Source organism: Melopsittacus undulatus, chromosome 8 (assembly GCF_012275295.1).
Source record: "Melopsittacus undulatus isolate bMelUnd1 chromosome 8, bMelUnd1.mat.Z, whole genome shotgun sequence".
NCBI classification, from domain to species: Eukaryota; Metazoa; Chordata; class Aves; order Psittaciformes; family Psittaculidae; genus Melopsittacus; species Melopsittacus undulatus.
Window position 1 is genome coordinate 48,506,971 of NC_047534.1, and position 1,153,433 is coordinate 49,660,403.

At 36.6% G+C, this 1,153,433-nt stretch overlaps 5 protein-coding genes across 33 annotated transcripts in view; 2 read left to right on the plus strand and 3 right to left on the minus strand.

Annotated features, from left to right (window-relative positions):
• The window catches only part of LRMDA (leucine rich melanocyte differentiation associated), a 663,971-nt gene extending 383,722 nt beyond the window's left edge, over positions 1-280,249 (plus strand). The window contains exons 5-7 of the mRNA XM_013129955.3: positions 309-435; positions 170,723-170,807; positions 278,025-280,249. Coding sequence (XP_012985409.1) covers positions 309-435; positions 170,723-170,807; positions 278,025-278,104 — 292 coding nt within the window. The 3' untranslated portion in view covers positions 278,105-280,249. The remainder of the gene's footprint in view (positions 1-308; positions 436-170,722; positions 170,808-278,024) is intronic.
• Positions 280,250-403,626: 123,377 nt separating this feature from the next.
• On the minus strand, positions 403,627-891,744 carry KCNMA1 (potassium calcium-activated channel subfamily M alpha 1). Of its 26 annotated transcripts, XM_005152679.4 has the most exons (32): positions 891,320-891,663; positions 763,748-763,912; positions 664,189-664,250; positions 602,709-602,802; positions 599,018-599,129; positions 573,622-573,697; positions 569,144-569,219; positions 566,943-567,113; positions 565,212-565,303; positions 551,097-551,207; positions 549,082-549,187; positions 547,534-547,616; positions 544,670-544,739; positions 542,759-542,914; positions 529,065-529,174; positions 523,571-523,639; positions 519,387-519,398; positions 510,741-510,827; positions 505,894-505,970; positions 502,415-502,423; positions 496,255-496,428; positions 469,033-469,126; positions 457,687-457,810; positions 454,392-454,616; positions 451,053-451,245; positions 427,121-427,234; positions 423,766-423,896; positions 416,045-416,239; positions 414,422-414,540; positions 412,380-412,604; positions 410,299-410,327; positions 403,627-404,498 (listed from the first exon to the last, which is right to left on the minus strand). In XM_005152679.4, exons 1-32 carry the CDS (start codon positions 891,626-891,628, stop codon positions 404,347-404,349), a joined length of 3,822 nt encoding a protein of 1,273 aa, XP_005152736.2. In that variant the 5' UTR covers positions 891,629-891,663; the 3' UTR covers positions 403,627-404,346. The 26 variants fall into 26 exon arrangements, with proteins under 26 accessions (XP_005152736.2, XP_005152737.1, XP_005152738.1 ...); XM_005152680.3 differs by lacking the exon at positions 519,387-519,398 and having other exon boundaries at positions 403,627-404,501; positions 412,380-412,466; positions 891,320-891,744; XM_005152681.3 differs by lacking the exon at positions 496,255-496,428 and having other exon boundaries at positions 403,627-404,501; positions 891,320-891,744.
• A 70,138-nt stretch (positions 891,745-961,882) lies between these two features.
• Positions 961,883-1,072,591, minus strand: DLG5 (discs large MAGUK scaffold protein 5). Of its 4 annotated transcripts, none has more exons than XM_031052105.2 (33): positions 1,072,269-1,072,591; positions 1,031,261-1,031,329; positions 1,019,275-1,019,440; positions 1,014,227-1,014,370; positions 1,011,472-1,011,655; positions 1,007,801-1,008,060; positions 1,003,793-1,004,105; positions 999,758-999,988; positions 997,041-997,225; positions 996,275-996,400; positions 995,407-995,539; positions 992,445-992,572; positions 991,588-991,763; positions 991,028-991,131; positions 990,219-990,311; positions 987,971-988,990; positions 985,157-985,295; positions 983,209-983,353; positions 982,614-982,735; positions 982,320-982,409; positions 980,884-981,052; positions 977,015-977,177; positions 975,968-976,101; positions 975,166-975,330; positions 974,293-974,476; positions 973,219-973,367; positions 972,743-972,913; positions 971,459-971,655; positions 970,609-970,752; positions 970,286-970,413; positions 969,354-969,463; positions 967,454-967,563; positions 961,883-963,741 (listed from the first exon to the last, which is right to left on the minus strand). In XM_031052105.2, the coding sequence occupies exons 1-33, from the start codon at positions 1,072,567-1,072,569 to the stop codon at positions 963,638-963,640; spliced, it is 6,057 nt and encodes a 2,018-aa protein (XP_030907965.2). In that variant the 5' UTR covers positions 1,072,570-1,072,591; the 3' UTR covers positions 961,883-963,637. The 4 variants fall into 4 exon arrangements, with proteins under 4 accessions (XP_030907965.2, XP_030907964.2, XP_030907967.2 ...); XM_031052104.2 differs by having other exon boundaries at positions 983,209-983,356; XM_031052107.2 differs by lacking the exon at positions 1,072,269-1,072,591 and adding an exon at positions 1,051,528-1,051,592 and having other exon boundaries at positions 983,209-983,356.
• A 16,251-nt stretch (positions 1,072,592-1,088,842) lies between these two features.
• On the minus strand, positions 1,088,843-1,126,087 carry POLR3A (RNA polymerase III subunit A). Its single transcript, XM_034065475.1, has 31 exons — positions 1,126,005-1,126,087; positions 1,125,365-1,125,500; positions 1,124,445-1,124,582; positions 1,123,741-1,123,912; positions 1,122,251-1,122,405; positions 1,121,083-1,121,322; positions 1,119,915-1,120,077; positions 1,119,604-1,119,740; positions 1,118,960-1,119,063; positions 1,118,172-1,118,313; positions 1,117,540-1,117,680; positions 1,116,242-1,116,311; positions 1,115,550-1,115,677; positions 1,113,828-1,113,966; positions 1,111,655-1,111,819; positions 1,111,154-1,111,326; positions 1,109,994-1,110,105; positions 1,109,335-1,109,453; positions 1,106,999-1,107,136; positions 1,105,199-1,105,369; positions 1,104,505-1,104,618; positions 1,099,557-1,099,643; positions 1,099,395-1,099,477; positions 1,097,074-1,097,244; positions 1,096,341-1,096,434; positions 1,096,138-1,096,230; positions 1,095,537-1,095,701; positions 1,094,691-1,094,855; positions 1,094,238-1,094,369; positions 1,092,655-1,092,787; positions 1,088,843-1,090,704 (listed from the first exon to the last, which is right to left on the minus strand). The coding sequence occupies exons 1-31, from the start codon at positions 1,126,046-1,126,048 to the stop codon at positions 1,090,556-1,090,558; spliced, it is 4,173 nt and encodes a 1,390-aa protein (XP_033921366.1). The 5' UTR covers positions 1,126,049-1,126,087; the 3' UTR covers positions 1,088,843-1,090,555.
• A 505-nt stretch (positions 1,126,088-1,126,592) lies between these two features.
• On the plus strand, positions 1,126,593-1,133,514 carry RPS24 (ribosomal protein S24). Its single transcript, XM_031052258.2, has 6 exons — positions 1,126,593-1,126,725; positions 1,127,504-1,127,569; positions 1,128,561-1,128,770; positions 1,129,242-1,129,352; positions 1,132,413-1,132,448; positions 1,133,329-1,133,514. The coding sequence occupies exons 1-5, from the start codon at positions 1,126,723-1,126,725 to the stop codon at positions 1,132,413-1,132,415; spliced, it is 393 nt and encodes a 130-aa protein (XP_030908118.1). The 5' UTR covers positions 1,126,593-1,126,722; the 3' UTR covers positions 1,132,416-1,132,448; positions 1,133,329-1,133,514.
• The last annotated feature ends 19,919 nt before the right edge of the window (positions 1,133,515-1,153,433 follow it).

The window sequence follows — 1,153,433 nt, forward strand, 5'->3', positions numbered from 1 at the left end:
CCAATTTACACTATTTCTGATAATACTTTGTACCCCACTAATACCTACAGGCAACATATATGCCAGCAGTGATATTTTTTTAAATCTGTTTGATCCACCCATTATTAAATAGTTGGCCATCTTACAAGTTTTGTTTGAGAGAGTAAAGTAAGCATTACAACTTTTTACATAAACTATGTTGCATGAAAAAGGTGAACAGAGAGAGGAAACAGACTTGCTGCTTATTGCGGTTATGTTTTAGTAACTTAATTTGTGATTATGTCTGTGTATCAGTGGATTTTAACTGTGTGCATTTTACTATCTGTTAGGTATTTTGTCCTGCACAAATTGACAAACCTGAAATTTCTTGATGCTCGGAAAGTAACCAGGAGGGAGAGAGAGGAAGCCTTAATAAGAGGTGCCTTCATGAAAGTGGTTAAGCCCAAGGATGCTAAGGTAGGAGAGTTAATAGAAGTAACAACAATGTGATTCATTAACACTGTTTTAAAATAACTCCAAAAACTTGGCTGTGTCTTTGACTAAAGTAACAGGCAAAATCTTTCAAATGAAATGACTGGTAAATGTGGTCAGGTGACAGACCTTAGTAATTTTTCTGTGTTTTAGTATCAAACTTTATTGTTGCATTTGGTTAATGGACTGTGGTTATGTTATCAAATTTCTGTTTTCTGGCCTCTGTTTCATATAACAAAGTAACTAATATGTGTCACTGAGCTTAAAAGGATATTCTTACCCTGTCTAAAAATATATAACAGTGTGATATGTTTTTGGGAAAGAATGCAATTTTTCTGACAAGTTATCTCCTGCCTTGTATGTTAAACACAAATGTGTATCTCAGAGCTCACACCTATAGTGTTTATTGGCTTTTAGTGGACCAGCTGATTCTAATTTTCACTGATGTTTCTTAATGTGGTCTCTTGCTAATAGGCATTGACAAAATCAGAGAGATATTTTCAGTAATCTGAGCTTTTGATACTACTTGCATCAACTCTGGGCATACTGCATACTGCTGATGCAAACAGAATGCAATGTGAATTCCCCACTTTGCCTTCTTTTTCCATTGCTGATCAATACACGATAAGAGCAATATGAGCTGCAGAGTCTTTTAGTGCTGCAGATCTTTCTTAAAACTTCACTCAAGTTTTCAGCCTACTTGCTTTTTCTTTGCTGTTTTGTTCTCTAAACTACAACATCAATAATTTATTGCAGATTTCCAATAATGCTGAATGACATTGTAGCAGTTATGGAAATGAACTCTTTGGGAGCATAACAGTGTTGCTAGATAAGTGCATTATCATGAATACAGTTGTAGTGCATAACAAATTAATTCAGGCTGGTTCAGTTATAACTACTAAAATGTTAACAGTTCTGGCACTTGCATAGCTTTGATAGATCTTTTACCACTGCCTTTAGTTATTTCAGCTTCATATATGTAATAAATGAAATAATTTATTTCTAATCTGTTATGGATATCTTATTCCCGGCAAGCCATCTTTGCTGAATTTGGCCAAATGCAACAGCAGAAATGTGTTAGATGTAACATATATACATTGTCTTCTTTTAGAATACTTACCTAATCAGATTTTGGATATGGTGAAGTTTTTTCTTTTAAATTTAATTAGCAGTTAGATTTCTTTGAATTTTGACCAACTTAATAGTGTTAGAGAAAACAGAATTTGTCTGTTTCTTAAATTTGAAGTTTCTTTTCTAGGTGAAACCAGTCAATAGCTAAGGGTAATTTACTTCACAAATATGAGGGTAATGTCTTTATATTTTATATCTGTAATTGAACCTTTTGTATAGTTTTGAATTATTTACCCACTAAGTCCTATGTTAAAACATACTTTTATTTCAGCAAATTTGCAGAAGGCTCAAATTTACTGTTGTTATTGCCACACTAAAGGTTTTTTTTTTCTTCTTTGCAAATGGTTTGGTGCAAATTGCTGATGGTAAAATCATTGTAAATGCTTTCCATGGAATGAATTAATGCTTTTTAAGGTGCTGCAAAATTACCCTTATCATACAATATTACATACATATTACAGAAGTGGCTAATTTAAAATAAATATTAAATTAGATGCAGAGCTGATATTATAAACCTCTTAAAATTGTTTTGAATTTGTGCTTGTTTCCTAGGATATTCATGCTTTTAGTACACATACATGCAAACTCTTTTTATGCCTGAGGAACACTTATAGAGTCCTCTCTGCATGTATGGTTTTAGATGAAGATATGTATACATACAGCTATTTATAGCTATACTCAAAGACCAAGCAGCATTCCCCTATATATCACAAAGATGGTGTACGCAATAACAGTACTTTCAAATTCTATCATATGTTTCATTTTGGATACATAATATTTTTTATTCTTCAGCCGTCATGTTTTCTGAATCTTGTGTGCTCTGTTTGTCAGCTACTCTCCCATATGTTTGTTGATATTTTTGACCAGCTTCAGCAAAATTTAACATATAGCTAGTGGTAATATATTCCAAGCTTTCTTAAATAAGTTAGAGGAGAATGCACCTTGATCCAAACTAAGAGAAAGGCTGCAGCATATCCTGTTTTGTTTATCAGGAAAACTCCTTAAGAAGTTGACCTAGTGATACTAGACCCTTCTGAGAGTGAACTTCCTAAGAAGGTTTTTTCTTTCTTTCACCCAATGTAGTGTCATTGTATCAGCCTCTGCTTGCCAGGAATAGAGTTGGAGTGGTTAGTATTTATGCTGGTGGATGCCACATGGAAATGTTGTTCTGCCAGATATAGTAATAACAGTAAGCCTATCAGAGTTGCTTTTTCAGAAAAAAAACAAAACAAACACACAAACAGCTCTCTCCCTTCCCCCCCAAAACCCAGAAAATCTTAAGTTAGGTTGTTGTTGTTTTTTTCCCATTATGGTAAGTAGGAGATGGTATGGCTTATTCAGCATAAAAAGCACTGATGATCTAAAGAGGCTGTGATGTGGTGAGTTGTTTTCATTTTAGTCTTGACATGAAATACTTGGGAGAGCAAAATACCCCACCAGGAAAAAATACACAAAATGAGAATAAAAGCAAGAAATTTCCATCTGACTAGCTCGTGTTTGCTCAAATGCAAAAGTATCTAGCAATCAGCAGTCACCACTGAGTCATAAATATTTTATTTTGTATAAATTTTTCTACTTTCATTTTTCCCTATTTGTTCAGGGGTTTTTTTTGTTTGTTTGTTTGATTTGCTTGGGTTTTTTTTATCAGAACAGAGTATTTTCCTGTGCTTTGCTTCATTTCATCCTTTGTTTAAAATGCATCTGTTTGTGATATGACTGTCTTATGGAAAGATGCAGTCATTTATTAGAAAACAGTTTAATGTTACAATGCAGTGTTCCGTCTCACTATGTAAGTGAGCTAAACTTCATTATTCTGTGATGTTTATGTTTTATTTTGTCAAAATATTGAAAATTGTATCATGCCTGATTTTAATAAAGATTGGGTAAGCCTGGCTGGATAAGAGGCACTAAGCCAGATGAGGCAGCCTTGTTTAATGACCAGACCATGACCTCATTTCTCTGGCATAGTGTAGATCAAAGTGGAAGATGCCTGTCCAGTGTGAAGTGTGTTTCTGGGCATGACAGCACTTCACATCAGAAAGACAGCTCAAGAATACGACAGTCAAAATTGCTTAATTATGTCCCAGCTTTGTAATTATTCATCCCTGCTTCTACAAAGAGTACAGTTGTCATTTCTTGACATAATTATTTAAAACTGTACCCTTTTTTGCTTTACAGGTATATAAATTGTGCTTCCAACTACTTAATCTTTAAAACTTAGAGATGCAAACCAGAATGTGATTTGAGAATACATTTAAAGACTCCATATTTTTACATTTCATATGATATAAATAACCAAAATGAAATTCTGATATATCAAAGCACATAATATTTTCGTATTTTATAGGTCTGTTTTCATGATCATTTAATCTAGATGATAAAATGTGGATATTTCCATTGTATCTAAAGTGTGTTGCTGTGAATACACACTGCAGTGTCTAAATATTGCTTTACATGGGTCAGTGCACTTCCTTTTATAAGATACATATATTTCCCAGTATTTTGCAACCCCTCTACCCAGGAACTATTTCTTAGCATGCTGCACTTTTTAAGGTTAGCATTCTTACCAGTTTGATTTATAGTGGCGGAAGCAAGCAGTGTGCATTTGGTCACATGTAATACTCTTGCATCTTATAGAACCTAGACATCAGCAGGTATACTTGTGAGTATCTGACTTAATATTATATGGAGTCATTCTGCTTTCATGCAAATTTACCAAGAGCATCTTGTCCACTGGGTATAAGGGAAACTCTGTACAACAAAAGATGGCAGTATAGGTATTTTGAATTTTTTTTATGCTTAGATGCATTGTAATTATGAAACCTGACATAGCATTTGTTCTCTAAGGAACTAAGATGGAGATGCTTAACCAGAAAGCTAAGTCTAGTATCTGTGTTTGATGTAATAAGTGTATGTGATTCTTGCTCACACTGTTACATGAAGTGATTTTAGTACTTTTTGTCCTTAAATATTTTTAACAAGAATCATATTTTCCTTCAGTTGAATATCCTATTTGCTTCCGAGAATTTAGACAAGGCATTAGCATCTCATGGACCCTTTTTTCCCCCTCCCTAGATTAGGAAAATGGCTCTAGTTTTAAAAAGTAAATACGATGACCAAAGATAAACCTTTGGAGAATGTCTGCATTGCTTAGTTGTTTGGTTTTTTTTTTTTTTTCCTTTTCCCAGTGCTGTTTTGTAGAGGTCTTTACTTATGAACATACATCATTTGGAGTAGATAAAGAGCAAAAGGCTTTTAAAGTATAAAGAATCTTTATGTCAATGAGCTGCTAGCTAGTAAGATATAAGAGATCTTCTATGTAATAGGGTTTCTTATTGACCAGATATCAAGGTTTCACATACTAAAACAGAACAACATCATGAATTTAAAACTCCAACTTAGACTGTGATGCAGTAAATAATATTGACTTCAAAGACATTGTAGCTGTCATGCTACTCTTTGGCAAACTGAAGTTTCCTTTTTGCTCTTTGGAAAGTTTAATATTTTAAGCAGAAGTCCATAACATGATTGGCTTATAATGCCTTAATGACCCATCAAAAAGAGGAATAAAAATAATAAAAAACCCCCAGAATTTATACTTTTATGTATGAGCAAATTGATGGTTTAAAAGAAAACATTGCTGAGTAGGATCAGTCAGATACGAGTGGTGCTTGCTAGACCTAAGCTGGCAAAGCTAAATTCAGACGTTTAAAAATTGTTGTTTTTAGAATCCCATCATCTAAAGCATCCCTTGATCCAAAACAAATGTAAGTAAACATATTTAAATTTATTTTTTATTTTAAAAATTTATTAAATAACTGCGTGTGAATAAAATTTGCATTTTTTTCCTAAAAAGGTGGATTTTACTTGTCTAAAGCTGGAGTGTGACATCTTGAAGTAATCCTTTTTCTGGCCTGCAGGGGATGGGAGAAATGATTAATGTGATAGAATAATAAGAAAAGCATTGGGAAATTCCAATGTTAAGAAGTGATCAAGGTGTTGTAGAATTGAGATATTATCTTATTTCTTTTGTTCTGTTTTCTGATTCCTTATGGTATACTGATCCACATTTAAATTTTTTAAATTTAATTTGAAAGCTTAGATTTTTATATGTTTCTATTATCCAGTTGCTTGTAAAGAAGACCTGAAGAAACTTTTGGATGTGATCTAATTCTTGAAATACCAAATAGTACTTTTTACCTTTCTGAGAATATCTCTATGTTCCCTGGATAGTAACATTGCAGTAAGAGCAACAGTATTCATTTGTGTGCATGAACTCACCACAAAGCATGGTGAATCCAGAAATGGAATTTGAGCTGTTACCTTAATAAATACCTTGTTCAGAAAACGTTACAAAGCTGTCCTCAGTTTTTGTAGCAACAAAAAAATCAGTTGCCAAAATATGGATATGTCTTGATTTAGTGTTGAGAGGTCAAATCTACTATCACAACTCATGGTGCTTGTAGGGTAAATTAGTAATGTGAAATTTTAAGAAATTTGAAATCTAATTATTGTACCTGTGCAAGTGATAAGGGGCTTAAGATTGTGACTGAAATGGTATATACTAGACTAAGAAGGAGGAAGCTGCTAGTTTATCAAGCAGCTAATGGAGTTTTATAGAACTCTACAGAAGAACCTGTGAGACACTGTGACAAAAGATATGTAGACCTGTGAACATACAGTTACAGTATATAATGATACAGGTGAGCAAGCACTCACCTGTAGTTTGGATTTTGCCCAACATGATCTTTGGATGAAATAATTCAGTAATTAGCAATATTTTGATGCCTTCTTTTACATTTCTTTTGGTTATATATCAAATTAAATGTGCATATGAAGAAGAGCCATAGATTCCTTTCTTTGATTCAAGTTACTGTGTGATAGATCCCACTGTCTTTGCCTATGTTTAGTAGCAGACCAGTGTAGCATGTCATCCTAGTGAAGAAACCTAACAATATATTTGATCTGTCTGTGAATTTGTGTATCATGTGGGGAACCTCTTGCTCCTGAAAAATATGGAAATAATAATGGGATCTAGCGCAATCTACTAAGGCCAGTTGGTAAAGAGTCGCCCTTCTGCCTGCAATGGCAACTGTGTTGAAGCAAACTGAAAGGCAGGCTTGGGAAGAAGCAGCCAACAGTAGGAAGAAAAGGGTCAGTATCCATAGAAGTGAAGACAGTTATGATAGTAAAGTTGAAGATGGGAATCCAAGCTACAAAGAGCTTGGAAAGTAAGATGCTTTTGAATCTGCAATTGAAGAAAGTAAGACGCAATTGAATCTGCAACCAAAGGTATTTAAAGGGAGTTGAGAAATGCAGTGGGGACTAAGCTGCAAATATGCAGCTGCTGGAATAGCAAGGGAATGTATCCTCTTTGGCTGGAATAGCAAGGCAATGTATCCTCTTTGCTTAGCCTGCTGTAATTCCAGCTGTCAAAATGGAAGAATAGACAAGTGTGTTTAATGTGTGTTAGGATAGGTGGAAAGAGTTGTCTTCATTGTTTGTTCTTGTGGTGATAATTCCTGAAAAACTGATATATATTTAGTTCTTCAGACAGGTATTATGTGGACTACATTTCAGTATCTAACTGCTATTGAAAGTACAGAATGCAAAAGGTGATGTCTCTTTCTTAATATTATCCCTTTAAAAAGAGAGTATGACTGCCATGAAGCCAGTGTCCTTGTAGCTATTAATGATCCCAGTGCACTTTTCAGATAGGAAGGGGTGTTACTTCTGGAGCCCTGGCCTGGTTCCAATTCAGGTAATTGCATTCTGCATCCATGGATTTCTCTGCAGTCTCAATTTACTAAGGCATTCTTCTCCACCTTATGCCCTAAACTGTTATGTAGTGTTGCAGTGTGCTAGTTAGCCAGCTGCTACTTTGCACCTGAAAGGTGTCTGTCTTTCAGTAGTAGTGAGGAAATTAATCCCTTTGTAAGACTTATTTAATATTTGTAAAACACTTAGAGGTTCTCTGATGAATGGCAATAGGTACTGCATCTCATTAACACATCCTTTTAATTGAAGAAAATAGCATGACTTATTGCTGCCGTTATTTCATATACTTTCTTTTGTTGTTATTGTTCTCTTCATGGGTTCAGAAGTATGGAAACTTCAGTTTGTAGATGCTGCAAGCATATGGTCTGGCTTTTTTTTGTGATCAGTCTATTCAGTGTACTTAACAAAATGCTATTCAGCAGAATGTAATACCATGATATCAGACAGTATGGTAAGAATTGTGATTGGTTTAAATTCCCAATGGATCAATAAGGCTAGAATTTTATCCTGAACGTTTTGTTCGGTTTTCTTTTGGAAATGAAGACTGCTGCTGTACAAGCAGACCTCAATGAACTCTTCTGTGGTTCTTTCCAGAAAAACTAATGCAGTGGATATCATTATCAGATGACACCACTATTGGGCATAAGAGTTCATATGTTGTGTTTTGTCAAAATACCTTCCCCACCCAAAAAAAACCCGACAAACCCAAACGTGCTTGATATGGAATTGGCAAAACTCTGGGGCTCTTCTTTGGAAGTTATCAGAGGTGATTTTTTTTTTGATTCACAGCAAGTTTTGTGGTGTGTATGTGTGCTGTGTTAAGACCTGGCTTCACTGTTTCAATGACCCATCAAAAGCTCACCAGCTGTTAAAGATAAATAATTTGTGGTTATGATCTTTCCAGAATTGTGTCTTGCAGTAAGGGACAACATGCTGTCAGGGAGATTATGATGTAAACAGAGTTGTATTTTACATTAACTTAACCAAGTTCATTGGCATTCTCACTAGCAGAGGTTATAATGTATGTTTTTGGAAAGGTAAGTCTCACATATATAGGAACATTGTGTGAACCTTTAAATATTTTTTTTGTATATCACGCTTTCACAATTATGACTTGTTCTTTCACACCAACTTGTGTTGCCACACAGTTTTAGGTTTCTGGTATTTTGAAGACGGTAAAAAAAGCTAAAAGTTTATAGAGTTTTATATAATATGCAATTTAACATCCATGAAATGAATAATCACAAGACATCTTAGATTATTATAGTTGTCAGTACACCTCTGTGTACTCTTCTGTTTTTCAGTAGTCTCTTCTATTGTTGGCAAATCCTAGGATCTAAATTACCGAAGGCTTCCCCCAGTCTTTACTTTTTTTCTGGATTTCATGATACTTTTCTATTTCTTTGGAAACAGTATAAGCACCTAAAATAGTAGTCTAATACCCTAAAGTATCTAAACCGCAAACTATCTAAACCCTAAAGTTTAAAGCAGGTACCTGTAGGGATGGCAGTTAAGTATCTACGGAAGATGTAAACTTTTCTGGAGCCACTGTGGGCAAAAGCAGCTTGTGTTTAAGTAGCTGAATCCTGCCTTTCCTGTTGTGCTGAAAGAGCAACCGTGTGCTGCAAAAGAGCACCAAAGCATTATAATAATAATCCTCCCCTGCACTAACATCAGCCAGAATGTGATCCAAGAGGCAGAGAGGGCTGATAGTGATGAGGTCATCTTCTGAAAGCTCAAGGATGCCAGTCACTCTATCATCATTTGCAGCTAAAATCATTACTATTTTGTAGCTGGTTTATGAGTTACTTCACGAAAAAGAATGAATAATTTGTTTTCAGAGAAGGACTAATATTTCTCCTCTTGTCTCCACCCTTACCAGTAATGTTTAGGCCAAAGGGCTATTTTGTAAGAAATCCTGAGTTTCTAAAACTGCTCCCTTCATCAAAGGTTGCAGCACAGTTTCATCTGCTTCCTTAAAATCATATTGAAGTTACAGATTCTAGTTCCAGTTCATGAATGTTAGTTGAAGCTGATGCTAACCTTATCGTGTTAAAATATGGTGAGAATAATTTATTGAATTCTGTGCCTGGTTAAAAAATACAGAGCTAATTATAGCTTGTCGTAATCAGGCTTGCCATTGAAAATATTACCCAGTTTGAATGAAGCAACAGATTTTGAATAGACTTTAGGGCAGTGTAATAATAGTCTTTATACAGTCAGTTTCCACACACTTGGAATCTCTATTGATTTAGTTGAAAGGCATACACAAACTTATCCTGATCCAAATACCATTTAAAGCTCTTAACATGTCTTCCACCTAAATCATACTGTGATTTCTCTGAACTTTGAATTTCCTTATTTACTTTTTTTACTTCTTTTATAAAATCTTTCATATCTATTTTACAGACCCACCTTTTAAATTTTATTTTTCTTTTAACCTTAATTGAAGAGCATTTTGCTCATTTTTCAGACAATGGAGCTGGCATAAAACATTAAAGATTTGGTGACTTCGGTTATGCACAGAAAGTTAAAAAAATATTTGTGACTGAAGATTTGTGTTCTGTTTGAAGAAATAAATTGTCCTAAATTATCTTTGTGATTCACAGCATCTGAGGACAAAATATACATTTCAAAGCATACAAATTGTAAGTAACTCTGCCATTAAGAGCAATGATTTCTCAAAAATAGCATTGCTTTCAATCCTGTTCAGTGAATGACCTGTTTTGGAGCTAAGGTTTTTTGTGACTTTAGCTGGCAGGGAATCTGTCCTTAAGTGCATATAATTTTTAAGTGTATTTAAAGTATGCTTCAATTATAATGTATTAAATGCCATTTTATTATTATGCATACCTAGTAAATGCATGTGCATTGTCCCAACAATGATTCATTGCTCTTTTCAGTCTTGGTGGGACTTGAAAACCTTAAGCATTCTTTCTTGTAAAAGAACCTGTGGGATATTTTCTTAATGATAAAATTACAATTGCCTTTGTGTTTCTAATTTATGGGTTTGAAGCAGAAGGAGATTTCTTTTAACATCAGTAAAGCAAACTATCCTATATATCTTACTCTGGCAAGTTTCATTAAGAAATGTATCATTTGAGTTAAAATAAGGAGTAAATTCAGGATTGAGAAATTAAGACTTTTTTTTTTTTCTTCCCACATTGTAAGACTAAATATACAACTTTGTTCACGTAACGGTTACAAACAGTTCACTGTGTAGGCCAAATGCTCTCTAATGCAGTAAAATTAAGAAATAATATGCTTTGAAAGTGATTTATGAGTGTGGTTAAACTGCCAGATTTACAAAGAAATAGTTCAGATCTTGGGAAGCCTCAGGAGTCACGTCAAAAATGAATTTGACCATGATTTAAACTGCTACTTTTCTTACATGACATTTAATATGTGTACTTTGGAGGCCCATATGTCTTTAATAAAATGGCATTAAGTTTTAAATATGATATAAATGCAGTCAGTTTCTAAATTCATAACCTTTTCCACAACTCCAAAATGCTAACCAATAAGGGAGTCATACATGCAATAAAACATAAACCTTAGAAAATAGGTTTTTATTAGAACGGTTAGACAGTTGGCAGCTGTGTTGTAATGTAATAAATACATGCAGCCAGTGTGGGTTTATCAGTCTTTGTTTACACTGTAAACAACTGGGACCAGACAACTAATTATAACTCAGGACCAAAGGTCATGAAAAATATATTTTGTCCCTTGAATATGTACTTGCTAGATGAACCTTTAATGCTAAGAAAATTCATTTATTAAATAAGAAACACTGTAGTATGCTTCCCAGTTGAATTTGAGTGAGAATATACTTTTAGACTGTTCTGAAGTAGTATTTCAAAAACTATGAAAAGACATACGCAGCTTACAAAGCATTTCAATGTTTAGTAAATGGTGAGCAAAAGAGTTCAGTGTTTTGTGAAAACAGAAATGCTGGACTAGTGTATGCTGAAGTTTATACTCAATAAGAAAAGAATGCTAGCATGTTTTGAGAGGTATTTCTCTGCAATGTGTGGGATTTTATTAATTTTATAAAATACTGGATTTTAAAATTACTTTCTGAAAGAGAAGCTAGCCCACAGCAAAACCAGCTTTCTAGATAGCTTGAGCTTTTATTCAGAACAACAGATTCTGGTTTGCTTGCTGAGTTATCCATTTATTCAGCATGCATAGAACAGTACTGCAAGCCTGATCATATATTCTGGGTAGTCTGACATTCTAATGAAAGCTATTGAAATTATGTGGGAGTTGGGAAAAGACAGGTTTTCTGTGTACTCTTAAGAGTGTTATGGGGGTGGGGGATAAAAACTTGATCGTGGTATACTTTTTCCTCCAAAATGCTTCCAGTGATTTCATTTCTGGTTAGTGTGGTTCTAGAAAAATGGCAAAAAGTAAATTAAAAAAGTCTGCTTAGAGATGTATTACAAGGCATATATTCAAATGCTAATCTGTAGTCCTCCAGAATTATGGGTCCCCTAGAGCATCCAGAAAATTATTAACAGCATGTAATCCAACTCAGTGTGAATGCATCTTTACTCTTTTAGCCAAATCTTTACATAATACAAATCATTCTACTTATAAAAGCACAAATATGTTATTGTTCTCAACAGGCAATTTAATGCAGCTATAGGGAGGAGAATAAGAGAAAAGAAGATTACAAGCTACCTGATCATGCCTTTATTTCTCTTAAATCTCTCAGCATTTCTCTGTGGTTTTACTTGTTTAAAGATTGTACACAACTGTGCTGTCTATATGAACTGAAAAGCAAATCAGCCTAAATATGAAGTTTCAATGGGTGTAGTTTTTAGGGGATTTGGTACATTTATCACAAATAAACATTACACCCCAGAAGCAGTGCTGAAACTGTAATCTTTTTCTTATAATTCTCTTGAAGACTTAAGTTTTGCTGTAGGAAGCTCATTCATATTTGCCACCTTGTTGTACAGCTTTAGCTGCAGAAGAACTATTAAAGTTAATTGTTTTCTGGAGGGTTTTATCAAAAGGACTGTTAATGTGAATACATGCAGAAAGTATGTCAATGAGGAAGAAAACATTGTATTGAAATAATACACAACTATCTGCAGTCATGTTGTGGAGTCAGGATCCTGCTTTGGTAGTATGATATGAATTTGACTGAATTTAACTGGTAATTCTTGTAAGCAAGGAGGTGGATCCACTATAGCATAAGTGTATAAATTATTGTCATTTCTTATTATTGCATTCTCCTATTTTTACCCCTGCTATTATATTGATACCAGACAGTGCTTGTGAGTCTCACTGTTGCGTTTCGCATCTATATGAAAATAATAGTTTTGCTCTTTGCATTGCTTTTGTAATTTTCTACTAAGCATGTGTCATTATGGTGTATGGGTGTTACCTAATCACCAAGGGTTGGAAATTTATGTAAAACATTTAAATAGGAGTAAGCAGTCAGGCTACTATCATTATTAGTTGCAAGGGAAAATGGGAACTAAATGTTTGTTTCAAAATGAAAGGTGGATGTACTAATACCAGAGAAGTAGACTCTCTAGGAAAGAGAGTGGAGTGGTAGAGGCAATGAGTGTTCCTGTTCTACATATTCTTGTCATGTCCATTGAGCATGAACTGGAAGAAACTGTACATAGTTCTATTGAAATATAGCATTCCTGAGTTTGAAACAGGATGTCACTTTCATGTTTTGCAGTTAGGTACAGGTCAAGTCCATTGGATTTTCGAACATAAAGCATAAAATACTGGTGCTGCTGGGTCTTAGAGCTATTCTTGGAGAACTTGCTCACTTTGAATGCATTTTGGATGGAGTTTTGTGCTTTGTTTCATATTGCATACTGTTCCAGAGATGTCTAACAGACCACAGTATTAATCCATTGCCTCAGGTCTGCTTAAATTTACAACTGTTGGTTTTGCATAATGTCCCCCAGCTTTTTCTCTTTCTCTTATGTGATGATGTTTCATATCTTTATGGTCTGAATGAGACTCTACAGTACTATTTACTTCTAAATAACAAGGCAAAAGAAGTGTGCAATTTTGAAGGATGGAATATTATAACAGGACTAGGCGAAAGCGCTGTGTGTGTGGCACCAAATTCTTCTTTCATATGAAGAAAACCTTTGAATCCGCTTTTACTCTTGTAGGATAGACTCTGAAGGAGTGGTCAGCTAACAAACATAGATCTGTGCCATGTCAAATGGTCTTTCCAAAGCAGAACTCATTCAAATGTCTGCACACATGATGTTTTGAAACAACCAAACAATCATTCTCTAAATATAAAGAAATATTGCATTGGCAAGATTTTCAGCAGCAGCTATACAGGTAATTCACTGATAAGAGTAGTACTCTAGATTTTATTGTTTATATCTGATAGCAGAGAAATCTTACAAGGTGAGAAAATAATTCAGATTGTGAATAGAAAAATATCTTTAAATTGAGTTCATGTACCAGGCCAGAATGGTGCATGTCTTCTCAGTAGAGGACATACCTGACTTTCTGGGAAGCTTTGCTTCAAAGCTATTGACAGTTGCTAAGTAAAAAATAAAAATAATAGAATGGATTTTATTTTCGTGATGTATTTTTGGACATGCAGCTAGAGAGATCTGATTTTTCATAACAGCTTCTTGATTTCAAAGCAACAGCAACATAGCTTTGGGGTCTTTTTCTCACCCATATGTTTACTGGTTTCTCTGGCAAGAACCTCTGAAGAATTGTTTATGTGAAGTGCTCTTTTTCTCCACCCTCTCCTTCACCTCCCCCCAAGTAGAAATGAATAGATATGTTGTTGGTAGAGAACTTGCTTGGTTTGTCCTCTTGAGGTCATATTTTGGCAAGTGGGAAATCTATTTTTTGATTTGAATAAACCCCTAGTGAAATATGGTTTGGCTCGTAAAAACTGCTGTTAACAGTCAGTGGTTGTCTTGTCCTTTACAGTCTGGCCTTCTACCTTCTGCCCAGAAACCAACAATTGCTGGCTGAAGCAGGACTACTGAAAATTTATGGAGCTCTAATTAAACCTAAAATGCATTAATTCAACCTCTATAAATCTTTTCTAATATTGATACAGTGAAGTTAGCATGAGGGCTCGTGTGGTCTGGGAGAGCAAGGCACACACCTAATATTCTTTGCAGTTTTACAGCTGCAAAGCAGCTATGTTGGAACGTAGACTGTTCAGTGATCATGGAATTTAATTTCAAGTTTATTTTCAGTCAGGGGATGTCAAAATGTTGTATGTGGATAAACAAATTTGATACTGCAAACTTGAAAAATTAGACATCTTTTGGCTTCTATGTGGATAAAAGGTTCAACTGAAGATTTTGCCTATACTATAGTTACTTGAAGATGAGAGTAGTCCCTTCTAATCCCTCTACTGATAATAATGATGAAAACACTGAATTATCTGGGCTAGTGTTTAGCTGGGTACACAATATATTGGTTCTGTGTGGCAGAAAATATTATTCTTTCATACGGTCTCTTAAAGAAATAGTCAAATCAAATACTAATATGCCATGTAAATTATAAATGATAGGTACTTGATGTCAAGGTGGAGAAGAGCTTAAACTGCTGGTCTGTCATTTTCTGATCTATAATATCAGTGTGATGGAATAGTTTGAGTTGGTAGAAACTTGCTGTAGTGGGAATAAAATATTTACTTTTCCTGTGGTTGAACTTCCAGGCCTAGACTTTGTATCTGTAGGAAAATCCTGCCTGCAGTGCAATGGCTAGAAATAAACTGTTTTATCAGTGGAGACAGGCTTTTATGCTTTCTTTTCTGCACTATTCAAAGAAATACTTACTTTTCTGATGCAATTTGTATTGGTGAAGACCTATTTATTTAAAGGGAGAATGGACTGTGTGTTTGGCTTTCATGTAGGTTTTCAGTGCTTTTTCTTCCCCCCTCAAAACCAAATCAGAAAAAAACAGCATAATGACTTTTTCCTTTGTTAGGGTCATGGAAAAAGCTGTCTATCAAGAAAAGATGATGGGCCAGGTAAGAAGACAATCTTGTAAGGCAGCCTGCGGAGCATGAGGTGCCATTATCGGAAGGCTGGTATCACGGCCTTGATGCAAATCTTGTGTAGATTCAGGCGCAGTTTGTATGCTATTACCAGCCTTCTGGGATTTAAAAGAGGGTGTTTTGAGGGCTAAGAGCTTCATTGTCTTCAGAAAATCTCATCTTTCTCCAAGTTCTCTACATGATGAGAAGTCTTTTAGAACCCTGTGTCAGATCTGCTCTTCATGTGACATCTTTATAAATATTTATATAACCTACTGAGGAAGACTCAATCCATTAGAATGCTTTAGGCTATGATTAGCACTCCTGAAGCCTATTTAGCCAGATATGAGTTTACTTTATTTAATAACATTAAATTTACTTTAAGTAAAAAAAGCTTTTTTATCAGAGAGTGGTAAGATCCCTGAAACAGGTTTATTAATGTCTAACTATCAAATTATACTTGCCCCAGAATTCATGGAAGTAGCAAGGTAATTGCCTATTTGATTTGAGACATATTAGCATGTTTGATAATGTTGAAGCTGTTTCCCATGTGTGCAGGCCTTCGATGAGGTTATCAACAGCCAGCCGTGTTATGACTCTTATACCTAATGGAGCAATGCTCGTCTGAGGTTGTATAGCAGCTAATGCTGATTTTTTTTTCTTTTCTTTTTCCTTAATACATACAAGTCATGATTTTGTGGCATTCATGCAGCAGTATCTTATGATTCATAGTTGATTCATGCAGATATCTGTAAAACTATAAATATTTGCCACAGACAAATTGCACACAGTAGAAATGGAGTTAACCAGTATCAAAGTAGTGTTATTGGCAACTGTTCTGCTACTGGTCCAACAATGTTAGCAGGCTCAAGATTCCCTGTGTTGCTGATAGCTTTTAGAATAAAAAAAGCATCCAGGGTGTGTTTATGCATAGCACAGACCTCTGGCAACACTGGAGACAAATCTCCCAGGTAGAAGCATAACTTTCCGGTTATTCTTGTAGACTTATATAAGGGACTGCATATGTGACATATATGCCACACATATATGACATAAGCATACCAGAATTTGCATGTGTGGATGTCTGTTTATAGAAACCATCCAACCACAGCCCTCCAAAACAACCATTTGCTTTAATATTATATACTTATCCCTGAATCTTTGGTGTGTCTTCAGAATCCAACAGTAATAGAAATGAGACAGTTGCAAGTCCTGAAACTACCATATTGTCACATTTTAAGTGTACCCTTGACGATTAGCCCATCCAGAAAATAGTTCTTGCTATTACTTTGTTCTCTTTCCCACCTTGCATCTAGAACATGTTGATCCCAAATTCCTTCTATGCCACTCAGACAAAGAGGGGTTGAGAGACAAATACTGAAAGGTGGATCTTCCTTCTAGTTACTGCCTCTGAAATAAGAATTGATGAATGCAGTTCATCAGATCAGAACCACTCCCACCACACGCCTTGCTTATTTCTTTTCCTTGGATCTCCTTTTCTATCTTTCTCTACCTGTCCTTGCTTCCCAAAGTTGGACAGATTGACTCTGATGTAAGTGGTAGATTTAAATAATCTTAAAGATAATGTCAGAAGGGTGTGATCAAATTACAAGGAAATGCAATAATCCTGAAACCCTTACTTTGCAGTCACTACAGTTTAGGTTAGTTTGCCTTTTGCTGTGCCTTTCCTTTGCTACCCCTTCAAGAAGAAATGCGGGCTGTATTGGAAAGGCTTATATTTTCAAGAATAACTTTTCCCCTGATTAATGTACTTTAAATATAGATGCCTTAGACTGCTTCAATTTCATATATATGAATTTTTTATTTTTTTTTAATGAATGTCCTACATGAACCCTAATGAACTCTAACCCTACAGACAATTCTGGAACCACAAACTACAAGTTTTGTAACTAACTCCTCTCTTAGTTCCTTTTGAGTTTTCTTCTCTAACTGGGCTTTTTTTTTTTCTATTTTTCATTTGTATTTGATTCTCTAACTAAGATCATTATGGGAACTAAGTCTTAAAGTAGCAAATGTAGAATTTTAACTTTTTTTTTATTTAGCTTAATTTAATTTTCTGGACACTTCTAAAGTTAGTTCAGTACAATAATACCTCCAGGTTCTTCTACAGGAATAAAGTTATTTTTATTTCTCTAATTCTCTCTTTTTTAACTGGCTCTAAAATATAGTAATTTAGTTTGTAAAGAGTATATCTGCTTAGTTTTATCAACTTAGAGCTGCACTTTGGTAGGTAACGAATAGACTAGACTAGAACTGCAGCAGCTGCTCTTGAGAAGTGAAAACAGGCTGTAGCTGTGGAGAGGACGTGATGGAAAAATCTGAACGTTAAGTCCACTTTTCCTTTTTGTTTAAAACAGCAAGTCTATACGTTGGTTTGAGAAGCATTGATAGAAAAAAAGCTGTAAAAAGGAAAAACATAGAAAAGACACAACTCAGCTGGATGGAAGAAAGCTAGAAGTGTAAAGTAGTTTATCCTGTGGGATCAGAAATGTACATCATCTTGAATGAAGCTAAAAAAATTTAGATAATGCAAATGTTTCCATTACAGAGAAGTTAAACAGAAGGAATGCCCTCTGAAACCTTCCTAGCAGAATTCAGTTAAAGAAATGTTGTTTCTTTACCACTTCAACAGTTAAAATACACCAAGTTAACGCTAATTTGACAAAGTCATAGACTTCTGTTAAATGTGATTTAATGGATACCAGTTTAGTTAACAAATTCTGTATTTTGAAGAACTATGTCCCCAGATACACATAACTGGTGATTATAACTGCTTATGTCTGTTTTGAAATACTTCCTGGTGAATTTAATCCTATCAAGTATTGAAACCTGTTTAGGTTCCATTTAAAAGAGCATTTCTGTTCAAGACTTATTCATCAAAATTAAGCACATTTTTAATAGAAACTCTTCTGAGTGTTGTGTTTTATCACTGCATTTTTCTGACTAATATTAAGATTTAAGTTTTACGTATAATCCCAAAGATAACAAAAGTCACACAGCAAGCCCCACATCCAAAGATACTTGCATTTGAAGACCTTAGTTATGTTTTTCATGTAAATCATATGGAATGGCCTATTATGAACACCTTGTAAAACTCAAAAGGCTTTATGATAGTTAATAGCTTTTGCAGTAGTGATTTACTGTCTAATTTGAGACAAAATATGTTGCAGTGTGGGCTAAGAGAACGTGTTTACCCTGTCTGCATAAATAATAGTATGTTATTGGTTGTGCACTTCAGAAGCAAGTGGAACATCTATTGCCTTATATCTTACAAGTAGATTTGACATTTCAACTTTTACTTATGGCTTAAATCAACCTGGTTAGTGACAAATTATAAAGTTGAATCATGCATTAATTTTTTTCTCTGCATGTTATCCATCACTGTACTAACCTGTGAACTAAATGTAGGTTGTAACAGTGATAATCACTCTGTAACTGCAATTTATTCAATTGAAGACCATCTTATTAGTGTAAAAATAGTTTGAAGAGACATTTTTGTAATGACTGTGATAAAACTTTGATGTATCCTAAATGTGTGCAATGTAAGACATTTATAGTGGCCCCAAGTGTAATATTAACACAGCCTTTTAATGCACGTAGAAAGAGATCAGTTAGTTTGATGACATTATCCAATATAGGTTAGATTCTCTTTTGGAGTTAAAGCATTGCTTGCTGCTTCTAAATGTCAAAAGTAGTGGAATTTCAAGACTAATGAATTCACATCTTTTGAGATGTACTGGACAGGTAGCATTGCAAAGAGGAGTTAGATATTCAGTCCATACATGTGATGGTTAATGTCATCTGATCCCTGATCTGTATACATGGCGTCTGCTGGGGTACCGTGTCCTTTATTGGTAAAACCATCAAGAATTGTAACTGCCGTGTCAGCTCAGTTCTTAGCTTCTCTGTTGGAAAAGTTAAAAACGTAATGGTCAAGCAATGAACAGTTAGAAATACTCTCAGTAACGTGTAGAGATGGTGAAGATCCATGAAGAGTTATGTACTAGGATCTTGCCCACTTAGAGATCTGGTGATGGATCCAAGTGGTAGATCAAAAGCTAAAAGGATCCATGTGTCATCATCCTCTGTGGATTCTTAAATATAATGGGATTTTCAGCTTTTTTTTTCTTTATTTGTTATTTATAAATACTTACATTATGTGCTTTTCAATACAAACAGGAATTGAAATTCTCAGAACAGCTAAAGTAAGCAATAATGGTTGCCTTTTATAGAAGACTTCACTAAAAGATATGAAAAGATGGGAAAGAATATTATCAAACACTTCCAGTTCAAAGATTGTCTTACAATTGCATGCCTCCAAAACTGCTGAAGATTTTGCAAAACTCTGCAGAATCTCCTCTTAAGATTCAATGTTTCTTTATAATCTTCACATTTTAAGAATAAAAAGAACTCCTGCCCCTTATTAAGAGAAAAGAGATGCCTTAATCTACGCTTGTATTACTAACACATAACTTTTCACCAATGATTTTATTACATTCATGTTTCTTTTCAATCCTTCAAGTGTGTCACTTTTCCTAAACATTTCTTCAGGGACCTTCATATCTCCCACAAATTCACCTTCTGTCAAAGATTGTCCCTCATTTTTCTTTTTTTTCTACCTTTGATGAAGTTTTGATAAAGTAACCAAGCACAAAATTCCTTGTAGTTCCAGGAAATCCATCGGTATTTAACAAGCTAGTAATTGCAGGTTATTTGTACTTCAGTGTAAGGTGATGAATTAATTAATCTTATTAACTGCTTAATGTACTGTTGTTAGATTTTGGATTATGTATCCTTTATGAAAATGAACTTGACTTTAGAGTAGTTGCATGACAATTTTGCTGTATAGAAGTAATTTTGTGGTGGTCTGTAAGATAGTTTTGTTGGGGGTGAGGGGAAAGGACAGAAAAATTATGCAGAAAATAATGTTTTTTTTAAAGGTATAGTGTGTCAAAATACCCTTGAAAGTCCATTTGCTGTTAATGCTAAAGATTTCAAGAAATCACCTAATTATCAGTTGGCTTATTTGCAAGAGTGTATTTCTCAGTGATTTATTTCTCACAGTGAAATTCATAATAGAATAGCCTCACCAGTTTTTCAAACATATGTATGACTGAGTCCTTTCAGAATTGATAGTGGTCATGGATGAGGTTTGCTAAATCATAGAATCATTTGGGTTGGAAGGGACCTTGGAGATCATCCAGTTCCAACCCCCCTTCGTAGACATGGACACCTTCCACTAGACCAGGTTGCTCAAAGCCCTATCCAACCTGACCTTGAACACATCCAGGGATGGGGATAAATGTCAATAGAAAATAGTATTTGACATTATACAAGACACATTTTTATTAATGTTTTATGCATAAAATTCTTCAATTTATTTACATTTCATGAGAAATATTTGAAAAATTGATTTCATTTAACAATATTAAAAATATTAAAACTGTGTCACAAACTGTTGAATAATAGTTTAAATACTTCTTTGATCTGTTTGCTGTGCAACCTTCATACTTATGAAGGTTGTGATGTAGGTAACATTTTTGGAGATAATACTTCTGAGTTGAAGAACTATTCGTCATCAAAAGGTTCATTGTAGTAGAAAATAATTTCCCATAAACCTTGCTGTAAATAACTTGAGTAAAACCCACTATTCTTATTATAGGCAATCTGTCTTGTCTGGTGATAGTCTTAGTAAACTGTGATGGGTCACTGTGATGTGTCACTGGCAGCATGTTGAGGTTTGATGGGAGGCAACTTCCAGAGTTAATATTCTGCTTTCATATTTGGTAGTCTGAATTCCATCTCAGGAGGGAAATAATTAAATTTACTTTCCCAATTAAGATCAAACTGCAGAGTAGCAATTGGCTTTGGAAAATGCCTACTATTATTCAAGCTAGAAATTGCTCTCAGTGGTCACGTCTTGGCAGATAGTTGGACATCACTATTTCTGTAGGAGCATGCTGCCCCACCTAGTGCAGAATGGAAAGCTTTGTACCTAATTTAATTGCAGTTAAGCTTGTCAGGATTTCAGTTATGTCAAGTTCAAAAGCTTTATATGTACCAATAAGAAATAATTTTGAGATGAAATGTCATCTTATCCCTCCCCACCATGAGTCACTGCCCAAGACATTACTGAATAATAAATTCAAACCCCAAACTTTTTATTTGTACAGAGAAAACTGTAGAGAAAACTCCTGTTATTCTAGGATTTCTGGAAGAATAAACCAGCAGTAAGACTGCTGGAAGAATAAACCATGTTTTCATGCTTATGAGCCATGAAAACATGTACATATAGTGAAGAAAGTAGCTCAAAAAATAATGTAAAATCTGATATAAATAAAACGTGCATTTACAGATACATATTACTTAAAAACGTAAACTTGGGAGTATAGCAAAAAAGATGCTATTTTTGAGACAGAAAACTATTAACGTCGTAATGTTTATCAAAGTTCACAGGAAAATACAAAGTAAAAAGTAATTTTTACCAAGAAAGAGACAGAAGTTCCATTATTTTTCTTTTCATTAGAAGACCTGAACCCATGAACTTCCCATCTTATCACATTAAAAACAAATAATTATTCCATAGATAAGAAATAATCACTACATGTCTCCTCAGATTTTTAACAACTAAATAATGTATCTACCTTATAGTTAAGGACAGTGAAAAAACAAGTATGAAACATAGAATCATTGAATCATAGACTAGTTAGGGTTGGAAAGGACCTTAAGATCATCAAGTTCCAACCCCCCTGTCATGGGCAGGGACACCTCACACTAAACCATATCACCCAAGGCTTCATCCAGCCTGGCCTTGAACACTGCCAGGAATGGAGCATTCACACACAACCTCCTTGGGCAACCCATTCCAGTGCCTCACCACCCTAACAGTAAAGAATTTCTTCCTTATATCCAATCTAAAGCTCCCCTGTTTAAGTTTCAACCCATTACCCCTTGTCCTGTCACTACAGTCCCTAATGAATAGACCCTCACCAGCATCCCCGTAGATCCCCTTCAGATATTATAAGTCTTTGAATATGAAAAGTCAGATTGTTAAGTGCCTCTTTTTAGCCACAAATAGAATGCTAATGTATGTTTTATATCAACTTTATGCTACCTTAGAGAGATAACATCTATTATTGTCCTTAGGCAAAGAGGAGACATGTCCATCTTTTAAATGCAGGAAACAAAACCAAAACTTTGTAATTTCAGCAGTGAAGCACAGTTTGATATATGCTACAGAAAAAAAACAATATTTTCAGAATAATTCAATGTTGTGGTTTAACCCCAGCTGGCAACAAAGCACCACACAGCCTTTCTCACTCTCCATTGCTGGTAAAGTCAGGGGATTATGTCTTGCTATACAGTAGCATCTACATCTGGTCTACATCTAATGCATCATTAAATGATCTTGTTCCAATGAGTTTAACAAATCTGAATGCTATCAATGCTACTGAATCATATAGTTTTCCAAGTAGCAGTAGTTCTGACTTCTAAATGCAAGTCTGTTTCTTTGTGTTTGTACTTCACAAAGTGCAAATACCTTTGAGTGTTGATGCCTTTACAAGTTGAAATGTGGACTACAAACAGTAATGAACATTTCTGTCTTGAAACAGCAGCCACATTCCTGTGACAAAACACTTTATTCTTTGAAGCTTCTTCCTTCGGTTTCAGTGAGTCAGAGTGTTGTGTTGTTGTTGAAATGCCTACAGTCGTCTTTAGAGATTCCCAAGTCAAAGCAGCCTAAAACTTTCCCTGGACATGGCTGACAAGTCCTATGATTTATCAAGTTACCAGCATGGGAAGGAAAGAAGTTCTTAACAGCAAATTCTCCCTTTGACTGTTTACCTTTACAGATACAATTTTTATGTTAGTTACTCTATTTCTTAAAGCTGGTTAGAGATTTAAAACTTCAAGGGGAAAAAATACTACGCACACACACAAATATATATATGTATATTTCCAGTTAAAAAAATAACATCTGCTGGCTAAAAAGACAAAGGACTAGCACTGAGTAACTCGTTTTCAAGTGGAAGCCTCCATTTCTGTGGGAAATCTGCTCAATTTTTCTGTGTGTTTGGGGATATGTTATTGCTTCTCAAAAGCTTAATAATATTTATGTTATGCACAGATGCAGGAACTGGTAAGAGCTCATGTTGCTACTGTTCAATTTATGCATCAGTATTGCTGGTAGATGTGGAATGATTACTGAGAATTTCTGTATTTGCGAATACATGACAGGACACCTGGAATCTACTTAGTTGTTCAGATCTATTATTTGTGTTCTGAAGATGTATACCACCTTTATGGTGCTCAGATATTAATCTCAAGAGTCAACTTTCACTTTGTAAGGAAAAATCATTATAACTCTAGTTGCTATATCTGTAACAGAGACAATATTGGCTGTGCCTACATTGTAGTTTTGATTTGGACTTAATTTTGGCTTTGGTTTTTAAGCTATGACCATGTGAGTTTCTTCTCTAAGCTGCTGCTGAGAGGCAAGTCCTGCTGACTGAGATTCTGCCAAAAACACCGCCTTGTCAGCAGTGCCTTGTTTACATGCCCCTGTTATTCCCTACTCTTCCGGCTCAGCTTATCTGATTGCAAGTATGACTTTTCATAGGATGGCAGGAGATTCATCTGGGACTAATTCTAGTGTTTGAGCATCTTGTATTTAAATAACATTGGAGCAGAGGGTGAAGATGTGTATGCTAGTCATAGCTGAGAAGCAGTCAGTTTCACTACCCAGCAGAAAATGGTTCGTGTCTGCACCCATGCCTCCTCTGCTATGCTTTGTTCTAAACTAAACTGGCTTAAAGACACTGGTAAAGCAGAATGATTTTTATTTGGGAAGCAGAACTAGCAACTATTTCCTACCTGAGTTCATTTACATAAGCACAGTGAACTTCTTGTAAAGAGATGCATGGTGGTCTTAATTCCAAGTTGGTTCTTTTTGTTCCAGCTTCCCCCAGACAGAGCAAGTAATGAGTATGTATGCAGTTAAGCTCTGATTTTTACCTGAGAAGGAGTACCTAGAGCTTTCTATACCTTCATAGTTATGACTTGCCATTTTATGTATCAAACCCAAGTAAAGCACTGTACTCCTTAGATTTGCATAGCTTAAAGGGGAATATGTCCTTAAGTGAGGGATTATGTCGTGGAGCTTAACAAAACAGAAGCACCAAACTGTATCAGTGTGTGTGCTCAGAGTGGAGGTAAATATACAAAGCAAAAACATAACTTGCACGTTCCCCAAGGAAATAACAAAGGAATTATTTCTTCTGTTTCTTTAACCTAAACCAGCTCACTGAGACTGAAAGAATATGGTCACTTTTTAGGTAAAAAAAGCTAATATAAGACAATTCCTTGAAATGCATAGCATTGTAAATGAACTGTCTGTAGAATGAAGGCCTCAAAGAGATGTAATCAAAATGAACACAGATTAAAGATAGGTAAACAACTGTATCTGACTTGGCCATATCTTTATAGAAAAATATTTAGTACCTGTGAAGTGCATCTGCTAAAGAGACCAAAATTATAAAATCAAAGCAGTACAAATGGTTCCTCATGCCTTTTTTTTCTCTTTCTCATTCCAGACTCTTGGCAGAGATTTAACATTACCTAAAAAGCAATTAGATTACTTGTATTAATGAGTTCATCTTTGGTATTTTTTATGTGAGCTTTATGCCACATTTCTAATGCGTTCCATTCATTTTTGGGGAAGGTGTGTTTAGTATAATCTGTATTTATTTTGCATGTTTCTTCTGTTGGGCTTGAGCCATATAAAATAAATGCTATATTTATTATCCCCTTTGCAGTATTTCAAGGACTTTCCATCTTAGCCCTTCTTTTGGAGGCTCCTTTCCAGCCTGCTAGACTTTACAAACTGAAATGAAAGGATGTGTGTTTGCCTTGCCTCCCTTGTATGCCTGTTCACTTGTTTCTGAGCTAAGAATGTGGAATTTGGAACTGTTTTGTTGAAAAGTTTAAAATTCTTAGAAGGTTTGGAGCAAAATGGACAGTGGAGTAAAGTAAATTTGCTACAGAAATATTCACATACATAAAAAATATTTCTGTATTATTGAAATCATTATGTATTATCAGATACTTTAATGACTGACAAGTTTTGAAATGAAACTGTTTTTAATGTACACTTTTAAAAAAGTTAAAAACATATAATTTTCAAGAAATTGTATTTTTTTGTTGTATGTTCATATGCATTATAAACCTGGTGGAATTTTTAATTGACACTTCATCCAAAGGTCCTCAAGACTTCCTTTATGCTGGAGCAGCAACTTAAATGGTACTAAGAATCAAAGAAGTTATAGCCGCACAAAAATTTTTAAAAGTGCAGTCTTCATTACAGAGCTGCTTATATTGGTGTAACCTAAGGATAATATGCTGATACAGTGTTTGCTTAGCATCATTTTGGGATTCATGTTTTAGGATTCTTAGGTTGTTTTTATTATTTCAGCTATTTGTAAACTGGACTTAAGCATCCTCAGACAGCATTCATAGTTTCAGAAGAGAGGGATGTGATTGTTTCTGGGAATAAGATTACTTTTCTACACACTGTTTTAAGGGGCTAATATAAAGTATTCACTGCTGTTTCTTATCCTAGGGCTTTGTGGTTTTACTATAATTTTTGCTAAAGTAAAAAATAATAATAGCTACTTTTCTGCACTTTGATGTTCTGTCTGTAAAAGTGAATGAGCTACATCTGATTTTACTTTTCATTTTTACTGGAGGACAGTGGTGTGGAATGCAACTGCAAAATCAGGTATAAATAAGAGGAAGGTTCATTTTTATTAAATAGAAACATTAAAGTGTTTTCTCACTACCCATTTCAAGTCAGTGGAAGTTGTTTTCATCTGCCCAAGGAGTTACTAGAAGTCTTGTCTGGCATGCGTCTCAATATCTGTAAAGCTGTGAGACTTAGTAAATAATTCTCCCAGTGGAGAGGTAATTACAGTTATTGTTATTCCCTATGTACTTGTAGGTAGGGCAAGTGGTTTGAGAAAAGCTGTGTGAAGGCAGAAAAGGACTAATTTTATTAGAGGTGCCTTCATGGCAGTAGTTAAAAAAATGATGGTAAGTTCTTAAAGAAAAAATTGTTCTTCCATCTTACATTGTTATTCCAGATGCTCCAAACTTTCATTTCTTTCCACATATATCTGCTAAACTGTGCAGTCCTTTGAGAACCAAGTGTTTTAGGAACTTGGTATCTTGCACATAAAGTCATCCAAGCACTGGGCATTGTTTGTTCTCAGCAAAATGCTTTGCAGGTAATCTGTTGAAACCCATAAACATATGGTATAGATTGGTTTCATATTTACTACACATGTGGTCTTTTAGAATGAAAAAACCCCAGCAACCTAGTGTATTTGACAATACAGATACAATTGCAGTATACCATAATAAGTATATCAACTTGTAGGAGACAGTATGGATTCAGTAAGGGTTATTATGCAGTCAGTATCTATGCCTTAGGATGATGAAATCCTGATTTAAATTCCACTTATCAAACCATCTAAAATGAACTTAACAGGGAAATGGCAACATTAAGGAATTGCTTTCGATAATCTTAATTTGGAGATTGCTATTTTCTTGACAAAGTGCTGCACCTGACAAGAAAGTCAAATTGGTATTTGATAGATATAGCCTTTTAATAGTTTGAAGGTATTAACAAACAATTTAAAATTACAGTCATTATTTACTTTATTGGAAATCTCTTAGAGAATATGATTTACACCAGTGACAAGCTTTTTGGTGCAGTACAAGAATCTAGAACTGCAGGCTAGAAAATAGAGAGCTAGACTACAGAAAGTTCATTTAAAAGTCATGTTTCCAAAATAAATTATATCCAGTTGTGCAAACATGTCAAAGTTTAGTAAATTGGATTTGTTTAATGTAAACAATCTTTGACCAAAATAATAACATAGCTTCAGAAAAAGACATTATGCTCCCACTTTCAAAAAGTTTCTATAACTCAATGTAAGAAAGTGCTCAACCATAATTCTGTGGAAAATTATGATTTATTAGATCCAAACTCCGTAAAGCAAGCTCATAAACACGTTTTAATTTTCTTTATTGGTCTGTGCTCTAGAGACAGTGTTAAGACACAGGAATAGTCTTTTTCATTGATTGAAATGGCTTGGACGTCAGGTTTATAATAGGTGCTATTAGAACTAACTGCTTAAAAGAATTAATTTGTGCAGGTGTTGGCTAAAAGAGTGGAAAGAAATCTAGTAACAGTCACATCTTCAGGTGCATCAAAAAGAGGCACCCATGTTTGTAACATCAATAAATACTATTTTTGGAGGAATCAATATGGATTTCTGCATGTGATAGGTGCTGTATAAACATGGAGCAGAAGTGGCAATAGCTTTTCCAAAGAATATAAAATTTAATATGTTGACCATAGGATATTCTGAAATTTGCATGTAGACCTAGAACCAATCCAATTTGTTTGTTTGTTGTTTTTTTTTTTAATGTGTATAAATTTTGTGAACAAAACTATGGACAATTACAGGCTTCGGGCCAAATCCCATGAAGGATTGAGTGTCATGGCCATAATCGAGGACATTACCACAGCATATTGTAAATAGTTCTTTTGATGTCTTCAAAAGTTAACCTTATTCTAAATTCCTAGTTGTTTGAATTAAGACTTTTTAAGATAGAAGCTGAAGTGAAATAGTGAAATTTTATGACTGTTGTGAAATTGAGGAAGACTTCGTATCAACCTAGTTCAAAAGAGTCCAAAAACATGGGGCAATGAACAGTTGGTTCTTTCCAGAGAAGTCTCTACAGTGTCACAGCTTGCCAAGAGGTGTCCAAGAGGTTTAAAGGTCAGTACATACCACAGTAATGAGTCTAATCTAATCCCTGGAAGAAATAGGCTTTCCAGCTACAACTGGAACATTTAATTACATTTTGAATTATGCAGATTCAAAGATATATTTTCCCATTAACTAGGGAGGTTGGGAAGAGGCTGCACATGAGAAAAGCAGATGAGGTTTGTTGTTACTGGTTTGAGGAGGGAACAAGAGCTCCCACAGTCAGGAGATGTCTGACACATCTGTACCGTCTTTACCGATACAGTTGGAAATGTCTGCACTGAATCTATCAGAATATTTCAAAGCAGAAAATGGAACATGAATTCACATTGACCTTACCCTCCTGCAAAAGCAAAGTTAAAGCTCACCATCACAGTCCCATTATTAGTTAATGAGTCATTCATCTGCAAACCTGTGCTTAAGTGTGACATGGGGCTTACTTTTTACTTTCCCTTTAAAAGAGGAGAAAACCTATATGGCTGTTCCAGTTTATCAACAGTTGAAATGGCTAACTAGTATGTATTGAAGCATGCAGAACTGCATGTGCTCAAAGTCAGTTTTTGTGTCCTCATTTATAGGTCAAATCACATACAACTTTATTTGTTTTGCAGCTACCACTTGTTTTTAGATTCTCTGGAGAGAGCTTTGGTTTGAAAGGAAGAGAAAATGCTGCTCTGTTGCTGGCACTGGTGTAGCTGTCAGGGACGTTTTGCTTTCCACGGAGGTCATAAGTTGTCACTGGATCCCATTATTGGCAAGGAAGGGTCTGGTTTTCATGGCATTGCTATTTGTTTTGATTTGGTCTCCTCCTGGGTGCACAGATTATAGGCCAGTAAACCTCTCTTTCACTGACTAGTGTGGGAAGTTCCAGCCTCTCATAAACCTTAAATAAGTCTTAACTCCAGAATGCTGCCTTTTGGAGATTAAATTTCTCAATGTTTTGCTGTGTTTTTAGCCCAAGGGTACTGTTGACGGAAAGCAGTGTTTTTATTCCCCAATTGCTCTCTCTCTCCCTTTCTTAATGTTGCATTTTTCTGCATTACTGGAGGTATCTGTGTTTGAAAAAGGATTACTTTAATCAAAACTTAAGACAGATGATTTGCCCATTTCCTTACTGACTGACAGGAGCCTAAGCTGCACATAATCTTTTGCGAAATATAGCCCTTTTGCAGCATATCAGAAATTTCAGAACCAGAAGATTTAACCTCTTAATACACCTAATTGAAAAGCTGTTGATTCTGACAGTGCCAGCCAATAGTGGTGTAAGCTGCCTGAAATTTGCAGACTGATTTTTTTCTTTCCTTTTTTTTTTTTCCTGAACTAAACACATAATTTTCCTCTATATTTCCGTCATTTAAGGTAATTTATAATCTTCATTGCAGTGAAGGCAAAAACGAGCCTCCCTTAAAGAGTTGCCTTAAAGGCAAAAGAGAAATCATTGCTTTAAACCTGAATTTTGAACACTGTAATTTTGGAGAAGCAAACTTAAGCAGCTCACCAGTGTTCCATTGAGATTTTGCTGTAACTTAGATGTATCAAAGACGTAGAATGTCTGTGTGGCTTTCAGGCACTCAAAAGAGAATCTTTCAAATATTTTTCAAATACTCTGAAAGAAGAGTTATCAAATCTGAGCATATTTCAGTCAGATGTAAAACTGTTTTGAGTATAAAGTAGTAGAGCTGCCTCTCACTGCAGATGCTTGTGTCACATTTTATTTTTCTTCAGAAATAGCTTCCAGAATATTCACAATCCTCTATCCTGTGTTTCTCCATCCTGACATGACTCTGTAATACAAAACTGGTACGGACTTTCTGGAGAGCTATTTTTTAAGACCTTCATAGTTAAAGGATTGGAGTGGGCTGTATTCTGCACTCCAGTCAGAAGTGTTTTTGACCTGCTGTAGTTCAGAAGTTCACAGGTAAAGTTAAAAGTTACTTGCTGCTGCTTTCACAAAGCAATCTGTCTGTTTGCCTGCCATGGAAACCTTTCCTGAGATTTCCTAGTTGTCAAGGATAGGTTCAGAGTTCATATAGCTTTTTATTGTGCCCTCTTTGAGGGATAGAGGCTGATTTGCAGCACTATTTAAAGCAAAGATGCCAAATGAAAGTTCCTCGTTTTAAGTTTGTGCTTACACAAAGCTTCTTTGTGGTTTTTTAGGCCTGTCAGACTTGTCAGGCGTGGTAAGAAAAAGTATATTGTTTCCAGCACTTGGATTCCTTTCCTTCTGACATCTGCCACTCTGTAAAGATGATAAATTCCTGCCTCATTAGCCAGGGGTGTGGGATTACAGGCTGACAACACATTAATCACCAGCTTCTGTGGCAGGCTGACTAGCAATAGGCATTGTTAACAAAACTTTTCTAATATGTCACTCTTCTCTATGACAGCCTGTAATCAATCATCTTGATTGACAGTGCTGATAGATTACACTATTTATACTTTGTGTAATGAAAGATAGCGTTTCCACCTACTGTCATTTCTAGGCTAGCTATGGAGCATCACTGAATAGAAACAAACACAACAAAAAAACCCAGGCCTCAGCTCAGCATTGTGAAGTTAAGTCAGACTGCCTTGTAGGTCTTTTGTGGTAGCTTTCAGAAGAGGTGTATTGTTAGGGAACCTGGTAAGCACAGACGTTTAAGTAACTCTTGAACTGAGTGTTTCTTTGCTGACTTTGTTGCAATGAACTGTCAGGTCAAGTTCAGGCAGGTAGGAGATTGTGTTAATCATATGGTGGCTACAGCTTCCTTTTTCTACCCTGTCTGTCTTCTCCTGGTGACACCCCTACCACCCCAACCCTGGCCAAGATGAGAGCTGATTTAGATGTTGATGAAGTATGTGTGTTTCATGATTTAGAATGCAAAATTATACGTGTTTCCTGTAATTGTATGGTGAAGGGAAAGTAAACACAAGGAGGAAGTGCAAAGCCAGCTTGCCAAGACAAAGCAGAATTTGTGCTGGAATTTGTTGCCTTTTGAAACTTGGAAAATTAGAAACAAGATCAGGATTGAGGTGCACAATGGAATTAAGTTGATGCTTTGGGGTTTTTATAGCTGTTTCTTGTTTTAAAATCACTCGATTATTACCTTTATTCTTTATCTCCGAAGTTATTTCATTATGCTGTAGTGGAAGATTTAACATTGACTATAATGGGAGGACTAAAGTTTCTTGTAGCAAATGTCTGTTAGAATGGCTATTTTGTTATTCTTTTAAAGTTGGCTCCTTTAATTTCATGTTGATTTAGTACAAATAAATGAGGCCTTAATGTTTTTGTAGTGGCTCATTTATCTTTATAGTCATTTATATATGCATCCTGAGAAATTTCATATTAATACATAATTATTTTATCAGTAAATTTATTTCTTCGTCTATCTGTCCCTGTGCGTGGTGGTTTTTTTTATCTCATTGGAAAGATTCATGTTCTCAGTCACCTTAAGAAACTTAAAAATCAGCCTTTGGATTCCAGGAAATAGGAGTTGGAGCTTAAATTATAGTACTTCGGAGTTGAGCTAAATTTAGGCAGTTGGGCAAGAACGGGGTGGAAGAGATCATCTAAACTTTAATCTCCCTAAGAAGAGTTTTATTGTGAGGCCACAATGATTAATGAGAAACCTGACCATCTGATTAAGCCCCTCTGTGTCACAGGATATGATTAGTAGGTGACAGAGACTGTAACAGTATCCAGCCAAGCCTTGTTTCTTTCACAGCTCAGACTGTTATATGATTAATGTCCCCAAGGGCTATCTCCAGGTCAGGCAGGGAGAACCTGTCAGAACAGGTGGAAGTGACAAATTCTGCAGAAACTCTTTTTACAAGAGAGGCAGCATGCAAGAATGGATGAATGGGGACGGTTCCAGATGGGCTGGTTGACCTTTCTGTACTCTGAACAGACACCGAGAGCATCATGGGAATGAAACATAGTAAGTATCAAAAAACTGCAGATGTTCCGTAGTTATTGCAGAATTATAGCATTGCCAAGTTGGGTGGGTAAAATGTGCAACACATAATATTATCACCACTGGTTTATGCTTTCTGATATGCTACTGGAGACTGTAGACGTAGTGTGTGTGTGTATAGACTAGATAAAATACCACACACTGTGTTTTATGGCAAGAGGGGACGATTCTTTGCTTCAGTACAGATAAGGCTTGATAGACTTGATGGCTTAGTATAACATTTTCCTGTACTAGTATATATAATCTATCTCGTTCTCATCAATACTGCTCCATTTAGGGAAAGACAGTCTTGGAAGTTAAAATAGTTTATAAAAATCCTCATTCCATTTTATTAGGCTGTGGTGATCTAGTAAGATATTTTATATCTTTCAGAGTATTTTCACCTCTTAGGTCATAGGTTCAAATCTGCGGTTTAAGTATTCTGACATACTCTAGCTTGCAATATCACACAACACAGAATTAGCAAGGGGATTGCTAAAGTATCATCTGTCAGCTAAACAGACCATTTTATCACAGAAATGGTATAAAATATTTTTCTTGTACTATAGAGGCAGAGAAGGGAATGTTAGCACTGGCATCCTTATGGAATTCCCTGTGCACATGCTTAATATTCGAAACAAAACCAAAAGTGAAACTGGAGACTAAGATTCACTCTATCTCCAAGTGAAGAAGATTCTTCTGTGCAAACTTTATTGCTGTTATGCCATTGTTATTAGTGTTTGGTACTATATTTGGCTATTTATAATCTTGCTTTCTTCAGCTTGTGTTTTAGCATATGCAGAATATCTTTTTCAGTTTAACTGTAATAGGTACATTTTCTTTTATGTAATTAATCTTTTTTTGCTCAGCTTTACATACCTTTGAGAAGAATGGTTTCTTTCCATTTTACAGATGAAAATGTGGAATACAGAAATCCTTTATAGTATGGTCAAACCAGCACAAGTTATTGTGCTCCAGCATTAGGCTTTTGCATTTAATTGAACTTCTTTATTCTGTATTTTCACCACTTTAAGGGGAGCCATTCTGAATAAAGGCTCTCATTTCTGTGATTCTAAGACTTTTTGTTCTTTGCCACTGTTTAAGCTGTCAGAGAAAGCTTTGGATAGGGTAAATGCCATGCTCCCTTGAGCAAATCAGCTGCCATATGCTATAATTTACACTTTCTGAATCTTTATTGGCTAGCCAAAAGGTCATTTTTCAGAGTGGTTTTCCCAATATAGAATTAATAGAGGAAACAGACACACTTCAGTGGACCAGTGACTGTAGATGGCAAAGCTTCTCTTGTGCATACTCACAGAGTGGCAAACAGGGAGAATGTAGGTAAGAATGTACTCTCAAAACTATAGAGGAAGACAACTAAAATCTCCAACTTGAACACTTCAAACGTTGACATCTGTTAGATTTTTATTTTCTAATTTGTTAAAAAATACACAAACACACAAATCTCTCGTAGCATAAAGATTTTATTGGCATTTTCAAATTCTCTCTCTTACTGTGTTCCCACAAAAATGATAGACTTTGATAAATTGTGACAACTTATCTTGTAAAGAGTTTGCCTTGTCATCGTTTGTTTCAAACTTAGCTATCAGTTTTTTAAACTCTTGTCACTGTATATCCTTTCCCATAGGTTGATCAGTAAATCAGAAAGTAAGCCTGGATATGAATTGCATGTCAGCTACAAGAGGAGACAAGACTGACTTTTAAACCTCTGTGCAAACCTGGGAGGAAATGAATGCTGTATCAGCAATCAAAATGCATACAATTTTACTATCCAAAAGAGGTTAAAGAAGGACATGTTCATTTTAGGGGTAATTTGCTAATCCAGATGCAGAAAATAAGTATCATAGTGGAATATTCCAAAGTGACTCAAGTCCTTCAATAAATTTTGCGTTTTTGAATGTGATTGCATTAGCAATGTATGTAATCTGCCTTATACAGTTCAGTGCCTGAAACACTCTGTCTGAATTTAGAATTACCCTAATGATTCTTAGGAATAGGGAGGTGCAGGTGTGCATCTGGTATATTTCATAATGCACTCAGGTGTGTTTCTGTTATCAGTAACACTAATGAAAGCTTAATGTTGATTTCCATAGAGAGTTACAGAGACGTCTCTGTTTCCCTAAGTCATAGGATGTGTATTTATAGTGTAAAAGGGTTTTGTGAAATAGTTGTAATTATGACATATGATTTCAAGATTATTAAACATTTATGTGAAAGAGCACCTGCAGTAGAAGGGACATCATCATCCCGAGAAAATGCAAGATGCAGCTGTAATAGAGTTAAAACACAAACCTATTTTTCTACAAAAAGGTACATTTAAATCTAGTGAATATAGTATAAGGCATAAAAGGTTGTCCATGTTTTGCATACAATTTGTAGTGATATCTGTCTCCAGACCTGTATTGAACCTTGTGGAGAATTGCTGCTGTGTTGCCTAATGAAATCTTTGTGGGGAGGTCTTTCTGGTTTTCATTCAAGATATTTATTGACAATACCATGAGGAGAGGAGATAGAAGAATCATAGAATCATAGAATAGTTAGGGTTGGAAAGGACCTTAAGATCATCTAGTTCCAACCCCCCTGCCATGGGCAGGGACACCTCACACTAAACCATATCACCCAAGGCTTCATCCAACCTGGTCTTGAACACTGCCAGGGATGGAGCATTCACACACAACCTCCTTGGGCAACCCATTCCAGTGCCTCACCACTTCTTCCTTATATCCAGTCTAAACCTCTGCTGTTTAAGTTTCAATCCATTACCCCTTGTCCTGTCACTACAATCCCTAATGAATAGACCCTCACCAGCATCCCTGTAGGCCCCCTTCAGATACTGGAAGGCTGCTATGAGGTCTCCACGCAGCCTTCTCTTCTCCAGGCTGAACAGCCCCAACTTTCTCAGCCTGTCTTCATATGGGAGGTGCTCCAGTCCCCTGATCATCCTCGTGGCCCTCCTCTGGACTTGTTCCAACAGTTCCATGTCCTTTTTATGTTGAGGACACCAGAACTGCACACAATACTCCAAGTGAGGTCTCACGAGAGCAGAGTAGAGGGGCAGGATCTCCTCCTTTGACCTGCTGGTCATGCTTCTTTTGATGCAGCCCAGAATACGTTTGGCTTTCTGGGCAGTAAGCGCACACTGCTGGCTCATGTTCTTTTTCTCACTGACTAACACCCCCAAGTCCTTCTCTGCAGGGCTGCACTGAATTTCCCTTTTGCCCAACCTGTAGCTGTGCCTGGGATTGCTCCGACCCAGGTGTAGGACCTTGCCGTTGTCATGGTTAAACTTCATGAGGTTGGCATCAGCCCACCTCACAAGCGTGTCAAGGTCCCTCTGGATGGCATTCCTTCCCTCCAGCGTATCAACAGAACCACACAGCTTGGTGTCATTGGCAAACTTGCTGAGGGCACACTCAATCCCACTGTCCACGTCACCCTCACTAGTATAGCGAAGACCACAGCGAACTTAATGTGCATCTCTGCTTAAAAAAATCCTATTTCATTGAGGACTAGCTGAAACTGTGCAAACAGGGTAATTCTTTGAGCTGAAATAGCTGCACAGAGAGGACTTGGGTGTAGAATATAGTTGTTCTGGTATAGCTGTATTTGCAAATTCTTTCTAGTACAGAGCCACAGGTTTTGACAAAGTCTGTGTGCATGTTCAAGCAGCCTCAAATACAGTTAGGTCTGTCTTGCCAGTGCTGCATTGGCACAGATCTCAGCTATTCTTCACAACCATATCCTTCTATTTCAGGAGAGCATATGAAGCGAAAATGAGTTGGCATTTTCATCATGTTGGATCCTGTATGTGCCTGTATGTGCGGATGGAGCATAATACTCCATCAGCAGGGATGAAATTCTTGGGTTCCCTGTAACCACAGATCTGAGTTCTAGCTGAGCTGCTGCTGTGGAAAATAACTTAAAGTTTCTGGTGTTTAATCCCAAGTAGATACTTTTAATGCATCTCCTCTTACCTGTCATCTTTACAATGTGCAATAACAATGAGAAGAGTTTCTTTTGTAATGAAGATGAGTTTGTCCCTGTGGACTTGGCCAGATTAGGACCAATGCCAATTGTTAGCTTCTGAATAGGGACATAAAAATGGCCATTTTAAAGTTTGTATTCTAATGATTGGTCTTTGTAGTGAGTAGAGAAGACCTTGATCATCAGCTTCTTTTTGTTACATGGAAATACGCAGTGTGGCTTTGGCATTCGTGAATGCCCAAGTACTGTAACATGTCTAGATTTTCTTGATATCAGCAGTTCTTTCTAATATACACATTTCTAGACTGAATGCTGCTTATTTCTTTTCTACCTGAAACAGTACTGTGGTAATAACAATGTATAATTTTTCTTGCCAAATACGTTGTGAAATTTAGGTCAGGGCTGTGCAAAATAGAATTTTCTCTTTTATTTCTTATGGTAACTGTGCCTGTTATCGTACCATTTTTTAGCAGTTATTCAAAGAACAGAGGGCAGTATGCCAATAACGAGCTTAGAAAATATGTATGGAGTTCCTGATAATGGCATGGTTTTTTTTCTTATTTTTGCTCTTCATTTCATCTTAATTAGTCCCAGTAGGAAAGATTGATTTTTATTTTTTTTTTTTCTTCTAAAGCCTTGTAGCTAACATCTGTTGGTGTTCCTGGGGTCATCCTTGTACTGTCCTGTGTTTGACATTTCTTGTAAAAGAAGAGGAATTTGTTCATATTGACATTAGCTGCCTCAGTATCTCTCAGTGGTGCAGATGGCCTGTGAATAAAGACATCAAGCTAATAGGCAAGATGACAAGCCTTGATAGCACTGGTGCTCCTCATGCTTAAGTGGCAGGGCAACATAGATTGCTTCTGCTGGGGAGGTGCTAGGTCTGGTGGCACTAGAGCGTATGGAATTAGTTAAAAATGCAGTGGATCCTGGGTGCCATCAATAGTACCATGAAAATCCCTGGCTGGCTATAACAGTTTTGGTTTTTTTCAGTGTGGTATTTTACATTTCCTTGAGTGGCAACACTTAAAGAAAAGTGTATGCATATGGAAAAGAGATTCTTAATTTACTCCAGATATTTAGTGATTGCAACTGTTTAATGTATCAGATTAAGACATTGCTGAAAGATTTCTTCATTACCTCTTTTGCTTGTGTGGTGTTATTAGAAGAAAACAATGAGCATCTTATGTGACAAGAAAGGTAAAACAAAAAATGTGAATCTAAACGAAGATGTGCAAGATACATCCTGAGTGCATATTAAAATATTACTGTGGGAATGTTTTGGAAAACATCATAGAGACCCAAATTTGGAAAATCTGGTTCTTCCACAGTGGACATTTATATTATCCTCTGGAGAAGGCACACTGGAAAACTTGGCATTTCAAAGTCAGCTGATTATTTCTTGGGTAAAATAGAAAGAAAAGTTGGAATTCAAAGTCTAACAAACAAAGCATGAAAGGGAAAGATAATTAAGCTCTCAAAAAGCAGAAAATTAATAAGTTGCTATAATAACAAGGCAGTTACTTGGCAGAGCCAGTGGCTTGGGGGTCTTTGTGTCTATGTAGTGTGTAGGTCCTTTTCCTAGGGCTCATTTGAGATAAAATATAACTGAGGAAAGTTTAAAGAAATAAAATGGATTTTGCCTAATCAGTGTAGGCTCCAAGTGCAAGCTTTTTAAAAGAAGCATTTACAAAGACTGACTTTAAATATTATTATAATGGTGTTAAAACTGGAAAAAAAAAGCAGAGCATTTCCCTCCTACTGCATCTAATGGGAATAACTTTGTTTTAAATAGAAAGACAACATTCTGTTTTCCAACAGATTGACAAACAAATGCTGAGAAGTTAGTAAGCTCCTTTATAATAAAGTAAAAGCATTCTTAGTTGAAATATTTCACTTCATGAAAAGCAGAAAGTGAACAGGTATATAAATAAAAGCCAGATTTTTTTAAATTATTATTCATTTTAAACTGGTGAAACAGCTGTTAAAAGAGCAAAGCAAAAAAGGACAGTCACTTGAAAATATTTGGGATACACTTCATCTATATAAACAAAGCCAATATTTTCTTCAAATCTTACCTCTTGAAAAGTCACATTTGAATTTACCAAAAACTCAGTGAGCGATGCAATCAAGAATGATCATGTATATTGCTGTATTGTATATAAGTCTACCATAGCTAGAAACTGCAGATTGTATTCCTGTTTTTCAGGAATTCGTCAGTTCTCACTTGCTTTAGTCAATATTTTTGAAAGTCTCAAGATGAAGTGATTTCAGTTACTTAATAAGGGATTTTAGCAGTTTTACTTGCTTGTTAATAGGGCTCTGGAGGCAAACACCTGCACCAAGGAATGTTTACACCAGTGAGGACTGAGGAGTGTTAGTATGTGCAATGCTGAATGATATAAATGTTGCTGACATTAAACAATATTGTATTTCTCTCCTGCCTTCTCCCCTTGTCTCAACTTTAAGAATTCATTATCTTGTAGACAACTTTTGTAAGAGGATCCTAGAGCTTTTGAAATGTGAATTATTGAAGCTGCTTTCTGTACTTTGTAGGAGAGGAGAAATTTTTAAATTAGACTTGCACAGTTTGTTGAGATTACATGGCATAGATTAGATATGTGAAGTGACATGGGAGCAGAAGATTCAGTCTTGGCAACCTTTAAAAAGATTCATGTTTGAAGGCACAGAACTACTTATTCCAAAAGATGGACATTCACGGAGCTACCTGGTAATCAAAATAGACTTGTAAAGTCATACAGGTGACAACTATGGCAGCTGGCATAGCTTCAGGGAGAGGCGTGTAAAGCTTTACATGTAAATATTTCCATGCACACAATTGCATCACAATGGTACAAGTCCAGCAATGTTGACATAAATGGTGTCTTGTTCTCAATCTGTCAGATGTCACTTGAAAGACAGCTGTGACTAAGGCTTGCTGGTATTCTGCTTCCTTCATTCAAGGACCATTTTTGGATAAATGGTCTTGTGTATCCAGTCCTCCCAGCAGCTCCAGCTTATCTACAGCTCAATTACTCCAGTTTATCTACAGATAGCGAGTTGTTCTTTAGTTGCTTCTTTGCCAGATCTGTTACCCTTTGCACACCTGCTAAGATAATTTTTTCTTCTTTTCATCTTCTCCTGGTGTTTCTTCTAAGCACTTCCTATGGTGCAACAGCATGGTCCAATTAAAGACTTTTTCCAGATTTCACTCTTTTCATCTCTTCCTCTATTTAACATTAGCAGTGAAGGTAGATCTAACACACCTATTAGAATAATAGAATCATAGAACAGTTTGGGTTGGAAGGGACCTTAAAGATCATCTAGTTCCAATAGCCCTGTCACAGGCAGGGACACCTTCCACTAACTAGGACAACATCTGCTGTTCTTTAGCTGGTGGCTTTGTTTGTGGATGGATGATTTAGCTATTGGCAATTAATTAGTATATATTTTATTGTGACATACTGTGAAGCCACATGATTTTAATAGGGGAATTGTGTTCATGCCTCTCTCCTGAAAGGGGTGATAATTGCACAGTCATAAAAAAATTGACAGCTGCAATGATGATGCTTGAAGACCATGTGGTAAATTAATCCTGAAACTGAGTGAAGTCTTCAGTTTAATAGTCACAGAGTAGTCTGTCTTTCACTATAAATATGATCTGTTTTACACTGAGGAATCTTTAAATCCCTTTGTTACAGATGATTCCATAGCTCTTAAATGGCCCTGAAGGAATCTGCTTTTCAAAGCCTGTCTAGTGCTCAAAATACATTTTTAGTGTGTCAAAAGAAATCCTGAAAAGAGACTGATTATTGTACAAATAAGATGTAAAATTTATATCTTCAAGTTTCATTATATGCAGGCTCAACATTTCTGGAAAATAGAGAGCTAATTTCAGTTATGGTGAAGAACCTGGAAAGCTGAAAGTGTAGGGAAAAAAACACATTGCTAGTTCTTGCTTACAGTCAGTAGAACTTAGATGCTTATGGATGTACTTGAGGAATGTGTGTCCATATAGATTTTATAATCAGTGTATATTCATACTATATGTGAAAGCATGCAATAATTCATTTTAAGAAAGCTGGCTGGGAAATAACTGATTAATAATGATTGCAGAGCATTATTTTGCTTGTAAGTCTGAGCTTCACTTAGAACAGAACTACGGTTAGGGAGGCTGGATAAATCTCTTAGAGCAGGGTTTTACAATCCAAGTGTAGAGCTCTCCTCTATTTTTGTTGAGCTATGCCTTCATCTCAACACAGGAAAAAAAACAGATATTGTCAATAAGGTACAGATTTCATTTGTGAGTTTATATACTGCTACTGCTTCCTCTATTTTCTAATTTTTTTCTTAATTTTTTTTTTTAGGGTCTCATAGCCATGTTTTACTAGGATTTCTAAGCAAAAGTTTGCCATGTAGGCAGGGTTAGGCCCCTTCTCTTTCAGTCACGTGTTCTCTTATAACTTGATGCTTCCCTTTGTCTCTCAGGGGTCAGCATTGAAACCAGTACTGTTTAATATCCTCATCAGTAACATAGACAGTGGGATTGAGTGCACCCTCAGCAAGTTTACAGGTGAGAACAAGCTAAGTGGTGCAGTTGAGGGACATGCCCGAGGGATAGGTTGCTATCCAGAGGCACCTGGGCAAGCTGAAGTGGGCCCGTGTGAATCTCCTGAGGTTCAACAAGGCCAAGTGCAAGGTCTTACACTTGGGTTGGGGCAACCCCAGTATCAATGCAGTCTAGAGATGAGGGAATTGAGATCAATCCTGCAGAGAAGGACTTGGGAATACTAGTGGTGGAAAGGCTGGACATAAGCCAGTAATGTGGGCTTGCAGCCAAGAAAGCCGACTGTATCCAGGATGCATCAAAAGAAAAGTGACTGGCACATCAAGGGAGGCAATTCTGCTCTGGTGCGAAGCTACCTGGAGTACTGCATGCAGGTCTCATTTTGCTCAGCACAGGAAAAGCTCGGACCTGTTGGAGTGAGTCCAGGTGAGGTTCACAAAAATGATCAGAGGAATGGAACAGCTCTCCCGTGAAGAGGGGCTGAGAGTTGGGTTGTTCAGCCTGCAGAAGAGAAGGCTCTGGGGAGACCTTAGAGCAACCTTTTAGTACCTAAAGGTAGGCTTTAAGAAAGATGGGGACAAACTTTTTAGCAGGGCCTTTTGCAATAGGACAAGGGGTAATGATTTTAAATTGAAAGAGGATATATTTAGACTACATATTAGGAAGAAATTTTTTACAATGACAGCAGTGAAACAATGGAACAGGTTTCCCAGAAAAATGGTAGATACCTCATCCCTGGAAACATTCAAGGTGAGGTTAGATGCGGCTCTGAGCAACCCGATCTGGTTGGATGTCCCTGCTCATTGCAGTAGGGGTGGACTACATGATCTTTAAAGGTCCCTCCCAACCCAAACTCTTCTATGATTTTTTACCCATGGGTCTTCTTTTAGAGACATCTGTTCTGGTTTAAAGTGACTTTGAGATGGCAATGGCTTTTGCTTGAAAACATCTTGATATGTGTTGTTTTGAAACAAACGGTTTAATCTGCACACAGACATGCTCTGGGTGAGATGCTACTTGCTGTGGTGACTGGTAAGGTGCTGCTATCTTAAAGTTTCATGAGGCACTGGAAACCTTTTACTAATCAAATTATAAGTTTTCATACTGTGAGTCCTGTCTCAGTGTGACCCTGTCATTGTACAATACAAGGTGTAGCATGGTGGGAAAGCTCATTAACTTCAGTGTATTCCTAAAACCTCCGTTAAAGTATTCTGATGTAAAACAAAAGAAAATCTGGCTTATACATTTGTTTCTTATGTGTATGAAATATGATTTGTTACATGCCACTTTCTTTTCCTTAATTTTGTATTCTAAGTAGGTTTTTTGATTATGAGATTCTCAAAGTTTATTTTTTGTACTTATTCAGTTTTTGTCTCCAAAATGTCCCAGATAATTTTATAGTTCATTGAGTTCAGAATTTTTGGGCTATATGTTTGCACAATGATGTGTTTGCTGCTGCTTCTTGCGATATTCCAAAGGGACTGTACAACACCCTAGTAACAGTCAGCTTGACATGATCTCATAAGTGGAGTCCTAGTTCTGGTTTGCTGAACTGAAGTCCTCAGAGGCAAATCTAAGGACTTGCATGTATCTTGAGTGACAGGTGCAAAATGAACGCCAGGAGATAGTTTTCAGGTATGCTTTCTGGTTTTAATTGTGGATCTCATTGCCACATGATGTGATGGATGCTGCAAGATTTAGAGGGTTCTAAAACATGACTGGTGATAGTCCTGGACACCTTATCCCTTCTCCCCTCCCCCCACCCCCCTCAGATGCACATAAAGAAACACACAAAAAAAGAGCTTAATAATTAAGGACATCCTTGAGCCACAGACTCATGAAGCCTTTGAGATTATAATGGGAAAGCTATCGCAGTATACTTATGATGTTCTACCTTTTCAAGGCATTCATTTCATAGGTCAGAGTGTGGCTGTATAGACCTCTTTTCTTCTGATCAGTACAGCTGCTTTTATGCTTAATTTACCATTTAGTAATTTAGGAAACAAGTGAGGTTTAGCATTGAGTTTGCACCACTGCATGTCAAGGTTGACTTAGTGTATTATAGTACAAGCTGGTAGTAGGTACTGTTGTTTTCTTGTTGTCCATGGCTGGTACGTTCAGTGAACATATGAGACAGTCCAGCGCTGGAGCTGGCATTACTTGGAACATATGCTGTGAATCATGGACAAAGACAAATACTCTTTCTCAATAAGGATAAATGGAGAAACAAATTGGAGATCTAAATAGCGTTCTGTGAAAAAATGATGTTTCGAATTATGTAGAGGCTTGTGTAACCTTATTCTGGGATATGCAATTTTCAGAGTTTTCCATCACCTCAAATTTTCATTTCGTTTTGGGCTTGGACAAAAGTTTGGCCAAACCTCAGAATTCAAGCTGGGCTGAAGTTGCCAAAAGCTCAGGTCAAACCACATACAGAAACAATCTGATGTTGCAATATTTGCTACACAGGACACTGGCTGGGATTGGAAACTACTAGACTGGATTAAGTGTAAATAAACCTGAACAGCTGTCATCCTCTCTAGACAAAGCAAAAGGAATCAATCAAGATTCATTACCTTTGTGATGAATATATTTGATATCAAAAGTCTGTGTATGAGTTTGTGTAGTGCCTCCTTGTGAGCTGTCAAGCCCATTGTTGGTAATGTTATATAACAGTATATTTTTGTTCTTAATTCCATTCTTTTGCTTCCTCCTATCCCCTTGTCATGCTTTAAGCCCAGCCAGTAACTCAGAACCACCCTTTGTTAAAAATAAACAAATAAATAAGCAATCACTTGTTGTTTAAATATCCTCTGTCATATAGAGAACAGCATAGGAACGTGGAGAAGACACAGGAGGAAAGAACTTGTGTTTCTTGCTTAGCATCTTATCCATGATATCTCCAGAGGCAGTGTGAAGAGGAAACATGATGTGCCATCACTCATTTTAACATCTTCAGGAGTGTTTTTTCAGTGGTTTATAGTGCAGTGTGCAAGTCCTTCATGACTGCAGCTAAAACGTTCTTCTCAAATCGAATCTCTACAGACTGCAGACTGCCCTTAAGTGTCATAGCTATTGTACAAAATATGAAGTCATGTTCAGAAGGCAGTTAGTGTTACATCTGTTGCAATTTTTTATGATGTATATATTTAGGAGACTATTTATGTTTGATAGAGTTACAGTTTTATTACTTGTAATTTTTGTTGCAGTTTGTCTCCAGCGCTCATTGTACCTGTTATTATTTTTGCCATATATTTTCTTTTAAATTGCTTAACTTTTGTGCTAGTGTGAAACTTCTTTTCCATACACTAAAATATGTCACTGTGTATGTATACAAAACTAACAATCATAATTCCTTAAAACAAGGAATAATTTTCATTTCTTTGAGTTTCAGTTTGTGAAATGCAGATTTTTAGGAAGCTTTATTATTCCTAAAAGTAGCTATGTAACTTTTCACAGCTTGTCTTTATTTGAAAAAAAGAGAAAACAAACACCAAAGCAGAGAGCAGTTTGAGTTTATAGGAGGTTTATCTGGCACAAATCTTTGCATATTTGTTTATTGATTATGGTCTACTTGCAAGTAATCCAAGTGTCACGTCCTCTCAGCTGAAGCTGCTTGAACTACATATTGGGTGTTTGTAGGGCTTCCAGTTGAAAGAACGGAGACAGTGTGAAAGGCCTCAAGCAATAACAGCAATAACTGCTTCAAGTAACCAATCTGCTTGTATTTCTGAATGAATTTCTGATATGGATACAGCCTGTGTGTCACATTCTGGATGGTTTCGGTCTATTACATTACCAGCTTTTTCTAGTTACTGAGAATTGTCTCATTTGGTTCAGACAGTTGTGTCAAAACTGCGCTATTCTTTTCAATTATAGATTAGCTTTCGTGTTAGCAGAGTCCTTTGAAAGAATTAAAACTAAGACTTTGACCTGTGTTGGATCTGTTGAAACTCTATATGTAAACCAGTCTGTAGAGTCTTCAGAGAAATTTTGGTAAGTTGGCAAAGTGGATTTAGAACTTTTAAAAGCCTATTTGCAATACAGATAAATTCTAACATATTCTTAACACTTAGAATTGAACCTGCAAGTGTTTGTCAAGGCTTAGTCCCCCTACTTAACCTGTAAAAGATTTAATTCTCACATTGAAAATGTTACAGGTTTTACCTTGAGGTGTACAATATGTTTTCATTTTGTTTTATGGAAGCAGCGGAAGTACGCTGCAGCAAAGCTGCTGCAGTAGCTTGTTGCTCAGATGTTTATTGAGGGATTCATACTACTTGTTTTGGTCCCAAGCTGCATTTCAAAACTGTAGAAATTTTTCACTCTTTTTAAAGAGGACAATGTTTTAAAACTAAATATGGCACAAATCTGAAATTTGCACATCAGGTAAAGATCAGAAACAACCTTCTTTGTTCCTCTCCCATTAATTAACAGAACAGAAAGATATCCACTTTTATTAATTTTACTTTCAAGCTAAGAGTTTTGAAATCAGTGTGAATATAATTCTGAAAGTCTGTGTCCATATTATGTATTTTGTCATCAAAGCACATTTGGTAAGAGTTACCAGTTTTGAGTCTGGCTTTTTTTGGGTTTTGTCTGTTTGTTTGTTTTGCTTTGTTTTATTTTCTGTCTGTCTAATGATCTTCAAATATATATCTACTGTACACTGAATGTTTTTATTTCAACTTTGGTTAGTTAACTTCTGCTGCTTCTGCTGTTGTGGCACTATTGGAGTAATGAGGGAAGATGGGCACATCAGTTATTTTTCTGAAGCTGTTTTCAAGAGTTAGTTATCTCAAATGGTAAATATTGATAAGAGGTGCAGTGTTTTATCATAACTTTTTAAAGTGCCTAATGCACTGTGATACTCTGCCAAGTGATGTGAAATAAAGTTTTCCTTTAAGAGTGCTTATTTAAATGAAAAAGTGTCTTCAAGTCTTGGATTACATCCTGACTTACTCTGTGATTGTTATACTCCATATCTGTATTTTTTTTAGCAATAATTAGTGGCAACACAACACAGAAAGTAGAACTGCATTGTGAACATGGAAACTGCTGTATCTGTATAGTCAGTAAGGGAAGAAACATTTAATTCAGATCTCAGGTTGGTTTTCTGGTTTACATGGCTACTACAATATTAAATAGATCAAAACTGTAAGAGAGTAAATGATCTAACATACTAAGATGGAGATGCTTTTTCAGGAGACCAAAGGTGAAATTTCATGAATCCTTGTAAAATCCATTAAAATGCTCCTTAAATGTCCTATTCATTAAGCATAACTGTGGCTCAGGAGAATGCTCAGAACTAATGGCTGAAGAACTAAAGCTGTGTTTGTTACATGTGATGCATATATAAGCAAATGTTAATTTTGCTTAGAGTTTTTAAACACATATTGCTGGTAGCAGTCACAATAAAACCATCAATTTAATCCAGAGGAAAGAAACTGGGTATTCCTGAAAATGAAGGACAAGCTACCAAAGTGGTACCAAATAGTTAGGTTTTATGCTTCTCTACCTTCTCAACAGCTGTTCTAGTGAACTGCCCACCCTTAACCTGTGTTTCTGTAGTCACCATTTTTTTCCTAACCATCAGAGGCTTTACATCTGTTGCTATTATTATTTTTTTTAAACTAACATATTAATGAAAGCAATGTGTTATCCCCAGCCTCCGTTTTTGGGCTCACTGGCCCACAGGGCTAAACATGGTTGAATGAGACTATTGTCTAAGTGACAGTTTCATAGTGAGATAAATCTCATAAACTCAGATGAATCTTCTTCATTACAGGAACTGTAAAAACATGACTTGGTTATGTACACATTTTAAGTTTCTGTCTAAACATTTTTGATACTAGAGTGGTGCCATTTGTTCTTGCTGTTTCTAAGGTATCAGACAGCTTTTCTAGGGCTTCAGAAGTAGTCCATAAAGAATATGTCAGGCGTTGGCCTTCCTATGGAAGGGCTTAAGCAACGAGGGAGCAATTACAGTATCTGTTCTTGTGTCTGACTAATTGTTATGCATCAGAATATCAGTTTAATTAAATATTAAAAAAGAGAAGACCTAGGATTTTACAGGTTATATGAGGATATGGGATATGTTTCATATTTATGAATGCATGAAGGGTAGTATTATTTAGCTGTGAATGAGCAAACATTCTTTAAAGCTTATTGAATTCACACTAACAGGTTAGCTGTCTGGTTCCTTAGTTCCAGTTACTTGCCTCTATCACTGTCCAGTGTTCACAGTATGACCTCAAAATGCAACAGGGAATTAATGTAACCTTATGCACGAGAAGACCTGTTCCTTGATGTCTCCATCATGACATTTTAATATCCTTGTCATTATACGAGTATAACTGCAGAATGGTGATATTGGTCAGAAAATCATCCAGTCTTGAATACCTGACTGTGTTTGCTCTGATCTTCTCTAACAATGAAAATAAATGCAGGAAAAGTGTGCAACTTGGACATATTTTGGCTTCAGCAATAAACATCTGCTTACAGATGTGATTTGCAAGCTGAAGTATGCTTTCACCCATACAGCAGCTCAAAGAACTTGTTAGAATTTTTTCCATGCAAATAGAATTGTTATGTACTCTTAACAACAACCACAAAAGAATGCAAAGAACTTGTGCAGAAAGTACAGATTCTAAACCAGAGTAGAAAGCACCTCCATTAGCTGCTGCCTTATGAATCATTACGTGTACATTATATTTATTCTTATTATAGTATATTAGTACAGGGGCTAGTAACGGCAGCATCCAACATCCATCACTATAGTAAAACATCATTTTGAATCTCACTTAGATAATTGCAGCTACCTTAGAGATGTCCCAGGATGTAGGGTTATTGTTCCTAAGTACTTTTTTCCTTTCCTTTGCTCTTGCTTCTTGGTTGAATTTCTGCACAAGACAATGAGGCAACAAGGACATTGTCTTCATCTCTTGACACTCTCTCAACTCTACAAGAAGACCTAAAGGCAGGCAGTTGTGGTTTGGCCCCATGCAGTGCCCAGTCCTGTCCTGTACATTCTCTGTTATGGAGTAGCATAGTGGAATTTGATGTGATGAAGTGTAGGGAAGGTTGTGGTCAATTCTGAGCATTAGGCAAAAGTGAGCATTTCTTGAGGCAGGTATACTTTACCCTTGTTTGGACAGTTGTTGAGTTGTCTTCTAGGGTTTTTTGAGTATTTTTAATTTCTGTCTTTCATAATAGTTGTTGATAACTGTTACTTTAAAATTCCATATCTGCATTCTTCTTTGTCCTGTTAATCACATGGCTCACAGTGTAGAAGATGACTTTCAAACAGTAGTGGCATTGTAGCACTGATGATGTAAGGATACAAGCAGGTCAAATTTATAAGGAAATGTATCTTCTGCTAGCTCTGCTGACATAGAAAAGAAAGGAGACCTTTTAGATGCACTAATCCTTCTTCAGGCTTCAGAAATATGCATTTATACAAGTAAGCACTGTAAATCTGAGAGATTGTCTCTTGGTTAAGTAATGCAAGTTCAATAGTGTATTATGTTTTGAGAGGGTGGGATTGGTTTTATTTTCTCCTTTGAAGATTAGTTTTTTTAAATTTAACTCTTTCCATAGAAATGCCCCTAATCCTGTGCAACAACAGCCTGTGTGTGGCAGAGAGGAAAAATTGCTTTAGTCAGCTTTGGTGTTGAATTTCTTGAGTATTTTGTTGGATTGTTATAACCATATTCTTATATAAATATATGCTAGGCTTTCATTGCCTTTTCATTGGGAATGGAAGCAAATAAGAGAGAAAATGAGTTGTCAGGTGGAAACCATCTTTCATGAAAAGTATATGAATAGCATTGACTTTCTTAGTTTGTACTTCTGGACATAAAATAATAGATTTAAATGAATCATTCAAGCTACTATGCTATTTCTCTTTACTCTCTCCTCTCACATGCACACTTTCGTTTTTCAAAACTGGTTTACAATTGACCTTAACTTTAATGTCTTTTTTCTCTTAATTTTGGAAGAAGACACTTGAAAAATGCTAAGCAAAATTTTCCAAACTTTTTGACTTTGAGGGCAGTTTGCAACTTTTATTGTCAATAGTTCAAGTGAGTATATATGTGTCCACACCTAATTAATGTGATTTTCACTTATATTCATTAAACTCAAATAGCTTTTGAGCTTTGATTGAAGGTGATACTACTATAGTAGCTTCCTTAGAAAAAGTCACATTGTAGATAATGTATTACATATTTTTAAAAATATACTACTATCATTGAGCAAGGACATTTTTAAAAGCAGATAGAGGTTTTCTTGTGATCTGTTCCTTTTTTTTTTTTCCTCATGGGCAAATAATCACTTAGAAGATGGATATATTCTCCAGTCATTGTCTATCTGCAGAATAATTTCAGGCAGTACTTTTCATTATATTTGTGAAATGTTTTCCTGTAAACTTGAACCCTGAGTCAGCCCAAGAGCAGCACAAAAGCAATAGAGACAATTACTCCTAAAATATTTTGTTCATACTATAAAGTAACTTAGGAGTTATGTTGGCTTTCTCTTTGGGATGACTACATAAATGCTCATGTCATGAATGTCCTTTAAGGATTGTTGAGGCAGTGGAAATCTATGTCTTCTGAACAAAACATCTGTAGAGAAATCCAGAATTCTATACATAGGATAGCTGTTTAGTGCTCTAGGATGTTACACAATGTGTTAACTTTTCTGGTTCTCATTCAGACAGAAATATTTTGTGAACCGGTTCTGAAGTTCAGGATATGTGGTGAAGAGTGTTGGCATGGAGAATGCATTTTCTCCATTAAGTTGTCTTGCTCTCTTACTCTGTAGACTTGAGGCAAGTTTACAGGAAAAGTGGTAATCTTCATGGAAATTCATGCTGAATTTTTCATTAGAATATTTTTATTGTTTTAATAAATCAAACGAGAAACTGATTTAAATAAGAGGTTACAAACTACATCTCTGTATGTACATATTTCTTTTTTAAAAGTTTTTCCTGTACTTCTTGTGTCTCTTTACATAAAGTTATGGTGGTTTTCCCTTCCTCATGCCAAAAGGAAAACATTTGCAGCTGTGTTTATCTTCTCGCCATCTCCCATTGCTTTTATCTTAAATATTCCTGTATGAATGCTAATAACTCTAATATAGTTTCTAATAAGCATCTATACCAATAGAGTGTTACATTTCAGCATAAAAATGTAAGCTTTAATACTAATAGAACCTGAGTTCTTTCTCTTTCTTTCCTGAATGTCCCTTTTATCTCCTCTTCCCCCCCACCCCAGTCTGGAAATCAGATTTGGAGCACATTGTTAAAGTAACAACAAAAGTTGTAAAGGTCAGCTTAAGTCTTGTTCCCCATAAGCTGTACCTGTTCATAAAAGTACAAGGAAGCAAAATTGCTGCTGATACCAACCTGCATATTTTCACCAGCATGATATTATTTTTAAGTTATTTGCATGACTATATCTGTGATAATCATTAGATGATAATTTTTGATTTGTGGTAGTTGCATGATAATGAAGAGAGTGCTTCTCTTAGATACCGCACTTGAGATATTTCATGATCTGGATTTAGGAGGTTTTATATGATTAGATCAATTACATTATATGGTGATACATTTATTCTGTGTAGTGTGCACATGTTTGGAGCACAGAGTGTAAGTCAAAAGCAATACATTTTAATCAGTTGTGAGCAAGTGACTACCTTGTTTCACCAATATAAAATCAGAGTAACACACTCCCTTACTTCTTTACACACAGCAATGCTTAATTTATTAGTAAACTTATGCAGTTTGAGAATTGCCAACAAAGGTGATGATGCCCAAGACAGCTGTCTAGAAAGCATGCTAAGTAGTCAAATGCTCAATAAAGTTGGAAATTAATTAATGGCGTGGAATCATAGTTTATGAACTATAGTGATTAATATCAGAGGAAAGACTGATTCTCTACTTCAGTAAATACAGTGCTGCCTTGTAATAAGATAGAGGATCTGACTAGCTCAGGAACCAAACTCAAGGTGGAACGGCCTCTAAGTGAGATACTCTACCCTTTATCTACTTTAAGTGCCAGCAAAAGCTGGTTCACACCAGTAGGGAAAAATAACTGTCTTCACAAACTTGAGTACAGCAGTTGATGAGAAGGACCTTGTGCTGCTTAGAACTATTGAGTAATTTACATCACTATGAACAAAGAATAATTTCCCTGGAGTAATCAGATTTACTGAGTTGAACCTCAAGGCACAGGTCAGTCACATGGAGTTTGGAGTATCAGCATATGAAGGACAGTCTCTCATAAATATAAAATTATGTACAATGAAATTAAAATACTTAAGTAGAACATGCAAGCATGTTCTATTCATTTTGGCCAGCCTATTGCAGAAGTGTTTTGTTGAGTGTTTGGAAGAACAAGAATCTTGATGAAAGGGTAGAAATACATGAGAGTGGTTTTATTTGATTCAGTAAATGGATCCTGAGAGTGCTCTATAGCAGAGTGCTATGTGTATATCTTCTATTTACACAGTGTTTGTATTCTGTGTCAAATGCTTATATCACTCATTACCTGTGTATTCGAGATGAACATAATTTTAAAAGTTATTCATCATGATCATATTTGTCAATATATGTGTGTATATACATTCTTGAGGCTATGCATATTTATGATGGTTTAACTAGAGATCAAGGGTACCTTGAATTGTGAGGAAGAGTTGATTTGGTAATCAACAGACTGGAGAAAACAGTCAGATTGCCAGTAAAAACTTGTCTGTGATACGGGCTTGACTTAACAGTCTCATACCAGTCAAGTTAGAAGTGAAGAAAAGTAGAGTTGTATATAGAACCTTTGACATTTGCCAACTTGAAGTCTCATTGTCAGAAAAAGCGTTGCCAGTTAGAATAAACAAAAAGCCTTTTTCAGGACTGATAAAATGTGTTGGAAATGGCAGCTACATTAAAGCTTCCACATCACAATGAATGCAGAAAAAGCTCTTTTCAGGACTAAGGAGGAGATTCAAGTTGTCAGCAGCCAGTGTGAGTCTGGCAAGCAACGTAAAGCACTTAGGGCTAGGGAACTTTAATTAGAACTCTCTTCAGGCTAAACAAAAGTTCTTAGTCTTCATCCTTGATAACTGGCTGATTGGCTTCTGTTGTACTGACAAATATTGATATTGACTTTGACAAGGGTTCGTGTATATGTGACGTGCAATCAAGCCCTATATTGTTATCTGAGTAAAAAGTTCAGTCTTGTTGGGTGCAATGGATAATGGGGGTGATATATTGCAGCAGTGGCTCAAAACCAAGATTACTGAACTTCTGTTTTTTTTGTATTGTGTGGGTGCTGTCTTTTATATAAAAGAGCCTTCAAGTAATAACTTCCTTTATATTTTATCTTTCCCTTACATCAAATTCATTGTGTATAATTTTGCACTAAATTTTATTGCCCTAGTGACATGAACTGATCTTGGCAAGTTTTGCAGATAGATCAGGAGTGTTATTATAATATATTAGTTTCAGTGTCAAAATAGTTTTTAAAAAGATAATTTGGTTCAAAAGCATGCTCTTGTGGCTTGAAAAATTAATTAGAAATATATACTAACCACTGGTATACTATAAAATGGGGTGTATTATTTATGAAATGCATCAGAATTTGATCAGGAATATTTTAGAAACAGTGTTTTTGTACTTTGATCAAAGTCTGATTATTTTGACCTTGAGTGAAATTATTCTTTTTTTTTTTTTTTGTTAGATTGCAAGGGAATATCTCTGTTTTCCTAGAAATTACTCTGTTTGTTTTTTATATTTTTTCTCAATTTTTTTCACAGTGTATGTCATGTATACATGGTGGTGGGGCTAAAATTACATATTTAGTCCTTTCTCCTTACATACAGGAAGCAGACCTTTTTTTTTTTTGGAGAATAAAGGCAAATCCTGCTACTGAGTTGTTATCATATCTGTTAAATAGAAGTATGTAATTACCACTAGTAGTAGAAGCAAGATATACTGCAATTGACTAATCGGTGAAAACAGATGTTTGACTATACCAAATCTATACTATGCCATTAGCTACACAGATGAAACACTATTTAAAATTACACAAATAACTCTCTGGATACATTCAGAACCTCCCTGGGTGAGTTCCTGTGTAACCTGTTCTAGGTGGCCTGGCTTTGGCAGGGGGTTTGGGCTAGGTGATCTCCAGAGGTTACTTCCAACCCTAACAACTGTGTTTCTGTGAAATGTTATATTGAATCCCAAACTTTAAATACCTACATTATTTGAAATAGCTTTTTGGTTCAGAGATACAGTTTAATGAATTTGTCATATTTGTCAAAAATTAACTCGTCATAAACATGAAGCAATGTGCTTCCTCTTTTGGAGGTCTGTTTGCCAATGATTTTTGTGATCTTGGTCCTCTTATGGAAAATGTGTAAGTTCCTCAAGTACAGAGAAAGCTCTTACCATTTAAAAATGTAAATAATGGTCTTATAAGAATGTTTTGGCTTTAAAATCCGTATGCGTTTTATCTGCAAATTTTAATTCCTTTGCCAGGAAAAGCAGCATAAAATTAAGAATAACAAGAGAACTTCAAGACATACGTTTCTTTGATCTATTTAAAGCCTTTTAGATCAGCAACTAACAAAAGTAGCTTCAATTATATTTCTCTTGTTCTGTGAGTATTTACTTCTGGTACTTCTTTAGACCAAGGCACTAGAAAAATTCCAGTTCTTACTAGAATTATTTTAGATATTTCCAATTTCTTTAAAGTGTTCTTTGTCCTCAGTACACTTCCACCCCCTCCATGTTTTCTTTTTTTCTTATTGTTCTGCTTAAGGTAATGCAATGCCTTTAGAAATCTGTAGCTGCAGTCTCTTTTTTTAATGAATTGATTTTCCTGTTTTATTCAGCTGGTCCTTTTAGGATCTATGCTTTTCTAGTGTAGGATTTCTTGACTTTGATCTGGGTTTTTTGTTTTGTTTTGGGTTTTTTTATGCTTGGCATCATACTTTCATGGTTTGATTTTTCATGTTTTTTACTTCTTTCTTCTCTGTAAAGAAAGCTAATAGTATGTAATCAATCATCTTTGGGCCTCACTAACATTGGTTTTGAAACTAATGGGAACCATTGGACTTTGGACTAGTCTTTTTGTATTTCTGTTTCCAGTGACAAATGAAGTGAAAGCTTTTTTTCTCCTGCAGTCCATCTGTGTTGTGTTTGGGAGCATTGTGCTAGTAAATCAAGGATTTAGAGGGCCTTTGAGTTGGCAATATTGAGTAATTCATGGAGGAAGTTCTTCTGTGTTGAAGCTGATGAACATGTCAAGCACTATTTGCTTGGATTTGCACTGACTATTTCCAGTCCCAGCTGAGAAGATACAGAAGATCAAGAAGATGTAGAACATTACTAACACAAAACTTCTTTTAACACTTAGCTTTCATCTCCACCCACAATAGAACCAGTGCTATGCCATCTTTCAATTCTGGTGTTAAGCAGAGAAATGCTGTCTCAGTTGTGGTAGAAGAGCTCAGCTGCAGTCTATGTAGAATGCTTAATTACATTACAGACACTAATGCTGTGAGATTCCATATCATCCAGGATATAACATGTTTATGTTTCCCAACTGATTTCCAAAATAAATAGTAACTAAGATTTACAAAGAACTGCTGTAGTGTGTTTAACTGCAACAGGGAAAAAAACAAAAGAAGTTATGCAGTCACTTACCACCTCACATTGGTAGGCTCATGTTCAGGTAGTTCCTGAGCAAAAAATGACCAACATGCCTAAACCTACCTTCTTGCTGCCTAATTGGGCTAGACATACTGTTATATAGCACAGCATATCTTCTTAGTTAGTTAGGATCATCTGTGTGGTTGTGCCTTCTCCCCAACCCTTCGTGCACACCCGATCTTCATTGTGGAGGCAGAATGAGAAACAGGGAATGACTTGATGCTGAACAAACACTGTTCAGCAATAGCTAAAAGATTTGTGTGTTGTCAGTACTGCTTTGGTCACAAATCAAAACCACAGCACTATGTAAGCTACTATGGAGAATTAACTCCATCCCAGCCAGACTTAGTACAATTTCCTACTTCCCCATTCTTTACCCCTGCCCTAAGTTTTTAATTTTAAAATGTTCCTTCCAGAGCCAAAAGAGATAATCAGGTTGAGAAAGGAATAAGGATAATGACCAAAGGAAAAAGTGTATATTTAGTGTCCTAGATTGGTCAAAACCTAACTCACTTGACAGATAATTGTCTGACAAGCAGTGTCTTTGATGTTAAGCTTCAGTGAAGTAGAAAGTAAGTTCCTTAGCTTCTCCCTAACAGTCTTTGGGTGGTCTCTTGCTTGAGCACCCTCTCACCCTGCTGAAGGGTTTTTTCCCATGTGACACACAGAGTATAACCAGTTATATGTCACTTTCTCTCTGAGGTCCTGGGGAGAGAAAGGAAGACGGAAAGAGAATAAGAGGGAGCCAGAGCAGTCAAATACAGTTTAAAATAAACAACTTCTAAATTAAAAAGAATGTTAAATACAGATCATCTGCTCAAACCATGACAGCAGATTTAATTCCTTCCTCCCTTTACCTGATGGAGATGCGCCTGCAGGGCTTGCATCAATTACCTGTCGACATGGAAAATGATTGATGAGCTGCCTCAGGCACTGGAGTATACTTTGTCAACCACTCATAATTTATACATCTTATCTCTGCCAGAACAAAAGACAGGACAGCATGCATGCTGAAAGAAGGGGAGGGGGGAAAGGGGGAAAAAAGAAAGAAAAAAAGGCTGTTTGGGTTCCAGTATGTAGCATGAGTTGATAACATTGATGGCTATCTATTTGCTCCCACATCAGACATCTCCTGCCATTTTCTACTGTGGCCGCTTCGGTTTGCCATTCCCTGCTGGAAAGATGCTGACATAGAAAGCATGGAGTAGTTTAGAGTTACATTTTAATTACAGTACTATCTACAAGAGTGTCTGGAGCACTGATGTTTGCTCTGACCTTTTGTTTTAATCAGCACTCTCAAAGCATGCTGTTAACCACAGTGACAGAGATTGATAATTTATACAGTGGGGTCTTCTTATAAAGCTTTCATTTAGGACCGATACAGAAATCAGATACTTGGACATTCAGGCGTCAGTTTAGAATGTACTTTATAGGTGAGTCTTAGAGTAACATAGAAAAAAAATTTGAACTTTAACCTCAAATTGTAATCAAACTCCAAATAATATTTTTTTAATTATTTTGGTGGGGATAAAATATTTCTTTGAGGTTCTTGAAGCACTTTCAATCACAGTCTTTATTCAGTACTTGCTAAGAACTACCAGATAATCCTCATATTCTAGTCTGACTTTTTAGGAATAGCTGTTTTATTTTAGGGGGGAAAAGGCTTGTTTGACAGCCAACCTGAGACAGTGTGAACAAGGCTTAGTTCCAAAACACATGGTATTTATTGTTATTCAAGTGTCTCAAATTGAACAGCAAAAATCTCTATGCGTTTTGAAATTTTCATTTCCTAGTTTAATATCTTAATGAAATTTAATGTGATCATTTGTCTCCCTGGACAAGATATACTATTCTACCTCTTCAGAGCCCGCTACGCTGGGAACAAAATAAGTCTTTTAGGTGTATTACTGTGTTTGCTTGGAAAGTTGTACTGAATTTGGCTACAAGTCATATTCATCCTCCTGCGTGATTATAAGTATCCATGCTGTTCTGAACCTACATACATGGTACTAGTGGAGGATTAAAAAAGCAGGTTAATACAAAAGAAATCTGAGTAGAAAATTTCGTGATACAATGTTGTGGAATATTGGAAGGTTTAGTAAATGCTGTGCACTATAGAGTTCTGTCATATATCAAGTCCAGTGCTAGTATACTGGTAAGATTAGTTTGTATAGTCATATTTTCAGGTGCTTCTCTTGTCCTCTGTTGTCATCTTACTGTTTTTAGAGGCAATTGCCCAGACCTGTCAGGATGTTTTCCAGATTTTTAAGAAATATTCAGCTTATGTGTACTTTTTTTCCTGACACTGTGTTTCAGCATGTCTGAATTGAATAGGAGTTATGAGGCATCTTGAGACCAGTTTAGTATAGAAGCTGTTGGTCTGTACCTCAGCATTTGAAGAATTATAGGGTGCAACAAAGAAAGCTTCTGGATAGAGACATCATTTTCTCAGAAATAGTTTTACTTTACACAGTGAAATTGTGAGCAAAGCTTTCAACCAAATCTGTTTTGTCTGTGTTTTTTAAGTTAAACTGCTCCAGTACAGTTTTCTTCCTTCTATCATGTTACAAATCCAACAATGTGTCAGGTTACCAAGTCACAAAGAATTAAATTAATTACCACAAGACCAAACCTGCAGTCATGCATGGGCTTCAGAAACAATTAAGTATGCACAATAGCCACTGGTTGTTTAATTCAAAGTTGTTCAAAATGCTATTTAGTTGTATCAATAGAGTTGCTAGAAAAATGTGACTGTATGTACCCTAACTAAATAGAAGACTTTTCCTGAAAACAGTACGTATGTGTTTTTGCTTCCATGTTACCAAAATACACCTAAAATTCAGTATTGGTGAATGCAGTTGCAAACAAGAAAGAGGCTGTATTCTGAGATTAGCACTGTGACCTTGCATAGTGACATGCCAAGCAGGTTTAGCTACAGAATACGAGAAACTGGGATGAAAGGAAGCAAATTAAGAGTTTTGATCAGCCAGGTCATTTTGATTATTACAAGTAGCATTGTAATATTGCTGCAGCCCTTTTAGTAAAAATAAGATAGGAATGGCTTGCTCAACTTATTAAACCCATGAGACTATGAAGTGGTGAGACTAAAACTTACTTTTGCCCAAGTCCTGAGCAGTTGTAGTCTTGCTCTGCTTATGCTTCAAGCTGAGAAAAAGCTATTAAATGTAGTCAGTGTGAGCCTCAGCCTGTGAATCCAGCTTATTAGCAGGATTTATTAGGTTCAGTATAGCACAAGAGTAATATAGATATGACATTTTTTGATTCTGTGTGGACAGGGCAAATTCTGTCTTTAATGCAGTGTGTGCGCACATTAAAGTCTTGTTTAGAGAGGGAAACTCCTGAAAATCATAGAACTAACATGCATTGATCAGTAGGAGACAGAATTTTATACAAGATTACTTTGAGAGACAAGCGTATATATTGCAGAGGCAGTTTAAAGAGACAGCTATTTGCAACCAGTGGGGGCAAGAGATTCAATGTGTGACAAACACTTGTTTCTTTGTGTGCTCATCAACCTATTATATGACTTTGCACAGATATTTATATCTGTGCTTTATACCATTTTCTGTCTTGTCATATTAGACTGTATTCTGTTCAAAGCAAGGCCTGCATGTTATTCTGTGATTGTGAAGAGCCCAGCACTGGTGGTATCTGACCTTGGATAAAGCATGCAGGTGTTGCTTTAATATGAATGGATAACAATAATGGTGTCTTTGGGTAATAGGAACTGCACTGCTGCTGTTAATATATGACAGATCAGTAGCTATCATTTAAAAAAATGAAAAAGGTCAAACAGCTTTATGAAAATCTTGTCTAATTGCTAGTGTTATTGCTACTAAGCTGTGAAAATAGCACCTTTGTTTCATCTTTGTGCTCTTTCATCCTTCTTCAGCAGTCCTTCATTTTAGGCATAGACTAACTTATAAGGAAGGCAATATTCTTTGCCAGGTAATACCATGCTTATGACTTATTATAAGAGCCTATGTTCTTATCCAGCTTCTGTGAGTGGTGTTTTAGAGCTCTGTGGTGCACCTTCCCATAGTTACCTCTCTGTTTTCCTGTACCCCTGCCCCTCCTCCCTTCTCCCCGTTTCTCCTCAACCCCACATCGACATCCCATTCTCTGTGGTAAACCAGTTCTCATAGATGTCTGAAACAGATTTTTTTTTAAAGTGTCCTCACTTTTTTTTAAGTATTTTATTTCTTCCTAGTACTGAGCTGCTTTTTTTCTGTTGTTGTTTTGTTTGACAGGCTGCTTGTAGATAGAACAGTTTTCCATAAGGGATTGAAATCATACATCAAATGTATTGTTTTTTATGTAAGCCACTTGAGAACAATGAAAGCAGTTGCTGGAACCCAAATACCATTACAAATAGATTTATTGTAGTATGTTTTCTCCCACCTTTTTCTAGAAGTTATTACTTTAATCTTAAGAATTTATGTAAGTAGGCTTGTAGCCTTTATATGCTTTATGCATTCACTTTTGAGACCTTTTAGCTATTTAGTGGTTTGGTGTTTAAAACAAGTGTTATCAAGGAAATAATTTCAGCTTTACATCATTTTTTTTTATATTTCCCTCTGAATGCTACATATAAAATAGCCAGATGGTAATATAAAAGAGTTATAGTAAATGTCATGGAAACTTATCTTCACTTTGCCCTTTAGCTTGGTATGTTCATCTCAACCTACAAACACCAAGAAGAGATAAAGTTGTAATATCCCTTTGTCAGAAAATTATATAGAATTTCAATGTCTTCAAACTTTAAATGTATCTAAGAAAAAAATTACTAGGAATATGTGCAATTAAAGTCTTTCCAGCATTTGTAAAGAAGAGGAGAAATGCTTTTAAACTGCTCTCCTCTCCTCAGCAAGAACAAAGCTATTTTGAAGTGAAAATAATTCCCAAACTATAATTATGACAAACTAGATCAGACATTCCTAAGAGAATAAATCTCTATTTTTCTGTCATTTTAATATTGCACCTAAATCAAATCTCAAAAGGGGGGAAAGTTATTTACATATTATTGTCCCAGAATTTAATACATTCAATAAACATCAAAATGGAACAACACATTTAAGTTAAAGCAATATTTGAAATGCTTTAGTCATCATATTAGATGAACTAGAGTCTTGATAATTTTTATTTGTCTCCTGGTTCCAGATGATACAAGATTGCTAATTATTCATGAGATGCATTTGAAGTTCACTGTGTTGATAGGTGAAAAACCTACTGATTAGATAGTTGTTATAAAAGGTGGTATGTTTCCCCAGCATTCTTACACTTGTCCAGTCCCAATGGCCATATGTGTTAAAATGGTGTCAGATGGAGTTGTTACTGATCTTCATTTATTTTAGGTGAGCTATTGCAAGAAATGTAGTATTGATGAAGCTGACAATACAATAGAAATGTCGCATTCTTGTTGGGCATTCAACTGATGTCCAAAAGTACTGGAGGTAATGTAAATGGCAGGCTGCAAAGCCATACTCATTGGTGTTAACAGACACAAGATTATTAAGACACTCTAAATTGCCATCTAGAGGAGGTAGTTACATTCTTTCACATGTTATAGCTTTATACAGATTGACATGAAGAAATTGGAGAAGTAAATATCTCAGTGAAAAAATAACAGAAATGATCAAATGAAGAAAAAAAAACACAAGCCATGAAAACAAATTAAGGAGCCTGAAAAAGCCAAAATTGTAGCTGTGTTGAACTAGACTGGTAATCAAAATGCTGTGATTGAACAGTGAGCAATTTCCTGCTGTCTAGGCCTGTCCTTACCTTCTCTGTGAGAGTGGCACAGAATTAATTGCTGTATTTCAGAAATGTGTTTCTTGGGAAGAAGAAAAAGGCTATTTTACTTTATGGATGTAGTTGTCATATAGCACCATTAAAGTTTGCTGAAGTGATCTCAGCATCTCAGTTTTTCTGTTAAGTAACCCTATGCCTTGAAGTCTATGGTATATATTTTAGTTAAAATTTGGAAGGAAGTGAGGTACAGGTTTAATACTAGTCTCACTGCTGCCTTAGCAGCCACTGAAATATATTTAAAGAAAAAAAAAGAGACACTTACTCTTGCTGAATTTCTTAAATTAAGGTTGAAAACAAATCACATTGGATTGCAAAACGCAAGAGTGTAGTTTCTGCTTGTTTGTTGACAGCTCCTTTGAACTTGGTTCATAAGGAAATCGAAATGATACCTAACTTTACCTAAGTGATTCTACTACCTTGTACTGTAGGGCTGATAGATATATATAGAACTATGTTTTGATAATTTTTCTTTTTTTGCTTTGTGAAGATGGCCAAGAGAGGCATTTTTCTTTGTTCACTCAAGAAAATTTGGATTGAACATACGTGCCTGTAGTTAGCATGATCGCTTTCATGGAAGTAACTATTTCTGTTCGTATAATGGCTTTTTCATTTGATTCTCATTTTTGGTGTCTCTAGTTTCTGCTTTAGAGAGTTGCAGAACCCAGCATCCATTGTCTCTTTATTGTGATGCATGCAAGGAGAGCAGTTTTAACCTTCCAATCTAACATATAAAAAAATTGGATTGCACATTTGAAGTAGAATGAAAATGATGCATAGGGAAGTAGATAATTTTATAGGCTACTGTTCTGTTTTATAGAATGATAAATAATGATGTAAAATATGTTTTCCTTTGCATGTTTAAATTGCTCAGTGTACATAACCGAATTTAAAATAAATTCAAAAATGAGTGCTCAGCCTTGCTGAAGGACTTGGAGAACTGCTTTATTCTTACTGTCTTCTAATAAATAAGCTGCTATGAATACAGTGTCTTGTTTAGATCTTAAATTTTAATTGGAATTTGGCAGATTTAAATTTAATCTGGGCACCATAAGAAGAGTCTATGCTGCCACTATTTGTCTGCTAGGTTTCAAGTGACTGATTTCTTCTTACCATTCCCCAGCAGTTTTCTATACCTTACCAAGAGCCAGCTATACTATATAAACTGACTAATTTCTTTAAGTATATAAACTTGTACTTGAGTCTAGCTGGGATGGAGTTAGGGGTTTTTTTGGATTTGTGACAGAGGCAGTGTTGATAGTACACCACTGTTTTGACTGTTGCACCAAGGCTTTTTCTCTTCACCAGACAAATAGGCTGGGGGTGTGCAAGGTGTTAGAGAGAACATAGATGGAAGTAAACTTTATAATGAAATCAGTAGCATCAATTCATCTAATTGATTTGATTTAAAAATTGTGAAGAGATATTATGACTCCATCAGAAAACAGTGTTAATTCTTCCTTGCACATGCATTTTGCCAAAGCATGTGCTGTTAGTTTGAATTACAGTTTTTCTAAAGAAATGTTCACTTTGCAGGTGGTGCATTTTTATTTTATTTTGTCTTTGGAGTGACTCCAGTTAACACAGGTTGCTTATTCTAAGATTAGCAAACTGACAGTGGAGGTTATAGAACAATAGAGAGTGTTATGGGATTACTAAATAAGTAGTAATAAGTTTCTATTCAGTTTTCCTGATGTTTTAAAATACATTCTCATAATGTATAACTATTGTAAGTACTGAGGATTGATGCTTGTATGCATTCTTTGATACTAATATCGCCTAGCTGTTTTAAGGGCATTATTTGGTTTACAATGTGTGTGTACACACACATATATGACAGTGTTGTGACACAGTAAATTAGCAACAACAACCTTTGGGCACTTTTCTTAAATACAAGTCAACACCCTTCACTATACACAATGACTCTTCTCATAAGTTCTTTTACTCATAAAAAGTTGCATGGCTGAGTTAACAAGAATACATATATGTGGCAAAAAGAAGGTTTTGTTTGTTCCAGAGATTTGAGTGCTTGACAGTGTAGATATGGCATAAATGTAATGGTTTTCACTTTATTTGCTTTTAACAGTGTGTGTCATACTTGGTTGTCATTTTTAAAGCTTCATCTGTGAGAGGATGATAGTAGCGTTAGGGTGATGTCACAGCCTGAAAAATGCAGGAAGGCCTTTCCATTCTATTCATTAAAGTACACCCCACCCACTGGCAGAGGTATGGACTGGATCATAGAATCATAGAATAGTTAGGGTTGGAAAACAGCTTAAAATCATGAAATTCCAACCCCCCTGCCACAGACAGGGATACCTCCCACTAAACCATGTCACCCAAGGCTCCGTCCAGCTTGACTTTGAACACCACAAGGGACAGAGCATTCACAACTTCACATTCCAGTGCCTCACCACCCTTACAGTAAAGAACTTCACCTGACTGCCATGTTTTTTCATATATGATGGTCAGTGGCATAGCAACTTCGTTCGTCAGCTCCCTCAGGACCCACAGATGGATTTTATCAGGTCCATGGACTTGTGTACGTTCAGGTTCTTAACATGATCTTGAATGAAATCCTCTTGTACAGTGGGCCCAAGTCTTAATTTTTGCAATCCCTGTGTCTGCCTTCCAAGACTTGGGTGGTGTGGTCAGAGAATTTGCCAGTGAAGACTGAGGCAAAAAAGTCATTCAGAACCTCAGCTTTCTCCGAATCCAGGGTAGCCAGTTCTCCTGACAGCTTCCGGAGGGGGCCTACATTGTTCCTAGTCTGTCTTTTATTCACTATGTACCTATAGCATCCCTTCCTGTTATCTTTCACATCCTTAGCCAAGTTTAATTCCAGCTGGGCTTTAGCTTTCCTAACCTGGTCCCTGGCTTCCCAGACAACATCCCAGGCCACCTGTCCTTGCTTTCACCTTTTATAAGCCTCTTTTTTCCTTCAAATTTTCCTCAGCAGCTCCTTATCCATCCAAGGAGGTCTCCTGGTCCTCCTGCTGAATTTCCTTCTACTTAGGAAGCAACTCTCCTGAGCTTGTAGCAAGTGATCCTTGAATATCAACCAACAGTCTTGGGCCCCCCTGCCCTCTAGGGCTATATCACATGGAACCTTACTAAGCAGGTTCCTGAAGAGACCAAAGTCTGCTCTCTTGAAGTCCAGGGTTGTGAGCTTACTGCATGCTCTTCTGACTGTCCTCAGGATCTCGAATTTGACCATCTGATGATCACTGCATCCAGGGCTGCCCTGGAGCATCACATTTCCAGCTAGCCCTTCCCTGTTGGTGAGCACGAGGTCAAGCGCGGCACCTCTCCCTTGCTGGCTCCTCTATTACTTGCAGAAGGAAGTTGTCTTCCACACAGTCAAGGAACCTCCTGGATTGCTTCTGCCAGGCTACTGTAGCTCCAACAGATATTGGGGTTTTTGAAGTCCCCCATGAGGACAAGGGCCTGCAAGCATGAAGCTATTTCTTTCTGTCTATAGATGACCTAATGTGTCTCCAGTGCCTCTGCCTTCTGTGATTCTGTGAGTGATAGTGCAGTACAGGAGATCAACAGTGAGTTTATTGTCAGCTGCGGAAAGACAGGCACTAAAAATGCCTGCACATCCTAGATGTGGATATATGATTGCATATGGCAGTTACCTGTAGAGATCACACTTGAACACTGGGAAATTACTTATTTCCCTCCTTCTGATGGTCCCCCAGGAAAATACAGCTTTCACTATTGAAATTGATACCTCTTAGTTACTCAGATGATTAGTTTTCATTGCATTTCTAAAGTAAAACAGTATGTTGGCATGTGTAAGAACTGATACGGAACACTTCCTTAAGTTATCTTTCACCTCTTAGGACATCTGGAGAACGCTTACCTCTTCCTCCCCCTCTCAGTTAAAATTTTGTATCAAATCTTTTTAAAGAAAACGCAACAGGCAAGAGAGGAAACTATTTCTGAAAGGTATTATACATTAAAATAAAATTTTTGATATTCAATCAGACCTGGGCTAAGAAATCGAAACTTGGAAGGCTCAGGCAAACTCTACAGTTTCTTTTATATATAGCACATTCCGTATTTTGAGATATAGACCAAGAAAGATTTTAGCTCAGAGTACATATAATCCATCTGGAGCTTTCAGAGGAATCTAGAGCAGTTAGCTACTCAAGTTTAATTGGAGCTTTGACTTGGAATTGATTTATTTCTAGAAAAATACACTAAAGAAAATAATTATTCTGACTGTCCAAAGTGTGATTTTTTTTTTCACCCAGGAAATAACATAAAAAAACAGAGATAAAACTTGGGAGAATTTGGGCACAGTAAGGGAGAGTTCTCTTTAGTATCCTTTGAATGCCCTCAGTAAATTCATAAAGTTCTCACAGTGTATAAGCTGGTCCGGATATTATCAGCATATGCCATGGACTCACCAATGCATATTCAGTTGCCAGCTGAAGTTTTTTGCAATAAACAATTGCCTGAGGAGTTCTTACAAAGAAAGAGCAGCTTTGGTATAAGGAGTTTTGCCATGCCTTAGAAATGGGAGGGAAGAGAACAGTTTCATATACTTCTCTGCTTATTTCCCATACTAAATATATTTCTGTAGGGCTCATTATGAGTATTAAAAAGCACTATCCTGAATACACAGTGAAAAAGTGCAAGTTGTATTATAGTAGCTCTAGTATTACTTGATCTAACCTTACATTTGAGGATAAAACATGAATCCTTCAAAATGGAAAATTTACATCGTTTTCTCTACAAGTTGCTGTCATAACTGTGCGTTGCCTTACTTGTTGAAAACACATCTGATATTGATACCCCTCAGAAATGGAGTTACAGTTCTTTGTAAATGGAGTTTGAAGCAAAATTTTGCGTTGTGTCTTAGGAGATAATATGCAGTTGATGGAGAAAATTTAGATATTGTAAAGGTTGCATATATTTGATGGAAGTGAAAGCAGAAGTCTGAACAAATTTGTTCTCGCAGAGCAACATGAGGGTCTTTAGCAGAAAATGTGACTGCTTTTTTGTGCGTGATCTCGCATTAAGTTTTGAGTGTGTTCAATTTTCAAATCATTAAGCTGTTTATTAGAAGGGTCTGCCTTTGCCACTCATAAAGGTATCAGGTCTGGACATGTTGCATTATGGTAGAGAGAAGTATTTAAGTAATACAGAATGGCTTTCTGCTCCAGCTTATTTTCACAGACCTTACAGTGAGAAAATCAAGCAGTGAAGCATACAAAAGTAAGCTTTACAGTAGGAGAATGGATGAGAGGGTGGTATCGTACAGTGAGAAAAGCATGAGCACGAAGCTTAAAGGAATATTAGTGATGATTTGAGAAGATAATATCTCTACTAAAAATGTAAAGTTCAATAAAAATAGTTCTGTAGGTCAGTTATTTTTATCTAGTAAAAAGTTGTACAGCACTATGGAGAGAGTAATTTTTTTTTTGACATTGCATAGATACACAATATTTAATTCATAGCAACAAGAAGTTTCTATTCTCATTTTTTGGTATCAACAAAATGTTTACTTACTGTGGTGTTGTCATGTTAGAAGATGTAGCTACTCCTGACATTACATAGGCAGTTTTGAACTTATGACATTACAAGCTGGACAAGAAATTATCTAATTATTCCACTTGTTCATGTGTTGTGAGGTTTTCACTGCGGTTTTCTTTTTAACATTTTCTGTACTTTACTTATCTCTTATTAGAAGTCCATTAGACTTGTCTAGTGCATTGTGTTTGTCTAGTGCAGCTGATGAAGAGAAAGAGTACTTGTGAAAATTACTATCTTTATTTAAAAGAACGCAACCAAACAACAAATCTAGCTAACAAAAGAAAAGGCAAGATAACTCAAAGTATATATTTAATTTGACTGTGTTAAAGTCAAAGTTTGAAAATGGCCCAAGCAACCAAGATGCTGGACTATATTGTGTTAATCAACTTTATTGCATGATTTGTTATTAAAAAAAACATAGATTTCTGGTATCTGTAGTAATGTTTGCAGGATAACTGGGAATGTTCACTAGCTCTAATAAAGGGAAAAAGCGATTATAACTTGCTTTAAATTTAAAAGCCATCACAATTTTCTTTTTCTTTTAAATCTGAAAGGCGTCTGTCTAAAATGTAGCCATTTGAAGAGAAGGATAAGGCCTGTCAAGCTACCTCTTCTGAGCCGCTTGTGTTAGTGCTTCGTCTGCTTTGTTTGACATCTCTAAACAACTCTTTAAAAATGTCGATTTTGGCATGCTCCACAAAGGAGAGCTGAAGGGTGTTGTTTAAGTTATTTGGGCCTTCTCTGTTTTTCTTTCTGTGGCATGAAAATGTGCATTTTTTTCCTCTGCCTTTCCCCCCAACAAATGTGTGTTTTAGCCTCAAATGACCCTGGCATCTTAACATGTCAGAGTGTTAATAAAGCGCTGAGGCTGTCATAATGTGGGGTTAAATAAAGTCTTCATGAGCTGTCTATTAAGCTGATTTTTTGTTTGTCACTTTCTGTAGTTTCTTTATCGATGCAGCTTGTCTTGGTTTGTGGGCAGCCAAGCAAACGGGCTTTGTCTTTGTTCACTGCTCTGTTTAATTCTCCCCCTCATTCATTAATCATCCCTTTGACTATTTATACCAGTGGCAAGTATAGCTAACACACTTAACGTTTTCCTTTGTCTCAGTGGCACTCTTTGTGCAGGCCAGAGGCAGGCCAGAGGAGGGCTAATTATTAACTGTAAAGTGACATTAAAAACCTGTAGATAAGCATACAAATGCTGCATCCAGTGAAATGCAGCTTTTTTTTTTCTTGGTAGGGTTTTTTTGTTGTGTGGGTTTTTTTTAACCTTCAAGTACTTGTGGCCAGATGAATTTTTCTTGCTCTGTGTAGTCAGAAGTTCATAGTAGCAGTGCCAATGTCTAGGTAATTAATGAAGAAGCTCTGTTAAACCCAGAGTCTGCTAGTGTCAGGTTTTTTAGTTAAATTTCTCAGCTTAGCTGGATAGTTTGTACCTTATCAGGCAGACACAGGGATTTAAATTACTGCTACTTAGTTGGAGGCAGTTCCTTTTCTCTTTAAAAGTCCCATTCCTGTGTTTATTAGTATTCTGTGTACATGAATCTTGGAATATGGGTTTTCTTTTGATTTCTTATTACGTGAGAGTTTTTAGCATTTTCTTTCCAGCTCCCTTCTATTTTTGAGGTTGCTCTGCAAATAGAAGTTTGATCTTTGGGTTTGCTTTCGAAACACTGGTACTGGTCACATTTCTCTTGCTTATTCAAAGTCTTTCTGACCCTCTTCTTTCTCACTCAAGATTTCATGATATCAGTACAACTTTCAAAAAGTTATACTTGGAAAAGGCGTATGTTGTAGCTGTTTGAGGGAACTTGTGATGTCACCAGATCTTTTGTGCAGTAACTGTTTTTGTTTATGATATAATGTCTGCCTCATTCCATCACTTGCTACAGGTTTGAAACAAGATTCTTTTTTTCTGTGCCTTGAAAGTGAAGTGCTGCTCTGTAAAGTGAGTTCCAACAGATTACTACAGGATTTAGGTAGTGTCACAATCAGCACTGTTAACTTGGAAGTATAAGTGACTTTTCTGTTGGCTGATGTTGCAACTGGAGCTCTGTGTTCATAATTCATAATCATGAATATAACACATAGATGAGGCCATACACATTGAGTTGATGGAGCAAGATGTGATACTGAGTTTTTACGCATTGTTCTGGTCAACTGACACCTCTGCTGGCTTTGCTGTTGAGTCAAGGTGGATGAAACCTGTTTTCACAGATTTATTATGTTTATTTGTTTGAATATGCTGTGCCGTTATGGATCCCTTCATTTCTTATAGACTGCATTTTCTTAGTAGTGTTTATTGCATCAACACCACTACACAATATTGGCATTTCCGTACATTGAGAAATTTGTATTAAAAGAGAGATGAATCCATAACTCAAGTTACATCACACTGAATACTCGGTGCTGTGGTGAATAATTTATTTTTTTTTTTAAATGCCATCATTCTCCTTTTTCCTGGAATGTTTCTCTCATAGAGAACATTTTTCATGTTAAAATTATTTATGAAATATCTTTAAAAAATAAATAACAATGACTTACATGATGTCAGCAGACATGTCCTGAGCATCCTCTGGCATAATCAAGAGTGTTGACTCCTGTGACCCAGGGGTGATAGTTTTGATCAGCTTTGCTTTACAGTTCTCTCATCCTGTGGAAGTGTGAGGCAACACTCATGATTAGCCAAGAGCCACCAGATTTCAGCTGCATGCACAACATGTGCATACACAGTATTTAAAATAATTGCAAAACTCCTAATTAATGGATTAAGCATTCCATTGATTTTTTTGTTAATGGGGTTAATACAGATTTTTCACTGGAGAGCTTTTTTACCTCAGACTTAAAAACTCAGGATATTCTGGTGTTAAGAAACTGTGTTGGAAAGCTAGGGGAATTGTTTCCAGTTCACATTTTTGCCTTTGACCTGTTATGTAGCCTTGGGCAAACAATTTAATCACTGTCTGCCTCTGTTTTCTTTCTAATTTTTTGTCTTGTCTGCTCAGCTGCTAACTTTTAAAAGTCTAGGACTGTTTTCTATTACACTTCTGTATTCTAAAGGGTGTAATCAATCATTAATATGACTAAAAATAATTTTTTGTAAAATATTAAATCTTAATAATTGCCATTATAGATATTGCTTACAGTTGCTTTGATACTAATTGCTTAGAGTTGCTTTTTTGATATTAAAATAGAGAATTAGAAACTGATAAATCTTCTGTGGTGCTTAATGTTACTAAAAGGTATAGACAGAAGTTTTTGTGCTTTGAATACACTATATGGGACTAGATAATCAAGAAAATGGAGGCTCATCTTCCACTTTTGAGAAACTGCTGAGATAGAGACACACGTGGGGGGGAAGGGGGCAGAGAAGGGGGGTGTGCTGGGGACAAAAATTGAGACACTTCTCAAATGTTTGGCTCTGAAAAGATAGTTTGTATTAGAAGATTATTGGAGAAGTATAGAAGGGAGGATGATTCAGTCCTAAACTCATGTATTTAATGATTAAACAATGACAGAGAAATTAAAAGCTTTTTTTTTAAAAGTTTCTTAGGTTTCTTCCTCTTCTGGTTCTTCCTGAGTCTAATTCTATTTTATGAGGTAGGAAGCAAAGCCCTAAGCATTGACTTACTTGAGGGTTTCATTTCTTTCCCTATGTATTTTTTTTTTTAAGTAAGTTAGATACTTCTAAAAATTGCAGAACTGCACACAGTGAATTGACTCTATGTACAAAGGTTGTCAGCTGGGATTTAACATCTCTTCCATACATCTAAATCTTCGCTTCTTTGTATTCCTTTGCAGTTCAGGCAGCCACACAGCTGTGGTATGGATATTTTTATTTGTCTGGCTTTTAGCTCACTTATCTTTAACAACATTAAGACTGATTATAAAACAAATTAACATGTCACCATTTATGTCCACATTGAGGTGGGGAAGAAGAAGCAAAGAATCTAACTACAAAGTAATTTTAGCTTTAAAATTTCTTATTTGTTGAGCTGAGGCCACAAACCATGCCTTTTTAAAAATTAAAAAATGGGAAGAGAGGACTAGATTTACTTCACTCTTTCACTTGTCATACCAATTATAATTATTCATTTCTGCTTGTTGTATATGAATGCTCTTGAGCTTAATTTAATATCTTGAATCTCAAAAAGATTAAATCCAGGCAGTAGCTACATGACTGTCCTTGGGTTTCATTTTCTATATTCAGTCTTGCAAATATTCCTTGTAGTTGAATAATAATCTTGCTTTGCAATGTCTTAAAGATCGTCATCTAGAAGGAGTTTGAGCAGGAAACTCATCTGAGTTCAAGGAGGGATAACTTAGGCATCAATGTTCTCTACTTTAGAGTAATTATTCTTTCAGTTTCTTCATGTTTAGGAAAAGTACATAGATGAGATTTTTTGATGGAGTAGAACTGAACATGTGCTAAGTGCTGCTCTTAAGTGTCAAGGACTGTTATTTATACATAAATGGCAGGTAGATCTATGTCTCCTTGTAATACTGTAAAAAAAAGATAACTATAGCTTTATTTTCAACGTGTGTTACTTGTGTTGGGCTGCTTGGTGATGGAAATTAAAATTTTCAATTCCAGTATGTGATGTCACAGAAATTAGCTGTTCAGTTTAAATGCTGTACATTACATTTATCACTTGTGACTGCTGGGAAATGGACAAATCTGAACAAAAATGTACCCATCTGTGCAAAAATAAAAATATTGCATTAATACTATTTTTATTATTAATACAGTTACTTTAATTTTATTGTAAAGTTCCAATATGTGGATCTGAAAGTCCTATTGAATGAAAGTGTGTTTCTAGAACTGAAGACAATTCTCAGTTCAAGGGAAGTTTATGGTCAGTATGGAAGGACAAAAGTGATATTGCTCAAGAGGAGTAACTGGTAGGTCCAAAACCTTTTTAATTATAGACAGAAAGAAGGAATGTGGAAGAAGTGTGTTGAGCTGCACAACAGGATACCTTTTAAAAGGTTTTATGTGAACTAAGATTATGTCTGTAAAATTTTCAGAACAAATTATTGACTAACATTGCCTGATCTTCTGCCAGTTACCAGAGAAAAAGGCAAATGTCTACATCTTAAGCTGGGAGAGGGTGAGGGCTTCATACAGGATTCCTATTTTTATATATGCCCTCAATAAAGTATAAAGAAGTGTATGTTAGTTGCTTCAGTCACTGAAGTAGGTGCCTGTTACTCCAAATGGAAAGTTCTAAATGATAATTGATAACTTGAGCAAAGCTGACAACTTATTTATTAGGTTTTACAGCCTAATATTATAATCTCAATATGCAGTTGGCTATCCAGAGGGACCTTGACAGGCTTGAGAGGTGAGCCTGTGCAAACCACATGAAGTTCAACAAGGCCAAGTAGAAGGTCCTGCATCTGGGTCAGGGCAGTCCCAAGCACAAATACAGGCTGGGCAGAGACTGGATTGAGAGCAGCCCTGAGGATAAGGACTTGGGGGTGTTGGTTGACAAGAAGCTCAACATGTGTTGTTGCGAATGTGCGCTCACTGTCCAGATATCCAACCATATCCTGGGTTGCATTAAAAGAACAGTGGCTAGCAGTTTAAGGGAGGTGATCCTCCCCTTCTACTCTGATTTCATGAGACCCCACCTGCAGTACTGCGTTTGGCTCTGGGGCCCCCAACACAAGAGGGAGCGAGTCCAGAGGACTCCACAAACATGGTCAGAGGGCTAGAGCACTTCTCTTATGAAGACAGGCTGAGAGATTTGGGGTTGTTCAGCCTGGAGAAAACTCCAGGGATACCTTATAGCAGCCTTCCAGTACCTAAAGGTACTGGAAATCTGGAGAGGTACTTTTTACAAGGGTATGTAGGGATAGGACAAGAGGGAATGGCTTAAAACTGAAAGAGGGGAGTTATAGATTAGATACTAGGAAGAAGTTCTTTGCTGTGAGGGTGCTGAGGCACTGGCACAGGTTGCCCAGAGAGGTTGCAGATGTTCCATTCCTGGCAGTGGTCAAGGTCAGGTGTGATGTGGCTTTGAGCAACCTGGTCTAGTGGAAAGTGTCCCTGCCCACGGCAGGGTGGTTGGAACTATATGATCTTTAAGGTCCTTTCCAAACCAAACCACTTTATTATTCTATGGTAACTATTAATATTATTTTTTTTAATTCCATTTGTTAACTTCAAGAGATCTAGGTTTACCTTTCCTAACAATAGAAATTGCTGCTTGTGAATTCCTTTCTTTCCATAGTGTGCTCTTCTCATTCCAGGTTGGTTTTTTTTTTTTAGCCAGGACTGCATGCAAATAATTTCTCCTTACATGCTACAGTATTTCATAGATGCATGAAAGATCACACATAATAACCTACCTTGTATGAGAATGAAACCTCACATTTTATCCTGAGCACATATAAACTGCATAACATCTTATTACTACTACTATTAGCAATGATAAGTGTAATAACATTGTTATACTGTTCTGCTAAAACTTGGCCCCGCAGAGTGTAGTTGTATATATATTTTTTCTCATATTCTGCATAATCCTAGTGCAGAGATCACTTCTATATATAAATCCTTGTAACATGATGCTTCCTGAAGCACACACAGGTATTAAAACTTGAATCCCTGAGGAATCTAAAACACCAAAAGGAAATTCTGGTATATCAACAATAATAGTTCATGTATCATTGCTGGTCAAACAACACTGACTGTTATCCTCTCTGGTTATATGGCTTATATATATAACAATAATATATCTAACGTTATTGACTTCCAGCAATTTTCCCTCCTTGTACCTGTTTGGTTGGGGTTTTTTCCACCAATAAGCTGAATATACATTGACAGTGTTGAAAATTTCCTTGGTTATAAAAATTATTGGAGTTTGTAATATGAAAGAGGAATAAATTACTCAGACCTTGTATCATATCAGGCTTTCCAGTTTTGCTGTTTAATCACTTGTTCTCACACTGAAGTAGAGAGGGGAGAAAAAAAAAATCTTTACATCCCTTCTGTCTTTTACCCCAGTAGGGGATGGCAGAGGCTAGAATTGTGGAGAAAAGGACTGGCCACTGATAATTTGTTACCAAAACTATGGTGAGAAATATTACTCTGTAGCAGTCAACAGACTTCACCTGGTGTCTGTTTCTACAAGCTCCAAAAGACACATCTTTATGGACGAATACTATTAGCCAGTACAGACTGAACATCTTCATCAGCAGTGTGAATGGAGGCCTCTTCTGTAATTGAGACGCATGTGGCTCTGTCAGCAGGTGATGGCAGACAGACACACCTGAATGACAGTGTGACAGGGAGCAGAGACAGGGGGCCCCATCTAGCCACTCTTACTGCTGGAGTGATGAGCGCAGGGGAACAGTCTGTGAATTATCAGCAGGCCAGAAGGAGATGAGGCTTAGGGAGGGCTGCCAGACAGTTTGCAATGTGCTACACATTTCTTTCAGCAGTTACTATTTTGCTATGCATAGCCTCTTGCTATTAAGCAGACAGAACAGCTCATATCCTGTGGACGGATGATAGATATGTCATATCACTGAAAAATTGTTTGTCTTCCACAGGTGTATGGGATGCCTTCTAAGGCAGACAGAGCACATGACACTTTTCAACACTCTTTTCAATGCTGATTTGGCATTCAGGGTCTATCAAAGGAGAAATCTTTCACATGCAATTATGACAGAAAATAAAGGTGATGAAGTGTTGTATACAAAGAATGGAGAGAGATCAAAGGACTGTAATGAAAACTGATTACAATAAAAGAGCTGCTTCAACCCTGAGAACTACACAGAACTGCTTGGGGCATGACAACATACACACTTGCATGCACACAGGAGAAGCTGGAGATAAAATCACAGACACTAATTCATAGGAATAAATGAGGAAAACTCTACATAGCTGCTTGCTTGGATATCATAGGACATGTTAAGACAGTAAAGTGTCCTAAAGTTAGAAGCCACCAATCTAACTTGGAAGAGTGTGATCAGATCTTTGTAAAGCGTTCTTTACTGTAGTATGGGCATAATGTGAAAGTCTTGTAAATTTATAGCTTCTGATAAGATTGTAGGATAGAAGACTGTTTTCAATTCTTCTATTGTTTTCTTGATTAATCTCCCAGGGATCACACACAGAATAAGTCACTCATTTAAGTTTAAATATTAGCAAGGAGACTGTTTAGTACTGTTAGTTGCATACAACTGAAGAAATAATCAAGTTTAGTCATCTATCCTCTTGACTCCTGCTCTGATTTAAAGCCTATTGAAATGAATTTTCTTTGACTTTACTGTATCTTTCCCAAATTCCTGACTTGATTATTGAAACCATTCATTAGCCAGTTTCAGTTAGGTGCCAAGCAGTTTTGTTTTCTATCAAATGTAGGGAACTTTATGCTAAGCACCTTTCACATGGCTAAAGAAATCTTGTGTAATTGAGTTCTAAACAGTATTCTTTATTTTTTTCTTTTAATACATGTATGCATTAATAACTTGCCAATGTCATTGTGATGAAGGACCTATCATTTTACACAAGGTAAGGAATTGACACTGTGCAGCTGTGCTGTTTCAGTTTTTTATGTTCTGTCAAGATTTCATGTAAATAGTGAGCTTAACTTCAAATCCAGAAGGAAGAAGCATTTTTAAAAACTCTGCAGAGCTTGCTTTTTCCCCCTCACTTATATTCTGAATGAGTGATTTTATTTTTAGTCCCAAAGCAGAGTGTGTTACCTGGAGCAACATTCACTCAAAATGCTTATATTTGCTAAGAGTTTTATAAGTGATTTAGCTCCTTGAGTCATGAGAAACAGAACATTTCATTGTTTGAAAACTCAGCTACAAAACTAGAAATGTTACCCACAGTGGCGATGAATTTTTGACTAATCCAGAAAAGCACCTTAGCAGTCATATTTCCAAGTTCTGGCTTCTCTTCTCAAAATTCTCTTCTGTCTCCATGAACATAAGGCCTACTACTACTTACAGCAAAATATTTTGCCCACCAGTTAGTATTTTAAAAATACTATCTTGTATCATGAGCAAAACTACTGCTTTTTCTCAGCTTTTATGTAATTCAAAAATAAGTGAGGCCTTTGTAAGGGCTATAGTGCATCCCAGAATGAGCATCCAAAGCATGTTTATAAATGTGCTTGTATAAAGTGCTAAAATGCTTTGCCTTATACTAGTCGCCTACTAGTGTGTTCTACTGAATGCTGGCCATATCAAAGCATTTCATTTTTTTTTTCTTTTTTCGACCCAGTTTATTTCTTACTGTTAAATACAACTGTTAGAGTACCAGACTTAAACTCCATTTGTGGTGGTTTCTCTCTCCTCTCAAGCAGCATTCCTTTCTTTGTAACACTGTCAAAGTCAAGAAAACTTCTCTTTAGAGAGGTCAATTTTCAGAGAGGTGATCCTTGATAGTAAGAGTGTCTTTAAAAGTGATGGCAAAAAACAAGCCCAGCTCCAAACAAGCTAGAAGACTTTGACATAGTCTCCTTTTTGCTCTTAAGTTATTCCAAACAAAATGATTGTAAGGTGACTCCCTCTTTCTATGTTGGTTGGTTAAATAACTTTCCCTGGCTAATGATGGGTACAGCCATCTTCTATCACAAGCCCAGGTACTAGTGGCTATGGAGAATGTCTGTGTCTGTTGTATCAGGCATTTTGATTTTTGTTATTGTATGTTTTTGGCAGAGCTTTCAATACCATTTAGACTTATGTTCTTATTTTCAAGTAAGGAAAATACAAATAATTAGCAAATGAAATGGGCTGGTTGGGAAGAGTTTTAAGGCATTTCATTTGATACAGTGGACACTCTTTTAAGGAGAGTTTTTTAAAATCACCAAAACCATAGCAACAGCTTATGCTCCAGAGAAAAGGACACAGCAGGCTAGCATTATCTTAATTTCTCTTGCCCCTTTTGTGACCATGATATTAATATTTCAAACTCAGTATCATTTGGCTAATGAGAGATTTACACTACAGATTGTCAGAAACTGGAGCTAGTACAGATTTAAACAAATAGATCTCTGCAAGATCAGCTAGTTGAGCTTTGACTTAGTTTTTTGAGAGAAGGCAGCTTTAAATTTCTATAGGCAGAAATCAACTTATTTTGCACCTGAATAGCACTTTTAAAAAATTATTTGTATAACCTAAATCTGTAAGTGTAGGTGTTACCAAGTTTTCGGTGTGAAATGAGTTGGAACAGATTTCTATGTGTTCTATGCAGTAAGCAAACAGTGTAAGGCATGTCTACAAAAGAACAGATGAATATTCTCAGGAGTATGTGTATTCTTTTCCATTTAAACTGCATTAAAAGTTCCTGACATTGTCAAATGTTGTTGATCAGGAAAAATTCTTTTGTCACCTGTGTGTGCAACAAAATTTTTGGAAGCTGAACGATCAGTGCTCTTCACCAGAAAAGCTAATCTGCATTTTTTGAATTTAAGGTACTGCTTCTACTGCTTAGCACAGTAGAAGTTGCAAAGTTAGCAAAATTTGGCACTCAAAGTGTTCAGTCTTCCCTGTATCTTTGAAAGATATAGTTTTTAAGGTATGAAAAAATAATGTTGACTGTTTAATATACTTCCTGAGAGGGAAATCTGTTGATTTTTTTAATGTATTTTTTATAAGGAAACAGTGCAATAAATAGAGGAAGAATTCTGTAAATTAATTATGCTATTAGTCACTCTTGTACATTCCTAGCAAGTTATAGTACCTGCACTAAAATGAGACTTCTGTAATAAATAAAAAAAAAGAGCACTAATTCATTGTTAGATTTCTCTCTACTGGGAAAAGATCTTCTTGTATTGTCCATATCATGTAGTAATGGTTTGAGAATCAGTGGGTCGTTCATTGAAATCTCTAAATAGCCTGCACAGATCCATTCCAAACTGAATGTCTTGCAACTTAATGTGCATTGTTCAATCTTTGTATACATTATTCAGTAGCCTCAAAAATAACTTTGTCTTTGTAAAAAGCTACATGTCTTCAGAAATTAGTTTAATTGGATTATGATTATGTACTGAGGTTCACTTACATGAGTAGACTGAGAATAGTGGTCAGGATTTTTTAAAAAAGATGACTTTCAAAAATACAAAAATAGCCATCATCATTTCTGACAGTGGTGGAGAGACACAGTGAATAATTCTGGGCCTACTGGAGCACAATGAGATATTCCTGTGCAGTTTAGAGCTGCTAAATTTGATTTTAAGTTACTTCTTCTTTCAGGTATGGGGAGAGGTAAGGCACCAGAAAGCCTTCTCTTCACTCCTCTTTTACAGTTGCACTTTGTTTGGAAGAGAGTTCTGCACCCCATCTGCAGATCTGGGGATGGCTGCACAAATTCTGTGCCGCCGTAGCACCCTCATGTAGCCTTATCTGCTCTGTGAAGCTCTATTTTCAATTTCTTATAGTGGAGGTGGCACAAAATGTACCACCCACTGGATTGGGGCCTTTATAGTAAGTGTAAACTTTCTGGTAAATTTTATATGTATTACAATGTTATATTTCCCCTATGACCTGTTTATATTTCTCTGACAAATCCGTTTTAGTTAAAATTCTCTATTTTTGCATGTTTATTTTTTTGGCATATGAAGACAAAAAAGTGAACCCTGTTTGCTGTGAGATAATTAAAGTCAACTTTTACACTTGTCCCTTCAAAATTATCAAAATGCATGTCCAAAGTTTACATTCCTCATGCTATTTCTCAGGAGCCTAATGTCTGTACTAATTTTGGAAAAAGGGCTTTGTGGCAGAAGGAGAAATAGTTATTTATAAAGTCAGAGTATGAAATGCCCTCTGAGTATATTTATATAGGGTGTTAGCTTGGTAGTAACTGTATATTGTCAGCCTTTTAAGGTTTTGTTTGTTGTGTTATGTAATGCCATATTGTATATATTTCAGAGGTGCCATTGTGTAATTGTAAACAATTTAAAGTATGCTTGACTTGTATAAAATACTCAGAAAAACATGGACTGTGAGGGTCCAGTGGACCAAAGCTTTAGGAGGACTTGTGACTTCGGAAATATCAGTCTTCATCTGTTGAAGATAATGCCAGTTGTGGATGTTTGTAGAGATGCCAAAAATTCCTTCCCAGCCACATGCCTGTAGCTGATTTGGCTCTTCTGCTAAAGCAGCAGCATAAGAGTTGCTGAAGTGAAGGGAAAGTGCGGTAGAGCAAAAAAGCAGCCTGGTCTGAGAAACTGAGATCAAAGGATCCCCCTGTGGCTTCTAATCCTGGCTCTGACTTCAACTTCCATTTAATTAGAGTCAAATCACTGAGGCCTATGTTTTAAAGTGTCTGCTAATTTTGGTGAGTTATTTTTTGGCTATGAGATGTGTAGTGTTATTTTTCTCTCTTTATGCATCTGCATCTTTCATGAACTACATGGAATTATGAATACTTTCATGAACTACATGGAATTATGAGTACCTTCAAAAATCCAGTAATAACTTATTTTGCCTTAGGCTAAAGATTGAAGTGCTCTAAACCTGTAGACTTGTTAATGTCAGCCCTCTCTCTTTTCTGGGTCAATTCTTAAAAATCTGGGAAATATCTTTCATATATCACAAGACAGTGTTAATATCTATACAGGAGAAGACAAAATGATAAATTCTAGGGAATCCGTAAGTAAGATACTGAGCCATTATTCAAATATACAAAGATTTCCTGTTGTTTTGGGGGTTTTTGTTTGTTTGGTTGGTTTGTTTTGTTTTGCTTTTTTGTTGTTTTTTTTTTTTAATGAACAGAGGATAAAGGTCCAGTACAGTTTCTAGGGCCAACATATGTTTTCATAGAAATACCATGTTTTTATAGTTGCAGCCTACAAGACTATTTATTTAACTTTGGAGGTTACCTCTTGCCTTTGCAGTGTAATCACAATTAGATGTGCAGAGGGAGGTTTTTTCCTTTTTTTGTTTTTTTTTTTCTTTTCAGGAATAATTAATCATGATAAGGCCAGACTTGTCTGGTTGTTTATTATTGTACAATTGAACCACAGTATATAGAGTGTATTGACGTATGTTTGTATACTACATGGCCTATGCCTAACAACTTTTGTGGAGTAAAGTATAAAAAGAAAATTTTCTGCTCAGGAGTAAGTCTAACTTGAGGGCAAGATAGATCCTAAATATGCACTGTAGACAAGGTATAATATCCTTAATTTTCATGTAATCTGAATTTTGCATTTAGAATAATAAATTTATATTCACATGAGTGAATGTTCAAGCACAGTGAAAAGGGAATAGAGATCTATAAACACACCAAGTTACTTCTGCTCTTTTTCTTGTTTCTGCATTTTTAAGTGTTATTCCTGTACAGACCTTATGCATACCTACTCCTGTGAACAATATCTGCATTCTCAAGTCTTACAAAAGTCAATTTGGTTTCTATAATTGATATTCTAAACATTTAACATGCTTAATCTCTTCCGTCATCCTTAAGGTGGGGCAGATAGAGGGGAGTGTATTGCTTCCTCACTGCCAGGAACACTAAAATATGTACAATCCAATAATACCAATGGTGCCTCTGTAGTATGAGTTATTGAAATGGAATTTTTTGTCATCTTAACAAAATACATTGTTGAATCTTATGCTCTGTATAGCTTTTACAAAAACAATATGCATCTTGTTAACAATACTTGTAGATAATGTGATTTTTATTAAGCAGATCTCCTTTATATTACTATAAAGTACTCATATTGTTTCATTTGCCATATCAAGGAGAAATTTTGTAAACAAAAATAATCTGTAGCCTGAGGTGTAGACTACTGTCTATTACATTGAGGCTGTTTTTATTGTGAGTCAGATGGGCCAGACAGGCTTCTGGCAGCAGTCATCTTTAGCCACTGGAAAGGTGTTAGTGGATCTTCAGTCCCACGTAACTCAGTTCAGATATGGGGAAGAATGATTCTTTAATTGCCAGGCAGCTCAGTCCTCAGATTTCTTTGTTTTTTTGCACTTGGTGTTGAGAACATATTATCCCTTATGCTGCTGTTAGCAGGGCCTTCAGTGTATATGTTTTTCATTCTTTTTGTTTGAAATACCACTCCAAAGGAGTGAAGGTTAATCACTTCCTGGAATAATTCAAAACAAGTTTGTTTTTATTTTCTTTAAAAAGATACAGCTATTTTGGAAAACACCACTAACAAATACTAGAACTGTGGAAACCCATAAGTCTTTTGTAACATGGAAAGGGAATTGTGACAGTGTAGCTAAAATCCAGGTTGCAGGAATTTTCAGTCATCTCAGATGTACTTAATTTTCAGCAGTGCAGCCCAGCAGTAGTGCTTAGTTTATTTCTGCCTTGGGTATTGCAATCTACATTTATAGGGAAACAAAGTGGTAGTTTTCACTTTTTGTCGCAGCATGGCTGATTCATTGAGGCATTAGAAGTGGTTAATGACTATCAAGGTACCAACATTTTGTGGTTGGAATGTAGAAGTAAGCAGTCAGCAATTGGTAGCTCAAATGTTTTATTGCAACCTGTCTAGTTTAAATAGAATCACCTGTTTCTGTCAAGTAAATAGCAGGCATTTTATTTTACTCAAACATGGGACTGTTGGTCTGTATGAAAGTTATTTTTATGCACCAACAGGGTATGAAAGATTTCTCAACTTTTACATGCAGTTGTCTACTGCATCCTTTCTAGGTTGAGTTGCTGTGGGGAAAATGTAAAACACATATGAAGAGCATCCTTGAAAAGGGCTGTAATGATCTGTTTCAGATCAAAAAGAAAAAGCAAAAACAGAACTAGGAAACTCAATAAAAATCTTAAAGGTCTATGTAGAAGATTTGGACTGCATCTTTTCACAGCTTCTCAGTGACTGGACTGAATAAAGGATATCTTGTGGTGGTAGGAGCTCTGGCTATGGTGTATAGGACTCAAAATTGTAAGCAATTTAGTTCTGTAGCAGATCTGCATGGGACAGGTGTTTGTGTGTGATGTAGATCAATGTTAGCATATGTACTTTATATTTTTTTACTTTAATTTTTTAATTTGTGTTCTGAAGAAATGACAATTGCCTAACATTCAAGGCTGTCTTGTGTTCAGACTGGTCAATCTATCTGCCTGTGTGTTTTGTCTTTTCCTTCTCCAACAGAGGAGAAGGTGAAAATCACTGAACTTTTCCTTCACGTACTTGATGGGTGGTTTCTTCATTGTCCACAAGAGAACAGAGACTTGATGCTTCAAAAGTAACTTTCTGGGTACCCTCCACATGTGATTTCTGAAATATGCTTATACAGCCTATGAAATGGGGAGAATGCTTAGTAATTTGTGTTTGTGTGTGTCTGTGTGCTGATGATAAAGTTTACTGAATATATGGCTTTGGCTTAATTTTACATTGGTGGTTGAAAACTGTGATGGTGATAATGGAGCTCCACGTCATGCTCCAAGACAGAACTTCATGGAGGCTTCTTCAGGAAAAGAATAACCTTCCACCCAGACATGCCTCTGCTGGGACAAAGAGGTTCTAGGATGCTTTTGAAAAAACCCTTGCTTTGCAGCTAGCATATGGATATGCTGCTGGTGTATACCCCATATATACTCACAGACCTTCAGCAGCTGCTGTAATCAACCTTTTTGTTTCAGAAGAAATGGCTTCAAGCCATTAAGCTTTTTTTTGTGGTACTTTGTGTTTGTATGAAAACAGTGATAGGTAGAACCCAGTTTAAAGTCATGAAGTTGCACAGTCATAGTACTTATTTGTCATTGGAGACTCTCTCTGGCTCACAGAACTGAATCCTGAAATACTTCCTGACAATTCAGAACATGTGCTCATTCTGCTGATGTTTATAATGAAGGTATAAAGAATCTTTTCTCAGTTTTTCGTTCAGCTGTCTCACCAGGCTTGCATGAGCTTTAGGCAAAGTAGTTACATGCCTAGAGGAGCAAATAGGAAGGGTAAAATCATGGCTTAAGTCACTGTTGCTGATTCTGCTTCAGATGTGAAGAATGATATGCATGTCAAAAGGCTTGTCCAGTTTTTGTAACTATATCCCTTGGTCTAGTAAATTATTACCTCTACCATTCTTTTCTTAACGTGTATTCTTGCCTGTTGTGTATCCTTGAGTTTGCAACAACTCAGGTGCCTCTTTTATAATAGCAGCCTTGAAGAGGTGGGGTTCATCTTTTTTGTCGGATTGATTTCCTCTGCTGCTGTCTATTTGAGAGCAATTTCCCTGTTTTTCTTATTTTTGCTGTGAAAGCTTGGCTAACATGTAGTTTTTGACTGCTAAGATTATGTGGACAGGAATTTAGTGTTCCTAAATCAAAGTGTGGTGCCTCTGGGCACAAGGTTTTTCGTGTAATTAAAAACAAAAGTAAATTTTACTAAGGGTTTTTGTCTAGCTAACAGCTGCATAGCTTGGTTGAATTACAAGCTATAGTCAGTTTATCTTCCTGGATTTACACTGCTGAGCCTTTTGTATTTCAGGAGCTTCACATTTTCTGGACTGTTATGACTTTATATATATCTTGTTGCAACCCTGAGTGGCTATCTTCACCAAGGTTTTCATAAAATTTCTCCTTGGTGAAACACTGCTATGGGTAGCAATGATGAGACTTGAAGTATAGAAAAGGCATCAACATTTTTACCACTGTGCCATCTCTTATTTCTCAGACTGACCTCCTAGTGGTAATATTCTGGCAGCTGATGGTATCTTCTCTTTTTTTAGTATCCACACTATTGTTCCTATTAGGATGGGTGTGCTGGTGGGAGATTTCAAAGGAAAGGCACTTGTAAGAGAGGTAGAAAAAGCATATTGTCAGTCTTAGGAACAGCAAAGGCTACCACTGAAGAGAATGACTCCTAGTTTTAAGGACAGTACAAGTTTGTATCCTTAAAAAAAGGTAACAGTAACTTAAATATCTAGATTTTCTCAGTGGTTTCCAGAGCAAACTGAAACCCTCATCCACTGTTCCTTCCTGTTCACACTAAAGTGGTAACCTACTCAAGTGTATGAAGTCTGCTCCACCTTTTTTAAGGTATGTAGTAGAGGGAGAAGGTGTGTATTTTTTTTAGTCAAGCAAGTGACCTCTGTTTAGATTTGTTGACAAATATAAGCAGGCCTTTTAGTATCCATTAACCTAAATGTAAGAGTGGCTGCTCAAAGTGAATGTTCATAGGCATTGGTGGAACTATTACAGGGTGGCAAAAGATGCAGTTAATTGGTAATGATTAAAGCTGTCTGAAACCCAATTCCCTGAGTTTTTAGAAAACATAATTGTTCTATGTAATCCAGAGCGGCACTACTCTTTCATCTATATGAAGAGATCAGAAAAGAGAGATTTACAGCTTAGGTTGCCCCAAGCCACACATAGCTAACTTAATTTTCCTTTCCAAGGGAATTTAAAGATTGTTGTTGTGACTGGTTCTTGGTGGATTATGTGTTATTTTGAGGTCACCTGTGAGTTTGTGTTAAACGATTGATTGACTGAAATTAATTATTCTGTCAGGACTGTAATGGAAGTAAGATTGAGGACACTGATAAATACAAAAGCTAAAGCAACTCTTATAAATGCACTTATGTCTCTTTCAATTTAAATAAATCAGGTAGAATACATATAGCTTTATAGTGTTTTGTGTCCTTATATTTTTCCCTACATAGCCAGAATATTTTTTTCTTTGAGGATCCCTAGCTTTGAACTGAAAATTCAGCCTGCTTACAATGAAAGAGTATATAGCAGTTAAATGTGTTCCCTGACATATCCTAAACATCCAAACCCAAATTCTTTTTCCCTAGGTTCTTGGGGTTTGGGGTTGGTTTTCTGGTGTGTTTGGTTGGTTTTGTTTTTTTTCTTTTCAGATAAGACCTTTTTATTCTCAATCACAGACTAATTTCAATTAAAGTTATGGATTAAGTGAACAAAGTGCAGACAAAACACACAAGATTAACAATTGATTAAACACTGGAAGTGATACTGGGAAAGTAGAAACCTTTCATGAGTTATATTTGCTAGAATGACCTTCATTTAAAAAGGTGAGAGGGGAGAAAGACAAGGAGGGACCTTTTCAGCCCCTTATCCTTCTCTAAAATATGCTATTTACCTGTTTTAAATGTGTGGCAAAGTGAATGTATTTTTGCTGGTTGTTAAAGGAAATACATGGCAAAAAGGAATGTTCAGTGTTTTGCAGGTGTACGGTTCTGAGGTTGTGTGACAAGTGTGGAGGAGCTACCTGATATTAATTTTTACTCTTGAATTGTGCTGGAGAGATCAAGGCTTTTGGATGATAATCAGCTTTAATTTCATTGTGGAATGCAAGGCAGTGATTTAAAGGCAGGATGAAATTATTCACCTAATAAGGCCTTTAGGCCTTTTAGAACATTCTAGTCAATGTAAATGTGTTCTCTTCTAAATTATTATCTTTTTAAAGTAATTTGAAGGACATATTTAAAGAGTGCTGCTGTGTTTCTTACTTTATGTGAGGGTCCTTATTAAACACGTGATCCAGTTCTCTTCAGGAAGAATGATATTAAGAGCCATATGCCTTCTTGAGTTTTTGGTTCTGTGACTGGTTTATAGATAACTTTATTAAATCTTCCCATTTTGTCCTTTTTTTTTATAGCTTGCAGTGACAACCAAACCTAACAAATCTAATAGGCTGTTTATACACCTCTGAAAGCATTCAACTGCTAGAGAATCAGTATATTTCTTCAGATATACCTCTTTTACTGATTATGACTGTCCTCTTTAGACTAATAGTGTGAGATAGGAGGTCCCTAGAAGTGTATATCCATTTTAGTAACATCATTGAAAAGAAACTGTGTCAACAGTGTAATACTGCACAGGCACTACCACAATGTCAGATGATCACACATGTGTTATCTCTCTTAATAAAGCTGTTTTGCAGCTGCAAAAACAAAAGTTTAAAGGGTAATAAAATGTTTTCTTGTCCAAGTCAGTGTGGTTTTTATGATTAGAGTGTGACCCACTTTTCCCTTGAGAGTCTCTATATATGTGTGGGCAAGGGTTCACTGAACACAGTAGTAATCTTTCTCATACTTGTGCATAGAAGGTGCCAGACTTTTCTTCTGTTCACAATCCAGCAATAGGTGAAAAGACTTGATTCATATCTTGGTTCCTAAAGACAGGGAGGCCTTTGTATAATCTAATTTATTTTTTTTTCCCATTTTTGTCTGTTCAATTAATCCTTATTCCATCTTTTCAATGTTCATGAAGTAATAATTTAAATGGCATTTAGGAGGACAAGATTTAATGCATTGAACAGATCCATTCCATGAGATCTTGAATGAAGACTGCCCAGAATACTGCACTGTAAAATGTAGTAAATGCTTCTCATGTGGTATTAGTAATTTATTGTATACTTCTTTCCTTGAATTATTACATAAATTATGATCATATTACTATAATCCTTTCTTTTTTGTACAATATTTGAATTTATGTTTTGTTTAAAAACTAGGGGAAAAAAAGCTGATCAAGTTTGGCACTATTAAAAATATCATTATTGTATAAATCTACTGTAGTATTATATGTTTTAACAGTATTAAAGAGTAGTATGGTAGTTAACAATAGTCAGGAAGCCTTCAGAATTTGTTTCTGCAAGTTACATTAATTGACAGAATCATAAATGGAACAATAATTTGGTCCAGTGTATGTTTGACTTAAGGTGAAATTGATATATAATTTATACATAACTTTTGAGTGTGTGTACTCATGAAAAAGTGCTGTGTATTTTGAAAATAAGTATGAAAACTGAGTGTAAGTTCCCTATTATTTGTGATGCTCAATATTGGAACATGTATTTAAAAGCAAATCAAATGCTAGAAAAAATATTTAAAACTGAGGTTTACTCTTTAACATTTATTGCTGCTCAGCATGTCTTATAAAAAGCCTTGTAGGCTGCTCATTGTCAGTCTTGGATACACTGCATAAATATTTAGCTGTAGATAAGACCGTGTTTCTTGAAATCCAACATGTGTCTGGGTTACATTAGTATTTTAAGTTTGCTTTATTTTTAAATATAAACTGAAAACAGTGAGAGACACTTGAAAATTTAAACACAGAAAGGACATTTTAATTTTTAAATATGTTGATTGTGTTTTTGAAGAGAGATTTCAGTCCTAGACTTGTTTGCTGTTCCAGCAGCTATTTCATATATGTTATTTTATTTACACTGCATTATTTGCATGAGGGTTTTTTAATTCTTATACATTCTGTTATAACTAGTATCTTGTCTAAACTGGTCTGATTTGAATATGTCTTCAGAAAATTGGTGTTCAAGAATTCACGGATATGTCAGTCAGTGATGATAGATATGTGGTTAGTGCAGCCTTAACCAAGAAGTGGTTAAGATGTTTGCCTTCCACAGTCCTTTCATGTTATCAGATCCCAGCCAGTTCCAGATCAGAGACTCAAAGAAACTCCACAAGGCACAGTTATTGAAATCACCTGCCCCTGGGTGAAGTTTCTACTTAACCTCATCAGTTAGTTGTTGACTGATGCACAAAAGCTTATGTTCTTTTGGAGTCTGATCTAACTGTGCATGTATTCAAGTCTATTGGGATAGCTGAAAATGAATGATGTACTCAGCATTTAAATGTGTAAGAGAGACCATAGTTTAACAGTAACTTAATAGAAAAGAATTAAATTCCCCTGTAAAATTATAGGTTTTCAGAATTTTCTGTCATTTTCGGACATCTGTCTGTTGTTTAGTGGTACTTAGCAAGCTTCACAAACCAGCTGTATGTGTCTCACCTTCTGAGGAATTATATAGATTTTCTTGCAGTATTTTTTCCTTCATGTAGACATGTATGAACTGTCTGGGACAAGTCACTGCAGATGTGACTCAAATCCATTTCCTGATCTTAAAATTTACTCTGTTGAAGCTCTAGGATTTGTCATAATTCAGTGATTAGCTCACCTCACAAGCACTCTTCCTCAAGAGACATCTTCTGCCTTTTAAACAAATTCCAGGGATATTACTTTTTTGAACTGTCATGTTCAGTATCTGAAATTAGAATTTGAGCCTTTATGTATCTACGTTATAAGACCCTTCCAGTTCTTACTCTTGCCTGTTCATTTTCATCTGTTTTTTTTTCAGTTCTGGTATCTGCAATTTTTGTTACGTGTTTTGTCATAAATTCTCAATCTGGAGATGTAAATCTGACATTCTTCTCTAAAATAAGATCAAGATAATCTTATAAAAGAGAAAAGAAACTTTAATGCAAGAGAAACCAGTTTAATGTTCAGTTATTCAGTTAAGAAACTGAGTTATTCAAAATGCAGAACCAAAATGGTGCAGAATCTGAAGAACAAGCATTCAAGTTAGAGGACTGTTTTGTGACTCTAACCCCTCTTCTTAAGGCCTTCTTGGTAGATATGTATGACCTGTTTCCTGTGGAATTTAACACAACTTTTCAAAGATGTCACTAAATAAACTGGGGAAGGAAATTTGTTTTAATATTACTGTCAGTGTTACAGTACAGAAAATTCTATTCAGCATGTCAATGAGAGGATAGTAAACATATTCATGTGATGTTAGTTAGTGTTTTGCTGAGGAAATCTTGTGATCTGTGCCCTGAGGTGTAAATTACAAGAGCTACTCAAGTGGTAGATGTGGTTAAGAGTGTTAACAAAGTGGGCCTTCAGGGTGAGTACAGCTGATGTAGCAAACTATAATTACCAGTTGCAAAGATCTGTGCTGTGTGGGTGATTTGGCCTTCCTACCCTCCTGCCCCCTCAAAATGCGTAATAGGACCACAGTATCTTTTCACAATGCTACAAGATTTTTTCCTACTATTCACCTTTAGCTTGAATTGAAAATTATAGCAAAATGTTAGACACTCACTTAAAAAGGTTACTCACATCAGGTCAATCCAGTGGATAATAAAGTACATAAAGGTACTGCTGATGACCTCCATGTATCTGGATTTGGACCTGTGTCTATTTCCTTCTGAAAACCTTTTTCTTGGATTTTCTGTCATCACATAATTTGTCTGCATGGATTGATTGGTTTTATTGATACACTCACATTCACTCCAAATGTTTTTCCTTTTTTCTTCTTCTTTTTCTTTTTTCATAAGTTTCAGACCATAAAGTTAACCACCACATTTTTGCCTGTGCTATTTGGCCATTTTGTATTTAAGCATTTCATACCAGGATCTTGATATTCTGGGGGCATTAGCAGTAAAGACAAAATAAAACGCTTCACATGAGTGTTATCCAAGAGACGAGAAAATATTTATGTTGCCATGTGACTTATGACTTTAAAAAAGTGGGGATTGTGATGTTTTAAAAGGTTTATGAGAGAGACTTGTGGGAGAATGATAGTTGCATCTTCTGAGGACAAGAGGCATTTAATATAAGAAGCAGTTAATGAAGTAAAGTATGTATTCTTTTTCGAAAATGTGACCCATCCCATTCATGGTTCAATTAATTGGTTTGTTTTGAATTTGATTTATGTGGACTATATATTCTATTAAACAAAATGAAATAAAACCCACAGAAACCCCCCAAAACAACAATGAGACAGTGTGGCTGATCAGAAAGAGGAAAGCTCTTTATTTACACTCCTTAGTGCTGCACTCACTGTTGGTTAGGTGGGACCTTCTGGAGGTAGCAAGAGATTGAGCATGGTCATCAGAAAATCCACCTACGGATAAGCTGAAACAGGTGAGGAGCAAAAGAACCAGCAGACAGGGAGTTTGCAGGAGGAATAAAGACATGGAAGGCTATTGGAAGGAACAAGGAACAGACAAAAAGCCAGCCTTCATAAATGATGGACAGAAGGAGGCTTCTTCAGAGAGAGGAACTTGTTCGGCCTAGGGAACCACTGATGTTGTTGGTCTTGAGAATAGGAAAGGAGAGAGAACTCACTCCATAGTGACAATGTAGATCCAGGATAAAAGAACCAAGATCCATTGGGCTAGAGATGCAGGATGGTTTAATATTGAATTAAGATGATAATTTTGAATGCCATGTATTGCCTTTTAAAGATAGTTATAGTATAAGGACTCACTGCAGGCTTATGGTATTTATATGCTGAATTATGCAAGGCTGTTGACCAACCAGTAAGAAAAACATGCTGATGGGCTTAGACAGTTAAGCCTGTAAAAGCAGTGGTTATCCCATTCACAAATAGTTGTAGACAGTTAAAAAGAAGTTGTGTTGGATGAAATTGACTGTTATTGAACCGTTTTCTCCAAACAGGTGGTCATCTTCTGCCTTTTAAGTCCTTCTGGCAAAGTGATAATCTGTGAATTTTGCAACATGTACAGAATATTTCTTCTCGCCCCTCTAGGGAGGCTATTCTCTGCATGAGAGAAGTATTTTCTTTCTCTGTTCTGCTGCATTCTTATTTTAGGCAGTTGCTGTGAGTACCACAATTTTAGAGGCACATGGAAACTGAGAAACTGTTGTAATGTTTAAAAACCTACAACCCTCAGTGCTTCTGTAATGTAACTGTAACAACTGAGTGAACTGTGGTCACCAGCCTAAGCCATTGGTCTCAAGTATTTTGATGGAAAGCCTAAGTGACTAAACTCCCTGAGCCTGTAGGATATTCATCACTGGCATATGAAGTTGCAGGCTTGATGTTCTGCCCAAGTATTCAACTCAGCAGCTGTACACCCATACTGGGAATGACAAGACAGGTGTATTTAAGAAATTAACAGAAAAGGTAAGTGCTTCAATGAGCTGTTGCTTCGACAACTGTTACACATATCTTTTAACATGAAGACAAAGGTGGCTATGCAGCCCACTGCTTTACATTAAGAATTACTACACAAAGGTGGTATGGACTCCACCAGTGTTTTCTGTTACTGCCATATGAAGCTACTGTGATGTCTGTTGTAATTGTCTGTAAAAGTGAAGTTGTTACAAGTGTCCACCATCTGGATGTATGGTAGAGATTATGGAGTGTGATGTGTGCATATATTGTAATATTGGCTTACAGATGGTTATTCAAGAACATGTTTCTTAATAAAGAAAATACGTCGAGACTTAAGAAATTACTTTTATTTATTTGTTTTGTATTCTAGACTTTTATTTTGGGCATCTCTAGTTTTTGCATGTTTCCCTCCATTCTGTAAGTTAGTAGTAGGTGTGTTTTGACAGCTGTGTCTGTGTTTAGCTTCCTAGTTCTGAGCTGGTTCTGAGTAGAAAGTTTTCCTTCTGAGATGATACCAAGACCAGTGCTGACTGTTTGGAATCTCAATCTTTTGCTAATGTCACCTAGAATTACTAATTGATGGTCATCTTTCTGCAGAAAATTATTCATATCTGTTTCCCTTTGGGCATTCTACCCTTATTCTATACCAGGTACTAAATAAGTTTTTCCTCTATTCCAGTCTGAATATTTTTTGATATTGCCATTTTCCTTTCAGTAGCTGGTAACTTTTAACTCTGCTTACCTTGAAACAAAGTGAGTAGATTACTTTCGTGCCTTGGTGAAGGCTGTACCTTTACTGGGAAAATGAGAACACTCAATTAAATGTACTCAACATCTGTTTCTCAAGAGACACATGGGCATACATGGCCATTCTGGAAGTAGTACTTTTCCTCTGTGGTACTAGGAGGGTCTAATCTCATGACTGTGTCTATGTCAGTAGCAATTATCCAGCAATTATGGTTTACCCATCCCAGGGACTTAAAGGAATGGGAGAATGGGTCTTTGAACTGACAGGCTAACTAGCTCTACAACATTGAAAAGCAGAATTAACAATTTTGAAATCTCTTCCTCTATTCTGTTCTGTCTTCTGTTCAAGAGACATTGTCTTCTCTCTCCACCCCTCCCATTCTCTCTGCATTCCCCTTCTCCCTCCCCCTCTGCACTACCATCTAATTTTAGGTTAATTGCTTGCATGAAAAAAATCATTGGAAGCACACTTTGAACTGGATATTTTTTTCCAGTTACTGAAATAACCATGACCTTATTCCTCAGATTAAAGAGGTTTGCAAATAGAACACTTTTTTTCTTTTTTATTCAGACATAACTGAAAGGGTTAACATGCACTGATGACAATACCTTTATCAAGTTACCAAAAAAAACCCTAAACCCCAACCTACATAGCTTCTTTTCTTGTAGAAATTATTTAATTTCTACAAAAGAAGTTATTTCCACATGGTTTGCAACTCTTTCCTCTAATTTTTAGTATCTTGCTTTTGTCACTTGTCACATTTCAAACGGCATTTCCTTACATTGAGAAGAGCCTGAGAAGTAGAAATTCAAAAACAATCTTCACAATAGTGGTAAAAAATATTTAGCAGTCTAATTTTTGTCATCAGATTAAAGAACAAACAAAACAAAAACAGGAAAAAAATACAACCCACAAAAAAACTACTCCAAACCAAAATCCCTCAAAGCCAAAAGACAAGCAACTTGAAAAACTTCTTAAAATAAGGTTTTGAGTATTCAGTGGCTTATTCTCTAAAGACATCAGTTGAATATGGAGATAAAACACATGTGAGGTCTCAGTTTAGGACTGCAATACTTATGAGTGATACCATCGTTAACAAAGAAACACAGATTTCCTTTTGTCAGCTTTCTGTGGTGAAGGCAATGATATTTTCCTGCAAAGCGGAATGTTCTGAAATAAGATAGAAGAAGTAAAAAATCATCTGACCAAAAGAAGTATTATAATGGCCTCATTTGTATGTGTACAATAAACAGAATCTCAGAAAAGGAGTGCAAATATTGAAAAGTGGTTGAATTGGTGAGGAGACTTTGTGAAGATCTCGGACAGGTGAGGCTTATAAAGTCCTGAATTCACTGCAGTGAGTTAACAATTAGATAGATGTGATTAAGTATGAAAGAATGTAACCTGTGCTTGGTTAGGCTCTTGGGAGCTGTGATCACTAGGGTGATGGTTAGTTTCATGAAGTTACTCTCTTAGCCATGTTCCTGTGAAGACTACTGAATATTTCTGTTTGAAAGATTGACTTGGTTGTTGGAATTTAGCTTTTGATCCCTGTCATAGTGGTCTAATGGAAACAGCTGTTGTGAAAAGTGAAAGGTTAAGTTGTTCTTATCTTGATTGTCGTATGGCTTTTATATCTCCTGCAAATAACTTGTCTTCCAGGAGCAGTTTGCTGTGCTGAATCATTTATTCATTGCTATCACAGAAAACTGAGTTTTACATTCTGATTTTCCATCCCTGTAGCAGCTTAATACTGACTGGGTCTGCACCTCTGTAGGTTTGTTATGCATAACAAAAATAACCTAAAGAAACTATTCTTACACTATTGTCTTGTTCTTACACTAAAGAAAACAAAGACTTCTAAAGCCACCTGCCCCTTTCCTGTGGTGGAGGCATACTGGTAACGCAAACTTGTAGATACAGCTCTGCTGTGAATTTCAGTATGAAAGATGTTTTAGATCACTTGAAGATGGATACTGGCTTGGAAATCCGGAGAGGAATTGATACTCCTGCTTCTGATCATGCTTGAAGGTCAGGATATTCACCAATGATTTCTTTTTTTTAATAATTAGTTTAAATGTTTTTAATCACACATTTGGTACTGCCATTCAGTTCAGCTTCAGGCTGTTACTGTCTTACCCTTCACTCTTCAAAATCTTTTCAATAAAGCAACTTTCCTTATTGCAGTAACAATAGAAGCTGGTATTTTATTTTTTAATACATGCTCTGCACCTTTGGATTGGATTACTGTCACAATAATCTCTAAGTCATGGTGTATTAACATGGATAGTCATTTACGCATTAGTGCAGCCAAAGAAACACAGCCCCTAATGGACTGGTGTAATGATGCTCAGCCCACAGTGGTACACAGGTAACAGGCAATTTTATTTAATTATAACATTGCACTTGCAAGTAAAAATGAAAAAAACCCCAAAGCGACAACAACAACAAGAAACAAAGCACAAAACAATACAAAAAAACCCCACCAAAACCCAAGCAAAAACCCAAACAAGAAACTATGTTTTTTGTGTGGGAACCGTAAGTGGAAAGCATTTCTGTAATGAAAACTAAAGGAAAACACTGTAATCACAAGTAACAGAGTGTTTGTTTTTCAGTGTGACACATCTTTTGCAATTATTTATAAATTATTCTAGGTGTTGATTTTATCATCAATTCAAAATCAGATTTTTCGGTATAAATTCTGTAGGCTATACATTACAAGTACCAAGCCCTTTGTAAATCTGGACCTTATGGAAAGGGGAAGTGCACAGCAAAGGTTTGTGAAGGCTATTGCCTTTGTTAATATTTTGTAATGACGAGTTGAAGTTCTTTGCTAAGGTGTGTGATTTTTATGTTAAGCTTTTTTTCTTATTCTCTTTGGTGCTTTTTTGTTTACCTTGTTAAAATAAAGCTGCCTTTCCCTAGCAGTTGGAGGGAACTTTCCTGTAAAACTATTGGCAGCTGAGTGTGGGTATTTTTAAACTAAGACAAAAGCTTGAAAATAAAATATATGTTTGGGGATTTTTAAGAAAAAAAAAACCCAATACAATTCCAAACACTTGTCTTGATATTATGCTGTATATTTAATGAAATATTAGCCTCTGAGCCTAAAGCGCCTGCTTCAGTGCTGTGAGATTTTATCATGTTAATCTTTTTCTGTGAATGTGAATATGATAAATTCCATATAAAATTTCAGAGACGGGAAAGAACTTACAAAACAGAAGCAAGTATATTTTATGAAAATTGTATTTTTGCAGCATATAATTCAATCTCTTTTTTATTGGTTTGGTTTTCATACCTCCCACGGGCACTGGTCTATAGTGTAAACATCCACTGTGTAAATATGTAGGCTATTTTTAGCTGGCTTTGTATTTGTAGGAAATGAAGAACTGAATCTGAGAAATAGCTCCTTATTTTCTCTAATCACTTACACTTGTTTCCTCTTCTAAGTACTTTTCTCCTTTTCTATCCTTTAAATATTCTTTGAAGTCAGCTTGATTAAAATGATTAAAAATGAGGATTCATGCAGGGGTGCTCTGTAATTTTGAAACTAAAGTTGAAGCCTTGACAAGTGATATATTAGTCATCCTGGAACATCCTAGCCTGTCATCTACTATGTAGTGCTGAAAAATATCAAGGATAGGGTCCAGAAGCAGGATGGTATCAGGAGCTGTGAGGCCATGGCTGGTGGTGCATTCTGTGAGAACATGTGCTAAGAGCAGAGAAGCCCTCAGTGTGCATGTTCCAGGAGCATGGCAGTCTCAAAGCAAGTAGCTGATGTAAGTTCTTGTGTTACATTCCAGGGTAGACAGGATTCAAATAATAAATTAAAAACTTACTTCCAAGCCTAAGTATCATTGAAAGTTAGAAGTAGTTTTGCAAATATGTAAATATGTCTGTTAGAAGTGGGAGTACATCCACCTTATTTATATGAAACGTTTGAAAATGTTTCATTGAATTTGCTGATTACAGTAGTAAACATCTACATTTCCTGTAACTCCATCATCATAGTCCTTAACTTCGGTGTTTATTAGTGTTGTTGTTATGAACTTGTTTTACTGTTAATGTATATTCTTACCTGAAACATATAATGAGGATTTAGGCTTGTATGAGACAACTGTTACTGATGTTGAAATCTGGAAAATGAGCAGTTTATCAATTGACCATTTATTAACAGATGAAAATGAGTACTTTAAGTTCTTCAGGTGCATGGGATGGCTTTGGATAGAACTCATAGATGGGAACTATAACCTTTAATACTAAGGGAAAATAATTCACTTTGTCAGATAATTATGCCAAGAATATCTTGTAGTTTTTTTCCCCTAAATTAACTGCAAACCTTGCTATAATTTTTTGATGACTGAAGATGAAATCTTTCGTTCTAAGTCATCATCATTTAGAAGTGTAATTATTATCAGCTGAAGAGATTTATGTGTAGTATTGTTAGGGCACAGGTGACTGGTTTTCAGTTTTGGAGTAAAGGATCCTCATTATACATAGTGTTGGATTTACATGGTGAAGCACATTGAGAGTTCTGCATTGTGAATATTGAAGAAAGGCTTTTAAATGTGATTTGTCAGCCTAGCCTATGTTTTATATGTATTGCAACATACCTGTCTCACCTTCCTGCTAGCTTTTGCAGACAGCACTTTCTCTTCTGTACTCTTGATTTTTGCACAATGGAAAATTAACATTAACAGATGAAATAAATTGACCAGTCTTGAGATGCATAATGAGACTACCAAGAGACAAGTTGTTTCAGAAAAAATAGTAAGCCATCTTTACAGTTCTGATTTTTCAGGTTTCATGTAGTGTGGTGCATCGGGCATCCTGTACTCTTACTGGTCACATTGACATAGGTGCTGTGCATTGGGAGGGATTTGGGTTTGTATATACCCTGAATTATATAATTTTTTGTTCTTTTGGGGGTAAATATGATTCAGAATTCTCAGACTGAAGTACACTTTTACATCTGGACAAGATTTAGCTTGCTGCATTTAACTCAGAAGAAATATTCCTGGGGTTGTAGCCTAGAGAAATCTGCTGAATAATAATGAATAATGACTGTTTGCCCCTGTGCTGCTTAGACATGGGGATCATAGGAAAAAATATAAAGTAAATCTGTATAATTGTATTTTTTGTTGGATAGCTTTATATGTGTTTTAATTGCATTTGTTGGACATATCACCTGGAACTGGCAAAACGTGTGGTTTCAGTTATAGCATATTAGTGTCTTAAGTTCCCTGTTGGATTTGTGTGATGAGTAGTTTATTCTTCAGTTTATTCTTAGATAGACACTTTGTGGTTTTATCAGCTAATACTTTTTATTTCAGGATATCAGAGCAGTTCTGGTATGTTTTCTTACAAATTCTTAATGTAACTGGATGCAATTGAGATACTATACCAGTGAGAGACATCATGTTGCAATGTCAAGCATTATACAAAATAGCAAGGTAATAATTAGCAAATAATAACACATATGTCTTTGTGCAGACAAAATGGAGTGTGAAGTCAACAACAAATTGCACTTCCTTCTTTTTGTTAAAAGCCTGTTTTCAGTGCAAATGGCTTGACCAAGCATTTACCATGCCGATTGGAAAACATAGATGCAACTTAATTGCCTCTAGGAATGTGCTTTTGTGTAGGTGTTTGCTAAAAATTCCCCTTCAAAGTTGCTAATAGACCCCATCTTTTTTGGGTCTTGGACATTTCCTGATGTCCTACAGCAGCACGTGCAAACTACTCTGTCTGTTGTCTGGTTCAAAAAAGTGAACGGACTGCAGTTTTGCCTTCATGATATACCTCTTAGCTGTGCATATCAGGGTACTAATTATCAGGATTACTTTTGACCTTTTCAAGATATCAGACTTCTGCTAAGTCTCAGCATGATGTATAGGAAGTAAACAGAATAGATTAGTACAAAACAGGGGAAACTGTCTTCTTGTATTTCAGGTATTAACCTGACAGAAAAGGTTTAAACCTTGTCTACCACTGTGATCTGCTATTAGATTTGCTAATATTGTTGTGATGTGAAGAGTAGTTGTACAAAGGAGGTTTCAATTACACTTGCACAAGCAGCTTTAATCCTGGCATTTCTAATTCCTGAGGGATATGTATATATATATATGTATATAAACTATATATATTATTTTACAGCCTCTTACAGAATGTCTCTTCATGTGCATTCTGTTTTTATATGAATTATCTAGATGGATGCATACAGGTAAAATTAATGAACACAGCTGTAAATAGTAATAATTCACTTTGATGACAGTTTTAGCAGGCTATAATTCAAATTCTTTTTCCACCTCAAGCAATTCTTCAAAACTGAGGGCTAATGTTTTCTCTGAAAACAAAGTCTTCAATAACCATCACAAGATCTTAGAGAAAATCACATGGGATATTGCTGTAGGGCAGGAATGAAATTCAAACATGACACCAATGTATGACATGTAACAGAACTGTAGAGTAAATAAAGGAATCGCAACAAGCTCTCTGTCTTAGGAATAATTAAATAATTTGTGATAGTGTGAGCAAGGTGTGTGATTGTTTGTTAATGTTGTGCTGAATAAATATGAAGCAACGTGCCTACAAGAGCTTGTGAGCTAAACAGACATAATGATAAAATAAGAACTCAATCCGAGCTTCTGGCTGAGAAGTTCTTTCGGCTTAAATATATATTTCCCAGGGTCTTAGAGAGTCAGTATCACAGTGCATAAGAAATGTTCTCAGATTTATTAGTGAAAAGATTTATATGTGTGCAAAAAATTTATTCTTTGTTTTATTTAGATAATGGTGACTTCCTAACACTATCCTTGCCTTTGTCCTGTACACAGTATTTTATTTCTATTAGCACATAAGGTAATCCAACTAACTGTCTTATCATGATATTGATTCTACTGTGATATCAGCAGTGTTTTTGTCTTGAGTGTAAGGGAAGACTGAACCAAACTAACTCAAAATGTATGCTACTGGCTTGGTAGGCATATTGGACAAAGTATGGCTAAGTGGAACAAAATAATATTGGACTTTCTTTTTTTTCTCCCTTTCAAATCCATTGCTCTGACCTATTTAAATGTACTCTTTCAGCCCATTATTATTTTTCTCTGAGCTTACTTTGAGAGCCTGCAGTACATGTATAACATTCTAGCAGAAAAAAAATAGTAGTTTGACTCTTAGTAACTCTTTATCATGCAGTTTAATTTTGCTAATTCTGAACTCTTCCTTTTATTCTTCATGTCACTAAATTATGAGATGTTCCAGAGCCAAGCCATCTGGCTTCTATAAAAGCCACAGAAAGATCAAGGACATCTCCAACTGCTTTTATTGACCAGAGCACCTCATGAGCCTTTAATGGGAATAGTGGGGGTTACAGTGGGGGTGGACAGAAAGCTTGGTTTTCTTAGCTTAAAGTGCTCTTATAGATGAGCCTCAGAAGTGAAGTTAGCTTTCTAGACTGTGTTTCATAAACCTTTTATCACTACAAGGGTATAAACAAGGTAAAGATCTGCTATGTTTCTCACTGAATAAAAGGATATTCTGAAAATTTGACACACATTTATTTAAAATGTTCTTCACGAGTGCCATATGATATTTGTACTACAGTCACTTTGAATTGAAATGTCCCAGCCTTGACTTTTTTTCATGCGTTTATACTGTGTGTCTGTCACAATAAATTTAGGTAGAAAATGTTCCTCATGCTTGTAAAAGACAAAGTATGTGAAGAAGTTTTAGCAGTCTGGGGAACTGTGTAGTCACTGACAGTATTGCTGCATTTAAAATCATTGGCTTATTACAAGCGCATTACAAGTGACTAAGTTAGGTTACTCTCTAGTCTCAGTTTTACTTTCAATATCATTTAACAGAGAAGAGTTGGGATATCAATAGCTGCTCTTCGACAGCCTTTTGCAACTGTGTATAAAGTTTTTATTTGTGAATTTGAAAATGGCTTTTAATGTTATAGCAGTAAATAGAATGCTATAAGTGGAAGAATAGGAATAGTAAGGCTATTTGTCTTTGTTAGTTTTTGCAAGGTGTCCAAGACAGTGCTCTCATATTTAGGATCATCTTTGTCTTTTTACCTTGTGTAAATGGCCGATACGAATATAGTTATAAATCGGGACTCAATAGAAAGATCAGAAATATAAGCTTTCATACATCTGTGACTTGTCTGTCTGCTGATAAATATAAGGGCTTTATGACCCTGACTGTCTAGAAGGCAGGACATGGTCTAATGTCAGGTACCTTCAAGGTTTGATTGTAGAAGATATACTTAAAATGATTTCAAGACCTATTAACTATTATTGACTTGATCCATATATTTTATTTGTTTTCATTCAGGTGTTTTTGGATGCTGACATTAAAAAAACAGACAAACAAACAAACAGCAACAACAACAAAACAAAACAAAAAAAAAACCAACCCAAAACAAGCAATCTGTAAAAAGTATCATTAAAGTCCATGAGATACAAGAAGACACAGCCAAATATCTTAGTCCCCTAGAAAACTGGTATTGCAGCATTTTAAAGTGAGTGTAGTAACAACTTCAGGCCTCCAGGAATCATTTACAACTGTTCATTTAACAAAATACAACACATCTTCCAGATGAGATACTGATGTGGGCCAGTGCTGCTGACAGTGTGAGTTGTATGCACGTTTCAGTACTAGCCTCCAAATATTAACATAATGGCAAGCTGTCACACAGCTGGGGAGTTCAAGAAATGTCTTCATTACATCAACAGATTACCTTAGCTGTTGTGCCCTGGCCAAAACTTGATCCAGAATTTTCAGATAGATTTGGCATCAGTTTCCAATTCCAGGACTGCATGTAGAACAAATAATGCCAATCTCTTCAAAGTCCTCTATGCTTCAGTGCTGTACCTGTCCTCAATGGGAGTAAGACACAAGTAATCTGGTTTGGGGTTTTTTTCTAGAAGTAGTATTGTACAGATGTTGTGTGAGAAAGCAGAACAATGAGGTAGCAAGCAGTTTCACACTGATGCTCTGATTACCACAGTAACAGAATAAATTGCAGAAGGACAAGAGTTCATCCATTTTGTTGTTAGATAAATTCAGAGAATTTTATTTCTGCGGCATAACCATCTATTCTGCATTACAGACAAATAGAGAAGTTCAAAGTGTGAATACACTAATACATGCAGTACATGAATAAAGCATAATAGGAAAGTGCAACAGATAGAAAAGAGTGAGATACTTGCCACCCAGAACTATGAATCTCTCTGACATCACCACTGGTTAAAAGAGAGACAGATCTCTGCTTTGTCTTAATTACACATAATTTGGCTGACAGTTGAAATACAAACCTAAACAGTCAATCAGTTAAAGATACACAAAATTAAGTATTTCATACAGTGTCCAACCCCTTCAATCTTTATTAATAACTTAATTACATTAATTATACCAAGGTTTAAAATATTGCTAGTACAAGAGGGGGAAAAATTATAGACTCCCCTAAGTAATGAGCTGCATAGCAATTCTGTTGGAATTAAGACTATTAGCAAAATGCAAAGTAGCAGTAATTTGTAAATATATTCTCCACAGTATATAATTCTTGTTGTTCCACCCCATGATTGTTTTCTTTAGCAAACTCCAGTAGACATCGTTATGGAGATCAAACTGAGCATGTCAGAAACATTATAAATAGAAGACTATTCTCAGACTGAGTGGATATATGAATAACTTGGTATTTCCACTATGTTTTCACACCTTTGGGTTTGTTGCTGTTGTTATGTAGAGGGGATTTTTTGGCCCTATCTTCAGCAACCATCTGTAGCACTAAAATAACCTGAATTTTCTGGGGTTCTGCACCTGAACCTTTTTCTGTTCCATTCTGTAATGCAACACAACTATCTTACATTAAGGTATTGAAGCTTTATATATGAACTCATGTCTAAAGATAGCATGGTAGATCCATGTATTAGATCAGGTTTGCTAGCCTTTAGCCTCCTGTCTAGGTAATGTTCCCCTTGAACAGTATAAATACATGGTCAGTTTCAGAGAAGTTATGTCTCTTCTAACTTGTTAGACCAAGCAAGACTATATAAACTAGCAATTTGCCAGTAAACATGATGAAAGTTAGGAATTATAAGCACTCTTTTACCATAGTTACGTACATCTACATTGTACCTTCTTACAGAAGCAGGCTCAGTGTAGCCATATAGCCTATAATAATCATGATTAACAGATATTTGTAAATTTAACTTCTTCACCTATATTACTGTACAGATCTGATAGTACTGAGCTGTAAGAATGTTTGCTTTCTTTGTCATTCAAGTAAAGAACATATTTGAATATTTTAAATAAAATCAGGTATATGTTTAGTTTAAGTAGAAGTATTTCTGAGTTGTAAACTGCTTAAAACCAAAGGAATGGCGCCTTGTTAATGGCTAAGTTATAGTTGAGATATATGTTAAGCATCTTCTCTAACCAAATTAGAATTTGCTTCTTAAGTCATGTTAAAAGACTTTAAAATGTCTTTGAAAGATTCTTTCTTTCAATAGCTTTGGAAAGAAAGTTGATACCCCTTTCAAGTGATTCTTTTAAAGTGAATCATTCTTATGACTGTAAGTACACATTCATATAAGAATATACCTTTTATATAAATATAAACTTTAAAAAAAATATTTCCAAATGTGAAATTATTGAAATTATTTCTATTGTCTCCAGAATAAGGTTAGCCCTTATTAAAATTTAGAACCAAGTGTTATTCACAGAAGAAATTTTACCTCTTGGCTAGAACTGACAGGGACAATTTGAGAGATCCTGCTAACTGTAACATTTTAAAATGTAGAGATGCAACAAAATGGAAAGGTATTTAAAGTGTTCATATTTAGGCTTGCTTGAGTAGTCATTCAAAGTTAAGGAGTCGCATTTGCAGTTTGTCAAGGACTTGGTGCTTTATCGTTCCATGCTACTTCACTTAGTGTGTCAGTGAGTCTGCCTGGGAGACACTGGTAACTAATCACTGAACTGCCTGCCTGAAGTGTTTGACTATTGTTCTACTTACCATCTAAGGAATCTGAATAGCTCTATGGCATAAGCTGCACAAGCTACAGAAAGGTGCTTTTCTTATCCTTGCCATGATAAATTATGGAAGTATCCATTGTAGTCCCTTGATTATTATTCTTTCTTTTACTATAGTCACCTGTCATCTGCCTTTATCATTCAGATCAGTGGTTTGATGCTTACTCTTTGAAGATTCCCCAGATGTGATATTTTTATATTCTTTAATACTTCTGAACTTTTGAATACCTAGTTAAAAAGCCGTCAACAGTGATAGATATCTACATAGATGTCACCATGCTGTCACAATGGTGATTCTGCATACCTTCAAAATTACAATGAAAATATTTTCCATGGTAAAACTATTAGACTAAAACATGCTATCCACTATATAATAGACTGCTTATTTGTCTAGAACTAATTCAATGGTGAGGGCTAGAAATAAAGAAATGTTCTTTGCTTATTTGTACCTGGAGACTGTAGATCTTATTTTCCTAGATTTTAATTCAAGTACTCTTTATAAAAATTTACTTTGAAACTGAAAAGCATAAAGATTATCACATGAAAAGAGGAAAGAAAAAAAAGAAAGCCTGTTACTTTCAAAATTAACTTTCCTGGAAAAGAAAACTGTTTAACTTTGTCTTGTTTGTCTTCAGGAAATACTGATGCATCTCTGAGAATATTGCTATGTGTTCCTATTGGAAATCTTGGTCAAGCACAATCATATGAACTAGAAAGTGTGAATGAAGTCCTGAACACTACAGCATTACCTTTATACTTCTTTTATTGAACCTGATTAATACAAACACAATTTTTAATCTTTGCTTTATATTAGAATGTATTTTCTTAGCCTTCTGTACACTCAGTCCTGGAAGTGTGTCTGGGTGAATACAAGTGAGTGATTTGTTAATTGTTCTGCCTACCAAATAGTGCTACAATACACACTATAGACTCTATAGGAGGTATCTTTTCCTTTCATGATAGATTCCTAAAATTTATTTAAGTTACTTAAAAACTGCTGTGGTAGAAAGAGGGAAACTCAGAAACTTGCCTTGTGAGGCTGTCAGTTTTAATTTTTTTTGCTATCTTTTTTGTAAACTTAATGCCCAGTTTAGAACTCTAGGCATAGAATTACCAAAGACAGTGCTTTTTACAGAGTCCTATTTCTTTTTATTAGTGGGTACAGGGTTACTGTTTCCTGAAGGGTACTGCATGAGAACACTTTCTATTGAATTATGAGACACAGCATGTTCTTCTGTGATAATTTTTATTCCTTTTTGTAAGATTGTCTTGGTGATGTTATGATACAGATAAATATAGGACAGTAAATGCAAACTATAGCTGGACATCACTATTTGGTATCAAAAAATGTTGATTTTCTTTCACCTGAGTTTGATTTTGCTGCAAAGGCATCTAATTTTGAACTTTGTAAGACATTCAAAATGTAGTTAGGCCACTGTTTGGTGTTTTAATAGATTTTCGAGTCTAGATGAATTACACCAGACGGTAACAGTCACTATATAAATCTGCATTATGTCTGGCTTTAAAGGAAAGCAGTAGGAAAAATAGTATATTGAGAAAGTATCATGACAGTATTTGCTTTCTCAGTTTCTTCTTAACTTGCTCCTTCACTGGAACTGCTGAGTATTTTTCTCTAACTTCAATAAATATTAGAGCAGTGAATGTTCAGGTATGCCTATGGTTAGATCAGAGCTGTTTGTCCAGCCTTGAAAAAACACCTGTATTTGAAGTGGATTCTGCTATTGTAATATTTGGTGAATAGGATTTCACTGGGAGCTGGTCTGTGCGCAGTGAGAAATAGGTCCTTTTGCACACTATTTGTAATGGAGTGGAAAATTACATTTGCCATTGCAAGAACAGCCCCATTAGTGGGAAAGCAGATTCTCTTGCACAGAGCTGGAATGCACCTCGGGCAGTGTCAGGGTGACAGTCCAAATAATGGGAGTTTGGAATGAACCAGGAAATACTAAAATGAAAAAATGCTTCTCTTCATACATTGTGGTTCCTTCATAAACTTATTGCTACATAAAGAACAGTTTGATTTAAAACAGCATGAAACTAAAAAAACCACACATTTGAACTCCGGTTTATAACTTGTTTTGAGGATGAAGCCTATTGTTGTGAAACGGAAATACAGTGGTTTTATTCCTAGACCGTTATCTAAAGCAGTATGAAGTCACTATTGTAAACAGGAATGCTAAAGTGTTTTGCTAGTTTTGTTTTGGTTTTCTGTTTAGATAACACTGCAAGTGTTGTCAATCCTATCTCAACCATATGGATATTATAGGAATTAAGTAAAGGTTCTTCTGTACAATTGCAAACATCTAAGCAAGTGTAAGCATAAGACTGTGCAAACATCCCTAAGCTACCCTTTCTAACACCTTTTCTCATCAGTGAAACTGTTTTAATCTTACTCCACCAATGACTTCTTAACTCCTGAGTAGGGATATAGATGGAAAGGTGTCAGTTGTGTTTTACAGTATTTACAAGTCTGACAAAGAAGATAAACTGCAGATGATGACAGTTCACAGAGCAAAAGGAATTTATATTCCCTTAATGCATAAAAATAATAAAAAATTAGAACTCTTAATGACTCTGAAATATTTAATACCAAGAACACTGAAGACTGCAATTCACTTTGCCTCTTTAAATGTATTAGACAGCTAGAAGACGTTCTGGTAGAGATAAACCGTGCTCTAGAATGACAATCAAACTTGAGTTTATTTAAAATCTTCCATTCCCCTATTGAAGCTGTACCCTTGGGGACTGAGATAAATAAAAAATAAAAAAAAAGGAAAAAGTATACACCATAATTTTATTTTTTTTAATTGAACTATGGTAACTGACAGCTTCTGCAGAGTCCACTACAAAGGGTAGAGGTAGCAATGTAGCTCTTTTGTATAGACCAGGAGCTTAGAGAGAATTAAAAGGTCTTACATTTCCTTGGCAATCTTCTGTCAGAATCATCCACTGAGTTTATAGTCATTAACTTCTCTAGGAACTGATCTAAATGGTAAAATTCAGATTGACATTTGAATGAAATACTTGCTATCAGAGTGCTGAAAATAATTAAGCATATGAGCCTCGATGATTCACAGATCCCAGGTCATTTAGACTCAATATCTGTTAGGGTTTGCTTATCCATCCATTGTTTTGCAATAGGATTTCAATGTGTAGACCATCTTACTCCTGTAGTGATTTCTCTTGGTATTTTTCTTATTAGATGTTATGTGATGATTCTGACTTTAAGCAAAAGCTCATCTGTATCTTTCAGATAAGAAACTTCAATCATTAGCACATTTAGGGCCAGTATTTTTACCTGCATTAAGAGAAGTATCCATAATGCAATTAAGCTGCAGCTTTTTAATTCAGCTGAAAATGTAGGCATTAGACATTAGGTACAATAAATTTGTAGAGAATGGATTTTGAACAGGGTCGCCAAAAGTAAGAGAGATCCTTGATCTTTATGCCTTTTACAGGAATGACCTGATTTTTGTTTCACTCCTCTTCTGCAGCATGCCTCTGACCTATCTTTGTTTTAGGAATGGCACCTTCCAATTTCCAGCTTAAATTTTTAACAGGTTCCTCATTCTAACACAGGAGTGAGAGAATTTCAAGTCAGGGTAGTTAGTATTTGTAGTTATTGTGGGGTCCATCCACCTTTTTTGTCCTTCTCAGGAGTGAGATTTGTATGTGTTGGCTACTATCCTCAAAGATACAAGAAAATACTTAGTGTCAGGGCTATTTGTATGTTTCTGATAAAAGTATTTTTCATCATCAAAAGTAAATTACCTGTTTATTCCAGCAGTGCTTCTGAGATGTGGTTTATGTAGAAGGATCTGTAGTTTGCATCATTGAGTGAGGACTGAAGCTTTCCTTATCCAGATCAGATTCTTCCTTTGATATGTTAGGATAATTGGGATAAAAATACAATAAGTGAACAGGGTCTGACACCCATGCTGTATGAAAGGCTATGTGTAGCATCTGAGTGAATGAATGCCAGTTAGCCTGTGGGCCCACTAAGGCAACTCTTACAGTTCATGGTGGACAAATGAGCAGCTTACATAATTTTTAGTCTTTGTTGAATTGTCTTCAGATTTTGAACTGCAGTGTTTTTCAAAAGGAAATATCCACAGCTGCAGAATGCAAGTCCCCGTACTGTGCGAATTTAGTCTAAAACTGTAACCAAAATACTTAATCTTGTTAGTGATAAACATTCTTTTTTTTTTCTCTTAATATTTCTTCAAAAACTTCAAGACTTGAGAACTTTTAATTGAAATGATATATCCTGGTTTTATTTTCTCTGATAATAAGGTGCAAACTGTGTGGAATGAAATAAATATATGTTTCTGGATGACACCATCTTGGTGTTTCTACACACTCTTTTCTAAATATATTCTTTATCTTAGCTGTCTTTAAATACTTTTAATATAATTAAAAGCACAGAATGAGTGCCAGACTTGTCAATTCCAACAACAAAGTGCTGAAATTTTCAGTAAAACTGAGAGATCCATCTCCCACACATTGTAATGAATAGGTTCATAAAAGGAAAATAGTTTAATTACATTTTAGTTCATGGATTGTTAATAGGCTGGGGTATCTAAATTGAATAATGTGATTCTGGTAATAATTATGTGTAAATGAACTTGTTTAAATGATATTTTACAGCTTCTTTATAAAATTACAGCTAGAGGCAATCCAGTGATAGACAGACAAAGGCCATGCAAAAATTATCATAAACTATTAGCTTGTTTGCAAAGGGTTTTATGTTAATCTTTTAGTACTTAAAGCACTCTGCAATTAACATATCACGGGGAGCTGCCTCGAAGCAAAGGCATGCAAATTAAAGTGCTCAGATAAAAAGCCATTCACATTAAAAAAATCAAAGAAAGGGTGGCATAGCACTCAAAGGGTACTGGTTTTATATTTGAGATTAAGGAGGTGTAATGATTGTGTTATCTAACTAGGGTCGTAATTAAAGCTTTTCTCCTGCAGACATGACAATAGATACAGCATTGATTTCGGTGTTTTAATTGTGAAAGTCATTTTATTTCAGGGCAGAAGATATGAATAGCCTAAATCAAAGGGCTTGAAGATTGCTTTGTTGATAGAACTTGTTCAACAGCTGCCTTGTTGCTTAATACACAAATGGGGAGAATGGTGAAAGAGATCCTGGGAGGTGCTCTGTATTGTAATTCTCCTGCTGGTTTCCTTTCCTTTCATGAAAAAGGCAAGGATCTGTGTACTGATTGTAAACAAGCAATCTTTTCATACATCACCAATGTTTTTCCTCCCCTAGTTTCCTCTGAACAAAAGAAGTCATAAAAGCCTTGAACTAACTTTTACTATTGCTCTTTCCAAACTATAAAAGTTTGTGTAATAAAGCCATCATCTGCTGTCAGAGATATCACACTTTTAGTGGAGAACAAAAAGTCTCCATGTGGCTGTAATTCCTGTTATCAGAAATGCCAGTGTAACAAAAGGGATGTGCTGCAGAGAACTGGATGTGAGATTTTATGTACATTGTATCTGTGGCTCTGCAGTCTCCTCAGATTGGGAAGGGGTAAGGGTTTGTGGGTTTTTTTTTAAGGGGGGAATTCAGTCACTGTCATAACAGGGTAGAAAATAACTGATCACAATAAGTACATCTAGCTAGGTTCTTAACTGGCACACATAGCTATCCTGTCTACTCTTTCTAGTGGGGAGTTACATGCTTGGAACGGACAAGGCCCAGGGGCTGATGTAGGAATAAACTGGACTGAAACAAGAGTGGATACAGTTGACCAGTTTGAAAAAGAATTGTATTAGTATAGCTTATTTCCTTCTTGGTATGGAAGGAGTTAACTCAATATGACTTGTCAGTGTTTCTTATTTCATCTCTAATGTGTAAGAATCTAACTCAGTATGCAACTACATGCATGGAACAGGAATTGTATCATTTTTTTATTGTACCAGTATACTTGAAGTTTATACAGATTTTCTGTTATAGACAATACGTGAAATGTGTGTTTCCTCTTTCCTTAACCAAATTAGGGGTTAATATGGTATAGGATCTCACATAATAAGAACTATCCCAAATTCCCTTGGAGCCTTTCTGAGAGTCAAATATACAGAAATAAGTCTGACTTTCTGCCAGTAGACCTGCACATTTCCTAATTTGGGTTTAAAGTAGGAGCTAATATGTCACAAGAGAAACACTCCTCTTGTGATTATAAGCAATAAGCACTGGTGACAGTTTTTGTCTGGGACTCCACTGCTTGTCCCCACCCTTATTGCTGCTGGAATATTGGGTTAAATTCACATTTCTTCCTCATAATTTTTCAAAGCTCTCCATGGAACTGTCTCAAACTGTCTAATAGCCTTTCCCCAACTGTAGTGACAGATTTCTAGACAGCTACATTTCACAGAAGCTATGAAACTGTCAACTTTGAGGATGATGCTTGTGAGAGCAACAGACAGAGCTTTCTCAGCAGCTGGCTTAAGGCTGTGGAACCTGGTTCTGGAGGAGGATAGAATGACCACAAATCTTGCTCATTGCAAAGCTGTCTTCAGGTAGAAAAGTTCCCAGGGAAAGGGAAGAGACAAGACTACCTGACAACTCATGTAGCAAGGCGGTTATAACCTTTGTTCAAATAACACATACTGAGGAGCATGGCTTGCTTCTTTTGAAGCACTGGAAACAAAAATTTGTTGGTCTATAAGATGGTCTGAGATTTCTAGCCTTATTTCTAAGCCAAGAGCTTCAATTGATTCCATCTCTATGTGGCGCCATAGCTTGATGTTCCATTGAAATTCCATGTATGCTATTATCAATGTAAAAAAAATTTTAGGTTTTGGGGTTGTTATATCATTACTTTAAATCCAGATCTGAATGGAAGAATCATTCAGTTATATTTGGGTAAGATTCATTACTCTGCCATTCCACCTCCAAATGTTTAATGGAGTAGCTGTTTATTGCCTTAAATATTTAGAAGAAGCAGAGGAGAAATAAAAAACAAGATCTTGTGTGTGTTTTGCAGTAGATTGTGTTAAAGTTTCCAGTGTGTTTTTACTTTGTTTTGAAAGGTAGAGATTTTTGTTATATAGTCTTCACTGAATCCTACTGAGGTTTAATCTTTACTCTTACAAGCTCCCATCTTTGCAGACTTCTACCCATCTGATTACAGAGGACTTTAAGGTAGGGTATCCTATCACTGGATCTGGAACTCAATTCAGTATGAAAGGTCAGACTGAAAAAGATATGTCTAGATAGGTTGTAGTAGATTTATCTGTAGCCCTGTGTGGTTGTTTTCAATATCTACTTTTTAAGCTGAGAAGATTATAGGATAATACTGTCTAAGAAGGAAAACAGGATAGCATAAAGGCATTTTAGGAAATGTATTCTGCTTAAGGAATTGGTGGAACCTCTTTGCATAGAATGAGATTATTTCTAAAAATTATTCTGTGATCCTGAAAAGAAATTAAGGAAAGCATTTTAAAAACTGTTAACTGCATTACAAGTATTTAGCATATTGGTGAAACCTGTATCAGAAAGACCTTTCAAGCATCTTAAAAGGCCTTGTAGATTTTTGTTTGTTTGTTTTCAAGAGACTGTTTCCAGCATAACTCTAAGTGGAAATGTACACGATCTGCATATTACTCTATAGGAAAAGGAGTCCTTGGAATCCAGGCTTGCTGTTTTTTTCAAACACAGCATGAATTTGCTCTCAGAATTTTATGAGGAATTCTGCTGCTGAAGACACTGTTGCTCCACTGGGTCTGAAGTTGTTTTGATGAAGTTTCTTTCTTCCTAGTAACTGATGGGAAGAGCATGTATTGTCATGTCACTGCTCTGAATTCTGTAACACTCTTATTAATATATAGATTTTATAACTTAGTAATAACTGTCTTCCAAGTTATTGTAGGGAAAAAAGCTAATGGATGAACAAAATGGCCATTGCTATCTTTAGCAGTTGATTAAGATGTAGGATAAGATGGCGGAAGATTAGTATAATTCCACTTCATTCAGTGTTGCAGAAAGAATATGAATTCTTTAGAGGTTATGAAATTCCTGCATCATTGAACATCTCAGTTTATGTGGATCAAGTTATATGCCTTATATCTCCCCTATCAGGGACAATGGGAGGTCATCATTCATAATGACTCCTATTTCACTGAGTAACTTACTGAAATCAGTACAGCTAAACCCTCACATTAGAACACCTTTATCTTCTGAAAGCTGCAGCGGAAGAAATAAAAAAGGGACACACACATGACTTATTTTAAGCGTGGTATTGATTTGCTGCATTCAGGAAAACTACTTTATTAATTTTAGGCATGTGCTTAAGTTTATAGTTACCTCACAAGTCTGGATCTGACTTGCTCATAGAACTGGCTTCAGGTTGACCCGGAATACATCAGATAAGCTACATTAGAAAGATCTGGCCCTGTGAGTTATCCTTGCTGATAATTCCCATTTCAGGGCTGAGCACTTTTAGCTCCCCATGTATTAGAGCATCCTACAGGAGGAATTCTTCAGTGAGACTGAACTCTTATTCACTGGGAATTGTGAGATTGGGTGACTTACAGCACTAGATCCTGAATCAACAGGCCTTTGTTTCTCTGTCCAAGTTTTTCTTTACTTTTCTGAGATTTGTGGAGTGTCAATTTAGAAGTGTTTTAAAAAATATTTTATCTGAATGGCTTACTAACTATCATGTATTACAATGGGCTATCAATTTATTTTACTAGAAGTTAGAATGTCAGAAATATAAGAACATTCAGGGTTACTAATGGGCATTTTATATAGTACTGACACAGGGATTTGTTATCTAGCAACAGAAGTCAGTGCTGACTTCATTAAGGTGAAAAAACACCCCAGCCCACTGTAAGAAACAACAAAAAGTGTTATACGTTATTTATCACTTCTACTCTTACTTTTTAATTCTGGTGAGTTTCTTATTAATTTCACCATTTTTATTTTGCAATGTCTGTGTTCATGCAGCAGTGCCATTTTAACAGAATAGTTAATAGATATTATGACCCCTTTTATTTTTCTTTGATTAAAAAGACATTCTTCCTCCTGGAGATTGTGAGTTACAAAATAGTCACAACCACAGAAAAACTGCAATCAAGGCTTGTCATGGATTACATGATTTTTACAGTATCTGCAATTGTCAGGCCTAGTTTCCTTCATTAAAAACTTTATGAGCAGTCATAATTTTAGCCTTTTCTTGTGTGAATCTCCCTAGGTTTCTGCCTGGTACTTTGAAAAATGACGGTCTTTTCGATACAGCAGATGGAAAGGTTTGCAAAACAGCAGCTTTAAAATTGCTCCAACAAAGTCTGAAATTGAAAGCAAGAGCTAGGACAAATATTGAGAGTGACTAAAGTGATGCTGGTTGGGGAAAGAATTGTTGGGGGACTGACCAAGCATAGCCTTACAGTGTTCCACAGTTTATGAGAATATGCAGTCATCATGTTGAAAGTATTCCAGACACGACTCATCACTCATTGTGTGATGCATTATTTCTTTCCCTCAAAGCAACTTTAAGAATTCTTTATGTATTATTTTCAAAGCATGTGTTTCTTCAAGACAAGTCTCTTTGGTAACTCAATTACCATTAGTCAAACTAGAGAGTTCCCAAAAAAACTAGTCTTTCATTCAAGAGACAGTTTTCAGAGTAAGGCAAATACGAAGTATGTTCAGGCACTGGCTCTACATAGATGGTCACCAACACTGAAATATTTTATATATTAGGAAAGGGTAATAATCTGAAAAAAAATACTGATTTCTAAAAATTTAGATAATTCTTTATGATATACATATATATATATGATGTATCACATATCCCGGCCATGAGCAGACAGGTTTTCTTGTTCTTTCTTTTTTCCGGGAAAATGCTGGCCCAGGCTGTAGCAGACAGGTGTCTGAGAGGCATCTTTGTGCCAGATCAGCGCTTGGCTGTGTTTCATTTTCCAGACAGAGATGTTTTTCCTTTACTTTGTCATTTCTGAGCAGGAAACTCAGAATCTTCTGCAGGGTTGCAGTTTATTTCTACTTCCAGAAACCTAAGTCAAGCTGTGGTGCTGAGACAGAAATACACAGTAGACCTGCAAAAATGAGGGTAATCCCAGTCGTTGTTGAGGGATAGTGTGTTTTATAGCAGGTGAGTGGAAGTTATGTTTTAGGTAAGCCAGTCTGCCTGTAGTTCCTATGCCTTGGCCAGCAGAGATAGAACCAAGAATTTGTGTCATCTTCTGGAGAGCTGTCAGTATTTCAAGTTTATATATGACACACAGAAGAAATGAGAAAATTTGATGTAGAAATTTAGCAGGAATATTATGGGAGAAATGGAAATACAGAACAGTGGATAGACAGGAAGCAGTGGGGTGGAAGTCCTCTAGTTCCAGCCCAAACCAGCATCTTTAGTCATTAAAATAGTTTGATATCCTTGAGATTGTGGGTAGATTTGGTTGCACTCTGAACGACAGAATATGAAACCTGAAACAAAGAGGCATGGTGATTGAGCTTCTGCTTTCATTTCAATGTTGCAGGTCAGCAGTGGAAATGTTTTACCCACTTTTCACAGTCACTTTAATAATGTCTGTTCACCTGCACCAAGGGGGAATAAAAGCCAAACTAAACCAAAACAACTGAAATGACGAAAAAATAATTAAAGTGTAAAAATTATGGTGTAGCACTGGGCTCAAAAATGAGCTGAATACTTAGAAAGGAAAAAGCTCAGAACAAACATTTCTATACGTTAGCTTCACCTTCTGTTTAGCCTGAGAGGAACAAAGCAATTCCTGGAAAAGACAGACAGTATCCTCCCCCACACTTAGAAGCACAAAAGATGGGTGGCACCACTATGGTGAGAAGTCTGCACAGCTCATGTAACACGTTTCATTTAAGCTGTGTGGAACAGAAATCTGAATACACAGAAATGCTATTTTGAGTTAAATAGCAAAGCTGCGCTGAATCCTTCATTACTTGTATTTATAACAGAAATAGCCTCCAGAGTCGACTGTTTATTTATCAATTGTTAATTGAGTTGATGTTTACTCATGATTGCAAACAGATGATTAATTTATAGCTGAGTGTTATTACTATGATAGCGAAGAGATCATTAGAAAGAAGGATTATAATAGGGTTCTCTGCACTTGTGAGGATAGTAATAAAGATTGACTAATATAATTAGGTAAAGCTTTGTAACAAATACTATTAAATTGAATCTGGACTTTATTTAAATGCACTGGCCTGTTATCTAAAATGTATTAGCAGAGTGTGTGGGTTAAGTAGAACCCCTGCCTACACTGTTTACTGTCTCCTTCAGAGATAAAATGGCTCTATACTCATTGGTTAAATTGCAATATTATGCTCTATGCATGAATATTATTTGTATTGAAAACTTGAAAAAAATATTGCAACAAAATAACCCCCTGATATTTGCTTTCAGATTTAACATGAGATGATTTCCAACTTTAATTTTGATGATAGGTTAACCAAACTTAATTCAAGAAGATGGTATTAGGCTTCTTCATTTGCTGAGCCTGGTAACTCTTTTGCATAATTCTATTTAATGGAAGTCAGTTTAAGACTTTTGTGGGAATGCAATGACAATCTTATGGAGCATTTGAGTTTTTAATTTTCATGGAAGTGTGGAAGGCAAAAACTGAAGCTGAAGAAGGGTGAAATTAAGTGTTTAAAAATTATGATCTACCTCGTTCACCCTCTTCCCTTTCTTTTTTGCTTCTTCCCCCTTCACACCCTCATTTTTGGAAAAGTGTATGCTATTTCATGAACATAGTCCAAATTGTCTAGAGCTCTATAAGGACTGATGTTTTATGTTCCAGCATAAGTTTAGCATGGAGAAGCTCTTCTTTGGCCTGTTTATACTTGTGGGTACAAATGTAATGTGAATCTAGTTTGAACAAGAATAAATAAGTATTTTAAGATAGGATGATATATAGACAGAACTTGCAATTGTAATGTAAACATCATTCTAGCAGCAGGCATTTTAAACTGTTTGAAAATGCTATGGCATCATAACAAAAATAGTGAAATAATACTACTGGGACTATAAACCCAGTTGTTTTTTTTTTTTAGAACCTAAATATGTTACACCCTAACTAGTCTATGGTTTCATTAAATCTGAATGCAAAATTCTCACTCTTTATTGTCAGCTTCTTTTTGGATAGAGAAATAGTTATCTTCTATGGCCTGAGTGCTTGAAGCCTAAACCTGTTCTGGACTTGCTTCACCTACAGACTAAGACATTATGGACCCTCAAGGCAGTGCAAAAATGCTCTCATCCTGATAGGTGCTGAGTCTCAAATGAAGTATCTTGAGATCAGTGTTTTCTGCACACCTATCAGTATCTATTTCCAAATGACCACAAAGCATTTCGGTGCTCAGCTGTGACTCGAAACCCTTATAATATTTATAATGTGAAATGGAAAGTTCTTGCCATGTGGTTAAAAAAAACTCCCACAGGGCTGTGCAATTACTGTTGCACTGTTCTGTTAGCTGTGTGCTCTGTGCTCAGATACATGATATTCTTCACACTTAGCAAAGCTGATAGGTCTACAGTCATGTTGCTATCTGTGTCCAGAAGTTACTAAAATATTTCAGTACTGAAAAAAAATAATAATTGTGGGTTATTTTCATTCTATTTGGTGGAATTTCTTTGTTGGAAGAAGAGATTTGGAATAGATGAATTCATATAAGTTATTTGACTACTAAAAAGATATTTAGAAGAAATGTTGCAGTCCTGAGGTTCAGAAATAACAAACTGGACAAATGCTTGAAGTACAGTTCCCTTAGACAAAATTCTGTCACTGTCAGATGAACAGATACGAAAGTGATAAGTTTAAATATTGTTCATAGAAATTATTTGGGAAGGATTAATAATGGCTCAAAATAGTCTCAGAGACTCTGGGCATGTTCATGGAATGTTTTCACAGAACGGGTCTGCTAGTTTGAGGCTTGCACAGCAAATGAAGAGAGCCTTTTTATCTTGACTGACTTGATAGGACAAGGGATGAAACAGACTTTAATAAAAAATTATTAATAAATCACTCCCAAAATACGATTTTTTTCTTTTCTAGATAATGTAATTAAAAAAAAACAAAACCAAAACCAAGAAAATCTCTGTTGGGATAATAAGTATTTTTAATATTTTTAATGCTTTGAATTAATCTGTTGCCAAATTTTAGCATTATCGGTTTTTATCAGCACTCTGTCCCAGGGCTGTCAATTTGACTACACTGAAATGTTGTCATTTCCAAACAAGTTTTGTCACCTACTTGTCTTGTAAATGGTGCAAAAGGAGGTATTAAAAAATAGATGGAACAAGGAAAGAAGAAGCACCCAAGAATGGAGTTCAAGAATCTCTGTCAATGTTCAAGGCCAAGTTGGACAGAGTCTTGAGCAACATGGTCCAGTGTGATGCGTCCCTGCCCATGGCAGGTGGGTTGGAACTAGATGATTTTGAGGTGCTTTCCAACCCTAACCATGCTATGATTCTATGATTCTATGAAGGCAAAAGAGAGAAATGTACAAAAATACCATTTAAAGCTGAGTTTGATAAGCCTACTTGTTAGAAATACATTTGAACAAACAAATGCAGTTTGGTAGAGACTGTGTCATCCTATTTAGATATTTTTTCCTTTATGTGAGTAAAATGTGCTTTGTTTTCTCTGCAAAAAATGTGCAGTTTGAAGCCCACGATATGTTTTGAATGGTTCTCAAGGAAGTAAAATAGCTACTTGTAGGCAGTTCAGAGAAACCCAGCACTGATGGAGTTCAAATTTCAGATTAAATTTGTATGGAAGCAGCTCAAGATTGTTACTAAGAAGCATTGCAATTGGCTAAACCCAGAGGTGGTTGTATTAAATACTGTTCCTTATGAACTGATGAAGGTTTTGGTGGAGCATCTTCCATTGACATTTTAATTTCCATCCTGCTATTTGTGTCTTCCTTCAACTACCCATCAGTAGTGTGTTTGTAATCAGGATCCCAGTTGCAAAGGACCAGTAATTTGTGTATTGTTATTTTTACTCTTAGGAATCCTGTGGAAGATATAAATGAAGACTCATGTTTTTTTCTGCTGTTATTAATATAGAATTTAATCTGTAAAAAATAAGTAATTGCTTCTTTATTCAACTTTCTGTTCTTCTTTTGGATTCAGATCCTTTCTTGTTAGGTTATATACTCTGGAGACCTTAAACAAGACAGGGGAGAAAGTAAGAATTCTTTATAAAAGATTATGAAAACTGGCATATAGCTGGCATGTGAAAAGCTGTCATGATAATAAAATCTTTGATAGGATTGACAATGGTTTACTTGCATAGATAAATCCACACAATCCCAAAAGACACCAAGTGGGTACTTAAATCCTCTCAAATACAGACCATTTTACTCAGTTGCTGAACATTAAGTATAAAAGAATTAGATAATTTTGGCTAGTGTATATAAAGCAACAAGTTGTCTTGTTTTGTTTTCTTCTAATCTTCTTCAAAGTTTCCAGGTCAGCCTTTCACTGAAGAATATACAAAATTTTAGTTGTTTGATAAGTCTTGCAGTAAGAAAAGAAGAAAAGGCGGCATAGTACAGCTGGACTTTTTAAAGTAAGTAGTTGTTTGACAACCATAGAGATATTATAATTGTAATTCATTGAGCAGGGCTCTATGAGGAAGCAGAAGTCCCTGTTGGAACTACTCCATAGTTTCCCAGCTGTTATCTGTTTTCTTCACACAAGGAGGGTTTGAATCGCATCTTAAGCCTTTAAGAATGTATGGTGTGCTGGATACACTGTGTATTTAATTCTGGACTGGAAAATGAAGCTAATGTAAACTCCAGTTATTGCTGGGCCTTTTCATTTCCCTGACATCAGACACAAAAGGTCATGACTGCTTATGTCCAATTGAAAACAGCAGTAAAGAGTCAGAAAACTAAAAAATGGCAGTGTCTTAATTAAACACTTCCAGAGAAGCAGTCTGTTTACAAGTGCAACCTGTAGCTCTGTTTATATTCATATGCCATTTCTTAAAGTGATGATGTTTGGAGATATGTGGAAGAAAATGGCCCTCGTCTCCCAAATCAAAAGGTATTTGAACAGTCTTCATTCCACACTTACTAGGGAGTGCTTTTTCAAACAAACCATCTTGTGAGCCTGTTGTCTGTCTGATGGGATTGTGGTTTGCTTTCTAGGACTAAAATTTGAACAAGGTGTGGAGCAAAAGTGATCAAAACCCAAAACTCAATATGGAATTGTGATCCAGTATGCACTGTTAGCCCTGCTGAGCCTTCTATGCTTTTTCTACAAATAGGAAAAGTTAGTTGAGGATCACTCAGTCTACAAGATAACCGTGGAACAGAGGATTAGGTCAGCTGATGTTTGTTCTTTCTGTTTATATTAAAGAAAGGAGGTTGTCATTTGTATTATAGTCTCAAGGAGTGCCTAAGATTGAAACAAGATGGGTTTAAATGAGAAAAAGACAATAATTTACAACAGAGAAATAACTTCAGATTTTTTTTTTTCTGACTTTAAATAGAGAGCAGCAGAAACTGGATCCAGTAGAGCCTCTAATTCATTTAGAAAAGAAAATCACTAAATGCCTGTGCATATAGTTAGAGAGAGAGAGAGAGAGAGAGAGAGAGAGAGAGAGCAATCTTAACCAACATAGAACAAGTAAAATATTTATTCACCCTGGTAAATGGTAGGAAAAATAACCACTTAGATTTAGAAAATTAAAGTGAAATGTGTTCTGAAAATTATTCACTTGTGGTACAGAACATTGTAATCTCTTATTGTGAATTTGTAGTATAAATCTTCTTATCTAATTCAAACATTAGAAATTAGAATTGCTGAAGAACTTTTCATTGAAAACTTTATTATAATTGTCAAAAAGCTGTTAAAGAAGGCCATGAAATGAAAACATATTTGTGTGATATTTGAGCAACAATCAAGAAAGAGCAATGAGCACTAAGTTAGAACAGTCAAGTGCCTTACAAGTAAAGGAAATTGTTTCCTAGGATAAAGTTTAGCATGTTGTCAGTTTAGACTGCAGAATTTTAAAAGTTGTTTAATACAGAAAGCTGGACAAATCCTTTCAAGTATAGCCTGTGTGACCTATTCTTCATGGTCAAAGAGTTAGTTCAAGGAATACGACTTTGGAGTCTGCATCAGCTGGAACCATATTAATGTTTTATTTCTAAAATGCTGGATCAGATTTATGTGTATTGGTGTCAGACATAGTCTTGCACTAATTTGATATAATTAATTTGAAAATGTTTTTTTGTTTGGCATTCATTTCTGAATGTCCAAAATGCTAAACAGAAGCAAAAACAGGAATTACAAATGAGGCTGAGTGTATAAGCTGTCCACTTTGTGCCCATTTTCAGTGAAATTTGACTGTTCAGCTCCCCTATACTCTATAAAAGTTCTAGTCCAATTGTGTGTGTAGATGAAGAAATAAGCCAACAACTTTCTGATGAATACACTGACATTTGTTTTTAGGAGGTCGTGTAGTGAGGAAGTCACAGAACTCTGCCCTGTCTATATAAAGTGTTCTTTACTTGGTTTCTGAGTGCTTAGCTAGTGATGGATGATTCAGTCCAAATGTTAGCTTTGTGTACTGACAGTCTGTCTCTCCAATATACTTTGAACTCTGGATGAATTTTTATACAGCTTTAGATGAGTACTCATGAAAACAGGACTAAGCTATTTCATTACCAAATCTCAGGTATGCAGCTTGGTGCAACTGCTACCATATTTTTAGGTGACTTGTGAAATACAGTTATTATCCAGCAGTGGGGAGCAATGAATTTGTTAATGGCTAGACTGGATGCACTTGAGGTATTTAGAACAAACACCTTAGTCAGCAGTCACAGGTGGGAAAAAATACCTTTGACTTTGAAAAATATTACAGATGCTTGATTCATTTTTTACAGTACTTCGTCAAATAACTTTACCTGAGCCTTAGTCCTCAGCAGCTGCAAGAAGGTTTGTTCAGAGAAGGCTGAACTGGTAAGGAGGAGAAAACAGAAGAGTCTATTGAATCTTTGAGCATGGTTTCCAAACTCTAACCGTTAGCTTTCTCTTTGGGACTTGTTCTTGAGCACTCAGAAGATCAGAGATATATTCCCTTCATACCTAATGCCTGGTGTTTTCAGATCCTGGCTTTCATAGTCTGTCTTAAGTACAGGTATTTGTAGAATGTCTTTGTGAGAGATTTATTCCTGGGAGATGGGCTAAAACCACTGAATTTTAGCTGCGTCTGAAGAAAAGCCATGAAGTACAAGACCTTGTTTCTTTAGGCTCTGTTGAATCACTGGATACTTTACTGAGGAAATGGCTAGTTATGGCCAGTGTATTGCAGCCATGAGTCCATTTTCCAAATGAAAACAGCCATGTTATGGTGAATATTCGAGCATGGAACAAGACCTATTAAATGGTATCTTAATGCTGGTATGCACCTTTGTTGTTGAATGGATTGTATAAAGGAGAGACGTGGTGGAAGGCATCATGGATGCATACTTTCTAGTGCAGAAAACCTCTAAATAAGGTTGAATTACAAATCGGGATGGGGCAGGCACTCTGAGGTGTGAAGCTGTGCAATGAGACAGGAACTTTTACCTTAATAAAAATATGTGAATTGTAGCTGGCAAGAGTACAAGACAGGGGCCAAGTGAGTAAATTTCACATGAAATGCATGGCATTGTAATCCCTTCCTGTTTTGCCATCAGATACATGGATGTATGGTCAGATGGTTGGTGCAAATACGTAAATTACAGTTTCTTGCATCTCATTTGTTAATGGATCTTTTTTATTTTAAATTCCATCAACTGTGGCTTTAATTAGACTTTTAAAAATGAGACAGCTTTTTTCAGGTTATGTTGGTTACAAACAGAAGGAAATTTTTAAATATATTTTTTAAATGTTTTGAAAGAGGAAATACCCCAAATCAGTGTTGCTTTTATTATCTGGGATGAACAGATGAAAGAACAGTGATTTATAACTAGATAATTTTAAAAATAAAAGGTTTCATTTTATTAATGTCTAGCCAATTATGATACATAAATTATAAAATTTTTAAGGCATGTGAACAAGACCTGATGCTATTAAACACAAAGTTTCTTAAGGTTTTAGGCAATGTGGCATGCCATGTGATCCTGTAAAATATCACTTGAGATTTTCAAGTTGACATTGAAGTGCAAGTTAAAACAGCATTTGTATATTGCACAGATTAATGGAATTAGAAATATCTCTGACTTTCCTGAACATGTTTTAAAATCTACTGTAAACTGCATTCATCAATAGAAAGCTGGATTAATATTTGATGAGATTATGATAGTACTTCTTGTGTTAAGACTGAGTGAAGTCAGATTTTCCCAAGAAGAGTTTTCTGTATTATAATAACCTCTGGAATTAGATTTAACTATGAAACGAGTACTGTAGAAAACAGTACTAGAAAAGTGCCCCTTTTTTTTTTACATTTAATATTGATTACAAAGATTATCAAAGCAACTTCTAGGGGGTTTAATGCTAAATCATTAAAAGTTTGGTAAAGAGTGTTTTTAGCGTACATCTTTGATTTCAGCATGTTACGGTTGTGGGACATGCTTCTCTGGTTTAGACTCTTTGAAGGTGCCTCATAGGTTTCTTTTAGATCAAATCACACCTCGCAAAAAACACTTAATTGAGTCCAAGTTCCTCTTTTGTTGCTCTTCAAAAGCATTAAAAATAGTCACTGAAAATAACCCATCCTTTTAGGGGAGATACAGTGTGAACTGAATCTCTGTGAAGCTATTTAGAAAACACGCTTCCTATTTAAGGTTATCTTCACTCATTTATTTCAGTATCATGTGAACATTTAACAAAAAAGCTGACATTCCTGTCATAGTGCTGTGTGTATTCTTCTCCTGTCCTATGTGGCTATTTCCCACATTTGTCAAGGCAAAGGTTGAAGGGGGTATGGACAAGGGAAATAGGTCTCCCATTCATTCCTATGTGTCAGGAGTTCACTTTGTCATGATAACATTCAAGGAGTATATTTATCTATCCTGCTACTGGAGGTTAAAGCAAGGGTAAAAAAAGGAGAAGGGAAGAAATCATGTTTTAAAAGTTTACAAATTCTGCTGCAAAGACTGTAAACAGAGAGAGGCTTGCAGTGGAATGTGTAAAATACTGCTGCATTGATAGCGATGGGGAGGCTAGCTGCTACAAATCTGCTCGTATAAACAGAGGAACTCTTGCCGCAGATTGGGTCTGTTTTGGCTTAAAGTCTGAGGAACACATTGCTTTCAAAGTGAATTCTTAGGTGTCACTTCCCATAACTTATAGCAGAAGATTACAAAGCTACTGATATAACATATTAGTTTGATGGACAGAATTATACCCCCAACGCTTCCTGCTCTCCCCAATGACGCACACTAACTTAGTGTGCTGTGACAGCTGCCTTGATTTACCACCGGGCTGGGAGGCCAAGTGGGAGAGGGAACATTCACATGAACGCAGGGGCTGATACTGGCCCACAGCCTAGTTTATAAAGCTGCCCTGTAATTCACCACAAATGTGTCACCATTAAAAGGGAAAAAAGGATTGCAGATAATAAATACTCTTTAATTTATTAGCTAACAACAAAGAGATCAGAGCCAGTTGTGATGTGATTGTTTGACATTATATTGTCAAGGAAAAAAGCTAAGTTGACCAAAGATGTATATTACACATTCAAGCAGATGCATCAACTCTTGGCTTGTCACAAGCGGAGCTAAACAAAACGCCAAACAGAGGAGAGAACTGGCAAACAGCACAGTCATTTATCTCTGAAAGAGACATATTCAAGAGCAAGTGAAATAAGACATAGTTCTTTGGGCTTGGTCAAGGGCCAAGTTCTAACTTTTATAAATTAAATGTTTTGTGTATCGTATTTGGCAACTGCAGCAGCTCTTACCATCTTGGTCATGGTAGGAGAGTGTTAGATTTTCCTGTCTCCTTTTGCCAGAATGATGGCTTTTGTTGTGGGGGACAATATTAGAATGTGTCTGTGCATACCAATAGCCAAAATGTGTGCTAAAAAAAAGGCATATAGGTTTTGTAAATACAAATAAGACCTGTTAGGGTAGACCCTCTACAGAACCTAAATTTTTCAAGTAAAACCTTAAAAAGTCATGACTCTCAAAATCTCACTCCAGATTGCTTGAGTTCAAAAATACAGTCATCAATAAAATGATTTCAGGTTCATATGATTTTTTATCTGAGTTTGAAGTTCATGTATTTTATTTTGAGAAACCTTTGCTTTTTCGTTGTATGAGCAGTGTTATGGCACCAAAGTTAGTTTGGTGTCAGCATTTCAATTATAAATTGTGCTTGAATGGTTTGGATATCAACTTTAAAAATTTTTGCCTTGGCCTCAAAACTGATTCACAGAATTAGAGCATGCAGATTATATATTTTTTTAACGAATATTTAAAATTAGATACATTAGTGTTATTCCAGAACATGGGTATCATGTTATTCAGTCAAATATGTCTCAACAGAGTACATTGTATTCTAATATTGGAGACAAGTAAATAACATGCACAGCCCCATGTCCTGGTTGGTTGTTAATCAGTCCAAAACTGGAGTAAATTCAGTGGAATATCTCCATATGTGTTGCAGTCTCTCTGAAAGCCAAAACTTCCAGTGTAATGTAATCTACATTCTGTACACACTTAAGAAATGTTAAATGCATAAATCTGTAGCTGAAAAAATATGTTGATTGAGTCAAAACAATTTTTTTTCATATTATTAGAAGAAAGAGTTGAGGGAATCAGATATTATTTGGGGTCCTTTTATATTTTTTTAAAAGGATGTAGTTCTGTTCCCTCACTGCTCTACCTTTCAGAGGTATGAAAACTTTGTGTTATATTATTTATGATAAATAGAAAATGTTAATTGATGTGAAGATCATGCCAGCATAAAACCAGAGCATTATTTAAACTCAAGCAAAAGCCCAAACCAGTTTTTGTAGTACATGGTCCTCATGCTGATCCTTTGTACAGGTAGAAAAATTCTCCCATGGTTAAAGACCTATGAAATTATTTGCTTCAAGTACAGGCTAGTCAGTCTGACCTTGGTGCCCAGCAAGATCAAGGAGCAGGTCCTCCTGGAAACTATACTAAGGCACATGGACAATAAGGACAATAAGAGGGTGATTGGTGACAGCCACCATGGCTTCACTGAGGGAAAATCATGCCTGACAAATCTGTGGCCTTCTACAGTAGGACCATAGCTTTGGTGGATAAGGGAAGAGCAACTGATGTCATCTACCTGGACTTGTGCAAAGTCTTTGAGACTGTCCCATATGAGATCCTCGTCTTTAAATTGGAGGGGAAAGGATTTGATGGATGGACCACTCAGGGATTTAGCTGGATGACTGCACTCAGAAAGTTTTGTTCAACATCTTGATATCCAAGCAGAGACCAGTGATGAGTGGTACTGTTTATCATTTTTGTCGGTGACATGGGCAGTGCACCCTCAGAAAGTCTGCCACCGACACCAAGCTGTGTGGTGCAGTTGACATGCTGGAGCAAAGTGATGCCATCCAGAGAGACCCTGATGTGCTTGAGAGGTGGGCTAATGCAAACTTCACAAAGTTCATCAAGGCCAAGTGCAAGATCCTGTACCTAGATTGGGGCAATCTGGTGCACAATACAGGCTGGCTGGAGAACGGCTTGAGAACAGCCCTGAGGAGAAGGATTTGGGGCTGTTGGTTGGTGAGAAGCTCAGCATGACCCAGCAGCGTGCTCTCACAGCCCAGAGGCCAACCGTTTGCTGGGCTGCATCAAAAGGAGAGAGGCCAGCAGGTCAAGGGAGGTGACTCTCCCCCTCTACTCTGCTCTTGTGAGCCCCCACCTGCAATGCTGCATTCAGCTCTAGGGCCCCAACATGAGAGGGGTGTGAGCCTGCTCAAGTGAATGCAGAGGAGGCCACAAAGATGCTTAGAGGGCTGGAGCAACCCTCGTATGAAGACAGGATGAGAGAGCTGAGGCTGCTCAGACTGGAGAAAAGGTTGCGTGGGGACCTTATAGTAGCCTTCCAGTACCTAAAGGGGGCCTACAAGAAACCTGGAGAGGGAATTTTTATAAGGGTATGCAGGAATAGGTCAAGGAGGAATAGCTTTAAACTGAAAGAGGGTAGGTTTAGTTTAGACATGAGCAAGAAATTCTTTACTGTTGAGGTGGTGAGACACTGGCACAGGTTGTCCAGAGAAACTGTGGCTGCCGCATCCCCAGAACTGTTCAAGACCAGGCTGGATGGGGTTTTGAGCAACCTCATCTAGTAGAAAATGTCCCTTCTTGTGGCAGGTGGGCTGGAACTAGATGATTTTTAAGGTCCTTTCCAAATCAAACCACTCCATGATTCTGTGACATCAGAAACATTGTCCTACAAATCTGAAAAAGACTGAAATGTTGGAATTTTGTCTGCTGTTAGTACACTGACATTATCTTACAATTTTTGTACAGATTGAATTTAGAAAGGAAATTGAAACTCCATAAACATTCTTTAAGGACTTGCCTTTTCCCCATTTCTCTTAACAGCTAGATGATACAGCAGTTTTCTGAAATAGGAGAGGAAGGGAATAAGCATGGTGAGGGAAGGAGAGGCTCAAGTCTGCTCTCCTGTTGAGAGGTTGAAAATTCTCTGGATGATCCAGGTGAACATCTCTGAAGGTCAGCATGCTTGTTGACACAGTGATACACTGATGTGTGTGGGGCTTTGCAGTGATGTAGGTTTTTGTATGTTGAGCAGCCAGGGAATAGGAGCCTCTGTGGAGGTATGGATGGCTCAGGGGGCCTTCCTACAGCAGTTTCTAGCATATTTAATGATTTCTGTCCTCAGGGCAACATATATCACTTTTCAACAACCTGTCTATGATGAGTAATTAAAGGAACTTTTCAGATTATATTCTAAATTAAAACGAGGGAAGAGAACATGCTGTGTCAAAATTGATAACTTATATTGCTCCATTTTGGTGAGCAGGGTAGTCAATTTCAGGAAGAGGAAATCAACAGGAAAAAACATGATTTGGGATAGAGAAAAAGCAGTGTGGAGTCCACTTTGTGACATTGCCCAGGACAATGGCAAGCTGGATGGATATATAGAGGGAAGTACTTTACCATTTGTTAGAGGTAGTACATGCATATTATGTACACTGGAAAAATCAACTTCTGATTTACAGTCTGATGGTCTTGCAGTCCATCTCTTCATTCATTCTGTAGAGACTTATCTTTAGATAAGGCCAAAGTTCATCTTCTACAGGTATGACAGATTAATTTGTATTTTTGTACTGTTTTTCATTAATAACAACATAGCTTTAAATAATTATGTTGATACTTAATAATTTCTTATGCATCAGTTATTAGAATCCAAAATGCTTTTTAATTAAAAGAGGTAGACATTTAAAATTTCTACTTCTGATGTGTGCAAAAATTCCTCATATGTGGCCTAATGTCCCCCAAAAAACTAAACAAATATATAAAAAAGAGCCAGAATCTCAATGTCACTAGTATTTCAAATATAAAGGCTAAAAAACACAGAACTGTTTCAAATCATACATCCTGATTTGCAGGGATTATGTTCTTTAAATGAAGATTTATGTTCTTTAAATGCTTGGAGTTTGCTGGTTTGTTTCCTTATGAAATGGAATTCTACTTCTTATTCCTTAAATTCCTGAAAGAGAAGAGCAGAGAATATATGAAGGTGAAATATAATATATAGGGGACTATTCTAGCCTTCTATTGTTTTCAAAAGAAACATTATAGTCTTAACTCCCTCAGAATATGACATTTAGAAATTCAGACACATTCAAATGAATTCAACAGCACACTATGGTGTCTTCTAGGAATCATTCTTTAGAAAGTTAAAGACTAAATTGTATGTGTTCATGCTTATTAACAGTAATCACATTATATTTTACCTCACTGATCTTTAAATATGAGGTAGCTTACAGAAAATTAATGCAGGAGCAGATGAAAAACAAGTCACATTATATCAGACAAATGCTCTAAAAAAATTAGAAACAGGATGTAAAACCGTATCAAAGAAGGTAAAATGTGTGCTAGAACACATGACAAAATGGGTATAACAGATGAAGAAATGGATACAGCATGCTGAGGGCTTAATGTAACATACAGCAGAATTGATAGTTCTTATACTGAAATAAATAAAACATAGCATAATATATACATTGTAATGAATTGAGTAAAGCAAATAAGAGAATTGATTAGAAAGTGTACTGAACTGAATAAAACATAACAATATTATGGATTGAATCAAATAAAAATATAACAGATTGAGCTATATTGAAATTACTAACACAAAGACTGTATCTAAACCATGTTGAGTTGAAATAAAATATGGAGTGTATAAAGCTCAGTAAAACTCTGGGTACTAGTCCATCAGGGTCACATGACTCATTTCATTTTGGCTGCATGCCACAAGCGGAGAAGGTCATTATGGTACTGGGTTTTAGATAAAGACGATGTGTGATTTATATCTGTCTCTACCAGACAAGCTTTTAATTTGATGTTATCAAAATAACTTATTCTCTCTCTCTTGTTTTTTTTTTATCCCTCATTCTCTTACCCTTCACCTCTCTCTCTCTTTCCTCTTATATTTTCTCCTTTGCCCCCTTTCCTCCTCTCTTCCCTCCTTTCACCCTTTTTCACATGGTCTTTCTTATTCTCCCATGCTCTTTCACTTGCCTGCACGCTTTCTTGCTCTCACATTTACTTGTCTTCTCTCTTCCTCTCACCTCACCTCTCATGTCCTCTTGCTCTTTTCACATGCCCTTCTTTTCTTGCATTTGCTTGTGCCTCTTGTTCATATATTATCTCTTTCTCTCTTCTAGATGTTGTCTGGATAACAATGATTCCTGTGTCCTGGTTTTCTGGATATTTTGAATATATAAACAATTGTGATGACAGAAATTATTACCAGATTAGATATAAACTTGATTTGAAGTCAGCTGTGAAAATACCAATATTTTGTGTGGTGATGATGTGCACTGGAAACTTCACAAAACCCATCTCTCTCTAAGGCTATCTTGTTTGCATCTGACCAGCCACCCCCCCGCTAAACTCTTCTCACATATGTTAGAACTTGAGTTTAAATTCAGATTTGGAGCCTGAGTCTGATTGGAGCATTTTTCTTTTAGTTGAAGCAAGAAAAATCAGACCTGAGGTTTAAATTTTACTTGTTCCATATTGTGATTGTATGATCCATGTTTTGGCTGGACTGAGTACAGAGATTCATTGGTCTCATTGTTTTTCTTTGGTTTGATTATATCACAAGCTTTATAGAAAAATGGCCCTGTACTTCAAGCTTTGCCAAGACAGATTTTAACTTTTAGGTTTTCTTTTCTGTTCTTTATTCTCTTCATTCTTTTTAAAATTTATCCATTAAGTCTTAAAAGTTGGAAGGCCAGCAAGCTCCTATCTTTCTAGTTTTATTTCTTAGCCATTAATCTCAGACTGTAAATGAAAACTGTATTCCTGCCAAGGCTGGCTTCAAAAGTTTGCCCCTGTTAAGTTGATTTTATTGTAATCTTTATTCTAAATGGAGTGTTCATTCTGGTTTAACCACAGCTGATGATGACTTGATAGTTTTCTAGTGAAGTAATACTTGACATAGGAATTCCTTAGTTTAAGAAAAGAGGGACAAGAGCAGCTTGGGTTTGTTTGTTTCATATTGTTGTCTTTGTGGAAGGAATTTTACTTTTGTAGCTATTTGGTCGTGAAGTTTTAAAAGGAAAGTTATGTTTCTGGAATTTTATCTTCAAAACACATCAAAATGTATATCATAGTATAATACCTGAGCTTCAGTGTTGAAGTTGGCATGCTATTTCCATATTGGTAAATACTCCACTGTAAAAGGATGTGTAGAGCAAAATAATTGGTGCTGAAGACTCGGTATCGCCACTGCAGGTATTGGACTAAGTGAAAGTTGCAGAGCTTTGTTTTATATTCTGTATCTCTAATACACACACAGATTAATGTCTGGATAGAGAGTGCACCATATTGAATGGCTGTTTCTTAGAAATTGCAGAACATTTATTTTCTCTGCATACGGTTTTAAATACAACTTTCTCATAGAACGCAAGTAGTTCCATCAATTCAGCCAGAATTCTTGAGTATGTTTTCCCATAAATAAACTTACATAATTAAGTACTACTTTAAACATAAGCATGATGTCATTAGATTCTGCCTTGTCTTTCCAGGTTATGCTGTGTTTGAAAGCTGTAGTGGGTAAATAAATTAGAAGTGTAAGTGTTGAAAATAGAGTCTAGGGAAAAAAATTAACAAAACAAGACATGGGGGTGAAAAAGCCACCTGTGTGCTTATATAGTAAATACCGTACTCCCAATTTAACCTTTTGTGCTTGTATCTCTGACACTTGTTGACCATTTCAATCCATTAAACAGGCATTAGTCAATTGTATGCTGAAACAGCCACAACTCTCCATCAGATGGAAGGACATTAAGCTGTCACAGCAGGAATCAGACAGCCTTCAAAATGTAAAGGAGTCTCTTTTAATTTTTAAACATTCAAACTGTATTAATTCCAGTGACAGTTATCCCTTAAGTCATTTCAGGCAGTCGCACACTTCTCAACTTTCACAGCTTTCATGCGGAGTTCGTGATTTTATTTTTTTTGATGGAAGTGTTTCCCCTATCTCTCCTACTTGTATTTTTACTGGGAATGTTTTTAATCTGAAAAAAATAGTTAATAAGTTCACAGGTAATGGATTAAATAACTAATAGCTCCTTTTAATGGCACTTTAACTGTGACTCTTATGATATGCTAATCTCCTTGGTTTAAACGAATACACTGTCTGATTCTGAGTAACTTTTAAAGACAGACCCAGCATCTCTTAGTTCCGGTATAAGTTTATTGGATATTTTTAGTAAGTTCTTGATGAAAAACAAGAAACGAAACAAAACATTTTTTTTCCTCTGGCTTGTTTGATCTCTTTCATGTCCCTTTCACAAACTCTTATTTGAAAGATGCTAAGAAATTGATTGCTCTAAGGCTAATCTGAGGAGTGCACCGCATGTGTCCTGTGCTAACTGATCTTTTCTGGAGCAGTTGAGGGAGTAAACGTAAATTTTGTGTGATTGAAGAAAACAAAGAAAAATAAGGCATATGTATAACTTTAGTGTAATGCATCTGTTGTAATATTTTTTGTGAGCCAGTCTTATAGTGGCTTTGACTGCTGACCTCTGAAAATTTAGCCATTATGTATTACCAGTCTTGAATTTACTTCTTCAAGGAGTGTAATCTTTGCATTACAAGTCGTCTTTTCCCTTTGCCCTTTTTCCCACTAGGCTAAATTATCAAGGTGTATTTAATCATTTTCTTTTTTTCATAGTTTTCATTTTTGACACTGAGTCTGCATCAAGGACATCACTTAACTTCATTTTAAACTATGACCACAATGCCTATGTCCATTTCCAACTACCGTAAACCATCCATAAATCAGGAAAAAGTGCCATGCTGCTTAAAACTGCTGAAATGAGCTTTTGAGCATTATGCTTACAAGAATGTCAGCATGTCACAGAGTAAATCAGCAAAGTGTCCTTAAACCTTTGTTGCATCAGGGAAATCTTTGACTTCATGGCTTGAAGCCTGGGTATTCATTTTACTGCCCTATTTCCTCCCATCACAATGGACGCATGTGATTATTATTTTGTTTGGACACTGCATCATGGTTATTTCTACTTTATTTATGACTGGTAATTATAGGTTTTATTGCTTAGTCCTATTTAGATTTTGTCTGAAAATATTAAATGAAACTTCTGGTGACTTCTAGGCTCTGAAAGGTCTCAGATTTACATTAATGATCTAGGAACTGTGAGTTCATTTTACAGTATTACTAGATGCTAATTTTACAGATTCTTACAATTCCCATTCCTGCCTTTGTTGTAATGTTTTATTTCTGCTCTTTGAGGTCAAAGTTCATGTTTTGAAAGCAATCATCCCAGGAGACAACCACTTAATGCTGATGTTGAATAGTAGTGCAACATACACATCAGATCTCCTGGTTATATGTGCACTGTTTGAATCTGACCTGCTGTTATTTTGCTTGTTATTAATTTCTAAATTATTTTGTGTCCTATGAAAATTTGCATGAGCCCAGTACATTTCTTATTGTTTGCTATTCACTGTCATTGAAAATCACTGTTTTAATATCCAGCTACTATTAATTGATCTATAAGATGATATCACATTTAAATTTATTCCCTGACAGCCTTCTAGGAGATGAGTTCTTCTCTATTATAAGAACTTTTAAAATCAGGTAACATTAAAAATAAAGTATAATAAATAATAAAATTAACAAAATATTGATAGTAAAATCTAAAATGGTCAACAGGATGTATCTTAAACAATAGGCAAATGCTATACAGCCTTTTATGACTTTGCATGGGTTACTCTTTTACCTCTGTCTCTACTAGAATGTTCCTCATGGCTCAAGTCACTGAAATTAAACAAAAACATGAACTGCAACATTGCTTAAGTTATTTGGAAGGATGTTTTTATTCCATCTCCTCCTCCCTAAACTGATGTCTTCCCTCACCTCTTTTTTTTTCTTTTGTACAAGTATCTTTTTCCTTGGAAGAAACGTAATTGGAACTTTTTCCTAAAACAGTTATTGAAATAATTTGTTAGGCATTGCTTCCTGAACATGTGTAATGATGATAAAAAAACAAAAGTGCAGTACTTAAAAAAATGGCAGTCTGTGAACATGTCTAAGCTTGATTAAGCTACAAGCTTGAAAATAGATAGAACCTGAAAAAAAACCCTCTGATTTTCCTAGTTGCTTGCCTGTGTTCTAATAGTTGTAAGAACTTTGTCAGTCTCAGCTATAAATTTTACACACAGGTAAATAGATGTTTAGAATTGCATTTTAACTGTCAGGTCAAAAATGTATCATTTAGGCAATATTTTTTTAGTGTTAATCAGCAAATAGTTTTTGCTTTTATTCATATGTATCAGCAGTGGGATGATTATTTATGTTAGATAAGGCTATATTTAGTGGTTATGTATCTGCACCAGTCTCATACTCCTCTAATTCTTCCTCCACAGTTTGCCTCTTATTTTCTGAGAAGTTTCTTCACTTCAGTGAGGAATATATCAAAAAGATGTATCTTTGCACAGTCTAATCCACCCTGGGCATCTGTTTCTCAGCTGTCTTTTTTTAAATACCACTGCCATGATGGCACAGTCCTATTGTACTACCTCTAAGGATGCCATCATATTGTAGTCCTCAATGACCTAGTTGCCTGATCTTCTCTCAGTGATTCAGAAAAAAAGAGAAGGGATCTGCAACACACTGCTAGAAGAATATAAAATGCAAAAAAAAAAAAACCATGAACACTGTCGAAAGCAAAGGAATACTGATGATTAATAATACAGCACAAATTACACAAACTGTCTAAAATATTACTTGTCTATCAGTTCGTGTGGTGAGAAAGAATTTGTGTGGTATATCCCCCTGCACCCTTCATTTTGTTTTGGCTTGCACAGAGTGTGTCAGGGCTTGGGACTATCATGCCAGTTTTTGATTTGTGTAATTTGTTTAGTGGGCTTAAATTTATCCACTTAAATGGAGAGAGATGGGCTACTGCTTGATAATTAAGTAAATTTACACCTGGAATGAATTATTCTTCTGGATAAAGAAGCAAGTGAAGCATTCTGAAATATTGCTTATGCTCCTTTAAACAAGCTGTAATTTTACCAAACTGAAAATTAATCAAACCAAGACTATTCTGCTCACAACAATATCTCCAGAAATGAAGTTTTGTATTATGTTACCTTACCTCAGAAAGTGTTCTTCAGTGAAGTGCATTTGCAGTCTGGAAAAAAAAAATATGTGACCATTTCTATCAACTGATGGTTTTAATTCTCCATAAAGATGGGCATTACTTGTGTTACTTCCAGTTAATCTCTGGCATATTTAACTTGAGACATTAGGACACTAATGAATCTTAAGAGAACTTCAATAATGGATCCAGTATTAAGTGGATCCAGTAACAGATCATATCAGTAGTTTATCATTCCATGTTTTTCTTGTTTTCTGCCAGGACATACTCTTTATTTTCAATATCATCCCTAAATGGCCATTATGTAGTGTATTCTTGTGCATGGAGCTGCTGTGCCAGGGGAGGTTTGGACTGGACATTAGGAAAAGTTTCTTCACTGACAGGGTTGTCAGGCACTGGAACAGGCTTCCCAGAGAAGTGGTGAAATCATTGTCCCTGGAAGTGTTAAAAAAATGTGTAGATGTGGCCTTTAGTGATATGGTTTAGTGGTGGTCTTGGCAGTTCTGGGTAAAGTCTGGAATTGGTGATCTTAAATGTCTTTTCTGTGTTGATTCTATGGAGGGTCTTCTGTAACATAAAAGGAAATTTAGCTTCTAGGCCTCTGGAGCAGCTGTCTTCCCTTCGGTCCATGTATAATGTTTATCTAGTGAAGGTATGGAAATTTTGCTGGTACTTGTAGGTGATCTTACAATTTATGTAGAGAGAGATGATAATTATGTAATCTCATCATATAAATGTCTTGTTAAATATATTTTATTTATATTCATTTCTTCCAGAAACCTTGAATATGCAAAACATTCAGTGAGTGTTCAGTGTCTCATGGGATATCCAAAGCCTACTGAGTAGCATTGTAGTGAATTGTAGATGATATGTGGAATAATAATAATTAAAAATGTATCCATTGCATGGAAAATGGAGAAGTCCTTTAATGTTTACCATTATAATGTAGTTTCGATGGAGATTACCAACCCCTCACTCCACCCAGATTATAAGATTCAGCCTGAAAAGTTTTGTTTTAGTTTTGTTGGGATTTTTTCCTATAGCACTGGAGTATAGTAGTTGTTCATTTCATGATTGTTCTGATAAAAGATTTGTTAGTTATGCATATTAATTTTTTTCTCAGTTTTTGGGAGAGTTTTCTGTGGGTACTGTCTTCCCAAAATTCTGTTTGGTTGTATAGTTTACATCTAGGCGTTTTGCCACTCCATCCCACCCCCTTTTTTTTGGCTATTTTCCATTTTTTACTGAATAGTTCAGTTTTCCTCAGGTAGGAGAGAAGGTACTCGGAAGTCCCTGAGTATTCGATAGTAACTCAAGCAAAATTTACCTTGTATTCTTTTGCAACCATTTATAGAAAATTGAGGATATTCACGTAATATTCTTGAACATCTTTCATAAATAATTCAGAAATGCAAGTTCAAAAAGATATTAAAGAGACTGCTTATTTTGAAACATGTTCCAAAGTCTTTCTTTCTTCAGACAAACATCTATCTAGTTTAGAAACAGGGATAGACAGTGAGGGGTATTTAAGTGTTTTATTATTCCTACATTATTCTTCACTAAATGGAAAATATTTTGAATTGTTTTTCTAGTATATTATTTGAAGATAGTTCCAAACACCATGAGCCATCTATCTCCTAGACTTTGTGTTTGTTTTTTGTTTTCTTTTTTTTTCCTTCTCCAGAAAAAAAAAGTCTTGAATCAGTCATTAGAAGAGTTCACAATTCATGTCAGCCTTGTATAACTATCAAGAGGTCTAAAATAAACCAAGCTGACTCTTCTTCAAAAGTAAATGAAAACAAAGGCCCTTAAAATGAAAACAACTGTTCTTCAGCATTCCCACCCTCTACACATTGTCTTTGGTCAGAACCCTTAGACCTCTGGTTATGGTTCAGAGTGTAGCTTTGTAACATTAAAAAAAAATGAAAAACCATAAAGCCTCAAAAAAAAGGCTCAACTATATGGAGAAAGTCATAGTTTTATTTTAGCTTTTAGTTCAAACTACAAAAAAAAACTGTACAGTATGGCTTTTTGTTGCGAACTTGTGTAGGAACATACAAATGCCCCTGTTCCCTTGTGATTGTGTTCTCTGATTTAGAAATTAATTAAATTAATTTTGATCAATTCTACTATAAAAGGCTTCTCATCTTTGCAACATTTTGCACCTTGCAAAACATTCTTGCATCAACATTTTGCACCTTGACATCTTGTTCCTTGCTGTGATGGGGCCTTAATCCATCACAAATCTGAGGGAAATTTTCTTTCCTTTCTTTCACAGAGTTTCCCTCCAAAAACATCAGTTTGTGAATCACATGGTTTTGTTAGCTCACAAGTTATAACAATGAACACAGAATAAAGACACTCCAGAAGCAAAGCAAATAAAATTAGATTGTGAAAGCAGGTCCTCTCCTTCAGGCTTGTTCCATGCCACAACTTACTGGCTTTTTAGGTTCTAGCAAATCCATACAGTCCCCCATGGACACCTTGAGGGCTGATTGCAAAACTTCCTTTCTGTCATCTTTACAGTCTGGCTTAGTCATCTCAGTGATCTGCCAGTCTTCTTCTGTGGCAGATTCCGTGATGGTTGAATTTCCCCCTCCCTCATCTCTAATCTGCATTACAGAAACTTACTCCAGCTGCAGCTTCCTGAATGAGCTCAGTTGCCCATAGCAGCAGCGGTCACCTCCTGTCCAAATCCAGAGGGCTACAATGACTACAAAAAGGCCTTCTTCACTTTTTCCTCTAATACCTCTGTAATTTCTGAATACAATAAAAACATTTTTGGAACTTTGAAGTTCCTCAAATAGTTTTGATGTCACCCTTGAGTGATCAAACTTTTCCAGATGTTTTTAACTATGATTTCGCATTCTGCTGAAGGTACAATTAGTGTAGGTTTTAACGTTGGCGTTCCCTTGCCATAATTAAGAGTACTTTGTTTTTCCATTTCTGACCAGTGGTGCTTGAACTGCTCTGCCATAATTGTACTTTAAGTTATGCCATAAGGCCCACCTATTTACTGAAATTCTTTGCAATCAGGAAAATAACGGGGAGGTGGTATTCACATATTTGCTTATTAGACTACTCTTTCTTAGGTGTTTTTACCCACATGGAATGGTATGTTGAGGAATTTCAGGTTTTTTGAGTTCATTACACCATTAATTATTAACCTTTTAAAGTTTTCTACAGCTGATTCATTATATATTAATGAAAGATATAATATTTATATCTTAGACCAATAGAATTGCATACAAATTGAAAAAAAAAAACCAACCCAAAACATAAAAAACCCCACACACATAGCCGCCACTTACAAACCATTTTGTCCATGTTTTTACTTAGGGTCATTGCCTACCTCTAATTAAAGTGAGCCATCTACACAGAGGCAAAAGCCACACCAAATTTTAATTAATACTCTGATTTTTATCTGTTGGAAAAGGCTATTTCATCTCATAGTTAGCTGTGACTGGGACATATTTGCTTTCACTTCAGGAAGAATGTGTGTATGAGGGAAGAGGGTGAAAGAAGGTTAAAATAAAAATTATGAAGTACTTACAAATGTGCATGTTCTCATGTAGACCAGTTTTATGTCTGTAATAACCCAGAGTAAGTAGCTGTATTCATGTCTCTGTCAATCTGCCCACTTTGATTTGTACTGGGGACATAGTTCTGAATTTTCTCTTGCACTGCACTTCTGACAATGTTTTATCTGATGTGAAGACATCTTGGAAAGAATAAACTTTATTCATTGTTTGGGTGAGAAAACATACAATTATCTCCTCCCACTAATTATGTCTACCTTATATATTTTTGTGTGTATGTGTTAGATATGCATACAAAATGCACTTTTAGAAGCTTGAAAACAAAGAAATTTTACAAGCAAGCCTAACTGACAGTGTTTTACTTACTATAGTTCTCAGCTTTGATAATGAGCCCTTTTTTCCCTCAGCAACAATTCTGTATCCTTTTAAGCACTGTTCACCTTTAAATACAGTGTTTTAGAGGAAAAGTTGTGTATTTTTGAGGAGGAAATTTCATATTCCTGTGAAGCTTCTGTAATTGTATGAAGTTTATTTCTGTCCCCAGATGTCAGCAATCAAAATCTGCATAAATATAGTTTGTGTAAATCTGTTGGCAGCTGCTCTCCAGTCAGGTTCCTCAAGATATTAGCCTGTCTTTGAGTTTATGACAAAGTTAAAAATTATTCATTAAACTGACCTGCAGTATATTCAGTAACTGTAAAATTGCCTTGCAGTTCTATTTGGTTTGTAGATGTGATCACAAGTAAATTTTTAACTTAATTAATTGGCCGTTTCTGTTGACAAGAAATTTATGTGGTAATAATTTGCTCGAAATAGATGCCGACTGTAGGAAATGAGATATCCATCATAGGCTTGTGTTCCACCAGCTGCACAGTGGCTATTATGAAAGTATTTCAGGCTGCGACGACCCCAGTGTTTGTGCAGTCAGGATTATATATACCCACGATCCATTGCCTGCCTGAGAGGCGCTCATGGAGGTCTATGATAACAAAGACTTTGTGATTTATGGCTTGCTGTGAAAGCAGAGCTTGATGAGATTAAACAATTTCATAGCACAAGTGTTTCTTAAGACCTGATTTGTAGTTGCAAGCTGATGGTAAATCACATTTATATATCTGAAAGCATGCTCAGCAGAGGAGTGCAATTACAGTTTAAGACAGCTACTTTTTATTTAATTTTTATCCTGGTTTTGTCTCTTTTATATCCCCTTCGTCTGCAAACCATTCACCTTCACAAGTCCTTTCTTGGTTAGAAGGCCAGAGACTGAAGTCACTGATGCTCTTCCTGTCTTGTGAGCTCTCTGATTAGAAAAAGAAAAAGGAAAAAAAATATCTTTGAGTCGTTTTAGAGTAGCTTTTACTGGTTCATCTTGGCTGAACTGAGTTACTGGGTTCAGCTACAGTTCTTGATTTGCTATCCTTTTCAAAATCTGTCATGCTTTTAGGCAACTTCTAATCAAATAAATGCATATAAAATTTAAATACAGTAGAAATAAAATATAGAAAAGTAGAAGAAACCAGGTTCAGTATCTTGCAGTTTGTATTTTATACCTGAGAGTTTTTAGATTCTTTTGCTTTTATACATAATAGAAAACAAGACTATTTCTAGCAATGTTCACCTGTTTTGCACTGGAATAGATATTGGCTTTATCAGTGACACCTTTGCTATGCTCCATAAGCATCTCCTGCTAAATATTGTAGCAAAGCTATTTGCATCAATATTAAACCGTGATTTATAGGTCTGAGTGCTTCAAAACCAAAATCAAATACTTATGATACACTTGGCTTAGATGGATACATTTATTACTTTTTTGACTCAAGAGCAGGTTGGAGTCCAGCATGAAATCCCCAATCAAGCTGAATGGTTTCAGCTGTTGCTACAAAAAGACTTTCATGTTGGTGAACACATTAAAATCAGGAAAGTAGAATAAGCCATGGGATGAGTTATCATTCAAATTCTTTCTCCATTTGCTGTTATAATAGGTGTAGTTTCTCAATATGCCAAACATCTCCTGTGGGGCTGTGAACAGCTTCTTTGCTCCCATCTGTTTTCCCCAAAGGCTTTTATCATCTCTAGTCAGCAGGCCAAGGTTAGTTTTGTAGTGGAAGAAGTAGTGTAGAGAAGTTTTTCATAATGCATTTTCTGCATTCTGAAATCTTTTGTTTATGTATCACATTTCTTGGAATAAATTTTTGTGCCACAAATAGAACCAATAATGCTACAATGGGATCAAATAGAGGGAGAACTGAATTTCAGAAAGGTATTATTCTTTAAATTGCTTTATAATAAGTCATCAGTAAAAGGTCATAAGGCACTTGAGAGGTAAATGCATGCTTTTAGAGATGTTTAGATGCTAGAAATCCTAATGATAAGAAGTATAACTCAAATAGGTGTATTGTTTTATGGTCAGTTTTTCACACCCATTCTATATCACAGGCAGTCCAGTTAGCTTGGAGTTAGCTGTTGGAATGATAGAAATCGACATGTCTTTGCCATAGCATCTAGGAAGTGTTCGTAAGGGACTAAGCTTAAAAAAGCAGGTGACTTACAAGGAATTTTTCTTTATTTTGCATATTTTTTACACAAATTTCTGACCAAATTTCCAAGTTCAAAATTTTAATCAGTCGATAAATTGTTTGCTGGAAAATGCACAAAATTGAGTGTATTTCAAACATAAATCCTCTACTTCATAACACATTTGAAAGTATGTGGGGCTTTAGCCAAAATTATTTGAAATGAAAATATCATGCTGCCTTTTGTGGGTTTTGGATAAGCACCAAGATGATTCTTATTCAAAGTTTTAAACCACACTGTAAAAATTTGAGAAAAATAAAACCCATGGCATCGCTGGTAGGCTGATGCCTGTTTTGCAAACACAGTCACTGAGATTACTAACCCGTTTTGCCCCAGATGATGATAAATTTATTCTAAATAAGACAGGATAGTCAGGAAAATAGGATTTATAATAACCTGTGCGTTTGAGTTTCATAGAGAAAAAGACAGGCAACTCATCACCACTGCCATTTTTTTATGGGGTACTAAGAACTGGGCACTATCTTGTCACATTAAAAATGGGGAAAGATATTTCCCTTGCTTTTAATAGGTGCAGCTATGTAATGAAATACCTGGTAGGATGTTTGGTATTTCCCCATGTGATGGACAATCCCTAGAGAATAATCAAGGTTAGCTCCTGAGCCAAAATGCCTCTTTGCAACCAAAAGGAATTATCAGCCAGTTTGCTAGTCATCCCTGCCAAGTTATCCCCAGGGTTCTTTTCCTAGAGGAAGCCAGTGTACCAGAATGTGCCATAGGAGTTTCAAGAGCTGATGTAAATTATACTATGCAAAGTGGAGTTAAAGAAAGAAAAAGGAATGCTTGGCTTCTGCTGATTTTAGACATGCTTTGGGTTCATTCAGGCTGTTTGAAACATCTGCATTTGAGAAGATCTTTTTATTACCAGATCTGACTGTCCTATTTCTTTTTATGCTTGCATAAACACACTGTGAAAAGGCTGCTCAGTGCTGCACATATTTGATGCCTACTGGAAAAATTACATTTAATTTTTTTTGTCTTCTTAAACTTAGGCTAATCCATTTCCAGTTAGCCTTTTCAAAGGACCTGACATACTCAAAACTACACTCAACATGCATTCAGTCCTGTAGAAGTTGAATTTTGGCAAGACTTTGGTGGTTTAGGACAGCAGAATTTAATTTTTTTGGATCTAGACATTAGTGTTTCCTTGATTAGGGTTCTGACAAATTATGGTATTAAACAGCTATGCTTTTTTACAGGAAAATTGTTGGGGGAGTTGTTTGTGGGCTTCTGCTTTTGTAACTGTTTTTATTATTAATATATGTGGCAAGAAGTGTGGCCAAGAGTACATGATTGTTTGCATCTTTTTCTGGTGATTGGTGATTGCACTAATTTGAATCTCAGAATTATGTACTTGTATGCTTTTTAAAGTCACACCTACACTGTTAGTCATAGGAGTTAAGACAAAATGTAGCTGGTGAAATGCTACAGGCATTTGTAGTGTTACAACTGATGAAAGAATTTTTTCCAGAATTTTATTGGTAAACATTAGTGTAAGCGTAAGTGTAAGCACAGTTTGCAGAATGGGCTGTAATGGTATGGTTCAAATATCATCTTGAGTTTCAAAATCTACTCCATTTGACAAATCTCATAAATTTCTTGTCCCTCAGTTTATTTGTCTGTAAGAATGACTTCAGAAATTTTTGTTTGTGGAAAATTCTTTCTGGATTTTTAAGCCTCTGCACATATTGAAAATTCTTTCTTTTATATTCTTTTTTTTTGTCCTTCCTCTTATTCTTTGTTCCTTTTTTCCTATGTTTTTCCTTTCTTCATTTTTTTATTTCCTTTTTTCTTTTAATGTCTTTGGGGTTTTTTTCTTTTTCCTTTCTTATACTTGCTCTTCTCTCTAATTATGAATTAATTATGAGATTTGATTCACATTAATTTTCTTTGAATGGGTTTTAGGCAAAACAATGCTCAGGTGGGCTTTAGCCTGCAAACAAAGTCAAAGTTTTCTTCTCTGAAGTGAGTAGCAGCCTCAGCCTAGTGTCTCAGAGCAAAGATAACATTAGGAAAAACATGACAGAGCCTTGTAAGAAAGGGAATCCCAGAAACACCTGAAGTCCAGATGGCAGAAGTGGGTGTTTGGCAAAAGCCATGTAGACTTCCAGTCTTTTGAAGTCAGTCTCATTCTAACATTCCTTGAGAGCAAGCTAATGCATTTGATCAAACATGCTAGAATGGGTCAGTTCTCATCCTCAAGCACAAGAGAAAGTAGTTCTATTCTCTTGGGTGCTTGCCTTTCTCTGATTTAAATGAAAATAATCTTGTAACTAGAAAACTGTAATATATTTATGTTAAAAAGAGTGTGGTCTGGCTAGATTTCATTATTTTTAACTCATTGCTTGCTAGTATATTTTTGAAACATCAACCAGTGAAGTTTGCAGCATGCTGATACTTTGGTCATGACTGATGTATTGCTGTAGCTTTCGTGAGTTATGAAACTTGGTGACAACATTTGCCATTGTTCATGTTTAGCTAAACTTGAACATTAAAAATAGTGTAGAATGGAATCTGTTTCTCTTGGAGTCAGTGGCAAAAATTGCAGCAAATTCTATCCTGAAATTAAACAAAAAGAAGAGGAAGCAAAAAATTGGCAAAAAGCTGTGCCTGGAAATAGGGTGAATCAGAGATGTAAGTTGTTTGCTTTTTGTACACCTGGAGATTGTGGCACTATTAGAAATTCTGTTTGCATTCTGTGCATGTAGATAGTATACATACGTACAGTGACAAGCTGTCCTGTATAGAATAACTGAGAATTCAAAAGGCAAGACTGCCAAATGCTGAAACGGAAAACAGACATGCAGAGAGCTGAAACAGTGAGTGCAAGGTTAGTGGGAAAGTCAGGAGTGGAGTGTAAGATTAACGTTTCTACATCCAGTCACCAGTGGGTCTACTGCTAGACAACCCACTTCCTTTTCATGCCTTTCCTGTTTCTGCAAATACCATTTTATCTTGTTGGGTGCTCTGAGACTATGCTTCAGCTCAAAGGAATGGTCCTCTACCTGTGTTTTTGGCTGATGATAGCTTGTGAACCTGATGGAAAATTAATCTTATTTTTGGATCAGAGAGGTCATCTAGCATGCCATGTGCAAGTGCCAGCTCATATGAGAGAATGGAACTGCACTTCAGGCATGATTGGGAGGACAGGAAAGCCTTTTCTTTTGGTAGCAATACATCTTAACTGTCTTAACCCAGTTATAAAATCGCTTTTTTTGTTTGGGGATTTTTTAGTTTTGTTGTTTGTTTGTTTGTTTAGTGTTTTTTTTTTAGCACAGAGCATTATTGTGCATCTCTAGCATGTGCCTGTCCAGCACAAAATTTTAGCTCATAGTAAATGTAACATAATTTGACTCAGATGTCTTCTAATCTAGATTAAGTTGACTCAAATTTATTCACCCTGACTGTGGGTTAAGAGCTTGCCCACTGGCAGTTGTGAGAATACTGGTGAGGCTTCCTAATTTATTAACTGAGAAATTTGATCATATGCCAAAGCCAAATGGGAGAAATGAATTGAAATATGTTTTAATGATGAAATTCAAATCTTGTTTTAAAGTGTAGATAAAGAAAAAATAAACACAGAAATTATCTTCATGTACATAAGCAACTAAATTTGTGTCAATAGCCAGCATACCATTAGAAAGAGACTAATTTAATTTGAAAATCCCATCTGTGTCTTTTGTAATTGAAGCTAGTATCAAAATGTGCAGGGTAGGATGTTCATTAAATATTTTCCTTATTTGGAAAGCAGAATTTTAGGAAATACAAGGTTTAGAAATCTGATTTTGTTAACTAGTTCACATTCATTATATGAAATGGTAAGGCTGACTTAAAGCTTACAATAAAAAGAAACAAGACATCATTGCAGTGATATAATAGTAAGTGAATGAGCATCATTACAAATAAATCTGAAGTTCTCTTCTGTCTCAGGATTAATATTACATTTGCTACATCTGGCTTTGCCTTTTTTTCCTTAAGTTCTCAGAACAAATAATACACGCACTTCATCTTTAACTCCAGATAATCAGAGTTACCGACACCTGGGATAATGTGATGAGCAATGTAAATTTTATACACATATAGTCATAATAATTTAGAATGTCATTTTAATCTATTTATGATCAGCTAATGACTGAAGTGTTTTACCACTGTGTGGGATATTTTATAACTGAAGCTTTAATGGGTGAATCAGTAACACCTGGCTGTCTGGAATGCTTTTCTTTTCCCTCTGTTAGACATTTAAATACATCTCTGGAAGGCCCACGGGGTGTGATGTGACATATAAGTTCTTAAAAGGAGGAAAATAAGTTCTTGATGCCATAATGATCAGTGGGATGAACGTTTGCATACTTAGCATTAATGCTGTTAAACGTAAGAGCTTGATTAAGACTGTTAAGAAGGTATGTTCTTTTTTTTATTATTATTATTATTTCCACACTTTTAACGCCCTTTCTAATTTCACTTTGAGAGATTACAAAACGAGACGATGTTTTTGCTTCTGTCTGTGGAGGAATCTTGGATCTATCCATAGTCTTTTGTGGTTTAGTGCCATTGTCTGTATTTTCTTCTCAAATCATCTGTAACACCAGCCAAGCTTTTTAGCTGGTAAGTATATTAGATGCATAGATGCCAACAATGCAAGATGCAAATTTCACGAGACACTGCTCCTAACAGAATATCTAATATTGTGTTATTAAATAAAAAAATATCACTGTAGTGGCAGTCGCCTATTATTGCGTGAAATGTATTTGTAATTTTTTATTTCTTGCTCTTTTTCCTCATAAATGTTATGCATTTTACATTTATCCATTTTAAGACTTTTGTAGCCATTCCCTGTTTCAAGTTTGAAGTGTAAGAATGATCAAATCACAGTAATTGCAACTTCTTGTCTTAGGTTAATAAATCTATTACTTTTGTCTTGATAAGTGTACATACGTACTCGTACTAACTTTATTTTCTTGCTTTAGTGTGCCTTCTTTGTGCGTTTATCTGTTGTTTTTATGAGGTAATACTGATGGTCTCAGCAGTCTTTCTACTTAGTGATATCTATAATCTAATGAATTTTTGCTAAGAACTTTTTAGAAAGTGTCTCATATATAATTTTCCAGTTAAGTAGTTAGCCTTCTCAGGCATTTTGATATTTCAGACTTAGACCTATAAACTGTTGAATGATTAGTGGCATTCTTCTGAGAAGACCATAGACACTGTGATAAATAGGAAGGTGGTGGCTGAGGGGAGAACTGTGGTGTAAATAACAGAAGAGTTATTAAATATTGGGAATAAATGTATGCTTTGAGAAATAAGAAAAAGAAACATTTTTATTGTATTCTATACTGTTCTTTTTCCAGATGATATTCTAAAACACAATCACTTTGTGTGCCACATACCTCAAGGAAGAAAACAGCTTTAAAATGTGATTGAATTCTCTTGCACATATATATATTTTGGGAAGAGATTTGTTATTCTTTGGATCTTCTGTTTAGGCAAATGACTGGATGAGAGGGAATAGCTAGTTTCTAGAACGGTTGGCACCTTCCTTGTCTCATTTTGTTCTTCAGGTGAAATACTTTAGAAGTAGGCATCCAGCTTTGTCTCAAGCTGTCTGGTCTGTGATAGACTTGGGCTCTATAAATTTAAGTACCATATATGTTTAGAAATTTGTTTTTAATGTTCACAGTCAGGTGATTTCTACTGCATTTTCCTTCATATTCTATGGAGAAGTTTTATGGTAAGCTTTTGATCCTCTCTATTGAAATGCTTCTTCCACAGAATGCCCCTCCACATTTACTTATAAAGCATCTAAACAGAGTGATTTGCTATGCAATACTGAAGACATTTTATCTGCTCTTACGAGTGTAATATATAAACTTTATTTCTGTTTGAATTCCACATGCCTCAGCCCTGATGATACTTACTGTTGTGGCATTATTTCCCTGTTGCTTTTTTTCCTTGCTGTTGAAGAGATGGTCTCCAGTTTGGAATACAAATTAGGTGGACGTTTGTTTTGTAGAAATTGAGGTGCATTTTTTGTCAGATAGAGATGAGAGATTACTGATGTATGTTTGAAAAGTAATTTTGACAATAGTCTTTTTTAGGTATCAGATATCTAAGACTACATGAGTACCTGATAAGTGAAATTGTCCAGCATCAATGGTTACCTTCCATGTAAGACTGGGATGCTGGATTTTGGCTCATGCATTGCTAAGTATTAGATTGCTCAGTGCAATGGAAGGAATAGTATGTCCACATGATTACTTTCCTTTGCTCTTGCTGAATGGGATAGATTTTCTAGGAATGTATTAATTTGTGACTACTTTCTGACAGTTACAAGTCATGGGATTTTAAGAAGGCTGCCAATTTTAATTGCTATTGTGATGTCTCCTGTTGCTGTCTGTCATCTTAAGTGTTTTTATATGTACACCTCTTAATTATTAAGGTTCAACATGTTATAAATGAAATATATGTGTTTCCAGTGTATTGATTTATAAAGACCAGCAAAGAAAGTTAGGCTTTCAATTGCTTTTGTAAATTAATGAAAATAATATTTCTTCTTCTTTTATTTCTTTGGAACCACTAATTTGGATAACTGCTATTAAGTAGTGTATTTTCATCTTTAGCCTAATTACTAGAGAAATAGCTCACTTCACATGGGTCTGGAAGGCCATTGGATTATCTATCTGTGATAAATGGAACTTATATGGCCCTTTTCTTTAAGAATATCAAAGCACTTTCGAAGGCTGATTAGGAATCCAGAAATGCTACAACCTGGTCAGACTTAGATTCCTCAATATGCAGAAAGAGAAGAAGTTGAGCCAATGATTTAGTAGCAAGCTAGAGACAGAAACCAGACATTGCCTTATATTAAAGCTCCTGCTAATCAACAGGCATTTTCTTTCTAGAGAGGTGCTAAAAGAGTTGTATTCTGTTTTACACAGAAAATTTACTTCCCCAAATGCTGCGTATACACCCTCAGGCTCTCACAATTGCAAGCTTATTTTCAGAATCAGCTCCTAATAAATCTGATGCAAAACATCAGTTAGGCATATAATCTTAATCAGGTTCTTGATGTCGGGACAGACAGTTCTAATGCACATGGATAATAGGTGTGATAGCAAGTTGCTTTGCCTGGGCCTGCTTCTGCAAGACAGTTCCTTCTTTCCTCTGTGTCTGTGAAACAGAAAGCTCAGCAATGATCATAAAGCACACGTAAATGCTAGCAAGAAGTAGTGTCCAAACAGACATTATTTACTGTAGTATTCTAGAGGGATATTTCTTTACAGGGGGATAAACAAAGCATTACAGGTTCTATATTTTCAAACAGCTTTGCAGCTAAAACCCATCTAACTTATGTGAGTTACCTAACATGAAAGTATTCAAACTGAATACTGGTGTTCTCTTCAAGCTGAAAAGCAGTTAAGGATTCATCACTTTAACCTGCTGAAAATCTACGATGTGGTAGTCTTAGATGTTTGAAGGCATACTTTAAAAAACAGCAGTTATATTTTACTAAAACGTAAAATTCTCTAAGGAAAGTATATTCCATTTTGATTTTAAATGAATTGACACAACAGTCTCTTGACTTGTCTGTTATTCATATAGTATCAGAAATATTATTTGTATTACTGGTTTTAGATGCCTGATTGTGTTAGGTGCATATAACAGATATTCCAAGAATAGGTTATTCCCTTTGTAGGTTGCATTCCAAACAGACATAAAGATTGAGGAAAGAAAGGGACTGTTCTATTCTGATACATCATCAAAACTTAAACACATGAATTGCTTCCATTTAAATGGAGGGTGGTTGTCTACTAGATTTTAAAAATAATGAATGGAAGTTGAATGCTCTTTTTGGGTTAAGAAGTAAGCACAAGTTACTGACTGGTGTATGATGGGAGATGGAGTTGCATTGTTACTGCTGGGTTGAATTCATGGACTGAGGAATAAATAGACAAGAACTTAAAATTCTAGGGTTTAATGCCTTTACTTAGAGTGAAGAGAAGGTTTGCCTTTGCAACATAAGGGTATTAGCAAGCCACAGATGTCAGATTCTGGACTGTCAGCTAGAAATGCATTGATATCTGTGAAGTTAACTGTGGTTTTGCTACCAGTTGAGATTACACATGTTGTATAGTTGCTGAGGGCTACACCCCCCTTGGCCTGCCTTCCTTCTCCTCCAACATCTGTTTATCATGTATTTATCTGTGCATGTAGAAGTATACAGGGCAGCTATGGAAGCTATGAAAGTGTTGGCATTGTTCTTCTGTTGACTACAAAGCAGATGAAATGCATGTTTCGGGGAAAATTAACAAAATAACCTAGGGGTCCTAAAAAAAACCCCTTTACCAAGGATAGCATGCTGAAATTCATGCAGAGTGATCTATGCAATGAGTAAGAAGTCTTTAGTTCAGCAGTTGATTTTGACCTTAAAACCTTCTGACCTTCCTCACAGAACCAGTGCCAGTTCTTTACATGATGAAATAGCCACACTTGACAGAGGAATCCATTAATTCTTCATTATTTTCAACAGCAGTACTGAGAAAAATACTAAACACTGAGTGAATGCATAGGGGTAAGGATCACTGCCTTACATCTCTTATATTTGGACATCACTTGTGTTTTCTGCGATTTGAAAGATGAACATTTTTATTAGGTTCAAGCTATGTAACTAGCAGTTCACTGATCAACTATTCTTTTATTTTTATCTACATGAGATGAGCAGTTTTGGTTTATGTTGTATTTTTTGATGTGACTGCAATGTTTCCATCATTTTTAGAAGAATTCAGTGATTTCTAGTGGCTGAAGTGCTCTCTAGAAATGGAGAGTAAGGCAATGTGAAGTTTAAAATTAATGGAACTGTTTATTGCAGTTTTACCTTTGTGTTACCTGAAGCAGAGAGGGTTTTTGGTTTTTGTTTGGTGGTTTGGGTTTTGGTTTTTTTTTGAGTCCTTTCATCCACAGAGAATGGGGACTAGCCTTTGGCTACAACAGTGCTTTCAGGTCTTTCAGCATTCAGTAACTGTTTACTTATCCAGGTATAAATGGGTAAAAACAGACTTAAAGCTCCCAGCTGCAAGGTCAGCTACCTTTTTAAAATTCAACCTCATGAGCTCCATTCAGTTGAGGGCTTGCTGGTATGAGCCATTAACTGCCTGTTGCATGTAACCTTCCCTTGTCTTACACAGAGCTGCACGAGAACCTCTGGTACTGTACAACACATCCTTGGTTCATGCCATGCAAGAAACAAAAGCAGTTTAACTTGTGATCAGTGATCACATGATCCATTTACAGGGTGCAAGCTCAGTCAAGTAAAGCTAGTAAATGATTAAAAGTTCACTCATTACCATTCTTGCTGAGTAGAAAATCACAATCATATTTTGTCGATGTTGCCAGTCCAACACTTAGCAGCCTTGCTTGGAATAAGAACAAGATTTTCAAATCCTAAATTAATTTAAAATGTATAAAATCCATTGCAAAGCACAGGATATTAATTAAAAGCTATAATGCATGACAAAAAATAATCTCTTGGGCTAAAAATGTGTCTGCAGAAGCTGAAACGTTGGGACATGCACACTATAAAATGACAGTAACTCCTGTGACAGTTTTATCGGGCCTACTTCAGAAAAAGGCTTAACCTCACCTTACTTCAGAATATCATGTGGGAATATGGTTAAATGCTGCCCTGAAAACAAAAGCTCTGTACAGGTCTCCGTCCGTGACCAAGTGGTTTCTGTATGTTTTACTTTTACTAATGACTATGTAAAGTTTACTGCTTTTTTAAAAAATTATATTTTTTTTGCAATGCATTTAATCCAGCATCTGGAATAATAATTTTTCCTTGTTTTCATTGGCTTGGTTAATTTTTCTTTCAGTGTTATTATTTCAGAAAGTGGCTGCTGTGCATGGAAAAGTAGCTCTTTTTCATCAGTCTTCTGATATTATTAGTTATTCCAGGAAATGCATTTTGGAGCCTTATTAGCTAGAGACAGATGGACCTTGCTGGTTTAATTCCTCTTATATGACTGTCCAATATGCAGAAATATACTCAGTGCCTCTTGTTCTGTGAAGCTGGAGAAGTCTTTAAGATTCATTCACTAAAAAACTGTAAGAGTTTTTAAAACAGAGAACCTCTTTCCCCTGTAGATAGAAATTGAAAGAAAGTTGATAAGATAATGCTATAACATTAAAAGTAGAAACAAAAAATCAAGTATATTTTGCAAGTTGAGAAACCAAGTAGATGAGTATTTGTTTCATTGAAAAATCTTCTGCTTATTTTAGCTTCACACTTCTTTTTCTCAATGAATCTGAACCTAATGAAAGAGGTTCTATGCAAGTTGTAATGGTGGTATATGATGTTTGCCTTTTTATTTTAAATGCTGAGCTGGGAAAGATTATTTTCTGTGTGCAGGTGGATTTCTGATATTCCTGGACTTGTGGCTGTTAACTTCAGAGAGGGCAAGTGTGGTTCCAATAAAATACAACTTTGGAAATATGTTCAAATGTGTAACAGTCAGATGAAAATTAACATTAAAGTGTTCATATATGAAGTACTATATTTACAGAAACAGTAACTTACCTGGTTGTTTCTCTTCTTTCAAGTTTATATCTATAAACTAACAGATTGAGAAAGCCTCTAATTTTTGGTAGTACTGAAGAACATTTAGCAGTTCAGTTTCAGAGACGTGCATTATAGAGAAAAAGAAAATAATTTTAATACAAACAGAGCAGTTTGAAAACTAGGAGCTTGAATAAAATAAACAGAAGAATTTTACATATATAATATAATTTTAGATAGAAGATGCAAGAGTCTCAATCAAGCTAACATCTTAACCAACCTAGGACATGCCATTTTTGTCTTATACTGATATACTTGCAACTCTGCTAAGTACAAATGCTTAAATCTCTGTGTGTTAACATGGGAATAATTTGCTAAATGGTGCAACAGTTTAAGGATCATGCTAGTGGGAATAAACTTAATTCATGTAGTGTTGCTAGCCTAAAGGTGTCTCCCTGCAACTGAAAGGCATGTCTCTTTCAATCTTTTCTACCCAAAATGCATAGAGGTGAGACTGCTAAAAAGGGACCATCTGTTGAGTGCTCGTCTTAGAGCGTAATTTGAAATAACAAAAGTTGAGCATTTTATTTCCTACATAACTGGACATTTCTTGGGTACTCTTTATGATGATGGCATTGCAAGAAACAAAATAACATTAAAACCAGAAAGATAAAAAGTGTCCTTAGCACAAAAGCGCTTCAATGAGAGAAAAAAGTGAACTCCAGATGTAATAGTTGCAACTTGAGAAACTGAGCAGTTTCAGTTCTTAAATAACGTTGTTGGAACAATTGTTTTGCGAAGTGTAAAACATTTAGCGCATCAGTCTGTTTCTAACAATTCAAAGTTAAGAGTAACAGAAAATGAGTTCTGACATGAATAGTCAAAATATGTCATCATCTTTTTAACTTTGATACTTTATGCAGCCTATAGATATAATATTAACAAAAAGTAATGGTAGAAGGTGGGTTCTGAGACCAAAGTCCAATGCTGAAATGACAGGATATCATGAGCATTTTTTTTTAGCATTTCTTCCAAAAGTTTCAGAATAAGTGTAACTGGAAATAAATCTTTCATTTAAACCTGAGTGTCTGAAGATATTTACCATGATACTTATTTCTGTTATTCCACTCATAAAGCTAGATAACTGGAGTAGAGAAGTCAGACATATGAAAGCTGGCTCTGTTAATTTTGTTTCATTGCATTGTCTGAGGATTTGTGGTTATTGAACAATTAAGTCAGTGTTCTAGAAAGTAGACCTAAACATTAGGTTTTATATGTATGTAAACATTAGGATTTCTACCTCCGCCCCCATCTTCCACTGATGTATGAACAGATTTTATTAGTTTTTTTTAAAGAACAAATAAAAACTGTTCAGATAAGTATTTTTGAGTATAATTTATGTAAATTCATAGAGATACAACTTGAAGAATTTATTTCCACATCTTCCCCCAAGTTATTATTACCAACAGATACCATAGCAGTGATACATTTTCTGTTGCTATGCCAGAGACTTATATTTGGGCTATGATATTGAAGTGCTTGTCAGAATAGAAAAAAGGTGATCTGAATATGATATGCTGGTCTTGTGGCAGTACAGAGCTTAAAAACTTTTTGCATCAGAATTGTGTTAAAGTCTGCTGTGATAAGTTCACAGATACACTGAGCAATATGAAACGGAGAAAGTATCTAGAATATCACTTCTTCCTCTGTGAAGCTACCAGTCCTAGTTCAGATGGGTATGCAAATTCCTGTTAAATTTTGACTCTATGCAAACAGGGAAAAAAATGTAAATATTAATGCAAAAGGAATTACCATTTGTAAAGCTAATGAAATGTAGGTAATGTGACTTCTGAAGAACACATAGGTCATGTGTTCTGGTATCCTCAACATAAAAAGGACATGGAACTGTTAGAACAAGTCCAGAGGAGGCCACAAGGATGATCAGGGGACTGGAGCACCTCCCATATGAAGACAGGCTGAGAAAGTTGGGGCTGTTCAGCCTGGAGAAGAGAAGGCTGAGTGGAGACCTCATAGCAGCCTTCCAGTATCTGAAGGGGGCCTACAGGGATGCTGGGGAGGGACTATTCATTAGGGACTGTAGTGATAGGACAAGGGGTAACGGGTTGAAACTTAAACAGAGGAAGTTTAGATTTGAAGTAAAGAAGAAGTTTTTTAAGGTAAGGGTAGTGAGGTGCTGGAATGGGTTGCCCAAGAAGGTTGCGAATGCTCCATCCCTGGCAGTGCTGAAGGCCAGGTTGGATGAAGCCTTGTGTGATATGGTTTAGTGTGAGGTGTCCCTGCCCATGGCAGGGGGGTTGGAACTAGATGATATTAAGGTCCTTTCCAACCCTAACTATTCTATAATTCTATGTTCAAACAATGGGAAGGACTATCAGAGTTGCTGCTGTGCCTTAAGAATCCAATGTCAGTGCAGAATTGCAGACAGTGACGAATCTTTGTATTTGGTTGGTTAGCTGAATTTTAAATCCACAGTATCTCTATTGATCAAATGGAAACAGTAGTTTAAGAAAATGTTAACTCCATTTATTTAACTACAGTGGAATAATTGTGGATCATTTTAATTTTATGCTGTTGTTTTGTGCACTTAGTTGTACTCCAAACATGAATGCAAGCAGCTCTTGAAATTACCTGGTGTATAACCCAGGTCATTTTGTTTTCCTGTTTAATTTCAGTTCTGTAGTAGTTCTACATTGTCTGAAGTAATTCTGAGTTGTCTGCTTGTCTGCTTGTGGTGTCAGTATGGTTTCCACCAAATTTTGTATATTCGCAGTGAGGAAAAAAGAAATATTCTTTCAACTTTTTCTACCCACTCAGTTTAATGATTCATGCTTATATTTATAATTTTCAGGATTCCTTTGATGTTTCTAATATTATAAAATGAGAATACCTCCAAATTCTGTGAACAATATAACGATTCACAATGCACTTTTTACATTCTGTCAATGTGTATGCTTTTTCTGAAAGTCTTTTACTTAGAAGTAGGAGATTCAACTGTTGGTAAAAAGACAAATGAGAATAGGAGTGGAAGAAGGATGGTTTTGTTCCTTTAGTCCATCTCATTTTTGGTCAGTGCAAGTTGCGAGCTTCAGTAGTGATAACAACGACTTTCATTTGGTTCTGTATTATAATTAATCAAATATGGCATACATTATTTTGATTAAGAGACTAGAATAGTACATGACATGTTCGGTGGATATAGTACAAGTGTACAGGTTTTATGTTGATAGAGTAGACATGTTTTCATCTTTAAGTTACTATGTATAAGGGGAAATTTTAATACTACTGTGTTTGTTAGTGCTACAACTGCTGCTAGAACACTATGTTTAGGTTTGGAGAAGCCTGTGTTTCTAGAAAGTTGCTATGAGATTGAAGAGAGAATTCTGTGGGACAAGGCAAGTGGTTTCTTAGAAGACTGGATAACATAAGTTATGATGAGAAATTCCAAGAGATTCTGTCCATCTTGGGTAGCCAAGAAGGCATGAAAAAGAGGATTGATCACAGCATGTCAATAGCATCACCTCAAGTGAACAGTAAGATGAGGAATAGGATTCAGAGCTTCCATCCAATGGGCAGTGGATATGAAAAGAACCAGCTGTTGTAGCTGAAGCTTACATACCCAGGGTAGAAAAAAGAAGAATTTTAATGTCAATGTTAGTTTGTTGGATCATATTTCTTAGAACTGCGACAGACTGTACATAGATGGCAGGTTTTTAGTCAATACTGGAAGTGCTGAGTATGTCAGCTGTTTAAGTAACCATAGTAACAGCTGAAACCAAGAAAAGTTCAATGGTTCTATGCATGAACAGTTTCTCTGTCTTACAAAAAACCCTCCCCTCATCCCTGAATTGTAGTATATCCTGAAGTTATACAGATTTGGGGGATTAGCTTCTAGAGCTGAGGGATAGACTTAGATGATTTCTGTATTATTATGGATAGGGACCACTAGTTAAAGCTTTTCTTCAGTAGGATAGAAAGTTTCTCGAAGGGGCAGAAACCAAAGCATTTCAGGACAGTATTCATTAAATGCGTCACCTCAAGAAACAAAACTTTCTCACTAGTATTTCATAGCCAGTCTGAACTCCAAAAATCCACACAAAGAGTTTGGAAAAGGACTTTTGAGATAAAAAACCCCACTTTTGCTGTTTTTTCTCTCCTCTCATGCAGGTTGAAGGTATTTTGCAGGTAAAATTAAACAGCGGACATCACTTATTAAAAAGTTTAACAAAAGTAATTATATAAATGCTAATTATGGCTAATTAGCATATATAAGGCTAATTATGTTGCAGAATTCATCTCCCTCTTGTTACGTGTTTCTGATATATAAATACAGACAAGAATTCTCAGGCAGCTTTGGACTACTTTACATAGGACATTATTTTAGAAAGAGTTAAGAAATCTTAAACCATTAACACTGCAACAGGACAGGGGGGTTTGTATACTCCAGTTTTGCCTTTGTCTTTTTTGCTTTTAACAAATCTGTATAATTATATCTTCTATGGCTATTTTTAATTCCCTCCCTCTTTTATGGTGTCTAATATCTCCCATTGTTTTTAGGTTTCTGTTATTCACCAAAACCTGTGGAAATATTACTGTAATACTACTCATTGAGCACTGTGGTTCAGTCCTTTTGTATATGATTTCTTATTTCTCATGGCTTCCTTTGTGAAGATCCTAAAATTAATTCCTGTTCCCTTTGGTTAATAATTACCGTCCGCGTTTGTTTTCTATTTTCTGAGCATGTGCTTTACAAATTAATAATATAGTAGTTAATCACATGATTTATATCCCTGAAATTCCTATATTTGTATTGTGTTATGTTGTGTAAATCCTAAGGACTAAATGCTCTTTCCATTAGAGCCCAGCTCTAAAACTTTCTGTGGTGTTGCCTTCTTTTGGCTATCCACTGTAAAAACGCATCTGAACATAGACACAGTTTTAAAATCAGCAGCTTTCAAGACATTTTTCTGTATTGATGGGTGGTAGCTGAAAAGCCCAAAGGAAGAGGCAGAGTGTTTCTTTCATACATTCTGGGTCTTCTGTCTGGGAAAGAAGTCATGGAAGCGAGAAATCTCACTTTATAAGTGCATAAATGGTTCACCCTGCCAACTGTCAGGACATGATAAGGACTCCAGCTCTTCGAATTGAGACACAGATGTGAGACACTTCAAAAGATCTTTCTTCTGCCTCATGCTCACTCTCTATCTCCACACCCTCACACCTTGCAAAGTTTAACTTCAATCAGGTCATCAACTCTGTAAGGGAAGACAGAAGTAGAATCATAGAATAGTTAGGGTTGGAAGGGACCTTAAGATCATCTAGTTCCAACATCCCTGCCATGGGCAGTGGCACCTCTCACTAAGCCATGTCACCCGAGATTCCATCCAGCCTGGCCTTGAACACTGCCAAGGGTGGAGTATTCACAGCTTCCTTGGGCAACCCATTCCAGTGCCTCACCATCCTCACAGTAAAGGACTTCTTCCTTATATCTGTCCTACAGTTCCCCTTTTTAAGTTTGAAACCATTACTGCTTGTCCTGTCACTACAGTCCCTGATGAAGAGTCACTCTCCAGCATCCTTGTAGGCCCCTTCAGATCCCGTTTGTCTCCCCTTTGTTTCCCAGGAGCATAATCAATTAAATATTATGTATCTGGGAAAAGTCCCTTTAAAGGCTGCCATTGTAGACCAGAGCTCCTAATCCTATGTAACTGAATGATGGCTTGGGTGCACTGGACTCACTCTTGTATTGTCATGACACAGCACAGAACTATGATGCAGTAGGTCTTTTTTTAGAGATTTGCTAGTGGTTTCTTTTTCAGTTTGCTCATTACTGAAAGTACTTTAGAAACCCATTGGACATTTGATAAATACAGCAAATTACACATACAAACCAATTCATCAAAATTAGAAAAAGTAGAATGGATCTCACATTCAGTCACAGGCTTACCAAGCTGGTGAAGGCTTTAAACTAAAGTTGTTGTGGGAGGGAAATCCCAATCCACCCTGTTCCTACCAGTCTGATGCTGGTCCCAGTAGGAGATGCCTAGAGCATGGAGAGGCATCACAGGTCAACAATGGAGCATCTGATGAGCAGCCCAAAGGATTTCCAGCCACTCCAGCCAATAACAGAGCATCATCGGGGGCTCAACTGAAATTCCTCTATGCCAGTGTATGCAGCATGGCGGACAAGCAAGAGGAGTTAGAAGTGCGTGTGTGCTTGATGACCTCATTTGCATCATGAAGACATGGTGGGATGCCTCCTATTACTGGAGTGTTGAAATGGAAGGATTCAGGCTCTTCGAGAAAGACAGGCTGGGAAGATGAGGAGGAGGTGTTGCCCTCTACATCAGTGGCCAGCCGGAGTGCACAGAATTCTGCCTGCGGATGGATTAGGAACTGACTGAGATCTTATTAATCAGGGTTAAACGGAGGGCAGAGACCATGGACATTACAGTTGGGGTCTGCTACAGACCACCTGACCAGGAAGTCTGAGTGGATGAGGCCCTCTATAGACAGGGGCAGCTTCATGTTTACAAGTTCTGGTCCTCATCAGGGACTTCAGCCAGCCTGCTGGAGGCATAACACAGCAGGACACAGGTAATCCAGGAGGTTCTTGGAATATGCTGATGTTAACTTCCTTCTCCAACTGATAGAGGAGCCAACAAGGAGGGGGAAGAGGGTTATGGTGGACCTTGTCCTACCAACAGGGAGGGGCTGGTGGGGAATGTGAAGCTGGAGGACAGCTTTGGCTGTAGTGACTATGAAATGATGGAGTTCAAGATCCTTAGGGCAGCAAGGAGGGTGTGCAGGAAGCTTACTACCTAGATTCAGGAGACTTTCTCAGACTTTCATCTCTTGAGGGATCTGCTTGGTGGAGTACCATGGGATAAAGCCCTGGAGGGAATGTGAGACCAAGAAAAATGGTTAATATCCAAGGATCACGTCCTTCAAGCTCAGGAACGATGCATCCTGACAAAGGAAGTCAGGCAAAAAATGCCAGAAGGCCTGTGTGGATGAACAAGAAACTTCTGGAGAAACTGCAGTATAAAAAGAAGGCCTACAGAGGGTGGAAGCAAGGACAAGTAGCCTGGGAAGAGCAGAGAGAAATAGTCAGAACAGCCAGGGATCAAGTTAGGAAAGCTAAAGCCCTGCCAGAACTCGATCTGGCCAAGGACAATAAGAACAACAAGAAAAACTTCCATAGGTAAACTGGGGGAAAAAGGAAGAAATTGGGCCCCTCCAGAAGGAAATGGGAGACCTGATCACCTGGGACATGGAGGAGGCACAGGTACTCAGTTACTTTTTTGCCTCAGTCTTTCCCACCACGAGCTCCAGCCACACTGCCCAAGTCACAGAAGGCAAGGGCAGGGACTGGGGGACATTAGATCAGATATTAGGAAAATCTTCTGTGATGGCAGTGAGGCGCTGGCACAGGGTGCACAGAGAAGCTGTGGCTGCTCCATCGCTGGCAGTGCTCAAGGCCAGGTTGGACAGGGCTCTGAGCAGCCTGGTCTAGTGGGAGATGTCCCTGCCCATGGCAGGGGGATTGGACCTAGATGATGTTTAAGGTCCCTTCCAACCTAGGCCATTCTTTGATTCTATGTTTGAGTTATTTGTATGATGTTTTCTAACTGTAGTTGTGGGGGTTTTGGGCTTGCTTGGTTTTGTTTGTGTGTGTGTGGTCATGGTTTAACATCATTTTGTACCCTCTAGTATGTTCTGAAGGAAATGATGCTTTCAGAGATTAGGCCCCACAGTAAACAGTGGTCACACTAGCTTTAAAATTCAAACCTTTCATGAGACTACCTTTTCCACTGTCAGCTTTCCTTACATTCTGAAATCCTTCAAAAGACACTGAGGAACGTGAAGTTATCATATAAAGTATTTTATGTTTTCCCAGTTTCAAGCTACTTAGTGCAAATAAAATTTTATGCCACTCAGCCCAAGATGTGTTACAGGACTGTTAAAGCCCAGCCTGTTAATTACAAATGTTTTTCACTATTTGTGTGATGCACAGATTTCTTGGAAATAGGTTTCCTTCTGCAGTGTGTAGTTTTACAGTACAGCCAACAGAGTGTTAAAGAATAGCAATTATGGGAATAAGGAGAATGCACAAGCTATTGGACTGAACACTTTAATGCTGATATATTTTTTCTGATAAAAGCAACTCAGATAAGAGGATATCCAAGTCATTGTAGCAATTAGTTTTTCTAAGATGTCTAAATATATGAAATGTTTCATGGTAGGGAAAAAATGCAACTCTGTAGTAGAATACAAAGTTTATTACATTTCTAGACTACATTATCCTTGTCAGCTAGATTAAAGCATTCTCCTAGTTTCTGTCCTATATTACCATAACAAGTGAGGAAATAATGTAGTGTTGTTACACAGAGCAGCTTATAAATTTTGACATAAGTGTGAGAGAAATCACTTGAAATGTGAAGCAACCAAGAGGAATAATTAGGAACAGCAGAATGATCTCAGTAATATGACAACAGTTTCTAAAGCACCCCACAGGATTGAAATCATCAGGTTTGCTTGACCTATATCTTTAATAATACAGCTCATTGCCCTTGTATTGAAGCTAGAGGGTAGGACAAAGTATAAGCTTTATCATGTTTTAGGAGAAATTGCAAAAAGTTTATTTATTAACACAGCACAAAATGGCCCATTTCTATGATTACCAAACAGGAAAGCAAGTTGGGCCACAGTTCACCACACAGAACACTTTATAGTCAGGCTTGGCTGGCAAAAAATATTATGTAACGCTCAAATAAGATAAATGGCTGCATTGGCAGTGGAAATAACCTTCTGTTTAATTAGAAAATAAGAGCTATATGGGACAATAAAAATAGTTACTGCTGCCCTCAGTCACTGTTTAATAAATATGATAGTGCTGAAGATAATGCTAAGTGTTATTTATTTGTGCAATATCACGGGCTCAGTAATTGTTCATGTTCTTGATAGTTACCCTGCATGTAGAATGAGCCCATTTCACATTTTCTTTGTTTAATTCTTAAAAAGGAAAGAGGGTTTTTTTTTGTTTGTTTTTTAATTTTAAACATTTAAATTGTTTTCTAAAGGCCAAAGATGTTGGATCAAAGTTCATTCACCTCTCAGTGGTCCTGTAAACAAACTGCTGGTTTTCTTAGTTCGCATTCAGGATAATTAACCTTTGAAACTTTGTTTCATACCTTTTAGACTGAATTGTCTGTCTGGCCTGGATATATTTCTATGTCTGTGAGAGGAGAGCATAATTTGAATTTTTAGCTGTCCATTTCATCGCAGCTCTGTTTATAATTAGTATAGTTCTAAGGTCATCATGTTTTTACCTTCCTTTGGCTTCATTTGAACTTTTAATCACTACACGTGAACAAATCAAGTCTTGCAGGGCACTGTGAGGAAGACTGATGATTTCAGTGAGAGCTTGTCTATAAAGGGAATAGGTTTTACTGGTAAATTGAGTATCAAATTGTGTTATGTGCGTATGTGGCACAAGTTTCCTTTCTCTGTAGGACATGTTTATTAGATATGGACAAAGTTCTTGGTTTCCTGTATTTAGGAACATGCACATATTTAGGAACACATACACTACTTATCAAATGCTTGACAGAAAAACACAGTGTGGGATATATTTCACAATATAGTTTTAACAGGTTTGGCATCCCAGCCCTATTACTTTTGGTCACAATCTTTCCATTTTGAATCTACAGTAAGTACAGGGATTTGAAAAGGATATCAAACACTTTTCTTGGTTTTATCCAAGGGGAAAATTCAGAAGATGTTTCATCAAGTTTAATCTCTTCTTCCTCCCCTACTTCCCTCCCGCCCAATTTAGACTATATGTCAAGAGGCAAAACAAACCAAACCAAACCCCCTTTTCTTCACACAATTCACTTTAAGCTTCAAAATCCTCAAAAATCCCCAATCTCCCTTTGCAGTCTGGTTCCCACTCTCCAGCTTTCCTCATCTCCCTCTGAAAGAAGAAAGCTCTTCTTTAAGGGACTGATAGGTTGTAGAGCGATGCTTAGCAACAACATTCCTGTGCCTTAAGTAGCTGCAAGCCCCTAGCTGAACCCTTTGATGTGACTGTCAGGGCAGATTTATTTTGTTTTAGCACATTGTCTACTTGTCCAGATGTATCAGGAGATAAAAAGGAGTCATGTTTACACTCTTGGGGGGTGGGGAGGAGATGTAATTAAATCGCATTTTTGATGAATCTCTGAGAGATCGAGATGGGGAACAGAGGAATTGGCTTGAATATTGAGGGGAAACCCACTTGCTTGCCCTAACACCTGACACCATAAGAAAATTAAGTGTAAAGCCATAGCAGAATGTGTTGATTTGGTTCTGCTGACGCCTTTGACTCTGTATTTGCACATGTGCTGGTAGCTCATGAGAGTCCAGAAAGGCCTGTTAGAAAGTAGTGATTGTGCACCATAGACTCTTCCCTGTGTGTCTTATTTAATAAATTTGTCTAGGTTCAAAGTAACTGCTTCTGTCTAAAATGTTGTTACAGATCACATACCCCAGAACTTCTGGTGATGGTAAGTGACTGGCAATCAAATAATTAAATAAATAAAAACTGAGCCTCAGCTATCTTGGATAAACAAATGTTCAGTGTAAAGCAGGCCTTGCTGAATTCTCTCAGAGAACAAATACCACAGATAAATCCATTTCTGTTTACTTGCTTTTAACTTGCATATTTAGCAACACCATTCTGAGCTCTATTAATAACCTGTGGTGTGCCGTGACAAGTCTGATTCCAGCATTCAGTATGCTGTGGGTATGCCAAGCGAATAAAAAGCTAGTTTTAATCTGCTGTTTCAAAAGTTACTCTATTTGCATTTTAAATAGGTTACACTACAGCACCCCCTTCTGCTGACTAAGTAGTGTGACAAGAGGTTTTAGCTCCGATTCAGTTTCATTCCCATATGACAGAATTAAGATAACTTATGAAAAGCATTTTTAACCTTCCTATTTCTTAATTCCTGTGCCTATTAAGCAAGGAGATCCGCGCAACTCAACAATAGCCCTAAAATACTGTTACCTTATAATTTTTGCGGTCTAGCGTTCATTTTTGCAGCATTGTACATACTTTGATAAGATGAAGCAGGCAGGGGACAGCAAAATGAATAGCAAAGTGAACCCTCTAATGCTGCAAACAATGATGCTTATGTAACATGCACAGTTCTGTATTAATCTGATTGTCACTGTATGTGTTTGTAGGTGATGATATTATGTTACTGATTTAATTTATGGAACAGTTTCAGAGGTTCCTATCTAGAAAAAAGGAAAGCAGTTTACCTTGCTGATTCTTGAGAATCTTTGGACATCAACTGGCAAAAACAAGTGTAGAAGTTCTGAATAGTCTGAATGCCAAAATACATGTCAGAAAAGTAAGATATTACTGTATTGCACGTAACATGTATTTGAGGTCTGCATCTGCCTTTATAGTAGCTTATATACTGTTGCTATGCTATAGCATAGCATAAATCTCAGCAATTACTACAATAATGCTGTGTTCTATAGTTGTGATATAATGTTTGAAATATATTGCAGGGAATGACTGAAAGAAACCTGCAATCTAATACATTATCAGCATACTTCATGTGAGTGACTTGCCTATGCTTTTGCACCTTCTGTTGAAGCTATAATATCTAAAAACTCAGTATTGTTTTTTGACTTTTTCAGAACCATTGAGTGAAGAATGAAATGCGATAAATGGCATTTTGGGGCACTGGTGAGGTGGGAACTTATAAAGAGGTTAACATCTGCTAGCAGCTAAAAGTTCATTTGTGATTCACTTTTACCAGACGCTTCAAAGAACAGTTGTCTATAGCAACTCAAAATTCTCTAGGAACAGTTTCAGAGTTTTCTGTTTTGGGTTATGTTATTTATGTGTTGGGTTTTGTTTTGTATTGTTTTGTTTTTCTTGCACTGTATTTTACCAGCTTTTAAGTCCTTTGAATACTTCATAATTTAAATTAAAAGAAGGTAGCACAAGTATTCCCAGAAGGTGAAGATGGTAAAGATACTGGTAAAGAAATGCAACATAAAAAGTATACGTCCTGCTTGGACTTACTTTCCCAAGCTCAGGCTTGTAGTCAAAGCCAGCAGATATTCCTTTATCATTTTATACTTTTGGGGGTCTTTTGTCAACTTTCTGATTTCATGAATACCAAGCAAAGCATTCAGAAATATGTCTAAGGGATTAATATGATTTAACAACTTTGAATTTATTTTGTACTGTGATTTTAAATGGATTTATTAATATTTTGAAACCTAGCATTAAGTTTTACAATGAGTAGATTGCCTGTTGGATTCTATTAGTAGGTTTTCCTTACATTCACTGTTGTGTTGCTAGAATGTTTAAGTGTGGCTTTAAGGATAGATTCTGTTATCTATGATAATGAAAGATATTGAGCCACTTGAGCACTAGGGTTAAACTCATCACAAATTAAAATATTAGCACCTGGTATGTGAGTAGGGACAGGTGATAACAATGGTTGATATCCTTCAACCCATTAAGCTTAACTGAGAGCAGAAGAATGTCTTGTATCCTTCTGCTTTTAAATGTAGATAGCTAAGATACTATTTTTAAAAAGATACCAGGCAAATAGCATAAATTAAGAAGTCATTTATTCCCTTACTGAGCTTGAAAAGAATAGTGTTTAGATGCAAAAAATATTGACTTTTGGATTATATAACTTGAAAAAGAATGGTCTTGGAAGTCAGAAAACCTAATGGGTTGTTTTTTATGCTATATGTTACAGTAGAACAAATCAATTCAGGCTCCTTAGATACAGTCGTTGCCTTGTGATTATAATTGTGTTAAGTCTTGGAGCCTTTGATCAAAGAAAGGCATTTGTGACTAGGTCTAATCCAAGCTCTTTAAGGTGTTTAACTTTCATGGGGGGGAAGGGGTTGATAACAGCTGGGATTTAAATTTAGTTTTGCTGAACTTTTGTTTTGAAAGGATTTCTATTATACACTGCTTCCTTTTCCATACAGAAGATGAATCATTGAGTAAACCTAAAAGGGAAAGAGGATATGGGAGGAAATGGGCGGAGACACAGAATTAATCTTCTGAAGAAAAATGTTTGATCAGCGGGTAGGAGAGGATGAAAACCTCTGATGTTGACAGCAGGCAACTTTCTGACTAGTGTGTGATTGACAACTTTGATGCTCCAGTGGGGAGCGAGTGTCCAGCCGTGCTCAGGCATCCTCTGTCTGTGGGTGGTAGTGTTAATAATGTGGCAACTGGAAAGATTAATTGTGGACAAGCAGCAGGATTACGAGGAGGGCTTCGCAGGTCTAAAAGGAACAGTGGTAGGAAGGCCTCTGATCTGTCAGCCCAAAAGGAAATTAGTTAGGGCATGCTGGAGCAGGCTTAAAAAAAAGATGGGGGGGGGGGGGGGGGGGGGGGAAGATGGAGTAATGGGAGAAGGGAAGCATTTAGGATATTAAAGCAAAATGAAGAGGATATTGAAAAAGGTCATAAGGGGCTGGGGGTGATGTTCTTGAAAGACCTTAATACACTACATCCCCTTACAGTACATGCAGAGTTCAGCTTGTTTTACAGGGAACTACGAAGTGACTTTGTAGTGTGCTAGAGCAACTTTAGAGCTGCCACATTAGGTAATACCTGTTACTTGTTTTTAAAATCAACCTTAGAATAAACTCTTAAGAATTTTCAAAGCTGTCTAAATGTAAAATACATAGGAGAGAGTTTCTTAAGCTGTTTCTGCAAGTTACTAGCTGCTGTGGGTTTTACTTCCCACCCTTTTTGGTAGAAGTAGGGATTCTGCCAATAAATTCTGTGTTACCATTAAAGAGGCCATTCATCATGCTTACTAATGTTATTAATCAAGATACACCACAGTACTCTTAAAATGAGATCATTTTGATAAATCATGTATGACATGAAAAGACTTTATTCCTTTTAAGTGCAATTTAGACTGCATTTTTTTCCTCATTTATGATTCATGGGAGAAACATGGATAAAATTCCCTTGCACATTTACACCTTATCTTAAGTAATAATTCAAAACTTCTCTTAGATGAAAATTCAAGGTCTGATTCACCAGTGCTGAATGCCAGCTCATTATTTTCTGGCATTCAGTAGTCCAAAAATAATGTCCATACATTAACTGATTTTCACAATAGCTGAATTTGGCTGCACACCAGACATATCGATTACACTCAATTAAGCCTAAATGCATAAGAATTATCTGATGTTCATTTACATTTTTGATCCAGTTGTGCCCTGCTTTCAACCTTGCAATTTAACATTAAGTGAAAACCAAAAGGTAAATTCAAGTGAAAAGTGATACTCTCTCTCATATGAGAATAATGAAATATACTTTGAACTGCTTTGAATCTTCTTAAGATCCACCACTTCTGTTAAATAAGCAAACTCCTCTTGCCTTTTCTTGTTAAACGTTATTGGATCTGGAAGGCCAACCAAAATAGAAGATTACTGTTCTTCTTTTTATCTTAGTACTATAATAATTTGGCCTACTCTATTAATATGGCTGCTAAAACGTCCAGAATTAATATTTGCTAAGTTCAAAGTCACACTCTTGGTTGTAGCTGAAACACTTGTGTTATTTATTAAATTAAAAAATGTCAGAAATGGATTGCAGCATTTTTTTCTAACATAGGTATAAATAGTAGATAATTTTCATTTATTCTTGTGTTTAGAAACATAAAAAGGAAATATCCAGTACAGAGATTTAATTTGGAAAGGAGAGTTTAAATTTTACTGTCTCTCAAGCCATGATTCAAAGAGGATTGGCTTATCTGAATTACAGTCCCTCATTTACTTCCTTTAGCAACTGAAAATATTTGAAAGAATGCATGCGATTGCCAAAAATAGCAGATCATTTGTATTTTCAAACCACTGGTCTCTGCAAATTTGTTTTAATGCAGCAGATGTACAGTATATCCTGATACTACACAGGATGTTCCCTTACTTGTACCATCCAAATATTGGGGGTTTTATTCCCTGAATAGTGGAATTTGGGGATTAAACAAATGAAGCTTTTATTTAGTATAATTGCATTCCCAGACATTTGAGAGTAAGTTGCCAGATTGTGGCTGACTCCATTTTCTTCTTAATGTTACAAAGTATTTGGTTTTGTTTTTAGTGTTTCATGCTTTTCTTTGTGTTTGCATACTAGAAAAACATTTTTTCACGTCCACAGCATACTAAACACTGTGCATCACAGACCTAGAAGGTCAGACTCATGATGATTTTTTGAGAAATTCTTATTATGAGTGTTAGATTAGTAGGCAAAAGAAACATAAAGCCAAAACATTCCTTTATCTTGCCAGTACCTGCCCTCAAGTTCCTTTCTTGTCTCTTGAATTCTCTTTATTATTAATAAGAAAAATAAACTTGGGAAAAAGACCCTATATTTCCCTAGGAATTTATTTCTAATGAGATACGTTTATAAAAATAAATAAAAATGACATATTAGTTCAGAATAATCAGATTTGTCTTCTTTATTAGGACTGGTTAAATTACTATTTCTATTTTTTTTACAAATGGCTGTTGCTGAAAGATAATCATTCAGATCTTTGTGGCATTCATCAAAATATGAGAAACACAGTTTGAGACATGAGACAGAAATTAGCGATACCCTTTTTCTTCCTTCCCCCCCTTCATTCAATATTCATCTGCTTTGTTCTTATATTTTTCAGTGCCATGGTCAAACATCTAAAATCAGATTTAAAAATAAAGCACTGTTTCTATGCCAGGTTAGAAGGTCATCTCAATAAGCCTATAAAGATCAGACAAGTTGTGATAACACCACATATTTGTTTTTGCCTCTTCCCATTAATTAATGTGACTCAGTTTATGCTGGAGGTTTAGTAAAAGGAACTGCTGACTTGTAGTTAATGATGCTTGGATGTGGAGCAGGGGAATTGGGAAATCCCATTTCATCAAAGAAAGCCATCTTTCCATGTAAGCATGCCATGCCACCTGTTGGTTTTCCAGAACATAACAGTGTATTGAAATCAGTTGCAAACTCAGGCAGGCTTATTTGACTGCTCTAGCTTAGTACACACCTAGGGAGAAGAGATCAAGACCTTTCGTAGCCTGCCATATATAGTGGTCTGTCAGGTCCTGCTTTTGCATATTTTCTAATCTGTATGTTATCCTTTCTCTCACACTTTATCCCTTTCATTCACTGGGTTTATGGGTCCTGAGTTTGTAGAAAAGTAAATACATTGTAAATAAAGTTGTTCTTCCCTAACCATTCCCCAGGATGGAATGGTTAAATTCTTGGTGTATTGTAGCTTCCTGTAATGTTTTCTGCTATCACAAAGCTCTCAAAGATCTCACAGTGAAATCAAAGCCCCATTGTGGTTGATGCTCTGAAAACTTTTGGGAAGAGGCAGTGCCTCTAAAGTAGTATTTTGATATTCTCTGCAAGTATGTCATAAATTCAACCCCAAATTAATACATTTAAATCTTTCATTTTCTTTGTTATTAGGCAGATTATGTTCCTCATCAAACATTTAAACACAACTTTTGTTAATTAATCAGTAAACAATTTCTTGTTAGTTATGTCTGAATTTTTTGGTAAAAAAATCTTGAGGAGGAGTTCCATGGCAAGTTTCTGTACAGTTTATAGTAAATGTGAACAAAGCATGATGGTCTGATATACTCATGGGTTAATACATCTGAGTTGTTGCTGTCTGTGTTTCAAGGGGTTGAATTAACTCATTGCTGATGTATTGGTGCACAAATAGAATCATGGAATCATAGTATCATAGAATGGTTAGGATTGGAATGGACCTTAAGATCATCTAGTTCCAGCACCCCTACCAATGGGTAGGGACACCTCACACTAGACCATATTGACCAAGGCTCTGTCTAACCTGGCCTTGAGCACTGCCAGGGATGGAACATTTACCACTTCTTTGGGTCAGCCTGTTCCAGTGCCTCACCATCCTCACAGTAAAGAACTCCTTCCTTATATCTTAACTAAAGTTCCCCTGTTTAATTTTAAACCCATTTTCCCTTGTCCTATTGCTACAGGTTCTGATGAAGAATCTCTCTCCAACATTCCTGTAGGTCCACTTTAGGTACTGGAAGGCTATTATGAGGTCATAATATGCATGCCCAAGAGATCCAGAATAACTCCTTAGCTTAAGCAGATGTTTGTGCAGACTTTTATTAAAATTGTAATAAACTATGTATCTGTTAAAGTATGATTAATTTTAGAATACTGAGTACATTCGAGACAGAACAAGCTTATTGGAAAAATATTACTGTTTCTCTACATAAAAGGAAAAGATTTTGAAAAGCAAATCCTTTAAGTTGGAACTATACCACAGATTGTCCCATTAATCATGTACTTTTCTGGAGAAATGCTTTTGTCATTTTAAAAAATGAATAATGCAATCATTTCCTTCATTCTTAGTTGTAGTTTGCCTGTGGATACATAAAAAATCTTTTAAAATAAATCATACCTTCTTAATAAATTCAAGTTTTGCATCTGATGATGTGATATATACCGCTGGGGTGATCACTGCAATGTCACAGTATTGTTTTTCGGTTTTGTTTGAATATAAATCACTAAATGAGAAGCAACAAGCTCTTGAAGTACTAAGGTTATTTCCCTGTGACCTTACTAGATGACTTTGACAAGTGTTAGAACTGTGATGAATGAAAACAAACAACAGTATAACAGAATACAAGCATTCTTGATAATTGTGGGTCAGACTTAGAGAATGGGTATCGTGCTCTCCCCAAGAAATTTGCCTCTTCATCAGTTCCTTGGAAAAGAAAAAAAAAGAATGAGTCAAACTCTGAGATGCTGGAGTTCTGAAATATTCCCAGATTAGACTATAAACATGCTGCGAAGGAAAAATCCCAAACACTTAAACTTTTTCTGATGTAACAGATGTAAGAGAATCCTTAGTCTATGTCTTGAGCTCTGTAATAAATAATTTCTTAGTTATTTTTGGTTTGGCTACCACATCTCATTTGGTACTCTGCCATCTCTCTTTTGGGTGATGTTTTGTTCAAACTTAAATTTCCCTCTGTGATATCCTCTGAAAATATTTTGGAATTAAATGTATTTAGCTAAGGAAATCTTCCTTTGTAATGTATGTGTCTGTTTAAGCAATTTTACTTAACCCCATCTTTCCATAAGTACATTGCATATCTATTGAACCTTTGTCAGAACATGCCAATATGATGCTGTTCTTCCTGTATCATAAAATTTTCCAGGTATAATGCATTAGTGGCTACTACAGTTACTAATGTGTATAGGTTTGTAAACAATTTGTGTTATGCCTTAGAGATAAGGGGTTTATTTGTTTGGGTTTTTTTTTGTTTTCTTTTTCTTGGTTGTTTGTTGTTTTAGTGCAGCTTCTAAAGTATCTGTAACTTTGATGGTAGTTTGAAACTCTGGTACTCTTTTACCATCTATTTAGTATTAAGTACTACAATTCTTAGCTCAGATAAAACTTACAGGTTAATATGAAGACAGAGATGCTTCAATTCAGCAAATGTTTGGTTATGTGCATAACTTACATTGTGGGTAGCCTAACCTTATTACTTTACTGGCCTTGTAAATTTTATACCCAGTACTATGATATATACTTGCATGACTATAATGCTCGCAAGAATACAAGCTTATCTTGTAATAATGCTGGTAGAATTTCTTTATTGAGTTATTTGGTGTTCCTATAAAATGAAAGCTACCACCCATTTAACCAGATTTCCTCGAAGATACTTGTATTTGTAATTACTTTCCAGTACAACAAGAACTTCTGATGCATATGTCACCAGTACTTGAAGACATAACTGTCACATGTCAATGCCATCACTGTCAAAATATTCCTGTGAATATTAAATGTAATACAGTCGATATCAATCCTTCAGGAAAATAGCTTAGGGCCAAGTATCAGTATGTGGTAGGGAAAACAAATAGTCATTCTGCTGCACAGGCTTATTCAGAAATGTGATTCAGAACTTTAGCCAGTGCAAAAAACTCCTAACCATGGGTGATATTCCATAGAATTAAAGTTCCTCTAACTGAATGCTTAGCTCAAAGGTAATGAAAGCTGTTCTGTATTTGACAGGGAATTATATACTGTACATAAAATAACAGCAAAACACCAATAAACAAACCCTCCTGTTCTTGCTTTTCCTAAAATTGGAAATAAAGCTAAATTGCCCCTTCACTCCAATATCCTTTTTAGAAGCTCTTGAATTTTTGCTCACTCAGTGGTATATTGCTGAAAAGGCAAAGTCTCTTCCAGTAATTTTAGGAAAAGCTATCATCAAGCTGTCAACAGTATAAATGGAGATTAAAAGTACCAAAGAGAAACCTTCACTATTATCAGAGTCCCAAATAAGCACACTTGAATAGACAGATAACATCTAGAGTGTATAGTATGAGACCACTTATTCCTCCAGCTTTTGGAGTGATTTACAGGGGTGAAGTCTTATGTTAAATAGTTAGTGACATTTTTCTTCTTGTCTTGCCCGAACAACTTGTCCCAAAGAAAAAAGATAGTGTGAACAGATTCCTGTTCTTGGAATTCATTTCAGATGTCACATTGCTGGGTGTTAGGAGCATCTATCTCATCCTCTGAGATGTTATGTTCTATCAGCTCATATTGGTCATCAGACAGAAGATTTCTAGTACTTCATAACAGATTGAGCCACATGTTACAGTTCACTAAAATCAAACTACTATTCGCTGCATATGAAGGTGAGAGTTATGTCTATAGCATAATCTCTCTGGAAAGAAGGTACCCTGAAAAGTCATGTTATCACTGATGAGTCAAGGGAGGTAGGATTTTCTAGATTTTTACTCATATCTAATAAGTAGCATCCTTGCTAGTTGGGCAGACTTATCTCTATTAAGGTGTTTGTTTTGATACATGATGCTTCTTCATGTTATGATCTGACTTTTGCGTGGGACAAAAATGGGACTATAACTATGGTCTGACATACAAGCAAAAACTTAGTAAACTTTACAGTCACCTCTTAAAATTTTAATATATACTGGAACAGGTTTCCGAGAGAAGCTGTGGATGCCTCATCCCTGAAAGTGTTCAATGCCAGGTACGATGGGGCTTTGAGCAACTTGGTCTCGTGGAAGGTGTCTCTGCCCATGGCAGGGAGATTGGAACTGTATGATCTTTAAGATCTCTTCCAAGTCAAACCATTCTATGATTCTGTGATCTGGAGTCCTATAGTTATGACAAAGAAGATTTTTAAATTACAGCCTTTATCAAACTGTTACAGCAGTTGATGTCATCTGTCTGGACTTGTGCAGTGTTTGACACTGTTCCACATGACATCCTTGTCTCTAAATTGGGGAGACATCAATTTGATAGATGAACCACTTGGTGGATAAAGAACTGCCTGGATAGCCATATGTAGAGAGTCGTGGTCAATGGATCAGTATCCAGCTGGAGACCAGTAATGAGTGGTGTCCCTCAGGGATCAGTGTTGGGACCAGTCTTGTTCAACATCTTTGTTGGTGACATGGACAGTGGAATTGAGTGTGCCCTCAACAGTTTTGCAAATGACACCAAGCTGTGTAGTTTGGTTGATATGCTGGAGGGAAGGAATGCCATCCACAGGGACCTTGACACACTTGTGAGGTGGGCTGATGCCAACCTTGGGAAGTTTAACCATGACAAGTGCAAGGTCCTACATCTAGATCAGGGGAATCTCAGGCACAGCTACAGGTTGGGCAGAGAAGAGATTCAGAGCAGTGCTGAGAAGAAAGACTTGGGGGTTTTGGTCAATGAGCAAATGAACATGAGCCAGCTTCAGTGTGTGCTTGCAGCCCAGAAAGCCAACCATATTCTGGGCTGCATCAAAAGGAGTGTGACCAGCAGGTCAAAGGAGGTGATTCTGCCCCTCTATTCTGCTTTCGTGAGACCTCACTTGAAGTATTGTGTGCAGTTCTGGTGTCCTCAACATAAAAAGGACATGGAACTGTTGGAACAAGTCCAGAGGAGGGCCACGAGGATGATCAGGGGACTGGAGCACCTCCCATATGAAGACAAGCTGAGAAAGTCAGGGCTGTTCAGCCTGGAGAAGAGAAGGCTGCATGGAGACCTCATAGCAGCCTTCCAGTATCTGAAGGGGGCCTACAGGGATGCTGGGGAGGGACTATTCATTAGGGACTGTAGTGATAGGACAAGGGGTAACAGGTTGAAACTTGAACAGCAGAGGTTTAGACTGGGTGTAAGGAAGAAGTTCTTTACTGTTAGGGTGGTGAGGCACTGGAATGGGTTGCCCAGGGAAGTTGTGAATGCTCCATCCCTGGTGGTGTTCAAGGCCAGGTTGGACAGAGCCTTGGGTGACATGGTTTAGTGTGAGGTATTCCATGGCAGGGGGCTTGAAAGTAGATGATCTCAAGGTTCTTTTCATCCCTATTCCATTCTATTCTATTCATTCTACTCTAGTATAGTTTAGTCTAGCCTGGCCTAGCCTAGTCTACCCTGTTCTGTTCTATTACCATTATTTATTTTCATTATTATGGATTTCTGATTGTTGGTCTTAGGTTTAATTTGGCAACCAAGATTTGAACTGGTATTTAGGCTTTTTCTTCTCCAAAACATTACAGCTATATTTTACACTTTTATCTTGACTGGGTGTTGTAAACCTGGTTTTAACATAATTTTAATTAAAAAAATACATACATTTTGAGGATATTAATAATTCCAAAATAAGAAGTAAGTTTGAGGTGGGTTCCTTTGATTGACTTTTGCAGTTTATAAGCCAATGTATGAGTAGGGAGTAACCTGCATAGTAGATAATAATTATTTTCTGAAGACTCCTTTTAGAAAATTAACATGAAATTCAAGACATAGTTTAGCTTTTGTAGATCTTCTCTTTATTTGCTTTATCTTTTTTATTAGAATTATCATGTAAATTTTAGGGAACAGTGTCCTTTGTGTCTTTTATTAAAACCCATAATCTTTTATGCATGTTGCAGTGGGTAGATTGTAAACACTTAAGCAAACTCTGTGCCTGAAATGGAATATATCACTATCATGGTATCAATCCACCTAACTTAAACTGATTTTTAAAAACTGTTATGATGATTCATTTTCACCTACATGATCCCTTTTTTCATATCTCCTTCTAAGAATGCAAGGCTGCTGCTCTATAACTAAAAAGGAAGATGGTAAATGTGGCTTATCTTGACTTTATATTCCTCTTCCCTTCAGACAAAACATCCATCTGGATGATTAGTTTCTTGCAAACTATAGCTCCAGAGTCTAATCTTTAAATCAGGATCATAGGATCTTGAAACTTTTATTATAGGGAAAGCTCGTGATTTCCTCTCTATTCCCCTAATATTTTGCTTTCAAGGATTCTGAGCAAGTCTTTTTGGTACTCACCTCTTTAAATGTGTTAGACTTCTGGTGTGCGTTTTAAGTGTTTATTATTAAAATTCTGTATACTTGTCTGCTTTTTTGCATTATAGGCATTTTAATTTGTTAAAACATCCATTCATTTAGCACACAGATCAGTTGAATGGCAGAATCTGGTTTTGTTTTGCTTTGTTTTTCTTAAAAAGCATGGTATCTTATCCCAGCATTCTAATTTCTGTCTCCTTATATGTGGACTCACTCATAACTTCCTTCAGCAAAATATTAAACTGTTTCACCAAGAAGAACATTTTTAACATTGCCCAAACATTTTCTGATAAAGATGGTAATTTTCTGAAGCTGTAAGTTGTATGTACTCATTTAGTAATGATACCTAATATCATTGTGTAAACTCTCCTGAGTACAGCTAGCTTGAAGGACTGGGCAGCCTTAACAAAACCAAATTAATCTTCAGTGGCTGGTAACTCTGTGCACCTGTAACCACATAACAGCGCAGGTGCATCCTCTTTGCGTAATCACCGACTTTCTCTCAGAGACTGATAATGTTTGTTTTTTCACACAGGCTTCCAGTGATGCTGTTTCTACCTCTCCAGAGATGCACTATACACCGCTGCCTTCAGGATCTAGAGACCTCACCAATCACAGAGGTATGAGCTAAACTTTATATTGGAGAGAACTGCTGCAAGGTGGTAAGCTTTGCTGTAAGGTGTTTTCTATATTAGTGAGTGCTGCATTGACACCATGCAGAAAACACTGTGCCTTTCAAGTGCTAGATGAGAAAACTGTACCTGTCAAGGCTACAGATTTAACTCATATTAAATAGGATTTAAAGGTAGTCTACTGGGAAAGCAAATAAATCTATGGATAATAACACTCAATGATATTTTTGTGTGTGTGAGAAGAAAAATGTAAAAAACTTAGAGTACTTAAATATTGCTAAGTAGATGATTACATGTAGCAATAGTAATTGTGAGAGAATTTGTAAACTTTCTAATATTTGTAAAGAGAGAGGTCTTTGGTAGTTTAGCAATGTAGGTCTCTAATTTTGAAATGTTAACACATTTTTGTTACAGTAAAAAAGGATTCTTATTTGGTTGTCAACATTAAAGGCAGATCAGTATTTAATTTCCTTTTTAATCAATCCTTAGAACTTAAAAAGCCCCTTGGGCAAATTCTCAAATTCTTTCTGCATACCTGTGGGGCAGAAGGTTCAGGGAACAGGTGAAAAACTGAATCAGCCAGGAAGGGAGCATTCCAAGCTCTTTCATCTGTATTCTAAAAAGGAGAAATTCATAAAGCTGGCAGGATTTTTCAGCTTACAACGAGGGCAACAATGCTGATATTTATTTCTCACATTACACATTGATCCCATGATTCCATCATGGAAACCATTTGTGTAGAGGCACATTTTGTATAGGATACTGTAATCAAAGTCAGCCTTACATTTAGGAATTGATGGGAGCTTAGTTTTAGTGTGTGCTAAAATTCTACAGCACTGAAGAAGATTGAGGCAGTATTAGAATGTCTTATTACTTGAAACCTTCTGGCAGGCAATGCAGCTAAGCAAAGACCTGTGATTCAAGTGGGAAGGATGAGGAAAGCAACTGATTAGACTTCAATTTGTTGTAGCCTATATCAGTCATTGTGCTAGGGCTAAAGATGGGTGTGAAGCTATATCCTGGTTTTGATGTAAATTGATATGGTGTACTGGAAATAGGATATCCCGAAAGTGCTGTAGTGTGTTGTGTTCTGACACTGAGCTCATGTAGTAACTGGAACTTTCTGAAGAGAAAGAACTAATCCAAAATCCTGGATTTTAAAATAACTGCACCCTGTTGCCTCCTAATTTCTGAGATGTGTGTTGCGCCTTTGATTTTCAGGTAAGCTTATAAACAATAAGTAGAATGACAGAACGTTGTCAATGCCTATGTTCAAAAAAAATACATTAAAAGACAGGTATCCCCCGATTTGTTTATTTAGACGATGGTGAATTAAAGGTGGGGCTGATTTGGGGATCTAACTTTGTGAAAGAAATGTCAGTAACGTTAGACATCAAAAGGTGGGTGTCTGCATTGTCAATTGACTTCTCTTGGAATAAAGCAATTATGTGGCTTTAGTGAGTATTGCAGACATGTCTGTATGGGTGTCCATTTAGAGTGGGAGCTTACCAGTTTCTAAGTATCATGGTTTTCACTAGGGTTTGGGAATACCTGCTTGCTTATTGTGAAAGGGGAAAATTATACTTCCCAGATTATCAGTTTTCTACATTGAGCTGTTCACATAATTGAGGAATAGAATAAATGAGGAAGTTTCATCCAAAAAAGGGTAAAATTGGCCATAAAAGGTACATTGTTATCATGATCCACTAAGTTTTTATCTATATTTGTAAAATATATTCACAAAATAATTAAGAAAGCTTTCCAAAATTCCAGGTCTTGTAAGAAAAGTTTGGACTGACCTGCTGGCAGGGCCCATTACCTCGATCAACTTCTTTTGCACAAAGCAAAATCTCTGTGTTCACAAGCCCATATAAAAGATTAATTGGAGTCAATAGGCAAATCTTCAAGAAAAGAATGAAATACTTAAACATGCAATTTTATTGAAGTTCTGAATATTTTCTATTTTTTTTCTTCAGTGAATGCTTTCAGTGTTGTAAAATATGATTGAATCAGCTGTTGCATATGTAAATATTGGCAGTTTTCAATGCAAACTGGAAAGAATGCTGTAAGTTTATGAGTGCTCTTATTTATCCCTGGGGAAGCTTACTTACCAGAATCTGAAAGTCTGGCAAGTGGTTTGGTACAACTCTACATTGATTTGGGAGAGATTATGTGGGAGAGGTTGAGCAAGCTATATGTGTTTGAATGGTAGTTTTACTTGGAAAATTTCTCACACTATTTAGCTATGAATTTTGCAGGAAAACAAAACCATGTGATTCCGTATGCATTGCGCCATGCATCTTGTAGATTTCATGTTCAGGAATACAGTGTAGTGTTTCCAGACAGGATTTAGTCTTTTGGGGTTGACTCTGTATTTTGTGCACAGACAATATTCAGGAATTGCAAAAATACCTCTCTCACAGAACCAACAGAAACAGCATATGACAGTGTGGCATCAGTGTAGAATGTATGGAATAATCAGTGTAAATATTATATCAAGTGTTATAATGCTTGAGACGTGAAGAAAAGCAATAAATACATGAAGAAAGCAATAAATAGTGGATGAATATTTTTAAACTTTACGAAATTTCTAGCAATTTGGGGAAACTGGTTTTAGGTTGGGGTTTTTTTGGTTTGGTTTTTTTTGGTGTTTGTTTGTTGTGTTGTTGTGGGATTTTTTGCCAGTTAAATTACTTTGCTTAGACCCACTTTTCTAAGCTGAACCTTTACGCAGTTCCGCTGTTCATGTTTTTTAGCAGAAAACGTATTGGCTTTCTTTGCAGATTTGAGGAACCTGACAGTAATATGATGTGATTCTTTGAGATCTAATTGCTGTCCCATTAGGCAAGGCTTCCAAAGTGGTAATTTTGTAGCTAGCTTTACTTCTGTTTTGATTCTAAAACAATGATCCAAAATTCCTAAGGGTCTTTCCTTGGTCTTTGTTAAACTAGCATTTGGTATTTAATTTCATATGGTTTTAGACACCAGTGATTTACTTGTGTGAAAGCTCTACGATTCTCTTACCCAGATAAAGCAATTCTGTTAAAAGACAAATCTTCTTGTCACACAAGGTGCTACATTTATTTTTGAATTCAGTTGCTTGTATTGTTCTAGTTTTCAAATTTTCTGCAGAAAAAATGGCCCCACCATTTTTTCTGCTTCTCTGGATGTACCTTTAAGACATAAAATATCTGTTACTTATTGTTGATTTAAAATGGAAATGGCCATGCTCCCAACACACAAAAGTGACGAAATATAGTGCATTTTTAAGTGTTTTTTTTTTGTGTATGGCACAGGTACTCTTCTGTTCTTATTGTCAATTTATTAACTGGGTGCATATAAGATCTTTAAATAGATCTTTCAATTCTTAACATAATCAAAATTGATGGGAAAAGAAGTTTTAAAATAGTAATAATGTAATTATAAGGAAAATTTGGTTCTGTGTGGAAAAAGGCTTCCCACCCTCCACCCCCCTCAGGGTGTATGTTCCTTTTTTTATAATGGAATCTTTGGTAAGGAAGTTTCTTTGTTATGTCTAAGCATTCAAACTCAAATTGTTTTCTGAAAAGAACAATGCTTTCCATTTGGTGTGGAAAATAGTAATTTATCACTCTATCTCTTGATTTAGTAATATTACTTTTCATGACTATCATGAAAATCTGTTTTTGCCATTTAAAAAACAAAAGTTCTGGATGCCCTTTCTATAAACAGATATTTTGTAACATTGCCTATTACCTGATTTGCTTGAAAATCTATTCATTTGCCAAAGTCATTTGGTTTCCAGTAACATTTTACAAATGAGGTTCCTTTTCTTGCACTCTTGTTTCTGGGAACAACCAGTGGCAAATCTATGCCATAGCTTACTGGTAAAAGGAAGAAGAAGCAGTTTCCATTAAAAACAAAGCCTGTATTTATATAAGTAGTTTTTAGAGCCTTAGCTTGGATTTATGCCAAGGTTTAATAGTTCCAATCTATTCTGGCTTGTAAGAACTTAATGAACAAATACACTGTCCAGTTTTGGTGTCTATTCAGTTAATTATCCAAGTGTTCTGGTATGTATAGAGGTTACATTTTCTCATTTTATGTTTGAATGATGAGTGCCTAAATGAAAAGTTATTTATTCTAGTATCATGTTTCAGTCAACTGACAAGACACTTTTTCTTATTCTCTATAACAGTCTAATTTGAGTTTGAAAGTCATAAACTGCATTCAGAAGTAATGCTTAGAAATCCAAGAGCAGAATATATTTAAGCGTCCTGTTAACCCTCTGAAGGTAATTCTATAAAGCATTTTTGATCAAAGGAAATGAGATGTTCCTTCTGCTCTCAGTTACTGTTTAACAGGGCTGTGTTAAAGATAGGATTTGGAATTAAGATCTTTCCAAATTTTTGTCTTGCTAAGCCAGCAAAAGCATGCAGGCATATAATCTGTTAGAGAGACACCTAAACTTTATCTCTTTAATTTTTTCCCTGTAATCGTTGTACTGTGCTGTTGTGCTCCAAGTGTTTGGCATATTAAATTTTCAGTAATGGCTGGTATGGCTATAAAGCATGCATTCCAATTGATTTTTAGGATGTACCATACATAGCTAACCACTAGCTTTATAGGAGTTGAGATATACACTAGGGCAAGACGGAAGTGTAATTTAGGCTGCATGACAGGCATTTAGCCATCTAGTTGTGCTGGAATTGACAATCCAATAGATGTCGAAGAAGACCTGCTATTTTCAAGATTTGGTGTTGTAGGAAAAAGGTAGAAGTTTGGAGAGCCAGAGGGAGTAATATGATTGATATGGTGTGTGAAAGTGCCAAACTATTCTCTGGGGATTTACCTGTTCTGTGCCAGTTTGCTCAGTCTGCTCATACTTTAGAAATAAATATTCTCAGGTTCATCTGGAACTATTAATGTCTATTGTTTTTTTCAAGAATTTGGTCTAGATTTTTTACTTCCTGAAGTAAAATTATAAAGTTGACATACACTTATTAATAAGAAATGTTAATACACAAAGTTATTCTTTTTGAAGGCTTTCAATTTATTACATATACATTCTGAAAAGTCATATTTTCTTTAAATCAAAGACATAAAAAGAAAAGCAAAGAGGCTTGCATAACAACTTACTTCCAGAATGGTAATGATCCTGTTTATGTTATCATTGCAGTCTTCTCTGGTTTTATTTATTTATTTTAATATTTTATTTTATTGTTTTATTTTAACAGTTGTTAGGTACTCATTGTGTTTCTGAGCCAGAGGCTTCTTTAGAGTTTGCAATTAGTCGCTGGGAAAGCTGGAAAACAGTTTATGTAGCGACTTATCATAATTAGTTTTCTTAATGTGAACTGCACTTTATCAATTATTTTTCTGTACATATGCATAAAGCAGCTCATTGTATGCTGTCCAGAAAGGGAATAATAGTAAAAAACCTGTGGGTAGTACTTTATCATTCATTTAATCTTAGGAATCTTAAAATAATTTTTAATAAAGGTATCTATGTGTGTATATTAGAAGTATTTGCTTTAACTTGTCTAATAACTAAGAATAGAATGAATAAGAGAAGTTCCGGCAGTATATGGAAGTTTTGTGTCAGGCAGAGATGTTGTGAATAGTGAGAAATTTTCTTTGTTGGTTTACATGAGGTGGCCTTTGAAGATAGATTTTAAGCTGCATAATGTTGTGGTGAGTAATGGATTGCGTACCTCTTAGGCTAGGATCTTCTGACCATGAGATGAATAACCTGAAAAAAATGAACAAATAAAGTTCTCAGTAGCATGGAACAGACAAGATCATATTTTCCAGGGGCAGGAACGCTCAAAAATAAGCTGTGACATTTTCTATTAATGCCAGAAAATATGTCCCAACATTGAGTTGTGCTATGCTCATCACTTAGCCTTGAGGGGAGGGGGTGGAAATCCTCTTCTTTTGGTACTTTGGGAGGAGACTAAAATAAGTAGTCTGTTGTGAAGGAAAAAAATAAAACAAAAAAAGAAAAAAAAGATCTCATTTGGCTTGCCTGTATGAAAAATTGAGATCTAGTGCCTTGCTGAGTTTTTCACTTTGGGAAATTAATGAAAGCACAAGAGCCATGGGAGAAGCATAGAAACGGAAGTGTTGGTAAAGATGAGTGCCAGCATGAGAGAAAACTTGGTTAAGAAAAGATTTTGTCAAAGTTTCCCTTAGTTAAAGGGATTGCAAAGAGAAACTGTCAGTGTGGATTAGAGTCCTTGCAGACTGGAAGTGTGAGAACATAATGTTGGATGTTTAAAGAAGTCTGTTATGACCTGTTTCTGGTGCATCTAAGAGAAGAGCGAACTTTTCTTATAGCCCCTGGTTGTGCCTGCCAAACTTACACTTGGAGATGAGATGAACAGTACTGACCCATATCTCTTCAGTGGTGTAGCTGATTTCATACCTTTAACTGTGAGTTTTCCCTTCAAGCAGCACTCTAGTTTATGGCCTCCTCAGTTTTGCTGATATCGTTCCTTTTTGGGGAGAATAGTTAGAGAGGTGAGTGAACAACATACATGGGGAGAAATGCTTGAAAGTATGTTTTCTGAGAGGTTTACTTTCATGAAATGCTTCCATATGATAACAGAAGCCCACCCATACTGTTATTTGCCTTGAATCTGAAAATGTGTTAGACATTTATCCTGCTTTTGTTAATTGAAGCATGGTCAGAAATTTTGCATTTTGAAGGAATCAAGATGTCTAGTACACATTTGCATGATTCAGTCAGCTCTCAGACATGGAATGGTTTCATTACTGAGCAGTAATAAAAGATTAAGGAGGTTATTGTGTAGCACCTCTCCCCTAAGCCCTAATCTGGTTGTTTACTGGAATAGAACCATTACCAATAGCTGTGGTCTTCTCTGGACAAGTTTACCTCAATTGCTCAGTAGTCATAGCTGCTGTCAGCTCTTGTATATTTCTCTGTAAAGCACAAAGACTTTCCCAAATGTGAAATAAATTGTGGCTGGATTTGAGTGTGACCTTGACTAATGTGGTTGAAGAGATACATTTTCTGGGTCATTGGATTCATGTTCTTGTCAGTTACAGGGTCAAGAATTTCTTGTCTGTGTATACAAGGAATGTTGGATTTGTATTGGGATACTGTAGATTATTAAAACATCAGCATAAAAATGTACTGCTATCTAGTGTATTGCAGTGATGAGAGCAAATCATCATGTGAAACTGGGGTGGGGTGAATGAGCTGGGGGTGATATAGACAATGGCTTGCAGTTTTGTGCAAAGTCTTTCTCTATGGTTAGAAAAGGTAAGATTTGGTTTTAAATGGCAGCATATTTTAATTTATGAGCCTTTGCTGCATTCTGTGGTTTGAAAGTGAGCCCAAGGGGTATGACCAAGCTGACTAGAAGTAAGCTATAGAGGAATCACTTCCTGGAGTGCTAAGTCCCTGTGGGAATAAAGTATGTTTCTCTGCAGCAAGACCTTAAAAGACAAAATGAGAGTGATTAAGTGGTTAATCTAATTTAGATTATTTTGTTATTAAACACCTTAGGATCTGGGCAAACAATTCCCATTTCTGCATCTAATGGGAATTAGGAATCGAAGGCATAGGCAGCCTTTCAAAATTGTCAACATTTTTTTTCCAAATATTATCAAGACTTTAATTTTTCCGCAGTGCACATCCCCCAGTCTGACTGATGAAGACCTGACTGTTTTCCATATTTTGTCACCATTCCCATAATTCCTGAGGTTTTCATTGCAACTTTCCCCATATTTGCCAAAACTAACTTAGCAGCTCGGACCCCAGTCACCCATACAAGTGTCACATCAGCAAGAACATGATTAATGAGGAAAAAAACTGTAACTTCATATTTTTGGGTAGACTAGAAAGTGTCTGATGTTTCACAATGTAGCTCATTTTGTCATGCTGGCAATAAGAAACTATGAGAACGCTCAAGCTCCAAGCAGCATAACTATAAAGTGGCAGAAAAACATAGAAAACATTGGCTTCTATAAGTAGAAACTTGGGATCCAAAACCATAAACTCATCTAAAGTCTTCTTTAGATATGTAGGAGAACTAATGGTGCAATGGGTCTGCAATTGGCAATAAAAAAAAGTCTAGTAAATTTGCCACTTGGCCTTATAATCTTTAACAAGAAAGAAGCCCAGTCATGAGCCACAGTATTATAGCCCTTCCAGAGAAACTGTGTTCAAGGCATACACAGTGCTGTGCAAATGCAGTCTCCTGAGAGAGCCTCATGTTTAGTTAGCACTCCAGCCTAGCCTGTTTTTGCAGGAGTCCTCCAATTTTATCATTCAGGCATTTTTACAGCCTCATTGGAACAAATAAACAAACATCTGGAATCATGTGGTATATTTAATTAAAAACTTTTTGTTTGGCCAGAAATAGTAAAATCATGAAAAATTGCCTGTCTCCAAGCTCAGAAAGGCCAAGTGATGAAGCTGTTGGCTACAGACAGTTTTACAATGTATTGAAATTCATAGATATGCACACCTGCTACAAGGCCTCCCCCTTTATTCTGATTCATAACCATTAATGAATGTTTAGCGCACAGATTGTAACCCTTGTTTAAATAGGAATTTGCTGGTTTTAATAACATATAGATGTGTGTTGCTATATTCCATGCTGCCTGTACTGTTCTATAGTACACAGACTGGATAAAGCTTTATACTGTTGGTTAAAAAAAATAAATCCTTATGGTACCTGTTCTAAAATGTTTTCATTCCAGAGGGAGTAAATATCTGCCCCATGCTGAGTCTATTTCAGATGTTGGAAATGTGAAAGATGGTGTTTTGTCATTAAAATTAAAATATATAATGAAAAACTAATTTTTCATTGTTTCATTTAATGCATTTTTTTTTAGGAAAAATTCAGGGGATTCTTGATGCTTTTGCAGGTGAAACTGCTTGCCATCACCTGAAATACTAGTGTATCAATACATTGTACAGGCCAGGTTTATTATTTATGAAACTGATTGGCCTAATGAACTGCTGCCATTTTGGGTGAACAAATATATGCCTTTGAATATATGGGACCTGGAATCTTATTTTTAGTTTGTACATCTCGATGTCTAAATAGCTGAGCTGTCTTTTGAGAAAAAGAAAATCATATACATGCAGAAAGTATTACTGAATCTAAATGCTGCTCACAGTTCTTCCTATTGCTTATGGTTAAAATAATTTGGACATCCCATTTTGAGTGCATTTCTCTGAGGATTTAGACTACTTAGCAGGATAGCATACTTATATGACCTTGGCTGCTGTCCTGTGGTTATTGTTACTGAGCTAAGAGAAGAGGACATGTGTCATCAGAAAGGAAAGCACCAGTTCCCACATAGTAAATACATGTAAAAGCCTACTTTAAAGCTGGGGAGGGAGAGATATTTCCTGCAGTCAAAAGGGAAGCCATTCGTGTAACAGTGATTAAGCTATTTTATATCCTTATGTGTTGTTTTTTTTTATAGTGTGCACATTTTGCTGTAACATGTACATTTCTTGAAACTTGTGAATGGCCAAAAAGATGAGATGTATTTTGTATTGCTTTGTTCAGTGTGCGTGCTGTGATAGGAGTGGGTGAAGGTTCCTCTCTTTACTTTTGCCTTTGGGAAAAAAGGGGTATCTTCATATGATTTTATTCCGTTTTCTTATGCATGAAGAGAAAGCTGTCAACATTTTATAGGATATGAATGTCTGTATTCATGATCTAATGATGTTTGCTGATCAAAGTTCCTTTCAGAGGCCTGAAAGCAAATATTAAATAGGTTGACAACTTCCCCTTTTTTCCTGTTTTAAGATATTTTTGTGGTCTGTCAGTAGCCTCAGTGCTAGAAAAGGAAATGATGGGAAGTACCATGACATCCTCCATTAGCTTTGTATGCCTTTAAGCAGAGAGATCACACCTGGGGAGAAGGGGAGGAGACAAGTAAACAATAAGTATAAACAAGTGAAATTGTTTTGCGTCCCTTACCAAACAGAGGATGGCTGATCCCTTTTCTGTTGATAGTCATTGTGATGCCTTTTACTGTTTGGGAGATTTTGAAAGTCATTTCTATTTGCACAGGATGAAATTCTTTTACTGCATGATTGACAACATTGGTATGTTTTGCAAGACCCTTTTAAGAAAGCTTGTCTGTGACTCTAAAGTGCCTAGTAAACCTAGGCAACCACCTGAAAGACCCCCCACCTGTGGCTGCATAAAGAACGGAAAATAACCCATTGAGTATGCACTTTCCCCCCTACTGAGAGCAAAATGCAATGCAGTGCAATTTTAGTACTTGTGTGCCACTGGGGAAAATAGACTCCTAAAATCACATAGTGAAGCACTGGAAAAATTCAGTGAATTTGTACTAAGCACTGTGTTATAAAACCTAAAGAACCTTAGGCTTTGCTTCTCAAGTGAAACAGATTTGTATTGCTGTTCTGTTAGAATGCCTACCAAATGTAATGATGATATTTAACATAGTAGGCTGAAAAAATGTAAGGCTAGTGAATAAGAGTCCTTTCACAGGAAAGCTATACAGAGGGGGATGTAAGCAACACTTGTGATGTCTACTTAAAGATTAAGACAGACTTCAATCCCTGAATTTGTTTTGTTATACTTCTGCTCAGTGTCGGGTCACATACAGAGAGGTGGGAAGAGCACATGGCCTGAGTTGGCTCTTTCAGAACCATTTGTAGTAGTAGACACAGCTTCTCACAATTAATAGAGATCTAAATTAAGGTTCATGTCTTGTCTGAGTGAAGTTAGGGTATGTGTGTATCAAAATTGCAACCAAACCAAAATGCCAAGGTGCTTAATTTCCCCACAATAGCTTAGCATCCTCACCACCAGCTTCTACGTTAGTGGCACCTCTAGTAGCTTTATCACTGTATTTAGTCAGAAGTATGCTTAGAAAAACTGCATCTATCCTATCTCTACCTCTTCCTCAAAGGAGGGAGGCAACTCCCAGATGGTATTTTTGCTGAACTGTGAGTGGGGGCATCCTGTCTTGACAGTAATTTTGTTCCATTAGTAAAAGGAATAGGCTCAATGGGAATAATCCCTTGGGCCGTGATGGAAAAGCCAGAATCTATCTTAAAGCATAATGCTTGGCAATCCCTGCCCCCCAAATCAACCAGAAGCACCCCACAAAACCTCCCAAACCCACCCAGTTAATTAAGTTGGCAGATGGTCTCCTTCTTCTTAAAGGCAGTGAATGATAAATTTCACAAGGGGAAAAAAGAGAGCAACTTTATAATAAATAGATTAAATATAAGCTATTAGATCATTCAGAAGCAATTTGGTGCTGTCTAATGCCAACCATTACTAATGTAAAGTACATGATGTGTCAAGAAAAAGAAATACCAGGTGAAATTACAGTAAGGTAAAAGGAAGATATGTAGACATCCACTCAACTACTAATTATGGATGTAAAGTTTGCATCTGCTCTGTAATCTGATGCTAGATAACAATGACAGTAGAAATGTGGAACATATCTGAAGGAGTCCCTGTCCTAAGTGTTAATCATCACTGTTTTCACTTTTGTTCCAGTCTGTCATTATAAAAAGTAATCTCTTTTCCAAGTTGAGCTTAATAAAAAGTGAAACAGAAGCTGTGAGCTAAATTATTTTTTTGTGTTGAAAAATCTGTTTGCAATAAAGTATAATGGTTTGATTCAGTGGTCCCACAAATGAGTGGATTGGATCATCAAGCGATGGTACAAAGGAGAAAGGGATTGGAATACTGTTAATGTCTGTAAATGCTCTTATTCTGCCAACCGCTATGTCCTTTTTTTTCTGCTGTCTGCATGTTTAGGGAAGCTAGCTGTTCAGATATGGGTGAACTAATTAAAATAGATTTCAGGACTTTTAAATACCGTTTATTTGGGAGATACAGGAAACAACATTCAGGCAGAAAAACTTTCCAGGAGAAGCTAAAATATGAAATGCAGTTGGTAAAGAAAAAATGCAAAGTGCAGGTATGTTCTCCAGAGTACAAGGAAAACTTGAAAGAGTTCTAGTGGTCACTTGTTCACTTTCTGTGGCTGATACAGTAGCTAGAAATGATATGGCTAGATATGGCTGGACATATGATGAGGCTTTTCAGATTTTCAGCTAAGTCTTCACTTGTTCAGCAATTAAATGTTGAGGGAGCTGCGAAATACTATACATGTACATGTAGAGGTTCTGGTGTTATATGGAGTGAGTTACTGTTGCATTGATATGTCCCCTAAATTTGTTCCAAATCAATTACTGATTATACTAGTAATTTAAAATCTTTGAAGATGAGAGGTGCTACGTATGCATGCATGTAATATGCTCTCTGTATTCACAGAATCATAGAATGGTTAGGGTTGGAAAGGACCTTAAGATTATCTGGTTCCAACCTGTCTGCCATGGGCAGGGACTCCTCACCGTACACTATGTCACCCAAGGCTCTGTCCTACCTGGCCTAGAACAGCGCCAGGGATATAGCATTTACCACTTCTTTGGGCAACCTTCTCACAGTAAAGAACTTCTTTTATCTGACCTGAACTTCCCCTGTTTAAACCCATTTCACCTTTCCCTATTGCTACAGTTCCTGATGAAGAGTCACTCCCTGGCATCCTTGTAGGACCACTTCAGATACTGGAAGGCTGCTATGAGGCCTCCAGCAGCCTCCTCTTCTCCATGCTGAACAGCCCTGACTTTCCCAGCCTGTCTTCATACAGGAGATGCTCCAGTCCCCTGATCATCCTCATGGCCATCTTCTGGACTTGTTCCAACAGTTCCATGTCCTTTTTATGTTGAGGACACCAGAACTGCACACAATACTCCAAGTGAAGTGTCACGAGAGCAGAGTAGAGGGGCAGGATCACCTCCTTTGACCTGCTGGTCACGCTCCTCTTGATGCAGCCCAGAATATGGTTGGCTTTCTGGGCTGCGAGCACACACTGAAGCTGTCTCCTGTTCAGTTTCTCATCAACCAACACCCCCAAGTCCTTCTCCTCAGCGCTGCTCTGAATCTCTTCTCTGCCCAACCTGTAGCTGTGCCTGAGATTCCCTTGATCCAGATGTAGGGCCTTGCACTTGGCTTTGTTGAACTTCATGGGGTTGCCATTGGCCAGCCTCTCAAATGTGTCCAGGTCCCTCTGGGTTCCATCACTTTCCTCCAGTGTATCAACTGCTCCACACAGCTTGGTGTCATCAGCAAACTTGCTGAGGGTGCACTCAATCCCACTGTGCATGTTGCCGACAAAGATATTGAACAGGATTGGTCCCAGCACCTACCTGAGGGACACCACTCGTTGCAGTCTCATTCTTAGTCTCATTGACTCTGCATGTGGCCATCCAGCCAATTCTTTATCCACTTGGTGGTCCATCCATCAAATTGATGTCTCCAGTTTAGATACAAGGATGTTGCACAGGACAGTGTTGAACACTTTATATAAGTCTGGGTAAATGACATTGACTGCTTTGTCCCTGTTGATTAGTTCTGTAGCTCCATCACAGAAGGCCACCAAATTGGTTGGTCATGATTTGCTCTTAGTGAAGCCATGCTGACTGTCACCAACCACCTCGTTGTTTTTCTTGTGCCTTAACGTGTTTTCCAGGACAATCTGCTCCATGATGCTGCCAGCCACAGAGGTGAGACTGACTGGTCTATAGCTCCCCAGGTCTTCCATTTTCTCCTCCTTGAAAACTGGGATTATATTTCCGTTTTTCCAGTCGTTGAGAACTTCACCTGACTGCCATGACTTTTCAGATATGATGCACAGTGTCCTAGGAATTTCATTCATCAGCTCCCTCAGGACCTGCAGATGGATTTCATCAGGTCCCATGGATTTGTGCACATGCAGTTTCCTAAGATTATATCGATCCTGATCCTCTCACACAGTGGGCCTAAGGTCTTCATTCAGCCGCTGTCTGCTGAACTTCTGAGAAGAGCACCTCATCTCTACAGACCTTCCCCTCTTGCTAAGCAGTAGCTATATCCTTACTGCTAAGGAAAGGCATCTTTGGCAGAAATTTTGGTCAGTGTGGAAGTATCTAAATATTCCTTTCTCTGCAAGTAAAGCATAGTCAGATGGCTACAGATTTTTGAGCATCACAGCTAGACAATATGTCAGTTTTCTCTTGCATCCTAAAGTGTAACCCCAAGTAGACTGAAGTTTTGTTGACAGTGTATTATGAGAGTAACTCGGAAGGAGAGTTACTCATAAGCATGAGCATTTCCTGTAATGCCTAGGTGCATTCTAGGAAGTCTTCATCCAAATGTTGATCTTGGGTGTTTTGATCTTGTTTGCCAAACTCTACATGGCAACAAAATAAGTGGAAGCTTGTGGGTGAATTCTGTCCAAAGTATATGCAAATTTTGCTCTCTTTTTAAGTAGCTTAATTTTTTCAGTTGATCATCATCACTACTAATATTTTGCAATTCTTGATTTGGAAAGAAACTTGGAGATGCCTAAGGAACAGCTTCATAATATTTAACCTCTCTAATGAGAGCATGATAGATAACATGTATAAATTAGAAGGGGAAGGGGGGCAGTATGAAAAAGATAATTTTGTCATTTCAGTAATCAAATGTCATTGAAAAGATATTTCTGAATCTTAAATCTTAGGATGTCTGTCAGATTTCTTTTAGTCTAGAAACAATGACAGTCATATTTGAAGATAAAATGTGGTCAGAGCTTCTGTCTCCTTGACAATCACTCCAGTATTTAGACAAAAAAGTGTTCTCTTGCAGATTTCATTAGTCAGCTCATGCTTTTTACCTTTTCTCTCATGTAACTTCAGTGCCCTGTGAGAATCCTAGACAAGCAGAATTGAGTGTTATCTCAAATATGAAAGAATTTCCGTGTGAGTACATAAATCCAGAGGAACTTTAAGGACAACCCCACAGAAGCCTGTATGACCCAGGAAATAATAGGGTTACGTTTAATGAGTTTGGGTATGCTTCTGAGCAATTACAATAACTTCTCTAACCAGTTTAGTGCCTCCTTTTACATTTTCTTATGCTCATTGCCTAACTGAATTTTTTTAGGTTATTTCCTTCCCCCCACTCCCCATATGCTGCTGCCTTGCTGTTTAATCAAGAGGAGAGAGGAGGGAAGGGGTGCAGTGAGGAGAAAAGCTAGCAGCACTGGGAAAGTCTTGAAGATCTGCTTTGGCTAACAAGCCAGAGAGTGAAGAGATTCTGATTAACAAAGTAATCTGCATTCATGAAGTATCTTTTATATAGTGTCTCTGGGCACTTACAATGCAATAATCTGTGGAGGCTGGCTAAGTAAGAGGAAAAGCGTGAAAGAATGGGAATTTTGAAAGCAGAGAAAGAAGGGAGCTTGATCTAATGTCGTAAGGCAGGGAGCTTTGGAGCCTTAGGGCACAATTAACAAATGGTCTGGCACCTGCTGTCTCCAGCCTTTGTATCTGTTTAGAGAAAAGCTTAGTAAATTCACTCATGGGGTATGATTCCCTTTCTTGATTTCAGTCCACCATGGCTCAGAATCTCCCTGAATATTTGTGTGGTGGTATCATATCATATGCATCCTTGACTTAGGTAAGAGCAATAGGAGATGGTTTCTTACTTAAGTAGTTAAGTAAGTAAAGGCTCATGAGAGAATTGCCTTCTTTTTTCTTGCTGTCCCCCCACCTTTTTGTTCCCTGTTTTTAGCATCAGCAAGGTGGTTATAAGAGAAAACGGATGAAGGAATTTATGTTGCTTTTTGCAGCAGGATTATTGTGCAACTACCAAGTTTCACTTTATTTATTTTTATCTGCTACTGATATAAATGGCAGGCCTACTAAAAAGTCAATGCTGGCCACTACTATTGCTTTCCGAAACACAGGGAGAATTCTAATGACTTATATGCTTATTTGGAGAAAAATTGAGGGGTTTGAATACTACTATGTTTCCTTTACTTTTCTTGAGGATGTTATGCTTTCTCATTTTGAATGTGTAAACAAGAGCAGTTTTCTTACAGCTATATTGTCACCTTATTTGAGTATCATGAAATCTTGCATGCGGCCATTGTCAGGTGTGTGTGTAGCAAGAAATAATCCATGGTCCAGTGCATTTACTTAGTTAAATGGACAAGATAGGCCATAAATAAATGGCCTCTTTTCATTAATAAAAGAAACAAAATACTGTTTTCCTTACTTTTGTATTTGAGAATGTGATGCAAAAGCACCATGTAGAGTGGTTAAGCCAAAATGTCTGGGACATTGTATGGACTTAAGTATTCTAATTCTTGGTCAATGGACTTAGTAACTAGAATACCCCAATACAAATGTTTTCATCAAAGGCATGCACATTTCTTAAATAATTTTAATAATATGATCTTTATCACACTTGTTTTCATGGTGTCAAGAGTTAGTTCTCCTGCCTGGATCATTATGACTATCCCTTAGATTCTGGTTTTGCAATCTGGTGGGATATTTGTATGTCTTTTAAAACTTCCCACATGTTAAAATGAGCATATTAAGCATAATCAGAGCACTGCGTAGCTATTGCCACCTGTGATGTTACAAAACATAGTTGTTAATCATGATGAATATATCTTAGGAAGTATAAAATAATTAAAAGAAACAGGTGAGAGGGGATGTAGACAGGCAACTGGAAATAAACTATGTTGGGCATCTGACATCATTATCCTCGTGAAGACATCAAGGAGCTTTCAATGCAGATAGGCTACAATTTTTAAATTTGCCTGTAGAGGTTAGTTTCTTCTAAATCATATAGATCTTTGTAGAAGAACCTAATCTGAAGTGGGTTGGAATATTTTGGTGATGTAAAATTATTGTTTGCATATGTGATATAGTGCCATTAAAATGACTTTTTATTTTACTAAAATATGTGTCAGTGAAAGATATGGTTTATTGATGGACTTGGCAGTGCTAGGCAAGTAGTTAGGCTTGATGATACTAATGGTCTTTTCCAACCTAAACCACTCTATGATTCTTCTTTTTGCAACAGCCTTTTTTTTTTCAGTAATTACAAAACACAGTTTCAGGAAAGTAGCAATACTATATCATTTAGTCTGTTAAAACCCACTCTTCTCTAAATGTATTGTGAAGAGAGTGACAGCAGCCCAGCTCAGCTTTAAGGGGTGGATGATGAGCAAGCCAAGGGCTTTTTCATCAAAGCACAAGTTTTTTCCTGTCCAGTAAACCCAAAAATTGAAATGATCCACGCTATACTTTTCTGAGTTGTTCACAAAAAAATAATTAAGTGTTATGTTATCACTTCTGATGCTGTCATTTCTTTGCTGAAGCTGAGGCTATTATGACTATAAACTGCTATAGTATAACAGCTGTTTATCAAAATATTCATGAAAATTTTCTGTGACAGAAGAAATGGGCATACTTGTAATACTGTTTCCATGGAAAAAGATGCATGCACTTAGATTTACTCAAAGTTATGGCATACTGTTCTAAACTTGACAGAACTAGTTCAGCACATAATCCATAATAAAATAGGAACTGTGGTATTTAAACACTAATTCAGTACATATTGCTTTGTATGCAAAGACTCTGTTTAAGATATTGAAAACCAGGTTTTCTTAGTAAATGCTACCCAGGCTATGGCATATATCCCAGTCCTGGGATATGAGTAAGGTCTTTATCTGGTGTCCAAGCTATGGTTCCATGGTTTACTGTCTCTTCCCAGTATAACAACTAGTGGATGTTACACACATTTTTGATTGATGAGGTACTGAGGAGGTTTTGGGAATATGAAAAACCATATTATTAAAGATTACAGAGCAGTGGGAAATGGAGCCAGGAATGTACCTATAATTTAGGGTAAGGAGTAGTAATGAGTGCCCATAAAAATAAATAACCATGATGTTAAATAGACTGCAGATCATTTGCACCTTGAGGCTTTTCTCAGATTCTGTGCCAGTAAAGAAATATGGTAATAAGCCCTCATTTTTTTTTTTATTTTTTTTTAGCCAAAATTGTTTCTGTAGCACAAATTTTATTTGTTTTAAGTCATTTAAATAGTCCAAGAAATATTTAGGACTATGAAGGGGAAAAGATGAAGATGAAGGCATAAGTCATAAAAAGTCTGCACTATTTTGAAGAAGTACTTTAAGTTCAGGTTGTCCTTGATCATATTTTTTTTTATATTGCTTCTGACTCTTTCATAGCCGCTAATGCCATTCTGAAATCTGTTCTGAGCAGTTGTAATTATTTCACTTCTGTTCAATAAGAAATCATCTTTGATTACTGTAGACATGCAAAATGAATCTGTGTGATTGCTCGCCAATTCTTATTACAATCTTGAAAGTTCTCTCTTAGTTTGTTCTCACCAGTCAAAAAGAAAAGGACTTCGTGTCTGTCTTCTTTTAGAGGCACTTTACTGCGTGTAAGTACTTTGGGCTACAGAGTGAAGTTTAACTTTTCCTGTACTCACAGGTATAGGAGAAATTTTAAGATGAGATTTCATAATTAAGCAATTAAAAGCTTCTGTCCAAAGAGTTGCCCTACTCTTTCCTTCTGTTTTATCATAGAAGAATTTGCCTGATAAAAATTGCAACACTGCTGATTTTTAAATAACATTTATCCGTTTCAATGTTTGTTCACAGGCTATGTTGTAATCAGATTTGCTTATAAGGTAGTACAGTCTGTGTGTGCTGGAACCACAAGACTTTACTCATATTTTGCAGCTTCCTTTCATTTTCAAAGTTTTTTTTTCTTAATTTTGAAGTTTCATAGAATTCATAAGTTAGTTGTGTATGTAAAATTGCAGATCTCTACAGATTCAGGTAGTTTACAAATCACTTGGGTGTCATACTTTTGTGTAAGAATTTTTGTGGACATCGTCTTTCCCTCTGACAAAATTTATTGAGCCACAATGAAAGGAAATTTGGAAAGCCGCTCATTTTTAGCAAAATGTTGTTAGTTCAGTGAGAGGTGGAATGGTCAGCAGCTTTCTCCATACTTCAAGTTCCCAAAGCAAAAGGAAATTTATTCTCTCAATTGAGGTATAAACTAGTTTATTTTCAGTCATTTATCTGAAAAATTGATGCTCACCATAGTAATTCATCAGACATTTTTTTTGTGAAGTGTATCTGGCAGGGCTTCTTGGCATCAGCCTTTGAAATTCTAAGAGTTCTTGCATCCTCTGGGAGCAGAGTGACTCTCTCATCTTATTGCACATCTGGAAGGAATGTTGCTGCTTTTTTATTTCAGTAGGGAGAGATTGTTAGGATAGTGATTTAACCTCTCTAAACTGTGTGCTAGTATCTTCAAATTTTTTTGAAAATGACAGATGAAAAATGCGATCATTTATAAAACACATTCATATTGCATTTTCTAATGGAAAATATAACAGTAATTATTGTATAAGAATAACAATGGGAGCATAAAAATAATTGGGAAAGACTTCTTACTGTTAACATTAAAGACTTCAGTAACTATATTAGGATTCTGCTGAGCCTTTCATGAGGAAATAGAGGTTAAGTTCTGTCTGTATATCTGTTTAATGTGTTAACTCTGTTATTTAACCTCATCAGGCACTCTGGTTAAACAAAACATAGATGCTTACTTCTGTTGAATATAATTGTCCTTTTTAATGATCTAGAAGCCTTGGTAATACTTCAGACAAAAATAGAATTTTCACTGTAAATTAAAGATTTTTTTAACAGTGAATTTAATTAGGAAAAGTTCCCACCTAGTATTCAATTATACAGCGTTGTCTGAATTACAAGACAAGCCTTAATTTCTTGTTGCAAAAATACTCCAGTTAGAAATGTTTACGCTTAATTATTCGAAGTATTTATTCCAATAAAAATCTGTATTAATTTTACTTATGTAAACACAATTATCTAAAAGCTGATCCTCCATATTGTTAAGATTTTAATGTATTTAATAGAAATTTATTTAATAGAAAGTTACATTATTTATCTTAATCCAGAAAAACATATGAACTGTCACTTAAATTCCATTATGTGCTTTTGTCTTTTGCTGAATATGGATGGTTTTAAACGTATATATAAAAGACTTATTGAGTGAGAGACTTTTTATTGGAACAGGGGTTAATGCTGTTTGCAAGCTTTATGTTACTAAAACTCTAGAAAAGATTGAATTTTCTTCAGTATTTCAATGAAAAATAGTATAAGGCTGAATGCCAAGAGGAGATGCATTAATAATCCATAAACCTGTGGTAGCCAACTAATTTGGGACATTATAGGGATTCTTGGCTTTATGCTGGCCAATATTTCTAAAATGAGTTTCCATCAATAAGTGCAGGATATACTAAACTGAGTTATTAATCTGCAAGGAAGAAACTAAAATTCAGAGATGTGATTTCTCTGCAGGAAGAACTTTTCTTTTAGGCATTAAATTTTAATCCAGAGTATTTAAAAGTCATTGAAAAAAAAAAAGAGGATTTCTGTATTGTTATTGTGGACTCCAGCAGAATTTTTTCACATTACTAATTAGTGACAAAATGTCAGTAAGCTTTGATAAGTCTTTTTCCTAACTTCTCTGCATTCTTGCCTGGTAGCCTATGAATAATGATCTAATGCTTTTAATAATGATGTAATAATTTTAGATTGGATGTAAGGAAGAAATTCTTTACTGTTAGGGTGGTGGGGCACTGGAATTGGTTGCCCAGGGAAGCTGTGAATGCTCCATCCCTGGTGGTGTTCAAGGCCAGGTTGGACAGAGCCTTGGGTGACATGGTTTAGTGGGAGGTGTCCCTGCCCATGGCAGGGGAGTTGGAACTAAATGATTTTAAGGTACTTCCTCACCTGAACTATTCTATGATTCTATGATAATATGGATTTACTACTGCAACTAGTAATAAGTATCATGACATATGTGCGTACTGTATTAGTCTTCCTTCTTACCTCTGTGCTACCATAATAGTCTGAGGCAATTGTGCAATCAAAGGATCAACATTTTCAACCGTACACTGAGAAGCAGGAACATAAATCAGTTAGAAAAATTAGTGGACATAATCTCATGATGCAAACTGACATTGGCAGACATGTTTGTTTCCTTGTGCCTTGCCAATAGGGTTTCCTATATTGGCTGCTAAGACTTGGATATGATGAGCTATCTTGTGTGGCTTGTATTTGGTTTTAAGTGAACACAATGAGGCTTTAGGCTGAATAACAGTTTAGATATGATTTAAAAATTCCATGAATTATTATTTTGAAATTTACTCAAAAAAAAAAAAAGAATTCATTTCACCTTGTTATTTCATGGGAATTTCATATGTTCTCCTTTCTCATACAGTTTCCACAATATTGTTCTGAAGAGTCATATGAACAGCTGTTCACATGTTCTATGTCCATTCTGAAATACTCGAACAACACATTATCCCATCTGTAGTCTTGTATGCTGTTATTGTTTCCATAGCATGGAATTGGTTAAGATATCTAGATGCATGAAGATGCTGCTGCCTTACTAATATGGACATTAAAAATATAGCCCTTAGATTATAAGAGATGAATATATTCACCTTCAATAAATATGTTTGAGAGGATTAATTTTATCTATGGTTTCACATTTCTTCTTGAAATCTATGAAACAGATTGAAAGTCTCCTCACATTACTCCACTTAGTCAAGTGTATTAGTGTATTCCACCAGATCTGTTTTGTTGAATTTTTTCCTTCTGTCTTTGTTAGACCAAAACTTAAAGCTTGTGTCTCATCCCTTTGGGTTCTGACACTGTATCCTAGCTTCTCCCAGTCTGTTTCAAATGACGTTTTTTTTTAACCTAGGAGGATTTGGAAATTGCAGAACTGTGATATGCAATGTGATCTGACAGTGGTCAGAAGCCATCCCTGTGGAATTGCATCCATTAGGCCATACCTCTGAGACTTAGGTTTCCAGGCTCTTAGTCTCTGAACATTTTGCCTGAGTTAACTCATCTGAACTAACTTCTGAAGAACTTAATTTTGTCCTCAACATTAGTTTGCTACCAATGCATCAGTATGAAGAATATAGCTAGTATATTGACTGCTTTGAGAAGGACATGAAATCAATGGTTTTATTATAGTTCTCTTAGACTGCAAATTCTTATACAGAGATAATATTTTTTCTTTCTTCTGTATTACTGCAAATAGCAGATTTTCAGAAAACGCTGCATTATTTGGTGTCCTGGGTTCAGCAGTAGCAGTCATTTTTTCTCCTTAGTAGCTGGTGCAGTTCTGTGGTTTTGACTTTTGGCCTGGGAATAATGCTGATAACACCAATGTTTTTTGTTACTGCTCAAATGTTTAGTCTGACCAAGGACTTTGTGAGTCTCATGCTCTGCCAGGGAGGAGGATAAGCCAGGAGGAAGGAGAGACCTGGACACCCAACCCAAACTAACCAAAGAGGTATTCCATACCACAGCATGTCATGCCCGGGATGCAACTGAGAGTTATCTGGAAGGGCTGGGTCAGGCTAGGTATTGGTATCAGTCGGTGGGTGGTATTGTATTCTCTTTCCTTGTTATTTCCTTTATTATTATTACTCTTATCATTGGTGGTAGCAGTAGTGATTTGTGTTATACCTTAGTTACTGGACTGTTCTTATCTCAACCCATGGGAGCTGCATTCTTTTGCTTCTCCTTCCCACCCCCCAGGAGCGAGCGGAAGAAAGGGGGGGGAGTAGACCGTGTAGTTCTGATTTGCGTCCTGGGCTTAAACCACAATGTTTGGTATAAATTTCCTTTTCACCTGTGTGAAAGCTAATTAGAAGCTTGCTGATAGGAAACATGCATTGGAAAATTTAATCATAATTTTACAAAATATTCCTACAGAGTTGTATTAGTTTTATACTTGGGTTTCCCTCTATGGCAGTGGGAAACCATAGTGAAGTTTTCTTTTAGTGGATTCTACAGTGCTAATCTCCTTGGAATTTATTATTATCACACCCAAAGTAGATATTCAGTATGGCATTTACGAGATTATTACCTTCTACCATCTAACCTAGCAGGAGCTATCATTAGCACTTTTTTAAGAGAGAATAGACAAACAAGGCACTTCTAGTTTCAAATCCTACTGCAGCTATCACCATGAGACAGTGAGGAGGAACTTCCTGTGAACTGCAGGCAGCAGAACATAGATACCTCCAGGGGTGGGTTGTGGTCTTTCCAGCATTCATACTTTAAAAAACAAATTGAAAAGCAGTGTAATTAAGGATTATGTTTATTTATCAGTTGTTTATGTTCTTGATCTGCGTCTAACCCATCAAAGAAATTATATAACTTTCTATGCTTCATCTCAAATTGATAGCAACATCTAGGGTAAAGATAGTGTGATACGTTACTGTGTGAATGTAATGGCGCTTATTCCATGAAGCTTACAGAGCTTTATGATTTCCAGAAGTGATATCCAAATGATGCCTCCAGCCATATGTGGACTGCTAGACCAGTTTTTCCATCCTGTTTGTGTCTGGCTCCTCCCTTTTGTAGCAACTCCTCCAATGCTGTCATGGTCTATGCTGTAGCTCTCATGAATTGTTCTGGCAGTGACAGCCCATTCCTGGCTAGGCTTTTTCCCATGAGTGCTTTAAGAACGGGCCAAGATTTCACCTGTAAGTGTGTCATAAAGTTAACACTGAAAGTCTGGACCTGCTGCTAGTGTACAGATAAACTTAGCATACTATGTATGTGCTGTTGGTCTGGTCACTCTGCAGAGAACTTGATCAATCTAGGGCTAACTGCTGCCATAGAAAAGCATGATGAGTATTCCTGGTTTAGGGAATGATTTCTAGGAATGTATTTATATATTGTCCTCATTTTCCATATTAAAAAGGAAAATTCTAATGAAGGCTTTGAAATTTGAAAAAATATTTAAGATTTAATTATATTAAGTTCTTAAAACACTAAATACAATAAAATCAAGTTCAGTAGCATTAAAAATATAAGTAACGAAGATTTCACATTGTGAAATTAATAATTGATAAAAATGAAATTTGAAATAAAGCATTTAAAAATTGATAGGGAACTTCATGAGCTGTTAGCTCGCTGATGTTTTCTTGCGAAAATTACAAGCTTATTATCCGAATTTTGAAGGCAGTTTTTACAGTCTTAAAAATACCCTAGGTATGTAATAACTTTATTGTACCCAGGCTTCATATCAAGAGAAATGTTCTTTGCTTTTTTCATGTACTTTTACATTATCTGAGTGAAAAAAACAACAAATAAAACAACAATAACCCCCCCCCCCCCCCAAATTAACAAACAATCAAAAACTCCAACAACTTTTTAACCAGCATTTGGGGATTCACTTTGCTTTGGTTTTGGTGTAAGGGCAATCTTACAGTTATTCCTGAGTTATAGTACCAAAGTTTATTTGCCTTTTACCTCCTTAAGGGCAAGGGTATTAAGCTAAGGACAATTTCAGGTATTTTCTTCCAGTAGTATTTGGCTGTCTTCTACAACATTGGGTATACTATGAAAGGAAATTATATTCATACTGGACTTTATAATAGATAATAAACATCAATAAGTTTAGGTTTAGAACACTCAACAAATTAGTACTACTGATGAACTGTTTTGTGCTCAAATAGAGAAGTAATGAAGATTCACTTTGCATAGCTGCTCCAGCCACTGTGATCCTTTCTAGTCCAGCAAAGACTTTGGTAAAGAACTTTTAGGTCTTGGTGAAATGAAAAGTAAAAAATAACCTTCAGCTCTAAATTTGAACTGTTTGAGTTTTGGGGGTTATTTGGTTTTTGTTGTTTCATTTTTCCTCTTTTCCCTCCTTCCCCACCCCCAGGGATTTATTTAGTGTAATTTTTTGGTGATCTAAACTTTTATCGTAGTTCTGTGGTGTAGTTCATTCTGTCATTCATTCCTCTGTATTTTTGAGAAGTATGAGAGGGATTGATTGTACATCAAGTGATCAAATATTAGTGGAAGTCTTACAGTCTTACATTTCAGTAAATGGAACTTATTAACTGGAAGCAGGGGAAAGAGTTCTATGTTTCACTAATAATTTTCCCTACTTTCAAATAATAATGACTATAAAAGATGCAATGTATTGAGCATTTCGTAAGATATTCCACGGTCTGTCTATAAAGTATAACATAGTTTGGATACTAGAAGTTTGATTGTCTTCTGAAGCGAATGAAAAAGCATAGGTCTTTACAATAAGATAAAAATGTAAATTTTATATAAGAGCATCAATGCAAACATTGATTTCCTGTCTCTTTATATTCTAGTAATTGCTGAGGAAAAAGTGTCTTCCCATTTGGACTATAGCTTACACAGGCATGCTGTAATCAGTGGAGCAGTTTAATGACTTAATCTCCCTAAGGAGTTATCCCATTGTAGTTTTCTGAGAGATCTTAGGTATTTACCCACATGGCATACACCTTGAAATTCAAATTGAGCAGTGAAAGAGATGTGTTACTATTCTTTACTACCTTCTGCTGGACGTAATTCCCAGAACAACAGTACATATAAAGAGGTAAGATAATATCACAGTTTGACTTGAGGTTATGTGCTTCCTGCTGGAATGCTTGGATATCATTCTGATGAGCATGAATTGAGTGTGAATTGCATGTTGACTTCTTCACTTGTATCCAATGGAAAAGTAGAAATGAATAATGGAAATATGAATGAATCATCTTGTGAAATCCCAGATGCTGATATCTGCAGTTGTCCTTTCCTAAATGTCCATTTCAGTACTGCTGTATGCCAGAGTAGTGCAGACTGCCCTTTTTTAGTTATGGGCCCTATTGCTTTGCCTCACAACCTCTTATCTTGATAGTGTTTGCTTAGTTCCTTCCTGTAGTTCTGCTTCTCTGCCAGATCCCTTAGTAATTCCATTTCTTTTATCCTTTAGCATCCTAATCCTTTGCACAATATTTGAATGACACTAGGAGCCTCTTAGGATTTTCTTTGTTGCTGATGGGGAAAATTATCTGAGAGGACACAGGGGAACTAAACAGGCTAAAAATAGAATTACTCTTGAAAGTAGTGCAAACTAACATTTTAGGAGAAAGTGAATGATTCAAAGAGATTCACAGAGACAAATGTAGAAAGTATGTGTCTGTTTCATGGCACCCACTGATATATATAAGTGAAAAGAGTAGCTGACCAGAAAGAGTCTTTCTTCTAGGAGGCTTTAAAGAACCTTCATGTTGAAATGGACATTAGGCATCAAAAGTCAATGTGTAATGGAAAAGGAATTCATTTAAGACCACTTAAATGGCTGAGACATTAGAGAGGTTTTGAAAGCTTATTTACGGTTCCTATCTTTTTGGCTGAACAATGAAAAGGAACAGGAATACCCTTTGCAGTCCACAGGAGTGCAATAGATTCATAAAATTACAGCTGATTTTAAAATTGTATTTGCCATAACCCCTCAGATTTTCCAGTCTGAGTCTGTCTTTAATAATCATGACAAACCAACAAAATATGAATTATCAAAGGATGTCTGGTGAAGAAGAATTGTAGATATAAATACAAACCAACAGTAAAAAAAAACAAACCCTAAACTCAAATGAAGATAAAAATGCTGTGAAGATTCATTGGAAAACTCAGGACCTCAAGTTGCACATCAGCAAACTGATCTGAAGCTGTACATCTGGTAAATTGCAGTAAAAAAAATTATTTATTTTTAAGTTTCCCTCTAGAGAGAAATTCTGATAAGTCCAAACATCTCTGCCTCTCTGTTCTGCTCTTTGTATTTTTTTGTGTGTGGTGGGGTTTATTTTTGTGGGGTTTTTTTTGTTTGTTTTTTCTGGTAGGTTGGTTGGTTTGAGTGTGTTTTTTGTTGTTGTTGCTGTTGTTGCAATCAGGTTTTCTCTAAATATACTGAGCCCTCTAGGTCAAAATTATTTACTTCTATATTTTGGACATCTGAGTTCTATACTACTGTTGCCAGTGTGTTTTCAGCTGTGCCAAAACTGAGCAGGTCTGTGGTTCCTTTGTAACATCAAAACGGAGACATTTATCATTAAGATTTATCATGGGAGAGACAGCCAGATGGTTTTTTAAAAGTTTGAGTCTTGGTTAGCCCATGTGATATTTTAGTTTAAAAAAACTACATCAGCTGCTCACTGGAAAGGCTTTTCTTTCTCCTTCTTCGTAATGCGGAAAACATTAATATAATAGCAGATGTGGCAGAGATTGTCATTTTAGAAAGGAGACCAAGTTATAAGCAATTCTACTGATTGCATTGCAATTATAATGTGACCTCCTGTTGCCTTACATTGAAGCAGCATTCATTTCAGACACATGCTGATAAACAACATGCACAATAAATGACCCTTCAGAAGGGGCAATTGCAAGACTGAAGTTTGGAATTTTTGCTCATACCAAAGGCATTTCTTTTGCCAAGTCTGTAGCATTAGGCCAGAAGGAATGCATTTCATTGCATAAAGACAAGACTTATTGGGAACAGAGCCCTGTGAGCTTTTAAATGCTTTAATTCAAACTATATTCAGATTTTAAGTCATTATTGATTATGATATAGGCAAGCCATTGTAAGACACTGAGGAGACAAATGAAAAAAATAGACTCGTGTCTATTTTCCTGCTGAAGTTAGAAGGATCTTCCATTGTTTGTGTGTTTTGGTACTTATTGCTAACAAAGATGAGAATGCTTATTTGACTCAGAGATGTAGATCAGTTTAGAAATCTCAAGAGAAGACTATTTCCCATGAGATTTCTAGTACTTCTTGGTACTTGACAAAGTGGAAGTATTATGATAGTGTCCTTTCCTACAGCATTTTGGTACTTTGGATTCTGGTCTTTGCATGAGATCTAAGCAATGCAGAGGTCAGAGGGGAAGCAAGTATTTCTTCCCTTGTGTCTGGATTACTTGAGGGAATTTTCTGTGTTTGTACAGGGTGCAAAAAGGAGCTGAGGTAAGGTTTACAATGACAGGTGATACCTTTCATTAGAGCAACTGATGTAGAATTAAAAAATCATTTGAACTTTTTGGATACACATGCCCTTCTTCAGGTCTGTTGTCAGGCCACGAAATTTATCTGTTTGATCAACTGACAAAAATTAATAAAATAGACAAGGTCTGTGAGGAAGAGCAACTCAGAAAGCCTGAAGAATGGCGTATGTCCCCAAAAGCCTGTCTGTCTCTCTTTTTCTACATTAGTTGTTCTAATAAAAATTGTTACCTACTGCTGCAAATGATATCTTGCCTAGATCCTTGCAGTCACATCTGCAACCACGCTACTGTTACAACAGGCAATGGTGACATTTCAATGAAAGATCAAATCTGATTGTTTCTCCCTGCTCCTTCTTCTGCCCCTTCATTTTACCTGGTTCATTGTTCCCTAATTTTCTATTCTAATCCTAGTATTCTCCATACTATGATGTATATTACAACTTTGCAGACTTGCATCTTTAAGACACACCTCACAGTGGAAATAGGTCTGTTGCCTAGAAAGACTCTTCATATAGCATGATCACAGACCAGAAATAAAGGAAAGAACATATGAAGTCCCAGCTGATGTCTAAGATGAAGCCTTAAGGGTATTGTTCTTTCTTTTTTTATATCCTGCAGTTTACAGAATCTTGACAAATGGCATCAGACAGGTAGTGAAAGTAATCTTCTGATTTCACAAGAAATTTGTCATATGAACTGAGTCTCTCTGGTCTATGAGATTCCAAATTTCACAAAGTAGTCTGTAGTGAAATAGTCTGTATGGTACACAGTTGACTGAAATGAAATCTGTTCTTAATCAAAATTACTCCATAGCTCTCCAAACTTCTTAGGCCTTCTTATAAATTCTGTGGTCTTGGGGAGCAAAGCTAGACTGTACATGAAATCTGTTGTTGGATCAGAACCGGCATGAGATTGACTATCAGAAAAAATGCATATTTCTTATTTTAGAACATACATGGAAGATATGATAACACATCCCTATAGGTTGATCGTCTATCTTTAAGTCAAAGCTTCCTTCCAATAGTAGTATACAAGGACCAATACCTTTTATTTTTTATTTACTTATTTTTTTTACTCAGAAGAGGTAGCAGGATTTGATTTCTTTTGTATTTTTTTTCCTAAAAGGCAGGTATTTTTCTTCTGTATATACCAGTGATATATAGTTAAATGTGTTTTAGGAACTGAATGGATGATCAAGTTATGTGCTGTTTAATAGCAAAAGTTTCTTCTTCAAAGAAAATAAGAAATGTGTTGATAAATTTGTGGTGTAGTTTAATATTTTTTCTTGAAGTTGTAAATTTTTGTTTCCTTTCTCACAGAACTTGTTTAACAGGAGGAGTTGTTTTTTCTGGAAAAGTCTTTTATTTAGAAAAGAATTAAAATCTTAATCCTAATTTTAGTAATTTAAAGCCCTGTTCTGTACAGTGTCACAAAGCTGTCTATGCAGTTTTTAAAATTGGTGATGATTGCTGATTTCCGTAAGTGATATAGGTATAGTCTTGTTAGAGTATTTAGAAGCTGGATAGGAATGTATTATGCACAACTTAGTCTTGTGACAGTAGTGTAGCAGAGCATAGATGTAGCAATGCTTCCTTCAATAAGTTTGAGATTAATTTGGCATGCAAATTGTAATCAGGAATAGCACATTAGATAATCATGTCAGGTGTGTATATATACTTAATATATTTTAAGAAAGTATCACATAATGTTTTATTTCCAGGGGTCTCTTCATTACTCCTCTGTGGCAGCCTGTATCTGTATGTGTGTATATAAATAAAAGAAAGATGGAAAATAAGTTAGAAGAGATGGAAAACTAATGATTCAAGAAATCACATAGCATCAGATAATTCTATTTTGAAATCACAGCAGTAGCACCCAGAGGCATAAACTCCCCAAATTGTTAGTAAAACCCCTCTTTGATATATCCAGTGCTACAGATGCCTGAAGGCACTCTTTTTTATTAGTGCCTAATGTTTCCTGAAAGAAACATTTAGAAGACATTAATATATATATACTTGTTTAATTTTATAATCCAGTCTCATTGACACTTATTTACTGATGATTCATCTTGGTACTTGGCTTTAATGTTTAGTGTTATCTTTGCAGCTTTAAGTATTTCAGGAATCTCTAACAGATCTGTATGTGTAATTTAGATAAGGAAGTTTTATCCTGTATTCAAGACACTCTTTTATCTTCACCTTTCCATGCACCTTTTTAAGCACACCTTTCCTACCTACTGGGCTATATGGCTCTCGGTAGAGCAAAGTGAAAGCCTGGGAAGCCCATATCCACATTTCTCAGCCAGGTCTCTAATACTTCTAATGGGATTTCTCTTCAGCTGTAGATGGTTATGCTAAACTCCCTTTTCCTCCAGTCCTATGGCACAAAAATGGACTAGATTCTGTTCTGACAAAACATTCCTTGTATGCCTTTTCAGCCTTTTGTCTGCCATTGCAATTATGCAGAAATATGTAGTCTAGGATTGTTGTTTAGGAATGCAATCAGTCTTAATAGTCTTAGACTTATAACATTCTGGTCACCACCAAGTGAAGAGGTGGAGAGACAAACTAAAAGACAGATATTACTAAACTCCTTCCTTTGAAAAATCAGCTATTACTCCTAGTGAATTGGGCCCTCCTCTACCTTTGCTCAAAATAAGATTCATAAGTGTTTTCTGGCAGACTGGATAGAGGGTTGGGATCTCACTTTTCAGAAAAGTTTTCTTTGGGCTGGGTTAACTGTATGGAAGAAATGTTGCTGGAATGGGACCAGCGTGCAGGTCTATCATTCTGCTTACAGTAAAATCTCTATCAAAGAGAGAGTTTTGCAGCACTTTTCCTTCAAAAGGACAGAATTTATTGCCCTGAAGTTGAATATGTGGCCACAACTGGGAGTAAGGGAAGAAAGGGGGAGCTGAAGAGAGACTCCCGAGGCCTTAGAAACTGGCATGCGTTTCTGTTTCCCATCTGGCTTAAAATTAAGACATCTTAGATCACAATAGAAATATTATTATTCTGATGCTTTGTTATTCACTCAAATTGTGTCAATTCATCAAAGGGAATTTTGATTACATGCCCCCTTCTCCTTGCCCTTTGGAAGATTAAGGGATAAATACTTGGATTGTGATAAAGTTCCTGAAAATGAAGTTGGTCCTGACAGAAAAGCACAATGCAACTTTTGTATGGAAAATTGGGATAAAGTATCCTTTTAATTTGAGAGGACAACTCGCTTCAGTTTAAGATTTTGATTGGCTGATGAGTTTTGACAAGCAATGTCACTTCAAGAAGATTCAGATGGATGAATTCCAGAGGTCAGACCTAACAGCTGACTCCAAAATACTGTAACTTTGCCTAGTAATGGATTTATTTGAAACAGGGGGAAAAAAAAAGAGAAATGGTATGTGATTATGTGGTTAACCTTAACACTTAGTAATTTTTGCTGTCTTTGCAAGCCACTAATTTAGGAAGGTGATCAGAACAGACAAGAACCTCAGATTTTCATTTTTTCATCCTTATAAAACTCCCATTTGATTAATGCTGAACTTGATACATTGCAAAACAAACAAAAAAATCGAGCTGGTAGATGTGGTTTGGAGTCTTGTGTTATTTATGTAAGAATTAGATTGCAGTGGAAAACTCCTGCAGTCAAAGCATATACTGGTGGATGATTCCTAAAAGGGGGAGATGCATAACAGTATCTATTAATCTAACATACTCAAAAGGAGAAACCATGATTATGTTTTTTGTAACTGGAGTCTGGATAGGTAGGGGAAGAAGCAGCTTGATTCATAGCACACTTCCTTTAAACTGCTGTGGTAATTCTGTGTGTCAGTCTTTGGGCTTGCATGTGTAACATAAATTTTGTGTGGTACTTGTTCATTCAAGCTTTAAATTTCTATAGTCATTACCCGGATGTGGAACAGTATGATAAATGCTTCTGTTGGTCTCTACTGCTGTTTAGATTTGACTTTGGATCTGTTGTGGTCAGCTACAGGGTAAGTGGGAGTATTTTACAGCAATCTGAGGAATAATACGGAAACAATCTACATATCCAGGGACTGGCAACTGGGGATGTTATCACTTTTACTCCTGATATTTTATTTTATACTGTTCAGTTACTTATTCTTAAGATAACTTTCTACCATATCTTTATTTTCATGTTATTACAGTTCGTACTGGTTCGTGTAAGGCAAACTCATGAAATAGGCACATGGGCCCCTGAAGCCATGACAAAAGGGATCACAGAGTGCAAATCCTAAAAGATTGACAATATATGCTGGATAAACTCTTAATAGACCATAGGTCACTAAAACAATGTTTTTATTTGTTATTTATTCTTATGGCTTTTGGTTAACCTACCCCTTTCCCAAAACATTATATCCTCATTTAACATTCTGTCTAACAAGCTGTGACTTGGGAAATGGTTTAAAGGGAGGATTTATTGCTAGAAGGGCTCCAAAAATACAAATTGGTGAAACTATTTGAAGTAATCATCATAGCTCAAATCTTAGACTTTCACTACAAAGTGCTTCTGAGTTGGAATTGGCTGTCTGAAGTCAATGAGGAGTTTTGCTATTGACCTTATTGATTAATCAATTGGTCAGTGTACCCACAGAGTGGGGAAAGCAAAAATGCATTTGTTACTATTTTTAGTATTACCAAAATTAATAAAATTTTTCAGTTTGATTTATTTGCAACACTTTCTGGATAAGCTACAGTTGACATTCCTGATTAACATCCCAATTTTTCTAGTAATAGAATTTAGATTCAAGGTGTAATTCAGACAGCTTTGTGCCATTGTCAGGCCTTCAATAGTAATATGCCAGATACCCTTGGCTCCACCTCCCTCCCATGCCATGTTATTAATTTTTCTTTTTGGAAGTATGCATTTCCAGAGATATGTCCAGCTGGCAGGCAAATTTTAGGTAACGTCTGGCAGAAAACTATTTTTAACAAATAATAACTCTTTTTTGGAAACTGTGTGTTTCCCACAATGGTGGTTTTAATATCTCTGTGTGTGAGATGGGGTGGATAAGGAAAGTGGGGTAGACCAAGATATACATTAAGGTATGTTGGAATAGTGCCCCATGGAAATTATAATTTGGATCCATCATGTCCTCCTTCTCTTTGATGGTCTATGAGTCCCAGCTGGACTAGAAATCTATTTTATAGACATATTTCTCTCCTTTGCAAGTCACTAATGTGTCAGGAAAGTAAAATAGTACCTTTTCAATGCATTGGCAATTAAAATTAATTGGACTACCTCAGAAATTTGAAAACTGCTTTAAACCAGTATTGAAAAATAGTTAAAAGATACTGAAAACCACCCCAATGTTTTGTATCACTATTTATTTCAGTGTGTCTCCCTCTTTGTACCAAATTTAAATCAAAATCGTGCATTCACAAAACATGTTAGTGTCACTTAGTCTCTATTTTGTTGCCAGATGAGTTTTGTCAAAAGTTTTGCTCAGCCTTGAGCACTGGTGACACGATAATTAAATTTATAGAAAAATAACGTTAGGAAATGTAGTGGAAAAATAAGCTGTGTCTTACTTATCTCTGAGCTTGCTTTTATGTTGAAAAGGAGAGCAAAAGGACAATTTTTTTTTGTGGACTTTGTAGTTCTTTTTGTTGTTGTTTGTTCACTACTTATGGTGTGTTGGCCATCACTTGGTAGCCAGTGTTACAGAAAAGTCTCAAGTGCTGCATTTGCTGTCACCAAATTTTACATCCTACATAGGAGTTAGCTGATAATTTCTTTAGAGTTAAAAGCTGAAATACTTTTCTTCCCCCACTCTTCTACTTAAGGATAAGATTAGAGAGTATGCAATATTCTCCAGCTATAGTTTGAAAACACTTTTGTATTTTATACAGTATCTCTGCATGTTCAGCTAAACAAGGAATTATTTATTTACTTTTCTTCCAATCTAAGCTAAACTCACGTTTTTTTTTATAAGTGAGATAGATTAATCAATTCTGTACCTAAACAATATACTTTGTTTGTTTCTCATTGACGTGTTCTTGCTGACTTCAGAACTTCCTTCTAAAGTTTTTGTTACCAGTACACGATGAAGAACCTCTGTCGTGTGTTTCACTCAGTATTCAATGTTGAAAATTTCATTCATTAATAGTATTTTTAATAGTATCTAATAGAAGTGCTAAACATCCATGGAAAGCTATTATAATTGATTGTAATTATTCCTTGTCTTTAAGGTCATCCCCTTATTAGTGGTTCTTTGCCATACACAGTATGGGGATCCCATTTCCCCTTTTGGCTACTACTCTTAATTGTCATTATTATTATTATTATTATTATTTTTGTTGTGTTTTCTGGACAGTGTCCCAGTTCCATCTCTTCTATGGTTCATATTATCAATGTCATGTTGTCCACATTAATTACTGCTAGGTGGAAAACACCTAGCCATGTGTACCTCACATTTTGTTACTTGAATTGGGTGCCTTGCAAACCATAGGTCTGAAATATATTGAGCTGATATCGTGTGCCTAGCCCTGTTAGTTTCAAAGCAATTTTGGCAATAAAAATGTTTTGTGGTTTTGGGCAAGACATTCACATTTGTTTTCCCTTAGTTCTTGTTCCATTTCCTTGATAAAAAAGTCTTTGATGCCCAACAGGGTAACCTTTTCCGTCATATTTCCATAAATTGAGTATTCACATAGTTGCTTAAGAAATTACACATGTAGCTCGCCTGTTCACAATCTCCATTTTACTCTCAGTGCTTTGGCTGACTTTTGGTGGCCCTATTTTCCCTGAATACATCTTAGGGTCTCTCCGTGTCAATCACATCTCAGTTACCAGAAGCTTGCAGGACAGTGGGAAGTTTTAAATTAACAACTCACTTTCAGAGGCAGAATTTTATAGCTGTCACACAAGATATTTTTGTTACCATTTCTAGTGTAATGGCTCACTACCTGACTGGTTTCTCACCAGCTGAATAACTGCTGGTCTGCCAGTTATTGTTATACTATTATAGGATGGGGTGTTTTGATTTGGGTTTTTCCACCATCACGCCCACATTCCTCTTGGTCATGATTATTTCACTGTCTCCTTTGTGCTGCTGGATTCTAACCTAGCAAAAGATGCTTTTAACCATGAATCTTACTCCTGGAGAGAGGTAGGGCCTAACATATTTCTATTTGCATATGCAGTCATTCTCCAAAAACTTTTTTATATCCTTTTGCTGGTCTGAAGATGAACATTTGGATCAAATCCTTTGAAATACTGCACTGTGGGAGGTCTTAAATACAAAATTGTTTAAAGTTTTGACATGCTACCAAACTTCAGATGGGATTCTTTCTGAAGCAAAACAGAGTAGACAAAGTTACCAGGATGTAAACTTATGAAAAAGATAGCATACTAAGCTGTTGTTAAAAGGGTGAAAGGGTGTCATAATATCTGTTTGTATAATAGTTTGTAAAATTTAGAACATTTGGAAAAAATAAAATACATTTTTAGGAGTGCACTTAGCCCTGCATTGCACATTATTATTTTTTTTTTCTTTCTTCCTCCTCCCCCTTTCACATTGAAACCACCTAGATGTGAGGTCTCAGTCTGGCAATATCACTGAAGTTAATGTCTATGCCCATGTTGAATCTCACTGTGATCAGACAATGGTGCAAAGACTTGCTGAGAGTAAAAATGTTACTTGGAGTTGGGATCCATTATCTGGGGTGGCTTCTGTACCCTGCTTTCAAACAAGAAAAACGTACAGCATGATTTAACATAGAATCACTATGTCATACTGACTAGTGCTTTTATAAAATAAGAGATGCCCCCAACGGAAGTATACAATATAATTTACTCTGTGGCACTAGCATTATATATTACAGTTCTGTAACTATTGTAAGAGAGAAGTTTGCCTTTCTCACTTGAAAAGTAGATGTGCATAAAACTTAAGAAAATGTTAAGAAGAATTGAAAATATCCATTTATAACTTAAAAGAAAGGGGGGGGGGGCAGGGATTAAAACAACACAAAACCCCCCCAAGAACAACAAAAACTCCGAGGAGCCTGTTACTAGTTCATTGTAGAAATTTAGTAATTTATGCTGCTTATCTAAAAACACAATAGATGCATTATTTTTGGCTGTTCTCTTTTTATATAAGGGAATGACCAGGAATGGATTAGGAGTTGCATTTGTGCCAGTCACCCTGAGGCAGAAATGGACTGTGTCTTAAGTGCCAGGTGACAGAGGATTGTTACATTGGGGGAAATAAGTTGACACAGAGAAAGGCAAGATGAAAATTAAGTTCTTTTGCAAAATGAGTCTTGGGACATCTTTCTAATATACTTAGCTCAGCATTTCACCGGAGGCTTGCATGGTGTTGGATAGGTAGAAAATACTATGGCAGTATGTATTAGCTGTGTTAAAATTTTGGACTTTCAATTTGCTCCGTGTGCTTAATGATGTAAGGAGTGATGGAAGGACAGGAAAGATGTGACTGAAGTCTTGCAATAAAAGAACTGCATTATTATGGATTATTCTTCGGTTTCTTCAAGAGTTAAATCCTTCTGAATAGAAGCAGACTTGCATTCAAAAATTCTCACTGCTTGCTTGCTTAAGAGTGTATGAACATAACATGTATAAAACACTAAGCAATAAAAGTAATAGCCTCTAAGGGAAAGGGAATTATTTTCTTTTGAAACCATGATGTCATGGTCTTACCTCACCTTTAGTTTCAGCCAAGCAAATAATGTGTACTGAGCTCTCTATCATGTACCATTATAATTAGCTCTGTCAGGTCTTAGCCCTGCAACCCTCATGCAGATAATATGATAATATGTCTTCATAACCAAGTGACCTTACATGCACAATATTTCTCCCCTTATGAAGATTGCATGTCAATAAAGTAATTGAGTCTCAGAGGCTGCAGTGAGTGAAGATTTAGATGATTGGACTTTCAGGGCAGTGATGTATGACCGTTATTATTCTACTTGTCAGAGAGCTGCGTACAAGCGAGGATGGTCAGAAGATGACAGGGATGAAAGGTTGTGTTTCATTAAAAAAAATATTGCTGTTAATCACCACTCTATTCTTTTCAAAGTCATGGAGGAAAGAAACTCCTTTTTCATTTTAGCTCTGGTTGGGAATTTAAACAGGAGCGCGTAGCAGGCTTTCAGAGCCCAGTTATTCAGCTTCATTATTGCTTGATTAGGGAAATAAATTATTATTTTAGTTAATAAAATACAACAAAATGCTAGACACTGAGACTACCTGCATACTTCTATCACATTGTTTTAAATTAACATTAAATGTATTATGCTAAGCTTTAAATCACATTTTGTGTACAGCTTTAAGTAATTATAACAAGTGCAACCATACTGAACTCAACTATTTTTGCTTGAACTAATTTGTTTGGACAGTTGCAGTGCTTGAAACATTTATATCTCCATCCTTTATAAAAGCAATATTTTTTTTTGTTTTTTTCATCAAGCTGTTTTGTAGCTGTAAATTTATCTTATGACATCATAACAGCTGGAAACTTGTAGCTTGACAAGGTTTTGTTTGATATTTAAATAGCTCAGAAATTATGATTGAAACATGGTATATTTCTCTCTGAGATTTTTCTCGTTTTGTTGCACGTTATCTTGGAAGTATGTGAAATATATTTTAAAACAGATTATTTATGGAATAACTTAGTTATAATTCCTAACGATTTATATATGTAGCAGACCTTTCTTGTATGCATAAAAAACCCCCAGAACTACCCTAGAATGCTATTTACTGGCAAATGCTATATAATGAAATGTGGATGTAGGTTCTGGAAGGCTGATGAGCAAAAATAACTTGACAGTGCTTTTAGTGAGTGGAAAATTCTAACAGAAGCACATCTCTTCTGAAGAACTAGTTTAAGAAGTCTTTAAATCTTCAGAGTTAGGAAATTGACTGAGTTATAGAAGCTCTGACAGAGAAAGAGGTTATCAGGTGATTTTTGGATATACATAGTAAAGCAATAATTTATTAACTAAAATTAGCCACTGCATCTTTTCAGGATTGACTCCCATATAGACAATTTTATAAGCACAAAAATCAGAAAACGAGAATGAAATCTTTGTATGAAAAGTGGAAAAAATCAAGTTCTTCTGTGGTTCATTCTGGACACATTTTTAACCTAGCACATGATTGTAAAGATGCAAAATCAAGTTTGTTTGCAAATTCATCTTCACTGTTAGTGATTTTTTGAACAGTAATGTTTGATGTGATGTAAGCCCTGTTGTTCTGTGCACTGTATTAAAAGTGATACTCTCTGTTCCAAGGTAAAATGGATATTTGAGTAAGAAAATTAAAATCCCAGAAAATTACAAATATTTAATATGTCTTACAATGTTATTGGTAAGTGGCAGTCAAGAGCACAAGTCTGTCCTTTGAGTTCTCTGTTAGATAAACTGACCACTGCTTCTCCTCTTCTTTCTGCATATATATGTAGCATTAAGAATACTACTGTTAGTAAACCAAACAAAATTAATGTTTCATACTTAAAGTTGTTGTCTCTTGACATAGGTTTTCTCTAGTCAAATCAATATACTGTTAAGTCAGCCACAGCATTAACAAGAATGTTAGTTGCTTTCACTGATGTGGCTGCATAGCAAAGTCTTTAAAGCACTGGAAGTCTTGAAGTGATCAAAATGCACAGGAATCACTATGAAACTGGAGGAGAATGAAGAACTTACCAAAACTAACTTATACAGCAATGCAAAAAGAGTTATCAGCCAATTATCTTTGTATATGTCCTTGTAGATAAGAGAACTGATACCTTCCAGTCAAATGGAAGACTGATGTGAGTGATCTGACTCCTCTATCAATGTGACATCTGACTCACTGTTAAGTTATTGGTGTTGATAGGCACACACCACACAGAGAGCCAAATGCAGTTGTTTTGATCCCTTGTTCTTTTATTTCTATCCTTTCTCCCTGTTTTCTGTCACAATGTCATGTTGAATCATTGTTCAGTGGCACATGCAGGACTTCTCAAGTACTGAGGTATCAGACTTCAGGAACCACATTGAAATGAATATAATAACGAGAACCAGAAGGCAGCATAAATAGGAAAGAAGACAGTTAATAAGTGTTGTTAGTGGATTCTGGGGCAAACCACCAGAGGTGCATCCTGTGGACAAGCTGGTGTAGACTGGCTTGTCTCAGGGTCCTGTTACAGTCACTTTGAGAAGATCAGTGCTGATGTCTGTCACTTTGTACACATCAATATGCTTATTTGAGAAAACAGAATAGTCAATGATAATTTTGTAATCAAACCTCGTATTAAGAACAGCATTATATATATATATATATATAGAGAGAGAGAGAGAGAGAGAGAGAGGGAGAAAGTACTGCTTTTTAGATTTCTATGTATGTCTTCCTAGCTCAGCTTTCTTATTCTCTTTAAAGTGAATAGATCTATATTTTCCTCCCGTTACTTTTACTAGGTTTATTACATTATGATCCCTGTCTAGATCTGTGCATATGAAATCTACATGCATGCATAATATGTGCTCTTTTTTCTGACTGTTTAGGCATTTAAATGGGACTCAGCTTTCAGATCAGTTACTGGTGCTTTCTGTGTGTCCCTGTTTGGAGGGTAGATTACAAGTTTGCTTTCTGATTTTTGTAAGCTTTTAGATGGAACTTTAGTTACTTGTTCCATTTTGTCTAACTCTTGTTTGACAAGGATGAAGAGTTTGAATAATACTTCAGCTATAGCCTAATTTTATATGTGTTGATGTGTATATATACTTGCTTGCATGACAATAATTCTATTTACAACAACAGCAATGATTGATGTGGCATAAGTGTTTCCATTTGCTTATACTTATGACATTTTTAGCTGTAAGAGATAATTTAGTGCCTTATTTCTGTCCAGAGGAGAAGGTTCTTTCAGTATTTTTTCTAGTGTTTAATCAGACAATCCCATTATATTTCACATGCTTATAGATTCATGCAGTCTAAAGCTACTCACACTGGCTTGATGTTCTGTACCTCACAAGCCTTGTGTTTCACATAATTTTTCCTTAACTGCACTCAGTAAGTTGTACTTGCTAATGCCTATCTTCCATAAGAGCACTAGCTTGATTAAAAAATGTAGATTGCACAGACTTACCTGATGGTCTCTTCAAATTGTTAATCATGGTATGGTAAAAAATGTGTCTAATTTGGTCTGGCTTCCTCTGTCAGTCTTTAGAGCTACATCTGTAATATTAATACTGAATATTAGTCCTTTAATATTTAGTATTTTGTCTTTGTGAAGAAATTAAGCGGTGCAATGAAATAGCCTTCCAGTAATTTTTTTTTTTTATAAACTAAAAGCACCGTATGATTGAAAAACTTCACTCTTAGGGTTTTTTTTTTCCAATTCTTAAGTACAGATTGTGGCTTTTTAATCACCTTTTCTAATTTTTCAACATGCCTTAAAAAATGCAGCCATCAGAGCCATTTGCACTAATCCAGCCTCATGAATGAACCGAAGTAAAATAATTTTCTGTGCTTACTCTGTTCCTTCATTAATTTCCTCTCCCTGTTTCTTAAATCCATCTTGCATTAACATCATGTTTGGACTGTATTGAATTGCTTGCCCACAATGTTCTCTAAATTATTTTCAGAGGCACTTATTTGTGTTATTCAGTCTCACGTTTTATGGATATGGCCAGTCCCTCCTCACTCTCTGATAAATACCCGTAGATGATGATGACACATTGATGACTGGCATTTCAGCCAATTTCTAATGTATTTCACTTTTATTGCTAATGCATGATACTGATTTACTATTGGTTATTATAGTTATACAAAGTGAATTCGTATTTCCCTTTTGCTTTTCATCAAAACTGAAACCGTCCATTGCTAGTGATTTGGACAAGGATATCTTTTGTTTGTAAATTGGTCTCTAACAGGTGCTTCCAGCACCACTGAAACCTGGGAGTTATTCTATGCCCAGGTGAAGTAGGAAAATGTGAAATGTGGGCATAATGCAACCATAATGCTCATTCACTCACCTTTCAGAAGTGCCCAAAGTTTGTGCCAGGAGGCTAGATAGGTTGTACTGGGGGTGAGATCACCCTTGAAGCTATTTTTAATTCCCGACTCCTCTTCATTTTGAGGAAGTGTATAATGAGAATCTGTTTCGCTTTGTCTCTTGCAGCATGTATCTTTCCATGTAAGTATATACTGTAACGTGTTTTCTTAAATTATGAATATATTTATGTGTTTTTCCTTAATGAAACAGCTCTTTCTTCCAATCCTTTATGCTTCTTTTACCTTGAACTTGCAGCCTGCCTTGGGTTTAGTCTTTAATGTAATTAGTTTGTAACAGAAATAAAAGTGATTGGTGGCTTACCAATGTTTTCTTCACACCCATCTGTTTTCTTTTCTGCCTTTTTAGTGCTAGGGAAAGAATGTACTCTTTCATTAAATCTAGCACAACTCAAAGGTCACTTTTAATTTGCATTTTGAAAAAGAAAATGTATAAAAATTAATCAAATACTCTTGGCCTATTCACAGACAAGTCTAGGGATAAAATGTCTCCACTTGTTAGATTTTTTTTTTCTTTTTTGAGATAAATCAGTTTACTTATAAATTACTTTGCTTTGTAATCTTGATCTTCATCACAGCTGCCTTTCACGTGTCAGGAGTTGTAATTACATGAAGAGATACCCAAGATGGTGACAGGAAGTCTGCTTTACAGTTATTTGATATTAAAGAGATTATATCTGTGTGGTCCAAAAGTGTTCCACCTAGAGATATCTTTTAAGTGTTCCTGCTAGAAGACAGTGGGTACCTTGTAAAACTGAATGACTGCTACATGATGATGATCTTGAACGCAAAAAAGACTAGCTGGGAAGTTATTTACATTTCCATATTTATTTCTTTCTCTAAAATGTGCTAATTATCATTTGTCCTTTAAAATCTTTTTATAAGTCTCTTTGGGTTTTTGTTGATTTTTTTTTTCATGGATGTTACCAAAAGGATTTCCAGAAAACATTGAAAGTAATGGCATTTTCCTAAACATCTTGTAGTTAAGCTATCTGAGCTGCAGAATGACATCCAAAGGATGTTTCTTCAGCAAGAATATGTTGGATGCCAAGTGTATATCTGGGTCTTCAAGTATGTCTTTCATTTAAATATCCTCTACTGGCCAATGCTTAATATTTGCAAAAAACAGCTGCTGGAAGGGTGATGTTGGACTGACCACCTAAAAGTATCTGCAGGAAAGTTGTAGATGTTCTCAAAGAAAACTTGCAATTTTTTTCAGCTGAATCAGCTTCGCATAGGGCCAGGCACAATCTTTTTGTGTGACTTAGCATTAGAATACAGCTATTAACAAGAGCAATTTTAGGAGGCTCTGACATATTTTGTCAATAAAAGTATCTCTCTATAACAGTTAACAGTTGTTGACTGGAATTCAGTAAAATTTTCTTTATTAGCCAAAGTAATGTTTTTGAAGCATTTGACTGTTAAAACATAGATAACATTTTTATAAAAAATTAACAGTGGAGATACAATTCGGTTTCTTTAAGAAGTTATTTTTATTGGTGTTTTGTATTCCTCCATGTGTTCTTGGCTCCTTACTTCCCAAGTACTTCTGTGGTTTAGAAAGAAATAAACCACAAATGTTCCTACTCTATTGTTTCCGTTTAAAATCTTAGGTTTTAACCAGTTTTTCACAGATAGTCTTTGATACCTGCTGGAGTAGTTACTCATCAAAAGCGCATTGTGTGAATATCTGATTTAATGAAAACACATGTTACAACTATAAGATCCCATGGTCTGCCAACCATAACATCATCCAGATCTTGTTCATGTGTTTGCATTATTTATCAGTTCTTTGATAAGGGGGTTCCTTCACTCTAAGATATGAAGAGGCACCAAAACTGCTTGAAGTGGTAGCTAGCTAAAGCCAGACCTTAGACTAATGATTATTTTAAAATGTGAAATGTACCAGGCCTGTGACTGACCCCAAAATATATGCTTCAATTTTCTTCTCTTTGCATGCTGTCTTGGGAAGAGATGCTAGGGAGGATGTCCTCTGAAGACTTATGTAAGACGTTCTGTCTATCTGTAGCACAGTGAGAAAAAGATACCTGTTCATAGCAACTCCAACCTTTAAGAGCTTCTGCTCTTCAAGGTGGGCTGGAGAAGCTCATAAATATTACAGTGGAAATATATGTTGTTCAGTGTGGGTTTGTCCTGATCAGTGAGGTGAATCAGTTCTGCTGAATTTTACAAATAATTAATCAGCAAATATTTATATGTAACATGGGAATCTTTTAATGCAGCATTTTTCTTAGGTACACATCTGACAAATCCCATTATTACACAGTTTTAACATGTAGAACAGAATAGTCACAACTTTGTTCAGTGTTTTCAAGGGCCTGTGTTAGGGCCCCTACATGGGCAAATAATACTTTTCCTTTATAAAGCTATTTTTATTTAGGGTTCTCAAAATACTTTACAGTCTAGAAATAATACTTCTAGATTTGATGTTGACTTGTGTTGCTTTTGGTAATTTTGTTTTAAAGTGTATAGCATGTCAGCTCTGTGTCATGCAAACTACGAATTGTAGCATGAGTCCTGGACCATGAACCTTTTGCAGCAAGTTAGTTAGGTTGTGGAAATAATGCATCCTTTTTTATTTTTATTTTTCCAATGGATTGGAATAGAACCAGCTGGTATATTATCATAGTACTGTAATATGTATGCACAGAAGTAGAATATCTTCACACTTTATGTCATATTGCTATTAATTCCTTTTTGGTGGAGTTCTGTTGTAACTGTGACTACCAGGAAGAATGTTTGTAGAAGTGACTTGTGAAAACACAATTCCTAACCTTCAGAACTTGAGCTGAAACTTCCAATTGTTTTTTCATCAGTCTGGGTCCCATTATGCTCACTGTGGACCTTCTAATCCACTCCATCTGAATTATTTTCTGTCTAGTAACAGCTGCCCCAAAGACAAGAGTGATTCTGTACTCCAGCACACGAAGATTAAAAAGCTTGCTCCAGCTAGAAGTCTTAGGCATTTTTACCCAACCTCCAGCACAGCAGAAAAAAAGCACAAGTACAGAGATGTTTTGACATCTGAGTGCGCGTAGCTTCTCTATTCAATCAAAGGAGCGTTTTATTCTGGTAGCCAGAGCAGAAGTAGCAGAATTGAGAGAGTGGGGGGAGAGTGTTTCTTCATAAAGCTGACATAGCTTGCAAAAATAGGAGCTTAGATCAAGTTTGTTTCCTCCTTGGATAGAGAGATTTGAACAAAATTGCTGCTAATCAAATATAGTAGAACTACTAACAGGTTATCTTAGTTTATGGGTTTGTTTCATTTATCAATACCAGTGGCTAGTGCAAATAAGCATAACAAGAGGATGAATATGACATTAAGTTGCATGTTTTAGGTGGATTAATTGCAAGTGGGAATCAGAAGAAAGAAATCTTTATGGGTAATATCTTGCAATACAGGACTGTTTCCTACAAGAACATTAAAGTGTAAGGATAGAAGTATGTATCAGAATCACTGTTTTCTCATTGGATTTAAGATACTTCTTGTTCCTTACACCAATTAAACTCCCAAGTTAGTCAATAAGACACTAGTACATGTACACTTATTTGTATGTGTAAAGAAAAACAAACAAGACCAAAAAAACAAGCCCTGAAATAAAATTTGGTGTTTTTACAGTAGAGTAAAAGCTATATAACGTTGCCAGGTGTAGTGCTACCTGGAGGTAGCTGAATTTCCCATTATGACTGAAAACTTAAAAAGAATATGTTTAAAATGTATAATATTTAATTAATTGTTGAAAAGTTTATGAGAAACAGGTTTCAAAGAAGGTATTAATAAACTCTGAGGAAATCTAAAGGTATTAATTTGTAAGTGGAAATGGAGAGGAAACATCCTTCCATAAATTTGCTTTTTCTAACTAGCTGGGCTCCTTTAACCTTATTTAAAGAGTGTGAATGTTTTGGTTTTTTGATGAGTATTTTGGATGTCAAAAATTGTAATATTTTGTGGTCTTTCGTTTTACCTCCTTGCCCATTTTCTCCTGTCAGTTGTATTTCATTTGAAGTCATTACTGGGAATGATTCCCATCCATGAGAGGTGTGGCAAACAGTTTTCTCAGAGATTGTTCAGTCCTCCAATATTGATTAGATATACTGCAGTTGATCCTCCTTATTGTAGAATAAGCACATTAAGCTTTCTGGTAAATATGTGGGCTCAGTCTGTATCTGATGTTGTATAAAGAGATGGAGAACATAAATGCAACTCATATATCGGGTCTTGTTGTAATTCACCTCAGGGATAATTTAGTGGGTTTTGATGCTGTTTCTTGCTATTGGAAATCTGTAGAAAATTGTAATTCTGAAACCATACTTGGAGATTTAAATTTTGAAATAAAATGTCACAGTGAATTTCATGTATTTACTTAGAATACAAATATAATATCAAAATATATTAAGATATAAGCAGAAGACATAAAAAAGGTCCAACATTCTGTCTTAAAACAATCCACTGCTAAGGTGACTTCTTCCTTAGTTGTTTTCACTTCTTCGTAAAATATCTTTCCTGGCCAAGATGACCCTTTCTAGCTGTCATAAATTGAAAATAGTGTTGCATTATTATTATTAATCTCTTATGCAAAGAAATAATAAAACCTAAGAAGCAAAGGATTTTCCATAAGATAGATAGAAATCTTTTTGCTTAATGTTCTCTAGCTACTGGACAGGTTACTACCTTGACAAAGAATTGTATTAATAAATGTCTTGAACTAGGAAACAATCTGAGACAGCACACTGAAAGGACCTGTAGCAAAGGGGGTATTAGAAGCCACAACTGTCATCCAGAATTCGGAAAAGAAAAGAGAGGCCTAAAATGACCTGACGCACCTCTCAAAGGGAAGCGGCGTCAAGAAATGCAGCCTCAGTTTAACACAGTCTTCTGTACTCCACCTGCCCAGGATACAGACAATGCTTATCACAGAACCAGTCAGAGCATGAAAAACTCATTAGATTAGGTAGCTAATGGGTCTGATGCCTCATGGACTGTTTCTATTCTTGTGTTTCAACTAAGTCGTTCTGCATTCAGATGAAAATTTAGGTAGACTGCTGTCATTCAGGATTTTAAATGATACTACCTTTTTTTTGACAGTTTGTTTCAGTAATGATGGAGCACAGGTTTTTTGGGGACCTATTTTCAGCAGCCTAGGGCTAGGAAGCTCAATTTTTCAACAAGATTGTTTACTGGAAAGAAAAGGCTACATGATCTTGGTGACAACTTGAAGACCGTTGTCGCAATAACTAGTGATAGGGCTCTGTTTCAGACAGAGCAATGCTAGCAAGCAGTAGCTCTGTTTTTCTTTAACAATGATGCTATGATACCAAACTTATAAAACCAGGATGGCACTAGAGAAAAATAAAATGTATTAAAAGAAATAAAAAGTCCAATCTTGTATGCTACAGTTTCTCATGTTAGAAACTGTTTTGGGACTGCAAGAAGCATCATCTGTGCTTTACACTAAATTCAATGAGTTCTAGTCTTTTATAATGACTTTGCTATTTAGACATATGACAATCTCTCTCAAGCAAAGTTAAAAGCTTAATATAGGAGACCTAAAATCGACATTTGTTTAGTAAACATGTATGAAATACCTGAGAGGTGGTTCTGGAAAATGAGAGGTTATTTTATTGCTGTTGCTGGAGCTGTAAAGCAAACCGTAGTTTCAGGTGTCGTGAAAAGTTAAAAGGTATTTAGAGATCTCTATTATTTAGTTCAGGTTTATTAAAAAAAGGACTAAAAATGCATGTTAAGGTCAACATTTATTATTTTTTCTTACCTCAATAAGGTCCTACTATCAAATAAAAATTTGGACATTTGGGTGTCTATTTTATTGCTCAGTATTTATTCCTAATCGACCTTGGCTGATTAGAAACATATATTTAGCCAAAGAAGACAGTCCTCAACAAAATACTTTTTATAATAATGGAGTCATGAGTTAATGCTATCATTTTACCTATTTCAGAGCATTGATTAGTTTGGCAACCTGGGGAGAGATTTGTCTGACCCAGAATATCCCTAGCTTTCAATGTTCCTTTGCTTAAGAAAAATATTGATTCAGTGATTGTAGTCTTGTATGCATTTTCTGGGGAATTGCAGCCAAGAAGTTTGGTAGTACTGGCCTTCATATTGGAAGAATAAGATGGTCATCATAAATTAGTGATATTTCTCCTTGGTTACGTAAATCTTTCCAGTTATTGTGCTATTGTTGCCTTTTTCAACTCCTTTTTTTGCATTCTGTCTTGAAGTTACTTTAGTCTGATGATCATACCGCCTTTTAAAATTTATTTCTCTCTTCTGAAACATTGTTCATGGTGATACTCAAGACTGTCTTTAATCTTTTGTGACTGGTGGACATCTGGCCTTAAAGATGAGCAAAACAGTGATGTCAAAGCAGTATCAGCACTGTAAGCCAGTTATTTCTTTAAAAAAAAATCCAAGCCAAAACAAAAAAACAATACCTGAATTCTTTATCAAAGAGACAAATGTGTGTAAATGGCAGATAACATCCATGTATAGAAATTAAAAGAGTTTTCTAAAATTCTGATGGAATTGCTAGATTGCCAACTGCATTACATTGAGTAAAAGTGGTTTTAAAAAATGTCACTGTACAACCCATGGTAAACCTGATCTCCTTTCACCATGGTACTGCTATCACTTTAGGCTGGTTTATTTTATTTTGTTGTTTACATTTAGCAGTAGGTTACTTCGGCTTGTATTGTAATACTGCTGGTTGTGCATACTACTGTAGCATTACAAAGACTCATGAATTAATTTGTTCACCACATCAGTCTCATCATATCTACTAAGAACATGCAAGTTCTATAACAGCATTAACAAAACTACAGGAAATGAAAGGTCATGTAAAAATTAACATAGATGGCAGCATAATAGGGGTTGGCAAAATAGAATAATTAACTGAAATCTGATTTTGATACTATTTTAAAATCAATGGAGAAATCTTTAAACCTGAGATCCTGAAATAAACCTTGATTTTAAGAACAAAATTACACTCTTTCTCACAAGCCACAAAAACCTTTTATGTAGGATTCTTCCCTTTAGATTTGTTTCTGAAATTGTAATATAATTCAGGTAAATTTTTAAAGGCTAGCAGCTCACACAGATATGTCATAAAAATGATGTCTTAATTCCAGTAGCTGGAGGTTGAAGACGAACACAAACTTGGAAAAAAAGTAGGATTTACAGTGCTAGTGTTACAGATACACATCTATATTACTGACTTAGAAACATTAACGTATGGGTTCATTGACACATTTGTATAGAACTTTCTCATTCAAATATTAGGTTAAAAAAATAAACCCTGAATGTCTAATTTGTGTAAATAAAGAAGTGATGGTGGTTTTTGTTTTGTTTTGTTTTTTCAAGAACGTGAGCTTAAATTACTGCATATAAATAAGATGAAGCTTTTGGAAATCATAGCTATACAGCTAGAATTCTGAAATTCAGAGTTAAAAATAGTGGTAGCACAGTAATTAGTTTTGTATTTAACATAGCTTGAAATGATCATCTTTGCCTTCTGTCCTTAACTGAAATTTCTTAAGCACCTTATTTTCACAGGAAACCAAAATCTCCTTAACTTCCAGTAAGACTAAAGTTATACAGCATATTGGAAAACGGGACCAATCAAAAAATAGCTTGATACATTTAAACATTTCTTTCCCTATGCCTTGCTGGTGATTGGATGAGATTTGATTTGATTCCTAAATATAATTGATTATATATGCAGAATACGTAAATAGAAGAGTAGAGCAAGCTTACTGGAAGTGGGAGGTGATTATTGGTGTCATCACTGACCTTCACTATGACATTGGAGCTGCTTGCCGACATCAGGAGTTCTACTTTGCAGCTTCTTTTTTTCCATTTTTTTTTCCTTCTAGGTAAGCAAACAGCTGCAGAATTGAAATATTGCAAAGAAATTTACTTGTGCAGGTATTTTAGGAGATACTGATGTTCTTACAAGCCACTGAGGCTCAGATAGAAAAGCTTTTCTTATGCTGTCGAATACCAGAAGATTACCTGGCTGCTGACGATCATTTTAGGTTATGGCAGGAGGAGATTAGCTCAAATTTATAACAGCTCACATTTTCCATTTTTTCTCGGTTTTCAGAGTGGCATGGAAATTATATTTGTGAATCCCTGGGGACTCTCACATTGGTGTCAGTTTTCAGATTTTGCCAGATACATCTAAATGTGGACATAAAATGTAATGGAAAGAAATAGAAAAAAATATCTGTTTCTTGATTCGTTATTACTGAAGAGTTAAGAAAGCAATTCCTCAGGCTATTACACAAATCTTAAACTAGGAATAAATGTTAAGATGAAATCAGATTGCTTAAGATTCTTTTGCCTGTTCTGATCTTTAAAACATATATATATAAGGAATCTAGCGGGCAGTGGTTTATCCATCTCAGTGTTAGCAGCTCATGAGTAAAACACATTGAAAAATAGAAAAATGAGAAAATAGTAATTTAAATTGGCAGTATATAGGAACACACTGAATTAAATAAGTTAAAGTTATTTCTGTGCTTCATTATATATGAAAACTGTGCATTAAAATGGAGCTGGTTACCCTCCTTGCAAAGTACTGTGTAAGTAGTATATAATATCAATACATAGTACCTAATGTGTTTTGTATTTTCTTTAGCATTCCCATGGTATATCTCCATGGATCTTAATATTTAAAGAATCTAGATAGATAATGCTGCTGCCTATAAATTGAAGTGACAAAAAAGCATTTCCAAAGTTCAAAGTTAAGATTGACTCAAACTTCATTTTTCCAACAGTTGGAATAATTCAAAATGGAGAGCTGTTTGATTTTTCTGTTGTTGTATTTATTTATTTATTTATTTATTTACAATTTTCCTGGTGTTTATATTGAACTGTAGATATATTATGCCCACTTCTGAAGTTTAGAAAGCTTATTTTTCAGTTACTAATGTTATGGTTTCAATTCTTCCTTTGAAATGTTAGCGTAAATCTCATCCTATAAAAGGAGAGTGCTTCTACCATTCTTAAAATTAACTATGGAATTTACATTGAATGCAATTTAAGATATGTTGGAGAAGCCAAAGGGAATGAAAAGGCTCATTATGATTTCAATGGTATTTCATCAGATTTCAGCTGGCAAAAATGTTGGAGAAGTGTTGGGACTTCTCCAGTATGTATGGAAATTCAGAATGGATAAAAGACATCCTTTACTATACAACAATCTTAAAAAACACCAGAAAGTTGCTGAAATAGAGACAAAAAGTAGTTACAGTATTATTTACATATATATAAATATGTATTCCATTTAAATAATTCCCAAGAAAAATGTTATGAGGAGTGGCCACTTTATAATTTCAGAAAGATAAGTCTTCTGGTGTGTAGTTGAAGTGAAGTGGGGGGAGGATCCTGGGTGACCAATCAGTAGCAGGTTAGAATCTGTCTCTTTTCCTTGCTCTGCCTTTCAGTCAAAGCTTCTCTTTATCACACTGGAGAGAAAGATCTTATAATTAACTTTCTTCCCTCAACCTCCCCAATATAGTTCTGCAGTAATGTTCATAATTTGGTCCATGTAAATGTCTGTATCTTTTTATTTTTTTTTAATCTTTTATTTTGCACTATCTCTTGTAGTCTGTTAAGTTACGTAGGAAGTGACTGTGTCCTGGAAAACCTTTACTGGGAAGACTGGACTAATTTTTGAGAGCTGTAGCTTTGCAATATTTCTAAACTTATTGATTTGTGCTATAGCTTAAATATGATTTATTATGTTTGATTTTTTCAAATGTGCTACAAGAAATGGTTTGATAAATAATTGCTCATAACAAGGTAATTAGCAGAAGAAACTTTTAAGTTCTATTAAATAGTGCTTCAGTTTAAAGATGCTGACTATTCCTAAACTATGCATATGCCATTCAGTACCTGTTTTAGTAAGAGAATATGTAAAAAATTAAATACCAGTAGGCAGGTGTATATTATTTACAAGTGTCATGGTTTAAATCCAACCACACAGTCTCTCTCTCACCCCCCACTCTTTCTTTCCTTCCCCCCCCACCCCTCCCCAGGGGATGGGGAGGAGAATCAAAAGAATGTAACTTCCATGGGTTGAGATAAGAACAGTCCAGTAACTAAGGTATAACACAAATCACTACTGCTACCACCAATAATAATAATGATAAGAGAAATAACAAGGGAAGAGAATGTGATACCACCCGCCGAAACAAGCCTGACCTAGAAGAGAGCAAATCCTTCCGGGTAACCCCAGTTACCTCCCCCGGGCATGACATGCTGTGGTATGGAATACCAATTTGGCTAGTTTGGGTCAGGTGTCCTGTCTCTGCTTCCTCCCAATCTCACCTCCTCCCTGGCAGAACATGAGACTCACAAAGTCCTTGGTCAGACTAAACATTACTTAGCAACAAGTAAAAACATTGGTGTTATCACCTCTGTTTGCAGGCTGAAAGTCAAAACACAGTGCTTCACCAGCTACTAAGGAGAAAATTGACTGCTACTGCTAAACCCGGGACAAGTTTCTAGCTGTAAGAAACATACCAGACCAGTTCAGTCCTTCAATATTTTGAAATGTGAAAAATGCCTGTTCTTATAAAATTTAGTCTTATTTTAGATATTAAATACAGAAAATACCTATACAATTGTTGTTGTTATTAAAATACCATGATTTACAGTTATGTCTCCATGCTTAGACTGTTGTGGCAGTATGTAGCTGAATCTGTAAAAACTTATTTTCATATTTGCATAGCACAAAGTGGTGACAGTAACTTCAAATTCCATTATGTGTGTTTTTTCAGTTAATCAGAACTAAAATATCTACAAGCCTGGCTGATTGTTTTTAAGTAAGTTTTTCTCCAAATACAAGCATTTTGTTAGGTAAATGTTTTTTAAAAGTTTAGTGACATGGAGGTCTAAAGAATTTGAGATATAAAAAGAGAAGGAATGCAGGGTACAGAATGAAAATCCTTTTTCTTAAGGGGAAAACCTCTGAAAGTTCTGAAGTTGGTTTGGATGTGATTTACTACAGGCTGAAAATTATCGTTCAGTTCTCAGATCCTTGTGTTGGGCTTCATAAAGCACGTGTGTGAAATCTTGTGTCACAGAAGACTTAACCTGAGTTTACAAACCTATCATGAGGTTGCTAGAAATTTGTTTTCAGTCATCTAGTGTGTATCCGTCTTTACCCCTCTCTAGGTATTGGGTAAGCCAGCTGGCTCTCCAAGAAGAGGAATTCTGGTGAGAGAAATTAGCTTAAATTTGAACTTTATCTTGTTGGGGGTCAGGGTGCCTTAAATCATATTGAACCACCTGCTCTTGGATTCAGTAAAATGACTGGATACAGGTTAATCTTTAGGGCTATGCAAATTTCTAAAAATTAACTTGCATTTAAAACTATATTTGGGAGAAGATCAGAATTATTGTTTTTATATTAAAATTGCCTTTGTGTGAAAACTTCCTTTTCGATTCCCAAACTCAATAGTCATATGTTCAAACAGGAAGCAACAATTCAATTCTCATGACTTTCAAAAAGTATAGGTTTTGTAGCAGATAGTTATGGACAGTTCAGTTGCATTTTTCAGAAACCCTTTAGTATTGTAACCCTTAGAATAAGGATGTTAGCTGCATGTGCATACTTAACTACCTTGTTAAAATTATCCAAGAGATACTATAGGTGGAGGTAAGAGGCTTTCTTCGGTGATCCCTACTCTTTGCCACACAGTAAATATCTGTATTCTATCTAATCCGATATGTTGGGCCAGGCATTCCTTTGACTATTAGCCAAATACTTCAAAAGTGAGGTGTTGTAGTGAGCTTTTCTTGTGAACCAGAAGAGCTTCAAAGTCTTGAAGAGTGCACATTATGTTTTGTTTTAACAAAATAAATGGAATAATGATTTCCCTTTCAAAACTATTTTATAAAGGAGATGCTAATGTTTTGGGTTTTTTATCTAAAAAAGATTCTGTCAATTGTGCAGGTCAGAAGAACTATGTTAAAAATAATATTTATTCTTCATTTTCTGCTTTTGCACATGCTCACTTACAGTTTTTTCAGATGAGACTTTTTCACTGTAGCTCTTCATTTAAGCATGAAAGATCTTAGACTGTTCTACAATAGTTAGATTTAAGGTAGTTTACTAAATAACTTTGAAAACATTTTAAAAAGTATGCTGAAGTCCTTTCACTTAAAATTATACCCATGTCCAAGTTCTCTCAACTTGAAGGGCAGATTTATGTGATCTCATGTGCAAAGATTCTTTTCTGACACGTTCTAATAATGTTTATGAATTTTTCAGAAATTCTAAACAAACCAGGGTTTTTATAGACTAAGTAGTAATGCGATTTTGTCAAATGATATTTGCTACTTAAAATGAATGAATTTGTGGTTTGTTCTGAAGATCATGATCTACATGGGCACTGGTAAAAAATCATAGTAGTTTCTTACTTCTGTGCATAATGTGCAAAGAGATTACTGTTACCCGTGAGTGAGGGGAAAAGTAAATAAATAATAGCAAATACAAGTTTATTCTTTTCCACTTTTACTATGTCTTCAGTCCTTATGTGAACTACCCATACATCGAGTGAAGTGTTGAACTCTGGAAGTCCTCATCTGGAACTGAGTTAAATATTCTTTGCATTCCAGCAGCTTTGTGCTTTTTACCAAGAAATAGAGAAAATGACAATATCTGCAAGTAATTCTCGATTCTATAGAGTGTCCTGATATTTTTTTAAGGCTTTAAGTTATGCAATTGCTAGCTACAAATCTGCAACTTGGATTAAGTTACTATTAAGATAAGGGACACAGGCCTTGATGGGCTAAGCTAATTTAAGCATCTTAAAGTTTTTATATCTGAAAGTAATTTTAGTTGTCTAAAAGTTCTAACTGTGGTCAGGTTTCTGGTCTATACTGCATAATTTACTAGTGTTTATATGAAATCTGTGTACCACTCTCTCAAGCTTTGTGCTTGTTTTCCCGTATCAATAATAGGTGGGGCATAAAAGAACTTGGACCAAATTAGCTTTTTCGGCTGTTTACACAAGTTTTTCTTACAGCTTCACAATCAGGATTCTGCTTGTTTAATTTCCATAGTAAACTTTCTTTCTTATCACAGCTAGTTTTGTTTAGCCTCTTTCAATCAATCTGCCTCCTTATTTTATAAATGCATCTTGTTTTGTTCTAAATGATGAGATTTCTCCTCATTACTTATAAAGTTTCCACAATTTGTGCATAGGACTCAATATACGTGGTTTAAAATGCTTGCTTTGATTACTTTCAAGCCTGGTGATTTTAATGCTCTGTTTTCTAGTATCCACTGGAGATGCTTTCAGCTAGGGCTGTTGCCTTCAGGATCTTGCTGTCTCAGCTATTCAGAAAAGCTGAGCATGATACATCATCCTTAATACCAGTTCTCTGCTCATCAGTTCACTGTAGAACTGAATCAAAAGTGGTATAATTTCTACTTATTCCAGTGAGCTCTTTGCATCTTCTTATTTAACCGAGTTGGTGGCTTCACCTTCCCCCCCACCTCTACAGTTTTTGTTCCTTGTTCTCTTCTGGTTATCTGAAACTAGTCAAATTTTCACAGCACCAAGAAAGTAATTTTTAAAATCTTGAATGAACTTTACTGTTTTGATATTTTCTATATATTTTATCTGTCTCTTTTATACAATGTTGATTTGGTGTTTATAGGGTATATGCAGGCTTGGATCTTAAAAACTAACAATAACTTATAAAGTTAGGGGCTTTATAAAGTTATAAAGTTAATTATAACTGTATGAATAATACTGCAAAATTCATATACTTCTAGTGAAGCATAGAGGCAAGGACTGATAAGATTCATATTAATGTGCTCCCTAATAACTAAAAGCTGTATTCCTGCAGCTGATGGCTGATAGGGACCCCTGATAATTAATCTGTCACATAGACTTACTGCAGGGTCCATATCTTATTGTTAATACTACCTCTTATGCTGCTGTATTTTTTTTATTCTTTCAGTTAGCTAGCACATTTCTGGCTGACAGAGGTGGTTTTAGTACTGTAGGAATAAGATCCAGCCCATGCATTGTCACCTCAGCATCAGTTACACTATAATAGTTACTATCCTGAGCAACTACCACGATTGGACCGGGGGGCATGGGAGGGCAGAGGCAGTTTTGGGTGGGGAGGTGTTTTAATATAAAGGTCTCATAGGCAAATTTATGTGACTGTGTTCTCTTTGTACCCATCTGCATTTCAGCTTGAGACTCCTTTCCTGTGAGAAATCAAAACAAACCTGGCACTTCAGTAATTACCATTTCTGTCAGTATTGGTAAATGCATACACCTCCCTGATTTGAAAAGTGCAATATCCTGTCTGCTTTAGGGGTGTGTTAGAAACAACAGAAAAATATCTGTATAATTTGCTTTTTCTATAATGTACATGAGGAAAAAAGAACAGCTGCCCTAGTTAGATACTTCTAGTCTTTAATATCTGGTCCTTAACGATTATCCAGGTTGTTACTGATACAATAGCACTTGCTTTGTTTTTTTTTCCCCCTCTCTTGTCGTTAGAGTTATGGGATGCTGTAACAAGGAAGTGCTTTTTCCCCTTTCTCTGCCAGGTCATCTTCATCTAGTGTGGTCATGTTAGAAAGCCTTTGCTGTCTCAAAGGACAATTACTTCTTTTCTCTTTATTTCAAGGCCTTTATCTAGCTCAGACTGGTAAATTAGTACAAAGTGCTTGCTCAGAACAAAACTAGAATGATGTGATTTTATTAAATGGGGTTTGCAAAGACTACCGTAAAAGTGAGGAATGATTTTCAGTCACTTCTTCTGGACCGTGTTCAAGTTCATGTCCCTGAGAGAGTGTAAAAGATCTGCAAGCACTAATTGTTTGTTTAATGATTTGGCCACCTTTATAAAAACTGCAAAACTAAGTTTTTCATTACTGCTTTGGATTGTTACTCTAAAACGTCCATGGTAAACAGTTGCTCATAAATCTCAAGTCTATTTTTGATATTTTCTAGTATTTTCACAGCACTTCAAAGCTGTTACTAAAATAATTATGCTGATGAAGATGTAAGCAAAGAGTAAAATGTTACTGATGCGTGATCACAGTGATTAATTTTATAGTTTTATTTTTTATAAAAATGTGTTTCAAATAATGCTATTAAATACTCAAATTATTACTTACTGTAAAAGGCTTTTTTTTTTTTCTTTTTTAACCCAAATCCCCACAATTTCAGCAGTGGAACATCTGTTTTATTTTGAGAAAAATATGATAAGCATCTGTTTGCATGGAAGATGTGAATGAAACCAGACCACATTTGTTTGCAGTGTTATGGATTATCTGGTCTTACACTGTTTATGAATAAATCATGCAGGGTGGATAGTGCTGGTAACCACCACAGTATGTTTTATACTTGGTTTAAAACATAAATTTATGCATTTGTGATTTTTCCTGTAGACAGTCAAAAATTTATGTTTTAAATAAAGAAGCAGCCTGTTGCATTTCTAAGCCAGTATTTAAGCTCATGGACACCAGAAATTCTTTTAACCTAAGTATGTCCAGTATTGTTAGTAAGTATTAGAATATAGCTTGAGACTTAAAAACAAAGGAAAAAAATTACCATGATTCAGAAAATGATACTGTATTTTATGATTTGAGAAATAGTGTGCTCTCATGTTACTGGATTGGGGCCTAATGTACATGTGGATAGAGTTAAGTTTTGATGTGTAGCCTGGAAGACACATGTTGCAAACCCACGTGCCTAGTTGCGGTACTTACTGTCATGAATCCTTTGTATAGATTCAAAAATATTTCATATATCCACAGAGCAGTGGATGTACAAACATTTTTTGTGTTCAAAGCAATGGGGAGATGCTTAAGCTTGAACAGGCTGTAGTAGTTTGTGTGTTTGTGAGTTTTTTCCACTTTTCCCACAGTATCTGCACTAACATGTTTAAAGAGTGGAGGCTGCATTTGGTCACATCTGTCAAACTAACAGGGTCTGCTGGTTCAGCAACATGAGAAGATGCATTCTACAAGACAGTTTATGTGCTGATTTTATGCTCAGTAGACTGACGATGTCATATGGGGGCTCTGGTATTGTGGTTACCCTATCACTTCTGATACTTTTTGGAGCCAGCACTGCTATCTTGACAAAGGCAGCCCAGTGAAGCCTTAAAATATCTTGTAAGAATATGTAAACTTTTTGGTGCATATGTAGGCGGAAGTCCACCATGCATGAAGGATTTCAGGGGAGAAAGTAAATCTGGACTTTACACCTAATACTAACCACTGGCTTTGTGAAATGTGGATATCAAGTTCAATGCTTAACTGTTAGTTTCCCCAGCTGCAAGGTGATGTAAGGCAACTGCTGCTGCTTCTCAGCCATTATTTACTGTCTCTCCTTTGATATGTTGCATGTGACTTTGTGTGGATGACATGGTGCATATTAAGATGTCAAATATTAGCACAAATCTGGTGTGTTAGTGTCAATGCTGGAATGAGTTTGGGATTGAGTGAAACCTCCTAACCAAGCATTCACACCCTTAATCTTAGCTACTGATTTATCTCTTTAGCTACTTGGCTAAAATTGGAGATGGAACACATATTTCAATTAGGCAAGTGTGGCTATATTATGTATTAGTTGATTGAGTTTCTCTAACCAGCAGGAGTAATTTTCTCAGGCAGGCTGAATCATTTTTGCTTGGTTTGGAGCACTTTGGTTATCTTTCTTATTATGGTTCTGACTTTGGGTCTTCCCCCCCCCCCCCCCCCCCCCCCCTTTCTTACAGTTTTTCTCCTCAGTCATTTCTCCTTCAAAACAGACTGGGCAAAACCTAATGCAATATTTCTCTAACACACAAAACTGGATGCAGTTTTCTTCATTCTGTCTGCCAGTGATGTAAAAGTACACTGCTCTCTTGTAGTCTGCTCCAGGTAGGCTAAAGTTAAAAAGCAAAATGAATGTGCACATACAGGAGATGGGAAAAGAAGGTTTGAATGGAAAATTGGTAGGTGGAGACACTGGATAACTTAGTATCATGTTCACTGTTAGCTTTTTAATCAGCTAAAACAAAGAGGGCCTTCCCCAGTGAGTCCAGCTGTTAAAAGAAGCTGGGTCCTTGCTGTAAAGGGCCAGTAGAGAATTCCTTTTATGGGAACACTTGTTGATGTAAAGTGGCTGAGGTCAATGTTCAGGGCAGCAAGATCATTCCCTCTTCTGCCATGGCTTTCTAATAGCAGGAGGAAGGGGGGGTATGGTAGAATTTTACTGTGCTCCGTTAGTTCACAATTGATTTAAGGTTCCTAGAGGAACATGTGCAAGCTAAACAACATAGAAGATACATATGTTTTCTGACAGCTTCTGCAGGAACAGAATAAAAGCTTTCTGTGCTGTGTCTTTCCTGTGCAAGCAGCCCAGCTCAGTTGTTCAGAGGATTGAGCCAGCTATTTTGAGATTCTTTCTTAAAAGCTGCTGTTTAGGTTATCAAGTCATCAAAATCTGTGATTTTTTGAAACGTGAAACATTCCTATGTATTTGTTTTTTGGGAATACGGATAGATGCAGATAAAATGATCTAAGAAAACATACCAGACTTTTTTGCTTCCTTGTGTGTACCACTTAGTTTAGCTGGATATTTAAAAATTTTATTACTGCCCTGTACTTACCATTTTGACAAAACAGTTGATTTTTAGCTAACTACAGACTATGGGGGGGGGGGGGGGGGTAGGTTATATTGGACTTGACAAAGGAGTTCGCGAGCAGTGATCGTGAAAACGCTTTAGCCAGACTCTTGAAAAATCTGGCTTTACATTCCTGAGTGTTAAAACAAGCGCACTTGGAGTTTCTTTTATTTGGTTACTGGGTCTTGAACTTCTGGGTTCACAGTCCTAAAAAGTTCAGTCCTAAATCCTTTCTAGTGAAAGCAAATAATTCCTTGTTACCACATGACTCAAGAAGTTGAAGTTTAATGAGGAGCCATAAAATGAGCAGGAATTGACAATATCAAAACTGCTTCCTTCGCAAAGGAACTTTGATAGGATGAAGTGCAGAGACTTTTTTACAGCAGAGAGGAAAGATTATTGGCGGTGGTTGAATACTGAATGAGATGGACTAATCATCAGCAAATCCCACTTTGCTAGAAAGGTCACATGTCTTTTCTCTGCCATGTTTTTTCAGTGGTATTCCAATTACTTCTTCCACCCCCAACTCCCAATGCCTAGGAAAAAAAGTAGATGTATGGGGTAATTACATTTCCAGTACTTTAATTTAGGCCAAAAATCAAGTCCTGAGACAGAAAACTTCCCAATGTATAAATCTGCTCTTGGAAAAGTTATGTCATGAAAATCAAAGCTTTTAGTCAGCAGACCAAGTTTTTGACCTATGATTCTGTGAAGTAGCAGAGGTGACACGTTAACCTTTTGAAGTGTAACTGCTAAAGCAATTAAAAAGCAGTATTAACATGATGAGAAAAAAAAAAATCTCCTTTCACCCAGGTCAATTAGGATTAATTTATAAGAATAAGGAAAATACTAATAGCAGTTTAATAAAAAAAAAATGTTGTTGAAAGAGTAGTCATGTGTTTGTGGTTTAGTCATCTATACTTTTAATGTTATAAATACAAAATATAATATATAGCAATATATATTAATGTTTTGATACATATTTATAATAGATAAAGTTAAAATAACCCTAATTAAGAAAGGCATTTTTTTAATTGACTTACCTTTCAATGAGGTTTATGTTACAGATGCAGATTCATGGTGAGATACGATTTGAAATTGAGTAAAAGAAATGTACACACAGATGAGCTACTCTTTCCTGTTCCTGTAGTAGTTCTTGTCAGTAATGATGGTATGTATTTTCAAGAGCTTCTTTTGTTGTTTTGATCAGTGAAATTTTTCTCAGCTCATGGAATCTGTTGCTGTATTTGACACATTCAGCTGAAGATGTTTGCTTAGTGCCATGTGGGATGGTGGAATTTTTATACTTTAGGAGGTGTATTTTTTTTTTTTTTCTCTTTTCAGAGTCTGTCTATCTTAATTTTTGCCATTTCTATAATAGTTTAGTTTTGTGATGGGACCAGTTCACTTATCCCTCTTGTGCAGGGATAACTCTCCTACGTGGTATGCACACAGAGAGGGAATGGAGTGATGACAAAGAGCTGTGTGTTATTACAGTGCTGCTTGGCCTAATTTCTTATTCTAATTCTTCCTTCCAGGAGTCTCTGGCAAATGTGCTGGAGCAGTATAGTCCAGGCAGAAAGTCTCCAAACTATGGTTGTGAATGCTTAAAAGTGTTTATTCCCATGTTGGGCAGAGAGTCCAATGGCTCACAATTATGTCTGTGATGACTTAATTGAAGGTGTAGAAGCCCTTATCCATAAAGTCAGTCAGCACCATATTAGAATCATAGAATAGTTAGGGTTGGAAAGGACCTTAAGATCACCCAGTTCCAACCCCCCTGTTATGGCCAGGAATACCTCACAGTAAACCATGCTACCCAAGGCTCTGTCCAACCTGGCCTTGAACACCGCCAGGGATGGAGCATTCACAACCTCCCAGGGTAGACCATTCCAGTGCCTCACAACCCTCACAATAAAGAATTTCTTCCTTATATCCAATCTGAACTTCCTCTGTTTAAGTTTTAACCCATTACCCCTTGTTCTATCACTACAGTCCCTAATGAAGAGTCCCTCTCCAGCATCCTTGTAGGGCCAATTCAGATACCAGAAGGCTGCTATGAGGTCTCCACGCAGCCTTCTCTTCTCCAGGCTGAACAGCCCCAACTTTCTCAGCCTGTTTTCATATGGGAGGTGCTCCTGTCCCCTGATCATCCTCGTGGCCCTCCTCTGTACTTGCTCCAAAAGCTCTGTGTCCTTTTTATGTTGAGGACACCAGAACTGCACACAATACACCAAGTGAGGTCTCCCAAGAGCAGAGTAGAGGGGCAGGATCACCTCCTTTGACCTGTTGGTCATGCTCCTTTTGATGCAGCCCAGAATACGGTTGGCTTTCTGGGCTGCGAGCACACACTGAAGCTGGCTCATGTTCGTTTTCTCACTGACCAACACCCCCAAAGCCCTCCTCTGCAGGGCTACTCTGAATCTGCCTCTGCCCAGCCTGTGGCTGTGCCTGGGATTGCTCCAACCCAGTTGTAGGACCTTGCACTTGTCATGGTTAAACTTCATAAGGTTGGCATCAGCCCACCTCACAAGTGTTTCAAGGTCCCTCTGGATGGCATTCTTTTCCTCCAGTGTTATCAACAGAACCACACAGCTTGGTGTCATCAGCAAACTTGCTGAGGGCTCACTCAATCCCACTGCCCATGTCACAAGGAAATAAAAACAAAACAGAAGCTTGTGTCGAGGGCTGATTCTCAGTAGATCTCAGTGAGGGAGCTTCTCTGCTACGTACAAAACCCTGACCCAGAATCTGGTCGTCTACACATGATTTAGCGCTGGGTGCCCCATGATCATGCAGTACATGACGGGGGAGAGGTGGCACTGTATCTGTCTGCCCTTACGGTCCCGACCTTGAGCGGTGCCCCAGGGAGGTGGGCAGCTGGCTATTTCAAGCCCACCACTGGTGATGCTGCGTTATTGCTATGTCTAGGCGAGATTCTGTCTTAGAGGTGTTCAGTCATAAGCCCACAGATGGTAGCCTCATGCCAGTGGCTCCTCAGCCAAGCACACGCACCAGGGGTCTGAACCTGTGATTCCTCTTGTACTGAACAGGATTACTATTGCAGCAACACATCATTAGTAGGGTAAAACTAACCAGTCTCATGACAGTCTAAACCCAGCTCACATTCCTTATTAGGGAGTGAACAATCCAACACTTGGTGAATTCTGCTTCACAATGATAGGAAGAGCCAACATTGAAGGATCAAAAAGTGACATCGCTATGAACGCTTAGCCTCCACAAGTAACTCTTCTGACACCTCCTGCTGAAAACCCAAAAAGCCAGAAAAATCGCAAGGCCCTGCTTTCCCGGTCTGTACTGAAAATCAAGATCAAGCGAGCTTTTGCCCTTCTGCTGTGTGGGACATTTCCATCCTCCCTGAGCTCGCCTTAGGACACCTGTGTTACGCTTTGACAGGTGGTACTGCCCCAGTCAAACTCTCCACTTGCTGCTGTCTGTGGAGCAGGTTGTGCCTGGCGCATGTCAGGTGCTTGGCGGCAGGAGTGAGAGCCTCCCCTCGGGGCTCCCCCCCTACATCACTGAGTAAGTGAAGAAATGATCAGAGTAGTGGTATTTCATTGACGGTATTTCATCATTCCCACTTTACACCTATCATATCTCTTCACAGCACCATACTAGAGTCAAGCTCAACAGGGTCTTCTTTCCCTGCTGATTCCGCAAAGCCTGTTCCCTTGGCTGTGGTTTCATAGAATCATAGGATCATAGAATAGTTAGGGTTGGAAAGGACCTTAAGATCATCTAGTTCCAACCCCCTGCCATGGGCAGGGACACCTCACACTAAACCATACCACCTAAGGCTTCATCCAACCTGGCCTTGAACATTGCCAGGGATGGAGCATTCACAACCTCCCTGGGTTTCATTGGGTAGTAGGTAGGGACAGTGGGAATATTGTTCATCCATTCGTGCACATCACTAATTAGATGACGAGGCATTTGGCTACCTTAAGAGAGTCATAGTTACTCCCGCCACTTACCCGCGCTTCATTGAATTTCTTCACTTTGGCATTCAGAGCACTGGGCAGAAATCATATCTATTAGTCATAGACTTGCAAGTGTGGAGGTGCTTAAGTTCAGACAGAGATTGTTATGGTTTGATTGGTAGTATCACCTGTGGTACTACTCATCTGCGCAATGAAAGGCACGGATGAGGGCTTTTATCTCGGAGAGGGTACAGAGATGAGTCATTGCTTCCATCTCTCCAGTCTGTGGTGCTGTTCCCCAGACCACCTGAAGAGGAGCTCTAGAGAGTGCCAGGATCCCTGCTTTCAGCTCATGGAATTGCACAGGAGGCCAAGGAGGTGCTGGGAGCTGCATGCTGTAGCAGGGAGATCAGTGTCCTAGTTTGGGGATTTATTACAGGAAAGTCATGGGGGCAAGCTGGATGGAGTTACATGATGAAGTTTTCATAGTGAGGATGTACCTGGATAGTGAGAAATGCGGGACTCGAACCAGAAGCAGTGATTGTTCCAGCTTTTTACCTGGACTGCCAGTGATGCTGGGGTGAGTCTTGTGTGCTATCTTCACCACAATTTCATTCGCTTTCTAAGCCAGACTTAAATGTCTTATTCTTAACCCAATGTTCTTGTCTCATTATGGACACTTACATGTATGTTAGCCAGGCTTTGGCTGATTTTAGGAAGTAAAGTGTGAGTTCAGCCTTTTCTCCCTTTTCTGCAGGCAAGTTAGTGCAATACAGTTAAAATCATGAAGGCCTTGGCGGTCCCGTGCAAAACGGGAAAAATGGGCCTGTCCAATAAAAAAAATATCAGAATGGGAGATTCAGGGTCAACTCTTCTACCCCCCTTTTTACCTTATTTTGTTACTTCTAGAAAGGGTTATCATTTGTGACTAACATGCAGGCCATGTTCAGTGCACATTTGAAACCTGAATGCCAGGAAAGGGTTATAAGAAAATAATAATAATGTATTTTATTGAGGTCTACGTTAAGGTTTGGAGTGCTAAAGTAAATCTTAAGTCAAAACCACATTATGTAATATTTAGTACTGGTTGTATTTCCAATACTATCAATCTTGAGACTCCATTGTGTTTTTTACTTACACATAAACATTTAGATGAACATTAAGGAGCTTATTGATTTTCTATACACAGAATGATTTATTGATACCTTTCTCAAATTTCATAATATTTATTTGCTAATAGCTGCATTGATTTATTGTGGTTTGTTTGGTTTTGTTTGGGGGTTTTTGGTTTTTGTTTTGTTGTTGCTGTTTTTTGTTTTTTGTTTGGTTTTTCATTTGTGTTTTTGGGGTTTTTTTTTGCAGAAAAACCCCAAGCAACAAAAAAAAAAAACAACAAACCATCCAAAACTTGAGGAAACCTAAGGTGTTCTTTTTCCATGCGGTAAAGCTGTGTGCAGAAACATGTACTTAGAGATAATAGAAACATCGATAGTCATAAACAAATGTGCTCCAATTTGAATATGGAGCCACAGCCTCTGGTAGGTGCATTCCTGCAAAGAGATGCCAGGAATGTGTGTCATTGTAAGATTACCATAGGCTGGACAGGTAGCTTTGAAATTTAGTTTTGCATATTTGAAGGAACATCTAATCTCCTTTGGGACTGAATGGTTAAAGGAGACTGATCTGAGTTTGAATTGTTTTATTTGTGTGCAGGCAAGCTCACCTGTCTGTGCAAAACTCTCTTAATGTCTGTGGGATTTTGGGCAAGTTCTGCCACCCCCTTTCTGTAACAGCTTGCACCACCTTGTATTATATGTTCCCCCACTTCAAGGCAGCTGCCTCAATGTCATGGAGTATATGAAAGTTGCAGCCTCCTGACTTGAACTGAAAATTTTCTTTGAAAACTTTTCCCTTCTGAATTTAATCTTTAGCATATTGAATAAACAACACGATGGGCTTATTACCTAAATCACTACCTCAATGACCCGTTGCTTGTTAGTGTCTTTGGATGATTTATTTATTTAAATAACAGAAATATTTATTTAAATATTTACTTGTATTTATATAAATATTTATTTAAATAACATAAATAACATTTCTGAACTTACCTTTTGCATTTACTTGGAGACAAAATAATAAATAATAAAAAATTAATAAAATAATAAATAATAAAATAATAAGAATAAAAATAATAAAACCCTAAATATAACCTGAATTTCTTTTTGTTGCTATCTCAGAACTTCATGGAGGAGACAGTGAAGCTGCAAGTGTCAAGTTTTGAAAGTTTAACCTCAGGTGCATGAGTTAAATCATCTGCTCTCAGGGAATGCAGTGAGTTCAAGGAGACGTAAAATTAAGCATGTACTTTTGCAGTTTTCAGAACTAAGGCTAATTTGTGTGCTAAAAGCACACACTTGAGGGGATATGTTCCACTGACTGTTAAGTTCCTGCAAGTCAATATTTTGTTCCTAATATTAAAAAGAGTATGTGCGTTTTAATATTAGATGAAAATAGTAGTGAAAAGCTCATTACTGTCTCTCAGAATGTACTGACTTCTCTTATATTGTGTTGTGTGAGCAGGAATAGCACTGAACTTAAACTAAGTGAAGTGTTTTGCCCGTAGTACTGTATCACTCTGTCCCACAATACAAATCCTAATTAGTGCGTCCAAAGAAGCGTTAAATAGATTTCATGCTGTTTAATAAAGGCATTATGTGTTTTTGTCTATTGCAAAACATTAGAGGGAACATTCATAGTGAATGTTTTTGCTGCCTCTTTCACAATTAAGGTGCAGTTTCATGTTGTATCTGCCTCAGGAAGACTCAGTAACTTTTCTTTGTCAAATCTTTCTACTCATTGTTATGCTCTATTTGTTTTGGTGTTATTGCATAATTGAAATAGACTCTTAATGAACATCTTTGCTAGTGATTTTAAATTGGGGGGGAACCTCTTAGCACTAGAGAATATATCAGGTTGTCATGACATGAGGTTTGGTAATTCTTATTTGGTACTGATCTTTAACTAGTAACTGAGAAGGAAGAGTTTACTTTGTGACATCTGTAGCCTGAACCTTTTCATTCTTGTGAGTTCTCGTTAAAATGTGAGATTTTGTCCCAAGGGCCACCATTACTGTCAGGTTTACACAGCCCTAATGGTGACGTTTTGTTTCTGATTTCATCCCTTAGCTGGCCTTGTCTGGCCTAAAGTGTCTGAAGTGCAGACCTTCTAGACTATATATACTGAAGTTCAAAAGGAGAAAAATACTACCTTAGGGAAGGGTGGAAGGGCTTCTTGAATTCTGCTAAATCTTGCCTTGTTGTACATAAGCCTTTAAAATTAAGCAACACATTGAGGAATATCTCATTGTGTTTAGCTAAACTGTTGCCTGCCTGTTAGCGTGGTCTCAGTTTAATTTTTTTTGTTTTGTGGGTTTGTCGTTGGCTTTAGCTCAGTTTCTTCAGATGTGTTTAAGCTATCTGGTTGATGTTAATATTAGGAGGCTTATACAGAATGCTATACATTACTCACCTAACATGTTTTGTAAAACATTTCTAATAATTTTCAAATTGTGCTAAATTTAATCTTCATAACCTGTATTTTATATAGCTTCATGCTGGTGTGAATTGATGTAAAGATCACTAGTGATAGAACAGTTAACTAATTTTAATTTTTTGGGTTTTCCCTAGTCCACTGTAGACATTTTATCAGGATTTAGTGATACACAACCCTAACTATTATAGCAGAACTATAGAAGAATGGGTGCTTGCCAGCTCAATAGTTGTCTGGAAGCAGCTAAAGCTGTACCATAGAACTTTAAGATCAAAATGCTGTAGGAACTGTTCCATCATTATGGTCTCAGCTGTTGATGTAATATATATATATATTTGTTCAGCTAGGATTTTTTCTGCATGTTGTTCAACTCATCAGCAGAGAATAGGACTCAATTTTGTAAGTCTTTGTTCATAGTTTGCACAATTTCCTGCCTAGGAGTCACCAGCTCTTTAAATGCATGGTGTTTCAGGAATACTGAAACAGCTAGTGGCTCCCAGAAACACTGAAAGCATAATAAAGAGAAACATAAGAAAGCACTTAATCAAGTCCAGAAACAACCTGTGTCCTTATGTTGTTACTTTGTGTGAGCCTACAAAACCACACAAGTAGGAGTGTGATGTGAAGGTCACAGAGTGCAGTGACTTTTCCAAATGTTATATAATTAAAGAAACACCTGTACCCCAGTCAAATAACTTCATACTGATCTGTTGTGAAAATGCTATGCTTAATAACCCTAAAAATGTCTAATTTCTTGTTTCTGGTGGAGGTTGCAAACAGAGAAGCAGTATCTAAAATATGAGATGTTAGTTCAAGGTGTCTTAAAAGGTCTCTTAAGATTGATTTGTGTCCCAATGCTTTTCTTAGTTTCTGCAGTTATGTGTAGCATGATGGGACAAAATGGGAGTTAAGTCTGACAATGATTTAAGATTTAAATGTAACTCCTGATATTCTTAAGCCAAGAGAGGTTTTAAAGGAGATCACAGGTCACATATCCTTTCTTAAGGACAAGCAAAAAGTCCATATTGCTTGATGTTGGTCATGATAGCAGTCTTCATACTGTACTAAAGAGAGTGTTGTTAAGACATTTAAATGTTATAAGCTCATATCAAGAAGGAAGACAAATATTGAAACTGGTGCCAAATATCAATGTTTCTTGGGCTCATGTGAACTTTTCTATACAGAAGGAAGGAAGGAAGAGGGAAAAGAGATGACACCATTAACATTTTAGGACTATGAAAAAACTGTAGAAAATTCAAAAGAAATCCTGCATAAGTGGAATAAGATACCGATGGGAGTGGAATACATTGAAAAAGCAGGAAAACCAAGATAAATGAAAAGGCAGGACACATAAGCTGCATGTATAGTTCTTCTGACTAAATTTTACATGCACATTTCTTTGAAATCTCCACTGAGTGCCAACCTACTGACTCTTCGGATGTGACAGCAAGCACATGGGGGCATAGCAGTAAAAGGTGTGGTGACAGTCTTAAATTCATAGTCATCTAATCTCAAGATGCAGATATATGTGCATGTTATAGGTATAGAGACTTCAAATTCAAAATTTTAAAGCAGATTCTAAAGATAAGTTGGCAAAGGATACTTCTGATTTCACAATTGAGTTTTGCCCATGACTGATAACAGCACTAGTTGGAAGAGAAATACAGATCTACCTGACTCCTTTTCCCAGTCTGGAGCAAGTCTTTTCTCTTACTGAATTCAGAAAACACTGCTAATTATCTGCATAATTGTAAATAGCTAAATTATATATACTAGGTACTTTGTGGGAGGTCACTGAAAGACTGATCTGGGTTAATTGAATGTTTTCATTTAGTCTCTCTTTCCTTCTGACAGTAACTGAAACCCAGAGTAATTTAATGCTTGCCAACTGGAATTTATTAAATGAGTCAAGGCCATAATAAAGTGAGTAGTAGTGATGTCCAGGTATTCTTACCTCTGCTTAAGAAAAATAATCATGAATCATTTGATGTCTGATGAGTCAGAGGTTCAAATAGCTACACAGACAGTTTCAAAGTCATTACTAGTTCTTGAGATATGTGGTATGGAATAAAGGCCTATTGGAAGCTAATTTTTGTTGTTGGTATTGAATTGGGCAAGCAGAAACAGACCACATGCACATGCATGTACACACTGGACTCTGCTAAGTGCAAATGATTAGTTTGTGAAATTATTCACAGAATCTGTAGTTACACAGGCAGCCTATTTCCATACAGTCTGTAGTTTCTGCTGGGATCTACTTGAGTAGTTTCTGAGGGGAGCATGGTGAGATATACACCCCTGAAGTTACAAAGGTTGGAATAACAGTGGTAAGGTCTGAGGACATTGTCTTTTTGCCAAACAAAGATAAAGGCAGAAAAAGCTCCTGGGTATCTAAAAGCAAAAGATACTGTAAGAATCCAATGCTGCATACACTTATTCGCCATCTCATAATAGACAGCCCTTTAAGCTAGGAATATTCAGTATGTCCCCTACCCTTTTCAGACCATTTGCCAAATCCTCCAGTGCGTCCCTTTTCCAATGATCTGCTTTTCTGTAAATAAAGAGGGTGGAGCACTGGGACCTGAACAACTGGCTCCTTTTACCAGTTCTACATCTTTCCTCAAAATCTGCATCTTTACTGACCATCACTCTCTGAATACTCACTTGTCCATGTTTTTAAGTTACCAAAACTTTAGATATTCTCACCAAAGTTATTTTTTTTGCTCTCAGTGTAATTTTGGCTGTAGGCATTATAGGAATTTTATATTAGTGTGAATATTCCTGCTTTAAGCTCAAAATGGTGCAGATTGTATGTACAATTTGTCTGTTGATTTACAATTCTTGCTTTTAATGTTGAAACTCTTTGCCTTGCTTGTTTGATTGTTTGAATGTCTTTGCGATTTTAGTATGGAAATGCATGACTCTCCAGCCCTTTCCTTTTTTTTTTTTCCCCCTGCCAACCTTGTTCAATATACATATTACATATTATACATATTACAAGTGTGAGGTCATCAGGGATATCCATAACATAGCTGCATATATCAGTTTAGTATACACCTCATATGGCTTCCTTCTCCAGAAATAAGGCCTCTTCTGCTCCTCCTAAGCATTATTTTTTTGTCCAAACCAAAGGATAGTTTAAATCAATTGGGTATTTTCTTCGTAGGTAGCATGTGTTGCCCTATATCTGTGTGATCTGCTTCCTTCAGTTCCCTGAAAAAGCCAAATGGAGTTTGGATGCTTAGTCAGTATTGTACCTATCCTTAGTCTGTCTGAAAACTCTTCTACTAGTGGCTTCTTAGGTGATAGGGAAAAAAACATACTGGTATTCTGCTCTCAATTTTGGCTACAGTTTAGTTCTTTTTTTCCTCTCCAGGAAGGGTTTTCACTACCTTATTCTTATCCTTTATGCTTATCAGTCTATGTACAGATCAGTCAGGTGTAAATGTCTTCCTTCCACACTTCTTACTGTGAGTAACACACAACAGTGATCTGAGCGCTTTTCAATGCTGCATAATGAAATCTGATAAATTAATTAAATTTGATCATACATATACAGACACAATTGTCTTCAAGCTATATAACCAGTATATGTCTTTGCCTTATTAAAGACAAGTCCATACTTTGCCTTAGATCTTCACTGAATCAGGCTGTAAAAGGTGAAGTATATACTCATAAATAAAGTAGGTGATTACTGTTTATGTTTATTTTAAAGGAGTATTGCATATTAGTTAAAGAAATCATAAGTGATTTTATATGGGAGAATTAAATTCTTCCGAAGTTATAGTGTTTTGGTAATTGTGCCTATTTTATCTAGATTTATTCACACAGCAAGTTGTTGAAATCTCCTATTTTGGCATACTTTGGAAGCTAATTTTACTTTTTTTTTTAATGCAAAAGGATTAATTTTGGACTATTCTTTTTTTTCTCATGGAAGATATCAGTATTATAGATTATGTTTTCAGGTGTAATGAACACAGATCTTAGGATATTTAAATCTTTTCTGAATCAAAGGGTTTTTTGTCTCATACATCCATAGTAATTTGTTAATAGAGAAAGTGCCAATAACTAGTGTTTAGAAACAGGGAATATATTTCTAGGTTTTGTAGAGTGAATAAAATGGTTTCTGTACTCCAAATGCCTTCTCCAGCAACAGTTTACGTCAGTTGTTAACAGCTCCTAAATTCTGCTTCCCTCACACACACACTTTTTTTTCTCATCTAGACACCTAAACAAGCAGGTTGGTTTTTCAAACATGAGATACTCAGCAGTGCCTAGTCAGTTTGGCTAAGTTATTGAAAGTTGCTGGTCACCAAACCAAGGATTTAAAAGCTTAGTTTTAAGCACTCAGCTTTGCAGTGTTTCATGAAAAAGAATAAATAAAATATTTGTAAATGAATAGTTGTTCAAAAAACAAACCAGCTGTGACTATATCAGGAACAAAAGAATAAAAGAAAGCTGAACTCTTCAGGAAAATGGATATGGTGACTGGTTTCAGTGTTTAAGAGCACTTTGGTCTAAGCAGTATCTGCCAAAGCTTCATTTTTTTGCAGCAGTTGGGGTAGGAAGTGATTTAGTGTGTTACACACCTTTATGTGATACCTCTTTGTGTATGTTGGTATTTTAATGGAGATCACTGTAATCTATTCCATCAGCACTATTTTGAAAAAAAAAAAGAAAATCAACAGTATAACCCACATACTGACTCTTTTATATCTGTTAAAGGAGTAGCTCTGAGTTTTGCACAGTGAATTCGTGTATTTGACTTGTGGATGGTGTTCTAAAACAGACCTTGGATCCTGAGGTCTTGAACATTTTATTCAGAGAGTGTTTCTTGAATGGTGTACTTGCTGTTTGGAGAACAGATATGGTTTATGGCACCCAGAAATTCTGGTATATTCTAACATTCATGTAGGAAACAATAGTAGTAGGAGGGAAAAGAGTACTGGGGAATGAAATATCAGTAAAAAAAAATCAAGTTCTGAGGCTTGGGTTTATTATTTCGGTGTCCGATATTAACAAATACATTTTCAAAATGATGCTAAAGGGTTTTTTAAAGAAAATGGTTGTTAAAGAATGATGGATAATCATGCTTTTGGGTGAGACTGTGTACTGATGCATGAAAGAAAATCTTAGATGGTACCATGTTTATGAAACAAGCACAGAAATTGTAGTTTGCCCTGAAAAATAGCTTGATTTTTCCAGCATGCAGACTTAGAGGCAGGAATGGTACATGCACATATATGTTGCTGTTATAGAAACTAGAATGTTAAAGCTATAAGGAAATCCATTTTTAATGACTTAAAAATTGTAAAGATTGCCATTTTTTCAATTCTTTTATTAGTTTCTAGAACTTAGGATATATACTTAAAAATCCATACAATTTAATAATACAACATACTTTCTTTTGACACACAGTTGTTAATTTCTCTCTTAAGAATAGCATGTTTATGAAAATTTGCTTTTCACCTACTGTGATTGAGGTTAGTGGTTAGAAATTTTCATAGATGCTAATGTGGTCTATGTTTAACAGAGAGTTTCTTACTGTTTGGGTTTTTTGCTTTCATTTATTAATTTGGAAAAGAATATTGCAGTAATTTTGCACATTTTGCATTTGTTTTCAGACAATAGTGTAAGCTAGGGTTTTTTTTTTTCCTGACCAAATAAATTGATAAATACAGCTGATTCAGAGCATTTACATAATCTTTCCAATGTCAACAGTCATTTAAATTATCCTAACTTTATACTGAATCTCCAAAATCCAATTACCAGCTAATAATAATTGTCAGTTTTACTCTAAACCTTTAATGATGGGTCACAAGGGATGTTGTACCAGAAGGATTAAATCGTTGTAGACTGTAGCTATGCCCAGCCTTAAATTACTAACCTCTTATCTCATGGTAACAGAGCTACTATATGTTTTGTCGCCATTTTGGCTAAATAGAATAAATGTCACCAAAATTAATTTCATCTTTCTTAAATTAGCTTCTTAGTGTGATTTCTCACTTCAGTCAAAATTTATTTCTTGAAGAATTTCATTTCCTTCTTAATCTATTTTATTTGAGAAAGAGGAGGAAGAACATTCAGGAGCAAATGCCTTTTAAATCATTCTGTGGCTAATTTTGAAATTTACCCTTCATTAATAATTGCTGACCCCTGCAGGACTGAAGGGTTTTTTAAGTCATTGTATACTTAAAATTAAACTGGCTCTGTTCAGTTCATTCTGACTATATTCAAGGCACTAAAAGATAAAAGGGGGTAAATCCTCCTTGTAAGGAAAGGTGGTGCTTAATCATGTGAATACAAGATTTTCCATTTGATGGATGATCCAAGGGAATGTTGTAATTAGATTTTTTAGTTTAGTTGCATTTCTTAGTTTTTAATCATATTAAGAACGCATAAAAGTGGAGGAAAATATACTTAATGTAACAAATGTATACATGGAGGAAATACTGCCGTGAAAAGTAGGGATTGAGAGTTGGCATTGTCAGTGCAGTGACAACAATTTCTGTCGGAGTTGCTGGCATTCTTCAATATTTTCAGTGAAATGTGAATTTTAAAAATAATTAAAATTGCAGCTATTTGCTTTCTAGTATATTTATCATTCTATTGGTTCAGATGAGCTCAGTCAAAAACTTCCTATAAAGTTACAGTGTAATAGTTCTGTTAAAGAAAAGGAATTGAAATGATGAGACAATTGAAAAGGGGAGGATTCAGAAGATAAAGCTGAAGTGACAGGCTGTGTCTGAAGTTATCACAACTAGTGATATATAAAGCAAATGAGGGTGCAGGGGGGTGGAAGGGATTTTTAATGCTCATAAAATCAATTTGAAAATATTGAAATCTAGAGGGAGTATATTGGGTCAAATATTAAAAATTATGAAAAGGATATGAGTTCCATTTGGAAACATGTTCCTGTCTAAGAATCTCTGGAGTAAAGAACAAGGATGACTAGAGGAAAGGATTAAAAAAAAGAAAGAAAGTAATAATTTCTTCTGTCAGATGCACATGATTATCAACATTTTGTAAACTTAATTAGTAGAGAAGAATATATCCAAAATCTGATTAAATATTAGCGCCAGCAGGGCAGAAAATTAAACAGAGCATACACATTAATAATCTATTAAATGCTCTATCAACTTTGAACAGCTGTAGCAGTTGTAATCAGGCATTTCTTTGTGGCATCCTGCAGAATTGTGTAGGACTAAAAAGTCACAACTGGGTTATTGCAGTGGGTGGAAAGTTAGAAGTATCTATCACTCTTCTGAGCATAGAGCGGATCTCTGTATAGGACAGTATTGCTTTTTGCGTATAACAGAGCTGTCATCTCCACTTTTATTCGAAGTATTGATATTCATCTGTATCGCAGCACTGTATTTGTATCATATTTGTCTGCAAGATGGCTGAAGAGAAGAAGCAATGCAGAAATATGGCCACTGTTTACTACCTTGCCATTTCTAAAAAAGAAGGCATACCAGTCAGGTTGGTAAAATGGTAGGTTGCATTGCAAACAGAAAGATATTCTGAGGAACTGAGCTTTTAATTCTTTCATTGAAGATGTATGTTACCCAGTAGCCAAAATAAGTGAAAACAGAAATAGAATTAACTATATCTTCTTGAGTCAGAGTAGGAAACCAAATGTTAAACAATTTCAGTGCTTTTGAGAAAGCATTATAGGGACTCTAAATGGTGTGTTCATATTGGTAACTAATCACATATGTGATGGGGAACTGCACAAATTAAAAAGAAATAAGCTGATAAAGAGTAGAGGACCTTGTTGAAACACATTCTTCCCAAAGCAGAACATAAGAACAAGTAGGATGCTGTCCCTGGTTCAGATCAGCTACCCAGCTGGCCCAATTCTTTCTTTATGTGGGGCCAGAAGCACATGCCTGGAGAGGAACTGAGCAAGTATATGGTACTTCTCCTTAGTACTCTTCCAGCATTTGACACTTTTCAGCTGTTTATCAACCTGTAAATCTCCTGTCTCAATCGGACCCATATCTTTCCTTTTGTTTTGAATCTGTTTCCAGCTGCTTTCTTATGAGCTTCAGCTCTTGAACTGAAAAAGGCAGTTAAAACTTAATCTCTCTTAACCCTTTTTTTTTTTTAAATCGTCTGCAGTTCTGTAGACCTTCAGTAATTTTAAGACTAAACCTAACACGGAAAGTTTTCCACATATTGATACTGAACATGTGTATATCCAGGTTTCTGACAAACTTAGTATATGTGGTCCTTGAATAATTTTTATATGACATAACCTTACATGTATGATTTGGGAAAAAAAAAATCTTTCATCTTTTGTTTGGCTTTTGTTTGTTTAATTCCAAGCTTTATTTACATTAAGAGGTCTGTGGTTCTAGAGTACCACCTCCAGAATAAATAATTGAACTGAATCAGCCTCTATGGCTGCTGATACTGCATGGGGTAGAAAGGAGGGCTCTTCATTAGTCAGTTGCTACTTATTCTCAAATCCTGCTTTCCTTGCTTTTATATAAAAACGGAAAAGCAACTAACACCAAGAGACACAGATTCTGAAAATGGAAAGAGGTTTCTCCCATAGAAACCAAACATTTCTTTGTGTTTGTTTGGTTTTTTTTGGGGGGAGGAGGTTGGGTTGTGGGGTTTTTTTCTTTCTTTTTTGTTGTGTTAGTTTTGGTTTTGCCTTTTTTTTTCTTGGGAATGTTGCTTTAGTGTTCCCATGAAGTTTCCTTGTGGTGTGTTGTTTTTTGGGTTTTTTTTGTTGTTGCTTTGGTTTTGTGGGGTTTTGTTTGTTTTGTTGTTTTTCTGGTTTTCTGTGTGTTTGGGGTTTTGTCTATTTTGTTTGGTTTTTTGAGATTAAGCTATGTTGCTTTGTTTCTGATCAATAGAAACAGAAGGAGGCAATATAAATTTGGAAGAACTGAAGTCTTTACCATTAATGGTAAAGAAGGTACACAGAAGGCTGTGTTGGAGTGAGAATCTAAAAAGGCTACAAAAGCAAAGGTTGGGAATGAAACAGCAGGTTGAAGTTATGACTTTAATTTACACCTGAGAGCCAAGGTATAGCGAAGTTTTGCAAACAGCTTGTGATAACTAATAATGTTTCTTATATGTTCTAAAACATACTCAAAAGAGCAATTTTCCAAAATATATTTCTAGCTTAATAGCTTAATAAAGCATTCTTATTTATTAGAAAGCATTTACTGTGCTCTCATGGTTGTAAATAATCATACTAATTTGGGAAATGCTAAATGTTTTCCTCCAAATTCTAATTGCAACTGGGTTTAGTTATAGTCGTGTTCAGTTTAAAATAATTTTTATAACATTTAGGTGCATATTTTTAACCTAGGAAATGTTCAGGATTGAGTTATGTGTCATCGTTTCTAAGAATAGCTTTTACAGTGACCATAAGTAATCCTTACTACATTAGTCATCTATCCTTTGCTCCTTTTTACCCTTTCCTTTGAGTTGTTTTTCTGTTCATCCTTATACATGCTAGATTGTAAAGTAAACATAATGTTCAGTTTTGGCCTTAAAATCCAAAAGTAAGTATTTCTTTCTCTCATCTTTTCACATACCTAGAGTACAATTTACTGCACAATGGCACAATCCTAAGTGTCTGTGCTGGGCAATGGCCTTAAATTAGGATTAAAGATTGTCAATTTTATTCTCAAAAGCAATGCTAGGATAATACTGGCCATCTACCAAAGCTGTACAGGCTTGAAAAGTTTTGCTGAATGTGCACAGAACTCCATTCAAGCATGGGCAGTTCACACTGGCAAAGGTCAGCTCTCTTTCTCATTCTGTAAGGCCTCTAATTTTTCATCATTAGCATCTTTAAAGATTGCTGTGATGGTTTGCAGGAGATAAGGGGTGAGAACTGATTTGTAGTATGATGGCACAAGGACTATTAAATATTTAGAGCTAAGAATATCTGAAGATTGAGGAGGTTGTTATGAATGCTGAAAAACTGGAGCATTGCCTTCTTGCCTATGGAAATCTGGGCTTTTCACAGAATAACATAAAGTTCATGCAAGTATGATCATATAAGTACGTTTCTGTTTGGTTTGCTATATGAATATATGCAACAAACATAGGAGTTATTCAGTTTGGGGGTGTGAAAGACGGGAAATTAACTGTGTAGTAATAAGGAAATAAAGCATGTGGTGAAGCTAAGAAAACAAGGCCAAACCCAAGTGCTCAAGAGTGAATGTTAGTTTGCATATTGTTATGTAATACAGGTGTTGTAGCAAATAGCAATAACTACTTACTGCAACTTTTCTATTTTTTTACTCCTACCCCTTCCAGCTAAAGCAGCATTATCCTGTGTTGAGATGCCTTCTTACTTTCAGCTGGGAGTTACTTTATATCACATTGAGAGTTATGTTCTGTTTGAGTTCTTGACCTTTTCATGACAAGGCTGTAATGGAAGCCTTTCCTGCATTAACTAGTATAGTGATATGGCTATGCAAATATGGATGTATCTCGCTCGGTAAGTGACAGCCTATGACAACAGATGGGATTTTTCTAAATCTAGGCACGCATCTCCTTGAACAGTATAAGCTAAATCTGTTGTGTGATGGTCACCACAGAAACGCCTGCACTGGTTTGCAATGTTACAAATTATGGGCAAAGTCAGAAGGTTAAACTGGGTCACAGCTAAGCTGGAAGGGGTTAGCTTAGCTCACTGTTGAAGATTTTGCAAATTCAGTCAGCTGACTTTGTAGTGCTGCAGTTGATAGGTCTTGCACAGGCTGTTCTACTAGCTCAGATGTAATGGTAGTGACCCTCAGAAAAGGATGTCAAAAGTAGTTAGAAACTGAAATGGGGATTAGCATCCTAAACAGGCACAAGCTTTTCTCTAGTGGCCATTTGACATGCCTTGCAGGATTGATAGATTCAGCAACAACACTACATTATAAAATTCAATATTGTCCTGAATGTGAAACATCATCAAATGGTCTGCTTCTGTCTGTTGACTTTTCTGTGCCATGTGTGCAGGGATAGCTGTGAGAATTTGTTTTTAGCAATAGGCATATGTCAGAGGATAAGGGCTTTTAGGGGGTTTCTCTGTTAAGCCACTTTCCAAAATGACTAACAGCTAGCTCATATCTTGATATGCCAAGTCGTTACACATGGTGCTGTTCCAAGTATGTCAGAATCCACCCAGCTTCTGAAAGCATTTTAGCTACATTCAAATGGAACATCACCAAAGGTAAAAGCTTTTTTTCACTGACAGACTGGCTAGTGTAGATGCGTGTCAAAACTGGTGCTGTTTCTGTAATAGCATAATAACCTGGATCTCCTGTATAGTCTGTTGCAAGGTGTAGCTATGCTTTTCCTTCACTTATTCTGTTGGGAATTATGTCTACTGTTGTTTCCTTTTATATGGTGCTTATGGCTTCTCCATAAAAAAGTAAATATGAAAAGAGTCACATTTTTTGAGTCTGCCTTTATGCCATTAATCAGAATACATTTCCTTCTGCCCTTGACAACATTCAGGGTTATCTTGGAGCCTGGTGATTGCAGGTGGTTCCTCAATCTCTATAACTGTCTCCACATACCTCATTTCCAGACATAATGAAGGAAACATTAAATTCCTAGTACATTCCTTTTCTTCCTTTAAATGTAGGTGAGTAGGCTATGGACAAATCTTTGCTTCCTTATCTGCTTGCTATTTCCAGCAGCAAAGTTATCTGTTAACCTGAAAGGCAGAAGGACATTGTCCTCACTCTAGCATGCAATAAAGTGAAATCACTGTGCACCAGCCATTTGTTGCATGTGCTAATAGAATAGTTTCTACTGCTGTTAGATCATCCCAAGAGAAATCAGAGGAGTAGAATTATGCACTTTTTGTAAGGCCCCTTACCTCATTTTAATGGTTCCCCAGTCCTTAGGCATTTCCAGTGTGTTTTCAGTACACCTGTAATTCTGTCCAGAGCCAGATCACTTATGCTTTGTGAAGGTGTGGATATTTACTACATGAAAAATGAGAAGTGCTATGACAAAAGGCATCACTTTCTTGCAGTGATGAAAATTTTCATTTGGCTTACAGAATTTTGTATAGGAGTTTAACAGGCTTTGTGGTATATAGCTTCACTGGGTACAGCAATTAAACACAATACTGGCTGGCTGCTGAATTTGAAGAGGTTTACATAATATGATAATGACTTTTCAGTTCTTACACAGAAGAGATTTACTATGCATGTATTATAAACCTGTGATTTATAAACCTCATTTGACTTCATTAGTCTCCAAGGACTTCATTCTTGTTAGCCTGGAAATGCCTCTTAATTTTTTTTTATTATTATTATTATTTTATTTTTTATATTATGACCTCGGAGTGAAAAGATGGTTCAGATCTTTGCCTTGTGTAAATAAGCCAGATCTTGTGTCTAACCCCAGCTGAAGATCCAGGCTGTAAATTTAAAGCCTATCCTTCCCAGTTGTCTCTTCCCATCCCAAAAGCTGGCCCTAGTATTAGGAACATCCTCATATTAAGATAAAAGTGCATTTTAGTAACTTGTTTTCTGTTACATCTCCCTGTTAAATCAGTAGTCTCTCAATATGTCTAAGACTTTGGCAGACGCATACAAGATGTAATGCAATAAATTTCTTCAAAGGAGGAATTAGAAGTAGGATGTTTAAAAATAACATGCAAAAGTGTTGAAGACTGCAATTGCAAAAATTGTAAATGTTAAGTGAGATTGGGTTTCAGTCTGTCCTGTTATTGAGTTGCATGAGTAGCTTCATTTTCATAGTTTTCTAAAGTACTGCTGTTAATCTGAAGAGTATCTCATAAATTTGTTCAAGCTAAACCAGAAAAATGGCTTTGCTAACATTGTCAAATATCACTTAAGTGTCTTGTGGGCTTGTTTTTTGGTTTTTTTTTTGTTTGTTGTTTTTTTTTAATGCTCTGTTATGCAAATTCAAAATAATCTTGTAATTAATGTTGGCTTGTGGAAGTTGTACAAGTTGTTGGGGGTTTTCTCTTCATAACAGGTTTCTTTTTCTTTACTTTAAGATACTGAAGAACACTTCTACCTTATCTATTACATTAAATCCCAATCAGTTTCATTTATAGTTACCAGAAGTAAGTTCTAATGTCATCTTAATTAGAAACATGTGGTGAAAAAAGAGGCAACTTTTAAGTTGACACTATTTTTGAGTTAAAATCTGGCATCCCCTTTCTACTGACAGGCCTGACAACTGCAGCAGCAATCACCTCATCAAATCTCTGTTGTGTCTCTCCTGGTTTTTGGCATCCTTCCTGTCTAAATTTTTATCAGATGAGTGCTTTTTTTCTTGGCAAGTATTTTAAATACCTTCTTGTTGCTTTATCTCTGCACCATCACCCTTTGCCCTTAATGTCATTTCTCACATGTAAGACTGTGGCAGAATTCAAAACAAATTAGTTAGGAACGTGGATTCAAAGACCAGTCTTGGCTCACTAGCATTTTCTCTCCCCACTTTTTAAGCACCAGCATATCACAGATACCACAGGAATACTCAGCTTTTAAGTGCATTTTTGATGCTTTAAATCCTCAGTGCTGCATCTACCATCTTTCTACTATGACATGTCCTGTGAGGCTTTTCTTTACCTTGCTGCTTTGCATCATTGAAAGGTTATCAGCTGGTGATATTTACCTGTTTAATCCTGAGTTTTGGAAATACTCACTAGGCTCTGCCAGAATCTTTAGGTATAGATGCTTGAGACCACAGCCAAACTACATATCCTTTCTGCAGTTTTTCTTAAATCTGGACTGGAATACACTGTCTTGCAAAAATTCTGGTATTTCCTCTTCCATTTGCTGTTTTATTGCAAAGTTGATTCTGAACCTTGAAATTCAGATGAAACTAAGAAAAATGTTTTGTGAAAAAGTTATCCAAATAATTTGTTTCTTTGAGGAAATACATAAATATTGGATGATATTTGCAAGCTGAATTCATATTAATAAGGATGATTTTAGCATGTGTCCAAAGAAAATTTTTGTTTATCCTATGAGACTTCAGTTGTATGTCTTTGTTAAAGATTAGAAAACTGCTAAATCTTAGCTGACATTTGCGAGTTAATATAGTAAAGTAGAATTCTGTCTTCCCCTATGTATATTGTTTAAAAATTAAAAACAAGTTTAATAGAAGCAGAATTCTATTTTTTTGATTTCTCAGTTGAGGTTTGTCAGACTCTTAGAATTTATGGTTCAGCACTCAGGTTAAGGTGAGACTGCTTTCTGTAGCTTAAATTAAAAAAAAAAAGGAAAAAATTAAAAAGGCAAGAAAAAAATTAAGTTTCTGAGCCTTAAAAAAACCCATGATTCCCAAAGTAATGTTATGGTGGCCACCTTATTTCGTGATAACCTGATTTAAGAATTTTTACCATGTTGACCTATTAGCAAAATGGACTTGGACTAAAAATCCCTATGGGCTTTTGTGTTCTGAGCCTTAGATTCAAATATGTAGTCTGCAATGTAGATAAAATGTTCTGTGTGAAAGATGTAATGCATGGACACAACTAGCAATCATTGCCCACAGTGTACAATGTGCAGGACTCCTTAGAAGAAAAAGCATTGTTCCTAGAACTTTATTCTATATAGTACTAGAGAGGTGTTCTGATACCTTTTCATCATTTAAATTTTGTGGCCAAATGACTATTAACTGCTTGTTACACAGTCTGGCTGTGCAAGTCTTCGTTAAGTGCCGGCTACTGCCCCATCAGGTTGTTTTGTGACACTGCCATATTAATATGAAAAGTGAGATACAATTGCATTGAAATGAGTTTTAAACCTGAACAGGTATAACAAAATTAGTAACAGTACAGACAGCTCTAATTGCTGATGTCAAGAACAGCCTCTGTAGGCAAGGGTCCATGTCCAGTAATTTCCGCCCAGTAATGAGAGTTGCTATTAGTGGTCATTGATGAGTCTGCAAAACTGGCTCAATTTCTCCTAGAAACCATATCAACGTTGCAAAATCATATTTAAAAGCTGCTGGATTGCCATTAAGTTTCAATGTAGTTATTTTTACTTTACTAAACACGCTGTATTTAAGCAATTGAATTCAGTGATGAAAGGTGCTGGCTCCAATTCCCAACTATTTCTGTGTTGTTGGTTTTTTCCTTCTTATGCACAGTTGTTTAGGAAAAAATATTTCTCCTGTTTCAAAAGCTGCATTGAAGTTAACATTTTGATTTAAAAGAGGAGTTTTTTTACCAACCTCCATTTTGTTTGATATTGACATCTTCATTCTTTAGGAATACAGGAAATAAATATTTGTTTGCTTTCTGGGATGGGGTTTGTTTTCAGTTGTGATCTTGTTTGAAATTAAATATTTAAAGGTGCTGTGCTACAATAGAGATTAGGCTTCTTTTCTTGCAAAATGTAAAATAAGGTGTTTAAGTTGGAAAACCAAGATTCAAATTATCCAGACACTTATCAAAAGGACTTTTAAAGCAAAACTCTGTACAATGTAAGTTTTGCAGTTGTAAATCTACTTTTAGGGACACAATATGTCATAAAATGTCTTTGTAATTTTTGAATCTGTACCGCAGTGCTGTCATTTTAAGGATGTTCTTGAAGTGTGCAAAATACTGTCTAAGAATGTGTCTTTTGTGAACCCCAGGCTGTCAGTTTGTCCCATCCGTTGCATGTGGAAGTGGTGCAGGAGAGGCTAACTGTGCTTTAAGATGTAATCCATTCTATTAAAGTAAAGTATTCCCTCAGTCTTTTATGTTTCTGAAGGTTAAGTCCTTCAAAATGTGAGCCTAAATCTAATTTTGTCCGATTGTATTTTCAAATTAAATTATTATAGAAGCTCTCACTGAGAACACTGTATGCTGCTGAATGCTCAGCAAATGAAACTCCTCTTCAGGGTGCCATGATCAGGCAATAAACTTCAAATGATTTTGAATTTGAGTAACGGAGCATTAAGGAAACATACCAATTGAGGTAAATTTGGCAATTTTATTGGAGCCAGTTTTCTGATTTCTTTAGTCAATGAAGAGAAGTGTAAGCTGCTGGACAGAGAGTATTTTGAGATGCTGGCTGTTTCTTTTCATTGCCTAATGGAAGTTAAGCTCTCCTGAATATCCAGCCACAGTTGTGCTAAATTGTTTTGAAAACTCCAGCTGTAAATCCCAGCTCTAGTCAACTAATGAAGTGAGTTTATTTTCCAGTGGTAGCACCTACCCTCTATGAAGGCAGCAGAAGCAGCTAAGTATGCATGGTTCATTTCTGGAGATATACGTCTAAACTCTTGGGACAGGTGTTTTTAAAGTGGCTAAGTGCGAGGCTCTAAGGGCAAGAGCAATGTGGTTAAAGCTCTTAAGAGCAAGAGAACAACACATAATATGCTGATCAGGTGCATAACTGACTGAAAATCTCTAGCTGTCTGTGTTTTCATTAGTGAAGTTGCCTAAGTATTTCATGCTCTGCTGCTGCACATGTCAGCAGAGGCTGCCATTTTGACTGTGCAAAGGCTTTGATGGCTGAGTCCTTCCTTGGCCTCTTGAGGTCTGCAAGTTCCAAATCTCTTGAGAGTAATAGTGCATGTCTGAGTGGGCAGCATACAATGCAGTGCAGGTCTTGGCAGTCAGACGTATTCATTCCAAAACACCAGGCAGAAGGGTAATGGCACATGAGTCACAGGGTTAGAGTGCATTATGAATGTCCAGGAGAGACAGAGGATTTTGATCTACCTCTGCAGGGCATTCTGGCCATTTATTTTCATCTTCATCTCTCACATTCTGTTGAGAATCCTCTGTTAGCTCTTCCTTATGCTGCAGATCACAGTGCTTGTTGATGCACCCAGTTGTCCTGACTTCAACAAGCGTATCTGGATCACACCCCAGCTGGGAGAATGTGTTTCCCCTGGAGAACCATGAGACTTGAGCTTGTTACTCCAGAGGCTGGAGGCTGTACTGCAGCTTCTTGCCCAGATGGTCAGAGAAGTGGAGCAGAGACTTGTTTCTTCCCAATAGAGATGTGTATGGGGGATCAGGGTTGCAGTATATTGCAAAACTTGGGTTTAGCCTCTGGATATTTACTTTTCTTTACAGTCGTGTTATAGGGATCTTAAGCACTAGCTGTTAACTTAAAAAGGTGTAATGTTTCTTTTGTTGCCAGTTTACTACATTTGTGGCGTTAGGCCTAGATATGCTTGTGGGGTTTTCTTAACCCTCAAGTACCTCAATTTGTTAAAAATGGGATTTAGGGATTTTTGTAAATTTAATCACAAAATACTTTAAATTAATTAAAAAATATCACCATATGAACATTAATAAGTTTTTCTTTGACACTCGCGGTATATAATATGCAGTTGCTTTAGTAAGTCATGTCACACGAGAGTAACCATTAAAATGTATGCAATCCTGCTTGATAGCATAAAGCCTTCCTAGGACTGCACCCCCAAAGGGTGGTTCAGTCATCGCTTTGCATCACAGTGACATGTTGTTACTTAACAAGCATCAACAAGCATTTTTGGATGTTTTGTATATGACAGCCAAAGCTTTAACTGACCTGTCCCATGGAAATGAAGATGAATTGTAACTCTCCAGTCTGCTACCAAATGTTATTCATAGTTATTTTCCAGTCTGACATAGAACATGTGCTTCAAGGCAAAGGCCATGGCACAAATGGACAGTCAACCTTCTTTTGAATTTTTAACTGTAATTTTGAGGCTCAGTTTTTATATCACTTAAAATAGCATGCAACTGTGTGGAGAAGAGAAAGTTACAATCTCATGTATTAATAGAATAAAGTACTAGGAATTGAGATACTGATTTATTAAAAGATTTTGTGGAATAGCAAGCCAAAGCTCTTAAATCCTTTGTTCAAACAGAATGTTTAATACAAGGGTTTAGGACTATATGCAGTTTTTCAGTATAATGTGATGCTGATTCGTAGAATCAGTGCACAGAAAAAATATTATAACAATAATGTTGTTGGAAGAAGGTTAAGCACATCTTTATGAAAAACCAACATCGCATGAGCGGGCTTATTGCCGGTATTGTTCTCTTATTGCATTGTAGCATGTGCAACATCCAGGTCACTGGCAGTGCAAACCAGACAAGCTTAAGCTGTGATGAGTGATACTGAAGGGGGGCCTGTGTGTTTGGATCTGGATTGTCTCAAACTCAGACCCCAAGCAGAGATCCAGTGCTGGCAAGTACAGCAAGAGTCTGTGGGGAAACTCTGCAACTGAAGTCTGCAGGGAATGCGAAAGAGTAGTTCCAGATAGGCCACCTTGACAAAGGTATTAGGTGTAGCAGGACATGCTGGTGTTCTGAACACACTGACAGTTATGAGCTTTTTAAGCAAATGTTTCTAATTTCTTTTTTCTCTTTGTTAGTTAAGTTGGATTGGGTGGCTGGTGCTGAAACAATTTAATCCTTGTCTACAAAGCAATTTATTGCAAGTTATTGCATCCTATTGCAATTGATTGTTTTATTGTTGTTGGCGTGTTCTGTGCTTTTTCTCTTAGAAATTTCATTTTGCAAATGTAGTAATAATATTTTACATGTGTAGAGTGCCTTTCATCACAAAATACTTCACAAACTAGGTAGAGTTTTTGCAGTCAGTTGTTTGAAAGGGACTTATGCCTGTATCAGGACACACAGCCATCTTCGCCTACATATCCTGGCCAGGCTAATGCTTTATCATGCTATCTACTTTCTTGTAACCTATATTGTCAAGTAAGTAATAAATAGCCAGCTTTCCTTCCTGGCTCAGATACATTTACTGCTGTGGTTCAAAACCTGAAGTACTTGCTGGGTAGGAAAATAGCTTCAGTTATACTAGCTGCCACCTTGTTTGGCTGAGTGGCCACAAAACTAAGGAAAAAAAAGTGTAATAAAGGAACTTGAGACTTAAACAAATGTATTTCCAATTCTTATTTTTTTCTTTATATGCATTGTTTTAAGTGGGTATGATTGATTTTAAAAAGTGTTACTGATCAAGATCCTGAGTTTATTTGACCAACTTCTGTTGGTTTTTTTCACATTTGTCTCATATTTATTTTATTGTGTGCTATGGCCTAAAGCTAAGACACTCTATTAATAATGTTGACCAGCTAGAGGTAAAGGCACAAAATTCGATGCCTTGTGGTAAATTGGCCTTAAGTTCAAGAAAATCCTTGGAAATTCTGTGGCATTCATTGTGAAGGAACTGAATTAATTTAAACTGAGCTGCACACAACCTTTAAAAAATGAAATCTGCTACATATATGGATAATGCTTCTTAAATATTCAGCCTATGTTGCTTACTTTTATTCAGTAGATTTTTGCTGTCTGCACAAAACTTCCATGTAAAAGGAAAGGCTAACCTACTGGTTCAGACAAAAGGCTTAAGCTCAGCTGATCTGTGTTCTGTTTCCTTTTTTTGTGTTCTTGCTTTTTTTTCTCCATCTGTAAGGAGATGACAGCACTTCACTGCCTCATGATTGTGTAAGAATGAATACATTGATTATGAGACGTTCAGAATGATTGAGCCAAGTATGCAACTAGGCCAATTTATACATAAAGATGCTTTCAAATGAGAAGTTGGGATATTTTTGTCTTAGAGAAGTGTGGAGGAACAGATAAACTAGCTTGCTTAAGTGTTTAGAAGTGAAATGGTTAACAAAATATATATACAGGCAATGTTTAGGTTTCAGAGTTAACACCCTATTGAGATGATTGAAAATAGTTCACATCTTGCTGAACTGTCATTTTGAGCTGTCTGCCAATTTAAGAACATATTGCTGCCTCAGTTAACATATGGTTCGAGTTGATACAGTTTTCTGTGCAACCATGAGAGCTAGACACATCATTATATGAAAATGAAAACAAATGGCTGAGTCCTGAGCTTGCTGCTTTAGGCCCCCCTGTTGTAAGCATGAGTTCAAAGCCACCTAGACTTCCCATTTGGAGATTCCTGCAGTGTGAGAGTCAGGGTGTGATGGTGAGCCACAATAACCTGCCTCTGTAGCACACAGCCTGTAAGGGACATTCCCAGTAAAGAAGTTTTACAGTGTGGGTACAATGGCAAATGATCCCCTTGATTGTTGTACCAAAATTGTCAAGATTTAATTAAACCCTGGGATCAGTGAATCCTGTTGGGATTTCTACTCCTTTACTGTGTCACTGGTGTTGCAGATACGTTATAGTGGGCACATTCAAAAGCTGATCCCCAAGCCTTGCATGTTAACTGAGTTCTACTGTATGTTAACACTGGCAATATAAAAATAAAGGTGAAAGTTTCTAAGGAATCACACTGTCTTCAGTGAGCACCATGAGGTAGCTTTTGATATCCAAATAAAGTTGGAAAACTTTCCATTGAATTTATAATGGCTCCACTCTATGACACCTGCAATTGTTTTGTATACTAAGATTATTATTTTTTTCCATTTGTGATAGAAACCATCATTATGATTTGCTTTTCTTAATTGAAGTTACAGTTTTAGCACTGTATCTTTTTCCTGCTTAGGCTAGGTAAATTTTGCAGCTCCCTTGTTACCTGGGTATTTTCATTGCTGTTCCTCATATGTCTCCTGTCAGTAGAAAATTAATTCACTAAAGCCAAATTATCCTTAACTTTTATTGAGGGTCTAGCAAAAGCCGACACTAAAACAAAATAAAAAAAGATTGAAGCTGAGTTTTCATCTTTTCCTTGTGCAGTGGGGCAAAATACACACCAGAGAGACTCAGGTTATGTGTACAGCATAAAACTATCCAGATTTGGATAAATGGGTTTTTTTTTCTTTGTACATATGGCTTTGTAACTGGCTTGTTTCCCAACATTCCTTTTGACTCAACTTCCAGATTCAAAGAAATCCAAATATCTGACCAAAACTCATTTCATTTTCTCCTGCTTATTAGAAGTAAGTATTTGTGCAAAATGAAACCACAAATCAGCTTGGGTTTGCTTGTGACATTGATGAACCATAATGAATCTTTAAATGAACTCAGTCTAAATTTCAAGTATATAATAAAACACAAAAGCATATCCAAAAGTCACTTTGAGTGTATCCCTCTGTATCTGGTAATTTATTTTTAGGTGACTTATTTTGGGGCATTTACAAGCCAGTTCAACTGGTGGAGAAATGCCATTTAGAAGTCCCACCTGTAGATTGCCTATATACATACTGGTATACAAATCGCAGAGGCATGCACCAAATGGCAGGTTTTTGGCTGATAGGGTAATAGCAGGGCAGTATTTATTTCTTTGGAGTTACAGTGCTGGAAGATATAAGCCAAAATCTCTTTCTGCTCTACAGATCAAGTTGTTCAGACATGTCATCACCTCCTCTGTGTTCCTTGGACCTGATTAGAGCCTGCTACTCCCCTCTGTGCCTTAGCACAGAACATCCTGCAGTGGGATCACAAGTCACTATAGATGTAAAGAGGCCAGGCTGAACTGTGTAGGCAGGTTGAGCATGGCATCAGCTTTGCACTGTGAGGATTACAATAAACAGAACATCACATTCACAACATATGTTTTGTAATTCACACATATATTGTTTGCCTTTTCTAAATCTTTGTAGAAATATTTATTTGGCAAAGTTGGCAAATCATTTCCTAGCCTTCCATGGCCATGTTTTTTATTATCTTCTTCAGTCTCTTTCTGAAGTGATATCCTTGTGTAGCTTACTACATTGGTTCTTTTGCACCCGTGCTGTGGCTGGGTTTATGATGGGTTCGGGTGCTCTCTCCAGAGTTCTCTTCACCTAGGTTGATATTTAACAGTAAGGTGACCACTGATATTAGAAGCAAATTGTTTCATTCTTCCTTGTTTTCAAATGTATGCATAAATCCACATTTTAAAATGTCAGCACAGTAACTGTTGCTGTTGGGTAAAGATCGTTACATCCTAAATGATATATTAGGCCTGTGTGGAGATTTCTCTGTTACAGGGTGCTTTTATGCTTATGTTCCTGCCTGCAACAGGGAACCTGTCAGATCTGTCTGATTAGAGATCTTCATTTTTGGAATCTAGATTACTGCCATTAGGCTCAATGAGTCTAACGCCCTAGCACTGTGTTTTTACCTAGTACAGTGACACTACTTTGTTTATAAGTAGTGAAAAGGAAAGAAACCAGGATGCATTTCATTGATCTTTCCATGTTGTAAATGTAAAATTCATGTGCATTTTTGTTTGCTTTATGGCTGTTCTCTTTCCTTTTCCTTATTTAATATGCACATCATACTGTGCCAAGGGGTCAACAGGGCAAATGAAGGAGCCAGATGGCTTACCTCTGCCCTAAGGAAACATACCAATATTTAGCTGGGCATTTTACCAAATAAAGGCAGGACTGGAATCCACAATAAATGTGAGAGTTGGTTAAAACTGCATCCTTTTCTTAGATTCACAGCTACAACCTCCTTGAGGCATGAGCTTTTTACACTTCACTGGTGCTTTCTAGCTTTCTCCAAGTAACGGCATCTTAGAAGATATTAGAGGGGGATGCAACTCATTTTATTTATGGCCTTTGCACAGAAACAAGTTTCAGTTATTTTAATCTGACTGAAATAAGAAACCATAATCCATGGATGAAAAGACAGTGGACAAACTCAGTTAAATCCCTAGTACCCTGAGGATGTATATTTTGTCCATTTCTGGTTTTTTATGTTCCTTTTTTTCTGCTGTTATTCCCAACTTTAACTTTTGAAAAGCCAAGCAGTTTAAGTGGCCAGGCCTGGGGAGCTTATTTGTATGCAGCACAAATTTCAGGATCTGTTCCCAAGCCTGTGCAGAGTGAAAAATGGCCTGCATTTTCTTGATAGCCCATGTGGTTGTAAAGAATAAATGGCTAATGAATTACAGATGAACATTGACGCAAATTAATCTTCCTGATGTCCCTGGGTTATATGGCAGCCATTTAAAAGTTTAATCAATACACTAAAGTTGAAAACATGCAGGCACTGCAGTTGTTTGGATGTAATAAACATCAGAGGGAAACGGGAGGCTTGTACCCAGTCCATGTATCATAATGACAGGTATTTATGTTTAATGGACTAAATATTTTTTATTGGAAGAGAGCAAATGTCAGCTTAACTTTGTAAGCCCCGCATTCAACTTTCCTTTGAGGTTGGTGAGAGACGGCTGACATGTCACTGAAAATGAAATGTAAAAAAACCAATTGAGACAAAGCGAGGATAAGGAGCTGTTTTGCCGACAAGATGTTGCTTTAATGCTCTGCAACTATTCATTAAATAAAATGTAAACTCTACCATTTCAAACGTTGCAGTAAAATGGTTTACTAGGGCAGACTTTTAATGGTTATTAGAGAAAACAAGAGCCAACCGCTGCCAAATATGCTTTTCTGGGAAACATTTTATTTGAAAAGTCTTTTCCTGAGTTACAATTTCAGAAGATTTATAATCATGGAGCAGTCATTCCTCCTCTCCTCCCTTCCCCCTTTCCTCCTTTTGACAAAGAAAACCAGAAAAAATAACTTTAAGAATAACCATTTGATGGTCCTTTTCCCCAACTTTGAACAGAGTAATAGCTTTATATAAGCTTCCCAGAGGCTTGGATATTAATTGCACTTGAAGTCAATAAATTTTAGAGCCATGTGTGTCCAGAACTTACCCATCATTGCTATAAATGGGGAAAGAGGCTGTACAAGACTGCCAGATTCACCAGGCCTGCAGAGTTTCTCAGCTGTGTGACAGACTACATGAATTTATTTTCTTTACCTAAAGAAAAATGTTGTTGACATATCACTGGGTCTTATAAAAAGACAAGCTTCTTCCATGTTAAAAAAAGAACTCTAATAAATGGGAAAAGATCATGTTTTGCCATCTTTCTGTCATAAGTTTTAATACTTGTATGTTGGCTGATCTTACATGAATATACCCTCGATGGTCTAATGTGGTCTCATGAACCTTTTGGTAAGTTATACTGTGGAACTACTTCAGAAAGGGAAGATGGTCTCAGGCCTATGAGTCCCTGTTTGCTTGTTTGGTGATTGGTTGAACTGATTTTCTCTTGACTTCATCATCTCTCTCATGTTTCATTTAGTTAAATAATTGCTCTTAATAACAGTGCAGTGAGCCATGTGGCAGAGTTTTGATGACCGACCTCGTGTTTCATGATCTCCAAGCATATCTTTTTTTGGCTTTACCAAAGACTTTAAGGCAGAGAGTGCATTGCAGGAGTGGCAAAAATTTCTCACTAGAGAGGCATCTGAAATACCTACCTTCTGTTTCACAGGCAGGCAATGTTATTTTCAATCATTTATCAATTTTATTTTCTCTCAAAATCTCCTTGTTATGTGGCATCAAGTTCTACTTCAGATAAGGCAGCTTCTAATATTGTGAATAAAGCCAGATTTGGCTAAATAATGTAGATTGATAGTGTCATGTTTATAAGAGATTATACACTGCTTCTTGATAACAAAATAATTGTTGACGAAGCATTTGAAAATGTTACTCTTGTGTACTCCTTGGATGAAGAGCTATTTTAATTTTTGAGCAAGCCCACAAATAAATACGTGTTTACACCATGAAATGTTAAAATAATAAAATGGGTACATTGGCCAGACAGTCTGTGAAGGCTCAAGAACCCATAGTGCAACACAACATTGAAATAATGCAAAAATGGCATGTTCTCTACCTCTTCTGCTGTTCCAGCACTGGTCCCAGAAAAAAGTAGCTTCCTAGCCTCAAAGAGCTGATATGGCCTAATCTGATGATGTTTCCAGAGATGCTGCTTTCTTCTGATCTTACATCCTGCAGTAGAGAGTTGGTTGCTCCTTCCATTATATGGCCATACTGCATATTGTCTAGGCAACTGAGCAATGTCATACTGTTTTATGGGCATTAGAAATGGTTTGTGGAGTAGCTTCTGAGCTGACTTCAATGTGACTGGTGAAGGGGAGGGTTGGTGCCTTGTTATTGTCATAATTAAGCATCAAAGACTTTGAAGCAGGGTTGCAGTGTCCTGCTGAATTAAGTTACAGTTTGATTCAGTTTCAAAAATTGTCTTCCATTTCATAAAGCTCAAAAGCAGTTTTCCAAAACTGCTCAAAAGCAGTAAGCTTTAGTGGCATGTGAAGTAAAACAGCAGCTATCTACAGCAAAACATTAACAAGATTGCACCAGACAGAGGTGGTTCTAGTAGAAAATTGGAGGTAAAGAGTGTGTGACATTAGATTGATTCTCTCTGTCAGATGGAAAACTCTCTTTTCAGTAACTATTCACAACCGAATATGAAGTCCTTTGTAAAATGGTACATTGGGGAGTGCAGGCTGCCACTATCTAGCACACTACTCCCACAGCAGAAAACATAATAAAGTTATTTTCTTGGTCAACCCATTATACCATTTGACTAAATTATGCCAAGTTAGATTTTTACAAGAAGCTTAAATTTCAGTCATACATGTCCTTTTTAGTATGGTTTCTCAATACTTAAACTTTGTAGAGAGGCTGCTGCTATGTATTATAGACTTCATAGATAAAATATAGGCGGAAAGAAAATATTTGAGGTTCAACTTTAAATGAGAGAAAGTATCTAAATATTGGCAAATGACAAAATTATAAGTGATTAAACATGGCCTTTTGAGAGTACTTTTGTTTCAGTTCAAATTTACATGGGTATATATATGTACCTAAATACAGCAGCCTCTCTGTCTTGAAGGTTTACCAGCCCAGACACACATATCTACCTGCTCACCCTTTGACTTAATACACGATGATTAAAATATTTTGTGGTGTTTTATTTGTCCATCAAAAATCTTGCTTCTGACTAGTGGTTGGGTACTGTTTTGCAAGGCTGACACATACCATACATTTAAGTACATATTTGTGTTGCATTTTTTCCTATATTGAACCAGTGCAACAAAGATTCATCATATATCTATCAAAAAGTCAAAATCTTTAAATACTGATACAAAGCTATTAATCTAAATAATTTTAACCTAAAAAAAAGAAAATAGGGAAACATGATTTAGAAAAGTACCTCTGCCATGTTCAGTTTGAATTCCTCAGGGATGTTAAAGGGTGAAAGCAGTTTGAGAATTTTGCCAGTTGCAGCCTTCTTGAACTGGGACCCACAGCTATGACAGCTATTAAAAAATGAAGTAACTTTTTGGTCTGATTTTGTATAATGAATGTATGATAAAAAGGGGTTTATTTCTATGTTATCCTGCAGGTGTAACTCTGCTGTCTCTCAGTTTATCCTGTATTTTATTTTGATGAAGAGAGAACATTAGGGAGAAAAAAAAAATAAACCGCTTAATCAAAAACCTTAACAGGAAGGAAAAAAAGTCTCAAGACAATGTCATGTATTGCTGGTTATTTGTGATGGTTAAAAGAATTATCTGAAAACAAAGAAGTCTTTCACAATGAATCTAAAACACAAAAGCTTTAATAACATTTACATCTGTGTATCCATGTCTCCAAATGCAAGTCATGAATAACACATAAACTAGCGTATATAGGGAACAGAAGTGCTAGCACATCATTTAAAATCCAACACACCCCATCGTCAGTGGAATCAAATACACAGCAGGAATGGTTCCAGTTGATAGACACACAATGAAGTCATTGAAAATGAAAACATATTAATTACGTTCCTAAAGGTTAAGATAGAAATGGCTGAGTTCTCTAATCCTGGAATATTAATGCCTCAAATCTGAGCAGGAAAAGTGTGTAACATTTCAGAAATTGTGGAAAATTTTAATCACACTTATTTGTATCATACCCATGACTGACTCCACAGCATGGGGAGTGGCAGGGGGAAGAGCATGAAGTGCAAGACAAAGATAAAACCTGGGAGAATTATCAACAAAAAAAAGGATGTTCTTGATCCAAACAAGCTACTTGCACTACATGAGCTAAGTATAAGAATAGACATTTCTGAACTGCAGCTGTTATGTGCTTAAGCAAACCCTGCTGGGAGAACTGCTTTGTAGAACACCTCTGCTAACACAGGCACACAGAGTGCCCTTTAATAGAGGAATTCAAAGTACAGTGTTTAAGGAAACCTTTTCCGCTTCCAAATATTCCTGTGCTTATTACAGGATGTGATCCTAGCTTGTCACTTTGACATAGGTTTCCCTTAAATATTTTGTATTTTCATCATCTTTTTGTCTATGTTAAATGCAAACAACAGAGGCTGAAGGCTGTGTGTGTGTGTGTTGGGAAATGAATCAGTGGGGGCTGAGGGAGAATGCTCAAGTTGTGTGATAGAAAATGATAGGTGTCAAAAAAAACCCCAGCAAAACAGCAAAGACCTAGCTTGGTCATGGTCATTTTCTTTGTATAACAACACTTTTTTTTTCATTTGTCCCTGAGGACTAGTAAGATCACTCATATGACAGTTAATTTTAGATGTGTTCTTTCCTAGTCTTCTCTTTTCTTCTGCCTCCCCCAAATCTTCATCTACACATCTCTGACACAAAACTGTAGCACCTGGGTGTCTAACTAACTGTAAGGACTCCATTGTAGTGGTGTGCTGGGTGCCCCATATCTTTTAGGTCTTTATGCTAAAACCCAAATCTTCCCAACAGCAAGGGGTTAATTGTCTGCTTTCAATGTGGTTTAAAACTCTAAGCTCTCGGGAATGATGCTTCCATGAGGGTTGAATGTAATTACAAAATAATATGGGTACTTTGTCTTATTTTCAGTGAGTAATACTTGCTGGTTTTGCTGCATGTGTTCATATTGGGGCTCTTCCTTCAGTGTACACAATGCAAGGTATTTGCAAATTTCAGCCTTTGGGCTTTACATGTTGTGCTGTTTCTTCTGTTTTTTATTCACTACAGATTATGTATAATTGATGACCTGCATTTACAGACATGGGTGGTATACAGATGTAAATGTTATTATAGCTTTTATATTTTATGTTCTTTCTGAAAGATCATTTTGTCTTTGAATAATACTCCTGTTCAGATTTTGGGGTGTTTATCTCTAAAAGAGAATATGAAATGGATATTGCACATCGTATATTTCTTAAAAGTAATTTGGAATTTTAGGGTATGGGATTGGTGGTGACTGATACACTGCCTGGATGAGATATATCCCTTTGAAAATAACAGCGCGAGTACATGCCTGCATCTGTCTAACCTCATAACTCACTTTCACATTGGGTTATGGATGTCTGCATTCAGTGAGTCTATCTTCCCTTTAGGTATTATTTCAGCCCTTTGAGATAATAAGGAAAGTTTAATTGCGTTGTTAATTGATTTTTTGCACAACATTATTACCTTGATTGATTGCAGAGTTGATGAAAATGTTAGACACAGGCAGCGTAAAGTATCAGCCCAGTAAGGAGTGGGAGCCTTGTGGAGAATAGATAACCTTGATGTTAAGAGCTATATCCTTCAGATATGTCTTCCCTTGACATATTGATGGCCCTTGAAAAGGGAAAAGCTGATTGTATGCAGAATGCAATCATTAAACCCACTTCAGCTGGCTGTTGATTAATTTGTTTTTTCCTGAAGGATCTAGTTAAAGAGAAGGCCTCACTAATATCAACAGCAGCCATTTTCCAAGCTTCAGATTATTCTTAACCCTCTCCTAGAAGAGAGAAAAATGATACTGTCTTGGTTTAGACAGGCAAATTGTCTGAAAACATTCAGTCCAGCTGCTATTTAGGGATTGTAACACTCACTTTAGCCCGTTAACTACCACTTCCTTCATGACCTCTCTTCCTCCTGCCTTCAGTATTTTGCTTTGCCACAGCCACAGATAGCAGAAAGTTACATTTGATGTTTTTTGAATAAGGCCAGTGTCTGTTCTCAGCAGAGATGCCAACAGGGATGTCAAGCTTGTTTTGGCCAAAGACTGAAATACTTAAGTAGCATGTAGCTGCTTCCCAGGAGCCTCTGAAAGGACCAGACAGTTCACTGCACACACGTAAGTGGTTAAGCTTTCCTTATCCCTGAAAAGATCTTTCTTGTGTATTTTTTAGTTATTCCTTTTGAGATCTTTGAGGTCTTCAGTAGGGCAGTTGTGCTGTGCATTGCTTCTGTTGGAGAGCACAAAGGATGCTGTAGAAGTCAGAGTGCCCAGTACTTTCTCATTCAGGACAGAGACTGTTCAGTGCTGCCCCAGGTTTAACAGCAGCAATCGTGTCCTGCTGTTGACTATGTTTAACCAAACAGTGACTGTATGTAACTAGCTTTTCCACTGTGAATTCATGCAATGGTCTAATCCTGAACTACCTGCTACCTTCAGTGCACTTTCTATTTTAATACCACCCACTCTGAGAGTGCAAGTGAAGAGTAGTACCTGTAAGAGTCATTGCCTAAATGACATTCTGGTGGCAGAGGGAGCTTCCTTGACAGAAAAACATTCTCGGGATTGAGGGGCAGCTTCTGTCTTAAGCATTTCTTGTATTTGTATCTGCAAATGGCCCAAGACATCCAAAATATTTATTCAGCCTTAACCAAGCTGCATTGAATATCTTGGAAACAGAATGTGGTGAAGGTTTTATCCTTCAGTTAACCATTTAAAGGATATTTGGCAAAGTAGTAGATAGCAGGTTATTGCTTCCTGCATAGCTTGATAGTCTCAAAGACAGTCACTGTTAATTTGTGCTTGTGAGTGATACAGTGATCAGTGTTGCTTGATTGTTTGGCCAGATGTGGTTTATTAGGTCCAATGTGCACGTTTGCCAGTTGGCTTCTTTTTAATATGAGGACATGTTAACTTACAACATAGTCAAGTCTGACAAATTTGAACCAGACAAATAAGTGAGTAATATTTCAGGCTGTCAAAGCGGGTGAATACTGATTAACTGACACACTCCAAAAGCTCTCACCAATATCCATGCTCCAGTGGAAAATGTTTACTAAGCATAATACTTGTTAGAAAGTCTTTGGTGCTTTGACTAAGCTTTAATGACTCTGACTCTAATGGAGGGGTTTTAATGTGCCGCACTCTCGCTGTTTCTTAGCCTCCTATCTTTTATCTTTAGCAAAAGCTTCCATAGAGGCTAAAAGTGCACTTGTAAACTATGTTCTGCTGTCCACTGTGATTTAACCTTCAGCCTCCCTCTCATTAGCATGTTTTTAAAAGGAGGCTGAGGAAGGGGGGAAAGATTTGAGGACAGGAAACGACGATGATGTTTTGGCATTCAGCACTGGAGGCAGTCAGTGTTTGGGAGCTAGACTATGGCCAGTAAGTGTTTAGCAATAGCAGCTGGTGTTATATGTTATACGATAGAACAAAATTCTGCCAGGAGGCAAGCCGCAGACTTAGTCCACATAACTAGATATTTGCTGAACACTTTGGGTGTTTGGATCCAGATGCATTTCTGATTTCATTTAGTGCTATATAGCAATAGCTATAGAAGAGAGAAAGGAGTTCATGAGCTGTGTGGGGTCTGGATGTCTCTTGCAAAGTGCCAAATGCCTTCAGCTTCCACTGGAAATCAGGGGAATCCAAGGCCTTATAGTATCACCTTCTTAAAAATGTTTGGTTTTATATTAGGAAGAATCTTAGCAATCCTGTCATTAGCGCTTAGTTAAATGTTATCTTTGTTTCTGAGGAAAAGCTTGTGGAAAGGAGCAAGTAATGGAATGCAAAGAAGGTTCCCTTAACTGTATTCTAATGTGACAGCAACACTATTTCATTATGCTCTTTAATTTTATTTGAGAGACTTTCTTTCCCAGCTTTAAAAATAAAAAGCAACTTGTCTTTATTTCAGATGACTCTCTTGAGAAATTTCAAACCAGTTGAGCCAGACTGAATTTTGCATGGCTTTTTTTTTTTTTCCTAATGTGAACTCCTCCAGCAGGAACACATTTGAGATCCAAAAGCAAGTTTTACTCATGAGATGAGCCAAATTTATGTCTAAACTCTCCAGAAGGGCCCTGCTGCTTAGATTTTTTTCACATAAGAATTTGTAATTTTATTGGAATGCTTGCAGACTTTCCGAACAATTATTCCAAAAGTTTGCTTTCTGCCCCATAAATCATGGTACATTTGTTTAATTTTATCACAGTTACTAAAAGACCAAACTTCCTTCTCTCTCCCCCCTTCCCTTACATTTTACTGCTAATGCAATCTGTGTATGGTTAAAGTTTGTGAAGTGCAATATAATTATACTCACTTTCTGTTTTCTTAATGACCCTGTCATTTTTTATGATTTAACTCCGCTGCTGATTAACGTAAGTATTATTAGTAGAATGTAGCCCAAAGTATAGAGCAGCCTAAAGAAATGTCATTTTTGCATATGCTAGCCAAATTAACTGAAAATGTTGTAAGTTACTATGGGAAGTGTACACTGAAGAGCTGAACTTTAATATATGGTGGGAATGGGATTTTACAACCTCCTTTTCCTCCACCATTCTAAATATATTAAAAGTGTCTCTTACCACTGCAATACTGTTACATTATCAAATGTAATAGAAAGATGGTTCAAAACAGTATTAGAATTTATGTTGTCAATGTGAGAGAATAGAAAGTACCACCCCAGCTGCAGTGGAAGCCAGTGGTGTAGACGGATGGTCACCTCCCCCCGCACAACATTTTGAGCCTTTTGTTCAGACCACTACCCAGTGACATCCTTTTGTAGCCATCTGTATACACAAACTGATGCTCACTGAGATTAGTCCACCAGAAGTCAGGCTCCTGGGCAAAGGCTGAAAGAAGGGGTTGTATAAATATAGGCTTTGATCATGACAGAACAAGAAATTGGCTGCAAAACTAACAAACAGTGTTGCTTTTAATTGTCATTTTGGAATATTTAGTTTGCTGGTGTGGTCCGATTTTTAGACAAATGCATGCTGCCCTCTAGTGCTGATGCTCTCTGCTTGAAGCTGACTGGCGAGAGGGAAGCCAGGGAGAGGGTCTGCTTTGGTGGGGAGTGGCCTTTTGCATGGGTACAAAATTACTAGACCAGTTTGGGGTATTTGGCCATAAATAGAAAGTAATTAAGCCCTGGTGACACTGATTTAGAGATGAAGGGTATTTAACAGATATAACCTGACTTGCACTGGTATTTATAGACATTTGTTCTGCCTTTACTACATATATTTAGACTATATATGAGAGAATGAGATATATGAAGTATTTTAATAGATTAAAAGAACCCATACTTCCTTCCCTCCATCTCTTTCAAGGGTATTGTATGCATTCAAATGTAAGCATCAGTTCACCCATAATAATTGGCATGCTGATGCTTTCTGTGCAGTTGGATTTCTTTGACTGCATTATCTGGCTAACTATCCAATGTATGTGCCTGAGTAATTAAAAAAAAAATACTCGAATTTTTTACCTTATTCAACAAGAAATATTTTGTTTTAAAGTCAGCATTAATTCCATCCGTAATGTTATTTGAGAGTGCAAAAATGATAAAGAAGCAGTGAAGAAACAAAAGCATTTGGGTTTTTTGTTTGGTGCTTTTTGCTTCATTTTCACAAGAGAGAGACATCCTCCCTCTCCCCCCCACAGCATATTTCTCTGATGATGGTTACAATAAGCATGGAAAGATTCCAAAGCAATCCCAAGTGTAGGACCTTAAATTGTAACAATGATACCAGGAGGAGTACGGAACTAGTTAATGATTTAAAGTATTATGCCCTAAATGCTCCTATTTTAGCCAACGGTAGAGAATCTGTAGACAGCACATGCCCAGATCAAAGCTGATCATGTCAATGTCATTCAAGGAGGGAAAGATACCCTCATTTCCCCCTTCTCTCCCCCCTCCCCATTTTTTTAAACAAAGTATGACATCTGAGGAACAGTGTGTTGATTGTTCCACTGCCAGGATACGCATAATGGAAACATTAGCTCCAAGATAACTTTTAATCTGTCAGCCTAATGGCTCCTTAATGTGTAGAGGCCTTTAAATGTATGTCAGCCAGGGCTGTATAAAGTAATATAGTTTGTGGCCTGAATGGATCTAGATGACTCCGCACCATGACACAATATGGTTTATTATTAAGTATCAGCTCATCAGCTTATTCCCACGGACTTGGACAAGCTTCTCAATTTTCCAGTAACAGATTATGTGAGAAAAAGCTTGCAGTGCATTTTTTTCTCTCCCCTCACCCCCACTTTTCTTTTTCTTGTACCTTTTTTTTCCCTCCCCTCTTCCAAATTACAAGTTTCATCCCCAGCTGCACTGGGAGCCCTGAAGTGTATTTACAGCAGGCTGCACTTTATCACACATCAGCTTGACTGCTAGTTTACACTGGACATTTATGCAGCTCCCTTGGCCCGGGATACAAACTTCACATCTTTGTATTCCTATCACCTTCACTGCAAATTTTTCCAACATCCTCTCCCTGTTGACTGCTTTCCTTCCCCTCCCCTACTCTCACTTCCCCACATACTCCCTCTTTCCCACCTCCCCTCCCCTTCCCCCCCAATTCCTACAGACATGCCGGTGAGACTTGACATGTCACAGTACTTGTCTGTGCAGGATACTTGCAATAATTCAGTATCTTAGTTTGCTTGCTCTGATTCCACTCGGCTCTAGCTTAGTTATGTAATTCCAACAGCATTGCTGTAGACAGATACTGAAAAGCACAAAATCAAATCTGTATTTCCTTTCAGTGTGAAAGACCACTTTGTACCCCATGCTGTAGGGTGTCCAGAGGAAAGTGTTATCACTTTTTGGCATCCCTGTGCAGGGAACAGAGCAAAGAGGTAATTCATCTCCTGTGGATGTGAAGGTTACCTTCTTTTATCACTGTTACCCACAGAGGGAGGGGAGAATCAGGATCAGCAGTGTGCTACTTAAGGAATGTCCTCTTCCTCTAGGAAATCTACAACAGAGCACAGTCCCTAATACATGGAGATCCCTTTGGGAGTATATGGGGGCCATTCTGTGAGTATTGTGGTCATGGTGTAGGAATTCTGCTTTGCTACAGTGAGCTCCGTCCTCAGCCATCTCAAGCACAACCTGATCCCTTTATGCACAGATAGCTCCATAAGAATTATGCATTTTTTTTGCTTATGTTTAATGTTTCCATCCTCTTAAAAATAATTAATTAATTTATTGCATAAAGGAAGTTAATACTTGCACATTTTGTTATTTAGCTTTTGTGAGCATTTTATGGTATTATTTTAGGGAGGTTTTGTTTGGTTTTGGTTTATTGTTGTGTTATTTCAGGCCTTTATAAGATAGCCTTTCTACAACATTCAGCTATGTCCTGGCCAAAGGCATTCACTCCCTTAACTGTTTTATGCTTCTCTTTCTGTTGGTCCCTCTGTTCTGATTTGAGGAATCTAGATCCTGTGTCTTGACTCCAACCTGGAGCATTCTGGAAAATATGGTTGCAACAAGTGGATTCTGTTCTTTTCCTTCATCGCATTGCAGTTTTTGAGCTCAACTGACAATAGTCTGTTTGCTGCGGCAGAGGAGTGGACCCCTCTAAGTTACATACCTGGCTACATTTGGGAGGACTTAATGACCCAAGTAATCTTTTACACCTTTTATTATCTTCCAGGTGATCTCAGATTCCTGTGTCAGAGAGTTCACAAACTGGATCATATTCAATAGAAACAATAGTACAAAAAGTCTGTCTCTAATTCCCTCCCTTATTGTCTCATAAATATATAGTTTTAAATTTTTTATTAAATTTTATCTTATTTACAGAACATGGACCAACAACATAACAAGCATTCTCATCCATTTTTTGGCCTTAACAGATCTCCAACACTAAAGGATTTCTTGATTCTAATTGCTCAAAATATCGCTCTTGTTTATAAAATTTATTTCTACATAAAGGCCCACTTATAAATAAATAAATGTCTGCAACTCAAAGGAGATGAATGAACTTTAGAAAACTGGCTTGGACAACACTCAGTATTTGTGGGGGGTGGGGAGTAGGAGAGAAGGAAAGAAATCCTTTTTTCTTCTGCATTTGTGAAGTACTTACCTGATATTGGAGACACAAGACTCAGTAAAACTTAAAGTGCACTACTTGGGTCCAAGTAAACTTCCTGCTTTTTCTTTTTTTCTTATCAGTGTTCAATATTTAGGCTCTCTCGTTTCCTCCCACCCTGTTCCAGGTTCCCACCCTTGGCCACTTCGAAGCTTTGCATGGGTCTGAATTTCAAGATGATTTGGCTGAATGTCAGGCTAATGTTTTCATGGGTTTGGTTTTGGGGGGGCTTTTTGTTGTTGTTTGTTTTGCTTGGTTCCTCCCCTTATTTTTTTTTGGGGGGGAAGGAGAGGCGGGGGTGGGGTTTGCTTTGGTGGGGTTTTTTAGTTGTGGGTTTTTTTGTTTGGTTTTGGTTTGGTTGTAAGTTTGGTGTTGTGGTTTTTTTTCCTTGTTTTTTGTTTTTAATGATTAATTGGGGATTGCAAAGCAAATATTTAGAAGGAGCATGCTTGGAAATGTTTTGTATTTTTTACAGCATTCAGTTGATTCAGTATTCAGGTTGGGCAAAAAGGAAATTCAGTGCAGCCCTGTGGAGAAGGACTTGGGGGTGTTGGTCAATGAGAAAATGAACAGGAGCCAGCTTCAGTGTGCACTCACAGCCCAGAAAGCCAACCGTATCCTGGGCTGCATCAAAAGGAGCGTGACCAGCAGTTCGAAGGAGGTGATCCTGGCCCTCTACTCTGTTCTTGTGAGACCTCCCTTGGAGTATTGTGTGCAGTTCTGGTGTCCTCAACATAAAAAGGACATGGAACTGTTGGAACAAGTCCAGAGGAGGGACACGAGGATGATCAGGGGACTGGAGCACCATGAAGATAGGCTGAGGAAGTTGGGGCTGTTTAGCCTGGAGAAGAGAAGGCTGCGTGGAGACCTCATAGCAGCCTTCCAGTATCTGAAGGGGGCCTACAGGGATGCTGGGGAGGGACTATTCATTAGGGACTGTAGTGATAGGACAAGGGGTAACGGGTTGAAACTTAAACAGCAGAGGTTTAGACTGGATATAAGGAAGAAATTCTTTACTGTTAGGATGGTGAGGTACTGGAATTGGTTGCCCAGGGAAGTTGAGAATGCTCCATCCCTGGCAGTGTTCAAGACCAGGTTGGATGAAGCCTTGGGTGGTATGATTTACTGTGAGGTATTCCTACCCATGGCAGGGGGGTTATAACTAGATGATCTTAAGGTCCTTTCCAGTCCTAACTATTCTATGATTCTATGATTCTATTCTTAATGCTGAATATTAACATAGATAGCTCAGGTACAAGTAAATGGAGTGATTTTTTTTTTTAATTAAAATGACTGTGATAGTATATATGTTTTAGTTCTGATTCAGTAGAAAAGAATAACCTATGTGCTATTGAAGGTGAGAGGATTAGGCTCCTAATTTCTTGCAAATCTCTAGTACTTCAGTTCTCATAGAAAATCAAGGTCGAATTGACAATAAGTTGTCACCTAGACAACTAGATAAAATTGTTAGAATTTCCATGAAGATAAATATAAAATGTAAAATTAGTAAGCTCCTATACAAAAGGAATTTTTGCTTCCAACCAGCTTTAATATTCCCTTAGATGAAAAAGTTAAGAGTTCTAAATTAATTTGACTGAAGGAGGTCTTTTGCCTAAACCAGTAGCATTGCAGACTTGAAATTGTTTGTTGATAGGTATTTATTCTCCTCTAAATGTTGTAGGTAGGGAATTATTTTCCTTTAAAGGAATATTATATTAATATTTAAGGGAATCTTTGAACTTCTGTTCTTTAATTGTAGAATATACCCAAGTGCCTATGAAAAAAATGATAATGATATTGATATTTCATTCTGAAGGGTCTCAAAACAATTTCCAGATTGGTAGTATAACCACACTGAAATGCACCCAGCTTCTTGGTGGAACATGGCAGCTGTTTAATAGCCCATAGCAAAACTATACAACAGCAGGTTGTGGAAAAAGAGATGAATATGGATCAACTACAAATTGGCAGTGGAGGATTTAGGTACTGTACTCAAATTAAAGTTAGGTGAAGTGGAATTCTGCTAGAATATTGAGTCTGTTTATGAAGTGCTACACTTTGTCAGACCACAGCTCCCCATGTGAAAGACAGGCAAAAAACTGTGAGCTGAAATGTAATCCTTGATGTATACTGTAGACCAGTGTGTTTGACAAACAAATTTAATTGTGAATACTTTGCTGTTTGCACTTGTAGAGGGGTTTATTAAAAACATTTGATGTTAAAATGGGTGCCTGAGGGGAATCTTGGGCAGATGTGGCGATAGGTTTTCATGGGGGTGGCAAAAGTGTTGGCTCAATTACATAGATTTAGTAATTACTTTTTCAAAAAACTACGTGCTACTGGAGAAGGCTGTGCTGCTAAGAGCTGCCCCAGGTATGAGGGCTGAGAAATGGCTGGTTTGGGTTTTTTTCTTATAGATAGAGAGCATTTATTGCTAGGGAAAAGGAAGGCCATAAGATGCTTCCAGACAGCATTCCCTTATGTCCCTGCTGGCCTGAGCTAAATTTTGACTTGTGACTGAAGCTGTATGATCTGCAGGTCTAGCACATCTAGACCAACTTCTTTGTACCATTTTCTATATAATAAATAAAGATCTGTAAACTTTTCTTGCTCTAGGATAGCATATGGAGGTCCAACTACACCATAGCTCTCTGCAACACACGCCAGATTTAAAAGGAGCAAACATGACTTGAATAATTTTTCATGAGCTTTAGTATGCATGTATGTATTTATTTATTTATTTTGATAATTGGGTTTTCCCTCAGCTAAGGAAAAGCTGGTGTTGCTGACATTACAATGTGTTTGTGAAGAAAGACTGATACCACAACACATGCAAGCAATGGCAAGGTCATTACTTACCCAGCATAATTAGAACATCCATTACAAAGGGGGAAAACATTTAAAAGATAAAGAGTGAGTTTAAAAATTATTCTTCCCAATGTATTTTTTTTCCCCATAATTATAGTTTTAACAGCTTGTGGTGATGGTAAAAGCAGCTACTAAAGAAAAATTAGAAGCCTCATTCGGGAAAGATGATCCCTCAAGAGACCTTGTGTTGTTATTTCTAAAGAACCACTAGCAGAAACCTCATTCAGGATGCTGTGTGTTGTTTTGATGTATAGGGGGTATAGTTAGCTAATTATGGCAAATGCTGGATATTTTAATTAAAAAACACCACAACAGCCACAGATGTATTGTTTCCCCCTTATTCCTCCCCTTGTCTGTGTGCAATAACACAAGTATACTCCTGCCCCTCCACTGCAAGGAATTAATGACATAGCAGATAGGCAGGAGAGAAGCAGTAGGTTTCCTAAATTCATATGTGACATATCTTAGCATAAAAAAGTTCTCATTACAGCACACAAGCCTGTTGTAGTTTTCTGTGGTTGCCAAAGAGAGGTGGGAAATGGTGAGGAAAAACAAAACAAAAAAACCAACCAGTCACCACATGTAATTTATGAGCAAGATTATTGTTTTACAAATAACCTTCATGATAAGTGATATCTCATGGCAACATTTTCAACCGTGCTTTTATCAAGACTCTCTGAGCGGTTGTATAATATGCTGGGCAATTGAATCACAGCTGTGTGCCTGGGTAGGGAATCTCTGTGGAGACAACACTTCCTTAATTTAAACAATTGTAGGCTGCAGGAGTTCAAAAATTTCAGCTGACTTTAACTGTCACTAGCCCAAGCACCTTTATCCCCAGGCGAGCAGCAGCAGCTGGATTTCATTTCCTGCTGCCAGACTGTCCGACATCTTTGCTGAACATCCCGGGAACTGAGCGTCTTTACTTTAAGGGTTTTATTCAAGGTGACAGCTCCTCACACTTTAGCGTTCAGATCACCTCAAGTAGCTGAGATATCAGTGAAAATGAGAGCACTTCTCCAGCAAACTCCAAATTTAGATTGACTGAGGTTATCCTTAGGCCTCAAGACCCAGCCTCCACGACAGCACAGGCCTGCCAGTAACTTTAAAACTACAGTGGAGTTTGTAATGATGTCTGGGGAGAAATATTCTGCCGGAGCAGTGGAGGATACTATAAGCGATAGGAAATGATGTCAGATTTAGTTAGGGCTGGAGACAGTGTTAGAATATACTTGGCATAATATGGCACCGGTATCTCTGTCAGCATCTCTGTTTTCTGTCACTGCACACAATCCCTGGCCTGTCTGTATCCCTGACAGTGTCTTTTCAGATCAGGTTATTGCCAACTCAGAGACTGGCTCAGTGCAGCACCATACAGCCCCCTTTGTTTGAAGTCTGCCCTTTTGTCATTAATGCACTTGATGTCTATTTAAATCTGACGGTGAATGCAGTATCTGTTTTCCTGTCAAGAGATCATTGACAATATTAATACCTCATGTCCTTTCCTCATTTTCTAAGCACTGACACCTAGCCACAGTCTCCAGCATTCATCAAACAGCACTCTCTCACCAGCATCTCTATAAACAGTCTTGCTTCCAGTCCTTAAGAACTGTGGCAGACCTCAAACAAGACTTTTATCAATGCCAGTGAAAAAGGAGTCTGAAGAATGCCATTAATAAACTGTTCATATCCTGTACATTTAGAGCTCTAAATGGTCTTGTTACCAATCTAATGCCTGCTGCAGTTAGACTTGGAATATCATCTGTTTGGGGGGCAGAGGGGAGGAAAAACCTTGCTTTTCATTATATGCTTGGTTAGGAATGATAATACCATCCCTTGAATGTGGAAACTGCTCCACTAGTGAAATTATTGGAGAAAGTTCTGTGGAAGAGGGAAAAGGGATTGGGCACTGCACCATAGAGTCCCCATTTGTGTAATACTTAAGAGGGATGTGTTATTCACAACAAATGACAGGCCTATCAATTCCTCTGCTTCCAGCCCCCTCCCCAAATGTGTTTCTATCCTGATGTCTTGGAAGGAAAGAAGAGCATGGGTTAACATTAATCTTGCACAGCCCATTCCTTCCAAGGCTGTAGTTGCTTATCTGATGCATGTTATACTGGAAAAATAGACACAGAAAATAAAAGCTTTTATACTGAATTCATAGTGCAAGATGGCACAGTATTTGCTATGTGAGTCCTGGAAAGCTAAAACAGCAATGAATTGAGGATCTGCTCCTCTCCCATCTTTATCCTTTATGTAAGACAGTGTTTGTCTCCTTTGGGCTAGATTATGTTTGCCCTTATGGGGATGAGCTAGGTACTTCTGTGTCTGCTGTGTTAAGAAACTCCCAAGTAGAGGAGACACTTTCACGTCCCTTCCATGCATGGGAGATGACTTTAATTTGACTATACATGCACAAGGGCACAAAGAACAGCTCAGCTAGTAAGATTTAGCATCTTTGAGGATGTTCACAGGTGGGATGCAACTGAATTGACACTTTTATATACCACTTAGTACCACCAGAGGGGATGCTTTTGAATAAGGAAGTGAGATCTGCAGGTATGTGTCTCACAGCAGTTAAGCCTTCCTCAGGCATCTTGCCACCTGCACACACTAAGAATAATGTGCCTAGTCTCTCAAAAGCAGCATTTTGATTAATTTTGGAAGCATCGTCTATGTACTAATATTTAGCATAATTTATAATTTCAATTTGTACATGGCATGTGAGGCTTTGAGCAACCTGGCATAGTGGAAAGTGTCCCTGCCTGTGACTGGGGGGGTTGGAACTAGATGACCTTTAAGGTTCATTTCAAACCCAAATCATTTTATACTGTTTAAAAAGCTATTTTGGAAATGTCTTTTATGAAATTTTTACTTGTATTTCTGGGAAAAACACTGGAGTCTGGAGGGCTAACTGTTAGGAATTCTCAAGTTCTAAGAATTCCATATTCTAAGAAGCCAATGACTTCCCACAAGAATTTCAGCTGGTCACTTAATTTCTCTAAAGCAGGGATGGCTTTAGGTGCTTGCAGGATGACTTTGTGAAAGTTTGAAAGGTTTTTCCTGGATCCACATGAAACTGTAACTATTTGTTACTTTTTTTGTTTTGTTTTAATGATCAGGAAAACCATCTAAACATGTAGCAGGGAGATTGCAGAGAGTACAAAATGCAACTTCTACCCAGACTTTCTGGTTTTCAAAAGCAAGAGAGAGGTGTTTTGATTTAAAATACAGTGTATGATGTTTCAATGTTATGTCATTCCATTTTTGAAGGCCCTTGTGGATGTATGTTTAACAGGATGGGTCATGCATGTATTTAAACACGTGTTTTCCCAGTGGATTCAAAACCACCGACTGAAATAGTAATACTGAATACAAATACACAAACTTTCTTTTGCAGGACAAGAGAAAATTGTTTCTTTCCCTCCTTCAAATTTCCCTAGTTGTGTTTTATTTCAGTGTTATGCCATTGCCATCCTAATTGTAATTTATTTCTTTTTATTGCAGGTATTTTGGGAAAATGCCGCTACATTTACTATGGAAAACATTCCGAGGGCAACAGATTCATCCGAGATGACCAGCTATAAAACACAGCATTGTTTTGTGCCTCTCTAGTAGAGAAAGAGAAGAAGAAAGATTAGAGAAAGAGAAGAAGATAAAAGAAAGAGAAGAAAGAGAAAACACAAATTGCATCTCAATTTCAAGCATGTAACTAAAGTCCTCTAGTGCCTTCTGCTGACTTTGCCAAGCCTGTCAAGATCATCCTTCTATCTTAGTCTGAGTAGTCACATAGAGATTGACATGATTGCCTTTAAGCAGGTCCCATCCACCAGTGTGACAGACAGCTGCAGTGGAGCACCCAGCCTGACAGGAGGAGTACCGTGATGGATTGCCTGGTCCAATTGCTGCTTGCAGAAGAGCAGGGGTCACACCTGGTGCTTCAGTGAGCATGCTCCATTGGTTGGTGCCTTAGCAAAAGCAGTACATTTTATCTCCAGCTTGCCTGTTGAGTGAAAGTGGCTGGTGATATCAAAGTGTTTATAAAAGAGAGGCTATAATTTCAGATGAAAAAGCCCTTATCAGTTCTTTCATTTTTTTTTTCCTGTGAATTAAGTGCTTGTGTTTCTATCATCTCATACACGCTTAGACAAATCCTCTCACTGTGTTTTTTTGGTTTGGTGTTCCTCTACCCTTCCACCCCTAGGTGAGCCTAGATAGATTATTTTTATTTCCAACATGAAAAAAAAATCTTGAAAATATTTTGTCCATGCAAAGTACTATCAATTTGTATAATTGTTTTTATGCAAAGGAAACTGATTTAAGCCATTTCACAAACAAAATTTGCTAATTCTTTAATTGCATCTCAACATTTACCAAGTCTGACCTTCAGAAAAGCAATCATTTTTTCAATGCTGCAGATTAGTGACACAGCTTAACTGTACATACTTGAAAGAAGCCCTCAGTTGTGATACCGACAGTGTGTATTATTCCTGGTTTATTGCATAAGATAACTTTAATTTGTACAGCAACAGCATTTAGAATTCAATGCTTAAATTTGGAAACAAAAAAGTGCTTAAAAGGAATGATATAAAATAAAATTGTCACCAAATAGATATGATTATTCAGAGGAGAAAAAGTCAGTAAAAATAACTGGTTGAATTAACATGATTAACAGCTTTATTAATATGTTACAGAGACAAGTTATTAACCCATTTTGATATCTATGTAAGGCTATTGTCAATGTTTTGGTGGAAAAAAAAAAAGGCATATTTCCTGCTTTTCTGATGAACATGTTGGACATATTTAGAATCATGAACTTGTTAATGTATAAAAAAAAATCCCAGTACTTCTTGTATATCTTGTGTTAAGTGCCACAATGTGATTAGCCAACGAATATGCAAAAATTCTGACCTTTGAACTGTTCCAAACCTGTGCATATTGGCTCTCAACTGAGAGACATCAATGTCTGCTGTTCTTGTCTTCTTTGAAGTTATTTGGTGGTCTTTATTCACTTACCTCATTGAAAAAAATGTCAGGGTTTAGAAGCTGCCTACTTTGGGGGCTATTGAGCTAGTGTTGCAGGTGGAAGAGAATTAGATATTGAAGCCAATCATTACATCAGGTTTGATTGTTGAAAAAGAATGAAACACTGGCGGAGTGACAAAGGAAAGCTTGCTGCTGCTGAACATTCCAGGCCTTACTCAGTAAATGTAAGCCTTCACTCACACTGAAAGTCTATAATAAATCTTTAACAGATACTTAAAATCAGCAATGAGTGTAGAAGGATCTAGTTCACACCACGTATTGTTCAAATTGAGCTCTGAGCTGTTTGCCATACAAATTGGTGTCTGGGAAGCACATTTTGTCCACTTTTAATGCCTCTGCTATTGTTATAACTGGCTAGAAATGAAATGCCAATTCACATTAGAAGTCCTAGGAGATATTAGATAAAGGGAAGCTACATGCATCTCTTTAATCAAAAATATTATTAGAAATATTTGGGGCACTTGTCACTTGGTCACCAAAATAACAGCAATCCTAGTTTGTTCCTATCATACTGTGTATTTTGAAGCCCCCACACACGTTGGCCGTGGCATATTACAGGCAGCAGGGTTCTGAATAGGGGTGTTCAAAATAATCTGATGTCACTTTCAGTCTGGTTGCATATGTGTTCTTGTCTTTACAGAAGGCTTTAACCCTGCCTCAAACAATAAACAGCACTTGCAAACTGACCGCGTGATTTTTCCATCTTTATTTTGCTTGTTTACTTTTCCTAATGTCAAAACCATTTGTCTCATTTTTTGGAGTGTTTTCTTCCCAGCAAAGCTTTGGAGGCAAAAATATTTTTGGAATGAGATGTGATTAAAGTCAGTTCAATTTTGATTTTTGTTTTCATTTTGGGGATTATATACCTATAGTTAAATATGGTAAAAGCATAATTAAAATTTGCTCAAAGAGAATTCACATTAAATGTCTCTGATTCTGGAAGATCAAAAGAGTAATCTATGAATAATTATTTTATATTGCTAACATATTAAGGTATTATTTAGAAACAAGCATGGATGTTTATATTGTTTATGTTAACATCATTATTTCTCAATAAGCAGATAACTTAATTTTCAGGTGTCTTCTGCTGAAGTTCAATTTTAAGAGATGGAAACTCTTCAAACTGGGGGCTGCTATCTATACTTGGCTCTTTCCTCGCTGGAAACTGCAGCTGAATTTCTTAAGTGAACTGAGCATTGTTTAGGATGAAAGTTGCGGTGAAATTACCTGAGATTCTATTCTCTCTCCTTTACTTCCCCTTCTCCACACATGGGTTCATCTTTTCCTCTCAAGATTAACTATGCTGTTAAAAGATTTGATGCAAAGCTATGAGGATTTATTCTATGATTTTAAATTTTTTAAAATTTTATGATTTTCAAAAGTGTATCATTCCAAGGAGCTACTGCATTCTTGTTTTGTTGTGTTGTCACAAGAAAAATTTTGGCCAGCCACGTTTTGTGGCTGCGAACAAGCTTTGAGACTGAAGATGTGCTTGAATAGGTAATCTTCAAATACTGAAACCTTTTTAGATAAACACCCAGACTTCAGTCTTATGTTCATTTTAGTCATGACCAGTACTTTAGCTTTTGGTAGATATCATGTCTTCTCAAGTGAAGATTAGGAGGCAAATGGTTTTATTTGGAGCTGCTGGTTGGAGCTGTGCTTCATGCATTCCTAACTTTATGCATTGAAAATGTTAATTCCTAACCTTTTAATTAAAAACAAGGAAAAAATCCCAATTACAATATTGAAGTGAAATTCTAAGATTAATGACCTTCAGTGGAAATCCTACTGTTATGGATACACAGACCCAACTTTATAGCAAACTGGCTCTAATTGAACGTGTTGCATGTATAAATGATTTATGGGATTGCTGTAAGTATGTTACCACTGAAACCACTTTTTTCTCCTTTGTTACAGCTGAGTCTCCAATACTTTTTCTAGTATTTGCTTTACTCAAACTACGAGTCCCTTTGAAATCAATGTTTTTATCCATTAGAGGTAGGGGTAATGGTATTGGAAAGCCGGTATGCAGGTCCCTTTTTAATATATTTGGTTCTCTGAGCAGGACATTGCATGACTGCTGAATGTTCAATTCTCACATCTTTACAGGTGAAAAATCACTGTATGCTGGTCTAATGTTGCTCCCATTTAAGTCAGAAGAAAGAAACAAACCTGTCTGTGCTTTTGAAGATTCTTTTTCATTACAGGTTCACTTGCTGCCAGTGGATGTATTAATATTTTTTTCATTCCTGCCAACAATATAAGCATGTTGGGAAATGTTTACCCCCAGTAGAACTTTGCTAGATCAGCCGTTGTGCTGAGGTTCTGAATCAGCCCATTTTATACTGACTCACACTGCGTCTTGCCACATAATTCTTCTTTATGTGGTGTGATAGTTGGCACATGAGTCTCTGCTTGCCCATTTTGGGAAAGTTTATTCTTTTTACTCTCTGTACAACTGTCTTTCTGCTTTTTTAAATGGTTGGCATATGTGGAAGAAAGAGGTGAAATTCAGCTTTCCAGAGGTGTAACCATATAGCCAAGATTGAGGCTGTATGTTTGACACTTAGATTTCTAAGTATCCATTTGCAGGATAGGTTTTGCATGGCTTGCTAGCTGTTGTCCTCTGTTCCTAAAGAACAGACCTTTCCTTTCTTGCTGTGTCCTTGTCTGCTTCAATTGCTATGTCATTGCTCTGCAAGCAAGTGATGGCATGAAATAGGTAAGTGCTCCCATTTTGTTTTTAAAGTGAAATTTCTGCTTCACTGCTTGTAGTATAACAATTGAAATGCATAGTTTGCTTTTTCAGAGTTTTTATATTTACACCTAATAACTATTACCTCTTACTAGTCTTTTTCTGCTGTTCACTTAAAATCTGTTTTCTGCATTCCTTTCTACTCCTAGTAATGGGAATAAACTAAAACAAACAAGATATCATTGTGAGAAAATTACCATCTAAATATGTTACTGTGGGACCATGCCTATGCAAACAACTCTGTGTGACAGGTGACCATTTTTATACACAAACACTGCTAAATGGCTCGAAGGACTGAAATGGCTTCTGCTTTGGAGCTTTCTTGGAGTTAGCCTGTGGTTGTGATCAACCAATATAGCCTTTGATTTCCTTTTGTCACTCTTGCAGTATTAGATCATTGGAGAATATCTTACCTAAATGAATTAATGTTCATTTTACTTTTAATATTAACCAAATAACCTATCAAGATCTTGGATTATATGAGAGTTAGGCCCAAGAAAAATGGCTTCTTCCAGTCATTTGTAGCTCGTTCTTAAGTCTTTAGAGTATTTTCTTTGGCGATTGTTATGGGAGAATGTTCAAGATATATTCAGCACTAGTACTTCGTCAAAACTAGTTGAATTAATATATTTTCTGTATGCAGTACTAAAGCAGCTAAATCTTTCTAAAAGTTACCTTTTAGGTTAGGTGACTCTGAGGGACTTGCCTCTGGTGGGGTTGTCAACCTAAAGCTGACCCTTTCTTAGAGTTGCTGACAGTTAGATTAAGGTTTCAGACCAGGATTTTCACAAGCCTTCAAGGAGCAGATATTTTTAAGGACAAGCTAAGTCGTGGTTATAGTACATTCACAAAATATCATCATCATCTCAGCATTTTAAGAAGACAGCATCTTGCAAAATATATTTACTTCTAGGTTAGTCATGTTTATAGGTTTTAATGTAACATATATTCTATAGTATCACATTACATGCAATATTTGTGCAAGGACTGCAAGTTCCTTCATGTGTTCAAAACATTCTCCCAGCATGAGTTTAAAATTTCTTGCAAATATTTTGCATTCTGATTGAAAGTTCTGCCAATTCACAAACAAAACTGTAAAGTCTAGTTTTATCACAATCCTGAAGTTTAACAGATTATCTCACCTCTCATCTGTAGATCCTCATAGATCAGAACTACAGCCTTATAATATTAAAGTTGTATAGTAAAATATATAGAAATGAATCTGTAAAATATATAGAAATGAATCTGTTTGGAAATGTGGGTATTAAATGTAAGTTTTAATTCAGTATTATATTTGGATATGTATATGTGAAGAGGATATATATGATAATATATATGATATATATGTGTGAAGAGGAGCTTCACATGATCTCTTCAGATCATACTCCAAAGAAAATCAGTGGCAGAAGAGTGTAGCTTAACAAATTCTACATTACTTTTACATTTGAATGGGGAAAATCAAATAAAGACTACAAAGATAACTGAAATTGATATTTTTGCCATAATTTTTATCTGTGATTGGCCTCCTATTATTAGATTAACACTATTTTTGCAATTGAGTATGTAAGATTCAGTATAGGGAAAACAATGAAAGATTTCTGAAGAAAATCTGCTCATTCATTTTATAGGCTTCTCTGATTTTATAAGACCTTTGTGCACTCAATTATCTAGCATTCAGTGTATCTATCAAGTAAGCAGACAGTTGCGGACTTCAGGGAATTTTCAAACACACGTGCTGTTCAACCTTTGCAATTTTCTTTTACCTAGGAATTGTTTTCAGAAATTCCCATATAATGAAATTTCTGTTTAAGTTGATAGCTGTAAATGAGGGCATAGTTGCTTCATTTCCTTTTGACAATAAGCCAAATTCATCCCTGGTGGAACTCCATTGATTTAACTCTACTTGAGCTAAGCTACACTGGGGATGAATTTGGCCCAGCTTGAGATTTTTTTTTATTCATCTTTTCTTTAATTTCCTTTAGCTTAGTAGTCAATTTAGGGCTGGTCAGAGGATTACAATGCAAGAGAGGGGAAAAGCAAAATTTCTCTGCTCAAGAGTCATTTCCTTTTTAATACCCTACTGATTTAACCATGACTTGTAATGTGTTTCAGGTAGCCAAATTTCAACATCAATTTTGGAAGAAAGTTCACTATACTTTGAGTCTCCTTCCTTGGCTACTTCCCAAACCACCAAATCACCACTTACTATACAAAGCACATATTGTAAAAACCAGTGAAAATGTCAGTGCACTGGGAATTATTTGGATAAACTGCAGTTATCAGCTGATGCCTGATATGGTTAGCTTGAGCTCCAGTGATTGCACACCTCTTTGACCATTACTTCAGGTGCTGGTGAAGCTGCAATATCTCAACATTTGTAACGCCCAACATATCTTACCCCCTAGCTACTGCTTGTTGCACTTCGGTTTCTCAGTCTTGGGTGACTTCTGTCCACGTGTTTCTCATGCAAGATCTTTTCTTTTTCTTCATTTCTTTTGTTTTCCATAAGTTTTGATTGTTTGATTATTTAAAAAAACTATTTGGTTATTTTTGTTATTAAGCAGTAAGTTTCAAGTTTGAGCAAAAGCTGAAAGTGTCATTCAGCAAAAACCACTGCAGAGCTGCATGTGCTTTTTGTATGAAATCTGTAAATCCATTACTTTCACTGAGGTGTTAGCAAACCCAGTCTGAATGTCAAACCTCTAGCAACTCTCCCAAATCAGACCAGGTCTGGGTTTCATTATGAAAGGATTGCACAGGTCTAGCTAATCCCTCATTTTCCACTTTTAGCTGTATTTCTGAGGCTTAAGAGTTAAAAAAATAAACAAACAAAACCAACCAACCAAAAAAACCCAAAAAATCCCAAACAAAAGTCTCCCACCAGCTGTTAATCACAAGTTGATATCATGAGCACATTCTGAGTCTTGCAGTCTTTCCATTGGTGCCAGTGGCAAAGCTTTCAACATCAATGGCAGGAGGAAATATCACAAAACATAGGAATGCACACCCAGTTTAAAAGTTAAAAATGTTTGCCTTAAACTGACAAAGTCAGGAATAGGATGATGTACCTTTGAATGTTTTTCTCTATTTCCACGTTCACTTTTGTACCAAGAAATACCTAGTGGCACTATAAAAGCAGACACAAGCTTCAACTTGCTTCACAAGTTTCAGGCTTGCTTTTTCTTATGGGGCATCCAAAAACATATAAAAGTAGAACCTTTGACATAAGGAATCAAAATACATGGTATAAAGAATGAGTGCTTATCACCCATGCTAAAGAAGCAACCCAGATTCATTAATTTTGAATCAACTGCTGCCTAGTAAATTTCTGGAGCTTTATGCAACGGAAAAATTCTGTTGCCTATAAAAATGGAAATTTATATTATTGTACAAAATTTTAATCTATTCCAAAATTAATTATATTATTAATATATTATAATATTATTAATATATTATAATATTATCTATTAGTGAGGTCTGATTTTTTCCCAGATCCGAACATGAAGCATTTAGTCTATAAGGCATTCTGCTACATTTGCCAATTTGTTTTAAGGCTTACTAGGTTCAGGTTTTACCTAGCTGTAAGTCTTGGCTTCACTGAAATATTTGAAATCAGATCAAACACTCTAGACCTGCAGATTGTGCTAATGGATGTTTTACAGAAGGTAGAGAAATAGACATCAGGAGCATGAGACAGGATAGGCAGTTTCGGTTTGTGCCTATTTCAGTATTTTACTTTTTAAAGTTACTAAAATAAAAATATATGTCCTCGTTTTCCTATTGGAATAAAATAGCTAATATAAATTTACCTGAGAGGATGTTGAGCCTTAGTTAACTAAAATATTCCCAGCTCTATTGCTACAACATAGCAAAATGAATTGTGTTCTCACTCTGGTTTTATTTTTTACATTTGAAACCACCTTCTTTCTGTTTTTAGTAAAACTAAATCCTAAATGAATGTCACCGTTAATACCATTGTTAAAATTCATTCTTAAGGGCATTTTAACATAAACAACAATGTTTACAGTTGTATCTTTTTAGAGCAGTTTGAATTTGAGGCCATAGTGTGCCATATTTTCTGAAAGCTATTTTCATGTAACTGTCCTGCTTGTGTGTTTGAAAGCATATCTGTAAGTGCAACAGAAAGCTGTGGCTATGGTTTCTTGTTTAATTGTAGCTGTGTCATGCTTGCATGAATTGTAGTAGTTCTTGGCTAGAGTACAGAATGCTACCTTTTATGAGAAGTCTCATCTGCTGGTAGGCTACCTCTACTCATCCCTACAGAAAAGAAAGGTAGCATCATAAAAGGCTTGGGAAACTTGCTTGTCCTCAACTAACCATTGCTGCGTAATTGAGGATAATAAATATACCCTTCAATTTCTGCCTTTCTCTCTGCTACTGAGTCACTGATTTCCTAATTTTATGGAATGCTAAGTAAATTCTTGACACTGTGCAGTAATAGTTCTGGTTATATGATTCTATGATTTGTTTTGTATTCACTTTTCCACTTAGCCTTCAGTGGAGCAAAGAAAAAGGTGACTGCAGAAGCATTAATTTTCAAAGTAACTTACCTGGAGTTTAATAGTCCTGAAGTTAGAAAAAAAGTTAGTGAATTTTTATGTTTGGAATTATGGCCTTTCATCTAGCAATGAAATAAATGGTGAAACATGCTTCAAAGGAAAAGCAAACAAAAAAAATACTGGTGCCCCGAGTGTCACAATTAAATGTATAGTGTGTTGGGTACCTAGCAAAGGCTGAGCACTCACTGAGGATTCTAATGTTCATCCATCTAAAGGGAGAATAAGTGCATTTTACTTGAAGTTTTGGCAGTGTCCTCTGCAATATCTCAGGTTACCCTCTGCTAACTGAGCATCTTCCATCTAAGCCCAGCTTTCTCCACAGTCAGATGCAGATAGGCAGAATCCTTCCCCTAAAAAGCAATCAACCCCTCTAGAATTCCTCTGGGGCTAGTAAGGAAATAGGTATATATAACATATTTTGGAAAAAAATGAAATTAAACTGCATGTTTGCACATATGTGCAAGCTCATGTGCCATCATTGCATTTCTCTGTGGTCTTAAAAATAAGTTTAACAAGGAGCCTAGATAATTATTTTCTTTTCTTCTTGACTGCTAGTCAAATCCAGCTGAAACATGTCCAGTTGAAATGGGCAAAGAGAGCCCTAGAGTAAAATTACACAGTGTGTAACTGTGTGAAACATGTCTGGCTGTCCATACACAGTCACAGATAACTCTCAGAGAATGTGAAAAACTCACACTGCCCAGGGAAAAGGAAGAAAAATGACTATTTATTATATCAATTAAACCCAAAGGAAAAATGTCATCATCAAGAAGTCCAGAGTTTTAGGCTTTTGGTTTTTTTCTTTTTAATTTTGAAAGACAAAGGAATCCTAATCTGATCTTAAAAATGACATGTATTTATTTTAAGTGAATGATAATGATACAAGACTGCTCTCTTCTTCTGAACTGTGTTTTCAGCTCCTGGAGTCCTGCCCTGATACCCCTTAGTGTCCACTAGCAGATCCATTTTCTACCCTTAAACTACATATTGTTATCAAAATGTTAATTCTTCCAAGCCTTGAAAATAGCATACTGATACACTGTATATTTTATATGCCAAATTATTCCACTTTAATGGAAAAAGAACAGAAATGTTAAGGAATTCATGTGTATCTGAGTTGTGCACATCAGTCTTCTAAGGCGGCACATAACAAAGGTCAGAAATAGCCTAGCGCTGTGTTTTGTGTAGCTCATCATTCTATGAGAAAATGTGCCCAAGTTCCTCCTAAAACATTGTTTTCAAGCATGGTTACTACTGAATATATTTCTAAATGACAAGGTTTGTTTGTCTGTATTTTGATATGTTTAGGGGGAACTCAGGCTGACAGTTAGAGGAGGTAGGAAGAGGGAGCCACAACAAGTTCCACCCAAATACAAAATGTCATTTCTTCCCTAGCTAGGATACAGAAGCATCCTGATGAAAAAAGAGCAGACATTTAAAAGTTTCTGACATGTGTCACAGATGCAGCCATTGAGCCACTGTTCCTGATGTAGCTCGAAATGACAGCATCCAAGCCATTGGAACTGGCTGCGGGACATTCAAAGTTTGGTGTGTGTCGCATTTAATCCTTGTCATGGCACATCTAGAGGATAAAATAGACAAATGGACACAGGCAGTAGTGATAGTTCAAAAAACTTAAAATAAAGCTTCCCAGTCTAATTGATATTATCAGGCTGTGCTAACATTTACCAGCCACCAAGTAGACAGACAGGAGGTCAGCACCCTTTTTTTCTGCAATTTTCCCCTAGTCAGAAGGATAAGTCTTTCAAGCTTTCTTTAAGGGTGACCCAAATGCATGCACTGTTTACTCAGAAAAAGCACTGACTTGCTAAAGATACTCCTTAATAATCAAAACATATAAAGCAAAAAAGCTTCAACCTCTGATGAAACAACTTGTCATGCATATGGGCCATGTTATTTATTTACACTAGCTTAGGATCCAGCAATAATGATGATTATTGTACCAAAGAGTTGATAATTTATTGCCTGTACTACCTCTGGATATTTTATAACCTTCACTTCTGATTATATCCTTGTGAAGCTGAGGTGCAGGCACCATAAAATAACATTCTTTTTGAGTTATCATGTTGTCATCTTCTTTCAAGTAGGGTGTCTTTTAATGCTGGCCCAAAATGTTTGTGTACATAAAACTGATTGTCTACAGTGGCTCCAGGACTGCAGCACAGCACTGGAATCAAGAGCTTCACATCTAGTTTCTAGAGAATTTATAGTCAGCAGCCCATTAGCTTGTCATTGATTGCAGGGGATGTTTGCTTGTTCCTCATCTAACTTGAGTTTAACATAGGGAATATACTTTTCCATTTAGCAGCCTGAGAGGTGAATACAGAAGATTCAATTTTAGCATTTTCAAAATACAATCAGGCTCTGATAATGTGACTCCCCTGGCAAGTTAAAAATAAATAAATAAAATAATTTGAATTAAAAAGGCAGTGGTACCTACAGGCTATTGGACTGGTTTCTACTTAAAACTTTTGGCTACCTAGGCATAGTGATAAATCAAGTTTGGGTTTAACAGTACTTCCTTCTGTATGTTAAAACAGGCTTGTAAGTCTTCCACAACATTATGGATGTTATGGTGGTGGAAGGGAAGGTTCAATGAAGGAATGTTTAATATACACACTTTTTTGTACAGTTTTATTAGGGGTTTGATTTGTTACCACCTACCTATCCATCACAGATTTAGGAAGGAATGTTGTATTATTTTGTTTTCTGAAGTTCAAAAATACTTTTTAACGTATCTTTTTTTCTCTTTATCTTGGCATGCAAAAGCAGAGCCAAAAGCTTGAAAGTGTTGTGAAAAACATTTATTGCTATATTTCTACCCTAGGTCAGAAATACGAAAAAGAATATATCGCAAAAGTCCCCCTTTTTTTTCTCTCTTGTAAAATACAGCTTCTGGAGAAGTCAAGTTAGAGTACTAACTTAGATATGAACTCTGAATGTTTTGAGGTTCTCTCTTTGGCAACCTAAACACTAACTACACTGACATTCAAACTTGGTTGACTTGGTTGCCCTCTGAAAGAAAAGGGTGCTCAGAATTGGATGTCTCCATTTCATGTGGTTTCTTATACCTTGGAGGGTATTCATGAGGTATTCGCCTGGTGAACCTCTTCCTGTGTCTAAATTAGAGAATGGTGAGGCTGAGAGTTCAGTACGGAGGCTGCAGTAGACACCAGTACTGCCAAGGCACAGAGCAGAAAGCTGCTTTCATGCAGAGGGTTTTTGTCGAGCAGGTAGTCCCCCCACAGTACCAATGAAGGGAAAATGAGTTTAAGGTCTGTCCTTTCTGCATGCGTCAGGTAAATTCGAACTTCCATGAAACACTGGGCTCACCTCCAAAATTCTTATCCTGGAAGATCTGTAGCCAAGGCCTGCAGGGATAGCAGAGTAAAACCCAGGCAGTGTATCTAACTTAATGGCACCTCACAGAGGAAATAAGCCTTGTTGATGTTTCTGACTAACAGCAAAAATGTGAATTTGTACTGTACTGTGACAAGTCAAATTGCATCATGAGAGGCAAACAACATTCCCTTGTCCTCATTTACAGTGGCACAAGGTTGTTCAATTGCTGAGAGATAATGGCATTAGAAATTGGTTTGCAGAAGCTGTGGACCATTTCTGGGTTGTGACAATTGATGCACAAAAGACTTAGTGTGGAAGAGTTGTGTAAGGTGAGATGGTCCATTCTTTGCTCTTTTCAGTGACTCCATAAAATCCTACTTTTGAGCTGCTCAGATTATGGAAATGTGGCTGTGCAACTACCTCCTCCTCCAACAAAAGGTTCTTGCATTTTCCTTTTTCCAGTCATCAGGAACTTCAAATGACTGCCATGATTTTCCAAATAAGGTGGACACTGGCTTAGCAACTTCATTCACCACTCAATGTTGTTCATTCAACTTATCATGTTGAATTCCATCCACTCATTTTTGTGTCATTACAGAACACATTTTCATACTCAACGGCAATATAATTTCATTATTCCTCTTTGACAGAAGCTCAGTTTTGTTTTCTGCCAGGTAGACCCAGAGGATTTATGTAAGCTAGGGATTTCCCGTTTGCCTTAATGGGAGTTACCGTGCACTGTACAATAGATCAGTGGAAGAGCAAAGGAAGATAAGTCAAAAACCCATAGAGAGCAATGTTGATTTAAAATATTTCTTTTCTGCTATAATAACTTTCATAGCATCTTATACATTATGAAATGCCTGATTGAGGTAATTTCCTGCATTGTAAAATAAAGCCATAATTATCATTACTAAGTGTAATTAACTGTACATTTGATCACTGTGAAGAATAGAAGACTAATACAGCACGAAAACACTTTAATATCATAATTACTTGTCCATTTGTGTTGATCTTGATAAATATATATGCTAAATAATTTGATTTAATTTGTTGAGCTATCTTGCACTTTGCCTATCATATGCTGATTGCCAAGACTTTTCTAGGAACATTTTTTGGCTCAAGACCTTTTTTAATGGCAACCTGTGGCAAGGAATGAAAACAAGCAATCATGTGAAGTTATTTGGGACCACTTAATAATGTCCACCATTTCCTAGACTTCTAATTTCTAGTATTTTTTTAATCAATTTATGTTTTAATCTTTAGATTTGGGAATTCCAGTGGTAAATCTGTTTCAACAGAAGTTGAGTTGGAAGACAGTCTTTGCTGGAGAGCAGGAAGGAAAATAATGCTGTGCTATGCAGCAATAAGTCACAACATCGTCATACAGATTCTATGGGTTAATGGGGCAGCATTAACTGCAGCCCAGAGTGGAGTTCCTAGTTTTACTGATCTGTTGAGGACCCTTGATACCAGCACTGGTTGTCTGGCTAGTGAAAAGAAATTGAGTTCCAAAGTTTTTGTGGCCTTCAAAATGTCAGTCTTAGAAAAAGCTTACCCCATTAAGCTTCATAACTTTAAGATGGGCTAAAGCTTGAAAGACTTCTTTATACTAGCTAAAATAGATTGGATCTTTTCTTCTTTGGGGAATTAAGCATTTTTGTCTGCATTGATTAAAGAGTCTAAATTCAATGAGATTGTTTGGGAAATGAGCTAATTAATGAGAAAAGATTTCAGGATTTGGCACTTTTGTAGGAATGTCATGGACTTAATGGGATTATTGACCAGGGGAGAGGTTGAGGGACCTCACCATAGGCATTTTATGTAAAAGAATCCATTTAACTTGTCTCTAGAATGAAACTCCTGTGGTGATTTCTGAAATCTGCCTCTTGTTCTGGTCAGGTGCCATTTCTTTTTTCTGCAGCACTGTTATAACAGCATTATGTGTATTATTTTCTGCTTAGATCAGAATATCACTGATACTCTGAAGCATTAAATGTTCACTTTCCCTTGAGATCTGGTAGTGATACAGCTGACATTTGGGGTTCTTTGTTTTGGTTTATTTCTATAACAGTCACTGAAGTAAGTAGAAGTAGACATTACAAAAAGATTTCAATGAGAAGCATCTGGATGGCCACTAGTGGGAAATCTGCCAACAAATGGGTAAGCAGCTTACTATGATGCTGGACTTTTTCCTGTGCTCCCTCAAAGAGGTTGGTTACCTTTTTTAATATAATAAAGGATGAAATGGTTAAATACATCACAGTTTTGCCAATAATAGGTGTTGGTGTATAAGTCTAACTGGCAGTCAGACTGCCCAGGTTATTGATTTTACTGTCTAATGGCTGAAAGAGATGTTATCTTGATTAATTAGAAGTCAAAAACAAATGCATCTTGCTGCTGTTAGATCTCCTGGCATTTGCTTTCTTTTTTCCTCCCTCACCAGTGTTGTTGTACATGTACCTTTAAAATGTTTTAAACTAAAAAGCTAGCAAGGTCAGCAGTATACAAGCCCTAGTGACTTTATTTTAGCTGTCAATGAGTCCTTAAAGCATACGCTGATTTTGGTGGTGGACAGTAGTCTTTTAAAGCATAAGGTTATTAATTTAATGTCAACAAATGAAAATCTGGTAGGCTATTATACTTAGTGTTCTTGAAGTAACTTATCACCTCGTTATGCTAGTGTGCAGAAATGCTGACATGCTATCTGAGTATTAATATATTTACTGATGGTTTTAGAGGAAAACATAATTTTCTGTTTTGGAATACTGTTCTGCAAAGGTGTTTAGTGCTTTATGTGAACAAGCTTTATAAAGACCACTGCAATAGGGAAACAAATAAGGTAGACATTTTTCTGTAAGCTATGCTCAATTATGATCAGTAAGATAAAAGAAAAAAATTATTTCATAAGGGTAAAAAAATTCTAGGGTTAGTCAGCAATAACAAAACCTGTAGAGTTATAATATATCATATTAATAATTACCTTCTGGTGGTTTACATGCTCTCAGAATGCCAAGAACTAAGTTAAAAAAAAGAGGAATCTTGCTGCATCTTTAAACAATTTACATCTCTCAGAGTATGCTTCAAGCACATGAGTAGTCATTTGGTTTTACTGTAGTTTTATTTGTGTTTAATATGAGCATGATCTAGAACTAAAATTACTTTACAAAGGATACAGAAATAGAATGTATTGCAGATGCTTTATGAATCAAAATGAAAATGCCTTGTTTGCATTTCATAACTTTATAAGAGATACTTTTTGTCTGATTCCAAATATTATATACAAGTCATGAAATGATAGAATGGTTTGGGTTGGAAGGACCCTGAAAGATCAACTAGTTTCAACCCCCTTCCACAGGCAGGGACACCTTCCCCTGCACCAGGTTACTCAAACCCCATCCAGCCTGGCCTTAAACACTTCCAGAGACAGGGCATCCACAACTTTTCTAGGCAACCTTTTCCATTGCCTCATCACCCTAACAGTGAAAAATTTCTTCCTTATGTCCAACGGAAATCTGCCCTCCATCAGTTTAATGCCATTCCCCCTTGTCCTGTCACTACCTGCCCTTGTATAAAGTCCCTTTCCAGATTTCTTGTAATACCTCCTTTATGTACAGCCTGGCTTTGTTGAACTTCATGAGGTTTGCACAGGCCCACCTCACAAGCCTGTCCAGGTCATTCCGAATGGCATCCCTTCTCTCCAGCATGTCAGCATGCTTGATGTTGTCAGCAAACTTGCTGAGAGTGCATTAAAACCATTGTCCATATCACTGAAAAAGATGTTAAACAGACCAGTCCCAGTACCAACCCCTGAGACACACCACATTGAGCCCTTGACAACAGCTCTTTGAGTGTGACTGTCCATCAAATCCATACCTCTCAAATTTAGGGATACAGATATTGTGTTAGACAGTGTCAAAAGCTTTGCACAAATCCATGTAGATGATGTTGGTTGCTCTTCTGCTGTCCACCAATGCTGTAACCCCACTGTAGGGGGGTCACCAAATTTGTCAGGCGTGATTTTCCCTCAGTGAAGCCATGTTGTCCTTATTCTTCATATTCCCTAGCAGAATTTCCAGGAGGATCTGCTCCATGATCTTGCTGGGCATTGAGGTGAGACTCACTGGTCTGTAGTTCCCTAGGTCTTATTTTTTTCTTTTCTTCAAAATACTAGGAACGATTTCATATCTGTTCAAAACCTTGAGAATCCCATAAATGCAGTAGCTTTCTGCTTACAGTAGTGTGTAACATGTTATAGAAAAACAAAGAGCATTGACAAACTTTGCTGCATCATCTACTGCGCAGATGGTTTACATGACTATGTTTCTTCTTACTTTCTCCATACTATTTCAGCAAACAATCTGTTTATTGGGTTCTTAATTCTCTCCTCTAGGACTTGTTGTCATGAAAGATAGTGTCTAAAGAATGATGGCCTACAGCACTGCAGAATTTATAGATGTGGAGTGGTTTAAGTAGCCCATTTGTAAAGCTTCAGCTTCAATTTATGTGCTATTGTTTCTTGTGGCCTTTACCTAGAAAAAGTATAAAGTGCACAAGACTTCAACTCAGCTACATCCTCCACTTTGCTTGGTAACTTGGTGTTCACAGGAAAAAACCCAGGATCCTGTTCACTCCAAGCAAGGAACTGCAGTTGTTTCCTGAAATAAGGACATAAGTGGACAGGATGTAAATCAAGGCAGTCCTGTGGTCATTTTAATTGGCATTCTTACCATTTATGCAAGTCCATGAAGCTTCTTACCGTACTATTGAATGAGAAGTTACGACAGGAATTATAACATCCATGGCCAGTTTTGGTTATAGACCTGTTGGAATATTGACCTCAATTTAATTTACAGTACAATTTCAGTGAATTTAGTGGTGAGAGGCCAGCTCTGATCTCTATGTGAATGGGACCCAGATCTGTTAAGAATTGTCAGATACTGTTGCAGTATAGATGTTCCAGAAAAAGCTGTTTAAAAACACATACACACACAAAAAGAGGTAAATAAACCCCTTACAGTTACCATAAAATATTTTATATATATACTTTGTATATATATAAAATATTGGAAAATGGAAAATAGCAACTGTGTTTGGGTTAGGTGGTGCAGAAAGGCTTACACCAGCTCACATTATGGCAAGAGGACTCGGGTCCTGAACAGGTGAGCATCCAGGACACCATCCTGCTTTAACATGATCCTGAGCTCCGGTGGAGGTGAGAGTGTTTTATTGACTAGTATTTCCTTTCCTATGGCGTTTCCTTTCATTTCCACAATGTCTCCCCCTCACAGCAGTGCTCCTGATTTCCTTGTTCCAAAGTTAAAAATTTTCCTGGGCAATGTCACCTTCCATTTGTGGAATTAAGGGAAAGAAAATTTGTAAAATACTGATTTTTGGAAGTTTACATGAGGGAAAATACAAAGCCTTTCTTATGAGTCTTGGAATGGCTGTCAGAGGCTTGCCTCAGCTGTTAAGAAGGGCCCAGCTAGTGCAATCGAGTTTGCTCCATCTGCCACAGCTATGAGTGACAGCTATGGCCCAGTGCACATCCACTGAAAACTAGCATCAGGGGCTGACATACAGTTTGATAACATAAGATGCTTAGGTTTTTTGGCTCAAGTGAGATGTTCAGAGCTAATAGCCCTGTGAGCAGAGTTTCAGCTGTGATCTGTACCTTGAGATATCGGTTGTGTCTGGCTCAGGAAAAAGGGGAAAGAATGAAAGCTTATTTCTAGAAAGGTTTCCGATGAGCAGCATTTGTCATTGAAGGGGAAGATGGGTATAATTAGCTTGTCAGTCTACTTTGGGCTGAGCTGGCTTTCTGTGGTAAGAAAGATGGACTAACTGCCAGAAGAGCTGACAGGCAGTCGATAATGCAGCAATTAATGTCATAAATAATTCTGGAACCAATTATATCAAAATGGACTCCAAGCTTTAAAAAGGAACAGAATTCCCTTATTCTTCCTGCTAACAGCAAGAAGCAGCTTTCATTTTTCTCTGTAATTACTTTTCATTGTATATAGCAATAAAGTAGGGCTTTTCTGTCCATATTTAAAACTTGTCTTTCTTGACTTCCCCCCCGCCTCCTAAACACTCTTTACCCCATAGGACAACGTTATTACAGCAGATCTTCACTGAGGTGAATGTATAATCTTTTCACATGGTTGTTACGTGATAATTTCTGCTGTAGCTTAAATGATTAAGAGCTAAGTTTTCTCAAATGTCATGGACAATGACAGCAGAAAACACCAAACAATGGCATTTGGAAATAAAGACATTTGTAAAATAAATTGATTTGTCTTATTATTTTAAAGGTTGCTCTGACTTGCTCTACACTGAACTTATTGATTTTTCTTTTTTTCCTTCCCTTTCCTTGTACAGTTACAGCTACAGAATTTGAGCCAAGCTATTCCCTTTATACTGCAAACACAATTCAGAACAGCCCTGTGAGTTAATGGGCATTCTCTTACAAAAGACACCAAGTTACAAACACTCTCCAGAGTAATGTTCTCCTTAGCTGTTTCTCCATGTGCTGTAATACAGATGTAGATAACACAAAGCCTGTACTGGCAAAATCCCCACAGTACTGCTTTTGCTAATGCTCTTTTCTGTAGTCTCATCCACTGTTTAAGGAAAAAAAAAAGACTGTAGAAGTAGTAAATTACTGTAGCATTCATTCACAGCTTTGTTCGTTCAGAGCCTGACAAATGTTTCCAACTTTTCAACTATGGTGGCATTTACTCCTGGGAGGTTGGAGAAAACAGTTCATGAAGTTCCCACTGTTTTAAAACTAGAAACATCTGTTGGTGTCACATGCAGTTCATTGGCTGGGTCCAGGAGTAAAGAAATCCTGCAGCTGATCAGGTCTCTCTCTAGCAGTAGGTGTCAGTATGGTGAGTGGTAATTACAACAGAGGGTTTTAGAGGACACACAATAATTAGGCCAGCTAAGAAAAACAGAAATGCTGACATTTACCATACTTAAAACCAGAAACATGTCTGCTGTGTCTGTACATTGTTTCAGACCATGACAATAGAGCTATAACTAGTTAAATCAAGATTTTAAAGAGCAAAGGCTTTTAGATTTTGGATATACAGCTCACTGTTTAGCAGAAAGAATGGGAGAAAGAGTGAGAGCGATCTGTGGTGTGCAAAGCCCAGGCATGCAGCAGTGTAAAGCTGGGAGAGCTGGGTTCCTTTCCAAATCCTGCTGCAGGGATGCTGCTGAGTGACTGCTGGGAAATCAGCGTGTCTGTCATCACAGTTTGCCCATGCCAGAGGGACAGAGAAGGCTCACCTCACAAGGGTGGTGTGCATATTAACACCTTCAAGGTCTTTCTAAGCACTCAGAGATTGTCTGTAGGAAAGGGTGATGGAAATTCAGTATTACTGAGGGAAAAGACCGTCTGTTTCACATCTCATTAAGAACTCTATCCTCTTTCCACTGTGCAGCCCAGCAAAGCCTGAAAACAAGAAGCTGTGTTTAAACAATACTACCTTAGTTAAACTACAGTATATAAAAACTAAACATAGTTTTGGCCCAAATGACGTATCTTTCAGAGATTACAGGGGTTGTTACAAAAAGGTAGTGGTAAGATTTTGGTAGAATCTTTGCAGGTTAGCTCTGTAGCCCTTCAGTGGTCTTACTGTCATAATTTTCTTTATCATGCTTCTGCATTTCTAGGGAAAGTACTTGACTATCCTCATCTTCACATCATTCAGTGCATTCTTTCTCTTCAATATAAAGCTTTCTATACTTTCCTTGTGTTCATAAGAACGATTAGAAGCATAAAAGGTAAAATCAGTTTGATCTAGTCCGGAAAGAGTGGTCTAGCAGATAATCTCACTATTTTCTCTGCAGAACTCCTCTTGACCTCCATACAGGGGAAATTCAGTTCTATGGTGAAGTGAACTTTATAAATAAGCCAAGTGACTTAGCATGAAATGGCAAATTCAATGAGTTCAATTTACCCACCATCATCTGCAATGCTACTCCAATAATTCTGCTGTTCTATTCTAACTTACATCATTGATGCTGTTGTAAGAAAGTTTTGGCTGAGTGAGCAACTACTATGTTTGAAACAAGTAATAAATATCCAGTTCAGAAGTCTTCAAGAGCAATTAATATTACCTAAGATTTGTAGTATCATCACTTCTAATAAAAATACAGGAGTTTTTATTCTGTTCTTAAATAGTTTTAAATAATATTTTTTAGTAAGTATATTTTAATGATTCTTAAAGAAAGAAGTTAAAATCCTGAGATATTTCATAGTCCTGAAAGCAAATACAGGGTAACCTAATGGTACTACATACTTATGTTTCACTGCTTCTTTATCCTCTAAATGCCTGAAAACAGCACATTATAGAGGTGAAATGCAAAATCCAATGACCCTAGAACCCCGGTTTAGCTCAAGATGGGAGATATTATCTAGTTTTATTCTGTGTGTGTCAGGGTGTTATATGTTTTTATCTGTTGCTTGAAGTTACACATTAAAATTGCAAGCTGTTATGGCTATTTACTACTGCCACCATTGAAATCACAGTACTCATTATGACTTACTGAATTCACACTGATAATACAATAATGACCAGGTTTTCATTGTGAACTAGCACAGACATGTGTTCGGATTAATCTTGGGGTATTTAAAAGAAAAAATAGTTCCCTGTGTCTTAAACACTAATGCAGTGGCAGTGGTCTTAGTGGAATAACACAACACAGAAACAGGAAAGTGGGGAAGGGCCAAGAAGTCAGCTTCAGTAGGTAGATGAAAGAGGCTCACAGACATCAATATAATTGATGTGATTTTCAGTTACTTTTTTTTTTTTAGTGGCTGGTTGATTTACATAATCATGTAAATTTTTAAACATACTCCTCCTCTTTCCTTTAGGTCTAATGAGCTGCCATTCACATCAGAGTTGGGTTCCCTCTGCCTTTTACCTCAGACCCTCTTTTGCTGCAGCACTGTTTGCATTTCTTAGATCTCTCTTGTCAGAAGGGCCCAGCATGTCCAAACAATGACAGATTTTTCTGAAGCTCAGTTCTCTATCATGCAGCTAATTAAGAAGCCAGGCTGATGGTGGGCAGAGGATGGAAGGGAAGGGGGATGGGGGATGATAGATGAGAAAAAGTCTTACTTTTCAGCGTATCTGGATCTTTGAAATCTGGTTGTACATATCACAGATGTTAATTCTGGGGGTTTGAAAACTTTGCCTTTGCTAGAGACTTAAGCTGGAAGTGAGGAAGTAATCCTGTTGGAGCATGAGCTCAAGGGGCAGTGCCTTCGTGTGAGCTTGTACAGCACTCTTTCTGAAGGGGTATTTCTGAATTACTTTAATAAAAACAGTAAATAATACATCACGAGTACACAGGATATGAGCTTCTCCCTAGCACTTTTGTTATTGAGAGGAGTGTTTTATCTTCTGTGTTGTCTCCAGAAGCCAGGCTAACATACATTTAGTTTTAAAGCATCTGTCATACTTCATGGCTTTGGTAGATAGGCCTGCTTAAAAATGTTTTGGTTCTTGGTATATATTTTCTTTACTTTTCTGAAACTTTCTAGATCAGTTACTGAAAATGCAGGAAACAGATCAAAGAAAAAGAGGAACACAGAACAGGTTAATTTAGAGTGTGCTGGTTACTCACAATAGCAAAGCCTAGCATGTACCATAATGTCAGCAGGTTGATGAACCTATCTGTGGCTAAAACAAATGGGAAAATAAGTCTTGCTGAAGAAAAAGAAAAGTGAAATTGAGGCATGTGTGTGTAGTGCTGTCTACTGCAACATACACTGTTGTCTGCCAAACACCAGACTTTGTTTCAGCTAACTTATGGGGCATGATGTTAGTATTTATGTTTATGCTGATGGTGTAGGATATTCAGAGAGCTGAGGGCATAATATTATTAAATACTGCAATTTGTTTTCTTTTACACAATTCTTGAGTAAAGATGATGGACATTTAATTTACTCTTGCTATGAGATTACACATCCTCACCAAAACTCTGTTCTCAATTTTAGGTTTGTAATTGCCTTGAATTTCTTGGTTGTTGAAGGAAAACTTAAAAATTAACCAATCCCATGCCTGTCCACAAGATCCCATCTAATGCTGCCAGACAACTTTTAAAGTTTTATTGTTTGTTTTTTGAAGAGGAGTAACTCACCACAACTTGAATTCTTGGAATCAGCAGTCCTGCATTTATCTGGATGAGAAGCGATGTCAGCTTGGATGAAAGATGAAAAGGGATGGGATCTTGAGAAAATCTTAAGTCTGCTTATGGCAGAGGAATCCGTTGCTCTGAGGGTAAGACCCAAGTGTGAAGCCACACTGGGACCTGGAGAGCTCACACCTTCCAGAACTGGAAAAAAAACAAGGACAGCACAGTCAAAAGGTATACAAAGTGCAAGAGAGTGATGCTGAGACCGTGTTTTTCTCATTAAAAGTAGAATCTGTTGATAATATAGTGCTAGCTACCTTTCTCTCAAGAGATGCAGTGCTGTTCTAAATGGAGGAGTAGTAAAGACACTACAAGAATTAGGGCACCCTGAAAACATACTGATGTTATCTTACGCAGTTCTTTTTCAGAGTGGAAGGTAGAAGGGTGCTAGATTACTACACAGAGTATTTAAACATTTTCCTTTCAGGGACTTTTGCAGCATTAGTGCAGATATACAGTAATAGATTTGAATTTCACACGTGTTTTCTCCTGAGTTGCCTTTTTTTTCTTGGCAGACTCCAGGTGAGGTTAATTGCTCCTGATTCAACATTAGCAGAATTAAGATTTCTCACCTCCTGCTGATGGGGTTCAGTTTCTTTCCTTCAGTTAATGTGTCAAACACCAATTCACCTCCCTCTCTCCTTACCCTCCCCAGTAACTAACTGTGTTGAAATACATAAGACAATAAGAGAATACATTGTATAATCAAAAATGAAAAATAATATTATCTAACACATTAAATCATAGCCAAACAACACAGTTATAATAGAAATACCTTTTCTATGTCTGATCCACTAACACATACTTAGTCAGATAACAAATATCTTATTCTTGGAGAGAGTGCCCTGGATTTGATTTATCTGTGAGTGTAAGTAAATATGAAAAGGCTGCCAAATCTGCCTGTATAAATCTCAGCTATCTCAAAATGTCATGTCTGGGAGAAGTGAAAAATTAAGAAGGTGTTTCTGTCCTAATAGGGTATGGAGACAAAAGGTTCTGCTTTTAATTCTTGGGGATACTATTTCTCTGGTTGATACCTGGGAAGAATTAAAGTAGAGCTGGAAAAAACACATATATATGTTGTGCCAAATTCTGGTCTTATTTTTGCTGATGTAAATCTGGAGTAGATCCACTAAAGACTCTGGAATTAGTCTGGCTTTGTCCCAGTGTAGCTGACAGCAAACTGAGAACCATTCAAATTAATAATGGTTAAATCTCAGCATTGTTAGGAATTTTCATTTTGGTTATAGTGGCTATTGTTTGTTTGAACAAATGGAACAAAAAGAAATCATCTGAAGATACTTATATACTGCTGCACAAATGAGAATAGAAAGACCGGGCCATTGTGAAAACGAAGAGTACGAAAATAGTTTCTGTAACCATTGTTTGCATATGTGTATTCTTGTCTGGCAACACCACATCACACTTAAGGGTCCATTTAAACAGGAAAGAAAGAGGAAGCATGCAGGGCTGGATTATGCCACTTTAACTCGAGTATTAAGTATTATCACAATTTAGGCATAAACCCTGCCAGTTTCTGAATTACCACCTTTGCTATTTCAAAGGCTTTGTATTTCTCTCATTTAATTCACTAGACATCACTGGAGTTACTCCTGACTTTTAGCAGGGTGGTGAATGTCAGAATTAGGCCCTGCTTGGGTTGGTGAACCGGATATTCTGTGTGACAAAGTGAGTCAATTAGCCTGAAGTACTTGCCAAGCCTCAGTCCATCTGGGATTCAAAGACAGTTTGTTACCTCTGAGGTGGGTGTTTTAGTTGAAAGTGTCATCCTACTCAAATTCATTAGATGAAAAGTGAGTATCATCTTACATTACATAAGTTCAGCTGGAATGTATACAGTGTCAGCAGTATGGGAGAGGAAAACGTGTTGAATACATCTAGTGTGTCTTGGGTCTCTGAAGGTCACTCCACTAAAGTAATATATAGTGCTAGTGCTAGTGGCTCAAGGTCAAGTCAGCTTGCTTTTCATAATGCATAAACCCGAAGCTCTCTCAGACACCAATCATCTGACCTAAACCTTGGAACAAATATTTTACTAAGTAAATCAGTGAGTATGCTGGCATTTCTATTAACCTTCAATGCACTGGTGACAGAAAATGAATAATGATGAATAATAACTCAAGCCTGTAAATCAAGCTTAGCATCAAAGGGGAAAAAAATAAAAAGAAAAAAAGAAAGAAAAAAAGGAAAAAGGAAAATATCTGGTATACTACCATCTGCTAAGCTGGACGAGCCTGAAGGGAGAAACCCACAACAAAGGGAAATGTGCTCTCTCCCTCTCACAGCAGTTCCCTGGGCTTGAAAGTTGGGGTGAGATGGAGGGGGCTATGCAGAGACTGGTGAAAGAAACACTTGAAAGTGAAAAGCTGAATGTACACAAACTGCAGGGAGTCAGTGTAAGAAGTGCACAGTTACACAAGGTGGTCGGATTGTTTGGTAAGCCTTGAAATGGATGAACTCTTTTCCTCCTCTCCTGCTATCTGACTGTCAGAGTCTGTCTGGTGGAAAATAACAGACCTACAGTAATTTAGCAAGGCTGAGGAGCTGCTTGTTTTTTTAGCCCAGTTCTCCTTTATCTCCTTTTCTTCTGTTTTTCCTTTCAGTTATTTTGCTGCTGGTTAGGGTCACCATAGCCACACAGTGGCCTTTAAGACCATAAGGTAGAAAAAAAATGAAACTCTTCTACCCCATGATATTTTGAAATGGTTCAGCTTCGTTCAGAAGTGCTCTGTTTCTCATATCGTTTGGCTTTTTAGTCAGTCTAGCTTTAGACAATACAAATCTGATCATTAATTTATTATAGTTTTTTACAAGGAGGGGTTTTCCTATCCGTGTTGTTTAAATCACGAATTTGCTCAGAATATATATATATATATATACATGTATTTAAATCCTTTCCAGCTGGGAATGCATTTGTAATGGATTGTCAGGTTGGAGACCCTGAACACACTTTGTGCCTCTGCTACAAGAGGTGATGGGAATAAATATAGGGAGCAGAAGCATAGACTGATGTTTACTTTCTGCAACATCACAGCAGAATGTAAACTTAGTACTTATTATGGGTTGGTAGGAAGACTGTAACAAACAGTTGTAGCTAAGCACACTTTGTGACTATGCTTTAGTCTGTTGTGGAATCACAAAAAACCCAAATCAACCAAATCTAGCCCAGATAAGTGAGGAAGAGTCTAACTCCTGAGAGGATAAATAGAATTAGGGGCTTGAGTTCATATCTCTACTTCCATTTTTGTCAGAAATGAATGTAGAGTTTGAACTTTTCAAAGAGTAAAGGCATTCTTTGCCTTCAGGACTTCAGTCTGAAATGCAGGCAAGAGCCATCCATGACATTCAGATTCATAACTGATTTCAGACTTGTGAGCAGTCTTTGTCAGAAAAATCCCAGGTGCTTGAATCTAGTGTTCTTTTGGACCATTTCTCTCTTGATCAAAAATAAATAAATGTATTGTTCACCAGCTGGACTTGTGTTATTTCCAACAATTGTTTTTAAATTATATTCCCAACTGGATTACAGTAACATAATACCGCTTACAATGCTGTCACCATTGCATTATAAACAAAAATTGAGCAGATCTATACTCTTCTATAAGTATTTTGTACATATATGTAAAATTCTATCTTGGCAGCAGCTTCTACTAATTTGGGTTCTTTTTCTTTTACAGAATTGTAATTGTATGAATCTTGTTGCTGTGTCTGACCTCCAGAAGGCTCCCTACTCAAAAAATTAATAATTGATTAATAATGCTTGTTGTAATCCTGAAACAGTAAGTCCAAATTACCTTCTGTAATACGTTTTGCATTCTTAAACTTCTTGATTCAGTGTTCTCTGAGTAAACTGAAAATACATACAAATACAAATCTTTTGTGTGACTCTTGACAAGCAGAGAGAATTAGGTTGAATTCTTTGCACTTTGAAGTCTCTTCTCTCTTTAGTTTCTAGCCAATTCTCATTTGAGGTCTGATGCTTAGTGGAATGTGTGAACTATTGACTTTCTGTATGGAAATTTTTAACAAATGAACAAAAGAAGGAAGAGTGAACTGCTCTACCAATATCAAGGACTAAGTTTAATCAAAGTCAAAATCTATAGAAGTTGCAAGATACTTAACTGGTGTAATTAGAAAGACTAAATGATAGTCTTGGTATAGTAGACTTCCAGGGGGAATCCAACATTTTTACATGTCAGATGATCACAAATAGAAGCCTAAAAGCTGAGTCAGTAGAACTTTTCATCTGTGTTTCCTGTTCTGGTTTAGGTATGTTGCAATTCTGTATTTGCCCTTTTGCCACTAATGTAGTAAGATCTTAATTTTGAGTGGTGAACGGCAACATCAGGCCCCTAAAATGCATACATGATTTGCTAAACATTACATCTGTATCAAAGGACATGCAAAACTATGTAAACTGAATCTGGATAATTAGTGAACCATTTTATTGTCCTGTTCAAGGATAACACGGACTGTCTACCTTGCTTCTGCACACCAGCTTTTATTTCAGATTGGCTGCCCCTTGATTTCCATTGGCAGTAGATATCTATTTCCATCACCGTCTTTCCCAACCTCCAAACATTTTTTCCTTATAACTTTGCCTGTACTTTCTTTTTCATGCCTCCTATGATACTAACCTTCATAACAGCATATTAATTTTCACACTAAAGACTAAAACGATATATGCATCATGATATGAGTAAATCTGCTTTAGTGAAAATGTACTAAGTAGCTCTATTTACTGTCTCTTTCTGGAAACTTCCTTTCCTGTCAAGTATTGCTAATCAGTTGCCAGAGACAACTCTTGCTATCAACATTTAAAAAGTTTTATCTCTACTGCTTCTGTTTTGTAACTCAGTCATTGCCGAGTGAATAGCAAAAGTTGCTATTTACAGTATTTTTTACATCATCTGTCTGTTCCTGAAACTCTATTAACCTACACAGATAAGATAATAATATAACCTAATCTCACATATGAATGAAAAAATCATTCAGTCACAGACAAATTTGTTTGCTGGATGTATTTTTAGATATCTCATTTTAATTTTCTTTCACCTGCAGGGGTGGTAATGCATGGAAAAAACAATGAATGTGGTTATGTCAGTTTCCTTTGTTTCCTTTTGCTTTTATTTTGCTATCACAATCTATTATAGGCCACCTATTTTTTGTAGATCAGTTCCGCATGTCTGTAAATTTTGCATTGTAGCATTGAGATACAGTAAAAGGCACCACTACCACACCAGGTTATGGTTGGAAGCCCTTTGTCCTGGGTTCAACAATAGCAGTCATTTTTCTTCTTCTTAGTAGCTGGTGCAGTGCTGTGTTTTTGACTTTCAGCCTGGGAATAGTGCTGATAACACTGATGTTTTTAGTTGCTGCTCAGTAATGTTTACCCTGACCAAGCACTTTATGAGTCTCATACTCTGCCAGGGATGAGAGGAAGCTGGGAGGAAGCAGAGACAGGACACCTGACCCAAACTAGCCAAAGAGGTATTCCATACCACAGCACATCATGCCCAGTATAGAAACTGTGGGCAGTTACCCAGAAGGGTGAGATCACTGCTCGGGTCAGGCAGGATATTGATCAGTGGGTGGTGAGCAGTTGTATTCGCTTCCCTTGTTATTTCCCTTATCATTATTATGATTGGTGGTAGCAGCAGTGGTTTGTGTTATACCTTAGTTACTGGACTGTTCTTAACCCATGGGAGTTACATTCTTCCAATTCTCCTCCCCATCCCTCCAGGTGGGGGGAAGGGGGGGTATGGGGACGAAAGGAGAGAATGAGCGAGCTGCTGCATGGTTCTGAGTTACGGCTGGGCTTAAACCATGACACTCTTTGGGAAGGCAAATATAAGCTTGTATATGTCAGGTATCTGATATTGGCCATTCCCAATAAAAGATTGACAAATTAGTTTTCAAGTCCTAACTTGATTAGTAATGTAAACCTTACCATCACTATTCTTATACTTTTCTGAACAGAATAGAAGTCATTTAACAAAGACTAAATAAGCTCAGGAAAATGTTAATAAAACAGGTTGTAAATAAGAGTTTATATTATTTTCTCTGTACTTAATTTAGCTGTCTCATGTTTCTTTCCTGGGCTTGTTCACTACTTTGGGGATTTTTAAATTTAATTTTGTGCCTGATATGAATTATGGCTGAAAATAATATTTCAATTAATATTCCATCAACAGTAAATAGTTTTATATTTGTCTTAATAGTAAAGAATTTAAAGTGGTTTACTCAAAGTTTCACAGTAAATCCATATCAGAACCATAAATTATTAGCTGCAAACTATAATGAAGAAATTAAAATGCTATAAAAGGGGAACCCCAGTTTGCTTAGGTGGGAAGTACTTGGCCTGACATCTATGGTACTTTTTTTCTTTCTGACCCAGTTATTGCAGTTCTACTCATATACACACGCACCCCCAAATGAAACAAAAAACAAAAACCAACAAACCAACAAACTCACATGAATTCAAGATGAAGTTATCATGCACAAATACGCACTCTGACATGTTTTTTAGACTTTAAGGAAATTGTCCACTAACCAGCTGGAGTCAGAGAAGGATAAACCAATCCAAAATAATTAATATTTACTTACTAATTTATAATGGGACTCTATCAATTTAAAAATGACAGTCTGGTGTTTGAGGGGTGATCGAGGAGTGGACTTGACCATGGACATTCTCATGCAGGTTATTCATGAATGTAAAACGTGCTGCAATTAAGCAAACCAGGCAATTAAAGCCTCTTTGGTATGGAGAACAATGGCTAAAACATAAGTAGGGGAGGCCTGGCAGACTGACTATATCGCACTCCCACAAATCTGCTAAGGCAAGGACCATGCACTTACAGTGCTGTGTAAGTGAAAGCAACCACCTGATGGTTAGAAACATATGCTGTGTCCAATGCCACTGCCCAGAACACTATCCTGGCCCTTGAAAAGCAAATCTTATGGTGACAGAAAGAAGTAAGACAACAGGACTAATTTCTGAAACAACCTCATAGATACCTGGACAGCTATGGTTTTTTGATTTAGTGTGAGAATAATGTTGATAACACACTGACGTTTTAGTTGTTGATAAGTAGTGCTTGCTCTAAGTCAAGGACTTTTCTGTTTCCCCTGCTCTGCCAGTGACAAACGTGCATAAGAAGCTGCAAGGGAGCAGAGCCAGGACAGTTGACCGGAAATAGCCAAAGGGGTATTCCATACCATAGAACATCATGCCCAGTATATAAACAGGGTGGAGCTGGCTGGGAGCTGCCAGTCACTGCTGAGTGAGCAATTGTGCTCTGCATCACCTGTCTTTCTTGGGTTTTATTCATCTCTCTCTCTTTTTGTTTTCTCTCTTTTCATCATTGTTGTTATTATTATTCTATTTTATTTTGTTTCAATTATTAAACTGTTCTTATCTCAACCCATAGATTTTACCTTTTGTGACTCATCCCCATCCCCACTGAGGCAGGATGGGGGAGTCAGCAAGTGGCTGCGTGGTACTTCATTGCCAGCTGGGGTTAAACCACGACAAGTTTCTATTGGTTTTTTTAATGTGGATTTTCAAGCCCCCACTGTGAGATTCTTTGTACATTGAAATATTCAAAATATAACACACTTACAAAGAAGACAAATATTTGCTTCATAACTGAGACATTGCAGGTGGTTGGGAGCACATCTACCTCATGACTTAGATGTTGACAAAAAACATTATTTTGTACATGTTACCTGGCATAACTCTCTTTAAAGAATCCATTAGTGTTGATGTTTGGATAATAATTGTTGTACATAGTACCTGAAGACCACAAAATTGATTTTTCCAAATATGAGAATCATGGACTGGGTTTAATACTAGGACAGAAAAGTGTCCTGTGATGTTGTGTCTACCTAATTTGCATGTTTGAAAATTCTCAGATATACTTTTTATCTTCTAGAACATCTACATACTCTCTTAACTCTTAAAATAAAATGCAAGTACCCAGACTTCAATAAGCCCTGATCCACATGAATGCTAGCTGGAATTTTCTAAAAGTACTTTCATTAGTAAACAGTGCCTTCTTCTTTAGCACTGATGGGTCTCTGATAGATAGCCCTGAAGTTCGTGTCACAAATAAATGATTGGTTCTTCAGCTATTTCACATGTCCTTACAGACAGGCAAATGTGATATATGGCTTCCACAGACATCTCAATGAACATAATCATGATATCACAATCTATCATGTTACACTAGTATATGTTCAGGTCACATAATTTACTGTCAGCAGTGTGAGGATTAACAGGACTAAATTATATGGATGCTGCACAGAGCAGTTTGAGTGCATTATGCTGATGCTTTGGACTTTAAAATGTTAATACTGCAAATGAAAGGTACACTTTGTGTACCATAAATCTAAGTGTCTATTCTTCCTGTGTGCTCAATAAATACACTTCTCATCAACTTTTAATTATGCTGTTTGCATTATTCTGTCCTGAAGAGGATAACACTGTGTAAATCATCCACTTCTATGGTACAGTACAGCATAAGTTTAGTTAATTAAACCATACATTTTATTAGTACTTGCACTTCCATCTTGTAGAACTGCTGGGGAAAAATAATATAGAGAGGTTTTATTTATTGCAGCTGAGTTTAAGATGGCATTAGAAAAATTTAACAGGGTTAGATGTGCATATTGCTGTTGCCTGATAGCTTACTTACAAATATACAGTCTCGAAAACTTACAGTCTAACTTGCTACATAAGTGGGAAAATCCTTGAAAAGGTTGACTTTCCCACAAAACCACTTCAGTGTATTTTATGGTTGGTATTACCGTAACTGAATCAAGCATATGCTTATCAATTCACACAATTTCTTATATTAACTCACTCAAGAGAGATTTCTCTCATAGTGGCATTCACAGTTAGTGGAATTAAGAGATCCTTTCTGCTCTTTTTACCTTTGAGTTTCTACATTATCATTGGACCCATTGCCGCCTCCTGTTTTTAAAAGTACAGTTTCCAGATAAAAAACATTTTACAGTCCAATGTAGGTGTCAGTGCAGTGGGGAGTCATTTCTGTTTGAGGATCACAGAAGAGGTCATGATAAACATGAAAAAAAGTAGTAAAATATTGTGTAACCTAGTATAATTTCATAACAAGGATAAATACCATAGCAGCTATAACTCTCTGGGAGTTAAAGTCAATTTTGGGTAGAGTCCCTAGTATTTTCTGTTTAGATTTAAAAAAAAAAATAATAAAATTCTTTTGAGCTTCTAAGTACAGGTGCCCAGAGAGGAGATCTGACATCATGAGACTGTTTCTTGTTGACACAAAGACACCATCATACTGCCAATAATTGTTCTGAACTAAACGCTTTGAATGACTTAGAACTTACTGCACCATATTGAAAGTCTAAATAAAAATTTTTCAGAGAGATTTTACCTGCAGAATTACTTGAAATTTAATATATATTCAGGAGTCCCTTCCTTGAAGCCACTTTGCTTCACCTACAGTGTATACAATTATATAGTGTGCTTAGTTGGGAGTACAATAACGCTGAATAGGATGGAGAGTTACATTTTGTGCTCTATATGTTCCTTTCCTTATCTCAGAGGAGATATTAAAAAGGTCTCAATAAAATAGCAACTTTCTAACATCAAATTACAATAGTTTTAATTGCAAGAAAAAACATAAATTAAGAAAAGATGAGTTGAGGAGGCTTATTCCTTGATATTACTTCAGAGTTGATACTGTCTTTTTAGGTCAGACTTTACTTTTTTCTGTATTTTTGACTTCCATACATAGAAAAGGGGCTAGATATTAGTGTAAAGTGTACTAGGACAGGGAGCTATTTCTATGCATTTTTTTTTCTCATTTGATAGAGGTGCCTCAGCATGCTTTGCTACATGGTAAGTTACAGCCTGGCGCTATTAAAAAATCATAGAATCACAGAATAGTTAGGGTTGGAAAGGACCTTAAGATCATCTAGTTCCAACCCCCCTGCCAAATGGGCAGGGGCACCTCACACTAAACTATATCACCCAAGGCTTCATCCAACCTGGCCTTGAGCACTGCCAGGGATGGAGCATTCACTACCTCCCTGGGCAACCCATTCCAGTGCCTCACCACCCTAACAGTAAAGAATTTCTTCCTTATATCCAGTCTAAACCTCTGCTGTTTAAGTTTCAACCCATTACCCCTTGTTCTGTCACTACAGTCCCTAATGAATAGTCCATCCCCAGCATCCCTGTAGGCCCCCTTCAGTGACATTAGCTGGTTTCTTCCATGTTTGTTTGATTTTTGCACAAAAAATATATGTTTTTAGTTCGTGTGGTGGCATGAAAGTAAGAGGACATGAAACGAAAGGGAAAATTAAACAGCAAAAGCACTTAGAAAACTGATGAGTTTTAGGAAAGTTTTTAGATGCTTATAAGGAACTGAAAGTCCCTAAGAATACTGGCAGGATACACGTTTGATTCAGTCTAAAACAGCATAGGAAGGTTCTTTAGTTAAGAACAATAAAAGCTGGTTTTTTTCTTAACTACTGCTGAGGCAGTTAAGAACCCTGTATATTTTTTATATCCCTCAGGGTAACTCTGTTTTATTGATGGAGTGGACTCCTCTCTAACCCCAGCGTACACTGTGCTGTGGCTAACGTCAGTCTGGCCTGGAGCTCTGAATCAGCATGCCTGACTTTAAACACAAACAGCAGTGCTGCAGCCTATGACATTTACTCACATTATCATCACTAGCCAGAAAGGGTCATAGGAGGGAGAAACTGCTCTTTCTTTTGATGGTGGGGAGAGGGGCACTGTGCCCCCTGAGGCAGACGTTTCCTCTGTAATGGATGCCGGCTGACCAGGGCTGCTTGGCGATATTCTCCAGTCACAGAGCACCTACAGCTTTGATTTTGTGCACGTAGGGTTGGTGCGTTGGGGTCTATGATCCTGAAGCAGTGGTTGTAGGCTGAAGTAAGCTGATGTAAACAAACCTCTGCAAAGCAGCTTTACTTTCTCTCTCATCAGTACTTACAAGCCTCCATTCCATCTTCAGGGGTGTTTAAAATATACAGTAAATGTATTTTCCTTTGACAGACTGCACTTAACGGAAATGATTCAAGACAACTGATTTCTTTTGTAAAGTGACTGGGATATCTTGAAATATCAGAAGTTCTCTCTGAGCAAGGACAGTCAGCGACATCCGCAGGGGCCAGGCTTGTGCCATGTTGAGGACTTGATCACCATGTACAGGGAGTGTCAGACTTCACTCTGAAAGCAAGTGCTCAGGGTTACAACTTAAGCAGTGAGATTTTCTCTCTCTGTGGCCTACACACATACATGAGCACATTCATTATTTGTATCAGCAGAGCTGGGATTTGGGGATCTGGAGAAAGTGAGACTGAGGAGTTAAATCCTAGCGGGGATTGCAGGGCCTCAGCTGGAGAATCTCCACAAGCTTGGAGCAATCAAATGCAGCTGAGGCCAATTTAAAACAAAGCAACAACAGAAAAAATAAAACCTCTCTGTTCTCATTGCAGGGGGAAATGGGGATTTGCAGGGCTCTTCTCTGAACAATAGGTCTAATGGTATAAAAGACATGCTTGGAGGTTACCCTTTTATAAGCACATGAAGGTATGTGGTGAGTAGGATGTCTGTGTGTGCAAGCATGTGAAACTAAGGGTATTTGTTTGTATAAGAAACCCAGAAATAAACATGTAACATCGTAAGAGTTTTTCATTGCTTATTCAGAGTGCCATCTGATACTTCTTAGGGTGGCTATTTTCTGTCCCTGCCATAAAACCTGAGGGACGTGTGAAAAAGAACATCAGTCCTTTTTCTTCTTTTTCTCTTCTCCTTTTCTTTAAATATCTAATTTCTTTGACAGTGAAAGCCCTTTTGTTTTATATTAGGTTTGTTCAGGATGTTAAAATTTAGATTTTTTTTTTTAATTTTGCTATTTGAATTTCCTGTAAGATTTTATGAGTAACTCATAATTGCATTTAGTAGCTTTCCTATGCAGTTACTGTATTTAGGATTTGAGCTTTGGTAGGTTAAAATCAGTCATGTAAATCAATAGATATGCACTTCTTTCTTTTTTTTTTCCTCTATGAAGTGTCTCTACCAGAGGTAGTGTATTTATATCAATATTTATGGCTAAGTGCCTTTTAATCCTCAGTGCTTTACTTATTTAAAGTTTGCCATTTCTGCTTGCACTAATGTCAATATACTGATTTGTTAATGTAAAGTGCATACTAAATCTTAACACTAAATTTCAATTGGTCATTTCAGCAGTTTGAGAAAAAGTCTCAACCTTGTTTTTGTGGGGAAGGGACTTGGGGTTTTGTTCATTTGTTTTGCTTTTTCTCTGCTTCCAGATAGGATAAGATAAGCATCAACCAGTTATATTACCAACTGTATCATACCATCTTACACTATCTAAAAATGCCATGCATATATGTGGTGTCATTGTAGAAGAGAATTCTAGTATCATGTTAATTGCACTCAATAGAAATCTACATTCCTGATAAAATTACAATTTGCATTCTAACTTTTTATTCTTTTTTATTATTATTTTTAAGGAAAACCTCATGCTATACTCATTCAAAGCTTTCTGAAGCTTTGTTTTTCCTTAGAAGATGTCCTAGATTTTATTCTTTAATGTTGTTCCTGATTTATTGAATGTCCATGTTTCCCTGGATAGTACCATATTTTGAGTTATACATCATCGAAGTGACTCATTCCAATGATGTATTGCATTAATACATCATCAAAGCGCCTTGCTCTGCTGTTGCACTAATGATATGTTAGTATAATACATCATCAGAGTGAACTGCACTGATGATGTATTACTTAGACGGTGATGGCATTCTGTGAAGAAAAGGTTGAGGAGTAGGTTCAATACAGTCACAGGAGAAAAATTAGTCAATACAGAGTATAACTGTTTCCCTGGTAGTGATGCTGATGCTAAATTAGCACCATAGCCCCTGATCTGTACCCTTGCAGAAACACTGAGACATGCATTATCCCCGAAAGAGGAATGAATTCTGAACACTCAGCTAAAGGATTTTACAGAAGAGAGGAGAGGTGTAACTACACATATCACTGGAAAGCTAAAGGTTATACATACAGCTATAATTACTGGCTACTGAGAGATAGAATGAATCAAACAGGGCCAAAACAGGACCAAAGTCTACACATGTTCAGAAGCTACCTCTCATGGAGAATGTGATACACAGGAAAATGCAGATATAAAAGCTACAAATATGCTGTCTGAATTAAAATAGCTGCCATTTAGAAACCTCTAACAGAGATACTAAAACATTCTGAGATACCTAGGAAGTCTATGCCATAGTATTTAAAAAAACAGAAAAAGCCAAACAAATGTTTAATTGCATACTTATTTTAGCCATGCCATGTTGGAATAACAGGCAGAACTTGCCTCAGTGCTGTTTACCCTCATGAGCTCCACGTGCACTCAGAAGTGGTGTGGTTTAACCTCAGCCAAAACCAGGACACCAAGTTAGGTGTGCAAAGCTGTTATACACCGAAATCAAAATGTGTTAAAAATTCTGGTCTTTAAGTTGCTTAAACTTTTCTTTGTCAGTGGCTAGGAGGAGAAAATTCTGTGTGTGTGTCTACGGCTGGAAAGCTTTCTGTGAAGTCAGACAGTGTTATGATGGCTTCTTTCTGAAAGTGATGTTTTATATAAATTACACTTCATGTTTTTTTACGTGTATGTATCTATTCAGATTTGTTTTTGTTTGTTATATTATACAAAATTGCTTGCTGTCCTTGTTCTTTTTGTTTAATTAGGACTAATGAGATATTTGCTTTGTTACTACTGGGGTTGTCTGACTTCAGAGAGGGCAGTTCCTTTTTTCTAATCCTGATAGTGTTAGAAGATTCCCAAAATGATCTCTGGAAGAAGATGCCAGAGCACCTACTTTCTGAGTTCACTTTCCAGACAGAGGTGAAAATAGTGTTGAAATGAAGCTATCAGGGTTGTAGAGAGTAAAGTTATTATACCTGGATTTATTTAATACAAGGGACAGACTGTGACACACTTTTCTAAATGAGAGCAAAATATAACACAGGTACAAAAAGGGTTGTGGCGTGGTGTTTACATCCCCACAGACCTAACTTTCCCATCTTCTCCCTCATTCTCTAGCTCCCTTCTTAATTTTGGGGGTTTTTTTTTGCTTCCTCCATTTTATTTTTTCATTTGCTTTGTAGCCAGTGCCACCTGGGCTTTGTGCCCAATAATTCCTTGTGTCCCATTTCCCAACCTGAGCAGAGCCTGGGTAGGCCTGTCTCTGTGATGCAAGGGAGCATGCAAGGCAAGTAAATACCCATGGCAAGGTCTGTGCATGGTGTGGTGCTGCCCCCCTTGCTCCTAAACCTTGCTTTGGCTGGGCTACCAACATGTTCACCTCCTGGGCTGGGTAACTTTCAGCTCTGAAACTGTGGGAGAAATTTCCTTTGTACTCATGGATTCCCCTCTATCATCGTAGAGGTGATTCCCATACTCACCATTGCCCTCAATCTCCTTAATAGCAGACCAAAAAAAAACATTAAGGGGCTAGCACTGCTTTTGTCTATGCAAGCAGCTTCAAAGAGTGGTAATGCAGAGAGGGGGGAAAAAGCATGCCATTGAGGTGCGCAGCACTGTGTGTCCATGCCTCCTGACAGTGTGAAGGGGAACACTTCTGCTGGTCTCAGCAGTCTCCTAACAGAACTCTTTGAGGACTCCTATTCTTGGCTGTTTCACATTGTGTAATATAAGCTCCCAAACCAGTCCTTTCTTCCATTTCTCTCCTGATCATCTAAGACTTGAAGGAAGACAGGGCAAGAGTGGTTTAGATACCCTTTTGTTCCCTCTCTCTGTCATTTTCCCTTTTATTTTTCCCTTTCCTTCTCTCATTTGTTTCCCACTTCTGCTCCAGCTCTTTCTTTGTATAGGTGATTGCTTTAAACTTGAATTATGTGGCCAAGTACACTTTAGATATGAGTCAGCTTTAAAAAAAAACCCATATTGTACCACTTCTTAAAAAGCCACAATACCTTGTGGCAGCATTCCCAAGATATTTATCAATGCAGCAAGTCATTGTTTCTCTTTACTTTCAAATATTACTAGTCTCTGCTCTCAGGGACCGAAATCACTGTTTCAAGCTTTTATTTGGAAATGAACACTTCAGAGCTACTCAATATTTCTATCAGTACTGCAGCTATTTTCAGAACAGATCTCTGTTCTGATCCTTTACAATCTCTTCATAAGAAACAGAACAATTGAAAAGATTTTTTTTTAAATATCAGGAAATTAATGAACTTATTTTGTGTCCACAGATTTCTCATGTTACTCTTAGACAAAATAAATGTGATGGTGTTCCATGAAATGCAGCAGAAAACTGAAATTTAAAAACTATGTTTTCAGTAACATTTTCACCATTCAGATTTAGTATCGGATTTGTCATGTTCCATTTGTGGAGTTGCACTAAAATCAGGTGATACTGCAAACATCAAGGAATATTTAGGAAAGCTACAGATGCCATGAAAAGTAACAAGGTTCATACTAGATATTTAGAAAATATTATGAAGCTTTTTCCTGAACCTGTTTGCTTGAGTTCTGTATCCTAATTAGTGATAATGACTTTTAATTCTATAAGAACTAGAGCATACCCACTGGGTCTGAACAAACTAAGCCTCAGTTTTAATGTGCTCATACATAATGTGTTTTTTATCATCTAAGACAATCTGCCATAACACAGAACAAAACAAGATGTTCTAATTTTTTTATAAATAAAGCCTGCTTTCTTTAAGATAGAAACTGCCAATTGCAGAAATACTCACGTTGTTCATAATTCATAAACAATAAACACTCCTTTTGGCAGGCTGCCATGCAGTTCCTTTTCTGTTCAAGGTCTAAACTGTGAATGAGAAATGATGTGAAAGTTACAAATGGTATGGCTAAGGGACCTGGCAGGGTTTGAAGTGATATTGGTACCAATCCAAATCCATGTTAGACTAGGATAGTTCAAAGATGTAATACAACTTACTGGAAGTGACTATATCAATGAAACGTAAAGTGAAATATATAGTACTCTTATTGCCATGTGGTAATGACAGAAAATCATCTGAGGCTTTTCTCATTTCTGCCTTTAATATGGCTGTGGAAATGCAGACAAGCACTTGTGTATCTTGATTTTAAATGGTTCAGTCTTCAGTCAGCTTTATTTTTATAAGGGTGATGTTGCATAAAATGAAACTTTTTGAGGAAAAGTGGGGAGGGGAGGAGGAGGGAAGGGGTTAGGCACCCGACACAACAGATCTGGCAAACTGTTGGATGCTCATTGCTTTGAACCTGCAACTGATCATTCAAAAGGAATTTGCTTTCATTCTCCAGCCTCCTCTGGCCTAGCTTACTCACAGCTGTGACTTAGGATCACCTATGGTGTTTACTTCTTCTTCTGCTTGCTCTGCCAGCACAAAGGGGATATCCTATTTGAAATGGGTACCCCAGTCTGCCTTATGTCATGTGAACATCATCCTCAGGCTTCTTATGTGGCTACTAGGTGGGTTTTCCTGTGCCAGGAATCCCCACTTATTTCTTTCCACTCTTTCATGGGTGGGAAGGTGCTAACCATTCAGGATTTTCTCTTTGGAACCATCCATGTAGAAAGTACTCAGATTTTGGGGGAAGGACCTTCTTTTAAAAATGTTTATACATCTGACAAGGGGTCAGCATGTCACAGTGCTCTCATAGCCTTCCTGTACCTGAGTGCTTGCAATGGTGCAGTTAGAGGTCTGCTATAAGAAGAACCAGTGCTCTCATTTTTTTCTGAGATGGTTTGGTTTAAGGAGGCTCTAGCATTTTCTTTCTCATGCTGAGAGTTTTCCTTGCTATATTTTCTACAGCCTGTTGCTACACTGTAGTGGCATATTTGCTGGATCTGTTTTTCTGACACTGCACAAAATATGTCTTCTCAGAGAGAGTACATACAGTTTACTGAAGTTCATAGACTTAGTGAATTCTTTTAAAATGAATTAAGAATCTAGATGCTATTTTTGATCAATTTACCATCTTTATGCAGAATTAGTACACCTCTCAGATGCAATGTCTGCTAACTCTCCCACTCCTGTAACCTAATCACCTCTTCCTGTATAATATATATACTGAAACTGTAATTCTCCTTTGATTCAAAATACAAAAGGCCATTGACTTTTGTCATCCTGCTGTTTCAGAAGTGGTTGCTTACATAGACTAAAGGCCTGAGCTGAAGCTCACTGAAGTCAGTCTTTCAGTTGACTCTTAACAAGCACTGGACCAAGTTCTAAAGTGCAACTCTTTCTATGAAATAAAACAACAGCAAAAAACTTTTTCAGATCATCAGTAGAGTGCTGTAGGGAGAACACTGTATTTGTGTCTACACTTGCATCCTCCCCCAGGAATGTTCCTCTTGAACTGCAGACTGCAGTATAATGAATCAATTATCTGATTAAAACAAAAATCATTAATATGCAATTATGACAGATGTCAGGCCCATTAATATGTAAATATTAATAAAGTCCCTGAAAAAATGCACATATGCAAGAAGGAATCTTTAAAGATGAACATCCCACAGTGTTTGCTGAACATAAGGGCAGGATGTTTCTAATTTGGTTGAGGAAAATAGCAACGTATTTCAAAATAATTTTTTTCATTTATCAAATACACATTCCCAGGAGTGAACAGTGAGCTGTGATGTGTATAAATAAATAAAGTCTTTATGTATCTCAGCACTCCAAAACTTAAAATGTTTACTTAAAATTGGCAGAACTAATATGTATCTGAGTGTCCTTCAAGCTATGATAACATAACCCCCCCCCAAACTTGTTCAGTTAAGAACCTGCAGTTCTTCACCAAGCTAACTAATTTCACTAGTTGATGACTCATTAATTAGCAACCTGGATTACCTGGTGTTCTCCCATCAATCATTATTTTTTTCATCCATTGATCACTTTGTTAGTTCATTGCATATTAGCCACCCATAACTAGACTCACACTTTAACTACTTTTAAGATGACCTATGCAAATTAATCATTTTCTGAGTTAATTACTAGTTAATTTGCTTGATAATTATTCACTAGGTTATTTTCTACCTTAAAATCATTGTCTATTCTTCAGCTCATAATTGTATAACCTATTTTCTCTGTTAATTTTTAACTAGACATCCCTCATTAACCATTAAATAACTCCATCATTGGCATATCTGTTCCAAATCTCAGTTTAGCTATGTCTGGACTAATAAATTTCATAATTCTACTGCTGGGGCCACAATCCGGCTTTGAGGCACACTGTGGTGATTTCTTCAGTTGGATTGATTCAATATCAAAGAGTCATAGAATGGTTTGGTTTGGAAGGGACCTTAAAGATCATCTAGCTCCAACCCCCTGTCATAGGCTAGGACACCCTCCACTAGACCAGGTTGCTCAAACCCCATCCAACCTGGCTTTAAACCCTTCCAGTGATGTGGCATCCACAACTTCTCCAAGTGACCTATTCCAGTGTCTCATCACCTTCACAGTAAAGAATTTCTTCCTAAAGTCTAGTCTAATTCTATTCCCTATCAGTTTTAAGCTATTCCCCCTTGTCTTATTCCTACATACCCTTGTAAAAAAAATCCCACTTCAAGTTTTTTGTGGGGCCCCTTTAGGTACTGGAAGGCTGCTATAAGGTCTCCACAGAGCTTTCCCTTCTCCAGGCTGAACAATTCCAACTCTCTCAGCCTGTCTTCATAGGAGGGTTATTGCAGTTGTCTGACCATCTCTGTGGCCCTTTGTGGACTCACTTGAATAAGTCCATATCCCTCTTGTGCTGGGGACCCCAGAGCTGAACATAGTAGTACAGGTAGGAACTCATGAGGGCAGAGTAGAGAGAGAGAGAATCACCTTGCTCAACATGCTGCAGTACCTCACCAAAAGAAGTTGACTTCTTAATACTAACATTGAAGAGTCATTGTGGTTATGAAACATTAGAGTTTATATTAAAGGGTTTTCTTTGGGTTTTGGGGGCTTTTTTTGGGGGGGGGGGGTGTGTTTGGTTTTTTTTTACCAAAAGAATATGCTTTAAATGGTCTAAACATGATTTCCTAATCTCCGAAGACAATGACTAACTTACTTGCTTTCAGAGCTGGTGGCTGGTATGAGAAGACAGAATGCAGCAGGGAATAAACTCAAACATGTTGTATGTTAAACACAATTGCTTGAAAAATTATTATTTTATTTTTTCTGAATATTTTCATATTCCCACTACCAAGTTTTTGTAGGAAAAAAATATTAGTTTAGTTGATATCAATTTAATCTATTTATACACATATTTGTGTATATATTAAAAATATAAAAAATAGAAGCAAATGTATATACATTAGAGAGAGACTAAGATGCTTTTTCTTTTCCTCCACAAAACTGAAAACAGAAATGTATCCATAATGTTTATAGCCATTTTGATATCAAATGCAACTATTGTAAAATTTAAAACTCAAATTATGATTACAACATTCTTGTTTCTTTCAGAAAGCAGAGTAGGAGCATGATACGTATGTCATAATGGATGTTCAGAGCATAGTATTTTCTTCAGGCTTCACCACTTGAATAAATTCAAGTATAATAAGCTTACAGATTGCCTTATGACAGCAATTGGCTTTGCAAAGCACCAATTTCATTCTTTGATTCGGGTTTACATCAGTATCTAAATCATGACGTGGACCTGATATCATCTTCTTTCATAGTATCATAGTACTTGGTGTAATAAAGAATATCTTATTTCAGTCACTAATATTACAGCAGGAAAAATAAACTAAAAGATAATTCTCAGACATATCTTTGTTAGCAAAGAAAAAAACAAAAGGAAAAGGAAACACCAGGTAAATAAAATAGTATTGTAGAAAAGCAAACTAATTTCTTAAAAAAGAAAACAAACAATGCACACTGCAAGTTAGAGGTGTTGTTTTATTAGGATCAATTTGCTGAGATTCTACACATAGAGACCAAAACCTTTTCTAAGTATCCAAGGCTGACTCTGGACTTTGAGAATGAGTGTGTGGCAGTGATTTGTTTAGCAAGGGGGTGACAGTGGATATCAATTTCTTTGCCCTTAATATTTTCTGTATGAGAGTTCAGAGTGCTTGTCTGGGTAAATGAGAAAGGGAATCGTTAGCAGCTGCCAACCCAGAAATGAATTAAAAGTGTTTGTATAAAGAATTGGGACGATATTTTCTGCTTGCTTCAGTTTAGTTAAGCAAACAAAACTGTTATATTGTGCTTTATTAACTTGTGATTATTAAAGCCTTTTCAGAAATTATCCAGGGGAAGTTTTTCAAAAGGGCATAAGTGATTGAGCATAAAGTACTCCTGGACAACCTAAATACTCCCAAAAAGTATTATTTATTACTTTTAAGTATTTTTTATACTTATGAAGCACTACTTGGCAGTAATAAGTTTCTAATTGTTGTTATAAATGGCAAATAGTTCTCCCTGGTGCTGGCCTTTCATCCCTCTACAACTGGCTGATCTAAATATGAAGCATGGTATACACCTTCAACATCCATCAGCACTGGCATCACCTGTGTGTTTTTTATGTAGATCTTTTAAATGTTCAGAAAAGGAATCCTTGTATGTCTACATGTTAACTAGGGCTTCTGTGTCAGAGATCTCTTTTGGCAGTGAAGAAAAACTGTTAGAGAAGTATTAAAATCATGCATATCATTAACTGCAGATCTAATGCAAGACTATGCAAGAAATTACCTTCCTGGTCTTAAAGATGCTCCTTTTTGAAGGTAAAACAAACCATGAAATTAGATGATAATGAGGTTTAGATTTATACATTTAATCCTTTACAGGAAAAGCTCTGGATGTATTACAGTCAGAGAAATACAGTCTTAAGTTAGCTGATATAACTAGCAGAATATTAAAAAAAAAAGGGGGGGGCAGAGATATTAAGGAGGTGGCATAAAAGGTAAAATTCCAAAACCTAAACAAGTCAGAAATTAATGAAATTACTTTAGAAATACAGTCTTAAGTCATGAAAAAAAATCCATAAACAACCTATTGGCAAAAAGGAACTAATTAAAGATTTTTGTAACAGGAAATAAAACTAGGGAAAGTGAATGAAAAGATGAAAATGCAAAGAAGAAAGTGAATTCCATCTGTGGACAAAGGCATCAAAAGGCGAATTAATTGTGAAAATTAAAACTAATTTGGTAGGTACAAGGCCAATAATTTTTTTTTTTGCATTCATGTTGTCTTCAGTCTTCTAACATGCTATTGTTTTTAAGCAGAGTTTTGATCTTCTAGTGAACCCTGTTTTACTTAAGCTCTTGTGTCAAATTTTTGTGACACATTTTTGGTATTGTCAAGTTATCTGACTCCATGGAAAGAGCTTAGCACCTGGACAGGAAGAGTGTGCTGGATCACACATGTCATAAACAAAATCATGTGAAAGTTCTGGTAATGAATCTCCACACAGTGTCATGAAATGTCATGCTTTGTACTAAGATAGAGTACTTCTAAGCAAACAAATCTCATCACAGCTTTGACATTACAGGCTGGGTGCCCATAGCATGTTACTCTTTCTTTAAAGACTTTTCCCTTACGTGATTTATGGCATAAAATAGTTTCCCCAATACGTATTGGAAAATGTAGTCTTAATATATTGGTCTTGCTCTCCAGGTTCAAGTAGATGGACAAAGTGGCATTTCAATATCATCACAGTCAAGGATTACAGCTAAAATTAAGAATTAGGTCTATCTAAGTTTGTATTCATACTTTTTTAAATGATGTTTCTTTCTGTTAACAGGTTTCTCTCATATGCTCTTGCACTAGATTTTTGGATGTATATAATCATCTGCAGTTAAAATATCTAGTAATATTTTCAGGTTTTCATGTTATTGTTATCTGCTAGGATTTATGCGTAACTTAGGAAGAAATTATTTATCTTGCTATTTATTGCTTCATTTAATAGTTGACAAAAGAAATAGTCTATCAGACAATCCAAGCCAAATAATTTCTGAGGCCAAAATATCATGAGTCAGTACTGAATGTTCTTACTGGTAATACAGAACTACCATTATTGATACCATTACTGACTGCAGAATGCTCTTCATGAAAACTAAGATATTCACATTTTGACTTTTGAGTGCTTGATTTCACATCTGATACAGCTGAAAAAAGTAACATACCTGATATATGCCTATAAAGATACCAAAAATGATAAAAATAATTCTGGACTATAAAGTTTCTCATATTCCTTTCATTTCAAGAATCAACAAGAGAAGCATTATTTACTTTGTTACAGAGGAGTTTATAGGAATAATAACATGATGAGAATTTATTGTTTTATATTATTTATGTGTATTCCACAGATTTCTTTTAGCTGTACATTGAAGCAGGTTCAGAATTATACTTCTTCATATTTGTTTTGTCTAAGCTGTTACAGCTACAATGGAATAAAGAGTAATAAACTTTGTGTGGTGTAACTGATTGCATATTTCCTTGTTAATTACCTACATCTGTAGTAGAGGGCTTTTAGGAAACTGAATGCACACAGCTGTTGTTAACAAGTCTGAAAGTATTCAGCTTCTAGAATGTATCACTTCAGTAAGAGTAAGAAAGGTAGTGGTCAATTAAGCTAGAAAGCTTTTGTATATCAAGTCATGGTCAGACAGGTAAAACAAAATGCCTGGCATCATCAGCTAGACATGAAAGTCTGACAGAAAAGACATTGTATATAACTATTCTGATTGAAGTTTGTTGCAAACCAAAATATAGAAAAATATATTTTTTGTATTAAGTGGAATTGTTTGAATAATAAGATTATTGTTTACTTTTGGGGCATGTCTGAGAAAACTGATTGGACAAATATTGTTGATGATTGTTTAAAGATTTAAAAAAGGTTCAGGTCATAACTAAATATAGACATTAGTCTATAATATATGCCTGTAAGCTGCATTTATTAAAGACTGGTAACACTACACTTTGTTATTATGAGATACGGAAGTAGAAGAGATGGATAGTATGTTCCACTTTGGATTGCAAGTCTGAGAGCCAGACTTGAGCTAAAAGATGCTGTTAGTTTTAAATGGGTATCAGATCTTTTGGGTTTAGGAGATATTATGCAGTCTTGCTATACCATTCCTTCATGTACCTTTATGTTCAGTAACCAATATTTTTTAAAAATAATATCAAATACTGAAATGGCTGGGTAGCACAAAATTATATAAATTTCACAAATATTTCCCCAAAATATTTTCTGGGGGTGGAAGGCAAAAAGTCATGTTAATTGAAATTAAAATATGTTTCTGCCATATTATGTGTAAGGTAAAATTCTGATTTACTACTTTGAAGAAATAGCAGCTTTCTTGATCTAAATTAAAAATAATCAAACTAAAATTGTCCTTGATTTTTATTTTTCATTTCCTTATATTATAGAAAGCTATAGATAATTTTATTAAAATTAAAGAATTTTAAAATATAAACCAGACACCTACTTCTCAATATTCTCACATGCTTTACTCCAAATTTTTTCTTTTTTTTTTTTACTTTTTTTTTCTTTTTTAGAGGGGAAAAATATCTGTCTAACCTGAAACAGATAATTTTGTCTGTATGGCGTCTTCTGTAGATTTGATTAACACTACACTGTCAAGTCTTTAGGGTCAGGGTAGATTGTACTAGAAACATGACAAGTAGTTAATGAATTTGCATTGACTAATCCATACAAAGCTAAAGATTTTTCTGCCAGGATTAAAGTCTAAAAAGAGTAGGATACACTGATACATTATCTTACATTGAATCATACTATTATTGGATTTAAGAGTAAGGAACTATCATATTTTGTCTCCTTACATAGATATACAAGTGTTTTTTACTATGACACTGATGTATAGTCATCGCACTAAGAATTCATTTAATCATCAGTAATGTTCTGTTGTAATCCCTCTCTGTATGGTATATGTACTTACAGTAACTGGGTAAGTCCTGAGTTTTGCAAACATTCGCTTTATAATAGTTCCTGCTATGTAGCCATTGAGAACGCAGCGTGGAGTCAGAGATGAATGTTCCAAATTTTGATCTCTGCCTTCAGTTTGTACCAAACCTTCAGTAGACTGGTGATGAAACATATCTTAAACTTTCAGATGCTGTCTAGATATATTGTGATCAAAAGAGTTGTTGCTTCTTTAAACTCCAGCAGCCTAAGTGAAATGAATACTCAGTGATTATGTGATATTTCAGAAGGTAGAATTTGGTGAAAAGAATTGTTGGAATGCTTTTTTAGGGAAATTAGGCATGCTAGTCATGTCAAAATGGTAAGAAGAGGTAGGGTAAGGCCTTGGTTCTGAAGAACATAAAGGGATTAAGAACGATTTCAAATTTTGAATTAAATTCCAGAGATTATGCAAAATAAGCAAGTGAGGAAGAGTAACATTCTTATTGTAAGGGGTATTCATTTAAATGCCAATAAAGAAACTACAGTTCACAACAACAGCAATAAATACATGAAGGGTGCACAAGAGTGAAAGATAGGTCAAGATATTATCCTTGAACAGCTTTTTGGTTATTTTTAAAAGGTGATTGATTTGCAACATAAATAGTTGACAAACTGAGGTACTCATCAGATCTAGCCTTGCACCTTTAAATAGTGACATATCCGCTAGTTATGTTTCTGAGAGTGAAAAAAAAAAAAACAAAACAACATAATGAATTTGCATTGAATGTTATTTAAAAAAAAGTCATGGAAATTCTTAGTTGACATCTTCAGTAGATCCAGTTGTCTGTGTTATACATATGAATTTCTATGTAAATAAAGCAAAATTCCCAAGCAATGAAACAAAGTTATTGAAAAAAAAAGTTATATTTAAAGTCAAGCTGAAATACAATTCTTATAAAGGAAACAAGTGATTTGGTTGGGAATTTTGGTTAAATTTAGAAGCTAATAGCTTGTTCATTCTTTAAGAATATTTCTTAAGAACATTAATTAGATAGATTACAAGATATTGTAATATTCAGGATCAAGTCTTTGGGTTTATGATAGTTAAATAAAAAAGTAGTGCTCAAAAAGAAAGCAGACCACAGTCACAATGGATGATGTAAGGGATGGAAAAATTTTCATGTGAGATAAAACTAAACTGAGTGGGGATTTTCAACCTGGAATGAGAAAAATTAAAAGTTGTGCAGAGAGAAGAATATGGAAAAATCTTGTCAAGTTGTTTCTGACTTAGAAAGATTAGTAATTATTCACTCTTCTTTCCAATATGAGACTGAAGTTCCATCAAGTGAAAGTAATGGGTATAAATAAAAACTATTTCTATTTGCAAAGGAAACTTAACCAGTGGAACTTCTTTGCCACAGGCCATTGTAACTGCTTGAACTACATGTGGCTTTTAAAAGTTACCTGAGAACAAGAAAAGAAAGTTCTTCAAATTCTGTGAAGTCCAACAATGACAATTCTGGCTCAGGGACTTCTTGGAGGTTGGAAGAATATGATGGAAAGGTATTTATGTGCTGTGCATTATTTTGAGAGAATGGTAGTAAATGTGAGTTACTTGATTATGAGTCCAGGTCTTTTTTCCTCTGACACATAAAAGAATAGGTTCAGATTCTGTGAAAGATTATCTGTAACTTAGTCCTTTTATTTTGCCTTGTCTCCCTTTTAGAAGATAGCTACATCTTTTAGTTCAACTAGCTAAGTTTAGGAATTATTTTGTTGTCAGGCCTGAATCTAATTTACTGAATATCCTGAAGTCATTGCACAGGTAATGCCTGGTAACATCTAAAAAGCTTCATCTGGCTCAGTGTTGTTAAAATATCCAGAAAAATAATATGATAATATAAAGGCCAAACCTTAGTTCATGAATAATACTGGCCTATAAGATAAGAGAAATGGAAGGTTGTAAATTAATATTTAGGGCACATACTTCAACCATGGAGAATGCTAAATGTGATTTACCTTACTAGTAAAGCTGTTGGCTGTATAGATTATATTCATTATTAGCACTTATTATAGCCATCTCAAGATGAATCTCACAGGCTGACACCAACCATTTGGTTCCTGAGGTGAATATGATCATACAATTCTTGTAAATAATATTCATGTCTTCAGGCTTCATAATTTTTATCAACTCTCTGCTGTAAACATCAGCCACCTACTTCCATACCACATGGTAGATCACAGTACATTTAAATACTTTCACATCTGCTGCAGCTTTTTTATCTGTGTACAGATATCTGTGACTTACATAGATAAATCAAATCAAAGAGAGAACTTTACCATTCCCATCACTCAAAATCCTTCTTAGCCTCTATTATATATGTGTGCTCTTCAGTTTCCCATTAAGATTGTGTAAGTCATCCATGCCGAATGTTTTCTTTCTTTATACTTCCTAAATGTTACAGTTGGTTTTGGATTTTTTCTTTTATTAATTCCTAATTGTGTATATACTTTGTGAAATCATTGTTTACACATTGATTTTTCCCTCTGTTTTGTCTTTTTTTCTTTGACTTTTTGAGCTTGGTAGGTTTGATATTCAATTGAAATAATTTGCAAATCTGAAATGTCAGCTAGTACAGTGTACTGGTTTAAAACTTTAATTTTCCAGGTTAATGTTTGGGGGATTGCAAGGAGAATGAACTTTACCTATGGAATTTAGAAGAGTTATCTTTTAGTTTCAGGGGATATTCAAAATTCTTGGGTATTCTTCCTTTGCCAGGATGTTCTTCCTAAGATTCTGTAGCTGTTTCTTTGATAAGAATAGAAAAATTTGTGTAGAAAGTGGTGTGCTGCTTCAGAGCACTACGGATAACATTGTTATTTGCACTCTTAAAATATATATAAAGTTGAGGTAAATGAGGTAATGATAATGATGCTCCATTAATCTTCTGGAAGCTCTAAAGGGAAAGAACACTCAGAAGTGTGGTGGTGGAAACAAGGGAAGTGGTGCACTACTTAGCTTTACCATCAGATTCAGAAAAATTTCTGTGTTAAACCCATGAAATGCTGCATTTTTTTACATAAATATCTACAGTAGCTAAATAATTTTGAACATATTTGATTTCCAGCTATAGAAGATCTTTGATTGGTGAATAATGACTTAAGTGGGAGATCATATCCTTGCCTTATTTTAGTGTGGTATGGCATCCTGCACACTGGGACATAGGAAGAATAACTTCAAGAGCATTATATGCCATGTCGTGCTCCACATGGTGGTACTAGTGATGAAGGCTGTAGTTCCCATGGCCTTGCCTGTCCCCCTTTGTGCATCCTGTCTTAAATGCTCTCTCAGTCAATGTCTGTTATGTGGTGCAGATTTTATGATTTTGTATTAATAAACATGCAAAAAGACTCCTACTGCTTTCCTGTATGGAAAGCTATTATCACATACCTTAGAGACAAACATGCATTCAAACTGCTTATAATATTATTGGTTTGGGGTTTTTTCCTCTTGTTAATCAGGGAGCAAGAAAACAGGGAATTCTGCATTAGATAATATGAAACTGTAAAAATACAACCAAAATCTTCCTTTGGCATGTTACTTTTCACTACCTCATATACCACTTCTACCAGTGAAGGGTAGAATCCATCTTGCTTCACAGCTCTTGTCTGTAGCTCCCTTACTTCTTAAGGTAATCAATAGCTGTTTAGCCCCACAGATCAATGGTTATAACACAGTCATAAACATAGGCAGAGGTAAATGTGGACATCTTAAGTTCTTGTTAAATCTAATCTAAATGGGGCAACACAATACGATTATATTCAAAACTGCATTTGTTCTTTAGTTTCAGTCATTACAATCACTTGTTAGCTGACCCATCACTACAGGCCATAGTAAAACTGTAGCTATGCAGAATGGAATCAGCTGGGATTCATTAAGTAAAAAGCTTCACATTATCATGTCAGATAGCTTTTCAGGTTGCTTTGTCATTAGGGAAAACATCCTTACAAGGCAGGCAGCCCAGCACTGGAACAGATGACTGGCAGAGCTTGGAGAACCTGCTTGAAGGCTTGTCAAAATTACCTAGAGCTGGTCAGCTACAGCTGACCTAACCTACTTATTTGCACCAGTCTGCTTTGCAAAGAAGCATGGGGAGCTCTTATCATGGAAGCTATAGTGTTCATCAACACAAAAATATTAGAAACCTCCCTAAAATCTTTTGCTGCTGTTCTGCCTTAGTCATTACTGCAGTTAACTCTGAGTTACAGAGTTCACTTGTGAAGTTGTGTGCCTGCATTGTAACCTTCTGTTTTTGGTTTTTTTTTTTGCAGAAGTATGCATTTGTCAACAAGGACAACATGTAAGGAGGCATGCAGGAGAAAGTTTAAAAGGTAATGGAGTTTTTTTTGGGGGGTCTTCCCCCCATTTTTAAGCATATACCAAATGTATCTCGTTAAAGAATAACTGATACTGTCTTAGTGGGTACAGTAGTGAGCTCTTAAAACTTTTGCATGATAAGCATCTGTGCACTTGTGGAAGAGCACACATGTTAAAAGTATTAGAATTTTTTAGGTTGAGATTCCCACCAGAAAAAAAGCATTAGAGCTACCATTGAATGCAAGGCTGCTCTGGATACCCTCCAGAGATCTGAAATCAGTCCCTGGGTCACTCTGTGGGAAGAGATGAATACTGTCAGAGTAGAATTGATTTAAGACTGTTTTATTGTCAGAGACAGACAATCCTATGGGGTTTTGAACCATTGAAGTCAGAGGCAGACAATCCTGTAGGGTTTTGAACCATTCAAACACATTAACAACCAATGGTTTACTCACTAAGCATTCTTGTCTTTACTAGGGTTTTATTTAGGTAATGGGTGTCCACACTTGTAGCCACGTGGCACTAATGAAGTAAGTGACTATCTACCTGTTTGAGCTTGCTTTACAGTCATGCAGTTAGAGCAGGCACTCCTGTTTATGCTTGTGTGGTCCATGATTAGTGTCTCCTAGCACTGTTATTTTGCAAATGAAACAGTCCTGCATTTGCACCTATACAGAATCCTTGCAAAGCAATCTCCGTAATGGTGTGACTTTCAGGGTTCAGTGAGGATCTTGCTATGGACCGAAATAGCATCATTGTCAGTACTAGTTCATTAATATTATCAGGGTGGGGTAATTTCTGTTGGCTCAAAATTCTCATAGTCAGGAGGATTAAAAAGAAATTTTTTTTTTATTTCACCTTGCTATTAGGCAGTTTTATTTCTAGTATTTATATCATGACTTACTGAGGCATGAATATACCTTTGAATATACCATGAACTCACAAGCTGTGGTGTATAGCATAGCATGGCAGAGTAAACGCACACAGATATTGGTAGAAAATAATTATGTGGATTTCAGCACTTAACATCAAACTGTAATGAATCTAGCAAAAACTCCATTGTAGATCTTATTAGTTTTTAGATACATCATGGCATCTGTTCAAGAGAATAGAAAAGGATTTAATAACAATTCTATAAGAGGAAGCTGTGTTATTAGAAGAATGAGAAATTTTAAAACAAATGTTTATTTGTGTGGGCTTGCAGCATTATTTTACTTTTAAAACTAAGGTTTTTGTTTTTCAGATCTGATTGTGTTTGCTTGCACTGTTTTAATTGTGTGCCCATTCCTTTCTTCGTGCATTATGAAACTATGGTATTGCTAACCTAGGTTGAAATTTTTCTGCTGTATAACTTGCCATACTTAATGTGAATGAACCAATGCAAAAGAAGCTGTTTTAATTGTGTGCTCCTTTCCTGAGAGATTTCAGTTCCAGAAGTGTATCAAAGTCAGAATCCCAAATGCTTAAGTTTACTGCCTCTCACTTTGTGTACTGTTTCAGCATATAGCTATAGAAAGAAAATTCAGTTTTCTTTTGATTAGACTAGGGTTTTTAAATTCTAAACGACTTTGGGGAAGTTTGCAGGCATATGTACAGAATTAATGCAAACCAGGAAAACAGTGGAAATATTTATTTTCTAGTGGAATTCTACATTGCCAGTGTATATGTGAATTTATAGTTTTACATACAAACATGGTGAATTTGTAACTCAGATTAGTTAGTCTGGTACTTTCTGAATAGTGATTCAAAAGGGGAATACATTTCTCTTGGTCCATCAACAAGTTTGCTGCTGCTATTCATCAGTTCACACAAACTGCCAAAATCGATGTCTGCTTTCCTGTCCTTACGTCTAATGTACTTTCTCTATAAACTCTGGGGATTACACCAAGCTTTTATAACTGGCAGCATGGCATAGCAAGTGAAGAAAGCAAGGGGAGAAAAAAGATATTAAAGCTTCTTACTAGGACACCAGGACCATTGCTCATCATCAGAGCTGTCCTTGTGATACAGTGATCCTTCTAGCAGCCCTTGGAAAGTCATACTTTGCCACTAAATGGAAAACAACAATTATGCTCTGATGGATGTTCAAGATTATGATATTTTTTATTCTCCATTTTTACAGTTTCAAATAAATGTCTCCCTTGCTTCCTGCTGCCTTACTTCTCCCAAAGAGAACATTCCCATGAGTGAAAGAATCCCTTATGAATGCTCACAGATTTGCTAGACTACATATGTTATATATTTTTCTGATATCATGAGAAGTCAATATTTCATTTACATCTCTTTCCTCTGAAAACCACATCTACTTCATGTTCTCATTTTCTGAATTTTAGAATCAGGGTGGGTTTTCCCAGCTTGCTTACTTACCTTTGAATAAACTCCTTTGTCTTATCTTGCTGGTTTTTCCTTTTAAAGTTTCACTCCTTGTTTGCAGTTGATGCTTCTGTTCTTGTTTCATGACTAACATTCTTGGAAAAAGTAGCATACCTCTATGATACATACCTCATAGAGACCAATTGCTACAGCTCCACTGCTATGTATCCACAGTTTTCGGTTCTTCAGCCCATGCTATTCCTTTGAAATTTCTCTATCTAGAATTTACTGACTGCTCAATGAAAAATATTGTCAAGTGTCATGGTTTGAGCATGTTTTGAGGGTGTTTTTTGTTCAAGGTTTTTTTTTCCAGCCAGGTGGGAGGGGAGTCCGGGAGGAAGGAGAGACAGGACACCTGACTCAGGCTAGTCAATGAGGTATTCCATACCATAGCACGTGATGCCCAGGATGCATACTGGGAAAGAGAAGGCTGGAGGGGGGAGCTCTGGAGGAAAATGGAGGAGGGAGCACATGGTGCTCGGCCAGGCAGGGTGGAGTGAGTTATGGGTCGGTGGCTGGTGGGGTGTTGTATTCTTTTCACTTGCTGTTTGCTGTATCATTATTATTTGTAGTAGTAAATGGCAGTAGGGGTTTTGTGTTATGCCTTAGCAATTAAACTGTTCTTATCTCAATCCGTGGGGGCTACATTCTTTGGATTCTCCTTCCTAACTCTCAGGGAGTTGGGGGACTTGGTTTAAACCACGACATCAAGATGTAGACATCTGAATAACTTAGGTTAATTTTCAGGTCCTGCATATGTTTTTGATGGACTAGACCAAAATCATAGATGAGAATATGCTGTATGCTATAGTTATTAATTAATCTTTAGGTATTTCCTGCCTACACTGGTACTGAGAGCCTTAAGTAAGATCTCTAAATTCTGTATTGAATGCATGGGAAATATCCGGTGTCTCATTGTGGCACCTATAGCACACACCCCACTGAATGAGAACGCAAAAATATAGGAAGTTCAGAAGATAAGAGTGCCTGACTTACATGAAGATATGCATCTCCAGAAGGAATGAATATGGAGATGTCATAAATCCTTTGGGTTATAGAGGAAGAACATACCTTTAAAATTATATGCATACCAAATGTTGGTGACAATAGTTTCAAACTCCCTTTTCTCACCTCCACAGAGTTTACTGGAATCTCCCAGTCCTTAGTCCTGCGTAAGATTTCCTAGGTTTCAGTTCCAGCCTCTCTACAGACACTACCCTTTGTAGTGGGTAGGTGAAGATTTTCTTTGTTTATTGTTACAAAAAGTATTCAGCAGTGAAAAACTAAAACAAAACCATGGATGGAAGCCTTGGTGGTTCTCTTCTAATATTTTGAACTATTTAATTAAACAAAACAAAGAAATTGTGATGGAACCTATGATTTACATTTGTTTCCCACAAGGAAATCCCCTTTGTAGGTGTGGTCTACAGAGGAATACAGCTAACTGATTTTGCGTCTTAAATATTTCATGGATTCAGATGAATTGGCTGCAGCTGCAATGGTGGTAGTTTGCAATTACTCTGTATGCATTTATAAAATCATAGTATATTGAAAACAATGTAGCTGCATATTAGAAACTTTGTCCTATTTTGTTTTGGTTTTGGGGATTTTTCCAATTATTTTTTAATGGTCTTTGTTAGCATCTCATGATAGATGTTTAAACAAGGATCAAAAAATATGACATAGAATTAGGATCACTATGAGAGCAGGGCATGGCTTTAAAATGTCAATGCTAATTCAGAATGAGTTTTGAGTACCATGAATTACTGATCTCAGGACAGGAAAGACTGGTGCGATCTTCAGGTCTGATGTGTTGCAGTATAGTGATAGGAAATAAGTACAAGTTAATATGAACTCTACCAATTTCCATCAAGTAGGTAGTAATTTTTCTCTTTTGGTAGTGTAACAACCTTTTACAAGTCTGGATTTGATGTTATCCTTTTCTTCACTGGTTTTACATCAGAACAACAAGGTTGGTTTCAATGGAGTATCTCCTGATTTATATTACTGAAAGACAGAAAACTTGTTTCTTACGCAAAATAAAATTCATGCGTTATTTTTCACTTTCCTGATATTGCTGTTTATTCCATGTAGTATAATTATTTCAGTAATTTAAAAATTTCTCCTTCTTTTATCCTTATGTTTTTATTGCTAGATTTTTTTTTCATTTCTTCAGAAATTGTAAAATATCTAGAAGTCTTCCATTCCTAATAAGCCTTCAGTTTCCTTTTCCTGAAACAGTTAAAACCACAAGCAAAAAATGAGTAAGAAAAAAATACTGAAAAATGCATACAGAAAATACTGAAAAAAGCATACAGACAGATTTCTATAATGGTGTCTCAATATTTCCAAGATAATAGAGTTGTTAGTTCCACATTAGATCATGCTTCCTTATGAGAAGTCAGTACAGTCTGTCTATTGCCATGAGAACATGTATTGAGAGTTCTTTCAATATAGATATTTTAAAGTCTGTGTTGCTACCCAGATTTCTTTCTGTTGTTGCCTAGTAAGCAGCATCCATTTTCTCCTTGTTTTGCAGATCCCTTTTGCTTACTTTATTGCCTTCGTGCCTTTATAAGAATCGGCACAGCTTTAATGTAACTAGTAAGTCTGTCATTAGGGACTTGATGGAAGCCCTTCTCAAATTGTAAATAAATTATACTTTATGTACAGCCATTATCATCTTTCTCTAGAGGTTTCAATGGCTCCAAGCTTTTGTGGTATAGACCATATCCCTTTAGGCAAGATACCCCTTCAGGATATTTTCCTTCAGGCACGATATGCTGGTTGTAGTCATTACAATATTACTTTGATTATTCTCTAAATTACCCCTCATTACTGTACATTTTATTTGCTTTTCTCATTAGAGATGTAAACACTGCATGTCTGTGGTGTTTTCAGTCTCCCTTCCATTCAACTCTTTAATATATAGCTTCTCTCAGTGATTTTTGATGGAAATGAAAAAATAGAAACAACCACATTTCTAGCTATGCACATTAAGGGAAATTAGAATATGGTTTGTTATTTAATTTAGCATGCTTAAGTAACTAGTTAAGCACAATAGTATATTAAAAGGCGTCTTTATGTCTTTGTTGGGAAATATGAAAGAGTCTTTGCTGTACATCTTGACTGTCAACTGACCTGGTCTCTGTCAAAACGATAATAAGAGAAGTAAATTCCAGAGGTGAAGGGCTTTTGCTGAGAATTTCCCGTCAACATCCCCTGACATTTATGTTTAGAGACTCAAGTGTTGCAGCTGACCTCAGCTGTCATGGTGGAACACAAGGGGAGAAGTAGGTTACTTAATTACAGTCATTCAAAATGTTGCCAATACTAAACAAGTTCTCTGTCATGATTCCCATTGGGTTACACTATTTCATGGACATGAACACTATTGTCTGTTACATCACATCCTATGGGACCATATGAAGATTTATTATGGAGAGTAAAATTTGTATGACTGCATCTTAGGCTGACATGTTCAGAAAGTTCTTATGACTTCATTTTTACTTCTTTTTAATATACGAGTTACACTCCTCAGACATTCACATACCAGATACATTTCTGTCAGGACCAGTCTGTAATTTCTCCACTTTTTTAACAGAACTCTTGATGATTCACAGAAATTTGACTCTCCATTTTAAAAGCTCTTCTTTCTTCAATGGTCTGAAGACCGTGTATGAGTGTCAAGGGTTCCTCATCATTAGTTTTTCATCATCAGTTTTTGTAAGCTCATAGGTTAATCTTCATTTCCAGCAATCTTTTTGCTGAGTGTCCATATATAATGTAGCTTATATTCTGTTTCCACAGAAGACATTATTCCCTTGAATATGATTTAGTGCTCCAAAGAAGTAATGAAAACAGATTTTTGGGAAAGTTTCCTCTTGTTTTGGAGTACTTTGGGATTTATAAAATTCACAGGAACTATCATTTTTCTGTGAAGTAAAATTAATTAAATTGTTGCTCCTATACACTTTTTTTCTCTATTTTTTTTCCTTCAATGCTTGATTGTGATGAAATTTCTCAGGAGCATTAGCCATATGTTTAGGAAAAAAGAAGAAAGTACTAGAAAACACCATGTGGAATTTCAGCATAATTGTTCTAATGCTGAGTGAGCCCCACTTTGGATCTCAGACCACACAGCTCGTAACACTTTAAAAATAACAGCTAATTATTGAGAGATACCATGGACAGTCAATAAGCACTAGTCATGGTCATGAAAATACAGTCCAAACTAATTTGTGAGATAGTACCATAGTTCTCTCTCTCACAGTTGAAGCACTTTGGTAGTTGATGGGGTTTCTCCTCTAAGCAAAGCTGGGAGCTGTGAAAGATGAAGATATACCTTCATCATCATCAAAAATTTCTGTGTGTTATCCCTTTAGTTTTTGTTTATTAATTTATATTAACTTTATGTGGATATATCAGGATGCTGACAAGCTAAATTATGTCGTACTATGAATGTCAGATTAGATCAGCTATGATTTTTCCATTGTCTTTCTGTGACGCAACAAACCCTTTCTTTTGAACCTTAAGGTATACTCTCCCATGACAAAGGAAATGCCTGATTTAGCCCTTATGATTCTGAAAGACCAATTTTTGAAGTGTTTGAAGGGGCTGCATGTAGCATCTTACTATCTTTTATTAGGCACTGTGTTGTTAGTATGTCACTTAGGTTGAACATCAAGATGAAGAGAACATTCAGTCTCTGTTTGCCTGATATTATCACTACCACCTTGAGGAAATTTTGTTTGCCACATGGGCACATACTTGATAAAAATACAAGGTAATTTACCATAAACTGGTTCTTCAAGATGTTACAGTATTTATAGTTCTTCTGCCCACATTGTGAGGCTTTGAAGGCTTCAGTAGCAAAGAGCTCTGAATTGAGTTATAACTATAAAAAAGTAAAGAATAGTAAAGACTTTGATACCTTTCTGTGGAAACTAAAAGGCTTACACAAATGTATAGTTCTAAAGAGTGCTATTGGTTTTAAAAATGTCCTTTTTCCCAGTCAGAACATTTATTCTTTTTGAGTCACAATTTTCATAGGACTTTCAAGAGCATTTGTGAGGCATGTAAAACTTCAGTTTATGGGATAAAAATATTCCAATGTTTCTCCTGCAGGCCGAGATCTTCCTCACTGGAGAAACTTGTTATATGGGATGTGCTTAATGATTATATCATCTCAAAGAGTCTGAAATGGCTATATAAGAGAAGCAGAGGTATTTTCTTTACTCCACAGAAACCCCAATAAGCTACAGCCTTTCCTCCTAGTTTTTCTGACTTGCCATCTCTCTATCTCCTGGTAGACCTGAACGTAATTTAATTTCCATACCTGAAGCCTTTTCAGTCTATGACAGTGCTTCAGGACCAATGTGACTTTGCTACAGGTAGATGACGTTCGGTTTTAGCTTTTGCTGGATGTACATAGATTATTGTGCTAATAATTTTAGTCTACTTCTTTGTCTTTTTAGTTTGTTCTTTTTTTGCAAGCCTCCTAAATGTTCTACAATTATATATATAAAAAAAAAGTTACTTAAAAAAATATGGTTCTTGTTGCTAAAATCTATTTGCTTTCATTATAGAGGGATCTTGCTAAAGGGATCATCAAATGTTTACACACACATACTACATTTATACATGTGTGTATAGAGAAAATTATTGTTTAGAGAACTTGTTCAGTGACTTCAAAGTAAAAAACTGACATGCTTTTGAAATAGAACTCTAGATTTGGGGTTCCTGAAGAAAAAATATACTCAAAATTTTTTTTTTAAGAATATTTAAACTTCTAAAGTCAGTTCAAGCTTTTAAGGAAGACAGGATGATCACCCTTAAAGGGTGTCACTTTGGAGGAATTATGTACTACTGATTTTTTTACTATTATTTTCTGAATAGCAACACTGCTTGAATAAGAACTTTAGATAAGCATATATAAAGTATCATGCCAAGAGACACATTGTTTGCAATATTTTTGTCCAACAGGCATTCTTTACAGCTTCCTTTGCTTTTTTAGTTTTTGCTTGATCTGTGAGGGGATGGTTTAGTAATAATTGCAACCTTTATTTATACACAAATATCAGGAAAGGTATATTTCATTTTCTCAATAACGCTTCTAGTTGGTGAGGGCACTATTTGAATTAAAATTAAAATATTGTCTCCTGTTAGAGACAGTAATTGTCATCACTAATTATGAACTACCCAGAAGAGTTCCTGCCTAACAGTCAGGAAATGACTCAATTTTGATGTTATCTACACTTGTTAGAAACCTGAAAGAAATGCCTCTTCACTATTGTCTTCCAAGATTCATGTGGTATCACAAATTCAAGTTTCTGTCTCGTAGGAACTAATGCTTACTGTGTTTAGTGGGAAAACACAACTTAATTTTAAGAATATCAGTTTTGTTTTTTCAGTTATTAGAATTTTAGTTTGTTTGCCTTCCACCCCTCACTTTTTAGAATGCTCTGCCATCATATCAGCTTTAATTTGCATGTAGAAATAGATTATTTTACCTCATTATTTTTTGGCTAACTTGAAGTAGAGTTTCAATCATCATATGAAATGAGAAAGCTCTTAGTCACATTTCAGAATTAATCTATAAAATCCTGTCTTTCCCCGACGTTTTTTCTCATGAATGCATGTACTGTCAGATTAGAAAGTAACTTCAAGATTAGTGAAACATGGTCAGATTGATTAACAACCAACAATTAAATCATTCCCCAGTGAAAGACCTTAATACTTTTCAATTCTTGCTATTCAGGTTGTATAGATCTAGTACCTGTTACACAGGTTGCCATCAGGGACACAGTGAATAGAATTAGCTGTACTTTGTCAAACTCCAGCAAAGCATGCTGGAACACCATGGACAGTATATCTGTAAAATCTCTCCAAAGAATCTTTAGTGCAAAATATTACTGTAAATATATATAAATTACAATGGTATATTATTTTATATTTAAATAGAAATTTTATGCTGCTATGATAAATTTTTACTCAAATAACAAAGTTTTACTTTGCATGAAATCAGTCTGCACAGGGTTACTGATGTGTATGTGCTTTACCCAATTACGTAAAATAATGAGTGCTTATGTGCACCTTTGTGCAACATAGTCATCGTAAGAGCACAACTGTCAGCCACTGTTGGGAAACACAAAACCAAAAAACCCACAAAAATCATAAAACATAATGTTGGAAGAATTAGAGTAAGCACTGCACATATGACTACATATGATACAACACTAATAAATTGTTTAGAGCACAGATTGAGAACTTCAGGAGGAATTCTAACATTCTGTATATTTCTGTTTTAAGATTTGCTTTCATTGCAAATACTACTGGGAATTCACTTTTCAAATGTTGGTATCTCCTATTCTGAGGTTGTGTGTGTGTGTAACTGTTTAAAATTTTCACTGCCTGTTGAATAAAACTAGAATCAAGCACTGAAATACTTAAATGTAGTTCTATATTTTCAAACTTGTGCAGTTACAGTTCAAAGCCATGCTAGATTTGAGATATAGCAATAGAAGTCCTTTGCATATGCAGCACGGCTGGCATTGTGGCAGCAGCTGCAAACTTTGTCTGACCTGTCAACCTCTGGAGGGCATGATGCTCAGCAGCTGATAAAGCACTCTATGCTGAAACCAAAATTATGGGTTCTAATGAACCTCAGAAATGTTGCTGTCTTTGAAATGTAACTCCCTGTCCAGTGAGAATTGGGCTGTTTTCGCAATATCGAACAGCCACTGGATGATAATGACCTTCAATCACTACAGCTTGGGGCTAGATTTGAGTTTGATACTAAGAGGTGAAAAGCTTTCAAACTCAGTACCAGTCCCTTGAGCTATTTAGTCCTTCCAATGACTTATGTCTTGGTAAATATAAATCCCCTTTGTCCTCATCATGCTCGTTACTCTGCAGCAGGTTTTGTAGTGGCTTTGTATCATAACTTTATGGTAGATTTTCTGTAGATTTGAACCCTATTCCATTCTCATTCATATAATTTCTAAAAAACAAACAAACAAAACTCACAACCAACCAACCAACCAAAGCCAGTGCTCTTGGAATGAGGATTTCTTTCAAAGTCCACCAATATCATTTAACTGTGGTTTTGCTGGGTTTTGAGCCTTCGGTGAAAAGAATTTGGGCAGCTGCATTTTTCTTCATGTGCAACCCACACCTCAAGCTCAGTGTTGCAGTTCATAGTTTCTCAGAAATCTAACTGGTTTAAGTCAAATCAGCTCTCTTGCTGGTATTGCGTATATCTTTAAAGCAATATGGGCCTGAGTGGAATAAAGAAAGATAATCTCTCCATTTTACTAGCATCTCAGATTATCTCTGTAACATAGATAAAATATTCTGCCCAGGATTATTGTTTCCTCATAACTTCTGTCTTGATTGAGTAGGTCAGTAATGTAAACTGATAAACTGCTGAGAAAACATGGTGTGGACATGAAAACTTTCATCAAGCTCATCAGTTTAGAATGACCTCAGGTGAAAAGCATGTATATGTACATGTTTATATATTTTTGCTTTTTATTGACTATTTGTTAAACATTTTCATAATAAGCTACATACCCTGGTATTTTGAGGGACATAATGTGGCACTAAAAGCTACAGCTTATCTTTAAAGTAATGTCATACTGAATATATCTTTTCCTTACCTGGAGTAGAACCCACGTGTGTACTGGCACGTATCAAATAGTTTTTTCCTTTGAACATTTCCTTCACTTCATATATATATATATTATTTATTTTAAAAAAAAGCACTGACTGATTATTACAGTATTTAGACCATACTTTGTCTCTGCACATTCACTCTCTTAAAATAGTGTCCTCTTACAAATAGATTAATTCAGATCCCTTCAAACATAGCATGGTTGGCTTAGAATACGTATTTACATTGTAGTTGATCGTAAAGAACCTAGTAAATTGCAAGCATTCTTAAACTAAGAATATAAACCATGAAACCTTGTGTGCCTTTGTTGTTGTGCTTTAATTCTGTTAATCGCCCTAGGTAAAGATTAGCTGCTGTTGTCAATTTAATTCAGCTTCAAACAAAGCAACAAGGTCACTTTTTTTTTTTTTAAGCAAACAGGATTGAGTTGTCATGTAGTTCTAATAGGCAGCACAGGGAATCATTAGTGCACCTCAGCTCCCTGACTGATGGGCATTTCACTTCAGTCATCTGACTGAGCACTAGTGGCCCAGTACTATTGACACTGTGTCAGAGCTGAGAGAAGATGCCTTAATCGGCTCAGACACTCTCTGCATTGATTTGACAAGTTGCTGTAATGACCTTCTTGTTTTTCTGAAGGATTACTGTTTACCCAGGGAGGTGGTGCTGAGCGCATGTGCTGGATTGTCATGGAAACTATTATTGTTGCATCTTGATCCCATTAATGCTGTGGTGTGTGACACGGATATGAGACACTGAAAATTTCAATGAAGTACATTCCACCTCAATAATACTAATCACTGAACATTCATTACAAAATTTGCAACTAGTGCTGGATAGCTTGGCCAACAGGAATTAAAGGACTATGGCTGCTTAAGGCCTCTTCCTGCCTTATCTGGGTATTGTATGAGGCCTAGGTAGATTCTTTACTTTCAAAGCAGAATGTAACACTGATTTTTTTTGTTTGTTTGTTTTTTCTTCTCTAATTTTTGCTCTCTGTAATTGCTTCTCAGTAATTTAGTGTACTTCTGATTGTAGAAAGCAATAAGAAAATCAAGATGGGAAGAAAACAAACTTTATACTTGAGACATATATAACCATCAAGGAAAAACAGCATTTTGAGGAGGAGGGGGTTAGGTGATGTATTGAGCATTTTTCTGGATCATACTGAGAGTGTAGCAGTCTATAGCTAATATTTTTTTCCTGTTTCCATGTAGCTTTAAGATAATGACAAGTGGAAGCCATATATCACACCTTAAAACTAAATTCTGCCTTGTTCAGTGCAAGCAATTTTTTCTTAGCCACTTCCTTCTTGTATTTGCTATATGAATGTGTAATCTTTACTATCTCTAAAAATTAGTTTCTTAGAACACCACATTTGGAAACAGGCTGAAACAAGCATGGCTCCACCCATGATTTAGGTAAAAAAGAGTGAATAAAATCCACTGATATGAAGCAAATAGTTCTAACAGGTTGGTCTGTAAGACATGATATCTGATTTCTTTGAAAAGGTGGTATAGCAGCTTCTCTTGCAGGCTGGGTCTAATGATTAAGCTGCAACAGAAGTGGTTGTTCTGACAAATTTGAACAATTTCCTGTACATTGATTTTTTTTGATGAGAAGAAAATAAAATCCCCAAAGTTTTTATGTGAAGAATCATCTTTCATACATGGCTTAGTAATTGGGAAATATTGTTTGAAAACATGTCGATAGAAGATGAGCTCTTAGCTAGTGGCTGTGAGCTGCGAATGAACAAACGATGCTATAGAAGTAGCACTTTAGGAAAAGAGGTTTTATTTGAAAATTAAGAATTATTTCAGTTTTAGTCTTCACTCTTCATCTTACATGTTGCAAGGCTATCCAGGCTAAGGACCTGTTACATCTTGAGATATCTGTCTGAATGAGAGGTTGAAATCAGTACCTAACTGCAGTAATACCTACCATTTCTCTCCAGTTCAATACACAATCATCCAGCCATCAGCTAATAGTTTGGCTTATTGACAGATGTGTCTTATTGACTTCCTTGTTTAACCTAATGAATAATGAAATGCCTTACACAATATTTGAGAAAGTACTGAATAATATTTCCTGCACCATGCAATCAGTTTTCATCTGATCACACGGTCATTAATATTTCTGCCTTGATTCTACATTTTCTTGGCAAGGTATTGTCTCACTTTCTTGGCACTTCATTGCATGGTACAGTGCACTGAATGCTCTTTGTGGCTTTCTTTAAGGAAGATGTGCAAAAATCACAGTTTTTGAAAGATTTATTTCTCAGAACACAAACTAGGAAGGCTTCCCAGTAAGATCATCTGGAATCAAAAATACAAACAAGCCTATTCTGTCAAAATGTTTTTTCCCATTGATTAACTATTTGAAATGCTGTTATAAAGTCGAAAGCAGTTATGATTATATTTCCTTCTCTATGGAGAGGAATAAATCATTCACAAGTATAGGATTCCCCAAAGTCTTTTTAGAAGAGCTATTCTTGAGAGGAAGAATATGTGTACCTGTATTCATATTTATAGTTACTTCTTGGTGGTCTCTGGTGTCATTCTTAATGTGGCAAATGGGTTTTTTCATGTCAAGATAATTCTTTGGTTTACTTGAGCTGAGTTAAGTTTATAAAGTGAGTTCTGCCTTAGAAAATATTTGTCAGATTCGGATTCTGAGCTTTTGTTTGCGTGGAACGTCCCAATCCTCCTTTGAAATAATGAAAAATCTTGATAACAGTAGTTTAAACATTACTTAGCAAAGTCAGTGAGTGAGCTCTGGTACTAGTCAGGGTCTGAGACCGTAAGGAAGCACTGTCCTTATTGCTTGATGTTCAAAGGTGCAGAAGAGTGCTTGGTTCCATTACATAGAAGAAATTATCTGACTGGGACAAGAAAAGGTTCCTTTATCTTCTGCATTCAGACCAATGTACGGGCAGTTGCTTGTTACACAAAACTGAAAACTGAATCCAAGATTTCTACCTTCCCTGATAAAAACAAAACTGCAATTTTCTTATGCCACACACACTTAGTTGCTTAGTAAAATACAGCCTTATGTTGTCAACATTGAATAACCAGGCACTAAATAAATGCAATTGGTAGCATCCCATATTTTAAATTCTTTATGGGTTAATCTCATGCATTTAGAAATGTATTTATGTGTAAGACATATATGTATTTAATGTACTAATTAAAATGTGTTTCTGTATAGTGAAGTCAGGAAAAGATGATAATACGTACTATATTGAAGCAAATGATGTGGACTTCAGTTACATATTAAGATTACAGACTCCAGAAAAGATTCAGTGTCCTGTCTCTCCTTCCTCCCGGACTCCCCTCCTCCACCTGGCTGGAAAAAAAACCTTGAACAAAAACACCCTCAAAACATGCTCAAACCATGACAAACTGCTAGTAGACAGTATGGTGTCTGCTGTATCCATACCTGTAATTCAAATTGAAGACTGAGTGGATGCTGAATTGTTGTATCACTTTGAATTGAAACATATTTCAAAGTGATAACTCAGCATAATTGAAGAATACCTATATGGTATCAGAATGTTGATTTAGCAAATAGGGATACTGCATGCAGCCAAAATAGCAGTTAATGACATTAAAATTAACAGTGTTATCAGCTTTTTTGTTTGTTTACCAAGATATACTCTTGAATGAGATGCTTTAGGCTAAAATAAAATATTTAGACTTAATATTTTTTTTGCTTGCTTATCTACTAAAACTCACCTTGGTCTTGCTCAGGAAATGGATGTTTTTACATTTGGAAGCAGCTTTTCCTGCGTGCTAATTTTGTGAGACTTCAAAAGTAAAGGCTTTTTTGAGGCCTATTCAGTTAAGATAAATCAGTGTGCCTCTAACATTAAGTTGCTGTTTAACGACTCAGTGTTTTTTTCACTTTAATAAAAATGCAAGATCTAACAGACATTATCAGTCTTTTCTGGTGCAGTCTTTTCAGAATTGCTATTAAAGTGCTAAGCATCCAATACGATAAGACTACTTCCTAGTCAAATCAAATTCTTAGGTTTTAGATGCCAAAAGGGAAAATCTTTGTGTGACAATGTTTTCCCTAGAATGTTGGTCTTCTGTCCTTTTTAGAAAAAAACTTGATCCTTTTCAAGGGTGCCTCTTTATTCTCTATGTTTGTTTTGGGATTTGTTTCCTATGAGCAGTATGCACAGCTGAGTTATGTAAAATAGTTTCATTTAGAGATTAATTTTAAAATCCAGATCTGAAGATCAATAAGTTTGTATGCTATGTCTCTAAAGTCTGCCTCAACCTTTTCCTTGTAGGCTCACATGGTGATGCTTGGTATTGAGAGGAGAAAGAAAAAAACAGCCAGTAGCATTGTGTAACAGTCCGGCCTGGGACTACATTGGGGCACCATGGCTCTAGTATATTAGAAGGCTTTTTCATAATTTAAGCACAGTTTAATAAACTAATGCATAATTAATTTCTTTACACATCAAGTCCCTTCTCGGGGAGTTGGTGCCTATGCTTGACTAGAATACATGGATTTGGAACCATCAGATTTCTGCTGCCATATTAAAGCCGGTACTTCTATGACCAGTGCTGTGTGGAAAGACTAGTCTGTGATCGCTAAGCACTAATCTTTTAGAACCCCATACTTCATAAACTATCTCTAAAGGTTAACAACTGAAACTTCAGGATGGATCTGTTAAGGAGAGGCAAGGTCTAGGAAAACAGCAAGACAAAGCTGTTCAATAAGCTTTCTTATTCATCACGGTATTTCTGCCCTTCATACACTTTTGCTGTTACCACAGTTTAAAATTATATGAAAAAAAAAAAGCACTGGTGAAGAGCTGGTATTCTTAGGTACAAAGTGTGAACTTTAAGGCTAGGCTTACAAAGAGATAGCTTGACACTACATGCAAAGTAAGAGAAACTGCAAGCAGACCAACTGCTGCTTTGAATGTGAATGAGTGTGGAAGATGAGAAGATGATTATTCCTACAATAAAGATGTGAACTTGTCTCAACTGAATGTGAATTGCAAATCTTTTTCCCCCAAATGTACAAATAGAGTTTGTGTGCTTAAAAAAAAAAAAAAGCCAAATTTTTTTGAGCCACGAGCCAGGTCTTGTATTGGTTGTGTTTCATTTGCCATGTCTCAGCTTTTGTAAAGGTGTGCTCTAGCTTAGAATAATCTTAAAAGACTGTTATTATGCCTGTCTTCATGGGGCTATTCCATTTCCTCTAATGTTCTTTTTAAGGTATGATCAGCCATAACATGTGCCAGGTTTTGTGCCACTGTAAAGACGGTAAGAATATAAAATTGGCCACTAAATACTATGGCATTTCTGTTTTTGATGAGATATATTAGACCATATCTGCAGTCAGATTGTTTATGCAATCAGAATCAGATTGGACAAAGAACTTAGAAATGTAGAATGATTAATCAGTTTGTACTGGCATGGGGAGTGGGCTATTTATTGTAATTTCACTATCTGTTTGATATCATTATTTTTGTCTGTTACATAATTACTGTAACATTTTTTTTCAGGTGAGATTTCAATTGGTATTTTTTTCTAGTTTCTTGCTGAAACTTTTACCTCCACCTTTTCAGCTGGAAGTTCCAGCTGCTGGTCTGGTAGCATTAAAAAATTCCTTATACAAGGATTAACATTTTTAGCAGTATTTCACAATACATGAGATATAATGAAAATTCAAGCAGAGCTGCACGCAAAATATCTAATTTAATTGGTTCTGAATTTTCTTTTATGATGTTTCCTCTTGTTTCTCATAGCAGGGTACCAAATAGATTAAAATCTTATCAATTTTCACTTCACTATTTGCTATCTAGTATCCTGTAACTATCCACCTTTTTCAAGCTGAATAACTATGAATTTTACCAGTTTTCAATGAATGTATGTTCTATCATGCTGATTAAAAGCTCTGTTTCTGGTTTGTGAATCTTTCCAATTCCATTCTGTTGTATTTCTGATGTGGCAAAACCAAACAATACTTCATATGAGGGCATCCTATTGTGAAGTACAAACAAGCCTCAGCTCTTCTAAATAATTTTTTTACATTTTACTGTTATTTTATATTAATTGCACTTAATTTAGTAGTCATAGAAAAAAAGAATTTCCCAAAGACATTTCTGTTGAAGGCAATTGGGAAAGTACAAATCTGTTTGCAGTCAGGTGGAGTCTTGGAGAGTAAAAATACAAGCAATTACTCCTCTGAATAGTTCATTGAAAATGTAACTTCATTGTCACACTTGAAGCATTTGTTTAGATAAGGAGAGCTGGACAGTGAGTTGGGGTTTTTGTTTGTTTGGGTTTTTTTTAAGGAGATAATATAAATAAATTATTGTTTGTGGTTCTACCAGACCTGCTATAACTAACATTGCAGTGAGGAATCACTTTAGACAGCCACAGGGAACAGACCTAGGTCTCCCTGTGTCTTTTGCCAGCATACAGTACAATTACACAGCAATGCATAGCACTAAAATAATGATATTTTACAGAGCTTTATTTTTGTCTGTTTTTTCCAAATGATGGTCTTTTTGATCAAGTGTTTTGATTCCTTCAATACACTTGGCATTTTTTATTAGTTGCATTTTTCTCTTATGTTAAGGGGCAGCACAAGCAATTTAACTGCAAAAACTTATGTACAACTGTGCATCCAGAATCTGTAGTTCAGCTTGTATGTTTATGACACAGCTTCTCAGGTTAATTTTCATGTCATTAGGGTGAATACAGTGCTGATTTTCTTTCAGCAGGACACAACATACCATCTTAAATCTTCTTGCATTTGGTTATTTAAACCTAAGCTTTGACCATACCAACAGATGTCCAGAAAGTAAACAGGAGTGCACTCCTGAAGCAGCAGTTGCGCTGTGCTAGTTGACAACACACATGGTAAGTGGGACATAGCTTAGGTTCCTGGGTGATAGAGGAAAGTGAGAATGTATCTGATCTTTAGCAGAATGTCCACAGCTGTGGCTGTAGCTACAGAGACGGGAAGCACATGTGCTACCTCACGTTAACGTAACTCTTTTATATATGCTACCTTTGCTTCTTCAAGCAGGAGACGCAAAGTATTCTTGGTAGAATAATCTGTCAGGTTGCCAAGGTTCTGCTGTAACTCTTTTTTAAACCAAGAATTAGTATCATTCTTGTGGCAGCACTCCTGGCATGACTTTCACTTCTCATGTCAGTGTGAACAACTAATACGTTAATCAAATTCAAGACGAAGTTTGGATTGTTTCAACCCATATTTGTGTTACTGCCTTTGCTTGCATGCTTCTGAGAAATTGCAAAATTTTTGTTGTTTTCTTATTCCATCCTTTTGCAAGATTCCTTCTAAGGTCATTCAGTCATATTTTACATATGGTAAGGATTGTGTTAGTTTTTTTTTTTCCTTTAGCTATATGTATAAATAATACTATTTGATTTATTAATTTAAACATCTTGTTACTACATTGATCTGTTTCCTTTGCTATTTTTCCATTTTGTTCATTGCTGTTTTTCCTATTGAATTGCCTGGTGTTCATAAGTTAGTAACTCTCTCTTTCAAAGTCTCCTTTGAGAATATTTTCAACACTTTCTAATATTCTAAATTTCTGAAGAGCAAATTGGATTAGATTAATGTGGTATACAAACACATTTTGGCAGCACTTTGACTTTTTTTGTGGTGCGAGAATAATTTTGGTGACTTTTCTTTAGATATGTCTATATACTGCACAATCTAGAGAACAGACATTGTCTTATTTTGTGATAGGCCTTTCACATTTTCTGTTGGGATGTAGCAGCCTTTAGAATTTTTGAGTGTATTCTACTACAGAGCAAAGAGTGGTATACCTGTCAGCAAGGAAAAGAAAAGAGCCTTTGCTGATACTGCTGCTTGTAGTTCATCACATTGTGTCACAGAAAATGTTATTCATTGATTGTGCTGACAGTGGCAGTAAATAGAGCTAAGTCTGTTTTACATTGCTGTTGAGAATGCATATCTCGTAACTCTTGATGCACATTCTTGACTCCAAATCACTTCTCCTTATCCCCTTCCCCCATTTAAACTAAACACATGTTTTTCTATTTCATTATATGAACATGAATTAATATAGAGAGGCAACGAGAAGTCATTTTTATTGCATATTTTTTTCAACATGCAAGTCTTCTTTGACTTCTTAGTAAAAATTAACAACTACAGATTCTATTTCATCTGTGAAACCTGTTATAGATTGCATTATTCACTCAATTGATTGTAACAGTTGAAACGATTACCATCTGTGATCTAAATATATGCTTATATTGGAATGCCTTCTTATAAATCCAACTCTCATTTAGATGACAATCAGTTCACTTCATGACAACCAGAGTGTGTTCCAGTTCTTGGTTGTGTTTGATCATAGAGTGCAAGTTGCAGACTCATTTAAAATGTCTTTCATTAAGGCATACAGGTGTGCATTAATCTTGCATTTTTCTAGGTAGATCACGTGTCCATGATAGATATAAAATTGTACACTAAAATAATCATGGGAAGTTTTGTAAGAGGCCATGAAACACTGTATTTTAATCAAGAGGGGAAGAAGCTTTCACTTTGTAGTAGTTGGAGTAACAGCTCATGAATGTGATTTCTCCAAGCTCTGGAGACCCACTGTTATTTATTCAAACAAGTATTCTGTCAAACAGAATTCTTGGAGGTTTTTTTGATATGTAAGGACCAACAAGTGGTCTATCTACTAAATGGATTTTATAGCCCAATAATTTCTATTGATGGGTGTCTGCCATGCTAGTATGTTTATTCATTTTTAAAAAGTCAGGCAGAGTTAGTAAAATGTACAGGATATTTCCTCACCCTTTTTCTGATTTTTTGCAACATTGTAGAAAACTAAAGAGATTGGGAAACTGCATATATCTTATAGTGGTTGGAAGTGTTTCCAATTGCCAATAGGTGTTATGATGCCCTACCAACATCTTTGAAGCTGTCTGTAGCCAAAAGCGATACAGGAAGAAAGAGGGTGCACTGATGGAATCATCATGCTCATGCTTAACTGAGTATTCCTTTTGGAGCACAAACATCTAATAAATGTGAGTCTTTGAGGAACCTAGGCTGTACTAAAGCTTGATACTGCACTTTCATGACTTTTAGCAATTTGTTTCTGCTGTAAGTAATGAATCCATTCTTTACCATTCTTCCCTAAAAGATTTGCCAGTTCTTTCTTTATTACAACTGCTGTAATTGCTCGCATTTAGGAAGACATTGTAACTTAGGTTCAATATTGTATGTTTTATAGTAAGAAAACCCGCTGCCCCTCCTCATCTAATGAATGCCAGAATTACCACAAAGCTATGCCCCATGAATAATGTATACAGACCAATTAAATGAAACTACTGCATTAGTTCTCCAGGGATATATCTGGTGGAAATGGCAATCTTGTAGGCAATGGCACTATGTTTTGACACCTGAAGCTAACCACATGTAGCTACTTGTAATGTTTTGAATCCTATGAATTTATACCTTTTGTCTTCAAGCAAAAGTGATTATTATAATTCTAAATGATGAGTGCTTGAATTTATTTCTTTGCATTCTCTGAGGCTGTAAAATAACTTAAACTTTCAAATTTCAATGCAAAATAGTGGGTCTGACTCATTTTGGATTCACTTAGGAATAGAAGTAAAAGTCCAACCCGGTTTCTGACTGTGGAAAGACATGTTGATATCCCCATTTGAATAAAAAGAATATTTTGAAAACAATAGGCTCTTAAAAGTTTTACTGAAGATTGTGAAATCATGGTGAAATCTATTCCTCTGTGATCGTGAATCCCTCACTGGCTGTAAAATGGTACAGATGTGTAAAGCTATAGCAGCCATATAACTGTAACAGTAAAACAAGCACAAGTGCTGAGACATCCTATTCACTGCAGCCTTGTCTGCTCTGCTCCAAAAAGGGTGCAGAAAGGAATCATTGCTACAATGGGACTTCCAGTCCTGAGCAGGTAAGTCTGTTCAGCATAGTCTTACTTAACTGTTCATATCCCCAAGCTTCTAAGAACCTATAAGTATGTGTTCATAAGCTTAAAATCAATTTGTTCTCTCAAGAAGACATCTTGAGATAAAGAGCTGAAATTCAGCTTGCTCATAGTTATTAAACCGCATATGGTGCTTTTTAGAACAGCCAATAGACAGAATAGTCCAAGGTGTAATGTTCAGAAAGTGATTAAGGCATTTAGGAACATAACTGACACTAAAAGTCTGTGGGATTTACGCTCTTATACACCTCTGGCACTTGATTAAAAAAATCCAATTTCACCAGATAGTACTCTGAACTGTTACTGGGACTTAAGTTCTGCTGAGTCAGTTATGATGTGCTGCTGTGGACCTGCTGTTTCAGCTCTCTCTGCAGCTCTCATCCTATATTGGCCTATATAGGTAGGAATTTTCAATGACCTCTGGAGTTACACTATGCAATGGAATGCCCATATATCCCTGGGTCTTTCTTTTGAGGAGACCAGCTTTGGTTTGCACAGTTTCATAGAGTGAAGTTTATGTCATAGAATAGGTTTTTGATTGCAGCATCTGAATAAAGCTGCAATTCAAACAACAATATTGGCTTTCTTCATGAGATTAAGATGCTTTGATTGCTCTGTGAACATGAAGACATCGATTTTATTTGATGGAATCATTTTAATTGCAGCTAACAATTTTTTTTTACCCTTAAACTTTTTATGCTTTGTGTCCCATTACTATGTTAGTGGTGTATGGATTCATAGTCATACAGAGGAATATATGTTACTTGAGCATTAATTCAATAATGTACACATAATGGCATATAAAGTATTTAACCTCAAGGCCACTATCTTGAATTTGGCTCTGAGATTACTGACAGAACCTAATAATCGTCTGATAGTTCTGTGCTGGCCTACATGAAAACTGGTGATTCGAACCTAAGTGGTCACATCGCAAAAACCACCCACAAAACCAAAGCCACCAGCTTCTTGTGCTGCTCTGAGAATACACTTAACCTTGAACTACAGATACATTAATAGACTTGTTTGCATTTTTCCTTCATCCACACTCCCTGGTCTTTGCATGAGCATTTTAAACCCCAAAGCCTTCAGTAGAAAAGTTTTTTCCCTCTGCCATGTTTTCACAGCTTCTAGTGCTGTAGCCACTATTCCTACCTAGTATCTGCAACAATTTGAGTAGCTGAACATGGGTATTAGCTTTCCAGCAGTGTTGTTCAAACTAACAGGTGAATACTTTGGGGCATTGTTTCTGTCACTGCATAGCAGTTTCAGCAGTCAGCAGATGATCAACACATATGTGACATAAAATGTCAATTTGAGAAGAATTAACCAGGGACTAGAGCTTGTCACCTCTTTTAGAACATTAATTGAGAACCTTGCAGAATAATTAACTGCACATAACTCAAATATTGGCTAAAAAACTCAAAAATGGAGAAGGGGGAGTAAACAAACAAACAAAAGAAGAAAACAAACAAGCAATCACCCCAAAACAAGCAAAACCCAAACTCAAACCAGAACCCACAACAAAAGCCAAAATCAAACTGTCAAACTGTATACTTTCCTAATAGAAGATTGTCATAGGCAACTGCTCAATTTAGCTATGACCCACATATGTTACATGCTCAGTTTCCTTTGCAAAGGTCTTTCATGAAACAGGGAAAATATTTGCATGTAGTTTCAGCATATTAAGATAACCAGTAATTCTAATTTTTTTCTCAGAATAACAAAATATGACATTACTTCACACAAATCCTAACCATCTAGAAATCATTTGAAGCCCTGATACACCTAATGTTGGGAGCATAGCTATGTCTTGTACTTAAAAACAGGAGAGTTGCATATGCAAGGTTTTTACAAGTGACTCAGAACTCTAGCTGATTTTTCCTCTTTACAAACACTGAGCCTTAAAAGCAGTTGTGTAAATACTAGCATTACAAGAAGAATATTTGAGCCTCATTAATTGCAACTTTTGATTAAGTTTTTCATTGGCATTGGCACCTACAAGATCAAATTTGTTTGCATCCTGAAAAATTTAAAAGGTGTATATGTATACACACACATATATATGTACATAAAAAGATCCAGTAACATCAATGCCTTTACTAGGAGAAGCCTGATGGAATGAGCATCAGGAAAAGGGAATTCTGGAATCTCTCTTTTTGTAGATACTTTCTTAAATGAAGGAGACAAAGCAAACTAATCTCTCAACATTTAGATTAGCTGCTGTGTCACTGTCATCCTTTTAAGAAAAGGGAAGTTGAGAGACCTTAGATGAAGAACTATATCCATTGATTCTTTCTTCATAAAGCCCAAAGACTACTATTTCAAGGAATAAGAAGTTAACTTTATTTTCCAGTCAATGAGTTGCTATCAAATAATCAAGCTACTCTGTTGTATATTATCTTCTGTCTATGACTTTTGTGTGGTTGACCATAAACCCGTTTTTCCCCCAGTTTTCTTTACTGGAAAGGATAACAAAAGGCTGTTTATGTTTACTTATTTACATTGAAATTATACATCATATAATGAAGGATATACAACCAAGCAGAAAGCCCATGTTTTAGTGTATAAGCTGTACCATTGTACCATATACACCTTGAAAATCACATGCTGACATTACTGTCAATTTTTTACATAAAGATGTACTTTTATGTTGACGGTTACTTTCACAGTCTATTTTGTCAGAGTTCAGGTCTGCCTATAGATTATTGTTACTGATGTTACAACTGTGCTGATCAGAAACAGTTAATTATTTTTTCAGCCAATCAACTTTTTTCAAAACTCAGAAAAGATAAATACAGTAATTAAATGTAATAATTAGAAAGCCTTGCATAACAAGCAAGACTTTTAAGATTATTAAATAGCTGAATGTGAGCCTGATAGCCTGCTTAACTAATCGCTAAACTGTGGAACAATTGCAATTCCTATGTCAATCTAGTCTCTTTTATGGAAGTGATTTGAGTCAATTGCTAATGAAATTGAAAAATTTAGAAGCAGCTTTCTGACTTTCAAGTGACAGGGCTCATATTTAACTCAAGAAATGTGACAGTTAATGACAACATGAAAGTACTGTGAATTATTTGCCAGATCATGTGAGAATTACAGCGTCAAGCTATTGAAATAGCTCATAGCTGATCAGTGTGAAAATAAACAGTCATAATGACATATTCAGAAATCTATAATGCTGCTTAAAATATGAAAGAGTCTGAAATAAAACAGGGATATAATCTAACAAGTATAACAATAATATACTTCGCCACATAGAGAAATTTACTTTTACTACTGTTCATATGGTTTTATTAAATCAATTACTCTAAACTGCCAAAGCAGGTTCATGGCTAATTCTTCTTTTTTAATGTAATTAACATGCTGACTCTTATCAGTTACTTGCATTTAAATGATTCTGCTGTGGAATTTGTTTCCTTAACTTTGCACTTCAAGCCACACTTTCATTAATTAAAACTTTATCCAGATATAAAGAGACAGTTATCGTGTGTTAATGAAATATCAGTTGAAAGTAAAGTAATCAATAATTAATATAATTAAGGTGTGCATGAGACAATACTGCTGTCTAATTAACTGAAAACCACGTAACACATGCATATTTAAATTTTCATTAATAAGTTTGTTAGGAATTTTAGATCATGTTGTTTTATAGACTTACATGAGATGTTTAAAATTAGTGTTTGTCAGAGGGATTCTGAAATACACATTAAATGCAGTCCTGAATCATTTTGACAATCATGTAGCAAATTTAGGCAACTGGAGCTACAGTAAGAATGAGTTTACCTTCTTGGAAATGAGATATAAATCTGCAGATTTCTTTTAACCTCTGAGAGTCAGATATGTAAAAAACCCTGTGAGACAAGGTTACATGTGAGAAAACATATTCTACACTTGAAAAATGTGCCTTAGAAAAGGTTATGAATAATGGAAGTATTTTTGCAATTCCACAGCTAAAGCTAGATCATCCCACTAACATGCTGTTCAGGAACCCTACTTATTAAGGACTATGTTCTATTAATATTGATGAAGTTATCTCATTTGCTCATTTTGAATGATTTTTAATGAAAATTTACCAGTGAATCTACTATTTAAAGGTGCTGTTAATTTGATACCTTTTCTAAACTTTCAGATTCCAAATGAATAATTTTCTTCCTGTTTCCTGTATGTTCAAAATTCATTACGCTTTGTGTTATTAATGATTATTTGACCTAATAGAGACTATTATTAGCAAGGTATTTCAAATCCATAAAGTTTTATAATTAAAAAGAAAATCTCTTCCTCAGAAATTCTAATCATATTCTATCTACTAAATATTCAGCACAAAATCTTGACTTTCTGAAGGACTTCTTAAATTGGGGTATAATCTCACTCTCAGACTGAGAGTCTCTAAGTTAAAACTTCATTATTGTATATTAACAATTGCTAATCAAGAGTTTTACAAGTTCATGAAGAATAGTGGTGTTTTTCATAACAGCGCCCAACCGTAGTTAACAGAAGATTGAGTCATTCATGATGGTGAATGTCTTTTAGAAAGTGCAGTCCCTGTTTCAGATCCATGTCAGATTTTTTAGTTAATGTGCATTTTTTTCCTTGCTTTAGGTGAAGCACATTGATAGCTATTCTGCTGATTTTGGGATGGTTTTGGGGTTTTTTTGGGGGGTGTGGTATTTTTTTTTAATCAGGAAATCTTAAAAAATCTTGGGAGCATGTAGTCTTCCTAAAGCATAAACACAAAAAAAGCATAGTAGGAAAGAATCTAGTCAGTTCAAGCTGGTAGTGATTGGTTCAGCCTATATATCCTTTAAAGAAATGTGGATGTGGAAGTCCAGTGTTTCCTACTGGAACAGATTACAAATATCAGCACATTCTATCTGTTATTTCAAGGAGAGGGAGTATTTCTGAGTGAGAGTAGGCAGTATGTACTATAAGATGTCCCACATTTTTATTTCATTGATTTTACAGTTTGAGCAAAGTGTGTCAGCTGGCAAGGCTACTGCAGAAGCAAAAGTCTTGACAGTTGCTGAATTTTTTAGTAGACTTTTTTGTCAACTGTACTCAAGCATCTCCAAATTTATTTCTTTTTGTTTGTTTTGTTTTTCTTTTTTGTTTATTTGTTTTAGAAGTTGAAAATTGTAACCCAGTAAATACCATGTTGGTCTTGCTTGTTATAATCAGCTTGTAACTGATAGACAGAAATAGCAAGTAATTAATCTACACAGAATGAACCATATATGACTCTAGACCAAAATGGAGCATGGAAGAGTCCTCACTTAGAAGGTGCATCTTCACCAGGAGAAGGAGCATAGCAGCAGAACAAAGATACTGTCCTGGAATGGTGTTAGGGCTGCAAGTAACTTACCTGCTAATTGTTAACCGAATGAACCTTTGGGAGAATGCAACCAATTTTAGGGCTAATAAAGGGAACAAAGAGCTAAATTACTGAGGCTTTTTCTGTATGTAGTAAATTCAAATGTAACATGAAATTTCTAGTGAAGAAAGAGAAAGGTGTGAAAATATTTTAGGGAAAAAACCCACCTCCAAGTCAGTCATCGAATGAAGAAGACAAAAAGGTCAATATCAGTATTGTGCCCCTCACAGTAAAGGGAAAAGAACACCATCAACATCTTACTTCTCTTGAAGAAGCTGGTAACATCAAAATCTTGCCATAATACACCTTGCTGACATAAATCCTCAGATTCAGCACATGGAAGAGTAAGTATGATAGCAGAGAAAGGGGTAGATATAGGAGTGTCTGTAATTTCAATTGTATTATTATTCTTACTATTATTAAGATTTATTCTGTAATACTATTATTTTTCTTCCCTTTTTCCTAACTTTTTCTGTAATAGATAGACAATTATTTAATTAAACTGTTATTATTTTAGTTACACCATTAATTCCTGACTTTATTTGCAAAACAAATTGCTTCTTTGCCCATAACAAGCTTTTTGAGTGTAACAACTGAAAAAAAAATGGCAAAAAAAGGCTAGTCAAACACTAATAAAACAACAAATTCTCCTGAATGTTGGTGATGTCTCTTACGAGATAGAATCTGCATGTCTTGTGCCTTACCCAGACTTTCCAAACTTCCATGAGGTTTCGTGGGAACAGAAGTGGAAAAAGATTTACATTTGCACTGACCCAAGACTAAGTATTTTGGCTCACTTCCATGAGCTGCAATGCTTCAGTTTAGATCCATTTGAACCAAATCTAATGCTTCTATTGTACATTTCAAGAGATTGGTTTGTTAGTTTTTTGTTTGGTTTGGGTTATTTTGCTTGGTTGTTTGATTGGGGCTTTTTTGATGTTTTTTTTTGTTTTGGTTTGTTTTGGCTTGGTTTGGTTTTAATTTGGATCATAAACACCTGCAGGGCTTTTGGCTAAAAAGGTCATGTTTCAATGGAAAATTACATTTCAGGGGAATCATTCCAGTAAAATCTTTTTTGTTGTTTATTAAAAATAAATCTGGCAGAAAATACCTCAGTCAGTTCTACTAACAGCATAACATTCTTATATAAAATTAAACCATAGTGCAACATACAAAACTAATATATGCAAGTCCATATCAGTAACGCAAATGAGCTAAAATAGGTTTTAAAGTGGTATTTGAAGGTAACTTGAGTAGTTCTGTAAGAATTAGCTCAATCCTGTTTCATAAGGAAAGCATGCCACAGAATGTTAAAGTACCAAATTAGAGTAAAACAATTTTAAAAATAATTCATATCAATGCAGAATAAATGTGATGTTTATTTTCATGTCTTATGAATCCTATCTTTTATTTTAGGAAGAGCTGCAAGTATATGGTAAGACATAAAAAAAATTTGACATCATGAGAATTTAAAATGAAATCTTGATACATTTTTGGTGTTATGAAATAAATACATGCCACTCTTGTGCCATTTATTGTATAGGTGGGGTACTTTTTTTAGTTGAGTTCAGGTTTCACCTATAAGAAGAGAGAGTTTTCAGAAATCAATTCACTTCCTTCTGAAAGAGGTTTTTAAGTTGTACGGAGAATTAATTGCCCTTGGTAGCTCTCTTTATGTCTGAGTTTCAGAGGGAGACTTCACAACTAGCTTAAGTTGATGGCTAATTTTAAATTGCTTGTATTAGGTAAGCTGAATTTTCACCTATATTGCTTGCATGTTCAGTATATTGTTTAAAGCAATTTAAGTTAACAGCTTGGATTTTTATTTTTTTATTTTTTAAAGTCAATTCATGTTGATACAATAGCTCAAACAATAGCTTGAAAAACTACTGCCCTTGCTTCTCTGACCAACTGTTGTGAATCAGTACACCCATTAATTATATTATTAATTTTTTTCACATGTTTAGCAAGGTAGTTTTTTTGGATCAGGCCCATAAGGCAATATTCTCTATAAGCATTGATTAGTAAGTGTTACAATATTTCAAAGGGATGCTTTTCACATACAGATGTCATATCACCACATGCTTATACTGTGAAAAAGATACAAGCCTTCTTTTTTACACCTAGTAAGAGGAAAAATTGCAAGCTTTTCATTTAAAAACTGTAATTATACATTATTTGTACCATATAGCTTATTTTTAAAAAATAGTGGAGCAATTTCTCCTGCAACTCCTTACACTTTGTTAAATTACAAGTTTCAAATACTGGTGGGTACTTTTCCAGGGAGCTGTTAATCACAGTACTAGATAAGACTGATTTCTAAATACATTTTCAGAATCTCAGATTCCTATGCAGCTTTTAAGTTAGAATACACTAGTCCTCCCTCAGCATCTGAACCGGTTATTTAAAGTTGGTCTGCTGGGATACTGAGCCCTGAGCCATCTCCTGGCCAACACAAAGCCAGGTAAATTCTCACTTGGGCTGGGAAATCTTGCCAGGGGATTTTATTCCCAACCTGAAAAGTCCCAATAGCCTAGCGCCAGGGTTGTCCTTGATAGCAAACAATTGCCGAGGTAAGCAGCTCGAGTGAGGATGCCTTCAACACCTGTGTGGCTGAAGCTCAGGGTCCAGGAGCCACAACTCAGAGCAGCAACAGCCACCGAGGGAGCCTCAAGTCCTCGACGGAACTTGCCCGAGGGCCGGCAGCTCCGCTGGCGGGAGCAGGGACTCACAGGGGGCGGAGCCAGGAGGGGCGGCACCAGCCCTGACGGGTTAAAATCGTGCGGGAGGGAGCGCCAGGACCAGATCGGATCAAGGCAGTTTGCGTGGGTAAGTGGGTACTTGCTGTTAAGACCAGGGCACAGCTCTAGCACATTAGAGCATGATGGGGTTAGCTCTGTCCAGAGTCCCTGTTTAAAGTCCCAGTTCATATTACATCCTGGGCAGCTCTGAGAGGCGTATTTCCCTTCCTGGTACCAAAGCAATATATCTTAACATCTTTGTTATGATTCTGTTTGTTGTAAAGGTAGTATTATAAATTATTGCCCAGAAACAATTTAATTATAAGAGCTATGGGCGAAAAGAAAAAAAAAACATTCTTCAGTTTTCTTTTTTAAGCTTAAGGACAGAGACATGACTTTAGTCCAATTTACTGGGTATAAAACTAAATTAAATCAATGTTTGAAGCTTTACTTGAATATGCCTCAAATTCAGTTCATCTACCATTATTGAAAAGTATCACATTTATGTCTTAATAACTCTTTACACTAAAGTGCTATTAATGCCACCATTATTATTATACTTCCCTATCTTCAATATATTATAGCTGTAAGAATTCAAGTACAAAAAATCAACGGGAAATTTGCTTTGGATGTAAAATATTCTAATCTATCACAATTAATTTCCTTCCCTGAATTATGTTAATTATCCTCTTCCCCACCTGGGAAGAAACCTCTATTGAATTCTTGCCTAGATTTAGATCTGAAGCTGGTTCCCTGGGGTGCAAATCTGTGATAGAAATTCCATACTTACTCTCTTTCTTCTGTCTTTTGCACACAGAGCACAGTGAGAAATATGATATGAAAGGTGTGATTTGACCAACAGTTTTTGAATACAGAAGATATCTGGTCATCTGTTAAATATAAAGGCCCACAGCTCCCTCACTTCTTGCCCATGGGCAATTAAGCTGTACATACGCAATGTCAAGATTAAAAGCAGCACTGAAAACCCACTCATGATTGACTGCTCAACAATTTATACACATCTAAAGTAATACCTGACATGAAGTTTTGTTTCCTTTATTTAAAAAATTAACTAATGTCTTTCTCTTCCTAGCTTAAGGAAAACTCATCCCTCAAAGTCCTAGAAACTCTTATTTATTGAGAAATTATTTTAGATAAATTATCAGTTATTGCTTGAGGATCAACACTCCTGTCAGTGAAAACTTGAATTTATCATAAGAACATTTCCTTTAATGTGTTGAGAACCAACATCAAGCATCATTGCTGACTTTCCCAGAACTTTCCCCAAATGTTAGAGTAACAGAGTTCACTCCAGTTACACCATTTGCCCTGTTACTTATCTCTATTTTTTACTCTCCCTTGTGAATTTTGCTTAAGGAGTTCCTCTTTCTGCCCTGTTCCTCACACCTGACTGATGTCATGGTCTTTTCAGTTTAAAGCACACTTCCAAATTCACTGAAATCTTTATGGCTAACACTTTTTCTCTCCTTCAATTTTGCTCACACAGATGAATCTCATAGTGCATGGTCATGAACCTTGGACAGTCTGGGACCTTGGAAGAGGTATATGCAGCAAAGCAAAGAGATCTATTGAAAATAACAGTTCAATGCCAGGACAGTAAAAACAGGATTTTAGTCTAAAGGTTGAGGTTGGTTATATATCTGCCTCTTTGCCATCCTTAACAGTTTATTTTCTTGATTATAATGTTAACACCACCAGCAGACAAGAATTATTAATGCTGACATCTTCTCAAATCCAGAAGTTTCTTCTAAATTGACAGTCAGGAAATGCAAAGTATTTAATATTCTTTCTCACTGGCTTGTAGTCAGTATGAAAGCTTTCTAGTGTAATTTGTTATTTCCCCTTTGTACACAGGATCTGGAGAAATTTTATAAAGACTGATGAAATGTCATCACATCTCTCACGAATTTGATGAATTTATGAAAGAAAAATGCAGGACAAAGTGACTCTTTTGATTTCAGCAAAAAGATAAGAGGAAAAAATCTTTTTTTTAAAATATAGTTTTACTGGAATGTGTTTTCTTGACATTTTTGCTTTTCTAAAGCTATCATTTACAGAGAGTCACAGGTTCAGAGGCTAGTTAACACAACTGTTTTGCCAAGTGTTGTGGTTTAAACCAGCCACACAGCTCGCTCACTCACACACACACCCACCCACACACACACCCCTTGCTCCCCCAACTCCTGGAGAGTTGGGGAGGAGAATCAAAAGGATGTAGCTCCCACGGGTTGAGATAAGAACAGTTTAATAACTAAGGTATAACACAAATCACTACTGCTACCACCAATAATAATAATAATAATAATGATAAAGGAAATAACAAGTGAAGAGAATACAACATCTCACCGCCCGCTGACCAGTAACTCACCCCACCCTGCCCAACCAAGCACCAGCCAATACCTCCTCCAACCCCCCAGAGCACTAGCCCTTCTGGGTAACCCTCCGTTACATCCTGTGCATGACATGCTATGGTATGGAATACCTCTTTGGCTAGTTTGGGTCAGGTGTCCTGTCTCTGCTTCCTCCCACCTTCCCCTCCTCCCTGGCTTAGCATGAGGCTCAGAAAGTCCTTGGCCAGAGTAAACATTTGAGCAGTAACTAAAAACATAGGTGCTATCAGCACTATTCCCAGGCCGAAAGTCAAAACACAGCACTGCACCAGCTACCAAGAAGGAGAAAAAATGACTGCTACTACTGAACCCAGGACACCAAGTAAGATTCTGCTAGGTTTAAAGTGGGCAAGTGTTATAGTACATAACTAGTTAGGTCATTCATTATAGTGATTATGTAGTTTTGTACGCTCTCCTGATGTTATTTAGTTAGTTTGTCTGGGTTTTTTTAATTTAGCAAATAGCAGATAACTACAGAATAATTAATCTTCTTCTGGGATTCATGGCAGTTGCATTTTTAAAAAAGGGAAATGATTGCTAGTAACCTACAGCAAACAGATTCTTGTGTACTTTATCTGTATACACTTAATAGACAAAATATTAGACAAATAACAAAAGACATAGCTTTCGCTTAAGTGGTTTTCCATGGCTGTCCTTTCATGTATCTGAAGTTCATTGAAATAAAAGATTCTTCTGATGGCAGCTTGATATAGCTCAAACACTACTGGGGTGGGTAAATTATATAAGGACTAGACATTTCATCCTTGTTTAAATATATTTCCATTGAATTAAAAGAGTCTGGGGGACTCTGCTCTCTCTCGACCAGAGGAGCCTCAGCCTCACTTACACACAGAGCAAAGCACAGGGCTCCACATGCTTGCATTTGCAGCATTCCTCACATGCTCAGGACTATCCTTTGAATGTTCGAATCACAAAAGACTGTATTCAAACAGTATGCAGTAACGAGTATAAGAAATTTTAAGGTAAGCTGTGCAATATGAAAGTGATGGTGTGTGTCCAACTGTTTTGATGATGATTCAATTTCAAAATACATTAAACAGCTGTGATCAAAAGAAAAGGAACTCCAAGCCACAGCACACTAGCAACACTAGCAATGCTTTGTTCTTGTACTATGCTGAACCATTTAAAAGAATATTTTACCAGCTTAAACAAGCTTTTCGTAGTCATAATACTGGTTTGACAGTGAGGTTTAGTAGCCAGATCAGAACTGGCTTCATAATCATGCCCCCAGTAACAGATCTGGTAAGGAAGATATTAACTGGTGATTTTAGTTGACTCTTTTTCACTTTGAAAGATATTCACTAGATGCATGAAGGGAAAATTGCAGCACTTGAAGCTTTTGCATTAAAGACTTTGAAACACCAACTATATTTGCAATTCATGTTTCAAAGCATACAACTGTTGCTAACAAATAAATGTGGCTTATTTTTACATATTCATGCCTTCAATCATCTCTTTACTTTTGGGTGGAAATGAAAGATATCTGTAATTATTCCTGGAGCATCAAGAGTTGTGAGAGAATGTGATAACCGTGGGGGAGGTGACCAAAGATGTATTTTAATCTAGAAATAGGATCATGTTCTGAGGAGGGTAATGAAATACATTTTAATTTGTGATGGAAACGTACTTGTGGAGATACTGTACTCTGTCCCCATTTCTTCTGTTGATACAGAAGAATACCCTTTACACATGGTAAAGGGCAATGCAGTTGCATTGGTGCTGGTATATCACAGCATAGTAGTAATTTCTTAAGCAGGTGCAATCCAAATATTAATCAGCAAGATGATCGGGAAGACACATTATTGTGGCATAAAATCATTGTTAACTGTTCCTTGTTTATGGCAGTAAGTTTATTTACAATAAATTTCTATATATGTAAGATGTATAGATCATAAGATGTGGAAAATGTCTGTCTGTGCCAAATTGTTTAAAATGAGCTAGCTAAGACTAATGAGGTTGCTTCTGGAATATGTGTTTGAACTTGATGTCAATTAAGAAGAAAACAGAAAAACTGGAAAAAGTAAAAGTTAATGCTAGACAAATGACTAAAAGATTAGAAAATATGCTTTATGACAATAGAGTGTTTTTAGCTTACAGGACTATGGCTAAAAGACAGTCTGATATCATTTGCAAATATATCAATGGGAAATAAGTTTGGCAGGAGCTGCAATGTTCCTGACTTTGTTAGAATTTCAGCTCTGATCAGAACAAATTTTCCTATGCAGACTAACTTCACAAGTATAATGAGAATCACTGAACATGAATTCTGATTGTTTATTTATTTAATAGTAGTCACTCAGACTGCAATACATTTTTCATACTGAAAAATTAAAATACTTTCCCAAATGTCTGAGTTCAGTCAAAAATTAGTTTAGGGAAGTCTCAGGGAAGGGTCTGCAGTCAGTGTGGGAATACATGACATCACCAATGTCCAGAAGGTATAAAGGTGTAAGAAAACTGGAATTTGTAATATGCACTGTGTTTCAGAATTGCTCAGTTCGGAATTAGCACTCCTCTCATCTAAAGCCAGAAGGAAACTAGTTGTGCTCTGGGATTCTTCTTCACTTCTCATGACCTTATCATCCCACATTACTTGGGTGGCTGGTAAATTGTTTCTTGAGTTTTCCACTACATTTTGTTGTGTACAATTCATCCATATATCGTCTCAGTTACTCAGGCAGCAAAAGTGTGCCTCTGTTTCTGTACTACATACATGTGAACCAAACTCTGTGTGATAGATCATGCTCAGTGCTTGTGCTTGGTTGTCCAAACAGCAGCTGTTTTTGAATTGCCAAGCTTATCTTGAAGAAACATGTCTTGTTCAGTTCAGAACCAGGTAGCTTATCTATCTCAGCTCTGAGACTGCACATCAACCTCAGGTCTGAAGTGAAATGACTTCGGTGCTATCAGATCAATTTGCTGTGGGCAGCCCACATCACAATACCAGCACACATAATTCAGCTAGCGTTGGCAGTTTGCTCAGGAGAGAGCTAGGCCTACATTTGCAGGAGCACTGAATTATTTCTTCTCTCTGGAGACAGAGAGTCAGAAAACATCCCTTCAGGTCAGGGTTGAGGACTCAAAAGGAAGCCAGCAATGAGGCAGCTAAATTCTACTTCAGTGTGCTGGGCATTCAAGGCTAAAACAGTGAAGGTCAGGAGGCTAATCTCCTCAAAAAACGATGATCATTGAAACTATTGTGACACATCCAGAGGTTGCATGTGGCTTCCTGATTATCCTATGCAATAATTACTTTCTCTTCAACTAGAGTCCTCTCCTTTTGTGGTAAATAGTAACTTTTATTCTGTGAGAATCCAGAGATGTGGTTGATCAGCTCAAGAGTTTTAATTTTCCATTTAAAATACAAATATATTGCTCTTCACAAATTTATTTCATGTTAAAGACATGCATTTAATTTTTTTTTACATTTATCATGCATGTAGCAAAATAGGTAATATATCATTTTCTTTCATTAACTGACAAGCTTTACTTTTCCTTCTGTAGCAATAAAAAGTAGCTTTAGCAGTACATCTGTCAAAATATTTACCTCCTAGGCCACCAAAATGTAATGTCAGTATCTGCTTAGTATTTTAATTTCTATGTTATCAATACCAGAGGAAACCAGATGACAGTATGACAGTACATTATGCATCTCAAAAGTTACAATAAAATAAGTCTCTATTTGGGACACATTTTGGGGTCTCTCCTTAAATGTTTGCAACTAGTAAGTCAAATTGACAATTATGCTATGTTTCTTTAAGGTAAACACTGGTATTAGTGCAGCAATTTTCAATAACCACTTTTAATCTGAATCAGTGTTGTGGTTTATTCCCAGCCAGTAACTCGGAACCATGCAGCTGCTCACTCACATCTCCCATGTTTTTCCCCCCAGTCTGGACAGGATGGGAAGGAGAATAGAAAGCATATAAACCCCATGCGTTGAAATAAGAACAGTCCAGTAGCTAAAGTATAATACAAACTGACTACTAATAATAATTATAATGGTAAGGGAAATAAGAAGGGGAGAGAATATAAAACTAAAAAGGGAAGATAAAAAAAAAAAAGCAAGAAACACAAGTGCTACACAATGCCATTGCTCACCACCCACAATACTCAGCCTGACCCAAGCAGCAATCTGGGCCTTCTGAGTGACTTGCCCCAGTTTATATACTGGGCATGACATGCTGTGGTATGGAATACCCCTTTGGCTAGTTTGGTTCAAGTGCCCTGTCTCTGCTTCCTCCCAGCTTCTTGTGCCCCTCTTCATTGACAGAGCATGAGAGACTGAGAAGTCCTTGATGAGAGTAAGCATTATTTAGCAAGAACCAAAACATTGGTGTTCCCAGCATTGTTTGCAGACTAAGTCTAAACACAACACTGTACCAGCTACTAGGAAGGAGAAAAATAACTGTTACAGCTGAATCCAAGATAATCAGGTAGGTAGGTATGTATTGACAGTTGTCAGGTGAATTGGTTTTGTTTTTTAAACCCAGGTGCCATGAGTTACTCTCAAACCATAAACAGGCACATAAAAAGGTTCTCAAAAATTCTAACAATTATTCTCTTACTCAAGTTCTGCAGAGAGATTAAGGGCTGAATAACTACCAACAGGCTAAACTTTTTTCTGTCTCTCTTTTTTTTCTAGGTAAGCCTGACACGGCTGGTGAAGTTTGGTAGGTTAGCTGAAACTCATCTGCTAGCACCACCTCTGCCTCCTGCTGTGAACAAGAGAACTGCCCTTTTGCAGGTGGATATACTTGGTGTTTTTCTGCAGCTTTAAATGTAATTCACATGTGGGGTATGTCTATATGGGGTGGGGGAGGAAGGATAAAGAAAAAATCAGATTTTTCAAGTGCCAGAGATGTTTTATGAAGGAAGCATTATGGATGAGAGAGGGTTAGAATTATTTTGTTAAACCCCCACGTGTCCATCTACCCCCCCGCCCCCCATGCCCCTTTCTTATTATCAGCTCTGAGGTAGGGAATATCTATTCTTCTTCCGCTTTCCCACATTCTCTCTGACACCTTTCACTTATCCACATACATTGTTGTCCCCATGGAGTTTCTCATCTTGTAAAAATGACACTTTCAGGGATATGACTGTAGAGGCTGAAATGTTGATTACCTAGCATTAATCATTTCTGGAAATACCAGTCGCTAAAGATGCTAGTCCTCTGGTGTTTGTGTAATACACATTGAGAGGGTCAGACTGATAGGGTGTGTGAGAGGACGTGGGACAGGGGAGGAAGAAAAAATACATATTTACTCTTGGCCATTTTGACATTGATTTATCCTTTTGTGGTCACACTTTAAAAATATTGTTGACTTCCCACTACAGTTAATTAATTAAAGGAGTCCTCTTCATTTGGTGGTGCTCTCCACTGGTGTCATTAATATGTAATGAAATTTCCCCTTGTGCCTTTACTGTCAATGTTTGAAAGCACATCTGCAGGGAAGGCTTTATAACATCAGTCTGGAATTCCACTTCCCTCTGAGCTGCTTCTCTCCATATTGATGGCATACAGGATAAACAGAACAAGTTAATTTGTAATCTTAGATAGAAAATGATAGCTGCACTGTTTCTGTCATTGAGCATTCTGCCAGTTTAAACAGCTGATTAGTCAGCTTCTGTGGAATCGATCTGAATCAGTTCCACCTGCATGCACCCACCAGGAGCCACTTTATTGTAAATCAATCATTCTGAAAACATCTCACAAAGGGGCCAGTTCTCACTAACAAGCCATCAATTTAAGCTGTCTGTCTGGAGCACTCTAGAAATTAGAAGTGCAACAAACATTTATTCTAAAATTATGGAGAAGTTGTAATTTTTTTTTAAACCACAACCCATAATTATTTGGTGCTAGTGGTGATTTTTTTACCTTTTTTTTTTTATTGACATGTGTCAGGTCACTTTTCAGACATTCCAAAAGTGTGGGTGCTTTCTTGCAGGAAAAAACAATAGGTTGGGAATTTTAACAACAATGGATGGAATGGATGGCCTTTATTACTAGAAGGCAACATTAACAGTAACTCAGAGACTTTATATCCTGCCCTTGTGCCCCTCGGGTGTTAAGATTGATCCCCAGAGTCAGAGAAGTTCTCTTTATTCTTTGACATGATGAATTGCTAAATTTTGCCTGTGCAGAGAGTGGGTCTTTCTGCTGGCAATGGTTGGAGAAGCTGCCCCAGGGGGGAGATACAGATATATGGCTTGGTCTCCAAACTCTTTCTTTAAGACACTTCATACTATCCTAAATAAAAGAGAGTGGATAAGGTATATTCTACCTTTTTTTATTTATTTATTTTTTTATTGGCCTGTCTGGGCATTTCACTTATGTCAACAAAAATGCTGTGAGGACCATGTTTTCAGGTTGAGTGTATTGTTTAGAATTTCTGGAGCCTTATTCAGCTTGAGAAATAATACGGCAGCACTTAGTTTGCAAGGTATAATGTAAAATACTGTGTACAACATTATTCTGCGTAATTACATGTTGCCACATGATTGCATTGTCAACACTGTCTCTGATTACAAGGTAAATTGCTTAGTTACTAGTTTTGATTCAAAGCCTCTCAGAGACTTGCACATTAAACAAGTGTCCTGATTTTGGAAATACAGTCAAAATAAAAGTTCAGGGAGACCTCATGTGACTGTATGGAAACTACTTTTGTACTGAGATTACGCCAGGCCTGATCTATCTTTGACTAACTTCAGCTGAGCTCCTCTTAATTATTCTTTCATTTATGGTATGAAAGACATTGGTGAGATATCAAATAGTGGAGGGTATTTACAGCAAGTTGGGGCTTCAGCTTCTTTCTCTTGCAGGGTTTGAATATGAGGGCGTTTCATACATGTAATATGTGTGTCTGTTTCCTCATCTTTCAGTCCACGTGTGTGACTTCTGCGGTTAGTTTCTCTAACCAGATTTACACATTTTAAAAAGTGATAAATATGAACAAGGCAATATCAGCTGGTAATCCATATTATATTTTGACTCATTGACTATATGGATGTCACCCAAAATGAAACATGTTACTAATGAGAAGTGAAGCACCAAAAATGTATGTAACATGTCTCCTACATGTACTTTAACACTCATTTGTGTGTCAATTGGATGTTATTGAAGGGACAGGTTGTGCCTCTAGATTAAAGCTGCCAAAAATGGCAATGATCCCTTTCCTTGCCCACTGGTCTTACGGGCTTCTCTTGGGAAGTGTCTTACCTTCCCTGTTGCAGGAATTCCCTTCAGCAATGTGTTAGAAGAGAGACAAGTGAAAAGCTGTGCATCTGCCTTTCCCGAGTCTCATCTCCCTCTGGCTTTTAGGCCACAGTAGTCATGTCCTTAGGTAATTCACTTGAGATGCTCTGAAACTGTGTCATGATTGATATTACTTAAATTTGGAAGCTTGTTGATTTCTAATCCAAGTCATCAAACAAGAGAAACTGCTTTGGTAGATAAGTGAGCTGCTTCCGGGCTGATGGAGGACAAGGTACAGGAGGATTCTCTTTCCTGTGTAGTAAGTTCCCATGCAACTTTTTTGTTGTTAGGGCTTTCTCACCTTTCTTTAAAGGAATTTAATCTATCTTTCTGGCCTAGCTTCTTTTAAATGAGACTCCTGCTCCTCAGTAGACTTAAGCTATTTTCAAGTAGAGCAGGTCCAGCTGTTGGCTGAATCTGAAAGCAGAAAGTAGTCTGTATTATCTGGTGAAACAAATATACTTACAGAAAATGTAAGTTAACTCCTACATGTGCCATAATAACTTCAAATACCTAAAAATTATACTTACAAATAATAGAAACTTCTAATTAACAAATACTTCTAATTAATAAATACCTGACTATACTACCCTGATTCTTTGTGAAAATGTCTTCAGAAGAGCTTGAGAATTATAATGAATATTTCATTATATACTAAATAACGCAACTTTACAGAGGCACTGACATTCTGGCTCCTGAGATAATATCATGTTATAAACACATGGTCTGTGTCTAGGGCTCCCAGGATTTACAATAGAAATATTAACACATTATTACTTATGACTAAGTTTAGCTTTTCAGCTCACAAAAAAAAGTGCTACAAATAATCTTGTAGTAATCCCAGGGTAAAAGAAGTAGTTAAAATGGAAGTCTGGGACAGTTATGCAATCCAAACAGTACAGCAGAAACATATGCAAAGCAATTTTAAGCAGTGCAATTCTGATTCTGAAAGTACAGGACAGGTTAAAGAAAGCTAAGCGATGTACATAAGCACAGGCTTAATAAAGCAAATTAGTGGGAATGCTGATGTATTGGTGAAACCCTGACACAGACTGGTTTGTCCAGCTCTGGTATCCTACTGGTCTCCTTACAAAACAAGAATGTATTAATGGGCTGTTATTGGTCGTTCTGCAAATTATCTTTGGCATGGTGTGGGAGTTATGTAGTGACTTTTCGGTGCTTATAATGATCTTGTTTCTCTTTGTGCTCTTTACAATAAGGCAAATGCTTAAATGAGTAATGCATTTGAGCATCTCTTTCTTTAGTTATCTTTGGCTAATTAGGACTTCTTTACTCTGTGTCCTTTGTTGGTGCTGAGTGCTTTGCACTACTTTGTTAGTGTACATTTACTACTGTCTTGCTGCTAGTTAACAAGAATGTTATGCTCAGGGGTACAAGAAAAAGGTACAAATTATTTTTTTTTGTAAATGAAGCTTTCTAGAATGTTTAAACTGGAAGATAAAGTGTAAGCATAGTTATTTTCAGATAATTTCGTTATCATAGGAATTTGAGTTATCATAAACTACGGTTGTAATGTCTGCATTAGACTGGTACTCAACTGTAAATGCAACAGTCAAAAATATAATTAAAATTACAACTTCTATGTAGCATCTAGTTCATAGTGGCTACTTCTGAAATCTGTTTTGTAAGGTCTGGAGCCTGTAGTCTGACCCTAGTGGTTGTCCTACTGGCTGTGTTTCACTGCATTTCAGGATTAATTGGGACAACTGAACACAGTGTAATATGCAGAGCCATCTATCTTCCTTTCCCCATCAAATAGTTGATGCATTATGGATATTTTTTCATGCTTTTGATAGGAAACAAGTAAGGAGGTGACTAGCAAAGACAGAATAATGTGTGTGATGAGGCAGTGTGGTTTTATAGAGCAGAACAAGTTGTATTTTCTTTGGGACCCTGTATGCAAGATCCCACTGTAGGATATGTATGCTGGCAGTCTGCAAGACTGTGCAGATCTCTTGAGACATCAGAGTCCTCTAGCGTGAGATGTTGACTTATCTAACATAAAGTGAAGCTCTGGGTACATCTGCCATTCCAGCAGCTGCCAAACCCTGGAAAAGCTGCATTAACCAAAATAAAAAAGCTCAGAAGTGCAAGGAATTGCATTGCAAGCGCAGTGAAAAGTTATTAGCATGATGCTAGCTTGTGCACAAGGGATCAAAGGACTGAAAAGCAAAATCAGGTTCATCTGTTCATGCCAAAAGGAACCAAAGTAGAAAAATCATGAACTGTAGTGATAGGACAAAGGGTAACAGGTTGAAACGTAAACAGCGGTGGTTTAGACTTGATATAAGGAAGAAATTCTTTCCTGTTAGGGTGGTGAGGTACTGGAATGGGTTGCCCAGGGAGGCAGTGAATGCTCCATCCCTGGCAGTGTCCAAGACCAGGTTGGATGAAGCCTTGGGTGACATAGTTTAGTGTGAGGTGTCCCTGCCCATGGCAGGGGGGTTGGAACTAGATGATCTTGAGGTCCTTTCCAATCCTAACTATTCTATGATTCTATGATTCTAACTTCTTACTGTGTTTAGTATGCAAGGTGCATGTTCCTTTGGTTGGCTTGCTCAGATTTCCAATCTCTGGACTGAAATAATTCCCCTGAATGTCCCCAAACACTTTAGTGAAACAGTGCAAAACTGCCATAATTTTAATCCATATTTATCCATATTTTTGCTTAGTCCATCAATGATCCATCACTTTCTGGTTTAACTCATCCACACTCCAACTGCATATGTAGTATACCATTGAAAGTGTCTCCATTATGTACCATTTGGGGCTTTATATTTATTATGTTGCAGAATCAGTTGTGCTCAGTTTGCAAGCAAAATAAACTATATTTACTTTAAACGCCAATTCTGCAAATTCAACTTGAGAACTGGGAATAAGAGTTTCTTTTTGGAGCTGTATTTTGACCCAGGTAATAAATGTTGAGAATTGGCAGAAATTTCCATAGCTCAGTGCAAGCAATTCTCTGGTCCAAAGTCTAAATAGAGAAGGTATTTCAAAGTAGTGTGGATTATGCGTGCAATAAGAACGATTGTGCACTAGTCACTATAGTGTTTCAGAGCCACTTGAGCTACAACAATAAAAAGTGCTAAAATACACGTGTATCAGTCAAGTGAACAGATATAATTCAGGATATATGTGCAAGAAGAGCTAACCAAACCCAGTTCTGTTACTTTGATTGAAGTCCTCTACTAACATATTCATGCAAGCAGCTGACTTATAAGGGGTGGTGCCAGGACGGATCGCGGCAGATTTAAACCGATCATCGCGCCCACTAACGGTCATTTGCAGAGGTGAGAGGCTCCAGACAGGAGCCTTCAACCCCGGAGCGAGGAGCACCAGGAATGCGCAGGAGCCTCAATTCTGAACTGCGAGAGACACCGAGAGAGTTCCCAAACGCCGCCAAGGAACAGCAGCTCGGGACTCACAGGGAAAACCCGCCCCGTCGAGCGTGGAGAATAAGGAGTGGAGCGAGGGAGGTGGGGAGCGCCAGCCTCGGGGCTGAGGCGTGTTCCGGGAGCTCTGCTCTGTCCCCCTCGGCGGTGACAGCATCGGCACCACACAGAGCCGGTGGGAGGGGAAGCTGCAGCGCAGAGCTCGGGGTGTAGAGAGAGCCTGCACTGGTCTGGTGAGGGGAGGGGGTGCGATGGGCAGGGCTGCGCTCGGCGGGCGCTGGTGGAGGTCCTCCTGCAGCAGGGGCTGAGCCGTGGGATGCTGTCAATAGGCTGCAAGATGTCGGGGAAGCTGAGAGGGTGCAGGAGTGCTTGCTCCAGGCTCAAACTGTGCAAGTGTCTACCATAGCACATACAGAAGAGGAGGAGGAAGCTCCAGGAAGCTTGGAGTTACTAACAAACAACAAAAAAGACAACAGAGGAAGAGGACAGTTAAAAGCAAGGGGCTTCTTCCAAAATCCAGCATCGCCACCCAGAACTTCTTTGGAGTTCTGCAGGGGGTTACTGAGGAAGCACCCATTGCACCAAATAAACAACCAGCTGAGGCCCAAGTAAAGAGGATCACTACTGGTGCCTCCAGGAAAAAGCAGCAAGTTATTGTAGGTGACTACTTTGAAAGGCACAGAGGCACCCGTCTGTTGGCCTGACCCAGTCTCAGGGGAGGTGTGTTGCCTACCAGGGGTTTGGATCAGGGATGTAGCTGAGAGGCTGTCTGGCCTAGTAAGTCCTGCTGATGATTACACACTTTTGGTGGGCCATGTGTGTGTCACTTCTAGTGACATAGCAGTATATTGGGAATCATTAAGAAGGACTACAGAGCCCTGGGAGAGGTGACTGGGGACTCTGGGGCTCAGTTTTTTCATCAATGCTCCAGGTCAAAAGGGAGTACCTTAAAAAGGCTGTGTGGATTTGTCAGGTTAATAAATGGTTAGAACAGTAGTGCCATAGTCAGGAGTTCAGTTATTTAGAGTATGGGACTCAGTTTGGGAGGCCAGGTCTACTGGAGGTTGATGAAGCTGGTCTGACAGAAATGGGGGAGAGGTTTGGATAGGAGACTTGCTAGGCTGGTATAGAAAATTTTAAACTATATGTACTGGGGAGGGGGGCATCAATCTATTCCAACACTCCCAATCAGTGGCCAGCACCTGTAATAAACGTTTGGAGTGTGGCAGAGCTATTTCAGCTGCTCTAGCTAATGAGTCAGCTTTGTTTGGAGCTTGGCTCAGATGCCTGTATACACAGGACTGTGGATGAAGCGCTCTACAGACAGGTAGGAACAGCCTCACTTTTGCAGGCCCTTGTTCTCATGGGGGACTTCAACCACTCTGAAATCTGTTGGAGGGATGGTACGGCCTCGCGCAAGCAATCCAAGAGGCTCCTCGGTTGTGTGGAAGACAACTGCCTTCTGCAAGTAATAGAGGAGCTGACAAGGAGAGGTGCCATGCTTGACCTTGTGCTCACCAACAGGGAAGGGCTTGTTGGAAATGTGATGCCCCAGGGCAGCCTTGGTTGTACTGATCATGAGATGGTCGAATTTGAGATCCTCAGGGCAGTGAGAAGAGCGTGCAGCAAGCTCACTGCTGTGGACTTCAAGAGAGCAGCTGACTTTGGCCTCTTTAGGAACCTGCTTAGTAAGGTTCCATGCGATAAAGCCCTGGAGGACAGGGGGGCTCAAGACTACTGGTTGATATTCAAGGATCACCTGGTCCAAGCTCAGGAATGTTTCATCCTGACTGAAACGAAATGTGGCAGGAGGGCCAGGAGGCCTCCATGGATGGATAAGGAGCTGCTGAGAAAATGTATGGGGGGGGGGGGGGAAGAAAAGCTTATGAAAGGTGGAAGCACAGACAAGCGGCCTGGGAAGAACAGAGGAACATTGTCTAGCAAGCTAGGGACCAGTTAGATTTAAATCTGGCAAGGGATGTGAAAAACAATGGTAAGATCTTCTGTAAGGATTTAGCAAGCAAAAGACAGACTAGGGATAATGTGTGCCCTCCCCGGAAACTAAGAGAAGAACTGGCTACCCTGTATTTGGAGAAAGCTGAGGTTCTGAATGACTTCTTTGTCTCAGTCTTCACTGGCAAATGCTCTGACGACACCACCCAAGTCTTGGAAGGCAGATGCAAGGACTATGAGAATGAAGACCCTAGGCCCAGTTTAGGAGAAGATCAGGTTCAAGATCATCTTAAGAACTTGAAAGTGCACAAGTCCATTTAACCTGATGAAATCCATCCACGGGTCCTGAAGGAGCTGGTGAATGAAGTTGCTAAGCCATTGCCCATCATATTTGAAAAAAACATGGCAGGCAGGTCAAGTTCCCTGGGAAAAAAGGGAAATATAACCCCCATTGTGAAAAAGGGGAAAATGGAAGACTCAGGAACTACAGGCCAGCCAGCCTCACCTGTGTGCCTGGCAAAATCTTGGAGCAGATTCTCCTGGAAGGCATGCTAGGGCACAACAAGGTGCTTGGTGACAGCCAGCATGGCTTCACTAAGGGAAAATCCTGTCTGACCCATTTGGTCCTTTCCAACCTGTCGTGGTTTAGACCCAGCTGGTAACTCAGAACCATCAGCCACTTGCTCACTTGTTCCTTTTCTCCACTCCAGGCAAGATGGGGAAGAGAATTGAAAGAATATAAACTCTACAGGTTGAGATAAGAACAATTTAATGACTAAACTAAAAAAATATAGTGATAATAGAAAGAATACCAATAATAACAGGAAACAACAAGAGAAATTAAAGCTTAGAAAACACAAGTGATGCACAATGCAGTTGCTCACTACCCGCTGACTGATACCCAGCCTGACCTGAACAGTAATCTGCTTTTGTGGGTAACCCCCCCACTTTATATACTGGGCATGACATGCTGGGGTACAGAATACCTCTGGCAGATTTGGGTTAGGTTTCCTGTCTCTGCTTCCTCCCAGCTTCTTGTCCCCCTCTTCATTGGCAGAGTATAAGAGACTGAGAAGGCCTTCATCAGGTAAGTGCTGCTTAACAACACTAAAACATTGGTATGTTATCAGCATTGTTCTCAGACTAAAGTCTAAACACAGCAATGCACCAGCTACTAGGAAGGAGAAAGATAACTTACAGCTGAAAGCAGGGCACGACCCTAACCATTCGATGATTCTATAGTGTCTTTTTTGATCAACACTTGATAAACTTTTCAGTGCTATTCACATCCTGACACATTTTGTCCCAGCATATGTAACCATTTATTACAGGCTGTATCTTAACAAATTTGACTTCACATGGACCACTTCAACATCCCTTTTGCACTGTACTCTTAACAGTATTGTGTGGTTTAACAGAACTTGGACTTAAGACTGAAGAATTCAAGAAGATATGATAAAGATGATAGAACAGGGAATAAGACAGTCTGTGAAATCTGTTTCATTTTAGAAGGGCGCCAAAAGCTGTCTTTAGAAACTCTTCTAACGTATCCTTTGCTTATATTAGAAATCTGAATGTAATAAACATCTATGATAGAGACCTTCACTGAGGAACTTCCATTTGCTTATTTGATAAAAGTTGTTTTTTTTTCTCAGGTCTCAGCCAGTAGGGATTTTTTAAGAGATGGACTGCTCACTGCATTAAAAAGAAATAGAACTGATCTTGCAAAGCTGTTTATTTCTGTTATTTACTGATATAATGTTATTATTGGCCCAAATGCAGAGCTGTGTGTGAAAAAGAATAACTCTGTTTAGACATCCAGCCCAACATAGCAGTCTACAAAAGACTACTCTATTAATTACAAAATATATTGGTCTCACTAGCAAGAGTAGCAAGACTGATCAATCCTCCTCAGCAATGAAAAAATCAGACAGTCTAAACACTAGTATGACAACAATGTATAGTTTGGGACCTAGGAAGGGCAATGACAATAACAATAAAAATCCTCATTTATGGGGCACTTTATCAAACAAACATCTCAAGGCACCACACAATAAAAATACAATAAGATGAAATAAAACAGAGCTGTGGACTTGATTGAAGGGAAATCATTGATCCTTATTCCTAAAAGCATAATGAAAAAAAATAAAGCCCCTTCATCTCTTGAGGTCTAGCATAAAAGCTAGGAATCTGCTTGAGATGTCTAGTACTAATATCCTGAAGACAATTTCTTTTCTTGCTGATTCTACATTTGTTCTGGCACGGCACAGAATGGGATGCCTGAAACAGTATATTGAAATTGATTTGGAGAGTATAGTTATTCATTATTATAGAAATAAAGCCTTAAATTTGATAATAGTGCAAGAATTTAGCTCAGATTATTTCTGAGTCTGTAGCTATTTTCTCTCCTTGTTTGATGTGCGGCCTTGTTGTTGCTTCAGATGCATGTAGGTGGCTCTACTATTGTGATGTACCAATCACAAAACTGTCCTTTTTCTTGCTTTCCCAAAGCAAGTCCAAAGTTCCTCTCTGTTGATACTGGAATTCCTGTCCTGCCCCCAGCTGCATGATGCAGTTATGTCTCTGAACCCTAGTACAAACCTTTTTTTGTCCATTCTTTGTATGTAGAAGTAGCCTGTGTTAGTTTTACTCTTGGCAGATATACTAGGTAAAGATAGGTAAATACAGAACATGTGATCAGTAATGACTGATTCCACTGCCCACCAATATATGAGTTGAGAGGAAAAAAGTTCTATTAGTATTTCTTGTAAATTTCTTCCAATTTTGAGTGAAGCCTACATTACTCATTTGGGCTTTCAAAGGTAAGAAAAGATTAATATATGGAAACTAGGGGTTTGATGCTGCTTTTTGTTTTGATATCACAAGTAAATTTCATTATCTAAAAAATGTACAGCTTTTAAGGATTTTTTTTTAAATCAAAGTTGTTTGTTTTTGGGTTTTTTTTTCTCCCCTGGGAAAATCTTGAATTTTGAAGACACAGCTGTTGACATATGCTAGCTGTTTGCATTTATGGATACTTCTCAGAAATCCAATGGGATAATAATAATGATAATTTTGTGACATAAAGATAACAACTGATTTTTTTTTTAAATTTTCAATTAGTTGTGATTTTAAGCTTTAAAGCTCATGCAAATAAGCTAACAGATAGTAATCTACCACCAGTAGTACTACAAGATATTATTGCTATTGGAGGAATCCTATGGGTTCCCTGCTGTAAGTGCTAGAAAGTGTGCACCAACATCTGTTGTGAGAACCCTGAATGGAGTTAATTGTAATTATTTTATTATTTGGACTTTGAAGTAATGAATAATGAGCTTTCCCTCAATAGAGAATATAACTGTTGTTTGCTTTATTTCCATCCACCCCCGTATTTCTAAATGTGTAATTCTTTGCACTGGTTTTACTGGTTCCATTGATAAGGAAATACTTGATCTGTGTAAGGTCCTGAAAATTGTGTCAGAACCAATAATTGATACTTCTTCTGAGTGTTAATATTTGTTTTACTGCCACTGATGTCCAGGAAGAGCAATTCTGTATTCAGACAGAAAGCAAATACTGTTCCTGGATATCTAAGTCTGTCCCATTCATGCTTTTAGACAGCATGGACACTGTCTCACCAGGAGCTGATGCAATGGGGGCTCCAACCATATCCTCAGTCCACGGCTCAGAACTCTGAAATAGATAAGCTGTAAGGAAAAGAGCTAGAATGAAACTCTGATGAGTAGTATCTCCAGAATGGCAATAGAACAGCTATAGAGCTTCCTGCAGTAGCAAATTGAGACCAGTGAGAAAGTAGACACTGACAGCTGACTTCAAGTTTCTAAATTTTACGCGAAAAGTATATGGAGTCCCTTGGCAATGACTCCAAAGAACTTTCATCTTCCCTTCAGACAGCCAAGAGCAGATAGGACTATCAGAAAAAAGACCATTTTTGCCCTGTTGGGTTTGATGGAGTTGTGTAAACATGTGGTGTTGCTTTTTACAGTCATTCACAACCTGCCATGGTAGTCAAACTAATCTGCGTGGCTGGAGAAAACATCACAATTTTTCCTTCCCTTGAGAAACAAAACAAAAATTAGTCAATTTAATATTGTTCATATTTAGTGATGACATTGTCAAAGACCTTTTTGGTTTGGGCTTGAAACAGAGCATGTGTGCATGCAACAGCTTAATCACAAGTCCTTTCCATTAATGATAGCTTAAATATGAAAGATTCCAAGGACTTTCTGGCCCAAAAGAGGGAGCTGTCTTATATATGTTCTGAGAAATCTACATTTTAATAATCCTCTGCTTTGAAAAGTAGAGATCCTTTAATAACTGACTTTAATTAAAGAAAGACTTCTACTTAAAACTTTATTAATGTCTTCTTTTAACGCACCTCCTTTTGCAGCATAAGATATTTTAATGACAGTGAAACATATATGCAATGTTTATGATCTGATTTAATGCCATTTTTATATGAGAGAGTTATTAAAACATTAATCATGTTGCCTGTAATAAAAAAAAATCCTAAGAAGAATCACAGGAGCAAAGATCCAGTCAGAAAGCTACGGGTCTTTAATGTAGGAATATTTATTGTATGATGCTATTAGGCTATTAAATTAATCACAGGGACTAATCTTTTAATTCTTTACAAAGGCCTTTACGGGAGGAATGAGATTCTGACTAGGTGCATACAATACATGAGATTCTGCATTTGCATTTGAGTCTTACATAGAAACTGTATCTCAAAATGTTTCAAGGAGCTGAATACAGTTCAGCAAACTAACTACAATGCAATGAATGTGTTTCAAATTAATAGATTGCCATTTGCATGTACAGTTGATAAAATGGTTAAAGAAAGGATATCTAAGCAGTAGGTGCTGTGATACATGGCACACCTGTGAGAGCAGCCACTCGTAGTTTGGGTTTTAAAAGCCATGAGCAGAGACTCGGGGGCATGTGGGTGTAGCAAGGACGAGAGGAATGGAAAGCCAAAGTATCTAAGAGTCCTTTGATCTTTTCCCAGGGAAGTGATGTATCCTCCAACACCGCACACACTTAAGGTGTTGGGACGTGTAGTCTAGGTCATGCTTTGCCTAGAAAACATTTGAACCAGGTGATCCTTGATGTCCCTTCTAACCTGGTATTTTATGACTCTATGAACAAACTCATAATTTTTGTAGCTTTAGTTAATACCAGGAAGTGTCATCACTGGCACCACTATAGAAGAACCAATAAGGGGAAAGAAGGATGGGTGTACACCAAGAAGGAAATTTATTTATTTCTTATTTTTTTAATGCATCGATCCAACAGAACCTGTCAGCCTGCAGTGATGGCAAAGATACAGAATATGATAAAGCTTGGTAACCAGCATGTGTGATTGAACAAACCAATGAAGAGATAACATTTGAAAGCTTTACAGCTTGGAAAGCTGTTAGCAAGCTGGTGTCCCCTTCATCATTTTTAATTTTACTTTTACTGCCCTTCATTTGCTTTGACGGGTTGATGTTGCCATGGTGCAGTTGAAATTCTCATAAAAGTGCTGTTACCCTTTCAAGATGGCTATTTTTTCCTAGGGTTTATACCACATTTTATAGTTGTGTCAGAAGGTTTACTTGGTTTATGAATTCTCCAGGCTCTGAGACTGCTCTAAAAACTCTGGGTTGCAGTTCAGCTTTTGCTTTTTAAATTGTGAGATTTAACAACCACTACATCTATGTGTTATATCCCTACATAATTAGAAAACTCATTTGAAATGTACTTTTTGGTTAATAAGGGTAAATAGAATTTTGGCTTGTCCCTTACTGCTTTGATCTGTAGTTTCTTTAACAAAAAATAAGGCATCTTTTCTGACTAAAGCTATGAGGTTCCTTTTTTATACTAATCCCCCAACTTTTAAATTATTTATCTCATGTGGGAAAATAATTTTAAAAGGTCTTTCTACTCCCTATGAAATAACATACCCAGTGTTCACGGAGATACTCTTGTGCTTGCAGTGGAAGTTGATTCATGTCAGATGTGAATTGGTCCCGTGGTGCTTTTTGCAATCACGATTAATTTCCCCTTTGCTTGCTCTGTAGCAATTCAGGTTAAGAATCTAATGGTGTTGTGAGTTAAACTGTTTGCAAGATGTTTTTTAAAAAGACCGTACACATTTTGATAAACTTGAAAGCCTGTTAATCATTCAGAACTGCGCTAAATTACCCCTACTCAGTGTGAACAGCAGACCAGTTTCACATACTGAGTGAAATTTTAGGGTGGGCAAAGATGGAAAGGGCAAGAAGAAACTTTTCTAGACTTTATATTAAAGCCTCGATAAATTGTTTAGGAAAGATGGAAGGGCAATTGGTGAGATTCGTTCATGAGTTACCATTTCTTTGATTGTTTTGGAAGAAAAAGTTAAGTGCACTGTAGTTGGCTTTCATAGAAATACTAGTGCTAAAGGAAGGAAGGAAAGTTTCAGATACAACTCTATTGAATTGATATTTATTGCCTTCAGCACAATTAGAAGCAAAAATCAGAAGCTCTGATTTTGCTGTCTCTTCTGAAAAACCCTCCTAAACAGTGTCATTAAAGGCAACACAATCTAATCTAGAGATGAATGCAAGTTGCACCTGGACATAATTTTTAGATAAAGTTTTTGACCTGATGAGACCTGATTTGGTCTAATTCCAGGCACTAACATCAAATTAAATGAGCAAGCACTATTTATATGTCAAATAATAGTTAACAACCAGACTGACCAAAAATTGGCATCTCACTCCTACAGGTAATATCAAGTTCACCAGTTCTTGTAAGTACCTTGCTGGAACGCTGTGTTGAAGAGCAAAAATTAGATATAATTTAATGACATTTGGTGGAAAACTAAAAAAATCAGATAACTACACCTCAGGAGACCTACACTATACAATGTGTAGTTCAGCTCTAACAGAAAAAACAGCTATTATTAGTGCCTTTCAGCGCTTTGCTTTAATTTCTTCCACTTACCTATTTTACACTATAGCATACATACCAGTACTGGCATATACATATTATATTTGTATGTAGTACAAGGAGTGTTTCCTCACATACAACCATGTTACAACCTCTAAACAATAGGAGAACTCAGCTCTTTTTTTTTCTGTATTTATTGCACACTGAAGTAGTTTCCCCAAAATTTGAATGATACATTTAAAACTTCGGAACTTAAAAGAAAGCTTGTATTTGGAAGAAAACCCCAAAATCTTAGAAAATTACATCTAGGTATATGAGTCATCCAGCTATAGATTTGATAAGGTCATCTGATTAAGGAACTTCTATTTGCTCCCATTTGCACTTGCAATTTAGGAAGGAGTGAAAGGGAATTGGAAAACAAATGTACTTGATTCAAAGGTATTATTACAGCACTAAGTATTTTTTTTCCTCACAACTTAATAGGTTTATTCCCATAACCCTTGTTAGCATCCCCTGCAACTCTATATTGTTATTTTATTTTAGCTGAATGACAGTTTAAATGTAGTTGAAATAATGATCTGTCTTTAAAACTGGTATCATTTTGGTTTGGTCTCTTGTTAAATACTTTCCTCCTTAATTGCCTTTTCATTCAATCAGGAGACTTACAATGGCAACCACAGCACAGCTGAAAAACAACTCATTGTATCAGTCAGAGACTCTCATAATGGAGCACCTTAATAAGAGCAACTTCTGTACTTCTTGAAGGCACAAGATAAATTAGGTTCAAAGTCCATTATTTGAACAAGAGTATCTGACTTATGGCAAATCTATCTGAAAGTGTACTGTAGAATTGTATTTTATCTTTAAGAAATGTGTTTTCTAAAAGTAAGATATTTACTTCTGTTGAAGTAAAGGATTTAAACAGAAGAATTTCTCTCTAATGTTTGTTGACTCATACTAGAATGATGAGATAGAATAGAGCCATACATCAAACAGCCAATGTAAAAAACTTAGTGTTGCATTTTATTTCAAGAGGGAAGGCTAAGCTCAAAATGCCCAATGGTTTTGCCAGAAGCATACTCTCTCTTCCTTATTTACCAAGCTATACAGACACTGAAGAAGGTGACAGCACTCTTAAGCTTTTACTATAGCTGGAATTTATGGATGTGCACATTTACTTTTTCTTTCACAAAGAGCACACAATGGCAGTGCTGGAGACTGCATTTCTCTAGTTCTGTAGAAGAGCTATAATGTAAAGGGAGGCAAGGCAGGTGTTTGGTGGTTTGTTTTGGGTTTTTTTTTCTGTAGATGCCCTAGAAGGTTGTCCTCTTTGTCAAGTGAAGAACTGAGAATGGGTGAAAAGAGAACTCTGCCTTTCTTTCCAGGCCTGTTTTTTGGGAGATTTCCTTCCTGTGTAGTACCAACCAAAAAGTACCACACAGAGTATTCACTCTGGTGGCCATTTTCTGAGGAGTTTTTTGGATGCCTGTCAGGCATCAGCAGACAACCTCTGGGTTTTAGTATGACCTGGAAGGGATTCAGACTTATAGTTAAACAGCTGAGAAATGCTATAATACACTGAAATTTCCTGTACAAGTTCCTTTGGTTTTGGCTCAAATAACACAGGTTCAATCTTCTCGTGTAAACACTTGCATCTCATCTTTACCAGAACTGCCAATACCCTTTCTTGATATTTCTTGATTCACAAATAGGACACAGATAAGATTTAAGTCAGTCAATTACTCTTTATACAAAGTTCCTTAAGGTATAAATGGAAAGAAAACCTACTGTGATTTTTGATCCCATCTTACCAACCCCTTCATTCAATTGCCTCAGCGTTCATGGTTGGCATTTTGAACTTCTACTCCTGGGACTAGGGCTATTTTGCTTAGAATAAATAGATGATTTATGATTATGATTTAGACTGGGTATAAGGAAGAAATTCCTTACTGTTAGGGTGGTGAGGTACTGGAATGGGTTGCCCAGGGAGGTAGTGAATGCTCCATCCCTGGCAGTGTTCAAGACCAGGTTGGATGAAGCCTTGGGTGATATGGTTTAGTGTGAGGTGTCCCTGCCCATGGCAGGGGGTTGGAACTAGATGATCTTGAGGTCCTTTCCAATCCTAACTATTCTATGATTCTATGATTTGAGACAAAAGAAGGCATTCTGTAGACTGAATGCCATGCCAGTGGGATAAAGTGGAGACTTAAGAACAAAAGCAAGGTGAGTCAGTAAACCTTGTCTGCAAATGGGTCAACTAGAAGTAGGATTTCACAACCATCATACTGTTAACAGGAGTTCAAGTGGTGCATTTTCTACTTGTCATGAATACAGAGGGTCTGTCTAAATAGATGGAGACAATAGACCACTTAAATCCTTCTGGTAAAGCAGCTTCGATTCAGAGTAGTAGATACGTAATGTTATAGGCACTTACAGTGATTACTGGAAAATTTGCAATAGAAATTATGTATGTGGAAGCAGAGGGTGGGAAAACTGAGGAAACCCTTACAGCTGCTTCTCCAAGCCCATAAATGTCCATAGCTATTAGATGCATGCTTTTTATCTTTTTCTCTCTTGAATAAGGAAACAAAGTCCAGCTTGTTCCTAAATACTGGGCCAGATGCTGTACTGCTGTCACACCTGCAACACTGCTCTATTTCCTTTGAGTTGCAGACACAAACTCTTGACATCAGGATCTGTAAGTGAAATTAGTAGGGCTGTGCATCCATGTATAAGTCTTGCTGTTGTTGCAAGACATCTGACATTTAAAACTTAAACATATGAAGCCACTTTGGGAACAGACTTCCTAAGTTGTGACTTTTGATTTGCGTTACTACTCCCTTTAGTATTTCTCTATGCTTTGAGTGCCCTCCCTGGTCAATCTGTCTGGGTTCTGTGTGCTTTCCATTGATTCAGTATGGTAATGCCCAGCTATCACATCTCCTCTTGACTGTTGGTGCTTCAAGTATTATATTTGCCATATTTATGATACAGACCTCATCTTATGCTTTAACAGCATTCTGTCAACCTCATCCATATTAACTAAATGTCTCAGTATTGTAAATGGCAAGATTAAGATCACAGTAACAGCCAAACATAGCATCAGCTCTGCTAGGTCTAGCCTTGTTTTATGTGCACATGGATGCTAATGTAGTAGGCCTCTGATCTGAAGGTTTATATGCTGCAAATAATAATGCTAAATTTGCTTGTTTGCCCAGAATATATGCTTCTCTGGGCTGGGACAGTGTTAGAGATTTTTGAATTGATGAGAAGTACAAGTGTTTATTTTGCATGTTTTTGGTAGGCTGCTATAAACGAAGAGTAGGTTAGTCCAAACAGCAAATACAAAGAAATTGTCCTATTCTATTTTTGAATCCACTTTTGTTACATTTCTGAATCATGGGATAGTAATTTTGTTCTCAGATTTTCCTCTCCAGCTTCTATTGTATTTTGAAGTGTCTGGTTTTATATCCAAGGTTTCTCAGGGTTGGAGTTTGGGGATCCTGGGAGTGTGTTTCAGGTGAAGATCTTTTTCTTGGAGGAAATTTATCATTAATAGCTGGGTGGATTCCGGTGCAGCTGAAGTGTCTGATACCAAGGTAAATGACATTGCTTAAAAATGATGGCCATGAAATGCAAGTACATTGCAAATCACTCAGCTGCAGAGTCTTGGAATAAGAGCACTGCAGAGCTGATGTATGGACTGATGTTGCCATTTAATGTGGTTTCCCAGCAAAACTTTCATAAAATTCATGACTGTAGCTGACCTCTGTTACTGTGTTCCTCTTAGGGAAAAAAAAAAAGGCTATAACCCAGCTCTCTACAGCAGTGCACTGAATAGTGATGTGTGATGTGAAGCAAGGTGAGGGGAATCATGTTCACTTCACCACAGACACTAGAGGTAAGCCTGTAGTCAAACAGTTGATTAAATGTCACAGCATATTCGACAGTCTTCTGGGCTGACAAGGCTCTATTCTGACCAGCTTCAAACTAGGAGGCTGATTCAAATAACATTTTCTACCGGCTTAAACCGCATTTTCTACCAGTTTTACTCCATTGCCAGTGTTTCTTTACACCTATAAAGGTAAAAGCAGAACCAGCCATCAGCAGTGGGAAACATACAACTTCTTTAAGCTATTATTTCTACAAAATACAAGACAAGACACTGCTTATAGTATGTCACTTTTGCGTTAGATATAGTTATTCAGCTTCTGGTTTATGTGTGGCTATGAGTGCTGATGTTTCCTGAAATCAGCAGTTCTGGCCTGTCCTATAAAATCTTAGCTTCTTGTGTAAAAACTGGTGTACTATTTTTTTTACTTCCACTATATCTCACAGTCAAGGGACAGTTTGCTGATGTGTGTTAATAAATGCAACAGCAAGCTGAATCTGAGGCAAAAGGACTGGCTAACATGGTGATGCCTGAGCCACCTCCAGAGAGGGCAAAACACAGTGCAGATGGTGAAAAATGTAATAGTAGAGGTGCTTAGGTACCATGAAAATGCAAAAGGAGGCAAATAGTATCTAGTCAGACAGATGACATATTTAAAAGTGAGGGGAGACAGATGCTGAAGAAGCACTTGTTTTCTTCTTTCCTTTGTGTAAAATGGTTTATCAAAATCTACCTCTCATTTCTACTTCCCTGTTTTTCAACTTCTCACCATCCTCAGAATACTTTAAATTATGAGAGCTGAGAAGGTATAGTCTTTCATATATGATTCCCATGTTCTGGGAAGTAGAAAATTGACAGTTACCAGTGCACGCTTTTGTCACTATCACCAACTAGGAATAATTTAGCCCTTCTGTTCCCTCAGATCAATTAATAAACAGATGTGTACATAATACTTTCATCCACATGTGAATCTCTACCTTCCTGGTGAAAACTATTTGTGAATATGAGTCAGTTGTGTGATACTGATACTCACACTATCACTAGGGCATGCCACATAGAATTCGTTTCTCCAGGACTGTGATGTATTAGTCCCTAAAGGTCTGCAGCACAGTTGAGAGCAATTGCTTTTTTCTCCCTAACTCCACCTTGTCTCTTCCAGTGCATGTGCATATAATGAGGAGGGTAAGACAGGAAGAAGATGTAGAAAAGATTATGTTCCCTTTGAGCATGTTCCCTTAGAGGAAAGGAATATCTCTTGTTCTAGTTCAGGGATGATGAGTTAATGACATAGGATTTGCCTACTGGACAATGGGCCTGAAGTTTTTTGTCAGATTAGCTCCCAAAGTTCTTCTCCCCAGTAGTGATTTGGCAATATGGCATGATAACTGCAAGTAAGAGCTTCCACAGTTCTATCCCATTTCTAGTCCAAACAAGCTGTATGTATAGTAATATGGTGCAATAGTGTAAAAAAAATTTACAATATATATATATTTTTTTTATTCTGGCCCTGTCTGGGCTATATAGTCCCTGCCTGTTTTATTTACTCCATAGCTATTCTTGTTTTGTAGCTATTTCCTTTTGCTTGTAGTTCTAAGGTCAGTCAAAGGACAAGATGTTCCTTCCAGAGATGAGTTGTGAACATGAACAAGCAGACTGTGTAAATGCTTCTTTTCTTCTGTGTCATTCTGAAAACCTAGCATGGAGGAAAATAAAACCAAAAAAGTCTCCTTCAGCTCAAAATTTAGGTCCTCAGATTTTGAGGCTGACATTGTTCATTTGATGTCTCTCAGTAAATGACAATAAAATAGTTGCAAGGTGCTCCAATTCTATGCTCATATAAATTGTAATTCTGCAGGTTGAAACTGGGATTTTTTTGTAGCCATTAGAATGTATGGGACAGAATAATTTTTTTTTCTATTTTGCTAGAATTTTTTCAATAATTTAATTTCATTGTTCATATTTTTAAAATAGTGTATTGATTCATAAACAATGTTGCAGACCTTGCATCATGCTAGAATCATCTATACTTTGCTAGGACATTAATACAAGTGTTACTTGCTACTATTCTAAATATTTGCTCTGTAAGATCAGAAGATTTAATATCCAGCCAGAAAAATTGATTAATAGAAACAGAAAGAGAGTTGTACTACAGTCAGGTTCTCTTTCTTTCTTCTTCTGGACAATGTAAAAGTGCTGGTGGTGCTTAATGCCTTCATTCATAAGCAGTTACAATAAGTCTTTAATTATTTCTGGCATATGTCCTTTACATTCAAAGCCTGTAAATCTCAATGGACAAAGGGTAATATGTCTTAACAGGTTACACCTCCCAAAGGATTTGTTGATTGACATCAAAATTGTTTTCCCTCCCTCTCTTCTGAATGACAGAATGGCAGGTGTGAAGTGATGGCAGTGTGCTGTAATAATGTGTCAAAAGACCTTAAATCAAGACTAATGTGGCTTCAATGATAAGCTCCCAAACGTTTGTATGGCAGAAAATGGAACTGTAGGGCAGATTCATCTTGGGACTATTATATCTTTGCACTTCCTAAAAGCGCTTTTTAGTTAGGGTCCTTGGATGATTACAGGGCAGAGGTTTTAGAAGTATTTTTTCTTACAAAGTCATCAGGAGGAGAAAAACATTTCTATGCTCAGCACTGCAAGATGAAGAACTTACATCTAGTGGGTTGTTCACACAATGATCTTTTGTTATAAATGTAATCCAGAACCAGAAATAGATAAAAATATACTTGTTTCAGCAGCTACTGATGATCACTCCTTTGAACAAAACTTAACATTTAATGTTTGAAGAAACAGTAAAAAAGCAATTAGCATAAATAAGGGTGAATACACAGATTCATGCAAGCCACCTCTGATGTGCAGTTTGTAGAGAATTTCCTGACTATAGGAAAACTGAACTCACAGTCAGAAACATGATGTGTCATTAAATCTCCATTTTATTCTACAAGAGTGGGTCTTTGCATGTATAGACATAAAAAAATAATAACAAAATAGCACAGAAGCTGCTGAAGTCCATTCAAATTGTGGTAAAAAAGGATGCTCAAATTCTGCATAAGAAGTACAGCAGTGGTCTGAATTCTGCCCTAAGGGGCAAACAGATGTTCACTGACTTTCCTAAGGTTTCAGATCAGGGCCTTCCTCTTCAGTTTCTGTATTTGAGGGTAATTGAGCAGAGTACCTGAGAGTACGGACTGCAGATTTTTGTGTACAAAACTCAAAATGCTTTTGCATGTTGTTACATCTCTCAAGACAAGAAATTTTGCATTTATTATATAGGTTTAGCCAGAATGCTATGAATTTTAATGAGGAAAAATGGCAGTCCTGTTGATTATTTCTCTTCTTTGGAAAGCAATTTTTGTGCATTAAAACTGTAGGGCATTTTAAGCTAATCATTATCGAGAGAACTTCATGCTGAAAATTTACAAAAACCCAGCAATTGGATTTTTTTACATTGTGTATATTAGTAAAAGCTTTCCTGTACTTAAAAAAAAAAGTATATATATTATTTATATATATATAAACAAGCAGGAAAATTGTTTTATGATAGGTAAAAAATATAAAACCAGAAAACCAGAGATTTTTTTCCTAGGTTTACTACTCAGCATTTACACAGGATGCTAACAATGGATGGAACACCATCACTGTTTTACAAAAGATGTGAGAACCAATATTGAAATGTACTGGCCAGCCCAATCTAGTTGGAACTGAATGAATGTTATAGTAACACTGTGTCAGTGTGGGGAGCGTATGAAGATTAAATGAGAAATTCTGAGTACAGACACCAAACAAAGGGAAATTATTGCTTTGGCCTTGGACAACGTTCACTATGGGTAAGACATTAACTATATTGGTAGGGCAGGTGGGAGAAACTTACGATAATTCCTTATGTGCCATTCCTGAGCTGTGAGAAAACAGAGGTTTTAGGTTATCAGGCTTCTCTAAATAAGTTAAACCAAGATGAAACAATTTAAGATCTGTGCTTAAAGCTTAATGCCACATTAATATGTGGCCTCTTGTTTCAGTCTCAATCTGCTCAGTGATAATTAGCTAAGACAAGAGGCACAGAAGGGCTGGTCTTTATGGAGCACTGCAAAGAATTTTGTGCTTCCCTGGAAAAAGCATTGTTCAGCTGTCTTGTTTCCTTGCAGGTTTGTATGTGTATCTTGTAATTAGTTTTCAGCAATATGATGACAGATACTGGAAAGAAAGAAGGACTTACATGATAGTACTACATTCTGGCTCAGAAGAAAAAACACTTATTGCCCTGTGGTTTCTGGGAGTGCCCAGAAAAGAGCTCTGTTGCAACTCCTGTTGCAACTGCCTTCTTTGGTAGCTATTCCAAATGAAACACATATGAAAAAAATAGGATAGAAGGCAAGCCAACTCAGGCAACAAATGAAGAAAATAAAATAAAATAAAGTAACCAACCAAAAGGGAAGCCAATACAGTCTCTTTGAATTATAATTGTAGGTCAGTTTAAGAAAAAATATTACCCTCCTAAAATTACTGCTGACTGATCTCAAAGTAATGGTCATGGCATCTCTGGAGGAACTTGCCTTACCTACCTTTCAGTGCACAACTAGGAGCTATTTCTGACAGAGGGGAGTCTAGGCATAGAAAGAGAAAAGAGCTGGTTCCAAATTTTATTTCACGAGTGAAATTGGATTTCTGGGAAGGGAGGAAAGGGTCGGTGGTCATGGACATAACACTAAAAGTGAGATTAAGCACAAGCTGTATGAAAAATTAAGACTTCCTAAATTATTGCATAAATCTGTTGGCTTGAAAGTATGAGTATGTGGAAGAACATTTCCTTTTCACCATGCAAACACTTAAACTGAAAAAAGGAGTTTAAAAACTTCAATTTTTTTTCCTTTCTTTTTTTTTTACCTTTAAAACTAAGTCCTCCTTATCAGGTTTGTGAATAGCAATAATAATTGAAAAAAACCCAAACCTGTTAAATATCGTTTGCCTTTCTTTTTCTTTAAGAAGCTTGTGTGTGTGTGTGTTTTGAGGGTGTGAGAGCTGGTTATTTTGTTTGATTGTCTATTTTTTCATATAAAATACTGCAAAAATATCCACTATGGTGAAATCTCAACCCTCCACCCAAGCAGTCTTTGCAGGAAATATTTTCATTGGAAAAAATTGGTAAAATACGACAATATTCTTAAGCCTCATTTTTCCTCTGAAGCTTTTCTTAACTCTCATGCAATAATCACTGAAGTGAGAAATGGACCCTTTTAATAAGGCTTTTAACTACACATCTTAATGAAACCTAAACAAATGGTGTTCCTGCCACTGTGTTGGTTGCATGTGTGTTTATGTATACAATGAAAGCAAAAGAAATACTTTTCATACTTACAGATTTATTGTTCTATGGTAATTTCCAACATCACTACAATGTAAACAGACAGTTCTCTTTTTAAGAACTGCGGTTTACTGGCTTTCTTCTTTACATGACTAATGACCACCAGGAGGGGCTTCACAGTGGCTTGACTTGTTACTAGATCAGAAAATATGTGGATTTGCCTATGAGGATAATGTTTGCATTTTAAGCTATGTTTAACTTTATTTTACTTTTTGTTTGTTTTTGTTTGGTTTTTGTGGTTGTTGTTTGTTTCTGTAAAGAAAACTTGCATCTCTGACCTCTGACACTGGCTAACACGTGCTGTAGGGATGTGCAAATGGAAACTTCCTACATCCAGGTGTTAATTTAACAATAGTTAAATCCCTGCATGCTACTCTTGTCCCTCCTCTTTTCTAATTCTAGTGAATTTTGTGCTTTATAACATCAAGCTATTTCAAATATGAATAAATCTGTATGCAAACCCACCCTCTTTCCCACAAATACAAAACTGAATATGAATGTCAGAACCCGAGCACATGCCTACTTTCTGTATGAGAGCATTCTGCCTATCTGGAGAAGTGATTTGACTTCTCTGTATTGCATTAGACCACTGTCATTAACGACAGGGGTGTCATTTTGAAGTGATCTGTGAGGCAGTAGAAGCTTTGAAGTTGAAAGATAGAATAGACATGGATAAATTGTGCTCTGAGTATGCTGCTATTGCACCATTATTGCTGGCAATTATTTCACCAAGTGACACATCTGATAAAAAGTCATCCGCCTTGCTATGGAAAGAAACCACAGTTCACTGAAGCACATGGTAGATCTGTTGATTTTAAAGACTGACAAAAAGCTCATTAGTTTTGACCTGATCATTCTGCACTAATCTTGAACTCTTCTGCATTGTTTCCCTAGCTCCTTGCGTTTTCAGTTGGTTTCCTTTTCCAAGATAGCACTTTTGGTTTCCTGTTTCAATGTTCATCCATTTGCTCTCTCTTCTCCATACCACTTTCCCCAACACATCCCTTCCAAATGATGTTTTTCATATGCTTCCACTTTCTCTCACCCTTTTCTTAATGGTCTTGAGCAATATTTATTTCTTTGTTGTTCTCATAAAGTGGGGCTTTTACAACTTTTTTTTTTAATCTGCAGAGCATATGTAATTAACTTCTTCAAGTAAGTAACAGCAGATTCTAGGTAATTAAATTTCAACTTTAGTTTTAAGTAAAATGTGGAATACAGACTTGTTCCTTCAGTTATGTCCCAGGGGCTGCATTCATAAGTGGATTCGTATTGTGGGGCTCCACCTTAAGTAAAGACTTTTAAATAAGGGGAAGCATATACAGCTACTGCCAAAATTCCCACAGGAGTTTATTTATACTGATTCCTCAGATGATTATATGTCTGTGATGGAGAAAAGGGAACAGGAGTATGCAAGCAGGGATTATTTAGATAAACTATGTGATCAAGAAAAAGGTAAATGAAACTACATTTTTAAGTGTGCAGGGTAAAAGGGTGAGAGAGAGGGCCATAATTTATCATCAGATGTTTTTATATGACTAGCAAAAAAAAAAATCCAGTGGATGTATAGCAAGAGAACAATTACACTGCTAGAAGATGAACCATAAGTACACTAGAAAGAACTTCCTTGTCTGAGAAAATGGCTCCAAAGCACAAGTTTAGAGGGACAGAGGCATGGAAAGTATAGAGGTCTTACAGGGTTTAGAGTTTTTTGGGGTTTTTTTTTCTAAACTGAAGAACATTTTTTAGGACAGAAGCTGATGTTCTGTGCTTCAGTTATTGTATTTTCCTGAATAGGTGAGCTGCAAAAGAATGTGGCCTCAAGCCATCCACTTTACGAAAAGGTATTGCATCATGATACATTGGAACTGGTCTTCCATGAAGGGGTCACGGAGTATGTGGCATAGATTCATGCCACCTAAACTCAAGTGTCTCAGATAGCCAGTTACATTAGACTCCCTTCACAGACAATCAGGATTGATAATCATCCTCAAAAGGCAGTTTATGTTAAATAACAGCTCTTTGCTGGAATGAGAACAGTCCACATACTTCTTAAACATTCTGAAGGTACTATGAAATGAAACAATGGTAGAGTTAATGAAGAGCAACCACAGCTTTTGGACAGTGCAGTAGGCCTCTCTCCAGCAACATAAGCTTTACTAGGATTGTGTTACTTAGTCCGGAGGATTTGAATCTTTGAAGTTTTACAGACAGTATTATTTTTGATCTAAATTAATGCCCTCAATCTAATCCTTATAATTATGTTTTCCCAGCACTTATAACCACAGGTTATAAGTTATACAGGTTATAAAGGACAGGTGATTTAATTGGCTGGAGAATCTCAGTCCCACTAGGAATATGCCTCTAGGTCAGAGGTGTATTTAATGAGCGGACTGCTGGAGGATGATGAGCTGAGCCTGCAGCCTCCAGCAACACTGACTTGATGGCATGAGGCTCTCTGGAAAAGAAAATAAAATCCAGCTAGTAACTATGTAAATCATACTGTAGATACAGCTATTATCATAACTGAAAACACTTCTGCTGTTTGTTTTGGAGGGGGCCAGGCAGTTATATCAAAGTGCAGGCCATGTATAAACTCTCTGGTGGTTACTGTGTAGCACACCACAATGTTTGAAAGGGGAAATAGGCATAAAGCTTACATTCATTTATTCTAGGACTCATAACCTGTGCCAGCTATGGTAGAAAAGATCCTGTTTTGCAGACAGCTTGTCTGTATTCTTCAGGGGTATCCTAGTGGTAGGAAATAGTAATACAAGTATTAAAACTAGCACATGCAACTAAGTTATCTGTCCCTTGAGAAAAATGCATTTCAAAATATGTATGTTGTGTTGTATCTGATGTCTAAGTAGAAGAATTTGCTGGGTAGCACTTGAATGAGTGAACTGTTTATAGTTTCTCAAGACTCAGAAGTTTCATATACAAAATATTATTTTTCAAGTCTTTATTGTGGCTTGATTTGTAAACCTCTGTGGAGAGTCTAAGAAGACAGAGATGTTGGGAATAAGAGTTTCTTCTTCCAAGCAGGAAAAGAAAGTGGAAATTTCAGAAAATAATAATAAAAAGTGCTCTAGAGTGTTCATCTCTCTCCAGAACTTCCACTGGGACACTTTGAACTCACTCTCACTGTGACTGTAAGATCTTTTTGACAGAGACTGAAAGTGTCTGGTTACTGGACACTAGTGTCTAGTTGCTGGAAATAAATGGGAAAGTGAAACCAGGCAAAGTACACCCAGAGGCAGATGAAAAAATTTTGCATAATGGATGTTCTGAAAATATGTTATAGTAATATATGTGTGTTTTCAGGCCTGGGGCCCAGGAGAAGGTGAATGTCAAGTACATATAGCCAGAAATCATGCTTAGGACTTAACTTAGCTTCAGAAACAGTATATACTTCAAGTCCCCATGGATACCTAATTGAAGTTTTCTCTTAACCAAGACTGCACAAAATCTTTGCTGATGAAATCTGCCTGTTATTTCCCATTTTATTATGTTTGGATATTGTTTAGCTATTTGCCCCTTCTTTCCCCATTTTCTCTCACAGCTAAAGTTTAATGTCTATTTTGAAGGTCTTTGTACCAGCTTATGAAATAGCCAGGCACAGTGAACTCACTGTATAAAATACTAAAGATCACATTGAACCATTACAGAAAACAAAGAAAGTCTGAATATTAATTCAGAACAATTGAGTTCATAAAGGCCAGCATATAGCAGCACAGTTGCTTTTTAAGAATAAGCTCTGGCTTCACAAATGGGGTTTCTCCTTAGAAAGCTATGAGACAGATGTGTGACAGAGGATAGACATGAAGCTATCACTTTCTATATTTTCTTCTTTTGGTCCCTTGATGGGGATAGCAACAGGTTTCAGCTGCATGTCAGTCACAATGCTTGAAGAGGATGGGGAGGGAGGGAAAAGCCAGGATCAAAACCTGTATAGTTTTATCAACTACTCACCATGAACACACAACTCCCTTTCTTCCTATACACTGTCAGATTTTCTCACTTGATTTCACTTATATTTGTAATTTATCTCTCTCCTTGGGATACAATTATATGATACATTCTTTCTGTTAGCAAATCCAAGCTAAGAAGATGCAGGACCCAGCCATGCAGCCTTTCCCCAGACTCTGCAGATATAGTTTATACACAGGAGAGCCAGCTAACAGCAAGCCAGGTAACAAACAGACCTCGCAAAGGGCTGTGGATGAGAAATCATGATGTCGAGTTGGGCCCAAAGCCTCTTTCCTTCTACCCACCCTATGCCCTGAGCAAGATGCACAGGTAAGTCTCAGCTTGCTTAGGACAATTCTAGGACAGACTCCTGTCTAGGAGTAACTTCTCTCTTGCACTGAAGGACAAGAGAGGTCCCATTGAATATGAGTAGCAGGATTTACTCATGTTCTTTGTCTGCCTGCCACATAGCTTTTGAGGCAGCAACCTCTCAAGCTTTCTGAGGCTATTCAGCTACTTCCCTGCAAGTTATATTACAGCTGTTATATATATATATACTCAAAAGAATAATGTGGCAGGACCTGATGAAAAGTCCTTTATTTCAGTAGCAAGTTTATTTTATCTTTCTCCTCATCCCTTTTTTTAAAACCTGTTCAGGTCATAAAGTGTCTCCGTAGTCCTTGAAGACAAATACTGTGGCAGTCACAAAATATTTGAGTCCTTCACACTCCTCAGTTACCCTGCTAGCCTGGCTCTGCTTTACAGGGTAGCTGCATGTCATAGTGCATGTCATCACTAAAGTCCTCCCACTTACCCAGCCAAGAAAGCTATGCTGTTTAAGTGAGGCTCTCTTACTGAGTCCTTCTCCTGTGCCAGCTACCTTTCCAAAGGGGAAAAAATCGTTTAGTCAAGTTACAGGTGTGGTAAACAGACATTTAGCTGAAAGATATATGTAGTTCTTTTTTTTTTTTTTTTGTATATACAGATAGGTATATATGTGTCTGTAAAAAAAAACCAACAAAACAAAACAGAATGACTAAATGACAAAATGTCTTTTAGATGTGTTTACAAAGAAGCAGAGTAGAGGTTCCAATGCCCTCTACCAAAACCTTTTGCTACAAAAAAAATCAGTGCCGTGAGCCCCATAATGTGTTACAGAGGAAGAGTAGTCAAAAGCATCTTCATGACAAGACTTAACTACATGACTAAGAAGAACCATGTTAGCTCTAGGTAACTCTAGGGCTTATAGTGCAGGTGGTGGGTTATCTATCTGTCACCTGCTATAATGCCCACTAATATCTTTTATATTGTTATTTTTATATTCTTTGTATTTAAAGACTTTTTCAATTATGTTCTTTATACTTAAGAGCTCAAGGCTGCAGGATTAAATTGATTTATGAATTTTTCAAAGAAGTTATGAAGTACATAGCTGTAGGTAGGCTATGCAAGTCAATATTGATTAAAAGCAGAGGGTTTATAGCTGCACTGCCAACCCATCTGACACATACCTATTCCTCTATCAGAGCTGCACATATCAATGCTACAGCCCACTATCAGCTTTTGTTCAACAAACATCCCACCACTAAACAAAACAAAATAAATCTACAACCCTACAAAACACTCAGCTCAATTTTAGCTACTGGAGTCTATTTTTCACCTCATATTTTTTTTGTTCTGTCTTTTTTTTTTTATTCATTTATTGAAAATACTGTCTCTCAGTCCATTCTGCTTGTATTCAGGGTATTGGGAAAGTGAACTGGTTCTACATAAATCTTAGCTTTCCAAGTTATGTTGTTCCCTTAATGTGTAATATATAGGCCACCTGTGATGATCTCTGGTTTAGTGCCATCAACTAATTTCAACACATACACTGGTCACACCTGTTTAATTGCCATGTTTTGCCTTTAAACTGTAAGATCTAGGAAGGAAGCAGAGTTCTTCCATGGTCTAGGAAAAAAAAAATACTGGTAACTTTTTGAAAGCAGTTCATTATGTCACAGTTTTCATCCCTACTTGTGTCATTAACTGAGTAGTATTCAATGCTGCTGGTGAAACTTGTGAGCTTGGCAAAGATGAAAGCTGGGATGGCCATAATGCATAATAACAGTTAATTGTTTAAGGACACATGTAATAAGATCTTTGATTGCCTTTCCCTTACTACTTAGAAATGGGCCTGAACATTCTCTACCTTTGAAGTGAGAGAACATTTACAGTCTTTCTTAAAGTAGCATTTTTTTCCCCAGGTGGGGAAACCAGGTGGGTTTGTGGTACGTGAGGGACAACCAGAAAGAGGCTCATTTTGTGGAGTGTTGTATTGCTGTAGAAATGTGGCAGATGTTTGACCTTGCCTTTGGGCTGTGAGGCAAAGGTTTGTTTCACAGTTCCCCTGCCCCTCAACGGCACTCCTTCAATGCACAAAGCTATGCTTATAAAATCACTTTCATATATTTTGCAATTAAAATAAGCAACAAAATTTATGTTTATCATCATATACAGCAAAAGGCAATTGCATCTTTATTAAAGTATTGTTTAAGAATAGCAGGACTGCCTTATAGTCTAGAAAATATATGACAAGCCTGTTCATTCGCTGCAACTGCTTGCTGACTACAGTATCATTTTGGTGGAACTGCATAGGGTGCTGCTCAATCTAGTCTTTGTACTATGAGTAACAGGGCTGTAGATACAGAATAAAATAGCTTCACTTCTTAGCTGTTCTATAGCCAGGTTTGATCTAAGTGTTTTTGACAGCAAGCTGTGCCATCTAGGAGTCAAGACCCTAAAAAAAGTGTGTAGTGACATAAATGCGTAGATAAAAATATACATGTCCAAATGCACACACATATATTAATGGAAGATTGTTACCTCTTTCATGATATAGATCTTTGTTCAGGGAGCAGGCACCTGATTAAACCTGTGATGAAGAATAATCTTCTCATCTTAAAATGGGTAACTGGTTGTGGTGACTTGCATGGCTGTAATTTGCTTGTTAACATTCTCCTTCAGTAATTAGAAGTCAAGCCTACTAGTTAGTGCTTGATATTACAAAGGGATGAGGTCAAGTAGTAACATCTAAAATAGACCTAGTTTCCATCGTCATGCAGATTCACTAGCATAGAGTAGTGCTTGCATTGAATTATTCTAGACAGACGTCATGGTTCTTATGGCACATAAATTCCCTTCTCCAGTGAAAGTATCTAAGGATAGCTTTGACAGGTTTACTCCATGAGGGCTGGACTAGTTTTCTTCACTGGCATTGGTGCTAAGCCAGTTTATTACACATTTCTCCATAGTCTTGCACAAATACTGTTGTACATTGACTTGTGTTTGTGTCCCCCTGACACCCAACACCCACCCTCCCCTGCTCTGAAACACTCTTATTTGCTTAGAAAACACCAGTGTTGTCATTTTATACCAGGTTGTTTGCATCTGTTACCTCTTTAGTTAGAACCAATTAACTATATGTACTTTTTTGGGTTTTTTTTGGTGCTTAACTGAGTCTCTTGCAGTGCTCTGCTGTTCTGTACACTCCATGAATCAGAATCAAATGAAGTTTATCATACTGTGGTTATTTACAAGTCACTGTGATGTTGTTGCTGCGCAGAAGATTAATGATGTCAACTTTAATGACAAGGTTATTTCAAATAGCAGAATGCCAGCCACATGCATGCAATCTTACAGACTCCAAAAGGAGACTAAGTGTGGGAATTCTTAAAGAGCCAAGGCCATGCAGTGAGTGATTCCGATACCCTGAGCCTTGTTACTGTAAAGTAAGAAGATTTTTGGCAGGCATAAGCAAGGTCAATTGTCTTGTTAGGCCTCTGTAATTTTCCACTGAAAACGTGCAGAGAATGATCTCTGCCAAGGTTGTAGTTTCCTACTGTATTTTTAGAGTAAGGTATTTAATCACAATTATAACAAGTTATAAACATTAGCTTTGTAAATGGTAGTAACCTCTAGACTAACCAATTAGAGCTCAGTATCCAAGGCTGTTACATAAGAAACCTAAGGGTGTAAGGGTATAAAAGGAGCACTGTATCTGAATAAACTTTGGCAATCGCTTGATCACATTAATCGTCTCTGCATTGTCCGTGACTCCTGCTTCGACAACTAAGTTTTATTTAAACTGAAAAATATACCTTTACATGTAGGATTATACCTGGTTCATGCATTGCAACAGAAGCATCGTAGTCCGAATCTTGCAAATAACATTAAAATGTACTCATCATGAGAGATTAGAAAAACTTTGGACTGCTTAGCAAAATTATCAGTCCATTATAACATGACTTATCACAGCTAAAAGTGCCATGAGATGCTCTGTTCAGCTGTGTGAAACATCTAAATTATACCAGAATGTAATTGTATTTGACTATATAACTGGTGTTTAGGTGACGTCTGTTGTTACTGCAGAATTGTTCACTTACAGCTCTCACAGCATCCTCCAGAGCAGCTGATATTATTATTCGGAAGGAATTGATTCTGGAGAGTGATCAAGAGAAAAAGGCAGCTGGATTAGTCTTAATTCAAAGTATTATTCATGACTTGGTGATACCTGTTGCATAACTTTAAGGGACCCAGTCTGTCACAAAGAGAAAAAAAGAAAACACGGCAATCTCTCCTTCTTTTAGAACACAAATACATAAATTTTAATCTGAGAAAAATACAAAATGAAACCATGTACAAGTTATGTACAAACCCTTTTTACAGGACAATATATTTATCACTGGATATTACATATGACAAAGTCAGGTAGATCATTTCTGAGCACCAGCAGTTGTTCTCTCTTACCAACCCATAATAGTAAAAGTAAAATGATGAAGTCATACTCCTTTTTCTTGATGAACTCATAAGTTAAGATGGATAGCTGGTTCTCAGTGTACCCACCCTATTGTCACTCCAAAATTATAATTAAATAGACATGTGTAGGCATCAAAATATATTGTATGTATGTGTTTGTGTGTGTGTGTAGTTTTTTTCCCTGAAGGCAGGAAAAAACCTCCAGCCTGTCAGGCTTGAACTCTACAGAAACGCAAAAGTTAAAGTTATATCAACTTTCTTTTTTTTGGACAGAGGTTAGATTATTTACATTGGCTAAGCGTGTGTGTCCCAAGCTACACCATGGCAAAAGCAGCATTTTTTAACTGCTACTTAAGGAAAATTTAAGATAACTCCTGCTGACATTTTCATGTGGTTTTTGTTAGTTATTGTCCAGTCAACAAAGTGCTCATATGCCAGAAATATCTGTTTTTTATTACATGTATTAAAATGCCTATATGTTGTGTTTAATATTTTTTCTTAAGTTACAAAGATTGCCTCTAAAGTGCATTGTCTGAAGCAGTAAAAAGCTTTCTCTCAACCTCACTAAGGTTCTAATTAGATGCAGCATTACCATGTTTAGTGTCTTAAGTTAGATATCATTCTGAATTAGACCCAAAGTGATAAAAATGTATTTTATATCTTCTTCTTTCCCCCTACCCCTTCTCATTTGACAGTTAACAGTTGTACACCATTATATAAAACAGATACATTAGACCAGCAGTCCTATCTATTAACCAGTAGAATTTACTTGGTTATAGAGACTACTGCACATTATAGACTATACAGTTTCAAAGTGGCTGCATGTTCTATCTCAGTGAATATCTGTGCAGAATAGATATATTACTTATATAAATATAGCTTTGATAAATGCTGGGGCAGAATTGTCAGTACTATAAGCCTACATACCATCCTTGGTAGTGGCCACAGCTGAACAGCTGCTCCATTCGATTATTTCAGAAGAGGCTGTACCCACACCTACTAGTATTGCTTAATACAAAAGTACTATGAATATTATGTTTGCTAACTGAATATTAGGAAAACTGCTGTGTATATATAACAAATTAAAACAAACAAAAATACCCAAACCAAAAACCTCAAACCAAAATAAACCACAAAAACTATATCCCCTAAAACTAGGAGTTTTCAAACACCTTTAGAATTAAAAACAAAAAAGAAAAAATATTAGAATTCAAAAGGTGCTTATTCATATTTTGGGGATATTGGTGGTTCAAGTGGCAGGGAGAGGAAAACAAAAGAAGGAATTCAAAGAACTTTCTCCTGAATTTTTCTATGCATCTGCCATTGACTTTTTGACAGATATTCCCAGGCCAATCCACTGTAACACAGAGAAAGGATTTCTGTTTTTACTTTGCTTTGTTCATCACCTTTCACACACTGGATATTTTGTTTAAGCTCATTTAAAACTAGAAATAAAAGGTAAGACACACACTTATTTTGGTGTCAAAGAAATTCACAAACAAAATACAAAACACTCACAAACACCCTGACCTCAATACGTGTTCATTTCAAATGCATTGTGATCTAGGTCTTTACAAATCTGCTTCTTGATAAAACCATTTAAGCTCCTACTCTGTGTTTAACTTTGAGCCCATGTGAATCAGCTAGAACAGGGCAGTTGCTAACATGTTTTTAAATTCACCAGTGAGTGACAAAGCAGTGGAAAGATGCATAATTGCCCATTTGTAAATTATTGCTTTTATTGTCATGCATTAGTTTATGCATCCAGTTATTGCAGTAGGTGTTAGATGTACTTTATGCTCACAGAAATCACAACAAATCCAATCCTCTGTGAATGAGAACACACTAGTACACATTCTCCTTCTACTCTAAGAGGTCAAGAAATGTTTATCTTCCTTATACTGGTCAAAACTTCCAACAAAATCAACAACTTTGCCCACCATCACCAAATAATCCATAATAAAAGGCTATAGACAAAATTTTTGTAGTGTCTCTTGGAAATTGTATGCAAACTATTTTCCCCCCTTTCCACATTTGGCTGAATGCAGTTAAGTCTTTTCAAAGCCATGCTGCCTGAGTCAGTGAGTGGTCTTTTTCTATAGATTTCAGAAGTAGGAGAACAAAATATCTTTAGTATGGCTAAACCTGACTTCTTGTACAGCCTGTCAGCTAATGAAGACTTATCAGCTCTTCCAAGACATCTGTGGGGCTTAATAAGGCTACCTGGGATCCTAATTATCCTGAACCTCATGGCCTTCACCCTCGTGAAGCAGCAGTGGCTTTCCCACCAAAGATGAACTGGAAACAACTATGTGCTTACATTTGTTTGAGGACCCGGTTGTGTCCTGTCGCTCTCACCCCCTTTGCTTTCTCTATCCCTACGTATGTTCCTGGCTTTTGAGCAAGTAGAGCTTACAAGGTTCCTTTGAGTTACAGGTAGAACAGCAATGTTGTCCATGAACCTATAACACTGTATAATTGATTGTGTACTAGATGAAGGGATTCGTACTTCCCACCCCATGTGCTTCCTGCTGATTTAAAAGAAGAGGAGCTTTTAAAATGGAGGTGATAGTTTTAGAAAGTATTTGCAAAGCACAAGGAAATGTTTGCATCTCTCTTTTTTCCCCTATTAATTAAATGCATTAGATATGTAACATCTTAGAAGCTATAGTAAGACAGTCACATTGAGGCCTCAAAAATTGCATTTAGACTCTTAATTCCTTATTTTCTTTACACCTTAACTTTTGCTCTATTGGGCACTTGCTAAGCAAACAACATCCCACTGGAGAACAGTTTTGTCCTTTCATCTTAGTGCTGATGGGCTTCAGGAAACAAAATAATATCCATGAGACAGAGAGTCAGTGGGCTTTCTGGCAATGTGGGAGCAGATTCATGGGAGTGAGGAAGGGCCCAGGAGCACACACCTGCTTCAGTGGTAAGAAAGGGCTCTGTAGAGTATTCTCAGTGCAACACTAATGTAGCTAACAGGAATGGCTGCTTTCTGGTCAAGCCAGGAGGAAACAGTAAGTGCACTTTCTCCCTGTGCTCTCCTGCAAGTCATACATTTTCTTTGTGTCTTTCTTCACCCACCCCTCACCCCAATAAAAATAATGACCACCTTCTTGTGATGACTCTGTATCAAATACATACACTCCCCACACACACTTACATAAGCATGTTTGTATCCAAATACAGACACACATTTTATCCAATGCATGAGTTGCTAACAAAAATAACTGCTTAGCCTGTAATAATTGTGTATACAATTAACGAAAAGCTGAAATTCCATCCCCACCCCCACCCCTGTTGTTTTTTGAGAAAGGAATAAGAATTATCAATAAATATCAAAAACGTATTCTACATCAGTTGTCACATGGTCTGCCAGCTGTTGCTTAGGCCACTTTCCCAGCTACTTGTCCTGATGTAAGTTCATATATCCAAAACCCAGATACTGGTGCTGGCCCTATTTTAGTCTTTAATGGCTAAATATCAAAGATCTCCTACAGGTTTTCTCCATGATCCTCCACCTAATTGCCAGGAGTCAGTCCTCTGTCTTTGATCATCAGAGGAGTAAGAAAAGATTATTGATTGCTCTTAGCTTTTCTAGAAATGGGAAATGCAAACTGTACCAGTTTCTCTCTGCCTTGCATGCTCTCTACAGGTGTTGTTCTTTCTATCATTACATACAGAACCACCTGTGCTGGGAGAAAGCATGAGTGTATTCAGATCTTGTCCTATATTTAAGTACAGTTGGTAGTGTGATATTTTTGAGTATGACAGTTAAACTGGACAGAGACACACACAAACCTTAGCTAAGTAGGGGTGTTGTATTTGCTTCATTAGTATGTTTTATCCAGTGAATGCTCCCTTCTGAAAGAAGGACACTCAGAAATGGCACTGTATGTGATAAAGTATAAGATATAATGTTTCATGTATATCCCTACAACAAAAGACTAGTCTTCTAAGAACAAAGTATTAAAACAAATTCACATGTGCTTGGTGAAGTTGAACAAAAAGAATTTCAAACATCCTCCTGTATTCAGGACCAGCTTTTTCCACTCTGGTTATAAGATGAATGCAGTTCATAAATGAAAAAGGAGCACTGACTTCAAAATAAAGGCTTAACATGACCCAACACAGAATCTGGATGTAGATTATAATGCGTCAGTAGCTGAAGCAGCATAGATCGGAAGAACTGACCAGAATAATCTTCTGTTTTGAGGACTGTGAAATGGGTTAAACATGGTCTAAATAATAATTGAAACCTGCTTAAATTATTTTGTTACTTTGTAGGAGAGTGAAGTAATTTAAACAATCCAATTTTACAGCTAGTGTATTAACAATTCTTGTATTGTCTTTAAATAGCTATTCTACAAAATATAACAACAAAGCAGTCACAGTCCAAGAAGTCACTCCAGAATAAAAATCCATTAGGTGTTTGTTAGTATGGTTATATTTGTACTGCAGCCAGTGGACAGACATTAAAGCTGAGATAGTTTAGCCTAAATGTTGGATTATATAGTGGACATCATTGTTTTCACAATAAATTGATCTGCTCTGTATTTGTTTGATTCACTGATATTTCTCTAATAATAAGAAGTTTTAGTGTGGTGTTTAACAATTCTGCAAAATTACAAAGCCTAAAGTTAACTTGCACAATGAAAATCTGTCTTTCCTGATGACTGTGATTTTGGTTTAATCTTTATTAGCACAGCCTCTTTTTTTTGTGTTGGTTTTGGATTTTTTTTCTGGTCACACAACTGTGTTAGATGTTGCTAATTTGAGACAGAGAGAGTTACTAAATCATTTAAAACAGCAAATGCTTGGATAGATAGATACTGCAGCACAGATATGGAACATCATATTTTTGTCTGATGGCTATAAAGCTTGTTGACAACTTTGTGAAACTGCTGACACAAAAGGCACCCATCAAAGGCCTTTTGTAGGTTATCATAATAAATACATTCATTAACTTTGATTTGGTTATTACTGTACTTTATGTGTGGTGTCCCAGCAAAGGAAAAAAACAAAACAAAACAAAAAAAACAGCTTCTAAAATAAGAAGTTACTGGTTCAGGCATTAACTGAGAACAGCATGTTGTGAGATTAGAGAGCTGAGGCTAAACCAATTTTTAATCTTCAGCTGAACTCACCAAAAGGAGATTCAGTGTGCCTTTTACCAAGGTATGAGCTATCACAAAAGCGCATAGATCTGGAGCTAAACGTTTATACTTATCATGAAGAATCTGAACCAATTAAATAAACATAATTGATGTGAAGCCAGCTGCACTTCTGAAGTAAGGAAGCAGCAAAAGATAGTAGATGTGAAGGCTTGTAACTTATGATTTCATGCGCTATTTATGCACTCTGGTTTAAAGCGCTGTAATACATGGCAAAAGAAGAGGAATTGCCGAGCCCGACTTCTGGAAATTAGCAGCTGCTGATGGCTAATGGGAAGTGGAGTGGAATTGCCAGATTTGCCATTTATAGAAAGTGCTGCCTATGAACACATGATTTATATGATACTCAGTTTAGAGTAGTGATGTTCACTAAGCTAGTATCGCAGGAAGTTACTGAGGATGCTGGGCTTCTGTCTGTCTATGTGGGCATGTAGTGTGGGAGCGGGGCACAGTGTGTCTGTGTGGGGTTATTGAACCTTAACATAACTGGCAATTAAGATGAGCTGTACATGGTAATAAAACAAAGAATATTTCAGAATGTTACATGTACAAAAATATGACTTTCAACTTTGAAAATAAATAAGTTCAGTTTATTAAGAGCTGGTGTCAATGCTGAACAAAATACACATCCTCCAGTAAAGAAACATTTTGGTGAACTGTTTTTTTTTCTTTTTTTTTTTTTTGATTTACTAAAATACAAGTTGGACCTTTTTTTTTTTTCTCTTCTTGTAAATATATCATTTGTCTCCCTTAATTACATGTCCTTATAACTGTGACCATCATTCTCCTTTAAGCCAAAGACCGAGGTTTGTTTTTTTAAATTCTCAGGAGTCTGGCCACATATGCAGGTTTTTATAAGGGAATATACTTGACGATGAAAAAAAAAGAAAAATATATTTTTTCTAATAAATAAAAATAATTTAAAATGCTAGAGGCTATACATGACTAGTTTTGATTATGTTCATTTATAAATGAAATCGTTTCCAAAATACGTGGAAGCAATATTAAAGGCAGACAAACAATCATCTGTCTACTTTTTATTTTCCCATTAAGCTTGCCCTTCTTAACTTTTCCATCAGTTGTTCAGCATGTAAGAGGAATAAATGTCACATCACCATTCATGAAGTTTGTCAGGCTTTAAAAAAATAGTTCTGTCCTCGAAGGAGTCAACATTCATCTTCAACTTCTCTGATTGGTGGTATCAAGCTGCTTGTCGATTTATATTGATTGATCTGATTGGCCATGTGAGTGCTCATGGGCTTGATTTGAATGTTTCTGGGATAGGCATTATCCGGCTCATCTGTAAACCATTTCTTTTCTGCTAAGGAGCAAAATGGGTAGAGACAGAATAAGGAGGGAAAATGAGAGTTTTAGTTAGTGACACACATAAACACATAAACATTAGAAAAAAAAAAGGAGGGGGAGCAGTCAGTAAAGTTTACAGAGAAAAGGCGATCAATAGAAGGTGACTGTGACTAATTACTAGCAGTACAGTGCATTAGATTAATACCTCTAAAAATGCTTTTTATGAAATGATGACTTTGCAAGAGAGCTTTTGGTTTTTTATGCTCAGTTGAACATCCTCTGATTCATTTATTGAAAAAATGATACAAATAAAGGGCTAAACTAAGAAGCCAGGGAGAGCAGATGGGATAAGGGAATGCAGAAAAAAGCATGTGGGTCCATATACAGAGGAACACCTGAAGAATCAGAAGCTACTCTGAACCATTTCAGCCTTGGTGTGGTCACTACGCTGTCTCAGAAATCATTCAGAAGAATGTAAAGAATCTACTGTGAAAGTTGGTCCTAGAATAAATAGTGCTTGCATTCATTCTGCCCAGTGGAAGCCTTCCATGGGATGGTCAATATATTGCAACTTAGCAACCTGGCTGCTTGGGCACTGCTAAAATCTTCTGTTTGGGAAGTGGTACGGAACACACCTGATGCTATAGATGAGGGGCTCAAGAGTAATTCTGAATGGGTTGGTTGCAATACACGATAGCAAGGCAGATAAAGTAAGGTCTTAAAGGAAGATTGGAGTGGAAGCTGTTCCTTTTATAACTTTGGGCAGTGTCTTTTTCCATGAACATAGGAAGAATTTTATGGGACTGATTGAAGATGGGCTGGGAACAAAGTGGGAATGAGTGAGGATGCTGAGAGGCTGTGGCACAGCAGCCATTTCATAGACGCTTATCTTTGTGACCGCTATATTGTGTTCATATGCAGATGTCAACAAAAACTTCCTAAAATTCACAAAAGAAAAAAAGAATTAAAATAATTTTCTTAAACCCTTTAAAGAGCAATTACTGCTGTCATTTCTTAATTACAGTTGGGAAACTTTACAAGATAGCACTATTCAGAGTTAGAAGTCCAGGTCTCAGGGTGGCTTATGGCCATTAGGTGCTTGTGCTTTGACAAGCATTTGTGAACAGGGGTCTCCATTCTCACTCTCCTTCCCCATATTCCAGAGGCAAGTGGGCAGAAATGGTTCTGCAGGTGGGATTATACAGATGATGCATTTTCATTATCACATGCAAGGCTTATAACGTCAGAGCTGCTGCTCTTACATGTGTGCACTGCTACTCATGTATGCACCACTTACATGTATGCACTACTACTAATGCACTACCCAATGGCGGATCTGAAATGCTTCATAAGCTTCAGTGTCTCATGTACATATAAAACCTGCTGCTTTTGCTGACCCCTGAAATGCTGCTGTATCTGGGCTAGAATCTGGGCAGGAGCAGAAGCAGGGCTCTTTTAAAATAAATAAATAAATAAGTAAAACTAAGCAGAGCAAAAAACTACCTTGGAAACCCAAGGATCAAGCACAAAAGCTCAGGAGGTGAAGCCAAGAATAGAAACTGGAAGACTAGGAAGAATAAAGGACAAATATCCTGGCATAAATGCACAAAAAGAAGCAACTAGCTTCAAATTAGGGCTTCTAAACAAGTGTATTGGTTTCCAGAATTCCTTAACTTCTCGGTAATTTTTGTTGTGTATGAAATTCAACCACTTACTTATACCTGATATGGATTTTAAGCATCTACATATAACACCCTCACTTCCCAACAACAAATCCCAAACTTGTGGGTATTTAATACATCTTTTATATTTTTTCAATATGTATTTGTTACCTATGCTTATAAAATTAAAAAAAACTTTTTTAAAAAATTGAATTGAAAAAATAAATTGTATTAATTTTTAGTGGCTTATCACCGAAATACAACAAAAGTACTGTATTATTTTTCTTGCGATTTTCTAAAATGTATTTTACATCCCACTTGTTTATGATTAGGGTAAGTATTTCCCTGCTTCCTTAAAGTTGTCGAAGTCTGAACAATATTCAGCCTCCTATCTCCCTCTCTCTCTCTCAGCCTCCTTTACCTATTATAATTAAGTTCCCTTTGATTTGAACAGATTGGACGATAGGAATTCATAATGTTACATCCTGCACACTGAAGCTAACTGATTAAGTGCTTTAAATTATTCTCCCTGACAGAATGATAAAGTTACAATCTGTTCAGAGATGATCTACAGCTTGCCAGACTCCTACTGCTTCTTTCTACATTCATTTATCTTTTTGTCAAGCAGTTAGAAAAAAAAAAGGCAAAAAAAAAAGCAGGGCCTCAATTCCATAGATCTTTTAAAGTAATCAGAACATCTGAATTATTAATGAGACTTTAAGGGAATGGTTCCTGATGGGGGCTGGTTTAAAAAAGGTTGTAGGGAAAAAAAATAATCTGGGAATGTGTACACATCAAAATAATTTCAGCTCCATTTAAAAAACCATTTAGTTCGAGTGTGACACATGAACCATTATGCATTTGAGGAAACCAATTTTATGTGATCTACGATTAAACTAACATTTCAGAGAGGTGTAAAGTGTGATGGTTATCATGTTTTAAAAGCCTTGCAAGATCATATAAACAATTTCAAACTAACAGTTTTCTAATGGTTTGTGTTTAAAATGATTTTGAGGCAAGTTAAGCACTGTGAACTTTTATCTCTACCTTTTTTCTTTTAACATATGGTACACAAACTTTCCTCACAAACAGAACTTGGTGCAAGTTAATTCAATCTCATAACAAGAAAGGGAGAACTGTGTGAGTGTTAAGGATCAGCACTGCCCCGTTTATCAGTAGCCACTTCCATCTTCCCTGTTTTCCCTGCAATTTCCAAAGCAAGGCAATTATGCATATGTTAATCTTTACAATGAAACTCATATCCAGTGAGTTGATCTTTAAAAAGACACCATTTGGTCTCTTTATGCCTTTACCTGGCAAGTAATATAGACAAGTAATAAATGCAGAAACTGGTAAATTCAAATTTATTTTTCTGGTTGAGTTTTGGGGTTTTTTTTGTTGTTTTGGTTTGGGTTTTTTTTTCTTGGTTTTTTTTTTTTTTTTTAACAGTGCTGAAACCTTGATCCAGGCATTAGCATCTCCAGCATCAAATGCTTGGACCCAGCTTTATACCTTTCCTGTTCCTTTTCTGCTGTTAAAACTGTCTTTGACCACATTGTGATGAATCTCCTGTGAAAGATCATTGACCTCTACACTTACCTTTGAAATGTGAGTTCAACACTCCTCATCATTACTCTTGGTCCCTAAGATATTCTCCTGCCATTTACTAAATGTCCTTACAGACTTCTCAATCTTTTTTCTTATGCTCACAGTCTGACTTTGACATGTCTTCCAAAGTCTTTGCATGGACTTCTATATATCTTAAACAAATTATCTACTCTTTCCTTTAAATCAGTTCAGAAAATCCTTTTTCAAGTCTTTAAATATTGTTATATTCACCAACTTTTTTTTTCTTCTGTAACATTCAGTCTATTTCTCTCCCTTTTGGCATACATGCATATGGATCCTTACCAGATAAGTTTCTACATTATAGTGAGAATAGGCATAGTATCTGGTGGGTGTGGTTTCCACAGCATTGTGGGAAGGATAGTTGGAACAGCTAAGTAACTTAACGTATCAGAAAGCAGAAACATTTACTTTGCTCTCAAACACCTGTGTTTGCAATAAGCTATCAGCATCCCAGTATGGCCATGAAGGTGCTAAAGGCTTCAAGCTCTTATTACACTTACACAATTAGCATCTTGTGTAAGACTGTTCCCTGCAGCATAAAAAGATATAAATAAATTAAAATGATAAAAAGACAGACTTCTTCAAGTTGCATAAGACTCTAACAATTCTTTCCAACAGATCTATTGGTTTGGTGCTTTAAAAGTTCTATCACAATTCTGGACCAAGTAATCCCATTTTAATACATCTCACTGTGAAACACCCTCTCTTCTGAGCAGAGGTGAAGAAAGTACTAGCTAAACATGCCACAGGGATTTTACTAAATCTGTATTCTCACCATAATCCCCGTTTACAACTGTTTTAAGCATGTATTTTTTTCTTTTGTGACACTTGCTCTTTCAAATGAGTCTATGCGTTTGTGTGCCTCCCCCTCTCCACACAGGTAACTTGTTTATAGCTAAGCTGAAAATTCTCCTATGCAATTTCTTCCTGTATGACAAAAAAGTAACGAAAGTTTCTCCACCACCTGCTCAGCAATTCTTTGTTGCTAGATGTGTATTTTACATGTAGCAGGCAGTAAGTAATTCCCAGAGAAGGAGAGAAGAAACTAACCTAACTTTCTGTGAAGGTCTTTGTTTTGCTCCAAGGCAACTAAATTTTGTGGACAAACATGCTATTTTTGACTTGCTTTTGGTTGATTCTTTTTTTATCATTTTTTTTTAGACTAACAAAACTCTTATTTTTAATACTGGAAATTTCACTGGAAAATGCCTGATTCTGTCAGTTTAGGCCAGTGGCAACCCATGCCAAGAACCTTAAGTCTTTCTAGACAGAGTTTTGTGTGAACACTCAGATCAAAAAGTTACTAAGAACCTAGTTTCCATTGTCAAAACCATGCTGGGACTACTGTAAGTAGCAGCACCTCCTTTCAAAGCTCTAAGATATTACCTCTTGATGCTGCTTTTACACTTTCAAAGACTAATGAGGGTAGTTACTAGGAATGTTTGACTTGGGATAGGTTTCTGAACAAATTGGAGATTACCTCTGACTTTTCAATATTAAAAAAAAAATACAAAATAGCTGATTTAGTTGATTCCTCATAACATATTTGATTCTTCAACTTGTAATGTCCAACCTCCCAATTTCATTAGTATATCCATATCAAGAAATCTTCATCACAGTAATTAACTATTTGATCAATTTGATGTAGTTAGCAGTGAAATTGCACATTGTATAACTAAAAGTGAGACTGCACATTATATAACTAAATAGTTATACAATTGCATATTGTATAACTAAGAATTCTGACTTTAGGGCAGAAGACAGGAGAATCAGAATTTAACATGATTTTAAGAATTAAGATTTGCATCCATATTAGATAGTCCCCTTCTATTTCTTTCAAAGTATACAAGTTGCTTCTCTAATGTACACAGTTTAATTTTTTTTCTGTTTGAGCTGAACGGTTATAGAAATACTATTTATTTGGATATAATCATTACATAGTGTGTGACAAGTGGCTTCATATTAACATCCTTTCTCCTTCTGCTAAATGGAAAACAGATAAAACATTAATGGAAAAGCATTTTGGTGTCAAAGCCATTAACATTCTTCCAAAATGCATAACTGCTCTTGACTATCTTCAGTCAGTATTGCCAACATAAAAAGATGCTCGTGAACATACACAGGGGACAGGGGAGTAAAGAGGGAAGGGAGGAAAGGAATTGAAATGAGGAATGGGAAATAAAAGTAATGTCTGTATGAGGGTAGGCATCTTCATTGAGCAGGAACCTGGGTGTTCACAAAAGGACACGTGCAATTAGAAAGGCAAGCAGATGAGAGGATAAAAAAATAAAACAGGGTTGAGCAACAGCAGCAGCAGCAGCAGCAGCCAGTTTTACTTCTGGTTTGGAGGGAAAAAAAGAGCAAAAGAAAACCAACAAAACAAACAAACAAACAAACCAACCAATAACTGAATAAAGTTTGTAACTATTTGTTTTTTTAATTTCACAAGTTTTCACAAGGACAAAGTTATAGAAGGAAACCCACAGCAGTTGCTAGGTCATGCAGAACCATTAATTGTCATACCTTGGCCCATTCTATTCATCCTTGTTGCACTTTAGAAAAAGAAGTAAGCTATGTAAGTTTTACAATGCTTTTAAACTGTCATATTTCCTGTTGAGCACTTTAACTGGCACATCCTTGTAATTATAAATATTCTCAGGGCAAAACATGGTAACTTTCTTTGAGAAAAGAAATACATGAATTTGTCTTTAGGGTGAAGAGCAACTGTAATAGACTCATTTGTGGGGGGAGCATCCATAATTTGCAATGTAGTTCATTGATAGGATATACAGCTGCATTTGAATGCACATACACATACATACTGTACTCCAATCATTATGCTTAACACTGCACAGTGGTGCTCTCTGCAGCCCACTTAATATGGTTCCAGGTTTTGTCAGTAAAAGTGCTTGGCTTCATTGTCAATTCACACAGCAAGCAAATCTTCAGAATTATCATGCTTGGGAAGGGAAGGGTAGAAAACAACACTAACCATAAAAGCACCTTGTCTGGGTTGGCAGTTAAAATGCTAATCATGCCCACATCCAAGTATTTATTCCCTGTCTGCATGCTTTCTTGCTGGGTGGCCGGGGAATGTGGCACATGTTTCTGGCCTCCCTACCCTGGGAAACTCTTCATACCAGCTAGACATAGCTCTGTATTTCAGAAGGTTGGAATTTGAAATTCTAAAAACAAGCTTGAAGTATCATTTCTATGCTTATCTAGAATAGGTTCCTGTTCACTACTGAATTTAATTCCCTGCCACAGTTTTTGTTTGTCTAGGTGTGTCATTGCTGAGAATCTGCAAGAACCAAATTCTAGCAAGTGTCTAGAACATGATGCCTCAGCACAGCAAATATTTCCACCCCAGCCTGCTTGCTTTGCTCATTAGCTCTCTAGGACACAGTGATTTTTCTTCCCAAATGGGAAAGACCTTAAAGGCACTCAGTTGTCTTCCCCTGTCTTCCTCCGTACTGGCATGCACCTGTTGAAACTGAACCAGCTAGAACATGGAGCAGGATTTCTAGAGGTTCTTCACATATTAGGACTCTTGTTGGAAGATTTATATCACCACTCTATCTTGGAAAAGTTAAACTACCATCTGGGGAAGGGAACAAAGTCACTTGAGATCTGATACTTAAGCATAGAAAAATGCTTGCTCTTTTCTGAACATTATTTATTCTGTACATAAGGTGACTAATTCACCTTTTAAAGACGTAAAAGTCCCAGGAAGGCAGTTTTTAATGACTTACATCCAATATTTATGATACATATGGCTTTTTATCCTAAATGTCAAAAGTGAAAGAAAATATAGCTATTCATGTGGCAGTATAAATAGACAGAATAATAATTTAATATGCAATTAGATTCTTTCTAAACTTAAATTAAACCATTGGAGTTTTACAACTCCATGACCAGACAATTTCAGTGTTAAATGGAAAAGACGCTATCTCCAAAAGGCTACTATTTTAGAGAAAGTCCTTAAATAAGCAGGAAAGTCCCTGATGTTGCTTCTGTATAAAGCAGGTGCGTAGCAATTATCTATATGAGTGTAAGCCCTATACAATATAAGCTTTAAGAGTGAAAAGTCAGTAGGGATTTTTCTTTTCCCAATGGGTTAGTTTTATAAGCTTTAAATAAATTTAGCAACTCCTGTAAATATGAATATAAAAAAACCTACTGAAACATACATCAACACTTCTGCACTAAATTACTTTCTTTGTGTGACTCTGACACCAAGAGCAAGTGTTCATGTTAAATACACTCTATTTTCTCATATGTAGAGTAACTGCAGTGAGTTATTTATGTTTTCAGTGTGCCTATGGGTTTAGAAATTTTTTTCTCCCCTAGCATCATAAATAACTTTTGGTCCGTCTGCTTTGTTGCTGTTGTGCTTAAGGGTTTTATGGTGGTGAAATAAAAATGACAATCACATGCACACTGTCATACATATGCAAAATATGTGTACAAAAAGGGGAGAACTCCATGGGAAAATGGGGAACATTACTGCTGGAAACATTAACTGGGGAGAATGGGTGGTGAATGCAAGTTTCACACACAGTGGGAGCAGGTACACGTATCAAAGTCTATCTTCCTGCACATACTTCTGTTTTTCCCGTGAATCCCTGGTCTTGGTGCGATTCGGTCGGTTTGCTGTTGATGGGATGGAGTGAACTGATGAGCTCTTCTTGCTGGAAGAATAGGAGGAATGGGAGGAATGAGAAAGACTGGCCCGAGACTGGCCAGCATTGTGGTCAAATTGCATCAAACAGAAGATCAAGTCTGTCGGCACAAGCTCAAATTCATATGGCGGGTTTGTGATAACATAACTGTAAAGAAAGGAAGAAAGAGAAAAAGAAAGAAAAAAGAAAGAAAGAAAGAAAGGAAAAAAAGAGAGAGAAAACATATTTATATTTGTACTAAAAAAAAAAAAACAATTCTTCTGAAGTTATCTCATGAACATTTACCCAGTTTTGTGCATTTCTGTTTCCTTCGGAAATTAGTGTGTACCTAATTTCAGTTCACACAATACTAATTATTATTTAAGACCTTCTTATGTCAAATATCTCTTTTTGTATGTTTTCTGTTGCACAGACATAATGTCTGAGTATGATGTTCTTTCTTCAAGTGAATCATGTCATGATTTTTCAGAGAAGACACCATACAAATCACCTTTCTTTCAGTAGTTGCACCATAATGCAATGTCTGTAGCAAACAGATTTACGTATTGACAAAAACCAGTAACATATCCACCAGCAATGGTATTTAAAAGAATGGTATTTAAAATAAGAAAAGGGACGCAGTTATACTGAAATACGTATTTACTAGATATTTAATAAATAAATACTGACAGTAGAGCAAAGGATATAATTATTTGTTTGGACTGTGACTGTATATAAAACAAATTCAGTAAAATATATCAGAAAATTTGTGGTAAGTTTAATTTTGTTCATTCATTCAATGTGTACATTCATGACCTCAAAAAGCACCTATAAAGAGAAATCTACACATCCAAGAATCCAGCATTGTTAAGTATTGCCAAGCCTGAAATAAAAACCACCTATTTCAAGAATGCCCACCTCCAACTAACTCCCTTTGAGGATAAGAAAGGGTTTATGGAGGCTGCTGCTAAATTTTTTCATGCATGTGAAAAACATATCTGAAGAAGCCAATGGGCATTTTCTGTCCCAGCAAGAAATGACTCAAAATTGTTCACAAACCTCACAACTTCTCTTCAAATTAATTCAGTGCTGGTGAGAAATCTGCTTAGCTGCCTCACAGACAGAAGTCACTTATTAATCCAGCAAATAATCCCAAATATAGAAAGTAGAGTGTAAATCTAACCTGAAAATAATTTTTTCTACCCAATTTGTCCAAATCCTCACGGAAGAAACTGATCTGGTAGGCTGCAGTGTTGTTTATTGCCATGTTCACCCAATAATTATGCTTTTTGTAGAGAATGAAACAGCAACAGATGGTAGATTTGTGATAGTCCTGGTATGGGTCTGCGTGTGTATTTCTAGGGGGCACTTAATTAAGACACATTTCAAGTAAGCTGCTAAATAGCCTCCAGTCTGAAAAATGCAAATGTGTCTGCTCTATTAAAAGCACTGAGGTCAGCCTTGGTGCTACCAAAGTGAAAATACAGCCTAGCAAGAGAAAGGTTTCCATTTACTGGAAGAAATGATCAGATACAGACAGTACCAAGGGGAAACCCACTAGAGTATTTTTTGAGCATTAAAAAAAGAAAGTCTAGCTACTAGAATCTAAACTCTCATCAAGTAACTTACAGCTGATTAGATAAGCAAACTGAAGTTCTTCCCTTCTATGCAAGCAGTGCATAGCATCATAAATCAAACAAGACAGAGCAATAGATGTTCTGAAAATTTGCTTTAAAATTTTTTTGTTAAAATTAGCTGAAAACATATGCTATGATAGCCAGCCTAAAGCTGGTTTAAGCTTAAACTGAGCTCTTAAGCTCAGCTGAGGAGTCACCACTAAATCATCGAAGAAGTTAGCTTTTGTGGCAAAGTTATGTAAAAAATAGAGAAAGCTCTTTTTTAGATTTATTACAGGCACTGGGATCTTCCTCACGTCGAAGACTGAAGAACAGTGAAGCAGAGATGTTCTGAAAGACTAGACTTACCGTTTAGTGCATTGGCTGGGAGTACTTAGATGTGCATCCCTTAATCGATAAATTCCAAAGCAAAGCATATTGTATGTTTTCAATGCTTTACAAAATAGATCTCCATAACAACCTCCATCCTAGGAGAAAACAAAGGAGAGGAAAAAAAAGAAAACAACATTGTTTTTTTTTTTTCATTTTTCTTTGTTAACACAATGCCAGGGAACAAGATTTTCAGTATAAGTCTGTACTATATATATATATATATATATATATATAGGACAATGTATAGAGAGTCCACTGTTTGTCACGAATGAGAACCTTTTACTCAGGAAAATGAGTAATCTAAAATGTTTTATTTCAAATAAGTAGTGATGTAAAGTGATCATTATTTTGGAGATCCTTGGTCCATGAAATGATCATAAATTGGGAAGAGTGAGTGGTTTGCTTTAGGCTGGAAATACAAATTTTGGTACCAAACAAAGCATATTCTACAAATTAAATATGGTATTAGAATTTTTTAGTATTTTTCTACCCTTTTTTGGTAGTAGCCATACTGTCATCTAGACAAATACATTTGTTGGGGAGCACAACAGAAATTAGAGTTCTGAGGAGGTTAAAAGGGAAATAATACATCTCCCACTGTGAAATAATGATGAAATTTATGTCATATTTCACAAACTAGCCTAAAATGTTTTAATTAGGAAAAAAAATCAGGTTTCAGCAGTTTATATATTTAAAATACTGAATTCTTAAGTAGTAAGTAAGTGTTACTGCATTCTGCCTTCACCAATGTAGTGCAGTTGAGGCCCTGGCAAAACAGTATTTGAAAGACTGGTATTGCTGCTTTATTTGTGAAAACATAACACTGCTGCCCAAGTGTTCTGATGAGCTGTTAGTCTCAGCTATGAATGGACTTCTACATGAACTGAAAGGTTTTTTACTTCTGTGTATCCTTATCACCCCTAATCCTTAAACTGAATTTGCTGTCATTTCTATGAAGAAGGTCACTCCATTAATTTTGAACAGAAATGGTGAATACAAGGTTAATTTAAGAAATATCAAATCCTGCATCACCATCAAAGTGAAGTGAGTGCTTTGGGATTTGACTCAAGATTACAAGATTTGGTCCAAAAAACATTTCTACACACCTCTTTATGCCAATACACTGTTTTTAAAGATGGTTTATTTATTGGTTTGGGGTTTTTTTTTTGTTTATTTCAGTCTCAGGATAATGGAGTCAAAATGCAAAAAAAAAAAAAATAGCATTTTGCAAGAATGCTACTTCATCCAGAAACTCAACAAAACTCAACAATAGGTATTGATATTATTCATGTTTACAACAGATTACTGTTAGAATGGTTACATCATCTAAATCATAAGATTCTATATGATTCTGTTCGAAGTCAGCTCATCTAGTTTCTAGTCTGACAACTAAGAGCCACAGGATTTTCTGCAGGAAAAATCCAGGCAGGGAGTCTGGGAAGTCATATAGCTTCTCAAAAAGCATAAGAGCAAAGCTGGGCTCTATTAAATTAAATAATAGAAATTATACACTAATTAAGATAGATTCTTAATTCACTCTGAGAGAATACAAATAGATTGTAGACCAGCCTTGGTCCTACATTTCCCTTGTGATCTTACCCCTAGGTCTGCAAATGGCCCATCATACAAAGCCAACTGAGCAACTCGACACCTGTCCCTGTTTGCAAGTGTCTGGGGCGTGCTGTAACCTCCTCTCAATGCATTTTCCTCAGCAATCAGTGCTTCCAGCTCTGGTGTGGCTCCTCCTGTTACCAATGTCCGTATCAGTGTGAGGATATTGTCATTGAAGTATGTCTGCAGAGATAAAAGAAAGCTCTTTAAGCAAACACCATTAAAGTCACAACTGAAGACATCCAAATTACAACTTTTCTGTGTTTCTGCTGTTTAAAGTTCTTGGCTGTCTCTTCAAATAATTTTATACAGAAAGTGAAAAGACAGCAGACTCCAATTACTCTATTTTCTTCTATCCCATTAGGCTCCTATACTAGGTCCTTTCTTTTAAACACCAATTCAGGCTGATTTTTATTAAAGTACAAAAATTTGAATGATTTATGTTTCCTATAATTGGTGTTAGTAGTGATGCAATGACTGCTTTCCTTCTCATTGCCTTCGTGTCTAATAATGGGCTTTAGGACATGTAATTGTAAAATTCAGACCACATTTAAAGCTTACACAGACTAGATTGCCTTTTTACTCTTGTCACCAATTCGTTGGGGAGCTGCCTTTGTGCTGCAAATGTCATTACTTATTACTGTGGCTGGACTCTAGCAGTCTAACAATGTATTGTACTAAACATCTTATTACAAGACTTGACAGTGTTCAGACATAAGCATGTATCAATTAAACATCTTGAGTTCATCCCAGATACATGTACGATGAGTCTGGGATCCTGGTGGTCCTTTTAAAAAACTCTAGGGTATAGGGTAAGTGTGGTTTATTAGGGAAGATTTACTCCACACTGACATTTTGCCAGCATCCGTAGCATTGCTGGTCTGTCATGCAAACAATGGGTATTTTAAATATTAATTTAATGCCAGATGAATGACTTTCAAGTTCACTTAAAAGTATACTGGTATAGTCAGAAATACTCAGTTAAATATCTGCAATGTAATGTACTGGGCAAAAAATACCCTTTTTTGTAGTTGTTCATTCAAAAATGAACAAAAAAAGGAGACACCATCACTTACAATGTTATTAATGTCTGTTTTCAGAAGCTTTGCAAGCATGAGGGACACGTGAGAAGAAAATGAACTCACTGTAAAGTACACAGGGTTGGCGTTACTGGAGTTGTGGATTCCATTACTAGATTTATGACTTTTGTTGAATTTAGGAATTGGAACAAATGTCTGTATATCCAATCAAGTAAAAATGAATAAGGAATTTTCAAACAGCACTTGTTTTCCAAAGATAATACTTTTTAAATAACACTTTTCATTAAATTAATTCTTCTGTCCATGTAAAGTAATTGTATTCAATACATGGGTAAACTAAGGTACAGGTTGAAATATTTTATTCTGAGATCAAAAAGCAGAACTGGCTTCCCATCCATGTTACTTTGATATTCTTCCTTTGTATAATGAAACTAGTTCTATTGTTTACTTGAGATGACAGATAAGAAGGTTAGCAATGTTTTTCACTGTTAAATTTAAGTTTCATAACTTCAAGCTTTTCTCCTTATTTACATATATGCCATTCACTTGTTGACTAAATTCAAATTAGAGGAACCTACTGGTATTTTTATACATGCCCTAAAGCAAATATTTGCATCTCATCAATTCCATTTATTTTAGATTACCTTCGGTAAGGCACTATATATTTTAAATACAAAGCGTAGCGTAAAGAGTTGTCTGACATCAGCAGGTGTTCAGGAAGATTCAGTTAGTCTAAAACACCAGCTAATCTCAAATCAGCTCTTCCATTTCTGAATGCACTGTGTAACAATTCAAGTGCAATACTCAAACCTTTCTTAACATATAGAAAAATCAATGTGACCCCTTGCAGGAATGTAAGTCTGGAGTGATTACATGACGTTTAACAGGAATGGCCACAGTGAGAGAGAGAAGACATTCAGTCATGATTGTTTATTCCTTCAATTACTTGACGTCCCTCAGGTGAGAATCAGTTGCCCTCTTTGACAACACTTCTCACTGCGCTATACTTTTCCAACATGGAAGTACTCAGAATAAAAAACAATATTGGCATTAGTTAGTTTGTTTTCTTAGTCTTTGTCAGTGTATGCTATATACCACTCAGAACTAAAATGAATTAGCACAATTCCTTTGCTCCTGCACTTAGGACAATAATGTTGCTTCACATCAGTTTCATGGATATAAAGCCAAATTCTGCCAGATCTAGATCTTGGAGGCACTGCAACTCTAAAAGCTGGAGGAGCCCTTTTAGTCAAAATATGCTTCAACATATTGTATATGGCACTTACTTAAAGCACACACCTTCACAAAAGCATACCATTTTATGCAATAGTCTCTTTTATCATGACTTCCCCACTGTTTTATTCAGTACTTTTGTTTCTTTTTCTTCTCTGAGTAGTGATATTATTCAAATAATAATTATTCAAAAAAGCTCTTTTCAGTTTTACATCTTTAAGATAGAAGAACATGAATAAAAAAGGTAAGAGCGTATCTTTACTGGTAGATTTTTCAAGACTGGTTTGCAATGACTATGGAAGAAATATTCACCTGCTCTAAGACTGATGGATGCTGGTTCATACAAAATAGCCTGTTTTTATAAACTGCTGACTTGCACTGTTTGGTAAAACAGGCAAAAGACTAAAATAGTACTAAGAATTTTATTACTCGTTAGGAGGTATCATTAGGCCAGCATTCAGTTTTCCAACTCTTTATTCTGTAATTCAAATTATAGCAACTATAGCCAGAGTCCAAGATATAAACACATATACTCATAGTTCATCTGAATTTTGTGCTATGCAAGTTCACAATCACCCCTTATAAATTCAGTTGTAGCTCCATAGAGCATGATCTACTAAAAATTATACTGTGGCCATATTGCTCATTTTACTACAGATCTCATATTAAACCAAGAAATGAAATCAGCAGTAAAATAATGTATCAAGTCAGGCACCTGTCACAAATTCATTAATACAAATATAATAAAAATACCCCCTTCCTCAAATCCCAGTGTAATTAAGACATAATGGGTCCAATTCTGACTTATGTGCCAAACAGGAATAACTCTGGGAGCCATACAGTACTATAAAACTCATGGAAATGAGAAAAGAATCAGGTCTATTGTTGATGGAGCTGAATGCTGTCACTGAAGAAAGGCTTCCAACTGCTAGACAAATGTTAAGGCAAAGCTGAGACAATTATTAGCAAAGGATGCAACATTTATCTTGGAACAATGGTTTCATTTGAGTTTCACACCATGACTGATGTGGATGTCACCACTGATGACTGAGCACAGCCAAATTATGTTTTTTTGGGTTTTGCCATCTATGAGTGAAAAGACTCCAACTTTCAGGACAGACTGCTCTGGCATTGCAACAGATCAGAAAACATCCAACCATAAGCAAGAAAGGATGGGTGAATTAGAAAGCTGTGACTTGACACCTTCTGCTGAATAGGATTGCTTCCTCCTGTACTAATACACTTCCCAGGAAAAATTCAGCTATCCATAATTTCGACTGTCACAAAAATCAGACTCCTCTCATTACCTCTTGCCAGTTTGGAACTGGAGAACACTGAAAAGCAGAATTAGTTGATATCCATTTCCTTTAGAATAATAATACACTGAAATTAATTTGAGAGTGATCTTCTACTTGCTCTCTGGGATGGTACATGGCCTGGATATGCCAGTACTTGTAAGAAGCTGATCTACAGAATGTCTTTGGAAAGGTGCTGCTGTACTTAAAGTAACAAGACACTTTCCAGTGATGGTAGTAAATCCCTTTTGTTGACTGTAAAATCATAACTGAAGAAATACTTGTTTGATGCTGCCATTAACTGAGTCCAACACTGGACATCTGTATGACATCACTATGATCAGCATCCTGTATAAGAATGTGAAATAATCATTGTCTAAACACAGAAAAAAGAAATGCATCATAGACACTGAAAGTGGGCAAATAGAAAGGAAATTCTGATATAGATATTTGAGCTAGCACTGCCACCTAGCCCATGCTCCAGAATTGTAGCACAGCTCTTTCAAATGTTTCCGGCATGCTTTCCCATTTGTTCAATCATTTTTTAAAGTATAATTATCAGAGTGCTTATGTTTTGCAGTTAACGCTGTCAAGTCTTTTAAACTAACTGGTCTTTTGCAGAAAATTTAACTGAAAATTAGCACATCTTTTAATAACATTGCTTTAATAGCACTTTGCCTTTCATTTAGAATTACTTTAAAATTATCATTTTCCAAGTCATATTTGCCATTTTTTCTTGTGTTTCTACTGAGGTTTTTTATGGTTTTCTTTTAAGAAGACACCTCCTCCAGTACAGTTTGGTTTTTACATTACTTTCAAACAAATAATGTAACTTGATTTTCTTTTACAGTTGGAGGAATTCTGCTGAATGAATGATTTATATCCAAACCTGATGGACAACTGAACTAACATTGCTAGCTTATACCAATAACAAAACAGCATTTGAGACAGAATCAACAGCAGAAAATAAATAACAGCATTTCACAGTTTGAAAATCCATTGATTCTCAAGATACTGTTCAAGCGTTAAAGAAATTTGGGACACTTTAGGTTACAAAGATGCTTCTTGTTATGCCCCTTTAACCAGCTTGCATAAAAAATAGTCTTGTTTCAAAATGTCTATATCAGTGATTAGAACAGTTTCTTTTATGTACAAATAAGACTGTAAGGATCCCTGAGGGAGAACTCTTGAGTAATGTGTATACTGAAAAGTTATTTTGAACTAACTGTTTTAACTTTGTCTTCTATTCTGTGCTATGAAGAAAAAATAGCATTTAGTATTATAGAACAAAAATTAAGTCCTAAAGTTCTAGCACAAGAAAATAAATTCTAGGATATGGGATGCTAAATGGTATAATCCATTTCTGGAGATCTTTGCCTCTAACAGCACCACTCCAACAGTATATCAAGTTTATTATCAGCAGTATGCATGGGAGGGATGCCAACCTGCCAGAACTTCTATGGTTCTCATAGCCTCAGTGCCAAAAGGAATAACAGAAAATCTTTGGCTCTCCGGCCAACTGTTCAAACCTTTGAAGGTACTGTGTTGATAAAACTGGTTTCCTTGCACTGCACAGGATTTTCTCGAATAACTATCCTTAACAAGACCCAGAAAAGGAAAAAGTACTTCTCAAAAATTTACTTCTCTTAAGCTATCCTACTGTAATGTAGCTTTCTTACAGCTGAAGATAAACCTTTTATAAACACCCATATTATCTAAAAAAAAGCTTCCAAAGCCATACTTTTTAGTCCCATTTCAATTTGGTAATGAGAATGTGCTTTGCTTTTAAGGAGTAGAAAGGTTTGAGTACGCTATGAGAAAACAAATATTAATATATCATTCATGTCCCTGATGCTAGTAGACATCTCTTCAAAAATATAATGATTAGCTGGTGCTATTTAACAGTAGCCACTGCCATGCCTAAAACATGGACCATGCCTACAGTCTTCACGTCTGCACAATTAATAGAATGAAAGCATGACTGCAAATCTCACAATTTAGTTAGGATTTGGGCTCAGTTTGCCAGTACTGGCTCTAAATCAGGAAGGATAAATAGAAGCTGGTCCCTAAAAACAAGAGTAGGCTAGGAAATTTAAAAAAAAAAAGAATAAAAAGAAAAGAATAATTAAAAAAAGAGGTAAAATAGTGCAAGTAGATTAGTTTGTGTGAAAAACACTTTTCTTTGGAGAAGAAGTGAAAGGAGAATACACCATTCCTATGAGAGTAGGGATAGTAAAGGGAAAACATTTCACACATCTTACACTTTCTGAAGGGTCAGGAAGAATTGTACTTTTCCAACTCTACTAGGCCTTTGAGGAATGAAAGAGAAAATAACACTGCCACCGATCAGCGAAGCGGTGAAAGACAAACTGGTGAACAATACTAACTGACTGCATCCTTGGCTTGTCTTCTTGATTAGTACTTTCTTCTAAGTTAGAATTTTCTACTCTTGTTACTACATTTAGTTCTCTGGCTTCAGGCTGTACTGCCCCTGACACATAATATGACCACTTAGATGTGAAAATGTTTGAAAAAAAGACTGTTGAAGAAAGGAATTGCAGATGTAGGAGGGGCAGGGTGTCAAAAACTAAAAGTTAACAAAAGCAAGCAAAACCTAAAAATATTGTGACGATCTGTGGGATGAGCTCCAAGTAAAAAAATTTTTGAAAGACATTTTGCTACATATTTCTTATTGCCTCACTACTATTTACATAATACCCTTGCACAACAAAGCAATGGTGTCCACAACATTTTGCTCTTTTTGTGGTGATGCCAGTGGCAATCAGAAGAATTAGCCTTACTTTTTCCAAGATTCTGGGAATGCCCTACTGAACTATTCATTCAGGGACATTAATTTAGTTAGTAGTGTGAGTAGATAAACAACTTTCATTTTAACAATTTGGAACATGTTAAAATATTCCCATTTATAATGTAAAAATGCTAAATATTTTATATAGAGAGATTCTAATTAGAGAAGGTAAGGGAAGTGTTCTTGCTTAGGCTTCCTGAATTTGCCATGGATGCAAAATGTGGCAAGATCTTAAGGTCCTTTCCAACCCTAACTATTCTATGATTCTATGATTAAATAACATTATAATAAAAAGTATTTCTGGAGTTCATTGCAAATTCTAGACTGCATTGGAATAAACATTCATCAGTGTAGACAGATACTATTCATCTGTAGATAGAACATGTGAGTAAAAAGCAGGGAATAGATGTATAAAATACAGATACATAAATATGAAATATTAATATTAAATAATAAAGATCACTATATTTTTTTCTTAAAAGCAAAAAGCTTCATTATGAATTTAGGTGAAGGCCAGACTTTGCTCCTTCAAGGAAATCTGTTTGCTCACTTCTAATACTGTACGGGGTTTACAGCAGATGATTCCCAACACCATAGAATATTATTCCTTGGGGAGCCTATGCTCAGATTTTTAGAAGACTATGTTCTTGCTGCATCTAGCACTGCACAAGACTGGTTTGAAAACTTAACCAGTATGAAGCAAGGGAAGATGAAAAGGAGTACGACTGAGGCATTTGCTTTGAAACTGTACTATGGCTGCAAACCAAAAAAGCCTAATGTAAATGTAATCAAAGGCCACCATCTGCAGTTTCTGTCATGCAGTTACATTTTGATTCACAAGACAACTCATGTCAAAAAGATAGATAACCTCTCTTCACACAAGTAGAGTTCATGTGATGTGTACAATGGCTTTCATAAAGTTCTATCACTGTCTCCCAGTGCCCATACTCACAACATTGCTCATGGCTACAGGAAATTAAAAGCTTAAAACATGGTTGATGCTGTCTGACATAAATGGTAAGAATAGAGACTGAAACACTGAAATTGGGTCTGGTTCTCAGAAGGAAGAGACAACATTTTTTGGAAAATATTATACTCTATAGCCTGATAATGAGACTTTCTGATTTTAAAATTGTGGACTCATGTTCTTCTTATATACCTCAGTTGTTCTAAGGTCTCTGTGTCCAACCAAAAAATAGCCAAGTTTAGGCTCTGAAATCCTCTTGACATCTAAGTGTCTTTTCCTGATAACCAGTGGAATAGGGACTACACTTTCATATTCTTTCACAGTAAGTCTGATATAAGGGAATGAAAAAGGTTTTGTTTGCTTACTGCGCTCATGAGAGAGTCCAATACACTGACAGCAAATGCGGTTCCACATGCAAATGGCTGCGTGAGATACAGTTCTGTGTCTGGATCATCATCATCATCTTGGTCCAAGAACTGAACATTTGAATCATTTACTGAAAATAATAATAGAAATCAAATCAAAAGGTGCTTCTGGGTCACCAGCATGTGAGCTTACACATTACACAGTCAGAAAGAAAAAGAAACAGCATATGTCTGGAAACACAGACTTGTGTCTTTGACGTCACTGAAAATGAAATCAAGATGGATGTGAAAATGTGCATTTAAAAATCTGTTATTATCTTCCTTGTAAGAAGTGACTCTCTTGTTCTTAGGAAGTGACTACCTCTGCCGTAAAAGTAGCTTCGTGGCACCAACTGCCTGCGCTCAAGATGAGATACATGATATTTTATATATTGAGACAATCTTCGTGTTGGTTGAATACAGTGGCTAAGGCTGTATACATGTACAATGAAATGTTATCACAAGATACCAAGTAAGAACCCCATTGTAAAATAAAGGCTGTCTGTAAAACTCTGATATAGCCCACAGGCACCTGCTAAATATGCTGCTGTGATTCTTACTGGGGTGGTGTTAATGCACTTACAGCTCAAAAGAGGATAAACTGTCCTGTTAACATGCATCTATCTGAATGAATGAGCAATACTTCAGCTATTTTCTTGCAGCACTGCCTTTTGTTCAAATATTTGTCTCCATAACTTCAGCTCCCAAGCCACAAATTCTGCATTAACCCGTGTGAATCTACATCAGGCTGTTTTAAAGAAAAAGCCCAAATAAAGTAATATTTGTCATTTAGACTTGCTCTGGCATTTCACTATCACAGTTAAGCTCTGTCTCCGTCTCATTCCACTGCAAACAGTTGTTTCCTTGATACCATTGTATCAAGTGTATTATATTTCATTTAATACTTAATTTCCATATTAGTCCTCCTCAGACATGAAAGCACAGACTGCTTAGTTATGCCATTAAAATATCCTTTAACTTATTAAATGACAAATTAATTTCAGTTCCATGCAAAGAAAGCAAATTAAAAACTTTTTCAGCATTTGAAACTGCACATGTTGACTGTGTTCTGATTCCCATGTGAACACATCTCCTGAACCAGACAGTGAACTTTGAAAACAGCATGAGAGCTGCCTTTAATTTGATCTGGTTTCAGCTCTGGACTTCTTAGGGTAGAAATCCTTTTGCCTTCTATTCAGATCTTCCTTCCTATATAGTTTAATTTTCTATCCACTCCTTTTCCAACCTGTATATATTACTGTGCTTAGCTTACAAAACATGAGTAACTATAGATAAAGTCTCAGAAATGGCTGCCTAATGGAGATGAGAATTGTTAGTTTCCATTTAGAGCACTACTGAGACAGTACTTGGCCATGATCATTTAGTCAGCACCTGAGCTGAAGTAGGATTTAAAATTCCTGCCTTCCCACTCCCTGATGTAACCATAAAATCATAACACTTCAGCATTGTAAATGGAGAATTGTTCTGCCCCAGAAGTCGGGGGAATTTCATCGTAGCAAACACTGATATCCATGATATTCCTTTCTTTGTACAATGGCTATCAATTTATTCTCCAAATTCTTGAGCAAAATAGTATTTGAGAGCCTGATGTATCATTTCAAAACATACTTTTTGAAGAGGCTGTGCCTTAGTTTAATGTGTTAGTTGACAGTAGGCACTATTGTAGCATTTGTTTTCCACTTATATCTGGCATACCAATACCTGACTTTGACACTAGCTTGCTACCCATAAGTGGTATCAGTTTCCAAGCTGCTACAAATCTAATGGGAATTCTGCATGTGAGATCGTATCCTCAATATCTTTATCTTTCTGATGGAAGTTAGCACTCTAGGATTTCTACTTAAAATCTCTGGGCTAGGTGAGGTAGGCTCAAACGTATGGTGCTGCGTCACAGGAAATGCTCATCAAACACTGCTCACAAAAGCTGGTGAGAGCTCTCTCTATTGAGAGGAAGCAACACAGAAGCTTGTCTGCTTTTTTACAGCTTCAAAACTTGAGCTTCTGAGAAAAGGCCACTTCCCACAATAAAAGAACAAATAGCTTAAGGGAAAATATGATGCTGCGGGTGTGTGTTCTGATATCTTTTACTTCTTCTTGGACTTCCTGTGGAATTGCTAAGGTATGTCCACCAAACTGACAACAGGCTGAGGTCACAAAAAGAGAAAAAGAAAGAGAGAGAGAAAAGGAGAGAAAAATTGGTGGAGGGGGAGGGAAGGCCCAGGAGGTGGGGACCCAGGCCAAAGAAAATGAATTGGTGAGAAAGTGCTATGGAAACAGCCGGCAGGTCAGACGAGTGTGATCAAAGGTTTACTGATGCTGCGTGAAAAAAAAAATCATTAAGAAAGGCCAGAACAAGACAGTCAATTTCAACCAGAACCACAAATAAAACACATTCAAAGCAGTGCCATGAGGGTAGCCCCTCTGATACAGCCAGATAAATAAAGGAAAAGCTGATGACAGTAAGAACAACAACAGAAAATAAGACAGTGATGTGAAGGAAAAAGGCACTCTTACCCAGTTCAGTTATCATTAGAATGTGGGTTCCACTGTTTTTTTCCTGACTGATTGAAACCAAAGGCAGAAGTTTGCCAGGCTTAGCTAATAAGTAAAGTATTTAGGGGGAAAAGAAAGTACAGAAAGAGAATAAAGTAAGGGAAAAAGACAGGTAAGGCTCTAAAAAATAAAACTGAAAAAGAAAATAAAAGGACAAAGGACCACAAATCAAGTTTGTATTTGCCATGAAAAAAACAGAACAGCTTCTGCACTTCACATCACACCACTTGACAACATAAATACCCACAGCTAGAGTGGAAATCAGAGCCTGGTTACCTACCATCATCGTATTCTCAGGAGTAAAATGTCTCATGCTATTATACAGAGTTTGGTTACACATGATTAAACAGTTCTGGACCATGAAGAAATAAACAAATGGCCTCTTACTATTGATTAAATGCACAGGAAATGTCTGCTCATACTTATTGTGTTTTTTTTCTTTTCTAACCTTAGCCCAAATACCCCTGCTTATTTGTTGCACTATGTAAAAAGCATCTCTGATAGAGTGTTTATTTAGGAAAATGGAGAAAACCCAAAGGAATGAGAGAACTATATTTCATTAATTCAAACAAAAAGTGAAACAACTGTTACTAATCTTTTGTTAGAGAGAGTAATTCAGTTATCAGAAGAGAAAACAGCAACATAAGATACAGCATAGGTAACCTTCCTGAGACTGCATAACAAGAAAAGTGGGAATAGGTATCAGAATACACATGAAAGGGTAAACACTAGCTTTCCTTACCTAACTCTGTTATAATAGGGATGTTGGCTCCTGTTGTAATGGAGGGTTGACGTAAAAGGCCATGGACTGGACTGTTGTCTGGAGATGACCTATCCATCCCAGGGGGTGTAAAGCCTAAATGAAAAAAAAAAAAAGAAAAGGAAAATATTTACATAGGACAAATTATATTAAAAATATCTCCACCAACAGAGAATTCTCTATCTCTGTATTTTTTTTCCCCCAGAAAAGTATAGCAAAAAAATTTTCATTTTAAACCAAACTTTACTTAATTTTCAACAATTATTTCTTCAAAGCATAATACTTCACAAATACGCAGGTCATTTCTACTGTAAGATATTTGGTAGCTAATGGAAAAACTGAAATTTATTTTATTATCCTAGGTAGCCTTTGTATCAAAACATGCAAAATGGATGATTACTTAAATATAAGCAAAAAAATAAAGAATTCACTATTAGAGTGGTTTAATTTTGTCCTATTAGTATTTTAAATAATCCTGAAACAAGCACCTTTCCTTAAACCTCAATTAACATTTTAAAGAAAGAGTATTGTTTATAAACAGTAATATGACCACAAGGAACAGCTTGCTTTTATTGGCAGGTTGTAGGTTTAATCAACATGCAGGATTTAAAATTTTCTAACTGTTTTCCAGGAGCAATAGAACGCATACATAGTTGGCTTTTTTTTCTTTTCAGGTGTACCATAATACACATTTTTATAAGGATTACAATTATAGGAACACTGGGATGGAAGGGCCCATTTTAACAGGAAAAAAAAGAAAGGATAGGATGGAAAGAAAAAGGTTTTCAAAATGTATGTAAGAGGAATACTTGCAAAGAAACTAGGAAGAGTTTTATACCTTTGGGGATGTAAAGAAAACAGAGGAGGTAGAGGAAATATATTGGCAGGCACTCAAAGGAAAAAAAAGATCTGGAGAGCAGCAAGGTTCATCTCTAAAAAAGACTGTGTTTTCATCCTGATTCTCTACGCAGTTTGAAATGGTGTTCTTGACACTATATATATATATATATTTTTAAGTAAAAATATGTAGGCAAAGCCCTTTGGAGTTTGATTGCAAGTACTGAAAAATAGACAGTTATACAAAAGCCCATGCAACAGTTGGACTGGAAATTCACAATTGAGACTAATGCATTCCATCTCCCTTGTCCATTAAAGCAGCAGAAAGCATGTTTATTTAATGTCATTATAGCAGAAGTGATGGTAAAGATAGAGTTTGACTTTAGAATTTCACACAGATCAATGTAAGGCAGCATTTTTAAGCAAATATTTGTCTGCTTGGAACAGGATTGAGCCAAGCTCACTGTAAAACACACATTTTTTGAGAAAGTATTCTTTTTTTTTGCCATATTATTACTGAGTTCTTTGATTTCACACTCGACGTTATCCAGGGACAGACTTTTGATCCTCTGTCATTACTGTCCTGAAACAGTTTTGAATCCTCCATATACCAATTCTAAATTAATCACAGCCAAATTAACTTCTGATGTAACTTCATTATCTTCTTGCAGTATGGAAACTGTTTCATTGTGTTAAGTTAATTGACACATTCATTTGCTACTGAATTCAGAAGAAGATGATATGGTATTATCTATCTATTTTACCTTTCTTCAGTTTAAGGACTGACAAACCAGGATATCTCTAAACTAAACTGTAGTTGTTGACATGTGGTACCGGTTTCATAATGTCTGAGAGATTTATGGCTCTTCCCCAGTTGAATTACCATCACTTTTAAACTGCCCCTCATCAAGGCAAACTATAATGACCACTGGATCTTAACTTCTTGGTTTAATAAATAAGTAATAAAACTAGAAAGAACCACTGAGAAGAGAGACCCTCCAGAAGGCAGCATTATGAATTTCCTTCTGACTGTCACATGAAAGGTAGATACAACATGAGGACTGTAAGAACAGGATAAGTAAAAAGGGAGTGAAAAATCTGTGAAGAAATTTCTTAAGAGAAAAGAAGTGGATGCGGTATCTTCAACAGCTTGCAAGACAAAGACACTGCCATAAGTAAACCTAAGATAGCAAAGCAATTCTATTTAATATTACCAGTGCATATAAAATCATTAGAAAGCAGATTTTTTAGAGACAATTGGAAATGTTGGCAATTTGATGTCCATCATTTAATACTACCCCTTGGGCTGAAAATAATTGAATTAGACTGGCATGGTGATAGTGAGCTGCATTCCCAAATGGTCTAGGTTTGCAGATGTTTCCTTGCGCCTGGCACTGTGACTGGTAGCTGTATTGGCACTTTGAATGCTTACTTCTGCATGGCAGAGCCTAGGACTTCTCAGACACACAGAGTCTAATGGAGTTCCTTCAGGCACCACATGTCATGTATTGAGCAGTTAAAGTGGCAGGCCCAGTTGGGTCCTCTGCAGAATTACAAGTCAACACAGCAACACTAAGACTTTTTATGTTCACTTATCTGAAAGCAAACTAATCTTTTTCCTATGTGCCCTAGGGGTTGTACTGCTGGGAGCACCCTTAGAGGCCCTGTTTCTCTCTTTTTCCTGAAGGCTTTTCTCTCCCCATCGCAGGATGCATTCCCTAAAATATCTTTTAGTGAATCAGGTTCTTCAGATGTTAAGAACACATCAGTATTTTCCTACTAGGTAAAAGGAAATTGAAGAAAGTTGACATAACTGCACCTAAATGCGTCTTTCTTGCCTTCCTGCTACTGAAATGTGCACACACAGAGACGCACACACATGCATACTCTCCATCGAAGGCTATTTGTAGCCACCTCTCTCTAACCCTTCAAATATTTGTCTTTCTAGGATGGTGTTAGAAGATGGAAGTAAATGTGGCATTTCTGTTAGACACAGACTGTCAGGAGCTCTGTAATTGCACACTGCACACATAGTGCATTCAGTCTGAAATGCAAGAAGCATGTTAAAAGGATTTTGTTTTCTCCTTGAATGAAAAATAGACTCATGCCTTGATATTTTTCATCCTATGGTCTTGGAAGATGTGAGAAATATTTGCTATTTTAATTTTTATTTCCTTGCCTGAACTTAATTCTGACACCCCTACAAATCCTCTTTTAAACATATAAAAAACTTGGAATATTTTCAGATAAAGGAAAATAGGAGTACTTGGGGATTAATGTGCCCACATTTGGAGTCACAAAGCATCATACACCTTCAGGCCACATTCCTGCTCCCAAGTCACAACATAAATTCTATGCATAGGGACCCTTTTTCCTCCAGGAGAGAGGAGAAGAAAAAAAAAAGTGCAGGAAAACTAACCTGCTTTATCAGAACTTTGGTTTAAAGGCATGAAAAACTACAAGTGACAGCTGTGCAGATTCAGTGAATGTGACATTTCTGAATTTCTTCAACTTGACAAGTAAACACCTTAAATCGGTAATGCTATATGCATAATACATGACCTGTATTTTGACATCCATCATCAAATGCTGACTTGAGAAAATATGGGTTTGTACGTCAAGGAATAGCACCCATAAAGCAGGGAGAAATTCAGGTCACAGGGTATTAGGAAAACTCTATTTCATTACAGAAGCTGAAACAAGCTAAGGCATCAGATTTAAGATCCATTTTCAGCTGTGAAAAGATTCAATTCCTCCGCACAGAGCATTCATTTAGAAATGACATGCTTTCCTCACAGCCTCTTTTCATTTTCCTTTTCATATTCCATTTTCTCCTTCAGTCCCCAAACCTTGTTCCATTAGCACTCATAAAAATCAGAAAACAGGGCTGATAGCTGTGATCTTATAACCACAACGTCTCCTTGTTCAACAAACAACTGAGGGAGCTGTGGGTTCAATTGCTTAACAGGATCAACCTCAACAGTAAAATTCAAATGGCCTCTGCAAGCTTAACCACAGTTCTTGCATATGGAAATACAGTCACAGTTAGGGCCTTCTGATGAAGGGAATTCTCTTTGCCAACAAGTAGGAGGTAAGGTGCAGCAAAATCCTATCAGTTCCTGCAGCCACTACATCCAATACTAAATTGCTGTAGTGGGTGAGTGATTGCCTTTGCATCACTTGGGGGTTTTTGTGGCTTGTTGGGTTTTTTTGCCTCATCACTTATTAAACTGTCTTAAGAAAACCCTTAGCCCATGAGTTTTTTCTCACTTTTGCCATCTGCTTCTCTACCCCATCCCACTGTGGGGAAGTTAGCAAGTGACAGGGTAGGAGCATAGTTGCCAGGCAGGATCAACCCACAATCATTGGCTATAGTGATAACAACCACAACACAGAATCAAAGAATTGTTTAGGTTGGAAAATACCTTTAAGATCATCAAACCCACCTGTTAATGTAGCACTACCAAGTCCACCACTAAACCATGTCCCTAAATGCCACATCTACGCATCTTTTAAACACCTCCAGGGATGGTGATTCAACCACTACCCTGGGCAGCCTGTTCCAACACTTGACAACCCCTTCAGTGAAGAGATTATCGTTAATATCTAATCTAGACCTGGTGCTACTTGAAGTTATTTTCTCTTGTTTCTACCATTTGTTACTTGGGAGAAGAGAGGGATACCTCACTATAACCACCTTTCAGGTAGCTGTAGAGTGGTAAGGCCTCCCTTCTCAAATGACAAAATGGCTCAGACTTAACAGAGGTAACAAGTACCTGTCCCTCTCTGAAACAAGATACTGCCTAACAGTGGATTAAATATATCATACCTTTGAGAGGAACACAGGCTTTAGGCTTCTGATATGTTCAAAATCAGTGAGGATTGGCAACTGGGAGTTACTGCTTCCCTCCCAGCAGCAGCCTCCCTCTTTGAGAAGCAGGGACTTCAGTGCCCTAACTCAGCTACCTGCTCTGAAGGAATTTGAGCCTTCTGCAGTTCTCTGCAGAAAGCAGCAGGTTCAATGTCTTGATTCTGTGCAAGGAAGTATTTCCTGGCTCCTCTGGGATACTACTGCCCACACAAGTAGGTGAAACAACCAAACAACTGCATTAGCGGAAAGATTCTACCTCTTTAAGATGTCTCATCTTTGTGGAAGGAGAAAATTGTGGAAAATTCCTCCCCACAAGGAGGCAAGCTCTTTTGGAAGAGTTACTGGAGATCCAGATGCTGTCCATCTCAGAGCTCAGCAGGCCCAGCTGGCTATGAGCCCTCCTTGTCTCTTACAAAACACCACCTACAAAGCAATGAGCAGTACTAGGCTTTTATGAGAGATGTGTCTCCTGTGCCAGGTTGATCTGTGTTCTATTCAGGAACTCAGGAGGACACTAACTGTGGCTCAGCAGTAACATGCATGTATTCTGCGAGACCCATTGGCCCTGTGATGAAGCTCAAAATCAAGGTTTAATATGCCTTCTGTCCACTGAAAGCACTGCAATAGCTACAGTTTGCTCACCTGTTGGCTGGAGGGACTGGCCTGATAGCCAAGTGATTTGGTGGTTGTGGTCATTCATGTGACTGAGTGACATCTCATGAGACACAGGAAGGTTTGCTCTACATAGCAATAAATACATTCTTTTATTTTGTTGAGGGGCCAATAAAGGTTTCCTGGGGTTTTAACATAGAAACAAATTTGGCTCTTTAATATGTACTGTTTCTGTTCCACTGACTTCACTAAGACAAAGGGCATATTCTCAAACCAGATTTTTATGTGACATTTACAAAGTGTCTTCTGATCTAAAAGATCATAATGGATCCTTTTGATCCCCTTCACCTTCCCCGCTGCCCCTTTCCTTTTTGTCTCCCTTCCTTTTCAAAGATGCATGTTTTACTAAGCCGAAACTATGCAGGCAGAATGTACTTTCCCAAACTGAAATCCACTTGGCGGACCTAAAGGTTGTGGCCTTGTCATTAAAGTGCCATGTAAATTGATAGTGCCCTTTAAATAGTACTGTTCTACAGAAAGGTGCCATGGGATTCTCAGGGTAATGTACGCACTGAAGTCTTCAAAAATATAACTTTAAAAGCATCCATACTACTACCTAGCTCTGGCTCATCTAAGAAGCATGAAACAACAATCATATTTTCAGCATATATGAACAATACACAGGTGGTAAACTGCTGAACACTCCCTCAAGTTATCATACAGGAATATGGAACAAGGATTTTCATTAAGCAAAGCCAACGAAAATGAAATAATTCTCTTCCTTACAAAAGGACCTCACAGCTATATCCCTTTGCTACTGTTTGCTGACAATGTCCATTAATATTCCAGTGAATTCAATTGAATGATAGACTATACTGTTATCCTCCAAAGTACAGCCACTTGGGTATACCTGGAAAGTTCAGCAGCAGTCATGCAGCTAAAGAGCTGCTGACATTCATGGGAATCTGTTACAACCATTCAATTTAGAAACAATTCTAGCTTCAACGTCTCATGTGGTCTGAAACAGAGAGCTGTATCTTGGCCTCAGGACCTGGAAAACCTAAATTCTGGTTTCAGTTCTGACTTTTGCTGTAATCTGTGACTGAAGATCTAATAATCTCTTAGAGATTATCTCTAAATCTCTGGAAAAGGAGAGGAATGTGGACAGCAGATGGGACTGGGTAAGCACCTACCTCTCTCAAGAGACCACAGCATCTTCGAAGATGCTTGGCCCTCAAACACAGGCCCAGATAAACCTACAGAGAGTGGAGGATGAAGAAGGATAGCTTTCTCAATCGTTAAAAACCCTTCAGTGCTTTGGGACTGGAACAAACCTTTGAGCAACCCCTAGACCACTGATTGTTGATAGACACTGTTACAGAGAACAAGCTGCCATCTTCCTCCCAAGAAAGCTGCCTGATTCTGGGGGATTTGGTGTTTCGATTTTTGTTTTGGTTTTGGAGTTAGGGGGCTTTTTTTGTTTGTTTTTTGGTTTGGTTTGGGTTTATTTTTTGTGTTGTGCTTTGTTTTTTTTTGTTCCTACCAAATCTCATGGGGTAATTACCCAAATGATAGCTCTGCCAAAGTTCACCACAAGATTACACAATCCAAAGCTACCAAAACAAATGGGTTTTCTTTACTAAGGCTTCACAGAGCATAACTTTGATGTTCTCTTCTTACTGTTTTACTCACCTAAGTGAGACAATACGCAGTTACTAGCCACAGCATTTCTCTCATGTCTGCTGGAATAGACTATTTCTCTATACAGTAAATATTCCTTGGCCAGTATTAGTCTGACAAGAACTTCCCACTCTCAGTGGAATCAAGCACAGTTATGCTGCATTTATTTTTATGTTTCAGGAAGTGAAAACAACATTAAATTTTCTTTTATTGAGTCTTCATCCTGATTTTTTTCAGTGCTATGGCAATTTTGTAAAACTCTAAGCAACTTTTTGCCTAGGTTGTTGATTTCTTTAGCCTCATATATATCCTATTTGCTTGTTTGCTTTCAGCCAATAAAGCCAAGGTTGAGCTAGAACTCTTGTTATGCAATGCAGCCATCTTGTTCTATACACATCTGCCTTGGGAATGTAAAATGTACTCTAGGAGTACACCAGTGACTTCTAATTCAGTCTCTAGTACATAAGCAAACAATTCTGAAAGTGTAAAACTACTTTGGAAAATAATTTCTTATTTTTTAACGCACCATATGGTACAGAGAAAAGTAAATCATAGAAACCTATGCAGACAGGCATAATGGTTACAGCCAAGTAAACCAGGATAATTGGCTGAAGCTTTTAGGCTATCAAGAAGGGAAATTAAATATTAAACTGAGACACTCTGCAGGTTCTCCATTGTGCAACAAGGACAGGCCATCAGGACTTTATTGCCTGGCAGTTAGCACCACCTTGTAGCTCTCTTTAAGCATCTATTTTCTGAGCCATCTCCAAAACCAGAGGAATTATTGGGTAATTCTCTAATTGAAAAAACCTAGGACAGCACACAGTAAAATACAAAGGACTTCTAGAATGCAGAGTACATTGGTTTCCAAACTACTTCACACTTACCTTATTGCCTGGGACATGTTCACAATTTTATGCTAAGTTTTACAAACTGGTAAGAAGATATTTTAACTCTTTCCAATATACCACTTGCTTTGGATTTGTTAGATTTGTCTTGTTTTGTAACTGTAATGTTATCTTTGGCTTTTCCAAAGCTCTACTTCCCCCTCTTTCTCTACCCCTTCCCCCTCCACTTTTTCTGATGTCATGAACCTCCTTTTCTGCTCCTGTTGGGAAAGAATTTAGTTTTTGTTGTAGTGGAAATTCATCTCTTGGTGACTATTCATTTTTGCCGGTGGATTGCACCTCTGGGTATAGCACCTACTCCTAATACTACTGTCCAAGTGCTATAGGGTAGTTTGGCTACTTCTCACATTTAACTTTTTTTCTCTTTCTTATTTTGTTCAGAAAGAACCACTAGAACTATAAAAATATTTGGAAAAAGAGAGACGAAATAGTAAGATTATTCAGCAATTATTACAGAACACTCTTAAATTCGTAACAACATCAGAAATCATAATCCTTGTATATTTGAGTCACTTTCATTACAAACTTCATTTTTTAGCTGTCCCTACTCTTAATTTACCATTTAATAGCTTTCTACACTAGGTACTTCCAGGGCACAAAGTTGATAGCACCTAAGTGTAGCACAGGTTTGCAGCTAAGAGAATTTAGTATAAAATGATAAGAAATTCTTTTCAGTTTAATCATTAGTCAACCTTGCATATTTAGACCTCAAGCAAAAAAAAATGTGCTGGATGAAACTTATCAATAAATTAAGCTATATTACCTAGTTCAGAGAGACAGATATTCAATAACAACAAATAAAATGGAAAGCTCACCGTTAAAAATGATATATTGGCATGTTAGGCAAAACTCCACATTATGTCATTATATCCCACATTACAGTAAATAAAGTAAATTTTTCCTTAGTGAAAAAGGAAAAGGAAATCCAGATGCCACAGTAAGCAATCAATAAAAATATTTTGATAAATAAAAGTAACAATGCTGTCCAACACATGATTGGCAACTACTGGAACATAAATTAAACAAATTTCCCATTGCTGCTTATGGAAAAATTATGCAGATTAGAATTTGATTAGGTTTATATCATGAGACTCAATTTGGACTTTTAATCTATTAAGCTCAAATAAATGAGGCATCTGAATAGCTCCCCTGAGCCGCAACAGTAATAACCACAGCAGTCATTATTTGCAACGTGTATTCCAACAATTTCTTTAGCAGACGATTCCACGTCTTTAAGTACAATTACTTTATAACTTCTACAAAAATTTCAGGTGTGTGCAGTGAGGAAATGGATACATTCAAAGTGCTTAAACAGACATTTTGTGATAATCAGCATCTGTCACTCTGTTCTAGCAATATTGTTTTTCCATCAACTTGGACTTACTTACGGTCGACTTCATGGTCTGTGTGGGCTAAACAATGCCATCAGACTTGTAAATTACCCAAGCTGGAACTGAGCTGGAAATCTATGGTAAAATGTCATTAAGTTCTCTATAGGCTGGGTCAGAACTAAAATCCCACATTCAAGTCTGTCTTGGGGATCAAAGATTTAACTGTGAAGGTAAAGGCCTCATTTTATCAAAGAAATATGAACTGGATTCCCAGAGCTGAGCTGTGAGACAGGTTGGATTCAGATCAAGACCACCTCTAATTTATCTGGCAGGTATGCTCCATAGGCCTCCTGCACGTTTCCTGCTATCTAATCTATTTGCAAGTATCAAAAAGCTCCTCTTCAATCTTACTCCATATTGTAGAATAGCAACTCTTGGCAAAGCCTGCCGACTAGAGGGCACATTCTGTTCATGTCCAATCCTGCCAGATTTTACCAAATCCTGCCACAACTTCTTAATGGACAAGTTGTCATAAAAGTACAAGTGACAGAATGTAGGTTATTCCCAAAGATTAAATTTGTCATTTAAAAACTTCAGGTTTGATTAAATTCTCAGAGTAAAGGAATGTGGATTTTGTGTTCATATGTGAATATATATTTTTAAAGAGAGGTTTAATAAAGAATTCCCTTCTGGGATTAATGATTTCAACACCTCAAAGCTTCTCTGAAAGCCAACATTTTTTACCAGAACTCCAAACTGAAAACCATAAATAGGGGTGGAAAAATCAGTCATGCTCTGTCACTCAAATACTGCCTTCTGTAACATACACAACTTCAGAGTAGCATGTTTGTCAAAAACATCTTAGTAGATATCATGTGTGAAAATGAGTATCAAGTTGTTTTGAGCTATGCCAGTCTGCATAGCACTATCCCAATCAACTTTTCCACAGAAAGTACAATAAATCACTTGCACACAGGTGCAGTTACCACTGTGAGGAATGATAATTGCCTAAGGAGCATCTGTATACTTCTTCAAACAAAACCCTCCTGATACAGAAAGACAGCTTACTACATCCCTGCTGCAGTTTAATCTGAACCTTGCATATGGTGCCCAATTTGAAACAGGAATAAGGAAATGCCATTCTAGGGTTTGCAGTATATTTTCAAAACATATACATCATCCCATCAACACAATTATTTGCATTTCAGAGTTACTGTTATTGCTGGCCAGTATGAAACCATCCCTGTTATGCACAATGAAGTAGTAGGAAGGCAAGTACCTTCAGAAAGTACTTCCATTAAAAGAGATGTCAACCCTCTGAATAAGCTTGTGTAGACACAATTGTATGAAGAACAGTAGTGACACTTCTGGGAGCACCCAATTTGTAAATTTTGGAAACCTCTTTTGCAATCAGTACAAAATCCAGAATCAAGAAGACAGAAAGCAATGTGATAGCTGTTCCAGGGGAAAGCATATGCAAAGCACAGTCAGAAGTGTAAATACATAGTTTGTTCAAAAGTATCAAGAAAAAAAGTATGCACAAAACCAGTGAGATACTGCCTGCTCTTAAAAAAAGATGAACTTTCCATTGATCAGTTTGCACTATTTTTGTTCAGTGTTTTCCCTTCTTAGTGAATATCAATCTTAGAAAGAGAAAAGTAACTCACTATCATGATAGAATGACTCATTATTTTATTGGACTTTTGGCTGGAAAAGGATTTGTCTGCCTGTCATAGTTCAAATGTCTTTTTATATCTAAAAGAAGCACCAGCAGAAATGTCTCTACACCAGCTCCTTATTTATTTTACTTATATGGGATCCAAAACTCATTACACTAGCAACCAAGCTGGTAAAGACAATGACAACAGTAAAATGTAACGTGGTGTTCCTTAAGTAGTGAAAATTAAGTGGCAACATAAAATAAATGCTATGGTATCCAGTGCATAACAAAGTCATACTGAAAACCTCCAGCAAGCAGGGTTGGGTTTTTTTCAGTTTTTCAGTATTATATTGACTACTTACTGTCATTCATGCATCTAAATATTTTTAAATGGCATAATCTCTATATACTAACACATTAACTTTTCTACCCATTATTACTTATTGGAGATTTAAATTGGTTGATAAAAAATAAAATGTTAACCTCCTTGTTTGAATTGCATTAATACCAATATCAGTGGAAATAGCTGTCCTTTCAACTAGGGTTTCTGAATACTTCTGAGTGTCTTTAGTTCAATTCTTGTTATTTGATAGGAAGCTAAGAATGAATATTCCAGATGTGGTTTGGGCAAGGCCAATTTGAAATATAAATCTGCAGATAAATTTTAAGGCTTATTTATATTTGACATGGGAAAGTATATTGCCATAAAATAAATTAAAAAATAAGAAAAGTCAAGATATATTCAAAATTTTAAGAAAGACCCACTTTGCCTAATCCAGCCTACAGATGTCCCACTCCAAATGGAAGATACAGCCAGACAGAACAAGAGCCTACATTGCCACTCAAATAATGAACTGAAGATTTAATTGCTGAGTTAATAGTAATGAGATTCTTAGATGCTGAGAAACCTGGGAGACAAAAGGTAATGTTGCACTTCTCAAGCAAACAAGTGGAGTCACTTCCCTTTCTTCCAGGGAGAGTATTTTGAAATGTGCACTACAATCTATGTTGCATAAACACTTCCCAGCCTTTTTCTCCTGACAGGCTTCCCACTGCTTATCAAAGAGTAGCTCCTGGTTTCACACACTTGAGGATAGTTCTATGGAGAAACAAGTCAAGAGCATTACCTATGAGGAAAAGCTCAAGAAGGCACTGCTGTCCCCTGTCTCCATTCACTGATCAGCAAGAGAGAGCAGAAAGATTGTCAATACCCAGCCCATTCTCTCATGAAGGCCTGAAGGAAACACTAGGTCCTTTCCACATTGCTAGCTATCAACTTGGTCTCTATGGGTTGACAAGAAAAAAGATGAAAACGTTTCTTTCCTTTCATGAATTTTAGATATCATGCTAGGCTCATCAACACCTAATAATGAAATTTATAACCAAAAAGCCTACAATTTTCTTTAGTTTTTAGTAAAATTACTGTAGGAGCTAGACACTGAAAATAAACAAGAGGAGTTGAGAATGGAAACATTACATGCCACATATCTAAGAAAATGTTGTAAATAAGACTTAAAATCTGTGTTTAAAATCTCTATGAAAAACTCCTACTTCAAGGAACCTTTTCCAAGATTTTATGGTAAAATTTGTTTTTTATGAACCCTAAAGAAGATTTGGTAGCAAGGGGCAGACAAATCAACTAGAATATAACTGAAAAAGGGTAACTATAAGCCTAATTTTTAAAAGAGGAAAACCCAGGGAACTACAGACCAGTCAGTATCACCTCAATGCCCAATAGGATCATGGAGCAGATCCTCCTGGAAATTATGCTAGGACACATGGAAAATAACGAGGTGATTGGTGGTAGCCAACATGGCCTCTCTAAGGGAAAATCGTGCTTGTCAAATTTTGTGGCCTTCTACAATGGGGTTACAGCATTTGTGGGTAACAGAAGAGCAACTCATATCATCGACCTAGACTTCTGCAAAGCTGTTGACACTGTCCTACACAACATACTTGTCACTAAATTGCAGAGGCATGGATTTGAAGGATGGACCACTCAGTGGACAAGGAATTGCCTGGATGATCACACTTAAACAGTTGTGGTCCACAGCTTGATATCCAAACTGTGTCCAGTGATGAGTGGTGTTCCTCAGGGATCAGTACTGAAACTGGCACTTTTTGTCATCTTTGTTGGTGACATGGACAGTGGATTGAGTGCACCCTCAGCAAGTTTGCCAACAACACTAAGCTGTGTGGTGTAGTCAACATGATGGAGGGTAGGGATGCCATCCAGTGGGACTTTGACAGACTTGAGAGGTGTGCCTGTGCAAACCTCATGAAGTTCAACAAGGCCAAGTGCAAGGTCCTGCAACTGGATCAGGACAATCCCAAGCACAAATACAGGCTGGGAGGAGAACGGATTGAGAGCAGCCTTGAGGACAAGGACTTGGGGCTTTTGGTTGATGAGAATCTCAACACGAGCTGGCAGTGTCCACTTGCAGGCCATAAAGCCAACTGAATCCTTGGCTGCATCAAAAAAAGTGTGACCAGCAGGTCAGGAGAGGTGATCCTCTGCAAAAACACATTATAAGGAGCACAGCAGTACTGACTCTCAGTTTGCATGTACAGCTCAGTAGATACTGAAAACTTTAGAAGGTTCTTGGTAACCAGAAGTTTTTACAGACTGGCTAGTATGGAAAGCCTAGGCTGCCTCAAATTTAACCATGTCAGACTTCAAAATCAACAGGTCTGTCTTGACAAAAGAGTGCCAAGTATTTTGCTAGTTTTTACCTAAACCTTTTGAAGTTCTGCAACTCACTAGGTAGATATTAGATTCTACTCTTCTACAATGGGTATCACAGACTAGGATTTAGCTGGAAAGAATAAAGAACTAAAGTCTAGTTTTCTCCTGTAATTTTATTAGACAAGTGGAATCTGCTGGATATTGATGTTTTGTATCTCTTCTACACTAATACATAAACAGTGACATTGAGCTCTGAATTCGTGTATGTCTTTTAAAAAACCCAACCACCTTTATGTGTATAAATAACCATTTATTAAACAAACAATACGTACTGAAGCAAAGAAAGATACCAGAATTATGCTCATGAGGCTGCCTGCTATGGTATTTAACTTTCAAACTATCTTGTAATCCTCTAATATATTATCTATATGTTCCATTTTCTTGAAGGTATCTTCATAATCAAGATGCTATCACAAGTATCTTGGGCATTGGAACTATTTTTAATTTTCATTTAAAGAGCAATTATAGAAAGACAATGGATACACAAGATAATAAAGGAAGTGATTAGCAGCATGCAAATGACATAGGCTTAATGATAATACCCTATTCTATTCTCCAAAGGGCCTGTTGAGAGAAACCCTTCCTACATGTGGTTGTGCAGCTAATGTGCCTCAGCCTACAATTACAACATTGCTGACACCATTAACCACTGAAACAACATCACTTCATGAAATCCTTGTTGTCTCATTAAAATGCAAAGGGTCAGGTAATTTACCAGCATTATGTGTCTACTTTTGTTGTGGATAATTAGCAAGCATTACCCAGCATGGTCTCCTACTGGGAAACAGTGAAAGTGTGAAATATTAAAAAGATTTTTTTTGATTTGATAAGAATTTGAGAGATTCACAACAATAACCTCAATATACCTTTGTATTCAAGGGACCATGAAATACAGACCTTTTATACATTTAATGTCACAAGATTTTATGATTGGTTATTTTAGAAACTACAAAGTTTAAAAAATTTACTTGTATCATTAGATCTGCATATGTATCTCCTTCTGCAATGAAAAACTTAAAAAATACAGAGGCAGAAAACTAAAATACCTTACAGTTTCTTAAAGACTTAAAAACCAAATGGTTTCTTCAAAAATACTTTTCTAAAGTTAAACCACAGAGATTGGTGTAGTACATTCCAACACCCATGTTCCCTTCCTTCGTGCTAACTGAAGTTCCATATCATCATTTAAAGCAACCTTGAAAATATTCACTGTTGGCTCACATCTTGTCAGGGAGCAGAATGGTCTTTTATTCTTTAAATGGAAGTTTTGGAACATAAAACACATTCCAATAAAAGTGAACAGAAAATTATGAATTCATTAAACTACTTTGGTATCTTGTGCTATATATAATATTTATATTCCAACTACTGTAAAATATGCTTTAATATCTTTAGGCAACTATAAGGACTTAAATATTTATAAAATGGCTGAAGATAAAGTATAGCTCTCTTGTTCCTACATACAGATGATGTAAGGCATGCAATCAAAGACAATAACACTTTCAACCCATTTGTCATCTTAAAGGAGCCTTTCAACTTCAGATCCCTTGTGTGCAATCTACATAAGAGTTGTTGCCTACACAGGCAACTCCAGAGGAGTTTGCTCCTTAAAAACTACCAAGAGTGCTATACTTCACATAAAACAGGGTTTTCTGAAAATGGAGACAAAACTATAAATTTGCAGGCAAAACAGCTCCAAGTGGGGCTTCAAAATACTGCTGTATTTATCTCTGGGACATCTGGGAACAGGAAGCATTTTGATTTAATATTTCATAACATAGAGGCAATTGCTTCCTTGCCTGGTGTATAATTAATGCTCATAAAAAGAGTGGGGTTTTTTTATTCCTCAGCATCAGAAATACACAAAATAGTACACCATCATAATAGGGGGTTTGCTTTCAAGATGTCACACAGCAAATAATAATAAAATAGAGCCACCATGAAATTATGTCAGTCTTGGGATGGTTAAATATATTTATAGTTTAAGTGTGAAATCACGTGCTTGATGTACTGTACTATCTACCTCTTTTGCCTGGTTTTATCTTTCTCTGGCTGTAGCAGAAGGTATTATGAAAGAAGAGGAGAAAGAGACAATTGTGAAAGCTTGAAGATATTTGGGCTAGGACCTTACAGCATTTCTCAAATACACGGAAATTCTGTTAAAGAAATGCATCTCTCTAGCCATGCCCCAACACACTTTTAGTTTATAAGGCACAGAATTGAAAACCTCTTTAACAGTTTCTCTCTCCTCCTAGGGAAGCTTTAAGAGAGACAGGCAACTATTCCGTGTGTGTGTAAACTATGGCAGCTAATGCTAATGTCCAGCTGTAAGAAAAATACAAGAAATGCAAATGGTGCTGAGTGGGAACTTTTCTGTCAAGGGTTTCATGTGAAGACTGGAAGAATAGTAAGGTCCTAATGTAGATGGCTTCTATGGCACAGGAAGCAAAGTTAAGTGAACAGCCACTCTCCCATCCAGTCTCTTTAATTTAAGCCCAAATCTTACAAAGAAATACTTGCACATAATCTAACTTTACACAGGTGGATGGTTTTAGTGAAGTCAGAGAGATTTATTAACCTGTGTAACACTGAGCACGTAAGTTTTGAAACAAACAAGGCATCAGATTGGAAATTTGCCAGGGCAAAGGCCATATTTTATTCTTGTATATATCAAGACTATGACAAAAAGCTCTTAATCCCATCTAGAGCTACAGTGTGCTACCATAAAATAAATAACAGCTATCAGCTGATCCATCTAGTTCAGCAGAACAAGAAATTATGTGCAAGGTGCAAAAAGATAATACTGAGTCATTTATCACAATGACCTAATCTTCAAAAATTAGATTTTTTTTGTGAGCAAATGGTGATGTGGGACATGTGCTGGGAATGTAGGGTACACTTATCCTATTTTCCAGTTATTAACTTCATTAATCAGGATGGTCAGCCTTTGCTTTTAAAAAATAAGAATGAAACAACTACAACAAACATTTCAGAATTCATTTAGTTATCAATCAACAAAATAATTTTTAATCGGATTATTATTTTTGGTCACTTAAAATGGCTGATGCTATCCAAAATACAAGGAGCATTCAAAACCACACAAAATAAAACTATCCTTAATCATATGTAACTCCTACACTAAACTATCAATAACGAAAAAACAATGTCAATGCAAAATAGTTGCCATTTTTGCAAATGTGACTGGTAGGATTCATATTGTCTAGGAGAAAAAAAATCTAAATATCTATATGATTTAAGAATTTCTGAGTTATCTTTAAGTATAACAAGCATCCTACAGCCTAAATTACACTGTTTCGCAAAGGCACACAGGAATCCCAGTGTTGAAAAATTAGTGTCATAACTTACTTTAGCACTTAAAAAAATATCCCAAGTATTTGACTTTTGCCAACACCATTCATTTATTTATTTTTAGTATTACATCTACATTTAATATACTAGATTTACTTACACGCTTTCCCTACAGAGGTTAAGTAATTCCTTAAACTCTAAAATTATTTATGTGGCTTAAATAGAGTTTGATTTTCTGTATTTGAAAGTGAGGCTCTTTATTTCTATATTTTCAGGTAATATAATAAATTAAACGTAGGAAACAGTGCTAGAAGCACCACAGAATACTGAATTCCATAACAGTCTAAAAAGTAACTGCATTTATGATTATCAAACCTCTTCACTTTAAAACTTCACCATATGACCATAAAATAACAGCAGTAAGATTCAAAATTCACCAACAAACCCTTCTTTGTGAATAAAACTATTGTTTTGAACTTATAACAAACATCTCCGACAACACACAGATCTCTGAAACTAACATAAAACCTTTGCTAACTAGGTATTTTAGACAGTATCCTTTCCCTTTGTTTAAGAATTTTCTCTCATTTCCAATCCTGATACTACTATTACTTTTACTTCTCTTTTGCTAACATTTCAGAAACAAAATGAACAAGAATTATTGATTGGTAGAGGTGAAAAAGAATATGTTACCTGCAAAAAAAAAAAAAGGAATGTAGATCACAAGTTCATTTTAATGAGAAATATCTTGCAGCAGATTGTGAGACTAAGTCCATCAAAAATTGTAATAAACTAAGAATTAATTAACAGATTGTGAAATAAAGCTGGTAAAACTGAGTGGCTAACTGTTCCTGTCCTTTCAATTGAAGTTTAAGCCCACTCAAACAAAAAATAATGGTGAAGTCACAAGTGATTTTTAAAGGAACTGGATCAAATGAAACTAAACTTGTACAAGGTTATTTTAGCTTCTGTAATTTGTTACACTATAAAGTCAGTGTGTAAAATTCTGAGTATGTTTAACTGATTTTAAGGGATATTCCCCAGAAGAATCCTGCCACTGTGTAGATGTATCACCAAGGAGTTCATCCCCTCTTTATTTTTTCTCTTTATTCTTTCTTGTTCAAGGATGTATTAAAAGTACTCTAAATGAAGGCCCTAAACACATCTCTTGTGTTGAAGTGGAGTTCCAAGGGAAAATTCTCGTAAGTTGAAGTCATTCAGAAAACAGCTGCAATTGTTACTATGCTGAAATACATCTACCCTGTTCTACTGTGATCTGTCTTGTAATGTCCATGGAAAAAATGCTACTATAAAGCCTCCCGTTTCCATACTTTAGACCTGCTTGGAGCCATAAGACTGCTTTTCTTTATTGTTTAGTAAGTGTTTTTTAATGAAATGTACTGCTTTTATTATATAGGACTCAAAGTAAGACCTAAATCACTATCCAATAAAAGAAAAGTATTCAGTTAGATATCTGAAGTTACTACCCAGAGGCTACTCTGGTACAGTATGTATATATCTCCAAACAGTTAAGTATAATAACTTTTCTGCTTTTGGGGAAGAAAGCAAAATACGATTTTTAGTTAGAACTGAAAAAATTTTTTGTGTTGGGCCTTGTTCATCTGGTGGCTTAAACAACAAGCAAAATTCCCACAGTGTAAGACTGAAAGAAAATACAAGATTAATGAAAAATGAAATAAGAACAGTCACTAGATGCTACTTGAAGAAGAAAGGATGGAAACATCAACAGAATAAAGGAAAGGAGAATTATTGGATCTCTTTCAACATAACTGCCGTAACTGGTCTTTTCTCTGAAATAATTCATGAGAAAATAATCTCACCTTATATTTGAGAGGACAGAATGAGAATCAGGAATGATCAAGGGATAATAAAACAAATTTCCATTACCTAAGAGTGACCTTTTTTCTCCACCACAAACGTACCTCTTTACAAACTTTTATATGAAGACAATCATTCAACAGCTAAGTAGAACTCCCAGATAAAAACAGGAATTCCCTTGTACAAATAGGACCTCTGACTGAGTTGATGAGTCATTTTTTGAAGAGGTAGGCCAAGCCCCAACTTTAAAGTATTTTGTATCTCAGAAGCTGAGATGTCTTAATGCAAGTAATAGCTTACTGCAGCTTCAGTGGGATGCACTTTGGCCTTTCTGTCCTTGGAATCTAGGTCTCCAAAAGGCAACAAAATGCCCCGATGGCTTCCAAAAGCTCATTTTCAGGACATCAGAGTCTGCACACCAACCTCTAGCAAGTCTAAGGAGTTGCCCAGTCAGCTTTGAAATAATTCAATGCAGACAGCCATGAGAATGCTTTCAACATGAAAGCTTTCAAGAACACAGATCCATTTTGAAAGTTTCTTGTTCTTTTTGAGTACAATTACACATTTTATGGAAAGGAGACTAGAAAATGCTTCCAAGATAGTTAGTAAGCTTTTTCTTCTAAGGAAGGCACCTTGTTTTCATTCACAGATTTGTATAATCATGCTGTTGTCATGTGTTGCTAGACATAGATTTGACAACATAGTTTACTAGCATCTGCCCTGTATGCTCCAGGTTCATTTATGGCTCTGGTCCAGAATTTATTTTTCTGTTTTGTGCCCTGGAACTCTGAGGTTGCTTTTTTTATTTCTTCAGGGGATCAGGATGCAATTCCGGCAGCATCAGTTAGGATTCAAGGAGAGCAGACCACAGTACAAACGTGCTGTCGTACTTCTTACAGAAGATCCAGATAATTAATGCTACCGGTCCAAAAGCCTGGGGATATTTTAACACTGTGAGACACTAGAAAGATTTTGCTCCTGCATGAGAACAGCTGTGTGTGTATTAAGTTCATCTTGAACTAGTAATGAGAAAATCCTTTGTTGATATTAATTCAGTAGGCTTTCAGCAGTTAACAATCCATTGGGCACTCGTGTCCATATTGTTTTTCATCAGGGAGCCTTGCTGTCATATGTCTACCCTCTCGTTCCTTTTACAAGGCCTTTCTTCTCAATTCTGGGTTCAGTTGCTAGTGCAATGCTATATCCTTGATTGGAAAAGGCATGTTTGGATGGTTACAGAAGGTTCAGTGAAAGAAGACTTCAGTGTTAAAGTAGGTGACAAGGGTGAGGCTCTAGGGAAAAGTGAATGAAATCCCCAAATCTGTGGGTTCTTTTTCTGCTACCAACTTAGAACAAAGGTATCATAGATACGGCTCTGTACTTCAGCACTGGCCAATTGCAACTTATTTGGTGGTTAATAAATTTGCCCAAGCCCACTGAGGCGCCGGCAGCACTGCAGTATCACTACGTCTAAGCAGGATCCTGACTTAGAGGCGTTCAGTCATAGCCCGCAGATGATCTGGAAATTACAGTCTTGCTCAGAAATTAGGAGAAGGAAAACTCCTATCTTCAAACCCCGGCTGATGGAGCTCATCCAGCCTTGTACGGTCTTCCATCTAAGACAAGGACCCTCTTACAAAATCTAAGACCTGTGGACTTTGCTGTCACCATCCTAGCTCGCTATGCCTGGCAGTTAAACCTCACGTGTAAAGGGTAGGGCCAGTTCTGCACACACTGTGCCTCACCTAAAACATCCACTGCTCAGGCTGGAAGGGCTTGGCTCTCCCCTGTCGGTATGGACAGATGAGGGTTGAATCGGTAGGTGACAAGGTGCATGGGAAGCTGCAGATCCAACCTTGCATGCGGGCAGACCAGTGCGTGGGTAGCTCGAGATTACTCAGGAGATGACAGTCCTGGTTGGACACTCGCGGATTGCCTAAAGCACCCTTTTCAAATCAGATTTGCTTACCCCACTCACCCTTGGTCATTGTGCTTGAAGTAAGTGTGGTTAAAGCCCTTCCCAAAATCTTCGCTCATGAAGCCAAGCCATCAATCAATCAATAAATTTGCATCCTGCTTTCTATGGTGCACCTCATGTACTAATGTCATATTTTGTCTGATGCTGGACCGAAATAATAATACGTAAAATCTGGAAATATACTTGTTCACTCAATAACTTATGAATTAAATAACTATTTTTTCCTTTTTTCCAGAGGCATAAACCTAAATGATATATCACATTTTCATATGAGATTCCACTGCTTAATGACAGTAGAATTATGCTAGCTATTTACTTAGAATAGCAAGGGTAAGATTACACTGTTAATTCACCTCACCAAAAACCTCACAGCTTAGTCCATATGTTTCTCAGGCCGTTTACGTATTTTGTTTAGTTTCTTCTCATTTCAACACCCTGTCAAAGGTCAGCTGACATTCTTACACACACCCAGATTTTCTAATGTCAGTGTTTCCTGTGATCAGTAATAGATGTCACATAAAAGAACAGCACAGAACACTCTTTCAAAGGATGGGGTTAGTGAGGAATGTCTTAATTCAAAATCATACATTCAGATCTAGAAAAATTCAGACTGGCAATACTTAACGTTTGTACCAGCTGATGTGTTAAGAATACTGTTATGTCAAATAAGGCAGAAATGTTTAAGCAAAAGTAAAATGACAGCTTGCTCTGTAAATAAAGGTACTTAACTGCCAGTAAAGAGCTGTGAGGTGATTCTAGTATGCTGCTTCTTGACCAGCAAAAGTAGAATCACCTGATTTATATAACAGTCATGATAGCTGTGTCCACCATATGTTAAAGCTGCATTTCATAGACAAAAATGTCACACTGGATATAATTTCCAGTGAAGTTTGTGCTATCTACTGATCTAATTGCTTCTGACAGCCTAACTATTGTATTCAAGGTCTTTCAAGAAAATTTACTGTACTGAAAGCAATGCAACTAATACAGGAGTTGTGGATACTGTAAGCAGAGAATTTATTAGGAAGCTAATTATTTTCTGAAGCAACTGGTTTTAGAAGAAAAAGCAGTCTTTATTCAGTGCTCACAACTAACATTGGTGGCTGGTTTCCTTCCTTATGTTACACCCTTTTCCCCCAGAAAAGCTAAAGGAAGAGTCACCTTTTTTTTACATGCACACTGATATTTAACTGAAGAAATTTCCAAACTTTTTAAGTATGTGCTAACCTATTGTGCCTCTGGTTCTCTGCATCAGCTACATGGAATATCGCTGAAGGGATTTAGACCACGGCCACAGTCTACACTTGATGACCTACAGGAGCTATGCTGCAGCAGCAACCTGGATATTACAGAATCACAGAATAATTCAGGCTGGAAGGGACATCAGAGGGTCTCTAGTTTGACTTCCTGCTCAAAGCAGGGTCAGCTATGAGGTCAGAGCAGGTTCTTCAGTGCTTTATGCAGTCAGGTCTTGAATACCTCCAAGGATCAAGAATAAAAAAATGACAAGTGTTCATGTGGTGCACAAGATTCTGATGTTGCTCCCAGAAATAAAATACAACAGTTAAGTGTTGGAAATATCACTAACCTCTGAGCAAAGGGAGAAGAAGGAAATTCTTTCAGACTGTTCCTCAAGAACAGGAAGGAAGGGAAGAAGGGGTGAGACAAACAGATTCTATGTCTTGGTTTTAATTACATACGTGATAGGAGACTGAGAGTAACCTGCCAATAGCCTGGTAATGAAAGTACGCATTTGGTTTTGAGATACAAAATTTCAGATCCAGCTCTAAATTAACAAAACAAGAACCTCCATGCTTGTCTTCCGCTTGTGCAATGAATTTCCTAATCATGACTATGCTATTATAGGGTGAGCAAATCAGTCTCACACATTTTTAAGGGAAGAACTCTAAAATTTGTATTACTTCCAGGCCACAGATTTGAAACTTCGAACACTCATGAGACTGAAAAAAACAGTTCCTTCTTCTTCTTCTCTAAATCTACTTGTTATCCAAGGAACTATCCAACCTGATTTTGAAAATGTGAAACTTTTAGTTTCCTGGTACAATTTAATTCCAGTATTAATTCCACAACTTTATTGCTAATTCTAAGAAAAAAACCCCATCTTCAAGAAGTTTCCATACTCAAGAATTTAACATTGCTGCCTCTGATTTTTGGCTCATAATTCCTATTTCCTGGTTAGAGTGTAAAGAGGAAAAACTGAATTTAATTTTACTTCTTACAGTCCTTGCGGGGAAACTATCTCTAGATCAGGCTCACAGGGAAACTGCAGACCAAAGCACTATCCTTTCTACACCTACATTTATAGCAGGGCTTGATCCAGGGGGAATATTTACTGCAGCACCTAATAGGTTTATCAAAGGTAGGACTTCAGCTGCATAAGCTGAAAGACCCTTCAGGGATGAGAAGAAGATTGTTTTTACACTGATGGTCTTTGCCAGGGTGCTTATGACTGCTTTGCAGCTGTTTTGCAGAGGCACAGTTGGTGTAAAATGGCCTTTGGCTACCTATGAATCAGTCCCCTATTCTCAGCAAAGACTGAAGGATTTTGTTTAATGTCCTCACATGGGATGAGTACATGTCAAACCATGGGAAGAAATCAGTTTTGAGTTAATTTTAATTGGCTTTTTGAGCAAGAAGACACAGGAACTGTAAACAAAACTTTAAATTCTTATTCTTTTTATTTGACTTTTTGGCTTGTACCACTGAGCTTTTTTTCCTCTGTGGTTGCAACGTACATAAAGACAGAAGCTTCAGGTATTCTAAAGTGAGCTTTGGCTATATGATAGTAACTGCCCTGATAAGAAAGCCACAGAACAGGGCAGGGTGAGAAAGCAATGACCTTTTACATATATATATATATATATATATATACCTTAGGAAAATTTTTAAATGATGAAAAATTACAGTTTCACATTCATTCATTTTTCCTCTACAAGATGTGCTTTGTGATGTAGCAGAGAAACTACGTGACTGTCCCTTTAAAAGCCATCATACCAATCAGCAGGTTTAACTGTCAAGCAAGCTGATGTAGGGCTCTTTGAATTACTGAGTGAGGGATATTCTTCCTGCCAGGTCCTGTCCCCTGTAGGCACTGCAGAGAAGTATTATAGGGCAGTCCTTACCTTGGGAATTAGCCTGCAAGACCCCAATGCTGTCATCAAACTGCATAGATTTGATGTTGAGTGACGCCAAGATGCATTCCTTGTCCTGCAGCGAAGCATCATCAATATTATTCTGATTGGCTGACAGGATAACGCACATGTCGCAGAGGTTGATGTTGACAGCCCTTAAATCAGCCCGACTTAATGGTGTACCCTTCGGCACAGAGAAAAAAAGGGGGGGGGGGCAGGAAAGGAAAAAAAGAAAAACAAATTAAAGATTGAGAAGGAGCTTTGGGAAATTATTTAACAAGTATCTTTTTTATGCTCTGACATTAAGCTGGTCTAACTATGTGCCAGGGAATAGGAGATGTGTGCTAATCTAAAGGGTAGTTGGTGCTGATGGCAGCATTTTAGGTTCAGTCTCAATACTCAGTCAAGCTATTACTAACAAACAAGAAATAGGAATAATGCCAGCATTCTCCATCTCATCGGTGACTTGAAATTGTCTTGATTTAAGTTGCAACCTCTGGCTCTCTGAATATAACAAGGGGGGTGTTTTAAATGTCTATTTATCTACTACAAAGCCACAATGGTCTTGGGCAGAATAGCAATTTAAACAGGAAAGCATTATGTGTCCTACACTTTTGAAATGCAATCAGGATAAAGCTATTTTTTTTCAACCTGAAGCAATACAGAGAAAAGGTTAATCCTTTTTACTGCATGTTTTTGATTCTTCTAGAAGGAAAACACACTGATCTTTGAAGTTGTGTGTCTAAACCTTTTGAAACAAAACCAAGACTTTATTTTAATGGGCACAACTCATGCAACAGTCCCTGTTTCCACAGTTCTCAATCAGAGACTGCAATAATTAAAATGTTGCAGTAGTTTGTTTTATAGTTCGTTGTTAATACAACCGAAACATGACACTTAACCCATTATGGTTTGTTTAAAGATAACCCTTGCCTTTCACATCCAACATTCCACATCTCTATTTAGGGAATATTACGTTTATGCCAGACGGGCTGCAAGGTCAAGGAAAAAAAGAATACTCTTTTTTTACAGAAGCTAGATTCTGCTTTGCTGCCCTACATGGTTTGGTATCCAAAGATCCTAATGATGAGGAAGAAACTAAGCTATCCCCTTGTCACACAGCAACTTTCATAAACCCAAGTCAGACCCTACTCTTCCATCTCCTGATCACTCATGGTGAACATCTCCTAACTCCACTGAGAGTGGTCAATACAAAAATTAATTTAAAATGCACAAAGTGAAGGCAGAGCTCAGTTCTTATTCAGTGATTGCCACCTCGTTCCAAATACCAGCCTGACTATTCCATGTTACTTTCAATAATTTGAGGAATGAAACATTGTGGAAAACAGTATATATCAAACAGATATGACTGAGTTATAAAGCACTCAAAACTTCGGATATGATTATTCCTGCCACCTTAATTCTGCCCTTTGTGTATGTATTGTGCAGCATGTGAAGGAAGATTCCTGTGGGGAAAAATAATATGCAACCATGTAATTAATTAAAGACTTACTCCTAATGATTTTATGCAAAAGGACACAATTAAGGCTGCCTGAGGATACTTAAAACTGGCATTTGCCTACTTTTTAAGAGTTTAGTCAGCAGCTTAAATGCCATTTTTAATAGACTTTAAATAAAATTTCCACCTTTCTTCAGAACAAATGTTTTTATATTCAGCTGTAACCACATCCCCATCAGACAGCAGCAGCAAGTTTTACCTTATGAACCAACGAACAGAGAATTAGGAAATCAGTGTGTGGCCTCCCTTTAACACATGATTACTACCAGTATAAAACTTTAGTAGACTTTTAAATTAGCATAATTAGATCGGAATAATGCTGATATTTTTAACCCCATAGCACCATTTTGAACCAGATAAGCTGGGGGGGAAAAAAAAAAGAAAGAAAAAACAAGTCTGTGGTCTTCAGCCCTTGGTTACTGTGTTAGATACAATTCCTTTAATTATTCTGTATGTTTAAAGATGCATCAACTATTTAAGCTGTTTAAGTTGAAATTAGTTCAAAACTATTCTGAATTTGCATGCAAACTCATTGGGAAATGTAAAGGTGGTGTACATTTCCTTAATGCATCTTTGGAATTCAGAATCAAAACTAAACAAATACACGTTACGTACTTGGCAGCTTGGATTCTACTCTGCTCCACATTTCAACAGCATTATTAATTTAATTCTGATTTCTTAGTCTTTATCCTTCAAATTGACTAGAATTAAAAGGGATTGGCAGGAAGAGGAGGATATTAACTGACCAAATCTGATACTGACACCATTTTTGTGACAGCAGAGAATCTTGTGACACCATCTGTTGGATCAGTTTACAGAAAAAAGCCAAGGGCTAACAGTAAAACTGCATTTACAGTAACAAAGACCTACAGCATGAATTAATCAAAAAGTGAAGGCCGTCTTTCCATTCTACAGCTATTTTTCCACTTACTCAATTTAGGTTACATCCATCATTGATTTATTTATTTCTAACTGCTGAAATGTAATTATGAAGAACTGGTATATTCGTATTTTTTCTTTCTGATAAAAATAATCTAACTTCACTATGTAATGTACAGAGCATCCTCTTTTGTACTTATACTGTGTGCTCATTTCCCTCTTGCCTACAACTCTGTAGATCATTTACAGCTGTGACCACCTAAGATCACTGGCTTGGAGGGCTTCATTTATTTTCCTGAAGCACAACTACAGTTTGGGCACATGACTGAATGATAATTATATACAGAAGAAAAAGGTCCTCTGAATTGTGGTTTTAGTGGCTGTCCCTACTAAAATCAATAGGATCTTTTCACTGATTTCAAAAGGCTCAGTGTTTTGTCATACTTCCATACTTGAGTATGGCAGTACTCTCAACTGGAATGCTATGACAATATCCCCTATAAAACAGGCCGGCCTAAAGAAAGTTTTTACGAACATAGATAAATATTATTTAGATAGAGTAGCAATATCTTTTTTTTCCAAAGGTTTTGTGGGTATAAGTACATAAATAATGTCATAAACAACTACTGTCACAACATCAGAACTGGCTACATGCAGTGAACTATAGTGAATTTTCAATATATAACACAGCTAATACATTTGATAGCAGCTGAAATTCATCCGATGAGGATGACAACGAACCAAACACTGTGGCAAATATCTTCTAATAAGGTCTCACAGGGCTCTGTTTTCACAGACACAGTAAAGGAAAAAACTAAGTCCTCAGGCCTATAAGTAGACAAAAGTAAAAAAGCCTAAGATCAAAGTCAACATGAATCTGTCCAGTTGGTGTCCTAAATAAGAAAATATCAATAGTATGGTTTTGGACTTACAGGCAAGATTGAAACCTTGGGGAAGTTATGCAGTGTTTCCCATTCCCTTCTCAGGTATTCAAGTGAACCCACAAATACAATATGCTTGAGTTCATGGTAGTGAAAGTTGCTGGCTCGTAATGGCATCACTAAATTTCTTAATCCAATCAAAGCAGACTTAACATCCCCAAATATACAAACGACAACATGCCCACTTAAAACTGTCATCGCTGCTTCACTTCGAGTCTAAAAAAACAGAAACAAAAACAAAAAGACAAGGGAAAAAATGAAACAAAGGGAAGCTTAAATCATATATTGAGTTTTAAACCAGAAACAAACACAACTGTCAATATCATTCATGCACAAAGAAGTGGTTTAATAAAAGATGTTCATTTTACCCTTATTTATCCTTTATTAAATGTGCTCAGCAGAAGAAAATTTTGTTCTTGTTTGCAAATCCTTCCGTGTTTAAGAAGATGTTGTACAAATTCTGATCCTATATATATTTCTACATATGTGGATTGAGACTCTTATTGAAATTGAAGTACTCTGGATTTAGCCAGGAACAGAATTTGACCTACTATGCATTTAGCCACTAGAAGGATTACAGAAAAGAGATGCAAAACCATGCCTTAGCTGATGAATACCTGGCTTTTTTTTTTTCCAGGACCAAGTTGAAAAGAAAATGTGAGTGCCCAAAGATCTTTGTAGGGATTAGTGGTATTCACATATCTTGTGAATGGAGGACCATATTCTCCTAGTCAAAGTTCTTATTTTAAAACAAGCTGTGACTACCCTGAGAAACAAAGAATGCTCAACAGTGTTCTGCTTTACAATGGATGTCCTCCATACAGAGCTTCTCTCAGTAAGAAAATGCTGTTGTGAAAGACTGTGATTAATACTAACTTTTCAGGTCTACTGGACTTCCTGAGTTACTGAATAGATAGAAGGAAAAAAAAAATCTCATGGAGAACATTTGAATGGTGTTCAGAATTACCTTCTTGTCTCAGTGACAAGAATAAATTTTTGCACTAATGTTATCAGTGGTAATGTCAGTTGAGCAGGCAAACTCAAACACCAGATGATGAAATAAAGTTATTCAGAAAAAATTACCTTCATTTCTGGAGCCAGTCTTAGCATTTTTGCACTCCACCAAGTAGTTGCAGATCCACTGACAGTAAATTGCCAAGAATTTGTACACTCAGTACCATTACACAGAAGCCTTGCCAGGGAAAAAAACTAAACCAATAGTGAACTGCAAATTTTTTCCCTCACTTGTCCTTTTTCTAAATTATAGAAGCATGACAACATGCAATAAGGATTGGAATATTCAGCAGAGGTGTTCATTATGTAAGAAGAATAGGAACGGATTAGAAGTTTTCTCATCAGTTAAAAAATACATCAGCTTTCAATTTCCCTGGGGCAATTACACTGATTTAATCCAAGTCTATCAAGAAAATGGTCTTGGACCTTTAAAAAGCATAAGATGTGGGTGAATACTCAAGTGAAGCATGTACTTGGGACTTAAGTTGTCCCATAGCTCTGCCTACTGGTCTGGAATACTCATACTTTACAAGACAGAAACCAAGTCTTGAAAGAAATCATGTAAAAAGATGTCACTCTACAGTCATTGGTCTTTACGTAGCCACATACAGTTGACTCTATGTCAAAACAACTCTTACTACCTGATACTGTTGGAATCACACAGAGCCAAAATAGACCTTCAGCAGAAAAAGGAATTATTTTCAGATTGAAGCATTATCAATTATCAATTAGAAGACAACCTGGGAAATACCATAGTCTTCAAATTATGTAATAAACAGTGCCTGTGTGATCTGTAAGGACAGCATTAAATTTGCATGGATATGAATGTAGACATAAATTGTGGACTGTGAATTTGAAAAGGTGTATAGGAGCATTTTGCTTGCCAGTGTCTTTATTGGTAATGATGCATGAAGCAGAAAGAACTTGGCCAGACATAGATTCATGGGCTAGGGAAAAAAAACTGACACGGCATCACCAAGAGATGATACACGAGGCACTCCACAACACCATTTTCTGAGAAACACTTTTCAAAGTGGGACAACACATAAAGGTTGTTGACTAAAATGTGTTTAGAGCATGAAGGCAGATATCGATCTCTGTCTATTGCAAAGTACTGTGTAGCAGGGCTGCCTCTCCTTGCCTATTGATTACACAGAATCATAGAATGGTTTGGGTTGGAAATTACCTTAAGATCATCTAGTTCCAACTCCCCTGCCATGGGCAGGGGCACCTCCCACTAGACCAGGTTGCTCAAGGCCCTGCGCAACCTGGCCTTGAAACACTGCCAGGGATGAAGCATTCACAAATACATATTTAAAGCTGTTCAGTCAAACTATGTGTCACAGCTCAGTCTCTAGAATTTCGAATTTACTTGCTTGACTGTTTAAACAACAATACTGCAATTGCAGGCAATGTCATAGTTATTACAGAAACTCCTGAGAAGTGGAGACAAGCTTTTAACCCCTGATTGCTAGAATAAACTGGGGCTGTCACCATCAGCGGCTACACCATGCCACAGTGCATGAAAATCTAAGAGAGCAGGCTCAGGAAAAGCTTTATGAGCTGTGACAAAGTGAAGATTCACCAGGGAGTTCATTTCAAATATCATCAGTTTTCCGTATGAGATCTGGAGTTAGTTGCTACTCTTAGGTATGAGTACATGAACACAAGTGGCACAAACTTTAAGCGAGTAAAATAGGCTGTGATAGGCCATCTAATTATTTGTAATGACTTGAGTCAGTTTGATGGTTTCCCTAGTTAAACAAATGAAACAAACATAGACGAGGCTTGCCGTGCCATGCTAGAATGGCAGAGCAGTAGTACTACTTACTTTAGCCTATTTGGGCACCTTGAAGTGTTGGAAATTGATAAAGTTCTAAGAGAGTGAAATTCATATCAACACATAAGAGATGATGCAAAGCAACACTTGCCTATATTAGAGTCATTATTGCTTTGTGTAAGGAGATAAATGGGGTATGCAAACATTTCAATATTTCCAATCTTAATCTTCTAAAGATTTAAATAAAATATATTTCAGTTTATGAAAAAGAAATTCTCGATTTTGGACCAATTTTTATTGTTGCTTTTGTAATACAGATTTATATAATCATAATTCTTTAACCAAAATGCTAGCTTTGGTTTCATCACACTTTGTTTCAGATTTCAATATGCTGGATTAACTGATAGTAGAAATTAATTTATTAATCCATTAGACATCAGTTCTATGGTTCAAATAACCTCTTTTCAAACACAGCTTATCATCAGTACCTACCAAAATGACCTTTTCAATGTCTTTGGCTGGACACCAATGAAACATCCCTGTAGAGTCATATTTTTTCACATTGGCATCCATGTTGTCAATCTGCTCGTTGCCAGGAATTAACAAGGGGTCATGCCTGGGGAAAAACAAGTTGAGGACAACATAAGTGGAAAATATTATGAATTATGGATGGAAAGATATCCCAAGAGTTATGTACAAAAAGGGATAAAAGTGAAAAAAAAATGAAATGTATTTACACTTGAATATGCTTTCAAAGAGGGTACTTTGAAACAACAAGAAAAGAAAATAAAAGTTAATTTTTACATTTTTGGTGCAGTTTTGAGGATTTTCTATACTCTTCCTACAGCAAAAAAACCATTTAATTTTAAGTAGGGCTTTCTGACACCATCACAGCCATGAAAGACTTTTTTTCTTACCAGTCCCACCCCTCCAAAATATGTATCAGAGTTGCTATAGGCATCTGCAATGAAGTAGAAGGGATAGGAACAGAGCCCCATGCTGACTGACTGGCATAAGTATGGAAAGCCAATTACTTGCTTTTACCACATACAACTTCTGACATGATGCTCTTCGCAGTAAAAGCTTTAACAGGCTGCACTTTAAATATTTTAGCAATTTGCCCAATCATATTTTGCTTTCCCAAACTGAAGCCCTTTAAAGATTCAACAGTATGTCATTTTAGAGCAGACTGACTAACAAATGCCCACATCTGGAATACATGATTTTAATACTAAACAACAATGTCCATTTTCTCTGACAACTCTACCTGTGATAACCTTCGAGTGTTTTTTGCAGCAAGATTTTACAGGACAAAGCTTCTCAATGGAGAAGCAAATAAAAGACTTTTTTATAAACTTGTTCTCCAGCTATATAGTTACATCTAAGCACAGACACATACATACAATTCTTTAATTTATATGCTAAAATGTAGCATTAAGCTAAGTACTAAGTGATGCCAACACTCTCAGGTGTTACTGAGGACCCCTCAGTGACTGCATTATACAACAGCACTAGAAGAAGGGCAGTATTTACAAAGCACAGGATAAACTGACACTAAAATCTTAAAATTCAAGATGGGAAAAGAGCTTTCATTTCAAAGATGAAAATATTTGCAGTGAGGGAATACACTAAGTACTCTGATAAAGGTATCCAAATTTTAAAGCAGTTTGCCTTTTAAAGCCAAAGAAAGGCATAATTTCTAATTCCATCAAGGTGATTAATTTGTATAATTTTATAGCCACTGACTGTATATCCATTGAAATAAGTTGAGAATTCTCACTCATTTCAGTCAGTGTCAACTTCACAGAAAGTGGCTTAAAAGCAGTTGAGAAACTACTAATACAATGTTCCATTTAAACCAGAATTTTTTAATGCTTTAGGAAAGATCACTACACTACATGGCAAAAGCATGTCATCTGGAAGAAGAAACTATGTTTTCAAAGTTTTTTACAGGCACCCAACATATGGTGAGTTCACTGAGATACAGTTCAGTGCCTTTCACTATCAACCCACTGGCCACAGAAAAGCCTCAAGGGGACTATCCCAGGTTTAATAATGAAAGTCCACGTGTTTTTACTTTCCAGAAAAATATCTAGATTTTGCATTCTCTTATTCTATTCATCAGTAAGCTGCAGCCATGGTACTTTTGGCTGAGAGATAACTGTGATGTTCATAGGGCATTTCTTGATGCTTATAGTTGCATGCGATACAGTAAGACCTGCAACCATGGATACAATTCCATTTGAAGGTTGCACTAATAACATTCAGACAACATTTAGTGGTGCTCTGTCCTAGCTATTTTGTCTGATGGAATGTGTTGGCTATGTGTTTCAAAATAAGAAAGTTTGCCAAAAGGTCAGGAAACTTCAGGAGCTTCCACTGAAAAATGTTTTTCTTTCTGGTGTTTTTGTAGTTTTGAGGGTTTTTTCCTAAAGCTTTCACAAGACATTTCTCCACAAGTGTTGTTAGCAGAGCACTGAAAAAAAAAGGCAAAGTTCAGGGATCAAATCACCTCCTTTTCCTTTCAGAAATCAGATGCATCTAGGAAGCAAATTTCTTTCTCTCTTTCCCTTCATCTATAACATAGACTACATAAAAATCTATAATAAATCAATTTGTAAAAATGCCACATTCCAATTTCTAATCAGTGTTTCTTTTCTGCTGTAAGATTTAAAACTACATAGATCATCTGAAGCTTTCACACAAATGAGTATTTAGTAATACACTAATCCCAGTCACAGAATTTATACAATTTGGAGTCTTATAACAAAGGTGATAACAGATATCTGATATCAAATTATGGTCAAGTGCCTTGAGGTCTCAGGCAACTTTTAGTGTGTGAGTGCTTAAAGTCTAGTGTAGATCTCTTTTGGTTAAGGGCCTTGCATGCTAAAAGGGATTATTCAAAGCAGCTTGTGCCACAGATTTATTAAAAATTTACCTCAATATTATATTTTCCAGTTATCTTAGGTTTAAATGGAAGTGTGCTATGGAAGGAATGAAGAATGTGAATCATCAGATAGAACTCCCTATTGAAATTTTACATAACAAATAAATACTGCTTCAGTCTTGGAATACAGCAAGTGGCACCCTTAAAAGAAGCAAACAGGATGGGTCACATAGCAAGAAAGCAAGCTAATAGATAATACTGTAACACTTTTACTCTAGGAGAATCAATTATTGCCAGAGAAGGAAACCGTGATATGATTAGCCATGCTTTCTGTTTTTTTTCTGGGTTTTTTTTTACATATTTTACATATGTTTTTGTTTACATATATGTTTACATAGCATCTGGGTTTTAGCATCTGGTTTTGTTTACACAGGAGTTTTTAAGTTTAAATCTTATGGGATAAGCTATTATTTTAGCCTCTTTTTAATCCGTGATTTTTCATTCTCAGCAAAGCAATCCCTGAAGATATGGAGATTGAAAACTCTTTTCTACTAAGGTCCAGCTTTGCCCTCAAACATTAGAAGAAATACTGGCTTATGTACTTAACTGGATTAATCTTTGGAGTTTTTAGGGTTTTTTTAAACATGGTTATTTTATGAAGTAATACAGTAATAAAACAACATTACCAGTTTGGATGCATTAACTCTCATTAATCTGATGATCTAAACCTGTTTTCCAAATACTAACAATTAATTAAGACAGACACACAGAGGCCAAGGCTGTCAAATCTGCCTAAGGGGTTTGGACACCCTCTTCCCATTAAAATTTATATTGCACAAAGCATTACAGTCGTTGCCCTTAGAGCCAAATCACTGACTGAATCTTTCTAGAGCCTCTCTGGCCCCCTCCCCCTTGAAGATGGCCCTGTCAAGCCATGCTTGAGTCACACTGGCAGTTTACTGTGGAAATGCTTGTATTAGAGCTGCAGCTATTATATTCTCCAGGGCTGTAAAGTCATACATATGAAAAAATCAAATTATAGGAAAAAATCACCTGCTATCAATTAAAATGCATAGTGGGTGGTTAGTTTTTTGCTTGTTTGTTTTTTAACTGAGATACTGGCTTTTATGGCTTGCAATCGCCAAAGCATTTGGTTATTCCAGTTAGGGAAAGACATGCATGTATAACCTGCACAGGAAAAAAGGAGTAAAAGTTAAATTTCCCTCATCCATAATCCCAGTTTAAAAATAGCTTCTCTAGTTCCTATGGCAGTTATTACATACACATGACTTGAAATGAAGAGCAAAATACAATCTTTTCTAGGTTTTGAAGAGCATATAATGTCACTTATGAGCAATTAAACTTGAAAATGATGCTAAATGCCAAGCTACAGCTACAACCCCAAAAAGCCTGCCTGGAAGACAACAGCCTAAAGCAAAACCAGAAATCTCACTTCCAGCAAATCTACTGCAAGTAAGTCAACATTACATTTTAAAGAGCACTGCTTTCCTAGCACACATTTATAACTACTGCAAACTTACTTGGACTTTCTGAGTCTGCCACTTCTGAGTAGTGACTGGGGATAGACAGAACTGAAAAGACTATTTGGGCCAAATGCCTGCCTCATAAATGACTATTGTTTAGCATACCCTTGTATTCTGTCACCTTTTCTTCATCTTCTTTTTCATTCATATGCAATTGAGCATGTCTTCATCCATACCCTCACTGATGTGCAGTGGAACTGTTCCATAGGGTGAGCACCGGGAATAAAAATACTATATGACCAGTAGGGACCCTGGTGTTCTTTGAAAATAAACTGTAATCTCTTAGTCTTTGCACATCAGTAAAACAATGTCTTGGCTACATTTTAGTCTGCCCTCCAATAAAATTCTCCTTATATAAAATCAATGGCAAAACACCCCTGGGAACAACACAACTCTTCTTTAAGCTGTGTTCATTAAAGTCTGCCCTTATGCCTTTCTCAAGTAAGTATAATATATCTGGATTTGGCCCCAGAAAAAAACATGTTTAGGAATCTCCTGCTCAAGATTCAATGTCTTTAAACTCATGTTGCGTACAGTACAGGAATTTTGAGTTTTCCTACCTTTGTGTGTGGATGTGTGTTTGCAAGTGTATGCACACAATTTTAGGAGTAAGGTGTGGGCTTGCTGAAGGTAAGTTAGGAATTGAAGACACACTAGAGAATGTCTTGTGCCTTTGAAGTTTCTCCTACAACTACCCTAACAAATTGTGGCAATTAACATGCTGTTAGTGTTAGATGTATGCAGCCAGTGCAGGTGCTAATAATTGAAAAAGCATTTAGAGCTTTTACACCCTGGCTGAATATTTCATGATGTGCTGCATGTTTCACTATTTACTCAGTGGGCCTCTGTCACTTCAATCTTCTCTGACTGCTTTGACTGGTGCTATAAAGCTCAACCAAGATAGAGTGACGGCTTGTCACAGGCAAACTCCACTGACTCCAGCAGGGGACTAGCTGTGAAGGTTGTCACGACATTCTGATGGAATTCAGCAAATGTTTTGTGACTAATACACCCAACATTTGTCGGCTACCATTAGCCATTCCCTGTGACCCTCTGCAGTCTGTCTGGATGGCATTAAGTTGTAATGAGAATTTGTTGCCTATGTGTGTTACACTAATGACACTCTTACTGATCTTTCCTTTCACAGGTTAATCAGCAGTGAAATGTATAAGGATTCAGTGCCCAGATGCACCGGGCTTTAGAGAAGAAAATGCAGTATGACAAGAGAAAGAAAACCTGCAGTTTTCTGTTACATGCTTTCATGTCATATTCAGAGGCTATCCTAATATTATCTATAATCTCACACTGTCTGACTTTTTCACTAAATCTACAAAGAATACATCTAATGCAGTGCTTGGTACCTAGTGCCCTGTGCTAGCTTATGGGCTGAATTACACTGCTAAGAATACTAACAGCTCTCCTTCCTTCCCTCTTTGTCTGCCCAGATGTCACTGGTGTTTTTTTCTATCCTCAGAAGCCTTAGTGAAGGGTTCACATTAATTTATCCAGACTACTAAGGACATTGATCTAGAGCTGTTTACTATAAGAATCTTGGTTGTGCAAGTATCTTGATACCTCAGGACATGCGCAGAATATGGTTCTGAAGTAAGACTACTCTCACATAGAAAACCAACAAAATAATTAACTTTGAGACTTTTATATGAGCAATTTAATGAGAGGGAGACAAGGCACACAGCCAGAGTGTCTTCTGGTTTTAATATGTCCCATTGATATCTACTCAAGCTGCAGAACTATCAGTCTTTGAGGGGCAAGGGAATGTACCTGAAAACATTTTTTTTTTCATTTGTAAAAATAAAACCATGGTTAAGTGGCATCATAAAATGTAAGTTTCTTTTGCCTCTTGATGAAGTGCCTCTAGATGAAGTGTGTAGCTTTTATACCTTAAGATAAAAGCTACCACTTCTGCAAGTCAAGTTTAAACGTGGTTTAAAGCTAAAGCATCCTTTCTTTCTATTCTAAGTGGATCTTCTGTTGCCCTGAACTTTATAAAAATGCTTGTTGATTTCTACTGCTGGAAAATTCTCCTTTTCTTTTCTGACACTGCTCTCTCATCTCACAAACACTTCTGCAACATTTCACAGTACTCTAAGAAAAACTAATACTGTTCTTATTCCTATGGTTTAAAGCACAACCTCCAATGGTAGCAACAGTCAGAGGACTATACTACCCCCTATCATTCAAACCATTTCATTCTATAACCTTGTTAAAAATGGGTCTAAGATAACATAGCAACTACTGAGCTACTCTTGTTGCTCATGTTGGCTGCAATGAACTTGTAAAACAGAATCAGGAAATGAAAAGTGCTACTGAATACCTGCTGTGTTGCAGTTTAGTTATCATTGCATATTAGCACTGCATAAAGCTAGCCTTGTAAATCCTCAACAAAGGATGCAAATTGTAGAGTACATCATAGAAATCTCCAAGGGCAAGGGACATAATTATAAACCATTATTACGGTCAGTCAGTTAGCTTTCACCTCTTCAAATCTTACTTCCATGCCTGGTTTGGAGAGTCATAGAAAATCATCAGATTGAACTTATTTTACCAGATTTTGCTTGAGAAATGTTCCCCTCTAGATCTTCCATTATGTCATTTGGTTTCTATGAGAAAGCTCAGTTTCAGCTCAGGGCAGGGCAACACTACAATGGCAGGAGCAATACAATTCACCCTGAGTGGCAGTAGCAGAAATGCCTGTATACATTTAAATGCAAGTAGCTGGGTGGGCAGAGGAGATAATGTGCACAGCCACTGTTCATATACTTAAAATATTATATCAAACTTGAAGAAAAAGGGGACAGGAGGTTTCCCCTCAACTTCAGATAAATCTCACTAGGTTTCTGGAATCATATGCCAAAAAGGTCACCTTTTTCATGTCACTTAGCTGGGTCTTGACAGTCTCTGAGCAAGTTTTATAGTTTGGTTGGGAATAATTTTAGATCCTGGATCAAGAAAAATCCTCAGGCTTATGAAATTCTCCTTGGCAACACACTGAAAACCCAGCGTCCTCTGATGCCTCTGATTCTTATGTGATCAGGGACACTAATGATAATGACCCTTTGCTGAGTATGCTGTGTCAACTACACCACTACATTCAGAGTGGACAGGGACAAACTATGTTTGCTCTGCAGGCCCCTTGGGCCCTGTCATATGCTATTTGTTCTTGCATTAAGAGGTAGTTTGACTCAGCTGGGCTGACGTTTCCTTCAAGTCAGTGTATTCCACTCATGCAGTAGCAGCTACCAAAGCATTAAGTGCAGACTTGAGCCCCAGCAACAGTCCTTTTAAGTGGCTTATTTGATTCATATCCAGGGCTTTTCACATGTCTACTGGTCATTCTGGAATCCAAAATGACACATTAAAAAAATCTAAACCAAAACAAAAGCTAGCTTTGCTATTTGATATTCAGGCAACATGGCCTTCTCATAATTAACATGGCTGTTCATCAATAACATGCACCAAACCCTGTGACTGTGAGATGATGAACAGGTGACTTGATATCACTGCACAACACCAGAGGCATCAAATGGTTCTAACCTTCTTCTCTGTCTCAGGAAGGAGACCTGATTTGTGATTACTCTGCTACTCACAGCTTTCCTTCATTTTCCTTCTACTTCCTATTTAAATTTTACTTTTAATTGTAATAGGATGTCCTTGTGTTCACATCACCACAGATGTACCAGGTTTTTCCTACTGGAGTTTATTTTTAAATAATACCCATGTTCTTGTGGGTTTAATGGGACAGATTTCTGTTGATGTAAACCAGATAGAAATAATAATGACAATGCACAGCATTTTTGTCTAGCTAATTTGCATTTCCAGCTATAGTTGGAATTTGAAGGATTTATTTCTGATTGCTTAGATACTTCCACTATTGCATCAGTGTGATTCTGCTCATGTTATTTGATGCGATGCAGGATTCAGTTAGAACAGTGACTTTCTAAATGTGAATAGAGACCATCTATGATGTATACAATGAACATTTGCGTGCCTACCATCTATTTATTTCAGTTAATAATATACTGGCATATAGAGACAATAACATCAAAAAGATTATACCGAAAAGATGTCTATCATCTATCTGGATCTTATGTGGCAGTACAGCTTTCTACTTACATGTGAGGAAAACCCAAAAATTCCCTCTTTTTGATCAAGTCTAAACAAGCACCTGTCAGACCTCCCGTCGTGATGTCCCAGGGAATGATATAGCTTCTGTCCTCTGTTCTACTCTGGTGATGGCAGAAGTCATAAAGTTTTATCCTATGCCATAATACCCTCTTTCCTGATTTGCACCCCCACTGTGGAAATACGAGCATTTTCAACATTATCTTAACTTTAGGGCTACTTAGAAAGTGATTCTAAAGTCACAACTCACATTATCATTTATAAATGAGCTTTTCACATATTATTATAAATGAACTATTTCACATATTTCACTCTTTTATATGCTCCAGACTCCTTGTCCTCCAGGCCGCCTCTAGGTCCAGGCCCATAACTGAGGAAAATCTGCAAAGTAGCCAGCTGTTTCTGTGGGAGGAACAGGGGTGAAGCTGGCTTTGAAAAGGGGTTTTAAAAGTAAATTTAGGAAAAAATATTGTAAAGACAAATATCATCTACAGACATGACAGTGCTTTAGCTGATTTACCTCTTGTGTACCTCTTTAGCTGACATACACTAAAGATTTTTGGGCAGGAAAGCAAGTACCTGTCACTTTAGGTAATTCACGAGGATACAAAATAGCACATAATACAGCCCACCTTTGTTTATCAGAAAGGAGAAAATAACACACAAAGCTTAACAGAGTTCTCTTCTGATTCAATCCACTTTGTCTTATTTAGCACCTTAACCAAAGTTAAGTCAGTGTAGATAAATGGTAAGACGAAGAGACAAGAGGTAGGGTCTGGGGAGAGGCTGAGGGTGCCAGCACGGGGCTGGTGAATAAATTTAGCAGCAAGGGAGAAGAAGAAGAAAACAATGTCTGGATTTGGAAGCCTGGCAAGTTCTCCACTTGCTGTTCGGCCTGTGTTTAGCAATTCTGATGTGCTACTGAGCAGACAGCTCAGGCTCAGGACGACTACTCTCCCTCAGTCCCTCTTCAGCAGGCAATGAAAGCAGGCTCTACTTTGAAAATCTTCCCCCATCATGCAAACTGACACAGGCATGCTTTTCAAAAACCCACAGCCAATCTGTTGATCATTACTTATTTACAAAGGCCTTCGGGCAGAAAGTCCTGTAAAAACCATACTTGATACGGTATACACTAGCTTTTTCTGCTTGTGGAAAAAAGTACCCCTAAGGCTACCTCAAACCATCACTTTCTATTGCACATAAAATGTACCGTGTAACACTAAAGTATTTAATATATATGGTATTATATATCTACAGGAAAGGCATTTGTGTAGAAGTATGTTACCCTGTATTTCGTAATTTGATGTTTTGCTGAAGGCTATGACTTGAAAAAGCCTGCACCTAGTACAGAGGACCTGTCATCTCAGTACCCAAGAGCCAATAGAATAAAGAAGTACCCTTAAGCAGCAAAACTTTGACACAGCTTTGAAGCATATGAAAACAGTATAACTCCCCAGAATTATTATTACTCAAGATCAAAGAAATGAGGCATACTTTACATAGCAAACAGGGACAGTGTGTTCAGCTCTCTCTCTCTTTCCCTCTCTTTCTTTTTATTTCTTCTTCCCCAAAATTTGGATTTGGTGGGGGTGTGTGTGTGTATGAGTCTCCCACATGTTTAAAACTTTAAGTGGTTAAAACTATTAGCACCAGATAAGAAGACTGTCCAAAGGTAAGTAAATTGAAAATGAGGATAGCATGACAACTGGCACCGTAAAAATTAGAAGCTTGCCAGTATGTTCATTTTATTCTTCCTCATAAACTGTAAACAAGAACGTAAATCAGTGTCATATGGGCAAGCCTGAGCTAACAGGAAGGCAGAAAACTTTTAATGATACATTTAACAGAATTAGATGGTCAATAGGAAAAAGAAACCAAAGCAGGGTGCATTTTCCTCTGTGAATCAATCTCACTTTTGGTTCTGAATTCTAAACAGAGATGAAGATGACTTCTAGAAGTCATGTCCTTGAATATACCTTATACTGCAGTAACAATAAACTGTAAAATGGATGCCTCTGTAAATGGCCAAAGAAAATTCTAGTCCACTGACTGAAATACAAATAAGGGTATTACTTGGCTGCAGCCAGAATTGTTAACAGGACAAAATAAATTTCATCAGTGATTTTATATATGGAAAGAACTATATGTTCACATTATGTTTATTTTCACTTAACCTCTGTGACCACAGAGCAGTTACAGGTGTACATACACCCAAAACCCAAACTGCATGAATGTGTCTGTTTATGTATATAAATAAGTTTACATTTTTGTGTGTATATATATATATATATGTATCTGTGCAGTCAGAAATATCTGCTATGGTATTTAGTTCTGGATACAACTAATAATAGATATGCAAAACCAGAGTGGGAACACTTTCCTTGTAGAAACTCCATGTCTAATCTCTGATCCTGCTCTGATGGACTTGAGCAGGCAAAAGGTGAAGCACCTTTTGCAAATGATATATTATTTTAATAGATTTCAATTCCTTGCTGCTTTTCTAGTTTTAACAAATCTCTTAGAGGTAGTTTGTCCTATGGAAGAAAACTAAATAATCATAGAAAGGCCTACTGGTATAAAATTATATATACATAGCAACAGGGGGAAAATATCACTAACAAGATGATGTTTTCATCACTCACTTTCAGGGTATGTACTACCCTCTTAAAAATGCCTGTATTTCATAATTAATGTGCTTTTAGCCTGACTAAAATTGCATTAGTTTTGAACTTTGCTTTGGCAAGTACATAGATTATTAGACTTTTTTATCAGTCTAAATCAATTAACAGAAATTTGATTTCAATCGACAGGATAAAAGGAAGGTAATATTCAGGTTCATTTTTGATTGTGATGATACATCTCACATATGGCCTTAAGTACAGAAAACAGTACTCAGAGGGAATCCAACAAAAAGAGAATTGCCTGAGGCAAACTAACCACATGAGTTCCCCTGATTGGTTAGTGCTATCATTAGTGCCACTGCTGTTTAAGAACTACACACGGACAGGACAGGGTGACAGCTAAGACTTTAAAGCCTATGTATTTTTCAAACAGCTTTTCAAACTGTTTTTTATGACAGAATTTTTTTCAGCTCTATCATTAACTGCTGACAAGCTGACAGAATAAATACTTCAGCCTTTCAGACACGATCTAACAATCTTTTTTTTCCATCCCCCTCCCCTTATTTTTGATGTGGGGGGAGGAGAAGAGCAAGGAAAGAAGAAAGGAGATGAAGATACAAGTTTCTTACAGTCTTACCTCATCAGTTTGGGTGAGGAGTTGGGTGAATTTCGCATGCCTCCATTTCGCTGCTTTTTTTTGGGTGATAGTGTTGACGGCTGCTCATCTTCAACTGGAAATATAAGGAACTCATGAGATTAAGTACTGCTCTAAGTGCAATGTGAAATACAAGTGAAGTAGCAAAGAACACACACTCTATCTCCATTCACGCACTGATACTTCATTGCTAACATAGGCCCAACAGTAATAAAAATCAAATACATGTTAGTGAAAGAGATCGGTTTGAAGGAGAAGCAGGGAAGAATATCACAGTTTTGAACACAGGCTTTCAAATTGGCTTCATACTTCAAAAACAAAGGAGGGGGGACAACATTCAAGTTATTCTTAAGAGTTATTTTCAGTTAATCTGCACTACAGAAAAGTAGAATTAGTGCTCTGCTATAGTCCCAGAAAGACAAAGTACTAAAAGAGAAAGACAAAGCTGCCAGCCTGCTTTTGCTAATGAACTAGACACCAGTTGGTTCTTGCTGCTCACATGCCAAACAATAGAGTCTTCACAAAGAGATGTAAAATATTCAATGCCTTGATGTTCAATGATTCAGTTAGTTGAGAATGTGAATGCAGCCTGCCATTGTGCAGAAATCTCCAGCACAAGTCAGACCTCATCATTCTACCCTTCTCACAAAAGGGAGTTTTAACAAGAGTGAACAGAATGAGGTTGAATGGAAGTGAGGACACAATACCTATATAACAGAGGATGTATGTGTTATGCAATCTTTTAATGAAGATGAGGTGCATTTTCAATGACAGATCCAGATGTAAAATCACATACAGTTTTGCCAATCATAAACTACTCTTGGATAACCTATGTCACAATACACACTGCTTAAAGAAGTGCAGTCTTGAATAACTCATCTGTAACAATTAACCATAATTTTTCCTGCTTCAAGATTTTTACTGCACTTGATAATCTGCACATGAGGTTTGCATGTGCTATCAAAGAGAATTATCTTATGCCTGCTTTCTCAAATTCATACTAACACTAAATTATTCAAATAAAAAGAAAGAAAAATACCTTTTTTCATTCTATTGTTAACTGAAAAAAATGCACTAGAATATAACTGATGCCTAAGAAGCTGTTACTTTAAAGCTAAAAGGAAAGAGATTAGTAGTAGTAGTAGTAGTAGCAGCAGCTATATTACAAGAGTTTAAGACACATTAGCAGTGCACAAGCAGAGGCTGAAAAAAACCCCCAAAATTCTACCTGCACCAAGCTAGGCAGGAAGAACAACAAAACCTGGATATATGTCATCTACCCTGGACCTATATGGGAAGAAATTAGCACTATCCTTCTGCTATAACCCTCTTCTGACACTATTTTATTACAGGCTGCATTCTAGCCGTCATGTCTGTTTGCTCAAGTTGGCCATGGCACTTCATTTTACCTTGTCAAGACCAAAGGACTGGGCTCTGAAAAAGCAGATGTGCTGACTTTTTAACCGATCTGACATCATCTAACACGTCTAGGGAATCAACAGAAAATATCACAGAAGAAAAACTACACAAAATAAAAAAAAAATGCCACTGACCTCCCCAAAATACCCCAAAGAATGGTGCAATGACTCTCTAATAATAATTTTTTTTCACTAACTTTCTTTTCTTCTCAGGCACCATCCCCAAACACAAAGCCATTTTCTTCACAACTGACTTCTTTTTTTCCAAAGTCAGGGTGCTAGAGTGGAAATGCTTACTGCTGATTAGTTAAGTACCATTTTTTATTTGTCAGAGAGATAAATAAGCCCATAGAAAATTCTCAAAAATGTACAAATTGAAATTTTCTTTCTGTGACTGTTTCGATTAAGCTAAATCACTTCAGCAGTTAGCTATTTGTAATATGAAGTGAATATGCACAGAATTATTTTCTTAGTGCTATTTTTCCATTTCTATTCCTACTATATTTATATTTCTATTATGATTATAACAGAATAGCAGTACCAGAATACCCTCTGCAAATCACTCATTTGAAAATGGCCTAGTCTGGCTTTAAACTTGTCTATCAAAAAGTTATTTGTGTGCTATTCCACACAGACAATATGTTACTTTCAAGATATACACTGTTCTCTCTTGTTCTTTATAGGATATAAATATTCAGTTCCAATCTGATGAATTCACCACTTAAAAGACCAAAGAAACAAGAAACATGCAAAATGTTCCTTCCAGAAACCAACTACAACTGATACGTTTTGCTCTCTCTGTAGTAAAAGTTCTAAATTTCACTTAATTTAATCTACTTCCATGGGATTACACAATGTTTGTTGACAGATTTAGTACTGCACCATAAGCAAAGTCTATTGTTACACCATTTTTTAACAGTTTAAGGAAAATATATAGTCATCAGGATTGTGTGCAAAATCTTAACACAAGTCAACTGTAGATGGTATTACAGACAGAAATATTTCCATGAACAATAGAAAACACTGTTAAAAAAGAATAATTTTCCAAGTTTTCCGCTAGCTAATAAGACTCCTGCCTTATTCTTACAGATACTGCAAGTTAGCACAATAAGGATCTTTTGTACTGCATGGTCCAACATTCGTGTTCTCCAGTGTGGCCAATTGCTACCCTTCTGTCCAATTAAATACCAGTCTTACTAGTATCAAACAATCAGAACAACCATTTCTACAATTAGATTTCTAGTGGCCTGCATTATTTTTGTTACTGCATCTACAACAAATAAGCTCCCTCTTTTGATACATGCTTGTCATAGCCAAACTATGCTATTGTCGCCAACTGCCTGGAAAGTCCAAGGTTAATGTGTCTCGTTAGTTAAGTATCTGTTAGCAAAGCCTTCTGAGAGGTCTCAATTTGTTGCTAAAGCAATGCCTTGATTAAGCAAGGAAGCCATTTATTCTCATTGCAGTAATGAAAGGTGATCTATCTTAATCATATCACATCCAAACAATATTTTGTTTGGATGGGAAATCTGTGCATAGACTTTACAGGGCAGCTGCATATTAGAAACGCAGCTCCATAATAATGGGGGAAGGGAATCCATGCAGCTGAAATATGTGAATGGTATATAATGGACACCATTACTTATGGCTTGGTTCCCAAAAGTATTGCAATGATAACTCACAAGTGGCTTCTTAGTACTAAGTAGGATATAAAACATATTTAGTTATTATCCTTCAGATACTCTTCACAATTTCCTGCATATTTAAGGAAATAGATCTAACAAAATTTTTAGTAAAGCCATAAAAGGTCATTTTACTTTCAGGTTTCCTGTGTCTGCATTCATTTAAAATGGAGTCCTAAATTTGCTTTTTCATATGAAAGACAAGCATATTTCAAAAATTATATATGACAACTCAACTCTGATGTTGTATGCTTGACCTAGTGTTTTTGTTAATAAGTCCTTGTTATTAGTATTCTGACGTCTTTATGCATGATTTCCATTAAAATACCGTTATATCATGCACACTTTTTTCTTTCACCAGCTTTCATCAAAGTTTCAAATAAGTTCAAGAACTGGACACAGAATTTTATAGAATCAGAACTCCAGCTTCTGAGTTCTAATAAAATTCAAGAGCTTGTTTGTGCATCCCTAAGTATAATAACACATTATGCACTGTTGTAATAATCCAGTGCTCACTTCTCTAATAGGCAAAGAATCTAATAGGTTTACAGTTTAGGAAGACTCACTGCTACAAAAATGTCAGGTGGGCCTTATGAGTTTTCAGATGCTTCAGTTTATACTGGAGTTTAATTTAAAAGTTACACTGATGTTTTAACATGTTTACCTATTCTTGTGTAAAGAGGATTCATAATTTCAATGACATAACATCCAGACAATGTTCTACGAATTGATTTAAGATGGCCTGGTAATTTTTACAGCCTTAATGTGGAACTGAACATCTGTAACAACATATTACTTGACTTTTATCCTCATTTCATTGTTAAAGCAAAATAAAGGGAATGTCTTTCAGAAACAGTCGACAAGTTCACAGCTTTTTTCTTTGTCATTTTGTTACTATTTTCTAAATAAATCTGTCTCCTTCACCGCCTCTCCCGGGTCACTAGCAGAACAGCTTACAGACACTGTTTTTACATACCCAAAAGAGATAGGATTTGAAACAATATCTATGTTACTGAACATCTCATGGACTGGAATACCTGGTAAACTCATTCTGCCTAGCATGTAAATGCTTCAGAGCAAATAAACCTTATGAAAAGTAAAGCACAAATCACCCAGAAACATTAGTTGACTAGCTAAATCGATTAACTTATTAATCACCACACCTGGAGAAATCCACATCTGGAAGCACTTAACAGAGCATTAGTAATGTCATAGTCACATTGAAAACAGACTGCAAGACCATGCACAAACCAGTATGTATTGCTTTATACATCCAGCTACAGGGCTACCTACGGAGATCTTGGTTCAACCCAGGCTTTTGGGAGTGGTAGCGGTATTTTACAGGCAAGCTGAGTGCCCTTTGCAATCTACAGTATGTAGATTTTCCTTGTTCAACAGAACTCAATAAGTTGTTGGGTAGAATGAGGCTCCCTTTACGGTTATTAACAAGTGGAACAGGTTCCGTGACTCCTTCAGTGGACTTGGCACCAACCAATGCATTAGCTGTTTCATTCTTGAATTGATATGAACATTTTGGGTAACTTGATCTAGCTGCATTCTTTACTTCTAAACAATAAGAAAAAGTTTAAATTAATGTCTTTGTATTAAAAATTATTTCAAACTACAAACATGAATCAGTTTTGATATTATGTGGAAATACAAACTTTAAAGCTTAAAGTATTGGTTTCTGCGTCTGAAATAAAGGCTACCTCAAGTTTTTTTTCTAAAAATGCCTTTTTATAAAAGAATACTTATAAAATGATTATTCCACTATATTATTATCTTTGAGCAATAATCCCATCCTAGGGTGTGTCTGAGGAAACACTTATTTCCCACATGTTGATAAAGGCTTTGAGATTTACTAGCTGTGGAAGATGTTTATTCCTTTGAATCCACTGAAAATGACAGGGGAGGTAGAGCACTCTATTGCTACTAAAATAAATAAAGAATCATGGAAAAAAGTAAGGCCAAGACTTCAAAATTGTGCAAGCATACTTATGGAATTAAAATGACGCTTAGAAGCCTACATAAAAGTTGTCAGGTATTCAGAAGTGCTGAATACTGTAAATTTCAGGAGTCATACATAGCACCTCTGAAAAGAAAGCTAATAAATTTAATTTCTAAATATGGATTTATCTTAAAACTGTGATTCTTAGTCTTCCATTACTAATATATCAAAGCTAATTAAACAAAGAAAGCCCACATTTTTATACCTCTAACAAACTACAAACTCCATAAAAGAGAATTACAAAATGCTTTTCTGGTAAAAATATGCAGTAATGATCTTCTAATGCTTGTTCATTTGGAATAAGTATATTATGGAGAAGAAAGTATATTGCTGATTCACTAAGACTTTATATTCTGTTATATATAATGAGGTGAGGAGGTTAGGTAGGGAGCAGTTCGTGGACTGATAATCTTGCAGTATTACTTCCATGTGTTTCAATTGCCTTCAAGTTTTCATGGAGAACTTCTAGTAGACAACAGCTCTAAAATATCTGAGCAGGTTGCCATGGCTTTGGGCATCTTTATCTAATTTACCATCAGCTAGAAATACTGTCTGGTAATGGGAAAGACACATACACAGCATCCACGTGCTTTCCATTTGTGTTCAGGCTCAAAATCTCTCTCACTCAAAAAAAGAGTAATTTGGATGTACTTTTCGACAAGGTCCAATTATTTGGTGACAAAGTATCCATTCCCATTCAACGATCTCTGAATTGATGGCTTGCTACTGCTCTGAGTGGATACAAAAATCAGTGAGAACAGAACTAGTGTCTAACTCAGAATGTTTTTCTGTTCTTTGCTAACAGTAGTAATGTTTAAAGTAGAATGATAATACCTACTCATGAGAGTTCACATCAATTTTAAATCACTGGAGGACAGCATATATCTGATTACCAAAATTTCCACAAAAATGCTGTGTATCATATTGGATACAATACTTAAAAATTATCAATCTTACCTCGGAGTTACTGGGGTTTTGTCAAATCTTGAACTTCTATCTTTGATATTCCTCTAGCGAAACAATTTTCAGATGATAAAATGTCACTGCAGAAACTTACCTCCCTACATAAGTCACTGGTCAAGCATGTATTTGAACAGTTTGAAATACATCAATTCAGTTCTATTTTTAAACTACAGACAGTAATATTTGAAATAATCTTTATAAATCTACATGCCTACATCAAAGTACCTTCACATACAATGGAAGAAGACCAAAACCTTATCCGCCCTCCAATTAAGTTGTTTAAGAAACATCATAATCTTTTTACAGTCTTTTCTGGAGTACAGTAAGTGATGGTTTCAGATACCAGACCTGACTATTAAGCACTAAACTTTCATAATAATGTAAGTCTTATGGCATATTTCGTGCAGATATAAGCAAGTTTTCCCAAGAATTTGTGCTTGCAGTGTCACAGCATGAGCCAGAACTAAAATACCTTGTCTTATAGCTTGAGCTTGGCATCATATTTAATAGCATCACATGATCTTGTTCAGCATGAAGGCAGGCAGAGCTGCTTAAAATACATCTTACTTGTCTTTATTTCCAACAGTGTACTTAGGTACTACCACTGAAAAGCAATACATTAAACACTGGGGATAACAGAATTGCCATTTTTGTCAAATTATTCCAGATTTAAAAGTTCTAACGACCAGTTTCACCCCATAGAGGTTGAAATAACCTCCTGCCTCAGACAAGAGCTAAACTGCTTCAGAAGAAAATGGAAGAATCCCCTTAGTACAGGAGTATGGAGTACCCTGTTCATAGGACTAGTTTCTTTCTGACTCAAGCAGTTTATGGTTTATGTCTTTTCACTCAATCTCGAAGAGCAAAGAATACAGTATAATATCTGAATAACTGATCTTTGATAGGCATAATTATCTCTTTCTCCATTCCCTTCATACAACTACATATTTTTTATCCTAGAAGAGTAAAACTGGTTGTTCTAAATAGCCTGTCAATTTGTACATGCACACTGTGCCACAAACACGAGCATGTCATGATACACATGGAACTACACATACCAGCACAGACGTGTCATTTTGAACACAAGAGATTACTATGCTTTCAGATTAAGCAGTATTATGCAACTCAGTGAGTAATACACCATCACTTCTGCAGATACATATTATAATATGCAGAACCTAAAACATTTTTTATAGCACCCTGTTGTTCAGCAAAAGCAGTTTCTTTTTATTAATTAAAAAAACTGATAGGGTGCTTGCACCACTATGTGGGTTGATTTGCACAGAAAACGTATCTGGGAAACAAAGACTGCTGTTAATTATATGGAACTAAATACATCCTTACATGCTGTCACTGCCTCACTTGGTTTGGCAACCAAACTGTCTGGACTGGGCTAATTTCTTGTACCACAAGAAAACCACAACCTCCAAATCCACATGGGTTCTCTTCCAAGTATGTGATGAGTGTAGCATCAGCAAATCTACTAAAAGAGAACTATTTTCTAGTCACAGATCAGTTTCTTTTTATCTAATATGACATATATCTTTATTTTTAATGCAAATGGTCACCAGGACAAGCGTGCTGCCTGCATTCCGTATTCTGCCAAAGTTCATTAGAACTATTTGGGATACTTGTCATGTATCCATAAGGCATTATCATTGTTAACTGAGAATAGAAACAGTTACTGGTCATTTGGAGGGCAAATTTTGAATATCTCTTTGAGTATGGCACATAATGAGGAAGTGGATAAGAGTAGAATAAGAAAATCTATGTTTTCTCTAGTATTTCCTAATTGCACCGTGGGTGGACACTACCTACTTTTGGTGAATGCTGTACAGAACTTGCTCAAGAAATCTGTCAACATTAGACAGATAAAAAATCATATCTATAAAATGTGAGATATTAATGCAATTTATGTAAATATATCTTGAAGCTGCATGCATTCTTATTCCTTTCCCCCACCCTCAAAAACTCCCTTTCAAGCTCAATGAATATACACTTGCCTACAGTCTGTATTATGGAATCGTGCCTGTTTCTATTTCGCTACATTTTATTTATTATAATGAAGATAATTTTAAATACAATCTGCAAGTCCCTGAACATTTTTAAAACAACCAGTGTAGTTAATCTAATGCCTATGGCAATCTCTATTTATTCTTTGTGAGCATACACTTGCCATAACTTAAAACTGGGCTGAGCTTTAATTTAAATGTAACAAGGCAGAATACCAGTACAGTGCTTTCAACAAAATGGCTGAAACTGGCTTCAGCATGATTTGCCTCGAAGGGAAGATGAAAATGTGTTTTAAAGGAGAAAAAAATATCCTGACCAAAACCAGACATTCTAAACAACTACCACCGATACCCACTGCTCCCTTCCTCCCCCATCTCTATCAGCTGCTAGGCTTTCAGCACCGTTTTTCGCCAGACACTAGCACAGTGTTTTCCTTCATAGTCAGCCATCAGCCAGAGCTGTCACTTGCAGATACTTCATTTTTGTTTCAGTCTAATTCATACTGCACTCCCTTAATCTCTGCAGTGAGTAATGCCATGTTCAGATATGGCAGATCCAGCACTAGGAGTATAGAGAGTGATTTAACAGTTAAGCTATCCTGGTTTGTAAAAATATTTTATTTCTTCCCCAGCTTAACTGTTCTCTTTCTCCTCAGCATCTTCCCAGCTGACCTCCAAAGGAGCAATCACTGTTCTGCAGTCTGGCATGTCTTCAATGAAGCTCAGCTTTCACATGGTCAGTGAAGACAAGTTGAAGCTTTGTATTACTAAATGCAAATAATCAATATGTTGATTGAGCTTTTGGCTAGCAGAGTCCTTCTGATTGGAGTGACAGTGAGCATGACTTCCCCCTTTCAATGACAAGCCTGTTTAGGCTTTGCTACCTACCTACCACTTTGTGAATCAGGCAACTGAAAATACCCACAGCAATTCCTCCAAACTGTCAGCTATTGCTGTGATTCCACCCAGCACTCCCTGTACAAGACAACAGATTAACCATTAGGCTAGATATGTTGAAAATATACAGCTTCAACCTTTCCCCAGCTAGCTCAGAGCAATATATAGATGATTATTTCAACCGTCAGCTGCCGCATAGACTTAAACCCCTGCACAATAACTCCTGGATTCATCTGCCCCTTGTCAAACTTGCACAGCTTTACTTTGAGCATACATAGTGTGGCAGTTTCACTGCGGATCTAGAATAATCCAGACGGCTGCTGTCTCTTTGTTAACAGGAAGCTAAACTGATGAGTTTGTAATGCATTTCTTATCAAAGGTAGTTTCAGGAAAAAAATGTGGCCAATCAGTTTGGGTTGAAAATTAGCATAATCTTGAAACATAGTTTAATTGGAACATTTGTTATTTGTCAGGAAAATATTATTCCTCCCCTTTAAAAATCACTTTATGCTAATGACCTATTTATTTTACAAATTTACTTGATTTTTTGGTGGTATCAGATGTAATGAAATTGTTGACTAGAAACTAGAATACAATCGTGCTTGATGAGACACAAGAATGTTAATTTTAGAAACTGCAGAGCAGTGTTGGCTTGGTGTCTGGCAATTCAAATGAAACAAGATTGCTGGTTTTGTTTCTCTGTGCATTACAAACTCATGGAAATGCATTTCATTGTTTTTTCTTTATACAAAAAGAAACATACCTGTTTCTCTATCAGAGATGATGCGCATCTCTACATACTAGCACCATTAGAAAAGCAGGTGAGGCTCACTGGCTTTTAGTTGCAGTGTGTGTGCCATCCAAAGCAGATAAGAAAATGGCAAAATCCAAGAATGTCAAGAAAACATCATCTCAGAATATTTTACAAACACTGAATGGTGCTTACATGAGACATGGTCTTTGAAACAGTGCTCCCCAAGAAACATCTTTTCTTCTTTTTTTTCTCTTTTTGTCTCAGGCTTGCACATTTTGGCTAAAGATACGTGAAACTTAATGACAAATGCATTGCTCTATATTTTTTTCTTTCTATTGGCATTCTATGCTACACTTAATTTTTCATTGATAATACATAGTCTTTCAGTCTGAATTGTCTTCATGCATAAGGCATTGAAACTCAGCTACAGATATAGTCCTCACCCTTGCTTTTCCCTGAATGCTGTAAAAGGACAGTTAATAGAACCGCTTTGATATTCTGTGAAACCATGATAAACTTTAGTTCCTGAGCTTCGAGGGTAACATGTATATAGAATGAAAAACACACTAGAAAGGTGTTTGGAAACCCAGTAAATTGTTAACTTCACTCTCTGGTGAAAAAAAGTCCATTTATTTTCTGGGGTAGAGAAACCCCCTAAAATTACAGTAGAACTTAGATTATTTTTTTCCCCCCATTGCTCCTTCAGTTTAATTCAAGAGCATAATTATTACAAATTCTTTACAGAGATAGTAGTTGGTATAACTTTTCTATCATACTGACTTTAGCAAGATGTAGTTGATTCAAATTCCACTGAAGTCAGAGAAAACACATTGAATTCAGTGGACTTTAGATGAGGAACTGTTCATATCTCATGCTTCAGTGTGCAGAGCTGATAAAATGGAACAGGAAGAAAGTCTTTCCCACGTATACAGCACTTTACATTCACTTGGGCAATTTAGAGAAGAAAGGCTTCAGATTTTATGGGCCTAGTTTCTTGTTCTTATATAGAAGTATATATACAATGTGACACGATTGGTATGTAACAACCGCCTTCCCTTTCCTCTGACAAGTGTGCACAGTAGATAAAAGGTTACTTTATTTAATTTCAAATCAAATTCTAATTTATAGACTAAGTCATAGGTCCAGTGAAACTTGAACCTATTTTCTGATTCAGATTTTAGTATTCCCTCATACATTTTTCTTGATTCTTAGTCTCCATTCTCCATTGCCTTTTCAAGTTTACGATTCAGTCTGTAATTGTTTATTCAAGTCATTATATTGTTATCGGAAAACTGTCAAATGAAAAGTTAAGAAAAACCGTCAGTGGACTTTTTTCCCCTCTGTCCATTTAACTGTCCAATTGACTTCTCCACATGTTTAACCCATACAAAATACTATTTGGGTATAGCAAAGTTTATTTTGGGAAAGGGAGATGTGTCTAAATTGTAGAATTTAAAACAGAACACAGTTTGTGTTCATGGGGGTCTGTTCTCCAGGCAAACATCAAAGTGAATGGAATTGACTGTCTTTTGAGAGTGCACATTAGAGAATAAGGAAAGTCAAAGTCTCTCATTGGGTATGGTGAATGTAAATATTCTGAGTTACATTTTAAATTCTGTTACTTTATTATGACAAGCTGTTCTGCTATCTGAACACTGAGGAGGAGGAACACCAAAACACTACCCCTGCATGTCAGAAAATAGTTGTTCAGGTCCTGTGTATCCTACTGTGTCACATGCAACTATGAACTCACTTTAGAGCTCCAGCTGCTGCATCTAGCAGAAGCAAACTACAAAAGCATTGCTTAAAGCCACATGTTAACTTTTTAATAGAATACCTGATGATCCCATGGCTGCAGAGGACCGGGAATCTCTTGACTAGGATTTAGATTTACCACTGATCTGTTATACAGCCTTCGGTTGCTCATGTGCAGTCTAACAGAGTTCCTCACTTACAGATCTTGCTAAGACTCAAGCAACCAAATTAGCTGAAAATGTGGATGTTAATCACTAATTTTCTCAGATCTACCAGGTATAAGATGATGTGGTTGCTATTACTGTTTGTAAAGTAAGTACATTTGGAACACATTCCATTAGAACATACTACATGCAGATATGATAAGAGTAAATTGTTATTATAGTGATTTTCGGTTTTGTTTGGTTCAATGGTTTTTAATTAGACATAAAAATGTATCTCTTTAACTGAAACATCTTTTTTTATTTCTATGCTTCTTTTTTCTTTCCTTAAAAAAAATAGGTGTCAATTTAAGAACATCAATTTCCTTATGAGTTGTCCTTTGACAGTTCCCCAAGGCATGACATGTAAAGCCAAAAGGCACACCTTTGGGGGATTCTTTAAGAGCAAGAGCAACACACAGTAAATTGTAGTATTTCCATACCCATTATTCTAAATTCAGCAAATTGTCATAGACCATCCTTGTCTCAATACACAGCAATCCAAAGTGTATTGTCCTTTGTCCTATTGACTCAGAGAGGATTTTGACACCAACTGAAAAGCACACAAATGAAGAAGTTGCAGTGCTAGTGAGGGTAGACTAGTTATGTCGTTCTATCAAACTGTAGGGGAAATCCATCCTGTTCTTACAAAATAAAGGAAGCTCCCTTGACTGAATACACTTACAATCTGGTCAGTCACACGAGAACTGGTGAAGTTCTCTATGTGGATTAAAAATAAATTACTATGAAAAACATAAATTACAATAATTTGAAAGGCAACTCACCATGAACACTTTGCTGTTAACACTCACTTAGCTCCATTAAATTCAGTGGGGAAAATATATAATGCCTAGAAGTTACTAAGGGAAAAAGTAAGCAGAGGAGTCCTTGGTGATTGCCCTACTCCTTGGGATTAGAAGTCTTGCATTTACTGCACAGACTGTGTTCCTCAGATAAAGAGTATTTCAGTGCATAGGAAAAGGCATAGATATATGCCAATTTCTTTGGAACAGGACTCCACAAGTTTCAGCTAGGTCTTGTTGCAGCTGTTTCCTTGCTGTGAACATTGGGAAGTGTAGTTTTCATCCTGCAGAAATCTAATTACAATTATTACTTTGTTTTCTGGTTCAAAGTGCCAATTTATCTCAACATCTTAAAAGTACACATTTCCAGTGTAATTCCAACCTGCATATCCTGAAACTTACACTGAAATAACCTTTACTCTACCTTGCTTATGACAAGTTTGAAAATGAATTTGTGATAAAAGTGTTTTGCTTTCCCCAAAGACATACTAGGTCCCTGGGCCCATTTCCCTATCAGTAGAGCATTGTTGAGTAAAGACATGTTTTTTGTAAACTTCTTATAAATCTAGGGGACTCTATTCTTAACTTCTAAGATCCTATTTTTTTAATTGTTCCTCTGCTTCACACTGAGTTGTCATATTTCTGAAACACATAATTTAGAGGACATTGCTCAGTGTGGGGTTTTTTACTAGGTGGTTAATATGCCACCAATAAACTGGAACTGGAGGGGGGGAGCTTTTGTTTGTTTGTTTGGTTGTTTTTTTTACTTTAAAACTTCACTACCATTGAATTTCTTTTCCCTTTTGGCTCCTGTTTACCCTTATAAAAAAGGGTGTAGAAGTGTCTGTGTTTCTGAACAAGAACTGAAATCCTGACATTTAACTCTGGCTTTCTTATTGTCAGTCTTATCCAGCCTTCATCCACATCAGTGGAAAAGCTTCCATTTATTAAATGTGGATAGGATCAGGCTCAGTGATCCCCAATATTCTTTCAGGTTCAGCTGCAATATTCCTCTGGGATGGAGATATTCACGACTGTTACCTGTGAGGTCATAATCCCATTTTCATATGTAAAATGAAATGCTGTGCATGTTTGCATACACACTGGTTTATATACAAGTGTTTACACTGTATACACCTATTTGGAAACAATTTTATGCAATTAAAATGAATCATCTGAAATATTATAAATATTTTTTAAATAAAATTGTTTCCTTGCAGTATCCATACATAAAGTTCTAAGACGCTTTTCAGCCACTTCTTATTTCCAAGCCAGTACCACCACCTGCTGGTTACACGGAGTTTCAAGCCCCAATGCTGTGTTTCTGTCTTCAAGTCTATACAGAAGTATATATAGAACACTATTTCTCTGCTGCTCTTAAACGTAAATATGTTCTTGCTAGAAGACAGATTTTTAGTACATTGGTTGCAGTTTAACAATATTCTATTACCTAAAATATGGCTTTCATAAAAGTGGTGAATGTTAATTGCTGACAAACTAATTCTCTTATGCAAAGTACAGTAAGTTAGAGGCTAGACATCCAAATTAATCAAATAGATCGCACCTGTTGTATTAAAAACCTTATTGTTAAATATACTGGTTTTATCACTTAAAGTTAAATATACTGCACAACACTACAAAATCAGTATTTTTACTTTTCTAAGTGCTCCTTACTTTAGTGAGTTCTACAATGTACTTCATTCTTGTAAAGCCTTGTTCTTCTCTGAACAAATGTATCAAAAAGAAATATCACCTGGTATGTATGTTAATATAAAAACAACTGAGACATAAATAACTAAGATTAAATCTATAAAACAATAGCAAAGATAGCAATAGCAACAAATGGAGATAGAATCTAATTCATTGTTAGGGAATTAATTCATTTAGGGAATTATAGCATATAACTTCTAAGCAAACAATGGCAAAACAGGAAGTAAACCAACACAATAATAATAATAATAAAAAAGAAATAGAAATATGATGTCTACCTCTATCTGAAAAAGAACCTGCAAAAGTATTAATACTCATATTGCTGCCAAAGTATACAGCTCTTCGGCTGAAATTGATTTCTATGGGGAAGCAAGGGATGGCAATATAATAACGGTGGAAAATAAAGTGGTGATAACTAATAACAATTTTACTTACAACAGTGTTTTGATCTTTACCAGAAGGAACACTTAAAAGGATGGATGTCTTTAGTAAAGATCATATTTTTCAAATAAAACCCAAAGAGGATCAAAACCTCAATATAAAATTAAAAAATGACTGTTTTAAAATTCCCTCTGTTTATTTCTCCAGTACTCAAAAATACTGCACTAATAACACTGCAATGCATGCAAAAATTAGGCTGAACTATTCATAATTATTTTAAGATGCAAACACATGCCATCTCACATTTATTTTATGTAAGAATACAACAGTATAAAAGTATGCAAACTAACAACTGAAAAGGAAAGCAAATACTACTTGATCTAACAAATTAAACTAATAGACAACTTTAAAAAAATAAATAATTAAGTATATTTTGTCCTTCTATTTCTCACTTTGTCACTAAAGCTACACAGAGATGTCAAGCTTGCTTAATTCGTGACAATGACCAGGCAGATCTCATAATGAGATCACAACTCATGACGAGGTACAGCTTTTGAAAGAAAACTTCATCAAAGTTAAATGTATTGTGCTTCTGGTTTCATTAACCAAGCCCTGACGAGAATATGGACGTTACCAGAGGAAGCAAAAGTAGCCTGACAACAGCAACCTCACTCTTAGTACACAGTGCACTGAAACAAGAGGAGAGGAAACAAGGTAATGGAGCATGTTTGAGAGAGGATCTTCAAAGTGCTGAATTAGCCTCTCAAGTTGCTTAGCAGTGTCCTGCAGAATGCCTGGTGTGCTCAGTGTTATACCAAGGAAATTATACTTTGTGAGTATAAAATTAAATATAGATGATGCACATTTTCAAAGCAGGTAGCATGATAAGGAGGACTAAGACTGATTAAAAAAAATAATTCTGAAAAAAGAACACTGAACTATCAGCATTTCTGTTATAATGATTACACCAACTTCACAATTAAGTCCACAATCACCTGGAAGAGAAGGAACTCTCTCCAACAAAGAGAAAATTGATATATAAGATTTCGTAACGTCTACAGATCAGTTACTATTCTTTAAGTAACTATATCAAGCACAAATGCCATAGGATGTCAATATATTTAGAAACAGTGTTGCTGCCAGATGTTTTGAGAGTCAGATACTGAAAGCATCCAGAAATCTAGTGCTCAGGGGACACTGACAGCTGTCAAGAAAGTCATCTTCCAAAAGTGAACTGCTTGGAGCTTTACCTCTGAGGATTTTATTTTGTCCTGCTTGAGGAGAAAGAAGAGGGCAGACAAAAGACTCATATGCTAAAGGCAGATTAAAAACAAATGCATATTTTGATGTATTTTATATCCCTCATGGCCAGAACTCAAGGATACTGCTGAGGAAATCTGTAGGACCCAAGGGACAACTTCAGAATATTTCCTGAGGAGTATCTGGGGCTTGAGTATTGAGGCTGAATATATGAGCCTAGAGATACAATTGTTACATTTCCTCAAGCTACAATTTTAGATGTAAAATGAGCTTAGCTATCCATTTAGCATGAGAAATATCAGTAAAACTGTGTATGAATGAGCTACAGCCTTGAAAGATTCAATCAGCCAATCAAAAAGACCATTAAAAAAGCTTGGTCAGACAGTAGACATGATAACCCTAGAAGTCCTGATTCCAAAAACACTATGCATTTTCATTCATGTAGGAGATAGTCTTTTCAGGAATTACTAGCAAATAAAGGAAGGGGGGAAAAAAAGTTCTATAGGCCATGCTATAATAAAAAAAACCATGGTGGTAATCAGAAGGGAGATCTGAAACAAAAATTAAAATACTCCCATATTTGAAAAGAGACAAATTTAGGTGTAGGGAGTTCTAAGAACAGCAGAATTATACAATAATGGCATATTGAAGTGCACAGATATGGTGCAAAATTCATAGTACATAAATCAAAGCCTCTGGCAACAACGGGTTAAAGGAAGGCCAGTTCTGCTCTTCCAGAATTTCAGACTGATGTAATATCAGAGAAATCTAAATTACACCATCACAGATCTTGGCTTGGGTCTTCTCTGTCACTGCAATTGTGTGTTCATTTACTTCTCTTTCTTCCAAACATAACAAAAGGCTTTTGCTGAGTCATATAACTCTCAAAAGCGTACGATGCCCTGTAAGTTGGACTCCTTATATAGAAGGATCTTGTCAAACAGCTAGGATTACTGATTCCAGCCTCTGAAGATTCTTGCATTACAATTATCTGTGCTGAGACAGACATCTGTCCCAAATCTACTGATCTCTTGTCTTTTCTACCATGTCTGAATGAAGAAATCAATAAATGCATCTTGTTACCCAGGGCAGTGAGACTCTTGACTAAGAAACAATCAAAATATACACGGTGAAATGCTTTTTATATATCTATATTCATTTTTCCTTAGACAATTCTTCTAAGCTGTGTGAGGTTCAAAAAGTTCAGCTTTTAAGAACTATGGAAATACTTTGTATTTTACCAAATGAAAATGGATTTAATTTTCAGCAGATTGTTTGTACATAAGATGAATCAAAAAATACATTTGCATGTCTCAATTTACACATAACGTCATTCAAAATTTACTTTGAATGGCACTCCGAAAATCTGCAAACTCACACAATAAGATAAATATTTTTCTGTGGAATACCAAAAGCAGATCTTAGCTTCCAAGAGTTACTAAAATGTATTTTGCTATTTTGTTGCTTTCCCTGACATTGGAAAGCTTATTGGCTTTGTTCAGAACCAAGTGAAAAAAACAGTACTTCATGCCAAAACCAAGACACGATGCAAGATGGCTAGGAGTCCAATTCCAGTATTAGTGAGAAATATTAGCATGTCATCTGAAAATTTGGGAAATGTTTCCCATATGTTGCAAAAGACACTATGTAGCGGAGGCCAGAAAAGTACATCCTGTTCTGTTCAGCAGTGCATCTCACTTCTTTTCACCCTTCTGCTGCCTCATCATGTGAATTATAATCATTTTCACACCCTGCAATTCTAAATAAATACTGTATCACATCACTGCCACCCATCTTGTGATTTGACTGATCACAGAGAACCTGACAGTTCTTGCATGTTTTGGTAGATCAGGAATAATTCTAATAGAGAGAAAGCACAAATAAAAAATCACTGGACAAATGCCTGTTAATGAAACATGATACCAGATTGCAGGTGTGGATTTTACCTCATGTTACTCATGGAACAGAAATAAGCATTATCACTACATTAGGCTCAAAACTTGTAATTGTTTTTATTCGTTGCTTGAAAAATCTTAGATCCATTAGCTGATGAAACGTTTCAGCTAGGCAAACATTTTGACTTCTAAACTACTGTCCATATGTCACAACTTCTGTTTTTACTGAAAGTCCAATCAGTATGTGCCATATAGGATCACGTAAGTACTATCAAACAGGGGCTAGTTGTAGAATAAACCATCTACATTGCTTGGTGGCACACATGGTAGTCCATTCTGGCAGGAGTTTGCTCAAGAACAGAACCTCTACTTCTTGTTGCCATTCTTCCTCCATAGCACAGCTATGGTAATGTAAAATCTCTCTCCATATTGTCAGACATGCCGTGTCAGACAACACATAACACCACTGAGTTAAGAGAGTGAAGATAATGGCAGAAACATGGGAATGGAGAAAACAACATTCTTAGTGCAAGCAAAATCTTTTATGCAATAACAAACAAAGGAAATTTCATGACAAAGATCAAAGATGCTATAATGATTTTTTGGATTTCCTTCAGCAGTTCCTCACAGTAAACAAGGTCGACATCCCAATTAAAGTTCAGAAGCAGCTAAAAACTGGAGATGATTATTTTTTTTCCCATAAATCTAAAAAGGGAATCTTCTTTACTGGTGCAGATGAACAGAAGCTATTCATACCCTCTTAGATGGAATCCTCTTTCAAAACTTCCCTAAATTAGACAGCGGCAAAGCAGTTTTGGTAATTTCTCCATTCCTTCTTTCGGTCATATACCTCATTTCACTTTCCTCCTTGCCAAGTATCTATGACCTCACTCAGCAAAGATCAAAAAACATGAAAACTTGCCTCTGCAGGGAATAAATATGTCAAAAGGACACCCAGGATTATATTCGGTACTTCAAAATATAAGGAACTCAAAGCATTTCTTAGCACAAAATGTAGTATAATTGAGTATATAATTGAGTCTCTGGGTGGAAAAAGAACTATAGTCATGTAGTAAGTCAGTGGCACAGCCAAGATTGGGATCTTTGCCTTGTGTCATTGTTGTTTCACGTTTGCCTACATAGAATTTCTAATCAAAATGAAAGATCCAGATGAATTTTTAACCAGATGATGCTGGCCAAATCTTAGACAGCAATAACACTTTTCCTACCCTTCCTTTTCAGAATTATTGTACTATGCTAACAAGATCTGATCAGTAATGAAGAACGGGTGTGTAGAAAATATGATGACCCAGAAATATGCCTTGCAGGTTGCTTCTGGCTACCAAGCTGAGGGCTGGACCACTCTGCTGGACCTACACTGAACTTTATGAAAGCTGAAGACATCTGGTTCTAATACAGTGGACTTTCCTAGGTTAGGTCAGCTAAGCTGGTTGCTTCTGGCTCCAGTTCCAGAAGTACATGAATTGTGTAATATATACGTTACTGGAGACACTAGCTAAGGTGACTATTTGCCTGATTAAAGGTATGAATATATTAAATATGCTAGGGGTCTCAATGGGATAATCAGATGGTGGAAACAATGTGATTAATTTTTTTCCTTCTTTCTCCTGTTTTAACATCGAAAGACACCAAAACTCTCCCATACACAGAATCATAGAATCAACTGGGTTGGAAAAGACCTTTAAGATCATCAAGTCCAACCATTCCCCCAAAACTGCCAAGTCTACCACTAAACCATGTCACTAAAAGCCAAGCACATTTTAACTTGGTTTGAAGGGCTTTTATTGTATTTTTTTATAATATACTGTATTCCACTTTATATATTCATACTATATAGTGGTCTGTTGATATTTCACTAAGCACCTCCTTCTATACATTACAATCACTTCCGTTCACATAAAATGTAGAGGATCTAGGCCAGAGGACTTATTTTTCCATGAATTTGGAACACAACGTTCCAAGTCAGTGAACACATTTTCCCCTGAATTATGAAAAGATCCAAACAACAAGTATACCAACCGAAAAAAAACCCCCAAAATTATAGTATGAGTATGAGAAGTACAGGCTTTATGAATCAACTGTTCTTTTCAGTTTGGAATAAATTTGAAAGAAACATGAATTACACATCAAAGCGTATCTGTGATTAGCATGAGGTGATAGCTTTCTGCTGCTATTGGTTCAATATTAAATTGAGACATTGCCCAATAACATCATCGCAAATTAGCTAAGACTCAAAATGGCAATCAAATTGCGGGACCTATCCTGGAAAGTGGTACTAACAACTTCCCAGCATCAATATGCTTCTCAATCCTGCAGCTGTTTTTAAAAGCTTCCTCCCAAAGGCACATTTAGAACTGAATTAAATGCAACTTTGACTTAATTAACGTTTTAAATGATAATGAATACAATGTAGATTCATAGAAGGCATTTACATTGTGTTATAAAAATGATAAAAATTTAATAACTCTTTGTTAATAAGTTATGTCTCTCCAGACCCATAAAGCCTAAGGCAGTCAGCACTGTAGTCTAGGATCTAATCCAGGTTCCCAATGCAGGTGGTATAAGGAGGCAGGAGACTGACTTGACATTTGACATTTGCTCTAAGCCTGCTCTGGATCAAGCCACTGCTTGTTCATAAATACTTTATTTCATACAGTAAAGGTCAGAATTTGGGCTCAAGGCAGGGCTATGACAGAAATGCTCAACCTGAAACTGAGCTAGCTCTGGCATCTGTCGCTTGAAATAGCTCAAAAACAGTAGAGAAGGAGACCTAACCGGCTAGCATCTATCCCACACCAAGGAGGTAACAGGAAGAATCTGCTGCCTGGTGGTAAGAAACTGTCATGGCGAGTTTCATGACAACCAGCCACACTCAGGAGCTAAAAATGCAAACATAATTTCCATGTCACCTTGCATAAGACCCTCTGCTAAATTCACTCCACAGGATGCAGACAGCATCTTTTCTTGCTTGTCCCCATCAAAGCAAGCCACTCACCAGTCTCTTCCCTGTGACCCTGGTAAGAATCTCTACTCAACATAAAAGCCTAAAGGAATTAAATGCAGACTTCTTGATCTTTCCCTCCTCCACCTTTCCAATTCTTGAAAAGATTTGCTGCTAGACTTAGCAGTGCCTCCATCCCATGGTGATGTGAGCATTCATCTTGTTACAGACATCACAAATTGGGCAGAGCTCCCTCTCAAGCAGTCTAGTGGAATATTCTACATCACAAAACTCACCTTAAAAGGTGTGTGCTTCCTTATTTGTATTTTCTGGTCATGAGTAATGAGTCAGATTATCTCACTTTTACCTTTCTACCATCTGAAAAGGAGCAGCTTGGTCTGGGGGGGCCGTTTTGTTTTTTTTCTATTTTTCCATTTCTATACCTATATACATCTACATGTTCATATTATACCCAAACGAAAGTTAAATTGAGCAGCACTCAGGTTTTATTAAAATATAGAACAATAAAAGGTATTAATCTTTTGAGTGTTAAGAGTCAAACTGCATACTAGAAGTCACCTATTGTAAAATACCTATTGTAAAATACCTATTGTTTCATGTTACATTCCCAGTGCCCCTCTAATTAATATTTATTCAGTGTCTGAAAAGAAAATAAAAATGTCCCAGTGCACTTATACACACGAAAAAATGATGGAATAAATACTTGGACTCTTAGGAGGGAATATACCAACACAGTTTGATCCCTGCTTCTATCTCTGTACTAGCAAGTGTGGAAAAAACATACAGCTGTACCAATGAGAGGATCACCTGAAGGTCTGCACATCAAGAGAGCAAGAAAGGCATACAAATCAAAGGGTTGGTTCAGTGAAACCACTGTTCCACCAAGCAGTTCTTGACTGCTAGTTAAGAGTGTGTTCACATATATAGAATCAATTCATCCTATTGTCTTTAGCGGAAACACCTGCATACATCTTTGCACAATTGCCACAAGGAGAAAACGAGGTGAAGAAAGTAGGTTAGGCAGAATTGCAAATAGAAACTAAGCTTGAAAGTGGAAGAGTTAATTATGAGATTTTCATTTTCAGAAAAGCAGATCTCATGGTACCTGGCTTCTGATTTGCCACAGGCTATGAAACCTCTATAGAACAGCACAAGCACCTCTCACATTGGGATTTTACTTTACAATTGTTCCATTGCCTGATTTTATATGCTTCAAAACCCCACTGGTCAGGTTTGGTAGCAGCAGCTTTCTTAACAGTAGTGTAGTCTGAGAAGATGGCTAAGGAAGGCAAGTTGATTTTCTTCATTACCCACAACACCACAAACTACATTAAGATGTATTTCCAGCTGTACTTGTATCTTAACTGAGTTATCTTAAATAGTATTTTCCCTGCAAAACTGAACGTTAAAATATACACAGGTGTCCATTTTTACACTATTTTCAGTAGTTTGAAAAGGGATACATGCAGTCTTGTAGAGTTATTTAGAATAAACATCACAGCCACATCAATTCTCAGGAACACAACCCTGAATAAATGGGATCTGATGTAAATTAATTAAAAACCTGTCACCTGAAAAGAATAAACAATATCTGGGACTAGCTTTACATAAATCATCACCCACAGAGTGTTTCATAGGCTTTTATATTTTCTGTGGCTTTCAATTAAAAGGAACTTGTTTGGTGTTACATCTCATTCTAATGTCCCGTTTTCAGTAATCTCATTTAATAAACCCGACAAAAACAAAATCAAAACAAAAAAAACCCCCCCCCCCCCCAAAAAAAAACAAACAAATAAAAAAACACCAACCAACAAACAAACAATCCAGCCTACACAGCATAATACTGTATCATTTTCCAGTATACAGAGGTATACTTCTATAGTCATTCCATATATGTAAACTGCAAAACCGATAACAATCTGATTATAATCACTTGTTCATGATGCCATCTGTAAGAGGTAACATCTGTCTTTCCTTTCCAAGCAGACCTGATCACTTAGTTTACTCCTTCAACTTCTTCTTCCTCAAAACATTAAAGGTGTTTTCCCGGCTTTTTGCGCAGGACAAAGACAAGACAGTATGACCACAGAGGGATCAGTGAGTTATATTAAAGAGAAAGGTGTTTATGCAGCATATGTAAAATGAAGAATTTCAGAGCAAATGAGCCTTTATCCCACTTGTGGCCACAACAGAATTCTCACAGCTCATAAAAACTGTGTAGTGGAAGAGTTAGTACCCCACCTTTCCCTATTCAGAGTACTATAAATATAATGTAAATGGGATCATATTTATAGCTGGTTTGGTAATCTCAAAGCCTCTAGCCACCACAAAATCTTGTAAAAGGAGAACCTCTGTTGCTAACGAGTAAAAATAAAATTCTAGCACTGAAAGTTGTACCTCGACAGGGCACATATAGGTCCTTCCTGTACCTTAGCTTATCCATAAGAGCTAGCATTTCTTGTTGTCTTGGTTACTTCAGCAGAACTAGAGAACTAGTAGGTTAGTTTTGTCCTGTAGGAAACTGAGGATATGGATCTTGCATTCTAGAAGAAATAGAATGTAGGCTGTCTTTTCAGTCAACGAGGACTTAGAAGTCAACTTATCTAGAAAAGCCCAAGCAAAATTACACAACTGATGAGCTTTAGATACACTGACCAATGCGTCTGTGTGTTGTTATGCATTCTTCTTTCTGGCTATATCAGTAAGATGTCATTTCAAATCTCATTATAGAATTTGTGGTTTTAAGTTCGAAACACAGGCAGAATCTACATTGCCTTAACTTATTAAACCACATTGCCAGATACAACTTCAGCACAGTGAACTAAAATTTAGTTCAACAGCCATCGTTATTCAAGCTACCCAAAATGTTCATCTAATCCTGCAGAAAAGAATTTAGTTCCTTTGAGAAAGACTTAGCAGCTAATTTGCTTGCTCAGCATAAACCATGTGATGGCACTAGAACAGATGGAATATATGGTTCTAAACTGGGCCTGGCACACAGGTAGGTGCGTGCTTTGATTACATCACCAACATCAAGATCTCCATGTAAAGCTTCTTGGAACTATCAAGGCATGCCAAGGCATGCTTTTTCACAACCTGAATTAGATATCCCTGGACGTAGTATCAAGTATATCCTTGGAAGTTTAGATTCCCATGGCAGTGGGCACAGCAACAAGTTTAGAAAAGGTTTCCTTTCAAAATGTGAACTTCTGATGTTCGTGAGAAGCACGGCCATATGGTGATACAGAAACACAGAAATTAAATGGTTCAGGTTAAGATTCTGTCTGTATCAATTAATCATTTGAATGGCACTCCCCAAGACTTGGCACAGACCTAAGCAGAAACATCACACTTATTAGTAACATAATTTCGTTGTATAAACCACCCCAGGATTTTCAGTGGCTAAGTGCCTTTCATCACTGTAATTCACTCAAGACTCTGGTGCAAAAAAATGCTTGGATCATTTGCTGTTCATGTAGCTATCTACCAAAAGCACCTAAATACTAAAAATTCTAGATACACAAAAAGATTTCTATTTCCTTACATTTATAATAACCTTTTTTTTTTTTTAATCCAGACAACTGCCTATAAAGCTATTTAATGTAATTATATTTATTCAAAATACAATTTTCATTTCCTGGAAGTGCAGACAACAATACAGAGAAACTTACCCATGGTGAAAAACACACATGCAACAACATGTGTTCTCTACATATTATACAATTGGTACGCTCAATCCTGTGTACAACATTGAATATATACATTGATATTTTCTACTTGACATCAGATTCTTATAAGCAGCATTAATTCTTACAAAAGGTACTCATTGTTTCAAAAAGTCTCCTACAATGGTCTGTGGTTTAATTTACCTTGAAAAAAAAAAAAGCCTGCTTTTATAACCAATAGTAAAACAAGAAAAAATAGGAAAAAAAAGGGAGAAAAGAAAGAAATGCATTAAGCAATTGTAGAAGCAAGCCAGCCCAACTGGGGCACCACGACCAAAGCAAGCCCTGTAATAGTATAATGACCTTTAATGAGTGTCTGGGGAAACAATACAGTCCTAGAATAAAAGACAAAGGGCAAAACCCATCATGGCTCCACTGACACTAATTCAAAATGATTTTCAGAACAACTAAAGAATGTAAGAAAGGTAATCTGATCCACCAATCTGACCTCACTTTGATTCTGGGGCCCTGCTGCTGCCATTTCTAATTGTCAAACACTCTACATTTCACATCTGCTCATATTTAATGAAAAGCTGACTCTCACCACCATTCTTTTGAGTTAACTAGCTCTGTCAAGATGGGCATCATAAGACCCCTGTACAACGTAAAGAAAACACACTGATTTCTATTGAAGCCGTGCCAGTGAAACGTTGCATGTGTGTATATATTTTTTTTTTAATTGGAAAAGAAAGGCTTATGCTGCTTTGCAAAGAGTGTGAATTGGTATTGATTTTTGGGCTTATTATTAACTGTCAAAGGTGACTAGTCTCAAAAGGGGAAGACTGAGATCTATTTTGATTTGATGAAGTGATGAAGGGGGGAAAAGGCCCTTGAAAGATAGCATGCTAAAAATCCTCAAGGCTGTCAATATCAGTTATCCTCCAAAATATAACACAGATCTAACATGTTTCCCCAAAGCATTGTTCTTTGGTGGAAATTAATACATTATTGTGGAGGTTTCTGGCTCAGCAGGCAACACGATCAAAAATGTTTACTTTATCTGCCTCTGAAGAGTCTTAAGTGAACTTGAAAGCTATGGTAAACCTACAAATTACGGTTTTCTTTCCTTGCCAAACAGTGCTAATGGCAGAAATTTTACCCATTTGTAGGGGACATATTCATTTAGCCTGGTCTGGTTGCTGTTAACACCAGTGCTGGGATCCAAGAACATACTCTATACTAGTCTGTATTAATGCAAACTATACCAGGCACTGTGTTACTGAGGCTGTTAGGCTGTGTAACAATGCCTGCAGTAATTCTTAATCCAGGAAGGTATCTTACCCACTTTTCTTAACAAAATGTGTTTTGCTATATTTTACTCTGATAAAGGTGCTTCTAAAGGATAAAAACTCCTTTAACTCAAAACAGGACTTATACTGGAACAATCTCCCCTGAGGTGATACATGAGTTGCAACCAAGTGACTAGAAAGGACATTTAGAATGCTTATACACTTAGAAGATTTCTGGTAAAATTTCTAAGAAATCCTATTACAAGCAGCTTAACAGACACAGTCTTCAGATAAAAAATGATAACAAGAATCATAGTATTGTTACATACTCCAAATTCGTGTCTGGAAAAATAGTTCAAACTTCAAAAGAGTTAAAGCAAAGTCCTTCATCACTTGAACTATACGGTGCAGTACACACATGGTATCAAAAGGCATCCAGATGCATAATCTACTAACATTATACTCTTAGTTGTGGAAGGCATTTTTATGTGCAATGACTTGTAATCTAAAGTGGACATGCTTCCTGATAAAAGCGCCTAATACTCTTTATAGATGTATCTGAATAATGTTACAGGGGTTTTTTGTCATGTGGGTAAGGAAAGGAAAACAGCTCCTGTTCCAAGACATAGTTTTGCCTATTCTGAATATCTAAAGATGACAATAAAATAAAATAATAATTAAAAATAACCATTTTAATTAACAATGTTCCTCAGTTGTTGACATCACACCGATAAATTAAACTTTGGAATCCCTACCATTTGCCCAAAGAACTAATGGTTACACAGAGTTTTTCCGTTTTCTTCTTCCTCTCAACTCTGATCTTTCAGAATAGCTTTTAGGGTATATTCCAGAATGGTACTGTCCTATGGGACAGATTCTACAGTTAATTTCAAAAAGTTTGCATCGGGAAGTTTGCATCAGGCTAACCCTTCTAAAAAGATACTATAAAAAAGTACAACCATTTATGCAATGATTTCTGTGTTTTCAGTGACAGATGGAAGGTCTTGCCTTACTGAGAATGGTGGGTTACAAACAAAACTGAAGATAATGGTAGCAGTCTAGAATAGAACTCCAGATACTACAGTTCAGCTAAGTTGTATCCTGTATATTTATTCACTGCCTATTGTATGCAATTCTAGTGCCAGCACTATTATAGCTGTTCACTTAGCACTCATCACAGATTTAGATACAGGCCTGTTCCACCACAGCAGAACTTATTATATAATTAATGACAATTTATATTGTATGAGTTAAATAAGAAAGATGTCACCAGATTGCACTACTACGGTCCTGCATGTTATTGCAACAGCATGCTTCATAAAGAGCACACAAAGCAAAATAACGAATTACAGTTTTGTATTAAAAATAAAACAGAAATATGAATACAGAGTTATATTAAAATTTGGGTTTGACTCTTTTAACAAGCATCAGCCCAGTAAAACTCACAGAACTATGATGCACGACACAAGACGGGGATGATTTCACAGACACCACAGACATGGAACAGCATGTGTTGGTGTTGAACTTACAGGCACGTAAACTGGTGGAGCAATCATTAACAGAGACAGAAGAAAGTGGGAAGGCTCTCTCAAGGGTGTCCATGTTACTATGTACACTGCCTGACATGCAAGAGCAGTCACTCTCAGAGCGTCCGCAATCAAAACAACATGCCAGTTTCATTCTCTTGTAGATGGACATCTTGGCTATAACCATGTGTTGGATGGGAGGAGAGGAAGAGCAGCAGGTTAATGGCAAGGTTATATATATAACAAGGCAGCTGGAAGGTAATTTAAGGGATTTAATACAGGCCTTAGTTTTTGTTAACAGTCTTGACCCAGGAAAAAAAAATGCAATGAGATTATTGATAACACTTTGGCTGTACATTAAAAGTAGGGCAAAAGATAAATTGCTCTTTATTTCTGTTCAGTCTTATAAGGTGACCGCAGACATGGGGAAGAATAACTGTTTACAGTCAAGTGTTTGGATCAAAAAAGAACATAGTAAGAGCAGAGAATCCTAAGGATGTATTTTTCCCTTGGCACAATTAATACTACTGGGCTAAAAATGAAAGCAAAATTCTTAAGTTGCTTATCCATTAGATATTTTTTACCTATCCTGCTTCCTGTAAAAATTAAACTGTATATATATATATATATGTATGTACACACATACAAAAGCACACATACACATATATTCTTACATACACACACTCACACACACATATGCATTACACACATAGATACATACATATAAATATATCTATTCTTAAACATATGCTAATCATTTTTCTGTATTAAACTGTGCCAGGGAACTCCTTTATTGCAACAAATTACACATTACTAAAGAGTTACAAAATGTTCATAAATTTTTCTGAAAAATACATTGTATCTTCAGGAATTCAAATTAACTGATGACAGAATACTAAAATTTGCCCATATAAGAGACACAACTAATAATGATAAATATGCTTGACATTAAAATCAGTTCACAAATAAGGCATCACCAAAAGTACACAGAGCATTGGTCCACTGAAACATGCTGAACCAATCGTTGGCATGTTTTCTGCTCTGGATGCAAAGGTAGATTAAGAACCAAATATCTGAATACAGAATTAGGGGCTAATTCCAAAAGGATTGCCAGTTTAGAATAGAAGAAAATATTTTTATCCTTTAGTCACATGAATGTCCTTGTTACATATTTTTAGAAATGTATAGAATCCTAGTTTATAAACGCATGTATAACTACCATTGTGCAATTTTGTGTGTTACCTGAATCACAGGTATGTTTAGTCTGAAGAAGTGCAAAGGCCACTTAGATTGTTTCACATGTTGCACTGAACCAGCACTTTTGGTAATGGTTTAGATTGAACTGACTCAGTTGTACTAAAAACGAAACAGAACACTGACAGGCAAAAACAAAACCTTAAAAGCAAATGTAGAACAAAGGTAATGTTTCTCTAGCCTGTACCTTCAGTTTAGGTTGTCTTTTTGCATTATGGTAATGACATAAAATTTAAAGGAATTTTTGTTTGTTTTTTCCAGTTTCTTAATGCCACAGTCACCAGGGAAGAAGGATTGAAATCTCTCAAATGGGTCAAGTCCTGTTGTTCTAAGGCCTTGATGACTTGCCATACAGTATATTTGTCAAGCAAGGGTAACATTATGATTGTGAAAAACAGGCATTGAGGGAGATGAATGAGTGATCTCTTCAGCAGCGACTCCATTCCTCTAAAACTTTGCTCACATGACTAATGCCATGTTCTTTTAGCATCCTAGTAGAGTTATCTGACAGCTGTTCAGAAAGTCATCATGCAGCATCAGGCTTGTTCATTGCATGGTACATCATTCCTCAGAGCTTGGCTTTTAGAAAGAAGGTTTCCACTGCAGCTTTTGATGCATACACATTCAAACTACACAGAAAATTCAAAACAGCGTTTGTTTTCCCATGTTTTCCCTCTGTCTAACTCTTCCCAACACATTCTTTAAAATTGAAAAGTTGGGTAGAAAAAGAAAAGTGAAATATGTTACCAAAAAGTGGAAGACTTTCCATTATGACTATTTCATTAGTTTCACTTTAAGGAAATGAAAGAAAAATAACAGGCATTTGTGAGACACGGTAACAGTAGGTGAGGTAAAAGGCAGGCCCATTTTGTTTTAATTATAGCTGTTTTGAAGGACTTTTTCCAATCAAATGCTGTAGCAAAACACACTGCTCAGAAATTCTCAACTATATCACTGGTTAGTAACAGTCCCTGTTTTTCATTACTTGCAACCATATCTTGTCAACAGTCAATAATAGGATAGGACACATTTACAAAAATTGGAAGAAATTATCCTTAAAGGAAAAGAGGGTTGGGAAGAAAACTTTTAGCACCATTTTCATCAGACTGAAACCAATGAAGTGGGAAATTTAAGCCCTTCTGTTCAACAGGGGAAGGACTCCACAGCACTTCTTAAAAGCAATGCCCTTTCAGGGACTGTTTATAACTATTATTATCTGTTGTTCTGGAAATCATGCATCATTTGAATATTTCACATCATTAACATGCACGAAACAGGCTTGGACCTGGAAATATAATTAGCAGAAAAGACTTGCTATAAGGGTTTCAACCAGTATATAAGCAACTGCATATCAGAGCAATACATTTTTAAAAAAATATAAAAAAAATCCAAAAACAAAAACAAAAACATGCTGTTCATTCCTTTTATACAGTCATTTTAACATTCATACCAAATACAATACTTATTTACTTTTAAATAAAACAAAACATGGATTAGTAGTAGGGATGGCTAGTGACAAGATCAAAGACAAGACAGAAATGATTTTAAATGGTTCAGCCACACATATACCATTTCCTACAAATATTCCATAAACACTAACAAAAAAATGGGAATCATTAGACAGACAGGGGGACCTTAAGAACAGCCTCAGGATGGGTGTTAAACTCATTTGACACCTGCAGCACCTGCATAAGAATGAACTAATTTCTATTCCTAGACATGTTGTGGACGTTAAATAGAATTGTTACTTGCAACTACTGAAAATGTAAGTTGGGACATAAAGAAAATTACTTCCTTATTTTTTAAGGAATGATAAATGGAAAAAAAAAAAAGGAAGATTAGATCCTCCTACTTAGTATGGTGACAATCTGACAACATTTGTAAAATGAATTAGTAAAAATATCAGGGCAACTTATCAGTGATACAGAAATCAGACTACTTAGATAATTTGCTGACAAAACAAGGCTTATATGAACTAGTCTGATTTGCTAAGAGCAAAAGGAAAGCAACATTTCTGTTAATTTTAAATAAATACTTTTAAAAACTTTTTTTCTTAGAAGGCAATAGCCTTCTATTCTAATATGGAAGGAACTGGCAGTACCTTGCTTTCTGAACTCAAAAATGTCAAAAAGTCCAGTCAAAATTTCTAATTGTCTGGATCAGAGGTGTTACTTAGAGCTCACAAACAGAAACGGGAAATATTTCTAGCTGCAAAAATAAGCAAAGGAAACTGCAGATTATTCTCTACCGAAGATGTCAAGGAACAGCTCCTTTTGTTTTTACAACAAGCAGAACAAAGTGTCCCTTAATCTTTGCTGTTTGGTTGGGGTTGGTGGTTTTTCTTGTTTTTATTGTTTTGGTTGTTGTTGTTTGGGTTTTTGTGTGTGTGTGAGTTTTTTTGTTGTTGTTGGTTTTGTTTGTTTCTTTGTTTTTTCTTGTTTTTTCCTAACTATAGTCTACCCAATTCTCGTATTCCACCCATCACGATAGCAGTTTTCCTTGTGACCTCGACGGGAACAAAAAGTAGATCTCCGAGGACATCTAGTGGATCTCTATGAGATAACAGCTGGTTAACAAGATGAACTGGAAGTTTCTTGACCAGCAGATGGTAAAAAAGGCCCCACTACACTAAAGAATTGAAATGCATACAGTGTCATTTCAATGCATTGAGTTCTCATGATACACACTATGAGTAAAATATCAGCAGCATTAAAGGACGACCAGACAATTTTGATCATCTCTTAGCAATGCTGATTAGCATCATGAGACTGAAATACCAAAATACTGAAAGGCCTTTCCCCAACACAGTTTCAGTTTCCTGAAAAACACAGCAGCATACTTTACCCTGTTTGTAAGAAGTTACTTTCTGTTAGTACAACAGGCAAAGGTATTTCTCCATAATTTAATTTTTATGGACAACTTCAAGACCTTGTTCAATATCTTGCAATTTTTGCAATCAAAGGCAATTCATTACTTGCTTGCTATAATTAATATAAGTGCTGTTCTTTGTCAGAACTGTAGAAACAGCAGGTGACTTGAGTGGACATTTTGCCCTATTTTAGTAACTATAAGAATTACTCACACATTTTGAAGTAATGGCACATTTATAGACCAGTTCATTTTAATTTTAAAATCTGATAATGACATTTCCTTCATTATCTTACAGAAGACTCTCAGTCAGTGTACTCTCAAAGCTAACTGCATTGCTGAACAAACTGAAGCTATTGGGGAAATGCAAAAAAAAAAAGTCAAAGCTACATAACCTTTTCTTTTTTAATGCTCACTTAGCATTAAGTGCTCTTCTATTTCTTTATTTAATACTATTTTAACTAATGTCTCTGGTCCAGAAAGGCTTCAACACAGAAACATATTTTATATAAATATATTGTTCCAAATAAATCCAAATTACTTTTAGTATTTCACCTCAAAGTCAATAGGAGTCATCATTTTATACATACAAATTAGTTTCTTTCTGGTTTATTATTGATTCTTATCACGCTAACCTGTTTCACAATCTGCTTTTCTGTGCTGCCCCATACTTCTGCTTTGTCATTCTGTCAGCTGAAAATAGATCTTTGGAGAAATTTCTGAATGCTTTCTACAACAAGAGGGTCTCAACCCTGTAGTGCAGTTTATAGGCACCACAATAAGATAAATAGTAAATAATCATAATGAAGGCCATTTCAATTCCAAGATGGCTAGCACTTTATCATGCAGTTCCAGGAATGTCAAGTTTTGCTTGATTATTTGCAAGATCCTATGGTGTGTACAGCTGAGAGAGAAAAATATCTCAACCCTGATTAAGACCTGAAGGGTTATCATACAGTAAGTTTAGAATACCTGCTGAAAAGTTCAACAAACTTCTTAACCTCACTTACTTAGAACAGCTGCAGTTATACAGTATGGTTAGCAGCCTCAATGTGGTACAGTAATGCCTCACTGCAGGTATGAAATATTTGATCCCTCTTGCTGTTTCAAACAACAAGCTCATGAAATCCCAACGTTACCCTATAACCAGTGCATCTTTGCAGTTCTTACATTTCTAATTAACAAATTCTTTCCATGTCCCAAATGTTGTGTTTACTTAAATTATGGTGACTGTATGCACTAGAAGTGGCTGATGAGAGCCTTCACAGATTCCATACACACTTTAAAGTGGTATCATTTAGATTGACATGAAGTGGTCTATAAAGTTTATATTCTATATATAATAATGTAAAACTTTACATCTTAAGTTCTGAAAAGTCAGTGTGGCTCTACTCATGGAATTAATTTCAAAACAAGCATGCTGGGGAAAACAATCCTCATAATCCTCATAGCTTGTTTTCTTGTTGAAGATAGCTATAAGGTTTCTATATTAAAAGCTGGCCACATATTTAAATCATTGCCTGGCTTTCCCCACATCTCTTTTTTTTTGCCAGTGGGGAGGAAGAGGTTTGATAAGGAAAGTAAAAGGCTGCTGTGTTGCTTTTTGTGTCACCTAATGCAGTGGAAAAGACAAAGTACAAAAAGAATTGAACACAGGTCTGAAAATGAATTGCACTTAACCCGGCAAACAGTGCTGTAGTGTTAATTACTCCAGCCTAGCAGATATCTCTAGAAATTCAGGAGATACTGCAGGAATAATCTCAAGGAAATACTATTGCCAAGATCTCATTTTCAAATAGTCCTAAAAAAATAAGGTTGTGGAAAAAAGGGGCAAAAAGGTGGAAGAGGGGAAAACTGCTGTATTTTCTTCAACGTCACCCTAATCTCCATTGGTGTAAACGATGAGAAAATTGTGGGTATGACGTCACTGCTACATGCAACATAAATAAAGAAAAGAACCGAAATACTGAACAAAAATACTCTCTGCTAGAAAGACAGGTTGGACCGCACTCTGGGCTACAGGGAACCCATTTTTACTCACAATAGATCACTATCAGTGTGAAGTTAAAATATAGTAGGGGCCGTGTTCCAAGGCAGCAAGAGGAAAAATAAATCAAAAGTTTGTCAATGATCATAGATTACAAGAAATTCCTTCAAACACATCAACGTACACTTGATATATGTTCCCTGCGGGGTTCAACACCCACCGATCACAGCAAGCACTGTCACTGGAAAAAATATATAGAGAATTAGACCATAACTGTTGCACAAAATGAAAGAAACAGGAAGAGTAGGTCATCCAGTTTAGAGGTTTCATCCCAAAGTGGCTGCATTTTATATAAATATATACATGTATTTGGCCCCTTGCTGCAAAAACTACAGTTAAATGGAATAGAAAAGAGATTGAAAACATTACAAAAAATATTAACAATCTGTGAATAAAATTTCCTCACAAGCACTTCTCTGGACAATGTGACATCAGCATTCATATGTTATTCAGGGAGTGGTATGGGTAAGGAGAAATGGATGGCAGAGAAACTGCAAAATGAAACAAGGTTACTTTAATTTTCCCTGGCCTTGTAAAAACGTACTGATCTACCCTACATTATTAATATTAGGCCTAACAGGTTTGGACAAATGGCTATGTAGGTCAGACTCAGACTTAGACCCCAACAATACCACAAGCTAATGTTCAAACAGTATCTAAATTGAGGTGCAAGCTCAGATGCATTATTAAAGAATATGTTTTTTAAGTGTCACAGGAAGCTGCATTAATTCCACCATAATTAAGTTTTCTTTCACATTTACTTCACCTGAGTATGTCAATATTTTTACATACAAACTTTCATTTCATCTCACACATTTTCCACATTCAGCTGCCTCTAATTGCTATGTTACTCACTAATGAAAATATGTATTTATCATATAGGACTACATATACACACATATGACTATTTGCAGTGTCTTTGAAAATCACTCACATATTCACTGTTGACAGATCAGTTGACAGTTTCCTAATTCAATAGCAAAAGAGTTTCTCAATTTATGCTTTATTTTGGTTAGACTGCCTTTTTAAGACCAATGATTTGTGTAGCTTTCAGAAGGATAACATAGTTTTTTCAAAAGTGATTAGTGATTTGAAAGCTAAAGCTAAGACATTTTATGTGAATAATAGACTGTACAAAGACTTACCTTAAACATAAAACAAAACAAAACAAAAAATCAGTCCAATGAAAGGGATTTCAAGACTGTCATCAAAATTTGAGAGACAAAAATCACTAATTACTGTTGAAATTTTTCTTTTTTTGACAGAACTTTAAAAGCAAAGCTATTGTATTATTGATAATACAATTATTCCTATTAGTTGTGAGCATGCTTCTAAGTTTAAGCCTTTCTCAGCCGCACTGATGGCTGCCACCTATCATGGTATCTGTGACCATGTGTGTATGTAGGAAAGAAGAAGGGAGAATGCAGATGGGGGAGAGGGACAGGGGAGACAATGAAATGGAAATTTAAGATGTTACTCTCTCTTTTACTTCTGGTTTTCACCTGGCTCAGAGGATTCCCTTCTTAGTGCTCAGTGCTCACTGCAGCAGCTTTGAGAGAAGCCTCCTTCTTCTGCCTCACTAATTCCATCATCTTGCTCCTTATCTTTCAAACATCCTTTCATTTTTTGGACTGACACATGTGACCATGCTGTTTGGAACATTTCCAAACCCAAAAGTTGTCACTCTCACCTCTCCATGGCTGGTAATATATCCATTGTGTTCATGGAGTCACAGGATACTATTTTCTCCCTGGTTTCCTAATACTGAGGAGGTTTCATTGATTCTCATTAATGTACAATAAAGGGCTCTTTCCGTTTATACTGTGAATTTCTGAATCTTATCTTATAACAGATTTCAATTACAAGTGTAGCTCTTGCATTAAAAAGACAGATCTTTGGGATTTTTTTTTATTTTCTTTTTTTTTAAGCAGCACATGTGAAAAGCATATTCTATGTGAAGGAGGAGAAAATACAAGTAAAATGTTTGGTTTTTTTTTCGAGAATCAGATATGTTACCTGTGTAAATTTATTGCTTTTTAATTGTTGGGTAATTTGGAAAAACAATTGGGTTTGAGAGTTTCAGGCACCCTGAGGCATCTGTAACTGGCTTTACCAGAACTTACTCAGCAGCCTTAGTTGCAGCAGTTCAAAGGTCACATTCTGACATTGATAGACTGCTCTTCAACAATTTTTTTCCAATATATTAGGCAATGCATACACTCCTTCCACATCAGGCATGCTTTCCATGTGCTTTGCTCTCATTGTGGATACTGGGAGAATAAATACCATTTTCTGTCACTGGTTTAGCTACTTTCTCTCTAACTGTACTACTTTGATTCCAACTCCTGTTTTTCTGGGTGAGAGGAATTTGTTTAAAACCTCCAGTGACATATTTTTTTCTTTTTACAATAATCTTCAAGAATTCATCAATTTTAGGGACCCCTTAAAGGCAGAGAATGTCTGGTTTAGGCTTGCTTTCATTCTCTAAGGCAGTACAGTCATAACACTATGACTGGATCCATAAATAAGAGAGTTCTCTTTTAAAAGTAATGGTAAAATACACATGATCAAACTCTTCTGAGATCTTTCAATTTACCTGATCAGCACTTTTGAACTGAATGAGCTTTTTCATGGTAGAATACTATGGAATGCACATAAATATTCATAAGTATTGAGAAATGGATCCCTACATCCTTTTGATATCAGTATTACAAATACTCATAAGTCAAACACATCTTTGGCCAAAACATGGTTGTGATAGTTCCTGCAAAAAGCCCTTTCAAGTATAGACAGATAAAATGCTAATTTCTATACATTTATACAGATGGGATGTCTGATCTCAAGTCCAAAATTCAATGATTTCTTCATGTAAAACTTTCCAAACAATTAAAAAAGCTGCCCTAAGAACTTAAACAAAATATTAGCATTACAACTATGGAATCTTCTAAAAGGATATATGTAATAGGTTCATACTTAGTTTTTTCCAGACAATCCCTTCTTCCAGTAAAATTGATCATTTATGTCAATAATAATTATTTCAATAGTTAGATGATTGAATATTATTCTACAGCTTCTTCTACAGAATCATATTCAGCAAGACAAAAGTTTTGCACTAAATAGAAAACTACAGAAATTAATTGATCTCTGCCACTGGCGAGCACTGGCATTAATGAGAACAGAACTTCACTGTTAACGTCATTCTTAACTCAGAAACCTCCACAATCTAGCTTGATTTATTTCTTCAGGTTTTGTTAGCTTTGGACCCTAATGGACTTTTAAATGAAGAAACAGGTGAGGGTTGCAAAATATAATAAAAGTTTACGGACTTCAGAAATGCAAATGGAATTTACAGTGTTGCTGTGTATTTACTTCTTAGCTTTTTTGTATCATGGTTTAAACATGTAAAGATAGATTCTTCAAAGCTGACCAGTTCATAAAAAGGAGAGGAAGGGAGTGATAGAAATATTACTTACGCCGTTTGCAGCCACATTTTTTTATCCTTTTGGGATCCGTGATGTCATCATGACAGGCCTTGCAATAAAAAAATGCCCTAGAGAGACAGAATAGAAATACTGACACATTTCTTAATCCATATAAATGAAATTAGTCGCACGTTTCCTCTTGCTGCAGTGCCAAATTAATGAAACATGCCAGCACTAATTTCCTTAATCTTTGAAAAGGTTTAGACGTGTAAAGTAGGAAGTATTTGCTACAAGACCATTAATTTCAAGCATAAGACTCCAAATTAGTGTTTCTTTTAATATACTTCTATTTGAAAAGTAACTGGAAGAGATGATAATTATGACACAGTGTATCAGTTCATTTGTCTTTCATCTTAGAAAAAAGAGCAACCAATGAATACTGTCACTAATATATAAATATATATAGATATTGAATGAATATGCCAAAATAGGTATACCAGATTTTTGTTTTTTCTTTTTCTAAAGACTGTTTAGCACCCTAGGCCAATTGTTCAGCCTAGCGACAAGTAGAACTTCATTTCAGATACAAGAAGAGGTTGCAACAATATCAATGTGACAGATACGCTATTTCCAAAAAAAAATAAATAAATATAAAAGGCCAAACAAAACCATAAAGCAACAATCTACTCAAAACAAGTTCATAAAGCAACATCTAAATGAAACTGGAATAATCTTGATTCAAGCTATTTTTTCATCCTTCAAATCTGAATACAGCAGAGCTATTTAAATTCTGAACAGACAAAAGCAAAATTTCAGACAAAAATATACAACTAGCAAGGTGAACCCCTAGGTTTCCATTTATTATTTTTGGTTATGAACTTCTAATCTTGTATCAAATGCCTCACCACTAGATGAAGCATAAGGAGAAACAAGGAAGTGAGAAAAGGTAAACATTTGACTGTATATAAGATTAAAACAAAATTCCAAAATAATAAATATGCATCAGACTGCCCACAGGAGAGTTTAATCATGCCTGTAAAGTCAACATGTCATGTAAGGCTGCTATGACACACTTCATGAGGATCACACAGCTGGCCTCCAGCTGGACAGTTACAGTTTACCAGGATTACTGGCATAACAAATTAAACATACTTTTTAACCTGCTAAAAATTTTCCTCTACTTATTCATATTCAGGTTATGTCAGCTCCATGACTATCTTCCCAACCCCTTCTTACTGGCAGGAACTGCTTCTCAATAAAAATTGTCAGTAAGAATCAAGCACTGCAACCACCCATGAATTTTGCCGATAGTACTGGATGATTAGATTGCTACAGCAGTAGGGAGGTCACTGGGACAGAACAATCTACAGTCCAAAATATAAAAAGAAAAATAAACAATATTAATACACATCCTCTGAATAAACACAGCATTTGGCAGTTCGGTTAGGACAACCACCACTAATTCTTCTTAGATTAATAAGACAGTGTTCGCCACACATGTAACTTTGTTAAAGGAAATCTTCAGGTGTGTGAACCTAACTCAAATAGAGCAAATTTATTCAAGTTATTTGACACTTCTGAATAATGGCCCTGGTAGTTAAGTGGCCCATCAGGAGAAAGGTAGCAGGTCTAGCATACAAGATATGGACCAGAATATACAAAGTTAAATTTGCAGTAAGACCTGATGGAATGCCATTAATGTTTCTAAAACCAAGACAGAATGCAAGCTACTGATGGAAGACTTAAGTCCGAAATGTAGCAGACATAATTTTGTAAGAAATTTCCCAAAACATTACTCTTTCAGATTGTAAAATTGTCTTAGGATTTCCAAGAAACAAAATGTAAAATGAAAAAGCCTTCTCTGAGCATTTAGATACTTTGCTGCAGAAAGTTTCTGGTCTTTGTCTTGGGTTCAGTTGTAATTACTTTTCTCCTTCCTAGTAGCTGATGTAGTGCTTTGTTTTGATTTTAGTCTGGGAACAATGCTAATAACACCAATGTTTTGGTTGTTGCTAAGTAGTGTTTACTCTCATCAAGGACTTTCCAGTCTCATGCTCTGCCAGTGAGGAGGGGCAGAAGAAGTTGGGAGGAAGCAGAGACAGGACACCTGACCTAAACTAGCCAATGGGGTATTCCATAGCACAGCACATCATGCCCAGTATATAAACTGAGGTGAGTTACCCAGAGGGTCCAGATCACTGCTCAGGTTGGGCTGATTATCAGTTGGAGGGTGGTGATCAATTGTATTGTGCATCAACTTACATTTATTGTGTTTTTTTTCCTCTCCCCTTTTTAGTTTCATATTCTCTCTCCTTGTTATTTCCCTTATCGTTATTACTATTAGTAGTAGCGGTAGTTTTGTATTATGCTTTAGTTATTGGACTGCTTTTATCTCAACCCATGGGAGTGAGCAAGAGGCTGTGTGGTTCTGAGTTACTGGCTGGGCTTAAACCACAACAGCCTTCTAAAAATTCACCTTCCACCAAAAAGGAAACAAACCATCTCCAAGGAAATGAGGACAAAGTATTTTTCAAACCATGAGTTGATGTCACAACATAAACAAGGAGGAGAAAACTGCCTCCAAGTTTTACAATTTCTCCCCAGTCCAACTGTGAACAATAATCCATTATCACAAATATTCCTTCAGAACACTTCGTGACACAAATTAGACATAGGTTGTCTCTACAGATCACATTTCTGAAATCCGTTGCAGAACAAATGGCTTAAGCAGTACCTTCCATGTCTTATGCAAAGTCAAGAGCAAATGCCTGCAAGTGACTGCTGTAATAAAATGATGCTTCAGTATAATAGTGTTTAATATGTGGATTTGGAGCATATGAATTTCCGATGTTAGTACTACCATGTAAATTAATAAAGATAACATTCATAACTTTGCATTATATTTTAACATTACATTTTACATGCAGCTACATGGCTAGACATAATTGTTTCTAGGTAAAATTGTTTCTAATGTGAAATTACTGTTCTAAAAATGCAAAAGTAATTCTAGCAGGAAAAGTACTTGAACATTGCATGTTATATTTCATTGCAGAATATGTATTTGATAAAGAGTTTAAGCTGAAATTTCTCCATTAGTATGTAACAAAAAAACCAGAAAAAAATAATTTAAATTTCTGGTATATGTTTGTCTTTATTTCCACACACACCCCTCCCCATCCAAAAGACCTCAACTTCAGAACATTTTTTTGACTCTGATTCATAGCTCAAGAGGATGAAATCAACATTTTCATACTGGTTTTGTTAGCTGAAACACATCTGATAATAATTTGTTTTGCACAGAACAGCTAAGAAATGTGTTAAGGGAGACAGCAAGTTTCTAAATGAAGCCTTCTGCAAAAAGCAGAGAACTGGGAATTTTGTTTCAGCTTGATATCAGATAAAACATGCCAGACCAGTGATGTACAAAATTTCTCCAAACATATTAACTGGCTTTGAGCAAACTGGTCTTAGAGGAAGGTGTCCCTGCCTACAAAAGGGGGGTTGGAACTGAATGATCTTTACATTCCCTTCCAACACAAACCGTTCTATTGAATGAATTCTTGATTCTATGAAGTTCTCCCTGTTAAAAATGCTATGCTGGGTAATTTTTACTTACAGTCTGAAACAATTTCATAGAAAGTGTAAAATGTCTTAGAAATGGAACAAAAAAAAAAAAAAAAAAAAAAAATAAAAAAAAAAAGCATCTCAGTAAAGGATTTTGAAGACAGCTCTCTATATTCAACTGGAGAAAAGCACCGGAGAGGAAAATAGCTATGTGCTGAAAGGCAGCATACGTGAGGCCATGCTAGTTGCAAATACTCCAAAGATGATGCTAGAAATATGAGAGCTCAGGAGCACTTCTGTGCTTTCCTGTATGTTTCACCTACCCCAAAACTATCTTAGCTCTTACAATAAAAATAGTTCTCAGCAATTTTACTGTTTTGACATTTTTAATATCTTCAAATATTCATGGAAAACATGCATTGCTTAAATATTATTTCCACTTCAATTTAATTATCAAAACCTTAGGATATTGTAGAAGTTATCATCTGAATATTTTATCATGCTAAGTAAAGGATTTAGTTAAAATATCAAGCTCAAAGAGAACATGTAAAAATCAGATTCTTGATATCATAATGTACAACAAAATTACAAATTATAAGGAAGCACTCAGCTGCAAGTATTCCCTTAATCTTACAGACATTGAATAATTATTTATTTTAAAAATTATTTTCTCACACTGTTCTTTCAGTCCTTTCTATCATACTATAATTCTAATAAAAAAGAGTAAACACATTTGGTCCTAAATAGAATAGCACAAACCCCCCTTTCATTAAACACAAATCTAACACAGCCAAGCACAATGAACCTCTGAAGTTGTCTACAGTGGTTGAGATCATGGTTGTAGTTTGATTTATTGTTACAGAATACGTAGTTCCAGTAAAGAAAAATGACAGAAGTATAAATATTATTCTACTAATGAAGTTAGAGAATGAATAGTTTGCTCACATCAAGTATTTGCTTAAGTCTATGTATATAAAAAGTACTCTAAACCTGAAACTTGGACAAAACTGTAATCCCTGTCCTCTCTCAAAGTAATTCAACTGAGAAAAATTATAGAGAAGGCAGATCAATATATTCTCTAGAAAGACCCAGAGAAAAAAAGCTTCTTCATTTCTTTTCATATCCACTGCAAAATTGTTTAATTTCCTTGATATTTAGAGCTGTAATTAAGAAAATGGATAGCACGCATGGTTGCTTCACTAGAGTAGCAACTCAATTCCCCCTGAGAATCTTTAAACAGATAGTAATGAAAATTAGGTGTTTACATGCAAATAAACAAAACCAGAAATTAAATACTATATGTTTCAATTTAAAAATTAAAATACATTAATTACCTTTTTACTTCTTTGGCATCACTTGCAATGAAGAATCCTAAAGTACCTTCTTGAATCTTGACATGGTTTCCAGGATTGATTAATATACTGCTCAATGAAACAAGAAGAAAAACAACAAAACCATAAATTTAAATTACTTTTAACTGAATGTTCCAAAACAGCTTTATTTATAGGGGACCCACTAGATAGGAAAGGCTGCAAGGAAATTTTAAGCCATTCTTCCTTGAAATTTCCAATCAAATAACAGATTTACATGCTTTATGCAAAAACTTAAGCTTGAGATAGTCGCATGTCTTCACCTATTATCACATCATTTAACTGTGTACATATGTTTTCTTATGGTTTTGCTTTAGATATAGACTATACAAAATAACTAAGCCTCTCAGAAACATGATGTATGAAGCTGAGCATTTCAGCTTTCTTGCTCTGTCATGCAAAGTGGTGAAAAATTCACATTATGGTGAAAAGAGAAGAACCAGCAACCACCACTCAATAACAATACAAGATATCATTTATGAAGGTAAACCCTTTGATGTAAACTTTTGCCAATTTCTAGTGAAGAAGAATGTTAATGGGACCCCTATATGGACATAAAATGTTATTGTTTAAAATAATAAATACACACATACACGCAAGGGGAATGGTACAAGACAACCAGTCACGACAGCTGAAAAAACATAAAATGAATAGAGAATTTTTACATCAGCCATGGAAGAACAAAAATAACCCAACCACTCTGACATAACAGCCTCAGCTATATTCAATGATTGAAATTATAAACTGCTTCCAAGAAGTGAGGTACTGCATGGTTCTCTACGAATATCTTATTTTCATAATAGTTTAACAGATTTTAGGTAAGGTACTTTGCAAAGTACCGAGCTAAAATGAATATACAGGTACAAATATAAATATATTCTCTGATAATTCTCATTAATGTGTAAGACAACTAAGTTTTTGACTTGCTAAAACTTAAAGCTTGCCAAAATTTCTCTCTTGTTTGCCTTTTATTAAGGCTTAGCCTTAGTAAGTCAAAATGACAAATATACAATTTAAAGTAAATAAAGCCTAACAGCAATTTAAACACTTGCGGATTTAGGAAAAATTGATTCTGGGGAAGTACATATATATAAAAATGAATAAAAATAAAGCACATTTCTGAAGAGATGCACATTATTAAAATGTGAAGGCAAAAAAAACCTATAATGTTATTGTTAAGAGAGAAAATGGGTCTCAGCAGATCTTATATTCAAGATGTTATGTATTATCTATACATAATAAATTAGTGTGACAAAAATATATACCTGACACATTTATAATAAGCAAATTGTTTTGTGTGATTATATATGCTCACAGGCCCTATGAGTGGAATATGAGGGCTGCAAAATAAAGTGCTCTTGAGTTAAGAATTTAAAGGCTGGTCATTGCAGACATAATTCATTATATAGACTTTATAATATGATTCTTAATCTAATAGCCACAAACTATTTTTTCTCACAGTCTGGAAATTAATTCACTGGTGTTTTAATGCCATTACTCCAGGCATGGCTTCATGTAGCTTCTCTTTCTTTAAAATCAGTATCATATTTTTCTTATGTGTTTTTCTGCAGTGTTCACCACTACAGCATACGAAAGATTCACAAATACATTATTTTTAAGAATGAAGATACAGTATTAGCCCATTTTACAGATGAGAGAGTTAAGTCACTACGAGATATAGTAGCTATTACTTTGGGATGCCTACAGGTGACTTTTTGCAGGTATTTAGCATTGCACTTCTCCATACGTATCTTCTAGGTACTTTTGTATTAAGAATGCTCAGCCCTTCCAAAAGCCCAGCCTCTGGTTCCCAAAATAATAAACAATCAGAGGTCATCTGTAAAAGGTTTGGATTAAATTATTAGCTCATTTTCACAGAGGTATTCTGTGGCAGAGGCTGGAACAAAAAGAAAGCATTTACCCAGACATCCTTCCTTTTTCCTTCATTCAGTCTCAAGCTTTGCAACAAAAAGGAGTGGAGAACTACAGATAATGGAAGTCATCACCACAGAAAGCAGGTTCATCTAAACAGCTCACTTAAGTAGTATTGCAAAAATGAAACGTGATGGTGTAAATAACACCCATATTATGCACGCAGATAAATGTGATGAATGAAAGTTGCACAACTAAACTTCACATCTGGCATTTATTTTCTTAGTCTATTGGGCTTAATAGTTGCACTTTCAACAAAAACATTTACCTATTGCACTTTAAAAATACATTTTCACAGGTTTTAAAATGGAACAAAACAGACAGGAAAAAAAACCAACCAACCGAAAGAAAAAAAAACCCACAAGAATTTCTTCATATGAAACCAATCATTCAAGTCACAAGCAGGTTGGAAAATTCAGGTTCCCTACACAAACTGTTGTCACTTGAGCCAACACAGAACTTACTAGCTGTTGCAGAGATACCTTAACATCACTAAGGGAGATGAGACATCCACTCTACCAGTATACTCAGAGAAAAAGTTGAGAATGGCCCATCTTATGCCTGCCAGCCTATGTAAGCCTAGATGAGTCACTTCACAAGAACCAGGAGAGAATCCTTCTGCCATTAACTCTCCAAAGTCTTTCTGCCAAAACTTCCTATCATGTCTGTAACTTCATCCATGTTTCAGTCTCCACTTTTCCCTTTCACTGTCTGCTAGTCCTTCGTCTGCCATTATGCTGAGAATTTAGCTGTTAAGCTCCTACAGATGCTAGTCTCATTTCAACTATTCTGTTCCTTCTAAAATATGCAAAGACTTGTAATATGGTTAGGGTTGTCTATTTCTCTTAGGTACAAATGGGTACTGCTCTGTCAGAAAAATACTTCCTTTGCGCTTAACCACAGAAGTTACAACTTCTCAGTGTAAACAGATGAACTTCTTTACAAGGACTCACCTCTTTTTTCCCCTCATCCCATTCTTGGAGATAGATAAACCATCCCAAAACAGTAAAAAAAAATACTACCTGAAGCTCAACAACCCAAACTTCACAAGCTGAGGTAATCACTAGATATGCAAATGTTCACCACCTCCTCAAATTTAAAATTTGACAGAATAATGAGCAAATTAAGCAGTTCTTTTAAGAGGCAGTGAACACAATCCTAAATTAGAAGTAACTGACCCCATTTAGGATGTACTGTATTGTGACAACTATTTTGTATCTCAGGGTTTTCTGAGACACATTAAATCAATTCAGATGGGTCAGTGAATAGACTTTATTTTTGTGATATCTAATACTTCATTCACATATACTTATTTTCACAAATACAATGTAGTGATAGCCACAAAATATAGACGTCATGGCAGCTAATGCAGTAAGACCCTAGCAGCAGTCTTCTTTTGGGAATAAAAATGAATTTGCCCCATCACTGCTATTGGAAAAGAACTACAGCAAAAGCTCATAAAGCTTTAGGTTTACACACTGATATTTAACCAGAGAAAAATCACGAGAAATTTCTACTGGGTCTATATGGATTTATTACATATGCTGCTTATTAAAGCAGCAATTGAATTATTTCTTATGAGACGTAGTGTCATTAGCTAAAGTTATGCTTTGGTAAGCACTCAAATAGGTATAGAAAGGGGAATGTTTTGAATTAAAAGAATAGAATATAGAGAACAAAGAGGACAGAGAAAAATAAAGCAGTCTTATGAGCATTCCAAGAATAATGCATCCATCAGATATTGAGAATGCATATATCTGTTTAAGCAGTTCACGAAAATATTCAAATATATCCCCACAGTTGAGATGATAAGTACATGGCAAAGTAAACTGGAGTTTTGAGTGAGAAAGTTTCAGCTAATGCCTCATTTTTATGTATCTCCAAGGCTAGGGAGTTTTGCAGATAAAGGAAGATGTAGGAAAAGGAAAAAAAGAAGACAGAAATGCTTTAAATTTAATATTAATCTATATGGCTAATCCATATGAATTTTGTGCCATACAATGGAAAAATGCTGTTGAAAATCACACCCCTGATTTTTTAATTTTTTTTTCTCATAAAGCATAATTTCATTTTTTTTCTTTTTAATATCCTAACTTAACTGAAATTAATCAAGGAATGCCACATATTTTAAAAATTTGTAAGTTTTTGAGCAAATTTTATAACATTTCTAGTTTAGATTACCTCAGAAACCAATCAGGTTATAGTAAGCCAAAAAAACTTTTAGTTATAATTTCCTTAAAAATTCCAGCTCCAGAAATATGCTCCTCAGGACAATGCTTTTCATGACAAGTGTCACATTTCAAGATCATCTTGCTTGCTTGCTCCTTCAAGCATGAACAGCTAGAACACATAGCAATTAAAGCCATCTAATTTGAATATGTGTAAATTAAATATGATTTAATGTGTTTAATAGGAATTTAATGTACTTTACTAGCATAAACTTAGAAGTCAGTTCCATTACTCTATAACACAACAACTTCTAAGCAGCTGTGGAACAGAAAGCAGTTTGGAAACCTCTGCTTTACAGTTACCTGACAACTAGCAGAAGTTAGTTCATTTGTTCAATAAGATCACACATCTAAGAGCAATGAAAATGTCACACAACAAAAATGTGAAAATCACCCTTGATTTCAATTGTACTCTCAGGAATCACAGACTGAATTGCTGAATGGTTTGGGTTGGATGGGGCCTTTAAAGATAGTCCAGTTTCAACTGCCCTGTCATGATCAGGGATATTTTTCAATAGAACAGACTGCTCAAAGCCCCATCCAACCTGACATTGAACACTTAAAACTCTGGAAAGAATCAGAAAGAATAGTATCTATACAGTTGAAACTGAGCTTCCAGACTGACTGAAATATAAGCAGAAGAAGCACAAATGGGAATTAGTACACATTTGAGAGTTTTTAAGAAAATGAAAAACCAAAATGTGGTTAGAAAAATTCTAGACAAATGCTTATGGATCTCTTTAAATAGATTATTCAATTAAAAGTTAAGATAGGACATAATGACTTTTTCATATGCCAGTGGGCAATAGATATCTCTGACAGTGTGTTAATTTTGATCAATTTGCTTACTTGTTCAATTACATCTTTCTGATGTTTTATGTATATATGCTACCTTCAGTAAAGTACAGATATATGTAACTATCTGTTCATCCATTCATATTTATCTGAAACTATCCCTGAACATGAGCATTGCTCAATACCTTTTTGGTAGTGCATGGATGGTTGGCTGCACAATCCAACAATATTGTGACCTAGGTAAAGAATACCATATTATGTCTTCCCTTAAATAATTAAGTGAGCTAAAGTTTTGATTACTAGTTGCAGGTCTTCCATGTTTTGCTGCACTTGAAGATATTTGACGGAGAACCTGGCAGTTGGAGGTTTGAACTGCAGGACAATCTGTGGGCTGACACTTTGGGGCAGGACTATTCTCTCCAACTAATGTTTTTTGTACTCATTTCTGCTCTTGGGTAATTTTTATTTGCCTCCTGCTTCCAAGCATCATACATGTTGGACTCCAGTTGTATTTCATGGGTTGAAAGAGCATTAGAAAGTTTGACAGCTGCTATATTTTCTTGTTATTAGAATATATAAAACATTGTTTCTAATAAATTTTCAGTATACAAAAATTTCAGTAGGAGATGAAAAAAAATCTCATAGCTTTCAACAATATTCAACTACCTTCTATCTGAACTACATGGAGAAACAACCTATCAGTTAGTCTGAACTACCATGACACTGTACATATTTACTGCTAGCCCACTTGCTAAGTAGCATGGGTTCACAATTTGCTCTCCACAGCTTGAAACTGAGCAGGCTCCCATTACCACTTCAGTTGTAAATGGACATAACTTTGAACTCTTAATCTAGACATAGCATTTATACAGTAGGTGACTCTCAGATTTGTATAACTGCCTGTATTCTCTGAAAAAAAATTAGGGATGTTATTAATATGGAAGGTTGCTTAAAGGTCTTAAAACTGTGCTGACAAATGCATGTGGAAATGCTTAGCAAGTACAGCACAGACAATAGGCAAGGCTAACAACATTTCAATAGCACTATGTGAAGACTAAAATCTGGAAGATACAGAAAATTCATTTAAGAATTTTCCTTGTCAGCAGCCTCAGTTATGTACTATTCTCATTTGTTCTTTCAAGCTTACATTTTAGACAGCACTAAAGGTGGGATTCATCTCATCTGACTTAGAATGGAAGCTGCTTTCAAAACCTTTCTCTCTCTTGTCTTGCAATCATGCACTAAGTCTGGATAACTGAAAACACACTAGACATCTAACATTTAGATGGATAAAGTTAGGTAATATGAATCCCATTATCAATGAACAATTGAACAGTTCATCCTTGCATCAAGGAAACTTGTATGATTCAGTAACACTCCCTTTTTCTTTTATTTATATTTCCTTTCACATTTATGGCTACTCTTATAACTGCCATGATCCTTGTCTAAACAAAAGAAAAGATCAATTGTTGAATTAAATTAATAAAACCCATCAAAATTTTGACTAAAGAAATTACAAAAGCAATAAGAACTCCATTTTAAACCTTGTGGTAGATGTACTGTACCATTCCCCATGTGACTGAAACAGTAGCAATATCATCTAGCAATCAGGAAGATATAATATTGTTTAAGTACTATTAATACATTATCTAAACACGACTGTGTGGTATTACTAACATAGCTACCACATTTTTAAATACTCTCAGCTATTATACTTGATTGTTTCATGCCATGCCCAGATGAAATCCACCACTATTAGCATAACAGCCTTTTAAAATGTATCATGTCATTTACAGAACTATAGAATTAGAACTACAAAAATGGTTTGAGACAATATTTTTTGTTTCAGGGTATGTTTTGAAGTGGAGTGTGACGGTAGGTGCACAATCCCACAGTGGGAATTGCGTGCATACCAGCTTCACACTGAATGTAAATCATAAGTATTGCTTCTTTCTTCTGGGCTCAATCATTGACATTAATTCAGATCCATATTGCTCTACACAGAAAAATCCAGTAAGACACTAAAAAGAATACAAGGCAAAAGACACAGTGCACATTACATGCTACAGTATTTTAAAGCTTAATTACTACAAGCATATAAAAGGTTGCTCCCAGGAGTTCTTTACAATAGAAACTACTAAGTCATGGTCTAGGATATGCATGAGGTATTTTATTGGGGCATAGTCCAAACTAGTTCAACGATGCTGATAAATTCAATACAAATTATTCATTCTGGTTCCAGAAGTGATTGATTATCAATACAATGAAGGAGCACAATATACTTTATTCTGGGAGCAAGCAACTTCACTTGGTACAACACTTCTTCAAGTTGCTCATCATGCCAGCAGTAACATGCCTTCACCACAAGATAATATATACTTAAAGCAAGAAGCGAAGTAGAGGTGCAACAACTGCATATCCTTGAAGATGCTAAGTGTTGCAGTAACTTCTCTGCAGTTGGATCATCTCAATAATGCCAAACTGACAGGAAGCCACCTCTCTTTTCACACATCTACTCAGAAACCACAGGAGAATAAGACTAAAAAATAAATAAATACAACACATACAACACACTCAACAGAACAGACATGGAAATTAAAGTTTGGGGAGTATAATGATGAAGGAAATTGAAATGTCTAGACAATGAAAACAGTCAGTCTTGTATAAGTCAGACAGACTTCTATAAGCAGGTAGAAAAACAAAGCTGGTAGTGGTAAGAGAACTGAGGAGAGAAGAGGATATGGAAGAGCATGCCTCATTTACTTCATCCAAACCAATAGCAGCAAGATAGAATATAGACTAAGGAGTGGCTCACAGCATGGTATACTAAAACAAAATGAAAAACATGCTCTCCCAAATTAAAACCAAAACTGAGAAACAAATACACTCAGTAACATCTTCATAAATGAGCTTAATAAATGTCATCAAAATGTATGTGGCATATATTAGAGACTACCCATGGCACTTTCACTGGAACAGTACTATAGCTTTAATGAGTACTGTGTTATGAATAACTGGACTCAAAACAGGACCAGTGATGCAAAGAATCAGGTCTTTGTTGCTAATGGAAGGTGAGACAATAAAACATTAACTACTGTATTGTAAGACATGTTTTGAAGGAAGACTCTGGGGAAAGAAGGACATCGATGAAGGTGTTAATATGGAGACAATATGGCAGCACAAGGGCTGGTAAAGACGAAATACACATCGTCACGATAACAGTACAAATGAGAAAAGAGACGAGGAGATGTTAACAGTGAAGTCTGCTTTTAAAATGCAACAATCCGATACACCAATGACTCCACAAAAAAGAGAAGATGAAAAAAAGAAAGCCTACAAAGCTACTGTTTTATTTTGTACTTCCTGCAAAGAAGTTAGTGCGTGAGTCACAAGAACCAATGGAGAGACAAAACGCTATTTTCTCTCCTCTTTGAGATTGGGGGCTCATATAGAAATATACACACAGATATATATATATATACACACACACATAGACAGATGAATATATATCTATATGCATATATGTGTGTGTATATACAGAGAAAGATAGACAAAGATGTTATCTTCCTGTGTTCTTGGCAAGGAATTAGTCCTGAAGTTAGAAGGAGTGGAGGTAGGATTGAGGTTGGAAGGAAAGGTAACGAAGAGGGCATACCGCTTTCGGCTTCTGCAAACGACAAGAAAAAAATTGCAAATCAAACACTTTGATAAGAAATCAACTGACACCAAAGCAAAAGCAAAAAAACCCCTTTATTTACAAGTCTTCAAGGCTTAAAGGTTTTTCTGCTGAGAATGAGAACAAATATATGGATAGACAAAGAGCAAATTTAACAAGAGGAGTAAACATGGGGTGCAGGAGGGAAGAATCCTGGTTAGGCTTTCTTTTTTGTTTACTCATGTGGAGGGAAAAAAAATAAAGGGGAAAAAGGAAGGCAAAAACATTTCTAAAAGGAATTTCAGACAAAGAGTTTGAATGTCTGCATTTTGAACTGACATTTTTTGCTATTTATTTAGTAAGTTTTGTTGGGACATTTTCAGGTTGATGTTCTCCATGTTCCTTTAGCATTTTTTCTACATAAGAAACAAAAAACACTCTACAAATGAACCAAGAAAGACCATTTTTTTTTTAAGCTGAAGTAATCTCAGAGAAACAAAAATGTATTTAAGAAGTGCTTCCTGTTCTTAATAACTGCTTATAATATTCCCAGATACTAATTAGATATCAAGGAATGGCTAACTCACACTGTGATCTGGAACTATGGAATTGCAAACCTCTATAGCTCATCAGAAACCCCTTGAATTCAGCAATGTTTTCTAAACTCAAAGGTTTCTTTGATAAGTGAGCAGTAATTTAACCATTGATAAATATACAAATGTAAAGGTAGTAGAAAAGCTAATCATGGCTATTTTAATTAATCTTTAAGATAACTTGATGAGAAAGAGTTGCCTAAAAAGATAAGTATACTGGAGGTACTTCAACGATTATCTGAAAATGAGTTTGCATTTATCATGTCTACATTACCTATATTTAGGCCTGAAAATGTTTAAATTCTGCTCTTAAGCAGTCTTGTAAAATCATAAATTGTTTATAATTATTGATCTAATACTGTGTAAAGTTGTTATCAAAGTGTGCTTACTGTTTTGTGTAGCTTTCTTTGGATTCAGGAAACAAGAAAACCCAGCTGCAAGCAGGAAACTCAGCTACTACTAACTTGTATATTAATATTAGCTTGGGTAGCATTCTGATGACATAAAACTACTATTGAGCTCAAATTCCCTATGGTATTTTTAACAGCAATTGGCTGAAAATCAGAAAGCTCCAGAAAACTGGCATCTAGGAGACTGCCTGGGTGAAAAAAAAAATAGGGGGAAAAAAAAAAAAGATGCATAGGTAAATGAGCATTTATGCTATTCTACCTTTAATGAAGACATTAACAAAGTCAATGAAAAGTCTGCCATTGACTCAAAATGGTATATTTATCCTTAACACCCAGATGAAAATTTGAAGAGGGGATTAGGAAACCTACAGTGCCCTCACATCACTACTTTTGAGAGCTGAATTCACTTTGTGCTGATTTAGGTCTGAGTGCAAAGTGATGAAGGAAGATGAAGCTAAACTTAAAAAGGCAACTCCTTGTGCAAGTGAAAAAAATCAGATACATAATTTACTTACATAGATATTCTAACTAGTAGCAAAACTTAAACTGGTGGGAGTAAGATCTTCTTATCCCTTAGGCAAAAACAATGCTTTGAAAATTTCCTCTGCTCCTGAAAATACTGAGCCGAGACCTGTCTCAGCTAATGCAGAACATACTAGCTTTTAATAAAAGGGTCCCGCCTAGATAATATTCTAAATTTGTATTTATATGCTCTAAATTGTAAACAATGTAAAACCTCCAGAAACTTTTACAAAATATGAATTTAAGCTATAATAAAATAAATTAGCACATATCTACTGTTGATTACACACAGCGTGAAAGCTAAAAGGGTACTAGAATCAGTTCTCTCTTCAGCTTTATGAAGAATTATGAAGAACTTAAAATATGAAGTAGAATAAAATATTTCCAAAGTCAACACCAATATACATAATTGGCAAATGACATATTTATCTTTTTTGAAAGATATTTCAAAATACAGCTTGCACCTGTATACTGTACTATTCCAAATGTTATCTTAGTTCCCCATCTTCTAATTTAATAAAGTGCAAGGAAATGTGAGCATACCTAAGAAGTGAGAAACTGAAGTTTTGCTCCATTAACTCTCTATTTAGACTAAAAGGCTCCACCTCAGAAAAACCACAAGTATCTAATTAAGATATTTGGGTTGAAGAGCACAGGAACAGGTAGAACAGCAAAGGTATGCTACAAGCAGCTCAATGATACACCAGTGACTGTAAAATTATCACCGGTTAATAAAGCCAGAAGATGTTACTGTGGATCAGGCTTATAAAAAAATGTGAATATCTAGCTTACATGTTCTCCTCTTGTTACATTGTATTCACAAATCCAGCTGTTAGCATCCCTTTTTTAGTATTGTTTTCTACAATTCTTAGGCTCTTTTTTCTACCAATTAGTTGTGAACTGTTACCTGCGTAGCTTTAAGTAAGAAGGAATATAAGATTGTATCACATTGTGTTACTTTTTGTGGGATCCTCTGCATCACCTTGTGATTAAGAACTCAATCCAACTTCCACTGAAGTTAGTGCAAAGTATGATATGGAAACCATGAATTATCTGTTATTACTGAAAAAGACTGTAATATTAGCACTTATGCAAGTAAATGACAATTGAAGTAATGACAACCTAAAGTTGGGCAATACTTAGGAAAAAAAAAAACAAAACAGAAACCAAATACTTTCTAATATTGGAAATACAAAATCTGGCAAATAGCTCAACTGTTGTCACTATTCTATTTTAATTTTCTAGGAAGATATTAAACTGTTCAGAGACAAAAGAATAAATAATTTGCTTTACATTAGCTAATGTGGAGTGAGATCATTAAATGGAAAAGTATTTTAAGAGCGTCTGAGAGCTGGAAACATAAAAAAAAAATCAGTCCTGATATTTAAAAAAAAAAACAAAACAAAAACAACCAAAAAAAAGATTTCTTAATCAGCATACTGTGGAAAAAATAATATGCAATAGCGCATACACCACTTCACATATCACTTTAACATAGGAAAGAATCAAGCAAAACCAATGATAAGGTGTGGAAATACTCTTGTAAGTAGTTGTAACATAGTATTGCATTGCAATGCATGTCCTACATTGGTTTTATAGATATTTTTAATAAAGAAAAAATTATAACATTTAATAATAAACATTAAAAAGAACTTTCAAAACCTCAAAAATTGTGGCATGAGCTCAAATGACAGAATTGGTTCTCCTATGATGAGAAACAATTGCGAGAAACAAGGTTTAGGTAATTTCTGGCCAAAAATAAGATGAACTAATATGTATAGTTCCAGACGTACTAGACTAGTACAGAATATAATTTTTGACAGAAAAAAAATAAAATTCAGTTAAGAGACAGAATTATCGCATTTTTATTATATGTTCCTCTATATTTTGCAGACCAAATTTATAACATATTTTTTTTTAATACAAAAATCAGTGTTGTGGAAAGCACCAGTGCACTGACTCCAGTGTTAACCTGGATTTTTATGCATCTTTATATAAAAAACCTGCAAGAAATACTTCTTTTCTTGTCTGTGAATTAGTACTAATAATAATGAATTTTTTTGTATTTGGTTGAGGAAAGGGGTCAGCCAGTTTCTAATTTCAAGCTAATTTAATCTTTTCTGATTTCATGATGTTATTAAAATAAGTGCATTTTTGTCAAAATATACCATATAAATACTGTTTATCTGATATGCCTTTTTATCTTGTATCATATCTAAATTGATTCTTCCAAACTCATTTCAATGAAATTGTTATTTTGAGAATACACATAGCCACAACAAGTTTTGATCTCACATTTATCTTCCACTTCTTGATTTTCAGCAAAATATATAATTAGAACTCCAATTAAATCTGATACACTATGAACAAAAACACTGAAGATTTTGTTTAAGTAAAAATGAATTGCACTTCTGGAGATGGAACTATCACTGTTCCCCCATCTTCTACTGAATGTTCTGACTTGAATCAAATTTAGAGAAGAGGAACAAGGAAGAAATAAAAGCTTTTCAGTGTTATGTGAAAAGGTATAAGATGATGGCATGCTAATTATACTCTAAAATGTTTCAAAGGTATAAGTATAGCCATGTACACTCTGAAAAAAAAGCAGGCACAATTCTTGACAGTGCATTCCAGAAACATTTGTAGGCGTTTGACATACCTGCTTTCTCGTTTTTCCGACTTATATTCTATGGCTATCATTAGCAGCTTTAGTTTCGCAAACACCAGTCTGTAGGAAAAGAAGTAGCCAAAAGTCAGTCCTTTTTCACAACAGACATCACATATGTAGAGATTGCTGCAAGATATATCTTTTCTCTGAGAACTTACACTACAATATTTCCCATTTTTTTCAGTTAGGTGTACACAGAACATATATCACAGTCTTTCTACTTTGAAGACATTGAACACATTATTTTCCTAAAAATACAAACTGACGAGTGTTGTAGTGTCAGACATAAGAACCAGCACACTGTTACTAAGTCCAGCCAATAATAACAAAGGTCATAATACACAACATAAAATTTCAGTTGGCTATAGCTTTGGACATGTTGAGGAATATTTTCAAATCTTTGCTGGAATTCAGCCATATGTTGATTGTAGTGTGCATTCCTTAGAAAATAGGTACATACTGAAGTAAAATGAGAGTACTATATTAGTAAGTCAATAATGCCCACTACTGTCACAAATGAAGAGCATGACTGGAAGCAATCTCTGACTGTAATAAACACTTTGCAGTTGTAGCAGTCTGTACAAGTGACTATTTATTAAAAGAACTCAAGGGTGATACCCACAGACTTGCAGAACTGTGATGTAGCACACCACCATTTGCTTCAAGCTAACAGACAATGTGAGAATAAACAAAAAACTATCTTTCTTTAAACAACTAGAAAACATTTCCAATGTTGTCTTTGAATCATATGCAAATTCAATGCTTCCTGTTCCACATATTTGTCACAAATTACTCTAGGGCTCACCTTTTTATAGATGGTATCTTTATATCATACACTAACTTTTTCAGTGTTCAGTGCTTCTCTATGAACTTCCTTGCTTCAGTGTTACTAATATTTTTGCATAAATTTCAACAATATTTATATTTCTAATGCAAATTAAGCAATATCCTGCATACTTTGCATCAAACACATGCTTTGCAGAGAAGAAGGAAATGGCTGCTGAACTGATCTATTCAATTTCTATATCAGATTTCAGAAATCACTGTGATCAGATAATTTCTGCTATTTCTTCAGAATATTTCTTCAGGACTTCTGCAAAGCATTTGACACCATCCCGCACAACATCTTTGTCTCTAAACTGGAGAGACATAAATCTGGTGGATGGACAACCTGGTGCATAAAGAACTGGCTGGATAGCCGCACACAGAGTTGTGGTCAACATCCAACAAAAAAATACAAACAAAAAAAAAAAAGCCCAAACCATGATGTGTTTATCTGATCAAGTGCAAAATGATAAGTTTGTCAGCAAGATTCTGGGGAGTCTTGTTAAAATATTTGAGATGTACTTTACAAGTGTCTTACTATATCGTTACAAGCACTTCCACAATTGCATGAGAATTGCTGGATCTTAAGTATGCTATGAAAGAGCAGATGACAACAGAAATCAAGGGGATCAGAAATTAGAGATGCTAAGCAATGGAAAGCCAGTGGTCAAAATCTATCACATACATAATACAAAAGGTACTGACGGTATTGCTAAAAGTACTGGAAAAAAAAAAAAAAACAACAAAACTTACAATACTGTTTATATTGGTTGAAAGACAGTAAAAACTTTCAGCATTCTTTGAAAGGATAAGATACCCTACAAGGCCAGCTCAGAAATACAGAAGAATGAAAAAAAATGCAGCTATGCCATGTGTGTGCAATCATGCGGACGTTCCTAGATCTGTGATTGCTGTGTATCTCACACTGATGCACAGCAGAAGTAATTCCACTAAAATCATGGAATCATTAACTTAATGGAAAGTGAACAATACCAATGAGGAGTTTAGTTTACTAGATAGGATTTAATTAAGCAGGCAGTTCAATGTCAGTTTAGAATTTCAACTGTAATCTCAGCTGTGAAGACAAACAGAGATTAATACATATTCAAGGTATGTTTTTCGGTCAATTCCCATCTGTCCAGTAAAATGAAACACAATTAAATTTTGTATTTTGCATGTTCTGAATCACTGGCTACAAATTAATACTCATTGCCAGGCTCAATGCATGAAAAATATTGTTCATGCTTACTGCCAAAACAGTGAAGAAAGCACTTTTTAATTTCTTTAGTTAGTCAGTTCTTTAGTTCAAATATATTGGGGATATATTTGAAACTGATGAAAAGTACTACATATAAACAGTGCCTAAAGCACCTGCATGGCAACACTTTCAATGCACTTTAGTACTTCAGTAAACATCCCCCCTGATGTATCTGGATGCAATATACATGTTTTGATCTCTTTTCTTTTGCTTTGCTAAATCATGATATGAGGCTATTTATTCTTTGAAGGCTCATAATGGGGGGGCTTATCATGGGAAAAAAGTTCTTGTCCCCCAGGATTTAATGATCTTCTGGCTGAAGATAACAATATACTACGTTCCTGACTACAACAGGGTAACAGATGATGGAGGCAGGGGGATGGAAGCTAGTCAATAGTCATGTGCAGAAGCTGAGAATGTGGCATGGGTCTTTTAGGCACTTACTCTATAGATCTAACAAAGTTTTTGGCAGTAATTTTCTTGTGAATGCCCACACGTGTGTAGTTGATCACACTGAGTCTGTTCACCAATTTCCCCTTTACAAACCAGTGCAAAAGATTTTTTGCTGTTCTTCAGTTCTTCTGGGAATTGAATAGCCAGTTTTTACAGTAATAAAAATACATACTCACCAAACTCATTAATATGTAACATCAAATTACAATTTCCAATGTCCTTTAATTAATCTGAATTTAATAGAGTTATTAAACTGTTGGGAAATTTGAGATCTTTTTCTTTAATTTAAACTACGAAACACAGTTAAGCCTCCAAATAATGAAATGCTTGAGGAGAGTTCCAAAGTTTAGACATGCTTCTAGATGTCAATAAAAACCCTCTTTATCAATTATTTTATCTCAGCTCTACCAGCACAGTTAAATATATGTCAGCTATATGTCAAACACAGTCTCCATTGCATGTTTCTAAGAACTTTAATAGAAACTCAGGTACGCTTGATAATGGTTTTGCATGAAGATTTAGTTTTCATGGTTGTAGTTAGAGTAAACAGCACAAATTACCATTTTTCTGAATATAATACAAATTTATAGAATACATTGTGAGATTTTCTTTTTCAAGCTATTCAAAGTCTTGTACTTATAGCAATGAACATTTTCCCTCAATAACCTACTCACAGTCTGGTTAACATAGTGGAGGAATGGATTGTGAGCATGCTTGTTTTACTAGCAAATTAAGACTGGGATCTGTCATAGCTACATCCCAGAAAAAGATTTTCAAATGGGTAATATTTGTCTAACAGTTTGTCTCTCCCTCATTCTTATGCCTCATATGTTTCTGCTACTGTATAGATCAGAAAAGGTGAGAGAAGTGCGAGGAGTTAAAGCAAAATCATTCTCCTTTACATAAGAGATATCTTACTTCTTCCTCTATTTCCTCCTCTAAGAATGAAGTCTGCAGAAGTGTTCCTATTAGTTAGTTAGGCACCAAACACTTCAGAGTCTGTTTCTTTTTAAGCATTTGAACAGTCCCTAAGCAAAAGCTGTTCAACAAGCCTTCTTGTGACCTTTTGATACAGCTGTAAAGCCTGTAGACATTGCCTATTTTGATCTTAGAAAAGCATTTGATACTGTTCCCCACATTATTCTCCTGGAGAAACTGGCTGCTCATGGCCTGGATGGGTGCATTCTTCAGTGGGTAAAAAACATGGCTGGATGGCCAAGCCCAAAGACTGGTGGTAAACGATGTAACATCTAGTTGGGAACTGGTCACTACTGGTGTTCCTCAGGGACCAGTCTTAATACATTTACTGACAATCTGGATGAGGGGATCAAGTGCACTCTTGGTAAATTTGCAGATAACACCAAGTTGGCTGGGAGTGTTGATCTGCTGAAGGACAGGAAGGTTCTGCAGAGGGATCTGGACAGGTCAGATCAATAGGCTTTGACCAGCGGTATGAGGTTCAACAAGGCCAAGTGTCAGGTTCTGCCCTTGGGACCCAGCAACCCCATGCAGTGCTCCAGGCTTAGGGAAGAGTGGCTGGAAAGCAGCTCAGCTGAAAAGGACCTGGGAGTGCTGACTGATGGCTGCTGAACATGAGCCAGATTGTGCCCAGGCAGCCAAGTAGGCCAGCGGCATCGTGGTCTTTATCAGAAATAGTGTGGCCAGCAGGACCACAAGAACTAATAATCCCCCTGTACTCAGCACTGGTGAGGCCACAACTCGAATACTTTGTTCAGTTCTGGGACCCTCACTACAAGACAGATATTGAGATACTGGAGCAGGTCCAGAGAAAGCAAACAAAGCTAGTGAAGGATCTAGACCACAAGACTTATGAGGAAGAGCTGAAGGAACTGGGGTTGTTTAGCCTGGAGAAGAGAAGGCTCAGGGATGACATTATTGCTCTCTACAAGTACCTGAAAGGAGTATGGAGGGAGGATGTGGCTGGTCTCTCTTCCAAAGTAACAAGCAATAGGACAAGAGGTAATGGCCTCAAGCTGCACCAGGGGAGATTTAAACTAAATATCAGGAAAAATTTCTTCACCAGGAGGGTGATCAGCAATTGGAACAGGCTGCCCAGGGAAGTGGTGGAATCACTATCCCTGGAAGTGTTCAAAAACCATGAAGATGAGGCCCTCAGTGACACAGTTTAGTGGTGGAGTTGGTAGTCCTGGGGTAATGGTTGGACTTGATCTGAAAAGTCTTTTCAAAACTAGCTGATTCTATGATTCTGTGAAATATGACTGTGCTAAACTACCTTGGATCACGTCTGTGGCCCCACAGAAATTATCATAGAAATCTTGTGCATACGTATCTCTTATTCACAGAATCATTCTAGGACAAATATAAGGATTGTCAATTTCTAGAAATAAAGTTGTAGCACAGCTTATGCCATGCTTACATATGCTTATATACTATATCCTTTAAAAACTCCTTTCACATTACAGAATAGATTTATTCTTTCTGACATATTTCACTTGTTAGAAGTGGTTTGCAAGCAGTCCCACAGCGCTCTGGATGCCAGACTACTTCTATAACTCTACTACATCTGTTTCAATTAATGAATAGTTTCCTTAAAATGGGACAAAAGCCAGGATGGTGACACTGACAACCACTATTCAAAAATGGGAATCATTAGAAGAAATGATAGGACAGAACTTATGAGTAAATAACTCAATTTAAATGGATTGCTGATGAATTTGTTAAATTTTTTCACTGAAAACATTTATGCTTTCATTTTCAATCATTTAATTTTAAATCTCTTTTGAAAACAGGCATTACAATGTTTGGAATACTTCCAAGCAGTGATTGCTTTAATGTTTATTTTATTGGATCCCATCTGATGTAGCATCATTAGGACTGTAACAAAGTGAAAAAGTATCCTGCAGAAACCTTACATTTCACTTGAGAGAAGGCAAATACTTATGTATACTAATATGCGTTTGTACTTACTCACACACTGCAGGGAAGGACAAACCCACAAAGGCACTAGACAGATATTCTGTATACATTTCATTTGCAACTCCTTCCAGGTAGTATTTCTGCCATGTATCCTCCTCAATCTAAAACAAAAAAAAAAAGCAACATATGCAGACTTTTGAGTAAAATCAAAAGCCTTCTTTAAAATTTACAAACAACTGCTTAAATATGAATCATCAAATTTAACATGAGTCATCTGATTTTAATAATTAAGTCAGTAGACTGTTATGGCAACTAATATTGGTTTTTTACAGGATTTCCTGGAATGCTGGGGAAATAAAAAACAGTCTATGTAGTCAATAAACTAAGTATGCTATTTAAAAATAATACACTCCATTGTTGTCAAGCAAATTCAGCATGAGATAAAATAAGGCTGTAGACAACCTGAGGAAAAAAGTTTCTCAATCTTCTCTTTCTGAAAACTCTCTGGTGCAATTGTTGCATTATGAAGTTATTTACATTTAAAACTGCATTCTTTTTGTCTCTGCAGTTATAACTATCAAAGAAATATGAGAAAAAATATTGAAAGAATTTCTTCAATGGCCATTAGTGCTTTAGGACAGATCATGAAAACATTTATCTTGTAATATAACCATTTCTAATAGCTACATTTAATTCTTTGGAAAAAAAAAAAAAAAACAAAAAAAAAACCAAACAAAAAAACTAAAAATACCCCCAAAACCAACAAAACAACGAAGTATTAGTTCCACTGTTTAGGTAGCCCCATTATGGTCTTCATCATACACAGCAGGAAATGAGACAGCATTGAGTTTAGATAGAATGAAAAAAGTGTATTTTTAAAAAATACTGGTAGAGTTTTGCAAGCTACCTGAAGGGCTGAAGTACCAAAGACCAACTGATTTCAGAAGTACTTAGATAAATATATATCTTTTCACAGCTATACATTTCACAGCTTCTCTTTTTCCCAAAGCTCAGCTTACATTGTGTAAAGAGATGATGTACTAATTCTGGAGGAAACAGCTGTAGCTAGGCCCAGTGAAGTGGCAAAAAGGATGCTTCAGGAATATCCGTCCTCATGAATTACTGTAGGTGAGGCCCAAGTGCTTTAATCTACACTGCTGATCTTTCTTGTCTAAAGTCCTAGAGCCAGTGTAATGGCAACCAGTTAAGTATGAGCCACATTATTCTTTTTCCATTACACAGAAAACTCAGCATTTTAGAAGTTCTAATCAAGCAATTCAGTCCAGTAAGATAAACAATTAATTACTTTAAAATTTATTTTAAAATTAAAAAATAAATAAATAAAGTAATAAGCATGCTTCCTCCCAGCTTCCTGTGCCCCTCCACAGTGCAGAGCACGGGACTGAAAAGTCCTTGATCAGAGTAAGCATTACGTAGCAACAACTGAAACCATCAGTGTGTTATCAGCATTGTTCTCAGACTAAAGTTGAAAACAGAGTACTGCACCAGCTACTAGGAAGGAAAAGAATAACTGCTACAGCTGAACCCAGGACAATCCCCCATGTCAAGTGCCTTTGATAATATTCAGTCAGTGATTTTAATGGTATGAAATGCCTTACAGTAACAAAACTTAGGCCTGTATATTCCTTCTGGTAAAAGCATTGTGGTGTGTTAGGAGGATTTGTTGTGAATGTATATTCCAAAAAGCAGTGTAACTGTACATCTGTGTCAGTATTCAAGAAAATAAATTAAAACATGCAATGTAAGTGCCCTGGGTAAAAGCGTCCAAAATAATTTTTCAGATATTCAGCAATAAATTGAGAAAAGCATCTCTAAGCAACAATTTATCTTTGCCTGTTGTGTCAAACTACAGCTGGTTTACACCAGTATTAAACCAGCTGTAGTTTAAAACAGTATTAAAGCAACAGGTTCTTGCATAACGAAATCTCACTATGTAAATTCAAAAAAGGATAAAAAAATTAAGATGGGAAAAACAAAGCACATACGCTAATCACCAGACAGTTCAGGTCTTCTGTGACCAACAATATACTCTATGCATTTATAATGTATCCAGCAACTGTCTTCTGCCTCTTATATTTAAAAAAGAACCCAAGCCTACATAGATATCACTCAAGACTTTCTTATGGATATTAATTCTATTTTTCCTTTAACTTTTGTTTATATTGTTGTTTTAGTATTTGTACTTATTCTACTCTAAATAAGCTATAATCACATTAAGAATCATAGAATAGTTAGGGTTGGAAAGGACCTTAAGATCATCTAGTTCTAACCCCCCTGCCATGGGCAGGGACGCCTCACTCTAAACCATGTCAGCCAAGGCTCCGTTCAACCTGGCCTTGACCACTGCCAGGGATGGAGCATTCACAACTTCCCTGGGCAACCTGTTCCAGTACCTCACCACCCTTACAGTAAAGAACTCCCTCCTTATAGCCAATCTAAACTTCCCCTGTTGAAGTTTTAACCCATTACCCCTTGTCCTGTCACTACAGTCCCTAATGAAGAGTCCCTCCCCAGCATTCCTATAGCTCCCCCTTCAGATACTGGAAGGCTGCTATGAGGTCTTCACGCAGCCTTCCCTTCTCCAGGCTGAACAGCTCCAACTTTCTCAGCCTGTCTTCATATGGGAGGTGCTCCAGTCCCCTGATCATACTTGTGGCCCTCCTCTGGACTTGTTCCAACAGTTTCATGTCCTTTTTATGTTGAGGACACCAGAACTGCACATGATACTCCAAGTGGGGTCGCACAAGAGCAGAGTAGAGGGGCAGGATCACCTCCTTTGACCTGCTGGTCACGCTCCTTTTGATGCAGCCCAGGATACAGTTGGCTTTCTGGGCTGTGAGTGCACACTGCTGGCTCATGTTCATTTTCTCATTGACTAACACCCCCAAGTCCTTCTCTGCAGGACTACCATGAATTTCCTTTTTGCCCAACCTGTAGCTGTGCCTGGGATTGCTCTGACCCACGTGCAGGATCTTACACTTGTCATGGTTAAACTTCATGAGGTTGGCATCAGCCCACCTCACAAGCGTGTCAAGGTCCCTCTGGATGGCATTCCTTCCCTCCAGCATATCAACTGAACCACAGAGCTTGCTGTCATTGGCAGACTTACTGAGAGCATACTCAATCCCACTGTCCCATGTCACCAACAAAGATGTGAAACAAGACTGGTCCCAACACCGATCCCCGAGAGACACCACTTGTTACTGGTCTCCAGCTGGACATTAAGCCATTAATGACAACTGTTTGCATGCAGCCATTGAGCCACTTCTTTATCTCCCGAGTGGTCCACCTATCAAGTTGATGTCTCTCCTATTTAGAGACAAGGATGTCATGTGGGACAGTGTCGAATGCTTTGCACAAGTCCAGGTAGATGACGTCAACTGCTCCATCCCTGTCCATCGCTTTTGTAGTCCTGTCATAGAAGGCCACCAAATTGGTCAGGCAGGATTTCCCCCTAGTGAAGCCATGCTGGCTGTCACCAAGCACCTTGTTGTTTTTCATGTGCCCTAGCATGCCTTCCAAAAGAATCTGCTCCCAGATTTTGCCAGGCACAGAGGTGAGACTGACTGGTCTGTAATTCCCCATGTCATCCATTTTCCCCTTCTTGAAAATGGGGGTTATATTTCCCTTTTTCCACTTGTTGGGAACTTCACCTGACTGCCATGATTTTTCAAATATGATGGCCAGTGGCATAGCAACTTCATTCGCCAGCTCCTTCAGGACCCGCAGATGGATTTCATCAGGTCCCATGGACTTGTGTACGTTCAGGTTCTTAAGATGGTCTCGAACCAGATCCTCTCGTACAGTGGGCCCAAGGTCTAGGTTTTCACATTCCCTGCGTCTGCCTTCCAAGACTCGTGTTTAACAAAACTTTCAAGCTAAATAATTGATATTTTTAATTTTAAATTAAATCTTTAGGAGCTTTTAAAATCTTATATGATTTACAAAATAATATGAGTACAAGCTGTAAAAGTAAAATACATTTTAAAAAGAAAAGCTGTAACAGTTACAGAGTCCAATTAATTACCCAAGGGTCTAGAATATATTTTTCCTGTTCCTTCTTAGACATTTTTATTAAACATTTTATATTTTCTAAAAATTTTAAGTTATAGTTCTGTATTCCGTATTCCTACTCTAGTTCCAAATCATGAAGCCCAGAAAATGTCATAAAATAAGGATTTTATAGAAACGCAGTGATGTTCCTCTTCTAATCCTTTTCCTCTTGGAGAGCTGCCTTCATTCCCACTTCCCCTGCCAGCAGTTCCATGAATCAATGCCCTTGACTCTGCCTCTTCATTTCTTTCTCTACCATATCATCACCTAACATCACCCACAATACCAACAGAACTGTTTCTCTAGGCTAATGTCCTGTATATCTTGCTATTTCCTTCTTATCGCTTTTATCCAAATTGAAATATTAGCCTGCCTTACTGGCATGTACCAGAGGATGTAGAGCTTAGCATTTACGGTGGCAGAAGCACATTGTCCTACCAGCATATACAAAAGCTACAGCTATGCTGATTGCCTAATTGAAAGAAGCATTTTTGTACCATGTCCATACATGGCTTGTATTGAAACACCATAATCATAATAATGCTGAGCTTTTTGAATTCTTTAAAAACTCAAAACTACCTCTTCCCTATAACAGCCTGGTCTGCAGCTTGTTTAAATCACTCAAACCAACTCTACGAATTCTGACATGTTTAGATCATTGTCCGAACAGCACAAATCAGAAAGAAACAACGGTGTATTTTGAAATAATGGGTTCAGTTAGAAAAAATAAAAATTACATTTCAGATTATATCATTAATGTGATAATGCTATATTAAAATAAAATTCATATTTCTATACCACATTATTAAATACTAATATATCTTTCAGATGTTATGTTATAGTATAACATAACTTTCATTGGGTATTTGGTGTGACACAAATCTCTCTGGGGAAAAAGGAATCCAGTATTAAAAAATTTGAATTCCACAGCTATTTTGACAGGACTTGCATAGTATTTTATGGAAGTCTGCATTGTTATACTACAGCCTGAGTATTAATTTGGGATTCAGCAATATTTTCCCCACATTAAACTAGTCAAAAGGCACCCTTTCAAAAGAATGTTCTAAAGAACGCAAGAATTGGAAACTTTTTGAGAAACCAGTGAAATATAAATTATAATTAATTTATTTCTTTTACATTTCCTTCTCCTGTTGATAGGCTGCCAAGTAAGCAGTTACTTTAGTTCTGAAGAAGTAAACAACTGCAAGAATAAACTGCAATATGGAGATGTTCCAATTCATACACTCCCTGACAAGTGGGCTGCAAACAATCAAGAGAAACTTCTTCTACAGAAATTGTTTCACCATTCAGAGATCATATGGGATGCTAAAAGGGATTTACGCTGTGGTATTCTCCACCACACACAGAGAAGTCATATCACATTTTTTATAACCCTCTTATTTACGTGAACCTTGCAAATGTTGCTGATCAGCAACTCTTTATATACAGAAAACAGACAAAGTGCAGGCTTGGTGACAAATAAGAGTAATGATAGCAAGGACATGTCTGTAACTGATGGTCTGTTTTGTGGATTTTTCTTAGATTGACACCATCTTAAATATACAAATACATTATGTCTTTCTCCTTTCTACTTTCTTCTGTTGTTTCCTTTTCTTTAGGCAGATGGGGTTTTTTTGCAGGAAGGAACTGCAGATCAGACCCATTGTTAAGTACCCACCCTTAGTCAAGGACCAAGAAAGAACTGGAAAAAAACCAGTCATTCAGTAAGCAGTGATCAAGCTTCATAGGTAATGGTTAATGTTAAATTAACCCTAATTAAGTTTTTGAAATGTTTAAGATCTATTAGGATACCATGAAATGCTGATTAATGAATTTAAAGAATTGCTGATATATGGGATGCTATAAAATGTTATTATAAGATAATAAAATAATGAACTAAAGATGATCTTTGCATTTATCTCCATTTGAATGATGACATTTTCTCTACGATTTCAAAGAAAGAGATGATCACCTGCCTGGCATTTTTTGAAAGGGAATACCTGCTAGTCTCCTAGAAATGAAAAGATCATTAGGAACCTCTGGTGTTCAGTATTTCTTTCCTTGAATCTTGCAGTTTCCCCGAGTTTTAACAGAGTAAGGTTTCACAGATAAACATATCCAGTTTCCCCCATCATCCATGTCAGAAAAGTACTAGTTTCAAAATCCTTAAAGTGAGAAAAAATGCTTTAGGACTTACTGTGTTCTTGACTACTTTAAGCCTTTTTGATAATATTATAAACTCTGCTGCTGCAGTTAACCTCAAAAGCTGAACCCCTAAACAGATCTGATTAATTTCCTTTAAAATACTTAACCTTTACTTGGAGTGACTGCTGTCCAGTCCATCTCTGGTTTTACTGATATTTACCTATACATTAAGAGCAAGTTGCCAAAACATTTTAACTCTTAATCTAGACATTAAATAATTTGTCCCACATACATTTACAAAATGGATGTTTCACATGTCAATTGCCTGAAAACAATGGGGAAGAGTTAAATGGTGTGTAAACTTTATAGAAACAAAAAAGAGCTAAATTTGGGTGAGTTTGGTTCAAGATGCTACTAATCAAGTTTATCACAAATGTCATTCATTAGAACTATGAACATTATTTATCTGGTTAGTGACATCTATACCTTGCTTTTAGTATACCTGAAAATATTACTGTGTTTACAAAGACAAAACCAACCTTGATTTAAGTTGAATAATGAAGAAAAACCACAGTAGTTTCAATTTTATGTTTATAAGACAAAGAGCAATAAATATTTAAGTTATACTAATCACAGCTAGGTAGAAAGGTAAAGAGAGTTTAGGTAACTGCTGGACCTCACTCAGAATGTGCCATACCACCACTGTGACTTGAATCTATGTCTTCCAAGTTCCTCTCCAGTACTGTAAGCCCATTATTATTTTTTCCTGACTAAAGGAAAACAAGGGAAAAAGTAGGCCTTCTGTATGAGGAAAATGAGATCTGACTACCCCGGACAAGGAGAAAACTGAGGTACTCAACTTTTTTGACTTGGTCTCCACCATCAAGTGCTCCAGCCACACTGTCCAGTCACAGAAGACAAAGGCAGGACTGAGAATAAAGAACCACCCACTGTAGTAAAAGATCAGGTTTGGGACCATCTAAGAAACCTGAAGATACACAGGTCCATGGAACCTGATAAGATGCATCTGCAGGTTGTGAGGAAATCGGTGTATGAAGTTGCCGAGACATTATACATCATATTTGAGAAGTTGTGGCAGTTCAGTGAAGTCCTACTGACTTAAAAAGGGGGAACATAAAGCTCATTTTGAAAAAAGGGAAGAAAGGAAAACCTGGGGAACTACAGCCCAATCACTATCATCTCAACACCCAGTGAGATCATGGAGCAGATCCTCCTGGAAATTATGCTAGGGCACATGGAAAATAAGGAGGTGATTAGTGACAAGCCAACATGGCTTCACTAAGAGAAAAATGTACCTGACAAATTCTGTGGCCTTCTACAATGGAGTTACAGCATTTGTGGATAACAGAAGAGCAACTCACATCATCTACCTGGACTTGTGCAAAGTGACACTGTCCTGCACAACATCCTTGTCTCTAAACTGGAGAGACATGGGTTTGATGGACGGACCACTCAGTGGATAAGGAATTGCACAGATGGCCGCACTCAAACAGCTGTGGTCAACAGCCCGATGTCCAAGTGGAGACCAGTGACAACTGGTATTCCTCAGGATCCAGTACTGGGACCGGCACTGTTTATCATCTTTGTTGGCAGCATGGACAGTGGACTGAGTGCACCCTCATCAAGTTTGCAATGACACCAAGCTGTGTGGTATGCTCAACACACTGGAGGAAACGGATGCTATCCACAGGGAACTTGACAGGTTTGAGGGGTGGGCCTATGCAAACCTCAGGAAGTTCAACAAGGCCACGTACAAGGTCCTGCACCTGGATCACAGCAACCCAGGCACAAATACAGTCTGGGAGGAGAATGGATTGAGAACTATGAAGATGGTCAAACAGGCTGAGAGCACTGGGGCTGTTCAGCCTGGAGGAAGCTCCAGACATTATAGCAGCCTTCCAGTGCCTAAATGGGGCCTACAAGAAATCAGGAGAGGGATTTTTTTTTTTTTACAAGGGCATGTAGGGATAAGGCAAGCGGTAATGGCTTTAAATCAGAAAAGGTAGATTTACATTAGATTTTAGGAAGAAGTTCTTAAGTGTGAGAGTGGTGAGACACTGGAACAGGTTTCTAATAGAAGCTGTGGGTGACCCATCCCTGGAAATATTCAAGACCAGGCTGGACAGGGCTTTGAGCAACCTGGTCTAGTTGAAGGTGTCCCTGCCCATGGCATGGGGGATAGAATTAGATGATCTTTATAGTCCCTTATAACCCAAACCATTCTAAGATTCTATGCTACACTGCAATTGGGCCTCCTGGACAGTCATAAAACAAATTACCCACTGATTCAATAGCCTATGTGAAGAATAGATGGAAAATGACATAGTGTATCCCAAGAGAAGAAATATAATTTTCATCTGTATATTTTTTTTAAAGTCACAATGCTCTTCTACTCTCCTCTATGTGTATATAGATAGAATGTTATTATCAGGAGATATATTTACATAATATAATAATTTCCTAGTGAGACATGGTAAGAGAGATATGAAAAAATGATGTACATCTTGCATGCACAACCATTAGTATTGCCAGAAAATACCTAAACCCTTAATATACCCACCCCTATCCCCTGGCAGTATAAGTATCAGGAGTAACATGAAAGAGATTGAGTATATCTGAACCCGATAGTGCTATATAATCTTTTCTGTCAAGATCTAAGTCTCACTATCAAGACAGAGAACTAATGCTAGAATTGTAGTGTGACCTAGGAGCTTTTACTATATTTTGCACGGTAAAACCGGGAAAGGATGGTGGGATGTCTTTATAAATATTGAGGAAGGGGCAGAATGAAAATTCTTTTAAAGCACAATGAAAGCAGATATAAAGTCTGCTGCCCAGCATTGAATAAGCTGAGCTCATCACCACAAAGCAAAGAAAAAAGAACAGTAGAAATTCTTTGAGGATAATTTCAGATGCTTGGAAGATCATCCATTTTATTTTTTAGACATTTATTTACTTTCATAAACATCCCTAACTGAATAATACCCTCCCCAAACCTCCTACAGTAAATTAATGAGTTAGTTCTATTGATTATACCTCTAGAATAGTACTTGAATATTTTAGTTCTGTTGTTAAAGTAATCCTGCTTTATTGTAATGTCCTACATTTTTTCTTTTGCTCACCATGTGCATCCCATTATGCAGTATTTTGTCTAAGTGCATGCAATTCAGAAATTCTGAACAGTCTTCCCAAAATTATAAGGTTTGTACCAAAAAATTAAATAGAGTGTTGTGTAAACAACATGAAGGTTGTTACATAGTTCCTTTCTAAAATACAGATAAAGCTTATTCTTTAAAGATGTCCATAAGGCCTTGTAGAGAAACGTTTTACAAAAAATGCCTAGAAAATAACATCTTCACTGGTGAAATTTCTTGAGCCCTTGCCAATCTGTTTTCAGCTAGTTCCATCTAACACAGAGACTCCTCCTGCCTACCCCTAGGCTAAGAATGGTTCCAGGGGTTCCTGACATTTAATCTCACAATTCTCTACAGCATTGTGCTTATATTTCTACAAACACAGAAGTGAATAAAAAGTACAGATAGAACATTCTTCACTGGTGCTTGAAGAGAAGTTGTATATTGAAAGCAATATATTTTAAGCATTTCCTCATATTCACCTATAATGTCCTGTCAGTGTACCCAAATTTCTTGTGTGAATGTCTGGCTTTATTATGCATTTAGAAATGGATATCAAAATCTGACAGGCAAGTAATTGGCTGAAAGCAGTTCATACATTCCTGGCAGAATGAAGCTTCTTGGATTTACATTCTTCATTAAATTTTCTTAAGTATTACAAATTATCAACTACCACTTCACTCAGTTCCATTGTCTGCTTAAATCAAAACATTATATAAAACTTTTGCTCAGCAAACTATTCCCACAGTTCTCTCTGCAAGAATGTTTCTTTAAAATTGTTGTGAAAAGAGCATGTTTTATAAGTAGATGAGCACCTGACTGATGTAAATCTGTATGGCTTTATTATGTCTCTCTTTCAACCTGGACTGGAAAGCAATGTAATGGGAAAAGCAGGCATTGCATATGTATGGGTGTGAGCAATAGCGCCAAAAAAGCCCACAGAACATTCCAGCTCTCAAATTAGCTTAGAGGAGAATTGAGACTGCTCTAGATTATTTTCAGATCTAGAAAGAGGTGTACTGTCTTATCAGCAGAGCAAAGACAAAACTAATTTGTCTGTGGACTTGTGTTACACTTGAGGATCACATTCCACATTTGATTAATTTACACAATACTAACTCATATTGTCTTGCATGTTTGTATACAGGGACAATTCGACCACCTCTGCCTTTTATTCCATTTACTTACTTTTTGCAATGTTTTTCATATGGGTAGACTTCTGGTATACATCTGCTAATCCAAACAATACAGAAATTGGAGCATGTATTGTATTTCTGTCTTTTTCTAAGACTATGTAAATAATGAGCTCAAATTCTTTTATTAATAAAATAACTGTGCTATAAAAAGACTGGACTATTGAAATACAGTCTAGAAGTGTAAAGCTTTTTTTTCCTTAACATATCATTTGTTGTGCAATCTACCTTTCTTCCTTTAAGTATTTACAGAACCTCAGTCTTTTTGAGTTGATTTCCTTTTTGTTCAGTTTGGTGCCAAAGAGAACATAAAAGATTCCATATGAGACTACATCACTAAAACCAAAAGGAAAATATTAGGAACAAATATAATATTTTGAGGTTTCTTAGTTTGTTTTACCCCTAATACTGGGCAGACTGTTTACACAAATCATTTTTGCCATAAAGTAACACATATGAGTTAAATGTGTGCAATGTCACCATCAATCATGTTCATTTGTGTTTGACTGACCAAACATTTATAGCATGTTAAAACACTTTCTAATCACGCTATGAAGGAGGAGTAACAAACACACATTGCAAGCTTTCTTTAAAAAATAAAGAAGTTTAAGTACATTTTCCTGGCAATCCCCTAACTTATGGGAGACTCCACTAATAATGTTTGCCCAAGGTGCTTATAAAGGCCTGACAACACTTAAACTCAGTACTATAAATGATAAGGGGTGGAAGTTCTTTTAGGGAATGGATAACTTTCTTTTCAATAGCACCCTCTTTAACAACTCCAATCAATGTAGTTGCCTTCCTTCAATATGCTGCTGATACATACCAACTGTTCAGTAATACTTTTCTTTCAAATACAGTTTTTTAGAGTGGGACAGCTTGGAGGAAGAATACTCTTTTAGCTAAATAATTTAACAAGCCTTTTGTCATTGCCAATTGAGTTGGAGTCTCACAAATAAATATATCTCAGTTCTTATACATTTATTTTGCTTTAAGTTTAAATATACACACAGATCTTTGGAAATTATGGTACACATTTTACTTGTCTGAACCATTCATTCTTAGTTAAGTGGAAGACATCTTTCTAACCTGTAGTAATTGGGTCTTGCAGTCTTTCAATGAACTATTTTATGGTATTTCAGCTCCCACTGCGATCTGAAGATGACATCTGAAGTAACACAAGTCAAGGTATATCTGCACACTGTTCTGTTTATAAGTATATATAATCAGATACAAGAGCAAAACTGATATTGATAGCTTCCTCCAAATCAACTTTATTTTTAGGCTTACTCTGTGAGTATAGGAAGAATCAGATGTAATCTGAGTAGTGCCTTGCAAAGCTGAGTTTTCATCTTAAAACTGTTCATTGCTGAGATAGTACAATCTGTCACTGCCCTGAAATGATTATAAGAATATCTTATATAATAAGAAAATACAGGAGAGAAGGTGGGTAAGATAATGATGTAAGTGGTTAGATATATTTTCTAGAAAGATGCTACCTTTACATTTGTAGTTTTTGACCTGTGTAAACATTTTACCTACAGATCTAACCATAAGTGTGTGCAGCTCTACTACAGTTCCTCTACAGCCAGACATTTGTATACTTTATCACTTTCTGAATCTCTTCATTTTCTCGCTGCAAGTTTAAAGAACTTGAATTATGACTGGGGCTTATGAACATACCCATATATTTGGATGTCACTGAGAGAAAACTGATCCCTTCGATTTTGGAAAGATGAAAATTGAACAAAAGTTTGATGCCTACTTCTGATGTCAGGAGCAAGTTCACAGAATAGGTTGCTTCAGTAATTCAGATACATAAGTGTGACTGTTACAAATGTTTGATACTCCTGACAGTCCTGGGTTACTACACTAAACAAGAGTGAAAGAGACCAAAACGAAGAACAAGAATGAAGTTCGTAAGACATATAGTCTTCTTCTTTGGTATAAGCAGAAAGGATTAATGTCAGAGTGATTGTATGATGACGAGCCATTGATAGCTCCCAAGTTTGGCTTTAATGAGCAAAACAGTTGTTTTGGGTTGGTTTTTTTTTTTGTAAGTTTGGGTGTTGGTTGTTGGTTTTTTTTAGAACATGAAGATGTAAGCATCGTGATTGCAGAGAGTTACAATGAAATAATGGAAGTGCAGAGCTCAGGCTTCTTTCCATATTGAAAACTGACTTCTTTTTTTTTTTTTTTACTATAATAGTCTGAAACATTTTTGACACACGGGAGTCTGCAGTCTCCAAAGGATACCTTAATAAGAATTCCAGGACTTCCTAAGAAGTAAATAAAGACTAAGTGTTCTGCAATGACATGTGCACTTCAATGAGAACAGTCTTGACTTTCTCATCTGATGACATTAGGCTTTTTTTTCTTGCCTAATGCAAGAAAAGTCCATTTTTCCTTGCACGATGGACTTACAGTGGACAGTGGCCTACCTCGTACTCCAGTGTTTCCCACTAACAACGCTCACGGCATTGGAAACTGACTATCTGTATGTTTGGAAGCAGTGTCCCAGAAAGGCCTGAGGAAGAAGGAAGTACTGACTGCTGCAATCAAAGCCTTGGTCCATTGAGCTAGTCCAGCTGCCATAGAAGTCTAGATTTAACTGGGCTAAAATTTTGCCATGCAAGTCCAAACAAATACACAAAAAAAGAGAAACAAATACAGGAATGATATTGTAGGAAGTTCAGGCTTCAGTTCCAACACATGTTCCTTATTTACTCTCACAGTAAGAGGTTCACTAACTACTTGATATGAAAGACAAAAATGATCAGTCCATTTGTCTGTGTACTTTGTTGCTGTATGGGACATATATGAATCATATTTTTGTTTAAGCAGCAGGGCTTTTCTCATAGATAAACATGTGGTTTGTCTAAAACGAAGCAAAACACAAAACACCAGATATATCTACCTAGAAATGGATGATGCTTTGAAAAGTCATACAAAGGCCAAACACTTGCTGAATAAAAATGAAAACATTAACTTGACAGAACCTGGCATAGTGCCCAATGTGCAGGAAAGAACTTTTGTATGTAAGCATGCACTGGATTTTTTTGTCTTACAAATTCTCTTAATGTGTTCCTGTCTGTTCCATATTTGATTCACATTCTTTACTTGACTCTCTGACAAACTGAATTGAAGACAAATACATTCTAATAAGACAAGACATTACCTTTATGAAAGACCTCATGGAGAAGAGGTTGGCTAGCATTGTTGAAAGGCCTGGTGCCAGGCAGCTCTGGGCTATGAAACCAAGCTTAAGCTCAGCAAGACAGATTGCATCATCCCCTTCTTTCCAGTTCCAGCTTGGGATATTTAGCAGATGGGCCTGAAAAACAAGCAAACAAAATACCCATAGTTGAAGAACTAGAAATACTCCCTCAAATACAGCACAGTATTGAAGGACATATGAAGTGAATTATTTTATTTATTACTGTCTTGACTTTTTCTAAGGAGGCAGAATTATATGTAAAAATATGTTCCAATCTTACCTACTACAGACAAAATGTTATATTTTTCAAGCCATATTCTGGCTGTGACATTCTGCCAGGCCCATCCTCACACCTGAACAAACCACAGAATGCTATGAAGTCTTCTTTCCTTTTGTATGTTCCTTTTACAGTACTTCGAGCTACTCTGACTGATAAGGCACATGCATAGTACACAGGAATCTAGTATAACTTATATAACAATTCATGTGAGGCCACAAAACCTTTATAGGACATTGCCGTTTAATAAGGTACACATCATCCTCTATCTTTTCTATTGCATTCCTGCCACCCTGAAGGACGGCACTTGACTTAATGAGAATCCAGACCTTTTCCTGAGACTGCTGTTTACAAGGATAGACTAAAGAAAACAGCTGATCAAGATACACCTCCAGTATTGACACTGGTCAGTTAGATAGCTATTAATATTGTTCAGTTACTGGCATAACTCTATCAGATTCTCTTTTCAATCTACCTTGTACATTTTTATAGACATAAGGAAACACAGAGGCCTTCATACTTGCTTTCCTTCATAAATGAACATCACAGTTTAGCACTTTGATAACAGGTACTCTTGAAGATGATTTCACTGGAAATACAAATTAAAAAACGCAGTATTTGAAAGATCTTCCCTTCTGAAACTGTTTAAAGGAGAGAAACACCTGGCTTTTATTCTATAAAAAGACAGGCTCCTTCTATTCACGCACAGAAAGAGGCCAGCACAAGCAACACTGATTTCTCTTGTTCTAGCCAAAGTTTACAGATATAAGGAATTGTTAGCATTCAAACCTTCTAAGTCAAACCAGCATCAGTGTGCTTTTCATTGAATGAAGAGCTGCCCAGTCAGGCTTTTTCTCCAACACTGGGCAATGGTTGATGCTTTTAGAAATAACAAAAGAAGCAGGTCATATATGAGTAGTCTGCCCTCTGAGATACTCCTCCTAGCCTTTTTAACCACCAGTTTACGGACTTTCTCACCTCAGGACTGCATGAATTGACTTCACTGTGTTTAAAGACAACAGATTAATCATCAAAAATTTTTCCAAATTCCTTTTCAAATTGGATTTATAATTCTGATCTCAATAATATTTTTAGCAACAACTTCTACAACTTAATTACGTTTTATATGAAAAACCAAGTAATTGTATTTATTTTGTACCTGCTGCCTGGTAATTTCAGGTCTACATTGTCATGTTGCAAGAAACCAAAAAAAAATTGCCAACAGTTGTTATCTTAATGGAGTTTTATTGTGATTTTTTAAGTATCCACAAAAAATTACTTCAGATTACTTCTCTAGATGCCACCAATTCATCTTGGGTAGGCTAGCATAATAAGCTGAGCAAAACTTATAGAAGCTGAGATTCATCTGGAATCAACAGCAACTATGGACAGTGTAGCCTTGAGAATTAGAGCCTAGACAATTAATTAATGTCTGGATTTTTATAAGGTATTTACATGTATAAATAAAACTGAATTAACTTGTAAGTGGATTACATAACAGGGCTTATTATGATGGGATTTGTTTGAAAAATTGTGTATGAATGAATACAATGTAGCAAAAAACTCTGGGGAGAGACACTCGGTCGTCAGCTTACCTTATTGTGATACTGCAACATCTGAGTGATAATTCTTATCTTCGGATGATAATTCTTTATTGAAATGACTCTAAAAATAAAAGAAGAAACAATTAAAACAACTTTGGTGAGTACGATATTTGGATAATGTATTCCAATACCTCTACTTTACTGTATTTTGAAGTCCCACAATTAAAACTGTACCCTCTTATTCACCTGGCTGTTAAGCATACTGATTGAAGTCAGACTTACGCAATATTTACTCCTAGACAAATTCAGTTAATAACCACTGGCTAATGCTAGAGAACATCAAACTTCAGGATTTATTCAGTTGAATGTTTGCTCTTATGGAATTTGCAAAATACAAGACTTGTCTTAAACAATAATTTATTTATAGTTACTAGACATTCATCATCAAAGAACTTAAATAATGTTTTTGTATGTCATAAATCCACATGCAAATTATATGAATTTTTATGGTATAATCCAAAGCTCAATATTGAAACTGATATCTGAACACTGAATTTATAGAATATGGGGCTACCTTCATAATCTGCAGCTTGCCTGCTTGCATTCATAATTATTTAATGAAACTAAGATATACATAAATGTGTACCTATTAAAAGTGGTTGTAAAGAAAAATTAGTAACTACTGAATTGATAATGTGTTATGAAGAAAGGAATATGCATTTTTAAAATAAAAAAAATAAGAAAAAATAAAGACTGAAACAGGTCAAAATCAGTTCTATATATAGAAACTAAAGATATACAAAGAAGATAAAACCAATAAAAAAAAATAATCTTAATTATTATGGAACCATCAATCTCATAAGACGTGGAATGCCATAACTGTTTACACTTGTGTTTTGTAGGAATTATCTTGCAAACTGATCGTCTGGTTCATGCATTAAAGTATATCAAAGCTAGAGCATAAAACAGATGAGAAAAGTTGTATGAAGGTTTTTAATTGGTATCATATTTTGGAAGAGAAAAAAGTCTTCCTTCTAATTTTTCACTTCTTGCTGAATTAGTTAATTAAACATTCGATTTTATTAAGTTAATTTAAATGTGAGAAAACAAGAGAATTCCACTCTCAAAATTACACTTTTGCATTTTATTACATTAAATATACTACATCTATTAAGAATGTAATAATCTGCAAATAGAGTATTTTTAATGCATTTATATAATTAATGTCAAAATAAAGTTTCTTGAATTGCAATTCAACCTCATGTTTGGAAAATTAAATTAGGCATATTTAAGGCCTATATCTTCCACAGACATCCACATCTCCTGTGCACTGTGAACTTTTTCCAAAGGAGCAATTTTATTTTTCTTAGAATCATAGAATAGTTAGGGTTGGAAAGGACCTCAAGATCATCTAGTTCCAACCCCCCTGCCATGGGCAGGGACACCTCACACTAAACCATATCACCCAAGGCTTCATCCAACCTGGTCTTGAACACTGCCAGGGATGGAGCATTCACAACCTCTCTGGGCAACCCATTCCAGTACCTCACCACCCTAACAGTAAAGAATTTCTTCCTTATATCCAATCTAAACCTCTGCTGTTTAAGTTTCAACCTGTTACCCCTTGTCCTATCATTACAGTCCCTAATGAATAGTCCCTCTCCAGCATCCCTGTACACCCCCTTCAAATACTGGAAGGCTGCTATGAGGTCTCCATGCAGCTTTCTCAAGGCTGAACAGCCCCAACTTTCTCAGCCTCTCTTCATATGGGAGGTGCTCCAGTCCCCTGATCATCCTCGTGGCCCTCCTCTGGACTTGTTCCAACAGTTCCATGTCCTTTTTATGTTGAGGACACCAGAACTGCACACAATACTCCAAGTGGGGTCGCACAAGAGCAGAGTAGAGGGGCAGGATGACCTCCTTTTTCTTATTTCTCCCCTTCTTTGAATTCACAGCATGCAAACATCTAACAGGCCAGTAAAACTGGTTTATAGCACTGGCCACTTCTATATTAGAGATTTTTTTACAGTTAGTTGACATTTTAATTCTAAAAAGGAGAAACTGGTCCCATTAAAGCTAAGGGTTTCACACAAGAAAAGGAATGGCTTACATATGCTGTAACTCTAACTGCTGTCTATTGACTGACTTATTGATCTACAGTCTATTGCTGTCTATTGACTGATTTACAGTCTATTGACTGACTCCTTAATTTCCTTCCTTCAAAGAACATAAGGAGGAAAGCAGGACAGGATCTTGTGGCTCCAAAATGTGCAAATGCCTTTTCAATCAAAATAAGAATACTTGATCCTCAGTGTAAAAAAGGAGTCTGAAGCTAGGGTACCACTGTATATTTGCCACCATGAAGCGTACACCTATTCCCCAAGCTGCGCAATTACTTGCCTACAGGGATACTGGGGAGGGACTATTCATTAGGGACTGTAGTGATAGGACAAGGGGTAATGGGTTGAAACTTAAACAGCAGGGGTTTAGAATGGATATAAGGAAGGAATTATTTACTGTTAGGGTGGTGAGGCACTGGAATGGGCTGCCCAGGGAGGTTGTGAATGCTCCATCCCTGGCAGTGTTCAAGACCAGGTTGGATGAAGCCTTTGGTGACATGGTTTAGTGTGAGGTGTCCCTGTCCATGGCAGGGGGGTTGGAACTAGATGATCTTGAGGTCCTTTCCAATCCTAACTATTCTATGATTCTATATCACGGAGCAATGAGGTATTAACAGCAGCCCTTGCAGTACATGTTTGTGCAAGAACATAAACACATTCCCATTTCCCTCATTTCTATTGGGACTGTGTTCAGCTATGAATACTCAAACCCTAGATCCTGCAAAATGACTAACAGTACCAAGTCAGCTAATCAGAGTTAAGAACCAAAAACCTATTAAAAACTAATGAGTTTACCTCATAATATTGGAGGCATCTTCAGCATCTGGGTCAGCGCAGTATTTATTGGCAAGGATTAGGCACGCATCTGCTGACTCTATCTGAGACACCAAAGAAAAGGTAAATATAAATAGCAACATCTCTTTCTAGCTCTTCCTACATCATAAAGAACTAGGGAATTCAACACCGCCATCATAACTGCAAATGTTAGTTCTTAATACTGCTGATTAAAAATGTTACAATGTGAGTCGATGCAATTATAACAGCTCTCATATACACATCATAATTTTTTGAATCTTGCTTATGATGTTCAGACTAGGTCAATAGTTCAGTTGTTAATGGACATATCTTTTGTAACCAGATACTGAAATTTAGATCCCTAAATCCATAGGAAGTTCCTGTTACATCAGTACAGTGCTCCCACAAGTCCTGCAGCTTTGGGAATTTCAGTATCTTCCCATTCACGACAGGAAGAGGTGGCTGAACTGATGATTTAGAATCTGAGCATCAGTTTTAGAAAGCGTGAGGAAGAGAACCGATCTGTTCACAGGACCTCTATGTCCACACAAACCTTAGCTCTATTTAACACAAAGCAGATGACAAAAGTATTTTTCACTGTATACAACTAAATACCAACACAAAAAAGCGTGGAATACAGAACACAAAATACCAACACACACGTTGGTAATTATGGTAAAACGCTAATTATGACATTTATAGTTATAATTCAAACATTTTGTTCCGATGAAATGAAACAGTGTGTGTTGGATTGCAAAAGGTTAAGCAATTTCTGCAGCCAAAACAGACAAAAGACATGATTTGTACTTCAGAAAGTGTTAACATTGGACTAAAATATTCTTGGCTTAAGTAACCAGTTTACATTCCATTGGGGGGAGGGGGGAGGGGGAAAGCGAAGGGGAGGAAACCTTAAAAGTTAATGCTGTATCTGACAGCTAACTATCTTGTTTGTTTGTTTTATGTTTCATGCTTTTAAGTGTACAAAATAATTTACCATAGAGAATTACAGAGAATAAAACTATCTCATTTAGCTACCAAAAATTTCAAATTGTTTTTGTTGGGGGTTTGGGTTTGTTTTTTTTTTTTGCTTTGGTTTGGTTGGGGTTTTTGGGGTTTTTTTGGTTGGTTTTGGTTTGGTTTTTTTTCCTCCCAGGATTACAGACAATAGAAAAGGGGTTTTACAGGTAAAGATTTATTTTCTAATCATTCTGATAAAGGTAAGACAAACAATTTTAAGCAACTACAGTGCTCTATTATATCAAATATTAATGTAACAGACTCATGAACTAAACCCAATTAAAAATTCATAAAGAATTCAATGAAATGGCAGACAATGTACAGTGATACTGTAGCTTTGAAGATCTTAGCATATAGGGAAAACAAGGTTTAGAAGGATACATATAATTTATTAGGTAAGCTAATAGAAATGGAAAAGGAGTCTTTTGGTGTTACATTAAGAGGAAGTTTAGTGTAGCTCTTTTCCAAATAATGCAGTGAGTACTTCTTAAAAAGTCAATTAGCAGGAGAACAGAACAAGAGAGCTGTTACCTTCACTCTTGCCAGGTCATGGGGATTAAGGACTGAACCCTGATAAAATTCCACCTGAGTGAAGTGTCGTTTAAAAAGAGCTTCCAGCTCAAGGTTAGGGGAGATACTGCATTGGAAAGATGAAAAAACAAAAGAACAAGTGAGAAGTCAGTTTCTATATTTCTTTATATATAAATTTCCTTAATTTATAAATCAACTTCTTAATTTATTTTAGGTATTCAGACTTCTGCTGATGCTTCTCCTGTGGTGTGAAACAGCATGCTGTACTCAAAACACACTATAACTGTTTTTACTTCCTTACATATGTCTACAGCCCTTCTGGCCCACTTCATTGTGCTACTCTGCATGTTCATCATGTGTCAGTTTCTCACAGACATGGATTCAGAAGAACTGGTGCAAACATTGGAAAACATCCCCACACACTACTCACTCTCCATAGAAATTCTCTAAGAAGACACTCATCCCCTGTATGTTCCCATCATTCTCAAAACAGTTTATTACATCAAACAAGAGAGGTCAGGGCAAAATCACTGAAAGCTGGAAAATGAACAGTATAGGGATCCTGTGGGCTACATGAGCTACAATCAAACCAAACTTAATTATGCTATGACTTTCTGTCTCATTGCGTTTTGGACGAACAAAAAGATTTTAATGGATCATGATCTATTACCCAGTGCAGCACCAATTATGTAAATGTCTTTTCTTATGCCACTCATTAAATCAGAAGGTATTTGTTAGATACATAGTAAGTGCATGAGATCTTTGTCATGACAGATGCTAAATTTACTAAGAAAATAAAACAAATAAATAAAGCAAGCATTTGTCTGTGAAGGCACAGAAGAAAGCAGACACAAGCTGCCAGGTGCTAAGCTCTCTGCATGTTCATGTGCAGTTTCCTGATTCCTACTGCCATGCATTTTCACTGCATAAACCTGGATCTCTGCTTTACTCTCAGCCAGTTCTTCTTATTAGTTTGAGAGGGGAAAGACGCAAACAATGTTGTTACTTGAGGATATCTCTAGTTCAACTTGAAAGGAATAGGTTAAAAAATTGTGCAAATGCTGCTGATTCTTAGTTTTTCAGCTTCCTTTGTTGAATCACCCAAAAATGATTCTTGAACTTTTTAATAATTTTCTCTGACAAGAAGTGGAGAACTTGCTGCCTAACGCAAAAATATTACTCATTTCTAACTTTCAACACTTCCAACCAGATGCTATTCCAGAGCAGAAAAGACCTTTCATACTGTCTCTCTAACACATGGCTATTTCTAGAAGCTTCTCCCATAGGCACACCTATTAGATGTATTTCACGTAACGCAGAGCATACAAAAACAGCAACCACCTTACAAAACCTTTCCAAATCCCACATCAGAAAAATGCAAAAGACCATATGTATAGCTATGCATATAGGGGTAAAAGAGGATACCAATTATCAGCATGGAAACAATTCCTACCATCACTATATCTGTAATGCTATTTACATTAAAACTAGATATGGATCTACATTTTTTATTTTATAAATATTCTGCTATATGAAATAAGCATTTTTTTCCTAGGGAAATCAAAGGTGAGGACATGTTTTCAGAGAGCATAATTTCACAGGACGTACAATATTTTTCACTAATCTTACAGATTTTAAAAATGTTGGTAGTTTCACTAGAAACATTTGCCACTAAAGAAACGCCCACATATATTTATTAGTATTTCCCTATTTTTTATTTCATAATACCATTCTCACTTCAAGTACATGTTTAGGTATCTACCTCACAATTGACATGACTGAGTCTGAAGTCTGCTTGAAACACCTATTTTTAACAATGGGTTATTAAAAAAAACAACAAAAAAACAGAAAACAACAATTTCTCAAAATACATTAATAACAGAAGTAACTGCAAACATTAAGTTTATGGTAAGTTAGAGCTTGAAAGATCCTCTCTCTTAAAAAAAAACAAAATCCTGTTTAATTTACTGAGTTTTAGAAACAGATGATAAGACTAATCTCAAAAGTTTACTCACTTATGCAGAAAGACGATTTCTACGTTGACATCATCCCTATCCTTGTGCAGGAAGTCCTTCAGGAAGTTGGACACGCTTTCAAGTGTTATGTGACCACAGACAACTATGTGCCTGTTGCAGAAAAATCAGAGTTAATCTTGCAAAGAAGGTAAAACAAGCAGGCAAGAAAGCAGAGGAGGCAATTATCATTTATGTGCCAAACCAGAGTATTAGTCTCTTCTTGATATTTCTCTAGATCCTATTCTAGGGAGTCAGAGGAGGAAAACATCAGTTCCAAAAAAATCATTTTGCCATTGCAAATACACATACATGCTCACCTGCAAAGACTGCTATTAAAACATTTGCCCAAGTTGTATTATACATTTAACAATAAGTGGCATCATTTATATATATGTTTATACACTGTATTAACCAGTCTCTTTCAAAATCACATTCTTTTACACGTCTTTCTCCACATCTTCAACTCTCCTAATGAGTTTCACCATTTAAATTTTTGGTTTATGACATAATGAGAGAGCAAATCTCCCTAAAATGATCTGATATTTTGCCATGGTTGAAAGCAGATATTTATGCCAAGGAAGGCAGTAAAAGGCTTGCCAATTATAGGCCATAAGCAACAAAAAAGAAATTTTTTTCCTACCATAACCTCTACAAGGAGAGTACTTCACTATAAGAAAAAAAATATTTATTGCATCACTGCAACAAATTGCTTAGAAAATCAAAGTTTTGAGAGATGTCACAAAGGTTTCTAATGCTCCACTTTTCTATTACTAGGTGTATCTGACCTTACAAGATAGAAGCACTATATATATATACCTACATACATATTCTTGAATTCTACATCAACATAAAAAGGACATGGAACTGTTGGAGCAAATCCAGAGGAGGACCATGAGGATGATCAGGGGGCTGGAGCACCTCCCATATGAAGACAGGCTGAAAAAGTTGGGGCTGTTCAGCCTGGAGAAGACTGCGTGAAGACCTCATAGCAGCCTTCCAGTATCTGAAGGGGGCCTATAAGGATGCTGGGGATGGACTATTCATTAGGGACTGCAGTGATAGGACAAGGGGTAACGGGTTCAAATTTAAACAGAGGAAGTTTAGATTGGATATAAGGAAGACGTTCTTTACTGTGAGGGTGCTGAGGCACTGGAATGGGTTGCCCAAGGAAGTTGTGAATGCTTCATCCCTGGTTGTGTTCAAGGCCAGTTTGGACAGAGCCTTGGGTGACATGGTTTAGTGTGAGGTGTCCCTGCCCATGGCAGGGGGGTTGTAACTAGATGATCTTAAGGTCCTTTCCAACCCTAACTATTCTATGATTCTATGATCTTAAATTTGGAGAGGTTGAAGATCAGGCCTATGAAATTGCACTCTTTTTGGCTTAAGGGATCCTGGCATTTTTATTATTGTAAAGCAAAGTCCAAAAATCTGTGGTTAGAGTATCTTACACTGTCTTCACAATTTCCTTCACAGAATAAACTCAACCCCAGCTTCCATTAATGTCATCTGTTTAAGTAGGATGTTGATTTTGATATGCCTGCGGCTAACAATTCCAGTAACCACATTGCTCACAGAAGATGGGAAAAGGGACAAAGTGGTATAGATAAAATTCCTAAGAACTAATAAAAAGTCAACTTCATTAGTCATACAAATTACTTCATATACAGTTACTTAAAGTGCAAAAATGCTACAAACACACAACTTCAGAATTTCACAAAATTACTTTAAACTTGAATAGCCAAGTGCAAAAGAAAGTAATTCCAAGGGCAAAAGCAGAGCATCCATGTAGGTGTACTTTGTAATTTTTCTGTAGAAAAGTTGGTAACACAAAACTCATTGGGTGAAAACAACAAATATCTGGCAGCAATAATTACTTATGTAATGGGTTATAATAGGGGACCGTTCTTGCTTGATAATTTGATCCTTGATGAAATGTGTGTGAAAAGTGCATAGAACTCATTGGACAAGGGATAATTATGCAGAATAAAGAATAAATCAGTAATATGCATCAGGCAGTGTAAAATATCACAATTGCAAACTGTTACTTTTGCAGTGGTTCAGATGATGACTAGAAAAGCAAAACACAATCAACTATTATACCAGTCCAGCACATGTTATGAAATTAGTATATTATTATCACTTTTATAAATACTGTAATCCAGGGTTTTAAAACTTTATTTACTAATATGATAAACGCTCCTTTGGCATGAGTTCTTAGCCACATCACCAGGATCTAAATGAAATTTCAGATACAGCAGCAGTCAAAAACTTTAAATGGTTTCATTCTTTTTAACAGGCAAAGAATATAAGGTTATATGAGACTCTGATCATGCTGGTTTGTATTTAACATGGGACTTAATACTATGAATTGCTAAACCAACTAGCCAGAGAGTCTGCTTTGGCTTCAGTAAGATTTTTCTCAATTTTAACCAAAGTTTTTGGTGCAGTAAGTGTACAGAGGACTGAGTTCTTGGACTGCAAACGTTTTCTAAAATTATGGATTTTAAACTACAGGTATTATTTTAAAATGTTTTCACCTAAGAAACCAAACTTTCCATTTGTGTAGTTGATGCATTATTTTTAATAACAGAAATAATTGGTTCTTGCAGGCAATTCCTTTGTACAGAGCCTGTGCTGTTAGCTTTAGCGGGGTCTCTTCCTGTATGCTCTTCTACTACAATTTATACTTTGCGCAGAAAATGTACTACTTTCCAGGGATATTTCATTTCACATGGGTTCTTTCCTGTCATGAATTAGAGTTCAGAATTTAAAAATATGGGTAAGCTGAAGAGAAAAACTACAAGCCAGATAAGAGTGTGCAACCCAAATTACTGCAGAAGAAATTTTGACAGGATCATAAGATAATTCTGGTTGGAAAAAACCTCCAGAAGTTATTTATTCCAAAAGCCTCCACTAAAATCAGCTGCATTTGGTACAATGATTCAATCCTGTTATGATCCTTATTCAGTAGGGTTTCACAGCAATCTGCTCTAGTGAAAATAAAACACTTGGCTGTCAAATACTCTTGGCATTTCAGCACCAGAACTTATTCTTTTGGAAGTGTCAGAAGGCATCTGCACCATGGTTCCATTTTACTGTTCTGATTTGGGGCTGTACATATTGTATTCTTCTCTTTGCTGTTCTTATAAAGTACAAAAGCAACCTGAGCATGACTGCAAGCAAACCTCCTGGTTTTCAAACACCATTTTCTGATCAGATACTTACATTAATTTTGGGCTGAAAACTCCCATAAAAAAAAAAATGACCTCCATTTTACATAAATTATACTTTTGCTTAGAAGTAGAAGAAATTGAAAACAGATTTCCTACTTGCCCAGAGAGAGTTATTAGGTATATTATTTAAGAAAACTTGGAGAGCTTATATAGTTCCAATCTGTCCTGTATATGATTTGAAGATTTATTACTTCCTCTGTTTGTTCTGATAACCATCCCTCCACCGTGTACCACCCATCTTTTTTCCATGTATCAAGAGTTTAAATAAAGCCAACATACTGGATATCTTTTGCTGGATATTTTCTAGAGTTGGTTTGTAGGAAAATATTCTATTAATAATTTTGGGTCAACAGTAATGTTTAACCCCTGCCTTAAGCTTTTGTTTATTAAAAACCTCAAAAGCAGCACAATATTCAACTAAAATATTATTATTTACTTTTCTTTTCTTTAAAGACAAAATTAAGAAATTCCCTTACAATACTGAAAATCACAATCCAGGAATTTTGATATTATTGTTGATAGGTATTCAGGAGGACTAAGTTTTCTGTTAAGCTATACTTGTCATTGATAACATGTAGAAGAGGTGAAACTGGTTCAATATACTAATGAGAATCCATCTTACATGTTTGTGATACTGCAAAAAGAATCTTTACAGAGAATAAAAAGCTTATCAGGAGCCATATGCTTTCAATCAAAAAAGCCAGATCAATCCATTCTCTCCCATGCATACTTATCATTCTCAAATTAATTGCAGTGACCAAGTATGAAAAATTATTACAGTTCTACACAGTTGATTTCAATTGTGATTCTATGCAGTTGAATTTTTCTACAGTACATTTTTTCACTTAAGCACCAACATAATGATATATTTGCTAAAAACACACTAGCTTCTTATAAAGTAAACAAAAATGGTAATAAAAGGTCTAAAGCTACCACAGATACAAGCAATTTCAGGAAGAAAAAAATGAAATAAGCAAAACCTTAAACACCTAGAATTCTGACATGAAGTAATTGAGAATATACACTTAATCCATGTAAATAGCACTGTAAATGAAAACAGATCCACTGTGAATAGGACTCTTCAAAAAAGGATCTTTGCGTGGTTCTACCTTCAGAGGACACAACAGGAAAGACAAATCTTTTGCCTGTTTATTTTGAAAGAAATTATACCCGTTTTATTGGAACAAGTATAAAGAACTTGAAAAAACTCATTCTAACTCATTCTAACTAGTCTGTCATAATAAATCAAAGATAATAAAGACAAAATTCTCTTCAGCATTCAGTTGAATACATGGTGTTCACTTGTCAAGTAACTAAATGATGTGTTGTGCATATTGATCTAGATGTCTCCATAAAACTATAATATTTATATCAAATACATATGCTCAGATTTCCTTATGGTCTTTCTGCTTAGTGTTTTGATCATGCCTTCATCTATCAACCATCTAAATTCTTTCTTTGTATACCAGTAGCAGGCTGCTGTGGTTGAAGTAAACAGGTTCTTGTAAAGTTTAACTGGTTTTCCTCAACAAAGGACAGATTTCAGTCACTTTTTCTTATGAAGAAAAGTCAATAAACATCAACAGAGACTGTACATATGGTCTTCTTGTTTATTTGTTAGTGGTATGCATTTTTTAAATATACCAGTTTTCAGTTTTTAGCTGTTCATGCTTTTCACAACTTACCTAACATTCTTAATGGTCAATTAATTCAGTTCATTTAAGTGAAAACTTTATGCATGTGCTTCCATCTCTCAATCGCTTAAACAGATGATTTATTTCAATATAAACTCTGCTCTAAGATTAATGCAGGTAGAGTAATAGATGCTATACAGCAAAGATTTCACATTTTTCTCTTTTTTCACAGAAGACCTGAACAAAATGATTGTCCTCTAAAGACCATTTATTTAGCCAGTGTGTACAGTGATCCAGAACAGTAAGTTATAATATTGTAACCATTCCAAAAAATTGCCTATGTATTGCATATATGACAAAATCAAAGATCAAGAACATCTCATTTAGAATGGTCACTTCTGGACAAAAAAAAAAAGACACACCAGTTGGTTTTCAAGAAATAATTCTAGGAAGTATTAAATTAAAAAGTATTACTCCCAAAGTTACTTTTTGCATTAGTCATTCTTATCTGTGAAGACAGAGCATAAAATACTCTAAATCAAGGCATGATATTTTTAAAAAGAATCAACTGTAAGCTATTTTCTCACTCTGATTTTCAAATCAGGCTCTAGAAATACAACGTAAAGGAGACAAGACAAAGATATTAAAGTACACTGCAAATTTTTTGTCAAGTGTGTAAACTCCCTGTAATTTTATTTTAACATTTTTCTCTTTGAGTTTTTTCATTATTCACTTTACTCCTGAATGATTAAGAATTTCAAGTTTTGAAGTTACGGAGAAGCCAAAAGCACTGACTTTTAAATACGTATTAAACATATAAAAGAATATGACTACACTGTGACTGGAGATGTGATTGCAGTATATGAGAACATGTCTGAGGTACTTTTAATTTCTGTAAAATTGGACCTTACAGCACTATCTGTTCTTTCTAGGTTTCCACATTCCTTAGAATCTCTCTTATATTGTGAGTAAAGAAAAAGGAATTAGTTAATACCAGAAAACACTCAAAGAGCTACAAAATCCAGATAGATGAGGCACTTAGTGACATGGTTTACTGGTGGACTTGGCAGTCTGGGGGAATGGTTGGACTTGATCTTAAAGGTCTCTTCCAACCTAGTTGAGTCTATGATTCAGTAAATGGGAAATCATTAATATTAGACATTTTAAAGTTATCTCAATGCAGATATTAATTTGTGGGCAATATAAGTATTTAAAAGAGAGAATAAAGGAGGAATCATTTCAAATTCTCTTAAACATTAAATTGACATATAAAAAAAATACAGTCACATACAACACCCTAGTTAGTGAATAATTGCAGCTATGAAACTATCAAGTGCACCTATACAAATCCAGTGAATATTGGTGGCATGTCACTACAGAGGAATTCACCTGCACAGGTCCTCAAACAGTTTATGCCCATCTGTGGGAGGTTTCTACTACAGAACAAACTGACAGAGTGCATTTCACATACTTGAATTCTGGATAAATAGCACACTCCTTTGTTTCAAGTGTATATTAGAGCTTGCATCTGTTTGCAATAGCAAACAGATGCAAGCTCTAATTCACTGTGAGCTGTTTTGTTTATTTCAACTTCCTTGCTCATTTACAGTGGAATGAATTCATCTTACTTTTTTATAATCTAAGGAATTGTGCAATATTTGTCTATAAAGCAAGTTAAGAAATAAAATTTATCATTCTTTGCTTAATGCATATCTCTGAAACTGCAGTAATAATAAGAAAGCACAGTGATTTGTTTCTACCAGGGTCTGGATTATTTAAGAGGCTTCCACCACAGCTTCAAGGATGAATATTCATCCTTTCATTCAGTCTTGAATTCAGTGATATTATCTAGAGTAGTTCTACTTTCATAAAAATACCAAAACATTTACACATAACACAGCTATATCATCATTTGAAATAAGTGAATCATTTAGTATAAATAAGAGTAAAACCTATTAAATGCTACAACATGCACATGCAGTCCATACTAGAAAGTTTACAGTAAAATGCAGGAGTAAACCACAGCTCCAGCACTAGGATCTCAGTTGCAAACAGACCTTAATCTACTGTTCTGATCCCTCCAAACCCTGGGCTTCCTTCTTGTAATATTTTGTGCAGCAGATATCACACACAAGACATCCTGTTATTACTTTGGAAATAAATTGAAAATATTTTCCTTAAATAAATTGCTCTCTATGTTCCCACCATTACTCATCTTCAAATAGTCTTATGCATTTTTTAAATGCTCAATTATTCAAAAAATAAGTAAATAAATAAATAAGTAAATGAATAATTTTCAGCAATGCAGGATTTAGCAAAGCCTTTAAGATTTTTGAGCACTTTATTCATTACCTGAGCCAGGGCATTTCTTTCCATAGAAATCACTCTAAAATGTCATGACTAATTTTCTGCAACAGAACCTGAGTATAAACTAAAAGTCCTAATTCACTAAAACCTGCTGATCAATTCACACTTTCTGCCAACTCACATTGCACTTCCTGGAATGTCTATACATAAAGTCATGGCCTGTGTATTTTGCATAATACAAACTAGATTTAGTTTTTCTTGGGTAAAAAACTGGAAAGCAACAATTGCTATTTCAATGCCAAACCCAAAAGCTTGTTTAAAGTTTATCCAGAGATAAGAAAAAGTGAAAATTTTGCAATTTTAACTAGAAATATAAAATTAGTGCTGTTATTGTAGGAATATGATTTGAGACCTGGAATACAATTATTTATTTATATTTGTAAGTCATAAGCTTCTTAGATATTACTTCCCATATTTCCTTTGTTGCTTTCATAAGAATGGACATAGTTTAATAGGCACGCAATATTGAATAAAAAAAAGAAGTTTTGTCCTTTTAGTTCTGTCAGTCTATTTAACACTCATCAGATTTTCTTTATTACTAAGTGAGACTTCATTTGAAACAGTGGGATTAGAAGAATGGCTAGCAGATGGGAAATAGAGACACCCCTGGGGATCATAATGCAATCCATGTCACATTCTCTTATTACATTCTCATCCCACTGGAAAATAATATCTTACATATTGTATCAAATTATTTAATATAATAATCTAATGTCACTTTCTTTGGAGCTATGCCTCTCATTACTGCAGCAAATGGACCTTTGCCAAAGTATCTGGATAAACCTTAAATTTTCTTTTTCTAATTTTTAATCAAATTCAAATGTCTAATGAGTCCAAGATGGCCTGTCAACTTAAATTATCTGTTTGTCTTTCTGTTTACCATATCTATCTGTCTACAGTTTTTATTTTTCTCTGTGAAGTTTAGTTATTGAATCCTATGTTTCCTTCTGGAAGGAATCTCTAGCAGATGATTATTCCTGTTGATATGTTGATGATTTGCTAATTTATGGCTTCTAAATTTAAGAAATCTGAAGAAATCTCTGTGAAGCAGAGCAGATCACGAGAGATGAGAAACAAGAGAGTTTAATGGCTTATACAGTAAAGAACAGTTATTTTCCTTAAAAGACAATTTTTAATCTTAACATATTAAGATTGTGGATTTTTTTTTTAACTTTTGAAAATCTAACAAAATTTATCACACCTATTTACTACTGGGACCAGGTAAGCAGTCATACAGACATAGATGTATACAACATACTAATCATCCCTCTCTCTGCCACTATCTATTCATGTGAAGCTGTGCTCTGCTAGCTGCTTTCATAAAGAGTTTCCATTGGATATGACAGCAGTTTCTTATGAAAAAAAAAAGGCAAAAAGAATTTAGTCTGTGGAATTAAGTTAATAATTCAATGTAAAGTCTGAAAAAAACCCAACATTGAGTTAAGTTACCCAATCTCTCTTTCAGGTCATCAGTTTACAAATGTTCTTTCCATATGCCTTCTAGAGCTTTGTGCAGGATGATTTACAATAAGCTGATGTCTTCAAGAGGAAAATATTTCATAGAATTAAAACCCAGTCTGACCATATTAATACATTAATATAGAAATTAAACAACTGAATAAGAATCATCTCGATTCTCAAGTAAATTAGTTAATGCAGAATAAATGGCTAATTATAAATTAGTAGAGGTAAAACAAATCTGTACCATTTACTAAATCTCAAACCAGACCTGAGTAATGTGAATGTTATAAATAACAAACCTTGATTTTTTTATTTTCTTTTTTGCTTAAAAGGAATAACACAGATGATATTCTAAGTCTTGCTTTGGCTAGAACTGAATGTGTAAGTTCCAAATATCACAAAAAAAGAGTGCAACAGCAGAATTCTACTTATCCAAACCCAAAAATTTCTTGAAGAAATACCCTAAGATTTAAAGCATTAACTTTATAGTTAGGAGGTTAGTAAGAACACTTCATAAAATTGTCCAAAGTTAAATTGGTCACTGAATCTTCAAACGTTCCAGAGTTATGGATGCATGAACTAACCTGTAGACTGCTACATTATAAAAATTATAGTCTATCAGATATGGTGATACAGTGGCAGATACCTTTTCATTCTTCTATGTGCTATTTAAAAATATCACTCTAAAAAGATCCCTAGAATACTAACTTGTAGATTCTACAGATAAGTCACGGAAAGAGCCTAATCAGATTATATTAAATTGAAAGCTTTAAGAAAAAAACAGTTAAATGTAGATAGGGTGCACAGAACCAGCTGCTTGTCTCAAAATTATTAAGAAAAATTAGAAGGGATAAGAGGAAATAACTATATAACACTCAGCTATAAACCATTTCATTTTGTAACTGATTAAAAAATGTCAAATAAAAAAGCGTAGCACTTTTCCTGCCTCATATATATAGGATTCTACATTATTTTCTAAAGACTATAGACTTTTTATAATAATGTAATAAAAAGTCAGATTTTCCCTTAACCCAACTATGTTACATCTAGCTTTTATCTCCAGTATTTGTATCCAGTATTTATCTGTTCATAATACTACTTGTTTGTCATTACTTTATGAAATTACCTGAATATAACTTCTTTTAAGTATATGCTTTCATTGCTTATTTCATAGTGATCTAGTAAGTTTCACAATGTTTTGGTAAGATATGTAAGATATCTTACTAAAGACATAGTACTGCAGATACTTTTCAGTGTGATGACACAGTGTTTGGTGATGAAGCAGCTAATAAGAGTTAACCTTCATTATAAATCTGTCTACTTTGCATTTTATACATATTTCTCATGTTCAGAAAGCATAAGCTTGAATTCATTAAATCTCACCAAAACTCTGTAAGGTACTAGTCTATTAATAATGAAAACATGCCAAATATTCTACAGAAAAAGTAAATTACATTGTTACCTAATTGTCTAGTATATAAGAATATGATGTGCAATAACTGCTTTGCAAAAAGTATTTCCCAAAACATAAAATCATGTACTACAAAATTCCTTCAGGGAAATGCAGAGGAAGGACAAACAGTAGTGACTGAATTGCGCATGTGAAAGAACAGAAAAACCACATAGGACTCAATGTGAAAAATACTGGAAGCCACAACACTGTTAAGAGACCTCTCAGCAGTATTAGAAAAAGAGTATTTTTTACAGTTCTAGTTGCTTCTCATGCATGAATTTTATTTCACAGTTACAACATAGTTATATATTTAGTATAAACTCTTTCCTGTCTGTAACTCATCTGGTTTTCTATGTACCATTTGTATAATGACTATAGGAAAAAGCAATTGTTTCTTTGTTCTGAGAATAACTAAACTGAGGAGGCCAAGGTTTTTCTTTGCTGACCACCTGATTCTGGTGTGTCAGGACATACAGCAAAAACATTAGAGAGTCTTCAGATGATCTGATCTGTGAACAGCAGCAAAATGGTTGTTTGGCAGTAATCTTGCTACCTACAGAGATCTTATTGTTTATGAATCTGAAACTCAAGGCAAGGATTGTTTTTAGTAACATCTTGATTTTTTTTTTTCACTAGGTTGTAATTGTGCCAAACTCATTAACATAGCTGTCATTAAATGTGCAAATTTGGACTAGGTCACATATTTTATAGATATATTCATATGCATTTTGGTATATAACCAACAGTGAGTACTATTGTTTATTTAACAGATGAAACTTCAATCACGGACTATAATAAAATTCCTGCTTTGTGTTCTATGAGACTTCAGAAGTCTCATTTCAGGAATATCTTACCAAGGGAAGATTATAAATTAAATTTAGAATCCCCCCTGGACTTTTGTAAGTAGATAGTATCTAGTAAAGGTAACCAGAGATAATTGCACACTGCCTACAAACTAGTTCACTTCCAAACTCTTGTGTATGTGTCTCACCTAAGACAGAAGTAAGCTTTTTTATTGTGTAAAAATGATTCCTACATAGTGTGAGTCCTTTGAGGATTGGTTGAAAATCAAAATAAAATGTGAGTTCAAACTTTCTGGCATGTTGGTTGTTTCTCTTGTTTAGTAAATGGAATTAGTACAAATAATTTTTATGCATACATTCCAGCTGCTTCGACAGTTACAGTTCCATAGCAAGGCTCTCTTTAGTACTAAAGCAATGCAATGCAATCTTCAAAACACACATAATCATATATTAACTTCCCACCTTAATGTTTAATAATCATATAGAAGCATATTATTCCACATAGTTCATGGGTCAACATGTATAAACATACATATAAATGCTACAAAGCATGTATTTATCTATTTTGGAGAAAGTTAAAAAGTATACACATTTGCTATTTTAAGACCTGAAACTACATCTTAAAAAAAAATAAAAAAAACCCAACACAAAAACATTAGCTGCTTTCATTTTGTACATGTATTTAATTTTATCTGGAAACTTTCTGATGTTAGGAATAGAACAACTGTAGTTTCTCATTATGTTTGCTGCCAGAATCTATGCTTGGTTGCTCAACTAAAGACCTTATATTGCTAATTACTACCACATGCCCATATCCCAAGCAAAGGAAAACTTATTGGTTCTGACAACCCATTCTCTCAACACTGAATTCCAAATGAAAACTTAAATTTTGGCCAAACATAACATTTCATCAATCTTGTTCTACTGACTGCAATAGCAACATCAAACAAGGGGTGATAATGGCTTTTTTCTCTGCAGTTCCCAAGCTTAGATTCTCTGATGAAAGACCCATGTGAGCAAAGGACATCTTTAGACTACTTCATAATTAATAATTGAACCAGAAAACAATGCATAAAGTAAATTGAACAGTTTGCATTCTGATGACAGAGCTGAGTTTCAAAGAAGTTAATGGGCAGTAAAGATCAGCAGAGAAAGCACTGACAACAGAGTGAGCTAAAAAAAGCTAGCGCATATAAATAAAGACAAAAAGAAAAGGTGAAAAAACAAAATCAAGCACGCCCCAAAGCTAGCAGAAGCCTGTAATCTGGAGTTAAGCTTTTCAGGATGTGGGGTTCTGACTGAAGATCAGGTCCAAATTTTGAGACATCTGAGCAATGCTGGGTACTAGTGACAATGTAGAAGGGGAGAGACTAAAACTCTATGTAAAATAGTTTCTAACCACATTCTTCTCTGCTATAACTCCTCTGAAGCCTCAGAAACAGAAGTTTAAAGTTTTCAGACACAGGAAGTTTTGTGTTTGAAAAACTTCACTCTTCAAGAAACCAAGTATGAATACAAATATGAAACTGAGTAGGCCTTTGTCACAAATACACATTTTTGGAAATTAAAGATACTACGCTATCTCAGAAATAAATTATGACATTTTGTTAATTTGCATAAGTCAATTATGATAAAGGTTTCCAACATTAGTGTTTACAGTAAAAAAGCTTTAGACATTTGAGGATATCTCAAAAAAAATGGAAGTACTGAAGTATTTGCAACTGTATCATGTAATTGCTTGAGTATTATTGGACACACAATAGTATAAGATATAATTAATGAAAAAACTTTAATTTATCTAGCCAGTGATGTAAAGTAGTACTCTAGAATTAGTTCTGTGGGACATTTATACTCTTTGTGCTTCACAGAGAGGAGAAACAACTTTGTAAAACCATAATCCACATTCATAAAATTATGCATGGGTAATTTGAAAAGAATAAAGCGAAAAACACATCATCTTTAAGCAAGGAGGACAATTAACTAGATGTACTCCTTGTAGTCCCCTCTTTAAGTTATTTTGAACGGATTGTATACAACTAGCCTTTTAGGGTGAATATATCTCTATCAGTGAAAGTAACAATAATATGTAATTAAACAAAAGATGGCAACAGTAAAGGTGATATAGAAGAGAAACTACTACATCGCCAAGCACATCGAGTCCCTTAATGGCTTTATCCTGGCATGTCTAGATGATGGGAATGCCAGAAAGAGCTGGTTTTAACTCAATCAGGGAAACAAGGAGGCTTTCAATAAAAATGCAATGAGCTAATGTGGTCCAATAAAATTTAACTTTTGCTACCAGGTAAAAATAGTATTTTTTATGGGTTTGGTTTCTTTTCCTAACTATATTGATACTAAGCTATTACTTGCTCTTCTTAGGATAGGTTTTATATGAAGTGTGGAAGCGACACATTAAAAATCCTGGTCATAGATAGTAAAATCACAAGTGTTTGCAATATTAAAAGTCAAAAAGTGCTGCATGAGAGCTAATATGTTGTTTGAACAAGAAACAGCACTCAGTTTTCTGACACAGTCAGTCTAATGGAATAACTCGATCAACATAAATCTCAGATTTTGCACCCTAGTAAACCCAAGTTTTCTAAAGAACTATGCTGTCTCAAAATCATGTGATCACTTAGTTAAGCAATTAAAATTAATGAGATATGATAATCTGATCCCCAAAGTGTGAACTGACAAGTCAACCTTTCTCCAGAAGCTACGTGCATATGCAATAACAGCATGTTTTTCACAAGATACCTCGGTGTAGTCTTAGTGGTAACCAGGTTCTCTTGAAGTAGGAACAAAACGTTGTAACTTGCACCCTAGCATAGCCCAGGTCTCTAATTATAGTGTGACAACTCTCCAGTGGTAACATCTGAAGCCAAGGAGTACAGCCTTGTAAGCTGTAAGTCAGCTATTACCACCTTCAGGGGCTCTAAAGTCACACAACCACACCTGGTCTTTTTTGACTTACTTTCTGCCTCGGGTTGAGTTAAAAGTCCCGCCGTATTTCTTCCGATTAAGGATGAGAGCAGCAATTTCTGGCACGTAGCGAGCAAACATTGCCTACATGCATGAAACAAAAACAAACAAAAAAAAAAGAAAATGGCATGCAGAGAGTGTTCTACTGCAGCAGAGGCAGCAGAGCCTCTTGGGATACTTACTTTCTTCCACTAACCGCACTATAGGAACCACCATATTTCTTGCGGTTTCCTATTAACTCTATGATTTCAGGGACGTAGCTGGCAAACATGGCCTAAGAAGAAGATAGGAGACAGAAGAAAAGACTAAAAAGAGAGGCCCAAGAAAGGGGGATGATGAATATTTTCAGAAGATATATATCGTTAAGATCTGAAAATGCAAAAGAATTAGATTTATGCAGCTGTTTAAAAAGAAAACTTTAAAAATGTAAAAGTTCTTATCAAACAAAACAAGAGGACTCAATGTAAGAGTTTGCCTTGGAGAAGGTGCATACCTTATAAATTAAGAAAATGGTCAAAAGACAAAAAATAGGTACACAAAACAAAACGAGGATAAAAATAATCAAAACTGGTATATAATCATAAAAAACAGTTATATTGAAGTCTTCCTGAAGAGGGGAGGGGAAAAAGCTATCCAAGCTTTACTGCAGAAAAACGAAGTGAGATATTATCATTACCGTTACATTTCTATTTTAAAGGCAGGCTTACTTCCCCCATTATTAGGATTCAAGAGAAGAAAACAAAATGAAATCAGGGGTTATTCCCCTTGTCAAGAAAAAAAAAAAAACAAACTTTTGCAAAAGTTCATGTTTTTAAAAGGTTTGGAATAACATGTGAGAGAAAAAAAGGTTTTGAGGAGAAAATAAAAATTATTCTGCCATGTTTAGTCCAACAAACATCTTCCTTGTGGCTGGATACTTCGAAGAGCTACTGCCAGTTGACATGGTCTTTGTCGTCATATGGCAATAAACATAGATGGGAATGCATATATTTATGCCCATATGTATGTATCTTTGTGTCTCTCATATATGGCATTCATAACATCAGATATATACATATCACCTCTAAGATGTATGTATATATGTGAAATCAATATATGAGAGTAAGGTAACAATATACATATGCATGTATGTGCACAATATAGATTTTAAAATATCCATAATGCACTTACCTTGCACAGTGTAAATATGAAAATAAACTTTGCTGGTTTAGAAAATAACATTGCAATAGTCCTGTATTACTAAGACTGTTAAATAGAAAAGTTGACATCAGACAATTAGTAACTTTGGTGCTATGTACATGCAGGACAAAGAACACGAGAACTTGCTGAAAAGGATACTGTTTATGGCCATGAGATAAATTGTGAGTTAAAATTGTGCTACATGACATGAAAGGATGTTTGAAATTAAAGAGAATGTGGTTTGCCATCATCTGGATCAGGCAAGCTGCTCTCTAAGGCAGTCCAAAGCCACAGTGTTTGTTGGAATTCTGGGAAGGAACACAGAAGGGTGGGTGGGTAGGACTTCTGAAACCGCAAAGTGCCTTTAACTATTATTAATAGCAGCCTCAAAAAATGCACTAGTCAATCACTAAAAAGTAAAGGACTACAAATAACATTGTAAGTTTAAATATTAAGGCACTTCATGTATTCACATGTATTACTCATTCAGATAGATTAGAAAAATACTGACTCTACTAAACTGGACTAATTTGACAAACTTTTCCAAAACATTTATCTATAGAAAAAAAAAAAAGGGAGGGGGTGGGTAGGGTAATTTAAAACATATTTAAATGTTTTCTAATTAATTTTAATTCACTAATTCAGATATTATTTCATTAATTACAACATTGAGATACACAGGATTGAGTATTAAGGCAACTGGAATAATAATAATGATAAAAAAGAGTTTTTACCAATCCCCCAAGGATGAAGAAGACCATGAAAAGGCGACCAAGAGTTGTTTTTGCATAAACATCTCCATAGCCAACAGTGGACATTGTAACCATCAGTAGGTAAACACATTCCCAATATGTTAGCGGTTGATTATTTTGGAAATTTTCCCATGGATCCCCTGAGTTCTCCACCTAAAGTGTACAATAAAACATACAATGAATAAATAGAGTCATACCACAAATTAACTATACTTATACATGTGTGTGCATACGCTTATATACATAACGTAATTTGGCATACAGTATAAATTCTGGATCCTTTAGTGTGATTTATTTTGAACAAATATAAAACCTAACTTGTCCCACTTATAGCATTACAGTTCTTTTGCCAATACACATAGCCTTGCCACTTGTACTATTTATGGAAAGCATTTTTTCATTCAGCACTAAATAATATTAATGCAGTTAGGTAAGTTCACTTTATAGCAATTTGTTAGAACATTTTCAGAGCAAATCTTACATGTAATGCAATTATACTTCTCAATGTTTATTGTTTTAAAGCATTATCACAAAATCATAGAACGGTTAGGGTTGAAAAGGACCTTAAGATATAGTATTAACCCCTATAAAAGGCATTAGTGACATGTCTAGTGATACACTATTACTATTCCAAGAAGCCAAGTTATAAATTAATCATCTGGAAAGGAGTATGCCCTCTAAAGTTCATTCCACAGTGGAGTTTGACCACTGAGAATTCCTACAATACTGGAACTTAAACGGAACAGCAAAATACATCTCAAAACAAAATCCAAGTCCTAGAAAACAGCTTCTTTTCCTGCCACTGTAATTTTAAAATGTCATTTTCTTTTTTTCTTCAGAAATAGAAAAAGCTAATGTTTCTAAAAAAATGCTATGTTTGCTAAGAGGAAAGTAAAAAGATGGTTGCAAGTGATTAAGATGTATATCATAAATTAAAGCATTAAAAATTTTGGTGCATCTTCATAAGAGTGAAAATTATATTACTATTTGGTAAAACAAGAAGCTGAACATTCTGAATTTAATCATACAGGGATGCTGGTGAGGGACTCTTCATTAGGGACTGTAGTGATAGGACAAGGGGTAACAGGTTGAAACTTAAACAGCAGAGGTTTAGACTGGATATAAGGAAGAAATTCTTTACTGTAGGGTGGTGAGGTGCTGGAATGGGTTGCCCAAGGAGGTTGTGAATGCTCCATCCCTGGCAGTGTTCAAGGCCAGGTTGGATGAAGCCTTGGTTTAGTGTGATGATCTTTAGTTGGATGAAGATATGGTTTAGTGTGAGGTGTCCCTGCCCACGGCAGGGGGGTTGGAACTAGATGATCTTAAGGTCCTTTCCAACCCTAACTGTTCTATGATTCTATATAGAGATCAAGTGAAGTCAATTAAATTGCTCTGGAGTAACACTGATATTACGGAATTTTAGTATTAGTCCAAAACAATTCCTAGCTAACTTATTATTTCTAGCAGCTTGAAATATCCATGGTTCTAAAGAAAATCATAAATTGTAGTTAAAGAACACTTAACCACATCTAATGATATTTACTAAACAAATCAATAAAAACTATTACTTTAAAATGTTTAAAATACACAGTTGACATATACCTGTTCTATATATGCATATTAACATTTACAAACTCATATGTACCTCTGTACTATCTATATTCTGTTTTTCAGGTATCACTAAGTGCAGAATTAGAAAAAAAAATCTATTACAAAACTCTGTATTATCTACAACTGAAATTTACATAAAAAAAAATAAAAAGCCATTTGGAATGTTAACAATCCCACTACTTCCCGTGGAAATACAGAACTGTTTTCCCCTGGCACAACCACTGATTTCCCAGGACCTCAGTATCGTTTTAGTTCCGCCAACCGCTTCCAGGAAGCTCTCCGGGTAGTTATTTAGGAAACGCTGCCACCTACTGGTACGTTGTAATCATTCAAGAAGTTGCAGCAATCCAAGTCTCATATTTTATTTCTGAGGCTAATGATGTATTACTTACTATTCAGAATGAGTTTTGAGCAGAAGCCTAAAACTGAGAAGCCGTGATGTCTCTGTTTATCTTATGCTATAAGATGCATTGACGGATCAGTCAGAGCAAGGCAATTTCAGGTAATAAGGTAGCTCAGGGAGCAGAAGATCCATGAGAAAAAGTCAAACAAGTATTTTCAAATATACTTACCAAATGTATGAACCCAGCTGCTGTCAGCCACGTGCTGATAAATATAGAGCACAGATTCACTAGCTTGATGGAATTACTGAAAATAAGCAAAACCCAACAACAAATGGGAACTTAGACTGGAATTTATCACACATTTTCAATATGTACTTGTATACAACTGCATACTTTAGAATGGAAGAGTCTGATGATGATTTCTGAAGAGAAGCAGGCCCCTAAAAAACTTAATCAAAAGCCTATGAAAAATAGGGTTTTTTTTTTCTTTGCAAAGTCACGTTTGCGTAATTTAGATAGCTTGAAAGAAAAATTCCCATGCATTCGAGAAAGCTACAGTGGTAGTCATAACCAAACAGAAATAAATAACACTTTTTCACAAAAGAAAATTGGTTGCCTTTCAAAACACTCACCTTATAGTTTTTCCTTGCTATACACCTCAGATTTATTTGCATGTAAATATTCTGGTACCCTGGAATACATCTATGCAGGGCCAATAAAATAATCTGAGCAATGTCAATTAGCATTAGCTGCTGAACACTGCAATTATACAAAAAATTGACTGATTTAAAAAAAAATAATTAATTTTTCATATTGTTCTTATATATTCATTATGCTTTTGACCCCAGGCCTGTGGAGGCTCTAAAAATTAACAACAAGAGAATGTCTCTTGTTGTATACTCACCACATGTTAACACTTATATACATGACCACAGGGAAAGACTATTTTCCTACAGTTATAGTAAACAAATCATGAACTATTGCAGCCAATCCATAAATGTCACGATACTGTAATTGTCATCATGGATTCACAACTTGAAAAGCTTAGGTATTTTACAGTCCCTGTGTAAACTCCCAAGTAATTTTCATACTATTCTGCTTGCATAACTCCAACTGACCACTTTGTGACAAAAAACAAAACAAGCAAAAAAAAAAACCCCAAAAAACCCCACAAAAATAAACAGAAAACCCCACCAAACCGCAGCCAAACAACAAAAAATAAACAACCAAAAGACTGAAACTTAACAGTCAAACACAACAAACTCTTTTTCAGTCCCACTGAGTAATGTTACCCTATTGTAGCCAGAAGAGATTTTGAAGCAAGGATCTCACTCAGTTCAGCAGGAAAATGTCATTCTTAAAAACTTATGTAAGAAATATAAGTAAAGCCTGCTCCCTTTTTTCTTACAAAAAACACTATCATTCAAAAACCTAAGAAGGATATTCATTATCTGTACAAGGAATTCAGGTTCATGTATTGCTATCTCCAAATAATCTTATCCATTCATGGAACTGTATAGGAAATAGCTGTCTTATGGTTTTGAAAACATTTCTGAGAATGAATAATGGCTCAGAAAAATCAGTATTATTCCTAAAGAAATACATCCCAAAAGGATAAAAACCAGGAAAAATTCACTACCGGTCTTAGCAGTAGTAGTTGTAAAATTGTATTAATTAATATTTCTAATACAAGGACAATAAAAATACATTATTTTTTAAAAAAAGTTGAGACATGAACCAGCTCCATTAAAATATTTTTAAGAGTTACAGTTAGTGAAGAGGGTATCTGTGGGTACAAGGGAAGAAGCACAAGTGGGTAATACGATGGATACTGTATTTTATGCTGTACTCAAAACCAAGATAATGTACTAGCATTCTGCAATTACTTAGCTCTCACCTACACTAACACATATTCCCCATTTCTGTCTTTTGTTATGTATGGTTGATTTAAGGTTCATATTCTGTTGATGATAACATTCAGTCATAGCATAGGACACTAACCAATTGGTTTCTAGGTTAAACAAAATCATAGAAATCATGCTGAGGAAAAACTCTGTTATGGAAAGCTAAACGTCATCCTTCATCTGAACTTAGAACAGGCTCCTAATGCAAAAATGGGCCAGTTGGTCTCTACATATTGCTCTATACAAGTAAATGACCGCACTTAAGAATAACTCTTACATGACTTGTTTGGTACGTTTTATTTTTGCAGACTTATTAAACATTTTACCTTAGCTTTCCTCTATGAAATACTCCCTGGGTTTCTGCCAGAATCTAAATATAGATGAAGGATTAGTCACAAACATTTTCCTCCTCTTTAAGCTCTTTCCAACATCTGTGCAAAATCCCTTACTGTGAGCTCTGCCTGAGCCTCTGCAGTTTTGTTGAAAAATATTAGAAAACAGTGAAGAGAAATTTTCAACTGAACACCACACAATTAATTCTATTTCATAAAACACAGGAACAAAAACTATTGAATAAAATTAATTTAATTTCAAATTAGGAAACAAAGAGGTCTTCGGCAGAGTATGGTCTTTTAATATGTAAAAACTTTTCTTTGCCCTATGGGTTCATTTCAAATATAATTAATAATTTTTCATATACTCTAATAACTGTCTAACATGCCCACATGACTTTGCAAGTTTCCTCACTGCCTCTGTTTTTGCATTGTTTAGCTTCTTACTTTGGATTCCAGTGTTCGGAATGGCCACTCTATTTAATTAAATATAAATTTATTGAGACTATTAGCTGCTCTAACTCTTGCAAAATTACTAAAGGTTGTCCATTAACCAACAGTGCTCAGCACACTGCTTCTTTTTTTGCTTTTTGTTTGTTTGCTTGCTTGCTTTTTGCTTGGGTTTGTTTTTTGCAGATTTTTTGGGGGTTGCTTTTTGTTTTGTTTGGTTTGTTTGTTTAAGAAAGATTGATAACACAGAAAGAGAAGCTCTCAATTATAAAGTCTATAATTACTGTAACAGAAAAAATGTACCGACCACAAGAAGCAGAGCTCTTGTTTATGAAGGTACTTAAGGACACACAAATATCAAAATTTTTCACTGAAGTTTGCAGCTAAATTCATGCAAGACAATAAATAAAACCCACTCATATGGCCACATTTATGTCAGGTGTAACTCAAACTTTTCTACAATAAATGGAATTCTGCTCATTTGTTTTAATTTGATTAATCCATTTTACAAAAAACATGTTTTATGAGCAACGATACAAAAGAGAACAGACATGTCTTTCTATTGAAGAATGAGGAACAGGGAGAGAAATAAAGAATTGGTTTGAGGCACTGACAGGTTTTAAGTTAAATGGTGTTCGTGATGAACTGCTGGGGATTAATCATCTGAGGAAACTGAAACAGGCATATAAGGAAGCTTTGCTTTACAGACTTTCTAATAATCAACATTTTGGATTTACAGATATTTGGACATTCATATAAATAACCACAGAGTTAATGATATCTAATCTAAGAGCAAATTTTGCACTAAAGAAACACTATTTAAATGTACAGGCCAGTCTTGAACAAACCAGCTCTGAATACACTGAATATGATTAATTACAGCACTCCTTTATTTATGGATCTGGAAGCTTGCAAATCCACCACTCCTGAAAGGACTTTTAGCTTTTATCCAACATCTTTTGAGTTTATGGGGCTTCTCTATTGACTACCATTTCTTTTGGTGAAGTTGTTCTGTGTTTTCCATGTAAAGCCACTGGGTATCCTGAGCTCCTGCAAAAATTACTCTCCTTTATCACACACTCAGCTACTGGACTACAGCTTTGCTGCACATTCTTTGATTTCTTTATTTGACAGGAACTGGATTCCTTACAGTTACACAGCTTAAGACAGTGCAAGAGTTTTACGGCAAAAAAAGAATAGTTTCAAGATTATGGGTTGAAGACATGGCTATGTACAAATTTTCAGGATATATTTCTCAATCACTACTAATTAAACATAGCAATTAAATTGAGCCACTTGCATATAAAGCTCTCACACATGCATGATCAACTGGTAGAGAAAGCATAGGATTTTGGAATATGTCACCTAATTGTGAGGCATGGGAAAGTTCCTTTTTATTTCCTTTACAGCAATCTTTTGTTCAAAGTCATGCTGCTTCTGCACAGCTTTCATGTATTGATAGCCCAAAAAATCCAGAAAGCCAGAAAGTTACTTGGAGGATTTTAATTATTCTTTGAGAGAAATGCTAATGCCAATGAATACAACATAAAGATATCTCAGTGTAAAATTCATTTTTAATACATTTTTTGTTGTGAAAAATGATAGGTTAAAAAAAACTGAAAAAGAGAAACAATGATTATTTCTCAAAATACTTTTAAACTGTATTCTGTTGAATGAATTTTGATTTCTGTTTTTCCAAGGCATCAGAACATGGACTGATTATGTGTAAAGAAGCAACATTTAATCACTGAAGAGTTCTGTAATTCATTCTGCTTTTCATTTATCAGCACAGTCTTGTTCAGATCTTTCAAATACAACAACATACCAAGTAAAATCTACTGATCACATTGCAAAAGATAATGACACTGATAAATCATTCATCAGCAGAAAAAGGTTTAAAGAACAGGCAACAAGAGTTTTACTCTAGAAAAGAAAATCATATACTACTAGAACAACAAACCTAAGCCATTTATGTTCTGCCACCAATGCAACTAACTCAATTTGTAAGAAAAGGTCTTACCTTGTTTTAAGGATATTCAGAAACTGCAAAATTTCTGAAAATTGTATCAGTCTGAGGGCTCTTAAAAATCTTAAACCTGTAGTAAAGGAAAAAAATAACAACAAAAAATCTAGTAAATAATAATTTAAATTATAGCATTTCATTTACAATTACATCAATCATTTAAATCAACATAGGTAGCATACAAAATGCCAAATACCTTTGAAAAGTTCTTCCATATTTAATGATGCCAAAATCCTTTTCAGGTCTTTTCAAGTTGTTTTAAACCTACTTCCTTAATAGCTGAAGTATCCTACCAGAGAGCCTTAGTTTATGTAGGGTGCCATGGGAGAAGACATATAGACTAAAAGCTAAGGGCAAAAAAACCTCACTGAGGTTCTGTTGGTATTTTCTAGTGTCCTTCTTTTCCAAGCTGTCAAAGACACATAGAGATCTGAAATTCCTCAGTCCTCCAAGCTCCCATATTGCTTAGTGAAAAATAAGAGATTATTGGCAAGAGATCTGATAACCTGGATAAAGTAGACTGTGTATATGCCTGATTAAATTGGTAAATCTTAATGACGTTAAGTCTTTTATTGTAATAATACTCCCTGTGTACACCGTAATTCCGAAAAACTCAAGCAGGAGAAGAGAGAAATGACACATTCACTCTTAAAAATTACAAACGTACTATAATTCTTTCTATCAGACCATAACTATAGGAATAGGTGACACTTTGGCTATTAAAGAAACAACTATCTTTACAAATAAATAGCATTTTTGTGCTGATATCAGGTTGCATGTATACCCAGACAACCAGAAAGCCACCAAAACATACAGTGAGTGTGCGCAAAAGAAAATACTGTAGAAGATTAAGGGCTTAAATTATTAAAAGAGACTTATGCTGATACTAAAAAATTTGGCTGCAGATCTTTGGCATATGAATAAAAGTACATTGTGTATTATACACATGCAGAGCTTATAAAATTAAAATACTGCTTTGAGGATAATTTTTACTAGGCAGTGCAGCCAGGAGTTATATAAAGGTTGTGTAACATGGTGTTGTAACTGTTACAGTTAGGTCCAGGGCAGCTTCTTATACATCCTCTTTATTGACATTTATTTTACACACTTCCAGTGCTATAAACTACTTTTTATTTCTAGAATCTTAAGGAAAGACTGATCCTGGCAAATATATGAATATGGTCAAAATTTTCACCTCAGTGAAGTTGAGAGGTTCCCCTCAAGCGCAAAGATGCACGTGGCGAGATGTGTTTAAATCAAGGCTCTATTTCTGCAGTATAATTGGAGAGGTGTTAAATAAAATCTTTAGTCATGCTAAGTTTCATAAGTAGCCTTATTGAGTAGCTTTAACAAAGTAGAAATTTACTCCTTTCTATTACATGGATATAAAGTTTCTTTTTAACTACTAACTGTAGGGAATTCTAAAGACTAATCCTAAATTAAAAAGTGGATTTCGGGATCTAGACAAAAAACAATAAATTATGCTTAATAATTATAAACTTCAGAGCCATTTGCAATTAGAGGATGATCATTTTGGATCATAGTGCTGAAACCATGAGACATGCTCCTCTGCTCCACTTGCAGTAGTTTTCACAGTTGCTATTCCCGTCTAAAGACATATGGCAGACAGGGATGGAGAGTACCTTTACTAGCAACCCTAAACTTATCATCCAGCTACCTTCCTTACTCCACTCCCTAGGAACTTTCTGAAAAACTACTTCCCTTCTAGCACTTTGCATCACATTCAGAGTTAATAAGATGGTCAAGTTACTCACTGCAATGTTTCAAAAAGAAGCCTGAGAAACAAAAGTTAGCAATAAAACCCCTATCTCCAAACTCTTAAAATGCTTAAGATACATTTTAGTTGCTGAAGCATCAAATGATAGAATAGAAAGACTATAGCTTCAATGTATTTTTTGTGAAAGAAGAAAATCATTTGGGCTGCATTTACTACAGCCTACACTATTTTAAAGAAATCCTTTCAGAGAACAGAATTTAAAAGAAAAAAAAAAGAGAGAAAAATAATTAAAAAACAATAAAGAAACCAAACTGCAGAGTTTGCCTGAACAGTTTACTTAAACTGCAAATAGAAGTGGTTTGCAATTGCAAAAACTTACAATCACCTTGTCTAGGACATGACTTGTGGGACTGTGTTTTATATCTGAAGGAATTATTACACAGAAAGGATAAAATTTAGATCTTCAGAAACCTTGATGTATTATCTGCTTTGTGTGGGTTTGAATATGAAGAACAAAAATGAAATTAAAATCAGTTTTCCTTGTCATGATGGCAAATGAATAAAGAATTAAGTGTTCAACACTTTTCAAGACCCAAAGAGATCTGTTATTATATTCCTATCATGTCATTTTATATAGTTTACATAGGATCATAGAATAGTTTGGGGTGGAAGGGATCTTTAAAGGTCATCTAGACCAGTCCCTGCAGTATTTCAAATTCATGTAAAAAAGAGAAAAAGTGAAAAGTGACCTGAACAAAACATATAAAAGTACTGGACAATGTCAGGGCTGCAGCTGGTCGGTTTAAGTAACCTTATTTCCAGGCACTTAGAGTATCTTGGTCTCAGGGGCTGAACATACAAGCATACCAGTCACTTCAGTGTTTGCAAGTGAAACTCACTATGCCTGCAGTGCTTACTCCCTGTAACACTATTAACAGGAAAAGTCAGTCAGCCAAACTCCATCTAGTAGGGACAAAACATAGCTTGCAATGCAGCATTGTGCCCACCTTCCCAGTAGAACTCTGTGTACTCTACTGGCAACACCCATTAATACTAGCTGAACCCAAAAGAGAGAGAGGTAAATTCCCATTCTTGAACAGTTATTTCTAAAGCTTGACTGTGAAAGAGTTAAGGGGTTCTGTCTTTGAATGGATCTGTTTGTCACTCTGAAACATTTAAAGCATCGGCTGCTTGACCATCTAGAAAATTATGTGCATTTTGGAAGACTGCATCTAATTTAAAGCTTTCAGCCTTATTCTTCAAATAGACTACAAAAAGCTGCTGCTGAGAATAAACTGTAAGCATAAAACTAAGATGACATGAGTTTGCTCCTGAATGTATCATTTTTTGTATCACCTTAAACTTACCAAGGGGATGATGAATCAACTGAATAATTCCCAGAGTAAAAGTCCACAGAGCACTTCAATCTAGTACTAGTATTAATGACACGCAGAAGTGTGCTTGCAAACATACACCGATCTATAAACTGACACAGTAATCCTCACAGCAATAACCTTGTTGTAATGAGGCTGTTATCAAACTAAAACTGGACTAAATTATTCACATAGCTTACTATGAATCCACATAAAATCAAAATTAAACCAAGTTAAATAGAAAATATTTTGATGGGTGTAAATCAAGAATAATTATTGACAAAGTGTCTGTAAAAATTAGCCTGTCTGAAAATTAATCAAAAATAATCAGTAACACAATGCCCTATGCTATGCTCTCTCATTGTTTTCAAATCAAACATAACCAGCATAAATCACAAGTAGGAAGATATTATCTCTTTCAGGCCCAACAACTCATCAAGACCAGAAACTTTTGATGATTGTTTATGCATCAAGAACAGTAAGCAAAAATCTGTAATAGGACTATTAACAAAAATTCTCCTTTTCCTAAAGCTGTCTCAGATACATATACAAATATGCACGTTTCTTTCCATAGCAATATCTGGCAATGTATCTTATATATGTGGGGGGAAATAATTTCTTTTAATATGAAATAACCATAAAAATGTTTTTCATTTAATTTTTATAATTGATAGTTTAGATAGGCTTTCTCATGCATTACATGAAAGTTTGTTCTAATTTTGCACATTTCATAGGATCCAGCCTGCTGAAGTTATTTGGACATTGTTGAATGGAATGCTCAAGAAGTGCTTGTTGCTTTGTCTCCATTATGTCACTCACTTTTTTCTTGGCAAGAGGTTTTATATTGGAATTTTTCTATGGAATCTGACTGGAATACAATATAATCTATATTACAATTTATTTTAAAAAAAGTATAAAAAGATTCAATTTACCTAGGAAATCTCTCTAATCATAGGAAAAATACAGAATTATAACAAAGAGCCTCTTCAGTTTGTCAGTCTTCTGTTTCTAGACGAATGACTAAAGTATGCTTCTGAGCTGGAGCTTATTTCACTTACCATGTCCAGGAAAAAGCTAAGAGATTCATAGATTTCTATACCAGAAAAAACCTTCTATGATTATCAAAGCAAATTCCTTTAACAATATGAGACAATGAATTTTAGTCAATACTTTCTGCCTCTAATAGAGTAATCTGAGCTGTAGGTATGATGATTCAAATGAATCTCCAAGTATACCACAGGATTACTTTTTTACTGTGAAAAGATTTGTTTAGGTATCTGTGTTGCCTGTAGGGTTAACAGACTATTTTCAAAGTACACTGAAAAGAATGTAAGATATGTGTGTAATATGTTCCATTAAGTTTACTAGATTATTTCCTGGATAACATGTGGGGTGTAATATTATTTCAGATTCTGAGTGCTCAACCTGGAACTTAAAAAAACCCAAACAAACTGAAAACAAATTCAAAACCCAAACAAACACCAACCCTCCCTCCCTCCAAGAAATGCATCTGATCTTAGGTGGAGATCAAATGCCTACCTCTTGAAAGTCTAAACACTGAATTTAGATATGAAAATTCAACATATCCACTTCTTGCAGGCCAGTTTTGAAGGGTCACTAAGAGAGGCCAAATACTGCTCAAAAACATGAAATCAGCCTTAAACACTGCAGAAATTATCTCTGCAATAGGAAACATATACTGTGCTGAAATACTGACCTAGAATACAACAGAAGCATGTTTATTAATTTCACTATGTACTTGTTCAGTTCTGTGAGGTGCAAATATTCTCCAGCTATTGCTTCCTAACTCTTTACTAAGGACTCAGTAAAAGGGATACCCTAGACAAGAACAGTGATATAAACATGACTGCCAACCTATGTGCCAGTAACAATGCAATTACAGTAGAAAATTATTTTCTCTATAGAGTTTACAGGACACCCCCTCCCCTCCCCCCCCAACATTATTTCGAGCTTTATTTGACTTTACAGTCTTAAATGTGCTGAAACATGGTATCTTCCTGTGTCAGTTTTTCAGTCTCTCTGCTAAACTGATGCTTTCTACTGGATTAATATACAGCAGGAATCCGAATTACCCATAGGTTAACACCCATCCCCCTCACAAAAAATAATAATAATAATAAAAAATAATAAATGGAAAAATCACAACAACTAAACTTATTTGTCTTTAACAAGATTTCAAAAACAGAAATGGGAATTGTGATAATTCTTCATTCAACATGAGGTCAATCTACCAGAATAGCATCAATCATTACATTGTTTCTCAACAGCAATAAACATAAACTCTTTATTATTGCTGTGATTCTGCTTCTTGCTTATTGACAATAGCATATCTAAAATATTGTAGAAGGATTCAATACACAGAGATTCTGTATTCAATTTCTATTACTGACAAACCATTCACCCACTCATCAGAATGGTATTTTCATCAAACCTACCAACGGCTACTTCTACCCCCTATTTCATTAAGACCGTATGCTTTACTGAAGACTGAACAAGCCAGAATCCATACTTAGGAAATCAGAACCTCTTCTGAGACACATACAATGAAGGAGACATTTTTAGGGTGCAAAATAATTCTATCCTGAATGTCTTCATGCAGTGCAGCAGAGCTACCTGAGATTCCATTCCTTATAGATAGGTTTTAAAATGAAAGCTCAAAGAACAAAACAAGAAGAAATAACACAGGAGGAAATCTGCCATGCCTTGGAAGCAACACAGCCAGAATATACTGATACATTTTCCTGCCTCTGTTATGCAAATGTAGAAGCAGGGAAATCAGCCCACAGCATGAAAACATCAATACCCTACAAACCAGGACAGTAAAACTGCATGAAGTTCCAAATCTACATAGATTGTTTACTAGTCACTTTCAAACAATGCTGTATGAAAGACTTGCTAATAAACCTCTCCACTGCACATTTCTTTAACTTACTTTTACATCTGTGGATAATCACATCAGGTTTCTTAAAAACATTCTTAATAATTCCATCAATAAAGACTGAATTACTTGACTCTTGGTGAACACTAAATCCTTTTGACGAGGGAGAAATGAGCACATTACAGAGGATTTTTTGAAAATAATGCAGTAGCATTATCTTGAAGTTGAAAAATTATATATAATATATTCTTAGAAGAAAATAACACAAGCACCAGAGACAGAATTCACTAACTAAAATTTTGAAGAAAAGTTTAGAGTTGGACCTTACCCCAGTATGAGCCGACCCTATAGCAAGACACCAAGGAGTTTCGAAAAGTATGTTGTTCTTCCTTTTCAGGGATATTATGTCCAGCTTTGACACGATATCCATTTTGGAATAATTCTCCAAGAGATTTTTTACGCCTTCTAGTACTTTTATAAGTTTCAGTACGAGTGCCCCCAGAAGGGTTGTGGTAGACTAAAATCTTGCTGGAAATCATGACTATTTATCTTCAGCTTCAGGAGCACTGCACATAAGTATTGCGGTCCACTCTTCAGTCACAGCATCCACTAATAACGGAGACAGTCATACATTTACCCTTCTTTTCACTAATTCAGTATCAACATGGAGAGACAGCTCAGAGTTCTTTCTTTAACAGAACTTCTCTTTGGAAGCAGATTTATTTAACTGAACACAGGATAATGCAAAGTTCACCTTTATATGTTGTTATCAAATGATAATTCTGTATAATCTATTCCATATCTGTTAGCATGAAGCAAACAGAATTAATTCAAATACAAAACTCAGGCTCACAAAACAGACCGATTATTATAAACTGGATGGGCAAAACAAATTACAGAAGCAGGCTGGCAGTGCAGATGCTCCTCTGATCTGTGATGTATTAGAGCTTAAAAGCCATCTTCCATCCGGATATTACCACATAAGCTTCTTTCAGATACACCAAAGAACCACACCCATTGATCCAAAACCCACAAAGATGATGCTGTTCACTTGGAATGAACTGGTACTCCATAAAGAATATAGTTCTTGTACTTCATGTACATGTTTACTGTGTATTATTTTCTTTGGCAGCTTTCTATATCTGTCTTTCAGCTAAAGCTAGTGTGCAGAAGGCAGAGGTCACATAATCAGACAACTCTTCCAGGACTTATCCCAGATGAAATAAATAGAAAAAAAAACCTTGCAGACACACAACAACCCTTCACCTAATCCCAGTTAATGACAGCTACATTACTGAAGGAAGAAAAAAACCCAAACCAAACAAAAAAACAAAAAACCCCAAAACATTTAGCCATCAAGAAAGGGCACAAAGAATAGAGTGCATTAGTTCCCTCAAACAGACACGCTCTGTGAATATTCACAAAACTGGATTTTTGTTCTGTAAATTACATCTCATTCAATTAGAAAAAGCTCTTTAAAATAAAAGGGAAATGTGAGCTATTACCTTCCATGATATATAATATGCTTTCTTAGTGAACTTTCCTGCTTTAACATACAAACTTCATCTTGAATAGCTATCTTCATTTCGAGGACTATGCCCATCATTCTTATTTGTTGTCTCCAGAGGAGCCACAAAGACATATATGCCAAATATATATCAATGCCATCTGGAGTACAATGCAAAGCAGAAACAAAAATAGACGACACCATGTGCTTATAGGAAATGCACAGAATCTCAAAGTATTTTGGAAATGTTATTAAAGGGTGATAATGCCAAATACAGAAATGTGGAGAACAGTACACACAAATTTCAAGCAATATGCAGTGAGTGAGTCAGAGGCAAACCACTTCCATGACTCCTTTACATTGTAACCTTTACACTAGGTTCTTACAAACAACCTGTGTTCCTGAAAGTCACAATAGTAAAATTCCACCAAGTCTAGTAGGAATAGTTTTGGATCCTTTACATATGCACAGAGTCATGTATCTAATATATCTGTGAGCACTTGAATAATTCCTTTCAAACTGGAAAGATCTGAAGGTAGTACTTCTCTATGTTACTAACCACATCTTGTACAGCTCAACTAAAAGAATGTTCTACTTCTTTTCTACCATATAAGGCATACTTCTTTCTTTTTGTGTTTTAACTTGAATAGTATTATAATCTTATTAATATCCAATTTTAACCTACCATTAGTGTCCTTTGTACTTAATAGAGCAAATGTTAGGGTGTAGAGTCCATTTACCTTGCAAGCCTGCAACATCTAAAGAAAAACAGTACCCATAAGCAAGAGCTGAGCTGTTTAGCTTACATAACCTACATTTAGGGTTTAGTAATTTGACAGTATTCCTTTAACTATCTCAACTCCCTGGCACAGCCAGATTTTTATCAATTTTCTCCTTTTTTTTTCTGTCAGTGCACTGCTAAATCTGTTGCATACATCAAAATCTGAAAACATTAATTAAATGATAAAAATGGGAAATAAATCTAAAATAAACCTGTTCCACAAGCTAAAGAATATTAATCTAAATTACAGAAGCAACAGGATGATGACATATTTTCCTGAGAAGCACTATTCAGCATCACAGAGCCACACTAAGTTGTTATTATTTCCCTATGTAGATGTTTCTGCTTTCAACTGAATGCCTTTTTTAACATTTTGTTCTACAACCTGATTAAACAAGACAGCTTATTGCTTTTAGTGAGAGTACAATTCTCCACCATCTACACTATTACATGGCCAAATTTTTCATATTAGATATAAAATTAATTACAGAAAATTGCTCTCTGTGGGATAAATAATTCTTTTCTTCAGTTGTCAAGAAAACTTTCTTTCAGATATCACATCATCTAGCTCAGACAAATGTCCGAGTGGAAAGCTGAAGTCCAATTAAGCAGATGAATATGATGCCATTAGAAAAACAGCACTGTTTCCATGCTTTCTGTACTTTTTCCTACCCTTATGAAGGACATATTTGACAGTCTCCTGATCTGAAGTGGTGTTAAAACTCCTAAACTCTGTGATACCTGAAACACTGGGGATGTGTGCACTCTGCTCTGATATATTTACTCCAAATTAATCAACATTCACTCTGTTCTGAAGAGCTCTATGACGACCTGTTAAAGCCTATTGTACCTTCAATGGACCCAAGCTATTTAAAGTATGTTACAAGTGAAGTTTTCCATATTCTCGAGAGGATTGTATCCTTGGAGCATATCCTTCCATGACCCTCCCTGAATGTGCCATACAAAATGGACTGATATACTTATGGATGTATTACCAGAATTAAATGGCAGCTTCCTTTTAAAATTCATCCAAATATGAAACCAGCAATCTCAAATATGCAGAGAAGAAAGCAAGGCTTTTCAGCAGCTCAGCTCCGCTTTACCTTTGGCTACACAGGAGCTAGGTGCTTCTCATATCATCTTGCAAGAGGGCAAGACCTTTGCCATAAACAACCAATGTGTTGGGTAGAGACAGGTGTCAAATTATTGCCCTCTAAAGCACAGGTTAGTCAGGGATGACATATTTGCTCTGCTTTTGTAGATATAATGTCTTACATTTCTGCCCAAAAGTACAATCTAGAAAATAAATGAAATACAAGGAAACCTGCCAAGCAGAAACCCACTGCAGAGAAAAATTACTTTTTATATGCAGTGACCATTCTCTCCTTGAAAATTACTTCTAAATTTATTTTACAGTATGGCAACACAGAGTATTCCATGTGTTATCGTCCCTCCCTTTCAAGTTACTGCGTCTGAAACTACAATGTAAAAGCCATTGTTTCTTTGAGAAATTGCCAATAAAATTTTCATTGGTCCTGTTTCAGAAAGGGTAAAAAATTCATTAAAATACACAAAACCTCCAAAACTGGTGTGTCTGAATAGAAAAACTATGCAGGTTGGCCAATAACTGCTTTCTGGTAAAGTTCTGTAGCATTAGCTATGGCTTATGACAAAAACTAATGTGCATTCTTCCGAGGATTTACTACTTACTAATTTCACTAAATTGTTTAGAAGGCAAATTTACAAACCAAACTTGAGTTTCTGAAGAAATGTATGTAGTTACATTACCTTTTTTTTTAATCTCCTAGTCTCAAAGTCTTCAGGAATTAAGTCAGATATTCAGAAAACTTGGTTCTAGCAATAACAGAAACAGTCACTACATATGCAAACATTAATTTTGCCACTTTATACCACTTCAGGCAATGACTCTGTTGTACTCCGTAAGACAGCAGAAATATACCCAGTAGTGAATGAATAGCAGATCTTTACATAAAATCACAGTGTATTATACTGCAAACATAATATTTTACAAAGTAAGTATTATCGCACCAAACTGATGGCAGTGCCTTTTTGTAACAAAAGGCTGAAAGCATGAAAGAAAAGATAAACAATATTCATACATACTTTGTGGAAAAAAAGAGCTAGAGAGAAAAGGAATGTATTCATCTATTGGTTTTCTATGTTTTTATTCTTACAGTTGCATAATGCATTCTAGATACAAACCCCCATACTTAAAAAGTGTGCAAAATCTCTTTTTTAAATTGAGTTTTGAAGAATACAGTATTTAGACACTTTACTGTTGATGCTACTAAAACCAAGATGAAATAAGTGATCACTGAAATAAGTGGTTATGCCTCAGCCAGCTAACCTTGCAGAGTTTCAACTGATGGTTGGAAACTTGAGGCTTGTTTTCTAAAGCGCCCATTACAACTCAATAAAAAACAGTTTTGCCTCCTGAAGAATGCCAGGTTAATATCTTGCATAATTTTCCCTGGCATTCATCAGAAACAAACTGCACTAAAATCAGGAATATGCAATTCTGAGAGGCTGTAACCGTGGAACAGGACAAATGATAAAAACAAAGGCAAAGGAAGGACAAAAGTCAAATCTAAAGCCTGACTCATGCTGCAGGATGCTGGTTTAAAAAAAGACTTGCAATTCTGTCTGTCTTTGCTCCTCTGAGTCACAAGACACAGGCCATAACTGCTGAAGTAACAACGAGCATACTATTAAATAAGACTTGAAAAGGAGTCAAGTATTTCAGTTTGATCAACTGGTGTGATATAATGCATCCTAGCCATTGAATCTTCCTTAGGCCTTGTATTGCACTAAGAAAGTATTTAAAGGATATGAGTAGATATGTATAGAGATGTATTAATTATGGGAAAAAATGGTTATGAAAATGACACACTACAAAATTATACTACTGGAAAAAAAGAAAAATAAAAACTATTTTCTGACCAGATGGGTGCCAAACTTCGTAAAATATGTATGCCTGTTCAAAAGAAGTGATCATTCTCTAGTCAGTGTGGAGAATGATTCTTTGCAAATGGTGTAAATTTATAATGCAATAACAACAAAAGGAATATTTCGTATCAGCTGTCAGATTAAGAATTAAGGCATAAAATTTCACAGAGTTAAAGATCATGATGTTTTCACTGCTTTTCAGGAATATAGTTGTCATGAGGTTCAGATACCACTTATCAGTGTCCCTTATTTTACCTTATGCCAGTACTAAAATATAATCTTCATCTATTCAGTTTTATATCAACTTTAAAATACAAAGTCCAAGAACTGAAGTGTCAATTCAGTACTAATGCTGAATCAAGAGCAGATCCAGTAAAGGGAGTAACGTTGTAGCACTTGAAACTTCTCTCGTCAAATTCATGTCTGATAGAGAATCTGTCTGTGATGCACCTACTGTAAAGCAAATTCTCATGGGGTTTCAAGTGCACAGAAATGCTTGTACTAAATAGGCCAGTGTTACCAAATGACTACGAATGGATAAGGAAATTTTCTAAACACTATCAGAATAGATTAGAAGCAGTGCCTAGAAAAGGAGGTGTCTGATGTTTTCCTAGATACCATTTCTCTAAATCTACGGATCATTTGTTATTTTTCACTATATTTCTCATACAAACTGCCCTTCATGCAATTGTATATAATTTTTTTTAGATGAATTTTAAGAGAAAAGGAGAATCTATCTTGTTTTTATTTTCTAGATGTCTCTGCTTGCACAGTGCTGTTATCTACACTTTGCCCACAATAGGAAGGAAAGTGAAACAGCGCAGACATATCCAAACTCAGTGTTACTATAGAACTTAATAGAAAAAAGCTGGAGTCACACTATTTTCTTTACAAATTATTCCATCTCATTTGAATATATACTTGCAACATTTTACATGTAGAGATTCAGATGCTCACTGACTTCCATACCATCATGATATTTATTGCCTGCAAACTAACTACTATAAAAATGATGGGTTTTTTAAGAGTTAGCATTGTCCTAACTGCATATCTAGCCATTACTAAGCACTTCATTAACTATGATTTAAGAAGTATTCAAATTTTATATCATTAATTATATAAATGTATATATAATTTATATCTACAACTAAAATTTTTGTACTTAATAATAACAAATATTTTAATTACATACATAATTAATCCCTTATGTACATAATTGAAAAGTGTACTTTTAAATAATGTATCTATTATTTACAACAACCTTTACATAACAGAACATTCGTAAGAATCCTTACAGGATTTAGAGTTTTAATAACTATAGACTTTGGATATTGAATACAAAAGGGTTTAAAAGGGTTTAAAAGGTTTAATTTTGAAAAAAAGAATAAATATGAAGGTTGTGAAAGGCATTCAAGTAATTAGAATTTTACATTTATCCCACTGTAATTATTTCTTCATCTGTCATAAGGCTGAAGAGTTATTATATTCTTGAACTTCACTGACTCACTTGAGCCAACCTCAGAGACAAACATCCCAGGTCAGAATTCAGTAAAAGTGAGCAAACTGATACAATATGAAAATACTATTCACTCTGACATTAGCACACATAATCAATGACATACTTGGCCACTAACATTACAGCTAGCTCACAGCAATAAAAGACCTTTCTGCTAGGCTATGGAGGTGTACATCCACATCCCCTATGTCCAGTACAACTGAAAAATTCAACATGTTCAAGCGCATGACACTTTGAATGACCAAGGGACTGGTACAAATGAATGAGGTTGGCATTACTGGCAGGATGCACAGTGGCTGAAAAGGAACCAGTGTATCTCTCTAGTGCATAAACACACATGAGCACACCCAAACACAAAAGCTCTTCCAAATGAAAATGTTCCACACAGTAAGGAGTTGGTCAAAGAAAGACATAACCAGCAATTAGGAAGACACTAAAGCTAATAGCTAATTTATACTGAGCAGCAGATTAACTAGGTTATAAATGAGAAATAACTACCAGAAAGTTTTGGGTACCTTGTAAATCTCATACTTCAGTATGCCTTCAGTCATCTTTGCTTATGAAAGACTACAACAATTTCCTTTTGATTATGCAGATTATCATCTCCAAGTACCCTGATGTGAATGCATACCTCTTTAAATTGAACTTGACCTTTAAGATACTACAGGGCCAATTCTTTTCTGCTAAGCATCCACAGTGATGCTACAATACTATTATTTTTAATAAAAATAGCACTTCTGGCAGGATAATGCTGAACAAAATGCTATGTACTAGACCTGCCCCTGTACAGCACAGCACACTTCCATCTGCCTTACTTCTAGAAGCTGATTTAAAAAGAAGGCAAAATAATTTCCTTGCAACTGAAATAATAAAATAGCTTAAAGATTAAAAAATAAAGGTTTATATTCTAGAATCTTTGGTTATGTAGAAAACCACAAACCACATTTTTCTACTCTTAAATGCTACTTTTAAATTTAAAGATCTATTATTCTGTTTTGATCTTTATCTGTCATCTGCTATATTTTACTAGCCACAAACAAAAGAGATGATAAAGTCAAATAGTCTGTTTTTCCAATATTTCAGCACAAGGTCCGATAGTTGGAACCTAAATAACAAGAAAATTAAAATTCTTAGGCTTCATATTCCTAACAAATCAAAGAAGATCAGTAGATAGATTTAAAATTAAATGCTTCACAATATAAGACTATATAAAATCTGTAGCTTTTAAAAAATAAAATAAAAAAGAATTAAAAACTAAATGCCTGAGCAAAAGAAAGCATATTCCAAAGTTTAGTAGCATCTTATTTAACACTGCACCAGATTAAAAAGTTCTCTGAACAGAAGAAACTGAGGAAAGCCTCAGAAAGATCCAAAAGCCTGTACTGACAAAGAACAAGCAAATAGTGACCTCTAAGCATCATTAGCTTTACTGGCAAAGACTTTCTGGCAATCCATCAGGTACACCACTGCAGTGCAAGTAGTTATATAGGAGTCAGTAACTTCAGAGACGCTTCTGTGATACAGAGAAACGTCCTTCCATTTATGGACTAGATTTTCTCTGTCATGGTTCTATTTTTATTTTATTAGTTAGTATTTGAGACAGTATGAAATTAAATACTGCTGAAGGTGATAACAAGGTTAATGAATGCTACACGTTTAGGGTAAGAAGGGAATCAAGAATAAGCCCTGCATAATGTAAGCATGGGCACTATAAATACAGAAGTAGTAGAGAATCTTAGGTATTCAAAAATTAATGTGAAACAAGTGGGAAAAAGTAGAAAACCATGAAAGATACTGCTTTCTTGACTTAAGTCAATATTGTATGAAACTCTGACAGATGGTATAAATATTGCGTGGACCAAATCCTCAGAAATATCCTTAAATACTTTAGCTGAAAGAACACTTTTCTCTATATCCCAAATTTTCCTTCTCTACATGTCACCTGATTTTGCATGGCAAATTACTGCAATTACAAAAATTTAATTGGATCAAGCAACAGACTGAGGAGGGATGTAGCATTGTTATAATATTACCCATCTGCTGCAAAAAGGTAAGAATTTTGCTCACATTCATACCAGAAGCATAGAAGCACAGGAAGTAATCATGCCTAATCACAACAGGGTTTGGGCCTGTCAGGTGGTGGTCAAGCAGTGCATCTGAGTAAATCTGTTAATGAAATCTTCCCTTTGGAGTTCAGAATTATAAGAGTGAAAATCTTACTCAAATCATCTCTTAACTTTATATAAAGTTGAGTGAAGGAATTGACAAAATATTATTGAAAGGATATGAATGGTCTTGTTTACATAAACTTCCAGGGTCAGTTCAGTACTCGAGTTCATCCACAGCTCTCTGATATTTGGAAAAAACAGCCATTATATGAACTTTCTGAAGTCTCATATGGAATTCCTAACTTCTAAAATTTCTATTGAAATCCCAATTACCTTTGCATCACTTTGTATCAATTTCAGTCTCAACAGGATATATTTGACTAATTCAGTTTTACAGAAAGATAGGGAGGAACATGGCTAGGTTGAGTGTTTTTCTAATTACTTAACTGAATAATGCATCTTTTCTTAATTCCACATAAAACAAGTCTCATGCACCACAGAACAAATGAGAAAAACTGGCGCTGAATTAATGAGAGCTACATGGACATTTGAGTATAATTAGGCCAGAAGATAAGAGATGCTGTAAGCTGTGTTGCAGAAGTCAGATGCTTAGAAATACAAAATGAACCAAAGTCAGCTAGATGTCAGGAACTCATATGACATTGAGAGTAGTACTGTCCTTGTGTTCCCATGCTCCAATGGCCTTTGGATAACTTGTTTGACTTATTACTGGAGAAGAGAGAGGCAGCATATTTCCACAACTGCATGCAACATTATTCCCAAGAATTCATTGCAGGTTAAGATAAATACGTATTTATCACAAGGTTACCTTTTGCTATTAATATTGCAACAACTCAAAAGCCTGTGCTGAAGTACAACTTTAACTGGTACCCTGACAAAACATAAGTACTCTGTGAAAACTGAACTGATAAGGGTATTGAGAAGAAAGCAAAAACTTGTCTTCAATATAATAAAAATGTGATACAGTCCATTCAATAGCTTATTACTGACAAATCACCACTCAGAGTGAGTATTAAATTCATTCACTTATTTGAAGGTATTTGAAATGAACAACAAAATGCTAATGCACACAAAAGTACTGCATCACATATACGTAAAATACAATTCTCCTATGAAATCTTACAGAAATTAATGTTCTCTATATATAAGACAACTTATAATGTAAGTAAAATGACACAAAATGCATGAAAGCTGTATAAACTTTGTAAGAAAATATAGAATTTGAATGTGTATGCATTTTTTTTGCCAATAGATGGCAGAAATGCACAATATTTCACCAACAAAATAACTGCAAATGATTCCACATTTAAGGTGCCAAGAAAGCAACAGTTTTGAGACCTGTGGATGCATCAAAAGCCAATAAATTATGATGAAGTTCTGGAGTTCGTATTTCCTCTCTCACATTGCTATCCTTACAATTTAACCACCAGACCATTGCTCTGTGTCAGTATAACTTAGGTATTCCATTCAAATGTATGTTTTCCAAAGGAAATAGTGTTTTGCTGATTCAAATATGGTTTCAAGCTGAGCTGTTCTATACTTTTTTTGTATCAAAAAAAGTCTACAGGGAATTGAAACTAATGTTTTCATACCACAGATTTTTAACTAAAGCTTCATCTTGAAGCACACTTGCTGAATGGCCAGGAGGCAATCACATCCTCAGCTTAAGTATCTTAAAACACAACTGCTTTTTCTCTAAAGTCATCTATCTCTTTTCACAGAGACAAAGCAATTTCACTCTCCAACTCGCAAAAATAGATGAATGACAACCAGAGATATTGGAAACAGTCTTCTGAGACCGGGAATTGATACTGACACCACAAGCTTCATCCAAAATTAATCAAGATGTCTGTAATGGGACCTGGACAGATTTTCCATAAGTGTGCTAATCACAACACACAGAAATTTGTTCTCTGTGCTGTGCATGTGTCTACATTTGCATCTGCTTGTCTGTGTTCTTTCCCCACTGTAAATCTTGAACTATTTTCTGGAGGAAAAATAAAAAGGCATAGATTCAGAGGCAACCCAGATTAAAGAGAATGTCAGGGAAGGGAAATGAAAAATTCTTCATGACAATGGAATGTGTTAGGAATCAAACGGTTTCTCTCACTTGATATTTTGTACAGTAGAATTGATGAATCACAGGATGAGGAAAAGGAAGTGAATCTTTTCAATCTAACTTGTCTGATTCACTAATATGAGACGCTATCAAACCCATATACTAGGCTTTATTTAAACACTGTAGTTCCAAGGCTAATTGTTCCACGTTTGTGTGTCCTTGTAAATGTGAATCCAAGATCATATTTTACATGTTTAATCTTCCTCTAACAATACCATCCTGCCAAGGCAATTTATTCCAATACAGTCTGCTCATAAAATCAGTATATCCTTTTTAATAAGCATAAAAGCACATGATAAAAGGCATTTCAGTTATTTGAATTGCTTTAGCTATCACAGAAGATAGCATAACAGTTTTAAGAGATGTGTAGAATGTTTGTAAATCATTACTGAATACAGCTGGAAGATGCTCATTTCTTGCAGGGCTCTCCAGCTTGGCAGACTGCAAGCTATTCAAAGGAACAAAGATCTGAATCTGAAACTTAGCTATGATTCTCAGATCATAATGACTTTGTGTTAAAAAAAAAAAAGTGTTTTACCATAGAATTACATCTCCCATTATGTTTTTTTTATTTTCATCTGACAAGCTTTTTAGCCTACCTCCACTTGCACTATAAGGTCAGTACCCAGAATCAGCAATGCACTGGTAGAAATTAACTGTCAAAACTGTAAAATCTCAAGAGCCAGAAATTCCATCCTTTCTGTTATCATTCTTCCCTTTGGAAGATTATCTCCATTCCACAAAGCCTGCACTTGAAGGAGGACAATAAAGAGAACCTTCCTCTTATCACTATCAGAATTTTTGTTGTATAGTGTTGTGCAAGAAATACTTCTGATTTTATAAAGCATAGCTTTAGTTTATGTGTAAGCATCTACACAAATGTTACTGTTCACAAAACAGTGCTGGAAATATATCAAGGGGATTTAACTGAAAAACAACATCAGAAAACGCACTGATGTTTGTAACTGTACGATTTTAAGTCAGAGAGTAGGAAATTTTCACACTGACTGCAAAGCAATGAAGTAACGTATATCACTGAATTACAGATTCGTTAAAATTTTCTTCCCTTTCTCTACGGCCCCTCAGGCTTTCAATAATATGTAGATCATTCCATGTGCCAGCTGTACTCTACTCATGTACTTCCTTCTCTCATGCTACCCTATGATAGCAAAAATGATACCCTAGAAATCTCTTCTGAAGGATTTATTAAGTCTCAAAATTTGATATCTTACAGGTTTAAGGTACTATTGCTTCTTTAACTGTACATTAGAAAGTGAACATCTGAGCATTCTTAGAAACCTTTCAATGGAAAAGCATAATCTGGCCCATTTTGTACATTGAATTTTGATTGTATACCAAAATCTAGGTGTAAGATTAGATTTATGAATACTGATAGAAAATGTTATCTCATATACAGCATTTTAAGATACAAAACTACATTTTATGAACACAAAAGGGTAGGAGGGAAAGTGGAAGGCTTTGCATACTTAGAATTACATAATAGATGAATGGCGGCATTTTTCAACTAGCATAAGAAAAAAAAACAAAATTTGGCTTTCCACTGTAGTACACTAAAAGATGGTATGTTCAGACCACATGTGCTCTGCTATACTTTGGATCTTTCTATAAGCATTTAGTGATCTGAAGGGAAAGCTTATTTTTGAGTTAGGATAGCTTAGGTTTTCTTAAATACTGTTTAAACTGTGTGTTTGTACTTTATTGTCAATTAGGTAAACCAGGACAGCTCTTATGAACTCGTGAATTCAGGGAGCCACATTCTGGTGACATTCCTTCTGTCTAGTATTTAGGTAAATATATTACAGCTGAACTAATGTGAATCAATAGTGAAATAAATTGGAAAGATCTTGATGCATAATACATTCCAGACAATGTAATATATTGGGGCTCCTAAATAATTTTGAAATTTAAGGCATATAAAGGAATCCTTCTTAAACAGTAATAAATTCTTATAGCATTTAAAAATTATTGGGATACACTGAATTCCAAACCTATTAAATAGTTTTTGCATTGCCCAACATTAAGCATTCCCTATTTATTTGGCTTGCTAAAAGGCTAAGCTCCTTATGAATCCTATTTTCACAGCAACACTTGGTGCAGGAACCAGAAATTACATGTTGTAAATCACCCTCTGCACAAGGATACATCATTAATTACCAAAAAAAAAAATAAATATATATATACATATATATATATATATATATATATATATATATATATATATATATAAAAGGCGTTGTGGTTCAAGCCCATTTGGTAACTCAGAACCACACAGCTGCCTCTCAATCCCCCTTTTACCCCCCTCCCCCTTTTCTGCCCCCAACTCCCAGAGGGATGGGGAGGAGAATTGAAAGAATGTAACTCCTGCGAGTTAACAGTCCAGTAACTAAGGTATAACACAAACCACTACTGCTGCCACCAATAATAATAATGGTAAGGGAAATAACAAGGGAAGAGAATACAACTGCTCACCACCTGCCAACCGATACAGAGCCTGACCCGAGCAGTGATCTCTTTCTCTGTTGGGGTATAAGCTGGGGTATAGATCCTCTGTATCCCCTACACCAAAAGCCAAGGAATCAATCTCGAATCTCCCTTAGAGCTTTCTGCCAGAGGCTCCAAGTAGGATCGTTCTCCCTGGCTGTGGTGTGTAGTACATTTTTTACATCTGGCCCAGTCCTGACTGGTCCAAGGGCTACTTCATGAACTATCTCGTGTTTAATTTGCTCAAAGGCTTGTTGTTGCTCAGGGCCCCATTTAAAATCGTTCTTCTTCCAGGTCACATGATAGAGAAGGCTAACAATCAAACTGTAATTCGGTATGTGTGTTCTCCAGAACCCCTCAATACCCAAAAAAACATGTGTTTCTTTCTTATTAGCTGGTGGAGACATTGCTGTTATCTTGTTGATCACATCTGCAGGGATCTGGTGATGTTTATCTTGCTATTTTATTCCCAAAAATTGAATCTCCTGTGCAAGTCCCTTGATCTTACTCTGTTTTATGGCAAAACCAGCTTTCAGCAGGATTTGGATTATTTTCCTCCCTTTCTCAAAGACTTCTTCCACTGTATCGCCCCACATGATAATGTCATCAATGTATTGCAGGTGTTCTGGAGCTTGTCCCTGTTCCAGTACAGTCTGGATCAGTCCATGGCAGATGGTAGGGCACTGTATCCACCCCTGGGGTAGTTGGTTCCAAGTGTACTGGACGCCCCTTCAAGTAAAAGCAAACTGTGGCCTGCACTCTGCTGCCAAAGGAATTGAGAAAAATGCATTGGCAATATCAATTGTGACATACCACTTGGCTGCCTTTGACTCTAATTCATACTGCAGCTCTAACATGTCCGGCATGGCAGCACTCAATGGTGGTGTGACTTCATTCAGGCCACGATAGTCTACTGTTAGTCTCCACTCTCCATTAGACTTTCACACTGGCCATATGGGGCTATTACAGGGTGAGTGGGTCCTGCTGATCACTCCTTGACTCTCCAGTCTATGGATCAGCTTATGGATGGGAATCAGGGAGTCCCGGTTGGTGCGATATTGCTGCCAAAGCACTGTTGTGGTCGCAATTGGCACTTGTTGTTCTTCAACCTTCAGCAACCCCACAACAGAAGGATCCTCTGAGAGACCAGGCAAGGTGGACAGCTGCTCAATTTCCTCTGTCTCCAAAAGTCCATCAGTACCCTTTTGGGTCTTTGAAGTACCCTCTCCTGAGGTAGTCTATGCCAAGCATGCATGGAGTCTCTGGACCAGTCACAATGGGGTGCTTTTGCCATCTCCTCCTAGACAGACTGATTTCAGCATCCAGTACAGTCAACTCTTGGGATCCTCCTGTCACTTCAGAAATATAAATGGGTTACACCCCTTGAAAGCTTGATGGCATCAGGGTACACTGTGCACTGGTATCTACTAGAGCCTTATACTTCTGTGGGACTGATGTGCCAGGCCATCTGATCCACACAGTCCAGTAAATCCGATTGTCCCCTACCTCCACCTGGCTGGAGGCAGGGCCTCTCTAATAGTCCTCACAGCATTGGACACTTAAGTCTTGTAGAACGGGATTATTCTTCTTTATCACAGGAGCTGGAGTAAAATCAGTTATTCTACTCCATCTGGGAACCTGCTCATCAGAGACTGAAGCCGCAGCGCTCATGGGATGATCAGCCTTGACCCTTGTTCTCCAATTCAAGCACCTGTTCCTCCAGAGCTGAGGTAAGTTTTCCATCTTACTTCATCATGTCTTCTCCGTGATCCCACAGGTAAAACCATAGGGTGGCCCATGGTGTATACCTTCTATATCTTCTCTCTCAAGCAGCAGGACGCCTTTTGTTAATAGCTGAGACATGTGCTGGTACATATGGGCAGCTGGATAGATCAGATAGATTGTCCCTCAATTGTTTGAGGTCCTGGGACAGTTTTTCCACAGCTGAAATGATGGAAGGTGTGAGATTGTCTTCGAACTCTCTGAGTTTATGAATCATTTCATCCACTGTTAGTGTTACTATGTCATTCCAGGTTACTGTTGCCAATGAATGGGCATATGATGATGGTGCATTCCATGTAGATTTCCACCACATGGGTCGTGTGCATTCGACTTCATCTGGATCTATGGGTACATCCCCGGCATTCAGCTTGATGTGGTAGATCACCTCTACAATGGCTAATTCCCTCAGAGACTGCATGCCTTTCTCTAGTGTAGTCCACTTAGCCAAACAACTTATAACATTGTCCTTGTATGGAAATTTTTCTTTCACAGCTGCCAAGAGCCGCCTCCAAAGGCTGAGGGACTGTTTCTCTCTTGTAATTGCTTTGTCAGTTCCCCCTTCCCTAGCAAGTAGTGATCCCAGCTGCTTGGCTTCTGTACCTTCTAGTTTGTGACGGTCAGCCCCATTATCCCAGCATTGGAGCAACCAGGTGATGACGTGCTCCCCTGGTTGATGGGTAAAATCTTTTTGCATATTTCTTAGCTTGGTCGAGGTCTGAGGTCGAGAAGTCACTCCTTCTTCCTCCTCTGATTCATGTGATGATGACTCCTGATCAGATGCTGTCCCAGCTAGTAAGGGCATTGCCATTGCTTTTTCATCTTGTTTCTTCATCTTTCTTGTCTTTTCTTTGCTTTTCCCCTTGCACACATGGGCAACCAGTATTGGCACAAATTGGTCCCCTCTTTAGCTGCAGTGATTATCACTGTGGTTGGAGTGTCTGCAGTATCTGTTTCCAGGGTTTTGGTAGCTGCTGTCCTTGGAGTTGGCATAGCTGCTGTGCTTGGAGCTGGGGTAGCTGTGCTGTCTGTTGCTTTGCCATCAGATCCAGAGACACTTTTTTAATTTTGAAGGTGTTAGATAGTGTTGAACAGGGCTCTGTAAGCACAGGCTAAGCCCCAGCATGTTGCCATGTTTTGTCCCTCCCAGAATGACAACACACCTCATTTAAATGTTTTACTAATTTTCTGGATTTTGCACTTGTTCAATGGTGAAGTTCCAAGGCACTGGAGGGGCCCACTGGCCTAGATACTTGCCCATACTATCCCACACACCCTGCCACTCATGACTGTCCAGCCTTGGGGAAAATCTCTTGGTCCTCCTATATCATCGTCTAACCCTAGACAAGACCCAAACCCGCCTCTGCTTAACTCTTGAGATCAGACAAAATGGTTGTGGGTAAAACACACTCTGTATGTGTGCCAACATGCTGATCCCCATCACAATCAGCAGGCAAGTCCCAAGGGTACCCAAAGGCCATTCACAACTTTCAGAACTCTCAAATGATGCTGTAAACGGTCTGGTGGGGGGGCTGAGAATGTAAGGGGATGTCTCCTTCATGGGTTGACCATCCGAGGAGGGGAAAAAAGATGTTTAATTGCTAAACACTTCTATTATATACCTCCCAAAGTATAGTGCTGGTGACCACACTGGGAATGCAAGCCAGATCAGTTTCATGATCGATGATTCTATTGTATTACAAGTCACTACTATAAAGTAAAATGAAACAACAACCTTAGCCCAAGGCCCCCAGCCAATAAGCACTAACACAACAAATACCTGCTGTAAATAAGTTACGACATGCTGAAACTGTGAGATCAAGAGCAACAACTTTGAGAGACAACAAATCAGCATTGCAACGAGTGACCATTAATCCGAAACAGTAAATGCTTATCACAAATACAATTAGACACACTCTGGTCAGATATGTCATTATCTCAACCCTTCGTGCTCCATGTTGGGCACCAAACCATGCTGGACTTAAACCACGACAAAGGAAAACTAGGCATCAAGCCTGAAGCTGTAAATGAGGTCTGAATACCCTGTTTTCACCTCCACTCACCCATTTTTGCCACTGCATTACCTACATTATATCCAAAGTAGATGAGCTCCACAGGCAGAGTAATTTTTGCCATCTCTTTAAATGGTGTGAAGGAAAAGACAATCTTCATTAATACAATTCAGTGTATTTGCTTTAAAAATATTTCATTACAGCATATGAAAATAATAACTTACTGATCTAAATTATAGCTATGTTAGAGACCCCAGTAATTCACATTTTTGAATTACTGAATTATTTCACTAAGGATGATTTTCCCTAAGGTGAAAAACACAGTGGAAGCAGGTGCAAAACTCAAACATTGTAAATAAGCTGACTACATTAAAAAAATTCTGCACCTCAGCCAGTGATAAATGTCTCATGATGATTCAGTTAGAAAACAGATAAAGAGGGACAATAAACAAGAAATCAAGAAAAAGTGACATTGGTGTAATTAAGAGAGATGGAAATCCTTTCAATCTTATGAATAAATGTAAGTATGCTTAACTCCGCCTGCAAAATGACATAAGTCTTGTAAAACTATCCAGCAGAAACTGCTAAATGGGCAAACTCATTATTCCTGTTAATACTGTTAGTCAGATTACTATGTCACCATGAGTCAGTCAATTATGCAGTCACTTTCACAAAGGGCATTCATCTCAAATAATTATCTCTTTGCCTTATTTCCCAAATCTTTCGGTTTTGCTATTTTCTCATCTCACACTGCTTTTGTATGGATCCTGTGATTCTAGTACTTGGTCTTTGATATCCTTCATCTCCAATGATTTCAATCTCAAAGTTCTGGGAAACTGATATGCATTCAAGTGTGAAAACACATCCCTTTAATTCATATAATACAAAGAATCTGGGATGGAGTTATAGCTAGTAAAATCAACAACTTTCTTTTAAACATAAGCTTGTTATTTATTTACATACCTTCCTTTTTTTATTTGATTTTCTATCATAATATGGAACTATATAACCTTTTCTACTTCAAAAAGCATTACTTAGTTTTACATACACAACAGAAGTATGTGATAAAGACAGAAATCTTATGAGGATGTGTAGGGATCTTTCTTGGCTGTTTTACTGCTTTCTTCCTTGGTATATTAATAACCACTGATGCATATAGTATGAACTCAAACATAGTTATACGCTTATTAATCTCTTTTTGTACAAGAGTGATTCATTAATCATGTTAGCATCTTTGCACTTATGTACCAAGATGAAAATATTGCAATACTATAAAATAACTTCTGTTTTATTTTTCTTTCTATATCAAACATTTAGCATGACCACTCTCTTCAGTTTTCAGGAACAATGAGTGCCTGTATTTCTGAAGAAATGGGCTGTTAAATTGTGAGTTTTCATATGTTATCTAATTTTAGGAAGTTTTCCCTGAACAAAAACTTCCAAATTTTGACCTTCACTTTAAGTACCTAGAAAGAATATATAATTTGTATAAGAAACTACCTATGCCACATTATGGGTGTTGTTTAATTGATTTATTTTGTCTGCTCTGCTTAATTTTGTATTCCCTTTTGTATGTGGCATATTCTTTTCTAATGCATTCCTCGCAGTCATACACAAATGTTAAGCTCTGTGTTTGAGCAAATCATCCAAACCTGTTTCAGTGGATTTAAAATTTAACAAATGTGAAGAACATTTGTTGATTTCATTGTTGACAATGATTCATGGCAATCCAGTTCAGTGAATAAATAAATGATCTGGATCACCTGTTCAGATTGTAAGCTGGGACACTTGCATCAAATGCCCCATTTTATAGAAACAGCCTCATGTTGAACAGTATTTCCAAGCTGGAGTTCACCACCACTTAGTGTAGGAGATTATATTAATGATTAACAAGAAAACTGACTTTTTCTGGCATAACCCAGCCATGTGCTGAAATGGGAAATTCATTGGAAAAACAATTTGGTAACATTCTTTTGCTTACACCATGCCACAACATGAAATGCTCCATCAAAATGTGCAAAGTTTAAGTATTTTTGTAACATCTATTAAAAGGAAAAGCTATTTTACTTACCAAGCCAACTTCTGTTCAAATATACTGACACAAACACTGGAGGGACTGTGAAGAAATCTACTACTGAGTTAACTTCTAGCCAAAACCATAGCTTGTCATTGGCTGCTATGAACTGAAAAAAAAAGAGGGGGAGGGATGAAAGAATCAGATTATGCTCATGGTACCTGGAAGTATGGGCAATACTTTTTATTGTAAAATATCAAATGCCAGTGGTTAGTGGTGCAGTAACTGCTGGTTCAGCTCAGTCCAGACAAAATGACATATCTCACTAGAAAGAAGTTTGTACTGTGCATTGCTTATAACCACATTATGATTAAAATCAAAGACAGAAAACTCAAGTGAGAAGACCATTAACATGATGAGTTGTGATAGCTATGCTTAAAAAAAATTTCTCCACATTTAATAACAATGTATCAGTAATACTACAAAGTGTAGGTAAGTATAAAATATTTCAAAGTCTATCACCTTTGCTCTGGCACACCAAACATGTTGGTAACACTCTCATCGCGTATTTGTTGTTCACTGGTTTCTAAATACATCATAGTTTACAAACAGTCCCATTATCATCCTATCAAGAGGTAATCACTAGGATAACTCTCATATGGCATAATTCAGGGCTGCAGCAGGACTTTAGTCCTTTGAATTTTGCCATGGATAAGGTCATTTCTCTCTCCTGACTACAAAATCAGCCTAGGAAATCTGGGAAATTTGGATGCCACGGATTACCATAGTTTGAACTTGTCTATTCATCTATGTGCTTAAACAAGGTCAAACTACTATTCACATGCAAGTAATAAGTAAAACATATGCTTTCTATAATTATGAAATATAAATATATAAATAAATATAAAAATCTAGTGCATCATGAAGACATTTAATAGAGCAGTTTTACTCATGTAAGTCTTAAACCCTGGACTATTTCAAAACTAAAACATATTTCAAAACAGTGCTTTTATTTTTTTAATTACAGACAATATCCATTGACTTTCTTCCAAAGCAAACAGTGATATTCTCTTAATCTCCTAGCCTTAGAATGACTTTAAAACTTTAACAGAAAATGTTCATGCCAAGTTTTCTGGAATCCCAGATATAGTATTGGAAGGGGGAATCTACTGATGTCAAGAGTGTTGAAATCATAAATAAGAGACAGGCAACATGAGCAGCATCTGCCTCAGTGAAGAGTCAAAGCTAAAACTTAATTGACATTTTGTTAGTCTGTATTACTTTGTACCAACTTACCAGCATGAAAACTGAAGAAAAACACCCAGAAGCTTTTGTTTCCATTCTGTTGAACTTAGTAGTTAGAATATTTGGAACTAAAACCTTTCTAAGAGGTCATATTAATACATTCATAAGCTGCAATACGTGCGCTAGTCAGCATTTTATCTTTCTTTAGGGCACAACCTTTAGGCTTTCAAAAAGGTTAAAGAGTGTTATTCAACAATGAAAATAAAATCTGTTGAATGTAAAGGCCACTCATACTTTTCTGCAGAAGTATTTGAACAGCTACTCATTTAGGTAACTAGCAACTAATAAAAGACCATTTAATTACAGAATAAATCCTACAATGCCTGAGGAAGCACTTCTAGAAGCACTAGCACAATTCTGTCACTTCCAAATAAGGATTACTTCCATATTTGCCATATCTCTGCCAGACTATTGCTTGATTATGTGCTAAATCCTGCAATTTGGACTTAGTCTTCATTACCAGCTTGCAGACTTAACTTCTGAGTTCTCATATAGTCAATAAAGATTTTAAAATGGATATATGTGTGTTTGAACAGAAACATCTTCCAGAACTGAAAATAAGGTAATATTTATGCAATTTTAGTTGCAACATCATTTTAGGGAGAACAGGCAGAGAAGGATGAGATTTCAAAATATTTCTTAAAATCTTTACTTTGCAAGTGAGTCCTCACAGGAGATATTTATCAGAGGAAAATAAAAAAAAAAGAAAATGTAAAATAGCTAAAGCTGGGGATGCTTATTATATATCTATCAAATTCATTATTGATCAAGTTATTCCATCCACACAACCAAGTACCAACGTTTCCTTATGAAATCCTGGTTGTTTCAGCAGAACCTCTTGGAGAAGTAAAGTTAATATACATGTATATTAGCACTTTAACTTTGATAAGGAGTACTAATCTGAAATGAATCCTTATCATCCGCACTTAACACACTTCAGTTGCATCACAAAGAGGTTTTGGGTAACACAAAGATTTGTTTTGGTTGAACCTGAAACTGAAAAAAGGGTTCTGGCAGCGCATCTCACCTACTGTAACTGGTAAAGTGAGTTCAGTCCACAGGACCCAAGTGGACTTCACAGTACTCTCTCCCCCTTCCAAAAAGATACAGTGTGGACATCATAGTATTATCATCCACTCCCTGTATATTCTCTCTTATTCTGCTCTGCTTCTTGATAATGTAGCCTAAGTTACTGCCTTGAGTAAGAGTGGCCAGCATGTAATTTTAACTCTCTTGGTAAGAACATACAACCTTATCACTAGTGCAAAATTTCCAGAGCATTTGGATAGTTCTAAATTAAGGATTCTTGGAAGTTCACAAGTACCATGCATTGAACCTGTGATGCCAAAAAGTTAACCTATATTGCAGGCCTAGTAGACACTACAAAAGCCCCACAAATCCTTAAGCATTAGGGTCACTGTATGCTTCTAAAATAGAGCTTAGAATGCATACATAGTAGCGCAAATACTGAGGGAATTTATCTATTTAGACAAAGACTGCACCTAGACTAGGCAATGAAATAACCTAGATTTGCAACAAAATTCCTCATTGGATCATCAGAAAAGGATGGTTAAGTTGGCTGGAAGTGAAGTAGGAGGAACTGAACTATCATTGTGACATAGGAGCTCCTATGATTCAGGAGCAAAATGGACAGATTCAGGAGGCAGTACTTGTACCAAATTTAAAGACCACTGTGGAGACTTTCTGTTCAAATGGGGTTTTCCTGCTAGTTCTGTTATGTTTCAGGTTTTTTTTTCCCCTGATTTTCCAATTAACAATAAGCAAAGTTAGTGTTCAATATGTTTTTAAAAATAAAACAACAAAGTAACCACAAAAAATTCCCCAAACCCAACAGCTTGAATTCCAAGCATTACTGGCCCAAACTTTTAACAGTACCTACCTTTTTCAGATGTCCCAATTTTTAGACCCTAAAACAGCATTACTTAGTTTTCAGAAAGTGTTAATTTCAAGGATAAACACTTCAGGACATTCACTAGTATTTCAAGTTCCTCAAAACATTCATTACCAGTCTGGGAAAGTAGATGTGCATAAAACTGAAGACAGCAGCTCTACCAGCTGTTATCTCAACCTTCAACTGCCAAAGACATATCTAGCAGTGGAGGAATAGATTGAGCATTCACTAGGCTTGCTGAGGTAGCTATCACTCTATCGAGAACACTGAAACTAGCTTCAACATCACTGAATTATAATAGTTTTGCCTTTCTGCCACACAAGAATATTCTGGAACAGACAGCTTAGCTTATAAACTCTTGGTCTCCTCAGTGACCTTAGATGCTTATTACTATTAGCGAATTCTTTGCTCATGCATTTTAGAAATCAGCTTAATTTTGTCCAGCCATTGTAAAGCCAGCTGTTTCGAAATATTCCCATCTAATAGCTATGTTCACTCCCTGACTCATGACATCAAAGACACACTACTTACACGCAAGCCGAAGTAGAGTAGGAAGAACACATTGAAAGCCATGTCGATCTGTAATGTGAAATCTTTGTAGAAATTCTGGCAGGATTCTATTGGACTATTTGAAAGAAAAAGAAACCAGAGTAAATTGTCAATATACAAGTTCCTGCTCTCGTGAGATTTTTCTGCATTTCTTTAAAGGCCTTGATTCAGAAATCACATTTCTGTTTTCCAGTCTTTTACAAGATACAAGCAAGCATTTCAAAAGAATTATTTCATTCATTCTGTTAGTCATCCATACAGTCTTTAATTCACCTATTTGGGTAATATCAGAGAATTAACATGCAGGTACCTTTAAGGAAGGACAAGCGGGATAATACCTCAGGATTCCTTAACCTCTCATTAACCCTTAAAGAACTGACTTCTTTCTACAGGAGACAAACCTATGATACTTTAGGAGGAAACCTAACAAGCCTCAGCTAAACATTTCATGGTTTTAATTCATGTCATAACACCTTAAAAAAGTAGTTGCTTAGGAATATATTACCTATTAGCAACCTGTGGCATTTAGTCTTGTAGGATCCCTTGTTTATAAGAAGTTGGTTTTGGGTTGGTTTTTTTTTCTCCTTTTTCTCACTTCTTTTTTGTGTATGGCTATTTATTGTACTTTATTTACAATACTATGAACTGAGTAGAAAAGCACCATAGCCCACTGGTAAAATTAAATAACAAAATAAATTGAGGGATTTGAAGCAGTACTCTAAGGGTTAATTTCTGCATGCAGATTAATTAAAATACCTTTGTGTATGTCAGGCAGCCATTGCAAATTCTAGCTTATTATATTATGCTTTATTTAACGGTGGGACATGTCCAAAGCATACTCTATACAAACTGGTACTTTACAAATATACTTTTATCTAAGAAAAGAGATAACTTTTATGAGTATGATTAGTGATTTATTTGTGGGGTCTCTAAAGTAGGTTGATGAAGCCACAGAAAAATGTTGAAATCACAGACCAAAGTGAAAATCATGTTCCAATATATGCTGATGCATATACTATATATACATAATGTCCCACCATATATACATATACACAGATACATATATTGCAAATGATCATGTATTAATCATGACTGTAATAAAGTGAAAAACTGGAACCTAAATCATTTGGAGCCCCAGAAAACATCCTTTGAGTAAAGAATTGTTTTGGCTTCTCAGGTCAAATAAATCACCGAATGTGAGCATTATACCAGTTAGTATAGTGGTAGCTCTGAAAAATATAATGCTAGACTGCTCAACAAGCAAGATTCTATGCATTATGAATGTTGGTTACCTAATTTAAGGCATAAGGGAAATTACCTGGCTACCAGGTCATTACACATGCAGCCAAATTTTCCATTCCTTGTATACATTACAGGTCAAACAAGTTAAGTACAGCATGCCCTTTCCTGCCTTTAGATGCGTGAATGTATACAGCAAAATTCTCCTTGATGAACAATAGCTTTATCTTTTAAGAAGCTTCAATGCTATAGGAAATTATATTTAAATGTTTTTTAAAAAACTATTTGCAAAGATGTTGAAGTTATGAAACATTTCTGCTATAGTTCAAATAAAATTTCACAAAAACAGGCAGAAGGGAAAAGAAGCATATGTTAGCACATGAGGACGGAAGACAGCACCTCATACTGTACATATACAGCTTTAGCTATAAAAACCATGGATGTAGTCTAAAACCACAACAGGATCATTTTCTGTATGGCATTATTGAGAGGAAAGAATTTTGTCAAAATACAGTAGGCTACACACTGAGTCACTATGCACCCTACCAAAAGAAAACACAAGAAGTAAAGCAGAAGCAGAATGAACAACCCTACACCAACACAGAGGCTTGGACACTTAATTCCAGGTTGGATTTCTGTAAAAGCAGAAGAAATTCACTGCAGCTAATGGAACTGCACAGATTTCTAACTATGACAGAGTTAGAGCGCTTCTTTACCTTCCTTTCCATGGTGTTTGTCATGATTGTTAGATAAGGTTAGCAAAGGTTGTAGCTAACAACTTTACTTCTGTACCATTGTCCTTTACAAAAGCCTAAAGATCTGACAAATTAGTTAATACATAATATGTCTTCATCTTGTTTGCAAAATGCTTAGCACAGTAGACCATAATCCTGATTTAGACTTTTGTTTACTTAATACCAGAAACCCTGCTGATCATACCCCTAAAGCATCCTTAATTTCAGGTATCTCTCTTTCCATTTCTTAGTTATCAATTTCAAAGTCAAACACTATGTCCTTTCCTTTTTATTTTAAATTATTATTTTGGCAGAAAAGCATGTCACCGAGGCTAAAGAAATTATTCATCTCACCAGGCTTCTGTAATAACAACTATGTTATAGTTTTCCCACTGCCCAATAGCTTCTAGTTCCTCCTGTTTGTGGCCTCTTTGTCCTGATTGGGTAGTCCCCGTGGTGAAGACTCCCACTGTGACATCTGCCTACTCCCTGATTTTTACCCATAAACATTCAACTCTAGCATCACCATCATTAAGCTCTAGACAATTAAAACACTCCCTAGCACACTGGGCTACCCCACCACCTTTTCTTCATTGCCTATCCCTTCTGAAGAGTTTATAGCCATTTATTGCAGAACTCTAGTTATGCTTAATGATCACATCAGGACAAAGAGGCAAACAAAATATTCTGTAAGCAGCTGAGCAAAGCTAGCCCTTGTTCTCATGGGGGACTTAGCAGATATTCACTGGAAATACAACACAGCAGAGAAGAAACAATCTAGGAGGTTCCTGAAATGTGTGGAAGAAAACTTCCTGACACAGTTGGTGAGGGAGGCAACTAGGGAAAGTGCCCAGCTAGACCTGCTGTTTGTCAACAAGAGGACTTCTAGAGAGCAGAGTTTGGTCTGTTTAGGAGACTGGTTGACAGAGACCTTCCTTAGGAGGTAGTCCTGAAGGACAAAGAAATTCATGAAGGCTGGACATTCTCAAAGAAGGAAATCTTAAAGTCACAGGAGCCTTGCGCTAAAAGGTGAGCCAGCAAGGAGGAAGACTAGACTGGATGGAATGAGAGCTTCGGCTGGAACTCAGGAGAAAAAAGTAGTTTATGACCTTTGGAAGAAGGATTAGGCAACTAGAAGCACCAAAACCCAACTAGAACTTAATCTAGCTACTGCCGTAAAAGACAATTTAAAAGGTTGCTATAAATAAATTAACAACAAAAACAGGGCTAAAAGATAATTCTTTTTTGGATAGAGGAGGAAACATTTATGAAGAATGAGGAAAAGGCTAAGGTATTTGATAGTTAAGTTAAGACTCAGTCTTTAAGAGTAAGACCAGTTGTTCTCAGGGTCCCCTACCCCCCCAACTGAAAGACAGGAACAGGGAGCAGAATGAAGCTCTCATAATCCAAGGGCAAATTGTCAGTGACCTGCTACACCTCTTAGAATCATAGAATCATAGAATAGTTATGGATGGAAAGGACCTTAAGATCACCCAGTTCCAACCCCTCTGACATGGGCAGGAACACCTCACGCTATACCATGTCACCCAAGACTTCATCGAGCCTGACCTTGAACACCACCAATGATGAAGCATTCACAACTTTACTGCTCAACCCATTCCAGTGCCTCACCAGCCTGACAGTAAAAAACTTCCTTATATCTAACCTAAACTTCCTCTGTTTAAGTTTTAACCCATTACCCCTTGTCCTGTCACTACAGTCACTAAATGAAGAGTCCCTCACCAGCATCCCTATAGGCCCCCTTCAGATACTGGAAGGCTGCTATGAGGTCTCCACGCAGCCTTCTCTTCTCCAGGCTGAACAGCCCCAACTTTCTCAGCCTGTCTTCATACAGGAGGTGCTCTAGTCCCCTGATCATCCTCGTGCTCCTCCTCTGGACTTGCTCAAACAGCTCCATGTCCTTTTTATGTTGAGGGCACCAGAACTGCACACAATACTCCAAGTGAGGTGTCACATGAGCAGAGTAGAGGGGCAGGATCACCTCCTTCAACCTGCTGGTCACGCTCCTTTTGATGCAGCCCAGAATACGGTTGGCTTCCTGGGCTGTGAGCACACACTGCCGGCTCTTGTTCATCTTCTCACCAAGCAACACCCCTAAGTCCTTCTCTGCAGGGCAAGACACACACAAGCCTATAGGACCAAATACAATCCACCTAGGTACTGACAGAGCTGGTGGAAGTGCTCACTGAGCCACTTTCAACCATTTATCTGCAGTCCTGGCTAAACAGGGAGGTTCCAGTTGACTAGAAGTTAGCAAATGCGACTCCCATCTACAAAAAGGGCCAGAAGGAGAATCCAGGGAACTACAGCTTTGTCAGTCTGACCTTAGTGCTGGGAAGGTTATGCAACAGGATCACCATGAGCACAATCACATGGCACTTACTGATCAACCAGGTTATCAGGCCCAGTCAGCAGGAGTTTATGAAAGCCAGGTTCTGTTTTACTAATCTGATCTCCTTTTATGATAAGGTGATCCCTTACTGGATGAGGAAAAAGCTGTGACTGTTGTCTACCTCGACTTTAATGAAGGCTTTGACACTGTTTGCCACAGCATTGTTCTGGAGAAACTGGCTGCTCATGGCTTAAACAGGTGTGCTCTTTACTGTGTAAAAAGAACTGGCTGGATGGCCAGCAGCCAAAAGTAGTGTTCCCCTGGGCACAGCAGTGCGGCCAGTTCTGTTTAATATCTTTATCAATGATCTGGATGAGGGGACCAAGTAAGTTTGCAGACAACACCAAGCTGGGTGGGAGTGCTGATCTGTTGGAGGGTAGGAAGGCTCTGCAGAGGGATCTGGACAGGCTAGATTCATGGGTCAGGCGAATTGTATGAGGTTCAACAAGGCAAAGTGCCAGGTCCTGCACTTAGCCACAACCCCATGTAATGCTCCAAGCTTGGGGAAGAGTGGCTGGAAAGCTGCGTGGCTGAAAAGGACCTGGGGGTATTGGCTGACAATGTCTAAATATGAGCCAGCAGTGTGCCTAGGTGGTCAAGAAGGCAAATAGCATCCTAGTTTTCAATAGAAATACTGTGGCACAAAGGACTAGGGAAGTGATTGTCCACACATACTCAGCACTGGTGAGACATCAGCTCGAATGCTACGTTCAGTTTTGGGACCCTCACTACAAGAGACAAGGTGAGCATGTCCAAAGAAGGGCAATGAAGCAAGTGTCTGGAGAAAAAGTCTCACAAGGAGCAACTGAGGGAACTGGGCTTTGGTCTGCAAAAAAGAGGCTCAGGGGAGACCTTATCACTCTCTGCACTATCTGAAATGAGGTTGTAGCAAGGTAGGTTGGTCTCCCGAGTAACAGGTGATAGGACAAGAAGAAATAGCCCCAGGTTGTTGCCAGGAGAAGTTTAGACCAGATACTAGGAAAAAATTCTTCAGTTAGAGAGTGGTCAAGCATTGGAACAGGCATCCCAGGGAATGGTTGGCCTCGATCATTTTAAAGGTCTTTTCCAACCTAAATGATTCTACAATTCTATAATGTTTATCTGTACTTTGAAAGAGCATCTTTAATTTGCTACACAAAAATTAAAACCAGCCACTGTATTCATGACTTCTTGTGTTTTGAAAAGCAGAACTCATAGCAGCAAATTTATTTAACTTAATGTAGAGATATTATGCTGACAATCTATCAAGGACTATAACTCCCCTTATAGATGCCCTGCCATCTATGTTATGTGCTAAAATCACTAAAATGCAATGAACAGTGCCAGGGCTACATAAACAAGGTATGGGAGACTGTCAGTTTTCTTCAGGTCAACATTTATATCAGGCGTGGTGGTTTAAGCTTATAATTAAAATTTAATCATTTGCTGCATTTTTATTAAACTGTGCTACAGTTTAATATAAAAGTAACATCTGGAGAAGTAACAGTGGAAGTAGCCTACTCTGTAGTAAAGACAGAACCATATTTGATTTTTCAGGCATGGACTGCACTCTTTCACCTCTTCTTCATTCTCCTGTTCTTTAAAAATTACTATTCATTTCAGTTTCCCATTACTTCAATTTACTTGTTCTGTTTATTATTACAAAATTTAGATAGCAATACTAGTAGCTGTAAAGCCCAGTTATACAGGTATCACAGGCATAAACTAGATCATTGAAGAAGAGCAGCTATAAGAGAAATAACAAAATTACTCCAGCTTTACACAAATGGGGAAAAATTTTGACAAGGTGTTCCCAGGATACTTAAATCTTTTTTGAAATCAACACTGAAGACAACTCCTTATGTGACACTTTCACTACAGCTGTAGAAAAGAACAAGCCCCTTGTCGCTTAATTCAAAAGAATTTATCGCTGTTTAAATAACTATTTTTGTCACAAGTTTATTTTGTGTATTTATTATTCTTACTTATATCTGGTTCATTTGAAACGCTTTTAATGCCTTTGAAATGGTTTTACTAGGATTATTCTTTGAATAGTCATAAAATGAGTGGGAGAGGGCAAAAAATAGTATGCATTTTAATGTTTTCTGAAATTACTTGTTTCTATGCATATATTAATATGAAACAAACTTCCCAAAGAAGAAGCCTTCACTGAATATTTCCAGGATTCTGCAATTGCAACAGAGCTGAAAATATCTTGAATGTTTTTTCCTTTATCATTTCACCTCTTGATAAGGAGCTATGAAGTCCATTTCTACCTTCAGATCTAAGCCTTGGCATCACATATCAATCTATGTCACAGTGTCTGTGTGTCTAAATCACTGTCATTATGACCACACAGAAGTAAGGAGACAAAATTCTACATTCATTCATACTTTAGGCCAGCTTTGCAATCATAGTGATGTCTATCTGGATGATTTTACATAAAATGTTCCCCACAATAACGGGAAAGGTTGTGCACACCCAATTTCATTCTTGAAATAACTATCCAATATGCAATTTACAGTTCTCTATTCTTTCTGTGTAATGAAGTGGAGTCCTGTACTTCTGGCACATGTCATGACAATCTGCTCCTAATGTTTCTGCCCTTTGTCTTTTTTCTTTTTAATGACAAGGCCTGCAATGGCTAAGATGGATGCTAATTTTTACGTATGTATAATTACATACCAAAATATAAAAGGTTAATTTTAAGACATATTATTTTAGTTACTTCTTGCCAAGTGTTTTGAAGATAAGTTCTGTGTAAAGCATTCATGAACTGCCACAAAAGAAAATTACCTCCAGTGTAACTTCAGGAAAGTACTGATGTTAATGTCATACCACTGCTGCTACATCTTTGGATCTTTAAGTAATTATTGAAACTTTCAGAAATTCAGAGTATTTCCCTAATTTATAACTCTAGTTTTTGGAAAAAAGCTAATTTGTCTTCTGGATGGTGAAGCAAAAGCTAAATCTACTATTGAAATTAGATAAAATACATTTGAATTCTTAATATTAATTAAATCACATTTAAAACTGAAAAATTTGGAACCTCAAAAAATTGTTTTAAAATTAATGTCTGAGACAACATGATCAGAAGTTTTTCATTTCCTTTGCTCATAAGTTTTTAGATTGCACAATAGTACATTATACGAAAAACACTAAAATGTGCATTTTCTATCAGAAGGAATGTCCGTTTATAAGAAGGAATTTTAAAAGAAAATTATGCATAGAAATACAAGTAGAAACTTCTAAAATATAATCAACACAAATGAATATATGAAACCACTCAATATTTAGAAGCTCTTTAGTAACTCATAATTAGAAAACATTCTATTCACACTTCTCAATTTTAAACTATATTTTAATGCAATTGATATGTATAAATTTTCTTTGTTCACAAAACTGTGTGGTCTTTTTTTTTCTGAATTATTTTGTTCAGTGAGAGCTTCTCTGTAATACTGAATTCCCTCAAATTTATTTATAAATCAAACCCAATTTTACAAAATTTAGAATAAGAAACAAATTTTACACAAATCTGAAATTAGTGTTCATCAATACTCCTTTAAAACACATTTTTAACAGTACAAAAAAGAAAAATCAAGGGGTTATGGTTAGGCTTTTTAATTGTGTTTATGTGGTATAGTACTAACGTAAAACTAAGGGAAAAGCTAGATGTATCATTTAGTAAAAGCAACTTTTATTCAATGCAGAATACTTTGTTTCTTTATAGTTTAGATGTACAGTTTAGAAGGGAATCAGCAATTAAAATCTTCTTTACTGAAACAGGCATGAACGTACAGCAAAATTATAAACATGGATGCCTATCAAATGTCAACCTCATGAAACAATTATTAAAAAAAAAACAGCAAGACTAAATAAGAATCAAAGGTGTCAAACAACTGAGAGAATGATAATGCAACTGCCTTTCATTTATTAACCAAGCTAGCCCCACAATAAGAAAACAAAAGTATTTTCTTGCAGTATGTGTACTGATCTTCAAAATGGAAGGGGCCTTGGCAATTAACTCAATTTAGAAGGTCTCTGTGTTATAACATTAATAAGCTCATTAATATTTTGATGGCAAATGTCTTCTAAATTACTTCACCCTCCCCTAACATTAAATGGTTCACCACGAGGGAAGTTTTATAACTAACATTTTCAGCCAGCACTGAAGGACATGCAAGAAAAGCTGGTTTCCTTCAAAAAACAGGAAGCGCAGCTAGCTGGATCAGAACAGTGCTTTACTGAAGTCAAGACAAAGACCCACTTTGCCAATAGTAGAAGTGCGCTGTAATCCGCCACCACAGTCCTAAATTTCTGGATCCACAAAACCGCATTGAAGTTAGATATTTTCTGAGATTTTTTGCACTTGGAGCTAGTGAGTGAAGGAGGAACAATCCTTTTCTCACTGGGTTTTGCAGATAGCTATGACCTGATAGCCAAAGATGATGTTGTGACTATTTCCTGAATCTTTTCACCTTGCCATAGATAAAGATACATTTAAATCCTTTTTGACCACTCAACCTCCTATGTCTAAACCTTAAGTAACCCTTTCTCCTACACACCAACACATATACGCACAAAGAATTTTCTGCTCCCAACACAAGTTCTTTTATACTCATAGATAAGATGCTTCCCCATGCCTTCTTGTCTGTCTCTCACCTTTTTTTATTGCACCTTCCTCCTCTATGGAATCCATATTGCCTATTAGCTTATCCTCCTTTACCTTAAGAATGGCATCAGATAAATATTCCTGCATAATTCCTTAGGATTTTGATAAGTACCCTTTTTAAATTCTCTATTCTGACTCTCTTTTGCTTAATGAATTAAACTGTATTTGCCTTTCCAGTCACAAAACTCCTCAACTTCAGTATGTGATGAATATGTTTTGGATTACTCTATCTTGCTGTCTTTCATTTCCATCTTCATTCCTGCCTTGTGTATACACGGAATGGCCTCCCTTCTTCATTTCAACATGGAACTTTCTTATTTACATTCCTTTTGAAAATGCATTGCTGGTCTTTGGCTCATACGCACTAAGCTATCTTTGAAATACATTATCAGTATTCTCTTTGTTCAATTTTAAATAAATATAAAACTGATCAAAATAAAAGCAGAACTGCCAAATAATGTGAAATAAAGCTATCTTCTGAGATTTCTTAGATTATTGCTTAATCTAAATCTTATAAATTGCAAGCACCTCATAGAAATTACTTTTCAGAAAAAAAGCGGGAACAATGCATGTGCCTGTCCTTATTCCCCTTTCCTAATTTCTATCACAACATCATCTGTTATTCTCCAAACTCTGACAGATAATAAGCAGGCATTAGATTATTACCCTTCTATTTCTAAACTAAAAAATGCATCATGACTCATCTGTTCTACAGAAGCTTTCTACAACTAGGTACTTCTATATTATCTCCCTAGCACATTGGCAAACCTTGGCAAGATTTTAGACTAATTTGAGGTAAAATTAACAAGTTTCTCAGCCTCCTTCAATAAAAAGAAACCACTGCCAGAAGAACTAAGCAATAACAAAACCAGATTAATCATTAATAAATCAGTACAACAGCATAATTTAGTAAAGATATTTCTAAGAATAAGACATACTGGTTTTTCTTATGATTAATTCACATTTCTAGATCATGTGCTAACGAACAGGCATAAAAATTTTGATGTTTTTAGTTGTTTTCTGGTGTTTTTTTCTTTGAATGTTACCTTATTTTAAATTTAAAGATATATTTAAGTGATGTGACTTGATAGTTTTTAGTGCAAAATTAATTCAGTTTAGAAGGTGAGATAGAGAATACCTTCCAGTGAGAGACTCCTAATTTTAGTTTCTGTGATATCCAAGTGTGAAATTAAGAGCCAAATTAAGTTGGTACAACTGCAAAAGAAAGGCATACTTTCCTGATGCCCATCCCAGATGCATAACATTTTGCCTGGCATAACTCCACAGACTTTTACAGAGCTATTTTTGACTGACAACATAGCAAGTGACAATCAGATAACATTGCTAGTACTTATTTTATCTAAATAACTAATTTTATCTAATACAACTTGGTAAAAATCAGTATAATGTCCTCAAGTTTCTTTTCATTTTCAAATTTTTCATGAATTTTAAGTACATCATAGTTCAGCCCAAACACAAAATTGCACACAAGTATGATAACAAGAAACTTACAGTTATATATTGAATTGCTGGAATATGCAGAAAATACACACATTAAAATTGCTTATACTGAAAATAGCATATTTCTTAATTTCATCAGGGTGTATGTATGTTCACTGCTGCCTGCAACATGTCTTCTCTAATTACTGATTTCACAAACAAAAGCTAAAGGAAGATTCCTGCAGAACTGCTAAACAACCAGGAATTTAATGTTACAAGCGTAAGTTAATGGCCCGGAATCCATCTCCATAGGTCTAAGTTCTTTCAGTAGTGTACAGAAGACAGAGCATGCACTTTCTTTCAAAACACATCATTAAGATCCTCATCCTACTTTGATAACTGCATTTGAAAAGGTTTAATGAGAACCACATAGGTAAGTAGGAAGAGAATATTACTTTATTTTGCATAAGATTTGCTAATTGCTTACCATAAATTGAGAACACTGGCAACTGTAAAGGGTATTACATTACCTTGAATAAACAATCTCCATGATGACAAGTCAATTCTAAGAGAATGATAGAGCAACAATGCCAGAGATCATATTTTTAATCAAAGGGTTTTGTGTGCAACTATTATCATATTAAAGAAAGAAATGCCAGTATACAGTTTCAACCAATATATTACATTTTTAACAACATTTAATAAGCCACTTCAGTTGTATCTAGTATGCTGACTGCATTAGAGATTCTGTTAAACTGCATACCCTGCTTACTAAAGTTAACAATCTCGCATGTATCACTCCATAATGTCACCTTTTTATTAGTTATTATTTAGGTTTTTTATTTTCTTATTTAGTCATTATTTAATATAATTGCTCTTGAATATTCTTTATCAAATTGTATCTAGGAGTAATAAATTGTTCTGTTTACTCTAGGTAACAGAAAATAATTGTGACATGAAAATGCCAACATGTCATATGACTCTTGAAAGAATACTTAATACCTTTCCCATGTTGACACTGAATTGAGAAAATGAAATGGATCAAGTTAGCAAGGAGTATACCAGAAAAATAAAACTTCCTAAATTACAATATAGTTAAACCCTTGAATAGGTTCTTTGTGGAGAATGTCAAATCTCAGATTTTTAAAACACTGGTAAATGCTTTTAATTATGGGAGATATGGACTGCTTATAGTCTTTGCATTTGTATATGTCAACAGAACAATTGACACACATGGCACTTCTGAAATATCCTCCTTCTGTAGGAAAGGACCTACAAACCATTGATGCTAGGTAAGTGTCTGAATAAATTTATGTATGGCCACTCTTACCTTGCAGAAGAATGAAGAGTGGCTTCCTGAGAATCCTTCTTGCACTATTTTATGTGATTCTATTTTGCAGCTACTCTCTTTTTAACTCACCTAAAGGTGCTTTTTTCACATTTACTATCCTCTTTCCTCAGTTTTCAACAGCCCACCATTATAATCAGTTGTCAACTCCAACTACTCCTCCATCTCAGTACTCTATTATCCTTCTGTTGATACCGTTGTCCAGCTTTTAAAATTTTCCCTCATATGACTGCACTCTGAAAAAACCACATACAGTCTTAAAAAATGAGTCCTATTTGACTCTGAATTAAGATTATTAATAATTTTGCTTTTGCTTACCATCCTAAAGTTGAGGGCTAACATTCTGCTTGATATGCATTACAAATTCCTCCAGGTGAATTTGAGTATTTTTTCCATATTTATCTTGCTTTCTTACATGCTCTAATTAAAAACCTAATCTTGTTCTATGAAATGTAGTATAAATTCAACTATCCTAACTGAAAATTTCATGAACACGAGATAAATTTGAGTGTTAAAATATTACCATTTCATTCAACTGACTGTTTTTTCTGGAATTCCCTCCTGCAATAAAATGAAAAATATCTGGCTACTATATAGTTTTTACTGAGTAGTAATAAACTAGCTTATTATTTGACTTTAATGTCAGTAAATAACTGAGCAATAAAAGCCATAATTACTGCAAAGGGGTAGAAGATTGACATTATATTACAGGATCTGCTTTCTTAGACAGGCTTTTTTAGTGTATGCATCCAGATCTGTTGTTAACCATAAAAAGCTATTCATATTGTGTTGATGGAAATTCTAAAGCAGTCTTAATATTGTTTTATATTTCCAATGAAAGCATAACTGTAAACATAAACCATGTATATATAAATTTTTATAATTTCAGATTCTCTCTTACTCCTCATGAGGACATTATAGTACCATGTATCCCATCAGCTCAAGGGTCTTTTCAAGCACTTTAGTCGTTAAATATGAAAGACACAGTTAGGGTGCATAGGCCATGCAACTCAACTACCCCTAATCCAAACTATTAGGCATCTAGTTCCCCTGTAAATTATCACAACCTTATTTTTAAACTTGTTCCACTTTAGTAGGAATAGAACAAGGGAGTTGAAGTAAAAAACCCCTTGCAACTGCCAAGAGTAACAATCTGAGATGTTTGACTGTATCATGAGCATCACAGAGTATGTGTTTGAATTCCTCCATATTAAACCAACTACAAGCACAATCCAGGTAACACTCACTCCCATTATCCACAAACATGACAGTCTTTTCTATCAGTTTCCCTTTTTCTTTCCTGGGACTCCTGGAATGTCCTTATTGTACCTACCTTTTTAAAGTAAAAAAGCACACGAACACGTTTCTCTACCCATACAGTCCTCTGGTGCTGCTTACTTTCCACATGCATATAACTGCAATCTAGTAATTTCCTTACTTAGAAACTTTCATGTCACAGCTCCTCCAACTGTGGGCCCTGATTATTTACCAGGAGCATCTTAACGACAAATTACCATATTCTCAAAGGAAAATGCTGATACTATGAAAGACACACTGTATAACCACATTTGCTTTGCAGAAAAATAGAAACAGTTTAAATGGACAAAGAAGAAATTAAAGAAATACTTCCACTCTTTCCTAGTTCAACTTTTCAGACAAGAAAACTAGCCTAGAGCCTGAGTGACAGTCTCAATCACAATGGCTTTTCTAAATGGGAAAGGCAAAGCCCTTTTAGCAGATTACTGACACTATGCCTTTCTTTTTGAGCAGTCACTTCATCTCCATTAACAAATGGAATAAGGTATTGCCAACACCTGCAACAGTTGCTCAAATTATGCAAGTCTGATATCAAACTACGTCAACATAAGGAAAGGATTATAATGAAGTTAAAACTTAATATATTGTGGCCTTTTTTTCTAACACCATCTCAAAATGGCTTGCATTGTATCATCCAACACCTTTTTATCCTGGACACTGTACATGTAAAAATGTATGTGTAAGTTATCTTACACAGCAACTGGGAAGTCAAAAGGACAGGTGAAGTAAGCCATTTTGCACTGATTTCAGGAGGAATGACTTTATGTTGTCATATAGGTAGACATCTGATCAGTTTTACAGTCCCTAAAAGATTTTTACTTTATAAGAAAAAAAAAAATTAGTAACTGTCATTATGTGGAATATAGGAATAAAATGAAAAAATTATAAAAAAACATTCTCAAGGCAGCACAGTATTAGCATGTGAGTGGCATGACAGAAGTTGTAGAAATTACTTGCCTTATTGTTTTGAACATAGCACACATTTTCAGTTACCTGCTTAAAAATACACATTAAGAGTATCTCTTGGCTCTTAATAATCTCTGTATTAATTTGCAATCTGTAAATAAATTTTTAACCCCCCAAAAGCATGAAATGTAACATCTGAACACATACACTCAACATTCGTACTGATCAACAGCACTACAAAATTGTGTTCGGATACAGAGCTTCAACTCACTTTCCAAAGTGCTGTTTCATCAGGAAACTATAGGATTAGCATTTAATCATATCTTCTAATGTGGCAATGAAAAATTTATTTGAATACATTTAAGAACATGTAAATAACAGGTTGGTTAGGATGGTCACAGTGTCATATACAAAAGAAATTTGAGCAGCATTCGAATTCTGCATATGAAATTTCATTTTGTTTTGCAAATCAATGCATTTTAAATTATTTTGCAGACTATTTAATAATTTAGTATCATAGAAAAGCTGTCACACTTCAAAATTCTTCACAAATTTTGAGTTTTAATGAATAGTTATGTGCAATCTTTTCACTACCACCTGCTGGCAAAGTTGACAGAAGGGAAAGGCTTATCTTTATGAACACTACTGGCATCGTTCAGTCATTGTCACAACAGAATAATTAGTATACTCTTTCCCACATCTTGACCACACTGCAATTGTCTATCTGGTCAATAAACTACTGTAATACTCTGTAAATTTTAAATATATAGGCCTGATACATATGTCCTATTCATTCTATAAAATGATAAGCATAATTTACATTTGCTCAAACTTTCTAATTTTATGGCTTTTTAAAATTCCAGTTCATGCACTTAATGCTCTAGACTGCATTCAGTGTATACATCATTATGGTAAGCACATTGGCATGCACAGGCAATACAAGAATAGATTATCATTAATCCCATTGACAACCAAAAAAGGTGAAGTTGCATCATGCAATGAAACCACAGCTTGGCCTGGGCTGCCATGCAGAAAAAAACCTACATCAATGAGTCTGCTGTACGGCTCCTAGGTAAGAGTTGATATGAAAGAGGTGAGTTATTTCAGCAATGAGGTCACAGGCTGAAAATGTTTATACTACTGCAAACAAAATACTGTACATAGCACCAGTATTACTCAGGATGGGAGAAGGGGAACAATGGGGGACTACATGGGGAACAATGGGGGACTAGAAGGGGGAGATATGCTTGTAGAGGAGGACAGAAGGATCAGAAAGAGAAGTGGGAAGAGGAATTAGAGATTACAGTAACAAGTCTGAAATCCAATCGGTCTTTTTTTCAATAAGCATTTTGTTACTTCATTCAAAATAATCTCATTTGTGCTTTTAAAGCAAACCTGAATTTCAATGTATTTTGCAAAAAAAAAAAATAAGATGAAATAATGAGAGATACTGGGTCATTTCAAAATGTCCATAATGTTCAGTAACTGATGAGTAACTGAAGACAATAAACATACAGATGTCGAGGTGATTTTTTTCAATGCAGTGCACAGGATCTAAACCACACAGCTTTCACTGATTTGAATGCATAGTGCATAGGACAGAATGAACACAGGAAATATAAAGGATGAAGTTATAAGAGTGATTTATTCAGCCATCTTCTGCTGCTTTTCTAGTAAAAGACATCTTTCTACAGAATAAAGCAAGAGCTTTGTTTGCAGAAACTGTGGTAATTCTGAACTGCCTTTACCTTACTCACCTTCATAGTTGTTCTGAATGTAAAATTGTGCCATGAGTAATACAGTAGCCACCTAGCCTGTTGTAGGTCATGCACATTAGGCCCAGTACTTCATAGCCTGATTCCAGTAAGCTCAGAAAGAAATAGCTGACCAGGTAATTTATTTTAATGCAACACTCACATTAGACATCAACAAGAAAACAACATCTCCACCAACTAATAAGAAAGAAACACAAGCTTTCTTAGGTACTATGAGGTTTTGGAGAAGGCACATCCCAAATTACAGTCTTATTGTAAGCCCTCTCTTTTACATGGCCTGGAAGAACAATGAAAAAAGTATGATTCTGTAACTCTATAACACATTATTATATGTGTTCCATTGCAAAAATGTTTGTCTTGTGTTTTTCAACAGCTGTGCTGGTTTTTAGCAATTTTTCCTAATTACATTTAATTGTAAGTGGTCATGTTATTTTTATCACTGCTCCCAAATATATAAACTAATTATGCAGGATGGCAATTCAGGGAACACCCAAAACAGTTTTATCAAGAAAACTAAAATTCACTTACTGCATAAAGTTTAATAGACTCTATTTTTATTCCAGTTGCAGCACTATTGCTTTGAGTATTTTTGAGTTTATATGCTGATAGCTTTTTGAAATATTAATATTTTTATTTTGCAAATTGCCACAGAAATTTACATCAAAATAAAATCAGCTAAATTGACAGTAGAAATTATTTTCTGGTCTCTTGAAATAGCTCAGAAGATTTGTAGAGAAACCTGTCAGAACTTTTTGAATTTGACAGGTAAACAAGAATTATATATTCCAGTCACAGAAGCTACAGCTGTACTAAACCAGTTAAATAAATATTCTTTTTTCCAGCCAAACACATCCTTTTCACAAGGACAGAACTTCTAGCCATGATTTGTACCACTTTTGGTCACTACACACTAACAAGGATGATAGGATGTTTCAGATGCAAGAACAAATTCAGTCTTCTATTTTCAGACTGTTGCTACAAACCAACCTCACATTAGAAAGGTTTCTCTGTTTCAGCTGGAGAGAAGCTATCAAACTCATTAATTTCCAAACAAGCAAAAAACGGTCAAAGTTTATCCCTTCTGGTTTAGCCAAAAGCCATAACAAACTTTACGTATTTTGTACAAGTCTGTTGCAAATTATAAATCCTAATCACTATGAAGCATACTGTACTGTTGAAACTAAATGACCAGAGCTATCAAATTTAACTAAATTGCTGGGGTATTTTGCCCTGGAGTTTAGTTCTTCCCAATCCTTGAAAATGAAATTCCATTTAATAAACCAACTACTGGCAACATTTTTTTTCTGGCAAAACAGGGCATCTGATTCTAGCTTTCTGTTTCTCTTAAGCATACTACAATGCGCAGCAAAGAAATTAGATGGGTAAAACTACAGTTTCAACATTGTAAATATTTCTGCTCATATACTCCATGGATTTCAGCTAGATATTCACATACAGAATTAAACATATAGGATGGAGCCTTGCATAAATAGTGACCAAAAACACCATAAAAACTCACAACTGGTAGGAATATAATAAAATTCAATGATCTAACTTACTAAAGAAAGCTCACTTGTATTCAGAACTTTTTTGTCTAACCTGCTCTGAAAAATTGCATGAACTATGATTTCACATCTCTAGATCACTTGTTTAAATGCTTCACATCTCTTACAAATACAAAAAAGCCTAAAAATCATTAGTGTTGATAATTAACCTTTAGTCTTTATTATTCTTATTGCTCATTTGTATTGAATAAAATGTTTATGGCAACAAAAATTTTTGCCTCTGACTTGAGAGGAAAGTTTCTAACATGTTGATGTCCTGGCCTGTACTTACGTTCAGTACATCCAGAATCTAAAGAGAACACTGCATTAGCGAGCTGCTGTCTTTTTTTGTTTGGTTGTTTTTTGTTTAAGTTTCCTAAAACTAAAAGTTGAGCTTTTTAAGACACCTGATGGTTGAAATTCCTGACTGCTTCTGAAAAAAAGAATTCATTGCATAGTCCATACTCTATGAAAAGTATACATTGACTTTTTCTATGCACACTGTACTGACATTTCAGAAATTCAGTTCCTTGTTCTTAATCAGATATGCTGTTAAAGTGAAACTGCAATTCAACAAAGGTACAAAGATATAATTAAAAATTCACCCTTATTTTCCTAAACCTATAAAGAACAGTCAAAACACTAAAGCTCACTGCATTTAAAATTAAAGATTTTTATCGATGAGACTGATAAGTATTTACTATGCAAGGAGTCCAATAAAACACACCTATACTCCTAACGAAAAATATAAATTGCCAGAAAAAATAGTCAAGAAATAATTTCATTGATATTTACTGAAAACTAGCTTACTCATAAAGTAATACAAAAAATACCAGACTATGGATAATCTATTTTCCCTATGGTGGAAGCACTTAAGCCTGACAATTACAATGAAGATTTGCAACCATTCTAACATTAAAAACATGTATCAGCCACTATTATTACATTTATATTATATCACGTGGTATAACAGAAATAAAATCACTGTAAAACATTGTTGTCACAGGAGTTTTTGCTTTGAAAAATAAGTGGCCAGCACAGGAGCTCACAATCAGTTATCTCTGTATTCTAAAATACAGAAAATTCAATTAGAACCTATCAAATTATTTTAACTGTTTAACAGAAAGCTAAAATTATTAATAAAATATTAACACACTTTAAAAAAATAATTACTCCATGGTTGCTTTTGCATATATGAATATCTTATTTTTATTCTGATATACTACACTAGCATAATAAAATTTGACTATATGGAATTCTGTATCTAACTATATATGTTCTAGAATTCTATACCTATATATTTTATATCTACAATCCAGTTCTGAGGCTGTGGAAATCACAATATAAAATTAAGAAAGGTTTTTACCCTTTAACCATAGAGGAGCTAGTATTTAACTCTAGAGCAAGATGAATTAGTTATAAGTAGACTGAAGCTAGGAAAGAAGAAAAAATTGAAAAACGAGCAGATACAAACAAGAGATGTAGAAATTTCACATCACAGATCATATAGAAAAAAGCCTACAGACAATCATCTGATCTCTGCCCCTCTATTCATATATATTCATTCATATATTGCCACTGCATTTTAGCTACAAAATCAAATGCATTGGAGTTTCCAATTTTCCCTCGGCAGCCAAGCTTTCTCAGTTCATGTCAGACAGTTGTGTTTATGACAGAGAGCTGGTCTAGAGAAAAATCTTTCTTTCCCATGAATTAACAGTGCCTTGAGATAAGCTTTGAAATATCATGCTAAACCAGTTCTCAGTGTGTGTACTTATCCTTTCACATACAAGGGTAAAATAACACCAGCCAGTGCCAACTGCTGCAGCTGTTTGTCTCACCTCCTTCCCCCATCTCCCTCAAGCCCATTACATTTCTTTTCCAAAATTCTTCTTCCTATAAACACTAAAAACTTCCTCTGTAGTGTGTTTCTATACCCTTTTCTAATTATTTCTGACAGAGTTTGCTTTTCCTCAGATCTGTAGAAGGTGAAAGGATTGACATGCAGGTTAATTAAAGAAGGCCATTAAGAGAAGGCAAGACCTAGCTGCCTTCTGCCCAGGAAACCACAGTTGTGTCTGACCTACTGAAATGAGTTACACCTAATCAAGTCTGTGTCTTGACAAAAGGGCAGACTGTTCATCTTTGCTTCCTACAGGAAAACCCCATCGTTTTTCCCTGCATTCAATACCTAGCCTCACTCTGGCTCCCTCAGACAAGTTAAACTTGGAAAACTGTACTGTTTTGTGTTGCACTTAGAAATTGGAAAAAAAAATAACTCCCAATATGTCACACTTGCATCAGTGTTTCCATGTAACTGAAACAGCATGATAAATATTAGCAGCTGTTAAGTTAAAGCAAGGGCAGAAACCTCTGGCTCTGAAAATTGTGCGTTTGGGATAAGATGCATCCCAACCATTGCAATGGTGTTGAATCTTTGATTTATAAAGATAGAATAGAAAAAAAAAAGGATTATTTTCTAAATCAATAGTAAAGGAGAATTTAAAATACCAGTAAAATCATTTTACATCCTCTTGAAGGTGCATACATCTGCATAAGCACACGGCAAGGTAGAGAACACTGATAGAACCTAGAACATGATTCAGTAGGTTTCGACATTGAAGACTAGAAATACAATAAACACAATTACTAGAATATTCAAAACACATCCAATCCCAAACGGCTTATCTAGGCATAAACAAGAAGAAACTAAGTCAAATCTATTGGAGACCTAGAAAGAACAGTGTCCCACGACTTCCAGGAAAAGCAAATGTAGTGTAGTAGCCGCCAATAATGCAGTAAACACCAAAATGCACACTTACTAATATGTTGATGGCTATAAAGAACATGATTATATTCAATACCTGCTTATCTAAAAGAAGTGTACTGTAATTGACAATAAGCCACTAAATGGGCTAGTACGACGTCGGGATTCTGCTTTATGGAAAAGCTGGATCCTTAAGTATTCTTTCTAACATGAGGCATTAGACAACAGACTAACTTACAAACCATGCATGCCAAACTGTTCCACAACACTGATCAGCATGTTAGCACACCCATCATCATTATTGGAAAATCCCAGACTGACTGCTCCACATGTAAAGCAGCTTTATGAAAAAATCTGTGGGTAGATCTATTTTCATGATGACACTGCCCAAGGATGTTTATAACAAAGGTATCAGTTTGACAGACCTAAAATTATGAGTTCTATAAAACCTGAGGAGGAGTTGCTACAGAGAAGCAACATTAAGAAACAAATATGCTAACGATACCCCAAACAAAATTTCTCTACTAAAAAGTATTTACATTTCTTTTTATTAGAACTGCTGAAAACTAAAATTCCGTGGGCTGAACCATCATATCTCACTGAATTCAGCAGCAGTTCTGAGTGGTCAGTACTTCTGTAAACAAGAACATTAAAACATTGGCCTCAGATGCTTATTTCTGGATAATAAACTTTGAAAACATAGCATTGGAAATTATAATAGGTAACAATTATTTGTGTATTTTAATTTCACGGTCTTTTTACTTCTACTGAAGGAAATCACATAAGCATTTAAATAATTTCATCACATCACCATAAGCAGTAGAAAAGCCTCACCTGTAAAAAAGTATCTGAAGGCTGCTTTCTGCATACTCACTTAATGCTGCAGTACCAAAAGTCCCTTTTATCTGTGTAGCAGCAGAATCCATGCAGCTGCATTTAATTCATAGTGTGGTAATTCTTTCATTTATGATTCTATTAGTAATTCTCTATATTCTTTAGTATCTCTTTGGCACATCCTACAGAACACTCTGGAAAGCTAGAAGAACTAGCATTTTGAACACTAAGGAAAATCATCTCCAAACTCCATTACTCAGAATCATCAACCTATCACTGGTGCCGTAAATCTTGGCATTAGCTGAATAAAATTATACTGGCCTTATAAATCCACAGGGGCTTCCTTCTCTTCTAGCTGCTTTTTTGAAATGGAACACAGTCTACCTGGAACCAATGTTCTGTAATTCATTCATCCTCTTCTAGCAGCTTGCATGTATCCCTGAGGCCTTAAAATGGGTTATATTTATCATACACAATGGCAGTAACATATTGAAGGTTATAAATGACAGGCATGCCTTTACACTTACCCTGTCTGACAGTGAATTATGGTCTCAGGAAACACAAATTGAAACACAAGTAGATGTATCCCATTTCTGCCAAGTTGCAGAAGACAACGGCACAAACAGGCAAAATGAAGAACTTCCCACTGTAGGAAAAGTGCCAGTTTCAAGATCGTTTAAGGAATCTGAAGGTGTACAAGACTGTGGGACCTGGTGAGTTGCATCCAGTGTAGCTGCCATGCCATTATCTACCATGTTTGAGAAGTTGAGCCAGTCTGGTGAAGTTCCTTTTCTGACTGACAAGAAGCTCAACATGAGCCAGCAGTGTGAGCTTGCAGCTCAGAAAGCCAGCCATATGCTGGGCTACATCAGACAGAATGTGACCAGCAGGTCATGGGAGGTGCTTCTCTACTCCACCTCTCTTGAGACCCCATGTGCAGTACTGCACTCAGCTCTAAGGCCCCAATGTAAGAGGGACATGGACCTGTTGGAGTGAGTCCAGAGAAGGGACACAAAGATGATCAGAGGGCTGGAGTACCTCTCCTACGAAGACAGGCTGAGATAGTTGGGCATGTTCAGCCTGGAGAAAAGGCTTACTGAAGACGTTGTAACAGTCTTCCAATATCTAAAGAAGGCATATAAAAAAAGCTGGAAGGGACTTTTTACAATGGCATGTAGTGATAAGACAAGGGGAATAGTTTTAAACTGAAAGAAGGTAGATTTAGATTAGACATTAGAAAGAAATTTCTTTACTATGAGGGTGGTGAGACATTGGAACAGGTTGCCCAGAGAAGTTCTAGATGCCCCAAGCCCAGAAACATTTGAGTCCAGGTTGGACAGGTCTTTGAGCAATCTGGTCTGGCAGAAGGTGTCTCTGTCTGTGGCAGGAGGTTTGGAAATAGGTCCCTTCCGACCCAAACCATTCTATGATACATGTTCTCCAGCTGATTGTGACATTACTTCAGATCCATAGTAGTAAATAAACAAATAGATATGGAACAACATTTGCGCTGCTGTATCAAGGTTTGTGGCTTCATGTACTTTAAAAAGCTATACTAGCTCTATTCAAGAAATATTTTTTTTTGCACATATTTACTCCCTTTCCCAAAATGCATAAGTATTACTAATGTAGCTCTGGACAAAAAAAAAAAAAAAAAAAAAAAGAAAATATCTTAAATCCCCTCCTCTGATCAATATGAGAAAAACTGAGAAAAGTTTTCATGCCAGCATTACTATGCTGTACGTGCACCAAGGAACACTCCAGTTAAAAAAATATCTAAGAATTTAATACTATGGAAATGCATAACTGAAGAGTGATAGATATTTAAACGACATGCACGGCTAAAATAATCTGTGCACTTGAAAAGTATGAAAAAATTTTCAGTTACTAGAGTGGCATAATGATTTTGATCTCACACAGAGAGGACATTTGCCGTGATTGTTTATGTCTTTCTCTCCTACTAGTAACAAGCAGTTATAATGAGCAGCATGACAATTTTATGTTAAAATGGGTATTGTACAATAATTAGGAATCAAAATATTTTGGATTTTCATACAGATGTGTTACACTAATTTTGGATGAACAGATAAACATTCCATTTTAAAAAAACTATTCTTTCACTGTAAAGGTGTCTCTATCTTCAGGATCACGCATACTTAAAAATCTTATCTTTTTCTGGCTAGATATTTTACACTACATATTCTGAATGTACAGGGATGGATATTAACTTTGTTTTAAGATGAACAAATGAAAGAATTAAAGCAAATATATTTAGCTGAAGAATAAAAGAGCCTATGAGGTATTTAACATTACATAAAATATGTTTCAACCTTTTTATATGAACTACATTTTGCTAACAATTTTAATGACATTACTATAAATTACATGATAGAAATATATATCACCCATGCTCTAAGTTCTGCATTACCTTCCAGTTTACTGTAAAAAAAACTATACAAAAGGTTTATGATGTACTAATGGACTGCCTTTTTTGATATTATGTTAATATAACATTATCGGTTACTGATCAAGATGAATAGCAATTTTCATGGTCAGTATTTTCCATGAGGGATTTCACTTATTTTCTTCAATCAACTTGACAAAGTTAAAATCTGTTGAGGTGAAGTTACTAATTTTCTTTTTTTTTTTTTATTTTATGAGAAGGCAGATGGAAGTGCATAGAAGGTGATGTGATAGTCTGTTGTAATTTTATTGAAGAGCAGATTGACTTGTATATAGAAATTTCACGTTAAGATCATAAACACAGATACTAGTACTTGTGAAAACAAATGTATGAACAGTTAATGCATTTGAAGACTTTTAAAATAAAAATTCTACATATGATTGAAAATGGTAATTTCTTTATCTAAAATACATATTCAAATAAATTTGAGCTACGTTGGAATATTGACCAGTTTAGTCCTGACTATATGCACTATCCTTGCATGATATACAGCAGACCCTTGAGAGACTAGAGGAAAAGCATTTTAGAAGCTAAAACAGAACAGGAACGAAACATTACTATTATCTTAGCTATACATTTACAAGTTACCCTAGATATGCAAACAAGCAGAGCAGGTAAGGCTTTTCCCCTCTGATTTTTATTAGTAGAATAAAAAAGTATTTTTTTTTTTTTTAGAAGGCACATGCTCCACTTCTCTACACTTCCTGCCTCTAGATATTCTATCTGGAAAAGGGAAGGGATCTTGGATACCTGAGTTCCATGAAGATGTTTCCATGACATACAGATTGTAATTATTGTTTACACAGGCATATTAAGAAAAGGCAGTAGGATCCGAAGGTAAGCATTCAACTGGAAATTCTTAATGAATTTGGCTGCATGTCTTGTGCACCACAAGCCACTGAACTACACCAGCTTACTTCTGAAGGAAGTATTGGCATTTTAACTGAAGTATAATTTCTGTTTTGATAAAGTACAACTTTCAGGAAAAGAAATCAATCATTCCCAACAAGAAAAACACAGAGCTTAGAAGTCCTTGTTTTCTCTTGATAGGATATTTCAGTGGGCAGTCACACTAACATTTTACAACTTATTTTGATTTCAGCTTGTCCAGAATCAGCTTGATCCTTGTCAAGCCTTTATTACATTAAATGGCCTTTTACTTTCTTCCACAAAGATACTTACTATAGTATAACCAAATCATAGATATGTTCTAGATAAACCAAAGTGATTAAGCTCTTTACATCTGCTACTTTAAGGATTTTTTTTCCAGCCACCAAGTTTTCTTTGCTCTCCACCATTCATTTTTTGTGTGAATACTCACTACAGAGTATCTGCAATCTTCAGTATAAGTTTCCACAGAACTGAGATGATAAACTGAGTCTCACAGAGCTTTAGGTTTTTTAGGTATACCTGAGTACCTTTTTAGGTATTTAGGCTATAAAGCTCTATACTACAAATGTTGTTTGGTGGAAGTCACTTTTTCAGTGGAAGACTGCTGTCAAACCTGATGTCAAAAGCATGCTTTACACAATGTGCACCTCATCTTCTCATATGATTCAGGAAACTATAATTATTAGAAAATACTATTGCAGTCCCTTAGACATGCATTTTAAATTATGTGCTCCCAAGCCCTCTAAGGTACCTTCCAGGTACCTATGTAACTTGAAACACTGAAGATTTCACACCTTGAAGCTTTCCCTTCCCTGAAACAAGAAGACAGACTTAAAACAAAAACAGAAAAAAAGAAAACCTCCAAAAAACAACAAAAAACCCCAAAACCCAAAACAAAACCAAAACCATGCAGACATTCGATTATCTAGTATAAATATAGACAAGGTCATGACAGCTTCAACATTTGATAGAACGCTTCATGCAATAAATCTCTTGTGTAATTAGACTGCTTACCTACTTCACAGTTCCCTGCAGAAACTAGACTGAAACTATGCACTGCATTTTTCCCTTTTATGTCAGTAATGGCACAACTAACTACTAATATCATTTGTTCTGTGAAAAAAAAACAACAAAAAACAACACTTTCATTTTCCTCTTTTCTTACCTAGAATTCAGATCAGCTATTCTTCTCTGTACTGAAGTATGTGTGAAAATGTGGATATAATACTTAGTTATATGCAGGTGGCACTTTCTCTATAGACATGTATGAAAATTCTCTGTGGGAGTATGACTAGCACTTCATTATCAGAATAGAGTTTGCTCTATTTTAGTCTTTGATTCCGTAAGACTGAGTGTAGTGTTTACACTTAGAATTAAATTTAAGCTTACAGGCAAATAATACCTGTATGATATTAAGACTTAAAAATATGGGAAGGCATTTAATCTCTTATCTTGCAGTGAGAAATTTGTGTCTGACATTGTACTTCTTGAACTTTGAAAGCACTAATGAAGCCTTTCTTCCTTCCTCCGGAAGTAAGCTTCCTCATAGAGCTAAAATCCTTATTGTTGCCACCAATTGTAAGTTTTTAATAAAGGAAGACTGACTGGGTTTAATATTTGGTAACTGATTTGACAACAGCGATCCTGGCAAATTGTAGTCAATGCAACTTGAGAAAGGGGAAAAAAAAATCCAGAAGAGAATCAACAAGGCCAGGATGGTGCAGCAGTTTGCTGCCATTATCATGCTCCCTTAACCTAGAATTTACATAAAGGTTGATGCCCAGCAGGAAGTGGGCACCTAAAAGCTGACTCCAACATTTGCCTTGTCAATTCTTTCAGAAACTTAATATCTACAACAAAATCTAATAACAGTTTGTCATGTATCATTTCTGAAAAAGACACTGGCATAGAAAATAATATGTAAACTCCATCACCCACATTTGGTTTTTTACTTTCTCTGAGCGATCTAAATGATGCAAAGGAGCAGAAATTTATAGAGTTCATCAAGAGACAGTCTGCACTCATCTGATAATATTAAAAACCTCTGAAAAATATGAGTAAAATATCCCCCAAAATCCTTTACTTTTATATATTTTATAATGAAAAGCTCTTTGGTCACTTTTCTAAGAAAGTTCTCCTTATAGGCTAATTCTTCTCCCTTCTCCCATCACCATCTTGATTTGTTAGTCGCAACAACTTCAACTGAAGAATAGGTTGTTTCTAAGCTGTCTCTCTTCACTTTGAATTCCTTCTCTATAGAGCTAAGGGACAAAATTTTGTCAGTCACTCATGTGTTGCAAATTACTATTAGATTTATTTCATTCTAGGCTAGTCCTTGGAGGGGAAATGAATGGCAGGAAGCTGGAAGGAAAATTAGGCTGTATAAAAAGTCCTGATAGGTTTAAGGCCCTTACAGATGTGCTTATTAAAGTTAATAAAAACCTAGAGACAGTTAAAACGAATATTAAATCTTGTAATAGCTGAATATCTAGATGTCCTTTTTTTATTTTATTTTTATTTGACTTTGGAGATAGCACTAGGATATTTGCTTCAACCATTTTCCAGATGTTTTAAACATTTCCTACGAAACTTAAATTCTTTTATATGATTTTTGCTATGTAAGTTATAAATAGATAAGGCTGGTTCATAATCACATCAAGTCCTATGCTGATCCAAACATAAAGCAGACTTCCATCTTAGATGACTCTTCAATTTAACATAACCCTCATTTCCAAGAAAGTTAACAAGGCAGTTTAGAAAGATAAGTCTTTCTTAAGAAAGGCACTAAGGACACCCCCAAATCATACACACTTTCATCGTCACATCCCCACACTATTTCCTTCCTTCCTTTCACATGTTTCAGCCAGCAGTTTGACAAGTTCCCAGCTGGAGTACCAGCTTCCTTGTATTCTCTGGGAATTAAGACCAAGCTGCATATGAGCTTCATAACACTGCTAGTTGTACTGAGATGGCAATGTAGACAGTGAGAGAAACTAGTTCTGTGTTCTCTTAATCAGAAAGCTGCTTTCCCCATCACTCAAAATAAATTGCTAGGGAGTAGCCAAGCCATCTAAAGTCAAAAGAGGTACAAATAATGACAGTACCACAGACTCCTTCCCTCTCCAAACAACGTTTCCAAGGAATCTAGTGTGTAGTTTGGCTGCATAGGTCTCTAAATGCAAGAGAGCTCGGCTCCTTTCCCCATTTTGTCAGACAAGATCCTACTCAGAGAGTTGGTGCCATGCTCTCCATAGTGACAGCATGACACTGCAAGGGTAATGCTTCCCTCGTTCCCCTCAGCAGAGCAACAACCCTTTAGAAAACAGGGAGGTGCCAAAAGGGGCAGTCTATTAATAGTTCTGCTTAAGTGAGGAAGACTCCAAGTTTTCAAAACTCATCTTGTGATCTCCTGATCAATGTATCATGATGGTGGTGCCAGCAATTAGAATTTCCCAACTCCAGGTTCCCATCTGCTGGTTTTCATTTCATTATGAGCTTCAGTTCTTCACCCATATCAGTAGCTTGAAAAAAATTAAAGCTTATTTTATTTATTTTAGCAAACCACCATTGAACTCCTCTCCTCTCCTCCTAAAATATATTTTCAAAAAGTCATTAGGATCAAGATGAAGATTTATACAAATAGTTATGCACCTGCATGGAATTTTACTATCCACCAGATGTGAAGTTAAGGCTCAGAATATTAATTTGCTTAGCAGGGCTACTGGCATGCTAACATCTTATTTTCATTGTGGGTTACCACAATAATTTTGTTTCTATGCAAGTAACTGTTCCTTTGGGAAAGGCTTTTTTAAGTACTATACATGCATTTATATGTACTTCACAGACTTTTCTTCACACTTTATTGTCTTCTTGCTACCCTCTCTGGATGACAAGAAGAATATAAATCCAAAGACTGCTTTTGAAAAATGTGAGAAAAAATAATCTTCAGTGTAATTTCTGCCAATTTTTAAGATCTAAAACTCAACAAATGAAAAATCTGTCTTTAAATAAATTTTGTCCACCTGCCAAATACACTTTTTCCTTCCCCCCCTCTCCCTCACCCCCACTTTTTTGTGGTATTTCTTTACCACTAACCTGTTGCTGTCTGCTTGTTCACTAAAATTTTAGACTTAATTTTCTGTTCTTTTCTTTCTGTCCTCTTTGTGTTCTGGAGGCATTCAACCTTGGGGGTTATTTTGTTTGTTTGTTTGCACACAGAAAAAAAGGAAAGATCCAGATATTCATCACTTAGTAGCCTTTGAGTGAGACACTTTTGATATTAGGCTAGTCTCAACAGATTTTATTCTTCTGCAGGCAAGTCATTTATTTTCATTTATCTCCTGCCCAAGAGGTTATTCCACTGATTAATCTACACAGGCAGGTTCATTTTCATCTCTCTAAACCTGGTAAAACTGTTAGTGACACTCCCAGTCAATACAAAGAATTCTGATTAACTTTTCACTGTCAGTCACTTACATACAGAACTCTGTCTCTCCATAAACCCAAGTTTTATCTATGTTGCAAGCAGTCACAAAACTTATTTGTGGAGGATTAATCAAAGTCATGCACTCATTATTGAGCTTTGGTGCAAAAATTCCAGAAGGCTGTCACTGCCATTTTCATTCTTGTACCACTGAGTGTCATCATCCCATCCCAACACCTTGTTTTTCATTTACTGGTAGATTGTGTAGCTGACAAGCACAAACTTTGTCTATAATGCAAAAACTTTTTGTGCTTGACAGTTGTATTAATTATGACTAAGGACAAATAAATCATCTCAACAACTCTTTTAATGCAGCTTGCCCCTGTCAAAGAGAAATATCCCTAGCAATTGGCTCAGACTTTGCTGTGTTTTGTGAATTTTCTCCTGATTTTTCGACATATATTTGAGAAAGACAATATTTAGAAGGGTAGACATTACTGGTCTTCAGCAAAGTCTCGAAGGAAAAAGTTAATGGTTTTAATTATTTCTCAGCCTTCCTCACAGTTTGAGAGAATTTTTCAAGAGAAAGTACAATAAAGGAAGACACACTGAAATCACCCTTGTTAATATATTAAGTCCAGCTGCCACACTCTTAACTCTAGAGATATACAGATTTAATGATTCTTAAAAAGTTCTTTTGAAACTCATCTTCATAAACTGGAAGGAGGAAATAAACATGTCCAATGCTCTGTGTGACTAAGATACAGAAGTATGACATTCAATATAAGCACCCACCACAAACAAATTTTTAATAGCTAAAACAATCTTCTTTCACCGCTAACAGTCTCCATAATAGTTACAGGTAGGTCTGACATTTAAGAATTAGGAGAGGCTCAGCCAAGTTAAACACTACCATTTTCTTTAAATTTACTACAAACGTGGTTAAATGTATTTTTTAGCACCAATTACAAGTTTTGTGAGGGAGCATGTCTACGTGGTGAAAGAACCTGTTGACCAGTCTGCTGCCAAATTTGTTCATCTTTCCATCCCACAACATGACGCCTCCCCTTCCCAAAATATTGGAAGATTATTGTTTTAACTGGTACTAAACAGCCATGGCAGTGTTCTGTTGGCAGAGAAAAATCATCGTTCTTCTGCCAGCTCACAGAACAGTATGCTTATTTTTCACTTGTTGTTGCCAAGAGGGGTTCTTTTTGAAACTATCACTCCTATTGCCACAGATGTGCCCAACTGGCACAGTTTCTTCATAGTCGAATTGCCTATGACCTCTACTTGCAAACTAACTGCTTAAGCAAGTACTAAAGATGAAAAATAAATATTCAGGAAGCTAAAGGTTACAGCCTGGGTTAGAAAATTCTGAGGTCCCAATGGCTTAGCAGGAGACATTAGTCTGATCTTTGGTCAGGATTTGCAGATTATGGCCTGATCTCTTTAATGGAGCTACCTTCTGAGCAAAATTCTTACCCTCATACAGACCAATGAAAATTGCATTTGTTGGTTTGTTTTGTTTTTTGTTTCTTGTTGGGTTGCCTTTTTTTTTTTCCAAATCCAAAATATTGCTGTGAATGCCAAGGAATTAGTTTCAATTATCATCTAAAGTAATTAATATATCACTATTAACTTCATGATGATTTTCAGTAGGGTATGAACATCAGTTTTGCTAATTCAAGGAAAAGCAATAGCAGAGCAAAAGCATCACCAAAGGATACCACTAAAAAATTCAAAGGCTGTTCTCCTTAGTCTGTTTTCAAAATTCTGATTCCAACACTGACACCCCTACTTTTGTTATTCTAAATCATGCATGCTATCTTCTTCTAACCTGTTCATCTGTCCTTCCCAACTCTACTGCTGGCAATAGGTGAAAAGACCAAAGAGAAAAATAAACTAAGTCTTCTAGCAGATACTAGCTCAGTTCTGGGGGAAGAACACTACTGATGTCACTCCACTGTTTGACGGTCCCTATGGTCCCTTCTGCCTTTGCTATAACCCTAATTGTTTCCTTGGAGATCTCCAATTTGTCTTTCCCTTTCGAGGAGGAAAAAAAGAAAAACAAAATTAAGAGGAAATGGGGTGAGTGAGTTGCTATCAGGAAATATAAAATATGAGAACAGACACTTATGCTGGTGACAGGTGAGCTGTGCAACACAAAATTACCAGCTGGAGCTTCAATTGTGATCTCACAAGAAAATCAGCCAGAAATTCCTGGGCTAACAGCAGCTGTTCAAGAGATTGTGAGCTGCTGCCAAAAAGTGACAGAAAGTCATGGGAGTACCAAATATTTTGAGAGTCTGGCAAGTAAGACAATAATCGTTACATGTTAAGCCAGAGCTTTCAATCCAAAAAGGTGTGGCATATTGCCCAAAATGAATAAGCTTAATGATCTTATTTTGCATAGGTTACATGATCACATCATTTGGGGAAGTGGTAAAGAGGCACATTCTATTTCTTTCAATTATTTTCTTTCCACTTTCTGCTTGTCTGTTAGTCCTGTACATCCATATATGTTTTGACACTGCTTCTGGGTTTGGAAGAGAAGAGATTACTCTCTCTTGTTTTTTTATGTACTACAAGTACAGAGAATCTTTAGAGAGGTTCTAAAGGTTAACATGCATAGGCCTCGGGCTTACCACTAACAATAGCAGTGACAATCTCAAAATCCATTAAATAAATTTTGTAATCACACCAACTGCCACTGGAATGATCAACATGCTGCAAGAACACTGAAAATTTACTGTCTTTTCTACCAGAGATTGTTTTTCAAAAAACCACTAGGAAAAATTAGCTTGCAGTACTACTGCTGTATTGGTATCATCATACAAAAGATTACATATCTTATGTTTATCATTCAAAACCAATTCTTACACACACATAATCAAAACTTGAACCATGAAGAATTATCTGAGCTACAATACCCAACCAAAACCGTAGTTTTGCTATGGGACAGGTTAAACCACCAGGCATAGCATACTTGAATATGCCTAGTACTAAATAAAAAAGTGCAAACTGAGGCTATAAAACCTTGAGACAGAACATTGATTCTGTCTGTAAGACATACGATTAAAAAGCAAATGAATATAGCTGTTCTCCTCAAATCATCCTGCCTGTGCCTCATCCCTCCAGCTATAAAATTGGGTTTATAGGCTTGGAGTTTGGTCTAGTTTGTTGTTTTGGATTTTTGTTCATTTGCTATTCAGCTTACCCCATGCTCATATCGTATTCTGTACTTTACCTTGCACTTACTTAACAACCAATGTGTTAGAACCTTGATCTTGTGGACATAGTGCCCACAGCAACATAAATACAGCACAGCAGGAAAACTATCTGTTTCCCTCTGGATGACCTAGAAAAATTTGGGTGTGTTTTGGTGTACAAGCCAGAATTTCCTGAATTCACAATCTCAGGTTTTCCAATATAAATTCTGTCATAGTGTTCAAGCAAACTGCAGTTGACCAAAGCTTATTTGTACAATTAATGCTACTGTACATGTTGATGAAAGTGTGAATTACCGTATTTTGAACATCTTTGTCAGTGACACAGACAGTGTATTGAGTGCACCCTCAGCAAGTCTGCCAACAACAGCAAGTTGTGTGGTGTGGCTGACACACTGGAAGGAAGGGATGCAATCCAAATGGACCTTGACAGTGAGAGGAGGGCCAGCACAAACATCATGAAGTTCAATAAGGCCAAGTGCAAGGTCCTGCACCTGGGTTGGGGCAATCCCAAGCACAAGTATTTGTGGGATTAGCTGGACAGAGAATAGACTGAGAGCACCTCTGAGGAGAAAGATTTGGGGCACCTGGTTGATGAAAAGCTAAGTGTTATCCAGCAACATCTGCCTGCAGCCCAGAAAGTCAGCTCTAGACTGCATCAGACCAGCAGGTCAGGGGAGATGATTCTCCTCTGCTTTGGTGAGACTTTTCCTGCAGTACTGCATTCAGCTCTGAGGCCCCAAACATAAGAGGGATATGGAACTGTTGGAGTGAGTCAAGAGGAGGACCATGATTACAATCAAAGGACTGAAGCATTTCTCCTGTGAAGTCAGGCTAAGAGAGCTGGGCTTGTTCAGCCTGGAGAAAAGAAGGCTTACTGAAGACTTACAACAGTCTTCCAATATCTAAAGGGGGCCTACAGGAAAGCTGGAGAGGGATATTTTACTATGGCATGTAGTGATAGCACAAGGGGGAATGGCTTTAAACCATTCCCTTTCAAATGAAGCAAATAATTTCTAAACTTGAGATCTCCTTGACTTGTGGATATTCCTAAAATTCATTTTATCTGATTTAAGCAATCAAGTCTCCACAGACTCTCTAGCAAATTTCAGGGAAAGTACTCTGTTGCCTCTTCACATGTTCAGCTTTAAACTGATCACCAGATTTTGAAACAGAAGGGTGGTTTTGGGTTTTTTTCTGTTTCCTTTCTCAGCTAAGATGACTGGAATCATTGCCAAGCTCTCTGGTGATTTCCTGGGATTGGCTGGCAATTTAATTTTTATTTTATTTAATTTTAATTATTATTAAAAAGTGCCTGAACATTCAAAACATGTTTGTGTCACCAGCATGAATGTCAGATGAATGGCTGACCTTCATACTGGTCTGAGGGTATCAGTAGCCTTCACAGCCTAGGCCAGCTTTGTGGGGCACCTTGCCTGGGCATCCCAGGAGCCCCATTCTGCACTGACCATTGGGGTGAGTGAAGGTTGCTGCTCCCTGGGAGGTCCCTCACCCACAGCAGAGGCCTTCTGCAGTGCCAGTGGTCCATTCCAGTGTAGCAAGGTGCTGCCAGAAATGGGTCCCACTAACAGTCCTGACCCAGGAAATCCCAGCTAAAGCTGGGAACCAGACTGGCAGCACCTCTACAGCCTGGTCAGTGCTGAGTTTAAGCAGCCTCTGAGCTATGTGCAGGGGAAGTCCCTGGGCAGCCTGTCAAGGCCATTAAAGCCTGTTGATGCCAGAATAAAATTTCTGCTAGGCCAAAACCTAGCAAGTGAATATTTAACCTTATGGAAAATTTTAATGGCTAAGATGCCGAGGACTTTTTTGATGGAAATATTATATCAGGCTTATATATAGGAAGTTGGCCAGAAGCTGCAAGATTATAAATTGCTGGCTTTACTTTTAAGTAAAAGCTGCCAAGCATTATTTGTGAAATTGATTTCTTAATCTGCCCTCTCCAGTAAATGATCTCAAAATTGCTCTCTGCACTAAAAATTAATTTACAGGGATTTAAGCAGTGAAAAATGAGGCCAAGAAAAATAGTCTTACGACTGTTATGCTAAGAACATAAATGAGATGGAACAAAGTTAAAATGAGTATTTGTCTGCATTATATTGTTTTGTAATCATTACCTAATATTTTTCCATGAAAGAAAAATAGTAATTACAAAAATGTGTATAATGAAGAAAATGTCCTTCCTATACAATATCTTGTGCATTCTGAAGGCAAACATAAGAGTTGTAGTTTGCACCTCAAAATTAATAGAAAAGAGGGATTGCTTTTTCCTGATCCACCTTGAAATATAAAGCAACCTTGATATGTTTCAGAGGAAGTCCAAAATTATAGCAATGTAATTCTCCTGTGATTTAGATATGAGTGCATTTTTGCAGAACACATTTGTACAAACATTATCAAATGTTATTCTAATATTAAAAGACAACAATACTATGAAAGAAAGGAAAGTCAAGGAAAAGTGCTTTGATAACACAGAAAAGCAACATGAATGCATGTAGGAAGAAAATATTCTGAATTTAGTTTACAAAAGTCCTTGATTGACCATTAGGCTGCAGAAATTATGTCACAGTTTTCTTTGGAAATAACTGACAAAAGATCATAGGTCCACTCTCTGCTGCACAGAAAAGACAGATATTTTATAGCAATGCTGTCTCTACAGATTTAAATATTAAACTTAAGAAAATTAAAATTTAATAGCAATATTATCATAGGTGCAATATTAACATAGGTGCATAAAGACATATAGATGTCTAGCTTTTTTTTTTCTTCCTAACATCTTTATTTGTGAATCTTTATAGAATCTTATCTAAGTTTAACCTCTAAATGGCAGGCATTGAAATTAAACCTACAGAAACCAATTCCTTGGCTATGTTTCTTGAAATACAATTTTTAGCTCTCCAAGTAGTCTGGCCTTCAACTTCCAATTTTCAGTATCATACTCCTTTTAAGATCAAACACATCATTATCAACATGAGCTAACAGAAATCAGTTACAAATAAATTAGCTGTTTGTTGGGGCATCTTTCCTTCTCTGTCAGTGTTTTACATATTAGGATTGCTCGGATGCTTAGAGGGTGATATACCCTCACAGTGACAGCTTACTGAAGCTGTGGAATAACTCAGTTCTCTTGATAACAATGTTCTTGGTCCTAGCCAGTGAACTAAGGGAAGCCTGAAAAGTTCCCCAAGAATGAAAGACACATATCACCATTAACAGTAAACAGCTTTGCTGTAAGTCCGTAGCTTTGAAGTTCTCACTGTAAAATAACTGTAATTAATTCAGCAGTCAAAAACTCTGCAGCTCTCTACCCACAAACTTCTCAGCCAGCCTTGTCAAGTTACCTACATTTTGACACCCTACAGAGTCTAACAGAGATTTCCAAGGCTGCCATGTAATACAATCTGAATTGCTGGCAGCCACAACTGCCTTCACATGCCATGTCTTTCTGTTTTTTGCTGTTAACAATACTTTCGGTGTCAACAGATGTCATCTTGCGTAATGCATCAAGAAGAGCCAACACATGTGTTCTACAGTTGACAGATTTCCCTCCAAAGATATATAGCATGTATTTATGCAGGCAGGTCCCTTACAGCCATTCTGACACTCTAAGTGCACTAGCTGCTTTGGAAGTTTGCTTCAGTGTTCACTTTTAAAGTGAACTGATTCAACTTGCCATTAGGAAAGGGGTTTGATTGGAAAAAAACAAAACCAAAACCAATCAAATGAACAAACAAAAACCACAAAACAAAACAAACAAGCCAAACAAAAAAACTCAAACAACCCAGTAAAACAGACCACTGACAGTTCCTTCCTACCTGCCCATGAATATATCACAATGGCAGCTGGACACAGTGAACTACTACTTCCCTGGCTAGACTCTGGCAGTATAACTGTAGCATTAATGTGAAACCATCAAACCCCACAGTGAACTGAAATCCACCATGTGCTACAACATAGCACGTGCACTCATAAGAAAATGTTCTAGTGTGATGTCCAGACCACTGACATTGAACTTCAAGAGATACTGGGTGTTTGATCAGAAACATCTGTCTGCACTACCCATATATCTATCAAATGCATGGAAATTCTGTTTCATTTAAACAAATGTGTTCATCTAATCCTTTTATAAATGGAAGCAATAACTTCCAACCTATTTAATAATTTTCTGAATATACTTGGTAGTAAATTTGCATATATGCCAGACCTCAAGTGATCAACAATAACATAAATGATCACAGTCTAAGACACTCCAGTTATTAAGCTGATTCATTTAACATGTCTAAAAATTTAACTGGCCTTAACTGTATTGTTTTGAAATATACACAGCTATTTGGTCAGCTGCATTCAAGTAACTTAATAGCTCTCCTATTTTTTTCTTTTCAGAAAGCAGCAGTTGTCTGAAAACATTCTGTTCACATAAAAGAAAAACATTCCCACCAGAGCAGAATTATTCACTACTGCCCTAGTTAAAAATTATTCCACTCTCCATGAAATGAAAAGATTCAATTTTTAGTGGCTATCAGCCAAAAAGAATAGTTCACGAATAAGATCTACAGTGTGATACACAATTAATTATGTGATATAATTTGTCAAAGGCTAACAGTTTTGAAAAGCTGAAGAATGGTGCTTAGCTTACAATGGTTACCCTTTTGAAAAATACTTACACAGATAAATCTTCAGTCTTGAAGTGACTGATCAATATTATGAATTATTTAACAACAGATGTTGATTTTATTTTAAACAATACACACTTTACACATAGAATGACACTGCACTACACTCAAATAAGAGGACTTAAAGAAACGATTACCACAATAACAATGATTTATTAAAGTGCAGTTTAAAGGACTCATGTTTCCACCAGTGTGGCTTAAAGCAGTGAAGCAAGAACAAAGTCTATGAAAATACAGATTTGGGGTGTTTTTTTTTTTTTACACACTAGATGAGATTGCAGAACTCTGCAGTTAAATTAACCTGTAAGGTACTTCAAGGGATAAAATGTATTCTTTCCTGAAAAGAATTATTACAAATTGACATTTTTTTTATATATATATATACATATATATATATATAAAGACATAATACACATATGGAGAACCACTGTGAATTAAAAATAATGAAAAGAACAAATTAAAAATAATGAAAAGAACATGCACTTTACTGAACAAATAGGAGATCAGCATTTGGCCAAATACTGTTAACATTTGGAGGCCATTTGGTGATGTCTTTGAAGCTAATCAAGAAATACCAGTGTTTCTAAAGAAAAGATACCCAGCAACTTCAGCAGTCCTTTGACAGTGTTGCAAATAAAATAAATGACTGGCTAGGTCATGATGGTGCTTCAACCTTACACTAGAGATCTGGCTAGTAAATCTGTCTCTATGAGATGGAATGCACAACGTACTTCTGGTATAGTCATTCTGGCACTTTTCATAAATGGCAGAGAAACACAAGTATTTTCAATGACTAAAATCATTACACAATAACTGGATCAATACATAGATATAATTCAACCTCTCTTTCAAGGATTAAATAGAGAAAATTTAAACAATTAGACACAGGCCTATAAAAATGGAAGTCACTTGCAAATGTGTATGTGAATTCTTATTTCCTGCATCCATAAAAAAAATAATGCTATTCAAAAACTTTTGAAAAAGGGACATTAAGCTCAGTCTGTCAGCTACCATCTTAAAAAGAACAAGAAAAGCATTGTAAGTAGAACACTTGAAAATACACAGCCTACAAAATAATGTTAAAAATTAAAAAGAACTCATGTAATACTTTAGCCAGCAAACAGATCTGTAGTACCATGCTCTCAGTATGAACCTCTTATTAAAGATATATATAATGCCCCATGCTGACAGCTATAAAAATTGTTGTGAAAAGCACCTAATTACATTAGATTTGACTCCCAACTCCATTGTTATGCTGCTTTATACTATTAAGAGAGAGTTAAAAAGTACTGCCACGAACTTTGAGGTTTTACAGCTCTGAAGAATTTAGCTTCTATTCTCACTAAACACACTTTCACTTAAATTGCAACTGCCAAAGAAATTACCTGTTTTTACTGAATTATTTTAAAGCAGGAATCATAAAAAAAATCTCACACATGTACCAGAGTCCACTTAAGGTTCCCATTCTTTCTGGAAATTACTACATAAAAGCTTTAATCTATAAGCAGGTTTTGATACTCTGAAACAGTAAATATTCTTCAATATTAAAATGAGCTTAACAGAACTAATTTGATTACTAATGCATGTATATATTCTAGTCACCAATTAGGTATCTTTCAAAATCTATCAATTTCTTTGTAAAGCTGCAGACAGCTTCTAACTAAAATTGACTGGGAGAAGTGGATAACTTCCCTTCAGGCACAAAGTGGTTGGGAAAGGTAGGAAATGCTGGGAATACCAAAAGAAATAGAGCATAAGATCAAGGAAGTTGTCTGGGAGGAGCAATTTTGGAATAGGAACTCTGTACTGGAAAACACTGGTAGTTGCTGGACATTTGGGGCCATTTGATACCCAACCTTGGCCACTGCAGCCTGGTTCTCTTATAACACACTGTGATTCCTCCACTCTCTTTTTTCGTATTTCTTTCCTTTTTTTTCCATTAGAAAATATGTAGCCTTTGAAAACAGGATAAAACTGAAAGGTGAAAGATATGTCACATCCTGATCCTTCAGAATTCTAATGAGGAAAGTGAGCATTATGTATTACTTAGTATGGTGGGTTTTTTAAGGTGACAAGGACTACAACATTAGAAAGAGAAACAGAAGGAAAAAGAGGATCTTTTTTAAGTAAGAAACAGGTCAAGTTTATTGAAATGTGAAAGCACAACTTAATAATCTCAATTGGCAAAAACCTTCAAAGTCTTGTAACAGTCTAACAGCTTAAGAAAAAGAAATACACAAACTTTAATTGTTTTTTGATGGAAAGCCTCAAAGGAAATAAAATGTTAAGTACTATTAAATCTCATGTAAGACTAGAACAAAATGAACTTTTTTAATAAGTCTATATTCCCTTCACAAACTCTAAGTTAGTTCTTTTCCTATATGATGTTTTAAAAGGTCTAACCTTATAATTAATGCAGACTACCAAGTGGGGAAGCTATTTATCAAGCCCTTCCACAAATTTTGCACAAAGATATTGTGAAAAAAAACAAATCAATTAATTAATTCAGCAAATCTAGCTATTATAATCAACCTTACAAATCTAGTCTATATTATGCAGGTTAGATTTTCCAATAAGGAAAGAAATCTCTGCATTTAGGAGGTTTTGAATCACATTATGTATCACTTGGTAAAAAAAAAAAATCATAATCCTTTGTAAACATGGAACAAAATGTTCCCCTAAAATACCTACAGATCCTTAGGGTCTGAACACTCATAGCTCTATAAAGACTGCAGATCAGACTTTCCTCACTCCTTTTGATGTTTGGTGCTCCTTCCTAGAACAACCTCTTTGCTTTGTATTGCCACTGACCCTATTGTGTGTGATGTCAGGTTCCATCAGTTTTGTTAGAGCACTCCAGTCACTAAAGATGAGCCATAACCACACTTCTGCATCAGGATACTCAAAATCCATCAAGTAAATGTATTGAGATCCATGAACATGACAAGTGAATTATTATTACACTTTTATGTATATTTATTTAGCATTTTTATAGCAGCAGCACACTGACTGACTAAATAGCCCCAAGGGGCATGATAACAACTCCAGGTAGTAAAAGAAAATTCCCATAGCTCACTTATCAAGACTTATATAAACACTGTAGGTCTGGCTAGATTATTTTTTCTTGCCTTCTGATGCTGCTACTAATGTACATGAGTTTTGTGTAGGTTTCCTATACTGTACATTCAGCATTCAGATTACTAAAGATGAGGATAACACTGAAGAGTAATACAAAAATATTTGCATGTTAAAATGATTAATTTTAGCTCTCTTTAAAGTCACTTGTGTTAGGAAAATAAGCAGCACGTATGTTGGCTTTATACTGAGGTCAATTGACTAGGGAAAAACTAAAAATGCTGGTTAACATCCTTTATAAATTTTTATAAAGTTATATATTTATAACTTACATATCTATATAACTTAAGGAAATACTTTATATCTCTACAACTTTAAGAAAATAGTTTAAAAGTATTTCTAAACCCCTTCTGAGGTAAATCATAGCTGTAATTCCTTGAAAAGCTCTTTTATCTGTTCATAGAGTTTATGAAAAACATTTCTTTGTTAGATTGAACCAAGTCCTCTAATGCTTTAATGTGTTGAACAGGTACAGCATGACTGTAACATCAACAGTGTCTCCTAGAAATAAGCCAAAGGATTCTCTAGAGAATTGCAGTAACTGTAATGAATACTATAATTGTACCACAGAAAATATTCTTCAGGAAAAAGCTTACAGAAATGTGTCTAATGAGCTCACTTTTATATTCTAATGGATTCACATTTATATATTAGTGTGCCATGCACAGAGGAAATACCACTGACTTCCTCTCCAGTCATCATACTGAGCTGCAAGTTGTAGGTTGTCCTCTTTCTTTATATATAAAATTCACATACCTAGTGGAAAGACTGAGGGCTAGCGGGGAGGGGTTGCTATTCTTCTCTGAGTTACTGCAAAGAGGTAAAGGGATTCCCATTTCACACTACTGGCAATACATAAATTAACAGCCAATATACAATCAACACTAAGTAACCACTTACTCTTCTTAAACCATAGGATTAATAGTATACATATGCATCCCCTTTTGAAGCATCTTCTCTTTCTGGTTAAATTGTCAGCATACGTATCTATGAGAATGTAGTGGCCTGAATTTCTCCTTTTCCTCTCTCTGTTTCTGTTGGTCTCTCACAGCTTTGTATGTCTCATACAGAATGTGTTAGAGCTTAACTTGTTTCTGTTACATCAATAAAATCTCTGTCAAACCTTCACCTCTCCTTGTAATGCCTTTTCAGACACACGGATTAAAAGAATTTATTTCTCCCTTTAATTTGCTTCTACATTAGTTCCTTTGAACTGACTGTGTTTACGTTAGACAATCCCTTGTGAGTTACTTCATGTTACTTCATGATCACATCATGATTCTTTCCTCATGTTGCATGGAATCTGTTTCAGACTCCACAATTTGAGGTGATCTCCCTTTGAATCAGATTAAGGGCCACACAGATTATATTCCATTCTATCAGGATTTGATATAAAAAACCCTACATGAGATGCCAAGTGGGGGTTGGAAAAGATCTGGCAGCTGGCATGAGTGGGAGTAAGCAGCCTAAGGACAGTGTGCAAAATGCAGCAATGAATGACACTTCCATTTTTATCAGAAACTGAGCCTGGGTTTGCTAAAGCATCTGATGTGCTGCTTAAAATTATATTTATAACCTGCAGTGCTTTCTTACTGCTACTTCCATCACTGATGTTAACAGAAATTTAGTACAAATGGGGCTCATTAATATCTGGAAAAGGAGGGAAAGTTATCATCCTAAAGAGTTTTACTGCTCCTCTCCTTTTTGACTAAGGCCTGAAATTGATTTAGAGCTGAGTGACTGTAAATCTTCTTTACTTTATTTGTGTTCAGTGGTCACGTATAGAACACATAAGATCTTAAAACATACACATGTATGCGTTAACACACATACTACAGAAAACACACTAGGAGAACTAGAGAAACTCTATTACATGCTGAAAAGCTCAGTGTTTTGTTTTGGTTTTTTTTTCAAGAATAGAAACATTAATATATATTTTGTATTTCTATAAAACAATACTTCAGGTAGCACAACATATATATATGGATATTAAGGACCCATTAAATGAACTTGTTGCAGGGGGAAAATTCCTACAAAGCAAAGATCTTTTTATGCAGTATATAGCATCTGAGCCTCTAAGGTCCCAATAATCTTCTATTCCTATTGATCTGAATAAAATCAGAACCAAAAATATTCCTTTTGTATAATTGAGGGAGCGTTTGCAGAGAAAATGCTTGATTCTGTGTCTATGATCAATACAGATAACTAATTAAGGGAATAATACTTTATAATTAAAAACATTAACACTGCATTATGATGGGCAGACATCAAAATTATTTGCCTATTACTATAGGGTCCTCCTGATGCCATTTCATTTAGGTTTAAAAGGATCTTTAGTTATTTTTTGTTTTAAAGCATGAAGAAATAAATATATTTGTGAAATGCCTAAACGTAACTGTGTGCACATCTTGGTTTGTACACATGAATCTTATCTGAACAATTTCCAGCTATATTTATTGTCTTCTCATTACCTTCTCTATGTAGCAGTCTCCTTAGCTGTTAAAATACATATTTTAGGACAGACCTGTTGCAATTTCACATTGAAAGTAATTTCTTAGTACGAAAATAATTTTTCAAAGTTGCCCTATCTGAAATAATGGAATTTCTACCACTGCTAGGAGGGAAAGTGGTAAAAGACAGCAGGTAATCTACAACATGACCACTGGGGGTCATTCATTTTACACAAATACTCCAGTAAAGTATTTGCCGGTTTTGAGTAGGAATAATATTATAAAATAGTCATTTCTAAATACAAAAACACTCAGAGGTTAATATCCAGAGATATTTTCCACCTGTGCTATATAATTTTAAATAGCAAGTGAGGAAAAATTAATAACACGTTGTACAAAGGGCTAGCCACAGTAATATCAAGAAACTGAAAATAATGGGCACATCAGTAATATATTATACATATATATTATCCTATATAGAATAAAATTCCTATATAGAATATAACTATATAGAATAGAATACCTATTTATCATCTATATACCTATATAAAATAGAAAAAAAAATCCACATCCCCAAAAAAGCCCACCATGTTTCCCATGACTCTGTATTAAGTTTCAAAGGAGACAAACGCGAAATTGTAAATGGTCTGACATGAATTTGAAAAATGAAACACTGATTTTATCAAGTTGTTTGCAGTCATTCTAAGCACTATATAGAAGTCTAAATGAAAATAGAGCTGAACGCTAACATTAAGAGAAAAAAAGCACTTAACTGATGAAATTGTATGTGCTAAATAAAACTCAATATAACACTTAGAAGAGTAATTCCTATATACTTATTCACCAGTCAACTTTAAATATGACTTAAAAATCAAACTGCACTTTAAAACAAATTTAACATGCTCAGCAAAGGTTCAAAAAAAATCAAAATAAGAAAATAAACAGTAGGTACCTGCACCCAACACCACAACATCATAGGTTTTAGAACTTCAGGGAGTAGCTAATTTTATATTATAGATAAGCTTTATTTACAAATATATTTATATTTACCTAAGAAAATTAAACACAAAATCTTTGAGGTTTTTTTTTTCAGTAAGATTATACCAGTCATGCATTGAAAATTAATGATATTGATTTCATTTTTAAACTTAGTTACATACTTGTATAAACAGTAGCTGTACATGAAAACAGATTACTAGACATACATATTAAACTTTTAATAGTTTAAAATTCTGTCCAGTATAAAACTAACACTAGATATTTTGGCTGCTAATTTCTGATCAAGAAATCATACACTTACAGAGAAAATTCCAGGCCTTCACTTCAATATATATTCTGACTCATTTTTAGTTCAAATTTATTACTCCTTATTGTCTCTCAAGCTTACCTTCCTTTTCTACAGCCAAACTCTGATTATTATTAAGAGGGCATAAACAAATTTGCCATTAAGATAATGCTATTAACATAATAATTATAGGGCTCAGAAACTATTCTAACAGATTTATTACCACTGAAGCACAATAAACCTAAGAAACAGTGACACAAACCCAAATCCTGTCCCAATCAACTAGCTCAATCAACTATATACATCCCACAGCTTTAAGACTTACTCTCCCACTTACTCTAGTGTTCCAAAATGAATTTTGCTACAGCTTGGTGGTTAACTAGAGATTTCTGGCGCTTTTGGGGTTTATTTGAGTCATCTGCAAGACCTGAAATCTCATCAGGCATTTTAGACTGGGTAAGGTAACTTTTTCTTTTGTCAAAAGGGAAGAAAGTTCATGTGGCAATGCACCCAATAATCAAATATGAATATTGTAGAGTGGGAAGATTCACTCCCTGACTTTCTGTACATCTCCTAGTGTGTTCCTTTTCATTTTATGTTTTAGCCAATTGAGTTTCTCATTTTAGGAATTATAATACCTTTTTTTTTCTTTAGGAGCAAATAATTGTCACTGGAAAAAAAAAATCAACCTATACTGTGGAGACATACTTTCTGTATAAGATATCCTCAAGAACAGAAATCATCCCAACATCACAAATGCCTCTTATGCTCTTTGTTTAGTGATTACAATAAATGCTTCAGCAACATTAATTCTTTCAACTTTTTTTATGTGAATGTACTAGAATCTCATCATAAAACACTATGTACTTCTTTTTCATCCACCAAGTTATTGCTAAGCTTTCTAAAGCATTTGAATTCTTGTCCTAAAACTGTACCATGATCTGCCAATTTATTTATTTCTTAAAAAATATAGGTCATGAGGGACACTAATATGAACTGTACTGAGAACAAGTGAAAAAGAAGCAACCTTCATAAAAAGAAATCGTACCCTCCAGGATATTCATTATAAAGTAGACTACCTGAAGTGAGAAAGGAAGAGTATTAGGTTGTTTACTCTCAGTTTTTAAATGAAATACACAACTTGCCCCAAAGTTTATCATAGTGCAAATCTTGTTACAACAATGCAGAAAGAAATGGAGCAGCCTCAGATTTCAGACATCTTCAGACTATTTTGCTCTGTATAGTGCCAGCTGACCACAGTTTAGAATTGAGTGGAAAAATATTTCATGAAATAAGGAACTAACTATATAATGTTGGAGTAGCTAGCTAAATGGGGCCTACTTGACTTAGCCAATTCGTCAACTAACCTAAGCTCATCTTCAGTAAATGGCATCTTCATTCCTTTTATCCACAGACCAATGTGTTAGTCAGTGACAACAGCATAAATTTTATTACAAAAGCTTTGAATTTTGTAAAGTTGTAAGAAAATAAAAGATGAGTTCTATCACTTTAGGAGCATGGAGTTTAGATCAACAACTAAATCTAATAATCCAGCTCTTGCATCAGCTTTAACGTGACCATAATCATCATCACGGATCACAATATGAGACAACTCATCACATGCCACCTTGATGGTACCTTGTTGCCAGTTCAAACAAAAATTTACATTGCAGAGAAAAAGAAGCAGGAAAACATCACACCAAGCCACTAAAATAATGCGCTATGAACTTTCTCAATACTGTATTTAAAAATAGCTTCCTATAAAACAGCAGCCTAAAGTGACTAGAGTTGGCTGTGACAAACAACAGCTTCCCTGAACCTAATACCAGGATGGGAATCCTGAGAAACACACAACTGGAGAACAGAACATCCCAGCACTTTTCTCAAAATCACCAGTTTTTGGTCAAAGTACAGCAATGTGTTGCATTTTAATACTGAGTTACATAGAAACAATTCTACGGTCAGGTAAAGTTCACATGATATGTAGGAAAATTAGATCCTGAACTCTTGGAGACAGAAAGGAGCACCATTATGAGCAGAGGCAGGGCCTAGCTAAATTGCTAATAGGTTAGTGTATACCTCTAGAAGAGCACCACCAGAGTTCCTATGCCATACTTACTAAAACTTAAACCTGACTTTCCACAAGAAAACCTCCTGGGAAACACAGATGTGTAAACAACATCTGTCTCACCTTTGGAGTAAATCCAAGCTCCTGCAGACTCACCTGGTGCCACAAATCTGCAGTTAGCACCACAGGGATGTAAAGAGTAAATCAGACCAATTTTTATTTAAGTATTTGCATGATTACATATCTCAGTGCAAATGCAGCGCTTTGATAAGCAAAATATTTTGCCTTAACTAAGTATAATATATCTGCTATTTTTCCCATTATTTGCAACCTGCACAATTTAGTGTCTTAATATGAGAGATTATACATTACACTTGAACTTCAGCACACAGAAGAAAAACAACTCAATAAAGATATTATATAAAGTATGTTGTAGGTTGCTTTATGACATATTGGCTCCATGTTAAAAATTATGCATTCTTCATAGATGAATAGTTTTCTATGTTTTGAACTACACAGAGAAGTTTCACATTTCTGCAAAATCAGGTGTGAAGCACTCAGTGTGGTAAAGTCTCCTCTTACTAAGCTGATCTAGCAGATGTGGTTAACTGCTTCATTTCTGATAAAGAGTTCTTCATGAAGTTGTGGATGCCCCATACCTGGAAGTGTTCAAGGCCAGGCTAGACAGGACCTTGAATAGCCTGGTCCAGTGGAAGGCAGGCATGGCAGAGGGGTTGCAACTAGATGATCTTTAAGGTTTCTTTCAACCATAACCATTCTATGATTATATGAATGTAAGATGTCTAAACTTGTAAATACTTAATTTTCATGTCTTCACTGATGTTGAGAATGCTTATCAAATATTTGTCATTGATACTATGTATGTCTGTAAGTAAGATAAAACTACATACAAATGCATAAATGATAGTTGTATTTGATATTTTTATTCACTCTTCTCATTAATGTATCTCATGTAAATTAGTCATAGCCGCATAGAAAATCAATCTGTTGTAGATTACTTACTTGAATTTTGATTTTACTTAAATGAATTTTGCATGTGACATATATCTGACATTGCTGGACCACGGGAAGTTTAAGTCCCTTGCTACTTTATAGAAAATAAGAAAGTATTCACTATTCTTTTTCCAAAAAAAAACAGAAGCATTGGATTATCAAGGTCACATACTTATGTAATGAATTCTAAAGTATCTGGTGAGGCAGATAACTGAGGGTTATTAAGAAAAAGGAGATATCAGTAGGAAAAAAACCTATAAAAATTGTGTTTTGAACACCTATTTTTCAAACCCAAACACCCATTGTTCAAACACAATGGTTTAAACACCCATTTTTGACAAGGAAATACAAGATTCACACATATGGCTGAATAAAGGGGAAAAAGGAGATTCAGCAGAACATCTGGCAGAGGCCAATAAATATCTAAGGTTTTGAAGACATGTACATGCTTGTCACAGACATTCCTCACAAGTCAGTCTTCAAGAGAGTAAAAAGCTTTTATTTCTGTCTCCCTTCCTACTGTATCATTACTCTTTATTATGTAATATTTCAGGTGACAATATAGCACTAGTCATAACTCAGTGCTAGCTGGTGCTACATTACTGCACAGTACTTGCAGCAAGATCTTAAATACTTTTATACTCTTCTATGTATTAATTGTCTTAGAAACTGAAAAAAGGGAAGTTTTATTTCACTACAAAAAAGGAAAAGGAAACCAGAACAGATACACATGCAGAGTCACAATGAGGAGCAGAAAATAGATGCCCTTCATTTCTTTGGGAAGTCCCGACATTACTAGTGGCTGAGCAACTAGAGGAAAGGGAACTTAGGCTTTTGGAAAGAACACTCACTCAACATCATAATGTTCCAGTCATTTCTTTTTTTCTTATTTTGTTCTCATTTTTAATCTAAATATTATTAGAAAAACAAAACAAAACAATTATTTCTGTATTGATATCAATTTATTTCCTAATTACAATTTCCTAAAGGCTGCATACCTTTTTCCATGTTACGTCTTTCATTCAGCAGCATCAAACTGTATGAATGAGCAATTCTCACTTTAAGCTCTCAGTGCATTATAGAAACTAAGACACAGAAACCAGGTTTTCTTCTTTTATAGTAGTCCAGTGAACATAAGGAAAAGTACTGCAGCTTAGAATTTGTATGCTGTGGGGGTTGCTTTTTTAAGTCTCTGGGGGTTTTTTGGGTTTTGGTGGTTTTTATTTTTTGTTCTCCAAACACCGTTGCTAAGTCACAGGGTTGTGAATACCAACAGGATATATTTTCCAGGACATAAATGGAAAGGAGTCTATATTCCACTTAAACTACTGAATTCCTTAAGCAGGAGGGAGGCACTTGCTTCTGTTTTCTGTCAACCTAATATTTTAAACAAAGATGTGTAGGATTAGCTGGCTAGAAAACAAAGTTGAAGGGTTTCCTTAATGTAGTGATGCTGTTATTAGGTAGGTATGGTAGCACTGAAACACACTAATAAAATGCAGACAGAATAAATATTTGTCAGAACAGATTAGAAAGTGAAATTACTTAGAAAAAATGATGTAATATGCATTTCTGTAATGGACTTCCAGCCCCAAATTTGTTGGTTTGGGTTTTTTTTCCAAAGACAAAGTGTACATTCTCTGACTGTAATATGCATTACTATTTTGCTCCTTTCTTTTTGTAAGGTTTTACAAGCAGTCACAAACTACTGCAGTGAAAATGTCCAGAGAAACTAGAAACACAATTTATTTTCTTTTTCATTAAAAGCTTTGTACCTTTTCCTTCATATTCTGTACGTCACAGGAGTTGAGACACAAACAGGAAAACCAAAGAGAATATGTAAGCAGCTGCAGCAAAGTACTGCACTGATCCATGCACAAAGGCTACTCAGATCAAATCAAGTTTTAAGGGCATATTTTCAGAAATGGGATTTCCACACATACACACAAAAATAAAGTATTATGTAATATGTGCTAACCTACACATATAATACATGAGCATGACTATAGCTATCCCTGAAGAAAGGTTTCACCAGTTTGAAAGCAACCGAATATTGTGCTTCAGTTCAAATCATACACAAATAATACAATGCAAGCTAAAGGAATTTTTTTCTTCAGGACTAATAGCATGATATTGTTTTTGTTCTAGCTAAGTAGGCAGTAGTAAAATTGGAGAACACTATATTAACCTTGTCTTTCATAAATGCCTATTATGCTTTTCATAAATAACCAGAGAATAAGAAAATACAAGGTTTTCATTAAAATTAAGTACTCAAAAATCACTGAAATATTGATGTACAACAGCATCCAACTGGGAGTGTAAAATGCATGAACTGAAATGTTAGAAATAAAATGGGTATGTGAAAGAGTTCAGAAAAAAAGCTGTGACAATGAATGGGCCTAAAATCCAGTACTATTTTAAGAAACTGAAAATGAGGTTAGAAAAGTCAGTTAATATAAAAAAGGGGGATTAAAATGTGATTTAAACATGTTGAGATAGCTGTACAAAATATTACAGTGGAAAGACTGCTGACAGGAAAAATGGGGGTAAGTAGAAAATGAAGCCAAATGTTTTCATTGAAATGTATCATACATTTTTTAACAGCAAGGCCAGCTACCTACTGCAATTAGTTCTCTAGGTAACTGGAAGACTTTGCACCATATCACATTTTTAAAATGAAGTTTGAATATGTTACTGTTAAGAAGATACTTGTTTAAAGAAAATACTGTAGGAACTGCTGCATTAAGAAATGTGATGAAATGATCACAACAGGCCCTTTGGCTTAAATTCCCAAACCAGTGGTATTCTACAATCTCAATCTCATTTAGCCTTTTTACAGCCTACATTTAGCCTACAACAACAGCGATTTAAAATATCGGGCAAACTGCTCAAGCAGCAAAGAATGAATTTTCTTTAAATAATAGTATACCAACTACCATACTGCCTTCTATTTTTCAAAATCTAAGTCACCTAAGAGTGTCTTGACTAATATGACTGTGAATAGCAGAGCTACTTATCTGAGCTCCTTTCCATTAGTAGACTTTTAGTCAGAATGGATACTGTTTAAAAATAAAAAAAAAATATTAAAACATACTTAATATAATCAATATAATTTTATTCTTATAATTCCATTTTGTTAGGTGAATAGATAAAATCTGAGCCATCTTTGTTGAAAAATGTTAATCTTTTTCAGGAGACATGAAGTATAATTAATGCATATTTAAATAATTATACATGAATAGAAAAATTATTTGTTTTGAGAAAACATTAAATTCAGAAGGTTAAGGAAAACAGCAGATATGGCAAATGCAGTATGTTTTAGGACTATTAGCATCATACTGCCTAATTGTCTAATGAATCTTACAGATATCACATTGTCTCTAGCAAACTTCTGCAATTTTCTAAATTATAAGAATTATTTTATGGATATTGTAAAGAAATCAGCTTGCATATAATCCACTATTTGTAATGATTATCCTAGTACAGATCCCATGAAAAAATCAAGTCTGCAGTCAACATTGATTTATGTGCCATCAGATAGTTCCACAGAAGTGGCTGGCCCTCATTTTCAAGGCCAAATAATTCCCATTAGCACCAGGTGAACAAACATGCTATGAGCTATAAGTTTTGCTAAAGAACAGAGATTGCCTCACACCCTCTAATTGCTCTAGGTCTGATAAGAGTAATAAAAACTTTATGAGTGTTAAAGTGAGCAAGATCTACTACAATGACATAAATTGACATTTTTAATATTAGATATTTGTACTTTATCATCTTTTAACTTATTGAGGTTTGTATAGGGTATCCTATCACATGTACCTTATGCTGAATACAAGCAATCATTTCATCAGTGTTCTCTTGAAGCACTCTTCCTGTGCGTATTTCAACTGCCTCACAAATAAAAGGATAACAATTTTGTAATGGTCCATTACAGCTTTCCTTCTGTACACACTAATCAGGTCTTACAACTCCCTTTGTGAAGCTGGTGTTCTGTCAGGTCTCAGAGTGGTTTAAAAAAGGTGGGGGGAGAAAGGCTGGTAAGAAAGGTGGGATAATGATGTTCATGAAATTGTACCAGCTATCTACAAAAACCCTCAAAATGACAGCAAAGCAGGGGAAGGATGGGGAGCATGCAGGTATCCATGTTCACTTAAATGGGATTTCCTTTTTCTTTTTTTCTAGTGGTGTTGGATTCCAGCTCTGGTATTTACTGAAGAGACAGCTTTTTTTTATTATTATTTTTTTTAATCTAGTTGCTTTATTAACATGGCATAGTTGGCCCTGTGACTCTGTCAGAAACAACATATGCATCAAAAGGGGAAAGGGTGTCCTTGCTGCAAGGAATTCTAATTTAAGCAGAAATGACTCATCAACTACTGGGGTGTCCCAAAAGCTACAATTTGTCAAGCTGTCAGGAGAAAAGGGAAGAAAAAAAGGAAAAGAGCTCACATCTTTATTTGTAACTACAGCATAAGAGTCAGAGGGTAAGACACTGATTGTACCTTAAACTCCACTCTGAAAGGCCACCTTCTATGCAAACCATGTTTTGATAATGGCTATATGGTATTTGGTATCTTAAAAATCTTCTCTGAGTTATCGCCTCTTTTACCAGATAGATTGTAAATTTGTCCAGTGGTAAGCAAGAATCCTGTTAATTCAGTGTTCACAAATGATCTGTCTAAAGAGAAAGAAAGTATTTGCAGATGCATTGTCAGATACTTTGGGACAGAACAAAAATTGCAGAGATTAATTTGAAAAGAGGAAAAGGGTGAAAATTAAAGAAAGGTTCTAACCTGTATATCAGTTATATACTGGTGTGGTTTTTTAAAGAATTTAAAAGTAATTTAAGAATACGATCTCACAGCAATACTGGAAACACATCAACCAACGTAACACGAGTTTGTAAAAACAGAGAAGTGAACTGAGCAAGCCATAAATGTGACCTATACAGTTTCATTACACAAACTGACCTCCAAATTAATGCATATAGTAGGTGGTGTAAATAAACACAGGACAGACGTCCTGAGAAATCTCTCTTGAGAAATCTTGGTTATTTCCAGTGAGAGCTACTGGAATTTAAGGCACAATTAAATGCTAGTACAAATTTTTTAATCCATATTCCTTAAATTGAGATCCAAGTCACTATCAAAAGAATGTGTATGTAAGTATAATAGTGTCAGTGAAAATTTATTTTTAGGTATATATATGTGTATAAATATATATTTTATATATTACTACATAATGGTGTCAAAATTTTATTCTTGCTGTATAAACAGTAATAATTAGGAAATTGTAACATAAACCACCATGTAACAATTTACTCTTCAGATGCAGCATGACAAGTAGTACACATGTATCAAATACATTTCGAAAATAATTTTATAAGACTAGCTAACCACAGGAATGTGAAACTGAGATCTATTGTAATAACTTCTTCATCTCATGGAGACACCATACAATTGTTCCATGAAGTGCATTTTTAAGTCTACTTTCAAGTGACCAAGGAAGGAACATCTAATATTACTATTTATGGAAGACAAGGAGAAAAATAGCAGTAGCCTCAGTCCTTGCCTTCAGTCAGAAAAGAAATGAATAGACATGGATAGAAATTTAAAAGGACATTGATTCTGGGGTTTTGAGATAATAGAGATCCTTTTACCATTCTGATTTATCTGGCTACACAGACTTCTGAGTTCACGCAGAAACACAAACTGAGTATGGTATAAAAACTAATGCAAGATTTATGCAAGCAGGGCAGCAGAGGATAAACTACAGAACTTCAAACATATTTTAGAAGTATATATTTTCTAGAAATGCCTAATTATGCCTGACATCTGCTCTGTACCTTCAGGTGAAAGACACTTACTCTCACACAAATCAAACTTTGAGATCCTGCCCTAAGAAAAACTAATGGAATTTAGAGCAGATAGGGACAATCTTCTCAAAACAAAGCAAGAAAGCAATAAAGACTGACAGGTATCAACTACAAGGCAGCTGTCAACTTGCAATCTGTTTTCAACCCATGGCTTTTGATTTCTCAGTACACAAAAGCAGAAGTAATTCATCGGGAAAGAAAAATTAAGTTTGGCACATAGGAGTGTTGAATGTCAGCTAGGGGTATTCAAATGCCCTCTATCAACAGGCATTTGTTTGGAGAAAAATTGCCAGGTGAGGCAACAATCTGCTATAGTCTCTGTCAAGCCACTGTCTTACCACCACCACTTGAGGGGTCAGATATCCCACATAAAGCATAACAGCATCCAAAACCAAACCAGCAGAAACAAAAGAATTTGCCTCAAAAGCAGATTGTAACATAGACATGAAAAGCTATGCTTTTAAATCCATTTCTTACAAATCACCCTAGAACCACCAATATAAACTTTCTTGCCATGAATACCACTTGTCATGAGATGACAGAACTGACTTAGGATACAGTAAGGGAAAAATGAATTTTGTTAATTTTGCTCGTACTTGTTGGATATGTTACTCATTTTCAGACAATCTATAAGATGCTAACATCTAACATCAAATCCTCAGAAGCACTCCTGTATGCCTACCTGTGGCCTCCTGATTAGTTAAAAATAAAATAAAATTTCAAAAAAACCCAACCAACCAGAACACAAACTAACAAAAATAAATAAAAAACCCACAAAAACCTCTCACTGATCAGCTACACTAAAAGATCAAAGTCTTATCTGAGTCATTGTGACCTTGAGCTGCAGAGCAGCATTTTGTAAAACGAGTCTGCCTTGGGCCAGAAAGGGTCACAGATATTTCTTGTGCTTGGATCCACTTCAGTCTTTTGAGAATCTCTGAATTTATCGTCATAAATAATGGTGCCATGTTTGCCCTCCCTACATAACAAGGTGGAGGGGTTTTTCTTCCATAGGCTTAACAAATCCTTTTCTAACAACCACTCCACATTACTTTATCTGTTACAAGGAAGTTTTCATCATTCCTGTTTTTCTCCAGACCCTCTCATTAGTTTGTCTATATATTTCTGACAAAACTGTAGAAAAAGCAGCGTGCTTTGAGGCCTTACCAAGGCTTATATTATTCTACTGGTGTTAGCTGAGAAATTTCACCCCTGTGAAATTTTTATTTTCCTTTCCACAAAAAATATGAAGCCAGGTTTTAGTGTAAAGTCTGACTCCTTTGAAAAGCCTTGTTATATAGACATAGCTAACAGGCTATTCAAATTAGACAGTGCTATTCACAGCTGAATTTCTTCCACACATCCTTTAAAGAGAGAAACTACAGAGCAATATGTTGTGCTCTCTGCAGACATGCCAGTAATTCAGATTTGTGTCCATATCAAAAGCAAATTTCTGACTATTCAGTAGAAAGTGAGGAAGGGAAAACTAATGAAAAAAACACAGGAAATTCAGCCATCTACCCCTTAAAAAACCACAATAAATCTCAGATTCTTGGAAATCATTACTCTTATTTGCCCAGCTAATATTCTAACAGATATTGAAGAATTAAACCATGCAAGAACCAGCTCATGAAAAATGAGGGCTCAGCTTTTTGAAGATCAAACCCTTAAGCCTGCTACGTTCAGTATAAACACTATTAATTCAAGTGACAGATATTTACATAAAGGCCTATCTGACAATATTTTAATACAAATAAAGTCACTAAATTTCACCACGTGTAAAAAGTTTTGTTATTTAAAATTGCTGACTTATTATTGGAAAAACAAAATTACACAAGCTTGAACTTCAGTCATTCCTTAGCATGAAACTGGCTGCAGCTGGAAAGCAGCTTTGCAGAAAAGGACCTGAGGGGCCTGGTATACAAGTTCACTATAAGCCTTTGTAGTAATGAAGGTCAGCAGCATCCCAGGCTGCATAAGGAAATGTTTCTCCTGCGTGAAGACCTAGTCATACACGATTGAGACCAGTGAAGGACCACAAAGATGATGCAAGGTACTTGAACACCGTCATATGGGGAGGGCTGAGAAAGCTGGGACTGTTTTGCCTGGAAAACAGAAGGCTCAGGATCTTACCAAGATGTATACATGAAGCCTCCTTTAAGAGTAAAGAAAACAGACAGACTCTTCTCAGTGATAACCAATGACAGGACAAGAAGAAATTACATCTGCTGAAATACTTGGAATTCTAATTAAACATAATCAAAACCCCCACACATTTTACTGGGAGGGTGATTGAACACTGTGACTGTCCTTCATGATATTCAAAACCCTACTGAACACAATTCCTGGCAACCCGGTCTAGGTAACCCTGCTGGAAGCCGGAGGGCTGGACTAAAAAAATCTCTTGAGGCCCCTTGCAATCTGAATAATTCAGAGATTCTGCATCAAGACTGCGGAAATAAAGTTACATATTGAAATATAAGCTGACTAGTACAATACTGAGAAAAAACACAAACAGAAGATAATGGCTTGTTTCCAGAACTGCATGTAGAAATCAGACTTGATTTATGCCACAAATTAATTCATTATTTTTGCATCTTTTAAATGTTCCCAGAAATTTTGACCTTACTGAAATCATTTACAAGGTCTAACACTTAAGAAAATTCACCCCATTACAATTTCTCACTTCGTCAAGGTTATGTATCATGCTTGGTAAGAATTTCTGCGTAATACCAAGGAACAAAAAACAGTACCCAAAAATTTTCCCTGAGCTTGAGTTGCCAATTATAATAGAAGAAAACTTTGGGTTCTTTCGCTATTTTATCTGAAACTCATTCACAGTATTTCTCATGCAATTAATTTGCAACAATTAATTCTGACCCTTAAGCGAACACAATTTACTGGCATTGATTAATAGAAACTTCATTGCATTGTTTTGTCTGAAAAAAACAGGATATTTCCATATTGCCTACTTAGTGATTAGGTACAACTAATGAAAGCAATTATAATCCAATGTTGCTTCATCAATATCATAAATACAGAGGAATTACCTTTACTTATGATTATAATCTAGCTGAAGACTACTAGAAAGTTTTATTGAGGAGTTTTACAATCTTCCTTGACTTAGTAAATTGGAAGAGTTATTCAGGTAGTGTTTTACAAATTTTATCCACGTATAATTTGCAAACTGGAGCTCTGAGCGTTTCAGATCAAAAAAGGAAACACTGAGTTAAGAGATTGATAGCACATACAGCATGTATATAACTTATACCAGTATGCCCCACTATATCCAACTTTTTTAATAATTCAAGATAGATAACACTTAAAAGATTGCTTGCTGTATCTTAAGGGACAGATGTCTACCAAAACACATAGAAAACATGCCATTATACCTAATCTCTTTGTCCTAGACAGCTAAGTGCATACTAACACATGGAGGATAATTATCTAATTCCCTCACTCACTCCCTTGCAGCTTGTTTCTTTTGCGATCCTGTTGTTGCTGGATTTCAGTGATAATTAGCACCATCTGTACCTAAAAAAGGCCCTCTATCTTACTGCTATTCAATTGCCTGGAGAAGCCATACATCGTCCTGCACACCCACCTGGCTTCAACTGCAGCATGCTATGAAAGCAAAGAATTTTAGCTATGGTCATTTTCCTATGCAACTTCACAGAACAATTGAGAAAATTAAAGTTCATTGCCACAAAACAGACATCCTTCTGCAAATTGCTCTTCAATTAAACCAACAATTGTGTGCACTTTGATATCTATTACAAACAGTGAAGATACAATTAATCCTTACTTATGACCGAAAAACTTATTTAATGCTGTATCAGTTCAAAGGGTGCTGACAGAGTTTTTATAAACCACACATTTTGTCATTTGCTGAGAGTCAGCAGTAGGAACAACTTAAGTTATATTTCTGTTATAATAGTAAAACCCAAGTGATTTGAAAAAACTACTGGAGACATTTGTTCACATATTTAACCTGAATTTTCTTTATATTGGAAAATGGCACCTATCACTCTTTGATTACTAAGCAGCTAAAACCAAGATTTGTTTTTTAGAATTAAGTCTATTTTCCCCCTCTTCTTGTTTAGGAGAAGTGGGGAGAACAAATCCAACTAGATTTACTTCAGCCTGGGACAAGGTTTATCAGCTCACAGAAATAGCCAGGAAATTAAAATGAACAAAAATAAAAATCAAATCAAAACTGACAAGCAGTCTGGCTCTGCAGAGTACCACAGGGGATTTGGATACTCTGTATGAGACTGCCTGTATTATTTCCTTAGAATTCTCATTATGGAGAGAATAATACTTTTTTAATCTACTTGCCAAGATAGAGACTATTGTAATTTCAGCAATGGTAAATATCATCTAACAACATATCCTTGAATCAGATACCAGAATTTAAATCAGCTTCTTCATCTCTATTCATGCATCATAAAAAGAAGTATATACATTAATGCAAATGTGTACTTAAAGTACGAAGGAACGCTCCTGTGGCCACTTTGTGTGGGCTATTGAGTGTAGTAATACAAAGAAGAGTTTTACAAACATAATTATAATACTTCTGCATGAGTAAATTTCACTATAAGTAGGAAGGGTTGACACAAAGCTTAGTGCTATTTAAGTCTTACTTACTTAATTCCTCAAATATGAAGACTGAAATGCTATGTACGATCTGTACACACTTAAAATACTGGCAAATGCAATACTTAGAGCATAGGCACCTGAACTGCAAAGTGATACAGCACAGCTCTAAAACTTTTTACTGGAGCAGAAACTCAAATCAGTTTAAAACTGCACAACATATAAATGTAAAATAAAAATTGATTCATGATACTTAAAAAACAAACAAACAAACAAAAAAAAAAACCCACCCCAAAACCCCCAAACCCTACAACGAAAAAAATCCCCTTCAACCTGATGCTTATAATAAAATTTGCTAGAACATTGGGGGACGGGGGTAGGGAGGAGGATCAAATGACTGAACTATCTCTAAGAACTGTATTTCTGATCATAGACAGATTTTAATTTTCTTTTATATTGGTCCAATGGGATTCATTCAAAATTCAGATGTAGCAGCATTGAATTGTTTGATTTACAACTGAAATTTCAATTGCTTCTTCCCTTAAGGGCTGTAATACTAAGAAAGAGTCATCAAAATGTTCTGCAGACTAGTCCAGGTGATGTGGAAAAGCTGGCTAATTTATAATGAAAATATGACACTGGTATCTAAAAATACTTGATTTTTGGTGTTTACACAGTCTTACTGAAGTACTCAGTTAAACGTCCTATCTCAGACTTATCTGTAAATGGGCTAACACAGCCTAAACATATGAGAAATATGTGAATTCTCTTGGGCAGTGACAGTCTGGATCTGCAAGAAGATTCAAATAAATAATCCTCATCACTCTTGTAGTATTTCTGTAGATCATTTTGCTGCACTAAATCAAATGTCTTTCACAAGATAAAGCAGCAGCAGTATCAAACAAGCAGTAAAGCCAAACATTCCAAGAGAACTTGCAAATGACACTTTCTTTCCTTTTGCTGTCACACAGGAAATTCCTCAGAGTATTTGTTTCCAGTGCATCCTTCCTCATATATTCCCATACAGTGGCAAAAACCAGTGTGAATTCTCCAGAACAAGAAACAAGACTCTTCATTTTACCTTGTTTAGCTAAGCCATTTCTTGGATAGCACCTCTGAAATCTGTGTTTCCAGCTAATACTACTACTAAATGAGTAGAATCATAGAATCACTTAGGTTCAAAAAGACATTTCAGAACAAGTCCAACCATTAAAGTAGGTAACAAAGACTTCTTTCACTTCAAAAGACAAGGCCAAAAAACTGAATGGAAAGGCATCACATGAGGCACATAAAGCTCAAGAAAACTATTCCAGGAGGGAATGACAATCCTTTCTAAAAGTCATTCACATACAGAATGGAACACAAGAATACAATTAATGAGACATGAAGTGAGAGTGCATTTCTATGAAGTCAAATATGTGTGTGGATAACTTTATATATATTTAACAAAAGCCAGGCAAAAGAATGAGTAATGATGCACTAGTCAGAATGGCAGAAGTTAAGCTGCAGACATGACAAAGGAGCTTAACAATTAAAGATTTTTCTTTTTATTTTTATAAAATTATTTGATTAATTTTTGATATAAATTTTGTGGTTCACTGTCGAAGAACACTACCTCAATAAACTATATTCTAGAACAGAACTGTGAATACAATTAATCTGATTAAGTAAAACTGTATTTTAAAATGCATTATCCTGTATTTTTTAGGGATTAATTAACAATGCAATCCCAAATGGGCCAAGCTCTCACATAACATAGAGCAGAGCATGATCAGTGTCAATCAAACCCTAGTTTGCGGTGGCTAAAAGTAAATCTTTGTGCTCTCTTTCCTACCACAGTATTAACAAGCGGGGTATGTAGATGAGGATACAAAGGGTATATTCTGATAGTTTTAGAAACTTAGCTTTAAGAAAAGTCTAGAATAGATGTATTTGAAAAGCACAAGGCTCATTTTAAACAATTAGTTTAGAAATCAAGCTAAGAACCAAAATAAGGGCATTTTCTTTATGGTATACTTAAGAAAAACTTGGCAGTTTTACATTTGGTCGTGTTCCCTGGATATCAGATCTAGACAAACAGAATTTATAAAATCATGATGCAGAAGGAACAAGTATGTCTGAAATCTTCTCAGAAATACAAAGATAAAAAGAGCATAAAAAAGTAGAGTTCTCTGTATGTTTAAGTTTTTTATTTTCTACATATAAAAGAAATAAAACTGTCAGATTAAGAAGGCAACAGTTGAAAACAAGCTCAAGGCTCAGCATGAACCTGTATGTCTATGTGCATAGTTGTATAAATCTTATGCACAGTGCCACTTTTATTCTTAGATCTAGCTGTTTTACAGTCATTGCCAGATGGCACATTTATGTACAATTCTGATCAAGTATAATATGTGACACAGTAAACTGGAAAAAATTAGCTATTTAGAAATAACTACACTGATGCCTCTGTAAATGCAACTCCAAAAAACCAATATGAAAACCACATGTGAGTAGAACAAATAAAGCAAGTTGTGAGAGTTTCCATGTTTTCACCTTGACACTGATGGGCTCTATTATTTCTACACTGATGTTAGTTCTTATTGAAGGGACTCCAGTAACCGCAAACTTCAAGACACAGGGCAGTAGTAACTGGTCATTAGAAATCAATTTCTTTGACAAACAAATAAACAACCAAATAAATAAATAAATAAATAAATAAATCTGTGCCTGAAAAGCACAGGTTATGTCTATGGTTGCATATTAGATTGTATCATACCCCAGAAGATAAAACAGAGACAGAGTAGAAAAGGATATTCACATCATAAACAATTTCCATTATACTGCCATTAAAAGAAGTAGAAAACTGGAGCACTGAGTTACCAGTTGAGCGGGAAACTGAGTTCTCTCCTAGTGCTTTTACTGACCATGCCTAAAGATGGTCATGGCAAGCAAATGTTACTCTCTACTTGAGTCACTAATTCAGTATGATATACAGAGCTCAGGATGACAGATGAAAAGATGTTGCCATTGTGCTTTAAGAAGTTTTTAAAAAGATCTCCAGAAAAACACCACATTATGTGCTTCAGTGGTGACATACTGATGAAAAATTTTCTGAAATCAGTGAGAACATTCACTGCAATGTTAAGAAGGGAAAATTAATGTCTTCACTTCAAGAGAGCTCAAACAGAACTTGAATTTTCCCACCACTTGGCTCCTCTCCGCAAAGAAAATCATATCTGCCTTAGTTATTTGTGTTACGCTTAACACATCTAGGCTACAGTGGTACAGCTTAAAACTCACATGATACAGAGCTGACATCCATGTATTCAAGAATGCCTTTTGCTGCTGCTACTACCTACCTAAATGTCAGTATGCACAGATGTCAACAGTGAAATGTCTGATTTTCTGACTCATATAGGGATTCATTTAGGACATAACCACTATCATTACAGACAGCTAGGCTGACTCAATCCAACACACTATATAACCATTGCACTAACAGCAAGCCTAAACCTAGTCTGGAGAAAAGCAGCAAATACGTAGCTTTAAGATGCTATCGATATGTCAGAATATCATCCTCTCAACTGGATTCAACAGAACAACATTCTATTGAATCCCTTTTCTCAGAGTCTTCTGTATTATTATGCTACCCATTTGCCTGTTACACCACACTAACACTCTCCAGCTTGATATGAAAACAAGTGTGAAGTATGAATGATAACAAAGAGAAGATACTCATAGTTACACCAAGTTGTATCAAACCATCACATGTCTCAAAAGGTAAGGAAGAAAGTTTCTATTGCCTGGCCACAACTATTACACTATATGATAAAGTTGGTGCAAATCTAAAAAGAAAAAAAAAGGGAAAAGGAAAAAAATATTAGTGAGATACTTTGCAGATTTTTACTGACTTACCTTATCTTGGGAGAAATCTATCAAACCCAGCAGTTGGAAATCTGAACAGATATGCGATACAATGCTCATAGTGTCTAATTACATTCAGAGTTTTTCAGAAGTGTTCTTTTCAGTGTTCTAAGACACTTTTTTCTCTTGCAAATATTCTTCTTCTGCATTACTTATCCTAATCTTTAATTTTAAAGATTCCATATAGGCACAATGAACATAAAACCAAAAATTCCATAAGAGTAGCTATATTTTCAACAAACAAAAGTAGTGTTCCTCTCCATTCTATAGATCCAATGACTATATTCAATCCATTTTATAGATTTTTCCCATTCTCGAGTTATTTGGTAGACCATGCACTATTATAAAATTCTTTGCACTCAGGTGATAACACCAAGCACTGATTTGATGTAAATGAATGGAGCAATTTAAAGATGTATAATTGGTTCAGGAAAGGAGGGAAAAGAAAATGTACTAGAATACTCACTTTGATGAATCTATGAAGTATATTACAAGAGCACCAATACTAAGAGCGAAGACTAAGACAACCTACAAAAGAAAAAGAGAGCCATTACTTAATAGTGTTAGAGTGAAACATTTATTCTTTTAGACGACAAAAAAAAGAGAAAATATATAATAGACTTTTTTTTTATTATTATTTCAGGTGTCATTTTCCTTAAAAAGCTACTCCTACTTGAATTTCAAATGGTACATATTATCATAAAATGCTGTCTTGCATCGAAAAAGAAACACAAACAAGTTTAATCCTAAATCAGAGAAACCCAGTATACAATTAGGTCCTAGATCCTGACCTCTTCTAAACTATATTATTTCATTTCAAACAGCAAGCAGTCTTCCCACATGGGATTCAAATCAAACCACAGTTTTATCAGACCTATCCTTCAGGACTGCAGTAAATTCCTCCTCATTGGTACATAAACCATGTACATGATGGATTAGAATGAATTACCATTTATATACATGACTGTGAAATCCACAAGTGTAAGGCTCTCTAAATTTACATATTTACTCTGCACTGCTGTCCACTGAGACTATAGTTAACTTTCAAACAGGTTAAAACAATAGATTGATGCAGCATGGCCTGATACAACGAATACATGCCTTGGGTACCTTGTAGTCCCAGCATTTCCACCCACTGAATCCAGTTTTCAAACCAAATAATTTTGTTAGGGCTGGCATCCAACCCTCATTAGCAAGACAGAACTTGCTTTTCTGGCTAAAACAGCAGAAGCTGGACTAATGACATCTCCGTCTGTCTCCAATTTCTTTTTTTCTGAACATAAAGCCAAAACAATCATCTCTTCTACTTGCTCCCAAAGATTTTCCAACACAGTGGGAAGATTTAGTTTCACATCCTATCCAAAGGAGGTCTGCATCTACACAGGACAGCATAACTGAAATTTCTGCAATCAATTTTTGGCTTGAGGAATCATGAAGTACACAACAGTTTCTGTGCCCATTATAACTTAGATTTCTGATATCCTTACTCGAAGTTTCTCTCTCTTGAACAATGCCATCCACTGGGTAATTTGTAATCTGAAAACATGAACCCAATAAGCAATTTTTGCATCTTAGAGTGCAACTGTGTTGGAAGAAATCAGAAGATAATCCTGTCTGCTGCATTGAGGATGGGAAACAGATGGAAAACTGTCTCCTGAACTCATCTGATCTGATCCACAGAATCAAAACAAAATGTTCCTTAGTCTTTTGGAAGGCACATCTCAAGTAGCTGCTGATAAGTAATGACCCTTAAAATAAACCCAGAGAACTGATCATTGAAGATTGGCTTAACCAGGGTACTAAGGGGACATGCAGCTTCTCAAACTGCCAGTTAAAACATAAAATTAGATGTTATCAAAACAAAAGGATGTGTGAAATAAACTAGTGATGGCATCCCAGTTCTGAAATGAGTAGATTTATCAATCTGTATGAACACCATAACTAATGCCTACTACCACCACTATTGCTACTTTTCTTGACACTCTCAACTGTTCAAGCAAAAGATAAGCAATATAAATAATATTTATTCCTCATTCAATGCAGGCTTTAGACCTTTTTCTGAAGCTGCTGTATTATGAAGGAGCCTGACAGTATAGCGCAAGGGAATGTGTGATGTGTTAATTCTAAGTAGAATTCCTGAAACAATAATGTAGAAGTTTCTCTACTCTCAGCTATCACTCAATGCTGTAATGGTAGTATCTGAAGCAAGATATAATTACAATTATATAACCAAACTCTTGAGCTCTGCAGGACCAAAATCAAACATGCACAAGTTTTCCAATAAAAGAAACTTTTTAAAATTTATTTTTTAACATTATTTTTCATGTAATCACTAGAATTTGTAAAAAAAATGTATTCAAGTTAAAGTTTTAACTAATTTTTCATTCCTTTTAGATCTTGCTGACCATAAGTTTTTGCCTTGTGAAATGTCTGAGAAAGAGTACTTTGCCCCAGTACAAGCATCTATTGTCTTATCTGATGTATTATCATCCAAATAAGTGAGATCTGTCAGTCAGACTGTCAGGACTGAAGCATGAAATTCTTCAAATAACAGTTTTACTACCTAAGTCCAAAATAATGCTAACACCTACAGTTTGAATCTTCTTTCACTAACTACATTATTGATCAGATGTGTACAGGTGGTGCAAGGTGAAAGCTATTAAATCTGTATCAACTGTTAAGAGACTCACCATCTCATAACAAACTCACGTCGTGAACTAGAACTTGTGAATTATCACCTGGCATTATACTCAAATTATGATTAGTAGTTATCCCAAGGCCTGTTTTTCTCTGAATTAATTTACTGGGTATTAAACTGATTGTGCACACCCTGCCCCATTTATTGCAGTATTCCAAGCCACAAACAACTACAGTTTGAATCTGAATCAAATCTATTAGAGTAGCCCTGTGGAGAAGGACTTGGGGGTGTTGTTCAATGAGAAAATGAACATGAGCCAGCTTCAGTGTGCACTTGCAGCCCAGAAAGCCAACCGTATTCTGGGCTGCATCAAAAGGAGCGTGACCAGCAGGTTGAAGGAGGTGATTCTGCCCCTCTACTCTGCTCTTGTGCGACCCCACTTGGAGTATTGTGTGCAGTTCTGGTGTCCTCAACATAAAAAGGACATGGCACTGTTAGAACAAGTCCAGAGGAGCTCCATGAGGATGATCAGGGGACTGGAGCACCTCCTGTATGAAGACAGGCTGAGAAAGTTGGGGCTGTTCAGCCTGGAGAAGAGAAGGCTGCTGGAGACCTCACAGCAGCCTTCCAGTATCTGAAGGGGTCCTACAGGGATGCTGGAGAGGGACTCTTCATCAGGAACTGTAGTGGTAGGACAAGGGGTAACAGGTTAAACAGGGGAAGTTCAGATTGGATATAAGGAAGAAGTTCTTTACTAAAGTTAGGGTGGTGAGGCACTGGAATGAGTTGCCCAGGGAGGTAGTGAATGCTCCATCCCTGGCAGTGTTCAAGGTCAGGTTGGACGAAGCCTTGCGTGGCATGCTTTAGTGTGAGGTGTCCCTGCCCATGGCAGGAGGATTGGAACTAGATGATTTTAAGGTCCTTTCCAACCTTAACTATTCTATGATTCTGTTCCACTGCTTAGCTCTAGATGCATTGATATACATTTCAAATGTAGTCTTCATATATATTAAAAAAATAAAAATAAAAAATTAGATGAAGTGATGTGAGCTCTGGGAATACAGAGCTTATATTTTTGGCGAAAATTCTGATTTGACCCAAAGCAATTTTAAATACATCTATTCAATCTTGCACAGTTTAAAGTCACATATTAATGGTTCTTTTTTTACCCTACATTTTGTGGAATCATTTATATACTGAACTGAAGAAAGCTGAAATGATCATTTAATGCTGAAAATAAAATTTGAGAAACTAAACTGGTAATCCGTTTGGGACCATATGACACTCCCACTTTTTCAAATTTTGTGAAGTACACAAGTAAATCTAGACTTTATTTTCCATTTCACATGACAAGGTTAATGTTACAGCATCTAGGAGTCTCCTAGAACAAAACTAGCATAACTGTAAATCAGCCTTGCAATTTGATTTTATCCAAACCCTTAATCATCACTGTGCTTGTGCTGCTTAAATAATGTTACATAGACTTTGAGTAAGATCTTCCAAGACACTTAAGGAATTATAATGTTCTATGACAATTAATGTAACTAGCACTAAAATGCAAATATCTACATTTTGCAAGAAGCTCCAGATTCCCATGCTACACCAAAGAGTGAGACAGGAATGCAAAACTACACCATATAATATACCCTATAATAAATATCCAATTTTAAATCAAGGCTTTATTTCCTCTTCTATTGCCGCAAAACACGTATCTAACATCACAAGTCATAACGTCTCCAAAACTCACAGAAAGGGTACCAGAAGAGAATAGAATCCTAAACTCAGTTTTTATCCTGCTTGCACAGGAACCTTTTTTTCCATTTTCTAAGGGACAGAGCTATTGAGCTGAACCTTAATACATCAAGTGTGTGGAAAAAGCAAGGCCTGAACCAATCAGGTTAGAGTAAAATTTTAAAACTGAAAATTAACACCCTTTCATGTGATATAAACACATTTGATAGAGTCTCAGATTCAAGTTATTTGCTGTATTACCATCTAAAAAAGCTGAATACATCCTGGTTAGTCACACCACCGGGGACAACCTAGATTGAGATTAAAGTCCTTGCTAGATTGTCGTGGGTGTTAACATCTATTTTGTGGAATTGACTATGCTTGAAGAGATATGGACAAAGTCACAGCAATTAGAATCTAAGAGATGAAAAAACATATATGGATGTGAATTACTGCCTTTTTTGTTAATCAGGCCATGGAGAAAAGCTTGCTTGTTCTGTTTCTTATTCCAGTGCATTTGGCACAACATTGCAATTGCTACACATCTATTATAATTTCTCTTTGGAAGGAAAGAATCTTTTAATTCATAATAACTTACTGTTTGTTTAAGATTGAGAAATGTGAAGTCATGTGCTAACAGATATGCTGACTAAGCACTTAGTATCAAGTTAAAAATAAACACCAATCTAATAAAAGGAAAGAGGCAAAAAAGCATGGAATAGTTGCTGTATATTCTTAAATCTTTCAAAAAATCCAAAAAAACCCAAACAAACCAACAAAACCATACCCAGACACATATTTTAACAAAAGCGCACAATGCTTTTTTGAAGCAGGAGTCAGAGAAATTGCATATAAAATCTACTTAAAGTGCAAAAATGTTTTCCTCTCCACTGTTGGCAGGATGCTCCAAATGAGCCTTCACTGCTCTGTTGCAGTCAAACTGCAGTCAAACTTTATGCATCCATATTAAGGACAGGAAAAAAAGGAGGAGGAAAGGAAGAAGGAAAAAAAAACAACAAACCACCAAACCCAAACTGCAGGGAAAGTACAGACATTGAGAAAATACAAAAATAAGCCACCCTACACGCAAAGCGCATGAGACCAGGTCCAGGGACCCAGCCTAGGTAATCAAACGCTGCCCGTGACAGCCCAAGAGGTGGCGCTATTTCCCCTAGCACAGCACGGAGGTGCTGGCCGGCCGGGGCTTAGAATGCCCGGTGAAGGGTAAGGCTGTTCAGTCACAGGGGAGCTACAGTTAATACATCCTTAACAAGCAATGAGAGGACTCTGGAGCAGGAACTTCAACGTCTGGTTATTCTGTAACGTCTAAACGAAACAGAACTCGCTTTAGTTTCAAAGGCAAATTCTGGAAAAACTGAACTATCTAAACATCATTAATACAAAGTAGGTCAGATCGCAAGAGGTAAAGCCAGAAATAAAAAATTAATAAGTGTCTATTGTTATTTTTCTCTCAATATTAATTATTAAAATTAGAAGTACACAATGAAAAGAAAAACCTTCCAGGAATTCCGTAACCCCTAACACTTCATAGCACCAGGGAATCCTGACTCCGTTATCTGCTGACAATCTGTTGTTATGTACCACTCTTCAGAAATGTGTGACTGAAATTCTAATTATTCTAAGTTTAAATTTTTCAGCCCTAGGGCTACTGTACTTAGAATGTATTAAATTGTTCATTATTAATATTTTCAGAATTTAACTTAATTTTAATTTCTACATCCATACAGCAAATTTTAATAACCTATTCAGGTTTTTCATGTGATGCTTTAAAATAAAGGTCTATTAACTTTTATATTTCAGATTACTTAAGAAGAATACAAATTATTTCTTATGACATAGAGCTACATCCTCCAGGATCCACTTATTTCATAACACTAAATTCTGCATTTGCATAAAGAACATTAAAGTTTGCACTAAAGTTTGCATTAGTAAGATGTCAAAAGCCTGAGGTTTCGATCGAATCTGAATGAAAATTCACATAGTTTAAATATTAAGAAAAACCTAAAAAAAACCCAAAAAACAAAATAAAACCAAAATCCCACAACCTTCCTTAAACCCTAAAATATAAATCAATTGTATTTCTTTTACAGACAAAGAGAATTTAATTGTCTGGACTTCTTAAGAATGAAAACATGCATTGCTGAGGACGCACCAGCTGCAAGTTCCATTTCAGAAGTAGGAATTTCTTAATCCTTGCTGGGAAACCTGTTAATTTGCAGACTTTAGGATATGCACCAGTATCTGTGCACTTACTTAGGCTTAAGGAAAGTAAGACTTACTCAAGTCTAGATCACAGAAGAGCCAAAATGGCTTACTTAAATTGATGCCTCATTACTTGATACCCTACATGCAAACAACAAAATTTCAGCATTCCACATAGGCAAAGCCATGTCAAGAAATTATGCACTACAGCTGATATAAACAGCTGAGCAATTAATATCTCTTAGGTTACTATAAATACAAATATTTACTATAATGCAATATAGATTCTTGCTCTAAAACCAGAGTTCTACACTGGGGTTTTTGGTGGCACTTCATTCAGATATTTTTATTACCATTACCTTTGGACATATTGCAGTGACCTAAAGGAGCTGTACGACATGAAATTATACAATTCATTAGCTGATCCAACAAAATGGTCTTCAGAACATTGTGATTTCTTAAGACAAATATAATGTTATAAACACTTTCATAGCAATCAATAGTAAGTTTCTGCTTGGAGACTTCTTTCCCACTGTACCCTGCCTGATACTAAGGAGTAAAGCAGGAGTGAGGATGTCTAAAATCCACCAGCAGGAGCTGGAACTATACTCTGGATGGAGCTGTACACACGCTTTTCTCTGGGCTTAAATACACTGCCCTGTCTCCAGTCCTTCTGCCTCTGCTTCTTTACCTGGTCCCTCCCAGGCCAAAGAATAAACCGATAAACGCAGAAGTACAAAAGATCCACCACCTACTCCATGAGGTCAAGGATTCCCAGGGGCTCTTAGAAGGTCACTCTAACTCATTCAGGTTTGCAATATCATAAATATTTAGGGTTGGAAAGTACCATAGGATCACATAGTTCCAAGCCCCCTGCCATGGGCAGGGACACCTCACACTAGACCACATCACCCAAGATGCCATCCAGCCTGGCTTTGAATCATTTCTTATTGATTAAATCCTCTCTTAGCACCTTTCAGAATAACTGTATACAATGCCAGCTTCTTTCTGAAGAAACCTATCTAACCATGCACCGCTAGCAGTGATGTATGCATTGGTTCTTATGCAAGTACAGGCAAAGAACAAATTCTACAGTCAGTAGCTGCTGTTAACAACAGAATACATACTAACAGCTATGAATCCTAAGGGTTGTGCCTGACAGGTCGTAAGAAAACTATCTCAGTGACTCATTGATCCTGCCATTTTGCACACAGAAAGGCAGGTTGTGCCAGGGTAACATAAAAAACCCCAAACAAACAAACAAACAAAAACCTAAAACCTCCCACAAAATCACATTTCTATTATTTCTGCCACACTTTGTATGTCAGCTAGGATTTAACATCCAGTTCTAGGAGGAACTAAGCACCTCCAAGCTAGGCAGCAAGCAACCCCATTTTTCAGCCTCCTTCAGGGAAATCAAGAGCACACAACTCTGAAAACCCTTTACTAACTTAGTTTTGACCCTGAAGTGATTAAATTACTAAATCCAAACTTTGCAACTTTGATAGCCACATTGAAAAATATTCTCAGAAATACAGACTTGAAAATGTTTGCATGCAAGATATTTCCTTTCAATTACATTTTCTACTTTTTGATTTTTTTAACCTTTGTAACACTACAAGGAGTTAGCTGAAAAAATAACTGGCTATTAAATTCTACAGCAACTAAATTAGGTACCCACATGTGTTAAAAAGAGTACAGAAAACTTTGGCAGCTTTAAAGACTCTGCTATACAAATTTTTCCCTTTGGCAAAGCTCATATAGACTTACCATTTACCAAGAAAAGCTAAAGTTTATCCAAAAAAGGAGGTGCAGGGAAGTAGCAAATGACTATCTGATAAACCAATATGCAGTAAAGTCTCAGTGAACTTCTCTAGGAAGATCCATAGCACAGAGGTCATTTTAAAAACAAAAGGTAGCACTAAAGTAGGTCAGCATGAGATCCAGGTGATGATCATGAGTAATCAGAAGACCTGGTTATTGTCCCTAGTTCTGCCACTCACATGGTGTGTGACCTAGAGTCTTACTTGATCTCTCTGGGCTTCCAGTTCTTCCTCTTGCTTTCATTTGTCAAGGATACTGCATGTCAACTCCATAGGGCAACAGCTATCTTTCATTACAGGTGTTTGCAATGGATCTAGCACAGCTGAAACCTCTACTGCTGCCTCAATAATAGTATTAAGCCACATATTCAATTCCCATATACTGAACTTAGGTATCAGAAGAGTCATTTGAGTGTTACCTGGAAGATACAGGTAAGATGCATGGTAAAGGCCTGAATCATTGTGAGCTTACCTAACTATATAACCTCAGTAAGTAATTAACATAACAGGTCACTGGAGTAACATATGTGACACCTCTGAATAAAACCACAGTGAGCTAAATTAGCAAATTCAGCCTCTCTGCCACCACCTGCATTTTATTCTCTCTCCAATAAGAGATTCAACTCCCTTACATACACTTTAAATGACTACCTCTGATTTGGGCAGACTGCTTGAAATTAAGAAGAGTCTTATTAAAAGGGTACAGTGGGATTAAAATTCAGAAGCCATCAGAGTAGACATCAAACTCAGGAATATGAAAAATCAAAGCAGAACATAAACCAAAGAAAAATGGTATCTTAACGCGCTTTTGTTTTCCACACTTTTCCAATCTTATTTGAGGAAGAACTTTAAAAAAGAAAGTATCTTTGCTATGTTCGTTTCTGCAAATGCTTGTAATACATGTTAGTATTTCAGCCCTATTTTTCTTTATACAAAGTGGTATTTTTTTCTCTCCACTTTCCACTGACACATTGACAATAAAATGAAAATTTCTTTTCAATCAGTAAAAAGACCGAGATTTTCTAATTAGTGAAAAAATACAAGACAAAAAGTACCATCTGTTAATGGCACTCTGTAGCTTGAAGTTAATTAGGTTTGCTGGGAGAGTGCCTGTAAATATGATCAACTGAAGTGTTTGCAACTTTTCCAATTCAGTATTTAATTTCATTATTAAAAAAAAAAACCCAAACCTGCAGTACTTTCTATCACAATGTGCTCTCTTTCACAGCTCTAGAGCATGGTCTTCCTGTCATATACAACACAGCAGGAGAGCAGCATTCATAATGCTGGTTGATTAATCACAATCCCACCCCCAGTGCTAAGCCTGGGGAAAGCCTCTGCTTATTGTGTCATGCCCTGAAATGAAGTATATTATAATGAATTTTTTTTCTATGTTCCCATGTTTCAGTTGTGACAGAAGGCTTTTTATCTGCAGATGGATAACTGTAAATAAATAACTTCAGGTGGAACTATTTGTTATACTAATACCTCTTCCCAACTCTGGATAAAGAACGTAATAGGGGTAAGTGGGATAAAGAAGCAAGCAAAGACTCCAGCATTTTCTTGTATAGTGCCAACACAAAAAAAATATCAACCTCTGCAGAAAACATTGAAAAGCACAAAAGTGACTAATTTACGGAAAGAATAAAAGTGACAAGATATTCCCAACAAATAATAAAATATGTATAATTAAATTAGAAGATACTCTAATTACAACAGCTCAACATCAGGGAAATTAACCACCTGCAAAAAAAAGGTAAATCAAATAAGGTCTCTATCAGTAAAAAATAATCATTTGTCAACAGTTAATCCATCCCTGTATATGGGATGTCATAATGCAGAACTGAAAATTAATGTAACAAAAATATATATACGGGCAAAAGCTGAAGCACCTCTTCTATGAAGACAGCCAGAGGGAGTTGGTCTTGGTCAGTCTGGAGAAGAGAAGGCTCTAGGAAGACCTTACAACAGTCTTCCAATACCGAAAGGGGGACTACAAAAAAACTGGAGAGGGACTTTTTGCAAGGGCATGTAGTGACAGGACAAAGGGGAATGGCTTTAAACTGAAAGAGGGGAGATTTAGATTAGACATTAGGAAAATATTCTTTACTACGAGGGTGGTGAGACCCTGAACACCTGTTCCAGGAACACCCAGAGAAGCTGTGGCTGTCCCATCCCTGGAAGTGTTCAAGGCTAGTTTGGATGGGGCTTTGAGCACCCTGATCTAGTAGAAGGTGTCCCTGCCCATGACAGGGGAGTTGGAACTAGATCATTAAAGGTACCTTCAAAACCATTCTGCGATCCTATGATTATTCTATGCAGTCTTTTTAAATTAGCTATTTTCTATCTCTTAATTGGTATTTGTTTAAACAAAAAAATTCCCAAACCCAAGCAAACTAATGTCACTGCTGCTCTTCTCTTTACCTCAATACACTGTACTCTCATGAGCAATTTGTTAAAGGAACAACAACATATAAGAACATCAAAGGAAAAAAACAAGATGGAATGCAAAGAATGTTGGCAAAAATGCCAGAAAATAATAACATAATAGGATAAAGAAAATTATGTGCTTTTTAAATATCAAAACCAGAAATGTATTTCTGGATATTTTGGAGTAAAACAAGACTAGCAGGTGTTGTCAGGAAAGAATAAAGTTGCAAATGTGGACTTTTGGAGAATTTAGGCCTTATCCTTCAATCCATATTTTTTGTTACAATCTTAATATATATTAACACTGCTAAAAGAACTTTCAAGCTTTATCTCTATGTCATAAGAAATAACTAAATGGAACTACATTTCTTTGTGAATGGATCACTTTAATAATTACATTTAATGAAATTATTTACCTTAAACATTCAACTTGTTGCTAGATCATATGTCAGACAAAAGGAATCACCACATTCCTCAGTCATTTGACATTAGAATCTGACATGCAACCTACATGACAGACAGTTATGTGAACAGATTTTGGAAGAGGAATTAGAGAAGGATTAATAAAAAGGTGCTATACTTCGTCTTCTTACGCTTTTCTGATTGAATGTGTTTGGTAAGTTCATTTACTCAGATTTGCTGTTAATATTCCTAAAATCTCAAATAGCAGCACTCCACAAACACAGAAAAAATAACCTCCCTTTTCAATTGTTTAGGTTCTTTGTCACAAGAACTCACACATAGAGCAAAGGAGGACACTGCTGTGGAATTATTCTCTGAAACAAAAACAAAAGCTCCTGGCTTCAGTAAGGCCTCATAAAATTTCATTTAAGAAAAAGACTGAATGAAGAAGAGATGGTCAAATCATTCAGCATAAAAAAATCAATCATTTTAATGCTTGTCAAGAAATGTACTTTGAAACAGTATGATAAACAAGACACAGTCTTCAGAAAGGAAAAGAATCACTGCTAAATGCATGTAATTGCAAAACTGGTTTTCTGCTGCAGGACTCAACACTACAGCCCTCATCTTCCATTTAACATTACCTAATGTGATGGATTTTTCTTAATTCTTTTTGCAATACAAAGATCATTTCCAGAATTATTGTATTTTTACTTCCTTTTCCAAAACAGAGTATATCAGTTGCTGATATGTGGCAGTGAATGAAGTCTTCTATTCATCAGTCTAATTCTACTGCAAGTCTAGGAAAATCTGTAACTATTCCAGAGATTCTAAAGAGAGGTAACCTTCAACAACATGACATTACTTAACAGGGACCACTATACCTTCAGAGATTCGCATGACAATTTGCAGAAGCTCACTGTACCTCAAGTCACACTGTCTACTCAGTGATTAGGCACAGCTTACTCTTAACTACATTAGAAGCTTTCTTGTGGCAATTCAACAAAATTTCAAACCCTGGACATCAATGAACAAAATCAATGTGAGGAATCCATGCTAAATAGGAAGGGAAATAACTATTGTTGGTGAAGCTAAGCAACATAGTATTTTTGAAAGTCACCTTTGTAAACTTGTTTTTCCTCCCTTTTCTCTGGTATTGTCATTCAGTCATTTTGCCAAAATTGATAGCTTTGACTGATAGCCAGAGGAAAACATCTCCCATAGCAATCTGCTTTGGAGACTGAAAAATCGACTTTTTTGATCATTAGAAATAAATCTAAACCTACATAATCCCCCAGTTTTATATGAGAATTTGTGAATACAAAAAAAGCTGTCTTTAATTAGTGTACCAAAGAAAACTATAGAAAGAGCAAGTCTAAGCAGTGACTGTAAACTGTGGCACTGACTAAATTTTAGTCATTGTACAGATTTAAATTGTCTGATAATTCTACACAGGAGCATATACGTCAGCTTACCTGAAAACAGAAAATAAGACCATCATAATACTTTTCCAGTGGCTACCTGAATGTATAATTCCAATCAGAACTCTCAATTTCTCACAGCAACATAGACAATGTGAGCTCTTTGGATTTTAGACTAATTTGAACTGAAAAGCCTGCCAATTAGTTCTTTGACACAGTCATTAATCATGAGATACGAGATTGCTACATAATTAGGTAATAAAATTTAGCAATTTCACTGGAGCAGATAAAACTGGAGCAGACAAGTGTTCAGGGCTGTGGCAGTCTTGGTTTATGGGGAAGCATTCATTTATGTTAAGAGTGACAGGCTTTGGAAGTAAGCTGAACAAATGTTCATATAGTTGTTTCTGCTCCTTTAAAAAATGAGAGCATAAGTTTTCCTTCTATCTCATGTAAAGTCTCTGTAAACATAGTTAAATGCTATATTTACTACAGGTTAAATCTTGATTCACAATTTGCTTGTTACTGTAAGAGTGACAGAGCACTGGAACAGGTTGCCCAGGGGGGTTGTGGAGTCTCCTGTGTTGGAGATATTCAAGGCCCTCCTGGACAAGTTCCTGTGTGATGTACTCTAGGTTACCCTGCTCTTGCAGGGGGGTTGGACTAGATGATCTTTCAAGGTCCTTCCAACCCTTGGGATTCTGTGATTCTGTGAAGGTTTCTTCACACTATTATTTCAGGCACAGAAGCCTTTGGTACCATTAATTACAGGCACTGGTGATTTCCATACTGTAATCATAAAGAAAATGTGAATGGTATAAGTATTGTTAACCTGGAATTATGATTCAACATCATGTGCCAAATGATAAGTTCATGTGAGATATGAAATGGGATCAATGATTTGCAACTATCACTAAAGACCAACGCAGAAAACAAAACCTGTAGCAAGCAGTGACGTAGCAAGCAAAGGTACCCAGTTATTTTTACACAACAAACCTTTACTTGTGGTACTTTTTTTCCCATTTATTTGAGGGGTATGATGGAAAGAGCAGTTTCTCTGTAAGGATTCTAATACTGATTTATTTAGCAAACATGGATTTTTTCTGTGTTGGTATGTGGCTATAATTCTAACACTGAAAGCATTTTTATGAGCTTTTTTAATATGGTTTGAAGATAAAAACAATATGATCATATGATTAAAGGCTTGCACAACCAACCTCCAGTGTTACTTTCCCTAATAGTCTTGTTTACTGCCCTTGCTTTTAAAAAAGATACAGCAGTGACCACTAAATTGATCCTTGAAACCAGCTGCTACCTCACCTGACCTTTTCTTTTGCTATGTCAGGTCCTTGATATTTTTACAGACTTCTTCCAAGACTTTCGAAAGTCATCCCTTCCTCTGGGTCCATAGTCTGCTTCTTTACCTGGCTTTGCTAGCCTGTGGCATCTCCCATCAGCATTCTCATGCTTCTTAAAGACACATTTTTGAGGATGGAGACCTAGCAAACTGCCTGTCTTCCTGCGTGCTTTATATGGTCCCTTGTGAAGTTGTAAGACTGTAAAGGCTACTGAGTTTCATTCTGGAATGGTCTTACTCACACTCATAAAAAAAACAGAGGGTGGAGAATGAGGAACATATAACTTCAGCTTATGATCTGCCTCGTAACTGTCAGGTGGTACATATTTTTCCCCTTTTCTGCATGGTTGAGTCAGTCTGGCTATATTCTCTTTCTGAGAAGCTACAAGTGCATTTATTCAGCAAACACCAAAAACCAAAATTGGACAAAACACCAGGTAACCACATACCCTGGCCATAGAAATTTTTAAGAGCTACTGCTGCAACTCCATGTCTTTATGTTAGTATGAAGTTTTAGTTCACATTTTAAAATATAACAGAATGAATAAGCAGAAGGTAAAAGTACATATTGGATTTATGGATTTTTGTAGGTGTGGGAAGAAAGGAAAAAAAACATACCTTGTATGAACTAGGTAAAAATCTAGCAGCAAACTTTGTGAAATAGAAAGGTTTTTCTCTAAGTAGTGCAGAATCTGACTGATATTCTGGCCAAGTAAATTAACCCACTGAAGTATAAATACTCTTCCCCTTTTTTACCATGTGCTTTCCTACCCTCTGTCCTGAAACTGGATGGGACTGAAACTTTTCTGGGATGAAAAGAGTCCCTCTCCCAGCTGTATGCCCAGCTGTGACACCAGACCCAATACCTTGATGCTCAGCCTCCCCTAAAGACACTGCTGTTGTTCTGTTTTAGTGAGGGAAGGAAAATGTGCCAAATGAAAGAGTACCAGCAGTCGGTGGGCTACCTGGTTTTGCATCAAACCAAGTTCCCATCAACCCCTGGGCTCTGCCAGGGAGCTCCCCCCCCTCCACTGAAGCAGCTCACTGCACATACATAGACCCGCTGCACCAGACCAAAAAGTGGAAAAACACAAGAAGAAAATCAAATGTAATCCAGTATCACTTGACAAATGCTTATACCAAATCTGCAGATGAAGAGTATTTATGCTCTACTGATGACACTGCACAAGAAAAAACAGTATCAAGTACTAACAAATTGTTTCTCAACAGCTTCGTTAACACGCTTCCTATCTGAGTCCCAGACAGAGCTGGAAGATGTTTCAGCATTCATAATTTCAAACATTAAATTAAGTTAAAATTCCTTTTGCTGACTGCCTAAAAACTCAGAGTGTGTCTCTGATCAAAACAATCTTATTACAAAGACCTATGTAAAAGTGTGCCAAAGAAACTGAAAGCGACTGACTCAGAAAGGAAGTCCACCTACTGATTCATTAACATGACTGCCAGCGGCACCGATGTATTCCTTGGAGATGTCTTGTTTAAGCAATTTCTCAATTCATAGTTTGGTTTCCAACCATGGTTCCAGGTATATTAAATACCAAGAAGATGAAACACACACCCATATCTGCTTGCATACCTGACTTGAAAGCTGCAGCTTTTTCCTAACTTCTAGAGCCACAGTAGGATGTCACTAATAACAAGTACATGCTGCAGGGCTATTCCACGGCCAGGAGGACATGCTTTGCCGAACGAGCAAAGCCTTTGTTAGAGCAAGTGACACAGAGACAAGGTAACCCTGGGAAAGGTGCTTTTGACACTGGCAGTGGAGGCGCAAACTGTGTATTAACAGAGCAAGCTGCTTTATTTTTGTTCCAGTTCCTTGGTGGATTAGAAGCAAATGACTACTGTGTTGAATATGTAGAGCACTTGTCTGGACCATGTTAACTCTGTTCTACGTATTTTCCCAGAACAGAGCTCTTTGTGTGATTCAACAGAATTTACGCACAGCCCCTTTATTTGCAAAAAGGCAGTAGTCAGTAATTCACCTTCTCAAACCTGCCAATCTGAAAAAAAGAAAGTCTGTGCAGCCAGGGAGATCTGCAGTTAGGGACATTACTGTGGGTGTTTCCTACAAGCTTCTGGATCAGGGCAATCCCAGGCCCCTCTGCCCACATGAGACTACTTGGAGTACTGTGTGTAGTTCTGGTGTCCTCAACATAAAAAGGACATGGAACTGTTAAAACAAGTCCAGAGGAGGGCCACGAGGATGATCAGGGGACTGGAGCACCTCCCATATGAAGACAGGCTGAGAAAGTTGGGGCTGTTCAGCCTGGAGAAGAGAAGGTTGCGTGGAGACCTCATAGCAGCCTTCCAGTATCTGAAAGGGGGCTATAGGGATGCCGGAGAAGGATTCTTCATCAGCGACTCTAGATATAGGACAAGGAGTAATGAGTTTAAACTTAAACAGAGGAAGTTCAGGTTAGATATTAAGGAAGAAGTTCTTTACTGTGAGGGTGGTGACGCACTGGAACAGGCTGCCAACCCAAGTGGTAAATGCGCCATCCCTGGCACTGTTCAAGCCCAGGCTGGACAGAGCGACATGGTCTAGTGTAAGGCAACCCTGCCCATGGTAGGGAGGCTGGACCTAGATGATCTTCAGATCCTTTCCAATCCTAACCATTTTATGATTCTATGAAAAAGAATGAAGGCTGAAAAAAATCAAGTCTTCTAATGCCCTTCAAGAATTTAACATTTTAGAGAAAACTTACACTTTCTAAGCAAAAACTTTCTTATAAATAAATGTAACAGAAATCAGATCAAAACTCTTCTTGACTGCTTCAGAATTCTGAATTTATGTCTTACCCTTCATTTAAGAGTGTAACAATTTTAACTTCCCATTAAAAGTTTTCTGCTTCCCTGCAAGCAACAGGGGTCAGAACATTCACTTATGCAGAGTGCATGTTTTTAAAAGGTTTCTTCCGGAACATAGAGGCTATTAACTTACTGTGTTAAAATCAGAGTTTAAGGAATGCATTTCGATACCTGGGGGGGAAAAGGGGGGGAAGAATGAAAAAAAAAAAAATAAAATGACAGTGCATGTTTTTAAAGGGGCTTTTCTTCCTCTCTTATTTAAGGGGGGGAAGGGGGTTTGAAACAACCTATATATATAATCCTGCTTTTTTTTTTGCTTGTTTCTGCAATCCAAGAGGTACCAAGTAATAAAAAGGTCAAATACTATTCTAAATTATAAAATTCTCAGTCCATTAGCTTGAGAAAATTACTCTTTTTATATTAAGGCCCCAAGACTCCTGAAGAAGCTATTCTAGCACTTGTAAAAGCAGCCAAGTGTGGCAGAGTTACTATTTTTGAGAGCACCATAAACTGTTTATAAACAGAGGTATCTGGGAACTACTGCCTTTTCAAAAAAGGATTAAATGCAGATGAGAAGTGTTTGAACTAAGCTCTTACTGAGACTCTTGGACTTGTAGAAACTTTGCCCTCATCCGTAAACTGCTAGGAATTGCTACAGCTGCACAACAGCATCATAATTATGTTCAGTGAAACAAGTATTATTATTAAAGAGAACCAAAAAAATCAAACTAATATCTTCGTTATTTTTTGTACCCTTAAGGGTAGCTTATCATGAGTCCTGCTAAATTGTATCAGCTTGGTCTGTCATTTCAGTTTATGTCCCTGTTTCCAGAGACATGATAATATGAACATTTTATTTCATAAAAAAAAATAAATTAATAAAATCACCACCACAATTTTTTTCACCCCATTCAGTTATAAATTAGAAAGCAATAAAATCTGAACAATTAATCATTTTAACAGTTTAAACATGAGTTTAGCATGAAGAAATCTCACTGGTGTTAAAACGTGTTAAAATGTAAAATTACAATATAGACTTAGGCCTGGTAAATGCTTTTGAATCTGTGTTATTCACGATATTGGTTATCACATGGTACAAAGCTGGTGGTCTTGAACATCATTGCCTACTTTCACAGGATTTTCAGTTTTTATAGTGCAGTCTATACAGCAATTTAAACACAAAAAAGAAATTATAAAACTGTAAAAACCCTCTAGAAAACTTACTGCATTCAAAATCTACCACAGGTGTACTGTATGCTAAATTTATAGCAATATTTATAGCAATAATCCTCCCACCACTTTTTTTACTACAGTAAATTACTGGCTGTAGTTTTTTGACATGCTTAAATAAAGAACAACATATACTATAATAGTAAGGTACAATGGTACTTAGAATCAAACTTTTCAGGAGAAGAACAACTGTCAATACATGTTGCTTCACATAATCCATACCTTTCTAAAGATACATATGACCCAAAAAATGGAGGAGAATCGTACAAAGATATTTCAGATTGCAAAGATAAATTACACATACACAGAATCCCAAGGGTTGGAAGGGACCTCAAAGGATCATCTAGTACGTTTCTTCACAGAAATACCAAGAAATTAAGAATGCTTTAATACCCATGATTATATATCCATGGGATATAGCCCTAGAGGGCAGGGTAACCCCAGATTGCTGGTTGATATTCAAGGATCACCTGCTACAAGCTCAGGAGTGTTGCATCCCAACCAGAAGGAAGTGCAGCAGGAGGGACAGGAGACCTCCTTGGATGGATAAGGAACTGCTGAGGAAACTTAGAGAGGAAAAAAGTAGCTTATAAAAGGTGAAAGCAAGGACAGGCAGCCTTGGAAGAATACAGGGATGTTGTCTGGGAAGCTAGGGACCAGGTTAGGAAAGCTAAGGCCCAAGTAGAATTAAACTTGGCTAGGGACGTGAAAGATAACAGGAAGGGATTCTATAGGCACGTAGCAAATAAAAGACAGAATAGGCACAACACGGGCCTTCTCCAGAAGCTATCAGGAGAACTGGCTTCACAGAATTTGGAGAAGGCTGAGGTTCTGAATGACTTCTTTACCTCAGTCTTCACTGGCAAATGCTCTGACCACACCACCCAAGTCTTGGAAGGCGGACACAGGGACTGTGAGAAAGAAGACCTTGGGCCCACTGTAGGAGAGGATCTGGTTCGAGACCATCTTAAAAACCTGAACATACACAAGTCCATGGGACCTGATGAAATCCATCCGCGAGTCCTGAAGGAGCTGGTGAATGAAGTTGCAAAGCCACTGGCCATCATATTTGAAAAATCATAGCAGACAGGTGAAGTTCCCGACTGGAAAAAGGGAAATATAACCCCCATTTTCAAGAAGGGGAAAATGGATGACCCAGGGAATTACAGACCAGTCAGTCTCACCTCTGTGCCTGCCAAAATCTGGGAGCAGATTCTCCTGGAAGGCATGCTAGGGCACATGAATAACAACAAGGTGCTTGGTGACAGCCAGCATGGCTTTACTAGGGGAAAATCCTGCCTGACCAATTTGGTGGCCTTTTATGATGGGGATACAGAACTCATGGACAGGGGTAGAGCGGTTGATATCATCTACCTGGACTTGTGCAAAGCGTTCGACACTGTCCCATATGACATCCTTGTCTCTAAATTTGAGAGACATCAGTTTGATAGGTGGACCACTCGGTGGATAAAGAAGTGGCTCAATGGCTGCATGCAAAGAGTTATGGTCAACGGCTCAATGTTCGGCTGGAGACCAGTAATGAGTGGTGTCCCTCAGGGATCGGTGTTGGGACTGGTCTTGTTCAAAGTCTTTGTCGCTGACATGGACAGTGGGATTGAGTGCACCCTCAGCAAGTTTGCTGATGACACCAAGCTGTGTGGTTCTGTTGACACGCTGGAGGGAAGGAATGCCATCCAGAGGGACCTTGACACACTTGTGAGGTGGGCTGATGCCAACCTCATGAAGTTTAACCGTGACAAGTGCAAAGTCCTGCACCTGGGTCAGAGCAATCCCAGGTACAGCTACAGGTTGGGCAGAGAAGAGATCCAGAGCAGCCCTGCAGAGAATGACTTGGGGGTGTTGGTTGATGAGAAAATGAACATGAGCCAGATTCAGTGTGTGCTCACAGCCCAGAAAGCCAACCGTATCCTGGGCTGCATCCAAAGAAGCGTGACCAGCAGGTCGAAGGAGGTGATCCTGCCCCTCTAACTCTGCTCTCGTCAGACCTCACTTGCAGTATTGTGTACAGTTCTGGTGTCCTCAACATAAAAAGGACATGGAACTGTTAAAACAAGTCCAGAGGAGGCCACGAGGATGATCAGGGGACTGGAGCACCTCCCATATGAAGACAGGCTGAAAAAGTTGGGGCTGTTCAGCCTGGAGAAGACTGAGTGGAGACCTCATAGCAGCCTTCCAGTATCTGAAGGGGAGCTATAGGGATGCCGGAGAAGGATTATTCATCAGTCACTCTAGATATAGGACAAGAAGTAATGAGTTTAAACTTAAACAGAGGAAGTTCAGGTTAAATATAAGGAAGAAGTTCTTTACTGTGAGGGTGGTGACGCACTGGAATGGGTTGCCCAGGGAAGTTGTGAATGCTTCATCCCTGGTGCTGTTCAAGGCCAGGTTGGATGAAGCTTTGGGTGATATGGTTTAGTGTGAGGTGTCCCTGCACATGGCAGGGGAGTTGGAACTGATGATCTTAAGTTCCTTTCCAACCCTAACTATTCTATGATTCTATGATGACTGAATCCACTTGTCCTACTAGAAATTTTCAGGCAAAACAGTTTTGTTTATGTGTAGTACTATTATATTTCAAAGAAAGAAAAAATCTATTAATTAAACACTTCAGTGGAACCATACATGTAGAGGGATAAGAATTTTATCAGAGATGGGAAGTCCATCTCAGAACAATGGTCAGTAGGAAGGGTGTTTACATAAGACGCATGAGATTTTTTTCTATTTTCATTAAATCAGATTAGGGTGTTACATCTGTTTTTGAAGACAGGAACCTCCACTGCATCTCCCTCAACCCCTCTCATTTGAGATGTCCTATTTTGTGTAAATAGTTAAATATCCTTCAGACAGAGGAACACGCTACATCTCCCATAACCAAGTTAAGTGCTATAATTAGTCTGCTCCTGAGAGTTCTTACAGTCTCCTTTCTCCCCTCTTGGTTTCTCCTTCTTCTAATTTTGAATGATTACTCTCAAATAATACCATTTAGCCTAAAGCATATTTTGCACAAGTGCTCAACTCTTCACTACTGAGATTCTAGCTTCTAACCTTTCAGGTTTGGGGTTATTTTTTTTGCTTAAGACTGCACAGTCAACATTTAGACTGGGACATTTTTTACTTTACTACTATTTAGAGTTACCGTGAAATTGACCTATGGAAAGATGTATCCCTAAGGACAGTGCAAAGGTACCTTATTACAATTAGACCCTCTATGATTTGACAGGGGGATTTGCATAATTCAGGCGCAAACATAAGTAGGGACTCCTGTGAATTTTATATGTTGCAGTCTTTTACTAGATATGACATGTATCTAGTCATTTATATCATTCCCCAAAAATGTCTGAAGATATTTGAGTATCCCTACTTCAAGAACTCAAACTGGATTCTAGGACAATTCTGTATCAGGAAAGCTAACACTGAGCAGTAAGTGTTCTGACTTTCTGGCCAAATCCCACATTTTCAAACACCTTCACAAAAGGAAAGATGTTGCTTCTCTGAGATCTCCAAACAAACATTACTAGTTTGCTTAAATAAAATTATATATGAATGTGTACATATTTTGTTCTTTTATAAATGTAGATCTTTATGCAAACTGTTCTTTCAAATTAGGTAATAACTAGCAAAGCATAAATTGTGGGCACTACATAAAAGGTGACAGGAAGAAACAGTTTATTCCTTTTTTATAGTTGACAGCTCTGCTCCTTTATCTGTTTTTGGCAATGAACTATAGTGTATTTTCTCTGGCAAAAAATTAAGCACTGACATTGTGCTGAGGCTAGCAAATTATGTAGAACTTAATTTCATCAAAGCAAATTGCAACAAAACTGCCAAAAACCAAGTCATCCATTACACATCAAAAGACAGGAAGCTTAAGCTGAAGTCCATTTACTATGCAACAAATTGAAAAGTCTAATGCCTTCAGCATAAAGCTTTGATAAATAGTTGCCCATTTTAATCAGTTTTGTGCAAACTGTATTATTTGGGTACTTAGGTTTTAAATTTTGTGTTTCCTTTATACTGTCACATTTATTTTATGCTGTATCTTTTCAATCAAAAAAAAAATATCAAATTGCTCCAGAAAAAAAAATCTCAGTTTGTAATTTAAAAAGTAATATTAAATTTTATAATTCAGAAAATAGCATAGTACCTTCACTGCTAAATAGCCTGGTTTTCTGACAGCCCAAAAGAGTTTCTACAAGGAGGAAAAAGAAAATAAATAAAAGCTAAAAGGGAACATGTAGTGATAGGACAAGGAGTAATAGTTCTGAACTGAAACAGGGTAGATTACATTATACATTAGGAAGAAATTCTTTACTATTATAGTGGTGCAGCAATGGAAGAGGTTGCCCCATCCCTAGAAGTACTCAAAGTTAGGTTGGGTGAGGCTGTGATCAACCTGATCTAATGAAAGATGTATCTACTGCACACCAGAGAGGTTGGAAATATATTTTTAAAGTTTCCGTCCAACACAAACCACTCTGTGATTCAAAATGTCATTATTTTTCATTAGTTGGCATGTTGAGTTTGAGGTTTTGGTTGTTCATTGTGTGTTTTGTTGGTTTTTTTTTGGGGGGGTGGGGGGCTGGTTTTGTTTGTTTTTTTTTAATTACTCCCTTCAAGGACAGCAAGTATGCCTTTTAATGGAGAAGCAGAGGCACATCACAGAATTTACTCCTCTAATTTTTCTTGATCCATATCCAGCCAACTGCTGAACACCCTGGCTTTCTATCAAGCTTCAGTATAATCTAGATTTTCCAGTTTCACTATACTGCGTTACTGACAGCAAAGGACTCTTCCAGAACACAATAGATCACATTAATAACTGATACTTACATTATAAATAAATGAAGTAAATAATATGGTATAAAAATAAGCAAAGGAAAATAGAAGCTGACTGTCAGCTAAATAATGAGTTCTGTTAATCTGTACATAGAATCTAAAAGGAAGCGATGATACTACCATCAAAAATAACTGCAGTTTGAAATAAACTAACTTTTGCATATGTAAATGAAATGCTGTAGTCTAAAGAGTAGGACAAGGGGTAACAGGTTAAAACTTAAACAGGGGAACTTTAGATTAGATATAAGGGAGAAGTTCCTTACTGTGAGGGTGGTGAGGCACTGGAATGGTTTGCCCAGGGAAGCTGTGAATGCACCATCCCTGGTGGTGTTTAAGGTTGGACAGAGCCTTGGGTGACATGGTTTAGTGTGAGGTGTCCCTGCCCATGGCAGGGGAGTTGGAACTTGATGATCTGAAGGTCCTTTCCAACCCTAACTATTCTATGATTCTATGATTCTAAATACTTTAGAGAAGTTATATCAAAGAACACGCATATGTGGGAGTAGGAACATAATTAGAGACCTGGATAACAGGTTTTCCTTCAATGGCCAAACAAATGAAAGATTTACCAAGCTATTGCTTATTAATTCACGTGTCCTCGAGTAGTACTGGATTTTACATAAAATTTATGCTCTTTATTACATTTGGGCTTGGTTTTAATTTAATTAATTAAAATATTATAGATATTTTTATCTAGGAAGTATATTTAACAAAGTATAAGCTGTATTTTAAAATATATACAATTAAAGCTGGCTCAACAGACCACCTGAAATAATATGCTATAACTATTAGTCCTGCAGTAATATAAACGTAGACTAGAACAACCGTTCTCTCTCTCTCTCTGATGCCACAAGGCCAGATGTTTAATGCTAGTTATAAATTCCACTTTTTTAAATGTCTTACTTCTTTTTTCTTAAAAAAAAGGGAGTAAGATTTTCATATGAATCAGCTCCCATTTAATAATCCTGACACTAAAGAATGCTTGGCAAAGTTAGTATCTGAGCACTTATTAAAATCCAGTCTTTAACAGCAGTGATTGAGTTACGGGATTTTCTCATTTTGTCCAGAAGCTTTTTTGTCCAGAAGCTGTGTCCAGATCAATGTCTGTATATTTGATGCTCACTCTGTAGTCTCCTAATGCACGCACAAACTAGAATAAGACATTATACAAGTGCATTGCTATCTGTTTGATAGAGAAAAAAAAAGAGAAATTGTTATGACTGTGATACTAAAGTGTTTTTCAGTAGATTAACATCATTTTCTCATGTTGACATAGATTGAAAGTATAAGGATTTTATAACCCTAGTTTTGCTTATTCTGCATTTGTTCATGGCCTCAAAATACTGTCTCTATATCCCAGGTTCAGCAGTAGCAATAATTTTTTCTTCTTCTTAGTAGCTGGTGCAGTGCTGTGCTTTTGACTTTCAGCCTGGGAACAGTGCTGATAACACCAATTTTTTTAGTTGTTGCTAGGTAATGTTTACTCTGACCAAGGACTTTGTGAGTCTCATGCTCTGCCAGGGAGGAGGGGAAGCCAGGAGGAAGCAGAGACAGGACACCTGACCCAAACTAGCCAAAGAGGTATTCCATATCACAGGACATCATGCCCAGTATATAAACTGGAGGCAGTTACCCGGAAGGGTAAGATCACTGCTTGGTCAGGCTGGGTATTAGTCAGCAGGTGGTGAGTGATTGTATTCTCTCCCCTTGTTATTTCCCTTATCATTATTATTATTGGTGGTAGCAGCAGTAGTTTGTGTTATAACTTAGTCACTGGACTGCTCTTATCTCAGCCTGTGGGAGTTAAATTCTTTTGATTCTCCTCCCCATCCCTCCGGGAGCAGGAAGCAAGAAGGGGGACAAGGGGAGAGTGAGTGAGTGGCTGCGTGATTCTGGGTTGTCAGCTAGGCTTAAACCACAGCGCTCTAGCAGACTGATGAAGCTTTCATCTTTTTTACTACAACAGAAAATATTTTAATGGGCAAAAGCTCTTGCCTTCAATTTAAGCAACTGAAGCTGTCTGATCCTGAGGCAGCATTCAAAGGAGTACTTTCAAGGATGTTCTGACATGGAAGTGGAAAATATCAGAATTTTGCAGGCTTTTAAGCTCAGACTGTATGTAGTACTTCAGAATCTAGATCGCTATAGAACTGTATTGGGTTTGCATGGCAAGGTTTTGGTAGTGGTGGGGGCTGCAAAGATGGCTTCTGTAAGGAGCTGCTAGAAGCTTCCCCTGTGTCCAATAGCACCACTGGCCAAGGCTGAGCCAATCAGTGATGGTGGTAGCACCTCTGTGGTAACATGTTTAAAAAGGCAGAAAATCTGCTGCACAAGAGTAGCCAGGAGAGAAGAGTAATTATACATGAGAGAAACAGCTCTGCAGACACCAAGGTCAGTGAAGAAGGAGGGAAGGAGGTACTCCAAGCACTGAAGCAGAGATTCTCTATCAGCATGTGGCACAGGCCATGCTGAAGTAGGCTGTCCCTCTGTAGCCCATGGAGGTCCATGGTGGAGCAGATCCTCAGCTGCAGCCCATGGAGGACCCCACCAGAGGAGGGGGATGCCTGAAGGAGGTTGTGACCTCATGAGAAGCCTGTACTGGAGCAGTCTGCTCCTGAAGGGCTGCACCCCATGGAAGAGACCCATGCTGGAGCAGGGAAGAATGTGAGGAGTCCTCCTCCTGAGGTGGAAGAAGTAGCAGAGACAACGTGTGATGAGCTGACCACAACCCCCATTCCCCATGTTCCTATGCCATTCAAAGAAGGGTGGAGCAGAGAAAAACAGGAGTGCAGTTGAGCCCAGGAAGAAAGGAGGGTAGGAGGAAAATGCTTTAAGATTTACATTTTATTTCTCATTATCCTACTCTGATTGGCAATAGATTAATTTGCCCAAGTCTGTTTTGCCATGACAGAAGTTATTAAGTGATCTCTCCCTGTCCTTATTATGACCCACAAGCCTTTCATTATACTTTCTCCTGTCCAGTTGAGGAGGGAGAGTGATAAAGCAGTTTGGTGAGCAGCTGGCATCCAGCCAAGATCAGAACACCACAAAAATGAAGTTACTGCATTCCCTTGTGTTTACATCCATTTCTGTGAGATGATGACCTTCCAGTATCTAGATCTCAGAATTCTCCAAAATGCTTTCTTGTAATTTCATTCTGGATGTCTTTTCTCTAGCACAAGGCAGAACATTCTCTCTAACGTATCATTCAGTTCTCCACTAATTACAATTCTATTTAAACATTACAGGTACTAGAACTTCGGTATCACAAGTGACTCCAGAGTTTTGAGGCTGAATTTCTAACTGCATAGTTGGGTGAGCCTATTGGAAGAGGGTAGATTACTTTGTACATTATATCCACTACCCTTCAATTCTATCTACTGAAGGAGAAGGCTTTGTCTGGGGAAACACAGGAAGGAAAGCACAGACAGAGCTAAACAAGATGTGTATACACGAACTTCTCACACACCTCAGATTTTTCTGTTTATAGCATGCACATTTTCTTCCCACTATTTCTTTCACACCATGTGGGCTGACGCAGTTGAAAAGTAGGCCATACAAGTTCTGCATGACTTGTATACTTCAAATTGTTTTCTGGCACTTTGTTGAAAGGGACAGGTTGTTTTCTGCTGGTGCTGGTACAGTCAGATGTATTTTGAATCTGTTTCCTCTTGGAAGACCACAAGTAACGCTGAGTGTGTGAAAACTGAGCTTGTTTTAAAAACTTACAAATATTTTCAAAAAATATTAGCTTTATGTTTATTTTTAATTTCTGCTGCCCATCATGTTTTCGGCTAAAATTCATGACAATTTTAAATTTCCACTTCAAATAATGAACTTAAGAGAACCCGAACTATCTTTTTCCCTGTATGAAACCAAACTCCAATTTGAACCAACAACTCACACTCATCCAGCTTCATTATCCTGTTTTTCAGTGGCCTGACAACTTCAAGATCTTTAAAGACCAACAGCATAGCAGCATGCATTAGTCAGCTTTTTAATGTCACTACAATAAAGTTGCATTAGCCATGAGCTCAAGAGCTCCCTTAGCTGCAATTTCATGGACTTGATAATATATCCATGTGCATTTTCTACACTATATGGAAACAACTTGTCACTCATTAACAGACAATCAAAAGTGAACTTCTTAATCATATCCCTTCTTTTTGGTTAAATTATATTGCATGCTTTCATTTATAATTTTGACGATTTCTTGGAATTACAATTTGGAGAGGCTTTCAAAGTTGAGTGATATGACAGTAATAAACACAAAACAAAGCAGTTTAAGTTTGAATGCTGAAGATGACGGAAACTGCATGTTCACCACAAATTAGACACTTGCTCAGATAAATTAACAGATTAAGCTCCCGAATATCTAAAACCCACAAGCAGATAGAGAGCAGAACATTCAACACAACACTTTAAAAACTTGAAAATTTCATGCAAAAATATTAATATTTATATGCTATTTGTCCACTTAGGAATAAAAATAAGACAGACTTCAGTTCAGAATGCTTATTTTAACCATGGTTTAAAGTAAATCTCACAGCATAAAGTATTGTCCTTATCCATTCATCAACTAGATAAACTGTTTTCATCCAATGTCTTACTTTAAAGAATACACATTTAGTACAACCAAAGTCATGAAAACCTGCATGTATTTTTCTGTATTATTTGGAGTAAAAAAAAAATTATTATTTCAACCATTAAAAAAAAAAACAAACATATTTGTGGTTTATTTCAGAAATTACTGTATTCAAAGATAAATTTTAATTGGTAAGAAAATTACTACTTTTTGCAAAATCTAAAATAGTATAAATGTAACTTTAATTGCACCAACTTGTCACAAAAACAACCCAGCCTGTTATCTACTTCCATCAGTCTAATTATTCTTTTATAGCCTCTGCTTTCTTTCAAAGTGCAGCTGCTTATTGCTGTTAAAGTATTGTCCATCTGAAATTAAATCTTCCTCTCAAGGGCCTTGCTGATTTACTATCTAGCAATAACTAACCTCCTCACTGAGTTTCCACTTTGCAAAGACACTCATTAAAATTCATGTGTTTGAAGGCTTACTCCTTTGTTCTCAAAGTAAACACTGGAAAGTACTGTTGGGGGAAGGAAAATAAACCTTCCAAAGAATCTTATGAATAAGTAACAAAACAAAAAACACATTATCATGTTTGGCTCGTTGTTCTTAGTTCCAATATTGTGTCACAGCATAACAAGACAATTAATGTATAATGCATTAGTAGCAGAAGGATCACATTCCATTATGTGAATAAAACCATATCTGCATTCTGTCTCTGCATGGCTTTTATTAACTCTGCATAGCTGGTACAGGGGCAAAGAGAAAACAACTATTTGATTTTTTTATGTTTGGAGTGACATTATAGTGTCGGTTCCTCTGAGAAATCCAACTTGAATTTAGACTGAACAGCCAACTGTGTCTTTCTTCTAAGGTAATGACCCTCTTAAGTAGTATCTAACTTGATCATACACTAACAAATACCTTATAAAAATTTATCAAACTTCAAACAGAAAAAATATCTACAGAATTTTACCCCATACCAACATAATTTACTTTTAGCAACTTTCTTGTAATCTTAAATTACATTCCATGAGCTAGACGGAAGGGACAGCCTACTCTCTATTGTCTCCCCCATTGGTATTTTTTTCTATCAGATTCTGTTCTCCTTTTTTTATTGCCTTACATTCTCCAAAGTTTTTCCACAGACATTTTCTTCTTCATGAAGAATGTTGTTCAGACTTTTACGTAAAAGAGTTTTGTTTTCCATGTATACAGATCTCTTTAAACAGGTATGCCTGAGCTGCTCAGCATGAGTAGGGACGGCATTTGACTCTCTCAGTGTGGAGATTCTTACCTGGTTTTGTACTTCCCTACTGTTTAGTGGCCATAACTACTTGCAGTAAATGTGCTTGTTCTGCCTTTCACAAAAGAGATAGGAGTAAACACCTCCTATCCACAGTATTTATCTGGGTACACATATCTAATCTGAGCCATAGATCAGGGATTGCACACAGATAGATACTAGCCTTCAACTGAGAAGTGGTATATTTCTGCAGCACATGCATAGCTGCTCCCAAGCCTGCCTTTCTGTGGTCCAGAGAGCTAGGTAAACAGTTAAGAAAGCAAGGACCTGAATTCATAGACATAGTGACATAGGGAAAGTAGGGAAGGGAATCCACATGTGCTTTGGGTGACTAGCCTAGGGTCCTAACTTAAGGCTGTGGAGGTGTGCAATAAGATGAGGAAGAAAATAGGGTCCACATGCAGTTTGTTGGAGAAGTGTGGGTAAGAGAACAAGATTTTCCCTCCAGATGATATTTGCCAATCCTTATTTGAAACTATTCTGAAATTCACAAAATTAAGCTATCAATCAGCCATCATTTGCTATACTAAAATGACCTCACAAGAACTGCTACATTTCATAGAATCATGGAATGGGTAGGGTTGGAAAGGAACTTAAAGATCATGGTCAGGGAAATCTCACACTAGACCATGTCGCCCAAGGCTTGACCTTGAACACTACTGGGGATGAAGCATTTACCACTTCTTTAGGCAACCTGTGAGTTTTACCACTTCTTTAGGCAAGTGTGAGCCAATAGTGTGGCTCATCGCCCTCACAGTAAAGAACATTTTACCATGTTAAAATGCTTCCCAATAGAACTTTATAACACAGAGTCTTCAAAATTACTGAAAAAAAAAAATATATATATATATAGCCTAAGAAAGCAATCAAACTAAAAGAGAATGGAATAACTAACAAACACATTGGGAAAGTGGAGTAATATGTACCTAGCATTTGGAATAGGACATATCACACTAGATTTTGAGGTCTGAATTTAGTTATTCACCGCTAAAACATACGGGTTACCACGGATATATCCTGACCTCAGAACAGTAACAGAACTTCACCTTTTAAAGAAGTGAACAGCTGGCAGCCTTCTCAAAGGAAAGGTCTTTACAACAATCTCAGCACAGTCTCTTCTACTTCATCCAATGCAAACAAGCTAAGCACTCACTACTCAGTTTCAGTCTCTGTGCAAGCTGAATATATAGAAATTGGCATTCTACTATTACACAAAATACTGGAGGATAAGGATTATTTTATTGAACATACTCAAGATACAAAGCTAACTTTAAACAAAAGAAGCAAGAGAGGATGTTCCCATTAAGTTTTAAAAAGGTAAAATAGGCTGTGGACTTTGACAGACAAATACTTATTTTGCAATTTTTATTTTCACTAAGGCAAATTTTATCTGAAGACCTGGTTTAATTGATTATGAAACAGTAAGGAGGCATTTCAATTTCTTTTACAGTGGAGACTGCCTAAGAACTTAATTAAATGAAAGCTGGTTTTCAGTTTTGGCACACAGAGATCCAGTTGCCTTAAAAGAATGTTCATGCAAGTGAGGGCATCAGTATAATCTCCTTGGAGCATGTCTAAGCCTCCCAAGCACCCTGATATTTCAGCCTGGAAACTGGAAGAGACAAAAACCTTGCCATCATCTTTGTGTCAAAACATCTTCAAGTGTGTTGCCAAATTAGGTGAGTGCTTGATTAGTCTGAAATTACTGGTAAAGAAAACTGTAATACTATTACAGTTTACTGTAATAGTATTACAGTTACTATTAATAGTAACTGTAGTTACTATTAATAGTATATAGTTACTATATATAGTTACTATTAATAGTATATAGTTGCTATTAATAGTAACTATTAATAGTTACTATTGATTAGCAGTACACTAATTAGGAGTTCATATTAGAGCACATCTGAAATCAGCCTTTATAAAATAATAAGCTAATTAGCAACACCTAAGTAGGACATGTCAGTTTTCAGAATATGTAAATAATCTAGACCCTAAGTCTATATCCAAGCCAATTTCATATAGCTAAATTGCTTTAGATGACAGCAGCTCTATAACAGCATGATACACAACATAAAAACTTCCCAAAAAACTAGTCAGGCACCTAACCTATATTAAGCTCCATGTGCTCTTTCTCTACTGCCATATGTACCTCATCTGGTTTCAATAAAATTAGCTTTGATACCCTAGAGCTACCAGTGTTAAAGAACAGATCTGATTCATTCTGCCTTAAAAGTAACATCTGAGCTGTTCTAATGGACATGTAACACAGATGTGTAAGTAACTCTATCAGTGTTACTCCAACTGAATAATGGCAGTGTGTCTCAGTGGACATACAGAATAAATTAAAAGCAACACAGATCTTTACTCAAACAACTGCTGATGACTGTCACCCTACTTATTGCCACTGCTTTACATACCAAATTTCTCACTGAAACAGAAAGAATTATTTGAAAGATGCTGCATAAGACTTAGATGGGGATAGTTGTGTATGTGGATTTTTTCAGCACAATATGCCTGAAGTTCACACATAAAGCTACTCAACCTACATGAACATTCACTGCAGAGTTTTATGCTTTTATCACTCAAAACACATTAAAAATTATACAAATGAGATAGTGAGAAATAAGATTGTTGTAGAAAAATGAAGATGCCACGGTATTTACAAATTTGTATTAGCATGCCCTGATACATATCTGTACCTAAGCAGTGTACAAGGAGTATTTCTTCCAAAACCTCAGTTCTAACCACACACTTGCCTCCATTGTTTCTGTTCTATTGAATTCTTCTGTTGAAGAAGGGAATATTTTCATTAATTAATGGAAAAAATGCCTGCCAAAACATAAACTCACTAACATATCTGCAGGCTTCTTGAGTGTCATTACTTTGATTTCAATTTAAATCTGCTTTAGTAATCCATTTTACAGCTTTTATGGTGAGCTCTGGGTATTCTGGTTCAATGTGGTCTAATGAATTCCAGAGCAGAAAGAAAACAATTTTGATTCCAGAGATGATAATACGACTGATGACATACAGCTTTCAGTCATGGTTCATCATACAATATTTATATTGAGTTTAACAAATTTTAAAGAAATCAATTTTTTTTAAATTTATTGTACAGTATTCTATAGCACAAAGAAGGACATGCTCAGAATCAGATCACATGGTGATTAAAACTAAGAAATCAACTAGCTAATAGAATTAACAATGTGATTTGCAGCCTTTCACTTAGAAGACAAACGCTTGATGAGAAACAAAGTTATTGCACCAGAGTTGTTCAACAAAGGGTAACATATTTCTTAATGAAAACACATCCCTCATCCATTTACAGGTAAGTATTACCTTCTCCTTTGTGAATCTAAATATGAGGATGGAGACAGAAATGTGTCTCCTGAAAAGCATTTCTCCCATATATCCAGAGAAGCAGAAAATAACACATCCTATGTTAGCTCCTCAGTTTCCAGGTACTTCAATCTATTTCAGTTTATGGGCCTTAGAAAAACAATTGACAAAACCAAACTCCTAATATACTTACAAGTATTTAAACGTAAAGATATTCAAAACAAAACAGTAAAATTTATTTCTGTATGTATTTTAAGGAAATGTATTCCTGCAGACTGCTACAGATTGGTGAAAGCAATTGGAATGTCTAAGCCTTTGCTTCTCACCTTCATTGGTTTATTTTTGTTGAGTTTCAGACAACTAAAATTGTGCTTTCTTAATTGAGGTGAAGCTTGTGGTTTTATTCCTTTTTAGAGAGACAGCAGTAGTTTAAAGATATGTCCCTATAGACAATATGACGATTCTGTGTTCACTTTAATTGGCATCTCTTTCCTTCTGTGTTATTTCTTCAAAATCTCATGTGGCATTTTTCCATTTACCCTACTATGTTTTTCACTGTGTTTTTTTTTTTCCTCTGCCTCCAACCAAACTTCAACTTCTAATGAGAATTTTAAGGCATTAATTGCTGAGTCAGATTTCCATACTCACAATATTTAACTGAATTCAACAACCATTCATCCATATTACAGTAAAATACATGAAGGGGAAAAAATAAGAATACTTCAAAATAATAGAACACCTTAGCTTTCTAGAGTTTGATAATGTCAGTTGGTATATATACATACTGAAGAAATAAACATGCATTAATCAGAACAGGAATTCCCTTCTAATCATGACTTTTGTCACTTTTTCAGACATTTACATTTAGATGATCGGAATACATACAAAAAAATGATTCAAGAGTGATCAGGCACTTACTGTACTTTGCTTACTTTTCAAACACTGAAATACTGTTTGAAATGGAAAGGAAGCTGATTCAGGAAGCTGAATACCATTCTAACATGGCCACTGTGGGTCATTAAGAAAAATATTTTCATAAGAAGTCAGTGCAGCACTGGATCAGTTTTCCCAGAAAGATTATGGAATCTCTGTCCTTGAAGGCTTTCAAGACTCAGTTAAATAAGGCACAGTCGACTTAATCTCTGTGGTAGCTCACCACTGCAAGGATTCCTTCATGCAAAAATCTTCAAAACTCGAAGTTATACATTAAAATGATCTGCCACTTAGTGAAGGGTTATGACAGCTCACAATGATCAAAGTTAACCTGGAGAGTGAACTCATTTTATTACACAGCTGCAGTCTGCATCTCATTAAATCAGAACTATGACATTATTGTGTTTTAGCAAAATGAAAAAAAAAAAACCCAAAAACAAATCAACAAAAACAAACATGATAAGCCAAATTTCATAGTCGGTTCAAAACCAGCATACATTTACAACATAAACTTGAAACCTGAGACCAAGAGAATTTGGTATCAGCAAGATATAAGTAGAAACTGAAACGACTGCAAAGTAAAACAGAGTACGTTCAATTTACTACCCTACAAATGGACTACAAAATGAAACAAAAAGATAATGGCCAAAAAATTAAGATTTAGTTGGGGGAGGGGGGTGTTTAAGTGTTTTATTATATCCCTTTCAAGGTAATGACAGTAATGTGGGTGGTTTCATATTTTCAAATTGTATTACATAGCTTCTCATAGTAATAGTCCTGTAAAATCAAGGTTTTTGGTAGTTACAAGCAATCACAACCTTTAATTATTTTAATTTTAAATAGTCTTTTCAGCTGGTGGCCTTAATGTTTTTGTTACAGTTCTTCTAAATAGACCTTGACCTATATAGCCTGAGATTAGGTGAACCCTTAAAGAGGTACAGTTAAAAGCATTACCAGCAGAGGATTAGAGTAGACGAGTAGTCACATTTTATACCAAGCTATGACCTTCATCTAACAAAAATGTCATGTTCACTTAGGAAAGGTATACATACAAGGAACAGAGCACTCTTCTCAACCAGCTTTCTCTGGTTGCAACCACGTGGCTCAGCATATTTGATTTCATTCAGTAAGTGCCATACATAATAGACATGTATTATGAAACTTTGCTATGCTCCATTCCACTGAATAGGAAAGCTAGACAAAAATTCAGGACTGTATTCTCCCCTTAATGCATATGTAACTTCTATCACTGTTAATAAAGCCTAATTACACTCATTAGTCCTATTCAACACTTCTTATTCAACTTAATGATTGCAACAGTACTTGTGCTTTAGTGTGCAGCACAGACTAAAGCCCACAGAAAACAATTGCCTTATATCCATATTATTAGATTTTTGTTCATCTTAGAAGTACCACTTTTTATTTAGAGTTTGGAGAATGTCAAATGTAATCTAATCTAAACAAATCAGAAAACAGAATTAAATTTAATAATATTTATTTAAATTTATTAATTCCCCCCCACCCCACCCCCCCCCTTTGTTGCCTACTGTATCATGGTAAACAGAGTCAGTAAAATGCCACATTATTTTTCCATGGATTAACTGCATCATTTTAGAGCTTCAATCTGCTGGAAACAGACATAAAAAAGAAGCAACATAATCAACCTTGCTTCAAACCACGTTAATTTGTCATGAATATGAGTAGGAAACAAAGATATCCTTTCATTGATAGCAAGCTAAATAGGGCACAGGGGTAAATAACATATAATGCAAAACACTGGCAAAATATGGAGGAAGAGGAGAAAATAACATGATGAAAAATTACTAAGCTTTAGCTAGGCTACAGGAGCTCCAGCTGCATTACAGAAAGAAAAGCTACTACTACTACGAAATCTCTTTGAAAATGATTTTTCAAAATAAGGCTGTTGAGGACTTGGCTATTTAAATACAGACTGTTAAACCTATTTTTTTTACTCATATGCCATTCTACTTTATATTAATGAGAACACAGCATTGAAAATACTTGCAAATTTATCAACTCTAACTCAGGCCTGAGCATTTCGTGGCTTTCTAGCATCACCATTTGTTGCTGAACCAGGATCCAAAAATCTGAGCTTTGATTTGTTTAACTATCGTTGCCATTTACTCCAGAAAGGTGTATTAGTACAGGATTATCTGTCACTGGGAGCAACATGAAGCAATAGCTCGGAGAAACACAAGCTGCCAAAACTATTTATGAGCTTGTAAACACTTTTATTCTGTAAATATGGGACTATGTATATTTTTTTGTTTTATTAGAAGTCAATATCTCAGGTTATGATTAAGCCAAACCCATCATTTTTTTTCTGTTTCTTCTCTCTGTTTCATCCTACTCTAACTTGCTGATAATCACACACCAGTTCATACTTCTGGCATTAGCTCTTAGAGGTCAGCAGGAGGTTGTCAACAAGACACAGTAGCAGAGATGAGAGCCAGAAGAATAATTTATCTAAAATAATAAATTTAGTTGCTTAGGAAATAATGTGGTCACTTAAGCAAAAAGAGATAGAAAGTAAAGTAATAGAACTTTACTATAAACTCCCTTCCATTCTCCCTTTGTTCTAAGTGGAGATCAAAGATAACACTGCAAGAACTGAGGAACGGTAGGATAATGAGCAGAGCTGAGGTCCTCCAGAGCTATTTTCCTATATACATTCTTATTATAGCATGCATTACAGAGAAAGACTATATCACAAAAAGCCAAACAAAACAAACAGATAAGTTAGGGGCAACTAGCAAATTCACCTTCTTAAATAATCATAGGTGCGATTTGTATATTATAAGGTCATGGAAATATTTGAGATCTCAACATTTTCATAAAGTTGAAAAGAAAAATGTGTAATTATTCAATAGCCTTTTCTGACTCAAGTTCTGTCCAACTTCAAACACCTCTATATACTTATAATATATTCTGGGCTTGTTAAAGATTTTACCAGTGTCCTGTGGTCATGGAAAATAACTAAAGAGGAATACATGCAAAACCCAGAACTGGCATAAGCAGTAGCACCTCCATTAACACCAGTTACACTGTGCCTACTTTCACCTTTAGGGGTCGTTTATAATGAAAAGCTCTTACAACATTTTGATAGATTACCAGCATAGTCTAATATTTGAATAGCAAGAAATGCTACAACTAACCATTTATCTTCTCCTCAGAACTCCAAGAAGATTTCAGTAGGGGTATTCTGAGAAAGAATGTACTCCATATATCACATATACACCAGCATCATCAGCCTATTTGTTCCTTGCTTTATCAAGTGGTCTTCCTGCCAAAAGTTCTACAAATTGCCTGAATTTAGAATATTGTGAAAAATTGTTTCCTTCTATTAATATATATTTTTGTTATAATATATATATTTTAATAGTATATGTACGATGTAAAGCTTATTTTTTACTTAGTCTAAAATATCACATATAGACTTGTAAAAGTTTATAAAACCAGCTTGATGTGAGAGCTTTCTCAATCACTGGTTACAAATAGCAGATTATTCTCAGTCCTGCTTCAGGAACGGAATTTAAAGCAACATGGCAACAATGCATGGACAGCTGAGTATTACACATACCTCCTTCATCTCAGCTTTTTTTGTGAAGACTCAAAGAATCTTAGTCTTAAGCAAAACAGAAAACTCATACCATTAATCTCAGAACAATGGTTGTTTTGGAACATATTCATTAAGTAAAAAGCACCAATTATTATAATTGGCTTGAGAGAAAAGATAACTGCAAAGTCATGCCTAATTCTATTAAAATGACAAAATCAATATGGGGGGGTTGGAGTACTTGGCCCTTAAAAGAATATAAACAAAAAACGAAACAAACAGTAAAAAGCCAACAACAATAAAAAAACAAACAACCCAACAACACCACAACAACAGGAGAGGAAACCCAAACAAACTAAAACCAGGGGCACCACCACTGTTTTCTAGTACAGTGAATTTCACTTTTTTCTCAAAAAATCAGGCTACTTTTTATTGTGGCCTCCAGAAACTCTGCTCACAGGTTAGACTGCTAGGCTGTTAAAGACAGTATTATTAGCCTATCAGATTTAAGAGAGCAAATAATTAAGAATGTACTGCATTTTCCATAATTCTTTTTATATCAAATGCATATATTCTACTGTGGTCTTTTCCCACAGTCCACTGCAGCTGAGCCTATGCCTGGCTACATACCTCATGGACCCAGAGCCTGATCCTGACCTTGCAGACCTGACTTTTCCCAGCTTCAGCTCAGGCCTCTTTCATAGCTTAGTTTGGGAATATGAGCATGGCTGAACATGGTTATGGTTGCCAAACCTACTCTGTTGCTCTTGTTGGCATACTGTAGGATGATGCCCCAGCTGATGACAGCATGGCCCTGTCTGCCTGTCACCCCCAGCTCACTTTCGCTAAGCGGCAACCAGACCCATTGCTCCCTGACACAAGCTATTGAAGTGTAACAGACAAATTGGAAGGCAAAAGTTCTCCACTTCACAGGCACATACAGGGGGGGTGAAAAAAAAACACGGAGATATGCCTCTAATGATCCACAGCCCAACTCTGATTCTGATAGCTAAAAACCTGAACATGAGACTTAAAATGCTCTAGAAAGTCCTATCTATGGTTCCCAACTTCAGCGATCAGGCAAACTGTGTGTATGAAGGTATTTGTTCCTTCCTATCTGGAAGGCATAACACTGAAAACTTTTTCTTGATCAATAGTTATCATTCTAAACTGCAAAAAGAGTCATGATGCATGGGCCTTCAAATTATTCAATTTTTTGAAAAAGTAAACGTTTCTATCAGTGATGTCTTACTGGACATTGTTGTACACGTAAGCATTCATGCCATTTGCACAGAGCACAGTGGAGACTAGTTTGCCTCCTCAGTCCTTTTTGCTCTCCTTTATGTGAGTGAATATAGAAACAACAGTTACTTTACAGCCATATGCTGAAAAAATTTTAAGCAAGTCTAATCATAGTAAGTACTCAAGATAAACGAATATACCTTAAAACTTTTAACAAAAAATACCTGTATTTTACACAGTACAAAATTATTCTTCCTCAGAACACAGCCCTTTGGGCACAGATTTCCTTTGTTCCTTTTATGTTTTCTCTTACCTTTGAGTTACTGAATACGTATTTCGACTTTTAAAATGTCACAAGTCAGCCTATAAGTTTATTACATGATCACGTGACATGGTCAACATTAAAAACTTACTCATTTTACAAATGCTGTGTATGGCAAACAATATTGAGCATTTTAAGATTACCTTTCCCAAATGTACTAGCATCCCAAGTCTATAATTAAAATTAATTAGTCTGTAACAAAAAGACCTTGTTTTAAAATATAATTCACTGTTCTTTTTAGTCATATTCTGGTTAATTACCTAAAGATCATGTTTCTGCGCTTGACCCTGAGATTCTTTAATACACCTTAAATTCCCTTTAATGTCTTGAAAAGAAAAATATTCGTAGGCACACGATAAAATTGCCATATTTGTAAAACAGTTCTTGATGGCTTTTCCACAAATACGTATTTAAGTAAAGCCTTCTTTAATGCAGCATAGAATCGTAGAATCATAGAATAGTTAGGGTTGGAAAGGACCTTAAGATCATTTAGTTCCAACCCCCCTGCCACGCACAGGGACACCTCACACTAAACCGTGACACCCAAAGTGCATTCTGAGATTAAAATAATCCATCATTCATAAATCCTTAAAGCTCAGGCTTTGAAAGGTGAATACAATTCTTGACTCTGATCAAAGATGACTTAAGGATGACATGTAAAGCTCTAAAATATAGGGAGATCATTAGATGCCAGTAAAGATGGATGAACTGACACATTCAATTTTTGGAGACAACAGAGGAGACAAATAGCAGAGGAATTTTAATATTTGTTAATAACAAAAATTGAATAATCTGTATTTTTGCTGCCAGCAGTCAACAAAACCCTTAACACATTAGTTTTGAAATTTATTCAACAGTAAACTATTGAAAAACTATGTGATGTTTTGCAGTGGGTTGACCTTTCCTGGATGCCAGTGGCTCAACCAAGGCACTCCATAACTCCCCTCCTCAGCAAGAGAGGCGAGGAGTAAATAAGATGAAAAATACCTTTGTGGGTCAAGGTAAAGATAGTTTAATAAAGCAAACACAAAGGCTGCATATGGGGGCAAAGGAAAAAGAAAAGTTTATCCTCTATTCCCCATCAGCAGCCAACATCCAGCCACTTTGCAGGAAGTAGGGCTTCAGTACACATAGCATTTGTTCCAAATGACAAAATAATGAATGCCCCTCTTCCTTGCTCCTCCTTTCTCTTAACCTTTATTGACAAGAAGTCATATGCTGTGGAATATATCCCTTTGGTCAGTTTGGGTCTGCTGTCCTGGCTGTGTCCCTCCTAAGGTCTTGCACACCCCCAGCCTAATGGTGAAGGGGGAATGCTGGAGAGAGAGCCTTGATGCTGTGGGAGCACTGATCAGCAGTAGCCAAAACACTGCTGTTTCATCAACACTTCTCTAATTACCAATACAAAGCACAGTAATACGGCTGCCATCGGGAAAATTAACTCCATCTCAGCCAAACACAATGCATGTGTCCTCCATTTTAAAGGGTATATTTTATAATACTATTTTATTTTGAAACAAAACTTACAAATTCATCAGCCCAGTTTCATTGTGTAACTTATCACATTTTACTCTACCTGTTCATAAACACATAGAGATTAGGATCATGGTTTATAAAAAAAATCATATCAAAACAAAATGCAACCAGCTAGTGCAAGTGCCATGCTCCTGACACCTCAAGTTGTAAGACTATAGAGAAAATATTTAAAGGGAAACACAGTTTTGAGTGTAGAAAAAGTAATTACTATGGAATATAGACAGAAAGAGATTTCATTTCTTTTTTCAGTAAATCATTCTAATTACTTGAAAGCTATTCAGTTATTTCACAAGTATCTATGGGACTGTTTGAAATCTCAGTATCTAGACTGAAAGAAAGGATTCTTGTGATGGTAACTATTCACTCATCTAATCTTTTTAGACAGTTGCAATAAGAAATCAGAAGCTCTGCAGATAAAGATCCAATTTTTTATGGTATGCTTATAAACTGTCTTATGCAAAATGTGCAAAGCATAAACTATTACTGTATTTTACATAATAAAGAAGAGTGACAGTCAAAGACTTGCAGTGATGTGTAAATTTTCTCCCCATAACATTCCTGCCTTACAAAGTGCTTGGGCTTCTGGCAAGGTATCTTTCACTGCACTGCCTATTTGTGATAAAATACTACCTTACTTTTTTCCATTGTTGATGCTTCCTTTCCCCCAGTGAATCTAGGCTCATTACAATCCATTCAGTACTTCTGCTATAACATTCATAAGGTGATTTGTCAACACTATGACAAATGACAAGTGACATGACTATGCAGAAGAAACAGATGCAAGGCCCCAGACACCAGCCTGATTAATGAGGAGAATGAAGGGTAATGAGAATTTCTAGTGGCTAATGTAGCAGCAAGAAAGAATAAAAAATAAAGACTGTTGTGGAACAGACTACTTCATATTAGAACTGTGTGAAGTATGACAGTACTCGTCTAGATCTGTCAACCTGTCTACATCAATAACAGTGAAATATATCTAAAGCATGTTGAAGTTACACAATTCAAAAAACAAAACAAAATAAACATGTACTTTGAATAGTGCTAAAATGGTGCCAAACATTCACAACTGTCCACTCAGAGCTTACACAGATGCTTCAGGTTTCACTGTTCATTTGTTTTTTCCTTCCCAGGAGAATAAGGTTGTGACCAGAAAAATCATTAAGCAGCTAACTGGCAATTTTTTATTGTGAGGAAACTTAGGATACATGTTATCTGACTTTAAGAGATGATGAAGCACAATGCATACTCAAAATGTTGGCATGAAATGAGACACTCAGGAGCAAAAACAAATTCACTGCTTCTGTCTCAGGTTGTGTCCCACTGCTGTCTTTCCCAGCATCTACCTTGCATATCCCAGTAGATAAACAAGAAAAGTCAACCTACATTACTGCTTCTACTGGAGTGAAAAAAAAATCACTGAAAATTGAAGACTATTTTGGGAAGTTTGCACACTGCATACGTAGTCACAGAAGGCAGAATGCAAAAGTACAGAAAAAGTACAGTGGAAAGTTAAGTAGCTCAATAGCAAAACTTACTTAACTGTACTTTAATGCTCAGTAGAGGTCACTGATAATAGGAATAACTGGACTTACAGCAGATTTTGACCTTCATATTGCTTCTTCATTATGGGCTATGTTGTTCCTGGGTGGCATAGCATATGGCTAGCTCACTATTTTGAAGGGAAAATGTAATGATCTGCAACATACATTAATTTTACTAAAGCTTTACTACAGGGTTTTGTTTGGTTTATTTTTTTAATCACCTGACTTACTGGCTAAGTTCAATGTTCAAGCTACTGGCATATTTCAATGTTCTGAACTAGGAAAAAAAGCATTAAAAAATCATATATAGACCAAAGATACACATTTCTGTCTTTACTAAGATGTTATATCCCATTTGATTGTGGTCAAAAGGTAAGCATTTGATGCTGCTCTCACTTTGAACTAAAGGTTTCAAAACGTTGAACTTAGGAACCTCTTTTGCCAAAGTTAGCAATATATATTATATGTTTTTTCAAATGCTTTCATTTAAGGTTTACATTTTTAAGGTGTCTTGGGACAAATCAGGACATATAAACCAGGCTCTGACTCTTAAATGACCACTAGAATGAGAAACTCACTCTTGCTTTCTCCTTTTCTTCTTATACCCTCCCAAATGTCACGGTATTAAAAGGAACAGTATATCTGTCTCCCTGGAGGTTTTTCATAGGATTATGTAAACCAGGTACTGTTTTTCCTATCCCCTTTAAAAATTCCATCCAAACATATAAAGTATTCATTAGGACTATAGTCTTATTCATTGTTTTGGAAATTCTGGATAATAAGCATAACTCAAGGTTACATTCCTTCCCAATCTTATTTTTAGTCCCATTATCAGTTAAATAAAACATCATGCTGACTATAGCAGCGCCAGCCTACATGCTTCCAAAACCTCTTGTGTTTCAAGGTTCAACCAAATTTGACAAAACAGGTAAGATCTCAAAATTATTAATGTCTTGTATTCTTGACACTCAAGATCTAGAGAGACAGTAGAAATCCTGAAAGTGCTCCTTCTGAGGAAACAGCAGAAAGCTGACCTTTTAGCTGCCTTTATTCATAGGGCAATAGGCAGTAACTAACTAGGTCATCAGCATACATCTAATTCCAGACCATCACAATATATGTCATCTACAATCATCTTGATAGGCTGCACAACTGAATGAAACAAATTTGAGATAGATTTTGGGACATGAGGGAAAGAGGGATGGGATAGCACTGAGACTATTATATGGAACAGGTAATATACAGAAGAGATAACTTCTGGGATGGTTTCACTGATATGCTAAAAATTGAGTGTAAGTGCAGTGAGAAGGGTATTATGGGAAGAAAACTTTAGTTTTGCTATTCCCAAACTATAAGTATACAGAGATATATGAAAGGGGTTTCAAACTACATCTCCTTCAGGACCGAGAAAGCAAACAGAAAGTTAGGTGGATTCAACATATGAGTGTCACAGAAAACAAACAGGTGATCCTGAGATGCACTGGTAACCTGGAAGTTATGTCTGTGCTTTTAATAATCTAAGAAGGAAATCTCCACTTTGAATATGCCAACAGTTAACTAATTTATTTAATTTTTTTAGCTTTAATATTAATAGTACAGATGTAGATATTTTTGCTTATCATCCTATTTAAAAACATAAATTGGGATAGTTGCAGAAATATGTCTTGATACTGTGCCTAACATCATATTTCACAGATTCCTCATGGCACACAGGAACAGGTTGCCCTACTGGGACTCAGACATCTTTTAAATTATACCTGTTATTATAAATTGGTTTTGAGAGCATCTTTATCTGTTATTTTTTGTACTTTTGGAATTAATAGCCATTGCTGCTTTCAAATTCCAGCCCTCTATCTTAAGTAAACTAAACTAAAACATGTTACACTGGAACAGTTATGGTGTTCCATACATACAGAGATATGCTTTCTCTATGCATACATTGATATATTTTCACATTTGAGAATAATCAGCTGAAGAAAACTCAAATTTAGGAGAAGAGCAAAACATAATGGAATAGTTTAAAACAGTTCCCTCTCAAGGTAACTCTTATAAATGAAACCAAAGCAGAAAATTCAAAAGCCTATCACTGGCAATAAACTGAATATCCATATCTTATATATAAGCTCAAGTAAACAGGTGCATATGACTGGTTTTAATAAAAATTCAACACTTTGGGGTTATTTCAGTCATTTAGCTGTTCTTCATTACAGAATAACTTCATGTATACACCACTGATACAGAATTACACAGAACTAATAGTATAGTCTACATCCAGAATAGTAAAAAAAGAGGTCCTTTAATGATAAACATACAATTTATTTTAAGATAGTATTTTAAATACATTGAAGTCTTTTGATTTAATTATCTGATAATGGTCTAGAAGCAATTAGCAACCACTTTTATAACTAAACCATGTATATGTATATGCATCTGCAAAAGAAAAGAGCAAGGTAAAATCTTTGCTGACATACAATCCTTCTCTGTTTATATTTCTTTGCTATACAACCAGAATTTGAACTATTGAAAGTGATGTGGCTGCCAGAAACGTAATTCTGTTTTTCTCAGAGCTCATCTGTCTTATCATGTCTTTTTTTCAAACAACTGTAGTTCCACAAAATTTTTACTTCCTCTCAAAATTCTTTCAGCAATACAGCATATGTACCACCCCTCTTACATATCTTACTGATCTACCTTGGAAGTTCTGAGGTACAGTCAGACAATGTGCCCAAAAGATAGCTAAAACTTTTTAAAAACCTGAAAGTCCAGTATAAAGTACACTCTTCCCTCCCCATAAGATTCTCCTTGCACTATGCAACACCTGAATTGGCTAACACACTGTTTACATTTAAAAATTAAAGACTCAAGAGCCCAATGACCTCAATAGAAGCCTTTCCATTGATGTCATTTGGCCATGGATCAGATCCTAAACCAACAGAGGTCAATACTTGTTCTCATTCCTTGTTTTTTTCTCTGCCAACCACTTCAACTCCACTATGGTGCCATACTACCTGACACAGAAAACAGACTGACTTCTCAAATAGTTACATTAACAAACCAAGCAGCCAACAGAAATATTCAAGCATATAGATATTAATTTTTCAGAACATTCCAGTTAGTGCTACATCTTGGTTTAGTCAGCTAGCACCACTGAGATAATTTTTGGCTCTTCAGTTGCAATTTAATGTTTGGGGATTAACAGTTTTGAACTCCATTCATAATTTCAAGTCTAGAATGAAAGAGTTTGCAATATCCCTTACCCATTCCAAACATCTCTTAAATCCTTGTCATAAACATCAAGTTTTATAATGCATAGGTCTATTTATATGGAAATCATGAAATAGAAAAGGGTGAATTCTTGAATTTTATTTAATTTCCTCTAAAGAATTTCCTTCCTTTATGTTTTTGCTCTTATCTTTATGTGGTGGTTTTGTTTTTGCCTATCACACCCCATTTATCTGGGTGCTCAAGAACAAAGCAATAGCAACAAAGTACTTCAGAGAACTTGGGAACTGCACTCCAACTGACCCTCAGAAAAAAAGGTAACTTGAAAGTGTATTTTTAACAAGGAACAGAAATTATATAATGCCTTTAACAGTAGTGATAACGTCTAAAAAAGTTTCCAAATCTATTCCACAAAAAAGGAACTTGGTGATACTGGAATTCTGAACAAATCACAAGCAATTAAAACTGGGTGTGAGGCAGACTGTAGATCTGTTTCTATTTCAAACCCTTGTAAGATCAGCATTGGTCCTTCCAAGACTCTTTACATGGTCCAGAAATAACTCCTGCTACATAGGTTAGAGTGAAACATGACTGCACAGTGGAAAAGGAACACTGCTTTGTGGAAAAGAAATGCTCAGAAGAGCTTCAGGCTTTAAAGAACTAAAATCTGGCCTCCTGCAGATGCTATTCTACTAACTTACCATTTCTTCCTTTAATGCATCTGTTCGGTTCACTATATACCATGAAATGTGTTAGGAAGTTCATTATGTCTGGTTAGGTAAGCTAATGCTGAGCAGCAAATATTACCAGCTAAAAAATAATAAGAAAGGGGGAAGGAAGCTCCTTATTCTTTTAAAAGTATACTATAATTCAGGTCTTTCCAGATAATATTTCTATTTTTCTTAGAGGTCATAAGAATATAGTTATTATTGAGGGTAGTGAGACACTGGAACATGTGACCCAGAATAGTTGTGGATGCTCCACCCCTGGAAGCGTTCAAGCCAGGTTGCATGGGACTTTGAGCAACCAGGTCTAGCTGAAGGTGTCCCTGCCCATGGCAGAGGGGCTGGAACTAGATGATCTATAAGGTCCCTTCCAACCCAAACTGCTCCATGATTCTATGATTATCAAAATACTTTGAAGATTTCAAAGAATTAAGTATGCAATTGGACTCTAACACAACAGCAGCTGTTGGTTTTCCCATGTACTAGAGAAACAGCAGTAACTTCCTAATACTTCTTTTGAGTGACTGTGTGACTAAATATTAAATTTACTATGAAAGTAGTGAAGCTATTTTAAAGCAAAAAGAAAAAAAAATATTTAAGTCTTCCAGGAAGATTTGTGGGGCATCACTGCGAAGTAAATCAGTCAACAAGCAATTCAATCACAGAACAATTAAAAGATCACACCATATGACTGCACATCTGACACTGGTCTGATGCTTATATTGTAAGTACAGTAATGAAAAGTCTTATTTTGGGGAAACTATTATACTGAATAATGAGTATCTTCAGAAAGGTCATATATGTTTACTTTATTACATATACTGATTGCAGACCAATGAGATCGCTAAACTTAAAAAAAAAATAAGTAAATAATTGTGGCTAGATTTCATTTTAACATCTAGCACAAGCCCAAGGTGGATTCTCCTTCCAGTCAGTTGTGTCTTGCAGGCTCCATGGAGTAGGACTGATATAGGCTGCTATAATGAGCAATGCTGAAAAATATAAAGAATCATAGAATAGTTAGGGTTGGACAGGGCTTTCAGATCATCTAGTTCCAACCCCCCTGCCATGGGCAGGGACACCTCACACTAAACCATGTCACCCAAGGCTTCATCCAACCTGGCCTTGAACAGCACCAGGGATGGAGCATTTGCAGCTTCCTTGGGCAGCCTGTTCCAGTGCCTCACCACTCTCACAGTAAAGAACTTATTCCTTATATCTAACCTGAACTTCCCCTGTTTAAGTTTGAAACCATTATCCCTTGTCCTATCACTAGTGTCTGATGAAGAGTCCCTCTACCGCACCCTCACAAACCCCCCTTCAGATACTGGAAGGCTGCTATGCGGTCTCCATGCAGTCTTTTCTCCAGGCTGAACAGCCCCAACTTTCTCAACCTGTCTTCATACAGGAGGGCTCCAGTTCCCTGATCATCTTTATGGCCCTCCTCTGGACTTGTTCCAATAGTTCCATGTCCTTTTTATGTTGAGGACACCAGAACTGCACACAATACTTCAAGTGAGGTCTGACGAGAGCAGAGTAGAGGGGCAGGATCACCTCCTTCGACCTGCTGGTCACGCTCTTTTTGATGCAGCCCAGGATACACCTGGCTTTCTGGGCTGTGAAAGCACACTGCTGGCTCATGTTAACTTTTTCATCAACCAACACTCCCAGGTCCTTCTTCGCAGGACATTAATTTAATGACAATCTATTTTCCCCAAATAAAAATGCCAAAAACTACATAAAATAGAGTTTTTTAAAGTCCAAGGAGAATGACATTTGTAATTAATTATCCCCAACATGTATTGAGATTCGCAGTAAAAAAAAATTCACAGGAAAACCAAAGAACAAGGCTGAGTCCCAAAGTACGAAGTTCTACAGAAAGTGCTTGATGATTCTCTTCATTAAAATAGCATTAGCACAATCTGAAGAGAAAGGGAGGGAGAGCTGCAAATGCTAATCACATACATACTTGTTTAAGAAAGAATTTCAGTATTTCAGCAAGTTATAATAGACTCCCTAATTAGTATTCTCAGGTTTTAATGTTTTAAAATTCTTTTAGATGTTTTTTCTAATACTTACAAGAAGGCTGACCTTGCCAAAGGTGGTAACACCACTGCTTCCAGCCCAAGGATTTTTAAAGCTCAAGGCAAGCTGAAATATGTCTGTCTAGCACAGCCTAAAAATCATTCACACAATAAAAAGTCCAATAAACATCTAATTGCCTCTAGCAACCACCTGCTCTGCCCATATGTGGTCACTGAAAATCTAGTCTAAACCTTACCTTCTTCACTAGTCATTATTCATACATGAAAGCAGTCTAAATTGCAATTAAATTGTAAATATCCATTGTATATGGAGAAAAAGCAAATTACATTAAATCTCATTGACTAAACTCATATTTCTACCTTCACTTGAGGCAGTGCTTTACCCTTGGAAGCATATTGTAGAAATATTACTATTACATTGGACATATCTTTATTCTATAATCTGGATTCAAAAATACAAGAAACCTATTATCAGTTTCCAGCAGAATGGAATGAAGGAGGGAGGGGAATGGAAGAATTACAAAGAGAAATGTTTCTTCACTTTCATTATATTATAACAACATGAAGAATTTACTTTATAGTGCTGGCTCAAGCATCTCATTATTCCAGCCACCACAAGCTCTGACATGCAAATAATGGCTTAGTGGGGGGTTTTAAGAGCTGTCCATGGATAATTCGAATTACTTGCATTCAATGGATGCCTAATCCCCTAAACATCACCTTAAAATTCTAATCTTAGTCCACATATCTAACCACAAAGTTTATTTACACTGAGTTTTTGCCACTTCATACTAGGCAGTAGAATTAATTTTATGGCTCATTACATTCATCTCCTTACCACTGTGGCATATCAAATATTTTAGGTTTCCCATTATATTAAGATGGTTTTTCAAGCATCAGCAACTTGGATTTAGTTAAAAATAAATGCTATAACATTACAGAGACATTCAATCCTCAAGTGTAACAAAATTAAGACAGGGAGAAACAGAATCAATGCAAAAAGTTAATTCATCCAGTGTTTAAAGTCACTGACCATTCCAAATATTCAGTTACAAAGCTGAGCCATATAGAACAAATTTAAATGGATAACTTTATTAATCAGGTATTATAAACCAAAACTTTGGGAAACTTCCCACCCAGTATTCACTCAGTTCTTAAGAATGAAGGAAACGAAAAATGACAAATTAAGCTTTTCTGGTAAAACACACTCCCCATCTGCATGTAATCTTTGGTTAAGTATTAGTGCTCTACCTTTTCACTAGCATCCTCACAAATCATGAAAATTAGCCAGAGCTGGCTGGGAGCAGTTACTGAGCAGCATACACTGCCGATGTCCTTATTACCATTGTATTGTGATATGAGGCCTTCATTCTTCTCAATTGTCAATGCTGTACTCTACAATGTCATGCTCTACTCTAGAAGAGCATTCACTTAAGAAAATAAAAATGATGCAAAATAGTATGATGCCTGCATCTAGCTTCCTCACATCAAATACATAATTATATACATCACTAAAGATCTTTGTCAATGCAACACTGTTAGTCAAAGCAGATACCTGTGAAGACTTCCTTTGTCACACATTGAAATAAAAACTCCATACTATCCATGTGCAGAACAGAACAAGAAGCCCAGACTTATTCATGTGTTTTGAATGCCAAGTGCCTCTTTTCACATCATACAAAGAACATCAGACCTATATAATGAAATGAACAATGTCAGCTGCTGTGTCTGGATGCTGTAAAAGGATTCAAAACATCCTGATGCTGTATTTATATTGACAGGGCTTACTATTGTTGGGAGGTTTTGCTGTCTCAGTGGGAGCCTAGGGATATTGCTGTCAAACCAAGAAACAAAGATTACCCTGTGAAGGAAGCCCTGTCAAATTCTTTTGCATCTTTTTCATAGTAGCTTTTTCTCCAGTATGCTGTTCATACCTGAAGACTCCATGTGCTTACTTCAGTTCCAGATCCACATCTTCATTAGTCATTTCAAACAAGTTCCCCTTACCATTCCTTTCCATCAAATCAAAGTGAAACCACATAGTAATGGAATCACATAAGTGTTACTGTTTCTGGTTAGAATTGGCACCATCACACCAATTGCTATTTACTAAAACCAAACACAAGGAGTAGTCTCTGCCTCCTCAACATCAGTGAAACTGCTGACCAATCCACCTTAAATGTAGCTGCACATTTGTTCTTTGTATATAATTCTGTTTATCAAAAGCTTGCTGATCTCATGCAAATCAGATTAAGATACATCATACAAGAAAAACTATATATTCAGTACTGCAAACAAACCCATTCTGAACCAGAAAAAAATAATGCTGCTTGCGGCATATCTCCAGACTTCACAAAATCCACTTGGCATCTTATTTTGGCTCAAGTACATTGGGAAGGAAGAGAAGTCAACATGGAAATCAAGATTCCTCTGAGGCTGGTATTTAGATGTCTGATTTTACAAGCATTCGTTAACCTGGCTTAACTGAATCCAGCAGAAATAGAAGGAAATTTAGACTACCCTCCAGATTTACAATAATCAAATGCAAAAAAGTGGCACAAATAAAGACTTGTATCTTCAACTGAATCCTTAGCATCTAAACATAAGGTTATTCACATATGATAAGGACTGACATAACATTTTTTAGTATTTGCTATCCTAGCAAGTGTTTTGGGATTTTTGGATAAACAGATCTTTTACAGTCATACACATTTTGGGGGTTATTTTATTGTATGCATTGCAATCCCAGTCCTTATTAGTTTTTACAGACCAAGAAACTAATGAAATCATATTAAGGGTATTTTTCTAAATAAGAATTTCAGAACTAGATCCATTAGGACTGACAATTAGTATTCTGTATAAGTATTTCCTGCCATTGGTCTCTAACAGTCAGAACTCTATTTCTGGTTTTATTATTCTTAGATACTGGTTTTACTGCAGTATAAAGACAGAAATTGATGGATATTTTCTCTTGTAAACGTAACACAATCTGAATACTCATAAGGAGATTTAGAAAGCACTAATATTTAAATTATGTATTTCTGCATGGAGAAAACAGGTTTGTCAATGAGCTACTGTTGTTGCTCTGCTTTAGTAACATCTAACAAAGAAAAAATTGTAACTTATATTGCAACTGTAATCAGAACAAGAGGGTCAATGTTGTTTGAGAGTTCTGAATTCTTGGAAAATTAAGCATCTGAGATCATGCCGAGTAAAGGAAAACTGATGTTATCAGATGCTTTTAGTCTTTGACATGATTTATATACTACAAAATAACTAACTGCACTTCATTTAGTTCACATTTTTGAGAGTTTCCAGTTAGGTACTGAAAGATCCTCTCAAGCAGGAAAGGTTAAAGTCTTGGGGGAAAGTTTCTGACAGGCACAGTCCTGTCAGCTTGTCTTCAGCATGCTTAATGCTTGTAAACCACTTTCAATGTATCTGACAACTCTTACTTACCAAAAAGCTAGGAGTTGATTTCCCTTTTAAAAATCATTAAAATACCATAATTTTCCATTTCTCACTAACTTTTTAAGTAAAAATTATTAGGCATTTAAGCAAGCTCTATTAAAAATGGTGTATTTGAAAAATACCTAATATAAGCAATATAAAATGCATAGCTAGCCAGCTTTCAACTTACAGAAGAAAACCATGACATCTCTGCGTAACTGACTTCTAATAAAACAAATTTGGCTGACAGATGGGTAGTTGACTCTGCAATGTTGCCTTCCCTTTCAGTGTTGTGACAAGATGAAAATAACTTCAATTTATTGTAACAAATGTTGATGCCGAACATTCAAGCTGAAAAACAAAGACAGACATACTCGTCCTGTGGATGAGTTCCTATTCACTTACTCATTTGGAAATTCTAGAAATCCCAATTACAGATAGTTCAGTTATGTTTAATTTATTAAGCAACATTAGTCCAAAGATTAGACTTCACATTAATCAATACTTGTAGACAGAGCTTGTTTATGCACCCAAGTATATTTCCAGATATACTCATATACCTGGTGATTAAGAATAAGCGTAGGGTGACACTAGCTCCCAGTAGAATAGAAGCTTCATTAAAGAAAAGCGAAAAAGGTTTGGGGAAAGAAAAGTGACCATGAAAATATCTGAAGTCCTAAATAATCCTAAACACTGGAAAAAAACTGAAAAAAAAACCCAACTGAAAACATATTGCAGAAAAGAAAGAGGCTATATCTGTTTGGAAAGGCTGTGAGAATATTCTCTCATGCCAAAGGCACGTACTAATGACAAAGAATACAACTTGATTTTGACAGTGAGGTTTTGTAAATACAAATTGTCAAAACAGGCTATTTGGAAAAATCTTTAGTGCATTTAATATGGGAATATATTAAACATGGAATTACCAGGACATCACAGAATCAATTTGGAAGGGGCTCATAAGGATCATCTAGTCCAACTCCCTGCACCTCCCAGGACTACATGATGTGATTTAAGTGTTGTCCAGATGCTTGTGCTCTGACAGGGTCAGTGCTGTGACCACTTCCCTGGAGACCCTTTTTCTGTGACCAACTACCTTCTCAGTGAAGAACCTTTTCCTAATGTCTAATCTGAACTTTCCCTGACGCAGCTTCATTCCATTTCCTCGTGCCCTGTCGCTGATCATGACAGAGAGGAGAATAGCAGCTCCCCTTTTGTTGCTCCCCTCAAGGAAGTTGTAGACTGCCATGAGCTCACCCTTCAGCCTTCTTTTCTCCAAGCTGAACAAACCAGGTGACCTCAACCACTCCTTCTAAGTCCTGCCTTTGAGTGCTTTCACCCTTTTGGTTGCTTTCCTCTGAACACCCTAATAGTTGATGTCCCTGTATTAAGGTGCTCAGAATTGCACACCAGTGAGGACACACCAGTGGAGTATAGACCAGGACAATCACCTCCCCTGACCAGCTAGCAATGCTGTGCCTGATGCATTGCAGGACATGGCTGCAAGTGCACACTGTTGATTCATATTCAACCTGCCATCAACCCAAACCCTCAGATCTCTTTTGTGGGGGCTGCTCTCCAGCCTCTCATTCCCTAGTTTGTATGTATAACCAGGATTATCCTGCCCCAGGTGGAGAATCCAGCACTTGCTTTTGTGAAATTCCATATGGTCGGTGATTGCCCAGGTCTCTAGTCTACCCATATCTCTCTCTCTAAGGCCTCTCCACCCTAGAGGGAGTTCACAGCTCCTCGCAGTTTTGTATTATTGGCAAACTTACATAATAAACATTCAGTTCCTGTGCCCAGATAATGTACAAAAACATTAAAGAGCACTGGCCCTAAAACTGAGCCCAGGGGAGCCAGGCCACCAGTGACTGCTTGCCAGCCTGATGTAACCACATTTACTATAAATGTTTTGAGCATGACCCATCAGCTAATTCTTCACCCAGTGTATTATGGACGTGTCTAGCTGTATGCTGGACATTTTGTTCTGAAGAATATTGTGAGGGACAGTACCAAAAGATTAACTAAAATCTAAAAATATCTACTTTGAAAATCAATGTCAACTTTAATAAATAAAATCACCTCCACACACTTCTTCCACATTTCAAGCTATGATATTATTCTCCAAACAGAATAACAAGATAGAGCCTATCAAGGAACTCTTAGAATTTCTTCTAAGTATATGGAAAGCAAATCATGAACCACAAGTTATGACAGTTTTGGCTTCCCCACCCAAATAAATATCACCTCTGCGTAGGGAACAAGCTTGAGACCACTGCTCTAATTACAGAGCAAGTTAAACACATTAGCAAAATCCATCTGCAAGGAGATCCAAGAAGAAGATACTGTCAAAATAATTTGATGCATTAGACATTTAAAGTACTTCTCATATAGTATTCAATAAATAGAAAGGTGAAATGGGTTTTCTTTTTATGCTGTCCTTTTGTTTCTCAGCAGATTAACTCTACTTTTCAATGCAGGCAAACCAAGAGTAAAATAGACAACTCATTTGTTTCTGAATCATTACAGATCAAAACCCAGCAAAGAAGAGTGAAAGTAACTGCATAAAAGGCACTGTTACATTTCAAAGGCATGACTGTGTAACACTTGCAAAACAAGTGATGATAAATAAATTTTAATTTCTAAAAGCTACACATGCTATCATGAAAAAGTTTTGAAACAGAGATGGAAAAGAGAAACCCTGAGGAATTTAACAATTCTGAAATATATGTCTGAATTAAAATTGAGGCTTTAAGCAAATAATAAAAATCTTTAAGGAGTGCTATTTAAGTATATTTAAACAACACTACTGAAAACCTAAAAGGAAAGAGAAGCCTAAATTTAAAATGAGTTTTTATTTAATTGTGGTACCTATCAAATCCAGTATTATCCTAAACTTTTTTACTTATATGAACAGATTGTATTTTTTAATTATTAGAGAACATAAGAACAACAGCAGAGGAACTACCATATCTTACAGGGTCTACACAATGAGAGAAAACAGTAAAAAATTGAGGAAAAGTCAACTTTATCTAATTAGCTACCTGAAATTATTTCCTAATACCAAGTTCCAGTAAGGCTGCAGAAATCAGGGAAATTCTCAATCTCTTACAGAGAAGTACTAAAAGACTAGATGATCTTGAGGTCCTTTCCAATCCTAACTATTCTATGACTCTATGTAGGGTGATGAACTGCTCTTAGTGCTTACAAGACTGCATCCCTTCCAGTTGTACACATTAAATTCATAAGAATAATCAGGGAACTGAATTTATGAATTTCTGATACACTTTGTGGAAAATGGTCCTGTTGCCTAAAGCTTCATAAAGGGAGAAGTGACAAAAAAATCACTTTTTCATATCAAGATGGCACTGACAGCCCATTAGGACATGGTCTGGATTCTTTCTACAACCAGAATTTGAAAACCAAACTCTACTAAAATCCATTTATGTTGGTACTGATAACCAGCAAATTAACTGGAAAAGGCATTTAATACATCAGTAACATGTACCACTTTGACTTGTGGTTGACAGAAGGAAAATGTTGTCAAGCAAAGTCTCTCCCTGAGCTGGGTATCTCGAGATTGCAGATTATCCACATTCCTACTTTTAGGGAACACAGCTTCTTTCTCAAAATTATTACATTATACCCACAAAATATATAATACAGTACATGATAGTAAAATAACATAGAGTACACAGCTAATTAAATACTACTACAAAAAGTGAATGTGGTTTTAAAAGCTCCCCAATCCAGCAGATTTATTGTATGCAGCCCCTCCATCTTGATTAGTAAGTGGGCTTAAAAAACTTTTAATAATTCAATGCAAAACTACCTTTTCAAAAATATTATTATTCTCTTTTTCCCCTGTGTTTTCTAGACAGGAAGATTTACTCGTATCATAGGAAATTTTTAAATTGTTTCCAGAATTGTTCATTGGATTTGCCACTAAAGTACAAATAGCCTTTCCCCACTTGAAAGAAAAATCTTTCATTTTGCTACACTTTGAAGGTAGGTCCTTTCTTTCTGGAAAGTACTGCATAAAATATTTTGTTTTATTAGAAAATTATTCAGAAACTGCCTGCTAACTCGAACACTAAATCACAATAACACACAAAAAATGAACCCAACAGTGAACCTGTTTGTGTTTGTGATGGAGGGCACACACTTGCAAAGGTAAACTCAACCAGTTCCCCACAGTGTTGGTAGCATTATTATATTGGAATCTGTGCCAAAGAGCTTTTTGTTTTGAATTGAACACAATCTGACTGTTGTCATGACAAAGCTATTGCAATTTTCATGTAAATCAAGGTGTTGACAAGGATGTCCTGAGAAATTTTCAGTGTGACTAACTGTACTCTCTCTCTTCCCATCTTTGACAGACACTTATTGCCTTATGGATTCAGTAGCTGCAAATCACTGACAACCTGAACATTAAGGGGATTCTGTACATGCAAATACCGTAATATTCATGAAACTGAGACACCAAGACAGTTTTCATTATAAAATGATTATTAATGATCAGAGATAAATTAAAACACTATAAATTACATCTTTACAATAGCTTCCTAGTTAACTGTTAATATCTATTTTTGGAAGACCCCCCCCAACAGAGGAAAAACTACATTCTACCAACATGGGTGTCATTTTTTGAGAGCGTCATTCAAGTCTGCTAGGTTAATTATCATTTACAAGTCACTCAGTCATGTAAAATTCCAAACCAACTGAAGAATCAAATAAGCAATAGGACCAACATTATATGACTCTTCAGGTTAGACTGAAACACAACCATAAGTATAGGAAGTGACCTAATACCTTTCAGTCTAGTGAATTTCATTCAACTGCCTTATGGGGGCAATTTTTTATTATCTTGATTTTAGTTAGTGCTGCTTGCAAAATTTACTTGAATTTAACTAGCGAATGCCACTGAAAATATGTAAGAAAATGTAAGCAAGCGAAGTCCATGGTTTAAAAAGAAAGGTAAATGATGAGTTTACAATACAAAACTCGATTGAACTAGATACCTTCCTTTCCCAAAGCAAACTTTGATAATGCAATTTAGCATATTCAAAGATATTTAGATTTCACTTTATTCAAAACCTAGAATAGTAAGATATCAGTATGCAGATTAGATAAAAATTAGCTGGATATTTAGACTGCAAATGTCATTGTAATTTACAGACAACTTTAAAAGGGTATTGTTGGTTTTCACCCATAAAATTAAGTAAGACCAAGGACAGATTTGAGTGAAACCATACAAAGTCATTGCAGCCAAGTTTATCATACAAGCATGTATTCTTAAGTGTCTGTAAGTTTTCCACCCAACATTTACACATGGGTGGATATTCTTGTATTTAAACATTTGTCTGGTATTTTAGATGTGCAGATAAAACAGAAAGCACCTACTCTGTCTACTCCTACTACATGATCAGATCAATGATTTGCCCTGGGCTTTGAGCAAGAGCAGGAACAAAAAGTGAGTTGCACAAAAAGGTGTGGGCTTGGAACACAGCAGGCTGCCAGCCCGCAAAGAGCTCTGCCTCCACCAGCTGCATTAGGTTCTTGAAGCTGCAGAACATTTGTCCAGATTGCCATCACTGAAAACACTTCTCTTCCATGAACCAAGTTACTAGAGTGAATGTTCAGTTGTTATTCAGTCTCAAAATAGCACATCCATCTGCTGAAACAAGTGTATAATTGAAAGATTTATTGTTACATAAGCTATATATTCCATACTGTTCCCTTGTCAATTCTGGGAGGTGTTAAGCCAAATTCTCTTCTGGGGCTTCCCTTCAGTATAATTTAGATCAACTCATTATTCAGCCCACTATTTGGCTATTAACAAGCATGAGATACTGAGGGGATGCATCTACACTATCACAGAGAAAGAATTCAGCTGCAAAAGGGCTCAGTCATAATAATTTCCTTAACCACACAATTGTACAATTCCTCATACAACTCCAACCTACACTGCAACTCAGCTTCTGTATATGCATCTTCAAAAAGGACCTGTGGTTGAGGGCAAGGCTAAAACGCTCAGTCCAGTTGCCAAACTCCCCTCTGTATCAGACTTCAACACCACTGTTTTTAGCTTCCCAGTTCTTGCTCTGTATGAACAAGGTGCTCTTCCTCCAATTATTTTTTTTTCCTGTCAGAAATATGGGAGTCAGTCAGTCAGAACTGAGACTATAGTTTCAAAAAGTCCTTGTCAGAACCTTTAAACTCACTTGATGGTTTATACTTAAATTTCATGTTCATTATAAGATTTTTTTCATAATTAACTGGAGGTCAGCACCCTGGAATCATTGTGTTTCCTAGCACCAGTTGCACACCCACATTCATAGATTGCTGCTTGCCCTCTTTCCAGTTCTTAATAGGATGCTGAGGTAATTGCACAACTCAATCATGCTCTCCAGGCAATACAAAAGAACCAAAAACTGCTAAGAGAAGCCATCTCGGAGATGAGGAACAAAGTAATTCACAATGGGTGGATGCTTATATTTTGAATTCTAGGCACATATAATGATGTTGACTTCATATACAATCTTGTTCTGCTGCAGCACAGCTAAAACGTTAATCAGAAGGAAAAAAAAAAAGATTTTACGAAGGTAGCAGAAACTGTTAATACAGGATCCAGAAAAAAAATCAAGATATAAACTTGTCAATTACAAAAGTCTAAGAAAAAAACAGATTTTCATAATCTAGGAAGTACAAATTACAAAAAAGGGAGCTAGCAATATGCATTTTTTTTTTGTAAAATTGCAGATTTTTAACTACTGAAAGTTCATTACATCAATGATCATAGTTAATGTCTGATTTCACCTGCAATTTTCAAAACAGTGTACTTCAAGGAAGTTGCTGGTTCAGGAAAAGGATCTTGTAGAAGCTTCTATTGCCCATACTAAGACTTCAAAATATAACTAGGCAACCAAGAGTTTGCTCTGAGGACATGAAGCTGTTATCTTGGGCTTTCACTGGATTACAGGGTTGCAGCTTAATAGCCTGTAGGATAGCAATATCAATTCTACAAGAGTACATCCAATGCAACACTTATATCCTTATGTTGTTTCAATTTTTTTAAGCCATCTCAGACCTTTGACTTCTCTTTGAAACACAAAAGAATTTATAAGCTAAAAACCTTTAATGTAGAGTAAAATAAATCATAAGGAAATATAGTGTAATGGTTACATCTTTGCCAACAACAGACTGTAACAATGAATTCATTAATTTTCCCTGTTATCACTGATCACTAGAACAACCTCCATTCAAAACACTTCTTTGTAGATTTTATAGTTCAAGCTTATGTTGGCCACAGGATAAAAGTTATTATGTTTGAACTAAAACTGGTTTTAGAGAATGAGAATTATGCAATTATTGAATAATATTTATGGCTGCTTATGTTCTAGGAATAGCTACACATTTTGATGACAAGCTACTAAAGTGACATAGAAGACTACATGGACTGAAATCTTCTAAACAGTGGAATAGTTCACATGATATTTCAAGAGTACGTAATTGCCTAAGGGTTTTCAATAATGACAACCACTGAAAATACTTAATGAAGCAAAATTCTAAAAACCAAAGTCTATCATTCTTCCTGACTGCATTACCACTTGACATCTATAAAGAAGAGTACGCTTTATAAAGTAAGGTAAGCTTAGTCTTGAATCTAAATTTCCCAAGGGCAAAAGTAGAAATCCAACATGAATATTTCTTCCCCCAGGTAAGACAAGTGTTTCTATGACGTGACAGAATTAACATTCATTTATATTGCTCATAAAACTATACATTATTAATCAGCTTTTCACAGTCAAATCCTGTGCCTTACATAAATGTGATGCGTAACACTTTTCCCTAGAGAAGCTGCTGTTCTCAATAAATAAAGAATGCCAGGAAGTCTGTAGCATTTTATAAATACAAAATATTACTATAAAATATATGTAAATTTATTTTGAGACTTTTAGGTACAGTCTCCAGATTAGGGTGGTTTTATTAACTCAATTATGAAAAAACAAACAAACAAAAAAAAACAAAAAACAAAAATCTGTAGGTTAACTTAAGAATTTTCTCTTCAAGTTTTAACTGAGGAATGATTAGCAGTTTCTTGGTAGCAATTCCTTGATTGACATAATGGCTGAGGTAAGAACTTCATGTTACCACCACTTACTATCATATCAAAGGATATCAATTAATATGTTAGTATAGCATAAGTGGGCTGGAAGGGGTTTTTCCCCAAAATAAATTGATACAATAGTAGATGCTATGGATTATAATTCTATAGATTTTGTTTAACTCAACTCCTTCACTCTGAAATTAGAAGATGCAACTATTTTTGTTCTTCTGTTGTCACACAGAAGGTATTATGCCAAATTCTCCTTGGAATTGAGGCATTAATACATACATTTCTTAGGAATGGAACCAATGGCTAGCTCTTAAACACCACAAGAAAATATCTCTTTCCAAACACAAATACAGTCCCCTCATTAATATCACTTTTTAACCTTACCTATGCTTTCCAGTAGAACCATATGTGCAAAACTCTTAAAACAGTTCCTGTATCTGATTCAAAAATGTTTAGTCGAGTATGTATGTTCTAAATCCAAAAGTATCTGTATAATCCATGCAAGCTTCATCTATCACACATTCCTGAATAGAGCTCCATAACTTGTAGTTGAGTTAGATGAGTGATACCACTACAGGAATAATACTGTATAGGGTCTAGATACATCTACAATGAATGCCTTAAACACTTCAGTAAAACTAATCCAAAAGGCTACAATATCTGTGTTCTTTAGCTTCAAACACTCTGGAGTCTCATCTGTTATTAAGACTCCTCAGTCTCTGCAGCATTTCTACTCTGTATGAGCGATTAAGCAAAATGCATTCAGGTGATAATATAAAAATACTTATGAAGGCATCACTCCTCTTTTGTCTCACATGGACAAAAGGAGTTAAGAAAAAGCCTTAATTCTGGGGTAGTATGGATATTAACTATATTAGAGGCATGATGCTGTTGTTACAAACCTAAAACTGAAAAATCCATCGTTTTTTCTAACACTATCACAGTGATGTTAGGGAGGTGGGGTTGGGGCGTGTGTGTCTAGTTAAGAGTATCTTTGAATGAACAAGTACATTTAGTTTTCAGGTTTCTTCTACAGTTAAGATTATCACTTTACACAAAGCATTTGAAGCACCTGGAAGGACAAAGAAAAAATAGAGCACAAACCAAGCAAAATAGCATGAAAAGCAGAGAGAAATATTACAGGACAGATATTAAATTGCACTCTAGACTTGGATTACCAGGGAAACAATAAAGCCTCTGGGGAAATTTCACATAATCAACAGGAGGAGTTTGTTAAGGGAAAAAGAAGAAAAAAAAATAACAAAGTGATCTGTGCTAGAGATGTTTATTAAACTGCAAAGGATTTACTGCTCAAATGTTCATCGTTTGAATGCAGCTCCTGTTCCTTTCAATGGAAACTTTCTATCAGGTTGGCAAAAGCAAATTTCAAAACACAGTGCAACAGGTTTTAACAGACCACTGAGAAAGTAGTTTAAAGGATAAAGTAGTATGAGGCATGGAAATCACAATAGGCAGGATCCCCAAGGCAGCTAGAATATATTGCTTTCAACATCTGCTTTGGAAAAGTTGTTTAGCTATTCATGTCAAATACCAAGGATTAGCAAACCTATTTTGGAACACTGCTAATAAATATATTCACATTAACTGAAACTAATCAATAATTTCAGTGACACAGTGGATGGGAGAACATCTTAATACTTTTCTTCAACCACCAGTTGTGATTGTCAGCTATATAACTATCAGGAGGGGTGGAAAGCATGTTTCAGATCTGAAAGAGACCTAAGGACACAACAAGGTTACATAGACTGTACACACGGAAAACCCAGTACCTGTTCCTGGACAACTCAAACTCTGCTCTGATGCTCTGAAAAGGTTTTAATGGAATTTTAAAATGACATAAAATATTACCTTTACAAAAAGTGCAGACTAATTACTGTTAGATCATGAGACAATTTACAGATTCAACTCCTGATCATGCTGCTGCCTCCTAACATGACCCAGCAAATACTTAATTTGTTGCATTACACTTTGAATATTCTCCCCCTGCTGTTGAGGTTTCAATATTCTGTGCAAACAGAAGTTCTGAAATGGAAGCTCATTCTAGTGATTTTTGGATAAGTGCCTTAAAACACATTATTTGACACCTGCAAAACCAAAGCCTCCCCAGATTTTATAAATAAATATCAGAAAAGACATCACACTTACAACTGGTTGCCATCTAAAGTAGTTTTCTTTTTGATCTGATGTGCAGAAATGCTAATATTGGAAGTTAACTACCAACATTAAAAAAAAATCACACACTTCCTGCTGAGATTGCTTTTAATAGTTGAAAATGGACTCATATAATTCAAAACAGATTGAGACTTTTTGGTTTAGATTTCATCTTCTTTAATCATTATCACTGATTAAAGGAGCAGAAAAGCTGAAGTGGGAGATTTTTTTCTTCCCTTTAGTATATAAACACATAAGTACACCAAAACAGATAAGGCATGACTACAAAAAAATTAAGTTAATAATTCAGAGATTGTAGAATTATTTATTTGGAATTCCTGCATACTATCTTTCCAACTTTCCAGCTGTTGTCCTTGTTCTCAAAACTAAAGTACGGATGAAGATTTCTTTTACTCTCAAACAAAAAGGCCTCAGCAAACATGAAATTCTGTATAATAGAAGTGGCTCTATTCCGTGTTAACAATATAAACATAATTGGTGTTGGAGTTAGAACTGTCTAAATGAAAAATAAATCAGCTGAATCCCAACTGAGTGACAGAAGTTGGACTTCTTGCACATTCAGACACAATTCTAGAGATGACAACTATTCCTGTGCTACTGTCACGGACTTCTCCAAGAGGAGTTTCGTGACAGTGAGTCACTAGACATCAGTCCTTGTAGGCCTCTCATCCAATTCATACAACTACAACAAAGCTTAAAGGAAAAAAATAAAAATGTCTACACAAAGCACACCTAGAATTTACCTTAAATATCTTATTAACTGCTAACTTGGAAGAAAGTGCATGTATCCGCTCATTAGAACACAGTGTCAGTATTTGCTGTTTATGGTACTATTACTTTCAAGTCAGCTGCTGGGCTCTGGAAAAGCACTTTCATTATTGCCCCTAAATCATATTTTTTTTTCTTTGACTGCCCACCTACAGTTCACACCACCTAAAACACTTTCGTAAATATTTACACAGACATTTGCAAAACTGAAACTCTAAATGTAAGACTGGGATAAAGAGGGTCAATAAGGACAGTAAACAGGATTTAATAGTTAATGCACAGTGCTCTGCAGGGACCATTGAGAAACAACATGCTGTATTTCCAAAAGGAAAGTGAAACTGAGGTTAGGACCAAGTTATTAAAAAAAAACACTAACACATTCTTCCATTTGAACCAATGTGTAAAGGTGAAAGAAAGACACTGTTAAGAAGTTTTGCTCATTCTGTTGGACAGATTTCCGTACATGAGCACTGAAATAAGTGATCTGTGTTCAGTTAACTGATTTTGTTTCCAAAACCTCACTAAAGGAAACTCCTGAAAGATCAGCCATTTCTACACTCTAATTCATTCAAGTTCTAGTAGCTATGGAGTAACTTCTCACAACATTCTGCATACGGTTCAGCAGCCACAGGTCATTCCTCAATTCCAACTGCTAAGCTGCACTGTAAAACAGACTAATACTAAAATACAATCTTTCCTTTGAATACTTGTAGGACATATCATGGATGGCTAACAGAAGGAAAAGTTCTATAGTCATTTGTAAGAGATTAGATGCATATACAGGATAACCTATTCAAAAGTGAGCCATTCTAGGAAGTCTGAAAAATCCTAATCTAAATGGATTTAATTTTCCAAACAGCAAATTTCAGCATCTGCATGAATTGAACTCCTTTCTACAGAATCAATGACAGTGGATAATTCCAATTAAGCACTGTCTTCCACATCCTAAATCAATGTTCCAATCACCACACTGTAAGAAAAATACAAACGGTCTCTATCTTGCCAGACAATACTTCTCCCAAAGCAAGTATATGTTCACAAGTACTTATGCATCATACAAAATGTTCTGATCAGGTCTAAATCACCCATCAAAAGTATGCCACTTTTTTGTGCCTCTAATTTCTATCCTTAAAGAAATCTTATAAAAATGTTAGAGAAGTTTGTTCCTTCCATTAGGAAGGGTCTGTTTCTTGAAGAGTTCTCCAAGTGATTTACCATTTGTATGAACCAACATCTGTATTTTCCTTAGTACCACTTTTTGTTTGTTTTTGTGGGTTTTGGTTTGGTTGGGGTATTTATCTGAGGTTTTTGTTTTAAATTACTGGAATCTCAAACATGTGAAAATCAAAATATACTTAACATTTTTTTCCTTGCTAATTATCCTATAGCCTGTTTTTCACATTTAGTTTTATGGCTATTTAGAAACTATTTTAAAAACAAACACCACACTAAAAAAGTATTTTAAAAATACCAGTTTTCAGTTTAGTCATGGTCACTGACACACACTGCTTGAAATACTGACCTTTCTAGCAGTTCAGCTTGTTAGTTAGAAAATAATTTTTGGTATAAACCTGCACAGGGTTCATATAGAAAATATACCTTCTTACCCAGTTTTATGCGAGCATATCAATTACCTTAGAGGTAAACTGTTTTTTGTAGACAGAGCGACTTGCATTCTAACTGGAGAACCCAAAATTTAAACAGGTCTTTCTCCACTTTTAGAAGGCTAGTCAGCACAATAGACACATGGCAAAAACCTATTTGACAGGCTGCCTGGTTTGGGGGGAAGGGGGGTTAAGAACTGCTGATTTATTACTTCAGACTTAAATTTCATACACAAAAAAAGAATTCAGCATGCCCTTTTTTCCCTTTTTTTTAAGCAACTGAAGTGTTTGCACATATTTTTAACTTGGGAAAACAGGGCAGATTATCACCAGCACCACTTGTCACAAAACTTGGGCAGGCAACCACATAACTTCCTGTTCATTCACAGTTAGATGAAAGTTGCTCACATTTGAACAAATGTTTCAGGAACAGAATATGCAAACTCTGAAAGATTTTCTTGATCTGGATATTGCTAAGAGTAATGGAACAGTCAAGGCTTTCATGTCTGCAAACACTACCCACCTTAATGAGACTAATTATTTCTGCATTTTTTAATGCAGTTTGCCTTCATACTTGAAAACAGGATTGAAACTACTAAATTTATTCTATATGAACTTCAAAACAATCAGAACAGAGGACATACATCAAGATGGTGACTCAGGAAAAAGTGAAAAGCAGGATGTGAAGAACTGCCACTGCAAGTTTCCTAGGTTATGTAGTCTGAATAGACAATCATGCAACTGAGCCCATTTTAAAAACTGAACACTTGTAGTTCCTAAATCTACTACATATTTTAGAACTGGATTTAATGAACTTGCCAAAGATAGGATGAGGTGACATTCTTACTGGTTGTGAAGTCTAAGCTATCTATTCAAAGAACACTCTGAAAGAGCTCTGAAAATTAGATGCTTACATACAAGCTAAAATTAATAATTTTTTCAATATTGCATCTTTAAAACTCAACAAAAACATGAAGAGAGAAGTTTGTGCAAATATCCAAATTTTGCTCAACTTTCTAATAGAATCTTGAGGAAAAAACTGAAGAACTGAAGTGTAATAGATCTCATAGTTACTTAGGATGAGTGCTTGCAATCAATACTGAAAATCAGTCTCACCTGACATTTAAATTGAATTTCTGTGAGCACAAGCACAACTCTCAGTGAAAATTGAGCTATTTAAACATCTATGAATAAGATACATTTAGAATCCTATTTTAATAATAATAAAAATAAAATCTGAATTTTGGAGGGCTGACATTTTTAAAGCTTAACCAATTTTAAAACATTTAAGAGATTATATAGAATTCACAGCAATTGCAGCTATAATTTCCCTTCAATACAGTAGTACTACAAGAGAGAAAAGAGGAAACAAGCATGTGAATTGGCAGGCAGGAAATAAATTAACTCTCAAAGCCCAGAATTTCTCCCTTATAAATACTACCTAGTTTCTAATAATAATTTGATGCAACAGCTCAGTTTGCCTCAGAATTCACATAATAAAATCCTGTATTTCACACATCTACTTGAAGGTTCAGTGCTGTCTTGTCAACCCAGAACTGAACTGCAGGGTGCAATAAAATCTAAAAATGCTGATTTGATTCTCCACCATCAAAAGTGTATTATTACATTGGCTCTCAAAATTGCAAAAGCTCAGTAGTATCCTTTGATTTGCTAATCCCTTCTCTGTAAATTTTTAAGCCCTTTGAAAGTGACAAGCTAACTACTAAATATCATATCTGGTTTTGGTTTTGGTGGGGCTTTTTGGTGGGGTTTTTGTTTGTTTGTTTGTTTTCTTTTTTTCCTGTTACCCTCTCTTTCTAGATTTCACAAAATATTAAAAATATTTAGAATCATAGAATCAACAAAGTTGGAAAAGACCTTTAAGATCATCAAGTCCAACCATTACCCCAGGACTGCCAAGACCGCCACTAAACCATGTCACTCAGGGCCTCATCCACATAGTTTCTGAATACTTCCAAGGATGGTGATTCCATTCCTTCCCTGAGAAGCCTGTTCCAATGCTTGATTACCCTCTGAACCTCCCCTGGCACAGCTTGAGACCATTACCTCTTGCCCTATCACTTGTTGCTTGGGAGAAAAAGGCTGAACCCCACCTCACTACAACCTCCTTTCAGGTAGCTGTAGAGAGCAATAAGGTCCCATCTGAGCCTTCTCCAGACTAAATAACCCCAGTTCCCTCAGCTGTTTCCTGTAAAACTTAATCTCCAGACCCTTCACCAGCTTTGTTGCCCTTCTCTGGACCCGCTCCAGCACCTCAATGTCTTTTGTGTAGTGAGGGGCCCAGAACTGAGCAGATTTGAGGTGCAACCTCATCAGTGCCAAGCACAGGGGGATGATCACTGCCCTAGTCCTACTGGCCACACTGTTCCTGATAAGGGCCAGGATGCCGTTGGCCATCTTGGCTGCCTGGGGAGAAGCTGGCTCAAGTTCAGCAGCCATCAGTCAGCACCTCCCGATCCTTTTCAGCCAAGCTGCATTACAGCCACTCTTCCCCAAACCTGGAGGGTTGCATAGGGTTGTTGTGACCCAAGTGCATGACTCAGCACTTACTGAACCTCATACCAGTGACCACTGCCCACTGATCCAGCCTGTCCAGATCCCTCATCAGACCCTTCCAATCCTTCAGCAGATTTCATATGTAACACATCACATAATCACACCTCTTATGTTGATGGTTTCTCCACTCCTAAATAAAAATGCATACATATGTAACTGTTTTCTCATTATTTTTTCCTGTTGCTTTGTAAGCCCAGAGATTCCTAATTTTCAAGAATAATGACCCTCCAAGATTGCATGCTATCATTTAATTCTGTTTAATTCCATCTATGGAAAAGACCTCTCCATCAAACTGACATCTCCAAAAGAAATAAAAGCCCTTACTTTTCCCTCTGTCTACAGCTAAAAATCACTTTTCTCTGATAAGAGACCCTCATTATTTTTTTATCTAATTATGCTTATAGGCATCTTTTAGCAGAAATATTATACCTCAGCAAAGCATTCTTAACTGCTTCTCAGTTAGAAGCTACCACAGTGTATCTGAAGTAAAGCATAAGTAAAGGGAAACAAGATAAACAGTATTATCCTGACTAGCTCAGATGTCACCTGCTTAAAAAGCTTTTTGTTGGGTTTTTTCCACTCAAAATTTAGATAATCCATTGAACCAGTTTAAAATAGTATATATTTAGCCATTCAGGAAAAAATGCTAGTGAGAAGTTCATTAGTTTTTGTAAGTTGACTAAAAATCTCATGTTTTCAGAATTTATTCTGAGAAGGTGGCTCAAGCAGTAAGTTTAAAATTAAATACTAAAAATCATGTCGGCAACTTCCTCCTACAAGGATACTGAAATTTATAATTTACTCTTCCTATAGGAGCACTGCATTTACAACTTAAAATGCAAGGCATATTACAAAAAAATAATTAACACACCCCCCCAACTTTAGTCCTTATTTTCCACGCATTCTTGAAAAAAGCTGTGATGTTTTCCGTATTAAAATGCCAAAGTAAATTTTTTATTAGAGGAATACAAAATTGAGCTTGCAAGTTTCTTATATCCAAGACAAAGGTCTCTCAGTGGGCTTACTGAGACAACAGGCATAGAAAGGCAGCAGGTAAAGATCTTAGACTTGATTTTGTCTAATGAAAATTTGGAAGCCATTCTAAATACAGAAAACTCCAGCATTGACATATTTTCACTTTTGGAAATCAGTAGGTCCTTTATCTTATCTTTCCACTTTCCCATTTTGGAAGACATTTAAGATTTTAAGTGTAATATTATGAACATGCTGACAGGTCTTCTAGAGGTACTTCTTTCTTTCCTGAAGATTTTTTCCAGTTTTGCCACCCTCCTGTGTGCTGCACTGCAGTTGCTCAGTAACCAGCAATATAAACCAGACATTATTATAAAGTACAATCTAAACCAACAGGATTCCTGAGATGGCCTACAAAAAATGGAACTTGTAAAAAATGTCATAGGCAATGTTTCTTCTTCTATGTAAGTAACATCTTTCAGAAAGCAATAACTCTACCTTTCTAAAACTTCTAGAGAAGGTTAGATTTATTCCATAATGTATCTTAAGGGCAGAATTAGAAATTAAAAGATAGAGGTAAAATGGACACTAAAAGATCTTCTCTGCTTATATAATGTATATGATGGTCAACAAAGTTATCTTGTATTCATATGGTTTTGAAACTAAATGCACGAAAGTGATAGTCTCCCTGGCCAATTAATCTGTTATTCTGAATCTCTCTCCATCACTGACACTGGTTCTCACATGATTTTCCTCCTCTTCCTGCCAATATCTGAGGCTTTTATACTTTCACTGTTGCTCTCTAGCTTAACTTGTGAGATCATCCATGGCTTTTACCTTTACATCTTCAGGTGTTCAACCACATTAGGGTTCAACAAAGCTTTCCACTTCTCAGTAAGTATAAACCATCACATACATTCACTCAATTAAGTCAGGAATGTCCACCCTGGATATTCATGAAGAACTTAAATCAGACTTCAGATATGTGTACTAAAACTAAAAAGTAAGAAGAACATCCACAATCGAATTACAATGTGCTAAAAAAAATGATAAAAAAAAAACCCTAAGTTTCATTACTTTGAACTTATGAAGATTTACCTCGTTTATGGTGTTATGAGGGGAAAAAGAGATTGATTTCAAAGGTCGAATATGTGTCCAGTTTAAGAACTAAGTCCAAGATAATTAATTCTCAATAGGAATTCATTACAGTTTGTAAATGAATTCACCTATTCCCTATCTTTTCAGTGACAAAGGTTCTGGATACACAGATTAAACTCTTAATTCAGCCTCAGTTCGATCACCCCATACTCTCACCTTTCCTCAAATTGAAAATAAGAATCATTCATTTGGAAAAAACTATTAGTTCCCTATTAATAGACAATGACCTTCTAGTCAAAATGACTGTCTTCTTGTTCAGTAAAAACTTTAGTTCATTTGAATTTATAGCAGTGCACAGCCACAGTTACCTCTTTACCAATGCTTTTATTATTATCAAACCATAATAACTTTACATTTGCTTCACACAATCGACATTTACTATTACATTGGTTTAACTAGCATGTAAAATCAGATATTTTACATAAGGAAAGGACCATGTCATTAAGCAGATTAGGTTAGTGGCCGGTTTCATATCTCGCCTAGTTATTATTTTATGTCTGACAACATCAAAGCCTTCAGGAAAAATTCTACAAACAAGAGGAATACCTAACCCGTAAAAGTATTTTTTTTTTCCTCAAGCTGCTGGCACTTGTTTTCTATGTATGTTTTTTGTTTCTATATGCTTTATATTTCTGCTAAATCTTTTTTCCAGGCAGCACAATCAGAACTATTCATAGTATATTAAGGGCACACCACCAATATGTATAGGTTCCACTCTGGTAAATTTAACTAAGCTTTGGAAGAACGTCTCACATTTTACATGGGAAAGATTTTTTAAGGCTTCTTGATGTAATTGCTGTATTTTAAACTGCTTAATGCCTTCTATATTGAAAACAGTGCAGAAAAAGTTACATATTCAAAACAAAACTCACTCCATGGGCTCTAATCTTCATGCAATTAGACAGGAGTTCAAAACCCAGCCCAGTTTCTGAGAACTTTCATACACAAAAGCCTTCTTATCAAAGGTGATTCCAAGCTGTATGTGTCACTCACTACTCATTTTATTTTTTTGACATTTATGCTTCATAAGGGGTTTTATCTGAAATTCCCAGCTCTGATTAACAGGACATTGCCTCAACAGACTCTAATATTAATATCAAGGGTAAGGAAATGCTGCCCTGTAGCTAGGTAATAATTCATTACCATGTTACATAATACCAAGAGGCTTGTTAGCATGCAGCATAACAAAGGTACTTGGCTTATATGTCTCTCTGCAAGGAATGCCACTCTTTAAATCAATAAAGATAGAAGGGAAAGACTGAATATTTGAGGATGCCTGCTTTAGTATCACAGGTTTTGATAAGTCTTGCCCTACCAGTACATTCAATGCTGTCCACCACAGTTCCAAAGCATTCTCTCCTAACAAGACTTTTCAGCAATTAAAATTTTCTTCCCCTGCTGAAGAACTTCAGAAAGAATAGCAGTATTAGCACTCCCTAGCCTTCCCCAAGTTAACTGTTATGTCTGACGATCTGCACATATACATATGCGTGCAATGTATAGCAGTGTCAAAAGTGGAATGCTCCTCCCCTAGAAATAATATAGCCATAATGTTGGATTAAATAAAATTACTTGTGACCAGTGACAGTAACCAAGGACTAAGGAGGCAGGAACTAAATTGTGGTACTCATTCAGTAACAACTGATCGTGTCCTAACATACTGACATACAGCTAATGAAGGATGAATACTGCTTCAAATCACCATTTATGCTGTGAGATTTTAATGTCATATTTGGCATATTACCCTATGGGCTAGTATAGGTTCTCTAATATGCTCCTAGTGGGATGATATTGGAAGACATCTTCACATTTTAGCAAGCAATGAGGGACATTTTCAGATCATATAGAAGCAACAGATTTATTTTGATATCTTCAAAGTGCTGGTGCTTTAAATTATCAAAACAAAACAACAGCATTTCATCATATAAACCAAATAATCTTTAAATCATAAGATATTGTTTATTTTGTAAGCAATTTGAAAATTAAAACAGAGCAGCTTTTGTGCTCTTAGGATAGCTTGCACAAGTTGCAAAACAGCAATTCCTAGCATTGAGTCTTAGGAGTTAGATATTTTCAGCTAGCTATTACAGCTAGACGCTTCCTGGTTTAAAATACAAAAAATACACAGACTTAGCAACACTATTGGCCAGTCCCCAAAAACCGGTTTGAATCACTCTGAACAGGTTTTACAAGCAACTGATCTTTCACCCCCCAAAAACACGGAGCCCTACAACAGTAGCAATTTACACTGCTAACCATTGGTGGCTTTGAAACTTTAATTGGTGGGGTTTTTTCTGGTTTTCATTTAAAAGCACAACTTTAGATGAGACATCTGTTAAAATATCCCTCTCAGTTGGAGGCTATCATAAGTACTTCTAGTCTTAGGCATGCCAAGGCAGAAGTTCCACTATGAATAGAAAGGTCTACGAGAACACAGCCAAGTAAAAAAGAGCACTATTTGCCCTGAAAGTTTTTTATTTTTCTTTAAGAGGTGGTCAAGGCTGGGGCCAATGAACCGTTATGTGTCCCTTAATATTTCAGTCTGTTTTCATTTTTCAAATAGGAATGTGGGATAGATGAAAATTATCTATTACAGTCCCTTCATCTAAGTTTTGTACATGACTCAACTTATGTTAATGCATTCAAAATTTAGGTGCATAAACATGATAAGGAATACTTTTACACATCCCTTACAAGAACCCTTATGTGTGTACATATAAACCAAGCTCTCTGCTGACAGTGTTATGACTTTGCATACATGTGATCCCACATTGAATTTACCAACAATGTAAATACTGACTGAGAGAAGTCACAGCTGATATTCCTGTACCCAAATCCATCAGAAAACAATAGAAAGTTCTTACTTCCTATAAACACAGGGCTAAAACATGCTGTGGATGTCCTAATTTAGGCAGAAGTCACCATCAAAGAACTTTGCAATACCTTAATAAAAGTAGAGAATCATAACACTAATGTTGAAGTAAGAAAAAGATAAAATAAGTGTTTCTGTAATTTCTGTTATTGACATGACAGGCATTAGAAAAAAACACAGTTCTTAAGACATAAAAGGCCAAAGAGGAAGAGGTGGGGATGGGGGAGCTGGGAAGAAAGATTCCTGAACTGAATGATGATGTAAACTGAGGCTTTTCAAAATGGTGCTAATTTACATGTTGCGTTTTTTTTTTATTTAATTGAAAATTCACTCCCTTTTCAAGACACTTCATTTGCTTCTATTTTTTCCTCTTCTAAGTTTATACACTTACACACAGTGAGTAGACTCAGATGCTTGGCAATTGAGAAGAAAAAAATAATCACGAGACTATTATGTAGACGTGAGTATCTCTGGGCACTACCCTGGGCATGATATCATTAAATTCTTTCTATGACAATGACATACTAGAAACAATATTCCTTTTAGTAGCAAAACTATAATGTTGTAGAGAATCGAATTAATCTTCTTTGTCAAGATTGATTAGGCAGGTTTTCTTCCCTTTCAGTGTCTTCAAATTTGTATTATAGTCTTACAAAACTTACACAGGTATGTCAATAGCATACAGTTATACAATATATCCAGGCATTTTCAAGCTTAGAGATTTACTAAATACCAGCACCATGGCTCTGATGTATAAATCACAAAATATTATGAGAGTTAGAAAGTGGTGGTAGAGGCACATAACTCAAAAGTTTAAGGCTCTTAGATCTTACTCATGCCATTTACTTCTGTTTTGTTACCCACCATGCTATATGTCTACATTAGTTATCTGTCAATTCTCTCTAAAGAAAGATTGCTTTGAGGCTGTATTTACAGAAGCAAGTGATTTTTCATCTCCAAAGTAACCTATAAAGAGGCTCTTGAAGCTTCTGAAAATAAATAAAAATGTTTAGCAGAATGTAGAGATGTAATTATTGCTCTTAAAAGAACTGAAATTCTAGCATTAAATATTAGAAGATGTATAAAAAGACAACTATGCAAACTAGACTGATTTCTAGTCTGATTTCTAGAAGGTGAAAATAGTTTAAAATTTCAGATTTTTGGTAGATACATATATTTTTGCAGTCTTAGATAATGCACAGGCAAAGCATTTTCCTCATTATACTAATGCAAGACTGAAAAGAGCTAGTAAGAATAAAGTGGAATTACTGTACATATCCTATCTAGTTACCCTTTGCAACATCAGCTGTTAATTTAGAGCTTAAAATGACCAAAAAAAAAAAAAACCCAACAAAAACCACCAAGCTAGAATATTCAGAACTTTCAAAATTTTGGTTTTTTCCACACTAGGGATGAAACTAGAAGTTGCATAAAAATTGTAGTTACAGGATCTTCTCATTGAGTATAAACTTACTGCTGTTGAAAACAAGAGAACTATGAAACCCTTTACTTTCCTGATCTCCCAGCTGCCAGAAGCAGACAGGATGCAGTGTCTTTAAGGACAACAAAAGGGCTACAAAACTGCACTCTGTGAATATCATGCTCACATGCATTCTTCTGGAATGTAGTCCATTTTAGATCATCATGAAAGAAATTAGGCAAGATCTAGGATTTCCTGTCTTTTCAAATATTCCACTGTTTAATGTCCAATATAAATGTAAAATGAGAAGCTGTTTGCATTTTGGTGTGTTTGTTTGGTTTAGGGTTATTTGCTGGTTTAGTTGGTTTTCTTTTGGGGGCAGGGAGTATAGGAAGGAGAGTCATATTAAATGGAAATTCATGTTTGGGAAATGTATATGAAAAAACTTGCTCTGTTTTCCTACAAACATTACAGTAAACCGCAGCAGAAGAAATGCATTCTTACCAAAAGAGAAGCAAACCCCTCTAAAATCCCCAAAACCCACCAAAAGTGTCTGGAAGATAATGTTAATTTTCCACCACAGTCCACATTCACATCCTGATTTGCTACAAAGTTTGGTCTCACCTATTTGCAATGGTTTCTTTTTGTTTGTTTGTTTTCTACCACCTATATACCACCCCAATACACTGGCCAATTGTAATTAGGGTTATGTATCTTAGGACTACATAAGCAATTACTGACACCACGATATCTATACATGACTACCTGTGACAGATGTTCAATCATCAGCACTAGAATTCCAAACTGGTCTTTAGCTGCACCATTACATTTCTTAATTATTATAAAAAAAATTTGATAAAAACACAATACTATTAATTTTGTGTAAGCATTCAGTCTTGGCTTCCATAATGAAAATCAATGTTATCTGCCAAATTTCTTGGTCTCACTCTAAATTTCATATGAGATGTCTACTCTAGATCAAGCCTAGTTCAGTATATTCAAGAAAGGGCTAAAGGAAATGAGGTAACATTCTGGTCAGCAAAATAAGCAGCTTCAGTTCCTCAAAACCAAACTGCTAAACATCCTCAGTTTTCTAAATTTTACATGTGAATTCAAGCTACAAGCTCTTCATTCACATGTTCTGTATATATTGTATTTCTCTATACATATGGATCTTATTTTGTTATCACAGTCATACTCTAATATTGACCTGGTTTTAAATAACTGGAACTCCACTGAAATCAATTAATTAAGTCAGATTTATAGTATCACAAGATGTGAGGAAAAGCATACCCTCAGCTTTTGAAAGGATCATGAAATTAAAAATATCCATCTTAACACAGTAAATAAAGTCTGTGTGATATGTGCCTGTAGCAAACACTGAGGTTTGAATGCCTTTAATTGTTCTATAATGAACTATTATACTACTACTCATTTGAAAACCAGAGGATTCTTTAATGACCCTTGTCATTTACCTCATGAGACTTTTGTAAATTTTAGCTGCAATAACTGGAAACCCCAATTATTGTATCAGAACACTTCTCTCTGTCTCTGTTTAATCAGTTTATGAATCACCCTGAAATACCAGGCAACATCTTCCAAATATTGAAAGGTTTTGTTCTGTGTCACAAACCAACAGAAATTATAGGAATGCAGCAGTTAGAGTAGGCTACCAGCAACTTATAGAGGTATACAAGTGCAGATTTCTCATATGAGGACTAATGCAGCATTAGCTTTTCCATTAGCTACAGCTTTCTGTTCCCACATCACGTCACCCACACGTGGCTGCTGCACAGTGCTGCAGCTTCACCATGGAACTTTAAAGCACCGGGTTTTAATGACTTCCAAAAAAAGTTCAAATTCTGTTTCATACACTATATGAAAATAGCAAATTCCAAAATGTTATTTCTAGAAATCCTTATTTCAGAAGAATTTAAGGTGGGACTTCCAAGTCAAATCCAAACCAATATATCCCAGCTATGCTGAAGTCATACTATAAAGTAGTTTAATTTCACCGGCTTTTGTCAGCATTGACAAGAAAACATTAAGATATTTCTTCCTTGTGGAAAAATCATTGCAGAATTATTTAATACCATTTTCCCTGAGGGCCAGGAGTAAACAAGCATCACAAAAATGAGCAAACAGAAATAATACAGCAGCCACATACTATCACAGCAAGATAATGAGGCAACCATGTACACTCTCTGATCATTACCATGACAGACTTCCCCAAATTAAATTAAACTAAATATCAAGTAAGTTAAATGAACTTACTTGATACAGGGATATAAACAATTAAAATTTATTTCTTTTCATATCATTTGTAACGATTTGTGGAAAGGAAAGCAGTGAATGTGGCATTAGAAATATAAACAAGACTAATCAGACTAAAGTCAAAATTAATTTAATAGGGCTCCTGTAGAAATCACAGTACAAGTTGCATGGCTGGCTATACTTGCCCATGCATCTTTGTTTCATCTGACAAGGATGACAAAGAATAGCATTTTCCTTGTAACATTTTTTCATAAAAGCTGGAGAAAAATAGGATTTTCATTGAACAGCAAAACTTCTTGGGTTTGTCTTTCTTCATTTGCCAGCTAAGTCTGAAATGGTTAAATAAATTGAGCTAAACTACAGTTTAGTTGGAGTCACTCCAACATGATAAATGATACTTAACATGAACATTACATATTGAAGTCTAAAGGGATATAAGCAGTTACATTACAAACCAAGTCTATTCTCTACACATCATCACATCTTACATTTTGTCTGGAGTTAAATTAGGTGGTGTTCCTTCTGATTTATAGAAAAAAAATCTAAAATTATTTATATCATTTTGACAAGCTGAGATTCTTCTGAACATATAGGTATGTTCAGACATCACCACAGGTGCAAATGCATTTTGGCATGACTGTCTGTACCTCAAGGCACATCATCTGCAAAGATTTTAGACATGTTTTTAGGTGCATGATGACAATAATAAATTCTTCTAGGTTGAACTTATTCAAGAGGGAATGGGAAAATGTCCAGTTCCTATGTGACATCACATGCAAATAGTAAAAACAGACTTTCAGACACTAAGTATCATCTTTTATATGGGAGATACTTAGTTTTTATTCCTATCCAGGTAAGTTCAGCTATCCACTTCTACCTACAGCAGTGGAAACCTTTCTTTTTTGGCTGGGAGTTTCTCAGCATATGCTGTATTACATAAACTCTCCAGAAGCCATACTGTTCTAGGTCCCATGTTATATCAACCTTTCCTCCTAAATATTTTGCAGTGTAGAGAAGCAAGAAAACAAATGTGAAGGTGGAAGTCAGCAATAATTTCCACTTACAAATGGGAAACTAAGGCCAAGCAAGATCAGATTTTGATATTGCATAGCACACCAGTGGCAGTCAACCTCAGTTTGTAGCCTTAGGCCAGATAATTTCTGTGTATATGTAATATATACATATACAGAGATATTCTAATATGTTTACATGCATAAACACATGCATTCAGATGCCCTCAGTGAGACTCTAACACATCCTGCCTTGATGTTGCCATTTCCTACACAAGAATTTCAGAACAGTACCTATTACTTGCAATTCCATCTTCAAGCAGTTACATCAGCTTTGATAATCATAAGAATCAAGCCCAATTTAGTTTCACCAGAGCAAGTAGCAAGATCCAGACAGCATAATGGTAAAATTTTCTGCCAACTCAGAAACATAATAATTTTTAATGCTAATCAAGAATTGAAAACACAATGTGACAGCATAAACTTTTAATTTTAAGAATCTTATTAAGGACTTAATTCTAATTCTGCCTTCCTCCTCTAATATTACAGGCTGAAAGATGAAGCTACAAGCTAGGAGAAAGATGAAATACAAGAACTGGAACTGATAGTTTGCTGTTTGCAAACAAGAAAATAAAGAAGCTGCAATATCAAAACTAGTTCCACTGAAGATGTGAAATCATACTAGAAAGGAAATAAAGCAGTGTATTCTAGAAATTGCACAGGCTTCCCTAAATTGTCCCAGACAGGAAGAAATGCATGTATGTATTACATGATTCCAGTATCACCTACATGGAGTCCAAAGAAATCATAATGGAATTAAAAAAGAGTTTACATTTGTATTTTTTAATGAATTCTTCTCAGTTAGGAGGATCAATTCCCTTTTCCTTACCTTTGAGAAGTGAATGGTTTCAAAAAGCAATAGGGGCCAAACATGACAAATTTTATTGTGTAACTGGCCACAAGCATTGCAAAGGTCTCTCAGGGTCAGTGCAGCTCAGTGATGTGGCTGGTGCTTCTGTCAGCAGAGCACAGTGAATGGGCACATGATCAAGACCAGATAAATAAGGTCAAGCTTTTCCTCCTAGAACCATTACTTATTATTCTTTATGAAATCATGAAGTATTGTCACTCTGGCAAGTCCCAACCACCACCTTTCTTCATGACATTTTCGCCACATCCTTACCCACTCAAGACTAAGAATAGGATCTCAAAAGTTTAAAAGTATTCAAGCTCCTTTAAGCCTTCTTTTTCAGTCTAAACATCGGACAAGAAGTTTTAAAGCCATCCAGCTTCAGAGTTAGCACTTTTTAGCACATTTTAATCCAGAAGCTTCTACAAGCAATTAAAAAAAACGACCAACCAAACAAAAAAAAACCCATGAGAGAATTTTTTAAGGGAAAAGATTACAAAAATAGATCTGTCATAAAAGAGAAAAAACATAAAAACTGTGTTATGCAGCTTAAACATAACAACAAGGAAGATAAAATATAACAGAGATAATGACTCACAGTAAAATGCAATGGAAATTATAATGGTTGGAAACAAAAGAATTTAATGTTAGAACTATTGCAGCAAACTAAAGGAGATGCTGGAAAACTTGGAAAGTATGTCCAAAGATTACTGTCATTACACATTTGACGGGTACTTACATTAGTAAAGAGGGAATAACAGTGCTAATGGAAGGCAGTAGGGCTTGATGACTCAATAACTTGCTTTGAGCACAACTCAGCAATACTTCCATAATTTCTGTCAAAGTTTAGAACATTTTGATTGTAGATATTCTAGCATAACTCTCTATAGACAATGAAGTATTTGAATATATGGTTAAAGAAATAAGCAAACAGTATTATCACAATACCAGCTGCTGTCATTAATGCCCTTAATGTATAGGACTTAACAATAGAGGGATTCTTCTCATTTCAGCTATCTCAATGGACTACCAGCTAAATCAAATGTTGAAAAAAGATGTAAGGACATAAGGGGTTATTAAATATCTAACTTTATTATAAAAATACTTTAAAAATTATGTGCTTTATGCCCTGTTGACCAAGATTAATTATGTACAATTGAAAATAACAGAACTCAAATCAAATCAACCTTAGTGTAGGCAGCTTTTTCTAATTAGGGGTTGTCCTAAATATACTGCCAAAATTATTTAATTACTTAACTGGAATGCAAACACTATAGTTAAAATTGATTCTTTCAAATTTCTTGTCATTGAAGAGTATGTGACGTTTAGTATTTGTATGTAAATTATAAACTTGAAATAGATTTCATTGTAATTTTTAGTCATTGAAATGTGGTGGGAAGTTTTTTTGTTCTCAATGTATGAGAGTACATTAGGCACCTGTATTCAATCTCTGAACACTAGTCACTTTGCCTCACCACTCTAGGCAGAGAGCTGCTCAGAAGCACCTCTGATAACCTCTGCAAAATGAAGCTACTGATATTAAAAAATACCTTGACTTGGCCCTCCTTATAAAACTAGGAGATTCCTCCTAGCTGTTTTGTCAATGTTTCAGACTACGCAGATGGGATATCCTTCACAGATAATATTAGACTGCTGAAAAATTAAAGTGACAAGTTGCCAAGGGTTTTGGAAATTTCTGTTACTTATTTAGAATAGACACCTTGTCAAAGATTTCTGCAAATTGAACAAATTATCATCCTGCCACACAGAATGATAATGGAGCTATTGTTGAACATCAGTTGAACATTAAATACAGTAAAAAAAAATCAAACCAATACATAAATCTAGTGGTCCATAACATTTACTATCATATTATTGGATTTCCATCTTTGCCTTTTTTGCACTTATGCATTAAAGTATTTTACCTGATTAAAAAATCAGATATTAACTTTTCTGAATTCTCTTTGAGTTCAGGACATAAATAGTATGCTGCTACTTCACTGAGACTATGTAATGAAAGTCATTCTAAAGACTGCATTCATGCTTCATCTGTTACTAACATTTTAAAGCTGGGTAGTAAACACAGCAGATGTTCTGCACAGAAAAACTCAGTTCAAACTGTCAGTATCCCCAGGTTTTTAAAAGATTCAAAGTTACTTTTATTTCAAAAAGTGTTATTAGAAGTCACAACAATGTAAAGACTTTTTGGATATTTTTGCTCATATATAATTTGTGATGCAGTCAATGCTTTAGCTCTATGTCACTGTTAAACATGATAGAAGAAATGCAAAGATGAAAAGATACAAACTCACTGAGTCTTTGTAACATAAGTTACAGGAAACTTATACATTTCTTAGCTAGCAGGTAACATTTAGATTCTGGGGGTTACAAGGCCATCCTTCTGCTGGAGACTATTAAGTTACAGAATTATATCCCTAAAGAAATACGGACACAAACTAGGTGATTTATACTGGACGCAACAAGCCAGTGTCTAATCAGTATATAGCATGTGACAGCATAGAGTGTCATACTGTACATCTATATGAAAGAGGCAAATAAATGAGTTAAGTGCTCTAAACAATCTCTGTCTTGTAGGGATTTTTTGTGTTTCATTTTACATGCTGCACTGTTTTAACTGTGTCCAGTATTAAATCTGGTGTAATCTGTGTACCATTCCAAAACAGGATGTAAAAGGTAAAAAAAGACATTAAAAGTGCCTTTTTATGGTAAGTCACTTAACATTTCTTCATCTTAAACTTTTATATGTGAAGTGAAAAAAAAACCAAAACAACAAAAACCAAACTATACAATCCTCCTGCAATAAATGTCAAGAAACTGGATACCTGAATGAAGTCAAAACCCTGCCAAGGTACAAATGAATAATTAAACATCTGAATAACAGTTCTGTTACAATGCTAAGCACTAGACTGCAGAAATAGATCACTTTGTTTAATGATGAGATCAGTAAAAGAGATTTTTCTGTAGAAAGAAGAGACTAACTGAAGAAATCTACTTCACAAATTATCATGAAACTTTTCCAAGGCCAGGATTTCTCACAAGGAAATGAAAGTTATACCCACACTTTTTAGGAATTACCTGTTGTTGCCCAAGCATTTAGAAATGTCTAAACAAAGCAACTTTATATATGAAAAGATATAAAAAGCTACTTTGTAACTCCATGTTCAGATGTAGAGCTCACAGAAAAAACATTTTCAGACAACAAGTCCTTATTGAAGTTGGTAAGTGGTTCCAACAGACAGAAAAGACCCCTAGTATTTCTGTCATTATCTTCAATGACAGTATTTCATGTCTTCAATCACTGTATGTTAGCTAAATAAGAACAGAAACACCAGGCAGAAAGTCTTAAACTCTCTTCTTTACCAAGTCAAGAGAAGGAACATCCCTAGATCTTCTTTGATTCAGTTTTCCTTGTAAGTATAGAGAGCAGATTTCCAATAACATTGTTTGCACCCTTCTTCAAAACATGCCTTGAAAGCTTGCTAGTAAAGGGGCATTTTAATTGAGTAAAATAATGTGTAGCTATTGAAGAGTGCCAATTTATCAAAAGAAAACTTCATATTAAAACTACATTGGAACATGAAATCCAGAACCTAAAGACCTGAAGTTTTCTGTTCTGGAATTCTAGGCAAGAGCAGGGTCAGGATCACAGCCTCCCCATTAACATATATACAACACAGAAGGTGACGGTTATTTATCTCCACTTCCACTGTGTTTAATCCAGCATTAAAACACAGTCTGCTAGGAAGAAGCATTCAGTAAGATAAATAAGGGACTGTTATCATTACAAAAACTAGGGGAACAAAACCAAGCTGAAGAGTATTGCGAAGCAACGTTACAAAGTTTCCATTCTCCCATCATCCCACTCAAATTAATTGTACACTGCCCATCCTATCATTCCCTTTCCACAACACAGCACAAAATTAATTGTGCAGCTGGTATGAAAACCTGACAGATCATCTTGGAATTTCTACACTTCATGGTCATAACAACTACTGCTTAAAACCCTTTACCAAAGAGCTACATTATTCACAGGCAGCGCTAAGTTCATTTCAACATCTCAAGAACGCAGGCATAGAAAGAGAATAAAATTCTTGAAGCAGAAAGGTCAGCTATGAAAGTACACATATAGGTTCGCTTAAATGGCTCATTTTCCAAAGTTTTTTGGAAGTTTTTGGTCTGGTACTGGGAATTTGGGGGGATTGCTGGATGGTTTTCTTTTTTTTCTTTGTTTTTTTTTTGGGGGTAGGTTATTTTTTTTATTTAACATTTTAGGGCAGAATTCATTTTAATATTTTAAAGCCTAAGAAATTATTTAAGCAGTTGCAATAACAATATTTTCTGTTTATACTAACCTTATTAGGTTTTTTCCACACACACAAGAAAGAAGCCATGTCTACTCTTATGCAATAATATCACTTTTCCAAACAAAGGTCAAACAAGAGTTACTTGATACAATCTGGCAGACCTGGCCAAGCATATTATTTAGACATAATACTGTTCAAAAGCAGGTTACCTTTTCTGAAAAGGCTAGGAAAAAAAAAAAAGCCTTTGTGATGTTATGTCTCAGCTATAGATCCTGAGATCTATATTCTGAGATCCTATTTCCCCCTATCCAAGTCATTTTCACACCAAGTCAATCATAAAGTAGCCACCTGAGATCTGAACTGAGTAAATAGTCATTATTCTCAAGTTCTATTGCTGCCACACAAAGCTGGAAAGGGGGTATCACGAATTTTATTTTTTCCTGCAGGGTCTCCTTCAAAATTAAAGGAACTTATAACTCCTTTTTCCTTTGTATTACAAAACAACCAAAATGGGATGTTTCTTCCAATTAGCACAATTTGGCTAGGTAGTTTTATCAGCTGATTCTGTCCCTTAGCAGGGGCTAAATGACTAAGTACATAGACATGAGCTTCTGAAACAGAAGCAGTAAAAGATCATTAAAAGGGGAAATTTAACTTTTTTAAACTAACAGAGTAGTTAATAAATATCCACTTCTGAATGCTGATACTAACTTACTGGTTAGCCTTCAGCATAGAATTTGAGATTGGGTCTCACATCCTCTTTCAATCTTAATCGAAATAAAAGCTCTCTAGGAAAGAATCTGTTTATGTGCATGTGTCTTTGCAGTGCTTAAAAAAGCATAGCTCTGATTTATGAGACATCATGAAGACCTTATAAATTTTTTATATTTGTTTCCTAAGCCTAGATAAGTATCTTTTCTTGGCCTTTTTTGCTCATGGGTCATTAGTGAACCATTAAGAGCTTAAAAATTTCTGTTGCATTAGAACAGCAACAGTTCAATGTTAGTTAAGTAAGACTGACATGACAAACGAGTAGCTATATAATGCATAAATAAAAAAATACGCAGAAAAAATATAAATAAGAAATGAAGCCTTTATATTTGGAGCACATACTTAAAAGGAAGATCTATGGGGGAAGAAAATATTTTATTGAGAATCATTAGCTGTTGGGTTCTTTTTTTATTTCTTTCTTCTGCTGGTAAATGTTTCTGCTTCTTATATGAACTTTCAGCCTGTACATGATGATTCTGATACTAGCTTCATGTTCAGGAAAAAGGAAAAGGATTTCATTTTTGTTTTTGTTGAACATGCTACACTCCTCCAGACTAAAATCTAACATGTGTCAAAGTGAAGAATGCAAGAAAACTTTATCACTTGTCAATATCTGGAAGGTAAGTAATGAACCATTCTTACCATAATGAACAAGTCTTATTGAGCATACCTTGCTGGTTAAAAAAAATAACACATTTGTACTAGGTTTTGCTATTAGAAATAGACTCTCCTGGAAAGACAACTTTTGTCAAAGTTACTGCATATCTAGTAGGACATCTGTAAGTACAGACATTTTAGCCATCATACCCTTGATTCTTCTTGTATTTGGGGATGGGGAAGGAAACAAATAACAAAGTCAGTGATTCCAAAGTGATGGCTCAGTGTGCTGTCATCAACCAGCTGAACTAGGTACACTGGATTACTATGCTCCATAAATGCTGGGATAGGTCTTCGAAAAGACAAATGTTGCTGTCTCCACCTAGGAACAATTTCCCAGGTTGTGTCTTACATACATGAACTCAAAGTAGTGTTGCATAACTGTAAGAATATTAAGTTATGCCACTTTTCTTCTGTAGCATTTTACATCACTGCAAGTTAAATCTCCAATCATAGTTAATTGAAATCATAATGTTGTCGAGATATTTCATAATATTAACAGTGAATTGATAGACTTTTCATGTTACTATTTCAAAATACTTCTCAAAAGAAATGTTTTGCAATTTACTAAATTAATTAATACATTACCAGTTCTATTGATTTTAAAAGAAAACATTGATACTAATATAATGCTTTCCTTATAAAGTGTATTACCTTTTCCAGGAGATTGGTTTAACATGGTTAAGTCTGGGGGACTCACACAGCACAAAAGGATGAGAAACAAAACATTTTAATTTTTCTTTTCCAACTACCATTAATAAAGCCAAAACATGCCTCCCACACAAGAAAGTCTTTTTACTTCTGATTCCTCTATCCAGTGATGTACTATGAGACTTCATTGCTGCAGCAGTCACATTGAAAACAATGTTCTGTGTAACTACAAAGTATTTTGAAGAAAGGACAAAAAACAAGCATTAACCTTTGCATTACAACTTTCTTTGACACTGATTTATTAGACAGCAGCACTGAAGTCTCTAAATAGCTGTGTCAAAAAGTTTTCTGGAAAAAATTTATCTATAGACCAATAGATAATACACTGCACACTAGTAGGAAAGTAGGCAATATTTCATACAAAAATTGCATTTTTTTTAAATGCAAGTTCTCATGGGATATTTGACCTAGTAGGTTTTTGCCATTTAAACTACAAAACAAAAACACATCTTTGTTCATTTATTATCTAATATTCATTTATCCATGCCAGTTTAACAGTAATCAGTATGGCAATAAAAAAAAATCCTTACTGTCCTATATCAACTCTTATAGGATATGCAACATAAAAATTATGTGCAAGATGTAAGTCACTAAAGCCTTTCCAAAAGCATTTCCTTCCTGTGATTTCATGTCAATGCCTTTAACAGCTGTAAATGCCTTCAACCTATTATTCAAAAATAGAGAAAGAATTACTTTAAAATTCAATTATTAGCTACAAAGTTTTCTAAAATGGAGAAACTTCAAAGTAACTTTTATTCATCCAAGTGAATTTGCTGTTGAGTATTTTATTATCAAACTAGTAAGTGCATTACAGAAACACAGAAATATCATAATCTCTGCATTATACATATGTAATTGGAAAATGAAGAAATCTAGCAATGTGTAACAAGTCAAAAAAGAAATTATTAGATTCTGCATTAAAAGCAGGTATCTTTGTCTCAGTGTAAATGAGCAAGTACCATTTCAGAACACTAACCAAACTGAATCCTTATACTTTAAAATGTATAAATGCAGTTCCGATATTATGTCTAAACCCTGCTCCCATGGAAATCAAAAGAATCATAGCGTCATAGAAGACATACAGGAGTTTGTGTTTCCTTTGCTGTATTCTGATAATATACTTACTGAAGTAGTACATGTATATATACTTGTGTCCTTGGGAATAACTACCATATAAGCAGATTTGTACATTTAATGGACCTTCAGTTCAGCAGCCTCTAGGCAGAAAGCTCACTATTAGGTAACTGAATGAGAAACAGTATTTTTCTGAAACTTACTGGTTCACATTACCTTTCTACAAAATTGGGAAAAGGAATACTTCACTATTTATTTCATGTCATTTACCAGGCAGGACTTCCAGAATGAGATACAGTTAAGGCTTGTGAATGAAAATATAATCCCATGGTGACACACATGAGAAAAAAACTCACTGATAAGTTTGAAAATTTTCACTTAAGTTTCCAGCATCAGTTTCCCATCTTGAAACTCATACGGACTCAGTCTGCAAATAAAACGCACGGCATTTCAAAACCGAAAAGATGTCTGGAGAACTGGAAATGCAATAAAGAGCCATACAAAAACCATGTCTCCAAACACATAAGTTGCTTCAGCCAAATTTTTGCACAACCTATAACTGTTGCTACTATTACTTATAAATTGTCTATGCACATCTCGTCTTTCCAAGGGGAAATCTTGACAGGAAGTTTTGACAGGGTTTCATTTCTATTCAATAGCATCTGACCTTGAGCCCAGAAAATTCTCCAGAGGATTGTGGAAAGCAAGCTTTCTTGCTTTGTTTTGTTTGAATTCTAAACCCTATTCATCTTCCTTTAAGAAAGATCCCATAATTAGTTTTACATGAAAAACATGCCTGCACATATATTAGTCTTTAAATTTCTTGTAATAAGGCAGGTGTCTCCAGTTCTAATAAAGTTTCATTTGGCACCCTGACAGGACAGGGTCTTCCAAATATGTTACCTCCACCCCTGAAAATAGCAGGCTCCATCTATCCTCAATTAAACCACTGTAAGTGTGCACTGACTGCACTAAGTTCAGTTAAGTTACACTGATATGGATGACACCAAAATTTGACCCAGACACTAGAAATAAATTTAACTTTGCATTTTAAAATGCTTTGAGTCTTACAGCTCCTTAAATTATTTTCTTTTTCCTTCTGACCTAGTTTTGGATATTTCCATAATGAACCACGCTATGCATTTTTTAACCCAAACCAGTAAGCACTGGTAAGGAAAGGTAATTCAAATAATATATATGTCATCAATTCTGTAAGCTGAATTATATTAAAATTACATTTTGGCTTTGTTGTTTGGGGTTTGGTTATCTTTGTTTGGTTGTTTTGGGTTGGGTTTTTTTGCTAGAAAATAAAGATTTGCATTTTGTTTGTACAATACCTGTGTTTCAATGGCATTTTGAAAACTAACTGATTGTCATTGCAGACATACTCCTGTCACTTTTTTCTACATGAAGTTTAAATTATAACTGGTTACTTTGAAATAAGAGGAAAAAAAAAAGATGCACCAAAAATAAGTTTTTTATTTACATTGAGCAAAATAGCCTTTCTCTTATTCCTCTAGTCTAAGAAGTAGAAACACCCCAAAAGAGAGAAAATAGTCAATAATACATTGCTAATAGTACAGGATGAAAGATAAAAGCAGAACTACTAAGTATACACCTTCATGTTTAATGAAGGTTACCCAAGTGAAACTCATGTCTTAGCTGGATTCTTTCTAGTCAGTTCACATTTATGCAGTGTTAAACCATCTTTTCACACCTCTCAGGCTGAAACTAATCCAGCACCCAAGACCAATAAAAGAAGATCAGAAGGCATTTAACTGTCTTCCTTTGTTATCACTTCTTTTAATGTCTAAACCAGAATTCTTGGACTTTGCACTTTCTTAGAGAAATTGAAGAATTTTTTTATCATCCACAAGAATAAATATGTAGAAAATCCACTATATTAGGAAAGAATAGGCATGCACATATTTTTCTGAAGGTGCAAGACAAGCAAAGGTGCACCACTCTCTTTCTAACCCAAGAGATGAAAGCAAGTCACAGTTTCTCCAAGTTTTTATTGAGGTTTCTTAATAAATCTCATAAATTAACTGCATCTTCAAGGCTAGTAGTACCTTTGTTGTCCTTACCTAGAGTCTGCCAGAGTTTAAGACAATATGCAAGACAACAGGTTTACTTCTTTCCCAGCCTCCAACACCACCACAACTGAAGGCTTGGAAACAGTAAAACAGTCACTATCCAGCTATTGCCTTTGAGTTAAAAACAATTTGATTATCTACTTTACTGGATTAGAATCCCCTACAAAAAAAGTTTCCTTGACAAGCAGCTCCCTTTCTCATCTCTCAACCAGCTCTCCTAAAGCAGAGATAGCCCAACATTCATAGGAACCATGGTTTTGTGGAGTAGTGTTTAAAACAACAATCCATGCTGCTAATTTACTCATCCATTACAAATTTAAGATAAGAAAAGCTAGTAAGTTAAAAGGCCAATTTTACAATAAAAGTGAATTACTTAACCTGACAAGCAAACTAGTTGAAATACTCATTAAGAGTAATGTGTAAGTCTAGAAAAATACCAGCCTCCCATATGGTAAACAGAGAGCTTTCTATATAGCTAACAAAATTCTCTTGTAGGTTATTTTAGTGGCAATTACATATTAAATCCTCAAGCTCCCATTATTTGCTGAAAGCTTGGGAATTTTGGAGTCTGAATTTAACAATATCAAATGGTGATGCCCCGGTTAAAGAGATTACTAACTAACACCACCACAACCCACACGTTCCCCAGTCCCCAAAACCAAACAAACAAAAATACAAAAAAACAAACAAAACCCCAAACAATAACAAACAAAACCCACATCACTTGGAACTGGCTACAGTACATATCTTTAAAATACTTCCCCTGTATTTTTTTCCTGGAGAGCCAGGCAGTTAAGGAGCTGTACACTGTAGTACATAACACTATGGAAAGTGTTGAAAACTGATCAGTTTAGCTCTCAATGGTTTCAAAATTCTATTGGTCAAACACATATGCATTTCATCAATGTCTTAAACTGTTTTTTCTACGCTTTCTCTGTTGCTGATTAAGCCACTGGAAATTCCTGACCATAATATCATAATTGTTTAAAAAAAGCCTGCTATTCTTGATATCCTAACCTTGCAAACCACATCCAATCGTGATGCTTAATTTGCAATGAACACACTTTATACTAGTTGCAGTATATTATATTTTTATCTTTTATAAAGGTAAACTTATAAATACCTAAATAACACTGAAATGCCAATATTCATGCTGAGTCAGATGTTGCTGTCATCTTTATTTTAAAAACCTTTAAATTTTTAAAAATTGTTTAAATCTTTATTTAAATCTTTTATTTAAAACAAAATGGGAAGGATTCCTATACACTCATCACTGTACCTGTAAATGAGATCTAACAGCAAGTATTAAAGTTTATAATTAGCATACAAATTCAAAAGTGTGACAAAAAAGGAATATATATATATTTGAAACTTGTCACAAATTCTCATTCTCCAAATAATCAAAAAGACAATAGAGAATTCCCTTATACGTGCAAGCATCTAATGTCAATATTCTTAACTAACCAAGCTGAAGTCTGTCTCAATCCAATGCTTACTTTGTGGCAAACCAAAAGCTTTTAAACTTCAGTTTCTGTTTATCCCAGTAATGCAATATCAGTGCATTAGCTCTTGTGATTAATTCTTAACCAGCAATACCACTTAAGTTTAATAAAACCAGATTCAAGATTTTTTTAATTTTGTTTTAACCACAAGATACATTCTCTTAAAAGAAATCAGAAAAGTTCTCACATAGGCAGGCTTTTGCTTTGTAGAAGAAAAACAGTTGTTTTGGATATGGAACAGAAGTGCATCATTAAAAAATAGGTCTTTCCTATCATGAGCCATCAGCTATAAAGAGACCATGAGCTACTAGTGTTGATGCCCAAGGCTCTTTCCAAGAGAATACATAATGATTGTAATGGACTGAATGGCAAGGAAAAATTCACATTGATTATCTGTCTGCACCTGTCAGGCCCAAGACAAAAAAAAAGCAGAAGTACATAATAAAACCACTAAGGAAAACAGCCTGTATAGTAAAAAAGTATTTTGATAGATATGCCACCTTCAATTGCAGAATATAGAAGGAAAAATAATTCATATATATATACATACAAATATGTGTGTTAAGGATATACATATTTATATAAATAGGACATAATATATTTTTGACAATACTAGATGGATTTATCTATGTAGGACAGAAATGTACTCTGGACCAGAAAAAGTGCATTGAAAGAGTTAGAAGAAAATTTAGCTAAATAACTCTTGTTTTCAGTACTTCTTAAAAGCTGATTTCAATAATACTTACAAGCATGGGTAATTATTTTTAATCATAGCTTGCACAGAAACAAAGCGAGAATAGCAAGTTTAGTTACATGTTCAAAATCACCTAAGCTGCTGTTATACCTGAGAACAGAAACCATGTCAAACTTCCAGTCCTGTGCTCAATTTACTGAATCACATTGCTCACATTATTTTTCCAGGGTGACAGAAAATGCTTAAAAATTAAGAGTTACTGTTGTAGACTGTACCATCTATTGTACATGCTCTGGCTGAGATCTTCATAAAGAAGAAAGTTTTCTGCCCAACTAACTCCTCCAATGGATTAAGTCAGTGGCTGACAGTCTTTTCCAGTCTGGAGACCCATAAAAATTTTCTATTGTAGTTACAAACATCAAATATGCACTGTAAACCTACAAACGGCTGGGTTGGTTTTCTTAGCTGCTTTTCACAGCCTTCTCCAACAGCAAACTGAAAATGATCAAACTACTCACTCTGTTTACATATACAAAGTTGCTAAGCTGTTGCATGGAGTAAAAAATGGTAGCTTGCAACACTATCCAGTCTAATGACATCCAAAACACATACAGATCACCTGCTGTGCTCTGTTTATTCTTTCAGTTCAAAATTCTCTATGCAAGCTTTAACCTTACATTATTTGGGTAGAACAGATTTAAAAAGCAAAACCGAGGTAACCAAAGCCACAAGGTCATAATTCCTTCCTTTCCCTGACGAACTGATTTAAAAGGACAAATTATAAAATTTGACAGCTCAAAAAGATTATGCAAGCATTTTGCATTTACACAGGAATGCAGATGATATATTCTCACTTGTTACCAAGATACTGGGCTATACTTTCTCAGTACCTTCAGAATGCATGTTATGGGATGAAATATAATGGCTGACAATAACAAAGAAAACAGTGCATCTCCATGCAAAACCTTAACATTCCGCTATCCTCTGCAGCAGGCTTATGACAGTATAACGTTTTGTGTATCACAATGATCAGACGCCTTACTAAATCTATTCATCTCCTTTCAGAAGTAATTTTTGCTAGATTTTACCCTGACAGGCATAAATTGGTTTTTTAACAGTACGTAGGAGTTGCATGTTTTTCAATGAGAGGACTGTGGGCATCTGACAGAACTGGAAGGCTTAGTTTCCATGCAGTGAATAGTATCTGTCTATGTAAGGCAGGATAAGGCTCCACTTTTCACCTTAGATTCTAATGCGGCAATCCCATTCTAAGCAGTAAAAAATACCCAGTTTGAAATGAGATTTTCTTGAAGACTGGACTAGAAATAGAGAAAGATTATGTTTCCTCTTTCATTCTGTACCTACACTGCCTCAATTAAGTAAGTTTTGTGAGTCCCTCTCTCCATGGCCATAGTCAGTAGTTCTACAGCTCATTAGAAGGCACGGACAAATCTTTAATTGCAAAGGAGCACAAAGAGCTCTTCAGATTTATCTTTAAAAATATGCACTATCACATCAGTGATTTGACTATGAGTACAAATACTCTAAATGCAATGAGAAAAAATAAATAAATAAACAAATGATCCACTGCATTGTCAGAGCAGCCCTTTACATGGGAACAAACTAAGTGCCTTAAGGGGAAACATGTCTCTGGTGATTTTTGCAAATACGCTCTATTTACAACAGTTGTGTCCACATTTTTTGTTTGATATCTGACTATTGTCAGCAGCCTAGGTGGAAAGCAAACTTCCTCTGCACCACACTTTCATGATGAGGAAGCAACACAACATTATCCGAAAGAATGCTCCTGTGTTTAGATATTTTTCTTCCAGCTGTATCTAATAAAGAAGTAGTAAGGAATTTTCCTAACTTATGATTTACATTAATATAGCAATACAGTCTTACAAATATTTTTCAACAAGAAAGACTTGCATAACAAAAGTTACTCCCTACAATCGCAGTTTCCCTAAGCAAGTTTTGCTGTAACTGTCTGAATACTAACCATGCTCTTGACTTCTTCCAAATAATCATAACATTCAAAGCTTGACACAACACTGCTGTTCTTCAATTTTAATGCTGTTCTTCATTTTAATGATAGAATGCCACAAATACCTCAATTTAAAAAAAAAAAAGAAAAAGTGGTAGATGTTAAAGATGTTAGCAGTGTCTGTTTATTCCCACTGTAGAAAAAGCTGCATGCTTTATTATAGTATCAGAATGTATTCCACATGCATGGCCATCTACCTGGAGCTCACAGAAGTCACTGCAGCACAATTTCTGAATATATTTTTACAGTAAGCAACTCCCACAATAGCAGCTATAAAATGAGTGAAACACCACATAAACTGCATACATTAGACTATACTGAGATCTGATTTACAAAAAGAAGGCTTTTAAAAAATAGCAATTTAACTAAGGTTAAATATGCATTACTTGTATGCATGATGAATACACTTAATTTTCTGTCTCACTACTTCCTGAGCTAATGAAGTCAAATTAAGTCCAGGTCTCAGTATAGTTCATATCATTCTTTTATGAAACATGCTTTGTATCCTTTTCTTGGTTTTATTTTAGCATGTACATCTATCTTATGCTCACTTAACACATTTCCACTTAGCAGTATTTAAAATTGGTAAAATTGAAGAGAAAAAATACCATTAATGTTTGATTAAACATACACTTCATGGGAAACTGAACAGAAAAGAAGGTTTAAGATTAGTATAAATTAACACTAAAAGCAAGTCGATGCCACCTTTCTTGACAAAGTTCAATCTCATAGCTGATAATAAAGTCATTTCTTGCTCTTAGATATTGCCTTATACTGAGAAATCAGCATGTTCTTTTTTTTGTTATTATTTTAACCACTATGTTTTTTCTTTAAGATTTACTGAAATTATAGCAATTTCACCAAACACAAGGTGGCTATCTTAAAGGTGTAGTGACAACCAGAAAGGCTACAGCTACGTCACAGAACTGAATACATCAGTGCTAAAGAAACATGTACACTAACAGAACTTTTCACACCACTTTAGGCAGAAGCCCACTCTGCAAAACCATACATGCTATTGTCAATAATAGATATTCTGAATAAATATTCTGAAAAAGAAAATACATAAATGGAACTTAAACTAACTGCAGTTACCATAGAAACCAGCAAGATTTACCCAACACTTCCTACTCTATTCCATTATCATTATCTCATGAACTCAAAGGGAGAAGCATTGTTCACATTCCTATGGAAACCCTGGAAATAGCCCACATCACTGTCACAAGAGATTAAAGCAATCTAGAACACATCTCCTGGATTCATTTATGTGCCACCAAGGCCTATAAAAGATGAAAAATAACTTTTAAGAGTCCATTTCTCAATAGAGAGGAGAGAAATCCAAGCTATTCCCCATGAACAGTATCTAAATAAATAACATTAGCAGACAGTTTATAATCTTTGAAAAATTGCAATGAATGGGTCTGAACAGTTACACTACCACACTGAAAGATACATTCTCAACAGCTTTGTGTCTTATATAAATGTCCTAACTTGAGAAGACTATACCATTTAGTGTTTACATTTGTCTTCTTTGTTGACCAGGGTGAGTAAAGGTGAACTTTTATACAGATGTAATAATACATAATCTAAAATGCATATGCAGCTCTTTCCATCTCAGAATACTTGGGGAGGGGAGGGAAGAAAGAAAAAAAAAAGAAAAAATAGAAAAAAAAAAAGAAACCACCAAAAAAATGTGCTACACATAGATTTGAAAATGCACATACTGGTAAATAAACAAGATTCATGAGGAGACTATGTATTAAAGGTAAAATGCTTCCCATCACTCCCTTCAGACTAGCCAGATGCCTCCTTTCTCTATTAATCTAATCAACTTTTGATCTAGCAATTAGAAGGTATGACTGCAAGCCATTAAAAATGCCCTTCAGAGTCAGTTTAATTGTCTGTCTAGCACAGAGGCAAACCTCTGACCATGTTAGTAACAGATGCTTTTTAGGAATAACAGGAAAGAATAGTAACTTTCTGCAGCCCATTCTACTCATACAGTGATTGGAATAGATATTCTGGGAGACTTCCCCTTTCCATACTCTGTAATAGCTGTTTGATGCCTGTTGCACATTTGACCAATGCAGTTTACCTGTTGACACGGTTTATACAATCTCCCCGTATAAAAATTAAATTAAATTAATTAAAACATGCAGACATTAACTGATCCTCACGTAAAAACAAAAACAAACAAAAAAATCACTTAAAAATCCACTCTGGCAATTTTGCATTTAAGGCAGCTGTTTTGTATCCTTATTGCTTTTGTTGCCTTTCTTTGCCCTTTATTATTTCATTCACGTTATAAAAATAAGGACACAGTACTTAAGATGTGGGTATATACAGATTTAAGCAGTAAAATTGTCCAACACATAATCTAAATCACTGATGATGTGGAACACCCCTGTGGTTTCTGCCTGTGCAGTCAGACCTGGAGGCTGAGAAAGCCTCCCTTCTCTAGTTCAGAACCCTAGAGAACAATGCAAGGGAAAATATGGCAGTAGTTATTTTTGCCTCACTAGAGAAGTTTATAGGCCACACTAAACTTTCTTTAAATATACACGAAAAATTATGTCATAATCAATACTCTACAAAACAAATCCTCTTCTCCAAAAATGTACATGCTTTACTGCTGAAAAACAATATCAGGTTTAATCTGTAAAAGGCTTGTGATATTTTGAGTATGAAAGACTGAATCACTGAAGAAAACATTCAGTTTCTATTCTCAAGTCAATTAATACATTTTAGTCTAAATAAAGTCTTACTCAGATTAACTGCATCCTAAGAACAGAAATAGGTAGGTTGATTCCACATGATGTTGCAAGACATCACCAGGATGACAGGGCCCCACAAGGGAAAGAAAAAGAAAATTTATGAGCTCTGTTTATCCTTGAGAAAGCTTGTCAAACTCCATATTTAAATTCTCAGATGTTGCATACTCAAGGTTGCTCACGATTTTTCTTCCTGCTTTGCAAATCTAGTAAAATAGCTGATAATGTCAAGAACACTGTTGAAAAAATCTGTATGTATAACAAATGTACCTGTCCTCTCCAAATTCATATCTGTCAAGAGTACCAAATTATCCTTTGAGCACCTATTCTCATTAAAGTCACAAGAGAACTGCCTTTGGAAGCACGGAGAAACCCCACATAATTCCTGTGCTGCTAAATTTCACTTTGGCTGCTAGGCAACTGTAACTTATTGCAAGAGGTGGTGGAGGTTTTTTTATTCCCCTCAGTGTTACAAGAATGTGAATCCTCTCCTTCATGAAAAAAACACAAACAAAACCAACCAAAAAAGGCAAAAAAAACCCCAAACCCCAAGAAACAACCCACCACACAGTATATATAGCACACTCGCTTTTTTCCCAGGAAAATCTCTTATAATTACTTATATATTTAGAACTCCAATTGTTTTCCTTACTTGTATTTTTTTAAAACACTCCATCAGCTCTCAAGCAATTCTCTTTGATGAAAATTTAAAAAAATACCCAAGCAAATGAACAAAAGCATGTAAAAAACATCCAACGACCAGTACATTTAATAACATTGCTTCATGTATGTTTGCTTTCCCTGTAGGGTACTCTTGATTGATACTGGTTTTAATGAATCTCTTCTTCATGACATGCTTATGGACAAGTCCTGTCTCATCTAAGTAAAAATAACTGACTTGCACTTAAGAATGTTTGAACAATAGTTCTGCAAATTAGTTTCCTTTCAGTACCACGTGTACTTAAATCAAACTGTGATCATCATAGGCAGGTTAGAAAACCTGAAGGCTTATATTTTCAGAGTCACGGAAAGATGTCACTCTTATCTTTCCCTGAATAAGCAGTGAGGCCTTCCAGCATTTTCAACAGTTGTTCAGAAGTCAAGGCCCTAAATCTTTCCACAGTAAACATTTAATGCACTCTCTATTCACTGGATGGTTCTAAAGTTCTGACACCAATTTCTCAGAACCTGCAATGTGTAGACCCTGGAAAACAAGAACAATTGTCAAGCAGGGTTACAAGTCCCAGGCTAGCCCCGGGTTTTATTATGAGCTTCAAAACTCTATCTTGCCAAAATATTTGTAAGACTTGCATTTTTCAGCCTTTGAACATGTGGACAGTCGGAATTGTGGAAAAAAAAAAGAATATCTGCTGTATTTTTTTGATAAATAAAGCTAATGTAGCAACAATTATACATTCCAACCAAATGATTTTACAGAAAATTTCTACTTCATTTTTAATGTATACTGGGAAACATATAGTAACTTGTTAGTTTAAGAAAGCACCTTCATATACCACTGCCTCATCTTCAGATTTTTTCAATGTAGTTAGTGTTAAGAACATTAAGAATCTAAATCTTCTAAATAAATAACATAGTAATAAATTTATGTACTACAGCCACTAATAGCCCTCCCCTCTTTTCTTCTAATTGCCTTAACCCCCAAAAAGGCTTTTCATTTCTTTCCTTTGATGCTCCCAATCTAAAAAAGGTTTTCATCATACAGTTCATGTTAAAAAAGGAACAATTTGCTCCACCATTTTACCTCCTGGATTTGCAATTGAAATTATGATTTTTCTTTGTCTTTTTAAAGGGCTGTCCACAGATTGAATTGTGGTAACTTCAACAATGTGTGTGTGTGTGTATATATATGACTTCCTCATATAGTAAACACTTCACCTAATTAAGGAAGTCTCTTCTTACTCAAACACTTAAAAGTTATTTTAGGAAGCAAAATCAGTTCATAAACACCTTTAATTTCCTGCTTCTTCAGATTTATTGTGAGTGAGTCTATTCTTTAAGAAACTCAGCTTACAAATTTTTATCTGATATTTCCACCATCTACAGCATTATATAACACTTAAAATCTGTTCAGGGAAATACAAATTTACTTTGAAGTACACTGTTTCCTTTTATTGTTATTATATCTATGCCACTCAACATCAGCTGCAACCAGAAGCTCAATTAGCATGTTCTTAAATCATGTGCTTATGAAATTTAATATGGACACATTTTTTTAAAGTATGCGAAATTTTTCATTTCTTTAAAAGCAAATGTCACATTTTCAAATGTTGTGCCACCAACAGCATTAAGTTCCAGTTGTGCTTTTAAAACTTAAAGAATGTGGAGAAAAGGACATTCTGACTACACAACTGTATACACCATGCCTAGCCAGCTCAGTTTTCTGCCCTACTTCAGTAAACCAAAAGGGTTTCTAACTGAATGACATTCTGGATTACACTCCAAACATGTTCCTCCAAAGCCTGCCCTTCAGAAAGAACTGTGTATTATGACTATTCCTTTCTGCAAAAACCAATTCTGAAATGTCAAGTGTAGAATTTATCTCCTAAAGCAGTAAGAATGCAATATTAGCACAATTTCATGTGCATGACACTTTAACATCTATTTGATCTCATCATGCTGCCATTAACAGACAAGAATTACATGCTGACACACTCAGCTGACACCATGATAAAATAACTGATGGTCAAATGTTTTGAAAAAAAAATCCAAAATTGGTTTCAAAATAGTTTAATTATTTAGCAAGTAAATTTCCCATTATTGTTTCTCATGATCCTCCTTCCCCAGAAACAAATTAAAACTGTCCTAGAGACTGAAAACAAAAATGGAAATCTGCTTCCTAATGGTTCTCTATTAGAGCTAATAGAGAAATACTCTAAGGAGCTGAAACTGGCAGCACTAACTTTTCTGTGCTCAAAAAAAATAGAGAGTAGGTGCAAATAAGCACTGAGTTTTACACAAGAGCATCAGTATGAGAAGCTTTTGTGCCAGAGAGATAAGTGATTTTTCCAGTGTTCAGAATCACTTCCACAGAGAATGTGTGAGACTTTTTTCTATATACAGAGATTAACTTGCACAATACCCTTACTGTTGGCTTCACCTAGTTAGCTCTAACATGTGTATGTAAAAATTACTGCCTAAATTTAAATGACAAGCCTGGGGTTCTTTTCCACAGCTCACAGCAAATACTGCTGGCATGCTCAGACATCATTCTCGAGTTTTGCAGAAAGCTTCAGACACTTAAAGTGGTTGATTCACTTTTATTTAAAACAGAACATTTAATTGAAGTCAAAAGCAAAATATTTCAGGGTTTGAGAAAGTTTTAATTTCTCTTTTCTTTGTTTAGACTTTAAACTTAATTCTTTCTCTTTTATCAATGGAATGGGAGAGGAGATTGAGATGATTATGTCAGTTACAGAACTCTTGCCTCTCCTACAAGCACCAATGAATTAAATGTTTTTAAGAAAACTAGTGTGGAGGGGAATCATCCGTTTCAAAGATTTCAGAGCCCCTACTGTTCTTGGGAATGGGTTTAATCACTTAGCTAACTATCCCTAGTGAGTTGAACAATCAGATCTTCAATAACAAGCAACATCCCTTTCTTTCCAGCAGATACAATGAAACACATGATTTGAAAAATATCTTTTCCAAAATTATTTTCAAAGTTTCAAAGTACAAGTTTGCTATTAGGGTGGTGAGGCACTGGAATGGGTTGCCCAAGAAAGCTGCGAATGCTCCATCCCTGGCAGTGTTCAAAGCCACGATGAACAGAGCCTTGGGTGACATGCTTTAGTGTGAGGTGTCCCTGCCCATGGCAGGGGGATTGGAACTAGACGATTTAACGTCCTTTCCAACCCTAACTATTCTAGAATTCTGTGATTCTCTTGGTAAATATGCTCCTTATCCGGAAAAATTAGTTCTACAGCTACAGTGTAGAAGATAGCCTTCCAGTTTGCATTTTAAAGGCTGCCTACTGATTTGCATCTATTGTCTAAAGAAAAAAAGTTTGATTTCAGAACAGAATCAGGCAAATGGTCCTATGTTAATAGAAAGGTCCAATTTTTGTTCTACAACTACACAGATGTGAAGCTGTGACCTGTAAAAATAAATTTTCCATACTGTTGGGTTTTAATTTCTTTACCTGTGGGTAGCCATGAAGTTCAAATACTAAAGGGGTAACCAGAGGAGCAGCAACTATATAAAGTATTTGTTCCAACACTCACAAAGCACCTGGACAAACTGATCTGATAAATTAGGAACTTGCTTTGTAAGGTTACAGGGAAAGATATGAAAGCTTGACCAGACATGTCAAAGATATGGTGACAGACTTCAGTAGAGGGGGGGGGGTCTAAAAATATATTCTGTTTCAGTTCCACAAACAACAATGGACATTCCACTAACATTCTCTTTGGAGCAAATTACTGTCCAGTAGAAATAATGAGCGGGTTTTCCATGAGCAGAAACACAAATAAAATTCTACTTTACACTGATATCTGCTCAACACTTAGGTAATTTGTCTCTTGCACTTGTCAAATAAACCCAGGCAGCAGTTACACAAAAGCCTTCAGGTAACTGCGCTGAAATGAAGGTCAATTACAGCTCTTTCCCCAAGAGTTCACCATTTTCAGTGGACCACTTTTAAAACTTCTTTTGTAGACACTGGATGTGCAGGATTGATTTTACTTTAAACTCTCAGAGTGCAAATAACTAACAATTTCTTTAGCTGCAGGTATCTCACACTGAAATTTTTATTTCATACCCCTGTAAAGCCACTGGTTCATTATTCTTCATGGGAAAGAAAAAAAATATAGAAGTATTGACTTAGCTACATTTTATATCTTCAAATTAGGTGAATATTCTCTGTAGCCAAATGTTCATTGAAGCAGATAACCTTTAGCAAATATAACCATAAAGTAAGATGAAGATGAACAATCGAGGTTCATACTGGCAATGGTCCTCCAAAATTACATCCTATCAATTCAACCCCTGAAACTGATGAGTGCTATATTAAAATAAATGCACCTCCTTTTCTAAACTGAATAAAATTAACTGACTGCATACACTACTTATTTCTCAGATGGTTACTCATACTGATGAGCCCAGATGTGTACAATAGCTGCTATTATACCTTGAAAAGAATATAAATATACCCTCAGAAATAATCTGACTGCTGATGTTGGCTCTCTACAAAAACTCTGGAAAAAAAATAGTCCCTTATAAAATGCAAGAGTAAACTGTAAGAAGAACCAAAAAAAAAACCCAAACTCAACCAACCAAAAAACCTAAAGGACAAAAACCCCACCCAAAAGTAATAGCCAGATCATCAAATGGAATTGTGTACGTTCTCCCAGTATCATACACAGTAAAATGTCTTAAATATTTTAGGATTTGACCTTGATTGTTTGCATTTGTGCTCACATATAATTCAGTAAAAACCAACACAGGCCAATTTCTGATTGTAAACCTGGTAGCATAAGACTATGGGTTTGTGTGATTTCTAGCCTTCATACATTAAATCAGGTTAAGAAGCATGGCTTTAAGATGTCAGGAAAACATGCAAAAGATCAGTATGTTGCTTTTCATATGATGAATATGTCAGTTTCACTTAGAGGTCATACAGTTGTAACAATGGAGGGTGCTTTCAAGCTACTGATAAAACAACATTTAACATTAGGAAATGGGCAAAAGGTATTTTTAGGAAAAAAAAGTATCAAAATAATATTCTCAAAGAATTAAACCAGACAGTAGCAATTGAGCCACCTCAACTTTTCACTGTGTTTGTTTTCCCTCCTTTGCCTCCCTCTGCCTAAATAATTACTGTATAGACCAGGAATGACTAACACTAAAATACCTCCTCACCAAAAATTCTGCTTTCAGTTTAACCCAAACTAGTTCCAAAGTCCCACTGGGACACTTAGGAGTTTTAAATTGGATTTAAATCACTTTATCTGTTAGTTTGTAAGTACATACATTCTAACAAGGAAACTAATCGAAACCGCACAGGAGACACCATTTAATGCAGTGAACTCCACAGAAAACGCTTGACAGTTAAGTATGATTTGACAATGCTATAAAATAATCATATTCAAATTAAGTGAAAACTATAAAGCTTTTTCAGTGGATATTTAAACCACATATTACCAATATCCAATTTCTGACTCTATTCACTACATAACTGTGCACATCTTAGAAGGACTTCCTAAGTTATTTAAGAAAAAATAAAGAGAATACAAAATCATTACTAATCTATTGAAAGTACCACAAATCCCACTGCATAGTCAATTCAAGTTGTCTTCATTTTACAGTTCTGACAGCTACCTACATTCCAAATGCTGTGCCTATTTTCCAAGTTGGCTTCCATTTTTGCTAGCACAAATTTGCTTCTGGACAAAATAGGCCTATACTTTTGTGACATGATACAAAATTACTAAACTCAGTGTTTATAGCACAGCTCAAAATCATGGTGCCAGAATACTGAAATAGTCTGGGGTTGGGCTGGAACTCAGTTTTTCTTACTTGCTGTCTCTGCTTCTCTCCTGCAGTGGGAATTAGTCTGCTATTTTACTTCCAAAAGAGAAAATTGGGATTGACTTAGCACTGAGGCAACAAACCAATCAAAAATCAAACCAATCCATATCTGCTGGGATATAATGTTTGTTAAAAAGAGGTTCTTTAAAATAAGACAGTAGAAAAATCATAGAAAACTTACAAGTACTCTGCCAGTTAATGTCTGGGCAGATATCATGACTCCTGCCCAATCCTTCACGGAGGTCATCCATCCCACTTCTGCTGCCACATTCTCCTCTTTTTCATCTGTTGGTTTGCAGGCCCCATCTGCCTGTGTATCTCCACCACCATTGATCTTCTGGGCCTCCTGCAATGTAAGTATTTGGGTTAGTTAATTTTAAGCAATTTGACAGTGAAGTCAGCGTACAGCTGTGGTTATCAAATACTCTGAAAAAAGCAAATCAGCCTTCCTGAATTACTGATAGATGACATTAAGCACCTACTTGGCCACATTTCTTTAGAAATAATAGAAACAGAATGTTCTATCAGCTTCCATACTGACTACTAGATAATAATACTCTTCTTAACATTACATCTTAAAAACATGTATTTGCATCAAATATGCTATACTTTTCTTCCATATAAGGAGCATATTTGCCAAGAGAATCACAGAATCATAGAATAGTTAAGGTTGGAAAGGACCTTAAGACCATCATGTTCCAACCCCCCTGCCATGGGCAGGGACACCTTTCACTAAACCATATCACCCAAGGCTCTGCCCAGCCTGGCCTTGAACAGTACCAGGGATGGAGCTTTCACAGCTTCCGTGGGCAACCCATTCCAGTGCCTCACCACCCTCACAGTAAAGAACTTCTTCCTTATATCTAATCCAAACTTTTATATTTGAACTCGTTATCCCTTATCACTACAGTCCCTATGTATGCAATCCCTGTGTATACAGTTCCTATGTATGAGATTTTAGAGCTACATATAAATGAGTTTTTCACACATACACTAAAGGACCTTTTGATGTGTTAGTACAATCCAATTCATACTGGGTATCAACATAATCTATGTACAACTTTAATTTACTATCACTAGAATTAATTATCTGAGCAAACCTGCACTGAGAAGTACAATGTAACAAGACAATAATTATCGAGTGTGAAGGGAACAAAATACACCATAGAGAATCTGCAGGGAGCTGCCACACTATCTGTGAACCAATGTTTCAATGAGTGTTTAATATATCACAGGAATTCTTCTGTCAGTAAGTGGCTCTTGGAGAGCTAGAAATTAAAAAGGAGCCTCAGATGCACTAAGCTAACTGATGAGTCACATGCACTGGAATTCACATCAGTCTCACACGGATGCTGCAGCACGGATGTTGTGCTCTCTAACTGCCTGCTATGTCCTACAGTCATGGATGCTGCACAAAAAAAGTCAATGGAAATAAGAGGAAAAGCCAGCCCAGATTGCACAGTGTTTAAAATATATCATAAGAAAAGTATCAGACTGTGCCATAACCATGCCTTCAGTAACAGCATAATAATAATGACTTCCTGAATACTTGATGAGTTATGCTAAACAAGCATAGGGAAAGCAGCAAAATTCAGTGCTGAGGCAAATACTAAGCACTTGAACTGCACCCACAGATTTACATTAGTGCTTCAAGCACTCTATATGGTCCAACAGCTTGAAACATCTTGTTTATAGATTATTTGCCTATAAACCACTAAGCAGGAAATTAATTGCCATTAATTCCCTTTTGAGATATCCATTATAGAAGCAATGGATGTTTGACACAGGTTCAGTGATTATTACCAACATCAAGGTCAAAACACATAGCTGTGAGATCATCTAGAGGATGCAGATGGACATAAAGGTATGGGCATTTCCTGAGAGCAGTACTGAGCTAATAAAGCAGTCTCACTGAATCTGTCAGCATGGGATAGCAGAGTAACACTAAAAACATAACATGGAGACCAAGAGTTGTTTTTAGAGAATCTCAGTGTTGGAACTTAATTAGCTTATCAGATTATTCTCTGTTAGACTCTGTGTGGGCTCTATCTTCTTACTTGCAATTACAGCACAGTGCATGATGTGGCTGTATCAACAGCGACAAATTATTCAGAGTTGCAACAGTAATTCAGTACTTCCTAAGCAAATAACCAGACAGAAGATAAAAGCTACTTTGTATTTGCATAACTGGACCTCATTCCCTGGCAAATTTAGCTACAGTGAATCAGATGTTTTGCATTCAGCATCAAAAGATGTGTACTGCATTGCACACTTAGAGAAAAGAGCTCGACACTTAGGACAGTGACACTTCCAGGAGAGTAATGTTTAAATAGGGATAATTTGTGACTCATTTCATAGAGCTATTCAGATCAGCCCCAAAGAAATTCCTTGACCTTGAAATTCTGCTCTCACCACAGTCTCCCCACACCCTGCCTGCTGCCCAGGATGCTATTTAACCCAAGCCCACAGCCACCAGCTCCTGACAGCCCAGTCCTACCAGCCACATGCCCTGATGAGCTGGGACCCACCAGCCCAGCCAACACGTGGCTGGTTCCCCTGACTGGGCCTGACTCCTGTCCTTACCCACAGGCTGATGTCCCAGGGCCCAGCCTAGCCCTAAGGAGTTTCCTGAGGCCCAAGCTGCCCCACTCCTTAGCTGGGGCAGTGGGCCAAGGCTCCCAGCCAACCTCACCATCCCCAGCCTGCAGAGAGCCCCTAAGCTCCACAATGCCCTGGCAGCTACTGACATGGCATTTATTTCTCTCTTCCCACCACTCTGTCTGCCTTTTGTAACTGTTAGAGCTTGTCTTTCCTATTGTAAACTCTACATGTCAGATTTCATTGCAAAGTCCTCAGCATAACACAGTGGGCTTTTATACAAAGCCTGGAGAAGGCTGCATGGAGACCTCATAGCAGCCTTCCAGTATCTGAACGGGGCCTACATGGATGCTGGGGGGGATTCTTCATTAGGGACTGTAGTAATAGGACAAAGGGTATGGGTTAAAACTTAAACAGGGGAAGTTCAGGTTAGATACTAGGAAGAAATTCTTTACTGTGAGGGTGGTGAGACACTGGAACAGGTTACCCAGAGTAGCTGTGGCTCCCCTATCCCTGGAAGTGTTCAAAACCAGGCTGAATGGGCCTTGAGCACCTTGGTCTAGTGGGACATGTCCCTGCCCATGCAGGGAGCTTGGAACTAGAAGATCTTTAAGGTCCCTTCCAACCCAAACCATTCTGTGATACTATTAATGTGGGTTTCATAGTAAAGGAGACGCAATTATTTCTTCCCCTCAGATGAGAAACTGAGATGGGCATTAAGTGACTCACTCAGTCATCAGAGATGTCATTGCTAGAGCAAGGATGAAACCACAGCCCTTGATTTTTGCACCCAGAACCCCTATTTAAAATGTCAGGGATTCACACCTTGCTAAAAACATTCATAGTCATGGATTTTGGTATAGGAAGTCACAGAACTAATGATCATTAAACAAAGAGCTGAATGGAAAAGTTTTATGGTAGTGAACTTTAAAGTATTAGAGTTGGAAATTCTGCTACTGTTTATATACTCCTTACTGATCCCCAACCTTTTTGTCAAGACAACAAACTGAATTTTAAATACATGATTATTCATAATTATACAAATAAAATTTCCTAGTGAACAATTCACTTGGTTGAAAACTAGCTTTTGTATTTTCAAAAGGTTCTAATACCACAGAGTTCTTTTTGCTATATTGACTTTTGGTTGCTAATAGAATAGAGCAGTAAGTTGTAACAGATCTATTCAATATTTGATTCTCTGAAGGTATTAAAGTCTGTAATACATTTGTACAGTTGTATTTCTGCATTTATATCACTTAGTTAACTCCATTAAAATCTCCCATCCATATTATTTCTTAATTAAAATATAACTAGAACAATCATCCCCTGCCAAGTATCATTTGGAGCAGACTCAAATCATCAGCTACATTTCAAGTCTAACTCTCACCATTTCTGTACCTGTAATTAATATGCAGATTAGTTGCTGTTACACAATATTTGTATTCAGTTGGGATACTTTCTGTTTTTCATCTACACGGCTAGTTCCTGAGCTTACTTAATAGGCAGTTGAATATTAAGAAAAGTGTATTCCCAAGTCATTATGCAATTGTGTAGATATCATTAAAGGAGATTCAAAAAGGCTGTTTTCATTCACACTGTGTACAAATCAGTCCTGTTATTAACTCCGTAGTCCCGTTCCATTGCTATTTCTTCACCTCAAAGCACTAAGTAAGCAACACCACAACCTTGAAAAAGTAACCTGACAGTAACAGTAATTGTTTAATTATTTACAGGCTCAGCTGCTACAAGTAAGGTAATACTTATCTTTATCCACTCTGCCTACCTGTTGCTTCACAAAGTGTTTGCTATTTTCATTACTTGATGACATGAACATTCAGGTATATGAAGTGAGAAGCAGTGTATTTTGTGAAATACGTATTTCCTGAACTTAATGACAAAATAGAGGAGAAGGCATAATAACACAGGGTGTATAGGAATCAGGAGCTCACTGTTCTATGAATGGCTTGACATGGACCTGGACCAGAAGCTTCAGTGTTGTGTCTTGTATTTTCAACAATAATTATTGACTTAGATTACACAAGTGCTGGGATGCTTGAACACAGTTACCTTAGGAAAGCAGATTTCAAAAAGGGAAAAGATAGCCCAAAAGTTCATTTTTGAAAATGTAGTCCTGCCTTCTTCACTTTATCTCTTTCTAGAATATCTGTGCAAACACAGAACTAATGCACAGATACTCTATTCAACATAGGGCAGAACAAAATAAATTCAGGTAATTATTATGAAAACTTTAAACATCTGAGAATAATTTGCCTTTCTGTAAGCCCTAAAAAATTAAAAATAAAAAAGGACAGTATGAAGACAACATTGTAAGCGCTCTTTATATATGGTACTAAAAAACAGTTGGTCTTTGGTTAAGACAAGTTAGAAAACATAAGAAACAAGTAGTTCAAGAACCAAGTTAACATCTGGTGAAACAAAGAAAAGGACTTCTGATATTCCTGCTTAGCTAACCTTTAGATAGTTAAGGACAGCTAAAAATCATGAAGTATCAAGACAGGGCATCAGTCATACCCACATCATACAAGAGGAAACAGTGTGCTCAATTTAAGCAGATGTATAAAAACAGTAATACCAATGGAGCAAGCCCAGTATCAGTCTAGAGAACATGAGATGAGAAAGGGCCTGCCAGAACAGCAGTTGCACCTGTTCTGAAGCAGTAATAATACAGTAATAAAATATAGCTTGGGTAAGTTAGGGAACGACTACTTTAGATGATGATGCCAGTAACTTGAAATTCAATCTCTGTTAACTGCCCCTCAATTAATAGCATTGCATTCCTAGACCCTGCTTTTCAAGATTTTTTTTTGTATCAGATCAGTAACACTTCCATACTGGCCAGTCTTATACACTGGAAATCTCTGGTTATGTTCATTTTCTTTTCATTCATCTGCTTCCCCAAAGCCACCAACAGATGATGTGAAGAGGAATAGTTTTGCATATGTTTCTGTTAAGACCTCTAAAAAACTTGAGTTTAAAATTATTAGACTTGTACCAGTAATTCAATTACATGCTCTTGATACATTCTAACACCATTCTGATAACTCTGAACAGCAGTCTTAAATTTGTATAAAACCATAACACGATGCTACATTCTTAGCAGCTGGGCAATGTACAGTGCATGCCAAGACAGCAGGTATCTACTGAATACATTGCCACAGCAGATATCCTCCATCAGGTAAAGTTAATGTCTGAAGTCTTCCTCTTAATAATTAGTAAGTAGCAGTTCATCCAGTGTTAAAAACAAGCAAAACAAAGAAACCTGAGGCAGTTCACCTGTTCTACCACATTGTAGAAAATACAGGATTTGATTAGAATAATAGTAAACAAAACAGATGACAATGTGAGAAATAAACAGCTGTATGGAGATTTACAAACCTCTTTGAAAAGAGTCTGTCATAGGAAAAAGAAATCAAAGGCTAAGTGAACTAAATGTGAGCTAAGAACTACTCTCTCTAAACCGGCCTATTCACAACATTTCTTTGAATATTAGGTCTTAGTCAATATTAGGTTACATTGACGTCAACCATTACACTGTAGCTACGGTTTGGCTAGCTCAAAGCGTTAATTATTGATACCCAGAAAAACATTATTCCTCTCACTAAATAAAAGGAAACAGAATGATCTGGGGAAAACATGGCTGATGAGATAGCCAAGTATTTTGCTTTCATAAAATATTCACAACTTATGTAATTTGGTGTTTACAAATTTGGCAGGTTAAGACAAATTAAGTCCAAAATAGATTACAAAAGTTTTCTTATTAGCTTAAGACTGAGATGGTAAACTCTTGTGACATAAGTACTCTTGTTTTCTGCATTCCTGCAGAAATTCTGAGAAGCTCCTTGCCAGTCCTTACAAGCAGAACCTTACTTTCTGTGCTGATTGGAAAAAAACAAATACTTCACTGCAAAGAGTCTAGGTTCCAAGACTTCTCTTTTTAGATTTCCTATTACATTCCCCTTTTTTACCAGTGACCAGCTTCTCTGTTACATTTGTGCATAACTCCAATAATCCTTACAGATACTTTCTTTTCCTGTGCCCTTCACATTTCTGGTATGGGTCACTTGTATAAAATCTCCTTTCATGTCATTGTTTGACTGACAAAAACTGCTGCAATAGAGGAATTAATTCTAAAACCTTGACCTGAGAGCCAAGGGAAACTAGATTAATAAAATACTGTGTTCCAGCCATGATCCCACAAACAACATAAAATATGTCAAATTAAGGAAGGGTTCCTGGGTATGGTTCTCACTTAAAAATACAGAACAGAGATATCCACATTATCCAAAATCTAAGTAAGATGACTGAGTTCAAAGTTTAAAAATGTATACATGCTAATGGAGGTACTACAATGTAACACCTCCACTCATGTAAAGCAATTTCTGAATAACTGGAAAGCTGTCTGAGTGATTTCCATGCTAGAAGTGGGAGACAAGCTGAAGCCCCTATTCTGCTACCACATTTTGAAGTCCTCAGCCACACTGGCTACTCTCTTCATGTTTTCACCCCACATCTGCAGAACAACAGTTGGTTCTGTTGCATAGGGACCTTGTAAAGATAAATGCATTTAGGATTTCAAGTGTTTCAGTATTACACAAAAGGCAGATGATGCAGGTATAGTGTAAGGAATCATAAAGCAAGACACAAAAAACATATGGGTAAAGATTGTTAGACTACTTATACAAAGTAACTAAACTTATAAGACAGATGTGTAAAAGGGAAGCAATGAGGAACTCCAAGCATTACAGTGGAAAGAAAAAGCTTAGTCTTACTAATGATAGCAGACAAGTAAAAAGATGACAAAACCAGTGCCCACTGAAGTTATGGAAAAGTAAACAGTGGAGGATTACAGAAGGATTGCACAATATGACCATTCAACAGCAATTTTTTTAAAGTCAAACTCAATGAAAGAGATTGACAGGAGTGCATAATTTTCACAACTAAAATCTGTAATAAAAACAGTCATTGCAAACACCCATGCATTCAAGCAGACAAATGAGGTGTTTTCTCAGTAACTTCTGACTCCTCATTCAAGTTAACAACAGTTTACAGTAATAGTTACATAAGATTTGACTAAATGTTCAGAAGTTTTTCTGAATAATTTCATTTACATTTATTCACAGAAATAAATAGTTCAGGTTTCCTTTGCTTCTTCCTATTTTATATCAGATCACATTTATAGAAATAACCAGTGAACTTGTCATAAAACTATACAGCAAGTTAACTCACTGTCTGCAATTCATAAAAAATTAAAATAGGGCAAGTCAGTGATGTACAGTATTCACTGAAAATATTTCAGAAATCGTCAAACTAACATCTATCCATATTTTCCTTTTCTACAGTCAGAGTATTATTTATTAATTTGCTGTACAAAGACCAAATTATCACATTTAAATAGTGCCTGAATACCTTGTTCAATTATAAGGTAGCAGATAAAAGGGCATAGGCTGCTGAAGGAAGTTGTGAATGCTCCATCTGTGGCAGTGTTTAAGGTCAGGCTGGATGAAGCCTTGGGTGATATGGTTTAGTGTGAGGTGTCCCTGCCCATGGCAGGGGGGTTGTAACTAGATGATCTTGAGGTCCTTTCCAACCCTAACTATTCTATGATTTTATTACTTCATTTTATTCATGTAGACACTAATTTTAAATGAAAGGAGACATGTCATTATTCAGTGGTCCCTACATAATGTAGAAATAGGTGTGTCAGGCAGATCCAGTATCTGAAGGGGGCCTGCAAGGATGCTGGGGAGGGACTCTTCATTAGGGACTGTACTGATAGGACAAGGGGCAATGGGTTTAAACAGGGGAAGTTTAGGTTAGATATAATGAAGAAGTTCATTACTGTGAGTGTGGTGAAGCACAGTAACAGGTTGCCCAAGGAAGCTGTGAATGCTCAATCCCTGGCAGTGTTCAAGGCCAGGCTGGATGGAGTCTTGAGTGAATTATTATTCACTTTTGGTGAATAATAATTCTATTATTTTACGATTAGACAATTAGCATGTAAGACAGAATATTATTCTTTACCTGTCTTCTCTGTGGTATTATAGTCAATTCTGTCAATACATATTTTAAAAAGAAGTTTAGAGTAGCCATACGAGGTCACTAATCTTAAATATAATGGAAATTAAACTTCTAAAAAAAAATTAAGCATATGGTTTATCAAAACTATAGAAAGGGCAGAGATCCTTAACAGAAAAGGGCAGAGAAGGTTAGAAAGGTGCATGCATTTTGTTTCTTCCCATTGAATAGAAGATAAACAAAGGAAAGCACACAATTGAAAATAAAATTTACATTATCATGAAATGAACACTGCCATATTACCTACAACCTATTAACAGATTCATAGAATCATAGAATAGTTAGGATTGGAAAGGACCTCAAGATCATATAGTTCCAACCCCCCTGCCATGGGCAGGGACACCTCACACTAAACCATATCACCCAAGGCTTCATCCAACCTGGCCTTGAACACTGCCAGGGATGGAGCATTCACCACCTCCCTGGGCAACCCATTCCAGTACCTCACCACCCTAACAGGAAAGAATTTCTTCCTTATATTCAATCTAAACCTCTGCTGTTTAAGTTTTAACCCATTACCCGTTGTCCTATCACTACAGTCCCTAATGAATAGTCCCTCCCCAGCATCCCTGTAGGTCCCCTTCAGATACTGGAAGGCTGCTATGAGGTCTCCATGCAGCCTTCTCTAATCCAGGAGAAATCGCTGTCACAGATGACAAAGCGTTTTAAATACATATATTCAATAAAAAACTTTAACAAGAAATAAAAATAGTATTTCACCTACTGTCTTCATACTTCACTCATTTTTGTGATACTATATGATTAATTACAATCCAAAAGGCTCAAAGTGCATCATGAATGTGAGAAAAGGGTGTTAAAAATTAAGGGGGAAAAAAAAAAGTCAACAGTGGGGAAATTACCTAACTTATTTATTTTGATTACAGGAAGTACTTTAGCTGATTGCTTATAATTTTGTTGTTGTTAACATTAAGTAAAACCCAACTCCAACTCAAGTTTTTCAATCATCACCTCTTGGGACTATTTTTACTACTGTGAAAGAATGGAAAATACATTAAAAAATAATGCCCTTTATTTTGCCCAATTTTAAAAGAACAATCACCAGCAAATATTTTATGATCTATTTGATTTAAACTATGTGAGTAGCTTTGCAAAAGAAATACATGGTAAAATCTTAAATAAGAAAACTACTTGCAAAAGCTATTCTTTGCCAGGAATATTCAACATCATTCAAATGTTCTGAAGTAGAAGGTTTATTTCACTATAAGATATATACAAACAGAATTCATTAAAAAAAAAAGCATCAAACTGCTTTGTCAATAAAATTAAATTTTGAAAAATCTTTTAAGTGGCATACTTTTCTCCATCCTGCTCAATTACAAAAGAGAAGGCTTTCATCTCCTAGCAAACAGTACGCTTTCTTTCATTATACTAGCTCCATGGTACATTCTTGCTTGTTAGTATCAGAGGTATCCGAAAGAAATGCAGACTGGATTGTTGAAAGGAAATTCTCCCCCTCTTCTGTTTATTACAGGATAGCAATACAGCCAGCACCAGTGACTAAAACTGCTGCTCAAAATCACCTCTCTGATGCCCCAAGATCACAAAAAGATACCATGGATTAGGAAAGGCATGGTACAGCTTAAGGAACAGAGACTCTAAGCACAAGGTACCACAATTACTCCAAAACTGGGATCTACGTCCTTGCATAAAGGAATTAACTGCTCACCTCCTTGAAGTGCAGAACTCCTTAGAAAACTTGGTGACAGGAATTTCAGGTTTGATTAAAACCAAATATTTTCACATGGGAAGAACAGACCTTAGCAGTTGTGTTTTCTATTTTACGCTAAATAGCATATTATTAATATTGTGTAGGAATCATTAACATTCCTCAACACTGAGCCTGCTAAATAGAATTTATTTGCAATTATATCTTCATAAAGAGATTAATGATTTTTTAGAAAGTTTTATAGTTAACAGGATAAAAGATGAAGGAGACAGCAGAACAAAAATAACTGAGATATTACTATTTGTAATATCACAAAACACATGGATCAATGGCAGTTTGAAGAATGCTACAGAATCATTCTGTTACCTGTCAAATTGGACAAACCAGTCATCTCTAAGGCCTTTTTTGATTTAAGGGTAGTATATAAAGTTTACTGTTATAGTATTAAAATTATAAAGGAAATCACAATGAGTTAAAGGCAGCTTTCTGTACAATAGAAAGTCACACCTAAGCCTTTACTGACATAGGATATTAAATTCCACTATGCAGCAGATAAATATTTGAGGAACAGCAGGTCAGCCAATAAGCAATTAAAAATATTTAAGAATATACAACACTTTTCACCACAGAGATTACAGAGTGTAATGCAGCTTTCAGGCTGGAAGAACTCTGTGGGGGCAGAGATTCAGAGAGCACACAAATGTGCAGGAAACTAGAGGAAATATATACAGCTCTAATTTTTAAAAATATTGAAAATGCAGATTTAACTGAAAAGTAACAGTTTTAGTGATGACTTTGAAATAATTCTATTAAACTAAACATTTTCCCCTAAAGGACCAGTTATGTCACACTGTAAGAAATGTGTAAGTGCTAGTATTTAATCAAGTTGCTAAAACCTCATTCATGGAAAAATAGTGTGTAATCTGAACCTTATTACTTCCTTGCATAATTGATTAAATACAGACAAGTTTTTAACCTAAAAGAAGAAAAATTCATTGTAGATAATTTCATTTTAGATAACGTAGTTTTGTGTCACTTTTCAAAGACTAAATAATGTTGGCATCCAAATAATCCAAAGTCAGTACTTGTAGACTACAAATACAACAGCTGATACATTTTTGATACAAAGAAACATACCCAGTTCCTGCAAATTCATACATAGGGACTGAAATCTAAGGCAGAGAAGAGAGGGAAGCTACGTTTTTGTTTGACTTTCATACTATAGTTCATTACTTTTTTTTTTAGGCCATGGAGCATGAGAACAGGCCCAGTGAATTCTCTTTCACTTAACCTCATCATTTTATGCAACAGGAACAACTGTCACAGAGATCATCACCTCATTTTCTGTGAGTACAGTGATGCATTGCTAGGAATTGATGCATGACTATGACATTGAACATAGCCTTTATGAGCAATCAGAAGTTGGACTACTAGGAAATAAAGATACATTGCGTCCATTCGTGGCTCCCATAACACAAAGAATTACATCCAAATCTTTATGTTCCTGGCAGGATTGAGTCTGCCTGTACCAAAACTTACAGATGAAGCTCCTACTCTGACAGGTCATTTCCTAAATGAGAACAGCAGCTCCTTGAGTTTCCTCAGAGGCCTGAATTATTAGAAGGCCTTGCAGAGTTGTGCTAGTTGCACAGGTGAAGTGCTTGAAGGGCAGACACTGTTCCATCTCAGGAATTTGCTGTTTGGGGATTTAAGACTTATCCAACCAGCAGATACTGCATATGTCACACAAATATGCTACCTATGAACAGTCACTCTTTCTATAATTTATGCATGATACAGCAAGCAGTTACTGTTCACTGATCAGGACAGATAAAGTATAGAAGTGAAAGGATAGGTCAATTAAACTTTTTAGCTCTTTTTCTAAAATTAAATAATAGTAAGAAACAAATTAAAGGATAGCAACTGTTAAAATCATCACAGAGTATTGAGTTTATTTTGCCTAACCTTCAAGGGAGCAGAAGTTGGCAAAGATCAGTAATAAAGCTAATGCTAATATGGAAATTTCAATCTCAAAAAAGAGGTGGAAATCAACCATGCCTTTTGCTTATATCTTGCAACTTTATAATAATCTGGTAACTTTATTAGAGGGTCTAGAACTCCAGTTTTCTTCTAAATTTTACATAAATTATTCCATGTAAGAGTTTGAAGCAGCATAAAGATCAAACAGCTCATCAAAGCAGGTTGTCACACTTTACACTATTCACAAGCTGTGTTTTACAGAACCTACTCATCAGCTTGAAGCTTTAGTCTTTCTTCATTTCAGTGCAAGTAATTATCTCATACAACTTCCAAAGATGCAGGTGTCTCCCATAATTTAAATGTGAATGAGATTCATTGACAAACACATTCAAGTATTACATGAAATTAAAAATTTTACCTTTACTATTTCTTAAAAGAAAAGATGGCTTGATTAAGCCCTAGTAAAAAAAACCCAAGGAATGATTCATGTATCTGTAATTGACACCTTCCAAATATCTGACTCTAGTTTATTCGGTAACAAGACATTGAAGTAATAAATATACTTAGAGAATGCACTTGAGAAATGCACTTTGAGAAATAAATATCTCTCTGTATTTCAGATTCAGCTTATGGAAATCAGAAAAAAAAAGGCACAAACTTTAAAAAAAGGCACTATAAGATCAGCTTTAGTTTTTTGGTTAAAAGTATGGGGTTTATCTTCACAGACTAGTCTATCAAGGAAAATGGGATCTACAGGTTAAAAAGACAGAAGTCATACATAACATGATTCCAGTTTTTCTGCAGATACACAGCTCTAAGAAGAGCATTCAGGGATATTTTTCTTCCTGGTCACTTTCTAAATCCTGTCATAATGGAATGAACTGTGAACAATCCAAGTGCTTGATTTCATTAACGCCTGTAAAGCATTCAATATACTAAAAGTGATGTGTAATACTTAAGTAGTCTTGCTTTTGATTACTATTGATGGCCATATTGGCACCTATTACTGCCTTGTTTTACTAGCTAAAAGCATCCAGTGGCTCTCACCACAGGTTGCAAAATATTTCCATTTAATAAAATTAACTTCCCTTGAAGAAGGAAGCTTTTACCTAAAACCAAGTCATATATCATATATTTTGTACTGTGCTGTTTTAATAAAATTTGACTTCAAATCTATTTTAAAGGGTACTCTATAGAAACAAAGTCTCCTTATTATACATTGGATAGAAAGAGCTATAAAAATTCAAATGAAAAAAAAATGTTACTTAATTCAGGTGTTCTTTTTTTCTCCCCAGGATTCAAAACCAATAAACCAACTCTATTTCCTTTAAAACCCTGCCACTATTGCTATATGAATTTAAATCTGAATCACTCAGTTACACAGAAACAATTTCCTGTACTGATTTCTGCTCATGCAGATAACCACAGGAAACAAAGATATGCAAAAAAAACCCATGCTTTCCAAACTCCACCTCAATTTTTATAAAGCAAAAAATGTTTTACATGAAGTTCCAAGCAACTCTCCAAACCATAAACTAGTGTTAATATGAAAGAAAAACATTCAGCAAATCTGTAATTGAGCTATCTTCCTTTTTATCAGGTATTTTCCTAAAGCTATTGGCTTTTTCCATCACATGCACCAACAAACCTACAAATCTATAGTGTCTCTCCAGGTCAGAAAGTGATCTTTGTGAGCGGGTATCTAAGTGCACCCCACTTCATTAAGTCTCCTGCTCTATGATCTCCACCACCATCTGTGCAGTAATGGTGCTAAATGCAGTTTCCCTCTTGCCACTGAACAACTTTCTGAAAACAGATACTATTCAAAAAGAAAGGGGAGGGAGAATAACTGGACCCTCACACTCCCACCTCTCACAACTCTACACTCACCAGAAAGGTCCTGGGTGTGTTGCCTATAATAATCAGCTATAGCGCCTGACAGCATATGAAAGCAAATCCTGTGAAGTCTGTAATGTATTTTAAGCACAGCACCAGCCAGAAGTGGGGGAAAAAAAAACCAAACCAAGAGCATGAATTTCACTACCAGCCCCCTTTCTGGATACTACCATCTCAAAGGTTTATAACCTCAAAAAAGAGGTTGTAAGTGTGGTAAAGCTCCAAGTGAAATGAAATTCACAGCGATATCACATTTTCCTGAACTATGGAAGCACAGGGTTTGGATGAGTGTCAAGCTGAATAAAAATCAACAGTGCGCCTTTGCAGCCAAAGGGCCAACCAATATGCTGCAATGCATCAAGCACAGCATCGCTAGCTGGTCAAGGGAAGTGGCTTTCCCCCTCTACACTGCACTGGCACAGCCCCATCTGCAGTACAGTGTGCAGTTTTTGGGTGCCTCAGTACAAGGACATCAATTATTAGAGCGTGTTTGAAGGAAGGTGACCAAAAGGGTGGAAGCTCTCAAGGGCAGGGTTTATAAGGAGCAGCTGATTCCTGTGAGGAGCAGGAAGTTGGACTCTGTGATCCTTATGGGTCCCTGCCAACTTGAGATTTTCTAGGAGTCTATGATTCAATTACTAATCTAATCTTCAGCCTAAACCAGCCTTTTTCTAAACCAAACACTTCATACACCTTTCTAATCCTGCTCTATATAAGCAGGACCTCTCAACCTGTTAAAACGTTTATCTTAACATAGTAGTGATTGAGAAAGAAGCCTCTGAGCTTCCAATTACTTCAGTAGAAAGTGTCTTGTAACAAAGAAAAATATGCTGAGACACGATTTTTCATCTAAGCCATTCATTCAGGAGCTGGGAATGTGTCATCCTTAATCCTGTACTTTCTATTTGCTTATTTGGGGGTGAGTTTTCTTTTCTGAGGTTTTCTGTCCCCCCAGTCCACCTTCAATACATACATAACAGTTTGGCATTTGGTGTTTGGCTCAGAGCCTCCACTTGCTTTATGAGCATCTTCTATTATTGCCATTGATTGTGGTGGCACTAGGTACTGAAAATATGATCAACACATGTGCTCCTGGATGAAATTTCACCAGCCTCTAGAGGTGACAGAAGGTGTTTTTGTTATTTCTCCTACCTTGTAAGAACTAATACACAGGGAAGGAGCCAAAAGCTGAAAGCAAGAATGACAGCAGGAATAATATTATGGTCCAATGGGCACTAAAGTCACCACTTATCTAAATGAGAATTTCATGGGGGGATACACGTCAAGTTACCAAAAAGGTTACACAGCCTTTCAGCTTGATAAAAAGACTTCTTTACTTTTTCTTTTTTTGGTAGAAAAAAAAAAAGTAATATAAAGAAATATGACTAGAAAGGGTCTAAAACCCAGTGGTGTGTTTGGCAAGTGTACTGGGACACTGGAATAATAAAAGCTACCAGATACAGCAACCAGAATCTAGAAGGACGATGAAAGTTGCATTGTTTTGACTGTTTAACTGGATAGGCAAACATATGGGAATTCCTGAAACAAATACACAGCGTGCTGATGTAGAGTTAATAGAGTTAATATGTCTTACATACACTCAATGTAGCCATTTTCAATGTTATAGAAAATGAACATTTACTTAGTGATTCTAAGGGATAAATTGAGGAAAGACTCATATATTGTGCCATATTTTCAAGTCACAAAGACTCCTATGCTATCAGTATTATTCTAAAACCAAACTGTAGTACATCTATGTTTGTTTTGGGGTTGTTTTGTTGTGTTCTTTTTTTAAGTTACATACAGACTTCATTTTCATATGGTGCTTTCCAGGCTATTCAGTTCAGTTTGACCTTCATTTTCAAAAGTACTTAAAAAAAGCTTTAAGACAGGCTCAAAAATGGCTAGAAGAATGAAGGGCAATAGAATTAGTCAGTCCCCACAAAATTATTTTAGAAGTAGCGTGAGCTTCCCAACACAAGTGAGATTCCTATCTACATTACACAATTAATTCACTTTGTAGGAAGAGTATCAGAGGTGTGAATACAAATCCTGGTTACCAATTTAGTACACAGCCCATACTAACAATTGCCTTACATAAATAAAGGGCAAATTTCTCGCAAAAAGTTTACAGACCTCGTAACAGTTAATTCTAGGCTATTAGACTACAGCTTTGAGCCTGCTTCCTGATGTCTTGGACACCCAGCATCCTAGTGATGGTGGCATGATTGGCTTGCTGTGCTTCTGAAGCTCAAAAGGCTCTGAAGCTCAAAAGAATGCCTTCATTACTCAGAAACCTAGCAACAGTGATATTTAGTAAAATCACCATCAGCCACCAAAAAACCCCACATTTTTAAAAATGCATGTTTTCTGCTGTGCTCTGCACTCCTTGTAATCAGCAAGTTCTGCTGGAATCGAGTGGGGTAAATTTTTCATCAATATAGCCATATTAATGATGATTAATGTCAGCTTTGTTGGAAGCCAGACTCAAACTGTTGTCAGGTAAGCTGTTCATGAGATGCTGAACAGTGGAAATAACATAAAAATAAACTGACTACCTCACAGGAAAAAGTAAGGCTAGAGCTATGTAGAACTTGCATGCAAGTCCCAGGTCACTTCAACCATTCTCTCCCTCATTTTTTCAGTGTGAGTTTGCGGTTGTGTCAGTTTTCTCACAATTAACTCACTCTCACATGCATGCACTCTCCAGGTGTGCAAAAATCCTAATACATGAACTATTTTTGATAACATTCTCATTCACTGAAATGCAATCACCTTTGCTGCTAACCACAGATACAGTGCACAAAACTGACAAAAGAGAATCTAGTGGTGCTATTGCCAGTTGTACAGACCATAATAGAACATTACTAAAGTGAAACATTACTTCAAAAACTGACTTCTGACTTCTACTAAGTCTGAAGTTAGTAAAACACCAGTTCTGTATTTGGTAACTGATGACTAAATCAAAGTGAAGTGACTGATTTTGAGAAGGTATTCCTATTGAATCAAGTTTTGCAAAGAGTGCTCATTCTGAAAAACAGCACCATACAAATACCATAATACTCTCAAGGATGAAAAGAGATTCTAGCATAGATTTACTTACAGACTAGATACTAGACCTGAGTTCCTTGAGAGACCATAAGCTACCTCAGGGTCTCTTCAATTACTGACATATATTAATATCCATGTTATGACAAAACTATCTCAGAAAAGTTAACAGTATTTTTGTCCAAATATATTCAGACATACAAGTAAGGTTACTTCTGATAACTCCGTATCTTTCACAAATTCCTCTGAATCTGTAAAATCTGCAGAGATCTCTGAAGAACTGAATACAGTGTCCTGGAAAAATGAATGCTTTCACTTTCATGAAAGGATGCAAAAATGTAGCTTGTTAAAATACCAGTTTTCTTTACAATGCGATGATATATCACTCCCAGGACACTTAATCAAAGCTAAAATGATATTACAATATAGACGGTAGCAACCTAGTTAACATCACAACAAAACTAGGAGGTTTTGGGTTGCTTGGCTTGGTTTCTGTATTTTTTAAACTAAAAAAATTCCAAGTCAATGACCTAGTCAGTGACCTAGTATAGTGGTTCATGAATACTAAGGATCTTGGCCAGGATATATAAAGGCACATTCCCCCCAGACAGGACAAAGGGTAGGGCTCAATAAATGACTCCATACAACTACCATAAAACTTTATAAATTGTATTTTCTTTATCTACATTGTATTTGAGCCAACACAGATATATTAAGGGTGAAATATACACCCAATCTCCACCACAGGAAAATCAGAAGCATTCTATTTACTTGCTTATTTGCACAGAAAACATTACATACATGGTTGCATTTTTACTTCTTCGACTACAACTCAGAACTATTTATTCTGCCGACTGCTTTGCTCTTTTTATGGGATAAAAGCAACTGTCATAAAATCGTATAGAAAGTTCACATGTTTCAATTTTTTAGTTTTAATATTTCACAAAAGAGTTGGCATATTCTTCCTCTGGTGTTTTCAGAACTAAAATAATTCAAATTAGTAAATGCCCACAAGTTTATAGACACAGATCAACCATTAAGCTCACTTAGTTCTATGGATTCAGTCTGGGAACAGAAATGTATATACTAATTACAAAAGTAATCCCTGTAGTTCTGTTAACTAATGCTATGCAATGACCACTAGCCTATGTTACTTCTGTAGGACTAAAGTAAATTAAGTGTCTTTGGTTTTGTATACATGCATTTAAAAGTACTGTGACTAAATCCAGAGTTTTCAGTTCCAAAGGCGAGAGAAAGATTACTAAAGACAGAGTCAGCTACTTACTACACACAGCACCTATTTAAAATACTCAGATAAAATTTTATTACAACTGTTTGGAAGACATTCACAAGTCTCATGACCAATTTTCATTAAGCATAACTTGGTAGCTTCATTGTTTCTCAATTCAAGAGCTGATAGATTGCTATCCGTGCAAACAAGAATAGATAATTGTGTTAACACTTGGATGGAAGAGTTGCTGCGCATTCTTAGGATGGTCTTAGAAGGGATTTTACTTTAAATAAATAACAGCCTTTGCGTAGATCACGAATAAAGCTATAGCAAGTCCAACACTAGTTAACACCTGTAACTAGTGAAACAAAACTTAAAAGGAAAAACAAAAGCAAAAACAAAAACAAAAAAAACAAAACTAAAAATGTTTAAATACATGTAATGCAGAAAGGTATTTCTAGTTTCATAGAATGCAAGGTGCTTGGAAAGTGTAGCCTTTATGACACACTACTTTGTATAAACACTCTTGTTGCCTAAATCTAGTCAGCCACACAGTCTCTCTCTCACCCCTTCTCTTCTTGCCCTCCCCCACTCCCAGAGGAATGGGGAGGAGAATGGAAAGAATGTATTTCCCATGGGTTGACATAAGAACAGTCCAGTAACTAAGGTGTAACATAAACCACTACTGCTACCACCAATAATAATAATGATAAGGGAAATAACAAGAGAAGAAAATACAACTGCTCACCACCTGCTGACCAATAACTCACCCTACCCAACAGTGAACTTGCCCTGCCAGGTAACTCCTATTTACATCCTGGGCATGACATGCTGTGGTATGGAATACCTCTTTGACTAGTTTGGGTCAGGTGTCCTGTCTCTGCTTCCTCCTGGCTTTCCCTCCTCCCTGGCAGAGCATGAGACTCAAAAAGTCTTTGGTCAGACTAAACATCTGAGCAGTAACTAAAAACATCAGTATTATCAGCGCTGCAGGCCAAAAAGTCAAAAAAACAGCGCTGCACCAGCTACTAAGGAGAAAAATAACTGCTATTGCTGAACCCAGGACACCTAATGTTCTAAATTTTAAGAATATTCTAAAATTTAGAGATAGGATAAGTTGTTGAGTACAGTATTCCTTTGCTCTTTCAAAAAGACAAAGAAACACTTGTGCATGAGATTTAACTTGAAGATGGGTGTTCTGAACTGGACTTCCTTCAGGTGAAGTCAATGTGTTTTAAATTACAAAATTATAATGAATAATTTAAGCCTGACTTTCAGTTAAATTTATTCATTTGATAGTAGTCATAACAGTCTTAGGAACCAATTGAACACTTTGTGAAAGAGTAAGGGCTAAAAACTGTTGTACTCATAATTTCTCAATGTAAGTTTTGAGTTAGTTGTATGACTTCATTTTTGCCTGGGTGTTCATCGCTACTTCACCCATCATGCATCAAAGTTAGCCCCAGGAGAAAAATAATGGAGTAAACTGAAAGAAAGTTGCCTATTTTTCTGGCCCTTGAATTTTGCTGCCCATGTCAGTCTTCAAACACATTAACAGGGAAAGCCAGGAAAAATAACTTATTCAGCGTGGTATTGCTTTTTCTGGGAATAAACCAAGAGCTTTATTCCACAAGGATGTTAATTCATCATTTAAGTACTAAAAGGGAGCCTAAAAGTAATAGCAAACCTTTATAAACAATAACTTGAATCTCCCAGAATTCCTTGTGACATGGAGTAAGTGAACATTACTTCTTGTATGCTATCTACCCTCAAGTGAACCAAAAGTTATTTTTGAAGTCAGTATTACTCTTCTACATAGCAAATTTAGATTTCAGGGAACCTTTATAACAGCTTCAGCAAGTATCAAGATCTCTCCTGCAGTCAAGGTTTTTTGGGTTTGCATCAGTTCAAGTTAATGCATTTGGAAGGAAACATTCACTTTTAAATAGGTAGCACTACCTGTTTAAAGTGTTACTCAAGTTCAAAATATTTACCTCAGTGCCTTCTAACAACTCTTAGATGGCATATAACCAGGCAGAATTCAGCTACTTATAAATATTGAAAAACAACCCCTATGGTTTTGCAGTGCATGGAAGTCAAGCACATTAACATGGTCAAATTCAAATACAGAAATTTTTATTTTCCCTATTGAATTCCACTCAGCAATAAAGTGAGTTGCCTATTCTCCAGAGCTATCGTGTCTTGCAAATATAAATGTATTGATGTCTTTTCTTGTAGGCTTCAAGTCACTGGGGCTATTCTTTTAAGTAGAGTATTGTCTTCTCTAGTAGATTTTACAGATTTTTAAGAGTCTAAATATACTTAACAGAGAAATATCTACTGCTCTTGGGATTTCAGAAGTCTGTGCACTGCATAATAGTATAAATTTGAGGTTATTTTCTGATTAAAAATACTAACAAGTGTTTTTGCACATTTAAAAAGTACCATCCCCTTCATGTAATCTCTAACACAATTATTTTGAATGTGAGTACTATGGATAATAACATAAATAATTTTCACTGTTATCAGTACACTGTATTTGTTGCTGGGTGCAAATTAAAAATATTGCAGTAGATTTGCCAATAATGTTTGATTGCTATTCTCTGGATTTTCCACTAACAGTTTGGTTTTTGCTTTGAGGTTGTGTTTTTTGTCACTCTTCTTCTTGTTAGGTTTGTTAGTTGGGTTTTTTTAAGTCAGTAAAGTACAGTGAAAGGATAAAAAAGTTTATTATAGAGCATACTTTCTAGGTTCAAACAAACAAAAAAAAAAGAGTATCAGCATCCTTTGGTGTTAAAGGAAAGGTCATTTAAGAATGGGTACCTCTCCTCTTTCTCTATAGCAGAGTAAAAGGAAACTTCCTTAGCTTGGGTAAATCTCTTCACCTCTCAGCTCCAGTTCCTATGACTCCTCTTGTATCTTGATTATTGTGCTGTAATCTCTTCTCCAGTTGCCAGTAATCTAAAACTACAAACTATGGTTCATTTATTATATCAAAAGTATTGTTAATTCACACTCCAGAACCTTACAGACATTTTTAACATGCAAAACCACCATATCTCAAAAGGTCCCATAATCTTCTATTTAGTAACAGTCTATTACTAACAAGATTTACTTGTTTTATCAAGTTACTACTGACAATAGGACAATAGCAGGGCTGTAAGTAGGATAACTAGTTTTACTTCTTTTTTTGAGAACACTGAGAAAATAACAATAGATTTGCCTACTTATATTTGTTTCTTGCACAGCAGTACAGCTGGTTTGTATTTAAACAAATGATGAACAAATTATTTCAGGAGAGAATGATGGTGAAATCAAAACAAATAACAATGTAAGACTTAAGTTTCATTCAAGTAGTCACGAGCAGAGCAAACAAATCAGCCATCAATAGCCCAAAAATTATATCCAAAGAAAAGTTTACTTGGACCCAGTAGCAAAGTTTACTTATAACAATGATTTAAAAATACCAAATCAAGCATCTCTGGGCTTCGACAGCTATAAAACCTCTCCTGCTATTGGTATGTGGATATGTAAAAAAAGGAATTATCACATTTTCACTTACATGTCTGAGTTAAAGGGAGTTAATAAAGTTAACTAGCTACCAGTTCATCCGGAAGCATTATTCATGATATATTTTCTGAATATTCTCTTCAGACTGCTAGCATATACCATACCAGTACACATAGCATATCGTAAGCACAGAATCATCAAAAAATACCTAGACAATCAACATGCACAAAAATACTCAAACACAGATCAGGAATCTTTTTTTTTATTATTATTTTTTTACCCAAACTGGGCATGCTTAAGAAAAAAAAAAAAAAGGAAAAGTCAGAAATGTGACCTAAAACATCCACAGACACTCCTACATGAATTCTGTGTGGTGGATTGAGTGGGATTTGAGTTTGTTTTGTTCAAGATGCAAAGGAAGAGCTTTAAAAAACTGCATCAAAACATAGAAACCTTTAGCATGATAGAAGCAATGGGGTATTTTTTTCTTTCATAACACATAAAAGTTTTACTACATAATACCTTGTATTTCTGGTTTTAAAGAAAGGTCAGATGCTAAAACCGATTTCAGAATAAGGGAAACTTTTCTAGTTTTTAGCACTCTTTCAGTTCAGTCTCTATTATGTATAACTCACTTCACTTGCCAGGAACAGGTAACCAGAAGAACTAGACACTTCATTGTTATGACCTTATCTTTTGTTAGATTTTGGAATATGGGAAAGAGCTCATTCTTTCAGAACACAGCCTTCTCCTGGTAACATCAATGGACACTTGAAAATGCTAACAGAAGATCAATACTATACACTGTTACAGTACCGTTCACCCAACCACAATTGCTGTCATCAGCTAATGCATGATCAATATTAGGGGAAGGATTTTATGTCTAGGGTAAAAAGCTGTCAAGAAACTGACACTTTTGAAACAGCTACAACAAACTCAAATCAGCCTAAGCAATATGATCTTCTATGCAGGATGGATGAGCAAACACAGGATTTCTGAGGATTCAGTAATTCTGGTAATGGGAATGGGAACAGTAGCCTTGGGATCCAGAAAAAATACATATTACCTAATGTGCAGATTACTTTCCTCAGCCTCTTAAGAGAGTTTATTCTGTTCTAAGCTGCGTAGCTTTGTACACGCTCAATTAATTTCACTTTTCTAAAAATAGAAGACAAAGCATATCTGGAGACAAAATAAGCTTAAAGACAAACTCTTGCATTTCAACTAAATATGTGGTTTTGCATGTGGGAAGTTGAATTCAGTCTCTGTCAGGAGATCAAATCAAAACTACTGAAGTCTGTTAATCCATCACAGGTCACATACCTCTACAAAATAATTCCAATTTAGATATTTTTTCCTATAAAGGAAAATTAAGAAAAGACAACATGAGAAATACTTTGGAGCCTGGTTTTATTTTCTCAGTAAATAAATACGTATATATTCAAGCTCACCTTTACATAGTAATAAAAGTGTATTATAAGTATTTCCTTGGCACGCACAAAAATGCAAATTATAAATCATGTTGTAAAGCAGAAAACAGTACTGAAACTACCAGATAAAAAAAAACCTGACAATTTCCTTGTACATACAAGGCAAAAATATATAATTATATGAAAAAATAGTGTTAGATTTTTAAAAACATGTTTTACTCTTGCTGCTACGTATGTCATCATACCACATTTCGTAAAGAAGTACCTTAATGTTACTAACCACACCACCTTGAAACTAACACTAGCAGACTTCACAGACTTCAGGATTTACTCGGAACACTGACAGCCTTGAAATGTTTGCTTTCAGATTATTTAAAAAAGAAAAAAAAGCAGGGAAGTGCTATTTGACCCAGCTTTCCAAATTTAAGAAAGCAGGTATAGAGACACTGAAAGACATGCAAGAAGCCTGTAAGATCTGAAATCAGGTGCTATGTTTTAAGCTATGGTTCTAATGAATGGACTAACCTTCCTCTTTCACATGGTATGTGTAAGCTAAATAAACCATGCATAAATTTGAACTTACTTCTGAGAATCTTTTGTGTCTTTGAGGCTACCTTTTTAAATAACCTCATGTTACTTCCTATATTCATAAAATGCATTCCTCATAGCCTGGGTCCTTGGACAATTTCCTATTCTAATTAGTTTCTCCTGGGCTAGAAAACATAGTACTTCCCTGGGCTGTAAATTTAGCCATGTCCTCATTTCTTCCCCCTCCTTAAAGAGAACAGGTCATCATAAAATTCAAGCTACTTCTAGCCAAATTTTGGCAGTGTTTTTGTAAGACATTATCTCATCATAAGAATCCCTGCAGCAAACTTGCCATTTAGAAAACAGATTACCAATTTAATTCTTTGATTAATTTCTCGTGTCTGCTAGCAGCATTTCAATCTTTGAATATAATAAAATTAGAGCAGATGGACAACTCCCAGATACAGCAAAAACTGCTCAAAGCCATGACACACACTAATCCTAGACTGGTAAGCCCAAGAAAAAGTTGTCCTTGCTATGAGAACATCTATTTTCACATGAGTAACGTATTCTGGGGATAAGTGTATCTAAGAGTATTCTCAGTCAAAAAACCAAAACTGCTACTTCATTTCATGCTTAAGAAACTTCTGCATACAGGAATATAGTGCATCTACATCAGATTGAATCACAGATGCTGAGATTTGGTTCACTGAACTCAAATAGCACTCAACATGTAGAAAGTTAATGAACAAAAGAATTTTATTTGGGGTGAGTTTATTGTTGGTTTTGTTGCTTGTTCCCCCCCCCCCCCCCCCCCCCCCGTCCCCCTCCCCCCAGCAGCTAGCATTGATGCTCCACTAAATGATGGCTACTTAGTAAATATTAAACAAACAAACAAACAAACTAGGGTCTGTGAGAAGTCAATAAAGAATGTCTTAATAGGGAAAAATACTGAGGAACCATTTCATTTTTTAATAGAAATCAAAACACATGTTTGAATTTCATTCTGTAAAATGACACTACAGGCTTCCAGTGCATGGAGAATTCTCCTAGATGTTTTATGTTCTTTTAGCATTTTCAAAACACACTTCTATTCATATCTGTACTCGTTAGCCATAAAGGCAACAATGTGTGGCTTAGATCATAAAAATCATAGAATATTAACCCTTCAGTCTTCTTTCTTCCTTATTAAAAAAACCAAAACCACAAAAAAATAAAAACCTATTTGGAATCTATGAAGTAGACGAAACACTGACAGTGATTCTACTTTATTTCCTCTCTGATGAGCAACTCAGGGACCTATTATGAAACAAACAAAAAAAACCCCACCCAAGTGCATCTATTCTTGAAAGTTTCCTCTTCTATAATTAGCTGTACCTTGCCTTCTTTTTTAATATATTTCCACATCAAGGAATATTTTTTGTACATATAAAGTTTCTGTTAACAGTTTTAATTTTTCCCGACAACTGTGACAGATTACTATATAACGCAATGTAGCTATAGTTGCCAAGTTATCACTTACCTAAGTGCTTAAACATTTACCAAAACAATTCCAATTTCCATCATCAAAGCATGCTCAGGATTCATATCAAAAGGAACATAAGCTAACGGTCATAGGAAGCTGCACTTGACAAATAGAAATTTTAAGTGAAAAGTATACTGCAGTGACATGATAAATGCATTAACACATACCTATTTACTGGAAGAAACATATTTCATTTTATTTGGGTTTACATAAAGAAAATATTGAAACAGTCCTTCATATAGGATGAGCAAAACCCCCAAAACTAGAGCAGTTGGATTTTATTGATCTGGCAATACCATCCCTTCCAGTTTTAATTTGTGTAGATAACAGATGTTCTGTAATAACTACATAGAGATATATGTGCAGAAAAGGGCAGTAAGAAACAAATTTCCTACTTAGTCTGATTGCACCCTTGGGGATTTGGTTTGTGTAGTAAAGAAAATATTGATCTTAAAGCCTTAAACAGTTGCATACCACTGATAAATCTTATGCATTTCCACACCCTGAACGAGAGAAAATCAAAAATTTCTCCTCACACATGGAAAATCCAAGTGTCTATTAACCACCTACAAATTACATGTATTTTTTTTAAACCACTTTAAATTTTCAATGCTTAAACTTAGTGTTCAGGAATGTTAATACCAGTTATCTTTGCCCTGATTTTTTTTTTTTAATTGTATCAAACTTTACACCTCCATAGTAAATCAGTTACAAATAGGAGGCATTTTTCGTCACTGCACTCCATTCAATTAAAAAAAAAAACCCAAAAAACAAAAGAAGCTTGATGCTATAGTTGCTATGAATTTGTTTAGATTCAATAATAAACTGAACAAACTTAGAGAAGAGATATCAACCATGAGTTGTTTAATGTACAGCAACTTGATTAGACTCAGAAAAATCACTAAAGTTGCAAACAACTGAAGTCTTGGAGAGAAACAGAAGGAATGATTACATATATCAATCTTGTGTAAATTTCTTGTACAGACATCCAGTTTGGGCTATTATTTGAAAAAGAGTATTTGGCTATGTGGATCTTTGACACTAACCTTTTTGTTATGTTCTTAATCAATAAAAGGGAGTTACTTATATAACTAATAATGTTTTGGTTTGGTTTAGCTAAATTTGAAACAAAGAAAGCAAGCGAACAAAGAAAGCAAGCGAACAAACTCTCATAAGGAAGTTAAATGCTAGGAATCAGCAAAGCTAAAAGTATTACAATCACCACCACAAAACACACATACGAGGATTGTGTCAAAAATTGCAAGTTATACACATGGCCGTGCCAAAGAATATGCTCATTTTACTATCTAGCTTACATGTAGAAGCAAAAGAGCTAAAGAAAAGACGACAGACAAAATGTTGAAGAAATCCGGTGGCTTAAAGCCTATGAACAAAACCTACCATGTACACATTTGTGTTTTCATTGTCTTAACATTTGATTTGTTGCTCATCCTGGGATAAAAGTCACAGAATGGAAATGTCTATGCCTGATTACTTTAAAAAAGAAATGCATGAAACCTTTGCATTGAATCTGGTGCTCTTGGTTTTCTTTTTATCTGGCATTCTTCATAGGCTCCTTTTAAAATTTGTCCTTAGACAAACACTAGGGGAATCACGCTAATTAACTTTGTTTTAGAAAGGCTGAAATAGAAAGTGTCATCTTGTAACTGGGGGACAGCTGGCTGTTACTGTGATAATCCTATACCAAATGAAAATCTTTTCCTTTGGAATATATTGCTACCCCTGATTATAGGTTAAATTCCCAGAATCAAAACCTCATTCATAAGGATCTGAAAGTCCAAGCCTAAGACTTGTGTTCCATATGTGCCTGTTCCCACACAGTGGTGGATGCTAACGTGTAACTGCCCAGAAGAGCAAACAAACATAACAAAAACATGGCTACAGGGAACATCTTCATAAATGGTTATTAACTGAGATACAGCGCATGCTGTGCTCCTTATTACAGTCTAGCAAAATGACTATGACTGGAAAAACGCCAAAAGCCTTAGGATTTTCTTACTTAATATATAAGATTGCAGCAATAGATTGATTTCTTATGCAGTTTTTATGCCACTGGCCATCATATATTTATTTTTCGCAAGTATTACTGTATAACACTGTTTCTGCAATCAAGAGTAAGCGTTTTCTTTACCCATCACTGCAATTTTATGCTGCTTTAATTTTAGCAGGAAGCATAGGAAGGAGAATGGAATCAAACCTGGTCTTTTAACATATTTTGATACTTTATAAAATCCTACAGTGCTTAAGAAGAGCATATTTATAGTACACAGTGTAAATGATCATAAGCTATGCTTTTGCTACATCTAAAAAGGAGCAAATTCCAATCCTGACCTAAATGCAGTTGACACCAAGTAACTGAAGACCACAAGACAGCGCTCATGAGCTTTAGTTTCAAACACAGACCCAAATTTCTGAATGGTTTTCTCTAACACAATCACAAATGAAAATCCATGTTGCAGTACAAGTTCCAACCGATTTTAACAGGAGTTAATGTATTTTAGTCTGTAATATACAAACACCACATGTTTACCATTCACTACAGATGCTATATGCATCGTATTGCCCACTAAATTTACAAGGCTGAGCTGCTGCAGCAGGCTAGAATAGTGCTTATTTTTCAGCACATGAATGTTGTTTACTGCCTTCACTGCTCAGTGTGTGAAAAACCATAATGTCTGGAGCTGAAAATGCAATAGAATCAGTAGATAAACTCTGTGGCTCCATGCAGCTAATTGTTTTGCTTTTGGCTATAGTGTATGTATTACCTGACTGCTAATTTCATGCTTGGATACTGCTTCTTTATAGCAGCAGATGAAATTGAAGCTCTACTACCCCGTTCAAATAGGCTTATAAATATGTATTCCACTCCTTTGTAATGTTTGACACACTCCTCACCTATTGTTATGCTTCCCTTTTATGAAGTCTAAACGAGTCCTCTATTTTAGTTCTTATTCTTGCCATTGTTGAACCAATTTATATATCATCCTGGCTTATTCAGTAAGCAAAAGGGAATTCTAATTTTCCTGTTTATAGAAATCCTCTTATTAGTTGTGTCAGTAGAGGATTTAGGTACACTAAAAAAAAAATTCAAGGGAATAACAGCAGCACATTTCTCTGCAGATGGACAAATAAACACTGAAGAAATTGTATTTTTTCACATGCACCAGTAAACAGAGGTTCAGATTCCTTCTAGGAACAGCAAGTATTGCTACTGTAGTTAATTCAGACATACCTGGCTCTAAGAACTGAGATGAAGATACAGTATTGTAGGACTGCCTAAGAGGATGGCTGAAAACAATAGTTTGGTTGGTCCCAGAATTATCTGAACACCATGAAGTGAGAGCAACATTTCTAATCTCACATTTAAAAAAAGCAAAAGGAAACGAAGAGTACTGAAATCTATCTAATCCAAGATAACTACACAATAGGGGATCATAGGAGAATTATGATAAAAATGAATGGTTGTGAAATCAAAAATAAATGGGACAAAACAAAAAAAGAAAATCTAAGGAGATTGCAGGTCCAACTCAAACACATTTATTTCAACTGAGACACTACAGCAAGGTTATATGTTCTTACACCACAGATATACCAGAAACAATCTATAATATTTTAGCTGTGAAAGAACCCATAACTGTTGCATTCCTAAATTTAAGTGCAATGACTCCACTCTGCACTCCCCACCCCTTTTCATTTTTATTTTGTTAAATAAGATGGAAAATGAGGAACAAAATTAGAACTGAGGTACTCCAGACACATCAAGAATGACAGGACACGGAATAAGTCAGTCTTTGGTATACTCACGTATCAAACCCAAGAAATGAAAAAAATGCCCTAGCTTATGCAGACTTTCAAGTTTACCCTTATTCGTGGATTTATCAAATGTATAAATACACATATGCACTTACATACATAAAAGTAAACACACACAAAAGGCAGACAATTTTAGATCTTGGGCAACACAAATCTGGTTTCCTATAGAACAAATCATCATTGCCTAGCAACCAGAGCTATTTTTATGTCAAACCATAATAATTCAACATTTCAGCTGTCTTTACTGAGATTTGGGAGTGGGGGAGATCACTTAAATCTCATCTCTTCCCATTTGTCCCTCCCATACTCCTGACATTTGAACTTTTCAAAGCCAAAAATCATTCCTTCACATAGCCAAGTTAGGAAAATTTCAGCATATAAACTGCAAGTCTGAGGAAAATTCTAAGTGACAGAAAAGGACACTATTCAGCAAACACCCCTCTCATTCCATGTATGGGTATGGTTTACTGCAATTTATGTTCCCTATTTTAAGAACCTTCTGTAGGTTCTGATGCAATAACAAAAGGTCTGTGCAGCTAAAGCTGAGTTATGGTGTGTAGCATAATTTTTTATTTTAAGGGCTAAGTCATAACAGTACAGTCTTGGACATAAAAGACATTTTACTGCACATTATAAACTTTTGTATTGCATTCTAATTACAAAATTCACTAGAAGAAATTAATGAATACTAGTATCCTGAGATTTTGCACAGTTAACTGAAACTGAGATTCCCTTAACAAGAATTATAACACAACCATGATGGAGGAGCAGATTAGAGTTCAAAGCCAAAAGATATGTATATTGCTTTATCAAATCCAAAGCTGTTTCTGTCAACAGAAAAGACTAGATACATGAGAACAACATCCCTGCAAGTATATAAGGAAGAGAGGAGAGATGAGGTATTTAAGAACTTGTTCCTGCATATTCAAACTGCTTGTGGTATCTGAAAGATAATCTTCCATATCTCCTTGCACATACCAACTCAAAAGTGATTTAACAGTTTCTGTGGTTTATTTTTTTTTTTAAAATCAGAATCGAAAAGACTAGGAACACACGTTTTAAATGAAAGATGAAATTCTGATGCATCCACATAGCACCAGAAGGTAAAACAATGTCTCTATGGCAATTCTCATGATGAAAAATAATAAGAGCTGTTGACATTATATAACCTGAAAATGCAAAAGACTGAAATCCCTGATAGATGAATCAAAACACAGCCTTACCAATGATTTTCCACAAACAATACACAGAGGCAAGAAATATACAGAAACTTATAGGAAAGCATTTTCCTGGCAAGTTTAGCACTTCCCCAACCAAACAATATGCTTTGGTTTCAGTGTACAATCATCTTCTACACTGTTTTCAGGTAAGAATAGGAAACCTAACACAATAAAAACTCAGAGGTTCCTCTCAGGTAAGCATTATTCATTTTAGAAACAAAGAAATTGGAACACAAGGGTGTTCAGACATTCCCCAATGACACTGACTCTCAGGTAACTGAGTTTTAGTTGTTGGATTCCAGGACTGGAAACTAACAGCTTTAAGATGCGCTACATTTCAAAAATGTGGGTGGTTAGAAGACTGCACAAAATCAAATCAGAAGTTGGCTAATACTAATTTCACAAATTTTGGGGAAAAATAAAAGGGAAAAGGAAAATTACTTTCTTTTTGGAAAGTAATATCCATGTAATCATAGATAAACCAGAAGGCAGATGCAATTGTTTCTTAACTATGACACGTACAAAGTATGTATGACATAGAAAAGTTCTGGAGTTGGTCAGTTTTTATGTTAAATACTATGAAAGTCTATAAATATGCTGAGCTCTGTATAGGTTTTCCCAGAAATAGATTAAACCTAGGTGGGTTTTATCAGCTGTTCCTTTCTGAATTTTAGTTCTTTCTAAGGCACTTATAGGAAAATGCTGTTTGATAGAAAACACCACTGAAGAATCAAGAACCATGTTCAGTCATTCTCTGGGAAATAAATCAAAATTCCTTAGAAAAATCAACAAATCTACACAGAAGCAAATAATGAGATTTTAATTTGATCCTTTTAAAGATTATTTTTGTCCTCAAAAATGGTGGGTCAGTGCTAGTAGTACTTTTCCCAAATATTAACACAGCATTCTCTAAAATAAGGGTATTAAGATAAACATATCACCCATTAAAAACAGCACAGAAATACAATTCAGAGACCAGGACAAGGAGCCAAAACAAACACAGACAAATAAATTCTAATTAGAATTTCAGCTGACAAATGCAAGACAGATTCTCTATGCTACACAGCAGGCACTATTTGATTTTCTCCCCTAAACTGAAGATATATAAGTGAGCAAATCCTAAAATTCTTATCGACAGATCTTAATTTAAGTTCTCCTGATGGAAAGGTTTGACTATGAAGATGTGTCAATTTGCCCCTGCTGTTGTAATGTTAGCTGCATAGTGGTGAGACATGTACTCTAGTCTTTCTTAGAATCCTTCCTTTTTTTTTCCATGGGGAGAATGCTACGTAGAACCTTGTATTTTATTCTTATTCTCATTCAGAAACCCCTATTTACTACAATTTGTGTCTGCTGAGCTTAAGTTGGCTTGTACTTAAGCCAATCATAGAGACTTAAAAAAAAATATTAGACTGCATCATTCTGATTTCTTCCTTGAAGTTTCCTTGGGTTGATGCCACAAAAGAATGAAAACTGAATGAAAAGGGAAAATCAGAATTACATGAATGAAATTACATGGCCTGACCTAGTTTTCATGGACTGTACAGGCTTCAATGACGGAGATATCAGCTTTTTTAGAAATTACAGTAGAGTGTAGATCAGTAGAGTGTAGACGCCTTTCTTCTTTGTTTTTTGTTGTTTTCTTTTTGTATTAAAGATATCAAACTAAATACTCAATTAATGTTGATCAGTTTATTATATGTTGAAGCTTTAACTTTTAAGGTACGATTTACCAAATAGTCCTCTGTTAGTTCACTGAAGAACATCTGTGTTCTTTATTATAGCCAGATTTAAGAATGACAAATGACTATATCTATTGGTCAATGCTGTCAGGGACTTTGCACTCTGACATTAAAGTGAAGAATCATCATTTCATTGCCTAGCTAGACTGGAATGGACAGTACTCTACATCAGAAAATAGCAGTAAACCAAGCAAAGAGCAAGAAAACAAACAAACAACTAGAAACCACCAAACACAACAAACCCCAAACAACTGACGCAGTCACTACTTATCATTGATATTATGATATTATTTTTTTTAATTAAGATTACTGAGGCCAGAAGATTTATAGATTTGTTGGAACTTGCTTTAACCACTTGACTTGTAAAGACACTGCTGCTTATTGTTTATTTACTAAACTTTATTATTATGGTGAGTTACAACACAGCATCATCTTCTATAGTTAATTTTGCCCATGTTCTTCTATTTCCATGATTTCTGTCTACTGACCAAATAAAGATTCTGAAATAAACGTAAACTATTATGTCCATGGCACTGTAACTGCAGCTTATTTTACAGAACACAGCAGAAACTGAAACATTTTTAATAATAGTTCAAACAGATTTAAATACCACTGAATTCAGAAATGTAGCATGCAAATCTCTGATTTCACAAGGCTTAACTAATTAATATTTATCGCATCCTCAAATAAATAGTACAACTAGAGACAAACCACACAATGTTATATAGGTCCTCCACCACAAAATAAAAGCTGCATTAAGGATTTCATTGCTTTTCAAATTAGGTAGTTTAAAAGATGCTGCCTGAAATTATTTATAAACAAAATCCTCTGAAAGGTGTTTGAATGCTGATGCTAGACTGACCAAAAAAAACCCCCACCAATCTAACAAACAAACCACTCACACCCAGTTTTCACTATGTTTTCTCTCAGACTAGTATTTTATTTAGAATACCTTTGATTTTAACAATTGTCCTCCTCAAAATGATCAACATGACATGCATTTTTCTTAATACTCCACAAAACAATTAATAGAAGACCTTCCATTTTGGATCAGCAGTCAAGTGCAAAGTGTAGAATATTATAGACGTGCAGTATTATAACAATTCTTTCATTAGATCATTATTTATTAGTCTTCTGCTTTTGGTTTGGGGTTCTTCCCCACCTGCCCCCCCTTCTGATTTTCTCTAACATAGGCTTTTTTTTCCAGTGAAAGAAAAGGAAATCCTTTCTTCAAGATTTCTAATAATCAATAGAACCTCCTCAATGTCTCCTGTAGTTTCAAAATTAATCACCAAGAAAAGATTCAACATAATCTTTGCCTTAAACTTATAACACATTTAAATTCAGTCAACTGCACTATCTTCATTAGCATTTCACTCTACATGTGTTAATACATCAGCTTACACAAGCCAAGAATACATCTTTTTCACAACAAAACTGTGTCTAAGGAGTCTTCCAGTTTCTAGACTATCAACGCTTAACTTATTGCTGTAACAAAAGGACCTGGTGTAGGGCATTTCACAGCCTCTTCCTCCAGAATAGCACTGAAGAGTGATCTTCAAAGGTATAACTATTTTATTGCCAAGTAAAACTGACACTGTGTAAATCATTAATGTAACTTTCAAGAATCTCAGTACTAACACTGGATGAAATACAGTCAAGTGTATTACAGTCAGTGTCATTAGTGCTTTGTAACTTTCAAAAGAAAGTAAAACTTCATTTTCTTTAGCTCACTAATATTACCTTATTATCAGCTAAAACTTGAGGATAGCAGAACTAACTTTGGCTTACTTCAAAGATGATAGACATGGACAGTTATAGAGTTTTGCTCCTACAATGGGAGAAAAAACCCCAAAACCAAAAAACAAACAAAAAAAGGCAAAAAAACAAAACAAAAACCCCACAAAACCCCAAACCCCACTATTAGCTAAGATTTTCAAAGTACTAACCATTAGCGGTACACTAAAGTTGAGGGTTTAATCTGTAATGTTTTAAATGGCTCTATTTTTCAGAAATGGAAATAGCTAAGCATATACCTTTTGGGGGGTGGGAAAGAGGAATCAAGCATCTTAAAATTGTTAATTATTTTTAAGCCTGCCTCTTCTGTCTTTTTAGGTTTCAGACGTTTTGCCTCTCTTGAATACTTCCTACACTGAGACAAAAGAGAAAGGACCTTCAGAGAAAAAATTCAAAACCATCAACTGGTGGAAAAAATACTTAAAAATTACTTAAGAAGCAAGATTAAAAACCTGCCTATTTGTATTTGTAGTCGATTACTAAAGACAGATCAAGGTGGTTGTCTCAAGTATCTAAAGAGTGCAGCTTATCTAAACAGAAGTAATAATGCAAAAGTAGTAATGACAGTATAGTCATCTAGCTATTGTGGCAGACTTTCAGACAGTGTGATACACTTAGTGATGGAGTGGAAATTAGTCTTTTAAAACTAGCCCAATATAATTAAAAAAAATAATAATCAAAATACAGAAAGAAACTTTGTACATTTTTGCAGGACAATAAAGATGGAAAACCTTAATCTTGGCTATGTCTCAAAGAAGAAAATCCTACAATGCTTCTGCAGAATAAATGTGCCTGTTTATACCTGTTAAATAGCTAGAAATGTACTTGAGCTTTCTAAAATCTTATCAAGCCTATACCATGATAAATGAAATGCACAGCTGAATTTCTAAGCATGGGCATTAACCCAAAATTATAGGTTAATTTCTTATATTAAAAGTCACAGAAGAAATTATTAGCAGCAGGAAGAATGTATATGTAATCCCAAATTGCATAAATGTTAATTTCTGGTTTCCATATTCTGATACTTTTAACTACAGACTGAATTATATATGTTCCACAATAAATAAAATAACAGCACTTATTCACCAAGCAGCATGTGTATCTGTATTGTCCATATAAACAAGGGCAAACAGCAAACAGGGAAGCCAGTCAGGATAGATTTAATTGGCATCCCACTGAGATCTTGGCTTCTGTGATTCAGAGGCTCTAAAAAACATTTTTTCTTTCACATAAATATTTCAACAGAGACAGGATTAAAGCCCCTTCCATTTTGCAGGTATCTCACAGCTTTCATCCTAACTAAATATAAAAATAGTTCAAAATCATATTCTGAAATGACAGCCAGAATAACTCTTCCCCTGAAAACGCCTAGGAGTGGAATCATCTAATCCAATTAGAGACACCTGGTGATATGACTGGCAAGCTCTAGAGAATCAAACCCAAAGTGGCCAACATCCAGCAGCGACAAATTAGGGCACAGGACAGAAATGTGAATTTTTAGAGACTCAGATGTTGAATACCTCCAATGGAAAATGCTCAAAACCTGAGTGTTGTCTCCTTCCCTGCCGCCTCAGCCTAAACACCTAATCTAGGAGTTAAAGAAAAAAGATTTCTGCAAGACTCCTGTCTTTCTTACACAGAAACAAGAAAGGACGTGGAATACTGGCTTTCCACAGAGCATGCCATGTAGACATATCCATGGACTATATCCATTTTCTGTGTTCCTTAGCTCATTAGCAACTCATGTGTTCTATTTGTAGGTAATTCTTAGCCAAATATGGACTGCTTCTGTGGTATATTGTCTGCCTGCTCAACAAGTAGCTTCACTTGCTAATCACAGCTGGTGTCATCGTCATACTTGCTGAGAGTACACTCAGTCCATTGTCCATGTCACCAACAAAGATACTGAACAGCACTGGCCCCAGCACCAACCCCTGAAGAACACTTATCACTGGTTTCCAGTTGGACAATCAAGTCATGGACTGCAACTCTCTGAGTGTGACCATCCAGCCAATTCCTTATCCAACAACTGGTCCATCCATCAAATCCATGCCTCCAACTTAGAGACAAGGATACTATGCAAGCCAGTGTCAAAAGCCTTGCACAAATCCAGGTAGATGGTGTCAGTTGCTCTTCCCTTACCCAGAAGGCCCTATTGTAGGCGTCCGCCAAATTTACCCAGCATGATTTGCCCTTAGTGAAGTCATGCTGGCTAACCACCCCTTTATTGATCATGTGCCTTAGCACAGGTTCCAGGAGGATCGGCTCCATGATTATGCTGGGCACGGAGATGAGTGACTGGCCTGTACTTTCCCAGGTCTTCCTTGTTTCCCTTTTTAAAAATGGGGGTTATGTTTCTCCTTTTCCAGACAACAGGAACTTCACCAGACTGCCAAAACTTCTCAAGTACGATAGATGATGGCTTAGCAATTATATCCATCACTTCCCTCACCACTCTCAGATACATCTCACCAGGTCCTATGGACCCTTGTGCACTTTCAGGTTTCTATGAGGCCCACACTTCTCTGTGCCTTAGAAACGTTACTAGGACCATGCATACCTGACTTCCTTCCCCCAACCCCCCCTCCCCCCCCAGCATTTCTTGTGTTGCTAACACAGGCAGATAAATACAGAACACTGGGAAGCACTACTTTGTGATGAAGGGAATAAATCTATGGATATTTCAGAACTACTTGTCTGTATGATGGCTGCCTGTGGAATCATAAAAACCTTGTCTGTTGTCTGCTATATTTTTGGAGGCTTTTACATTAGAATGATTGCATTGATTACATACAAGAAAATAGGTGTTTTGATTTCCTCAATTCAATAAAATTCAGACGGAAATGAGAAAATTTTGCTAAATCTGACTAAATTAGTAGTAGGCATAATTTATTACTAGAGAAAGGGGCAAATGCAAGCATTAAACTCACAGTAATAGGAGGCTTAACAGGTTTTCATGTCATGTCCTATTAGTGCTAGCATGATCTGCATCATTTACTTATGCAATCAGCTGTACCTAATTAGAAAAGTAGTAATTATGCATTAATTTTGAAAAATTACTTTTTAAGTCAGTGAGCACAGAGGTAGTATATAAGTGTACATTTTATGAGCACTGAAGAAAGCAATGAAAGTTATAAGCTAGAATAACAAAATAAAGTATCAATAGGAACAGGACGAGCTCCCTGCCGAGTCTCTCTAAATGGAACAGTATTTGAAATTAATTCTACTGTAAATAAGTACTGCTACATTCATAATTGTCATTTACATCGCCACAGCACTCTCACTTTGCATCTAAAACGAGATTTATTTTATGGCATCTCCATGCAGGAATTGAAATGTTACACAACTTCATAATGGCTCATGTTTCTAAAACAACTTCCAAGAGAGATCCAAATCCCTCTAATTACGTGTATGTTCAGATCTTTCCTGTTGAGCCATTTATGGCCAGAAGAAAGGTAAAGTGTTCTCCAGCAACAATCAATAATTTCAGACAATAGCACTTAAAGACTACTGATGCTTAATAACTCCAAATAAACTTAAATGGCAATTTTGAATTGCAGGAAGAAAATCATACAAAGTAAATGGAATCAAGGTTACTTTTAGATTCAGAAATCATTTCCATTACAAACTGAAAAGCATAGGGAAGTAATCTTTTTCAAAAAGTTTAGTCATATCAAAGTGTTGAAGGATAAACACTGAGAATCTCTTACAGTGGCAACCTTAAATTGCCAAGTTCAGCTTATCTTTCCTACTGGCCCACATCCCATTAAACACTGTTTTATAATGTATAATATGTCCAGAGGGACATCTGGGGATACCTTTTGGGTATTGGGTTACTTCATCCCAAAAAGTGAGGATAAAGTGGGATTTGTCTACAAGTGGGACAAGTCCTCTTGTAAGGGACTTGTCCTCTTGTGGAGCACTTAATTAAAACTGGGTGATAACAAAAGAAAAACAGATTATATAATAGAAAAAAAAAAAACACCAGCATTGTCTATGTATTTTAGTAAAGACAGACATATTTACCAGGAATAAAATGAGAATTTTGGGTTTGATTCTTATGCCAAACCTAAGATTTCTTTTTTTTTCTTTCTGTTGTGTATGAAATTAAAGTAACCACAAAAATATCCTATACTGACTGATCTATATTTGTCCCCTACTAGCATGGCTCTAAGTTTTCAGAAACTTCTCTGCATTTGAGGATTTCAGAAACAATCATACTTGGTTTTTATTACAGAAAAGGAATTAAAAAATACAAGGAAAATAACTTTACGTATTATTTACAACATTTTCATTATTTTCAGGCTCATTAGGAACAAAATATACCCTAATTTTTAATTTTTTTTTTCTTTAGGTCTGTTTAGCTCTGTCCAGATTTGGTCACAGGGAATCACTGAGTGAACTATGCTCCTTCCTCAGTTCTGTGTTCTGAAAACCAAAGCAATTATAACATCTTTACTGCCAGCCAATCACTATCTTTCTCATCAATCTTATCTCTAGCTGCCTGTCAAGGAAAGAATAGGGATAAAGCATTGCTTTGAGAAACCTAGATAAAGCTTATCAGTGACTTAAATTTTATATATGGGTACACACACACAAGAAAAGCCCAGGGGAAAAAAATAACACCTAACCACCTAAACAAACCACACAGGGAGATAAGCCTACTTCAAGGGACCTTTTGATGATAATTAACATCTTTTAACCTTACTAGAACCATACCATACAGATTTGCAGAGGACAGTCTACTGTTACAAGTAGATAAAAGAGTTTACATTTCACATCAAGGATATAAAAATTCTTCCACACACATACCATTCACGCAGTCTACAGTATATGCAAATTAACTTGTTCTAAGGAGTTGTTATCAGATAACTATTTGCAGGAGCAAATTGGAAGCAATGTTTCCACTATCAATTACTTGTCCAAATATCTGATACAAATTCTATTCACTTGGAGCATTAGGAAGGCCTCATTTATGGTATGACTACAGTTCTTCATAAATGTTTTTTTACAAAAACTGCAAGATCATAGTATCAATCAATTGTAAATGAGTCACTGAACCATAAAGATTTCCCCAGTATCAACCAGAAGCCTGTGACATAACAGAGATTCTAAGTGAGGGCTCCCATGTCCAACACTATACTGTAAATACCAGGCTTCCCTCATCTTTCACATTTTGCTTTCAACAAGAACAAAATTAAAAAATACTAAATGAGGAATAAACACTTAAGTTGTGTAAGTAATAGAGAAATATGATGATTATGTAAAAAAAATACTTTCTTACTCCAGAGATATTAAGCAACAGGGACTATTTCAAACACAATTCACTCTCAAACTGCATAGACTACTGAAGTGTGCCCACTCTGCAAGCTCTAGCAAGTAGGAAAAAAAAATCAAACAAGCAGGAAATACTGTAGTCATGTTTCAGGCAAACCATATGCAGGTTGCATACAGACACCGGCACTTTTCCAGGGAAAATGCTGCTCAGTATAACCCAATTTCCTCGTTCTGGTGTTCCATTCATTTCTACCTCTTTGCTCTATGACCTCATAGGTTTTTAAGTAATTCGGGATAAGTCTTCTAGAACTACTTTAAATTAGTTTAACTCGGTAAATACAGATTTTAATGTCTGCTTTATTGCTGACATCATTTTGAGTTCAACCAGCAGTAAGCTGTTCTGAAAATTCAGTTTCCTGCAGGTAAACCTCTCATCCTCACCCCTTAAGATCCCTATGTGCAGGTCTTCAGTGGTTTTTTTCTAATAACAGAAAAATAAATTAAGCTTTTGTCCTCCTGTACTTTTATTAATTTTACTAATTTTACTCAATGATTCACTTACAAGGAGAAACCCTAGAACACAGAGTTTTGTGATGAGCTCTATTAGCACTTCTCTGCAGAAACTACACAGCACAAGGGGTTTGATGACAGTAACTTCTTCCAAATACAATCCAGAACCCAACTGCATTCTATCCTTCATCCTTCTACATATACTTATATACAAACATATATTTATATACAAGCACACACCAAAGACTTCCACATCTTTCAATGTGTTGAAGTTTCTTTTTCATAGTTATTAAACAAAATACACAGTAAGCATACCATCCTCATACAAGATGCAAACAGAGCTCCAAAATCTGAACTGTTAGTACCCCATGGGAAATATTACAGCAGCATGAACATTCATTCATTATAAAAACTGATTAAACTTTTCCTTCTGAAAGCCTCAAGGTTATTTGCAGATTCTCCCTACCCAGAATTGGGTCACCTTAACTTTCCACCCTACCTTCCTCTCCCCCATCCTCCCCACCCCACACCAAATACATCATTTGCTAGAATTAACTGCCTTAATTTAAAATAAATTTAAATAAGCGGAGCAAGAGGAAAAGTATTCCAGGAATACAAGGACTGCTTCTGGAAACATCCAGGGGATCAGAATCTAGCAGAAGAGAAAATGAAAAAAACTTTTCTTCTTAAACACCAAACAGAAATCCATATGGACTTCCAGGATGGGAAATACAATGCTGAATGTTATCTATACTCACTAGTTTCTTGCCAAGTGCTTTATTGATAAACTTTTGACAAAAATAATCTCCGATATCGTCACTAACTTCCATGGGAGGGAATTTCCTTTTGGTCCCTTCCGCACCCCAATCTCCATCAGAAATGTTACATTTCATGTATACAAGTCAGATTAAATTACCTGTGTAGACGTAGATTTTGAAATGGTCCTTGTCTTGAAGTGCGTATATTCTAACAAGGGTGAACACCAGCAGTGTAGCTGTTCAGCCCGGAAAGACAAAGCCTAATAACAAGCATTGCCTCCTCAACCTGTAGTTACTACACGGTTGCCACTTCTAAAACACCAACAAACATTCCAGGCAGCATGCCACACATTTAAATGATATATTCTGTTTGGGGATAGGCTGACAGTACACAAGGCAATAGCATACAGCGAACAAAAGACACTGTGAAAATAAGCTGTTACGTTTTAGGCATAGCTGTTGAAACAGAAAGTCAATAGCAGCACATCCTATAGATCTCCTGGGATGACCAAGAATTACAAACAAAAAAGGAGGGACTATCTGAAGCAAAGTAACACTCAGGTGTGGGGCAACAGGAGAAAATTTGTTTCACCTATGCAGGCAACATGGCAAGAAGCATAATTTCCATTTGCCTGCAACATCTGAGAAGGTAGCTGATGTAGATGGAGGGGGAAGAGAAAAGCAGGAAAATAACAGTATTAGTGACTATGGAAAAATTGAGTCAGTTCTGCCAGTGATAAGCAATTAATAGAACAAGGGAGTGCAATCACACTAAAACTATTTCCTAATTAAAATAATTATATTCACTGGCCTTTAAGGGGATTTATTTATAGCAACTGTGACAAGCTATTAAGGATTCAATTTAGATCAGAAGTCTCAAATGATGTCTTTAGGTATGGGGCAAAGTGAGCTGCTGGCAAGCACAATAACTCATGTTAGAGTAATTTGTCTCTGGCAAGGGACACAACTGGAATTATTCTACTAAAATCAGAATTCAAATAACTTCTGTGGATGTGCACACATGCAAATTGCAAAGCATAATACATTCAAACAAACTACTGAAGTAGTTGTCAAATGGCACTTGGTAGTATGTAATAACTTTTCTTATACAATCTTTAAAAATCTTATATTTTTTATTTGTTCATTTTTTAATAAATATCCAGTATACACTAAATCCTACAAGGTTCTCATGGTTGCATTTTTTCTATGTTTAAATATTGCTAGAAATCTGGAGTCTCCCACCTCTGAGAAATTTATGCAGATCCTATGGGCTGTCAAAGTATCCAGAACAAGCATATTAAGACTGAAACTGTCACACTGGTCTATGTAAAATGCATTGAGTTTTAGAGGTGAGAAAAGAATACAGGCAGGAACAAAAGAAAAAGAGAAATTGAATCCTAAGAAAATTACCTTAATTATTTCCAAGTTCTTAATTTGCATCACCAACAGCAGAACTGTTGTTTAGAGTGGCAGGTCAAGATCAAACAATGGGCTTCCAAAGTACCTTGGACTTGGTCTTTCTAAACACATATTTTTAGTTCAAAATCCTTCTTCTGCCATGCAGGCTGCTCAACAGGTTAGTCTTAAAGGATAAGTACACTTTGCATTCTACAGAAAGGTCTCTTGGAAGCACATCAAAGGTATTGAAGGTACACCAAGAGCTTATTGCCAGCAATATTCAGCAGAAAAGCCGTTTTATGTCACTCAGACCTTGTAGACTAGACACGTACACTGTAATTACTGCAATCCACAGAAGTTGACATCAAAACTTTTTTTAATCACAAATTTAATCACATGTCAAAAGGTACAGCAATACATAGAAAAAATAATATATATTATGAATGCAAGGAAAAGTAACTTGACTACTATTTTTAAAACTCAGATGTTGGCATCAGCATTTGCCATCCAGCAAATGCTTCTTCTCATTAGATTTCCAATGCTTGTCCGCTCCATAATCCTAAACCCTTGTCTCCAGACTGCTGAAGGTCATCTGATTCACATTTTGTTGATTCCATTTCATTCCCCAGACACTGCTATTTCACAGGAGTAAGCTTTTCCTCTGTAAGCACTGATTGTCATTCTATTGCAAGTGCTGATATACATTTTTGGTTCAGCATTATTGTTATCTATCATGATTTATTGACAAATTAATTTTGTACCCTGAACACAGTAGCATATTACTAATCCAGAGATTAGGGATGTCAGGGCTCGCATCAGCAATGCGGGAAAACTTATTTGCTACCATTGACAAAAAACAAAGGAAAGAAAAAGAGGAAAAAAACCACAAAAAAACCCACAAGAAAAAAAAGGTTCTGCTAATAGCAGGACAAAATGGGATATCTAGAATACTGAACTTGTTGGCTTCAGGTGGAGTGACACACAGTAAATTGGCAATTAATAGATATCATCCTTTTAAGGAGAATAGACCCTAAGTGTAAAACTATCAAAAGTCTGCTTTGCAGTTCAGTATGGAAAGGCAACGTAGTCCTACAAGAATGTTTTCCTTCCTTTTACTTTCAATAGAAGCAATAAGCATTCAAAAATTCTCAGATTTAGAAAAGGAAAAACAGAATAGACAGAGATGGTAATGCACCCAGGGACTTGTATCTTTCTTTGTGATCTTCATCAAAAAAGGATAAAAAAACAAGCAAAACAACCAAACCAACAAAAATAAAACCCCAACAAACAAAAAACCCAGAAAACCACCAACCAAAACCCAGGAACAACCATAACTTCACTTAAGTGGATGGAATTGACAACTAGACATATATGATAAATTCAGGCAGTAGGAAAAGGTACAGCAGGCTGCTTCAAAGAGCCCATTTCATGTTCTTTCAGTGGTCTGTGTTGCCTGTTCTTAAAACATTACTATTTCAATACCATTTCTATCTCCTTTTAAAGCAATTGTATATGTTACCTTCATCTCTTAGGCCTCTGCTTCTTATCCCTTCTACGATGCAGGATTTCAGTGATAAAACGCGCCAGATAACATGGTAATAATCTTGTTCCAATTTATGTCAACACCAAAAAGCCAGCACTAACTTTTAGTCTATTTTCTTCATATATTCTTGAGAAGTTATCTAATAAGCCTATGGGTAACCTAGGTCAGCAATTTCCAATGCACCTTAGCATATGAAAAATACATACAGAAGAAGAGAGAGAAAATAATTTCTATTTCATCCCATTTTAGTGACCTTTTGGGAGAACACAAAGAATAGGATATCTGTGCTTCTGTTGGCTGTAATACAGAAGTTCATACACTATGAACTCACTGGACAGCACCAAATCATTCCATAACAATCATATAAAAAACACGATAGGTTATATATTCTTTGAAGGTATATCTGCTAGATTGAAATTAATGAGGAAATCATTTAACATGACGCCTTCAAAATACCTACTTTTAGCTGTTTAAATTCACTATATCATTTTAAAGTGTACAAGCTTTACCTTTCCATGGCACTTTAAAGTGTACAAGCTTTACCTTTCCATGGCACTTTTAAGTTTTAAAGGCTTCACTATGCACTTGATACAGCTATTAGCACACCACTGTCATGAAATGACCTCCACTTAAACCAGTGGCTTCCTAACGAAATAGTAAATACACATGCAGCAGTGTAAGAAACAACTGCATCATGGCACCTTGGATTTCAAAGCATTGAATAATTCAATAGCATACATTCCAACACTAAAATACTCCTAAATTGCAGTAACTTTCCCCAAGTAATGTAATTTAAACATTTTTCATTTTGCCTTTGAATACAGCACTGCAAACAAGCTTTACTTCAGATGGATCTGATCTAAGAATGAGAGGAAGAACATGCATGTCCTCCATATACTTGCAACAGAAAGACTGAGAGCTCTGAGATTATTATGACAATCCAAAAGCACTTTATTCTACAGTATGAATTCTTAAATCCCTCCACTTTATTTAATCTAAGCAAAGAATTCATTTTATATTTGCACAGTTCATTCATCAGACTGAATTAAATTTTTTATAAGCTATGGTTAAATTTTTCATAACATAATGACCAGCAGTATAATAGCTATTTCACTCGCTTGTCCTATGCCTTCTCCATTTCCATGCCATGAGCCAGACTGAAGGGCCTAAACGGCGGCAAAAAAGAAATGCCAGCTACTTTATAATACTGAATATCAGGACATTTGCAAAGCTTCAGTCTGAGCATGAGTATTCACAATGTAGTCTGTTGGCATATTCTGTATTCTTATTAAAACCAAAAAAAGTGGAATCCAGGACTCAAACCTTCTTAACAGAATATCCAGATTTAATTTTGAGGGTTGGAATTTCTCACATATTCCAGATTCAAAAAATTAATCTCTTACCTAGAATCCTACCAAAGACAGTCCCAGAAGATCACAAGAACATCTTTTTATAGACATTTTTGGTCAGACTTTTTTGCATAAAATGCTTATTCTATCAAGATAAAACATTTACAAAAACTATTTTGAATTTACTGAACTTGACACAACACAAGCATCTAACCTTCGCATTTCACTGTTTTAGCTGTTTACCTCCTGATAAAGTTGTGGAGTCTGTTCCTGAGACACCCTTGGTCACACAGACTGCATTAGAACTAAGAGGTCCTGCTACAAGGACCTGCTACAAAGTTTGTGACTCACGGTAGCCCTATCAACCAAATCTCTACCATCTACAAAGTCAACTCTGCTTTAATTTATTACAAGTTAGTTAATATGGTTAATATGCAAAAATGCAATTTTACTGATGGAATGTGTATGGATAAAAATTAAAAAGAAATAAAAAAAGCAGTTTCCCAACTCAGTCAAATTTCTTTTGTTGCACATGGTATTCTTTGCAGCTAATCCCAAAACAGACTTCTTATTTGGTGTCAGGAAGAGGAAGCAGAGGTAAATGTGTCTGACTTTTCTGACAAGCTTCCAGTTTCACTAGTCTCCATTTAGTGTTTATCTAATTAATTTGCCCAAATGATTAAAAAGTTGTTGGGCTTTTTGGTGTCTGTGGTTGTTTGGTTTGGGGTTTTGGGGGTTGGGTTTGGTGGGGGGAGAGGTGTGGGTTTGTTGGTTGGTTGGGTTTTGGTTTGGTTTTTTTGTTCGCTTTGGTTTTTTGCTTGTTTGTTGGTTTTGGTTTTTTTTTTTAATTCACATAGCAAAGACTTGTATTTTATGTTGTTTTAAACTAAACACTCTGTTAATGATGCACCAAAAGCATATTTGAACTTCCAGCTCTTCCAAAATCTTTCACAGAATCATTCAGGCTGGCAGGCATTTCAGGTCACCTTCTCCTAATTCCCATTCTAAGCAAGGAAAATACTGAATCCATAGATGGTGCTCCCTCTCTGTTTCTCCAGAAACTCATTGGAATATACAGTAGACTATGCAGTAGCTGCTGACTGCTTTATGAAGTAGACAAGTGAACACAATCATTTTTTACTGTCTCTATTCATCACAAAGCTAATGGGAATATCCACTTACATCTCCAGTTCATACACCTCTGGATTCATTTTAGTACTTGATAAGAAAAACAGAATTTCATTGGCTTGTGCTGTTAATAGAATTTAAAATGTAGCCTCCTCATAGTCTCCTCACTAAACTAGCAATTAGTTTTTCTACTCTTTTTAGTCCATAATAAAGCTAAAGGAAAAGAACCAAAGAATTTTACATGTCTGAATCTGAACAATTAGGGACTGTGTCAGGTTTCCCAGTACAATAGAGAGATACCATGCTGGTTCCCAATACATAAGGCCTGCCATACTGGAGCATTATTTGTATCTGAATACAGACAGACTACACTCAATAGATGTAAAATTAAACCATTACCATAGACAACTAAAGAGTGACTTCTGCACTGCTAGTTCCTCAGTATCACCAGCAAAATACTACACATGAAACTAGCATTCTCAGAAAAGATTCAGCCTATCTTGTATTATACAAGCATGCATTTCACTCGTTTTTGTGCAAACTTTAAAAAAAGGCAATATTTACACATAGCAGAATTAATTTCCATTAGCTGTAAACCAAAACCAGCCACAGGTCAGCTATTCCTGCGAATTCTTGCACCATGCAACAAAGCAGGAAGGAAGACTTGTAACAGGGTTTTTTTTGGTGGTGGTGGTTTTTCTTTTTTTGGGTTTGTTTTTTTTTGGTTTTGGTTTTTTTTAAGATATCCTGTAAAGGAATCTTACTATTTGCTATACACAATATTTTTGCATATAACATTTCAACAGCTAGATGTACATATAAACAACATCCTTCTTAACGCTACCTGCATCCATTGAAGGTATCCTAGCAAATCTTTCCCTATACTTTCAAGGTGCCACTAAAAAAAGCATTCTCAGGTGCTGATGGAGCAGTTAAATCTTGGAACTGTGGTTGAAATTACACAGTATGACTTGGTAGAATTTTCACTGGAGCAATACAGCCTGAGGTTTACATATCAGTGCCAGATAAGGCTGATACTGATTGGTACATCTAGAATAATAAAAAAACCCAACCAACAGATCATAGCAATGGCTCAGATTTACACAGTTTTAATCCCATATAATTCCACAATAGGCACCATGCCTGTTGGTTCTTATTGGTTGGCTCTGGACTTCCAAAGGCATGTAGCCAATAGGAAACACTAGACAAAAGGACTTAAGTAGAATTAGGTGGCATTTAAGCTGGGCAAATCTGGGCCATACTACGCTATCCCATTTCTGAAAGCCCTGAGCAGTGCCAGTACATTTTGAACAGCAAATAAGTAACAGATGGATTACTGTAAAAGAACTGCGTAATGAGTGATGTGTCATACCAACATCTTAGCACATACAATCTATGTCTAGTTTTGGTACATATCTTTGATTCAGTTTCTCCAACAGCATTGGGCTTAAAGAATTTCATGCTTCTCTGATTCTTAGCTAGGTTATGATCTATAGCAATATGGAGATACCAATTTATTTTCAGATATGCCCACGCATAAACCCAACTCCTAAACATTAAACTAATTTTTTTCATAATATTAGTAATTGCTGGAAAACAAGTAAAAACATTCTTCTGAAACTCTAATTCAAAACAAAGTATTTCTCTGATCATTCACTCAAAGTGTGATGAGCCTGTCTTTTGCAACTTGCATGAAAGAAGGATGGTCATCCAACACTAAATGCTGTGGGATTAGTGGTCTCCAAAGTCGGGTGTTTAAGACAATCCACTGGAAAGTAGGAAGAAAAATATTAGCACTTCAATAGTACATGTATATAATTTATAAACTCAGTATGTATGTATTTGGGATGCATGATTAGAAAGTTTCTAGTGATAGGGGTGCATAATCAAAGAAGTTTGGAGATCAGTATCCTAGCTGATTCTCAAAGTGATTTTGGATCACAATATTCAGATGTTCTCCAAAAGAAAACTGAGTAAAAAGGTAATAATCTGCCTTGACAGCAGGTGTGTGCAGACCTCCTGAGCTTGTTGTACACAAACATTTCTGTAGAAAAAACATTTTCTACAAAAAAAAGAGGCAACTATTCTCAATCAGGTTGCAAAAAATTTCCATTAAAATGCTTTCCATTACTAGGAAGTAGGTAGTAATTCAAGCATCCACACTACCTTTTTTTTTCTTCTAAGGTAACAGGTCTATTTGCCAAATTTTAAAGCCATCCAGGTTTACCGAATTCAATAATTAATTTGTTTTGATCTTATATTTTGGTGGGTTTCTTGGTAAGTCAAGCCAGGTCCTTAAACATCACAGATCTAAAAACTTTCTTAGGTATACACTGAAGTAAAAACTCAATAAAACAGTACATGATTATCATTCTTCTAATTAAGTTAGAAATATTAATCTAAATGATGAAAGCTTCCATTATTTTAACACAATTCACTTAATTTCAATTAAGTATGTACCCTCTTCAATTAAATGACCAAATCTGAAAAAGTGATGTGTACAGGGAGAGACTATGCAGCAAGACAGATGACCACTGGCAGTGATGAGTCCTTGAAAGACTTAGAAGAGATACCACTGAGCATGTATTAATGGGCATTGTTACCATTATGTGTGTATAATTTTGTGCTTTTGCAGAAATTTATTTTCACGGTAGAAGTTATCTGTTGTTTTCTCCTATGAAAACTGACCAGTTTAAAAGTCAAGAACAGAAACAGATTAAGTTCCTTTAAGGTTCATTAAAACGATGCTAAAAACAAAACATGTGGCTCAGAACACACAGTACAACTTTAAGAATTTTTCCTTAATTTACCTGTCTTTCATCTACTGACAGAAACATCAAAGCAGCATTAGGGCTATTGAACAATCCTTCTAACTACTCTATATGTATCAATACCATGCTTAAACCTTTATATGATAGAGCTATTTTTACTCCTTGAGATAAAATTAAGCCAAAAAGAGGGAATTTTACCGTATGATAAAACTCCGTAACCTCAACATTAATCCTTAGGTCTTAAAACTTTAGTGCTTGCTGAAATACAGTGCATTAAAAACCATGAAATACAATTAAAGTAAATACACATTTTGAAGACACACGTATTCCACCAGTCCCTCTACTACTATCTTCTCAACAACAGTTTGAGTTTTAACAAGTTAAGAATAATCTCTCCTTTGCCCAAACTCTTCCACTTTTTCCAAAGTGGAAAAGCAGATGAAGCTCCAAAAACTGTAGGACAGTTGGTAAATGAAAGAACATGAGCCCGGTGGAAGATACCTCATAAAAAACCTAGGGATTCAGAGTATAGGTAGAATTACAAATGAAGGAAAAGCTTGTTCTCTCATGGAAGCTTGCTCAGCTGCAGGTAAACTGCCTTCCTTTACTATTTCTAAATTCTGGTTTTTTTTAGTTGGTACTTTCAAGCAACAATGCATTCTAAAGAAAAGCATGCTATAACTAAACACCATTCAAACTCTGAAGACTGGATTTTTAACCAGGTTTTTCTTTCACCAGTCTCTTACCACACAGAAAAATGTTGGCTCATACTAAATCCTCAATTTTACCATGATTTGCAGACATACAATAATAAAATAAAATAAAAATAAGATGACAGTAGTATAGAAGAAATATTCTAAATGGAATCTAAAAGCAAATTATGTACTGAAAAATTGTGCCTGATGGCACACTAAAACATGATCAATATTTTGCAGGGCTATGGTTCTCTGCTGTCAGCTAGATATAACCCTGACAAATGTATGCTCAGTCTTAGATGTACTGCCTCAGGCTAAAAGAAAGGTAGGTTAACACACAGCAAATTTAAGCAGCCAAGCAGAAATCATTCCAGAAGTTAAAATGAATCAGTAATTAAGTGACACTTTGCAGAAATATAATTTTAGTTCTCATTTCCTTTTTTCTAAACACTTTGCTGGCTGTTATTTTGAGATGGCTATTAACCGCTATGTTATTTTTACTGTCCTGCATGTGACATAAGTCTCTGAAATAAAAGGCAGCTGAAGGACAGAAAACTCATCCAGGATGGGTTTTATGTCCAGTGCTAGTGTGAAGATTCATCACAAATATCCTCTAATAAACTCAGAAGTCACACTTAATGACTTTCATACAAATAGCTATTTAAAAAGACCACTGGCACTTCTCTTACTAAAACAAGCCTCTATTTGCAGGACTTAGAGAAGGAATCCCAGATAACTAGGCTGGAAATGCACTAGAAGTGGGATCTTAGTTGAAACTGAGTTAAAGAGTATCCTACAAACAGAAACCTGTAATTGGTTTTGGTGTTAATGTCATTAAAATGACAAGAGGGACCACTATACAGGCTCTCAAGTCAGCAATGTCCTGAGCAAGTTGCCAGATACCAAGTAATTGCCATGGAAAAAGTGAGGAAAAGGAAGAAGAATTAAAAACAGATAAAAAGTCTCTATAGTAAAAGATATCCTTAAAAGATATCCTATAGTAAAAGATATCCTTAAATTAGTAAATGAGTTATTTATTATAGTCTAGATCACTGTAAGAATTAAAACCTCTTCCATAATACAGTATCAAACAGGGTCTGCAAAATCTTACATGTTTCTGAAGATATCAGAAAAACTTGGCACTGAAATGATGTGATCAGACAGGAACAATGCAGCTCCTGTCTCTTTGATCCAGGGAAAAAAAGAAAAACTTCAGCCCAATCATGATTATATAGTGGATTCGTTCCTGAAATGCTTAAAATAGAAGTATAAAATAGCATGCGGGGTTGAGATGGAAGATCCCTTTCTGAGTCAATATTTGGGCCTAGGACTAATTACAGTTTGAAATCTTCCATTACATACTAAGGAGTATGTTTGCCAACCATGAAGAAGTTCATCCTTCTCTGAAAGGTTCTTCCCTGCACTGGCACTATTACACTGGTACCACAGCTTTAGCACATTTGGGTCACAATGAAAGGGTAGCTTAGATGTGATGAAAAAACACAGCCCATTACTTTTTTTTCAAGTAGGTTACATCAGTCCTTTTGGATGTTGCTAAGGCAGAATGTGTAACAACAGGTGCCAGAGAAATCCATCTGTACTCACTGGCAGTGCCAAAACACACAGAACTGGAAAATGCTGCAGACACTCTCAGGTCAAAAATGACCACAGAAGACAAAGTAAACCACCAGCCAAGAAATCTAGTAATTTATGGCGGCAGTTCTGTTCTTGTCACAGTTACAAATAAAAGCCAAAGTTTCATAATATCAGTACCTAGTTGCCTGGTATTCGTTATTATACCAACATTTAAAAGATACAAGCTAGGTATTATTACAGTAGTTTTGCTTATAGATCTAGCACACAAAGTCAGAGTAGACAGACAAGATTGACAAAGTTCCAAAATTCACTTGGACCCATATATGTTAAAGAGATCAGAGACATAAACATGACTGTGCAAATGCTTCCTTAGAAAATGCTACTGCTTTCAATTCTGATCAGATAAAACTAATTCAGTGCTAGTTTCCTGTGGATCACTTTCAGTGACAGACTGTGACATAGTGTGGATTTCAAAATCAGAATATTTATATATCTGAACCACAAAAGATTGGTAACAGTCCTGCTGAACATAGTGAGGATAATGCAGGGACAGTTTACTGAGCCTTCAAGTTAAGAGCTGACATTGGTCTGCTCAACTGAATAGCAATTATTAGAAATTTAGGCCACTTACTGAGAGTTTAATGACTGATTTCACCACTCACTTATTGGCCCTGATTCTTGTGGGCTTTACACAGTAATCTTCCTTAACAGATTTTTTTTGAAGCAATTATCTTTAGTGCACTGTCTTTTACTCATTCATTCATAATAAATGTCCCAACAAGAGTTGCTCAACTGCAGCATATCAGTTTACATTGCAACAGGAATACGGCTGTGTTTTACAATGCCCTCAACTTCCAGAAAACAGCAAAAAGAACATGTTAACAGCATTCCTAATATTAAAAAATGACAGTAATGACTTTGCTGTTATTCAATAGAAAACCACTTTGATTTAGTTAATGGGTTATAAAAATTGGCAAATATAAAACTGGAACTAGAAGTTGTCTTGATCAAAGATTAAGACTCAGCAGCTGTGTACAGTATCCTACAAGAATGTTTTTGTCTGTATTAATATGAAAACTTGAAAGTGCAGTCTCTGCATATGTCATCAACATACCACATAAACAATCTCACATGTACCCTAAAATATAACAAGACAGCCACACAGAAGCCTGAGATGTGTTGAATAACATTCTGGAAATACTAGAATTATATATTTGACTCAAGCAGATTACCTTACTTTTTCAGCACTTAAATGTTCCATCTTGCTTTCTAGTGATGAGCAAATTATAAATTCTGTGTGCAATTTCACCTTAGTTTTGAAACCTCTAATTAGAAAGCCAGTTATAGATGCAAGAACATCAGCTAAATCCTAATGACACTTTGGTTAAGAACAATACTATAAGGAGGTCTGAAAACACTCTTATTCGTGGACAATAAAACAAAAATACTGCTTTTTTGACATCATTGTCTCATTTGACATGGAAGACAGAAATGAACATGCAACCACACATGAAGAATTTTTCAATTCCACTTCAGTCTGACACAATGTCCTTTAGTAAACTTCTATATTATAACAGACAAAACACTTTGGGGGGTTGGTTCTTTTGTTTTCATTTTTTGTTGCTGTTGTTTGCTTGTTTTCTTGGGTTTTTTTAACAAACGATCCTGATGAACTAAAAGATCATAACTCACTGGTGAGCAAGCAAGAATTCTCCATTTACATGACACTTTGAAAAAAGAAATGGTAATGTGTCCTCAAAGTAGAGCTTTAACCCGACTGAGAAATAGCTTTCTTTGTAAGGATGTTCAAGTGATGTAAAACCGCATAAGAGTCACAATCCATAATGACTTACATTCCACCTTTTTTATTTTGGGACAACCTCAAGGATATGGCAAGAAAATTAAGCTATTAGCTATTTCTAGTTTGTCCCTCACATACCTATTCTTTCTTCCTCCCGGTGAAAGAGTATGAAGTTAATTGCTGACACAATTTTGATCTAGTAGGATTTGTATCTTTAGTTCAGCAGAACCTAAATATTATTTCTAGACCTCGGAATACTATAAATAGTTCTTGCTATTTCTTAACTGTCATGTGAGACTATGGAGAACTCTCAAAAGGTTTGTGAAGCTGTGCCTGCAGTCACTTCTCACTGTTTCCAAAGCCCCACAGTAATAGCTGTTCATACAGCAAAGCTTAGGAGATTATGAAATTTCACATTTTCTTCTCTCGCTAAGTTTCTTATCACCCCAACACCCCTTTCTCTGACTTCAGTAGCTCCTTAGGCCTTTCTTCTTTATTTCTGCACTTTCAATATAATTTGACTCTGTTAGATATGTAGATCCACATAGAAACTTTCCGCTATTGGCAAAAACTCAATAGAGTCAAAGATTGTTCCCCCAAGTCCTGAAGCTGAAATTTCCTTCCATTTAAGTTGCTTCCAAAACAAGACAGAGATTACATTCAATAATATATCAAGCAAGTACAAACTACTTTTCTGATGTACATACTTGTTGATTTACCTCACATAATACCATTAAATAATTTCATTTTTAACACCAACTTTGTGCAAGAGAAAGCTGCCTTATGATGCTTTAAGTTTTTTCTTTAAAAAAAAAATAAAGTACTCATTTGCCAATATGAATGAACTCCTTATATTTTTTCCATGATATCTGAAGTTGCCAATAAACACAGGACAATTAAATAGAATACCAAGGTGAGTGTTCTTCAGGAAAAGAATAATACTCTCAAAAAGCCCTGAAAGGACCTCATCTCAATATTTGTATCTATTAGCATTCACGCTTGTGTTTCACTTTCAAACTGCACTCTTGGTTTTGGGGTCAGGGTTTTATTTTACAGGACAAGGGAGGTAAGACAAACGTACAATTATCTAAGGCATTAAAGCAGCTTAAATGCATCTAATGCCGTAAGCTCCTTTTAATGCCTCCAATCTGTTTAAAGGAGAGAAGGTAAGGAAAAAACCATACACACCCCCCCAACAAAATAAAATATTATGAAGGAAAACAAGAAGTCTTGGTGGCATAGTAAATCAGGAGGCATATTTGATATAAGTTTTTGAAGGGGACATTTGTAACAATCAGTGGCAAAGATACGAAAACTCAAGATTAGCTTTAAGGAAGATAAACACACTGGTGATTTGAAGTTGATCTTATCAAGTGCATAATTTCCTCTTGGTGATGGATTGTTACAGCCCTGGACTAGGTTTGGACAGTTGTTTGTGATAGTGTAGCTAAAGAGAGGTGTGTGGGGGAATTATACAAGGCAACCAAATACAAAATAGAGTGTCTGCAAACACAAGGCTGTACAGCAAGGCACCTCAAAGAACAAATACAGAAACAATGCTGGCCCACAGACCTTTCAATGTAAGACCTTTCTATATTGATATAAACTGATTTTTTTTACCATAATGTTACTGAGCTTCCAAATGTAGTATTAAGCATAGATGAAGTTGCCTTTGGAGAGGCATTTGCCTGAATTATCACATTTATGTTGAACTGCCTTAAATAACATTGTTGTTGTATTTTTATTTTTCTAATATCTAGATATATGTGGTTAATCTTGGCAAAAATATCAAACAATAGTAATACCCATAAGAGTTTATTTAAGATTAGAAATAAAGGCATCTTGCGCTTATCATTTTCTAAACAATAAGGAGACTCTAGCCTTAGGAATCTACCAGAGGAGCTAGTATTGTACACTTTGCATGTTATAACAGAACTGCATTAATAGCTTCTCCCTTCTTAGGGTGACACTGGAAGATTAAATGAACAACTTTTAATAAGGTTTTACAGAACAGGTTTTTCTTTAGACCTTTGGAGGGAAAAAATAAAATAAAAGAAGGCAACTTTTTTTTAATATCATGTTTAATCATATCTATTTCCTGGGAACATTCTGTTGTGTGGGTAGACCTGAGGAGACCCTCATTACTGAACAAGAACACTAACCTCTGATGCAGTCTAATATGATATTTCATGCTGAACATCATTCAAAACTTCCTACATGCACCAAGATGAATGCTGGAAATTTTCTACTAGCAATCTAGATTGAAGAATTTTTGACAGCTTTTGAATTTGGGCCTTCAACTGCTTTCAAATACCTGTTCACTATTCACCCTGTATCTTGCATTATTGACAAGGTTCTGGAGCAGAAGTACACAGTTCTCTGTACTGCCTACTGATTTATCAAATAAACCACATCTCAGGAATGCAGTTTGATGCACCACTATTTCTGATGCATGCCACTGAATAAACGGTGGACACTAGTTTGCGTAGACACTTACAAACACAAATAACTTACCACAGGGGACAAAACAGAAGCTTGAAGTATCAGGGGAACCAAGGCAACTGTTCAGGCTAAGTTGTGTCCTTAAAATGGCTTGAAATTAAAATTAAGCCAGAACTACAGCAGATACTTAGAAGATCCTCCACAAGATTAGGATCAATATGATTGACTGCAGTAGATCAAATGCTCCCTCTTTCTATGTGCACTATTACATTACAATCACTTTAAGTAAATATGTCATGGTTATTTCCACAGGATTGCAGGACTGAAATTCACACTTCCCCTGCTCCAATTCTGCTCACAAGGATCTGTGTACTTATTAGGTGACTATGTAAAAGCCAAATGCCCTATAATCACCCTAGATTTAAGACCATAGCAACTGTATATTGCCCAACATATACCTCAGCTGCATAAGACAGCCATCTTTCAGAACAAAACTCAAACTGATGTTTAAATCTCTTAGTTCAATGGAAACAAAAATGGCACTTCAGATGTTTTTCTGTATCACTGTTACAGTTACTTTTGTTTAAACTAAAGTCAAAGTCCTACTGGATAATCCCAATGACTGAGCAACATCTCAGTGATACAGAACTGATGAGTCTATAATCTATCCTAGTCTAACAGAATTTCACAAGAAAATAAGACAATTGCATTAAACCTTTTTGGATCAGCAGAACCAGCACAGAAACCAACCCACTCCCCCCCACCCTAACACTCCCCCAACACCCCCCCAAAAAAAACCAACACCCAACTCTTAAATTATACTGGAACGCTTTCCTAGCTAAGTAAATCATCATCTTTTCCTTGTTACTTCTGAAGTTATCATATATTACTCATTGGCTAGCTCCACAGTGACCTTTCTTACTTAAAAGATTTCCAGAATCAAAGCACTTCAGGATTATTTCAAAGTCAAACCAATGAAATGTAAAAAGTTATTTTTATGCCTGCATTGCATTGTTCATTACCTATCTGACATTCTGAGAATAATTAAGGACACAGCTGAAGTAATTTTTTCTAATTAGAACAATATCTGTACAGTTTGTGATGGCCTCTTGCAACCTTGAAACAAAAAACTGCTTCTCCACTGAAAAAATTGTTCTCCCTGCCTGCAACTAACAGACAAAATACAGTACTTTGCTTGACTGCTGGAATTGAATGAATTTATATTGATAAAACCAGCATGAAAGCATTTCTAAGTGAAAAGCAGAAGTGAAAAGGTATTTTGATGACTCAGAAAAAGATGCTAGAAGAAAGGGTACACAACTTAGACAAGGTCAACACTGGACAACCTTCTTTTTAGCCCTCTGGACACCAATATTTACATACCTTAACAACCAGAACTAAGATCAGTATCCATTATGATAAAATTACTATGAAGAACTGTCATTATTGCCACAATTAACACTTGTTTGAGGAAGCCAAATAAACCATTTCAACTCATCTCTGAGCTGAGGAACATGACAAAAATATGATGTTTATAGGAATACAGAAAGTCCTGTTGAAATTCTTGACAGTGGCATGACGTTCACTGGATAGGTCTCAAGTTAGAGAAGTAAACAAATTTTATCCTTTTGAAAAACCATCACAGCTTTACCTTTTTTCATCATTTTAAGGTGAAAAGTATGGAAAAAATTGCAACCTCTTATTTATCCGCTTTCCATTTCAAATAACACTAAACTGCCACTATTTAAGGTTTATGCTTTTTCCAACAATTCTTAATTTTCTTTGTTAGATACTACCACCTTCCAATGCTACGCACTGATAAGTAACACTCACTGAAGTTGTGGGGGATTCACATGGATTTTACCACTGATAAACACTGTGCCCTAGATAAACCTTAGTGTCACTCAACAATTTCTTCCATTTTACCTTAATAGTTTCCTGGAACTATTATCTGTTGTGAAGGCCCAGTTCACACCAGTGCTGAAGGCTCACAGCATCAGGCATTCTGGATGCCCTCTTCTCATACAGATATAATTTCTGATTTGTTGGTGTCACCTCACCTATTGTCTGGAAAGCTCTCTTTCAGAAGACCAAAGAAACATTCAAGAAAATGGCTGCAATTACAATATAAAATTATCTATTAAAAAAAACCCAGAGTTTTTAGCCTCATGTTTTTTCCCCACTCTGTACTGCTCAATCATTAGCATATTCATATTTTCTGGATCGTGCTATCAAAATCTACATAACAGAGATGAACTCCCTCACACAGCAAATACGTGTGAACATCTCTTAGCAACAACCGGTCATGAGCCAGCAAGGAAACTTAACAGTGATCCCACTTAAAACATCCCACTTATGCATACCAAATGATAATGCCATCAGTAAAAATCCAAACTGTTCACTAAAGCAGCATGCTCTTGAATGCTTGAAATTGAATTTTCCCCACAGAAGCCAGACACCAGAAGGAGCTGTGCTTTGTCCTTGACAGCTATTCCAAGAACACTTGCAAGGGAACAGTAATGTGTGCTCCTGTCCCCAAATGTTTCATTTCCAAATCTTTCACATTCAGGCACTGCTTAAAATTCACTATGCACATAATGTGCCTATATTACCATCACCAGAGAAATAAAGGTAGAGAAAGAGGGAAACCATTAAGAGTCTTCTATGTAACTCAACCACGTGGAAAATTTTGCCTGTTTAATATAGGTACCAACCACTGCAGCACTAAAAATCATATTTCCCAACTGGCCTCTAAAAAGATGCCTCAAAAATAAGAGGAAGCTTGATGTCAGCGGCCTGCTAATTGCATGTGTAATAGCAAGGGTAACCATGACAATGATACTAACATTTTTAAGTCAGGCCAACTTCTTGCATTCCTCCAACTGAATGGAGGTCTCCAGAAAAAAAAAATCCCTGATCTCCCAGTAAGCATAGTCTTCTCTTTTTCTTCTCTCACCTTTTTCTGCCCAATAAGGCTTTTATAGATAATCAGAGAAATACTTACAGGTTTAACTCCTCTGCCATCACGATGAGTTCATCACTATAATGGACACTCATACTTCAAGGAAGGTGATCCTCTCAAAAGTCAGGCCACATTTACATGCCTACAGGTTTGGCGAGTTATTTTATGCACACGTTTTGTCTGCTGGTATTTATCCTGGCCAGAGCTTGGCTGCTTATCGTATTTAAGTTTCACTTACTGGAGTTACATGGAATTTGAGAAAAACATTTATTTTTTTTCCCCTTTTCTTCATTTTACTGTAGGTTACAGAACATGCTTAGCTTTATATAGTATGCTTACATATTTCTCAAAGGGCTGCTATACATTAGGGTCAAAGGCAATTAAGTATTCACAAATCTATTTGGGTAGCTGGGAAAAGAACACTGCCAATTTAAGGATAAATCAAGAAACCAGTGAACTAGTTCAGAAAGTTGGTTAAAAATAAATCCTGATCCGACTCATTGTGAAATATACAAACCAGACACATGAGGAAAGGAACAAAAATTAGTTTTACAAGAGTTCACTTTCCCCAAGCAAGGTAATAAATAAGACAAATGCTACAGATGCTCTGTAAGGAATGAAGAGATGTAAATGTAATGGGAAACATAGCAAAAAGACAAGCAATGCCTCCATTAAATTAATTTCAAAAAATTAGGCTAACTCTTTAACACAGGCAGAGAGTTTCCATTGACTTGGATGTATGAAAGAGGGGCATTAGCTGCTTGTTAGTAAAATTGAGGAATAGGGAAAGATATTGAAAAATACTTTTGAAGTACTTTTTGAATAGAACTTTCAATTCAAAGAAACAGAGCTACACATTCTCAAGAGAGATGGACAACTTTACTTCAAATCATCTGTTAATAGTTTGTAGGGAAAACTAACTACTTCCTTTAACACAGCAGTCAGTGCTTACATGAAGCTGAAAAATTAAAACCATCTCAGTTCATTACATTTTCTATAACATCTAACATCTTCTGAAGTATTCCCTTCTCCTCGTGTTTCTGCCATCTTTTATTTGACCTTACATCAAAAAAAGGATACACAGTTTTCATTTTGAATTCTTCAATACACACAGCTTGTTTGAATTACAATAGTTTCACTGAAAATTATATTGCCATTCAGCTAGCGGTGACAGAAATAACTGTCTGAATTACTATCTAGGGGAAGCAGCCCCCCACTAAAGTCAAGGCCATTATCTCTGCCAGATACTTTATTCAAAATCATCCAGCTTCGGTGTGGGTTGTATAGCTTCATCACTTTTTTTGTACTAGCATATCTCATATTGAATAAAAAGGAAATTATTCTTAAATAGTCAGCAGAGAATGATCAAAATGTTTCATAGCTTATCAGTTCAATCCTTTCTTATTCATTTTAAGCATATACCATAAAAAGTCTATGAAATTGTCAAGACTAGCTCTGAAACTGTGATTTAGTAGTTTTTGATACCTGTTATCAGGCACTGAAGTATTCAGAGAAGTTATAAACCATTCTCTCCCATATACTCAAAGACTACTTGTATATTTGGCACACCTCAAGAACTCAGAAGTCCTTTGCAGATTTTCCATTGAAGACAGAATTATTTGTTTGCTGGCTAGCTGAACAGGACGGTAATTTGTCCAAATGTGATTCTATGAAGCTGTATATCAATAACCAGGGAGTAGTTTCAATGAAGTGATCTAAGTAATAAACTTCAGGGTATTAATGAGCTGTGTACAGTCTCTGTGAATAACTGAAGATAAAACAACTGTATGCTGAATAGGAAGAAAGTACAACTGTTTAATCCCAGCCGGTAACTCAGAACCACACGGTAGCCCTCTCACCTTCTGCCTTCTTCCCCTCTGCTCCCTGTAGGATGGGCAGGAGAATCTAAAGAATGTAAACCCCGTGGGTTAAGGTAAGAACAGTCCAGTAACTGTAACATGAAACTACTACTGCTACCACTAATAAAAAATAAGGGAAATAGCAAGAGGAGGGATTATAAAACTAAAAAAGAAGGGAATAAAAGAACAAAAATAAACACAAGTGACGCACAATACCATTGCTCACCACCTGCTGATCACACGCAGCCTGACCCTAGCAGCGATGGGGGCTTTCCAGGTTTGTATACTGGGCATGACGTGCTTTGGTATGGTATACCTCTTCGGCTAGTTTGGGTCAGCGTCCTGTCTCTCCTTCCTCCCAGCTTCTTGTGCCCCTCCTCACTGATAGAGCATAAGAGACTGAAGCCCTTGACCAGGGTAAGCATTACTTTGCAACAACTAGAACATAGGTGCATTATCAGCATTGTTGCCAGACTAAAGCCAAAACGCAACTCTGTACCAGCTACTGGGAAGACAAAAACAACTTACTGCTGAACCCAGGACAACAATGTACAGCTAGATCTAAGACACAAAACTACTCCAATCACCTAAAAGTATTTTTAAATGGCTTATAAAGAAAAGGGAAAATAAATATATTTCTTTCTGATCCAGTTTAGAAGATTTACTTCTCAGAAGTAGCATTTTGCTGTCATGTCATTCTACCAGTTTCCAAAATTCTTAACAGACAATTACAAAAAGAGTCAGAGACAAGCTACAACATGAGGCTGCATTTTACTGTAATCCCGCTTTCTACTTCATACACCCTGCATGCAACTTTGCAAATTAAATCTTTTGCTTTACTAAAGCATAATTGTATTTTTACCTTTAAGCACGGCTGAGAGTGGCTTAAGCGAAGCCAGCATATAAGGCACACTACCAATGTTTCCAAGTGATAACGAAACTGTTTTAAGTGTGGTGTTGGACAATACCTTGGGGCACCAACAACTCAAATCAGGTTTTAAGAATTCAGGAAGCATATGCCTCATGCCAAGCTGTGAGAGCAAATTATAGTCTTTGTGTAACTAGGTCCTGGTTTCTGGGAAGACAGAGACCCTGACAAGGGCTCAGCAGTGCAGAAGGTTCATAGTTCCAAATATCACCCAGATCATCCCACAGTCAAACTGGGACAATTGCTGTGAGAGAGGTCAATACTGAATAAACAAGGTGAATGAGCATCCCTCAAAATAAATACGTAAATAAAATTAACAAACACTGCAGAACGTCAATGGGAATTCTCCATCTACATTACATTCTATGTTCTATTTCATGTCCATAAAAACTGGAAAAATAAGAATGTTCTTTTCCTGAATTATGATGGTCCGTTTGTGTAACATGAAGCTATATTGTTAGCAATCCCATGAAGAAATAAATTTACATATAAGGCTTAGAGGGCTTACTAACAGTGAATCACCTATCTGCTAATCAGGTATTTTGTGGACCACTGGAAACTTAAGATAGTAAATGACACCACAGACGCAGGCTGGCCACCACCACAGTGTTCTGTAAGACTTCAAAGAGCTTCTACCTGGAGATTGTCATAATGCCAAGAACACTAAATGTTCACAAATTGGAAGAGAAAGTATACAGAAAATAACTGGGTTAAATCCAGACGGATACTTTCAAATAAAAATCCCTTACCAATATTCTTAAATAACAAAATTTTGCAATTAATATATTCCGGTTTAGACAATTTTAAAAACTGAAGATGTCAAAGAACAAGGCAAAAGCCACTCTCTTCTAGTAGAACTAGTAATTATATCTACCATTTGTTGTTATGCAGTTGAACTGACTCAAAGTTCTGCATTAGCCTTCATATTGCAGTCCCTTTTCCATACAAAATTGCCAGCTTGTGCATACTCCCACATTGCAATGAGCATGCCATGAAATGGCTGTGGATCCCAGATGGTGCCAGCAGAGATCTATCCATTCTCATCTTTAGTCATTCTGCAGGCAGGGAAATGCATTGGCTGCTGCGTACCCACCTCCTGCAGCTTCAGTAGCAGCTCTACTCTAGATCTGTTTTGCCACAGACAGTCGGCTTACCTACCTGTGCCTGCCTCTAGTCAGAAGATGCATTCACTACAAACAAAATCTTTCATGAGCTGCTGACACTGCAGCACTTCTTAAAAGCTGCATATTAAGCCACTTACCCCAGCCTCGGTCTTCAAGCCAGTTATAAACGAGCTCTCTGCAGACCACAAGGACGAAGTACAACTCTAATACTGCTCCAAACCTGGTAAACCTTCAGGTTTTCTACCATGTAACTATTTCTGTAGGATGTATCTTTGTGGAACACAGAAAATACTATACACAAATCTGAACTGGAAGTTTAATTTTCTGGAAGTGGCAGAATGAAATGTTTCACCCTAACTTTCTACATTTTTAAAGTAGCCATCTGACAATATGGAAACAGAAACTACTAACCACACTTGATACCACTAGCATATCATACCATGTCTACTTATAAACTTTAGTTAAACCCCAAAAGTTTGAAGTTATATTATGCTGAAGAAATAGAGTTTATTGGTGTCCTGGATGGCACCATTTTAATAAACATGTTGTCCTTCCTTCCTTTTCATTATTAACTCCCTACATTTTCAAAGGAAGTCAGAAGCATTAGCCTAGCCAGCCAGAAACACCAGCTATCTTTAACAGTAACCAGGAAAACTACTCCCATTGCACTGAGTAGAGGAAAGCACTTGGTTAATGCAGCGGCTACTCAGGTCAGAAACACCAAAGTACTTAACTAGCTCAGTGTAAAAGACGCCTGGGATGCATTGCTGAGACAACAGCAAGATCTATATTACAGACCCCTGACAGCTAAAATCAACATTGATGAGTAATGTGGAAAAACAGAGTCTCTACCATAATGTGTCAGGGAAGCCTCTGCTACTGGAGCACAGCAGTAAAGCAGCTTTGGCAGCATAGCCAGTGGTCAGCACAGAACACAGTACGGTACTGTGCAGTATAACTGTACCTGCTTTGTGATTGCTTTGCCAGTAAAACATACCAACATCCTATGAGGCTACAGCATTTCTGTTATAGATGTGACCTAACGTACAGAAATCGCATCTTAGGGATCTGGTCAAAATACTGATATACATTAATAGGAGCACTACCAAGTTTCCTAGTGTTCTCAAAAAAAATCAGGATAAGCTAAGCTATGGCTATGTGTCTCCTCTCTTTGCTTGTGCGAAACCACTGTTTACCCATGTTAAATGCTACCAAGGGGCTGGTACATATCCACATAGAACAAACTAAATTTAGTACAAATGCAAAACCAGTTCTCCTACACTTATCATTTAACACTACAAAAATAACACTTGTTCTTCCAAGGAAAAAACAGTGGTTCGGAGAAAAGAATGGGTTTGCTCACAAATTCTGCTTGCCTTCCTTGGAACTGGGAGAAACCACCCTCCACTATTACCCATCTCCATCCCTTAACTGCCAATGCTGTCACATGGCTATGATGCTCAGCAGTGACAGCCAATAGTTTGCTGAATTGTGTATCTGAAACTCTCCATGATTTTTGTCCAAGTTGAGAGTCTGAATTTTGAATTTCACTTCATACATAGAACAGAAATATATGCATACACGCATAATATAGCATGCATATGTATACACACACACGCAAATAAGGTACAGAAAACTCACTCAATTGCTCTGAACAGTTGCTTAACGACTGGAAATAGTAACCCAAGGTTATCTGGAATATGTTATCTATGTTAGAAGAGTTTCTAACAGATATCATGAACTGCCATGCTTATTTCACCTTAACCTTTTTTCTACCTCATCATGAAGTAATTTAAGCTTCAGAGAGAAAATTCATGACAGATTAGAAACACTATAGTTCTAACATCTCGAACTCTAAGTCTTCATTATCAAGAAATGCACTTCCACTCCTGTATTTATAAGAATTAAACATTTTAAGAACCATCTCCATATACAGAAATATAAAAAAATGAAGAATTTTTATTATCTTGTCAACCGCAGAACTGGAAAAAACCCAACTATATGACACCAACTTGCTATCTTTTGAAAGTTTTTCTACCAGCCATCATTAGACTGCTTCTAACCATTCTTCATCTTTTCAATAATTCTAACAGACATTGGTTTTAACATTTATGATCTGAGAAACAACTCCAAATAACTAAAAATGTATTTCTTACATTAAAGACAAGCAAATACTCAGATCACCAGAAAAAAAATGCAGAACTCTCTTCCATTTATACTTTTCTGAAGTTTGATGCCTAGAGATCCTGTTTTCCTCATTACTCACTTTCAATTTCAGTAGCTTTTTATTCTGAATAATCTAAAATACTGCCCATTGTTACTGGGCACTATTTTGTCACCAAATAAAACGAAATAGCAATAGAAAATTATAGAGCTACATTCAGAAAGGAGTCTTCACAAAAAGCTCTTTAAAAGGATATTTTGATCAGGAGTGCTCACATTTATCACTTGTAAAACAGAGTTTTGCATATTTATATTATAATGACTCTGCAGTTTGCATTTATAAACAAATTAAATCTCTAAGTAGGAAGAAAAACTCCTACTTATTGCAACCAGGAGTCCCAAGCTGAAATTTCATGTACAAAAGCCTTGCTGTGCAACATGCAGTATCATACGAGAAGGCATCATGTCCATGACTGTCCTCCCTAAAGCCAAGCTATAAATTGTAGTTAACTTGTAAATTCTACATGGACCTGAAGTGCAGTAACAGTTGTTTTCCTTCCTTGAAAGTCAGCAACCATAAATAAAAGAAACTTGAAAACAAAGTTAGAATAAATATTTTTTAATTCCCTTGCCCCAAAGAGAAACTGTCAGATAACTTACAAACACAATTGTGGGATCAAAATTAGAGCAAACTCCTCTTTTTTCAAACTAGCGTGCATATTGCATAAAATTGCTCATACAGATCAAGCCTTAAATTTAAGAATGAGCTAAAAGTGACCTCGTTTTTCTTTCCAGTCTCTTTAATCACAACCTACATTGAATGACGTGAAGTCATCAGTGTACATTATTGCACCCACTGCATCCCCCGAGCAGTTTGTTCTACAGTACACAAAGAGACAGAAAAAGAAAGGTGAGAGAAAGAATAGCATAGGAAGGCAGTAAATCAACATCAAGAGATATGTACTATGGTGCCATAAAAAGCAGAGAGTGAAATTCATTGCTGAAGCAGGCTCATGACTGTCCATGACTACTGGCTGCAGAGCTCACAGACAGCTTATAATTGGCATCTATTCTCAGCCACAGAGCAAACACAAAGTTATTTTGAGATAGTTAAAAAGTCAACAACTAAAAAGCTTTCACTATTAAACATCTTCCTATAAAACTTGGGATAATAAAATAGTTTATAACTTTTTTTCTCCCTGTTTATTTCCTTCCCTTGACTAAATATTTCAACAAATCCTCAGGCAAGGTCTATGCCTATTCAAGATACTAGACACACAGGTTATTCCTTGTACTCTCTCCTGTTTTGTGACCTAGATTGAGGAATATTTTTTGTGCTGCTCTTCCTAAACCCAGCAAAACCACTGCTGGAGGCAGAAATACACCACCATCTGCAGGAGCTGGTGTGTACAACACACAGAGCAGCCAGAAGGCTTGGGGAAAAAACAGTACCAAATGGATTTGGAGGGAATTTGGCATTTACTATTGATGTCATAATCCTAAATATTTTGCACTGGGGGAATGCAAAATAAGTGAAAGGATGAAGCATGAAATATCTCATACACTTCTATCTGATCAAAGGGGCAAGCCAAGAAAAAATCCCTCCTTCAACACAACTTCTCACACTTCCTACATCAAAATTAGGCTCTTAACCTAGATCTTTCACATTCTTAACCAGTGTTTTAGAGTTTTGTTGCATCACAAAAAGGAATGCAAGCACAATACAGGAAAAACAGAAGATGCCATAAAAAAAACCCTGTCAGCCACAATACACTCAATTTGTAATTGACAGTGTTAAGTGAAAAAAAAACAAACCAAAAAAACCCAAAAAATCCCAACAGTAGTTCATACAAGCTTCAGTCTTCAAGCTACTCTGAAGAATAACTGAGATGAAACATATAAGGCAAAAATAAAGAGGAGAATTTACATCTCTGAGCAGCATGAAAGTTATGCAGCCCAGCAGTCCACATCATTCATTTGGACATGTGAAATACACTGTGGAGAAGTTTGAATCTTAAGGAGTTCTTTCAAAGTAAAGGACTAAACAGTGCATGATAAACCAACTTGTGAGAAATCCAATTACAGCTATTCCAACTGGAAATAAGCAGCATTCTCAAGAAACAGCAAAAGAAAAATAGTTGTCTGATATGCTTTGTCTCGAAGCCAGAAGAAACTAGTCTGAAAACCCTATTTACAGTCTTCAAGAGAAATATTAATACAAGGGGACAGGGAAAGATTCCTCCTAACTACTAGGAACTAACTACACAGAAAACAAAAAGAGATTACCATTTACAGGATAAAATGAAAAGCCAACAGTAAGAGCTGATATAACTGACATTCTTGATTGCCCATAGGGAGATGATACTTCATCTTTTTGTAAAGGGGTTTCAGAGCGTGCTATAGAATAAAACTGAAATAAAAATGTTGACACCTATACTTTATGGAACAAAATACAGTCTAAAATAAATATGAACCTGAGAAAGCTTTTTTGAGCAGCCCATAGCCTGTTCTGTCTCTTATGTGAATAATCCATGGTTCAGCATTTCTTAATTAGCCTTTGCTGTAAAATACAACATTTTGACGAGTTTCATGTTCCAGTTAAATTCAGCAGAATTACCCAAGTGAGGAAAGATGGCTTAGTCAATGGCTAAGATTTTGACAAATGGTTTTTGTTGGTAACAATAACAAAAGAATAAGCACTAGCAAGGAACTGAACATTTCAGCAAATTACGTACTATACACAAGAGCAGGCAAAAAGACAACTCCTTGCCTTAGGTATATACAAGACTCTGAAATCCATATAAGCCACCTTGATGTATTTAAGGTAAAATACATAGCTGGCAGGAAACTACCCTTTAAGCTATCACGCATTTCTGTGAAACCTGTGAAATTTAGGAATACTCTAGGTTAGAGCAGTTTGATAAATTAAGATACAGCTATAAGCAAGTTTAAAGACTCCTCTTAGTAACACCAGAATTGTATTTGACTATGAGGTTAACTCCACTCTGCCATCTCAAGGTTCATTTCATTGGAGGAGTTGGGAGGGAGTGAAAAGAGGACACTGAGCACTAAACTCAGACACTAGTTCTCATTAAATCCCCTCTGCTGAATTGTTCACACAAGGCGCAAGCCACAAACCTGGTGCACCTCCGCACAAGAAGCACTAGCAGTTTTGTTAGGCCACACTGGTTTGACTCCCAGCTCTGAAATCTGTAAGTGCCCTTTCTCCACCTTTCTCTGAACACTCAGCAGTGTCTAATTTGAAAGGAAAAATTACAGCTTTCCCCCTTTTTATTTTGAGCTAATCTCTGCCTGCCCCGGTTATACTAAGTCATGCTGAACTTCTAATTATTAACATCTTGAGTGCTGTCCCTCATACAATCTGTGTCTCTATAAACATTTTCTAAATCTTTTAGTTTTGCAGAGTACTTTTGTTACACATTAAACATGCATCACATCTTATCAGCAGTACCTTCTGTAGCCATCTCTTGTTTCCAGAGGAATAGGAGAGGGAGGAAAATACCAGACGCCAGCTAAAGCTGTGCAGACACAGTACAAATCCAAGTTAGATTTTTCTTCTTACCAATTAAAAGTGATTAAATAATAGATGCTTACTATATTAAGAAATCTTTTCTTCCATCAAGACATTGACAAGCAAGGTACAAAATTCTTGGAAATGTTAAGCAAAAGGCTTACTCAGAAAAAGAAATAGTTAATAGCTGATGGAGCTGCTGTTGACAGACCAGACAGTGTGTAGGAAACTATATGGTGTGGTAATTATATGTATTAAAATGTTCATCATGGTTAGAAGCTGAGAAACAAATACTCTTCAAATATGACAGCCAAAGAGGATTTCATCCTTGCTTTTAGAAAGCTTTATTTTCAGTATTAGTTTAATAAAGAACTTGATAAAAAACTCTGGAAATTCTAATTGCTGTGAATTAATCTGAGCTTATACAGATACAGTACAAAGGAAGAAATCTCACAATGTTAGTTTCTACTGTTGGATACAGAGAAGGTCAGTCATACATTAACATACAAAGTTCCTCTCTTAGCCAACAAATCTAAGGTTCTGTAAACACAAAGACTTTTTTTAAGCTTTACTATTAATAGAATTCCCTTCATTGTGCTCTTCACAACTCAAAAGAGCAGAAAATTCTCCAAATGGTCATACAGCCCTAGGTGAGGAGAAGACTTTTGAAGTAACCAGGGCTCAAGTTATTTTACTGCACTGAAAGAGTCCTCTCCTGTTTTTAATGCAGGCTTTTATATACGTATAGGAAACCAAACAAAGAACTCTAGATTTGCTGGGGGGGGGGGGTTCCATCAAGTAAAAAGGACCTTTCTGTACAAATTCCCCTTGCTTCATGCTATTCTGGCCTGCCTACGATTTCTTTCATCCCTTTCGTTACCCCATCCCACTTCTTCTTTCTTTCTAAGTCCTCCCCTTTCCCTTTCAGTAATTTACATTTTGGAGGACCAATGCAGCAGTTCCATTTTTCAGTCTCTTCCCTTCCTCCTTCTCACCTTCCTGCTCAGCAACACTGCATTTTAGTATTATAATTTAATGTATGGCATGTTTTACTGAAACACAACTATGATTTTACTGTAATTGAGGGCTAAGGTGTACTTACGCCTCTCACATAGAGCCCACACCTTTAGAATTGCATAACTTGTCACTTAAACCTGGTCTATGAGCTGTATGACCAAAGAAAAAGGAGGGAGAAGAACATAAAATATTGTTTCATGCAGGTATCTGCAATACATCTTAAAGTACACACCATAACAATAAAACCTGTCACATAAGACTTAGCAAAACAAAAATCGATTCTGCAAGAATTTGTCTAGTAACCTATACACCCAAAATAAATAAGATGCTGTGTTTAAAAGAAAATTCATTTAAATTGAGGCATTTGACAGGAGATCTCACAATTTAACCACACAGACACACAAGTTGCATGGAAGGCATCAGAATGACCTACGATGTGAAAAAATATATTTTTTAGGGTTTGATGACAGTGCTCATCTAGCATTCAAAAATAGGCCATCCTCTACCACCTGTGTACATCAGCCTACAAGCCAGAAAGAGTGTGGCTCAGCCCAATCTGACAGTCTTTAGATTTTTTTTTTTTTTAATTTGCTATTAAATAGCTACAGCAGGAGAGATTCATGATTCTTTGTGGCTCCTACTTCCCCAGGCACTTTGCTGTTTACCAAGACTCCAACTATTCCTATTTGCTTACTCTTTGCTAATCTTTTCTGTACCTCTCAACTTATTCTAATGTAGTCCACTACTACACAAAGACATCTGGCAGGAGAGCCAAACTGGCATAAAGTTTATTTCTCTGTGGCAAACCTGTAATTTACTAAAGGAGCATGCTAAGGTTTGTCCAGGAGGTTTGAAAGGACAAACCATTCTTATTCCCCAAATGGCATTACTGGACAGCTATGCTTTCTCCACTTGCCTTATATCTAAAATTGCTAAGTATACAAAACCTTTCTTAACAACTTTCTAGTTAGCTAGGAAGTTTTAGTAATGGCTTAAAGAACACAGATAAAAACTACATCAAATATGAGAGCTAATGTGCCATAGCATAGCAACTGAGATGCAGAACACAAAACATCAAACAAAAAACACCGGTACGCTGACTACTAAGGACTGAAGCTATCTCAAAGATTTAGAAACAACTCAGGATCAATTCCCTGAAACTGGGCAGTACATATCCAGAGCAGGTAACAAAAGCAGTTCAAAATTAGCTTTTTCCCCTTATCATTAAGTGAAATAGTGTTGAAACTGCAATCACAAGTGGAAACTTTTTATTAATACCAGCTTCAGAGAGCCCCAGGTTTGAATAACCACATAAACTTTGAAGAGCATAAAGACATACATGAATGTGAAGAAAGATTACAACTTAACAGACCTGGAGAGTCAGGTCTCCAAGACTGCCAAAACTGGTCCATTGGCAAAGTAATAAATTGACTTTAAAAGGGACAAAATAAGCTCAGTCTACCAGCATTTAATATAACCTGCAGCACCAAAATGGAGTACTACATGAAAGATAAAGTAGCTCATAAAATCCTGTGGAGAAACATCACCAGCTATTGCTCAGCAACTCTTTGTATAGTGGGAGGGCCTTCTTTCCTTTGAAAGGAAAATGTATTTTATGGGGATAAATTTAAGCACTATTTTTCCTATAGCAACAGGGGGTTCAAAAATTCTTGCCTAATAATTGGGAGCTTACTGAAAATACGTCCATCAAAACTGCACATACCCACTAAGAAACTGGAGATAGAAAGGAAGGAAGCAAAATAACATCCTCATGAGTCTACATTAACATATATGCACACTGGCATTTACAAAACAAGTCTTTTTCCATAGAAATAAAAATGCAAATGAAAACCAGGTTTCCCAGGAAAGCTCTGAATAGTAGCAAGTGAAAGGGAAGTACAAGCCTAAAAATAAATTTATCAGCAACTTTTCTTGTCATTTTTAATACAGAAATCAAAAATCTCTGAAAGATCTTGTTTTATGCTAGAGAAAAATAGTGTTGTCTTGGGGTTTTTTTTTTAACTTTTAACATCAATGTTTTGCTAAAGATAGGTATTTTTTATTAAACTGATACATTAATATGATGTAAGTAGCAATCCAAGTAGCTGTAACTTTTTTTGTATCTTCTCACAAAAAAAACTGACATAATTGCAAAAACACATAATTAACAGTATGTCTGCCAAATAGCATGTTATTTGTGTCTCTCATTGGTTAATAGCATAGTTCTTGACACAATCATGACATTCATTGCAATTACTAATTTCATTTTATGACCAATCATTGCTACTATTTTAATTGAAGCTTCAAAGTCAAATCAACGTTTACAGAAGAATCTCGAGTTTAACTGGGTCTCTGACAACATTGACGAATAATGCTATTTAATTATAGTAGGATTCCTTCCCAGATATTTTAAACAAAAGCTATTTTGTGGTTTCTAATGTTAGTTACATATTATGCAGGCTTCTGCTGCCACCGCAACATCTGTCAAGATCTTAAAAACGTGTCACTGCTGATATGATTGCAAAAGAAGAATTCTAAATTACTGATGTTTTTATTTGTAGTTCTCTTGTAATACACACAATGTGCAATAAATACTCTGCTGCATTACATTAATATTTTTTCTTCAGAGTTTTTCTTTTTTGTTCATTTGGTTTTTTTGGTTTTGGGTTTTTTTGTTGGGTTGGGTTTTTTTTAAACTCCCACTTCTTAAGATTTAGGTTTCTGTATCTGAGATGACTCTGAAATAGGTCAACCTTATCTCTATTTTGCCAAGAGACACCGTGAAACACAAAGGTTTCACAGCAGTTCTCACAGAAATACTTTGGAATGAAATAAGGAGTGTAACTCATGTTTCTTAAATCACTTCTAACATTTTCCCTTTATCTGCTTCAAAACTTCATATGAAAAGTTTAACATTAATAGGTTCCACTGAAAAATGTTGCTGCTTCCCAGGAGTTGTAGGATGTGTTGTTCAAAGAGAGGAGCCTAGAAAGGGATTTTAACTCTTTTGGATTCTCTCTTTCCATATATACCCATAATGATTTTTAAAAGTAACTTCTTTTCCTTTTACAGACCAATCACTATTTTATGCTACACTTCTCTTTTCATAGAACTCAAACTAGTATGCCATTTGCATAATAAATGCTTCCATTGTCATAAGCTTATAACACTAATCAGAAGATGCACTGGATTTTGTCCTAGGTTTACCTGGGTTCAGCTGAACCCAGGACATATTTTTCAAATGGAAATTTCTTATGTAATTTCAAAGCATTTCTGGAGGGAATTTTGTTTATTGGGGAGATGGTGGGTTTTGTTGTTGGGATTCTTTGGATTTCAGTCACTCTGCTTAGTGAAATAATGGTATCTAGACAGAAAAGCCAACCTTGAAAGTATACTGTTTAGATGTGCAAGCCTCAAAGACAATTCTGTTCTGTTATACAGACAAGCTATTGTTTCTTTACAGATATGTGCATGCACAAAATTATGGTTAAAACTAACCAAAACTCAAGTGTGACATCTATCAGGTCTGAATAATAGTTGTTGTCAGCACAAACTTTAGATACATTTCTCCTCCCTATTGTTTTGTGGGGTTTTTCACTAGTGGGTTGTGGGTTTTTTTCTGGTGGTGGTGTTTGGGGGGGGTGGGGGGTAAGGAGGGGTGTGTTTTGGAGTTTGAAGGGGTTTTTCCATTCATCTTGGGACCCTTTCCTCAAGCCAATAAATGTCACCTAAACCACCAGTCAAATGTGTTGAGGACAACAAATGTATGTAGTGCTTATGATGAAGTAAATCATCATCTCTCCAAGAAACAACTGGCTTCTTACAGAAAAGTAAAGTACCTGTTTTATTTACTGTTACTTACTGTAAACCACCCCACAAACACCCCAGATGTTATGGGCATAATGTATTTTAATGATCACCCTGCAGTACTGAAATAGTATATATTCATTGCCAACATCCTATTACATGCAACAAAATAATGTTGCCTCTGAGGAAAAAGTCATCTTTGAAGGGTTAAGTGTTTTGTGATGTTTGCACTGAAATTTGTATGTAGCTGTTCTGTGATTACACTACAGAAACCTTGATAGTGTTTTAGAGCTTTTCAATAAAAAAATAAAACACATTCTAAAACATATGAAACCTTACCATGTACCACACAGCTAGAGTAAAAGCTGTGTTTACTGCCACTTCAGGACTTCATCTGCTAGAAACACTAGGGAAGTTTCTGCCCTCTACAGCTATCTTCAAACTCCCCTACATCAGGGGAACAAAAGGGAGGACTTTAAGAGGGACGAATTATTTCATTGTAAACCAGATTTCTTCTTCCTTTGCCTTTAAGATTGGCACATTTGGGATCACAAAGTCACAAAGACAGTGACTTCTGCTAAATAGCGACTGTAAAAATCAGGATTGGGAACAAAGATAAAGAAGAAGATCAATTATAAAATGTTTGAAATTAAATTTCTGCAGAAGTGGGACTCTCAAGGGATTCAGCTTTGTCCCAGTTCTGTTACCTTTTACCTTTGATTCAGAAAAAAACAAATTAGGTCAATTCTGTAGAATATGAAGTGTTAACATGGACATTTGTTCTACTAAACATCTTCACTTTTTACCTTTTATAATTTCCGTATTTTAAATTTTTCTCTATACTCCTGACATATCACTGCTACTTCCTCCTTCTAGTAAATTAGTGCAATTCTAGTGATGACAGAGCAAGTTATCTGGCAGTTGCAACACACATTCTCAACACTGATCAAATAATAACACAGGTCATACCCTTCCCATCAACAGTATTGAGACACAGCTACGAAACCACTTGGTTTTGTACCGGCAACACACTGTGAACTTTACAGTCTCCTCTCTTATATTTGCTTTTCGCTTCCATACTAATATTTTCCAAGCACCTCAGAAGTAGAATCAAAACAATACACTATATACCCTCACCATTTTGCAGAGGGTTATGCTAAAGCCACTATGAACTCAGGCTGAATCCCTATAGCCTCTAGGAATGCTCCCAGAGTCTGGCCAAGCACATGGACTGAAGGGTCTGGTCTCTAACCACAACAGCAGTGAGAACTACATTTTATCGACATCAAGACACCTCCGAGATATGAACTGATGTATAGTCTGCTATTTATTCTAAATGTGAGTGCTTTCAGTTCTAACACATTACTTAAAATGAGACTTTGTTTTCTTCAGTTGACATTATTTGCCTCTTGCAAGTTCTCCTTGATGACATTTACTAATTTTTAATTAGGTACATAAATGTTTGTCTGTCTGGAACCACCACTGATAGTAAAGACAGCCCTTGTTTTTTAACCTCATTTCAACTATGTTTCCATAATACTTTTCAATTAAAGAGTCAAACAGGAGCACTGACCCTGAGCTAACTCACTGTACAGGTCCAAGTGTTGCTCCTCACAGTGACATTTACAATTGTTAAGGGAATGCTGTCTTTTAAAAAGGATCTGCTACTAGACTAACATAGGAATTGCTTTTTCTTTTATTTCTTTTTATTTTCTTTTAACCAACTTGTTCAGACAAAATAAAAGGCTAAATTCCTCTGACTTCACAGGCCTCTTCCAGAAATCACTAACAATTGCTAACAGAGAAAGCATGTTCTAGCAGATTTTAAAATCTGAACATAAATAAGCTCTGCATTCAAAGATTTGCTGCTTGACCCAGACATGCATTTGTGCAACTCTATTTCTCCAAGACAAATTTTTTCTTATTATGAACTATATGTCTGACTGTCCACTTCTTAACAGAGACTGCTTTTGTCAATATGCTTAAAACAGCAGAGGAAGAGTGAAGTTAATTACAAAACCATTGTGCTTTTATGCACCTAAAATAATGGTTTATTATTGTAGATGATAGTTAACCACCTACTTGGATATATTTCCAGAATTTCTGTTTTAATTTCTTTCATTCTGCCATGACTCAAGCATTTCTAGTAACCTTTTATTTAGTACCTTCAGAGGGTAAGAGGTATTGCTCAAGGCTATAATTTTGGTTTCCTGAAAGACAAAGACAGGTTTAGATCCCATGTAAAATTTCTCACTCCAAGATGAAGACTTAGTTCTTTGTTTCTAGCCTTCTCCATAACATATACATTTTTGCAAAACCCATCTTAAACTTATTTCACTGGTGATCACTAGTACTGCATTCCTAACATTATTTCAATTAAGTCACTACTATTATTATACTTATTCCTCTCTTCTTTACATGCGTGTTACACTGACTTTCAATTGCTCAAAAGATCCTTCTTTCCAATAGTCTGTTCAACAGCTGGAACCAAAGAAAATTCAACTAAGTTTCTTAGAAACACTTAAGTAAACATAATATGAACCCTAATGTCAGCTTCCAACTGTGTAACAGAAAAGACAATGTTTTCATCAAGCACAAAAAACCCAAAAGGCCCTGGGTGGAACTATCATCTTTATCAACTTGTCTACAATATCCATAAATGGCTAACTTGGCCAGATAGATGGAGCTTTTATATTTCAAAACAGCAGGGGCATACTTCACAAAATGATCTCATCTTACCACTGTATCAGTTTATCCAGTTCTCAGGTTCGTAAATTATACAAAATGATTAAATGAGAATCTTTACATCCCTTCATACAAACCTACACCTCAGTTTGCATTCACGAGTTATAGTCTTCCATAGAAATGGAACAGGATCATGACGCTAAAGGAGGTACTGCTTCTCTTTTCAGGTAAGATCTTAAACTTTAAACAGCATATTCTTTATTCACATTTAACTTACGTAAGAAATTGCTAATCTCAGGGGAAAACAAAAAGACAAAAAATTTTACATTAGACAAAAGTTAGTTTCAGTATGATTCTTGAAAACATACAACAGGATATTACAGAGATTATGGAAGAAAGATTATGAATATTGGGTAAATATCAGGTATATACTTTGATGTTACAAATAGAGGGGTGCCAGGTATTCCAAATCACACTGATGTCTATCAGAAATATACTGTTAGTATCTAATAAGCTAAAGTGTGGATGAACATGCACAAAATGCATCTTATGCCCACTGTTTTGTCACTGAATTAGTCACCAGCAATTCCTCCTGCAATGCTCCTGAAGTTTCCCACACTGTGGTATATTTTCAGAGCTTTCTGAGTCATTGGGCCAGGAAGGAGACACTCCTGGGTACATTATCTCCCTGAAAAAATGTCAAGTCACACTAAACAATATTTACCATCATAAAGTACATACTTCCCACTGGAACCCAAATACAGCTTCAGAGGGAGATGCCAAGAGGAGGAGGGAAAAAGAAGGGGAAAAGCAGTCCCTCAACTCCAACCATAACAAATTTAAATATGTCAGCACAGATATCTGTCTTACTATTTTGAATACAGTTCAATCCACCCCTCTGTAGCATATTTTCATCAAATCCCAAAAGTACCAATTAAACTATTTCATTTTTATTCTTCAGCTGATACAAACTAGAAACTGGCATTTGGGCTAGATTGTACCACCTTTAGCCATGCTAAGGAATATTTCATCTCTGAACAGTTTAACATAATTTGACTTAATGAGAGCTTAACAAGTGTTAAAGTATCAGTCAGTGAAACTAAGAATATGAAATGAAATTTCTAATTTATTTATATTTTTGTGTGCCATTTCTAAATCTGTTACAAGTCACATAAAAGTAGCTTTATGCTTCTTGAGGAAAGAAAGTACTCCAGTAAGATGGCTTACTAGGTAAAGGTATAACTTCAAGAGGAAAAAAGTGATGGCCATAAGTGAGCAGTGGAAGGTGCACAGGAGTTTTCACCACTTGATATCATATTCCTGTTATTCACTACAGACCTGACAATTTATCTGTTATCCTTCAAACAGGTAAAAAAAGCTGAAGTAAGGTGGAATTCATTACACATGCCATGGAAGCTAACCAGAGATTCACACTCAGAGAAAGCAGCTTCTGCATCCACATCTGGACAACATTTTACATTTGTATACAATATATACACAAAATGAAAAAAGGCACATCTGCAAAACTGTTTATTCAAAATCTTGAAGTATGTTTTACCAATCTGTCCTGGGTTCAGCAGTAGCAGTCATTTTTCTCCTTCTTAGTAGCTGGTGCAGTGCTGTGGTTTTGACTTTCGGCCTAAGAACAGCACTGATAACACCGATGTTTTTAGTTGCTGCTTGGTAATGCTCACTCTGACCAAGGACTCTGTGAATCTCATGCTCTGCCAGGAAGGATGGGAAGCCGGGAGGAAGCAGAGACAGGACACCTGACCCAAACTAGCCAAACAGGTGTTCCATACCACAGCACATCATGCCCAGGATGTAACTGAGAGTTACCTGTAAGGGCGAGTTCACTGCTAGGTGGGGCAAGTTATTGGTCAGCAGGTGGTGAGCAGTTATGTTGTCTTCCCTTGTTATGTCCCTTATCATTATTATTATTGGTGGTAGCAACAGTGGTTTGTTATACTTTAGTTACTGGACTGTTCCCATCTCAACCCATGAGAGTTACATTCTTTTGATTCTCCCCCCATCCCTCTGGGAGCTGGGGGAAGGAAGGGGGAGTGAGAGGGCGGCTGCGTGGTTCTGAGTTACGGCTGGGCTTAAATCATGACATAATCCCAAATGAAATTCTGTGAGTTTAGCTGCGATTTTTACTTTACTCACTTGTTGGAGTTTTTTTGGTTGTGGTTTTATTTTGTTGGGGCTTCCCCATCCCGGCTTTTTTACAGACACCATTTTTATTATTTACCATGCTTAAAGACACCATTCTTTTGCTCCTAGGAAGAAACTGCAGGCTGATTGTTTATAGAAGTGGAATATGTCAATGTTTAAAACAAAGGTGATTCAATGTTCTTGCTTTCATAAATATTAACTTCATGTAGCATCAGAAAAAAATATTATTCAGGCAATATTCAAGATCAAATTTAAGTTTTAGTATTCTATAAGACAAAAAAAATATCTTCTTAAAAGTCAGCATTAATTTTCCTCATAGCACCGCTACTCCCACCAATCTACCTTTCAGATATCAATCAAGTCTAAAACCAGACTTTTAAAGAACTAAGTATCACTACAAATCTATCGCTAAAGCACATCATTTAATCGAACAGAAAAAAAAGAATCTCTCCACTTGCTGCTCTTCAGAGAGAAACAGTCATAGCAATAATGAGTCATGCTGGTTTACGAAAGATGTTCCGGATCAGGCCATCTGATTTTTGGTAGGGCTTAAAGGATTTTGAGTAGGCCTTGGAATACTTAATAGCAAATATGTTAACCTAAACTAGTTTGAATCGACATAATTGGTATAAGTAAAAGCTAAGTTGCCACACTACAAGAAAACAAACTGGAAAAAGTGATAAAAAATATGAAAGAGTTCTCTATTAGTAGGGCAGCGAGACTAAAGAATAGAAAATACATATTAACAGGACGCTTACTAGTTTATGATAAAAAGAAATCTTTCTAGGCTTTTGAACTTAGCTATAAGATTCAGGAGAACTGTACTATATAGCTATACTTTCTTTATATATTATTTATATCACTTTTCCTATATAGGCTTTCACTAACAAGCTTTAACATTTAACTATTTAAGAGGAAGGGTGAGTTCCCTGAATTTTTCCTTTGTGTTTGAGGATCAAAACTGGAAATAAAAATAAGATTTTCCTCATGACATAATGACAGCATAAAACAAAACTAAAAAGTTGCCAATGTTAAGAAAAAACCAACCAAACAAAAGCCCAATCAGCAAGTCCAGCTCAGCAAGAGTTAGGATGATTCCAGGTCCCTTTCCATAACTAATTTCCTTTGACTATGATTCCTATTTTTCTTTCCTCCTTATGACTCATTTACCTGGATTAGTCTATGGGCTAAATAAGGCTTTGCTACTCTGTGTGTTCATCTCCTCCTTTCTAGAATTCTGCATATATTGTTACGGTTTCTGCTCTACTTCCCACAATTATAAGTCACACATGTTTCTAGCACTATGTGATTTTTTTAGGTAATACCATACACAGCATTAGTAGAATTCTAAGCAGAGACCAAAGTCTTCTCATAGTAGGTGCTAAAGAAGCAGACTATCCAAAGCTTTATGTTAAGATAGATGACTCCAGCAAAATAATAGCTATTTTCTCTGTTGTATACTACAACTTCCTTATTAAAATTAACAGTCCAAACCGCATGAAGACAAAACGAAGCTTTGCTTTGCACATTACTGTGTAGTCAAGGGAGCAGCAGCAGTAACAACCTGGAAATGAGAAAACACATGGATGACAACATTCCAAGAAAACCAGCACTGAATGCTTTGTATCTTTGGAATGCTTGTACCTTTGTAGCACTATGAGCCTCTGAAAGGCTCCATAAAGCTTATTTCAGTGAGCCACTTGAAAAGGAGTAAATTCATACTCATACTGTTGGAAGTGTAGACACATGCATCTGAAATACTTCCTAGCAGAGTGCTACAAGTTGGTCTGTACATACATCAGCCAAACGATTTAGACTTGAACAATCCTCCTGTTTATCAACCCCAGTTACTGATGTCTCCCTGCAACAAGTGTATCAGTGAGAGGGGAAAACAAAAAACAAAAGTCTGCTGATGACATGATGAATAACAAGTGGCACACAAAGCTCAGTAGGTTTTTTAAAACACATTCCATAGGTCTCATCAACCCATGGAAAACACTGCAGAAGTAACATGATCCTAATTATTTTTAAGGATTGCCTCCCATTCCTTTTTACCTTATAACGATGATTTCTTGCTCAAGCTGCATATTTTTATATTAATATAAACTATGCAAACTGATTTTATTTTGATAAAGAAAGTAATAGAGCTGTATACCACAAGGGGATCAGCATCAGAGGTAAATGCTTCCACAGGTAAATGAGGAAAACAAACTTCAGTGACAAATTTGCACAGACAGTGGGAGCAAAATCCTCATTGTTGTATTCTCAGCAGCTGTCAATCCTTGTCAGTGATACAGCTTAACCATACAAAAGAGATTTCAAAACAATGTATTCTGCTATCACAGCATTAATCAAGCAGAGACAGCACAGCTCTAGACATACTGATTGTGATTATAGACTGATAAAAGGTGGCAAAACCAAAGTAAGACGGTGGCTCATGCAGTGTATAGGGAAAACTGATCCCAGAAGCTAGAAATGCATCCTTCCAGGCCTCACATATTCTATAAAGGTTATTAGACCAATTAATAATTCAATACCCATATATTCCTTAGCTCAATCATTAAAAGAACTCTTCTCCATACTTAAATGGTATTATCTGCATTACTGATCTCTTCTTATGAGCTGCTATCCTAAATTATCTCAGCTGTTTTCTTGTGTACCTTTTTTAATGCACAAATGTACTACACATAAACAACAATTACACATGGTGTGGGAAATAGGAAATCTTTTCCCATTGCAGTATGATGTCATTTCAATACTATTATGCTTCAAGGTGTTCACAGAAAAATCTGTGTTTTCTTGATGCTTGTATAAAGTAATGCCTATGTAACCAGTGCAATACAGGAACATCAAAAGCTTGCTTTGTAAAATACAGCCTCTTAATCTACAGATCAAGTACAAAAAAATGGCTACAGAGTAAATATTCTTCCACACAACATCCTAATAAAAGGTCTCTGCCCTGCACTAGATGGAACAACGGTCCAACTGTCCTGATGCCTTTTAATTTGCTTTCCTTCTCATGTCTACATATTGCCTTTGTAGCAACTAAGTCACATTAGGTGACCATTTGTTTAAATTGTTCCCAAATGCAAAATATTCAAACTAAAATATCAACTCTTCAACACAGACATAAACACACTCTTCAAAACATAGAGCCTCTTGGTGTACTGCAATTCCCTCAAACACTATATATTGTGCATCAACCAAAAACTTACTATACGCAGCGATCTGAAACTCAGACTGTGGAAGGTTCTACATACAGTTTTGTTTCGGGTTTGTTTTGGTTTCTAATCAGATTGTGGTTTACATCAAGTGTGTGCTAGAAGCTAATGCAAAGCTAGAAAGTATACCTCGAAGTATACCTTAGAGCCAGACACATTATGGGGTTTCCAATGCTGTAGCTCTCAGCCCAGAGCTGCAGGTGCTAGAAAATTCAAACTCTCCAGAGCCCTGACAATCTGACAAGAAAGAAGTTATGTGTTTTCTAAAGTCATCCTGTCTTTCAGGGGACACCGGCCACGACAGACATTTCAGTTTTGACAAAATGGTGCTTTGTGTCAAAACACTTCATTGGAGCACTCCTGATGAGCTCTGAACAAGTTAAGATCTATCTGAACTAGCATAAAAGAACTAACTACCATATTAATTGCAAAGGGTAGGGCTAGCACCTATCTTATGCAGGTCCAGAAATACCAGTCACATGAGTTTACTTTTAACAAGCAGTACAAGACAGAAAAATCTGCATGCCAGTCAGTTGACAGAAACACTGCTTATTACATGAAGACCACGATTACTCCTCTTGGAGCCACCATCACCCCTCCCTGAAAGTGACCAGGTGCTTCACTGGCTCAGTCAAAAGCGCTATGCAAAGGTCCCTATGGCCTTCCATGGATTACATTTGCTATGCTTCACACAAATACTACTGCTTAAGTTGCTGGGAGGCTAACCACCACTTCTGTTGCTGCACCTCAATGAGTCAGACTGCCTGGCATAAGACTTGCAATGACAAAAAAAAAAACCATTTCTTTTTGTTGCAGGTTCGTTGGGATTTTGAGGGAGGGGATTAATAAAAATGTAAGTTAGGTATCATTTACCATGCTTCTACACTCCTCTGGATCAGTCAGCTTCAGCAAATCATCCCTGACTTTACACTAAAATTAGGCTTAAACCAGAACCTAGTATCTGCCCTTGTCAAGTCTGCCAGACACCAAATAAACCTCCCTGACAGTTTTTACACGAATTTTCCTATAGCAGTGGCCTGCAGCTGTCAAACCATTTTAAGTTACTGCTAACCAATTTAAAAACATGATGCTGCAAAATATAGCAAATATCTTTTCTAATGATTTCCATAAATTCAAGATGACTCCCTGACCTTTTCTCCCTTTCAGGCCAATGGCTTTTTTCTCCTTTGTCAGCCAAGATTTTATTCTGGGACAAACAGTAATAGATATTTTAAATAAATTTAAATATATTTTATTATCAAGTATATTTTATATACTTTAATATTTCCCTTCCTGATTACACTGCATGTCCTATGTTGACCTCATCCTTCCCCTCTTGTTGCAGCTTTATGAGAAAAAAAATAGATTTTCATATTAAATTTGTCTTTTTGTTTTTTTTCTTTTTATACACAACCTTCCTAAGTAAACCCTCACATATTTCTCATCTGAAATGTATTAGACCTCATTTGATTGCTTTCTGTTATGTTTTGTTGGGGGGAGAGGGGGTGTAAGGGAGTTGTGCTTTATTTGGGTTTTTTGTGTGTTTGTTGTTTTTTAACCAGGTATTAATGTCTGTTCTCTACAGAACCCACTCTGTTCAGAGTATTTCAAGTGCTTTGATTTTCTTTGTTGAAGCAAATTTAGAGTTCTGTGATAAACCCCTCATTTTTTAAACCAGAGGTACTACACTAAAAATATATCCATACACACAGTATATATACATGTGCAGGTCAGAAACGAAGAAAAAATAAATAAATGTAGGTTCATTTCACTGACTGTACCTTCATTTGGACAGGTAATACAGAGGTTCACCTAACTTCTTCTGACCTGTTAATAAGACCTTAAGGCCTCCTTTTTTCCACACACATTACGTATTCCACCTAATTAACAAAGTTAAGCTGCATTCTCTGTAAGTCAGTCTGCCTGGCTTGAGAATAGGAGCTGCACTTCATCTCCTCTCCTCTCCAATCAATAATCCATAAACTGGGGTTGAACGTGCAGGCTGCTTGCCAGTCAACTGTAGCCAAGCTCTCATCTTCTCTAAGCCTTCCCTTTTGTTTTCCATGGTTCAGATCTGCCCAAAGGAAACATTTCAGGCAAATAAAACAAAAGCTCATGCATTTTAGCACTCTAGTTTGTCAGTTATTCCCTTGCAGACCACTATTTTACACATGTAGCAAATCCAGATTTTAATGATGCCTGGGAATAAAACTATATCAAGATGGACATTTTCCAGTCTTCCACTAGAAACTAACAGGCTCACTGTGAAAATGCAGTAATACATATAACAGCTTGTGTGAAGTTCTAGGCTTTAGTTTCAAAACTATTATATATATATATAGTGAGAGATTCACGTATTTGCAAGCTTTCAACTTTACATGTATTTGTTAGTTACACAATGGATACAAAGTGTTGTATACAAGTTTCTGTGCCTCCAATTTCAGATTAAAATTTCTTTTTATTTAATTTATCACTGTACAGGTAAAGTTTGAAAGTTTATTTTTAAAGCATCACTTCAGCATGCTTAATTCTGAAACCCTGGCAACCCTGAACCAACTATAACTCAGGCTAATGAAGCCTTTTCCAGTGACCTCAAATTTTAAAAACAGATATGCAGAAGCAGTATTTTTCAATAAAGTCCCCAAAAAACCACAAAAGGAATGGTATCATAATGAGGCCTATAACCAAGAACAGAAGAGTGCAAGCAATTGGTATAGCAGGTTATCCAATATCAAGCATATAGTATTTTGTTTCATATATATAATTCTTTCTTGTGCTTATTCTGCTAGTGCATTACATTCATTTGTCCGACTTAACATATTTATGTACATCAATTATGGACACATGTTGCCATATATTTGTATTTATTTTAAATTTCTCAGGAACTCTAGTTTTTTTCTCCCAGAAGGAAAAAAAAACCAAAAATCACAACCTTTAATAAAAAAAAAGATACCTAGGACAGATTCATGGTCTGTCCTTGCTATTTGGTACAGACATAACTGGAAAGAAATCACTAAATTGTACTATTAAAAGTGTAAGGACCCATAAAGTCAACACAACTATCTATATTTCCTATATAAACAAATCTTCTTAATACAAGATTTCTTTGGGAGATGGAAGTGTGAGGGTACACACAATGCACTAGCTACTGATAGCCTGAATTGTAATTGATAATTGATCTTATCAATTTACTCTAAGATAAGAAAAGGAAAGGTGGGACAGAGAGCAGTCTTACAAGTCTTAGTTTTAAATTTTTAATTTTAAAAAATGCTATTTCAGCTTCAGTAACAAAACTAAAGCTACCTTGCAATTTAAATTATTGTGCTATGCAAACATTACATCTGAAAAAGAAAAGATTTATTTCAAGGTTATAAATTCCCTCTAAGCATTTCAGTGGGTAGCATTTTCATTAAAAAGCTGGTTTGGGGGAGATTCTTGCTTTCAGTTACATAACAACATGGTATAACTTAATTTTTTTAACATTCAAATCAAATTAAATATTAAAAGAAAATACAAAAAGGGCATGAAAGGAGAGAGTATATGTGTTCTTGTGCTTTTTGGTACACGGTACCAACTGCATTTAAGAAACTTACCTTTTGCATTAACCTGCCTCCTGGTCTAGCATTACTGCCTCTTTAACAATTTTAGCTTATCTGTCATTACTCAAATTGTAACTTTGGAAATTGCTGTTTAGTAAATAACTGTACATTATCATGCCTGTTTCTGTAAAAGGCCTGCCATGGGTTGTTGTTTGGTTTGGGTCCACCCCTACCCCCTCCAGCCACAAGACCTGAAACATGGAACTCTGAAGAAAGACAGAAGACATCTAGTACTTCCATCACCTTGCACTGTTTCTCAGTAGCTGTCAACTTTCTACAAACAGCTGGACTCAGCCATTAGTCTAATGAGGGATGCAAAGGTTCTCATACACTTGGGAGGGCAGCATTATTGTCTTTCCATCCATATCAAGTCAGATGACCCCCAAACTGGCACTGTGTTTGAGTTCTTTGGGGTTTTTTGTTTGTAGATTGGTTCGGTTTTGGTTTAGTTTTTTTTGGGTTTTTATTTTTTTTATCTTAAAAAAGAAGTTTATCATAACAAAAAAGAAGCAAAATAATTTTGGTTAAAGTAAGTTCCATATAAGCCACAGTATACACAAAAATAAACTTTTTCTTCCCTCTTTGCCCTCTCTCCCACCTCCCACCACCCCTCCCCCCCCAAAGGGAAACATCCTAAAAAATAGCCACACATTCCAAGTCATCTTCCATCTGTCACAAGCTTTACCTGTGTTAATGTTTCCATTTTCAGTGGCAGTACTGGTGGGGCCAGGGGAACTAGGGATCTGCCCATTTTCACAGATCTCAAGACAACCAACTGGTATTTAAAGCTGCACCGAGAATAGTACCCTAAAAGGATGTTTTGGATCCTAATATAAATGCATAGCAGGATGCACATCTCCACGGGGCAAAACACTAAGTCTGTCAACATCTGCTGCAGAAAACCTGACTTTGGGTAGGAAGCTCCAGAGACGCACTTACCACAGGATGTGAATTAAAGCCATTAAAATTCATAGAGCGGAATACTAGAATGAAAATAACGGAAGAAGGACAGTGTTGAAGCTGGGAGAAGAGATCAGTTTTACATTTTTCCAATTGAGTTCATGCTCACAATTCTAAAACACTTGCCACCAAACAAGTCATACATACTGCTGGCAGACAGACACTGCCTCCAGGACACTACTTCTATTTTTAATTTCTAGGGCATTGCTCTATCTAGTGTGCAGGCAAGGAGGGAGAGATTCCTTAAATGAAAACCTAGTGAAGACTAAAGCCATTTAGCATTAAAATGATTTCTGGTTGTAGCAAGGAGGAGATGATACATTTTGTTGAAAAATAACTCAATTGCCTGCATAAGAGCTGGAAGTAATCATCTGCTTTTACAAGCATCCCCATCACATGAAACTAACTGGCTATATTTGACACAGGAACATCATGATGTAATTTTACTGCTGCAGTTGCATGGATTGTAATAAAAGCTGAACAGTAATTATTCATGATTCAGCACCTATTTAGATAACATGGCCACAGTACTGAGTGATGAAAGACTGCACTGCCTCTTCAAGATTACTCAAAACATACTTGGCACAAACATTCCTGGCAAAAGGGAGATTAATTCTCCTTTAAACTGGAGCTGACCCATGGAGAACAACTGCTCAGATTTCATTCACTGATCAACGAATTATTTCTAAAGTAATCATTAAGGGGCTCTATACTGGGACAGCAAAATGTATGCTCTTTTCTCCCCCCCCCCCCCAGCTCAACACTTACTGCTTTCCCTGCAATCATCTGTACTTTCAAAGAGATACTGAAATGCAGTCCAAATGGAAAAATCCAAACACTTAAGATGAATTTTATTGAAAAAGAAACATTTGGCCTCTCATCACATGTCCTTATGCATACAGAGACTTTTTGGTTCTCCCATGGGGGTGGGTAAAATCCCCTGCCTGGGTGAAGAACAGTTAAAGGTATGCAGGGGACAGGTAACAGCAGCAGGGCTCAAAACCCACTCACTCTGTGCAAGCTAGGTGCTGCTTCTAGTATCAGCAAGGGCAGCTTCACCTTACAGGAAAACTCCTGTCAGAGCCTTCAGGCCAGTGATCTGAGAAGTTCATGTGGTGATAGATGCACTCCTCGCCAGAAGAAAGCTGTGAAATACTTTCAAAGTTTCCAGTTCCAAGGGGCATTTCTGGAGCAGCCAGGTGCTGCGAGGAAAGCCACTAAACCTGAGACACTGATACAGCCAGAGCCCAGTGCAACTCCAAGCATCTTCTTCATCCTGTTTCTACAATTAATACATCTCTTAAATTAATAAATAACTAAATAAATAAATAAATCTTAATTTCTTTACAAAGTAGACAAAGCTTTTTTACTTATTTTTTAATTTATTGGGGAAGTATTTTGTCCTCTACCAATGTATAGACTGTTTGTAACAAAGCTTCAAATAAAATCAGAGTAATGTTTCATTATCTGCTGTAAATAACAAATGATCTACTACCTCAGAGCCTTCACTGAACACTGGTCTACTAAAATCTCAGGCAAAGAGCCAAATTCTGGATTTGTGAATATGCATGTGCCTCTCACAGACTTCAGTGTGAGCCACGTGAATGAATCCAAAAGCTGAAGTTGGCTCTAATTCATGTTTTAAGCCTAATGAACTGGCAATAATCAAAAGAAATAGAACACAAACAAATTCCCAATACACAGCTCACTGATCACCTCCGGTAAAGTCAAAGGACTAAGATAAATTTTGGATAAAATAAATTAGATTGTAGTTTCTTGCTTTTTATTTCATATTTTCTGTTCTGTGCTGGATATAATTTAAAATGTGTATTTACTGTACATAAGAATAAGGTAAGTAATATAAACCAATTCACTTGGCTTCAGTTGATTTTAGCTTTATTTACTGTGTAGAACCATCAATTTATTAAAAGGAGAGGCCCAGCAGTCAAAATGACAGACTCAGGCGGAACAGTGTGAGTGACTGACAGACAGCAAAAATAGCAGGGATAATAGAGAAACACATGAGGGTCAGATGGAACAAGAGCAACTTGTCCAGTAAAAGGGAGAGGCAAAATAGAAGATATCAGATACTGCTCAATTCTCTGAACCTAGGACATTAAGCTGTATTTCTCATATTGTTATATGACAAAAGTGACTCCCTTAAGTGTGCTTCAGGTCCTTCATACAAACACGCATCTAACAGGACAAATACACTGCTAGAAACTGCCACAGAAACCAGATATAAGTATGGGATTGGGATTCCTGTGATACCAACTGTGGTTTGAATTAGGACTGCGTGCTCTGTGTCCCAGAAGGCAAAAAAGCCGCTCATATATTTTCTTATGCAAATATCATATTTGTATTTCATTAGTTTCAGCAAGAGTCAATATTGTACTTTATTAGACCTACCATACTTGTTATTTGCTTGTTGTTTGTTAAACTAGGTTAATAACATTTGATTTATTGCAGCTTTTGTAATAAATCCGACAGTGCTGCACTACTGCCATCCACATTTATCTCAATGAGTAGCTTCAAATCACTTCCATTGATTTCTAAATAAATATCTTTTAAATCACCTGCCATTTAATGTCCTCTTGAGGAAGTTTTGGCCCATAAAAACACAATTATTCCTGATTAATTCATAGAAACTAATTTAATTGAATAAGTAATGAGAGTTTCTTTTCCCAGTTGACTAGGAAAACTAAAACAAAATATGCATATGCCCCATGAGACAATACAATAAAAATATTTATAAGCTAGGGATTTCCCATTTTGCTGTGTACAGTGGAAATTAATATTTAAAAACTGCTGCTCCTTTGTATTTCTTGTGTAATGCTAGAACAACCCTGCAGATGACATTACTATTACAAGAAAATATTTAAGTGAAGATCACTAGGATTACATCTGAAATTAGCCCAACCTCTGAGAGAGAATGGCACCTTTTCTTGAAAGCAAAACAACAGTGCAAGATGGACCAAATGGCATATGTCTTCCTCACCAGCACCAAAGGCACTTAGGTTTCCTATCACTGATCCAAAGCTCTCAAGAAATTACAAACTGCTTTTTCAACACTGATCATACACAGTCCCTTCCTTGCTTTTAACAGTACTTCACAGCAGAGGCAAATATAACTGAACTGAGATTGTCTGCTTCCATGGGTTCTGCTTCATCACTATATTCACAAAAGTGAATTTGTGGAAGACGCTTAAAAGATTAAAACTACTAAAGCAGTGTTTGATGTAAACAAATTGGAAAAAGGTAACCCCTTTAAGATGATAACTTGACATGTGCTGCACCAGATAGAAAAAAAGGCCACAAACCATTTGCTAACCTTGTTTTTCAACTGATCCATTCCCGGTCATTTCTCAAGTTGAACCAAGCCTCCATATTCCAACTACAGTGTGTTATAATTGGTTCTAAGTCTGCTTCTTATGGGAAGACAAGGTCCCTCTTTACTACAACTTTTACCAATTTGCCTTCCTGCTGTCAGCATCTATAATTCCTACCTCTACAGCTGGTCCTTCCTGTCTTTCTGCTTCCCCCTTTTACTTCTGAAGCTTTTCCTACATGAACAAGCTCACTGCTCCCAGGGAAATCAGTTTCCCCTTGCCTCAAAGGGCCAAGCTATCCAAACTACCCAAACTACCACAGGCTGGACTGCACAAAATAGCTGCCTGTCTCCTTTCCAGCCATACCCTTTCCAACAATTCATAAAATACAAGTAGTAAACTGTAAATAGATATAACCAGTATTTCTACCATCTATTACCAACAATGCAGACATTTCTACAAATGTCCTAGTTTAACTTAGAATGACCTGTTTAGTTCCAAATTATTTTATTTCTTCATGAATTAAGAGTGATTGACAACCTACTCCCCATTCCCAATGAGAACATTTTTCTTTCTTTGACTTCTGCATTTTTATAAAAAATAAAGTTTAATAACTAAAGCAAAATATTTTGGCCTGAAGAAAAAAAAAAATATTCATTTCTAAAGAAACAGCTAAGAAATACATCCAGAAGTAACCATCTACAGTGTTCCCTACCCCCTTTTCCCTTCTCCAGCCTGGGGAGTGGTTTAATGATGGTGGATCCTCTCCCTGAGCAAGCTTAATTGCTCCCAAATGTATGAAGATCATTCCCCACTCCCTGCCTCAGGTTTTAGCTACCCCTCAGGTGGATATGCAACTAGTTAGCTTAAAATCATCTCTGCAGACTACTGATGGGAACATAACTGTGACAGCCTGGAGCTCAACATGCTCCAAAACTTGTCTAAAGTAAGTGGCTAATCCAAGCAGAGCTGTGTGTTGCCATAGCTACACTGTTATTACTCAAACTATCTGGTTTAAAGTTAGCAACACTGTCCCCACTAGTTTCAGTCCCACCTATGGCTGCTGTGGTTACACACAGTCTAATTATTCAAAATACACAGGTCTCCACAAGGAGTAATTTTCACAAGATCTACAGAAACACACAGCTCAGTTGCTCCTTTCCTCCCCACCCAGCTGCCAAACCAGCAGTCATTTCCTTAAAAACACCCTACCGAATTTCTAAAGATGGTGTGCATGTATAAATAGAAGCAGTGTGGCATGATGAGATCCCAGGGAATAAACTGGCTAACTTCAACTTGCAAGCAGGATGACAGTCAAACTGAAGAGAAGGACAGAGATCTATAACTTACTTCCAAATTATGGAGGAGATATGCAAGAATGACAAAAATAACTAGAAATTATGAAAGATTTTATTTTTCGAAAGCAGAGTGAGGCAGGTCATTCCCAAGAGTCCAAAGAAGCTAGCTGCCTACCCTCTACAATGGAGAACTATCCCAGGGCTGCCTTTTCTGCAGATGTTAATGATATTAAAGGACTTTCCTTATTTTGAATTATCCTAAATTTGCACTGAATCTTCAGGATAAAGAGTACTATCAATCACTTCACAAACAAGTATGTAGTGGCACAGAATTGATTAGATCTATGTGTTCAAAGTCATCACTTTCTCTACCATTGCAACACTTGAACTGCAGAGACCCAGACATCAACTAGCACTGTTCAGAAATTGTATCCCCCACACCACAAAACCCATTATAAGAACCAAACAAGAGGCAGGGACACTGCTGAAACATTAACTTCCCAGTTCACTGAACAGTAATTTTATCTCTGATCCAACAGCTATGTGTAAGCCCAAGTCCTCCTTACAAGCTTCTTTATGGTAAATAATCACACGCTGTACAGGACGATAATACCTTTAGAAAGTGAGGGGAGAATTATTTCTGAAAACACCGAGCTGAACCCACTGATCATTAGACACCCTGGAACCTACATAAAAACTGTACAGCACAAATGGCACAGTCTGAAGAGTGGGCACCATGTTACACTAGTGGAGATGGCTGCACCTCCCAGCTGGTACTCTTGTAGAGTCTTCCCTTAGTCCTTTTGTGTTTTAACGTATAAGCCCCTATTCATTTTCCCCGTACGTACTTGTAATACATGGTTTGTAATACAGGATGTTGAAACATAGCCAATATTTACACAGTTTTTATTTCTGCCTCTGCAGAACAGCAGCTGATAAGCTAGTTTTTATTTCAGGTTTTGTTACTTTTAATTTCACACAGTGCAGATAAAACTAATCTATATGCCATGCAAGAAGCTAGGTCAGATAACAAGAAACCCTTAGCTATTACACTGGCAGCATTATGAAAGTATCCAGTGATGCATTTCATTGGTTAAGGTGGTCTCCTGCCAGAATGCTAATATTCTTTATTCAGATGATCTGCATAAAGGTACTAAATCCTTAGAGACGGATATGCACAAGAAATTATCAAGTAATCATTGCAATAAGTTTGCAGTATAATGTGCATTCTTACCTTTTTAGTCAAGGGCACTTCTTCCTCAACAGGTACACCTGATGCAGCTGAGAAACTGGGAGCAGAAAATGCAATACAACCTCTATCCAGAACCTCATACAAATTCAAGTAAAAGAAGGTACAGTCACCACATTCTCAGCTCAAGTTCACTATGTCACACTCAGTATCACTAAGCAAGTCTTAAGATGGCAGGAAATAAATTACTGCTTTTCACTCACCAAGCCTGGATGTTCTAGCATTGCCTCAAGAGAGTTTCCTAGCTTGTCATGAAAAGTCTGAAAGCGGCATACGATCAGAGAGTTTGATATCCAAGCAATCCCATTTCTGCCTTTTATAATACCTCCAACATTGACTTCAAGACATCTGCACTTACAAGTCACATTCTTAATACTTTTTAAATATTCATGTCTTTTTAGTCACACTGTCATCAGCACTCTATGCTCAAATTCCAGCAGCAGCAGTTACACATTAGCCACACTGAACAGTGCCATCATTTTTTGCAGGCAGAAGATTTTCAAGTTTTATTGTTTTATGGCATCTAAAACCAGAGTGTCACTACTCTTTCAAACAGACCTCAATCTTATATTAGCCTCTGGTAGTCTCTAAGTTAGTTTGGGCATCAACCTCCTCCAAGAGAGAGTCAGTTCTAGACAGCAACAATGCAGACAAACTGCACTGAACAGCAAACACACAGGAGAAGGGAAACAGCCATGACTGATTGCTTGACCCTGTAAAACCAGGCTGCTACTGCCATCTGTTATTGTGACAGAGGTTCAAGTACAGAGAACAGCAGGTATTGCTGAGAGGAGCCAAGAAACAGGAGCCACTGCTTAATCCTGCTCTTTTGCCAACAACAGCAGTGCTAGCCCACCCTCACCCACCTTTTCCACCTCTTTCTTCTCCTAGTCCCTAGCTCAAAACACCAAGCCCTGGCCCATCTCTGGCCTTTCATCCCTGGGATAGCTCAACCACAGCATCAGAGTGCCAGCATTCAGGTATTGCCTCTCTTCCTCAGCCTGGTGTATCAGACCTTTTATTTTTATCCTTTCTTTCTTTTTGCCCTTCTAAACAAGTTCGGCCCAAAACTCAAAGTGGCAGTAATGCACCACTTGCCTGCAATACCATACTCTATTCCGCTGATCTTTTCCTTTATGCTGCACTTGCCTATTCCAATTGGTCTATAAACCATTTGAGACAGACTGACATATAACATGAAGGATTTGTGCATTGATTAGATTATCACCTCATAATTCCCACAAAAATGCTGTCACTACTAGATTTTATATAAGTATTCATATACATATATGCATATTTATTTTACCTTAAGTGGAATGAGTCAATGTAAGTAGAAATGTTTTTAAGCCTATTTTCTGAATAGCAGCAATTTTGGTTTTCTATCCACAGGCCAACTTTTCCCATTTTCCCATAAAGAAGATCTAACCTTTGAGATAAAGTGCTGATGCTTCCTAAAATGCACTAGGAACAGGCCAATGGACATAATCCTGAAGACTATTATTTCTAACTTTATTAATAGCCTCCTGATATTCAGGCATTAGCATTTGTTTAAGTGTTCTTGTGCTAGAGGTTGCTGGTGCTTGTCAGCAAAGGCTGGCACTGCTGCTATGATAGGCTTATGCTAAAGCTGGCTCCACTTTTCTGACAAGTCTTTGTTATTTCAAACACTCCCACTACAACGTATCAGCCAAAATCAAGCCCAGAGTAGTGCTCTAACACTTTTTTATTGATGAGGTACATTTCTGTAATGATATCATTTCAGACTACCTGTATGTTTCTGTCCTGTCATACATTATATGCAGGATTGATAATGCTAAGTTAATTGCTTAATGGTGCCTGATCAGGAAAGAGCAAAGGCTGCCAAAGCAGCTTTTAGCTGGCAGACAGCTATATGAGGGAACTGAGCACAGAGCAAGCATCAATTACTGCTCTTTAATCAGTCCTGATCTTCTCATCAATGCAAGAGCTGGGCAAAATCCATTGTCAAAATATGCCTGCTATCAGCAGTAATACAGAAGAGAAGCTTCAGACAGATCACCTATCCTATTCTCAATAAAATAAAATGCTTTACAAATAACACACAATAACAATTCAGAAGACCACAGTATGCCTCTCTTGTTAGTTGCTAAGGCACAGTCTTTCAAAAATTACCTAGTTAGCCTTTTGCTGATCAGAGATACCCACTTTCAGAGTAAACATAAAAGTAAAGAAAAGCTATATTCTTAAGAACAAACTGAAGGCAACCAGAACAGCACAGATTCCTTTATAGCTGCTATGCTAGAGACTAACTTCACTTCCACAGCCCCTCCATTAGCCATACTGGACTCAATACTCCTTTGCAGTAACTGAAGAAAGTCACAAGTTGTGAGGCAGCACTTTGTTTTTTATACTTACGCGTTACAATCTAGAGAGGCTTAATGATCTAGAGCATCCAATCTGGCCACGTCACCTTGCTGCATTGGTGACATCTCAGTAAATTTTCTTCAGCTTCCTTACAAAGTCATGATTACATGAATCTCTAATTTAAATAAATTAATCAATATTTATGTCTTCAGGTGAAAAGCCTAAAAGGCTTTAACATATGAAATATTAACCAAAAAACCTAAAACATATTTTGGAGAAGGAGCTGTCAGCATTTCCAAACTATGCCTCCCAAAGTAACCTGCTGCAAGTCAGTCAAGTAATATTAGCAAAATCTGATCCAAAGGTTTAAATAAATTAACCAACAAGTTTTACATCCCTCTTTTCAAAGGCTGACAGTGAGCAGGGCTACCCTCATCCATGACCAGTTCTTTGACAGCACAGCCATTAAACAATCAGCACTTCATTTTCTCTGAAGGTGCAACCTGCTTATTTCTGATTAAGATTTAGATCTTTTTTCTTTTTAAGGTGGTGAAACCCTGATCAAGGCTGGTTTAGAAACCTTCATTCCATTTTCTCACATTCACACCTGTTTTTTCATAAGCATCCCACAACTACAATTGTTTATGTATTTTGTACTTCACAATATTACAAGTCTACTACAACACACACTCTTGACAACAGGGATACAGCCTGTCGCATTGTGCTGTTTATATTGTTTTAAGTGCATTCAACCCAGACAACTCCTTAGATCTATTAATTCTTTAAATCTTTAAAAGACATTATATGCATGACAGTTACACTGTGTAATTTCCTCCTCCTTACACAGAGCCACATGCCAGTGTGGCTATTAACTTTACTTTGTGGGGTTATTTTGTTGGATTAGTGAGGGGTTTACTCATTCTGAATCATTATTTCATTCTTTTTTCACTAGACTTCATGCTGAAATGCTAGCTGGATTAACACCAGTGACCTGCACAAATATCTCCAAAAGCATTCTTAAGGTAGCTTAAATAAGTATAAGTACATTACAGCTAAGGATGAAGAGATATCACAGAAGCATTGGTAAATGAATTTAGATTCTTGACTTGCAGTCCAGTGCCAAGATGTACCAAAAGAAACAGCATCACAAGTGAAAAAGTAAGGCCCCCATTACATAGACTTCTCTAACACCAAAGCTGTATCCAGAGGGCAACCAGCTTGACCTGATATATGGGTTCAGAACAACCTAAAAAAATAGCAAAATTAGAGCAACTCATCTGTTTATTCACCTCCTTCAGACAGTGCATGCTGAACTATTTAAGCAATTTATTTCTAAAGGGGCATTTTGTTGCAATGTGCTTTCACTAAGACTTGAGGATAACTTTAGAATCACCAATTCTATCTGCTGCTGGCAAGGAACAAAAAATACCTGGGACTACAGAGAAGCTCCTATGTCCCAACTTACACTGCACCCTCAAGAACTAAGTTAATGGAGTGAAAAAGACAAAGATGATATTTGCACTGGTGGCAAACATTTTTAGCATCTTCAATTAGGATACAGGGAATATAATCAGTTAAGCTTCCTTTTGAATAAAACTATTGAGTTAAAAGGATAAAAATAAAAATTGCTGATTGAGATAAATTTCAAATCAACATTAGACTCTACATTTTAGCTGAAAGTACTAGGTAAATTCTTCTGAATTCACAAAATCCTTCCCACCTCTTGTATCAGTCACTTTTTTCATATCTGCAGCACTAATGAAAAAGCACTCATGCTCTGTAAAAATGTGATTTGGCACTTTCTAAATATGATCACTTTAAACTATCAGTTTAAAACTAGCAGCAGCAAGTGAAAATTATTATCTGGCATCTGCCACTTAGTAGCCTGCAATATACACCAGTCATTTTACTGTGGTCTTAAAGGAAAATGTACCCACAAAGCAAATGCATCAGAAATTATGATACCTTTTGTCTTCCAGTACTCTGGTCTAGCACCTGTGTTGAAGCCCAAGAAAGATTTCTATGCATGTGCATACATATAAAAATGCGTGTCATAGTTTGTGGTTTTTAACTGGTTTGTGCAATAAGAAAGTAAATACGAACTCACCAGTTGGTCATGATGAGTTTCAGCCTGCAATAACTTTCACAAAAGCTTTCGTATTATCTTACATGGGCATAGAAAAAAACCTAAAAGATCGTACAATTTAATCACAATCTACTGCAAAGGAGAAGGGAGGGAAATCACTAAAAATTTAGTGCTGTGTGTGTCAACTGAAAGTGTAAAGAAATCACCTCCATTATTTGTCTCTATCTTGTCTGGTTTCAAATGAAGTTTTATTAGAAATAATACTTCCTCTCTAACAATATATATGTATAGGCGACAGAAAGAGATGGTGATCTCTCACATACTCATACCGCCCCATGCTTTTTTTTTCTTCTATTTCCAGAAAATAACTCATTCTGGTACACAAAGCTAGAAATGTACAATGCCCGTCATTCAAAAAGGCAGCAGTCTTTTAAACAATTTTTTTTAACTCAAAAAAAGTTGAGCTGTGATCATTGGAAAACAGGATCAAAAGGAAAAGTCTTTGTGACTTTACTCTTTTGCTTGTTGAGTTCGGTTTGGCTTCTCTTTTTAAAGAAAAAAAATAGATTGTCTTTATTCTGTCCACACTATGCTTTAAAAAAGCAAATAGAAACCATCTTTTTCTTCAGCTTCCTCTTCCCAAAGACTTTCAAAAGACATTTAAGCATGGTGTCACAAAGCCCCACTTCAGAAGAAAATAAGCTAGCTAGTAGGATTAGCTCTTGTCTTTATAGAAATGAATACCCCACACATTACTTTATATAAGTATAGTGTGTATGTATATATAACTTGCACATATGCATTTTATATATATATAAAGTCAGCATATATACATGAATATAAAGTGAGCGTGTGTGCATGTGTGTGTGTGCAGCTATGCTCATATCCCCATGCTCATAAACACACCTAAGGATCATTGCTCAAATATTAAGAGCAGCTGAAACAAAAGTTCCACATTTGCAGAATCACCTTAAGGAGGTGTCCTGTAAAGGAATTTTGCTCATCCCCCATTCCCTCATTTTGCTACAAACAATTGTTGTGACAGGAGAGCAGGTCCACTTGTTCTAAAGTATAATCCACTTGCCAAACATGAGAAGAGCCAGAAACTGCCTACTAATTAGTTTGGCTAAATGTTCAGACCAGAATCAGCTTACACAAGCTCATAGGTGCTGAAGGAGCTGGAAGCATTATCCAGCTGCCTCTGAAACTGTGACTGTTAAGATGAAAAAGGCTTCCATGCAAGTATTTGGCACATTGAACACACGTGCGCGCAGACACACACACGCACAAAGAGAATCACCACCACTGTCACCTAGATTTTGAGATCACTTTCATTAGAACATATGCTACATGTCTAGCTAAAATGTAGCATGCTTCGTGAGTGCATCTTCACAGCTAAAAATTCAACAGCCTGCACTCACAGCAGCCTTCATAGAAAAGCTCAAAGGTCATCACACTGAACTTCCCTTTGAACAGGCCATAACATAGCTGCAATTGTCTAAACATCACACTACAAAACCCCTAAAATTATCAGAAACCTTCTGTGTAAACACAGAGTCCTCACTAGCAGAGTCACATGTCTTAAAATGCACATTGGTGAGTCTTCTACTTCATAATCCTTCCTTCTTGGTTTGCTAGATATTCATAAAGTCCTTGCATCCCCCACTGTGCTCCAAGAACAATCCCAGAATTTCCAAGATCAAAAAAATTATCTTTCATAATGAGCACACTGCTCTTGAAATGAGACCCATTCAGGTCATGTTGCAGCTGTTCCTTTTCTTGTCTGGTTGGTTTCATTTTTAATTAAAAAACAGTAGACATAAAGCATAGCTTTATCTGAATTCATGTTTTGCTGGAAAAGGTCTGTTAGGTAAAAAAAATCTTTATATTAAGGACAGTACTTCCTCATGAAACAAATACTGTATAGCATGCACAATTTTTGTAATAATTCCTAATCATATAATTTAATAAGGCCTATTGAATTTTAGCAATAATTAATAGAAGATCTTGGGTGTGTGAAATATCAACTATCTCACCATAAGGAAAAAAATCCCCAAAACTCTGTTTCTTTAACCCGAAGGCACTAACTTCCACCAGCATCCCATTTAACAGGCTATAGGAAAGCTCACTGGACAATTGAAGAAAAATCAGTATCGCCACTCATTAAGAGGCAAGTCCAACACACTCTTCAGACAGCTCTTCTAGAAGTGTATCATGTGAATGTCATTATAGTTTTTAGATATGTCTACAAATTAAGAATTTGGAAAACAACATGTATAAAGATTGTACAGAGCCAGAAAGCAATCCTCCTACAGATCCAGCCCTTGTTAAGATTCCCACTGAATGGAGAAACAGCATTATTAGAGAAGCAACAGTGCTGCCTTATTAAGTAGAAAGGACAAATGAGGAAGTTTGGGGCATGTATTTATCTGACCAGTTCTCTCTTTGCTTAGGAAATCCTTGTACCCAAGTCTGGTTTTGAATTTGACACAGATTCATAAGTGTGTTGCATCATCCTTTGTATTTATCATCTTTTATATATTTTTCACAATCTTAGACCAAAAATCTAGGTCACATTTTGATTTACACCACTGAATAAACAGAACATAGAACTTGGCACTTCTTTTTTTCTCCTCTTCAGAAAGTCAGTAACTCAACCTCTTACATTTCCACTGTACCTTACACACCAGAAATCTCAAATTCTTTACAAACTTCAAGTATCATCCACCTTGCAGAAAAGCCTTCTACAGGCAGGAACCTGGCCAGATAGTTACTACACCTCTTAAAAAAAATAGAGTTTAAGAATTAAAGAGCAAAACACTTTGCCTTTTACAAGTACATTTTCTTGCAGCCAGACAGAAAAAGCTATTCAAATATCAAACACTGGCCCAGAACCTTACAGTCTCTTCTATAGAGGTGTTTATTTTACTAGCTGAGGTTTTCATTACCAACACTTATCATTCCACAGACATTAAGACAGGCACACACAGACTTCTGGTGGAGTTCTTGGTGATTCACCACCACATACACACTTTCCACTCAGAAACGCTTGTTGGTGGGGCTCCTGTGACTCATCTCCAACGCACTTTCTTCCCCATCATCATTGTCCCTTGGTGGAGTGTTGGTGATTCATTAATGCCCATCTTAAGCAGTTTGCCAGATGACTATATAGTTACTTCTGCTTGCTGAATGGAAGTGCTCTTCCACACAAGTTTGTATCTCTAGTATATAAACTCTGAAGACAAAGCTGCTTCATTACTATTGCCATGAGTTGGTTCTTTTCTAGTTTTGCCTTGTCCTACTATTTTCTGGGGGCCAATGAAACACCTTTCCTTGGCATTTAATTCCTCATTCTCCATATCATCAGGTAAATACAGGCTACTAACAAAATAAACACTTCAGAAAAGAGCACTGTGAAGCCACTTTAAGACAGCCCATTAGGCTGAATCCCAGAGCCAGAACAGATTATTTTAGCTATAACATTACAAAGTTAATGATGCTAACCAGAAGTTCCGCAGTACACAGTTTGGACTCAGTGATGAGAGACTTAGTCCTAGCACAGATTATTCATAGTTGTCTATTCAGGAATAATTACTGTTAAACAATAGGAAAGAAACTTGATTTATGGGCCACAATTAAAAGAAACAACCACCAAAAACAAACAAAAACACAAAAAACAACCACCCAAGCAACAAAAGGAACACGCCTCCAAAACAAACAAACAAAAAACCAAACACTACCACAGCCCAACACACACATACATACACAAAAAAAACAACCCACACAAACCCCACAGACAAAAAGCTCCTAGGAAGTTATGCAAAAAAACACCCTGGAAGAAAAACAGAAGTAATTCAAGAGGCAGAAGCAAAGGACACACCTACAGAACACCTGAAAACACTAAAATCCAGAAAGTGCTGCCCATAAACTACACCATACATGTAACAACAATTATGCTGTTTGTAGCCAGTACTGCTGCTGTTACAGAAGATACTCCTTACTACCCCACTTTGTAGCCCAAGATCCAAGATTTGTAATTTTTCTTATTTTGGCCAATCAACTGAAGATATAAAAGGTCCTGAAAACTCCAGAAAGGAAAGGAAAGGAATAAAGAAATGTAGCCATTTCTTTATATGTATAGGAAAGATTTTCTGGACTCCAAATTATTAGCAGAGATCACTTTCCCCAGTATCCTGTCACAAGCTTTCCCCTTGCCTGTGTTACATATACAATATGAAAAAGGGCCTTCATATACTCCATATATTCATAAAAGAAGCCTAATCAGGTAGCACATCTTCTGCTGCTGTCCATGGCTAGGGCTTACAGCCCAGGTATGGATTTCATAAAAATCAAAAACAATACTTACACCACTTTAGCTGTGGTCCTCCTTATGTCTTTTAGTGAGAAACTGATGCTATTTAAGTAACTTAATACCTATGTCTTTTCCATCATCTACCAATTACTCATGGCTTAGATTATCAATTACTTCTACACACATATGTATAAAGAGATTTCCTCTACAGCTCACAAATGCTACAACTCTTCAAAACTTCTACTTTGTTTCCAAAAAGTAAGCCAGCCTACAACAGCAAATACAAATGCATGCTGCCTGAAAAAGTCCAGTATCTGTTACTTTATTGACTTCAGGAAAGGTAATTTATTTACAAGTAGCTTGCACTTTTCCTATTACTGGTAATTTATTTTCTCATTAAGTTTGCACCTATATATTCAAAATTACTGATCTATCAGGGAACCATAGCAACACAAATGATTATGCTGTATTCTGCAAATTAACATCACTTTGAAACCGGAAAATACATAGGCATACAGAAAGAGAGGGATTCTGTGTGTGTGGTTTTACATGCTTTGTGTGTTGTGATCATACTCGTTTCTAATGTGTATAAAGCCTTATATCTAGAGACTAGAACCCCTGTAAACAAGTTGCTCTTCCAAATGACTAGAACCAGCCACTACATCTATGTACATAGTGGCTGGTACATAGGAAGCTACACAAGTTGCAAATGGAAAAATATGCTAAAATAAATAGGAAATCAAGCAAGAATTTGTGAAGCCCGGTGTCTCAAAAAAAAAAAGAAAAGAAAAATTATCATCACAGCCATCATTCTGTGCACACCCTCTGACTCAAACTGGTATCTAATGGAAAAGCATGAATAAAAGCAGTACCCACCTCAAGCGTAACAAGGAAGCAGGCTATGAATTCTTGATCAATTACTCAAACCTCACCAGGATGTGAGCCCACAGCCTCTCCAAACTCATGCCAGAGTGGATGTGGTTTTCCCATTGCATAGATGAATAAAACCCACAAACCTTTTAGTCTGTCCTATACAAATATATTTTTTTTTTCCATTTGGATTCAAGGAGTACGACTCAAGAGGCTGCATTAACACAGAAAACATTTGTGACAATTTAATACAGAGTTAGAAGTAGAATGGCTTTACCTTCAAGCCTCATGAAAGAGCTCCCACCCTTCTGCAACTAGCAGGCACACTTAATACACAGCAAGCAAAAACAAGTGGAGCCTTCTAACACAAGGGTGAGTACTCACAACCCAATGGTAACACCAACAGCCCACCTGAACCCTGAATGGCTGCATCAGCACACCTGAATGGCTGCTAGTACCATTTGAGATGCTGTAGGTTACAATTTTCAGCAGACAACCGCTGCCTGATCATCAAAAGATCTAGGGCTTAAGTAAAATATGCGCAACACAGCATATAATCAAATGCAAAACCATGACAGAAAAACAAGAGCTCCCTTAAAACACCATTAATTTCTTCCTAGATGGGACTAAGAGAGCTGTGCTTCATTCATTCATTCAAATGAATGAAGTGACAATTACCTACAGAAAAAGACAAAATCTGCCTGTAATACCTGTATACTTACAGAAAAAAATTAATACAGACATAACCATATACTGTGGCACACACATATCCTACAAAGCAACAAGTCCAAGGTTATACAGCATGCTTTTCCTTTTTCAACCTTCTATTCAATTACTCAATTTCCATTCATACATCATGTATGAAACCCTTTGTTTCTGTAACTTTTATAACATTACATTCTGAAAGCAAAAATGAGATACAAGAACATATTCAAGGAAATATCAACTAATGCTATTTTTATGCATTAATAATCAAATGCAGCCAAATACTGTTACTCATGATTTAGTGTATATAATTTAAGGTTCTATACAATTTTGACTTTTTCCTAACTACATAATCACAAAAGCTTGAGCACTTATGTGCTTTGTAAATGTCCCTGAATGAAACAGTAAATATTTCTAAATTACTTTTATTCAACCTAATTATTTCATATTTTGCACCTAGGGAAATATTTTAGGCTAGAATTCCTTAGCCCAAATTACGCAAGAACCTCCATGAAGCATATGAGAATTTACCACTTAGTACATGTAGAACCAGGCTATATAAACAGCCCTGTATCACCTATTACTTCGTTTTTCTGGCTTTACCCAGCATATCTATTGTTATGACAGCTGCAAAATCACCCCATTACTCAGCCCTCTTCTCCCTTCTTAGCATTACAGTCCTGTTTGCCTTTTGCATACATCCATTCACACATGTCCTGCTACACTGGCAAACTGAAGATCCATATGTGGCACTATTATTTATGTTTTTCTCCCTTCCCTCAGAACCAGGCTCACATCAGTTCATCACTTTCCTCTTCAGTATTATCACTGCTAGTCTGCATCCTTAATATCATTCTTTCTTCAGCTACCAGACTTCTCACATCTGCCTTTCACCATCATATCTAACCTGTGTCACTAAAAACTCTCTTCTCCTGCACTAGCAGAAGTCTGGGGTTGATCACACTCCCCTTATTATATATCCATATATTGCCTTCACAAAGGTTGCTCCCCCTGCAATTGCCCTTAGCTGTTGGGTAGTTTAAGTCATGAAGAATTATTAAAAGAACTGGCAACAGCATCACATATACCCTCTCATGACAGAGTGGAACCATTGGTAGTATCTTTGTTGAGTTTGGGATTTAGCAAAAGAAGAAATTAAATTCTTTGAAAAGGTGGAAGATAAAATGGGAAGAGTTTTAGAGTAGAAAACAATGTGTAACTAAAAAAAATGACGGTAAGGACAGGACCCTTCACGTGAATAGCAATTACCTACTCCCTTTAGGCAGAGGCTCAGAGGGTAACATGCTAATTTGACTGAGAAACACAACTTTCAGTATTGTTTAACCTGCACTGCAGGCTGTTATATTTACTTCCTCAAGTGCATAAGCTAAAATGGGGAATTTCAGAGCCACAGTTTAAAATAACTTAAAATGTTTTAGCATATTCATTAGGCAGCTGCTGAAATCCTGTCTCCTGCCCTTCTTCTGATCACTCCAACAGGAAATGCCACTCTCTGTTAGCTGACACTTCTGCAAAGTTAATGTGAAATTTTATCGACAGCAGGCTAGTCAGTGCAAACCTCTGACTCAGTGCTCTTCCGCAGTTTCAACAGCTGCTTCAAGAGCAGACCAGCAAGCAATCAAACCAAAGGTGAAAATCATCATTTCCTTTCCCTCATGCTATGAAAATTTGATTCCAGCAAAACCAAGACTTTATCCTAAGATTTTTCAAAGGTGGTCCAATACACTTTGCTGCCTAAAAAACTGAGATTGTTACATGGGTGCATGTATATCCAACACCATCATAGGTGCAAGGACAAAGGATTCTATTCCAAAACAAACATGCACACTTAATGTGTTCACCTGCAAGAACTGCACACTCCTCAAGAAAAATATACGGATTCTCTTCTTGCCATGCCATTAGGCTTATCTTTTTTATTATTTGAATTGTTTTTTTGCCATATTACACATTATTTTCCCCTAACATAACTTTAAAAAAAAAGTAAAAAAATGTTGGAACCTCAAGATGTATTGTATGCCAGAGAAAACTTAGTTTAGTATTCATCTTTATATCGCACTGATTCATTTCGGTCCTACTAGGCAATATAAATATTTACTGCACCTGCCCTAAAGACTGAGCCTCTATGGTTGTAAGCATCTTTCTTGAACATAAGCGACAGTGAGACATACAGTAATCCTTAAACTTGCCCATCTGTTGTACTTGGTCAATTTTAATTTCTCTGAAACACCTCTGTAAGAGTCACTTTCAGTTTACTTAAGTAATACTAAACAATATAAAATGTCTGGGTGAAAGGATAAAACCTTAAATGGAAAAAAAGACACAAGAAGGATGTTCACACACCACAGTCAATTATGCAGTCAACATGTACAACAGCAGTTTCTCTTTGAACAGTTCAAAGCCATTTCTTCACAGTGACACTATACAAGTCCATAAGATTAAAAAAAAATGGAAAGGGGGTATTTTACTCATTTAAAGTAAGTCTTTTCAAGAAAACTTGGTAAATATACACTTTGTGAGCTATGTTCCAGTGCTGGATAGGCGTTCCAGAAAATATAACTCATTTTGCTAAAGGCTAAGAGAGGCAACTTTAAGACTTGGAAAATTTAGCCAACAAAAACTCTAAAGCTGAGTTTTCACCTCCCTCTAAGTAAAACTTATTAGACAAGTATGCATATAGCATATAAACATCTAGAAGATCTGGAAGCAGAGAGAGTCATGAGCCTGCAGGCTGCAAGTGTTACTGGAACTGGTATGAACTTAAAGCACAATGCAAGTCATTATATCAAAATGGCAAATCACAAACAAGCCAGCTTTTCACATCTCCTCTTGACATTCACTAATTGCACTTCATCCCTCTTGTTAGTTACGGTGAGTAGAGAATGTGCACGTGGTTCAGAAACACAGAACATCCAAGTTCCTGCAGGGAAGTTATTAGCTTGGGTTTGTGGTACTATAAAAGCTAAAAAACAGCACCAGCACCACAGTTCATTTACTGACATTATCTGTCATAAATTGTTACACTCCTACATAAAGCTGGCAAAAAGCCCAATTAAGTTGCTATTAAAAATAAAGAAAGGAATAGTTAACAATGCCAATAAGAAATCAGACTCTACAAAACTTGGGTTTTTAATCTTGTTTGTAAAAGGTTACACTTCTATGACTCTTCTATGTCTTTTGAAAGCCAGAAAGAAGCTCTCCTCTATAGCCAAGTTTACCAAAGTAAAATGACAATATTTAACATAGTTTGTGGAATTTTGTAGAAATTTTAAAGACACCTTCCTCAGGAAATAGAAACTCTGAGGAAGTTAGAAAATTATTTAAAAAAAAGTTAAGAGAAGACAAAATAAACACAATGGCAATTATAACATCAGAATTGTTCGGATTCTATTTCAAAACCAGAAAGAATTCAAAATATGACCAGTAAACCATAATACCCATGCTTATCTTAGATCACCAAATACAGTCCCAAGTAGATTTAAATTTTTGCAATGACTTAGATTACCAAGCATCCTTGTGCAAAATAAACCAGCTAATCCAAGAATTTCTGCATTATAGCTGCACCTACATCCTGAAAACCTTGAACACCAAGACTATGCTTTCCCAGCTATGGATCCAAGCTGTTTTCCTTTCATCCATGCTGGACCATGTGCGATCATGACAGTAGTCATCAAATTTCATTTAGGCAGTGCCAGTTGTCACACAGGCAGCATTACAGGACAACTCCCTGAGCTGGACACAGCTATGGCAGAACCCACTGCCCAACACAATGCATTTAAAGAGGGAGTGAAAAACAACAAAAACACCCTACCTCTACCTTTAGGCTTTTTATTGTTAAGATATTCTTGCAGAGTAGAAATTTCCTGCAAAGATGAATGTTGCTCAGTAGCAGACTGTGGTCAATCAGTGCTTACCATACTGAGCCAAACCCATATTTGAGGTAGTTGAATTTTGAACAAATTAAAGACCAGTCTAGCTACTCAAACCTCAGATTTCTTGTTTTCTCAATATAAGTGAGTGTGAGCTTCACTCACTTAAATTAACTCCTTGTCCACTCATTAAGTCAGGAGATGGGTGGGGGGGAATGGGGAAATGTCTCAAGACAGCTTATCGATTTGATCATATTCAGCAACTTAATACCCTCCACCTTCTTTAATTAAGACTGCATTTTCCCCCCACTTAAGCAACTTTAGTTTTCCACTGCACTATCATCTCAGCCTGACTGAAGGCAGAAAAACCTATCTGAAATTTTTAAATATAGTTTGAATTATACGAGTGCTACAACTCCACCTCAGACTTGGGTGTGGGCTTTGCATGACTCAATAAAGGAACTATTAGAAATAACAACTTTAAACTTAAAAGCTGATAATATCTCAATAAAAGAAACAACAACGCTATTTCACTGTCCCACTAAAACTAGTGCTAAGAGCTGTAACTTCATCCATGAAGACATGTAGTGCTGTGAAAGATCTTCATGGAAGCACACATTTTCATGTTCTTTTGTACACATAAAAACTTTGTTACATGGGGCTACAGATGATAGAAGCACCAGTATTTTATCTTTTGGTCTCCACAAAACAGCAGATGCAACCACACCAGAAGTATTCCTATGAGAAACAAGGGGGGAATTACATTAGTCAGCTGTTTTGGTTGCATAGGTATACTGAATAGCCCAGCTCCTAAATGCTAAGGACACTTGCAGATCTACAGTTAAAGCTTCAGTTTCCATGCTCAAGGCCTTAAATGGAGCTGGGAGAGCTTCTGCCACCTGTGATCCACTCAGGAAAAAGAGCTCTAGACTATTACAGTGCAAATCTCATCTGTATACCTTACATCCTTATACAGCTGCAGCATCTGCCTCTGCATTGAGACCCAAGAATTTCCATATAGTAAGGCAGAGTTTGTAATTGCCACTCTCTTTTACTTAAGATTTCCCCAGGGCATCAGAATGAGGTTTGTTTGTGAATAATGATTTCTTCGTGTGTGTTTTAGTTTGTTTGGGGTTGTTTTGTTTGCTTTGTTTTACTGTATCATCTACCCTTCATCTCTTAGACCACAATGCTTTAAAGACTTACAGCCTGTGCCTATAATAGGAGTGAAGGCTTGATTTTCATTCACTGTGTTTATTTTGTCTAAAAGATACTGGTGGTAAACTCACAGGATAAGATGGAAATCTCAGATGGAAAAGTCTTTTATGCAGCTCTCCAACATACCAATGCCAGAAAATGTGATATTTGAATCAAAAGGCACACCAGACTTCTCAATTACCTTACTTCAAAGTAAAAGCAAGTAAGGCACTGACATTTGTGATTAATAAAGAAAAAAAGATACTCTGATACTTGTATTTCATTGGGAGATCACAGCTGTGCCAAGCTTTTTCTAGCAGAACTTCAATCAACTACTAAAGTTGAGATAGCTGCAAGTAGAAGCATCAATGTACTCTGGCATTCTACAGGCTTCTCTTTTTTCCATTATATACTATATTCTTAAATTCTTTCCTAAAGCTTAAATAAAAATAAGCCATTTTCTTCATGCTTTTATCCTAGAATTTACATAGGTCATTTGTATTTAGAAAGCCTGGAAAACAAACTGAAAAAATACCCTCCTTGTACTTCTGGCCTTTCAAAGGCTATAAAAGTGCCATTTAAAAAGCTGTATTTCCAAGGAACATACAATGATTACATTATTTCAGCTTCCATTTTTATGAAGTAAACTTCTGGTTCCTCTGGTGGTCTTGAATTACCCTAATTTTACTACATATAATACTTGTTTCCTTTAGTATTCCAGGCCTGTCTTAAAAAGAGGAACTTTCACAGCAGTCCACAAGCCTTCAAATGCTCTAAAGAAACATAAATGGCAATCTATTTCAGGAATTGTTTTTCTAACACCAGAGAGAAGTATTTGGGCTTTGGATAGAATGCAAAATTACCACTCAAGTCAGTGAAAGAAGTGTTTGGATGATAAACCAAGACCAATAGTGACATACCACAATCTTTTCCTATTTACACTGGATAAAAACAGGGCACTGGACACTGACCAAGCAAATTTAAAAAGACTTCTTTTTTTCTACCAACAAGCTTCCTACAGTCTATCCAAGTCTCCCACCCTCTTTAATGCAATTAATCATCTTGAATGATGTGGTACCTGCTAAGTTTTTTCCCCTCTTCACTCCTCATCCTTTAGGACAAACTCCTTCAATGAAAACACTCCACCCCATGAAGGTTCATAGCTGTTCTTCACTACTTTTCTACGGAAGTTTTGATGTAATTCTCACAGGAAGAAAAAAAGCTGCTGAATTTCTCTGTATAGTGCAGCTTATCTTTCTATCAATCAGATCTGTGACTAATATTACTGATAATTTTGCATTTACTGAATCCTGAAGAATATTTTCATGTCATTCCTTGTTCCATACAGTATTTTGATTTCTCCCTTCAAAGCTACAGTATTCTCCAACCCCCTACACAACTGCTGTATTCCTCCATTTTCTGGGATGTTGGACAGGAGCACATTTGCCTGGGTGATTTTCATATCCTGCTACTAAAGCATAACCCCTGGATCTCAGTTTTCTCTAAGCACGTTTTTGTTATTCTTGCTCCTCTCATGCATTGCACAATACACACATTCAGAAGAGCAGACACAGGAAGAGTAAAGAAATGTGATCTTACTTGTGTAATACAAAGGAAGCCTCCAGAGAAGCTGAAGGGACAGAGCTTATGGGATACAAAGAGGGTGAGAAATAGATACAGCGTGGAGAAGCAAAGAATGTTTTGTAGGCTCTTACATGATCCAACATTTCTCTTCAGTTTACTATCCAAAACTCAACTTCTCATCAAAATACCGAAATGGCTTACTTTCTAGGTTTCATTTACAACTCTGAATAATTATGTGTGTGCATTTATGTATGAGATTATTTTAATTTTGAGCTTCTTGACAATTTTCATTTTGGGTAAACACCCTTGAATACCTGAAGCCAAGTTTGTGTTAACTGTAACATTCCTTACTGTTCTTTCTTTCCTGTAGGGCTTTATGTGTTCTTAGACAGCTGCTACGCTCCACTTAACTGATGACTGATGTTTTTCACGCCCTTACACATTTCACCCTCTTACACAAAATTGACATCAAGTCTATTGTTGCCCAGCTCTAACTTCCTATTCCTATGTAACACACTGAAATTTTGGCAAGTGCTGTTGCATTACATGTGGGTGGCTTAGATCTGTATTTTATAGTGATCCTAGAGCTAATTAAACATGTTCTGTTTGACATTCTTTAGCAGGGACTCCCTCAAACTGAAAAAAAAAAGATTAAAAATATAGTTACACAAAATCTGAGACATCTCTCCTATGCTTATGGGACCCATTTTGTTGTTTCACTAAGACTGTTAAAGTCAAATGGGTTTAAAAAAAGTTAAAGATAAAAAAAAACCCAAATTCAACACACCACAAAATAAATCAATAAACACCACACACACACACCCCCCAACCAACCAACTATTCCAGCATCACATACATCTCCATTACCCTCCAGGAGCTGTATGTAGCTAAAAATAAAATACTGAGTTACAGTATTTCTGGTACTACTAGAATGCCAGTTCCTGTATGGCATATTTAGGACTACTGTTTGTGGTTTGGTTTCAGTTTGTTTAGAGGTTGGTTTTGGGGGTTTGGTTTTGGGGATCCTTCTTTCATTATTCATCTCTGTGGCAAATTTCTATTTTCCCAAGTTTTTCTTTAAAATGAAGAGATTTCATCTCTGGAAACAGTCAACTCAGAAGATCACAAAGTCCCTGCCATTCTTGGGGCTTTAAAATCTTTAACCTCCTTACAACTGTTATCAGAGGACTTTCAATACTTAAATCTAAACATCTACCTTTTTCAAATGCTGGAATGTCACCAATGACAATGAATGGCTTTGGACCTGAGTGCTGGAAAGCTTCCATTTCTGGCCAACGATTTGCTGAATTTACATTGAATACTTGGACTAGATTCTAAAACCCTGTATTTGGATTTCAGGCTTTGGCACTGACCTATCCCTAACAATAATAAATTATGTATTTAAGAATTTTATACTGATTTAAGAACATCAACTGACAGTGTCTTCAATATGAACTGAAAGCTACTAGAATGTCACAGAACAAGTGTTTCGGTCCTAATCAGTACAAGCTCAATTTGTTTTGACCAAGAATACTTGCTGGATGCAATTAAAAAAAAAACAAAGTGAACAACATAGCACTTCTGAACCTAGAGAAAGTTATTTCTCTGCAAGAACAAGGAAGATACATCTATTTACCACCTCCAATTCCCAAGAAAGACCTTCAGACAGTCAGCACAACATAGAGGGTCTCTGCAAGACTCCTCTACCAAAACCTGCACAGAGATGAACTTCCACCTGGGAACAGTTGGGGAAGTTGCTATTATAGTAACAAGACTTAAGTCACCATTATAAGAAGACTTCATACCAAACTGTCAGATTAATAAGTAATGATTGAAGAAATTAAAAAAAATGAAACCCTACAACTCTCTAGACAAAGTAACAAACAGGCTGCCAAGGATGATGCACTCAAGGCTAAACAGGTCTCCATAGCCAAACCCTTATGTCCTGTAGGCAAATAGCCCTTTATTCCAATTCCTATACACTGCATGCAATACCTGGAACTTACCATTTGCCCATAGGGTACCAACACCATCAGAAGAACACCAGAGGGACTTGTACACAAGCATGTGCTGGCACTAAGCAGTATATTATAGAATCACAGATTAGTTTGGTTTGGAAGGGATCCTCAAAGGTCATCTAGTCCAACTCCACTGCCACAGGAAGGGGGTTCCTTCCACTTGACCAGGTTGCTCAGAACCACATCCAGCTTAGCCCTGAATGTCCCCAGGGCGAGTATGTTACTTCAAGAATGCACAGCTTTGTGTGATAATCATTCAGTATAATCCAAAAAAAACATACTAGGAGAAGGTATTCGTCCAAAGCCACAGAATGGCTCTTGTTTGCAAAAGGAAGAGAGCAGAGGGCAAAGAGAGGAAAAGGGTGGGTAACCAAACTGATATTTGGCTGCACAAATAGTGGGCATTTTAAGTCTATGATGAAATAAGTATGTCACTGGAAAATTACTCAGACAAAGAAAGAAGTGTTTAGCCACTGCAACAGAAAAATAAAAATACTAGGCAGTGACAAACACTATCAATGTAACACAGTTTTTTATACCACGTCTCTTACTGTACTATACCACAGTACTGTAATTTAGATGAAGGATAAAAGCAAAATAAAAAGAAATACTACATCTGCACTAATAAAACCCTCTGAATGGTTTTGGCTGTAAATTTGCCAGTTATGTTTGTACAAACACCACACACAAAGATTCCAACTCAGACAGTACTAGGCACTGAGGACTAAAATCTCAGTAAGTGCCCAAGAATAAAAGTCATTCCAGGTAATGCTATCAAAAGTTGCATTTTTCACCAGTACATGACTATGTGGGTATTTTGTTAAATTTCACTCTGGATTGATGGAAACGGCTGTTTCAAGAAGCACTTAACACGGTTCCTCTTTAAGTAGTATCATTAGTGGGTTGTGATAAAATAGTACACTACTTTTTCTTCCATGTAACCATATGGAAAAGTTAAGAAATTATATTACTGTTTTATTTCAAATTACCAAAATTAGTTGATAACTTTTAAAATCAATTTCTACCAGTAACTGCATTGAGAGAGAAAGCATTAGCTTTTTTTAATCTCTGCTGTTACTATCAGTGTGTAAAATTTATTAGAGGAACTTGGTTAGCCTCGATTTTTTACCAGAAAAGGTTAATATAGAAAATTTCTGGTTTTATCCATCATCTGGTCCCTGAGCTATATTTTAAGTACCTATACAATAAATGCTTACTTCTTAAGTTCTACACTAACAGTTTTTTTCAAACAGGATAAAAATATCACATTGTACAGCACCAAGGTAATCAGAAAGCCATCTAGATAAATTAAAAAACAGGTAAGATGTAATTTCCTACTAAAAGTGAGCACTCACAGCTCCAGCTGAAGTCAGACTGCAGGCATCTCAGCACTCTCAGAAGTCAAAGACTTCCAAGTTCCTTTAAACCACAGGGCACTGCCAATTTCTGCTACACTGATCAACCAGAACCAACCTGAAGGCCTCCTTCTTGGCCTAAATCCATTTTTGGTCTAGCTCAGACTTACCCCTGTGAAGTATTCGTGAGGCTTGTAAAGAAGGCAACAAAGGAAGAAAGTGAGATATTTCCCTTTTTATGTGGACACAAAACCTGAAGGCAGCTATCCTTAAAGTAAGACTGCTACATTATAGCACAACTTAATGTATCATGCATTTTCCAAATCAACTGACCAACACCATGGAGTAGCAAAGTTTTGAGTAACATCAACCATTACCCTGCCACAGGTATTGCAAATAACTACTTAAGAGCTCTCATTGCAAAGCAGAATAGCCTGGGATATCATCAATTTATCTCTCATGAGAGCGTGTGTAAGCATACAGGAACAGCATCAAACCTTCTCTGACCTTGGCACTGTCTTGACAAGATTCTGCCACTAACCAGGAACTACGAATTACACTTGATATAGCAACAGGCTTCCATGTTCTAATGTTCACCTTTGGGGGAAAAAAAAATTAAAAAATAGTGATTTCCAAACACGTAAGGATAGTCTCATTGAATTTACTGCCATGTATACCTCATTCTGTGTTGACAGAATAGAACTTCGGTTTGGTTAATGCTGTTTCCTTTCATCTAAGTCCAAAAACAATGCACTGAAGACCAGTGTAGGAGGGCCTAGAAAAGCATGAATGTATCAAGCAGTTGGGAAGGAAAAAAAAGGGGGGGGGGGGGGGGGTTGGGAAACGGGGAAAGGGGGAAAAAAAAGCCCACCCCTATGTAATATTCAACATTTTATTTTCACGGTCTTTTTACAGACCAGCTACTTCTCTGATGTATATTGCTCTCATCTTGACTTTTTCATTCCAGTCTCAAAAACCTCTACTAAATTTCCCAGGGGCTCATCATTCAATAAGTATGCCTGTTAGAATGGACTTACGCATCTCTGCTATAATAGCTATTTCAACAAGTAAGCCACATAAAATTCTTAACAAATCTACAATTATTTGAAAACAGAAGAATTATTAAAAGCCAACGTAACATTATTAAATGGTTGACCACAGCATTTATAGTCTCTGAGGTACTAAATCCTTCCTTATTGTCATATAATCCATTGATTTGAGGTGGTTTGTAGAATTTATCCTGTTCCTACCAAACAGAAACATATTTAATTGCCTATTCTTGCACACTTTCCACCACTTATTATGGCATTAAAAGGAGCATAACACACAGTCTAAAAGAACAGCACATTTTAAAAACATCTAACTTTCATGCAATTGTTAATAAAAGATTTGGTCACATTTGTATGTATAAAAACATGCATTTTACACATACATATTTATATAGCCATACCCTAGGAGCAGAAACATTCAGAGAATACAGCTGGGCAGAGCTGAGAATTGATGCATTGCACAGAAATTTAAGATCAGCAAATTAAGTTCTAATATGGAGAACTCACAAAAACTATAAACACTTGTCAAAATAATATTCCTGAAAGAATATGAGTCAAGCTATTAACCTGCTTTGGTTTTGACTTTACAATATGAAATAAAATATGAGACTAAATTCAAGTATTTGATTTCCTGTCAAAAAAGAAAAATAAAGGAAGTTTCAGAATCATGTTATCCCTTCCCCCAGTAAATAAAATCCATTTATACTGACAATTCTGTTAGCATTCCTATTTTGGCAGAACTACATTTTCCTGAAATTTATTAAAAGTGGAATTCAGTCCTCAAACAACATTTATGAATCTTACAAATCACCAAGAATCTTTCACTTGAGAGGCAGAGATTCAAGTGAGACATGAGACTAGCCCCTTCCAACCTTTATATAACATACTCTTGTCGCGGTTTGCTTGGTTGTGTTGGCCTTTTTTTAAACTACAAGTAAAAGCACAGAGGATGCTAAAAAAAAAATATAGATGACAATGGAATTTGACTTCAAGGATAATGAGATTGATTTTTTTTTAAGCTGGATAAAGATCTAACTACTAAGCTCCTAAGTTCACAAAAAGCTCTATGGCCTACTTTCTCCATTTATGTTAAAGTCATGCCAAAAGGTCCAGGCATCTGCCCTGCCCTCATGAACTATATTTCCCCAGAAATCGTGCTTTAGAAGTGTTCTGTTAGATAAATGATCTGTAATGTAGACACCGACACAGAAATCATGTCTAACTGGTACCATAATAAAAAGGGAATGTGTGCTAAGGGGCCCTGCCAAACTATAAACCCTGCACTGCACACAGACACCGTCTTTTAATCTCTTCATTGCCATTTCTTTTCTAATCTAATTCACTTCTTCCCCGCATTTATATTGTTTACCTTCTTCATGCCTCCCAAATCAGGTAATACAATTCAATTTTTACAGTCAATTTTTACGTTCCTATTCCCAGTGATGCAATGACTACATTGCAAGTATTGCAGAAAACTTAAAGGAGGAGGCAATTCTGGCAATAAAAAATCTGCACAGAGATCTTACATTCTTCTTACACAAACATAATTTGGGGGCAAAAATAGACTTGGCAGCACACCTTTCACAAGTTTCAGTTTGAATAACTGCTTTCCAAATTTTAAACAGGTATACTATTTTCTCTGAAATAGTGACTTGTTTTCATTTTGTTTCACACAGTGTCAACCCATTTATTCGCAAATAAACCCATACAGGAATTTTTATGTTGTTTAAAGGGTGGATTAAACACATTTGTCTTGTTAATACTGAAAAAAAAAATACATTTAGCTTTTTAGCAGTGCACCAGAAAAAAGCATTTCAGACTATCACAATAACCCTCTGCCTTAAAAAACAACATTATACAGATAGCAAATAGCCTAACTCCAGGATTAGTCTTCTGAGGTGTTACAAAGTACACCACAGGCCATATAATGCACTATATGTTTATTCTGGCTCAGGTTCTTTCACCTGTTCTCCCCTGGCACTGCTAGCACTACCAGATGGGTCCATTTTTTATTTAATTAATATACCCTCATCTCCTAGGATTTCCAAGTAGTAAAGCCCTGACAAGAACCCCGATTCTTTCCTTTCTTGGATACAGAAAAAGAATCTAGACACAGAGACATTTTCCTTTTAAGAACAGAATACAACATTCACAAATAAGTATCTAGGGCAAACACGTGTTGTTCAAAGAAGCTAAAAATAGTACAATCAACAAGCATATATTTAACTGGTAGCTTTCCTAGATTATAAAAGTAACATTATTTTTTAAATCCAGTGTGGATACGTGTATTCAAACTGATGGGTTTTTTTAAATGGCAATGGAGCAAGCATATGAAGTGAATCCTGTACACTGCCTACTGAACTAGACAGATGACCTTGTCATCAGTCTTCATTCCTTCTACCACTCTATTTTTCTATTCTTACAAATTCCTCAACACACTACAGCTAATATTTCATTCCATCCAAAATTAATTTTTTTTTTGTTGTTCCTTTTATTTTCTGCTTACATAAAAAATAAATCTTTAAGGAGGGAACTTAGTATGGCACAACAAGTTTTAACCACCTGTAGGTCTTTAAAAATAGTAACTGCCCTAATGGACTCGCAAACCATGTTCCCTTCATAAATTCAACAAGTGGGGTGAGTGGATGAATATTAATGAAATCATCTGCTTATCTTGATCACTAGGTTGCTTTATATGGACTGGGGCAAACCAGTTCTTTTACAACCCTTCCCTTCTCCTGGCTTCTTCCTTATTATCTGCTTTCAGATCATAAGATGCATGAGGCAGAAAACCACTCCTTTGTCAAAGCTGGTAATAGGATCTGGCATAACTAAGCCTGCAAAACCATCTGGCCTCTGAATACAACGGTAATAAAAATAGTGCAGATAGACTTTTTAAGTTGCTAAGTCCAATTTTGAACACACAATGCTCCCTGTATAGAGCAGAACACTTTAAAACAGTATCATATATATTCATAATAATGAATTTGCCTACTTGCAGAAAGCACTACAAAACCCACAAGCCTTTCATCCCTCAAAATGGAACTTAAATGGTGCAGAAGCATTGACACAGTACAGGAATGAATTTTACTTTAAACATACCAATATGAAACACAAAAGAGGTTAACAATGAGTGCTGCCACCTCTCTGAAGCCTGTTTCCAATATCAGGTACATAGCATTTCTCTTGCTATTAAAACACTCTCAGTTTTAGCTCCAGGTGTCACTCAAGTACATGAGAATCTCAGGTTTTCGTCTTACAACTCTGATGAAACAGTTAAAGAGTGTCAGCTCAAGACTACGTATCCCCATCAGAAACCTGAGGCCAGAAGACAAATAGAAGCAATCTATAATTAAGTTCTTAAGAATCTAATTATTTTTTAAAAAATACATCAATGCAGCATCTTCTACACGTTCTGCACTGATTTAAACCAGTATTTTAAATTAAAATCTTTTTTCTTTAAGAAAAGTATGATCTAATACTTCAGTTTTGCAGGTTATTCTTTAAAATTGTTAGAAACAAGCCCAATTAAGTCAAATTAAGTTGACTGTGTTAAAAAAAATCCAAAAACCAACATCAGTTTAATTACAGAAGAGCACTACTTTCACTGATATTAACAAGCAATACACTGCTATGGTATTAAGACACATGATTTGTTCTGAGATTAAGTGAACCATCATTTCCTTCAGCTCTCATAGCACATGCTCATTTCCCTGTAACTGTTTGAAGCTTCAATTTTAAAAGTCAAAGGTTTTATGTTTTTGCTACTGGAGTTACACAGTAGCCTATATTTTCATACCACTTAGAATCCAAAGAGTATTTTACAAACCAGCAGAAACTACAATCTTACATGCACTGTTAAAAACAACCCACTTCCGGAACGAAAACTTTTTCCCAAGGAAAAGACAATTCAATCTGAGAAACATAGTTAAGAAAAAAGCTTCCACTTAAAATGGTTCCTCTACTTGATCATAAACATTTTTATCAAGCTAAGAGAATATAACAACCCAAGAACAAAATCCTTAGAATTTTATTTTATTGCCACAAGTTTTCATAGAACTTTTACCTTTAATTGAAGTTACCATTACTCTTCTCCTCACTTCTAATAAGTGTTTTGAAAATAAAAAGCTCCAGAGCTCAAGTTCTCTGTGATATGAAAAGCACCCTGAAAACTACCTGGGCACCTGTTGTGTCAGGCCAAATCATATACGAAACAACTTCTTTAAACAACCTATCCCAAACCCATTTTCCTCCTTTTCAGCTGAGATAAGAAATAATACCTTTATCCGTTTAAACATTCAGACACCTGCCAAGATTCTCAGAAAATCAATAATTTAAAAAAAAAGGTCATTTTGGATGGGTTACACTGAAATTAATCAATACTTCTATCACAGCCCCACACCTGTGACATTCTAAGGCAATAAGATGTAATTCACAGTTACAACCCTGCCATCATCCTTGCCAGCCGGCTGGGTCACCATCCATCCTCAGCAGCCAGCCAACTAGCCAGGCCAAGCCAAGCCAGCCCGCCCATCCGCCCGCGGCAGCCTGCCAAGGGCACAAACAGAAAGCCTACAAGCTCAAGCTTAACACTGAAGTCAGAGTTACAGCATAATAAAAGAAAGAGCTCTCTGGAAGGGCAATTACAGGAAGCTGTACATATATTGTGCAATGGCTTTTAAAACAAACAAAAAAGCCAGAACCTTACCCAAAAACTCATCCAAGATTCTTCCCTGAAAACATGGCTAACTTTACATTTACAACATAAGGGCTCCAAGTGTTCTGTACTTCAGCATTTATACCCTCAAGACTAATCTAGCCCAGCTGTGGTGTCTGTATGCCCATTAACTGGAGGTATAGAGCAGGTGTGCCCCTGGAGCTCCTCTTCCTACACGTGAAGGGAATCCATTTAAACACACCAGAAAAGCTAGAGCTTACTTTAAACAATGTATTCATCATCCAGCTAAAATGATGAAGTGAACAAAGCCATATTCACCAAATAACATAACGAAACACTCATTTTAAAAACTTCTCTGTATTCAACCTTTACCTATGAAATCTTTTCTGCTCAGTAAAAATGCCTAAAAACACTTCTCATGGTTTATGGTCTGAAGAGACTAGCACCTGTCAGTCACAGGCTGTCTCAACACAGCTCAGATAACCTCACAGTAAGTCTCCTCTCAGACTTCAAAGTTTGGATTTATTAGTACTGTCAAACCATCACCTCAGGGTGATGTTCAGCCTTTGAAGACTAAATAAAATTGCTGCTGCCCCAAAACACTTAACTCACTCTGATAGATAAAACTTGATTTTAAAAAGTGGTTAAGTGATGTAAACTAGCTTCAACAGGCATTTGGTCAGGTCAGGTATGGTTTACATCACCTTCACTTCTTACCAAGCCATAAAGTAGATACAAACACTGCATAATGTGGCTCACACCGTCACAGACATAATCATGCAGTCAGGTATGTTCTAAACCAAACTGGTACTCCCCTGCACACAGGTACAGCTGGGTAAGTACTGAATGACAGCCTGGAGCTTTACACTCTATACCCCATCCTCCTCCAACACACCCACCCACACCCCGTAAGTCAACTCACTGTGTGATGCGACCCACCTCCTTAAGAGACTCAGCCATACCCCGGCTGATCATTAGTGAAGGATTTTAACAATTAGTAATGCAGCAGGTTTACTCTCTTACTATGCCCAACACAAGCCTGTCAAGTCTTTCCTCAGTAGCCTTCCACCATTGCAGGCAGAAATGCTGGTTGTTTCAAAACTGAATATACTATTTTTTCATGTACAAAAAGCAAACAAACAAGCCTATGAAATTCTGGGTTTACACTGTTAGTTAAAAAAGGTAAGTTAACATTTTACTCTAGAGGTTGTCCTATTTTCCCCTCTACAGACTACAAATATCCATTCTCCCATTCAACCACTCTTTAATAAGACAGGAAAGTGTCTAAATATAGTTTCTGTAATCAATTGTAAGAATACATTTTACTTTTGTACACAGCTGATATAGAAGTGAGATTAAGATTTATTAACTCTAAGCCATTAGCATTTCTCACTTTAAAGAACATAAAGACAAATAATCACATGGACAGTCAATAAAAACAAATGTTTATATACAGCTTTATTAGAGCAACTGTAGCCATAGAAATTGCAAAATATTCTGATTATCCCATAATTTCAATATGAGAGCATGAAGAATTTATTTTTTATTAAAGTTATTTCTAAGAGCAATCAGCTTGAAATACAGACTTCGATTGGAGGGGTGGGTGGGGGGGTCAACCTTTTAGGTAAAGGAAAATTAGAGTATTAGCTGCAAGAGGCACTGCTGCTTTAAAGACCTTTAAAATAGCATGTAATTTTCCAAACACTGAAGTACCTTCTCCTATGTTTATATACACAGAGAAGAGAAGCCAGGGGATTAGGTAAACCTTATTCAAGTCCAGAATATGATGTGTAAATTCAACATTAAAAAAGAGTAATAGGTTCCTGGATTTTAGCTGTTCTCTGTTCATGAACCTAAACAACTATGTGAGTTTTCTTTAAATATTATGCATAACTTCATAAAACATAATGTCATCAATTGGAAATCAAAAAAAAAAAATCTAATGTTTTTTCTTCCATTCCTGGAATCACATCATTCGGTTAGCAACTGAATACCAAGGTTTTCCTATAGTACATAGAATTTAAGTTGACATTAAAATTTTACCACTTAAATCTTACAGGCAGAGTCAAAGCTCCACACTTTGGACAGCATTTTCCACTTTTAGTAAATTAAAACGTTATTATAAACGTGGGACACATTCCAGCAAAGCAACTAAAATTATTTTTGCAAATATCAAATCTGTGAAGTTTTTAGTATTGTTTTCTTTTAGGAACAACAGATCTATAATATGAAGTTTCCTCTTCTGATTCATGAAAAGCCAACACTGGAACTTGCACATATCAGACAGGGCCAGAGAAAGAAAACCAGCATTTAGTGAGCTAAAACTCTGAATGGCTTTAAAGCAAAAACCAGACCCTTCTCAAAAGAAGACATCATTCCTTAAGCATGTAATCCATGTCTCTCTAGAAAAAGCACAACATTAACAAATAGTGATTACAAACTTATCCTGCAACAGCGGAAAAATAACATTACCATAAAGGATGCAAGAAATTGAGTATGCATTATAGGTGACAGCCTTAAGTGATATGAAAATGATGCAAACATAAAAACAGCAGTCCACTGTTTCTGATGCTAAAGCAATTAGCAGCCTTTGGATATAAATGTATCGGGAATGAAGAAAATTAACAGGAAAAGTTGTAAAAACTTCCCACACAACAAAATCAATTTATAAGAAGTGTGTGTGTGTGTATATATATATATATATATATATATATATATAAAATCAAGCATTTTAAAAAGTCCCTCAGGGGACAGACCCTGAGATATTTTCTCCTAACTAGGCTGTTCTTGTGACTAAAAGGAAAAGGAATAAGGAGGGGGTTTTCCTTCAGTTCTTAAGACCCAAGCAGGGTTTATCAGCTTTCTTATGAAACAATATTTATAGTATGATAACTTAGAAACTGTAAAAACATCACACATGTGCCTGTTGATCAGCAAACTCACTTCCAAAAAAGTAATGTCAAATCACTTGTAGCAAGGGGATTCACTATACCTGAAAGCATGGGAAGTGCTACACAACAGCTATGACCATTATAGGTTGAAGAAGCTAGAGACCTCTTTCAAGTAACTTCTGCCCAGGAGAATACCCATGCATAATCACAACTAAAGTGAGTTTAACAGAGTTCATACTAGAAAAAACTGTGAGATGCTTAAACAAAGAAACACTCCAATACATTTCACTTTATTTTTGCAATATTAAAGTCATCATTTGCAGGTTTTTTTTTTAAAAGACATTATCTGGAATAATAGAAAAATAAAAAAGTTTCCCCTATACTTAAAATAGAAAATTAATCCAACACCAGGAGTGCTAATCTCAATAATAACAGCAAATTTAAAGCGAGTCACTTTTTTAGTCTAACAAATAAGAGCTAAACCATCACATAAAAATGTAAAAGATATGATGAAAAATGAATTAAATGTAACAAGAAAGAAAATGCCACATATTTACTCGACATTTGCTTGGACAAAAGAGAACAAAACTGTATTAGAAATGTAGGTATATAAAGTGCAAAAAAAATGCAACACAGTATTACTTAGTGTCTGACAGTTACAGTGACAAGCCACTCAAATTCTGGCCCTGTTGTCTTATGCTACAATTGTTGATGTTGTTACAGTACTTTCCAATACTCTTCCAGTCTGGTCATGAGATTTAGGTATTTTTCTCCATTAGATGTTAACAGTTCCGATACTCAAATTAGGTTGTGAAGCTAAGGACATGCAAAAAGATTTCCAGGACTTATGGCTGCACATGCGCCTCTGTCCTGCAGGTGATCCATGCAGCAAGGGACCTTTGCCAGATCCACTAAATGGGCACTTACTGCAGATCTAAAAAAAGAGCCAATATTTACCACTACACATCAGCTTGCAGGAGAGATGCCATGATAGGGTATTTATTATCAGCATTTCAAGCACTAAGATTTTGATTTCCAAGGGGGGCCTGGCAGAAGGTGTAAGTCTTGACTGGAATGGAAACACACCTTGTGTGGCTTTTAAATATTATGCTTATAATGTTGAAATCCCAGACATAATGGCCACAAGCCAAGTCAATACAATAAAAGAAAAAAAGCTTTTAAAAGCTTAAAATGTTAACATAAGAATCATTTTTTAAAAAATATCTGATTCATCTAGAACACTCTGAATATCTAGGCCTGAGTCCAAAACCTGCCTCCCTCTATTTCAACAGGCTCTGGATAACGCTCTCCATTTCTGTAACTCTCAAACAGACAAATACATGCAATATATCATCTCAAAGCAAACTGAACTCAACACATTTCAGTGGCAGCACATTCATTTAAACAGAACCATGCATACTATATATGGGAATAAAGTGTTCCTCTGAAAGATGCAAACCCGATGTATTCTCAGGCTATAAATACCATCAGGATTCAAAATGGGCCCTTTCTGACCAATGCATCTTTGAGAGGCATGGAAGATCTTTCTTTCTCATTTATTCATCCAGCTGTATTACTGGTAGAAGTGCTAACAAACTTCTGCTGCATTTCCACCTTCCACTGCCATCTAAGGTGACCCAATTGCCTTAGAGAAAGTGCTCACACTTACAAACCACGAGGTCTAATGTGGAATTTGTGTATTTAGCCTTGTGTAAAGTTGGCATAAACGCCAGTCCAGCCTTGTGATCCAACAGAGTTTTGCATTCAGTTCGTAGGCTGAGGAGAAGAGCCAGGCTCCTGCTAGGAGCAGGTAGATGAACTCATTGATTCTCATGGGTCCCTCCCAACTTGAGATATTCTATGATTCCATGCTTCTAAGCCTTCAACCATTAGCTTTTGAACTCATTACAAGAAACACACATCTTATGACAGCTTTTTAAAACACAGTCCCCTTCCTTTTGTCACTGAAACGATATGTGGGGAAAAGAAATATTTCTTAACCATTAACACCCACACAGAACGTTTCAGCAACCTTGTCCTTAGAAAACCCCCATCAGGTGTATTCATACATGCAAAATCCATCATTTTATGCAATGCGACCAGGTATGTTTAATAGAACCGGAAGGATACCCCACCCCCTAATTCCACCTGGAGTAATGTTTACACCTCACCAGGTTCTGTGGAACTGGTGCCCTACAATTTCACACTACAGAATGCCTTACTGCTCCTGAACTACAGCCTCATCTTTTCAAGCAATTATTACCAGCTAACCCTGAAATCCACATCAACTTTTGTAATTCTGAGTTGGAATCCACAGAATAGTAGGGTCAACACTGAACAAACACTGACCATTTCTCTGTAACTTGCCTGCCGACTAGAGATTACCGCTTCTTTTTAGGATCTGTCCCAGGAAGGATGCTCAGTGACTAAGATTCGCAATCTACTTTCTTGCAGTAGTACAAGATCATCATTGAATAGAAATGGACCATCATTGCTTTGTTAATTATAACCATGAGATCCTGTCCCTGCAGAGATTATATTTAGGACTAGCATGCTCTAAATTTTCAGAGTTTCAAATCTCTGGGGCTGTAAACTGCATTCAGAAATCCCACCATATCAAAACTGAGTACATCTATCATTGTTATTTAAAAACTTTGTGTTTCCTATTACAGACATTTCTTCTATTGAGTTAAGCTAGAAAATATTGTGAAATCTAATGGTTTCCAACCAGCATTTACAGATTTGCAAACATGTGAGAGTTGCAAATTCTTTTGGTGTACAGATTTTCTCCTTAAATGTATGCGTTGCAAAGCCTTGAAAGTGTGTATGATACTGTATCAAAATAACATTTTGGTTTACAGCTTAAATCCTTGCCTATATATTTTCTTTTCTGCATGCATAACCAATTTTATCGTGTGTTTATAAAATGTGAAATCCATTATGAGCTCCAGACAGCAGAAAGCGTCTTCCTTCTCACAGCATGGAGAACAGCAGCACACACCTCTCCATACCATGCCTTTTTCTGCTTGCAGAAGTACCATCCGCAAAGAGCTACAAGTACCTTTTCTTTCAGTCCTTGACCTCTCCACCATGTCCATGTCTCAATTGGCAACCTGTCCAGTGGGAAGCTCACAGAGTAATTATCCACAGATCACCTGATAGCCACGAGACAGGCACGATTCAGTGCCTTGAGCCAGGCTGCACATGTGACTAACAAGCAAAATGCATTGCAGTCCACTGTTAATCCCTTGAGCCTTCCAGTTGTTCATACGCTTCTGCTTGGTACATCTTCTAGAGAGTCAAGGTAAGGTTGCCACATAACACATTTAAATGAAAGGGTCTTTGTGTTATGTGCCCATGCATGCCTTCCAATGGACTCTTATGGATTTTTTTTCAATAAGCAGTGCTTTTCTTTTGAGTTTGTTTCTTTATTTTATTTGGAGGGGACGTTTACACAGTTATTGCTAAGAAACCAACAAACCTAGTTATGTAAGAGCCAGTATGGTAGAAATGCTCCTTCTTTTCGGGAAAATTTAAATTTTTCCACTTACAAATTTTCTCAGGCCTTTGAGATCTGAGTGAAAATTCTTAACTTTTCAAAGAAGGCATCTGCAAATACTGTACTTCTGGGGAAAAAAATCTTTTAAAAACAAATGGGAATGTTGCTTGGTTTCCACTGACCAAATCTAGCAGTGTATAATTTATTAAACTTCCCAAATACGCAGTCCAAGATCAAAGAAAGACAACTATTATGGCTTGTAATTTCATGCGGTCAACTGCTATCTATAATCATAATGTAATTTCATTTTATATATATATATATATATGAGTTGTGGGGAGCTGTTCAAAACGCTCAAAACATTCCAACAGGATCACAGTGATAAAGATACATTCTACCTGCCAGAGCCCTGAAAGCATAAGGTACACAGGGGTACTACTGTTTGGGAACCAAGAAGAAGTGATATGTGGTCCAGTATCACATTCTCCATACCAATTTCACTTCATTCAGCACCAGCCAGCTGCAGCAGCCAGCTGTGTCCCAAACTTGCGCTCTCTCATTTTGCTGCTTCAAGGCCAGGCCTGGATGGAGCTTTGAACAACCTGGTCTAGTGGAAGGTGTCGCTGCCCATGGCAGGGGGTTGGAACTAGATGATCTTTAATGTTCCTTCAAGCTCAAACCATTCTGTGTTTAAGAGTTTGTTCAGAGCTAAAACATATATCAGATAATATCTGTAGAAAATTACCTTTAGGAGCACAGAAAATGCAGCAGCAAATCCATATAACCAAAAGCATTACAGACTGTAAAATACGCATTTAGCCACTATGCGTACTGTGTACTTCACCATGCATATTTGTTCTACTTTTTTATGTTATTTCCAGAAATAAGAACAACTAATGGTGTCAGAGTCCAGCCTACTGAATTTCAGTCTCACATTCCACTTTTCATATACAAGAGAAATGAGTTGGTCAAGAGACAAATAAAAAACAAAGAGAAGTTCTTTAACAATTCCTAAATATGTAGATGTAAACACTGAAGAGAAAAACAGCATTTAAGTCTCTGCAATACGACTGTAGCTAATTTTGGAAGATTTGCATCTAAAATTTCATACCATATTAAATAAAGGAATACAAGGGCTTCAATTGTAATGACTCTTACATTACATGAAAGACTGACAACACAGGCCAAGACTCACATATTTCTTTTTGACAGATTTTTTAAAATGACATCTCACAAAGCAAGCACGGAGCATAAAAATCCTAAAACTACAGCAATCATTTTGGATACATTATTCAAACTCGTGTTCTATTCATATACAGTGGCATAAATTGGATATGGAATTTTAAGAAGCAATGTTTATCGTTCTGTTACCAGATTTCATATTCTTGACTTACAGTATCTTGACTTCCTTATCTCCACAGAAAAAGAAAAAAAAATACATTTTATAAGTGTTAAACTGTTTATATCATGTTTTCCAATTTAAACCTTAAATTCAATGAAAAGGAGGGGATGAAACATGTAAATAGTGAGACAATATTGGCTAACACAACTGCTACAACCTGTGGAGCAGCAGAAGAGGCAGCGCAAGGAAGGAAAGATCCTAACATGCAGAAAACTTCATCAGTTCCACAGTAGGAGGATCTACTTTTGTAAAACTGCTTTTGTTATGAGGTCCAATATAGTCAACATAGCACATATATATTTGCATTTTCCACCTGCAGCCTCAGCTACCTTTCCCAAGTTACCATGCAGCTCAAAGCATGTGTTTGGTATGAGCAAAGTTAGACATTCCCAGTCGTTACTTCAGTTAGCCTTTACACCCTAAATTCTAGACAAGTGTTTTACAGTAACTAATTATTCCTTACACACAGAATTCCCTCCAGTTCCCTGTTTTAGCATGTAAGGAACGCAGGATCAGCCCTTGAAAGTTCTTCACCAGAGCCTTGAAACGCCTTACAAGCTGAACAAATACAATCTAAAAAGAGATGTATACCTCCCCCTACCTGCAGAGGCCTTTATCCTCCTGCCCCAGTGAATCATATTCATGGACACAGCTACTTCAGGTTTCAAACATGAAATAAACTCAAATCTTACAAACCAACATAGCTGCAGTATGGCAAATCATTCAGACTGGAAACATAACCCCTCAATGATACCTGCTATTTAGCAGACTAATACACTTAGCCAAAGAAGTTTTAAAGACAGTTTGGATCTATCTTTCTGTATTGGTTTTAACCAATTTTAAATGATTTGTTTTAACTATGTTCCAATAATGGACTATCAAACCAACAACAGCCACCAAGACAGCATGAATATGCAGTCTGTGTGCAAGTCTCCAACTTTTCATTCTCTCAAGGAAAGAAGCACGAGGTGATAAACTGGGATTTTCTTTTTTTCATCAAGATCCCTTGCATTGTCTCATTGTGTGGAGAGAAAAATGCTAAATACACACAGAAGAAACTGAAGGAAGTATTAACTATCCATCCATTCCTGAAAATCACCTTTTACTGTTGTAGGAAATGGTATTTTACAAGACATGCTTGGTTATTATCACAAAATTAATTTGAGGTTTGTCACCATACCTGCCCAAGAGCTCTCTAGAAAAGTTCAGGCTTAGTTTTGAGCAAAATAAAAAGTGTCTGTAGAGAAGTGATGCTGCCTGGTAGGTTTCCTAAAGCTTGAGTTAAGAGCTTTTATTTATTCCTTATCAATCACTTCTTCCATAGATAGGCCAAATTCACTGCAACTGGTCTACTCCCAGCTGGAATGTGGAGATTCATTCAGGCAATCCGAACTGGAAGCCTACCTTGCAGAACCCAAATACACAGACAAACAAGTACCATAACTTTTCACACTCCAGCTTTTGTTTCTGGTTTCCCATAAGTGTTAGATCCTTCATGCAGCTGGATTATGTGCTGTATCAAGTGTGTTTAGGGGGGAGGGGACAGGAGAAAGGGGAAGACAGCTCACTGTACGTCAAAGCAAGCTAGCAACCTAGCAACCATATATTAAAAGGTGTGTGTGTTTTTGTGGGTGTCTGTGTGCCAGGAATAACTGAAGCAGATATTATTCCATTTGTAATCCAAAAAATGTGAAAAGGGAAGGGGAGAAACTCCAGCTGCTGGTCTATTTTGGGGTCTGTCAAAATCCACTTTCATAAATACAGTCTTAACACTTTCTATCCCATTTGTCTTAAACAAAATTGAAGTCTGGACCTGGGCAAGTTCTTAGCTTTGGTTTGAAAAGTGATCCTTCAAACCAAGAGCCGACCTTACTTCACATACTGCACTTTCTTCCAGCTGGCAACATACAAAAATCAAAGGGGCAAAGAGGTTGACTCAAAGATTTCACACTTAGGTTAAAGGAATTCTCTAGTGTGTTACTTTCCAATGCACTGAATATTTCTAGGTCTCTACATTTAATTCACCAAACAAAGTGTCAAAGATTCTCAGGGAGTTGAACTAGCTTTAAAAAGATTTACTGGAGAAGTTTACCTTCTCAATTTTGCCAAAGTTTGTCATTCCACAAGAGAATTGAGAGTTTAGATCAGCAAATACACACTCCCACACTGCATCATTACACAGTCCTGGGGGTGCATGTCAACTTCTGAACTACACTGTCCCACCACGCCAGCATGTGCCTTTCTGCGGGGGCAAGCTGATACTAGGTATAACTTTCATGCCACCAGATGAAAATGAGTGTCCCCCCTCTGGGTGGGGTGGGACAGAGAGGCAGTCTCAAAGCTGCACCCAACACCTCACTCCTCCAGCCACACTCCCCCAGTTGCGGCTCCCAACAGCCCATGGCGATCCTACCACAACAGCAGACAGCACACCACCACCCAACAGGAGCTCACAGTGCCTCTTCTAGTGCTACCTCTCCCCGGTGTCCTGGTTTACCAGCCTGGGCTTCAACTACTCCACCACCATCACCGCACCAAACCATCACCGGCAGCAGGAGGGGAAGCGAAGGGGGAGTTACCTTGTTTTTGACCCCGCAGTGGCAGCAGACAGTCCACAGGTACTTGAGGGTCCTCCAGAGCAGGATGATAAACAGTCCCCCAAAGAAAGTGACCATGGATGAAGCGAGGAAAGCCCACCACATGCGCTGTCCGCGGCTATCGCAGGGCACCTCCATGGTCACCGGGATGATGAGCGCATCCATCTTGGGCACATTGACGGGGGAGGAGGACGAGTCTGTGTTGAGATTGTTGGCGTTGATATTGTTACTCATTCTAATGCCGCCGCCGCTGCCGCCCGGGTAGGAGCCGCCGCCGCTGCCATTTGCCATAGCTAACAGCGAGCCGGGCGCGCAGGGGCTTCCGAGAGCTCCTCCCGCCGCCAGCGCCCCCCAAAAACCCCATCACCAGCCATATTGCTGCTGCCGCCGCTGCTCAGCGGAGAAAGAAAAATGATTGCAATAGAAACGAAAAGCCCCAAAATCAAAACAAACAAACAAACCAAACAAACAACCCAAAAAGGAAGAGAAGCGCCCGCACGACCCCCGGGTGCCGCTCGGGAGCAGCCAGGCCGGTGAATTCCGAGAGTCCTCCTTGCACGGCGAAAATAATGTTTAAAAAAATCAATTATAAAAAGGTAGTCTCCTCCTCAGATTCCCACCCCTTCCTTCTCCCGCATACACAGCCCCCACCCCGCCCACCCCTAAAAAAGAGCATCCACCACCACCACAAACTGATGCCTCGGAGCGTCTCTCCAAGATACCCAGCGCTGCAACCCCGCTGGCCTCCGCGGGGATCTCTCAGGCTCCGCCGCGGACCTTCCCGGAGGTGATCTGTTATTATTGTTATTAGTCTTTAACTTGTTATTAGCGACACTCAGTCCCCCCCGCGCACCCTCCTCCTCCTCCTCCTTTTCCAAGTCCAGCCTCTTCCTCTCCTCTTCCCCCCTCGATGCCGGCAGCAGCCTCCTGTGGCTCCTAATTCATCCTCCGCTGGCCCATCTGTGCGTGCGCTGCCGCTGCCGCCGCCTCCTCGCCCATCCTTCGGGAGCTCCCTCCAGGGCCCCGGCTGTCGCTCAGGCTGTTGCTCCCACACGCGCAGAGGCGCCGCTGCCGCCGGTCCCCGCCCCTCCCTATCTGCCACCGGGGGACGCCACGGCCCCGCAGCCGCGGCCCTGCCAGGGGTACTGAAGAGCTCCGCGGAGAGGGGCTGCTGGCCCGGCCCGGGACCCCGCTGCCGTGGGTGGGGGGGCACCGGCTCAGGCTGGCTCCCGGCCCCCCATGGGCAGCCCGACTCCGCTCGCTGTGCCGCCGAGGCACCGAGCCGCAGCTCCGGATGGTCGGCGAGGGGGATTACGCGAAGGGGACGGGGGATGCCGAGGCGCTTCACAGGTGGCGGCGAGGCGGTGCCCGGCCGCGCCGGGGAGCTGCCGGTCCAACAAGTCCCGCTGGCCCAGGCGGGTCCATCGCAGCCGCACAGCGCTCTCCCGCAGCCGCGGTGGGGCGGGAGCAGGATGCAGCGGTCTCCCCCACCCCACCCCCCCGTGCACGGCCGTACGCGCGGCTGGTTTGGCGGATGTCATGACGCAGCGGATAACGCACGGCGCTGTCACGGCCCCGGCCCCCGCCGCCCCGGCGCTTCCCCCCCCGGTGCGCATCTTCCCCATCCCGCACCCACACCGCGGGATAGGGAGGATGTGCACCGGGGGGGGGGGGCAGTGCCGGGACCGTGGGGGCACCTTCGGGGGCGGCCGGGCTGGACCGGGGCTCGCAGATGGGGGGCAGATGGGAAGGAGGGGGAGAGGAAGGGGGGGCGCGCTCAGGGCTTGCAGGAGGCGCTGAGTTGCAGCAGCAGGTGCCTGGGGATGCGGAGGGGGGGAGGGAGGAGGGATGGAGAGGGGAGCCTGGTTTGGAAATGCGGTGAGGGAGGGTGAAATAAATATGGGAGAGCCGTGGCGTGGGTCTTTCCGCTCCAGGCGTTCTTGGTTTGTCTTTAATTGACAGGGGGAAATGCTGAAAACGCTCTACAAACGCACAGCAAACTGCTGCACATCCGAAGAACATTCCTGAAATTAACCCTTAGAAATATAAATAGCAAGTTAAAAATTACATCAGGAAAATCTATATAGCTGCCTCCTGCCTTTTTTTTCAGATTCCCATTGAAAACCATAGGAATTTTTGTATTTATATGAATCAAAATTTCCATTTGGCACATGGTCTGCTCACTCAATTGCCTGCATGAAGTATTATGTGGATCTTTTGACATCTTTCCAAGGGTAAAATACAACATCCTTTGTGAGCATGACATTTCCCCATCTTATCTAGTCACTACACATGCACAGAGCCACCATTATGAAATAGTGATCTCTTAACCTTTACTGGTACTAGTTCCTGTTTCTGCATCCGCTATGGGTTTATTTTTGTTTTCTACTTAAGTGATGGTAATGAGTTCTCAAAGCTTCTTGGGCTGTCTAGCCCTGTTGCCTCTACTCTCTTGTGCAATAACACCACCATTTGTCAAACTTCATGGGTTTATCATGTCTCATGCCAGTCTGTTCCTTCAAGAGGGTGCTTCCTTTTTCAAGAAGGGATTAATAGGCACCTCTGAATAGAGAAAGGACTAGACAATAATATGGAGGTATATGCAAGTGAGAAAATACTACATTACTGTATCTCAGAGGAAAACAGGTATTCAGTCAGTTACATAGTGCACCTGAAGCAGCCCATTCCCAGGAGGCCGTTGTAAGAGAGAATTACATGGAGAATTTCTAGGTGCAGAAAACAAGTCAGGTTGAAAAGACATTGCATGTCACAGCTGCCACATGACACCCCAGACCGCGCTGCCCTGGCTGCTACCCTCTCCCATGTCTTCCATTACAGATCCTCTCCACAGCTAGAAAACTACCTGGAGCCACAGAGCGTTGTCATAACAGGATCACACACCTCGGAACCTGGGCTTTGAACCTGGTCCTGGTAGTCATTTGTGCTGCATTCCTGGGTTGGTGTTCAAGGAGCACCCTTTACACAGCTGCACACACCTATGGACCCTTTTTAACCATCAGCAAACATCAGCAGTGGAACAAGGGCAGGAGCATCATAACACAGCCACTCGGTGTCTGATCTTTGGAAGTGCCAGGTACTTACAGATGCTCTTACAGCTAAAGGAAACCACAAGCCCTCTGCACCTTGAAAGACCTGACAATGAACAGCAGTAGCACAGCATGTCCCAGGAAAGGCTTTTGCATGGTGAAGCTTCTTCTGTATTCTGGTCAAACAGGTACCAAGGCTAGGTCTCTGAAGCCATAGATATGGTATATATCTTCTCTTCCTGTTGAGAAAGCTCAGAAGATTTGACAGAGAGGCCACAGTATGGAAATTGTCTTCTCACATTATACATTCAGGAGTTATGAGTTAAAAGGTATTTACTTGACTCCAGGAACTGTTACAGCTGGATGCTGCAGACATCGGTTTCACAAGCACTCCAGGGGCAAACAGGACCATTAGGTACTTATAAAGTAGCAAGCCCATAATACTGTTCCCACAAATACAAAGGATGATCGTAAAGAAAAATTCAGATTAAAGCAAACCAAGTGCACCACAGGACATAGTCTGCACTTTAAAATCATTTTATTTGAATGTATTTACACAACATTTACATGCAGATTTTCACAGCGGTAGGAGGTTTATTTGTGATCACTTGTAAAAAGCTGATTTTGAGTTCTGCTCAAATGCTGTTCATAAACCAACCAACACATACATTAGGAGGTTCTAGTTTATACATTCCACACTATATATCCAGGGAAAAGCCTTTCCTGTTATCTGTATAAACAAAGCTCTTATTTATACAAATAGGTCTCAGTTCTGCAAATATTTATGATGAAACTCATATACAAAGTTAAACTCATTGCTATCAACTGGTGAAACATTACCAGGGGAAATCTTGCTTAATAGGAATTGCCAGCTAAAGACAAAGAATATAGAAAGTAGGTGACTTTGTATTTTGTTCACCAATTTGTAGACATTCATAGAGATACAAATGATACTTGTATGAGTTATTACTCAAATACCATTTGAGTTTACTCCTTTATGAATAAGGAAAAGCCTGCTTTCTAGTACAGTTTTTATAAAGTGGAGTTTGAAAAAGCAAATTGGGGCTGCATGCTTCATTTACTGAGGCAACAACTGCATTTCATGTTGTCTTGAGACCAAATGAGGTTTTCCAGCTGTTTTCTGAGAGATCTGTTCCAAGTAAGCACAAAACTTAATATGTATTAGTTTTCAGATTAGTTTTCTATTTAATATCTCAACATGAGAGCTCAAAATTTACTTATTTAAATAAATACTATTTACAGAACATAACACTATGTTTACCTGTGTTTTTCCTGTTGCTACCATGTAGTATATCCTGGGACACAGTCATGCCAGCTCAACATAAATCCAGAGTTTGGCTCCAGAAAGCAGTATTTTAGTAACAAGAGAATGACTCCTCTTTATGTAAAACAGTTCCCTCTTGTGGATATTCAGTGTACGGTATCACAGACAAAGTATTTAAAATATTCATCAAACCTGGGTATTTGCAATTAAAAAAAGAAAACCTCCATTCAGCAATGATCTCAACACACAGGATAATCTTGGGTTTAGCACTTAAATATACAAGTAAAAAAGAATGAGCTATTGCATTTAATCAGATATCATTTACGTGCAGAATTACTCGTTGATAACAAATTATTAAAGGGCAGTAGACACAACAGAGCTAAGTAAAGCTGCATAAATCAAGTATAAATCACAATGGTATTTTTTTTATTTTGCTGATATAAGAAAACCTTCTGCACATTCCAGTGAAGAAAACCATGATTAAAAAAGAAGGAAAACACACTGTATAAAGGAAATAGCCAATTACAACAAAATGGTCACGATTTTCAAGGGTGCATGTACTAAGTACTGAAGACAGATTATAAATCTTTCAGTTAAAACTAAAAAGCCCAAGCAAGCAAGTGGCACAGCTTTTCTGGTGGTACAGTGGTGTATCAGGGATTATTTTGGCATTACAGTTTAAAAAACAGAAGAAGTATGACTGGAGTAACAGCGTAAGATTTATGTGGTCTCTAAATTATGGCTACATTATACAAAGAGTTATCTTTTTTAAGAGATGAAAAGTGAGAGAGTAGATGTGTGCTCCCCAGCATTGCCAGAAGGTATTTGGGCTGAGCCTGGGGAAATGATCAAAAATAAATGCATGTTATTATCTTCAGGAAAATTATATTTTAAAAAGGCTAAAAGCCTTTCTATTACCAATAGACCATAAACTTTTTTGCCACAACTTATTTGTTTAATGGTTATATATAAAACCTTCCTATTTGATTAAAGATACAGAGTATGTGTAGAGCAAGCAGCTTAAAGTTTTCTAAAGGTAAATACTTTTCCAAGATAAAAAAGTCAAAGTTCCAACACTTAGGTACATGTTTACTCCCTGCAAACACCAGGCTTCAGGTTAACCAGCACCTGATAGGAATCTTTTGTTGCCTTCCATGGTTTAAGCCAATCTATCCCAGACAGAAACAGGACATTACCTTGCATGATAGTGTAACCAGCATTAATAGCCACTATATGTGACCAGCAGCCTCTTTCTTTGCACTTTGTTATCCCTGTAGAATGTTCTCTGTGTCAGTACCTGTGGCAGAGCAAGAACTTACATGCAGCTGTACGATAAAATAATAACAAAAATTGTCTCCTAGTCAAGGAGCTAGATGTACATTCCTAAGGTCAGTGGAGCATTTGGTCTTGACTTCAAATGATGGAAATAAAATATGAACCACATTTCACATGTAATCACGATGCCTTGCATAATTAACTCAAAGCCTCAATTTAATATTATTATTATTCCTACTTCAACCTGGGAGAAGGGTTAAAAATAATGCATTAGTAGTGATTAGATGGATACTGGAAACAGAATCATATCATGATATAATTCTGAGAGAGTTGTATTGTAATGCATAATGTTTGCTCTGAGATGCTGAGGAAGATCCCGTGCTGATGTAAAACACATGGAAGCATTGATCTGCTGTCCTTGTCTTAAAGATCCTAAAGAGGAAATATTTGCAGGAGGTTATACTAGTGTGCATATAAGAGTAGCATGGCTGCATATAACTATGTATTTGCATATGGCAATTTGTCTTCAGCTTTTGTCCTTTCCATATTTCAGTGCATATTGACTGAAATCCTGCTTAACTTATTTTGCAGCTACCCAATACCCGTTCAAAGACTAAAATACATATTTAGTATGATAATATATTGCACTTTCTGACACCTTCTTATCAAAGTGCAAAGCACTTTGCAAATATGAATACATTCAACTTCATCACATCTCTAGCCATATACGTGAACACTATTCTTGGCAGCGAAGTTACATAACGATTCCCTTGAATTAGTTAAAACTTTCATATTGAGATCTATTCTGGCACTTAACCCTGGCAAAATCCTCCAGCTGGCAGGAGAAAGACGTATCTCAGCAGAATGCCTTAATGGGTCACCTAGTCATTCAGAGTGATCATCTCCAGAGTACTGGAACCTTTCCACTCAGTCCAGCCAACTGAAATATTAAAGGAAATCCCTTGTTCATATTAATCCAAACGGTATGAATATAAATTCAATACAAATTAATATTGCAAACACAGAGTATTTTCTTTGGATTTTATTTTAAAATAAGGTAATTCTTGGATATCTTTGTATTTTGTTTAATAGTTAGACCTAACCATATTTCCTTGTCCTCATTTTCCTCTTACCAAATGTCCTGAATCACACAGTATTTGGTTAGATGTGATATTTCTTGCCAGTAGGACCATTTCTTATTGGAAAATAGGAATGATTTGTGCATTACTGGAATGTTAAGAAGACATGGCTAGCATCTGAAAAAAAAATGACAGCAGAAATGATTACTTCAGGAACAATATTAATTAAGCCATATTATACCTTCTGAGGTCTGTAAGTGCATTTAATAAATATCAGTCCACATACTTAAAAGCATTGTTGAGTCCTGTGAATCAGAGGCTTTTATTACCATTTGTACTAATGATTTTTCCTTCCAGTGAGGGATTTTGCCACAGAAGAGACTAGGAAAATATCAGGGGATATTCTGAAGACAGAGCAGTTAAAACACAGGTAAGCTAACAAAAGAGATAGAGAGAAATAGCAGTTAAATAATGCATCAGAACAACACCCAGATCAAATCAAATACAGAAAAATACCTTTAAAATGTCTCTCTTAAACTATTAATACACCTTTTTGTGATTGGGCCCTGCCATCCATCTAAACCGTAGACAGAAGTAGCAAACCCCTCACTATGTAATGAATGATAATGAGAGTAAGACAGCAAATATTTAAGTAGTACAGAAAATACTTAAGACCTTATGTACCACCATCATGAAAACACAAAGCCGTATAAGTGTGTCTCCCATACCTTACTGCAGTTTCCAACAGCGGTGCTCCCACTGTGGCTATGGCTACTAGATACAAACAAAGCATTCCAGAACTGCTCACATGTTGCCGTAGTGATTGCAAGGACCGATGCTAATTTTTATTGGAAATGCAATTAATTTGGAGGACTAAATGGTTATTTTCTCATCTTTTAATATTTTCCAATTCATTTTACTTGGTATCTTGCATACTGGAAGTTTGTAGGCCAGGTAGCTTTATTTAATTACTTCTAGAAACCATTTGACCTCGACTCTGGATCCTTCTAAGACATGACTAAAAGGGAAAGGAGGGAAAAGAAGTTTAATTGTAAAATATGATATGGCTAAAGATGCCTGTTTGCATTGGGCAATTCTCTTATAGGCCCAGCAGCCAACTTTGCCATGTGGCACTTGCAGAGGAGTGTTGCTGTCAGAATCAGAGCCCCTGCAATGAAAGCACTGCCAGTCATTCCTGCAGCCAGCTGCCAGCCTGAATGGGGCTGTAGGGCTCCAAAGTCTGTGCTGTACAGTTCAGAAAAATTACTTGGGAAGCAAAGTCACAGTAGCAGAGCTGCCCTGCTGCTCTACTCCAGTTAGGCCAACAGAAATTTGCATAAAAGTCAGCTAATTGTGAAAAACAAAGAAAAATGAGATGTATCTGGACTGGAACCAACCACTGAGAAAAACAGCTCTGAACACTAACAAATTTAATGTCCACCAGGTGTAAATCTGCTTAATGCTGAAAAATCAGACATCAGGCATACTAAAACTATTAAGGGGAGACCATATGTTTATAAGCATCCACTTCAATATTTGCACCTCGTTGTGACACTTACACTTTGTTCTCCCCGGGACATATTCACATTTAGGAACTTGATGTTTATATTTGACAATAACCTCATCATAATTTCAGGAAAAGCAGTATTTGCAGTGATCTGCTTTGCTCTTTTGTGTCTCATGCTTGGCTAGAGCTGAATAGCTGAGAACAGGAAATTTTCAACTGAAAATAAATTAGAACATAAATAAATCAGAACCACTTCCATCATTACACCATAAGGTTTGAAAGGCCAAATGTCAACCTAATCACAAGACGCTTTTTCTCATCCCACTGCGTAAGCATATATCCACCAAAGAGTTTTTCCAATAGGAGGAAGAGACAAAATCCAGTTAATGTACAATCCTGCAAAATACTAGTCATTCCTGCTTTGATCCAGCAAAGTGTTTAAACAGGTGTCTAATGTTATGCACAAGTAATCTCACAGAATCCTGTAACCAAGTCACATGTTTAAAATTAAGCATGTGTTTTAGGTCCAGGGTGACAAGGCTCAGCACCTTGTATGATTGACTAGTAAGCTGAAGAGGCTGTGTAGGAGTCATGTCCTTCATTGCTTGCTGGCTTCATCAGCACTTGTATCTTACAGAAGTTGTACTTGCTAGTGTGCAAAATAAAGGTGACCTTTAATTCCAGAAGGAATATAGCTTTCCTGTTTGAAACTATATGTTCTTCAATTAACAAAATAATGAAAACCTAATACCCAACTTAGTCACAATTTTGGAAGGATCACTAATTAGCTGATGTTATTTTTTTATTCCTGATAAAAGATGAATCCCTGGAATAACAGTCTAAGCACATAATATTCTATTTTCTCACTGATAGGTCCAAACATGTCCTCTCACAAGTCAATGGTGCTGCTAAGGATCAAATATATATCAGTAGTCACAGATACGTGTCAAATGTTGGGGCTTTGCTAATGCAACAGTCTTATATGCAGTACTAAGCCTGCAACAGGCTATAAACCAAAATACCCTCAGGCTGGGTTCCAGCTAACTGAAATCAAGTCCATAATGAATGGCTGCTATTTTCCAAGGCAGATGGTTTTTTTTATTTATGCTAAATTCAGTGGAATGTTGGGATATTTAATGGCAACCAACAAAATGAAACTCTCTTTGTGGCTTTCAGCTGCACCCTCCTGGCAACATAGTAATGGTGGAATGAAGCTGCATTAACTGAATAGTTTCATATGCTGCATCTACACATATTCATGCCTTTAATTTAATCTGATCTGCAGGCAGATGTTAATTTCTGTTTCCTGACATAAGCTAAATGCAATTCATGTTATATATAAGTTACTTGGATTGTTTGTGTCTTTTGCAGTAAGTACAGTTTTGCCTTCAAATACAACTTTGGAGTGGCATCAATGAAAGGTACATGTGGATTCTAATAATAATTACATGTGCATATCTAATAATAGTTAGATACAGGCTAATTTATAATCAGTGTAGCAGTATCTTTGGGGCAAAGCATAATAAACCATTTATTTTCATAAATATTCACGGGTGGATATCTTTAGATTATTTGAAGTACTAGTTAGCATGCAGTTTTAGGGAATAGAATACTAAACTATAATTAAATGTAAGACATGATAGTCACAAAATGTCCACCTAGTCACCATCTCAGTTAAATCTCATGCAGTCTCTGAAAATAAACTCTTGTGCATTATATTACCCTATCTCACACAACAGGTTTCCCCAGTGTCTTCTTTAGTAGAAGGAAGTTCGCTTCTATACATGTCATAATGCATTACTGCTTATCTAACCTTAGTAATGTGAGAAACAGATTATACAGTCTATTGACAACTGCAGTAGTTAGAATATTTTTAATTTTTACATGGGGGGTTGTAAGTTTTATGGTATTTGAAGATTATCTTTTTTCCCATAAATGATGGCTATTGTTAGGTGTGTATTATAAAGTATTACTTAGCATTAAGAACATTTACTAAGCTTGTAATCAAAACTCTTTTTTCCCCTCTGAATTTCCACAATGTCATATTTCAGATGTTTTCTTTTTGTATTAAGAAATGGGTAACCTATAATTTTTTAAGGCCTGTAAGCTGACAAACCTCTATAAGCATCTACATCTTCTAAGATCAAGACAAGTGAATTGCAAAGATGTGTAAGGTGTTTATGAGGGAAAATTAAAAAGGCGGCATTTTAAGTCTTAGAGAACCATGCAGCTATATTAAGATTCTATAATATAGAATCATCAGTATTTCAGTGGTCTGAACATGGGACTGGAAGAGCTCTAGTAGTGTGGTATTCATTTTAATTTAAAAAAAGGAAAAAATAAATTAGAATTTCAAGGATGCTTATACTCACTCCCATAGACAAAAGAGGGTCACTACTGACTTTCGTTCTTAGAAGGAAGTTCGCCTGCCTTATCTAAAGAAAAACTTCATAAAACACTTTCTTTTTTGTTTGCGGAAAGATTCAGTTATTTAGAGACAGGTAATCATGAGCAAATTATCTACTAACTGCAACAGAGCAATAGGACCATGAAAGTCTGTCAAGGGCAGGTTAACGTTAATATAAATAAATACTGTTTTAATAGACAATATTTAGACAATACACTTTGTTCATTGTGCATCAGATTAGTGCCCTTTCAGTGACAGGCACTGCCAACTAATTAGAATGTATTTAAATCCCGACTGATGTGTCAACACAACATACTCTGTGTGCGTTGCAAGAATAACAAAGTAATAGATATAACCAGTTTTTTATCACCAAGTGAAAGACATAACCTAGATTATGTTAAACTTTCCTTTTAAAAGAGAGGGTTTCCACAGCCTTTTTTCCCAGATGGTACAGTAACTGCTCTCTAACACCAACTAAAACATTCAGCCAACTTCTGAAAAAGTTAATCTTTCCTTTTGCAAAAGAGTTCCTGCCTTCCAGACTCTAATATATTCAGAATTAGCCATTTCAAAACATGAAGTGTCATCTCTGCAGTCTTCTCTGGACTAATATCAGGGTTCAGAAATACTAAAGGTAGAGCTATTTCTTCTTTTGACAATGAGTTCAGATTTGCTTTGCTTTCTTCAGATTGCTCCAACTTCTTCAAAACTCCTGTGGTAACACATCAGGAGTTCTGATTCCCTAATTCATCCTAGTTCTCATCTTAGACTTATACTTCTGCAGTGCAAAAATGTCTTTTCTTGTCATCCACATCTAAGCATAATTAAAAGATCCCAGTTCTGTAGCTAGGTAAACCCTCTTAGATGATGGATGAGATCCTTATGAACTCAAGATACTGAGGATAAAATATCCCATACTGAGGACAAGCTGCATGTTAGGAGTCAGTGCTTTCCAATTCTTCCACAGTGTGACAGCTTGACCCTTATTGAGCAGGAATATACCAGGCAACATCCAAAGAGGGGCTCCACAATGCAAACAGAGATTGAGTGCAAAAAATATTCAAGTCTGAGATAAGTTTTTAAAGCAGATGTTGACAAAGGAAATACATGGTGCAGGTTCAGTTATATCCAGGTATCTTTTTTCCATTTAATGGTTTGAATATTCAGACTGACTTCCTATTAAACTTAGACCAATTGAATGTGGGTCAATGCACACACATTTCCCATTATATTTTCCTCATGATGCCCAGTATCTCTTGTATAATGCCTATGTGTTCTTGAAAACTAGACAGAGGCGTTTAAATCTCTTCTAAACCAGGCAATGTAACTATTACTAGAAAGTACTACAGATGGCTGACTAATTGAACCATGGAAAGCATTATCACACCATTTCTCAATTTAGAGTTCATTATTCATTTGAGTTCAATCTCTTTTCATTACTGTTATAATTCCACATGAAATTAAAGTGAATTTCAAATCTACACACATGCATGAGGTTATTTTGCAGTCTTCTTCTGAACTATACCTTATTTCCAGCCAGTCCTACCAGACCACTGAAAATGATTATTTGCTTATTTCCTGAGGGTTTGGGTTTGTAGCTTAGTTATTAGAGCAGAAGCCCTGAAGCCAGGATGTGCATAGAGCCTTGGCTCTGTTACCTTGAGCAATTCACATGTATTCCATGGGTTTCAGTGTTCACTTCTGTGCAAACGGTATTATGTGGGTTAATATTTCTATAGCACTTTTAGAACTTTAGGTGAAAGGCACTGTGAAAGCTCAAAGTATGACTTATTAATAATATACATATACACATATATTTCCAGTTTATGCCTGAAGTATCCAGTGTGGGGATTTGAGTTTGTACAGAGCTGCGAGTCTTCTCCAATAAAACAGACTGTAGCAGCTACTTATTTAAAGTTCTTTTGCACCAGATTAACTGAATGCCTGAGAGAATGATACTAGGTCACCTTCTTAAAATGGCCTGAATACCAGCAGAAGATTAAGAAATGGTGGGAGAGACTATATTTTGTTACACTGAAAACAGTACGAGTGAAGTGTATATGAGCAGTGACATTCAGTGACAGATTGAATTGCATTATGATAAACTAAAAATGGCCAAGAGACTCAGTCCTTTGGAATAATAACTCTTGAAGATTTTCCATTTTGATAATCAGTTGATTGACAGGAGGTTACAATAAGTAAATGGCTATGACTTTTGGTTTAAAAAAACAGCCTTGTGATCTAACGTAGTTTCACCCTTATGAAAATGATGTTATGATCTGCAGCTCTGCTGGTTTTCATAGATCCTGGATCATCCTTTAAAAAATTATCTAATCCTTAACTTTCCCGGCAGTAGCACAACAACAGCTGTAACCAAATACTCGTTGTACCAGGTCATACGTGATATAGGAACATGAGCTACCTTTCATCTGGCCAGGACACATACAGTGCCACCCTATAATTAACTGTTGCTTTATTTAAGGTGTTAAATAAATAAATGACTTTATTTAAGATCATGTGTGTTAAAATATATTTGGAGTTCTGAAGTTCTCAAGACCTTAATACCGCCCATTTATGCTGCTTGTCTTGTCTTGTGGAGTATCGCAATGCAGAACCTAACTGTGTGGGTTACTTTAATAGCATTTATAGAAACATGCATTAGAGACAAGTCTTTCATGCTGTATTTATATAGGTGGAACAAGGAGACAAATAGAGAATACTATTTTCTAGAAAATGCCAGGAGCAGACAAAGCTGCTCCTGGCAGCTTTAGAAGTAGAGAAACAAACATGAGACAATATAGTCCAAAGAAAGATAGGCTGAATATAGGCTGACAGCAACTTCACTGAGTTTTTATGTTGGTACAGCAGGTTACTTTTCCTCATTTTTTGGCTGGTTTCCTACATAAAGAGGTTTGCAAAGTACAGTCTCAAGGGTTTCTCTAGTCAAGATTAAGCAACTATCAGGTTTTTAATAAAGTATCATTGTATTTGAGTGATTTGTCTAACTGATACAGCATATGGGATATTACTGGACTATTAAGCATGAGAATTTGCACTCTATATAAATTTCTAATACACCTATGTGTGTCTATTTAATGTTTTTTTTTAAATGAAGGATATGAATTCAATTAAATCTTCACTTAATGTGTTGCAGTCTTAATATATTACACGATCAATTTCCAGCACTATTTTTCACAATGAATGGCAGCTTTTTCTCTTTTCTTTTTTCTTTTATTTCTTTTCTTTTTTTAATTTGGCTTTTCTAAAAGAAGGGCAATGGGTGAGTACAAACTTCTTAACTGGCCAATATCAGTGTAGAAAGGGAAATATTTTTCTTTAGGCCTAAGTAACATCCAGCTGAGAAGGAAATCTTCTTTGTCAGTATACCACGAGCTAAGTCAGGCAGTCACTGGCAGCTAGAAACCAGGTCACAGTGGTCTACAGTGATCCTGCTGCTAGATAGTATTCTCTAGCAGAGAACATATATGGACAAAGGTACAAATTGCATCAGCAGCAACAGCTGGGTGAAATAAGATTTAACTGCTTATTGGAACCAGATGGCAGGCTACTAGAAATAGTCTAAAGCTGCCCTGGAGGAGCAGGAATAGGCTTGAGAGATGCTGCAGGAGGCAGGAACTGAAAGCATTAAAGACTTCGTAAGATGAACATGTTGAGGCACTCATTGCTAATGTCTCCCTACCTCTATTATAAATTTTAAAGGCCTTGAGCAGAGGAGAAAGATACAAATTATAGAAACAGATGGAGAGTCAGTGAGGCATAGAGATACAGGTGCTATACGAACAGATGGAGTGAGGGGAAAAAAAGGAAAGGAAAAACACTAAGTCTGAGAGTCAGTTGACTCTGCCTATCTTTGGATGCACAAAATTCGGCAGGTGTATAACAGTTCAGTCTTGGAAGGGGATACAGAAATTAATTACACCACATGTTTTTCAGCTAGCTCACTCCTTCCCACTAGGACACTAGTTTCTTCCCTCCCCCACACACATTGAAACAAGTTAACTTGGATTTGAATACATCTGACTGCCAGAAGTTTTTTAAAGTTAACTTGTGGCAGGGCAGAACTTAATCAGTATCACTGACTAAGAGCTCTTATCTTCTTGATATCATGGCAATGCCTTTTTACCAACTCTAGACCACATTAGTTTACAGATCGACATTAAACACTATGGCAAAGCTGGGATGATGCTGCTTTCAGTCTGAAGGCTGATAGTATCACTGTGCTAGAAGATGATGCCAGTAGAGGTACTCAATTTGATTAACTATCTGATAAACTTAGACTGCATTCACCAATGCCAAATCCAGCATCACCTCATTACACAGCAAAGCATAATCTCAGTGGCTGACACTTATTTAAATCAATTTCCCTTTTGTAGTAAAAGGATGGCTGTTATTTACCGCCAAAAGAATTGCTTGTTGACTTAGAAAACTGTGAGATAACTCTTAAATTCAAAACTGTGGTACATTTCCTCTCTACCTTTGCTGATCCAGCACAGGGAAATGTCATTATGAATGACAACATTCAAATGGCATTCAGAACTGCCTGTGTGAAACCTGCAAGGTTCAGCCTAACAGAGCCCTTGCTGGTAGTAGTCTGTATTTGTGAACTAGGTTGGCTGGAAATCTGATGAATGCAGGGTTGGGTCTTTTAATGTCTGAGAACCAGTTCTGTGATTAACCATTTGACTCTGATTGAAATGCACACACACCTGCCATCCTGAGGGCTCACTTTTGAAACACCCTGTTTGGGGGAAATTATATTTGTCAGGCATGGTATTTCCTTCTGTTTATCATTATGCTTTTTTCCATTATCTTTTGGAAAACATAGACTTAGTATTCCAGGCATTTCTTGCTGGATATCATTGATCACAAATCTCTCAGCTTCTCTTTTTGAAGGGACTCTTTGTTTCTTCCCTGCAGCAGCATGTCAATTTGAAAAATAGGATTGCTAGGAAAGATTATTTATCATTTTCTCATTAAGTCCAGAAGTAACAAGGGAAAATATCTGTTAGGTCAACTAGTCTGTCCTCTTTCAAGAACAAGACTTCTCCCTTTTACACATTTAACAATGTAAGATTTGAAGAACATATATACTTGGGTTTGATTGAGAGGATCCTCTCTGGGAGTAATAGATTCCATTTTGAAAGATTGGTTCTAGAGTTCCAACAGAGACATTGGATTCAGGGTTCAATAATTTCAACTCCAATGTGTTGTCCACAGCAGTAGTTTCATGCAAACCCCAGATACCACCCGAAACACGGACATTAAACAATGCTAGTGCTCAAGCCTTTTCTGGCATGTGATCAGAACAAACATAAATGTACACAAATTCAGCAGATTTGACTGGGATCCCAAAGTGGTATCCTCATCGGTGCCATCACATACATTTTTCTCCATGGTTTTGGGGTCATTCTCTATAACCCTTTGCTTGCTTTTCGTTCCTTGATTCAGTTTTGTTATCTCAGCTTAGCTAGCATTAGTTATCACTGATTTGCATTAATGTTTGATCATAAAATCAGAATGATATCACAAAGGTCTGCCAGCTGGCTGAGGAAAAAAGTTGGATGCTTATTAGATTTTGAAGGCAATAAGCAATAGACTACAATTTTAGTAGATTTATGCCAGTCAGGTAGCCCTACTACAAAAAGATGTCTCATAAACTATTAACTTTGGGAACACTGCAGGATAAGTCATACATTAAGCAGATTAAAAGCAAATAGAAGGTGGCAAAAGACAATAGCAGCCATTAAAGGAAGGATCACAAGATCTGTTGGACAGAGTCAACAATCTTAATGTGGAATCATTGTTGCGCAAAATTGAGCATTTGAGCCTGCTGCAGTGATACTCAGAGCAGTCGCGAGAAGAAACTGTCACTGACTACCTTGAGAACCAGTGAATAATTCAATGCAAACAACCACCAGTACCACAGAGAATGTTTGTCCTGAAGAAGCCATTCTAGCAAAGTATTTGAAAGACATTTATATACTGAAATAGTAAAAGAACAGGTCATGACAATCTGCATAATTATTGGTTTTACATTTGCAAATTCATTTTTTGCTTGACTAATATATTTAAAGGAATTTATTGTTTATCTAATACATACAAGAGCTGAAATCTCAGACAAAAAAATTACTTTCGATATTAACTCAGTTACAAGAAAAGGCTCCTGGAGGTAGAAGAACAAAGACTTTAACATCAAACCTGTTTCTAAAAAGTGTTTTAGCCTCATTTCAGATGTTTGTGCTTATATTATCCAAGAAGCAAAGGGAATAAACTTGCAGGAGAAAAATTGCTCAGAAATGTTTTGCACTCGTGCACAAACACACACAAGAAAATGTATCAAGTCTGCAGTCACTAGCATGACAGATGCACCCAAGGTCTTGCTGACATTGGCAGCCTTAGAGGGGCAATCTGTATATAAGGACAACACGTTCTTGAGCAATTCCTTCTAATGAGGTAGGCGTACAGATTAGTTCCTTTAATATCTCTGGCATGAAGTCTTGTCTTTTTTGCTTATGAACTGAGCACTGCAGAATCATTGGAGGGCAATACTGAATAATAACAATAATACAATTTGTTTGCAGGTTGATGACAGGCCCTGAAATAGATCTCTGGAATCTTCCTATCCATATAATGTAAACTATTTTAAATTCTGCACCTAGAAACAAAATGTCTTAATAGAAGGCTCAAAAAAGCCTGTATCGTAAGTATTTTACCATTTTCCATGAGCATGAACTTACAAAGGGAAAATCATACAGACTGTGAAAAATAGTCAACAAACTATTACAATTTAAGCATGTCATATAAAACATTGAAATATGCATCTACTACTTTTAGGAAGGGTTGTTCACAAAAAAACTTAATAAATTTCATGCCTGCCCATTCTTTACATATTTAATCCAAGGAAATGGTGGGTTCATTTTAGTAGGTAATTAATAATATATTGTAATAAATGAAAACAAGGACACACCAAACATCCTTCATTTACTTAGGAACTGGTTGAACACATCAAAGCGAATATGTCATCAGAAACAATGCAATCCTGTACTAAAGAATGTGGGGCAAATAGCCTCTGCTATGATATCGTGGCAGTAATGTGAACTGTAAGTCCTGTTGAATAATACCAAGAAGAAGAGCCATGCAATATGAAAGAAAAGATTTTCAAGTATCTCCTACCCTGCTTCCAGTGGTAGAATGAACCAGGCTCACAGGAACCCTGATTCAAGGAAAGGTGGGGCAATTTTTTTCCACTATAAAAGACTTACAGTGCTTTCTGGGTCATGATTAACCTATCCTTCATCCCTAGTAGGGTTCTAACACATGCTTCTTATCTCTGTGAATGCAACAATTACCCAAGAAAATGACAACTCCTTCCCTCAAAAGCTCTTATTAACCTTAGCAATTCTTTATCCTATCAACATACAGGAGAAATTTTTCCATTGCATTCTTCTAGCTATAGTTTTAAGAACAAGCATGACACTTTTCTGGCCAAGTGTGAATTGCTGGCGTGGAAGGTGCTGTTTCATACGTAATTGTAGTATTTTCATTAAAAATAAGGAGGTTTGTTTTATTTAAAACTCATTTAATACTTCCTTTATGGCCTCTGTCTGAGTGTGTACATCCCTGATACACAAGTATAAAGTGAGGATTTCTTTCTAGAATCTTGACTGAAAAGATACATTAAACATACCTATATAGATAATGTATCTAGATATGATATCTATTTGTATTATTATGGGACTTGGGTGTCCTAACCAGTATCAGTCACATTGAACTGGGTGCTGTAATGATTTTTAAGCATCCAAAAAGCTCTATTTTGCATTTGCTATCCTTTTTATGAGTTTACTTAATAAAGTGTATACATTGAAAATAAAGCCTGATGGACCTGGTGAAGTAAAGAAATGGAATTTGGTAACTGTAACATTTTCTATTATGTTTGTCATTGTGGTGTCTGAGTCTTTCAAGAGCAGTTAAGGCACAGGCTCTAATTTGTCTGCAGTTTTTGTAGTCATTTATATACCAACAATGTACAGTTTAAAATGAACCTGATACGGTAGCATTATTTTCACTAGTAACAATAAAACTGACAGCTGAAAAGGTGGTTCTGCTTCATCTAGCGTTCTAAATAATTAATTGAATATGGAAAAATAACCATCCTCATTGTACAGACTGAGAACCCAGCCAAAGAGATGATGTTACATGTCCAAAGCCTCCCTTCCCTTACAAAGGCAAAATTAAAACCAGAAACAGAACAAATGAGCCAACGTACAACTGCAATGCCTGTGCAATTCTGTTTAAACAGATTCTAGTCTGGAGATCAGCTGAAGAAGGAAAAGACTGGCAGGAGTATGCTTGCCCCAACACTTTCTGGTTATCAATTCCACCTAACAAACACGTACTATAGTGATGCAGTGGACCTTCTCTGTTTTGGCACCAAAACAACATGAGGAGACCTCAGGCCAGCCTTTTCATTTTCAAGCATTCTGTTTAGATCTGGAAAAATGCAGCTCAATTGTGAGTGAATCAATGGACAAATTTAATATTTCTATTTTAATTTGGGTAATGTTTCATGCTAAGAACAGTGATGACAATTGTTATCTTTCAGCAGGATAGAGTAAAACTCGGCATTTCTTTTCATAATGTGCAGGAGAATCAGCACAGCTGTATTAAGATTATTCTTTCCACAACTCATGAATCAGCCATTCATACTTTCCTAATGTTATATGAATTAAAAGATCATAATTTTATTCATTATTTTTAGCAGTTATTTCTTTTTCAATACCCATTGCATCCAGTTCAAAACTTCACTATGTTACAGTTTAAGACAATTCTTCCCTATGTGTCTCCTTTCCACTTAATAATAACCATTGGTTTTGTCTGATCCTTCAATCACATTTCTCCATGAATGGGAGAGAGCCCATTGGGATGATCCATGTTAACACTACAGTGACTTAAATTGTTTTATTCATCATACATTTCTTGGCATTAAGAAAGGCATTACCACGTGCTTGGGCCTGTCATATGGGTAACAAGATCAACTAGTTATTTCAATCTATCAGACATGAATAGGCTCCACAGAAATGAGAAAAATGCCAAAGTTATAAAAGGCAGAGCATAGATGTCATGTTTATTTTGTGCTTCAGGCTCATTAGTTCTAATTAGCTGTCAAGCCAATTAGCCTGAACAGACATGCCAAAATCCTCCCTATAAGACCAGCTCAAGCGTGTGAGCCAGGGACTGGGGAACTCCATGGCCATGCAGTACTGCCTGATCTTTTCACCTCCTTAGCGCAGCAGCAGGAACAGTAACCTGAACACCTACTTTTGTAAATGGGTGAAGGAATCATCTATCAATGACAACTTGAACTTCATGTAATACAGAAAAGCCCTTGCTGAGTCAGCCTCAATGATCTGCAAATTGCTATATATTGCATTGCATTTATTACCTCCTATTTATTGCAAGACATCCCCCTAGCTAAAGGGAAGGGACAGAATTTGCCCTGCATTTATTCTTCAACTGAGAACCAGCAGAGGGTTTATGTTTCCCTTAAATTCTCAAAACAAGGATTATGTGTGACTTGACTGCTGTTGGCCTCACCAGTTCTTTTGCAGAGAGATGTGAAATTCATCTAGTCTAATCACAGCAAATATATTTTAGTCTCCTTTTCCAACTTTTGCAGAACGAACTTTTTGCAGGAACAACTGTAGCAGCAGTAGGTGGGGAGACAGGAGAAGGACCCTTGATTGTTACAAGCTGGTTTAAACTCTCCTGAGGCTTAGAACTGTTTTAGGGTGATTGTGTTTACCCAATTTTTAAAGCTGCTGTGGTTTTCGGCCTTTAGATTTTTGTATTGTGCATTTTGTTGAATTTTTTATGTATTATGACTATATTTCAATTAAATTCCTCTTCATGAAAAAAAGTAAAATTCTGAAATTAAAATTAGCCCTGTACTATTACGTGAAGTATAACAACTTCCTAAATAAGACTGTTGTATTCAGTTATTTATCATATCATAGTAGAAGCAGTCCTATATTTTGCAGGGTATAGGCATCCAAATACGCTTTTTTAGATAGGGTTCATTTGTTCACTAAAGCTAAGTAAGGAAAGTTGGAGGCTAGGTCTTGAAGTCCTCATTTAATATTTCAGGTAAAATCAGAGCAGTAACACAGAAAGCCCTGAAGATGAAAAGTAACCACCTGAAGATGACTCAAGGGAAAGTTGCTATGACAGTGGCTTCTGATCAGAGGGAAAGTAAAACAAACCCACTTGCTTATCAGAAGGAAAGTATGACACAGGAGTTAAGGTCATTCTGAAATTAGATCCCCTACATCAAAGCTTTCACTCAGAGCCCCTGCATTATTGCTTTCAGTAAAGCTCTGACAGGACTTGTGTCTGTATCCAAGCCTCACTGTAACCCTCAACATATGTACAAAAGTCTGAGAAGTATTCTCTTGCTCACAGTTGGAAATTAATGAGAGAGTTAGCTAACTTACACAAAATGACAGAATTGGGTGTGAGCTAAGCAGTTAAGAGCACCAGTTCTCAATTCCATTTGTAGATAATCCATTTGAACATTATGTGCCGTATAAAGCATGTTTTACTATGTAGAAGAGGTACACCCTTCTGTTCTATACCCATTACTGAGGCAAGTCAACTTTCCATGTGAGGGCTCATCGAACATCTCACCAGCATGACATGCTTGGTATGCATCACTCAAAACGTGTGAGCTAATTGCCATAGCACAAGATTTGCCTTGGAGGAGAATTCCTATGGTGAGATTTTTCTGCAGAGCCTATTCTGTGTTACTTAAGAGGCAGCTGTTACAGCAGATGAAAACATCTGAAAACAAACTGACACAAGCATGGCCTTGATATGTGGAACTGCTGTTTTAGAAATGTCAAGGGGTTTACATTACAGCATGGCTGTAGGGGTGGAGTCCTTACAAGACTTCAAGGTCTGCATTTGGCACACGCAGTGTATACTAATTCAAGGACATATGGGTGGAAGTGCTTGTTCGCACGTAAAACTTATACACCATGTATGTTTTTAATGAAGGTAAGTAGTGTCATCAAAAATATCAGGTTATGAAGATAAACAAAATTATGTCTTCAGGCACCATCTGAAATGCGAAGACTTTACAGATTTAACATTAAAGATTACCTTAACGTTCCCCAGAGTGACTGGATGCCTTCACTTCAGGATGCCAAATCTGAGACACTGTTAGAGACAACTGCTCCTCCAGCAAACTCCTGTGAAATCAGTTCACGGGATCCTGTACTAAATTCCCAAAAATAAGAAGCAGCCCAGTTGATTAGTTGTGTCTAGATTTCTTGACTTTTATCTTTACTGATTGATGTATTTTCCTTTGGGGGCGAAGTTAAGTCAACACATTTCTACTAGAAAGAATATCCTGTTGAGTCACTGGGCCACCAACATGTTCCCTACAGGCAAGATCTTCTGTCTGCTCCAGCCATACAGAATTAGGTTTTGTAATAATAAGTATAAAGATAGTTATATATCTTAGCTCATGGAGTTGAAAAGAAGAAAAAAGGTTTTGAAATGACATATTATTCCAAGAAAGTGAGAGTATGAAATTACAGCCTGTCTTTGAAAAATATAAACTCCTGTAGGGAAAGATAATATAGTCTACCATATGAAAATAACTTAAAACTATTAAGTTATGACATGATATTTTTTAAGACGTTGTACTTACGTTTAGTTTGTCATCAATTCTTTGTTGCAGCTTATATTTAAATTTTGATGTAGAAGTTCAAATTAAGCTTAATATAAAATTAAGATAAATATTCATTTATCTTGAATATGTTAATGCCATTTTTACCACCTTTCAAAGAAATTTATAGTACATGGTGAACATTAACCTCTACCAAGGATCTTCTGACAAACAGATAATTTTTCAGACTTTTTAGTAACAAAACATGACATTTGTAGTTTATTTATAGCATATTTTAGTCACAAATGCAGCAAAGCGTATACCAGTATTACTAACATAAGAAGGAAAATAAATTAACAAATACGTTAGCTCTCTTATTTCTTTAAGCCCTGCACAACTGTCCTATCTTTTTCGTGAGAAGAGGGTATATTTTTCATTACTCACAAATATACACGTTTACAAGTGAAAAACAGACATCTATTTCTTTTTAAACATTCAGTTTTTATATGAACTCTGAACTTACCAAAACTAAAAAGAAATAGAGAACCTCTGTGAACTCTTGGCCTAATGAACATTTTAGCAGATTTAGATTGAAACAAAGGTAAAAAAAAAATAAAACCCGATTTTGCATTTAAAAGGTAACTGTCTTTGTGGAACCATCCATCTGACTTGAATCAGCTTGTGCCAAATGAAGTGATGAAAAAGGTTTGCCATGTCCAGAGAAAAAGATAAAATGCAGTCCAAACACGCGTCCTTAATAAGTTCACCATGGTCTTACTAGCCTACACATTATAAATGCTTTTGCTTATTTTAGACGTTTTCAGATTTTGATCAATTTATTTAATTTCCTTTAAACACTGATTAGTTTCACTGTTTAATGGGAATGGAAATCACATCCTGGCAGCTTCTGGCTTTCAAGTTTTGCCAGCATAACACTCCAGCTCTTTGCTAAAAGATGGTTTTCACTGTTGACTCAGCCTGTGCTGTTTCTCAGTCAAGACAAAAGAAGCTTTTGATTAATTATATCTTGTTTATAACTTAAATTTAGTCCATGCAGGTTTAGAGATTATATTTCCCTGCTAGTCTTTGTATGTTAAGTAGTAGGTGATAGACCAGCTGTTGACACAGGTGTAAGCAGCGGTGACAGGTCTGTTCATAACAGAATGGGGATGACCAACAAACTTTTTATCCATTAACTCTCTACTTGTGCATCACTGTCCTGTGAGCAAAACTCTGCATGAGGACAGCAGGCATCCTCACATCCTCTCATCATTTATTCTCCCTTCAGCTACTACACTTAATAAAAAACATAGCTGTAGCACTAGCACATGATACAACTGTGAGGGATAAAGGAAAGGCAGCTGCAGCCTGGCTTTGGCTGGCCAGAGTCACCCCATGCTTTCAGGTGAAGATCTTGCCCCTGGATACATTATCTCTGACTCTTTGCAGTCTGTTTCCTCCTCCCTGCATGCCTCTAACCAAAGAAGAGAAAATATTTCTTTGCCAGGCAGGCAATTACTGCTTTCAGCCATGTGGCTTTCTCCCAGCTGCCGACTGCATTACCTCCAAAACAGGACAGCGTCAGAAAATTTATGTACTGAGTTTAGGCTCAGTCTTCTGTTCACAACGTAAGCCATACCAGCCGGATAGCATGTCTCAGGTTAATGATAAAGAGTTCCATTTAGCACAATTGCTCAAAATATGCTCCTGAGGACTTTATCTGACAGCCTATATTACAGAATTATTTATCTTATTCACTGCCTAGAATCACAGACTCATAGAATTGACTAGGTTGGAAAAGATAAATTATATTTCTTGTGTTAATTTGCTCAACTGATAGCAAGAGAAGTTGTTCTCAGCTGGTAATGTAAGGAAAATATTACTGAATCTAGAAGACAGAAAATATGACCAGATAGCAGACAGAAGTTATTCCTTTTTAAAAGCCCCTGTTCCTCAAAAGACATTTCAACAGTTTAATGCTTTAAAAATCTCAGTAGTGCATTGATGTCTTGCCTATGTGGTTCCCATTACCTGACATATCACTGTGGAAAATACAAGAACAAATGATGAAGTATAGTGCTAAGCAGAAAAGACAACCCACGTGCTATAGGAAGAGTCTGGAGCATTTTGTCTGACTCTGTTAACTCCATCCTATTACAAGCTTTTCATTCAGGGACCTGTTGTTACAAAGGCAAAACATGCATGGATTCTGATGGCTACCTTCTACTAACTGACCAAAACCCCAAACTTATTTCACATTATATGTGAAAGTGATTTCACATATAATAATTTCTCATCTTGATCTTAGTAGTGGCAATGTTGTCTTAACACACAGACTTTTTAAAGAAGACTTTGGAAGTTGCTAGCCTCATTGGTATGAGTGTTTTAATTTCTGCCTTCCTTATTATTTTAAATACTACTACAGTGTTGGAAAAACTTTTGAAATACAGTTTTCAAGCACATTTCTTTCTCAAGTGACTTGCAACAAATGTGAATATGATGTTTGATATCTGTAGTAAATGAGCTCTTTTGTTCAGCTACTGAAAAGATGCAGCACAGGAAGCCCTGGAGGGATATTCCCTACAGATGATGCAGTCCTATAAGACCATTTCACTCAAGGCCCTCTTTTGAGGTGAGGAACAAAGACTTTCTTTTGTTTTTTAGTTTTATTAGGAAATAAGCTTTACCCACAGCATCATCTCACAGAACACCTCAGACTTGAAACTACTGAGTCAGTGATGTCAAATCTTCAAAAATAACCATTAGACCAGAGCTGAAGCAATGATTGAGAGTGACAGCTTCCACATCCCATTACCAAATCCCTTCAGGTTAGCAATGCAGGCTTATGGTCTAACCATCTGCTGTAGGAGAAAAGCTTACTCACTTACAGGCTTCACTTACTGTCCCACTCCAAAGGAAGGGTTTCAGCAGCCAGCACTGCATTTCTCAGGGAAAGCTACAGAAAACTCCACGTTCATGTAAGAGGTGATGAGAGAGTAAAGCTGCTTGTGCAACTGCAGCAGCAGGAACCACGGGCCACTGTCGTACCCACACAGTCTTGAATTCTTACTGCATACTTGCAGAGGACAGTTCAGCTCTGGTGCACTGCCTGCTCTTCCAGAAGGGAAGGCTTTAATCCTATTATCTTGTGGAGCCAGCTACTTTCTGGCAAGAGTCATTACAGTGCTATCTGTGATTAGCAATCTCCTTCTCCACTAAGCCTGCATACTCTCCCTAAGGCAAAACAAAGACTTTCTCTCTCAGGGTTTCCTGTGTCATAAAAAATAGAGCTGAAAACACCATACTCAGTCATTTTGTACATTTGGGTAGTGTTCTGTGCAGCATGTCTGAGCTCTTTGCACAATACAGTTTCAAACTCTGAGGCATCTTTTCCTTCAAGTAATGGATCTAATTGAAAAAAAAGTTTCTCCTTTAATCTTTAAAATGACATAGGAGTGCATTCCTCTTCTAGAAAGTAAAAGTTAATGGCTCTCTATTTTCAGAGGTACATTTGATTATTCATTTGATATGCCTGAAAAAGGTTGTGTGCATACTCTGAGATGTATTATTTGATTTCTAGGCCCCTGTCGGAAATAGCAGTTAAGATCATTACACATTTTCATTCAATAAAAAAGGCTAAAAAGGGATAGCCTTAATGGATACCCTGTCACATCTTATCCACCTTAAAAAATATATGTATATATATATGACTCTTATAATAAACACAGACCCTCTAAAATATGACAAGATGCCTTGCTGTCCCTAGCTTTCCTTTCCCCTGAGCAAAATGAAGTCATCCAGATTCCACAAACACTATTCACAGTACCTTAAAAAGTAAAACCTCAGCCTCAGAACACCTGCCAAGAGAAGAGAACAAAATAATACGAGGAAAGACCGTGTAAAGGGATTCAAAAGCTTCGAATCCCTGGGAGAGTTGTTATTAGCTGGCAGATTTAGATTTCATTTCTGCTAGAAAAATTTCAGACATGAGGGACACTTCACCATTAGCAACAGAGAAAATAAAATGTAGTGACTTTTACCATATATCCTATTTGAAACAAGACAAATACTTTAACCAAAAGCTGTTCTCAAATTAGGAGTACAAATCAATATACTGGAGACAGATTACTGGAGTGTTTGCCAAGTTATGTCTCAGAGGAAAAGTAAAAATTTTAACCTTTCCTAATAATAGTCATTTCTCATGTGTAAGCTGGGTTGGCCAAGCAGGTCTTCCAAAATTAAATAGGTTGAAGCATGCAAGGAGTCAGACCATGGTATGACTAACCCTAACTATGGAACATTTTGGGGGAGGGAGTATTTCAACAAAAAGTGGCAGAAAGTAATAAATCACCTTTGCAGTTTTTTCTGTTTCTTTTCACCTTTTTTGTATATTTAATTTTTCCTTTTATAGAAAAGAAGCATGGAGAAAAAGAAATAAAGCAGCTTTAAAACCGTAAGTGCCAAATATGTTTGGGTTCTAAATAGCTGAAAACAGTTTCATGAAATAATAATAATAATAATACAAAATCAAGGTTTGAGAAAAAATTTGTTCCTCTATTGGTCTGCTTATATGGAATCCAGCAACATTTTCCAACAATTGTACTGACTGCTCATGTGAAAAGCACCTACATCATGTGGCTTCCTTTCTCACTAGTAAACCACCTGAGGGGGGTTAATGGGAATAACAGGTAAGGCTATGGAAGTAGTTCCATGGGTAGCAGAACTAGTAAATCTTTATCTTGTGTCTCTGCATCGGTCAGAACACTTGCAGGGTCTCCGTTCTGGTTTTAGCCCTACATTTTTACTTGTAGAAGTTAAGTTTTTTCCACTTCTGTCAAATGAGGGTGAAATCAGACAACTGTTTTCAAACTTACTTGAAAGAGACAGCAGTTGCAGGAAGCGGACATGAACAGCATAGTAAGTAATCTTCCTTTAGGAAAACAGACTATAAAACCAGTGGATGACTGTACCTTTTCTGCAAACCAGAAGTCTGTGAGACACCCATAACTGCTTGTACTTGGAGATTTGAAATGAAAATGCACAAGGAAATGTTTGAAGGACAGTGAAACATTTTCCAAAATACATGCATAGACATTTTATAAAACAAGTTCCCATTATTCTGACTCTCCATCTTGCTGACAGCAACTCTAAATTAATAGATGGGGGAAAAAAAGGTCATTTCTTTGTTTAACACCAACTATTCAGTAACCAGAAGCAAGGAGGACACATAAGTAAGGGAATGAGCGACAAGGGTCATAGGCTCAAGCTTGTGTTCTCTTCCTGGCGCTGACATTGTCCTATAGCAAGACCTTCAATAAGCTTCACTTTCCATGCTTCTTTCTCTGTCCCCTTAACCTTCCTGATCATTTAGACTGTAAAGTAATACAATGCTGAAGTTACAGGCATACTTCAGGATTTGTGCCCTATTTGATGTCTCTCTCAGTTTCTTCTACTTGGGTAAGGTTTTTAACTAAGTTACAGCTCTGTAAAACTTAAAGTCCTTCTGAGATTTCTATGATTTAGTGGAAAAAAGAAACCAAAACAAAACCCACAGCTTAAAGACTTTACAAGTAGTTATTTTACATGAAAGTAAAAGTGATGAACAATTCAAAAGCAGACTTCAAGCAGTGATCATACTCTTGTTCCACTTAGTAATAGATAGGAATATCAGTAATCAGAAAGGGTCTAAGCTTTTTCTCCTTCAACTCAATAAAACCTGCATTCATATTTTATTTTTTATTCCCTGCATTTTGCTTCTTTTTCACATGCATCATTAGGCAACAAAAATCTGTAAGAGATTTCTGACTTCTTTTCCCTCTTCCACTTAGAAATACGACAAAACAGGGAGAAGGAATTGGTTTTTTATTTGTTTATTTTTATTTTATTTTTTATTTATTTTGGGATTAGACCAGAACACATTTCTCTGGCCTTCTGCTTGGTGGTGAATCTTAAGGAAATAACAGGATCATCTTGTTCTTATTCTTCATATTTTTATTTGCAAGGTATTCAAGTTTTACCTGCTACTGTATTTTTCGGTCTAGCACCTTGCTCCCTTCTGTGCCCTTCTCATAGAGAGAAGGGAAGATGCTGATTTATTCCAGAACAGTTACCAAACAGGTCCAAACCTAGGCATCGGAATGGTGAAGCTGAATAAAAAAAAGAAGCTGTAGCATACTTTAAAAGGGAGGCATTAGCTTAAAGATAATGAAGACTACCTCTTTGGTAATAAGAAACCCACTCCTGGGACCTCATAAATCTAGCAAAAGAACAGCTAGAGGATAGAGTGCCCCATAACTAATGGGTATATAGGACAGGACTACACTGAGCATAGCTCAGTCACTGATGTGTCACTTTAATGAAACCTGGCTTAAGCAAGTAAAGTGATTAAATGCCTGCACGAATATTGCTAGCATCATGGAATAAAAAGAGGAGAGGGTTTGAAAATAGAGGCTTGTAGAAGAAGCTGGTTGAATAAAACAGCCAGGGCACAGGAATTCAAGGCAGGATGACAAGCTGGGATAAGACCATTCCTTACAAAGCTTTATACCTGTTGTATCACCAGTTGTTTAAAAAATAAACAACCCAGCAAAACAACAAAAACAAAACCACAAAAATAGAGAAAGGGGCAGTTTTTACAATACAGGTTATTTCTGTGGATAAGATTCTCTGTAACATACTGCTTTTCATCTGCCTTTCAGCTTGATTTGCTAGATTAATGAATAATTGGTTTGTGAAACATGGCAGAAGGATATTAAAGGCTATTAGTATGTGAAATGAGCTGTCTGCTGGTGCCATTCTAACCCTGTGTAGTGAAAATCTATGTAACTCATATGGGACTGATGGATGATTAGTCCTTAGTGCTGCCAGAAGTCTCTGATGTATGAGAAATTATGCAAACTTTCAATAAGCTTCTTTCTGCCACTTCCTTCACAGTAACATCAATATGTTCACGTTACATATGTATAGGTATATGTTGTAAGGTTAAAAGCTAGTCCAAAGGCAGACGTAAGTAAGGCAGCAACCTAAACAGCTTCCTGTACTGGTGGTTATTAGCCTGGATCTGGCCTGTGATCCACTTTCCACATTCTGATGGGAAAAGCCCTGGAGATCTGCTGACAACTTGTGCTGCACATGGCTTGTTGAGATAGAATCATAGAATCATAGAATAGTTAGGATTGGAAAGGACCTCAAGATCATCTAGTTCCGACCCCCCTGCCATAGGCAGGGACACCTCACACTAAACCATATCACCCAAGGCTTCATCCAGCCTGGTCTTGAACACTGCCAGGGATGGAGCATTCACTACCTCCCTGGGCAACCCATTCCAGTGCCTCACCACCCTAACAGTAAAGGTCAGAGAGAAGTTAAAAGTTCTCACAAAGGCACCAAACAAGAATGAATATTGTCATTGAGGACTCTCTGCAGCCTGGCATAAGTCTAGCAAAAGTTATCCTTTCACACTACCACTGCAGCTGAGCTTAATTCTGAGATCAAGCTAAGACTCACACAGTGAAGTATAAGAAACATACTGGTGGAGCTCTATGCTTCCCCTTTCACAGCTCTGAATGTGGCAAGGCATGGGAGCTGTGCTTGGACTCAAGGGTATGTAGACTCAAAATCTTCATCTTGACTTGGTTCCTGGTTACCAGGTTCCCCTTTTCTTCCTTTCATACTGAGGCCAAGGGAGGCAGGCAGCCAACAGTGCTCCACAAAATCTGGATAGCACTTTGTACCTTTTTGTAGCAACTGTTTTAGTGCTTCATAAATTTCTGTACAGATTAAAAAGAAAATGAAAAACCATGTTATTGAATAAAATGGCATTTTTTCCACAGAAATATTTTCTTTCTACCTTTTTTTTAGCCTGATGAATTGCTTTTTGCCAGACACTCACTCTTCCAGTTCTGTACTGTCAGAATAAAACTCATTCAGGCTAAAATGAAAGTTTATATTTTTTAGACTGTGGCAAAATCTATGTGAGAAATGCTCCTGCTGGGAGATTCAGTCACTATACCAGCAAAGGAAACCACACTACAGTTCTTCTCATTCTACCATCTACCAACAATACTTTATGGCCTTATTGCAACAGATGAAGATCTTGGGCCCCTACAGAATAGAGTCAATAAAAAGCCATCAAGATATACATGCTGTTCAAAAACTTTCCATTTGCCCTGCAGTCCAAACATATTATCTAGCACTCCCTGAAGCCCCTTGGAATCCCTAAACTGCTACTGTATAGACAGCACTGATTTACCTTTTTCTGGGTAGTATTGGCATTCTACCTAAATCTTAGAGAATTCAGCGTGTAAAAGCATCAAAACAAACTGCTTACAGGGAAAAAAGGATGATAAATTGGAACTACAGATTTATATGAAGCAAAAGCACCTTACAAAAACTTAATTGAGCAAGGAGTCCATGGTGAATTACGAAAGTTCTAGAAAAACTAAAAATCAAAGAGGAAGGCAATTTACTCTGTGAAGTTACCTAAAAAGCCAGCAATACAGCTTGTTTTGCACTGACCTCTCTGGTTTCCATTTGACATTCTTTTTGTTGATATGTGTGTATATGTACATACATATACACACACACATTGGTGATGCACCTGAGATTTTCCAGATCCAGCTGGATGATATTTATTTATCATTCTAATCTTGCACTGTGTAAATATTTGCTATTGGAATATCTGGAAAGAGAATTTCCAAAAAGACAGTAATGTGTCAGAATGACACATGTCAACACGATCTTGTAATACCTAACATTGGTATGCATTTTGTGCAATATCTAAGGAGCAAGAGGCATCAGAAAGGGGTCTTTCTTGTCTTGCATGAACTTTTTACTTCCATGAGTTTGAAGAAAACAAGAAGAAATAAGAGCACAACTGAAGAAAGAGGGAGATTGCTACTGAATTTGCAGCCCATTAGAGATCCTATTTGCCCCAAAGGCTGCTTTGTCCCTTTCTCTTGGCACCAGTAATCAAATGGCCGCATGGGTCAGGTCTTGCAGGGTGGTTTTGATAACTACCCAGCACTGTGCCGCTACTATGCTGTAAGATCTATGGAGTCTACCAACATCTACAAGTTGCCTTTTCATGTATTTCACTTGCTTATCCCTTTCCTTTTTATTAGGGTGCACTGGGCTTTTTTTTCATTAGAAATAATATATTTTAACAATTGTGATTTCAAGGCCAGATTGGACAGAGCCTTGGGTGATATGGTTTAGTGTGAGGTGTCCCTGCCCATGGCAAGAGTGTTGGAACTAGATGATCTTAAGGTCTTTTCCAACCCTAACTATTCTATGTGATAGTAGTAGGTAATGATATAATTCCTTCTTCCCTTTTTCTGGAATACAGCTAGCTTTTGGAATTAGTTCCTTTGCTTGAAGTAGCAAGATTTAGTATGATTCACATTCCCAACATTTTGTTAGGTATATAAGGTGTGAATCTTACGCTGTACATGACAGAAATACAGATTGCTGAGCTGCAGAATCATCAGAGTAAATCAAAAGATGCATCATCCCATTGATCAATCATATTCCTTTTAGTACCCTTACTTTCATTGAAAGCTTTCCCTTCTAACTCATAAAGCTAGCATATGCAGTAATTTACCGGAGAACACCTTACAGGAGGGATCATCCAAGAGCATCCAATACTTGTATTCATGCCAGTCATCTCTGTTCTACATTCCCTGCAGCTCACTTGCAAGCATTAAGCTTGTACTGTAGGTTAATGCAAGCATTCACCCTGTTAAGTTCAGCTTCTGCTAGCCATGTGCTGCTGCAGCCCAAATCAGCTAGAAAACTCGCCCAGGAAGCTAAATAAATATTCAGGCAGCAAGCCCACACTAAGCTCCAGTCTGCCACTGCTGACAGCAGTATTTCATTCGTCTAGTTTAAAGCTAGTTTCTTTGCTTGTGCATTAGATCCAGTCATGGCAGTGTTGATAATGTTCTTGGGGACACACGGACCACAGAAGTACAGACTGTAGGGCAGCGTGTGCTTGACACAAACCAAGACTGCCAGTCTCGAGCAGCCATGCGATAGATGTGTGTCTAGTTCAGAAAGAGTCACACATCTATTCCATGCCTATGACATAGGTCATGGAACAGCACCATAAGGGTACCATAGTAAAAGACAGTCTCAACCCTAATGTGCCTCATGAAGGGAACAGGAGGGGTTAAGGAAAATCACACTTAGAGTATGATAAATAAAACTTGTAAATGACTTGAAGTAGTGATTGTGCAGAGGGGGAGGTGGAAACCTACAGTGAAACTTAACAGCCTGACCTGGGCCCTCCCCACCTTGGTTGAAGAAAATTACTTGAAATAAAGAATGGGGTCTTACCTACAAATGAGAATACAGGTTACTATGGAAGATATTTCAGTTTGATGTCTACCTTATTAGTTCCTGGGACAGAAAGTGACAATTTGGGGGGAAACTGCATCCATATCTATCTGCTAAGATGATCTGGGAAGGAGCAAAACCTTGATGACTGTCAGAACCCCATTTATATCAATTTTGAGTGCAGTTATATTTAGCATAGATTTTTAAAGATAGCTATCTTACAAATAATAATTATTAAAAAAAAATCTTGAAGCTACTTACCAAAGAAAGTTTGTGCCCCCATATATGTAATCCTGTGTCATAACAGCTCAGGCTGTGCTTTGAGTCTTAATGAAGCTCATGTGATATCAGTTATAAATGGGAACTTTGCAGAGCAAGTGACATACTGTATCTGAGAAGGAGTTATAAAAAAATATGCTAATTCTGAAAATAAGATTCTTGGAAGGAAATTTGAATATGTTGATGGAACTCTACAGAAGGCAACATATCCCTCCACAAAGACCTTGCTGTTGCCAGGAACCTCTTTCTACCCATCTCAAATGGTTCCTTTATATAAACGCAGAACTGATATGTGTTTTTACAAAAGAAAGATAATTCTCTCTTAGCAGCGTTCACATGCTCTTGGGGATGCAGAATTTTTAATCAGCCATTACGTTATACAGCTTTTCAGATGTCTCTTAATCTCTCAAATTCTGATGACTGAAACATGTTTAGAACAAGAACAGCTATAATTGTAAAGACTTGTGCCTTTTTGAAAAGTCATGGCTAATGATAGATTTTTAAAATGAGCTTCTTGGTACTCTGTATCCTCTAGAGGGCTGGTGGGAGGAAGGGATTACATACATTCCTGGTTGCTCCCTTTAGTTCCCATTCTACTTCTGAAATTCCTGTACCTTTCTGAACTAGCCATTATTAAAGCAAAACAAAAACCACCAAAAAAGCCCGCAATGGGGAACTGAAGCCCTTTTTGCATTCATCAGTTGCATCTTAATCCATTTGCAAAAATAGTTTTGGAATATTTTGGAAACCAGTCAGCCAGATAGTTCCTGTGAACACAAGTTCTGTCCATTTTCTTTTGCTTTTTTTTTCCTCAGGTCTCTATCTTGATTGAAAAGAAAGGAATGGCTGAATTGTTTCAATTCAAACAATTCTGTTCAGGAAGATTTAGCTAAGCAGTTAAACAGAATTTTTTCAAGACCGATGACTGGTTTGAAAATATATATGAAAATAGGATACCTTTAATTATTCATTTGAAGGTCTTTCTAAATCATTGCTCTAGTGTTTCATACTACCTGTAGTTTGTGTGCTTCAATTTCATTTCTCCTTAAGGTCCCTTTCTACCTGGTATTCTATGATTCTATGATTACACAAGCTAAGATTGCTCACTGAACTATGTCTTTATGCAATGAACAAGACCTCCCTATTAAGAAAAGATTATGGTATGCAACCACAGATTTAATTTATCCAATGCCAGCTGTACAAAAGGCACACAAATTCATTTCAAGATGGAAATAGAGCTGTTTTCATTCAAAATATTACATGGGTTACTTCCTGTGGTTTTCATTAATGCAATCTAAATTTTATCATTGTTCCTATGACAATTGAGATGTAGTGTTATAAAATTACTCAATTTGGATGCTGCAATATGTAACCTAATTCATATGATATAATTTTGTTTATCTCATAGACAAGCGCAAACCTTTAAACAAACAGAAGAGCAATGACTAATAACTTTTAATGTACTAAAACACAGGTCTAATTGATGTAGTTATAAAAATTACAGTAGCAGATAATTTCTTTCTAACCTAGAGCTTCCAAATTTGCAGAATTTAACTAGTATTAGTACTGTTGCCCAAAGATACATTATGTTACATAGTGCTGAGAAAGTGAAATATAAAATTGTTTTAAAAATCCAGAATTCAGTACTAAACCCAACAATCTTGTTAATTTCTTCATTTGCTTTAGCAGCTAACATACTTCTGCCAGCAACAAAGCCTCCCCCGCTTTTTCCTCATGAAGATACTGATAATTAATGTCAGAGTGATAAGGAGAATATGTATTTCTATTACCTAAAATATTTGACAAGAAGTAATTCTTGCTCTCTTTTAACTCAACAAACAGCAGAAAAAGAAAATGTACTGGATTTCTTTCCTTTATCATATTCACATTAAGATGAAGAATAACATATACTGCAAACACAGAGTGGGGAATCATCCCCAATTAAATTGATAGTGTATGTGAAAATGCTGGTGAATTCGGTGTGCTTTTCATTTTACAACCATTTCATCTTAAAGAGTATATCTGGGAAAGCTTCTTATGTCTACAAGAGGTTTTTCCAGAAGGGAACATCTATTATAGTTGTCTTGGCAACATGAGCTCTGTGGAAATATAAATCAGAGCTTAAAGAGGTTTTGTTTTGAAGCTGTGAAATAAAATAGAGGAGAAATAAGACAACTGGGTGAGCAGAACTTTATGATCTGGTCTCTGTTGAATGAATTAAAATGACCAGATTCATTACATGATAAAATATTCTGCCTTGCTTCATGCTGATAAAGCTTTGAGTGGAGTACGGTCTTAAACAGGAGCCAGGAGCAATGCGCTGAGAAAGACGTGAGCAAGGTGCATGGTGTCCACATTAAAACATCAAACCAATAACAGGCTTAGAGGAACAGGACCCTTAACAAACTTAGAAAGAATTCAGTGTAAAAACTGCAAGACCAAAAGGAACTCATGATTGTCATTTTTCAAAACCTTAAATGTTGTCATAAAAAGAACAGTTATAAGACAGTTGTAACAGCCAAAAAAAAGAACAGTTCCACATGGCAATCAGGATCCCAGCATTGAGAAGACATGCAGTGAAAGACTAAACAATTCAGCTGAAGCAGAGCAAAATTTTAAGCTCTTAATTAATAAATGTCTTTAAACAATGTAACAAGCTATCTAGAAAAGGTCCCAATATTATTAGGAACTTTTAAGCACAGACAAGAGATTTTGATTATTTGTTCTGGTATACTTGGAAAGAAATTGCTTCAAAGGTTAGAAAAAAATGTAAAACATTCTATCCCATTACACTTCTTTTACTACAAAAAACAGCGATCCCATCCAGTCATACATTGGCTGAGCATTAAGCTGGGTATTTACAGAGATGCTACACGTGACAGATGAGCCTGGACAGAGCTCCACCTGAGCAGGCACACAGACTGTACTAAAGAAGTTGCTGCTGCCTTCACTGCCTTCACATTAACATTTATTGAGAATCATGAGCTTCAAACTGGGAATCAACTTCTAACAGCCTTTCTTCTGTTAACTAAAAGCCTTATCTAGTGGCAATTGCAAACAGAGAGCAGAGATGATGTGTGACCCTGAAGAAACAGATTAGCCTTCAGGAGCTGCCCCTTGGGCCTGTCCAATACCACATAGGAAATACATTGTGAAGGTCAAAGGTAAACAGCGTGTAAACCTAATTTCAACAGGAGACAGAGAAAAGACAGGAGACTGAACCATCTGAAAGACAAATTCACTAACCATTGATTTCAGCCTGGATCCAGATTTCAAGTAAATATTGTCAGCACTTTCCCAACGCCCCAGCAATATAAATATCTGATTTTCTGTTCATCTTTCTGGACAGTAGCAGTAGTACACGTCTAGCTTGGCACCAGTCTAGCAAGGCCAAATATGTTTCTTTCTTCAATCAGCAATTACTACTAAAATGTCAGAGGAAATAATCAATTAAAACTAACTTGACACTAACCAGAAATCACAGACTGAACAGGATAAAAATCTTTATGATCTTATTTTTAAATGCAACAGGGTCAATTGTAATTTAAAAGGAATAAAAAGTGCAGTCAAAGGCTGATGTTGCTCTGTGTGAATTTCAGAAATTTCACTAGCACTTTTTTGTTTCTTAATCCCAGAAACTAATGTCATTATCGTTAATGTTCTCAAAACACTCCCAGGGACATACGAAACTTAACGCAGAAGCAGCATGTCTGGATAGAAATTGCTCAATGTCCCAGCAAGACATTTCTCTTCTCTCTCAAAGAAAGGCTCAAAACATTCTGATCTCCAGAAACTCTTAACTTGTTTCTATAAAGGTAATAAAAAAAAAAGATAAAACAGAAAACCATTGTCTCCCTGCCCTTTCCCTATTGTTCTTTCTGCTTTACCACATGTAAAAATGTAAATCACCTCTGTGCAGCAGGGCAGACATACAATGCACACCAGGGATCCTTGTGATCTTGAAACTTGCTCTTGTCTTCATTTCAGATGTAGCTGGTGATGGTAAAAACAGCTACAGGAAATGTTTTGAGTTTTCACTTGCGCTACGTATAACACGGTATTGCTGTGTGAAGAGAAAGCTGCTCCCAAATACAGCCTACTTGTCAGAACAAAGTCAAAGTATAAAGACACAAACAACATAAGGGCACTTACTAAAGCTCTGTAAGGCAAGAAAGGGTTCTCCTTCTTCAAAAACTTGTTTTCAGGAAGCTGATATAGAATAAAATCATGTACTGATCCAAGTCTCACTGTTGTCTGCTTGTGGTTAAGAATTTGCCTTGGCTAAACTTGTTAAATTTCACCTTTTTTGAGGTAGCTGTTGTCTTTCTTTCTTCTGTGCTGCCCATTACTAAAGTAACCGTGGAACTTAAAATCTGTGGTGCATTTATCATTGATACACCCCAGTGAAACAAACAAACAAACAAACACAAGTACAGTTTTCCCTAGTTTAATCATAGAATTTTTGTTTTGGAAGGGACCTTTCTAGTTCAACCCCCTTGCAATGAGCAGGGACATCATCAACTAGATCAGGTTGCCCAGAGCCTGGCCTTTAATGTCTCTGGGGATGAGGCATCCATTGCCTCTCTGGGCAACCTGTTCCAGTATTTTACCACCATCATTGTACAGAACTTTTCCCTCACACCCAGCCTGAATCTCCCCTCTTTTAGTTTAAAACCATTACCCCACACCCTATTGCAACAGACCCTGCTAAAATGTCTCTCCCTATCTTTCTTATAGGCCCCTTTTGAGAACTGAAAGGCTTCAATAAGGTCTTCATGGAGTCTTCTCCAGGCTGAACACTCTCTAGCCCTTTCTTCATAGGAGAGGTGCTCCAGCCCTCTGATAATTTCTTTGACCTCCTCTGGATCCCCTCTAATAGGTCCATATCTTAGCTGTACTGAAGACTACAGAGCTGGACACAGTACTACTGCAGGTGAGGTCTCACCAGAGCAGAGAATAGCAGAATCACCTCTCTTGAAGTGCTGGCCATGCTCCTTTGGATGCAGTCAAAATATGACTGGCCTATTGATAGGTAACAGAGAGACAAGACATCTAAGGCTGTACCTAGGAGCTCAGGAAAACTGGCAGAGTGAGGAAAAGAGCTTCACTCTTTCAAATTTCAATCTGCTATGTGAAACATTGGTGCATAAAAAGCTTTTTCTCTCTCTTTTCCCCTCCTGCCCCCTCATCTGCCCCAATCTGTGAGTGACTCTTGATAACAATAGTAAAAGGGCAGGAGAAATGAAGCTCAAGATATATTTAGAGCCTCCTGATATATGAGAACCTTCCTCTTTATTTGAATGGAGATGATTCTTAGTGTCAGCAATGTTTTATTATATTGAATCAAATTGGACTGTTTTGACTAGCTTCAGTACTTTATCCAGTGTGATTCTGTTCATCTTTGGGGTGATCCTATTTGACTCCCAACAAAGAACAGATTGGGTACCTATGGCTGGATCATGCAGATATTCTCAAACAAGCTGCAAGGCTTTGTTTTCTCATTTCAAAGGTGGAAGAGCACACACCTATATGATACAAGTGAGAAGGAAAATTATGTTTAACTTTTAGTTGGAGAAGACAGATGCTGAATTTTCACAATCACCTGCAGTAATGTGTATTCAAAAGATTGCAGTCTAAAAGCTGCTCTTTCACTTGCCATTTTGTCCTCAGAGACAGGTTTTGTTCATTCCAAGGTTGAGTGATCTCAATATCTGAAGTGGCAGCATGATGACAAGCACAGAAGAGAATGAGGAATAAAAGTACTTATTCTCTGTTTCAGTCTCTTTTCATTTGATGCTTGCTGCTGATGCCACTATGGCTGAAAGTACTGTATTTCTGATGCAGAACCTCTGGCTGGAGACTCAGAGATGGTAGTTTTAAGGAAAAACAAATAGTGCTGGCTTTTGCTATCCTTCTGATTGTCAAGAGATACTTCTGCTTCACTAGTGAAATCCAGTGTGAGTTTGGTGGAGGGGTTTCCATGGGAAGATAGGGCAACTATTAAAAGAACGTTAACTTTCTTTATTCCAAACATTAGTCTAGATGTTAAAAAGATGTGCAGAATGAGTATGCATTCTGGAGCATCAGAACAGCTGCAGGCATATGAGACCAGATCCTGTACTGATACTAAGTTTGGGAAGTAAGCATCAGCTAGCTATGAGAATATCTGAGAAGAAGAGGTAGAAGAAGAAACCACCTGTAACAAGATGGTTAAAAACACTCTCTTCTTTGGCTGGCTGGGGTCTCTCTCCAATTATTACACATCTTTCTCCCCTCCCCACCTGTCCCAAGCCCCATTTAAACATCAAATTATATAATACATGATATAAAAATTCATGTCTCACAGCTTGAAAATGTCACTGAAGTGCTGTTTCCATAATGGTGATTCGTAGTATCATCAGAGGCAGAATAAAGATGTATTAGTTACTATCTGGGGTTAGTGCAAACACATTAGTTTTGTGATTAGTGTTTCCTAAATGCTTTGTATTTTTACCAAATGGAAATATATTCCTGAAAGCATTCACAAAGTATACAGATAATGTAGTATGACAATTATAATCCACTGGAATTAAACTGTGAAAGTATGATGCTATAGCCCAGCTGGGGAAACAGGTGTTTAAGTGATTTCTTCATTCTTTCTTTTTCTGATTTTTCTCTATTAAGCTCTTGCCTTAGGCCTTAAAGATTCTAAGATTCAAAGTGTAGGCATAGTAAGAGACATTTTAAAATTATTTACATACTGATTGACCTTCTCTCCAAGTGACTGCTTTAAAAGCAGGGGCTATTTTCATCTAGCATTTAACACACTGTGGTCTAAAGTTCAGATTTTGTCTGCTATGTCAAACGATGAAATGCTGCATCACCTTAAGTGCTATGAAAAAACCCTCTATTTCTATATATTATAAAACCAGACTGTCAAAACTTGGGGATAGCTTTAGTAGAACTAACTGCTGTCCTCAGGTTTTAGAATCATAGAATCATAGAATAGTTAGGGTTGGAAAGGACCTTAAGATCATCTAGTTCCAACCCCCTGCCATGGGCAGGGACACCTCACACTAAACCATATCACCCAAGGCTTCATCCAATCTGGCCTTGAACACTGCCAGTGTTTTCATCTGTAAATTATGAATTATAATGAATTATGAATTATATTTTATTTCATAATGACAGTAGTAAGCCAAATTAAAATTAAAACATAGTTGAGATATTTTAAGGACAGGATGAGTCCATAGAAAACACCATGAGGTAAGTGGGCATGTTGCTACTTCGCCATCACAAAAATGTAATGGTAAAAGTGCAGTAAGTTTTGTGAGAAAAAAATTATTCTAAACAGTTTTTCATTATTGCTTGTCTGTTGGGGAAAGTCACCATGAAATAAGTAATTTCTATTATAGACTTCCTTTGGACTGGTTCGTTGGCTGACCTTTCTCAGTACAAATATTAAGACTCCACAGAATGGAAGTGAGACAACATTCCCCTGCCCTGTCTGGCTGCAGCCTGTTCTTAAGAGCTACACCATTAGCAAACTCAGGCATAAGGAAGTTACACTGAACTTTTGCTGAAAAGACCCAAAGTAGGATTGGGCTCCAGTGAAGAATGAGTAGAATTAATAAAACAAGAGCAGACCATATTGAGGTCAACACGAAACCTTGTTTCCCTATAGAGCCATGCTGAGCTGGCACATCAATGCAGCCTGTCAAATATTTTGTCAAAATAAGTTATGCTATTACAGCTGTACTATACATTTGTGCAGGAGAGGATTTCAAGAGGTGTTCTGCTTAAGCCACATCAAACTAAATTCTTCAAACCTATTAAAGATAGTGCTTCTCAATATGGTTAATTTAAGCACGGTGGGAGAAATCTTTTTACCATCAGTCATTTTGGTTGCAAAGAAAGACATCCATAAAAAATATCACAAAAATTATATTTTATAGGATATCCCTCTACCCCTTCCTCCTGCCCTTTCCTCTAAAACATATTAGAATTAATGTTGTTTCACCTAGTTTGTGGAGTCAATACAGATTGTAGTCTTAACAAACAGCTCAATAGTTGAGAGCATTATTATGAAAAGTTGAAAAATATTAACTATCATTGTTCTGAATCCTTCAGGAGTGGCATCTAATTATCTATTAACGAGATTTATGAAATCTCTTTATTTCAAAAGAACACAGGATCACACCTAGGAATAATATTTCCGTGTTAATTATACTATGCTTTACATAGCATGAAATGATGAATTACAGAGCTTGTTAATGCTCTCTAAAACAATGTCATCTTTAGTGTGAAATGAACTCAAAATTAAAAATAGAATATTAAAATCTTACTAGCCTTCAAACTAATAAATTCTGAAGATATTGTAACCTATGTAATGTTTACCCGTATGTTCTAATATATACTATATGCTGATATGTTCTAAATACAGTTAAGACATATGTAAAGCTCATAATGGGAAATTTTGCTCACCAGATATAATTCTGTCTTGGTAAAAACACATATGCTACTATGCATAGAAGCCTTTTGTTAAAATGCTGTTGGAATAATAATATACACAAAATCCCATTAGCATTAGTGCTTTTCTCATTATAGCTAATGGCAAAACCTCATTGATTACAACACCAGCTCATTTCACTGAGCATTTCTGCTTACTTTTACTGCAGGCCAAATTATACCTCTGTAATCCCTGGAACCCTTAGTATTTTCCATTGCCACATCAACAGCTGCTAGCAAGTGCTCAGCCTTTTTTCAAGTGCATGAGTCTCTGCTGATGTCCCCAGCCAGCTCACTCCACAAGGTCACATCTGAAATACACACGTTCCACTGTTTGAATTGTTGTTTCTCTCCTATTTAAACACTAACTGCAGCACAGATTTACACTAACTCAAATGAAAAATGCACGTAACATGGATATTTAGATGTCAATCTCTCTGCATATACTCAGTTTTGGGGTAGCAGATGAATTTCATAAAGATCAGTGACAAACCTGTTTTAGCTAAAGCAAGAACAAAAATCCTGATCTACAAATACAAAATAGAAATACAGTCACCAGTTTAAACTAGACAATGTCTTAAACCATGTTTTCTGTTCATTTGATACAAATCTGTTTTGATTAGGTGTCATGTAAGGGCATAGAAAGATAGCAGGTGACTCTTCTACATGTAGATAAATAGAGCATATATTTTTAAGTAAAGCTGCTTAAATTACTGCTCGTTATTTTTGCTTTCTATGAGTATGAAGAATGGGGTTTTGGGTTGGTTTATATGTAGATATTGAACCTCCTATCTTTCAGCATCAGTTTCTTTCCAAAAGTGCAAATTTTCCCATTTTCATGGTTACTTGCTCAGGGAAGATCACTCACATTATAGTTCCTATAACCAAACACAGGTACACACAAAATAGCATAAATTTTAAAAGCTGTAATACAACCTGGAGTTAAAAAGTAAAAAGATTTTTAAAATCACTCCCCTTAACTGCTTCCCAAATTCAAAAACTCCTAAGCTTCTAAATAAAAATATGCAATAAGGATTTACAGAAGTTTACAGGGGATCTGCCATTTGGGATCTCATCCAAACTGCCATCTGATTGATATAGATGTACACACACATCCTGTTTCAGGTTGCACTCTGGTTAACTGTTTTAAGGAAGATGCAAGGAGCTATATACATACATGGGAAGCTGTGAGGAAAAAACTGCCTATGAAGCTAATTACTTTACAGGCTCTGACAAAATCTTGGCCATGACTATGAGTATTTCTCATGTAGTTATCCCTATCACAGAAAGGCACTGATTAAGGCTAATTCCTCCTGTTCTCACCCAAGTTATTTTTTCCATTTCTGTGCTAAAGTTTCTATACCCTTTGGATTTGTTATCCTGAGTGAAATAGCCAAAATTTTGCCTTTTGCTGGCACTTCAGGTTCTTCTGTTTCTCTGTTGATGAAGACCACAACAAGTTCATTATTACAATGAAGATAAAAAGTGTATGGTCCTTCTTCATCAGCCCATGCCATTTGCAGATGTGGGCCATCATTTACAATAATGCCAGCTAGGGATGCCAAAAGTACCATTAATCAAAGAGGGGGGAAATGGCAAACCTGCAAAAAACAACCATAAAGTTACACTCATTTTTATTATTCAGTCTCCTTTAATAAGGTACGTGTTCAGTGTGCCAAGCCAGAACAAGTAATATCAACAAACTTCAGCTACCTTGGAAAGAATCTATTCTCATTAACAAAGATAGTCACAGCTATACCAATGAAGCCTATAATGAGAATTAACCTTGTGCAAAGATTTTTTTGTCATAACTAGATAAAGAGTCAAAGCTGCTATCAAATTGACAAGGCTGCTGACATAAAATATGCAGGCAATTATTTTAGTACATGGATGGGTCTACTTCTCACATACAGTATTTAAACATGATAGCTGCTCTTTTCAATGCACATGTGTGATTCTCATTAGTGTTATTATTAACTATGCAGAGCAGTGTCTAAACTTGTTGAATTCACTTTGCAAAGGCTTGGGCTCACAGTGTTTTGTTATTACTAAGGGATATACTGTGTACAAATTCGTATTTACTTGCCTTGTTTTCTTCCCATTCCATAAGGTGTTTCTGCAGAACATGGGAAACTCCGCTCAGTTATCTGCTGTCTCATTGAAATAAGAGCAAGAAGCCTTGGGGATACATGATACAGGAAACCCACTTGTGGAGTTTACTAGGTCTACAGGGATGGCAATAAAGTTAGCACATACTGACACGTACGTGTATGAAATTGGTAGAAGAATCTTGTGACCAGAACCAAGGGATGAAAGTTTATCACAGAAATAATTCTCCTGTCAGGCACATTGATAAGTGCTTAATGAGTTAAACACAGACCAGGTCCTGACAGAAAAAAAAGTTGAAGAACTAAATTATTCCAGGAAATAATGGTTAACATCTTGTTTCACAAGGAATTAGATTTTTAATGTTGTAGGACTTTGTCTTATTTCATTACATTTGTGGCAGAAGTATTAACCTGAGAATGGCTATATTGAACGAGAGCAGTAACCAGACTCTCTAGACAGTATCCTCCCTCCCATAGAGGGAAGTAGGTGCCTATGAAAGAACATTGCTCAGAAAGGGGCTTCCTTCCCCACACATTTTTTTGCCAAGAACTAATAGCTTAAGATCTTCTTGATCTGGAGGTGCCTGCAGTTCACATTCAACAATCACTGATGAACTCCTTCTCCAAAGATCTACTTGCAAAACCAAGCACGTTCTTCATCTCCACAAATTCTGTAACACTGTACACATACATGTAACTTCTTTGCTGTATGAAAGAAATATTTCCTTGTGTTTTCTTGAAACACAAAAATATCTTAGGATGGCTCTTAACTCTTATTTTGAGACATAGGACAATTTATTTCTATACACATTCTCTACATCATTCATGAATTTGGGGCACTCAGTATTCCCCTACAGATTTCTCTTGTCTGTTTTGTAGTTACACATCTCTGATCATCCTTGTTAGAACTAGAAAACTTACATATCCTTTCATAAAGCTGAGGACATCTGACAAGGCACACAGTGCTAAACACTATGTTCCGTGGATTTGTACAGCAAATGTTTTCTATTTTATTTCCTTATTTACCGTTTTAACTACAATAAATATTACACTGAACGTTCAAAAGTATTCAGAAAGGTAGTGATAGATAATGAAGAGTTTACACACACACAGAGTTAAGCCGTTAGATAATAATCACATTATCTACACACACACATATTCCTTTCTCGTATATTGCTTTGCATTTTCCACCCCAGAACTCTCTGTACTGAGTTTTTGAGTCAATCAGTTCTTTGGTTACCCCATTTTTTCTCTCTTATAGATAACATAGGAGTATACTACTGGCAACATCCCTGTGGTGGAAAACCAAGTGCTTAGTCCTCCTCTTTATCTTCTGTTATTTGGTTTTTAGTTGGGAAGGGGACTATTCCTCTCATCCCAGGGTTACTAAACTGCCCTTACAGACCTCACAGAAGACCTTTTTAGATGCTTTCTGTAAATGTGTTAATAATATAGCATCCTTTCCTCATGAGATCTGTGACAGTGTTAACAAACAGAGGTTGGAGGTACTGACATCCCTTTTAAAAAGGTTCTCACCTCTTCTCTGGTATAACTACCTGTTTGTCTGCTAATTGTTCTATTACAGTTTCTATTGATATGCATAGTATGCATGTCAGACTTAAAATGCAATCTGCTGTCATCCTGTATCCAAGTTGTAGACATACCAGCCTCTGTGCATCTGGTAACACTTTGAGAAACAGGTAATATACCAACCACACTGCTACACAGGCAGTTTCAAGTTTAACACCTTTTTGAACATGAAGGTATATAATCACAGATCCTAGCACTTTTTACTACCAAGACAGGCAGCTTTCTGTAAAAAGCACCTCTTTTATGGCTTCTTCACATTCAGATTTCTCTGATTAATGCCTGGTTAAAGAAAAAATAGAAGTACTGCTGGACATACATCTTTGATCACTTACTGCCTGAATACTGACAAAACCAATACATTTATCTTTTCAGCATCAGCTTTTCTCTTCCCTGACTGCTCCTTTTACACATGGATCAACAGTTAGCTCCAAAAACTTCCTAGCTTCTGATGTGATAAAACCAGGTTTTCCTAGTTTTCAGATCTTAAACAGGAGGCTCCAGTTTTATCTTTAACTAGCAAAAAGTTTGGCTTATTCATGGTTGCTTACTTGGAAAGAATGTCTACTATGAAATACTTTTTTAAAGCTCTTAATTACTTCCTTTCCACTGCTGTGCGAGCGTGTTGGCTTTTGAAGGTCATTAAAGCAAAATAAAAATCTATTGCATTGGATTTGCTTCAACATTTGTCCTTGAGAGAAATGCTGTTCCTTATAGACTACCTCTGCTACCATTAGATCTTGAACTAGTACATCTCACGACTAAATGGCAAGTCACTGCGTAGTATGGAATGACATATCCCGCATTATGCTCACCACATCATTTATGTAAAATGTCATAATATAGCACAAAATACTGCATTGCTTTATTTCTAGTACATAAAATGCTTTGTTTTATTTTATTATGTGGTACAGGTTGACATCCCACCTGACTTATTGGATAGGTTGCGATACAAGTGAACACCAGATACACTAAAACCATTTAACACTAGGAAGAAAACCAGAGAAGCACCCAGCATACTAATTAGGGGAGCAGCTATTTTCTGGATATGTCTCTTAGCCTGGAATCATTTTTCTAGGATATTGAAAACAGATGCTCTTTTAATTAGAATCAGAAAATACGAGTTTCAGCTAGCAACACCCAAGAGTGCGCTTGACTGTATTGGAGATAAAACACAAACTTTACATGAGTTCTACCACCTTCTGTTATGTAAATGTCTGCTTATGTATATACATCTGCCAGATGGCATCAGATCTGTTAAAACATGTGCATCTCCTTGTGGCTGCGACAGTGTCCCCTTAATAGAAGAGGGACCACTAGTCAATAAAATAACATGAGCTGTTCTTTAACATCAGTGGTTGAGACCTGTAGATTTTTAAATAGAGGATCCCAGATTCTGCCCACAGTGCTGACTATAGGCAATTTAGTTGGCTGTTGCCATCTATGACTATATATAGAATCAGATTTATTACTATGGGTGTGTTACCAAGAGAGCAAATCCTGCCTGATAGAAGGAAAAAATACTAATTCTGTTGAGTTCAAAAACATCTCCTGTAGTCTGCTTATCCTTCTCTCTTGTAGTCATGACAGCAGTGAGAGATGCCTAAAAAATACCTAAGCCAGAAAGAATCTCAGCATAGAATACAAAATGAAACATGACCTCTCAAAAATTGTATTTTTACACCAACAAAAACACAATAGCACCGTACTGCAAATGACAACTTCATACACACAAAGAAACCAAAACCATATGATCACTACAGGTCATTCCATGTCTAAATGTGGGCAGCAAGAATGAGAAGGGAAAAGCACAGCCTTGTTTCCAATACTGTCTCTTGAAGTTTGGGCAGCATCCCAAAAATAATAGCCAGCAAGTCACAATAAAAATCATGGCTGGGACCTTAACTCCTTTTGACTCTACATAAGGTAAAAGTATTGCAGTTTTATTTCTTCACAGTGCAGGCTTGTCCATGACAACACAGTCAAGACAATTCTTATTTTCTACATTGTTTTGACTGCCCAAAGTTACATCCTGTTCACTGAGCATTTCTCAAAACACAAATATCCTAATATTTCAACTTTTCCCTTTTTCAGTCTTGGCTGGGAGATGGGAGATAAGGGCACAAGGGGGACCTTGTTGGCTTAAAATGACACAGTTAAGGACCAGTTAGAATTAAACTTGGCTAGGGATGTGAAAGATAGCAGGAAGGGATTCTACAGGTAGATTGTAAATAAAAGACAGACTAGGCTATTGGGAGAACTGGCTACAAAGGATTTGGAGAAGGCTGAGGTTCTGAATGACTTCTTTGCCTCGGTCTTCACTGGCAAAGGCTCTGACCACACCACCTAAGTCTTGGAGGGCGGACGCAGCGACTGTGAGAATGAAGACTTTGAGCCCACTGTAGGAGAGGATCTGGTTCAAGATCTTAAAAACCTGAACACACACACACACACACACACACACACACACACACACACAAGTTCATGGGACCTGATGAAATCCATCCGCGGGTCCTGAAGGAGCTGGTGAATGAAGTTGCAAAGCCACTGGCCATCATATTTGAAAAATCATGGCAGACAGGTGAAGTTCCCAACAACTGGAAAAAGGGAAATATAACCCCCGTTTTCAAGAAGGGGAAAACGGAAGAGCCAGGGAACTACAGACCAGTCAGTCTCACCTCTGTGCCTGGCAAAATCTGGGAGCAGATTCTCCTGGAAGGCATGCGAGGGCACATGAAAAACAAGAAGGTGCTTGGTGACAGCCAGCATGGCTTCACTAGGGGAAATCCTGCCTGACCAATTTGGTGTCCTTCTGTGATGGGGCTACAGAAATAATGGACAGGGATGGAGCAGTTGATGTCACCTACCTGGACTTGTGCAAAGCGTTTGACACTGTCCCACACAACATCCTTGTCTCTAAATTGGAGAGACATCAGTTTGATAGGTGGAGCACTCGGTGGATAAAGAACTGGCTGGAGGGCCGCATGCAAAGAGTTGTGGTCAAAGGCTCGATGTCCAGCTGGAGACCAGTAACGAGTGGTGTCCCTCAGGGATCAGTGCTGGGACCAGTCTTGTTCAAAGTCTCTGTTGGTGACGTGGCCAGTGGGATTGAGTGTGCCCTCAGCAAGTTTGCCAATGACACCAAGCTGTGTGGTTCTGTAGACACGCTGGAGGGAAGGAATGCCATCCAGAGGGACCTTGACATGCTTGTGAGGTTGGCTGATGCCAACCTTATGAAGTTTAACCATGCCAAGTGCAAGGTCCTATACCTGGGGTCAGAGCAATCCCAGGCACAGCTACAGGTTGGGCAGAGAAGAGATTCAGAGCAGCCCTGTGGAGAAGGAGTTGGGGGTGTTGGTCAATGAGAAAATGAACAAGAGCTGGCTTCAGTGTGTGCTTGTAGCCCAAAAAGCCAACCGTATCCTGGGCTGCATCAAAAGAAGCGTGACCAGGATCCTGCCCCTCTATGCTGTTCTCGTGAGACCTCACTTGGAGTATTGTGTGCAGTTCTGGTGTCCTCAACATAAAAAGGACATGGAACTGTTAGAACAAGTCCAGAGGAGGGCCACGAGGATGATCAGGGGACTGGAGCACCTCCCATATGAAGTCAGGCTGAGAAAGCTGGGGCTGTTCAGCCTGGAGAAGAGAAGGCTGTGTGGAGACCTCATAGCAGTGTTCCAGTATCTGAAGGGGGCCTACAGGAATGCTGGTAAGGGACTATTCATTAGGGATTGTAGTGATAGGATAAGGGGTAATGGGTTGAAACTTAAACAGCAGAGGTTTAGATTGGATATAAGGAAGAAATTTTTGGTGTAAGGGTGGTGAGGCACTGGAATGGGTTGCCCAGGGAGGTTGTGAATGCTCCATCCCTGGCAGTGTTCAAGGTCAGGCTGGACAGAGCCTTGAGTGATATGGTTTAGTGTGAGGTGTCCCTGCCCATGGCAGGGGGGTTGGAACTGGATGATCTTAAGGTCCTTTCCAACCCTAACTATTCTATGATTCTATTCTAATTGATCATGAGGCTTGCCTAAGCTGAGCAAGTGAGCTAGTATCAGAAAGGCTCTGAAAGCCCAAAGATCACTGATGCCTATCAAAGACTGGTTAGCTCTGATAAAAGGAAAAAACAACTCTTTCTTAAGCTTTTTTAGTTGCTTTAAAAAATGAGAACAGGAAAAAGAACTAATGGAATAGAGCATTAATTGGCTCACTGGTGCCAATGACACCTGCAATAATTAGCTTACCCCATACACTCTCACTGCATTTGAATAAAAAGGTTGGGGCATTTTGACTGTACTGCTATATTATAAACACATCCAGAGTACCTTGCAGACCTTGGCCCTAAGCACATCAGAGGACATTTGAATGCAGACTGTAGCTGCTTTTTAGTATAGAGAGGACAGTGTAGGAGGCAAGCTGTAGAGCTTTAAATAGGCTTTAAGACCTGGAAAAAAAAAGCCTGAGTCAAGTGCAGAGAATAGGGAGAGTGAAGGGAAAGAAAACTGATACAGTGAGATGCATAAGCAGATTGGCAAGACTTGTGACAGTTGGTGTTTTCCTTAGAGCCTCAGCTTTTAGAATTGAGGAGCTAAGAAGAGAGACTGATTTAATATTTTAAGATTTCTAGCTCTTGACCAGGTCATTTCAACACTGAATTTGTAACAGACTACCTGAATTTACACATCAGTTTAACAAAAATAGTGAATCCTTTAGAAATGGAGAAAAACTTCAGGAGATATTTCATCTATACAGTTTAGCTATTGAAAGCTGAAACATTCTTATTGTAAACATGGTCTTGTTTTGAAAGTCAGTACTATTTTAACAGAATCCCATGGAATTATAAAGGGAACCAGCAAGACTGTGGATAGCAGTAGGCTAAATGAGAGTAAGAGAAGAAAATACTGGTTTTCTTCCACTGTAGATGCCTTGGTACACAGTATTTAAAAACTAGCTTCAAATTACATAGTGTTGTCCAAAATTAATCTAGAAATCATAATAGTTGGCAATAGAGATTGGAGATTGAATTGTAGCTGTGCCTTGATTTTGTATGCCAAGACAAAGATGTGTTCATCCCAAAGAATGATTTGAGCTTTTCTAATGCAAGAAATATTTTTCTTTTAAAATTCATAAAAAATGAGTAGCAAATATATCTGTGGCCTCCTGCTGATCACTACTACAGCTCTAAGGATCCTGAGGAGCCCTGCAAATGTGAATTCTTTTGTGCACACTCAGGACTTGCAAATCCAGTCTCACATTTGCATTATAGAAGAATACATGGTGGTTTGGGGATACTGTGTGACAAGCTCAAGGTCACACAGCAAAGGAAGAAGGGATCTTGGAATAAACCAGGACAAGCCTATAATTCCTGGTCCCTCTTGGCTGGCATTCTTTCCTATTCCTATGCTCGAGTCTGATGACTGTACAGCACTGTAAATACCAGCCAGTCCTTCAGCACAGAAGGACATGGTTTGCTTTAATGCTATTTTTAGTTAAGCAGATCCCACTTTTAAATCTGCAACGCCTTCATTTTCAATATCGTGATTATGTTTAATGTTCCATAGGAAGATGAGGAGATTAGTATGAATCAGAAGGCACAATGCAGCGTAGGCAGTACCACTCTGCCTTCTGAAACACCAACACAGAGCAAACAGGAGCTTTGGTGGGGGCTTTACATTGGGAGGAGGCATTAGGCAGCTGGACGAGTCAGCTGGGTGCCTCATCAGGCAGCTGGTGCAAGAGGAAGGTCAAGAGCACATTTACTGTTTGCCGAATTTGTAAATTACTAATTATTCAGCTCACTAAGCAAGGCAGGCTCATTGCCTGCGCATGATACACCCATCAAGTCTAAGTGCATGTAGAAGAGTAGGAATTCTCAGCTATATTTTGATAGATGGAAGTCATTAAAGTGCCATAATAAAGGGCATAAAGGGCTATAATGGTTAGGTCACTAATAAGTCTAAGTGCACTTCCATGTTTGTCAGAGAACAGGTGCAGAAAATAAAAGTCCTGCTGTGCACTGAGAAAAAAAGCAGCACTCTGTCTCTGCAGAGAAGTAAGATGGAAGTGGTAAGATGTGCCACTGGTGTACATGGAAAGCAGTGGCCTAGGAGGACTTAAAGAGGGAGAGGCCTTCATTCACATTCACAGCTTTCAGCTATGGAAGACAAGGACAGTAATGAGATACCATCTCTCAGCTAGGGAGATGCCAGAGGTACTGGCCAACAGAAACTATGGGACCTACAGCACAAGAAAGGAGACTGCCAGGAAAGGAAACAAGGAAACAGTCTGCAACATGAGGGTCAGGGAAAAAATAAGTATATATAGTGGTCCTTGAACTAAGAAAGAGACTTGTTCTTCCTGTCCTGTGTCTGTCAGCAGCAGAGATGGTTTTGGAAAGAAGCTATCCAAGACTTAGTAAGAAAGAGACTTGAGATGGAGTACGGTTTCATCATGACTTAGGAAATGACTGGTTGGTTTTTTTTCCCCCATATATGCCTTTTTGTCTGCCTAGATTGGGACAGGCATAAATAAGATTGATCAACTGTCAAAGATGGCTGACACAAGGATGCTTCACTGTCGAGGCTGGGAAAGTGGTAGATTCAACTGAATAAACCCAGATTAAAAGAAAATTTGGGGAGAACATAATCAGCTTTTAGCTTTCAGTCACTCAGGGTAGCTAAGTGGCCATGTAGGTATGTCTTCCTCTCTGAAAGTATATCCTTGTACAGGGAAATATCTACCACAAGAAGAATCAAAACATAATACTTCTGGATTGAATAGGGTTAAAAGGCAACTACACTCTACCTCTTCTTTGGTTGCTGCAATATCTACCAAGCCCCATTAGGAAAAGGGAAAAAAGATTAACCTCTCCCTTTACTTGACTGCTCAGACAAGAATAGGAGCGAAGTTTAACAAACTAGCAGATCTCTCCAGGGTAAAGACAATGAAGGCTGTACAGAAAGCTCAAGAAAAGAGAAATTACATGTGAAGTCAGGGTTCGTCATGGAAAGATGGAAATAAGGGTCAACTGTAGCAGACAAATGACAGTGTGTTTTACAGAACACTGACAAAAGCCTGAAGCAAACACTCCAGGTGGGAAGGATGGACATTGAAACAAACAAAAGCCCAAAAAATTAAAATGCTTACCTCGGTGGGAAAAAAAATACAGCAATGAAAAGTAACCATTACATCCAATAGAGTAACAATGAATAAACTCTCTTGTTTCAGAAAAAGCTCTACACCAAGACACTTCCAAACAAGCCAATCTACACATATCACTAGGAGATTTAGACACTGGAAGCTGGCAAAGAGAAGTGATGCACTGGGAAGAGGGAAGAGTATTCTGCTACATATGGCAAAAAGATCTGGGTTCTGAGATGGCAAGTTCCATTTTTTGATTCTGGCTGTGCATCAGAAAGAGGACATAGACCTGAAATGAGGATGCTTTGAAATTACAACACTTTGTAGCTTTTTCCTGGTTTTTTGTTTATTTTGGTTTGGTTTGTTTTGGTTTTTTTGTGGGTGTTGCTCTTTGCTGTTTAGTTGGGGTTTTTTTCCCCTTATTTTTAGAGTTGGAATACTTTAATACAGACCTCCATGGAAATAGGCAGTTCAAGACTTTTTAAATCACGGTTTGATTTGTAGACACTGCATTACCCTAAAAGGCATGAAATTGCACCTGACATTTTGAAAGATCTGTTCCCTTCTTTCATACTCACACTCCCAGCTTCTCAAAGCATTTCATGCAGCTCAGGACCCAGTGGATGGATCCTTATGCCAAGGCCCAGCCAAAGAGCATTTAAGTCTTGCTGTATATATGTAATGCATATACATCACTGTTTTGGAGTATATGTGAAGCTGTTCCCCTAAGCTTTCTCAATATAATTTATGACATTCATGTGCATCTCAGATTTTTTCATAGGTGTTGTTGCAAGATTCCATGTCAATACCTGGTTTCTTACCATGGCACCATTGTAGGTACCTGCAGTGGAGTTTGAACAGTTCTGGAGGACTGCAATTTTTAAGAACACTTAAAAAACTCCATCAGTCTTCCTGACATGCTGAGCAGCACATACACAGTACTTTGAAACTGTTGCTCATACTAAATGATAGTACAGTCCTGGTGTAGCTGCACACAGGTCAGTGGTACATTAACTCAGCATGGGAACTGACTTTTAAGTGCCTTGAAGAAAGAGGAGGGAGGGCAGTGGCTCACACTGTCTAATTAGAGAGAAATTTGTAACTGTTACTTTAAAAGCCATCAGGTTATAAAAGAAATAACATTCCCATGAAATGACTGAGGAGAAGTATGGGACAAATTAAACTGGCTGAGCTACCCTGAAATATAATGCAAACAGCAGAGACAGAAAGGCAGGCAACTCCATCTTATATGCAAGTATGGCTAAAAACTCCTTCTTCTTTGTTTTCATCTTCTCCCAACCAGAGATCCAGGGAAAAATCAGAGATAAATATCACACCATGCAGTCTGATATACTCCTGCTCCAAGTTTTAGCAGTACCGTGACTCCCTTGTGCATTTCACCTTTGTTCTTTTCTGAAATAAATCACATCTCAGTTTGCCTTTTGAGCTTAATAGCACGATCAAGAAGTGACACTTAAAAGCAAAAAGCAGATTCAGAGATTCTCAGGCTGTTGAATACCATGATTGTGGATCTTCAGTTGCTGGAACAAGCAGCAATTTTAGCACATATTTTCAGCGAACTGTATATACATGCTATAGTCTTACTCCATTCTCTACAGAGAGAAGACTGGATGCTTCCCTTGGAAAACAAGGGCAAAAGTAAAATTTGATGTTTGCACAAACTGCTAGTGACCTCCTTCGCCATTCTGTCAATGTGTCTGCTGCACTGCCTCCAAGCCTCACCCATTCCCAAACCGAGCTTTCAAAGGTCCATTAGAAATCAACTGCAAAATAACTACCACAGTGCTTGGCTCTGGATCTAACTTGGAAAGTGCTAAGTCATCAGCTCTATGAGCCATAAATTATCAGTTCTGGTCAGCCTCAGTGAAAAAATATGAAAGCCACAGCTTCCTGAAAGCACATCTAGACATAGCTTAAATCCAGTCCAGTTAAAATAAAAACACATGATGAAAATGTGAAATGCTCTCTCAGTGGTTTGTGGTGCCTTTAGCGCAAAGGGAGAAGCAGATAAGGATGGCTCTGAGGATGTGCAGTGCTCATGCCATCCTGGGTATGTTGGTGGTGGTCTAAACCTGGTCTGAAAAGTGGGGAAGACTTTTATTGTGTAACTTTGCCATATTCTTAAGGTAAAATAATCTTGAACACTTTTTTTCAGAGTTCTATTCCCTGCCTCTTTGTGCCCAACTACAAGGAAAAAGTAGCATTTAGATGTAGCACAACGACCTAGAAGATAAAGGTACTAGAAAAAATGTTTTGTTTATGAATTGCCATTAAAATGTACTAATATTCTCTAAGTAATTTTAGCAATAAGGTTTTGGCCTAAGACTGTGCAATTTAGATTTTTTTGAAACTAGCCTTGCAGAGCATGATAAATAGCTCATGTGAGCTGTTTCCATTACTTTGAGTGAAACCAGGCTCCTTTTGCAAATAGTTATGTCTTAGAGTTCAACATTTGCCTTCTTTAAATACTTTACTTTTATTTGTCTAAGATTAGCTGTTTCATAAACATTCTTTGCACAGATTTATTCAAACCTCTTTGCTAAATACTCTGTTAAGATGAGAATACTGCACATAGATAAAATTCTCCATTTTCTTAGAGACAAAGTGTTATTTGTCCAGCTGTATTAATAGGATATTAATCAAGAAGTATCTGTCCCGTTATTGTTTAGACTCTGGTACTGCTGCATTTAAGTACCTCACAATCTTATCCACAAAATGTTTCTACAAGGAAAGGATGTACTGATGCTCCAATTTTGTAGCAAGGTCTGGACAGGTTATACAGACAGGGGTAGCCCAGAGCTTTTGACAGAATGGAAAACACACCCATGGAGTCCACCAGAATCTCTATTCTTTCCTGAGGAAAGATGAAAACCATTTTAACCAACTGATCCTCTCCAATCAGCACCACTCAACAGCTACTTTGTCATTTCTTTTGTCCAAAAATGGCCATATAAACAGAGTGCAAATGGTAAACTACCAGTTGCGAGGCTGGTGTGGTATTTCAAGATCCACAGATGAACCAGAAACATACAATTCAAGTACTAAGTAGGGATCCAGACAGACCAAAAGCTTTGGTCAAAATCATCAAAATGGAAACAACTGAAAAAAAAACCAACCAACCAACCAGATTACTGTGGCATAGTCTGTGTTTTAAAGTTGGGTGAGAACTGTTAAACACAGACTGTAGTGTCCTGCATTTAGTATATACAAATACTTCAGTGGACTAATATGAGCCAGGAACACCTTCCTGACACTTTGGAAGTTCTGATGGTCAGATGTAATCAGGCACAGATGCTGTGGACCTCTGGGTGACAACTGGCCAGAATATGAAACAAAACCCTGATAGGACACAGTGCTTTAGCAAAGGCAGATGCTTCAAAAGGGGTTTTCAAACGTGAGAGAGGGAGCTGTTTAAAGATAGTGAAAAAGAAAAAATGCTGACTGTCTGGGTGACTCCTTGAACTAAATTCCCTGTTGGAGTTAAGTCTTTCCAGTTTGCTGGGTCCTGCTCACTCAGCTTCAGCACAATCCACAGTAAACTCTCACTGTCCTTTGAAAGAACTGAGCTGTTTTCCCATTAAATCAAGGCTGCTAAGGTAGAAGTGGAATTCAGGTTTCCTGTGCCACAGCAATTAAGGACTCTCATCCTGAAAATGGGAACCCTAGATCCTATACGGGAGAGGTGGGGGTCACACCTGCACCTTCCATTCCCTGGAAGGTTACAGCATAATAGCTGAGAAGGGTCTGCAGAAAGTAGTGGACATGCAACAGCACTCTGAATGGCACCCAGAGAGCACTGATGCTGTCATGAAATTTAGGATTATTCCAGGCACAAGTCTTTGTTTTAGTGTCTCTAACACTTTGTCTGGTTTCTGAATCCCAGTGGTATTGAGGTAGGATGTATTTTGGCACACCATGAGACATCCCAAACTACTGTGAAAGATTTACTAAGTTAACTTTCCACTAAAAATGCAAGAGTCTTTACAAGTATCCCATTTACTTCTAACTTTGAAGTTAAAAAAATTACAAATGCTTTAACTAGCTAAATATTTATAATAGCTTGTCTTATGCATGCAATGCATAATGCCTTCCAAGTACTTTAGCAAGCTAGAAATAGAGAAACATTCAAAGCTGAAAGAGCCATATTTGGGGTGAAAAATGGAAATTGTTTAAAAACACCACCAACAGTTAGAAATGACATATTTTAATATATGGGCTATTTTAGGCCAAGCAAGCTGTAAGGATTATAGTTAGAATTTGGTGTGAATAGCAGGCCAGGATATCATACTTGCAGAAGAGAACAGCTGTCAGTAATACAAGTAAATAAGCAATAGAAGCCTTCCGAAGAAAGAGATGTCTGCACCAACAGAGAGCCTGAAGCCTGAGTTCAGGACCGGTGTACAGCACTTTCAGTGCTCTTTCCTGCCATGTCCTGAGTTGCCTGGTGAGGAAGCATCGCCTGAAACAAATACCTACTATCCAAATTACATGCGAGATGTCCAAGGTGTGCAGTCTAATTGTTTTGTCTTACAAAGTTCCTGTAACATGGATGGTCTTCACTTACTGTATTTTGTTCCTCACTTAAGCAGCAACGCTCACTTTTCTACCACTTAGATTTCTTCCCTTTTGGACCACCCTTTGACAGGCAGCACAATAGCAAGGTCAACAGGTGAAAGCCCTGGGCTCTTTTCAGCACATGCCTACATCCTCTGCAGATATGAAACATCTCTGTGAGAAGTTCACGATGCTGGCAGAAACAGCCAAAAGATGTGTATTCCAGTGATGCTACAGCTGTCAATATTGTCACTTGACAGGAGCTGGCAGGAAAGCTTTCCACTGCAGACCTGACCTCTGCCTTCACTGCTTTAGGTACTCTTCAAAAATCAACTCCCACTTTCTCCCATGTCACATAACGTTATGTTCTTTACTGGGAAAGACTGAAGAAGCATACCTTTGCTCTGCAAGCAATACATTTCCAAAGCAGAACTTTGGGAAGACAGACACACAGCTAATTACCCTAAGTGCTTAAAAATTTGCACTAAATACATTTATATATATTCCATTAGACAATTTTCTGCAGCTTAGCTCTTTGAAATTGTTATGTGCATCTGCAAATTGCAAAGTTTTATTCCCTATAAATCAGAAATTGCATTGTGGCACTTGCATCCTTTGTTCTTCCCCTGCTTTTAAAGTCTGTTTGCCAAATGCAGTATTTTTATTCACTGAAATTTCATAACAGATGGTGGGTGCAGACTGATAGTAAGGCATTTTCACAAGTAATAAAATGAAAAGGCATTTGACCATTCTTACAGGCTCCCAAAGAACTCAAAGCAGCAAGGCAGGGCAGGGAGGAAAGCAGGAGAAGCTTCTGCTTCTCTCATGTCACTTCACCCCTGGGCCTCAGCTGGGTACTGCAAAGCACTGAACATACTGTGACCAATAAAGAACACTCTATTTTGTCTCAGTTGCTGTTTCAGCAGCTCCAGACCACCCCCTTTCACCAGATAGACATTCTATCTAAAAGCTGTTGCATTAATGTTTTTTTCCATGTACAGAAAGCAGTTTTATAAATTTTCCTATTTGGGCTGCACAGGGGCCACAAATGAGATCACAGCCTCTTTCTTCAAAGTACCACACAACATTATAAATCAAAAGCTACAGCTTGAAGTCAAGACTGGCAAGGAAACCTAAGTAGTATTATTCTTTGCCCAAGTGAGACAGAGAGTGTCACTCCTTTGGGATAAGTCTAGATAGCCTAGAGAGCCCAGAAAGAAAATGCAGTAAAGAAGATATATACAACTTCAGTCAAAGTTTCTCAAGTCGGGGAGATTTACCCCCATTCAGGGATATTATGGCTGTAATACTTTCCTCCTTCCCCTTCAAGTCTGAGATTGTCATGGGATACCTAATGACAAGCCAAACTGACCTGCCTAGGATTATAAAAGTGTCACCATTTCCCAGAAACTGGAGGTAATTTTCTGAGTCCCCACCTAGTAGTGTATCATCACTTCCTTCCTCATTTCTGCATCTTTCACCACAGTACATTGAATGCAACCTCAGCTTTGAATAAAAGTATATCAGCAGTTATATACAGAGGAACAGTAGGCTATAACCTTCTATCCTTCCTCCTAGTCATGATACCCATCAAGAGCTTCAAAAAGGATGGAAGAAAAGTAACTATTTCAAAATCACATGGCTGATAAGAGAATCTCCCCTTATATACATAACATATACACACTATGCACACTGTACAGCTATAGGTGAGCATTATTTTGGAAGCATACACGTCATCCCTTGCGATCTTCATCCTAAGTTGTGTAGCTTCAGATCTACTTATTTAAGTCTCAGCACACACACTGAATCTCAGTTAAAATATAAAGGCAGCTACTATGCCAAAAGGAAATGTTCTGAACTGTTCTCAGCTGGGAGTCTCATTTTGTGCAACTTATAGAAAGGCTTCTGAAGAGCAGCATATTAACACAAAACACAAATGGTAACTGAACAGGGTACAATGACACAGTTCTCACAAATGTCTCATCAATAAACATCATAAAAGGCTTGCGTCAAGAAATACTACTCCATCAACCAGTATATGTAAACCACGGTAAATAATGAAAACATAAATACAAGAGCAATAAGGAAGGCAGGCAGGGAGTACAAATGATATCACTGAAGCACAAATAAAGCAGCAAGGTTACTGGTGAAAGCAGAGGGTATTTTCTATAAGGGAAATTGTGCATATCTTCCTGCAACAAGACAGACTAGTTCTGGGGTGAAGAGTAAAGTGCATAGACTCATTCTTTTATCAAGATGCTGGAGCCAAAAGAACCAAGTCTTTTGTGTTTGCGAAGAGTCACTCGGGAAAATAATTTGAATTTATCTTTAATTGAAGTACTTGCACATCTCACATTGCAAAGTGAATGCTCTCATCAGAATTCAAGGAGGGTTTTTTTCTGCAGTGTAACTCACTTCAAAATGCCTCTGTTCTTGAATGAGTCTACCTATGCTGTCCCTTTTGGTTTGAGCAGTGAATGTTGAATTCACCTGGACTGTCAGATTAACTGTCTGAAGCACCTCCATTCAGACAGGCAGTAAATGAGAAAGGGAAAAAAGATGCACCAAAGATGAAGAAAATAAGAAAACACTATAAGGCTCATTTTATCCTGTGCTGCAGGCAAGGCTTGTCTCTAAAGGTATCAGGCAAGTACAAATGCAGTCTTAAATTCATCCAATAAATGTATAAACCACATTTGCACAGAAAATGAATAAGCTAGCATTCACATGAAAAGGGTATTAAAAATTAAGTTAAAAATTGGAATCTATTCTTGAGTTGTTAAAGCACATGCATTTTCTGTAAATAGAAGCAAGCAACCACATAAGAAATGCAACCTTGTAACTTTTAATAGCTGAGGCATAAGCATAATCAGTTATGATGGAAACTCCAGATTACATGTTCTCCTCTCTTGACCTTGGAGTCACAGTGTTTCTCGCTAGTTGTAATTAATACCCTTGTCTTAGAGGGGGCAAGGGCTTTTGTACGGTATGTCCGTAAATGCAGGCACCCTAATATCCTTCGTATTGTCACAAGTGCCACAGACCGAGTCTGTTTAAGGCTGCTGCACACCAGCAGCTGGGCAGCCAGCCCGTCTCATTTCTAAGCACAAAGGACTGACCACAGAAGCTTAATTTGGTGAACACCCCGTTTACAAGCGCAGTGAGGAGAGCACTGGAGAGCTGACCCTATAGTGTCTGCATAACAAAGACTAATCTTTCACTCTATTGACAAACTAACATTCGCTAAGCACTCGTGTGGTTCAGACCTTTGTCCTTCAAACTGCTTCCTTTGTTTACACGTTTCATGACAAGAAAAAAACAAGCAGTCTAAAAGAAAATCGTTTACATCTTGTTTGAAAGGGGGATTTATGTCCAGCTCTGCCCTTCATCAGATTAAATCTGATTGATGACTCCTCCAACTCCGGCTGAGGCCATAGCAACGTCCATTATGGGGACTGCCCAGGTATAAACTCAGCTTTATCTCAAAAGAAAAAGCAAAGCAAAAAACCCCCCCCACAAACTAAGAGCACCCAATTTATCTTTCATCAGCCTCTCTTCATTAAAATATATATATATATATATATATATATGTTTGTGCCCCTATCCCCCATTCCTCAAAGATGAGAATTGTCAGGCTAATAAACAATGATGAAAGGTAGCAAGAAGTTTTGCCTTTGCACTGCAGGAGAAACTCTGTTGTCGTCAGTGGCACTAGAGCAAGAGCTCAAGCCCATTCTGGAAGCCCAGAAGAAACTGATACAGAATGATGCGCAGAGTGAACTCTAAAAAATGCTGATTGTGAGATACTGAAATGTTATTTCCTGGAGTAATTATCTGCCTCAGCGAGTGCACTGACATCAGCAACACTAAGGTGGTTTGAAACTTCACACAGCATTGTGTAATCTCAGTTCTGTTAAACTACATACTTAGAGTAACATGCCTCTCCTCTTTACAGCATCAGTTAGAGTACTATATTAGTATTTTTAAGAAAATTGGTCTATTTGCCTCTTAACTTCCTAAGTATAAAACAGGATAGTTTCCTACCTGTAAGACATCTATAAAAAGATGTTAAACTGCATACAAAAGACTTTCTAATCCGGGATAAAACACAGGCTCTTCCAAGAACCACTGTCCCTGCAATCACATCCAGTATTGTGGCGCTCAGCCTCTCACAGATCACTGTTTTAATTATCTTCCTGTTTGAAGTAATAGCTAACCATTCACTGAACTTCCTGTCCCATTTCCTCTCTATACTGATAGATTTTGTACAAATACATATAGGTAACCCACCTGTAAAACGCTGGTAATTACAAGTTTTACAACAGATCACGGTGTCAAAGGAAATTAAAATACAAAGGTTAGCAAACAGGGGCTCTGAGGCCTCCGGCGGGATGAGAAGAGATGTAAGAAACAAAGCCAGCACCTCAGCCCTTAAAAAAAGCAAACCAGAAAGTACAGAGCAAGCACACAGCAGGCAGAGCTGGACTGCAGCCATGCTCCTGCTCACGCCAGAGTGAGACTGTTTCTTGTGCCCTTTGATGGTAGAGGTTAGCACTGTCAACAGGGCACAGAACCCTTCAAAACCTGTACACAGAGGTGCCTGTAACTTGAATAAAGACATTTAGAAGAGAAAGGTCATGGCCCAATGCATGGATTGCAAAAGGAAAGACATGTAGCAACTTATGGGGCACTGGGACAATCTGCATATGCTGCATACAAGACAGCAACACATGGCAGAGGAGTTTGTTGACAAGTTAATGACTGTATTACTTACATTGATGCCTAAACAAAAAAAAAGATGCAAATCTGTTTTTTCTGTAAGTCTAACTTTGGAAACTGGTACCTAAAAATGTGCATCTGTCTGTGGGGAAAAAATACTGTTATCACTGAATACTGGAGCTCTGAAATTTAAAGCTCAAAGTCAACATAACTAAGACACTGCTATTTCAAATACTTGTTTCTTAAAGGGCTTCTTCCACAAATCCATATATGAATATACCTTGAAGGATTGTAGAGAGCTCCAAATATGTCACAAAAGAAAAAGGCTGTACATATGTTTCTATAATGAGAAAAGTGTTGTATCTGTGAAGGCTTGTACAACAGTGACTTCTGCTGTGAAAGCCTTGTCAAACCAGCAATATCAGTTATTAAAGCAGAAACTTCCTGGTATTGCTCCAATTACTCAAAACACTTAAAATGCTTTAAACAGGACTTTATATTTCCCACAGAAGCATTTACAATGTGAGATGACTCAGTTCCTGTTCTTGTTCCTACAAAGGGAAAAGTGTCTATTTTAGTGGGCCAAAGAGAAAGACAGAAATCACTGTTCACTAGTCCCAAAACAAAACTTTTTCATTATCAGTAAATTCTGAATACAGGTGGATTCAAATGAGTTTTCAGGACTTACACCTGACATTTTGATCTGATGCTACTGCATCTTATCAGAGTTAAAAGCAGAGGGCGTTTTAGTGAACTTCCATTATGCCTGCATCCTACAAACCCTTAAGGATTTTCTTTATAGAGAAGAGTGTAACAGCATATTTAACAGCCTGTGCCTCTAAGAGAAAACTGACTATAATAATGGGCTTTGAAAAAAGTTGCTTTGGTTTTTCATTTAAAAAAATTAAAAAAAAAAGTGGTTTCAACAAAGAGCTTTACCTACAATAAAAGAGCCCATGAATCCTCACAAATTTTCATAGAGTTATCTTCTGGAAAAACAATTACTAACAAAGAAAAAACGTCTGTTGCCCATAAATTAGAACTAGTTAAATATCCATTGAAAAATATTTATTTGACTAAATAAAAGAACAGTCTGCATCCGACTGTTTAAAGCCAATTTTCTTGCATGTGTGTTCATGAATAGGTGAAAAATAACTCCCTGCACAGGCTATACACATTGAGCTAGTCAGCATAAACTGTCACAAAGGCTTTCCATTTTAAGTCATACCTTTTATAAGTAGGACTTGACACTGCGCCAGTCAGCCTGATGCTCTCTCATGCTTTTTGCATACTTTAGAGACTAGATTATTATTGTCTGGTCTCAACTAAAGATCTGTGGCCATACAAGGCTTAGTATGCCTCCATCAATTCAGAGTCATTGCTACAAAACAGCCCGTACTAGGTGTTGGGATTTAACACACCAGAAATGTTGGATTTACAGATAAGAAATATGCAATACTTTTCAATCCCTTCAAAACTACCATTATTTGAACTCCCATTAACTGTGCACTGTAGACTGCCGCATACATTATTTTAAGACTCAGTCACTTCGGTTTTTCATGCCACAGGTAGCAGCCGTTGATTTACAATCATCACTAAGGCTGCAAGTTCTCACCGTTCATTTTGCTAATACTTTTGTCTTCTGGAAGAAACTGCCATAGAATCCATGTTCTTCTGTTTTCTTAAACCTAAGTTTAAGTCTGGTTTGTTTTTTTGGTTACTGGGGTACTTAATGATTTACAAAAAACAAGACAAGAATTTTCTGCCAGGCTTGTGACCTTGAGGATGACAGTTTAAAACCCTGCTCTTAATCTTGCAAGAAAAAACAATCAGTGCTTAAAAATGACTGTAAATGAGACACTATAACTATAAAAACAAACAGAGTGCCAGAGATAATGTTTGATGTGTCTGTTGCATCAAGGGAGAGTTTCTCAAATTTTAAAGAACAATCTGGTAAATACAAGTCATCTTCCATGTATTATTGTTCCTGCTGAAGAAATAGTTTTTAATGTCTTCCTTTATCTATTGTAGTTTTTGCACTGGCCATATTAACATACTGGGAAAAGATTTAATCTGTCTCACATACCAGAAATACTTCTTTCCCCTCCAATCATTACATTCTGCACTACACACAATAAAAATCCCAAGCAAACTTTTAATGATGAGTGATTACATAGTATTCCTGCTTTGAGCTGCTGGCTTGAGACACTTTGTAAAGGGTACTTTTCCAGAAACCACTAAACATTTTCCTGAAAACAGAGAATACCAAGAGATTTGATAAAACATGCCAACAGCCATCCATTTGCCTAACGCCTCATTTCAATGTTTATCAAATTAAATATTCCATTCCAATTTATTTTATTTTCCAAATATAATTTTCAGGCTCAAAAAACCTATTTAAGGTAGGTATGTTAAGAATCAAACAGAAGGCTAAATAATTGCAAAACAGAACATCAGTTTTTTAGGGTTTTTATCAGCTTCATTCTAAACAATTTGCCATATTTGTTTCACACTCACTAACATATATTGGTCATTTACTTATCTGTAGTGCCACTAATTTTCAGGAAGTGTTCTTGGTGCGTGTCTTATCTGCAGAATTAGAATTGTTTTTAAAAACCAGAAGAAAAACAACAAAGAAAACAAACCACCACAGTCAGAAAGCAAAGGAAAATCCCACACTGGGTAGGTTAGCTGACCTAACTTCCTTCCCCCAACCCCACCTTCAGGAATAGGGTACTTCCTTTTGGAGTGACTATAGAACCATTAATTCACACCATGAAGTAGGATGACTCAATGGATTATGATGGAACAAACCCTTATTTAAACAGAAAACACATCTGATAAGTAGCACGGGATAACAAAACCCCACAGAAACCAAATTACTGAAAGAAAGCAGGCTTATATCTGGCATATTTGAAAGTTGTCTCTGGATTAAAGACCTCCTTCAAAAATTCAATGGAAAAATAACAAACTGTCTCTGTTTTGAAGGGCAAGATAAGATTGTGGTAGAGCTACAAACTTCCTGTAAATTGATTCTTCCTTGATCCAATAAATTTGTTCTGTGCCAGGAGAAAGAAGCCCTGTTTCCTTTACCAACATTAGTTTTAATGCCTAGAAAGCAACATTTCCATTTGTTCATGTGGTAGTAAACCTTGGCTATTCAAAGCACCTTCATTCAATCTAGAAAAGTTGCAGAGAACAGGTATCAGAAATGGAGAACTTACCATTTAAGAGTCTAAGAGGCAAGTTTGTTTAGCCTAGTAAAACAGAAGCTGAAAGTACATATTCTACATCATGTGGTACATCTACTGAGGCACGAAGTTAAAACACTATTTTCACAAGTATTATGGTGCCACAGATGCATTTGGTCTGGGCATCAGATGCTTTCTAACAAGAAGGAGTTAAATTTTAAAAGTCTCATTGTCAGAGCACTGAAAGCAAGAAAGAAAATTCCTTTAAAACTTTGGCTTAACTGTTTCACAAAAGGATTTCTGTTTCTAAGTAGGTCTTGCTGCTTTTAAGAGAACTGAAAAGCATTTTAAGGGTCCCTGACCTTCAACATTCAACACTGGTTTGTTGCTGTTCCTGGTTTTTCCATCATATTATCCATTACAGATTGCCTATATCTTCAAGTGACTGACAGTACAGAGTGTAAAATAAAAATTAGGATTTGGTGCAAGAGTATGTTGGAAAAGAAAGAAGAAAAATATGGCTACTTCTGGTGAGTTCCAGTGTTTCAGAACTCTTTTTATAAACTGACCTCTTATAACTTCAGTAACATTCTAAGTTATAGCAAAAATGTTTATCATTTGAATAGTGGCAGTTTACTTCTAGTGGTCAAGCACCATTTGTGGATTTCAATAATTTGCAGCAAGTCAGTTCAGCTATACTTCTGCATACCTTACTAGTGCTGTGTTATCACAAAATCAGAACAGTGCACAGAGGGAAATCCAAATTCATTCAGAGATTGCAGCTTCTGTAACCCAGCAGAGGTCATAAAATCCTAAAGCTGGTGTCTGGACTTTCTCAAGTCATCTTCTTATGCTTACCAAGTAGGTTCTTTTACAAATGTCCTGCTGACACTGCTGGAAACATAGTAAGGCATCACTTTCAGAAACTGCAGACGTGGAATCCTTGCTAAAGCATAGGCTGCTGATGCTGGAGTGGATCAGCCACTCCTGTTCACATCATCAACACTGAATATAACAAGTGTCTAGAATCAAATCAGTAATTAATGCACAAAAACAGTAAAAAAAAAAAAAGGGGGAAGTCTTGTGATGTATCCATAATATAGTCCACTCCTATTCTGAGAAAAATTTCATGGAGCACTTGTCAAAACTATACACCTGTGTATGGTTACCCAGCAGAAAAATGTCAACTGTAAAGAAAAATGCAGCAGCAGTTGTTGATCAGAAACCCCATTTCAGGTCCAGAAGGCACAGAACCACAGATACGGAGCCAGGACCGAAAGCATCCTGCTAGGTTAGCTTATCCAAAGACTGAAGCACTATGAAATACACCATGAAGAAGCACAGCTGTAGACTGAAAGCCAGTGCAGCCCCAACAAGTCCTTACTCTACGATGTCAGGAGACAGCTCTGCTCACGTCCTGTGCAGAACAACAGAGCAGTGTCAGAATCAGATAAGAATTCAAGTGTCTCTTGGAGTTCAAACTATGCAACTCTGACGGAAACTCTGCCATGTTAAGTCCAGGAGGAGGGGGAGGATATGTGATAGATTTTTTCAACTTCATTTGAATTATTTTGCAGTTGTAAAATAGTCATTCTGGCACAAAATATGTGGTAACACCCTGAAATAACTGAACCACATATCAGTCAGTGCAGGCCCTAACAGATCACACTATAATTGCAGCTATTAACCAAACATTTTTTACTACAGTACAAGACAGGGTATAAAAGGATGAGTATTCATTTGAACGTTAGAAACAGATTTACAGCCAGAAGGCTACACAGTTCATCAAACCTCAGATATAAGTGATAAATTTGCCACCGTGGGACCAACCTTAAGGGTTGCTGAGGACAAGCAGCTTGTATCATTGTCCTGGAATTGAGCTCTGTGTGTTTGGTTTCTTCCATAACCTACTCGTTACTGTAATAATGTGAGCAATCGCTAGCAATCTCAAATCTCAGAAAAAGGGAACAAGTTTCTATCTCTTACCTTAAGATCTTTTGGTTGACTCCACTAGAATTATCATCTCAAAATGCTGTAATGAGCAGTTAATCACAGAACTATAAGACTTACAATTGCATTTAGACCCCTTGCAAGTACTTAGAATGCATTTTCAGCCTTTTATTGCTTATACTAGCCAGTCATCAGACTGGCTTGAAATTTAAAACCTTAGGTTTGTGACAGGTGATCAAAGTAACTGTCTTCAGAAAGCAAACCAACCTTTGCCGTCCGAGGAAAAGCATAGGGAAGATTACATGTCATTCACATTCACACTGAAGAATTTAAAAGAAAAAAGCCATTACCAATATAAATGAAATTTTATCAAGGAAAAGATTATTCCCCCCCCAAGCTCTTGAATGTATTTAATGTTTTGACAGATTCGTTTACAGTTTTTGAGACATAAGTGTACTGTTATATATGCAGTATACATGTGGATTAAGTTAAGGGTAAACTGCTGCCTGAAATTCTAATAGATCTTTAGGAAGATGGGAAGAACCTAAAATCCTGTGAAAGGCTAAACTGGACACTTAGGTAATAGGGTTTGGGAGGAAAGGGGGTTATTTTATTTTGTGCATTGGGTTTGACGGGGCAGGGTGTTGTTTTTGGTTCAGGCTGGTTGTTTTAGATGTAATATTCTAGCTCTTGGACATGCTCTTTATACTGTGAACAAGCAAAGGAAAGGGTTACCAAAAAAGACACTGTATCTCTGAAAGCTTTCTCACCCACTGGTATTATTTCCTTCAATATGATGCACACAGTAACTAACCTAGTGAACACAAACATTTAGCATATAATATACTATTAATAAAACATATCAATGACAGATAATTCATCATAATATGAAGTGACTAAGTTACATTATCCAAAGATTTTGGTGACTTGCTTCTTAAGAAAATTATTAAATCTCTGTCATTTTCCCTCCAACTTTTTTAGAAAAAAGACTCATCTTCTAAAAACTTCTAAAAGCTTTTAAAAATGTGAGTTACAAAAAAAATATCTGGACTCTCATGCTTCATACATGGGGAAAACCACTGCACTTTGATTAGGTGCATTTTGTAGAGGGAAATTAATTACAAATTAAGATATATTGAGATCAGTATACCTTTAACAACACCTCTTTTTATACCAAGTTACAAGATGAAAAAATGTCGTGGTTTAAATATATATATATTTATTTAAACATATATTTTATAGATATATATTTAGATATAAATATTTAAAATATATATTTAAATAAATAATGTTGTGTTGTAAACTCAGTCAGACACACAGTCTCTCTCTCACTCCCCCCCTTTATCTCCCCCGCTCCTGGAGGGATGGGGAGGAGAACTGAAAGAATGTAACTCCCACAGGGTGAGATATGAACAGTCCAGTAACTAAGGTATAACACAAATCACTACTGCTAACACCAATAATAATAATGATAAGGGAAATAACAAAGGAAGAGAATACAACTGCTCACCACCCACTGACCGATACCCAGACTGACCCGAGCAGTGATCTAACACTTCCAGGTAACTGCCCCCAGTTTATATAGTGGGCATGAGGTGCTGTGGTATGGAATACCTCTTTGGCTAATTTGGGTCAGGTGTCCTGTCTCTGCTTCAGAGTAAACATTACTGAGCAGCAACTAAAAACATTGGTGTTATCAGCGCTGTTCCCAGGCTGAAAGTCAAAATCACAGCACTGCACCAGCTACTAAGAAGGAGAAAAGTGACTGCTACTGCTGAACCCAGGACAAATAAATATAAACCAAAAAAGGCTTAAAACATTTTCCATACTGGAGGTCTACAAGATAAATTCTAGTACAGAAAGTATTTTTAGTTTTTTCAGTCCAGTATGCTTTTAATGCATAGTTTACTTAGAAAAGGATCCAGTGAAACCAACTTTAATATATAAAGTTACAACATTCATTTGAAATTATTTATACTGCAATAAACCATTTTTATAAAAGCCTGGAAAGAACTTCTTGTTAAAATAGAGTTGAACAATCCCAAGTAAAGCTAGCATGTTTACACTTAAGTAATAGGATCCGCTATTCACCTGGGTTTTGGATTTACACTCACATCAGTTGGGTTGTGCTAGCAAAAACATTTCTGAATACTAACAGAAAAAGAAGTCAAACTGAATAGATAATTTTCTACAAAATGTTCAATGAAAAGTTACTTTTTCAGTAAAGAACACCAAAATATTTTCTAAGCAAAATGACACAGAATTCAGGATAAAAAAATACCCAAAAAACAACAAACCAAAACCAAACCAAAAAAAGAAAAACCAAAAAACCAAAAATCCAAAAATAAACCTCCCCACCACAGCAACCAAGTTAATAAGAAATTCTAACACTGACACAACAGCCATAAGAAAATTTACTGGAAGAGGCCAAGCAAACTTCTTTTATACAGTTCCGGTTTCTACTGCAGATCTGGGACCTTTACTACTCGTTGCAGAAGACCTAAGTCTGTCTTGTTGGGTAGAGAAGATAACAAGACTGTACTTTGACTAGGAATACATCCATCTGAGATGCATCTAGGAAAGCTGTTCACAACTGCTTAAGACAATGTTTGTGGTCACTGAAAGGGATATGGCCTCCAAATTTATCAGACACTGAGAAAGGACCCTTGTCTGAGGTGGAGAGCTTGGCAGCTGTTGGATCATAATTCTGGATCTGGCAAACACTTGTCCTGCAATTCAGATCAATGTGGACTGAATGTAAATGTTTGAAAGCAAGTAGATGCTTGTCAACATATGAACAACAGATCATACATATGGGCTTCAGTAGCTTAAGCAATTTTATGTCAGTTTAGCTATAGAAAAATAAAGTTGAAAGATACTGATTTCTAGCTAACTCCTTACCTGCAGGCATTTATGGTGGCTTATAAGCATCAGAGTAACACTTTCAAACTTTTGTTGCCTAGCTGTAAAGGTATTTTAAATACCCACAGAACTATATTCTTTATTTAAACACCTGACAAAGTTGCTCTTTTTGGAACAAAGGCCAAATCTAGCTCCAGAATGTAGTATAATAAAATGGTTTATCAGGAAACTCTTTAACTGAACTAAAGGTATCTTTCTAGTATTTAAGTAAGACTTCAACGCTACTTCCTTGAGATCAGAAGATATGCAAGGTATGGCTGTTACTAATCTGCCAGAACCTGCCTGTTCTCATTTTCTTCATCCTCTATTAGAAGCTGGAACGATGGAAAAGCAGATTGGTGCAAGTCCTGTCTTATGACTGAAGGCTATTATTAGGTATGACAACTGCCCATCTACCAACCCAGTTCCTGCTGAAGCTGACTATTTGGCATCTGAGAGAATCCAGCAAGTGATGAAGCAGGAAAGTTAATACAAAATAACTAGCTTCCCTAAGATTTCAGGTAATTCTATGAACAGAAAAGGCTGGTCTGTCTGCAGTGTAAAGCCCAGACGTAGAATTCTACAACGTGCCTTTAAGCTAATAATTCACATTTTTGTTTTCCCTATTTTCCAGTGATACTCTCTCAAAACCAATAGTGAGACTTCTCTAGTTAAAGCCTTCATCCAAGCAATTACATTTCCACTTGAAATCCTTAACACCACTGGGTTAAGGATTCTGGGCCAGAATCTTAAAAAACTGTAAACACAAACCCAGCATCTCAATCTTATTTCTTGTGTCCTGTGGTTTTTGAATGTTTTTGGTATTTTCGTATGCAAGGCTGGGCAAAACCATAAAACTGAAACTTGTTCCTGTCAAGGAACTGAACCTATATGTGACAGTTTTAGTCAGAAAGCAGAACCTTATATGAAGACTCAACAAAACAGAGTCAAAGAGAACATTAGGTATATGCACCTTTTATACACAAATCAAGTTACAGAAATTGACCTTTATTTAGTTATCAGTTTCTTTTAACTTTTTTTTTTTTTTGATACAAAGTGACATTTTCATTTTAGTACAGAAAACCCACATCAGAACAGTACCTGTCTGTTTCAGTTGTACCACTGGAGTCTACTCTGACCTCAAACTTTAAAAAACGAACAAAAAATGAGATAAACAAAACAACTTCTGTCCCTCACCATGAAAAGTACTTTGACTGTAATTCATCCATACAATTTTCTACTTTTAATTTATATATATATATAGTATTATAATAGTATGGCATTACTATATAAAATACTATATATATATAATATGTATTATAGTTCAAAATACTCTATATAGGATATAACTATATAGACGCTATATAAAGTATTTTGAACAATAAAATAGCATCCATAAAAGCAGAATTTAAATTTAAGACCAGATCTTTCTTTTGAAGAACTGTGCAAGAAGAATCCCTTTTTTCAATTAAAAAAAAAGCTGTGAACAGAAGCAAAACGACAGCCTGTAGTGTAAAACTAGAAACCTACATAATGAAATGTTAGGAACAGAGACCAAGAAACAGTTCTACTCATATGACATTTTAAAAACAATTAAAATACAGTACCCAAGAAACATGGCACAGGAGACAGAAGAGACAGGTAAAAAACCTGTGTTAGGAACACAGAGTCAGAAGTGCAAAAAACAAAAAAGGAACTGATACAATGGAGTTTGTACAATATGTAAGTATTGCAACCAAAACTAAACGATCACTTATTTTTTGACAGTGAGAACACTAACAATTTAGTACCTTACTAAAGGCTTTTAATCAAAGCCCTAAAACTGTGGCTGCTCTTAAATAAAAACAATCTATGTGAATGATATACACTGAAGTACAAAGCTTAAGAATTACCCTGCAAAATTGCACCAACATAAGCTTTCCATATTTACAGTATCTAAAAAGTGACAGAACACAGCATGCTAGGCCTAGCTTATGACTCTTCCCCACCAGTACTTAACCCAGGCCCAACAACCAAAAATTATTATTTTTCAACACACATTAAGCTTGGATTGTTCAGAGATATTATGATGTTTAAATATTAAATTCATGCATAAAACAAGAAACGATATCTTTGACAGACAAGAGCTGACAGGATACAAACAGTGGTCTGCCCTGTAAAGGAGTGTACTTCCTTCTGAGCTTACTCCCAAGACGTACCGATTCAATCCCATGTTATTACCTGTTTGTCAAGTCAACAGTGTGCTTGGAAATGGTCAACATGGTAACTAAGATTCATGTTGTGCATAAACCATTCATTCATATTCAGAAATTTCACTCCGTGTTGGAGAGTTACCTCATTAAATGAAAGGATGCAGTTAAAAAAAAATCAAACAAAAAACAAAACAAGACATTCAAGTAAACAGTAACAACCAAATACTTCGAAAAGGTTTTTGTAAACTTGCCATTCTACAGGATTTTGCAGCATTGTTAAATTCTTTACTTATGGACAAGTACATGCAGGTCACAACCCCTCATGGCAACCTGTCATGTGTACACGTATGACGTAAGAGACAAGCTCGGTGAAGTGATCTACCCCTTCTCACGTGCCTCATTGGGTCCTTGTGTTCAGTGTTATCATTCCCCTTCATGAAACAGAAATCACTTACGGATATCTTTATAAAGACAGAAATGGACTGAGTCCGTTGGATAGAAAGTTAGTTGGTTATTTATATCTGCAAAGTAGTTTCACAGCAAAATAAATCTACAGCGGGCCAGCTGGGATCCACAGGACTTTGTTTTGTTCTTGATCAACAGTTGTCATAATCTGAGTGCAAATGCTTGAAAGGGCTCCTCCCTGGACGATGCCTGGAGAAAAAGAACCCCCCCACACACAAATGAGACTGAAGCAAACTGTTGTGACTAATTACAAGAGCAGTCTTCTGCATTTTTCTGCAAAATGTTTATCAAAAGATCAGAACTCATCTGCCCAATTCAATATTTGCCAGATGCATGATTCTATTAAAATAAGGAAAAGAATAAAGAGAACAAAGAGGTTAAGCATTCAATATACAATTTCTTCTGCTAATTCTTAAAACAGGCCAGGGAAGTCACAGAACTGATAGCTATAATCAGCTAAGGCAACTGTTTTGTTAAAGGCCTCCATGTACTATTTTCAGAGGCATCAGGTGGCAAAGTTTAAGTCTAAAGATGGTCAGAACCTGCTATAATAAACCTTCTCTGTCCAGCATGTGGTGTTAGGAGTTTCATATTTATGTGGTAATATACATAGAGACTATAGCTGTAGCAACTAGAAACTATTTACAAATATTAGAGAAGTAAATTATGAGGCAGCTCACAGATTGCTGAGCTAAATAAAGCAGCAGTGGTTCCTACTCTGATTCTTACTGTCAACTACATTCAAGGAACAAAAGGCCAACAACAAGCAACTCCCTGAAAATCAATTCAGAAGATAAAGGAACACTTTGCATTCTACCCTTGCTAAACGTTAACAGTCATAAAAAGTAAAATGCCAACACTGAGACAGAAGACTGTATTAGCTTTAAGGCTTAAAAAGTGAGGAACTTCATGACTCAAGAAATATGTCAGCGAAGCCTCTGGCCTCAGCAACTACTAACAATGGAAAAATATAGAAAAACTTACAAGGCTTAAGGTATTATTTACTTTTTGAAAAGAAGCAATTTGATCTTAACCATGTTAGATGAGTTTGGATGCAGAATGCAGTAACCAACAAGGTCTGTGAAAGGTGACGAATGACAGCGGGGAAGTGATTCAGATGACACAACACACTCACAACTTGGGGCAGGAAAAAAAGCCAACTTGATAGGGTCATGAGTCAAAAAAAGAAGTAGTCACAGAACTCAGGTCTGAAAGAATGTTATACAGCTTTATAAGAAAGCTGCCATGTCAGAATTAATTACCCTGACAGAACTAAATCTGGCCAGGGACATTAAGGGCAACAAGAAAAGCTTCTATACATACACTGGGTATAAAAGCAAGACTAGGGAAAATGTGGGTCACCTCCAGTAGAAAACAGGAGACCTGGTTACCAAGAACATGAAGAAGGCTGAGGTACCCAACAACTTTTCTGCTTCAGTCTTCACAGGCAAGAGCTCCAGCCACACCACCCAAGTCACAGAAGGAAAAGGCAGGAACTGGGAGAATGAAAAACTGCTCTTTGTAGGAGAAGATCTGGTTTTTAGATCATCTAGCGAACCCAGGGGCGCACAAGTCCATGGAACCTGACAAGATACATCAGCAGGTCCTGAGAGAACTGGCAGATGAAGTGGGTAAGCCACTATCCATGGTATTTGAAAAGTTGTGGCAGTCCATTGAAGTTCCCACTGGATAGAAATGGGGAAACACAACTCTTATTTTTACAAAGGGAAAAAAAGAAAGACTTAGGGAACTACAGGCTGGTCAGTCTCACCTTGGCACCTGGCAAGATCATGGAGCAGATCCTCCTGCAAATTATGCTAGGGCACATGGACAATAAGTGCATTACTGGTGACAGCCAACATGGTTTCACTAAAGGCAAATTGTGCCTGACAAATCTGTGGCCTTCTATAACAGGGCTACAATGCTGGTGGATAAGGGAAGAGCAACAGATATCGTTTGCCTGGGCTTGTGCGGGACAGTGTCAAATGCCTTGAACAACAACCTTGTCCCTCAGTTGGAGAGGCATGGATCTGATGGATGGACCACTCAGTGGACAGGGAATTGGCTCGACGGTCACGCTCAGCTGATGTCAGCAGCTCAGTGCCCAAGTGGATATCAGTAATGAGAGGTGTTCCTCAGGGGTCAGTACTGGGACAGCGCTGTGCAGTACCTTTGTCAGTGACATGGGCAGTGGGATTGAGTGCACCTTCAGCAGATTTGCTGAAGACACAAAGCTATGTGGTATGGTCAACGTGCTAGAGGGTATGTATGCCATCCAGAGGGGCTTTGACAGGCTTAAGAAGTGGGCCTGTGCAATCCTCATGAAGTTCAACAAGGCCAAGTGCAAAGTCCAGCACCTGGGTCAGGGCAATCCCAAGCACAAATACAAGCTAGGTGGAGCAGACATTCAGAGCAGCCCTGAGGAGAAGGACTTGGACGTGTTGATTGACAAGAAACCGAACATGAGCTGGCAGTGTGCACTCACAGCCTAGAAAGCCAACCATACACTGGGCTGCCTAAGAAGGAACATGACCAGCAGGTTGAGAGAGGTGACTCTCCCTCTCTACTCCCTCTCTCCTGAGACCCCACCTGGCATACTGCATTCAGTGCTGGGGCCCCTACTACAAGAAGGATATGGACTTATTGTAGAGAGTCCAGAGGAGGGCCTCAGAGATGATTAGAGGGCTGGAGCAACTCTCCTATGAAGACAGAAGAGTTGGGCTTGTTCAGCCTGGAGAAGGCTTCAGGGAGACCTCAGAGCACCCTTCCAGAACCCTAAAGGGGAGCCTACAAGAAATCTGGAGAGGGATTTTTTACAAGGACATGTAGGGATAAGACAAAGTGGAATGGAAATTGAAAGAAGGTAGATTTAGATTAGATATTAGGAAGAAATTATTTACTGTGATGGTGGGGAAGCACTGAAATAGGCTGCCCAGAGATGTCATGAGTGCCTTGTCCCTCGAAGTGTTCAAGGCCAGGCTGGACAGGGCTTTAATTAACCTGATCTCATGGCAGGTGTCCATGCCTACAGCAGGGGTGATGAACCTTCCAACCCAAATTCTTCTATGATTCTGTCCAACATACCTATCTACATGCTTATTTTATGCACAACATTAAATTTCAACAAGCATAAATGTCAGTGCAGTTTGAACACCAATCCTCCCTAACTACCAGAATCTGGAAATGTTGCTGAGAGCTGGAGTCCACTGTACTTGGCACTAACAGAGGGAGGCCCTTGCCATAGAGCATGTGAGAAGATACACACAGGACTTTCCTGGACTGAGTGCTACTTTTCATTATGAGGGTGAAATTAAAATGCAACAAATGACATAACAAGGGGCAGAAGATAACATGTGGTGACGGCCATGCACACTGGCTGTGAAGGTTTAGTACATGACATTTAAGCAAGCATTTCTATGGCTATTAGATACCACATAACTGATTTTGTTGAGAATGTGCAGCTTCCCTCAGTATGCGCTGAGGTAACTCTATACTAAATACACCCCCCTTTTCTCTCTTGTACTTGGCTGGTATGCCTCAAAATATTTCTGTTAAAATCCCATTGTTCGGGGGGATGAAAAGTTGGGATTTAGTGGTGGGGTTTTTTGCTTTATTTCATTTTTTCCTTTTAAGTTTTGCTGCCATTAACATCAAGGTGGCTAGAATTTTGTCCCCATTCTTTTGAATGTATGTGGAACCACGTAGTAATACATTCTGAAATAAGCAGAGACAATCTTCAAACACAGTTATCTTCCTCTAGTAAAAATAACAGTATTAACTACAATCCAAGATTCATATATTTCATGACATTAAAAAGGCCTCTGAAACTGAATTATTCCGAATAACAATGCAGGCTCAAATTACCACTGTATTCCTAGTGAAATGCTCATCAAATACTAACCTGTAAAGTACTTGCTGTACTCTTGTTCAATTTTTTGAGCTGTCTCAAACTGTTCTTTGGAATGTTTCTGTGTAACTTTGTCCCTCAGGAAGATTGGGTCTTTTTGCTCTCTGCAAAGAAGAAAAAAAGAAAAAAATCATGGAAGAGGTGTTTGGGGTTTTTTTTTTTTCTTTAAATGGACTTGAAGTTATTACCTCCAGTTGGGTGAATATGGAAGGATAACTAATTTGCAAGCATAACACTGTGCATAGAGTGCCATCTACTGTGTTTCAGCAGTATCAACATAATCAACAATCATTTCAGTGCTAACAAATTTATATGCTTTCAGATCACAACAGTATTCTCCTTTAAAGTCTTGGAGATTGGGAGGGGGTTAACGAAGAAAGAGTACTTTTTTCAGTTAATGTGAATCAGATCATTATCTCATATACACTCCAGTACTTCCCACACAATACTGGGCTCAAGTACTGCTCTTTTACAGGTTTGAAGTACTGAGCATTAAGCAAATAGAATAATTCCACGTCATCTTATATATGGCACTTTTTTGGATTACTTTTTCTATTATTAAAATAAAATTAAATTAAAAAAGCAAAATACAAATGGGAAAGAAAAAAAGAAACCAACAAACATTTTAATTCCTATCAAGGCTTGTAACAGTCTCCTCCAATTCTGACTTGGGGTTTCCAGAAAAGGATTCTGTTTAAAAGGAATTGGAATTTATAATCAACTAGTAGGGCCATACAGATAGGTACTGAAACAATAAAAACATAGTTTATTACAGCAGTGAGAGAAGCAGCACAGATTTTATAAATAATAATAAAAAAAAAATCACCACTGAACTAACCAATCACTGCTGAGCAGCATTTCAGAGAATGCCAACAGAACCTGTGCTATATCAAAAGCCTGTCTGGAAAAGCCTTTGGTGCTCATAACAGGCAGAGATAATGTGCCAGTGCATCTTATTCTGATGACTGCTAGAAATCGTTGTGTGTCTAGTTCACTCACTCTCTGTCACTTTCCAAAAACAAAAAAGAAATACCTGTAATGGTCATAATTCCATTTCCAAAGGGGCGCAAGACATGACAGTTCCATTTGTCATTCAGGTGCATGATCCTACTGTGGTAATGAAATATACTACACTGCTTTATGTCTTGCTTCTACTTTAAAGTGGTGATACTTATCTTCTTTATTAAATAGATAGTAATCAAATTTACCTACAGATAATATAAGAATATAAGAAGTCTTCAACTTGCAAAATGAAGATAGCACAAGAGCTCTCAACAAAGCTTTCTTAATACTTCTGCTGGGAGATATGTCATTTCTTCCCAAATCAATCTATCAAAACATGTGAAGGCTTACTTAAACATTGGGGTAAAGACTGTGGTTTGGAACTCTCATGTTCTGCTCCTGGCTTTCTTTGAGCTGGAAATTCTCAATTACTGAAAGAGCACAGCCTGAGAAGACCACAGTATATGAACTCCATGGCAAAAGGAACCTTCCCTTTGCTGTTTTCACTAAAGAATGAAGGTGGGAAAGCTGAGGTTACAAATCAATACGCACTGCATCCACACACTTGGACCCATTGAGAAGATTAATGGGTCTTTGCATGGTCAGCACCTAACTGTATTAGGGCTTCATACAAAGGTGATCAGGAAAGATCTGAGTGTTGCCTGGAGTACATTCAGTTAGTGTACATTGTTTTGATTTCTTTGGAAAATTCACTTAATTGTCATGCAACAAAAATGAAATTAAGACCATTTACCTCTCAGCAGTTTCTATGGTTAATTTCCACATTATTTCTAAAGGATTTAAGATGACTAGGATGAAAGAAATAATAAAGGTAACAAGCTTATTTTAAGCTAAAATAAACATCACTGAACTATACCCCTCACAGACTTACTTGATTTGTTTAGCATTTTTGTAGCGAATAAAAATTACAATAGGGTAGATATGAACACTGTGGAGCCGTTCGATGGCATGAGGAGCGATGTCAAGCAGACAATGACAATCCTAAGATCAAACATAAATGCAAAACACTCATTCAGTTAAAGAGCACAAGCACACATGCAAATCCCCCATTTCTTCCCCTACTTAAATCACAGCAGCCCAACAGAATTTTGCTACACCTTTAGCATTTTGGGGCTACTTCAGCTACAAATTGCTACCTGCGCAATCTGTAACTGAAGGATTTATAACAACAGACAGAAGATTGAAAACCTGCAAGAAATTCCATTCATAGTATCAAAAGCATGCACTGATAGAAATAAAAGTATTTGAAAAACTAATGAAATGAAAACTCAGACTGAAATATATACAATACTTTATTTTTTAATTTAAATATTCATATTATCTTTCAGAAGCTGCAATCAAAAACAACTGCCAAAGTACTAAGACTTTCTGTGTGGTTTGAGAGAAAACTATAAGCAATGAACAGACTTTAATTAACATCTGTCTCTAGGATTATTATGATATTTATGTTCTATATTAAATGGGATGGTTAGAAAATCTAAATCCTGATTAAGGAGGTAGGGGATAGAATCTATGAAAAATACACTTTATTTAATAAGAACGTTATTTCTAACCTTAATAATACTGCAAAAGAATATGTACATTCCTGGTTTCTACAAAGGTGAGGTTGCATAACATAATATTTAAGTTTCTAAGCGGTTACATGCCAAAGTGAGGTAAAGTTTATTTTACTCAGTGGCCTAGAGACTGATTCTCTGAATGTCTTAAAGAAGGACAATACTAACGTAATTTCCAACCCCATCAACATAGTACGACCACATACTTCAAACTGTACAAAGAACTACAGCAATAAAATTGACTCACCTTTTCTGTTATCTCTTTTATTGAGGCTACAGTTGTCACATCAAAATGTCCACTCCTCCGTTTATAATCAATAAACAGACAATCCTTCACACCCCGTTCAATGGCTTGTTGGGAAGCTTTCATAACCTCTATTTCACAGAACCAGAGAGATGCACTTTTATTACTATTCCTTAGGCACAGAGCAAGGCTAATGAAACAACATTTGCAAATTCAAATTCTTGGGGTTTTTTTTCCATGTTTGTGCTACTGTTTAGTTCATGTATATAGATGTTACTATCTATGTACTCTAAGCAAGGATAAATTGGTTATATTTGCACACTTACCAAGAGGACATCTGCAAAATTTTCCAGGTGATTCTTTGACCAACATGTCTTTCACAGCATCAAGTAAAGGTCCTAGAATAAGGACAGGCCTAGGAGAGGTACAGTCCACTTTCTGTACACGCTGATATGCCAGACTTGCAGAATCTACAGACAAAGAAGATTTACTTATAAAAGTATAAATTATTTTCCTGACATTGCTCAATCAGGAGAAGCACCCTTACAGTAATCAGAAAAACAAATCTCTTGCAAGGGATAAGGGTCTTGACAAGAACAAAAAACGTTCACTAGCCATTATTGCAATTTTCTCCACTCAGCAGTTTAAAATAGATGTTTTTTAATTAAACTTGGTGCTTCCCACATATACACACACTTTAAACCAATCACTCCTGTTTGTATCTTGTGTAAGGGTTTGTTAAGCTTTTCCAAGGAAGTAAGCATTGCAACCAACATGATTTTTGCAGAGGAGTAATGAATAGAACTGAAGATTTGAGTGGTGCCCAGGTTCTGTGTCTAGTCTAAGCAACCTGGACAGAAATTAAGTAGTTGAAAGGAAGATCAAAACCATGCATCAAAAAGCAATCTCCCTCTGCAAATGAAACATTATTGTTACCAGATCCAAGCATAAACTTCCAAAATCCAAAAAAGCAACCCAAACTTGAAACACTCAGGACTGTTATTTAAATTACAAAAATAATAATTGTTATTAAAAGTAATGTACATGGAACATATGATTACTGTTTGTATTTAGATCAACCAGAAAGCAACATTATTTGTTGTGACATACTGCAACTGTTTAAAAATAAAAGAGAAGGAAAGGCAACCCCCTGGAAAGTATAACAAAGGTACTTGCCATCCAGGAAAGGAATTGAATCTGTACTGATTGTATCAAGAGCCAGTAGATCCTTTCCATCTTTGGAACCACTTCGCTTGTGTTTATGCTTTCTTCTGAAGAATGACCTCCGTGCTGCTGCTGACAATGTCTTAGATGAGCTGTTTTCATCTTTAGTCTCAGACATGCTGTGTCTCCTGTAGAATTCCTGATCCATCCTATAATGAAACAGATAAGAGTTGGTATTTAAACTTAATTTTTTAGATTTTTTTGACAAATAGTATCACTGCTGCTTCTGGAATACACAGGAAATTACCATCCCAAGCCTTAGTCAGAGTATCTCCATCACAGAAAGTTCATCAGAAAGAAACATTAACATAAATCAATTAACAAGCATCCGAAAATGTCACACTAATATAATATAACAGGATTCTTATAGTATAAATAGAGCATGGCACAGACTGTGACCACTCTGACAGTCAAAGCAAAAACAGCAGTAGGTACTTGCCAGTAAAGTCAACCTTGCTCACAAGATCCAATTATTTTTGTAAAGTTACAGGTTATACTAAATTACTAGCAATCCAAAACAATAATTTCATTAAGTTTTCTTTTAAATGAGCACAAATATTTAGGCCACATAACACATGTAAAGTGTAGGTGGTTTTACTGTTCACCTTCATTAAGAAGCCTATCAATGATATGTTTGGGTCTGTATGTATATACTGCACTTCCATACATTCCACATGGTACCACTGCCCCACTGTTAGGATGGATTTTGAGTTATGACATGGAGAGAAGACTAACAGAAGAAAACAGCAAACAAATAATCTTAAAAAAATTAAAAATCACTGAGTGGTAAGTAATGTGATTTCAGTAGCAATGGAATAATTTTAATTCCTGAATACTCCTCTTAAGTGCTCTACCAGCTTTTGAAGATTGTGGAGAATACACAGCCTCGTAATAACACGGCTGTCCACAGGTAACTTAATATCATGATACTTCCCAAGAATGATTGTGATAACCTTGGATTAAAGGATATTTTTTGCTGTGATTACCCTCATTTTTATTGAATTATCTGTCAGAACGGTAGTTATGTGTAATTTCCACTTCTAGTTTACTATTTAGTAACATTAAAACCAACTTGATAAGCAGTATTTTTAATTCAATGCTATTAAAATATGACATCCCTAAAATATCATGCCTAAGAATTAGCATCGTCCAGAAAGAATAGAAGCAAACAAGTCTTTTATACCACATCTCACAAGTCAGACTTTTAAAGACTGTAAGATAAGTGAGGTCACTCACATATATTTACTTGGAATCTGTCCTCTTTCCAGCTTCTGAGCATTCTCATCTAGCTGCCAAGCCATCCAGCAACCGAAGTTTCCCTGTGGTAGAGTGTCATCAACATACAAAATGTCATCCTTCTTAAAGCTTAAATCCTGTTCCACCTCTGCCAGACGGTCATAAAGTGCTCTAGAAAGGAAGACATAAAGAGGCTCTGCAACTGATCTCCATCAACTCAAAGGAAGAACATGCATATTTATACTGAAAAAAGCTAACAGATTAGCAGCACATGCTACATTTCAAAAGCACACAAGCTTACAGTGAAACATGCAGACTCACTATGCTACAGGTTGTGTATTTACTGTCAAACACTACCTGGGATAAATGAGTAAATTTTTAATTTTAAAAATGTGGTAAAACTGACATATCTCTCTCATAATGGTCAGCATATTATCCTAAGTCTTATGCTGTCATTACCAGTCTTGCTCAAATACCTGATATAGAATCCATCTCCAGGAAGATCTTTTATCTTATTAAACTCTTCTATTCTGTATTGAGTCTTTATTTTTATGTTTTCTCCAGGCTTCAACATTTCAAGATAAGCTTCCTCAGCTGTTTTATTTCGCATATCAATGGCCCCATACTACAAAACACAAAATGCAGAAACCCTTCAGTGTGAAATTGTATCTTAACAGGCAACAGAATCAGGTGAGCTTGAAAACTATGCAAAATAAGTTTGTTTTTACCACTGGCACGCTCTATATACAAGTAAATCTTGTTACTTAACCCTAGCACAGTTTGCACCTTAAGATGTCTATCAGGAGACTGAGATGTGGGGGTGGAAAACAAACTACAATGAACACAGCAGACATGCACCATGACAGTCTGCGATTCGTTAAATAGTTTTCAAGGTGTAAGCTGAGAATCATAAAATTCAGACTGGAAAGAATTTAGTAATTTTTTTCGAAAACAAGTGGTCTGAGAATTACAAAGCACAATTACAAAGCACAGTCTCCATCTGAATACTAGAGGCACAATGGGAGAGTCTCAGTGCTCAGACAGAATCAATTCTCAGTTTTATCTGGAAAGGTCATAAAAACAAATGTGTTTATAACCTTAACAGTCCTGCCAGATAGATAAATATTCTCATTTCAGATACAGAAATCAGAGTCAAAGACATATTGCAAAGATGTATTTCCCAAAACTCATTAGAATTTCTCTGTTTTGCAGTATCTTTCATATCCTTGCCTCTATCCTATGTACAGCAATAGGTTCAAGGCTTCCTATTTAGATGAAGACCATTGGTGTTCATAATTCCAAGTGGATATACATTAGTCCTTCAAACCTGTGGGCAACCTGTGGTCTCAACAGTGGTAGTTCTCCAGGTTCACATCATCCAGTTCTCCGTATGTTACAGCATTCTCACTATTCTTACCCACGTTTTGTGACAGGAACTCGAGATTCATTGAACATCTCCCATTGTGAGACAACATTTTTTGTACAAATCCCTCTTTATACCACCCTAAGACATTTTGTCAGTACACTGCAGCCTTTTCATAATAGCTTACCTCAAGTATCATGTCACCCAAGACAAGTCCATCAGGTCCTTTGGCTGGGCTGTCATCATCTACATCTGAGACAAATATTCCATACAGGTTTCCACCACATATCTGGATCCCAAGATCAACTTGGGATTTTTTAACAACAACAGTTCTAGGTTCAGGGGTCCTTTTGTTTGTGTCCACAGGGCCCCTTTAGACAGGAAGAAATAGCACATGTACTCCAGTTTAAAACCTTTCACTGCACACAATCAACTAGTCATCTGAATCATAGAATCATAGGGTTGGAAAGAACCTTAAGATCATCTAGTTCCAACCCCCCTGCCATGGGCAGGGACACCTCACACTAACCCATATCACCCAAGGCTTCATCCAGCCTGGCCTTGAACACTGCCAGTGATGGAGCATTCACAACCTCCCTGGACAACCCATTCCAGTGCCTCACCACCCTCACAGTAACGAATTTCTTCCCTATATGCAGTCTAAACCTCTGTTGTTTAAGTTTCAACCCATTACCCCTTGTCCTATCACTGCAGTCCCTAATGAACGTCCCTCACCAGCATCCCTGTAGGCCCCCTTATTTACATAATTTTTCAAAATAGGTCACCTACAAATACAGTCTTGAAGACAAACATCATGTTCCTTGCAGACCTTCTTAACTAAACCAATCTTGTGGTAAAACTTTCTTTTCTCCTTGCACACCTTGTCTTTCAAAAACAGTCTGAAAACATGCATCTTGGGGTCTGCTTAACTTGTCTGCTGACTTATTTCAACCAGACACAGCATTCACAGAAGGAGACTTTATTTTTTAATACCCTTCACATCCTACATCCACGCTGCCCATATTTTTTTTTTCCTTAAGGCAAAAATTTTACTCTCTACCTTAAAGAATTCCGTGGACTTGTAGTTGGTGTGGTTTGTTTGGACGGGGGTGTCATTGTTCCTTCATCCTGTTCACTCACAGTATCGATTACGGAATGATTGTCAGGCGTTGCAGCTCCACTGCCTTGAGGAGTGGAATGATTACTCACAGGTTCTAGGCGAGAACTAAGGAGGAGGTGCAGGGGAAAAGAAGAATAAAAGACTGGAGGGTTAGTATTTCACCAATGCCAAATATTTTCCACACAGTCAAGGATTTAACTTGGTCATAAATTGCGGGAGGTTGGGGTGGGACAGGACACAAAATGAAACAAAAAGCAAACACCCCCCCCCCCAAAGCCCCCACAAAAAAATAACCTAAACCCACCCCACGAAATTCAAACCAGCATGCCAAATAACCTACCTTCACCCTAAGTCTAACAGAAAGATAAGGCTCAGTTTTGAGGTGTGATCATGCATCAAAATGGAATGACATGGTCATACGCTTTTTCCAATTAGTTTTTGGAAACTCCAAGTATAAAAAAACCACCAACCTAAACCAAACCCAGAAAACCAATCAGAAGTACCAGAATCTCATAAGCCTAGGAAGAAGTAATCTTTGGTTTTAGTTTAATGTATCTAAAGATTATGCCCAAATAAGAAAGAAAATCTAGCATTTTTGACAAACAGGTATTCACACATTACTTTTCTAAGCAGTCACACTACAAATGTGCTGATGTTTGCAAACACACTACACAGATGTTATCTACTAGCTAAATAAGAGCATGGACCAGAGCAGTTTTTTTCAAAGTCTAGCCAACTTTACCTTGATCGTGAATGATTGCCAAGCTGATACATATGTGGGTTATACTGAGCCAGAATAGTAATGGTGTCACACTGCTGTCCAATGATTAGTCGAGCCTGCTGCTCTGTAGCGTTTCTCAAATTTATTCCATTAAACTAAGGGGGAAAAAAATGCACAAACCAGGATGTCAAGTTTTCAAATGCAAACTAACAAAATTGTTCCTTCACTGTCTTAATTAGTTTTTTGTCTATATGCTGACTTATTTCTACTGGGGTAAATAGGAAGATGAAAATGCTGCTATACAATGATTCCTAGGGTATACTCACTGGAAGGAATCATTATAATTTCAAAACATTGGTAACCTGACCGTGAGTTTAAAAATCTTTTTACTATTGAAAGACATAAATATTCAGGACTGTGTTATATCTGATATCACTGATCAAACATAAGTTGGTTCAGATCACTGATTTGAATAAATTCAGGATTTAAAGACAAATTCAGATCCATAATCCATTCAGGTACATTGTAATATCATCCACATACTGTGAAACAGATGATATTTCAGCATACATAAGCATGAACAGACCTAACATTTACAAAGCAGCTCTGTACTTTTAAAAATGCTTCTCCACATGTTTAATACTGTAAGCAGAAACATGACTGTCACTAATCTAAAGCCTAGGTGAGTATTTTTTAAACCAGGTATCTCAGGTAAGGATATGGCAAAGCAGCAGCAGCATGAAACTTGGTACAAGCTTGACACATGAATATTTACTCACATTATCAGACAGAGTATGATGTTGGGACTATATTGTTTACAGGCTTAAAATTTAATTATATCTATATAAGATGCAATGCAGATCTACCACCAAAAGACACTATTTTATGATAAAGCCTGACAAAACATCACAACAATCACAATTACTAGAATATTACAATACAGAGTATGCTTTGCCACATCTCACAGTACACAAGCTTTCATAAGATACTCTTAGGAAATGTAGTTATGGCTGGATTCATTTGAACTGATTCATTAAGCCATAGGAATAGTAGCAAGCAAACAATTACCTCTAGTAACTGATCACCATACTCAAGGCCAGCTTGATGGGCAATGCTCCCACCTGTTACTTTAGAGACAAATATTCCACCATTTTCTCCGCTCACAATGGAAATCCCTAGTGGCTCAGAACCCTTCTGCACTTTAACATGACGTGGCTCTTCCATGTAGGGCCTTTTAGAGGAGACAGTTAAAACTGATTTGGACAAAATTGCACTTGAACCATCACAATGTCAAAGTTACACATGCAATACTTTATATCTGTCTGAAATGTAATAACAAAATAGGTTTACAAAGTTACTTTTAAAAAATTAACTGGTAACTGTCTTAAATGCATTCCTTTGAAATCATGCAATGTATTGGCAGAAGTAAATGTATACCAGGTACATGACTGCTCTAAAACATTATGGTATATATGAATTATAAATATTATGGTTGTGAAGTTGGTAAGAAGAAGCTTCCAGATGCATATTATATAAAAGTAATTGAACCACTGTATATAATATGTCATTTACAAACCATAGTCCAGAAAGGTATTATACAAATACAAATGCTGGGAGTATTTATTGCCAGTGAAAACAAACATCATGAATAATAAGGTGGTAAACCAAAGGACAACAATGCACAAATATCAGATTTTATATTTGTAAGTGGGGAAACATAAATTAGTTATGAAAATTAAGCAGTTGCAAACTCAAGCCATTAAGACAGCAGTTTGCATGGTAGCATTACAATTACCATGCAAATTCTCCTCAGGGCAATTATCCAAACATGTAAAATAGCACAAAGTGCGCAATAATGCTCGAGAAGGACAACCTTAGATCAGGCCAACCTCAAACTCCTTAGTGATGAGAACCTAGGCCTAGGAGCCACAGGGATTCTCAGAAAAGACCTATTACGGAACAGATATCTGAAAGATGTAGAAGATTTGAGAAGAACACTTAGAAAAAGACACACAGTAGTAAGACACAAGTAAGTACAACAAGAGAATGGCTTACACAAAAGGAAACCCTGACAGATTCCACTTTCCTCCCCCCATAGTTAGGATGTACCCACCTGTACAAATAGGGCTGGTCCCCCCCTGGTCTGTGTAAGCATATAGTAGCCTACTAAAAAGTGCTGGTTCCTATTACTATGCACTTAATAGCACCATAGCAAGAGGCATCACCAAATACTAACAGTTGAGCTTGTTCTGAATGAAACAGCTTGTGTACCAAGTGTGCTGTATTTTTTTATTTTAATAACATTATCTTACATTTTTCATGCACTAATTTGAATGTTTTCTTACCTAACTCTTCATTATACCATATATATTCTCTAAATTATACCAAAAGCTGAAGCTACTTAATTGTGCTGTTCATAGACCAGATGAGTTAACTGGGCTTCACTTACTTTTTCAAAGAGTAGGATTTAGGGTTGGGGACAGAGGGAGAAGGACATGGTTTCATAAATTCATAAATACTTATCGCCACAGTCTTTGAAGGTAGCTATTTAGCAGCCTTCTGAAGCAGAAGCATAATAATTTACCATTTTATAAATACATAAAAGATAAAAACTGGTTGCTGATAAGAATGTAACTCTGAAACTCAGTAATCTTGTAACATCAACATCACTGTTAGGCATGACACCCTCAGAGCTTGTCTATCGATGTAATGAATACAAGGTAAGTATTACCAGCCCATCTTTATTTGTACATTGCATTTTGTAACTCAACTTTCTGAAGACTGATTTTATGAATTAAAACTACATCTCTCTGAACTTTCTTTATTGTACCTTTCTGCTTTTCCATCTACCACATGCATTTTTAAATTTGGTTGGTTTGCTTGTTTGTGATTGGAATAAAAATCAAACCCATACAAACTGCACAGGATCGTATCATAGAATTGTAGTAAACACAAAATGAAAGAAAATTAGCAATGCATGTAGTAGAGAGTCAATAATAAAGCAGAACAGAATGATAACATGTAAAAGGTGTCTTCCTTGATAAGCAGTGTTATTAAAATCAAGTGAAGTGTACTCTTCTGTAACATTCAGACTGCCTGCCAGAACCACTGAACACTAATTGGAAAAAAAGTCTTACCTGATCAGATCTTTTAATTTAAATTAAAATCAGCAGAACAAACAGAATCACTGATTTTTAATACTTTTTAAAATCTGTATTGTTACCACTTTTATCTGGGGCAAAGCCAAGCAAGTTATTTACTTGTATTTTATGGGGAACAGAAAGAATTGTAAGACTAAATAGCCATTGAAATTGCTATCCAGGTATCTTGAAACATTTTCTAAGAGACTTAAATTAGCTACTTTCGTAAATTAAGAACTGTTTGTACTTGTCAGGTTTTTGTTTTAGTTTTTAAAAAGCCAAAAAGAACAAAACTTCAAATTATGCTCTTTTGAGAAAGTCAGTCCAGACTACATTTTAAGAGTTAAGGGGCTGGAACCCGTCTGTACTTCCATAGTCTGATCAACATTAAGAGAAGTTTTTACTTCCCAGAGATCAGAACACATATTTTGTGCTCAGAGATACCACGTTATAGAGGTGTCAAACCCCTCCCTTTTTCAGCTGAACAGTAAACAGCATTAGTCAAGTGAAAGAGAAAAGAAATTCAGACTTTGAATTTGCAAGTGACAATTAGAGGAACATTTATACAGGAACACAAACTGAGTACATGTAGTACAAAAGCCACACTGAAGTAAGAAAGGATGAAAATTCACAAAAACCTCTTTATACTCCCTTTCAAAGTAACTTTGTACACAAAGTGTCCTTTGTACACAATACACATTCTAGAGTCACTACAAGAACTTAATTATGGATTCTTTAAACAAGACAAGGTTTATATAACATTTTATGAATAACTTTTTATTACCACCAGAAAACTTGGAATACACAATATCCTCATTACTTTATCATTCACATTTTTATATTCAGTCCTTTTACATAAATCAAGCAACACAAAGAGGTCTTGAAATCCACATAAATGCAATCTATTCCAACACATCATAGCTCCTTTACATTCCCACAATAGCATTCAGCTGCTTTACTGTAAATAAAAGCCTGATTCAGATTTCTGTCTTACTGTTCAATGCTATGAATTCATTGAAACTTCTCAATATATTCAGTCTAGCCAGATCAGGATAAAATGAAATCAGATGTCCAGAACTCATACCATAAGCAACATACCTTGAAAATATTCATTATGAAATATAGAAAGTTGCTAAAACACAAAGCTCATGTTTTTGAGAAAGCTATTATATCAGGTTCAAATTCTGCAAGCAGATACACATATACTTAACGCTACTGCTAGCAGTGGTCTAAGTGCAGCCAAAGGGATTGGTCACAACAGTAAATTTGCATCTGTACATATAAATACATTCTTGCATGGATATGCCCTCAATTTTCCGTGTTATCCGGCTAAACTGAATTAAGGCACAGTGGTTAGAGCACATATTCTGTAACACTAAGGCACCTGATACTTAGGTTTCAAATCTAATTCTTCACTTGATTAGTTCTCCAGAGTAGAAAGCAAGCCAATCACAAACAAGCATCCAAGGTACTTCAGCTAAAGGACTTTATTCCAATTTAGACCACTCTTACTTTGTGCGGCCATTAATCTAATATGAAAGAAATAAAACCTTTACAAAATTCCTTAATTTTCTAAATTCAAGAATTTAGTTCTCAAACTTGAAGAAAATATCCACACAAAGATCTCTTACATATTTTGTAAAGAAAATGAAAACACTAAGTAACAGGATCCAAGATGCACCTCTGTGCCTACATATTTGTCATTTAAATTAAAAGTTCACATTCCTTCAGCCTAATAAAGATAGAAAATTACCTCAAATACATTTATATTAAAAACAAATAATGTGGAGATCTTACCTATCTTTTCTACGTTCTCCAATAGATACTGGGCTAATGGAAATCCTAGGTAATGTAGAAAGGGAGTTCTGAGATTGGCTGCTGGCGAAGGAAGACGTTTCCAAGTTGAGAGGTGACTGTGGAGGAGTTATCAAGCTGGGACTGCTACATTCAGAGTGTGATAAGGAGCCTGTGGAAAATCAACAGCTGAGCTTTAGTATCCTGCATCTGTCATAGTCTGGAGACCTACACGGCCATAGTGAAAGACACCATACACATCTGAGACGAAAAAGAGGGCTGACTGTTCACTAGCACTCCATTAACCATGCAAGGAGCTTAGGGAGATGAGGTAACTGATTTCAGACACTGAAAACTTACTGTCCTTAATGACTACATGTCAAATCTGTCCTAAGTGTGCATAGAACTACTGCCATTCTCAACAGAGAAGTTTACAAACCAGCTACACCATAAGCATGTCTGGAAGCACTTAACAGTGCAAAGTTAAAAAAAAATAATAGAAACCAGGAAAGGAGAAGTAAAATAAAAATTTAATACATAGGTTTATTTTCAAATAAAGTATTTATGTAGACACCTTTCCTTTGGCTAGGAGATATATTATGAAACACCTGAGAACACCAATAAAACAGCAGCATGAATCATACACATAAACAGGAAAGCACTGCAATTTCAAACAAGTTTGACATGACTCCGTTTGCGGCTCTTCTGTGGTTGTATCCTCTCTGAGTAATTTACTGAAAAAGTATCCTGACAGAAACATTCAGTTTGTTTCCTCTGGAAAAAAGCTACAGAAAATAATTCTCAAATTGCTAATTACAAATGAAAGCCATTTGTATGAACTGTATTTACCCACATAGGAAAACCACTGGATGCGGTCCATTAAGGCTACAGAACATTTGAGCAATGATGGTGCAAAAAGTTGCTGTTTACTGTCATCAAACTCTGAATTCCACAGCCATCTGCCACTCCCAACTGGTACTTGTACCATGACTTCAAATATCCTCCACCACCATGTAATTTTGAGTGAAGTACTAAAATAATTTCACTGCATTTCAAAATATAATTTTCAACCAGTAATACAAAAATAGGCAAAACAATATAAAGAATAAAAAAAATAATGCCAGTCATTTCACTGTTAAAACTTTAAGAGGTCATTGTAGAAGAAAACTTTAAGCAAAGCGTACAAGACCGTATGCATAACATTGCTGTGTGTTTTATCATGCCATATCCAAGAGTCAACTAACAGAAAAATCAACTTTCATTAGAAAGTTTCTTTTTTTTATTTTTCTGTGGTGAAATACAAATTTTGTAGCCTTAATAAAAAGCCTCTGTAGCCTTTTGTAGTCATATTTAGAATTTGGCACAACCTGATTTAAGAACTGCAAAGGCTTTGGATTAGTGATACTGGAAACAGTACAATTACTTATGAAATAATTCACCTCTGTCAGAGCCCATCATGGACCTTGGATATCTTGGTGTTAAAGGGATCTTAATTCGTTCTGTTCTGTATTGCAAGTTACTTGAAGAACCTATTTTTACAACAAGAAAACATTACAATCATAAAAGTAAAAGCAACCACATCGAACAAAAAAGTACATTTAGATTCTACTTCTTCAATGGGCATTAAAACAGCCTCTGAATTTATGCACAAGCTTTCATGATTGCCTTTGTACACATCGTATTGCTGCAATGTATAGGAGCCCCACAGGAAATAAATCAGAAAAGCCAATTACCAAGTCTTGCACTGGATGGTAATGAATTTGAGCCGTGAGATGCTCTTGTACGTGAATTTTCAGAGTAGTCATTGGAGTGTTTATGACTGAGGTCCAAACTCAGGCGACCTTGATGCTGGGAACTGCGAAAAAAGGAGAAGAGAGCAAAACTCAGCAAAGCACCTCAGCAAATTGTAAACTGGCCAGCAAAAAATTTTGGTTATTCCAGAGTTACTGAATAAAATGCATGTGCCCCTCCTTCCCACTTCTCTGTATTTCCATCATTTTATGAGTTAAGAGAACCCAGAGGAGAAACAGCCTGAAGTGCTAAAAGGGAAAGGCTTTATTTGCTTTGGCAAGCATAAAAAAAAACCCAAACATTAGAAATTAGTTAAATTTATTTGTCAGCATCAGCCAGTGGAGCAGAAGGAAATCTAATCCATCAGTTACTGAAAGACATGAAAGCAACTGGGACATCACTTCTACTCAATAATGGTTTTGAGAACCCTGGGCCAAAATAACAGTGTGTTTCACTCTGCACTGTGTAAAATAACTACCAGAAGCAATTTCATACTAATGAAAACAAAAATTTAAGGTGATACAAATTTCAAGACACCTGGGATGCAGATGCTGATGACATATTTGGCTGGCAACTGATGGGCAATTGCTGGTGTGAACTCTATGGCTCCACGCAGTATAGATTGGATTTCTCATGACAGCAGTTACTGCAGGGCATGGTGCTAAGCTTCTTGGTACTGTACCTGCTTAAGATGACAAAGACACATTCTTATCAACAATATTACAATATAAACTACATATTTTAAATATATTTGATTAATACAAATATGTATTATAACATCTTCATGTACGACATAAAAATGACAAACGGATTAAGCACCATTTGACACCTTTTAAGTAGTACATACATATTTAAAATCTGCTTTATAATTTTGTAATAAGGCAGGAAAAGTGGGTTATACTAGCAAAAATGAAGTAATTCTTAGTACATCATTTTAATATGCAGTTGTAAGTAAAAGATTTTCTGTTTTCCAATATCAAAACTTTTTTTATATGGCAACAGAAATTCTACCTTTCTCTCCAACAGTCATCTAATAGGAAAACAAGTTTTTACTTGGTACTTGAACTGACTGCAGCTAAAATGATTTTTTTTCTTCTTCTGTTGCCTCAAAATATTCCCACTTCTAGTGTGTCCTAAAATTTTAAATTACAGTATTTCAATATTTATTTATGAAACTTACTATGGAAGATGTTCTTTTAAGTACACTCATCCTTCAGTATTCAACTAAAGTCTGGCCTACCATTTTCTCTTAAATGAGTCAGTAGTATACAATACAGGAGCAAAAACTTGTTCACATTTCCAGACCTACAGTCATATTGCCTAATGCAAGTTTGACTTGATTGGGTTATTATGCAAAGGTATCATAGATAAAGCTTTTAGTTAGAAATAATACCTTTTAATACTTTCTCTACTATTACTAAAGGAGAGAGAAAGAGAGAAAAGAGTAAAAGAAATCAAAGACCAAAAGCTTCTTTGATCTGAGCTCTTCTTGAGCACCTCTTTACATTCCGAAAATTAACGGGGGCAACAGGGTTTGAAGCTGTCTATTATTTTGGATATAAGTTATTACTTCCTTCATGGTCTCCACTGAGAAGGTCTTCCATAATTTCTAAAATATGCAGGAGTTGAAGGCTTTCCAAAGAATTGAGGGTAAACTCAAAAACCAGTATTATCTTTTCCGAAAGTCAAGTTTCATATGCAACTGCTGAAGTGAAGGTAGCTACACTAAAGACTGGACAATCCACCTAGCATTAGGTTTACTAAATATTTCTCAACTAGTTCAAAGCAATTAGTGTAAAATGGCCTAATTATCTCCTAAAGCACTTCATTTAGTCAGTGCCAGTTTAAAATCTGCTAACATGAATTTCAACACTAACAACTATTTGGGTCAACTGAGACAACATGCTGTTTCCTGTTCTACCTGATTATACTGATTTCTGTTTGAGGTGCTTGTGAGTCCCCTCTTCAGCAGTTTAGCATCTTAAACACACTGGCATTTAATCTATAATTCAGATTAAGATCACAAACAGTTTGGGCACTCAATTTGAGATATTCCAAGTATCTGATTTCCAATAGGCAGAACTTAATATGTTGCACTTCCTGAACATGAGATAATTCTCCTCTGAAGTATTCAGAAATCACGCTGCTAAAGTTTGGGATGCCTCCACTTACTGTCTGCTTTCAAAAACACTGGAAATCTTACTTGTTTCCTTAATGGATAAATTGCGCCTTGTTCACCACTAATGTATTCAAAACTCCTCTGCGCAGAAACTGAGGAAACACAAACCCTTCAGCCAGGAATGTCTCAGTTTCTTTAATGGTTCTTAAACTGTAAAGGTTTCACCATGCTCAGATTTACAACAGACCATGGAAATAAGTTTTGAGTCATGTTTGTTCTGCTCTTATGACTAATCCCCAGTATTATCCAAGATGGACAAATTCCCTGGGGCATTCCCAGAAAGTAACTATGACTTCTATAACTTACCTGCTGACATGCTGCCAGCATATAATGCAGCAGGCACAAAGCCATCACTGTGCCTAGCAGACCGTTTGGGTGAATATGGTGCCCATTCCTGTAGCTCTGGAGACAGATGCTCCTCACTAGCTGGAGCATACTTCTGTACCTACAAAAATACAGAAACTGGATTACAGGAAGATTCAGAAAAAAACAAATAAATAAATAGCCAAACTTCATAGGCAGTAAGCTACCTCAATCTTTCTAGTATGGGTTCCAGAATGCACTCACCATCATAGTGTTTGGTGTGCCTTTGTCTTTCAAAGATGCTATTGACTTCTGTCCTTTCTTCTTCCACCCTGCTCCTTTATTTTCTAATCTTTTTAGACTAATGTTTGCAACTTAACTGATATACTTTCCATCAAAATAAACCACCCAGTGTTTAGCTATGTTTCTCATTTAAAATACTACTTTAACAGCACATTTTAACTGTTATTTCAGCCACTACTGCAAATGTTTCTTAAAGAAGACCCAGCTAACTAGCCAGAAAGTGCTGTCCTCTAACACTGTATTTTCAGATATGTATGGAGCAACTTCTCTTTAATACAGCAATTCAGGTTTTGGACCCATCACAACTTTTGTACATAATGAGTAGGCACTGGTGCAATAAAGAAACATGAGAATAGCTCAGATACTGACAGTGATGCTAGAGAGCTCAGCACACAGAATTTACACATCTGAAATGCACAACACAAAACATGAGATTGAAGTACATAGTAAGTGAAAAATAATTACTGAAAAGGTACTTAAGAGTTTCTATGGTGGCAGTATTTTAATTAAATTAAATGTTACTGAGAGCACAAAGGCTCTATAATGCAGAGATACCTTGTCAGAAACAGTATTTGATCACTACCACAGGTGTATTAGTAGTAGTACCACCAACCTCTTAGGGATGAAAGTTCTCTTATGTTGATCAACTTATCAAAGTACAGAAGCTTAAATACACGACTAAGGAAATTGATAACACCTAACAGGGCTACAAATTCAACTACACTGCATGTTCTCTGTACGTTTTTGATATTATAAACACCACTTCAGGAACAAATGCATTGCAGACTGAACGTTACTGTATGTATGTGTAATGCACAAAGATATTCCACCAGAGAGACATTTTCAGACTCAATGGTGTCCACATTTTGAGATACAATATCACTTCTGCTCTCCAGTCAGCAACTTTAGAGTTACAAACTCTGACTATTTTCCTAAAGAATGGGGGCAAAATTAAGGGATCAAGAAAAAAGAATCACAGAACCTAGTCCTAATTTAACAAAAAAATGTAAATTAATATATCAACCAAAAATTACAATCTTATAATTCTATTATATGATTTTCTTCTTCACCTTGAACCAACACATGGGTTGCATTAAGGGACAGGCTGGGCATCAGTCAGTTGGTAGTGTAGTGAGCAATTCTTTTTACTTGTGTCATTTGTCTTTCTTGGATTTTATTTCTCTTATTATTTTCCTTTTCATAACTATTTTCACTATTATTGTTTCAATTATCAATACTATTTCAATTATTATCATTATTATTTCCATTAAACTGTTTTTAACTCAACCCATGAGTTTTCTGACTTTTACTGTTTTGTTTCTCTTTCTGAATCACACAGGGGGAGTGAGCAAGCAGATGTGTGGTGTTCAGTTGCCAGCTGGAGTTAAAACACAACAATAATGCAGAATTTGCTGGACATGGCTATAAAAAAAGGCTTAAAGCTTTCCATAACTATTTTTCCCCAAAAATGTAACAGAATGTGGAAGAAATACAATGGAAGCAGCCAAAAAAAGACAATATTGACAGTTGTTCTCTTATACCAGTATTTCTGCAGAATAAGGCTTCAAACCTTGTACTACTTCCAATTCAGCTCTGCTGTCTGTACTGCTTCTAAAAATTCCTGAGGAGGGTGGGATTATCCAGGTATACACATGTACAGGTAAAGAATATAATATTTTAAGCCATTATATAAAAGCAAAAATAACACTTTTTGGAATTTCAGATTTTAGTTGGGGGGAGATAGAAAAAAAAAATCTACCTGCCAACTGGCCAGATCTGGGGCAGTAGACCTGAAACTACATTACTGATTATGCCACTTTATAGAACACAGTCATCTAAACAGCTTGTTCTTCCTAGATCACATAAAATCCTTCTTCCACCCACTCTGTTAAGACAGGACCCACAATCTCCCCAGCCAGATTTTTATTCTAATAAATTATTTTCTCATTTTTAATTTTATTACTAAATCATAGTCTCAAAAACTTCTCATCTTTACAGTGTAATGTGACTAACGTCCTATGAATTTCAGATTAATTATTTAGACACATAAAAGCTTACAAAAAAAGCTGTCGTGAATGGTTTTTCCATTACTTAGTACAGAGAGAGCTGAGCAACCGATATGACTTCTGTAAACATAGGAAGCCCTATTATCAGTTTTTGTAAAGCTGCCTCTTTGCATTTTATTTCATTTTTTTCATGTTGTCAAAAGCATACAAGAGGGAGCCCAGATCTTCCAACGAGCAGCTTTACAACCCAAGATGTGGCTGCTAAGCAGAACTTCATCAGTCTGTTTGGCAGCCACCACTTCCTGTTAAATACTGAAGCCCCATGAACTGGTTCTGTATTTGTGATACTGCAAAGTGTGACATAAATCTGTGGCAGCTGCTCAGGGGATCTGGATTTTGAGAATGCACCATGCTTCTCCTGTTATAGTATGTAACTGGGCACTCAAAACCACACTGAAAACACACTTTAAGGTTTACAGTTTTGTGCTTCAATATACCAAGCTTCTACCTGAAGTGCAGGATTAGGAATGGGCATAGGGGTCATTTTATGCCTCAGAGCAGGAGCTGATTTTGGCCTCGGTCTTTTAATCTCTGGCTCTTCAACTCTTTGAAAGCCAATGTCATCTTCACAGGATTTCCTTGAAGAGAGATGAGTGCAGTCAACTCCCTCCTCCCGATAATAATGCCCAGCACTCCTGCCACGCCCCTTGAGAGCAGCAGAGTCCTGTTTAAGTGCCAAGGAAACTGGAGCTTGGGCAGTGGCTGGGCTCGTGGGTGGTGATCCAGTTGTCACCGTCGACTCCGATGCAGAGCTGGCCTGCTGTTTATGTTTAAATTTGATAGAGTCACTCCTCTTAGGGGGAGTTGGAGGAGTTGAAGCCATTTCGGCTTTTGATGGCTGAGGTGAATGGCTTGTCACCTGATTAGGGGAAAGGTACTCCAGTTTAGGAGGAGTTGGTGGTCTTTTGAACGTATCAGGGTCAAAGATAGATTTTCTTTGTTTTGGCTTTCTGTACACAGAGAACTTTTCTGTTTCTGTTGCTGAGATATTAACCATGACTTTTGGCCAGGTACCACCACTATGCTTAGTTCCATGTCCTTTGTCAAACGCTGCCTCTACCATCATACAGTCAGCTCCTGTAGGTTCGTAAGGCAGCCTTGTGTTCTCCAAGTCAACATCTCCATAGCCTCGGTCCCCATATGTCTCTGGGCTGAAGGAGCTGAGACTGTGTTCTGAATTACTGTGGCAACTGTGCACTGTGCTCCTGTGAGAGTCTACTCGCAATGTGTTATTAGGGAAAGGTTTGTGATCACAAAATGAACTGCTGCCCTGATCACTCTGGTCCTTCTTGCCGTCCATGATATCTGGATTGAAAATATCAGTTTGGGTTGAGCTGTTGAGTTTTAGATTTCTTTTATTTTGGGCTTGTATGTCTGATGTGTGAACCCTACAGTTTGATATTTTTTCTGAATCCTTCAGATTTTCAAATATATTTTGACCACTCCAAGATGAACTTTGAGGAAAAACCTAAAACAAAAAACAAACAAACAACATGTGATCACTTCATTATTACAGTTGATTTCTCTTTAGCATGAGGCATATTCTAGCCTTTTTTATTTACCTATGCCTGAATGTACACCGAGATATGTATAGATACACTAAGGAAAGGTTTAATAAAATCTTACATATTCAAAATAGAGAACATGAGATAAAGCAAAGCTAAATATTTTTTGAAACACATTTAGAACAATTCCAAAAGGGGAATTATGCCGCGGCCAGGTGGAGGGGAGAAAACACCGACACGATGTAGGTTCACGAAATACTCCGTTTATTGATTACAAGGCTGCTCTTAATATACTGTCCCACACGCAATCACGCACTACTTGATTGGCTACTTCACTCTGCCCGCGAGAGGTACACGCTCCACTTTGCCTCTCCTGATTGGTTTCACACCTTCGCTTCAGCTTAGCGTTACATCATGCTTCTGGCATCTTGTTATTGCTCTCCTGTTTTGCTGACCTTGATGCTTCCTCTTCCAGCCTGGGGTCAGAGGCTCACTTTCTCACAGCTTGCTGCAAGCCTGTTAAAGCGCCCATGCTCGACCCCCAACAGAATTACATGTGGCAGAAGTACTGAACTAACAGTAAAGGAACCTGCATTATACTTTTACCTGTTAAGTGATGCTAACGAGTCATCTTTCATTGCCCATTTCCCCTCAAACATTTCCTATTTTTACTTGCTTAAAACCTCAAGCTCTCTAGAGCTGAACTATCACTCGCAAAGCCCATGTGACAGGCCCAGCATAATGGGATTCTAAGCTCAATAAACCTGAAAAGAAAGCCTTGTATTTAATCCTCATGATAGCCAGGCTTCAGTTTTCAGCACAACTCCCTCCTGACTAAAAGCAAACCTTTCTGTGCTCTGAAGACATCTTTCATGTACAAAATTGCTGCAGCTCTGAAGCAGAAACTAAGAAAGAAGCAGCTGTGCTAGGAATCACTTCATGTAGCCAGCAAACAAATGGAAAAGAAGTTAAGAGTAATAAAGGAGTTTAATTTCCTACCAGATGCCACAATAGCTTTACTTTAGACATAACTGTTGAGTGAACGTACCATGCATCCAGATGGTCTTACTGTTAGCAGCTACTTCCCCATGATGATACATAATTATTTTTTTCATATACTCTTCCCTGAAGAACTAAACCAGTTTTCTATAAATCAAATAAAATTCTGAAAATTTAGCTTCTCCTACTCACCTTCATCAGCGATAGGGTAAGGGAATCCCTACAGTTTCGTAGCAAAGCTTCACACTCAGTAAGCGACTTATTATCTAGTGCAATGCCATTGATCTACACACCAAAAAAAAACCAAAACACAACAGATATCTGTAAATCAAAGGTAGCAGGTGGGGAGCATCTCAGAGTCAGGGAAAACACTAGTTTTATATGTAGAGCTGACTGAAGTCTGGTTGACCTTGTCCTGTCTTTTTTCATTCTCCACTAAAAACCAACCCACCTGACTGCAATTCTTCTATTCCTCTCAGAGATATAGTGTAACAACTCTCATTTCACTAGGTTAGCCTCTATGCATTTACATAAGAGTAACCACCTTCTGTTTCACAGGAGTTCCTAAACCACACAGGAGCTTAAGGCTGCAAATGCACCCAGGGAAAAACTTCCTCTCCAGGAGGATGACATCTGTGATACTGTAATTTAAAAGACAAGAAAACTTTCATCCTACCGAGGGATGTCTTTTTGAAAGTGACCTTTCCTATTCAGTATAAAAATCACAAGTATCATTATATATAAGCCAAGTGTGAAGAGTAAGCATATAAGAAAAGTGTAGCAAATATCCTGCACATTATACTTATCACTCAGTCTACAAACACATTAATTCATAATAAATATTTAGTAATATACAAAAAGGATATAAAACAGTAAGACTAAAAAAAAAATATCAGAAAGTTTGGCATCTTAAAAGAGTAGCAACAACTGTAGTACTTTAAAATGAATAATAATTAAAAAGAAAACCACCAAAAAGAGGAGAACGCATTCTTAACACTTACAGCGATTATTCTATCTCCCACACTAAGGGAACCCTCTTTGGCAGCTGGGCTTCCGGGCACAACAGCAGCAACAAATATTCCATTTTCTAGATTGACTCCACTATCTGAAATACACACACACAAATGTAATTTATTCCTGCAAATCAAATACCTTGCTCAAACAGCATGTTTGACCTCGCACAATAAAGAAATATAACTACCAAACCAACTGAATTTCAAATTCTGAAGCCCTTTTGAAGAAATAAGAACAAAGTGAGGGAAAATACTAGAACCAAGTATTAAAATTAGAAACAAAAGCAAAATAAAAACCAACAAAACCCACTGAAGAACAACAACAAAGACAAAAAAACAAAGGAAAAAAGGGCAAAAGAGAGTACTTATAGAATAAAGCTATCATTAATATTAGCATTCTTAGTTAACAATTAATGAAAATCCCTATCTAGAAGAAAGCAACAGTTTAAGTAGAATTTAAGCAGAGGCTCAGAATATATACCTTTATGTCGAGTCATTTTTGGCTGAACAAACATGTACTATTTACATACATCATTTAGAGCCATTACCTTTATGCCCAGAAACATTGATGTGAAGAGGTGTTATCACTCGCCCACCTAAGGACTTCCTCCTTCGAACCACCATGTTAATAACACCTCCTCCATTTAGAACAGCTTTTATAACTTGCTTTTTATCCTTATTAGTAAGATCCACATCATTTATCTTCAGCAACCAATCATTCACTCTGGTAGATAAACAGAAATAAGCAGGTCAGTGTTATAAGCACACTTTGCTGGATGCAGAACATAAATAGCATTCACTAGAAGGGATGCAACAGAGCTCATGTCAATGCCCTAATTCTTAATTATTTGGAGTTCTCCATTCCTGAAAAAGCATTAAATAGCAGCTAAATGAAAACCAGGACTCACAGTCTGCACTTCCCTAAACAAAGTGTATCTTCAAATCACTTACGCACCTGATTTTAAAGCAATGCCTTGGACAGAGGGTAGTTATTAAAAATCTTCTATCAGCACTAAGAACAGGAACAGCTGTATAAATTTTCCCTCACTCTACTCTCCTTTCTGCTCCCCTTGTCCACTTAGCTCACCCTCATGTCTTTACCAGAATTTGAATAAATAGATGAAAGTTTGAGAAGATAATAAACTAAGCAGATAAGGCACAGAGAAACAAAAATATTTCTAATTGTGGTGAGTTTTAAGGGATAAGTCAAATAGTGTCTAGTTTCTGCAATGCTTTTTGGCATCAGTCTTCTCAGTGTGATTTCCCAACCAACATTAATAACATTATACACGACTAATGGTAAAAAAGAACTTTAAAAAGGGGAAAAAAAAACAATTTACAATATGCTCATACTTAGTTTATTATGATCAACAAAAGACAAGTATCTTCCAAAGTCACACTCTACCTTAATCGACCATCAGCAATGCTTCCTTTGTCTACTTTGGTAACGAAGATCCCACAGTCTCCAGGGAGGTATGGTTCATTCACACCTTCTGCCACATCAAAGCCAAGTGCCTTCAAGTCCATGTCGTCCTAATAAATATGATTAACAAGCGACTTAACTGCACTGGCAACCATTATGCTGTTGTTTGCTGCTGTTAGCAAGAGACATTACAGCATGTTTGTATTACGCACTTATATTTACAGGGTACCTGTTCTAGCCACGTTTTTTTATTTTGTCCTTCAACATATAGCAATTCCATTAGTCATTAGGTGTTCTCTAGCATTACAATTATCCTTCTCTCTCAGATTAAGGGTGAAATAATGCAGGAAGAGGAACTTCACCAAACAGGCATGGGAAAGCAGAAGACCATGTGAGAAAGCATGTTCAGATTCATATAACCTCTTTTAAGGTATGATGCTGAATGTGTAAAATGAGAGAATAAGGTATGGGCATTATTTGGGGAAAAAAACAAACTCTAAATGTAGGACAATAGCATTGTGTCTTAGTGCTAAACTCAGAAAGATGTCCACTTTGATATAGCTAGAGACCACAAGTAAACAGGAAAGAAAGCTCTAACATTATGGGGGAACACAGATTAGAGACAATATTCTACCCTGGCCCCAAACAGATCATCCTCAATGTGAAAAGTGCTAAACTTGTTTAACAAATCAGTCATTGAACCAAACAATGTAAGTGTTTGCTTTGGTAAATGGCAAAAAATAAAAAAGAAACCCTGAGCAACTGATCACAAACTGATTATTGCTATTTTCAGTGTTAAATAAGACATTTATAAAAATTAGAGAACTCTACTTGAAATCAACTGAACCAACCATCTCAGCACACTGAAGGGAGATGATAACTTGAAATTTAAAAACATACAAAAATTAAATTGAACTTAAATAAGACATGTGAGGCACGGTTCTAGACATGATTTGATGACTAACCCCTTAAAATCAGCAGAGCATAAGAGCTGCAGGGAGTGCAAGAGATGCCTCATAAAAGCTGAAGATAAAACATTCAAATATATGAATATAGACCAGAAATTCAATTGATCTAAACCTGCCAGAAATACACTAAACCCCTCGATTCTTCCAAATGTTCTAGGTAAGGAAAAGTTTCATAGGGAAGAGTATGGGGCTGCCATAAAAATAAAGACCAAGTAGAGATCACAGACCCACTGCACAGCCTCAGAACTGGAAAGTGAATTTTATTTCCCTAAGCTTTGAGCTGAGCAATTATGTAGAATATGAGCTTAAGCAGATAGATGAAGTTGAAGTAAAAATAAAAGGATTTAAATGTATTCAACTCTAGAACCTCCATCCTGGACTTCAAATGTTGGTAGGTCAGCAAGGATTTTCCCACGTATGTAATCAAGGTTAGCACAATATCATTACCATATGTAGTAGCAAGTATAATCCCCATGTTCAGTAAAGAGAAACATATTGAAATCACAAAGTTTATGCATGTGATCTCAGCATTTAGAACAATCTCCAAAGTACAGAATAACTAAATAGCTATACATGAATGGAAAATTCATCAGGCTGGAATGTTGTTTACCACAGCTATACTGGCCAACCAATTTTACAGATAATGGAAAAGCAAAATTATTAGTTCTCAGTTAAAATGGAGAAGATGGCTACGGACAAAATCTGATGATGAAAGACTTGGCCAAAAATGGTGAAAAAGCAAATGGCAAAAGGGAAATTGTTATCCCAGAAAGAATTTAGAGATGGTCGTCTGATTGATCAGCATTGGTACTCAGTTCATGTAGTCTTTTCAATCTATATATTTCAACATCTAATATTACTAAATAATATATTTAGTGCCAGAAAAAGAATGTATTAGCGATTATTTTTGGATGCACTGTCAGAACACAGACAGATTGGAAGAGCATAAAAACACATGACCCCAAGTATTGCAGTATAATAAAAGGGATTTAATTAGATAGCATGAAATGACAAGTTTTGTCATTCAGAAATGACAAAGAAATTCTGGTATATGCAGAACCTGTTATAAATGAAACAATCTGGAAGACTATGTGTGAGTTCTATGTGGTCAGGAAGATTTTAAGCAAATAATGTTATGTGCCAGCTAAAAACTTCAAATAGAACAGCATCCAAGACTTGCACACAAAACAACTGAAATAAAAATTCTAGCCTATAACAAAGAAAAAATTAAACAGGGAAGAGTACTACTAGGACAATGAAAGGATGTGGAGGTTATCTTGAAAGCTAAATTTAAGGACTTCATTTTATCAGCCAAAATAGAAAAGGGATTTAACTTCCTCTACAGACAAGCAAGAAAAATTAGCACCTCCTTTCATCCCAGATTTTTAAGATGAAGTGCAATTTTGCCCTGAAACATATGTTGATCATTAATAAATACTTCAAATACTTTTAAATTTCTCACCATCAAATCTGAAGAAAAGTAGAAGAAATAACTTCATGTAAAAGCTTAACTATATATATGTGGTGTTGAATGTTAGGGTAGAGGACTGAGCTCTGACATCAGTGCTTCCATCCACCCTAAGTTTTGGCTGCCTCAGCACTGTCATTTCTGCAATGAATCATTAACTTCAAGAACACGGTTTAACTTAAAACATTATTTTATAGCACATGGACCTGAGTAGCCTGCAAGATCAGATGGAGGAACTATTTTTTATTTACAATTCATATTACAAAAAATACAAAGCTTGTGTATAACAGCTTGGTTTTGTCAACTACTTTCATCTACACATTACCACACTTGCTACATATGTGTGTGACTCCTCACAAAAGAAAAAAAGAAGACCAAAAAACCCCCAAAACCCCAAAAAACAAACTACCCAAAACCCAGATTAATTTTGAATCATACCTAGTATCAAAATAATTTATTTCAAAGTTATCAGATATGTAAAACAATACAGTCTGTGGCTTTGACTTACTCTGTCTTTTTCAAATTCTACCACTTCTGTTTCCCATTCCAGAGAATCTGTGTCTATGGCTGAGTCATGGGAACTATGGGCCATCAATTGACGAAATCGGGCCTCCTTTTCCAACTGATTCTCCATCTTCTCCCTAGGCAAAGAAAATAATTATTTAAAGACACAGACAACCCTTTAAAATAATTTGAGACATAATGTTACTGTTGTGAGATTCCTAATATTTTATTTTGTAAACAAAAAAAAACTAAGCTGTGACAGAAATCCACCTCATGCTTCCAACTTTCTGATGTTCTTAGACTGTTATCAAATTGACTTGCCTTTTCTATACACTGTCCTAACAGAGTCTTACAATTTTTGCATTACTTTTACATGACTGAAGTGCACAACTAGGTCTCTACCATTTCCCAAAATGCATTTAATTTACCCTCGGATGAGCTGCATCACTATGCTCAGGACAAGTGAGGCATGATAAATACTAACAGCAAAACCTATTCTATAACCCATGGAGATGATGTTTGATGCATATCCTCCTTGCACTCATAAACCAGTGAAATACAGCTGGGAGGAACTAAATTGCAGTTAATCCAACTCCAGCAAAAGAATCCCATATTAAGTGTATCTCCACAGTTCAAAGCTTAGAATATATGTCTCATTAATAAAATAAAAGGTTAAGATAGCAAGACTTAGAAACCTGCCCACCAGAATAATTTCTACAGTAACTAAAAATAAAGGTAATGTTTCCACATACATTACTGTGAATACCTGCTGTCCACAGCTATAACAACATATGGTTCACTTGCTAACACAGCTAACAAAGCAAAGTTTTTATCACTAGCTTCCATACAATTTTATAATTTCTCTAACATACTTCAGTTCCTTCAGTTCACGAACAGCATCATTTTTCTGCTTTCGCATGTCATCCAGATTGCGAAGAGCTTCAGCCAAGTCACTCACAGCCCGGTCTCTCTCCCTTCTTAAGTTGTCACACAAAGTCCTTCAAAAGCAAAGAAGTTTCAGGTTCATTACTTAAAAACCTAGCAAAGGTTTTTCCACACTGTATAGTTAATGCAAAATTCAAAAAAGCAGTTTCAAAATGTCTCTATAAAACCCAAAAGTATATGAAAGAAAAAATTACACTAGCTAGGTCTTATGGAAAAGCTTGTCATAATAACAAACTTTCTTCATCCCCTTCAAAACTTTATTTCTACTAATCTGCTTTAAACAAACAAGAAAAGAAAATCTGATTATGTTCCCTTAGTTTCTTACATATGTTCAGTAGCAAAGATACCGGGTACCTTTTGCAAAATGTCCCCTACAAGACTATAGCTATAGCAGGATTAGTTGGATTATGTCTAAAAGAATATGCAATTTGTTGTTCCTACACAGCAGTGCTGTTAGGCTGAAGAGTATTTACTAGAGACATATTACAGGTATGAAAGCACAGACAAAGCAAAAGTATCCTGCAAGGTACCCTCAACTTGGGAAAAAAAAGAAAATAAATATTAAAATCACCCTGTGAAAGCTAACGCATAACTTGAAGCAAGCGCCAGCAAAACCCAGCAAGTCCTAGAATTGCATCAACTGCACACAAGGTGTTAAAAAGTTCACTCATGTACCATCTAGCATTCCTTTACCGTATACTTTCCCTTTCTGCAACAATCTTATCCCGCTCTTGAAAGGCCCAATCTCTCCTACACTTGGCTACTTCTGCTTCCTGGACAGCTTCCTTTAGTTCTTGTGACATTGCCTCATATTGTTTGCGAAGCATTTCAATTTCTTTGTTTGCTCTTTCTATGTCAAGGGTAGCGGAATCTTGTATCTACAAATTAAAGAACATGGATAAGTATTTTAGGCATGACTTTTAGGTAACTATGCATAAACAGCATATGTGTGTCACCTGACATATTCAATTCTCATATTTTCATGAAAAATGTTAATTTATCTTAACAGTAACTCTGGGGGATTAAGAAAAAGGATAAAAACAGCTGCAACATTTTCCATTCAGTGTCACATAAATTCCTCTGAATATAATCTACATAAGTAAGAATCTTCACTTTGAAATAACATCAGTGAGCATTTTGTATTTCAGAAAAGACATTCCCTGCTTTTATCTTGTTCTGTTTAGTAGACAGAAAAAGCCTTCAAGAATATGTAGATATCAGATACAACACATATTTCCTGCAATTTAAGGATGCTGGGGAGGGACTATTCATTAGGGACTGTAGCGATAGGACAAGGGGTAATGGGTTGAAACTTAAAACATGGGAATGCTCCATCCCTCGTGGTGTTCAAGGCCAGGTTGAACAGAGACTTGGGTGACATGCTTTAGTGTGAGGTCTCCCTGCCCATGACATGGGGGTTGGAACTAGATGATCTTAAGGTCCTTTCCAACCATAACTATTCTAAGATTCTATGATTTACCCTGGGACAACCAAACATATATGTTTACAACACAGACTTGTGATTCACACAGGTTCCTTAACTGCAAAACAGAGCAAAGGAATTCCAAAAAAGTTTTTTTTTCAATGTTTCTTGGTTTAGGTAAGAATTAGTTTCTTCTTAAATTAACTTGTTCCTCTAATATTCTCTATTTTGAACATGAAAGACAGTTACAATGGTAAAACATATAGAGAGAATACTCCAAGCTTGCAGCACAATACACAGAAGGCAACTAGAGCAGTACAGCCCATCACAAGCATTGAATGCCATGGGCTTGCAACAACTGTGTGTGATTAATGTTAAGAATATTAAAAAAAAAAAATTATGAATTTGATTAGACTTGTTGTTTGACTAAACTTTGGAGAAATGCTTTTAAGACCTGAAAGCATGTATATCAAGAGACTAGAAAGTCACATTAATACACTTCAAGGGCTCTTTTTTTCTTTTCTTTCCCCTCTAAATTAGTTATAATTATATTAAAAAATAAGACAGCCCTGAACCTGAAATCTCAGGTTACTTTCTCATCTCAACAGGAAAACATTAAAATTGCAACAAACAAGACCAAACCAAGGCTAGTAAGCGTCATGTCTGGCCTATTGATTGTCTCTTTCATTTCCAAGGATCACTTCTCCTCTGGTCCACTGGCAGAAAAAAGACAATCAGAAAACCCACTCAAACAGAAGATCAAAAGATCAAACAGACATTTATATTTGAAATATCAGTTCTGATTTGGAATCTGCCAAAGGTGAGCATCTGAGAAGGTCCACTGCTAAGTCAATGCAAAGCTCACCCAAACTTAATCAGCTTCCTTGAGAAAACACCAAGCTTCCAAAATCCCACTGGCTGGCCATGAAGAACCAAAACCAATTAAATATCAATTTCATAGAATAATAGAGCAGTTTGGGTTGGAAGGGACCTAGTTATAACTCCTCTGGAATAAGCAAGGGCACCTTCCACTAGACCAAGTTGTTCAAAGGCCCATCCAGTCCAGCCTTGAGCACTCTGAGGGATGGGGCAGCCACAGCTTCTCTGGGCAACCTGCTCCAGTGTCTCACTATCTCAGTGAAGGATTTCTTTCTAACATCTAATTGACATCTACCCTCTTTCAGTTTCCAGTTTCAATTTCCAGTACAACTGAAAGCATAGCTGAATTGCTTCCCCACTCACTCATTTGAGACTTGCAAATCAGTATGACAGGCAAGACTAAAATACTCTTTTTTGTACTGGTAAAGGGTTGGTATTCAATGAAAGGAGAACACAAGTTTTATGAAAACAACCCTATCTAGATTAATATTAAATAATTTTGTATTATCTCATGAGCAAGAGTTCATGAGAGTTCTGATACTTTGCATTTTCATACTACATTATATGTAAGCATTTACTATTTTAAGTGGATTCATGCTTAGTATTGCACACAAGACAAGCATCAATAAGTGTGCAGAACTGTAAGAATGTTACTACTCATACAGACACATAAATTGTCAGAACAGCATATTAAAAACATGTATAGAATAGAAAATTTGCAATCATACTTCAATTAACTTAATTTATGAAGTATCATAAAGAAAGAAACAGCTAACATCCCAAGCAGGTCACAGGCGTGAACAACATGTTATAGATAGCAACAGGCCTACCAGCAGGCAATAAACTGCTTAGCCACCTGCTTGAACACGGTATTTTATCTGCCATTTATTTTTACAATCAGAAAATTAGTATGAAGCATGACTGTATTTCTTACAAACAAGTTCTGTCACTATGTCTGGAAGAACGTACACGCATTTATATGTAGGTAGAGTGACTTAGGAAAAAGGAGGAAGACACCCAATGTGCCCAGATCTTTAACGAATCTCTTGAAAATTACTGACCCTTTTAAGCTAGCAAAGAAAAAGGCATTTAAGAAGACTTGCAATACCTGACGGGCCTGATAATATTCCCTTAGTAGATGGTCTCTCTGGATGATAGCCTCTGTTCTCTCTTTCCTGGCAACATCTCTTTCTTCTTTCACTGTCTCTATATCCTTGCAAGCTTGGTCAAGCTCCTTCTGGGCCTCAGCTTTGTCCTTCACTTCATGACAGTATTTTTCCAGCAACTCATTCCTCTCACAAATTGCTCGATCTCTTTCCACTAGAGCTGAGTTTAGCTCCTAAAACAAGATCCATTGTTGCAGAAGGTTATGTACAGAAGAAAATAGATAATTCTTTCCAACTGGATACTCACTGACACCTTAAAACCCTAGAGAGTTTACCACTAATGTTCTGAAAAATGGGAGCAGAACAGGACTGTGTTCACATTACATACAAGTTAAGTACCAGTAAAGAACATTAAACCTGCTATTAAAGATATCACAACATCACATTAGCACAGTGCTAAGTCAAAAGTAAGCAAGGATCTGGGAGCACTCACAGTTTTGAGGAAACTGAATGAAGGAAGGTTATTAACCAGTCAGACGTGGTGTTTTAACAAAAGGATGTAAGTATGACAACAGATAAGAATACAGTACAAATATTTTTAAGTAACTGCCTCAGTTTTCTATGACTGAAGTCATGTAGAGAGCCCAGCTATGTAAGTAACCTATACCTCCCTCAGAAGTTTTAAAAGGTATCCTGGTTTCAGCAGGGATAGAGTTAATTTCCTTCTTAGTAGCTCATATAGCCATGTGGTTTTGATTTAGATTGAGAACAACACAACATACTGATGTTTCAGTTGTTGCTAAGTAGTGCTTATGCTAAGTCAAGAACTCCACAATTTTCCGTGCTCTACCAGTGAGGAGGGGCACAAGAAGCCTGGAGGGACCATAACCAGGACACCTGACCCAAACTAGCCAAAGTGGTATTCCATACCACAGCATGTCATATAAACTGGGGGGAGTCACCCAGAAGGGACCAATTGCTGCTAAGGTCAGACACAGCTGACATCTCAAAAGCAAAAGAAAGAAAAGGTTCTGATAGAAGATTTAAGATTTAAGAATGTCAAAATTTCATAAACTGATTTACATTCTATTTTCTGCTACAGTTTGCAAAGAGTATTTAAAACACAGATGGCAATTGCATTTTGCTGTACTAACATTAACTGGTTTTGCAATCAGCATCTTACTAAGGCTAGTCAGGCTGTTACAACAGTTCTGAGAAGATACTGTTATTTTTGCTGTAGAGTAACAGAAAGGCACTAGGATTAATAACTCACTTGATGAACTTTAAACATATCACTGATTGTCAGTTACCAGAGCAAATTTCTTCAATATCAGCAAGGGCTTCCACTGCTCAGTACCTCTGAGAAGAGAAATCCCTGACCCATCTTTTGGTGCCGGCAAGTTTTAGTACTGGAAGCAACATTTTGCACAGCTTAACTATAGTCTGTACTCAATATGCATTCAAATGTGTGTATAAAACAAATATATTAAATTCTTTTCCCACATGCAGTTGAGATGAAAGTCATCAAGTATCAAGGCAGAGGGAAAGTTCTGAGCGAGCCTTTCATTAAACAAGAATTTACATTACTTTAAGATGACTGGAAAAAATACGTATTGCCACCGTTTATTCCGGCATGCTTGATAAAAACTATGTGAATAAGAGCAGCCATTGCCTCCAGTGGTCAGTAGTAAAATTTCACCTCTGCCTTTTTTCTGTGACATTTGCACAAAATCACAACATGACAACACAGGGCAAAGAGCCATTTGGCACTGACTAGAACAGCTTCTGTTTGGAAACATTAGAGTGGTTTGGTTTGAAGAACAATTCTGAATTTGTGAAGAATTCTTATGTTTTAAAGAAGTTCTTGCATCTGAGTATACTGCAATAAGGATACAAAACAACACGTTTATTAAACAGAGGAGAAAGCTGACTACCACTGAGATGAAACATGACATTCTAAGTAATTGCTGGAGCAAAAGATTATGCCAAAGAAAACCACCACTGAGGAAAGTAGAGGGGTAAATTTAAATCTCCAGGTTTGAGTGGCCAAACTCCTGAGAACTTAATCCAAAACTATCCATAATGCAACATCCTGAGATTCCTTCTACCATGTGTAAATGCCAGGCACTTAGTATATTTTGGATGTAAATTAATCCATTATGTTTGGGTATGTGTGACCAATAAAGCTTAAATAAATAGGAAACTGACTGACCTCATCAGTAACTGCTCACAACATAATGCTTAAATAATCAACCATTCCCCCATTTCAACCATTTCAGTTGCTTTTACATTGGGACACAAAAGGTATGCCAGCAAACACAAGCTTCAGGAAAGAAATTAACATTTTTAAATGACCTGAATAGATTCAGTGCTGTTTCAATCAGTCAATGGACTACAAGGGCACTTAAAGCTGCTATACATCACAAGGAAAGCAAAGACCATTAAGTTATGTTTTAGCAAGTACCAGACCAACTCTTCACTGACAGGATCAGCCCACTTAAGTGATGGCACCTTTAAGGTACTATTTCAAGTGATTGTATCACTTGATCGGTATTTTTTTTCAATCTTTCTAACATTTGTCTTGCCAGAGCTATGAAATCTCTGACACACTGAATGCAGCTGCTAAGAGCCAGTACTACATGACACAGGAACATACCTGCTCACATGCAGAGGAGTCATAGTAACAGGAAAATAAAACAGGAACAAAACTTAAATTATTTTACACCTTTTAGTACATTACAGAACAGATAATTTCTACTTTCTGATGTGCCAGTTCCGGGTGAAGAAAAATGCATATATGTGCCCTGCAAGCATCTCAGTCATGAGTCCTAGCCTCTTACTGGTTCCTATTCAAACACCCCTTCAAATCATTTATGTAGGAAGAATGATCCATGTATTTAACATTTTAATTTCCTGCCCCATAAAATACTTTGGCAAATTACTCATAGTGCCACAATGACAGATCTAATAAACTGGAGCAATAACAACTAATTGTGTTCCATCAGTATTCCTTATTAACTAACCCATTTCCACTGAAATCAACAGATGTTTCTATTGAATTAACGGCTCTGATGAAAGCAGAACAGGTATGAAACACACATTAAGATCTCACTCACTAAAGGCCTAAATTACTTAGCTGACAAATATGTAGGGTTGAAAACTATGAATGCTTAAACCCAGAAATTAGTTATTTTTAATGTGTCACAACCCACATTATGTCCATCAATCATGGGGTTATTTAGAAAAAGCTTCACACCTTAACTTTTCATAAAAGTGCACTTTGTTCAGATGTAATGCTGTGAAAAAGGTAAAATGAGATTTATAGGGAATGGGATACGTTTGCTTGTATCTATTTCATGCTAAAATAAGTATTTGTAAACCAAACAATCAAATGAATGCATGTCAGCTGAAATGAAACCGAGCAGCAAGTTGTGTTCTGGAAAACTTAACAGCATCATTATAACACGGTTGCAGAGCATTTCAAGAATGTATTGCTGAAAAAGACGAAGTTCTGGTTTCATACACTTCAAGGCATGCCTGAGTTCTAGTAAAAAATATCCTCTTTAACTCAAAGGCAGAAGGAGGGCAAATGAGTAAGAACATGCATGTCAGCACAGGCTTTGCATAAATATTTGAGACTACTTTATCATATACCGTCTTAAGTCATAGTAGATAGTATCCAGTGGTTCCTGTAGAGGTTAGAAGTTAAAAAAAAATAAATGAATATTTAGAGCTATATTGTTACATAAAGCATTACATGAGAAGGCACAGAAGACTAACACAGTAAAGGAAAGATTTATAATCCGCAGCACAGGATTAAGTCAAGGGAATAGCAAATTTCAACTGACAGATACACTATTCAAACATGGAAGCTTAATAGATTGACAGTAAAAAGGACTGCTGTAGGAAAACACAGGTACAGAATTTCCTCTTTGCAGTGCGTTTCTATTAGCCATTAACCATTAGTCATACATTTCTGATTCTAGTGTCAACAGTGTATACTCATTTCCCTTCCCCACTGAAAAATAGATTAGTACCTGTCTTAAAGCTTCCATCTCTTCACTAGCCACTCGCTTCTCAGAAGAAGTGTTCTTCAGTTTGGACTCTGCAAGCTCCAGCTCTGTTTGAAGCTTATCTACCTCTTTGATTACTTGATCTCTTTCACTCATTATAAGGCGGTATTCATTGAAAACTGAATCCCTTTCTTCCTTGTATTTTTCTGCATCCTTTGCTGCTTTCAGCTGCATTGTTTTGAACCTTGTCACCTCTGACTGTAATCGCTCCATCTCTCTTTGCAACTCTTTGTTTTGTGCTGTAGCATTGTTTAGCTCCTGCTGTACTGATTCAAATCTAAAACCAAGCAGAAATGCCAGTAAGATACTTTTTCCTTATTTTCCTTTTTCATACATTAAGGATTTGGCTGGATAACCCAATGTATCCATTGGTAAAATAAAACTGGAGAGGACTTCCTAGACAACATATCCTCTGTGCTGCAAAACAGAAGTTGAGACTAGTTATTGCTTCAGGAATATTAGTAAGCCTTCACGAGTATTAGAGAACCTCTTTAAGGAACTGAAATAGAAAAATTGTTAGAAATAATTTAGAATTAGTTTAATTGTAAAATGTAAATGTTGAGTAAATTACTCTAAAAAGAACACAAAATGTTGCTATTATTTAATAGCACAAGTTTAACTTTATTCACTGTGTTAAGCTCTGCTCATTTTAGAATTTAACTCCTTCTCCCAGCGTACATTCTCAGGCATGTGGAAAAAGGGAAACAAATGGAGAAATTGGAAAACAAACAGAACAACTTCCACATGCTCAAATATGCCACAAGGTTGGTAATGGATATGTTAGAGAAGAAAAAAACATGTGATTACAAGTAAAAATGCAGACAATGGAACGAAAAACAGGTAATTCAGACATTACTCTTTGTCTTCATAAGTAGCTTAATACAGTAAAACTGAAATGAAAAGTATCTTCACATTTTTTAAAACTAGTTTTGACAGTTAACACAGATGAAAACACATGTATTTTATAACTACAATGTACTGAAGTATGGCACAATCAAAAAAGGACCTGAAAAGTTTAATTTAATTTGTAAGTAGTAACTTCAGTGTTCATATTGACAAAGCATTCTTAAAGGCAGAAATGTAATTCCACACACATATTCACAATTATGTCTGAACAAGAACTTCTCCTGAGAGCAGTGTTTAGCTTCCGCAACTGGAAGCTAAAATTTCCCTGAATGCTTTTCCCAAAATCTCACAGGTAAATGCCATTGACAGAAACATTGTACCTAAGCTGATGGACTTTTAGGGTTATCCAAATTTCGCACATAACCCTCATGCTGTTTAAAATCACAATATCTTGTCTAATCCAGCATGTTGCCTGACCTTTCCCAAGGGAGAGTTGTAAACTCAATTTCAAATACTTCCTTGAAAGCCTCAGTGTATTCAAAGCATTGCCATAGCTTTACTGAAGCATCTGCCAGTAATTTCAAGACTATGACCTTGCTCCTTTTGGGGAACTCTTCAATTTAAGAGATCATCTGGCTGACAGTACAGAAGATCTAACATATAACTGTATGGATTTCTTTTTTTCTCTTTCCAGAACTGTGAGCATGAAGGCAAGATTCTACTATAGGAGAAGTACACAAGGATTTATCAGAAGTCTAAAAGACTACGCCAAAAAACCTCGTAGCCATGTGATAACCCACAGTACATTTGCAAACTATTTGAGGTACAAAATCAAGGACAACACCAGAAAGATACAAGGGAGAAGGGAGAAGAAAAATTTAATGCAACGTTTGCCATGAAAAAAAAAAGTGTCATCAGTAAGGAAGAACATGGGAAAAGTAAATAAAAAAAACCCCAACACAACAAGCATATTGCATGGGGAAGCGACCAGAGAGAGAAAGGAAAGTGTTTGTCTATAGAAATATGTATTAAGTACTGATAATTGTGAAAACCTGAAAGCAGTGATCCAGTTGAAATACCTTGGTCCTGCTTGACCTTGCATTCCCTCCTAGGGCGGAAATACAAGGAAATGGATCACATCTTTGCAGATGCCTTCTACAGAGAAGGCCCACTTATAACAAGTATAGAGTACAGGTTAGTATGAGTAGCAAAGCTGGATGGCTCTGTAGCAGCAAGCATAGTTTAATAAGGAGTTCTGAAAAGAACCCTACCAGGACTACCTGCTTTGTCTTCACTGCAACTGCAAACTACTAGCAGATCTACTCAAGTGCCACAGCCCATATGCAAAATGCAGCAGCACACATGTAGCATAAGGTTTAGCACATAGGAATTAGATAACCAACATAGTTAATTTGTAATCTGCAAACAAATCACTACCTAAATCATCCTCACAGCATTCATATGTTGTGTATTACAGTGACGTTATAGATAAAATTAAATAGACTGAACACTTCTCCAATATTTTATAGGGACAAAGATTAACCCAAAATGAGACCCAGACAATCACTGGAGTGTTACTCTTCCTGCTCACTTTAAAACCTATTTTGACTATTTATACTTGGAATTAATAAAAAAATTAGTGTGGCAATTTATGACCCATTAATCCTCAAACTGCAAGTTTATTAACTCATGTTCTGGAAAGCATATACATCTGAAAAGCATTTTAAAAATTCTTCATCAGTCACCCTGAGAAATATGGCTTTGGTTATAAGGAAAGTGTAAAAACATATGACAAATAAAGGTTTCTATAAATACAAGAAAGTTAAAAACAGTCCAGATCCAAAGCCAACAGAAAAGAACAAAAAAGTTTCTTACGTTCAGTTATATTTTAGTTGGATCATGGATTCACAGGAACATGAATATCTTCCATGAAATTCTTAAAACCAACATCTACTCATTATCAAACCACACCTTCCTCTCAAGAAGAAGACCTAAATCACAATCCACTATACAAGTATGCTAAGCCTCTGCATGTATTAGAAGGTTGCAGTGTTTCTTGTAGTATATGCTAGGCTTTCCCTCACTCCAGGAAATCCATGGCAGATTAACTTGCATAACTTATTCTCTTATTACTCATATTCTCCTATAACTTGATCAGATGTATCACAACTAGGTACATACATTTTGCGTGTACATTACTATGTTCAATCTCATCTTTTTTAATTACTACAAGTCTATAAATGTATTAAAAAAAAACCATTTTTTGGCTTTGGTCTGTGGGACTTTTGTATTATCCTTAACTTATATCAGTAAAAACATTCTCAACATGCCCACAGATGCTCTTGGGAGTCCTTGCATACAGTAGCATTCTTCCTACTCCATATGGGTAACTGTGTAAGCTTAGTATCAAGGAGAGAGATTAAGTGTGGTGTGACATAGTCTCCGTGCCCTTTTGTTTTGGCACTTACGCTACTTGTAGAAGCCGTGCCTTCTCAATGAAGCAAGACTCCCAGACATTTGAATTCACTGAACTCTGCTGCAAGCCCAAAGCTGTGTCTCGGAGTCCCACACAGTCTGCAATTCTAATACCATGAGAAGATAACTTCTTCTTGATAACATTTTCATTTGCTAAATGCCTTTTAGACATTATATTCTCTTACTGGCTTGTTTTTAATACCTAAGTAAAGACATATGTCGTCGTGGTCACCAACTATTAAGGTGTGTTTGGAACACTAAGTCTGACATTCAACAAAACTTTTGCTGTATTTGACTCCTGTGTCTAAACCTAAGAATAAATATATCTTGAAAGGCAGAATATCCCTTTCTCGTATCAACTAAACAATGGTTAAAATTCCTTATACAATTCCAAACCCTAATTGAAAGATCCTTTTCTCAAGAAAAAAGCCTTGTTTTTCCAAATAAACATTCCACTCACACATTCTAGGTCCTTTCAAAAAAATCTTATAGAAACACACACTTACTCATTGCACCACACATAACACACACCACAGAAAATTTTTAGGAAAAAAGGTTAGAAAAGTATTTGTTATTCTAGCATGGAGAAAGTAAAATGCTACATTAGAATTGAAACTGTCTTCACAGAATCCCTCAAAAAACTGATTATACCTTCTAAGAGAGGATGAATATTGCTGCTGAAAATGTATTGCTGTGTCCCTTTGCTTCATTAACATGTCAATCTGTTTCTGAAGACGTCTGTTCTCCTCCTCAGCCTGTTCTAGACGGCTCAGATCCGTATTGTGACTTGCAATCTTCTCATTGTACCGTTTCCTTAGGGCATCATAATCCTTCTTCACACCCTCTAGCTTGTCCATTGCTGTATCATAAAGTTTATTTAATATCTCTGAGGATCCATTTTGCTTCATAACCTAAAAAAAATCCAGAAGTGTATTAATAAACTCTGGTTTTAATCATTCCAATAAATTTGATTTAAAATACATGTAAAAAACAGTATTAGAGAAAAAATATATTAATGCATTTTAATGACCATTCTTTTTAATGACAAAAGAAACACTGAGCCTTTTCTAAGCACTATGTTACTCTAAGCATACTACATCTGCTTAATGTTAACCGGGTTTAAAAAAATCTACTCTATCACAACTTAGAGTGCACAAGTTTATTAAAATATCTCTCTAATGTTAACTGCTAACAGCAGCTATTAAACCCACGTTGTTTTCAAAGTACTTGGCAGTTTCAGCAAAAGGTGATCGTTATTTGATGACCAAAATGACAGCGGTAATTTAGGATGTGACCACGAGGTGGCATTCCTGACAGGTTGCCTGTATCCTCCATGAACGAATTAAATAATTTAAAACTTCAGGAGAATAAAATCTAGGCTAAATATGTTATACACGCAAGCATATATTTTAATATTCATACAATATTTCATTTGAGAACTACCCACAGAGATTTGTGTCTCAAAAGCTATTCATAAAATATGAACAGGAAGAGGAAAACCCATTTAATCATTAATAAATTTTGACGTGAATCTCTGTTTCAACTTATTTCCATCGACATAAGAATCTTATTGTAAATAGCAGCATTGATCATGAATGATCAGCAACAACAACAGAAGCCCTTAATGAGCTTCAACAAATCTCTCCCTTCTTCCTTCTTAAAGGCAAAAAAAAGTACCTGAAATGAGGCTTTACCTTTTCTTGTCCCCACCCTTTATCTTTAATGCTACGTTCATTTTTCCTATTTCTGTTTTTTAAATTAAAATCTGGCCTTGACAGATTGCTGGGAAGAAACAGGAATGCTCCATGTCAAGATGTGACAAGAATTTACATAATCTTAACATCAGCCTACAAAGTTATATCTCCAACTATCTGAAAATAAACAGCATTAAAAAAATTGGAAGAAAAGGACACAAACCATAAGCTCCATAAAATGTTGAAATCAAACACATAGCAACTACCCTGTGTGCACAGATCAGCTCTTCATCTTCTTTTTTGTCTTATATTCAGAGTAAGAACCAGTTCCTGAACATGGATGGCTGCAGACCAGAAGGAAAGAAGACTGAAAGAGACTGCCTGCTTGCTTTCAGGAAAATACTTCTCTACACAGGCAATGTGAGAGAAAGTTCTTCCACCTAACAGTGGTCTCCTTTAATGGTAACCAAGACACATAAAATGGGAAAGTTACTGTTCATAAAAATGTCCTGGAACAAGGCTGCACTTTGGCTAGAGTCTCATGGGCACGGCAATTTCCGCATACATCCCTATCCTCAGTGGACTCAGCAGCATAACCTGCACCGAGTCGAACCCACGATTAGCTGGCATGCTTCACTGAACCATTTCAGATAGGCTAAACGTGATAACTGTAGGCATATGTAAAGTGTCAACAGACGCTGTTTAAAACCAGGTCAAGAGAGCAGTTTTCCTGAAGACTATTTCCCCAAGCAATTTGAGAACAGGTTTGAGAACCAAGATTTGAGAATCCAAACACAAACAAGCCGCTTCTCACTGCCTGAAGCAGTGGAACTTTTTGTTTTTTTTCTCAAACAGCACAAAATAATTAAAGAAGAAAAAAAAATTAATATACAAGAAATTGGATGGAATTCAGCATAAACTTGCTAACAGAGGTTTGATGGAAAAAGACAGAAACACCATAAACAGGAAGCGGTGTAATAATGAAGGTGTCCCATTCAAAATCCCAGTCTGAGGAAAAGTAAATAGTCTCAGCTGAACCAAGGAAGACAGCCATGGCAACAAGAAACTTCATATACAAGCAGAGAAACTAATGGCTGGTCAGCTGCTACCTAGGAAATCCATGACAACCCCACACGAAGAATAACCTGATGAAAAGTTTTTGCTCTCTGAAGCCACCAAGATGCTGTGTTTTGCTACAGCCTTACAACGAAACAACTCGTCAGAGGGATCAACACAGAGTTAGACTAATACAGATGAGAAATGACACAGACAAGATAAAGACTCTTGGCACCCCTTCAAGACACTATGATTCACTGTGACATGCTGAGAACTGGAGTTAGACGACTTTCTCACCAAGTGGCATGTACAAGTTTTCTTTAAAAGTTTAATCATGATGTTGACACAAAACTGAATTTCTTTAAATAAATACTGACAGTGATACTTCAGCCTCCTTCCATGATGCCAGATAGTTTCAAACTTCAGATTGGAACCTCAAAATATAACAGAATTCTTAGAGGTTTTACATTCCTGCTTTACAGCCCCAGAAACTGAGGCAGAGAAGAATGAATGTCAGGTTTACACAGCAAACCACTTCTGACATCTTCTAAACCAAGCCACTAAAACATTTTACAGCAGAATTCTCAAGGGAAGTGTTAGATGAAAGGATCAAAAGGAAATATAAACCTTCACTCCTCTTTCCACTGCCCTCAAGCACCTCCCTAAGTGTCATTCAGCATATCCAGCTTGCTATGACCATTGCCCTTCCTACCCTAGCAAATAATTATTTTTGTTTTGTTTCTGAAGCCTAATGTTTGACTTGCAAGTTTGACCTGTAAATCAGCCTACACAGTTAACCAAGATATTCTGTTTAACCATTCTATTCTAACTATTCTAACTAAATTACCAGACTTTTCAATAGGTGAACCATGATACCACCAGTTGCTCCTTACTATTGATCATCTTTCTTCAGAGTATGTGACAACACTGGCCTGGAGACAGCTTGTTATGTAGTTCTGATATGTCCACCTCTTGCAGTCCTGAAAAGTTTGTCTTTTCTTGTCTGAAGTTCAAAAACATTCATCAACCTGTAGCTTTGTTCTGACTGAATAGTGTCTGTCATTCCCCTAACCTTTACAATGACACTAGAATAATGATTTAAAAACAAGTCTCTGTCACTCTTTTTTTAATTGTGATTCTTTTCAAAACAACAAAACCAATAGCATGTAAGTTTAAAGCTAGCCCTGTCCCACAAAACACTCTATGGAAATAGTTACCTTTTTAATCACTTTGCAACTTCCAGCTAGGCTTTTGATGCCTCTCCACCCACTTAAAAAGCCATCATGCATATACAGTCTCCCTCATGCAGAGTTTTTTCATCTCTGCACCAAAAATTTTTAATACCATCTAATATGCTATATCTCTTGTCTTCTTTCCCAGCTAGACACAGAAAATCAGTTAGTATGCAAGATCTTATTTTCTATGTCTAGTGCTGTAAAATTTAAGGCAGATGTTTCAGAATCAGTAATACATAAAAGGCAGTGACACTGTGCATTTGGTTTTACTGAGTTATTTATCAAAGGGGACAATTCATGATCTCTTCTAGCATGTACACTACAAGCTGTAGCTTACCTGCTGCTGCTGGCTGCGCAAGTCCATTATCTCCTTCTGATCCTCATCGTGAAGTCTCTTCATTTCCTCACATGACTGCTGGAGATGATTATGTTCTCGTACCAACTGTGTGTTTTTCCTCTTCAAGGTATCCATGTCCTCTTTCAGCTGCGACTGGTCACTCAGCAGCCGACTGTGCAATGTGCTGTCATGGCACACAAGAAATGGTCTTAGGGGCCAGCTTGCAAAGACAAACTCCTGGACTAAGTAATTTCAAGCATGGGTTTCACACCTAGAAAGCAGGTCAAACTAACTCAATTTTGCATATTTAAGTAACCAAATACCAGAGGAAAATATATATCAGAAACAAATAGGAACATAAGTATGAAAATACAGGAAAGCACATTGTACTTTTACACTGCATCAGAAGAGATGATGGATTTATGCTACCCATCAAGGCCATTTCATAGCCATTGCAAAAGCAAGCAGACAAACAAAAATGGTGTAATGCAAGTGCAATATGATCCTGGAGATAACAGGAACTAACCCATCAATCACCTCCACTTTCTCTTGGGCCCCTTTGCTGAGCAGCAACTAACCAAATTACAGATGAAAACTACAAAAAACTCCTTGTATGCTACTGGGTTTAAGAAAAAAACAAAACACAAACAAACAAACAACCCCACAAGCAACAAGAACACACTAGGTGTGTTTCAACTACATCCAGGAGGTAAAAAGCTATCAAAGGCACTCTGAACTTCATTATGCGAGCCATAGATATTGGAAGAAATACACTCTCACTTAAAAACTAAACAATTGACAGCCACATAAGGAACCTATCATTCAGGTTATAGATCAAGGTAGCAGTCCAAAATTAGACCAGATCACTGCTGAAAAAGAGTAGAAAAATCAACTGCATGTATTTTCTTCTGCAGATCAAATAAAGAGTACCATTTGGATACTGACAGGTATTTTTGTTATTGAAACAGAATTATTCAAAACAGCCTCTCCCACCTGCTGCTAAAAAACTCCATCACATAAGACAGAAATTAATAGAACTGGTTTATATTTTAAGATACTTTTAATTCCTTTCTTATGAACTGAAATACCATTTTGTGCATAGTGCTACCAAAGCATTAAAAAACAAAGTTTTTTACTTGTAAAAGCAAGAAGCATTTACATGTAGGTCCTTAATCTGCTGCTATTCAGATTTTGTTGGAAATTATAAAATTCTTTGGAATGATTATTTTTTTTTTAAATAAAAACTTCTGGTTTTAAGAATTACTGCAGGAGAAAAAAATATTTGAATAGCATATTCTTCTCAATTCCTTTCTTTTCAAAAATTATTCATAGGAGAAACAGCAACTGCATGAATGGATTTCATTATGTGTTGTCATGTTTCAGGCACTTAAACTGCAACAGTGAGTTTCAGCATCCCTGAAATTTAACATAGGAAACTGAATTATTCCAATCCAAGTAAATAACTTGGACAAGTAAATAAAATAGACTAAAAATAACTACCTCTGAATCAATTAAAATTTGCTATACTGTCTTCTGACCAGATACTGTGTAGAATAGTACAAATGCACAAACTTGTATCTATGCATCATTTTGCAGAAGCCTAAATTGTTGGTCTCTAAGGAATATACCTATATTCTTACTTGAGTATTTCAATCAATTGCTCTGTCTTTTAAAACTAGAGTTTTTCTCTTGATATGAGATGGTAAATCCTTTCACACTACCATGGAAGTACTGATACAGTCAAGAGTGTCAAACAGTATGGTTTCAGGGACTACAGAACATCTAAACAAGGTGAGCAAAACACTTTTTCTTCTTTGTATGAAGAATACAAGTGCTTCATGTCAGCACTGGACAGTTACAGGTAATTCAGCTCTCAAAACAATCCATCTACAAGGTACAGAACATTAATGCTTTGCACAGAATTCACTAGCAAATTTAAGTACTTGAAAATCCTCAAATGAAAATAGGAATAAGGCTCTTTGTAAAGATGCTACAGAATTTGCTACATCTGCACCTGTCGACAACCTTTAATGCTATTCTCAGGTTTTGGAAGAAGACCATAAGGAAACAGTGCCTGTCTTGGCAGGCTTGAAGAATTGTGGGCATAAGCACAATGCAAGAGCTAGCAGCCCCCCCACAAAAACATATGCTGTCATTAAATACTAGTCATACTTTATAGTGTAGATTTAAGTGAAATAAACTTCATACTAAAAATTTATCTGCAATTTCAGAGCTGTCTTCCTTTAAGGAGAAACAGGTTCCTACTTGCATCAAAAACTGATTTTTAAACAGAAATACATTCTAGAAGTATTCACCATTTTCTCCCTATTTTATTGCATTTTCATAAATGCTTACTACTGGTCTATAGCTGTGTTAAAATTTACACAAATCAGCATGAAAGCTATCACAACATATTAAAAAGAGTAAGACATTATATTCTCTTGCATTATACTCTGCTCTTCAGCCTGACAATAAAACTATTGGACTGTAATTGCAAAACAGTAATTAAGCTTTCCTTGTTGATCCCATCAAGACATCAAGGATTTTTAATCTCAAATTCCTAAAAGTAAAGCAAGCAATCCATACTTTATAGTTTCAAAGATCCCAGAAATATTTTATCTAATTCAGGCAAACATTAGTCTTGCAATTGAAGTGGAAAAACCTAAAAAAAAATATTTGATTACTGTGCTCTAATATTTTACAACCTAGCACAGACTGGTAAATTCTTACCTTGTACAGCTTTACTCATACTTACTGATAAAAATCTGCCTCTTTTGCTGCTTCTTCACACCTTTTGAGGGTCTTGGTGTGTTGATTCTGCAGAGACTGTAGGTCTGACATGGCCTTCATGCATTGTATCTTCAGCCTTTCATAATCATTATTTGGTTTTGGACTAGGCCTAGCATGAAAAAAGAATTTAAAGTCAAACATCAGTTCCTAAAGAGAATGGAAAGTCTAGGAAATTAATATCCAATAAAAAACAGTACCACACAACTGTTGACACTTAGGTTATATTATGTTTTAATTTAAATACTGTTTCACATTAAGATGAAACCACACTAAGATGCAACCACGAAAATTGCTTTACCAGAATTATCTTATTAGATGATACGTTTCAGTATTTATACTAAAGTATATATATCCATTTATACTGACGTATAAAGCAAACATAATACATGTTAGCTTCATGCATATTCACACCATCAGCTTCAGTTTTTATACTGAAATGTATCATCTAATAATGACACAATTCCATCTATCTCCAAAACTGCAAAAAATAGTAATGAGCATGCATGTACCTCTCTTCTGAGCAGGAGGGTTACCACAGAGCAGAGCAGAACTGTCACTTGATATAAGAACAAGTCAATCCCAAATTTTGTTCAAATAATTATTAATCAAATATAAAATCCAGTAAGGAATTTTCGGTAAGATGAACAAAGTGAAAGACAAAATCATTCAAAAGAAAATTTTTGCCTTTTTTTTTTTAATATATCGCGATGGCTGGGAGAGGAGAAATTTTCTACAATAATCTACCTTGTCTAATAATTGACCAACAGAGATTATATATAGTATGTGTGTCCTTGCACGTGATACCTTCATGGGAAAAAAACACCCCGCAAATCATGCAGGAAACAATTTGCAGGATTATGCCTTCTTATTTTGAAGCACTAAGCTTCTAAGACTCCAAATTGAACTGTGCCTCTCCTACAGAGTCACACAATCTTTGCGCCATCAAACCTTGTAGTTTCAAAATGAAGATTCTGACAGCTGTGTCTGCGTCATTTCCTAGGTGTCTACTAAGTCCACAGGCAATGAAATAAAAACACAATAAACACAACCAAACCCAAAGAAAAACAACTGCTTTTTCATTTAACTCTGTTTATTCTCATAGCAGATTTGCCCAGGTACTGCACAGATTACTCCTTCTCTCTCCCACCTCATCCTCTCCCAAACAGCTTCACTGTCAGCACAGCTTGAAAATCAATCAGAATTTTTGCTTCAAAAACAGCAACACAGATGCTGGAACTGAAATGCAGCTGGCAAGTGAAACAAAATGAAAATGGCCTCACACTACTGCAGTGGTGAGGGTTCTTAAAAAGAAGAAAAAAGAAATGCCAGTCACTTTTGATTCAGATACTTTTAGGCAGTGTGTGTATGATATGAAGGTGTTTTTTAGCAATCCAATTACATGTGGGTTGCTGAGTGGTAAGGCCTTCAATTCCTATTTTTCTCCCTTCTCCAGAAGTACTCCTGGGGAAAACAAAACCAGAAAAAACCTTCCTTGAACAAGAGACTTTTACAACAACGAAAAGACAAATTCCTATGATGCAAACAAATAATCCAGTCACACCTGCAGGGATGTCTTTTAAGTTTTTTTTAATTCACTGCTGTAGGGTGCTGAAAGTAGTACAGTATTAATACCGTGTTACAGACATATTACCACTAGTATTACTCTTTTAAAATACAACCTTAGTTAGCTTAAGTAAAACTCAATTTGAAATGTTCACATCCTTAACAGAAACTCTAAACCCCCAAGTATTGATTTAATTAGACTTTAGGATGAAATTATTGAAAGTAGACACCATCTGTCCACCACAGTCATTAAAATGACAACATTAGCTTGAAGCGCAGTTTAACTCTCAGTTGAAGTGTTACATTTAAGAGACCCATTAACACATGTTCATATTGAGCCTGTAATCATAAATTCAGATTCATGCAAAATATTCAGTGTATGAATTTATACTAAAGGATAACTATTAGGTCAGCCTCAAAGCTATGGTGAGAATTTGTTCTACAAGTCTAACATCAATCACATATATTGCTGAAGTAGTACTAGCACTATTAAAAAAAAAATAATCCTATAAACATATGTATACCCTGTAGGTAACCACAGAAATTAAGCTACCTATTCAATGAGGAAGGAATAACAACCCTGGCATTCTAATTCATCTACATGAAATAAAAACCATCTGGATATCCAAGGCCATATATTCCACAGCACTGGTTCCAAGTCTTTATGTCTCAGCAAGAAAAACAGGGATAAACACAGGAGAAATGCTGATCAAAAACAAATGATCAAAACTGTTGCAATAAAAAAAGTCCATTCAAATGCATGCAGTGACTGAGTCTTGTTTAGGTAAGAACATTGGGTTTATGCTAAAATACCACACAAAATACAGAATTATTTCAGTAAAGGAGAGGTGTCAGTTACTATTTTGGAAGCAGTGATTCAAATGTTAACAAATTTAAAATGGTAATGTCGAAGGTCTGAGAGCATTTCTGATATTCATATACCAACTTTAAAAATCCTTTACATTCCAGTGCAATTACCCTGAGCATAAATCAAGGCCACAGTGAGACTGACATTTACATGTATCTGATGCTGACGTAAAAAATTATCCCAGCAGTAGATCCAACTTTGTGGGCAATGCCTATCCAACAACTTGAAACATGTTATCACGTACTATTGCAACTGCATTACCAGCAACAATTACAAACTACATATAAAACAGTCTCTTCTCACCCGCAATTTTCAGGGATTTCATTTGTATTGCAGTTCTCTTCTACTACTATGTAAATAGTAAGGATATTTAAGTCTATAAAACGCACCTTAAGCACACTAAACGATTTGTTCAAATCTTTGCTTAAATCACCACAACACATGTACACATAGTCATTGTCAAGTGACACAAGCACAGCTTGAACAACCTTACTCCTGTCCCACAGGATGACACATGTTCATCTGATTCAGCACATCACAATCCACTGCTGTGGCTCCTCTTCCACTGCTCTAGACTTAGTCAACACTTTTGGAAGACAAAGCTTGGTTTTGCAACTGCCAGTCTTCAGAGCCAGCAGAGACCAGCCAACAAATGTGTTGCGAGCTGCCAATGTTTGGAAGCACACCATCATGATGTGCATGTCAAGATCTGCCTCTGCACCACCTGTGTTTTGTATGGCCATGATTAAAGCAACATACAAAGCCAGGAAAGCAAAAGCCCTTTTTGGGTAGTAAATCTCACCACCTAAATAGTAGTGATCTTTCCACTAAGAGTTCAGCATAATAGTTTGTAATATCCTGGCTTTGACTCCTGGAAGGTTGAAGATTTTCTATGAGGAAATGCAAAGCAAACTCAAAACAAACAAAAAATCCCCACCAACAAGCTTTCAAAAACCATAGATGTGTATGTGGATGGGAGTAGTAGTTGCTTTTACACTGAAGGAAAAAACCATCAACTAGTAATTTTCTTTCATTTCCCACTTTTCAAATATTTAATTGCTTGGAGGACAGCATCCTCCATCTAACACATATTGTGCAAGCACTGCCGAAATACACTGTTTATTTTGATGAGTTTTCCTTTAAACTGTAAACACATTTTCCACAACATACAAATCCTTCACTGGCAGCAGAAGATTGATTTGACTATTAAAGAGAAAAAACTAGGGCAGTCTAAAGGACAGCTCATCAGAACTTTTATTAATAGCATCCTGGATTATGCAGAAGATTACTGTAAGCTATAAAATCCTCAGTGGCTAAGCTCTAGTGACTTCAAGTAAGAAATCTCTTTGTATAAGTAAGTAACTGGAAGCTATGCAAAAGATGTTGACATTTGGCAATCTTCTCCTCTCCTGTCCCCACAACGCTTAGAGACCCTCAGAGAGAACACAGTGCTCTTAAAAGTAGCCTTCAGAACTCATGATGGAGAGGAAAGGGGCACTAAAATTAGTATCTCAGAAGCCAGTAAAATGCCCAGATTCTCTTAATTCCAGTTCAATGGCTCAAATCTTGACCCTATCTCATAGGGACAAAAGATTTAATTAACCACCTGACCACACAACAGATAGAGCTGATGAAGTAAGATACAACAAAAAATTGAAGTTCAGAGAAATTATGCATCGTGGAAACATCTCCCAGAAAATCTGTGCTTTGCTTTTATTTCAGGTTCAGTGACAATATTTTCCAAGGTTCAAACAATTTCTTTTTATATCTGCTTACTGCAAGCAAAAAGTACCTGCTCAGTGTGCCCAAAGTTGCATTTATAAACACCAGCAGATCTTTAACCCTCTAAAATAAACCAATTCTGCTTACTACCCAATAAAACCCTTATCTACAGTTATCCCATACTCCCCCTGAGTACTATCTTCCTCATAACTTATTAACCCTCAAATCAAAATGAGCTGCATAAGGCTGCTGGCCATTAACTGACTTTGAACACATGTTATTTTAATTTAGCATCACCCATAACTTCTCAGTGGAGGGTATTTCTTTCATAATGTTAATGCTACACAGTCCCCCAGTACATGTATAACAGAAAGCTTATCTCCTAGAAATCATATATTCCCCTCAATGGAAGTCCCAACTGCTCTCTTTGTAAAGGCACAGACACAGCTGAATTTTTTTTCCTCTCCTAATTTCTGTCCTCCAGCCAAGTATTCAGAGTTATTTCCCTTTCTTTTCCTTGATTTGAAAACAGCAAATGCTTCAGCCACTGTCATCTTTCTCTTCCCACAACACAGCCTAGGAAGCCTAAATAACTTTTTGCTTTCTTCTCTCAACACAGAGATAATAAGCCTGACTCCCTTCATTCCCACAGTAAAATTGTGTAGAAAGTGGGAACAGGCATTCAACAAGCAGCTCTTAAACCTGGATGTGGTCACCTATGTACACACACACCACCAGGATGCTAGTTAACAAGCAACATACATGAACTGTAATATCCTTGCTGCTTTACAGGCAAGCAGGAGACAGGACACTTGAAAATACTACTGAGGACTAAACTGTTACATTTCCTTTATTTTTACCTGCAGTCATCAAAAGTTGATCCAGGAGATGAAAGTGCGAGTCGCTTGCGCAGCTCATCCCTCTCTCGAGTTACCTGACGGAGCTGATACAATATCGTCTCCAGCTTCTCACTCATCTGTCTCGTGTCTATTACAGGTGGTGGAGATGATGCTTTACCAGTCGTACCTGATCGAGAGACAAATAACTGGCAGTCAGTAACTCCTCAAAAGAATACAACTTCACTAAAGATGTTAATGCTAATTTAAAAAATCTTGTTAAAAAATGAAATGTTATCAGTGAGTTGATACAAAAATAAATCCAGTCAGACCCCATGCTGGCAGAAAAGCCCCATCTGTGTTGCAAGTAAGACTCGCATGAGTAGGTCACTTGCTTACTCAAGAACTTTTAAGTTGCCTAACAGGCAAGGCAAGGCCAGTTTGCAGTCACAACTGTAAAGACCTCAGAAACTATCATAGTGACAGAAGCCATAGGTACAAAGTTATTTCCAATAAAGAATCATGTCTTATTTCTAAAAAAAAGCCAGTGAATTTCATAGACATCATCCGACCCCTGCAACTGCAGAGAAACTGCAACAACAGAGGCTCTATCCTGCTATGTGCTACTGCTAACATTTATTTTTAATACGATTCTATGCTTTCGCATGTTGCAATTCCATTTGTCCAGTATGTGAAGTTAAAGATTTGACTTGTCAACAAATCATGAGAAATGGGCTTCATGTTTAACACTGGCTAAAACAAGCACATTACAATCACTGCAACTAGACTACATATCAAATTTCCTCTAAGAGGCAGTCATACATTAAAGAGTTTTGTGGGATCTTTTAGTTCTCACCTTTCTTAGTATCAGAGATGAATGATGATGCCTACTTTATTTTCATACAGCTATACCAATACAAAGAGGTATTATTCCACCTGAGAGATGAGAGTCTGGTGTGTTGTTTCACAACATGTAGACAATTAATCCAACTGTAATTTTAGTTCTGCTTATTTTAATCCCAGACACATAGAATCATAGAATAGTTAGGGTTGGAAAGGACCTTAAGATCATCTAGTTCCAACCCCCTGCCATTGGTAGGGATGCTTCACACTAGACCATGAGAGCAAACTCAAACATACAGGTCACAGGTGTGAAAGTTAAAGGCCTAAATGTATACAGGAGACTACTATTTTATTCTTGAAATAGTCTGCAAAATTATATAATTGAAACAAGTTGCTGACATATGTGTTAACTTGTTTGGATGCACTTGTATTATGCCTTCTTCTACACGAAGAAACAAAACATACAATAGTAAAATAATGTTCTCTGATCACAGTCTTCTCAGAGAAAGAATTTCAAACAAAGTTATTTCACCTGATCAAATACTAATGAGCTGCAAGGACTGCCTTTTTATCTTTAAACCCAGTTCGGGAAGGTATTACAAAATGCAAAAACTTCCTCCAACTTTTAAGTCAAACTACCTGTGCTTTAAAGTTCCTACACCAAAATAACTTCAAGGTCATACATACAGCATCTAATATAATAGGAGCCCAGTTCTTATTAATTTCAGTTGTTACTGTAATTCTGTAATAAGACTTTATGAGCACAGACTGTTCTTTTAACCTAAGTATTGCATAATAATGTATGGTAATGCACTAATAGCTAACTGAAGAAATAAAAAATTGCAGGAACAGAATGCATTCTCCAGAAAGACACAAGCTGAAAATAATTCTCAATGAAGGCTGAATTTGGGCTTTTTCCTACTACTTTGTTTTATTCCTCCATCCAGATGGAGCCACTTCATCCATAAGAACTAAAGATCTCACACTTTCAAAATGCAGTTATCTTCTCTTTTTCCAATATAAGAACCTTTCTACATAATTTTTAAGGCAAAATTACACAAAATCCATTAATACTGCAAATATGCTATCCTAGGCTCATGATACAGGAGGGAATAAATAGGAAAAAAACCCTAAATGGACAGATAAAAGAAATCAGAATACATATCCATTTGGAATAGAATCATAGAATCATAAAATCATAGAATAGTTTGGGTTGGAAGGGACCTTCAAAGGTCATCTAGTTCAATCCCCCCTTCAGTGAGCAGGGACATCTTCAACTAGGTTAAGTTGCTCAGCACTTGGCCTTTAATGTCTCCGGGGATGAAGCACCTACAACCGCTCTGGGCAACCTGTTCCAGTATTTTACCATCATAATTGTAAATAGCTTTTTCCTCACATCCAGCCTGAATCTTCCCTTTTAGTTTAAAACCATTACCCCACACTCTATTGCAACAGGCCCTGTTAAAATGTCTCTCCCCATCTTTCTTATAGGCCCCTTGTAAGAACTGAGAGGCTGCAATAACATCTCTCCAGAGTATTCTCTTCTCCAGGCTGCACAATCCCAACTCCCTCAGCCTTTCCTAATAAGAGAGGTGCTCCAGCCCCCTGCTCATTTCTGTGGCCCTGTCCAAGAGGTCCATTATCTTTCCTGTACTGAGGACTCCAGTCCTCAGGTATCAGGTGGACTCAAGCCAGAAAGGGGCAAAAATCACCTCCCTCGACCTGGTGGCCACACTTTTTTGGATGCAGCCAAGATATAATGAGCCTTACATCAGTGAGTGGGAAATTTCATAAACAAATAAAAAGGTGAAGGCAGACAAATCTAACTGAGGTCCTGATAGGCTGCATGGTCTTAGGTAAATTCAGTGGTAACCTGCACATCTTCTCACTTGAACTGATAAATCAGAATATGGATAACACTGAAAAGGTCCCCTTCTCATCCTTACAGAGATGTTCAAAAGCTTGTATGTCATCCTGGGGCGGTTTGTGAGCCCAGTTAAACAGGATGTGAGGGGCACAAGAGAAAGAAGGATATAAAGGAGATAAATCAAGAATGCTGGTGTGCTTTACATTGAGGAAAAGGAGCTGGATTAATAACAGTCCATCACTAACATCACTGTTAACTCTAGTACCAGTTCCATAAACAATATGTCTGCTCCTGTCTGCTGCATAAGTCCTACACAAGCACACAATGGCTGCTCTGGGAATCTAAAACACAGTAGAAAGAGGCAAGAATTATACCCTTCTCCTCCTCCACCTCTCCTCCTCCCCCCACCCCCCGGTTTTGACAACATCAATCTTCTTCAGGCAAGGAGAAAGCCTGTGCATGGTCTCTAAACTGTGCCAAGCAAGACAAAACTGCTTTAGACAGACAGGCTAATTAGCCTTAAGAAAGAAGCTTTCTCAGCTAATGTGAAGCCATTTGTCTTAGTAACAGAAAAGGTTATTTTTGACACTTTTTACAAGTACATCAACAACTATTTTCACCTCAAATGCAATGGTAATTGTTGTCAACACATAATAAAAGCAAAAAGATGTATGTCTTGTAAATGCTGTAAAAACACAGATCAGTATGATCCAGATATTCCCCTCTTGTACTTGCCAAAAAGTTTATCACTGCTTGGTTTACCAAGAGTCTTGCATTTTCAATAGCTGTACATAAGGTCTCATAAATGTTAAATCAGATTTGTGGATGCTCATTTGAAAAAAAAAAAAAAGAGAAAAGAACAACTTCAGTAAACTCTTTAATCAGAAAAATCCAATACTCTCCATTTCCTTTAAAGGGGCTTTTATAGCTGAATGCTAAAAAAGCCTTTTATTGCATCTGGCATCCTGATGCGGTAGAAGGAAAGTGACCTGTGCTTCCAAGCTTTGTGGTCTTCTCCATCTGACTGAATATTTCACACAACTGTATTTCCTTTCTGCCCTTTAACCAGTGAGACTGTCTCAAAATATAAAAGCTGAAAGGCTAAATCTCCATTATCCTAACTGCACCACCTTTCTCAGACAACGTGGATTTCTGAAATTGTATTTACTGCGTGTCCTGCCAGGTGCAACTCATTCATCTGCTTCAGTGAGCCTGAGAATTCATTTTTCACATAAGCTGCATTTGGGCTCCAAGAAACCAACCATATGGAAATCACTTCCCTGGCCAACCTCCAAGGAAGCAGCACGCCACCGACTCCTGAAAGAGCCACCAGCAGGGTTGGTCATGTGGGCAAAACACATTTTGTCCATCACAGAGTACAAACATTAAGTCCTGAGTAAGCACTGACTTAGTCCAAAGCAAGATTTTGCAGAATTTACACCATACATCTATAAAAGAAAAGCCTTAAAAACAGAAGCTGGAGAAATCATATCTTCCGTAATTATAGTCCAAATGCTGGACTTCACACAAACCACAAAGATTTATTATTGTAGTACATACCTAATACAATTCTTACTGATTACTCTTATCATCAATGATTGAGGAGATAATACAGCCACATAGAAACCACTGCTCAGCTTCATATTTTTTTAAGGAAATAAAAAAAAGAGAACATTTTAAGAGAAACAGAGCTAGGAAAGCTGTTAAGCAGACCAAGGCGTACCATAATGTTGAATTAACAGAACGTTGAGGTGGGAAAATGGGTAACAATGCATAAACAGCCATTTTTAAGGAATGCCATTAATATATTTTGAATAATAAAAAACTCAGTACCTTTTGTTAAATGCACTTGTATGACAGGTTCGAGTTAATTCAAAAGGCAATCTGTTACAAACTAACAAGATGCCTGAATTTTACGGTGTTTTTTTTAAACTCATTGTATGCATTTGTGCCAATTCTTGCACACAAACAGGAAGCTATTCATTGTACAGTCAAGCCTTTTTCACTGCTTTCTTTGATAAAAAAATAAAATCAACAGGGATGCTCAGAGTATTATTTCTTTATGACCTTGTAAATCATGACACAAAACGTTGAAAAAGACTTGGAAGACGTATTGCAAAGTATGACCAGCAGGATTTCTCACAAAGCTTGGGAAGCAATGGGAAGCAAAGACTTATGCCGCTGTAGGAAAATGGGTACTAAAATATTTACTTTCTTTTCATAATTTATGAGGACTAGAACAGGATGACATATCAGAAATTATCACTTAGACACATTTATTTGGATATATCTCTAGAAGCGGTCTTGAAATAGTGGAGAGCACAGAACGGAACTGCATGCGGGTGAAATAAAATGTAAATAAGAACAAGCAGCAGTACACTGAGGAAAAGAAACTGAGAAAGGTAAATACTGAACTGCAGAAACAGTTTCATCTGAGAGACAGAAAAGCTAATAGGTTATGAAAGCAGTGAGGATCATGTAACATGCCAGGACAAAAGAATGGGTAGCACTTCAGTATTTGTTTTAATGCAGAATATAACACGATAAACAAACCTAACAGCAGGTAAAACAGACTTTCAACTTCAGTAAGTTTGAGATTTGCGAAAGAACTGAACAGTGGTTCCAGAAAGGTTAACATGAAAGAAAAATCTACAACCTAATACTGAAAAACAGTGGGCGGGGGGGGGGGGCAGATCTGTCAATTCAAAAAATCTTTGCAGACCTTTGCTGAGCTAAAATACAATAGAGTAAAATCTGTTACTATGACCAAGGAAAACACAGCTGAAGCTCCATAGAGCTGCCAAATGTTAAGGTATTACAGCAAATAAAATACCATGAAGTGGTCAGCTATCCATTAGTGGTTCTCAAGCCCTTTCTATGCAAAAGCCTTCAGAGACAAAGTAAGTCAAACTGATTCATTACAGGAAATGTGAAAAAACTCCTTCTTTATCAGTACACATCAGCAAAGTTAACTTTTTTGATGTTACTGTTGTTGGTTTTAAATGAGGGCATCACAGCCACTGAATAATTCTTGGATACCTTCTAAGTAACAGGGTTTAGAGAACACTGTGCATGACTACCTGTCAACCCATAACTGCCTAGAAACGGACACTGTGGAAATTAGTGATAATATGTTAAAGTTGCTTAGAGTGCTTATTACTTAAGATGGCTGATTAACAAACATACTAAAAATTACATAAATAAATTAAGGATCAATCATAGAGACATCTATGTGATTCATGAACAGAGTGACATAGAAAGACAGTGAAGTTCTTTTAAGTTTGTGGAAGAAGATGTTTATTTCCTAACTTAAAAGTCTTACTTCCAGCAAATCTAAGAGGTGTAATTCAGGTCAGAGGAGAAGAAAATCACATAAGAAATAAACATATTTTAGAAAAGTTTAATTCAATCATTGTGGCCAAATTTTTTAAGAAAATTACTACTGAATAGAGACACTGATTGGCAAGAAGGTACAACACTGAAGGCAATAACTGCAGTACAGAACTCTGATGTGGTGTGCCAGTAGTGTTCCTAGTGCCTTTTTTCATTTGTGGCCTTTCAGCAAGTGTAATATTGTTACGTGTTTCCTTTGCCCTGTGTGTTAACTGGTGAAGTATCTTAGTACTAAGTATAAATTTTATGTTAGTTAAAAAATGCAAAAAATACAACAAGAGATTCCTATAGGCTGTCAGGAGGAAAAGAATTAAATCACTCTTTCAGACAGTGTTTATCTTTGAAAGGGTGTCATAAACCACACCTGCAACTGAGCACTTCCTATGAACACTGGAAACAATTACTTTATTATACACAGCTGTAGAAAGTGTGAAGCAATAAACTGAAATCACAACAACATAAAAGGACAGTTGTCAAAACAGTCAGCATGACAATGGGGAATGAAAGACTGCACATTGCTGGGAAGGAATTATTATCTGATGAGGGGGTAATGTTTTGCTCTGGATTAAGAATTAAGGCTCTCAGACTGAGTTACCTAAATTGCAATCACTGAAAAAAACTACTTGTAAATAGGCTGTCAAGCTGATAAACTAAGTGTTAAGCAAGGAAATACTCAAGTCAGCTCAAGTCAAAGTTGGACAAACCTGGTGGGGATAGATACCTCACGACCTCATACTGCAGTGTCATAAAACTGTAGTGATTATCATTGTGTTTATTACAGACTGGTATGCAAATTCCATAGGAAAAGGCAGGACTGGGATATGAACAGTGAAGAGGAACTAAAAACACTTATGACTGAAAAAGTGATACCATTTGCAAAGAACTGAACAGCTAGAAGAATAATAGACTCTAAAAAGATAAAGGTGGTGATATGCAATGTGGAGTGAAGAAGTTACAAGACTGATGGCTGTAATCAAAACAATGCAAAGAGATGTGGTTATGGCAAGAAGGAAATTATACATGTGGAAAAACAGAAGGTCTCTTGCATTCCAAAACCTCTCATTAGTATCTCAATACATTTTCAAAGAACAGAAGAGTATGCAATGCCTTTCTGTTAAAAACTCATCATGACAAAACGTAACAGAGGCTATTCCTCAGAGCCACAGACTCACTCCTGCATGCAAGTTGCTGGTTTCTATTAAACAACATCTCCATGTCTCAAATTAAAAAAAAGGGGAAAAAAAGAAAAAGAAAGTGTATTCAAGAGGGGAGGAGGAATCACATTTTTAAAGCACTGAAGGAAAACTGAAGTTTCATTATGGTACTAGGGTAGATAAAGAATAGCTCAATTCTAGAAACTATAATCCTGTCATTGCACCATACAGCTTAGGTCAGTAATGCCTCACTGAAGGCTGTAAAAGTAGTATTGGGTATCACAAGTCTTGAAACATACCCTTTAAAGTCAATTCACAGATGCGTTTTTTATGTGACATGGGCCAGAATAATAATTTACACAGCTACGGTGAAAAGGATGGAAGAAGACTTGGAAGAAAAAAGAAAGTATAAACATAAGAGATGGACATCGGAAGTCAGCAATCAAGAAATGCATAGAAACTAACTCTGACTACTCTCCATAGCAAAGACATTTGATTTCAGTATTGCATAAGTAAGGTGATACGTGGTTGATACATCATTTCCTGCAGATAATCTTTCAAAACACAGGCATTCCATCTTTCCTTACAAGTCCAGCAAATTATCTGCTAGAATTCAGAAAGAACATCCGGTCCAACCCTCCTTTTCAAGCAGGACCACCTAGGGCCAGGTGCCCATGACTATGTCATTTAAGTTCAGTGCACTGCTTGGTGAACATTTGTCTTCAAAATTATAAACATCAGTGAGTGAGTGCACTATACAAACTGGCTTCCCCCCCCCCCTTTTTTTTTTGAAGGGAGTCTTTATTCTGCATTCTTTTCCTGTTATCATGACCAGTCAAGTGGGAGACTAGCCAGTGACTGTCACATACAGTTGTGTTACTGGTTTCTATCCTAAGTGACACTGTTGTTCCATGCCTGGCACACCAGGCACTGAATCTCCATAAATAATTATTCTGATGTCACAGACGTGGGATTGTAGCTCCATTCAAAGTCTGCCGGGCACTGGGAGTGGGCAGATGTAGGATGCTTCTATTTACACACAAAAATCTTTGTCATTACTCAAGAGCAAAGAGAAAGGAAATACAGAGAGTGCATGACAATTTAATGGGTGTTTGTTTTCCTTTGGAGGGAAGAAGGTGGAGCTGAAGCACAAGGGTGAGATTACAGCAGTTTATATTGTATCTCTTTTGGAAATAACTGATTGTTTGCCCTCAGTACCATCAAAGCTACCTATTTTACATACGTAGCATGACTTTTATTAATACATGGGAAATGAAAAGGAAAAAAGCATTGGGGAAGAAAGAAAATACTGTCATCTAAACCAATTTTGAATAGTGAGGAAAATACACTAGAAGAACCTAAAAAGAGCAATAACTGTATTTTTATTTACATACAAACAGAAGAAAAAAGGCAGATACACCTATGGTAAAGACAGATAAACCTATGGAGTTTCTTCTCCAAGGCTGCTACATAGGTAGGAAAACTGGCTTCCACTCAACTGCTTATTCTATCATATGCAGATGAGGCTGGAAGTTCATTCTTGTTGCATCCCTTATGCCCTGTGAGTCCATCTAAGCAATGACAACACAATACTTAGGATATAGCCCTAAATTCTCCTACGAGCCATGTTATGCAAGTTTTATCACTCCTTGTTCTTTTCTTATATTAATACTATGACATTACTGAAGACTGAGATAATCCCAGCATATCCAGTTGTTCCCTGTGCAGAAACTGCTCCATAACTGTTCATCCATGTCGCTGCTCTCCATGCTTGCTGCCCTCTTCTCTTCCAATGAGAATGAGAACTACAAATACTGGAGCACACCATAGGTTTAGACAGTGATAAAATTATGTTCTCTCATCTTTCCCTCTTTCTTTCCAAATCCTAACACCATGTTTTATTTATTTGCCTGAGACTGAGCCCATATTTTCTTAGAACTACATTTTAAAAAACAGTTGCCTTTGTACTATTCAAGCTTAGTTCCTAGGCCAGGGTTTGGACAAAAAGCACATTGTTACATACATCAGCTTCATAAATTAACTCAGAAACCAGGATAGTTTAGAACATATACAGTAATTCCAATTTCACAACATCCTGGCTTATTTGGAAGCGTTTCAGAAAAAGCTCATTTAATTAACAATGCAGGTAGCAGAAGCCATCTCCAACAACAGCTAGGGTGATTAAGGTTAAGAAGATGAAGTACATGAACATATCCATCTCTAGTTACTTTTATGAATTATGGAGTCCAAAGACTCCATAGTTCATACAAATGAAAGATTGTATTATCTCTCCTAATTAGAAGATGCTAAGATTTACTCTTTGCTTCTTTATCTGGGCTTAATTAGTGGCACCAGTACCTTTCTCATTTCTTCTGAAAGGTCAAATGGGCATAATGTGAATCTGAGCTACTTGACAAACAAAAGCAAGGTAGACCAGAAATAAAAATGTGTTAAATATTAATGAAAAGCAGTATTTAGAACTCAGGAATAATAAAATAGATCCCTTATCTGGCCCATAAGGATGGTCTGTGTGAGCAGGGAAATTAAAATATTCCTTTATATATATATGTACATATAAATATCAATGTCAAAGTCAACATATTCCAAAGCTTACAATGCCTCCAAACCATGACTTATTTTTTTCACTGATACATTCATTTCACAGGCTAAATTTACTATTTCCACTGCACAGAATTACCCTTGTGAAAATGCATTCCAATGAGATGGGAATGGAGCAGGGGGAAGATGTATGTGAAATTCCTGAAACGCTATAGCAACTCAGTATTTGTTGGGATTCCATTCAAAGAAGTCATATGAAGCCTCTGGGGAGCTGGCATGCAGACAGTTTCAGTTATGATGGTTTGTCATTCAACAAAATCAGACAGCATTAAAATAATCTGACTGCAACTTTCAAGTGACTTGCAAACATGTCTATTAGGATATGTTCATTATTAAGCCAAGAAATTTTGCTGTTGATACTAGATCACATTAAAAATATTATCTCTCGCAAAACAAGATGTGAGGGAGAGAAAATTGTCAGGGAAAAAAAATTTATACTCATTAATAACAAATTTATAACCAGACTATAAAACAAACATGCCAACTTCAAACAATTCCTCTGGCTGTTAATGTATTAAATATTAAATACATGACTCACTTTAATCATCAAATAAAACAAAACTATGGAGAATACTAGATCACAGGTTTTGTTTAATAGCTGATCACTTATTTTTTAGGTTATAAGTAACTCTGATAACTGCATACACTAAAGACACAAAACACTTCCAAGGACAGCCCTTCAGGTAAAATACACAGATCAGAATTCAATATGCATGTTGATAGTTTAAAACATGAACAGAACATTGTTTAGAAAAAATTCAGTTTGCCTCATATGTAATGAGGGGAATAATGCATGTCTCGGAAGTAACATACCAAATTCTAAATAAAAGTGTTCAGAAAGAGGGATCCTACACTAGCATAAGGCACTATGCTACAGGAAATCAGTACAATAGAGGCCATGTATCTGTAGCTTGCAAGTGGTCACTGTTAAAGCAGAATTCCTCTTTGTGATGTCAAATACCAGCTGTTCATCTACCTACCCCTACTTAGAAAATTATAAAAAGTCAGACACAGTGCATTCAAAAAGCTGCAAACATTGGGAAGGTGGAGGGGAGGATGTGGGGTGTTAAGTGTACCTTTCCTTTTTAAAATAAGGAACATGGAACTTGAAAGGACCACCTAGATCATCTGCTGTCTCAGGTATCACTTCATCTAATTATTCCACAAACTTACTGGATTTCATCTCAGAACAACTTCCTTCTTTGGAAGGTTACTTTTTGAGTCTGACTGTCCTAAAAATTTAGGACATTCTTTCTTCCTCTTACCAGCTCCGATTTATTCATACCAAATTAAATCATACTCTTCCTTCAGGTAATAGCATACAAGTGTGATCTTGATAAAAATCAAGCTCACATGTCACAGCTTCCCGTATTTTCAGCAAATAGTTCAGTCAACCCTAAAATCATGTTCCTGCATGCTGGAGTTAAAAGTTCAACTCGATGACTGCAACAGATGTCTACCCACATCCTTAGATAACTGACTTGCCTGGTGCTGTTAGGGAAGACTACAGATGCCTGACACAACATTGGAACTTTAAATATACAAAAGCCTACATACCCAATCCAAGGCAAATGACTTTTACATGGATTCCATAGTAGAAGTTAATTAAGTGGTTAAGTAAATTAAATGTTTAAGTAAAGAAGAGAAAAGCTGGCAGCTAATACAGCTTGTTCTTAGAGGTGTTTTGTCCATATTTCTTTTACTTTCAGTTTTTGTTACAGTATTTTGTCTTTCACAGTGACTTTAAAAACAGAATAGATAAAGCAATTCACTGCATGCAGTGAAAACAAAAGGGGTTGAAGCTTGCAGGAACGTCCTAAAGTTTAAAAGGCTATGACCTTAGCTAATAATATTTTTAATTTCTATGATGTTTTTGACTCTGACTACTATTTTCACATCTGTAACAGATTTTATTGGCAACAACTACATACAGCCATGAAATCGGTTAACTAGCACCACACAAAATGGGTATGCTCTTTCCCAATGACGATGCATGGTTACACCTTATAGTTCAACTTCTTTTATTTTATGATCAGAATCTGTTCAGCCTTTCTAAAGGCAACCTTAAAATCTGGTTCTCCCAGCTACCAAAAGACACACTTATTAATTAATCAAAGATTAATACTTTACTCACCAATGCTACTCAGAGAACTGCTGCTTTCAGAATCAGAAGGCATTATGGACAGCACACTGTAAGTAGACCCTAAAATTAGAAAAACAAAGACTTTATTATTTTTTCCTTTTCCTCTCCCCGAAACAAGCTAACAACTTATTTTCCTAATATTACAGATGCCAAACACACTAAATTAGAGAGAACACCCATCACTAATGCACAAAAATCTAATAGAAAACATGTAATTTGCAAATTAACATTGCACTGTGTGCTAAGTAGGAAATAATTTTGGATGAAATGCTAAGAATGAGTTCAGGAAAATACTGAAATAATGCAATGGCTATTTCAGATACACTGAGAAGATTATGAGTAATACCTGTAACAATAGTCAGAATCTGGTTTTTTGCTTAACTCATTACATGTACCAGCTCCTATTTAATTCTGTAACTGATGAGTATTCTTATCCTGAAACTTCCTTCAGACTTAGAAATTTCACTGCACTACTGAAAAAAAATTGTTTCCGTCCATTTTCAACTTTCAGTATGAGACCTTAAAAGAAAGGACCTACAAAGCTATCCGCGAATACTAACAATAGCAAATCAATAGACAGAGGCACCTTTTTATTTTAGTTATTTTAGAAGTATGCTAGATTTAACTCACCAGAAGAACTAGAAAAACAGGTCCTACTTCAAAACATTGCAAACTAAATTGCTCCACCATCCCTCACAAATAGGAAAAACACCACAGTAAAGAAAGGGAGTGATTATGTGCAAAAGTGATTTGGAATCTGTTCTGTTTTCAGCACTAGCAAGGATGCAAAACCTGTTTTCAGAGAAGTTCAAAGACAGTTTCCATAGCATCAGAAGCTGCCTTTCCTATAGCTCTCCTTCTTATGTCTTAATATTTGCTTCTTAAATCTCTTTGAAATTAAGAAAAAAGAAGCTGAAAAGCAGCATAAGATTAAATGAATTGATCTACCTTTGAGATCAGTTAAAGGACAGGCTGGAAAATAAGAAAGAGGAGCTCACCTCCTCTGCTGCTTACCAGAAAAGACATGACATCTGCAACTACTATGGCCTTAGATGAAGGAAAGACAGCATGTGGCAAAGTAAATTTACTAACAACACAAGCAGTAACAGCAAAGTGAATTAAAAAAAGCAAACACACTTAGGGCCCCATCTTCCCCTTGTAAAAGCACCATGGCCCCAACTTTAATGGGGTGTGTTTATTTATCCTGGCAAAGAATAAGGATCCCACATTTGATAAAAGGAGGATGTCCAGGCAAAACTGAACTTCAACAACTATTTGAAAATAAGGAAAACTCCCTTCAAGCAAATCCTCTGGTTTCATCAGCAGACAGACACAGCAGAAAATAAGTACCAAAAAGAACTGAATCTTGAAGTATACTGTTCAACCTGCAAACTCCCTGTGAAAAATTATTCAAAATATATTGGTTACAAATAATTGTAATTATTGTACCTGATGTAAGTTTTTTGGTTTGTTCTGATTTTTAATAATACATACAACAAGCATGTCACTGACACACTGGATTCAGGAAGAAAAGATCTGCTGGGAAGCAAACTTCATTGAGGGAGACACATGTCTCCCCAGCAATGTTCTTAAACATTTGCTTAGATCTGTAAACATGAGATCCGGTATGACAGCATGTTATCACAAGAAAACATACAACTGTGAAGAGAGGAGGAATCATCTGACTCACTCATAATTCCTTACTTTTAAAAATAAAACATAATAAGATCATCTAGTAGCACTTGTCTGGCTTCCAAGGCTGTTTGTGGGTATGTTTGGGTTTGGTTTGTTTTCAAACTAAGAGGATGAGATTCCATTGTCTGTAACACATGCCACCATGCTAAAGCAGCATCCTACTTGACATATTCTGCTCAATCAAACTAGCAATACTTAAAAAATGCTCCAAGACAGCATTTCCCCACCTCTATAAGATGACTCCTCACATAATTGGGAAGAAAAAAGGTGCAAGCTAGTTTCTATAACCAAAGGCAGTAGAACACTCTGTTCATTCATGAGCTACACAACCACAGTATTTAAATCTGTTGCAAAACCACCACCTACCCCCCTTGCTAAGAAAACTTCTACTTTATCTCAATTTTTTAAAACTTGCTGACAAGATTACTGTGCAATCTTGTCAAATGGTACAAAAAAAGATAATAATAAAAACCAGAACATAAAACCCAAGGGGAAGCCATGACTTTTTCAGGTTAATGTTTAAAGTGTTTCACACCTAGGGGTTCACATGCCTTTCATCAACATACTTTTCCAAATATTTGTCTTTCATTTTTTTGTACTAGTACTCACCTTGCATGCCAAAGACCCCCAGTTTAAAAACCTGCTACATCTGATTTCAGTTCATTGACTTGTAAAAATTGCTGACATTAACTTCAAAATTACAACCTGGAATTACAGAATCTATGATTCTATAAACTCTGAGAAACACAGCAGATACTACTTATACTTAATTTAAAAAGAAGTGACCCGTTATTATTTTTTTATAGATACATATTTTTACACAGAGGAAGAAGAGCATAAGCATCCTATCTTTGCATTGCAGGCTTGCTTTTGGGGCATTTTTTTGTTCATCCAGATTTAAACTTTGGATCAGTTCCTGCCTGTATTAAGCAGCTTTGGCAGAGCAGAGGGATTTAGAACCTGCTACAGTATATATTTCAGAATCTTAAGAATCCCATTTCCTTCTATTTTCAATAATTAGAGCAATTCAAATTTCCTTAAGTTATTACTGTATTTATTAGTCAGATGACAGGAAGGCCACTTAAAACCTCACAGATTAAGGAAAAGTAGTAGGTACTTAACCATGGAAGCCACCTCCAGGGACAGCAGAAGAACTGGATTCTAGTTTGCTCCATCTTTCACACAGTGTCCACGGAGACACAGTGATATTTATTCTCCTCTTTAAGACAGACAATGACAGGGATTGAGGGGGGTTGAGATAGGAGTTACATATCATCTAAGAAGACATCAACTGTCTAACCACGCAATTTCCTCATCAGCAATACCAAATCCAGATTGATGGAATTAAATTATTAGCACAAAATTAAAACAGAACATTTCTCTCATCTGTCTTTCTAACCTCCGTAACACTGGGTATCAGCTGTACTTCAAGGAGAGACTAAAAGAGACAAGCCAGTTAATTTCAACATAAAGTCTCCAAAACAAGCTTGTACTTGGTGCCTTCTGTAAGAAAGCAGCACAAAGAATCAAGTAAAATATCTTCTAGGACTAAATGCTAAATTATTGAATGACTTCTGAGAAAAAAACACATTACAATCAAATTTCATTATGCGGAGATAAACTGAATGTCAGGACCACCATGGCTGCATATAATAACCCCATCCTCTTCCATAGAAATATGCCTATGTATGCAGGCTCCGCTCATGGCTCCAAAGGAGTGTATTTAGTGGCAAAATAAGACACAGGACCTTATCATTCCAAAATTCATTGCACGTATGCTTTCAATTCACAAATTTATTTTTGGTTTTCCCCAAAATGTATATTTTACCCTCAAATATTTTTTAAAAATACATAAAATGTATAATTCAAGCAAAAGAAAGCTACTCCAATTTCCAGTATTTGTTATATTGACTAAATTACTTTGTAGGAACAAGAATAATTGCTCCGTCAGATATACACCTTGAGCACAGTGCCAAAGAGGTAGATACTTCACACACACTGAAAATGAACCTGTTTCAGTGTGTGAAGTACCAGAGTTTAATTCAGGGAGCATTAGTTTCATCTCACTAGTGAAGTGCTCTGATCATAGCTGCACGGCTCTCAGCACATCACCCATCTTCAAGGGCTGTGTTAAGATCTGCAGCATGGCTGACTCCTAAACTGAGCATATTTCCTAATTACGACCATGTAGGTCAATGTAGGACTGAGCCGAGAAGCAGCAATTGCCTGCACAAATTTTTTCACTATACCTGTGCTTTTAAGGATGACATTAAATAACTCTCCATGCTCTCCTGTTGTGAATTCCCATTGCTGCTTAAACACTGCTCTTCCTCCCACCTCCTTTCCCAGAGCAATGGCTGCTAGCTGTTTCAACTTCTTGTCAGCAAATGGTTTTTCTGATAGAGGTCCAGCACACCGGATGAGAGGGCAGCATGACAAACATTAGTTTATCCACATCTCCATGCAAACTGACTTTGACATGACTCCTACTTGCTGTGGGGGAGCGAAAAAGTTTGATTAAAACTGGAAATGACCCAGGTTACAATGTTCCCATTGCCTTTACAACAAATAAAACTGCCCAAGGACCTTAAGATCACATGGATTTGCCATGCTCTATCTCAAGCTATTCTTTTCTTGGCAGCCTGTGCAGCCAGGTTTGTCAGAAACCAGAAGACATAGTTATTTCTAGCAAGTTGTGCTAAATTCCAACTTCATACAAAACCTTTAATTGGGTATTTGCTTCCATCCATGTCATATTTATTTCAGATGTTTCCGCCACTTAACCTTTAAGGATGTATTATATGAGTAACCCCAAGAACAAAGGTACAAACTTAGCAGTAAAGCAGTGTCATATCAGCAAAAGCTTGCTGTCTCTTACTCTACTGCTTTTAAACACGGCATTATCACTATTCTGCACACCTGAAGTTAATACCGTGCCCTGCAGCATAAACCTGTTTTACTTTTAGGACACCATGAAAACCAAATTAACACTAAGCATCTTTTTAAATAATCAAGCAGCTAAAGATCTAGAATTTTTATTTCCAAAACGCCTCAGTCTATAACAGTCTCACAGAGATAGTGTCAAAAGTTTTATTTTCCTTTTACAATGCAGAAAATGTTTTAAAACAACCTGCTTATAAAATATTAAGATATTAATATTAAAAGTGTGGGTTTGGAAAATATAGGTACTTTAGTGCTTAAGCCATCTTTAAATTCTATGCAAGTAGGAATATATTCTTATTATGGACAGAGTGCTTCACACATGAACAAGGACTTTGGCACCTTTCTCCATAACATTTAGTAAAAAACAGTACTGGTGACAGAATTACAATCAGACTGATTTTGAATAAATATAACAATTTCCGTGCAGGATTAGATTCAGAAAAGTTAAGTAACCTGCTGGAGGCCAGAGACATCAGTAAAAAAGCCCTGAGGTCAGATGCTTAAGTTCCTAGTTGTCATTCATACACTGAAGTAACAGTATTTGATCTTCAGCTGTTAAGAAAGCTAGACAAATACCTGTAAAAAAACCTATTTTCTCAGCAACATCTGTTCAAAATACTTCAGAGTAGAATAAACCCACAGATTAGTATTTCTAAATATGCATTCCTAGGTGTACACTCTCTAACAACTTCTACACTTATTGCTATAGATAATTTCTTTTTAGCCAGATAGCAATACAGTGAGTTATATTGAAAAGAATTTACAACCTATCCGTAAGAGAAATCTAAGTCACTGGACTACCGTTGTGCATCTTACTGCAATGTGAATTATGCAAGGAAGACAACAGTGGTGCCTTCAATAAAAAAAAGGCAGAAAAGCAGCAGTGAGAAAGGTAAGAGGAAAGGGCAAGAGATAAGAAAATGAGGTAGTTTGTTTTTCTCCATCATCTAAGCACTTTACCATTAGGATGCACTTGGTGCTGTCCACATACTTTACTATGTGTTCTTGTTTATTATTTGTTCTTGCTTACTGCATTTTGAGCATTGGGTCAAATCATCCTCTTTTCACAAAGCAGCACAGAAAAGATTAAAAATCTTTACAGATCTGAATTTGCATTTGATTCACAAAACACACGATGATAGTGCTTCAGCTGACAGTGTTCAAACTATTTTGCCCATGGATACAATGCTCTAATGCCTTAAAGAGGTGGGACAGAAGTAATTTTTAAGAACCAAATTATCCTGAAGTTCTATTAGCAGGATAGCAGCTATTACCAACTAGAATAGGCAGCAAAAAGGTACAAAACCTTACAACTCCTTAAAAAAACCTGAACCCACACCCAAGTTTATCAGGTCAGCAAGAAATAATGCTCTTTGCTACCTTCCTTCACTTGTCTTTGTCATTTATAAAATGACTACTTTAACTGTTGCACTCTGTGAAACAATATCAGAAGTGATTAAATATATCTGCTGGAGCAGAAGGACCAAAGACGCAATCATAACTGCTGCTGCTATTTACTTATTCAGAAAGTCCTGCAGCAATTCACGTTCTGGACTAGGAACAACTGCTTTATTTTTGTCTTCTTGCTTTTTGACTGGCATGGCTGTTAACTCTACTTTAGTGAGTGCATTTTGTCCTGACAAGTCATTTGTCTACAACACTCCATTTCAGCAGAGGAGAACTGCAAAAGCAAATGACCATGCCCTCCCCTTACAGCCCTGAATTTCCATTAGGTAGTGCAGTGAGATGGGTGATCATTTTTCAACAGTTATTTTAAGGCTAACAGCAAGATACCTAGCTACTGTGGAAATACCGGCAGGCAAACTTCTATTACTCAGATTCTGGCAATGGAGCAACTTTCAGTTTGTAGAGCTGCACAGACTGCCTTCACTGCTGACTTTCTTACAAGAGAAAGGCATACTTTTGTAGGCTGACACTCAAAAGGCAGAGAAAAGAATAAGTGGCTTCAGATTCTTTAACCTCAGCATTCAGTGCAGATAGGAAAAAGCTGCATTCCAAGCCAAGCCTTAGCAAAACTGCAATGCAGGTAGGTGAAACAGACTGTCAGATATTTCAGATCATACGGATTATAAAGGTGTTATTATCAATACAGCAGTGTCATCTTCTGTTCTACACGATGTGATATTACAGCTGACTACCTTGTCAAACACATGCAGAAATAATTTTTATGAATTAATTTCAATATAGCTCCTTTAATAATGCCAGTTAACCTATTCTGAGAAAAGTTATTCTCTTTCACTGGTAAAATGCCCAATGTATCCATTAATTTTTTTCTCGCTTCTGGCCATCAGGAACATTACCTTTGTTTGCTGCATTATCTATAAGCCAAAGGAGAAAAAAAAACCCAAAACATAATAGCACTTTAACAAGCTTCCTGCAATCTCAAACTCTTTCTCTCAAAGCTATCTTCTGAATCTACATTACTCACTAAATCACACATAAAATGATATAATTACTTTTGTTTATTAAGGTAGAGAGATGTAAATTTTCATTAAACCTCCCAGGTGACTAAAATGCCTTAGATGATGTTCACCAACCCCTTTCCCTCTATGAAGAGAAATCTAGGGCCTAAATCCAGTTGGCAGGCATATGCTCCTTCAGTACTCAATGTGCATTGTGTTCAGGAAAATAGCGTTCTGACCATTCACTGGATATTCCAGGTATGGCTGAGAGTCCCAAGGCTTGTCCAACTGGGTAGTCACCAGCAAGCAGCAGGCCTTCACAGACCCATATAATCTTTGTCCCTACAGTAATCAATGAGATGCCATCTGCAAGGGAGAGCAGCTACAGATTGTTCTTCCTGTACATACATGGCACTGAGAGGCGCTGGCACACCACCCATCTACCCCACCCAGGGAGCAGCTGTAAACTTCACTGCTTGTTCTCTGTATCAGTGCTCAAAGTCCATCCCAATTCTGCCTGCTCTTGCACATAGCTTGGTCCCAGCTGCCTATTCATCAGCACTGTCCAAACAGACTGTGGTAATTGAGGCCTTTTGAGTTCTAAAAGGGTTCTCATCTGTCCTATATCTGAAGAGATTGGTTTTGATCTGTCAGACATTTTAAAAATGTTGTTTTCAAGGCCACTATTCAGTCTTTCTGGTCCATTTTCTGAGTTTTATTGCCCATTACAGTGGGGATAACAAGTTAAAACATCTTGGCACATTTGTTAAGGAACTGTCCAAGTACATTTCTCTTGCTATGAATGGTCTCTGTCCACAGGAACTCACACTTGAAACACACTGAACCTGATACCAACTACTAGAGCTCTTCTAGGCTGTAAATGTATGGTATGTGAAGAGCTAGCCAGGCAGCTTGATGCACTGCCACTGACGAAGCTGAGACACAATCTGGACTCCTCCTAGGCCATGACTGAAGGGTGGTATTGCTCACTACTACTGGAGGTAAAAGCTGAATTGGGAAATATGATACTTTGTCCAGAAAAGTCTACCCAAACCTCCTTTAATGCTGGGGTACAAAATATTTCAGAAATAGTATTCCAGAATACCTTTAAATCTCCTTACTAGCCTCTTTTAACCTCAGATAATAATATATTTACATCTATCTTTCCTAGAATGCTAGCCAGTTCTTAAAGTCTGGAGAAAGACTTGCTGGTTGTCCATTCTGTTACACAGTCCTTCTTCCAGGGAAAGCTTACTTTGTAACATGATTTCTGTATCTGGGGACAATTCTTTACATCAAGCTATATTCCAGAAGCTTTGCAAGTAATCTGACTGAGATTTCTGGAGGATGACAATGTCTGCCCATTTGTAACTAAGCCTAGAAGATTCAAGCGAAAGGAAATTATGTTCATAAAAAAACCCACAAGCTATGCAATCAAAAGAACGTAACTGTTGTAGGATGAAAGTGGTAAATACTAGATCCCAACAAATGCATTCTCTATCAGCAGCAGCTGCCTTACTAAATCTGCAACGGTGACAATTGAGAAATTTGAACATCATTTAGTTTGTACAGATAGACATAGACCTCTGTAGCATATTATTTCACCCAGTAATTGTAGAGTCAGGTAATATAAAAGGCAAAATAAAATTGGAAAACTAGCATTTACTTTACAACTAAGTGCTATATTTAAAATTTAATTTAAATTTTGGAATGATATCAAAGTAACCACCTAATTATGTTTGTAAAGAGGCCACACCATAAAAAAACCTACATGGAAGAACAAAGTAAAAAGCAACTACAGGTATTTAAAACCACAGACATTCAAAAGGCTAGAAATCTACCAGGTAACGAGGAAAGCAAGCAGCAGCTCCTCAAGATTAGCCTTTTAATGCACCCAGTCCTTTCATTAACTCCCTGTATCTTGCAATCAGGTATTTCCTCTGCAGGAGCAGCTGGGGGCACTCCTGGAACCAGGGGGGACAAGGGCATATGCCTAACCTGAGCTTTTTCTTAGCAATAACTTCACCCATAACAAACAAGCATTATGTTTCAAACTTGTTTTTAGAACAAGTCATCAAGAACATACATGTACCTATATCCATCCATAAACACAGTCTAAATATAAGAACTGTTTGGCTTCAATGATAATGGTACAGTTAAAGCCACATAACTTCCCTACTCTGCAGAGACTTTTAAGCAAGGACAAAGTGGCTTAACACACTGTTAGCTTACCCTTGCACAGCAGCAGAGGCACACAAGGAAGAAAGCATCTCAACACAAACACAACCACACCAAGGGGTTGTGCTGTTTACAGTTCAGGAAAAAAACAAACCAAACCAAACCAGACATGTTTAGGCCAGTCCTTTGTGACTCCAAGCAGACAAGTAACGTATCAAAGTCCAAAGGCTTTTTTCTCCCTCTCCGCATACTATCTGCCTTATCTAAACTTGCCCACATACAATTTAATCTTGTGAAGCTGTCTTCTCTGAGTGTCTTTCAAATTTCTACTGCCCTAGAATATTGACAGGAACCAAACTTCTTTTTGTAACAAGAAATAGAACAAAGTAGCTATAATATTCTTCTCAAAAAGCAGCCCCTGTTAGGAGTCAAGAACTAAACCAGCAACTGATTGGGAAAATTAAGGTTACATAGTATCTCCTTACGTGCTGTTCTTTATATTAAATGCTATAAATAATAACATTATCAGCCTGTTATTTCTAGCCTGAACTGCCACTTTTTCTAAAACTTACAAACCAGATCACATGTACTACTCATAAGTACTGCAAGAGATGTATCAACACAATCATTCGAACTTGAACTATGGGGGAGTCAATAACTCAATACACCTTTGAAATTCAAGTGGTGTTACAAGATTTGACTTTTTCAAACCATGCACCTCTAGATAACATGATTCACTTGGCATGAAATTTGGATTAATGCTCAAGTAACCTCCTTTCAACCTTGAAGGGAGATGCATACTCCCCAGCTAAGCCCTAAAAGATGAATTCTCCTTATGCTGCTTTTCATAGGGTGCTTCAATATTCACATTCTAAGCAAGTCCCCTTCAGGAAAAAGAACGGGGGGGGCGGGGGGGGAACTAAACCAAAAAGCATCCTGAGGTGGTTTTACTAAGGTGTGTCACAGAAGGGCTTTAAATTCAACTTTGTTGTTTTGTCACAATAGAAAAAACTACATACACTTTCATACAGAATACAGCTCATATACAAGCCTCTTCCTGTTTACACTAATGATTATTACTTGAAATGGTAATAGGAAAGATGTATTTAAGGTAAACCATCGAATCTCAGATTTCCTGCCTCTTTGGCAAGTTTACTTTTTTTCCCCAACACTCTATTTATGAAAGCAAAAGTAAAGAAGAATAAACCATATAGCTTCCTCCCCTTCCCCCCCCCAAGTGCTGTAGAGCAGGAAACCCTGCTGCCAGCAGTAATTCCATATTAAATACATATATATTTATTCAGGTAAGTCCCTTATGAAAGGTAAGTCCCAGTTACCCACAGACCTCAGGCCTGAGTTCTCTTCAGGACATCTGCAATTACAGGAAGATCATCAAAACTGTGAATGCTACTAGCACACAGCAAGTGTCACAGGCAAAAGAAATGTTGAATCCACAACAAAGAGACTGAGACCCCTCTCTAAATCTGGACAAATTGAAGCTAATATTCTGGGTGCATCTAAGCAGGATCTTTCTAGAAACATACACGTTTTCACAAAGGTAATAACCAGACAGCTTCTGAAAGTTCCAAGCACTGATATGGCCTCAGAAGAGGGGGTGGAGAAGGTAACAACATCAATTAAAAATATATTTGAACCATAGACTGTACTTTTTCATAAGACAAACAGAGATATAAAGAAGAAACCACACCTACGCCCTCACTTAAACAATGCAATTAAGTATGTCCTTAAGTGCTCTGCTTTACTGAGTGATTATTCTAGAAGTCTATTACCTATGAACTATTTACAAAAATAATTTGTTGCAGAAATCCCCAGGGGTAACCCTCATGCCTCTTCTGGTTACAGCTGCACCACCCACAGGAATTTTTCATCCCTCACCAGAGTAACCTTCGGCTGTGATGATGGCAGAAACACGATGATAACCACCTCCCCTGGCACAGGCATTGCCAGTGCATGTGAGCAGACTGCTCCCTGGCACACACAAGGAATAAGTTGCTTAAGCTTCCTAATGGCGACATAAGTAACTAAATACAACAAAAAGACATCTTCCCCATGTACCAGGATGTTCATGCATACAAATGTTCACTCTACCTGGGGGCTAAAAGCAGAGAATGCTGGGAAAAAAAAGAAAATCATCTGGAAGCAATTATGGCATGCATTCCACTCTGCCTCCTGTTGCCCCTTCTCTGCAGGACATGAATGCTGCTACTTTTTCTTCTGTCATGGACTGGGCAAGGAGAAAACAGCATCAGCTTCCACTGTGGCTCGATAAGAGTGGTGAAGCAGTCCTGCATAGTGCTTCGCAGCGCTGAAGGCATCTGCCCTCTTAGCACAGATATTCCTAGGGCCTCCTTCTTCTGGCTTCATCTTTTAACTTGAATTCCTTGATGACAGACCCTGTTTCGAAACTAAATCTATTTCAGAGTCTAGAAAGACTTTTTTCCTACATAGAAAGAGAATCAATATGCTATATGGACTTCTTAGACTTTTTGAAAGTTATTATTTTAGGAGAAAGCAACTACTACAACTCTAGCAAGTGACAGAGTGGCTAATGGCTTTAAGAAATGGCTTAGCTATGATCTTTCTAAGCCAAGCAAGCAACTGCAGCAAGCATACAAAGAATAAATGGGAACTTGAGGTACTAGTGACAGTCAGGCAGCTCTTAGTAAGGGAGGATTTTTATAAGTCAAATATTCACCATCGGATAAATTATAAGGAGGAAAAAATATCTGCAATACAAGCACCCAAATAGTATCAGCTCCATCAATTCTGGAAGAAGCTTTAAAGCTCACTGCACTGACAATATATCTACAAAAGACCCAAATCACACTCTTATCAGGAAACAGTAGCATTAGCATTACATGACAGTACATACTCACCTTAATGGAGCGCAGCAGACATCCCTGGAGTCTGCACAAGAGACACAGGCTAAAGATTCAGCAAATGCACTTGATACCTAGCATGCTACTCCAAATGCAAATACAATGCCCTAGTCCACTAAGTGACAGGAGAGAAGATGAAAGAAGCAAGACTACAATGCTCAATAAGTAGAACATGGCATATTGAACAGCATAAGCTAGGGCTCTTGAAGGAAGAAAGAATGGCCTCCCACCTCAGAGGGGTGACTAAGCCAATACAAGTCAAGACCTGCCCTGCTTGGAAAGTCGCCTGCCTTTCAGAGCTGTGATTTCCCCTTAACTTTCTCTCATCTACATCTGGGAGTAGAAGAGCATATGGGAACGCTGCCTCCCCATCAGCTCCACTTCTCAGGCACGAAGGTTGAATGAGGACAACTTTAACATTCAGGTTCAGCTACTGGTGCCAGCAGAGATGTGCCTTAAATAAGCATGCCAGGTGTTCCAGGGAAGCAGACTGACTGCGTAACACTTTGCAACCTCCTCATTTAACCATGTAAACATCCACATTTTACTCTTCCCACATGAGCAACAGAAGAGGCAGTAAAAATTGTGCCTCTGTATGTAGCCTTCACACTGGCTTTGTTGTGTAGGCTTAATGGCAGGCTTTGACACCTCTTCTCCCCTTCTAGGCTCCAGTGAATCAGCCTTCCTCCTGGAGCATGTTCTGAAGATACTGCAGATGTTCCTAAAGGAGATGGTGTTGCCAAGATCAGCTGTCATCAGGATCAAATGTTTCATCTTGTTTCCCATTTCAGGAGTAGCCATGAGAGCAAAAGTGAGGTCAAGGTTGTGCAGGGGACAGAAAAACCATCAGAAAAGCAATGGATTTAAAACAAAAAAAGGGGGACAGAGGGCAGAGAAGACACATGCATCACATCCATTGTTTTCCTTGCATATACATGTCTTTCAGTATGAAACACTAACATACAGTTAAGCATTGATTAAATTATAATCAAAACCATGCAATTCTTGTACAGTCAGAAAATGCTCAAATAAAACTGGAAGACCGAAAATGAGATGAACAAGCATGTTACTGTACCCATAACCACCAAACGTTTTCAGCACTTTATAATAAAGACAAAATTCAACTGTGCTCTAATATGAAAAGTGCTTACAAAATGACTGTATGAACAAAGGTTGAGATGGATCACTGTTCAGAGGCTCATGATTAAAATCTACTGTCACGAATTACAGCAATCTTTGATATTGCAACTCTTTTCTATAAAAGATTTTCAGCATTTTTTTATTTATTGTCATATAGCACTGCATCATCTCTTGTCACAGACGTACTTTTATTCTGTATTTCCACTAGATAAATCAAGATATTCAAGATACTTAAATTACAAACAACCAGGTTAGATTCAATTATAGTTTTGCCACATTCATCTGCTATTACATTGCTGTGGAATTCTAATGTTAAGAATACATGGGGGGAAAAAAAATAAAAGGAAGTTTAATTGCATAAACTGAAATATGGGAAAGCAACTAAGTGACATGGACCTCAAATCAACAGCTCTGCCTCTTCTAATCATGCTATAAACCACAAGTTCCTCAAGTGAAATACTGTATCTTCTTTCTGCTTTTGTAGTATCTTCCAAAACCTGGTATTTTCAATACATTAGAAGGTTTGTCAGAAACAAGTGTGAAGACTAGTTCTGATCTATTAGAAAGTGGTTCACATTTCAAAATCCACAATGCAACAAATCCCAAAAGGGTTTTAATTTGTATGAAAACATATAACTATCTCATTCCTTTAATAAATAACATCAATGGAAAACTTCAGAGAAAAATTTAAATTCTTTGACTGAAAAGAAGGCTGATAGCATGTAGCTCTTTTAATCCCAGCTTTCCCTTCCTGTGCTATACTATATCCTGCTGGGAAAACTAATCCTGCAACTTTTCACTTGAAGGGCTGAATTTGCTTTATAATTGGTGATGCTTATGCTAATTCTGTTTTCCTTAAAATGCAGAGAAGCTTCCAGAAATATTTAATAAAATCAGCACTTACAAATTCAATGTACAGAAAGCAGCTAATTGGGAAGGGAAAAAAAGAAAAAGAAATCCAAGCTGCTGTAGTTTCTGGAAAAAAAAAATAAAAAAGAAAACAAAAAGAAAACTTGTTTCCAACCTTCCAACCAGAGGAAATATTTAAGTATTTACAGACCTTACAGACAGGTCCAGCCTTTTCTGTTCAAGGACAAATTCAGATCTTCATGCTATTATCCTCAGTATAAGGGCAACAAGATAAACCAGCAAAATTTAATCCAGAAAGCACTCTTATTTTTTAGCACATTCTCTGTATCTAGTAATGTAACCTGAGAGGTGTGAGTTTGGAGTTTGGTCATACTCATTAGTAAGTTTCATACAGTATGCTCTTCTCCATTTCCTGGACAAATTATCAGAGGGAAGGAATTCAATCCACAAATGTAAATTAACACTTGGGAAAACAAACAAAACCCCACACAAATCCTCTCCACCTGCCCAAGTTGCCTATCATAGTCCCCTGCTCTAAAAACAAGTACAAGCGTCAGTTGATATGCTGGAGGGAAGGAATGCCATCCAGAGGGACCTTGACACACTTGTGAGGTGGGCTGATGCCAACCTTATGAAGTTTAACCATGACAACTGCAAGGTCCTACACCTGGGTCAGAGCAATCCCAGGCACAGCTACAGGTTGGGCAGAGAAGAGATTCAGAGCAGCCCTGAGGAGAAGGACTTGGGGGTGTTGGTCAATGAGAAAATGAACATGAGCCGGCTTCAGTGTGCGCTTACAGCCCTGACAGCCAACTGTATCCTGGGCTGCATCAAAAGAAGCGTGACCAGCAGGTCAAAGGAGGTGATCATGCCCCTCTACTCTGCTCTCGTCAGACCTCACCTGGAGCGCTGTGTGTAGTTCTGGTGTCCTCAACATAAAAAGGACATGGAACTGTTGGAACAAGTCCAGAGGAGGCCACGAGGATGATCAGGGGACTGGAGAACCTCCCATATGAAGACAGGCTGAGAAAGTTGGGGCTGTTCAGCCTGGAGAAGAGAAGGCTGCTTGGAGACCTCATAGCAGCCTTCCAGTATCTGAAGGGGGCCTATAGGGATGCTGGGGAGGGACTCTTCATTAGGGACTGTAGTGATAGGTACAAGGGGTAATGGGTTCAAACTTAAACAGGGGAAGTTTAGATTGGAAATAAGGAAGAAGTTCTTTACTGTTAGGGTGGTGAGGTACTGTAATAGATTGCCCAGGGAGGTAGTGAATGCTCCATCCCTGGCAGTGTTCAAGGCCAGGCTGGACAAAGCCTTGGATGATATGGTTTAGTGTGAGGTGTCCCTGCCCATGGCAGGGGGTTTGGAACTAGATGATCTTAAGGTCCTTTCCAGCCCTAACTATTTTATGATTCCATGATTATACCAGAGTCCTACATTACAATAAGTGATACAATAAAGTTGTTACCTTCAGGTAGATTATTAGGAGAAAGAAGAGCGTAAACGAAGGGAGAGTTGCTAATTTCTCCACCCTGCCTATACAGATGCCTTGTGCTACCCAACCTCTTCACCAAAAAATGAAGCTAATGACTTGCCACCAGCTCCACACATATTACACAGGAGCCCATCGTTCAGTCTTTGCAACTATCGAAGATAAAGTGAGCAGAAGCATCCACCCAGGCATACCGAAGATGCTCTGCAATTCAAAACTGAGCTCAACTTGTATCCAAAAAGATCTGGAACCTGCTACATTGTAAAAACATCAGAAGTTTCCCTATCAAAAAGAACAGCCCCAAGTGCTTTTTGGTGAGGACATCCAGAAGCAAGTATGATGTCGAAATGGAAGCCATCAGGAAGGTTCTGAAAAATTAAATCTTGGGTATCTGCACTACTGTGTCCCTTTGGATGAGCAACATCGCTGTACTAGAAACATTTATTATGGAAGTATGTTTTATTAAACAAGACAAAAAAGGTGCCCTGTCTAGTTACAGCACTTAGCTCCCCCATGCTACTTTTACGCTGAACCCCATAAGCATTCCTAAAAGTGAAAATAGTAACCACTACTATTAATCCCATCATGTTTGGACACAGTAGATCAGCATCATTTTGTTTTCAAGATGAGCGGATTCTAGTCACAATTTACATGCTTTCAAAATGGAATCTCCTTTGTTCCTCAGCTCAGCATAAAAAGCAAAAATATTTGCACAGATGAAATTATCATCTACTGATATTTGCCTGCATGGCAAATAAGTGCCCTGGGGCCAACGAGGTTCAGAAATCATCACAAATATGTTGACAGATTTGGACTTGGGCTGATTTCTTGCACACAAGTAATCACACATTAATCGCCTCTGCAAAGTAACAGCAAATATAAATAAAACAAATATAAATATAAGTAAGTAGAAGTGATAACAGGCAAATAAAGAGTACAGAAGACTCAACATTTCAAAGAAATGCTGTAGATAAACATTCAAATAGAAAGACTACGGATGAAACAACTGGGCCATCGTGAGGTGCTGGAAGTTTGAGTTCTTAAAAGTACAGTGGACCCTACAAATCATTGCCCTCCCATCACATAGGGAAGAAAAACAATTATTGACATTAGTAGAAACAGGGTAAGAAAATCCAAACTGGCATCAGCAAAGTTATTCTTGGTCCATTAGGATACTGGAATACAATGGAAAAAGGCAACCATGCTCCTTCTTATTCCCCCAGTATGAAAAAATCCTGTGACATGATAGGAAATTCTCACCTGTTGAGGGGCAAAGTCAATGTCAACACATTCTTCAATGTTGTGCTCCTTAAGCCAAACTTCCAGGGCACTTGAAGGAGCCTTTTGTGTCGCTGTGATTAAAAGGTATAAACACAGATAGCCTCAACTGTCATGAACTTTGTGCAAAGAACGAGAGTAGGAGGGATAAGTGGGGAAGTTTTCTCAACCATGCACTCTGAACTGTGTTACGGTACAAGAGCTCTCTTGCCACTGTAACTGCTGATCTCATCATGACAGCTCAGCTCGAAACAGTTCTCAGTTTCACATATGCACAACAAGAAGCAGGTACAGTACTAGAAAAACACAAAAAATGTATCACGGACATGTAAGACAATAAATCTCTAAATGGCTGACATTTTTTCTGTGCATTCTGTTATTATGCTAACACAAACTAAGTTAAAACCTAGACAGTAAAACACCAATTTGAAACCCAGAAATTAATGTTGGCACATGGTCTTCACCCCACTAAAAAACAAATTCAGCAACCTCAAAGAAAAACTACCTGTATAATAGAGCCTACAATTACAATTTAGCATACCTATACTTTCCACAGGTGCAGTCAAGTGACGTCGAAGCTGTTACAGCATGTTTTAAGAGGAATAAGATGCATGAATCAGAAATCCTAAAGAACAAACCACAACTTTTGTTTTAAAATGTACTGCTGTTTCTGTGTTTAGCTGTGAATGGCAGGAAAGCTGTCAGCATGGCTTGTATACACACACAGAAAACTGGAATGCTAAAGCCTGCTGTTCTACCTAGACAGAAGCTCCTGTATGGCATTACTTTGGCTGTTAAAAAAGCAGGCCTAGATAATTGAGCTTAGTGTCTGAATAAAAGTACTACAGATGAATGGGTGTAACAAAAATTTTATAAGGAACACTGAGAGTGCTTTTAGACTGCTGGAGAAAAGGATGAAACTGAGAATCTGGACAAACCTGAGCTACAGCTGAAGCCAAAGTTTGTTTGTCCTGATATACCTGTCTGCTCATACAGCAAATGGTGCCACCCAAGGGGGTGCAATTGCAATTTACTAGACTAAAAGGCAGACGTATCTTTTAACATTTCATCTTTTACCAAATCCATGAAAAGGATATACCAAACCATAGTAAAGGCTATGTTTATTTACCATATAGGATGCATGTCTCACAATTTAAGTGCCATGTTGGTGAAGCAAACAGTGAAGGCAGGCATTCTTCACGCTGTCCTAGGACTCTGTCCCTACATTTGCCTGTGGACTGAAAAGGAAGCTGCTGACTGTTCAAATCTTAGTCTTCATACAGTGGTGACTGTGGTTCCCATTCTGCTTATTTTCCCTCAAAACAGCCACAAGATTTCCTTATGATCTGCAGGAGGCATACTGCCATCTTGGCAAAGCTGCAGCAGAAGACAACCTTCTGTGCACCACCTAACTCTTTATTTTCATCCTCAGTAACTCTGTGTGTGTGTGTGTATGTAATCGGAAGCTGATATATAGGGTTAAACACAATCTGTCTTTTCAAAACTTGGAACCATGTTAATTTATTGCTGCTTGCTCATTCTGAAATCCTTTGTCACTACTGAAATATTACACTAACTATCGCAGAAGTAAAAGGACCTAGAATGGGTAGTATTTAGGTTTAATATCTTCATTAAATAATGCTTAAACATAATCTCCATATGAAGGTCCTGCAGTGCTATTCATTGCAGATGTACCTAATAACACATGTCTGTGAGCAGGTACAAAAAAGCTCTGGAAAATGTTTCAACATTAGCTAAACATCTCACTTTTCTCATTAAAAGTATTTTTTAAAATAAGCTTAATTATAAACACGGGTTTCATAAAAAACAAAAGCTCCAAACTACAGCTGCACTCATGCCTTCAACCAGTCAGGTCTTCTAGACCTGGCAAGTTTCACGATTGATGCTTTCAGCTGTGCCCCCTCCGACACACACTGTGCAGGACCAACATCGTGACAGTAAATTAAGTTGTACAGGAAAAGCTATGCATTAATGCCCCTCACTCCATCCAAAATATACGTTGTAGCATGTCCAAAACACAGCAATTTCCACTAATTCCACAACAGCAAACTCAAGACTTCATTATAAACAAGAAAAACTACCAATACAAACCCTCCAGTGGGCTCCCCAAGTTACAAGACCTTTAAAATAAAGAATGAAAAAAAAGGGGGAGTGGGGGGGTGGAGGGAAAGGGAAGATACAGAAATTAAAACATTATGTGCAAGGATGGTGACTAGCAAGACCTCCCTTTACACAGAAGTCACTTGTAGAAAGCCCTACTTATCAGAAGTCAGGTTTGTAATGCCTTGTTTTTCCCAGTCTCAGCTGCTAGTAAGACTATACCCTCTATACATGACAATCGGTGGAGAAAAGTATAAACTGATACATCACACTTGCACGTCCAGAACTTTACCATGACACTTAAGAGGACCTTTTCCTTCTATCAGACTATGATTTCAGTATGAGAGACATTCATACCAATGACATTCTTGAATTTTTTTCAACAAGAAGTTTTAATTATTGCCAATCTGCCACTAGAAACCATTTAACAGTTTGTCTCTAGAAAAGCTAACTCTGTAGAAACCAACATAAGACCTGAAAAGATATGTGACAGGATTGCCTGCTGCAAGTTCTGTACAAAACTAAAAAAGTAGTATGGCTCAGGAAGAAATTACTCTTATAGAACATATACGGTAGGGGGACAGATGACGGACAGACACAGGACACGTGAAAAAACAAACAGAACAATTCTTGTGGTTTTTAATTAGTCTTCAAATACCCACAGGAAGGTTGGTGGTTGGGACTTCAGCTGAAGAGTTTCTCATGCTACTGAACACTGAAAGACGGAAGTGGGTTAAGCCACTGCCACATTCAAACCACAGGAAAACCCTGATTTTGGTCTCAGAATGTTTCGCTTCTCCGCATGGCGCAATTCTCACTAGGATCCACACAAGGTAATGGCTGGATTGGACATCAGATTCCTGGATTTGCCAGTAAAAATGCTTCTTCTCTTTGACAGAACTTAGGCAATTTATTTCAATTAGGTTTTGCATGTAAACAGAAACTGTCTCTATTTAAGAGCCGAACTACTGTAAAGAATGGCTGAAATCCATCAGTCCACTGTTCAAGATTCAGATCAATACCATAATCAAATCCCTCAGAGAGTAGCATAAATTAAATATAAAAGAAGAAAAACAAAGCAAAACAAAATACATAACTACAAATCTCTAGGTTCTTTCTCAGTTTCTTTTCCAAAACTAAGCAGAAAGACAAAAGGACAGCCAACAAAGAGCCCACAAAGCTACTCAGCACCGACGCAACCACTCAACTTTTCAATACCTTTCAGTGCAGCTTTACAGTAATGCATTTCTGCTTTTGCTCTCTTCCAGAAACTCATCTTCTGTCTCAACACCAAAGACTACAGGTTGATCATAGAGATGGTATCTCATATATGCTGCTCCCAAGCCCTCCCAACCCAGCACAGCTTTGTCATTATCACGTTGCTATTGTCTTCCTCACCAAGTCTGTGGTCCACAAACAGGTCTCTGATTAAAGCCAGACAAGTGTGCTTCATAACCATAGTCATTATCACCTGGTTTCAAATGCTGCCTGATTAACATTTCATTCTCTTTTTTCTTTTACTATGTTATAGCAATAATATATTTGTTACACTCCAGCACAGTTTTTGGAATGAGTGAGACCAGCAAGCAAGTGCTCATAGAATGGAATAAGCCTTTAGTTTGGGTTAATGCAAGCTTGGGGGGGAAAAAAAGAGAATAACTATAAAAAACATAGGGAAATGTTACAAGCAATCATACCTCTTTTTCAAACACTGCACATGGACCAACATGTATTCTTTGTATCAAACTGCTGAGCTTAAGTCCCTGTGATCTGAAATTATAAGTTAATGCTGTGGGGTGGCAGGGAGGCTGAAGAAATTATAGTTATGTACACTGAACAACCAAGTATTACTGGTACTGCATTAGTCAAACTGCAGAATGTATTTATATTAAAAGAGGTAAGAAGATGTAAAATCAGCACTAATCCTAGGACCAGTGTTTGAATAAATGCAACATGTATTTATGTTGACCTGCCAAGCCAGAATCACTATAGATGCTAAACAGTTAAAGAGCACCTAAATACTTTTTCTAGGGGCTGTTTATAAATATTTAAGTTGCACTTTTAAATAAAAATGAGGTCAAATCCATCTCAAGAGAACTGGGACTTGTCATGCAAAGATTACATTAAACCTGTTGTACCTTCTTGAATGCTGGGTTTGTTACAATATGTCACTTAACTTTGTTTCCTCAACTTTATTCTTGCTATGAGGCCCTTAGTGACATGGTTTAGCGGTGGTAATGGCTGGCCTTGCTTGATTTTATAGGTCTTTTCCAATCTAGTTGATTCCATGGTTCTGTATCTTTCATGCGAATCAGTTTAGATACAGTTGCAAAATACTTCATAAGCTTCCTGGCATGGCAATATTCTCATAAAGCAAGATCTCCATAACAACCCAAATGACTGATTTTCCAAATCCTTGGAATCATAAGAGAATGTGCATTTATCAAAATCTTTTTAGCATTCTATTCTAGATACCAGGACATTTATCCACAAAGGTCTGGAGAAGGCATCCTAAAATTAGTTTTAACTATAAATGAGTAAAGTCTTCTTTGTTCGTGGGTTGCTGAAGAGAAGCAGTAAAAAAGAAAGGAAAAAAAGGAAAAAAAGAAAAGGAAAACAAAAAAGAAAAAAACCAACCCTCCTAGTAAGTTTCTACAAGAAACATCACTAGTATAAGCTAAAACATAAGCAGAATACCTGCGAGAAGACAGACCGAAAAGTCTAAGGCTGCTAACCCACCCGGTATCCAGGAACTACTGCTACACTTCAGGCGCTACAAGCTGTGCATATAGCACAGAGCAGACACCTTCACAGCGAAAACCAAACAAAACACCCCATAGATATCCCCTGGACTTTGTGCTACTAGTGGAAACATAACCCAAGCTGCACACTTTAAAGTCACCAGGAGGCTGGCCGGCATGTTCTCCAGTCCTGAAGCAGCACAACCAGCCCAGCACACTACAAAAGGCTGTTGTTCTAAGCCAGCAGAAGGGCGGCAGCTGAACCAGTTGGCCCAGTACCCACCCTACCATGATCTGTGGGACATCAAAGGCTGGCTGTGACCTGAGCAGACAATTAGGATGTGTTGGTGTACAGTTCTAAGACGTCACTCACAAATGAATTTTTACTGCAGTACAACCTCTCTATAAAGCAGTATTATTGGCTTCTTTGCAAAGCTAGCTTTCAGGTTTTCCCTGAAACATAGAGAAATAACTGCAACACTTAGGTTTGTTTTTTTTTCCTGGGTAAAGGTTACTGCAAAATTAAAGTGCAATTCCTAAGACAAGCTAAGTAGCTTTAACATAGGTATAATGTAATTTTAGTTTGTAAATGACAGATACCATGGCTCTTTCCTTGAAATATCCAGGCACCCACGTTAACTGAGACACTAATGAGAGGAGGGGGAAGCTGCTGTGCAGTAATTAGCAAAGCCAAAAATCACACCCTGTTGCTGAAGACATTCAAGTTGCCCCAGTAAAGTACCACATTCCCTACAAAAAGTATAAACAGCACAAAATAAAGCTTCTCAGTTTTGTACAAAGGCTACAAAGAACAATTCAAGATGTACTTTCTTACAAACAAACACAGTTGTGTTTTCTTCTCTGTTAAAGAGATCACTAGTGTCAACACCTTCCATCCCACCACACAGCACTACCCTTCCCATCAGCCCAAATTCCATAGTGCTGTCCCAGAAGGTTTATTTCCTCTCTTGGTAACGCTGTTCCGCAAAACACTACTTAATCTTTTATCTGCCAGTTCTAAATGCATGTGCAAAACTACTGAAGACAGATCTGAAACATGCAAAAATAGGGCCAAGATGTCAAAAAAACTATACCACAGCATTTTTTTCATTAACTAAAATGTTCTTTGATGATCCAGAAGTACAAAATCAGATCAGATTTCTTACTTCCTCGCTAACATTTAGCATGGCTCCAAGTAAGGCTAAAGATCACTCACTAATCAGAGATTACTCTTACTCTGAACAGTCACAGAACCAACTCACACAGTCTTAGGGCAGAACTTAATGCAATCTTGTACTGGGGAGTTCACAGTGACCACCTCTGGCCAGCTATAAACCCAGACCATCAATGTTAATTGGCTTTATTTTTCTTCCGTGGCAAAATGCAGACCTTGTGTAGATAGTTACCGAATGGCAAAAAGCATGAGAACCTGGTGTTATGAATGCCATTAATAAATAAATCAATAGGAAAACAAGGCTGTTAACACAATCAGTATACAAAGCCACGTGTTTCCATTTTCAAAATCTACACTGTGCCTTGGATATAAAGCAACTTCATTTTCCTAATTTTTAAGGGAACTTTAGAAATGATCTCATGATCCAGGTGCTTAATAAAAAGCTTCAAAGAAAAATACAGAAACCCATAGGTTCTTAAATTATTTTCATGCTTTGACTTCAGTTCAGACCATTCCCCTGTAGTACCTTCAATAGGAAGAAGGAAGCACCAAGCTACGGCATTTAACTTTCAAACACTGCCAAACAAACTGGAACATAACTGACAACATGAGAAAGCAAATTTTGCTTGCAAATTAGCATATCAGGAACTCAGGCACCAGTTTAACAACATCAGGGCCATGCTTAATCATCTTAACTCACGCAACCATCATTATTACTATAAAACCCAGGAGAGGAAGTGATCCCTTCTTAAAAGGAGCATATATGCTCATGCACCTTGTTTAAGTGAAGTGAACCTTTTAAATAATGCTGCTTAGGAAGATCCTTAGGACTTTCTCCCTTCCCCTTCCCACCTTCCCCCTTTTATTAAAAAGAAACAAAAAACCCTCCAAAAAAAACAAACCAAAAAAGACTGTAAGAGTTTATCTTATTGAAACTCACTTCATTCAAAGAAAATCTCTTCAGCCCAAAACACTGGTTTTACAGAGTTTCAAAGCAAACAAATGAAACCTTCTAAAAGTTACATTGTAGCGTTTGAGACTAACACAAATAAAAGTGTGTATTTTCCTTCTTTTTCTTTTCTTACCCAAATCATTTGCTGAGCAGACAGAACTTACCAGTCTTCACAAGACTGCATCCCGAGAGTTCTCAGGATACAGTAAATGTCGGTTCCTTCACATTTAATTGAGTATTTCCAAATCAGAGCTTTTAAAAACAGATCAATTTCAGACAGGATACAATGAAAACATACCAGTTAAATGCAACAACCTTACTATCATAGCTCTACCTTAGCATTACAGTTCAAGAACTGATACACTTACTTCTGAAAAACATTTTATGCTCCAGAAAAAAGCTATTAACTATAAAGAAAATATTATATAACCGACTCAAAAGGATTATGTATATCGTATCAAATCAGAGCTATGTTCCATAGCAGTAAATCTCAAAACATCAAAAATCATTAATTGTTATAGCATTCAATAATCTTGGAAATGTTACTATGGTCACACAAAAGTAAATTCTACTTGCTTTTTCCTATTAATTAAAAAGGCAAGGAGCAATAAGCAAGACGACTGAAGCCTATGGTAAGATGAACAGAGAAATAAAGCAGATGGCATGGGGATACATATATAGATATTTATTTCCAAAACATGTAAAAAGAAAGGTCAAAATGTCTGCATTTGCCCTATAATGAGTGTTCTTTTAGGAAAGAGTTTTCACGTATTTTTATGTAAAGTACATTGGGAATTCTAATTAAGAAACAGCTGTAAGCAAGGATCCACCATCATACAATTAATCTTAAATCCAACCTCTAGCCAGGCAGGATACAGATAGAGCGAGACAGATATAATTACAAAGTCCATCAGCAGTAAGTCATTGGGAGAGGTTGCAGGCTTTCCTGTATTTCTTCTTTATACTGAGTGGTAGGCTATTTTTGTCAAAATATACCAGGATACAATCACAGCACTCAAATATTGGCTTGAGTTTGCATCATGTATTTTAAGGCACTAATTCTGAAAATAATGACAATTGCACTCCTATTTCTGAGGGCTGCATTGTCCAACAGAGAACTGGAGTAGGTACTGCATTCACAGCTTTGTTTCTGTCTTTTGGGAGGAGCTCCTCCCTTCTCTGCTTCATACCTCTCCAACTGAAAAACTTCATTTTACCAAATTAAAAATAAAAAAGTCATTATTTTGAACATAAATTCCAAGAAAAATGAGATGTAATTTGGCAAGTCATAGAATCAAAATGGTTTGGGTTAGAAGGGACCTTAAGATCATCTAGTTCAAACACTCTGACATGGGCAGGGACACCTCACACTAAACCATATCACCCAAGGCTTCATCCAACCTGGCCTTGAACACTGCCAGGGACTGGGCATCCATAACTTCTCTGTGCAATTTGCTCAACTGTCTCACCACCCTCACAGTGAAGAACTTCTTCCCTGTATCTAAATCTACCCTCTTTCAGTTTAGAGCCATTCCCCTTTATCCTACCCCTACATGCCCTTTTAAAAAGTCCCTCTCCAGGTTTCTTATAGGCCCCCTTAGGGCACCAAAAACTGCTCTAAAGTCTCCTCTGAGCCTTCTCTTCTCCAGGCTGAACAACTCTAACTCTGTCGGTCTGTCTATAGGAGAAGTGCTCCAGCCCTCTGATCATCTTTGTGGCCCTCTTCTGGACTCGCTCCTGATCCTTCTTATTATACTGGCGGCCCCAGAGCTGAACGCAGCACTGCAGGTGGGGTCTCACACGAGCAGCAGGGGAGAATCATTTATATTAGAGGGGGAGAACCATTTATAATGTTTTCATAATGCATGATCTGCTCTGTCATAATGTTCACATTCATATATTCATTCCCTCTGCATGACAGAAACCCTCTCCAAAAGTCTTCAATTCAGTACAGTTGCTATAATCCATGCATTGATGGAAATTTGCAATTTTTGCCAGTTTTGAGGAAAGGCAAAAATAACATGTTCCACCTCAGAATCAACTTTTCACGTAAAAGTGAACTGACATCTTTATACTCAGACAACACAATTTGCAATCCCAGGTCTAAACATGGCATAGCAACAACTACTCAGCTCTGCTTCCATAATTTCCTATTTATTTTACAGCATCAGCATTGAAGAGGAATATCCAGCAGCAAGACATGTAACATCTAGTTTGACACTTTTGACTAACTGCAAACCCATGAACATACTTTCTGCTTTACGTCTGAAAGTAGCATTAAGGATGCACACTTTAAATGCTAGTATTTTCATTTCAGATCTGCAAGTGGCATTTGAGAACACCAAAAAAAAAAAGTACGTTTTCATGCAATGCAGACAATTCACATTCCATCATCATATGTGAACCATTTGAATATCAGAAAGTAGTAGCAAAGATTAACAGTAAATTTGCACTAACCATCTTACTACGGTTATCCCACCCAAGCTGGGGAAATCAAATAAATCTCCCATGCAGTGCAAAGGGCTTCCTGTATGAGTTTTACGCAGTAGTTGAAAATGCAATCACTGATTAGCCTTATGTAATGGAAGTTGTTCTGGGTTCAGCAGTAGCAGTCATTTTTCTCCTAGTAGCTGGTACAGTTCTGTGTTTTTGACTTTCACCCTGGGAACAGCGCTGATGTTTTTAGTTGCTGCTCAGTAATGTTTAGTCTGACCAAAGACTTTCTGAGTCTCATGCTCTGTCAGGGAGGAGAGGAAGCTGGGGGGAAGCAGAGACAGGACACCTGACCCAAACTAACCAAAGAGGTATTCCATACCACAGCACATCCTGCCCACTATATAAGCTGGGGGCAGTTACCCGGAAGGGTTAGATCACTGCTTGGGTTGGGCTGGGTGTTGGTCAGTGGGTGGTGAGCAGTTGTATTCTCTTCTCTTGTTATTTCCCTTATCATTATTATTATTGGTGGTAGCAGCAGTGGTTTGTGTTACACCTTAGTTACTGGGCTGTTCTTACCTCAACCCATGGGAGTTACATTCTTTTGATTCTCCTCCCCATCTTTCCAGGAGCAGGTAGGGGGAGAAAGGGGGAGGACTGAGCGAGCGGCTGCATGGTTCTGAGTTACTGGCTGGGCTTAAACCATGACAGAAGTCTAATTTAGTAAAACGTTCAGAGATAAATCCTTAACTTTAGGGTCATGAACTGATAAATTTAAGAACACACCAGAGTTATGGTTATTTTCAGTTACGGATCATGATATATCTGGCCATGCCCAAGCTCATGACTTCAGCTCAACAAGCATCTTGACCTTTATTTTTTGTGTTCAAACTGATATGGCAAAACCAGATATATTTTACCAGAGCAGCAATATTACTGCAACAGTACTGGCTAAAAAAACAAAACAAAACCAAACCAAAAAACTACTTTTTTAGCCATTTCTTATATGTGTCATGCAAAGTCTAACTGGTAGTGAGGATCATCTTAGCTACTTTAATTGACTTTGTACCAAAGCAAAAAGGGAATGCTGACAACCACCACTCCAGAAAAGGTTAAAATAGTTTGATTTCACTTCTCTCAGCCACCCACTCCACCTCTCAGCCCTACATCTCTGCAAAGCTCATGATCACTACAAAGCAGAGAGAGACCCCAAGCCCAGACTGGCTGGAATGCTCTCCTTGGACCCAGAGCTCACGGAATACATCAGTTGCATGGCAGGTTGAAAACAGTGTCAAATTCTAGCCCCAACTCATGCCTGTGGAAGGTCACCTACCTCTGCAAACAAGCTCAGGGCTTAAGCAAGCACATATAATTGCCAGTGATCTATTTTTTTTTCCCCTTACAAAGCTCCACCTGATTTTCATCACAAAAGGAGTCCTTGTGATGAGTTGCCTTGTACCTTTTTAACAGTACATTATTCACATTCTGCTCTGAATACACATCATTTTCCCTCTTCTCCATGGCACAAGTCCCTAAGCCCTTCAGACATGATCATTCCACTAAAAGCATTCCCATAGTTACCTCCACAATGTTTATTCCCAATTTTTGCACTAGGAAACTGAGACAGAGCAATTATCAGTAATTATCCTGGTTTTGGCATTTAAACCATGACAGTAATCCTGCACATTCAGCTTTGACATCCACAACCCAGCTGAAACGAAATTATACAGAAGGCAGTTGGCAATGAAAACACCTCTCTCAAAGGTCGTGTTTACAGAGCATTACTTGAAGCAGAGACTGGTTTTTATACTAGCATGAAATGAGCATTCTTAAACATTAGTAGGTTCATTCAAAAAAATTCTTAATGAGCACAAATCTGTCTAGAAGACTCAGAATAGCAGTTTTCCATGTGATGTCACTTCCAGACAAAAATGCAGATACACACTATATGCAACAGACAACAGAATAAAACTTCCAAGGACTCAAAGTAGTGAATGCCCCATCCCTGGCAGTGTTCAAGACCAGGCTGGATGAAGCCTTGGGTGATATGGTTTAGTGTGAGGTGTCCCTGCCCATGGCAGGGGGGTTGGAACTAGATGATCACAAGTTCCTTTCCAATCCTAACTATTCTATGATTCTATGAAAGTGACTTTATTTATACCCTAGTCTTGATCTAAGTTATAGGGAAAATTATTTTTTTTTTCATTATTTTCATCATGATAATTAATCCATGCTTAATGAAAACTTCCTGTTTAGAAATAATTCCATAAATTTCTCTAGTCTGATAAAAATTTACGATAGAAAACCCCAAAAGCATTTGATTTTAAATATATTTTAAAGAGAAAAAGCAAATAATAAGTTCAGCAAGACCTGTGATGTGAATAAGCATTTGACAAGCCCAGATTTTATGTTCAGAGGGCGGCAGATATCCAGATTTGAGATGCAGTTATTAGAACACCCACAAACCACAAAAAAACTGTGGTGTAGAAAGACTAACTTCCCTAAATCATTTTTGTCCAGCATGACAGAATTCAAGAACAACTTCATTTCTTGAAAAACTTTCAAAACTCCTAACCACTGGTATACCTTGCGATTCAACAGCCAGAAAAAAGCAATTCATTACACCCTTTCAGCATGCCGCACCTATTTATTACCTTTATTTATAAGTGCTCAGAACAGCTTTGTTGTAAGTTCATAATAATGCTCATAACAAACATGAGTTCATGACAAACACTGGACAACTGGGGTTTATGTCATTTCTTCAGATCAGAATTTATTTCATTTTGAAAAAACTGTAATCTTTAATTTTTGTTTTTGAGACTTACTGAAAAAGTTGTCCTTAACATAAGGATATCTCTCGAGGGAATGCAGAGTTATTTTTCCTGTTAAGCACTTTCTTATGCATTTATCTGCTACAAAGCAAAAGAGGGGATCAAAGAGTGGCTCCTACATTCTTTAGTTTACAGTGTTATATGATATTTTACAATATATAAAATCTATTTAAGACCACACTGCCAAGAGGGGTGGGCAGACCAACACAAAAATATATTTAGATAAAAATTCTGTAGCACTAAACAATATTAAAGAAATTACTTAAAAAGGGATGTTCATTTTATTGCCTGTTAAGATGTACAAATCCAGTGCATGAACAGTGAACACAAACAACAGATTCCCTCACACCATTATCAAGAAAGACTACCTAGTGCTCAGCTGGGAAAGCCAAGAAGCTACTTCACAATACACTGCATTTGAACTGAAAAACACATCAGGACAGCAGAAAATCGAGAACAGAGATTAGGCAGCCAAATGAGACTCCCCTTCAAAAGCTAACAAAGTTGTGTTGAAATCATTAAGAAAATTAAGCACACTTCAGTGACTTTCTCTGAAGGAGAGACAGAAAACATCTTTAATACTAAGAATTCTACCTAAATGCAGATACTATACAACGTCTGATACTAGCTAGACTTAGATCCAAAGCTGAGATCTCAATCTAACCTGCAAGATCAGAAATCCTAAAGCATCAATGATCCAAAGCCACTTTTTCTCACTGACAAAAAAAAAAAGCTAAGTATTCCCCCAAAATTGTAAAGCTCTAATCATGGAACTTTTATTATCTTGCACAAGCTATTGTTTCACCATAACATACTATAAAATGGGTCTAGTGATTATGGTGGGCTCATGTCTTGCACAATAGTGATAATAATGTATGCAATCATATTTCAGCAAAACCTTTATTTTGGGTTAGGTTTCTTTCTTTATTGTTTTCTTAAATGCACTGTAGGAATAAGCCAAATTATCTCGATAAGAGAGAACTGGCCTTTAAAAGTCTCATCTATTTTCAATATTAAGGTGGGGTTTTTCATGGCAAAGGAAAAAAAAAAAGAAAAGGCATTTACCATTAAAAATGCAGTATGTATTAAAAATTTCCATGCACAGTACACCTACAAATGCATCTGATAAGATGAATTCAAAGAACGTTTTATGTGGATTCCCTAGATCAGCTACTAAAACCCTCAGATAGGATCTGGCTCATGTGCTCCTGAGAAAGCTAAACAGATTCAGAGCAAAACCAATAAACTCGACACTGTTGTTGCAATGCAGACTTGCGGACAAAGGAATAAAGAACTTGAGTTTCCAGAGATGCTGAACAACAGTGGAGCCACTGAAATTCCTTACAAGGATATTGCTCATCAACATAGGCAGGTAACAGCCATGATGCAAGCTTTCCATTTTCACCAGTCTGCCTTTACCTCCTGGTTATCGCTGGAAAGGAGGAAATCAGGGCCCCCAAAAAAGTAAAAATTCAGTACCAAAACCATAGTAACCACCTGGCTTTTTGCAGCACTTAATGAATTTGCTATAGTTGGCTCTAAAATTAAATTGAGATTTGACATTCTAGACAATATAATGGGATACTCCCTGGCAAATGAAATTTTATGCAAGTTATGTATGCACAGGATATCATTGAAGATCAACTCAGCCAGAGACAGAGACATAGCTCAGCATTCACACATTGTGTTTTCTTCCAGTCCAGCACACATTACACAAAGGTTTCAGCCAAACAAGGCTGTACAGAACACAACCAGTCTTGCCAAAGATTTCCTTCATATATTTACAAATTTTCTATTAATAACCAATACTGTTGATATCCTACCATGTCCTAAAAACCTGAGGCAGAAATTATCTGACTCCTGTATCTGAAACTGCTTCTCAGCATTATCAAGGAACATTTTCCTGCTCAGTCTACACACTGCTCTGCCACTTGCAGCAATGCTGCCTACGAAATACTGACTAGTGCCAAGATGTCAGAAAAACAAGAAAGGTTCATGAACCAGGATAACAAATTAATATATTTGAATCATTAGCTAGTGTAGTGTAAAACACTGGCCTACACATTTTCAAGGCCAGTGATTTTTAGAAAAATAACTCATTAAACATCTCAACATTCACAGTCTGCAGTCTATACCTAAATCAGCTTCATGTTACTCAATGGGGGAGGCAAGGGCTAACTCATTAAGGCAAACTACTCAGACCCTTAGCCTAAAGAAGCAGTCCATGTAGTCCGTGCATCTTACATAAAGTCTCCTAATATGCCCTAACGGCAACTAGAAGCCTTAGAAACTTAAATTTCTCCCACAAAAAAAAAGCAAAGCAAAGGCTGCCTGTGCACTGACAGAGCAGCAAAGGAAAGCTGTTGCAGCATATCCAAGCAGAAAATAAATCAGACAGACTGAGCATTCCAAAGACCATGGCCACAGAACGTGGTGAAGGGGACAAACAAGAAAGTTGTATTTTTAATACTCCTTTCTGGTAAAAGGGAAAAAATGCCACCAACACTGTAAGATGAAAACAATATAACTAAATTCCCTCTTGAGAGTAGCTCTTTTGTGATTTGGAAGGGGTTTAATACCGCTCTTTGTGATTTTATTATTTGTAAAATTCAGGTTGTACCTACATAGCTCATTCCAAGTCCATACCAAGCCAAGAACTAAATGATGGGGCAGCAGAAGACAACAAGCCAGTTGACCAATTACAAGGAAAAGCCTACTGTTCTTTAAGGCTTGCTTGGGGGGAAGGGGGAGAGGTGTGGGTGGTGTTGGTTTTAAGACTTTTTATATTATTTTTAACCACGCCTACTTAAGTCAAATGGCCTTTAACAAACTAAAAGAGCAAATCTGTTAAAAATACAACACACCCTATCTTCAATTAAAGGTTATGTGAGCTCTCAAATAACATCACTCTTTCTCATAAAAGCATTCAGAAGGGAAAAGCCAGACATCAATGATTATTTTAAAGATTAAGAAGTGAATACCTGAGTATTTTCATTATGGTGATGCCTAGAGCCTCAAAAATAACCCCTTTTAGATAATGTTATTTCATCACCATTAAACACTCACTTGCACACCACCTGAAAAACAGAACATCATGATCTACATGCAAAGCAGTTCTGAAAAAACACTGCAGATGTTCAGAAGATACTGTATAAAGTGTTTAAGAGAACATTAAAACTGCATAACAAGAAGCTTTCCTGAAAAGAATTGCTAAAAGCACATCTGTCAATCTTCTGTCGACTTCTAGTTGAAGAGCTCCCAACAACTCAATCAACCCCTCTTTCCATAAGATCATAAATGAGGAAGATGACCTCAAATTATGTAAGTGCTCCAAAAAGAGCAAGATCACATGGTTACCCAAGCCTAATAACTATCTCTTCCTAGAGTTATTTTTCCACAAAAGCATGCATCAGGAGAAAGCTATCCACAAGAAAAACAAATAGAAATGAGGAACAGAAACAATAAAGAAGATAAATATGCTTATTAAAATAACACATCAAGATCTATGCAGCAACTTAACAGCTGTATTTGGTAATTTTTATATTTACTAAACCAGCTTTATTTCCCCAGTCCAAAAGTTCTGATGTTTTCAAAGAAAGCGACACATGCACACATCTGACAGGTTGACTATCACAGGAAAAAAACGAATATACTTGAAAAGCAAGGCTTCTGGTGCGCTAACATCAACAGGACATAGGTCACCTACAGCAAATTAATCCACAATTCCAACTACATTTTACATCATTTTACCCAGGGTAAATACCTTTTCCTACACTACAACTACGTTTTCAGACACAAACTCCCTTTTGAACACTAACAAGAAGCAAACAGCCACCAGCCGCACTTTCTGAGGCCCAAGCATACAAGTAGTACTGTACTTAAGACACTGTCTAATCCAAAGTGCTTAGTATGCAAGGCCTGGATCCTGCCAACACTTGCACATGCCTAACCTGATGCATATAAACTGGATTACTCACATGCTGGAAGGTAAATACATGAGTAATAAGCATGTTCGTGAATCAGCAATTATGTGCAGGTAGAACAAAAAGCTAAGGTGGAAGGAGCGGGGGCATGGTACAAGAGGCAAGAAAGTTGTCACAAGCCATTAATGGGCATAAAAATCCATGCTCCCAACTGGGTATTTAGGAAAGCTGACTTAGAAGTAAATATAAAGAACATTAGCTTTGAGGGAGGTAGGGAGGAGGAGACTTCCTTTGGTTTATCATCCAGATACACAATAAATTGTCAACTATGTAAAAAGTATACCAAGAAATAACCCTGATACTACTCCTATACACACACACCCCCCGCTACTCTCCAGCTGAAACACTACTTAGCTTTAGATTCTCATTTTCTTTCTTTCTCCAGCTTCAGGCCGTCATGTGTAGAAAGCTTCTGAACCAGGGTGATATGTGATAAGGCCTATTCAAAACTCAATTCCTTTTTCAGCCAACTCAAAAAAAAAATCTAAAAAACAAACAGCAGCTCTCCAGAACAAACTTCTTAGTGCTGTGAACAAGCAAACTGCTAAGCCACTAGACTGAAGAACTATGAAAATAGAGGCTTTGGAAGTTGTGAGGAAGGAGGAGATAGGCTCCTGAGCTGAGCCTGCTCAGCTTCTCTGACACCAGTTTGGGTAACCAGTACTTTCCAGTTGTAGTAAGTTACTCTGTATTGCCCAGTAATCATGCATTGTCATGAAAAATATGCTTAAATGTTCACCCCAAATGGCCAAGTTCTTCCATCAGCTTCTTCAAGATCCATCAATTCTATGTACCCTGTCTGCTATCACCAGCTTTTTAAGCCTGCAAAGGGTGCTCTGTGGAGATGAGACTCCTCTGGCACAATAGCTTACAACAGGAGATCCCAGTTTCAACCTTATTTGTTAGCTACAACAGCAAGAGATGCTGGTACTACCCCATCACCAACAGCATACCTGATGATGCATCACAAACTATGGCACATACAAATATACCAATTATACAGCAAACACTGTGTGCTAGGTATTTTGAAGTGGTTTCTAAGCTAAAGTACTATGGGCTTCCTTCAACATTTTAGTACTTCTGTCTTGCATTGACAAGAATTAATATACCAGAGTAACACTGAGAACTCCAAAATATGGCCCTCTTGGAAAAGCCAGGCTCCAACATGAAAGATGCACTATCAGTGCTCATCTATTTAGGGGACAGCACCCTTTTCATATGTTTTCATTAGAAAAGCATTGGCTAGCCTCAAGCCAAAGCTCAGATGGTACAAAATTTCCAGCTCCTACATCAGAATGATTAAGCTTTAAATTACCACTATTTACAAAAAAAAAGCAGCCAATGACTTGAATCTTGAAGGTCTAAGTTGTTGTTGTTGAACTAAGTTGCTCAGTGTTGACTTCTCAATACAATTTGGAATGACACAGAAGCCTTATGTCTCAATTTCATTACTACAGCTCTTTCCTAACAGTGTTATAACAAGTTTTTTCCTCACGATCAATATCACAAACATTTTACATAAGGAAATGTTGCTTTTAATAAATTTTAATAAAAAAAAACAAAAACAAAACCAAAAACTAACAACAACACAAAACCATACACCACCAAAACACAACAGAAAGCAATTGCCTCAGACATTAACACCCAAAACGTGCTAAGGACTCAACAGCTCTGAAAGAGGAAACCTCTGCTCTTGTAATTTTAGAGCACAAAAAATTGCTAGGAAAAATGTGAAAAGTAGAATGAATTTGTCAAGACTTACTTACAATGCTATAAAATAACAACTGAAATAACAATTAGGACTAAAGGGAAAAAGATAGTTAACAAGAGCAAGGGAAGCTAGGAAGCAAATTGACAGAAACAAGTAAGTTAAAAAAAAAGAAAGTGGTAAAAGCAAGCAGCAAAGAAAGAAAAAAGAAGTCATTACACATGTGGTGGCTATAGTCTTCACTACCTAGACCAGATGTCCAAAATACTCACTGCAGCCAACACTGGTTAAGACATTGAGAACAGTCATTAAATCAAGCTAAAGATCTTAAACCTCAGAGACAAACAACCTTTAGCTTAAATAAATAAGGAGCAAGTAACAGAAACTTATTGGCTTTCCTTACTGATCATGACTGAAAATGAAGTTTATGCTTCTGTTTCAGAATATTCATTCACAGAAGTAACAAGCTAAAAGAACCCTTCAAAAATGTGTCAGCTTCTTTTCAGTAACTTTGTAAGACACCAAGTTCTGTGTATGTCCAAAGCAACTTGACAGCTGTAGGCACCAATACCACAGAAATGATGACTATTCTTTTTACACTGACAAAAATCATGTCCCTATGAGTTTACTGTGGCCAGCCAGCTTCTCCCTCCCTCCCCCTGCCCAAACACAGCAAAAATGTAATTGAGAACTACCACCCCTGGGATCTGTGAACTACTAAAACATGCATTTCCTTCTTTGGGATTGAGAGCCTGCTTCCATTCACTTATTAGACATTTCATTAGGAATACCCCTCCAGACACTTGCTGAAAACTTCCTGCATGTTTTTACCCTGGCAGTTCCAAAAGATACCACAAATCTGAGATCATGAGAAGGCAGAGGTACTGAAACACTAGCACTTGGTATATTATCAACTTTAATTACTGCTCAGTGCTGCTGAAGACCTGTACTTCTCTTAATGTGACTTCTGAATGCTGCCTGCTTTTTCATCTGCACAGTTTAAGAAATCCTGTAACAAGGCTTGAGAAGCTACCCTGGGAACTAATAACAGGTCTGGAAAACCCAGACATACTGCTCTACTCCTCCCATTCTTCAATTTTCAGTGACGGAAGGGAGTATAAATTGTACTTAATTGCAAAACTGTCAGTTGGGTCCCTGAGTCAGTAAGCTTTTACAACTTCTCCTCGTTCTCCTCTCTCTGCTTCTCGGGGAATGTATACTTCCAGCATTATTTCTCATCTCCCAGCACTTTTATTGTTTTCTTCCCCTACCTCACCACACGGCCTCCTGAGCCCTGCTTTCTTCTCACTTACTCCTACAGGACACCACATCCCACCTCCACATCTCACACCCTTCATCTATACCATTTCTCAGCTCCTCACTAGCTTAGGTGCCCACTCCCGCTAGTCACCAGTTAACCATTTCTGGGGACTATTCAACACTCCTGGAAACAGGGAAGAGGGAGCACAATGTGGAAGTCCCAGCATCAGAACTGAGCAGCCATTGCTCTGGTTCCCTAGGGCCAGCCTTGGAATTACTGTGTTTCTTGTGGGTATTCTCAGTGCCACCAGCAAGAGAAGTGGATCTCGGCTCTCCATCTCCTAAATTCATAAACACAGAGCTTGCCTTTTGAATTTGTTTTTAAATAGGTCAGAAGACTTTGCAATATTCAGAAGTAAACTTCGTGATTTCAAATCCAATCCTGAGACTTTTTTCTCATAAAGCAGGGGAAGGAAGTTGATACAATCCCTCTAAAAAACTATAAAAGTTTGAATCCTATTTTTCCCCTTCTCCTATATATGCCCAAATTTACTTTTTGGACTGGAAAAAAATAAACAGTTGCCCTCTGACCTGACACCATTAGAAAAATAAGCCTTATTAAATACTAGAAGGGAAATTTTAAAAATCAGTCTTCAATCATCTGCCTTCTTTCCTTCCTGTCTCTTTAAAGACCTTTAAAAATGCAATCAGTTTGAAATTTCAGATTTTGAAGTTTTAAGACTCTAACTTCCATCTTGAAGCTGCTAAATAAAACACCTCTGAAGCCTAACACGCCCTGCTTTTAAGATCCAAAATGGTGCTAAATCCGTAAAGCCGGCATTATGTTATGGTTCAGCTTACAGATGCACACTAATTGCTGCTGCGCGGGTACAGAAAAAAAAGGAGACCAACTGCTAATATAAAAGAAAACTAAACCTAAAAGTTTAATAGCTGTGAAACCAGCAGCAAAGCTTTTGAACTCCAACAGTCCACTCAGCTTGAGAAAACACTAAGAGCACTTTTGCAGTCCCACAAGTTCATCTCAAAAACAAATTCCAAGCTTGAGAAGCAAAATTGCCTTTCTCCCACTTTTTTAATATCACAAAAAATTAGTACAAAGCTCTACATTATCTGAAGCAGTCTAAAGACTATATAGTTCCATTAGATTTCTGTTCTAGCCTTTTAATTACATTTAAAACAAAACACACTTTAATAGTACTTGTCACACTGAAGTAACTTCCACTATATTCTTGTATTGGACATATTTTATGTCACAAAATTCACATTATATCAACTATAAGAATTAAATATTATCTACTTAGAAAGATATCTAAGAGATAACTGAATGCTCAAAAGTCATTTATTTCCACATTAGAAGGGATACATTATTCTATCAGGATACAGGATTTCTCATGTGTATGACAGAAGGAATTTGCTAAATCAAGTATTAAATAATAATCCATCAGTTCAGTCCAAAATAAATAAATAAAAGCACCTGGCACACTCCTTAAGGAATTAGTCCCTGTGCAAAGTACTGGGAGATTTTAAATCAGCCCAACAGTCACTTTCACATCGAGCTAATTTCTCAGAAGTTTAAACAGAAGTGCAATGTGGTAATCAAAGGTCTTACTCAAGGAAGAAGAAAAATCTCTGAACATGACTAAGTGAAACAGAGCTAACTGCACTTTGTTTAGCTTTTGCTTTGACACAGGTTAGTTTCCTGATAGATTTTGCACTATTTACTAACACTCTCAGGCATACTACTCTCAAATTAGAAGCAAAAGTAGCTTACAAATACACATTTTACTGGAGAAACTAAACACTCTACAGTTTTAGATTTAAAACAAGCAATAAGAAGCTACTATAGCAAGACAAATATATTTAAATGGGGACTGAATTGGTGTTCATTCTACAAAAAAAAGCTCCAGTTCTTTTCCTTCTGCAGTCAGGACAGCTGTTTACTTCCCTCTGTGTTGTGTAGATAAATACTTATAAATGTGTCAGCTCTACATTGTCCAGCCACCCACAAGAACTGTTCAGAGAAGTAACAGTCTGAGTTTCCATCCCAGTTTAAGTACTACCTTTAAAGTCCAACAAGAGGCAATATTTAAAATATGAAGGAAGAAAACACAAAGTAAGGGTATACACTGCATACATTAAAATGGAAGGAAACTCACTCTTCCCACTATAGTGAGCATATACTCATTAAAATAGTAACCGTATGCTGAATTCTGCAACTTTGAACAAAACTATGTTTCTGATTACCTTCCCAGTCCCCTCACAAAAGCAGTACACTGGAAAAATAAATTAACAAACACTGCTACCAGAACTTATCAGTTATAAATAATTTTTATCTCCAACAAGCACTCAGGGGATGTGCTTCGTATCAGCCTCCTCTTATAAAAAATAACAAAATTAAGTGTACCACTGTAAATTGTTATTTTTCATATACTAATAGTAATTTTAAAAATTAATTCAGCTGGATAGGTTCAATTAAATGGGTGTTTAAGATTTATTATTTTTTTGTCTTCAAGAAATGATGCATTTCATCTAATATACACTGAGGACTGTTTCACTTAGTATTTTAAATACAGAATCCAAGAGTTCTCCTTTTTACTGTGCTTCCAGTTTGCTACTACACCCAAAGAACAAAAAGTGACTTGACTCATCTGCCTTCAACATCCCTGGTGAAAAGGAGTAAAGCTCCTAACTAGCATGAGAAGAGCAGGAGGGTGGTCAGACTTCCTAGAGGGAGTAAAACCCAATTACGTGTGAACACAGGTTCATACAAGAAGCTTTCTACTGTAGTTACCCTTAACCATTAACTCTTTGCACAAGATATCCAGGACAAACTCGCACGTACACCAGTTTTCAGGGGTATTCAGAGGGCACACAAGCAGCCTCACCACTAGTTACCATGAGACTTCCTCATTGAAGTTGGAATTGTGCTGTTGGAACACAACAGTGTTTGAAAGCTCAGGTCCTTTACCTTCTTCTCAGCACGATGGTTTATTCCTAAACTCAAGTGTTAGCTATCTCATCTCCTGTGTACTTGTAAACATGTTTATCACAAGGGAAACAAAGCTGCCTAATGCTCAAAGTTAGCTTTTTACTACTGTTGATAAATGAAAGCAATAAAAGTTTAAAACCTATATAGGCAGGGGAACATCCTTCCCCAGACAGATGTTAATTTAACTGAGATTAACCTTATGAATGCATTCAGTCTAGAAGGATATAGTTCATTTTGCCAATCAAACTATTTTTCCCTTGAGAGCTCAGTGTCGCGAGACATTTTGCAATTCCAATTTGTGTTTTAAAAATAGACAGTACTACTATATCCAACAGCTACTTCATTTTTTTCCTGCCATTCATGTTTTACACTTGTTTTTAAGGCTGGGGAATGCAAGTGGCCCAGTACCATTAATGCATCTTCTCAACAAGACAAGACCAAGCACTAACCTAATAATGCAAAAACATCATGGGTACCATTCTGAAAGGCAGTGAGTGCCCTCATCTCCCATTGATGTCAGACCACATAATGTTAGAAGTGTTGAGGTCTATTGTTCAGTCCATTTTTCCCCATCCTGGGAGGTCTTGACATGTATTCATTAGGAAAGGCCATATACCATAATACAGTGATATGAAACAAAACATAAGACCCTCAAGCATTTTTCTGTTGTTGTTTACCAAACTCATAGCACCAGCAACATAAGTAAGTTCAGAGCACATGGTGCAATTGCACATAAAAGCACTATTTTCCAAACGGAAGCACCTCTTAAAGGGTTTTATTTTCTTAAAGAAATTGTACAGTTTTTAAGGGCCAGGAAGCCATCCCAGTGCAGTTCCTCACATAAAGAGGTAGTCACACCCTGCGATTCCCAAATCTGGTAACAAAACCAAAAAGTGATCCTACATTTCTGAATGGGCCTTGGACACACACACTGGAATAGAATACCTACACGTCACTCGGTCAACTGCCTATTCTTTACCTGTAATCTATAATACTAAATTACCATTAACTTTAATTGAGTTATTACTCATCCAGAAACACAGCTGCACTTACAAGGCCTCATGTACTACCACCAAATGGTTATTATTTTAAAGCTGGTATTGTCCACATAAAAGTGGACTGTGGCTTGCTTGCTCTGGAAGAAGAATAGGGGAAGACTTACGGGTCAAAGCCCAACTTAGTTAAGAAAGCGATTTACACTAAAATTCTTCTCGTCTGGATTTGCAGTTTAATCAATGTTTTTCCTCTTCCAACCACCACGAAGAGTTACAACAACGCAACCTCAAACATACGTCTGTCCGGAGAAAAACAGTTAAAATATTTATTCAAACGCACATCTGCTGAGGTCCTGCCAGCCAGCCTACTCCAGCAGGCTGGCTGCAAGGGGGTTTCAGTTTTGCCCGGCCAAGAAGAGACTACTGAACACAACCGGCAGCTCCGGAGAACTCAAGGAAGGAAGGCCCCTACGGGCACGGCTTTCCCTAGCCCCCAGCCAGCACCCCGCTGCTGAGGGTGGGAGCAGCAGCAAGAACAGGGCTGGGGTGGCTTCTCCTTAAGGCACTGTGCAGCATCCACACACCTATCGGGGAGCAGGACCAGCGCGCCCGCCACAAGAGTCGAGAGCACAAAACACAAGTCGAGAACCCAACTGCAAACACCGCTGAACATCCCTCCGCACCACCGCAAACGAGAACACCCGACCACCGCCTGCCCGCTGCCCACCTCCATGAGGGGGGCCCCCGAGGGGCCCGCGCTGCCGGCCGCTCCCATACCCCTGGCCCAGTGGGGATGGGCGGGGGCAGGCGCTGCCCTCCTCCTCCTCCCTACTAACACCCTCCCCGGGCCCCAAGCCCCCGACCCCACTCACCGGCTGTCTCGGCCGCCGCCGGCGCCCCCGCCACGCCGTTCAGGTAGAGGATGGAGAGCAAGTGGGGCTCTGTCTTCTCCAGGGCCACCCGCAGGTCTTGGAAGTGGTCCCGCTCCTTGGCCAGCAACAAGGCGATGAGCAGCTCGGCCTTCCCGCTGCCCGCCGCCTCCAGGTCGCGCAGGTCGCGGGGGCCGAGGGCGCCGGCGGCCTCCAGCAGCTCCACCACCTTGTCCACCTCGGTCATGGCCTGCGCCAGGCTCTGGCGGCACTGGGCGAGCAGCTCCTTGTGCTTCGGCTCCATGGCCGCTGCAGGCCGCCGGCGGCCAAACTTCGCCCGCCGGGGCTGCTCACCGCCGCCCCCCGGCCCCGCAGCTCCGCCACCGCCGCCCCCGGGGAGGCGCGGGCCGAGGCGGAGCGCTACCGGCCGCCCTCCTCCGGCAGCCGGCGCCCCCGCACTGGCCCCCGGCGAAACTTCGTCCCGGGGAAGAGGCGCGGAGCTCGGACAGGACCTGGGCCGAGGACGGCTTTGCCTCTTCCTCCTCCTCCGAACTAGAGCCGCCGCCGCTGCGTTCCCCCTCAGGCGGACGGGGGCCAAGCCGCCGTCAGGGGCTGCTGCTGCTCTTCTTTCTCCAGTTGGCGCCCCTCGCCGCTTTTCCGCCCCCCCGGGCGGTGAAACAACTTCTGTCCCCTATCCCCGGGAGGCGGACAGCCCGGAGCAGGAGCCGAGGGCAGGGCCACAACCTCCCCGACACCCCCCACCCCCCGTAGGGCAGCCCAGACAACTTCTTTCCTCTGCTCGCTACAGGCCACACGGCCGCGGAGGGGGTGGGGGGAGACGGCTTCAGCTCCAAGCACCTCCTTTCATTCGCGGGCGCACGCAGCCATATTGGTTGCACAAGGCTGCCGCCTGCGCCGAGACGGAGCTGTAGCAACACATTGCCCGCCCGTTCCGCTCCTCTACTCGCCTCTCCTCGCCTCGCCTCCCGCCGACAAGCCCCAGCCTCCCCCCGGCCGTCAGTCAGCGGTCCCCCACCGGCGGCTGCAGGGCGTGGAGGCGGAGCGCCGGCTCCCGCCCAGGGCGAACCCGATGTCCGCCTCGTTAGCGGGGCGGCCTCCGGGAGGTTTGTCCCGTTTCTTCCCCTGGGGAAGGTGGGCTGCGCCGCGGCACCAACAAGTAACCAGCCCCGGCTGTCTCGACCGGGAGACAAAGGCTCCGCCGCGGCGGGCGGGGCGGTGCTCCTCCCTGGCGGCGGGGACGGGGCCGAGCCAGGCCGGGCGGCTGCGGCGGGTCGGAGCGTGGCCATCCCTAGCTGGGCCGTGCCAGTGTCTGCTCCCGAAGAGTGGGAGCCGCGATGGAGCCGGTGTCCGTTGGCAGGAGCCGGGATCTGCACCGGACGGCATCTTCCGAGGCCGGGGTTTATTTCTTCCTAAGCCGAAAAAACCCCAAAACATTGAAATAATAAATAATAACACAGCGCTCGGGGCTTAGCCCGTTAGAAGTTTGTGGAGAAAAAAAGTTTTCAAACGAGATGTAAACATTCGTAGTATCTGTCGGCTCATCCTCCCCCCCAAATGTAGTTTCAGCAATATTTCATTAATAACCAGGGACCAAGTAATTTACCAATGGAGTATGGATGTGTCTACTCAGCAGCAACAGGATGTAATTGTTCAGCAAAGAACAAGAATATGAACTTTCCTGTCTGAAGGTAAATAGCCTGTCAACATCACTTGCACCCAATGGTACCTTTATTTGCAAACACCTAGGGGAACAGACTGCAGAATTGTGATCTTAAAGTCAGCTTTTGTATGAAAGACTTGTAGGTGGGTTTCTGATATCCTGCAAAAATCAATGGCTGTCATGGCACAGAAAGAGCATTACTGGTCTTTGTGATCAGTCCATTACACCTCGTAGCAATTGAAATTGTCTGAAAGCCTTCTGTCCAGACACTTGTGTGCTTTTGTTAGCATCCAGAGAGCTGGGCTCAGTGAGGAATAAGGGGAAGCAATTGTTCCCTAAAATTTTCTGTTAACACACTCATTTGGAGAATTCAGGTGCTGAAGTGAGTTTCAAGTCACATTATGTAGCTGTATAGATGATGATGATGTCTCTCATATGTGAAAATGGCCTTGGGTTACATGCGTAATCGTGGCATGCATTCTACTGCTATTAGCGGAGGCAGAAACAAAGGAACTGAGGGTTTTTTCTCAACCTTAAAGGTCATTATTTTAAATAATTCCTGAAAGTATGGCATAATTTTGAAACAAGTTTTTTTCACCTTTGGTTCATTGTTACTTACCCTTTTGTAGATTAATTTCTTCTAATTTTGCATCCACGGCTTTCTCAGGAACTTTCTTTCCTACAAAAAAATGCAGAGATCAGCTTTGTTGGCTACTGACTAATAGTGTAAATCCCTGCAAACTGTTTTTTTTTTGTCTTTTCTAGACTATTAAAATGCATCAGAAAATCTGCCTATTTCTCTCTAGTAAGCTGGGCAAAGTTTACTCAGTAAAGTGATTGTACATTCCAGAAGTACTGGTTAACACAAGTATGCGTTCATTGTTGCCTTAAACTCAGCAAAACTGAGTTGAAACAGAACAGAATGCAAAACTACAGGTAAGAAGTGAAACCTGCCTCTTGTCCCCTAAGTGCACAGCCAAAGCAGGCACTGCTCTAGGCTGCCACCAAGGTAGTTGTCCCCATCTGTGCCTGCTACAGAACGTAGGGCAAGTAATCACACAACTGAAAACTTCTGTAAGGCAGGTGCAAAAGAAGACTGAACAAAGATTGCACAAACTATAACCTAGTTTTTAAGACTTTCTAATCTCAGTAGTCCTTTACCAATATTGTTTTATTGTGTGTGTGCCTAGATCGTTACCTCTTAAGGAAACATACAACCAAATTTCTTTACATAGCATTCTAAGAGTTGTAGTTCATATCTATGCAGCAGTCCTCTGCTGCTTGAAATAATAAAGAAAATTGGTTTTCACCTTCTGCCTGATACGTGCTCTTCATCAGGGGCTGCAGCAACACAGGAATGGCATCGTTTGGGCAGAGCATAACTCGAGTATCCTGAGTCCATTCGAAAGTCTAGAGGGAGGTGTGCCTTGACAAGTGTTTGCTCTGGACTCAATTTCCTTCTGCCTTTCCCAAAGGTGTGTCATAATCTCTTGCCTTCTCTTCCAAATAAAACATCAGTCTACTCATCCTGCAGTGCCTGCCTTGCCTTTTGCTTGCAGATCCCATTGTCACTGCTCAGAATAGTATCAGGTAACAGGTAAATCCATGTCACGTCATGTTTTTTCTTTCCAGAAATGCAGTTTCTATCTTTTTCTCACATCTGAGTCTTTTACATTCAGTTTTTCTTGAAAATGACAGGTCTTCTTTGCTCTTAGATCGATTTCTCATTGCACAAATAAATTTCTCTTTCACAGGTCCATCTGGCAGGCAATTACCTGCATGAGAGAGGGACCTTGCTGTTACCTCAACTGCTTGACTCAGTATAGACAATCCTCAGCAAGTACAGGGGAAGTCTTCAGAAGGCTTGAGCATATCTGTTATCTTTGAAGGTTCAAACAATGAAACGTATGCAAATTTATTATGCCAAAGTTTACAAAGTGACCAAATTTAAGATCACAGCACCCAGAACCTACAACCCTACTGTCAAAACAAGAAGCAAAACCAATTTTCAATAAATTCCCCATACCCCCAGAAGAAAACAAATAAATAAATAGGCAAACCCATTTGGTTCTCTTGCCAAGTATCAGAAAAAGAATATATCTGTGGGGTGCATTTTCAGAACGAAAATGTAAATTAATCAAGGACAGATCCCCCAAATGAATTAAAGTTTATGAGCTGTGCCGAAGATTGTGCAAGAATCAAACCGGTATTCACCACAGTACCAAATGGAAGGCAGTTTTTTTGTTTGTTTAAAACAAAAGGAAGGATTTTCTTAAAGGTAAATGCAGAGCTCTGATGCACAATGTCATGAGTGCTTTTGGAAAACTGACTTCAAACCACAGCTTGACTAATTTACAGAATTCTAAGCTTTGGAAAAGTTTTCCAAATCTTTGTTTTTTGGTTTTGTTTGTTTTGGGGTTTTTTTGGGAGGGGTTGGTTGATTGAGGTTTTTTAAAATAAGATTTCAAAACTTGGCTACTGAGGATGTATGCTGAAGGCATTAGAAAAAACCCCACCAACTTTCTAAGAGAGTATATGAAGCTTGCAATACCTGTACCTTTGAAGTCTAAGAAAGATTTGAGGAAGAAGGTGGGTACATGCAGGCAGAAACTGCCTGTAATAAAATAACATTTCTTCAATTCTGTACCTTCTTTTCAGAAAGTAAAGGAGAAACACTAGTATTACCATGCAGGAACAAAGTCATTCAAATACAGATAAAATATTCAAGGCTTGAAAGCCTATCAGAGCTTGGGAATGATTTTCAAAAGCAGAAATCAGACTTTGAAAAATCTAGTTGCTGTCTGTTTAGTATATCTAACCCTGAAAAGCCTCCCGTTGTAGATTTAATATGGGATCAGTGAAGTACTTAAAAAGTCCTTGTCTTGCAGAATTTTGTTTTGAGAGACAGAATCATTCTCAGCACAAGCATTAGGTTTCAGCAAACCACAGTTGTGCAGCTGAAGACTGGTGTAAATCCATGTAAGTGTGCAGTATATGAAATCCCAGCAAATTCTACAATATCAAACATGCAAGCCTTTGAAAACAGGAAGATCATAATCAACAGCAGCAAATGCAGGATTCAACCTTTACTATGTGAAGATTTTGTTCTCATGATTGCCAATACACCTTTTTTATTGTGCAGTAATCATCATGCTTGTGTATGCATATTCAACACATCCTGAAATATGTTTTGTCATACATTCACATTAAAAACTAAAGAGCTTGAAATTCACATACTCCAGCACAACGTTCTCACTATAGAAATCTACCTTCTATACAGATCAGAAAACTTCTGTTTGAAACCAGGGAGACTCTGAACATCATGACAGTTGTGACAAGCAGAAAAAGGAAAGGGATGGAGGGAGCAGAGGAAAGAGGAAGAAGTGCAAAAGGAAGCAGCGGAAGAAAAACGGAAAAGAAAAGCCTACCTGCTTCCCAGATGGATTTCCATAAAGTAGTATAAAACATTGCACCTGCAATGGCAGGGACTGCACCTAGTGACTGTTCCTTTGTCTTGCAAAATCGTTGCTTCCAAAAGCCGTTAGGTGATGAGATTTATATTCTACATCAGCCATCCACCTACTGAGTGACACTATTGTGTTTTTTAGCTTGGTATTTTCTGATAAGGCACCCCTTAGGAACATCTGGGCTTTTAAATAGATTTCTTATGCTCACTTTTATAAGACTATTAATAGGACAATAGTCTTCTGTGCAAAAAATACCTGTCACTCCTTCTCAAATACTTCTTCCTTCTCACCTATATGCTTACTGCTGCCCAAGTCACAGGAGCAGCTCAGCTGCTCTAGTTTTACTGGTAAATCCCCTCTTCAATATCATCAGTCTGAATAAGTCAGAAATTCTCAGGCAAAAGAAGAGGATTTTCTTTAGGATTAGGAGTTTTTCAATTATTTTTAAATACATAGGAGAAATTTTATTTGCTTTTTTTGTTTGCTTGTTTTGGAGCCCTTAGGATGCAGGTCTTCAAGCTGCATTCACAGCCATGTATGCTAGACATGGTTTTGTAATGAAAGCTAAGCTTCTCATGTACTCATATGATTCAAGCAACTAAGGGTTTAGCTAATGGAAGCTGACAACACTGCATGGATCTGGGGAAGAAAGATTATACAGTCTCCAAACAGGTATAGGAAAAAGTACAAGTGATAGTCAAGTTAAGATTAGAGCTGTCTAGATGTAAGTAGAACACCACAGATTTTGTAATAGGTGTTACATGAAACACTAGCAGCTAAGCAGTTCTCAACAGCAGCTTATTTATTCAGGTTGATGTAACTGTGTATCAAATTGTCTATCAACAATTAATTAGCATTTTTGGAATAGGAAGGTGCTGGTGTAATGGGCCAGCAGATGAAAGGATCTCATTTGCCTATAAAAAGGAAAAGAATCCTCAAACAACATGAGTAGCCTTGGCACTGCCAAAGCAAAATAGTTCAGCTGGCAGTATCACCTCCAGTAATGGGCTATACCTATAAATCCCGAGGTCCTCAGCCCTCCTGCTGAAGCTGCAGTCCAAGGGAGCTACTGTCAGACTCTCACAGAAGCACAAGGATCATTTATTTTCCTGAAAATGTGTAACTGTGACTCCAGGAAATAGCTTAGCTCTTTCTTAAGTGAGCTCCTGTGACACAGAGGATGAAGGAAAACAGACCAGAGAATTTTATTGCTTTTTTCTGTAGCCTTAAACCCTATCAGTCATTTCAACCTGCACTGCAGTAGGCGTTTTTCAGATATTGTTTTGGCCCATTCCCACTCTGGGCAAATTAAAATCAAGACCATCAGACAATTATTTCAGTCAGCTTCAGCAGAAAGAAAACACCCTGTCTGCGGAAGGTTTTAAATTCCCTGGGGCTGTTGAAAAAGCAAATTAAAAAGTATTGGTTTATTTCAGCAGCTAAAGATTTGCCTTCTAAAAGAGGAAGAAAAGGCCTTCCTGTAGGGCAGAACACTTGGCAGCAAGGGTGTTTGTTTGTTTTTGGGGTTGGGGGGAGAGATAAAAGGGAAGGTAGATTGGCTCCTCCTGGGCTGTGAATATACACAATCACTTCTGTTTCTCAGACAACTAACTGCTTCCAAAAACAGGCAGCAAAAGAAAATGAGCAATGCAACAGAGGCACATTAGTGGTGGTCCTACAGGGCTGTAAGAATATCAGCTTTCATAGGGAAAGCCCCTAGCAAGCACATCCCAAGTGCTCCTCTGTTCAGAACAGAACTGGGGGCAACTTAATTTTCCTTGGGAGACTGGGCTGACTTGTGATGTGGTTAGTTTCTATAAGTGAGGAGATGTTAAAGAGCCTCTTCAAAAGCTGTTGCTTGCAGTTTGTTATGCATGTAGTTTCTAGGTCGGTTTTCAAGTCAAGCCAAGAGAGACTATTTATACCAATCATTTGCTTTTACTTCTTTTAGCACTAATGAGGAGAAAAAAGCAAATGGGTGCCCTAAGCATTCCCAGGTAACTTCTATAAACAACTGCAGCTTATAAACAACTGTGCAGTTGACTGAGGCTGACAAATGTAACAATGAGGACTCCAGAGTAAGCCTTGACACAGTTTCACCATCTTCATTGTTTTTCTATCAGTAATGAGTGTTTTCAAAGCAGATTTGAATCTAAAGGCTCTTGAAGAAGGAAAGATACTTTCTTATGTTCTATTTCCTATTTGAAGCCTCAGATCTGCTAAGAATTACCTATGTACTTATAATAGCAAGTAGCTCCCCTGGTCACTGACAGGCATGGGTTTAAGAGTTGAATACATGTCAGTTATAAGCTAAGTTTTTCAGGGTCTCCAAGTCAATGAAAGGACCTAAGGAGTAATCCAAGACCCTGCAGGTGATACCAATCCTTTATTGATTTTAAATGGCTTTGGTTCAGATGTCTTGTTCATTATCTACCAAAATATATACATTTTATTCTACTGTTAGAAAATGTATTAGGTTAAAAAAAGAAAACCTGCAGCCAGAGAGAAAAGGAAGTTGTTTTGATAGAATATCATTCCTGTCAGATGGGATATAGATGGATATAGAAAGCGCAAAAAAACTATCTCATCATGCCTAGCAGGCAGAAATGACAAAGCACAGCTTTAGAAAGGCTTAGGGGCAGAATGTTTGCAAAGCCACAGGAAACACTGAGACACAGAACCACACACTTTTACAGACGATGAGCATGGGGCAGTGCTTTAATTGTGGGACAGCTAGACTTGATGAAAAAGGGTTCTGGTGGTAAATAGAGTAAGTAATCTTTGAAAGTTCCAGGATAGTCCAAGCCCAAAGAGCTCCCTGAGGAAATAGAGACAGATATTTATGTGACTGTGGGCCTCTGTGTTTCTCTGGACACCGTGCAGTGCTGTCCTTTCACTCACCTGAAAAGCTAGTCCCACAGTTCATCCATTTCGCAATGCTTAAGCTAAGGGGGGAACAGAGGTGGCAGCCCAGCTCCTGAAAAAACCCAGTACCCAGCAGATCTGCATATGGGAATAGACCAGTGCTCAGGTTGGGTTGGACTTCAGAACCTTATATCATGTATGGCAGCAGATAAGCAGGGTTGTGGGGAGATTATGATTGCTTCATAACGAAATGCTCTAGCATTCTGAACTCATCTCTTTCACAATGCAGGAGAAAGATTTCTAGTGTACTTTCATGAGCTGTGTAAAATTTTACCTGTCTGTGAAAACTGGACAAATGTAGATGGTCAGGAAATTGAACAGCATGCTGGTCTTTAATATCCCGTGCATCATACTCTTGGCTAAGGCTCTAACTGCTGTTTGACAGTGCTGCATTGATTTCTGTTTACATAAATTCTGCATTAATTCTATGTCCTTCTGATTTGAGAAGACATTTTTACTTTTACCATTGCAGGATATTCCTTGAGTGGGAGAGGGGAATCCTTTAGTAGGAGGTAAAAAGAAGACAGGGATTACAGTGATAATAAAATCAAAGAGAAATGCTTATGCAAGTTCCTGTAGTCAGTTTGCTCAGGCAAAGCAGACTATGGGCCAGGATAAAACTAAAGACCGGGAACTGTCTAACATGACAAAAATACTGGACTTAATTAAAATAGGTTCTGAAAACAGTAACTAACATGAACTAAAGTAACTCCTAAGTTACACTCTAATTTAGAAGGCAAAAAGAATAGTCTCTGCACCAGTCTACATGCCTTGGCAGGGATCAGAAAGCCATCAGAGACTTCCAGAATAAAATAATGTCTCAGCTTGGCACAGCGGCAGCTCCATTACCAGCTTCCACAAGGTTTGGTCATTCAGTTTAAACTGAGCTACAGATCTTCCAACACATCTGTATTTTTTTCCCCTTATAACACAAATGTAAAAATCAAATATTCAACAGTTCAAGCTCATTAGGTTCCTTAAAAGAAAAATGCCATAAAAGTAATTTAGAACTTATATTGGTATAAATGCCAAGATTTGTCAGAATTGAACAACAAATAAACAAAACGCCTTCCAAAAAAACAAAATCCCCAGCTCAATACTGAATGCAAAAGAACATACACAACATGGCCCAGAATAAGCATAAACATCTGAGACGAAGTCCCAAGCAGCATGAAAGCCTTAAGAAAGATTTAGCTTGAAATGATTCTTTCTGGATCAAGTCTGTGGCAATGATGTTTAGAGAAGTGGTGCAACTCTTTGAAACTTATAAAGATGCATTAACTGGTGTCAATTAGACAGAAATATGTAATATAATGCATATATCAAAGCTCATTCAGTTCCACTGAGTTAGATTTCTCTAATTGGTTTCCAGGGGACTTGGATTAAGTCCCAATTTGGTAGTAAAAATACTGTGCAAAAGAATAACTGAAATAAAAAGTCTCCAAGTCTTCTAGGGATATTTCATGAAGGATAAACACACTGCATCAGTAAAGCAAGCTAAATATTATCCTCCTACCATGGGCTATTTGTACTGTTAGAATTTTTTTCCCCTTAACTCACCTTCAGAGCTGATACCCTCCCCCTCCAAGAATATTAATGTCAGCAAAGAGCTTCAGTGCTTTGCCTTCTCCTTTTCCTGCTGAAGTCAGTGTCTGTCTTGCAACTGACTTCATGAGCAGCAAACTTGTAGCCTTTTTCCGCTTTCTTTGGAACCCGAAAGAATAGAAAGAACTATACATAGCAGATGCTAATCACATTAATCTACACATCCTGCCAATAAAATCCTAGGAAGACAAGTACATGTCATTTACTACCTGTTCTGTACAGCATTTAAATTTTCACAGCTACAGTCCCTCTGCTCACCTTGATGATTCTGTCATCTCTTGTCACAACCATGTTGCTAAGAAGAGACTATTAGATTTCCTAGTTTTTAATACACTGGATCTAAAGTACAGAGAGCCTAAAGATTCCTACAAGTCACACAAGCATGTGGCAGCAATAGTTAACAATTCCCTGTGTGCCAACTCCCCAGCAAGCTGCTGCACTGTTCATCCCTTTTCCTTATTTTTATTCTCAACAGGATAGAAGTATAAGCAAGGGAAACAACATCAGGTGTCAGGTAGGTGGGAAGGACCAGAAGCAGGCTAAAGAGAAAAGTAAGTGGAAAATTAAACAGCTGAACAGTTTTCAGTGCTGACAAAGAGCCACATGAAGCAAGGATGCCTTTCAGTTTCAAGTATGAATACATCCCCTTATATAATGTCTGTTTTTCCAGAGTTATTTGACCGTAATTGTAATTCTGATGGCAGTGAATTTCCACATCCAGATCTGATGAGGATATGTTTTTTCCTTGAGTGGTTAAGTTATCCTCCAGGCAAAGGCTCACAGTACCCTTGCACGGCCTAGTTGAAGCCAGCCAGTGGCACAGTATGGTTGACACAGAACTGCTGCAGGGAAGTGGTGTCACCAGCAGTGACAGTCACTGCAGGCCCAGGAGGAAGGAAACTGTGTGAGAAACAAGGACAAGGAGAAAGAAGTAAATGTAAAGGGAAAGTAGAAATGCACAGCAGTGGCATAAGTCAGAAGTACTAAATATCTTAGAAATTGAAGTTTAAAATAAGCTTCTGGTGTAGCTGGAAAATAGCTGTATGAGCTGAAAATCTGGAAGAATGCCATATGGGAAAGGGAATGAGTTGTTCTGTTAGCTTGTCAAGGTACCTACACATACAGCAAGCACTTCAGCATCACTGCATCTGAAAAGGGCAGGGGTCAGGGTAGAGTAAGGAGCAAGGTGTATCCGTCCATGCTTCCTTCCTTCCAGTGTGTGCGTGAAAGAGATGCCCTATCCCTACCCACTGTGCCCTTCAGCAATAAGTCACACAATGTCACTGCTGGTGCTTCAAGACTGCACCATGGCGTGGCTAGGGCCTTCCTCATCTCTCCAAAGACAATCAGCAGTTTACAATAGAGATGCTGTGAATCAGCCTGAGTCAAAGGATCCTCTATCTGTGACTATGTATTGCTCAGGCTGAAGGCCTTAATTCTGTAGAAAAGAGGATTTTAGGGAGTAGCTCCTATATGAAGTAACGGAAGAGAAAATAATGTCACAGGATTACAAATAGGGATGAATCACACCACTGCTAATTCTTTCCAGAAACCAACAAAAATCTGAATAATAAACCAAGTAAAATATTTTTTACTCTCACACCTAATTCTGGCTTTTTCTGGGACTCCTAAAGTTTACCAGCACCCTCTCACTACTGTTTTTGTATTTCTTGGCTATTGATTTTCTCTATTTTACCTTTAAAAATTTGCACAACTTAACATTTAAAAGGGGTACATGCAGGTAAAATTGCCATACGTATTAAAAGATTAGCCAACCAACACCCAGTTTCACAAAAAGGAGATTAAGATGCTTGTGGTTAATAATCCAGATAGCTGCTGCTTTCATAACAGTTTCATTTCTAGTCAACAATGTCTCCAATGACAGAACCTAGTCACCATGGAGCAGAAACAAGCTTGAAATGGAATCCCATGGGGTACCATTAGGGGCACCTGCATATGCTCTTTTTATCCATAGACTGAAACTCCTCTGCACTCTCTGGCTTTGAGATCAACAAGATCATAGCACTATGGTTGTAGGCATTCATTCCAAATAGTCTCCTTTCTTTGACAACAGCAACAAACAAATCTATAAAGAGCAGCTTTCCTTTTCAAACTTTGGTTAATTATCCATCTGATCTTCACAGACATTGCAGCCTGTCTTCTAGTGGAAGACAAAACACCAGCAATTTAATTGCTGTAATTTCTGTACCTTGACCCAGTCGCAGGACTCACGTGTTGTTGCAAACACCTCAGTGAAGGATTTTCCAGTAACAATTATGATCTAACTGCAACTATCAACACTAAGAGACAAATTCCTATTTTCCCCCGAATTAAAGATATGATCTTCCACGTGGACTGGACCAGAACCCAGCATTCACAGCAGTTTTAGCTGTAGCATATCACTGTACTTAAGGATCTGTAATTTTGTACAGTTGGTTGAAAGAGTATTATAACCAGATACAATAACTGAAAGAAATCATTCAGTTATTACTATTTATAGTCATCTTGTGGATGAATGATGATTTTACTATCAGTTGTCACAGCCAGTAACAGTAATCTCCAGTACAAACGACAAAATCTTAGTTCTCAGGAATACACATCCTTTTTCCAGCTATGTCCATCACTTCGGCTGAACTCATGCAGAGATAACAACTGCTTATGCATCATTTTACCCAGCTGGCACCTTTCTGTTTCCCTTCCAAATAGATTAAAAGCAAAACCAACTCTACTGTGCTTCCATATCCCCTTGTTTACCTTTGCATTCCCTGTCTTTTTAGCTTTCTTCCCTCTATCCTCAACACATGCAGAAACTAACGTACTCCTGTGCAGTCAGTTACACACACCTACCGCTGCTGCTTCCAAAAGAAGCATGGAATGAGTCCTGATCTTGTAGGCTTGGACTCACAGGACAGACTCTTCGGATTAAGAAATATCTTTGACCACCTAACGCATGTAGTGGCTTTACATATAACTAGAACAAACTGTGGTGGTGAAGATGATGTAGTATTCAAAGAAGCTCGTGGCCAACAGAATTTCTAAAAGCACAGCAAGTTAAAAGACCACTGTGAACTGAGTTGCACAAATGGTAGGAACTAACAAAGCTACAGGCATCTCTGTGTATTTCAGACATGAAAGTGGAAGTAATCTTTCATAAAACGTGCTGTTTTCAGCAGTCTGTACACAGAGAGTACCTGTTTCGTGTTATTTTCAGCCCTAAACATAGGTCTCTTGCATCTCAAAGCATCACCTTCAAGTGTGTTTCAATACACCTGTGCTTTGCAGTTCTGCAGCGCCTGAAGAATGTGAGATGCTACTCAGTGAGCTGCCAGAACTTTTTGCTTCAATAATGCTCTTGGAGCTATGGTTAAGTACTTACTATAGTGAGTGAACACAGACTGTAACAATCACATCTGCGTGGAAATGCTGCAACAAAAGACGTCTCCTTTCACTGTATAGATAGGCTGTTCCCCCACGTGCCAAGAGTCACTCAGTATGTTTCCTATGGGAATTACTACAGCCTTCTACTTCAGTGCTTGTTTGGTTAGTTAGTTTGGGTTGTTTTGAGCCAGATAGGGAAAAAGATTAGCAAGTTCTTACTGATTCATGAAAAAGAGTATCTGGACTCTTGTTTTTTCCTTTTTAGGAAAACGAATTCCCTTATAACCTCCTTCCTCGTGTATGATTTTAACAGGTAGCCTTCTTTCTCATAGTTGTTTCAGCCCTGATATTTCAAAAACCATTTTTAATAGAAAAACAAAGAATTGCTACCCAAACACTTCCCAAAACAAAACGCTGCTCTCTAGTGGAAGATGATATCTCATTAGAAAAAATGTTTGAAAAAACTTAATTTTCATTTGAACAGTTACAGGAAACCTTAATTCATTTTCACAAGCACTGGCATGTAAGAGTAGCAGGGCTGGTTTGTTCTATTTCTGCCTTTCAGATAGTCCTGTGACATTTCGGTATTTATTCCTCAAGATGAATTTGCTATGCGTTTACATCACTAATACAATCACATCCAAGTAACCTGCCAAGTATTTGTACATGAAAATGAAAACATGTTTTCTAATTTGATCCTTTTTAGATTTTCTGTTCTTACACAAACCAAGGGCTATTTTTTTTCTAATTTTCTTGGGTTTTTTTCCCACATATTTAATTACTGACAGACTTTCTTAGGTCTGAACACATTAGCTTCAGCTAGCCCTTTTTGAAGGCACAACACTGATCAGTTACATTCACAGAAAAAATGACTATGAAAATCTTTTCCCTGCTATGGATTTCTAAAGCCATTCCTGTCTGCAACATGGTGCTAGAAAATTGAGGAATAAAGTTGCAGTCGTTCTTTCAGCTTATCTTGAAACAGTGACAAGTATCAAGTTACTGTTAAAAAATGCCAATCAAGGAGTATTTGTCCTGAAGGACCAAATTTAATCCTGCCTGTAGTTAATTTATAACACACAGCTTTCATTTGCTTTCCTATTTTTTAAAGTATAAAGCAAAAAAAACCCAAAACAAACAAAAAAAATCCAAAATAGCCTTTCATACTAAATTTCTTCAAGTTACAGACCAAAGCAGCACAGTTCTAGATTTATTCTCAGCTTCCCATGTTCATAACAGGAAACCTATCTAGCATGTGCTTCTATTTTCTTATCTCTCTGCAGATAAAAGGCAGGTGTGAAGCAGCTTCCTCATAAATGTACTAAGAAAATGCTCTTATCACTTTTATTTTTATATTTTTTTAATTAAGTACCTTTGAAAAAATCGGTTTCTAGATCTACTAATTAATTTTTAACTACAGTTTTTCCCTGCATACTTCTCCCACTTGAAGTACTCTTCCCATCAAATCCAAATACTATGGGGAGAGAACAGTAATTTGTCAAAGGATGGAGGTTAAACAGTCACTTAATTAGATTGCTAATTAATGTAAACCTCTTCTGTAAAAATGACAACCCTGTCAGGTCTGTTTAAAGTCTTCTGTCAAAGTTATGTAGGCTACATACACTGTAGAGTAATATACAGGTTTGGAAAAGCACTCCAGCTTAACTTCATCCAGGAGCAACTGACGCTGTACATCCTTCCCAGACAGCCCTGCCCAGCTCTGCTGGGGCAGGGGAAGTTAATGGCCCCTGGTCCTGTGCTTGTCTTTCCTGAATGTTCTTAGCTGCATCTTGCCATCCATAGAGCTGCCTCAGAAGTCTGTTTCACAGCAATCATCCTCCTGCAATAGCCTGAGGAAGCAGAGCTTCACCTAGCTTCTCCATTTGATTTCTTCATTGTCCTCCCTGCCTTCATGTACACTTCTGCTCATGTCCTGCTCTGCTCCCATTGCTGGAAAGATGCTGCCCTCACCGCCAATCTCAGTTCCCTTGCTCCAGTGAACTTCAGCCAAAACAACAGCCTTCGACCTATTGCAAGGCCCCTGGGCTTTTCCATCTGAGTTGGCACTCAACTAGAAGGTAGTTTTCTGTGTTCCAATCTGAGGGACCCAAGGTGGGTTTTCATCTGTTTGTTTTTAGGGCAAAGAGAGACATACAAAAGCTACCCCACACTTCTAGGATCTACTAATATATTTTTTAGCAGCAATTACTTACCCATTGCTGTTGCTATACAGAAATGTAGGGATGGGTTTTTTTTAACCCACTCCACATAAAAATCCAGAACTACTGATCTTGAAAGAATAGGAATGAACAATGTATCTGCTTTGCCATTTACTTGAGACTGAGGCAGAAAACTGTTTTAGTGCAAGTCACCTGGTAAAGTAGTTTCAGTAGATCTCATGGAGAAAGGAAAAAAATAAAACCAGGATCAGTTTATAAATAATGACGCATGGAGAAGTTTCAAAGCCTGACAGTTAAGGAGAAGTTTACATTTGTTTTAAAATGGATGAAAAATATGGAGAAAATGAGAAAGCAGGATACAGATATTCACAACGAACTTAATGAATTTTGGTAGCCAATTCGTGCTTACTTCAACACATGCCACTAGCAGCAGCAGTCTGAACCAGAGCTCTCATCTGAGGCTCCCACTTACATGGTGTTGCTGCCTGCCTGCTGCACCACTCATGGCCTAGGGGTTTAGTTCATATTTGAGATTCTTCAGCAAGCCAACTATTCCAAGTTCAGTGCCGATGCTCTACAGGAGCTAAAGGTGTACGACTTTAAGGGCATCTAGTGATCGATTACAATGATAGTACCTAATTGTTCCCTTAACCTAAGGGCTAGAGATTTCAGCATTAACTTCATAAGAGTTTTTACTCTAGTAAGTCCACAAACACTTTTGATGCATCATAAATGAATCTGTGATGCTTTTCCACACAAAGACATGTTGGCTGTCTGGGATATTCTGCTCCCTAGTGATTTTTCAGAAATTAAATTACTGCTTGAAAATTTACATGTAACAGTAGTTAATTTCATTCAGCATAATAAAGGAAAATGTGCAAAACAGTATTTGTTTCTTAATAATGAACCCTGCAGTAAAACTAAGAAAATGAATGAAATTTTAAGAGATATCCTGAAGTGTTACTTCTTTGACCATTAAAACTGACCCTTAAAACAAGCAGATTATGAGTGAAACCCAACAGCTAATTTGTTTACTGACTGTACAGAAAGCCCAAACAATAATTACTAATTGGGAGTGCTCCTGTAAACAGTCTATGTTGGGGTGAAATACTGACCATAGCCTGCTGGGAGGGCAACAGGTGCTTCCGTTTACTTTAGGCAAGAAAGTTTTTATATTACATATGATTTAAGCTGTTCAATACCTGAGACTTAATTCTCAAGAATTCTGAACTGTCTTAATAAGCAAGCAAATGAGGAAATGGAGGTTAGGTCATCTGTATATTAATTATGTACAAACAGAATGTATCAATAAACAAATACAAACACAAAACCAAAAAACAATTACATTTAATATCTTTGCCTCTTTTTATTGTCATATTCAAGACAATGATAGCAGATGTAATTTACTGAATACTTTTAGCACATACAAGAGAGTAAACCCACCATTTGAACAGCTTCACTGTATTAAAAAAAAAAGGAAAAAAGAGATGGTTACTCATTTCAGTACAAACTCAATCACTTCAGAAAAGCCAGACCTCTAAACAGACAGTTCAGCAAGCGGCAATCTCACTGAGATCAAAATAAAAATAATACACATTGAAATTTCTGTTGTTAAAATGGAGACAACAAAATATCTATGGCTTTTAGAGCAGATGCTAAATGCATTACATTCTCAGTCATTACCCTGCCAAAATCTAGGCAAAAGTGTACCTTAGCATCTCATTGAAAATACAAAATAATTTGAGTATAGCTATGTTGAATTTCACATTAGATTTTCTGTGCATGAAGGAAGACTTAGAAAATAAACACAGTGGCACCTTAAGACTTAAAATAACAGATTACATTCTCTGAATGTAGCCTTGCACTTTTCTTTTGGTTGCTACATAAAGACACAGCAGCACAAACTTGTTCATTTTCACATACTAGAGCACTCAGCAGCCAGCTTTCACTACATGAGTGCACTACTTCAGCTTTTTCCTCTCTGTGTTTTGTTTCTCTCTAACCTTGACCTATGCTATGAGCACACTGAATGTTGGAACAGTGCTGAGAAGAAAACACTAAGATACTTTCCCTCTACAGCATCACAGTAAATTTAAACATACTATACTGCAATAATTTAAGATCTGTATTCATTCTGAAAACTGCTCTACTAGGCTAAAGATTAAAATAATTTGAGATTATTTCATGGCACTGTTTGAAGACAGCTTCTCTCTTTCTACTTTATATATTAAAATAAAACCTTGTTCAGCTGATCCTGCTCAGCTGTAAAACTTTGCCAAAACTAAGACTGCTGTAAATGACAGATTCCAGCAGTTTAACAGCTGCTATAATATGAGAAGCAACTTAATATTTCCAATGTTATTGTAACAGTCTTCTCAGAGTTTAGTAGCAGCTTTACAATCTGCAGCTTCCTGTAGGTATGTCTCAAAGCTTAATTCCTGGGGAGGAATCACTTACTGGATAAAAACATGGGATAAAAGAAAAAGCAATTAACAAAAAAAAGCCAACAAACAACCAAATGACAAGCAGAGAACAAATATTTCCAACACTTTCAACAGCACTCCTTAACTCTGTAAGAATTAATTAGACACACAGTTCAGCTTCCTGCAGTTTCTAACAGCCTCAGATTGGCCTCTGCAGCTCCTGTTACAGGCCATTTCCATATTGCACTCTGTGCAAGCTCACTCAACAGTCTTGCTATTTCGCTTTTGTTTGTTTGGGTTGTTTGTTGTTTTTTTTTTAACCAACTCTGAATACACATGTCTAATACTGAGTCAAAACTAATTTCCACCCATTAACACAGAGATCCAATTCTGGCACTTGAAAGAATTTCATCAGTTGAAATCCACTTAAAAGTTATTCCCACTCTCTGGTGCAGAGAAGCTTCACCTTTCAGAGTCAGTACTAACAACAGGTGGCAAACTGTGCTGTTCTTTCGAGAGGGTTTCACTTACCAATCCACAGTTAAGAGACACACAGAACTGTTAATACACATTTCTTAATGTACGTTTTCTGACTATTTCTTGTTTTGCTATCTTCTATTAGGTCCAACTGCTATGTAACAATGGGAATATGAAAATCGCTATTATCAAATATCAGTGGCCTCCTGGGAGGGGTTGATTCTTTGTCTGCTTTGTGCAACAGCTTAAAAAGTCCCGTTCCAATATTCATTGGAATTCCCATGATGATGCACTCAGAAACACCTAGGAAAAAACAACAAACATGCTGAACATCCAAAGATTAGGGATTTACAACACTGTTCTCATTTGCCTGTTCCGTATGCCTTGCCTATTATATCTCCTTGAACCTCACCTGTAAACTCCTAGGGCTCTTCACCAGAAAACGTTAAATGTTACAGTCATCAGATCAGTATGTTATTTAAATTCTAAACAGGAAAAAATCAATGGAAACTAAACACCTGATCTAGCTTCAGAAGGTCTGTTTTGGAGAAGACACATTCCACTCGGTGCGAACAGCAGAATATGCAAGGCAACGTTACTTCATGCTCATTCTCTGAGCCAGTGCTAAGAACAATACAATCATAGAATCAGTCACATCTGGCCAAGTGCTATTGAAAGCCCTTTACCTTCCCAGTGACAGAGGCATACCCCTGCTTTACCTATACTGCTTTTTGTATCTTCATGATCATATAAGTTCTTGTTTTGAATTTAAAGATCTAGTCTGTCCCAGCTACTCCTGACACCTGTCCCATTTTCACAGCAAGATGCTGACACATTAATATTCCTGATCTACTGATGTACACAACTTTTCTAAAGAATGTTCCACATTAAAAGAAAACTATCAGATACCACTGGATTTTTTTCCTTGGCATACTATTAAAATCCAAATGACACTATGACACATCCTCAGGAGTACGAGAACATTTGTCTTTCACACAAGTGTTTAAGAAAGTAACTATCTGTACATTTGATCACACAAAGGATAAAAATAAATTTGCTTAAAATTCTGGCAAGATTTAATTATTTAAATATGTATGAATGAAAATTCTGTATTTTTGCTCTTAGTCCATTGCTGCATGTCTACTATGTATTTACCAACAGCGTGCACTTAAAAACCTTGTGCAAAATAAAATTCTTAGGAGTTAAATGTATATTTCAGCCCACTACTTTGTACAACTGCTATAGCATGCAGGTTACAATTGATAAAAGAAATAACCTTTCTGACACCTAGCAGAATAAAACTTGGCTCATTTTGCACAAGAACTTTTCGACCTGAGACAATCACTGAACCATGGAAACCGCATTTAATTTTGGGAATCCTTCTCCTCTTACAATACTTCCACATGTATAACCAGAAGCCTTCCTCTCCTTTTTGCCTCATGGGCAAAACAGTAGACTGCAGCATCTGACAGCAGTTATGTATAGCAGAAAATATTCAGGCAGAACACGCCACTAACAACCTGCTGAGACTAATGTATACTAGAGATGAAGGACAATAATATCAGATGGGTGAAGATAACTGATATAATTGATGGCAGAAGAACTGCCACAACACTGCACTCTGTTCTAACGACCATCCAAGCCTCCTCCAGTGCCTAGTCCTGTAATGGTACCAGTTGTAATGTACTGCAGATTTGAGCATCTGGCTGACAGCTATGAACTGCTGCTCTCACTTTGAGCTGGAACAAACTATACAGACATGAAGCCAGTCATACTGGTCTTACTGCAGAATTTCTGGCACTTCCCTTCCAGACCACCTACTCATAAATGTACATCACAGCAGTGATCTATAGCTCTCAGTTACCACTCTTAAGTTTGAATAAGAGTGCTGCTGGCTGCTTTTTGGAGAGGGGACAGGCAAGTAAACTGACTGTATCTGTAAGCACTGGCTTGCGCACAGTAGCACCTCCTGCAGATCCTGCTTCCAGAATCCAGATACTACTGAAACTTGGATATACTCCTCTAGTTTCAAACCACTCCACCCACTGAAAGGTGGCATCAGCAATTCTCAACAGAAAATGCTTGTTTTAGTGTGAGGTGTCCCTGCCCATGACAGGAGGGTTGGAACTGGATGATCTTAAGGTCCTTTCCAACCCTAACTATTCTATGATTCTGTGAAAATTTCAATGCTGTGAAGATCATTGTAAGTGCTGGGTAGGGATCACAAACTGCAAAAGAATTTGCAATACCTACCACAAACAGAATCCTTCTGTCCAAAGTAGGCAGCATCAAACAGATGGTCTGCAGTCTTTTCAAATGAAGCCAGCATCAACACACTTTCCTTCATTTTTGCCAGCCCAAACCTAGTAATACCCAGCACTTCACCCTTGATTGATGAAAAAAAAACAAAGAAAGACTATCAAGCACAACAGCAGCTGGAAGTCAGATATGTTTGCCAAAGAAGCAAATCAAGTGAACAACAGAAATAAGAGCTTTTATTCTAACATAAGAATCTAGTAGTATGTAAAAGGTTATTATCTACAATATAGTGTTGTCATAATGTGCTGCTTCACAGTTAAACATCCTGAAGTCAATAGCTGGGTTGTAAGTAAATAAAACAAATGAATATTCACACAAAACAAAAGCTGTTACACATGGCTAATAGCTTCATATTTTCTGTAAAACAAGAATAGTGGAAAGATTGAAAGAAATACAGCATGCAGAGAAAAAAACACCACACAATTCTTAAATAGCTGCAGAGTTAAAAACTTCAGTGGGGTCTGACAGCATTATGCTGAAACTATTGCCTATTGTCTACTGATAAGTCTGACTTAAGCTGACAGGACATTACAGAAGATGTTAAATCTTCATTTTTCCAGTCTTAAAAAACCAAACATAACCAAACAAATAAAAAAACCCCAAAACAAAACAACCCAAAACAAATCTAACAAACAAACATAATTAGCTTTTTAAACTAACTATTTCTGCCTCTGTTTCTAACAGACAACATGATTATAACAGACTGGGCACAGAAGCACAAGTCAGAAGTACAGACAAAAGAACACATGCTAGGAGCCCAAGAAGTGTAAAGCATTACACACTGATGCTCTTTTTCACTATTGTGTTACAGCTCTACATGGCCAGCCCTGGGGACTGCTGTGAATCAGTACAAGAAAGCCCTAGAGTCTGGGGTGAAGTCAGAACTCCCTCATCCATTTTACCCAAATTAAAGCCTTACATTCTTGCAGGCAAAGTGGAAAATATTATGTCACTAAGTGCGATCAAATCTAAAAACCATAATGAATGTAAATAATGTATTTATGTAAATAAACAAAAAGAACGTAAATTGATAAAGAAAGGATATGATTTTCTACTAACACGTTCTGGAAGACTGTTCACGCTCTACATGTAATCTGATTCCATTTCTAATTTCTGTATCTTTTGACTCTTACATACAGCACAGCTGCTATGAACCACACCCCATGTGGTTTTCTGCACAGCAAGCCTTGAATTGCATGCATGGTTACCCAAACAGTTGATTTCCATACCACAATTTTTAGCATTCATTGTTCAAAAATCAAAATTGTGAGTCCTTACTCATTATATCAACTTGTTTTCAGTCAAAACAGGCCTTCTCCCCTCCACCCCCAAGAATTATATTAATTAAGCATTTTGTTTTATATGCAAACAGCAGTATTTGATCAATATAACTTACAATTCTTTACACTTAAAACTGATTTCCATCTCCCTAGCTCACTCATTGTTCTCAAACACAGTGAAATTAGTTTGTATAAATAGGACACGTAACATATGTAATAAAACCTCCCAGAACAAACCTTGTAAGTCATTAGATCAGACAGCAACATAACATGTCTCCTGTCAATACTCATACCATGGTTCACCATTGTATACTGAATCTCATTGATAATGGTTGTCCGAGCAGCTTCAATTCCTAGTGTCTTCTCTACCTACACAAAAGATTATGTTTGATTAATGAAGAATCAAATGCTTGGAGCAAATATATTCCTGGAACAAATCCCATTTAATGTCAGATTAATACTTCATTTCCATTACTATCCCTCTGCATTTGTTTCAAAAAATCCATAGAAAAAGCTATTTTCAAGTGAACAGTGCTGCCAGTCAAAACTGTTCTGTTGTGTTAATGCATTCCGACAACTATTAGTGAAATCAGGCTTAATTAGATATCAACCACTGCATGTGAGCACAAACAAGCACTTGTAATAAAGATGCTACAGAAAAAAACCCCACAGAACCCATTTAAACATCACCTCATAAGTGTTGTTAGAGGACGTTTTTGTTCCTTTCACTCCATGAGTGGCCATAACAGCTCGCAGATTATCACCTTCAACCAAAAGTTTGTATTTTTCCTTTCCACTTTGTTCATCAATATGAATGACGGCTCTGGAAACCTCTGGTATGCCTTGTACTACAACCTTCACAAACCAGAAAAAAATGCTAGTAACTTTGATGTATACACTAATATCGTATTAAAAGGGTAACCCTTATCAGTATTCAGACCTATTTAGAAGCTCCAGTCTTTGGAGTAAATGCTGCATTAAAATACTTTTGAAATAAGAGTTTATGCTCTTAAATACAGTAGTGCAGATGTGACATTCACACTGTACTACAAACGTTACTCACTAGCTGCATTTTATATTTTATGCCAGATCACTTCACATTCAGACATGAGTCTCTGAATAGTGATAGATCCACACAAATTAAAAGGGCATCCTGCCAATAACAGAGATTCTCTTATCACTGTTTTTAAAACCCAAAGTAGATAGTCTTTTTGGAGAGAGCTTCAAAAATTGCAGATACTGTCATATGGTTGACAATTCTAGATGCTGCTGGAAGAATAAATAACTATTTAATGTAACTGCAGCATTTGGAATACTTCAATAAACACTGTAAGGAAAGTATCAAGGCTTAAATGTGATTTACTCAGATTAATAACAGGGGCTTCATCTGTAAAGTAGTAGCATAGCAATCTAAGAGTTACAAACTCAGCCTATTGCACTGTCAATACTACCAAGAATTAATTAAGTCTTCCACCACAGAATCCAAATAATTACTGATTACCACCCACAGAAGTATGAGACAACCTTTGTTTTTACCTTTGGTAGTTCTTCCTTCAAGGACTGCAAAACATAATACATTGAACTCTTGCTATTTTCACGAGGGGTCACACATACAACTGCTTCTCCATGAACAGCAACATCCCCAGGCTTTACTCTGAGTTTAGATATGCAAATAGAGTAGCGCACAGTTTCCGCATTCACCTGTGGAAAAAAGGCCAGCAAACATCAGGGTATCTCTCTTCGCATATACAAGTCTGCTCACATAGATGCAACAGTCTTTCAACAGGATATAAAAATGCGAAAGGTAGAAAAATAAGCAAAAATTGTTACTCTTATAAATTGGTGAGGATACCAGCCCATATATTAACTAATGGATGGAAGTGGCATCCTTGAATTTAGCAAGACACCAATAAAGGAATGTATGCTCTCTTGTTTCCAAATACAAGAAAAATTACTCACTTGACAATGAAAAAAAAGGAGGGGGGGTGTAAAATCCAGATATAATGTAGCCACAGAACATCCTCTGTTCACTTTCTTTTTTGACTTTCACTGTTCTGATTAGTGTTTCTGAGACAGGATTAAGAGACACTTTGGATCTTATCCAAGTAACATTTTGCATAAGAACTGAACAACTCACCTCTAATCTCAGTAGCCTAATGCGCTCTAAAGACAGCTTCACAAGGATGAAACAATCATCTGGAAGAAACACTTCCTCAATATATTCTGAAATCTTTAAGAGATAAGGATGAAATAGTTAGCATGTGAAAGTTATTAAAATGCCCCATAGCAACTGGCTAATGTTTACATCTAAAGCATTAGAAATACTACAATTTTTCCTACCTCTCCTAATAAAGTTTTCTCAATTCTTCCTTTAACTAGACGGGCAAAATCAGGATCATCATCTTTGTCCAAGTGTGCTGTTATAATAGGGGTGCTACAAAGAATAAAGACACATACACACACACAAAAAAAACAGTTAGGAAATGGCTCAACTAGATTACAGACAGAAATTTGAAGTACAGCCTGCTTTATGGAACGTAACTCTTATCTAAAGCAGTATTTCGTAATATAAAGAGACCTTCAGCTTCCTCAGGTACGTTTAAGAAAATGCATTGAACATGCATTTACCAGCTTCAGGCTGGTAAAAGCAGGCAAACATACATGAGATTATAACACAACAACTAGTGACTATTTTTATGACATATACTATTCTAGTATTATTTAAGTATAACTTCATGGATACTTCAGAATAGAATCATAGAAAGGTGAGGGTATGCTTCAACTACTGCTAAACACCAGAAAGTTTTATAATATATAAGAAACACCTAATGGAATATTAAACTTAATAAATAACTACTTTACCTCATTTGAGTTTCAGAAAAATAAAACTTCTCTGTTCTCTGGCCTTAAGTATCATGTAGCTGGACAGACATTAGATTTTTCTTGTTTGGGTATTCCATGCACTCAGTGTAGTCTAATACATTACTGGGAACTAGGAGATGCTATAATTTTTTCCATCAGGTTTCACTTAGGCAAAGGGGTAAAGAAAACCAAACCAAAATAATGATAGTACCTAATAGCTTTTGAAGCATTAATGATTTCTTTGATTCTTGGCACACCCAAAGTAATGTTCATTGAAGCAACACCAGCAAAATGGAAAGTCTTCAGAGTCATCTGTGTGCCAGGCTCACCAATGCTCTGTGCACAAAGTGCTCCTACTGCAGAACCAGGTTCCATCTGTGCCCTGATGAAGAAATTCCCTCATTAGAAAATAAAGAAAGAGACATAGAGCTCAGTAAGGTATAAAATCCTAAGCAAGCTAAGACAGAAACTATCCTGGTAAGTAGATGAGAGGGTTTGTTTTTTTTTAATGTTATTTTTAAATAAACAAACAGGAGAAAGTTTAAGAGGTTGCCAGTACTCAAGACTGATGTCATGCAAGGCAAGCAGATACCCTGTCACAAAGGTATTACACAGATCGACTATAACATCCATAATAGAAACAAACTGCTTGTCACCTTCCTCCAAAGTGTCAAGCATTGAATTCAGGATTCTCCACTCAGGAAAATCCCATATAATAACATTTCCAAAACTATCCACATGTTTAAGCACTAGAGACCTTAATTAAACCTTCTTTAAAAAATTATTATGCAGATTGCTTTTGAATCTGAGCAAAATCCAGATATTATTGCCTTCTTGTTCTCATCTTATTCAAAGCCCCTATACTGATGACCTACTTTCCCTTCAAGTTATGCATGTAATGTGCTCATTCCCACATTATTTTCCTTTTTCTAACATTCACATCCTCAAAGAACTGGTGGTCCTGACAGGACAAAACTCAAAGACCACTACACTACGTAATTTCACAATGAGACGTGAGGGATGGTATACACTCTCCCCTAGAATTTTGTTCAGATCATACAGCTAGCATTCTAAAACTTGCACAGAGTGCAATGTGATCTGCTCTTCTAGAGCAAATGTAACCTCTGAATTTAAGGCATAATACCACTTCCTAAACGATTCTAACTTATAGCAGCTTCTTGTATTTTCCATGATGGACTCCTACCAAGTAAAAGAGCTGTCTGACAGCAATTTAGCCTGTAATGTCTAAGGAATTAATTCTGGGTGACTGTAAAAAATAATATTTAAGTAGAGGTTATTGTTCTCACTGTTACAACAAAACCATCACAGCAAGTAGCTCCTTTCCAAGGGTATCATCTTTCAGCTATCAGATCAGCACAATACAGTATGCTAAAGCAACTCAATACAGTAGAATAAGCAACTAATGTTTAAGAACTCTTAAGACAAACATAAGCAAACAATGCTAGTAACTGAAAGCAAAAACCCTGGTAATTGTTTTAAAGTAGTTCTGTTAAGAATTTAAAATAGACATGAATTTTCTAGAAAAAGAAAAAATACTAGTAAACAATCAATGCAGGTGAGCATGAGGCCACAAAGCAAGTGTCATGAATGGCTTCATGCCAATTATGAAATCCAAGAAATCTAAAGAAATGAAAGAACTCTCAATGGATAAAGGTATGAAAGTATCCATAGTATTACTACTATGTTAGAGGCCAAGAGTAACAAACAAGAAGCTCCTACAAGTGCATAGCAAATTCAAGAATATGTTAGCATGAAATGTTACACAACTCTTCACAGACTGTGTAGATCAAGTGTAACTATAACGATTCATATAGATTTAAAACTGATCTATCGAGACATTATTTTGCATAGACTCTTTAGAGGTTTAGAACAATCTCCTGCATGAGGTGGAGGAAGGGAACATGTGTGCCAGTGGGTGTAAAAAAGTGTTTAAACAATATCCTCTCTCACCTCACTCTGAATGCTATCACTTATGGTTTTTACCAGACTCTGCTGTCAAAACCATGTGTGGGTCTAAGTAGCAAACAGCTACAGAAAAAGACTGCATTCACTACTGCTTCAGAAGAAAGGTGCCTAAAAACAAGTAGATAGCTTTGCATTGTCAGGAAATATAAAATGAAATATAAAGGATTTTTTTTTCTAAATTATAAAATGGAACCAAAAAAAATACTAAGAGTCTTCTAATGAAAGAATCTGATTATGATTCAAAACAGAAAGGTAAAAACCCTAGCTCTGTCAGACCTCTAGAACTGTCACATGAGGCTCAGCTTCGCCTTAACAAGCCTACCTGTACAAGGCAATGCTGCTTTTATTTTTTTATATTCTACCTTTGTTTTGCAAATGTTTATGTCATTAAGGGAAACTTTCTTATTCTATATTAGTACTTCATTCACAACAGAACCAACCTTCATATAGTAAAATTAGTACAACGTACTCCTAGATTGCAAACAAAGTAAACAAACACTAAATTGGAGGTGAATAAGTTAAGAAAATAACAAGCTAAACACTTACCTCATGTATTTGTCCCTACAAGTCTCCAGAAACTTCTCTACTTGTGTTGGAGTAATCCTATCCAACTGATATAAAACTCTTGGCTGAAAAGAGAATAGTTGAAAAAGCAACAGCTTCCAAAGACTGAAAAGAGCTACATAATTACTTCCTTAAGCTATTTACCTCTGTTGTGCCATTGTCATTAATGCCATACTTGTCCCTAGTCTTTTTTATCTTCTCAGAAACACCTTGGATGAACTTTTTGATTTCCTGAAATTACATTAAAACAGTAAGTAAAGACATTATCTTCATACTGAAGTCTTCAGCAGTAAGTTACTGACTTAGGGCTCCAAATTGAATGTTTACAATAATAAATTAACAACACACATTATGAAGAAAGGAACATGAAAACTTAGACACACATATACACTAGAATTCAGCAAACCAGAGTCACTCTTGTATAACCACAAATTAGTAGCAGTACATGAGGAATACTGTCCATGCTGAATAAAAGCATCCTTCCTCAGCACATGCTGAAAAATTAAGGTATTTGACTTGGCTGATCCTGACTCTATCATCAGGGAAAGAAAAAATAAATTAAAAATAAAATAGCATTTTCTGACTACAGCAAAACAAACACACACTCATTTCTCAGTATTCAAAAGCTCAAGTGGAAAGACTGTGGCAAGAGAGGAATTACATAAAGGACGCCTGCTGGACAGTCAGAGGTTCAAGATGTACTTTATTTAGGAAGAAAAGTTCCTCAAAATTTCTATATACCTGTCAGTCTCTACCTAGGGTAGTTCAAGTAACATCTCTATACTGTGTATAGGTCTTGCAGATAACTGTATTTAACATGTAATAGTATATAAGCCTTTCACTCTCTTAACAGATTTACCCAGAACTACCTCTAGCAGTCTTTACAGGAATATAAATTGAAACAATACTGTTAGAAAAATATCCAACATTTCTATAAAAAATCATTTGGGCATTATGGTTTGGATATAGACATGTACACTAGGTATCACAAAATATAAGGTCCAAAATGAATCTCTTCCATAAAAGTGGACTCAGTGAAACTCATTACCATAACACAAGGTTTCAAAACCAAAATACAAACAAAAAAACAAGAAGGAAGAGGAAATCCTTCCCATCTACTTGAACTTCTACTTAATCTACTTAAGAAAGCCTCCATGGAGAAGTGAATACCTTAATTTTTTGAGTCCTTTTAAACCCTTTCCACCTCATTAGTCCTGCATAACAACCAGGATGATGATCATATATATCGCCACTTCTTCAGTCAGTGTTTGACTCCTTCCAGCTACCATAGTAGCCCAACACTGAATATTACTCAGAAAATTGAGTAAATATTTGAGTAACTGACTTTTTTTTCTTTTTAACAACTGAATTCATAAATCATTATCAAAACATTTCTGTTAAATCCTAAAGGGATCCTCAGATTCTTCTAATATCAACATTCTTACTGGTATTCAGTGTGCTTTCAGACAGCATGTTATTTTCTGTGACCAGTAGAACAAAGTTCAAATGAAAGAACCAACAACAGAAGTGTGCTGCTGGAATGGATGCCTCCAGTTGTTTCCCCGCTTGGATGACAACAGGATGTATTCATATAGTTCTGCCCTCTGTGCCATACAGTAAGCCATATTAACTAATGAAGCATTTTGCTATTTTAAAGGGGTTTGACCCTGAAATATTGGCACAAATTTGGTGATTTAATTCCTAAAACATGTGTTATGTGAGCCAGCAGTGTGCACTCACAGCCCAGAAAGCCAACTGTATCCTGGGCTGCATCAAAAGGAGCATGACCAGCAGGTCAGAGGAGGTGATCCTGCCCCTCTACTCTGCTCTCGTCAGACCTCACTTGGAGCATTGTGTGCAGTTCCGGTGTCCTCAACATAAAAAAGACATGGAACTGTTGGAACAAGTCCAGAGGAGGCCACGAGGATGATCAGGGGACTGGAGCACCTCCCATATGAAGACAGGCTGAGAAAGTTGGGGCTGTTCAACCTGGAGAAGAGAAGGCTGCATGGAGACCTCATAGCAGCCTTCCAGTATCTGAAGGGGGCCTACAGGGATGCTGGAGAGGGACTATTCATTAGGGACTGTAGTGATAGGACAAGGGGTAACAGGTTGAAACTTAAACAGAAGAGGTTTAGATTGGATATGAGGAAGAAATTCTTTACTATTAGGGTGGTGAGGTACTGGAATGGGTTTCCCAGGGAGGTTGTGAATGTTCCATCTGTGGCAGTGTTCAAGGCCAGGCTGGATGAAGCCTTGGGTATACGGTTTAGTGTGAGGTGTCCCTGCCCATGGCAGGGGGGTTGGAACTAGATGATCTTAAGGTCCTTTCCAAGCGTAACTATTCTATGATTCTATAAATGTGGTATTAGAAAAACAAAAAAGTCTAGAAATCTCTGACATGATAAATTGTAAAAAATAAAATGAAATGTAAAAATAAAGAGACATTATTTCCACATGCTAGAGCCAAAAAAGGTGAGAAATATATCTCTGAAGACCTTAAGTTTTCATTGTCTAAAGTTTTATTCATGCTCAAGAAGTAAAAGAGGAAATTACCTATTCCTCTCAACTTTCAACTATGTGTTGGCAGTTTATCTAAACTATTTATGCTGCAAACAGAATAAAAATGTAGCTCACTTTTTGCTGAACCTGTCCGAGTCTATGGACTGATAGTCAGTGCAACACTGTCCCTTGTGAGCACAGGAATATAATTTGCAGAGCAAGCTCAAGAAACCCATCGCATGTTTCACAATGTTTAAACCATGGAGTCTTTCAGTCTGCACCTGTTTCACAAAAAGGCATCAAACTGACTCAGTAAGATCTGGCAGGGGGGTTGGAACTAGATGATCTTGAGGTCCTTTCCAATCCTAACTATTCTATGATTCGATGACTCACTTGTCAGCTACTGCAGAACTAGTGATTAGTCAAAGCAGCAAGCAGTCCAGGGTATAAAGCCTACTCAGATGCATGTTTGCATCATATTTCCCAGTACCTAAGCTAGCATGATCATTTATACACATGAAGAGAATCCCCACAATTAAGCAGAGTGGTACAGAAAATCCCACAAGATGCAGAAAAAACTGCCTGAAGTTCAGGTAGACCCATTAGGTCAGTTCCACATATGCCAGCACTAGCCCTTTTTCATGTTTGCACCACACTGCCTAGCACTCATATTCTATCATCTCAAAAAACAACCAACATAAAAACGATAGGTTTGTGTTTTTATTATTTTTTTAATTATGAGGGTTTCAATGATTTTCCCAACTTCAATAAGAAAAAAAAAATCCCTTAATTTCTATCTTAGTATATATATTCAAATAAGTTCAAATATTAACACAGTTGAAACTGTGCCAACCAACAGTCTGCTTTTTCATCAGTTGAGTTCATTACAGTGAGGGCAGAGTGAAGGCAGAATGAATGCCAGTCAGTTTGGAAGAGGCTATTTAGACATACTGTTTTCTGGACAAGAGTGGATAAGGCCATTATAGGAATCTCCTGGTAAAATAACAGCAACAAGAAATATTTCTGTTCTGGAAGGGAAAGTGGAGGAAGAGAAAGGAAGACATCAGAAAAATGTTCTAATATCCCTAAAAGTTGAAATAATGAGTCTTAGAAAGCAACATCATGTACTAAAAGAAAGCTTCCTCAAATCCTCAAAATCTTCAACTTGAATTCTGAAGATTAATTCACATGTCACAGTTTTCACCATTAAAAAGGAGTTGGGTAAATTCTCGCGCTCAGTGACTACATTATAACTTAACAAGCAGTAACGCATATATGCTAATCAGTTACTTCAGCACTATGCATACATCTTTAGCTAAAAAGCACTAACATTAATGCTCACACAGTGCACACACATGCTACAATTACCTCATTATATTTTTCATAACCTGTCTCAGTTAATGTCTTCAAGGATGAACAAAAAGAAAAAAAAGAAAGAAAAGGAAAAAAGAAAATGTAGTAATATCAAAAACTCAGAAATCTTAAGTTAAACTTATTACCACCAAGGTGATGTAGTCATATCTGTGCTTCTGAAATTAATAGCAATTATTTTCCCGATATGTTTAAAAATATGTGAATCTCAAAGAACAACTTCAGTTCCAAACTTTGATATATTGCTTTTTTTTTCTTTTTTTTTCCCTTCAGGGATGCTGTTAGAAGTTAGAGCGTATTTCAAGTATGGATATAATTACTTTTTCAACTCTGCTTTGGCTTATTATTTCTGTAACCTTCTGCTCCAGAGCACTCTGATCTACTAAAAAGAAACCCTTCAGAAGCAGGTCACTAAATTCACATTATTCTCATCACTGCCAGTAATCAGAAGGTTCATCATCATAACAACTTTACATATCCAAAGTCAGGTTAAATCTACAGTTTTTATTCCTGTCTTCCAAAGCAGTCTGAAGTGTGGCTGCTCTCAAATATTAAAATTGCTTAATGTTCTTTCAAACAAATTGCCTTCCACAATTCAAAGGGTAAGCAGCTATGTGACTGTTTACTCATCCTTAAAAAGTACTTGAGTACTCCTCTGAAGATAAGCCCTGTCCAGCAAAGCTCTTTCATACAAGTGTTTTGCTGGTTTAGTATCATAAGCAAGGTAAATAGGTCTAAATGTACAGCTCTATTACAGGAAAACCAGCAAATGTGTTAAAACAGATATTCAGAAGGTTGCTAATATCAAAATACATGTATAATAAGAGTATGAGATTAGTGGTTCCTTTATTCATAGAGTCATAAGCACCTTGTTTCTGACATCCTGGGGGAAGCACATCATTCCTGTACCATCTTGCTATGGAGAAATTCCAGCAAGATATCTCAGAGCAGCAGCACCTTCTACTCAAAAAAATCACTAGATTTTTCTCTCATTTCTGATGTTCTGGTGGTGAACATGAACAACTACCATAAGAATTAAAATAAGTAGCTCTGCTTCTCCACCTCCCAAAGGTGCACAAATGTATTACTGAACAAACTACTACTCCTAACACATGAAGTACAGCCACTGCTCCTACAGATTGATAAAACCATTTCATTTAATTTCCTTAATTTATAAGTGAAAGTTAATAATTGTGTGATGAGGAAACAAGGTAATTACCTGCAGAAAACTGTCTCGGCAGCAAAGAAATTCATTCTTCTTCATGATGGCGTCGGATGTTAACACCAATGCATTTTTACTAAGGGCTGGTTCACTATGGCATGGATATACAGCCTTAAGAAGAAAAAATATTTAATTCTTTATATAAACCATATGCACAAAAACTTCATTGATTAACATCATTTGTCAGGTTTGGTTGGGTTTTAGTTTGTTTTTTTTTGTTTATTTTGTCTATATAATACTAGACTAATGGGAAGAGATGGTCTGCATACACTTCTGTTTACATGCATAAATGTGAAGGTATATGTGCACACATATTTGTAATTCTATCAACTTGTTACAGTCTGGAATTATTTAACACATCAAGCCTCCAACTTAAGAAACAGCTCAAAGAACATGAATGTCTTCATTTAATAAGGAATTACTTGGTGTAATATCAGTCGAATCTAGTACTCAACTAAGTAGTAAGTTATCTAGTGAGTTAAATATTAGGTCATAGAACTATGTCTAAGCACAGACAAAAATTCTCTTTGCAAAGCTTATACACAGTTCAGCCCTATTATATACATGCTGAATGACTGATGGGCCAATTTAAAAATAAATACTTCAGTTGAAACAACTCTCCACATAACTTACTAATTCATCTACATGCTTAACAGTCTTCAAATTACCAACAGATTTCAGTAAGCCTTACCCTGATATTGTCTAGAACTCGCTTGAATTCTAGCGGTTCATCCTTCCCTTCCATGGCTGCAGGATCCAAGCCATCTCCTCCATAAATAAACTGTATAATGTCACCAGTAGAACTTCTGACTGTCAAATCATACTGTGAGCAAAGATCTTCAAGGGATTTTACCAGCCGCCTCTGAAGGAAAGAGGGAGGGGAAAATAATTGCAAAGAAAGTATATGGAAACTTTTAAAAAATAGCTATTGATTTGAATTACAAAAAGTATAGAAAGTGAACTAAGGAAATAAATTTGATACAGTGATTAGCACACAAGCAGGCATGAAAACCGTCTTTAAGTCATACATCATCTTTAGGGTCTTACTGTATATTCTCCGGAGCATGAAGGCTAACAATAACAAAATTCAAAGCAACAACACAATTCTCCACATTTAGAAATTAGAACATATAGGAAAGCTAATGTTAAACTGCAAGAACCTACTACAGTCCAAGGAACTTGCGGGAGGGGGAGAATTTTATAGAATATTTGCATTCTTCCAATGAGATTTATTTCTCAAGGGTTACAATATTTTTTTCATATGGAAGCAAAAACAGTCAATGGTTATTTTCACTGAAAGAAAGCAAAGAGCTATTCTGTCAAAGCCTTGTAGGTACCAGTGTTAGCTACTTCTCTTACATTAATTCCTTGTATTGGGAAATCTGTTTATTAGCATCTTCCTTCCTCTGCCTCCCAAAAAGAAGGCATTCTATGAAGCAATAGTGGTAAAAACAGTTTTACATTAAGCACGTACTTCATTGCTCCATAACAGTAAAACTGCTCTGCAAAGGATAGAAATTGGTAATTTATTCTTTTTTTACTGAGGAGAAAAATGGTAAAATAAAATAAATGTAATTTGGTTTTGTTTGTTTTGAAATTCCGAAATCCAAGAGCTACAATTTATTCATGTAGGGTGAAAGTTGATAAATAGTTTTGAAGACTGCTTTTTTCTTTTGTACATACCTACACATAGGCAAACATTATTCTGTTAGCTTGAGAAACAAATGGTCTAATTAGTCACCTATCCCAAAAAGGATCTATTTCAGTCTTTGAAGATTTACTTGTCTATCTCTGACTGTGTACCCAGTCCCAAATTATCTTGGCTTTTCCACTGCCTGTTACACTGGGAAGAGGACTACACTTAAAATGCTACTTAAATAACTTTACTGAAGTCTTAAGACTGTTCATAATACAAAACCCTTTATTGGAGGGATACAGCCAAAAGATACAACCAAAGACACTAACATCATACTGAACTTTAAGTCTATATGCCAAGTCAGATACTAAAAGGGGGCTTTAGCCGTATTTTTGTCATCCAGACAGTCTTTTTTTTAAATAACCCAAACACAAAAGGATTGGTGTTTTCTGCTTCTCGTTGTTGAAACACTCTATCTGAAAAAGCACTCGCAAATCTATGTTACAATGTATGGACAAACTTCCATCATTCACCTGGGTTTTAGGAACACATGCTACAATAGCATAGTCGTCCTCGATAATTCCATAGAACAAGGGCTTATCACCCATATTCAAGAGGAATCAGTTTAATAGAAGCATGCTATTGTACCACTGCCTGAAGTCTGGTTTACAAAGCTCATGCCTATTGGAGAGTAGAGCAAAATCATGTATTTCACAGTATAAATTACGCTGTTGCATTAAACACACACACGTACCCAATGCATGCACTTCTCCCCCCACCCTTCACCTCAACATATACATAGGAAACACCCTCCTTTTGCAAGGCTGACAAATCCCCTACTCCACTGACAGTTACCTGCATATATCCAGTTTCGGCTGTTTTTACAGCTGTGTCAACCAGACCTTCTCGACCAGCCATTGTATGAAAAAAAAATTCAGTGGGAGTCAACCCAGAATAGAAGCTATTGGCAACAAATCCTTTTGCTGCTGGAAGCTACAAAGAAGAGTGGGGAAAGAAGGTTGACATTAAATGTACATTTTGTATATGTATGTTACAGAAAAACATGTATGTCATCTAAATTCCTTCAGTGCATACACAAAGAGAAGTCATCTCGGGTGCATTTAGTTTTGAAATTCAACTTTTATATACTGATCCAAATAAAGGCTTCAAAACCCTTGCCTATTTCTTCCAAACCAATGTAACAGACTTTCTTCCTCCACCTACAGGCCTTGTCACACTCGTAGCCACTCCTTCCAAACACTACACCAGCTTCGATCATTTTGGCCTCCCTTAAAAATCACAGAAATTGGAAAGGCAGTAAGAATGGTCACTTTGTATAGCAAAGGTATTTGCAGTTCTGAAGATTACAGAAGAGAGGATATATAAGTAACTGATTCTTTTGAGTGGTTTATTCTCACCTCTGAGAAGAGTTCTTGCCAAATGAACTTTATGCAGGCCTCCCTTCAAGTCAAGTAACACCAACCTGTCTCCATGATCACATAAACATATAGGCTACAGAGGTTCATCTTAAATTCCTTTTTGTTATTTAACAAAGAGTGCTTTCTAAATCAGTAAAAAAGCCAGAGTTAAATTTAACTTTTACCTTCTCATCTAATCCATTAAGTATTTCTTCTTCTTTAATTTATTCAAAAAAGAAAATATTTCACATTACAGAAATTGAAATTCGGATGTTTAGTGACAAATGCAAGTGTCATGGACACCACCCAACACTTGAGTTATCTGACTAACACAAGATTGGTGGCTGGTACCTGGAACCTTCTCTACTGATCATGAGGTTTCAGGTAGCAGGTTAAAAAAAAAAAAGGAATCTCACTAATTATGTTAACAAGTACAAGAGACTCCTTATTGTTTCATGTATAATAGACCTCAAACATGAACATTCAAAGTAGCCCATGATACCAGTCTTAGAGGAAAAAGAAAGAAAAAGCAGCAGCCTCCAAAATGGTTGTCGTGGTTTAAGCCCAGCCAGTAACTACAAACCACGCAGCTGCTCACTCTCTCCCCCAACTCCCGGAGGGATGGTGAGGAGAACTGAAAGAATTTAACTCCCACAGGTTGAGATAAGAACAGTCCAGTAACTAAGGTACAACACAAAACCACTACTGCTACCACCAATAATAATAAAGATATGGGAAGTAACAAGGGAAGAGAATACAACTGCTCACCACCCACCGACCGATACCCAGCCCAACCTGCGCAGTGACCTGGGCCTTCCAGATAACTCCCCCCACTTTATATACTGGGCATGACATACTGTGGTATGGAATACCCCTTTGGCTAGTTTGGGTCATGTGTCCTGTCTCTGCTTCCTCCTGGCTTCCCCCATCCCTGGCAGAGCATGAGACCCAAAAGGTCCTTGGTCAAAGTAAACATCCTTTAGCAACAACTAAAAACATCAGCGTTATCAGCGCTGTTCCCAGGCTGAAAGTCAAAAACACAGCACTGCACCAGCTACTAAGACGGAGAAAAATGGCTGCTACTGCTGAGCCAATGGTTTACCTGACATGTTTCACCTTTCTAAAGATACCAACACACATGAAAAAAATGCCCTGAAAAGTCTTAGTGCAGTGAACCATAACACAAGAAAATTTCCAATAAATTATCTTGAGAAATCTCATGAGAATCAAAAAATGTATCATCCCAGTTACTTAAATTTTCCTAAATTAGAAAGGTCTAAGGAAGGCTTAGCTGTAAAAATTCAAGCTATCTAGACATCCTATGCCAATTCGTAACAGTACTGTTAACTCCTAAATCAGCATACATGATCCTTTTCCTTCACCATGTCACCCATGTCTGGGGAGGGATTCTTCATTAGGGACTATAGTGACAGGACAAGGGTTAACGGGTTAAAACTTAAACAGGGGAAGTTTAGATTGGATATAAGGAAGAAATTCTTTACTGTTAGGGTGGTGAGGCACTGGAATGGGTTGCCCAGGGAGGCTGTGAATGCTCCATCCCTGGCAGTGTTCAAGGCCAGGCTGGACAAAGCCTTGGGTGGCATGGTTTAGTGTGAGGTGTCCCTGCCCACAGCAGGGGTGTTGGAACTAGATGATCTTAAGGTCCTTTCCAACTCTGTTCTATAACACATACTATCGTCCATCCTCCTTAAAATGGTTTAACCCAACTTCTTTAACTTTTCCTTACAGTGTATTGTAAACATACAGAATTACCTTGGAATGCTTCTCAAAGTGAGGCAAGGATCTGTTCTCAAATCCGTCAGGAACTCGGGACCCACTGATAGCCTGCTGACCTACACAAGCAATCATCTGGGATATATTAATGAAGGAGCCTGAAAACAAAAAACACCTCACTCACAATGGAGGAATACCACTGCTCCTTTTGTAAGCTGTCTTCACTTCTACAAAGATCTGTTATTTAGCTTCATAATTTGTCAAAAGTGCACTTAGAACTGCTACAGTTAAAGAAGCTTTTCTATTTCTTGTTCTGTGCATTTCAGCATTTCCACAGAGACTGACAACTAAGTCTACGATATAGCTAATAACTCCTTCTAAACGATTTTTCTTTGGGTCATAGACATTCATATCACCACTATGTAACTACAGTCCTTATACTATCCTGTCTTATATTAAGGATTGTGCTTTATACAACCCATGATCCTAACCTACATATTTTGTTTCACAGTTTCTTTAATTTATTTGAATTAACGTTTAAGTACCTGTACCAAACATGTCCTTACTGAATAGGGTCACTTGAAATCTATATATGAATTTAATGCTGACTGTATGAAACAACCTATAAAGACAGAGTACGTAATTGTGAGAACAGAGATGAAGCAAGCAATCCACTTCCAAAGTTTAGCTATCCCTACCTTTAGAACCACAGAGCGCCATGATAAGGGGACTGTTGCTCTTGTCCAGCTCTCTGAGACAGGCACTGCCAGCATGATCTCTGATAACAGACAGTTCTTTGAGGATTAAGGCCTGAAATTCAAGATTTCAGAGATTCAGCTTTTGTTAAAAATACCATACACAAACAGTACTCTACAACTCCCAGAAACAACTTTAGTAGTCAAAGCAGAATCAAAATATAATAAAAGGAGAAAACTAGATGTTGCTTTGGAAAAACAAGTTTAACTTTTAGCTTGCTTAATTTTCCAGTTTGCTGCAACAAGACAAGGGTAGCCAGGAACATCACAATCTCTTTTGTCAGCAGTACCAACTTAAGCTGAACTAAGCACCTACATAAGCCCTATGTCTTGCTGTACAAGAGATTACCTCCAAAAATTGTTACATTCAATTGTTAAGAACTTAACGACTGTATCAAAAAAACATTCTAGGATATACACAGGTGTCCAAAAAGAGGAAGAATGGAAAAGACTAAAACACTTCTTTCAACCAGAGTACTACTTCAAACTGAACAGCTGTGACAGTACATCACTGGGTGGGGTTTTCTGGTCATTTGGTGGTGGTGTTGTTTTTTCTGTTTGTTTGTTTTGGGGGTTTTGGTTTTGTTTGTTTGCTTTTTTATGTTTTTTAACAGTAAAAACTAGACATCAGATGATCAACATATCAAACTAGACAAGATGATCCATGTATAAAACCATTAAAGACAATGAAAGGTGTTCTTCAGCTGAATTCATTAAGTCCACGCCTGTAAGCTTTTGGCAACATTCACTGCTCTTCATCAAAATTTCTACAGAAAAAAATAAAAAGGCTCAGCATAACCAAATTCCACCTAACCTCTTACCATTGATAAATGTAATTAATCCCATTCCAACTACCTATGTGATTTTATTCTCTTGTATACCATCCCAATACACCCAGCAAGGAGGAAGAAAGTATCTCAGTTGCAGAGTATTTAGCTAACATTTTCAGAAGCATACAAGTATCTAAACTTTAAGAAAAGACAGACTAGCCTAAAGCTGCATACATATTTGCATGTATGCTTAGGTTTTGAAAAACAGCTTTGACCTACACAGTTTTCATGAATATATTCATGAAGTCTCTAGTCTAAATATATAAAAATTACCTCTAGTGTCTCTTCTGCAGTACAACCAGGCTGCTGCTGTAGCTTGCCAGTGTTCAGAGCTTCAATATACTCATCACATTTCTTATAGCCAGCATTCAGGAGCTCATACTTAGCTTTTAGCAGGCCCTGCCCAGGGGTAACATCACCAATTCCAATTGAAAAGCCACGATTAGCTATTATGAAAAATAAATAAATAAATAAATTATATTAATTTTTATATTAATAGCTTAATCACATATAGAGAACAGATTGAACTCAGGAAATATTATCACTGGGAACTTTATTTTTCCTCCCATCATAAGCACAATAGAATGTTTCACTGTTACTACCAGTTTCACAACTAGTGTGAGGGTTGGTTTTTGGTTGTTTTGGGGGTCTGGGTTTTTTTGGTGGTTTTTTGTTTGTTTTTGTTTAACACTGTACATCCTATTTGAAGCTAAATTGTTGTTCAGTTGTTCTGTTTCTGATTTAAGACACTATTTTTCCAGGAAATGTACTTACAAAGATAAACAGGAGCAAGCCTGGCTAGTCGCGACATGGCATCTGCAGCTTCTACCTGTCCCCAGTCTCTCAGCAAGATGTAGAAGATGTTGTTCTTGGATCCTGAACCTAAGGTTCCTTTGTCCATACTACCACTCATTAACTCACTGTTTTGAATTGTGACATCTAGAAATAAAAGGCAACAAAAATTCATTGGTTTTCTGAAACATTACCTAAACTCTAGTAATTGTTTATGAAGCCAGTTTTTAAATAAAAGCTCTTACCAGCAGAAGAACACATTTAATGTACCTGTAGAAACATGTGAGTAAACTTGTAAGGGGAACAGCCTATAACATGACCTTATGAACTCAAAATGTCTTTCCCTGCCTCCTTAGAAAAGCAACTGTACCCAATTTAAGACTTGGGAGAAACATTGTGAATAATCCTTCTTGTAAAACAAAACACAAATAAAACCCCAAAACAAAACAAACAAACAAACCTTGGCTTCATTAATCAGAATAAAGTCTTCAATAAATCTTATCTGTCCAGAAATGGTGTCCTCAACCATGCATAATGAACTGATGTTACTTATTTATAAGTAAACCAGTATTATTTATATACAAATGAAGTAGAGCAACAAAATTTCAGAAGTGAAGTTACAATTCTCTAATTCAAAAAGTATGACATTTAGTTCAACTCTGTCACCTCTGGAGACACAGTGTGAATTTAGAAGACATGCTGGACTCAAATGTTTCTTGAATAACAGGCATATAATAATGACATCCACCTTGCCTGCAGGCCTCTTTTAGATAACTTCCTTTTGCTTCATCAGTAACCTTCCATTTCAGGCACTGAATCTTCCTTATAAGCTTTAGCCTTTACCTAATTAGAAAATGTCTTCTAGACATGAACTTCATACATATTTTTTCTATTAGAGTATTACAATATATGATAATCCTGAACTTCATTATGGACCTTTCGAAGAATTGGCAGATGTAGATGGATCCAATTTAAGTAGTTTTATGCAGAACACTGTAGATGTCTGCACAGTGTACTCTATGCTCAGTATTTTCAATGTGAATTTAAGTAATCATCATCTTGAACCAGAAGTCATTGTTCTTCCACTTATTAAATACAATTAAAATGTAATAACAGCACTTCTTATGACTTTGGAGAATTCACAGAGAACTTTCTGAAGAGAGCAAGTGTTGCTTCAAAAGTTAAGGGTATTTTTCAGAAAAGAACAGAGCCATCAATGAAATCCAGAAGTTTTCCACATCAAACTCAGAACGTGGAAATTCTTCCCATACTTACTAAGATGAAAACACTGGAGTAAAGAAGATGGCCTATGTTCACACAAGCGTGAACAGGATTGCTTTGTTGCCTTTCACTCCACGTTACTTACAGAAAAAAAACATAAATTGTGCCACCATGTTTATAATTAAATTTACAATCACAAAGCTGTCCTATAATCTAAAGAAATGGCCCAGTTTCCACTGGCACAGAGAATTCAAGTCTTATTTGTTAAATTGTTTCTGACAACATTGCATTACAGAATTACTATACATCAATGGTTCCTCCCTTACTCTCACTTCTGAGCAACAAGGAACCAAGCTAACCCTGCCTACTGAAGTTCCTTTCAAGTTGTTACCACATGGATGTCAAGTTAATAACAAGCAAAGCCTTGCTCATCTACTACAGCCTCTTCAAACCTGATGCTTTGCATTCCATCTGCCACTCTGACTTCCCCAACTGGAAGGATACAGGTGGTTTGATATTTTAGGTATTGCCATCTTCTGTATATAACCTGTATAACCTATAACTCCTTTCAGTGTTTGACTTTTAAGTAACAGTAATACTACCCCCCCTTAAGATACTAAATTTTTCCCATTTGTCCTCTGTGCAGCCACTTTCTAAGCTTTGATCTCTCTCCCACCTTCAAATACTACATGTCATGACAAGCCTAGCATCACTCAAAAGAGATTTTATTACAACACCCAAGACACCTCTTAAGTGTGCATCATGATTTCAACTTTTGAGGGAAAAAATACATAATTCAATTTCTCATTTCAAGAATATTCATGCGAAGCATTGCTGTAATTCCTACATTGAGCTCAACAGGAACAAACTCAGCAAAACAATAGCTACATTTCTCTGAAGACTTCCAAAACACAGCTTTAGAAATGTCACTCACAGGAATCATTGAAACACAGGTCTTCCCCTCTGCCACAATACTGCTTGCCCTTGGTTCGTAGATTGGCTTTCACAGGACAGTCATCACTGGGCTTCAGAATGAGGCTGAACACCTGTTTTCCTGTCCAGAGTGTTACAGGCTTAGAGAAACAAGGAGACAAGAATTAGGATTACAGTAGTTATACTACAACTACAGGAAAACAGCAAGCAAGAATTGTAAAATTGTTTTCGGTAACATAACTTTCTGTATTGAATTATACTCTTAGAAGTGCATAGCAGCATTCCTTGGAATAGGAAAATATACTTTTCATACATACACTTTTATACATAGAAAACCACTGACTGCTGACTGGTTATCCTTTAACATAAGGGTATGTGCATAGGCTTAAAGAAACGTGGTCTATTGCTCCCTCTTACTGTCATGTTTCCCTTTCTGATTAGAAATAAAAAGAAAAAAATGCTGCTGCTGTCATTTCCTTTCTCAAAGAGGTTGCAACATTTAGAAGTCCTTCATTATATAAAATCATAGAATAGTTAGGATTGGAAAGGACCTCAAGATCATCTAGTTCCAACCCCCCTGCCATGGGCAGGGACCTTTGGTTTAATTTGTTGAGGAGATTAAATTCATATAATTATGTACTCCCCTCAGCTGTAGTTAAATGTAAATAACTGTCAGAGCTTGTGCTAAAATTATTTATTTGGCGTGACAGAAGCAAAGGATCACTGCTCTTGGCTATTAGCAAAATTTCATATCAGCTTATAAAATTCACATTAAATACTGCCCAGAAATGCTCTGACCTTGTTTTAAATTAATATTATTCCCTAGTATTTCAATTTCACTTTCTGAATTTCCCTATTATTATACTTGTTATTTTGAAATTAAATAAAAGGTCTATATACCAATATGAAGTATTTAATACATCTAAAAATATACCACTCTTTCCAAACAATACTGTTTACCTCAAACACAAAATAAACCAAATACAGACACCCTAAAATATATGTGAATTAAGGTTTAACAGACCCTAATTGACTAAGTGATACTACAGCTCTCTTCAAAGTTTGTGACAAATACACAAATATTCTGCCATTCAAAATACATATTTTGTCCACATGATGTAACAAACAAACACAAAAAAACTCCAAAACCAAACAGGAAAGAAAAATAAATAAAAATAAATCACATCACATAACACTCATCCTCTTGAACACATTGTCAGATTAACAATTAAAGCATATTATTTCACAGGTTTAGTATCTCCTAAATTTGGGATATTGAAATCTGGTACTGTTGAGCATTTCAGGTCATTACCGGCACCCAAGGAATAAGGTAGTTTCTCCAGCACAAGTCTGCACAAACCCCCATTATTTTGAGCAGCCAGCAACAGTGAAGTTACTTAAGAACAATGTATCTTCTGACTGCTAAAAGTCCAGTGGCCTTAACTCACTGCACCTGGATAGTGGCAAGACTATGTTTGAACCCTGAAGAAACTTGTGCACCTGGACTGCACCCATGCAAGTTTGACTTTGTTCAGCAACATCAACCATCAAAAGCCTTCTGCACAGATTTCACTCTGAATTCTGATCCTTGCACTTTACAAAGATCTCACACAAAACTAATGTCAGAAAACACAAGAACTGTCTCTGCTCAGAACATCACCATGGGTCAAGAACACACAAGGGAGAAGGTCTTAGTAACATAAGAAAATACAATTTGACACACCTTCAGAATTGCTGGAGGTGGAAGACGAACTTTAATCTTTTCATCCTTGCCAACCAGGATAGAAGCAATAATTTGGCAGGCTTTGGCTCGATCAAAAAAGGTATCTTTTAACGTAAGAAGATAGGCACCTAGAATGTAAAAAAATGTTAATGTGACAGACTAAAATAAGACTAAATTTAAAAGCTATTGCATATTCAGTATCAATTTCGTTCAAACACTAGTTACCTACTTACTATGCAAAATAACAGTTTAGACAGCTTCAGTTGCAAATCCTTACCAGAGTTGTCTTTTTTTTTTTCCTTATTGCTCCACACAAACTTCTAAGACCTGGAACAAGTGCATTTCTACAACCTATTGTCTCTCTCAGACTCTATCCCACAGGTAAAAATAAGGCCTTGGCATTAATTTTTGCACACTTTCTTCCTTGTGTTCCCAAACATCCATTTTCTATCACAGAAACATTGTAAAACATACACAAAGGTAATAATAATTGCAGTTACCAAGGTAAACAGTATCAGGAGAGATTCTAAGGACATCATATTTTAGACTAACAACAGCCTTACTTTCATAATGTCACCTTGACTTGTGAATAAAGCTTTTAATTAATGTACAAAAATTCTGGAAAAGAGGGAAGTGATTTTGAAGGAACAACTTTTAAATCACACACTTACAAAATAAACTTTTATACACACCTGTGAGGAAATCCTGAATAGCAGCGATAAGAGGTTCTCCATTTCGTGGTGTTACCAAGTTAGCTTTAGTCTATGTTATACAACAAACAAACAAAATACGCATTTGAGGACACTGATATTCCGTTTCAGAAGGAAGCTTACCATTTAAGATAGATATTTTCGCAAAAATGGTCCAAGCTTATTCAAAATCAAAGTAGAGCTGTCTTCAAAAAGACAGGAAAAGTAAACTAGATGTTTCAGTTCACTACAGTTCATAAAAATGTATTGACAGTTAAGGAGTAATTTCAGAATAGTTACTGGATATTGCATGTTCTACTTCCAAAGCAGAAGTTGCTATCAACTTCATGTGTTTGGTAGGTTACTGTTCAAACATGACAGTGAAAGGAAGAGAAGCTAGCTCTGAGAACCTGAGAAGCAGCAAAAAAGGTTACATTCACTCAAGGGAGTCACTGAAATATTGCATGTTGTGTGGTCCCTACTGATACAAAATAATTAAGCTAGCTTCTTCTATAAGCCGCATTTTCTTACATTTTTCTTATATTGCTCCAATTAATCAACCTCACCTATGCAGCACAGATTTCCTGAACTGTTCACAAGCCTGCACAAACCCAAATCACACAGTTGGGGGTAAGGGATGGAGTAGTGATGGATTCTTTTGATGCTTGTAAATCAGGTCAGCAAGCCAATACATGCTACAGCCAATATCTGTGTTGGTATGTATAAAGTAGCAGTGGCATTCAGTCTCCCTAAAGGAGCAATGTACTGGAAAATCCTCATGTTGATGCTACTGCCCCTACTTTCATACTACAGATCCCTGTTTATCTACTCTCCCTTCTCCTGCTTTCCCCTTCCCTAAAAATCCACTGTCTCCTACTTTCTCTGGCAAACTGCTTTTTTCTGGTACAAGCACGCTATTGCTGCCTCACTTCCAGTTGGCCTGACCACCTGCAATTGCTGGGCTGTCAGACCAGAAAGTAGAGTATGTATCTGTTTGGTAACAAAGCCATGTGGTAGCAATCACTAAGGACAGACAAGCAGAAACATACTAATGACATTACTTATTTAAAACTCACTGGTTTTTCCACAGATGCTAAATGTAAGACTATTAGACTGACCTTATGTAACAGTCCTAATTTATTATAAATTCCCTTTTGCAAAGTTTTTAGGCAGCTTCAGAGTCACACAAGCCATACCCAGAAATCTTGATAATGTTTCATATTTCACATGCAAATTCAGAAATACAGGGCTCAGTTCATCTGTCACTACCAAAATCCCAACCCCAACATTATCTACCTTACCCCCATTAAAACAAGTGCTTCTGCTTTTGCTTCTTCTGTCTGAGGAAGATGAAGGTTCATCTCATCTCCATCAAAGTCTGCATTATATGGTGTACAGACGCATTCATTAAATCTGAATGTCCTATGAGGTTTTACTCTAGCCTGAAAAAACAGAACAAATGTGATGCACAAGCAGTGAAGCATGCTAAAAGATAAAAATCCATACCGAAATGCTTCCTTGCAGGCTTTATCCTTTATTTTATTACAGACATGACTCAAAATTTCCTATTATAGATTTTAAATCAACCAAGAACTGACAGAAATTGTACTCAGGTTCTGTTATACAAATGTAGCTAATAACTTTGAACATACAGAATTTATACAAAGCATAGACAGAACACAACACACTTTCTGGACATCACATCAACTATACATAAATGAAACGTTTATGCAAGAACACACACAATTACAGCTTATAAACAAAACTGTCCAGACACACCACCCAGGCAAAAGCACAACTGCACCATACTCATGCTCATCGCCACAAAAAGTTGCAGAAAAAGGCATTTATTTTCATGCATTTAAGAGAAACAATAGCAAATGGAAACCACCTTACATTCAGGGAAAAACTGCCTGTATATGTGTATACTTACAATGTGAGCCATGATGCTCAGCTTATGAAGAGAGGGTTGCCGATTGAACAGAACTATGTCACCATCTATAAGATGTCGCTCCACAATATCACCAAACTTCAGTTCCTGGGCCATCTTTGCTCGGTTTCCATATTTCAAAAATCTTATGTAGTGACATGTAATAATGGAGTTGGAAGATAATGTCAGAAAGACAAAGACAACTGAAAAGAAATTCTATGTTTACAGTGCAAGATCTTCCATTAGATGTTGGAGTATTTATATTGCAATAACTAGAAGACAAAACTGGTGTAGACTGCATCATTAAACACCAGCCCTGTTGCTATTTTAAACAATGAATGTATTTATGACATTAGTTAACAAAGCTACAGTTACAAGTACAAGTAAGAAAAAAGTCTATTTATACAACCAAAGAACTTATTTCAATTGTACGAGGGAGTAGAGGAAATTTAACTTATACAGTAACTGACTACAGGTTAGCTCCCCTATGAATACACAGTATAATGTGCCTCTAACTACCTATTTTCTTTTATGTCAATACTACACCCTCTGTCATAAAAAAAAAACAAAACAGTCTAATTGCAGTTCACTATCAACACTATGTACACTTAAGTCCGAATATTTCCTAAAAAGAAACAGTACACTAAACCAGATGTAATTTTTTTGTTCCTACTCTTTATCAAAGATTTTAAATATAAATTTTAATCCTTGCAGACATAACTTTCACACAGCAGTAAGACCAAGTTGAAGCAGAGAAATAAAAAGCGAATCGTTGCAGATAAACATGATACCTTTTCATCTGTGTGTGCCTCTGCTGTATAAAGTTGGCTCCGGGATGAACATCAGGACCATTACAGACAAGTTTCCTCATAAAATTAATATTTGCTTTGTTCACCTGTTGCATAAAGATTTCAATGAGAAACAAATGAAACATGGTTCAGGACCTCTTTTTTTTGCTGGTGGCTTTTGCATTTCCAAATTTTAGGCTCAACTGACAATCCCCCTCACAGCTTCCAGCTGCTGAAGGGAACAGGCAGGAGGGAATACAGGAAGAAAATGCAAGCATCTTGGAGCTGAACATCAGCATGAAATTGTATTAAAAATCTTGGAAGTGAGCTCAGAAATAAATACATCCAACCCCTCCTCAGACAGGTACGCCAACAAACATGTGAAGCTATGTATAAGCTCAAAAAGCAGCAAACAAAATCCTTTTCCTTACATTACACCATATGCCTTCACAGCACCTGCATATATTCATTTAACAGCAGCAACTGAACTGGTTGTCACTGAATGACATTCTGAACATAAAGCAATATACCCATTCCCTTTACATTCATTTCTTTTTATAGTAAGGTGATAAAGCAGGACAACACTGAAGTCTGGCTGAAATTAAAAAAAGGGGGCATAGAAAAGTTTCTGGTTCTATACCACTTACCTTTTCAGGAAAGGTTAATATTTTAGCAACATGAATAGGCACAGCTACTTCATCTATTCTTAAGTTAGGATCAGGTGAAATGACTGTTCTGCCAGAGAAATCCACTCGCTTTCCAGACAGATTGCCTCTAAACCGACCTAACGAAATAAGCAAGTGAAGAAATTAAAACATTTGGTTTCAAAATGTTATCTGTTAAGACAGCACATTAAATATCTTTCAAGGTACATAACTGAAGCACAATACAGTAGTAGTGAAGAGATACTTTGCATATATGTGGCTTTATCAAATTAAAAACAACTTTCTGGACACACCTTGCTTTCCCTTAAGTCTCTGAACAAAACCTCTGGTCCATTTTTTAGGTGCCATGTTAAGAGGAATTCCTGAGAGCTCACTATTAATGTACAGGGCACACTGTAGTTGAAGAAAATCCCAGTCTTCCATAATCATCTGTGTTTTGGCTCCTGATATCCTATGCTAAACAAAATAGTCACCCAGTTAGAAAACAAACATTACAACACATATTAAACTAGCAAAGAGTTTTTCTGATACAACTCTTCTTTTGAAAATAACATTAAAGAAACCTTCATACATTGGAAGGAACAAGGCAAGAACTTGGTAACACAACGCATATGCTACAGCACAAGGCCATTCACAAGAGAACCCAACAAAAAAATTTCTTTTGACTAGCAAGGGCTTGAGACAAATGCTCACAAAACTACATGTTTGTTTTAATTGTATTTTTCCCAAACCACTGAAGTTAAGCTAATATAACTTCACAGGCAGGAAAATGGGTTTTTCAGTCATGGAAGAGTTAGTACTCTCTTGATTTTGTTTGCCTGACAAAAGACCAGTTTTGGAAAAGCCTGAAAAGAGTTAGGCTGGCAGAACTACTCTTCTAAAGAAGTGAAAAATTGTCAAATGTACTTCTAGCTTCATGCTAATGGAAACTTGATTTCTTAGGAACAGATGGTGGAATAAAGAAAGGAAAAAGAGTTTACAGATTAGTAAAAGAGGAGGAAGGTCTACATGAAAAAACAAACAAAAACCCAAACAAAAGCAAATAGGTATAATGTCTTCACATAAGTGATCACTCAAATTGTCACTGTCATGGAAGGAAAAAAAGAAAAGAGATAGTAATTGAGAAGAAAAGAAAACAAACAAGCAAACAAAACCCACCAAAACAACCCCATCCACCCCCAAGCCAACCAACCAAACAAGAAACAAAACAAGAGATAAGTTTACTGATCAGAACTCATACAAAAAAACATTTCCCATAATCCACAGCAGATGTCTAGCCAGTCCTATACTGCAAGAAGCCAGTCAGCTAGCTCCATTTGAAGCAAGTTTCTTTCAGCAAAATACCAAATGACATAGTAGAGTACAGACTGTTTGTTAGATTATAAGCAGTAAGAGAAGTAAAACCACTTGCTACATTCAATTCTAAGGCAACAGTCTCTGGGAGCTTGAAGAATGGCTCACCTTTTTTATTACATCATTGAGAAAAATTATCTCTGTCAGTTTCATTGTCAAGTCATCTTCATTGGTGCCAGACTTCAAGTCACTCACGACAGAGGGTCTGATACACAGTGGAGGCACTAAGAGTCTTGTGAGGATCAAATCTGAAGGTTTACCAGCTTCTGGGTTCATTAGAAGCAGAGGGATGTCTTCTGCTGGGATTCTTTTAAAGAGGTTCAACACTACTAAAGGATTCAAGTTTTCCTGTAATATCCATTGGAGAAAGGAGAGAACAAGCCATCACATAACAGTTTCAGTGCTTCCCTCCTCCTCTCATATACTGTTTGTCCAGAAAAAAAAGATCTTAAACAGACAAATAGATAAGTACTATTCATGCAAACAAAACATAGTTCTGGTCTATTTATTCCAAATCAGTACTTTTAGCATCTCAGATAATAACTTGCTTTACTGTTTCCTTCCTTTTTTTGCTTATACTTCAGTGTTTACTTCTCATCATGTCACTATCTCCAAAGACAGTATTTCATACTTATTTGACAAAGCATCTCAAAACTTCTTACAACAAACTTAGAGTATATTGTAATAATGTTATTTGTACAAACTCACACTCATTACAGTATTTCCTAGACTACTTTTCAAAACTTAATTTCTCACTTGGTACAGCTACTACTGTAATATAAGAAACTGCAGATATTCACTACTTTTTCTGTCAAGTGTATATCCTGAGATTTTCCCAGCTTGCAAAGAACAGAAGGAAATAAACTGCACAGTGCAAAGTTGAATGAGATAAAAAAGTTAGATAATTAAATCTTGTATCTCCTTTTCAACATCAAGTACTTCTGAAGAGAAAAAAACCATGATGCAACACGTATTATAATCATCTTGAAGTGACAGAAACCCTATATGTACATGCTTTCCTAGTTTTGAAGCATAACACATGAAGAACACCCCTTTCTTTACGCCATAAAGATATGGATCATTACATACTAAAACTAAATTTTTAATTTTAGCAATATTAACATTACTGCAATAAACACAAACATTCTTCAAGTGTCTTTTGGTATACAAAAATCTTGGACCACCACAAGCTTAAGATGCTACATGGAAAACCTTTGTGAAATTTTATTTCACACACAAAAACCATCAGACAAATTATGTAATAATAAAAATTCACCTGAGCTCTTCCCAATAAGGGTTCTACTTCTTTATTATGTTCTATGGCAGTTTCGAAGGACTGTAGAAAAGTTGATAGGACTGGATCTACAACTTTCTTATTGGTCTTGTACTTTTCATGTATTATTTTCAACAAACCACACTTCTTCACAGTTCCTGAAAGAAATAAAAATGAGTTGTTTCATTCCTTGTTTGGTTGGTTTTTTTTGTTTGTTAAGATTTTTTCAACACAAAACCAAACAAAAAAACCCAAACAAATGAAACCCCCAGAAATTAAAACAAGTAAGCTACAGTTCCAAAACTAGTTAAACCTTCAACAAACAGAATAAAATAAAACTTCATCAGCTTTATTAACCAGTTTCCCAAAATTCAGAAGAGGACAATCAGGTCAGTTTCCTTGTATAACTGGCTTGGTGTGCATAGATGTGGCTTCTGAAGCTGAACACGGGTAATTTTGTCTACACTAATTCAGCTTTATCTCAATTACGGCAAGTACTTTTTTTAATGTAGAAGTTCCCACACTAAACCCAACACTAAGATGAGCCATTTTACAGCATCGCACTGCCTTTTAAAGTAATTTTGAAAGTTAATTGTCATAAAAAAACTGAGAAATATTTTTATGTCATGCATGTAACTTTATTCATAGAACTTTCACAGACTAGTACAAGCTTTCCAACCTCCATTTTTACTGAATTATGTTGACCTACCACATAATTTGTAAATGCCTGTTGTTTGTGCCTCCTACATGTAAAAGTGGCACTTAGAATGAAGCAGCTTGTTCTCTATTCAGGCTGTTGATCATCACAAACAACACCAAATTTTCATGAGTTAAACCCAAAGCTTTAAATTATTAATTAACTATCTACTATGAAACTGCAACATTGTAAGTCCTTTAACAGCAGAATAACTTGATCAGTATACACGAGTGAACAAATTCAAAATATTTGGAAAATCAAAAGTGATTTTTTTTATTAAGTTACTCTGCCCTGAAGAACAAATTCCAGCATAATCCAAGATCACAGATCAAACACTGCCAAACTGCAGAACATACCTTCCTAGGGGATGACAAGCATAGCTAATGTTACAAAAGGTAACTTCATACAATAATAAAAATTAAGTTCACTCAAAATTAGAAAGTCTATGAATGCTTCTATATTAACGCATTGATCACTGGCAATAGCTTCCAAGATGTTTAAAAACACATAAAATAGGTATTTTTGCCATTATTCAAGTTTCAAATATTGGCTACTGCCATGAAACAAAACAAGCAACTAGGACAATGTCTACCTCCACATAAACAAGATGCAAACAAACATAACCTGACATTAAGAATGCCATTATCTGTTTCTTAATGAAGGCCAGAGAAAATATCCACCGCTGTGGAATGAATAAGCACATTCAAGCACACTTAATATGCACATCATTTTGATGCTGCCAAGATAAAGACTGTCACAGTAGACAACTTCACTAACCGATAATGTCAGCACTCACCATTAAAGGCACCACAGTAAGGACAAGTGTTCTTCTTCCGGCACTTTTCAGACACTTTCTTTTTTAGTCCTCTCTTCTGAAGATACGTAAGGCCAGGTCGCTTGAGGTAATCCAAAAACTGTTTCTTTTCTTCCACTGACAGCATGATACGGCAACAGGTTTTGCAAATCATCTTAAGTGTAAGCACACATAAACACAGCTGTTTAACAGACACATTCACCTCTTCTACTGTAACTTAACTTCTTCAGCAGAGTGAAGCTTTTTAAAATGAAATACTATTGTATGGTTGAAAGACCAATTCATATACTTTAACACACAGAAAAGTACATGGGAAAAAGAAAAATACAGTCTATGAGACAAATCCTTATTTAATTTCTGCAGGATCTTAAAAATCCATATAAATAAAACAGTTTTGATTGACTAAAATGTCCTAAAAGGCAAGTTACACTGCATATGTTGAATGCAAAGTACTAATGAAAATGAATAGATTAAACAGTCTGAGATTACATTAAAAAATAGACGTATTTACCTCACTAACTCTGGTATTTAAAAACACTTATTTCATAAAATACAAGGTATGTAAATATAAAGTTTATAATACAAACTTAATTTGGTTTCCTCAATTACCCTTTGAAGCATCATCTTTCCTGATAATTTCCTTTTTCTAGGCTAGAAACTGACAACAAATCATAATTCATGCTTACCTGTAAGATGCCTATCACAGCTTTGAAGTATCCAACATGAAAACACGGCAGTTCCAAGTCAATGTACCCATAATGACCTAAACAATCAGCTAGATTTTTTCCACAGGTTTCACAGGGATGGTCTTTTTCACTGGTTCCCTTTGTGAGAAAAGGAATGCACACACAGAAAAACAAAACCAGAACACGTTAGAGATAAACAACTGAACACACAAAAAATACAAAAGTTTTTAAGCTAATCAAGTGTCCTCACAGCAGACCCACTCCTTTTTCCCTAGCATCAGAATCACAGAATCATAGAATAATTAGGGCTGGAAAGGGCCTTGTGATCATCTAGTTCCAACCCCCCTGCCATGGGCAAGGGACACCTCACACTAAACCATATCACCCAAGGCTCTGTCCAAAATGGCCTTGAACATCGCCAGCGATGGAGCATTCACAACTTTCTCAGGCAACACATTTCAGTACCTCATCACCCTCACAGTAAAGAACTTTTTCCTTATATCTAACCCAAACTTCCCCTGTTTAAGTTTGAACCCATTAACACTTGACAGTAGCATTACACTCATTCCAATGCAAGGATGTCTTTCACACACAGCCTACTGTCAGAGAAGTTATACAGCTCTTGCAACTGACCTACAGCCCACTAGTCTATAAGATGGCATTTTGTAGATGGATGTCCCTGACACTCCCAATAACCCGGCAGGAAAAACTTATCACCTGCTTCAAAAGGATGCTTTCCTGAACTCTCCAAAAGCATCAAAAAAGTAGCTGCCACTGCAACTAACACTGTGAAAATCAAGCAAAGACACATCTGCACCTACGCTGGATGAACAGTAAATTTCAGCCATCCCAGTTTATTTATAATAACTTAAAGTAATTCTACAAAGAGGGTATGAAAAAAAGAACAAAGCCTTTCTCACCATGCGATGGTCAAGTACTCCATACTGCAGTGGAGAGTGGTGGTTGTCCTGACTATACAGGTTTTTGCTAACCACTTGTATGTGAGCTTGCTGACGCATCTCTTCTGGAGATTTCATGCCAAAACAGATATGGCTTCTAGAACGGGAAATTTCACAAGTATGTATGTGCACATATATATGCAGAAATACTTATAACTACGGCAATACACACACATATGTATTTAAAAGCAATGCAGAGGTGGTTAAATTGATTCACAATATTGCTGAAGCAGGTTCTTCCAGAATTACTTGAAAAAAATGGTGCTGTTTGCAGCGAGTTCGTGGTTCTTACCTGGGATATTTTGGGCAGCCCTACGGTTGTGTCCGTGCATCCATTGCCCACTTCATCCCTCCCCTCCGACCCTGGCCAGCAGCCGGAACCAAGCCCAACGAGCAGTGATTGTTAACACCATAAGCTGTAACATCAGTCACGCTCCGCTCCCCTGCACACTAAACTTCCCCGGACCTTCCGCAGCCGCCCAACCCGCGACAACACCCGCTCCCCCACAGCTGTACACCCCTCTATGTTGCCAGCCGGCAGCCGAGCGGCCGCCCGTAAGACTCCCTCCATTCAGGATGCCCCACGAGCAGCACCACTCACATCTTCTTAGCCACATCCGTCTCCCGGAACTGCTCCTTCACCATGGTGGCGATAACCTGGGAGCTGCGCTACCGCCAACACCGACTACCACCTCCCGGCGGGACGACACGCGGCGGCGCAAAGGCGGCCAGCACAGCAGCGCAGAGCGTCGGGCGGCAGAGCTGTCTCCACCTCCAGCGCCGCCTGCTGGGGCTCGCCTAGAGTCCGCCCGAGTCCTTGCCTGTGGGAGGCTGTCAGCGCCTCGCCGCTGCCAGCCCCGCAGCTTGCGCTCGGCCGCCCCTCACGGCCGGCTCACACAACAGAGCCCGGGGGCACTGTGCTGCGCACTATGGTAGTGATACAGTCCGACCACCACGACTCCTCTACTGCCGTCTAGTTCACTTCAGGGCTCTACACTGGGTTTCTTCTACCACAGTCCTGTCCTGACCTCAGACAACAGCAGCAGAGCAAAGCAAGGAGAGGAGGGAAGAGGACAGCAAAACCAAGCCCTCAGCGGTACCAGTACCCTCGCCTCACTACACAGTGTGGAACCAATCACCTCAGTGCTAGCCAGAAACATAACTACCACAGAGACGAACCCCTTCCGGGTCTGGCTTTGAAACAAACACCCGCATGCAAAGCCCCGCCCCAAGCCGGAGGACCCCTCACTGCCTTATGATTGGCCGCGGCTAAATCCGCCTTCCTTTTCTCGCTCGCTGGCAGGGAAGCCGCTGTCAAGATGGTGAGTGTCTGCCGGGGCTGTGGGGTAATCCGTCCTGTACTGCTGCCATCCTGCCTCCAAGGGGCTCTCTAGTGGCTGGGCACTGCCACACTGGTCTCCCCGTAGCGGGTTGCGGGGATATGGTTAAAACTCTGTGAAGGGTTGATCCACCGTTTGGAGCCGGGACTCCCGCGGCCTGGCTGAGGCTCGGTGGGGCTGGTCTGTAGTGGCGAGCTGCGGTGTGTGGGCCGGGACGCATGGTTTGTCTGCTGTGTGTTCGTGTTGCTGACCGGTAAGAGCAGTCCGAGGCTTTGATAGGAGCGTAGCATTGTGTTTCTCTTTCAGTGTTAAAAGTACTCCTGTATTTTTATGTACCTATCATATTCGACTTAGTTTTATGATTGTTGTCTGAAAGCATTAAGGAAACAGTAACTTACAAGGGTTTATTAAGGAAATTGCTTCATTAAGGGGGTAGTAGCACATAGGTTTGTTAAGGAAACTTCTATATGTTGTTGTGTTGCTTGGGTTTGTAATCTTGGGCTTGAAATCTGTGTTTTATTAAAAGCTACTGTAGATTTTGAGCATGGTAGAGGTATGCTGCTGTGTTGCCTGGAAGGTGGAGGTGAGTTTGTTAGGGTTTCAATGTATAGGTGTTTTTGTTAGCCCAGGATCAGTCCATCTTTGGTTGGTAGTTTACTGTCAATATCTATTCTGAGAGACTACTGGCTGCTGCTGTACCTCTTTCCTAAGTTTGGATTGCATGTGTAACTATTGCTTTGTTTTACTTTATCTTTTGCAGAATGACACAGTGACTATCAGAACCCGGAAGTTCATGACAAACAGGCTTCTTCAGCGTAAGCAGATGGTAAAATAATACAGAAATTTGTCTTTAATTATATGTTTGTTGATTTTGGGCTGTAGGTGGGTTTTAGCCATTATAAGTAAGGGGTCCTTAAAACCTCCACAATTCTGGGTAGAGCTTATAGGTTTAAATATGTTGATATATACTGAGGATAAGTCTTAATGATCTAAAGAGCTATATTGTTATTTGAAGTTGTGCCAGGAAAGGTGTAAATTGGATATTAGGAAAAATTTCTTGACTGAAAGGGTCGTCAAGAATTGGAACTGGCTACCCAGGAAAGTGGTGGAGTCACCATCCGTGGAGGTATTAAAATACACGTAGATATGGCACTTAAGGACATGGTTTAGTGGTGGACTTGGCAGTGGTTGGTTGGATGTTCTTAAAGACCTTTTCCACAAAGATTATTAAGGGAGTGGAACATCTCTCTTATGAGGAGAAGCTGAGGGAGCTGGGTCTCTTTAGCTTGGAGGAGACTGAAGGGTGACCTCATCAATATTTACAAATATGTAAAGGGTGGGTGTCAGGATGATGGAGTTAGGCTTTTTTCAGTGATACCCAGTGGTAGGACAAGGGGCAATGGGTGTAAACTGGAGCATAGGAGGTTCCACGTTAACATCAGGAAGAACTTCTTTACTGTGAGAGTGACAGAGCACTGGAACAGGTTGCCCAGGGGGGTTGTGGAGTCTCCCAGGTTGGAGATATCCAAGGCCCGCCTGGACAAGTTCCTGTGTCATGTACTCTAGGTTACCCTGCTCTTGCAGGGGGGTTGGACTAGATGATCTTTCGAGGTCCCTTCCAACCCTTGGGATTCTGTGATGCCAGTTTAAATTATCCTATGAAACAGGAATCTTTAGAATGCTTTTGTATCAAACTAATAATATTTTCTACTCCTAAGGTAGAGTAATTTAAGTGTTAAGCTTGTGGTAGGGCTGTAGCATGTGGCTGTTGTACTGGATAGTGACCTTTTATGCAACTTGTAAAATTTTCTTCTTAGGTGATTGATGTTCTTCATCCTGGGAAGGCCACAGTCCCCAAAACAGAAATCAGGGAAAAGCTGGCAAAAATGTACAAGACAACCCCTGATGTAATTTTCGTCTTTGGCTTCAGAACTCACTTTGGTGGTGGCAAGACAACTGGCTTTGGCATGATCTATGATTCCCTGGACTACGCAAAGAAAAATGAACCAAAGCACAGGCTTGCCAGGGTAGGTTCTTTTCTGGTAACTTGAAAACAGGATGGATTTGAAGTTTTTAGTCATTTATGATGTACTGATGTAAAAGCTGAAGCTTTATCAAAGTACTGTTGGTGCATTTGGAGTTATATAGGAGTTCTTAAAGTAGCATAGGTTAGTTTCTGCTAACAAAAAAGGCTACATTTTCTTTATTATATACAACAGGGGAATTGGGAAGGCAAACCTGATGTTACCAGTGATGTTTAGTAGTAATAAATAACTGACTGCTTTTAAGGGTCTTGAAGAAGGATGAGAGATGGGGCTGGTCCATGTGCTACTTGAGTGCTTCTATTCTGTGTCGAGTAGCTCATTATGTTAGTGAATTTGTCTCACTATTTAATTGAAATTTTAAATGTGAAAAGTATTTGAAGAGTCCAGAAGTGGAACTTAAATTCAGTTAGTATCAGTGAAGCAATGTTAAATGCAACTTCTGTTTTTTAACAGCATGGCTTGTATGAAAAGAAGAAGACTTCCAGGAAGCAGCGAAAGGAGCGTAAGAACAGAATGAAGAAAGTGAGGGGCACAGCCAAGGCAAATGTTGGTGCTGGCAAGAAGGTAGGATGAGAATATCTTTAAGCTAGAGTGGCTGTGTTGCCTGTGAAATGTTGATCAGAAATTCAACACATTAACATTATTTTTCTTCCATTTTTTTTACCTGTTCTACTGGATAACAGAAGGTAATCTGTGTGGTGTCGTATAGTGTATCAGCTCAGTAGCTTAGTTTTGCTCCTCACTGCTGCAGGCTGAGTTGGTATAACACAAAACAGTAGTTCTTAAGTGATTTTTCTTACGTGTCACTTGAGCTAAAGTTAAACTTTCATAAATCTAACAATATTGCTCTAATCACATAACTTAGTCTTGCAATATACAAATTAGATAATCTTAACACTAGTTAGTTAGACTACCTAGATATATAATGCTTATTCCACCACATTACTCCACTGCAAGTAACTCTAATGCTTATTCCACCACTGCTTTTCCTGGTGTTACTTATAGAGAGGATTTTATTAAGAATATGTGGTGATGTAGGCAGTGAGGACTGTATATAGACAAAAAAGGGTAGAATGCCACCTTTATCCTGGGTTTAAGTGGCTGATTCCCAAGATAGTGGAGTTAGCCTCTGGTGGGAGCTTCCTGTGCTGTGGCTGGAACTTGATACAAGTAGCTTGGAGGGAAGCAGAGATCCTCTATCACTAAAGCAAAAAGCCCACGCAAAGTAGCCTGGATGTGAAGGCAGTCATTTTCCTTAGCACCTTGTGTTTGAAAAATTGAGTAAGCTGTGCAGCTAAGTGGATTTTTAAAAGTGTTTTAATGAGGGGAGAGAGTGGTGGGTTTTGATGCTTAGTTCTGTAGTTACTTAAGTGCATTGACATCTTGAATTTTCATAATCCTCACTTTTGCTTTTTTTCTACTTTCTTGGAATTCTCCATCAGAAATGAAGTATCTAGCAGGTACTGAAAAAGAGCATGGATGTGATGACTGAATTGTACATCAGTGAAGTGTGTGTCCATCCTTTTGATCAAAGCACTGTACTGCCTTGCATACATGCATGCTTGCTTTAAACTTGCTTCTGTCCTACAAGGGTTCAGATAACCACATACGAGCTTTATTGTGTGACCTAAAAATAAGATTTGGCTTGTAGTGAACAAGACTTTATGAAACTAGTGAAACAACATTAAAATAAGGGATTCTCAGTGAGAAGAAATGCGGGAAACTCAAAGCTACTACTGATTTGAGCCAATTGGTATAGAATGCCCCAGCTTCTGATTCAAAGTAGTACAGTGCAGTTGCATGTGTAACTTGACCTTTGTGTGAAAGTAGATGTGCATTGTCATGAGGACTAATTCACATAACAGTTTAATGCATTTGAGATGATGATTGGAAACAAGATAATTGTCAGCGTTACATTTATTTAACTATTGCCCTGCAATATTCCAAGTTAAGACAAATTACAGTGAAATTGGAAGTCTCTGAAATTGGATTCTTAATGTCTAAGTGAAATTCTTGCTATCACTGGATGGAAATAAAGTAGTGCAAACTACGAGATGAGAGAACTATGCTGGATAAGATTGGGAGACTTTTTCCTTTCTACTTTAATACTGTTTTAAAGTTATACAAGTGTTTACAGTATAACGGCAGAAATTAGCACTTAGGATAGTAGTAACACTAATACACACCCTCTTGTCAATGTCAAGGGAGTAATTTAATCTTGCACTGATACAGGTAATATGGAGGAACTTCCACACTTTGAAACGTTTGCATTTGAAGGTAGCTCTTCTTGAGAGTTAACGCAGAATGGTTAAATGGCTCTCCTTGAATTACTGAAGCCAGTCCAGTTCATTGAAATTCTGTTAAACCATATAAACACTTAAGAAATTTAAGGTCAGGATTGCAATAATTATAGAGCAGATGCAGCTTCTGTATCAAGTGCTTCCGAAACTAGCATGGAATCTCAGTAGTGAGTTGTGTTTTTGATTAGAGGCTTTTTTTAATGTCTTTGAAAACGATCTTTTAGTTGATAAGCATGCATGGCTTAGATTTTGTTTACAATTTTGGATAGTCCTTGTGTCCTCATAAAAGATAATTTATGTGCTTTCTGGAAAGCTTGATTGAGAGAAGTTATGTGCTGTATCACAGAAAAAAAGCTTGTGCAATCCACTTGCATGTTAAAGCTTTGTCTTGGAAAAATGCATGCTTAAAAAAGAAATGGTGTGACCTTCATTATCACAGCCATGTGGAGGATTTTTTTAATAGGAGTCCAGGAGTATGTTTTGCAGTCTATCTGTACTGTCTGAAAACTATTTGTCTTGAAAATGTGTAGGCACTTGCTTACGAGATGTCTTCAGGCAAGACTGTGTTCTTGTGAGAGTTAAGTACCACATAGACATGAAGACTATTGAAATGGTGATTTGTATTTTAATAGTTTTTCTCGAACGTTTAAGTCTGTGTTAAGACTGTGCTGATGTCTGACTGTCAAAGTTTTTCTTTGGTGTCTCCTTCCACTTACTACTTCAGAATTCCTATTCCCCTGTAGTTTCAAGAGAAGTATTTTAAAGCAGTTTGTGTTATTTAAAATGTTACATAGCTCTAGGGTTTGCAGAACTTGCATAAAAGTTTGCAGCAAGTAGGTGTGAATGTTCCTGATCTAGCGTTTGTATTCAGAGCAGTGACCCATACACTCTGGAATATTTAAATGCAAAAAACCCCAAACCCTTCCCTACCTTTTAGTGTCACTACTGTAGTTATGACTGCCTGTGACATGAGAGCCTCTCAGTCAGAAATGTTTTTTAAAAAAATCCAGCTTGGTCAAACAGAAGTGTGGATAGATAGGCATTTTAAGCCATTGCAGCCTGTAGATATGATTGAACATGCAGTTGCGTTCTGAGCGTTACTTGAGCTCGAAATACTATTCTTAGGTTCTATCTTGAGTTTGAGGGAGTGTGTGAAATCTAAGTCTTCAGCCTCTCTACAGTGTCAAAACTTTGAGGTTTTCCTGTCACATTTCACTGTAATAATTGAAAAATCATATTGTTAGTGTCCATAAAAAGCCTCAAAGCTCGATTTCCGCAGTAGTAGGATTAAACTATTCTCTAATTAATGTAATCTCTTTTTCAGTAAATGAACATCCTTCAGATGGAAAATGGATAACAGGTATGACTTCACAATGCTTTGTAAGGGTAGACATTGAGTAGTCTGTAGTCATTATAATGACGTAGGTCTAATTGGTTTCTGCAATGACCATGGTACTTGTGCTAATACAGACCAGTGTCAGAGTTTAAGACTAAGAAAAACATAAGTATTTACAAATCACAGTAAGTGCAGTAAGTACTCACTGTGCTTAATACAGAGTTGATACTTTATATGGCTTCCACTTACGTGAAGTAACTGATTAGTATAAAGACTGAAATAATAAATTGGGCAGTTTAGATACACTGTTGCTAAAACTGTTGATTATTTAGTTTTATTGTAAACAAGGCTTACATTTTTCCTACATTGATGTAGGTCTGCTAAGGAAAGGATAGTACACCTTGTTTTTTTATCTCAAACAGATCAAGTAGTATGATTTCTGTTTTGAGCACAAATTTGTTACAGATACTTCAAGTAAATTCCCTATTTAAAAGGCCATACTTGTAGACAAGTCTTAGACTATATTTTTATGTCTTTTCTGAAGAAACTTAAGTGAGTTGGACATGTTGAGGGCAGTAATTTGTTACAGACAAAACTCTAGGTTTACTACAAATGGTCTGAATGACTCAGTTTAAATCAGATTAAACTGGGAGCTGATATAGTGAATATAATGTCTCAAACATAAAGTTGCCAAAGCAATTGCAGCTTGTTGAGCTCTTCTGCAGAAATGCTGTAATACAGGCTCTCACTTATTTTCACAACAGTACTGTGAAATTTTGAGCCCTGTGTTCTTTTAAGAAAGGCAGTATAGTTCACTTGACTTGTTTGGGAGCCAGGTTTTGTAAAGATATGAATATAACAATTGTTTTAATTACATGGCACTGATACATCCTTTTCTTTACAGACTCCATTATCCTATGAAGAACTACTCTGGAAAGAATAAGTTCATCTGACTTTAACATCAAATAAACTGTCAATATAATGCTGGTTTGCCCTTTAATTTTTATTTGAAAGTGACTGTTTTATAAAGGCTGAGAAATTCAAGATTGGTGCACTGCTGGCACTATATTAAAATCTTTTCATAATTAAATGACTCCTGTATTGAGTATCAATTTTAAGGGAACCAGAGCTTTCTGAAGGTGGTAGTATAGCCTAATTCTAAGCAGGCAATGGAAGTTCATGGAGATGGGTATACTTTTGTTGCCTGGTGTTCAAGCTGTGGTTTGGAAGGTGCTTTAAGTTGTGCTTGTTTTACTACCTATATTGTATACACCTGTAGAAGGTAGCTGAAGGGAGGGCAAAACATGTAGACAGATACTCAAAGCTGCATACTTCCACAGTTAAGATATTTGCTAATGAGGGAGTCAGTCGTGTCTCTTGTTCCTTTGTTGTCAGGACAGGCTCTAGGGTCTGCCTTGTTTGCAAACAGCAGTATGCATTTAATTTTCATCTGGTAGTGTTAAATAAGTCATTAAGATCGAAATAGTAGCTGGTTGAGGCATGTGCTGTGCCAGAAGTATGGGCATTCTGGTGCAGGTGTTCTGAGTAGCAAGCCAAGTAGAAGTTTTATACTTGAAACAGGAGTGAAACAGATCGCATGGCCTCTAGCAGCTGAACTGATGAAGCCTCTGACTTGATTATTATCGAAGTACAGTATTTACCTCTGTACTAAGGTAGCATATTGTAACAGAGGGCATTTCTAGTAGTTTTGGTAAAACCAAAAAACCCTGAGAAGTTAGTGTTTGGAAGGGGACTACAGCCTGAGTCTTGGACTAGTGAGGCTGCTGTATTCTGCATTCAGGAGCATCAAGCTATTACCTGTACAGTAAATTTTCAGTACCTTGTGCTGTGATGTTTCTGCCTTCATGGAAGTTAGTAACTGGAATCAAAAAGCAGTTGCTCTTGTGAAAGGGTAGGTGCTTCAGTTTCTTCTTAAGCATATGTGAACTACTGGTGTTAGACTAGAGATAGGGAAAAGCAGAAATTTCTTCTAAAATAATAGTTAGATTCTAAAGTCCTGTGGAAGTTAACAGGCTTTTTTACTTGGCAGACCTTCAAAGATAGGTACCTCTTGGATGTTCTTCCCAAAGCTTATATTAAATTCTGAAGAATTGCTAGAGGGGTATTAAAAGGGGGATTTGTGTGCTTAGATACAGGATGTGCATTGAACTCTTGAGTCTGAAGATGTGTTTTGAGTAGGTGACTAAATTTCTGAAAAGTGAGAAGATAGGGATATGGAACAAATGTAAGACATAGAGTTAGAAACTGGATCTGCTTTAAAAGTAGTACCTTCAGTAAACCCTTTCTGTACATAATGTCCAACATCAAAAGAGAGGAGTTATGCTATTAAATGTAATTGAACAATCACTAGAGGGTGATGTGAACACAGCAATACAAATACAAGTAGGACTTGGATAACATTTTTTCATAAAATAGGCTGAAAGCCAAATTGTCCTCTGCCAAAGAGGTGAACTCCTTTGAAAATATGCATCAAAAATAGTTGTGTTTAGGATCTGAAGCTTTATATGATATTTTTATTTTTATGGTTCTTTTTTGAATTTAATGGAAACCATCTGTTTCATTGAAGACCCATACAGTTAGTGTTTTCCAAATGTTTGCTAATTTAAAGCTTTAGAGTGCTGGCACAAATTCCAGTTGCTCTTTTCAGAAGCCTCTTTACCTTAGTTGTAAGCAGTCCACAAGGGATCTATAAATAAGTGCTTGCATAAAGGTATAGGCCTTGCATAGTCTTGATGTTTTGACTTTACATAGTAAAAGGTACTGTTACAAGGGGCATGTACCTCTTCAAACAGAACTTAGTTCTGCAGTTGCAGTAATAAAGGTTGCATTCTTCAATTTTGTAATGTCTTGCATGTGATTCTTTAGACGCCCATTTATGAGGTACAGGAACTTTCTGAAGCAGATGGAATTAAATAGGCTGTCTTACTCCTTGGTGCTGTGATATGGTATTTGATGCCTTTTGATGGTGATACGAATGACAGCAAAAAATACCTAGTGAATCCACAGAACAATTGACTTATTCCTTGGCGCAGGGTTCAGCTATAACCATGTATCCATAATCTGTACTCTTGTCGGGCAGTATGAGGCATTAAACACAAAAAAACAGGGAGTGGGGGCAAAATGACATTAAGTGATCTAGAATTAACTCATCAAATCGGGTCACCCAATACCGATTTTTCTCACTATTCTGGAATATTGTGTATTTACGTGTTCATTTTGTCTTACAATTCCACCTGGAAAATGGCAAGCAATTGAGTAGTTGTCATCTGGAATCCTGGTGCGTCAACAGTCTGAAGACATAAAGAGCTCTCTGTGCGAGTTTCTGTTCCGTCAACATTTTGCCTTCATACACTACAGATTTGAGTAATGTGTAGCAGGTGTTCTGTAATTCACGAGTTAAATGCACATGTCATACTGTGAAGACTCTAGGTTAATCCTCTTTCCTGTGGGAGCTAAACCAATCAAGTGGAAAGCATTGATGAACAGGATTCTTCACTTTTTTCCCTACTGTGTGTTGAAGGTACCCTTTTATTTCCTGCTGATCTTGGCACATCCCATCATCTATAGGTAATAGTTTTTGTCACTGTTACCTGCTTTTAGACTTCCACCTGGCCCTCTTATTTCAATATCCGAGGTAATTTATCTGTTTGATGACAAGTTTGGAGCCCAAATTAGACTGTGAAGGTTTTCAGGAGAAGGAACTTTTAAATCAGTGAGTAATCTCAAATTGATATATATATGGTAAGACTTCTATTTTAGTAGCTAGAAATTAAGTTGTATGTGATTTTTATGGAGGTTATAATTGCTATGGAAGATGTTGGGTTGGGTATTTTTTTCCCCTATCGGAAGGACTGAAACTCATGTAGCTAGACTAGTACAGTTTTCCTTTGAAATGCGTAAAAAACTGTGCAGAAGTCTTAAGGCTTATCTGGATCAAGCAGTCCACCCTTCCTGAGGTTCCACCTCGTGTGTTCAGGTGGATATATAAGGCACAGCCAGATATTAGTGGCTTCTGTCTGAAGGTGGTTGTAGTCTATAACGCAAAAGAAACTACAGAAAAGAAAGGTTTACCAGGGAAGCAGTCTGATTAGAGGAGCAGGGATTAGTGACTTGGTGTCATAGGAAAAGATTACAACTGTGGTACAGATGAAAGATGCTAAAATTTGGCATCAGCTGGGCAATGAGGTGGTTTTGTCTAGGGAGCAGCTTCTAACAGGCTTAAGAACAGCTGTGTAGGGAAAGAAATGATGCTCATATCATCAGTGGCTTGAAATAAGTGAGGCATAATATACCATGAGAAGACTGCTGCACTCATAGGGAGAGGAATAAAAGATTGATGTAGCTTCTCATTGCTCATAGAAAATGGGGCATGTAAGAAACAAAGTACGCAGGTCACTAGCAAATCTATTTGCAGCAGTCAAAAGAAATTTACTATAATATCCTGGTCAGTTCCTGTACAAAACTGATTTTAATGTTGTTGGTTTCCTACACAGAGGAAGTAGAACATTATCCTGTAGTATCTGTTGATACTAGATTTTTTGTGCAGCAAGTTTGAAATTCTAGTTGTGAATGCTTCCTGCTCATGTGCTTCTATTTGAGTGAAAAGAGATACAGAGAGCCTTTCTTTAGATGGGTATTTTGGTGGTGCTAAGAGACCAGAGGAAGACCAGATGAAATGTTTTTGCTCTGAATGCTGGCAACGTTTCATATGAGCAAAAGAACTTCTCAGTATCAGTAGCAAATATTTCTTTTGTTAATCATGTTCCTAACACAACAGTAAAAAGACTGAGTTGCTTCTATGAACACGTTTGTAACAAGGCCTCTAAGACATAAAATAGAAATGTTTAAGTAAGTTTTGACAAGTCAGTGTCAGGAGTTGGTGCATCCTGGAACATTAATGCTTTGGACTCCTTTGCTTTAAAGGAAGTTTAAATTAAGTGGAAATTTAGTCTTTTGTTTGCTAATATTTGTGAACGATAGTTTTGTGTTAAAAAATCCCTTGTGGATTTTTTATCCTCATCTGGAATTCCTAAGTTTCCCCCTAATTTTAATCTTTGCTCTCTGCAAAGGCTGTGGCTAATGAAACAGCTGCAGAAGTGGCTAAAAGGCATCCTGTGAGCTAGAAGATAATTGTGTTTTTTCTAAGAGCTGGCCATCATCAGCCGGTACTACTGATAAAGCTCCATCTTCTTTTCCAGTTACTGCTGTTCATACATGGAGATCCTAAATAAGGTCAAGTAGCGTGCTGAGGCAGGACATTCAGAGCATCTGTGTCTTCTCTTAACAGAGTAGGTGTTATACAGCCAGCAAAAACTGTGTGATGCTTCACTGGGGCAGATGATAAGTCTACTTATGTTCATTGGGTTAAAATACAGCTTGTTGTCTAATGAAGCTGGCCAGACTGCAAACTGACCCACATTAGGAGAAACATGCTTCAGTGCCTTTCATGATGATCTGATTTGATTGTAGTGGAGCTGCTACCCTGCTATCATTTTCTGTCAATTTTTGCTAGCCTGTTTGTGAAGCCAGGCATCATTTGGGTTGATTTGATAACAGGTTTCAATCACTGATAATAAAACTTTTCTGTGACAGATGACCCCAGATCCATATCTACTGCACAGTGTTGGCTGCAAGTAGAAAATTGGAACTGTCATTTTCCTTTTTCAGTGTTTTCTATCTGGTTTAATAGACAATGTAAAAACCACAATAGGAGTGGCTTTATATTTTTAAATTAAAAGGAGGAAAAGGCTGAGTTTAAAAATGTTGGCCAGTAGTTACTGCGTTGCTTGTTTCACTTTTTGCTTTATAATTTGATGGATCCTACTACAGACCAGAATTTAAATTAGGCCTTTTTTTGTTTTGTTTTGGGGTTTTTTTGTTTGTTTGTAAAGCAAGTAGAGGTGCATTATAAAATGTAAGAGCTGTCAGAATTCATGTTTTAAGTATTTATTTTAATTGATCAGTTTTGGTTATTGAATAAAGTCAGGTTGATCTAGACCTTACATCAGGGTGTTACAAAAGTAAAGACTAATATAAAGACCTAGGATTGAATTTTTTTCATATTCACACACAAATATTAAACTTTTACGTTTCTGAGGAGTTAGTGAAAATTACAGTATGTTTTGCCAAGCATTTAACTCCATACTGTTTATTTAAACATACTCTGAAGCACTGTACAAATTTATAAACCAGACAACACATGCTAAAATTGGGTTGTCCAGACTCAAAAAAACCCTGAAAAGCAGACATCTGGCATTAAACACAGAGTAAGTACAATATGCATCAAAATTTTGTCTTAATTTTGTACTTACTTGTGACTTGTGCTTTAAAAAACTCCAAGCTTTCAGTGTAGTAAATGATTGCTTTAAAACACTTTCATTAGTTTAACACTAATCTCTTGGTTCATAGCAATACTTAATTAGCATGGCATATCTGGTGACATGGGTGAAAGTCTCACTGTAGGAAGCTCTACATGAAGCTTACAGAAGCTCTAAAGGAGTGCTGGATGGACCAAACCTTGGAGGGTCTCCTGAGAAAAACCTGTGCTGGTATTCAAGGGAAGTGCAGTCACTCATATGGTCCCAGTAGGATGTTATCAGACAGTGTTACAAATCCCTATGAGGCTGGAATGCTACAGTATTCCCAGTATAGTACAAGATCGAATTAGTATATATATCTGGGAGTATATATATATCAAAAGAATATAACTCCCTCAGGATCAGATGCTAGACTTCTTCAGTCCTACATTAATACTCTTTGTTTAGTAAAGATAAAAAATAATCTTTTTTCAGTTAAAGAAAGGAAACAAACCCCAAAAACTAACAAAACATTAGAATTAGAAAATGGAAATAGAAGGATGCTATGGTAGACACTGTTGTGGTTTAAGCCTAGCCCGTAGCTCAGAGCCACGCAGCCGTTGACTCACTCCCTGCCCCTGTTCTTGCCCCCTGCTCCCAGAGGGATGGGGAGGAGAACTGAAAGAATGTAACTCCCACAGGTTGAGATAAGAGCAGTCCAGTAACTAAGGTATAACACAAACCACTGCTGCTACCACCAATAATAATGATAAGGGAAATAACAAGAGAAGAGAATACAACTGCTCACCACCCACTGACCGATACCCAGACTGACCCGAGCAGTGATCTAACCCTTCCAGGTAACTGCCCACAGTTTATATAGTTGGCATGATGTGCTGTGGTATAGAATAACTCTTTGGCTAGTTTGGGTCACATGTCCTGTCTCTGCTTCCTCCTGGCTTCCATTCCTCCCTGGCAGACCATGAGACTCACAAAGTCCTTGCTCAGAGTAAACATTACTGAGCAGCAACTAAAAACATTGGTGTTATCAGTGCTGTTCCCAGGCTGAAAGTCAAAAACACAGCACTGCACCAGCTACTGATGAGAAAAATGACTGCTACTGCTGAACCCAGGACAGACACCTACCAAGTAAACACTATATACAAGGTACTTCTGAGGTCCATTCCTCAATTGCTACTTCTCAGTAACTTTAGTAAAAGTTACTGGAACACTGCAGTGAGAAAAGATTCTTCAGCCTCAGATATGGTGATGCTTCTCTCTTCCTTTTCAGCTTAGTTCTCCAAGTACTTAAGTACTTACCACTCCCAGCCTTTTTTTTTCCCCCCACTTACATTTTTTTGGTTTACCTCTTAAAAAGCTGTCTTGGGATGTGAAATGCAGGAGTATGTGTAAAATACTTTACTTGGACCTGGCTCAATAATATTTTTTCTTTTCTAGCCATTTTCAATCCACACATGTCAAAGAACAAGTATCTTGCTTTTCAGTGAAGGTCCTTACAAGAAAACAGCATAGATTGTCAAAGAGATTGTGCAAAGCAATCCTTTAGCCAGCAGAGGACTGTAGAACCATGTAACACAGAGCTACTAATGCAAAGCTGTCGAATCACAGAGGGTAAAGGGAAATCTGTGTACCAAACTATGTAGGTGAGACAGTCTCTTAAACATGGTAAAATACTGAAAAGGGATGGCTCTTTTCTTTGTTTCTCATTAAAGACTTTAATTTGCCCCAGGTTCCCCTTGTCAGTGAAGATCTATGGGAACTTTGTTTACATTTTGAAGCACATTGCCAAGAAGAGTACTTCATATGGCAAGTATACTGAACCTTTTGGGGGAATGACAACACTACAGAAATGGTGATGCATTCCCTAAAGGAAAACATACTTCATTTGTAATGAACATTATGTCTGCAGAAACTAATGGCACAACCTCCCATTCAGTTTATGTAAAATAAAACAGGCCCATATGTTGCTGCTTTTAGAGTTTGGGTGTTTAAATTAAATGTTGTTTAATGAATATTCAAGCCCATTTGCTCAAAAGTTGTGCTCAGTGTAGCATCTTTTTCCTCTGTCTTTGAGCTTACCTAGAGTATTAAGCCATTACAAGAGGGTGCTAAAGCTGAGGCATCTGTTACCAGCTAAAACTTGTATATTAAAATGCCAGAGCAGATGAGAGGGTAAATAAAGACATACAGTAAGAGGATCATACTATTTTTTGTTTTGTAATTAAGCCTGAGAAAGGTTTGATATGCATGACACCCTTTAAGAAACAGGAAGGTTCACAGTGTTATTGCAGCAGCTGCAGCTTGAGTACATTATAGTGGCATATTCACTCTGCATTTCCTCTAGGAGTTAATTCAGTTTTTTCAGTATGTGTGGGCCAGATGCCTGTGCTGGGATGCCTCAGCAGACTGCTTTCTAAAGACATTTGCGTCTGCATGGGACTACAGCCAGCTTCTAGATCTTCATGCTTGCGCTTGGGCAGGTTGACCAGAGGCATTCCATAAAAAGCTGGGATGTACATACTGCTGGTAACAGGGTTTTATGTTTTATCATCTGTCCCAAGGTGAAAGTCAAGTAGAAATATTAGTAGGCTGGAAGAAATCCTCTGGAGGTTGGATCTGTCCTATTGACTGCCCTGTTGAATGGTCTAGACTGTTCAGAACTGAAAAACATTGGACATTCTTCATCCAAGGTCAGTAACTGCACTCTGAGAGGTTATCTGAGTTGGAAAGGAACCCACAGCTACAAATAGGTAGTTGACTTCAGTCTCATTGTGCATTAACTTGCATCTATTAAATTTTTAATTTATGAAGGTACTCATGCATATGTTTAAATGTGTATCTTTTATGAAGAAAATCTCTTGACAAGACAAAACCTGAAATATGTACCTAAATGTTTTCATGAACTTATCTCAGAGTCCAGAAATTCACAGCACTAACCTCTCTTTTTTTAATGGCATGGAAAAAAATCTCCTTAGAAGACAGCTGGAATGTAAACACAAATCACAATAATTGGCTTTTACGTATTTTCATTAGGGTTCTTCAGATGCTTGTTTTTACTGCACAAGTGCAACATTGTAGATATACAGTGAAGCCCTCTTCAGAGAATAATTGATACATGGATAAAATACTTAAAACCATTCCCTAATGCTGTAAATCTGAATGAAGGCCAAGACAACTACATGAGAAAAACGAATGTACAAACCCTCAAATCCTTTAAAATTCTGTTGTTTGCTTGAGCTTCCCCAGCTGAACTAATTCCTCTGTCTCTACTGTGCTGGGTTGTTAAGCATCCATTAGTGCAGGAACAGAACAAGAAATTGCCTGCCCAATGAGGCACCACCTGAAGCATATTAACCTGTTCTGGGCATGTTGTATACATAAAACCACCCTTTGTCTGTTTCTTTTAGAGTACTTGTTAGGGATTTCCAATTAGGAAAAGAAACCTCTACACAGATAAAAAAAAATTAATCAGATTAACAATAGCATCAGTTGTCTGCAATGTGAACTTCTGGCATGAACCACACTTTAATTTCTTCTTGTATTTCAACAGGAAGTTACACTCTTGTGGCTACTGTGCAATATGCAGTGAGAGATAGTCCTACCCTGAAAAATTGATTTTATTTAACATCATAATTCTGAGCTCCTAACACTTGCAATACTTAGTAAAATATTTTTTCCTTGTAAAAACTTGATACGGTTGAGGGAGTTAGCTCTGTTAAACTCATTTCTTATGCAATCCTCTGTTTATATTCAGTGAGTACATTTACTCATTGTAGTGAACAATTCCTTCTGATTTTAGCATTAATTATTCCTATGGAACCAACCCAGATGACAAAGGGAAATTACCTGTCTATTGTTTGTCATCAGTGGGGCTGTTCAGTGGTTGCCATCAGCTATTGTTTTCTAAACCCTCTGTGTGCACAGGGGTAACAAAAACCCCCAAATGTTGGAATATTTTTGGATTCAAACTGCACTGCAAGTGAGTCTGTGTGTGTATATGTGTGCTGAATTTGCAGATAATTTGCTCCTTTTAGCTATAGGATAAACACTGCCTGAGCAATTTTATGTTGTGTTGATAGAAAGACTTAAAGTAGAGTTAGCTTGAAATCACTAGCACATGGCTTCCCAAATCTCCAGTGTGTGTCTGACTTCAAGTTTCTGGAGCCTTCTGTCAGAAAGCATCCTGGCCAGTTCAGCATTGAGAATTTAGCCCACAATTCCTATTATGTTTCCCTACATCCTTCCTTTCGAAGGACTTTCACCCTTCCACAGTTACAATCTCTTTAAATTGCAGAGAGCAAACTCTTCTCCAAGCAACACGAAAATATGAAAGACACTTTTTTCTCTTTTCCCATCATACTTTAAAACACACCAGCTCTTTCTTCCTCACCTTACTTCTTGTCAGCTATAACAAACACAAACTGTCCCGAAGGAGAAAACAAACACTTGCTGTGGTATGCAAACACTCTATGACTTCATGACATCAGTGCTAACATGGCTTGTTTCAGCACCAATTCACAACCCATTCTCCTGCACCGTATGTCATCTCTTCCTGGCTATCTATTCTGTTTCTTCCAGATTTGTCATTAATCTGGCATCGACCCTTTTGAATGCTAAAATATGTTATCCCCCGTTTCTACAGTAGTGTGCATGTAAAAACATTGAAATATTTTTGCATCCCCCTTTATGCTATATAGGAGAGATGAAAGAGGCTGTGAAGAACAATTGTACATCATGTATCTAGCCCTCAGGATAGGAGCGGTACTGATGACAACCTGTCCAAATGCTGAACTTGTGTTGTTGTTTGGATGAAAGAGAGAATGCAAATGAGGGATAGGAAGAAAACTAAAGCTTTGGGATGGGCAAGGGGGATTTTCCAGTGACAGAATAGCAAATATTGTCAGATCACTTGTGATTACAAGTCATCTAGTCTTCCACTGTTGGGAGCCAGAAATGTCTCTACCTCATTGACACTCCTTCCCAAAGACATTATGATGTCTGAAAAAAAAATAAAGGTATAGAAGGAAGATTTGCTTTATAAAAGTTTTAGAAAAGACTTGGATTCTGCTTGCCTACTACCTGCTAAGAGCTATCTGTGGATTATGAAAATTAATGCATTTCCATGACATTTTGCATTTGTGTGTATGGTAAATTCACATAATTAAAAAAAAAAAGATAAATTGTGTAAAAGACATGACCCCTTCATGTAGATGTTCTCACTTGGTTTCAGTTCCTCTTGTACCAAGTTATCTTAGCTTGATTAGACAGTTAAATCGATGCTGTTTTCTGTTGTAACTGAGACCTTTAGCGCTATATCTAATTACTGACAGTAGTAAAGCGGCAGTTGACTACTTTGGAGGTAATAAGACCTATTATAATGCCTAGGTTTGTGGGATGTATTTCCATGCTTTGCTGTAGACAAAGAACCACAATAGGGCTTAAAACCTATTCCCAGAGCCTACATGGGTGTTTGTAGGGGGGAAGAATTTTGTTTTCCACCCACCTTTTAGGCAACAGTGCAAATACCTTGTGCTGCTTACTCTTTATTGATGGTATAATCACTACAAAAAGTTGATTCTCTCCAGTTATGCCTTTTTCTGTGCTGTCTCTCTTCCTTGCTTCTTTACATTGCTTTGCAGGTAAGACATTAAAAGAAGTTGTATGTGAGGAACTGAGAGTAATCGGAGTACAGCGGTCTTTCTTGATTTATTACTTCATTCATTAATCCAAATATAAAATGCAATTTAGGGCAAGGCTGAGAAATCCTCGCTCTGACATGTTCTCACATATTTGATAAATGATTCCACTGGAAGAGGCTTGTAGGGCATCTGCAGTAAATTCCACTGAGCTCTATTTCTCACAACATTTTTATACTTTTATATCAAATTAGGGGATATCTCATAGGTAAGGGTAAATGATGTGATTTCTGTCACTTGGATGCATGTGGAAGAGTACAAGCATCCAGCAACATAAGAAATCCACATTTTTGGAACAGCCTCCTTGAAAATGAAATGGTCATTGAGACGTTTGCAGACATTGATACAAATGTTTTCTCTAACTAGAGATAAAATAAAAAAGAAATAAACACTGTAATATAGGGATTCCATTTGAGTTATTGCAGGTAGAATGTGAATTCTTAATATTAATTTGGGGGACCAAACTAAAATATTAACAAAGCAGTCACACATTCTCCAAATACAGCACCAGGATACCAACAAGACTCTGTAAACTTGGAAACTACAGTCCTTTGATTAGGCTAAAGAGTTTCGCTTCATTCTTTCCTAAGGCTTTTGTCAGGCTATCCCTCCATTTCATGCCATGTAGGAAGTAGTGAAGAAAAGGCATGTCACTAGCAGGAATCTGTCAAAGCACCTAGGTGGGGTGATGTTTACTTCTCACATGCCTGTCTTTGAGAAGTACATGTACCCAGTCAAGGTAACTATAGTAATTTGCCCCATTGCTTTATCAAATAAGGATGTGATGTGGCAAAAACCTTGATTCTTCTGACACCTTGCTATTATTTGTGTGCTCATTGTATAGTAACATATGCATCCACGTAGAGATGTGTATACAAGTGCATGCCTGTTTTCCTGCTGTTTGAGTGGCAAACAGGTCAGACAATTCCCAAGCTCCCATTGATACATCAGAAAAAAAGGGATATAAAGTGGGCATCCCCATCCTTTTCTGCAACCTGCTAAACTACTATTACAAATTAGAGAACAGAATCTGAATTAGAGAAAAAGACTGTACTCAAAAACTGATCACAGCTGCAGTAAAGACCTGCTGTCAGCAATGGGACTTTGTGACAGGGTGAACAAAGCTCTAGTGCTTTATTTTTTTCACAGAAAAAAAGAATTCAAAATTAGGAAGATTTGGTCTTGAATAAACAATTTAAAAAAACTTAAAAAAAGGATTACATTGATCTACTAGGTATATAAGATCTCAAAGCTCAATTTTCTCTCTTTGTATTGTATTCTGTTGAAAAGTAGCAGATGAATTAGACTGAATTCAAATAGCTGCTTTTTTCTCTCATTCTTGCCAACCCTTTAAGCATGTTTTGTCTATTTCTCCAAAAAATTTATTACAGAATGTCTTCCTGAAGACCAGATGTGAATTCAGGGATGCTGGTTTCTAATAGAAGCTTAGCTGCAGCATTGTCTCTACATCTGCAGTGAAAATAGCATGCTGCAGATCTCAATCATGTATTTAAATTCTCTGTGGATATATAGATTATTGCTGCTGTGCAAAGGAAATCTTTTTGCTACCCTAGAGTAATATCCTCTAGCCATATTCAGCCTGAAAGTATTTATCAGAAATTCATTACAGCTGTTTTGTTTGCATATAGCTTTCATTCGTTGTATTTTAATGTCTGGACAGCACTAGCTCATTTAGTCAAATGAATGAGCAGGTCTTCTAATATTTACTATCTAATTAGTGTATTGGCCTAGATGTAATATGCTAGGTCTGTGTAATGTGTCTAGCGAAGACTGTTCTGAAAAACTTTGTGCTCTATTTTTTTGATATTTTGGCTCACCACTTTTTGGAAGAGAAAGAATGGGCCAATTTTTATATCCTTTTTCAATGACTGCCAAAGCAATAAAGAATCATGGAAAAGGTGATGCTCTTTCCCTACTAAACTCCTAACCAGAGAACTCTGTAGCCTTCTATTTGGATGGATTTGATAGTACCTGAGAGAGAAACTAAAATAAAGGGCCATCTTTTGATTTTCAGCTGACCATAGCATGCAACAACAGAAATGGAGGACAACACAGTGGAATATATGCCAAGGATCATAAAATGCTCTATTACATGGTCTTCTCTTATCAAAGGAAACAAATGCATAACTGATGTTAATTGTATTACTATGTTACTTGAAGTGCCGACATCTCACCCAGAAGAGCTCGTATAAAAACACACAGATACATTAAGAATAGAAACAATTAGAACAGTGTTATATATAATTAAGGTAGCTCAGGCTGTTTCTTGAAAAATAGAAGAACAAATTCAATTATACCTTTTTTCCTCCCTATTTATTCTATGAAAAAAAAGACAGGTCATTTATCAAAAGACTCCTAGCAAGCTGAACAGCTTTACAGGTTGATTAGCATTAACCCTGATATGAAAGTTTGTATCTCGACCCAGCTGCAGGTACTGATTCTGTAATAGGCCCAGCTGATGCTTGTTTTCTGTACAGCAGATCAGTGGTGTAAACCAGCTGCTTTTTATCAGAGGTAGGTGAGGCAGGGGGCTTTTTCTACTGCCAGTCATGGGGCTTACACTTTCTACTTTGATGGTTGCTTTGACTTTGAAAGCCCAGGGAAAGAAGAATTAGGAGTGGATGTCTGAATGTTCACAGACTCATTTTCTTTATGTAAGAAAATGGAAGAGCCAACTGCTTGTCTGAAGTGTGTCTGAATGCTTTGGTGATTACCAGCTTAGCTAGAAATTCAAGAAGAGCAGCCTTAAGGAGTCTTAAACCCAGGTAAAGGTAAGAAAACTCTGGGATCTTTGTTTAAGGCTGCTGGAGCTGTACGACTTTTATTCAGCAATTGGAAATGCTTAAAAGAGCAGGAAGTTAAATGCATGAGTGGAATAGTATCTAACTTTTACTAGGAAAAAAAAATAGGCAGCTTAATTTGCCTCTGAACTTGAAGTTGTCCTTTGCTGTGTCAAATACAAACAAAAGAGAATATAGGAAGCTAAAAATATTATGCTATTATGTGAATAAATACATTAGAAAGAAATATCTAGAAATAAAGCATTTTTTTGTCATTATTTTCACTTATTAACTCCTTAAGTTTTGACCCAAGAAATGGCTTTATATAAAGATGTTATGTAGTTCAAGCAGTATTTTAAGCTAGCCCAGAAACTAAAATTTTACTGTGGAAGCAAAATTTTTCCTATTTAATGAATCTCTGTTTATTCTGTATAGCATCTCCCACAAGTTGGAGGCTGTATAGGTTTGTTTTTAAGTTGTGCTTTTGCTTGGTAACACCATACACAGATATACGGCATAAAATGAAGACATATAGGGCTATACAGCTTGGTGCATATGTGACTGTAAAGTTACATATTGCATCCCTTTTTCAGCAGTATTTGTCAGTGTTCCAAGGCATTCTGAATATTTACTGAAAGATATCTGTACTTCTGGTTGCAAGGAGTTTGCCTTAAGGGCAGCCTATACTGCCTTCTAGTCACAGTTTAATCAAATGATAACAGATGCCCAAGGCTTCTGAGGATGGACATTGGATCATTTCTCTAATATTATTGATATAAGTATCAATGACTTAGGGGCTAAAGTTATTAACCTTAGACTCTGTAATGAGTACAGGAGTCTGCTCACCAGCTTGAAATTGTGGTCTTAAAGGCAGTCTGAGCGTGGGATGCACCAGGTATTTTCCCCTCTAAATATTTGTGGTAATGCTGTGTGAAAATGGAAAAGACTTAATGGGCCATTTTAGCCTTAGGGCCTTTTTCCTCTGTACAGCAGCTTTGCTCCTAATGATGCTGAATGGGACATCCTAAATAATTAAGTACTGGAAGTTAAAGGAATTTGTGAAACAAAATTCTTTTCTAAGATTTTCCACAAATGTCCAGGAAATGTTTGTGGGAATATTGTGTAGATGTGGAAAGAAGTAAGAAAAAAGCAGTCTCCCACTATTTCAGACCCATTATTTACATTCCTAGTATATGAAAATGATTAGTGTGGTGTCAGAATTACTTTTGTGTGTCACATGTGTAAACTGAAAATGTGCATAACTGTCATGCAAGGATGGGAAGTGGTCCTTGGGTAGCAGTTTTGCTTCCTGGCTTTCAGTAAGCTATTTACATTTGAGCAGGAGAAAGGAGATAGACTTGACCTTTCATATTACTGGTTTCGAGAAGTCTTGACATTAATTATTTTAGAGTAGGTTGGTTCTCTGATTCTCTACCTTGTTAACTGCTGCTGTATTTCACAAAGATGGATAACATGTAATGGATGCCCTTGCTGTCATGGGCAGTAGTAGAGTGCTTTGTGTTACTGTAACTCAATCATCACTATGTTTCAGGATTAACAAACCATATTATGGTAAATGGTTTAAAAAAAAAATAAAAGAAAAAAAACAAGGATCATTTTAGACTGTTCTTTTATAGCATTTTAAGGAGCCAATTCTGCTTTGATTCACTGTTGAAAGGTTCAACCAGTGAATCTTGGTAAACAGCCACATAAGAGAGGCAAAGTTTTGTCCCGATGACAAAACTTTCTGAAGGTGTGTGATTTCCTGAAGATGCTTGTTTGTGTTGTTAAGCACTTCTAATTCCTTTAGAAAACCGGTGTTATATTTCATTGTTACAGAACTAACCACTTGCATGGTGTGCCAGGGTGTCAGCATATCAGAAAGCTGTTCTGATTGCTGTACTGCTGGTATTGATTAACTGTCATCAATAATGGTACAATCAAAACCAGCACAAGCACTGCTTACCCTTCAGCTCTGGATCTATCTTTTAGCAAAATAGGAACATTTTACTTTTTGAAGCTGCCTTTCATTCTCATCTAATGCTGCAGCTTTCTTCCTCAGTGGAGTTATATGTAAACTATGATAATGCACCTCTAAAACAAGTTTGAATCCTGCTTTGCAAACATTTATATATGTTTATAAATTGGTCCCAACATATACTGTTATCTCTGAGCTCTGAGTGTTAATAGAGTAATTTCTGAACCCTTCTACTTCATCAATATACATTCACATAAATTCATGTGGTGGTTTAGAACCAATTAAAATTTATAAGCCTCAAGTAGTGAGTGAAATTCTAAGGATTAATTTAGTCACTGGAGTATTAATCTGTGTAATGTAGTACGTTATCCTTCAGTAAACTTGGCTATATGGAGATAGGGAGATACGTTTCCTTGCATGTTTTACTGTAAATGCAGTAATTGGTCCCACTGGGCTGTTGAGCTTGAATGGTTAGAGCCAGCAGTATCACCGTAGCCTTGGTATGAACCCTGGGAAAAAGAACCAAATCAGCAATATGAAATCCAGTTGTGTTTAGCAGGATCCATCTTGCCTTTCTTTCCTTACTCAGGGTTTGAGATCAGGAAAGAAAAAATGAAATAAATAATTAAATTTGAAAACAGAAGGACAAGTCTTGCAGTGAATGTCAGAAAGTATAATCTATTCCCTCTACCTCCCCCAAACCTCTCAATTTGAAGAAAAAATTGAGAAGGGATTTGAAAAGGGAGGCAGTGATCAGAAATTAATACATTTGGCAGAAGGAGCTTCCTCCTTAAGCCTTGTAAGTTAGGATCTTTTTACACTTGAAAATCTAATTGATCAAACCTAGTAAATCTGACTAGTTAATGGGTTTTTAGCTGTAATTTGTTCAGCTAATGATCTTCCTGATAGGGAGCAGGAACAGAAAAACTGTGGCTCATGAAGGGCCGGAGGAAATGCTGGTGCCTGATTCAGTGTTTTAATTTAGGTTCTGTTCTCTCTGCTGCATGATGTGGTTTCTTTCATCATCTTCTACCTTCTTCTGAAGTTATTAACTGTGAGCTTGCTATGGTAAACCCACTAGAATTCACATGTATTAAAAAAAAAAGAGGTAAATAAAGCTGGAAAAAATCAACAAAAAACTGGAGGTTTCCAGGTGTCAGCCTGGAAAGATAAATTATATTCAGGGCTTTCCCTGGGAAAACAAAAAACCAACCCAGTCAGGAGAAGCAAATGAATAAATAAATATGCTGTAGAAAGTTGTTTCTCAGGAAAACTGAGGTCTTGGGATCAAGAGTTGCAGTAAGAATTCTTCTCCTGAAAGAGGCTAAGCTTAGTGTTCAGCCTTGACATTTTTCACTGCTATTACTGGCTGTGGGTTGGAAAGCCAACATCTGTGTTATTTCATGTTATTGGATTTATCTGTCATATTCCCTCTGAGAAAGGATGATACTGAAAGGCCAAAACCTGCTGAATTGCCTCACATGTGAAGTATCCCTGTCCAAGTTACTAGCTTCTAACTTTTGTGGTTTTCAATTGATGTGGAGCAAAAATACAGGTGTGGAAAGAAGGTAAAATGGCTTTCTGCCAATAATTCCATGTCAGCTGGGAGCAGAACACAAATTCTCTTCGGTGAGCCCTAATTTGTCTCTTCATTTATGTGTTCTTCCACACCCTTCTTCCCAGCCCCCAGACTTCAGGTCCTTGGGAAATGGTCTGTGTCTTGGACAACTTTAATTCCAAAGCAGGTTACAGCCTTGTAGTCCGCCGTGTGGCAGTGAGAAATGGGTAGAAATCATGGTATGGGAGCTGGGTTTGCCAGTCACTGATTGCCAGCTGCTTGTTATGTTAGGCTGTGTGTGAGGGAGTCATGGTAGATTTGTATTTCAAGGAAGTGGGGAGGAACTGGCTGTTTTTTGACCTTTTTACAGGACCAACACTGGAACAAAGCCCAGAATAAAGGTGTAGGATTTAAAGTTTTTAAGTGGAAATCATGCCAGTGTGCACTCAGTTATGCAATTAAGCTAGAAGACCCTTATTAAGGCTGTCCAACTCTTAAAAATCTCAAAAGGTTATGGGAATAGGGTCATATATAACATAGGTGCTATTTTGGGAAATGGAAAAATAAAAAACCTTGAAAAGGTATACTGAAGAATCTGTTAGGAGCAGAAATTACACTTCAGGTATCACATCTGATACTAAAAGTAACTTCTGTCTTGAACTCAAATGTGTATTACCTGGATTTAAATTATACTTTATGCTGTGGTGGGTTGACCCTGGTGTGCTGGGGCTGCCCACCAATGCTGCTCTATCACCCCCATTCTCAGCTGCATAGGTGAGAGAAAATACAGTGAAAAGCTCATGGATCAAGATAAGGACAAGGAGAGATCACTCGCCAATTACTGTCATGGGCAAAACAGACTTGACTTTGGGGAAAATTAATTCAATTTATTGGCAATTAGAACAGGGTAATGAGAAAATAAAATCAAATCTTGAAACACCTTCCTCCCATGCTTCTCTTCTTTCTGGGTTTAACTTTATTCCTGATTTTCTCTAGCTCCCTCTCTCCAACCCCAGCAGCACAAGGGGATGGGGAATGGGGAATGCAGTCATTTCACATGTCTCTACCACTTCTTCCTCAAGGGAGGACTCCTGACACTCTTCTCCTGTTCCAGTGTGGGTCCCTTCCATGGGTGCAGTCCTTCAGGAACAGACTGCTTCAGCATGAGTCTCCCAGTAACAGTTCCTGTAGCAAATCTGCTCCAGTGTGGCCTCATCTCCTCATGGGGACACAGGTTCTGCAAAGAGCCTGCTCCAGCGTGGGCTTCCCACGGGGTCACAGCCTCCTTTGCTCACATCCCCTGCTCTGATGTAGGGTCCTCCAAGGGCTGCAGGTGGAGCTTCATCATTAGCCTCCATTGGCTGCAGAGGCACAGCATCCTCATCATGATTTGTGCCGTGGGCTGCAGGGGAGTCAGCTCCTTCACTTGATCCTGCTCCTCCTCATCCTTCTCTCACCTAAGTGCCTGAAGAGCTGTTGCTCTCACTTATTCTCACTGCTCTGCCAGCTGCAGTCCACCATTTGCCCACTCTCCCCCCACCCAAATATGCTGATCTGTCTTGCAGCTGGCTGGCATTGGCTCTATTGGACATAAGGGAAGCTTCTAGCAGCTTCTTACAAAAACAATCCTGGCTATGTGCACCCAATACACATGCATAGGTATGTGTTGAGAAGGAAACAAAAGCTTTTGTGGTACACTTTAACTCACGGGGGAGTGCTACCTTCTTTCACGCAGTGTAATTTCTAAATAGTTTACACTAATTCTTCCACCTTCCCTCTCCAATTATCGAAGTTTGCACATGTTCTGTTTTTGTGTGCACTGTTTTCTAATTATCTTCTCTGATGTATCGTTACTGTGTTGCTACAGAGAATAACAGAAGTTGGCAGAGATTCATCCATAGGATGCATTTAAAACCCCTTTAATGGATGTGTGGGGGGAAAACAGTGCTTATTTTGGTTCTAGTGTTTTAGATGTCTGCTTCTATTCTAACAATGGTATTAAAGAGGCAGACTTGATTAGTACTGTTTTCTTGCATGGCTTTTTCTTTGTTTCAAGAGGTGGAGAGGTCATGGTTGGGGTTAGAAGTCTGAAAAGAGTCCTCTTCCATTAAGGTCCCCATCATAAACACTAATGCTTGACACTTGTTCTCACAGTTCTGGGCAGTGGGAGTACTATTTTGAAAGCATTGTCTGTCCTTAAAGCCACTTAACAGGGCTGAAAGGTCCAGTCATAGCTGTAGCCATGCTGTCTAGCCTGTACCTTGCTGACTGCAGTCCATCCCTGCTCCAGGGGGATGCCTGGGGCTGCCCTGTTCACTGTCTGGTGTGACAGACTGTGCCCTGTCTGTGCTGGGTCATGCCCAGCTATGCTGTGCCCAACAATGTAAGCCTGGTGTAAGTGTGACTGTGGTTTGGTAGTTGTAATTAGGGTGAATAAAACAGTAAGCAGCTCCTAACTGAATGACGAGAACTCTATTGGCTTTATTAAGCTTTGGATCAGCACTTCAGAGAGTTGTGCTTTCTTTTTCTGAAGCACACACAAACTGAAGCTTTGACCCTATTTGCCTAAATACTTAGTGGTGCAAACTGCTATAGCAAAGGAGCTAATAGTATTGACTGTGAAATGTGTGACATGCTG

Bases quoted from the DNA above. Each gene is read 5' to 3' on its own strand.
- KCNMA1 (XM_005152679.4), bottom strand. From the start codon at position 891,628: ATGGCAAATGGCAGCGGCGGCGGCTCCTACCCGGGCGGCAGCGGCGGC. The intron at 551,208-565,211 runs GTAAGTATCCCA...TTTCTGCAACAG, and splicing joins AGTGCGGTTAGTGGAAGAAA to GCACATAGTTGTCTGTGGTC. The intron at 547,617-549,081 runs GTAACAGCTCTC...TTGGTGTCTCAG, and splicing joins ATGACCTGGCAAGAGTGAAG to ATAGAGTCAGCAGATGCGTG.
- DLG5 (XM_031052104.2), bottom strand. From the start codon at position 1,072,569: ATGGAGCCGAAGCACAAGGAGCTGCTCGCCCAGTGCCGCCAGAGCCTG. The intron at 992,573-995,406 runs GTAAGTCAAAGC...CATATTTATTAG, and splicing joins TAGAATTTGAAAAAGACAGA to GACGACATGGACTTGAAGGC. The intron at 988,991-990,218 runs GTGAGTAGGAGA...TTTTTGTTTTAG, and splicing joins TTACCCTATCGCTGATGAAG to GTTTTTCCTCAAAGTTCATC.
- POLR3A (XM_034065475.1), bottom strand. From the start codon at position 1,126,048: ATGGTGAAGGAGCAGTTCCGGGAGACGGATGTGGCTAAGAAGAT. The intron at 1,117,681-1,118,171 runs GTAAGTATACAC...CTGTTTTTTCAG, and splicing joins TGAGCATCATGGCTCACATT to GCTAGAGTAAAACCTCATAG. The intron at 1,096,435-1,097,073 runs GTACTATCATTA...TATTCTTTGTAG, and splicing joins AATGCTTCAAAAGCTATTAG to CACCCCTATTATAACAGCAC.
- RPS24 (XM_031052258.2), top strand. The intron at 1,127,570-1,128,560 runs GTAAAATAATAC...TTTTCTTCTTAG, and splicing joins TTCTTCAGCGTAAGCAGATG to GTGATTGATGTTCTTCATCC. The intron at 1,128,771-1,129,241 runs GTAGGTTCTTTT...GTTTTTTAACAG, and splicing joins CAAAGCACAGGCTTGCCAGG to CATGGCTTGTATGAAAAGAA.